The sequence below is a fragment of the Pseudorca crassidens genome, chromosome 11 (assembly GCF_039906515.1).
Source record: "Pseudorca crassidens isolate mPseCra1 chromosome 11, mPseCra1.hap1, whole genome shotgun sequence".
NCBI classification, from domain to species: Eukaryota; Metazoa; Chordata; class Mammalia; order Artiodactyla; family Delphinidae; genus Pseudorca; species Pseudorca crassidens.
The window spans coordinates 65,273,186-66,426,618 of NC_090306.1; the positions used below are offsets into that span (position 1 = coordinate 65,273,186).

The 1,153,433-nt window shown below is 37.5% G+C and overlaps 1 protein-coding gene, 1 long non-coding RNA gene and 1 other non-coding gene across 15 annotated transcripts; 2 read left to right on the forward strand and 1 right to left on the reverse strand.

Annotated features, from left to right (window-relative positions):
• The first annotated feature begins 15,191 nt into the window (after positions 1-15,191).
• On the forward strand, positions 15,192-959,668 carry NAV3 (neuron navigator 3). Of its 13 annotated transcripts, none has more exons than XM_067697415.1 (41): positions 15,192-15,248; positions 369,000-369,406; positions 595,329-595,406; positions 705,989-706,106; positions 706,737-706,789; positions 734,246-734,318; positions 738,176-738,359; positions 760,755-760,823; positions 763,987-764,126; positions 774,497-775,523; positions 789,691-789,806; positions 806,046-806,154; positions 806,822-807,205; positions 817,503-817,622; positions 867,918-868,050; positions 868,703-868,973; positions 869,888-870,596; positions 872,633-873,121; positions 877,068-877,109; positions 878,733-878,893; positions 883,958-884,146; positions 887,041-887,093; positions 892,731-892,754; positions 894,933-895,010; positions 904,021-904,104; positions 918,342-918,453; positions 924,111-924,232; positions 925,196-925,216; positions 925,896-926,068; positions 927,639-927,792; positions 929,256-929,430; positions 934,315-934,412; positions 936,916-937,011; positions 937,289-937,457; positions 938,608-938,843; positions 945,123-945,277; positions 946,323-946,394; positions 946,978-947,174; positions 948,114-948,232; positions 952,273-952,476; positions 957,059-959,668. In XM_067697415.1, the coding sequence occupies exons 2-41, from the start codon at positions 369,335-369,337 to the stop codon at positions 957,176-957,178; spliced, it is 6,999 nt and encodes a 2,332-aa protein (XP_067553516.1). In that variant the 5' UTR covers positions 15,192-15,248; positions 369,000-369,334; the 3' UTR covers positions 957,179-959,668. The 13 variants fall into 13 exon arrangements, with proteins under 13 accessions (XP_067553516.1, XP_067553515.1, XP_067553517.1 ...); XM_067697414.1 differs by lacking the exon at positions 15,192-15,248 and adding an exon at positions 126,004-126,251; XM_067697416.1 differs by lacking the exon at positions 15,192-15,248 and adding an exon at positions 126,004-126,251 and having other exon boundaries at positions 738,209-738,359.
• Positions 122,833-126,456, reverse strand: LOC137202227 (uncharacterized). Its single transcript, XR_010932499.1, has 3 exons — positions 126,213-126,456; positions 124,541-124,606; positions 122,833-122,989 (listed from the first exon to the last, which is right to left on the reverse strand). It is a non-coding gene; the product is annotated as an uncharacterized lncRNA (long non-coding RNA).
• Positions 521,097-521,203, forward strand: LOC137203026 (U6 spliceosomal RNA). Its single transcript, XR_010932861.1, has one exon. It is a non-coding gene; the product is annotated as a U6 spliceosomal RNA (small nuclear RNA).
• Positions 959,669-1,153,433: the final 193,765 nt, after the last annotated feature.

Here is a 1,153,433-nt window from a genome sequence, read left to right on the forward strand (position 1 = left end):
AGAGTTTCTGCTGAGAAATCAGCTATTAACTTTATGGGAGTTCCCTTGTATGTTATTTGTCGTTTTTCCCTTGTTGCTTTTTTTTTAAATAGATCTTTATTGGAGTATAATTGCTTCATAATACTGTGTCAGTTTCTGTTGCACAACAAAGTGAATCAGCCATATGCATACACATGTCCCCATATCCCCTCCCTCTTGAGCCTCCCTCCCATCCTCCCTATCCCACTCCTCTAGGTCATTGCAAAGCACCGAGCTGATCTCTCTGTGCTGTGGTGCTGCTTCCCACCAGCCAACTATTTTACGTTCGGTAATGTATATATGTTGATGCTACTCTCACTTTGCCCCAGCTTCGCCCTCCAACCCCATGTCATCAAGTCCAGTCTCTATGTCTATCTCTTTATTCCTGCTCTGCAACTAGGTTCATCAGTACCAATTTTTTTTTTTTTTTAGATTCCATATATATGTGTTAGCGTATAGTATTTGTTTCTCTCTTTCTGACTTACTTCACTCTGTATGCAGACTCTAGGTCCATCCACCTCACTACAAATAACTCAATTTCATTTTTATGGCTGAGTAATATTCCATTGTATATATGTGCAACATCTTCTTTATCCATTCTTCTGTCGATGGACATTTAGGTTGATTCCATGTCCTGGCTATTGTAAATGGTTCCACAGTGAACATTGTAGCGCATGTCTCTTTTTGATCCCTTGTTGCTTTTAATAATTTTTGTCTTTAATTTTTGTCAGTTTGATTACTGTGTGTCTTGGCATGTTTCTTCTTGTGTTTATCTTGCCTGGGACTCTCTGTTCTTCGTGGACTTGGTGGCTATTTCCTTTCCCATGTTAGGGAAGTTTTCGACTATAATCTCTTCAAATATTTTTTCAGGTCCTTTCTCTCTCTCTTCTCCTTCTGGGACCCCTATAATGCGAATGTTGGTGCATTTATTGTTGTCCCAGAGGTCTCTTAGGTTGTCTTCATTTCTTTTCATTGTTTTTTCTTTATTGTGTTCCGTGGCAGTGAATTCCACCATTCTGTCTTCCAGGTCACTTATCCGTTCTTCTGCCTCAGTTATTCTGCTGTTGATTCCTTCTAATGTATTTTTCATTTCAGTTATTGTATTGTTCATCTCTGTTTGTTTGTTCTTTAATTCTTCTAGGTGTTTGTTCTTTAATTCTTCTAGGTTTTTGTTAAACATTTCTTGTATCTTCTCGATCTTTGCCTCCATTCTTTTTCCGAGGTCTTGGATCATCTTTGCGGTCATTAATCTGAATTCTTTTTCTTGAAGGTTGCCTATCTCTACTTGATTTAGTTGTTTTTCTTGGGTTTTATCTTGTTCCTTCATCTGGTACTAGTACATCTAGTCCTCTGCCTTTTCATTTTGTCTATCTTTCTGTGAATGTGGTTTTTGTTCCACAGGCTGCAAGATTGTAGTTCTTCTGCTTCTGCTATCTGCCCTGTGGTGGATGAGGCTATCTAAGAGGCTTGTGCAAGCTTCCTGATGGGAGGGACTGATGGTAGGTAGAGCTGGGTGTTGCTCTGTTGGGCTGAGCTCAGTAAAGCTTTAATCTGCTTGTCTGCTGATGGGTGGGGCTGAGTTCCCTCCCTGTTGGTTGTTAGGCCTGAGGCAACCCAGCACTGGAGCCTACAGGCTCTTTGGTGGGGCTAATGGTGGACTCCAGGAGGGCTCACGCCAAGGAATACTTCCCAGAACTTCTGCTACCAGTGTCCTTGTCCCCATGGTGAGCCACAGCCCCCCCCCCCCGCCCCTGCCTCTGCAGGAGACCCTCCCACACTAGCAGGTAGGTCTGGTTCAGTCTCCTATGGGGTCACTGCTCCTTCCCCTGGGTCCTGATGCACACAGTACTTTGTGTGTGCCCTCCAAGAGTAGAGTCTCTGTTTCTCCTAATCCTGTCAAAATCCTGCAGTCCGCTAGCCTTCAAAGTCTGATTCTCTGGGAATTCCTTCTCCTATTGCCAGACCCCCAGGTTGGGAAGCCTGACGTGGGGCTCAGAACCTTTACTCCAGTGGGTGGACTTCTGTGGTATAATTGCTCTCCAGTTTGTGAGTCACCCACCCAGTGGTTATGGGATTTGATTTTAGTTTGATTGCGCCCCTCCTACCATCTCATTGCGGCTTCTCCTTTGTCTTTGGATGTGGGGTTTCTTTTTTGATGAATTCCAGTGTCTTCCTGTCAATGATTGTTCAGCAGTTAGTTGTGATTCTGGTGTTCTCGCAAGAGGGAGTGAGAGCATGTCCTTCTACTCCACCATCTTGAACCAATCTCATCCCAACATCATTTATTTTCTGCGTGGCCTTAGATATCTGTGATGCTATTACATGAGAACTACAACCTCTTTCCCATAATTTGAAAGTAACAAAGTGCCTATTACCCACTGAGAGTTGATTGCTGTCATTTAGGAAGAGTGAAACAAGTCTGACCTTCAAGGAAAGGAGACATTTGAATTAACTGTCTTTTCAGGAACTGGTTTTTTTTCTTAAGTATTTTAATTTTCTATTTGAGAATTTATATATAAAATTGTTCTTTTCTCATCTAAGCCTATATTATCTGTTGTTATCTGTGTTGAGTTTATAAGGGTGTGAATTTTCAGGTTGAAAAAGTGTGACGGCATTTAGTATCCAGGATTATATTCCAAACGTATTCCTCATGCCAAAAGCTCTGCTCAGTCTGGAATCCTTTACCCTGAAGTTTTCCGACAGCCCTGACTTTGGTGTATGTTTTAGTTAACTCAGGATGCCATAACAAAATACCATAGACTGGGTGGTAAACAAGAGAAAGTTATTCTCTCACAGTTCTGGAGGCTGGAAAACTGAGATCAGGGTGCTAGGTTCTGGCAAGAGCCTTCTACCTAGCTTGCAGACGTCCACCTTCTCGCTGTGTCCTCACGTGGCCTTTCCTTGGTGTGTACGTGTGTGAGAGAGTGTGTGTGTGTGTGTGTAAGGAGAGAGAGAAAGAGCAAGAAAGATTTTTTCTTCTTATATCTTCAGTCCTGTCAGATTAAGACCTCACCTTTATGACCTCATTTAACCTTATTTACCTCCTGAAAGCCCCACCTCCAAATACAGTCACATTGGAGGTTAGCGCTTCAAGATGTGAAGTTTGGAGAAACACAGTTCAGTCCACAGCGGTGTAGCATATGTGTGTTGTAAACCTTACGCAGGGTCTTGAACATCTGTCAGTGGAAGAATGGGAAATGGGAAATAAATTCATTGTAACATCATGTTACTTGTAATCTGCTCTTGTGACATGGACGACAAAGACATCAAATATTCAATATAATTTGGAGAGTTAAAAATGTGTTGGAGCAGAAGAGAGAGGGGAGAGGGAGAGAAATAGAAGATAATTAAATCAGTAAGAATTTAAAAACTCATTGCTAAGTACAGTGTATATAGCCAGGTGTGATGAAAGATACATCTTCCCTCCTTTACAATAAACGAACAAAAACCAGAAAGCCATTGACTTTGCTCTCAGGGATTTGGGATTTATGATTTGGGATTTATTTGGGGAGCTAAGAACTAAAAACCATTCAAATGAAAAGTACATTAGAAAGAAAAGCCCATTTGTGTTAAGCATTGGATTAAAAAGGAAGTGCAATTAATGCTCAGAGGATCACTATGGAGTGAGAAGATTCTGATATCAGAGGATGTAGGATGTGCTGGGGCAGGGCTGGAAGTTTGGGTTTGAGGGGATCAGAGAAGGCTTCTTAGAAGAGGTGGTGGCTACATAGGGCCAAGGGAATAGGGAGGGCATGAGCACATCAAGCAGAGAGGCACAGTGGCAAGAAAGAGCACGCGCAGTATGTGGGGAGACCAGCAGCAGCTCCTGTAGCTGGAGGCGGAGGGCCAGGCAGAGTGGAGAGAGAAGAGGGGGAGTAGCTGGGCAGAGGTCACAGGACTGAGGGCTCCGTGGGCCATGTTTTACCCGGAAGATAGAGGTTTTCAAACTGCAGAAACATTTCTTCAAATGAAAAGCTTATGTGGAAGCTTGATGTATATGACAGAGATGGCAAAGCTGCTCTAGCTTGAGCCAGAGTGGAGCTAGGGTCCTGCTCTTCAGCACTGCCTCTGTAGCTGTCATCCTTTTGCTACCCTCGTGCAGACTGGCCTCCCCTGCACCTGGATCATAGCAACAGTCTCCTCTTACAGGCTTGCTCATCCACCCTCCACACTGCACAGCTTTCTAACGGGCAAGTCTGATTTTGTCCTTCCTCTGTTTAAGTCCCTGCAGTGGTTCCCACCTGGCTGCACGAACAGACCCGCACTCCCAAAGCCCTGCCTACTGCTTCACTTTCCTTTCTTGCCAAGTTCTCCCCCTAACACTTAGCTTTATGTCCTAACGAAGCTGAAAGGCTTGCAGTTGTGTCTTGTCCAGCACTGTGTTGCCTGGCATGGCCTCCGTACGTACCTCCCTTTAAGCCCCAGCTCAAAGGTCACCCTCTCCGTGAGGACATTCCTAACCTCCTTTGAACCCAAGTTGATCTGGCCATACTCTTTTTTATGCCTAACTGTACCTGTGTGTACAAATCCTATTGCTGTAGCTGTGTATGGGGACAGATACGAGAGATGTTGAGAGTCAGGCCAACAGGTTCAGTCAGAGAATGGCTGTGGGTAGAAGGAAGGATTTGGAGGAGTCTGAGATGACACCCAGGTTTCTGTCAGGATTGACACGTACTGTCATAGAGAATATAGGAGCAGAAGGGCGTGGAACGGGAAGGACGAATTCCATTTTGGTGAAGTTGTTTTGTGTCCAGGTCCAGGCTGAGATGAGTCAGGAAAAAGGTCTGGAGGCACACATTTGGGAATCAGTAGGTAGGCAACAGATAAATCTTTAGGATTGACTGAGATTATTCAAGGTGAGACTACAACAGTGTGAGAAGGGAAGAGAGATGTGGATGAGTTGATTAAGGAAAAAGGTGGAGTGGGAGTAGATGCCCTACATAATCCCGGTTCCATTTTCCCCATCATTTTGGTGCTGGGACCACAAAGATCACGGTGCAACCTGACAAAAGCTCTGTAAACAGAAAAGCTGTGTTTGCTATTCCGGGTCTTAGGCCACTCCAAGGTCCAACGAAGTGGAGAATCTTATAAACTGCCAGGTGACGCATCCTGACAATTACAATGGAGGATGCTCTCTAAACCCATCATATGTGATTTCATATAATACCAGTGCAGTTATAATTCAATTTTAGAAAAGGAAAAGTTAGTAATATTATAACATGACTTTGAATTTTAGAGTATTTCTGGTTATTAAAGACTCCTTAAATAATTTAGAAACTTTTGCAGCAGGAATGTCTCTGAATGCTGTTTATGTAGAGCAATACTTGCCCACCAGAAATTTTTTTCCGAATTCATATGTAAACAAACACATAATACATTTTACAGCAAGAGAGGAGTAAGTGTGGACATATTATCCAAAAGATTCTGTTTTCTTTTTCTTTTTCTTTTTCTTTTTTTTTGCGGTACGTGGGCTTCTCAAGGTTGTGGCCTCTCCCGTTACGGAGCACAGGCTCCGGGCGCGCAGGCCCAGTGGCCATGGCTCACGGGCCCAGCCGCTCCGTGGCATGCGGGATCCTACCGGACCGGGGCACGAACCCGTGTCCCCTGCATCGGCAGGCGGACTCTCAACCACTGCGCCACCAGGGAAGCCCAAGATTCTGTTTTCTTTACCTAGAAGAAAGAAATATCTTCTTAGTCATAGGCAGAGAGAGAATAGTGAATGCAGGATCATAATGTATAGATGAAGTGACTTCATCTTGTGATAAACGATGGTGAATCGAGAATCCCCTGGAGTCCAGTGTGTGGTAAGTTAAATCACGCAAGCTCTCTGTGATGCCTGATATGTTATTCCACACTTCTTAACATTTTTCATGCTCCCGCAGACTTTTTCAAACACTGCACCTGAACTTCTTAACATTTTTCATGCTCCCACAGACCTTTTCAAACACTGCACATGAACTTCCTTACCAGAACGAAAGGACCTTCTAGCTTTCTGGAGTACTGTATTTCACTTAGTACTAATCAGTAGAACTGGTACCATTTTCCACATCTGGGATGTGAACGCTGGTCTCAGTGGTCTAAGGCACTGGGTAGGAGCCTCCTTTTTTTGACGATGGGTCAGTGAACAGGCGGGAGAGAGAGAGAGGGCAGCTGCCTCTCAGCTAGAGCAGTTAAATCAATCTTGGCAAATCGAGTAACATGCCTCAACCAGGCTACTCTTATCTTTATGTGGTCAATTAGAGGAAGATCTCATGAAGAAAGGAAAGAAAAAAAAAAAGAATGGTATCATTTCTTTAATAGCCTCCTTGGTATGATTCATATGAATATTTGTTATTATACATGGGATGTATATATATTATCAGACTGGGCTTAAATGTAGAGGCACCTTTGTGAAGAAAGGGTAATTAAATATGAACTATGCATTTGTCTTAAGGAGGTATGAAGTATTCAGAGCTCATATAAATTTGGAACATAGGCATATGCCAAATTGTTTACAAATGTGTTATTTTCTGCTATATACCCATAAATGTCTAATTTTGGCAGTAACTATTTTTGTCTTAAAGTGAAAATATGCTTTCAATTTGAGTAAAAAATTATGTGCAGTAACTTCCAGTTAATTTCATAAGAAATAAGTATTAGCATTAGGTAATTTAAAAAAATAATTTTCTTAATTTTTTTAACTTGAACTCTGTAAAGATTAGAGACTTGTGTTTTCATCTTTATTACACTGTTTACTTGTTAATTTTTATAAAAATAAAGATTTTCCATGTCACATATTCAGATGACTTAGGGAAAGAAGTTTTAATAAGTATTTTAAAGCATTGATAAATATGTAGCAAGTCCTATTTTATGTATTTTAAAAATATCTATTTTACTGATGAATAAGTTAAATAGGAGAAAGTTAAATGACATTTCAAGGTCAAAATAGAACTAGGAAGAAAACCAGGACATGCTTTTAAGTTCTCTTTAGCCCTGACCTCTCCTACTCTTGGTGTATATGTGAGCTCCACTTAAATGTCTAGTATCTCTATATCAATGTGTTATAAGTAGAACACATCATTATTTTCTTTCAAACCTACTCCTTCACAACTTCACAACTCTTCTTCACCTTAGATTGTGGTATCAACAGCCATCCATCCAACTGCTTTGGCCAAAAACTTGGAGTCGTATTTTATTCTCCTTCCTTCCTTTATCCATCCTTCAACAAATCCTATTGGTTTTATATATATATATATATATATATATATAACATCACTATTCCATTACATACTACCTAGTCTAAGGCACCAGCACCTCTCACTGCGATCACTGCAATAACTTCCAAGTGTCTGGTATGTAGTAAGTTAAATCACTTAAGCTATCTCAGTGTTATTTTTGCCCTTCTGCAATCTATTTTCTGCTTGGTGGCCAAGTGACATTTACTGAAACCAGCCAACTCAGAGCCAATCATTGACCCATCTAAAAACCTCTGCTTTGAGAAGAAAACACAAACTTTTGGACCTGGCGCGTACACCCTGCATGATCTGTTCTCTGCTTTTCCTCTCTGACCCCACCTCCTCCCACTCTTTCACTGGTACAAGTACTTTCTGACTTATTTATCACTTTATCCGCAGCAGAATGCTGAGCGCAAGAATAGGCCCTCAATACATTTGTCAAATGCACAAAAAAATATTTTTATATATTTTCCTGAGCCTAAGAAGAAATCCTCCTTTGGCTTTGGTGCTAAGCAGAGCCCAAACTAAGTCTTAGGTGGGTGTTCATGTGAGATTTTGGAACCGATAATCAATGAATGAAAGTTTAGGGCAGTCACGGCCTGCTTTGCGAACTGTACTGTGTCCCTTCCTTGACCTCTTCTGCAGGATTAGCTCCACCTGAGCTCCGAGGCCCATCCTGAGTTAAGACAGGAGTAATCCAAGGGCCTTTGTTTTACCAGCAGGTGACTCAGCTTGACATTTCCTTAATACCAGCCCAACTATGACCTTGTGAATTTCTGCCTTATTTCTGGGTCCAACTTCATATCTTGATACTTGTTTTGGTAACTTAATTTCTGCCTATTTCTTCCTGCCTCAGCATCTGCTCTGTAATTCCTTCTTCCTGGTCTAGGACCCACCTATACGCTCATGTCCACTTTAGTTGACTTATATCCAATGTTTTACTCTATTGGACATTACCGTAAATATCTTCTAAAACTGATTTAGCATCCTAGTTGAGACCTGAGAGTACCGAAGCCATCCATAAGAGGATGAATGAACAGCCATCATGTTGGAACTAAGCCTTTAGAAAACACCCAAAGTTATTTATGCATGAATCTTGTGAAATCTCTCACAAGCAATTAAAAAACAATTACACCAAAATCCCCATGGTGTTCAGCATTTGCATTGTCCCCAGATACTTCTAGCTCCTTTAAAAAAGGAAAACCAGAATTGGGAAAGAATTTAGAGCAGCTTTTAATGTCCTGGAAGGCCAGTCCTAGTTACTGGCCAAGAGGGCAATGCTAACAGTAATGCCCTTGGAATTTGCAAGGAGAAGAGAGTCTGGCCCATAGTGGGTGCTCCATAAATCAAGGGGGATGAATGAATGAATGGCAGACTAAGTACTATCCCCGAAGATCTCTCTAAGTGGACTGAGGATGGAGACTGACAAAAGAATATACTCTGGGGGGAAATAACTAGGCTTTGACTTTGCTTTGGAACATGGCAATAAAATATGAAAATAGGTACTCAGACATAGTTATTTCTTAAAATAGCATACTCAATTAAAATGACTGAAATATTTGAAGTGAGGTCTTTCACCACTCCAGACTGAGCTGAAATTCTCCAGAAGTTTTTTCAAGTAAGTCCTTGCCCAATTGCCTATGTGGTTTGGGGAGAAGTATTGGCAGGACAGTTTCTGATAAAGGTAGAAATCTGGCAGTAACATCTCAAAAGGAATCTGGATGTCGTTCATAAAATCACCTCTGGTACTTATAGAGGGTCATTTTACTAGATCGTTTGATTATCAGTTTCCTTAAATATGTGATTTTAATAAGTGTGGGTTTGTTTAGAATCTATCTGAAGTCCAATTTTTTTTTTTTTTTTTTGGCGGTGTGCGGGCCTCTCACTGTTGTGTCCTCTCCCATTGCGGAGCACAGGCTCCGGATGCACAGGCTCAGTGGCCATGGCTCACGGGCCCAGCCGCTCTGCGACATGTGGGATCTCCCCGGACCGGGGCACGAACCTGTGTCCCCTGCATCGGCAGGCAGACTCTCAACCACTGCGCCACCAGGGAAGCCCAATGTGTATACTTTTTATTGTAAGCTGCCTCTTATCCATTGGGGAATAATACAGAAAAAGAATAGTAAATGAACTGATTAATGGAAATAAATAGGAAAAAGTTCAATATACAGATGTATGCTTCACAGCAATGTCTGATGCTGACTCAGGCCACTTCAGACTCAGAAAAGGCAGAGCATCAAGAGGTCAGAATAGTAACAATGGTAACCATAGAAACAACCTTGTCCTACACCCTTCTGAGACCTTCCCCCACCATGCCCTTCCCTTCTCTTGGTAAAGCCCTGAGGTGGCTCATGTGAGCTCACTACTGCAGGTTTGCCTCCTTGTGGGTCCCACTGGACACTGGGAGCCATTGCTGCTCCCCTCCCTGGTTATGGCCTCATACTGGTACCTTGGCTGTCTTCACCCAAGGCTCCCCCTTCATTACAGTTCTTTTCCCAGGTTCCCAAGGATGGCAGCCTCATTCTTTTTTTTTTTTTTAATTTTTTAAAAAAAATTATTTTATTTTTGGCTGTGTTGGGTCTTCATTGCTGCGTGCTGGCTTTCTCTAGTTGCAGCGGGTGGGTACTACTCTTCGTTGCGATGTGCAGGCTCTCATTGTGGTGGCTTCTCTTGTTGCAGAGCACAGGCTCTAGACACATGGGCTTCAGTTGTTGCAGCACGCGGGCTCGGTAGTTGTGGTGCATGGTCTTAGTTGCTCTGCGGGATGTGGGATCTTCCCAGACCAGGGCTTGAACCTGTGTCCCCTGCAGGGGACATTGGCAGGAGGATTGCTAACCACTGCGCCACTAGGGAAGCCCGGCAGCCTCATTCTGACAGTTTTCTTATAGCCCTTCCTTTGCCATAATGATTTCAGATAAGCAAATCCAGAGACTTTTTGTTGTTTTTAAATCACCCATTGATAAGCATTTCTGAAGACATTTCAATATCCTTATTTAGTAAGGCCAGGAGTTTCCTTTTAGTTGCTTCCATTTCTTAGAATTCCAAGCCTGTTCCACCTCCGGTGACTTTGACTACAGAGGGTGTCCTGCTGGTGTCTTTTGTTCTCCTCCCATCTTGAGCACATTGTTAGTCCTAAGGGATTCTTCCAGGGGACTGTAGATTTGGAGGAGACTGGTAACTGCCATCAAGTGGTGAATGTTTGTGGCAGAATAATAATAAAGCTATTATTGTTCTTATTATAATAACTATAACTGCTAGTGATCAAATGCCTGTCATGTGGCAGGACTTCTTCATATGTTATTTAATTCCTCACAACATTCTATGACACTTATAGTGCAACCCACTTTGCAGATGAGAAAACGGTCTCAGAGGTGAATTCACTGACAGTTAAGCAGCTAATACTACGGCACAGCTGGGAAGCACGCGGTCATCTGTGGGATGTCTAAGAGTGTGTTATTGCCTCTCTATTTTCTTGCCTCCCAATCCAAGGAGTAGTTGTGCAAGATGAGCCTTCTTCTGAAACTCCAGCTACATAGCAATATGTTTATTCCATACATAATAATGAACAGTATTCCACTATGACCGATTTTTTGGTAAGTTGCCAATAAATCAAATTCCTCAAGCTCTCCAGCTTAAGGGGATTAAAAAGAAACTGACTCTAATGAAGGGATATTATTTATAAAAATCTGATGGAGGAAACAAACAAACTTATCTTTCAGAGATAATCCTTTTAAACATGAAGGAAAACCCACCTCGAATTTCTTAATCAGTACCTTCTGTAGAGCTCCTTGACTAACAGAGATAGGAATTTCGGAAGGGATAAAGTGAGGTGTTCTCTTTCTGATGCTGCAGCTGAGATTTTCATCTTGCTGGGGTCTGCAAAGCACTCTCAAGCTCAGCAGGAAAATATTGAAGTTAAATTTTTCTATCCCTTCTGAGCCTTATCAGATTTTCATGCCACAGAGAACAGTGAACATGCTGGAGGGCAGGGATAAATGAAATGTCCCCTTTGGTGAAGGAAAAGAGTGATCACCACCAGTACTGTAGTTTTTGTTTGTTTGTTTGTTTTCTTTTCTGCTGATAACAAAAAGAAATGGTTTAATAACTGGTAACTATCGTGTCATAAGGGAAACATGCTATTTGATTTGCTTAGTCCAAGGATAAACAAATCTCTTTTTATCACCCATTGACTTCATTATTTAACCTTATCATTTTAAGTTTTCATTCCTCTTTTTCTTGAGGAAAAGAATAGAAACTACAAGAAATAACACTTCGGTGCTTATATTAGTCTGCTCAGACTGTCATAACAATATGCTATAGATTGGGTGGCTTACACAAGAAGAATGTATTTCTCACAGTTCTGGAGACTGCAGGTCCAAGATCAAGGTGCCAGCAGGGTTAGTGTCTGGTTAGTGAGAGCTGTCTCCTTGGGTTGCAGACAGCTGCCTTCTTGATGTGTGGCCACGGCCTTTTCTTGGTGAATGCAGGTGGAGAGAGGGAGAGAGAAAGAAAGAGAAAACAAGCCTCTGGTGTCTCTTCTTATAAAGGCACTAATCCTATCCTGAGGACCCCACCCTCATGACCTCATCTAAACCTAGTTACCTTCAAAAGGCCCATCTCCAAATACCACTGCATTGGGGGTTAGGGCTTCAACATACGAATTTGGGGAAGGACACAACTATCCATAGCATTCTACCTCTGCACTCTTTCCCCAAAATTCATGTTCTTCTCACAAGCCAAATACATTCATTCCATATCAACAGCCCTTAAAGTCCTAATTTATTTCAGCATCAACTCTGAAGTCCAAAGTCTCATCTAAATATAATCTAAATCAGATATGAGTGAGTTTTGAGGTATGACTCATCCTAAGGCAAAATTCCTCTTTAGTTGTGAACCTGTGAAACTAGACAAGTTATGTGCTTCTAAAATATAACTGTGAGACAGGCATAGGATAGACATTCCCACTCTAAAAGGGAGAAATAAGAGAGAAGGAAGGGGTGACAGGTTCCAAGTAGTCCACAGCCTAGCAAGACAAATTCCATTGGATCTTAAGGCTTGAGAATAACCCTCTTTGGCTCAAGGTCCTGCCTTCCAGGCCCACTAGATTGGCAATGTCACCCCCAGGGCTCTGCAGAGTGGCCCTGCCCCTTTGGCTTCCTTGTTTCCAATAACATGTTCCTCATTTCCATGTGAGACTTCACCAGATTCAGCCTTACCATCTGTATTTCTAGCATGTACCTCAAAACTCTTCCAACTACTATTTATTACCTAATTCCAAAATTGCTTCCACACATTTAGGTATTTTTTTTTACAGCAGTGCTCTTTTACATAAAATAATTTCATGAGACCTTTTGATAATGACACCTGGGAATTTATAGTAATCAAGATATAGAAATCTTCCCATTATTCTTTTTGTGCTCAGAATCTAGTGAACATTGCAAAAATAAAATTAATCCAAACCTGAAAAAATATTGTGGGTTTCAAATAAAGTATTTCTCTTCAAATAATAGGGTCTATGCTTTCAGAATGATATAAAATTAGGGCCACTAATTCTTTTTTTTAAATTTCCTTATTGATTAGCATTTAAAAATCAAATTTATATATGCAGATCATTGAATTAGGCAGTTAATCCTATAAGATTTATTAAGATAAAGCAAAGACTTCAGTTTCTCCCCTTACTATGGGGGAAGCTGGTTATATTAATCGATGCTAACAGTTAAAAAAAGAAGGCAGAGCTAATTAACTCCTGTTTTGCTTCTGTTTTCTCTGATATAAACAGTGGTCTTGAAACAGGAAAGCATTTATAACACAACATAAAGAATAAATTATAGTTTACTAAGATGATATTATAGGTTAAGATGTAAAGAGAACACAACCACCTCCTTAGATGAACTCAAATATTAAGGCCTTAACAATTTACATCTAGGGATGCTGAAGAAAGTTTTGAGGTTCATTTTAGTGCACTTTGAAATTCCAAACAACCACTGAAAATGAGAGTGAGAGAAATAGAGAACAAGAAAGGGTATGTGATGGGTAGATGTCCTGATTTTTTTTTTTTTTTGGCAGAGGGGAATGCCTGGTTAAATTCTCAAGAGGATTCTCCAGAATATAATTTATGAGCCTTTAGAAGCAAATGGAGTCTTTACCAAAAGCCAGTCTGAGTTCCCTCTCTGTGGGTTCACAGGTTATACAGTGTAGAGGTGAGCGCAGTAGGGGGCCTTGCTTCTCTCCTCAGCTCAAAACCCTAGATGCCAACATCCCTTCAGCTTCATTTAAGGGCTTCTTAAGAAACCTCTTCTCAGTAAGTTCGGAGACACATACTATACAAATGAAATAGCTAGGTTTCACTAGACCCTGCGAAAACATCAGAATACCTTTGTGAATAATGTGGTAGGCTGCACGGTCATGCGCTGTGATGACCTCGTGGTTGTTTGAGCAGTCATACCTCCTTCCTCCCTTTCCAGCCTCACAGGGTTACTGTAGGAAGACGTCAACCATCAGTACCACTGAGGGAGTCACATATGTTGAGATTTCAGGCATCAAGGGGGGACTGGGGAGACTTCTTCTGCAAGGGTACTTTTTGGTACCCCCCGAAATAATATCAGGTTGGCAACTTCTTGGTTATGGTTCCTGAGGATAGTAGCTCTTGAGTAAATATTTTTAAAGCCACAAAACAAGCTTTGTAAAGAATGAGAAAAGCAAAACAAAGGGCTGTTTTATATTTAAGATTTAAATCTGTGTTCTTGGACATGAGCCTACTTCTATCAAAACAGTGATATCCATCCAACAAATCCTGTACAAACTATCCTGTAGTGAATATCTACAGAAATGCTGATTTTCCAATTGAATTATTAATACATAATTGAAAAACTATTCTATTGCTCTTACATTTCTTTTTTTAAAAACCCTTTAAAAAGTTAAATGTGCTTTATAAGTGTAACCTCAGAAAACTTCTCATTTTCACCATGAGATAAATAGAAAGATGGTTTTGTTTTATTGTAATATTTTTATAACTGGCAAATAAAACCCTGCAGAATACATGAGTTTACCAAGATGATTGAGTGAAAAAACTGAGATCAAAATTTCTCTTTTTTTTAAAAATAAATTTCTTTATTTTATTTTATTTTTGGCTGCGTGGGGTCTTCATTGCTGCACACAGGCTCTCCTCTGGTTGCGGCGAGTTGGGGCTACTCTTCGTTGTGGTGCACGGGCTTTTCATTGCGGTGGCTTCTCTTGTTGTGGAGCACGGGCTCCAGGCGCGCGGGCTTCAGTAGTTGTGGCGCACGGGCTTAGCTGCCCCGCAGCATGTGGGATCTTTCCAGACCAGGGCTTGAACCCGTGTCCTCTGCATTGGCAGGCAGATTCTTAACCACTGCGCCACCAGGGAAGCCCCTCTCCTTTTTTTGTGTAACTCTCATTACCTTTTTTTTTTAGTGGAAATTTTCCTTAAAAATATGTATCTGTGGGACACTGGTTTACAAAATGCTTTTTCACTGTGATATTTTTCTAGATTTATGGAACTCTTGCCTCTAGGCTCTGACCATTTGAAAGCAAGGGGAAAGGCAGTTTGGCTCACTGTTTAGGGTGTCACTGTTTGGTTGTGTAGATTTAGTAAATCCTACCGTTTTGTGGTTCAGCTTTATTTAGTTTTGTGCTCACCCAAACTCTTCAGAATAAACCAAATCGCTTTTTTTCTCCAGTGCTGTATTCACTGTGCCTTGAATGGAAATTAAATGCAAATGCTTTCATTGCACTATCCCCTTGTTAATTTATCACATGTTTAAACACAGCAACATATTGGAGAACCTTGTCATTTCGTAATCTTCAGATTCTTTGCACAATGATATTAAGAACAGAATAATGAGTAAAGATAAGCCAATGGGAAGCACATGTCTACAGGGCAACTGGCAGCAGTCCCACAGCCATTAGTCTGTGGTATCTGGTGAAATTGCTGGAGTCAGCTTGCACTCCAATTGCATGACAGAGCAAAAAGAAGGAAGAAAAATATCTCCGGAGGTGAGCGAAGTACCATGTTCAAACCTTAATTATGCTCTCAAATAGTTTGTTCTCTCTTTTAGAATGTATGTTTTGATAAAACTCTTGCTCTGTAGCAGATTTTGAGTTAAAATTAATGATGATGATGATAATAATAATAATATAGAGCGCCAACTTCCAGGAAAGAGTAAAGTTAGAGAGTATTTTGCAGAACATAGTACCAGAAGGTACCCAGTAAATATTTATGGATGTGATTGATGGTGTGTGAGGGCAATTAAGGGAATTAAGTTGTTCCATTGTTGTCTTGATATACCAAGGGTAGAAATGCTAATCATAGCCAAATGTTATGGGGCTAAATTCATGGGCAGGGTTGTGTACTCAGTGATGATCATATACACATGAAGAGAGAGATAAGGAAACAGTGTTGGAGATTCTTCCTTGTCTTTCTTCTTAGCACAATTTACCCATCAGATTTGGTTTTAAAACCTGCCTTAAAATAAGCAAACACCACCCCACATGCGTTTAGACAACATTTCACAAATGGCTGCACCCTAAACCTACTTTACTTAATATTTCACATTGTTCTGGACTTTACTCGGTCTCTATATCTCAATAATCATGTTTCAAAAAATAGCTAGTATTGTTTTCAGGAGAATTTCTTTACTTCAGCAGAGTATTGATAAGCTTGATTGCATGTTAGATCATAAGACATTTTAAATGGACTTTGCTGACCCTATCATTCATTTTTTTAAAAGTGTTGATTCTCTGTGATCCCTGTCTCTCATGCTTAAAATGTAGTTTAAAATCTGGATCAATAAATAAAAGATAAACAATTCCCAAAGTGTTTGGTCCCCCAAAATTCTATTTAAAACTTAGTTTCTGCTTCCATACTTTCCAATACCACATTATACTCCTATTAATTGGTTGTTTTCCCAACCTCATTCTTTTACTCTCTCCCTCCCTCCCTTCCTTCCTTTCTCCCTTTCCTCCTGCCTTCCGTTTTTCCTTCCTTCCAACATTGTGGATGGTGATACATTCACTGAGATGGGCAAGACTAAAGAAAGAGTAGGCTTTGGATGAAGACATGTCATGTTTCAAACATTTACAAATCTCCAAGTGAAGATGTCAAGGTGCAGCATATATAAGATAGGAGTCCAGAGGAGGGGGTGGGCCTATAGACATAAAATTGAAAGTCAGTTGTGAATTAACATGTTTAAGCCACAACATTCAATAAAATCCCTTGAAGTCCAGTTAAAGAAGAGAAATGGCTAAGAACCAAACCCAGGGCATTCTAACATTTAAAGATAGGGAAGAGAAAAAGAAAAATAATATTTAAATGTGTTAATACAATTTTATTTTAAAGAGTCTACTGTCCCTATTGAGCTGTTATTCCCTATTATTTATTTTGGAGGTGCCACGGAACACGGTTTTCTCTTCTCAGCACTTTAAAAAATTGGCTGTCTGAAGTCTAAGGAAAGTGTCTGATTGAAGTTGTTTGGTCCAGTACTGTGAAGTTGTTCCACATTTGTGTCGGTTATGAGGCCAGTTCTTACATAATGGGGCTTCCCAAGACTGAGCCAAGTAAGGTACATTATCAAATACCAGAACTACAAAGGTGTCAGTCCATGTCAGGTGGAAAATGTAAGATGCAATTTAGGACTGAGACAGGAGTGTCTGGAGCTGAGAGTCGCACAAAAGTGGAAAGGTAAAATAGGCAGCAAGTGAGAAAAACAAAGGCAGTAATGGTTGGGTCAGAGTAGGCTGTCTGACTTGAAGCTGGTAAGTTGAATTCAATCTCCTGAATACCTTCTGGCATCAGCCTTTTAAGCTGTGCTTGAAACAGCCAAACCACATCAGACAAAACCTACCATCTGCCTTTTTTTGCATTTCTAATTTTAAAGTGCATAGTCATCTTGTCCCAAATGTTCTCACTTTCAGTTCCGATGGTCAGAATCACATCCATGGCTTCCTTCTCAGAGTAAGACTCACATTCAGATTTCATTAAGACAACTGAGTGTCACCAACCCACCAGGCACTGGGCCAGTCACTTGCACATACATCAGCTCTTTTAGGGATTAAATTGTCATCTTGGCCAAGGCAGAAGTTCATATAAATAGCTTATGCTGCCACCGTTTAAAAGCCATACGTACATTTCCTAAATCCTCTTGTGTGCAATATTTGCTTAATTGTTTGTCTCATCTGGAATATTTGAAAACTTAGTCCTGTATAATTTAGATGTGGTGTCAGAGCTAAGTCTTCAGAGCTAATTTGCTTCTTCAGTGCAGAGAAGGACACCTCTGACATAATGTAACAAGTCACATTGCCAGGATAAGAATAAATAACAAACTATAAACAAACAAATAAGAAACCAAGTCATAAAATGAAGGAGCACTAGAAATGTGGCCAAATACTGTCATTGTGGAGGGGCCTGAGTCCGATGTTAAATTAGATAAGTGAGTCTTTGGCTGTGTTGTGCAGGTAATTACCTCCTCCGAGACCAGATGTTCCTTCCTGGGTTATCTGTGTCCTTAAGGCTCTTAAATGACTTACCAGCGTCAGAGAATTATGTTCAAAATTTTGAGAACTGAAAGAACATTCTACACTTATTTATCTGGGACATAGCTTTGTATTTTTGCCCTTAGCTTCATTTTCCAACTGTACTTAGCTTCATTTTCTGACTGCCTGTGTGCCCCTGGAACCTCATTATGTTTATCTAGACTCAGTTCTGCATCACCTTTCCAGTGGGATGCTGGTTATTTTATCATGAACTAATACTATGGCTTCAAACGAGAAGACGTAAGTCAGTGGTTACCCACTGCATGATGTGGACTCCCTATCATATTCCCCAGCTAGCGTGAACCTGGTCCTCTGGAGAGATGAGGGCAAGGAGAGCGTCCAGGCTTTCCCTGATGGTGTTCCCCATGCTTGGATGCCAGGAGAGTGAACATGCAGTTTCCCATTCCAGGGTTCTCCAGTCCCCTTCCTGAAGGTGATGCTGTTGCATACATCACATGAATCCTTGTAATAGGCAACTGCGTGATTTATTACTTAACCAAGACCAGTAAGAGAAACAAAAGTTTCGTGGCTTATTTTTGATAAAGGAGGCAAGTATATACAATGGAGAAAAGACAACCTCTTCAATAAGTGGTGCTAGGAAAACTAGACAGCTACTTTTAAAAGAATGAAATTAGAACACTCCCTAACACCATACACAAAAATAAACTCAAAATGGATTAAAGACCTAAATGTAAGGCCAGACACTATAAAACTCTTAGAGGAAAACATAGGAAGAACACTCTGTGACATAAATCACAGCAAGATCCTTTTTGACCCACCTCCTAGAGAAATGGAAATAAAAACAAAAATAAACAAATGGGACCTAATGAAACTTAAAAGCTTTTGCACAGCAAAGGAAACCATAAACAAGACGAAAAGACAACCCTCGAGAGCGTGTGGAGAAAAGGGAACCCTCTTACACTGTTGGTGGGAATGTAAATTGATACAGCCACTATGGAGAACAGTATGGAGGTTCCTTAAAAAACTAAAAATAGAACTACCATACGACCGAGCAATCCCACTACTGGGCATATACCCTGAGAAAACCATAATTCAAAAAGAGTCATGTACCACAATGTTCATTGCAGTTCTATTTACAGTAGCCAGGACAAGGAAGCAACCAAAGTGTCCATAGACAGATGAATGGATAAAGAAGATGTGGCACATATATATAATGGAATATTAGCCATAAAAAGAAATGAAATTGAGTTATTTGTAGTGAGGTGGATGGACCTAGAGTCTGTCATACAGAGTGAAGTACGTCAGAAAGAGAAAAACAAATACCGTATGCTAACACATATATATGGAATCTAAAAAAAATAAATGGTTCTGAAGAACCTAGGGGCAGGACAGGAATAAAGACACAGACGTAGAGAATGGACTTGAGGACATGGGGATGGGAAGGGGAAGCTGGGACGAAGTGAGAGAGTGGCATGGACATATATACACTACCAAATGTAAAATAGCTAGCTAGTGGGAAGCAGCCGCATAGCACAGGGAGATCAGCTCGGTGCTTTGTGACCACCTAGACGAGTGGGATAGGGAGGGTGGGAGGGAGACGCAAGAGGGAGGAGATATGGGGATACATGTATATGTATAGCTGATTCACTATGTTATAAAGCAGAAACTAACACACCATTGTAAAGCAATTATACTCCAATAAAGATGTTAAAAAAAAAAAGAAAAAGGTTTTGTGGGACTCAGAAACTCTGATGTGCATAAGCTTGAGTTAACTCCTTTATATATAAGTGATATTCTTCCCCTTAAGGACAACATTCTTTGTCTCTGGTACAAACTTCCCTCAGATACTTCCAAGACCAGTAGTTTTCAATTTTGGATACTTATTAGCATCACCTGGGGAACTTATAAAACAGCGTTTTTAAGGCTCCCAGGTACAACCAACATGAACACTGCCCTAGTCCTTGTTCCAAGTCCAAGCTGACAAGACCAAGCGGAACCCTACCTCTAATTATCATCTGATTCTTATTTGGTTTCCTTCATGTGACATCATTATGATCGGGTGGAAGCAACCAGGCGTGGAATAAGTCTGAGGAAGACTTTTTGCTTCTCCTTGGTAATACTCTTTCTGTGCTCTTGGCTCCTCTCACTCTTGAGGTTAAAAGAATGCAAACCACTCCACATTTCTGCTAGTTTGCTCTTCTTTTGTTCTTCTCTCTCCACAAGATCTGGCTCGCTCTCTAGAAATTCTGACTGATCTATGAAATTTTCCAGAATGTACTGCTTAATACTTTGAAGTTTTTCCCACTTGTTAAATAATTGACTTCCCGCTCTGGTCAATATTTGATTTTCAGTAATAGATAATATTTTACAAAACTGGTCTGATGGAGAAAGAGAATAAAAGAGACTTTGGGTGGTGAAAGGGTTGGAGATGTAGAAAATGTCCACACTTTGGTCAGTGATGGAGATTGTTACCACCAGATGATGAGAGTTGAAGGTGGCTTGGGCTTGCTGCTCAGGAGAGCGGAGACTGCTCCCAGCCTCACATTTCTACTGAGAAATTTGTATCTGTGCCCAACCAGGACCTACCTTCATTAGAATCAGCCTCAAAAGCCACAGAGCAGGCCTCTATACCTGAGAGGGATTGGCCTGGTTTGACCTTGGTGATGTCAAATTAGGCCAACTATTGCTGGCTTCACAAGGCCTCCAACTCTATCGGGGACCTCAAATAATGTTTGTACTCAAGCCATTTACACCAGAATTCTCTTTGAAAAATCAGAGTTAGCTCACCCCTTATGCCCCAGACATGCTCATTTCTATGGTTATCTCTTGCCTGGTGTCAATCTGTGCTCCTCATTATGAGAGAGGACCCAAACTCCACTGCTCCACCTATCCAAACTTCATTCCATCACAAACCAGTTCTCCTACATCCTCACTTTCTTTACAGAATGCTCTTGCTGTTCTTTACTAGAATAAAATATGACTTTCCCATGAATGTGTCATTTCCACTACATCTTCTCAAATGCAGGGAACCATAGAGTTGAAGGATGTTGTCAGTTTTCTGCCTTCTCTAAAAAATGGCATCTCTAATTCCATCATTCTTCCACCTTCACAAAGAAAGATTCTGCCACTCTGACGATTCTGCCATCTCGAATGACGTCCTTTATCCCCATCACCTGCTTTCTGATTGGTTAGCCCCTCATGTTAATTAAAAATGTGGGCAACTCTTTCACTGTCATCCTCTCCAACACAAATTCTACCATTATCCTGGCTGTATTTGCAAGGATGTTTTGTTTGCCAGCACAGAAGGGTAAAAATTTATTCCCTATATTTAACATGGACAAAACTAGAGTTTTTAAAAATTTTTTTATGATTGCTCTCATCTTGCACTCTAACCTCCATTGCCCTCATAGTGGGAAAAATAAAACCAGAAAACAAAACCCTCCAAACCTTAAATTTATCCTTTTGAAGTATGGAGTTGTTTCAAACTGTAAAAATTATTTTTTGTGTTGTTCTAGAGTCATCATTTGGTTATATGGTCATTCAAGTCAAAATTATACTCCTTACTGGGGCAGTGTCTCCCCCTTCTTAACAGGAGTTCTCTCCTCTCCTCTTTCTCAAGATAATCAGTGTTCAGGGTGATGCTAACAGACCCCCTGGCATGGAGGCAGGAGGTCCTGGTCTGAGTTTTCCCAGGGCCACTTCTAGCTTTAGATGCAGTCTTACCCCTGGGCATTGGTGTTGGCTGGGGTACAACTGATCGAGCCTGACTCTCTGGGAAAGGTGTCCTGTATTCACGTAAACCAGCAGCACCCAGCACAGATGCCCTTCCTATGGGACGTGCATTCTGTGGCCTTCTCAACCCTATCCCAAGCTCCTCCTGGTTTACTGGTTCTCTCAGCAACTCTGTGTACCCTTTGGGCGGCAAAACAGAGACCCCTCAGCCACTTACTCTGTGCCATGGTGGAGTGTGTGCTGCTGAACTTCCAGTTACCTTGCTCAGCCCTTTCTAATTCCTTCTCACAAGTTTCCATGCAGACTTCCAGCCAGAAGGCAAAGCACAAGCCTGCCTCTGCTTTTAACATCCCCTTCAAATTCACTGATATCTGGGGGGTTGTTTCTGCCTTTTGTATCTTCCTTTCTTCCTATCTGTACTTCTCAAAAGAGTGGCTTCTGCTCCCGTCATGTTAATGAGTCAGCTCCTCATAAGGCCATGAGTAATCTTCTAACTGCCCAAATTTCTTAGCATTTTCAGTATTTTTTAACTGAAGCTCTCTGCTTCATTTGACACCCCGATTCCTTAATTTGCCAAGCACTGTCCTTTCCTTGTTCCACTCAGTACTTTTTGCCTGTTTCCTATGTTGTATTCCCCTTCAATGCTGGTATTATGAGAATTCTGCCCTTGGATGGTTTCTATTCTTATTATGGTTAAGTCCAGGAAGAGGGGATTTTTCCCTGGGTGATTGCTTTCATTCTCGTGTTAAATTGCATTCTTTATACTGCAGCTTAAAAAAAAAAATCTGTATCTTCTGTTCAGAACATTTCTCCAAGCTTTAGACTTGACTTGTATATTTAACTACCTCCTGGATATTTCCAGGTCTTTTAAGCTCAACATGTACCAACTGAACTCATTATCCTTCCCAGCTTCTCAGGATATATTTTCATTCTGAATTGACTCCACCTTCTCTTCAGCCACCGGAGCTAGAGAACCTGCAAGTCGTTTTTGGGTCTTTTAATTCTTTTATCTCCCGCATTCCCACAATGGGTCACAAAAGCCTGGCAAGTTTCTTCCTGTTCTATACCAGTTTGTCATGGATCTCTCAGTCATCATTTCTGTATCTATGTATCTATGTATCTATTATCATTTATCAATCATCCACCATTATTTATCTACAATGAAAATCTGTCCCCCAAAGTTTACATATAGTTCAATGGTTAAATGTAAAATTTAGGAATAAGGTAACATTTTCTATAAGGGGAAAAAGACATGACTTGTAAAGACCCACATTGTTCATTATTGTTGCTATAATTAAGCCTCAAATTTGGCACTGAACTTTTGGGTAGCTACGGTGAAAGTGAGGCCAGGTTGGTTACCTAATTCTTTTTATCAGAGAAAATAAAGGAATTTTCACAATTTAAGTTATAAATTCTGATTAGCTGAAGGTTTGTGTTGATAAAGCTTTGGTTATCTTTCCCTTTAACTTACGGATCACCCTGAATTGGCCCTTTGAACCAGTTCTCCCTCTCCTAAGGCAAATCTCCTTTGAGCATTTAAGCATTTTAAGACTTCTCTTTCTAAAAAAGAGATCCTTTTCCATTTTTCCCAGTCTATCCCGAGCTTAGGACCTGAGATCTCTGTTTATGGTAGCCCCCAGTCCTCCTATTTGTCCTGTAAGCTGTGTTTTGTAACCTTGTCTCCCTTTCTTAAAGCTCAAATTTCTTTGCAACTCAGTATTTAAAAACCATCCAACTAGATTTCTAGAAGATTTATATGTGTCAGAGATTTTAGTTCAGGTTTAAGTTGTATTCTCTTTTGGACTCACACGTGCCTAGACAAGTTCATGGGTTCATTGGGTCTGGCTCCCACGGGCTTTATTTCATAAAATGATGGGGGAATCTTTGAAGAGGAACTGTGTTTGCATTGATGTTAGTGATAGGATGTGAAAGTGCCATTTATATTTATTATTTGTGAATGAAGCAAACATAGTAGCCTTTACAGGGGAAGCTTGTTAGCCTACATCTAGACGTAGAAGATAGTAGTGTCTTCCAACATTAGAGCAAGGAAGCCATGCACATAGTGTTCACAGAAGCTGTGCCATCCCTCCACTGGCAACAAAGTTGGCTGTGGTTTGTCTTCACAGGGGTCATATGTATGGTACAGTGGTGGAGAGGCAGGCTGGGGTTCCAGACAGACCTGCTGGAAATCCTGGCTCTGCTCCTTCCTTATGTATAGCCTTGGGCAAACTCCTTAACCTCTCTGAGCCTGTTCTGAGGATTAAAAATAAGGCACGTGAAGTACTTGGCATATAGTAAGTGCTCAATAAATGGGAATTATTATTATTACTACTATTATCATTATACGACAACACCAGAGCAATGAGGAGCAAGGGAGGAAAAAAAATGATGAGCTGCATGGGAGATGAAAGGATGGCTTTGGGGAGATCAGGTGAGACACACTTTAGGGGCATCGTAAACTAGTAATTGAGGAAAGGAGGTTTGAAGCGGGTTGGAAATCTTGCATGATGTGATGTACAGAGAGCTGAAGAGACCTGTGTGGTCTCATTTCCTCTCCGCAGGAATTGTGGCCAGACTCAGGGGTATGGTAGTTTCTTCATAAATATTAGGATGAAAAAGCCATTCCATAGGGTCTCTCTTCTACCTTGGGTAGTCTTATAATCTGGAGGGTCTGGAGGTTTTTGTTTTTAGGTTTAGAAATGTTTCGGAGGTTGGGTTTTGTCCTATAAAAACTTTATATCTGTCCTATGAAAACTGTTCAATAATACTTGACCTTTCTGTAATATTTTACAGAGTTGACCACTTCTTCTTTCTTGAGTTGTCTCCTCACTGGACTTTTATAAAGCTGGTTTTTCCTGAGTTTCCTCCTAACATTCAGATCTTTCATTCTTGGTTTTCTTCCTGGAAGCTACATTTTTCCCCTGTGGTTTCTCCCTCTTTGAAGCTCTTAACATGCATATTTCCCATGGACTATTTTAGCTCTTTGGTCTTCTCACTTTTTAATGATCTCTGGTACATCAAAACCCATGGCTTAAAGTGCCATTTATAGTTGTATGACTTGCATGTTTGTTTCTAGAGCCCAGACCCTTCTCCTGAGCTACTGGGTCTACATAGCCAAGCACAGCAGCTATTGGCATAGTTGTTGGGCCTGAGCTGAAACAAATAAGGTGATTTCCATTCACAGGGGTGCCCACTTGGCCCCTGACATGTTTCAGCCCCAGGTCTAGGGGTGGGCATCTTGGTGGGAAGCGTACATATACTGGACCTGAGAACTAGGTTAAATGATTTCTACCACCTGCTCATCAGTTGCATAACCTTGGGAAAGTTACTTAACCCCAGAGAGCTTTCATTTAGTTGTCTTTAAGATAGGGAGAATGTATACACTTTTAACTTCTTGCCTCTTAGCCCGATGGATGCTTCCAGAATCTACATATATTCTTTTGTTGTTAGGATTTATAAATTTTCTTTTTGGAGTATTCTATTTTAAAAGGGAGTGGACTGTATGTACAATTATGACCATGTCAAGTAATATCTTTCCTTGGCACTGTTTCATTTTAAATTACCTCTTCCCTATTGGTTTAATCCAGTTTTCTAGAGCATGTATTGTGTTGTTACCTTGGAAACCCAGCCTTCACACCATTGGTCAGAATGTCCCTAGGTTGTTCATTATATTCCATGACCTTCTTACCCTCAAGAAAGCAAGTATCCAACATATTAGAATTAGCCTATTACCTCTAGCAATCTGTTACCTACATTTAAAATTTTGGTGTAGGTTTTTATTCCTAAATTGTTTTATTGACTTTTTTGGGTCATAGAAGCAGAAATTTTTCTCCACAGATTTGCTCTGAATGCTAGTCTTTGTGGTCACTAGTTTTTATAAGCAAGAAGTTTATTTTCTGTTGGTAAGAGGAACAATCCAAAGATGTTTCCTTCTTTTCAGCATGCTTGCTTTAGCAATTCAAAGAAGGTGGGGAGACTGTCCCTCTGGAGTTGCCACTATGTTCAAACAATAAAATACATTGAAAAGAGAGAGTTTTAACCTGCCATCTCCAATTGATATAAACCAGTTTTTCCTTTCCTTACCACTCTTCTGTCTTAGGGAGTCTGGATTCCTTGACCTCAGTAAAAAGATGGTGATAGCCTTTCAGACCCTCAATATTAGCCTTCCTGATGCTCATTCACTGTGAAATCTGTTTGTTTCCTCTGGCCCTAAATTTTACAAATGTATGGTGGTCTACGAGTACACACAATGTCTATCTCATTACCCTTGAGAAAATCACTTTCTTCACTCTTAATTATTAGCGGGTGAAAAAGTGGATATTGATAAACAAAATAAAACACCAAATTAAAAATCATGTTCCACTGAGATATGCCATTGAGTCCTGTTAAAATTACAAATATGCCTATTCCTGTTTCCTTGTGAATGTAGTCTCTTCAGTGCTTTTATCTAGCAATCTTTTCTTTTTACAAACATCACAAAGGTTAATTTACATATAGAAGTTTCCACATATGTCCTTTTGTTTTTTTTAATCTTTTACGTTACCTTAAATAGATATACATTTGAGGCATAAAAATGCTACCTGGATGGATGAAGTGAATGTGATATTTATAATACTCTAAGCCAATTCTCTCTTTTGAAAAATAAAGTAGCATATAAAGGAAATGTACTATAGGACATACATATGGCTATTGTACTTGCTTTTGAAGTCCTCTGTATTATCCTGTCCTGTAGTCTCGAAAGTCAACGTGGTGTCAGAGAAAGAGCACTGCTCTGTGAGTTGACAAATCTACCTGATCTCAGTTGGGTCATGCACCAGCTATGGGACTTTGACTCATTTAAATCACCTTCATGGACCTCAGTTTCCTTACTTATAAAATACACACAGGCTAATAACATACTTTTCATTTACTGAAAGGGTTATTATGAAGATTTGATGTAAAAACAATGCAAAAGTACTTTAACCTCAAAACAAATATGGAAAGACATAAGAAATGCTGGGTATAAGCAAGATCATCTAACGAAGAGTTTCCAAGTCCAGGGAAGAATTATCATATTACTCTTACCATTCAAGTATCCTTACTGTTCAAAGAGAAATTGAATGTGTGTTAGATCTAGCATACATGTCTTTCACTCTCAGCATTTCAGATCTTCTCAAACTTTAAGGAGCTTTCTCATATACTTTTAAAACACAAAGTCGTTTTCTGCATTCTTTTTTTTTAAAATAGGTTGTCCTATCATTTGGGGGGCAATTGCCCTTTCCAGTTTTGCTTGTTTTCAGCATTAGTCCAAGAGAATTTTTCCATGTTGTTTATTTGCTCTTCCCTTGTCCCTATACCCAGATCCATACTTGGAAGGCAGAATGATAATTGTGAAAAGAGCACTGAACTGGCTGAGATCCAGGAAGTAGGTTTTAGACACAGTTCTAGCAGTAACTAGAATTCGATAACATTCGCCATCATTTAATCTATCTATGCCTCATATCTGTTGAGTTGTAGAATCTTTAAGTTTGAAAGATAAACAACAACAACAGATCATTGACGTTCCTGTCCCAGGGAAAAATAAAAACCTGCTTAAATCTTTTACACAACATCCCCAATGAAAGAAAGTATGATATGATGGACTTGGGAGCCAGAATCAAATTTAAATCCCTGTTTAACTACATACTACCTGTGTGACCTTGTTTATATCCTCCATGCCCCAGGTTCTTTTTTCTAAAATAGAAATAATAATATACAACATAGGGTTATGGTGAGGATTTCATGAGATGATGCATGTAAAGCACTTAGTATGGAGCCTGGCACATGATGAGGAACTCAACAAATAGTTTTGCTGCTTCCTCCTCACCCCCCACTCCTTCTCTTACCCCTCCATCTGAGCATTACCAGTGATAGAAAACTATTATGTTCTAAGATATCCAACTCTAATTTTATAAACTTATCATGGTTAGAAAGTATTCCTTCTAGTCAATCAAAATTGCTCCGTTTAGCTCTACACAAAATTTTTGTCCACGTGCTGACTTCTGGGGTCATGACTGCCTTTTATATACTTGAAGATGACTATCATGTCCGTTATGTTACCCTACTCTCCTCTTAACTCTTTTATTTTTTTCATCACTTTCCTCCCAAAGTTCTTCAATTAAGCTTCACATACCAACTTTCAACTAACTCTTGACTTTTTGCCATTAACTTGATACCAACCTTTTCAATCAAAATTTATATACTAAGATGTAATAGCCTTTGTTTCTAAGACATGTAGTGATTCTTCAGGCTAATCTTCCTTTCCTGCATCTACAAGGAACCTGAAGTCACTCAGGGCATGGGTCTGTCTTCATTTGCACTGCCAATTCTGCCCATTTTGATTCTGTACCTGAGATAAACCCTTCTTAACTTAAGGTTATATTGTTCTTTATAGAGTTTATGGAGAATATAAGGCGGAATTTTCGACCCTATGATGATTTTTACATAAAGAAATGTGTGGAAGCACTCATAACATTTTTATGTACTCTAAAACGTTAGATTGACTAATCAGATTTCATTTTTATGGTGTCACCTGAAAGTTGAACCTTTAAAAATATCGTACAATCTATCCACAGAATAAGCCTGTAAGACAGAGAGATTGTAAACATTATTTCCCTCAACTTTTTTTTTTTTTTAGTATTAGTTGTGGGGTTTTTTTCGTTGTTTTTTTATACTGCAGGTTCTTATTAGTCATCAGTTTTATACATATCAGTGTATACATGTCAATCCCAATCACCCAATTCAGCACACCACCATCCCCACCTCACCGCGGGTTTCACCCCTTGGTGTCCGTACATTTGTTCTCTAAATCTGTGTCTCAACTTCTGCCCTGAGAACTGGTTCATCTGTACCATTTTTCCAGGTTCCACATACATGAGTTAATATACGATATTTGTTTTTCTCTTTCTGACTTACTTCACTCTGTTTGACAGTCTCTAGATCCATCCACATCTCAACAAATGACTCAATTTCGTTCCTTTTTATGACTGAGTAATATTCCATCGTGTATATGTACCACATCTTCTTTATCCGTTCGTCTGTCGATGGGCATTTAGGTTGCTTTCATGACCTGACTATTGTAAATAGTGCTGCAGTAAACATTGTGGTACATGACTCTTTTTGAATTATGGTTTTCTCTGGGTATATGCCCAGTAGGGGGATTGCTGGATCATATAGTAATTCTATTCTTAGTTTTTTAAGGAACCTTCATACTGTTCTCCATAGTGGCTATATCAATTTACATTCCGACCAGCAGTGCAAGAGGGTTCCCTTTTCTCCATGCCCTCTCCAGCATTTTTTGTTTGTAGATTTTCTGATGATGCCCATTCTAAACGGTGTGAGGTGATACTTCATTGTAGTTTTGATTTGCATTTCTCTAACAATTAGTGATGTTGAGCAGCTTTTCATGTGCTTTTTGGCCATCTGTATGTCTTCTTTGGAGAAATGTCTATTTAGATCTTTTGCCCATTTTTGGATTGGGTTGTTTGTTTTTTTAATATTGAGCTGCATGAGCTGTTTATATATTTTGGAGATTAATCCATTCTCCATTGATTCGTTTGTGAATATTTTCTCCCATTCTGAGGGTTGTCTTTTCGTCTTGTTTATGGTTTCCTTGGTTGTGCAAAAGCTTTGAAGTTTCATTAGGTCCCATTTGTTTATTTTTGTTTTTATTTCCATTACTTTAGGAGGTGGGTCAAAAAAGATTTTGCTGTGATTTATGTCAAAGAGTGTTCTTCCTATGTTTTCCTCTAAGAGTTTTATAGTGTCTGGCCTTACATTTAGGTCTTTAATCTATTTTGAGTTTATTTTTGTGTATGGTGTTAGGGAGTGTTCTAGTTTCATTCTTTTCCATGTAGCTGTCCAGTTTTCCCAGCACCACTTATTGAAGAGGCTGTCTTTTCTCCATTGTCTATCTTTGCCTCCTTTGTCATAGATTAGTTGACCATAGGTGCGTGGGTTTATCTCTGGGCTCTCTATCTTGTTCTGTTGATCTATGTTTCTGTTTTTGTGCCAGTACCATATTGTCTTGATTACTGTAGCTTTGTAGTATAGTCTGAAGTCAAAGAGTCTGATTCCTCCAGCTCCATTTTTTTCCCTCAAGACTGCTTTGGCTATTTGTGGTCGTTTGTGTCTCCATACAAATTTTAAGATGATTTGTTCTAGTTCCGTAAAAAACACCCTTGGTAATTTGATAGGGATTGCACTGAATCTGTAGATTGCTTTGGGTAGTATAGTCATTTTCACAGTATTGATTCTTCCAATCCAAGAATATGGTATATCTCTCCATCTGTTGGTATCATCTTTAATTTCTTTCATCAGTGTCTTACAGTTTTCTGCATACAGGTCTTTTGTTTCCCTAGGTAGGTTTATTCCTAGACATTTTATTCTTTTTGTTGCAATGGTAAATGGGAGTGTTTCCTTAATTTCTCTTTCAGATTTCTCATCATTAGTGTATAGGAATGCAAGAGATTTCTGTGCATTAATTTTGTATACTGCAACTTTACCAAATTCATTGATTAGCTCTAGTAGTTTTCTGGTGGCATTTTTAGGATTCTCTATGTATGGTATCATGTCATCTGCAAACAGTGACAGTTTTACTTCTTCTTTTCCAATTTGTATTCCTGTTATTTCTTTTTCTTCTCTGATTGCCATGGCTAGGACTTCCAAAACTATGTTGAATAATAGTGGTGAGAGTGGAGATCCTTGTCTCCTTCCTGATCTAGAGGAAATGCTTTCAGTTTTTCACCATTGAGAATGATGTTTGCTGTGGGTTTGTCATATATGGCCTTTATTATGTTGAGGTAGGTTCCCTCTATGCCCACTTTCTGGAGAGTTTTTATCATAAATGGTGTTGAACTTTGTCAAAAGCTTTTTCTGCATCTATTGAGGTGATCATATGGTTTTTATTCTTCAGTTTGTTAATATGGTGTATCACATTGATTGATTTGCATATATTAAAGAATCCTTGCATCCCTGGGATAAATCCCACTTGATCGTGGTGTATGATCCTTTTAACGTGTTGTTGGATTCTGTTTGCTAGTATTTTGTTGAGGATTTTTGCATCTATATTCATCAGTGATATTGGTCTGTAATTTTTTTATTTTTGTAGTATCTTTGTCTGGTTTTGGTATCAGGGTGATGGTGGCCTCATAGAATGAGTTTGGGAGTGCTCCTTCCCCTGCAATGTTTTGGAAGAGTTTGAGAAGGATGGGTTTTAGCTCTTCTCTAAATATGTGATAGAATTCACCTGTGAAGCCATCTGGTCCTGGACTTTTGTTTATTGGAAGATTTATAATCACAGTTTCAATTTCACTACTTGTGATTGGTCTGTTCATATTTTCTATTTCTTCCTGGTTCAGTCTTGGAAGATTATACCTTTCTAAGAATATGTCCGTTTCTTCCAGGTTGTCTATTTTATTGGCATAGAGTTGCTTGTAGTAGTCTCTTAGGATGTTTTGTATTTCTGCTGTGTCTGTTGTAACTTGTCCTTTTTCAGTTCTAATTTTATTGATTTGAGTCCTCTCCCTCTTTTTCTTGATGAGTCTGGCTATTGGTTTATCACTTTTGTTTATCTTCTCAAAGAACCAGCTTTTGGTTTTATTGATCTTTGCTATTGTTTTCTTTGTTTCTATTTCATTTATTTCTGCTTTGATATTTATGATTTCTTTCCTTCTGCTAACTTTGGGTTTTGTTTGCTCTTCTTTATCTAGTTCCTTTAGGTGTAAGGTTAGATTGTTTAGTTGAAATTTTTCTTGTTTCTTGAGGTAGGCTTGGATAGCTATAATCTTCCCTCTTAGAACTGCTTTTGCTGCATCCCACAGGTTTTGGCTCGTCGTGTTTTCATTGTCATTTGTCTCTAGGTGTTTTTTGATTTCCTCTTTGATTTCTTCAGTGATCTCTTGATTATTTAGTAACGTATTGTTTAGCCTCCATGTGTTTGTGTTTTTTCCTTTTTTTCCCCTGTAATTCATTTCTCATCTCATAGTGTTGTGGTCAGAAAAGATGCTTGATATGATTTCAATTTTCTTAAATTTACTGAGGCTTGATTTGTGACCCAAGATGTGATATATCCTTGAGAATGTTCCGTGCACACTGGAGAAGAAAGTGTAGTCGGCTGTTTTTGGATGGAATGTCCTATAAATATCAATTAAATCTATCTGGTCTATTGTGTCATGTAAAGCTTCTGTTTCCTTATTTATTTTCATTTTGGATGATCTGTCCATTGGTGTAAGTGAGGTGTTAAAGTCCCCCAGTCTCACTGTGTTACTGTCTATTTCCTCTTTTATAGCTGTTAGCAGTTGCCTTATGTATTGAGGTCCTCCTATGTTGGGTGCATATATATTTATAATTGTTATATCTTCTTCTTGGATTGATCCCTTGATCATTATGTAGTGTCCTTCCTTGTCTGTTGTAACATTCTTTATTTTAAGGTCTATTTTATCTGATATGAGTATTGCTACTCCAGCTTTCTTTTGATTTCCATTTGCATGGAATATCTTCTTCCATCCCCTCACTTGCAGTCTGTATGTGTCTGTAGGTCTGACGTGGGTCTCCTGTAGACAGCATATAGATGGGTGTTGGTTTTGTATCCATTCAGCAAGCCTGTGTCTTTTGATTGGAGCATTTAATACATTCACATTTAAGGTAATTATTGATATGTATGTTCCTATTACCATTTTCTTAATTATTTTGGGTTTGTTTTTGTAGATCCTTTTCTTCTCTTGTGTTTCCCACTTAGAGAAGTTCCCTTAGCATTTGTTGTAGAGGTGGTTTAGTGGTGCTGAATTCTCTTAGCTTTTGATTTCTCCATCGAATCTGAATGAGATCTTTGCTGGGTAGAGTAATCTTGCTTGTAGATTCTTCACTTTCATCACTTTAAGTATATCATGCCACTCCCTTCTGGCTTGTTGAGTTTCTGCTGAGAAATCAGCTGTTAATCTTATGGGAGTTCCCTTGTCTGTTGTTTTTTGTTTTTCCCTTACTGCTTTCAATAACTTTTCTTTGTGTTTAATTTTTGCCAATTTGATTACTATGTGGCTCAGCGTGTTTCTCCTTGGGTTTATCCTGTATGGGACTCACTGCACTTCCTGGACTTGGGTGGCTATTTCCTTTCCCATGTTAGGGAAGTTTTTGACTATAATCTCTTCAAATAGTTTCTGTGGTCCTTTCTCTCTTCTCCCTCTGGGACCCTTATAATGCGAATATTGTTGTGTTTAATGTTGTCCCAGAGGTCTGTTAGGCTGTCTTCATTTCTTTTCATTCTTTTTTCTTTATTCTGTTCCACAGCAGTGAATTCCACCATTCTGTCTTCCAGGTCACTTATCCGTTCTTCTGCCTCAGTTATGTTGCTGTTGATTCCTTCTAGTGTAGTTTTCATTTAAGTTATTGTATTGTTCGTCTCTGTTTGTTTGTTCTTTATTTCTTCCAAGTCTTTGTTAAACATTTCTTTCATCTTCTCGATCTTTGCCTCCATTGTTTTTCTGAGGTCCTGGATCATCTTCACTATCATTATTCTGAATTCCTTTTCCTGGAAGGTTGCCTCTCTCTACTTCATTTAGTTGTTTTTCTGGGGTTTTATCTTGTTCCTTCATCTGGTACATAGCCCTCTGTCTTTTCATCTTGTCTATCTTTCTGTAAATGTGGTTTTCGTTCTACAGGCTGCAGGATTATAGTTCTTCTTGCTTTTGCTGTCTGTCCTCTCGTGGATGAGGCTATCTAAGAGGCTTGATGGGAGGACTGGTGTTAGGTAGGTAGAGCTGACTGTTGCTCTGGTGGGCAGAGCTCAGTAAGACTTTAATCCACTTGAATGTTGATGGGTGGGACTGGGTTCCCTCCCTGTTGTTTGTTTGGCCTGAGGCAACCCAAAACTAGAGCCTACCTGGGCTCTTTGGTGGGGCTAATGACAGACTCTGGGAGGGCTCATGCCAAGGAGTACTTCCCAGAACTTCTGCTGCCAGTGTCCCTGTCCCCACAGTGAGCCACAGCCACCCCCTGTCTCTTCAGGAGTCCCCCAACACTAGCAGGTGGGTCTGGTTCAGTCTCCCCTGGGGTCACTGCTCCTTCCCCTGGGTCCTGATGCGCACACTACTTTGTGTGTGCCCTCCACGAGTAGAGTCTCTGTTTCCCCCAGTCCTGTCAAAGTCCTGCAGTCAATTCCCACTAGTCTTCAAAGTCTGATTCTCTAGGAATTCCTCCTCCCGTTGCCCGACCCCCAGGCTGGGAAGCCTGACCTGGGGCTCAGAACCTTCACTCCAGTGGGTGGACTTCTGTGGTATAAGTGTTCTCCAGTCTGTGAGTCACCCACCCAGCAATTATGGGATTTGATTTTACTGTGATTGCACCCCTCCTACCATCTCATTGTGGCTTCTTCTTTGTCTTTGGATATGGGGTATCTTTTCTGGTGAGTTCCAGTGTCTTCCTGTCGATGATTGTCCAGCAGCTAGTTGTGATTCTGGTGTTCTCACAATAGGGAGTGAGAGCATGTCCTTCTACTCTGTCATTTTGGTTCCTCCTATTTCCCTCAACTTTACAGAGATTTGGAACCAGAAGTTTCCCAGGGGCCATGATCAAATTATTTTTACAATACAGGTATTTCCCAGGAAGCTGGCCAATGAATGTGTTTATATATGTTGTGACATACTGGGCAATTCTGGAAACATATTCTCTCCTTCTCCACATTATTGTCCTTTATATAGTTGAAGACAGAGCTTTGTACCTCACTTTGACACTTATTCTTCTGGCTGGTATCACTGTACTTGCCTCTTCCACCCTATCAGACCTTTACCTCTTGGCAGACGGGTTATTTCTCTTATTCTTTTTTGTATGTCTTGTTCTGCCTAACATAGCACCCTACTCTAAACTTCACTCAGTAAATCTTGTTGAACTGAATTGCAGCTAGCACTGTAAGAGCTGAGTGACCAGGTGAGTTTAGTTCTGAAGGAGACAGAAGATACAAATATCTGTACGGTGACATTATATCTCTGGAGTCAAAAAGAAAATTGAAATCAGGTTGCCAATTTATATTCTTTATTTTTATCACTTGATTATAGCATACATAGATCAATTCTGATCATATTTAATGTCAAAATAATTCTCTAAATTGTGTTATAATTAAACATTTATTATTATTAAAAATAAAATACAATAATAATAATTGCATCTTCCACTTTTGTTTTCTTCACCCATCATTAATGGTATTCTGGCATTGTTTAGGACTCAAAGATGCCCAGTATTGATTCTTACTGACAAAATTTCTTTCAACTATTTGTTTCAACTTTTGTAGAAATAGTGATAGGAAAAGGAACGTGAAAATAGTGCTTACTAATGATTATAATCAGTTTCCATGAGAAAATAAGATATCTGTTATTTAGTGGCTCAACTAGCCACAAAATGAGGAAGGTTTTCTTTATTTAAAACTATTCTTACATAAAAGTTTATATTCCAAAATATATTTGAGTGACTGCCCAGCAAATAATAGAAGGATACCATAGAAATTCTGAAGAGTACATAATCTTCCTTAAATGCTGGATCCGCAAGAGCTTGCTATAAAGTATCTTCATTTTCCCAGTGATAACTCTTTGTTCCAATGAACAGAAAGAAAATAAGATTATTTTTTGAAGGGCACTAAAGAAAATACACTGTAATGGCCAAACAAATTGAATCCCAGTGATGAAGGTTTTGAGCATGTGAACAATTCTTGTCAACTCTTCAGGGCTAATTGTACTATGATCTTTTTTAATCCCTGTGATATTGCAATAGTCTTCAGTAAATAACACTAAGCCTCTGTTCTGCTTTAAGGCAGGTAATAAAAGTAGGATCTGATATGCAGTTAAAGAGAAAGAGAGAAATCAGTTTTGCCTTGATCCTCGTGTTTTCCAGCTTTTCCTTTAATCCACATCTTACCCTGGACCTTCTTGCCTCAGGAATTGGTTTGGCATAGCCTCAGACTAAGGCTCCAGGAAGGATTTATTCTGAACATTAATCATCGCTTGGATACTCTGGCCCGGGACCACCCTCCACCAGGACCTCTGGGAGATGGGGCTATTCCAGTCAGTCAACAAATATTTATTAAGCACCTACCATGTACCAGCACTGTGCAACCTTAGGAAACCACAACTTTATGTAAAAGTGGAAGGGGGCCCCGGTGGAATGTACCTCTATAACTTTGGGCTGCATAGCTCTAACAGCATCATAATTTTATTTTGGGGAATCATCTCTTCTGTGTGTTTAGTTTTGCAGTGCAGGCAAATCCAGATTTATACCTTTTACTCTGGAGCTCGTTGGAACTAGAGGCTCTCTCCTCATCTTGTTTGCCCAGGAGAAGGCGTGTAACCTCTGTTCAGCCCATCAGAGGGTCTCTACTGGTCCTTTGAATCATAACTAATTGAATCAAATAAAAGAGTGCTCCTTGGCACTAACTCATGATGACCTGGGTGTCCCTCATATGAGGCCACTGCTGAGATTTTTCTTTCTTAGTCCCCCAAACTCTCTTTCCTGTCCAGGACAGAGCCTCATTCCTCTGATCTTCTGTGCCTTCCGGGAATATAGCAATCCTACCCTCGTATCCTTCCGATACATTTTTTATGTTTAAGTTCGGCAGAATTTTTTTCAGCCGAAGATCCTCATGGATGCACCCCAGTCCAGAGCCAGTGACCATCCCAAAGCTCCAAGGACAAAGCATCACTTGAGATTGGTTCAGACGATTGAAGATCACCCTGGTTTGTATTCACACCTGAGCACACCCAACTTGTACTAGACCCTGGTGGGTGAGAGCTCAGGGTTTCATTGACATCATAAGACCGTAGGCAAATGCAGGTAATGATGTTGGTTTTGATGAAGAGGATAAAAGAGCAAAGGGGGCTCTGTGTTATAAACAACTACCGCAGAGGGAAGGAGGCAGAGGAGAGGACATACCTTACAGGCCTGTGTGAAAGGAAAGAGCAGCAAGACCTGGCTCAGCCCTGGGATGACAAGGGCCATAGGAAGTGAACACAAACATTGCAATATTTTCCAGATGGGGCAGAGAGAGAAAAAGGGGAAAAGGAATTCCCACAAATCTTCAGAGGGTTGCGAGGGAACGTAAGAGAGATAACTGCCATAATCAGACAGTGACACGCCCAAGGCCTTGTCCCGGGGGAACCAGGAAGCCTATTAGCAACCATGTTTTCTTGGGAACATTCACTGACACAGAGGCTCCCCTTATCTGCCCACACATGGACACTAAAGGCTTTCCTTGTTCCAGACCAAATCCTATAGGGATTGCAGGACAGGGTCCTTCTATGGCCTCTGCGTGTGTGTGTGTGTGTGTGTGTGTGTGTGTGTATGTGTGTGTGAGAGAGAGAGAGAGAGAGAGAGAGACACACACACAGACAGAGAGACAGACAGACAGACACAGAGACAGGCATAGAAAGAGAAACACAGAGAGAATAAGAATGTGAATCAGAGAGAGGTGGAGAGAGGAGTAAGTTCTAACTTCTGACTTTAGTCTCTTCCTTAGAGAGGAAACCCTCTCTTGAGTTTCTGGCCCAGTCTCCCCAAATCATCCCCTTTTCCTTGGCCCCCCTTGGTGCCTACCTGTTTATTCTCCGGCTCCTCCAAACCCAATGCACTTGCCTCTTCCTTTACTCTTCATTTTGCTCCTGTCTTCACATCTCTACTTTTGGGGGGACTTGGACATGCACAATTCTTGCTGATTTATTCTGACAACTAAGTAATTATCCTAATATTTTACGCAGTGAGAAAGCTATTCTGGAAATCAAATTTTCCTACCAAGGATCGCAAAGCCAATTTGGGAGCTTCAAACATCTGTAACCTCAGGAAAACTTTAGGGATTAAAAAAACCTAGATGTATAACATTTTCAAAACTGTAAGGTTTCCAAAGTGAATGCCTTCTCATTCCAGATATTTTTCTCTCTCCCATACAATTTTCTTTTTTGGGTGTGTGGTACGCCGGCCTCTCACTGTTGTGGCCTCTCCCGTTGCGGAGCACAGTCTCCGGACGCGCAGGCTCAGCGGCCATGGCTCACGGGCCTAGCCGCTCCGCGGCATGTGGGATCTTCCCGGACCGGGGCACGGACTCGCATCCCCTGCATCGGCAGGTGGACTCTCAACCACTGCGCCACCAGGGAAGCCCTCCCATACAGTTTTACAGGAGCTTTTCCTTACTATCTTTTTCAAAGTACTTCTTTGCAGTTACTGCTTTTCAGCCTCGGTGTCTTTTCAAAGTTGCTTTTCTGGGGACTGTTGATTTCAGGCCATTTCAACTGCATGAGTTATGCAAGTGTGAAAACTTTTTTCATTCTAAAAAAAGGTGCTCCAGCCTATTTTTCATACTCATAATAAGGCAAAAGGATAAAGACTGAAGTTGGGCATTGGTGGAGTCTTTGCAAGGAAAGGAAGAGCTAAGAAAATTTATATACCATGTCAATATCACAGCCAAAGTGAGGAATGGAGGACTGATGATAAAACAGAGCTTCAAGTTACGCAGAGAACTACATTTTTATTTTATTTATATTTACATTTTTATTAGCATCACCCTTTTTTTGCTTCCTCAGATATTTAAGGAAACACAAAACATCATACTGAGTATAAGTGTAAGAAGTTATATAAAGAACTAGATAATACAGTGTGTCTGCAGTATAAAGTGAATATTTATCTGATTTTGGAAGTTTCCTTTCAGTCAATTAATATTAGTTCTCCAGTAAATGCATTAAACTGTGGACACTCACTGCCTTTCAGAAATTTAGAATCTAAGGGGAATTAACTCTTTAAATACAGTCTGTGTCTTGGCGTGTTTGTGTCTACACACACATATCTAAATGAAACCATAAAACATATGTGAGGCTCAATACATATGAACCATCATTTAGGAAATCTCTAGGCATTACTGAATTCCCTGATGTCTCTTAGAAACAAATGTCTGTTTCTAATAAACTTACTGATGGAAATGCCAAGTGAAATAAAATGTCACAGGAGTGACACAGAACTGATTGAAGATTTGTTGACTGTTTTAACAGTGATTTTTCCATCTCTGGTATTGCTTCTGTTAATGAAGAGCATGTATCCCCTCACACTTGATTGCAGAAAACTTCATTATCAGAGGTAAAAATTGCAAAGATGGACCCCAACATGCATTCCCGCTCCTTTGTTTATCAGTAGAACTTTATCTCTTGATCTGCACTCTCTTCTGCATGGTGGCCCTTGCAAAGTGGGAGTTGACTCTCCAGCCTTAGAATCATGAAGTCCTCTTACTTTTACAATCTATGTTTTTCTATCGGTTAGCATCGCTCAGCTGCAAGCTACACAGTTCTCAAGTAACAGAGACTCAAAAATAAAGGACTTTAATTTTCCTACAGAGTGAGAATTCTGGGAGTAGGTGGTGCTAAGATTCGGTAAAGAAGCCCAAAGTTCATATCAAGGAACTAGTTTTCTACCTTTCTTCTCACAGCTTGTTGATGTTTTGGTCCTTAAGCTACAAGATGGCTACTGAGGAAGCATTATAACCGCGTGACATCATGTTTGTTTCGGAGAACAGGCTGAAGGAAAAGGGCTTTTCTTGTGTCACGAAGACAGATCTCTCCCAGGCTCTTCATTAGGCTTTCCTTTGTGCCTCCCTAGAAGAATTGGATCACATGTCCCCCCATTTCCACCCTCAAAGATGCACAGAATATTGGCCTGATGATTAACTAGCAAAGGAGGCTAGGATTGCTATGATTGTATTGAACAAGCCACAGACATCTCCTGGGGCTGAGCACTGTAGACACACTCTCCTCTCCCAACATGATGATCCATTCCTTTGGCAAAGGCGAAGGGGGGAGGGCTGTTGAATAATTAAGTTTTGCTAGTTTCCCAAGCTGTGACTTCCATGACATTTCCCTCCATCTCCTATGATTCAGCAGCGGGAATCTTCTGGATGTTCACCTGGTTTTTAGCTTTCCAATCAGAAAACCTCCTCGTTTTTGATAGGGAGAGAAAAGCAGTTCTAAGTCACTATGCCATAGTTTGTCACATAAATTCACGACTTTACATTTATATACTTTCTCAGCTCATTTTTGTTAAACGTAAGAGATTCCAGCTTCAAAATATGCTTTTATCTTTTTAAAAACATTTTTTCTCCCCTGTGGCTGCTTCTACCTGGATACAAAATAAAAGGAAGGAAAATTCTCTGTATCTGGTAACTTTTGGTTGTCTTCTCCAATTTTAGGACCCATAAGCCAGGATATAGTTTATGACATAGGACATATATGCTCTCTTGTTTCTACTTTTAAACACTCTGCAGGCTGCTCCACCTTTCCCATGAATGTTTAACTAATATGCATAATGATCCTGCCAGAATTGATTCTTCATTATAGAGGTCATTTTCCAAAGAGGTTTGTCACTATTTTAAAAATAGCATTTTAGGGCTTCCCTGGTGGTGCAGTGGTTAAGAATCCACGTGCCAATACAGGGGACACAGGTTCGAGCCCTGGTCTGGGAGGATCCCACAAGCTGTGGAGCAACTAAGCCCATGCGCCACAACGACTGAGCCTGCTCTCTAGAGCCTGCGAGTCACAACTGCTAAGCCCTGCGCCACAACTACTGAAGCCCACACGCCTAGACCCCATGCTCCGCAACAAGAGAAGCCACTGTAATAAGAAGCACGCGCACCGTAACGAAGAGTAGCCCCCGCTCGCCGCAACTAAGAAAGCCCCATGTGCAGCAACAAAGACCCAATGCAGCCAAAAATAAATAAATAAGTAAAATTTTAAAATTAAAAAAATACATAGCATTTTAGCATGTTGATAAAAAATAGTCCTAACCTCAATTTTGTGTAACAGTTTTTTTCACGGATAGAAGAAAGGGATATTTTTTTAGGCATTTCACATTATTCACGTGCTATTGATAAGTTGGAAGGTATGAAACTATCCATTTAGCCTTTATTTTTATTTTAACAATTGATTTCTAAACAATTGAAAATGCAGACAAACATAAGTTTTACGTGTTCAAGGGTGCTATGTGATGTTTACAAATCAGTAATTTGCCACCAACGTAATTATTACATCTAGTGAACAATCCTGAAGAGTCCTGCAATCCAAGATCAAGAAAAATGAGATATAAATGAAAATTAGTGTCTTAATTTTGAGATGGGTGCTTCTTTTATATTTTATATTAGAAGTCTTTCTCATTTGGCTTTTAATTGTTCTTTCTTCTCCCATCATTTATTCATTTTCAATTTAACTGTCATTGCTGAATGAATAATTGGTTTTCATATACATTGTCCCATTGTCTTGATCACCTGAAGTCAGGTACAGGAGTCATAGTTGGTGCTCAATGGGGAGGTTCAGGGAGGAGCTGGTGCTGAAGAGAGAAATATGGCTAGAAAGGGAGATCCCAGACTGCCCTCTATGATAATTTGATATTCAAAAAAGTAAAGCTCTTTCTTCCACAAAAAAAACATTCAAAAGGACTTCCAGAAAGAAATGAAAGATAGTGGTTATGCTTCCTTGGGCGCTAAATTTTGTCTGCAGATCTTCATAATGAAATGAAGGAGGGAAAGAACAAGTAATTATTTCCTTACTTCATGTTCTTGAGAGCCATATATCCTAAGATATCATAGAACTTAGCAAAATAGCTTGGATGCTGATTGAAAGGCAGACTCAGAGTCTAGAAATGCAAAATAACAGCCCATATGCCAAACCACATGCATTGTAAGCCTTGATACTTCTGAAGGAAGATTGAAAAGGTGACAAAGAATTCCAAATTTGGAACCCACAGAGACATCTGGTATCTTAGAACTTTCTGCTTTCTCTTGGCAGATACTTCAGCTAATTTTCTCACCTTGGTCAGAGTGTATAATTCTTTCTTAAGCTTATTCTAATTTTAACATATTCTCTCTATTCCACTGTTACTGTGAAATGGCCCTACTCTCAGGACCAACCATTTAATTTTAACACTTAGATCATTTAGCAATTTCTTAGAACAAAAACAAGGGGGTAGCATTTAATTAACATAATGGGTATACCATCAACCTTTTTTGGTGACATTATGTATATTTCCAACACTTGGTCTTCAAATAGACACATGTGAAAAAGATGACAGATGAATAAAAATGTAGAAAAAGCATTGCATTCCAAATGGTGATTTTCATCATCAGCGTGCATGTGGTGGCTTTTCAGTATGAAATAGATAGTACCAAAACTATCCTGAGGGGTATCCTCATTATGCTTCCTGCTTCTTACAAACCAATTGCTAGGAGCTGGTCTGTGTCTACCTGAAGATTTCATTAGTTTGGGTCTACATCTGCCCAATGTGGATGATGGAATGGGAGAGGACTTGAGGAGACTAGTGAGGCTTTGGGATAATTACTATAAATAATATACTCAGGGGTGCATACAATACTTATTGAGTATAAATGAGGGCTCAGTTGAAAATGAATACTATGAATATTTAGTACTATCAACCATCCCTAGTTAATATCACTCATCAACAGTATCATAGAATTGTGCTCATTTTAGAGATGAAAGGGACCATCTTATTAAACTCTCTCAACTGACAGATTAGGAAACTGAGGAACAAATAAGCTAAATGAGTTGACCAAGTCTACACTGCAAATGGTGGAGGAATTCTAACTTCTAGACTACATCTAAGGATAGTATTTATAGGGATGTCAAAGTATGGCTAATTTTTTTTTCAGTAGTAGAATCCCAGTTTTATTCAGGACCATTCAAATACCATATTTTCAGCTTTTCTTATAGGTGTGGTGACCATGTGACTGAGATCTTTCTAATGATACATAAGCAAAAGTTGTTGGGTGAAACATCCAGGAAGAATCCTTAAAAGGGGAACTGTTGGCCAAGACCAATCCTTTTGCCTTAATTACACTCCCTGCTTAGAACACAGGGGTGATGACTGGCGCTTCAGTAGCTGTATAGTATCTTTCAAGACCATGAGTTAACTTCCTGTCTGTATAGGGACTCTCAATTCTTTTGAAACAGCAGAAGTTCCAAGGTCCAGGAATTTCTACTGGTCTTGGAGAGTCTCCTGGAGAGGCGGGGGTGGTGGGGGCTGTGGCTCACCCTGGGGACATAGACGCTGGCTGCAGCCATTCTTGGGCGCTCCTTCCACTGTGTGACACTGGTGCTGGTGGGCACCATTGTCTGTGACTGACTTTTTTTTATTGAAGCATGATAGACTTACAAAATTATATCAGATTCAGGTGTACAACAGTGATTTGATATTTTTATACATTACAAAATGGTTACCGTGATAAATCTAGTTACCAGCTATCACTATACAAAGTTACTACAGTGTTATTGATTATATTCCCTATGATGTACATTATATCCCGGTGACTTATTTATTTTATAACTAGAAGTTTGTACCTCTTAACTTCACACACCTTTTTCATGCTCTTCTCCTCTGGCAACCACCAGTTTGTTCTGTCTATGAATCTGTTTCTGTTTTGTTATGGTTGATTGTTTATTAGATTCCACATAAAAGTGAAATCCATATCTTATTTATCTTTCTCTGTCTGACTTATTTCACTTAGCATAATGTCTTCTAGGTCTATCCATGCTATCACAAATAGCAAAATTTCATTCTTTTTTTACAGCTGAATAATATTCCATTGTGGGGTGTGTGTGTGTGTGTGTGTGTGTGTGTGTGTGTATGTGTATGTGTGTACATACCACATCTTCTTTATCCAGTCAACTATGGATACTTAGGTTGGTTCCATATCTTGGATATTGTTAATAATGCTGAAATGAACATGAGCGTGCATATATCTTTGCAAATTAGTGTTTTTAGTTTTCTTTGGAAAAATGACCAGAAGTGGAATTGCTAGATCATATGGTACTTCTATTTTTAATTCTTTGAAAAACCTCCACTATTTTCTATAGTGGCTGTACCGATTTACATTCCTAAGAAAACTGCACAAGGGTTCCCTTTTCTTCACATCCTTGCCAACCCTTGTTATTTGTTGTCTTTTTGATAATAGTCATTCTGATAGGTGTGAGGCAATATCTCATTGTGGTTTTAATTTGCATTTTCCTGATGATATTGAGCATCTTTTCATGTGTCTGTTGATCACCTGTATGTTTCATTTGGAAAAGTGTCTATTCAGGTCCTCTGCTCATTTTTTAGTTGGGTTGTTTGGTTTTTTTGATGTTGAGCTGTCTGATTTCTTTGTATATTTTGGGTATTAACCCCTTATCAAATATATTGCTTGCAAATATTTTCTCCTGTTCAGTAGGCTGCCTTATCATTTTATTGATAGTTTTTTCTCTGTGCAGAAGCTTTTAAGTTTGATATATTCTCATTTGTTTATTTTTGCTTCTGTTTCCCTTGCCTAAGGAGACATAGCCAAAAAAATATTGCTACGACTAATGTCAAAGAGCATACTGCCTATGTTTTCTTCTAGTTTTATGGTTTCAGGTCTTATATTTAGGTATTAAATCCACTTGGAGTTTATTTTTTGAATATGGTGTGAGAAAGCAGTCCAGTTGATTCTTTTGCATGTTGCTGTCCAATTTTCACAACTTCATTTATTGAAGAGACTTTTTCCCCATTGTATATTCTTGTCTCCTTTGTCATGAATTATTTGACCATGTAAGTGTGGGTTTATTTCTGGGCCTCTATTCTGTTCCATTGATCTATATATGTGTGTTTGTGCCAGTTTTGATTACTGTAACTTTGTAGTTTAGTTTGAAATCAGAGAGAGTGATACTTCCAGCTTTGTTCTTCTTTCTCAAGATTGTTTTGACTATTCATGGTCCTTTGTGTTTCTATACAAATTTTAGAATTATTTATTTTAGTTTTGTGAAAAATGCCATTGATATTTTGATAGGTATTGCATCAAATTTGTAGATTGCCTTGGGTAGTATGGTCATTTTAAAAATATTAATTTTTCTAATCCATGAGCATGGTATATGTTTCTGTTTGTGTCATCATCAATTTCTTTCATCAATGTCTTTCTGTGTATAGGTCTGTTACCTCTTTGGTTAGATTTATTTCTAGGTATTTTATTCTTTTTGATGCAATTGTAAATGGGATTGTTTTCTTAATTTTTCTTTCTTACAGGTTGTTGTGAGTGTATAGAAATGCAACAGATTTCTGTATATTAATTTTTTTATCCTGCAACTTTACTGAATACCTTTATTAGCTTTAATAGTTTTATGGTGACACCTTTAGGATTTTCTACATACAGCATCATGTCTTCTGCAAACAGTGATGGCTTTACTTCTTTTCCAATTTGGATGCCTTTTATCTCTTTTTATTGTCTAATTGATGTGGTTAGGGCTTCCAGTGCTATGTTGAATAAAATTGGTAAGAGTGGTCATTGATGTTGTTTTCATGATCTTACAGGAAATACTTTTAGCTTTTCACCATTGAGTATGACATTGGCTGTGGGTTTGTCATATATGGCTTTTATTATATTCAGGTATGTTCCGTCTATACCCACTTTATTGAGTTTTTATCATAAATGAATGTTGAATTTTGTCAAATACTTTTTCTACATCTGTTAAGATGATCATATGACTTATATCCTTCATTATGTTAATGTGGTATATCACATTGACTGAATTATAGATATTGAACCATCCTTGCATCCCTGGGATAAATCCCACTGGATCATGGTGTGTGATCCATTTAATGTGTAGTGAAATTCAATTTGCTAGTATTTTGTTGAGAATTTTTGCATCAGTGTTCATCAGTGACATTGGCTTGTAATTTTCTTTCTTTCTTTCTTTCTTTCTTTCTTTCTTTCTTTCTTTCTTTCTTTCTTTCTTTCTTTCTTTGTCTTCATCTGGTTTTTATATCAGGGTGATGCTGGCCTTGTTGAATGAATTGGGAAGTATTTCTTCTTCTTCGATTTTTTGAAATAGTTTGAGAAGGATAGGTGTTAACTCTTCTTTAAATGTTTGGTAGAATTCACCTGTGATGCTCTCTGGTCCTGGACTTTTATTTGTTGGGAGTTTTTTGGTTACTGATTCAATTTCATTACTGGTAATTAGTCTGTTTATATTTTCTATTTCTTCTAACTCAGTTTGGGGAGATTATACATTGCTGGGAAATTATCCATTTCTTCTAGGTTGCCCATTTCATTGGCATATAATTGTTTGTAGTAATGTCTTATGATCCTTTGCATTTCTGTGGTGTCGGTGTAACTTCTCTTTTTTTCATTTCTATTTGGGCTGTCTCTCTTTTCCTCTTGATGGGTCTGATGAAAGATTTATCAATTTGAGGAGGTGGAGTCAAGATGGCGGTGTGGGAAGATGTGGAGTTAGCATCTCCCCACAACTAGGGCGCCTGCCGGCCCCTGGTGGGGAACTCTGACACCCAAGGAGATAGGAGGAACCCCAAGGTGAACCAGTAGAACATAGTGGGGAGGAGAAGTGGAGGCCAGACAGGATCGGTGCCCCTGAAGTGGAGGAGATCAAGAGAAGCAGGTGAGAGGGACTCCGGGAAGAGCCAGAGAGGAGAGGAGGGGGTCACCTGGCCCACTTGGGTGGGGAAGCTGCTGAGCTCCCAGGCTGGTATCCCACCTCCAAAACCCCATCCAGGCCACGTGGGTCCTGGGGGCATAGCAGGGAGGCTGGAAGATCAGGAGAGACAGGCGGGAGGGGCCCTCTGGGAGGAGCGAGAGAGGAGCAGAGAGTATTGCACTGCCCACTCGGGCTCAGGGAGCCTGTTGAGCTCTGAGGCCGATACCCTGCCCTATAAAGTCCTCTACAGGCTGCGTGGGTCCTTGGGGGCATAGGAAGGAGGCCAAGGGGAGAGCAAAAGAGGCAGGTGGGAGGGGCCCTCCAGGAGGAGCCAAAGAGGAGCAGAGGGCTATTGCCCCACCCACTTGAGCCCAGGAAGCCTGCTGGGCTCCCAGGTGAGGTCCCCTGCCCTCAAAGACCAGGGGTGGGGGGCACGTCTGGGCCTCTTTTGTTCCTTGAGCCTAAGCCCCACCCCCCACAGCCCTCAGGACCTTTTCCAGCCCTGTGGGTCCTGAGCATAGGCCCCACCCACTGCCCAAACCTCACCCTTGCTTAGGCCCTGCCCTCCACAGCCAAGGCCTACCCCCCTTTTTTTTTTCCCTCCTCTTCTTTTTTAATATTGTGGTAATGTTGTACCTTCCAGTTGTTGATTCATCTATATTTTTATTTTTATATTCTTCCTAACATACCTCTTAGTTTCCTACTCTAATTTTATTTTCTAGTTTGTTTTTTTGTTTTTGTTTTCTGCTGCCCCACACAGCTTGTGGGATCTTGGTTCATGAGCCCAGGGTCGGGCCGAAGCTCCTGCTGTGGGAGCTCTGAGTCCAAACCATTGGACTAACAGAGAACTTCAGACCCCAGGGAATATTCATTGGAGTGAGGCCTCACAGAGTTCCTCATGTCAGCACCAAGACCCAGCTCTAACCAGTAGCCAACAAACCCCAGAGGTGGAAACCTCAGGCCAAAGAACCATTAAGATAGGAACACAATCCCACTCATAAAATATATATATATATATATGTCACAGATGAAGGAGCAAGGTAAAAATCTACAAGTCCAAATAAATGAAGAGGAAATAGGCAATCTACCTGAAAAAGAATGCAGAGTAATGAAAGTAAACATGTTCCAGAATCTCGGAAAGTCCAGGACCAGATGGCTTCACAGGTGAATTTTATCAAACATTTAGTGAAGAGCTAACACTGATCCTTCTCAAACTTTTCCAAAAAATTGTGGAGGGAGAAACACTCCTAATTCATTGTATGAAGCCACCAACACACTGATACCAAAAAAGATATCACAAACAAAAAACAATTGTAGAGCAATATCACTGATGAACATAGATGCAAAAATCCTGAACAGAATACTAGCAAACAGAATCCAACAGCACATTAAAAGGATCATACACCATGATCAAGTGGGATTTATCCCAGTGATGCAAGTTTCTTCAATATATGCAAATCAATCAATGTGATACACCACATTCACAAATTAAGGAATAAAAACCATATGATCATCTCAATAGATGCAGAAAAAGCTTTTGACAATATTCAACACCCATTTCTGATAAAAACTCTCCAGAAAATGGGCATAGAGGGAACCTACCTCAACATAATAAAGGCCATATATGACAAACGCACAGCAAGCATCATGCTCAATGGTGAAAACCTAAAAGCATTTCCACTAAGATCAGGAATAAGACAAGGATGTCCATTCTTGCCACTCTTATTCAACAGAGTTTTGGAAATTCTAGCCACAGCAACCAGAGAAGAAAAAGAATTAAAAGGAATACAAATTGGAAAAGAAGAAGTAAACCTGTCACTGTTTGCAGATGATATGATACTATACATAGAAAATCCTATAGATGCCACCAGAAAGCTGCTAGAACTAATCAGTGAATTTGGTAAGGTTTCAGGATACAACATTAATGCACAGAAATTTCTGGCATTCCTATACACCAACAACTAAAAACCAGAAAGAGAAACTAAGGAAACACTCTTATTTACCATTACAACAAAAAGAATAAAATACCTAGGAATAAACCTGCCTAAGGAGGTGAAAGACTCGTACTCAGAAAACTATAAAACACTGATGAAAGAAATCAAAGATGACATAAACAGATGGAGAGATATACCATGTTCTTGGATTGGAAGAATCAACATTGTGAAAATGACTCTACTACCCAAAGCAATCTACAGATTCAATGCAATCCTTATCAAACTACCAATGGCAGTCTCCACAGAAGTAGAACAAAAAATTTTACAATTCGTATGGAAACACAGAAGACCCCAAATAGCCAAAGCAATCTTGAGAAAGCAAAACGGAGTTGGAGGAATCAGGCTCCCCAGCTACAAACTATACCACAAAGCTACAGTAATCAAGACAGTATGGTACTGGCACAGAAACAGAAATATAACTCAATGGTACAAGATAGAATGCGCAGAGATAAACCCACACACATATAGGCACCTAATTTATGACAAAAGAGGCAAGAACATACAATGGAGAAAAGACAGCCTCTTCAATAAGTGGTGCTGGGCTTCCCTGGTGGCGCAGTGGTTGAGAGTCCGCCTGCTGATGCAGGGGACACGGGTTCATGCCCCAGTCCAGGAAGATCTCACATGCTGTGGAGCGGCTGGGCCCGTGAGCCATGGCTGCTGAGCCTGTGCATCCAGAGCCTGTGCTCCACAACGGGAGAGGCCACAACAGTGAGAGGCCCGTGTACCGCAAAAAAAAAAAAAAAAAAAAAAAGTGGTGCTGGGGAAACTAGACAGCTATGTGTAAAAGAATAAAATTAGAACACTACCTAACACCATATAGAAAAAGAAACTCCAAATGGATTAAAGACTTAAATGTAAGACCAGACACTATAAAACCCTTAGAGGAAAACATAGGAAAAACACTCTTTGACATAATCTACAGCCAGATCTTTTTTGACCCACCTCCTAGAGTAATGAAAATAAAGACAAAAATAAACAAATGGGACTTAATTAAACTTAAAAGCTTTTGCACAGTAAAGGAAACCATACACAAGACAAAAAGACAACCCTCAGAATGGGAGAAAATATTTGCAAATGGAACAACAAAGGGATAATCTCCAAAATATACAAACAGCTCATAGAGCTCAATATCAAAAAAAACAATCCAGTTAAAAAATGGGCATAAGATCTAAATAGACATTTCACCAAGGAAGACATACAGATGGCCAAGAGGCACATGAAAAGATGCTGAACACCACTAATTATTTGAGAAATGCAAATCGAAACTACAATGAGGTATCACTTCACGGCAGTCAGAATGGCCATTATCAAAGAATCTAGAAACAATAAATGCTGGAAAGAGTGTGGTGAAAAGGGAACCCTCCTACACTGTTGGTGGGAATGTAAATTTATACAGCCACTATGGAAAACAATATGGAGGTTCCTTAAAAAACTAAAAATAGAACTACCATATGACCCAGCAATCCCACTACTGGGCATATACCCTGAGAAAACCATAATTCAAAGACAAGCATGTACCACGATGTTTATTGCAACACTATCTATAATAGGCAGGACATGGAAGCAACCTAAGTATCCACTGACAGATGAATGGATAAAGAAGATGTGGCACATATATACAATGGAATATTACTCAGCCAGAAAAAGAAACGAAATTGAGTTATTTGTAGTAAGGTGGATGGACCTAGAGTGTGTCATACAGAGTGAAGTAAGTCAGAAAAAGAAAAACAAATACCGTATGTTAATGCATATATATGGGATCTAAAAAAAAAAAAAAAAAAGTTCTGAAGAACCCAGAGGCAGGACAGGAATAAAGATGCACACGTAGAGAATGGACTTGAGGACATGGGGAGGGGGAAGGGTAAGGTGGGACGAAGTGAGAGAGTAGCATTGACATATATACACTACCAAATGTAAAACAGACAGCTAGTGGGAAACAGCAGCATAGCCAGAGAGATTGGCTCTGTGCTTTGTGATGACCTAGAGGGGTAGGATAAGGAGGATGGGAGGGAGGCTCAAGAGGGAGGGGATATGGGGACATGTGTATGCATATGGCTGATTCGCTTTGTTGTGCAACAGAAACTAACACAGTATTGTGAAGTAATTGTACTCCAATAAAGATCTATTAAAAAAATTTAGAAAAAAAGATTTTTCAATTTAGTTTATCTTTTCAGAGGACTAGCTCTCAGTTTCACTGATCTTTTCTGTTGTTTTTTGGTCTCTATTTTATTTATTTATGCTCTGGTCTTTATTATTTATTAATTTCTACTAACCTTGGATTTTGTTTGCTCTTCTTTTGCTAGTTTTTTAAATGTAAGCTTGTATTGTTTCTGTGAAATTTTTCTTATTTTCTGAGGTGGCTTGTATTGCTATAAACTTCCCTTTTAAAACTGCTTTTGCTGTGTTCCATAGATTTTGGATCATTGTGTTTCTGTTTTTATTTGAATCCAAGTATTTTTTGATTTCCAATTTGCTATCTTCAGTGATCCATTTAGTTGTTTTGTAGTATGTTGTTTAGTCTCCACGTGTTATGTTTTTTACAGTTTTTTTCTTGTAATTGATTTCTAGTTTCATAACATTGTGGTCAGAAAAGATGCTTGATATGATTTCAGTCTTCTTAAATTTATTGACTTGTTTTGTGGCCCAGGAAATGATCTGTCCTGGAGAGTGTTTCATGTGCACTTGAAAAGAACATGTAATCTGCTGCTTTTGGATGGAAAGTTTTACATATACATATATATCTCCATCTGGTCTAATGTGTCATTTAAGGACAATTTTCTTATTCATTTTCTGCCTGCATGATCTATTCATTGATGTAAGTGGGTTGTTAAAGTCCCCTACTATTATTGTGTTATTGTTAATTTCTTCTTTTATTTATTGTATGCATTTATGTGCTCCTATGTTGAGTCCATATATGTTTACAAGTTTATATCTTCTTGTTGGATTGATTCCTTTATCTTTATGTAATATCCTTCATTGTCTGTTGTTATAGTCTTTCTTTTAAAGTCTATTTTGTCTGATATAAGTATTGCCACCCCAGCTTTTTTTTTTTTTTTTTTTTACATTTGCATGGAATACCATTTTTCATCCCCAGACTTTCAGGCTGTGTGTGTCTTTAGATCTGAAGTGAGTCTTTTGTAGGCAGCATGTATATGGGTCCTGTTTTTTATCCATTCAGCCACTAAATGTCTTTTGATTGAAGCATCTAGTCCATTTTCATTGATAGTAATTATTGATATATATATATACCTGTCACTATTTTGTTAATTGTTTTCTGGTTGATATTGTAGTTTGTTTTTGTTTTTTGCTTCTTCTTTTGCTCTCTTCCCTTGAGATTTGATGACTGTCTTTAGTGTTACATTTGGATTCCTTTTTGTTTTTATCTGTTATAGGTTTTGGTTTGTGTTTACAATGAGGTTTATATAATTTTACGTTGATGATCCCTTAAGTTCAAGCACATTTTAACAACACTGCATTTTTACTGCTCCCCCAACCCCACATTTAATGGTTTGACATCATATTTTGCATCTTTTTGTTTTGTGTATTAACACTTTTTGTTGATATAGATTATTTCACTGCTTTTGTCGTTTAATGTTTCTACTAGCTTTATAGTGGTTGATCTACTATCTTTACTGTGTGTTTGCCTTTACCATTGATATTTTTACTTTTGTAATTTCCATATTTCTAGTGGTGGTCTTTTCTTTTCTGCTTGGAAAAGTCTCTTTAACATTTTATGTAAAGCCAGTTTATTGATGCTGAACTCTTTTAGCTTTTGCTTGTCTGTGAAACTATTTGCCTCTCCTTCAAATTTGAATGCTAGCCTCACCTGGTGAATATTGTTGGTTGTAGTTTTTTTCCTTTCATCACTTAAAATACATCATGCCACTCCCTTTTGGTCTGCCAAGTTTCTGCTGAGGAGTCAGCTGATACTTTTATGGGAGCTCCCTTGTATGTAACTAGTTGCTTTTCTCTTGCTTCTAAGATTGTCTCTTTATCTTTAATTTTTGGAATTGTAATTATAATGTGTCTTGGTGTGGACCTCTTTGGGTTGATCTTGTTTGGGACTCTCTGTGCTTCCTGGACCTGGATGTCTGTTTCCTTTCCCAGGTTAAGGAAGTATTTCATCTATTATTTCTTCAAATAAGATCTCTGCCCCTTTCTCTCTCTCTTCTTTTGAGACCCCTATAATGTGAATGTTAGCGTGCTTGATGTTGTCTCAGAGGTCTCTTAAACTATCCTCATTTTTCATTCGTTTTTTTTTTTTTTTCTGTTCAGCTTGGGTGATTTCCACTATTCTGTCTTACAGTTCATTCATCTGTTCTTTTGTATCCTCATCTACTGTTGATTCCTTCTAGTATATTTTTAATTTAATTTATTGTATTATTCAGCTCTGTTTGATTCTTATTTACATTTTCCAGCTGTTTGTTAAACTTCTCACTGTGTTCATCCATTCTTCTCCTGAGTTCACTGAGCATCTTTTTTTTTTTTTTTTTTTTTGCGGTATGCGGGCCTCTCACTGTTGTGGCCTCTCCCGTTGCGGAGCACAGGCTCCGGACGCACAGGCTCAGCGGCCATGGCTCACGGGCCCAGCCGCTCCGCGGCATATGGGATCTTCCTGGACTGGGACACAAACCCGCGTCCCCTGCATCAGCAGGCAGACTCTCAACCACTGCACCACCAGGGAAGCCCTCAACATAAACACAGTATAAGATAGGTATCATCTTAACCTGGCTGTTCCTAGGAGCCTGCTAAAATTGTCATTAACGGTTTCTGGCTTAAAGTGTAACTAAATTTTGCTGCATTAATGGAATTCTTTCCAATAAAACCCAAGTAGACAAATGTGAGTCGCATTAAAATAATGAAACGTTATACTTCAAAGGCATGGTGGACACATAGCATTCCAGTATGCTTGAAAACTCTAAGCTTACAGAACTTTAGAATTGTTTCACCAGAACCTTCTCTGTCAGCAGATTTTACTGACACTATACTTATGTTTTTTATTCAAAAGGAAGAACAACATAAAGTTACTGGTATTCAGATGCTGTCTCATTTTATCACTAGGTGAAACGAAGGTAATAATAATTTACTTCCTAGGAAAGGTAGATAAATGAATTGTTGATCTCTTTATTCTCACACAATTTTTTATGGGATAAATACCCAGTTAGTAAGGATTATCAGGGTCTTAGATTGGCAGTTTTTGAACAGAAAACTGCTTGGAGACCTGCATTGTTTGGCTTGTTTTTTTTGTCCCTCCTGAATTTTAAAATGGCACTATAATTGGTTAAGTGTAATGGCTAGTCAAAATACAAGCACTTAGTGCCTCTTGTCTTACATCTGGCCCCCTTCATGTTTGTATATCACCTATTGAGCACTGGTGGACATTAGAAACTATCTAATGCAGCTAACCCTTTGATATGAAACCTAGTCCGTTTTCTAAAATGGGGTGTGCTCTGGGATAAATAAAGTATAAATAGTGATGGTAATCAATGCTACATTACCATATGACTTAGGAACACCAATGTAGTAACACTTAATAATAGGGAAGGATGTTTTAAGTGTAAAAAAGTTTTTTTTTTTTAAATAGATATCCCACAAAGTATCTCTGTAATTAAAATGTAAAAAGTTATTAGTTATTATTTCTGGGTATTGAGATCACAAACATTTATATATGTATATTATATATGTAATATTTCAAAGTTTCTATAAGAATGAGTCATAGCTTAAATAAGAAAAATATAAATATTCCTTTCACTAAAAGAAAGTGTTTTTATAGGTAGTATCAGATTTGATACTTATGGTGTTCTTAGACAGGGGAGTTATTTTTAATGCCCATTTAATAATAGAGGAAAAATACTCCAAGGGGGAAAATGACCTGCTCAAGCAGAAAAGATGGGCTGATATCTTTTTATAACTTAATGGTAAAAGCATGTGTTTATTGAATTATGTCTGTGAAAAGATTTTTTTTGCCCTTCCTCATTCACTTCTTATCAACTGAAATATTACCCTTAGTCATATTTCTAAATTTTACATTATTATTCAAGTTCTTTTGATTAAAAGCAAGGGTAATATTTAAAATATTTAGCAATCAGAATGATGTGGGCAGCAAACTAATCAAAATGATTGCTGGAATGGGCACCAATTCATCAGGATGTATGTGCCCCACTCCTCAAAATGGCACAGCTGTATGGGTGTGTTTTTGCTAAATATTAGCCCTATGACAGGAAACCCAACTTAAACTGTTTTAAGGAATTCAGAGTAGTTTTTTGACACACATATCTGGGCTGTCCAAAGGTAGGCTCTTTTTAGACACAACAGGATACAAGGGCTCAAATGTTAAGTCTTTTTCTACCACTTAGTTCTTCTTTTCTCTTTATTGACTCCATTTTCAGAAGGGCCATCCCCTTGTAATGCAAGGTGACTTATAATAGCTCCAGATTTGTATCCTATTTCCTCAGGAAAAATCAGCATCTCTCTATTGGTTGCCTCAGTAAGAGTTTTAGGACTAACTTTGAATTGGCTCTGATTAGTGGCCATCCCTGTGGCCAAGGGGATGTGATGTAATAAGCATTAAAGATGGTAGTTAGCTCTACCCAGACCATTAGATTAAGAGTGGGAAGGAGAGTTCCTGAAGGAAAACCAGGGCTGCACCCAAAAGAAGGGGGAAAAGTAACAGTCACTGACAAACTATAATGTCTACTCCACTCTCTCCTTCTTCTGAATTCTTATATACCTTTATAACGTTAAACATTTTTTTCTAAATTATAAATGAAATATACTCTTATTTAGGAAACTTGAAAGATCGACTAAAATATAAGAACAAATTATAAAATAAAGAAAAATATAAAAATAAGACATGTCACTGAATTAGAAATGAAGAAAAAGTTATAATGTCTATAGCAGCATAATTCACTGCAAATAGTCAGGTGTAGAAGAGTTAGATAATTTATTATGACTTAGAAACAGCCAAATTGATTTTATTCTACTCCCCAGTACCTTTAATATTTTCCTTTATGAACCAAATCAGAGCCATAGGTTTTATTATGGCATTGTAAAATATCACTGATAACTATAAGTAAAAGAATTTTTGTTTCATAGTGTTAGCAGAACTTAGTGAGAATTCTTAAAATATGAAATAAAGTAGGATAAGGTGTATAGTATGTATACTGAAATATTAAGTAACCGTTAAGTTATTTATAGAAATACAAAGTACATATTACCTCCTTTGTATGATGCATATACTGAAAGAAGAAAAGGAACTGTAAGTTGTATACAAAAGAAAACCGGTTTCGGGCTTCTCTGGTGGCGCAGTGGTTGAGAGTCCGCCTGCCGATTCAGGGGACACGGGTTCGTGCCCCGGTATGGGAAGATCCCACATGCCGCGGAGCGGCTGGGCCCGTGAGCCATGGCCGCAGAGCCTGCGCGTCCGGAGCCTGTGCTTCGCAACGGGAGAGGCCACAGCAGTGAGAGGCCCGCGTACCGCAAAAAACAAAAAAAACAAAACAAAAAAAACGGTTTCTAAAGTTTAAAGATGCATTACAGTCATTGGAAATTGTATTGTCATAATTATACATGTGTTTGAAAAATCATTTTTTCCAGAGAAACCTAATGTTTATCCATCTACTAACTCAGCCTGATACTTAATACATCTTTTTTTTATAATTGTGTTGCTGTTTTTATTTATTTATTTGGCTCTGCTGGGTCTTAGTTGCAGCACACAGGATCTTCATTGCTACGTGTGGGATCTTCGTTGCGGCATGCAGGATCTTTTTGTTTGTTTGTTTGTTTTAGTTGCAGCACGTGGGATCTTCACTACGGCATGTGGGATCTTTAGTTGCGGCACATGGGATCATTTTAGTTGTGGCATGTGGGATCTTCAGTTGCGGTATGCAACCTCTTAGTTGCAGCATGTGGGGTCTGGTTCCCTGTCCAGGGATCAAACCCAGGCCTCCTGCATTGGGAGTGCAGAGTCTTAGCCACTGGACCACCAGGGAAGTCCACTTAAAACATTTTTAAACAGCAGTTTTGGGCTTTAACCTAAATGAGTGAAACTTTTGATGGAATCTTTAGTCAGAACACGGATGACCAAGAACTTTATCTTTGAAAATCTGCTGTATACAGCACTGTCCAAAAGAAACATAATGAAAGCCACAACTATGAACTACATATATCATTTAAAAATTTCTAATAAGCACATGGAAAAGGAACATGAAATTAATTGTGATAATGTATTTCATTTAACCCAATGTGTCCAAAGTGTTATCATTTCAAAATGTAATCAATACAAAGCCTTTTAGGACATATTGCATATCCTTTTTTTTAATATTAATTCTGAAAAATCCAATGTGGATTTTACATTTATATCACATCTTAATACTCACTAACCGCATTTCAGGTGCATGATAGCTTCATGTGGCTGGTGGCTACCTTATTGCACCACACAGATCTACTAGAACAGGCTAAAGTTTTTTATTCAATAAGCCAAGGTTTTTTCCTGTTATTATTATTAAGGCTTGAATTCCTGATGCATTCCTTGACAATTTCAGTTCTCAGCCTGACTACCTGTAGTTGGACTGACTGTATGAAATTTGACAAGATTATTTGTTGAGGTTGTGTAAACAGGCTACAGAGAATTTTGGCATCACCGTAAATTATTCTCATGTATATTTCTTATCCTGAATTTACACATCAACTTACATTTGTAAATTTCAGAGACCAACATAGTTGTAGCTCAAGGTTCTTATTCTTAATCCCAAAGCATGGTGATCTAATGTGAAGAGAATCATTCATGACACACCCAATAACAGAAAGGGAAAGTTGGTCTTAGAAGTACAGCAAAATACTTCAAAGTGGTTAGCAGGGTGTTGTTTTCCTGGTATAACGGCCCTTCATAAGTGTTATAATCAATGAGGTACGATTGGGGAAAGGCTCCCACATGTTGGCTTATTTATTAAAAGGCTTCTTTTAATTATTGTTTTACTGAAGTCATAAAGAAAGAATTTTAGTATAAACCAATACCCCCTAACTCTTGGCAAGGAATAAGCTTGGTCCTACATCCCAGCAAATCTGGGAAGTATAGAGAAGGTAGGATAGAGATACAACTTGGTTTTATGTTTATTTAAAAACAAATCTAAGGCTAGTTAGGTGGATAAATTACTTAAGCAAATTTCCTGGGTTGCACTTTAAATATATTAAATGGAAAGAGTAAACTGAACAGGCCTATATTTTAACCTAGTGTATAATATCAGTAGATACCAAATGATTCTTCAGCTTGAGTATATTTATAATGACCACATGTCCTACATTTACCAAAGTGGTTTCCATTCAAATATTCCTATTCCATTTGTATTTCATTTTTGGCTTAACAAAGATATTCCGTGTCTAACGGGTCTCTCTTTCTCAAAAACAAACAAATACTATAGCTTTAATTGCTGGAAAGATTTCCAAGATACAGCCAGTAGTCTTGAAAATTTCCCACATAAGGTAGAATTTGGAACCAAGAAAATGATGTTTGTGTTCAACATCATTTTCTCTCCAAATAATCATCATGCTTGTGTAACAGAATCTAGTGTAGATTTAAATTATTATTCATTAATTACAAGAAAGTCCACTGACATCATTTCTGTAGTGGGAAAAGGCATATCACAAGTGTTGCATGAAGTATGTATGTGAGTATGTTATGAATACCTAGGTTACTTTGAGAAAAACATTTATAATAGAAATTAGGAATGCTGGATATCATTGTACTGACTCGCCTATATTAAACCTCAATAGAAATAGAGATTATTTATCTTACAATTTGTGGTACTTTCCAAATGTGAGGATGAAAAACAGGAATCCTCACTGATTATGGAACACTATCCTTCAAAATTAAATATTGCCTCTTTCCAATTCTCTTTATTTTTTCCTTCTGAAATTCCAGGGATACATGCTTTCAGTCCATTCCTCTCTGTGACATTCATCCTCTCTTTAATGTGTGTTGGTGCTGCGTTGACGATTTCATCAGATCTGTCTTCCAGTCTACTAATTCTTTATTCTGTAAATTTCAGCTCTGCTTAATCTACTCTGTAATCCATACATATTAAAACAAAGATCTTGTGAAGACCTCTGTGTTCTGGGTCTTTTATATGGTATATTGTTCTTTTGTTTTACTTTAAAAATTAACATGAAATATACATATATATTGTGTGTATAATTTACTAATCATACTAAATGTATTTTTCAGTGAGTTTCTTGTGGATGCTTTTATCTTTTCAATTCTTTATTCTTTTTTGTCTACTCCCTGTGTTGAGAAATTATATGTCCTCTAGTTAATCATTAACACACACACAAATACATACATTTAATTGTGGTAAAACAACATAACATTGAATTTGTCATTGTAATCATTTTAAAGTGTACATTTCAGTGGCATTAACTACATTCACAATGTGCAGACATTGTGCAAATGGAACTGTGTAGTTCTGGAAATGTTTTATTACCCCCAGCAGAAACCATGTGATCACTAAGCAGTCCCTCCCGATTCACCGCTCTCCCAACTCCTGGCAACTTGCTCTCTCTGTGGAGTAGCCTATTCTGGATATTTCCTATAAATGTAATCATACAATATGTGTCCTTTGTGTCTGGCTTCTTTCACTTAGCATGTTTTCAAGGTCTGTCCATGTTGTAGCATGTATCAGTGGCATATGAATAATTCTCTCTATGGCTGAATAATAGTCTATTGAATGGCTGTCCCACATTTTATTTATCCATTTACCTGTTGATGGACATTTGGGTTGTTTCTACCTTCTAGTTATTGTAAATAGAGCTCCTGTGAACATTCTTGTACTGGTTTTTGTTTGAACACCTGTTTTTAATCCCTGTGTATATATACACCTAGGAGGGACATTACTGGGTTATATGGTAATTCCATGTTTAATTTTTTTTTTTTTTTTTTTGCGGTATGCGGGCCTCTCACTTCTGTGGCTTCTCCTGTTGCGGAGCACAGGCTCCGGACGCGCAGGCTCAGCGGCCATGGCTCACAGGCCCAGCCGCTCTGCGGCATGTGGGATCTTCCCGGACCGGGGCACGAACCCGCATCCCCTGCATCGGCAGGCGGACTCTCAACCACTGCGCCACCAGGGAAGCCCTGGGTATTGTACCTTTTGAATTTTAAATCTTGAATTACATAGCATTTTACCTAAAAAATATTCAACTCACATTTATAGCCGATTACAAATGTCAAAGGTGAAGTATCATGTTGTAAATCTTCCTTACGTAAAATGAGGAAACATAATTTTACTGCTTTCATTCATTCAATTAAAAATACTTCATGAGGAGCTTCCTCATGAGTCCACCTGCCAATGCAGGGGACAGGTTCGAGCCCTGGTCTGGGAAGATCCCACATGCTGTGGAGCAACTATGCCCGTGCACCACAGCTACCGACCCTGTGCTCTAGAGCTGGCGAGCCACAACTACTGAGCCCACACACCACAACTACTGAAGCCTGCACACCTAGAGCCTTGCTCCGCAACAAGAGAAGTCATCACAATGAGAAGTCCGCGCACCACAGTGAAGAGTAGCCCCCACTCGCTGCAACTAGGGAAAGCCTTCACGCAGCAACGAAGACCTGACGCAGCCAAAAATCAATAAAAATTAAAAAAATAAAGTAAAAAAAAAACTTCATGAATACCTATTACGGTTCAGTAGTCACTGTTCAAGTTGTGAAAAATAAGGATAAAAATCTCTCCCTTCTTGGAGCTTAAGGGAGAGAGAGAATAAACAAGTAAATGACCATTTTTCATTGATTCAAAGAAGTACATTTTTTTCACAGTTTAACATCTTTGAAATCAGGATGCCTCTTACAACTGGTGATATATTTAATTGGCCATGATTTTTGGAGTAGAATAGTTTTAAAATGGTGAGCCTTATAGTTAATGATGTCTTACATTAAATGAAATATTGTATGTCAAATGGTGATAAATACTGTGGAGAAAAAGAAGGCAGAGAAGGGAGATGGGAATTTCTGGAGAAGTATTGCATTTTTAAGTAGGATGATCAAAGGATGCTTTCCTGAGAAGGTGACTTTTGAGCAGAGAGCTGAAGGAGATGAGAGAGTGAGTAAGACCACTCATATACACTGCTTCACTTTCAAGATTGTCATTCATATGGATTATGTGAAGAGCCTCACACATATGCTCAGTGCCTACATGGATGTCAAGGGGAAGAATAGTCTAGGAAAGAGTGCAGCGTATGCAAAGATATTGAGGCTGGAGAGCATCTGGCATGTTCAAGGCAAGGAGTGAGCATAGGGAAGAGGAGTAGATGAAGTTGCACAAGTCAGTAGCGGGACTTCCCTGGTGGTGCAGTGGTTAAGAATCTGCCTGCCAATGCAGGGGATATGGGTTCGAGCCCTGGTCGGGGAAGATCCCACATGCCGCGGAGCAACTAAGACCATGCGCCACAACTACTGAGCCTGCGCTCTAGAGCCCATGAGCCACAACTACTGAGCCTGCGTGCCACAACTACTGAAGCCTGCACGCCTAGAGCCTGTGCTCTGCAACGAGAAAAGCCACCACAATAAGTCCGCACACCGCAATGAGAAGCCCACACACCACAGCGAAGAGTAGCCCCCGGGCTTCCCTGGTGGCGCAGTGGTTGAGAATCTGCCTGCCAATGCAGGGGACATGGGTTCGAGCCCTGGTCTGGGAAGATCCCACATGCCGGGGAGCAGCTAGGCGCGTGAGCCACAACTACTGAGCCTGCGCGTCTGGAGCCTGTGCTCCGCGACAAGAGAGGCCGCGATAGTGAGAGGCCCGCACACCGCGATGAAGAATGGCCCCCGGGAAGAGATATGGGAACATATGTATATGTATAACTGATTCATTTTGTTATAAGGCAGAAACTAACACACCATTGTAAAGCAATTATACCCCAATAAAGATGTTAAAACAAAACAAAACAACCTATTTCACATGAAATACAAAAAAAAAAAAAAAGAGTGGCCCCCGCTTGCTACAACTAGAGAAAGCCCTCGCATAGAAACAAAGACCCAACACAGCCAAAAATAAATTAATTAATTAATATTAAAAATATATATAAAAGAGTAGCCCCCGCTTGCTGCAACTGGAGAAAGCCTGCACGCAGCAACGAAGACCCAATGCAGCCAATAAATAAATAACTAAACAAACAAATAAATAAATAATTTTATTAAAAAATAAAAGTCAGTAGGAGCCAGTGTTTATAGGGTCCCATGGCCACTGTAGGACTTTGAATTCTACTTTGATTGAGATGGGCAACAATTTGAAGATGTGGACAAAACAACGATTATACGTGACGTATTTTCAAAAGGAGCACACTGACTGCAGTGTTGATAGGAGAATGCAGAAGGGGGGAAAATAGGATATGGAGAGATGGATTAGCAGGCATACTGCAGTAATCCAGGTGTGTGTTTAAGGTGCCTTGGTGGAGACGGTGAGAAGGGATAAGGTCTGGGTATATTTTGCAGGTGTGAAGGCCAGCGGGATTTGCTTAGGGAGTAAATATGGTACATGAGGGAAAGAGCAGAGCCAAGGATATTTCTAAGTTCTGGGGGCCTAAGCAATTACCCTCACTCCCCTGTTTGTTTCTATAGTCTGGGGTTTAAAGCCCAAATTATACATTTAAAATTATTTTTTAATAACATACTTTTTTTTAAAGTACTATTATTTATCTGTAGACTCAGTTTAGTAACCAAATTTATTACATTCACATGGCATTATGTTAAACTGGTTTTAGTTCTCACCTGCTTTATTACCATTCCTGGGTTCTTGATTTTGAGCTATCTTTTTTAAAAAAGTTAATTAATTAATTTATTTATTTTTGGCTGCATTGGGTCTTCGTTGCTGTGCACAGTCTTTCTCTAGTTGTGGTGAACGGGGGCTACTCTTCGTTGTGGTGCGCAGGCTTCTCATTGCAGTGGCTTCTCTTGTTGCGGAGCATGGGCTCTAAGCGCATGGCCTTCAGTAGTTGTGGCACGTGGGCTCAGTAGGTGTGGCTCGAGGCTCTAGAGCACAGGCTCAGTAGTTGTGGCACGTGGGCTTAGTTGCTCTACGGCATGTGGGATCTTTCTGGACCAGGGCTCGAACCTGTGTCCCCTGCATTGGCAGGTGGATTCTTAACCACTGTGCCACCAGGGACATCCCTTGAGCTATGTTTTGAACTATCTCCATACCTGACCTCTGTCCATAACATTCTACTCTGCCTTTTGGTATTTACAGTTTCCAGTTGGACATGGGGTAGAATGTGTAGGCAGTGAGAACAAGGACGATGGCATTTTGATTTTCTCTGTCTATCCATATGGTGGAAACATAGCTGCTTAGTTTTCTGCTTGGTACAAACTTTGTGTTTCTGAACCAGAGGAAAGACAGGATGAAAAAGTGTCACCTGCCTACTTATAAGGAGGCAGTCCTGCCCTTTTGTGGTTGTGTAGCAGGGGTAAGTCACTGATGTGATCATTCAGTCTGGTTCCATTGACTTGCAGTGAATAATTTTCCCTGATTCTGGAAGCAGAGTGATTATCAGCACTTGTTTTTGGTGTTTCTGTTTCTTTTTCGTTTGTTCTATGCCTCTGTATAATCTAGTGGAACGATGGTGCAGTGTGTGTCAAGGTGGTTTGTTAGGCAGTACTTTAAGTGGGAATTCAGAGCCTTTAAAATTAAAAATAATAGAGCAAGATGACTTAGTTGAAAAGGCACCAGCTGAGAATAACTTAACTTGTTCAAGAGACTTTATCTTCTTTGGACTCTGCAGTGTTCTGACTTTTAACAATATTTCAAAATGGCACTATTACCTGCACATACAATTATCACCGGGAGCATTTGTGGGGAATTATGTCTTGTATGACATCATATATAGCACCCTACTCCTTTATCCTAAATAGCTTTCAGTTTGTGTTTTGTTGAGCAGACTTTAAAAGCAAAGTCACCCCCATATATGCAAGACCACAGCATGAAAGCTAATGGAAGTATATTGCTTTCACGTAGACCAGAGAACTAAGATATTTATTCAGAAATTCAGGGGGTAGCATGTGAACTGTATGATACTGTGGTTTGTGGGCAATAGCCAGCTCTGCCTCAGGTGTTTTGTGTGTTGTTATGTTGAGGTCTATTTATATACTTATGTACTTATGAGCTCCTTATGCACTTCTGTGGAACAGCAAGAGATACTGGCTCTGTACACTCCCTAGAATAACAGCTCTAAGAATAGTGCTTTTATAGTATATACATAGGAACAGTCCATTTCTATATATTTCTAAATGTATTTTTATTTCTATATTATATACAGGCACACTTCGGAGATATTGTGGGCTGGGTTCCAGACCACTACAATAAAGTAGATATCACAATGAAACGAGTCACGCAAATTTTTTGGTTTCCCAGTGCATATAAAAGTTATGTTTACACTATCCTATAGCCTATTAAGTGTACAGTAGCATTATATCTTGAAAAATCATGTACATACCTTAATTAAAAATACTTTATTGCTAAAAATTGTTAACCATTGTCTGAACCTTCAGACTGTCGTTGTCTTTTTGCTGGTAGAGGGTCTTGCCTCAGGGTGGATGGCTGCTGTCCGATCGAGTTGGTGGTTGCTAAAGCTTGGGGCTTTGGAAATTTCTTAAAATAAGAGAACAATAAAGTTTGCTGCATCGATTGACTATTCCTTTCACGAATGATTTCTCTGTAGCATGCAATGCTATTCTTCAGCATTTTACCCACAGTAGAACTTCTTTCAAAACTAGAGTCAATCCTCAGCAGATCCAGCTCCAGGAGGGAGAGAGGATGCTTCATGGCTCCTTGCCCATCCAGTATCACATCTGGCCCCATCAGGAGCTTGTCTGGCATTAGATGACAGGACTTACTCTACAATACCCATGGAATCCCTACCATGGCCCTGAGCCCCCTCCCCTTGTCTCTTACAAGAAGCTTCTCCAAATCCCCAGTGGTGCATATGATCTCCTGCAAATCCTCCTCACTCCTCTTCCAGTGGGGCTCGATTAATGAGCTCCATAGCATCTAATCCAGTGTTCTGCAAATAGTATTTGCTCAGTGAATGTTCCTTGCATTAAAAAAAATAAACTAGAGTCAGTTTTCTCAAAGCCTGCCACTGCTTTATCACCTGTTTATGTAATATTCTAAATCTTTTGTTATCATTTCAACAATTTTCACAGCATCTTCACCAGGGTTAGATTCCATCTCAAGAAACCATTTTCTTTGCTCATCCATAGGAAACAACTGCTCATCCTTTGAAGTATTATCATGAGGTTACAGCAATTCAATTCCATCTTCAGGCTCCACTTCTAATTCTAGTTCTCTTGCTGTTTTCATTACCTCTATAGTTACTTCCTCCATCGGAATCATCCATGCGGGTTGGAATCAGCTTCTTCCAAACTCCTGTTAGTGTTGATATTTTGGCCTCTTCCCATGAATCACAAATGTTCTTAATGGCATCTAGAATGGTGAATCCTTTCCAGAAGATTTCCAATTGTCTTTGCTCAAATCCATCAGAGGAATCACTATGCATGGCAGCTATAGCCTTACTTAGTGTATTTCTTAAATAATGACTTGAAAGTTGAAATTACTCCTTGCTCCATGGGCTGCAGAATGGATGTTGTGTTAGCAGCATGAAAACAGCATGAATCTTGTATATCTCTGTCAGAGCTCTTTGGTGACCAGATGCATTATCAGTGAGCAGTAATATTTTGAAATGAATCTTTTTTTTCTGAGTAGTATGTTTCAATGGTGGGCTTAAAATATTTGGTAAACCATGTTGTAAACATATGTGCTGTTATCCAGGCTTTGTTGTTCCATTTATAGAGCCCAGGTAGAGTAGATTCAGCATAATTCTTAAGGGACCCAGGATTTTTGAAATGGTAAAAGAGCACTGGCTTCAAGTCACCAGTTACATTAGCTCCTAACAAGAGAGTCAGGCTGTCCTTTGACGCTTTGAAACCAGGCATTGACTTCTCCTCTTTAGCTATGAAAATCCTAGATGTCATCTTCTTCCAATAGAAGGCTGTATTATCTACATTGAAAATCTGTTGTTTAATGTAGCCATCTTCGTGAATTATCTTAGCCAGATCTTCTGGATAACTTGCTGCGGCTTCTACATCAGCACTTGCTGCTTCACCTTGTACTTTTACGTTATTGAGATAGCTTCTTGCCTTCACCCTCAGGAACCAACCTCTTCTAGCTTCAAGCTTTCCTTATGCAGCTTCCTCACCTCTCTCAGCCTTCAGAGAATTAAAGAGAGTTAGGGCCTTGCTCTGGACTAGGCTTTGGCTTAAGGGAGTGTTGTGGCTGGTTTGATCTTCTATCCAGTCCACTAAAACTTTTCCCTATCAGCAATAGGCTGATTCTCTTTCTTATCATTTGTGTGTTCACTGGAGTAGTAGTCTCCTTCAAGAACACTTCCTTTGCATTCACAGCTTGGCTAACTGGCACAAGAGGCCTAGCTTTCAACCTGTCTTGACTTTCCACATGCCTTCCTCACTAAGCTTAATCATTTCTAACTTTTGATTTAACCTGAGATATGAGCAACTCTTCCTCTCACTTGAACACTTAGAGGTCATTGTAAGGTTATTAATTGGCCTAATTTCAATGTTGTTGAGCCTCAAAGAATAGGGAAGCCCAAGGAGAGCAGGAGAGAGGGGAATGACTGGTTGGTGGAGCAGTCAGAACCTACAACATTTATCGGTTAAGTTTGCTGTCTTATGTGGCTGTGGTTTGTGGTGCCTCCAAAGCAATTACAATAGTAACATAAAAATCACTGACCACAGATCACCATAACAAATGTAACGATAATGAAAGAGTTTGACATATTGCAAGAATTAGCAAAATCTCACAGACACAGAGTGAGCAAATGCTTTTGGAAAAATGGCACCAATAGACTTGCTCGACGCAGGGTTGCCGCACACCTTCAATTTGTAAAAAACACAGTATCTGTGAAGCTCAATAAAGTGAAGTGCATTAAAACGAGCTATGTCTGTGTAGGAACAGTAAGTATTCTGGTGTGAGTCTTTAGAGGCAAAATAATATCGTCTCTTTTTAAATGCTGTACAGGTCTAGTGCCAGGAAGGCCTTGAAAGCCTAGCCATCTGTCGGCAGAAAGAAAGAACTGGTACCAACAGAAAGCAATTTTGAGTGAAGGGAGCTTTCCTTAGGATATTCTAGTCATCCTTTGTGAATTTTGCTTTATTGAAAAGTATAAACAAAATCCGTTTTCTATCCTTCGTCCTGCTTCCCAATGCTGCAGTGAAGATTTTCTTTTATAGGTGGTTGGGAGTTATCTACATTCTACTGGATGATATTTGGATAAAATTTAAACTTAACAGGGTAAGGAAATTTGTAGCTATACACCTAGCATTGTTATTCCCAGGCTAACTTTAAGAAAATATTTTAATATCTGATGGAAATAACAAATAGTCCACGTTAACTTTGCAAATAGCCACTCATCTGAAGGATATTAACAATAGAAGTAGAAAAAGTGGTAAAGGATAACAATTTATTTTGATTTCTTGGCTCTTCCCCAGGAAGAGACATGTGGTTAAAAAATTGGTTGAGTGGTGAAGGCTTTAGGCCATTCTGTGAAACTGTTCTCTTGATTATGCAGAATTATTATGAATACAAGTGTTATTTCTAAGCACCTTCTATGTTTACTGGCCTTTTCTAGGTATCTCGAGAAATTAAACAGAGAAACAAACCAATCTTAGACTAGTAGGGGAAATGTCATGTTCTGTCCAAACCACAATAGAAAATAATCAGAATTAATTTGCATTGTCATTCCTGTCTGTGGCTAGAAATAATTTTATTTTGTGGAGTATGGGGACTAATATTTTAGAGTCTTTCTGCAAAATATGACTAATTTTCTGAAACAAAAACAAAACCAAAAAACTTAAACATTAGTATTTCAAATTTCTCAATTACTTTTATCTTTATTGCATTCTATAAGCAATATGTATAACCTTCCATAAATGTCTTTTAACCTCTGTAACTTTTAGGATATTAAAAAGCCATTAAATTTCAATATTACGTTTCAGTGTTTAAAGCCCAATGAATAATTCAGTTAATGAGAACACTATGTGCCATTGGACGCGGTGTGGCTTGCTCTCTTTTGTCAATATTAGTTGAAAGCGTTGTGAAAAGGGGGTAAATCAGACTAGATTTTTTAAAACAACAGAATTTATAAGAATAAATTGTATTTACCTTTGGGAAGCATTAAGGTACCTGCTTAGAAAAACAGGCCATTCATTTCTCCTGTTCTTCAACCGGAGTCCCCGTTGGTGTCTGTCCCTGCTGTCATGGCTCCGTAACCTGCTGAGGTCTCAGGTGGAGAAGCCACAGTTGCTCAGCTGTTCTAGATAATCTGCAGAATTCACTATTTTTCTGCAGACAATGTGGAGGCTATCACTATAGGCTTCTTTTAAGAAAACCTTTACTACAAAGACAAACTCGCAAGGCAATATTGTATAGCTCATTCACGTGGTAGAGGATTTTGGGCAGGGAGGGATTTACAAAGGGAATGACCCTGAGATTCCTGCAAAAATCAATCTCCCTTGTGCAATAAAACCCAAACTGACTGCCACAATTTTTTGGATGAAATTTTCAGGAAGACTTACTGAGAAAATAAGTAAATTGAATCCTTTCCAGGCATTTTTAGGAAGGGAATTTTTATTGTAATTGAACAGCTCCTCAAAATTGTTATTCCTTACAGTTTTCTGTCATTCAGATCTTGGGCAGGAGTTTTAATTCCAGATATTAAATATTTATTGATACGCATTCATCTCTTGAATTGCTTTCATTACCACCAAAGGATGGATTTTTGGCCAGGAAACTGTTACAGATTTTTAGTGGAATGATTTACTGGTTTATAATTTGAAAATACGAAGCCTGTAGAATATTAAGTATAGAATATTGGTAGGAGAATTACCTACTCCTATAAGATAATGCCCGCCAAATTGTAACTGCCTTTATTCTTTGTGTTCACGTGCTCCTGTGTGTGCATGTGTGAACATGCATGTACCTATGTGCACACGTGCACACATACACACCCACACACTGTGTGTGGTTAGGACAGTGGGGATGACAATGTTATATTTCCTCAGTTTAAAAAAAAAGTAGGGGATTTTCATAAATAAAACTTTAATATTGGTGCCAGTGAGCTCTAGTCATGGGAATGTGAGGTATAGAACTGGGTCTTTTATTAGCAGTTGCCAGATTGGAACGCTTTCTAAAGCCAGATTGAAATCTCTTCTAAAGCAAAGGAAGATATTTACCTTAAGAAGCTAAGGCACAGGAGCTCGATTGGAGACTGCTGTACAAATAAATGCTAATGCAGTGGAATGTTATTTGCGTCAGTCTCCTCCTAAATACATCAATTTTCTCTTTTGGTATTCCAAATGCTCAATTAAATTCTTCAATTTTTTTTTTTCCCCCCTAAGGAGAATGACTTGAACATAGAATTAGTTCCAGCTGAAGCAAGACTATTAACCTGTTATTTCTGGGCTGCATTTGTATATATTATATACTAGTTTGAAAATGATTCAATAATGAGTTTGCAGATCATGACACAATAATACTATTAATACACTGAAATATGTGGTTAAATGAGCACTGATTTTTAAATGAGTATTATCTTTTAATGGTGTATAATTAAGATTTTCCTAACTATGCATTTTTACAGTACAGTTCTTTCTGAATTCATATTTATATATGCTTCTAGAAAGAAACCACACTAAATGAAAAAAGAAGGATTTAACATAAAAACCCAGGAGTAGGGCTATGCAAATTGGAGATAGAAGAAGGTAGCATAAATGTATATCTTTTTAATAAAGCTAATGGCAAGGAGTTAGGATTTTATTGTGCTTTTATTTTATAAATTAAAGGAAATTGTTATCATTTGGACAGCATGTTGGAAGATGCTTACCATTCTTTTTGAAATGTTCATGTTCCACAATATGCTGTATATTAAGAGTTAACAGATTTATTTGGCAATAAAAGAGTAGAAAAATAACATGAAGAAGAGCCATTTATCATTGAAATAAACTCTCCTTTTGAGAGCTCGTATTGCAAAATCTGAGACAAAGTGATGTAAACAATATCTGTGAACACTGAATTTATTATAGAAATGATGAATTATCATTTTTATGGAATCAAAATCAAAAGCCAAGAAGGGAGAGTTTGAAGTAATCACAATCAAGGCCCTGCCTCTTATGCCCACCCCATGTAGACAGCGGGTGAACTTGAGTCCTTTCTTTAGTCTCCGCTGAGGGAAATTCACTACTTTATACAGGAATTTGATGCTCAATGAAAACAAGAAATTCATACTTATATATAAATAAACAAATTAGCTCTTTATAATTTAGCTATGGAAGGTAAGTTGATAACAGTAATGTATAAGATTATATGTATGTTATTATTTATAGCAAAAATACCTATTAAAAGAGTCTTCAGAGACATATTACATATGATGTATAGACTTGTTTGCATCCTCATTCAAACACCAGGTCTAAAAGGACGTTTTTGAGATAATTGGGAAAATTAAACATGAATTAGAATATAGACAGTATTAAAAAAATTCAGTAATTTTGTTGAGTTTAATAATAGGACAGTGATTTTGTTTTTTAAAACTCCCTTATCTGTTTGACATAAATACTGACATACTGATAGAAATACTGACATATTTCTAGGAGAAATGATATGATACCTGGACTTTGCTTTAAAATACTCCAGAAAAAATTTGGAAGGAGGTTGATGAAACAAGAAGACGAGAAAGCTGTTGAAGCTGGGCAAAAACATTTAAAATCTTCCATGATAAAATGTTCGAGAAAAAAATAAAGCACTTATGTCTGAATGTACACATTCAAGTATTACTTGAAAAGTAGTCATCTTGGAAGGTGTTATGCTTATTCTATACTTATTCCAGTAGCAGCACCAGTAGTTAAAATAGCTCTGAAAAACATTATTTTTGTTAAAAAGCAGAAATATATTTATTCATATAATTACCCCTTTATCAGTATCATGATTAAAATTTTTTTACCTCTTTATTGGAGTATAATTGCTTTACAATGTTGTGTTAGTTTCTGCTGTATAACAGAGTGAATCAGCTATACGTATACATATATCCCCATATCTCCTCCCTCTTGCTTCTCCCTCCCACCCTCCCTATCCCACTCCTGTAGGTGGTCACAAAGCACCAAGCTGATCTCCCTGTGCTATGCAGCTGCTTCCCACTAACTATCTATTTTACATTTGGTAGTGTATATATGTCCATGCCACTCTCTCACTTCGTCCCAGCTTCCCCTCCCCACCTGCCCCCCCACCCAGTGTCCTCAAGTTTGTTCTTTATGTCTGTGTCTTTATTCCTGTCCTGCCCCTAGGGTCATCAGAACCATTTTTTTTTTTCTTAGATTCCATATGTATGTATTAGCCTATGGTATTTGTTTTTCTCTTTCTGACTTACTTCACTCTGTATGACAGACTCTAGGTCCATCCACCTCATTACAAATAACTCAATTTCGTTTCCTTTTATGGCTGAGTAATATTCCATTGTATATATGTGCCACATCTTTTTTATCCATTCGTCTGTCAGTGGACACTTAGGTTGCTTCCATGTTCTGGCTACTGTAAATAATGCTGCAATGAACATAGTGGTACGTGACTCTTTTTGAATTATGGTTTTCTCTGGGTATATGCCCAGTAGTGGGATTGCTGGGTCATACGGTAGTTCTATTTTTAATGAAACACATATTTTGAAACTGTGTTCACAACAGTGGAATTCTAAGCTTCTGGACTACATGGCTCATGTTAGAGTTGGGGTTTCCAGGGGAGCAAGGTAGAGTAGGGAGTCCTTTGTCAGCAAACACACAGCATCCAAAGGCAAGAGAAAAATTTAAGTCAGAGTTTATTTGGAAAATTAGTAGTTTAAGCAGTGGGGAAATCATTGCTAATACCCAGTTAAAAGAGCCAGAAGTAGAATCAAGTTCTGGATTCAAGATCTATAAGTTGGGAATAGGGTAGAGATTGACATAAAGCTGAAAAATACTTGCTGACCTCAAACAAGCTAAGTTGTCTAGTATTACTAGATAATAATGAACACCAGTAGGTTCATAAGGTGTGCTGGGAGTGTTGGCAGGAGAAAAGCAGAGGAGCCAGCGCAGGACAATCAGGAATGCTTGCTCTAGAAATGCACCTCACTTTACAGCCCACATTATATCACCCAGTTTGGACATATACTTTTAATCACTGAACTTGGCTCTGAATGCCTTTTGTTTACTTTCACAATTTAGATACACCCTGAAGAGATGCAGCTTTGCTCCCCTGGACAATATGCAAACGAATATGTCACAGGTTTCAAAGGCCATTCCAAAATAAGAGTTGCAAAAGACTGGCCAATAGAAGCCTTGAAATAAACCTATAGCTTCCTTTCTTCAAAAGGACAAAACCTGTTTAATGTAAAAAGTCTGTTATGTTTGTTAAAAAGTCAGCCATGTTACTTTGTAGTTATAGCTCGTACTTGTTATTGATTTATAATTTCTCATGTAAAGGTGATAAAATTGAATAGCATCACTAAATTCTAATAATGCACAGGAAAAGGAGGGGTGTGTGTGTGTGTATGTGTGTGTGACAGAGAGAAAGAGACAGAGAGAGACAGAGACAGAGATGAGGGGGGTAGAGAGGGAGAGAGAGACCTTTCCTTCTAGCTCTTGGAGCAGCTGGGTAGCTGCTCTACCCACTTGCCTCCTCCTCTCAAAGTCCCTCTTGGTTCTTATAACAATTGACTCTGTCACTGACTCATGTGAGAAGCAGCACCGACTCTTCTAAAAGGTCACCTTATTCATTCATTAAACGCCATCCACCTTGCCATATACCATAGCACGGAAACACCTTACCTGACCACTGGGAACACTGAGAATAAATGCAGTCACTTCCTTTCTTTCCCTGGGGGCTCATGACTACCTAGCCACACAAAGATGAGGATGTAGCTGATAAACACAAAGCTTAGGCTGACACACACCCCCACTCACACATTAAGCTGGTGAACAAGAATCCTTATGACTATAATCTAGACAGAAATCATTGCAAAGGTGCCCTTCATCCTGAAGGTCCCTCCTCTGTCACCACCTACATGAACTGGAGGTTGCTCTGCCAGTGACACTACGATGGGGACAGAAGGGAGGAAGACATTAGCAAATGCTGTTTCTTCTTTTCTTCTTTGTAGTTCTCACAGTCCTACTGTATGCCTGACATCTGACACAATGAATACATTATCAAGTCATTAGCCCTCCTGAAAAATGCGATGCTTGGATCTTCTGTCAGTCAGTGTAGTATAGATCCAGAAGAGAAGTAGTTAAGTGTTAATGGATTTGCTTTAGGCATTTCGCAACCTATTGGTCCTAATTAGACTGAAAACGGGTTGCTATAGACAACCTGGAAATTTAAATAATGCATTTATTCTCATATATTCTTCCTAAACATGTCAGCAAGAAGCTAAAAAAAAAAGACCAGAGAGATGTCTTAAAGCAGTGTTGGAATTTGCTTTTTCAAAACATAGGGCCAAAACACCACTGCATTTTTATGTGCAATTGATGGTTTGACTTGGCAAATCTTAAAATGGTGTTCTGAGTATAGCACATGCAAGAAGCTTACACCATGTAGTGCCTAAACAATGTGGTTGCAAAAGACATTTGAATTAATCACTAGAAATGCAAAGGCTAAACTGCAGAAAAGCACAGATTCTCCAAACAAGGGGCAGGATGAGATCAGAAACCAGCATGGGTCCCGACGATGTTAAGCATAGAGAAATGAGAGCCAGAGGGGTCATTTATTATACGAGCTTTAATGAGCTGCAAGAGAGCAGTGCAACAGTGGAGGTCCTTTGAAGTACCCAGAACCCTCAGAAGACAACATTTGGAAAGACATACAGGCATTTGCAATAATCAATAGGGGTGGTGGCAAAAGCATTAATTAAAGCTGCTGCAGTTTCTTGCAATCCAGTGAGGTTGAGATTTCAGATAATTGTAGTACAGTAAATGCAGTAAAGAAACGAAAGCTGTTTGTCTCATATGCAGGCCAGTTTTCCATACACAATCTACTTTTACTTCTTATATTCCCTAACTGCTGCTCTAAACCCACTGAGGATTCGGAAGTCGTGATAAAATATTAGTAAGAAAATTAGACTGGTAGCAAATCACAAGTTGCTTTCTGAGCAACACAGTAGGAGGTCAGTTAATATGAAATACCCACAGCCTGTGTGCACACACTCACATTTCCTAGGAGAGTCTAAGCAAAATACAGCCTTCAAGAATACACTCTTAGTAGCTTTTGCATAACAGTAACCAAGATGCTGATAGCAACTAATGAAATTCTGATGCTGAAGAAGGTCCCCTAAGGGTCAGAACAAAGCCCTCTAGGAAAACAGGGGTAAATACCTTATTTAAAAAGTAAACAGTCAGTCTCATTTATTTATTCATTCAATATGTATTTAGCGCAGACCTTGTTTCTGTCACTTTCATTAGGCCTTGGAGATGTCCTGGTGAGAAAATACAGGCTCTGTTCCTGACCTCATGGAGTTTAAAAGGAGACAAATTTTAATGAAACATTCACATAAATAAATGTATATTTACAAACTGTGAAATTGCTTTGGTAAAGGTAACTGATACTGTGAAAGCATGTAATAGAAGACACTGACCTTGACTGGTGAGGATGATGAGGGAATATGAGGGATGACTAGGAATTCTAGAGAAGAGGAATTCAACAGAACTCTTGTTAGAAGGGAAACAATGGGCAAAGAGCCTGTGGCCTGAAGAAGCATAGTGCTTTAAGGAATGCAAGAGCCAGGGGCTTCCCTGGTGGCGTGGTGGTTGAGAGTCTGCCTGCTGATGCAGGGGACACAGGTTCGTGCCCTGGTCCGGGAAGATCCCATATGCCGTGGAGCGGCTAGGCCCATGAACCAGGGCTGCTGAGCCTCCAAGAAATGCGAGAGCCAGGATGTTTGATGGGTGAGGTGAGATGGAGACACATAGGCAGGCACCAGAACATGCAGGCCACAAGAATTTTTTATTCCATGAAACAAAGGGAAATTTAGGCAGAGGGATGATATAAGCCATTTGAAGTGATGGCTCTGGATAAAATGTGAAGAATGGATTGGAAGAAGTTAAGAAGGTTGCTATGGCCAGTAGCCCAGGAAGGAGAAGGTGGTTTAGACAAGGATGGTAATGAAGTACATGGAGAGCCATGAACAATTCATGGAGAGATATTTAGAAGGTAAAATCCATAGAAGTTAATAAAGTTTTAGATATAGGGGTGGCGAGTGAGAGGGAGGTCTTGAGGATGACTCTTAGATTCTGACTTCCATAATAGGATGACAAGGCATGATTTCCTTGGATAGGAGACCTTGAAAAACTAACTGGTTTATTACAAGTTCATTTTAAGGCATACATGGAGGTTGGGAGTGATTTTGATGGGTGCAAGTGGAGGTTTTTGACTCCAATTGGATATTTGGGTCTGGATCTAAGATAAGAGGTATGTACCTTTGTGTGTCATTGATGTTGGGTTGGCCAAAAAGTTCGCTCTGGTAGTGAATACGTTGTTCAGTAAAGTTCTTGGTGAAAATGAAAAATGTGTCTTTTATTTTTACTTAAAACCGAATGAAGCTTTTGGCCAACCCAGTATAAAGCTGATAATTGAAGCTATGGCTGTGCATGAAATTATCAATAGAAAGAGTAGAAAGTGAAAAGAGGAGATAACTAATATTAAGCCTTGAGGATCTATATTTAATAGAGTGGCTCCCAAAGTATAGTCCCCAGACCAGAAGTATTCGAATCACCTGGGAATCTACTGGAAAAGCAAATAAACCTACTGAATCGAAAACTCTGGAAGTGGGACTCAGCAACATGTCTTCAGATGGTTTTGATGCACTCTCAAGTTTGAGAACCACTGATAAAGGAACGGTGGAGGACGTGTTTGTAAAGATGATGGAGCCTGAGCTGCTTGCCAGGTGGTAGAAGGAAAACCAAGAGAGTCATTAGAGTCCTTAGGGAAAGGGATGGAAAAATTCAAGGAGAAGGTCACGGTCAACAGTCATATGTAGTCAGGAGATCAAGTGAAATGGAGATCACTTTTGACATTAGAGAAAGCTGTTTTGGTAAAGGCTTGGGATGGAAATATACTGGAGAGTATTGGGGTATGAGTGGGAGGGGAAGAAAAGGATAAGGATTTACAACTCTTTTTTGAAGTTTGAATAGGCTCTGAATCTGGAGGAGAAAATCGGGATGTGTTTTAACGCGTCATGAACATATTTAAATGCTGATAGGAAACAGCCGATTGAGAGAGAGTACAGAGGAGACAGATCTAGTATATCAGCACTTGAGCATTCTTGGGAAGGCAAAGAGCATGGGTTCGAGAGCCCAGATAGAAAGACTGCGTTGTAGTTTAAGGGATAAGTAGAGGACCCTGTCTCATACCACCCTCTTCCTTGCTTACTGTGCTCAAGTCATATGGACCTTTTTTGTTGTTGTTCCTTGAACATGTATAAACGCATCTCTTCAGGACCTTGGTTCTTGCTTTCTCTCTTGATCTTCCCATGACTGACTCACTCTAGTCATCTGAGTCATAACTAAAATGCCACCTCCTCACAGAGCACCATATCTTAATGTTGCTGCCTTTTATTGCCATCCGCAATCATGGCCTAAGCCATTATCCTACTCTTATTCCTCACAGCAGCACTTTTCACTCTCTGAAATTATCTTATATAGTTATTCACTGGTAGGTAATTCCATGGGACAGAATGTCTTTGTCCTGTTCCCAGCTTGAGCTCTGGTTTTCAGGACAATACGTGGAGTATGGTAGGCATTCTACAAACATTTGTTGATGGAAAGAATAAAGAGTGAGTGCAGATCTATCTACCTTGTACATTTGACAGAGGGAGGTAGAAAGGTTTCCTTTCACTAGATTTTACTTTCTCTCAAAGGAATAAATCAGAGGTCATCTTTTAAGGCCAAAGGTCAGGGGAAATCGGGGATGTTGGTTTACTGAAGAGTGGAGAAGGTTTCCACTAGTCCTGGAGGTGGGAGAGTGAGTAGACTATAGAATCCAGAATGAATTCCAGGTGGTGTTGAGAGTCAATTTGAGGATGATAACCAATAACCTTGAACTTAGAGTGGTGCCAGTTGTTCTGCTGAGTGACTTTCTCCAGTGATGCTCATATCCATGGAGGGAGACATGGAAAAAGCAGGTGGTTGGGTACATCAGGGTTGGTATTTTTCCCATTATCATGGACTGAAGTGCCTGACAAGGCTAAAGGGTCATGGCAGAAATTGTCGAACAGGAAAGTTGTGCCAAAGAGCAGGATGTCTTGTTCTGAGTCACGGCTTCCGTGATCACGGAAGAGTGAATGGTGGCGGTGGAGGTGGAAGAAGTCATTAGAAAAGAAGGTCAGTGAATTGAGTTTCCCTAAAATGTCTTGAGGGCTCGAAATGTTTTATAAACCAACCAGATATTTCAAATCATAAGATACTTAACTAAAAAAATAACAGGTAAAAGTTGCCTTCTGAATCCTAGCCAATGAGTATAATGTGTTACCGTGAGTGTAATGTGTTACCATAATGGTAGGTGTCATTTTTGTGCAGGCCTTAGGGTTGCATCTCTGAATTATGAGTGATAAAGTGAAACCTCATTACCTCATTCCACTAATGAAGAAATAGTGGTAATTTGGTTGCCAGCTGGGCTAATACTTTCATTAGTGAAAGAGCTATAGAGTAAGAAGAAATGGGTTTGTATATTGACTTTGTCACTTCTGTGTATGTGGCCTTGGGCTAGCTTCTTAACTCTACTGAGCCTCTGTGTTTTTGCATCTGTGAAAAGGAGGGAAAATTTAAATGTCTCATAGCATTATCCTAAGGATTAAATGAGAACATGTAGGTAAAAGTGTCTGTAAATAATAAATCCCCATACAAAGAGAAGGCCTTTTTACAATCTTCAGAAAATATATTTCTTAAAGAAATTAACATCATAATAAGACCTCAACCAAATGCTTCTTATTCCAAATTTTTCATCATCTTAGAAGAACTGTTTGCAAATAATACATAAAATTATGATCATAGGGGCTTCCCTGGTGGCACAGTGGTTAAGAATCTGCCTGCCAATGCAGGGGACACGGGTTCGAGCCCTGGTCCTAGAAGATTCCCACATGCCATGGGGCAGCTAAGCCCGTGTGCCACAACTACTGAAGCCCGCGCGCCTAGAGCCCGTGCTCCACAACAAGAGAAGCCACCGCAGTGAAAAGCCCGCGCACCACAACGAAGAGTAGCCCGAACTTGCCGCAACCAGAGGAGAGCCTGCGTGCAGCAATGAAGACACAACGCAGCCAAAAATAAAATAAAATGAAGAAATTTTTTAAAAAAAAATTATGATCATAATTATGTAATTAAAGTGGACTGAAAAGAACTGTCCTGTTTTGCCAAACATACCTGAAATTAATGAAAACACATTTATTAAAAATAGTTTATAAAAATGGTTTATAATCCTGATGTCAAAGAGGCTATTTTCTCAGAATGTAAGTTATTTTATTTTAAAATATAGCAATTCTAGCACAGTGACTCTGTGTGCGTTTGTGTGTGTGTGTGTGTGTTTGTGCAGCATACCTGTAACTTCTGTAACTTTTTTCTTTTCAGATCAAAGTTGATACCTATAATTATTATCCTTATCTACACTAGTTTAATTATGGAAGCATGATTTCCTATATCAATGAATAGACTGATCGATGCAACTTTACTAACATCTATAGCCTGACCAGATATTTCAAGTCATAATATAAAATACTTAACTGAAAATAAGAACACGGCATTACTATGTGAAATATACATAAATTATTTTGTTATATCTTTATAGTATTTTTTTTATTTTTAGAGAGACACACATTGACCCAAACCTAGTGTTTGGTGTTGGAAGCAGGAGAGAAATGGAAGAGGTGATTTATTTATATATCAAGTAATGAGGACAAACCTCTCATTTTTACAGTATGATCAATGGTTATAAAATAACTCCACATCTTCTCTTTACTGACTTGACAACACCTACTTCCCCCTACATTCTTTTCAGCTGTTGGCTCAATGGGGGTATAATTGAAAACAGACTAGTTACTCCTTTTTTTGAAAAATTACGGCTGTATGTGCTCTCCAGTGTGTGTTGCCCAGGCACTGTCAAGTGATGAAGCCGCTTGAAAGTTCTATGAATATTTGTTTTGATTACTTACATCTAGGTTGTCTCAAGCTATTAAGAGAAGGAAGCTATGTTTCTTTCCACATCAACTCACTGAAGCCTGAGCTCACTTATCCGTCAAGTGAAAATGGAATTTAATTGGTGGCTGCTGAGAAAGTTCAACGAAAAGTCACCAGTACGATTTCCCATGCTGTGGATGCTTTCTGAGTTAAACTTGCCAGGATGCCAGCCAGTGTGAACCAATTTTCAGTAAACATTTTGTTTTTCTAAAATTTTTGGTAAGGAAATTCTTAATTTATGTTTTTTCCTCCACCTGTTTTGGAAAACATCGCTCAGGAACAATACAAATCATTGTACCATAGACCCGAGGAAGGGAAGTAGAATATTCAAATGTTATAGGGGAAAAACAAGTCAAACACAATAATATTTGTAACAATGATGCATGTTTTTTTTCCTTCAAGTTGGATGTAAATTAGGAAATGTAATTAGGTGAACTAGATTAGTTTCCTATTAATGCTGCCTCCTGATTGAAAAAAGCCATGATTTGAATTGTCTTTCAAATTTTTCCATGTTGTTTTGGAAGAGCCCAGAAGCGAGAGCCCAGCTATGTGGCTCACAAAGAAAGCATTCTACCTAAACTCCCTTCCAAGGAAAAAGTCAAAACTGACAGCACATTAGACGCACACATGGTTACACATCAACCCGAATAGCCCTGGCATGGTGGTCTCTAGTGCCAGTGCCAGTTGGGGACTGTCGACCAAGCAATAAGCAGGAATGGACGCTTCAGGGATTCACCAGTCAAATGGATTGGTGGTAAGGCAGGGCAAGGGATAAGAAACAGAAATCCTGAATAATACTGGGTCCTCTGCATGCCGTCCTTGTCATTGCTTTACTCAGCATACCCTCCTCTTACTTTCATTTTCAGCCAGGTGGAGCTTCTTTCACTTTTACTAAAACAGTGGTGTATCTGGAAGTGGGGGTGGGGAGGGAGCGTCAGGGGCAGGGGGAACACCTGCGGTCCTGAGCGCATCTCCAAAGCAGTGCCTTTTCAGACCACAATGGGGACGAGAAGGTTGATAGCATCACCTCAGAGCAGACTCTGACTGTAACTATGATACAAAGGGGCCATTTGTTTTTTCACACTCTCTCGTCCCAGTCTGTCCACATGCTGTTCTTTTTTCCTACTCTTCCTTTTACTCTTGGATAACTCTTACTCACACTCCAGGCCTCAGCTTGGACATCACTTCCAATAGGATGCCTTCCCCCATCTCCCCCTACCTGAGCTAGGTTGTTTTCTGTGTATCCATTGCCCCATTTACAGCTCAGCATTCACCACAGGGTGTTGCGACAGCCAGTTCGTTGGGTCCTTCACTAATTCATATGCTCTCTAAGGAAAGAAGCCCTATCTGTCTGGTATCCCAGTGTCTGACATCCCTACTGGATCACAATAGGCATGTGATAAAATACTTGTTAAATTGATGAATGAATGAATGATGAATGAACTACAAAAATGTATACATCGTCTCAGGTGGATTTGAAATACAGCCTCTTTCTTATTTCAAATCACATCTGTTGTAAATCAAACATCAGCGCTATATACAATGGCAGGGGAAAGTACATGTGTTTTGTTTTGGTCTACTCACTGATTAGGAGGCCTTAAAATGGGACTTTACAGACTGATGTCAGTTGACTGATTAAAATATCTACGTAATGACTTAGCTATTATTTATAGAATATACATACATTATGGCATGTTAATATTTATGTGGTTCCAGTTTTCCATAAATATCAAGTATTAACGGCAATGAGTATAAATTTTGAAACTGAGAACAACAGTTAATTTAAAGTCAGAAATAAATAGGGTACCGAGAAAGCTGTCTGAAGATGACATGGTATCTGTTTTGGTGACTGTGTGACAGGAGGTAGGAAGACATGTTCTAGACGTCTTGTCACTTAAGACCAGACAGGAGAAACTTCTGCTGAGGGTCAAGTTAGGACTTAAACATGATGAGTGAAAACAAATGTTGGTAAAGCTTAGAGAGGGTAATAGTGATGAATTTGGGCTTCTCTGGCAGATCCCTTGAGGAGGTTTGACAGTTATCAACTTTGAATGGGGCAAAGGTTTTTATTTTAGTAGTTTGTCATATACATAGAAATTTGGGAAAATGACATATTCCACTGTGATCTCAATACCTCTATTAGGATGAAATTTCTTAATTGTGTTGATTTCACTATCTAAATAGATCTTTAATATACCCTTTTGTGTTTATCCCCACTGGAGATAAATAATTTTGTTTAGCCCCTTTATCTCTTTTATGTAGACCACTGGATAACCTTCTGATTGGTTCTTTTTTTTTTTAACTGATTGTGATTACCAGTATTTTTGGATTTATTTCAAATATCTTATTTTGTTCTTTTTATGTTACTTTTTTAAATTTGATATTATTTATTGTTTTATACAGCAGGTTCTTACTAGTTATCTTATTTATTTTTTTGCTGTACGCGGGCCTCTCACTGTTGTGGCCTCTCCCGCTGCGGAGCAGTCTCCGGACGCGCAGGCTCAGCGGCCATGGCTCACGGGCCCAGCCGCTCCGCGGCATGCGGGATCTTCCCGGACCGGGGCACAAACCCGTGTTCCCTGCATCGGCAGGCGGACTCCCAACCACTGTGCCACCAGGGAAGCCCTAGTTATCTATTTTATACATATTAGTGTATATATAGCAATCCTAATCCCCCAATTCATCCCACCCCGTCGCCCCTGCTTACCCCCCTTGGTATCCATATGTTTGTTCTCTACATCTGTGTCTCTATTTCTGCCTTGCAGACTGGTTCATCTGTACCATTTTTCTGGATTCCACATATATGCGTTAATATACGATATTTGTTTTTCGTTTTCTGAATTACTTCACTCTGTATGACAGTCTCTAGGTCCATCGTCATCTCTACAAATGACCTGATTTCATTCCTTTTTATGGCTGAGTAATATTCCATTGCATATATGTACCACATCTTCTTTATCCATTCGTCTGTGATGGGCATTTAGGTTGCTTCCATGACCTAGCTATTGTAAATAGTGCTGCAATGAACATTGTGGTACATGACTCTTTTTGAATTATGGTTTTCTGAGGGTATATGCCCAGTAGTGGGATTGCTGGGTTGTATGGTAATTCTATTTTTAGTTTTTTAAGGAACCTCCATACTGTTCTTCATAGTGGCTGTATCAGTTTACATTCCCACCAACAGTGCAAGAGGGTTCCCTTTTCTCCACACCCTCTCCAGCATTTGTTTGTAGATTTTTTGATGATGGCCATTCTGACTGGTGTGAGGTGATACCTCATTGTAGTTTTGATTTGCATATCTCTAATATTAATGATGTTGAGCATCTTTTCATGTGCCTCTTCGCCATCTGTATGTCTTTGGAGAAATGTCTATTTAGGTGTTCTGCCCATTTTTGGATTGGGTTGTTTGTTTTTTTAATATTGAGTTGCATGAGCTGTTTATATATTTTGGAGATTAATCCTTCCTCCATTGATTCGTTTGCAAATATTTTCTCTCATTCTGAGGGTTGTCTTTTCATCTTGTTTATAGTTTCCTTTGCTGTGCAAAAGCATTTACGTTTCATTAGGCCCCATTTGTTTATTTTTGTTTTTATTTCCATTTTTCTAGGAGATGGGTCAAAAAAGATCTAGCTGTGATTTATGTCAAAGAGTATTCTTCCTATGTTTTCCTCTAAGAGTTTTATAGTGTCCAGTCTTACATTTAGGCCTCTAATACATTTTGAGTTTATTTTTGTGTATGGTGTTAGGAAGTGTTCTAATATCATTCTTTTACATGTAGCTGTCCAGTTTTCCCAGCACCACTTATCGAAGAGACTGTCTTTTCTCCATTGTGTATCTTTGCCTCCTTTGTCATAGATCAGTTGACCATAGGTATGTGGGTTTATCTCTGAGCTTTGTATCCTGTTCCATTGATCGATATTTCTGCTTTTGTGCCAGAACCATATTTTCTTGGCTACTGTAGCTTTGTAGTGTAGTCTGAAGTCAGGGAGTCTGATTCCTCCAGCTCCATTTTTTTCCCTCAAGACTGCTTTGGCTATTCGGGGTCTTCTGTGTCTCCATACAGGTTTTAAGATTTTTTTTTTTCTAGTTCTGTAAAAAATGCCATTGGTAGTTTGGTAGGGATTGCATTGAATCTGTAGATTGCTTTGGGTAGTATAGTCATTTTCACAATATTGATTCTTCCAATCCAAGAACATGGTACATATCTCCATCTGTTTGTGTCATCTTTGATTTCTTTCATCAGTGTCTTATAGTTTTCTGAGTACAGGTCTTTTACCTCCTTAGGTAGGTTTATTCCTAGGCATTTTATTATTTTTGTTGCAATGGTGAATGGGACTGTTTCCTTAATTTCTATTTCTGATCTTTCTTTGTTAGTGTATAGGAATGCAAGAGATTTCTGTGCATTAATTTTGTATCCTGCAACTTTACCAAATTCATTGATTAACTCTAGTAGTTTTCTGGTGGCATCTTTAGGATTCTCTGTGTATAGTATCATGTCATCTGCAAACAGTGACGGTTTTACTTCTTGTTTTTCAATTAGTATTCTTTTTATTTCCTTTTCTTCTCTGATTGCCATGGCTAGGACTTCCAAAACTATGTTGAATAATAGTGGCAAGAGTGGACCTCCTTGTCTTGTTCCTGATCTTAGAGGAAATGCTTTCGGTTGTTCACCATTGAGAATGATGTTTGCTGTGGGTTTGTCGTATATGGCGTTTATTATGTTGAGGTAGGTTCCCTCTGTGCCTACTTTCTGGAGGATTTTTAGCATAAATTGGTGTTGAATTTTGTCAAAAGCTTTTTCTGCGTCTATTGAGATGATCATATGGTTTTTATTCTTCAATTTGTTAATATAGTGTATCACATTGATTGATTTGCATATATTGAAGAATCCTTGCATCCCTGGGATAAATCCCACTTGATCGTGGTGTATGATCCTTTTAACGTGTTGTTGGATTCTGTTTGCTAGTATTTTGTGGAGGATTTTTGCATCTATATTCATGAGTGATACTGGTCTGTCATTTTCTTTTTTTGTAGTATCTTTGTCTGGTTTTCATATCAGGGTGATGGTGGCCTCATAGAATGAGTTTGGGAGTGTTCCTTCCTCTGCAATTTTTTGGAAGAGTTTGAGAAGGATGGGTGTTAGCTCTTCTCTAAATGTTTGATAGAATTCACCTGTGAAGCCATCTGGTCCTGGACTTTTGTTTGTTGGAAGATTTTTAATCACAGTTTCAATTTCACTACTTGTGATTGGTCTGTTCATATTTTCTATTTCTTCCTGGTTCAGTCTTGGAAGGTTATACCTGTCTAAGAATTTTTCCATTTCTTCCAGGTTGTCCATTTTATTGGCATAGAGTTGCTTGTAGTAGTCTCTTACGGTGCTTTGTATTTCTGCAGTGTCCATTGTAAGGTCTCCTTTTTCATTTCTAATTGTATTTTTAAAAAATATTTATTTATTTATTTTTGGCTGCATTGGGTCTTCCTCGCTGCACGTGGGCTTTCTCTGGTTGCGGCGAGCGGGGGCTCCTCTTCGTTGCAGTGCGCAGACTTCTCATTGTGGTGGCTTCTCTTGTTGCAGAGCACGGGCTCTAGGAGTGAGGGCTTCAGGAGTTGTGACACGCAGGCTCAGTAGTTGTGGCTCGCGGGCTCTAGAGTGCAGGCTCAGTAGTTGTGGCTCACAGGCTCTAGTGTGCAGGCTTAGTAGTTGTGCCTCATGGGCTTAGTTAGTAGTTAGTAGGCGTAGTTAGTAGGCTTCCTAGCAGTCCCTGGAGCTGCCAATAAGTGAGGGATGGAGGATGTACCACCCCTGAAAAGACCATCTCCTGCAAAGTAGGAGTGGGCTGGGCCTGGGAGCGTAGCCCATGCTACCCAGTTCAAGCTTCTGTGTGCTTGCGGTTGTGTGGGGGTGGGGTGGTGGCCCTGGGGAGTGGAGCCCTCCCAGATGCCCTGCTGCAACTGGTTCCCAGTCCTTCTCTGGCTGGCCCTGCTCCCAGCCTCCTCCCACTCACTATGGACCCCACCCAACAGGGTTGCACCCCTACCCCTCGCCCAGGTCCCATACCATCCACATTGACACAGGCTCACAGTTCTCCCATCCAGAAAAACTCCCCCTGAACTCGACCTTCAAATTCTCCCTGCATCTCCTGCTCCCTCCTTTCCTTTCAGACCTGCATCAGAAACAGCAGCCACCTCCAGGCCCTTCTCCCTTCTGCCACCAATCTGTTCCTCCTGCAGAAAACATGCCAGGCTCCTTCAAATGCTTTCCTCCCGGTGCCTGTCCGGGCCTAGGCTGCACCAGGATGCACAGAATTATCCAAAAGCAACTTTGTACTTCTCCTGCAGCCCAGGTCTCTTGGTGTGCGGAGATTCCTCCGTGCCTCGAGCTGCTCCAGCCATTCTGAGCACGGCAGAGCCCTGCGGTCACTTACCATCACAAATGAGTTCTTCAAGTCTCCAAACCTGAGTCACAGCCAACATTCAGAACTGATTCACACTGAACTTATTCCTGGCGCCATGGGGTGAGAGTAAGGGATGAGGGCCCTCTTCCCTCTTTCTCTCCTCAGATCCCCTCTTCGAGCTTCCCCACATGGCAGCCCGGTGGAGGCAGGGGACGGGAGGAGTGGGAAGGGGCAGAGAAGTCCTGCCCATCAGGTGTTGAGGACACAGGTCCTGTCTCTGGGTGCTTGAAGGGTGTGAAGTGTCCTCTCTTGGGCACTTTTGTGGCCACTCCGGGGCCCCCATCCGGGGCTCTCCCTTCTGCTACTGAGCCTCAGGAATCCAAGGTCCACCCCCGTCCTCCTCCCTGGGCCGTTTGCCCCTCTTGGTAGCCCATGAATCTAAGAGAATCCCCAGGCTGGCTCACTCGGCCCTGGCCCACCTTGTCCCCTGGGAGACACACTCCCTTTGCTGAGCTAGGGACAAAGTGTGACGCAGCTGATACAGGGCTTGAGGCAGACACCAGCCAGTGTGCCATCGCTGTGGCACTCAGGGGGCACACCTCAAGCTCTGTGAGGGTCCCAAGGAAGCCCCTCTGTATACAGGGTGAGAAGCAGTCCCCCGCAGGGCAGGTTGGGTGCCCCAGCAGCTCTGTCCAAGCCCCCTCTTCACCCGCACGCTCTGGTCCATGGTTTCCATGTGATCTTGCTGCCATGCAGCCACCTGTCAGCCTCCAACTGTGAAAAAGTATGCCTCCTACCAGGGGTCTGACAAACCCCTCTCTTAGCATCTGAGGTCTCCTGTGCTTGGTGCCACCACGAACGCTCACAGTCCAGCACCAGTCACACTTGGCTGGGTCTGTTTCTGCTGCCTGGCCTGAGCGCTGGCTTTTCTTCCTTAAGCACAGTCAGAAAAACTTGGGTTCAAATCCCGACTTTACCATTTAGGAACTCTGTGGCTTTAGACCTCTGAGACCCTCTGTTGTCTTCTGCAAAAAGGGGTTGCAATCGTTGCCTCATAGGCTTTTCACCGTGTTTATTTTTATTTTATTTATTTATTTATGGCTTCAGTAGTTGTGGCATGCGGGCTCAGTAGTTGTGGCTCTCAGGCTCTAGAGTGCAGGCTCAGTATTTGTGGCTCATGGGCTTAGTTGCTTAGCAGCATGTGGGATCTTCCCACACCAGGGCTCGAACCTGTGTCCCCTGCACTGTCAGGCAGATTCTCAAGCACTGTGTCACCAGGGTAGTCCCTCATTTCTAATTTTATTGATTTGAGTCCTCTCCCTTTTTTTCTTGATAAGTCTGCCTAAAGGTTTATCAATTTTGTTTATCTTCTCAGAGAACCAGCCTTTAGTTTTATTGATCTTTGCTATTGTTTTCTTTGTTTCTATTTCATTTATTTCTCGTCTGATCTTTATGATTTCTTACCTTCTACTAACTTTGGGTTTTGTTTGTTCTTCTTTCTCTAGTTCCTTTAGGTGTAAGGTTAGATTGTTTATTTGAGATTTTTCTTGTTTCTTCAGGTAGGATTGCCCTCTTAGGACTGCTTTTGCTGCATCCCATAGGCTTTGGATTGTCCTGTTTTCGTTGTCCTTTGTCTCTAGGTATTTGTTGATTTCCTCTTTGATTTCTTCTGTGATGTCTTGGTTATTTAGTAACGTATTCTTTAGCCTCCATGTGTTTGTGTTTTTTACGTTTTTTTCCCGTAACTGATTTCTAATCTCATAGCATTGTCGTTGGAAAAGATGCTTGATATGATTTCAGTTTTCTTAAATTTACTGAGGCTTGATTTGTGACCCAAGATGTGATCTATCCTGGAGAATGTTCCATGTGCACTTGAGAAGAAAGTGTAATCTGCTGTTTTCAGATGGAATGTCCTATAAATATCAGTTAAATCTATCTGGTCTATTGTGTCATTTAAAGCTTGTGTTTCCTTATTAATTTTCTGTCTGGCCGATCTATCCATTGGTGTAAGTGAGGTGTTACAAAGTCCCTCACTATTATTGTGTTACTGTCGATTTCCTCTTTTATACATGTTAGCATTTGCCTTATGTATTGAGGTGCTTCTATGTTGGGTGCATATATATTTATAATTGTTATATCTTCTTCTTGGATTGATCCCTTGATCATTACGTAGTATCCTTCCTTGTCTCTTGTAACATTCTTTATATTAAAGTCTATTTTATCTGATATGAGTATTGCTACTCCAGCTTTCTTTTGATTTCCATTTGCATGGAATATCTTTTTTCCATCCCCTCACTTTCAGTCTGTATGAGTCCCTAAGTCTGAAATGGGTCTCTTGTAGACAGCATATATATGGGTCTTGTTTTTGTATCCATTCAGTGAGCCTTTGTCTTTTGGTTGGAGCATTTAATCCATTCACATTTAAGGTAATTATCGATATGTATGTTCCTATTACCATTTTCTTAATTGTTTTGGGTTTTTTTTGTAGGTTCTTTTCTTCTGTTGTGTTTCCCACTCAGAGAAGTTTCTTTAGCATTTGTTATAAAGCTGGTCTGGTGGTGCTGAATTCTCTTAGCTTTTGCTTGTCCATAAAGCTTTCGATTTCTCTGTTGAATCTGAATGAGATTCTTGCTGAGTAGAGTAATCTTGGTTGCAGGTTCTTCCCTTTCATGAGTTTAAATATATCATGCCACTGCCTTCTGGCTTGTAGAGTTTCTGCTTAGAAATCATCTGTTAACCTTATGGGAGTTCCCTTGTATGTTATTTGTCATTTTTCCCTTTTTGCTTTTAATAATTTTTCTTTGTCTTTAATTTTTGTCTGTTTGATTACTATGTGTCTTGGCATGTTTCTCCTTGGGTTTATCCTGCATGGGACTCTCTGCATTTCCTGGGGTTGAGTGGCTATTTCCTTTCCCATGTTAAGGAATTTTTTGACTATAATCTCTTCAAATATTTTCTCAGGTCCTTTCTCTCTCTTCTGGGACCCTTATAATGCAAATGTGGTGCGTTTAATGTTGTCCCAGAGGTCTCGTATGCTGTCTTCATTTCTTTTTGTTCTTTTTTCTTTATTCTGTTCTGAGGCAGTAATTTCTACCATTCTGTCTTCCAGGTCACTTATCCGTTCTTCTGCCTCAGTTATTCTGCTATTGATTCCTTCTAGTGTATTTTTCATTTCAGTTATTGTATTGTTCATCTCTGTTTGTTTGTTCTTTAATTCTTCTAGGTCTTTGTTAAACATTTCTTGCATCTTCTTGATCTTTGCCTCCATTGTTTTTCCGGGGTCCTGGATCATCTTCACTATCATTATTCTGAACTTTTTTTTCTGGAAGGTTGCCTATCTCCAGTTCATTTATTGCTTCTCTGGGGTTTTATCTTGTCCCTTCATCTGGTTTATAGTCCTCTGCCTGTTCATTTTGTCTATAAATGTGGTTTCTGTGAATGTGGTTTTCATTCTACAGGCTGCAGGATTATAGTTCTTCTTGCTTCTGCTGTCTGTCCTCTGGTGGATGAGGCTATCTAAGAGGCTTGTGCAAGCTTCCTGATGGGAGGGACTGGTGGTGGGTAGAGCTGGGTGTTGCTCTGTTGGGCTGAGCTCAGTAAAACTTTAATCCACTTGTCTGCTAATGTGTTGGGCTGAGTTCCCTCCCTGTTGGTTGTTTGGCCTGAGGGGACCCAGCATTGGAGCCTACAGGCTCTTTGGTGGGGCTAATGGTGGACTCTTGGAGAGCTCACTCCAAGGAGTACTTCCCAGAACTTCTGCTTCCAGTGTCCTTTTCCCCAAGGTGAACCACAGCCACCACCACCCACCCCCTCCCCCGCCTCTGCAGGAGACCCTCCAACACTAGGAGGTAAGTCTGGTTGAGTCTCCTATGGAGTCACTGCCCTTCCCCCTAGGTCCTGGTGGACACACTACTTTGTGTGTGCCCTCCAAGAGTGGAGTCTCTGTTTCCCCTAGTCCTGTCAGTGTCCTGCAATCAAATCCTGCTAGCCTTCAAAGTCTGATTTTCTGAGAATTTCCCCTCCTGTTGCCAGACCCCCAGGTTGGGAAGCCTGACGTGGGGCTCAGAACCTTCACTCCAGTGGGTGGACTTCTGTGGTATAATTGTTCTCCTGTTTGTGAGTCACCCAACCAGCGGTTATGGGATTTGATTTTATTGTGATTGCACCCCTCCTACCATCTCATTGCAGCTTCTCCTTTGTCTTTGGATGTGGGGTGTCTTTTTTGGTGAGTTCCAGTGTCTTCCTGTCGATGATTGTTCATCAGTTAGTTGTGATTCTGGTGCTCTCGCAAGAGGGAGTGAGCACACGTCCTTGTACTCTGCCATCTTGAACCACTCTTCCTTCTGATTTGCTCTTGTTTGATTTTATTCTCTTCATTCTTCAGGAAATTTGGTGCATGCATTGAGGTGATAATCTAAAGCAGGAATTGACAACTCTTTCTGTAAAGGACCAGGCAGTAAATATTTTAGACTGTGGGCCATGTGATCTCTCTTCCAGTTCTTCAACCAGGTTGGTGTAATGTGAAAGCAGCAACAGACAATACATAAATGAATGAACATGGCTGTGTTCCCATACAACGTTTATATGGGCCTTAAATTTTATATAATTTTCACGTATCACAAAATCTTCTTCTTTTCGGCAATTTAAAAATGTAAAAAACATCTTGCTCATGTGTCATACAGAAATATGAAATGGGCTGACTTGCTTGCAGGCCATAGTTTGCTAACTCCTGTTCTAAAGCATAAATTTAATTGTTATGTCTTCATTTTCTATCCTTAAGTCCTCTTGTTACAGTTATGTTACTGATTCACCTGCTGTGACAGATGGCCACTGTACATTGGTTAAACTGGGTTAAAGTTGATATTTGTTTCTGTGTAATAGATAAAGTGTAATTATTCCAGGGCATGTGTGGAAGCTCCATGAAGCTGGGGACCCAGGAAACTTCAATCTATTTGCTCCCCATCCTCAAGGTGCTGTTCTCATCAGCATGGTCCAGGTAGCCTCACCATCACTATGTTTACATTCCCAGTAGGGAGGGGAAGTGGGGAAGGAGAGGGCAAGCTCCTTCCTAGAGAGCATGACCCGCATATTGCAGACAGTAATTTGCTCACTTCTCATTGGCCAGAATTTAGTCACGTGTACATATCTAACTATTAAGAGAAGCTGGCAAATGCATTCTTCACTCTATGCATTGATGAGTCCAGTTTAAAACTGAGAGTGCTAACACTGTGAGGAGGGAGGAGAAATAGGGGGAGAGGGCAACTAGTGGTATCTGTACGTTCTTATCTTTCCATTGTATTCTGAGCACATAATCTGGTTTTACTAATCTGACTCTTTTTCCCGTTCCAGTCCAATTTTCCATCACTTTCCAGTTTGAATCTGGGTTCTAGTTTAACACAGTGTTTAGTCGTTTGAGCTCAAAGGCTAGACTCCTTCCTGCTTTTGCCAGATTTTTTGTGTCTGGAGTACATTCCTTCCTTCCCTTCTATTTCATAAAATGTCTAAACTCTTTTCAAGAGTTCAGATGTTGTTTCTTCTGATAATTCTCTCCCTAAATTTTACTCTGTATTGCATTATCACTTGCTAGAGTATAAGCTGCCATCTTTGTATTTCTATCATGTGTCATTTAGTGAAATCTTAATCTGTGTTTGTTGAATGAATAAATGATGGGATGCTTTTGCCCAGCAATGGTAAACTGGATTTTACTGCCTGTGAAGAGTCAGTTGGACCATATTTAATGAAAGGGAGAGAGACAGGGAGTGATGGATTAGGGGAGGGGAAGATTGGTTAGGGTTCTCTAGTTAAAATGAAACAAAATTCAGTCTCAAACATTTTCATAAAGGGGGCTTATTAAAATGTACTAAGGAGCTCACAAAATTTTAAAAAAATGCTCACAAAAACAACTAAGTTTGAGGATGAGAGGCAAGCAGAGGAGCACAGGACATCTTGGAGGGCCTAACAGTGGATGTCTCAGTCCCAGTGTCTTCAGTTCCTGTGGGTCTCTATTCAGTTTTTTTTGGGGGGGGTGGGGGGCGGTACATGGGCCTCTCACTGTTGTGGCCTCTCCCGTTGCAGAGCACAGGGTCCGGATGTGCAGGCTCAGCGGCCATGGCTCACGGGCCCAGCCGCTCCGCAGCATGTGGGATCTTCCCGGACCGGGGCACGAACCCGTGTCCCCTGCATCGGCAGGCGGACTCTCAACTACTGCGCCACCAGGGAAGCCCTCTATTCAGTTTTCAACACACCTGGAAGAGAGAGGAGGATTGGCCTAGGTTGAATCAAAAACCACCTTGTAAGTAGCACATGGTGGAATATTGTCAGTGATAGTTACCAGGCAGCATGGAGTGAATAAGAGGCAGTTCCCCAAAGAAACGGATATATTGCCTCACTATGACAAAATGGGTGACTATCACAAAGGTTTCCAGTAGCCATGACATATTTCTATTCCACCACTGCTCCTTGGAGATGCTTCTCTCACTGTTGTAGAGGTGGCATTTAGTCTTGATTTCGTCTGCTTTGTGGTCCCGGCGGCAGCAGAGGCTTTTCTCTCCTATAGTCTGTCAGAAGAGTCTTAGCTCACAGAGTTGACAGGCTCTGTCTCAGTGAGTCTTGCCAGGAGTAGAAGGAAGGATAAAATTTGTAGGAAAATCACCAATGACCTTCCAAGGAGAGAAGAGAAAAGCAGCAAGAAATGCAGACTTAAAAAAAAAATCATCCTGGATCTAATTCTGAATTATTGATTCACCTTTTTGATTGGTTATTTTCTCCCACAAAGGGAATGGAGATCATATTGAATGACTTTGTTTTTGCCACTTTGTTATTGTTATGGCTGTTCTTTTTTCCATAAACCCAAAGCAGAGGGATTTATTGTAAAATTTATATTTACCCAAGATAAAAGAGAAAAACTCAAACCTCGTCAATACTGCAGAAAATATGCATCATTAAATACCTTGAGTGTAAAAGTGGTATCAGGGTTGAGACTGAGAGGGGCTGTAAGTGGGAACACAGCAAAAAGCGAGAGAGTCTAAACTGAAATTAGAAAGATGTGGGAGAGGAAGTTCTTTGACAAAGATGTCCCTAGAATTCCTTAGACAATGACAGAAAACTGGTTGTAGGGCTTTGGAGGGGACGAATTATCCTGAGGGAAATTGTGAGCAGATTTGTACGGAGTTGCACCAGGTGCAACGGTTATAGCCCAGTGAATTAGAGAACAGTTGAATACACTGAAAAATTGCATAAAATGTCATACAGTTACATCAGTCAGGGTTCAGTGCAAGGAATGGGAAACATTCTATGCCTTTAATTTAATACATGAAATTTTATGCTCATAAATTATGAGAAGGGAGGAAGAAGTGGGTTCTAAGATGGGCCTCCAGGAATGACTTCCAGAAGAATTCATAATTTACTTGGAGCTAGCACCTCTAACACTATAAATGGTGGTATAAGTTCAAGAACACGGCCTATAACTTTGATCCCAAGATTAGTCATCTCTAATAAAGCAGGTCTGTAATGAAGCTGCTGCTGTGGACAACTTCTTCTCATCCCCCAGGAATCTGCGGAATGGACCTACAGCTGTGATCCAGAGATCACAAAGCCAGAAGAAGCTGACCCAACCGTTTCTTAACACCTGGACAGCTTGTGAACAGACCCTGGGTCGTTGCTGCTGAAAGTAACTCCCATTTCCATGCATTGCTTGACAGCAGAAAGAACCGAAAAGGAACAGACCGATTCTTTCATCCTTCTTTGTCTCCCATATTTCACGAAGGTGCATTCAAGAATCTTGTTTGCATCAAGAATCTTAGATTCGCATTAAGAATCTTAGATTCAAGGAAGTCTAAATATTTAGTTTTAGGTTTTCCAGTCTCTCCAATTAGAAGGAAGATAAAAGGGAGCTTGAGAAAGCTAAAGCTAACTTTCAATATCCAGCATATGTGGGTGGTATTTATTTATGTGTGTGTGTATATATATATGTATTTGTATCATGTATGTGTGTATTTATACCATGTAAAGCATAATTGTGCCTTATATATTTGTACTGTGTGTGTGTATAGTACTTAATTAACTTGTAACTGAAATGATAAAGTAGGCTTAAAGCTCTTAGGAAAATGACACCTATAGGAAGAAGAAATATATTTATAGTTAGCAGTACTTGTAGCTAAAGAGGATATAGAGAAATGAAGCACTCAAAGCTGACTTTCTGTGTGGCTTAATACTTAATGCATTTATACATAAAACACATGCTAATTTTTAAGGAAAGCTTTCAAAAGTCAATAACCACTACCTTCAGTGGTGCTTTCACTCATTTATTTGTAGATTGTCTTTCTTACTTTCTTAATTTCCCCTTACATCACAGGAACTCTGGCTTCATATAAAGTGCTTGATCTTTGTGAGGTATCAGCTTGCCCTTTTGCTAATCCTCTCCTTTATGCAGCAATATTAAAATGAATATAACCACAGTGAGCTAATTTTTATCTAATTTCCTAATCCTAGGGAGCAAGACAAGGGAATGTAGTTTGACCTCAATAAAACAAAATGTATTTGTATTAATGGCATACTAGAGAAAATCCATTAAAGTTGTTTCAGATGATAAAAAATTGTTGAGATTTTCAGGCCATATTAAGGTTTTTTTAGTATAAAATAACTCTAATTTTCTTATCATTGGAATAAAATTAAAGTGCGGGTGTTTTAAATTTATTTATTTTTGGCTCTGTTGGGTCTTCATTGCTGTGCCTGGGGCTTTGTTGCAGCGAGTGGGAGCTAGTCTTCATTGCAGTGCACGTGCTTCTCATTGTGGTGGCTTCTCTTGTTGCGGAGCATAGGCTCTAGGCGCAGGGGCTTCAGTAGTTGTGGCACACAGGTTCAGTAGTTGTGGCTCACGGGCTCTAGAGCACAGGCTCAGTAGTTGTGGCGCAGGGGCTTAGTTGCTCTGTGGCATGTGGGATCTTCCCGGACCAGGGCTCGAACCCGTGTCCCCTTCATTGGTAGGCAGATTCTTAACCACTGTGCCACCGGGGAAGTCCTAAAGTGCATTTCTTTTCTCATTTCTCTCGTTGGAAAAAAAGTGCAAGAGTTTGGGTTAACCACGCTACTGAACTGAATATATAAGAATGTAAGCGAAGCTTTTTAATTTGCGAGGGCAATTCATCCAGGAGACAGATTCGTTTGAGGCTATTCTTTATCAGTATTTTTTGAGTCTAGGGAAACAGTACATCAGAGAAGGAAGACTCATGTTTGAAGAGTAAAGGTTCCCAGATGTCTCAGATAAAAACAAATGAACAATCATAAATATTAGTAACTTTTTATAAAATGAGGCCATAAAACAGATCGGGAAGGAATGCTTTGTGGTTGTTGCCACTGGGGGGGGGTATTTTTAATGGGCTTTTCTACTCAATAGGAGATAAAGGCCATATTTAGCTCCCTTCTCCTGACTGAGAGAGTGTTTCAAGCACCCTTTCCTCACTGCAGGCCAAGAATATGCATCAGGAAGACCCACAACAGAAGGCTGTCAGAGCTAGACCGAGAAAAGCTATTCTGGGTTAATAAATAATTCGTGGCAAGCATTTTATAGAGCACGAGGAAATATACTTAGGGATAAAAAATGGATACATAATTTTAAGTCCAGTCAACTTTCAGCAAGTCCATAAATGGAGATTGAAAATGATATCCTGATGCAAAGAAGCGACATCCCAGAACAGGGCAACGTGTGGCCAGGAAATGGGGACACGGTGGAAGAAACTGGCTAGCTAGCTGTTTAAAATTCTCTCCCTTGGTATTTCACTTTTCTAAATTTCCCACCCCGCCCTTGCACGTGACCAAGTTCTGGCCAATGGCATGTGGATAAAAGGGATGCGTGCCATTTTCAGGCATAGCTCATACTCCTCGCATGAGAACATGCAGATCCTTCTCAAATTTTGCCTACTGGCTGGTCTGCATCTAGAGATTCCTGTGAAGGCTCTGACGTTCAGCCTCTACATTAGAGCCCCAAAGGGCCACCAGGGGGAAGGAGCCTGGTCCTTCAGTGATTGTGTGGAGTGGACCACCCTGCCATCTCACTGAATCTACATTGATGGTGACCTGAACAAGACAGATACCCTTATTGGTTTAAGGCACTTACAGTCTGTTGGTTGTTCATTGCAACAATCAGCCTAACTAACAAATCACACAAGAGGAACAGCAGAACTTGAAAAATGCAAGAAAAGGTGTTCAGACCAAAATACAGAATAGAAACTAGAATAGAATAGAGACGTACCAATAAGGATTTCCTGGCAGAAATCCTTAGATACTGTTTACCATGACAAACTATGAAATTTGGTCAAATTTATTCTAAAATTTTCTTTTTTTTTAGGTTTACTTATTCTTTCTTGACTTTTTGTATTCCCTAGAGTGTTCTAAGTTAAAGACCCTCTCCAGGTTTTGTCAAATTCCCTGAGGTAAGGTTCTGATGCCCCAAGTAGATAATATTTTTTGGATATACTCTGTACAGTACTATGAATGCGTGCTATGATGCTGTCAAAATCATTAATTCATTCATTCAGTCACTCAATCAACAAACAAAAAATGAGCAACATATCTGCTAGGTGTAGTGGTTGGGTAGGTGGGAGAGAAGGAATTCTCCCTTCCACGGGTGGTGACCCGAGGACTCCACCTGTGTTCCACACCTCTTTATTAGGAATCCTTTTCAATTCAATGCAGCATCTTGAATGGTTGCTTCTGAGTCAGTTACTGTAACTAGAACTTTGCTCACTTTACTCTAAGATACTCACATCTTAGACACTCAGCAGTTTCACACAAAAAACCAAAAACCAAAAAACCCACAAAGAATGTAAAGATGAGATTTCAGTGAAAAGCAAAGTAAAGGTTGGTAACCTCAGTTTTCATCATGATTTTTGGGTTTTCCCATGTTATTAGTCCCTGTAGATTATTATACCTACTTGAGTAAAACAGCTAAGCTGAGTTACCTAGGATTTACAAATAGGATGTTTATTGGTCCTGAGTAAGAAGGCAAGTCAGAAGAAAATATCTTTCATACAGGTTTATAAATAGTTTCTTTCAAGTCCAAATGTTGGAGCAGCAATTGTGCTGCAGACATTTTTGAATGTGAAATTGAGCTTTTGTTGCTTGAAAAGAAGAATGAGTCACTTTTTATACAAATAACCAAGCAAAACACCAAGGATCTTGATATAGAATCAGCAAATCAATTTTTACACAAGCCCTTCCCCTCCCAACAAAATCACATAATTTTTCTTCTTTAAAGCCAATATTAGTTAGATTTCCCTATGACTTCTACTAGTGTTTTCCTCCAATGTCTTTACTAAAAAGAAGCATTTCTTTAGATATTGTAATTATCCTTGGTTACTTTTTTTTTTTTAATTGGGGTGTGGTTGTTTTACAATGTTGTATTAGTTTCTGCTGTACAGAGAAATGAAGTAGAGTCCCCTGTGCTATAAGACAGGTTCTTATTAGTTATCTGTTTTATACATATTAGTGGATATATGTCAATCCCAATCTCCCTTGCTTACGGTTTTTCTCATTAAAATTTGTTTTATGTAGATTACATTTAAAAATTCAGTTTCTTGACAAATATATTTATTGAACACCGTGCCGGGAATGTACTAATGACCACAAAAAAGTTATGGTTTTCACCTCATGGAACAGGGATGATGATATTCATCAAAGAATCAAGCAAATAAATTCAAATGACTACTTCGATAAGTATAATGAAGGAGAAACACGTGAAAAAAATGAAACCTGGTGAGTGAGACCTTTCCTGTAGGATGTGATCACAGAGCTGAAATCTGAAGGAAGGGGTAGAGTTTCCCTAACCAGTTGGGAGGTGGGGTACATCTATGGGTAGGAGATGGAGATAGATTTTCAGTGTGTTTGAAGTCTCGGAGATGGAAGGAAGTGAGGACTGTTGGAGAAGTTGCAGGGAGGGGCATATGGTGGATGACAGAGAGGGGAGACGGAAGCAGGGGAGTCCCTGGAAGGAAAAGACTTACGAGATCGTGAGGTACCAGAGGGTGGAGGCACAAGGTTGTTTTTTACCCCAATAATAATTAAAAGCCATTGACAGAATTAAGAAGGAAACTGGGGGTGGAGGGTCCATTTAAAATGATATAATTTGTCTATGGTTTGTTTTTTCAGTTCAAGCTACTATTCAGTTCAAGAAAATTATAGTATTTCCTATTGTTACATACAGTCAAACACACCAAAGTACCCAGATAGGAGCTACCCCAGACATAAAAATAGGGTTGATTTTACTCTCCACGGGAGCAAGAGTGTATTCTCTTTTCAGAAACAACAGGATTCTGAAATGAAGTATGAAGCTATAATTTGTACATAATGAAACCTTCCCAAAAGCAGAGATAAATCAGTCTATTCTAAAAGTATAAATTGCTTACTTGAAGGACCTTTGAGGTCTTTTCATTATCACCTTGGGTAAGACCCTTCATCTTGAAGGGAGATTGAGTGTTGGGTTTAGGAAAACACTTTGAAGATGGTTATGTTATATTCCCAGTGGACTGAAAGCTACAGTTTCCATTAAATTATGTAAAATAGATCAGAGAAACTTAATGTTCGTGGTGATCTATACCCATAGATTAAAGTTTGTTGGTACATGTGCAATAAAGAGATTGAATAATGAATTATTTCTTGATATTTCACATAAAAAGAAAGGGACTTTTATCAGTTCCCTTAGTGTCTAGACCAAAAATGTAATCATGGATTGGAAGGATAGAATTGGTGTGATTTCTGCTAAGCAGAGGCAGTGGAGGGTTTCATTTCTCTGAGAGTTTCTGCCTTAGAGAAGGACACTTGGCTGATAACAGGGACAGCAATTTGGTGAAAGTGATGTCTTCAATCTAATGCCTGATCTGTTACAAAGCAGGTGGCCTTCAGTGTTTGGGAACACCATGGCAGTGAAGCTGACAAGGAACCAAAGGGAAGAATGTGATGCTGTTAGGGACAGTCTGGAGTTGTATGCACAGCCAAGAGATGATTGTTCTTTCTTATTTTTTGAGCATTGATTTATATGTTTGGTGCATAGTTTCTTCTTGTTCTCTAATTTATATTTCTTGATTCTATTTTTCCTAGAATTCTGTTGTCATATATGCAAATAAGGAGCTTATGTTTTTCATGAAAATGACTTTTCCAGAACTTGTCACCCCACCAGGAGTAGACATCTCCTATTCGTGCTGCTTGAGAAGGGGCGTGTGTGCAACGTCACCTTTGGATGGGCTCTTAGTTTCTTGACAGACTTCATCCTGTGGGATGTTTTACTCATTCATCACAGTAGGTTCCCCTCCTATATTCAAGGGCTCATCTCTCTCTCTCTCTTTGATAATTTTAAGGTGTTATCAGAGAAAAATACTGGTTCCTTTCCTATAAGGTTGGTATTAAGTGCAGACACATGGAATCCTAGCCTTCCTAAATTGAATAAAATCTTGGAGGTCATCTCATTCAACCTCCTGGTTTTAAGAATTTGAGGTAAATAAGGTTTTAGTATATACTGCCTAATGAAAAGACTTCTGAAATTGAAGCCAGAAAAACTTGTTTGTGATCCATTCATTCACACTGTCTACTGTTTGCCTGGCCTTTAGTCTACAAGGTGCTTGGCAGTGAGGATATTAAGGGAAGACAGTAATGATCTCTGTTTTCAAGAAGCCAAAAACTAATGAATAACAAAGACACACTAATCTGTAATTTGTATAGACAAATTATATATACAGAGACTCTGTTTCCTTACCTTTTAATTGGCGATAAAAATAACAATGGTAATCTCTTAGCATTAGACTGGGGAGGAGGGAAAACCAAACAAGGTGGACAGAAGGTCCTTTACAATCCCCTTCGTTTCTAAGACAGGGCAGGGAACTGAAGAACAGACCTGGGCAGGGTAGATAAGGAAGAGCGGTGGTCTCTCACCCTCCTTTCTGTGGAAAGTAGAGAAAAGATTGCCACTGAATTTCAAGGCTCTTCTCCCTGAGCCTCTGGGCTCTGGCTAGAGCTAGGGTTTTTTTAGTGCTATGCTTTGGAAGTTTGGGGGAAAGACCATTGGTTTTGCTGTAAAAGGAGCTGAGCTGAGCTTGAATCCTGATTGCACCTATTAGCTGTTTGACTTTGGGCAAGCTTTAATATTTCCTGAACTCTGTTGTTTTCATCAGTAGAATGGAGTGTTAGGGCATGAGTACGCTTTGGCTAGAAGAAAGATATATAAATCATTTCTTTCAGGATTAATCTTTTACCTCAATGAAGTTAGTTGAGTGGTGTGATTTGAGAGAAGGCCTAAGGTATCATTCAGTATTTCTCAAAATGCCACCAGTGACGGGGTATAAAATAATACAAACAATGGAAAACTCTTTTCTTATAAAGTAAATATACACCTACTTTTTAATTCAGATTGACCCAAATGATGAAGACATTATGTCCACACAAAAATTTCTCCATGAATATTCAGAGCAGTTTTATTCATATCAGCCTCAAATTGTAAACAACACAAATGTCTATTAACAAGTGAATGGATAAACAAACTGTGGTATATCCATGCAATGGAATACTACTCAGCAATAAAAAAGAGGGAATGAACAGCTGAATGCATTTGCAGCAACATGGATAATCCTCAAAAATACTATGCAGGGCTTCCCTGGTGGCGCAGTGGTTGAGAGTCTGCCTGCTGATGCAGGGCACACGGGTTTGTGCCCCGGTCCAGGAAGATCCCACATGCCATGGAGCGGCTAGGCCCGTGAGCCATGGCCGCTGAGCCTGCGCGTCCAGAGCCCGCAAGGGGAGAGGCCACAACAGTGAGAGGCCCGCGTACTGCAAAAATATATATATATATACTATGCAAAGTGGAAGAAGCCAGATACTAAAAAAATATATACTGTATGACTCTTTATATGAACTTGAAAAATAGTCCAAACTAATCTCTAGTGATAGAACTTAGAGAAGTGGTTATTTACGTGAAGGTTAGAATCGACTGGAAGGTAACATGAGGAAACTTTCTGTTGTGGTCTAAATCTTCACTAGAGTGGTGGTTACATGAGTGTATATAATATCAAAACTCTTCAAATCTTGCCCTTAAGACCTGTGGGGTTTTTTTGTGGTACGCGGGCCTCTCACTGTTGTGGCCTCTCCCGTTGCGGAGCACAGGCTCCAGACGCGCAGGCTCAGCGGCCATGGCTCACGGGCCCAGCCACTCCGCGGCATGTGGGATCTTCCCAGACCGGGGCACGAACCCGTGTCCCCTGCATCTGCTGGCGGACTCTCAACCACTGTGCCACCAGGGAAGCCCAAGACCTGTGTTTTTTATGTAATGTACTTTATGTATGTAAAGTTTACCTTAATAAAAATATATCTACCAATTAAAGATCCATTCAACTTGGCAAGTTAAATCAACTTGGTGAGTTAAAGAGGAGTTAAGCAAGAAGCATAGTGGTCATTCCCTTCTTAGTGTGGATTAATTTATTGCTAATTGCTTTGTTGACCAAGGGCAAGTTTAGAATTGGAAACATCTCTGTTGAGGATAATCTTGGAGTTAGGGAGTCATGCTGAAACTCTGAAAACAGAACTTGCAATTTAATAAGTGTATGGCTCTAAAGACCAGCCTAAAATATATTTGGAGTGATTGGTCTCATCTGAGATGATGCATGTCTGCCAGGAGAATGAGCTCCTCGGATCATCAATTACAGGGAGCATAATTGACAGAGGTCCCCAGATGTGGAGCTCTGAAATTCATCACTAAGTTTGTGCTGAGGCCACGCCTCCTACAGGCTGCTCTCAGCCAGTGACTGAGCTCTCCTGGGATACTAAGGCAAGCCTATCCCTGGGAGATGTGGGACTCCTCTGACAGGAAACTTTGGCTTGAGGCCCTTCCTACCCACCTCCTATTCTCCCTGCACCCACCTCCCATGGCCCTGCCAAACTTTCCTTAGAAGATACTGCACAGTAAGACACGTCCCTCCAACCTTCCTCCCTCCCTTCTCTCCCTCCCTCTCCACTCGGGCAGACCTGCATCAAGGTTTTACTGCCTTCCCAGCATCTTCCCATTTTCTCTTACAGGTAGGTCTGTAATAAATTTCTTAAATGTCATTCTGGCTTAATATCTGCTTCTTGAAAGGTCTGACTAAAAACATCCATGTTATGTATGTATATTGGGTGGAGGAAAGCAATCGGAATCATGCAGCATCTTCTAACCATACCCCACCCCGCTGGCCTATCTCTGCTGGATACCCACGGGTTTATAGAATCAGGCTTCAGACACCTTGACAACATTATAAAACATTCGCTAGGCCCTCTCATCCTCCTTTTTACAATAAATCTGTAGCAGAAGGCACGGAAAAGCTGTAGCAAAAGAACAGTTCTTATGCTGTTCATGATACTGAATTAAAGCTAAACTTCCACCTGCTTTAAATCTTGCCTAATTTTTTCAGGCCTTGTGTTAGCTTCTGTAGTTGTAATGTGTGGCTTTATTATGATATAACATAAATCTAACTCTGGCTTATGTGTACCTCTAGATTTCTTCCTTAATAGATAAACCCATTAACAACTTCAACCATTAAAAGAAGAATCAAAGTGAATGTAAGGGTTTAGTGATCTCTGGGAATATATAATAGAGAAACCTGGGGATATTTTATTTTTGAAGCAAGAGATTTGTCACTTGCAATTTGATTTTAAGAAGATACATTATTTCTCTCTGAGAATAAAGTTTAAAAGTCCCCTTATAGGGTAACGTTTGAGTGAGCTGATTTTGGTACACAGAATATTAAGGGTAGCGCTTGCTTAGGATTATTCATTAACAAGGCATTTTAAAATATACTCTTCTTTTTCCAAGTTGTGAGGTGATGCCTACTGAATCTAATGACTTGATTTAATCCCCTCAGAAGATTTGGGGCAGGTTAGAGTTAATCCTGTCAGAGACCATGGTCTAAAACAATGTGAGAATTCTATCATTAAGTAAGAATGATTTGTGCTTCAGTAGAAAGGGCTCTTTTTTTTTTTTTTTTTTTGCGGTACGCGGGCCTCTCACTGTTGTGGCCTCTCCCGTTGCGGAGCACAGGCTCCGGACGCGCAGGCTTAGCGGCCATGGCTCACGGGCCCAGCCGCTCCGCGGCATGTGGGTGGGATCTTCCCGGACTGGGGCACGAACCCGTGTCCCCTGCATCGGCAGGCGGACTCCCAACCACTGTGCCACCAGGGAAGCCCGAAAGGGCTCTCTTTACAAGGAGACTTGAGTGTATGTAAAATATTTCTGGAAAGATACATTCAAAGCTGTCAACACTGATTGCTACAGAGGACTAGGACAGAGACCTGGGCTTGATAGGAAATTTACACTTTGTATACTATAACCCTGTTTGCTGGTTTTTTAAAAAAATTAAACCATGTGAATAACTTGCTTTTTAATAAATAAAAAATGTTCAAATAAAATCTAGGACATGCAACAAACGATATAATAGGGATATAATTTTGGTGAATTTGGCTTACATTTACAAATGGAGATCAGAAAAATGACTGGATGGACACTTTCCTGCTAACCTTTAGAAGAAAGAGGGTGACTACTGCAAGAGAACCAAGAAGAGGATTGTTCAGTTATGATATATTTAAAAAGACTTTTTATACAAGTCATGGTTGTAATTCTGTAACTGAGTCATTTGGTGTCTGCTGGTGATTCACAACTTACTGGATACTCTGGTTAAAATGTCAACATCGCTTAGAATGAAAATGCAGAGGTATCAAAGAGAGAAATGCAATATTTTGGGGAAATCAGCAGACCATTACTCTGTGACCAGGCTCTGTTAAGTGAGCATGATCTCATAGTTTTTTGCAGTATATGAGATTGTGATTAATATCATGCATGATGAAAGCTAATGCTCTGTATTTCTATTCATGATTCTATAACCACAGATTTTTTTTTAATTAACATGAAAACACACAGGATGAAGTTTAAAGGACGCTTACACACTGAGAAGCAACTTTATTAAATGGGGTTCCATGTTTGTTTTCTTTCATCAGGTTCCAGAAATCCTATTAATTTTAGAAATCTACAGCTGATCTTTTAAAAAACCAACAAAAGGATCTAAAAATCCAGCTGTGTTCTCTTTTGCTTTTTTATTTCCTATTGGAACTAAACTGCAAAACTGTATGATTCATAGAGCAGGATGCAATTCAACTGGTTCTCTCACCATCCTGGTATAGATCCAGTGGGGCAGGCCTTGAACATGGACGAGGAGATTATCTTAGTAAATATGTAACTCATTGACTTTAGCAAATTTGCCCCTAATCTCTTTGTGCCTCATTTTCTTACCTCTCTCTCCATTTTCTAAAGCATTTGTGAAATTAATGAGATGATAGATTATTGAGAAAGTGTTTTAAATTCTTAGGGAAACATGTAATCTGTGAAGTGAGTAGAATGGTAGCCCCCCGAAAGCTACATCTACCCAGAACCTGTGAGTGAGAGCTTAGTTGCAAAAAAGGTCTTTGCAGATGTATTTAAGTTACAGATCTTGAGATGAGATCATTCTGGATTCCTTTCTGGACTCTAAATGCAACGACAAGTGTACTTATAGAAGACAGAAGAGAACAGGACACACAGAAGAAGACCATGTGAACATAGAGTCAGAGATTGGCGTGATGTAGCCACAAGCCAAGGAACACCTGGAGCCACCAGGAGCTGGGAGAGGCCAGGAAGGATGCTTCCCTAAAGCCTTCAGAGGGAAGGTGGCTCCACCAACACCTTGATTTCTGACTTCTGGCCTCCAAAACTCCAGAATAACTCTCTAATTCGAAGCCATCGAGTTTGTGGTAATTTGTTATGGCAAACACAGGAAACCAATACCCTCTGATTCTAAGTTATCATTGTTATCTACCTTGATAATGTTATTAAGCTTGTGAGAATTATATGAAAATTTATAAAAGTGCTACTATAATGGTGGCATGATGTATGACAGGTTCTCAAGTAGGGTGAGTTTGCTCCCAAGAGACATTTGGCAGCATCTAGAGATGTTTCTGTTGTCATAAGTGGGGGAGGGTGCTATTGGTATCTAGTGGGAAGAGCCAGGGGTGCTGCTAAGCATTCTGCAATGCATGGGACAGCCCCTGTCCCCAAACAAAGAATTATCCTGCCTGCAATGTCAATAGTGTGGAGGCTGAGAAATCCTAATGTGTGAGAAAGCCTAACACTGTGAGATTAAAACCTTAGCTCTGCCACGAATTTGTGAACAAGATGATTTACCCCAGGCAATAAAATGTCTTGGAGCTTTTTAGTTTTTTCATCTTTAAAGCATGATGACACTAATACCTTCCAGAGCTTTATAAAATTCCAATGAGATAGTGTTGGTCAAAGAATTTTATACTTTGAGATCTTTAATAGTAACGTAGAGGCTTTCATAATTATTATCCCTATATTTCTTTAGTGAAAAAAATGCAAACCTTTGATTTTTTTTTATAGATTTATTTATTTTTATTTATTTATTTTTGTCTGCGTTGGGTCTTCGTTTCTGCTTGCAGGCTTTCTTTAGTTGCAGTGAGTGGGGGCCATTCTTCCTTGCGGTGCGTGGGCTTCTCATTGCGGTGGCTTCTTGCGTTGCGGAGCGTCGGCTCTAGGTGCGCCGGCTCAGCAGTTGTGGCTCGCAGGCCGTAGAGCGCAGGCTCAGTTAGCTGTGGCACATGGGCTTAGTTGCTCTGCAGCATGTGGGATCTTCCCGGACCAGGGATTGAACTGGTGTCCCTTGCATTGGCAGGCAGATTCTTAGCCACTGTGCCACCAGGGAAGTCCCAAACCTTTGATTTTTAATGAATGTAGTTAGGAAGTCCACAATGAATGGATGCACTGAGCCACAGGAGACTCCCTTTTATATGTTTATGATTATTATCTCAAATGTTTATGATTATTATCTCATGGAAATTTCATGACCATTACTGTTTAATGATGTTTTTCAGTGGCAAGGATACTCTGGAAGTATTCATAAAGTTTCTCTGGGGAGCTTATAGTTTATGTCAGATGAATAACAAAACTAAAGCCAAATAGAGTGTTGCACAGATTTAAAGGTGTATAATAAAAGCAGAGACAGCACTATGTAGCCTTTAGGGTGCTTTTTGCTATATATTTTTTCCAATGATTTTTAAACAGCCCCGTGAAGCTAGTTGGACAAGCGTTATCTTCTTCAGACTTATGAAAAAACTGAAGACTGGAGGAGCATTGTGCTTGGTCAGCAAATGGCAGGGCTATGATTAGAACTCAGATTTTTTCACCCTTATTCGGTGACGAAGTGTCTGCAAACACCAGCCCATCAGAATAGGGTTATAATAATGATCACTGAAGAACATCAGGAAAAGTGGATACAGGTTTACCTCAATTTATTGTGCTTTGCAGATACTGCGTTTTTAAAAATTGAAGGTTTGTTTGAGCAAGTCTATTGGCACCATATTTCCAATAGCATTTGCTTACTTCCTGTCTCTGTGTCACATTTTAGTAATTCTTGCAATGTTTCAATATTTTTCATTATTATTATATTTTTTGTGGTGATCTGTGATCAGTGAGTTTTGATGTCACTATTTTTAAAAGTAAATTTATTTATTTATTTATTTTTTGGCTGTGTTGGGTCTTCGTTGCTGCGTGCAGCCTTTCTCTAGTTGCAGCGAGCGGGGGCTAATTTTCGTTGCGATGCGCGGGCTTCTCATTGCGGTGGCTTCTCTTGTTGTGGAGCACAGGCTCTAGGCACGTGGGCTTCAGTAGTTGTGGCACGCGGATTCAGTAGCTGTGGCTTGCAGGCTCTAGAGCAGAGGCTCAGTAGCTGTGACGCACGGGCTTAATTGCTCCGCGGCATGTGGGATCTTCCTGGACCAGGGCTCCAACCTGTGTCCCCTGCATTGGCAGGCGGATTCTTAACCACTGCACCACCAGGGAAGTCCCTGATGTCACTATTGTAAGTGTTTTGACATTTTTTAGCAATAAAGCATTTTGAATTAAGGTATATACTTTTTTTTAGATACAACGCTTTTGCACACTTAATACACTACAGTATAGTATACATAAGACTTTTATATGCACTTGGAAACCATAAAATTTGTGTGACTCACTTTATTGCAATACTTGCTGTATTGCAGTGGTTTGGAACTGAACGCTCGATATCTCTGAGTTATGCCTGTATTTATTTGTATGAGATTAAAAGGCAAGACATTCTTTGATAGACATTTTAGAGAAAGTTTTAGTCACAAGACAGAATATAAGAAGTAAAATTATTTTGGAAGTGGGCTGGGAAAACTTCCATGATGCTCAGTCCTGGGACTTCATCTAAGAACTTTTATTGACCACCTAAAGTGTAATGAAAGGTGTCCTAGCCACTGAGGGGAGGGCAGAGAGGAGAAGAAATAGGCATAATCTCTTGTTCAGAAGGATTGTATACTAAGAAAAAAATTAATCATTTAAATCAACTTATGCCAAAGGGTAATGTGGTGTGGAGAAGGAATACATTTAAGGGAGTATTTTTCAAAAATAAGATTCAGGAAACACTAGTACCTTGAGATAGTTCTCTAAAAAGTGAGGGATTCTTCTGTCATTAAACAAGTTTAGGAATAATGATATTTCCATTGATGTTAAGATGAAATGTGTGTGTGTTCAATTTTAACATCTCTGAATTCAAGATATATCTTACAAATGCTGTTGGCCAAGTAGCAGTTGTGATATAGCTGTCCTTGCCTACACATGGGTGAACTTAATTATTACTCCTGATACCAAACTGGAAAATGAAAACCTCTGGATATTCAAGTCAATTTACAAAGTATTTGAGTCCTTGACTAATCTCTGAAACTTTATTTGACATCTGGTCAAAAAAGTACCAACACCAAAGCTTCCAATGTAAATGGATTAGAAGAATATTCTAGAGACAATATTGAAGCACTCTTAAGAAATATTGCATCATCAGTGCTCTAGATGTCACAGAGGGAAATATCGTATGGAAAAATTATAGTGAAAGTCAGTTGAAAAGTGATTCAGAAGAGCCAGACTGAATGTGAAGACATTTTATTAATACTGTAACCAATGTCCTTTACTTATATTTTCCTTTTTATATACGTATATGGGTGATATGTGATTAAATCCACCTATAAATCTACAAGAGCTCAGTCAGTATCTTAAAATTCAGGTGACTCACAAAACATTGTGTCATATTTAATTGATGTCATTATTTTCTATTTAGTTGTACCTAAATTAATATATCTTAACATTAGATGGCCATTTTAGATCCAGTGAAATATGATATATTTCCCTCTTGGCACATATAGAAGGATATATACTTCTACCTATTAGCATATAGAGACACTAATAATTAACAGATTAAAGACTCTAAGAAGTTTTACAGTAAAGGAAGTGGTTTAATTTTCACATACATGTTATGATAACCCTTCCCTTTTCCTATAAAACTTATTATGTTTAGGATGAATTAATTTTGTATTTTTCATACTATTATAGCTCATAACACAGTTTTGATAAAGACATGCAATATAGGCCAATCTTAACTTTTAAAATTGTATTTTTGAGATAAATATTGCCATCTTTAAATAAAAAAGATTATTTTTATTACCTCTAAAGGCAGGTAATACAGTCGATCAACACTACTTGTCTCCTTAACTTATTATGGGTCAGGCTAATAATAAACTAGGGGTTTGAAAGAAGTTCTTTGGAATTATTTTAATTAGATTATTAATACTCGATTGAAATAAAGAACATATATTAGAGTAGCAATAGCACTTGAGATGGTTAGTTTTTAATTTTTGAATTTTATTTAATTTATTTTTTTATACAGCAGGTTCTTATTATCATCAATTTTATACACATCAGTGTATACATGTCAATCCCAATCGCCCAATTCATCACACCACCATCCCCATCCCCCCACGGCTTTCCCCCCGTGGTGTCCATACGTTTGTTCTCTACATCTGTCTCAACTTTTGCCCTGCAAACCGGTTCATCTGTACCATTTTTCTAGGTTCCACATACATGCGTTAATATACGATATTTGTTTTTGAGATGGTTAGTTTTATGTGTCAACTTGACTGGGTCATGGGGTGCCCAGATATTTGGTCAGACATTATTCTGGGTGTGTCTGTGAAACTGGTTTTGAATGTCTAACTTTTGGATTGGTAGAATGAGTAAAGCAGATTTCCTTTCCTGATGTGGTTGGCCCTCATCAGTAGTTGAAGGTCTGACTAGAATGAAAAGCCTGACCCTCCTGCAAGTAAGAGGGAGCTCCTCCTGCCTTACTGCTTGAGCTGGTATTGATATATCAGTCTTTTCCTGATTTTGGACTTGAATTGAAACATTGGTTCTTCTTGGGTCTCAAGCGTGCAGGCTTTAGGATGGGACCTACACCACTGGTTCTCCTAGGTCTCCAACTGAAGACCATGGGGCTTCTCAGCCTCTATGATTGCATAAGCCAATTCCTTATAATAAATCAATCTCTCTTCCTCTCTCTCTCATCTACATATAGGATAGGATGGTTCTGTTTCTCTGTGGAACGCTAACTAATACAGCACCCAACCTTGATAATTTTTTTAGACTTAAATATGGCCCTGGACCAGCAACACTGACATCACTTGGGAGTTCATTAGAAATGAAGAATCTCAGGACCTCAGGCCTCAGCCCAGACTTACTGAATCAGAATCTGCATTTTAACAAGATGCCTAGGTGATTTGTATGCACGTTAAATTTGAGAAGCACTTCTTTATTTTGAAGTCTTTGCCTATAATTTGTGTTCCTGAAGAAGAATACAAAAGAACCTTATAATTATTTGACATTAATACTTCAGGAGAGACATAATAGGAAGATTGTAACAAAGGGTTTTCTTTTTTTTGCACTTTGCATAACACTTGGTGAATAATTTTGCAAAGACAAGAAGAAAAAATTTTACCTTTGAAATTTGTATTCCTAGAAAATTTCTAGATTTACCAGTTTCTAAATAGTAATATACCACAATTGACATCTGCTTATCCTTAAGCATTAACCAGATGATTTCTGAAATTAATTTTACAGATAAACCTTATAGATGTCAATGTAAGCAGCTCCAAACATTTTAACATTTATTTAAAGTGGATTTCACAACTGATAAACTATGGCTAGTAGTAACGACCATTTAATAATAATATCTTGGATTTTCTAATACTAAGGCTAACATTTATACAGCACTTTATAATTTTCTAAGTAGCTTCACATACATCAATAACTCATGAGATTCTTTCAACAAGCTTATGAAATAGCTATAGGGTATTTCTTCTGAAATACTTCTACAGTTATTCACTTGTATTTTCACCTTTTTCAAGTCAGAAAAGTCAGCAAGAATTTAAATTTAATGGGTGTGTATTGACACTGCTCAAATAATTTTATTATTTTCAATTATTTTTAGTTTTATTGCCCAACCAAGGCTAGATTGGTTTGTGGTTGTTGATGACTGAATTTTGCTCATCTTTCTCTTTGGTGTGGCAATGAAATCAATAGCTGTTTCTTTTCTTCTTTTCAGCCCACTTAGCTCCTTTTGTGTGTAATAGGGAAACACCCATGTGCGATTCATTTGACAGTCTCTGCTTCTTATTTCTGGGGAAGTAACTCTGCTTAGTAATCATCATCCAAAAGTGGCTAGCTGTTGGGCAGGAGATGAAGTTGCTATTGCATCTGCCTGTCTAGGATTTAATTGTAAGAGAAAATGATATCCTATCACACTGAAATTTTATCTTGCCCAAGGGACGTTTAGGCATGGGGCGTTAACCAAGAGATGTCAAGGGAGCAGCTGATGCATCTGAGACTGGTTCTCAATTCTAGAGAACTGGGTGGCGGGTGCTTAGAGGAATGACAAGGGCTAGAAGGTACTTGTCTTTTGGTTTAGATAAGACAGTATTACTCTGACTACAGGAAATAAACTGGCAGTTTAGAATATTGCATTCTAATACTTGGCATTTGGAAGAGCTTCATAATACAAGAAATGAGGAAATTACTTTTTGGTAGTTATTCTACTTCACAGATACATTTATATAATTTTAGAATACATCAGTGTCTAATGAGGCAAGATGATTTGAGGGAAGCAGGAGAATCACGGCTATGAGATAAAACCTGTTTAAAATTTTTATTATAATAATCTATATGAGCAACATCTGATTGATTTTTAAGGAAGATTTGAAATTCCCTGGTGGATTTTTTTAAAAATATAATTTATAAATGTAAGATTGGGTCACCAATTAGGCTGATTACTCAAAATTTATATTTCTTTGTAAAACTAGTTAACTGTTCACAAGGTTAGAGTGGAATGAAAAAGAATTTGTTTTTAAGAATGTAAAGCCATAAAAGCAAAGGGCAGGGAGACAAGGAGAGCTGATATAGAAACATAGACTCATTCCATGCATAATTAAACAAAATTAACTCTTTGATAGAGAACATGACATTGCTAATTATTGCTAATAATGAGAAATCTTCAACTTTTCAACATTTATCATTGCAATCACTTAGCTTCTGTCATAACCCCTCCAATTTCTCTCCCTATAAGTTTCTTCCTCCCTGCTTTCAAGCAAGTAGAGATTGTTCCATCTTGATTACAAGAGAGTCTAGCTTGATTCCCTGAGTCACCACTTCCTGTTGCTCTGTTCTTTCCCTGCCAAAATTATCTATCTGTCTGGTCTCCACATCCAGGGATACTGTTCAGTGTTTCCTCTTGAAGTATTTCATGTAAGTAAAAAAGTACCTAGGAAATAGTTAGCACTTAAATATTTGTACCTTTTGCTTTGTATAAAATCCAAGGGCTTATTTTTTGACTCTTTGTGTCCTCTTACCTTTCCATGACATTTAATACTGTTGACTTCCAACTGGTTGAATTTCTCTTTAGGTTTTCCATGTTATCTCTCTTTACAGTTCTCTGTTACACTGACATTAATTTCCATTTCCAAGTCAACAGTACACGACTGTTTTTTTGATCATACAGGCATACCTCGTTTCATTGTGATTTGCTCTATTGTGCTTCCCAGGTATTTTGTTTTTGACAAGTTGAAGGTTTGCAGCAACTAAGCATCCAGAAAGTCTGCTGGTGCCATTTTACCAACAACATTTGCTCACTTTGTGTCTCTGGGTCTCACTTTGGTAATTCTCTAAATATTTCAAACTTTTAAAAGTATTATTATATTTATGATGGTGATCTGTGATCTTTGATGTGACTACTGCATAAAGATTACAATTTGCTGAAGGCTCAGGTGATGGCTAGCCTTTTTTAGCAATAAAGTGTTCTTTAATTGAGAACACTTTATGCACTACTTTTTAAACATAATGCTATTGCACACTAAGAAGACTACAGTATAGTGTAAACATAACTTTTATATGCACTGGGAAACCAAAAAATTGGTGTAACTTGCTTTATTGCAATATTTGCTTTACTGCGAATCTGCAGTATCTCTGAGGTGCCTGTACTTTCTTTGACTTCTTTTCTTAAACATTTTTTAAAAAATTATTTATTTATTTGTTTACTTTTGGCTGCATTGGGTCTTTGTTGCTGTGCGCGGGCTTTCTCTAGTTGCGGTGAGTGGGGGCTACTCTTCATTGAGGTGCGCGGGCTTCTCACTGCGGTGGCTTCTCTTGTTGCGGAGCATGGGCTCTAGGCGCGTGGGCTTCAGTGATTGTGGCACATGGGCTCAGTAGTTGTGGTGCATGGGCTTAGTTGCTCCACGGCATGTGAGATCTTCCTGGACCAGGAATCGAACCCGTGTCCCCTGCATTGGCAGGCAGATTCTTAACCACTGCGCTACCAGGGAAGTCCCATCTTTGACTCTTTGATGGCACATCTTTTTAACCCCACTCTATTTACCCTTAATGAGCACATCCATGAGGCTACAATCCCCTAAGAAGTAAAAGACTCTCAACTTTGTACAGTAACTTCTGATTTTTAACCATGCTCTATTTTTTAAAATTTCAAACTGTCCAATAAATACTTCCATTTGGATGTTCTACTGTTAAAAAGCTGAAAATCAATGTTTCTTGAAGTGAATTAATCATCTCACTTAAACCAGCTACATTTGCTTAACTTTCACTTGTTCATGGCATTAGTATTATTCTCATCATTCAGATTTAAAACTTGGTTTCACACTTTATTTTTTCTTTCCGTATTTTATTTTTGGTCTATTAAGAAGCCTAATCAGTTTCTATGTTCAGTAAAGTGGGTTTTTTGGGGTCAATTATGCCTTTTAAAATTATTTATTTTTTATTGAATTATAGTTGATGTACCATATTATATGTTACAGGTGTACAGTATAGGGATTCACAATTTTTAAAGGTTATACTCCATGTATAGTTATTATAAAATATTGGCTATATTTTCTGTGTTGTACGATATATCCTTGTAGCTTATTTTATACATAGTAGTTTGTACCTCTTAATCATTTACCCCTAACTTGGCCCTCCTTCTTTCCTGATCCCCACTGGTAACCACTAATTTGTTCTCTATATCTGTGAGTATGCTTCTTTTTTGTCATATTCATTAGTTTGTTGTATTTCTTAGATTCCACATATAAGTGATATCATATAGTGTTTATCTTTTTCTATCTTATTTCACTTGCATAATACAGTAAAATTTTTCTTAGGAAATGGCTCTAGTTGACATTCAGTCATTTCCATCCCCAACACCAATGTTAATACCTTTTCTCCCAGGTCTTTGTTAAATCACGATGACACCTACTTGGCAAATAGGAGACACATTCCATTTTTTAAAATCTCTGCATAGCAGAACATACCATCAGAGTTTACCTTTTTAAAAAAATTATTTTGTCCTACTTCTTTTTGCAAGACGTAGTTTTATTAGATAAAAAAGGGAAAAATAAAAATAATAATATTGGTACCGTCTCTCTCTCTGAAATTTTTTAAGCTGTATTTTTTTAGTTCTTTTAAAAATTATTTTCCAGTTTTATTGAGAAATAATTGACATGCATTCCTGTATAAGTTTAAGGCATACAGCATGATGGATTGCTCTACATATATTTTGAAATGATTACCACAATAGGTTCAGCTAACGTTTATCTTCTTACATAGATATAATAAAAGGAAAAGCAAGAAAAAAAGAAAAAAAATAATTTTTCTCCTTGTGATAAGAATTCTCAGATTAACTCTCTTAACTTTGCTAAATATATCATACACCAGCTGTAGTCATCATGTTGTATATTGCATCCCTTGTACTTATTTATCTTATAATTAAAAAAAATCTCTCTCTAGAGGTGCTAAAATTTAGTTTTGGAATCATAAAAGGTATCATCAACTTTCATCTTCCTGTAAAGGTAGAAGGGTTCTTCAATAGCAGGGTAAACTATCTTTGATTCACAGAGTATTACCTTCCTCAGAAGAGTAACAACTTTGTGCTTGGAGAATAGAAGATGAAAAGCTGTCCTACACCCTGGGGAGGGAAAGTAAAGTGGTTTCTGGTTGGGTGACATTGAACCAATCCAGACCACAGAATGTTGGCAGCTAAGACCTAGGAATGTTGGGGATCAAGAGAGAAGTCCTCTTGCCCTTGTTTAGCACTGAGGAAGTGGGTTCTTGCTTCCTTGCGGAATGACAGTGGCTTGAGCTTGGATCTAGATTACCAAGTCATTATTTCAGTGGTGAATTGGCACCGACTCTGGAATTTTGTAGAACCCAGCTTCAATAGGGCCAACCACATCGTAAGAAGCAATGTGCAAGACTCCATTGTTCTTCCTGATTGAATGTGCAAATTGGACTGTGTGAACATCGGAGGTTTTGGTTGATGAAGGGAGGGTTCTAAAGAAGAAGTTACATGACTTCCTACTAATAAAGAAATTAGGGGCTCAAGATATTACTTGGAGAAGTGAAAGAGATTTCATTTTACTTACATTCTGAGATTTTAGGGCATTTTATACCAGTTTCTTGTGCAATCACACTATAATTTATATGATAACACAGATTTGCTTAGGATAGTCTTAGTTTACCCCTGTTGTCCTGGTGTGGTTTTAAAGAATTTTCTCTTTTCACCCTCAAAGTTATGCTAGTTTGAAAGATATATTGTTAACCTCTCTATAAACCCCCAATTCTGGGGCTTGGGGTTGAGGAGGGCCTTTTACTTTCCATAAGGAATCTAAATCTTGGGACTTTGGTCCTCAGACAAAAATCCTGCATATTTTGAATCTACTTGCCCAAAAAGAATCTACCTGATTAACAAATATCTACTTGACCAACAAGAATCTACTTAAACAAAATGGGCTGCCTCACATGCCCATTTTAATGCAAAACAGAGGAGGACAGGTTTCCAGCTTCATCCACCATGCCCCTTCCTCCCCACCCCTCCCATGGGTGGGATATGCAAACTCTGCTCTGGTATTTTTATTCCACAAAAACAAGAAGTACAGGATAGTTCTCTAGTGAAAGGGCAGCCAGGCTAATTCATTCTTTTGAGGAACAGAATTTAGGGACGCTACAAGACATAGCTCAATGAATCTCAGGCTCTGACCAATTGGATTCACTTCTCTCTCCTTTGGGTGCATGTAAGAATGTTACCTTTAGCTCTTTTTCCTCATAGAAGAAGAGAACTCACACGGACAATCACCAAAATATATGGCGTGTCTTCTTAGGCTATGTTTTCCTAATTGATGTCCTGGTTCCCTTTATACCTGTGTTCTAAATACTTGACCACTGCAAACAGAAGAATGGATTCAGTTGAACTTTCGGGGCCTTCACCTTCTGATTCTGCTTACGACTATAATCTTACCTATTTTGTTCTTTTAGATCAAGGACTACTTCCTCTATAACAGTCTCAAATTTAATGGGCATATGATTGATTTTGAAAAGAAATGATATGAAAATGAAGATTGTGATTCCTAGGTCTGGGTTGAGGCCTGAGACTGCATCTGTAACCAGCTTCCAGGTAATGCATTGGAAGCTGGTCCTTTGGATCACATTTTGAGTATCAAGGCTCTGTAAGGCCTTATTAAAAGTCACTAGCTTACTTTAACCCCATTTGTTCAGGACATTCAAATTAAGGGCTGGAAAATTATCTTTGGTTGTTCTTAATGACAGATTACTCATTTGAAGTGTACGTTCTCTTACATCACTAGTTAAATGCTTCATTCTCATAAAATGTAATCCCAGGTAGATAGAAAGCTTTTTTAGTAAAGGGATGATTCCCTACAACTTTTGTAATCTCTTGTAGTGGGGTTACTCTGTCTTACACATAGCGGATCCACACTAAATTTGCTGATTGATTAATCATTCTTAAGAGATTTCTTCTTACCATTCTATTACATGAGAACTCATGAGATACATTTAAATTTACAGTTTGGCAAGAAACAAATGATTCAGGCAAAATTATAAATATACTGAAGTGAGGAAATCTGAGCAATCTGAATAAAATGCTATATTTGAATTATTAAATTACAGTGCTAAAGCAAGAAGTAAAGGTCTTTGCTATTTTAAAAATAATATAAATCTGAATTAGGCTTTATGAATCAGGTTAGGGAAAAATATGTATTATTGCTTTGATTACTATGCATGTGTTCTGGAAAACTCATAGTCACAAAATAACAGGTTATAATCCTGACAATTACTTCCAAACTTATTCGTTTAAATTGATTTGTTGGATACAAATGTTATCAACTTGTATGGGTAGAATACATCCTTGCAGAGAGTTCCTATTAAAGTTTTGAAGGATTTCAAAAGTTAGGCGGTCTACAGAAATAACATGCTGTAAACTCTCTTCTTCTGAGAACTTTGAAACAGAGTTGGAAACCTCCCACAGACATCAGGATGTAACAGCCTGTAGAAAGGATGTTGAAAATTTTAGAAAAAAAAAAAGTAATAAAATGGTCATAAATACTGACTACAGATTTTGGATCTCAGTTTTCAAATGAATATATTGATTGAGTCATTTCTTAAAACTCTCAAAGGAAGTCAGAGTAAATGCTCCTGAGTAAATTTTATGGATATATATGTTTCAAAATATGTGCTTTGCCAAGGGTTTGCACTTGCCTTCAATGGAACAAATCTATGTCTGCAATCACTTTAACTTTTCCTCGTGCAATTCTCATCACCTCTTAGAGATCTCAGAGTTCAAGAAATAAATTGGAAGGACCATATATTTTCTCATCATATATCCATCATTCTCTATGAGCTTTTTGTTCAATTTACTTCATTTTTACATTAAGGAGATAGTCTTTGGGCATGTGTTCTTATGAGCAGCATTCAATTTATATTTCTCCACTCATACCCTATTTGGTAGCATTAGCAAGAAAGAAATGGTTCTTATCTAGCTGTTTTTAAAGATATTAGTGCAATTTTTATGTAAAGGAAATTACTATTTATCTTCACCAGCACTGGCATCTGGCATTCTAACTGGCTACTGTGTACAGCTAAGAGTGGAAGACTTAAATAAACTTTGATTCTCAGGTAGATTAATGATAACTGGTATTAACACAGAACAAACACTGTAGTTGACAGAAGTAATAAGTGTTGCCCTTTTAGGTAAGACTCCTGGTTAAGCTGGAAATAAAATGCTTCATAAGCGCTCATGACTTCAACAAGTTTATAAATTACCAGGAAAACCTCACTAGTCTGCAAAACATCAAGGAGACAGACATTAGCATTTCACATCTGCTCTCCTATGACAGCTATTATAGGAGGTGAGATACAACTCCACATTACATATCATGTGATTCAGGGCCTATCCGTCTTTTCAGGATCTCGGATTGCAGACTGTGACTTGAATCAAGTGTTTATGCAGAAGAGTTATATAGTGAGTAAAATGTTGGGGGTTTCAGAATGAAGTATCTCGGTTTGTTATAAACAGAGTTGGTGTTCTTATCAAGCTAAATAAGACATTCCTTTTAAGAAGCAGAAGATGTTTGAGAATTTTGTTTGAGAATTTTTGAGAGTAGGAAATCAAATTAAAGCCAATGTGTGCATGCATACTCTCTCTCATACACATGCTTTTGATACTATTTGAGTGCCAATAAGGAAACATTTAAATAGTAGATATTAATGAAACATAAATCAGAAATATGCTAGCTCATTTTCATCAAACATGTAGACTGAACCCTCACATATATGTATGAGGAACTCTGAAGGTTTCCCATGCAATAAATGAGATTTACAGTGTAGGTTCAAATACATTTCTATCTATCTATCTATCTATCTATCTCTTATGTCTGTATCTTTATATATTACATAAAATGTAATGTGTAGCTTGAGTATTTTGGGATTGCATGAAGTGATAAGTAGCTTTGGATTACATGAAGTTATGGAAGAAAAGCTGTCTTCATGCTATTTTTAAATAGTTATTTTGCCTGAGAGCTATATCTGCTATTCGTGTATTATCCACATTATTTGTAATAAGTTAACTTTTCTATGTTTGAATTCCTAACAGCTATGGTTAGGGGGGCATTCTATGAGTGGAATAAGCAAATCAATAAGCTGGTTTATACTGGTGTTTTAGTTCCTAAAGGCACCTTGCTAAAAACATTAGAAGAAACCAATAACCCATTAATGGATGTTAATGAAATTCCTCCCGGAACTGGCCCTCGCCAATCCCTTGGTAGGAGAAAAAGATATACTCCTAATCACTGTGCTTGATGGAATAAAAATGAGTAAACTTCCACTAATACCTACCCGCCCCCAGTTACTACCAGAGTTCAGGACTATTCCCTTGCTCTCCTGTTCCACATAACTTCCAGTTTAGGCTTTGGAACTTTGAATCCATGGAAGTAAACAGGATTCCCTTTAGGTGAGACAAATTTTACAAAGATCTGTAGATTTGAGGAACAAAACTCTTTCCTATTTCTGAACTTTTCATGTATTCAATTTAGACTCTCTACAGGGCTGAATAACCAAGAGGTGATTCTAGCTTTCTAGTTATCACTTATGTTTTGCTTATTGAGTGTTCCGTGGGAGTGTGGTTTTGTATTCACTGATAAGGACAATCGAATGTATAATTCTTCTCCCTATATATGGTGCTATTCAAATAGAAATTCCCTTACCTGATTCTTTATTTCTGAAAGAAATGGAGAACATTCTCTTGATGTTTCTACCTAGCAAGCACATCTTGAATTTTGATTTGTGCTGTCAGTGTGTGGCAAGAAGTGATTAACTTTTCCTAACTTTATCTATTTTCTATATCCTCCCACATGTGGATAAAATCACTCTCTGCTCCATTTTATTTTCATGCTAGCTAATTCTTCCATTTTTGCTTATTTTCCCCCAAAGATATGAAACCTAGGCAGGTCAGCGTTGACCAAATACTGGAACTCAGAATCTTTTTTTCTCCCCATTCTGTTCTAACAGAAACTGGGCATTTGCCTTGCAGAAATTGAATGCACCTGGCTTGTTTTGATTCCATTTTTTTGTCAGTTATTTGTGGGAATTTCTGTCTGCTGGGGAATTCTCATTCATAAAGCTTAAGATAAGTGCTGACTTCCTCTTATTTCATGATCTGGGTGTGACTCAGGGTTTGAGATTGCTTGTTGCAGGAATTTTTAGAGGAAACCTTAGTGTGGGTCAGTGCCATCGGCATCCATGAAGATTTAGCATAAGGAAGGACATGGATTACAAATTCATGAAAACAACAGGTGAAGATGATTTAATGATAGAAAAATATATGAATAATTTGGATATACCATGGTTTCAAGGATTACGTGCATCTAGATTGTCGAGAGGTTTATAATTCTACTCTCATAATTTGTAATACAGAAAAGTATAACTGTGCTGATCTTGGTGTTCTACTGAGTGCCTCTGAGAAGCTCATACAACTGCTTGTAGCTCTTAAACCTGAACTTATAGAAGGTTATCGGGGCTACTGCTCTACAGACCAAGGGTAAGGGTTGTCATGAAGCCTCTGGGAGAGAGAGAAAATGTGATTCTGAGCGCTGATGAGCAGGGAAAGGCAGGCCTCACAGCTAGCCAGTCTTGCTTATTGTCTTCTAAGTAACCAAGGCTATAAACAAGGGGGAGCTGGAATGGCCTGGAAGTCAATTGGCAGAGTATTCAAAAGGTCACCATGGTACAGAGTAGTGTGCTGATTACTTGGAAGAAACGATGCGCTAAAACATGTTCGCCACACCTCTAATGACAGTAATTGTCATACCAGAGGGGAACACGTTGCCAATCTCCTGTTAACGGTTTTTAGAACAGCCTAGAAATCTATTTTCAGGACCCTCATTTTAAACTCTTTTTTGTATTGTTCCTTTGAGTAACTAACTTTGCAGAACTTTTACTAATCTCTTCTTTTTTAATTAAATCTTTTATTTTGAAAAACTGTAAAATCTTCAGAGAAGTTATAAGTCTGTTGTAATTCATTTAGATTCACCTACATATAACTTTCATTAACATGTCACATTTGCATTCTCTTTCTCCATGTATGAAACATATTCTTAAAAAAATTTTTTTATAGTAGTTGATTTACAATATCATGTTGGTTTCAGGTATACAGCACAGTGATTCAGTTATACACACACACACACACACACACACATATATATATTACTTTTCAGATTCTTTTCCCTTATAGGCTATTATGAAATCTTGAGTACAGTTCCCTGTGCTATACAGTAGCTTCTTGCTGGTTATCTATTTTATATATAGTAGTGTGTATATGTTAATCCCAAACTCCTGAATTATCATATTCTTATATAAGAATAAGAAACACATTCTTATTCTTTTGTTGTTGTTGTTAAATTTATTTATTCATTTATTTATTTTTGGCTGCATTGGGTCTTCATTGCTGCACACGGGCTTTCTCTAGTTGCAGTGAGCGGGCGCTACTCTTTGTTGCGGTGCACGGGCTTCTCACTGCAGTGGCTACTCTTGTTGCGGAGCACAGGCTCTAGGTGCGCGGGCTTCCGTAGTTGTGGCTCGCGGGCCCTAGAGCGCAGGCTCAGTAGTTGTGGTGCACAGGCTTAATTGCTCCACAGCATGTGGGATCTTCCTGGACCAGGGCTCGAACCAGTGTCCCCTGCATTGGAAGGTGGATTCTTAACCGCTGCGCCACCAGGGAAGTCCCCACATTCTTATTCTTATATAAGCATTTATTATTGTTATTTTTGTAGCTGTTTCAGTGTAAGTTCACCTGAAATCTACTAAGAACAGGGATATTCTTTTATGTAACCTCACTGCTACTTTCAAATTCAGGTAGTAATCTATTTTTAAGAGTCCTCTGATTTGAAATTTTAACTTATTATTTTTTTCCAAAGAGATTCACTCCATACTGAAACAACCCCAGCTGTCTCTCTGTAACTGACACTCTCCAAATGAAGGCCGTCTTGCCACTCACAGCAATTCCCTTCCCAATTATTCTTACATTCCCTTTCTTTTCGTCATCTTTACGTACTTTTTGTTCCCTTTACATTTTCCCCCTCCCAACTGATATTTTAAAAGGCCACTTACTGCTGTTCTCTGTTCACTTAAGCAACTTAATTACATTTCTTGGAGCTGCATTGCTTATTTAAGGGTATATAAAAAATCTGGGTGACATTTTGCTGTAGGGCAGTGACTCTTATTGCCTCCAGCCTTGGTAGAGGGAGACTTCATTCAAACTTTAAGACCTTTGGAGAGTAAGTAGTTCAGTGGCTGAGGTAGTAAATAACATTGTGGCCATTTGAAAAGGCACAGGCAAACAGAGGCTGGTCGATCACTCTTGGAAAGCTTTTTCTCTTGTCAGCACCTCAGCACCTGATGTTTTGGCTGGCAACTCGGAGCTCTTTTAGGATCTTCTCCCTGGAGCTCTCATCTGTTAAAGTAGAGAAATGCCATTGATCCTAAAGTAGTATCAGAAAGAAAATGCAGTTTATTTCAGAATTTGTCAAAAGCAATTGGCAAGTAGAGGTAGGGTCTCTTAATATTAAAAAAAAAAAAGCTTATCCCCAAAAGATCCTCCCTCAAGGATCCAGGCTAGTAGCCTGAAATCAATTCAAGCAGCTAAAAGGATGAAAGGAGATTTCATGGTCTAGGGTGTCTTCTTTTGAGTGCTCTGGTTGAGGGTTTTCTTTGGCTGCCTGACTAGAGGCAAAGATTAGGGATACAGTGCTTGCTTTCAGTCATCTGCACTTCTGTGCTTTTCCCTGGAAAGAAGCTCAGGCTGTGGGAACCAGGGGTTCTTTTAACGTCTGTGGGTTAGGATGGACAGAGTTTATATAGCTATGTTGACACCAAGGCACTAAGAACGGTTTTTGCTTTTTGAGAATGAACAGGTTTTTCCTTCTTCTTAGAGCAATCACAGGAAGAAGAGTAGCCTCTTTGGGAAGGCAGATTGGCTCATTTGTGTAGCCGGAGAGGGCAACATTTTCATCAGCAGCTTTCTTATGCCCTGGATCTGATGCTTTGGTTTGAGGGGAGAGGGATTATCTTTTTTTTTTTTTTCCCCTGAGGTTTTTCTGCAATCTAGTATAGTAAAGGAACTTTTTACAATCACATCCATAACTATGGTGCCCATAGCTTTTAGGGCTGAATGCAAAAGGTTTTTCTGACTTGGTAAGTCAAAGTAGGTAAAAAAATATATATATATTACACAATCCTGTACTTTTTTACTTAGGGAATAAGGTTCAAGACTTTTAATAAGCTCGATGGAGCCACAACACATTGGTTTTATTTTGGGATAGGTTCCTTTTTTTTTTTATAAGATGTTGGGGGTAGGAGTTTATTAATTAATTAATTTATTTTTGCTGTGTTGGGTCTTCGTTTCTGTGCGAGGGCTTTCTCTAGTTGTGGCAAGTGGGGGCCACTCTTCATCGCGGTGTGCGGGCCTCTCACTATCGCGGCCTCTCGTTGCGGAGCACAGGCTCCAGACGCGCAGGCTCAGTAGTTGTGGCTCACGGGCCTAGTTGCTCCGTGGCATGTGGGATCCTCCCAGATCAGGGCTCGAACCCGTGTCCCCTGCATTAGCAGGCAGATTCTCAACCACTGCGCCACCAGGGAAGCCGGGATAGGTTCCTTTTGAAAACAAAAAAATAAAACAAATTTCAAGATTATTAATAATTATTACAGGGCCTGGCACATAATAGGACAGTGGTTCTCAAACTGTGACTCCCTGATCCTGCAGCATCACTGTGACCTGGAAACTTGTTAGAACCACCATGGTAGGGATTCAGTAGATGTTTGCTGAAGATAACACTGAGTTCTTAATTCCAAAGGAGAATTATGTCATTAATACCATGTTGTAAGGCAGTGGTTCCCAAACTTAAGACATATCAGAATAATCAGGAGGACTTGTGGAAATACAGAGTTTTGGACCCCAGCACGAGCATTTCTGATTCACTAGATCTGGGATGGGAATGAGAGTCTGTTGTTCTAACAAGTTCCCAGGTGGTGCTCATGGAGCTGTCCTGAGGACGCTGCTCTGAGAACTATTGGTCTAAGACTATAATTCTCAAACCTGGCTCAACATTAGAATCTCCTGGGGTTGCTTTTAGGTGTAGAAAGGACTGGGCCCCACCGAAACCAAATCAGAATCTCTATAGGTGGGCCTGGGCATGGTAGCCTTTAACATTTCCCAGGTGATTCTAAGCAGGAGCCGGGTTTGAATTCCACTCAGATCATCTCAGAAGTGATTCTCAATCCTGCTTGTCCATTAGAATCACCTGGCAGGCTTTAAAAACCCTGATGCCTGGATACCAATCCTAGAGGTTCTGAGACAATTGCTTTGAGGTGCAACCTGGGCATTCAGGTATTTGAATGCTCCCCCAAGTGTTTCTACTATGCAGCTAAAGAAAGAACCACTGCCCTAAAGATACCTTCTGGCTGTAAGAATGTCATGATTTTAGTATAATCCTATGTAAAAGACACACATTCAAGGAAAATGAACATTCCTATAGAGAAATATTTGATACTAATTTATTCTGTCTTTGTATGCTTGCCAAGTTTATACTGAACTGATTTCATGAGCTATGAGAGTTGGTTTATTTATAACAAATTAGCTAAATTTTTGATTGAAGCCTTATCCCTAATGTCTGTAAAATCTACTTTCATACAAACTCACTTCTGTGTGTGCGTGTGTGTGTGTGTGTGTGCATATGTATATGTTTGACAAATATCCAAAAGGGAGCACAAATAATTCTATCTACCATACTTTTAATTTATTCACATATTTTCTTGCCAGTTAATGTTTACCTCCATTATAGTAAAATGTAGTATAGTGGAAAGATAGACAAGTTAAGAACTCTGGCCCTGCCACTATAATGGATGTTTACCTGTCTGGTTTAGTCGATCGGTTACAAATTTATATAACATTAAGGATACCATATGTAGGTTGAGCAAGACCACACAGAAACGACACTCAGCAGTCAGAGAAGTCCTCACTGGACTGTTGAGGCAGGGAAGCATCAATAAAGCCTTTGAGGTCCCTGCCTTAGCCTGTGAGGCAGGAAGGGAAGTGAGAGGTCAAGTGATATTCATCAAAGTAACAAAAACTCATGAACATTAACAAGATATACATTAAACACATTTATACCTGTGGAAACCTGTCTCTGTGGCACTTGCAGTAAAGCATAACCTCCCTCGCTTCACTCACAACAGCTACTAAATAGCTGTGTGATATTGAGCAAGCTACTTAACTTTTCCTCGCCTTAGATTTCAGGTAATATTGATCTTGCAGGGTTGCTTTGAGGAAGAGATGAGGTAACATTGTCTTAAACTTTTCGGCTGCTCTAACAAGAATACCCAAGACTAGGTGGCTTAAATGACAAACTGTGTTTATTTCTCACAGTTCTGGAGGCTGGCAAATTCAAGATCAAGAAGCCCGCAGATTCGGTGTCTGGCGAGGACAAGCTTCCTAGTAGATGACCATCTTCTCACTGTGTCTTCATGTGGAGGAAGGAGCAGGGGAACTCTCTGGAATCTCTTTTACAAGAGCACTAAATTCCACTTAAGAGGGCTCTACCCTCATGTCCTAATCCCCTCACCAAAGGTCCCACCTTCAAATACCATCACACTGGGGATTAGGTTTCAACATATGAATTTAGGGGAGACACAAACATTGTTTATAGCAGACATGCAAAGCATTTAACCCAGTATCTGATACATGCTAGAAGTTCAGAAATATTAATTCCTTGTTTTCCCTCTGTCCTTTCTAGTATTATTACAACTTCCCTTATGTCACTCTGTCCTTTGTCTTTGATCATCATCACAATCATCGGCAATCAGAAATGTCCCTCTTCTTCTCCCTGTCTCTCCTCACCCTCCTCCACATTTATTGGGCTGCAATATCTCTGCCGAGGTGCTAGGCACTGGGGGATGCTCAGATAAATAAGCTATAGCCCCTGCCCCTAGCACAGCCAGTCTAGCGAGGAAGCAGACAGGTAAACATACAATTATTATACCTTAGGTGTGAAAAGTGGGTACAGCGGCAGCACAAGGTGTGGTGCTAAACTCAGATGTGGGACCTGGGAGTGTCTGGGGAGGCCTCCTGAAGGAGTTTAGTTTTGGGGGTTGAGCAAAAGTGACCAGATGTGGTGAGGGAGGACATGGGAAGGGGGGAAGGGATTCCTGGCAGAGACCAGCATGTGCACAGGTGGGGTGAGTGGGTGCTGTCTGAGAAAGCATGGCATCAGTAAGTTAACTGGCTTGGCAGCTGGGGGCAGGTGTGAAGGATGATGAAACAGGAGGAGTCGGCGGGGGGCTACCTCATCAAAGATGGTTCTCAAAGGGTGGGTCCCAGAGCCACAGCATCAGCATCAGCTGGGGTCTTGTTAGGACTACAAATTCTTCTGCCCCAGCCTAGACCCATTAAAGGGGAAAAGTCGAACAGGAATATGGGGCCTAGAAATCTTTAATAAGCTCTCCAGGTGATTCTGATGCATGATAAACCCTGTCCTATACCATGATAAGAAATTTGTCTGTTTTCCTGAAGGAAATGGGGGAACTCTGGGAGGATTTAGGTAAGACTATTATTTTTTGAAGGCTTACCCGGAAAGAAGGGTAAGAGACGAGCAAGGTGGATGCGTGGAACACGTATCGGTACTGGAGGTAAGTCTGTAAGGAGAGACAGGGAAGAAATTTCAGACACTTGAGTTAGAATGTAGCATCCTTGCTTTGTGCTGGGCTCATAAAAATATAAAGATAGAGAAATATGCATGGCTCCTGCCCACGAGGTGTTGATAATCTAGATGTAGTAGATTCATTCCTTCTGAGAATACATTCTACCAACCCAATAGAGGGCCGTCCCCATTTATGGAGCATTTGCTACTCTTTGGAAGAGTACTCTGTGGACTCAGTTTGATTGATTTGGACAAGACCACAGGGAGAGTCTCCTTATTCTTTACTCCCTGGGGAAAATCTGGGTTGAACTGGTACCACGATGGCTGTTTAGTATATAATGCAGTGAAAGGTGATGGTTAGAATAGCAAAATAAATTGATTGGATCATAATTTCTCTGGTACTCTGAATACATCCGTGGTGGTATTAAACCATGTAAATTTATAAACACATTCTTTCTGGGCTCTATGTTGGGAACAGCACAAATCTGAGCCTTATTTGCAATAGCAGTGAGAGAACTGCCCACTGAAAAACTGGCTTTCCGCTAGGGATTGAAAAGGGCCAGCCAGACTAGATGCTTCTTTCTGCTAGATTCTTGCTTATTCTCGGCAACAGAAGCAGGCTTGCATTCAACGCTGTAGAGAAAAGGTGACGGCGGGAAGGTAATTTGTCAGATGATGCTGGACTAGAGGTTGGAGTCTACCTTCAAGCCTGTTCTCCAGGGCTGGGAGGGAAGGGAAAAGGAGGTGCTTCGCTGGCTGAGAGAAGAAGACGAAATAAAAAAAGATTTTCCAAGATAATTGACAGCTGTATCTTCCCGCCACCACCTTCCCTCCAAACCCATGCGTCTCTGCTTGGAGTCTGACATAAAACGAGGAGTGAACCCCCATTTGTCTCCCTGTGCTTTCAATGAAAAAAGTCGGTGCACAAGGACGGAAACGAGCGCGGCTGAAAATAGGTGCATGACTTGTTGAGCATACAAATCATTTCCCCCCTAGTCTCCAAGGGAGGGAAAAAAAAAAATCCCTTGTACTCTCCTTGCAGTCTGTGTTCTGCATTCGGGAGAGGAGGCCGAGGCTGGTTTCAAGCACTCCTCCCGCTATCCCCGCAGGAAACTTTTCTCGCAGGGCCGGCTCTGGCCACTCGGCCGGGGCGGAGACGGTGGGCGTCCGGCGTGCTCCTCTCGCGGGCCGGGGCCCTAACCCCACGACGCGCCTGTCTCTTTAAATTCCAGCTGCGCTGCTGGGAAACAGCGCCGCCCGCCGCCCGCCGCCGAGGCTGGCAGGCGGCTGCGAGCTCGCTCGCGCTCTCGCTCCCGGCTGCGCGCCGCGGAGGGCTCGCTCGGCCCGCGGGCTGCTCGGCGGCGGCGGCGGCGGCGGCGGCGGCGGCGCGGGGCGGGGAGGCGCGGCCCGGCCGAGGAGGGAAGAAAGAGCGAGCCGGGCCGGGAGAGGCGCCGCGCCCGGTCCCGCGCCCGCGTTCGGCGGCCCCGGCAATTTCCTTCGGAGGTGACGAGGATATGCCTGGCTGGTGGCTTTTTTTTTTTCCTTCTTCTCCTTAAAACGATTTCCATAGTAACCTGATCAAGTGGCTCAATATCGCAAACCTGAGGATTTCCGCGGCCCGCCGGCTTGTCTTCAGTCAGGTAACGCTGGGATTTCGTTCTTTGCAAAGGCAAACCTCTGCGCTTCTTCCAAACTTCCTTTTGTGGAAAATCGCCCAGCCCAACGCAGCCCGGGGTATTTGCAACAGCGTGTTCCTTCCCAGGTGCCTGCCACGGGTCTCCTCCCCTGCTGTTCCCCCAGGACCCATGACCACATTATTTAAGAAAAAAATTATGTACGTATATAAAAAAATATATATATATATAAATAATTCTTTTGGTTGCCCCCTCCCTTCCTCTTTTTGATTTTCCCATTTCTGCACTCTCGTCGGCTTTTTCCCTGAGACTAGTGATGGGGGGCGCGGGGAGAAGTCGGGGCGGGGGTGGGTGGCGAGCGCGGTCCAGGGAGTGGCGGGCTCGGGCGGCTGGGCTCTGGTGGGCTACTTTGGGCATCTCGGCGCTGGGTGCGCCGGCCTGGGTCGCGGGGAGGGCTGTCAGCACCAGGGCGGCGGAACCGGGGACCCCCACGTTTCCAGACGAGCGACGCAGGCTTGGGGGGTGATGGAGCGCTCGGCTGGGTGGCTGGCGAGCGTCCATACATCATAGCTTTTCTTCCTACTCCCCCGCCCCTCTCCGGCTTTCTCTCTTTCTCTTTCTCCTTTCTCATTTCTTTCTTCCTTTCCTCATGACTGGCTCCATTCTGTTCCCTTCCTTGCCTCTTTTTTCCTCCCCTCGTTTCCTTTTCTCCTTTCCCTCTTACAATAAAGGGGAGTCGTTTGTAACCTTTGGTTCTGACAGCATGGGAAGAGCAGTGAAACCTGCAGCGTGGCCACCTCAACTTGGTCGTTTTCAGCCTCGTCCTCGTGAATCAACATATTTGTTTCCTGAATCTATTGATCTCCCTTGATTCTGCAGAACTGCATTCTAAGCTGGGCGTCTATGTCAGTATCAGAGTTCTGCAGCTTGCTTCCGTGCTCCCAGTATGACATGTATTGTAAGGGCTGCATATGTTTCAAATCCACATAAGCCATGGGTATAAAGAAATCTTTTAAAAAATCTAGTTTTACTCTAGAGAAACTTCCCTTTTAAATTATTGATAAACTCTTTCCTCTCTTAGATATTTAATTTTAGGGGAATTGGGAGACAGGTGTGTGTTTTTTTTTCCTCCCAGTTGATGAGGAACATGCAACTTCTATTCCCTTAATTATCTCTTTAAACCTCACTCAGTTTTGCACTTCTTAGTCACTGGAATGAGTAGATAGATCATAATTAAGGTTCAGAGGCTTGCTTCCCAAAGTCGAGGATGGCTAAAAGAACCAAGTGGGGGGCCAGGACAATTGAGACCTGCCAAAGAATAGAAAAGGCATAGCAACTCTAGTGTAAAATACATAACTAGATTCAGACTTCAGTACTGAAGATATGAAAATACAATAAAATCAGACTTTTGCCTTTGGTTCTTAGCATGTGTATCACCATACTAGGTAGGTATAAGTTAAAGCTTATTTGAAAACAGAGCCCCTATACTATAGAACCCACTCAGCTTTATTTATGTTGAGGTGCTTTTCACTATGGTTTTATTTTTCTTTGAAACTTAAGATGTCTGTATCATGTGGAAACAAAGGTGAAAAGGGGATGACTTCTATTTAACCAGAAATAGGATTTATACGGATTTCTTTTGTTTCTTAAAACATCTAGTTGTTATGTTCTCAAGTTTTCCTGAGGTCAGAGTTATTTCATAGGTGAAAACAATACTAATCAATGATTTTCCTCCACTCTGTTTCAGTGGTGTTCATAGTTTATATAGAAAAGGTCTCCGTTTTAGAGAGCTCCCATTGCCTCCTTTCCTTTGTCTGCACATTTGTTTTTAAATTCAACTTTTAATATAGAATAAAGAATCTTGGAGCAGAGAATGGGTCAGGAAGAAGAGAAACTACTGATATAATGGAAACTATACTCAAACCAAGAAAAGATAAATATTGCCATGTTACCCCACACTGTCTTTGTTTTTAGCCAATTAAGGAGCTGTGGGTTTTAAATGTATTTTCCTCTTCTTAATTCTACACCTAATACTTTTTGGACCCGAGGTCATATTTATGCATTTCAAATGAATATTTATAAAAGACTTAAATCCCCTTGCCAGTGACATCCAAAAAGCATGTTTTTCCTACAACGTTTTCTTCTAGTGAACGGTGATAGTAGTAATGGTCCCACATTATTGTTTGCACCTGACTTCTGATGTTTTGGTGTTCCTTGGTTGGGTGGGTTGCTCCTGACACGTTTACAAGATACTCCTGGCAGGCTGCATGGAACTTGAATGTACAATTAATTGTGGATGCAATAAAATGTTCATTTTTTCTTCTTGGTTTAGGAGAGGTCATTCCCTCCTGGGCATATAATGTTTTTGGTGTGAATGCTCCTTTTCGTGTGTGTATGTGAAGGATTTAACATAAAGCCTGTTCTGATTAAGCCTTGTGTGATTTGAGGTTAAAAGGTATATTAGTGACAAGACACAAATTACTCTTTTATTTATAGTACATTGATCCTGAAACTGTTTTCTCCCCCTTGTGATTGCAACTGTATATGGATCATTTAATGAAAGGTTGGGAATGATAAGCTATCTGCTTTATAATAGGAAAAAAATCCCTCAAGTTTACTTACCTCAAGTCCCCATTTTCATGCAGAGGGATTAACAGATGTTTTTGATCTGATATTTTAATAGACTGTATTGCTGAGCACTGCTAATTACCAAGAATATATTTTGTTAATTCTGACATTGGTATAAGATAAGACGTCTCTCAAGTTGTCTGGAGGGCTCCAAGTGACTCATCCTTGTAACCCATGGCAACAGGAAATGGTTATCCTGGGTGCAAGCTGAAGTGTGGACCCAGATCCACACTTTGTGATCCTTCAGGGATAATGATCCCTGATAGGAAAAGCGTGCTGCCTTCTTTGTATGGACTGGTGTTAACTTTTTGACTTTAGTCAGAACGATTCCCACCTTTGCGATTCCCCTTAGCTCCTCTTTCACATGAATGTTATAAAATTTTCAGAAAACACAGGTTACTTTTTTTAATTGAAAAGAGTTTATAAAGAAGTGTGTATGTGCAACTGACTTTGTGTGTAGCTAGGATAATTAGGGTGAGAATATCACCAAATCAAACAGAGGCTGTGTCAACTTTAAAATGTTGGGAGTCAGGGAGGTGTGTTTGGAAATAGGACCCAAGAGGCCAAGGTTATATTCTTCCTTCTGACTGCGTCGCAGAGTGATTCTTGCGCTGGCCTCCTTGTTCATACATGTCACTTGGCTTTGTTTTCTCCAGAAGAAAAATGGGCATAGTAATCTTTTTCCTGTCTTTGAATTCTCAAATATATGTGAATATGACATAATCATATATAAACACAGGTGTACATGTGTAGCAATGGTGGATACTAAAACACACACACACACACACACACACACACACACACACACACACACACACTCTCTCTCTCTCTCTCTCTCTCTCTCTCTCTCTCTCTCTCTCTCTCTCTCTCTCTCTCTCTCTCTCTCTCTCTCAGAGGCAACAGACAAGACTTCCAAGACTTCCAAATAGAGAAAGGAAATCTTTCCTTATACCACTGGCTTATGGGTAATGATGCTGAATATTTCCTTCCATTCAGGAAAAGGCAAATGTATTACTCTCTATTCTGTGGATATAGGTAGTCGATGCTTAGTGACTAATCATGTAACGTAATATGCAGAACTGAATAACCCCAGCAGGTATCACCCTTTTACTGACATGAATGCCAGTGAGGAATAAATTTCCTTTTTTTAAACCATTTAAGATCTCCTCTTCCCCCTCCCCCATTTTGTAACGAAAAGTAATTCTCTGTTAGGTTAAGTGGACCTCAGGATAGGAAAAATCCCCAGAGCTATCTTTCTGCTCAGACTTCATTTTTCCTCCCAGGTCTGACTGTCAACAGTAATATGTTACGAGCCTCTGGTGGTGATGTTTCCACAGGTCATCATCCTCCTCTGTCCCAGATGATGTCTCAGGACAAGCATTGCAGTAGCACAGGTTTTGAATTCAATGTATCTCTCAAGTTGGTTATGTAACTTAGTGGTCCCTTTTTTTCCCTAAAGCTCCAGGTCTTCAGAATTATCTGTTTATTATTATCTTATTTTCTTTAAACATTGTAAAGTTGTTTTAGAATTAGCTTGGTCCCTGTAAGGATTTAAAAGCTGCTTGTTCATGTTATTAGATTATACAGTGTTTGTACAATGCTCCTTTTTGTTAATCTATGCAGCATTTTCATACAAAACGTCGCGGTTGGGACGATTGCTGGTTGTGCTTGTTTGGGTAAGTACTTGAGATAATGGGGACCTAGATAGAGATTTGAAGGTCTGGAAACACTACCGGTGACATAGGGCCAACGTTTTCTAGCGAGTCAGCATTTTTGACAAGAAGTGATCTATAACAGTTCGGGTATAGTCAAGAAGATTTGAAAACTTTGTATTTCTTTAATCTTGTTTTGTAGATATTTATATGCAGTCCATTTATATGTATAACTCATATCGAGCTTTCAGTGTTTTTTACTGGGGAACATCATCTAAGTCTCCAGGCCTTACTTGGTGGCTTTTGGTAGGTTTGTAGGCATAGCATTGAGGAAGAAATGGTTCCTTTTACATGCTTATGTTACAATTACAAATATGACCACAGAGTCATACCCTTAGGAGTTTCTTTCCATTCAAAAGAAACATTTATGTTATTGAACTCCATCTTATGCTACCTATTAAGATGGAATCCGACACCATGGCTGCCTGATTGTATTGACCCATTTTTAGGCAATATTGCACAACAATTAAAGATTTAGCTTCTAGAGTAGACTGCTTGAGTTTGAATCCCAGCTCTGGTACTTACCATGTAGGTTATTTTTGGTAATTTTGTTTATCGGAGTCTTAGTTTCCTCATCCGTAAAAGGTGTTGAGAAGGACTTTGTAGACTAAATGGAAGAGAATATTAACATTTAGAACTCCTCCTGACATGTAGAAAATATTCATTGCATATTCACTACTATTATTATTACTGTTCCATTTCAACAACAGAAGCAGTATCAGAAGTCCAGTTATTTTTCTGTTTAGATTTTTCCTTCTAAGTCTGAACGTACATCATAATATTTGTCCACATAAGAGTTGTGCCCTCCCACCCTCCCCCCTTAGCTTTTCCCTACAGTCTCAAGCTGAAAGTAATGACCAGATGCCTGGGAGACAAGAATACATTTATTTGGAGGGGATCCATTCTTCTTGTTTCCAGAAAAGCTTAGTCTATATGCAGTATCAACACTATCCATAGATATTTCTTTTTAAGTCATACTTATTTTATTCCCAGTTTTGCTTTTTTTTTTTAAACATCTTTATTGGAGTATAATTGCTTTACAATGGTGTGTTAGTTTCTGCTTTACAACAAAGTGAATCAGTTATACATATACATATGTCCCCATATCTCTTCCCTCTTGCATCTCTCTCCCTCTCACCCTCCCTATCCCACCCCTCTAGATGGTAACAAAGCACCGAGCTGACTCCCTGTGCTATGCGGCTGCTTCCCACTAGCTGGCTATTTTACGTCTGGTAGTGTATATACGTCCATGACACTCTCTCACTTTGTCCCAGCTTACCCTTCCCCCTCTCCGTATCCTCAAGTCCATTTTATAGTAGGTCTGCATCTTTATTCCTGTCTTGCCCCTAGGTTCTTCTGACCATTTTTTTTTAGATTCCATATATATGTGTTAGCATACAGTGTTAGTTTTTCTCTTTCTGACTTACTTCACTCTGTATGACAGACTCTAGGTCCATCCACCTCAGTACAAATAACTCAGTTTCATTCTTTTTTATGGTTGAGTAATATTCCATTGTATATATGTGCCACATCTTCTTTATCCATTCATCTGTCGATGGACACTTAGGTTGCTTGCATGTCCTGCCTACTGTAAGTAGAGCTGCAATGAACATTTTGGGACATGACTCTTTTTGAATTATGGTTTTCTCAGGGTATATGCCCAGTAGTGGGATTGCTGCATTGTATGGTAGTTCTATTTTTATTTTCTTAAGGAACCTCCATATTATTCTCCATAGTGGCTGTATGAATTTACATTGCCACCAACACTACAAGAGGGTACCCTTTTCTCAATACCCTCTCCAGCATTTATTGTTTCTAGATTTTTTGATGATGGCCATTCTGACCCGTGTGAGATGATATCTCATTGTAGTTTTGATTTGCATTTCTCTAATGATTAATGATGCTGAGCATTCTTTCATGTGTGTGTTGGCAATCTGTATATCTCCTTTGGAGAAATGTCTAATTAGGTCTTCTGCCCATTTTTGGATTGGGTTGTTTGTTTTTTTGATATTGAGCTACCTGAGTTGCTTGTATGTTTTGGAGATTAATCCTTTGTCAGTTGCTTCATTGGCAAATATTTTCCCCCGTTCTGAGGGTTGTCTTTTCGTCTTGTTTATGGTTTCCTTTGCTGTGCAAAAGCTTTGAAGTTTCATGAGGTCCCATTTGTTTATTTTTGTTTTTATTTCCATTTCTCTAGGAGGTGGGCCCAAAAGGATCTTGCTGTGATTTATGTCATAGAGTGTTCTTTGTTTTCCTTTAAGAGTTTGATGGTGTCTGGCCTTACATTTAGGTCTTTAATCCATTTTGAGTTTATTTATGTGTATGGTGTTAGGGAGTGTTCTAATTTCATTCTTTTACATTCTTTTACATGTAGCTGTCCAGTTTTCCCAGCAACACTTATTGAAGAGACTGTCTTTTCTCCACTGTATATTCTTGCCTCCTTTATCAAAGATAAGGTGACCATATGTGTGTGGGTTTACCTCTGGGTTTTCCTGTTCCATTGATCTATACTTCTGTTTTTGTGCCAGTACCATACTGTCTTGATTACTGTAGCTTTGTAGTATAGTCTGAAGTCAGGGAGCCTGATTCCTCCAGCTCCGTTTTTCTTTCTCAAGATTGCTTTGGCTATTTGGGGTCTTTTGTGTTTCCATACAGATTGTGAAATTTTTTGTTCTAGTTCTGTGAAAAATGCTATTGGTAGTTTGATAGGGATTGCATTGAATCTGTAGATTGCTTTGGGTAGTAGAGTCATTTTCACAATATTGATTCTTCTAATCCAAGAACATGGTATATCTCTCCATCTATTTGTATCATCTTTAATTTCTTTCATCAGTGTCTTATAGTTTTCTGCATACAGGTCTTTTGTCTCCTTTGGTAGGTTTATGCCTAGATATTTTCTTCTTTTTGTTGCAATGGTAAATGGGAGTGTTTTCTTTCACTTTCAGATTTTTCATCATTAGTGTATAGGAATGCAAGAGACTTGTGTGCATTAATTTTGTATCCTGCTACTTTATCAAATTCATTGATTAGCTCTAGTAGTTTTCTGGTAGCATCTTTAGGATTCTTTATGTATAGTATTATGTCATCTGCAAACAGTGACAGTTTTACTTCTTCTTTTCCAATTTGGATTCCTTTTATTTCTCTTTCTTCTCTGATTGCTGTGGCTGAAACTTCCGAAACTATGTTGAATAATAGCGGTGAGAGTGGGCAACCTTGTCTTATTCCTGATCTTAGTGGAAATGGTTTCAGTTTTTCACCATTGAGAACGATGTTGGCTGTGGGTTTGTCATATATGGCCTATATTATGTTGAGGAAGGTTCCCTCTATGCCTACTTTCTGGAGGGTTTTTGTCATAAATGGGTATTGAATTTTGTCGAAAGCTTTTTCTGCATCTATTGAGATGCTCATATAGTTTTTCTACTTCAATTTGTTAATATGGTGTATCACGTTGATTGATTTGCGTATATTGAAGAATCCTTGCATTCCTGGGATAAACCCCACTTGATCATGGTGTATGATTCTTTTTAATGTGTTGTTGGATTTGTTTGCAAGTATTTGGTTAAGGTTTTTGCATCTGTGTTCATCAGTGATATTGGCCTGTAGTTTTCTTTCTTTGTGACGTATTTGTCTGGTTTTGGTATCAGAATGATGGTGGCCTCATAGAATGAGTTTGGGAGTGTTCCTCCCTCTGTGATATTTTGGAAGAGTTTGAGAAGGATAGGTGTTAGCTCTTCTCTAAATGTTTGATAGAATTTGCCTGTGAAGCCACCTGGTCCTTGGCTTTTGTTTCTTGGAAGATTTTTAATCACAGTTTCAATTTCAGTGCTTGTGATTGGTCTGTTCATATTTTCTATTTCTTCCTGGTTCAGTCTTGGCAGGTTGTGCCTTTCTAAGAATTTGTCCATTTCTTCCAGGTTGTCCATTTTATTGGCATAGAGTTGGTTGTAGTAATCTCTCATGATCCTTGTATTTCTGCAGTGTCAGTTGTTACTTCTTTTTCATTTCTAATTCTAATGATTTGAATCTTCTCCCTTTTTTTCTTGATGAGTCTGGTTAATGGTTTATCAATTTTGTTTATCTTCTCAAAGAACCAACTTTTAGTGTTACTGATCTTTGCTACCGTTTCCTTCATTTCTTTTTTCATTTATTTCTGATCTGATCTTTATGATTTCTTCCTTCTGCTAACTTTGGGTTTTTTTGGTTCTTCTTTCTCTGATTGCTTTAGGTGTAAGGTTAGGTTGTTTGTTTGAGATGTTTCTTGTGTCTTAAGTAGGATTGTATTGCTCTAAACTTTCCTCTTAGAACTGCTTTTGCTGCATCCTATAGGTTTTGGGTCATCGTGTTTTCATTGTCATTTGTTTCTAGGTATTTTTTGATTTCCTCTTTGATTTCTTCAGTGATCTCTTGGTTATTAAGTAGTGTGTTGTTTAGCCTCCATGTGTTTGTATTTCTTACAGATTTTTTCCTGTAATTGATATCTAGTCTCATAGCGTTGTGGTCAGAAAAGATACTTGATATGATTTCAGTTTTCTTCAATTTACCAAGGCTTGATTTGTAACCCAAGATATGATCTATCCTGGAGAATGTTCCATGAGCACTTGAGAAGAACGTGTATTGTTTTTTTGGATGGAATGCCCTATAAATATCAATTAAGTCCATTTTGTTTAATGTATCATTTAAAGCTTGTGTTTCCTTATTTATTTTCATTTTGGATGATCTGTCCATTCGTGAAAGTGGGGTGTTAAAGTCCCCTACTATGATTGTGTTACTGTTGATTTCCCATTTTATGGCTGTTAGTATTTGCCTTATATTGAGGTGCTCCTATGTTGGGTGCATAAATATTTACAATTGTTATATCTTCTTGGATTGATCCCTTGATCATTATGTAGTGTCCTTCTTTGTCTCTTGTAATAGTCTTTGTTTTAAAGTCTATTTTGTCTGATATGAGTATTGCTACTTTAGCTTTCTTTTGATTTCCATTTGCATGGAATATCTTTTTCCATCCCCTCACTTTCAGTCTGTATGTGTGCCTAGGTCTGAAGTGGGTCTCTGGTAGACAGCATATATACAGGTCTTGTTTTTGTATCCATTCAGCCCGTCTATGTCTGTTGGTTGGAGCATTTAATCCATTTACATTTAAGGTAATTATTGATATGTATGTTCCTATTACCATTTTCTTAATTGTTTTGGGTTTATTATTGTAGGTCTTTGCCTTCTCTTGTGTTTCCTGCCGAGAGAAGTTCCTTTAGCATTTGTTGTAAAGCTGGTTTGGTGGTGCTGAATTCTCTTAGCTTTTGCTTGTCTGTAAAGGTTTTAATTTCTCCGTCAAATCTGAATGAGATCCTTGCTGGGTAGAGTAACCTTGGTTGTAGGTTTTTCTCCTTCATCACTTTAAATATGTCCTGCTACTCTCTACTGGCTTGCAGAGTTTCTGCTGAAAGATCAGCTGTTGATCAGCTGTTAACCTTATGGGGATTCCCTTGTGTGTTATTTGTTGTTTTTCCCTTGCTGCTTTTAATATTCTTTGTATTTAATTTTTGATAGTTTGATTAATCTGTGTCTTAGTGTGTTTCTCCTCGGATTTATCCTGTGTGGGACTCTCTGTGCTTTCTGGACTTGATGAACTATTTTCCTTTCCCATATTAGGGAAGTTTTCAACTATAATCTCTTCAAATATTTTCTCAGTCCCTTTCTTTTTCTCTTCTTCTTCTGGGACCCCTATAATTCGAATGTTGTTGCCTTTAATGTTGTCCCAGAGGTCTCTGAGTCTGTCCTCAATTCTTTTCATTCTTTTTTCTTTATTCTGCTCTGCAGTAGTTATTTCCACTATTTTATCTTCCAGGTCACTTACCCGTTCTTCTGCCTCCATTATTCTGCTATTGATCCCTTCTAGAGAATTTTTAATTTCATTTATTGTGTTATCTATCAGTGTTTGCTCTTCAGTTCTTCTAGGTCCTTGTTAAACGTTTCCTGTATTTTCTCCATTCTATTTCTATGACTTTGGATCATCTTTACTATTAATATTCTGAATTCTTTTTCAGGTAGACTGCCTATTTCCTCTTCATTTGTTAGGTCTGGTGGGTTTTTACCTTGCTCCGGCATATGCTGTGTGTTTCTCTGCCTTCTCATTTTGCTTAACTTACTGTGTTTGGGGCCTCCTTTTCGCAGGTTTCAGGTTCGTAGTTTCTATTGTTTTTGGTGTCTGTCCCCAGTGGCTAAGGTTGCTTCAGTGGGTTGTGTAGGCTTCCTGGTGGAGGGGACTGGTGCCTGTGTTCTGGTGGGTGAGGCTGGATCTTGTCTTTCTGGTGGGCAGGTCCATGTCTGGCGGTGTGTTTTGGGGTGTCTGTGGCCTTATTATGATTTTAGGCAGCCTCTCTGCTAATGGATGGGGTTGTGTTCCTGTCTTGCTAGTTGTTTGCATAGGGTGTCCTGCACTGTAGCTTGCTGCTCGTTGAGTGGAGCTGGGTCTCAGTGATGGAGATCTCTGGGAGAGCTTTGCCGTTTGATATTACATGGGGCCGGGAGGGCTCGTGGACGAATGTCCTGAACTTGGCTCTCCCACCTCAGAGGCACAGCCCTGATGCGTGGGTGGAGGACCAAGAGGCCGTCCTCCACATGGCTCAGAACAAAAGGGAGAAAAAAAAGAAGATAAAATAATTAAAATAAAAAATAATTATTAAGAAAAAAATTTTTAAGTAATAAAAAAATGGACAGACAGAACCCTAGGACAGATGGTAGAAGCAAAGCTATACAGACAAAATCACACACAGAAGCATACACATACACACTCACAAAAAGAGAAAAAGGGGAAAAAAAATCTATATCTGTATCTATCTATCTATCTATATATATAGTTGCTCCCAGAGTCCACCTCCTCAATTTGGGATGATTCGTTGTCGCTTCAGGTATTCCACAGATGCAGGGTACATCAAGTTGATTGTGGAGATTTAATCCGCTGCTTCTGAGGCTGCTGGGAGAGATTTCCCTTTCTCTTGTTTGTTCGCACAGCTGCTGGGGCTCAGCTTTGGATTTGGACCCGCCTCTGCATGTATGTTGCCTGAGGGCGTCTTTTCTTCCCTCACACAGGACGGGGTTAAAGGAGCAGCTGATTCACGGGCTCTGGCTCACTCAGGCTGGGGGGAGGGAGGGGTACGGATGCGGGGCGGGCCTGCGGCGGCAGAGGCCGGCGTGACGTTGCACTGGCGCGTCGTGCGTTCTCCGGCGTGACGTTGCACCAGCCTGAGGCACGTCGTGAGTGCGTTATGCCGGGGAAGTTGTTCCTGTATCATGGGACCCTGGCAGTGGCGGGGTGCACAGGCTCCCCGGAAGGGCGGTGCTCGCACGCAGGGTTCTTGGTGGCAGCAGCAGCCGCCTTAACGTCTCATGCCCGTCTCTGGGGTCCGTGCTGATAGCCGCGGCTCGCGCCCGTCTCTGGAGCTCCTTTCAGCGGCGCTCTTAATCCCCTCTCCTCGCGCACCAGGAAACAAAGAGGGAAGAAAAAGTCTCTTGCCTCTTCAGCAGCTCCAGACCTTTACCCGGACTCCCTCTCGGCTAGCCGTGGCGCACTAGCCCCCTTCAGGCTGTGTTCACGCCGCCAACCCCAGTCCTCTCCCTGCGCTCCGTCCGAAGCCGGAGCCTCAGCTCCCAGTCCCCACTGGCCCTGGCACGTGAGCAGAGAAGCTTCTCGGGCTGGTGAGTGCTGGTCGGCACCGACCCTCTGTTGGGAATCTCCCCGCTTTGCCCTCCGTACCCCTTTTGCTGTGTTCTCCTCCATGGCTCCGAAACTTCCCCTCTCCGCCACCCGCAGTCTCCGCCCGCGAAGGGCCCTTCTAGAGTGTGGAAACGTTTCCTCCTTCACAGCTCCCTCCCACTGGTGCAGGTCCCGTCCCTATTCTTTTGTCTGTTGTTTTTTTTTTTTCCCTATCCTGGTATGTGGAGAGTTTCTTGCCTTTTGGGAGGTCTGAGGTCTTCTGCCAGCGTCAGTAGGTGTTCTGTAGGAGTTGTTCCACATGTAGATGTATTTCTGATGTATTTGTGGGGAGGAAGGTGATCTCCGCGTCTTACTCTTCCACCATCTTGAAGCTCCTCCTGTCCATAGATTTTTTAAGTTCAAAACTTGAAACTCGAAATCAGGATTAGTTCCAGTAGTAATATGATACATCAGCTTAAAAAACTGAACAAATGTAAAGCTTCTAGTTTTAGTATTAGAGTGCTGTTTACTCACAAGCTACAGCTGCTTCTTATTACCCTAATGTAATCCTGAAGCTACAAGCTTTTGCTAAAGAAGGTTGCTGAATAATTTTTTTTTGTGAAGTCACTTGAAGTCTCATTGATGAGAAAATATTACTTGTTTAAAGATGTGATGTTTCATCCTTGCTTTTTTTTTCCTTCATGAGTTCTAGTATTAAGAGCTGCATTGAATAGGTAAATTTCTTCACATATTGAGGGTGTGTCCTCATCTGCAAAATGAATGTATTGCGTTAGTATACCTCTTTATTGAAAACTTTGCATAATGAAAAAAAAATTAAAAACAAAAGTAGAAAGGACTGTATAATGGATTCCCTGGGACCCATCATTCAACTGTAACAAATTAGGTAACCTCTTAAGATCCTTCTTGATTTCTGTGATTCTCTGACCATGCAAATTCTGATTCACTCTGGTTTTGAGGATCTAGAATATCTGCTTTTTAAATAATAATGATACTATCAGAAATATTGATACTAAACTGATAGAGTTATTATAACACTGAGCATTTAGTGGCAAGTCAACAAAATAATATACACAAAATGATACATGAGAAATGTGTTGGAACTGAGCAAATGCAATGTCAGGGTTTAAAACTCTGGGATTAGTTTGGTTCAACAGACATTTATGAAATGTCTCCCTCAAAGATGTCATCCAGTAGGATTGATGCCACATTATCATCTTAAAGATTGAATTCCCTGGTAGTCCAGTGGTTAGGACTCTGCTCTCCCACTGCCTAGGGCCCACCTTCAATCCCTGGTTGGGGAGCTAACATCCCACAAGCTGCATGGCCAAAAAAAAAAATAAAATAATTTTCAAGAAATTGGGCTATAATAAACAGTTCTAAAACTATATTGAGCATTACCTTTCTTTCATTTGGAAACTTATTTCAAGATCGTAAAAGCCAGCTTCCAAGATGGTCCCCAGATGATCCTTTCCTTTTGCTATTCTTTCTCTTGTAAATTACTCTCCCACATTTTAAAAGCATGGTTCTATGTGATCAGAGAAATATGGCGGATGTGATGGTGTATGACTTGTGAAGTCATAAAAGATATTGTCACTTTTGCCTTGCTCTCTTGGGTGACTCTGGGAGAAGCCACCTGCCATGTTGTGAGGACACTCAAGCAGGCCATAGAGATTCCAGTGGCAAGGAAGTGAGGCCTTCTGCTGACAGCCAGCACCAGTTTACCAGCCACATGAAGGAACCACCTTGGAAGAGGGTCCTTCAGCCCTGGTGAAGTCTTCAGATGACTGCAGTCCTTGTTAACACACTGACTGTATCCTCTTGAGAGACCATAAGCCAGAAACATAGCTAAGCCGCTTCTGAATTCATAACCCATAGGAACTGCATGAATTACTAAATGTTTGAAACTGCTAAATTTTGGAGTAATTTGTTATGCAGCAGCACTACAAAAACCTTAAACTGCCTCAGGGTTGTTATTATAAATATCAATAACTAGTTATCATTGTTCTGTAGGTAGATAGAAGTGCTAGTTAATAGAATTCTAGCTGACAGGATGCTGTTTAAATCTGAATTTACCACAGTGAATTTCTGGCATCCTAGCTTTCTTTCAAGCTTTTACTCCTCAGAATGAATCTTTTGTGGACATTATCCATAATTAAATGAGGGCAGAAGGTATAATGTCTCTTCTTCCATTGGTTACAAGCCTGGAACTTAATCTCAGCACTTCCATTTGGCAAAGTATCTGTTTAAAAACTCAATGGTTTTGGAATTTTGAGAGAAAGTAGGGGCTAGAGATTGATGATTGGGAAGTGCTCTAGCCATGCTTGGGTAAACTTTGAGCTAGTATCATAGTTTACTTTCAGGTTATTCCCCAAAAGAGCTCCCCCCACCCCCAAACACACAGGCCTTTAAAATTTAGGCTTTCATTACCATAGAAGCTTTTCTTCTGTCATCTTCTGAACTAGGTAAGATAAAATTTCCCAAAATAGAATGTGCTCCAGATGAGGCCCTGGTAATATTACCTAATGTAGCCATTCTCATGAGTCTGCACTTCCGGTCTTTGGTGTATATTGTTAGGCTTCCCTCCTTAAGCATGGTTCTGGGTTTTATGTATCGATTTGTTTTTCTCATTGTTATATTACAAGTTTAAGGGAATCTAAAAATTGGATATTATTGTAGGTAGAATAGATTCTATATAAGTAAAATTTTGGTACATACAAAATGGTAGGGATTAGAAAACCAAAAAAAGACAATAACCTCACTTTTTTCATGGATGTTTGATTTTATCTACATAAATTATCCCATAAAAATTTAAAGGGTGATTGAATCTTTAATATATATTAAGTAGGTACTAGGCACTTGGAGAACACTAAGAAGTAAGGTTTTTGAGCGTTTAGATTGGTATGAATATTAGATTATTTTCATAAATGAGCTGTTAGTCTTCAGCTTTGGAGCATAAGTTTTTAGTACTTTTGCTGTTTAATTTGTTAGGTAGGGTTACAAATAGGATTCTGTTGCCCCCGAGAATTTTTTCAGATCCAAGGTTATCTTGGTATAAAACAGTGATGGTGTTCACTGACCTGTACCAATATCATGCTCTCTGGGAATTGAAATTGATTTTTTTTTTTTTTTTTGGGTCCATGGCATGTACATTTGCTATTTGAACAAGCATCACCTGGGAGGACTTAGGAAAACGAATAAGTAGACATTCAGAATTTAGTTTTTAGGACATCACAAATGAGTTGCATCACAAGCCTCAGGAGAAAGATAATGAAGTCACTCGTTCTTCTTGATATTTTTATGTTTGAGCACAGTGTGTAGTAAGAACTACCTTTAGAATTGAGGATAAGCAACACGTCTGGTCTGGTTTTTCTGTTCTTTGTGAAATATGTGGAAATTAAGCTACTCTTAGTTGCTGGTGAAAAGGCTAGATGGCAGATGTGTATAGAGTCTGGGAGTGTTTTTGTAGATGTCTTCTGCTAAGCAGGCTTTTGTTTTTGTTGGATAATGTGTTCATCTTGTATGCTTGTTTTATGTCCTTTGCACATTTGGCATGGCTTTAATTTACCCTGTGAAGTAAACATGATTTTTAACAAAAAGTTTATAGATATATATATTAATTGCCTTCTCTGCTGTGATGAGGATAACAGGGGTACAGAAATGAGTAAGACAAGGTCCTTGCCCTAGAGAAAGTTGGAATGTGCTTAATTATAAAATTTTTTTTTTATTTTTCAGAGTGTTCAGCTGATTATTTATAGCTAGACTTTACAATTTATTATGGTTAGGCTGCATTCAACACAAGATCCAGTTAAATTATGTTGACATAATTGAGAGTTATCCTGAGTTCTACACTGTTAATGAATGCTAATGCTCTTTTCAAAGTCTCCTATATGTGGGTGGCTTCAGTAACCACAAAGGCTTTTCTGCCTACAGCAGATAATCTCTCAGTAATGTCACAGGAAGTTGCATTAGAAATTATGCCATTACCTATAGCTCTTTCCTTTTTAGCTAACTAGGTAGGAATGTCTGTTCAGCGTACTCCCTATAGGGCAAATGTCTGTATCATACTTTGGAAATATATATATATATATATATATATATATATATATATATATTTCCCTGCCAGAATGGAAATGCATTTTATGAACATTCAAGTAAATTTCCTGATATTTGTGCTTGCTAATTGTATATTTTAAGGATTGGGGTGGAGTTTAAATAGTAGTATGTTAGAGTCCCAGACATACCTGAATCTGTTCTGCCAGTTACCTCTGTCCCTGTGAAGGGACCCCAGGGAAGGTAAATGCAGGCAGTGGCAGCCACGTGGTAATCAGAATACCACTTTATTAATAGCTTGAGCTGGTGCCAATTACCCTTGATGCAGGGCTCTTTGGAAAAAGGTGGTTTGGAGCACGTACTCTAGGCTTGAGTCCAGATATATATTTTTAGTCTTCATATGCTCTGGTCTAGCCATAATTTGGGAATTAAGTCAAGAAGAGAAAGGAATGGTCATGTCCTAAGTTGAAATTAGGACCCCTCTTAACAGCCATATAAAACTAGGAAGTAGAAAGAGAGAGGGAGTAGACCCTGGTTTTGTGCTCTTTAAAGCATGGTGGCCCTGCTCACTAATAGTTAAAGTCTGGTCATTGTTTTTGTATCTGACCTATTAGAAGAGCAATTCCTTCTTTAGAAGGGGTGGACAGAAAAGGCCCTGGTGAGGAGGGAAAGATCCAGTAGTACAAGATACATCATGGTATAGGTCACAATCTTATCTGAAACCCTTGGGATAAGAAATGTTTCAGAATTTGGACTTCTTCATATTTTAGAAAGACAATAGAGTGTGTGTGTGTGTGTGTATGTATGTATGTATGTATGTGTGTGTGTCATGTAACAATCCCAGTGTGGCCTGGGGCAGCTTCTCTTGGTCAAACATATGACTATTTCTGTAAGAAAATCTATGAATATTCAGAGTAGGTAGGAGTAGTAGACAGAATAATGTCCTCTTCCTAAAATGTCCACATTCCAATCCCCAGAACCCGTGAATATGTCACCTTTCATGGCCAAAGGGGACTTTGCATTTGTGACTGAGGTTTAAAGACTTAGAGATGAGGGCATGAACCTGGATTCTCTGGGTGAGCCCAGTGTAATCACAAGGGTCCTTGAAAGCAGAGAACCTTTTCCAGCTGTGGTGGGAGGAGGAGATGTGGTGGTGGAAACAGAGAGATGCTACCTTGCTGCCTTTGCAGATGGAAGAAGGGGCCATGGGTGAAGAAATGCAGATGGCCTCTAGGAGCTGCAGAAGGCAAGGAAACAGATGGTCATCTAGAGCCTCCAGACAGGAATGTCATCCTGCTGATGGTCTGATTTTAGCTCAGTGAGACCCCTGTCGGACCTCTGAACTCCAGAAATGTAAGACAATAAATTTGTGTTTTAAGCCACTACATTCGTGGCAACTTATTACAGCACTGATAGAAAACTAATACAGTGAGATAAAGACTATAACCTTATTTTACTTCAAGTTCAGTTATGAGAAACCTTTGGATTTTCAGGGCTTTTTGGATTATGAATTGCACTTAGGGATTGTGGGCCTGTAAAAGGAATTGAAAATGTTGATATTTTAACTGGATGACCTTATGGTGTCTGAATTAATCGTAGGAGGAAGAGTTCCTTAGAAGGAAGCTTTGTAGTTGTTACCGTCCTAATACTTGAAACTTTGCTGATTTCTTTGTATGCGTGTCCATTGCCTTTATGGACCTTACACTGGTTGATGACGGCTCTGGCCAGCTTGGCTGACTGTGGACCTCGGTTCACCATGATTCAGATTAAGGTAATATATGTGACGGGACTCAAACTCTAAAGTACTGTGCAAATGTTCATTGGTCCTTGTTGATATTTATTACTGAGCAGCTGCCTCCTGTCCCTCCTTCCTTCTAGCAGGGTTGGTGGGGAGGAAATACCACAGGATGATTCTGTGAATGTGACAGCAGGATTGCTTCTTCCTTCTGGCTGCCAGGAATCCTTTCCCTATATCCCAAGTCTCTACAGTGTGTATGGCTCTAAGGGAGGTGGCATCTGGAGTGAATGTCTAACCACACAAAGGCTGGGTACCTTTGGGCTCATCCATGTACCTCATTGTCAACCATTAATTACATTAACTTTTTTAAGTGATGAAGAAATATCCATGTTCTGCTTCTCATGACAGAATCCAGTGCAAAGTCTACATAAGGAAATTTTCCCACAAAATAATCCACAAAGTATATAGCATACTTTAGAATAAAGGGCAGCTGTTCACACTAAAAAGGTAGTATTTGTTTTGTTATGATGCTGGGTCCTTGTAGTAGATTCCATGATTATGAAGTGATCACATTTGAAGGTTATGCTTTCAGTGAAATGTTTCAGCATGATGATACTAGCTCTGATTCAAATTGAAATGCTAACATCGAGCATGCACCTTACACTGTCCTTGATCTGTAGCTGAATCTTCAGGAACATCAATTTTCCTATTGATTCCTTTGAGGCCCACGTGCTGGGAGAGTGAGTCTTACTCTGCCTGGCCCCTATGCGGTTGTGTTATTGTTTTTCCCTCTTCTTCTAGAAAATTGGTAGGTTTTGAGCTGTGGTTTGTGACCTAATGTGTGAATCTAACCTTTTTTACTCACTAAGGGCATAAATGTCCTCTTTATCCCCACAACCACATTGCCCCTACCCATAACACAATGCTTTTCTTCACCAACATTTTCAGTATGATGCATTTGAAACCTTTTCTAAGCTTTTGACGTAAGTGATTGTGAATCAAATACAGCTTTACAACTTACTCTAGGCAGGAGACTGTGTTGAGACCTCATGTCTATGTAATCAATAACAAGATAGCTATTTATGCAAAGTTTTGTGCCCAAGTGAAGATCTAGCATATTGGGAATTCCAGAGAGAAATTTTGTTACTTGACATCTATCCTGTTATTGCTATGATGCGTAATCATAAATTTGTTGTAATGCTTATAGACTCTACTGAATTTTAGTTGAAATATATACATATTAAAAGTAGTTTCAGAACCTAGAGAATGCCTGATTTTTCACACCACAATGTACTGGGCTCTGGGCTATGTTCTGGGAGTAAGTGGCAGGAAGAAGGACATAGACTTTGCCCTTAATGAGTTTATGTCCAGCAGGTAAGACTTGTGCAGAGGAAAAGGTGGCAAGTTCTGTAGACAAGTGCAAGTATCCATGGAGAGGAGCAGATGAAGGAGGGGAAGGCTTCCTCCAGACGGGGAAACTACAGAGTGCTTGATGGAGGAAGTGGCATTTGAACCACGAAGGCTAGTAAAGTATTCAAGCAGAATTCAATCTATTCCATGGCATGTGGACCTCTAGGATCTGGCCCTGCCTCTTCTTGCATCTGACCATCTTCACCTCCCATTCCAGCCATGCTGAGCTATTCGTAGGGTCTTACAAGTGTCATGCTCTTTCCACTTTGGACCTATGCTAACAGGTATAGTTTCCGTACAACGAGATTTCCATGTTGAATATTTTTTATTTTTTATTATTTTTTTGGCTGAGTTGGGTCTTCGTTGCCACGTGCGGGTTTTCTATAGTTGCCGCGAGCGGGGGCTACTCTTCGTTGCGGTGCATGGGCTTCTCATTTTGCAGTGGCTTCTCTTGTTGTGAGCATGGGCCCTAGGTGCGCGGGATTCAGTAGTTGCAGCACGTGGGCTTAGTAGTTGTGGCATGTGGGCCCTAGGGTGTGTGGGCTTCAGTTATTGTGTCACGTGGGCTCAGTAGTTGTGGCTTGCAGGCTGTAGAGCACAGGCTCAGTAGTTGTGGCGCACGGGCTTAGTTGCTCCGTGGCACGTGGGATCTTCCCAGACCAGGGATCGAACCTGTGTCCCTTGCATTGGCAGGCGGATTCTTAACCACTGCGCCACGAGGGAAGTCCCCCATGTTGAGTATTTTTTAAAGAACTCCTCTTAAGACATAGAAATGACTCTCTGTAGTTCACATCTTCCTAGTCGTTCAGTCTTGCCAGCCACAAAGTCCTAGAATTCCAGAGCTTGTATGTAGGCGATGTTTGTTGTTCAGCTCCAGTAATGCCACTTATACATTCTTTCCTTTGCTTATTTTTTGAAGCGTGTGTACTGCTGAAAGGATGACAGAGAAAATAGTTGCTGTTAAGGAGGTCACTGCTGGCGAGAGACAGACAAACAGTTTTAGTATGAAACTTTCATAGCTGTACTAGACGTATGAAGAGGGGGCCTGGGAAAGCAGAAGTGGGAGTGACCGTTCTGCCTGCTGGCTGGGCCTCAGGGACAAATGCCCAGAGAGAAGATGCTTGAAGTGAGTCATGAAAGATGAGTGGGAACCCGCCAGATGGACACAATGGAGGAGGATGTTTCAGGATGTGAGTCTGCAAGTGTACAAAGACATTAAGGGAACGTGAAAAGTTAGGGAACAGTCAGTCCCCACAAGCAAAATTATGTGTCAGGGACAGGTGCCTCGTGATGAAGATGGAAGGGTAGGCAACCCAGAAAGTGTATAAATTTTAGATCAAGGAGTTAGTACTTTATTCTGCAAGTATCAGTGATCATTGAAGAATGTTAAACAGGGAAGCCATTTGTATAATTCCCTTTGAAAGCAGATATCAGAGTTATAACATCTTAATATAACATTGTTTGGTGCAGAAGCAATATGAAGTGTCATCTAAGAGCTGAGTCTTCACAATATGCTAACACTTATAGGTTGTGTGAGCATGGACAAATTACGTACCTTCTCCATGTCTCAGTTTCTTTATCTGCAAAGTGGGCATGATAATAGCACCTGTTGCAGAACTGATGTGAGAATTAGGTGCGCTATTGTTGCTAATGAACCCAGCTGTTATAGTAAGTATACAATAATTAAGTGTACATTTACTATGCATTTTGATTTTATTAAGAATAAAGACTCGATGTCCAGCAAGAACTTGGCAGTGTTGCAATTGAAAGGACCCTTAAAAGTCAGTTGCAGCGTGTATTTATTTTAAGTTCATAATAAAGGCCAAAGCCATGAGCTGAATTTTAAATATGTCTTGAAACCTGAGATTGTCTTGTTTACCGGCCTGAGGAAGGGTCATTAGAAAATGAGATATGGTAGAAAGCAAAAATGAATCGTAGCGTGGCCAATAGTGTGTGGGACCTTGACTGGGATTAGGCAAATTTGGGTGAGGATATTGAAATCCCACTCCACAGTCAGCATTATTGTGTCCTGATACAAGCAAAGGCAGAGTCATTATGTGAGGCCATCTACAGAAAACAGGGAATGTTTGAGATTGAAAGAGCTCCCCCTGCTTTGACTCAGTTGATCCAGAGGAATGTGAGCTGAAGCCTGGGGCACCAAAATGGTGTAAGGGTTTGGCATGACTTCTGCTGGCCCTTTAAGGCCGAGTAACTATCAGTGAAATGTGGATAACCACAGAACTGTGTGTTTGAATATTCACTTGAAAATCCCTCACGTATCATACTTAGATATTACGGTTCAGCTGATAGTAACCACTTAAAAGTAATAAATTTTTCTCAGAAAAGAATGAGACACAGATTTATGCTTCAGCTGGTAAACGTGTATGTAGTATTAGTGAGTGAGCCCAAAGCATTTCACAAACAAAAGCATTCTGACAGTAGGAGAACTCCTGTATACCAAGACATGTATATCATTTGTCTCTCTGTTAGTGAAAAAATCAAACAATATTTTTGTAAGATGGAAAGATAGACTGACACTTCATAGGATATCTACCATTTTATTAATTGATAATTATGTTCTCTTTGCTGTTCTGAGGAGTGTTTTGAATTATGTCCCTATTACTGTAGCAAGATTTTCAGGTAATAACCATGATAGTTGTTTTGGTGGGAGGAGTGGTTTTATTTCACTTACTTTACAATGAATATTGAGATGTTCTGTTTTATCAGATTAATCTAAACAGCAGGACTTTTAAATGTTTGTAGCTTCTCATAAAATCTGTCACATGTGATACAAAGGTGAAGTCAGACCTTGGTCCTTTTTGATGAGCAGTTACTAAAGACTGAATGATGAATAATTGTTACTCTCGCAGTCACATGAATCACGAGTCCCAAAGGAAGGCACAGTCTAGAGAAGTTTTTAATGACGAGTTGGTGCCGCTAATGAAGAAGCGGGTGGTAAATTATAGATCCAAGCCCTTGAAAATTAACCTCTAGCACATGTTATTAGTTTAACTTTTTGCTTAGAGTTAGAGTTTAATTTTTTGGATACAGCAGTTTATTGCCCTCTAAAAGATACTTAAAATGGAAAAATGCTTCTTTTGTGGTACTTACCCCCCGCAAAAGCAATTTACCAGTGGCTATGTTATGGTTGCTTTTCTCATTTGCATTCTGAACCCCCTATCAAAGCTCTTGTTAGGAACCTGTATGGATTTATTTGTAGAAGAGGACACATTGAATTGGACCTCAGGATTAAATGAATTCCATGAATTAGAAGGATGACCTTGTAGACAGAAAAAGATTTCATTATATGTCTTGCCTGCTTTCTGTGTAATAGAATTTGTGTTGTATGTTTCATGCTCAGCCTTTTTTTTTCTTCTGTTTGGTGCGTGTGTGTGTGTGTGTGTGTGTGTGTGTTACATTGAAAGAACAGATTGAAATTCAGCACCCTGACAGTGGACAATAAATTGACTGAGTTCTAATTGTGAGGACTGTAGCACTACATTTTATTTTTCCTCCTGTCATGCTCAGCAAATAAATAATCCCATTTACATTTCAACCTCCAAACATGTTTGTGTCTTTGGGCGTGATGGGAATACCATGTGGGCAAACGGTTTTATGGTTAGAATCCTAGTTATACGGATTTTTATTTCTTGTATGTGTAGCCAACTAGTGTAGAGTCTGTTTTCACACAGATATTAAAGCTTTGCTGGACCTAGAGAGGATAAAATACAGGGGGATGAAAGCATTGAACTTCCAGGGTCTGTTTCTAGTAGAGACAGAGTTCACAGCTGTATGCCAGAGGGCGAGGCTTTGGAAGCTGCAAAATGATCAGACCAAATGGTAAAGTTCTAACAATTTACTGCTAATTGATTAACTATGTATAAGGAGGTGCAGTTGCATGCTATTCCAGCCAACTGTCTTTTATTTTTTTGTAAGTTTATCTGACTTTTAAACCAGATTCATTCCCTTCCTGTTCAAAGTGGTTTTATTTTGCCCGAGGGCCTGATTGATTTGATTAAGTGCTGGCTCTCCATGATAGCTAGCTGTGTCAATGGGGGGTAAATTAAAATAGCCTATGGCCAGGGTCAGGCCATCTCTGAGAGGTGATAGAAGAGTCCCTAAGGCCTGGTGACAAAGTGCTCAAATTCTATTTTCTACTTGAGTTAAAAACAAGTTAAAAATGGTATCATTTAAAGTACATGAGATACAATAAGTCATTTCCTCTTTCTACAAATGGGTTTATAGAAAATCTCCAGGAGGACTACAGAAGGATATTTTACTCTTCCTATGGTGATTTAATGTTAATAGGAAATACCTATTTGGTATTTGTTGCAGTTTTATTTATGTAGTCCTTTTGCTTTATTCTGAAGTACTTTACCATATGATGGTTTTAAATTTGGAAGGTACGTGGTACATGTATTTGCCCCAATTTACATGTAACTAAATTGAGGCTTGGAGTGAAGTTCAGGGGTTTATTTGAATTCAGAACAGTCATTAGTGGTAGAGTGGGATTAGAACCCAGTTCCACTAATGTCTAGAGTTTTGAATTGACATCTATGATTAATCAAGAAAGGCATATAGTTGCCAAGGTAATGGGGCAAGGATTCTATTACTCATTACTTCTGGGGCATTCTCAACCATGGTAGGACTTTAATTATACTTCCGTAACATTGGGGGAAGCCATACATATTTTAAAATTAGTAATGACAGTTGAAGGAAAAAAAAGCATGATCTGCTTGTTTTATTAGGGAGGCATGAATGGAAGGAAAAAAATACATCCTTCTGCAAACCACTTCTTTTCTGCTTGTGTTTGGAGTCAGTGTGTCTCATCTTTGACATAGGCTGCAAAGTCGATAGTGATGGTGAATTTTAGTTACATGATGCAGTCTCTTCCTTCTATACATCATCAGTGGATCAAGTATGATAATTTTTGTTTGCATTCTCACTGTAAATAATCATTGTGGATAATTTACCCATTTTTTCTAAGGAGTGTATGATTGAAAGTATCTCTGTGTTTTTTTTTCATTCTCAAAAGGGACTAATAAAACCCGCCTCTGGAATGAATAAGTACATTATCATAGGTGTTGAAATTGTTCAAATAGGAATGTTAATCCCCTCCTTGAGTAAAGATATATTATCCCCAACACAAACACTGTCAATCGAAGAGTTTGAATGTGTCCTTCAATCAGCTCAAGACCACTTCGTATAGCTAGGGGTCAATCAAATCCCACTTTTAATCAGCTAATTACATAAAGCAGATCAGGTTTTCATGCCAAACAAATGACTGGGGAGGCATAATTCTAAAAGTATGAAGCCCTGAATGGTTCCCCTCCCCAACAAAATAGTCCTTTGAGGAAACCATCCTGACAAGGTTAAAGTTGTATATGCCTCCGTTTTTGAAATGGTTGCCCATTACTTTGGGAGGAATATGGGAACACTTGATTGTGTTTAGGCAAGAAAATTGATTTGGCATTTCCTCCCCTACTCATCCCTGCTGTAGAATCCCCTGATCTCCGTGTTTCCTTTCATGCATTAAGCTTTTCTCTCTGAGTCTTCAGGTGTCCTGAGGCTCAGAAGGCCAAGAGCACAACCTGTCTTCTTGGTGACATCATCAGTTTGTCATAGGGACAATTTCCTGGTCCTTAGAAAAGAGGGTGTAGAAAAGAGTGTGCAGTCTATCTACGGTCCTTTAAAGTCAGATAGTTGTATATGGCTTTAGATATTTCTCAAAGCCCTCAACATACGTAATTCTGCAAAGTTAGTAGGATAAAAGTTCACCTCGTTGAGGCCCAGGGAGGATAGAGATTGCACAGCAGGTGAGTGTTGCAGTGGAGACAGGAGTACAGGTCTGTTTGCTTCCCGATCTTTGCATTTAAATTAGGACATTGAAAAGTAATGCAGTTGCCAAGGTGAAATAATCTATTCATTTTTCTACTTACAGTGCAGTCTCAGTTACAATAGGCAGTCATATCTCAGTTAGGCATCTATTACACCGAGCACATGTAATAAATATTTTTTAAGGCTGCAAGATCTGAGAAAACAACATTGTTCTAATCCCAGGTCTACTGGAAGCTATGCCCTAGCTTTTCTCATTGCTGTTCCAGTGCTTGTTGTCTACTTCTACTATTTACTATTTCTTCTGTCACCAGTAAGGTTTCATATGAGCATTAGTCAACTAGTAGAGGTTGACAGGATTTTCTCACATAAACAACTTACATATTGATTGGAACCCGGAAGCATACAATGTTCGGAGTATGTATACTGATAAGGGGCTTGTCTTAATTCCTGTTCTTTTCTGTCTGCATTTGCATTTTCCAGGCATGCCTCTGGGTATGGAGGCAGCATGGCTATGTGAGGTGACATGGCTGGGTCAGCATATGTAGGGCAATGCATCTCATCTAGAGTGAGTTTCAGAAGTCTCTTTCCCCTAGCTAGCCAGAAGTTCTGTTTGGATGTTAATGGCCCGAATGGGACTTGGTCCTAAGGGTTGGGGGAAAAGGCAACACCTTTTTCAGAGAGACACAAAATAAGGAAGACTCTATAAATGGATGTGATCTCACTCTGAAAAGCAATGATAGTGACCCACATGGCAGGTGAGGGGTGTCAGCCATAAAGAGTTGTTATGGAACACCCCTGGACACGTTTATCAACTCACAGATGGGAAAAGATGGTAAATACAGGCCCTAAGTTTCATGGGGCTGGTTTATGGAAACAAGTAGAAAATTGCTGTGAAACCTCACATTTCATATGAACAAAGAATACAGATTTTGCGTTCAACTTCCTAATTTTTGTGTTGTTATTTGCATTATTCAAAAACAAGTAGAACAGAAAATCTAGAAATAAGGACCCTGTTTATACTGGGAATTCCCTCTAGTACACATCTCTGGTTCATTTCTAGACAGTTTTTATACCTCAGTTTAAGTCAGAAATACTGAAAAAAAAAAATCCCGAAGTCTAAATAACTTTTCAAAAGGGTCATACAAACAGGCTCTCTGGTGTTTGATTAATATCTAAGGCAAAGGATCAGTGTAGAATAAAATAAGAAAAAATACCCAGTGACCATTTAAATTTTTTCCATGCCTGCTATTAGGTTATAATGGAATTCTTTCCCCTGTCAGTGAAACAAAAACAAAAAGCAAATAAACAAATTTTCTTTCTGATAAGAGGCTAGGTCTGAGTAGTAGGAATAATCCTACAAACCATGATCTGGTACTGGCTGAACCACACAGGAATGTGGGACCTGAGGCAGATCTGTAACTTCTCCAGCTTGGGTGAGTATATAATTTATTGTCACTTTATGGAGCTGCTATTCAAAATTACAGTGGGTCATCAGGCATCAACCCTACTGTCCTGGGCTGATTTGTTACCCTGTCTTCATTTCTCCATGTTTGTTGGTGAAATGAGATAGTTGGATTAAATTAGATATTTTTAAGCACTTTTTTTCTTCAAGAAACCCAAAATGTAAAACGAAAGTTCATTCTGCAGCATGGACAGGGGCAGGCAGGGTTCCAGTTCCCCACCCTCCCTTCCACATACACACCCCACCCAAGGATCCTGGGAGATCACTAGAGCACAGTTTGAAAACTCTGACCTTCCATGAGTATATTCCACCCATCACTTGCCCTCAGCTGGAATCCCATGCCACATCTTCATGTCCAGAAGATAATAGGCAAATGCAAATTCTAGCAGAAGAAGGATATAATCTCATCTAAGGTGTTCCTTTGGGGCTTCATCTTCTTGTTGTGACTTTTTTTTTTTAATCTCATATTTTGTCTTTCCATCGGAGTAGGAGCTAGGGATAATTTTCATTTCTTCTAAAATTTATTGTTTTCTTGTTTGAAAGACATGAACCTGCAGAATATAAACGTAAGGGTGGAAATATAGATATAGCCTTGAAAAACAAATATCAAATAAAAAATTGTTCTGTGTGTTCAGGAAAGTGATCAGGTTGTTCCCTGACCCTCCACAATCATCAAGAAGAACGTCCCACTGCCGAGACCCTAGGTCATATATGATAAAAAAAAAATAAGGCTATTTTTAGGGTGGTATTTGAAGGCACATATGACAGTAACAGCCCTGATTTGCCTACGAATTTCCCAAATGGAATAATCAGTTAATTCTATCAGGTGTTCTCTGTCCCCACGTTTCTCTGCTGTATTCTTTTCCCTTTCCTGTCTCTTCATTGCAGATCTTCTGTCCATCTTCCCGCATGTGATTTGGCAGTGTTATTACTAAGATTGCCCTAATCACTCTGTACAGTCCTCTAGATTAAAGCCTCCTCTCCTATAGGTCTGCAACATCCAGCAGCAGGAATTCAAGCCCCTCGCAGAGGAGGTGGAATGAAGTCAACACGCCCCTCCATGTACTGGCATACATGTGCCAAAAGTGATTGCAACACTCCATCCACACTGGGCATTACTGGAACAGGAGAGAGGAGAAACCTATCTTTTATTGATCCTCCCAATTTTGTGTTTTATTAACTGTGGCGGCAGGCTGTTGAATTTCTGTGTCTCAGCCCTTCTCAGTGATCATCTGGAGGTTCCTCGTCATGGATGCCATCAGATTTGTAGGCTCAGTAGTCTTAGACCTGACCTGAAGCAAGTAGACATGCTTTTTGTTATTTCTTTTCAAAGCACTATGGGTTTTTTCTTCTTTGAGTTACAGGACTGCCCTTGGGCTAATGATATTCTTGTCTAGGTTTGCTCATCTTCAAAGCTCAGAAGCTTCTTTGTTGATGGAACCTCCATTTCTGGTTCATTTAGTTATCTGGACTATTTCAGGTGCAATTATCTGAGAATGAATGGTTAGAGGATGATATCTATCTGTAACTGTTTGATATGTGGTAGGAGGCATTACAGGTTGCTACAGGTAACAGACATTAGCTGCAATGGAAAACTACATGACTGTGGTTTCTCTGAGAGTCACGGAGTCCCTCTGGTCAATGGCGTCTGTCCAATAGAATTCAACAGCCATCATTTATTCAGAGCTTGTTCTGTGCGATGCATTTCATACATACTGTCCCATTTAATATGTTGATAAGGTAGTATATTAATATCCTACTGCTGCTGTAACAAATTACCAGCAATGTAGTAGCTTAAAACAACATAATCAATTTGTTACAGTTATAAATTTAAAAGGTCACAATTTTTTTTTTTTTTTTTTTTTTTTTTACAGTTCTGGAGGTCAAAATTCCTCAAATCAAGGTGCCAGCAGGGTTGTGTTCCTGTTGGAGGCTCTAGGGGAAAATCTGTTTTCTTGCCTTTTCCAGCTTCTGAAGCTTGCGCACATTTCTTGGCTCACGGCCCCCTCCTCCGTTTTCAGAGCCAGCAGCCTGTCATCTTCAAATCTCTCTCTCTCTCCCTCTGCTTTTGTCCTCACATCTCCTCTGACCCCTGGCTCTCCGGCTTCCCCCTCCCTTACAAGGACCCTTGTGATTACATCAGATCTACCTGGGTAATCCAGGATAATCTCCCCATCTCAAGACCCTTTATATAATCACATCTACAAAGTTCCTATTGACGTGTAGGGTAATACAGCCAAAGCTTCTGTAACTGGAAGTGGGGTTGGGCTGCTCGCCGCTCTGAAGCCAATAAAGAGGCAAGGTTGGTGGAAAGGAAAGTTGCTTTACTTTGGATGCTGGCAACCGGCAAGGCCAGGAGAGAGGGTGGACTCTTGTCCAAAGGCCGACTCCTAACCCCATCCCAACCCGTGGGGAAGAGCTTTTATTGCTGAAGGGAGGGGGGCTACATGCAGAAACAGCACAGTCAGCTCTGACAGTCATCTTGAAATTGGTCATGCGGTGGTCTGACCAGCGTCACCTTGATTGTTTCAAGTACAGTTAATCTTCAGTTCCAGAGGTTTGTTCCCATTTCCTTGAGGCCCGTTCTCGGAATTGTGGCAGCTTAAGTCATGGCTACAGTCTGGCCATCATGTAGTTAACTTCTTCCACCTGCTGGGGGTTTCAGTATCTACAAGACAGCTCACAGGATATGGCTCAGAATATTATCTACAGCCCTTGAGGAGGAACTAAAGGTCCTTGACTGTGCTTAATGACTAAACTATTATTATTTTGTCCTGTTTTCCTTTGTTTCTGCATTTTCTCACTTCTCTGATTAAACTTATTCTTTGGCTAAAGTTTTTCCACAGACAGAAGGCAGGTGGAGGACGTGGGGGACAAGGACCATAGCGTCCTGCTCCGTTTCAGTTCCAGGGATTAGGATGTGCCCATCTTCAGGGCACCATTGTACTGCCTACCGTAGGTAGTCATAGCTCCCACCACCAGAATGATAGCAATAGCTAACATGTATTAAGTTCCTACTGTGTTCCAGTCAGGTCGTCTTTAACCTTCATGACCACCGTAAGGGGTAGGTAGTGTTATCCTTATTTTACAGCTGAAGGCACTGAGGCTTGGAGAAGTTAAGTCACTTGTCTGAAGTCACACAGCTAGTTGGCCACAGACAAAGGATAACAGTCCATGCTGTTCGTTCTCACACTTCTAACCATTCTGCAGTTCCACAGTTACCTCATTTGTACAGACAGGCTTAGGTGAAAAGAGGGCGCTTTTTCCAGGTCACGTAGGTAGTCAGTAACAGGGTCAATATTCAGACTGAATCTCTGACTCCAGAGCCTCAGTCTGAAATGCTCTTCCATATGTGCTGATGATATTGGATCCCTGTTCTATCTGAGATTTTTGCTTTCAGCTGTAGTTACTGTGTCCTTTAGTCTGTTGGTTTGTTTTGTATCCCTTTCTGGATGGTTCTTATTTATTGGTGAAGTCAGGTGGGGAAGGTTGTCATTTAGGTTGGAGTGTCACAGGGTTGAGAGTTAACGAGTGAAAGCCTTTGGCCCGGGGCAGCTGAGCTCGCCTGGATGGTGGCTGCTACTCTGCTCAAGTGAGGTTTGTTCTTGGAGTGGCTTATTGTAGGTGAAGGTGCCCACTGCTGCCTCATTTGGAGCAGGGACCCTGACTCACGTTGAATTTTAAACACGGTCTCTGCCACGGAAGGCTAATGTTTAATGGAACCAGCCACAATTTAGTTACCATAACAACTTGGTAATACTCATTCCATCTTGGCTTACTGCCTCCGAATGTGAGGTACAGCAGTCATTCTGGCCAACTGAAATGGACTCTCACGTTCTTCCTGTCAGGCATATTGATAGATGGCTCTGTTTCATGACATACATTTCAAAGTCATCGCTTTTTATATGTCACTGACCTTCCCTTAAGCTGCGGGTTGTATAAAGAGAAGCTGTTGGAGTAACACTGTGATTGTGCTGCTTTTCTGTTCCTGAGTTATCATAAAATTGTATGACTGTGTGTGTGTGTGTGTGTGGAGGTGAGGGGTGGTGAGGAGAGAAATAAGTAGATGGTTGAGTATAATTTTTGGAGCAGAGTATCACAGTATCATAGTAGTATATTTATGTCATCTGCTTCCCCCCGCCCCCCCAAAAAAGCTTGAAATAATGTTAAATTCAATCTCATTCTTAATGCAGTAATTTTGACGTGCTCTGGAAAAGGTGTGGGCAATACAGTGAAAGCGAGTTCTTTTTTTTTCATTCAAGCATTACATTGGGGCTGGCCAAAAAGTTCGTTCGGGTTTTTCTGTTACGAACTTCTTGGTCAGCCCCAATATCTGCACTAATGTCCAGTGTTTCCTTGATGATAAGTAACCTGTAGTAGAATTTAAATTTTGCGTATGGGGAAATAGATGGCTGGTGGGAATTTGACAGAAAGTAGACATCAAGATTTTATTTTGTATTCTAGTAGGTGAGAGTGTTCTTCCCTTTTAAGAGGGGTTAATAGGTATTCCTTGAGGGGGCAGGGGGAAGGGAAGGAAAAGGCAGGGTAATGATGCATTCTTTATTCCTCTCTGGGAGATACAGGATCTATATTCACATTCCAGGGCTCTGAAAAGTCCAGTGGCAGAGAAACCTATTTAATTAACCGTTTCACTCAGCCGTGAGGGCCGTGGGAGCTCCTTTTCCAGCAAAGCATCTGTGAATATCTCATAGAGCACTGTTTGGGAAATGGTGCTTTTAGAGCAATAATAATGAAGAGGAGACCAAAGTCAGGATTTCACCTTCTGTTCCTAACTGTCTGTGTAGTGATTCAGATATAGGACAGGTTCAATACTTTGAATCTTCATTGCGAGCTGATGCATTTTCTCTGCTTCCCACCCCAAATGTTAAAATGGCATTTCTTGTGATTTGTGCCATCCAGGGTTCCATCTATGCATTTATTTTGGGCAGTTTATACAACATTCTGTTTAGCTGCTCCTCTTAAGTATGTGAGCTTATTGCTAGGGAAGATGATGGAGTCTCCCGTGGAGAGTTCCCAGGGAAATAGTGGTCGTCATTTTTATGGGATGCCTAGAGTTCAGTCTTCTAGGAAACAGGTAATACATACAAAAAAATCTGTATTTTTATCCAGATTATTTTGTGAAAAAATGTGGAAGTCTAGTGCTTAGTAAATTCTAAGCTCTTTGTATACACTGGAGAGAATCTTAGAATAAGTTAGTTATGCCTCATGCTCTATTGATGAAAAAACTCATGTCTAAAAAAATGAGTTACCCAGTGTTACCGAGTGAGAAAGAATTTGGATCTCTCAACTCCCTAAGAATGCATTTCCATGTTTCGTTATTGGTAATCTTAAGAAATTGATGGGGCTTCCCTGGTGGCGCAGTGGTTGAGAATCTGCCTGCTAATGCAGGGGACACGGGTTCGAGCCCTGGTCTGGGAGGATTCCACATGCCACGGAGCAACTGGGCCCGTGAGCCACAACTACTGAGCCTGTGCGTCTGGAGCCTGTGCTCTGCAGCAAGAGAGGCCGCGATAGTGAGAGGCCTGCGCACCGTGATGAAGAGTGGCCCCCGCTTGCCACAACTAGAGAAAGCCCTCGCACAGAAACGAAGACCCAACACAGCCAAAAATAAATAAATTAATAAACTCCTACCCCCAACATCTAGGGAAAAAAAAGAAATTGAGGTAAGCAGACTACTTAGGGAAGGGATATTAAACCCCTCTTGACCACAACCCTTCTTTAAGAGGCAAGGTGGAAAGATCTGTGTGCTCACCGTTGTTGCCTCTCTAAGGCACTGACTGTTTAAGATATTGAGGGATAAAATTTTTAAGATGATTCCCTGCTTGTATGCCTATTTAAGATATTATCCAGTGCTATGTTATTTTCTTCCAATGCCAAAGAGTTGGAAGAAAGCATATTTGGGTAACTTTGGTATGCAGGAACCATGTTGTTGCCTACTGTTGACTTCCCAGATGTTCTCAGATCTGTTCCTGGCCCAGCTGGCTTGCTGGATATTTGACCACAATCCGTGGAGTGCTAGTGGTCAGTGTATTGTATGTGAATTAGCAGAGTCAGTAGATTTTAAAATTCAGAACAGCCTTTGTATACTGTGTTGTCTACCCATTGTTAATATTATCCAAGTAACAATGCCATGCCATATTTTGAGGCAATTGTTAATCTCTATCTGATGAAGCTTTCCCATATCCCATTTGTTAGAATTTAATGTGCCTCTCTCTTCCTTTCGTTCTTTAATTTTTTTTCCCTACAACAGCATTGTCTGAAATTTTGAGGTAATTGATGTCTTCATTTACATACTGGTTAGAAAAGTGGATTTATCCAGCACTGTCTATATTGTTAGCCAAAAGAATTGTACACTAGGGTAACTTGATAATGGAGCATCTAAATGTATAATTAAAATTTTCAAGGAATTTTTTTTGGTGATAGAAATTAAAGCTTAGTGGCCATAAGCAGATAATAAACCACAGTGTTAACCCAAGATATTTTGAAATATTGGGGTATTATACACAGCTCAGGGGAAAGAAATAGACACTCGTGTATGACTGCTGAAATGCTGACTTTGTTTATTTTCAATAAACATAATAACTAGCTTCATATGAGTACATAGTTTCTTGGAAGAAATTAGGAAGAGCTGGAGTAAAGTGGAACGTATATACATATATATATATATATATATTTAGCCACTAAAAATAAACTTCCTGGTACACAGTCACTCAATTTTTATTTTTAGGAGGGAAATCAGATAGAGACAATGTGTTAAAAATCCTTCTTGGCTTCAGAAATGTTAGTACTTTGCATATTTTCTTAGGTGCAGTTAGCATAGTTACTCATTTCCTGGCGTGATGTGACGAAAGTATGTCTTTTGGATGATTAAAATGAGAAGGAAAAGGAATATAAGGATTGGGCTTTTGGAAAACTGTCTCCCAAGGCAGGGAAGACAGAGAAAGACATCATCTATGTTGCTTCAGTGAAGCTATAAAAATAAGACATGGTGTGGGCCTGAATAGGATCAGAACCCAGTGAAGTTCAGTTAGGTGTAATAAAGACAAGAAATTTGTTGACACTGTCATTTCACATGTTATATTTTTATTTTACTTAATTTTGTGTCCTGATTAGCAGCCGGGCTGAAGACTTTCTCTTTATTTCGTTAAGTCTTTGGTTGGTTAGTGAGTGTGATTTAGCTTCTCCAGTCTGAGCAACATTGCCTGTCACTGATGGAATTGAGTTATATAAGGACCACCCTGGATTGTGGTGAAATTCACTGAGTTTAAGGCATGCCCTTCGGATGGGCATCCAGGTGCTCCTGTTAGACACCCCCCACTCCCAGTAGACTTCCGGAGAATGGGCCATGCACCGTGGGAGCATGAAGCAGAAATGTCCTGTTAGACACCCCCCACTCCCAGCAGACTTCCGGAGAATGGGCCATGCACTGCGGGAGCATGAAGCGGAAATGTGTCCTTTCGGGTTGCCATTCTTGGTGGGTGGCAGTTGCTGCAGGGGGAGGGTTTGTGTCATAGAAGTCTTCAGGGGAGGAGATGAGCCTTGAGTTGAGTCTTGTAGGATTTGTAAGAGTTTTCAGGAGGCATGGAGGGGTGAGCCAGCATGGCACGTGTAGAGTACTGAAGATACACTGGGAGCGTGCATGGTTGGAAGGGGGCAGTAGTCAAGTATCCAAAGGCAGACGGGGACTGTATCACATAGAGCCTCACATGCTGTGCTGGGCTAAGGGTTTAGAACCTGTGGCACTGGAGAGAATGATGAATTTGTGTCTTATAAGGATAAGTGCTCCAGTGGTGTGCTCCAGTGGTGTGGGGAATGAGTCAGGAGAGGGCTGAGACTTGAGAGTAGGAATTTCGTAAGAAAATACATTCAGCAGTTTAAGTTAAAGGTGATGAGGGCCTAAGTTAATGTAGTGGCAGAGGGGATGGAGGGGACAAATGGCTAACCAGAAACGTAGGTGCTGTGATCCTCAAGACTTGGTAACTAGCATATTAGAAATGGGGAGCAAAAGATTGTTGTGAGAATTAAATGAGATACTATATTTTACACGTTCAACACTCGTACGGTACCTGGCATATAGTTAAGCACACGGGAAATGAGAACTTATAGTTCTTTTGTTACCCACGTTGGCAATAAGAAACATCTTGGCCGATTCCTGTTTGCCAATAACTCAGGACTTCACCTCTGTATAACCCCATCTCCAAATACATACGCTAGCAGATTTCATACCCTTAGATTTTGCTTGTTAGAGAGTCTGGGGCCATCTTGTGTTCACTTTATGTGATGGCCTGAGAGTAGTATTGAAGTATTTTCTAGTTGTTAACAGCGTCTTAATTTTTACATGCCCTCATCCAATGACCTGATAGATGTTTTAAATACAATTCAGTAGTGGACCGCATTTGTTTACCTTTATGCTATCATTCAGGGAGGAAGCCCTAACCCACCACTCACATTTGATGATTTGTGTAGGGTTTTGTTCTACAAATATTTCCTTTTCCTCCATGTCTTTGGAGGTACCTGCAGATTCCATTCCTTAGGAGAGTGCTCTTCCTTGCTTGTAGATAGCTGCCTTCTCTCAGTGTCCTCACTTGGCAGAGAGAGATCTGTCTTCTCCTTATAAAGCTACTAATCCCATCATGAAGGCCTCACCCTCATGACCTCATTAAACTCTAGTTACCTCCCGAAGGCCCCATTTCAGTACCATGACATTGGGGGTTTGGGCTTCAACATATGTTTTCGGGGGACTCAATTCAGCCCTAGCAACTGGGGTTGAGAAGTGTGAATTAAGGAATTTGTTGCCTTTATGCCCTGCTTTTACATCCTACTATTTCTAGACCAGTCTTGATGATTGTCTTAAGCTGGTTGTGCTGGTTGTTTCAGGTATCTTGAAGAGTCATTCATTAATTGATTCATCAGACAGGCACAGAGCTAGAATTTAGAAGCCAATAACATAGTTTGGTGCTTAAAAGCTTGTAGAGCACAGCTGTACTTTCTTAACCGGGAGGAAAAACAAACACATGCAGATTGTAACAATGGGAGTAATTGTCTCTTAGGGGATGGAAATCTGGAAGGTACAAAATCCGGGGTCGGGCAAGAAGGCTATTCTCCAGGATCCCTTTCAAGGCTGATATAGTACTTTTTGTGCTGCTGAAATGGACATTGCATCATGATGTAGTTCTGTCCTCTGATTAAGTTGAGTGAGTAATCTTCACTATAAGCATGGATAATTTCCCTTCAGGTATGGTCCTGTATTTAAAGGAAGCTGTTAATTTAGTTACTTTTAGTTAGTATCATTTTTTCTTTAATGCTAAACCACACATTTTTCCACATTAAAAAAATCTCTGAAATCAGGATATATCTTAAAATCAGTGATGCATTATGGTTAATTGACAGTCTTTTTCTTTTCTTCCCTATTACAGTATATTATTTCTTTTAGGTTATTTTCTTCTTATAATAATTTTACAGTTGGTGGCACAGAATATTTAATGAAGTACTGCAGTAAAAGGTATGACAATTGTACCTGAGTGAGCTCTATCCCTTAGTATCTCATTTAGTGCTCATAATGAGCCTATCATCATGTTCAATTTACAGAAGGTTTGGTGATATTAAGTTACTTGCTCAACGTCATTTTTTATTTATTTAATTTCTCCATGAAATAAACACACATATTTTTCTTAGAAGGCCAGGCCACACATCTTTTAGTAACTCTCTTAAGACTGCAATTTTTAGAGGAAGATACTGAGTTTTGCTCTGAATTTCGTATGAATTTAAATCACACAGTTGTTGGAGGAAAATTCTATCTTCTTGTATTTGCTAATGTCCCACATGAAATATATAGTGGTTTTGTCCTTCACTGTATCAGAAGATGAAGCGTTCTTTTGGGACAGCTGAAAGGACACATCTGGATTCCTGGCTTCCTCTAATTCCAGTCTTCGCAGTTCTATAGCTGAGACTCCTTAGCTCTTGCTTGCAGGCTTATTCTCATCTCAGTCTCTGAGGGGAATCTCTTAGTCAGAGGGAATTTCAGAAACCCAGGCAATTATGTTGATTGGTTAAGCATAAAATTAGCCATGATTCTTGTCCTGCTGTTTACAAAGTCTGGGTTCCATTCACTGGGTTCTCTTGTGAACAAATTTTGAACCTAGTGTCAGTAGCTATGTCTGCATTATCTCATCATGTGAGAACCTCTGCCCAGGTCTTCCAGGACCCAGGCTGTGTCTGCCTTCATCCTCCCTGACTAGGGCCTGTGTCTTGTGTATCTAGACCTCTTCTCTGATGCCAGACACTTGGACCCATGTTCTGCCTTTCTTTGGGGAAAACCCATATGAGCTCTGCTATTGCTATTGCTATTTCTCCTGCCTGTTGCACGTGGGGGCTGGGTCCTGTCTGTGGTCTCCGTTCTCTTTACTCTCTGCCCTGGGCTCTGATTCAAACATCAGAGACTGTGCCTTGAACACTACACAGCTTAGCCTTAGCCTAGCATTCATGGTCTCTAGAATCTGCCTCTAACTTTTCCAACAGTTTTGCACCGTCCATTACTATCAAACTTCCTATCTTATGGTATTCTTTTTCATTACTGTATTATGATTTCTGTATTTGTGTATGTATCTAATCTTGGCTAGCATACTTTATGTCCCTTGAACATGGGACCATGTCTTCTATCTTTATTTACTCCCATAGTAACTTGCACATAGTAAGCATAACGAATGAAGGGTAGTAGAGCTAATAACTATTAGGCACCCAGTGTGTACCTGATGACTAAAGACTCATAATAAACAGAAAAGCATTCACAGGAAGTTGTCCCTGATCACATAGTCTGTGCCTGATGGGTCCATGTGTATGGACTTTGGAATAATGCTCTTTAGCTTTTGGGTATTTGGTTATATATCTTTCTAATCCATTTTGTGTATAATCTATTAATTTATTAACATAGAATTTTGCTGTTTTTTTCAACTTCTGGGTTGATATTTTACACATGATTTATGTATGAAGTATATATATATACACACACACATATACACATATATACATTGTGTAGCCTTTCTATATAAATGAAGGTTTATAATGGTTTGAGTTTTTTTTATAGTTCAAGTACTTTATTTATTTCTTACTCAGCCTTCAACAGATTATATGAGGCCCACTGACATTTGGGATGGCAATCTGCTTTACTCAGTCTACTGATTCAAATGTTAATCTTATCCAGAAACATTGTCACAGACACAAATACTTTCGAACTGTTTAAATGTGTCCCTAGAATATAAGCTCATCAGGACAGTGGCTTTCTTTAGTTTGTTCTAGGAACTGGGCATACAGAAATAATGTCTAGCACATAATAGGTGCTCAATAAATATTGAAAAGTGAATAATTATAACACTCTCAGCTTTCCTGGGGAGAGGAAAAAAATAAGTATTTAAAAATTCTTCAGATTGGGTATATTGTTTGCAGTTTGATTCAGCTTTAATTTCCAAGTAGCATGAGCTTATACACTCTTGGGTTTGGAATGGAACTTAAAGCTATGTATAGTCTAGCTTCTCTACCACAGAACAGCTAACAAGTATCATACATGTCAGTAAGTAGAATATTCAGCAATTGTCACAGGAAGCATATAACTGTGAAACACCAGTGAGAAAATACTGATTCCTCAAGCACTTCCTCACTCAGCTCACCACTTAAAGGATTGTTTATATGGGAACTGCAGAAAATTACATTATATTAAAGTGATTTGTGATGTCAGCTGAAGGGGCCCAAAAGTGGCTTGCTGTTGATTGGAGAGATCAGAACCAATTCTTCTGTTGTGTTTATTCAGCCTGTTTCTGTTCCATCTTCTCTGCCAGTGGAAAATGGCGTTGGGATTAGGAGAAGGAAACAGAAATGAAATATTTGAGCTGTGTTTGGTGCCATATTGAAGGTTTAGAGCATTTTATTGGTTCATTTGCTTAACCCTATTTTTTTTTGCTTTACCCTACTTTGATTGAAACCTTATTTTTAGAAAAAAAGGACATAAACATTAAAAATGTAAATGCTGTAGTTGGCCAGTTGGCATTGGCAGCAAGTAACTGGGTAGCTAATTAGTCCTTAGCGTGTTTCAGAGTTGAGTATATCATTTTTCTCTTCTTGGTTAATAACAACATTTCCAGTGATCAAATATCATAGTCTATCTAAAAAGACCTGAAATGTTTTGGAGTCGTTTTTCTTAAGCTTGAATTTTCTCTATAACCTCCTTCTCAGCTTTCTAGATTATCCTTACACAGTAATTTACAAAGCTCTTTCCATCTTTAAATAATGCTGATTTTTCAAAATAGAAAGTTTCCTCATTTTACGTTGTCATTCGTTTGCCTAAACTCCTGCTCACTGCTGCTAGTTGGATACCTGGTGCCATCAAGAGCACATCTAATCCCCCTCACCTAGATGGCTCTTCTCGGGTTGAATCTGCTTCCCCAGGTTAAATAACCACAGGCCTAGAACTGCTTGTCAGTGCTGTGGCTGTTTCCCCTTACTGTCCCATTATCTTTAGATCTGTCTCTCTTGTTATATGCTACTTTCAAAAAAAAAATTTCTGGACAGTACGAGCACAGAGCAAGTTGTATTCTTGGATATAATCATAGAGGCTTTCTCTTTAATTTATTTTTTTATTGAAGTATAGTTGATTTACAACGTTGTGCCAGTCTCTGCTGTACAACAAATGACTCAGTTATACACATATATGTGTTCTTTTTTTTATATTCTTTTCCATTATGGTTTATCATAGGATATTGAATATAGTTCCCTGTGCTGTACATTAGGACCTTGTTTATCCATTCTAAATTTAATAGTTTGCATCTACCAACCTCAAATTCCCTGTCTATCCCTCTCCCTCCCCTCCTCCCCCTGGGCAACCACAAGTCTGATCTCTATGCTATGAGTCTGTTACTGTTTTGTAGATAGGTTCATTTGTGCCATATTTTAGATTCTACATATAAGTAATATCATATGGTATTTGTCTTTCTGACTTACTTCACTTAGTATGATAATCTCTAGTTGCATCCATGTTGCTGCAAATGGCATTATTTGTTCTTTTTTATGGCTGAGTAGTATTCCATTGTATACATAAACCACATCTTCTTTTTCCATTCATCTGTCGATGGACATTTAGGTTACTTCCATTTTTTGGCTATTGTGAACAGTGCTGCTATGAACATGGGGGTGCATGTATCTTTTTGAGTTATAGTTTTGTCCGGGTGTATTCCCAGGAGTGGGATTGCTGGATCATATGGTAATTCTACTTTTAGTTTTCTGAGGAATCTCCATACTGTTTTCCATAGTGGCTGCACCAACTTACATTCCCATCAACAGTGTAGGAGGGTTCCCTTTTCTCCACATCCTCTCCAGCATTTGTTATTTGTAGACTTTTTAATGATGGCCATTCTGACCAGTGTGAGGTGGTACCTCATTGTAGTTTTGACTTCATAGAGGTTTTCTCTGGAGATAAGTGAAGTTTGTGCATTGTGAAGTAAAAGTTTTAACAAATGAGGCAAACATCACTTTTCTTCACTTTATGGTGTGTTTGAAAATGGTCACTAGGCCTCTGTATCTACTATTATGATCTTTACACCAATCTCAATGATCATGGCTTCTCTGTCAGATACGAACAAACACAAACAGAAGGGACATGAACCTGTAATTGCATAGCTGAGACTTAATGCTAGAAAGATTGTTTAATATGTATTTAGCATACATAAATGAGATTAAAAATAAGAAGCTGTATCATGTGCATTTGCTCCAGCCTGATTCTTATTCATTAAAATGAAAGACGGTTCATTCTCTTTTGGAGCATTGCCATTATAAAAATAAATGTCAATATGTTTCGTACTTGCACAATTTTAGCACTTGTCTACAAAATGCCAAAGGATGACTGCACCAGTCCTTCTGGGTGTGGGCTGTGTATTCACAGTAGAATGACATCAGTTACAAAAATGTAAGCTTGTGCTCTGTCTTAGAGGAGTTTCCCAATTGCAGTGGTTATTTAATTATACCAAATGCTTTCTTGACTGGTGAACTCTTAAGAAGAAAGGTAGGAACAGTCTAGGTGAGAACATATTTGCAGGTCTCCTCTCTACCACTTGCTCCCATCCAGTTCCTACTCTTTTCATTTTCCCTCTGGCTTGTCTCTTTCTCTCTTCAATCATCTTCCCCCTTGACTTGCAGTGAACAGTGTGGGCATTACTTTGTCCCAGTGGTGGCAGAGGGATTTAGTAAGATTGCTGACCTCTGGGCCAGAATGACTCTTGCCTGCCTGACAGTTGTTAACTCCTAGTGGGCTATGTAGGTAAGGGAAGGAAAGTGATGGAATTTGCAAGAGTTGCTGAAGAGGGTTTGAAGACTGGGGACCTCTGTCAACACTTTTTTTTTCTTCCTTTTCTAGCATTGGGTCTGGATGGGTGATGATCTAATTGGTTCAGAATTAGATGACAGGAAAGGATTGGTAGTTTTGCATTCCATTTTGCTTGTAATCACATGTGCTCACTATGCTCGAGGTCTTAGAGAAGTAGAGGGGAAAGAAAACAGGATAAAGAGGTGCTGTAAAAACCAATTGTGTGCCCCTTGTCCTGTTCCTTAGAGAGCAGGTTCTGGCTGTGGGTATGGAGGCCGAGCTGCTGTGTTACTCATGAGGGCTAGGACCTGGAAAATGGTTTTGGACGAGGAGTTTCTGGAAATGTTGGGGCGATTGCCATGGTTTCCAGGACATTAGCAGAGTGGAGACCTATAAGAAAATACTAGTTCAGTGTTCACACAGTTGAGGTCAAACCGGCTTTGCAAAATATGCATTTGCCTAATTTATTGCTGTTCACAGGAGAACTGCTATGATTTTTATATTTACATAAGAATTCCTTTGGGACTTCTTAATACCAAATACATGGATACAGTTTTCTAGAGTAATGAAATATTTCATTCTGGATGCTGGTATCTTGTGACTTCTTAATACCTTATTATATGAATTCTCCCTCTTGTGTATCTGATTTGCAGTAAAAAGATACTAATCCCCAACTGGTCTCATACACAAGGTACCTGTGAATTTCTAGTTGTGGGAACAGACAGGTCAGATTCAATTAAATAGCTTGCTCTGCTCACTGACATGTAACGTTTGCTATAAAGAGCTCGCGGGCAGAGTGGGTGGGTGGAGAGTTTTCTGTAATCTACTGAGTTTTCTTTACCCAGTACAAAATCAAGTAGCTAATCCAAGGCAATCAATTTCTACCCATCCCCCCAAAAAACCCTTAAACTAGGATATATGATTTGAAATTTGAAGGTAGTTCTTGAAGCTATTCTGTGAATACAGTTATTTGAAAAAGGGAGGTCTTTTGACTTATTTGATCTTCCTCTCTACCCTACCTACCAATAAAACAAAATAAGACTTAGTATTAAGTAATTCTTTGGTTAGGTCAGCCATGATTTATGGGGAGCCCATTAATGTACTGCACAGACAGGAATTGTACAGATTTGATGAATCAACAAAGCAGAAAATGGAAAACACATTTTCAACCCTGGGTTTTGTGAGTCAGGAAGAATACATACTTGGCCACGGGTAGGCTTTTATATCAGTCCTGCAAAAGAGAAAGTAAACTGGTCTCCATTTGTGCTGATCTCTTATGCTGTGAAAATGCTGTGTGTGTTTTCATCCTTATAAAAGATTTCTGCAAACAGAGCTCTAAGAACTGAACATAAATAATTGTGGAAATTGTTTTATTTATCCTAAAAGCAATATCCTTTCTGTCAAAGCAAGGGATTTAGATGGCAGAATCCATAACTTGGTTACCGTGTGGGACTTGCTAATACACAAATTAGTGTATGGTGCTTATGAGCTTGATAAGCTGAAAAGGCCATATTGTCTCAGTATTTTATTACCATGCAGTCAAATGAAAGAATGGACAGAAACAATGTAAGGGAATGAAATTATATATATATATATATATATATATATATATATAATCTTCCTAGGATGTTAATTCACACGTGTAGTGGCAACAGCTGACATCTCCGTACTACCTCATTGTGTGACAAACTCCTGTGACAAATCACTGGTATTGTGTATGGTGTATTTTCCTAAAGCAAAAATCAGATAAAACCTGGTAGTTTTTATAAGAACTCATCATCCTTTGGCATGTATAACTAGGAAGCATTGGCAAATGGACACCCGGCTGGGAGATTTATTCGCTGAAATGCTCCGTGTGAAAGCGTTAGCTGTGTCAATTAGTTGAGATGAAATGACATAATTTATTGACCGGTGGTGATAACTTTCTAAATACATTGGACATTTGCCCCCACATAACTGAATGCCTCACTAATTGCTTAGACGCATGCCTGCTTTTATAATCAATGTGTGACTTGGGCTAGCCTCAGCAGAATTTATTGCCTCATCTTCTATTTCAGACTGCTTAACTATTCACTGGGTGGTATCCCTGAGAATGACAGTCCCTAAGGCGACGAATTCATGTGTCAGGGGGCAGAGGTCACCCCTTTTCATGGCTTTGGAATCACTCTTTCATAGTCTAAGAGCAAGGCAAAGCTGCAATTTGCATTTAAAGCACTGCTCTCCAAGGTTACTGTCTGCTGAGTATATCTTTCAGATAGTGGACATTTATCATAGTGTAGCTCTCAAATCTGAAATAGCTGCTGAAGGTATAGCCAAGGAGCCATCACAGTCCCCGGGAACAAGGTAATAAATCAGAAGCTGCCACATGATCGCTATGGTAACCACCAGGTCCTGTCACACTGCAAGCATTGTTGAAGGGTGGGTACAATGTTCAGCTCATCAAGTGTTTGTGATCATAAACCTGTTGACATTATAGATTTGATATGATCATATTATTGTCTTTGTGGATTGAAAGGGACTGCTCTCAGACTCTGTACTGGGAGAAAACAGTATCATAATGGAGACTTGAACTTCTTATCAATATCAGTTGGCATAATACAGTAGCATGCAGCTTTTCTTTTTAAAGGTAAAACCTAATTTTTCAACACTGTGAAACTAAACATTTTTTTCTAATGAGACATTTCATGCTGAGCTCTACATGTAGGCATGTAATTTTATACATATTGATTAAAATCACTTGTCTAATATTTTAGCTATTGAAACAGTATTCAATACTTCTGTTTGACACAATTTCTTTATGATTATAGGAATAAATAAAGGATCTTGAGATAATGCTTTCTTTCAACATTGTTTTTAAATACATGCACATAATTATATTTTGAAATTTTATAATATGACATTTAGATTTAGATATAGGTAGCACCTGGGTAAAAAAGTCGATGAATTTGTTGTGAAGCAATTAGAATATAAGGCCAACATTATGAAAGGTAATATTTTTAATTATAAGAACTAACTGTGCGGTCTCAGAATTATAACAACAACTTTTTCCCTAAAAGCGTAATTCGTATATCCGGTACATTTTATATGAATGTCGTGAGTGGTAGTGAGTATTTTCAATTATATTACTCATAATTGTTTAGCATTTTATTAAAGCACGTATATTTAGAACTAATCATCAGGGGAGGAAAACCCCACATTTATTATTATAATAAAATTGTTAGTATTTTCATAATTATTGTTGAATTTTAACCTTTTTCTTTCGACTGACCTAATTTAGTCATTAGGGCATTACCAAACGCTAATGGCAGTAACTATGGTAATCCCCTTGTAAGAGAGATAAAAACTCATTAAGAGGATAATAGGGCCCTCACTTCTACATATTCCTTCCAAGGATTTGAATTTTCTTCCTTTCCTTCTCCCTTCTTTGAAAAGAGTGATCCAACATTAAATTACTAAGAACACGGCCATTGTTACATCTTCAAAACATCCTGTCCCACGACAGGCAGGCGAAATACACTGTAAGGTTTGTACTGAGCAAAGTACTTTTGCTCCCTCAGTGTTAGAAGACAGGAAGGAATGAAGGACCGAGGGAGGGAAGGAGGGAAGCCCTCAAGCGTTTCCTGCCTCCTTTCTTATCCACTGAGTGAGGCTGGAATCAGTATATTTCGTGAGTAGCAGAGGAAGAGGCACAGCACATATGTAGCAGGTTTCGAAAAGCAAGGTTTCTCCCTGCCATCCCTTTTTTTCATGGGAAGGGCAGCCTGCAGCAGGGGCCCATTGCTGCTGAAATGTAGTGGAACTCAGAGGTAGGGCGGGCACAGCGGAGTCTGAACTGGATGGTGAGTGCTCTCATGTGGGAGGCCAAGCAGCTGGCCGATGGGGAACTGCTTTGCACCATTTATGGGCTGGAGTCGAAGTGGCAGGCTGGAGAGGAAAGACTTGGGGCCAACCAGCTAGCTTCTGAGGGCTCTGCCTGAAAGAGTGTTTGTAAAGGCAGCAGTTAGGCGTTACTTGTTATCTTGACTCAGTTCACTTTGCTTAGTCTCAGTTTCCATATTCTTTTTGCATTAGATTCGTATTCAGGGTCACTTGCACTAGCATTTTTGTAAATTATGAAGAAGTTCAGGATAATTATACCCTATAGAGGAAGGATGCTAATACTGCTCACTCCTTGTGTGCCAGGTACTCTGGCAGGTATTTGTGTATAGTATACTTTAATCCTGAGGGCCATCCTGAGAAGTGTTATAATTTCCATTTTACTGAAAAGAGAGCCTAGCCTAAGAAAGATTTAAATGCCTAGAAAGTGGCTGAGCTGGATTTTCAACTCAATTCTCTCTGATACTGAAGTCTATGCTCCTTCTTTTTTTTTTCTGTACTGTTTGCATGAGTGTTCAAGAAGGCATAACTTCTCGTTTCTTTTTTGCTTTTTACTATTGTGGTTAAAAACACTTAACATGAGATCTACCCTCTTAGCAAAATTTTAAGTCTATGGTACAGCATCGTTAACTGTAGGCACAATGTTGTACAGCAGGTCTCTAGAACTGATTTATCTTATGTAACTGACACTTCATACCTATCAAATAGCAGCTCCCCATGTCCCCCTGCCCCAGCCCCTGGCAACCACTGAGTAGAATTGTGCAGTATTTGTCTTTCTATGTGTGGCTTATTTCACTTTGCATAATGTCCTCCAGGTTCATCCATGTTGCTGTATATAGCAGGATTTCCTTCTTTAAGGCTGAATAATAGTCCACTGTGTGTGTGTGTGTGTGTGTGTGTGTGTGTGTGTGTGTGTATCACATTTTCTTTATCCTGTCATCTTTCAATGGGCACTTTGGTTGCTTCTATGTCTTGGTTATTGTGATTGATGTTGCAATTGAGCAAGGGAGGGCAGGTCTCTCTTTGAGATCCTTATTTCAGTTCTTTTGGCTATATACCAAGAAGTGGGATTGCTGGATCATATGGTAGTTCTGCTTAACTTTTTGAGGAAATTCCATATGGTTTTCCATATAGCTGCACCATTTTACATTTCTACCAATATCATACAATAGCATCCGATATCTCTGCATTCTTGCCAACACTTGTTATCTTTTGTTTTTTGATAAGAACTATCCTAATAGGTAGAAGATATCTCATTATGGTTTTGACTTGCATTTCCATCATGATCCGTGATGCTGAACATCTTTTCATATACCTGTTTGTCATTTGTATGTTGTCTGTAGAGAAATATTTATTCAAGTCCTTTGCCCATTTATTAATTGGATTTTTTTTTTTTTTACTATTGAGTTGTAGGAGTTCTTTATATATTTTGGGTATTAACCCCTTATGAGATATATGATTTGCAAATATTTTCTCTCATTCCATTGGTTGGCTTTTTATGCAGCAGCTTTTAAATTTGATGTAGTCCCACTTGTCTGTTTTTGCTTTTATTGCTTGTGTTTTTGGTGTCATATCCAAGAAAGCATTGCCTAGAACAATGTCATAAAGTTTTCCCCTATGTTTTCTTGAAAGAATTTTACAGTTTCAGGTGTTATGTTTAAATCGTTAATCAATTTTTGATTTGATTTTTGTGTATGATATAAGGATCTAATTTCATTCTTTTTGTTTTTCTGACACCATTTGTTGCAGAGACTATCCTTTCCCAACACCATGGGTTGCAGAGACTGTCCTTTCCCCATTCTGTGTTTTTGGCACCCTTGTCTAAGAGCAGTTGACATATATGCCTGGATTTATTTCTGGGCTCTCTATTCTGTTCCATTGGTCTATGTGTCTGTTTTTATGCCAGTACCTTACTGTTTTAATTATTATAGCTTTGTAACATAACCTTGACCCTTGAACAATGCAGGGGTTAGGGGTGCTGACCCTCTGTGCAGTCCAAAATCTTAGTATAACTTATAGTTGGCCCTCTGTATACATATGGTTCACATCTGTGGATTCAACCAACCGTGTATCATGTAATACTGTAGTAATTATTATTGAAAAAAATCCTTGTATAAGTGGGCCTGTACAGTTTGAACCCATGTTGTTCAAGAATCACTGTAATTTGTGGAGAAAGGACAGCCTCTTCAATAAGTGGTGCTGGGAAAACTGGACAGGTACATGTAAAAGTATGAGATTAGATCACTCCCTAACACCATACACAAAAATAAGCTCAAAATGGATTAAAGACCTAAATGTAAGGCCAGAAACTATCGAACTCTTAGAGGAAAACATAGGCAGAACACTCTATGACATAAATCACAACAAGATCCTTTTTGACCCACCTCCCAGAGAAATGGAAATAAAAACAAAAATAAACAAATGGGACCTAATGAAACTTCAAAGCTTTTGCACAGCAAAGGAAACCATAAACAAGACGAAAAGACAACCCTTGAGAGCGTGTGGAGAAAAGGGAACCCTCTTACACTGTTGGTGGGAATGTAAATTGATACAGCCACTATGGAGAACAGTATGGAGGTTCCTTAAAAAACGAAAAATAGGACTACCATCTGACCCAGCAATCCCACTACTGGGCATATACCCTGAGAAAACCATAATTCAAAACGAGTCATGTACTAAAATGTTCATTGCAGCTCTATTTACAATAGCCAGGAGATGGAAACAACCTAAGTGTCCATTGAGAGATGAATGGATAAAGAAGATGTAGCACATATATACAATGGAATATTACTCAGCCATAAAAAGAAACGAAATTGAGCTATTTGTAATGAGGTGGATGGACCTAGAGTCTGTCATACAGAGTGAAGTAAGTGAGAAAGAGAAAGACAAATACTGTATGCTAACACATATATATGGAATTTAAGAAAAAAAATGGTCAGAAGAACCTAGGGGTAAGACAGGAATAAAGACACAGACCTACTAGAGAATGGACTTGAGGATATGGGGAGGGGGAAGGGTAAGCTGTGACAAAGCGAGAGAGTGACACGGACATATATACACTACCAAACGTAAAATAGATAGCTAGTGGGAAGCAGCCGCATAGCACAGGGAGATCAGCTGGGTGCTTTACGACCACCTAGAGGGGTGGGATAAGGAGGGAGGGAGGGAGACGCAAGAGGAAGAGATATGGGAACATATGTATATGTATAACTGATTCACTTTGTTATAAAACAGAAACTAGCACACCATTGTAAATCAATTATACTCCAATAAAGATGTAAAAAAAAAAAAGAATCACTGTAATTTGAGATGGGGCAGTGTGATGCCTTCGGCTTTGTTCTTCTTTCTCAAGATTGTTTTGGCTATCTGGAGTCCTTTGTAAAAAGGTTTCATATGAATTTTAGGATTTTTTCCCCCCATTTCTGTAAAACATGCTGTTTGGATTTTGATAGAGATCATGTTGAATCTGTAGACCACTTTGGGTAGTATGAACATTTTAATAATATTAAATCTTCTAATCCATGAACATGGGAGGAGTAAAAGGCATCCATATTGGAAAGGAAGAAGTAAATTATCTGTTTAAAGATCACGTGGTCTTATATGTTGAAAACCCTACAGATTCCACAAAAAACTGTTAGAACTAATTAACAAATTCAGTAATGTTGCAAGATACAAAATCAACATACAAAAATCAGCTGCTGTTTTCTTTTTTTAAATTGAGGTATAATCGACATAACATTGTATTAGTTACTTTTCAATATACTAACAATGAACTATCCAAAAAGGAAATTAAGAGAACAATCCCATTTAAAATACATCAAAAAGAATAAAATACTTAGGAATAAATCAAGGAAGTGTAAGACTCATACACTGAAAACTACATAATGTTGATGAAAGAAAGAAGACATGAATAAATGGAAAAACTTCTTTCAGTTTCTTTGGTGTATATTTGGGTCTTTCTACTTGTGCTGTGTAGTTCACATTTCAGACACTGTACCTGGTACTAGAAAAAATGTAACCAAGTTCAGGCCTCTGGAATTCCATTTGGTGTCACTATAAAGATCACTAAGGAAAAGTAAGCAACTTCTTGGAATGGTACACTTCCACTGGTACGCTTAGAAGGTGATGGGGAAGGGAGGAACCTGCACCCTTAGCTCTCATGGAGGCAGATTAGGGTAAGAAAATCATGCTTAAGCAGTCATATTTGGGGTTTGGTTTTAGATCTTATCCTATAGTGCTTAACTCTTTAATTTTGGGCAAACAACTTTACCTCTCTGGACCAGTTCCCTCATCTATAGGGGAGAGATGATAACGTCTACTTCGCCATGTTGTAGTGAGGATCGAATGAGGTAGTGGGTGCTGAGGACCTGGTGTAGAGTGGATACCGCTCATCTCCATTCTTATTTGCTGACACTTCCAATTATAAAACAGCTAAAGGATAGGTTAGAGTAAGCCAAAAAATGTTAGATCAGGGTCAGTATTCGTTTTCCTGAAATTCCATTGTATATCATACATTCACCGAGTATGTGACATTCATAATAATGGTATTGTATTTATACCTTATTTCTTATTAGAGATTAATTTCTTTCTCCGTTTATACATTTGACACTGAGCTATTATCTTGACCACTGCAGGCAAATATGGAAGAGAAAATGAGAAACACTGTTCTCCCCAAACCTAAATCTGCAGCTGAGCCCTGAGGGTCTCCCAGTGTCAGCCCTGGAGCCTGTGCAGAAGAGAATCCTGGTGATTAGAATCAGGAAGGCAAATGCTAATGTGCTAATCCCTACGTTTCTCCAGGGGGTCACACCTCCCTGTCCACTTCTGTTGATTTGCCTGCCTTTGTTTTCCTGTCATCTCATTCTTCAGAGCAACATCTTAGGTTTTATACTTTTTTATCTCCTCTTACATTTTGTTATAAACCTGGCTACACAAGGGTGGGCAGTTGTTTCCTTTCATCTGGACTGTTATTGTTACGTTGGCCTTTTAAATGGTAGGCTTCTGGTTCTGCAGCTCCCACACCTGGACACTCCAAATAGAGTGGAAATAAAGGCCTAGCTCACACCTGGTGTGGAGAGAGGTGAGCACCATGCTACTGAGGGCCACTAGGGTCGCAGGTCCAACTTCATGTCAATGCCAGAGTGATTAACGTTCCTTTGAATAGAGAGCAGTTATTTGATTAACTGAAAGAGCCTTCTCATAGTAAAGGATTAGTTTAAAAAAATATTAAAAAGGTTTCAGTTTTGTAATAACTTTAGTTGTCTAATTGCTGTATTGTCTTTGGAGTTTTTTGTGTACTTTTTTTTTTTATAATCAACCTAACTCACCAGTTTTTGTGTTTTTTAAAAATTAATTAATTAATTATTTTTTAGCTGCATTGGGTCTTTGTTGCTGCGTGTGGGCTTTCTCTAGTTGCGGTGAGCGAGGGCTATTCTTCGTTGTGGTGCGTGGCTTCTCTTGTTGCGGAGCACAGGCTCAAGGCACATGGGCTCAGTAGTTGTGACTCGCGGGCTCTAGAGCGCAGGCTCGGTAGTTGTGGTGCATGGGCTTAGTTGCTCCATGGCATGTGGGATCTTCCTGGACCAGGGCTCGAACCCGTGTCCCCCGCATGGCAGGCTGATTCTTAACCACTGCTCCACCAGGGAAGCCCTTGTGTGTGTTTTTATTTCAAAAGCTTATGGATGTGTGTAGAAAGGAGATAAAATTCTGAAGCTTTTGTTATCTTAGGTAATGTTTAAAGCAGAATGGCCACGGTAAGCTATGTTTGGATAGGAATTCTGATGACGTTGACTTTTCCTCTATCATCCCTTTTCAGTTCTGAACAACAGGCAGTAGCTTGAAATTCTTGTTTCTATTAGATGAAACTCACCCTTTTACTGAAATGTTTTATTTATCTTAACTTTGCCTTTCCAATGGTAAACAAATAAGCATTACTGTTTGCAGGGCCAGACTGAGTTTAAAACAGGTCTTTATATTTAGGCTTCTTGATCCTAGTCATACTATCACATATATTTTGATGCACTGCTTTCTAAGAAGTTGAAACAGAAATATTTATAATTGATGAACCAGGGAACGCTATGATTGTTTGATGTGTGTGCAGTTGTCTTGTTCCAAAAGTGCTGCATTTTTTTACAAGATTTGGGAGCTGAATAAAAGGCAACAGGAGACTTAATGAAGATATAAAAGTTATTTATTTTTGAAATTTACATATGTTGAAAGTCACTGTTTTGACGAATAGTTCTGTGAATTATGGCAAATTGCATGGGGTAGTATAATCATCAGCACAGTCAAGGTTCAGACTTCTCTTCCTTCTATTTAGAAATTCCTATTCCTTCTCTTAGAAATTTCTTCAAGCTGCCTCTTTGTAGTCAAACCCACACCTTGCCCCCCAACCCCTGACAACCACTGATTTGTTCTCCTTCCTTATAATTTGACTTTTTTCGGAATGTGATATAAATGGAATAATATGTAGCCTTTTAAGTTGGGCTTTTTTTGCTCAGTATAATGCATTTGGGATTCATCTAAGCTGTTGTGTGTATCAGTTTTTCCTTTTCATTGAGTAATGTTCCATTGTATGGATTTACCAGAGTTTGCTTACCCATATACCAGTTGAGACATCTGGGCTGTTTCCAGTTTTTGGTAGTTATGAATAAACCTGCTATAAATGTTCACATACAAGTTTTTATTTGAATTTAAGTATTTATCTTTCTTGGATAAACATCTAGGAGTGGGATTGTTGAACTGTATGGTAAGTGTATAATTAACTTTATAAGAAATCGCCAAACTTTTTTTCGAAGTGACTGTAACATTTTGAACTCTTCCCACCAGCAAAGTATGAATGTCTTTGTTGCTCTCCTTTGTCAGCGCTTGGTATTTTCTTTTTCTGTTCTAATAGGTATGTAATAATACCTCACTGTAGTTCTCTTTTGCATTTTTCTAATGACTAATGTTGAGCGCCTTTTCATGTGCTTATGTGTATGTCTTCCACAGTGAATTGCTTGTTCAAACCTCTTGCACATTGAAAAAAGGTTTGTTTTCTTATTGTTAAGTATTCCTCATATACTCTGGATACAAGTCCTTTGTCAGTTTTGTGACTTGAAAAATTTTTTTCCCCCACTCTGTGGCTTGTCTTTGAATTCTCTTAACAGAGGCTTTTGCCGAGCAAAAAGTTTTAAATTTTAAGTCCAGTTTATCTGTATTTCTTTTTTGGGTCATACTTTTAATGCTGTATTTAAGAACTATTTGCTTCACCCAAGGTCAGAAAAAAATTCCATGTTTTCCCATAAAAGTTTTACAGTTTTAGGAATTAGATTTATAATCCATTATCAGTTAATTTTTGTATAAGGTGTAGAATATATGGCAAGAGTTTTTTTTGTTTTTTGTATTTTTTTTTGGCATATGTATGTTCAATTATTCTAGTAACAGTTGAAAAAAATCTTCATTGAATCACCTTTGCATGCTTCTCAAAATTGATTGTATTTGTGTGCTTTTACTTCTGGTCTCTCCATTCTGTTCCACTGATACATGTGTCAATCCTTTGATAACACTACACTTTCTTGATTACCATAACTTTACAGAAAGCCTTAGAATCAAGTACTGGAAATACTCCAACTTTGTTTTTTCAAACTTGTTTTGGCTATTCTGATTCCTTTGCCTTTCCGTATGAATTTTAAAATCAGCTTGTTTGATTGGAAAAAAAATTTTTTTCTCCTGGCATTTTTATAGAAGTTGTATTGACTCTATAATGCAGTTTCTATATATCAATTTGGGATAATGGACATCTTAATGATATTAAATCTTTCTATCTATGAGCATGTTTTATCTCTCCCTTTATTTTTTATTTCTCTTACATCAGTGTTTTGTAAATTTTCAGCATACAGATACTGCCTATTGTTAAAGTTTTAATCATCTAAATATTTTAGAGAGTACTATTATAAATGGTAGTTTAAAACCCTTTTTATTTCTAATTGCTTATTGTTACTTATAGAAATACTGATTTTTGCATTTCTACTTGTTTCCTATGGTCTTAGCAAAATTTACTTACTAGTTATAGAAGCTGCTTATGAGGATTTCTTGTTTTTTTTTTAAATACAGGCAAACATGTTGTCTACAAATAGGAATAGTTTTATTGCTTCTTTTCAGTCTGTATGCCTTTTGTTTTTTCATCTTACTGCACCTGTTAGAACTTTGAAATGTTGAAAACAAATGGTGAGAGCAGATAGCTTTACATTTTCCCCAGTTTTAGGGGAAAGCATCCAGTCTGTTATCAAGTTTGATGTTAGCTGTAGGGTTTTTTTTTTTTCTTGTAGATGCCCTTTATTAGGTTAAGAGGATTCCCTTTCATGCTGCTAACATAATTTTTTAGAAATTATGAATGGGTGTTATATTTTGTCATATGCTTTTTTCTGTATCTACTGATGTAATCAGATTTTTTTTCACTAGTCTGTTAATATGGTGAATTACATTTATTTTTAGAATGTTAAAGTAGACCTGTAAAACTGGAATGAACCCCAATTAATTATGAAATACTGTATGTACATATATGTTGTGTGTTTGTGTATATGTACATACATGTGATATGCTCATATTTTGAGGATTTTTGAATCTATGTTCATAAAGAATATTTATAGTTTTCTTGTAATGTCTTTGTCTGGTTTTAGTCTCAGTCTAATGCTAGACTCATAAAATGAGTTGGGAAGTGTTCTTTCCTCTTCCATTTTCTGAAAGAGGTATTGTGACACTGATACGATTTTTTCCTTGACTATTTGGTAGGATTTCTCAGTGAAACCATCTGGGCCTGGAGTTGTCTTTGTTGGAAGGATTTTAATTGTGAGTTGAATTTTTCAAAATAGCTGTAGGCCTGTTCACTTATCTGTTTCAGTTTGATGGTTTGTGTCCTTCAAGGAATTGTCCGTTTCATCTAAGTTGTCAAATACGCTGTTTATAGTGTTCCATTATTATTCTCTTAATGTTTGTAGGGTCTGTAGTGGTACTATCTCTTTCATTCCTGTTATTGGTAATTGTATTTTTCTTTTATTCTTTGTAAATCTTCATTGAATCACCTTTAATGGAGTTTTATCAGTTTTACTGGTCTTTTCAGAGAATTGGATTTTGGTTTCATTTATTTTTTCTTTTTCTGCTATTGTTTTTTGTTATCAATTTCATTAATTTTTGCTCTTGCTTTTATTATTTCACTTTCTTCTCCTTGTTTTAGGTGTAATGTGCTCATTTTCTAGTTTCTTAAGGTGAAAGCTTATGTTAATGATTTGGAACTTTCTTTTCTTATATAAGCATTTAATGATGTCATTTACCCTCAATGCACTTCTTTTTACCAGAATCCCACAAATTTTGATGTGTTGTAATTTCATTTCATTTTTTTTTTTTTTTGGGTTACGCGGGCCTCTTCACTGTTGTGGCCTCTCCCCTTGCGGAGCACAGGCTCCGGATGCGCAGGCTCAGCGGCCATGGGTCACGGGCCCAGCCGCTCTGCGGCACGTGGGATCTTCCCGGACCGGGGCACGAACCTGTGTCCCCTGCATCGGCAGGCGGACTCCCAACCACTGCGCCAGCAGGGAAGCCCTTTCATTTTGTTTTTATTTAGTTGCAAGTATATTCTAATTTCCCTGGAGACTTTCTTTTTTGACCTGTGGATTATTTAGAAATGTGTTGTTTAATTTCCAAATATTTGGGCATTTTACAGTTATCTTTCTGTCACTGATTTTTAGTTTAATTCTGTTGTGGTCAGAAAATATACTTTGTAGCATTTAATTTCTTTTTAATTTGTTTGTTTGTTTTGTGGCCCAGGATGAATGTTTCCTCTTCACTTGAAAGAATAGACATTTGGCTGTTGTTGGTGTAGTGAATTAAAAATGTTAGGTCAAGTTGGTTGGTAGTATTGTTAACTTCTCCTACATTTTTTTTTTTTTTTTGCGGTACGCAGACCTCTCACTGCTGTGGCCTCTCCTGTTGCGGAGCACAGGCTCCGGACGCGCAGGCTCAGCGGCCATGGCTCACGGGCCCAGCTGCTCCGCGGCATGTGGGATCTTCCCGGACCGGGACACGAACCCGTGTCCCCTGTGTCGGCAGGAGGACTCTCAACCACTGCGCCACCAGGGAAGCCCTTCTCCTACATTTTTATCGATTTTTCTGTCTACTTTTTCCATGAGTTTCTGAGAAGTGTTGAAGTCTCCAAGTATAATTATGGATATATCTATTCCTCTTTTTTGTTCCATCAGCTTTTGCTTTATGTATTTTGGTATTCTGTCATTAGCCGCATAAAAAACAATACGTTTTCTTTTTTAAAATGTCTCCTTGTTGGATTGATGCTTTTGTCATCATGCAATGTTCCTTTTAATTCTTATTTTTTGGTTCTGATACCTTCTTTGCCTCATATTAATATAGCTACTCTAGCTTTCTTGTGATTGGAATTTGCATGATACGTTTTTATTTCTTTTGACTTTTAACTCACATATATCCTTGTATTTAATGTGGGGTTTTGTAGACAAAATATAGTTGGGTCTTTGTTACTATTGTTGCTTAGTCTCACACTTAATCTTTTCATTTGTGTGTTTAGACCATTTGCATTTAACATAATTACTGATATAGTTGGATTTAGGTCTACATTGTATTATTTTCTGTTTTTATCTTCTGTTTTTTTCCCTTCTCTGGTACTTCTTCTTGCCTTCTTTTGTATTATTTGAAATTTTAGTATGTTATTAATTGCCTTTCTGGCTATATCACTTTATTTTATTCACAGGGTTTTAAAAACATTAGAGTACGTAGCTGACTTTTGCAGTCTACTATATACGTCTTTCTCCTTCCTACCCTCACTGTGCTAGAATTTTTGCTTTCATGTGTTGTACATATTTTTAAAACCTTTGAGAAGAAAAGTAATCTATTTACCCTGTTATTATTTCTCTTGGTCTTCCTTCATTCCTTGTGTTTCCCTTCAACGTGAAGACCTTCCTTAAGCATTTCCTTTATTATTAGTCTGCTGGTGACAAATTCTATTTGCTTTCCTTTGTCTGAGAATGCTTTAATTTTGATTTCATTCCTAAAGTGTATTTTCACTGAATCTATAATCCCAGCCTGATAATTCTTTTCCTTTAGTACTTTAACAATGTCGTTCCATTATCTTCTGTTCGTCATGGTTTCTCATGAGAAATCCACAGTCATTTGGACCCTCCCCTGTATTTAATGGTCTTTTTTCCTCTGGCTGCTTTCAGCCATTTGATTACAATGTGTCTGGATATGGTTCTGAGTTTACCTTTTTTGAGGTTCACTTGGCTTAATGAATCTGTAAATTAATGTTTCACCAAATTTAGGATTCTGTCAGCCATTATTTCTTCATATTTTTTTTTTCTGCACCCTTATCATTCTCCTCTCCTTCCAGGAATCCATTGACACAAATGTTTACCTTTTTGATAATTGTCCCACAAGTCCTTGAGATTCTGTTCATTAAAAAAAATCATTGTCTTTTCTTCAGATTGGTTAATTTCTGTTGATTTATCGTTAAGTTCACTGACACTTTCCCTTTTCATCTCTATTTTGTTATTGAGACAATCCACTGAATTTTTAAATTTCAAAGTTTTAAATTTCACGTTTTTTTTTAGTGTGTGTGCTTCAAAAATTTTTAACTGTTTGCACTTACTTCAAAATAAGAAAGAAGAGGAAAAAAACTAGTAAACTTGCCCTTTCTTCTTTATGGTTTCTTTTCGTTTTTAAAAAAATTTATTTCTTTTCGGCTGTGTTGGGTCTCCATTGCTGCACGCGGGCTTTCTCTAGCTGCGATGACAGGGGGCTACTCTTCATTGCAGTGCACGTGCTTCTTATTGCAGTGGTTTCTTTTGTGTGGAGCACGGGCTCTAGGCGCACGGGCTCAGTTGCTCCGCGGCATGTGGGATCTTCCAGGACCAGGAATCGAACCCGTGACCCCTGCATTGGCAGGCAGATTCTTAACTGCTACGCCACCAGGGAAGTCCTCTTTATGGTTTCTTGATCTCTATGGAGACCTTTACCTTTCAATTCATTTCAAAAGTGTGTTCATATTTACCACAGTTATAATTGCTTTTTAAAAATTCTTTATTAATTTTAAGATCATCTTGGGCTGGTACCTATTGTTTGTTTTCCTTGTGAATTGGTCAGAATTTCCTGGTGTTTTGGATGTTGAATGAGTTTGGATTATATCCTGGACTCTTTGAATATTATTTCTGACACTCTGAGTCTTGTTAAAGTCCCCTTGAGAATGTTGATTTCTTTTGTTTCTTTGTTTCAGCAGGCAGTCAACCCATTTAGGTTTGTACCACTTCAGTAGGTGGTTTTCCCAGTGTCAGTCCTGTTTTCCAACCCTTGCTGTGCTGCTTTGGGTCCACTTCATGCATTCCTCACACTGGGTTTCATTTCAGACTCGGTTGGTGGTTTGGATCATAGCTTAATTCTCAAAACCTTTGTTGGGTTTCTTTGTGTCTGTGTCACAAAGTGCACAGTCGGGATGGACTGGGACTTGTGTTGGTCTATATACAGCATTAGCTGATTCCCTTCTCCAGATCTTTCCTAATTGGATTTTCCTTAATACTCTCTGACTCATAGGGGTCTGTTTTTCTATTTCTCTGGTGAAAAAAGCTAGTGTTTCAATTTAGTTCCCTGTGCTATTGTGCAGTTCTGCCCATCTGGGCTGCCCTAGGGATAGAGCAACAGGGGTGGAGTGGGGTGGGAGGTTTGGTGGAAGAGAGAGGCAGAAGGAGAAACGCTGATACCCTCACATTCTTCAGACCACTTGGGTTCATTTGCCCAGTTCCTTTGAGTCAAGAGATGGGTTTTCTCTCTAGATCTTAATGTTTGAGTCATAGCTGTGGCAGAAGTGCAATGCTGGGACTGCAAGTGGTGTCAGGCCAGACTGGAAGAGGGAAAAAAAGGAAGGATTCCCTCCATACCCTCCTGTTTGCAGGGGTCTCTTTCCCAAGTCCTCTGGAGAGAAGGAGTGGGCTTTCTTTTGGAGGTTTTTTTTTTTGCCATTTGTACCCACTGTATAGTTCTGGGATTCAGGCCCAGCCTTGGGTCAAAGCAGGAATGTAAAAAAGGCGGGTAAAATCTAGAAATCATCATTGTACTCTCTTTAAGTTTTGACTTCCCTCCCTAAATCACCTGCTCTTGTTTATTTCTTAGAGTTTTCAAGTAGTTGCATTTTGTGTCTTGTCCAGAACTTTCAGTTATAATCAACCATGGGGAGAGAGAGAGGGTATAGGGGGCTTACCATCCTGGGTGGTATCAAGAAACCAAAATAGTGTTTTTTAAAATTAAATATTATTTTATTTGCCAGTAACGAAATACACACTATAGAAAACCTGGGAGACACAAAATTATAATTAAGGAAAAACTACCCATATTCTTATAACTTAAAATTAAGTAGTCCTAGCATTTTTATGTATGTATACCAATTCTCACTTTTTAATATACAGGTAGCTGTGTTCTTAGAGGTGATCATATTATATACAATTTTGTATCTTGCTTTTTTAACTTATTACAAAGGAAACTTGTTTGGTATTATTAAAACTATACTTGGAATGATTTTATAATGAGTTCATTGAATAAATCCGCTATTGTTTATTCGATCATTTCCCTATTGTTGGACGTTTTTTCCCCCAAATATTTGCTACTGTAAAATTGCTGTGATTAACATCTCTGGGTATAAACATTTCCCTAAATTTAGATTATTCTATAGGTTATCTTTCCAGATGCATAATTACTAAGTCAAAGGGTATGAATGTTTTTAAGGGATTTGCTGCGTAATTCTAAATTGTATAATACCATCATCTTACCAACATACTGTCCCACTGGCAGTGTGTCAGAGTGCCCAATTCCTGGCAATGGAGGTTGCTCCACACATATTTTAGGAACCCTTATGTCAATCAGGGCTCTTTCCATTCCCCTGAAGCCCATGGACCTCATCAGGAATCTGCTCACCACTCAGAACATTCACATTCTGAACACTGTCTTGCTGCACCTTAAAGCTTTATTATATGTTGACCTGATGCTATAACGACTCGTGCAAGAGTTGCATTATTTGAGGCAGTCACTTGAGAATCACAACTATGACCACCTCACTTTCCTGTTTAAAACCTCTTATGAGCCCTCCATTGCCTATGAGAAAATGTCCAAGTTTCTTAACATGGCATGAAAGACCCTTCACCATCAGCCTTGTCCATTTGTGATGCTCTATTTCTAAGCACTCGTGCCTCACAAGTTCAGTTTTACTGTACCGTTTTATGTAACCTGCTTTCTCTTGCCTTCATATCTTTATTCATGCCCTTCCTCCCCTTGTGCTCCCATTTCCTTCCTTCCCTTACCCCTGCCACATAACTCTCATCCCACACAAACAAAAGCAGACACACACACTTGCTGGTTCTTATGCCTTTTCTGATTTAGTTGACGTGTCACTTCTTCCAGCTTTCCTGAACAAACCTCTGTTCAACTCCACTCACCACAGTTATATATATGTGTGTGTGCATATATATATATACGCACACACATATGTAATATGTGTGTGTATATACATATATTTGTTTTAGCTGTATTCAAATTATTTTCCATAGACTTTCCCCCCTTCAGTAGATTATGAACCATGCAACTAGCAGTGTTTTATTTTATATCCCCAGAACCCAACACAGTGCCTGATGCATGCTAGCACTTTAAGAAACATTGGTTAATTGAACTAATGCATATCTGCATGAACGAATGCATACCTCTGAAACATACTTGCTTCTACTCGTTTTTAATGTGCTAGTGACTCAGAGGAACATCTTATTTTTTTATTGTTTGTTTCCCACGTGTGAGTATCTGTTACTGGTGATGGTGACCAGTGATGGACAGACAGCTCTCTTAGCACTGCTATATTATGAACGATAGTTCTCGATTCATAGGGTTAAAATATGACAGCAAAACACAAGTCTTTGTATATTTATGTTAACTGATGTTGTGTGTCGTGGAGTAAATGCTTTTTTGTCTTTTTTCTTCATTTTTCCCTGTCCTTTGAAGTTCTACATTTTGTGCCTATAAAAACTTCAATATGTATGATTGAAATTATTTTGCAAATGGTCAGTTAAAGAATTCTGAGAACCATTTGGCTTCACTCTTGCAAAGTAAAAACAGATTAAAAATGATAAAATACAATAAGTGGTTACTCGGGGAAGGGCATATAGATGAAATTGTTCATCTATAAAAATATTGCCTAGACTTTCTGCTTTTTTCTCTTCCCCTAATTTTCTAGAACACACCCAAACTCGGTTAAATCCAGATTTTAATGATTTCCAAATAGGTACTCAGTTTAAAGTACACAAGCCATGAAATAAAATGTAGGCAAATAGGTAAAGCAGACTATAAAGCAGAAGTAAAGTGAGGCAAAAATCTCACCTGATTATCAGGTATAGGTATTCTCTTTAGATCTTAACCCATTAATGTGGACTGAAAGTTTCGTCAGAGTTGTCATTGTCATGTTCACCTTTTTTTCTGGCAGTGTTTTCCATTTTTCCCTATTACTAAGCATCCTATCACATCCTTCCACAAGCACCACCATGGGGCAAACATCCACCTTTTTCTTCTCCCATATAAAAAAAGACTGTGCTAGCTTTGAACTGCCTTTAGGTGATCCAGAATTCTTTAGGAGCTGACTCCAGCTCATGCTATCTTTGGACCTCAAGATGAGTTTGGGTTTAGAATATGCCAGCTGGTTTGGCCTGTATCGTTCATTCATTCAAAAACATTATTGGGTGTCTGTTATGTGCCAGGTCCAGTACAGTCATGGAGTATACATGGTGACAAGACACAGTGTCTGCTGTCCCGGGGCTCACGTGGGGACCAAGTCAACAGGCACTTGCCGATCACGCTGTGATGTGAAATGTACCAGGATAAGAGTGAATGCATGGTTCTTTGAGGGCATCTAGAGTAACCTTGGTGATCAGGAATAATTTCTTGGAGGCGGTGAGAACTTCAGCTGTTGATGTTATTGAGTTATCATCTGGGATATAAAAAAATCCTTCTGTGCTTTTGGATATGGGTATTTGGCTCTTACCCATGGGTTTCCAAGTCTGTCCTCACGACTCTATACCTCACTACTCTAGCAATCTGTCCTTTCTCTTTCTGGCATTACATCTTTAACACTGTGAAGCATCCAAAGAACTCTTCTTGGAATCTGTGAAGAAATCCATAAGGCATGTTTATTCAGGGCCCCTAGCTTTATCCCCCCCTCCCCGCCCCCCATATCCTTAGGCCAGCTGGGAACAGTACTGCCATCAATGTTTGCCAACTGCAGTTGCCAGAAGGAGTGTTGGAGGAGGCAGGTGGTTAAGGTGAGGTTGTGTGTGGCTCAGCTAGCTCTCTGGCTATTGACAAATTGTTGTTTAAATTACTCAGGGGCAAAAGAGGGAACTTTTGTTAGCAGTTTTGAATAGAGAAGAAGTGTTGTCTCTAGAGAAATGATAATTTAAAACATACTGTTTTCCATTTTGGAGCTGGTCCTAGTAGCTGTGTATATTTTCTCTTCCCAGCTGGGTGAATGACACTGTCTTGCACTCCAGCAAATTGGGGTGCGTCTCTTGGCTCCAGTCCTAGGGTTATAGCAGAGTAACTGCAAGTGCCATGTTGGCTACACATTCTCCCCGTGAACCATACATGGACAATAGGAATTCACATAAAAAAACACATGAGTCTGTTGGTCTTATATATCACTTCTCAAATAGATCTTTTTTTTTTTTGATACGCGGGCCTCCCACTGCTGCGGCCTCTCCCGTTGTGGAGCACAGGCTCTGTACGCACAGGCTCAGCGGCCATGGCTCACGGGCCCAGCCGCTCCACGGCATGTGGGATCTTCCCGGACCGGGGCACGAACCCGTGGCCCCTGCATCGTCAGGTGGACTCTCAACCACTGCGCCACCAGGGAAGCCCTCAAATAGATTCTTAAGTATACTTTTTTTGAAGGGTGGATACATTTATACAGAATATGTTTATTGTTTGGTATAGTCAGTGGTGGTGTAGACTTTCTTTTAAAGGTTTTTTTTTTTTATTGAAGTATAGTTGATTTACAATGTTGTATTAGTTTCAAGTGTACAGCAAAGTGATTCAGCTATGTATATATATATTCTTTATCAGATTCTTTTCCATTATAGGTTATTACAAGATGTTAAGTATAGTTCCCTGTGTTATTCAGTAGGTCCTTGTTGTTTACCTATTTTATATACAGTAGTGTGTATATGTTAATCCCAAGCCCTTTAGATCTAGATGGTTTGGGTTCAAATTCTGGCTCTGCATATCTCTCTCTGGGTCTCAGTTTCCTCATGTGTAAAATGGGAACAGTAATAATCACTTTCTTTAAGAATTAAATAAGTTTATATACATAAAGTACTTAAAATAGTACCTGGCATGGGAAAAGTACTCGAGTGCTATTAGAAATCATTAAAAATCAACAACACTGAATTATATGGCATCAGAGTATAACAGATAGAAGTAGGAATTGATTAGGGTTTTTGTTAAAGATCTGCATAGCCATTGAAGATTGCTTTGTACAGTATACATAAGTTTAAAGAAATCTGATTCTGATAGTAATTTCTTTATTCACTGTATCATTAAATTTCTCATCTATTATACCCTCCCTCTTCCATATCCACGGGAGCATTTTGGTCCCTTCTGACATATCTCATTCCTTTATCACAGATAGTAATCATATAAGTTAATTTAAATCGCCCTTGAAGTTTCCTAGTCCAATGGTAGCCTCTAGCAGCCTTTTAAAAAGCATCTCATCTTAAACAGGTTTTATAAATAAAGCTTGTTTATCAGAATCTGCGTTTGTTTGCACTCTCCTTCATGTTATTTATTTATTCACCCTGTTATTTCTTTGGAGTGCTTTTTTTTCCTTTTCCTTGAACTTACTCTTGTGAATGGAGTTTCTCCCTTTGTTTATAAACATTGCTTTGTGATGCTTTTTGTCCTTCTGCTTTTTCCTGTTTCATTTCTTACCAACTGGAGGAAAATTTTTCTTTAAGTAGTAAAATGAAAGGCTTGAAGTGCATTTAATTCAGCTTCTACATTGTCTTATTCCTGTTTGCATTCAAGCAGTGAATGCATGTCAGCTTCAAGGACAATTGTGGCATTGCATGCAGCGTGCAGCTTTAAAAGCAATATAAGGAGTAATCTTCATTTGGTGAAATTTGATTGTAGTTTTCATCTTTACAAAATTTCTTTTTTTTTTTTTTTTTGGGTACGCGGGCCTCTCACTGTTGTGGCCTCTCCCGTTGCGGAGCACAGGCTCTGGACGCGCAAGCTCAGCGGCCGTGGCCCACAGGCCCAGCCGCTCCGCGGCACGTGGGATCTTCCCAAACCGGGGCACGAACCCATGTCCCTTGCATCGGCAGGCGGACTCTCAACCACTGCACCACCAGGGAAGCCCTACAAAAGTTCTTTACAGTAACTAGGTTAGGCTCTTTTCTGCGTACTTTATCAGAGTCTATGGTAAAGCTTTTAACATCAGTCTGTCTCATTATATACATTGCCTAGCTAAAGTGAAATTGTTATTATGTCTCATCTCAGTCTCCATTCAGGGAAGACCAGGAAATAGACCCTTTCGTTGGCTTAAACATAGCTAATGTCAAAGTTAGTAAGCCTTCCCTGAAATGCCCTTCCCATAACATATATGGAAAATCTTACTTAAAAGGATGCTTAGTAAGGGGAAAACATGATATAGCAGCTATTCTGAAATTTCTGGCAAAAGGTCACTGTGTAGGTGCAAAACAGTCTCATTCTTTCTCCATATATGAAGCTCACAAGTTATTTATAAACACATTATCCCAATGTTTTCAGATACTTTCTCCCAGCATATAAATATAATATTCATCAGTGTCTCCTTTGGTGTGGACTTTTCCTATCAATTCCTCTTAATTTTACATCCTTTTTATTGATTTGGCAACTTTGAACATACTCAGCTTGTTTTGAATGATCCTTGTTTCCTCTAGTTTTTCTTTCCTTCCTGAGATTCTGTATAGATATTGTTGCTGAGTTGTGAGATATCAAATGGGTTGTTAAACACAAAGGTGCTTTGTGTTGTTCCGTTTATCTCAGCAAACATTTCTTACATGCCTATGCTATGCCATGTTGAAGAGGCCCAAATACATAAAATGGGTGCATGCTTTTGAGATTGAAAACGGTGGTGGAGTTACCTGGAAAGGTGTAATTTCTGTACCTCGTGGTATGTGTAATGATAGAAGTGTGCATGGAAAGTGCCGTGAGAGCTCAGAGAAAGAGCACATAAGTAGGTGGGCTGGCCAGCCTTTTCTGGAAGAGCTAAATTTTAAGGGAAAGTAGGATTTAACTAGAAAAGAAAGAGTGAGCATAAGTCTAAGATGCAGGGTGGCGCTCTAGCCAATGGGAACAATTTTACACGGTCATGTAAAGCATCAGAGTATATGTGGTAACTCCAAGATACAGTCAGGTCTGCTATAATGTGACCTACGCATTCCTAGAAGTCACTATTGCAGAATTGCACAATGAAAAACCACATGGCTCATGGGAAAGCTCAAAAGCTTCCTAAGTGACTTATAAGGAAAAAGATAGAAACCTAATAAACATGGTAGCACAGTTTTACATAAGTTAAAAGGTTAAGAAATATAGAACTACCATAGCAAATGTGGCACATTTCCTTGAAAAGAATCTGAAGTTTACCTGTGGAAGTTGCTGTCGGAAGGGTTGTAGCTTGTAAATTTTTGCAGAGAGTTGCCTGGAGGGTTATCTGAAGTGGGAGTGAAAACTGTAACAGCAGATGTGGATGGTGAGACTAATAATACAGGAGCTACGGGAGCTGGTAGATGCTAAAGTGTGTGCATAGTTTTTTGTATTTCTACCTGGCTTGGTTCAGCCAGCTGCTGTTTTCTTTGCTCACCTAGTCTTTCCCAAAGATGATGTGGCACATAATCAAATGCAAGATTTGCTTATGCTTAAATTGTTTCTTGATATAATCAACTACTTTGGAACAAATTCGTGTTTTCACAGCAAGAGCTGTAGCAGAACTGGCTGGCTTGTGCCTCTGGAGGGTGACAAGGGATGTCTGGAGGGGGGCCGTAGATATGGGCTGGGGTTCCAGCCTATGGCTTCCATTTCCATCTCCAGCATCTTTTTAATACTTTGCCATTAAATAAGGTCATTATGATTTCTTTCAACCTCTAGCAAGTCTGTTTGATCTTTCATGACCTTCCTGGTTTTCTTGTCAGTTCTATTCTCTTCAGTATTCCCCCTTGAACCTCAGAGGGAATTTCCCCCGTGGTAGTATTGTCTGTCTCTGACCCTGGGCACTCCTGAGTGGCTGCTTCGTTGTCATCGGCCCAGGCTTGTCATCGGCCCAGGCTTTTCCTCGGCCTTCCGTCCTGTCCTCTCCTTTTGGGCCTTTTCTGCACTAAATGCGAGGGCTGCTAGGAACTCAGTCCTGTGCTCCCTGCTTTATGTTGAGTGCCTGCCTTGCTGTGGTTTGGTTTCTCTGTGGACTGGTCACTCTTATACCTAACATGTTGTTGCTGTTATCTTTAGATGTCATGCTTTTTGAAAATTTACCCTCAGGTGCTCACTGTTTGGAATCTTTGCTTAGCAATTAAAGTGGACTTGGGAATCAGGAGTTTTTTTAGGTCATTTACCTATCTGGAAATTAGTAAGACCTTGCATATGTCTCAGCTGACGATCATTCAGTCATAATAAGTAGCTGTTAACGTTTCCTGAATGTATAGTGTAATGTCAGGCAATGTTACATAGTTGACCTGGATTACCTCATTTCATCCTCACAATGGCCATAGGAAGTAGGTACTATTATTATCTTCATTTTACACAGAAAGCAACTGAGAGTGAGAAAGTTAAGTGACTTGTCCAAGGTCACATAGGTATGTGTTCAAGGTCACATGGTCTAATGTGCATAGGAACCTGGATAGTTTGATCCAGAGCCTGCACTATTAACCACTGCTGCATAACTGAAATAGTTTCTTTCGGACACTATTATAGGCATCTTGAACTTACACTGGGAAGAGGGCAAACCTCACTGTGAAGGACCATGAAATTTGGATAGTTTTGAAATCAGATATACTGGCAGCCAAGTGTCTGCCCTTAGCTACATAAATGTATCATTCATTACATTATATGTGTGGCATTCACTCAGAATATTTCAGTGCTACTTGAATAGATGTCAGCTAACTTTTCCACCTATGCTTTTGTCAGTCTTTTTTTCTTGTTTTTTTCTAAAGTTGGCTTGTTGTGGTGGCACAAATGGGGAGAGGAGAAACGACCCCTTCCCTGTTTCAGGTTATTGAGTCCTTCCTACGTACTGGGGTGGGGGAGGGGAGATGTTGTGCAATATACCTATGAGAAATGGGCTCAAATATGAAACCTGAGAGATCATGACTATCAATAAATCAACTGGTTCAGTGTCTCTAAGCAAAGCACTGAAGATGGAAACTGAAAATGAGGAAGCTCTAGTGCCATCTTGTGGAGAGACCATCGCAGTCAGGTTCTGACCCTGCAGTGACCATGCTTCTGCTGGTGGTACTTGGTGATAGTGGCGCTTGGATGGGGGTGTTGTGTTGTGTTTACTATCCTAGCATTTCTAACCAAGTATTTCGACTCTAATAATTGGAGATGGATGAAATTCGATACCCCGTGTAATGGGTAACGTTGACAGTTTACAGTGCCCTTCCATACGTATTGTTTTATTTATTGCGTTTCTGTAAGGTAGGCAGGGAAGCTATTATTCTCATTTAATAGGAGAGGAAATGTAGGAGAGGAAATGGGCATTCTCGGAGGGTTAATTTACTTGACCAGGGTCACAACCAGAAAGTGATAAAGCTGTGATTTGAAATACAGTTTTTTGTGTTCTAATCAAGGGGATTTTCTTGCTCTCCCATGTTCTTCATAATGTATGAGACTGTTTCATGTGCAGGCAGCAGCTGTTTCATCAGACAACTGCTTCTGCAGCTTCTTTTGTTTATTGTAGTACTTTGTTGCCTCTCATCATTTTCTATGTGACTGGCAGTTTGGGATCTGAGGACTTCATATTCTTAACCAAGCCTTAAACCTATTTTTTCCCTAGAGCTGGATGGCTAGAGAGTGGCAAGTCCTTACATAGAATCTTTGTTTGGAATTTGCCATCAAATGGTCTTTAGTGGGGAGAGAGCTCTTTCTGTCTGTATGGGGAAGCAAGGGTTAGTTTTGGCTTTTAAGAGAGGAGCAGACTCAGCACATGATTAAGCTGTGCTTTGCACTGGGTCTAGTTAAAGGGAATCAAAATTTCTTGAACAAGTAGAAAGCTCTTGTTTCTGCTTTGTCCTTATGGACTTTATCATCAAAGCTTCCAGCTAACCCCTAGAGTCTCATTCTGGAGTTTTCTATCCCCGCTGGTTTGTTAGCTGTCGGAGATGAAGGTATCTTGTCTGTCTTCTTCTTAGCTCTCAGGAGGCACTCAGATAATTGAGGGATAAATGGAGGAATGTTGTTTTTTCCTCTTTCTTTTGGATCTCTGATTCATTAGGAGGTTGGTATGGCACAGTGGTTAAACCTAGACTGGAGTCAGATATACCTAGGTTTGATTCCTAAAGTGGCTCTTTGTAATTATTACCTTATATCTCTGAGCCTAAGTTTTCCTAACTGTAAAATGAATAGTTTATAATAACCACACAGTATTGTGCCTGTAAAGAATTGAGCATGTATTGGGCACACAGGAAGTTTTGAATCAATGCTGGTTGCTGTTGTCATCATTATTATTATCTGGATTCATTTGAACTTTCATACTTTTCATAGGATAGACTGAAAATCCCAAGGGTATAATGTCTACTTCTGTTTCATCTCTAAATATGGATGCAGTTCTTAAGATTTTGGTACCTCTCCAACCCACAACTCTTCATCTCACCAAATCACTTTGCATATTTGGGTGCCATTGCAGTGACTCATGCTCATATTCTTTGGTCAGTGGCGGGTGAAGCTTTGGATAGCAACTAGACTCTTTTACACTACTATCAGCTTTTGTCCTAACAAAGTTTTGGAGAAAACATTGGCCTGCTTCTGGGCTATGCAGATCAGCACAAGCAAAGCGAGATCTTCCCTGGAGAAACTTTTTGTACCTGGTAAAAGACCCTTGTTTCATTGTTCCTGCAATCATTTTTCATGTTTTATAGAAGTCAAGACCAGAGTTTCTCAGTCTGTGCTGGGCTGGATAATTCTTTTTTTTTTTTTAATTTTTAAATTTTTTTATTGAAGTATAGTTGATTTACAACGTAGTGTTTGTTTCTGGTACATAGCAAAGTGATTCTGTTTATATATATATATACACACACACACACACACACGTATTTTTTTCAGATTCTTTTCCTTTATAAGTTATTATAAGGTATTGATTGTAGTTACCTGTGCTATACAGTAGGACCTTGTTGTTTATTTTATGTGTAGTAGTGTGTATTTGTTAATTCTGAACTCCTAATTTATCCCTCCCCCTCCCCTTTCCCCTTTGGTAACCATAAGTTTGTTTTCTATGTCTGTTCCTGTTTTGTAAATAAGTACATTTGTATCACTTTTAAGGTTCCACATATAAGTGATAGCAAGCATATGATATTTGTTTTTCTCTGTCTGACTTCTTCACCTAGTATGATAACCTCCAGGTCCACCCATGGGCTGGATAATTCTTTACTGTGGGTAGCTGTCCTGTGTATTGTAGGATGTTTAGCAGCATCCCTGACCCCATCCACTAGATGCCAGAGCATTCCTTCCCTCCTAGTTGTGACAATTAAAAATGTCTCCAGATTGCCCTAATGTCTCCTGGGGGACAGAATCACTGCTGGTTGAGAACCCCTGCTGTAGGTTTATGTGCTGGATACTGCCTCCCTTTAACTAATGACTGACTTTTCTCGTTTATTTCTTCCTTTCTCAGTGTCATTCATTGTCTCAGCTCCCTCCTTTTCCCTCTGAGCACACCCATTTGCTTAGGTTGAAGGAATTACTAAAGCGCTGTTTTGCTATGTCAAAAGTGTTCAATGATTATAAAAGTCTCAAGGGCCACAACAATCTGCAGAAAGTAAAAGTAGTGTTTTTTGCCCTTTTTTAATCAAAGGAAATTCAACCTTTTAAAGGAAGGATAGGGTTTTGTCAACGTTCTGAGGCAAGTGACATTTGTCTTGCTTTCTACTTTCTTTTCTCTCCTAATACTCCCTTTCCTAAACTTCAAACTTACTCCTTAATTACCCTCTATAATGCAAAACATTTTACTGTCAATCCTCACTTTATAAGGACTTCCATAGGTATTGGATCTCAGCTAATTATTAGAGGAGCCAGGTAATCAATCTAATTTATGTGGAATTAGAAATACAGTTGACCCATGACCAACACAGGTTTGAACTCTGTGGGTCCACTTTTATGCAGATTTAAAAAAAATACATAGTACTACATGTGGTTGGTTGAATCCACGAATGCAGAACCTCAGATATGAAGGGCCGGTTGTAAAGTTATATATGGATTTTCAGTGATCCGCGCCCCTAACCCCTGCGTAGTTCAAGGGTCAACTGTAATTCATAGGAGACACTGTATTGCTCCTCTTAGCATTTGCATTTTGTTAAGAGTAAAACTTTCTAACTTAAATAAGTTTCATGGGTTATGCTACAGTGAAATGAAGAATTTTCAGCAGATGGGTGAGATAGTTTTAGATATGAGTCTTCCTTGCACTTCATAAGTTATGTTTCCCAGCCAGCCACTTTTTCTATATAGTGACAACCAACATCCATTTCAAAAGTATTAAAATAGAGGTTGTCTCACTTTCTTGCCGTCTTGTAGCTTCTTGGAGTCTTCCCCTATTGGGTATAATCATTTCTTCTAATTATACTAATTTTGTTGTTATTGGTATTGGTGAGACTTTCCCATATTCGTGGTCTGCAAGTGGATAAGGGTGTTGAGCAGTGGTACAAGTTGTGCATGTTTGAAAGCTGCTGGAGGCCGGAAATGCAGTTTAAAAGTTGCATGAGTTATGTGGGAGGCTTTGGAGAGGGTGGTGGTGTGGTTCTGGTTGTGGGAAAGAGTTAATTTATTCTGAAGATTTAAATAACTTTAGAGGAGAAAAGACAGCTGGAAAAAAATTTTCTGTGAGGACATTCTAAAGAAGATTGAGGGAAGATTAGAGAGACTGTAGTAAAACATTTGAAAGCTCGCATATAAGAGTGCTGTGAGGATTTATTTATTATCTGTAAAATGAGAGTATTGGCTTGCTCCCCTCCGAGTCTAATACTCTGTTATTACAGGATGACATTCTTGAGAAGCTGGGAAAGCGGGAATGTTTGCTATTTAATACCAAAAATGCAATAGGAGGACCCTCTTCTCTGTACTTCATTATAGTGAACACCATGTAACAGAGAGAAACAACTGCTGGCTATGACTGTTGTTTAGACAAAAACTTGGGCATATTTCCTCCTGTCCTTTCATGCTTGAATGTATTCTATGTTCATAGACTTAGGAATCACAGGTATCTGATTTCGATTCAAAATGAATTTGTCATTTAAAATATTTTCATAGGGAAGGATGAATTAGGAGGTTGGGATTAACGTATACACACTACTATAATATAAAATAGATAACCAACAAGGACCCATTTGTGTGTGTGTGTGTGTGTGTGTGTGTGTGTCTAAAACTGAATTGCTGTGCTGTGTACCTGAAACTAACATGATATTGTAAATCAACTATACTTTAATAAAAACAAACAAAAAATACAGTATTTTCATGGGATTAATTAGCTTTCATAGGTCTTGTTTTCTTTCTGGATGTTAACCAAGTATCATGGGGTAATATTTTAGGAGGATCACTGTCCTCTTTCATTATTTCCAAAATTCTTTTGGGATAATCTTTAAAACATGTCAACAGAGCCAGTACAGATGCAGTCGAAGCAGGGCCTACAGGGACTTCCCTGGTGGTCCGGTGGTTAAGACTTCGCCTTCCAATGCAGGGGGTTGTGGGTTCGATCCCTAGTCAGGGAGCTAAGATCCCAGGTGCCTTGTGGCCAAAAAACCAAAAACAGAAGCAATATTGTAACAAATTCAATAAAGACTTTAAAAAGTGGTCCACATCAGAAAAACTTAAAGAAAAATAAAAAAACAGGGCCTACAATTACCAATAGAACATTACATTAAAAAGAAATACTTAAGGGCTTCCCTCATGGCGCAGTGGTTGAGAGTCCGCCTGCCGATGCAGGGGACGTGCGTTCGTGGCCCAGTCCGGGAAGATCCCACATGCCGCGGAGCGGCTGGGCCCGTGAGCCATGGCCGCTGAGCCTGCGCGTCCGGAGCCTGTGCTCTGCAACGGGAGAGGCCACAGCAGTGAGAAGCCCGCGTACCGCAAGGAAAAAAAAAAAAGAAATACTTCAACAAGCCTTTATTAAGGGCCTGCAATATGCGAGGCATTTTGCTGTGTGCTATGGCTATCAAAGAGGAAACAAACAACAGCAGCCGTTTCCAAATTATAGTTTGCCTTTCCTAGTTTGCAAAAGCGTGGTGATTAGAATGGAGCCAATACACAATATTAGGGACCCACAGGCTTGGCATACAAATGGCACGTGAGGACCCTTTGCTCTGGACACCTCTCCACATGGGGTCGGCTGCAGAGAAAGTTACCGAAGGCAGGAGGAGGAGCAGAAAATTACCTCCTAGTGTGGGAATAGCCCATAGTGCCTCTGCATTCATTTTCTGTTCTGGGTGGATTCTTGGAACACCCTGCCCCATTTAAACTTTTCTGAAAGATCGATTCTGAGTTTAAGTTCCATCTAGAGGTCGTGCGGTTCTTGGCTCTTTTCCAGACTACGGAAAAGACCAAAAAAGAAAAAAACAGGTTAAAATTCTAGGGTAGGCTCTACTTTCATGGAGGGTCCTCCTACCTACAAGTGGGCCTTCATGCTTTTGCTTTTGTGGGGTCTTCAGGCTAAACTCTACCCACCTCTGTCCTCTTCAGAGGACGTCTGGGATGCTAAATGGCCCAAGTTTGAGAGAGAGGCTCTGGCTCCGGACAGGAGGATTAGAGGTGGGTTGTTAATGATGGTTTAATGTAATCAGCTGTATTCCTGGTGGTAAAATGTCTAAGCGGTAAAGAGACTGAGTTCCGTCTCTGGCTTGCAGCTCCCTCTGTGACTTTGGGCAAGTCATGTTTATTCTTTGGGACTCTGGTTTCATATCTATCACATGAGGGAACGAGACTACATAATTTCTAAAGTGGATCAAAGCAGACGTTTTCTCTAATCGTGTGTCTTCTTGCTATTTCTAGTTTTTTTTTTAAGAATAGGATTTGTTCTGAAGCCATTTCTGCAATCCTAGTTAACTGAATTTTTCTTGTAAAATTCTTATTTCTTTGCATTAAAGAGGGAGCCTTTTTAGGGTGAGAGTGAGCACCCATCCTCCCTCTTTCAAATAAGATGCCCCAGTTAGTCCTACTGCCAAGACCAAGACGGATTCTTCAGTTTACCTCTAGCATCGGAGGGGAACAGCAGCGATGAAATGGGAGAGAATGAGTTAATTAACAATTATTGCTGCTCGAGCAGACACAGGAGTGAGGCCTCAGAGTTCCTGGCTGCCAGTTATTACTATCTTGTCAGTCTTGCCACAACTCTAGAGAGAATGCAACCAAGATAAGGGGTACACTTCCCAGTTAGAGATTCAGTGGGCAACTCACAACAGATAGGACTTCTGTGTAGAAGTGAAAGGGTAACATAACAGCGGGGGATGGTAGCCAACTTCAGAAAATGCAGGACTGGTTTGAGATTAAAACATCATGATGTCCAGAAAAGTGATCATGTATCAGTGGCACATTCTGACCGAATTTCTCATCAGCCAGTGTTTGATTCATACCGACCTCTTTTACAGGAAAAATAAAATAAGTGCACATTGCTGTTACCATAAAAGAAGCGATCTAAATCCAAAGGAAGAGCTAGACTCTTTCTCTTGCATTATATCCAAAGCTGTCAGTGATGGAAAGTGATTGCAGAACTCCTATTATCGTGGCAGTAGTATAAGCAGGAAGAGATCCCAGGTGGAATGTGTCTGACTGGCACTTAATATCCTCGATTTTGATTTATAAAAACAAGAACAGAATCACGAAGGGAATATAAGCATTGCCACACCTAATCTGTCATTTTGTTGCATTACGTCCAATTTTATAACTTCTTTCAGTACAGTTTTTTTTCCTCTTCCCTCTTATTAGAAAAATAAATGCAGTGCTATCGTTTTTAGGAAGAAAATTCCAGAGTTTATTGTATTTAGAGGGACTCATGAATGATTTATTTACATTAAGTATGAGAGTTTCCAGAACAGTGATTAAAAATGCTTGCAAATTCTAGATTAGAAGTGTGGGAATTTCCTTTTGTGCTAATCACTCTCTAAAAGTTACACTTCTAACATGACTCACAGGAACCAATTAAAATTAGGTCATTTGCATTTATTCTCTTCTCTTCATGGCAGTGTGAACTTTACATGTTATGACTTTTGATTTTTATTAAAAATTTTTTAACTTGCAATCAAAATTTTAAACATTTATTGGTATTTAGAAGTGGTAGTTCTCCATGATTTAATGTAGTTGGATCCATTCCTGAGAGACACATCTCTTATCTCCTGACTAAACGCAGTTTTACTTCTACTAAATTGGAAATAGGGATGTTTAAACAGAAATGTAGCATACAGTAATCACAAGTAATCCTTCTCCAATATTCTTTGTTGGAAACATCTGGAGCATGACTAATGGTTTGGGAAATAGGACCTATGAGTAAAAGTGAACGGGAATTGAGAATTATTTCATATGTAGATAAATAAATGGTGATTTAAATAACAAATTGTAAGTTCACGAGGAGCAGTTGGAAGGAGGACAGTAAATGTCATCCATTCTTCTCAATACTAAAGAAAATCCTATAAAACAGCAGGAGAAATTTGTGTTGGGAATAAAGTTGAAGATTTGTAGTAATGGCCCAGAGAGACTGCAGATTCTATGGTGCATTGGAAAAAAGGACAAATAGTTAACTGTCTATGAAGTCCCAGGATATGGGGCCCTGGACCCAATTATTTCCGAGGTCTGTTGTAATTTTTTTCACTTACCAGTGAAGTGGTAAATACACACCCATGTTCTTAAAGTTTGTATCACTTGTATCCATTTTTCTGCAGAGGTGTGATGAGAGGATCAGGTCCTCCTAGAAGCAAACCTGAGGTCCATGGTATTGGTTGTTTCGGAAAACAAAGTCCAGGAGTCAGAGACTCTGCTGGATTCTCTCCTGAGTATATTAGAGATACTCTAGCAAGAGGCAAACCACAATAAGCTGTTTTTAACCGGAAGGAGTCACTAATATCCCAAGACATGAAAGAATATGATTAAGGAGTCATAATGTAATGGAGAGGAGTTGTGGGCAAAGAGAACGCATTGATTTAAAAATCACCGCTGAAAAATGTGCATTTTTTGTGATCAGACTTCCAATGCTGAAACTATGGCCCGAATGAGGGGCTCCAATTAAAATGTAGCGAGAGCAATGTGTTAGATACAATTTTTGTATATTTTTGAGAAAGTGCTAAATACGTTGAAGGCATTTCTTGATTCACTGTCATTCTTTTTTCTCTGTTTCTTTATTTCTTAGAATGATATTTTATGATGCATTCTTTTAGGCCACAGGCACCTCTTTTCTTCCTCTATGCTTTTTCCTGGGATTGAAATCAAATAAAAAATGTAGAGCTATACAATGTTGTCAGACCCATAATGAAATCTTGCTTTATTTATGTGTGCTTAGAGGGTTTAGGGCAGTTAAGCTGCTAACTGTGGTGTTAAACATTGTTTGACACTCCTCTCCCTTAAATCCTTTGAAAAGAGCTGATTTTTTATGTTCATGCAGAAGAGCCCTTAGAGGATCGTGAGGGAGGCATGCGGTTTGCTCATACACAGATTATCTTATTACGATATAACCTGTGCAATTGTTAGAAAAAGCAGCAGCCGTGGCGTAAAGTAATACTGAGCTGTTTCCTATAGAGTGACGTCCAAGCGCTCTACAGCTTAGAAACTTACAGGAAATCTTGATTATGCCTATAGATTTCAGTGATATAATTGTGTGACCACTGTATTTAGGGCATGCACGTGATCACAGTATGAGAATGAGACCTCGATCATATCTCTTAGTTTGTATATTTAACACAAATCAATTTAAATGGCTGGGCAACTTAGTATTTTCTAATAGCCTGAATATAGATGATGATTATGAGGATGATTTTTTGATTGGGCTTCACGACCTGAAATATCTGAAATGATTTTTTCCATGAATAGCTGCCTAGGTATTGCAGAATCACGGCCTTATGTTTGTATCGGGATGTCGTTGATGAATTTGTGGGAAGGGACCAGGGTACCTCATATTTAGCAAGAGGAATATGCGTACTGGAAGAACAAGTGATAACTAACCATTAGGAACGTTAAGGTCCAGGAAACTAAGAGGGATGTTGAGAAATGTGTTATTCAAATTAGCAGGACCTGCAGCCTAGCCATGATCTGAGAGCTTGTTTAAAATGCAGAATCTGAGGGACTTTCCTGGTGGTCCAGTGGTTAAGACACCGTGCTTCAACTGCAGGGGGCACAGGTTCAATCCTTGGTCAGGGAACTAAGATTTCCACATGCTGCACGGCATGGCCAAAAAAAAAAAAAAAAAAAAATGCAGAACCTGTCATCACCCCAGATCTACTGATTCAAAATCTGCATTTTTGACAAGCCTCTGAGGTGGTTGTTATGTTCTATAGACTGATGTTGGTGTGTTCCTCTCAAAATTCATATGGTGAAACCTAACCCCCAACGTGATGGTATTTGGAGGTGGAGTCTTTGAGCAGTGATTGGGTCATGAGGACAGAGCCTTCATGATGAGGATTAATGCCCTTATAAAGAGACCCCCAGAGAGCTCCCTCACCCCATCTGCCATGTGAGGACATGCCTAGAAGACTGCCTTCTAGGAACCAGGAAGCAGGTCCTCACCAGACACTGAATCTGCAGCTACCTTAAAGGGCTACCTGGACATCCCAGCCTCCAGAGCTGTGAGAAATAAATTTCTGTTGTTTATAAGCCATTTCGTGTATGGCATTTTGTTATAGCAGCCTGAACTAAATAGTGTGCTTATTGAAGTTGGAGGAATACTGATCTACAGATCAGAAACTTGGATATCTGGCGAGAATGGAAGACCCCTGCTGAATGAAGTCTGGGGAAATGAATGTTGTTGGCTGAAGGTGGTTCAGCCTTCTGGAAGTGAACAACCAATCAAATCTTGCTCCCAAGAGAAAATGCATTTTATTGGTGGGATGTTTGCTGAGTCTGGCTTAGCTGTGTCTGTCTTCCAGGTCATCTAAGTAACTATTGCATGCATACATTTTCTCCAGATGCCAGTGAGCTGGGTCTTTGAGGGCAGGCCCAAAGATGGAAACATTAGTTAGCAAAACCTCATGCTTTTTTTTTTTTTAAGTCAAGATAAGAGAAGCAGTAAGACATACATTCTCTACTGGAAATAACAGGAAGATGCCCATCTCATAATTGGAGAAATGTCAATAATTATTTTTTGTTAATTTTAAATTTAGCTTAAATTAAAATATTTTAATGTTTTTTTCTTAATTTTACTTTAAAAAATGCACACATGGTAATATAAAAGTTTAAAGAGTAAAAATTTAAATCAATCTATACTATAGTATAAAAATATGTGTATCTCTTTATATAAACTCCCTCCTAATTTCATTTCCTCTTCCTTCCCGTTGGTAACCGTACTTACGGCTTGGTATGCAGTTTTCCGTATCTTAGGAGGAAAAACTAATCTTACTCATGATAGCATTTGGAATTTTTAGAAGAGAACAAAGCATATTTTAGTAACAAATTTTCTGAATAAAAATTGAATAGGGCTTTTTAAGACTATAGTAAAGACCAAAGGACAAGATTTTTCTTTTAACTACTAGCACTGTAGGCAGGAAATGATGAGGTGGGTTGCAGTGTATTTTGGTCTCTACCAATTATGTCATTGAGATCAGAGGTATATATAAAATATATTTTTAGTGGTTGCATAGCACTTAAGCTGTGGCGGTCCTCATCCTACACTCTTGTGGTTTAGCTTGGCAGATCTGAGATGAGAAGTAAGCCACAAAGTGCTACGGGTCTTAAGACATAATGAAGTCATGCATGCATTACGGTAAAGGGTAAGGAGAAGAAAATCAGCGTTTTTCAGTAGCCAGGCTCTGCACATAGATGCTTCAGATACAGTTTGCTCTTTCTGTATTTATAGCCTATTAAAACTCTGTAAAGATTGCCTTAATTTCTCCACCTATAAATTTACAGGACTAAGTGACTTGCCTTTGTCGTGTTTGTGGGGCTACTCAGTGCAATATGGAGCCCTTTAAAGCAATATCTTTGGCTCTTCTTGGTACACAGTGAGTGTTACATGGCCCGTTTTTTTGGTTGATTGGTATTTCGTTGTCTCCCCATGGTGGAACTTCTAGACGTTGTAGCTAGTGAGGAACTGCTGAGGTTATTCACTTGACTGGAGTGGTGAGTCTGAGTGAGGGGTAAATATGGTGGAGTGAGCAGACAGTGTAGACTCCAGCCAGACATGGGAGGATGACACACCATTTGTGATCAGACAGCTAATGGCTCGATCTCCCTGGTCCTCATGGTCCTGATGCCACAAGCAGAATATGGCAGCAGGAGCTGCTGGACTGTGAATGACTAGGATGACTTGGAGGCTTTTGGTCTAAGTCAATATTTCAAACTGGAAATTCCCACCAGAGCATAATCGTCCTTGGTAAAAGGATGCTTTATCCAAATAAGTTAATCTTGTTTGGGTTCTACTTACCTGTAAATGTTGGAATGAGAATACATGCTGTAATATAGAAATGAATGGAAATGTTCATCTTTTAGTTGCTTCTGTTGTGTTTTGCATTCAGAATCATAACTATGCCTTATTTCTAGCATAGCCTTATGCATAAGGCCTTATTTCTAGCACCTGTAATAGAAAAGGTCTTAGTACGAATCCCTTGTAGAAAGATGACTACTTTTAGCCATTTTTTAATGTGAAGGCATATAGGTCTTTTTCAAGAGGTAGCTTGTTGGTAGTTCATTTGAGATATTTTCCCTTTGCATGTTTGTTATTTTAGCTTTATTTAGCCCAGTAATCTGTGCTCTGCATTTATGTATTATTCCTTATGAGTTGGGGGATGTACTTCTAGGCTTAAATCAATTTCAACTGTACATGTTTATTATGGGTTCAGAAGGGGGAGCTGAAAACTATCCTTTGAGTAATCCTGATAGTTTTCTGTTGCTTTTTTTTTTTTTTTTTTTTTTTTTTGCGGTACGCGGGCCTCTCACTGCGGTGGCCTCTCCCATTGTGGAGCACAAGCTCCGGACACGCAGGCTCAGCGGCCGTGGCTCACGGGCCCAGCCGCTCGACGGCATGTGGGATCTTCCCGAACCAGGGCACGAACCCGCGTCCCCTGCATCGGCAGCTGGACTCTCAACCACTGCGCCACCAGGGAAGCCCTCTATTGCTTCTTTTTAAAAGACACTAAAGCATTTCCTGAATTATCTCCACTAAGATTGATTTTGTTTCTGAATGGTCATAGTTAATTGAAAAGTAACCCAATTATTATTTAAACGGGGTTGTTAAAATTCACCTGGAGAAGATGTTTTTCTAGGAGAAAAAAATGTCAGCTTACAATTTACTGTTCAATTAACTATCATAAGATTATACTGCATATCAAGCACTGAATGTGTATGTTGTGTGTTAAAATTTATAGACTAAATCTGAATAAGTGCATAGTAGATGTACTATTGTTTTATATCCATACTTTGATTATTTTTGATATTCATGTCAAGCCCGTTTTCGAATCAGTTAGTTAAATGTATACTCGTTTTTTAGAGGCAGAAGATTTTTCAAGGGAGATGCAGCCTTTGTCTTTCATAAGTGAATTCATGGAGTGCATTTTAGAAATGGATTTTCTGTGGCAAGACTTGATCCCACACATTGCTGAAACTTTTATTAGTCAGGCCTTATCAAATTTCCATTTAGCATGTTTCCCCCTCCATTTAGACACCAGGACATGAAGAGAATTTAAATAGCCTAGAAAATTTACACGTAACTATTCATGGACTCAAAATACTTCCTTTTAATTTTTAAATTTTGACTTTGTAGTGAAAATTATGTCATATAGGGTGATCATCGTTAGTAAGACAGTGTGGAGAAAATGGACAAGAAGGCACTGGTGCCTGGTAAAAAGTAATAATTTTAATGGGAATTAATTTTTTTGGAGGGATTGTATTTAAGGTCCCACTTTAAAAAATCCCCTTGACACTAGCTCTTATATTTCTGCCTAAAAGCCCTCCACGTAATAAGCAATGAGCAAGCCAAGCTGGAGGAAACTTCACTGTGTGTAACTACAAAGACCTCGTGCCTGTGTGTGTGCTGGATTTGTAAGTAGAGCTGAGGAGCTTATAGTGTTTGCCGGTGGTGTGTGTGTGTGCGTATTTGTGTGTGTGTGTGTTGGGGGTGAGGGTAGGATCTTTGCTCCTGAAGATGCTTTGTAAATGTCTTTTGTTTTCATGTATTTCTCTCTCCCTTTGTCTGCAGTCAGTTGGATTCTCCTCTGCACCAGTGCCCTAAGTGACAGCCACTGGCAGTAATGAGGCTGCACACTCCACTATAATTGAACCCTGTCAGCGCTGCCCATTAAGGCCGCCGTGTGTATGCCAGCTCATTAATCCAAAGCCCATTTCTTCTCCTCCGTCATTTCCCTTTTATATCATGGCACTATTTCAAGTCCTGATCCCCTCATTGTGCATGTGGAGGTTCAGGAATGGAGAGTAATTGGTGTTATTGCACTGTCTTGAGAAGTAACCCTTTTAATAAAAGACATGTTCACATCTGCAAACTAAGTTCATTGTGTCATGATTGCGTATTGTTTGGGCTTCTTGGATAGTCTGTTTGCAGTGAGAATTTTTTATATGGGTTTAGATTCAGCATCTCTAACTCTCACAGTTCCATGATCTAAAGATAGGTCTTTATGATTAAAACGTACACATATGAGTACGTGTATATTTGTGTATATATGTATATATGTGTGCCTGTATATATATTTTCTTTTATAACTGATTAGCTATTATGAAATCCCCATGGAACATAAAACTGCAACTGAGTGTTAATTCTTCTTCTTCATTATTACACTCTCGGTTAGTCAAAATTTCAGAGAAATTTTCCCTTCCCTTCTTTCTTCAGTTATTTTTAAGCGTTAGGATATTAACATCAAAATAATAGCCGGCTAATAGTAGCAGGCTTTCATCTTTACAGTTTCTCATACAATGCATTCAGATTTTGTAATTGATTTCATTTTTGTGCTTTGCATACATGATCCTTTTGTATGTTCAAATTCTGTGATAGTACAGCAGAGACCACTTAATTATCACTTGCATAGCAAAATGTTTCTAATATTGTTATGTGAAACTCTGCTTAGAGCCCTCCTTTCATCCCATCTTGCTGAATACGCCCCCTTTTTTTTACACTCAAAAAACGTAATTAAATTCCTTTTTGAATCATTTTGAATCTGTAATCTAATTGAGGCTTATCTTTTAATGTGCTTTCTAAGTAGGAATCAAAGAAAATATACTTTGGGCCTTAGTGTAAGGAAGGCAGTTCAACTCAAGGTATCACTTAATTGAAATGCAGAAATGAGAGAATGGTCTGGCCTGTAGATCCTGGATGAGGGGAGGAGGGGTGTGAAAAGGTAAAAAGGAGGTACTGACAAAAATGGTTTAAAAATTCACGTGAGTCTCCAGAAATCAGCAGCTCTAAATGAGTCAAATTTGTCAACATTAACACTTGCTTCTAGATAACTTTGAAGTTTAGTTTATTGTTATGAGGTTAGGAACACTTTTTATAAAACCAAATGAGTGGAAATTCTTGGTATTTGGTAAATTATTATCTAATAAGATATTTTGTTAGTCAGGCTAACTTGGGCCTAAGTATCCTAGGATTCACTTTCTATAAAAGTAAAATATAGGAGAAAAAGAACCCAAAATAAAGTTAGCAGGAAAAAACAAGTAAATTGCAACTTCTTGAGGGTGAGATTGTGTTTTCTTCATTGTTAATGTATTTGCTGTTTAGTTCAATGTCTGAATGCAGTGAGTTTTCAGTCAAAATTTAGTCCAAAAAATGAAAGTTCTCTGTGGGCAGAGATATTTACCTCTTACTGTCTGTATTTCCTCTAATTTCCAGAATGGTGCCTGGCGTAGAAGAATGTGCTCGATAAATATTTATTGAATTCATTAATTAATTCATTTTATAATATGGAGAAAAAGATTGCTGTTGAAACAAGGATTTTCAGTCTAGCTAGCTTTTTGATGGTATTTAGGTAGATGATGGAAAACAAAGAGGAGGGTGTAGCAGAGTAACCAAAGAAAATATCCTTTTATAATCAAGAAAAAGAGTATACAAGATGAAACTCAGTCTCCAAAGTAAGGCTTTAAACTTTCCTCAACCAGCCGGCTTTGTTCCTATTCCTGTAATCAGGTGTCAAAAGTGTATATTTTAAACTCTACATTTTCCTGATAATTCTTTTCTGTTTCGCTGTCAGGTAAAAAGTGATACTGATGTAGATTCAAAATTGAGTTATTTAATCTCTACTAAAGGCAATGAAACATATATTTTGATTTCTTTATTTTTAGAAAAGAAAGTTCAGAAAAGGCTCTTTAAGGTGATGCAGTTGGTTTAAGCTAAATGAAATTGGCATGTTTTTAGATCAGACCTACTAATTTATATCTTATTTCCGGATCATGACATCAGGAGATACTTGAGTTTTTGAGGGTTTTTTTTCTGTTTGTTTGTTTTTTTGTTTTGTTTTTTTTTGGTGTGTGTGTGTAAGGGAGTGGAGGTGAAGGAAAATTCGAACATGGAATAGGGAGCGCTGTCATGTAGTTCTAGATAAATCTACCAAGAAGCCAGAGTGCTTAAAGCCTCTCTTTATCCTAAAAAGAAAGCGTTAATATGGGTGTGGCAGTCAAGGGGGCCCCACCCTCTAATTTCAGGGCTCTCATTGATTTTGGTGTCATTAGCAATTTGACCCTTGATTATAACCATATGACTGGGAATTTTCACCAAGGTAGAGAAGTGATCCAATGGTTTTTCTTTAATAACAGCTCAATTATAGTGAAAGGAAAATAAACATACGTTACATGTCTTTAAAAATGCTTGAAGAATTTGTCATCATGGAAGTTTTATACACTGTTTAAATGAAAGCTCAGTATTCAAATTAATCTGTGGTATTGTGAATATTTATGTGAAAGAAGAAATCAGCAGATATTTTCCTGACATTCTTTTTCCTGACCTTCGTTTTCCTCCACAGTTTTTCCCCAGTTTTTGAAATCAGCCACTATTGTACCTTCTGCAGATGTCACATTATACAAGAGTCCTCAGAGACTGAGCCTCTGGGAGCCCTAGACAGTATAGGCATAGGGGTGAGTGTATTCTCTCCTGTGCAGGAGCCATGCCTCTTGCAGAAAAGATAATTAGGCTTAGAAAACAACAATAACAACAACAACAACAAAACATATCCATCTCCCCCCTTTCCCGGCCTTTCATTGAGGTTCAAGCAAACTAATACTCCAAAGTTTCATTGAATCCCGGTTCCTAAATTCATCACCTTCCTCTTAGACCCTCCCTTTAGACCTTGGTGGCCTCCAGATCAGCTAATGGTTGTATTTTCAGTAAGAGCGTGACCTAGTCTTGGGTCTGGTACAAAGATCTTATAAGTCAGATCGTAAGAGCTCACCAGTAACTTAGCTGGGGTTGTTGGGTGTGTAGGTTGGGTGGGATGGGGTGCAGCTAATGTTGACGAGAGAAGAATCTGCGAGAAGGTGACTGACATTAGGTGCTTGGAGACCAATACACAGACTTGTGAATAGATCGAAATCTGTGTGTCATGCCCCCAAAGAACTGTCATGTCCATCAACATGAATCAGTCAACATCAATTGGATCAATTTATGCCTTAAATTTTTGATCTTTCTACTGAACTTTCTAGAGGCTTTTATTTACTGTGCTAGGATTGATATTGGCCATTAAATTAATATGACTATTTCTGATGTGCCCATGTTCTAATTTACAGTTTTTTTCTTGGGAATATCCTCTAGTGTTCTTTGTTAAGAGCATTAACCATGTCTGCTTACTTGGGCTCCTCCACCTTAGAAAATATGGAACATACTACCTCTTCCCCCCAAGCGCGTCAGCTTTACTCCTTGAAACGTTCCATAGAAGTTGACTTCCCCTCAGTGAGATAAATGCGTAATTTTTCACTGTTTCATTATCTTAATACTCTCATTGGCACGGAATTACAAAACTGAAATTTTACCTGATAAAACTCATTCCTCTATTCTCGTACTTTTTCACACTGTGTTATTTCTTCTGTACTGAGCGCTGGGATTTTTTGCCTCCTGTGTACCTAAAGGGCCAGGTCCTTGTCTTATAGTATTGTTATATGGTTGCTTTCCTAAAGGAGAGGTTAGATTTTTAAAATCTCTTATAGTGGCCATCACAGCCATTATTTAATGCACGCCATTTGTTGATGTTGAGGTAGGAGGTTATGAAAAGTGGAATTTTTGAGTCATAGCTTCTGACTTTTATTTACAATTCTGAAGATGAGTCTTCTGTACTGCTTGTTGTGCTGTGAGAAGTTACAGCCTTTCTGAAGGATAGTTTGGAAATGCATTAACAAGGGCTTTACAGTGTACATGTCCTTTCAGGAATAGTTCCTAAAGAAACTGTTAGGGAGTGCACAGTTTTGACCAAAAGAGTACCTCTTTCCAGACAAAGGGGAAAATGATAAGGGAGGAGGAATAGTTTGTCCTCAACAGTAGAGCCATTTCTTAAACTTCATTTATTCATAAAATGATTCCATGTTTATTGACAAAGTGTCTTGAAGTATATGCACTAGGGTACAAATGGATGTTAAAGGTAAACTGTGAGGATTATAAGCATGTTTTGCTTTTGTTTCCGTATTTTTTCTGATCTTTCTACAACAAATGCATACTCAGTTGGTATTAAAATGTTGTTTTTCATAGAAGAGCCCTACATATTTATCGAAACATATTTGTTGAATGCTTAGTATCTATCAAATATTGTTCTTGGTGCCAAGGGTGTATTCATGAAATAACAGCCAATATTCTTCTTGACATCATATAACTAAAGTGAGCTTGCTGCAGCTATTAGCAGTCATTCATGAACAAACAAACAAAAAAGCTATTACTTGCATTGTCTTAGCAAAATGAACATGGATATTTTACAAACTTGTGTTTTTATGGCCAAAGGTATTCCTGCTACCAGTGGTGGTTAAAAGAAAAGATGTTGAGGACCGTCTTTCGTAATCAGTGTTTTTGTAGACTTCAGCCTCATTCTGTTTGCCCTGAAATTCCTTCAGGTGTGGAGGTGAAGTCTGTCAAGAAATTGAACATACAGGTCATCCCCTCTAACTTAGGGGCAGTTTATACTTAAAAGTCTCTAATTGCTTACAAAGTAAGGAAGTGTGATTTTTGTAAAAAGAGAGCTCAGCCTAATTAGTAACTTTGAATACCAAGTGGAGCGGTGGTATTTCATTATGGATTTCATTAGTGGTGAGAGGATAGACTCTGTAATCATAAATCTGTTATCTAAATTAAATTCCAAATTAGCCTTATAATAAAATTGTTGACGGTAATGCTGTAAGACCCTAAAATACTGTGGTATCGTGTGATTGTGGTATTTAACTTAAATTATGTTTTGTAGGATGTATTTAAGTGCCACAACAGCCATTCTGCTGTGAAGAGACCAAGTCTCATCTTAGAGAAACATAAATAACTTTTTGAAAATTAAAATGGCTTGAACTGTTCGGGATCATGGTAATGAATATACCCCAGGTGAATTTTAATTAGTACTTAATCAATATTTTTCAAATGGCTGAAGAAGCAAGATACCTCAGTTAAATCATTTAGGAGAGTGATTTCATACACTGGTATTCCACACAGCATTATTTCTTGAGATGTGGTAATGATGCTGGTATAGGGTGAGGGGTTTTGATAACAAAAATAGTTGGGCAACATTATGTGCTCTGTTCTCTTGGAGATAACAAAAGCACATAAGCATATTGAAGACTATGAGAAATCCTGCAGTGAAGAGGCCAACTCAACTTTGTTTAACCTAAATTTTAAAAAAAATTTTAATTTAATTTTTATTTTATATTGGAGTGCAGTTGATTTACAATGTTGTGTTAGTGTGTTGTGTACAGCAGAGTGATTCAGTTATACATATACATATATCCATTCTTTTTCAGATTCTTTTCCCATATAGGTGATTACAGAATATTGAGTAGACTTCCCTGTGCTGTACAGTAGGTCTTTGTTGATGATCTATTTTATATATAGTAGTGTGTATATGTTAATCCCAAACTCCTAATTTATCTCTCCCCTCTACCTTTCCCCTTCGGTAACCGTAGGTTTGTTTTCGAAGTCTGTGAGTCTGTTTCTGTTTTGTAAATAAGTTCATTTCTATCATTTTTAACCTTAAGTTTAAAAAATTTATTTAACTGGGAATTTTTTACATTTCCTAATACACCACACAGTGGTATCCTGTGAACCCTCTTTGGCCAGAATGGTTTAAGCTCTAGAGCAGTGCTTCTGAAACTACTATGGTGAAATACCAACTTGAAAAATTCTTCTGTCATAATAGGCCACCAGTGATGACAAATACACAGCTTGTAGCACATGAGTCTGACCACATTCCAGCTGACCTGTATCTTGTTCAGTAGGATGAGTCCAGTGATCTTGTAGTTGGATCTTGTGACAGTGTCGAATTACAATAATAGTTTCTAAACCTTCATTCTCATTTTCTTCCATTTATGTTCCTGCCTCCTTTTGGACTGATTCTTGCAGACCAGCACTGCTCAGTATGGCACATTTGGGTAGCACATATCCAGAGCCTGGATGCTCAAAGAGAGGCCTGCAGACCAGACCTTGGGATCACCTGGGAGTTTGTTAGAATGCAGCACCTTAGGCCTCACCCCAGACGTGATGAATCATGAGGCTGCATTTTATCAAGATCCCAGGTGAGTTTGATGCACATTAAAATTTGGGAAGCATGAATCTAGAACTGTCCAATAGAAATAGAATGTAAGCCACAGGTGTTATTTTAAATTTTTTGGTAGACTCATTAAAAAAGCAAGGTGAAATTAACTTAATATATCTTATTTAACTCAGTATATCCCAGACAATGATCGTTTCAACATATCTCTATAAAATGTTTATAAGATGTTCTGTATTTTTCTAACATCTTGGAAATTTGGTGTGTATTTACACTTACAGCACGTCTCCGTTCATACTGGCCACATTTCAAGTGTTCAACGGCTACATGTGGGCAGTGGCTATAGTATTGGGCAGCTGAGAGTGTAGCATGATAACTGGCACGTAGTAGGTGCTTAGAAAGTATTTATAAAATGAAAGTAGTTGAGGGCAAATGTTTATGGAAGGCCAGATATGTACTAGCTACATTGCCTCCTCATAATTTGTAGGGTAGGTAGTTTTGTTGGAACAGCACTTAAACCTAGGTCTGACTCCTTGTCCTACCATGTTCTTTTTACCTCTTGATTACTTTGTATTTTTACTTCTGGTGATTCTCTTTAAATGCTTTAAGTAGAATTAAAAAAAAATTAACTCCGAAAAAACCCACTTTCCCAAATATGTGTATGTCTATTCTAAGACCTTCCTGGAAGAAGTTCAACTCTAAAGATCAAGACTGAGTTTTTATTGTTTCTTTGTTCCTCTGATATTACCCTGACCATTTTTCTTTTTTACCTGTTGGAATTTGTAACTTAAATCCACTTTAAGAAAACTGGTCAGATATGTCCTCCATTCCAGAAATTCTGTTTCCAGATTTGATGAGAGAAGTCTTAGGAAATTGAAAGCCATTGGTCAGATAAACAGATTATAAATCATGGCACTTTTCTGTGTAATGTGGGACCAATTTGATTAAAAATACTATTGATTCCTGGTATCCTTGGACCACAAAGTAAAACAAAATACCCACAAGAGGCTGAGATAATGCTGTACCTACAGATTTTATTATCACAGGCTGGGAGAGGGTGGTAATTGAGAATTTCTCATCGCACAGGAGGGCAAATGGCAAGTACTTACAAGTCATTTTCTCCTAAGTGTCGTGATTAGATTTTTGATAGAATCAAGACAGAAAGTGAAAATATTTCTTGTCCTGTCTCCTAACTTCTACTCCCATTTTTGAGGCAAATAAAATGAGAATATTGACTCTGGACACTTTCTAAATAGCTATTCCGAAGTTACTATTGCATCTCAGTCATCTGCTGCTTGCCTTGGTTGGTGAAACCTCCCAAGACAGCTGGTGGGAAAAAGTTAATTATGAACCCACAGTTTGTTGACTGACATAGGAACTTAGCAGATTGGAAAAAGCTTGTCTCTAGGAACTAGGCACCCCAGGTTTTAATCTTGGTTTTGCCTCAGCTCACCTTTTCTAAATCTGAGTTTCCTCATCTGTTAAAATGAGGATAATACAAAACTTAGAGGATTGTACTGAGAGGAATAAATGAAACAACAGGTTTTAAGATGCTTATGTGAAGTTGGGCCAACAGAACTTAGTTATTCATCTTTTCCCCTGAGTGAGGGCGTGGAGAAATGGGAATTTTCACATACCAGGGCTTGGTAGAGCATTAATCAGGACAAGCTTTATGGAAGGCAGTTTGGCAGTCTTTTTGACGCAGCAGTACCGTTCATGTGCTTAGGCAGCCAAAGGATAAGTTCTTAGGATATATGGGCAGGGTGCTCCTGATAGCATTGTTTTGTAAAATTTAAAACTGCAGACAACTGGACTGCTCATAAATTAGGAACTGATTAAATTACAGCAAATCCATACAGTGAGATGAATAGACATTACAAAGAACGACATAGATATCCTTGGGAAGATACCCAAGACGTATTAAGTGGAAAAAAATTGCAGGATGCTCTTCTTTGTACAGAAAATGTATCAAAGAATATGCAATAAATTATTAAGTGGTTCACTCCTGAGAAGTAGAAATGGGGTCTGGAAGAGAGGAGCCCTTTGATTTTTCACCCTTCTGTGCTGTCTGAAATTTTTGTTATGAGCAGCCATTACTTTTTCAAAGTATTTCTATCAATATTTGTAAATAGGGAATGTATTGCCTTCTAGCTAACTCTTCTAAATTTTGGATGCAAAAAATGATTTTGGGGGAGGGGCTCAACATCTTAGAGTGTAGTCATTTGAAGTTTTGCCAGACACGTACTACAAAATCAATTCAAAAGCCTGCATACTCTGTTGAATTTGATTCAGTGTGTGAAGTTTGGTCTAGAAGTGATTGTTCTGGTGCTTTTATTTTAAACAATCTAGTGTTCTACACTGGGATTCAAGCATTTTGGAAACAACTTAATTTGATATCTTACGAGGTTTCAAATGCTTAAAGTGAATACGAAAAGTGCAGCCTTAAAATCACATTGATTCAGGTTCTTCTCAATTTAGTATAAAGTAATTAGGTCTGACTTAATCTTTCCAGGGGAGGTCAGTTTCTAACTCATTTTATTGGCACTGCATAAAGAAACATGAAAGACAAAATAAATGCAAATTGACTTATTATAGGCGGGGCATATTGTGAATGAGCTTAGCTAAGTAGATATTAAAACAAATGCGGCTTATAAAAAATGTGATAATGTAAGGATTTTTTCCTAATCCTGATTAGATTTCAAATTGTCCCTTCAGTAGTTTGCATAATTATAAGGCACTGCCATAGAATGAGTAACAATAGAAAATAACTCATTAATGCTTGTTTCTCTCTGGCATTGTTCCAGGGCATGTAGCTTGATGTTTGTGCAGGAGACAGTCTGTAGCGTTTCCCTGTCTGACATGGAACATCAAAGATTGCTGGGATTTTTCTGTGCTCAGACAGTCCTGATTTTGTCTGAAGTGGTAATATCCTGAGGAGCCAATAGCAGCATGAAATTTCAAGTATTTTGGTGCTTCCTATTTCTTGTATTATTTTCAAATGTAGTGATATTAGAGAAGTAGGTTGAGATTTCTTCGCTTTTAAACAAAGCAAACCATTACAAAGTCTGGGTTTTGAGCCCAAGGTTAGAAGGTCATTATCATGCTGGTGACTGAGCTGAATTGCTTTCCAGAGCTAGGTTTTAAATATCCACCACTTTTAAGCCATCGTTTCATTAGCATTAGGACATTTTCAGTGCCGTGCCGAGACATTAGATATACATCCCTAATGAATAAATAATGAGATGTTGAATCTGGAGTATCGGAATTTTATCCTTCACTATGTAACATTTTTGAATACAGGTTGGGACCAGCCATAGTGGATCAGGAAATAGCTCTATATGCAGCTGATGACTTGCAAATACTAACAAGTGGGAAGTTCCTATCTTAAAATGGTTAAATCATTGACAGTCTCTGTGGGTTTAAACTGATCAGCCGCCCTTAGATGGAGGAGAAACCTTTGATCTACAGACATGAAACCAAATGTGGACTCTAAGTATATATATTCTTCTTGGGACAGACACTGCGGAACCAATAAATACACTCTCTAATGGTTCAGTACAAAGATATGGAGTAAATATTAAGACAGTCTTAATTAGGCATTTGACGTATAATTCTTTACTGTTGTTTCTTACTGATAAATGCTAAATTTAAGTTTGAACCACTCAGTTAGAAATAATTATACCTTAGATCTTTGCTTTTTTTAAAAAATTATTCTTTGGCTGTTTGTCTACTTAAAAATTTTTTTTGTTACTACCACGCAAGGAAGTTTGGACATTCAACAAGGATTACATAGTTTGTTGTTAGAGTTTTATGAGATTAAATACATCACAATAAGATATATGTATGTGTATATATATGTGTATATAGTACCTTCACACACTAATAAATATAATAATGTATTAACAATTTCAATTTGAAGGTATTAGGGTACAGATATTGAAAATCGGTTTTATTGAAATAGTGGAAGAAAAAAATTCATCTTCTAACTTTTGACAGTGAACTTTTGTACAGTTTAGCCTTGACAGTGTAAGAGAAAATAGCCCTCTTTGTTCCTCAACCAAATGTGGGCTTTACCAGTGGCCTCTGCCTACTTTCTGACCACCATGGTTATCGGCCCTAAGTAGCCACAACTAGCAGGACCTTAGTTACTGATGTCTGCCCTAGGATTGGAGGTCACCACTTCTGAGAAAAGACTAATAAAAACAAATGCTGCCTAGTTGACTGTACCTGAGTACATGGAAAGGAAACCAAATTCAGGTAGCACTTTTTTTTATGGAGCACTTTATTTCTGAATTGTAGACGCAGTTTTCCTGCCTGAATGTGTGGATCCCTGCATCCATCAGCTATTATGTACCTTTAGTGGCTCCTGAACAGCTCTTGCTCAGTTCCTCCTGTGAGGAATTTCATGGTGTGCATTAAGAAAGTGAAAAGAACTCAGTCAACATGAAGTAATAGCTCTTTAGAAACATTGACAATAATACATAACTGTGTTACTCTCATGATAATATCTGTTTGCTTCAAAACAGGCTGATCATGACCTAGAAGTGTCTAAAAAAAAAAAGACAATTCTGCCAGCATTCTACACAGCTATATTTTCTGAAATGTCCACTGCAATATCTGGAAAGACATAATTCTTTTTTTTAAATTGAAGTATAGTTGATTTACAATGTTGTGTTAATTTCTGCTGTATAGCAAAATGATTCAGTTATACATCTATACACACACACACACACACACACACACACACACACACATATATACACACACACATACATTATTTTTTATATTTTCCATTATGGTATATCACAGGATATTGAATATAGTTCCCTGTGGTATACAGTAGGACCTTGTTGTTTATCCATTCTTTATACAATAGTTTGCATCCGCTGACCCCAAACTCCCACTCCATCCCTTCCCCACCCCACTTGGCAACCACAAGGCTGTTCTCTATGTCTGTGAGTCTGCTTCTGTTTCATAGATAACTTCATTTGTGTCATATTTTAGATTCCACATATAAGTGGTATCATATGGTATTTGTCTTTCTCTTTTTGACTTACTTCACTTAGTATGATAATCTGTAGGTCCATCCATGTGCTGCAAATGACATCATTTCATTCTTTTTTTTATGGCTGAGTAATATTCCATTGTATATATGTATCACATCTTTATCCGTTCATCTGTCGATGGACATTTAGGTTGTTTCCAGGTCTTGGCTATTGTGAATAGTGCTGCTGTGAACATAGGGGAGCATGTATCATTTTGAATTATAGTTTCGTCCAGATATATTGCCGGATCATATGGCAACTCTCTTTTTAGTTTTCTGAGGAGCATCCATATTGTTTTCCATAGTGGCTGCACCATCTTACATCCCCACCAACAGTGTAGGAAGGTTCCCTTTTCTCCACATCCTCTCCAGCTTTTGTTATTTGTAGACTTTTTAATGATGGCCGTTCTGACTGGTGTGAGGTGGTATCTCGTAGTTTTGATTTGCATTTTTCTAATAATTAGTGATATTGAGCATCTTTTCATGTGCCTGTTGGCGCATGTATGGAACGATGTAATTCTTATACATAAATTTTCCAGATGTGGAGCGTATCAAGCATCATATATTCAATGAGAATGTTGTGAAATGAGATCCTCTCTGTAGAGTTCTTCTGTTACAGAGTGATACTCATATGATGTTGATTTATTTTTTGTTTATTACTTTCCTTTTTTTCCCTTCATTTTCCTTGACTTTTAGATTTTCTCCAATGGATATGGATTTGCTGATTGAAATCTAAATTTCAACTTGTAAATACATTATATAAATGAATCTATTATGAAAGAGTCTGTTAAGACAGTTTATTACTGACCTAGTTCATTATATCAAGCCAATATATAAAAAGATATAAAGTATCTGTAGTTATGCCATCTGTATGTTTCCTAGGACTCTGACATAACCCAGTACCAAAAATTGGATGGTTTAAGACAAAATAAATTTATTATCTCAAAATTCTGGAGGCTAGAAGTCTGAGATAAAGGTGCTGTAGGGGAGACTCCTTCCTTGATTCTTTTAGCTTCTGGTGTTTGCCACAAGACTTGGCATTACTTGGCTTCTAGATGCATCATTCCAGTCATGTGGCCATCTTTTCTGTGTGTATCTTTACATCATCTTCTCTCTGTGCATGTCTTTCTCTTTGTCTAAACTTCTCTTTTTTTATAAGCACAACAGTCATATTGAATTATGGTGTACCCTAGAGACCTCATTTAACTTGATTTCCTAATAAGGTCACATTCTGAGGTACTGGGGGTTAAGACTTAAGCATAACTTCTTTGGAGGATACAATTCAACTCGTAACACTGTCTCATGCTGGAAATGTGGAGGATGTTTATTCATTTGTTTAGAACATGTTCACTGAAGTCAAGTGATGAGGTACAGACAAATAAGCCAGGTAGTAGCAACCAAACCTCTGAATAATCTCTATCATTATTTATTCAATTATTTAAATAGTTTAGAGAATCTCTAAACTCTTAAAGCAGCAGCACAGTTAGTGAAGGGTGTGTTTTAGGGACACTGATGCCGGAGGCTGTAATCATGTGAGAAAAGGTTTCTGGGGCTACAAAAATGGACAAAATGCTGGGTTAAATAGTTTAAAAAGTTCTTTTCTGCAAAACTTCTCAGAGCCTTGATTATGCTATTGTGCTTTTAGAACAACCAGCAGGAGGCCACAGTGTTTCCCAAAATTACTTGACCACAGAATTCTGTTTTATAATCATCTCCAAGAATTATGTTCCCTAGGAAAACACTGGAAACTAATTTAGTGTCAAACCATATGATCTTATTTAAAATGTCATTATAGAGTTAAGGTAATCTAATGGTTACAAAAATAATTTACGGGCCATGGGAGTAGACCAAAGGTTTTCAGAATTTATAAAACTCTCTTGTAGATAGCCCTTCTCAAGAGAGTACAAATTTCTTTCATGACAAATGTAAGAAAATTCTGATTAGAAGACTGAATTCTATGTTTTACCCAGCAAATTTGATTTACTTTGAAATTAATAGAAAGCAAGTGACCTTCTCTTGAAACAAAGCAAAGTAGCATGTTTGCTTCACTTTTTACACACATTATTTATTGCCATATTTGAGACCTAGGAAACGTCCTAAACAACCAGTGATAAACTCTGCCTGATATCCCCTGGGGAATTTTTATACCCCCCCCCCCCCCATATGGCTGTGGTTAGAAAAATATGACACATAGCTGTTATTCTGGACCTTGAAAACATGCACATCCTGTTTATTTTTGAGACAATGCCACATTACTGATTATATATCAACTTGAGGAAATGTGAAGCCATGTACCAAATTATATGAAGAATAATTCTAGTGACTCCACTTGTATTAGCAGGTTAGAGGTGGAACAGTATCTAAACCCATCTTCACTATAAGAAGTCTGGAAAATGAGGTCATTGAATGGGGCTCTTAATTGAGAAGCACAGATCAGCTGAGAGATGCTTAAATGAGTAGCCTGGCCCCACTTTTCAATGGGATATGGAATTGGGATGATTCTAGCTCTTGCAGAGAAGAGTCGCAAGAGCAACTCTTACTATTTATATATTAAATATATATATATTATATTAATATTATTTAATATTATGATTATTTGTCCTACCTATTGGAAACCCATTTGGAGTCATGAAGTTATGGCCAGTCTGAGGAATTGTGGAGACTTTTACTTTTTTTTTTTTTTTTTTTTTTGCGGTACATGGGCCTCTCACCGTTGTGGCCTCTCCCGTCGCAGAGCACAGGCTCCGGACGCGCAGGCTCAGCGGCCATGGCTCACGGGCCCAGCCGCTCCGCGGCATGTGGGATCCTCCCAGACCGGGGCACGAACCCGTGTCCCCTGCATCGGCAGGCGGACTCTCAACCACTGCGCCACCAGGGAAGCCCTGTGGAGACTTTTAGACATATTTACTTTCCCCAAATATGGAAACGGCAGTCAAATTTTCCTATAGCTTTCCACTGACGGAATCTCCCAATGTTACTGAACCAAACGTGGGTCCACTCTCCTGAGTGCAGTAAGGCCAAGCTGCTGACCCCGGGTTGTGGTGAAGGAAAGTGAAGCATTAATTATAAAACCATACAAGTAGTTGGGGAGAGCCTGTGCTGAAAAAGCCCAAACTCCCCATGGGTTTCAGGAAAGCATTTTTAAAGGCAAGAGGAGGGAGGGTGGGAGTTGCAGGGTATGTGATCAGCTTGTGTGCAGTTCTCCGATCGATCGGTTGATGGTGAGGTAACAGGGCAGTGACACAGGGGTTAACATTTTCAATCTTTAGGCTCCAGTAGGCCTGGGGGCTATGTGCTCATGGCCATCAAGTAGTTAACATCCTCCATTTGATGGGGTTTTTCACATCTGTAAAACAACTTAGGAAATGTGCATCAGATAATATTATCTGGGTACTTCAGAGAGGAGCTAAAGCAGAGGGTATGGGCGAGGGGATCTGTCCTGGAAAGACCCTATAGGGTCCTGCTCAGTTACACCGAGAATCACTAAATGGTCCTGCGTGTGGGTTCTTAATCTTACTTCTATGGCCCTTCTCCTAATTTTTTATCTTCAGTATTCTATACCTACAGATAGAACTAGCTTAGCGATGCCCTTTCGCCTCTGTGGTCCCAAAAGAGGAAGATGGCCTGCTTTCTCTCTAACCGTGGGTCAAATAACTGTGCAGGACTAAACGTGAATTCTTTGACTTCTAGGTCCCAGACTGATGATTTTCCAAACTACCAGGCTCAAATATCTCATTAAATGTGTCTGTTTTGAGTTTTGTGGATGTTATTGCTATTAAATTAAACAAAAAAAATAGGATCAGCTCTCACTGATATTTGTTTTATATTTAACATCATAGTGCCCAAAAGATTCTGTGTGTCTGGCACAGTGTTTGTTGAATTGAATGAAAATGTTCCTGATGTATAGATTCATAGGGAAACTAAGTGGGCACTCTGTAGAGCCAGACAGCGGTTTGAAAGGTTACATGTTCTCCAGAAATGGAAAGCCACAGCACTAGACAGTGGTTCTCATTGCCTCCTGGGGGCCTCTATTGAGTCATCCAGCCTGTGGTATTCTTTGGTTGCAGAGTAAATCTGGAGGGCTTGATGGTTTCTTCTCTTCTGCCTCAGTAATGGGTCAGTTTCAAAAATGGATGTTGAAACTTCTGTATATCTTAAAAAAATTTCAGTCTCTTCAGATGAATAGCAAAATAGAAATGTAACACATTGTATTATGATTAATGATTATCATCGTACTCGAGGCTACTCCCTGTAAAGAGAAAAAGCCAAGAACTTTCTACTCATTTAAGTTTATTAGGGAAAAGCAGAACATTGGGCAGCAGGGAAATCTCTGGGTTGGATAGAAACTTGCCTTTGCAGTGGCCAACCAATGTTTCCCCTCCATTGAGCTCAACCAAGGAGATGTTCTTAATATCTGGCTGATAAATGGAAATGCAGCTCATCATCTCAAAAATGCACACCATTGACCAGTGTTCAAACGATAATGTCTGGGTGGAACATTTTTACCAATCACAGGAATTTCCTAATATTATGGAAGTGGAAAAGAAGACAGATTTGAGGGTATATTAGAGACTACCACTGTGGTGTGTGTTTAACTTCTGGGAGGAATGACCATGTAGTTGATTCAGTCCTAAGCATGGATCAACAAGACGTGGTTGTTTTTATTGAGATCATATGCAGAAGTTTGTGTTTATTTAAGTTTTCCTTGTTTAATTGGAGCAGCTGTGCAAATGTATTTGGGTTACTCATCTAAGCTTAGAGCAAACTTTTCATTAGAAATCCCATTGAGGACTGGAACTGCCCCTTTTCCCTTGAATTGGGGCTTCCAATTTTATTTTATTATTATTTTTTATAAATTAAAAAATATTTATTTTTATTTTTGGCTGCGTGTGGGCTTTCTCTAGTTGCAAGCCCCTTCGAGTGGGGGCTACTCTTTGCTGCCGTGTGCGGTCTTCTCATCGCCGTGGCTTCTTGTTGCGGAGCACGGGCTCTAGGTGTGCAGGCTTCAGTAGTTGTGGCACGCAGGCTCAGCAGTTATGGCTCGCGGGCTCTAGAGCGCAGGCTTAATAGTTGCGGCACACGGGCTTAGTTGCTCCGCGGCATGTGGGATCTTCCCAGACCAGGGCTTGAACCCGTGTCCCCTGCATTGGCAGGTGGATTCTTAACCACTGCGCCACCAGGGAAGGCCGGGACTTCCAATTTTACATATAAATAATGAAACTGTTTTCAGAACGTTAGGTCTTCCATTTTGTATGTGTAACTCATTGTTACCCGAGGTAGTTGTCATCAGGCAACAGCATATTGTTTCTCTGGTCATCCAATTAAGATCCTTATTGTAGACAGCTTGATATGTCTTCCACCCAATCCAGAATGTCTTGAAGCATTCCGCAGTTACTTTCATGGGGAGGTAGCCATCTAAGTCATATCACATTGTGATGTAGCACTTTTGCCTGGCAGGACTGAAACCGTTTACGCATATAGAAACTTTTACCAGAAAAAAGATATATTCAAGTGTAATCTATAAATGTATTAGGTGGACAGAAAAAAGGAGCTGACCATATGGCATGGAAATGATTTGTTTTCACCTCTGGGCCATGAGTTCCTTGAGGACAGAGATGCCTCTTATTAACTGGTGTCTCTGATCTTAGCCATCACCTGACTCATGTAGTTCAGCTTGAACAACATTCTCAGTAATTTTGAGGGGCTTTTTCAATAACCAGTGAAGGGAAGTTTTACATCTGATTTATTACAGCTTTCAAATCTTTGTTGCAGATTTACAGGATATGAATATAATTTGGCTGTGATGCCTCTCATAACCCCATGAAGGAGAAAAGACATATTTTTCCATTTTTCATAGAAGGAAAGAGACAGGAACAAAGGGGGTACATAATATTGTCAAATCTGCAACTAGGATTTCCCTATAAGAAGGAGGAATCCAACATTCTGACTGACATCATATACCTTGTCAAAAAGAATAAACTTTCTAACAGCCTTTAATTCTTAGGAATTATCTGTGTATTATAGAAAGAAATGAGTTCTGGTTGGCTTGTCAATTTTAAATGCACTAAAACTTGGAAAAGTGGAAAGACTCCAAATTAGAATTTTATTAAAATTGTTTTCATTTTGATTAGTTGACCTAATTATATATGGATTTAGTTAATTGTCTATTTCTGCCTGCTCTTACTTATGAAGTTTTTGGATGATAACAGTTCTACTTTATTTATTTTTTAGAGGAGCATTTATTATTTTTTGGCTGCATTGGGTCTTCGTTGCTCCGTGTGGGCTTTCTCTAGTTGCGGTGAGTGAGGGGCTTCTCTTCGTTGCAGTGTGCGGGGGCTTCTCTTGTTGCGGAGCACAGGCTCTAGGTGCACGGGCTTCAGTAGTTGTGGCTCGCGGGCTCTAGAGTGCAGCCTCAGTAGTTGTGGCGCACGGGCTTAGTTGCTCCGCGACATGTGGGATCTTCCCGGACCAGGGCTCGAACCCGTGTCCCCTGCATTGGCAGGCGGATCCTTAGCCACTGCGCCACCAGGGAAGTCCCTGGATTTCAACTTTATTTTCCACTGGGAAAATAAAAGATGTGGTATAGTCATGAAAGGCATTATTATTTTTAAAATGTTTTTAGGTATATTATACAGTTTTACCTATATTGAAAAATTCACCCACTGCAATGTACAATGCAATAATTATTAATAAATTTATGAAGTTGTGCCACAATACGCCACAATTCTGTTTTGTAAAATTTCCATCAACCTCCAAGTCCCTGTGTGCATTTTTGCAGTCACAGTCCAGGTAATCATTGATATGTTTTTCCATAGATTTACACTTTCTGGATATTTCATATAAATGTTATCACAGAATATGTAGTTTTTTGTGTGTCTGCCTTATTTCACTTGGCATAAACATTTGAGGTTTATCCATGTTGTAGCACTTACCAGTAGTTCATTCCTATTTTATTGCTAAATACTGATCAGTTGTATGGATATGTCATTCACATTCTCTTATGTATGGACATTTGGATTGTTTCCATTCTTTTGGCTATTATGAATAATAATACTGCTGTGAGCATTTGTGTACAAGTCTTTGTGTGAACATATGTTTTCATCCCTCTTACTTAGATTCCTAGGATGGAATTGCTAGGTTGTTTATGTTTAATATTTAAGCAACTGCCAATACCTTTTCCAGAGTGTCTGAACCAGTTCTCTCCAGAAATGTACAAGTGACCCAGTTTCTCCATGTCCTAACCAACATTTGGTATTGTCTGTCTTTGATAACAGCCATCTAGCTGACGTATAGTGGTATTTCACTGTGGATTTGGTTTGCATCCCCTAATGAATAATGATGTTGATCACCTTTTCATATGCTTATTAGCCATTCTTCTTCTTTGGTAAAATATCCATTGAATTGTTTTGCCAATTTTTAAATTAGTTTGTCTACTTACTGTTGAGTTGTAAGAGCACATACAAGTCCTTTATCAGATATATGATTTACAGATAATTTCTGATCGTCTCTGGTTCATCTTATAATTTCCTTATTGGTGTCTTTTGAAGTGGAAAAGTTTTAGCTTTAAGTCCAGTTCATCAATTTTTGAATTTTATTGGTTTGTGATTTCGGTGTCAAGGTGTTAAGTGGTAGTATTACTATAGTTTTTTGTTTTGTTTTGTTTTGTTTTTGCGTTACGCGGGCCTCTCACTGTTGTGGCCTCTCCCGCTGCGGAGCACAGGCTCCAGACGCACAGGCTCAGTGGCCATGGCTCATGGGCCCAGCCGCTCCGCGGCATGTGGGATCTTCCCGGACCGGGACACGAACCCGTGTCCCCTGCATCGGCAGGTGGACTCTCAACCACTGTGCCACCAGGGAAGCCCTACTATAGTTTTTGAGTTCAGCATCCCTACTAATTTCTGTTTAAACAGTTGAAAAATGAGACTTAATAAAACAGAGTATGAAAGATATTCTGGGAGAAATTTTCTTTCTAGGAAATATTAAGGGAAAGGAATCTGCACTAAGAGTTAAAATGCATGCCTGTGAACTCTATGTTGGCACCTGGGATTAGTGGGCACCTGTGAACAGTGGTGGTGCCCAAGGACTGCTTGCAATGCTTGGGTCCTTGTATTAATGTTGGTTTGTGTGAGAAAAATGATAAAACCTCTGTGGGAGGAAAATCCACTATATGCAGTCACTTATATTGTTAATACTCTTATGTTTTAGCTGTAATACGTATAAGCTTATTTTTATAAAGAGTAAAAATACTGAGTTTAACACATCACATAGATTGTTCTGGTAAAAATGTGTTTCCAAGAATTCTGTGTTGTAGAAGTCTTTGGGTTTTTTATTGTTTGTGTAGTTATATATTAAAAAAAAAGAAGGTAAGAGATGTTAATGATCATTGAAGCTCCTTTTCAAAAGCAGAGTCTCAAGATTTAACTTCACTTCTTGCATTTCCTACACAAAGTGACACCATACTGTAGGATTTTTTTTTTCTTTTGCTGTCAACAAGCACCCTGGTCTTAATACCACGATTGACTGATGCCTGTAGCAGTCATGTTAGATATGTGTGCTGTTACAGCATGCTGTAGAGAGTGCTGCTGTGGAAGAGGAATTAGCATCAGGACAGAGATGGTGCCGGGAAGAGAAAATAACTGTTGTCTTGTTGCATCATCCCCTTATTCCTTCCATTATGCCCATATCACAGCTTGTCTAGTCTTTGGGTAAGGGCTTTTTGCCAACTTTGATTTCTAGCTCTCCTGGTTACTAGCCGAATGACCTTGGATAAGCTATTCAACCTTGTCAAGCCTGTGATTTCATTGTCTGTAAAATGGAGTAGCTATACCTACCTGTACTGGATTTTTTTTTTTTTTTTTTTTTTTTTGCGATACGCAGGCCTCTCACTGTTGCGGCCTCTGCCGTTGTGGAGCACAGGCTCCGGACGCGCAGGCTCAGCGGCCATGGCTCATGGGCCTAGCTGCTCCGTGGCATGTGGGATCTTCCTGGACCGGGGCACGAACCTGTGTCCCCTGCAGCGGCAAGTGGACTCTCAACCACTGCGCCACCAGGGAAGCCCTGGATTGTTTTAAGGAGAGAAAATATACATAGATCACCTAACATCACGCTTAGCATATGGTAGGTGCTTTATTGGAGGTGGTTGTTATTATTATTGTTAATGTTGTCTTATCTTCTAGATTCTTTATTATTCAAAGAACTCTTATATACAGAAATTTTTTTTTGGAATTTTATTTTTTTATACAGCAGGTTCTTTTTAGTTATCCATTTTATACATGTTAGTGTATACATGTCAATTCCAATCTCCCAATTCATCCCAACACCACCCCCTGCCGCTTACCCCCCTTGGTGTCCATACGGTTGTTCACATCTGTGTCTCAATTTCTGCCCTGCAAACCGGTTCATCTGTACCGTTTTTCTAGGTTCCACATATACAGAAATATGAAGAAGCAAAAATGATGATAATGAAGGTGGAGCAAATAGACTGAGCGCTATAATGAAACTTCAGCTTGAAAAAAAGTGTTGTTTACTTTTCCCTAATGTTCCAGAAACAAATTCATGCCTTCCTCTTCTCAATATATACATATATATACGTATATTCTGCTTAATATCAGTGGCATTTTTTTTTTCTTCTTTTTACATTCTCAGAAATAGTATCTCTAAGAAGTTTAGTTGGAGACAAAAAGACCCTAGCATGAATGTAGCCTATACCTTGAAGACATTAGAGCCTTCTATAAAAATTGTGCGGTGCTCTGAGGTCTATGGGATTCCCATATTTGAGTCTTTTTTTTTTTTAACCTAAGGAGCCTCAAAACTTTCAAGGTCCAAAGAGCCATGACTCCACTTTGGCTTTCTTTGAAATATCACTTTATTTCTGATGGTGAGTAATGTAACATTTTTCAGCCTAAACATGAAGCTCTCTTTCTCAATTCATTATTAAAAAGTGCTAAGATCTTGCAGCTTTAACATAAAATCAAGTTAAAATTCTATTTTTGTAACAAAGTTTAAACATCATGAGATACCCTAGGCATGAAGTGAATAATTTGTCTCTTGATATGTGTATAATGCATTATTAAAGTGAGTGATTTATTTAATTATTAGCAGCTGCTCTAAAGATTGTTTTTTCTGTGTCTTTCAGATTAATTTTACTAGAAGTATAGACAATGAAAAGATAAAATGACTCTCTTCTGTGTGTTCTCATGGTTAAAGTTTTTCATTTCCCTACAACATATATTTTTCCCTCATAATTACACATCTCAATCTAAGCTCAGTTACAGATTTATCCATACCAGTAGAAATAAGAATTTCTTCTTTTGAATTATTGACTCATGAAATATTATAAAGTATTTAATTAGTTCCTATATCTACCATTAAAAATACTGCTAAGATATCTTGACAACTAAGCCATATCATGTGTTAAAAATATTCCCAGTTTGTATGAATTTAATGTATGTGCAAGTCTTAAGTATGAAAATTAGTTATTGCAGCATGTGATCCACAGAAACAGGAACACACCTTGTACAGGTTAGGAGTGTTACTTACCTGGTGTGCACGCTTGAGGCACAGAATCCCAATTGTAATTTTCAGTTGGCTCCATCTGGCTCAGGTAGCTTTCCTTACCAATATCTAAAAGAGTTACTCTAATATTGAAAAAGAAGGAGTCAACATTTATCAAGTACTTAAAATATACAGTAGATGTGCTACATGCTGTATTCTGTCTTATTTTATTCATACATGTGGCTGAAATATTTAAACCCACATTTGGTATGGAATGGTAAAGGAGTAGGCTAAACAGCTCAAATATGAAAACATACTTAGCAAATTAAAATGAAAATATTAATGTGATTTTGACATAGTCAGCTCCTTCCTCTGCCTAAGAAACTGGTGCCCTCCTTCTCACCCCTTAGCCTCATTTGGGTTCCTCTGGTCTTGATGCTTTTCTTCCCTTATTTACCTGCTTTGTGTTTCTCACTCATTCTCTGTACCATGTTATCCTACGTTCCATGATAAAGTTCCCTAGACTTGCACTGTCTGATGTGGTAGCCATTAGCCCCATGTGGCTATTTGAATTAGATACAATTAAATAAAAATTTTAAAATTTAGTTTCACTAGCCACATTTCAAGTTCTCAATAGGCGCATGGACGAGTGGCTACATATTGTATAGGGCAGAATGGAACTTTTCCATTGTTGCAGAAAGTTCTGTTGGACAGCACTGCCTTAAGCTAGTCGTGTCTTTGTTAGAACTAATAGACTAATTGCAGAATGTCTTTAGTTTCTCTTCCTGAAATTGATGAAGCTTAGACACTGGTCTTCATTAACTCTTGTTTTATTGTCTTACCTGCTGTTCCATATATTTTACTACTGCTCTGCTCTGTGGAATGCTGGAAGTTAAGGTTCTTCATTCTTCTCTGTGGAATATAATTGCTGCCCTGTAACTTGCTATGGCTCCTTCAGCAGAACAAGTCTTCCCCATTGGCCAGAAGGATCAAATCTTTGCTTATTCCATATGACCTAAGTCAGACTCTTTTTCCATTGAAGAATGCTTTTTTTTTTGAAGTACACTTTGATATTTGATTTTTTAAAATGTTTGCAATATTTCAGTACTCCAGACAAAAGAACTGGGCTGGGGGGCGGTGCGGGGGGGCGGTCACGTCATATATTGGATTGGCTAAAAAGTTCGTTCGGGTTTTTCTGTAACATGGAAAAACCCAAATGAACTTTTTGGCCAACCCAATATTTCTGCTTGTAATTGAGATAACACAAAGACTGGAGAGATGTTTACTACTACAAGTGGGGTGATGGACATTGTTCTTTCTTAATGCCTCATCAGTAGCAATTATAATAAGTTAATTAATGCACTCATTAATATACTCAAAACACGAATAGTTTAGTATGTCTTTTTAAACACCACCTGGTGGATATCAATAGACCAACAATGATTCATTGACCTTATTATGATAATCACTGCTTTGGAAGTTTAAATGCCTCGGAAATAACACAGTTTTATTTTGATTTAAAAATATTCTAATGAGCTATATAACTGCCTGCCATATTTGCGAGGAGAATAACTTTCTGGGGTGTTTAAAGAAAATAGGAAGCCATTTATATTGCATATTTAATGCAGAATTTTGTCTTTATGATATATTTTTGGACTCTGAGTCCAAGATTTTTGTTTTTTCTGAATGATCCCATATACTTTGTTCCATTTGATCAGTACTGTGTTGGTTAAATTCTCTTAAGTTGACTCCTGGGAAAATTCCAGTGACCTAAGCATTTTAATGTGAAAAGGGAACTGAGAAAACTATGCGGTAAATAACATTTAAGACATAACAAATGTTACCAAGAATGGCTGTAAATGCTTTCTGTGTATTTGTCCCTATGTAGCTGAGATTTAAATAGATCAAGCTCAGGCTGGAATCGCCACTACTTTAGTCATTAAACTTCACCATGCTGATGCTGCTATATTAATGTCCTTTTAGGAGGAGACATCCAAGCAATTTTCACATTCTCAAGCAATTTTCAGGCGCACAAAAGAAGGAGATAACTTGAAAGCATTTGTAAGATTAAAGTATTTTATTAAAAATGGCCTTCATGGAGCCAACCATAACTCTACAGATTTGGATCTACAAAAAGGTGATACAAGACAGTAAAATAATGTCCTGTGTTGAAAACACAGGACAAGGCAATTCAAAACATGGTGGACAGTTGGGTACAACCTTTGGGGTCCTGAAAAAAAGAGTATTAAAGAACAAGATGGTATATAAAGTGAGGTTCATGTTTAGTGCGCAGTTAATATTCCTGTCTTACTTTTGGAAGCAGAGCCATAAATCACTTAGAGTTTATCTAGTGTATTAAAGTAGACTTTCTGGAAATACTTCCTAAACTTCTTCACGTCATTTTGGCGGGAAATGTCAATGTTTTCCTTCAAAGAAAACACCACCTGCCTAGAGATGGTACATATTAAACAAGATGTTCGAGAGGTTAAGTAGGTAACCAGAATGACGGTTCATCCAGGAAATGTTGTTTTCTAGGTTGTGTATAGGAAGAGAAAATAAAAATCCCCCAGTCACCTAAAACGTATGCTTAAGCCCAGTGTACTCCTTTCTCTTTCCCCAAATGTGGGTTCCTTTCAATTCTAGATTTTTGCTATAAGCGATTCCAGGAAACTTAAAGCTCCTTATACTTTTCCAAAGAAACATTGCTTTCAAACGTTGTTGAGTTTCTTAACAAGGGCCAGATAGTTTTAACAAACAAGGGTAATAATATTAAGAGTTTCAGCTAAAATTCACTGTTGTCTAAAATACTAAAAACATATATACTGAATTTTAAAATACTACTGTTAATTATATAGGGAGTTTTAATACATTTTAAGTTAAATACTCAAAATTTTAAGTTAAATACTCAAAATACTTCAAATATATATGGCAGGTATAGTTGTTACAATGAATATTTGATTGCCAGTAATTTCCTTGCCTGAGAATTGAGAAAAATGTTTACTTTAGGAATGATTTGAACTACTCCTCTCAAATTTCTTTTCAAGTTGATCATGCCCATATAGTTGCTTATATTCACATTATTTGAATCTCCCAACAGCCAAGCAAGGATGTTTCAGTCAATTCTACAGCTCAGTAGACCCAGGCTCAGAAAGTAATTCACTTAAAGCACACGTTTAATCAAGACTTTTTATTGCAATTTTCTTTTAAAAGGCCTCTGAGTCTATCATAAGAGATATGTTATGATGCAATCTCATAGACATTGAAACCTTGGAAATGAAGTCCATTTGGATCTGGCTTCGCAGACTGGGAGCTGGTTGTCTGAAGTCAACTTGGTATAAAGATAAATCATCCACCTTCACAAACATGACTGCACCTTCACAGGGTGGTACGTTTGGGTCATTTCCAAATAAAGGATGTAGGTAGGCTTGGTGTCTCAAAATGTAGTTGCTATAGAGCAGGACCAAAATCCATACCCAGGTCTTCTGATTCCACATCAAAGCCTCCTTCTAGTGTACATGTGGTAAAAGTTAAGTGATTACTTATCCTTAGAATAATTTCTTGGATCCTATACTTGTCCTTAGAATACTTGTCCTTAGAATAATTTCATGGATCCTATAATTTTAAGTTTTGATCATCCTTTTAAATAAAACACAGGACCTAAATGTTTGGAAGCTTTCACGATTTTAGGTGTGAAAGTTTGAATGTGGTTTGTCATTTCTTTGACTTTCCTTCTCCCTGTAAATAACATTAATAAAACCTAGGAAGGTTAAGTAAAAGAAAAATCCTAAGGGCAGAAAAAAAAAGTCAGGGACCATACTTCTTCGCTACAGTATTCTGGCTGTGGAGCATGTATGCAAGTTGGGAAAAAGACAACAGGGCTATGAGAAAAATATATATTTATTAACCTCCAAACTTTAAGCTCTAATGGCACGCCACTGTCAGCATAGGCCCGGGTATGCTGCACTAACAAGCCCCAAATCTTAGCACTTTAACAAAAATAAAAGTTTATTTTTCACTCATAGAACATTTCTACTGTGATTCAGCTGCAACACTATTCCACAGTTTCTACAATCGATTCCCTGCCTGAAAGGCAGTAGAATATTGCTGGTCTTGTGGCAGAGAGAGAGTTAATGCACTGGTTCTCAAAGCCAGCGGTGGCATATATCACTTCTGCCTACATTTCATTGGCCAAGTCAAGTCATGTAGCTATGGCTGAGCTAAATTGGCAAGTCTTCCTGCAGGGAGGGGCATCACAGAAGTTGCCACAGAGTAAACCTGTGGGTGAACAGAAATCCAATCTACCACAACCCCCTTCTAACATCTTAAGTTGTTTCCCAGAATCACCAGAGGCAAGGGGACCTTCATTAATCAATTTTGTTATGTTAGTCAAAAAGAATATATATGAATATAGAAAAGGTATGTATACATATGCATGCATGTATATGTGTGTGTATTCACATACACATGCATGCACGCATGTATGTGAATATAACAGCTACCTTTTTTGTTTTGAGATTTACATTTCTCACTCTTATCATCAAGACTCTCTGCCTTTTATCACCAGTATTTATTGAGTGTTTACAGTGTAGTAGGCACAGTGGAACATCCAGCAAATATATCCCTGCTCTTGAGGAGCGTACATTCCTAAAAAATATATATATGTACCTCTTCGTTTTAAAAATAGACTTTATTTTTTAGAGTTTGAGGTTCACAGCAAAATTGAGGGGAAGGTACAGAGCTTTCCTGTACATCTCCTGAGCCCATACACACATAGCCTCCCCCATTACCAACATCCCCCACCAGAGTGGGAAATATATTACAACTGATGAACCTACACTGACACATCATTATCACCTAAAGTCCATACTTTACATCAGGATTCACTCTTGGTGTTGTACATTGTGCGGGTTTGGGCAGATTTATAATGACATGTATTCATTGTTATGGTATCATAAAGAGTAGTTTCAGTGCCCTGAAAATCTTTTGTGCTCCACTTATTCATCCCTCCCTCTGACCCCCTAGTCCCTTGCAACCACTGATCTTTTTACTGTCTTTATAGTTTTGCCTTTTCCAGAATGTCATGTAGTTAGAATCATACAATATGTAGCTTACTCATACTGGATTCTTTCACGTAGTAGTATGATTTTTGTTTCCTTCATGTCTTTTCATGGCTTGATAGTTTGTTTCTTTTCAGCACTGTCGAAAAAGCACTGTCTGGATGTACCACAGTTTGTTTATCCATTCACTTACTGAAGGACATCTTAGTTGCTTCCAATTTTTGGCAGTTATGAATGAAGCTGCTGTAAACATCTGTGTGCAGGTTTTTGTGTGGAAATAAATTTTCAACTCATTTTGGTAAATACCAAGGAGCATAATTGCTAGATCATATGGTTAGGGCATGTTTAGTTTTGTAAGAAACCATGAAACCGTCTTCCAAAGTAGCTGTACCATTTTACATTGCCACCAACAGTGGATGAGAGTTCCTGTTGCTCCACACCCTCATCAGCATTTGGTATTGTCAGTGTTCTGGATTTTGGCCATTCTGATAGGTGTGTCATGGTATCTCATGGTTGTTTTTAATTTGCATTACCCTGATGACATACGATGTGGAGAATTTTTTCATATGCTTATTTGCTATTTTTATATCTTCTTTGGTGAGGTGTCTTTTAAGATCTTTGGTCAGTTTTAAAATTTTAGATTATTTTATTATTGAAATTTAATAGTCCTTTACTAGATACATCTTTGGAAAATGTTTTTCTCCCTGTCTCTGGCTTGTCTTTTCATTTTCTCGACAGTGTCTTTTGCTGAAAAAATTTTTTAAATTTTAGTGAAGTCTAGCTTGTCAGTTCTTTCTTTCATGGATCATGCCTGTGGTGTTGTATCTAAAAAGTCATTTGCCAAACCCTAAATCATCTAGATTTTCTTTTAGGTTTTTCTCTAGGAGTTTTATAGTTTTGTGTTTTACATTAGGTCTGTGGTCTACTTTAATGAATTTTTGTGATGGGTGTAAGTTAATGTCTAGATTCTTTTTTTTTTTTTGCCTGTGAATGTCCAGTTGTTCCAGCATCAATTTTGAAAAATATAAGCATTTTTTAATTGAATCATTCTTTAAATTTTTTTATCTTTATGTAATTTTAAAGGTTACAGTCCATTTACAGTTATTACAAAATATTGGCTATATTCCTTGTGTTGTATAATGCATCCTTGTGGCCTGTCTTATACCCAGTGATTTGTACCTTCCACTCCCCCACCCCTATATTGCCTCTCCCTGCTTCTCCCCACTGGTAATCACTAGTTTGTTCTCTATATCTGTGAGTCTGCTGCTTTTTTGTTATATTTACTAGTTTGTTGTATGTTTTAGATTCCACATACAAGTGATATCATACAGTATTTGTCTTTCTCTGTCTGACTTATTTCATTTAGCATAATGCCTTCCAGGTCTGTCTGTGTTGCTGCAAATGGCAAAATTTCATTCTTTTCTATGGCTGAGCAGTATTCCATTGTATGTTTGTGCCACATCGTCTTTATCCTTTCCTCTGTGGATGGACACTTAAGTTGCCTCCATATCTTGGCAATTGTAAATAATGCAATAAGCACATCTTTTAAAAAGGCATTTTAAAATCGCAGTATAGTTGATTTACAATATTGTGTTATTTTCAATTGTACAGCAAAGTGATTTAGTTATATATGTAATAAATATAATATATAATAATAATCTAAAAATATATATACTTAGATTATCTTCCATTATATGTTATTATAAGATACTGAATAGAGTTTCTGGTGCTATACGGTAAATCTTTGTTGCTTACCTGCCTTGTATATAGTAGTTTGTATCTGTTAATCCTATACTCCTAATTTGTCCCTGCCCCTTCACTTTCCCTTTTGGTAACCATAAGTTTTCTAGGTCTGTGAGTCTGTTTCTGTTTTGCATGTAGATTCAATTGTATTATTTTTTAGATTCCACATGTAAGTGATACCATATAATATTTATCTTTCTCTGTCTGACTTCACTTAGTCTGATAATCTCTAGGTCTATCCACGTGGCTGCAAATGGCAATATTTCATTCTTCTTTTATGGTTGAGTAATATTTCATTGCATACATGTACCACTCTTTATCCATTCACCTGTCGATGAACATTTAGGTTGCTTCCATGTCTTGGCTATTGTAAATAGTGCTGCTATGAACATTGGGGTACATGTATCTTTTCACATTAGTCCATTTACAGTTACTACAAAACATTGGCTATATTCCAGATATATGCCCAGGAGTGGGATTGCTGGATCATATGGCAACTCTATTTTTAGTTTTTTAAGGAAACTCCATACTGTTCTCCATAGTGGCTGCACCAGTTTACATTCCCACCAACAGTGGAGGAGGGTTCCCTTTTCTCCACACCTTCTCCAGCATAAAATGGCATTTTTATTGAATGGTTTCTGCACAGTACCTAGGAAATATTCTGTAGGGGGAGCTTTGTGTATAACCTAGCCCCATCTTTAGAGAATAGAGGAAGAGAACGATTTTAAAGATTATTTAATGGCAGCTCTGTATTAGCCATTATACCACACAGTTGACTGTGAGTTAGGTATTGATATATTTGAACAAGATAAGAAATTTCAGACCTAGAGCTTAGATATTGCTTCCAGCCAGATTCACATAGTGCAGATAGGAAGTAGCATATATACTAGGGAAGAGCACAGGCTCTGGAACAAGTTGCCTGTATTTGAATCTAAGCCTTGCCACTTTCTAGCTGTGTGGACTTTGTCAGGTTATGTAACTCTGTTGCAGTTTCTCACTCAGTATAATGTGAGTGATAATCACATCTACCTTAGAGAAGTTTTGTAAGAATTAGTGCATGTGAAGTGTTTCCTGCCAGGCCTGGTGCGTGGTGATTTATCAACAAACTAGATGATAGCTAGCATTCAAACCCAAATGCATCCATTCTTTCCACCTGATAGATCATACTAGTTTTGAGAAGGGAAATAGCAGCTGCGGTTTGGGCCTGGTTGTATGGATACAGCAGTGAAATTTAAGAGAAGCTGCCCATGTTACCTCACAGGAGATGATACTCAAGGCTCTTCCACATGGAGGCATAAAGTAATAAAAATGGTATAAGATATAGTATAACACTTTGAAACCATGTTGCCATAATGAAATAATAAAGAAGAAGCAGTGAAAACTTCAAATGGGGGATTAAAGCTTAGTGTCAAAGTAAGACACATCTGTCAAGATTGCATCAAAACACTGATTAGCCTATTTATCATAAATTAAAATGAACCCTTATCTGCAAGGGATTGCCAGTTGTTCATACACTATTCCACTGAAGCACTTTGTTTCCTAATGAACTAATAAGAAGATGTCTTAATCCAATTTGTTATTTGGGAACTTTTTCTTTTTGAAAGAAGACATCAAGGTAGTGGTTTTATCTGTGGTCAGTCTAGAGACTTTTAGGAATCAATTGTGTTCAAATGGTAGTTGTGGTCGCTCATGTTTGTGGAAGACTCACTAGGTGCTGGGTTTATTAAGTACTTACTCATTTAATCCTCCAGAAATCTTGTGAGGTAGGTGCTGCTATCACTTTCTTTTCCCCTTTTTACAAGTAAAGAAATTGAGATACATAGAAGTCATGAAACCAGTCCCAAATTGTCTGTCTAACTAGTATGTGATTGTGGCTGAAATGAGATTTGTACCAATATTGTTCTGGTCCCAGAGCCTGCATTTAACCACTCTCTAATGGAGCATGTAAATTATTTGTAATCTTTCAAAAACTCTACGAGAAACAACATAATTATCATTGTTGTTGCATAAACTATTTAAGTTGTTCTTTAGTTTGGGCTGAAGTTGGAACAAATTCTTTCGAAATAAAGGGTCTGGCAGGGGCGAAGTAATAAATGTGGGGTCCTTGGTGGGGAACTATGAGATGAAACTAATATTTGAAGCAGGAGTTAGGAATTGACACACACACAATCTGAACTCAGTCTGTAGAGGTGTTGGTTTCCAGCAAAACACGGTTTAAAAAAAACTTCAAGTTTGGATACATTGGGTCAAGAGGTTCACTTACCAGCCCACCTCAGTTCCTTTCCATCCTCAAATCACCAAGCGTAAGGTCCGAGGTCTAAAGAGAGGCTCCCAATTAGTTTCCTGAAGTCTTTGTTGCTGTTGGTATATCATTTAAAATACAGCATTGCTTTTGTCCTATTTTTCATTTACTAAACATTCTTGAGACAATATAGCTTTAAATACTATGTATAGTATTTGGTCCTTTAGATTAGGAAGTTGTGTTCATGGTAACTTTTTTGCATATAAGGGGTTGAGCCAGTTATTATCATGACCAGTTTATCCATTCAGTAATGGTTGGTCATGGGTTCTGTAAAAAAGATAGCTGATAAAAAGGTGCTAGAGTTCTAATAGTTGAAATTGGATAATTAATTCTTAAATTCCATTGAGGAGATGTTCCTGCTGGACCTTGACTTTATTGTAGAAATGTTACAAAGTAACCTTATAGAAGATATATTTTCAGGAAAGATGTTGAGAAGTAAATAGTGAACAATTGCAGTTAAAAAGACGTTTAAAAATTCAGTTCTATAGTATGTTCTCATGTGATTCTTCAGCTGACTAAAATTAGGTGGTGTAGGGATGGCATTTAGGGTGCAGTTGAGAAGCATGTGGGAGGAAGGGCACAGACTCTGGACTCACATTGCCTGAGATTGAATCCTCGCTCCGCCACTTCCTTTCTGTTAGTTTCTGTGCCTCAGATTCTTCAACTATATAATAAAGATAATTGTAGCACCTCTACAGTACTCATATAGTTGTGGTGAAGTTAACCTGAGTTAATGTGTGGAATTTGCTTAGAACAATGCCAGGCACTCACAGATTAAAAAGGTGTGATTGTTAGCCTTTATCATTAACATTATTCTCATTGAGAACGTCCTTGATTCTTCAATACCAGGAAAAAATATAAACACCACCACGTGTATCCATGAAATAGAAAATAGTTTATTTTGGAACTCCTCAGACTGGAGAGTCTTTAGGGAAGTAATCTCTGCTGTCCTTGAGAAGGAGCTTGCATTTAGCAAACCCCAGTTATTCATGATGAAGGTCAAGTATCTCCACATAGAGGTCAAGGTTTTTGACTGAGAAAGTGTTCCCATCCATCATGCTCAAGGAGTTCTCACCTATACAAGGACTCTGAATACTAACTATAGAAATGGATTGAGTCTATATTTTCCTCCCATAACTAGCTTTTCAGAAGTAACATTCAATGGCAAAATATTCTTCAGTTGTTTTGGTAAATAAATGAAGAATGAATGTAAAGGTTTCCACACAGTACACATTCTGGAGCACTGTTACATTAGTCATTCCACGCTGGCACAGAGAGTTGGTGTCATCATTAAGAGCTGAGAGTAGGTCTAAAAAGAGTTAAACCATCATAAAATTTTGTGGGTGCTCACTTTTTAATTGTATTCATTGCCTGAAGTTTACAGTAGGTCTGCAACTTCACTTGGTACATCTGCAGTTGGTGACTGCATTTTCTTACAAAATTTTGCATTTTGGATGTTAAGACCCTGACAAGGTTTTTTTTTTTTTGCGGTACGCGGGCCTCTCGCGGGCCACTCACTGTTGTGGCCTCTCCCGTTGCGGAGCACAGGCTCTGGACACGCAGGCTCAGCGGCCATGGCTCACGGCCTAGCTGCTCCATGGCATGTGGGATCTTCCCAGACCGGGGCACGAACCTGTGTCCCCTGCATCGGCAGGCGGACTCTCAACCACTGCGCCACCAGGGAAGCCCTATTTGTAGTTTTTTAAAGTCACAGTCCTTTTTTCTATGAACTATGAGAATACTTGGAATTTGACAAGCTCTAAGGAAATTGACTGCTTATTTTATTTAGACTAATTCGAGCCTTTTGCATTAGGTTTATTTCCCTTGACCTCGGACTCCTTTCTTCAACAGAAACCTTTTTCCATAGAGTTGCCTCCCAGAAAAGACAATAATCTTTATGTCTAGAGGAGACAGGCTGAATTATAGACACAATGTTCCTTATTTTCACCAAGTTTCCTCAGCATATTGAATATAGGTAATCTCTAATGGGTTGATATGACCCTTGATAATACTAATATGTGGCCAATTTATACTTTATATATTTTGGGGTACAAAGGGAGTTTGGGGTATTTCTTTTTAGCTAAAACAATTTTATATAAGAAGAGCACTGTAACTTGCTCTTTTCCTTGCTAAGTGCTTTTAGACTATTAGATTTTTCTTAATTTTTGATATTGAGGTATTATAAAAGCATTCTTCTGGCTTTAGTAAATGTGATAACATTGGACCAAGCACTACAGAAAGCCAGTAAATATTACCTTCTAAGAGTCCATAGATCATTAGTTGAATATTTAAGAAAATGATTTCATAGGCTGTAAAAATACCTTTTTTCCCCCATTAGATCTACACAGACTTAAATGATTTGGTTCTCATACCCTGATATTTTTGAAATGTATTTATGCAGATCCATTATAGGACTGGGGTTTGTTAGGGCCTCTCTCTTTAACTCCAGGGAAATTGGCCTAACTTTACAACTCATCTACAATTCCAAGTTATCAATTAGCTGTTAAGTTTGCTGCGTTAGAAATCGAATAGCCTCTAAAATCCAAGTCTAAATCTCAGTAGACTTCTTTCTAACCACATCTGAATCATGGTCCACTGTTGTGAAGTGGTGAATAAAATGAACCAGATACTATTTATGACTCTACTCATCACCATCGAAATGAAACTTCTAGTGGATCAATTAGGAAACGTATTGATTTTTTAATAAAGGCTCTTATCCTAGATAAAACTTATAAACCATAAGAGTATCTCTGTATAATTATGTACAGATTTGATCAGTAACTTAGATGATTCCTCATCCTTTGCCAATATGATACTGGAGTACAATTTGCAGTGAACTATTGTCTGTTTTTTAAGTGGGTCATCCATGAGGATTCATTGTTAAATGCCAGCAGGAAATATAGGCACCATTTTTAGAGTGTGCGTTTCATTTTTTTTTTATAATGTTTTTATTTTTTTAGCTGTGTCGAGTCTTAGTTGTGGCACACGGGATCTTTGTTGAGGCATGCAGGATCTTTTCATCACGGCACATGGTCTGCTCGAGTTTCTCTCTAGTTGTGGCTCGCGGGCTCTAGGGCGTGTGCGCTCTGTAGTTTGTGGCACGTGAGCTCAACAGTGGGGGCACGTGGGTTTAGTTGCCCCGCAGCATGTGGGATCCCAGTTCCCCGACCAGGGATTGAACCTGCGTCCCCTGTGTTGGAAGGCGGACTCTCCACCACTGGACCACCAGGGAAGTCCTCTGTGTGTTTCATTCTAGAAAGATGCATTTCAACATTAGAGATGGTAAAGATTTAAAAATAAATCTGCTTTACTTATTTACAATAATCTGTATTGGTTATTGTCTATTTTGAGTGAATTAACTCAATGGGAATTTTAGGTTATTCATGGTCAAAATTAGAAAAAAAGATTCTGTGTTCTGTCACAGTATTTACTAAAAAATCCTTCAAAAACATTAATAATCAGATTTATAAACATTTAAACTAAAGTATAACTTATTCAGGAACAAACTTATAATGCAGAATACAATTGGATTGATTCCATGGCATCTTCTCTTTCAAAGATGATGCATATAACCTGTTGCTTTTTCCCATGCGAGCTCTGGCTTTCTGTAATATGACTATTTTTATAATGAACTATCAAAAATAAAACATACGGATGCATATTGCTTTACAATTATCATCACTTAATAAATATTGCTACTGCCCTAATCATTTTTGTCACTTGTGGTTAGAGAGCTTGAGTCTTGCAGGTTAACTTTATAGAATTAAGTTTTCATTAAGCACAGTGTTACCGAAAATGATCACCAACCTCATTCATAAACTTTTGTCTGAGTGACTTGGCTATAACCAAAAATTGAAACCCTCTTCAAATAATGAATATATTCATGGGACAGTGATGCAGATTCTACAGACAGTGCAGCTTTGGAGCCATACTTATGGATGACTTTCGGGGGTGTTATAAATATAAACAGCTTTGCCACTGCCAAAGGAGGCAAACATTTACAAAGAAGAGTGGAGGTTTGCTGTTTGCTGAATAGGGGAGACGAGGGGGAGATTGAACCAGCATTTACTACCTAACCCCAGTCCTGATTATTTTCCCTTTTCTTCCTTCAATTATGTCTTAATGCTATTTCCTAAATTCTCAGAATGGGTCTCAAGTTTCCTAATGAAGTACCAGATGGGTTATTTTGGGCAGTGGCAAGCAGGATTGGTGGGGTAGTCCAAACAGTCTTGTGTACTCTATGGAACTGTTTTAGGTGTGAAGAATTGATAACTATAGGAAGATAGGGAATCTAAAGTTAAATTACCTTTTCCTGAAATAGCTGTGATTCAAGAGTTAAACTAATGAAGCAGTTGAAACATATTTATTAAATGTGACATTGTCCCGGTCATTGTTGAAAGCACTTATAATCTGGGAATCTTCTTTGCCTTCATATAATGAAGACTTGATGGGGCTGTGAATATATAAACCACAGGGCAAGAGCTAAATAACAGCTTCGAAGGGAGAAAGAGAAGAACGCATTTCATGGTTTATTGATAGTACTTTACATTTGTTTTGTGTTTTACAGTTGTCAAAACACTTCCACGTACCTCATCTTATTTGCTTCTCACGATAACCGGGTACACAGGCTAGCTATTATTATCCTTATTAAGTAATGATAAAGAGACTAGGAGGCTTACATGAGGTCATAATTACTAAGTGTGGTACCAGGGGTAAAATCAAGATCTTTAAAAAATAAACTCTAGCATTCAAACTAGAGAAAAAAGTTTTAGAAATTGGAATTGAAGGTGGATCTTAAAGAAGATACACGTACCATATTTTGGAAAAATATGAAAATGAGAAAGTCTAACAATTTTCTAAACTATAATTGAGATTTTGTTTTGCTAGATTAGAAGCTTTATGTGGAGGCCTGTTGGTAAAAATTCCCAGCAAGGTGGTTTGTGTTAGATCAGTGATTTTGGCAACAGCGGGTGATGTTTGACCATGTCTGTAGGTGTTTTTGGTGTCACAGCTGGAGGGTTGAGGGGGTGCTGCTGGCATCTAGTTGGTAGGGACAGGGATGCTCCTAAATACTGAACAATCCACAGGAAAGTCCTACATAAATAATTTTCTGGCACAGAATGTCATTAGTGCTGAGGTGGTGAAATCCTGAACTAGATCGTGGAGGGCTGAAAATGTTGATTCAAGGAGTTAGAACTTAATCCTGTATGCATTAGGGAGTCATAGAATTTTTTTTTTCTTTTGATTTCAGGAGGGAGAGGCTATACCCAGTGGAAGTAGGTCCGAGATGACAATCCATAAAATAGATGTTATTTTTCAAGTTCTTTGACAGAAATAAAACTCCAAATTGCTACCTTATGCACACAGGAAATTACAAAATCACGTTGTGATAAGTTTTTTAGGCACTCCTTGCAGAGAAGAGGGAGGTCTTGAAAGGCACTTAAACCTTACAGGCAAATCCTTGCTAGCTGGCTTCCCTGGTGGCGCAGTGGTTGGGAATCTGCCTGCCAATGCAGGGGACACGGGTGCAAGCCCTGGTCTGGGAAGATCCTACATGCCGCGGAGCAGCTATACCCGGGCGCCACAACTACTGAGCCTGCGCTCTAGAGCCCGTGAGCCACAACTACTGAAGCCCGTGCGCCTAGAGCCCGTGCTCCACAACAAGAGAAGCCACCGCAATGAGAAGCCTGCGCACCGCAACGAAGAGTAGCCCCCGCTCGCCGCAACTGAAAGCCCGAGTGCAGCAACGAAGTCCCAACGCAGCCAAGTATAAAAACAAATAAATAAATAAAGTTATTTTAAAAAAAAGTCCTTGCTAGGTGTGTGCGATAATGAGAATTCAGCTCACAAGCTAGAATTTGAGCAGCCAATGCAAATTTCTTTCACCAAAATGACTCCTGACTCCAGACGTTCCCTCTGTGACCAGCAGAGCTGAAAGGGCACAGTCCCTCTGCCGATGCCGGTAAATCACAGACATGGTTTACAGCAAGGGCGGACTGTGCTGATGAGATGGATGCTCTCCAGACCATTGATGGGATGTTCCTCACGGTGAAGAGATGTGAATACTGCCAGGGGTCATGAGAATCTTGGATTTATCCGACTCGACTGTACTCTGAGTATCTTTACCAAGAGAGAATCACAGCCCCAGCCCTTATTTTTAACCCTCAGCTGCAGGAGATTTCAAATCTATGAGCTACACATGATGAAATTTAGAGGCTAGCCTCTGCTCAGTTCCAATTCATCTTCTGATTGCTTTCCCAGCTTTTTACTTTTCATTTATGTAATGCTAGTTTTCATTCTGTCATTGAGCTGTATGTGCTAAAAACCTGGTTCCTCTCTTTTCTGCTGTTACGTGTATCTCTCTGTAAGACATTCTCATGTGAGAAAAATGACCCACTAACAATGTAAGGTGCCTTTTGCTTTAATGAGGTAGTGAGAAATGAAAGATAAATATCAGGTTATCATCTGATAGTGGGCTTGATACCAGGATTAATGAATACAATGCTGTACCTAAGCAACTCTTCTTTGGGCCAACTACCTGGGCAGAATATGATTAACGTGATGCAGACTTCTACTCAAAAACCTGGATAGGCTACTGCTTGCTTTAAGCGAAAGTGCACATTTGATACAGCTGTAAACTACCTTGAGGTCCAAGAAGATATTTAATCTTATAGATTGCTTCAGAATGATTTAATCCTGGTAGAAGGTCAGTCTGCAAAAATGTTATTTTGTATTTTTCAAAATCATCGGCGGAGAATGTCTACATCCTGAGGCATATGCTGTAGCTCTTGGGCTTGGGGGTGGGTGGTCATCATCTTTTATTCATATTCTTGGTTTTCTATTGCTGTCTTTCAAGTCTGGCCAGGTTCATACTCTGGACCAATGCTTATTTGTAGGGGAATATAAACCTATTTTAAATTAGTTGCATTTACGCAGTCTTTAAGGGAAAGAATGTGACTCTTACTCAGGAAGATATTTTAAACATTTTAGGTTGGAACTTTACTCAAGAAAACCACAAATGCAGTTGGAAAATGACTTAGGAAAGCATGGAATGTGGTGGGTGACCCATTTTGTTGGCTTATTGCATCAATTCAGAAGAAATATATTGTAAATACCAAACGTTAACATGAGATAATGCAGGGCTAAACCTAAATTTAGCTGTTAGAATGAGGCTGCTTCCTGAATTTTATCAATTACGCTCGTTTCTTACCGAATACATAGCGGTAGTTACTAAATATCCTTTGAATGTCAATATATATTGCTGGTTGAATGTTTTTCTTAATATTTTGGCCATGACATTTCCTTCATATTCTGAATCTATACTAATACATTTTAATACACACACCCATCATTTTATGGTTAGGTTTAAATTTTATTTTGTTTGCTGTCTATTTTTATTTTCTAGTTCAATAAATTTGAGTTAATGGGTTAGATAAAAAGCAAATGTAACTAGTTAGAAATTTATAGGCACATACTACTTGGCAAACTCAAGAAGGGAGTTTGTACTTTGCGTAGCCAGTTTTGAGAAGACTATTCCTACTTTGAATATGCTTGAGAAAGACTACAGCTTGGGGAATTCCCTGGCAGTCCAGTGGTTGAGACTCGGCGCTTTCACTGTTTGGCCTGGGTTCAATCCCTGGTTGGGGAACTAATATCCCGCAAGCCGCATGGTGCGGCTGGAAAAAAAACAAAAGACTACAGCTTGATTTGGAAAGTGTAGGCTTGCTATAAGGGAATCTATAACTAAAAGAAAGTAAAATATGCCTAGGAAAAGGCTTAAAAATTCTCAAGATGCCTGAAATAAGTTTGAGGATATTTGTCAAAATGTTGCTGAAGAGTCTTTTTTGAATTTTATAGTACTAGGTTTGATGAGAAAACAACAGAACTCAGGTTATGTAGTACTCAGTTCATGTTAAATAATGTATAACAAAATTGGTTACTGGATTCCTTGACTTCTGTGAACTTTTTATGCTGTGTAGTACTGAAAATGGCTAAATACAATATGGTCATTCTATGAAAAGTTAGGCAATTGAATGTGGAATTTGAGTGCAGTCTCCAATTATAAAATATTCAACTTGCTTAATTTATGCTTACAGACCTTTCCTTAGAAAAGCAATTAGCCAAAGGAGGATATACAATGGATTTTTCCTTTTGACTTTGGTTTTGGGTTCTAAGATCTAGAATCATAGGAGAGATCAATATACTCATAATAGGTTAGCTGGTATGGTTTAAACTATGGTAAGATGATCCAGGGCTATTGGATAATGGGTTATATCTACATGATCCTCTGCAGGTTTTGTAAGATTCATTAAATGAAGGTGTCTGGATCAAGATGGCAGAGTAGGAAGATCCTGAGCTCACCTCTTCCCAAAGACACAACCAAACTACAACTGCGTATAGAACGACTCTCTCTGAGAACACCAGAAGACTAGCATAACAGATCTTCTACAACTAAGGATATAAAGAATAGGCCACATTGAGATGGGTAGGAGGGGCAGAGACACAGTCTAGTCAGAATCCATATCCCCAGTGGAAGGGATATCAACCCACAAGTGGGAGGGATAATCATAACCAGAGAGATCCCCTCAGAGGAGGGAGGGGTCCAAGCATCCAAGCACCTTGTTGGCCTCTCTAGCCATGGGGACCTGCACTGGGAAGAAGAGAACCCCATAACACCAGGCTTTCAAAACCAGCAAGGCTTACATCTGGAAGAGTCGGAGGGCTGTGAGAAACTGAAACTCTATTCTTGAAGAGCTGTGCATAAACTCACTTGTGTCGAATCCCTGCGCAGGGTAGCAGCTTGAAAAACATCTGGATCATACAATAAGGAGATTGATTGATTTTAGGCCATGTGCTGAGAGTGGCAGGGATCTGGTGGAACTTCCTCTGGGGGTGGATGTACTGGTGGGCACTACTGTTTTTTCATTCTGCTTCCACTTGGCTCACCCAGTGCTGGCAGGAGCCATTTCTGTCACTCTTTAGCATGCTAGCTAACACTGTATAACTTGCCTGGGAATTCCCTTGAGGACTAGTCACACTCAGCCCACCTGCCCTGGCCAGCCCCTTCAAAGTAGCTCCCACCCTGCCCCACCTGGAGGGCAGCCCAGGCCAGCATCAGCACCCTCCAAAGTGGCTTCTGCTCTGGGGTCCATCCCCACATATCAGCATGCCTACAGTAGTCACAGCCAGACCTCTCAGCCAGCAAGGCTGGGGGCCAACTCCACGCATCAGCATACCTGCAACAATAGTGGCCCAACCACAAAAGGAGGGTGCACACAGCCCACACAGGGGATAACCCTGGAGCACTTGGTTCTAGTGACCAAGGGATTTTGCACCACTGGGCCCCACAGGACACCTTCTACTTAAGACCTCTCTTTCAAGACTGGGAGATGTAGCTGATGTGTGTAATATATAGAAACAAACACGGATAGTTAGGCAAAATGAGGAGACAAAGGAATACCTTCAAATGAAAGAACAAGACAAAACCTCAGAAAAAGAACTAAATGAATTGGAAATAAGCAATTTACTGCATAAATAATTCAAAGAAATAGTCATAAAGATGCTCACAGAACTCAAGAGAAGAATGAATGAACTCAGAACTTTAACAAGAGATAGAAAATATAAAAAAGAACTAATCAGAACTTAAGAATACAATAATGGAAATGAAAAATACAATAGAGGGAATCAACAGCGGATTAAAGGATTCAGAAGAATGGATCAGCAATCTGGGACAGAGTGGAAATCACCCAATTAGAGCAGCAAAAAGAAAAAAAGTAAGGATAGTTTAAAGGATGGCTGAGATAACATCAAACATACTAAAATTCACATTATATAGGGATCCTGGAAGAAGAAGAGAGAGAGAAAGGGAGAGAAAACGTATTTGAAGAAATAATGCCTGAAGACTTCTCTAACCTGGTGAAGGAAGTAGGCATCCAAGTTAAAGCACAGATAGTCCCAAACAAGATGAACACAAAGAGACCCACATCAAGACCCATTATAATTAAAATGTCAAAAGTTAGAGAATTTTAAAAGTAGCAAGAGAAAAACTACTAGTTATGTAAAAGGAAACCCACATTAGACTATCAGTTGATTTTTCAGCAGAAACTTTACAGTCCAGAAGTGACTGGCAAGGTATATTTAGTGTATAGGAGGACAAAACTTATGACCAAGAATACTCTACCTAGTAGGTTAGCAATCAGAATTGAAGGAGAGAGAAAGGTTTTCCCAGACAAGCAAAAACTAAAGGAATTTATCACCACTAAATTGGCCTTACAAGAAATGTTAAGGGGATTTCTTTAAACATAAAAGGCCATAACCAGAAACAAGAAAATTATGAAAGAAAAAAATCTCACTGGCAATGACAAACATACGATAGCAAGTGTGAAGGTCAAAAGACGAAGGTAGTAAAATCATCCATATCTACCATAATTAGTTAAGAGATATGCAAAATAAAAGGATGTTAAATGGCAGCAAAAACAACATGGGGAGGCAGTAAAATGGTAGTGCTCTTAGAATGCAGTCAAACTTAAGTGACTATCAACTTAAAATAGACTGCTGAATACCCAGGTTGTTATATAAGAACCTCATGGTAAATACAAACCAAAAACCAATAATGGATACACAAAAGTAAAGAGAAAGGAAAACAAACATAACATGAAAGAAAGTCATCAAATCACAAGAGCAAAAGAAGAAGAAAGGAACAGAGAACAACAACAAAACAACCAGAAAACAATCAACAAAGTGGCATTAAGTACATATCTATCAATGATTACTTTAAATATAAATGGAATAAATGCTGCAATCAAAAGACATAAGGTTGTGGAATGGAAACAAAAACCAGACCCAGATATATGCTGCCTACAAGAGACTCACTTGAGATCTAAAGACAAATACGACAAAAAGTGAAGGTGTAGAAAAAGATATTCCATGCAAATGCAAATGAAAAGAAAGCTGGGGTAGCAATACTTATATTAGTCAAAAGAGACTTTAAGACAAAAACTATAACAAGAGACAAGGGCATTACATAATGATAAAACAGTCAGTCCAACAAGAAGATATAACACTTGTAAATAAATATGCAACCAACATAGAAGCACCTGAACACATAAAGCAGATATTAACAGACACAAAGGGAGAAATTGATAGTAATAATAGTAGGGGACTTTAACACCCCACTTAACTTCAGTGGATGGATCATCCAGACAGAAGATCAGCAAGGAAACATTGACCTTAGATGACACATTAGACCAGATGAACTTATACAGAAGATTCCATCCCCAAACAGCGGAATACACATTCGTTTAAGTTTCACATTCTCTGGGATCATGTTAGGCTTTGAAACAAGTGTCAATAAAATAGAGATTAAAAAAAAATAGAAAAAATCAATAAACCCAAAAGCTGGCTCTTTGAAAGGGTAAGCAAAATTGACAAACCTCCGGCCAGGCTCACCGAGAAGAAAAATGAGAGGACCCAAATAAACAAAATAAGAAACGAAAGAGGAGAGGTAACAACTGATACCACAGAAATACAAAAAAAGTAAGAGAATGCTATGAACAATTATATGCCAACAGACTGGACAACCTAGAAGAAATGGACAAGTTTCTAGAAACATACAGCCCACCAAAACTGAATCAAGAAGAAATAGATAATTTGAAGAGACCGATCACTAAAAGTGAAATAAAATCTGTAATTAAAAATACTCTCTGCAAACAAAAGTTCAGGACCAGATGACTTCACTAGGGAATTCTATCAAACGTAAAAAGAACTTATACTGATCCTTCTCAGACTCTTCCAAAAGACTGAAGAGGAACACTCCCAAAGTCATTCTATTGAAGCCACCATCACCCTGATACCCAAACCAGACAAAGATAATACCAAAAAAGAAAATTACACGCCAATATCTTTGATGAATATAGATACAAAAATTTTCAACAAAATATTATCAAACTGAATCCAACAGCATATAAAAAGGATCATACACTACAATCAAGTTGGATTCATCCCAGTGTCCCAAGGATGGTTCAACATACAGAAATTGGTGTGATACACCACATCAACAAAAGAAAAGACAAAAACCACATGATCATCTCAATAGATGGAGAAAAAGCATTTGATAAAATTCAACATCCGTTCATGATAACGCTTATGAAAGTGGGTACAGAGAGAACATATCTCAACATAATAAAAGCTATTTATGACAGTCTCACAGTCAACATAATACTCAATGGTGAAAAGCTGAAAGCCTTCCTGCTAAAATCTGGAACGAGACAAGGATGCCTACTCTCACTTCTTCTATTCAACATAGTACTGGAAGCCTTAACCACAGCAATCAGACAAGAAAAAGAAATCAAAGTATCCAAACTGGAAGAGAAGAGGGAAAATTGTCATTATATGCAGATGACTTGATACTATATACAGAAAAGCCCTAAAGAATCTATCAAAATTTACTAGAACTAATAGATGAATTCAGTAAAGTCACAGGATACAAAGTCAATATACAGAAGTACGTTGTATTTCTATACACTAATAACAAACTATCAGAAAGAGAATTTAAGAAAACAATCCCATTTATAATCGCATCAAAAAGAATAAAATACTTGGAATAAATTTAACCAAGGAGGTGAAAAACCTATACTGAGAAAACTATAAGACATTGGTGAAAGAAACTTAAGATACCACAAATAAATGGAAAGATGCGTTCATGAATTGAAAGAATTAATATTGTTAAAATGTCCATACTAGCCAAAGCAGTCTACAGATTCAATGCAATCCTATCAAAGAACAAGGGAATTTATCACAGAACTGGAAAAATCCTAAAATTTGTGTGGAACCAACAAAGACCCTGAATAGCCAAAACAATCTTAAGAACGAAGAACAAAGCTAGAAGTGTCATGTTCCCTGATTTCAGATTATATTACAAAGCTATAATAATCAAAATTATATGGTACTGGCACAAAAACAAAAGAGATAAGTGGAACAGAATAGAGAGCCCAGAAATAAACCCATGCTTATATGGTCAATTAATTTATGAGCCAAGGAGCCAAGAATATACAGTGGAGAAAAGATAATCTCTTCAATAAATGGTGTTGGCAAAACAATCACTTTCTCACACCACATACAAAAATAAACTCAAAATCAATTAAAGACTTAAATGTAAGACCTGAAACCATAAAACTCCTAGAAGAAAATATAGACAGTATGCTCTTTGACATTGGTCTTACTATTTGTTTTTTTGATCTGTATCCTCAGGCAAGGGTAACAGAAGCAAAAATAAACAAATGCAACTGCATCAAACTAAAAAGCTTTTTGCACAGTGAAGGAAACCATCAGGAAGATGGAAGGACACCCTACTGAATGGGAAAAGATATTTGCAAATGATACGTCTTATAAGAGGTTAATATTCAAAATATATAAAGAGCACACACAACTTAATATCAAAAAAACAATCTAATTAAAAAATGGACAAAGGACCTGAATAAACATTTTTCCAAGAAGACATGCAGATGACCAACAGATACATGAAAAGATGCTTAACACCACTAATCATCAGGGAAATGCAAATCAAATTCATGAGATATCACCACACATCTGTCAGAATGGCTATTATTGAAAAGACAAATAAGTGTTGGTGAGGATATGGCGAAAAGGGAACCCTCCTGCACTGTTGGTGGGGATGCAAATTAGTACAGCCACTATGGCAAACAGTATGGAGGTTCCTCAAAAAATTAAAAATAGAACTACCATATGATCCAGGAATTCCACTGGTGGGTATTTATCCAATGAAAATGAAAATACTCATTCAAAAAGATATATGCGTCCCTATGTTCATTGTAGCATTATTTACAATAGCCAAGATATGGAAGCAACCTGTATTTACTGATAGATGAATGGGTAAAGAAGATGTGGTGTGTACACACACACACCACAGGAATATTACTTAGCTATAAAAAAGAATGCAGTTTTTTCCACTTGCAACAATGTGGATGGACCTATAGTGTATTACGCTTAGTGAAATAAGTTAGAGAAAAACAAATACCATATGATTTCACTTATATGTGGAATCAAAAAACAAGACAGAAACAGTAACAGAAACAAAGCATGAACTAGGGGTATTGGGGGGGGGGTGTTGGGTGAAATAGGTGAAGTAGATTAAGAGGTGCAAGCTGCCAGTTATAAAATAAATCACGGGGATGTAATGTACAGCATAGGCAATATGGTCAATAATATTGCAGTAACTTTGTATGGTGACAGGTGGTTACTAGGCCTATTGTAGTGATCGAAATTATATAACTGTTGAATCACTTTGTTGTATACCTGAAACTAATTTGATATTGTATGTCAACTCTGGTTCAGTTAAATGAAAACAAAAATTTTAGGTAATTCATACCCGTTGACAAGATAACTTATTTATATATTAAAGTCCAAATTATTGTCATATCTGAGTTAAATAACATTCCATCTTCCATAAATAATAGTCTTTCATATGTAATCACTTGATAAATCAATATTTGAATGTTTGCTAAAATGTCAGTTTGAATGATAGTCTTTGCCCTTAGACTAGCTTGGTTTATCTGTGACACATACTCAATACTTTCCACTGAGATTTATTTCCTCCCTGTGTATTCAGTTTTGTAAACCAGTTTGTGTAAAAGAATCGTGATGTTAAAATTCCTGCTGATGGTGATACCACAAATAATAGAAAAGTAGAACTTTGACCATGAGGAATACAAATAATTGTTTATATAAATTTCAGTGTACTCTCTGCCAGCATGTAGTAGATACTAAATTTAAAAAATATTTTGGTATATTTAAATTTCACTTTACTACAGCCAGGTTTAGTCATCCCTGTTGCCTTTTTCTGTTTTTAACTTCACTAGCCCATACTTAATAATGCTTCTCTCTCTGTAGCCAACCACCAACTGAATTTGGCCAACATCACTTTTTCAAAGTGATGGCTGTATTAGTTTTCTATTGCTGCCATAAAAAATTACAAGAGATTTAGTAATTAAAACAATATCCTTTTATTATCTTACAGTTTTGTGGGTCAAAAATCCAGGGTACAGTGTGACCCAGCTGGGTTATTTGCTTAGAATCTCACAAGGCTGATATCAGGATGTTAGTTGGGCTGTGTTTCTTCCTGGGGATGGATCCATTTCCAAGCTCATTCTTGCTCATAGGTGAGTCCAGTTTCTTGCAGCTGTAGGACAGAGGCCACCCTTTCTTTGATGGCTGTTGGCCAGGGGCCAGTGCTTGCTGCCAGAATCTGTCTGTATTCCTTCACATACTTTCCGCTTTCTGCTTTCCTAGTGTCTCCTCCTCTCCACCCTCAGCAGCAATGGATCATGTCCCTCTCACACTTCACGTTTCTCTGACACCAGGGAGAGAAAGTTCTCTGCTTTTAAGAACTTGTATGAGTAGTTTTGGTTAACCTGGAAAATTCACACTAAAGCCCCTGTTTTAAAGTTTGCAACCTTAATCACATCTGCAAAATCACCCTTGCCATGTAATGTATTCACAGGTTCCAGGGATTAGGATGTGGACATCTTTTGAGTGCCATTCTGCCTACTAAAATGGCAGTAAAAACAACGAGCTCTCCCACATCCTCTTTAGTCTCCCCAACTAGCCAGTTGGTGACCTTGATCTTTCTGTTTGCTCGTTGGATATGTTTGGACCAAGTCCCATCTGGATGTTTATACAGTGAGCACTTGAACCTTTCTCACTTTCCTTCTTGTTCTCTTTAATCTTTTCTCCTTCATGTCATTTAATTTTTGCTCAAATATTTTCATTTTTTCTATTTGTTTTCACTTTTTTTTTCTCTTTTTGCTGCCATGTTTTTATGCAACTCAAGTGGCATGATTGGAAACTTTTTTTTCACATCTCATTTAATTGTAATACCTAGCCTGAACTGATGTGAGGCTATTATTTATGGTTAATGTATGTTGTATGTTTCACTACAGGATATTAATGTTTGACGATAGCGTGATACTCTAACCCCCCCAGAAAGAGTTGTGTAACATATGGAATATCACCATATTACTTTCCTAAAATCTGAAAAATTTTGAGTTCCGTATCAGTCTGACCTCAGTTGTTTGGAAAAGACAGCTTCCTGAGTGCTGCAGTCTTTCATTCCTATGGTAGGCCGGATGATTTTATGACCTTTTTTTTTTCTCTCTTTATGGTGATAGGTGTCAAATATTTGTTGAAAATTAAAATGAATCATATTTAACTGTGATTTGTTTAAAGTACTTTTGAAAATTGCCCACCCATTGTGCTAATAACACACATCGCTTTTGAGAATTGATGTCACAGAGCTAGGCCAGAAAAATATAGTCTCCAAGAATGTGTTGCCCAAACTATTGAGAAGCAAAATGTGCATGAACCACGGAGAGAGGAGATGTCTTTCTTTCAGGGATATGCTTGGTTTTCAGTTAACAAAAAAATTCCGGGCATTGTTTCAGAATTTAAATTTACAGTGTTGATAGCAGCACATGAATTTGAAAGTTGGGAGACTATGCTAATTGTAGTGGATTCCCATTAAGATGCACTGGACATCAGCTATGCTAGATACAAATTATGATGGGAGAATTTACTGTATATATCTAGAAGCCTTGCTAATTTACTAATTTGTTTAATTTGTGATGCTAAAAATAATGCATTTCTTGAGCTTTTTCTTTTATCTCGGATATAACTCCTGTTAACACTTCATCTGGTTAATTTCTTCACTTGATTTTTAAAAGGCGAAAGAAAGCTTATTCAAAAACAAACCTATGGCAGACTTTTTTTTTTAATGTTGAGCCTTCTTTTAATTTGTTTATTTTTATTTTTGTCTGTGTTGGGTCTTCGTTTCTGTGCAAGGGCTTTCTCTAGTTGTGGCAAGCGGGGGCCACTCTTCATCGCGGTGCGCGGGCCTCTCACTGTTGTAGTCTCTCTTGTTGCGGAGCACAGGCTCCAGACATGCAGGCTCAGTAGTTGTGGCTCACGGGCCTAGTTGCTCCACAGCATGTGGGGTCCTCCCAGACCAGGGCTCGAACCCGTGTCCCGTGCATTAGCAGGCAGATTCTCAACCACTGCGCCACCAGGGAAGCCCTATGGCAGACTTTTAAATTGTTAATTTGCAGAAATGTAACAGTTTATTTTCTGGCAGTGTTACACAATTAATATTTAAACTAAGAATCTCATGTATTGGAGCTGTGCATGTGTTGACATAGAGTTAAATACCTCCAGAATAAGGGACAACCTATATATAAGCAGTCCCTGTCCCCACCCCATCCCTTCTGGAGTTTTACCAAATAAACTCCAGGTTAGTTATGTTAGCAATAAGCCCCAGGCTCTTATATTTCTATCAGGAGTTACTAGGATCTGGCCCAGATTATGTTGCTTGGGTACCCTGAGGTGTATGCTAAGAGGATGAAAGTGGACTATGAACTTGTTAGCTGTTTTTTATTTATGGTTCTCCATGATTGCAGTTTTTTGCCTGTGGTACTCCCCAAAGTACCAAAGCGGGGTGGGAGTGGTGTGGTTGCTGCCATTGTTGCTGTTTTCACTGCTTTTTTCCCATAACTCCCATTGTCTGAATTCTGAACTGAAATAACCTTATTTAGATATCCAAGTACTCGTTTAAATTGAAATATATCTATGTGGCAAATTATTATTGCTTAAAATATGGCTAATTCAGACGTAGAGAACAGACTTCAGGACATGGGGAGGGGGAAGGGGAAGCTGGGACGAAGTGAGAGAGTGGCATGGATATATATACACTACCAAATGTAAAACAGATAGCTAGTGGGAAGAAGCCACATAGCACAGGGAGATCAGCTTGGTGATTTGTGTCCGCCTAGAGGGGTGGGATAGGGAGGGTGGGAGGGAGACGCAAGAAGGAGGGGATATGGGATATAAGTATATGTATAGCTGATTTACTTTTGTTATAAAGCAGAAACTAACACACCATTGTAAAGCAATTATACTCCAATAAAGACGTTAAAAAAAAAAAGTATGTGGTGTGGGCATCAAAAATATTACAATAAAATATAGGACAGAAGTAAAATATACTTATTTGAACACACACATGCAAAAATATGGCTAATTCAGTTTTATCATAAAGTTCTATAATAGCATTGCAAATAATTTGGTATTCTGACTTTCCTTTTCTTGGCTGATTTTTCTCTTTTTTAAGTAAATAGAACATAAAATGAAGAAATATTTCTTTCTACTTGTTCAGCACATATTCACTTCTGGGTGTGGAGCACTTATGGGAATGGAAATTATACTGTTTTCTTAGCCATTATGAATTTATTACCGATGAGTATTTCAAAGTCATTTGAATCAAAATTATTTAATTCTCTTAAAACCATTTATCTTTTTTACATTCTGCTGTTTGTTAAAGCTTAAGTTGATCACCTAATGATAAAAGAAGCACTTCCTTGTTTTTGTCCAAAAAACGTTATCTTTTAAGCCTCAAAATGTGTGTGTGGGGCTGGCAGAAATTATAGTTCTGGAGTTCTGTAATTTTATTAGTATTAAGCTGACCAGATAATTTAAAACATGTTTTCATGTAACACTGTTACACTTTGGTCATATTCTTCTTTAGCCTTTGGGAATAAGGAATACTCCCTTTACCAGTGGTTCTCAAAGTTTGGTCTGAGGAACGCTGGGGGTTCCCCAAAGTTTTCAAGGGCCCACAGAGTGGGCCAACTCTTTTTCAACTACAGGTCTGTGTGAAGTCAGATTATCTTTATATACTTCAGCCAAAACAATATGGCTCAGTAGAATCCAGTGGGCTTTTATTTAAGCCAGAGAGTAAAGAGTTTTACAAAAAAGTAGAATAATGCCACTCTTCTCACTAATTATTTTTGTTTTAGAAAATAGTTATTTTTCACAAAAGATACATAAGTATGTTTTAACATGCAGTTGGCACAATATTGTTATTTAAGATGCATTAACAAATATTTAAATGTTTCTCAATTTTGATTCTTAATAGGTAAGTGTTATTAGATCCAACCCATATAAATAAAAGATCACTATGGTCCTCAGTAATTTTTAAGGGTTTTCAGGGGTTCTGAAACCCCCAACTTTGAGAAGATCTGCCTTATACACATTTCATAAGGCTTTCTAAACTTGTATTCCCTTGAAATCTCTTCTTTGAGTTCTAGCATCTGGGTATGCGAGGTTTATCACTATTTTCTGATACTTCTATTTAGTTTTCTGATCTAAAAAAAGATCAGAAGAGCAACACTCTTGTTTTCTTATACCTTTCCAGGGATATTTGACTGGTTTAGGGAGTGGTGGTCTGGAGTGGGGAGGTTGCAGCAGATTACTGGGCCTGCAACTCTTGAAGTCATCAACGAGTAAAGGAAGGAGAATGACGAACAGCTACATAGTCACTGCTCACCTTTACCAAAATTCAACATTTTGCTATATTTGTTCTCTTCGACCTTCCTACCTCCTCCTTTTTATAAGAACTCTTATGATTATATTGGGCCCACCTGGGTAGTCCCCTCAGCTCTGCAAAATCCCTCATGCCATGTAATGTAACATGCAGGTTTCAGGGATTAAAAGGTAGACATCTTTGGAGAGGCCATTATTTTGCCTTACTATGGGTATACATATCTTTAACTTTACTAGGTGTTAACACATCATTCTCCAAAGCTGTTTTACCAAGTCTTTCTTCCGCTAGCCATGCAAGAATTGGTCAGCTTCCTTGTCAACACCCGATGTTATCAGACTTTTATATCCAGAGTAGTAAAAATATTAAAGGTTTTGTGCTTTTCCCTACTGTTAGTAAAGTTGATCATCTTTTCATTTGTATATTGTCCTTTTGCATAATCATCCTCTGATTACATTGTAAGAACCATTGTACAAGTTAAACTTGGATTATTTTGGCTAAGAATATTTGCTTACATTTCTTCCCACTCCCATAGCTTTGTGCAGTCTTCTTGCAGTTTACTTCTGTGATTAACATTTTGCTAGCCAGAAATGCTTAGTATTGTCCGCAAACTGAAAGACATTTATCAAGATGTAAAATAAAACCATTCTCAGACTTACTGATAACTGAAATTAATCCAGAGACTTACCAGAAAACTACTTGTATATAATGCTCTTCTTTGTAAGTGTATCCTTGGAGATTTAAAATGTATATGTACTCATTATGGTACACATGATTATAGCAAGGATATTGTTGCCTGTCGATTGTTCTCAACAGAAACTCTGAGCTGCCTGGTTTCAGTGCTGTCTGTATCTTTTCTAGCCTGGGCACTTCTTACAGTCTCTGACCTGATTTCCCCTCCTTCAGTGTCTGCTCAGTCTATATTCAGTCCTTGATCCAGACTCATCTCTCCAATGCATAACTTGAGGAAAATTTCCCTGCAGATTTCATGACCGGTCTTCGTTCACGGACCCCTTTTAGAATTTAAAAACAGTTATAGATCCTTTTCCAGTGGGTATTTGTAAACATGCATGTGCGCGCGCGCGCACACACACACACACACACACACACACACACACACACACACACACACATACACACACACACAGTAATTATAGTCCCAGAGTGTTCATTGACCACATCTATGGTCTATGTCTTCCAAATTAAAACATCTGACTTTCAGGATAAAGATGAAACCGATTAGCCCACACATCAAATCATGATGCCCTTTATGATCTGATCCCTACGTACCTGCTTCTCCAGATTAATTTCCTACTACTGTATCCTGTATAAACATTCCACTACTTGAAATTCTTCAAACATCATCATGCCTGGATTCATACTACTTAGATACAGCTTGATTGATTAAAAAAGAACTAACTGAATGGTTTAAGATACCACACTTAACTAGGCAGAACCTCATCTGAGAAATGTCTGCCTCTGAGGTTATGAATGTCGAGAAATGAGGAGAGTCTGAGATTTTACTCTACTTGCAAGCTAATACAGTTTATGTTTGCTGGCAGACCCAAGACTTCTGATTCAGATATAAAGGATTTTGTTACTCATAGCAATAGCAGTAGCTGGAGTATTAGCATTCGCACAAATTCCCTGAGCCCCTATCCCCGTGGACAATTTGAAGAGGGCCTGACAATGCCTGCACATGCAGTGGGTTGCATTACAGAAAAGGAACACATCAACCACGATTAGGGGAACTGAATTTTTTCAGTGTCCTCTAAGCAAATCTGCCTGACCTTTGCCTTGGACAGAGTCATTGTCTTTATTATACTGGACAGTAAATAAATCTGTACTTTGCTTCAGAGAGAGATACAGTTTCTGTCTTCCAAAATTATTTTCTACACAAACATCCTTGAAAAGATAGTCCAGAACAAAGGCTGTTTGTGCTTCTGCTTGTCAGATACGTGTGAATGTGAGACCCCATAGAAAATTGTCTTCAGTAATAGCCTTCTTTCCTTTCTATTCCATCTTGGCTTCCGGAGGATTTTGCCATGAGTATGTCACTCCACTGGCCATTCTAATTAATCTGACCAACAGAAGCTGCATCAAATCTGTTTAATTTATCTCATACAGTATTTAATTAAGACTACTATCGGGCTTCACTGGTGGCACAGTGGTTAAGAATCCGCCTGCCAATGCAGGGGACACGGGTTCGAGCCCTGGTCCGGGAAGATCATACGTGCTGCGGAGCAACTAAGCCCGTGCGCCACAGCTACTGAGCTTGCACTCTAGAGCCCGTGTGCCCCAACTACTGAGCCCATGTGCCCCAACTGCTGAAGCCCGCATGCCTAGAGCCCATGCTCTGCAACAAGAGAGGTCACCGCAGTGAGGAGCCCGCGCACCGCAACGGAGAGTAGCCCCCGCTCGCTGCAACTAGAGAAAGCCGGCGTGCAGCAACGAAGACCCAATGCAGCCAAAAATAAATAAATAAGTAAATTTATTAAAAAAAATAAAAAAGACTACTATCGACAGTATTCCAAGCAGCATGATGAGGCCAAACTCATCCTCCAGGGCTCCAGCCGTGCAACTCCAGGGTCCCAAACTAGCTAACTGAACAAATCCCATATAATATCAGGGCCAATCTTAGAAAACCTGGTGCTTTCTCCTTAAATTTGTGTATTGATCTTTCCACTTGGACTAAGGCATTAATCCAGGCATAACAGGATATATTAGTGATTGTATATACTCTGCCTTGGCCCAAAATTAGTTAAGTCTAGTGTATTTCTGTCATCCATAATAGCCTTGGCCAGTGAGGTGAGGCTGACCTGAATGCCTTCCAGGGCGTAGGTGGTATCACTGATCACTTCAGCTAAAGTCACCTTTTCTAATTAGATGTCTCCTGTTGTAGGGAAAACTGCACACAGGGTGTGTATAAATAACAAGTCAGTTATGCCTCTGGGAAGCTTTCTGCAGTTTTCTGAGAGCTACGTGATCTAGTGGTAGTACTTCTAGAAGCAGTGGTAGGGTTCCTTAAAACCTTCTGTGACTTCTCATTCTTAACAGAACCTATGAGTTCGTATGTGATCTGGCCTTTGCCCACCTTACAGCTTTATCTTGTCCTAGCCTTCCCCTCACTCTTTGCATTCTTTAATCCCCTTCTGTTTACCACGCTCTCTCTTCCCACATAGTCCTTGCACAAGCTGGGCCCTCAATATAAAATGTGTTTCCCGCCAATCTCAGCCTAATTAATTTCCGTTTACCCTTTGTTGTCTCTATCCTCTCCTATCCTAATTATCCTATTATACCATATCTTGTACTTTTGACGCGTTAGGTACTGCTTCATAGCACTTGTCATAATTGTAGTTTACACTTATTAGAGTTTCATTAGTGTCTAGTCATTGCTAAACTATGCTCTGTGATGGCTGGGAATGCATGTGTTTTTTACTTATCTTTATATTCCTGCCTCTTCCTAGCACAGTCTGTGGGGTTGTCAGAGATTCAGTAAATATTTACGAAATGAATGAATTTTGTAGTGTATTTAAAATTAAGAGTTTAGAAAGGATATTAGTGTCAAGCCCTTGGGCAGTCATCCCTTAATCATCAGAGACCTCTCACTGTAGTTGTCTGTAGCTTGATTGACCAGGAAAGGAGACTGAGTACAGGATGGTGTAATCAGCAAAGGAAGCAGCCAGTAGGATAGACCAAAGAGACTTTTGAAGCATTCAAGAAGACACACCTGGAGGCTAAAGAAAGTGGCATTTGCTTCCATGAAATCAGCAGCAGTCCACCAAATGGGCAGGCAACAATTAATCAAGAGGTGACTTAATCTGTAACTAGACCCCAGGCTGCTTAGAAGGCTTAATAGAGAAGTCCTTCGAAGAGCCAGGGTATAAGAAATGATGTCAGGTGATTCTGTTCCTCAGCTGGTTCCTCCAGGGGTTCAGGGTTGGGAAGGCCTCGGGGTAAGGCCTTGGAATTGGGGATGTACAGTCAAATGAAGAATAGTGACAGTGTTCACATGAAGCTGCCATTCCAAATTTACCTGGAAGTTTTAAAATTTCATTTGCGCTTTTATTATTATTTTTTTTATTAAGGTGGTTCCTTATTATTTATTAGGGTAGTGAAAACACTCAGTGTTTACTTTCAATCATTTCCCCACTTGACTGTAAGCTGCTCAGTCAGGAGCCCTACTTATTCTCTGTGTCCCAGTTCCCTAGCACAGTGCCTGGGAGGTACTGAGCAGTGACTCCGTGAAGTTTTGTTCTGTGAGCTCTGGAGAGAGGCTGCTAGTTTCAACCAAGCTCTGCCTCCTCTTGCTGTATAACTTTGGGCATTGACTGAATCTCCCCTACCTTCAGCGTCCTCCTGGGGATAATAAGGTTCATCCATTCTCTTGAGAACTATGCCATAATGGATAGGAAACACTTAGGAAGTCCCTGGCACGTATTTAGTCCTCAGTGAATACTAGCTTTTATTTTTAGATATATAACTTCACATCCTCCCTACATTTTGATAGAGTTTGGGAATCTCAGAATCAGTTGGAACGTTAACGGCAGTGTTAGTGCAGATAATTAGTGGTAATTGCAAGTCAAGAGGCTCACCTGGGTTGTTCTTTTTCAAGTGGTGACTTAAGGATCCAGAATCCTTCTCTTGTGGTTCTGTCTGTGCTCTAGAGCATCCTTAGAATTCTAACTGGAATTCCAGCCCTCCCCCCACCCCCATCCAGCTGGGCAGTGAGTGGAGAGGGTATATAGGATCATGTTGGCAGATTTAAGGGCCTAATTCTAGCAGTGATAGAATTCCCTTCTGCTACTGTTTTCTTGGCCAGAATTCAGTCACATAGCCCCACCTAGATTGCTAGAGGACTGGAAAATATCTTCCTAGGAAATGGTATGAAGGACTCATTATATTTCTCTTGCCACAGATTTCATTAATAATTACCAAATATCCATGAGCAGCTTGAAATAATATCATTGTCATTGCATTTAATCCAGTTTTCTTAATGTTGTTGTTATTTTCATTACGCTTGTTTTCACAGATTGCCTTGTATGGCCATGTCCTGCCTGTGGGTAAATTCATTTTGACGGCTGGAAGAACAGTAGGAAGGATGGCAAAAACAAGGGACCTGCCTCCAGACAGGCACCATGAAACTGTTGAAGCTGTTTTATGTCTTAGAAACCATAAGAACTGCAGAGATATTTCTTTATGAAATCCATTGACTTCTCATTAAACTCTCCTTTGATTTAATTGTAGGTTTAAACAGTTCCCAGTTTAGGCATTACCAAGCTCCAACAGCTTCATATTTGACTTTGAGATTCTAGTTATCTAAAGCTTTGTCTAGTAGGTTACATATGGTACGTCTTACCTGTTTGTTGTATGATGAGCTTTTAGCAGTTATTTCTCAAGAGGCTTGTGCTCCAGAGGTCAGATATTATCTCTATTCTTACACTAAGGCAGTTGACCATGTCGGTTTGACATCCACTGGTTCTTTGGCATGATTTTAAGTCATTCTTTATTCTCTATATTCTTAATTCATTTGATGAAGAGGGTTTTGGATTCCCCAGGCTAAGAAACAAAAGTGGCTGAGTGTCCTCCTTATTGCTTTTAGACCTGAGGGATTATCAGATGCATTACAACTCCATTAGGCTCAAGGCAATTTAATGACTTGCACATTCCAAATCATAAGAACATATAAAACAACTAGGACAGTAACAGTGTAAGTAGGACATTTCCTTGCTAAACACTGAGGAGTAGCAGCGTTAGACAGAGCCGTAATGGAGCTAAACTCTACTCCTACAGCTTGACCTTGGCAATCACTTAAGACTCTGAAAACATTTGTAGTGATTGGCCAGTTTACCTTTGAGTCTTACCAAGTGCTTTTCTTGTATCTCATCAAAAGTATATGTGAAACGTTGATGGTTAGTTACATGTGCAGAAACAGATGTGGGTTATGTTAACACTGCCACCTCTTGGGGACGTGTGCTGTTGTTAATACTAGCCTCTGTTGCAGGGCGTCTGGTCTGGGAGCCAGAGGCACAAGACTTGGGTGCAGGCCTTAAGGTTTCTCCTCCTTACTTTTGGAGAGCTGTAAATCTAGATCATAAAACTGCAGTATGCCTGCTGGGTGATCTTGTATAAGGATTCATGATATTAGGATTAAAAGCTCATGTGATGGAATACATTTCCCTTTAAGCCATATTCTTTCATATTATCTGTGTCAAGAACTCCTGAAAAAGGGCTAAAGTTGGGGCTTCCCTGGTGGCGCAGTGGTCGAGAGTCCACCTGCCGATGCAGGGGACACGGGTTCGTGCCCCGGTCCGGGAAGATCCCACATGCCGCGGAGTGGCTGGGCCCGTGAGCCATGGCCGCTGAGCCTGCGCGTCCGGAGCCTGTGCCCCGCAGCGGGAGAGGCCACAACAGTGAGAGGCCGCGTACCACAAAAAAAAAAAAGGCTAAAGTTCAAGTCCAAGTATTGTAACTTTTTTATCCGTGGTTTCCAAGTGGCTCTTTATTCGGCTGTATTTAATGACCACATCTAGGAGCTGTTTCAACAGACTCTGTGTAACTAATATTGTCTTAAAGGGATTTGTTGATCAGCATGAAACTTTTACCCTCCAGTAAGATATCAAGGGCATATTTTTGTCAGTGGGACCTTTATAGACCTTGGCTGGAACCCGAGGATTCAGAAGGAAGGGTAATGTTGTTTTTCTTTGATTTATTTATTTTTTCTCTACGGTTGTATTTTCATGTTTTACGTGTGCTTAGCAGCTCTGTGCACAGTTTTATTGACTTCTAAACTAAGCAAATAAAACAAACTCTGGTGGTATAAAGTGCTAAGTGAGCGAGCCGCGGGGAGCACATTATACTGAGGCTCTTCACTCACTCAGCTCTGGCTGCCAGTTTGCTTTCAAGTGCAGTTCAGGAAGCTGGTTATGGTCGATCGAGCCCTAAGTAATCTAGGCCTTTTTCACCTTAGAAATTAGCTCCTTTTTACACCATCCCCACAATTAATCATGGCCCATCATTCTCATGTCTTATGGAGGAAGTTCTGCAAATACATCATTCGATGGACTCTTCCTACAACATTGTCCCCCTTGTTATAACGAGCGGCAGTGTAGACGAGTGGTTAGGAGCTGGACTTTTTTGAGAAGTGGGGTTTAAAATTCAGTTTTACTACATAATAGCTGTGGGATGTTAGTCAACATACTGCAACCAGTGGTATTGTTAATAAGCACAAACACAGAACACAAGTATATGTCAGGTAGCCTTGTAAGTTTTAACAAATATTAATTCTTTCACTTATCATTCCCAACCCTGCCCTGCAGGTGTAACTGTTTCCCACATTTTGAAGGTGAGGAAACTGAGAAAAAATACTGAATATTAAAGTCTTCCCATTTAAATGTTAATCTTACCTAAGAACACCCTCATAGAAACACCCAGAATAATATTGGACCAAATACCTGGATACCAGGTGGCCCAGTCAAGTTGACACTTGAAATTAACCATCACAATATCATAATTCATATGATAAATATATTTTCCCATGAAGTACAAGCTTCTTAGGAGAGTGATCATGTCTAATTTGTTTATTTTTTTTTAAATAGGTCTTTACTGGAGTATAATTGCTTCACAATACCGTGTTAGTTTCTGTTGTACAACAAAGCGAATCAGCCATATGCATACACATGTCCCCATATCCCCTCCCTCTTGAGCCTCCCTCCCACCCTCCCTATCCCACTCCTCCAGGTCATCGCAAAGCACCAAGCCCATCTCCGTGTGCTATGCTGCTGCTTCCCACCGGCCAACTATTTTACATTCGGTAGTGTATATATGTCGATGCTACTCTCACTTTGCCCCAGCTTCGCCCTCCTACCCCATGTTATCAGATCCATTATCTATATCTACCTCTTTATTCCCGCCCTGCAGCTAGGTTCATCAGTACCATTTTTTTTTTTTTTTTTTTAGATTCCATATAACCCAGCAATCCCACTACTGGACATATACCCTGAGAAAACCAGAATTCAGAAAGAGACATGCACCACAGTGTTCATTGCAGCACTATTTACAATAGCCAGGACATGGAACCAACTTAAATGTCCATTGACAGATGAATGGATAAAGAAGATGTGGCACATATATACAATGGAATATTACTCAGCCATAAAAATAAGGGAAATTGAGTTATTTGTAGTGAGGTGGATGGACCTAGAGTCTGTCATGCAGAGTGAAGTAAGTCCGAAAGAGAAAAGCAAATACTGTATGCTGACGCATATATATGGAATCTAATTTATTTTTGATAGTTCAGGGGTTTATTTTCACCTGAGATAATATTGTTAAAGTCTACGTGTGGATGTATATATGTATATGTGTGTGTATGTATATTGCTTTCATTTTAAAATCATCCATTTCCTCCATGCAGAAAAGTACATTGCTTTTTTTTGCTTATTTTGGGGAAGGAGTATCTTTAACTCCTAGATTCCTGGGAATGTGGGCATCCATGAGGGATTTTGATCAGTGACTCTAGTTTGTTCCAGATGTGACGGATGTCAGGTGGGGATGTGCCTAAAAGTCATCTACATGAGTGTTTGTTCTAAGTCTGAGACCCAACAGAACACTCTTCTGTCAAATGTATATTTGACAAGAAGGTGATTTTTTTTAAGTTCACTTTTATAATTGGAAGAATTCAGTCAAAATCCACACTTTGACTACTCTACTGTCAATTTCAATTTCTCTATTTTTGTTGTTAAAAAAGGAGAGGAAATGATACTTTCTGTTTGTAAAACTCTTCATGTTTTATGATGCTCTTATCCCTGCAGCAGCATCTAGTTATTCTGCACTTAATGAGTCATGACACTTGGAGGAAATGGCATCTAAAACAGAAATTTTCTAGCATCTCAGCAAGAAACCCTGACCCTGAAAACCATGGAGCATGCGCGTGAAAGCGCACAGGTTGCTGATGACCCTCTGCACGTGGCACTTGACCAGTAGGGGAAAATTTAAGGGAAAACAGCTCTTAGAGTGCATGTACGGTGGCTTCAGGTGACAAATGCACAGGACCGGGATTTGATGCAACCTGGTGTAATCCAGGCCACACCTCAACCCTTGCCTCAGTGAATATTCCACCCCTAATCAAAAAGACCCCCACCCACTCAAAGGCCTAAAAATAAGATAAAAAGGGGGATCAACAACCCTGCAGAGGGCCCCTCACTCGTGAGGAGGCCCACACTCTTCTAGTGCGTGACTTTCGCTTCTGCCCTAAACTGCTTCTTTGTTCTCTTTGCTCCTCAGCCTTAGTGTGTGTGTGTGTGTTTCTTCCTTTGTGTTTTGTGTTTCTTCTTTTGTGTTCCTCACGCAAATTCTTTTGGATGAGTCGAACAAGAGCCTGGACTTCTGATAAAACTTTTCCTGTATCACCAGTTCATGAATTTTCCAAACTTAAATATGGTAGGTTTATACCCATGGTGAGAAGAAACAGCATATCAGCTCTTGGCGAGGTGCGATTGTTGCAAAGGTTTGAGATGAAATAAATACTGTGGCCCATTATGTACACTCTACTGTGGTAAAGAATGCTTGTGCTAATTTATGGAGATTCTTGATCTAGACTTCTGGCCCTGTACATAGCACCAAGAAGCAGACACCGCTCCCTGAAGCCTCACGCTGCATGTCAACAAAACAGTTTCTACTGATACCTCCTCTCTTGTTAGGATCATTCTGTGAGAGAAACTCTTCCAAAGGCCCCTGAGGCTCCTTTCTGCCTTAGGGCCTCTGAACTTAATATTCTCTTCCCCAGAAGCTCTTGACCCAGATCTTCTTGAGGCAGGTACTCTTCTGTTGTTTAGAAATCAGCTCAAATATTTACTTTTCAGAGACTCCTTTTCAGGCCACAAACTAAAACAGCACTTGCTGTCACTTCAGCTGTTTTAGCAGAACACTCTCACGCTCTTTGTGTATCTGTTGTCTGTCTGTCTCCATCTCACCATTGGAATGGAAGATCCAGAAGGAGGGAACTTGTCTTTGTATTTGGTGCCACTATTTCTCTATATCTATAGCCACATGTACCCCGTATATATGTATATAGATATAGTAGGTGCTTTAAAAATGTTTGTTGAATGAATTGGCACTCAGAAAACAGAGCCACCTCGTGGTTTCCATTTACAGCTATTTACAAGTAATAAGAGCAGCAACAACATACCCTGTAACATGTTTTGGGGGCAGTGTGCCAGGAACCATATATGCCTCAGCACGGTGCTTTACCTACATTTTGAGTTCTCATGTCGACCTAAGAAATAATCTTAAAATTTAGACTGTATCATTATCCCCATTTTATAGATGGAGAAACTAAGGTACAGAAAGGTTCCTACCACTTGGCAAAGCTCACATAGCTGGTAAGTGGCAAAGCTGGGATTGAGATGCATGCAGTCTGATTCTTAAGCCTTCACAGCAAACTATGTATTTCAGGTCCAGAGGTGTTTTTCTCTGGATCATGACACAGTTTCTGAGTTTTGCTTTTATATGAATAATTAGGAATACTTGATGCTTGGCAGTTTGATGTGCTCTGATAGTTTTAGAATTCCATTCTGAGTTTTACTGAATGACAGAGTCTCTGAAGGTGGCTCTTTTTTCCCATTTAGACTCTGTATTCCATGTTCTTAAGCTTTTGCGGGCGGTGCAAATGGTAATTGTTATTGTTCAAGGCATACGAGGAGGCAAATGTTTCCTATATTCTGTTGTCTATTGGCAAAATTTTTCTGTTTATATATATCAGTTATTTATACAAGACTTTTTTTTGAGGTTTGTAGTAGTGTTGTCTCATTGGCTAAAAGCTTCTTTTCAGTTGTTATAACTGTCAAATTTGGTTCAGTCAGGGGCTTTAGGAAGAATTTACCTGTGATCTTCACATACATAAACCAAAGGTAACATATTCTGTTAAAAATCCCTCAAATGTTGAGGCATTTGCCGTTTTTGTGTTGTATGTAAGTAGCAGGGTCCTGGAGTGGTGACTCCATTTGAATGATAATGTGAAATGAAAAATGTCCTACAGTTGACTCATAAAATCATCGAATGCCCTAATCTTTTTTGGAGCTAGGATGGTGAGAGGGCTTAGCATAGCAAGTATTTGATTTTGACAGACTTTAAGAAAAATATCAAAGTAGGTAGCTAGTCTGAATCACCTTCCATAAATTTAACTCTACTGAAAGTGCTTCATTCCTTCATATTCTGTAACAGAATTCCATTTTTGCAGAACCTGGTGGCATGATGGGAAATCCAAGCTCATTTAAACATTTTATGTTCTCTCCTTCCTCCTCAGTTGTTCAGAGGTCCCAGGGTTATGCAACCCAGTAAGACAATGCTGTTGGCCCTCCTGTCGCTGGTCATCACTGCAGTGGTGGTGACTATGCGGGACAGCCCCATTTCCAGACCAGAGGTTTCCTTGGGGTCCTCACTCCATTAACTCCATGCTAGAACTGGGGTTCAGGAGCCTTAAGAAAAGTTGAGAATCCAGGAGCCATGGAAGCTAGGAGCTCCTCTCCCTTTGTGTCCCACACAGCAGTTCCCCTCCTTGGCCCGACTACGTCCCTAACACAGAGCAAGGTACCAGGCCCTGGACCCTTGTCCCTTTCCTAGTCTCAGCAAATCTTTCTCCTCCGTCCCTTAGTTCTTCTTAAAATAACCTTCAGTGGGCCAGTCCAAATCTCCAAAATAAGAAATTACAAGGGAAGACAATTTAGTATTTCAGCAGATTATTTTGTCACAATAAATTTGAATGCCTTTTAGAAAATGTCCTAGGGTGCAGCATGACTTGAATATCCATTTATTTCATACGACAAAATAGTCATTTTGAAGGTAAGGTCTAGGTCCAGATGATGTCTAGGTTGGAGATCATATTAAATGTTAACCCCAAATTGTTTAGAGCAGGGTTCAAGATACTGCCTTGAAAAATGCTGTTGCCATCAGGGCCCTATTCTCTTCCTGAGAAAATTTATTTTATTGGGTAGCACTAAACAGGTCTTTTACCAGGGAGGCCTTCATAGCTTCCATACTTTTCTGGCCAGTCCTTTTTTCCGTGATTGAACAAACAACTAAAGAACTCCAGGTGGTTAGCGCTCCTCACTAATAGGGATCATAGAGCTCCCTGGCCTGTACTGTAGAGCCGCTGAGTGGTGAGACAGGAGGGAGAGCCCCACGGCACACCTTCTGGCCTCTTCTGCAATAGCATTCCTTGGAGGAGCTATTTCTTCCATTTGGAGGATTAAGAAAAGGCAAGGCTTACAAATATTTGACCATTATAACACAATAAACAGAGGCTGGCCATAGACAAGTATCAGAGAGACCTAGAAAGAGGGCTTTCTACTGATGTTCATGAACAGTTCACTAGAGAAATGTCTTTTTTCCCCCTTCTTTTTTATTACTATCATTCTAAATGTTCGCAGATGTGTTTGTCTTTTGGATAAGAATAAGTATCATTCACATCATTTACTTGTGGCAATTCTCTTGCCTTTGCTTCAACTGTTATTTAAGCCTTATTTCTAATTTCACTTTGAAAAGCCCATGATGATGGAATTAATTTTGCTTTGATGTGGGACCTTCTCTGATGACTGAATACTATAATTTACCCAGTGCACTGACTTTGATATGTTTTTCTTGGTTAAGCTTACATAGGTATTGCGTGTCACAACTGGTGGGGCTATAATAATTTCACTGTTCACTGAATGTCAGATTAAACATGTATATGAGATAGTTAAGGATCCTATCCCCTTAATTATTCTCTTGGGATTTATGAAATTTTTTTGTTAATGAGCTGAAACATTCTGAAGACTGAATGCCTGAATGTTTTAAAAGGGAGAGTGAGTGAGGAAACCTGCAAACTGGAAGATGCACATGAAGGAGAATGAGATAATAAATAAATGTGATGCAGTCATTTAACTTATTATTATTGTTTTTTTTAGTGGGGCAATTGCCTTCTTTTGGGGTGAAGAACACTCTTGCTGTTAATCAGTACCAGTTTAATGTGTCTGTGGCTGAAAAGCTGCATGCATTGATACAGGCTTCCTGCAAAAACAGATCTAGCCTCTTCATTGGAATTCAGTACGTGGTACCTGGCAGGTGAATGGATGGATGAGCCAGTAAATTCCTTTTTATTCTGTAGCTCTGACTCAATTTTTGACTAATTGAAATCTGTGATTGTAAGGAAGATCATGAGCTGTGTTGTCAAGAAATCTCAAATTCTTCTTGTTCCCAAACTGAGACAAGTCACTTACTTCTTTGATCCACCATTTCCTATGGAAAATGATTCTTACCTCCTAGTGGTTGTTTGAGGTCTGAATAGGTTCATTTACGTATAATTGCTTTACACTCTTGGTTTTTTTAACCTTCCCATTTGAGTTCTTTGACTACTTCTGAAGCTCCTCAGCAATCTACGGCCATTTTGATTCCACTGAGGGAGCTTTGTAGAATGTGTTCTGTGTGTTGGTTACTCTTTTAGTTCACTGAAGGACAGTCTGATCATTGCTTTTTCTGCTGCGGTATAGGAATGGTTTGGTACGAAATATAGCTTTAACAAGCTACACTTACTTGGGGGAGTAAAAAAAATAAGCTGGAGGAAGGGGTGTATCATAAGAATCCCAAAGACATTATGGAAAGTTTGAGCTCAGTAGTCATGGTGATAGGATTTTGCTCTAAGCAGCCAGGTGGTCCCATATGGCAGAGGACCACTCTAAATGAAAGCTTTAATTTTGAAACGGCAAAGAATCTTCATTTTTAGCCTTTCATTCATTTTGTCATGCGAGTCCCCAAAAGCTTTACTCAGAAATTTGTGGATGCCTGTGCTTGGCTGGATTTCTAAATTATTCAGAATCATGATATGTAGCTTTATTCTAAGAATAAATATCACAAAGGAGTTACATGATGTAAGCCTGTGTTTACTGTTTCAGGGCAATCAAGATTTTCTTTCATTTTATTTTTGTGAACTCTGAAAATTAAAAGTAAAAGGATGGTAGAAAAGTTCTGTGGGCTGTAAGTGGTTAGGAGAAGCATGGGGTAAAGGCCGACGGAATCTTAAGATTTCTGGTTTCTTTAATGAGTCTTTAAATGAGACATTAAAGAATTAGACATTAAAGAAATTTAAAGAAACTTGAAGACCCTTTTTGCATAATCTGAATTATTTGGAAAGAGGAGCTAGCACTTCTTAGAGTTCTTTTTACGTTTTGCATATCTAAGAGGGAGTACAGTCTGCAGGTGTTCTAGCATGGATTGCCTTTCCATGTCATTAAGCTACATCGCTAGCTCCATTTTTGCCTCTGTGGCATCCCCTACCCTCTGACCTGTCAACTCATGCTAAATTTTATGTAGCTTGGTTACTCTGTCTGAACCTTCACGTTAATCCTATGGGTACCATGCAGTTTCTTTGCTTCCAGTTTTTTCAAACATGTCTGAAAACGTTTCTATATTCTTACCTTCCATTGAAATTGTGCACCCATTAACAGCAGATTTTCCATGAAGCTACTGAGGCTTAAACTTCAGGGCCCCTCATTTACATGAATCCTTTGCTAGGCCTTCATAGGGGCCTACACAATTTTGTATTCATAATTTTGTCCTTTTAAAGGGGATTCTAAAATTGGTTAACTTTTCAGTCCCCCCAAATCTGAATCTGCCCAAACGTCTATTGCCGTGCACTGTTGATAGGTTGATGCTAAAATTATCAGTGACTATAGGATTTTAAGTTTTGCCTAACTGGTCTTCTTGTACCTAACTCTATTTATTAATATCTTTTCTGTGAAAATCTCTTTCCTTTGGTTTCATTTTTCCTGGTTTTTGTGTTTGTGGGGTTTTTTTAAGTTTATCCTTATCTCAGATGCAGGCTGTTTTTCCATCAGCTTTGTTGGTGTTATCCAGAGTTCTATTTTTAGTCCTTCCTTCTTATTTTACTTACACTTTCTATGAAACACACCCATTCTCAAGTCTTCAACTTCTCCCAAGTCTGCGGTGTACAATGCAGTAGCCACTAAGTGTATTTGTCTACTTAGCACTTGAAATGTAGCTAGTACCACATGCTGAAAAAGTATTTTGCATACATTTAATAAAATAAAACTTCATTTATTCCTTTTTACTTTAAAAAATGGAGCTACTAGAAGATTTTAAATTTCATAGGTGAATTGAATTATATTTCTATTTGAGAACACTTTTGACTTCCCTGGTGGTCCAGTGGTTAAGACTTCGCTTTCTAATGCAGGGGGTGCAGTTTCGATCCCTGATCGGGGAGCTACGATCCCATGTGCCTCGTGGCCAAAATACCAAAACACAAAACAGAAGCAATATTGTAAAAAATTCAATAGAGACTTTAAAAACAGTCCACATCAAAAAAATCTTAAAAAAAAAAAAAGATGCTGATGGTTGCCCGTTCTCTGTCTCCAGTCTAGAACAACCCCTCACTGGGATTTCAAGTGTGAAAATCCTGCTGGATATTCACCTGGGCATCTTATGAGGTCCTGGACTGAATCCATCACCTCCTTAGCCAATTACTTCTTCTGTTTTCTTTTTCTCAGTTGGAGGAATTCACTATCTATTTATTTATTTATTTTTTTTACATCTTTATTGGAGTATAATTGCTTTACAATGGTGTGTTAGTTTCTGCCTTATAACAAAGTGAATCAGTTATACATATACATATGTCCCCATATCTCCTCCCTCTTGCGTCTCCCTCCCTCCCACCCTCCCTATCCCACCCATCCAGGTGGTCACAAAGCACCGAGCTGATCTCCCTGTGCTTAGCGGCTGCTTCCCACTAGCTGTCTATTTTACGTTTGGTAGTGTATATATGTCCATGCCACTCTCTCACTTTGTCTTTACTATCTATTAATTTGCCCAAAGTACAGACCTGGTTTCAAACTTAATTTCACGTTCTTGCTCATGCACATATGTAGTCAATCACAAATCCTAGTCAATTTGATCTCATAACTATATTTCAGGTATTTCCTTTTTGTCCTCACTGCATCTAACCTGGTTTGAGCTCTCATAATTTATCTGAACTACTGTAACAAGTAACCTTCAAGTATTTTTTCCATTTGGTACCCCTCAAATATGTTCTCTGGTGACTGATGGTTTGTATAGGAGAGGAAATATAGGCAGACTGTTGAAAAAAACTAAACCATGAGACTTACCAGGAGACATTGCCATAACTTTGAGTGGAGAAGTGCACCATTCTAGTATAAAGCAAGTGCCTTATATACGTGGAGTGAATTGCTGTATCAGATCATTAATCCCTAGCTCCAAACTGTCAACCCCATCAGAAGACAGGCAGGTTTCTCAAATTCCATGACCCAGCAAAGTGCCTCTGAATTCTCTTGGAGAATTTGGGTGATGTCATATGACCTCATAGCCTTTTTTTTCCCTTATAGCAGAACTTAAAGAAGTTCTTCCCCTGGCTTTGGTACTTACTTTGATATGCTCAGACTAAGTAGGCATCTGCTATGTATGTGACAACCATTGTTTTAATACCCCTCTGTTGCTGCTCTTCTATGGTGTCTATTTTGGTTGACTGTTTTAGATTATAGGCACCTAGAGTATAGAAAGTAAATTTGCTTAAACAACATGTTCATGTTGGAAATCAATAAATTTATTTCAATTATGAGGAGCATGTTCTCATTAATATTTATTAAGGCAAATGCTAAGGAAAATAAATATTAATCTTCAAATAGTAGGAGGTTCTTGGTGAAAAAAATTAAATAACAAATCAACCAAATGTCTTTTTAAATTTTTAATTCTGTTATATTAAAATTCCCCTCTTCTTTGACAATGCATGAGTTCATCAAGTTCTTCACTAATTTTTCTTCTGAGGGTCTTTATACTTACCTAAGCGGTACCTGGCATCTAGTGATGCTACATCATCTTTACCTGACTTGGGGAAGGAGGATTGTTTTATTCATAGAAAATGCCAAGCATAGTAAAGACGTAAAAAAGGGAGCAGTCATCTTCAGATGTAGAAATAAGTTATCTTGCTTATATGTCATGAATGCAATGGTACATGGTTAGAATCATGTTTTGTCTTTTAAAAGTGTAAAGGATCTCTGTTCTCCACTGACAGCCCTCTACTTTGGTGTGATCCATTTCAATTTAAAATTTGTATCAAATATGCATTCAATTATTTAGATTTCAATACAATTTAATAAGCATTCTTATTAACATTCTCTGTTGTGAACCCTTCAATTTTACTTCTGCGCTGAACCAGGCTTGCTGGGATGATTACATTAATAATACATCACTATCCAAAATTAAAGTGCCGAGTAGAGAACATGCTAATAGGTTTCATTGATTTCAACTTGGAAATGGGTGCAGGCAATCAGAAAGCAGGTGCAAACCTGACTAGCAATGAACTACTGTGAAAATATTGAGTCAGGATCAGTGGCAAGATTCATAGCTGTGATCTGAGTTAGAAAAATGTTAAACTTAATGAAGCTGGAGCAATTAAAGCCTTCTGGGCGGAATGTGAATGCTTCATTATGCTTTTCAGATGGTGGCTTTGAGTGATAAGAGTTCTAAACTCTGTCTTAGGGATTTCATTGGTTTTCTTATATTTTCCATGGTGTTATCTACACATAGATTGACTCTCATTTTAGTTTTCTAAAAATAAAAGATGAGGTTAAGAACACAGCTCAAAACATTCAAACATCATACTACCCATGCACTTTTCTTTAAAATTAATTTGGATTTAATTTCAACATTTGTAAAATTGCTGTGTCATTATTTATTTATTTTTAAAATTTATTTATTTATTTATTTATTTTTGGCTGCGTCAGGTCTTCGTTGCTGCCTGTGGGCTTTATCTAGTTGCGGTGAGCGGGGGCTACTCTTCGTTGTGGTGCACGGGCTTCTCATTGCGGTGGCTTCTCTTGTTGTGGAGCGCGGGCTCTAAGAGTGTGGGCTTCAGTAGTTGTGGCATGTGGGCTCAGTAGTTGTGGCTCGTGGGCTCCAGAGCGCAGGCTCAGTAGTTGCGGCGCATGGGCTTAGTTGCTCCACAGCATGTGGGATCTTCCTGGACCAGGGCTTGAACCTGTGTCCTCTGCATTGGCAGGCGGATCCTTAACCACTGTGCCACCAGGGAAGTCCCTGCTGTGTCATTTTGGCTAATTCTTTAGTTGAGTGTATACTTTTTTATATTTAATCCTTTATTTTTGGCCTTAACAATTTGAAAGGGTAGATGGTGATGTACATAAGAAGTGATTTTAGAGTTAATTGAAGGGAAAGGTCTTTTTAAATGCTAAGCAAAAGCAGTAGTAATATTTCTAATTTCTTTTTCTATTTCTTTTGCTTGAAATGCACACTTTCAGGCACTGTACTTCTTGGCACAGGTAATAATTCAAATGATCATCATCAGAAACCTTCAATAACACATAGAAATTGATTTACTCACTAGAAACAAAGAGGTTCATTTGGTTTTGTCATACAGTTTACAGTATGTGATGGATTAAAGATGAGACCTCTGTGCTATACCAATACCCATGCTGTAACACCTAAATACCTAATATCTAAAAATATTATATATGGCTGAGGGGTTGCTGTATGGGCATTGTCTCTGGAATTTGAGCACACACTTAGAATCCAGGTGGCCTGAGTTTTAATCCCTGTTCCAACCACTTGCTAGCTAAATGACTTTGTGTCTCAGTTTTCCCATTTAAGAAACGGGGTTAATATTGATGTCTGCCTATAGAGTTGTTATGAAGATTAAATGAGTTAATTCACTTAAATCCCTTGGAGCAATGCCTGGCACAAGGTAAGCACCCTGTAAAATGTTAACATGTCTAATAGTTGTTGCTGTTGTTGTTATTGTGAAGTCCCTGTACCTACTTTCCCAAGAGTGGCCTTACAGCCCGTGTTGCTCTGTACTGACACAGCTCCCATGACCATTCGTTCTAGATAAGTCTCTTTCTTGGACATTCCTGCTGAAATACCATACTACATTTAGTTTCTTTTCATTCCTGAGAAATTTGAATTTGACTTTCTGACCCTTTCTACCAAATCCTTAAGAGTGGGTGTGGATAATGCCAGAGAATGCATCATATTCATTTTATTGAATGGGAAGACTGTTCTTGCTGGAGTCGGATCTACCACAGTGGCTGATTCTTATACTGGAACTGTTGGAAGGATATAAAAACAATAACTTGGTCACGTGCAGGGCTCTCCCTCCTGAGGCTGTTTTCCTAAATCTTCTCAGCTACTATTTTACTAGCATAATTTTGGGTTTTGATGGTCTTTCATGCATCTAGAGAATAGGAGATATCTTTTTTGCTCTCACCACTTCCAGTTGCGTGGTTTCAGTCAAGTTGCTTAATCACTCTGAGGCTGTTTGTTAATTTATAAAGTAAGGATGAAAATAGTATCTACGTGATAGGATTGTAGCTAGGACTTACTGCTTGAATGATACACCTAGTATATTGTGTGATCCTAATAAAATGTCACTATTATTATTAACCACGAAATATTCTTTATAGTTAGATTCCTGGCAAGATCCTGCTAAGTCCTTCAGGCCACAGCTCTAATTCTGACTATGGCGCTTGGTGAAGTGGCCTTTGAGCCACACGTAGGAAATTCACTTAGACCAGCCCCAGGCTGAATTGGGTACAAAGCCCATTCTGTGGGCCACACCTCCTTCTAGCCTGCCTTCTCCCCATAGCTAAGAATGGTCCTTATTCCTTCTGCTTTCTTTACACTTGATTATGAATATTAATTTGTTCATCTCTGCAACTGTAAGCATTGGTCTTGGTGAGCCAGTGATTAAATATTTGCTTTCTTCAGAAAAAGGAAATAATATTTAATATGAAATAACTGAGGGAAGAACAATGTAAAGAGTAATCATAAATGAAGAGGTAAAAGACAAGCATGATACATGGTTGCCAGTAGTCTCATGTGTTCCACAGCAAAAAGAAAGTGTAGAAAAGCAGACTCTCAGATTCATATTCTTCATTAATGTCCAATTAAGGGCTACATCCACCACCATGTGAACTGTTTTACCTGCTGATAACTAAATTAAAAGTAAAGAAATTGAGGCTGCATACAGTTTTCTCTATAGCAAGGGCAAAACCAGAAATTCAGCCATCGATTCATTGTAATCCAATTATTCCCATGTGAATTTTGTCTTCTATACTGGGAAGTGCTTAATGCTGTTGTTGAGTATCTTAGGAAGCCCTGTGTCATTGTTTCTTAATTCATTGGATGGTAATGTTCACTAGAGCAGCAGTCCCCAACCTTTTTGGCACCAGGGACTGGTTTTGTGGAAGACAATTTTTCCACGGATGTGGGGAGGGGTGACAGTTCAGGCTGTAATGCAGAGTGATAGGGAGCCATGGGGAGCAGCAGATGAAGCTTCGCTTGCTTGCCTGCTGCTCATCTCCTGCTGTGTGGCCCGGTCCCTAAGGGGCCACAGACTGGTACCGGTCCACTGCCCGGGGGTTGGGGACCCTTGCATTCGAGAATTTGTGAGGGGTACATGAAAGGTAAAATTAGATGTTGTTAAGCTGCCAATATACATGCTGTGGCTTTCAATTATATACTAATTTCTCCAGTTATTCATTTTAACTTTCTAAAGCAAGGGTCACAAGAACACATTTTCCTTGAATGAATAAGTGCTAGGGAAATCATTTGAGACCACTGTCTTACGTAATAGTCCATTTTTCTTCTAGTGCAGAGAATTCAAGAAGCTTTGGGAAATAACTGTTGGATTTTGTTTTGGATATCTAAAGAAAAAAAGAAGCTTGCAGAGGATTGTTGTGTATTTCCTTAGCTACGTTTGGGAAAGAAATTCAACTTGGTTAATTATGGATATGTATATGCTTCAGAAATATTGTTCCTTTCTTATCAATTTTAGATACTTGTAGACATATCCTTAAGTTTGTAATACCACAGTGGATTAAATGAAATTGTGGAGAATACCTCAATGAGCCATACCCACTATTAGGCATAAGGTTTATTACATGACTACACACTTACTTATTTCTAATTTGACTCTTCCTATCATGAGGGTGTACGTGTGTGTGCGTGTGTGTGTGTTTGTCTTGGATTCTCCTCGACTACAGTTCAGTTGAGGGAGGATCTCTGTTTCCTATTGATATTTGACTATATTCTTTCCGTTTTGGTGACTTCACGGGGGGGTTTTCAGTATATCTAGAAAGTGTCATATGCTAAATTTGTTTTCCTTCCAAATCATTAAATTAAAATATAAAAAAAAACAGACTCAATCTGATTTGCTGGTGAGCTCATTGCTACGGAAAGCAGATGTTATAAAACTGACTTGCTGAATTGTCCACCCTCCCAGCCTCTACCCCTCTTCACACCCATTGATTTTCAATGAAGTGTGTGTATTGGAAAATTTCTCCACCTCATTGTCTAGGGGGAAAGGAACCAGTGGGGAGCTACATTGTGTCTGTACAGCCCAATTAATTAGTAGTTTTCAATAAATAGTATTTAAGGAAAAATCCTGGATTCTGTACTTAGGTATTTATTTACTCATTCATTCATTCAACCAACAGTTATTGATACCTGTGTGTTATAGGTGTCGTATAGGTAAAATCATGTTTATGGAGCATGGCCATTGGAAATTCATTGCAGTATGTCCATTCTAGATTTAATGTGCATACGGCACAGTAAACATAATTCCAGGTATTTTCTAATGTAGAAAAAGATACAGGAATTAGAATACAGAAATACAAATATAGAAAAATAAAGAATTCATGTGTATAGTAACAAACAATACAGGACGCTCACATTTTCTTATCCAACAAGTTTCTAATACATACATATAGAATATTGTTGTGATTGCTGTAAAATCTCACATTTATAGATTTCAAAAACTGGAAATAATTTTTCCTGTACTTTTATTTTCCTCTGTCATGTTTTTATTTCTTTATCTTGGAGTGTTTAGAGTTTTTTGTTGTTGCTTTTGTTGCAATTTTTTTTTGTATGAGTATCTGTCTCTTGACAGCTACTGTTTGACTCCTGAGTACATAGATACAGACCCTCTGCAGACTCTTGCAGATACTCCAACATGGAAATAGTGAAGATAGCAGGTGATGTGTGAAATGCTGCCACAGTATTGATTGTCCTGCCACACGAACAATAATAAACTGAATTACTGCCATCATCCAGGCCTTTTAATAATTATGGGCAAAGGCCAAGGTTAAGCTGGAAGGCGAATTGCATTTGGAATATTATATGACATACGGATTTTTTGGAAAGGATGGAGATTGAAGATGGAGGGATTGTGAACTTTGCCCTGTTACATAGTACACATTTGTTTGACCAAGATTAAAAATATGTTGTAACAGGCAGGCATACCCCCTTGTTAAATACATATTGTTTGAACTGTAAACAAAGTGGTTGAAAAAAATCATTACCTAAAAAAAAAAATCTCATAGTTGGTGATTAATACACATCACTGACAAAAGTTTGTGAACTGACTTAAATTGACCAATTTTAAGATACCACATACAACAGTGAGAAAATAATATTTCATCCATTTAGGTCAAAACAAAAACACACAAACAAGCAAACAAAGAAACACATATAAAAAGAGATTGTATTTGTGGTTACTAGAGGCAGGGGTGGGGAGGGGAAATTGTATGAAGATGGTTAAAAGGTACAAACTTCCAGTTATCAGATAAATAAGTACTAGGGATGTCATGTACAACATAATAAATATAATTGACACTGCCCTATGTTATATATGAAAAATTTTAAGACAGTAAATCCTAAGAGTTCTCATCAAAAAAAAAAATAGTAATTGGAACTCTGGCTTGTACACTTCTAAGTTTCAAATGAAACTTTTCCAGTTTCCTGCTTTGAAGTTTCCTCAGAATTGTTTTCTTTCAGTTCTCAGGAACCTGAATTCTTCATATGTAGACATTCCATTTGCTTGCAGGCAATTTAAAAAAATCTTGAGTTTATATGTGATTATGTGACTTCTGAGATAATACTCAAATCATTGCTTCTAATCAAGATATTGAACTTAATCAAATATTTTTTGTTTTCCTATAAATAAACATTTTCCCATTTTTTCACATTTCAGTCAATTGCTTTGGAACAATAGAAATATAATCTTGTAGACTCTGGTCTTATCAGTGACATTTAAGATGGAAAACTTGTTAGGCAATAATTTATACTTTTTAAAAAAAGAAATCTTTATGAGCTGCAGTTATGGTCCATCTCACACATTTCAACCCTTGATTACATTCCTCTAAAAACTTTTAATTATCTTCTAGTTTTATATTTGAATGCCTTATCTCATATATAATGGTAAACTTCTTCAGGACAAGGAATGTAGAAAATCCCCAGAATTAACACCTTTTCTGAGGCTAATGTGCCATAATACAAATGGTATCATGCTATGAAAAATGGAGAAGGAAAATGAAAGAATTCTAAGTCCAACAATATTAAAAGTCCACATGGCCTTGATGGTAGGGATGGTCCAGTCTTCTAGTGCTAGACATTAGTGGCCAGGACCAATGAGAAACATGGCCAGGAGCAGACAGTGATGGAAGAAGAGAAGGGGACAGAGAGAAAAGCAGCAGAAGGGTTATTGGTAGTAATGGAGGAGGGGGGAGAAGGGCAGTGAACGATAGTAGTTTTTCACATGAATAAATCAGAAATGTGCTATATAAGTCAGGTATGGAATTATTGCCTCTAGGTGGAAGATTATAACCACCTAATACTCTTGCAGGATTAGGTATATAATGAAGAACTATTGATTTATATTTCTAGACCAGCCCTGTCCAGTAGAAATATAACACAAGCCACATATGCAATTTAAAATTTTCTAGTAGCTGCATCTCAACAGTAAAAAGCAGAGGAAATTAATTATAGTCATATAATTGACTTTACCCAAGATTTCAAACATTTCATCATATAATAAACTGAAAATTGTTAGTGAGCTACTTTATATATGTACACACACACACACATACACGTATATATATACACATATATATGTGTGTGTATATATACACACACACACACACACTTATGTATGTATATATATATGGTCCTAAATTTTAGAGATCATTTAATGTACATCTCAGTTTAGACTCGTAATCACATTTCCAGTGCTTGGTATCTAGTAGTGACTGTATAAGACAGTGAAGTTAGGGATTTTTAAATAAAAAAGTATTCTTTCCTGTCTTCTAGAAGGGGAAGCACACACAGTTTCTGGGCATTTCTCACGTTTGTATGTTGCCATTTATCATCTTAGAAGGATTCTTTCATATATAGTGTGAAAGACTGTTTAGAAAATTTAACAAGATATTCCCAGTGTTCTTAAGGTTGCACTGTGTCCTTGGGATCTTACTCTGGCTATGAATAATTAGGAACTCCAGGTAATCCCCAAAAGTATAGATACAATTCTGTGTTGGTGCAAATGTATGATATGTACATGCACAGGTTCTCATATGCTTCTCAGGGAGGAGAGTCTGTGCCTTTTATTTAATTCTCTAAGGGATCATGACATCTCTACCTCCCTTACCCCAAAATAGATTAAACTTTTGCCAGTGTTTATTTCCTTTATGTGAAGAGCCCAAAAATCAAAATAAAGTTGGTGAAATGAAAATCAGGACAGTTGGCTAGAAAGCCTGCCATGTTGGTTCAAATACACATTATAGCAAATGCCTAATTAGGAATCTGTGTGTCTGATGCACAGAATAAATTGAATTATGAGAGTCTACAATATTCATTATTAAAATATGACAAGTTATTATTTAATCCTTTACACTTTTTAATGAAGTATTTACATAACTTGCAAATGACACATTAATTAACATAACTTGTCTGGAGGCTGCACAGTCTTGTTCTTTGATGACATATTTCTGGCAAGGTCACCTATTCAAAGAGTGTGGTGAAATTAACTTCAGTTTATCCAGGAAGCTTCATTTCTGGTGTAGCTTATACCACAGGATTTTCAATCTCACTTTTCCATGGGAGAAAAAATAATGAAATTCTCTAGTTCAATGATCTGCACCCTAAAATCTATGTTATTTTGTTCCAAGGGATATTTTCCTTGTTTAAAGAGATCAAAATTGTAATATAGTCCCACCTTGATGTATTTTGGGATGATAAGAAGTATATGCTCCATTATGTGTTTACAAGAGGTATCAGGTGGTGAAGCCTTATTTCCTTTTTCCTTTTCTAAATAATTCTCCATTTAAAAATGCATTTGAAATGCAGAGACTGGAAAACATTTTTTAGCAATTTGTAATTATTAATTGATTACCTTTATATTACACAGACTCTCTAGTGATTTGGCTGGAGACAACTGTAATATATCCCAGCCTTAACATAAATTAATCATGGAAGAAAGTAGGAGATATTTGAAGAGCTGAAAATAAGATTAGAGGTGACATTTCCTCTAGAAAATAACAAAATGAGAACAAAGGCTTTACGGAGAATAGAAGTAGATAATCTCACATGCAAGGGAAGATGAAAAGCAAAGCACAAAGGATTGGTAACGTGTGAAGAAAGGGTGGAGTGGGGAGAGGGAGGTCCAGGTTTGTGAACAGGCTGCAAAGGAGGTAGAGGATAGTGAAAAGCTAGTTAGTGGATCAAAAGGCGAGAAGTCAAGTCTAATACAAAGTCATTTGGAAAGGATTAAAATGTAGTTAGTAAAGATAATTGTCATAGAGAAGAAAGGAGGAAATTATATGGGATAAAAAAGAGAAAATCCAAGAAATAGGAGGTAAGAACCACAGCCTGGCAAAGCTGGCCCTCCCAAAGCCAAGCTCCTGCAAGAGGTTGTGATGGGGCTCTTGTCATGTGGCGTGGGTCCCCAAACCTTATCGGAGGAACAGAGGCTGAAGTCATGGTTGTGATTATAAGAAATGGATTTGGAGTCGTATTTGTATCTTAGTCTGTTTGGGCTGCTATAATAGAATATCACAGACTGTGGTTTGTAAACAATAGAACTTTATTTCACATGGTTTTGGAGGCTGGGAAGTCTAAGATCAAGGTGCCAGCAGATTCGGTGGCTGGTCAGGGCCTGCTTCCTGGTTCTTAGATGGCCATCACCTTGCTGTGTCCCCAGATGGCAGAGGTGAGAGAGCTCTCTCGGGTCTCTTTTATAAGGACACTAGTCTCACGCATGACGACTTTCCCTCATGACCTAATCACCTCCCAAAGGCGCTGCCTTCTAATATCACATTGGGAATAAGGTTTCAACATATGAGTTGGTGGGGGACACAAACATTCAGTTTATAGCCATTTGCTACTTTTCTCCCCTGTAATTCTACTCAACGGGTTGACTTTGAAAATCACATTGAACACAAGGACACACACACTGTTTTGTGCTGGTCTCATCCTATCAATAACCAGTGTTATAGTTGGACCAGCCCTTGTGGTTCTTACTGATTACAAGATGCCCTCCTGATGGGTAAATCAGGAAACTCTGATAAAAATAGAGGTTTATTACTTAAAAGACCTGGAAACTACAATGCACACAATGAGGTTTGGGGTTTGAGGGGGAGAGCAAGCAGCAGGGACTGTGGTTTTGCTTTTACTGGCATGGAGGGTGGGCGCCTAGGGTTTCCTAGGCTCATTCTTTGTAGGTGAATTTAAAGCATAAAAGCTGGCATGTAAAGAGTAGGAAGAGAAAAAAAGCAAGTAGCCTAGTCAGTTTTTGAAATCAACCAAGATCTCTAAAACAAAGGAGCCTCACTGTGGGGAGGTCGCCTGGCTCTTTATCCAGTCTAGTGGCTGGCAGTGAGTTTATATGAGATAGCAGACTTGGGGGTGGATGCCTCCTTGAAATGAAAGCCCAGGCAATCAAAGCTTAAGTCAGGCACTTGCATTACAAAACCTCACATCTGTCAGGTCTTATACTAGACACACACACACACACACACACACACACACACACACACTCACACACAGAGGGAAGTGTACAAACACTAAGATCTTCTGGGGTTGAATGGATTTGAAGTACATATCACCATGGCGGTGCTACCACAATGGAATCTGCAGATTTCAAAGGAGTTCAGAAGCTGATGTGGCAGGGCCTTTCCTATAACTCATGTGAGTTGGTTTGTGGAATGTGAGCTATGAACAGGAATTTAGTTTTAAGGTGGGCAGAATTATTAAGGGGATGGGGTTAGTTGATAATTTAAACATCATCCCATCACAGTGTCTCCCCTGCTGACCCTTCCTGTGTGTGTGTAGTAAATAATGGCTTGGAAAGGCAAATGGGTAGCTACATATGAAATAGGGCAATGCTTAGACAGATGGACAGTCTGCCTGGGTATTGAGTTAGTAGGAGTTTAGTAGGTTGGATACTCATTTTTATAGCAAATATTGATGTATTAGATTTACAACCAGAGAAGTCTGAATCCAGACAGTTCCTGTAGGAAAGGAAAGTGGTGCTTTCCTCTCTGGGGCAGGCAGAAGGGAAGGCTGCTGTCAAAAGCTCTAGCAGTATTGTACTTGCCTTTCCCCTGCCCCTCAAACACTGGTTTGCTGTCTTTTGAAAAAAGAATCCTTCAGGGATCTGGCACATTCTTCTGAAATTCTGTCCTGAAGATTCTCAGCAAAACCTTGGTTAACTTTTCCTTCCACACTGTGAGCATATGTTTCTTCTCTAGCTCTTGGCACCTCTGAGACCCCAACAAGAATGTTCTGATTTATAACCTGTTATAACTCTCTTTAGCATTAATTGACCCAGCTTCTTATATCCAGAAGCTCCTAGAGACATTTATAGCCACTAAGTTTCATAGTAGTACATCATTAACTTTGGGGTTCTTGCTTTTTCTTTCTTTCCAATTTATTGCAACATAATTGACATATAACATTGTATGAGTTTAAGGTATACTATAAGATGATTTGATTTGGCTTATTTCTTTGATTATTTGTTCACGTATTTCTTCTAACTGCAAGTCTGTTTTGGACTAGAGACTCAGTGTTTTCTGGAAGATGAAGGTTTGTTGAATTGCCTAATATAACATGGATACATCAATCATCCTACTCGCTATTTATATATTTGACTGATGATACCCAGGGATGGATGGTAAAGCTGTGTTTTATTTTCAGTACTAGTATTTCAAGAAAGAAAATGTGTGCCAATGAAGTCTATAAATTTTAAGGACATTATGACAAAGTACATTTCTGTTAATAATAACAAAGGTAAATAAGTTCAGATTTTCTGGTACATGGAAATAACTGAGCTGTGATGTAGCAGTAGAAAAGCCTGATGTTACCAGGTAATGTGCATAATCTTTAAATGATGATCTAAGCTGCAAAATGCAAAACCTGTCCATGCAATCTTTAATGTCTAGGACACTGAGTTAGTCAACGCAATGGGAATTTATTTCCTTGCATTTTACTTGGTAAACAGACTCTGAGTAGAATATAAAGTAGCCTTAATAAATAAGCTTAATGGAAGTTTGTAATCAGTGTATCCTACTCTGGATAATAAAGTTTCCCAATAGGAAATCTTCTCTCCAGTAACCTTCTCAAAGTAATATTTATTAATCTTCCTCATACATGTGGTTATGTGCTATGGGAAAAGATTTTCTGTTCAGTACTTGAACAGATTACATATTTTCTACTCAGCATGTGGTGTATTTTAAGAGAATATTGGTTTTGCTATTTTAGCGTATCTTGTGTCTATAAACAATATAATCTTTCACCTTGAGCCAAAATATTTGCATTTGAGAAATAGCTCATTTGTTTTATTTATTGTCTCCTTTTTCTTCCTGACTGTGTCTGGTTACTCACAAGCTCAGAAAAAATATCATAGTGATGCTAAGGTTTTGGTTGTGGTCTACTCAAACCAGTTGGATTTGTGTCCATTTTGCAGTGCCTTAGGCATATTGTCTTTGCCTGTCCCATCGTAAAGAAAGGACTGAAAAAAATTTTGAATTTAGATAGCATCATTTTCCTTCTAAATGAGATAAAAATGTATATGATCACTTGAATAATCTTTTTTTTTCTTCGCTGAATGAGGGTAAAATATTGATTGTACTCAGGGTCTGAATAATTATTCATCAGAAAAAAGAAAATCACATTTCTCTCTGTGTTTACACATATTTTGGACACTCCGTAGTATATTAACAGTTGTACCCATTGCTTTAAATTTAGGGACACTTTACCCAAAATGTTTTCTAGGAGTTGAAGTAAAATGCCTTGAGGATAGCATATTTAGAAATGTAACTAAAAAACTGTTTAAAAATAAGTGTTTCCTGACTTTTCAGACACTCTGTACATATATATTGATTGCAAATATGTTGGTTGACAAATATTACCAAATTCTACCATCTAGGTAGCAAGTGAATGGTAAATATAAATTTAAAAAATTAGCCCCAAAGTTGTTGTGGACTGACAGACAGAATGTGTTGAAGAGCATTCAGATTTATATTAAACTAAGTTTTATAAGGTTGGCATAGAATCTGGAGAGATGTTTCATCTACATCCGACTGCTCGTGCAGTTGCATCCATATTTCCTATGTGTTCTACTCAGCACCATGCAGCTCCCTACCGAGGGAGGATCCAAATTCCCTCAGCTGTGCTTACTGATGAAACTCCACTGATCTAGGTGTGTATATGGAATACCTAACAGCAAGACATCCCTCCAGCTGACTTTTGTGGAACCAGAGAGGATTCAGAAAAAGAATATAATCAGAAATTAAAGGAAAAGCCTGCCCATTGGGCATGAATGTAAATTCTAGGGTTAGAGTCATTGCTTTGTGCCTCTTCTGAATATATACCCAAAGGAAACGAAATCAGTATCTTCAAGCGATACCTGCACTCTCATGTTTATTGAGGTACTATTCACAATAGCCAATATATGAAAACCTGCGTCCATCAATTGATGAATGGATAGAGAAATGGTGATATATATATATCTCACTATATATGTGTGTGTATGTATATATACACATATATATGTATATAAAGATGTATAATTATAATATATTGGAATATTATTTAGCCTTGAAGGAGATCCTGCCATTTGTGATAACATGGATGAACCTGGAGGACATTTTGTGAGGTGAAATAAGCCAGACATAGAACGAAAAATACTGCATGTTCTCACTTAGATGTGGAATCTAAAAAAGTTGCTTTGAAAACATAGAAGCAGAGAGTAGAATGATGGTTGCCAGGGGTGGGGAGGTGGAAGAAATGGGGAGATAATGGTCAAAGGGTACAAAATTGCAGTTAAGTAGGATGAATAAATCTAGAGATGTAATATACAACATGATAACAATAGTGTACAGAATACTGGAAATTTGCTTGATTGTAGACTTCAGGTGCTCCTACCACCCACCCACACACCAAGGTATATGAGGAGATGCATATGTTAACTAGCTTGCTGTAGTAATCTTTTCATTATGCATATCAAAACATCATATGGGGGCTTCCCTGGTGGCACAGTGGTTGAGAGTCTGCCTGCCAATGCCGGGGACATGGGTTCGTGCCCCGGTCCGGGAAGATCCCACATGCCGCGCAGCGGCTGGGCCCGTGAGCCATGGCCGCTGAGCCTGCACGTCCGGAGCCAGTGCTCTGCAACGGGAGAGGCCACAACAGTGAGAGGCCTGCGTGTTGCAAAAAAACCAAACCAAAAAAAAAAAACATCATATGGTACACCTTAAATGTATGCAATGTTTTTTAATTTTTAAAATTTTTATTTTTTTAACATCTTTATTAGAGTATAATTGCTTTACAATGGGGTGTTAGTTTCTGCTTTATAACAAAGCGAATCAGCTATACATATACATATATTCCCCATATCTCCTCCCTCTTGTGTCTCCCTCCTACCCTCCCTATCCCACCCCTCTAAGTGGTCACAAAGCACCAAGATGATCTCCCTGTGCTATGCGGCTGCTTTCCACTAGCTATCTATTTTACATTTGGTAGTATTTATAAGTCCATGCCACTCTCTCACTTCATCCCAGCTTACCCTTCCCCCTCCCCGTGTCCTCAAGTCCATTCTCTATGTATGCATCTTTATTCTTGTCCTGCCCCTAGATTCTTCAGAACCATTTTTTTTTAAGATTTCATATATATGTGTCAGCATACGATATTTCTTTTTCTCTTTCTGACTTACTTCACTCTGTATGACAGACTCTAGGTCCATCCACCTCATTACAAATAGCTCAATTTCGTTTCTTTTTATGGCTGAGTAGTATTCCATTGTATATATGTGCCACGTCTCCTTTATCCATTCATCTGTCAGTGGACACTTAGGTTGCTTCCATGTCCTGGCTGTTGTAAATAGTGCTGCAATGAATATTGTGGTACATGACTCTTTTTGAATTATGGTTTCCTTGGGGTATATGCCCAGTAGTGGGATTGCTGGGTCATATGGTAGTTCTGTTTTTAGTTTTTTAAGGAACCTCCATACTGGTCTCCATAGTGGCTGTATCAATTTACATTCCCACCAAGAGTGCAAGAGGGTTCCCTTTTCTCCACACCCTCTCCAGCATTTATTGTTTGTAGATTTTTTGATGATGGCCATTCTGACTGGGGTGAGGTGATACCTCACTGTAGTTTTGATTTGCATTTCTCTAATGATTAATGATTTTGAGCATTCTTTCATGTGTTTGTTGGCAATCTGTATATTTTCTTTGGGGAAATGTCTATTTAGGTCTTCTGTCCATTTTTGGATTGAGTTGTTTGTTTTTCTGATATTGAGCTGCATGAGCTGCTTATAAATTTTGGAGGTTAATCCTTTATCAGTTGCTTCGTTTGCAAATATTTTCTCCCATTCTGAGGGTTGTCTTTTCACCTTGTTCATGGTTTCCTTTGCTGTGCAAAAGCTTTTAAGTTTCATTAGGTCCCATTTGTTTATTTTTGTTTTTATTTCCATTTCTCTAGGAGGTGGGTCAAAAAGGATCTTGCTGTGATTTATGTCACAGAGTGTTCTGCCTATGTTTTCCACTAAGAGTTTTATAGTGTCTGGCTTTTTATTTAGGTCTTTAATCCATTTTGAGTTTATTTTTGTATATGGTGGTAGGGAGTGTTGTAATTTCATTCTTTTACATGTATCTGTCCAGTTTTCCCAGCACCACTTATTGAAGAGGTTGTCTTTTCTCCATTGTATATTCTTGCCTCCTTTATCAAAAATAAAGTGACCATATGTGCGTGGGTTTATCTCTGGGCTTTATATCCTGTTGCATTGATCTATATATCTGTTTTTGTGCCAGTACCATACTGTCTTGATTACTGTAGCTTTGTAGTATAGTCCGAAGTCAGGGAGCCCGATTCCTCAGCTCTGTTTTTCTTTCTCAAGATTGATTTGGCTCTTCGGGGTCTTTTGTGTTTCCATACGAGTTGTGAAATATTTTGCTCTAGTTCAGTGAAAAATGCCATTGGTAGTTTGATAGGGATTGCATTGAATCTGTAGATTGCTTTGCGTAGTATAGTCATTTTCACAATGTTGATTCTTCCAATCCAAGAATATGGTATATCTCTCCATGTATTTGTATCATCTTTAATTTCTTGCATCAGTGTCTTATAGTTTTCTGCATATTGATCTTTTGTCTCCTTAGGTAGGTTTATTCCTAGGTATTTTATTCTTTTTGTTGCAGTGGTAAATAGGAGTGTTTCCTTAATTTCTCTTTCAGATTTTTCATCATTCATGTATAGGAATGCAAGAGATTTCTGTGCATTAATTTTGTATGCTGCTACTTTACCAAATTTGTTGATTAGCTCTAGTAGTTTTCTGGTAGCATCTTCAGGATTCTCTATGTATAGTATCATGTCAATGTATGCAATTAAAAAAAATTTTTATTTTATATTGAAGTATAGTTGATTTACAATGTTGTGTTAGTTTCAGGTGTACAGCAAAGTGATTCATTTATACGTATACATATATCTATTCTTTTTCAGATTTTTTTCCCATATAGGTTATTACAGAATATTAAATAGAGTTCCCTGTGCTATACAGTAGGTCTTTGTTGGTTATTTATTTTATATATAGTAGTGTGTATATTTTAATCCCAAACTCCTAACTTATCCCTGCCCCCCACCTTTCCCCTTTGGTAACCATAAGTTTGTTTTCTATGTCTGTGCATCTGTTTCTGTTGTGTAAATAAGTTCACTTGTATCATTTTTTCAGATTCCACATATAAGTGAGACCATATATTTGTCTTTGACTTACTTCACTTAGTATGATAATCTTTAGGTCCATCCATGTTGCTACAAATGGCATTATTTCATTCTTTTTTATTTCTGAGTAATATTCCAATGTATATATGTGTACCACATCTTCTTTATCTGTCGATGGGCATTTAGGCTGCTTCCATGTCTTTTTTATTTTTTAAAACAGTACAGTCTTTCATTCTTGTCAAATTAAAAAGAAAAAAAGCTCAAGTTCACCAGGAATCTGTGAAGCTAAGTTGCAGACAGTGGCAAACTAGGCTCACTGCAGCTCCATGGACAAGGCAAGGAGCCACTGTCCTGCACCTATCCTGTAGATGTATCTGTGGATCGTACAAGAGATTCCTGGATGTCACTACATCCTTGCAAGCAATGGCATTTCCAGTAGAACAAAACTTAGAATTTGGAAACCAGATTTTTTCCCTGTGTTTTCCATCTATTGTCATTTTTGGATAATAAAGATAGTTCAAGCAGGATTAAAAAAAAGTAGTTTCATGTGTTGCCAATTATCCCACTGGGAGCCTGCTCAAGTAAAGGCTAATATTAAAATCAGCAGCCTGCAAGTCATCTGGAACTTTGTAAAGTAATATGGATGAAGTTTGCCCAAGAAAGGAATTTGGAAGAGGGAGCGTAAGATTTTAGTCCCACAGCACTCCTAGTTAGGTCAGTGCATTTCTGGCAGCCAGATAAATATCAAATGATGCTGCTGCTACATTAAATAAAGGGATAGTTAATATGGGATAAGTCCTTGGAGTATCTTTTGCTATTTTTCTCAGAAAAGAAAAATTCAAACCAAATCTTCCATGTTGGTGTTTTTTTAGTTGAAGGTGTTTAGCATGCTACCCTTTGGGGTCACACTTGGTTTAAACTGGAATTTGCAAACTTGAGGCCAGGAGTCCCAGTTTGTCTCAGGGAGATGTTTAGGGGGAAAAATTAGCTGACATTTAAAAATTAGAGGTTTTAATTTAAATCCTTGGGTTTCTCACTTCCTGGAAGACTTGCAAGGTCGAGCCTACATTCTTGTGTGGCAATATTTTTCTAAGACTCAGTCAGTCTCACTGTCATCTTTAAAGGGAGTGTGTTCCCTAGTCTACAGGCCCCATAACTTTTATTGTCTAAAAGTGAGGCTGTGTGCAGTGTTATGCTGGTCAGTGTTTACTTGGCTCTGCAGAAAGTAAGAACCCAGGTTTGTAGCATTTGATGATTTTCCGCCATGGCCGATTTCAGGTTACCGCTGTGATTGAAACCAGCATGGCCTCGAGGAACTTGGCCTTTGAGTGACAAGGAGGGAGAGGACTGGAGGTGGTTGGTGAATGTGTGGTCCAGCCTGTTACTTTGCACTCGACATCAGTCAAATGGGTTCAAGTAGGGAGATTATCAGACAACAGCATCTATCCTGAGGATCAGAAGGAAAAAGAAAATTGCAATCAAAACTAGAAACTGCAGTTCTGCTTGTCAGCTTGTCAGCTGAATCCAAAAAAATAAATAAGAGTTTAGTAAACAGCGTCCAGGAATGTAAGACAAGATTAGATGTGACAGCTTTGCCAGGAGGTCTTTGTGGGGCTATGGGAAAAGTAGAAGCGGGAAAGCACATTTTGGTTTCTATTTCTCTTATAGGCATAGCCTAGGGAAAGTCTGTGTGTTGGAAACATCACCTTGAATACTGTTTTCTGTTTCTTCCAGGCAATTTACTAATTGATATATTCATTTTGATATATTGAATATTTCATTTGAAAATATATCCAAAATTCTAAGAGGAGGAAAGATGAGAGGAAAAACATACTTCACCATGAATTCATTTTTCTGGCTAGCTGATGTCAGTTAAAAGAATCTCGTGTTTGTGAAAAATTACCTATTAACTATATTTTGTAAGATTATTAAGTGTCATGAAATTGGAGTTGTGTGACAAAACAAAATATGTTTGAAGTTAAAAATGTCTTTCAGAATATATATTTAATCCATGCTATGTAAATTTTTTCAAACCACCTTCCGTTTTGTAGTATTTTCATTTTATGAAGAAGGAAATTGAGGCTATGTTGATATTTATTGGTTCACAGTACTAGAATGTGGATGTTATTGAGTTCTTAATTATGACCCTCAGAATCCATTTGGCAGAAAGGAGTTAATTATGGGATATTAGGTGGCCCAAAGAACATCTGAGCAGCTAGAGCGGAGACTCAGGTATCAACTTCCTGGGACAGTGACTGAAGTCAGGCTGCTTAACTGGCCTGTTGAGGAAGCTGATGCACCAAGCAGTTAATGCTAGAAACTTGACCTTGTTACACTGATGCCTTTTGAACATCAGGAACTTGACCTGGCAGCCACTGAGGCCTCAGGAAACTGGATATGCCTACCAGTGCCTACCATTCCCAGTGTCAGCAGTATGGAAGCTGCCCAGAGAGCTTGTTTCCACACATTGCTCACTTGTGAATTGATGGCTCAGTGGGTACATCTGATGAGTGAAGCTCAGGTCACATGTCTAGGATGTGGCTGCAGTTTGAGTTTAACTTCAGCACTGGGGACGTGGGACATGGGAATACTTCCAAATATGGAAAAGTTATTCAAAGGAAGATAGGCTACCGCTAATCTGCCACATTTAATACAGTTCGGAAACTCTAACGCTCACCTGTGTGTCTGGTCCAAAGCTGGTGCTCTCAACCCTGAGGCTCTGCAGCCTGAGTACTACCTCTGCCTTATGCCAGTGCTTTACAAAGTATAATTCCGGGGCCCGCAGCATCAGCATTCCTTAAAAGCTTATAGAAATGCAAATATGTGGGTGCTACCCCAGATCTACAGGATGAGAAACTCAGGTTGGAGCCCATTGCTGTATGTTTAATCAGTCCTCTGGGTGATTCTGAAGTGACTGAAGTTTGAGAGCACAGCCCCATGCGGTACTTTACTATTTTACCAAGGCTTCCTTTTGAGAGACTTTCTACTTTTTGAAAGCTGAGGAAAAAGAAATAGAAAACCAAGAGAATTAGAAACCATTATCATACTTTTACATAGTTCCTTTGTGATTCTTATCCGTGTATGTATATCTTCATTTATTAGGACTTTATAAACTCATAGTAATTTACTAGAGTTGAAATATATCAAATGGACCCAAGATTTGTTCAGCTGAGCTTTTAATGAAATGATGGAGTGCCAGAGATTTTTAATTCCATATTGCAGACTAGAAGTTCCCCTTATAATTGCGCCTTAGAAGCTAAATCTTTTAATTTTGCATAAGCCCTGGAGGAATTCTCTTGGCTTGGTTACTCTGAGGTTTCTTGCAAAACAAATGGCACTTGCCTGCAAGGGTGGGAATGTGCATAAGAGCAGGAGTTACGGTGCCACTCCTACAGGTCTGTGTGGCTTGGTCTTTCTGCATTTAGAGTTGCTGGTTTGTTATAAATTCTTAGCCACATCTGCAATGAATGGGAGAGGAGATGATAAAACAGATTGCAAAGTCCTTAATCATTTACTCACTCCATCAACTATTTATCAAGCAACCAGTACAGGCATAGCTCATTTTATTGCGCTTTGCTCTATTGTGCTTCACAGATATGCAGATACTGCGTTTTTGATAAAGTAAAGGTTTGCGGCAACTCTGCATCAAGCAAGTCTACTGACACCATTTTCCCAACAGCATTTGCTTACTTTGTGTCTCTGTCACATTTTGCTGATTCTCACAGTATTTCAAACTTTTACATTATTATTATATTTGTTTCGGTGATCTATGATCAGTGATTTTTTTTTTTTTTTTTTTTGGTGGTACGTGGCCTCTCACTGTTGTGGCCTCTCCCGTTGCGGAGCACAGGCTCCGGACGCACAGGCTCCGGACGTGCAGGCTCAGCGGCCATGGCTCACGGGCCCAGCCGCTCCGCGGCACGTGGGATCTTCACGGACCGGGCCATGAACCCGTGGACTCTCAACCACTGTGCCACCAGGGAAGCCCTATGATCAGTGATCTTTGATGTTACTATTGTAATCGTTTTGGGGCACCATGAACCACACCTGTATAAGACAGCAAACTTGATCAGCGTTGTGTGTGTTCTGACTGCTCCACTGCTCCTCCTCTCTCTACTTCTCCTCAGACCACCCTATTCCCCGACACACAACAGTTTTGAAATGAGACCAATTAATAACCCTACATTGGCCTCTAAGTGTTCAAGTGAAAGGAAGAGTCAATTGATGTAGCAAACTTCATGGTTGTCTCATTTTAAGAAATTGCCACTGCCACCCCAGCCTTCGGCAGCCGCCACCCTGCTCAGTGCCATCAGCAATGAGGCAAGACCCTCCAGCAGCAAAAGATTACAACTTGCTGAAGGCTCAGAGGATGGTTAGTTTTTTAAAAATTAATTTATTTTTGGCTACATTGGGTCTTTGTTGCTGCGTGTGGGCTTTCTCTAGTTGTGGCGAGCAGGGGCTACTCTTCGTTGCGGTGCACAGGCTTCTCACTGCAGTGGCTTCTCTTGTCGTGGAGCACAGGCTTCTAGGTGCAAGGGCTCAGTAGTTGTGGCTCGCGGGCTTAGTTGCTCCGTGGCATATGGGATCTTCCTGGACCAGGGCTCGAACCCGTGTCCCCTGCATTGGCAGGTGGATTCGTAACCACTGCACCACCAGGGAAGTCCCTGATGGCTAGTTTGTAACAAAAAAGGATTTTAAAGTTCAGGTATGTACATTGTTTTTTTTTTCGACATAATGCTATTGTACGCTTAATAGACTATAGTATAGTGTAGGCATTGACTTTTCTGTGCACTGGGAAACGAAAAAGTTCGTGTGGCTCACTTTCTTGTGATGTTCACTTTATTGCAGTGGTCTGGAACCAAACCTGCATTGTCTCCAAGGTATGCCCGTATTTGGAAAGCATTGTTCTGGTGGCAACCTTTAGGCTAGAATTGAAAAAGCAATTATTGTAGAACTGAATTATCCTCTTGTATAACATACATGATTTAATGATACTCAAAGAGTTAAGCATCAAGTAAAATACTTCAACACAAAAATAAATGACCAAAAGCTTAGCCCAGCCTTACTTTGTGGAAAAGAAAAGGAAGGTATAATTTGAGGGGTACTGATAGTTATTGAGAGTCTACTTTGCATTGAGTACTTTACTAGTTCCTTTTTAGACATTTAATCTACAGTCCGTGTGAGGTAAGTGTGCTGTATGATGAGCACTGGTGGAACAAAGCTGATGAAAGAGACACTGCCCTGTCCTCAAGGAATTAAACTCTAGCAGGAGGCAGGCATGGATAATTTCAAGATAACATGACCTAAATCTCAGGAGAATAGTAATCCATACCTATAGATGTATGAAGTGAAGGTCATCACATGCTAGACACACCTGACTCTCAGCCTGGGCCCAGTAAGGAGCATCCTATTTCATCAGAATGGATGCGTGTGGGGCTAACTGATTTGTGCAAAGTCAATGTCTCAATATATATTCTGCTATTTGGATGTTGGAGAATGAGAAACTGGGGGGGAACAGGCACGGGTATGTTGTTTGACATCTGTAAAAGGTCTGACAGTTCAAGGTGTGGGTCAGCCACGGGGGTCTCCCGATAGCCTTGGAACAAAGGTGATATTGGGTGTACATTCCCAGTACAGAGAGTTAGTAAGAGTTATAGTGGGGCACACAACTAACAGGTCTTTCTGGATTCAAAACTAATAAGTAGGCACTCCTACGACAGAGATAAAGTGACTTGACAAAGACTATACAATCAGTAAGTGGCAGGGCCAGGATTATTCTAGAGTGTCTGCTCTTAGCCATTAGATTAAAATGTTGATTTAGTCACCACCCTCATCCATACCCATTTTACAAGTAGAGGAAACTAAGGTTTAGGGAGATAAAGGAAGATCCCTTGTTTGGGGTGGTACAGCGCTTTTAAGTGTCAGAGCCAGCTGGGCTTAATTCCATATTGATTTTGCTCCAAAGCCATATCACACTTAGGCTAATTACTGTCAGGAGGAACATTTGTACTTCAGCTTTGCCAAATCTTAGGGATAGTTTTGGGCATAAATTGTCCAAGTCTGTGTGGACAAGATTAAATATTTCTTCTTAGCGGCACAGCTGGGAAGACAACTTAAGTGTCCCTTTTGGGGCTCATTCATTCTGGCAGGCCCTTCAAGAGGTGGTGGTGTGTGCTAGAGAGTCATAATAAAGGATGTTCACATTTTCCTGGCCCAACTCAACATTTTTTTGCGTGTTTCCCGATACAGACCTATGCAGTCTCAGCTTATTACTGGTCTTATCACTTGAGCAATTCAAGCTGTTATTCCTTTAGAAAAATGTTAGCCTTTTCTCCCAAGGCATTCGGCAACCTGTTGAGAGCTGAAATAACCTGTGATCTGGGTGGCATTAGACGCCACAGTTTTCACTGTAAAATGTCTGCTTGCCACTTCCTACTCTTACCTCTGAAGGCTTTCGCTGTCCTTTCAATGGACAGTGTTGTACTTTGGGCACTCACTCGAAACAAAATCCTGAATTGATTGCTAGGCAGGTTACTTTAAAACGTACATGATGCCCGCAATATTTTAGGCAGGACTGGCTACATAATTTGGGGATGTCCAAGGCAAAATGGAAACAGTAGGCATTTTGCATTTTTAGGTGCTGAAGATGATGAACACAGAGCCTTAAACCCCCAAGTGAGAGACCCTTCTGAGTAAAGGGCCCTGTGAGACTGCATGGACCACTCACCTGTGAAGTCGACTCTTTATTTTAGGAAAATCATCTGAGGGGGGTAATTCCCAGATGTCTGTGTTCTGGTGCTATTCTGTGGTAAACGTTTCACTGGTAGTGGCACATAGGGAAAACAAAAGAGGATGTTAGAAGTATGAGGTGATCTTATCAGACATTTTATAAAATTTACTAAAGGACTAACCTTTTAACTTAATATAATAATGCCATCTTTTTTTTGCCATTTAAAATAGCCTTTCTATGACTATACTACCCAAAGCAATCCACAGATTCAGTGCAATCCCTATCAAACTACCAATGGCATTTTTCACAGAACTAGAACAAAAAATTTCACAATTTGTATGGAAGCACAAAAGACCCTGAATAGCCAAAGCAATCTTGAGAAAGAAAAACAGAGCTGGAGGAATCAGGCTCCCTGACTTCAGACTATACTGCAAAGCGACAGTAATCAAGACAGTATGGTCCTGGCACAAAAATAGAAATATAGATCAATGGAACAAGATAGAAAGCCCAGAGATAAACCCATGCACATATGGTCACCTTATCTTGGACAAAGGAGGCAAGAATACACAATGGAGAAAAGACAGCCTCCTCAATAAGTGGTGCTGGGAAAACTGGACAGCTACATGTAAAAGAATGAAATTAGAACACTTCCTAACAGCATACACAAAAATAAACTCAAAATGGATTAAAGACCTAAATGTAAGGCCACAGACTATAAAACTCTTAGTGGAAAACATAGGCAGAACACTGTGATATAAGTCACAGCAAGATCCTTTTCGCCCCATCTCCTAGAGAAATGGAAGTAAAACCAAAAATCAACAAATGGGACCTAATGTAACTTAAAAGCTTTTGCACAGCAAAGGAAACCATAAACAAGATGAAAAGACAACTCTCAGAATGGGAGAAAATATTTGCAAACGAAGCAACTGACAAAGGATTAACCTCCAAAATATACAAGCAGCTCATGCATCTCAATATCAAAAAACCAAACAACCCAATCCAAAAGTGGCCGAAGACCTAAATAGACATTTCTCCAAGGAAGATATACAGATTGCCAACAAACACATGAAAGGATGCTTAACATCACTAATCATTAGAGAAATGCAAATCAAAACTACAGTGAGGTATCACCTCATACTGGTCAGGATGGCCATCATCAAAAAGTCTACAAACAATAAATGCTGGAGAGGGTATGGAGAAAAGGGAACTCTCTTGCAGTGTTGGTGGGAATGTAAATTGATACAGCCACTATGGAGAACAATATGGAGGTTCCTTAAAAGCCTAAAAATAGAACTACCATATGACCCAGCAATCCCACTACTGGGCATATACCCCAAGGAAACCATAATTCAAAAAGAGACATGTACCACAGTGTTCATTGCAGCACTATTTAAAATAGCCAGGTCATGGAAGCAACCTAAGTGTCCATTGACAGATGAATGGATAAGGGAGATGTGGCATAAATATACCATGGAATATTACTCAGCCATAAAAAGAAACAAAGTTGAGTTATTCGTAGTGAGGTGGATGGATTTAGAGTTTGTCATACAGAGTGAAGTCAGAAAGAGAAAAACAAATACTGTATGCTAGCACATATATATGGAATCTAAAAAAAAAAATGGTTCTGATGAACCTAGGGGCAGGACTGGAATAAAGACGTAGACGTAGAGAATGGACTTGAGGACACGGGTTGGTGGGGGAAGGGTAAGCTGGGACGAAGTGAGAGAGTAGCGTTGACATACATACACCACCAAATGTAAAATAGCTAGCTAGTGGGAAGCAGCCGCATAGCACAGGGAGATCAGCTCGGTGCTTTGTGACCACCTAGACGAGTGGGATAAGGAGGGTGGGAGGGAGACACAATAGGGAGGGGATATGGGGATATATGTATATGTATAGCTGATTCACTTCGTTATACAGCAGAAACTAACACAACATAGTAAAGCAATTATACTCCAATAAAGATTAAAAAAAATAAAATAGCCTTTCTTTTTGAGGTGATTACAATGATAGAACTAAAATTATCTTTATCTGACAAAAATAACACGTGGCAGCCCCCTGTCCTGGTGTTCTTTTCTCCCCTCACCCCTGATTTTACTTATTAGAAATTCCTGCTATCTTGGAACCACAGGTCTAAAGTAACTAATGAGAATATATCATTGCTCTCCCTAAATTTTTCATTAGGATGTACCTTCAGGAAGCAACATATTATTTAAGCTGCATGAAATTATTTATTTTTATGTCCTAAGTGTCCATCAAAGGTTGTTATAGGGGCTTCCCTGGTGGCGCAGTGGTTGAGAGTCCGCCTGCCGATGCAGGGGACACGGGTTCGTGTTCCGGTCTGGGAGGATCCCGCATGCCGCGGAGCGGCTGGGCCCCTGAGCCATGGCCGCTGAGCCTGCACGTCTGGAGTCTGTGCTGCGCAGCGGGGGAGGCCGCAGCGGTGAGAGGCCCGCGTACCGCAAAAAAAAAAAAAAAAAAAAAAAAGGTTGGATAGTTTTGCTATTCCATGTTCAAAAGATAGTTTCCATCCCTTTTCTAACATCTCTCTTTGCATGTAAGGATCCACAAAATACATTCTTCCCAGGATTTAATGCCAGCAAAATCTGCCTCTGAAATGAGCTTGCTTGCAGACGGAGAACTATAAAATCCATCACAAAATTTAGCTGAGTGCTAGATTCGCTCTTCAATTGCAGGACTGTTTAATGCCACTTTCCTAGGATCTCTCTTCCTTTTCTCTAAATGGTTTCTGATCTCTCTTTGAGAAATTGTATGTTAACTGGTCTTACTCTGTTTTAAATGGTCTTATTGAAAAACTCTTCAAATCTATTCTTTCTTTAAACACTAGGCTGACTCCGCATTGTTAGTAGTCAAAAATACTGGATACTGAGTGACAAGAGCTGTGACTGTAGAGAAACATTTTGATGAGCCTAGAGAGCTTTATCATCTGGAAGGAGTAATACTCCAATCAAAGTTATATACTTTCTTCCCCTGACACTTTCTGTGTCTGCCTCATTTGCATTTTTCTCATATGTTCATGCCAATTGGTAGTAAGAGAAGGAAGATGAGGATAACTTAGCTTCTTGGCATACGTGTCAATTCCAGGTTCTGTAACATTGACAGTGAAGCTGTCATTCTTTTTCCTCAGATGTGTAGTCAGTGTGAAGTATTATCTGTTTCTTCTCTGGAATATACTTCTCCAAATTGCAATTTCGAACATGAAGCCTAATCCCAGGTTCAGTCTGAAAGTGCATAGGCAAAAGTTGGTGTGTCTTGAAAATATTGCAGAAGGGAACCTCCAGCTAGCCTGGTACTACTTCACCTAACCTGCATCTTAAACATAGGGCTTTACGGTTGTTTCCTTTCATTTTTAAATGAATGACTTACAGTTGATAGATCCGAATTCAGTCAGCAGTGCTCTGTATTCTTACACTGATGCATGTTTTAACTTTTATTTTCATGGTGGATTGCAGTGTGCTCTCCATTAGGAAATGCTGCATTTCCTAATTTCCTGGCGGTTACAAATTCCAGAAGAGGGGGAACTATCTTCATTCAGTAACCTAGAGTCACTGCATGTCAAGAGTTGTCCATACATTACTATTTCATTTTCATAGTAACTTCATGAAAATATATTATCTCTGTTTTTCACATATTATGAAATTGAGACTCAGGGAAGAAAATTGCCCAGTTATGACACAACTAGTAATTTGCAGAACTAGTATGTGACTGTATATCTGACTGTATATCTGTCTGAGTTCATCTGATTCCAAAGATTGTGCAGTTATCCCCTTGAGTAATGTTGCCAAGCTGGATATTTGAGGTCTTAAGGCAGCTTGCAAGGTGGTCACTTGGAAGTTGATGATGTTGGCTGTTTGTCTTCCTGATGCGTTGTCACCCAGCCACATTTTATTGCCCAAAGGCTTACCTACCAGAGCCAGCCCTGTCATCTTGCTAGAACTTTCAGAGCTCCTTGGAAACTACAGTCGTCATCTTTGATAAAAACAAAATTAGGAAGCCTCAGATTTGAGGGATGGCCTCTTTCTCCCACCCAACGGCCTATAACTGTGACATCTCATGTATTCATTAATTGGACACACAACATTTTTTTTTTTGACTATGTACAGAGTACTGTGCCATGCATGTTACAGTATCTTAGGAATGTGGTGATAAACAAGCACATGGTCTCATTTCTCATGGAGTGCATCGTTTTTGGGGATACATGGTAAGCTAATAATGACACGAATAATTCATTAATTAGAATTGTGAACAGTACTGCAACGGAGAAGTACAGGGTGTTATGAGTGTGTTAAAAAGGAGAACTAGTAAGTCTGAGACTGACTAGTGATCAGCTAAATGAAGAAGGTGTGATGGGCTGAGCATTCCAGGCAGAGCATCCAGATAGGTTATAGAATAATCACATGGAAGTAAGCAACATGTGTGTTAAGTTGCAAGAGGACGGAATAAGAGGATGTGATTACCTAGGGCTGTTGGACCCTTTCAGTTAATACTTGCACTAACTGTGAATTCCATTCTTACCCCATACAGTCTTGTAACACACAGTACAAGCTAGCACAGTACCTACATATATATATATAGTAGGGATCACGTGTTTTTCCTGAACTTTCAAGTTATGTATTGCTGTGTAATAAACCATTCTCAAACTTAGTAACACATTATTAATAGTTTATTAATGACCTCTTGTGGTCTGATGAGTTGTCTGGGCCCAGCTAGGTGGTTCCAAGAAGCCCAAATAGAAGCTGTAGTGTTTCTTCTCTAGCCTTCTTTGTCTCAGAATTTCACTTCTGCCATATTCTATTGGTCAAAAAAAAAATCACTAAGGAAAGCCTAGCATCAAGGGAAGGGGGATTAGACTTGACCCTTTAGGTGTGATTTTAGGACTTTAGGAGTAAGTAGGTCCCATTGGAGATAAACATGTGGGAAGAAAGATACTGTTGCCACCAACTTTGAAAAACACAGTCTGCCATGCTGAATAAAGGAGTTGAATGCTAGTCAGGACTGAGATACACTCAGGGGGGCTGGCTTATCTGCTTCCTATGGTCTGAAGTTTCTGATTAGATTCATATTTTAGGAACTGCCAAGATATGTCTCCCTTCTTTTAATCAGACCTTAGTCTGATTCATTTAATTTCTATGCTATGGCATTGCAAGATACATCCTTGCCAAGTGTTTTTGGTCAACTTATGTTATTTCTCTAAGTTAAAAAAAAAATCTGGTAAAAATATAGACTGTGAAAGCTTCCTTATCTGCTACATCAGGTTGTGATAAGGTTGTCAGTGATTCATTTGTTGATTCAAAACCAGCAATGACAGTAAACACTTAGCGTGCTTGCTATAGGCCTGAGTCTTCCATTATTCTAAGGACCGTATATAAAATCTCGTGACAGGATAAGGGCCAACTGTGTGCCAGGCAGCATGCTCTGTTCTGGGTGTATAATTACTAATAGAAAAAGGTACAGTGCTGCCCTTATGAGTTGCTAGTATACAGGAGGGGTTAGATTAGTTAAATGTTCACACAAATGTGAATTTACATCTCATACACAAAAACATATAATGAGGAGATTAGCGACTTAGCTTAACAAAGATACATCTACTTCGTGCCAGGCTTGAAATAATTTAAATCAGTAGACGACGGTTCCTACTATGACTGATGTGTAAAGGTCATTACTTACGTGAGTGTTTTGGGGTCTGGGGAGTTAATTGAATAATCGTAAGCTTCTGGCTAAGTAAACTTTAGAAAGGAGCTGAAATACAGATTTGATGATGAAGGAGATACTTTGAGTGCTTTTGTAGAATTTGCTCCTTGTGTATTAATTTGAATGGACAGACGTGACTGAAGGGTGATGGGAATTGCTTAAAAACAGGGTTTCTTGGTAAATTCTGTCATTTTTATGACATATCTGCCCACTTTTCCCTCCTAGAAAATAAAATAAAGTAAAAATAAAGTTGTCTTTCTGGCCCCATACGTTAGAAAGAAATGTTCCCATTCCATAGAAATAATAAAGAAAGGTACTTCTCTGGCCTTTTTGCTAAAAATACTTATAAATATTCTTAAAAGTCACAGAAGTACCATTTAGAAAACCAAAACCTTTATATCTGGAGCCAAGATTTGGCTTTGAATTTCATATCTACCTCTTGTAACCCAACATCCTTGGGTGCATTTCTTAGCACTTCTGAGCCTCAGTTTTCACATCTATAAAGTGGGGTAATAATATCTTCATATTATATAAACAATAAAACATTATGTAAAGCATTAGAGTATCACATTATAATTATTGTTTAATACTATTTGTCAGCAACTGGGATAGACTATTGTTTCTAGCATAGACAAAAAGCCTTTGTATCTCATATATATTCTACTTTAAGATCAATAGTTGATTTCAGAATATTATTGAACCTTGATATCAATTGTTGTTAGGGCTGATGGCTATTTTGTATGTAAAGATCACATTTTATGTGATTCTTTGAGTATTTTACTAATCTGATCACCTATGGTTTTAGTGACTAATCAGCTCATTCTGCTCTATGATAATAATTTTAGAATAATGCACAGAGTCCTTATTATCCATATATAAAGTTGAGTAGGGAGAAAAAGTTTCTATAACATGAAGCTGTTTATTGATATTTACCTCAAAAATTAGTCTCCATTCAAATATCTCCTGTGCTTAGGATGCCATCTTTTCTTGCATTTGATATCAAATTTCACAATGAACAGTTGCTTGGTGAAATATAAAGCAAATGATGCGAAACATTGGAAAATGAAATGATCCTTTTTTTGAGTGAATCAGAAATGAAGTGAACAATGTCTTGTAACATTTTCATGCAATTTTGTCAGAAAAATAGTGCCTCTGAAATTATATTTATTTTTGGTTCATTTAAAATATAACTTATTTTTTAATTTTTGTTTTCAATGAATGCTATCAATCCAAATTTCTGTCATTTATTATAAGATTACAGTATCCTCTTAATTGGCTGCTTTTGGGTACAGTTGTCCTCCAATACAGAGCACCTGTTTTATATTAAATTGGAACCTGGCATCCAGTTTAACAAAGTGTGAAAGAAAGATGATAGAGATCAAGATAAGAAATTAAATTTTGAGGGCTAAAGTTATTTTTAGGAATTTTAAAAAATGGATTTATATTTTTTCTCTGTGTTAGTTTATTTAAACCATATATCAAAAAAATGCAGCTTCTTAAAAATAGTTACTAGGTTAATATGAATTATTGTTAATGAATTAGATTATTAGTTCAATATTAATCACTATTCTTCTGTTGAGACTTGGGATTAAAAGAAGTAATGATAATTTGAGGATGACCCAGGGAGGAGTGGATAAAATAACTTATAGTTTTTCTTCTAATTAATTTGACAACTTCGTACCTTCTCCTTTTTGAAAACATTTCAGTTGAAGTCATACACTGATTATTATTTGCTGTGATCGATGGTCCACAGAAGAAGTTATAAACTTTAGAATCATCTGGGGAACTTTATAAAAATACCAACATCCAGGCCCCACCCAGTCTAATTAAATGAGAATGTCTGAGGGGAAAGGCCCAGGTCTGCCTATTTTTAAGATATGTCCAAGTGACAGTCACGTCTGACCAAGGTTGAGACCCACTGACTCAGATCGTGACCCAGTAATCACTCAGAAGCTGATATAGGACGGCAATGAGCAACCCTCCAGCTCCCGGAATCCATCAGTTCAAGAATGTCTGCAGCATTAATCTGTTCTCTATTCTCAGTTGTTCTTCCTATTGCTCCCACTTAGGAGATGTAAATATCATTATTTAGAGCACAACTGGCCCCAGGATGCAATTTTAGCAAGATTTCAGCTTGGCTACCATCGTTGACTGGAATTGCTTTCTATAGAGCCAAGCCATTTTTCTCTCAAACAACTTTCAACCTAATATCATCGAAGATTGGCAAGGGGGAAACAGGTGTCTAATCTTCTAAATACCTTCAGACTCTGGTGAAGCTTTTTAGCTGTTATATATTGCCCTTGAAATGGATCAATACGAAGTCATGATGGGAATTTTGCTGATTGTACATCAAAGATGTGCCCAGACAGCCTGTGAAGTGGAAAGACCCAGCTGCTGAGAAGGATGAAGCTGCCAGGAACAGCTTTGGTGCTGAAGCCTGGAACCTTGTCTGTCTGGTTCACTGCTGGGTCCCTGGCTCTTAGAACAGTATCAGCTACAGAGTATGCACACGATGAAAACTTGTTGAATGAAGGCATAAAGCATGAAAAACCTAAGTGCTGAATGGCTTTGAGAAAAGCTGTTAAGCCCTAGCCCTCTCCCTCCCCACACGCAACTGAATGATTATATGATAATAGTTATTATTGAGTTCTTATATGTGCCAGACATTGTGGTAAGATTCTACACACATACATGGCCATATAGACATGTACACCCACAACTATGTTCTTTCCTGTTTAAAACTCATAACAGCCCTATTAAATAAGTACTCTTATTATCCTCATGTCACAATTGGGGGAAACTGAGACTTACACAGGCCAAGCAACATTTCCAAGTAACACAACCAATTAATAGCAGAATTGGAATGAAAGATCATGTCTTCCAATTCCAAGCCTGCACGATGAAACAACTATACGATACTAATATCTCTTTCTATGTGTCCAGCTTCAGATTTTAAACATTTTCACAGGCATCATCTCTTTATAGCAATTATCATTCTCAGAAGTTAGGTTATTCCTGTGTTTGTTGACTTGCGTACATCTATTAGAAAATCAGTTCCAGAAGAAGAAGGGTATTGGTATTTTTTGTTGTTGTTCACCATATTACCCGCTAGTTGTTGAATAAATGAATAAATGAGCCCCCTCTCATCTTTAGTCGATGTTTGAATGATTAGCCCTCCCATCCAGTTGCTCAGTCAATGTAGCTGGGCATTGTCTTTGACCATTGTTAAGCCTCAGTCACTACCCATAATTGGTTGCTATGTTTGCCTCTCTGCTGTCACTCAAATCTGTTTTTCTCCATTCCCCACACTACCACGTTAGTTTAGGTACTTACTCTCTTTGTGCAGTAGCCTTCTGATCTGTTTCCCTGCCTTGAGTTTCACCTTCTGATTCACAAAAGTTATAGTGCCATGATTCTCAGCTGGAGGAAATTTTGCTTCTTGCCCCCAGGTAAAATTTGGCAGTGTCTGGAGATACTTAATTGGTTGTCACAACTGGGTTGTACTGGCATCTAGATGGCAGAGGCTAGGGATGTTGGTAAACATTCTGCAGTGCGCAAGACAACAAAGAATTACCCGGCCAAAATGTCAACAGTGCAGGTATTGAAAAACTCTGTTCTAAGGAAAGCTTTTTAAAACCTCATTCAAGTTTATGTATAGTGCAACCCTTTCCATGACTGCCCTCTACCAAAAGGGTAAAACACAAAGTTCATAGCATAACATATGGAGTGTAATTATGATTTGATTCCTCCTTGCTACTGCAGCGCCCTCTCTCATTTTTCTTCCAAATGTGCACGAAATTCTAGCCACTTTAAACAGTTTGAATGTTCTCAAGAGCTTTCTGTTATTTGCTGTATTTCACTTGTTGAAGTTCCCAGGCAAGCTTCTGAGATGTGCTCTTAGACTATCCTAGATACAGTCATTCCGTAATCACTGAGTGGCCCATTGTCTCACAGTGTGGGTGCTGTGTTAGGCTCGGAGGGCACAGCAGAGAGAAAAGTAAACGTGGTCCCTCCCTTGGAGCTTCCTGTCTTCATCTGTTGTAATTAGCTTTCAGCTGTATAGCACTTAAAGCTATTACTTCGTCATTAGTAGAGCACTAAATACAGTTTAATTATAACCTCAAATAAAATGAGCTTAAGGTTATCCTCAGTTCATATCAAATTCACATTTACTTGTTTGTCTAAGAAATGTGTGTTTGTTTTAAACAGTTGGTTTCTTCAAATCAGGTTCCAGGCAAGATCCATACCTTGGATCTGGTTGTGTTCTTTAAGTCTCTTGGGTTCTTTGGATCTAAGAGCTAACTTCTTTCATCTCTCCCTCCCTCCCTCCCTCCCTCCCTCCCTCCCTCCCTCCCTCCCTCCCTCCCTCCCTCCTATCCTTCTGTTTACCTCTGTCCTTCCCTTCTCCTTACCTCCCCCCCTTCCCTTCCTCCCTCCGTTTCTCACCATCCCTCCATCTTTCCTTTTTCCACTCAACCCTTCTTCATTTCCCCCATCCCTCTCTTCATCCCATCTTCCCTCCCTCCCATTTGTTCATTTTGTAGAAGCAATCAGTTAGTTGTCCTGTAAAAAGTCCCATGTTTTGGAGCTTAGATTTTTCTCACTACTCCTTTGTCCAGACATTTAACGCATTCCCCTATTCTACATGTTCCCCATAGACTGGAAGTTAGATTGAAAGACTTATTTAGATTTACATATATTTTTTGCAAGAATAATTCGTAAGTGGTGCTGTGTATTTCACATTTCATCACATCAGATGGGGTTCAGATGGTGACGGGTGGCAGCCTGAACTTTGGGTTCAGATGGTGACGGGTGGCAGCCTGAACTTTGCCATCAACTTTGCTCCCAGTGGTTTTACCATTCATTGATGGCTATTGATTGCACAAATCAGTTATTTTATTAGATACTGAAAAATGGTGGCAGTCTAATTCTTTCCTTCTGTTTGCATTTATTAGGTAGGATTTCCCTACATAAACCTGTCTCATTTACTGTGAGATACATTTTAAACAGGAGTAGTATCATAAGTTTTATATTTTTCTCTTTATTCATTAATTTTTGGAAAAATAAGGTGGTACCTTAACATTCTCTGGTGGTATCCAATTAACTTAGTTTTGTTTTTCTCTTTATCCCTTCTCTTCCTTTTTGCTCCTGTTATTAGGAGCGAATGGCCCTTTTATCTGTTACCTCTTTTAAATAGGTTAAATCTTCAATATTTAATACACACCTTTGTCCACAGCAATGAATATTTGTAGTTTTTTCTAATAATTGAAGAAATAATCTTTTAGAATTTGGGGAAAATTCTGTTAGAGAATGAAATGAAATAGGTGTTGTTACTTAAGACAATAGATCTTACTGTTCCCGATCTCTTGCCTCCCTCTAATAATCACTTGTTGAGGACCTACTATGTGTCAGACACCAGACTAGACATGATTTTTGTTGCAGATTTACTTTTGGTCATGATATTGATGAATTATTTAGAATAGATACCAGTGGATTGTGCAATTTACTAGATAATGTGGAGGTGTCTCAGAAACCTCACACTTTGTAGGCAGCCTGGGGAGGATTATGGGTCACAGAGGAACCTCTCTGACATGTGTGTAATTCCCTTGTATGAGCAAATGTTAGAGGTTCTCAGAAGTGACATTTTGTGAGTGAACTAACTGGTTGCAAAGGACTTCAACCAGATTACAACAGGAGCATGAGTTTAAAGTAGTTATTCCAATATTTTAATTTGCAGTTGATTTCCTAGACTTTCTTGATCAGCTCTTTCCATCTCCATTTTCCCAGGTTGCTTCACATTTAACAAATGGTGTTTATGCCAGCCTGCTTGTCTTTCCAGAGGTATGGTGTAGTTTAATCAAGGTTATATAAAATGCATGTTATAATTGTTTACAGTATCCTATTCCTGTATATGTCTTGATGCCTTATAATTGATGCACACAGATTTCCTGTGCTCTCAGGGAACAGTTATAGAGCTGATTTCAGCTATAATTCCCTTTTATTATTGGAAATTGGAACACAAGGAATAATCTGGTTTTTTTTCTTTTTCTTTTTTTTCTTTTGCTTGTCACATGTCAGTTTTAAAAACTGTAATGAATGCGGTAGTCACATGAACTGGCAGTCGATAGAATCACTGCATGGTGCTGGTCCTTGTCTGATTGCTTACGCACCAGCAGCGTTTCTAATGTATCCGCTCACTTTCTCTCGATTAAAATGGACTATATCTTTGGATTATCTGCTTTAAAATACTTCTAAGACTTATAAAATAATTTGAATAAAAATAGCTTCCATTTACTGATACTGTGTGCTGGGTTGTAGGATATTGCACTAAGTTTGTTTTAATGTGACTTATATGATTTGATTTTTAAGGCAACCTAATGGGTTTTCTGAAGAAAATTGAGTCTTATATAGGTTGAGTCATTTTCCCAGTGTACCATATATAATTGGAAGTAAAGTTGGGATAAGCTGGAGTCTGCCTGACTCCAAAGTTTATGCTCTTACCTATAAGCTACTGTCATCTCTAAAAAAGACAAATTCCCTTTCCATAGAGGGTTGTTAAGTCATCTTTTCCAATCATAATAAATGCCTGTTTACATAAATGAACATATATTTGTAAGTATGAATATATTATGTGGCTTTTAATAACCTAGAAACTCATTACTTAGTATCAGAGCAGAATGGCATGCAAGAGGCAAAGTTTATAGTCCAAAATGATTAAAAATGTATCCTATTCTTTACTTGCTCTGACCTTCAACAGACATATAAATAAGCTAAATATGTAGCTCACCATCAGCGTTTATTAAAATTTCCTTTTCTAACTCACAGCTCTTTTCTCTTCAGATTAATTCTCCAAATTCCTTTTTCACAATCTGTCTTTTAAAAATACTTCCCTTTCTACCTTTTTCAGTTCTTTCAATTTAGGAAAGAATTACTCTTGTTTAAGAGGTAAGGGAAAATCAAATTTGTGATTTCAGCAGTGGCTTTCAAACTTTCTTGAACATATAAAACGAGTGAAAAGTATCAGAAAATAATGCAGTGGACTCTAACATTTCTATTTTATTCCATTCCATTTTGGTCCACTCCACCATTCCCCTCTATTCTCCTCTGTCCTCTATTTAAAAATCTCAGCTATGACCCATCCAATTGATTTTATGATTCATTAATGGGTCCTGGGCAGCAATAAGAAACTGAATCACACAATTATCTTTGACTGGAGAAAGAGAGAAGTCTATGAACATGGCTAAATTAATAATTTTGCTCCTGTCACCCATATAAATGCATGTCACATTAATTGCTTTGCTAAGAATTACTTTACTGGGAATTTATATTTTGAAAAGTCATGTTAAAGTCATTATTAATGGAAGAAAGAAGGATAATGATTAGGTCAGAGGAGAATGAAATAAAACACTTTGAAAATAGTAGAATTAAGATGGATTATGGATTTAGTATATTTCGTATCATTTAAAACTTGTTTTGTAGAGTTGTTTGGCAACATAGGAGTTTCCTTGGAAAGGAGATCAGAAGACAACAAACAATTTTAATAGGGAGTAACATGACCAAGAGAAGTGATGAGTATTGAAAATACATGTTTTAAGACAGACAATGACAAGTGTTGGTGAGAATGTGGAGAAATTGGAAACCTCATTTATTACTGAAGGGACTTTAAAATAGTGCAGCCACTTTGGAAAACAGTTGGGCAGTTCTTCGAAATGTTCAACAGAGTTACCATTGATGAAGCAATTCAATTCTACCTCGAAGTATATATTTGAGAGCAATGAAAATATATATGTCCACACAAAAACTTGTATACAAATGACTATTCATGGCGGCTCTATTCATAATAGCCCCAAATTGGAAATAACCCTAATGTCCATCAGCTGATAAATGGATAAACAAAATGTGGTATACTCACTCGATGGAATATTATTTGGCCATAAAAAGAAAGGACATGCTGATATATGCTACAACATGGATGAATCTTGAAAGCATTATGTTAACTGAAGCCAGTCATAAAGGACCACATGTTTGATTTCATTAATATGACATGTCCAGAATAGGCAAACTTACAGAGCTGTAAAGTAGATTAACAGTTGCCTGGGTTGAGGGTGGGATGGGGAATGAGGAGTGGCTGCTAATGGGTATGGGGTTTCTGTTTTGGATGATGAGATGTTCTAAAATTAGATCGTGGTGATGGTTGTACAACTCTGGTAATATGATAAAACCCACTGAATTGTACCCTTTAAGTGGGTGAATTTTAGACTGTACAAATTATATCTCAATAAGGCTGTTTAAAAAAGGAAATACATATTTAAGGATCATATGGAAGTATTAAATAAATGCTATCATTTGATGAACCAAGTGACAGTCTTTGTGTTTTGGATCTCGTTTACATGTTTACTTTTCATATTAGGGTCGTAGCCCATGGTGCCTTCACATTCTGAAGAGCACAACTAGCATAGCAGTTTGGTTCAAGTTCGTGTAAAATCTGTGTCCATAAGAATATAGCCAATTAATATAAAAATGATATTTTCAAAATATCAGAAAGACATCTAAAACTAAGTCCAATAAAATGGCAAAAATAGTTTCAGAACAGAAGGAAAGAAACTATAAACAGAATGGCTCTTACAATGTAGGCAGTAGGTTTCATGTAGCTAATTTTAATTCAAGATTTTTTTAACTACACTTCAAAATTAACCTTTTATTCTGTTCTCATGCTTTAACTGGGGACATGAGTGCTTCTGTTGCAGCAGTTTAATTACAATTTGAGGTAATTCAGAAATAGATACCGGGTTTTAATTTAATTTCTTTTTTTAAAGTAAGTTGATTTTTAAATAAACTTTGCATTTTGGAGGTTATTTTATATTTGTAGAAAAATTGTGAAGATAGTAGTGAGTTTTCTTACTACTCTTACTCATTTCCCCTAAGGTTAGCCATGGTATATTTGTGAAAACTAGGAAACCAGTACTAGTGCATTAATACATTTTTTGTGTTTTTGACTGTGTTGGGTCTTCGTTGCTGCGCGCGGGCTTTCTCTAGTTGCGGCAAGCGGAGGCTACTCCTCGTTGCGGTGCGTGGGCTTCTCATTGCGGTGGCTTCTCTTGTTGCGGAGCACAGGCTCTAGGCGAGCAGGCTTCAGTAGTTGTGGCTTGCTGGCTCAGTAGTTGTGGCTCGTGGGCTCTAGAGCACAGGCTCAGTAGTTGTGATGCGTGGCAGCATGTGGGATCTTCCCGGACCAAGGCTTGAACCTGTGTCCCCTGATTTGGCAGGCAGATTCTTAACCACTGCGCCACCAGGGAAACCCCCAGTACATTAATATTTACTAAGTTCTGGAATTTATTTGGATTTCACAAATTTTTCCACTAATGTCCCTTTTTCTGTTCAGTGGTCCAGTCCAAGTTATCACATTGCATTTACCCATCATGACTTAGTGTCCTTGACCTGTGACAGTATTTTAGCCTTTTCTTTTGCATGACCATGACGTTTTTTCAGGGTTACTGGTGGGTGATTTATAAAGTATTCCTCAATTTAGTTTCGAATAATATTAGACTTGAGTTGTGAGGCTCGGTGAAGAATACCACAGTAGCCAAGTTCCTTCCTTCTCACCTCCTATCAGGAGGTACATAGTATCAACATCACTTACTCCTGGTGATAGTAACTTTGATCACTTGGCCAAGGTAGTGTTTGCTAGACTGCTTGACTGGAAAGTTCTTGTTTGCCCCATCTGTATCCTATTCTTTGGAAGCAAGAGCATAATTTTGTATTATAAAAAGAGAGCTACATTTTGATTTTTCTCTTTTATTTAGACCCAAATACACCTTTTAAATCTGTGCAGTAGGAAGGTTCTTTTTTAACTTTCATTAAAACATTCAAATGATACATTATTATGATTTGTAAATGTAGTTTAATTTTCATAACAGACCAAAGATTCCACTGTAAATTAGATAGCTTTTAACTGGTGACAGGGAAGATGTTACTATAAGATGAAAATTCTCATACCAAAGGGAACATATAGTTAGGGCAATCCAATAAAAAAAAAGCTCTTTCATGAGTGTTGCTTCATATAAACAATAAAGGGAAAATACTGTAAGTGGCATTTTGTGTTGTATCTGGGAAAATATGTGGCTGTACTTTTCATGTTTGTCTTTCCATTTATGGAGTTCTATTTATTCTTGGAAATAAGAGTATTTTAGTTTCCTTCACTCCATCATACACTTTATAAATTCTACATCAAGAATTATATTTTTCCCCTAAAGACCTTTGCTTTAAGATTATCTACAAGACTTCTCCTCTCCAAGGCTAATTCCTCTTGGTCCAGTTACCTCCTTTCCTCTCTGAGAATTGATTCCTTCAGTTAGTTCCTCTTTTTGTTAAATTTTCTACGTCTCCTTTAATACAGGCTTCTTCACTAAGGCTAGAAACAAGCTGTCTGGCTCAGCTTTAAAACGAACATGTGTGCAGGGCCCCCCTTACGTGTGTGTGCACGTCCACACACCCATGCATGCATATCCTCTCACTTTCAGGCAAACACAGACAAGTAGCTTGAGGCTTAAGGACTGAGTCTATCTGTGTCTCTGAGTCTTTCATTCTTCTCCTAAATCTCTTAAAAGAAGAGGTTACATTTACCTCTTTTATATCCTCATTTGCCAAATTGAAACCAATTTCCTTCTGACTTCTACTAGTAGCTCTCTATCAGTAGAAGAGATTGTCCTTGAAATTGTTTTGTCCTTGTTACCCATTATCTCTAATTTTCAAGTCAAATGGACTTTATCCCACTGGAGTTTGATAGTCACTGACACGTAGTGTTTATTTAATAAATATCAGTAGATTGGATGTTGCAGGAACTTTGAATATTCAGTGAAATTTTGACATAGATAAAAATACCTTTCACAGTATCCTGCTTTTTAAATTTTCTTCATTTATTTAACTGATGACTCTTCCCCTTCCATTAATGTGTGGTACATATCCATGAATCTGAATGGAACAGGAATGTGTGCTATAGTGAGACAGTGTAATAGCCTTGGCACTGTTCATATGGATGATTGCTGTGTATTTTTAGTTAGTTCTCCATTGACAATTTTAGTAACTGGTTTGGGGCCTGTTTGGTCAGTCCATGACCTTCTTTTCTCCAACCACACTATCCTTTGTGTCCCCAAAGGGAAATCTGTACTTGTTCTGGACAATAGAAAATTGGAACAAGAGGAGTATACCTCTCCCAGAGTAGGTTACTTGTTCTTTTTCCTGAGAAAGACCACCTGGTCACCTGAACTAAATAAATATTTAAAAATGAAGGCGTAGTCCTGCTCTCTGGTCACAGAAGGAGGAAGAGTATCCAGCCATAGTGGAGAAGGGCTTTTACCCTTACCTTGAGAAATATTTTCCCAGGCTCAAATAAAGACCCATAAGAGGAGGCTTCTACATCTTATATAAAGCCAAGATGCTTTTCACAATGGAATTTTATCTATGCTTGTGGGGTCCCAGTGGGTCTGCTCAGTGGTTTTATCTCCCTTTCTTCTCTCATAAATATACCCTCATTTAAACTTCCTTTATTTCAAGACACAGTGTAGAGAGTAAAGGAATAGATGTTCCTAGTGGAGAGAGAGGCCTAGCTCTCATCTCAATATTGTCAGCATTTTGCTGGACCAGAATAATGCTAATAAATACTAATAACAGTGACAGTATCAGTAACCATTTATTGGGTACCTACCGTGTGCTTGGAAAAGCCATCCAGGCATTTTGCAAATATTCTGAAGTCAGGGACCATGGCTCTCTTATTCACTGCTGTATCGCCACCTTTGGCAGAGCCAATGGGACATAGAAGGCAGTTAATAAATGTTTACATGCACACCTCAAGACATTGTGGGTTTGGTTCCAGCCCAGTGCAATAAAGGGAATCACATGAATTTTTTGGTTTCCTAGTGCACACGGAAGTTTATATTTACACTATAGTCTATCAAGTGTGCAATACCATTATGTCTAAAAAATGTGCATACCTTAATTTAGAAGTACCTTATTGTTAAAAAAAATCCTAACCATCTCTGAGTCTTCAGCAAGGTGTAATCTTTCTGCTGGTGGCGGGTCTTGCCTAAGTGTTGATGCTGCTGACCCATCAGCGTGGTTGAAGGCTGGGATGGCTGTGAGAATTTCTTAAAAGAAGACCACAGTGAGGTTGGCTGCATCGATTGACTCTTCTGTTCACGAATGATTTCTCTGTAGCATCAATGCTGTTTGATATCATTTTACCCACAGTAGAACTTCTTTCAAAATTGGAGTCTATTCTATCAAACCCTGGCATTGTTATATAAACTAGGTTTATGTAATTTTTAAATCCTTTGTCATCATTTCAACAATCTTCATAGCATCTTCACTCAGGGTAGGTTTCATCTCAAGAGAACGCTTTCTTTGCTTATCCATAAGAAGTAGCTCCTTATCCTTTCAAGTTTTATTATGAGATTGCAGCAATTCAGTCCCATCTTCAGGTTCCACTTCCAATTCTGGTTTTCTTGTTATTTTCACCACATCGGCAGTTATTTCCTCTTCTGAAGTCTTGAACCCCTCTTTGAATTGACTTATTTCAAACTTCTGTTAATGTTGATATTCTGACCTCTTCCCATGAATCACAAATGTTCTTAACGGCATTTAGAATAATGAATCCTTTCCAGAGGTTTTCAATTGACTTTGCCCACATCCTTCAGAGGAATCACTATCTATGACAATTGTAGCCTTAGAAAATGTGTTTCTTAAATAATGACTGGAAAGTCGTAATGACTCCTTGATCCATGGGCTGCAGAATGGATGTTGTGTTAGCAGGCATGAAAACAACATGAATCTTGTACATCTCCATCAGAGCATGTTGTCAACAGATGTGCTGTCATCCAGGCTTTGTTGTTCCGTTTACAGAGCCCAGGCAGAGTAGATTGAGCATAATTCTTAAGGACCCTAGGATTTTGGGAATGGTAAAATGAGCATTGGCTTCAACTTTAAGTCATCAGCTGCATTAGCCCCCTCACAAAAGAGTCAGCCTGTCCTTAGATGCTTTGAAGCCAGGCATTGACTTTTCCTCTCTAGCTATGAAAATCCTAGATGGCATTTTCTAGGATAGACAGAAGGCTGTTTTGTCTACATTGAAAATTTACATCTCTAATGCATGCCTTTTGACTCTGCTGATTCTAAAACACTGGTTATAACTCTGTGTTATATTGTTAATTTATACAGTAGCACACTCTTTATAGACTACTGGCTTCTGGGATTTGAGGCAGTTTGAAGAAGAGCATACTGCTATTCTTCTATAACCTTTTGTTTAAAACAGTAAAATATTTTGAGGTCACTGAATTAGAATGTTTTGAAGATCATTGAATGCATCTTATTTTGTATTAAATCATTGGCACTTTGCTTTTCTTCACATATAAAACAAACACTTGAGGAAAAAAGCATTCTCTAAAATTTTGTTTTATATCACTTTTATATGTATTCCATATAACAACTTTCTAAAAATGAAATATAGCTATGTCTTTTATGTGCATAGTTAAAGACCTCACTGATAGTGTTTTGGTATGGTTAAAAGTATGTTCTGAAGGTGGCCTTTCAGGAATCTTATCCAACTTCATCATTTACTAGCTGTGCAATTTTAAAGCAACATATAAACCTTTCTGTGCCTTAGGTTTTCCAGCTTTAACTGGGGATTATAATAGTACCTACTTGCTAGCTTTGTTCTAAGGATTAGATGAGATCCTTCTGATAATATGCTTACTTAGAACAATATCTGGTACATAGTAAACATAATTTCTATTATAATTTTTGTCTGTGCAGTTTTATAATCTATTTAATTTTGATTGGTAATTAAATTTCTAGTAATCAGTGTTTGAATTAGTCTACATGATTATTATTATTATTTTTGCAGTACGCAGGCCTCTTACTGTTGTGGCCTCACGCGTTGCAGAGCACAGGCTCCGGAGGTGCAGGCTCAGCGGCCATGGCTCACAGGCCCAGCCGCTCCGCGGCATGTGGGATCTTCCCAGACCGGGGCACAAACCCGTGTCTCCATCATCGGCAGGCAGACTCTCAATCACTGCGCCACCGGGGAAGCCCCTCTACGTGATTCTTGATCAAGCAGGTTTCCATTTACTGTATTTACTTTGGGCTCCTATTTTAGCAGTTTGTGAAGAATATGCTTTGGGAGAATCCAAAGATAATGTACAGTGGGAATCAAATATAAATACATAAGTACGTATAATATGTAATCATTTTGTATTACTATTTTGGAAACGTTAGACTTTCAACCTAGTTCATCTGTTTGGAAGACTGTTAGGTTAAAGTGCGTTACTACTTTGGAAAGTCTTATTAAAACTTTATGCTGCACTATTTTCTTATGTTCCTTATTAATCTAAGTCTTATTCTCAAAAGATGGGCACTTCACAATTATAAAATCACTGAAGCAGAATGATTAATCTTTTATTTTGGTAGTTTATGTTATGCCCCCTCTTTAGAGGAATATTAGGAAAGTTTTTTTTCTTTTTTTCTTTTTTTTTTTTTTTTGCGGTACGTGGGCCTCTCACTGTCGTGGCCTCTCCCGTTGCGGAGCACAGGCTCCGGACGTGCAGGCTCAGCGGCCATGGCTCACGGGCCCAGCTGCTCCGCGGCATGTGGGATCCTCCCAGACCGGGGCACAAACCCGTATCCCCTGAATCGGCAGGCGGACTCTCAACCACTGCACCACCAGGGAAGCCCCAGGAAAGTTTTATGTTTGAAACTTTTTGGAGCCTATTTTTATTTTATTTTAATAAGGCATGGAATGTAAAACTCTAAGGTAGCGTAATACCTTGATTTTGTGACATGTTGTCAGGAAATGACGTATTCCAGATAAATACATGTTTTTCAGGTGATTTCCCCCCCGTGATGTAATACTCTCTTCCTTGTCTTTTGAAGCAGTACACAGTGAAAATAATATAAATTTTCTTCATAATATAAGGTCATCATTAGGCATTTTTATTATTACACTGCCCACTGACATGACACTGTCCTCAGGATATATTAAAATATGTAGCCCTGCTTGACCATGTACTAAATGGATCCAGACAGCTGTCTTTTTGTGACTTCTCATGTCTACTGTTATTTCTCACCACTGGCAATGTGCCTACTTCTAGAAAGCCAATCCTCTTTATTTGCTAATTCTGACTGCAAGCTATGCTTGCTGGGATTGTGTCTAAAATAACACTAGAGCTTGCGTGAAGACTTGATGTTTTCTTCTCAAGTGCGTTTCATGGAAGAAGGGAGATGTTAGTGTATGTAGATGGGCTACTGGCTGCCTTAGGAACTATTTTGATCTCTGTAACAGTATTCTACTATACAATCAAATGACCTATATATTTAATATTTTTAATATCTGCCTAAGTTAAGAAAGTGAATACAAATTCTAATGTTACATAGATATTATTTGGTAGATTTACTAGATCAGTGATAAAGAGGAATACAATTCTGAGTTCATGAATTAGACATCTCAAATATAATGATGGTTAAAATAGAAACAGAATATAATGTAGGTGGTGGAGGAGTCTCATACCTGGAGATATTTCACAGCATCACTGGAGAGTGACCATCACCCTTTTTTTTTTTTTTTTTGCGGTACGTGGGCCTCTCACCACCGCGGCCCCTCCCGTCGCGGAGCAGAGGCTCCGGACGCGCAGGCCCAGCGGCCACGGCCCACGGGCCCAGCCGCTCCGGCACGCGGGACCCTCCCGGACCGGGGCACGAACCCGCGCCCCCTGCATTGGCAGGCGGACTCCCAACCACTGCGCCACCAGGGAAACCCCGTCACCCATTTTTAGGAAACCCTTTGGTAGTGGACGTTTTATGGCCACTTGAAAACTTTTTGGCATTGCCTCTGTTCTCTGCTTCAGATATGAACATTGATGGATTGATTCATTGAATAATTATTTGTGAGTTTATCTTCTAGATTAAAGGTACTGTGGGAGGTATGGTGGAGGTGAATGAAATACATATGGCTCTTACCCCCTGAAAGACGGGAGTAAAATAATCACAAATAAATACATACTTTTCAGTTGTCCTATCTTATGAAAGAAAATTATTGAGTGCTAATGAGTTTAAATATTAGCAAGAAGAGGTAATTAAATTGGAATTCCAAGACAAGTTGATGCTCAAGTTGAGGTCTGAAGGATGAAGAGAAACTAAAAAAGAGAATCGTTTTAACAGAGTAAACAGCATGGAAAAATCCTTAGAAATGGGAAAGATCTTGGCACATTGTGAAAACTAAAAGAAGGCCAAGGTAACTGGAATGCAGTGAACAAGGAAGCATGGGTTAGGAGAGAAAGAGGGAGAAATATATAAGTGCCAGGTCAAGAAGAACCTTGTAAGGATTTTGAATATTTTTCCAAATGTAATGACATTGAAAAGCTTTAAGTAGAGGATGGCATAAGTAGGGTTGAATTAAAAAATACTTTCTGCTATTCATTGATTCATGAAAGTTGGTGAAGGAGTGAGAGTGGAAGTGTAGAGACTGGCTAAGAGGCTACTGAAGGAATATAAGGCTGGTCAAAGTGATGGGCAGAGTCAGGATATACAGATGCAGCTCTCAGTTCCATTATCTGTAAAATGAGGATAGTTGTGTTTGGTGCAGGGTTCATATCAGTAAATATTAGCTACTATTATTATTTGTATTATCCAATGGAATTTGCACTAGTTAGTTAGTTGAAAAATCTGGTTAAAGAGAAGTACTAAAAAATATATACGCAGGTCCTGTATTTTATTTTAACTTAAAGAATATAAATACTCATTGCCAATCTTTTGATACAGCTTGGGACCATTCGTTGAATGTGAATCTGTGAATTGGAGTTCTGAACTGATTTTGTTTGGTTGGCTTTTGTGTGAACCATACCCATAGTTACATCTTCCATTATTTCCGGTTTTGGCTCCCTTACCTGAAGCAAGAATTGAAAGATACCTGTAAATGTCTTTATGAAGCAGGGATGAGAATGACAGCACAGAACTTTCTAGCTTTTTTTTTTTCCCAGTTTTGTCCATTATGGGATTTAAAAATTCATATAGCAATTTTTCTTGGAAATCTTCCCAAACATTCTACCTTGTTTTTGTAGAGCCAAACTTTTAAAAATTCAACATTAACCAGTTTATATAGTATATAATTGAAATATATAATTTCAGTAATAAGTGCATATTGGTATCAGCAAGTTTGGAGAAAAATACAGCTGACTTCTGGCACAGATGCCATTTGATTGGAGGGAGTAAAAATGTAGGGTGATGCTAGAAGTAAACCTTGTATTAGTTGCAAGCATTCCGTGTGCCATGGTCACCAGTCAGTGTCTTTTTATAGAAGAAATGGAAAATATCAGTTAATCTAAGAGTCAGGTAACTGGAGAGTAGTTAAGAGTGTTTCTACTGGGTTTTGGAGGCAGAATTGACAAGACAGGCTTTGGTGTGTGGTGAGGGAAAGGAGAGTCCCAAGAATGTCTCCCTTATTTCTGGTGTAAGCAACCATTTGGAAGAAGGAATTGATCGATGGGTGGGGAGATGGGAGATAGGGTCCAAATGTGGTTTTCAGTTTAAGATTCCTGGAAGACATTCAAGTGGCAGTATTATATAGGCCATTGGCAATTCATCTCTAAAGTTTAGAAGGAGATCTTGGCTGGCTTTCCTTGAGAACTTTAAGGGAAAGTGTGGTGAGGGCTTGAACCAAGATAGAGTGGCCCATCTGCTAGGCTGCATTATACAGAATATGGAGTCATAGTGGCTGGAGGCCAAGGGGTGAGAGACTCTGAATCCTGCCCTGAGTAAGGAGGCAGAGCGATGTAGCTGCAGAAATAGCGCTCATTGTCAGGTACTAGGGCCAAGGTAGAACTCTAAATGCAAAAACGAATCAGAAAATCACAAACGTACAGAATTAGGAGATAATAATGAAGTATGGCAGGAAACATAGTAAGGTAAAAGCTTCAATATTAAGACTGTGAAAAATGTCAAGGTGTTAGAACACTATTTTTGTGTGGTGCTGACTGAACAGCGTGTGGGACAAACTGAGAGCTCCTGATACACAGTCACCGAGGCATAAACATTAATTTGATTTTCTGGAAGTGTCCATGGGTTTTTCATAATACAGCCTTGATACGAGGATACCCTTGGAATCAGTTGTATGCCTTTACGAACACATTAGCTTGTGTTAGGGGTGCTAGGTTAAAGAAAGCAATTTCGAATTCCCCAAAAAAGGACTAAGCTTTTGACCTTGGCCTTATTCACATTATTCTGTGAACAAAATAAACAAACTCTAATCCTACCAATTTATCATCTGCATGTGCAACAGTACAGATGTTTGTCATCACCAGAGCCCTCGATTCATATTGATGTGTGAATCATCCAGTTGTGTTGGAATTCATATTGAAAACAAAACATGTTCAGAAACTGGTGGAAATTATAATTAGATCTGAAAGTATTCTGTCAATCACAATGAATATTGTGTTGTTTTGCCCAGCTGAGTTAAGAGGCAAATTGTGGTAGGGAAGGAAGTGTTTATTTTTAGTTGATGAGTATAGCTAATCTGGTCTCTCAGTGTAGGGGTGCTGGGCTGTGATATGAGACAGAATTTGGTTCAGTGGCCACGTGATGGCTTGTTAAGTAATTCCAAACACACAAGCATGAAGATTCTCATTGATTTCCCATTTTCTGAAAGACTAGATTGCTGAATCTGGGTATCTTTTCTTTTTGGAGAGGCAGTTTCTTAAAGGATAGTTTCTTCCTTTTGATGCGAATATTTATGTATTGAATATTAAAAATGAAAATAGCAACCATTGATTCTGGGGAGGGGGGGCTTGATCCCTTTCCCACATAGTGAAAAACATTTCTTAAATGTTTTAATATTTAATGTACAAATATTTGATGCTTATTACATTTTTTCTTTAAGCATCTATTTTTAAAAACATCCCTGAAGAAATATTCATATATTTGAGAAATCTGTCAATTTCTCATGTTTATAAGTTTTGTCATTTTATATTTAGAAGGAGCCAAACACTTCATAATGATTTACCATATTCTCCCACCAGCTGTTCTTCTTTTTTGGTTCCCTTTCTCAGGCTCTGGTTCTACCATTCAATCCCTTGCTAAAGTCAAAAACCTGGTCTTCATCCTTGACTCCTAGTTTTCTCTATCTTACTGTTTAACTCGTTCTAGAATCTGTTCAGGATTCTCCATCTCTGTAGCAACTACTTAATTCAGCCCACTATCTCCCTAGATTGTTGTGGTGGCTTCCTGCATTCTCTCTGCCACTACTTTTCAATGCGTTCTCCCCACGTTACTCAAAATGATGTGTAATCATGCTGTCTCCGTGCTTAAAACATCGGTGGTCTTGCCCTTAGGGTAAGAAAAAACTACTTAGAATGTTGTATAAAGTATTTCAGGGCTTGACCTCCTCCCCTTGCTTCAGTATAGATTCACCTCTTACTTCCTCACATTCTGAGCTCTGGTCACACAGAAACTTAATGTATGTTCTCAAATGTTGCATGGCTATATGGCCCCCGAGCCTTCACACATGATCTTGCTTTGGTTTTGAACATTGTCTTCCTACTTTTCTGTCCTCACTTTAGATGCCACTACACAGAGGAAATCTTCCCTGAGAACCACAGACAAGGAGAGGCGTTCATGCTCACATTCCGGTGCAGTCATTTCATCTTATCGTGGTGCTTTTTAGTTCTTTATTGCTGTTGCTTATTTACTTGTCTGTACCTCCCAATAGATTGGAAGGGACAAGACCATATCTGTTGTTCTGGGTATCTATTGGCACATGTTTTAGGTTTTTTATGGTGGTACCCCACTTACAGGAATCAAAATCTGTTCCTGTTGCTATTAAAAAAAAAACCTCAAAACTTAGTGATATAAAACAGTCATCATTTTGTATGCTCATGGAATACATGGGTCAGAAATTTAGATAGGGCATAGTCCAGATGTGGGGATGTTTGTCTCTGCTCCATGGTGTCTGAGGACTTAATTGGAAAGATTAGAAAGTCAGGGGCTATTTTAATGGCTAGAGGATGGAATCCTCTAAAGCCTTCTTACTTCTTTACTTTTGATAAAGCCCAATTGATCTTTTTTTTTTTTCTATTGTTGCTATTACTTTGATGTCATACCTAAGAAGTCATTGCCTAGCCCAAGATCATGGAAATTTACTCCATCAGGTTGAGTGGTAGTTCCCACATACTGAGTCTTTATTCCACAATATTTTGGCAGGAAAAAAAAATCTTGTAACTTATCACTTTCTTCTTATCTTTAAATTAAAAACACATGCCAAAATTCAGTTCTTTCCCTGTTTTTTGGTGTCTGCCATTAATTAATATTCCCTTGAAAAGTACTTGGAAAGCAGTTTGGCTAACTTAAGTCAAAAGCATCTAAGGAATATACACATGTACAAAGCTGTATGCAAGTTAGTGGGATGGTGTTTCCCAGACAAGGAGACAAGTTATGATGACATTAATGATGCTAGAAACCACCTGCTTAAACAAGCTCATTAAATCAAGCAATTGTGTAATTTGTGTTGACCCAGCTATTCAACAGGCTCTCTGAGAAAGCTTATCAGTTTTCATTTATGGAAAAAATCATATTAGAAAACAAGATTAAAATCTCTAGTGATATCTTTGGAATTGACTATATAAGTTAAGGTTCTTTTTTTTCAATCAGTGAATTATTATGATTAGCTTAAGCAAACAAATGAATTTATTTGAAGTTTATGGTGTAGTTTCCATTATTGAAAGGAGTAACATAAACCAGGCTTCAGATAGACCAGAACCAGGCATATTAATATGGCTTTTGGGAGTAGGAACATTTTAATCATCTTTCTCTGGCAGCTCCATGGGATGTATGAACTCAGATTGCTTATTCTGTCCTTGCATTACCTTGCTTGAATTTCTAAGAGCTTGTATTTCAGGTTGTTGCCACAACTTATCCTTATATGGATGGAAAAAGGAAAAGACCCATGATAAGACCTTCAGGCACTCCTTGGGGGGTCTGTAGTGGGAGCGCATAGCACCTTGATTTACTGCTCCAGCAAGATATCGTGTAGGGAAGGAAAGTTGTTTCCTAAAATGAAACCTGGGTACTGTTAGCAAAGCAAAGATCTATCAGGAAGCTCTAAGGCAAGAGCTATCTTCTACACTGGCTGTTTTAGTAAATTTAAGGGCGTTCTGGCTTTGCATAATGAGTCCTGCTTCTGCTCATAGTTTTTCCTTAAAAGAGTGAACAACCATAGTAGAGCTTATAACTAAATTAATGTTTTAGAACTTTCTTCATAATGTTGTCCCAAAGAGTCAATGTGATATTATGCTTAGCACAATACACCTAGAAAATAAAGTTTAGATTTTAAAACAGTATTGTCTTTGAAATGAAAAAAAAAATTCAGGGTTGCTACCAGTTTAAACAGAGGATTTGAGAATAGAACCACAAGAAAATCTTATAAAAATGAACTACAACCTTAAATCTAATGTTAGAGCAATTAGAAAATTCTGTTACTATCTAAACAGATAAACATTTGCCTTTAAGAAGCTATAGAGTGTTCTGCAAGGTTGCCAAGGTAATTCAGTGGGGAAGGAAGAGTTTTTCAACAAATGGTGCTAGAATAATTGGATATGCACATGCAAAAGAATGACTTTTGTATATGGTGTGAAGTATACCAAAATTAACTCAAAATGGATTACAGACCTAAATGTACAGCTACCACTACAAAACTTTTAAAAGAAAATGTAGGAGTAAATTTTCATGATCTTGGATTAGGCAATGGTTTCTTAGATATGCCACCAAAAGTATAAGCAACAAAAGGAAAAATAGATTGGACTTTATCAAAATTAAAATTTGTCGTACTACAAAGGACAACATCAAGAAAGTGAATCAGTAACCCATAGAATGGGAGAAAATACTTGAAATTCATTTATCTGTTAAGAGACTAGTATCCATGCTATATTAAGCAGCGGTCCCCAACGTTATTGGCACCAGGGACCGGTTTCATTGAACACAATTTTTCTACAGATGAGGGCAGAGCGGGGAGTTGGGTGGCAGGGGGATGGTTCAGGCAGTAATGCGAGTGATAAGGGGCATGATTCAGGCGCTGATGGGGAGCGATGGGGAGCTGCAGATGAAGCTTCGCTTGTTTGCCTGCTGCTCACCTCCTACTGTGCAGCCTGGTTCCTAACAGGCTGCGGACTGGTTCCTCGGCGGGGTTGGGGACCCCTGATATAAAAAACTTTTACAATCCAATGGTAAGACAACCCAATTAAAAGTAGGTAAAATATTTGAGTGTATATTTCTCTAAAGAAGATATAGAAATTGTCAGTAAGCACCTGAAAACAGTATTAGAGAAATGCAAATTAAAACAACAATGAGATGCCATTTCATACCCACTAGGATGGCTAAAGTCAGAAAGACAATAACGAGTGTTGTTAGGAGGTGGAGACATTAAAATCTTAAACATTGCTGCTGGGATTGTAAAATGGTACAGTCACTCTGGAAAACAGGTTAGCAGTTCCTCGAAATGTTTAGAATCGAGTTAAGCAGTTGCACTCCTAGGCATACACCCAAGAGAAATGAAAACCTATGTCACATGAAGACTTGTACACAGAAGTTTGTAGCAGCAGTATTTATAGTAGCCAAAAAGTGAAAACAACCCTAATATGAATCAACTGATGAATGGGTAAATAAAATGTAATAATTTATATAATAGGTTATGTGGCAATAAAAAGGAATGAAGTAGAGATATATACTACAATACAGATGAACCTTGAAAACATGCTAAGTGAAAAGTCAGTCACAAATGGCCACATATTGTATGATTATTTATATGAAATGTTCAGACTAGGCAAATCCCCAGAAACAGAAAGTAGATTAGTGGTTGCCAGAGACTGGAGGGCTGAGGGAATGGGGAATGGCTGTTAATGGCTACAAGGTTTCTTTCTGAGGTGAAAAAATGTTCTGAAATGATGTCCTGTTGATCGTTGCGCAGCTCCATGAATATTCTAAAAAATGCTGAATTATATCCTTTAAAAGGGTGGATTTTATGGTATGTGAATTATATATCAATATATATTTCATTCTTTATATCAATAAAAAAAACAAGAAAGAGTGAAGTCAGGATCTAGGCTCATGTACCCGCTTGTATGTGAGAGGAGTGCATCTTTGGCCTCGATTTTCCATAGTGATGTGGTTTCCTGGTATATAGAGTGATTTTAACCCTTTGCTGCCTCTGGGTGCAGTGTGTGGAAGATCTGGGCCTTCCTTCTCTTTCTGGAGCCATGACCAAAAGAAGGGAGTACAAATTATCATTTAGTAAAAATTGCAGTCATTCAAGTCAATAAGCATTTATTGGGCACCTAGTGTATGACAGCCCACGTGCTAGACAAAAGTTGCAAAGATAACTTGATGCAATTTTGTTATTCACGAAACTCACTTGCTTAGAGCCTCAGTTTCCACCTCTGCTGACAAAATTGTTAGAGGTCAGAGGAGACGAGAAAGTTCTGAATTGAAATTGGATGGCATTTCAACAGAGGTACTAAACTGCGTAAAGCACGGCCATTAATTTCCGTATAAGAATACATTTATTCGCTTAATTTGGTGATTTAATGCTATAGTTTTTGAGGCTCTAATAGTAATAGCTTATTTGCTATTTAGAGTAATGCAACAATAGTAAAGAATAGTAAAGAACAATACTAAAGAGTAGTACAAGGCCTGTTGTATTCTGTATATTTTTTAATAATAGAAATTAGTTCTAGATATTTAAATAATATTAAAAGTTATAGTCTATTTTTAATCTCTATGTTTAAAATAGTTCAAAGATAATTGTATGTTTGGAATAAAATCGTAACATTCTGTTGAGTTTTACTTCGGAGAAATTAACATCATTGTACATTGTAATTTAATTCAGCTAAAAGCAGAAAATCTATTTTCTCCATATAGGTGGTTGCTTCCTCTTCTTATATTTTCCTTTTTTGGGAAAAATACACATACTATTCTCAACATACAAAAAAGATATAAAGAATGAGATATGAGTAAATTATTTTGACAAATATATTCATTAAATAATATACAGTTGTCAAGGAAAGGAGTTAAAGCAAGCAATGCAAATGAGTTTAGTGACAAAGTAGGTAGAATGAGTTAAGATAAATGTAGAAGAACAGGTTTGGGGGGCACTTTGGTATGTTTTCATGGCCTTAGTTGCTTTCTGTCACCATTTCTGCTAGTGGGACTTGGTAGTTTTGAATTTTATGTATCTGTATTATTCAGTAACTTTTTGGTAAAGGTAAAAATTTCAGTATATTCTTTAATGTGTAGTCACAAAAGCCACTATATGTTTGTATGCATATAGTTACTAAATAATGGCTAATGTTGTATATCAGTAGTTTTATTTGAGAATATACGAAACCCTAGAGTAATTTCATTGTTTAATATAATCACATGTCTGATTCTATTGGCAAAAACAAAAAGATTTTGCAAATAATCTGTTTAAGATGACTAGAGTCTATTTTATTTATCTTAATAATTTCATTGACCAAGAATATAAATGTGCCCAAAGATGAAAAATTTGCCTCTTTTCTATGGCTATACCAATAATATGGCCTATACTAATATAAGAAAGTTGTTATGCTTTCATCTTTATTATGAGGCATAGGATCATTTAGAGGTTATCTGGCAAGAATGATAGAAGGAAGACCTCAATGTTAGTTCACCATCCGTGCTGTGTTATATTTTGTTATATACGTTGAGTGTCCACAACTCCATAATTTATAGCAAATGTTATGAAATGCATACATAACAAATTCTCACTTCTAGATTTGGCAGTTACCACATTTTTCTACATAGACAAAAACATTATCAAGTTTTTTCTAAATTCTGTTTTTGACATCACAGCTTTTAACACTTGTTAATGAAAGTATATGTAAGGTGAGTTTAGCCAATAATAGAGTTTCCATGCTTGATATTCTGTTCAGAGAGGGTTTGAATGAAGATATATCTGAACATTTTGAGAAGGATGCAGGTGTCACTCTAAGTAGTTTTTAATTCATGTGTTATAAAATTTCTTGGATTCTGGTCATAGCTTTAAAGTATCACAAGATGTTTTTATAGTGGGTAGTTAGGCTCAAAAGTATATTTGGTATTTTTCAACATCATTGTATATACATATGAGTGAAATGAAGGAGAAGCAGAGACAGACAGAAGGAGAAGGAGGAGAATAAAAAGGATGGGGAGGAAGTGGAGAAGGAGGAGAGAGATTGATATTGAAAATAAATCTGTGTTTCAGAGTTTAATATATTTTTATTTAACGTAAGGCTATAAGATTACCATACGACCCAGCAATCCACTACTGGGCATTTACTCTGAGAAAACCATAATTCAAAAAGAGTTATGTACCACAATGTTCATTGCAGCTTTATTTACAATAGCCAGGACATGGAAGCAACCTAAGTGTCCATCAACAGATGAATGGATAAAGAAGATGTGGCACATATATACAATGGAATATTACTCAGCCATAAAAAGAAACGAAATTGAGTTATTTGTAGTGAGGTGGATGGACTTAGAGTCTGTCATACAGAGTGAAGTAAGTCAGAAAGAGAAAAATAAATACTGTATGCTAACACATACATATGGAATCTAAAAAAAAAAATAGTTCTGAAGAACCTAGGGGCAGGACAGGAATAAAGACGCAGACATAGAGAATGGACTTGAGGACACGGGGAGGGGGAAGGGTAAGCTGGGACTATGTGAGAGAGTGGCATGGACATATATACACTACCAAATGTAAAATAGATAGCTAGTGGGAAGCAGCCACATAACACAGGGAGATCAGCTCGGTGCTTTGTGACCAACTAGAGGGGTGGGATAGGGAAGGTGGAAGGGAGATGCAAGAGGGAAGAGATATGGGGATATATGTATATGTATAGCTGATTCACTGTTATAAAGCAGAACACACCATTGTAAAGCAATTATACCCCAATAAAGATGTTAAAAAATAATTTTATCTTTTAATTTGTATTCTTTTAAATTTCAGTATAGTTGATTTACAACATTGTATAATTTCAGGTGTACGACATGATTCACCATTTTTGAAGGTTATACTCCATTTATGGTTATTATAAAATATTGGCTATATTTCCTGTGCTGTACAATATATCCTTGTGGCTTGTTTATTTTGTACATAGTAACTTATATCTCTTAATCCCTTACCCCCTTACCCCCTTTCCTCTCCTTACTAGTAACCACTAGTTTGTTCTCTGTATCTGTGAGTTTGTTTCTTTTTTTTTTATATTCACTAGTTTTTTTTCCTTCTTAGGCTCCATAAATAAGTGATATCATATAGTATTTGTCTTTCTCTGACTTACTTTGCTAGGTGTAACACCCTGCAGGTCCATCCATGTTGCTGCAAATGGAGTTATTTCATTCATTTTTGTCGCTGAGTAGTATTCTAGTGTGTGTGTGTCCATACCACATCTTCTTTATCCATTTATCTGTTGATGGATACATAGGTTGCTTCCATATCTTGGCTATTGTAAATAATACTGCTATGAACATTGGGCATATGTCTTTTCAAATTAGTGTTTTCTTTTCTTTGGATATATACCCAGGCGTGGAATTGCTGGGTCATATGGTAGTTCTAGTTTTAGTTTTTTGAGAAACTTCCATACTGTTTTCCACAGTGGCTGCACCAATTTACATTCCCACCAACAGTGTATAAGGGTTCCCTTTTCTCCACATCCTCGCCAACATTTGTTATTTGTATTCTTTTTGATTATAGCCATTCTGGCAGGTGTGATGTGATATTTCATTGTGGTTCTGATTTTGCATTTCTCTCATGATTAACAGTGTTGAGCATCTTTTCATGTGCCTGTTGGCCATCTGTATGACTTCTTTGGAAAAATGTCTATTCTGGTCTTTTGCCCATTTTTCGATCAGGTTTTTTTTTTTTTTTCTTTTGATGTTGAGTTGTATGAGCTGTTTGTATATTCTGGCTATTAACCCCTTATTGATCATATAATTTTCAAATGTTTTCTCCTATTTAGTAGGTTGTCATTTCACTTTGTTGATGGTTTCCTTTAACCTGCAAAAGATTTTCAGCTTAATTAGGTCCCATTTGTTTATTTTTGCTTTTATTTCTTTTGCTTTAAGAAACATCCAAAAAAATATTGCTCTGATTTATGTCAAAGACTGTTCTATGTTTTCTTCTAAAAGTTTTATGGTTTCTGGTCTTATATTTAGGTCTTTAATCCATTTTGAGATTATTTTTTATATGGTGCTAGAAAATGTTTTAATTTCATTTTAAAACATGTAGCTCTCTAGTTTTCCCAGCACCGCTTATTGAAAAGACTGTCTTTTCTCCATTATACTTTCTTGCCTCTTTTGTTGTAGATTAATTCACCATAAGTGTGTGGGTTTATTTCTGGGCTCTCTATTCTGTTCCATTTATCTGTATGTCTGTTTTTGTGCCAGCACCATACTGTTTTGATTACTGCAGCTTTGTAGTATAGTCTGAAGTCAGGGAGCATGAAACTTCAAGCTCTGTTCTTTTTACAGATTGTTTTGACTATCTGGAGTCTTTTGTGTTTCCTTACAATTTTTTGTTCTAGTTCTTTGAAAAATGTCATTGGTATTTTGATAGGGATTGCATTGAATCTGTATATTGCCTTGTGATTTTCTGATTTGGTTTTGCATTTGGAGCTCCACCTTGACCCTGATACCTGACAATGAACACTGTTTCTGTAGCTACATCACTCTGCCTCCTTACTCAGGCAAGATTCAGACCCTCTCACCCCTTGGCCTTCAGCCACCATGACTCCATATTGTATATAATCCAGCCTGGAAGATGGGCCACTCTATCTTGATTCAGGCCATCACCACACTTACATCTCCTATAGCATGGGAGACAGTTGCCTAAGTAAATAATGATGATTACAGTCAGTGTAAGGAGAGCTTAGATAGAGCTGTGGGGCTGGAGCCCAGAGGATGGAGTGACTGCCTGCCAAAGGCAGACAAAGGAGGACCTGGGTCAAGGATGAGCAGTCATTTCCATGGCAGAGAAGGATAAATGCCTCTAAGTAATAGAAGGAGCACAAGTAAAGCCCTGGAGTTGGGAAAGAAGAGCATGCCTTGTGGATGATGAGAGATACAGCATGTCTGGAGTTTGAGTTGCAGAAGTGAGAACATTTGGAGCCAGATTATGTTGTTCTCCAACAGGAATTTTTATGTGGTTCATACTTTATTCTCAAGGTGGTGAAGAGCTGTGCTAACAGTGATTATAGTAACCGCCATTTATTGAGGGTTAACCATGGGCAATGGGTTGCTTAAGTTATTTGCATGTATTGTCTTATTCCTATGTAGGAGACAAGGAAACTAAGAGGTTAAGTAACTTAACCAAAGTCACATAGCAAATGACTTGCACAGCTGGGTTTGGAGCCACCCAGTCTCAGATTCCAAAACTTCTGCTTTTAATGTGGTACTTCACTGCCTTTTGTTACAATTTTTAAAGGGGGGAGATATAGATTGATGTGATATGTGTTTAAGAACGATATTGCAAAAATAATGTGGAGGAAGCCTCTGGAGGAAAAGATAGGCTACAGCAATAGTGCAGGTAAAAAATCATGAGTCTGACTAAAAAACATTGGTGGGAAGATGTTGAATCTGATACTGAAGGGTCTTTCTCTCTGCTGGTGATTCCTCTTCCTGCTCCTAGAATCCACCTCGCCTCCCCTTGGAGTCAGAAGGGCTATCATCAAAAGGAACACAAATAACAAAAGGTGGTGAGGATGTGGAGAGAAGGGAACCCTTGTGCACTGTTGGTGGGAATGTAAATTGGTGCAGCCACTGTGGAAAACAGTATGGAAGTTTCTCAAAACACTAAAAATAAAACTACCATATGACCCAGCAATTCCACGCCTGGGTATATATCCAAAGAAAATGAAAACACTGATTTGAAAAGATACATGCACCCCAATGTTCATAGCAGCATCATTTGCAATAACCAAGATATGGAAGCAACCTAAGTGTCCATCAATAGATGAACTGAAAAAGAAGATGCTGTATATATGTATGTGTGTGTATATATATATATATATATATACACACACAATGGAATGCTACTCAGTCAGAAGTCATAAAAAGGAAGGGAATCCTACCATTTGCAACAACATGGATGGTACTATGATAAGTGAAATAATTCAGGCAGAGAAAGACAAATACTGTATGATATCTCTTATATGTAGAATCTAAAAAATACAACAAACTAGTGAATGTAAGAAAAAAGAAGATGACTCACAGAAAACACACTAGTGGTTACCAGCAGAGAGAGGGAAGTAGGGAGGGGAAATATAGAGGTAGGGGGTTAAGAAGTACAAATTATTAGGTATAAAGTAAGCTATAAGGATATATTGTACAACACAGGGAATATAGCCAATATTTTATAATAACTATAAATGGAGTATAACGTTTAAAAATTGTGAATCATTATTTTCTGTACCTGTAACATATAATATTGAATATCAACTATACTTAAGTTAAAAAATTTTGAAAAGAGAGGAAGCTTCTTGTAAGCTAAAAGCTCACCTGCCATTGTAGTGTGCCTGTATAAACACATAAAAACAGGAGACCTCTTGATCAGAGAACAGAGCATTCACTCACATCTTAGAGCGCTAATTCCCCTGTGTTCCAGTTCCCCATGGGGCAGTGCAGTGTGGGCTAGACACATCTGTGCATGCAGGGACTTGCCAAAGGACAGGAACTCCTAAATTATGAAACTCAGAGGTTGTATAAGGCAGCAAGCATATTTTCCCTTTTCCCCCATGGAGAGAGACAAATCCTGTCTGGGGAGGGAAAGGAAAGGTCCCGAGATTTTTTTTTTTTTTTTTTTTTTTTTGCGGTACGCGGGCCTCTCACTGTTGTGGCCTCTCCCGTTGCGGAGCACAGGCTCCGGCCGCGCAGGCTCAGCGGCCATGGCTCACAGGCCTAGCCGCTCTGCGGCATGTGGGATCCTCCCGGACCGGGGCACGAACCCGTGTCCCCTGCATCGGCAGGCGGACTCTCAACCACTGCGCCACCAGGGAAACCCGGTCCTGAGATTTTTATCACCCTTAAAATGTAAGTAAATATCTCTGAGGCAGATAAGCCCTTAAATCTCTATGGAATAATTCACTGTCTCTAACTTCCATTCAATCATCCTTTCACCCAGGTTGCCAGTAATTTTTACCCAGAAGGTCCTGAGTGTGCAGAAATGTGAAAATAGTCATGGAACATAGTCTCTCAATAGCGGTGTGAACAACCTATTGAAATTGGACAGAATTTCCACAGCTTTTATAAGATACTGGAATCAGTCCATCACAGGCTTAGAATGTCTGCAATACTGATTGAAGTGGACAGTTGTTCAGGCCAAATTATCTATAAAATTTAATTTGAAAGGTGTTTCTTAAACAAATTTCTGGGTTACTCAAGTGATTGTCTTGGTATGTATGTTCTTACTTTGAGTGCCAATAAATTATGTTTGAAGAGAAGAGAATCCTATTTCTTCTGTGCTTTGAAAATTTCTGAAGAAATACTGGTAAATGGTCAACAGAAGGACCAAGAAACCCTACTTTTATTCAGAAACCTGGGCATTATCACAATTTTAAGAATATAGAAACGTATCTCATGCATATATTCCATGTAATAAAAGATTGCATCCGGTGTGAAATTTTTAAAAATAGTTTATTTTAGCTGATAATGTATATCATAAGCTTTTCCCTGGAACATATAGTGGAACTCAGTTCTGTTTTTCTCAAAAAATGTGAAGATGAATTATTTTCTTGTGTTTTGTACGGATCATCTAGGCAGGTACCAAAAAGAGGAGGTTCAGTAGCAGTGTTAAATCAAAAAGCACATGACACCAAGTTGAGTCTGACATTCTGAGAGTTAAAAAAAAAAAAAGTGGTTGTTAGTTTCTAGTATAATACAATGAGCTTTCATTTACAACTTTTTTCTTCTATTTTGTGTGTTTGATTTTGTATACGGGTTTTGGTCAAGGGATAAGTAAGAGGGAGATAAGGAAATAAAGGTAGAATTTCCATGGATCTTCAAATGCTGGTAGCAAGTAACTTTTCCGACATGTGATGTACAAAATTAAACTGTTAGGGTTTTTGGATTTCTCTTCATGTTTCTCTGTCCTTCTCTCATTGCCGGAGATGACATCAGCCTTGATTCTTTTAATTAATATGCTAGAGAGAAGAAGATTATCAATACCAAAATTAAGAACTGCAGCTTAGTTGAAGACCAGTCTTCAGTGTGTAGGTCTTTTTATTTTTCATATATAGTTTTTGAAATGATGGAAGCAATAAAAAGTCGTGTTGAAATAAAAAGTTCCACTATTCTGCCACCACCAATTTGCTTTTTCTATATTACCTTATACTTCAGACACAGCAAAATTCCAGTACATATTAAGCACTTAATACATCTTTCCTATTAGCACTGTGTTATGTTTGTTTGTTTATTTAAGGAGATGTGAAAAGCACAAAATATTAGAAAACTAATAGTATAAGTTAGGTGTAGTGAGTCTTTCTATTTTGCTTTACGTCTTCCAGAGTAACGCTAGGCTAGTGTTAATCCTGATAGTGACAAGTTAAAATAGTGACAGGGGTAAAGTGATCTCTTGTCATAGTTGTTAGCCAAGACAAGGGTGCCAGTTTCACTTTTTTATGTTGATAACCTCATAATAGTAATTTCACAGGGCTCTTTTGTGAGCTTATTGAACCTGATGTTCAGTGTTTCATTGTGTTTGGGGCAGAGCTGGCTGGGTGGGGTGCAGAGTACCCAGGGATGTGGGTGGAGAGATACCCAGTGCCAGATTCTTAAGGGCCTTTGTAAGTTATACTATAGAGTTGGGACTTCATCTTGGAGCAAGTAGGGAGTCAGTGAATGCCATTTAAAGAAGGAATTGCCATTCTGGAATCTGTACTTTCAAGGGGTGACTCTTTCTTTGTGTGAATAGTGGATTTCAAAAGGGTAGGGTAAACAATTTGAAAAGTTCTTAGGGATCCAAGTGAGAAATGAAGGAGGCTGAAGGTCGGCTTGAGGCAGCAGAGGAGTTTAAGAGGTTGAATGAGTGTGGCTTTATGTTTAAGTGAATGCAGTAGATTAGGAAGAGGGGACTTCGAGGATTAATGCGCAGGTGTCTGACCTGGAAACTGTCCAGCTGGTGGTGCCAGCCACTGTGATGGCCATAAATTGAATGATGCTTATGCACCATTTTCAACCCCCGTGTTATCTCTAGGACATGAAAATAAACATGCTTGAGCCTGGCAAAGTGATACGTATGATGTTATCAACTCTTTTGTTCTTAAGTTTTACATTTTAAATTTTATGTCAATACTATTAATATACTTAAACATAAAAAATGCATTTATACATATCCTTTCAACTATTCCTTGAAGCCTTCCTGATTTCTGTCATTTAAAAATTACTAATTTTCGTTTGGCGTTTAAACATACATTATCACACATGAATTTTGAATTATGTAGAGGTTTTGCTTATATTTTCATGTATCTTGTGTTTGGCTTACCCTCATTACTTTTATTATTAAGCACTTGGGCGTTCCTTAGCTTCGATTCCTTCTGTGTCTTATTAAGATACTTATATTGACCACATAAAATGTCTGTAACATAAAATTTAAATGTGGATCCTGGCAAGGATAAATATTATGTAAAGTTAAAACAACAAACACATACTCCAGGCCTAGAAGGTTAGATATGGGGGAAATTAATCCTACTCTCAACATTAATGTGTAAAAAAGCTAACAAGAAATTACTACATTTGTAATTATTGTTATATATCAACTATATGCACAGCACCAATAGATGAAGTATCTGTTGATAAAAGTTTTTGCACAGTAATTATTTTCTCATTACTACAGCAGATAGAGCTTTCTGAAATAAATATAATCAAGTCTCTATCAATAAATCCAAACCAATCAGATCTGTCTCACACCAAGTGTTTCTTATTGCCCATGGTGAGCTTGAAATTCCCTGCCAGCTGCAAAAAAGATGTTACTGTAGCATCAAGAAAACTATATGAAGAAAATGGAAATGCACGATACTTTCTTACATTTTTCTTAGGTGAGCGTAAATGTTGACAGAGCTGATAGTCTTACATATACAAGCTCTTACATGCAAAACATTTCTGATTTAATAGTCAAACACTCAGAATCTTTTTATGCTCTCTTACAATCTTTTTTTCCTTAAAGCATCTCTTTTTTTGTACCTGGGATTCCACTGTAGGGTCTTTAAAGATTTTGACAAGATAAGAGGAAACAAACCAAACTCTGCTTTCCTACATATCCTGTACATATTTTCATTTTTAGACAAACTTGCATTATGGATACAGGTTGACTCAGTGTTTAAAAGTTTGAGCTCCAGGGTCATACTTGGTATCCTTTTTATTTATTTCTTATCTTGTGTAATGTATTATTTCAGAGCAAATGACTGTGACCTGATTTCTCTCTCTCTCTCTTTTTTCTTTGTATATGTCCCTATAGGAATGTTTCTTTAACCCAATTCAGCCCTATTATTCTTTTATTAATTTTGACTTGTATGTGTTGAGTGTTTTCAACTGATCATGCAGGTCATTATTTAGCTCTAATGTTTTAGTATGTTGGATTATTATATTTGTTCTATTTGTCTTAGTCTCTTCATCAAGAAAATACCTACTATCCACTTGTTGAAAATCAGTTATCAACTGATAACTGATTATATTATAATCAGAGAATTATATTATTCTCTGATTTATAGAATTATATTATTAATTCTCTTTGTTGGAGTCAACTTTTGTATTTTTCTTTTCCATTTTTGGAAAGTCTGTCAAATTTGACCGATAATTCATGATTTGATTTTTACATTGTTTATTACTTAATGTTCTTTTGAATTCCACCATGGCTTTACAAATGACCTATCATTCTTTATAAGGCCCCTTAGTGTACTGCTTTATTCTGTTAGCATTTGTACTGAACAGGATGGAATAGTCTATGTTGAAGGAATAAGTGCAGGTGTATTTCTTCTCATGCTACATGGTGAACTTAAGGTGATCATGTGCTCTGCTGCACACAGCCACTCAGTCATCAAAGCTGATGGAGCCCCACTGTTACCAGCACCATCTAGGACAGGCCACATTTTCAGTCACAGCATTGTGATTTAATTTTTCTGGCTTGTTGGTCAGAAGCAGTCACTTAGCCCACCAAACTCTGTGTGCGTAGAAGAGGAGACCCAAAAATGAATGAGCACTAGAAATCTCAATCAGTTTATGAAATCAGCAGTTATTTTTCAGAATTGTTTTGAATGTATAAAGCAGATACTATTTAATCTTTACCTGTGTTTTGGTGGCAAAATGTGTGATTGTTCTCTTCCTTTGGTTTGGCAGAATCCGAAATGCAGTGTCAGAATATCATGCTTTAACTGTAGTTAATGTATTTTAATATACCAAAACAAAATTTATACTATATGAAATATTTACAGACATCTTAAATTGCTTTCCCAGGTTGAATACTAGCTAGTTGCCCCTATATACCACTTATTGGATGTTTCTTCTCATCGCTGATTTGAGTTGAACCTTTGTACATTAAATTCTTCTATCTTTTAAGCAACTGGTAGGGAAAAGCATTACTTCTTTCCTGAAATTTCTTTACTATTCATATATATTTAACCTTCAAGTGAATTTTAGTCATTTTATCACTCTAAATTAAGATTTCTGAAAAAATATATAAAGTGGCTTCACCTCATCAATATTATGCGTGAGTAGTAGAAAGCCTTAGAATTTTTTTTATGGCGTTAGATTCCTGGGTTGTAATTTCTACTGTGCCACTTAATAGCCATATGACCTTGGGAAAATACCAGGCTCTGCGTCTCAATTTCCTCATCTGTAAAAAGGGGATAGTAATATCGTCTATCTTACAGGGTTGTTATGAAGATGAGATAAGTTAGCATTTGTAAAGCTCTTAGTACAGTGTCTCACGTCTATTAAGTTTTGTATTTTTTTCTAAAATACAACTGAAGTCAATTAAAAGCATAATGTTGCAATACAGTAGAAATGTGTGAGCTTTTTAAGGAGATCGTGTAAGAGAAATGTAGCTGATTACCACAGGAGGCAAAAGGCACCACGTTCGAGTGCAGAGGCAGCATCATTCTCTTGGGTGTTGGTTTAGGAGGGGAGAGGAACCGTTGATGTGCCTGGTGTGATGTGTGAGAGCGTATAAGATTGAAATGTTTGATATTCCTAAAGAAACAGTAAAAATCCTGTCAAGGGACCCATACATTCTTGGCGAAAGGCTGTCTAACCCCTGCCCCGAAAGCGCTGTCTTCATGGGAAATCTCACCTCTAAAAGTCTGCATCTTTAGCGAAAATAAACTGGTAGGTTGTGAATTTTTTTTAACCAAAGATAGCGGTTTACTAAAAGAAAATTAGTGTGTGCAGGCAATCTGACATACTATTCTGAATCTTTTATGTCTGTTTGTTAGGGCATGCTAAAAATTTTATGTGATGATAATGCTCTGTAGATGTAGGTTTTTTAAAATTGGACTTCATATTTGAAGAATCATGAGATCCACAAAGAAACAGCATAATCTGATGAATGTCCATTATAAATTAATATTAAAATATGGAGCTGTATGAACTGAAATAGGAGTATACTATTTACATGGCCAACCGAAACATCACATGAATCATCTCATTTTAAAATGTTAAGAATCCCTTGCCTGTCCGTGAGATAGGAAGAAGTATAGGAGACGAATTGTTATTGTAGTACTAGCACATAGCAATATACCTTTTTTATTACAGAATCAGGGAACAATCCTCTGAGATTCTCATTTGAAGTAGAAGGGAGTGAATTTTTATTGATTTGTTATTTCATTTAACACATCATTTTGCCCTCTTGCTCTCTTGTAGTATGTGTGTTCAATAAATAATACATTCTCTCTTCTCCACGTTGCTGCCTAAGAATCTGTGTGGCTCAGAATAAGCCAGGTGTTCCCACAACTTATTGTTCTGGCTTCTCTGTTGTTTTGCCTAACAGCTGTCAGGACTGGTCTTCTTAATTGTTTTATGTGAGTGATGTGAAATTCGGGTTGTGATACCAAAGGTGGTCTGGGGTGAATGCTGCTTACCCAATTGCCATGTGATGGACATGTGTGTCTCGTATTGTCTCTGGTTGATTGTGACAACGGCTGCTGACTCCTGACTATTGTTAAGTGCCTGGTAACAGATCAGTCGAATCCACCTCAGAATGATGATCAGTAGCGGGGCCTGTGAGGCTGACAACAACCAGAAGTAAAAGCAACCTTGCAAGTAAGACACGCACTTCATGGTCTGCTTCAGCAGGGAGCTTGCTTGTGACACAAGCTACATTTTCATAATCAGGAAAACAAATGACCAGACAGGTCTTTCCAGAGAGGGTTATTTATATATTTCATCAATGGTTCCTTTTGGTTTTAATTAGGAAGACTAGGGATATCACATTTAGATTGTTCTAGTAGGCCTAAAAAAGAAGGCAGAGGGTACAATTTTAAAATGGCACCTAGTAGGATTTCTGTGAGTGTTTAGTTGAACTCGGGATTAAAGTAGAAAGCATCTTTGGTTATGTTCTGAAGTTCATTCCTCTGTGAAACTGCTGTGCTGTCCAGTGGAACTACCTAGGTAGAAATCAGTTTCAATGGGAAGAAGCATACCTTTCCCCTGTCAGGTCTTACTGTCCCCACCCCACCTCCCCCGCCCCTTCAAGCTTTTCTTCTAGTAAGGAGCATATGGATTATGAAGAAGGGTATGTAATTGCATTACATTGACTACATCAGGCTAGAGGTTAGATTTTTGCTGTCAGCTGACAACATTTTGGAGAGAGTGTGTTCATTTTTATTCTTAGTATCCCACTTGGTCCTTCCCTATCACTCTTATAAGAACTCAGTTTACTATATTCTGTATTTGACCCCTAAAACACCTTGACCCAAGCTGGAAGAGTAGGACTGAGTACAGTGAACTCATATCTCTTCAAAGATGTGTTTGTAATGAAGGGCCTCTCTGGGAGCCTACTTAATATAAATCACCTTTCATTTTACAACAGGTAGTCAATGTTGGATTCAGGTAGTAGTTTTAGAAAAGTTCCTTTACTTCCAACTTCAGATCTCAAATTTAACATGATTGTTAAAGGGGCATGACTTCAGACCTTTAAAAAATATGTTTCAATTCCCAAATAGTGCTTTTGAACAAAATATGTATTTTGAAGCTACACAGTGAATTGTGCCTAATTCCCACTAGGTTTTAAAATCATAAATACCTTAGGTCATGGCTCCTTCAATATTTGAATTCTTTTTGGATTGTACAAAGGCCATGCAGATAGATGTTAAAACATGCGTGGTAACACAAAGCAGGGAGGGCAGAAGGAAAATATACATCCAGGTATTGAGGAGGAAGTCAGTATCTTTGCTGTGAATATTCATCTTAATTTCAAGTGTTGTTTATCAACAGTTTAAAGGCCTATATGTCCTCCCAAACTGCAAAACATTAAAGAGGTAAAAAGGTAATTGAGATAGGAAATGGTAGTAAGAAGTCTTCAGTGACAAGCCAATAAGTGTTATAATCCTGAGCTGTATTCTTTATTAATATTGGTTTACAGTTTCTATTTAGCACTTAATGGTTTCTTTGTCCTGCTTGGATTCCATATTTGTATTTGATAACATTTATTGGGTTTTTTCCCCAATATAAAAGAAATAGTCACATTAAAATCTTTGGGAAATATATACAATAAAAAATAATGATATGAATTTGTGAGTAAATGATACATGATGATATTTGCTTCAAAATAATGTTGGGTGGGCAAAGAGGTGAGGGCCTAGATGAAACTGTATTGGCCCTTGTAAGTTTTGGGTGCATAGAGGTTCATTGTGCTGTTCACTTTATTTTTATATCCTTTGAAAAAGTTCTGTAATTAAAATAAAAAGACCTCTAGTTCCACTTCTCAGAGATAATTATTTCTTCTTCTGCACACAGACATATTCACAGAAATACACTTACACATACTCATACTTTTTTTATTTAGACAAAATTGGACCACCCCAAAGTAGAGAGTCTGAGTTCAATGGAGACTCAGGTTGTTCTCTCAAATGCCCTTGGCAGACTCCTGTGCAGAGTGACCATTTGAATTTTGTTGACTTGTCACTGGATGGTCAGGTTTGGTGAGTAAGTGAAGCCAGGTGTGTACTCGTTCGGCGGGGGAGAGGAGGGGGGTTCAGGCCCAAAACACAATTAATTGCTGTATACACTGACACTAAACCATGACTAAAACTTAGAATTAGCCTGTGTTTGGTGTGATGTTTAGACTTAGCTTAAATATCTTCTGTGGGCTGAGATGTGGGAAAAAATAGCAAAGCAAGGGAAGCTACCTTATTCTCATCCTCTTTTTCTTTGTAATGTTATTCCCTCTTCCTCTGAAAGAAGAAATGGAGGGAAAACAGAGCAGAACCTCAGAAGTGTTTAACTCAGAGAATGAGAAATGAAGGAGTTGAACTGCCACCTACTTCCACTTGCTATACCCTCTCCATATCATCTTCCCCAAGCCCAAGTGTATCAGTTTCAGATGTACAAGTTCTTTTTCCATACCCCAAGCAATAAAAAAAAAATTTCTTAAAAATAGAATTTCCAGGACAGATCCCTAGTTACCATGATTCAAGGGATCCTACAGGTGTTAGGTAAGTCTTCTAGAAAGATAATTCCTTTAAAGAGATTTAATTACAGTTCTCTTATTTACTTTAAAAGTATCTTTTAACTTAGGTACTTAGAAGAAATTCAAATGATTTTTTTTTTTTTTTGCGGTACGCGGCCCTCTCACTGTTGTGGCCTCTCCCGTTGCGGAGCACAGGCTCCGGACGCGCAGGCTCAGCGGACATGGCTCACGGGCCCAGCCGCCCCGCGGCATGTGAGATCTTCGCGGACCGGGGCACGAACCCGTGTCCCCTGCATCGGCAGGCGGACTCTCAACCACTGCGCCACCAGGGAAGCCCTCACATAATTTTAACTTTGCATGAATGGTGTTATCCCTTAAAAGTATGTGAGAAGCATTCTTGGTACAGTTGGCCCTTGTCTACGTTGATTTTCAGAACACCAGAGGAAAGTTTAGGCCCTGGTATGGAAAATAATCTCATTGATTATGGGAAATTCATTTCGATTCATGAAGCAAATGGCTACTTATTTCTAAAAGGCTTTCCTCAGTACAACCCAGGTCCCTAGGACTAACCTTCCTTTGCTTGGGTAGTCATTCTTGAAAATTTTTTCAGTATACTAGGCAAATACAAAGGCCTTAGCACTGAAAGTATACCATTTCAGATAACATGCATTCTCTTCATGACTGTTTATGTTAAACCTTCATTCCTTATATATTCCTTATTAACATTTGAGTGTTATTTTATCCTTCCTACATTGCAGTGGTAACAAATTTTGATGTAGTGCTTGTGAAGCAGTTCTGGGCACTGAGCTCTGGGGGCAAGACACAAAGAAAAGGGAAATATGATGCTGAGCAAACAGTCTACACTGCAAAAGCACGAGTGACTTGTATTGTAGGATTTTGGGGCAAACAAATTTGTGTATATTTTTTACAAGGTCAGTAACCAAAGTCTGTTCACAGTTTAAGGCAGGAACATAAAATATTTTACATATGAGCAAAATATTTTAAAGCCTAACCTGAGTTTTAAAAAGCTTTATATTTTAAAATTTAGATTTATTATGAATCATACTCTCAGGTAGTTGCTGGCTTGGTTTTATAGATGGAGGAATTAAATGATATCACTGTACAAACATAATTTATGATTCATGATTTTTTCATTAATGGCTATTTTAAAAACCTGTGCTTGGTTGACTACAATGAAGGAGTAAGTGATTTTTAGTTTTAGTATTTTTATATTCTATCATTTTATATTGACTTTTGCTGTAATTCCACAAGTGTTTTTCTAATATTAGAAGATACCTAAACATTTAGTAAAAGTTTTAATATTTCCTCCAAATATCACTTCATAGTGTAAATGTTCTGTCTACTTGTATTTTAATTCTCCAACTCAAACTCTGTAAGAAATTGGTAACATTATTATGTGCTTTGAATTTTCAGTTGTTGTATAATAAATTTCTGTTGAAAATTTCCACTGATTCCTGGACCCATGTAAAAGTAACAACAATTTTTTTTGAAAAATATTGCCAAGCCAAAGCAAGGCAGTCTTGGAGCCAGCTCTCACGGTCAACAGACCTAGAGCACTCCCCACATTAAGCTGGTAGCTTGCTTAAAGTAAATGTCTGATTGAATTACTCCTTGGTGATAAGGAATCCGGTTATTTCAGAGGGATTGATTTTTAATCAAAGTCAAATTCTGAAACATCTTTTCTGGATTCTCTATTTGATTTTTATGAGTTTGATTTCTCAGACCCAGTTCCCTCTTAATATTCTTCCTTTCTGAATTTGATTTTCCTTCAACAAGGGGAAAAGTATTTCTTTCTAAATTAAAGGTTAGTTTGCAAGCCAGAATGATAAAGGTATAAAGGCCTCTATTCCTCCAACTTGGCAAGAGAACTCCTTTATTTTCTGATATCTGGATCAATAAAACATTGCTTTTATAGATATAGAAAGCATTGCTTTTATAGGAAATTGGGCACTCTTACTGAGGAATTTGCTTGGAGTCACTTCTTTTTAATTTGCTCAGACCGGGTACTGGGAGAAGGTCTTTTCTGAGATGAGGAAGGCATACAACTTGTTTCTTAAAATTGCTTTGAGTTTCTTTGGAAAGGTCGGGATTTGTGGAGTATTTGAGTTAATTCCCTCTTCTGGCTATGACAGCAGAAGTGCAGATTTATTTCACAGTTAACCTAGCCTCTTAACACATCTTCTATGTCTTGTTAGATTTATTTTCTAGACCTCAAAGCTACAAAGAGCCTTGAACTGAGAGCTCTCATCCGTCTCCTTCTCTGTCTTCTCTGTCTCATCACCCTTTCTCCCCTCCTTGCTCTCTTTTCTCTTCTCCCTTTATTTTTCTTCCCTCTTCTTTCTCTTCCTTTCATCCCTTCTGCTTTAAGCACCACCCCCACCCTCTTTACCTCCTTCTACCTCTCACTATCCCCTCTGTCCTAGAACGTGCAGTTCTAAAACAATGATGACTAAGTTAACGTAAAAATGAACAGATCACTAAACGCCATGGCCCCATAAGTTGCTGGAAAGAGTTGAAAATCAAGTGATGGAACTACAAATATTAAACATGAGACTGCCAAGAGTCCATCTCATTTCTCTTAGTGTAGCGATTCTCTTCTGTGGTTGTAATTTGAATGTGTTCTCAGGAAAGAGCTTCAGTGAAAGGAGAACTAGGGCAAATATGTGTGATCATAAGAACCTAGAAAATGAGACAGACTTCTTTCTTTGATGAAATATGTAAGAGCTTCACAGCCATATTCAGGCTGGGACATTGCTGAGTGCTTCCAGGACACAGCCGGTCCATGTGGTCCATGCGTGATCTGGAATAATAAGACAGAGTGTAAGACCAAATCAGGACTCTAAGCTAAGTCATGCCAACACATTTATCTAAGCAAAACTGGGGAAGAGGAGTATGGTTCAACTTTCTGGAAGCAGAGACTGGGGGGAGTAGTGTAGACCCAAATCCTGAAGAGGACAGTCACAGGGATACTCTTAGAGAGATGTCCCATGGAGTAAGGACGGGAATCAGTTAAGGTATAGCCCAAGTTGCTGTTACAAGTAATTCTCACCACCCCTCATAATGTAGCTTTACTAAGAGAAGTTTTTGGAGTGTGTGTGTGTGTGTATGTTCACATGTATGTTTTATTCTTACATGGCACTCCAAGGGTAGACTAGGGCTAGTGTGTTACTTCTCAGACAGCCATCCAGGGACTCAGACTCATTCAATCTTACTGTTATGTTCTTCTCAATATGCAGCTTGCATGTCATGGTCCAAGATGGCTGCTCTGGCTCTTGCCAGAGTATGTATACTTCAGGTCATGGGAAGAGGAGAGGTCAGGTGAGCATATATCCATTTCTTCTAAGAGCAGTAGCACACATCAGTTCTGCCTAGGTTCCATTAGCCAGAAATGAATCGTATGATCACACTAGTCTCTCTAGCTAGGCAGTTGTTTAGCTATTTAATTTGAAAACTTTAATTTGGTATTTCTGCTATTAAAAGAAGAGGATGATGCACTGGTGTTTGTGGAACACGAGTGGTCTCTTGCAGAGGCATCAACCAATGCCTTAGATGAGTCCAAGCTACTGATTCTGATAGTCATTGGGCCTGAGGAATATCATTTATCACCTGCTATAATTGGCAGGGGGAGAAGGACCACATTCCTGAAAGTGACTGGGTAACATCTTAAAAAGTTGACATGGGTGCTACATGAGGAATAACAACAAGGACAGTTACCTCACTAGGTCATGAGTTTCTTGAGAGTAGAAGCTGAATATTATTCATCTTTATATTCCCAAAGTTTAACACGACTCTTAGACTATGTTTTATCACTAATAGATAAATACTGAATGAACAGATGTAAACATATCCTTTAAGAGGATAAGAAAGAAGGGAAACCATATAAGGTAAAAGTGATAAGGGCCTAAATTATTTAAATCATTATGTTCTTTAAAAAAATTGTTTTGTTTTCATTTTCTCATTTTTGCAGTAGAATTTCCCTTAATATTTCAAACTGGTATTCCAAGACACATACTTTCTCTCTGAACCTTGTGTGAGGCTGAAATAGATAATGAGTTATGGAAAGTACATCATTTTCAATGCAAATATAAATGTAACCTAAGTTGTACATCTCAGTATAGCCTAAATTTGAACCCTGACATTGATAACTTTGAAAACATTCCTCAAAAACAGAGGTACTCTGCCTTTTAATTTTAACGCCGTATGTAACTTCAGAGTTCACTGTTGTACATTGAAAGTAAATTTCAGGATTTGCCAAGCTTTCACAGTGCAGGGATATGATTCTTAAGTTATATTGCATGAGTTCATTTTTGTTTTCAGTCATATCTTCTAGTAGTACTTTAGGAAACGACATTACATTAAAAAGTTTGTGTAGTTTACATAACAAATTGCCCTTTGTGATATCCAGGTATTTTCCATCCTCAAACATATGTTAAAGCATGCTTAAATAAATAAATATATAAAATATACTGTAATTATATTTATTAACATATTAATTGTACATATATAATTCAGATTCCATGTGTGTACATGTGTGCATGTGTGTGTATTTACATACATATGTACATTGTGATGTTACACTAGACGGAAGTATTTCCTGTTAGGGAAATACAAGCTACATTGCTTTACTGGGAAATATATCTTTTATACCTTTAAATGTAAAGGATTTATTAGTTTAGTTTGCTCTGGTATGCAAATAAATGTTCTGGTATGCTCCAATAAAAAGCACATAAATAGGGAAGATAATTTATAGAGAAAGTTTAAACATACTCAATTTGCTGTAATTATAGTGAGAGCAGGAAAATATTCCATACTGTATTTGGTACAAATAACTGTGCATTTTTGCAGATATGCTATTTATGGCATATTTTTTATAGTCTTTTTTTCTCTGACCTGAATAGCAAATGTTGTCTGTATCTGATTCATTTAAATAATATATTTTGAGCTTTTTCCATATTTCTGACAATTCCTGAGGGTAGGTGCTTTCATATACATTATACTGTTTAATCTTCTGGATATGAAGGGTGTTTTTATTTTCCCTTTTTTACTGATGAGGCCACTGAGTCTGATGTCACAGGAGGGTAGGAAACAAACGTAGCTCTGATCATAGTCTCCTGCTTATTGCAATTTACTCTCCATCCTTTTATTCTGACAGTTACCAATTATTACGTTGTATTTGTCTATATTTTAGCTTATTTACTCAATTGTGAGCTCCTTGTAGACAAGAACTGAATTATACAAAACAAAAATTTTGTTTCTTATATGTCAGCTATGAGAGCAAGTAACATTTGTATACCCAGAACAGTAAAAGATGCTCTGATTAGGAAAACCTACGAATGCTGTTTATTTTCCTTTAGGATCTGGAGACTAGGTTGCAGAGCATATGAAGGATCTGGGGAAACTTCCCTGAAATTTCTTCTATGCTTTCATCTCAAGTATTCCTGCAAGTCCTGGCTTATTTAATGATGACTTCCAAACAAAATAGAAAATACAGGTTGAAACTATTAAAGATTAAGCAGTAATTAAAATAGATACTTTTGATTTTCCTTTTTAACATAAACAGACTGTTTCTATTTAAAGAAACGAAAAATTTCCTCTTTTGTTGTTTTTAATTTAATATCATTTGACTAATTTAATTAGTAGAAATATATTTGGGTAAAAAAAAAAAGAATTGTAGGGCTTCCCTGGTGGCGCTGTTGTTGAGAGTCCGCCTACCTATGCAGGGGACATGGGTTTGTGTCCCGGTCCGGGAAGATCCCACATGCCACGGAGCGACTGGGCCCGTGAGCCATGGCCCCTGAGCCTGCGCGTCCGGACCCTGTGCTCTGCAACGGGAGAGGCCACAACAGTGAGAGGCCCGCGTACCGCCCGCCCAAAAAAAAAAAAAAAGAATTGTCACTATATACACACTAAAAGAAAACATGGGTGACTTCCTCTTTTACCCTGGTGTAAGGGAAGTCATACCTACGTATGACTCAAAATCTAAAGTCAATAAAGGAAAAAAGTTGGTAATTTTGACCACACATACACGTGCACACACACACACATCTCATGGGATAAAACCCCATAAGCAAAGCAAAGACAACTTATGAACTGGCAGTAAATATTTGCAACATATTCCACAAACAAAGGCCTTAGTACATCCTTCATATACAAAGAATTCTGAGAGTCTGAGAAATAAGACTAAAACACCAAAAAAATCGGAAAAGTTATGAACTAACAATTCAAACTTGCAAGTAAAGATACAAAAATGTCACTTGAACATCAGAAAAAAAAGTTCAGATTCACCCATAATTAGATAAATGCCAGTAAAAATAATACTGCGATGCCATTTTTCAACTCTCAGGTTAGTGAAAATTAAAAATATGATGACACATCCCATTGATGAGACTGTGAGGAAACAGGTGCTCTCCAACATTGTAGTAGGAATGCAAGCTGGTACAATCCTTCTGAATGGGAATTGGATAGTACTACTACCTTTTGACCAGCACCTGCACTTTTAGGAATCTCCCCTGTAACTACAGTACTCTGGAAATATCTATACAAGTTTATTAATTGCAGCTTCAATTAGAATTGCAGAATACTGGAAACAACCCAAATGCCCCCCCCACAAGAATGGCTGAATAAGGTATTGTATACTTGTTGAGTGGAATACTATGCAACAGTAAAAAAGTAAAAGAGCAAAGTGCAAAAGGCTGTCTGTATTGTGCTACACTTTATATCACAAATAGTAAATATAAGAAAATACAGTGTGTCTGCTCATTTTCCCAAAAGAAACGTAGTAAGGGTAAGCCAGAAACTACTGAGATTGTTACCTACAGGGGGTGAGTGAGAAGATGGTTGACATGAGAGTGACACTTTTCTTAATACCCATTTTGTGTAGCTTTGATCCTTATAAGCATGGTTATCTTTCACGTACTCCCCCTCTCCAACTAAACAATTTGAATCAACCAGGATGTGGGGAGAACCCAAAATGGAATTTAGAAAGTGGCTAATGAACATAACTCTATTATGGATGAGTGCCATAACCACAATGCAGGAGATGGGGAAAGAGATTTAACTAAGTAAATTTGGAAAACAGTATTTGTCTGTGTACTGTAAGGTTAGAGACAAAGAATGTTATACAAATACTGTGCTCCAGTTAATAAAGACATTTCTCAGAGGGGTTTGGGTTAGCAATTCTGAACTACTTGATGTGTATATTAGAACTGAAATATATATATATATTGTGGATAATGAGAGTCAGATTTCTCACTGTCAGAGAAAGAAGTTAGAAAAGAGAGAAGAGAAGGCTAGAATGAACTAATGGTTTTGGTTAGAATCAGAGCTATGAAGAATTGTATATCAACAAATTGGATAACATAGATGAAATGGACAAATAAGTAGAAACACAAAATTTACCAAGACTAATTCATAAAGAAATAGCAAATATGAATAGACCTATAACTAGAAAGCAGATTGGATAAGTAATCAAAAATCTCCTGACACACAAAAAAGCCATGAACCTGACCTGATGGCTTCACTGGAGAATTCTACTAAACATTTAAAGAAGAGTTAATCCTTCTCAAACTTTTCCAAAAAATTGAATAGGAGTTTATACTTCTGGACTCATTCAAAGAGGCCGCATTACCCTGATACCAAAGCCAGACAAAGACAATACAAGAAAACTGTAGACCAGTATCCCTTATGAGCATTAATACAAAGAATCCTCAAACCTAGCAAACAGAATTCGGTAACATGTTAGATGGATTATACACCATAACATGGGATTTATTCCTGGAGTGTAAGGATGCTTCAGCATAGGAAAATCCATCAATATAATACACCACATCAACGGAATGAAGGAAAAAATTCACGTGATCATCTCAATTGATGCATAGAAAGCATTTGAAAAATTCAAAACCCTTTCATGATATAAGTATGCAACAAACTAGGAATAGAAGGAAACTACATAAGTGTAATAAAAGTCATATATTAACAACCCACAATAAACATCATACTCAATGGTGAAAAACTACTGAAAGCTTTTCCTCTAAGATCAGGAATGAACTAGGATGCCCACGTTAGCAACCTCTATTCAGTATAGTACTGGAAGATTGAGCCAGAGCAATTAGGCAGGAAGAAGAAAGAGGAGGTATCCAAACTGGAAAAGAAGTGAAATTATCTGTTTGCAGATGATATGATCTTATATGTAAAAAGCCCCAAGGATTCCACAAAAACCACCTGTTAGAACTAATAAAAGAATTCAGCAAAGTAGCAGGATACAACATCAACACAAAAAAATTATTTGTACTTATATTTATGTACAATGAGCAATCTGAAAAGGAAATCATGTAACAATTACATTTGCAACAGTATCAAAAAGGATAAAATACTTAGGAATTAAGAGTAAAATACTTAGGGATTAACCATGCTGATGAAAATCTTGTACAATGAAAACTACAAATTATTGTGAAAAATTAAAGAGGACATAAATAAATGAAAACATATACCATGTTCATGGATTGTAAGACTCAATATTGTTAAAATGTCTATACTACTACCAAAAGTAATCTATAGGTTCAGTGCAATCCCTATCAAAATCCCAGTGATATTTTTGCATAAATAGAAAAACCCATCCTAAATTTCATATGCAATCTCAAGGGACTCCAAATAGCCAAAACAATCTTTAAAAAGAACAAAACTGTAGGATTCTCACTTCCTGATTTCAAAACATACTATAAAGCTACAGTAATCAAAATAGTGTGGTATTGGCATAAAGACAGATATATGGACCAATGGACTAGCAATAGAGAGCCTAGAAATAAATCCTCATATATATGGTCAAATGATTTGTGAAAAGGTGACAAGACCATTCAATGGGGAAAGGACAGTCTTTTGCAGAAATAGTGCTGGGAAAGCTGGATATCCACATGCAAAAGAATGAAATTGGACCTATACTTAACACCATATACAAAAATTAACTCAAAATAGAAAAGAATCTAAATGTAAGACCCAAAACAGTAAAACCCTTAGAAGAAAACATAGGACACAACTTCATGACATTGGATTTGGCAGTGATTTTTTGGATATGACATCAAAGGCAAAGGTAACTAAAGTAAAAAATAGACAAATTGGACTTCATGAAAAATTTTGTAAAATTTTTCATCAAAAGACATTATAAACAGGGTAAAAATTAAACCAACTAAATGAGAGAAAATATTTGCAAATCATATATCCTGTAAAGGATTAATATCTAGGATATATAAATAATTTCTAAAACTTAACAAAACAACCAGATTTTGGGCTTCCCTGGTGGCGCAGTGGTTGAGAGTCCGCCTGCCGATGCAGGGGACACGGGATCGTGCCCCGGTCTGGGAGGACTCCACATGCTGCGGAGCGGCTGGGCCCGTGAGCCATGGCCGCTGGGCTTGCGCGTCCGGAGCCTGTGCTCCGCGGCGGGAGAAGCCACAGCAGTGAGAGGCCCGCGTACCGCAAAAAAACAAACAAACAAAAAACAGATTTTAAAAATGGGCGAAGAGTTTAAATAGATATTACTTCAGAGAAAATATATGAGTGGCCCGTAAGCACGTGAAAAGAAGCTCAAACCATTGATCATTAGGGAAATGCAAATAAAAACCACAGTGAGATACCACTTCACACTCATTATAATGGTTACTATTAAAAAACAAACAAACCAGAAAACAATGTTGGCAAGGATGTTGAAAAATTTGAACACTTGTGCATTCTTGTCGGGAATATAAACTGTTACAGCTTCTGTGAAAAACATTTTGAATGTTTCTCAAAAAATTAAAAATGGAATTACCATATGATCCTGCAATTTTACTTCTGGGTATAGGACCAAAATAACTGAAAGCAGGGTCTCAAAGAGATATCTGTACACTCATGTTCATAGCAGCATTATTCACAATTGCTAAAACGTGAAACCAACCCAAGTGTCCATTGACAGATGAATGGATAAACAAAATGTGGTATATACTTGCAATGAAATACTATTCAGCCTTTGAAAGGAAGAAAAGTCTGCAATATGCTAAAACACGAATGAACCTTGAGGACATTATACTAAGTGAAATAAACCAGTCACAAAAAGGCAAACGCTATATGATTCCACTTATATGAGGTACTTAGAGTAATTAGAGTCATAAAGACAGGAAGTAAGATGGTGGTTGTCAGGGGCTGGGGGCAGGGGAGTTTGGGGAGTTATTGTTTAATACATATAGAGTTTCAGTTTTACAAGGTGAAAAGAGTTATAGGAATGGGTGGTTATGGTGTTGCACAGAAAAGTCAGTGTATTTAATACCACTGAATGGTACACTTAAAAATAGTTTGGATGGTAAATTTTATGTTATTTATATTTTATCATGATAAAAAGCGATGAGGGGTGTTGAAAGGATGTAAGTCCGAAACAAATTGAACAAGAAAATAATTGATGAGAGTAATGAATTATAACTCATAGAATAAAGCAACTATCCACACTGATGTAAATAACTGAATACATAAATTGTGGAGAAGAGACAGCTTTTCCTTATGAAATAATTCCACTAAGCCCTTCCCTCTAAGACCATTTTTAAGGGGCCCATATATGTTTAGTGACATTTTGAAAAATTTTTATAAAAGAGAAGGGCAGCTTGTTCCTTGGGAGTCATGTCTTCTGAGTTTATCTGATTAATCTGCCACTAAAGAAATGTAATATTAAAGAAATGTTGGCATGGGAAATTAAGTGTTTAAGAAAAAGAGGTGAGTCTCTGGGTACGTAGACGGGAGGAAAAGGATAGAGAACAAAAGAGCATTAGCTGGGGTGGAACAGCTCAGGACTTTAAGGAAGCAAGTGTTGAGGAGATGTGTGGCAAAGAGATTTACATAGGAAAATTTGGGTTTGCAGTTAAAAACGTGCCTTTTTTCTGGGTAGCCATGAACAAACCATTTCGAGTTAGAGCTTCGTAGAAATTTAGATGGCCTTTAGATTTCTTATTTTACTGAGGAGGAATCTGAAGACCAGATGGATACAACTGACTTAAATCGTAACTATTTGCTGCTATTATGTTGTTTGTTATTGTACAGTGATTTGTTGTTTAAAAGGGTTTTCTAATGAGATAAGAGATAGGAAGATACCTTGAAAATTATAATATACAAAAGTGGTTAATTCATTTCAAAAATCAGTTATTCACTATATTTATGATGTAGGTATTATTACTGCATTCCTTTCACTCATCCAACAAATATTTCCTGAAAACCCACTGTTCCAGGAATGAGAGTAAAATGGTTCAAGGCACACTTTTAACTCTGAATCAAGCTGCCTCCTTCCACCATTTACTACCTATATGACCTCTGGTAGGTTGTTTCACCTTCGTATGTCTCAGTTTCCTTGTCTGTAATGTGGAGAGAATGGAAGTCCCAAATTCACAGATTTTTGGTGAGGAGGTAATGAGATGGTACTTAGCGCAGAGCATGGCTTATAGAAAATGCTACATGTGTAAGCTATTGTTATAATCTGTAGTTCCTTTGAAAGAAGAGTATCAGGATGAATAACACTATCTATAAAAAGTGTTCATCTGTTCTCTTTGTATGAATTGTGAATAAATGTCCATCATATTAATGTAAGCAAAAAATGAAAAGAAACATTAAAGCTGATTCTTTAATGTTCATCAAAGAAATTGTGGGTTCTGTACATCTTATTCCATTTATGGAATGACATGCCATACTCAAAAGGAAAAAATAATTTTCTTGTTCGAAAGTATGTATTTGAATCAAGTTGTACATTCATTTGTACAGTATTTTAACTAGAGATTTGGGGGCTTTAGGATTTAGTGTGATTGTCAATAATTGATTTCATCCACATATTTCAGAAGTTAAGTAATGTACTTTTTTCATATGAAAATATTCCTCTATTTCATTTGTTTTGAAAGGTATCTGATGGATGCTGTGTGTAGAGAAATATTTGGCAAACCTTGAATCATTTCAAAGACCCAAACTTAATTGCTAAATATGTTTAAAGATTATTCCTTCCCCTTCAAAAACAAAACAAAACAAAACAAAAATAACACATCTCCCACCTCAACAATACACATTCTTCTATAGGATTACCATTCAAACAGAGTTTAAATCAGATAGAATTCATGTTCCTTTATTTGGGCTCACTATATGTTTTCAGGTCCTAGAAGAATAATAACTAGTCCTTGTAAGCATACAAGGAATTATCTTTATTGAGATGCTAAAACGTTTTTCTGTACTATTGCTGAACAAATTGAGTAAGAAATTGCCTTTATGTAAGGACATCAAAAGAAAATGTAAGTAGTATCTTAGCCATTTCTTTGGTTAAACTAAAATAGTAGTCTATCATGTGACTTAATGTTGCTGAATTCATTTATGTAAATAGGATACATATTCATATTTTAAACAGAAGTAGGCAGATATTTATATAGTGTTTCCTGTTTGCAGTTTAAGGCCATGCTATCCATTGGAACCAGTACCTTCCTCCAGAGAATAGCACCAAGGTCACCTGTTTTTTGGTTGTTCTTTATTTACTTTTTTTTGATTTAAAAATTGTATTATGCTAGCTGCTCTCTGTAAGTTGACTGTCAAGATTAAAGCTGTACCACTTAACAAGGAAAGTGATGCCTTCATTCTTCATGAATGGCTCTAGATCTAATCAAAAATCAGTATGGTCCACTCTTGCTCCCCAAACATTCCTAAACTGTTTCCTCTGCCCTGCCCCAGTCCCTCTGTTTGGAAACTTTTTCCTCTTCTCTACCTTTCTCAGTTACAGCATCGATATCAAATGCATTCATTATATTTAGGGATTAGGTCATTATTATTAATGTGTGAAGTGACTAGTTTTAAGATAATAGCAGGTGTCCAGACAGGTTGGAAATTGAGAATGCATATTTTGCCTAATAACAATTAAAACAGACAAAAGAAAGAAAATAAAACTATAACACCCCTCCTGATAGCCCACATGCCTAACATACACTCTCTGATGCTCAAATTTCTGGTCAGGTAGGCTGTCATAAGCCCTGATCTAAGTTGAAGATCTATCATTCTTCATGAACCCCTTCCCATGGTCCTTTTTCATTTGAAGTTATGCTACAAAAATTTAAATACAATAATTTTGCCAAAATTTTACTGATGTAGATAATTGGGATCAGGATTAGCTTGCCATTTTCAAAAGTCTGTTTTCTAGAATACATTTGAGAAAATGTCACTTTATTGTGCTCTTATAAAGTGCTCAGGGCATATTCACTGAATGAAGGAATACCTGAGTTCATTTAGGAATAGTAAGAGCTGTTTTAAGACATTTATCACTTGTAAACAAATTACATGGAGCTGAAGTGCTTTGAAGCATCTAGTACTTGTTGAAGTACTATTTATACTATTGATTTGCTCTGAGATTCCTTTCAAAACTAATATTAAAAAGAAATTAAGTCTAATGTAATTCTGATATCTGAATGTAAATTATTAGTGTGGATGGATTACTAGTGATTCAGATATTTTAAGTACTGTATTTCCCCATTATTAAACAGTCTTTTTTTGTTAAATATCTTTACATTATGTACAGAGCTAGATTTTCAGAAAGACAAATGTAGAATAATCCTTCACAAAATAATTGACTATTAAATGTCTTTGGTTGGCTAATACAGGCTTCCTTCCTCCCTTCCTTTCTTCCTTTCTGTTTCCTATCATATTTTCACAATCATTTGTTAAACTGCATGCTAAGATAACTTACTCCTGAAGAGTAAAAATAAGATAGGCTCAACTGTCCCTAAGTAACATTATCCTAGAGGGGTACTGGACTGGATATATCTCACTTGACTATATTTCCTGTTTCTCAAGATATTTATACTCATTGTGAATGTTTAAACAGAAAAGAGTGTATCTGTGCGTTTAGTTTTATTTCTTGATACCTAACATGTATGAGCCTATTAAAACAACTTATTAGTAACTATCGAAAACTTTCCCATAATGAGATTAAGAGTCTGTAAAACTCTAGTCCATTTGGAAATTGAATAACTGCATAAAGCATACCTTACATCTTCCTGAGTACTCTTCTTGAGCACTCCAAGAGTACGCTTGTGCAGTGGCAAGTTGTATGTTCTAGCAGAACTAGAAACTTAAAAAAAAATTGGGGCTGTTTGTGGCAAGGCCTCACCATTTCACGATGCTTCAAAATACATCACTAGTCCCTCTAGTAGAAACTTCCCACAGTTTTATATGCTGGCCAGACTTCTGATTCTCTAATTCATACAGAGTTCATATTATTAACTATCATAAACTCTATTACTGCTGTCCAAAGGTGGGATATAATACAAAGTAAAGTGTAGACCACTGGGCTATAAAATGGTGACAAATCATGACTTAGGATGATCTGAAATCAAGGAGGGCCAAGAACATCTCTTAAGGGAAATGTTCTTCTACTCAGAGTATCTGTAGGTTGCAATCCACTGAACAAATGAGTAAAGGGCCTTGGTTAAGAAAGTGGCAGAAATTGGGAGACAGTGTACAAAATCTTAGAATATTAAAGTTGTAAGCATCCTCAGAGATTGTGTATTTAACCCTTCTGTTTTGAAGATCAAGAAATTGAGTTGAAACCATGAACAGTTGCACATAAAAGTTTTTAAAACTTCTAATTCCAAATTCATGAAGTTCAAATTGTTTTCTTTAATATAGCATCCTGTCTTCTTTCTTTTCAGTATTCTATATTGGTTCAATAATGTTACCTAACCTCTCCTGTGTTCTTCCCCCCAAATTCAGTAGCTTAGAACAGCAAGCATTTATTTTCTTGTTAATGGGTCAAGCTGGGCTTGACCGAGTTGGCCATCATGCTATGGGTTGGATTTAGCTTTTCTCCATATTTTTCCTCTTTCTTCACGGACCAGTAGCACCCGAGGTTCCCAGGTTCCTTCCGTCTCATTGCTCTGACATTCCATAGTGTGGTGTCCTTGTTAAATGGTATTCTGACCAGCACAACACTACATTCCAGCCCATGGGAATTGGGGAAGAGAGAAAATTGCCACACAAGCAATTTCCTTTTGAAGTTATTTGAAAGTGGCACTGTTGTTTCTGCTTGTATTCCATTGGCCATAGCATCATGAAATGGTGAGACCTTGCCACCAGGGAAACTGGTTAATGTAGTCTCTCATTTGGGGGACCTATATACAGGTAAAACCTTGAGGATAAACAGAGAACAGATATTGGGTGACAATCAGCAGTGTCTGCTTTCAGGAAAGTTTGAACTAATTGTATATATGGGGGAATGAGCATGGGTAGAAAAGAAGAAAAATGCTCCCTTACGCTTGGGAGGATCTATGTAGATGACAATCTTTCCACAGCAAGAAAACGAAAAAGATTTTTGAAACTTTTCTTAGCTCACCAATTTGCAGTATAACTTTTATGATTACCTTGATTAAATGATTGTCTATTTGCTTTTGTAACAAGGAACAGCCATGTGTTTCAAATCTCCCTTATGGGAGCCTGTATATTCGAAATAACCAAGTCCATGTGCAGACTAAATGTGAGAACCTGATCAAATGAAAAATGTGATTAAAATGACATAATAAGGCCTTGGATGTTTATAAGCACACATCATAATTTTATCCACATAACGTGTGCTATAGCATCTGGGTTGTGACCTGAGTTATTGAAAATATTGTGTATGTGTGTGTTTTTCTTCTCTCTTCAGAACTTAGAAACTCCATTTCAGAACTATTACTGAAGATTGAATTGATGTCAGCCAGGAAACTGTAATTTCCTGTCACTTGGACTTGAATTACTACATTGAGTTTTCAGGCAATAAACAAATTTAGCTAAAAGATGCAAGCTTTTTTCCGACTTATCATTAGTACCTAAGAATATGAATGCTTTATACTGTTCCATCTCCATTACAGATATGGTTATTGGCTCAGAATCATATTCAACCCTCTTTGCATCCTTTTATCTTGAACTAATCAAGTCCAAACTTCCTCCTGAAAACCCATGTATGTTCTTTTAAATGTGGGCTGCAGAGCCAATTTATCTGATAAAGCAAATAACGTACCATTTCCATTCTACAGAAATGAAGCAGAGCAGCCATGTTGCAAGGAACATAATGTTTTCCCTGCTGTTATTATTTCTCTCGTGTATCACCAGTGGGAAAGATGGAATTTTACAAGAACGTAGTTTGCGAAGCATGATGCAAGGAGGTTTTTGTTTGTTTTTTTTTTCAGTAATTTTCCTGCATACATGGTATACAAGAGAAAAATTTGTTTTGTTTTACAAAACTGGGTTGCAGTTTTCTGAAAACCCACAAAATCTGTGTTGACTTTCTGGTTGCCAGGTTCTCTGTGATACCTAAAAAGAGATACATTTATGTGTGTGTGTTGTGGGGGGGAGTGGCATTTATGGGGCAACCAGTAGCACCGAGGCTCTGTTTCATTGTGTACAGCAGAGTAAGGTGGAGCATAATGATGTCCTGGGGTTAACTTGATGGAGCTGAGAGGATGAGCTGGGAACTAAGCTTAGGGGGAGGGGGCAGGACAGAGCCTTAAGCATCTATTCTCTTCCTGGTCCTCGAACAATCTCCGACACATGGGAGGCTCTGGGGAAAAAAAAAAAAAAACATTACTAAAGGAAGAGTCCCAAGGGAGAGGTCATCTTCTCATGGTGGGGATCTTGAACTCACACAGTGGTCAAGTCAGGCATGTTCCAGGGCTGCTTGGTATAGTGACTGTGTCTGTCAGTGGGAGATGTAGGGACAGTTTTTCCTTGTGCTGGATTGTACCAGTCACATTGCAAGACATTTATCATGCTCCCCCTCCCGCCCAGTAAATGCCAGCAGTGTCACCCGTTAAATGGAACAACTAAGAAGAGCTCTCTCCTCCTGGCACGTTGTCAAGTGCCACCTATGGGGAGGTTCTAGCCCTGCAGAAAACCATTTGCTATAGTTCCAAAGTTGGTTGTTTGGTTGGTTGATTTATCTATTATAAATACTTCTGCGTTCTGTAAATTCTCACTTTTCTTGTTGTTTTTTAACATTTCTTGTTTTTACTGTGAACTCTTGTAAGTATTAAGAAAAGCACAGTGAATAAGCATAGAGAATACACGGAATTAACGCTTCTCTATACTCAACATCTAGCTTTGCCGCATTTTAACATTGGTCTTTAGAAAGTTTTTGAAGACATGGGATACTGCACCATTATTAAAGCTTCCTTTGCAATCCTCCCCAATCTCATTTCTATATCCTCACCCCAGGAAAAAAACCTGCTATCTCGATTTCAAATTTCTCATTTCTTACATGTTTTTATGCTTTTACCATATTTCTGTGTATTTCTAAATGGTATTTGGTGTTTCTTTACATGTTTTTAAACTTATAAGTGATATTAAACTCTATTTTGTTCAACTTCCTTACTTGATGCATGGCTATGTTATCAAGACTTGTCTGTGAGACATGTGGAGCTTTAGATTATTCATTTTAAAAACTATAAACCATGTAATACAAATATATGCCACAATTCACTTATTTAAAATTTCTGATACTTGGATATTTAGAATATTTCTAATTTTTTAAAAATCAGTGCCAAGGATGCTATAATGAACATTCTCATACACATCCTTTAGTGTATACATGTGTCCCTAGGAATTCAGCTGAAGATCTGCTGACATTTAACTATACTAAGTTTTGCCAGATTACTCACTATAGTGCTTGCCCTATACCAACACAGCAGTTACACACCCACTGGCAGTTCATGAAAATTTTTGTATTATCTTTTTCAACATTTACTGTTGGTAACATTTAAAAAATTTTAACAATCCATTGTGTGGGGCATAATTTGTTTTTAAAAACTTTGTATTTCCCCAGTTACTACTTTTCATGTGTTTATCGGCCATCCATGGTTCCTATTGTGGGCATTGCCTGTCCGTATGATTTGCTCCTTTTTTCTACTGGGTCTTGTGTCTTCTTTGTTTGTAGTTTTTTGGTAAGAGTTCTTTTTTTAGTATGTACACATGCACATATGTATATGTATACTGTAAATAGATTTTCCCAGTCTCTGGCTTTTCTATGTTACATGCATACTTTTTGTTGTACAAATGGCTTTGGTCAATTTTTTCCATCTCTTTTATTAGATTAGTGTTTTTTCTGTATTATGTAAAAATTTTTTTGCTATTAGTCTTATATTTTTCTATGTAGATAACCACTTATCCCAGAATCAGTTTTTAAAATTGTCATTTCTTTCCTCATTGTATTACTTATTAAATAGTCTTTACGTGGGTATGTGTATTTCTATTTCTGAGCTATATATTTTATTCCAGTATTTATTGATCTTTTACTTTGTCCAATACCTTTATGTCTTAAATATCTTTGTTTTATGTAAATCTTGATGTTTATGCAAGCATGCATTTTTCAAAATTGTCTTGGCTAGCCTTATCCCTTTGTTCTTATATATGAATTTAATAATCCTTTTGAGTTACATAAAAGTTATACATTGAAATTTTGATTGGAACTGAATTGAACTTACAGAATAATTAGAATACAACTGTCATCTTTAAGCTATTCAGTCCTGTTACCCATGAACATGTTATATCTCTCCATTTATATAGATAATTTTTATGCCTTTCAGTTTAAAATTAGACCGTTCTATATAAAGATCTTAATTTTTTCTAGTTTTATCTATAAGGATATTATATTCTATCTATCTCTTACTAATGGAATTGGTTTTAAAATTATATTTTCTTTCACTATTTTTATTGTTGTTGCTATAAAGGTGTATATTTTGTTGGTGTATTGTAAATGATAGACTTGTTTATTTCTTCTAAATAATTTAAAAATAAATTTTCTCAAACTCTCCATATAATCAATAATATTATATGCAAATACTTTTTCTACCTTTTCTATTCTTACTATTTTATTTTTTGTCTTACCATGGTGATAAGTGCATGTGGTATAAAGGTTTATTAAATGAGTGACAGACATCTTTATCTTATTCCTGACTTTTAAGAGACTTATTTCATTCATGGTTTTATACTTTAACTATATCTTTATTTATAAATATTGCTTAACAATGATTTACATTGTTTTAAATTTTATATAAATGGTATCATTCTGTGTATTCTGTTCACCATTAATATGATATTCTCTGCTGTACTTATTTGGCTTCTTTCTATTCCTATTTCTATTATTTAAAATTTTCTTTTTACATTTAAATCATGAATGGGTATTGATGTTTATCAAAAACTTTTTAAAACATTTTTTGCAATAGTCATATTATTCCAGTAGTTTTCTAATAGTTGTATAGTGGTAGAGTTCTTTATTACATGGAACACTGGAGTCACGGGTCTGGGACCCTTTGGTAGGAGGGCAAGCAGAACTTCTGGCACCAACGCCGTTTTCTACTGGAGCAACTTCTTATCTTAACCCTTTCCATTTGGGCCTGGATCCTTTTCTTTGCGTTTTAGAAAGACTGACTTAGCTACATAGAGATTACAGTTGACACTTGAACAACATGTGTTTGAACTGTGTGTGTCCACTTACTTGTGGATTTTTTTCACTAAATGCACACTACGTTACTACACTATCCAAGGCTGGTTGAATCTGGATGTGGAACTATAGCTATGGAGGGCTGACTGTGAAGTTATGCTGGGATTTTCTACTGCACGGAGGGGTTGGCTCCCTTAACCCCCACTTTGTTCAGAGGTCAACTGTATTTAACAATTCATTATCAGAATTCAAAGCATAAACAATGGCCATTTCACCTCTGATTAGTGGTTAAAATTCCAAAAGAAATTTCCAGTCATTTTTCAATGGTTTCTGGATCTGGTTTTATTACTCACTCAGCAGTACGGACACAGGGACAGTTGATTCTTTTGCATTCTCTTTGACTTAAATAGAGGTCATAGAGCCTGGGAAAAATATGTGAAATAAAGCGAACCTCTTTATTTTCTTCATTTGTAAACACAAAGAGTCCAGAAAGCCTGAATTAGGATATGGAGTTCCGGATGATTAAAAATCCCAGTGTTGAGCTGGGCTTTATTTCGGGCAAGTACATGAATTGGGACACATAAGCACAGACACCCCTCCATAGAGCAAAAGAAAGTAATGAAGTACTGCTACGCAAAACTGCACAGATGAATCCTCCAGATTTAATGTTGAACAAAAGAAAAGCAAATTGAGTACACACTGTATGATTCCTCTTAATATGAAGTTTCAAGAACAGAGAAAATGGATCTGTGGTGATAAAACAGATCAGTGGTTACCTTTAGGACTATTAAGGGAGAGGGCGAATTAGGGAGTCTCCTGGAGTTTTGGAAATGTTTTGTATCTTGATGTGGGTGATGGTTAACTGAGTGAATCATAGGCTATATACACTTAAGATTTTTGTACTTTGAGTGTGATGCCTTAAATAAAAAGAGAATGGCTAAAATAATTTCAGAAAGGGCTTATTGCCGTTTCTAAACTTATATATATGTTTTTGATGAAAAGAGACAGTTTTGGTACAGCCTTATTTTGGGTTTATAGGAAATTACAGTTGACCCTTGAACAACAAAGGTTTGAACTCTGCAGGTCCACTTATATGTGATGTTTTTTAACAAATATGTACTACACTATTACACGATCCACGGTAGGTTGAATCCACGGATGTGGAGGGCAGACTGCAAAGTGGATTATCAACAGTGTGAGGGTCGGTACTCCTAGAACCCACATTGGTCAGGGTCAGCTGTATTGGTTGGAGTATATATTTATACAGTCACGTATGTACATATGCATATTTCATATGTATTTCATATGTTTTCTTCAGAATCATAAGAATCACTTTATGAATGGCTACCAGCTTCTAGGTGTTGTGTCAGACCTTGGGGGTTCTGAGAAAGTCTATAGGGGTTGACAGTCCAGTGGGTGACGAGTAACTAGGTAAGTGTGATAGTATGGGGGAAGTCTATAAATACCAGTAGAACATTGGGGAAGAAGGGGCCAACAACTTGTCTGGAGTAGAGTTGGGGGCATAAAGAAAGTGGAGCCTTTGGAGAGGAAATGGATTTGAGGAGACTTTTTAACGACAAGTAGGAGTTTGCAAAGTGGATGTGTGGCACTTATGGCCAAGTTGTAGAATGCTCAAGTTGTAGAATGAGATATTGTACTCAGGAACTTAAGGTTTTTGGTGTAACTATAAAAAAAATAAGCTCAGAAGTGGTAATATATGAAACTGGAAAGTTAAGAAGGGATCATGATAGGGTAGAGTGTTGAATGACACGCTAAGGAATTTTGGGTTTCTTTTTGGCTTTAGGGGTTAGGGAACTGTTGAAGAATTTGAATTGTGTCATGATCATGTTTGCATTTTTTGAGATAATTTTGGCAGTAGTACCTAAGACAATTTCAGTCTTTCCTGGAGGTATGCCTTTGGTGCTTTTCTCAATTTATGTAACTTCTATGAGTGATCTCTTTAGACTGATGACTCCTAAATCCAAATCTCTATTCCAAACTTCTCTTCTTTTTCTTCAGATTTCTGATTAGAATTGTTTGTTCCTGGAGGGAAATTTGGCTTAGTTTCTGTTTTTGTTCACCTTTAGATAATAATAAACTTTATGATCACTTTAGGTCACAAAACAAGTTTCAATTCAAAATTTAGAATATTTATTTCAATATGTTTATAAACACATCATTATTCAAAAGCTCTTGCTCTTCAACCAAACCAAGACTGGGTACCAGTGCCCCTCCTTGCCCCACTTTAGCCAGTTGGAAAGAACCTTCTTTGTTCACCTCCACACCCACTCATTAGGGTCTTTGTAGGGGAGATGAGGAAGAGACGAGAGGTATAGAGGCAGAAATTTCTTATTGGCTGATACTGGCTTTATGGCCAGTATTGGCTTAATGGCTTCATTGTCTATAGGCCTGGGGGATATTTAAAACTAACTCTTTTGGTTATTTGCCTGAGATGTTTGAAGATTTCACTGTCGGGTCCCTCTGATCTCACTTCCCGTGATCTGAGTAATGATCTCTCCTTGAGAATGAACATTTCGGATCTCTCCTTTGCTTCTCTTCCCAGCAGTACCTACAACCTCCTCCTGCAGGAGTCCCTTACCTACCCTGGCAAATTACTCTTTTGAGCAGGATCCCTTTCCTTTCATAAGTGAATTCAGGCAAACGTTCCTACCACAATTCCTATCCTAAGATGCATATACATCTTTGATCTACAATCAGACAGGACTACAGTTTACTTCTTAGATGCATTGCCCTACCTTGCTGCCACAGGCCACCTTACCTCACTCAGGTACTGGGCTTCTGTGTTTTCTCAGTTGCAGGGAACATACAAATGCAGGGAAGCTCTCTGAGTGGTCCCCTTAAAATCCTCGTGAGAAGGATATCTTAGGAAGTAGCACATACCCCAGTCACTCAAAAATCCTTTCAAAAATCTTACATTCATGATCTTTTTCATCCTGAATCTAAGTGAGGGACTTCTAGATGAGTTTGAGCAAGATGGAAACCTTCTCTTAAGCTATACAAAAATGAAAGTGTTTATACTTACGCATAAAGTAAATGGATTTCACTACCGAACCCAACCACTGAATTCTATTGAGTAAGAGTAGCAGAGAATTAATATGACATATTGACAGTTACCTCCATATGAGAGAATAACCTGTGAGAATCTTTTCAGTATACATAATCTGGGTTTTTTTGGCCAGTTAGTTTAGTTTTATTATGAATGGTTTTTGGGCTTCCCTGGTGGCGCAGTGGTTGAGAGTCCGCCTGCCAATTCAGGGAACACGGGTTCGTGCCCCGGTTCGGGAAGATCCCACATGCCACGGAGCGGCTAGGCCCGTGAGCCATGGCCGCTGAGCCTGTGCGCCCGGAGCCTGTGCTCCGCAACGGGAGAGGCCACAACAGTGAGAGGCCCGCGTACTGCAAAAAAAAATTAAATTTAATTTAAAAAAATGGTTTTTATTCCATGAAAGTAAGCATAAGTTATATTAGATTCTTTATGCATTTAAAATGAACTGAAGTCATATTCAAATTAATTTTTATATGCATAATATTCAATAAATTCTGTCCACGTGAAATTGCCTTTTATCATTGGTGTAAACTCATCCGTATGCTTAGGTTTTGATGTTGGACAAAGTTGAAGAGTACACTGATACTCCATGGTTTTAGTTAAATCTGACTCCCCACTGGACTGTAAACTCTGTAAAGACAAGGACTAGATTTGAAATTTCACTATTTTGGGCCTGCACCATGTTGAGTACATATTAGGCACTCAGTGCTGTGTGTCTTTTAGATGTCTTTTAACACTGTAATTAAAGGTATTAGGTAAGGTGGGTAAATTTAAATAACTTAGAGCATTAATGGTACTTTGGAAATTATATTTTATACTGATATAAATATATATGTATAAAAAATATGGTTGATAGACTACAATAACTCATCACTCTAAAGAAAGTAGGAGAGATGTTTGAAGTCAAGAGATGAATACATTTTTTGACAGTTAATAGACCATGTCTTGGTAAGGCTGACATTGTTCTCAGAGAAAACTCTGTGCCATAATCAGACAGCTGGTCCATAACCTTAAAAAAGAAGAACAATGCCCACTAGTAACAAGTTTAATTAGTCTAACTTGAATTTGTGTTGTTGTTGTGGCTTGCTGGGGAGACTAAAGACATGGGAATACTAAAGACGTAGATGTATCTGTGTTTTTTTCTTAGCTAAACTTTTTATTATGAATATGTTAGACATCAGGAAAACTGCACAGAATGTAAATTTACAGCTCAGTGAGTTGTTATAAAGCTAACATCCATGTAATGCCCACTCAAGTCAAAAAATGGAATATTGATAGTGCTCTAAACTCCAATCAAAACCCCTTCCTTCCCTCTCACCAAAGGTAACCACTCTCCTGACTTCTAACACTATAGTGGAGTTTTACAAGATTTTGAACTTTATAAAAATGGAATCATACAGTATACACTTCTTTTGTTTGGACTTTAAATTCTTAGTGTTTTTGAGGCTCATCCATGTTGATATATATATCTATAGTTTATTCATTTTATTTAATGTATAGTTATCCTTTGTATAAATATACCACAAATTATTTACCTATTCTAATGTTGTTATGTTGTTTCCAGTTGTGGGTTTTTTTTGCCATTCTGAAGAAACTTTCTTATACTTATCTCTTGATGCACCTATGCATATGTTTTTTAACAGTACGTGCCTAGGAGTATTATTGTTGAGTTGTATAGTGTAAGTATCTTCAAATGTAGTAGGAAATAGTAATTTTTTTTTCAAGATAGTTGTACCCATTTATACTCTGACCAGCAGTGTTCTTGTTCCTCCATGTCTTTGCCAACAGTTGGTTTTGTCATTTTTTGTTATTTTGATCCATTTAGGTAAATGATAGGTCATATCTCATTATGGTTTACATTAGCGTTTTTCTGATTGCTAAGGAGGGTGTTCATTTCTCATGTGCTTATTGGCCATTTGTACATCCTCTTTTTTCTCAATTTTATTTTTAAATAATTGCAGGTTTATAGGAAGTGGTAGAAGCAGTTACCACCTGGTTTCCTCCAATGGTGACATCTTGCATAGAGCAATGTCAAAGCCTGGAGATTGGTGCCAGTATGATCCACTGAGTTGATTCCTATTTCAACAGTGTTATATACACTCATCTGTGTGTGTATGTGTATTGTTCCATGCAATTTTATCACACTTGTAGGTTCATACAACCACTTCTGCAATCAAGATTCAACATTGTTCTCTTACTACAAGGCTTCCTTGTGTCATGCCTTTTAGGCAACCTTACCTTCTCTCTCCATCCCTGACCCGTAGCAACCACTAATCTGTTCTCCGTCTCTATTTTTATTATTACTTTTGGAGTGCTTATTCAAATATTTTTCACTGTTGCCTGTCTTTGCTCGATTTTTGGGTGTTTTTACATGTAGTTATATGTATGACAAGTACATTTTCCTACTCTTTGTTGCATTTATATTTTCTTACTGGTACAATCTGATGAATAAAAGTTCTTGATTTTAATCTAATCTTAGTTATATTTTTTTCTTTATGTTTAGTGACTTTTGTCTCTTGTTTAAGAAATCTTTCCCTTCCCTTAGATCATGAAAATATTTTCCCAGAAGCCTTATTGTTTTGTCTACAATCCACCTGGAATTGATTATTGGTGTGAAGTAGAGGTCAAGTTTTATTTTTTTCCATATGAATAGCCAATTGACCCAGAACTCTTTATTGAAAAGACTTTTTCCCCACAGCTTTGCAATTTCAGCTTTGTAATTAATCATGTGACCATATGTGTTAAGAGTCCTTCTCTGGGCTCTTGCATTCCATTGGTGAACTTGTCTACCCTTGTACCAGTTACATGCCTTTTTATTTACTGTTGGTTGATAATAGGTCTTCACATCTGGTAAAGCAAATAGTTGCAACTTGTTCTTCACGAGTGTCTTGGATTTTCTTGGTCATTTACATTTCCATATATATTTTAGGAGCATCTTCTAGAGTTGTAAAAAGAAAACTGGGGATTTTGATTAGTAATGCACTGAATCTATAAATCCTTTAGGTATGAGTTGGCATTTCTACAGTACTGAATCTTAGTTTATTAATAAGCCCTCTATTCATCTAGATATTTATTTTTTGATGGTGTTTTATTGCCTTATCATAAAGTTTTTACCGTCTTTTATGAGATTCATTCCAAGATATTTGTTATTCTAAGTGACAGCGTAAAAGAGTATCTTTTTAGAGTTTCATTTTCTGAGTATTTGTTGCTGTTATAAAGAAATATAAAGGAATGTTGTATATTTGTATCCAGGAAAATTGCTGAACACATTAATTCTAGTAATGTATCTCTTGATTTTTTTAGTAGTTTCTATATATATCATTCAGGACATTTGCAAATACTGTTTTTTTTTCTTCCTTTCTAATGCTTATACTGCTTGCCTGCATCCTTCTCCATCCTTCCCCCTCCTTCCCTCTGTCTCTGTCTCTCTTTCTCTCCCTCTCTCATATTTTCTTGTCTCACTGCATGGCTAGGACTTTAAGTACAATATTGAATAGACATCATATTAGCAGGTATTTATGTGTTATTCCTAAGCAAATGGAAAGTCTTTAACTTTTCACCCATAAGTATGTGTTTGCTATATTTTATGAATATACTTTATCAGATAAAGGACGATTATGAAAGTCTCTTTCTAGTCCTCATTTGCCAAGAGGTTTTTGTTTTGATCATGAATCAATGTTTAATTTGTCAGATTATATTTCTGTACCAATAGAGATGAACATATGATTGTTCTTCCTTGTTTTGTTAATGTGGTGAATTACACTGATTGATTTTCAAATCTTAAACCCGTCTTTTATTCCTGGGGTGATACCATCCTGGTATCACCAGGATGTATACCATACACCAATCATACACCAGGATGTATACCATACACCAATCATACATCACCAGGATGTATGATTCACCATATCACCATGATGTATGATTCATTTTATATTTTACTGGATTCAGTTTGCTAGTATTCCTTTAGGACAGTTACTTCTATGTCCATCAGTGAGATTGGCTTGGAATTTTTTGGATTTTAGTAAGCATCTTTTGTTTGCTTTACAAATTCTTTTATCTTCCCCATGTCTAAAGTGCTTCTCTTGTGGGATTTGCCATCTTAGATAATGATATCATTGTCCGTATGCTTGTGCACCCTTAAACCACACACATGTCCAATCAATTACCAATTCCGTCAACTCCTCCTTTTATGTACTGTATCACTCAGTTTTGTCATTCTTTCCCACCGGTCAGCTCCTACACTAGTTCAGAATGCTGTTGTCTCTTTAATGGTTCTAACAATCCCTAGAAGGTTTCTCTTGCCACCGGTTTTGTTCTCTCCCTTCTATTTTCCATATTTTAGTTAAGACAAACTTTTAAAATAAAAAATTATTTTATGTTACATTCTTTCTTAAACGTTTACAGTGGCTTCTCATTGAATTTCTTTGAATTCCTCGGATGGACTATGTTTTCTCCTATGACCAAGCCTTTGCCCGTGCAGTCTCCTTTGCTGGTAACATTCACAGAGTACACAAACTATGTACTACATAGTATGTAGTAAAAATACCTACGCAGCAGAGCAGAGGAGTTGTAGAAGGAGCAAGGCTTGGCAAAAGAATGACTAGTCAGGAAACAGTTCAGGAGCTGATCTTCAAGTCTACTTTATCATTTATTGTATGCTTGGCCCGGCATGTTTTGTGGTACCTGGAGGTGAGTTATTAAAGAGAGCATGCCATGCTTGACCCTTGTGCTCATTTCTGGATAGCACATTTTATGGGTCATGTCAAAAGTAAAGCCTTTTAAGTAATAACCAGGGTAGTGAGGAATTGTTGATGGCACTAGGGATGGTTAACCCACTACGGTGATACTTGAAGGACTGTCAGATGAAAAGGGAAATTTAAAAGATTTTGTGTACATTGAAGACTACAAGGATGTAAATAATTGCAAATGTACAGACACATTCAGGAAGGCAGACTTATCTCCAAATTAGGAAGAACAATCTAAAGACTGGAACTGTTCCAGTATGGAAAGAGCTGCCTTCTGAGACACTAAGTTTCCTCTTTGATGTATTCATGCAGTGGTTGGTCAGTTACGTAAAGGGAATATATATGTATTAGGTCAGTGGTTCCAAGACTCAGGCCATATCTCAGACTAATTAAATCATAGTCTCTGGGGATGAGACATAAGAGTCAGTAGTTTTTGAAGCTTCCCAGATGATTCCAAAATGCAGACAAGTTTGGGAAGTGCCCTGTATTAGCGGGAGGTTTCAACTCTTCCGTGGTTTTCTTGCATCAGAATTGTTTAGAAGAGACGGAAAAACAACAACAAAACCCAGAACAGCACTGCCCTGTAGCTTCTGAATTAGCAGGGTTGCGTGGATCCCAGGAATCTATGTGATTAAGATATTACCAGTAGATTCAGGTGTCTGGCTGGGTTTGGAAACCACTGGATTATAAGGAGAGTGCCCTGTGCATTCATAATCTAGCAAGGCACTTAATAAACTCATTTTTGGTATCCTTGTGGACAATAAAATATGTAATATGAATTGACACAACTATGTCTAGGACAAAGAATGTGTTTTGGAGCCAAAGGTATCTGAATTCAAATTGTAGTCCTGTTACACTTGTTTGACTAGACTTATAAAATTTACTTACCCTCTCAGTCTCCTTATCTTAAAATAGAGTAATAAGAACCATTTTATAGATTCATTTTGAAGTTTAAATAAAGCTGTTTATGAAAAGTGTCAGTCTAGCATAGTGTCTAGTTATTTTGGGCTCTTTTCTGAATTCTGTAGTTCTATGAACGCTGAAATTAATGAGCGGGACCATGGAGCGTATACACGTTTGGTGAATGTATGTGTATTCCCTGTTGATTTTTTGCTTGATGTGCTATGAATCCCTGGTTTTAATATTCTCTTTTGGTTCAGGCATTATAATTGGTATTTTAAAGGCCGTAGGGTTAGAGAATAATGCCTTTCACTTGCTCTTACTTTTATGTGAAATATAACCCATGCCTACAATCTTTTTCCAAATTGGACATTTCAGATAAGAAGTTTTCATTAATTGTACTATAAGTGGTGGGGGAGAATTAACTGTGTGCTTATTTTTTCTTATCACAGGTTTACAGGAACTGTGTAATTATTTGTTAAAATGGAAAACTGTGAAGAAAGAAAAAGATAGCAGTTGGAGTTAAAATTCCTGGATGAATATTTTGCTTTTGAGAAGCCCGCATTTAAAACCATATGCTGATTTGGAAAGTCCCAGGAGTAAATTACACAATTCATGTTTTCCATTCAATCAATGGATTTTTTAATCATTCCTTGGAGTTGATGAAGTTCAGAGACGGTGCGTGATGGGAAATGTGGCATTCCAGTGTTTTCCTAGTGATTGCATCTTGGATTAGTTTGCTGCTTTTTTGAAGAGATTCCATTGTGAAGGGTAAGAACCTAATGTGATGGATTTATCTTCAGAGATGAACAGACATGGAAAGAATCCAGTGAGTCACAAGCTAGAAGATCAGAAGAAGGTAATACAAATTCATTTCCTTTTGCTTGGTCATTTTTGTTTTTGCTTACATAGAATTTTATAAATTGAAAATGAATGTGCTTTGAGAGATAAAATAACATAGTATTTCATGGAAATTAATCCTGTAGCCAAGTGTTGCTACGGGTCTGGATTTCATTATCAGTTAGTGGTTTCGTTTCTAAAGTCTTCTGAATTCATCCATCCAGTGGGTTTGTAAAGGATTCTGCTGTGTTTGCCCACCCTTGACTTGATTCTAGTGACATGCTGGCCTGACCTCATGTGGACAGTTTTCTGAGATTCAGGATGAGGTATGAGTCCTGGGGCATCTCTGGAGTAATGGAGCAAGTTAGAGCTCTCCTAAAAGAGAACACCTGCCTTGCTGTTATTAGGAGGCATAGTTGGCATTTGAAATTCTCTGATTTCATGTCCTTGGGGCACACATCAGCTTCTCATTTTTCCAGCCAGCCTAGAAAGAGAGTCGTGAGGCAACTGTGAGCTTTGGTTTGTGTCTTCATGTGTGATGTCTAAGGAACTAATGGAAAATATCAAGAAAGGACTGCGCTAATATATATTTTTAAATGGTCTTAGAGAGCTTCTGAGTAGGAAGCTGGGAATTGAATACTGAGGGTTGCATTTCAACCTCATTTTTCTACCTTTTTAGAAACTCTTACCTGCTAAACTGTTGCACTGTTGTGAGAGCACTTATCAGAAGGGTCAGTGGTGGTGCCCAGAAAAGAAAGCCTGCTCATAATGAAATATATTCTCTTTTGTGGTGCGTTTCATTGAATCCATTAGTACAGGAGATGTGTGTGGGGACCCACTGGCTAAGGCACGAAAGCAAGGAATAGTGAGATAATAGAAAGAAGATTTTTAGCTAGAACTGGATCTAAGGGGCGTGATTAAGGTTTGTTTTTACATCTGTCTCAGAAATTATTTACTACTCACTTTGTACTCCCAGAAGACACCTAGCTCTTTCACAGTTTTAGAGGTAAGAAATTTAGAAGAGGCCATAAAGAGTCAACAGCTTATTAATTTGTTCTGATCTTATGACCAGTGCCACTGGATTGGGGGCTACATGGATCCCTTTGCATCAATCCAGGTAGAAATGGATGGATTATTTGTGCCAGTTTGGTTCCTTCATTGAGTTTACCTTCAATATAAGTAAATCTCAGAAAACACTAAGTACTATAAAATCCAAGATGCCTGAAATCCAAGTTTTCAGTTCATTGTGGGTATAAATTTCTGCACAAATAAGTGTGTTACCAAGAACGCTGTTGGTGTTTTAAACGGTCGGCATTTTTTTTTTTTTTTTGCTGTTGTTGTCACTAAGGGTGTTAATCTGAAAGAGTTGGCAAGCTAAATTTCCGTCTAAAGGAAGCCCTTCAATTTCTTAACTACTGAGGAGCCTTTAATCCTTTTTCTCTATTCACATTTTAAAAATGTCCTTCACACTGATGGTAATTTGCGTACTGTATTAGGCTAGTGAAGAGTGTGAATGAAAAATATTGCCTGCCATATCATTAAAGATGGATGTTGCAGCCATCAAGCCATCACATTGTAGCTGCCCCAGCAGTGAGCCCTGAGGGAACTCAGGATAGAAACAGGATGCCCACCATCAGCCACTGCAACTACCCCTGAAGGTGCACCCTGAGGAGACTCAGGTTGAGAAAGCACAGGATGCTGGCCCCAGATAGCTGAGGTGCATATCAAAGGAATGATTTCAGTGAGCCCTGACTCTTGATCCCATACATAGAAGAGCACTAAATTCCTTAACTTGAGGTATCTGGTTTTCTTTAATTAACAATAACCTTTTGATGTTTTGACTGCCTGGTCTTTGTTGCAAAAAAGTCTTCAGTTTTGTCCGCCCGAATAAAACATAATTCTCAACTTTTAGGTTGTTCATTATGACAGGAGGGAAGTGGGTTAGGTAAGCAATTAATACTACAGTTCTGAGTTTTGATAGAAGCCCTGCTTTTCTGGCAAGAAAGCAAAGTACCTCTACAAGTGCTATCCTTTCATTTCCCAAATAAGAGATATTTTTGCAAACACAGAATGGATTGCAAACTGAAGAATGGAATGAAATGGAATGGAATGAATTTTAAAAGTCATTTTGAAAATTTCTTGAATGGAACTTTAAATAATGGTCTGTAATGATGCTTAGTTGCCCAGGCCAATTCACAAAGGACTGTTTAGCATAAAGAATATATGAATATAAACAAAGAATATAAAAATTTAGACAAACTATGAGGATCCATGATTCTGTGGAAAAAATATAAAAAACCAGCTTGGTGTTGTGGTACAAGAGAATCCCTACTTCCCTGTAGTTTTACCTTCTAGTTGGTAGGGAGATGGGGGAGGAATGAACATTTTCATTGAGCAGTATCAAGATGGAAAATGGGGTTCTAATGATCTCCTGGCCACCCAATTGGTGTAGGCATTTGCAGTGAATAAGTCAGAAACTCAGATGTTGATTGATCAGTTGATCAATACTTAAGATTTCAATTTGTTAAGTGTCAGCAGGAATACCTAGTCTAATGACAGATTTGTGAGTTTGTATTAAGGAGAAAAATGAAATGTAGCATCATAAATCTTTATAGACTAAGCTTTGGGCACAGCCCTGACTCCACACAATTGCCAGTAGAGATTATAAGATCATTCATGTAATTACTTTAAGTGTTTGTAGTCCTTTGTGATGAATTAATTTAACAGGCACAGTGTTTTACCTCAGTGAAATAAAATGCATCAATTCTAACTCACAACTTGAAAATACAGAGGTGAAACATTTTTCTGGTATTACTGAAAAATGTGTCCTTTTCACAGTTTGACATATGTATGGTAGACATTCAAAGCAAGGTGTGTTGAACTGGCTTGAATATAGGCTCCTGTTTTGTACTCTGCACAACCGATTTCTTGTTCAGTATATAAATAGTTCACTAGCTTTTGTTCTTAATTTAAAATATGTGGATTTGTACTTATTTTGCTCTGCTTCTAAGTCGAAACTTTTAGGATGCTGAGCATGAGAGTTTGTGAATATGTGTTTTACTGTAATGAGTAGGTAAATGTCAGGGAAGAGATCATTTGTGGAGTACTTGCTATATACCACGCACATGCTTGGTCCCTTCTGATTTATTAAGAAAGTACCTTCTTACAAAGATTAAAACTGCTTTTACCTCTTTAAGATATTCGGTTCTGTAAACGTTAATGATCAGTTCCTCAAGAATATATATACTAAAAGATACATACACACACTATTATTCAAAATTAAAGGGTTCAAAATTGTGTGTGAAGTCTCTTGGACTTATTTTTTGCGGTACGCGGGCCTCTCACTGTTGTGGCCTCCCCTGCTGCGGAGCACAGGCTCCGGACGCGCAGGCTTAGCGGCCATGGCTTACGGGCCCAGCCGCTCTGCGGCACGTGGGATCCTCCCGTACCGGGGCACGAACCCGTGTCCCCTGCATCGGCAGGCGGACTCTCAACCACTGCGCCACCAGGGAAGCTCTGCCCCTAACTTTTGTGTGTTCAAGGGACAACTGTACATTGAGCAGCCATTTTGCACTGTTATTATATAAATCTGGAATACTGGTATAGACACAAATATGAATATCAGGTTCACTAACAAACTAGTACTGGCATTGTGGCACATTGTGATGCCGATTAAGACTGCCCGTAATTTCTTCCTCTGACCCTTCGTCTTTTATAAAAGGATGCTATAAACAGCCATCTCTAAGCCACTTGACCTGGAGTTCTCTAAGGATGAATTAGATAAGGTGAGCTCTTTTTCTGCTCAGAAGTGATTCTAGAAGCTTCTCTTTCAAATCTGAACTTGGATAGAACCTCCTTTAAAACTTCCTCTAGTTTCATTCATGTTCCTCAAATAGACTTCTGAAAGTTTGTATGGCCACTGGCCTTTTTGCTTCTGACTACATATATTTTCAGTGTAAACAGACTTGGGATAACAGAAAAAGCTGGAAATAGATAAAAGTAAACACTGTATTCCATGCTTCATGGTTCTTCTCATTTGTTGTAAATTAGACCGTGTTCTTTTTCCTGATTGGTGGATTTAAAGCATCAACAGATATAATGACCACATAATCTGCATATAAATAAAGAGACAAAATAGACAAGTCTGAAATATATGATACTTGAGTTGTATATGTTTTGAACATTTTGAAGGCAGAATTACATATAAAGTGTTATTATGGTTATTAGTTGTCATAAATTATGATCTCAGTATTAATACAAACATACAAGGTTTAGTAAATTTTAATTCCTGTTTTTTCATAAATACCTTCCTCTGTCTTGATATTAGCACCTGAGTTATTCAGGCTTTTATTATTTCATGACGGAATGACTGAGACTAATCTTTTTCTAAAATATATTGAAAAAAATGTACATATACAATGTAGAAAACTTGTACTATGCTAATGCACTGATTTGTTCTCACCTTTTTATACGTATATCATTATATTTTAAACATATATTTGTACCTATTATATATAAATACGTAACTTTTAAAAGAAAATATTATAATATTTGCTGCCCTGCCTTGAATGGCCAATCGTATCATTGTTAGTTTCTCTTTAAAATTCTGTTTCTAAAGGGGCTGGGACTGTTCTCGATTTGACTGTAGGAATACGTACATTTGAACATAGCACAGTACTTTTAAAACAATAGTTCAACCATGTCCATTTGCCTCTCTTGAGGTTCCAGATGAGTATAAACATGAGGACTGAGATTCCAGAAAGCTTACCCTGAGGTAGCCACGTGGGTAAGAACCTGTGAATGCATGAATATATACCACTAAAGAGGGCTGAGTGTCAAAATCAGGAAAACAGATTTATTCCTCATTTCCAAAGACCATACATTTGAGGCTTATCACAAAATCAGAATGCAAGTTGGCACTCGAATGGAGTGGGGAGCAACAACAAATGTGTTAGCAGAGAAGAGTCAGAGGGGTTGGGAGTGCACTGAGCAGCTTGATTCGTTTCTGTGGATAGCACGCTACCTGCTCATGAGCAGGGCCACCTGATTTAATAGCACTAGGACCAGGTGGACAGAACTTTTCGTGTTTTCCTTCCATGAAGACTGACCAAATGTTTCCAAGACTGCTGATATTCAGTGAGGATGCAATGCCCGGGATAAGAGTTACACGAAACAAAGCAGATTTAATAGTAGGTGGTGAAATCAGTGGACATAAGAAATTCTGTTAATTTTATATGCAAATGTGGAAAAATCGAATGAGAAATAAGCAAGAAATCAACATCTTTCCTCTTCATAGTGTTCTGAGGGGTAGCAGCAGCAGCTTTCTCATCTGGGAGCATGTAAGGAATGCAGTCTCAGACCCCACGCTAAACCTGCGGAATCAGAACGTGCATTTGTAACAAGACCTACAGGTGATTCTGATGCACAGCAGTATTTGAGAAGCACTGCCCTAGAGACCGTGTCTGAGAGGTCCTCAGTGGGATTAAGGACCTACTGTTGTCGTAAGATGCCCTTTATCTTCTGTCTTCTGGTTCTAATCTCCCATCCTGACTTCCCTCCCATATTTCCTGGAATCGTCAGCCAAATCAACTCCTTGCATTTGAATCATTGTTTCTGGTCTGCTCTGTGGAAACCTAAACTAAGACATTCCATATCGAGAGTTCTGGGCTAGCGTTTGGCTCTGTGTTAACACAGCTGCTTCAATTTAAATTTTTCCAGAATTCTTTTATCCTTTTTATTCATTCCCATTGTACTCTTAGACATCCCCAGTGCACACCCAGATAGATGATAGCATCAACACTTGCACAGTATGGCTGGCCCTGACTTACACACCCTCAGTTGACAGGTGACCCATTCACAGGACAGCTGCTGCCTCCTCCCACTGTCACCCCATTGTTGATGGTCTCTGCAGCTGAAATTGTCCCAAGCAGTTGCTGAGGAAGCTGCTAGCACCTTTTCCCATCTCCTGCCATTACCTGATTTACTAAAAAGAAAACCAGACACAATTATGAATCATTCATTGAATCTGGTGCTTGGGATTTGAGGTGAGATTTTATGTGAAGTCTTCCTATTCACTCCTCTCTACCTCTAAGTTTCCCTGCTGAGGAAGCTAAATTTACCAGTTTTGTGGTAAATGGGAACAAAGGAATAGCATTATAAAAAGAGTGTATATATATATATAAATGCTTCTAAACTGTCCTAAATGTAGATCATCTCTGAGAAGATGTGGTACCTTAGGTCCAGTAGCCAAATCTGGGTTTTCTAGTCCTGCAAAGCTAGAATCACTGCTCCACTGAGAAGACCTGAATATACTAACCAAGTTAGTGGTGTGGATGACAGTGGACAGAGAGAGACTTCCCAAAGAGGAGGACCCTGTTAGGTGAGCTTACCACAAATCACAAATGAGCAGTACAACAGGAAAAACGCTGAGGCTCCTGACCCTACCTTGAGCAGAAAAAAACACTGCCCAGTAGTAAAACATGGCCCACTGTTTCACTCATGACTTGACCAGTAGGCTAGCAGCACCTTCGGTAAGGTCTAATAAAAAGTAGTGTAAGGAATAGTTAGGAGCAAAGGATCTAGAATGACTGCCTGAGTTTGATTCTTGGCTTTGGCATGTTGTCAAATTACTCAGCTCCTGTCTTCTCGTAGTCTTCTCTTTTGTGTTATTTCTTAAAATGGCAGTAGTGAAAATAATCATATACAAAGCATCTGGAACAGTGCCTCCCATGCAGAAACTCTCAATAACTGGTGGCTGTTGGGGGTGAACTAAGGAGTTGAACATGGTCCCTCCTCTGGGGACAGAGGCAGAATGTGAGCCGAAGGGTAGGAATGTTACTACCCTCTCATCGTTTGACCTCCTCTGAAGCCTTGGAAGAGCTGATGTCGAATGACTTCCGGGTTAGCTGCAATCACGGCAGCCCATCTTAGACTTCTCTCTCCCATCTGCATTTAACAAACAGTTTAGACACTCTTCACGCCAGAGTCCCCAAAGGGTGAAGGGCTTCTTTATTTGGGAGTGGGAACAAAACGCACGTGTGCGCGCCATGCGCGCGGAAGTGGAGCTTATCAGTCAGTCTTCAATTCTCCACACTAGCCCTAGGGTAGAATTACCCTGTGGGTCCCAGTGTTCTTTCCTGATTTCTATTAGACTTGGTATTAGTAGCTCATCTGAGGATAGGGCTCAGTTTGCCTGTTTCCTGAAGAGGGAGAGAGAATAGTTGGTGCTCAGGATATTTCATTCAAAAATATGGATCAGGGTCAGCCATATGTGACTAGAGCTCAACCCTAGAGCCAGTCAGAAGAAAGTCTGTGAGTTCAAAGGCTTTATTTCCCTTAGGATGACGAATTATTAAACCAAAATACTTTCTGGCCATGGCATGTTGACAAGTACAAAGTTACCCTTAATTCATGGTACATTTTAAATAAAAATTTACCTTGTAAATTCTAAACATTAGTATGGATTTTATTTCAGTTTCAAAGAGTAAAAGAACATTGAACATAGGGAAAATTCTCAGTACATCAACTAACTCAGGATTTGTCTCTCTCATTTCCAAAGTGAGATTGAGAACATAAAAATTGTATACCACAAAGATATGTGATGAAGCAAACGTAGTAAAATGTTAATTGTAGAGTCTAGTGGTAGGTATATAGGTGTTCACTGTAAAATTATTTCAGCTTTTCTGTATGTTTGAAAATACATACAAAACAACATGGGGGGATATGTTTATAAGATGTAATGCTTGTTTTCAATGTATTTACAGTCTAGTGGCATATTTATAATTTTTCTGCCTTACTTCCCCAAGTTTGATCCTTCTCTTCGGTGTAACTTGGGGATCAAGAGAGCTTAGAGGATTTTAGAGGAGTTAAGGGAGACTGCTGTTATTAGTCTTTTTAGTGGCACTAGGTAGTTTTTAACATTCTCCTGGGATTCTAAGCAGCATTTGTTACATGATGTGTATGGGAAATACACAATTTTCAACAAGGGACTTAAAAATCAGATTTAGGACTCCATCCCATATGTATGGAGTTTTCCTTGACTTAGAGATAAATTTTGTATATTCAATCATTTGTATGTTTCATAGAGGGGCACGATTATTGTGCTCCAATTTGAGTCTGGAAATGTCAGTTCCAAGCATTAATGCAATAAAAATAAATACCTTTTTATCATTTTTGGAATCATTCTCTATGATCAGTTTTTCATATTTTGTAGAATAAACTCCATTATAAATGCTTCTCAACACATATTTCACTGGACAGTGTAGTTGGTTAAAGTACATTAAAATGTGCAGTATTATATTGCCTGTTTAGAAGCTATTTCTTATAAGCATTTTTGCGTAATGGTAAAATAGTTCACTAGTGCCCAATGGGTACAATTCTTGGCTAAGAATTTTCTACAGTGTATTCAGAAGACTCTACATATTGCTTGATACCTTCCAGTTAACTAACTAGGTTTTGACAAGTGATTGTGTCAGAGAGAGAGATGGAGGTTAGTAGATTCAGGTTAGTGATGCTGCCCTTAGTTGTATTATGTATTTTATTTTAGCATAATATTTTGTTTGAAGGTGGAAATTATCAATTTATGAATTGTACACAGATTTGAATGATACAGTATTTTGGTTGAATTCAGTGTGCATTTGTGTATTTATGGAGTGCCGACTAGTGCCCTGTGGTAGGTAACAGTAATACACTTTACTGTGTTAACTGCATTACTAATGAGTTTATCCATTTATATCCATCATATTCCTTTTGCATAACAAAGTGGGTTAGGCTCCAAGCTAATACTTGAATAGCAACCTCTTTTACAAAACACTTTTCCTTGCATTTCTATCCACCCACCCTTGCAGCTCAGTGGAGCTGTAGGTCAGATATTCTTTATGTCCATTCTTGTGAAGGACTTGCCCAAGGTCAGAGAACTCACCAGGTTGCATCTTTCTTTTTTGCTTAGTGGTCTATGATTTTATTTAAAATTTGTATCTACCTATGTATAGCATGTTTTCTATGTGCATGGAAATTACATATCAAATACTTTCTCTTCTTTCTTAAAAACATTTCTTAATGCTTTATTAAAAATCTGAAGGATATAAATCTACGAAAGCCTTTCAAGTTTTCTATTCAACTTTTCTGATATATGAGTCTGAGTATGATATACTTTCTTTGAGCAAATAGTTTTCAAAAGCTACCTCCAAAACGACTTGGAAAAGGTGTCAAAAATGAGAATCCAGATTTGGGAAACTGCAGTTCTTTGTTGGCATTCAACCTGGCTTGGTCACATTGGACTTGTCACATTTGGGAACTTAGATTCAAGGTTCTCTACCTTATTAAAGGTGACAGCTTGCATTAAATCACATTAGGAAGCTTCATTTAGTTGTTGGAAAATATGTTGTAAGGAACACAGGTCATGTTTAAATTTGATGGGCTACACAGAGAAAAATCACCAGTCCACGCAGGTAGGGCCACACTCCATCTCAGCTTCTCAGTTTTGCTATCCTCATCAGCCACCGGATAAGGCACAAAGCTTGGCTACCTGGTCTGCTGGCTGTGCCAGTGACACATGTGAGGACACGCAGGTATAAGAGCCGCCTTGCTCTCCTGTAGTGAAGTAGGATGTTCTTTTGGACCCCATTCACATTCAGAATGAATGCTCACCCTGGTGGAAATGAACGGGAAGTAGGGCCCACCCCAGAGGTAAGATTGCTGGCCATTTCCAGGCATAGTCACATCATTTTTGAGGGGATATTAAAAAATAAAATAAAATGGATTTGTGCCCATCTTTAGACCTAATTTACTGTATGTTAGATTTGTTTGATGCAAAATGAAGATGAGGTAGTGTTCTATATAAATGGCCCTTTTGATTTTCTACTTTGGCAATATTCTTTTTTTTCGGGGTTTTTCTTTTAATTATTTTTTTGCTATATTTTTCAATGGTTCTCTGGCTACAGGTGTCACATTTTTCTAATGTTTGTGTTTTCAACAAATGCTAATAATAGCTATAGTGTACTAATCAAAATGTGGCTATTCAGTTCTGAGGCAAGGCTGCCTCTTCTTAAGAAGGTAATGGAAACTACATGAATTTTCCTGCTTGCTTTTCACATTTTGCTGCTGGTAGTTAATTTTATACTTTATATTTTTCATTAAAATTAGATGTTCTCCTTTGAAACCCTTACCAGCTCCTTGATTAAACAACCGTGTTAGGTACAATGTAGAAGTTTTACCTTATGCTGTCTCAGTAAGAAGGACCTCTGTCTTTTAACAGTTGTTGGTATTGGCAAATCGAAATGTTTGCAAATAACAGATAACACCTTGTGTATACATGTATCCTCTAATTAACACTGGGAAAAGATTCAGAGTTACACTTTAAAAACAATGTGAATTTTGTAATTAATGTCTTAGTCTGCTTCACTCTGTAAAATATTTTTATATAATTATGAACTGATGCAGTGATTTTCACATTCGGGAGAAAAGTACAAAATAATGTTAAATAAAAACTGTGCCTTAATATTTCTGTAGCACTTGCCATTTATAAAATGTCTTTCATAGCCATCATCAGGTACTAAATTAGCGGTCCAGCCTAATATATGACACTAAGAGTATTCATGAGTGTAACCATGATTTTTTTAAAATGCACAGTGCCTCCAGGTTTATCATTTGCCTTCCTAAAACCCTTCAGTGACTTTCCAGTGCATGCAGAGTACGATCCGAACTCCTTAACATGGCCTACGGAGCCCTGTGTGATCTTATTTTCATTCCCCCCCTCCAGTCTTGTCTCCAAGCTGCACTGTTCCGTGTTCCTCCTTTTCAGGTCACATACATATACTCACTTCCCAAGTATTAGCTGGTGTCAGGGACACTGCATCACACCTGTTTGCAAGGTCTCTCCTCTCCAGGCACTTACCCTTAGACATCAGGCACCATTTTTCTTCTACTGTCAAATGCAGTGTGCTTGATTATACTCTCTTTACCTGGATAGTGGGCTTCTAGTAAAACTTCCTTGGACCTTAGAATCAATTTCAATGACTTCAGGATAATTTCCAACAACTCTTTTGCTGGGGAAGAGAAAACACAGAAATGAAAAATAATTATTCTCTGATGAGCCATACTACTGTATAAAATACATGATGTCATTAGGTTTGTCGATTTCTTTACCTCTGAAATATTATGCATGTCCATTCTCAAAAACTTGCTATAATGTTATTTTGTAATTTACACTGACCATCAGTTTCTTTTACATGAATTCTATTCTGTAAGGTCTTATAATATCGATTGGCCAAAAGTATTAAGATTTTTTTCCTGGAAGAAAGACTTTATCGCTAGTGCTTAGGAGAGCACTTTCCCAGGTAAGAAAATGTAATCGGCCCTTTTTGTGCTAGTTTTATATGACTAGATTCTTTCCGATATTCAGAAAGACTAGGGGTCCATTAGAGCGCACTGCTGTTTTATTTTTTTCTCAGAGATAATGGGCTTTCATACTCTTGTTTACAAACATAATTAAAAATAGGCTTTTGTAGAGAGGAACTTAATTTTAACAGAATGTTGATTAACTGAAGTGTTATTTAGTTTTTTCTAAAAGTCTTAGAGAGCACCTGACAAAAATTTAAGATTATTTCCAAGAGCAAGTAAAGCTAGAACAACTATTGCAAAATAGAAACCAGAGCTTAGAAAAGCTTTGAATACTTTGTGCTTACTGATACAGTATTCATTAGCCACTGTAGATATTACAATTTAAGTTAATTAAAATTAAATAATTCGGTTCTTCAGTTGTACTAGCCATATTTTAAGTGCTTAATCATTACCTGTGGCTAGTGGCCACCATACTGGACAGCACACATATACAACAGTTTCATCATTGCAGAAAATTCTTTTGGACATCACTGCTGAAATGTTGTCCTGGTTAAAATGCAATTGATAATGGGATATTAGAGGAGTCAGAGTCAGAGATAGACCAGTGCAAGTCAAAGGAAAAAGCAGTCATGGAAGATATTTTGTCATCTTTTAGTGCACAAAATTGGAATGGGAGGCCATCATTGTTCTGTGATAAAGAGGACAGTAACCTCTTCTCCTGCCATAAATTTAGAGCAAAGTGAGAGGATCTTAAAGGTCAGTTAGACCAATTACCAAATTAATATTTGAACTCTTTATATTGCTTATTCTTGCTTACATGGAAAAACCCAAAGCTCCCTATCTTAACAAGCAACATACAATGAGTGAGATAATTAGTTTTGCATTATATATAAAGAAAACATTGAATTACCATAAATGATTATCCATAATAAATTATTTGATAATAAATTTTCACTGCTGCATTAAAATGAAGACTTTCCAAAATTGCTTTCCACGATCTCACGGGAAACTAAATGCTGTTTCAAATCTTAGAACATAATAAGGTCAGCCAACAAATTAGTGTCAGGGCAAAGGTATTGAGGTCAAAAAAAGAACTGTAAAATACTTACAAAAATGCATGCATAATATTTTCCATCATTTTAACAAGTGATTTAAAATCATAATTGTACCCATTTGTATTGTAGTTCAACTCATCTGTTATATATATTTATTGTTTTCTTGCCAAAAGTTAAGATCAATAGTGCCAATATGTTTCCTAAGCTTCTCTTAGACAGAAATTTTACCAAAGCTAGAACACATAAAATGTTAGCCAGTCAGCAAAGGCATCATTAGGTAAATTTGTGTTCCAAGCAGCATTGGTCCAAAATATGTATTACAGAAGCCCATTTTCAGTGAGGTAATATCAGACCAGTTTAGGTACAAAATGGAAAGCTTGGCAAAACCATTATATTCATTAAAAATGAAAGAATAGCATGGAGTTTGACTAATAATACAAATATGTTACATGAATACTTAATTTACCAGGAATGTTAAGTCTTAATAGACTGAAGTATGTGTTCCATGTAATAGTTACAGAATTTTAAAGCCCCCCGCCCCAAAATCTTAGAGATTACACAGCTCACTCTGAGGCCCAGAGTGGCCATGTAACTTTCTCAAGGTCATAGTATCAGAGCTGTGATCAAAGACACATATAGACTAATAGCTGCAGTTCCAGCAAGGAGATTTTTTAAAAATTAGACTGTCCATTACAATGTTTAACAGCTTATAATCTTCACATGTTTTTTAAACATACATTTATGTATACCAGTCATTCCCAAATTTAATACAGAGAAGCTTGTCTTAATGTTATAAGCCAATACATGTTTACTGCTACGTGTGACCGGTGATAGGATAGAAACAACCCACTAGGACACTTAAATTGAGCATCCTTCATTGTCTCCTTGGCAGTTTCAGACAGTGGTGTCCACATCCCAACTTGTGATGTAGTTCTTAATGGACACCTTTGCTTATAACCACAGGGGTTCAGGAACTTTAAGTCCTAGGTCTTAAATACCCCCGTATCCCCAGTGCCTAGCATCAGGCTTAGTGCAGACTACCTATGGTGTTTGCCGAATAAACGAATGAATGATCATAACCTCCTCTCCAATAAAGATCTTACTTTGGTGCGTACTTATAAAGAAAGAAATTCACATGAAAAGTATAGCGCTGATTTGCAAAAATACCTTTTTTTTTTCTATTCTTCTAAAAGCAAAATTGTAATTTTAACACAATATTGCTTTTTGTTTGATGAGAAAACCAAAATTAGGTAACTTTGATTCTCTTTTTCAAATGTTAAATCCCTTTTGGAATGGAGTTTGAGCTGGGTCTCTGGATACTGAGCAGTAGGAGGTGAAGGCAGTGGGTTACAAGTTAGGAGTGGGCACAGCAAATTAAAACCTAGGAAGGAGTGAAGAGATTATCCAGATGGGTGATATACTAGAGCTTTCAGTAAAGACAGCTCAGCATCCCAGAACCTAAGCTTCTATAGGTGATATAGGAGCCTCAAGCCCCATCAAAGCCAAAGCAGCCTGGATTAACTGAGGCTGGAAATAAAGGATGTGAATCCTGAGACAAAGATTGTTTTAGGAAGGAAACATTTTATAATTTTTCCCCCGTAGGAGGAGCATGGTAGTATGAAAGAGTAGGAAAAACACAGGCCTTGAAGAGAGGGAGACAGTCATTTAAATCCTGGCTCCTTTACTTAATAGCTCTGTGAATTTGGTTCAGTGACTTAACCACACTGAGCTTCAGCTTACCTCATTCGTAAAATGGGTTTGTAGTGTTAATTACCCTTTTCAGAACATGACCTGCTCAGAGACTCCTAGTTAGCGAGCATTCTCTGACATAAGGAAAATGTGAATGCTATTTTTAAGTCACGTTTATCATCTCTATTTTGTAGATGATGATAGTCAAACTAGGGGTTCCAAAAAATATATTGGACATTATCTTAGTAAAAAGGGAACTGCAACAGTACATTTTCTTAAAACAAAAGAATTTATAAATAATATTTGTCCATGCTTGGATTAATAGAGTATGAGTATACACATATACACTGCATGTATCCAAATGTATCTGAAAATGACAGCTAAATTTATAATCGGATATCATATATAAGAAAAATCAGCCTACTGAATTAAGATATGAAAGCCTTAACTTATATTTGGGTCATAGTTCAAAAGAAAATTAAGCCATTATTTTGTAATAAGTTTAAATGGAGAATAATCTATAAAAATAATGAGTCACTATGTTGTACACCTGAAACTAATATATAATATTGTAAATCAACTAGACTTCAATAAAATAAATAAACTGAAAAAAAAGAAAATTAAAATTACACTCTTCTTGGAAATGATTTCCCGATGCTCTTATGGAGAGAACTTCTTCCTATTCCTGGACTCTTGTGACACTTAGTTGAGTCCTATGATTATGGAAGAGGATAATTGTCCACAGGCCACTGAAAAGGGCCACAACATTCTCATCCATGACAAAGATGTCAGTGGACTCTGGAAAGGATAGTTTTAACTCATATTTGATCTCCTTGAATTTTATCATCAAAAGTATAGAGTCTTTTGCTGAAGCCTGATTTTTTGCATACAAACTATATGAAGAACCATGATATGGAACATCTTAAATTGAAGTTGAATTTAGTTGTCCACCATGTATGTTTTACAGAAATTCACGTTAAGAGCCTGGGCTCTGGAGTCAGGCAGGCTGGGTGTGAACACCAGTTCTGCTCTTTCCTAGCTGAATCACCTTGATCAAGTTGCTTAATCTTTGTGTTTGAGTCTCCTTGTCTGTAAAGTAGGGACAGTAATAGTCTTTCCTTACAGGATTTTTGAGAACAGGAAGGAAGACAATTCATATAAACTTGGAACAGAGTGAGCAGGTAGTATAGATTAGGGTTTAGTGGTTACTATAATTCATGAGTGATACACGACCAAAACAGTCTCAAAGCTCTGTGGGGAACAAAAAGCTGTCTAGGTATAGAATCATCATTCCATTGGACAAATAACAATTCCGGGAAGAGGTGGTGTACCTGTATCTGCATTGGGCACTTTAGGTCAGGTGATGGCAGAACATGGACAACTGGGAGATGGGATTGTGGATGCCTCATCAGTGATGGGTTAAGCTCCTAGCCTGCATTTTGCTGAGGCCTTCCCTCCATGACTAAGATGAGAAGACTCAATGGCAGATGGAGGAATGAAGTTAAGATCCCACCTTGTGGTTTTAATTATTCACGTCAATGTGCTCATTCATGGAGATGGATCATCAGGAGTTTATACGTAGAAGCTTACGTGGCATTTGTGAATAGACATAGAATTTTATAGTGATTAACAGAGACGCTTGCAGAGTCCTACAGATCTGAGTATGAGTGCCAAGAGTACTCCTTCTCTTCTATGTGATTATAGCTCTTTTAGCTATAGTTTATTTATCTGAAAGAAGGGAGTCATAATAATACCCACCTCCTTAGGTGGTTATTATAATAAGGGTGATAAGCCATGGAAGTCCCATTGTATAGTGCTTTCTGTGTAAGAATGGCTCAAGGAGAAGAGGAAGAGGAGGAAATGATACCAGGCAGGCAGTGGTGACTCATCACATCGCTTCCCTTGAATGCTGCTTGTAGTCATTTAACTGGCAAGTTGGAGGAGAAAGCAGAAAGTGTATGAGATAAATACAGTTCTCCTCATGTATATTAGTTATTTTTTCTAAATTCCTTGCTCATTAAAGTGACTATCTTCTTAATCTCTGTCATTTTTGAAACCTTATTTTTTAAAAAGAAAGTTGTAATTTAAAAATGTTACTTCAGTTCATCTCAAATACATTGAAAGATATTTGTCTATTTAATTTACTTTTATGAACAATGAAATATATCTTACCTGCCAGATTTCCTTTGTAAGTTTTTAGGATTATTTGCTGTGGGAAACTTTACAGCATGGGGGAAATGCTTGTGATGTTCCTTATTTAATTATTTTGTATAAACTTTGAAGTTGGAGATATTTCTGGAAAATTTCTAAAATATACATGGCAACTCTATACCGGTGGAAGAAGCAGAGGAAGCTGGTGCTGCTAATTTCTTGAATCAGCCAATAGAGATAAATTGAGTGGTCAGGAAACCTTATGAATAACAATTTGATCAGCCTTATTTAGATGTGTCATTTGATTTCTAAACCACTTAAACATAAAGCAAATTATTCTAGATATGCCTATCTAAAAATGAGTGCACCAGGAGGCAATCCTATGTAAATATAAAAATATATGCACATATATATTTACATAAGCTTGGATGTATGTGTCTGTATTATATGTGTGTTTCTATATATGTGTATATGTACATGTTCCTATATATCCCTATGTATACATATCTGTCTAAGTACAATACCATGTTTACTTTATTACTGATGGATCAGAAAGTCTACCCAAATTTTAGTAAAATGTAAAGAGTATTACTGAATTTCTGAGATGGTCTGTGAATTGTAAAATACACTTTCCTGTTGAAGCAAGCCTTCTGAAACAGGAGTCAATGGTAGGTGGCTGCACAGTTGTTAGAAGCTAGAAATTCTGGGCTTCTTAATGGGCAGACACTGCAGGTGCTTTGCACAGTGTCTGGCTCCAAAACCAGCTTTGGATCCTGCCTGGCTCATTATGCTTTCCTCCCAGGCTTCCTCCTCAGAAAATTGAAGGCCAGCTGCTGCCTGACATTAGGAAGCTTATTGAAAGTCAACGTGGAGTTGGAAGCTGGCTGGGGGCTGATGGGGCACTGTCCACACTCTGACGAAAGGGTCACCTAGGGAGGGCCTCTGCTAATGCTGCTTAGGACTTGCTGCATAATGCTCCTGCTCTACAAGCAGCCCCAGGGAGGTAATAGATCAGTTCCAGAATGTTCTATTGTTGTAGATATATGTCACATGCCATATGTCATTCTTTGGTCTCATGTAAACATTATTATGGTTGTATAAAGAGATTCCCTTTGTGTTACTCTGAAGCTTTAATTGAAGTAGCTCCCTGTCCTTTCCCTTTACAACAATCATGCCCACCCAATCCTTTTTGTGATAGAGTAAAGCCTCAAGGGGTGATTTATCTTCTGACCTTCCTTAATGAAGATAATCAGATTACGCCCTGTAGCCTAACAGTTGTTCCTAGTCTTTGGTCTGCTATCTTGATTGGTGCTGCTACGTATGTTGTATTTGTTCACATATGCTAAATTGCAAAACTCTTCTAAATTCCTCTAAATATTTTGGCTGAATGATCTCCTCTGGCAGGTGATTACCCAGCTTACCCATATACTGTGTATTCTGAACTCACCCTACATGTATCAAAACCATTTCACACAGTGTCATATTTTTGTTTAGCAAAGCCTATTGAATGAAAAGAAAATGCTGACATTTGAATGGAAAAGCCAGAGGCCTTAGGAAATGCCAGAGGAATTCTATAAATATCCTTTCTCAGTGGCCGAGACAATTGGGATCTAATTCTTCTTGGGCAGCAGATGGAGGTGGTAAAAAACTGAGCTAAGTGGCACAAGTCTCTGAGTTAAAGGGTTTGGTGCTGTGCCATGCAAACAGTCCTCCTTTTTTGTAGCCTACAGCAAGGATGGAAGCCAGCTTTCAGAGAAGACTGGGCTTGGCAGAGAAAAGAGAAACCCAAATCACCCTTGGGTGTCTAGAAATGATCATAGTTGAAAAAGTAATGGATCTGTTGAAAAGGAATGCCACTATTACACCAACACTATTAATGCTCATTAACTCTGTGCAGCGTATGTGTGTGTGTATGCATGCATGTATGTACCCCCATGTGTGTGCATGTATGTATTTTTATCCTTTAGGTTTAAATAATATAAAGCTGATTATGTCTTATTCTAACATATTTAACTTCTCTCTCGCTCTCAATTTCTCTCCCCCTCTTCCTCTTTTCTCTTCCCCCCCCACCCCCTGTTTCTCTCCCAAATAACCTAAGTGTTATATTTTTTTGTGATATTTTTGGGGGGAGGGGGCAGTATTTTGGATAGAAGAAAGAGAAAGTAGGTGTTTATAGCTCGTTAAATTGTCAAATGCCTTTAATGTTTTTTTTTGTCAAATGTCTTAATGCTCCTTTCTCAATATTTCCTCTCCTCTCTAATATCCATGATTCTTCTACCTTTGCAATCTTCAGCATATGAAACTACATATATACTGGCACAATTTATGTCACATAATATTCACTTACTAATTTTTGAACAAATTTCACATAATTTATATCTCTTCCCATTTTCAGCCAGGAGGTCTACTTAATGCCAGTGACTAACAAAATCCTAAAAGGAAAACCTTACTAAGACCTTTTGCTGTTGGAACAACAAAAAAGATGCTAATACATTTTATGTCTTTTAGCAGAGGAATTATAGGTATTTTCTCACACATTTATAATTACAGACATTTTATTTAATCATTCCTACTGCCCATTGGGGAGGTGGGGATAGGAGGAAGTAGCTGGTCTGCTGTCCTGAAAATACTGTCACAGAGAAAAGAACAGCCACTCAAGATTCTATAAACATCAATCTATAATCATCTGTCTGTTCTAAGGAAAAAAAAAAAAAACAGCTTAGCCCTTCTTCCAGTGTTTAAATAAATGCACCCAGTTATTTTAACCAGTTTCCACTGACTTGTCAAAAATCCTTGTGTATAATAATGGTCTGCCGACGGCAAGACTGAACAGAAATACTGTACAGTAATTGATTTTGTTAGTTGAACATCTGGCAGAACAGCCTGGATATTTACTTGGAAGGAATGTTCTCCAACCAGAGTAAGTTCGCTGTTGGGTTTTAGGGCACTAAAGTGCCAGATCAGGCTGCTCTGGGCCTAAAACACATAGGTTGGCAACAAGCAAGTGCATCAATAAAAGAAAAAGAGGAAGAGATGAGACGCTCTTCACACATGATTTGAAGGTTAGAGGACATTTTTCCAGGACCGCCTTACTGGAGTTCAAAATGGAATCCAGGCGATATACAAAAGGATAATTGTTTTTCCATCATATGATTTGTAATCATCTATTCTTTTCCTTAAATGCAGTTTTGTTTAATCAATGCCAAGTAAGGAAAACCCAATTATGAGAAAAAAAGGAATTCAGTATCAATATAATGCTTGAGAAAGTGCATCTATGATGTAAGATCCTACTGACTGGAATGCAGTATGGATTATGATAAATAGTCATTGAGCTTGTTTCTTTTTTTTTTTTTTAGCATCTTTATTGGGGTATAATTGCTTTACAATGGTGTGCTAGTTTCTGCTTTATAACAAAGTGAATCAGTTATACATATACATATGTTCCCATATCTCTTCCCTCTTGTGTCTCCCTCCCTCCCACCCTCCCTATCCCACCCCTCCAGACGGTCACAAAGCACCGAGCCGATATCCCTGTGCTATGCGGCTGCTTCCCACTAGCTATCTACCTTACGTTTGGTAGTGTATATATGTCCATGCCTCTCTCTCGCTTTGTCACACCTTACCCTTCCCCCTCCCCATATCCTGAAGTCCATTCTCTAGTAGGTCTAGTAGGACACAGTCTTTATTCCTGTCTTACCCCTAGGTTCTTCATGATAGTTTTTTTTTTTCTTAAATTCCATATATATGTGTTAGCATACGGTATTTATCTCTCTCTTTCTGACTTACTTCACTCTGTATGACAGACTCTAGGTCTATCCACCTCATTACAAATAGCTCAATTTCGTTTCTTTTTATGGCTGAGTAACATTCCATTGTATATATGTGCCACATCTTCTTTATCCATTCATCCGATGATGGACACTTAGGTTGTTTCCATCTCCGGGCTATTGTAAATAGAACTGCAATGAACATTGTGGTACATGACTCTTTTTGAATTATGGTTTTCTCAGGGTATATGCCCAGTAGTGGGATTGCTGGGTCATATGGTAGTTCTATTTGTAGTTTTTTAAGGAACCTCCATACTGTTCTCCATAGTGGCTGTATCAATTTACATTCCCACCAACAATGCAAGGGCTTGTTTCTTATCTAACAGGTCTCCGTGTGTATCTCCATGTTGAGTGGTTTAATTGTTTTTCTCATAAATGTGTGATTTTGACAACAATGAAAAGTACACAGCGTGTTCTGTCTCACAGGGCTATAAGCTACAAATTGTGCTCGAGACCGTAAAATGTTATGGATATTTTTGTTGTTTATTTAATTCTAAGGATCTTGTGGTAGCATATTATTTTCTTGTGGGACATTAACAAAAAACGTTTTCCAAGGAAATGGTCAATTGTACTAAGCATGAATGGTAGGATATGTTGGCATGACCTCCTTATTTGTATCCCTCCAATTGTGGTAGTTAATTCATTGTACCTTCTAAGGTGGATTTCCCAAGAGACTGAGATTACCTTGAGGGTAAGACTATATCGTACCAATTTTTATATTCTATCCAGTTACATATAGTAGATTATTAAGTGAATACTTATTGAACAAATCCCTCCATAATGTATTTTCAGCACATCCTTTTATCATGTCAAAAAAGAAGTTTATGGAAGAAGTAAACCATCCTATACAAATGTGAAGTGTTGCTTATCTCTATATGTTTAACTTGAATATTTGTCATATTCACGTAGTTCTAATTAGCTCTGTGACAGATACATTTGTCTGGCAGATAAATAATAAGCAGGAAAGTAATGCACTGAATTGTGAAATTGTTTATCTCAGGTAGGGAGAAACTTGCCTTAAGAATGCTGGAGAGTTAGTGGATTTATAGTTTTTATTCAACTGTCTGGCCCATTCTGGCCATCTCTGAGCAGCTTGTCGTTTTAGTCACATAACTAGTGACTAAAAGTTTGGACTCTGAGGCCAGGCAAATCTGAGTGCAAATCCCAGCTCTACCACTTTCATGTATGTTTGACACTGGACAAGAGGCTTGATCTCTGTGAATCTCGTGTACTCAAGGAGAATAATAATAGTTCTCATGGGATGGTTGCAGTGTATCATAAAGCCTTTACAAGTGCAAGATATATGACAAGAACTCAGAAAATGGTAGTTTTTGATTATTTGAGCATATCAAAATAACAGGTTTTGTTTGTACATACCCTGGATTTGATCAAAGTTTAGCCTTTTTTATTGAAGCATAGTTGATTTACAATGTTTCAGGTGTACAGCGAAGTGATTCAGCTATATATATATATATATATATATATATATAGCAGGTACTGAATAATTATCCAACATCATATTTATATATATATGAATGTTCTTTTTCAGATTCTTTTCCATGATAGGTTATTATAGTAAAAGAATCTGAAAAAATTTAGACTTTTATCAAATCCATTTTAATATTTATTGATTAGTACATTGCAGCATAAATATTTTACTCTTTAAATACCAGTAAAATAAAAATTTACATGTAGTGCTACCAGGGTCTATAATTGACAGTTCAGATTTCTTAGCTATCAAGTAAAATTGCTTAAATTTTTTTTCTCAGATTTATTTCAGATGATCACATGTTCAGCCAGTTTCATAGCTTACAGCTAGAGTAAGTCAGAATATTTTAGCAAATCTTTATACTTTCAAATTAAAGATTTGTTAAACAATCTATTCTTTAAGCAATCATTTCCAGATGCTGCACTAGGTGCTGAGAATAGACGATGTAAATGACAGTTTCTCAGAGACTAAGAGAGAAAAAGAGTGTAATAGATTAATCAATGAGACAAGAGAAGCTTGTGTAATGTACAGAGGTAATACAGAGGAAGTAGTGATTAACTATTGGAGGGGTGGACTTAAGTAGCTTTTGGCAGGGGGCATTGTGTTTGAAGGTGCAGAGACCTGAACTAGGCTGGTGTATTTGGGCATCCATATGCAATTTGACTTTGCCAGGAAGTAAAGTTGCTAGGTGGGATGGAGAGAAGTAAAATAAAGTTGTTAAAAATGAGATCATGGCATGGCTTATAGTCAAGGCACGGCTACTTCCCTGTGTATCCATTGATTGGATTCTCTGCCAATTCAGGAGCATGGAATCACGATCACTTTCTTTAACTCAAAGAGCAATATGCTGATAGAGATCCGTGTATATCATCATTCTAAAATTGGGCAACATTGGCCAGCTCAAGACGCAAAATGATATCTAATTTCTAATGTGGAAACCCTGAAGAACTCTTTAGAAGGCAACAGTTGTTGGTAAGAGTTAAATGATCGTTAGGGTCCAAAGTAGTGATAATAACTCCTTTCTTCAGCCTGTTCTCTCTTTGTTGGGATAAGTATGACATCACCAATAAGATATGTCATTACTCACTTCTCTGTATTCCCACATCAAATTTTACTGGCCTCTATTTGGAGTCATATGCTATGAAATGACTTGTTTCTATGCTCGTCTCCTTCACTAAGCCGTGAAGTCTTGATATCCCCAGTGTACAGAGCATGTACTGTATAATTATCCAACATCTTTATCTTCTAGGCTTAGTCATTTTCAGTGACATTAAGGAAACATCATGTTTTACCAATTGAATAAAATTTTGGCTAGCATAGTGATTAGGTATGTGATTAAATTTTAGAGGATCTTGAGTTACTTAACTGTATTTTCAAGGAGGGATTTTAATAGACTTTTATTTGAAATTCATGGAACAAATATTGGGTATTGGGCACTGTCCTGAATGGTGGGAGTATAAACATGAAAATACATGCTTTCTTGTCTCAGATAGCTTCCAGTTTCTGCCCTGTGATACATGCAAACAATTGAAATACGTTAAGAAAACAGAGGTGTGTACAAAATACAGTAAGATGAAGCTGTACCCGAATCAGCTTGAGATAATCAGAAAACTTTGATGGAGTCATGGAACATTTGACATGGTAGCAAGATATAAGTTTTCAGGTTAATACGCAGGGGGTGGACTAGGAGGTTTATTGTGGAGTTAGTCTTGGAAAGGAGGATGGAAACCATCTTACATCTCTGACGAGGGGGAAGAAGGAAACAGAGAAAAGGTGGGAACAAGATGGGTATAAATAAATTCATGAGGAAGTCTCTGAGCACTGAACAACTGCATGCCTGGCATCCATTGTATTTCAATTGTGTAAAAATCCATGCCACCTTCCTACAAATAGCTTAAAATTAAAAAAAAATTATATAACCATGTATACTTATTGTGGAAGGTTAGACCATTCTTTTCAGAATATTTCTTTGAATATATTTATATGTAGATTTTCAGCAAATCTGTGATTTTATTATACCGGCTGTTTTGTTATTGGAAATTTTTATCTCATAATAAAGTAGCCCTTTAAAAAATACATAAGAATTATTCTACAACCTCATTTTAAATGGTTGAATTTTCTTTATGAATGTATCCCAATCAAGTATCCATTTCAGTGTTGTTGAGACTTTATTTCCATTTTTATTTGAAATATATCACACCATTGAAATTATTCACAACTAAAGTTTGCTAAATCTTTCAACATATCTTTCATTTTTAGGATAAATTTGTAGAAGTGGAATTGTTAGATAGTAGTTATGCATATATTTGAAGATTTTATAATACTGCCTAATTGTCCTCCAGAAATCTTGGAATAGTTTTAAGCATAACTTTAATTAATTAATTATAAACAGCTTAATTGAGGTATCATTGGTATATTAAAAAACTGCACATATTTAATGTATACAGTTTGATGAGGTTGCACATATGCGTACACCCATGAGGCTATCACCACAATCAAGGTAATAGACATACCACCACATATTTCCTTAGGCTCTTTTGTTTTTTGATTTTTGTTTTTGTGTTAAGGACATTTCATATGAGATCTACCCTGTTAACACATTTTTAAATTGCACAATACACTATTGTTATCTAGAGAAACAGTCTTGTACAGAAGATCTCTAGAACTTATGCATCTTGTACAATTGAAACTTTATACCCATTGAATAATAACTTCCACCCCTGAGCCCCAGGCGATCATTACTCTGCTTTCTGCTTCTGAGTTTAATTATTTTAGATGCCTCATACAAGTGAAATTAGGCAGTATTTGTCTTTCTGTGAATGCTCAAATTTTATCCATGTTGTTGCATATGGCAGGATTTCCCTTTTTAAAAAAAGAGCTGAACAGTATTCTTTACCATATTGTCTTTATCCATTCATCCATCAATGGACATTTAGGTTGTTTCCATATCTTGCCTGTTGTGAATGATGCTACAGTGAACATGGAGTGCAGATATCTCTTCCAGATCCTAATTTCAGTTTTCTTGGAGGTATACCCAGAAGTAGGATTTAAGCATGACTTTTGAATGTTCTATTCTATGATTATTTATCTGGTGTACTTACCAATAATGTGACTTATAAGGATAATGCTGAGTCCATTTGTTAAAATATAATTTGCATACCATAAATTTCTCACTAGTCAAAGATAAAATTCTGTAGAAAACCATTTCAAGATAGAATATTTAACTTTTTGCTAATAGTGATAAATATTTATTCAAGTATTTTCAAACCCTTGTTTTTTATCATCAGTTATCATAGTCTTCTTGACGATTGTAATTTACAAAGTCCTAGTATTTCCTCAGGTTTTCTGATTTCTTTAAACATATTAGTGTTATTAAAAGAAGATTCACATCAAGTTTCCTTCTCTAATAAAATGCTGTGATTTACAGTTGAGAGATTGTAAAATTTTAATCTGGTTAGTTTCCAGTTTATAAGCTAAACACAAACAAACCCAAGAAATATAGAGCAGGAAGACACATTAACGATTATCCAGTTTTTAGTCCAATCTTCTCACGCTATGAATGGAAAGTCAATTTGCAGAAATATTTTGCCATTAGGCCAGTATAGCAGCTTTTTAATTATTAAAGAAGACTGTCAGATCTTTGAAAAACTACACAACATCACAGATTTTCTTCCGCTTTGTAGCTGTACTTGCTGTCAGAATATATTTAGAAACACTGATGCTTAAGCAAATGTGTAATGCATGCGGTCAAAGTAATGCAGCATTAAGTGTAAGTTTACCCCAGGGAAAGCAAAACTAGAGTTTTGATGTTTGTTCTTAAATATTTAGTACCTAGGCCAGCTCTAGGCAGAATTGGTGAAGCAGACCTTTGGTGTTCACTTCTTTCATCTTTTTTCTATATATTATTACTGATATACTGGGTTTACGTCTGTGATCTAGTACTGACCACTGCCCAGTACATCTTAGCTCTCTCTTTTACTGAAGTTTCCAACACAGATCCATCTACCCTCCTGACTGTTCTCTCCAACCCATCTTTCCACTTTCAGGTCTTTCCCAAGCTTCATACTCAGCCTCTGATGTAGGAATCGGGAAGACAGTAGGGTATGGACTCTTTGCACTACAGGATAAAGCCACAATGTAGATATGGTCTACATATCAGAGACGAGAACTTAGCAGAAACCTAACTGGCAAGTGCATTATCTCAGAAGGGGATAAAAACACATCATAAATCAGGGCATGAGTATATGAATTGGGTGCTAAAGGAAAAGCATACACTGGATGGCAGAGCTGGAAAGGCAAGTACAGAAATTTGGTCAGAGAGACAAGTCAGGTTCATCCCAGGACAACTGGTGACGGATGATCCTTAGATAGGAGTAAAGGTCCAGTTCAGGACCAATCTAGCAGACATTGGGCTCTGGCTTCCAGTATTTTTACAGATATCTCTACAGGTATCTTTACATGTTCTGGGCCTTAAAGCAGCAGGCTTCTTCCAGGCATCCTGTAACCTTGGAAACGTAATTATTTATGTAATAATTAGCCAGTTTTAGAAATGTATCCCTACCTGGTAATAATGAGAAAAGATAGCAAATGATTAGTCATCCCTACTGTTCACTCACATCTCTCAGGACCCTCTTTAGCCTTCCTTGTAACATTTTGTTTTTGAGATTGTGAGAACAGCTAGCCCTAATATAGTGCTTAGTGTGGCAGTTCCTGTTTTAAGTGCTGTATATGGAAACTCATCACATACCCAGTGCATTTACATTTTTTATATATTTACAGCTCATTACATATTCAAACTTATAATCTCCTCACAAATACCATATTAGGTGGGAATGATTCTTCATTTCAGATGAGGAATCTGAAGCACAGAGGGTAAGTGACATGCCCAGGGTCATACAGCTGGTAAGTGTCAGAGTTAGGATTTGAAACCAGGCACTGTGACTTCAAAGCTCATGCACTTTATGATTCCTCAGGTACCATGTCAGCTATTGCTTTTCCTTTTGTAACCAAAAAGAGGGATTTGATGGGGGGAGTCCTGGCTGAATATAAGGGAGAACTATCACCATTATTTATTTTAATACTGGTAGGATGCTTCCTTACATTCATAAATCAATCTCTGTAGACGAGCTGCTTAAACTTTTGAAGGATTTATGCAGTTATTAAAAAAATATTTACTACTGTTCAATACATGCCAGGGTGATAGAGATACAAAGATAAATAATAAAATGATTTCTATCCTTCAGAAATCTAGAGTGAGTCAGACAAATAGGTAAATTAAAATACAATTTATGACTGCGTTACAGAAGTCTAAGCTAACTCATATAATAGATAGAACACAGTTAATAGATTAATAATTAACACAATATTATTATTAACACAATATAATAATTAACACAATAATTTCTATGGAAAGATTTCTAAGAGTCTTCATTGATGATGTGACATTTATACTGGGACTTAAGGGTTTAAGTAGGTGTTTTCATGACCAAGAAGAGGAAAGGGGGTATTTCAATTAGACTTCAAGAGCAAAGGCATAGTGTCATAAGAAGGCTGAGATCATTTTGAAAATAAGGGGAACTTCTGTGTGACAGGAGCATGTGGTGCATAGTGAGGGATGATAAGAAGTGAGAAGGATTCCGAAGATAGATGTATACCAAGCTAAGAGATTGGGATTGTATTTGGTAGATACTGGGAAACCTTCAGAAGATTTGATGCTGAAGACTGATAGCAAAGGATATATTTGATAGGAAGGTTTTGCTATAGGCTGTTGGAGAATAGACCATAGTGTAAGGAGCATCAAATATGAGACTTAGAAAATTCTAAGCCAAAGGCTTTGGTAACTAGAGCTCAAACAGTGTCCCTGCACTTGGAGAAGAGGAATTGAATTTGAGATTTTTAAAACTTTTTTTTTTAGATTTTTTTAAATTGATGTATAATATTATGTAAGTTACAGGTGTGCAATATAGTGATGCACAATTTTTAAAGGTTATGCTCCATTTACAGTTATTATAAAATATTGGCTATATTCCTGGTATTGTACAATACATCCTTGTAGCTTATTTTTTACATAATAATTTGTATCTAGTATTCTCCTACCCCTATATTTCCCCTCCCCCCTTCCTTCTCCCCACTGGTAACCACTAGTTTGTTCTCTATGTCTGTGAGTCTGTTTCTTTTTTGTTATATTCACTAGCTTGTTGTGTTTTTTAGATTCCACCTTAAGTGATATCATACAGTATTTGTCTATTTCTGTCTGACTTATTTCACTTAGCATAACGCCCTCCAAGTCCATCCATGTTGCTGCAAATGGCAAAATTTCATTCTTTTTTATGGCTGAGTAGTATTCCATTGTACACATGTACACACCATGTCTTCTTTATCCATTTGTGTGTTGATGGACACTTAGGTTGCTTCCATATCTTGGCAATTTTAAATAATGCTGCTAGGATAATTGGGGTGCATGTATGTTTTTGAATGAGCGTTTTTGTTTTTTTTGGATATATACCCAGGAGTGGAATTGCTGGGTCATATGGTAGTTCTATTTTTAGTTTTTTGAGAAACTGCCATACTGTTTCCACAGTGGCTGCACCAATTTACATTCCCACCAACAGTGCACAAGGGTTCCCTTTTCTCCACATCCTCACCAACGTTTTTTATTTGTATTCTTTTTGCTGACAGCCATTGTGGCTGGTGTGAGGTGATATCTCATTGTGGTTTTGATTTGGGTTTCCCTGATGATTAATGATGTTGAGCATCTTTTCATATGCCTGTTGGCCATCTGCGTTTCCTCTTTGGAAAAATGTCTATTCAGTTCTTCTGCCCATTTTTTAATTGAGTTGTTTGTTTGTTTGACGTTGAGTTGTATAAGCTGTTTGTATATGTTGGACATTAACCCCTTATTGGTCATATCATTTGCAAATATTTTCTCCTGTTCAGTAGGTTGTCTTTTTGTTTTGTCAGTGGTTTTCTTTGCTCTGCAAAAGCTTTTCAGTTTAATTAGGTCCCATTTGTTTATTTTTGCTTTTATTTCCTTTGCTTTAGGAAACAGATCCAAAAAGTATTGCTTCAATTTATGTCAAAGAGTGTTCTGTCTATGTTTTCCTCTAGGAGTTTTATGGTTTCTGGTGTTGTATTCAGGTCTTTAATCCATTTTGAGTTTATTTTTGTATATGATCTTAGAGAGTGTTCTAATCTCATTGTTATATATGTAGCTGCCCAGTTTTCCCAGAACCACTTATTGAAGAGACTGTCTTTTCTTCATTGTATATTCTTGCCTCCTTTGTTGTAGATTAATTGACTATAAGTGTGTGGGTTTATTTCTGGGCTCTTTATTCTGTTCCATTGATCTGTGTGTTTTTGTGCCAGTACTGTTTTGAATTTAAGATTTTTTTCTCAGATAGAATGAATAAGATTTGATAAATGATTGAAGGTAGGGGATGAAATATATTGATGAGAAGTGCCTTTGAAATTTCTATCTTGAGATGGGGTGTGTATTATTTAGAATTCTGGTTGGCTTCTGTACCAAAAATCCAATTTAACAATACTTTTTTAAAAAATTGGGGTATAGTTGTTTTACAATGTTTTGTTAGTTTTAAACAAGGCAGAAGTTGGTGGGTGAATGGATCAAGGAAATGTGATATGTATATATACACAATGGAATATTATTAAACCTTAAGAAAGAAGGAAATCCTGCCATTTGTGACAACATGGATGAACCTAGAAGACGTTATGCTAAGTGAAATAAACCAGTTACAGAAAACAAATACTGTATGATCTCAGCTATATATGGAATCTAAAATGGACAAACAAATAGAATCAGAGAGTAGAATGGGAAGATGCTGGTCAAAGAGTACAAAGTTTCAGTTATGCAGGATGAACTTCTGTATAGCAATGTGACTATAGTTAACAATACTGTATTGTGTTTATGCTTGAAATTTGCTAAGAGAGTATATATCTTAAGCATTACTACATTAAGAAAAAAGAAAGAAGAAAAAGGTACTTGTGAGGTGGTAGATATGATAATTAGCTTGATTGTGGTGATCATTTCACAATGCATACATATATCAAATCATCAAGTTGTACGTCTTAAATGTGTATAATTTAAAATTGTCAATTATTAAAAAAAATAGGCAAAAGTTAATTTCTCTTTCAGGGAAACAATCCAGGTTTAGCAGTCTAGAGATAATTTGGGGTTCTGTGGTATTGCAGACTCAGATATATTTTCTTGGTTCTCTACCTTCCCTTAGGGTGATACCCTCATTCATATGGTTGAATAGGTCTCTTTACCAGTCCATCAAATAGGAAGAAGCATGATCAGGAAGTCTGTTCACATTCTATTGCCACAACTTAGTCACGTAGCCATTTTTAGGAGTAAGGAAGGCTGGGAATTATAGTCTTTATTCTGGATGGCCATGTACTCAGCTAAAACTTGGGGGTTCTGTTGTTAAAGGAAAAGAGGGAGAATGAATTCTGAGGTATAATTAGTAGTTCAGCTACAGAGTGTCTGATTACCACATTAATAGAGATCTGAGATGGAGGAGGTAGGACAGATTTAGGAAGACATGGGGAGATAATGCGTTCCATTTTGGATATTTAAAGTTTTAAGTGTCTATGAGACTATCTGATAGCTATGTCCAATAGGTAGTTTGGAGTAAGGATTTTGATAGTGACAGAGATAAATTTGACGGTCATCAGCAATTTATTGCTCTTTCAAATGAACTGGGGAGGGCATTAGTAAGTGAAGATTAAAGGCTAACAGCAGGATCTAAAGGACAGCAACCTTGGAAGGAGTAGATAGGAGATAAGAGCCGAAGCCAGTCAGAAAGGTTAATAGAGTAGAGGGGGAAATGGGGAAGATTGACATTAGGCTTCTTTTTCAAAGTTGTGGAACCCATTCCACTACTCCTGTAGCAGCAGTCTATAACATCCTTGCATAGATTACCATCTGTCAGAAGACAGCTTCCAGATTCCCTAAGAGTCCAGTCACAATGGCCTTGAAACATGGCCTCAGTCTACTGCTCACTTTATTCATGAGAAGCAAAGACCAGTGCTACAGGGAACTGTAAGTAATATTGAAGCACTTAGCCCTTAATTCAGAGAATTGAATAATATAATGTCTCTCAATTCCTTGCAATAATTCAGCAGTTATCTCCTTCCTTATTATCATTAAGGAAATAGCTTTTAAGGTGATAGGCTTTAGAACTGACTCATAGGCGGTGGCCCTTAGGTTCACCTGTAAGCGCAACAATCCATGCTCATTGGTATGTGGGAACCAAGAAGGAGTGAGTATTGAGAAGTCACAAGTGCTGAATAGAGATCAGTTGAAGTGAGAACTAAAACTAGGTGTGGGGTATGACATTAATGAACTCTTCGGTGATTTCAGCAAAAGGCATTTTAGTACACTGGTATTAGTAGAAACTGGAGGATCGTAACTTGTGGAGTAATGCCCACTGAGCTGTAGATTAACAAAAACTGAGCAAATGAAGACAAAATGTAGACTATGATGCTTTCAAAGACTTTTTGCTGATGAACAGAAGCTGGATGGATGATTATGATGAAGGGAAAGAGAGGCCGGATAGGACCTTGAATTGAAGACAAATCTCTAATGAGTTATATTCTTCCTTCTTCCCGCCTTCCTCCTTATTTCCTTCTTCTCTTACTCCCTTCTATGTGGAAGTTTTAAATGTGTTTACAGTCTCAGAGAAGAAGCCAGTGCGAAGGGAGTTGCTTAAAGCATAGTAGGGAGATGTCTAGTACGTGGAGGAAGTCCTTCATAAGAAAGATAGGAGCGAAGGGTGTAAGAAAATAGTCCATACTGGATAAGTTTAGAGATGATGTTTGAGGAGACAAGTTGGGAGAGTTCCTGTTTGATATGTTCTCTGTGAACTAGAAAGCTGGTTTATCAACTGTGTATAATGGGATGGTTAGAGCAGAGAACATAGGAAGAGTAAAAGGCTGCAATGAGAATTATGAAAAGGAACTCACTAAGGACAAATGTGGTGAGGGCAGAACCGTGCCAGTGGCCCGGATGGAGTCAGAAACCATCAATCATACTTCAGTTGGCATAGATGACATTTTTAGCAACACTTTTGATTGCAAACATTTAGGGCAGAGTGGATACTTTTTTATCCAGGGCAGAAGGGTGGGTGCAACAGAAGAATAAGAGAGAAAGTGAGTCAAGAATGCTGGAAAGTTTGAGGTTCCAGACTGGCTAGGAAAGTTAGTTTGGAATGAAAATGCAAAACTAATGAGAAAAGGATTAGCATTCTCAGAAAGATGAATACTTAAAACCATACATACTGAAATCTTAATAAAACTATGAACAGAGATGTTGATAAAGAACCTACAACAATGCCCAGTACAGAGTAGCCCCAAATAAATACTCTTTAAATGACTTTTTTTCCCCTCTAAGAACCATACATTATTCTTAAGTAGTTTTGGGGAGTGGGGTCCCATTTTGGAAAAATAGCTCTATAGAATGCAATTGAGATGCAAATTGACGATTGGATTGTGTTGCTGTTTCTTTGATGACATTTCCTTCCTTTTGAGTGTCTCCTAGGCTGTTTAGTTTGTGCTGATATAGTCCATAGTTCATTTCTGTTTGTTTTGACCTTATTTAGATAGGTTTAAGCTTTGTACGTAGGTGTAAACTTTGTACATAGTTGGTAAAATTCTGACTATCTTGGGGATGTTTAGGTAGCTTATTAAGAGGATTTATTCACTGTTTCTCACAAAACTGGACTCGAATTAACACTGCACTATGTACAGAAATAAACCTTGTTCCTTTAAACTCTAAATTTAAATAAAGACTTACTTAACTATTTTAGATGGTGCATTTAAAAAAAACAAGGCAAATGGAATACTGTGAAATGGTTGTTTGCTTTAAGAGTTGACCTTATGTTGCCTCAGTATTTGTTGAGAGACTAGTATCTAAATTAAGCTATAGCTTCAGTTATGAAAGATGGACTGAGGACTCAATACTTAAGGAAAAAGAGAGAAGGGGCTGCATCATCACTAATGATAAATCATTTCAAAAGCAGTTCAGTTTTCTGTGCTGTAGAAATGCCTCTTAGCTATAGCAATTCTAAATAATACGGTTATGAGATACATTAAAATCATGCCTAGCAAAATGCCTTACAGTCATTCATTCGGTCAGGTCATTTAAGCTCTCAGAGTCTCACTTTCCTTGTCTGTAAAATGGGAATAATCATCCAAACAAGGTAGTTATAAAAATAAAATTGACAGCACTTACACCTTTAAATATTAGTTTTCTTGCCCACTTTGCTGTTAAACTAGAAGATTCAGTTAATCAATTGACTCTCATTATATTTCTTTCTGAATGACAAAAAGTCAAGGAAACAAATCTCCAAACCATACCATCTGGTTTTATTTGTACAAACCCACATAAAAAGAGTAGGATATCAGTTCTTTATTTCTGCAATTAATTTATATTGGGCCTTCTTTAACACGTTCATTTTGTCCTCTAAGATTAAAGATATAATAAGAGGTAAATGCATGAAATAATCATACTTCCTGAGTCTGATTCTAGTAACAGTGTACACTCTAGAAGAATGTCAATACGAGCATTTGTCTTGAGTTCTTTATACTCTTTAACTTGCTTTCATATCCTTTATTGCCTATGATTCCACAGGGAACATTTCGCTTGTAAAGGAATATATTTTAACATCCAGCTACTATTTTACCACCGTGGTCTTTTAAAAATTGCAGTTAATTTTTGCCTCACTGAGTTTGTTGACTTTCAAGTCCCCAGAGATTCCTTCTGAAAAACCCCTCAGGTAAAATGAGTTACCTGGTAGTGGCCTAGGAGTTAATACTCTGCATTTTATTCACTGGAATGTCTTCATCACGCTACACAGTAAATGACAGTTTGTTTCAGAATGAGTTGGTGACTTCAAGGGGCTCAATGTTGGGTGAAAGTATTAGTATTTGGCATTTAAATTTAGGCAATTCATATTGAATGCAAAGGGACTAGCTGTTAACTGGTGGATGGTTATACTGTATATAAGATAATGATGTGGTTTATTCTGACTTTTTGTTAATTTTTTAAAGTAGGTTTTATTAAACCAGTGCTGGATTAGGTCCCCTTCTTTCATAACATTCTGTCATCCTGTTTACCTCCTTAATTCATTATCACACTATATTAGTTTAGTTGTGTTTTTGTATTTTTTTTTTAACTTTTCTGCTACAATGTAAGCAACTTCAGGGAAGAATTTATGTCTTTTTCTTTGCTGCACTCCTAGAACCTAACACATAGCATGTGCTCAATGTATATTTGCTGAATTCAAGAGTCAGTATGTATTTAGTTGCAGGAAAAGGGAAAACCTGCTAAAAATGCCTTAAACAATAAAGGAACCTGACTTAATTTAGGCGTAATTCAGTCAAGACTCCCACCACAAACTTCACCCTCATGCTTGCTTCCCTCAGGCTGTAATAGGTACCCTCACAGATTTAGGACAGAAGACAGGGTTTGTGTCCCAAACTGCTGGAAACAGTCCTGAAACTCACTCCAATTGGATTCTTTTAGGTCACATGCCATTCTTAAACCCATGACTATGGTCAGGCCTAGAATCTGCAGATTGACTTTGCTGGGATTATGTTCTGCCCCTAAAAGATGATTGGAGTCAGGAGATAAATGAATGCAAGGATGTTATAAAAAATATTTACTACAGCTAATGAATGGAATTCCAGATCTTCTGTGCATTTTATTTAATAAAGTGTAGTGAAATGAGAACATTTAAAAGTTTTTTTTAATCTGAAATATCTGTCATGGTTCAAAAATAGTTGCCCACATGTTTACACAAATAGTTTTAAATCTGTTAATAATAATTCTGGCTGTACACAATTAACTAAAACCCAAGATTTAGCTTAGCAAAAGTTATACTGTATACTTATTTTCATGATGCAATTTAGGAAAAATCTTCTACCACCCCCATCTCCACCAACCTATCCTCTTAACTCTATGAGGAATTTTAGCCTTCAACAAGGAATGGATTTTTCTTTTGATAATGAGGAAAATGACTGAATAACTGGATAAGGGAAAATGGAAGGAAACAAACTTTGCAGATGCAATTTTGCCTAGAGCCATCCCAGATATTTTAGGCTTCTAAAAAACTTGATTTTGTGTGAGCATTTACACTTTGCAAGAATATAGATGAGTGAATGAAGTATCTGAGGATGGGGGAGGGACGGTAGCCAGGAAGCTAAAACCAATATTGCCTGGAGGAGGGGTGAGGGGTGAGGGGAGGGGGAGGGGCGGTGCCACGCATGAAACGTAAGTCATCAACTTGTAGAATATGTGTTTATCAAGTATTCACCTCCGTGGCAATTCCACTTTCTTCCGTTTCAACCCCAAATAAATCCTACTGTCTGATCCATTCTTCTCTTACTGCCATACAGCTTTGCATTATCATTTAACTGTTTTCATCTGCATATATTGTCTCGCTAAACAGAGTGTAAACCTTCTGAGAGCAAGAACTTTGTCCTGTCCTCTGGAATTAACCCCAGCATTTTGTAGAGGTGTATTGTAAATAATTGGAGCTGAATAAATGCTTGTGAAAATTGGTTCAAATGTTCTCTTTCACAGTGATTTGGGCAAAGGTGATTGGATCACAATGATATGAAAGTGTTTCCTTAACTTTTTTTTTTTTTCCCTGAGAAACTCAGATTAAAATTTAAATATTGCCGTGCAAAGAAAAAGATCCGGTAAGAAAGGAGACTGTTAAAAGATTTGCAAAGGGAATGGAACCATTTGAAATTATTTTCCCTGCTTTTCTGATGCCAGGTTTCTAATGACTTTCAAACAACTAGATAATAAAGGAAGAAGTTTTATGGGTGTGTCACTGCATTTATATTACTTCCATAAAATTCATAAAAATGTCAAGATATGGACATACTATATCATGCTATTCAAACATTCTTCTCAGTTAGATGCAGGGAAACGAGGAGAGATAGTACAGTATCATTATTGTTTCCATATTTGTTGTTGTAAACAGTGAAGTCCTTGTCTTGTGAACTGTCAGCTTCAAACATTCTGCCAAAAACCTTCTAAAGCAAGTCCTTATTAGAATTAATCACAAGTGTCAGTTGAGACAGTATTGTGCTTTCTGTGTAATTGAAACAGACTGTTATATCCTATGTGAAAAATATTTGCTTTGTTTTAGATGTGCAGTTGGATAACAAGATGCTAATAAGAGAAAGAATCTTTTGGCTTGCTGAGGCTCAACGTGCTAAGCAGCTGAGGTCTTACCCTCTTGTACATAGTAAAGCTATTTTCTAGGTCTCTACCTTGATTTTTCCAGGCTGGTAGCAGATTTCCCCAGTCACATTCCAGAGAAAACTGGGAATTCTCCATTTCATTCTCCTCATCTAATCATTGTCAAGTCCCATCAGTCCTCTCTTTGAAAATTCTGGCTATGTTCTTCTTTGGCATGCAATGTGATATGGGAGGAGTACCTGTGGACTGGAGACAGGTACGATGAAAGAGTTGTGCTGGTCACGGAAGGAGCTGGTGATGGATCAGTAGCTCTGTAGTTGAGATCTCATCCTAAAAGTCTGTCTGGAATCAGTTGGACTCCATTTATTGAGATTCAGAAGAAAATTTCAAAGACCATCTTATTTGTGCTTGGAACTATAGGGCTTCCTACCTCCAGACAGCACTAAAAGAGTCAAGTTCTGCTGAAAGGCCTGAGAATGGGAACCCAGTCTCCATGGACTCAGAAGTAAAGTGCCTCTTTTTGCCTATTTCTTTGGAAAGTGGGATATTTTAAGAGACTAAGTATATTTGACCCAAGATGTGTGTGATCTGTACACTTTTAGAAATAAAATAGACAAGAAACTAGAATAAGAGAAAAGTAAAAACTAAACCCTTGAGAATGGAGGATGTCTAGTTTTCAGGTAATTTTGAAAAGCCCTATTTAAAAAAAATTTTTTAGTTCTGCTTAATAGTAATATTCATGTTTGTGAATTTTGACTACTTTAATAATACTTTTTCATTTTATATGTCAGTGTGAGAAGAGTTTATTCTCTTGTACCTAATAACCCACATCAGAAGGTGGAAATAAAAGTACTTTAACCAGGGCACCCTGCAGGGCAACGCTTCCCAGTGAAATCTCCCTCCTGACAAAGCAATTTTGTTTTCTAATTTTCCATTTATTTTAATGTTCCATTTTGTTCATCTTTTCCTGTCAGAAAGCTTTTTCCTTGAGTTGGAGAAAATCAGTTGCAATGCCTAGAATGCCTCTCCTTTCTGGGGAAAAAGAATTATAATTTCAGTTGAGTTTGATGAGACTGGCAAAAGGATGAAATGATAAATATAAATACTAGCTATTTATTCTCCTATAAAATATTACATTCTTACTTTGAAAAAGTTGAAACAATTTTAAGAGAAATATGTGCACATAGTAGAAAGTTCAAATGCTTAAAAATATATGAAATGAAAATTCTTTAGGAAATTTTTCATCAGTCGCCAGTTCTACTCCCCAGAGGCAATCGCCATTAACAAGTTTTTGTGTATCCTTTCAGTTTATATAAAATACACATACACACGCCAGAAATTGAATCATGCTCTATATATGTTACAAAGCTTTGATATTTTTCCTGAAGTGTTTTGAAAGTGCATGCTTAAAAATGATGAGCAAAGTTGCTGTAATAAAAGCAGAAGAAATAAATAACTGAGGATCGCTTATCAAATGTAATTTTTTTTTTTAACCTGAAATGGATTAACAGTACTCTATCCCTTGGGAGAAAAGGGCACAAACGTCTCTTCATGTTTTAAATTGTTGATTCAGGAAGTTACTCAAGGATGTTTGCTACTACTCATTGCTTTTTTTAATTCTATAAATGCTGTTAAGGAGCTAAGGAGATAATGACCCCAGAAACATCACCTCAGGCATTTTGGATGGTATTTATTGTTATGATTTCATTGTACATTTCTAGTTTCAATTTATTTTTTATATAAATTTATTTATTTATGGCTGCCTTGGGTCTTTGTTGCTGCGTGCGGGCTTTCTCTAGTTGCGGTGAGCGGGGACTCCTCTTCGTTGTGGCGCACAGGCTTCTTATTGCGGTGGCTTCTCTTGTTGCGGAGCACGGGCTAGAGAGCACAGGCTTCAGTAGTTGCGGCACACGGGCTCAGTAGTTGTGGCTTGCGGGCTCTAGAGCGCAGGCTCAGTAGTTGTGACACATGGGCTTAGTTGCTCCATGGCATGGGGGATCTTCCAGGACCAGGGCTCGAACCTGTGTCCCCTGCACTGGCAGGTGGATTCTCAACCACTGCGCCCCCAGGGAAGCCCCTATAGTTTCAATTCTTAATGAACTATTAGCAAAACTAATTTTTAGATTATTTGCCAGAAAAGACTAGACCTTATAAGTTCATAATCCCATAGTAAATAGTGCAAACAGACTTGTAGAAGCGTAATTGCTGGCAAAATTATTTTATATTACAATATTATTTGAAATATGTGAATTTGGTGAAAATACAGCTATTATTTGGCCTTGGCTGTGGAAGAATCACTCTTCAGTTATTCATGTGGAGGGTACCTCCCAATGATGATCTACATTGTAGAAAATACGCAATTTTGAGTTTTTATAAAGCGAAACTTAAGTATCTGATTCACTGTTGGATGATAAATCTGTAATTTCTGTAATTATGTCTTTCTTCCTGGCAGAGGCAGTTATGTGAAAGCAAATGGTATGTTCTCACAGGTAGATCTTGTCAAATTGCTCTCGCTCTTTGCATCCTCTAGTCTTCAGAATTAGCACTTCCTTCCCCACCTGGAGGTGGGAGTCAGCAGGGGAGAACAGGTGCACCTTGGTGGTATCAGTGTTGCTTTTCCAGGGTAATTTGGCTTGATGAGGGCATGCATTTATCTAAGCCGATCACTACTTCTTGTGGGTTTAGAAGGCATCCTGACAGATTTTGGAGCAAGGAGATATTTTTCTCTAATGTTGCTTTATTATTTTACAGAATTACAGTTTTCAGAAATATTTTTGAACTATATTCTTTCTTCTCATTTTTAAAATGTCACCCCCTGCAATTTGAAAGGAGTCTCCTTTAGTGGCAATTACCAATCTCATTGAGCTCTAGACTCATCTTGCCTTGGAAGCAGAATAAACGAGATTTTATTTATTTGTTTATTGGCCAGTTATTTGCATACTTTGCTCAGAATTCTAAATACTACAGTGAGTGGATTTTTATGCACGTATGAGTCCTCTACATGCATAAAATTTGTTCTTTGTTTAAAAAGGAACACAACAACTTTCATTTCTCTTTATCAGTGTTTTCAGTGTCTAAGGCAGTTGATTATATTGGTGCGTCGTTTGGGAGGGTTTGGGAACATGGCAGTAAAGGGAAGTCTGGGAGGTGAAGTTAGCAACCTTTAGCCTCAAGGAAGAGTAAACAGCCTTTTTACATGAAAATTGTGCTCCTTCGACTCAGGTGTCCTCTGTCCTTGAAGTGTGCTGTCTCATTTCCCATCATGTTGTCTTTTGCCCTTATTTGGTGTTCACTCTGTAGAGAATAGCAGAGGGAAATTCTTGGTATTCAAGGCAGCCTGTGTTCTTCCAACACTTGTGCCCATGACTTTCAAAAGGGCCTTGTTCTCAGCATTTGTGGGTGAGGCTGGAAGGAGTATGTGGGGAATAAATGGCCTTTTCACAGTATAAACCCACGTATGATGTCATTTGTTTCTATGCTTTGTATGACAGTTCACTGAAATTTTGTCACTTCTCTGTGGGATCGTCTTTTTGTCTATTAGGGACTCAGGGGTTTTTCTCCAAGAAACCGTTTATAATATTTAACTACAAACCAAGTTGACCGGGCAGCTGTTGGTTGATTTGGTACCAGGGGCCCTGGTCTTCTTCTGGCTGGGTTTTCCCCATATAACGTTTGTGATCATGAAAAGGGGGAGCTTGGGCCTTTAGACCAGGCATCTATGTGTCTAGGCCTTGCCACTTCATTGAACCTGTGATCCCAGCAAAGCCACTTTGTCTTTCTAAAACTCAATCCCTTCTTGTGTGAAACATTGTAGGGTATTGTAATGTTTCTAGATGCCTAGCCCATGGTCTGAATACCAAGTAGGTGTATTCAGTGAGTAACTCTCCTTCCCACCAACCTTTGCTTTTTTTTTCTGCTACCTATATATTCCTTTTCAAAAAAAAAATTTTGTTCCCATGTTAAATTTCTTATTTAATATAACTCTTTTATTGAAGTATAGTTAATTTACAGTGTTAACTTCAAGTGTACAGCAAAGTGATTCAGTTATACATATGTGTGTGTGTGTGTGTGTATATATATTTTTTTTTCAGATTCTTTTCCATTATAGTTTATTACAAGATATTGAGTATAGTTCCCTGTACTGTACAGTAGGTCCTTGTTGTTTATTTGTATTATATATAGTACTGTGTATATGTTAATCCCAACCTCCTAATTTATCCCTTCCTCCTTTTCCCTTTTGGTAACCATAAGTTTGTTTTCTCTGTCTGTGGGTCTGTTTGTGTTTTGTAAGTTCATTTGTACCTTTTTTTTTTTTTTTAGATTCCACATATAAGTGATATCATATGATATTTGTCTTTGATTTACTTCACTTAGTGTGATAATCTCTAGGTCCATCTATGTTGCTGCAAATGGCATTATTTCATTCTTTTTTATGGCTGAGTAATATTCCATTGTATACCACATCTTCTTTATCCATTCATTTGTCAATGGACATTTAGCTTGGTTTCATGTCTTGGCTTTTGTAAATTGTGCTGCAGTGAACATTGTGGTGCATATATCTTTTCAAATTATGTTTTTCTCCATATATTATATGCCCAGGAGTGGGATTGCTGGATTAAATGGTAGTTTTATTTTTAATTTTTTAAGGAACCTACATACTGTTTTCCATAGTAGCTGTACCAATTTACATTCCCATCAACAGTGTAGGAGGGTTCTTTTTTCTCCACACCCTCACCAGCATTTATTATTTGTAGACTTTTAATGATGGGCATTCTGACTGGTGTGAGGTGGTACCTCATTGTAGTTTTGATTTGCACCAACCTTTACTTTCGATGTTCTAGTGTCCTCCGAGGTCAGTGTTCATCTTCCCAGAAGTCATTTTCCAAAGCATTGGTATCTCTCTCTTTTACTCTTTGATATTGTGTGTGTGTTTTTTTTTTAACTGCTATTTAGGATATAAAACATTATGGAATTTGGAGGCTAGTGGAGATTCCTTAAATATTAATCAGCATATTAAAGTTTAGGAGGGAATATATATTCAAGACTAGCTTGGTCTATAACGCCTACTGACATTTTAGGTTAGGCAAGTCTTTGTTGTGGGTGGCTATTTTCCACAGAGTGGATTGCTTCCCAGCATCCCTGGCATCTATCCACTAGATGTCAGTAGCACTACCCTCTCAGTCGTGACAACCAAAAATGTCTCCAGCCATTGCCAAAGGTCCTTTGGGGGCAAAATCACCCCTGGCTGAGAACTTCTGATCTGTAAGGAAAGGAAATCTGTGCATGGATATCTCTTAAACACATAGCCTTTATAATGCAAGTGTCTTCCTTTATTGTGGCATTAGGAATCCTGTATTTTCTAGAAACCTTTTGTTCTCAGTCTGACTGTAATAGTGAGAAGAAACTTTTAATTATTAATAAAATTTAATCACTCTAATATTTTAAATCATTTATTTTTTAAAAAATTCAGCTGGGCACCTATGTGGACCAGGCACTGTCCTACGTAATGAGTATTTTAAGATAAATAAGGCAGCATTCATTCAGCAGTTAAGAGTGTGCGTCCTAGGGTCAGACTGCCTGAGTTCAAGGACTGGTTCCAGCATTTCTGGCTGTGTGATCTTCAACAGTGAGTATCTCAGTTTCATCATATGTAAAATGATAGTTATAGTACTGCTTACTTTCATATACTTTTTGATAAGGTTAAACAAAATCATATGTAAAGCACTTAACACAGTGCTTGGTGCACAGTAAGTTCTTAAAGAATGTTAGTTGTGGTGGATATTATCATCTCCATCAACAACATTATCATTATGGGTGCTGCTCTCATTCAGGAGAGCAGCACCTAATCTTGATTTGGGGGGGTGAGAGCAACATCAAAAGTCTTTCTAAAAAAGATGAGCCCTGATCTGAGCCCTGTAGGACTAGGTCACCCAAAAGGTAGTGAGGTGAGGAAGAAGGGGGGAAGAGCATTCTAGCAGAAGTATTACCTTTTTTTAAAATGTCTAATCTGTGATATAGAAACAAATAAGTATCATTTAAATATTTTAAAAAGTAATATTTATTTTTCACCCTGTATTTCTCAGGCCACAACTCTTTATACTTTATAAAAGTTTATTTTGCTATTAGAAGTTTCACAAAGTATTTTTATACCATTTTAATGAAGTATTGACTTTAAATGAGAACCTTATTTTTCCTTGAAAACTATGTGATAAAAACTATATGATAGTTTAGTTTTGATATGATATGATATGATATCATATCATATATCACATATCAGATATGATAGTCTTGTCTTGTCTAATTTTAGAATTCCTTCTGACCGCAGACTCAGGAAAGCCTGGCTATTTTCAACTTCCTTTTGCTTCTTTACAAATAATGTCAAAGCATAAGTTTTATTTAATGGATTTTTTTTTCTGTCTTTCATTTCCATGTTAGCTATCTTATTTATATGAGAATAGGGATCTAATCATCCTTGGGCAATTCTTGATGAATGCTCAGCTGCCCTGGTGATTCAAGTATAATATTCAAAAATAAACCATCCCGTTCCTAACATATATAAGGCCTTGTGCAATCTCCAACACATCCATAGGCTTCTGTGACCCATATAATAACCCACGGGGTAGGTAGGACAATTTTAGATGTAGGGAAACTGTTCTCAGAAATATCGTTACTTGCCTAAGTCGACCCAGATATCAGAACTGGGCAGGGAAACCAGGTCTTCCTGACTTCAAAGCCTGTTATTTCTACTACATACACAATCATATATTAAAGTGGATCCTGTGCAGTCATACCTCTCCTTTTCAGAGACCTCTTATTAACTGTGAAGGTAGGATGGTGTTCTGCAGAAAAGCTCAGTAGCTCTTCTTTATTTCTTTTATATTTTATGATCCTAAGCTACTGCCAGTGGACTTTAAACTCTTTACTAGTTTAATCCTTTTTTAATTATTCAAGAAGAATGTATTAGAATCCATTTTAGCATTAACATGATTCTGAATAATCATTTATCTTGCTCATTCTTATGAGCTTCCTGAGGACGTCTTCTGTGACTTTATCTTTGACACATTTCACAGTTTTGCTCATTGAGTTCCACACCTACTGGAAGCTCTTTGGACAAATGACTATTGAATTTTCTAGGGTAGATCGACAGTTCTTAAGTTTTGACCATTTTACAGGATAGGTGATTGTAGTAGACAGCTTCCAAATGTTCCCCAGTGATCCTGTAATCCCCTGTATTCATGCCCTTAAGTTCCATCCTACATGGAGTAGGGCTGATTTGTGTAACCAAGGATGTTGCTATCAGACAGGGACTGACATCCAAACCTAGGTCATAAAACCTCCATCCTGCTCTTTTGGATCACTTGTGCTGTGGGAAAGCTAGCTGCCATCTTATGAGGAAGCTCTATGGAGAGACACACAGTAAGGGACTGAGGCCTGTCTAGACCATGTGAGTAAGCCATTTAGGAAGTGAATCCTCCAGCCACAGTCAAGCCTTCAGATGATGGCAAACCCTGGCCACTGTCTTGACTGCAGCATCATGAGAGATACTGAGCTGGAACCATCCAACTAAACTGCTGCCAAAGTCATGACCCACAGAAACCAAAAAATAGTACATGTTTACTATTTTAAGCCACTAGTTTTGAGGATAACTTGTTATACTGAGAAATAATTAACTAGTATAGTGTTTACCTGAAATGATTTTAAACCTGTTGATAGTCAGGTGCTGTTAAAACACAAGTGAAATATTAAGTGCGCTACATTTTTTTGTCTATTCAAAATGGCATACACCTTTTATTTGTTCATCTATGCCAATATTATAATTAAACAATGATTCTTTTAATTGATTTTGCTGGTGGTCATTTAGTTTTTTTTTTTTTTTTTTTTTTTTGCGATACGCGGGCTGCTGTGGCCTCTCCCGTCGCGGAGCACAGGCTCCGGAAGCGCAGGCTCAGCGGCCATGGCTCACGGGCCCAGCCGCTCCGCGGCATGTGGGATCCTCCTGGACCGGAGCACGAACCCGTATCCCCTGCATCGGCAGGCGGACCCCCAACCACTGCGCCACCAGGGAAGCCCATCATTTAGTATTTGTAATTTAAAATAAAGGAGATAAATGGAAAACATTCATAAGACTGAAGTGTTAGGCAGTTATAATCTATTGAATTAAAATCACTTCTAAACTGTTACAATGTGTTTTAACATATTTATATGATATCTCATAATATTAACAAAATAGCTTGAAGAGATTCCCCCTTAATAAGAAAAAATGGTTGTAATCCTTGAATATTACTTTTATCTTAGTATTTCATAAGATTTAGTCATTGATCTTATAATACCTCAGAGAAATAAGGACAGAAGGAAGAAGAAAGGAGGGGCAATAAATAATAAGGCAATAAATATTATTAGCCCTCATCTACAAATAAACAATTGAAAGCACACAAAGTCTAAATTGATTGTCAATAGCCTGGTAGAGGTTCCTTCTCGTATCCAAGGAGCTTATGTTTCTTTTAGTTGCATTGTTAGGATAAGCTTTGTATTGTGTAACCAAAAAGTGTAGCTTTGAAACCTAAGGACATAAAGGATGACTCAGGAGATTTGCTCACAAAATGATAATCTTGTTGTAATAATCATTGAAAATACGTTTTTATAAGCCAAGTTAGTAGTATATCGAATGCTTTTAGTATTCAGTTTAGTATTGAGCGCATGTTATTGTGCTTTTAGCACAATACATCTCCTTCATAAAACAATTTTACTTTGCCATCTTTTGAAAAAGTGCTTTATTCTATTGGCATAACATAATGATCACTGCCAACCATGATTCTCCATGCTTCCTCAGAAAATAAAGCTGTCTCTTCAGCCCTACTTAAGTTTATGAGTACTGTCAAAAGCCACAAAGCTTCCTGAAATATTTAAAAGGAATGTGTATTCATCAATAATATTTTTTAGATTCCGTAAGCTTCTGCTGATTAAGACCATAAACCACATCAGACAGATCCAGAAATCAGAGTCTAAGTCTTTTCTACTGGTCCTTTGTTCTGACCAGAGCAATTGCCTTTCATGATTCCCTCTTACTTTGACAATTTTCTTTATGGGTAAAGTAAATAAAATGTATGTATTAAAAACGTAGCTGCGAATCTTAGCATATTTTCTTGTCTTGAGCTTTGATGGCAGGTGTGCTTGGCCTTCTAAGCAGGCATTTCACGGTTGCTGCAGATGGTGTGTCCTGTCAGTTGGATTCACACGTGATGTATGGTATTAATTGTTTCTGGACTGTTGAAGGAATGAGTGCTTTTTCTATCACAGGGAACACGGGGGAGAGAAAATGAGTAAGTAGAGTTGTCATGTGTGAATTACTTTCTTTAAGTCACCATTTTTCTTCATGTGTATTTCTTAAAAAAAAAAAAAAAGGAACACAGGGGGGCACTCCATTCTCAAAATGACTTTGGAGTGAAAGCAATTTTTAAGAGAGGAGAGGAATTGCAAATTTGGAATGTCTGTTTCTTTTTTTCTGTCTGTCTCTCTTACACACACATGCACACAGACGCACACACACACACACACACACACACACACCCCCAGTTTGGAAGATTTCAAATGTTTATACACGCTTCTGGTAAAGGGTTTATTAAAAGGATGTGAAAGACAGATGATTCTGAACTTACTTCCATTGCCAAAATAGAAACAAACAAATTTCCTTCATTGTAAGATTAAGGATGCTTTCCATTTGGAGAGTACCTTTTAGACCAAATCATAAAAATAAGTGTCATTTTGGAAAACTAGAGATGTGCTAGTCTCATACCTGAAATTCAGCCTTTCCCTCCTCCTGTGCCCGACTTTGCTACCTATGAAACCTTCTGAGCCTCATCTTTCTAATCTTTATAATGGGGTTTTTTGAAGATAATCGATGATGAAAACTTCTTTATCACATGCTACTTCATATAGTAGTTGCTCAGTAAATGTTATTTTTTCTATTTTCTATTCACAATGATGTTGGCAGTTGTTACTGAGACAAAAATGTAGATACCCCAGTGAAATCCATTCACACAAAGATTTACTTGTGCTTGTGCCCAATCTTCAAAATAACACTTCTGATTTTGAACATCCATTTTATGAAAAAGAGACCAAAATAGCTGGTTGCTGAAAGAGTACAGAAGGAAAATATTTTGGCATTTATATTAATGAATTGAATGAACAGTTAAAAACCTAGACGTTATGAAAACGAAAAGTCATAAAATACTTGAATCAAAAAAAGAGTTGAGAAACTTAGGTGACATCATAGTAAAAGTTTGAAGCAGGCGTAGACATGGCAGCATGAGTATAGAGAAGTTGGAGAAACTGATGGAGGGGTGAAACAAGTGGCTCAAGTTTTTAAAAAGCTATTCTTGAAGAAGAATTGGATTTTTGATGTATTTGAGTTCATTGTGAAACTCAGTCTGTGAGAGGTACTAGAAGTGATAAGCAAACAATTATGTTTGCCATTTACAAGTTTATCGTTTATAAAATTATTTCCCCTATATTTTCTGGGTCAATCACTATGAAACCCCAGGGGATGGTAGTTAAGAAGCCTTCCTACAACTTTTGGGCCCTATTTTGATAATGGAGCTATAGAGACTGGCGCATACAAGCAATGTCCTACCCAACAAAGCACCCAACAGCCCAACAGATGTGAGAAATGAACCACTGTAGCCTCTGGATAAAACCATCATTTTGTTTAAACCCTAAATAAGTAAGCAGAAGCTAATACAGCTGTCATTGAGCTCTCCCTTTCAACCACAAAGCTGCGTTGCATACCACCTGTGAGCTCAGGAAGTCTCATCAAAAGAAGATGATCCCCCACCCCAAATGACTGTCACACACGTTCCATTTTACTGCCTGCCACTACATCATTCTGTATCTTAGAACCTGAGAAATAATATTTGGGTGAAATGTATAGGCTTCAATGATGCTGGTGGGGAATGGTGGACAAATTCAAATTTAATGTTCTTATTCTTTCGACAAGAATGTTTTGGTTCCCTTATCTTTCTAGCATAGCACTTGCCCCAGTCATTATTATTATTATTTAATTATACAAAGGAGGAAAAAGAGTAGAGGAGGCAGGAGACTCACAGCATTGAATTTCAAGTCTTCAGTGTTTTTCCACCACACCACACTAATCAAGGTCCATTGTGCTCTACATGAGGCTCATCCTTATGAATTGTTCATTGGAGGTTGGAGGAGAAATGATTAGCCAAGCACCGAGAAAACATGGTGCATAAGCTAGTTGTACTTGTTCCAGAATATTTAGAAAGGCAATAAAGTCCTCACATTTTAGTTCCTGGCTTCCACAGATTGTGTTCTATCAATCACATTAATTTTGTTCCATTTACTAAATGAATTTTGATGTGGAGAATTTATGAAACATAAAGTTGGATGAAATATGTATGTGTGTATCTATAATTTATATACTTTAAAAAATGTATTTGGTGTCTGAAACAGTACTGAGAGTTAGATGCAGACATAGCAATTCTTTTGTCATCTAGGTAGGTGTGAAAGTGCATATCTGTATGTACCCGGAGAATGTGCTATAAACACATAGTGATTTTCAGTCGATGATATTTGTAAGACCATTTTACGTTAGACAGTCTCATAATAGAAAGTAATGGATGCCAAACTGTATTGACAGAAGTGTGACTTGGCAAATATCAGGGTGGGAAGAGGAATGACTCATCAGTGTCTGCTTTAGATGTCTTGGTATACTATGGTTTTGAGGCCAGAACACATTTGTATCAGCATGAGTGTGTTTTCTTCAGATTAAAATATAGTATTTTTCTGTTACTGAAAATGGATTGATTCTTTTATTAAAATACTTTAAGACTAAAAATAGAATAATACATTAAACTAAAATTAAAGATAACAAAGGCCTGTTTTTACCCATTGTCTCTTAAGCACCAGAGAGCCATGGGCAGGGCATCGCGATTAGAGCTGTGCTTCAGGAGGTTAATCTGAGGATAATATAGTCAGTGGATTATAAGCAAACAGAATTAAGTCAGACTGGGAGGAGAATATTACAGAATAAAAATGAACCTCAAGTGTTTACAGACTATCACAGGTTCTTAACTGGGGGTGTGGAAATGTCTGGAAATGTTTTCAGTTGTTACAATCCCTGGGGGATACCTCTGGTATTGAGTTGGTGGGAATCTGGAAAATGAAACATCCTACATTATGAGAGATCTCCTGCACAACAGAGAGTTTCTGATCCCAAGTGCAGGCACAGCCCTTGAGTGAACTGTGTAACTCAGTCTGTGGGAGTTTGGGGGGATATTATCTAAGAGGCAACGTAATAAGGGCTGAGAAACTTCAGGGGAGTCTGCTTTACTTCTGCGCACCATTCTTAAAGTCTACCACGTTCTCTGAGATGGAGGTATCTTTGTGTTCTTGTTCTTGTCTTAAAAAATACTAAAATGCCAGGATTTTCCCTGAGTTTTCTCTTAGAAGAGAATTGAGGAAGATAATTCTTAGCAATAACATAAAGACAAACATTTCAACGTTTACATTATTGACAGCATTTTACAGGGGAGAATTATAGATAAAAATATCTGTTAAAAACTCAGGGCAAGAGCTTAGGATTCAATCTCCTTAAAGAAAATAAGATGATGAAGAATTAGATTCATTTATTACTGTACTAGTGAAATGGTTATAAGAAGAAATTTTGTTTCTGAATTCATCCATTCTTTCAGCAAATGTTTTTTCAGCATTCATTGTGTGTCAGACACTGCTCTAGGAATTAAGCATACAACAATGTCGTAAGGGAACTTGCATGATAATAATGAAGACAATATAAATAATGTCAGGTAGTGTAGTTAAGCACTAGGAAAACGGGTTAAGTGGATAGAAAAATGACAAAGGGTTATTTTAAAGGGGCAGCCCAAGAAAAGACCATTGTGAGAAGGTGGCGTTTTGAGTAGAAACTGAATAAAGGGTGGATGTCAGCATATGAATATGTGTGGGGTAAGATATTAAGCAGAGAGATCAACAAAAGCTCTAGGATAATGGTCATGTTGAAGACCAGTGAGGAGACCAGAGAGCAAGAGGAAAGTTATAGAAACAAAGTTGGAGGGGCAGCCAAGTGCCCAGAGAGATGGAAACTCCGTGCGAGCCCAAAGAACAGCCTATATTCAGAGGCACCTTAAACACCCCTGCAAGATCCTGAGTATAGAGGGGATACAATCTGACAAAAGTTTCCAAAGGATCACTCTACACTCTCTGTAGTTTTCTTGGTCTGGCAAGAGTGGAAGCAGAGGTTGACTTAGGTGAAAGGGCAGAATTGTGAAGTGGCTCTTGAAGATAGAGTTTGCAGGATATGCTGAGGGAGGGATGGAATGTAGGGTGGGAGAGAAAGAGAAGAATCAAGTATGACTCCAAGGTTTATGAATTACTCTCAATTTATGGGATGTTCATTTGAGAAACATGTTATTGCAAAGTTAAAATCGACGTTATCTACCATTTAACCTCTTTAAGCCCTTTCAAACATTGCATTGTAATTAAAGGCAGACATTTCTAATTCTCAGGGATATTTTAGTGGCTTATTCTATTTCTTCTTTTTTTTTAAATTGAAGTATAGTTGATTTACAGTGTTGTACCAATCTCTGCTGTACAGCAAAGTGACTCAGTTATACACATATAGACATTCTTTTTTAAATACTCTTTTCCATTATGGCTTATCCCAGGAGACTAGATATAGTTCCCTGTGCTATGCAGTGGTACCTTGTTGTTTATCCATTCTAAATGTAATAGTTTGCATCTACCAACCCCAAATTACCAGTCCATCCCTCTCCCTCCCCGCTTCCCCTGGGCAACCACAAGTCTGATCTCTGTGCTGTGAGTCTGTTACTGTTTTGTAGATAGGTTCATTTGGGCCATATTTTAGATTCCACATGTAAGTGATATCATATGGTATTTGTCTTTCTCTTTTTGACTTCACTTAGTATGATAATCTCTAGTTGCATCCATGCTGCTGCAAATGACATTATTTTGTTCTTTTTATGGCTGAGTAGTATTCCACTGTGTGTATGTACCACATCTTTATTATCCATTCATCTGTCGATGGACGTTTAGGTTGTTTCCATGTTTGGGCTATTGTGAATAGTGATGCTATGAACATAGGGATGTATGTATCATTTTAAAAAAAATGTATTGGAGTGTAGTTGCTTTACAGTGTTGTGTTAGTTTCTACTGTACGGCAAAGTGAATCAGCTATATGTGTATATATATCCCCTCTTTTTTGGCTTTCCTTCCCATTTAGGTCACCACAGAGCATTGAGTAGAGTTCCCTGTGCTATACAGTAGGTGTTCATTAGTTATCTATTTTATACGTAGTATCAGTAGTGTATATATGTCAACCCCAATCTCCCAATTCATTCCACCCCCCCTTTCCCCCTTTGTATCCATATGTTTGTTCTCTACGTCTGTGTCTCTTAAAGACCTAAATGTAAGGCCAGACACTATAAAACTCTTAGAGGAAGACATAGGCAGAACATTCTTTTTTTTTTTACCACTATCAATATTTTATTAATATAAATATTATTAGGCATATTTTAAATATGTTTATAATAAATATAACTTTAAAAATAACACAGCATACTCATTAAATAGTTTGATGATAAGTACAGTGAATATTACTGTTAGAAAATTTCTATTTTAACAAAATTTACTATAAATAATAAGATAAGGTCACTACTATGGGCAGTCTTCTGGGGAGATGGAAATAATTTTTAGAGCTGGTATCTGTTAAAAATAGGAGTCTGCTTAGTGTGGTGGTTAAAAACAGACTCTGGAATCCAGACATGGGGGCAGAACATTCTTTTTTTTTTTTCCTGTACGTGGGCCTCTCACTGTTGTGGCCTCTCCCGTTGCGGAGCAACGCTCTGGATGCGCAGGCTCAGCGGCCGTGGCTCACGGGCCTAGCCGCTCCGCAGCATGTGGGATCTTCCCGGACCGGGCAAGAACCCGTGTCCCCTGCATCAGCAGGCGGACTCTCAACCACTGCGCCACCAGGGAAGCCCCGGGGGCAGAACATTCTTTGACATAAATCACAGCAAGATCATTTTTGACCCACCTCCTAGAGTAATGAGAATAAAAACAAAAATAAACAAATGGGACCTAATTAAACTTAAAAGCACTTCTGCACGGCAAAGGAAACCATAAACAAGACAAAAAGACAACCCTCAGAATGGGAGAAAATATTTGCAAATGAAGCAACTAACAAAGGATTAATCTCCAAAATATACAAACAGCTTATGCAGCTCAAAACAAAAAACAAAAAACAAAACAAAACAAAACCCAATCAGAAAGTGGGTGGAAGACCTAAACAGACATTTCTCCAAAGAAGCCATACAGATGGCCATCAAACACATGAAAAGATGCATCTTTTGAATTATACTTTTGTCTGGGTATATGCCCAGGAGTGGGATTGCAGGATCATATGGTAATTCTATTTTTAGTTTTCTGAGGAACCTCCATACTGTTCTCCATAGTGACTGCACCAACTTGCATTCCCACCAACGGTGTAGGAGGGTTCCCTTTTCTCCACACCCTCTCCAGCATTTGTTATTTGTAGACTTTTTAATAATGGCTGTTCTGACTGGTGTGAGGTGATACCTCATTGTAGTTTTGATTTGCATTTCTCTAATAATTAGGGGTGTTGAGCAGCTTTTCATGTGTTAGTGGCTTATTCTGGATTGGAGATTTTTCCAGCCTTTGGCTTTGGTTTTCTGTAGTTTTGTAAACAGTCAGTATATAGGATGAGGTTTAAAAATACATGTAAGAAATACTTTTGAAGGAATGAAGTATAAATAATAGGGAAGTTGTTAAGAGTGTGAATTCTAGAAGCAGACTGCCTGGGTTTTAATGCTGACATCACCACTCATGAGCTTTGCAACCTTAAGGAAATTAGTTACCCTCTTTTTCCTCACCTGTAAATTAGAAATAATAATATTGCCTACTTTAGAGGATCACTGTGAGGATTTAGTGGTTTACTACATATAAAATGCTCTGAGCAATGCTTGGCACATAGTAAGTTCTTAATAAGCATTAATGATTTTTATTATCTATTAATACTATTGCTAATAAGAACAGATATGTAGTGATTTGAATTTAAAAAGAGGCAGTTTCAGAAACAAAAGACCTGAATAATCCATAAACTGAACAAGCCAAAATGAATAATTGAAAGTGAGTTCTGCATAAAATTAATGGAAAGAAACAAAACTCAATAGATAAATTCATATGTAAAAAGTTAAAAATTATATCAGACTATTCTTGCCTAACAACATGCTTAAATTTGTAACCTGAGAGAAGAAACATAATATCAGCAAGAGAGACAATTTTTTCAATTTTTATCATTAAAGTATAATTGTCACACATTTGCTGTTTTTTTTTCTTTTTGCAAGTTGCTTTTGAGGAATCCCAAATCTAAATATATTTTCTGCATTTCCCAGAATTAAAAAAAATTTAATAGCATTCTCAAGTACATTGAGGGTATTAAATTGAATGTACACAGTAAGTAAACCTTAATTGCTTATATAGTTGAAAATAATTCTATCATATTGAAAAAAGTTCTCAAGAATGCCTAAAACCCAGTTTTATAAGATGTTGATTAGTACCTATACTACTTAATAACAGTTTTATCCTAGCACAGAAATAATAAAGCTGTAAAAAATGATAGCTGACTTATTTACAAACCCATAAATACTGTCTTTCTTTAGAATCTAGTAATAGGATTCCAACAGGCTTGGATGTAAGTATTCAATAAATATTTGCAGTTGGATTAATGTTTAATTATAAATTTCATGTGCTAAGTGAAGTGACAGAAATTCTGAGACTGCTCTGTGAATCACGCAAATAGAGCAGAAAATAGTGGCTTTTAAATTGTGATTGTGATAAGTGGCCTTTAGTTTGACATTTTGAAGCTGATCTGACAGCATTGGGATCATCTACAAATATTTATCCAGTACCCATTATTTAATGTGCATTGTGGTTGGAGCTTGAGCATTTCACTTGCAAAGCTGTGGGTAAATATGGTTCTTTTTTTGGTTCCTTTTATCTCTTGCTTAGACTATTGAAATACCATTTATTCTTATTTTTCCCTGGAATAAAATCTAAAACATTAAATATTCTCTACAGTGTGGTACCAACAGACCTTTCCAAGCTATTTATGTAGTAATATCCTATTTTACTGTCTTAATATACTTAACTGCTTAAATGTATGTAAGCCATATTCATTTTTGTACATTAAAAACTCTCCTCTCTGTCTAAAATGACATTCTGCTTGTTACCCTGCTTTTTTGGGTGTGCTGGGAATGGCTAGCATGCTGAAAGTAGGAACAAAGCAGGCTTGGGAGAAGATGGGAGGAACTAACCTACACAACAGATGAGTCCTTGCCAGGTTGTACTAGTCTCAAAATTTCCATTCTTACATAATCCAGGTGTTTTTAAGGGAATCTGTATTGGGGCCAACTCATGGCAAGAGTGGTTACCGAAGTAGTTGTAGGAGGAGGTCCCATAGATTTAGCACCAGAGGTGATGGAAGCAGGGTGAGAGAAGAACCTCAGTCAGGAATTGGACAGTGAACTCCAGGACTCAAATGACCAGGGTCAAAGTTAGTTAGGAAAGCTGCAGCCAGATTCTCATTCACATACTCTGGGACGCAGGAGTGTGAAGAGCAGACCATCCAGTTGCAGATTCCTCTCCCTCATGGTGAAGGAGCCTCCTAATTCAGTGTCCATACCATCTTCCTAGCGGAATTCAAGGCTATGCCTGAAGATGAGCAAGTTATTCCTTCTGGCAGCTCTGAGCACCTCAGTGGGCCAGGAGTTTCACCATCTTTCAAGGATATTGGCTGAAAACTGTTTTCTTCAGTCTCCTGGGCTGGATTTAATCTGCTTATCTTCTGTGTTCCCAATAGCATGATGTTTGTAACTCTTTTATGGAAGCTAATAGAGTTGGCTTTGTAACAGAGTAAAATCATGTACCTTAAGATCAGGCCTCCATTCCACCCCGGTACCTGGCCCATAGTAAGCATTCAGTACATGCCTTTTTGAGTGCGTTGGTTATGTGAAATACTTTAATGAAGTGAGGGAAGAACCAGATTTCTTTTTTTCTTGGCACTATTTTCTTGTTGTCTTAACTGCTTATATTTAAGGCTTTAGGCTCCAATAAGCCTCCCATTCTTGTTTTGATATGTGGGAGAAAAACAAGTCTTTTATTGCTTTATTTCAGTAGAATTGGCAGATTCACACCTGATGATTTAATCATCTATTTTTAGGCCTCATTCACCCTGTGCACGCTGGGTGAACAACTTGCTGTTCATTAAACAGATTGTACATTAAGAACTATAGAGTACAAAAGCAGAAATATCATACATTTGGTGATAATTAGTAGTGTTCATTTCTTCACTAAGTACTAGGGCATACCATACTGTTTCCATAGCAACCTCTTTTCTGTTCAATTAACTGCCTAATGTGAATATATGAATAAGTTTCTGTGTTTAAGGAAAAAGCCCTCAAACAATGAGGTGATTTAAGAGTTTACAGTTACAGGTGTAAGCATGTTGGTTTTACCTTATTTTCTACTTTATTTCTGGAAACACATTTTTGATGTTTTTAGGCACTAGTCATAACCAGGAAAAGCATAAAGAGTGAATAAATTTTAATGAATTTCTAAATGGCCTACTGAACCAGATTCTCCTAGTCCCCAGCTACTCCCTGGTTGTAAATTATGCAAATGTACAAGCTGCCTTAACTCTTTCAGGACACGAGGGTACCATTTGGCAAGTAGCTACTCCAGGAACTAATCCATCATGAGGGAAAAAAAAATAAAGGCCATTTCATAGCAATTAAATCAGTGTTGCTTTGATTTATAAAATGTCCCTGGAAAGAGGACTGGCGTTATGCCAGTTTTTCTGGAGAGAAAAGCTTATATATATTTTCAGCAGAGTCTCCGACACTGTGACCAACAGCATGCTATAGAAGAAGCAGCAATGACTCTGGATTCAGAGATCCAAGTTCAAATCCTGGAGTCACCATATACTAAGGCTGAGACTGGAAATACCAGCTTCCCCCATTGTGAGGATGATACTCTTGATATTGAGTTGGTTCTTATTCTCTATCACCCCCTTATGTGATTATGTCAAGGCACAATGGTTATAAGTTAAGCGTGATCAGTTTCCCTCTTTTCTTTGGTGGAACCTTATTAAATTGTTAGCATTGACCACTTCTGACCTTAAAGAAAGTATAGTTCACTGGGGCCTAGTCCATTTTCCTAAACCACTAAAATGTATTGTTTGGCTAAATAACCTGTGTAGCCTGACGCATTGCAGGCACCCAGGAATCATTAGTACCTTTTCCATTTCTAATCATCAGTTGGGTAATGGGTGTAATGTCAACTGGAACAGAGTAGTGATCTGCCTGGTGTTTGCCTAAGTGATTTGGAGCTTGGTGGAAGGATTAAGATCAGGTGGCGAATCAAGAAAATTGTTTTATATCCTACTCATTCCACTAAGAGACACACCTGGGGAGCTTTACTATTCCTCTGTTTTTCTAACTAAAATGAGAATGGTGATGTTGATGCATTTTTTCAAAGGGGTTGCAATCTTTTGATGTTCTTTGTAAAAAAAAAAAAAAACTACTAAGTTTATACCATCCATACATTTATATATCACTGTTAAATGTTTATTATTACCTCTGTTATCTTTACTGGCTATTTTAAAGAAAAAAATCTAAAGTCCATCCTTTATAGTACCGGGAATGAAGAATCTTTTTTTTTTTTTTGTGGTACGCGGGCCTCTCCCGTTGCGGAGCACAGGCTCCGGACGCGCAGGCTCAGCGACTGTGGCTCACGGGCCCAGCCACTCCGCGGCACGTAGGATCCTCCCAGATCGGGGCATGAACCCGTGTCCCCTGCATCGTCAGGCGGACTCCCAACCACTGCGCCACCAGGGAAGCCCATGAAGAATCTTTTGAAAGCAATATATCAAGTTTCGGGTTTTCTTTTTTCTATTCTATAAATATCTATGAATATTCTATATCTATATGTATCTGTATATATAAAAAGATATACACATACATATATTGATTTTTGAATAAAGTATGTATAAATGTTTTTGTATAATTGTATGTTGAATATATCTTAGGAGATACACACATGCATATCCCATAATTTAAAATCTTTACTAATGTTTAGCATTGTGCCTAGTAAGCACTCAGAAATGTTAACTGTCATTGCGGCTGGTCTCCTCTTATCTTTCATACAATGACACTAATTTGAACAAAATTATTTTTCTAGGTATTTCTAATTTTGACTTAGAGGTTCATATTCAGAGAGAAATGAAAAAATGTTTCTATCAGAATAAATTTAGTTAATGAATTTTATTAATTTAAAAAAATAATATGCTTGGCAACACGTTAAACACTTTATGTGTATTATCTCATTGTATTCTCACTGTATCCCTAGGAGATATGTTCTGTTGTTATGTCCATTTAGTATCCTAAATGTACATCATCACTGTAATACTCTTATGAATCTGTAATTATTTCATTATATTTTTTACATAAGCAGAATGAAGGGTTCTAAAGATGAGTCATCATTACAGTCCTTAGACTTTTTTTTTAATTTTTATTGAGGTATAGTTGATTTACAGTGTTAATTTCAGGTGTACAGTAAAGTGAATCTGTTATACATATACATATATCCACTCTATTTTAGATTCTTTTCCCATATAGGCCATCACAGAGTATTGAGTAGAGTTCCCTGTGCTATACGGTAGGTCCTTTTTAGTTATCTATTTTATATAGAGTAGTGTTTCTATGTCAGTCCCAATCTTCCAATTTATCCCTCCCCCCACACAGTCCTTAGACTCCTAAAAACTTTTTTTCTCAATACTTACTGTTATAGTCAATGTATACCTAATATAAAATAACATTTCTTTTGCTAAAGTTAATCTACAATTGTTGCATATCACATATTGTTCACAGTGAGGAAATTAAAATAGTCATTTTTCTTCAAAATTGACAATTCTGATGAGTTCATAAAGATGTTTATCAAAGAAAACTAGATATTGTTCTTGACCATGCCAGAAAAAAATCTAAAAGATTCAAAACAAAATTCTTTCCAAAATTAAAGAATTCACTTAAAACTTTTAAAGGAGAAACTAAACCAATTTACATCCCCAAATAACATTTTATGTTAGTATTGAGGTTGGAAATAGTAAAAAATTGTTAGCATGTTAGCATTGAGCTGTCCTTTTTAAAATGCTAGATAGTTCTTGTAAATGTGAAATTCAAAAATATTTCCTTTATATACTATTATTTCAATGAAGGAGTTAGCACGATAATTATTTCCATTTGCCACTTCTTTCTTTGGGGTAAGGACGTAGTGTGGTAAGGTAAAATATGCTCATTTTATTCTATTTGAAAAACAATATTATCGGAATGCTAATTGGAATTGAATCAAATGTATATATTTGTTTTGGAAGATCTAACATTTTCATGATAAATTTTCCCATCCCAGAATATAAAATGAGTTTTTAATTGTTCAGATCTTGTTCTATATCTTGTTCTAAGCATCAAAGATATATTGATGTTTTCTTCATATAATCCTGGTCTATTTTGTTAAATTCATCTCTAGGTATTTAATAGATTTGTTGTTAATGTAAATGGAATACTTCTTCCTGCTTCTATTTCTCACTTCTTTATGTGTACTTTAATTTTGTTTCCAGCCACCTTGGCAAATCTCATTAAGTCAGGTTTTACAAGAATCCTTTGAGGTATTGAGAGGATTAAAATGAAATATGCTGTTTTCAAACTCAAATGATACTTTACACAGAGCAAGTCCTCAGTAAACAGCGGCTGTTTTCATAACATAAGGTTCCACTTTCAGGCTGCATGGTCTTTATCTATAGAACATTCTCTTCATCATTGGATTGCATGCACTGCTATTTTGATGGTTTGATAAATTAGCTTTACTTTTAAATAACGTTTATTGGGCTTCTGCCATTACATGCTAGTTGCATTTACATAGATGATTTTTGATCATTTTGCGAAGCAGCGTGAGCAATAATTTCTTTGTTCTAAAGGCTGTCAATACCGTAAACAGTACTATAAGGGACCAATCGCAATGTAATCTAGATTGGGGATGACAACTAATGTTAATTAATTAAAGATGGTTATTAAACATGTTGAAAAGAGATTCTCTTTTCCTCGCAACTTCTTCACCTTTAATAGATGACAGTTTTTGTATCCTTAAGCACAGAAATATATATTATTTAACATGTAAAACATGGCATTCAGTGTGTGAAACTTTGGAGTAGGTGTCACCTTTCTTCCATTTTTGGAATTTCCTTAAAAATATTCTGTGTGTATGTTAATGATGAGAATCCAATAATCCATTCTTACACATTCTTAGATTTTAGTAGTAATTAAAACAACACATTATCTATATGACTCATAAAATTTAATGAGACAATAAAAGTCTGAAAGAAAACAATGAGAAAATAAAGCATTCATATTTAAAGATTTATAAGTGGTGATTATATCATAACCCTAGCAAAGATTATTTTAAAGTTTTGCCTTCTAAGTGAGGGGGATGGTTATGTAAGATGAGAAAAGTAATTTAAGTTGGGAAAATATATTAGGTCATGTTTTCTCTTGAGGTGTTTCTGTCATAGTTTTGTGTTAATAGCAATAGTTGATTAAAAAATAATATACAGAGGATATTTTCAGATGCCCTCAGCCTTCATAATGTGACTTTACCTGAGACCTTCTAATAAGTTGGGACTGATTAATTTCTCTACCTTACTGAAGAGGCATGTAAAAACTGATATAACAGCATTTGACTATAAAAACTAATAATATCTATAATATTGATGTTATTGAACACTACTTTGTTCCAGGTTCTGAGATTAAACAGTATCCTTGAATTACATAATCTTTTCAACAAAAATACCCTGAAGTAGGAGCAATTATTATTCCTGTTTTGAAGATGAGAAAATTAAAGCTCTGAGAATTAAGTAAACTTCCCAAAGTTACAGAATTAATGTAAGGCTGATACAGTACTCACATCTTAGTTTCATTCCAAAGTCATCCTCTTCTCTACATTCTACTACTTCATTACATCAGAAATAGTGATTTTATAGAAATTATTTTATAGAAATAAATGTTTTTCTTTAAAAATATTCAACTAGTTTATAAACATCTAGGGGTACATAATAGATTTAATATGTAAAATAAATCATGTTTGACTTTAGGTGATTACTAATGCTTGTGAAAAAAATTGACCATAGAATTTGTAATGTTTAAAGCATCACAGAGATTTAAAATTTATTTATGACGCTTGGAATTGTAAAGAGGTATTCCTTAGAATTTTAGGGGGAAGATATCCTCATGATCAGGAAAATTGCAGCCTTTTTACAGTTTTTGTTCCTCAAGGCTAGAGTTGAAGCAATTTCCAATATTGACAAAAACATACATTTTTTCCAAAGATGTATGTATTTTAAAAGTAATTTTTATCATACAGATGCATAGTAACTGCTATCTTCTAGAGATTATCCTAAGTATTTTATAAATATTAACTTATTTAATCCCCATATTCACATGAGGTAGGCACTATTATTATTCCCATCTTATAGAAAAGGAAATGAGGCATGCACATTTGCTCTTGTTTACATAGCTGGTAAATATGGCCATCAGATTTAAATCTAGGCTGTCTAATTCCAAATGCTCAATGCTGCCTTTCATACATATCATCTAAATGCTTACTTTAGTAGTTCAGTCAGTGCTTTATTTTAAATGTATTGCATATATTTTACAATGTTCTGTGTTCTATTAAGTAGCTCATGTATGCCTGCAGTAGTTTCAAAGAATGTAATTATTTTTTAACATTGTGCTGTGATATTGCAGAATCATGTTTTTCAGGAGTATTTTTAATTTCCTTATTTTACTGTCATAGAAATTTTTTAAATTAATTGACATTTTAATTAACAAGTCAAAGGTTCTCAACAGACACTATTTGATGCATCATGAAGTAACCTCTGTGGTGTGCTCTGCTGCCATTTGTCGTCTTATTTGTGCACTAGAGCATAGAACATAATGTTTCTTGTCTATAGGGATTTCTTTAGCAATTGATAATTAATTGAAAAACATAGCATAGCTAAGTCTTAGGAGAGAAATTAATGTCTCGTCCCAATTAAATACATTAATTAAAAAATTGGACCTTTGAATGATTTTTATGAATTAACAAACTTCACTTTACACTGCAGTCTCGAGTATAATGGGGAATTGTTTCTGCTGCTTTGTTTGAAAACAAAGGATAAAATCTTGGAATTTCTCTTAATGTATCTCAACAGCCCCTAGAAAGGATAACTCTTTGCTCTTCTACACCATTATCCTCTTTAAAGACCGGGAATCCATGTCGTGTACTTCTTGTCAGCTTACTACCACCTCGTGATACTTCTGTACTTTATACCTTTGCCTTGCTGCCACATCCAGAGTGGGTCTCTCCTTTCTCTGAGAAGTCACGGTCTTATGTGTGTATTGAGTGTGCGCAGTCTTTCAAAGGAATCTACAGGCCATACTGCATGAGCAGCAATTCTCTTATTTGCTAAGTACCTTCTCGATATTCTGAAAATACTGATTGGAGAATAGAGCAACTTAAGAGAGGATTCTTACACTATTTTTTGAACTTGTGAAATTTTTATACGAATAGTTTGGCCATCGTACTTGAATAGATTAAAACTCTCCAAACAACGATAGAATCAGTACTATTTGTAGTGACATCACCAGAGCAATGTCTGCAGTGGCCAGATCATAGATATCAGGTGAACTTGTTTATTCTTTGCCTTGTTACTCTATTTGAGAAGGACCGTTGAATATCTTGAACCTGCTCTCTAATGTACTTAGGTGACAATGTTTAAACATACTCTAGGAAGGATGAATATTTATTTGGACCCATGCTTTTTTTTAACCTCCAGTATACTCCACATAGCATGTTCTAAGGACATACCATTCTATTTAAAGGACATTGGAGTAACTGTATCTATATTCAGCGAAAGTTTTTCACATTGAAAAATAATTGGTGATAGGCACATAGTATCCTGGTTTAGAACCACTGAGGTAGATGCAGGGAAAATACCCATCGAGATGAAATTTGGGGTAGCTAGACGATCTCCATCTGGATTGGCAATAGATCAAGGATCTATAAGGAAGTTTTTATTTACCCTCATCTTCTATGTATAAAGGACTATTTGAGATTCCTTCATTCATTAATTTAGTCAGTCAGCCATCTAGTCTAGGTGCCAGGAACTTGTCTAGGTATTTATGGCTCAGAAATGAACAAGATAGACCCACTCTTTGCTCTTGTGCAATTTATAGTCTTTAGAGGAACACTGAAGCAGAAACTGAACGGTTCATTCATTCATTTATTCAACACACTTTGTTTTCATCTGTAGCACTCTTTATGATCTGACACGTTACGGGTTTACTGGTTTGTTTGTTGGCTGTCTCCACCGACCAGGCTGTAAGTTCTATGAGGGCAAGGATTTGTCTACCTTGTCCGTTGCTGGAGCTCCACGGCTAGAACACTGGCTGGCTCATGGTATGAAGTCAGTGTCGAAGGAGAAAAATTAAGTGACACATATTTCCTATTCATCTGTTAAGTATGATGGTGCTCAGTGCCAGGTGTAAAAAGATGAATGGGAACCATAGTGGGTAGGAAAGCCTCTTTGGGAACAGGCAGTCCACTGATAGCTGGCTACATGCAACGGCAGACAGAAATCAGGTACTAGGAGAAGCACAAAGAAGAATACCAGGTTCGGGCTTCCCTGGTGGCGCAGTGGTTGAGAGTCCGCCTGCCGATGCAGGGAACACGGGTTCGTGCCCCGGTCTGAGAAGATCCCACATGCCGCGGAGCGGCTGGGCCCGAGAGCCATGGCCGCTAGGAGAGGCCACAACAGTGAGAGGCCCGCGTACCGCAAAAGAAAAAAAAAAAAAAAAAGGATACCAGGTTCAGATTTCAGAGGTGAGGAACAGCTTCCTAAAGGAAGGGATGTCTGACTGCACAAAGTAATCATCAGCCTTAAAGCCCAAGACTGTAGGATCTTAGCCCCCTCCTTCCCTGCACACGCCCCACATACAGACACAGTTGCCCACACAGAAATTATAGCACATGCATTGTTGCTCCACGGGAACAGAGGTAGCAGAGATCAAAGTCTGACTGGAGACCTAAAAAAGACATGACAAGGAGCAACATTCGACCTGAGCTTTCAAAAGGGGGACACTGGTTATGGAAAAGAGTTGAGAAGAAGCCCCATGGCCGAAGGAACGGCCCAGGCATAGGTACTTGTATAGAATCTTCCTGACCATCATCTGATTCTTGGATCCAGTTCTTAGAGATTAAGGCTGGTTGATGAGTCTTGTTTCATGCACCTTCACCCTTGTTTAGATATGCTGCTGTCTGTTTCCTTTGACTAAGTTTTATGGTATTAAAATGTACCAGGGAAGTAGAAGATTTTAATTGCCAAGCGTACTGTACAAAGGAAATGATGAATTTGGAAAGCTAATCAAGAGACGCGGAGCAGAGAGAAAGAGATTTGTCTTGCAACACACAGGAAAAAGCAGTTCTTCAGTGGGGGATGAGTCATCATTTTGCAGAAAAGCCTGGAGAAAAGCAAAACTTTCTTTAAAATACTCCTGATAAAGAAAATATAAATTGCAAAACCACTTTGGAGAGCAATTCGGTAAAACCTAGTAATCCTGAAGTGACCCGGCAATTCTACTCCTATTAAGTGGAACTGTCTGAAATTGCTGACACTTAGCTGTTTTTGACCTACAAAAACATCAGTTTCAGATGGTCTTTTATATATGTGTATATACACACACACATATATATATATATTTCTTAGATACATTTGTCCATGTGTGCAAGAAATAAAATTGTAGTAGCAAAAATTGGAAATAATCCAAATAATGCCATCAAGAAGAGAATGGATAAATTATTGCATATTCATACAATGAAGAGTTTAAAAGCCAAGCATTTAACTTCTTTATAGTTAAAAAAAAAGGATTAGGGGGGTGACATTTCTTGGTAAAGGGAGAGCGGCTCCCCTGTGCATTAAAAAGGTTTTACATGTCTTAGTTTGTACACCAAATTATATTTTCCTGTTTCTGCATCAGCTAAAATAACAATAAGCTTAAGTCATTAGTCTTCTGAAACAGCTCTGTGTTGCAGCCAGCTGTAGACTTGACTTGTAGCACGTTTTTCTTTGCTGAAACCGAATAGACATTTTTCTTTAATCTCAGAAATTTGAGAAAGTTTGGGACTTGAGATTTTTTTTCCCTCCGTTTTGCCCTCCTTCCATCCTTCCAGAAACACTTGAAAAGACAAGTGATCAGAATCAAGTCACTGCTTGTTTAGTGCTGATTCTTTTTGATATAAAATGAAGTGATTTATTAACATTTTACAAACAGTACTATTGTTATACTGTGCCAACCCTCTCTAAGGGATGGAATGAAGTAATATAGATGCACCACTCTTTCTAGTGATATTACTACTGTATTGTGTTTTACTACTGCAGAAAAATAGAGCCTGCCTGTCAGGACATTGCTTGATTTCAAAGCACAGTTCTACCATTCCTGTACCATATAAAAGAAAAATGTGGTTTTCTGTACCTTAATTTACAGTGTACATCTCAACTTCTCCTAAAACAGATGGGGAAATGCAATAATATTACATTTTGGGCCCTCAAGACCAAGGGGAAACCTGGCAGCTGTTCAAAAGTAATGACATAACAAAGAGAAGAAAACAGATCCTGATTTTTCCCTGATGTTAGACTCTCTGTCATTGCCCAAACAGAGATTTTGGCCTATTTGAAAAATCATGCCTATTTGGAAAGACATACAAAGTATAACTGAGTATTGCAGATTTGTCCGGTAAAAGTCCTGGTTTCAAAGGAATTTCTTTGGAGGAGTATAAAAGCTAAGAAGCTGCTGGAATTTTTCATCAAACATGGTCTGATCCTGAATTATGTTATAATTCAGCTGTAGTTAGAGACCTGATCTTTATTATCTTTTCAGTAACACATACACATGTACACGCAGACAGCCAGACACCCTTAATTTTACTTAATTAATTGGGCTCTTGGTTGGAGACTTTAAGTCATGTATGGTGTTTTAAGTCAAAAACATCAAAGGGTGGTGAACATTGCAGACAAGCAATTTAATAACAGTATTTATATCTCACAAATTACAGAGTCTTAGACTTCATTACTGACTGGTTATTTATTTATTTATTTTTTTTGCGGTACGCGGGCCTGTCACTGTTGTGGCCTCTCCTGTTGCAAAGCACAGGCTCCGGACGCGCAGGCTCAGCGGCCATGGCTCACGGGCCCAGCCGCTCCGCAGCATGTGGGATCTTCCCGGACCGGGGCACGAACCCGTGTCCCCTGTATCGGCAGGCGGACTCTCAACCAGTGCGCCACCAGGGAAGCCCCCTGACTGGTAATTAAATGGTAATAGTTGGATTAGAGCCAAACTGATTATTCAAGTATTTCTGCTTCTTGATGATGAGCTTGGCAGTCAGTGGAAGAGCTCTCCTCTGAATGGTATTGTTCATCCGACTGTGGAGAAACCTACAACCAGCAAGTCCCCTAATATATGACATAAAAATTTTGATGACTGTTTGCTCTAATAATGATCTCAGGTTTGCTTCGTGTGTGAAGGGTAGAGCTGACGAGGCCTGGTAAAGTTTCTTTCAACTCTACTTTCTGTGAACCTTCCTGAACTTTTCGCTAGTAGATATTATTGGTTAGGGTGTCTAGTGAGGAATTTTTTTTTTTTCTTTCAGAGTCAATTAGAAATTCTCTGATTGTACCACATATTGTTTCTGGTGTTATTAATTCTTTCAGCACGTCATAGAGTAAGCTATTTGGGAAGTAGGAAAGTACCAGGGAGGTGGTTCAGATAGAATCAGGCTCAAAGGAGAAGCTGTGATCATAGCTTTTCCCCAGTAGCCGGCCTTCTGCAGTGCTGTTCCTTCCTCAATTTCTTAAATAAATTCCAGAATATATTTAGTTTGGATTAGACCTTGTTCAAGCCAGTGGCTCTGCAGAGAGACCACTGCCACATAGATGGACCTAGACTGGAAGTGAAAACGTCTTTCATTCTTTCAGTCAACATTTATTGAACATCTCTTATATGGGAGGCATTCTACTGGGCACTGAGGATAACTTAGTGAATAAAACATAGGTTGTTATTGACCTTAGATTGTTCAAGTCTGATGGTATTTGTGTATTTCAAGTTCTATACTGAGTATTAGTAATAAGAGATAGAGAAAATACGGTAAATGTAACCCCTGGATAGTAATACACTATATGCTATATTAATTTTTGTTCAATTGGTACTTATTTCAAGTTTTACTTTATCTTATTTAATTAAAAGGCATAAATTAGCACATCATGTTGTTTGCATCAGTTGTGCCGCTGAATGCTTGGATTATATTTGATTCACAAAGTGACTTCAGCATACAAACAAGGGAGAGTAAATCAGAAATATAAAGAAACTTTCAATTTGAATTTTAAAATAAGAGTGAAATTCATGTGCACTGTAACTATACATCATCATGACCTTTCTATTGTAATCTTATTTAAAACTGACTTTGTTATAATAGACTAAATTCGAGCAATCTTCTGTAATATGACACATACAAAATCATTTTGCCAGTATCATTTGTCCTCTTCTATCTTTGGTATGACTGAAGATTTTTACATATGCCTTTGAAAATGAATGATTTAATAGCTCTTTCTTTTCAAAATGACAGTCTACACTTTTTGCTTCCCTTTGCAGTAGTTTTATTTTCTTTACTAAGATCATTTGGAGCTCCTCTTTCATTTTAGTTTGGGTCCCTTCATGAATCATTTAGCCAGAATATGCTGAAACAAAGATCTTTCTATTCAGATATATTGAGATATGTTGTTTAATTTCAGCGGTCTGGCCCTGGTGTCCCTCCACCCTGTCTTCTCTTTGTCTTTTAAGCTTGTCTCCTCCAGGTTTGGCCCATGGCAAACCTTCTGTCTCTCCCTCCCTTTTTAGATATTTCCTAAGTGCCAGGCTCTGTGCTGGCTTCTCGGGGTGCAGTGGTGAAGCAGTTAATCACATCCCCCTTCGATCTGATAATCAAAAAATGTTCCTTAAACAATCACATACAGCAATTTGATTTTGTCTTTTTAATATCTTGAAAGGAGAAATATGAGGTATATTGAGAGGTGTAATTGGGGAAGTTACCCTAGGCTGTGGAGGAGGGGGTGGAATAAAAAAATCTTCCCTGAAGTTCGACATTTAAGCTAAACCTTGAGCGTTCAAGAGAACAACAAAGAACTTGAGAAGAAGTTCTAGTTGCCACTTCTTTGATGTCAGGAGATATTTCACGTGATGCTGAGTTTCAAGGAGATACAGCTGGAAGCCTTGTTATTAGGTATGCTGAATTAATCTAATCATGATTTGAAGAGAGAGGATTTGTCTTAAGTGCAAAAATCTGGTAAGAGAACATTTTACCATATGTTATGAACCATTATAATACTTCTACATGTCCTTGACTTGAGTTAGTGTGGTTTATTATTTCAATTGAAAAATTATATAAATTGTAATTCACTTGTAGAGGATGTTTTGTTTCATGGGGGCAATAAATCTGCAAATGTTCTTGGAGCCTGGTATCAGTGGCAGGTAAACATTAGTTAACGTTAATGACTTAAATTTCCCATTTATGGTATTGCTTAATAACAGGCTAATAAAGATCACAGAGGTGATCTTTATAATACCTATTATTAGGTTAATGATAAGATTAATAATCAAACTAAAGGTACCGCTAATGACAGAAACAGTTTCCAAACTTTCCACGTGTTTTCAAGTGATTTGATCCAATTGAATGAGTACTGAGGATCGAAAATCCTATTTCTCATAAATTTTTAGCAGCTATACTAAATCTGGAAGAAATTCCTCCAAATAACTCAGATTGTTATTGAAACTAGCTGCTTGGCCTTTTAGACTCATCAAAGCACAAATATGTTGCCCATTGCTGATGTATTTTAATGAAGAATGCCTGAGACAACACAGTCCCTTTGAGTCAAATTAATTGTAAAACTTTTCTGCTTTTCAGCCAAGCTGCTTGCATAATTACCTGTTGGCAAACCTAGCTTTATCCACTCCTTAGAAAATTTTGGTCATTAAAACTTAAGGGAATTCCCCACCATATTTATATTGATTTTAAAAAATATTGAAGTAAAATTTCAACTGCTTTTTCTCTGCTTTTTCTCTTAATCCTTTCAAATTTACACTGACTGATCCATTCTTGTGTTTTCTCTGCTTTGTTGGGTGACTGTTACTACCAAAATCTTCCCCATGCTTTTTTTTTATGGTGTTCTTATATAGCTGATTATATGAATGATGATTGGAGTAGATTATTTAACAGCCACGAGGATTTTTAAATACCTTAAAAAAAAACTCTGAAATTTGGTCCGTAATTAGGGCAGACTTTTCCTTTGCACTTAACTTCCTGAACCCTTGTCCACAGGTGGTGCATAAGGATATATGACTAGGTGACTATGCATCAGGTGGCCAGTGCGCCTTCCATTTTTTAAGGCTGCAGGGGCTAGAATCAGAATTTTAGCTGAGCTAGTGTTTATTATTTTTAGGCTACTTCAGTTACATATGACAGAGTAAAATGTGATCATTTGAACGCCAATTGAATTTACTAAAAGGATGTCTGGCAGCTCATGTAGTAGAGGCACAGCTGAAGATCCAGATTTCGAATAAGAAAGGGTCAGAGGTGCTTTGGGATGTGTGTAGCCGCAACTTGTGTCCTATGCTTGGGGATCTAATTTTAGGGGGGATCTAGTTAGCTTGTTTTTGGTCAGTTCTTCAACTGCAGCTAGTGAAAGGCAGGTACTAGTATGGAAAGAGTAGTTTCCAAAGTAGTAGTGGGTGTATGATGACCAGAAGAAAGTGGGATGATACAGGAAGGGAAAAACAGTAGCTTTCTGCTCTGCTTTTGGGATTTAACTTCTCTCTAGTATCCTAGTCTATAAAATAGGATACTACTACTACCTCTCTTAGGTTGGAACAATAGTGAAACTAGAAGCACTAAGAACAGTGTTTAACAAATAGTAAGTACTGTGTGAATACAAAATAAATTATTTATCTCTGTATATCCATATATAGATATATATGTGTTATACATAAATGCATTTCAACACTGTATACATGTATGTGTATATCTTTATTTTCATGTTTGCAAACATATGTATCTATGTGAGAAGGGTATTGGGAAAAATTCTGGTTTTTCTGAATAAAGAAAAAGCATACAGATATTCCCCTGAAGTGAAGAATACCAGATAGCCATCTTTTTTTATGGTGTGTGTGTGTGTGTATGTGTGTGTGTATATATATATATATATATATATATATATGCCATATGTATATATAATGCATCAGAAATTACTTATGGTGGGTGGAGCAAAGTCTAATGAAGTTCTTTTATTCAACTACCATCATCGGTTTAAATATATAGTTTATTAAATAGGATAGAAAAATTTTAGCAAGTAGGTGTTAGTCCCATTTTTCCATTTGAATGGAATTTGTTTTATCTCAGCATTTAAGTCAAACATTGCGATGTCAGTGTCATTGCGATTTAAAAAAGTATGTTTTTTAAATTTATTTAATTTATTTATTTTTGGCTGCATTGGGTCTTCGTTGCTGCACTCGGGCTTTCTCTAGTTGCAGTGAGCGGGGGCTACTCTTCCTTGTCGTGCACGGGATTCTCATTGCGGTGGCATCTCTTGCTGTGGAGCACGGGGTCTAGACGCATGGGCTTCAGTAGTTGTGGCTCATGGGCTCTAGAGCACAGGCTCAGCAGTTGTGGCTCACGGGCTTAGTTGCTTCACAGCATGTGGGATCTTCCTGGACCAGGGCTCGAACCCGTGTCCCCTGCATTGGCAAGCGGATTCTTAACCACTGCGCCACCAGGGAAGCTCATGATGTCATAAGCTATTGAAGCTGGGAATTTGGGGAAAGTCAGAAAGATTCACTTCCGTGAACCAATTCTGTGCCTTCAAAGGGATTAGACAGTTTTTCATGTTTATACCACAAGGTGTCTACATGAATTATCTAAAGGTACTCCTTTTGTTTTTAACAGTTTTATTGAAGTATAATGTACCTAAGTTCAGCCTTGTAAGTTTACAATTTGATACCTTTGAAGAAGTATGTGCAATTGTGTAACCATGGCCTCAGTCCAATTTTAGACCATGTCTGTCTTCACCAAAACTTCCTCTATGCCCCCTTGCAGTCCATCCTTCTCCCCATCCCTGGCCAACTGTTATCCAATATGGACGTGCTGTTTTACATTCCCACCAGCAATTATTAAGAGTTCCAGTTTTCCACATCCTCAACAAACGGGTTTTTCAGACTTTTTGATTTTAGCCATTCTAGTGTAAGTAGTAGTATCTTATTGTGGTTTTAATTTACATATCATAATTGTAGAGAGAACAACACCTTTTTTAGATATGTGAGTTGCAAGTGTTTTCTCATGGTCTGTAGTTTCTTTTCACTTACTTAATGATGTTTTTTGAAGGGAAAGGTTTTTAATTTTGCTGAATTTAAATTTAACAGTTTGTTTCTTGATGGGTCATGCCTTTGGAATAACATGTAAGAAAATTTCATCTAACTCCAAAGTCAGGGGTTTTCTCTGGTTTCTCCTATTCTCCTATTTTTTCTAGGTGGTTTGTAGTTTTAATTCGAATATATGTTCCATTTTGAGTTTATTTTTGTAAATGGTGGAGGCTAGATTTTAAATTTATTTTCTCATATATATATCCAATCATCCCAATGTCATTTAGTGAAAAGGCTTTTCCTTTTGCTCCTCAAGTTGCCTTGGCATATTTATCAAAAATCAGTTGACATAATTAAACGGGTATGTTTCTGGATTTTCTATTCTGTTCCATTGGTATTTATGTCTATCTATATGGAAATAGCATACTGTCTTGATTACTGCAGCTTTATATTAACCTCTAAAATCAAGGAGTATACATCCTTCAACTTTGACTTTCTTTTTTGAAATTGTTTTAACTATTCTAGGTCTTTTGCCTTTTTATATAAAATTTAGGATTAGCTTGTCAATTTCTACAATAATGATTGCTGGGATTTTGATTGAGATTCTGTTGAATTCGTAGATCAGCTTGGAGAATTGCCATCTTAATCATATGGAGTCTTCCAATCCACGAACGTGGCATATCTCACCTTTTTTTAGGTCTTTTAAAGTTTTTCTCAGCAATATATTATCGTTTTTAGTTTACAGATCTTGCACTTATGTTAAATTTATTCCTAAATATTTTATTCTTTTAATGCTACTGTTAAAAATTTGTTTTCTTAATTATATTTTTAGATAGTTTGTTCATATATCAAATACAATTGATGTTTATATTTATCTTTTATCCTATAAAATTGCTACATATTTGTTAGTTGTAGTAGTTTTTCATAGAACCCTCAGGACTTTTAAAAGATACCTATTCTGGATGTCTCTCAGAAATAGTCTGTGTGCTATTTGAGAGTAGATACCCATGCCTAGCATGTAATGAATACTTCATACATGCTTACTGAGTTATGGAATGGAGTTTTGCATGTATTTCTCCAGAGTATTATACTTTTTCTAACTATAGTTAACAGGTACTTTAGATTTATAAAAATGAGACTTTACATAGGTTTGATTATATATTTACATTTCATTACAATTACATTGAAAATGTTTCATACCTTAGACTCCATACCTAAGCGGTACAGACAATATGAAAACAAAACAAAACAAAACAAAAGTTGGCAATAAAATAAGAGTTGTTTTTTTTGTTTGTTTGTTTTTGTGGTACGCGGGCTTCTCACTGTTGTGGCCTCTCCCATTGCGGAGCTCAGGCTCCGGACGTGCAGGCTCAGCGGCCATGGCTCACGGGCCCAGCCGCTCCGCGGCATGTGGAATCTTCCCAGACCGGGGCACGAACCTGTGTCCCCTGCATCGGCAGGCGGACTCCCAACCACTGTGCCACGAGGAAAGCCCAAGAGTTGTTTTATTCAAGATCATTTTGGTGAAAAGATTAACTTTTTTCCAAAAGGATGTGTATTTTAAGGTGAATATGTGATCAACACTCAATGCATTAAGAATGCAGTCCTTACAGTCAAGTTTTTATTTCATGAAAGAAAAATGCTTGTGCCATATCATGTTTATTGCATAATTTGCAATTTACAGCAACAGTGCATCTATTTAATTTTCACTTAAATGTTGTAAATTACACTCTTTGAGAATACATTGGATACAAATCTTTTTTATTCCTTCAGCTTTTTTTCTTTTAACCAACAATCTGAGTCATTTTAAACATCTCATGTTTTACTAGGAAGATCTTATTTCCTTAAATAATTTCTGAGTGAAGATTTTTAACTGCATAGAACACAAACACCTGTTTTCCCCACAGTATTAATTGATATAATGCCAAACATACATCATCATCTGACTACTATGTGAGTTGTGTCAAAACATACCTTATTTTTCAAGCTGAAGACAGGTTTATGGAGTTTTCAATTTGTCAGCTCTGAAACTGCATCAGTTTGGAAATTAAGGACACAGAGAAAAAAGTAAACAAACATAAACAAAAAGGTACAACATACAAAGTTAACCTTTTCCAGTACAAGTAAGGATTATCCTGCATGTGAAGCAACATTTCTTTCAAGTGTGTGTGGGCGAGCCTGCACCATGCCTGGATGTATATCAGTAACTGCGCTCAGTTGCATGTATGTTTTAATATCACACCTAAAGTATCAATATAATCAGCATTAGCTCAAGAGCTTTTACCAAATTGGCATCTCTTCGTGTTGCCACCACTTCCCAAACAACCCATCTCTCCTCACCAACTGTCTTACCTATTTGTTACCATTACTCCCAGAGGCAGCTGTAAGCAATGGGTAAGAGAGCCAGGACTCTGGACTGTATTATCTAAGTTCACATTTTTGGCTCAGTCACTTATTAGCTATGTAATCATGGGCAATTTATTTATGCTCTCTGAGGCCATGTTTCCAATCTGCAAAATGGAGAAAATAGTAGTATCTGCCTTCTTGGGTTGTTATGAAATAGATATGTACTTATCATTTTAACTTGATGTATACATATGGGTAGGTATGTGCATGTGTGTTGGAGGTGCTATATCTGTTATCTATCTATCTACATATACACATATGCATACACAGACACAAATATTTGTGCTTGTGTTATCTATGTAAATGTATATACATCACATATATATAAAACAATATATACATATTTTTTGCATAACAGTGACTGGTATATGGAAAGTGATCAATATGTTTTAGCTATCCTTATAAAATTTGGTTGAAATGCCCTGGTGTAATATTTCTCAGAGCTGATGATATGTAAACCATTTCTTATTATTAACCCTTTAGCTTGTTACAAAGTTTGATGAAGGTAAACATGATGGGAAACAAAATCAGCCAAACTGATAAACCATGAAATTATTCAGGTCTTGGTGTGTGCCAATGGTATAGTACATGTATGAATAGTTAATAACATGTTTAATATTTATTTTAGATTCTGGATCCAAATTATTTTAGCAACATGAGAACTGCACATTCTTTTAAATACCCGTAGTCATCCTGCTTAACATTATATCAGAATAATTTTCCATCCTGTACCAAATAATTGTCATATTCAATGAAGAATTAAGTTCTATTTAACATATTCTTGTTTTTATTTCCTAGAAGAGTTGGCTTAATATTCAATAGATCTGTGTCCATTGCTTCCTCACAATGATATTTTAAAATACTTTTTGACATTTTAAAATGTACACTTGTAATTATATTAAAATAATAGGTAATTTGACAGTATCATGATTAATGACAAATATGATCTAGTGAAAATATTTTAATACCACTCTGCTAAAGTCATAGATGATAATCTTCTCACTTATAGTACCATTATAATTCCTAAGTCATATATTTCACTGTACTTCAAAAGTAAAGTACTTATTACTCTATAAATCTCTGTTCAGACTTCTTTATCAGTTAAGATGGGATACCTTAACTGCCTCTCCATTTATTTATATTTATTTAAATTAAAAACAAGAAAACAAAAAGCATACTAAAATCTTGTTAATCCATGTAGAGTCTTCTCTGATAACATGTTATCCTTGTACACTAAAAATAAACATTGAGTGACAGTTCCTGTAAATAAGTTTGCAATGCTTTGCTGTTCCTAAGAGCTGTGATTTATGTCAGCACTTTTGGAGCAGGGATATCTAACCTTTTGTGGTTGGTTTATGGACCCTTTTGAGAACCTATAAAGTAATCTATGAAAGCCCTTTCCATCTGAAAAAAGCATTTAGGCTCTTACGCAAATACAATTTTGTATATAGTTCCTTTAGATCACTGGATCCCCTAAAGCTAAATCAAGGACATATCCATGGTTTAATTCTTCCTACTAAGAAATCCAACTCTAATATTTGTGTGTAAATCAGAGACAATTCATAATTCATAATTTCTTGTATTTAGTCAGCATCACAGAAATCGTACTGCCTTTTCTGTTTTTCATTTTTAGTTCTAAGGATCAAATTATTATGGGCCTTGGGGCACTATTTCATATTATGGTTTTTATGTAAAGATTACAAATTTTTTTAAAGTTACTCTGGAAGAAAAAAGAGAGCAGTATCTCTTCATCATGTTTTTCTTATCATGACAGTATTCTTTTCTGTCAGGAAGTTTTGCGGAAGTCTCCATTATTGTTCAAATATCCCAGTATCTTGGGAAGATAAAAACTGTGTAGAGCTTATATATCTTCAGAAGATTTTATGTTCTGAAATTCAGTTATAAAAATAAATATTGACAAACATTTGCTGCATGCTAGACTTTATATTTAGCACATTATTGACATCATCTCATTCATCCTCATAAAAACCCTAGAAGTTGTCATAGTCTTTTCGGGCTGCTCTAACAAAAACACCATAGACTAGGTGGCTGAAACACAAAAATTTATTTCTCACAGTTCTGGAGGCTGGGGAGTCTAAGATCAAAGCACTGGGCAGATTTGGTATTTGGTGAAGACAAACTTCCTGGTTCATACACAGCCATCTTCTTGCTGTCTCCTACAAGGAAGAAGGGACAGGATTGCTCTCTGAGGTCCCTTTGGTAAGGGCACTAATCCCATTCATGAGGGCTCCACCCTCATGACCTAACAAACTTTCTAGGGTCTTGCCTCCTAATACCATCACTTTGGGGGTAGGTTTCAACCTACTAATTGGCTGGAGGAGTGGGGGCAGGGCGGATACACAAACATTAAACCTATAACAGGTATACACATTTATTCCTATTTTATAGTTGAAGTAACTGAGGCCAGAGAGTTGATGTAACTTTCCCAGGATTACTCAATCAGTAATTACTCAGTTACTAGAGAACAGATGGGGATTCCCTGGCAGTTTTTCTGACTTCAGCCTCTAATTGTAACCATTCCACTGAAAGCTAAAATGGTTTGCCTAGAATTACCAAGGGAATGTTACTTTGATAGTTTCTCAAATTAGAAAAGAAATACACATCATATGACCTCTCAGAATCTTTACACATTTCATTTAAATTCCTTTATTCAATATTTACCTAGTATTTAGGATCTTATCTGCCTTACTTGGCAGATAAGAAAACTTGAGGAGCCTATGAAGTTATGAATATAATTAGTTTATTGTCCATTAAACATAATTTAAGTACAATTTTATTCCCAATCTCCTTTGTTTTTACAAAATATATTAAATTCTTTCAGGTGTATCCATGCAGACAAATCCAGCCCCAGGTGGTTCCAATCAATTGCTTGTTTTGTTTGTTATCCAGAGACTTCTCTCTTGAGTCTTTCAAACCATCCATAAACAATTCCTTTTCAAATTACTGGCACAACCGTGGTCCTTGGTTTGTGATTTTAATAACTACTCCTGTTAAACCAAACACGTTGTACATAGCAGACAGGGAACAAATACTTGTAGAATGAATAGGTGAATGAATGAATTTTATACTGGCTAGACTACAAAAAAGTCAGATTACTTAAATGAAGGGACAGAGTCGTTTAATCTGATGTATGTTAAATAAGAAGCTGAATTCCTGAATATTGTCTCTTAGGGAAAAAATACTCCACAAGAAAATGATAGTTTTAATTTAATACATCCTGAGAATGAATTCAAAGACTGTAGAGCAATTGACTTGTGCTAAGTAAGTCCAAATATTCTGCTAAAGTTATTAAATTGAATGATGAAGTAAATCCTCTTATTTAAAGGTATGTATTGTGCTTCTTTGAAGTTTATTCTATCTGGATTAAGTATTTTTATTTGATTTAGAGTTTTGCTTTGAAACATTAGATAGGAGGATAAAATTTGAAAGAAATTCTTGTAAGTTTGATTTGATTTGTTATACTTCTATTGAACATTTTCTATGTGTTGCTTATCGTGGTGAGTAACAATGGGTTTCTTTTGGAAGCAGATTTGTTTTCTGGGTGTTTCATATTTAATTCTTAAAGAAGCCAAAAAATTTCAATTAATGGTATCCTGTATTGAAGAGTTTATTAAGCACAGATTATATGGACTAAAATGGGGTTTGTGAGTATTATTACTCAGAAATGATAACTTAAAAACTAATTTTCAGAGTGCAAAGGGTTTTTTTTTCTTTTAGATTCATCAGTCCCATGTCCAAATCCTAAAGATAAATTCCCAATCACAGAGAATGTAAATGGGGAATGCAAGGAATTCTGTGGGAAAGGAGTAGTTTTAGTCAGTATGAAATTGGATTTAAAAATTTTTGACTATTTTGAAGGGTAGTAAGAGAAAAGAAAAAACTAATGGCTTCCTAGTAAAATATGCTTGCCCTTTGTTCTTCCTATTCTTTTTCTTTTCCCCAGTTTTTAAAAACTGTTGTATATTTGCACATTGATGATGTTTGTTGAAATTAGTAGTTATTACTTGTGTTTGCTCATATTTAGCAGTAATCAAGTATAGTTTGGTACACGAATTCAAATTTTTTTCAGTGTTTACACCTAATCATTAAATCAGAGATATTAATGTATGGGAATAGCGATGTTTTTACTCATCTTTTTTTTTTGTTGAATGATGTTTCCTTTATTTTGATTAAAAAAACTCCATTGACAATTTTGTTTTCACTGTACATACTTATTGGAATTTAAAATTTAGTCTTTTATAATCAAATTGCATTGCAAGACCTTCATACTCTGAGTACTGTATGAATGATTAAACAGAGCTTAATAGCTATAATAGTAATTTCTTGTGATTCATTGAAAGGGGTAGCACTAGTAAATACTAGCTATAACAGTTAAGAAGATTTTCTCTTAACATTATACCCAAAGCATAACATACATTTTAAAGTTCCTATGTCTCCTTTCAAGCATGAAGCGTTCCTTAAGCCAGTGAAGTTATCTATCTTAGTGAATGTGAAAGATGCACTAATTTGCTGAACACACATCCAAGTAATACTGTGATTCACCAGTGGCATCAAATTCATTTGAAAGTAAATATTTATTCCCGAGTTTTTGTATGGAGTGTTTGATTTCAGCCTTTTCTCAGATTTATGTACTTAAAAAAGAAATAAGTGAGAAGATAGTTGAAGATCCTTTTCTCATTGAAAGGTTTTCAACACGAAAGATTTCATTTCTTAAATTGTGGAATACATAGAATTATAAGGAGGTTCTATTTCATATCTACTTTTCTTGCTAGTATATTATGATCAATGCCTAATATTTAGATTGTGCCAAAATAACAAGAATTTGGTTTGCCTTTAGAGTGTGAACATAGGTTTTTATTAAAAATATTTACAAAAAAAAATTTACAACTCCCTAAATTCTCATTACCTAATTTTAACTTCCAAATTAATATCCCAAGGTATGAGGTGAATCATTATTTCCAAAGGGATCTTAAAATACTATTAAGAATGTCATAAAGTGTGGTGCCATTTAGCTGCCTCGGAGAACTACAAAATCTCTGTTTCTGCATAAATGTAGAATTGGCAAACTGACTTACGAGCTCTTCTTCATGCAGCTCTGGCTTTGGGCCATTTTTAGCTCATGTGATTTGGGTCATATTAACTAAAAAGGAGTTCATGATTGCTGTGTGTCCCCCCAAATTCATATGTTGGGTCTGAATGTGTTTGGGTCTGAATGTATCCCCCCAAATTCATATGTTGAAACTTAACCCCCAAGATGATAGAATTGAGAGAGGAGCCTTGGGAGATGGTTAGGTAATGAGGGTGGAGTCCTCAGGAATGGGATTAGCAATCTTATAAAAGAAGACCCTAGAAAGATCCCTTACCCCTTCCATCAGGTGAGGATACCAGAAGTCTGCAACCCACAAGAAGATCCTTGCTTGACCATCGGGCACACTGATCTTGGTCTTCAGCCTCTAGAACTATGAGAAATAAATTTCTGTTGTTTATAAACTACGCAGTCTGTGGTATTTTGTTATAACAGCCCAACTGACTAACAGTGGTATTCAGTGGGCCATCTACACAGGCAACAGTAATAACACCTGCATTTCTTACCTCTAAATTCCACATTCTGAATCCTACACAAGTGTTCTTTGAAAGATATCACTAAGGATCAACTGCCAAAAGCAGATATTTTCAAATTATAATCAAATGTGGAATGCAGGGTGTTTTTTTTAAACTTTATCTCCATGTACTCACTCATTTAATATTTATTGAGCATGCACTATATGTCCTTGGCAGTGTGCTCGATAGTGAGGATATATTGTTGACCAAGTCAAACCTGGCTCTGTCTTCATAAAGCTTAAACTTGAGAGGGGAAGACAAATGAAGGTCAAATAATGAAACATTCATTTCAATTGTAATAAGTGCTACAGGAGAAGAACAGGTGTCATGAGCATATTTAACAGCAGGATCTGAATTTGATGGGTAGTCAAAGAAAGCATTCCTGAAGGAAGCAGATCTTTAGATTGGGACCAGAAGGATAGAGAATAGGAGGAGTGCATTTCAGGCAGAGAGGGGGAATACGCACAAAATCCTCACGGTATGCAGGTCTTATTTACTTATATTAACTCACTCATGCCGCAAGCTAAGATGTGAGGAAAAATGTAATATTTACATATTTTATCATTATTTTGGTTTTCTTTGTGGTTATTTGATTATGTCAGTCCGAGTTCAGCCAGAGTAACAGAAATAGGAGGAAATATATATTAAGAGATTTATTACAAGCAATCGGCTCACACAGTTGTGTGGGCAAGCTAGACAAGTCCATTGGCACACCCATAGGGCAGGCTAGTGCTCTTGGCAGAACTGAAGCTGCCATCTGAGGGCAGAATTTCCTTTGGCTCTGCTTTGAAGACCTATCAACTGAAAGGCTCACCCAGAATATCTAGGATAGCCCCCTTACTTAAAGTTTACTGATTATGGATTTTAATCACATTCACAAAATACCATCACAGCAACACCTAGGTTAGTGTTTGAATAACTGGGAACTCTGGCCTAGCCAAGTTGAGGCATAAAACTGACCATCACACCAATACAATTTAAGTTTGTCCAATATGGACATTTAAATAGTCCTTTTAGGTCAACCTCAGGCTCTTATTTAGAGAAAAATGCGTTCCTTGAAGTACCTCCCTTTTAACCCACTTCCCTGTCTACGACGGCATCCAGGTGTCTGTGAGGGTGAGTGTTTTGGGAAGGTTATGCCTTATGAGACCTGGGGTCATGGGAGGGGTGTGGTGCGCCCTCCCATGCTGGTCCTTGTGTGTGTGTGCACACCAGCTGGTGTTTGTACCCTCCAGGTTTCTGTTCTTGGTCTACCTGGTTGATGCATGCTCTTCTGTTTGTACTTGGTCTCGTCCAGTGTTTCTAGACACTCCCCTCAGTGGCTAGTCATGTAGACCTCCTGACCTCTCTTTTATCCTTCATTTGGCTCCTGGCTTGGGAGATTCCATAGGCCCTCACTCACCAAGAGGGCTCAGTGGTAAACCCATTGGTTCTCAACATGTCATCAACCTGACACGGGAAGGTTAGCGTTCTGAATGCTAGCGTTAATGTTATCCTCTGCCTGATAGGATTCTACCACCTTGATATCTTGGCTCCCTGGCTCATCAAAGCAGAGCCCACAAAGTGGCATCCTCCTGTGACCTCTTTCAGGAAGATGATACACTGTTTTCCGTGCTCCCCCTGCAGAGCCAACAAGCATGTCTTATGTTGGTTTTTGTTTTTATATTTTCCTTCCTATAAACCCCCAGGATTAGAAGGAGGTAGGCTTTCTTTTCTTTTTGCAGAACTCTTCTTGTGTAGCTTGCAAACTGGACCCTTTAATGTCTTTTGAAAGGCAGAGCTTAAGTATCAATCACGTTGTCCTTCACCAGGCACAGACTGAGGAGAAAGAACTTTTTTTGCTTCTGCTGGTAAACTATTTATTAGGGAAAGTTAAGGGCTTAGGGGTGGGATGAGGGTGGTGTGTTCTGGGGGTGGAGGTGGGGAGGTGAGGAGTACATTCTTTAAGCTTCACTTAGAGCCCCAGAATTTAAATGTCAACTCTAGATAGAAATGATAATTAGATCGTAAAATAGCTTCATTACAGTCATAAAAACTCCCAAGCCAGCACAAATGGAACATGAAGTGTTTCTACCAGTGGTGTGGATGGATTCCTTATGATCCGTTTATCTTTTCTTAACCCATCCCTGCGTTTAACCAGAGGCATTTTCAATGTGAGTTATTGAAGAGAGGGGTTCAGTTTGAGGCCAAGAAGTAAGTTTATTTATTCAACAAATATTATTGAGTGTATCTAGGCACAGCCCATAATATGAATTCTGAGTCTTAGTTTATGATTGGCTAATTAGCCATTACAACAACTTATTCTTTGAAGAACATAATTTAGATTAAAAAAAAGAGAGAGTTTCATGCATTTTGTGATCTGATGGAGCAGAGACAGGGCTGACTCTTGGTGCACTTAGAAGAGCCCACGCTTGGTTTAATGCTCTGCTGTGTCCATCTTAACATTCTTAATCATTTTTGAACAAAAGTCCTCACATTTTTATTTTGTGCTGCATCCAGCAAATTGTGTAGCCAGACAGGAACAGAGGGATTTGCCTTCTAATCCTGATTTCACTTAGCTAGCTCTCAGGCAAGTTACTTAAGTACTGTAAACCTCACTGTCTCATCTGTAAAATGGGGCTATACCAGTGCCTACATAGGCTTGCTGTGTAGATAAATGAGATGTGTGCATAGAGTGATTAGCGCATCACTCAGCAATTAGCAAGCTTGCTGCTGCTGCTGTTACTAATATGTAAATGAATGTGTTTTGGAGCCAAACTATTTTTTAGGCCTTAACAATCTACTAAAGTAGCAAATAAATTCACTGTTCTAAAGCAATAATGATACAAAATCATTTTTTAAAATTCTAGGATATTACCCTAACACTGCCAACCTCTATTTTCTAGGCACTGGTTAGTTTTCTTACATCAAGTAAACAGGTGGTTGTTGTTATTTTCTCACAAATTTAAATTTGGAATATTTTGTTTCTTATAACTTTAAGATTGCTAAATTGCATGATTTTCTAAAGGAGAAGTAGCAGTCTCTGATATTATGCCTTATTGGCTTTGGTTTGCTGTTAGGAATGTGACAATTTAGTTTCTATTTTAAGTACTTAATATTTGATAGGGATTTATAAATAAAGTACATATAAACTCCAGTAAATAGAAAAGGATGAAGCTGGTGGGCAAATGGGAGTGGTAGATTAGGAGGAAGCAGTAGACATTATACAGTTACGTTGTATTTTTAAAATGTGTAATCAACCTTATTTGAGAAAGGATTGGAAGCAGAATACCTCAACCATTCAGCATACCAGGGGAATGGATAAGTGAACTTTTCTCATAACTGACGTTTAAGCGCTTAACCTTGTAATGTTTGCTTTAAGGTACTTTAATGGAAATTATCATTTCTATGGAAATCTTAAGTATTGCAGGCATTTGATTCAGAAAACAGAATGTACTAAGCATAGTTTTTTATTAATAACTCAAGGTTATCACTGTATGAATACCATGCCTTAACTGTTTTCTCTTTGGGGACAAAAAAGGGACATAGGAATTCCTTATTTCTTCAAGGAAGCTCCCCAGGCTTCTGCAGAATGCTAGCTGGTACTTGTTTCATTTGTTGGCATAACCTCTGTTTTCTAACAACCCTTCAATTGATGTGGGTAGGTGTGTTTCTGTGGCTTCCACCTTTCTCAGGATTTTTTAAAATAATTTGATTCTGGTCAGTCTCTTTATGTGGGTCGAATTAAGAGATCTGTAAAAATGCAGGGGCAGTACCTCAGCCATCTTATACCATATGGTACCCTAAGAAGGAGAGAAATCTAGTCCCAGAGAGATCAGAAATAAACAGAAGGACAGAGAGGAAAGAGAGAAAAGATGAAGAGTGTGTGCCCAGATTCCTGAAGGCTTTCTAGCTTCTGTTTCAAGAGCCTCGTGAGGTCCTGCTTCCTTTGAGATTCTTTAAGTATCTCATTATCTTTTAAGTAATTCCAAAACTTAAAAAAAAAAACAGTTGGCATTTGCATTCTTTTACTTGTGAACAAAGTCATCTTAAATATGATTGTGTCTATATTAGACTTCTGAGCAGTTACTGTTCAATGTTAACTCATTTGAATTTGCAGTTCACTAAGCTCTGGCTCTTTCTCTTTGTTTCTAACCCCAATTCAGGACTTTACATTTAGCTCTTTTTAATTTCAGTATGACTGAGGGTGGTGCACTTGAATATCATAAATGTCCAGGTAAGAGTTGATGAAGGCTTCTGTTAATGTTAGGGACCTAATGGAGATTCTAGGGAAACTATGAAGGGTAGGATGATATTAGGACTCCATTGATAAGTCTTGAATGGAGATGATGAGATGAATGAGAGGTTGAGTCTTGAGGAGCACTTACAAATGAATGAGCAGAGTTTGATGCCATTCACTGAGGGAGAGCACATACAAGGTGGTGAACTGGACAATGCATTCCTTTCAGGCCCTGCTGAGTCTGCTTCACTTGTAGGAGGGAAGTATTTGAGTCTTGGTCTCAGGAGAGGAACTTAAAGGACAGCTTAAAAAGTACAAGAGTTACCCATTTTTAAGTGATAGTTGACTCCAGGGGGGTGAAAGAGACCACTCAGCAAAGGGGTACAGTATGAGAAGAGAAAGCTAGAGATGAGACACTGAGGAACACCAACCCTTGGAGGAAGAGGAGGAACTGCTGGGAAAATAGAGAAGCAGCAGCCTGAGAAGTATGAAGGAAGCCGGAGAAGACAGTGTCAGAAAAGACAAAAACGAGGTATCTTTGAGAAGGAAAGAATGGTCAACAGTATTAACTGACATTGAAAAGTCCAGTGGGATAAGGAGTGTTATACACGCAGTAGCTTTGATCACTCAGAGACAGTTGCTGACTTGAGGTACCAAACTATCAGTGGGTCGGTGAGAGGAAGGCCAGATTACAGCGGATGGAGAAGTAATGGGCAGTGTGGAGGCGAACATCATATATCGGTCCTTCAGAAACTGAGCTGAGAATGCAAAGAGACGGTTTATAGACACAAGGTGGTGTGTGGGTGAGGAGAAAGGTTTTTAACAATAGAAATTGCATCCTATCACACTGAAGGAGGAAAGAAGCCAGGAGTTACAGGGAAAAGGGAGGATTAACTGATGGAGGGAGAGAGAAAATAACAGGTTCTAGAGCTACAGTGTCTGGATTCAATTCTGATAAAAGTTTAGGACAGATATTTTTATGTCAATGGGGAGGGATGCAGCAGGGATGAGGGTGAGAAATAGAGATGAACTTCTTTCCCACCCAGTGGTGGTATTTCCCGCCACGAGGAAAGAATACTTAACTAGGGTAACACTGCTTTCCACCTTCTACCCACTACTCCCCTAACGGAAGAAGGAGGCATAATTTGCTTAATTTGTGAATTTGGACAAGCTGGGTGTTCGTAGCCCACTCTTCCTCTTTACTTTCTGTTGTGAATTCTCCTTTACTTCTTATTGCTATGACTGGGTTGGTAAGACTGCTTAGTTCTGGTTTTCGATATTAGAAGCTTTATTCAACTCTCACACTTCAGTCATTGTCTCCAATGTTAACTTCAACAATAAGAAAGATGATATTTTGGACTTCATTGATTTTTGTCTTCTTTCTCAACTGGGTCAGAATTCAGCTAGGGAAGAGGCATCCTTTCTTCTTGGTGCCCCTTATTGTCAGCAAACTTTTCTGCTAAGATACGTGGAAAATGGTTGACTATAAAAGATAAAATATCTCCACATGTATGCAAATGGAAAGTCAAGAGCATCTTGACGTTTTGCCTTCAGGTAGGAGGTAAGAGCAAATGCTAGGAGAAGGGGTCTGGAATAGAGTAGAATCTGAAGAGTGAAATGTGGACACAAAGAAAAAGTACTGACTGGCATTTTGGATCTAGTGGAGGCAAGAATTTATTAGAATAGTTTTCCTTTTAATTTTTTTATCAGGGTTAACTAAGATTCTAAGAAAATTTTTTGTCACATTCTTAGACTTCTGGAACTGGGATTTTATCTATGTTTAAATTTTTCTGAAGTTGTTGTTACGTATCTAAATATATGCAGTATTCCTGTCTTCATTGTTATCACCTCCAAGATGGCTCGATCACTGCTCTCTGGCAAGCACTTTATTCTATCTTTTAATTTTGAAAATATTTCAGTCCAAAACAGTGGTTCCCCAACTTACTTCATCTCCCTTCAGAGCAGTGATATTGAAAGCCTAGGTAAAATAACGTTCAATTCAGAAAAACACACTTTAGGTATCTTTTTGGTGAAAGGCAGGTAAGAGTTATTTATGTTGGTGATGTCAAATCTATCAAACCTTTAGCGAATAGGAATTCTGGCCCAAGAAGTCTTTGGCATTCCTTTTGTGTCCTGTGAGTGCAAGGAAAAAGAGCACCAAAGCAACAGGACAGTAGCCAGTGGGTATTTTCAGTAACATGAAGGCCTCTTTTACTACAGAAATGTCTCTTTTAAAATTTTAATTCAAAAGAGAATCTCACCTGAGTGTAACATGTTAAATAGTCAGCATTTTTTCCTCAGTAAGTTCTGACACAAGGTGTTCTGTTCAATTGAATATTTTCTCCTTTTTTGCTGGTATAATTTCAAACAGTAAGATGCACAGATCTCAAGTGTAGTTTGATGAGTTTTGATAAGTGTATGCACCCATGTAACCAAAGCCTCAATCAGGATACGTAGCATTGCCATCTTTCCAGTTTATCCCACTCTCTCCTAGAGGCAATGGCTCTTCTGATTTCTTGCTTCATAGAATGATTTTGTTTGTTCTTGAACATTGCAACAATGGGTTATACAGTAGGTATGTCCTTATGTCTGGCTTCTCCTAAGCATAAAGTTTTTGAGATTTCTCCATTTACCTTCATCAGAAGCTTATTCTTTATTATTGCTGAATAGTGTTTCATTGTATGAATATGTTACAGTTGAATATTCTTTTTCCTGTTGATGGATGACTGGGTTGTTTACAGTTTTAGGTTATTATGAGTAAGATTACCATGAATATTTGTATGTAATATTTTGGGAGACATTTTTATTTATTTTGGGTAAATGCACAGGGGTGGAATTAATGGATCATAAGGTAGCTATATTTATAATTTTATAAAAAACTGTCTCATGATTTTCCACAGATGTGGAGCAGTTTTATACTTCCACCAGTAATATCTGAGCAGTGCCATTGCTCCGAATTCTCTCCCACATTAAATGCTATTACACTTTAACTTTAGCCCTTCTAATGAGTGTGAAGTCATATCTTCGTGTGGTTTTATTGTGCATTTCCCTGATGGTTATGATGCACGTTTTTCATGTGTTTGTTGGCATTCCAATATTCACTTTTCTGAAGTGTCAAGTCTTTTGCCCTTTTTAACTGACTTGTTTGATCATCATATTAGTATTTATTTGTAGGTATTATTTAGATGATCTGGATACAAATATATGAGTTATGTACTGCAAATATTTTCTCATTTTGTGGTTTGCCTTCTTTTTTTTTTAACATCTTTATTGGAGTATAATTGCTTTACAATGATGTGTTAGTTTCTGCTTTATAACAAAGTGAATCAGTTTTATATATATACATATATATATATATACATATATCCCCATATCTCTTCCCTCTTGCGTCTCCCTCCCTCTCATTTTCTTAATGGTGTTTCTCAATGAGCAGAAATTTTAAGTCTGATGAAATCAGATTTATTATAATTTCTTAAAAATTATAAGAACGGTTCGTTCTTTTTTTGTTCTATTAAAAAATTTTTTCTAATTGATCACAAAGATAATTTGCTATGTTTTCTTCAATGAACTTGATAGTATGTTTTTTTACATTTAGGTTTGTAATCCAGACCTGATTAAGTTAATTTTTGAGTGTAGCCTGAGGTATGAAACAAGGTCCAGTTTCTTCTATACAGATATCTATTTACTCTAGCAAAATATGTTGGAAGACCTTCCTTTCCCCACTGAATCCCTTTGACACCTTTGTCAAAATCATTTGGGTCATGTATGGACTGTCTCTTCCATTGATCTTTTTGTCTTTATGTCAGTACCAGACTGTTATGATTATCTTAGCATTATATTACGTCTTAAAATCAGATCATGTTAATCCTCTAACATCATTATTCCTTTTCAAGATTCTGAAGCTGGAATTCTTAATTAGAATTACTTTGTACTTATGTGGGGCCTCCTATTCTTCCTCTGCTCTAATAGAAAAATGACTGTTCTGTGAATGGGTTATTGAAGAATTCAAGTATGTAAATATGCGTGCATCTTTTCCCTGCGCTTCCTAGAAGCAGTGTGTGACATGCCATGAAACTTGTCAAGTGTCTGAGCAATTCTTTAGTGCAGTGAAACAGGTTTCCTGACAAGTGTGCCATCTGCTGATCAATGTTTCCAACTGCATTATAAAATGATAAACTCCTAACTTCCTTTCTTTGTTCATTCTGTGCCTTCAATGACAGGTTATCTAGCCCAATCATTAACATACTTCTAACACACACACACACACACACACACACACACACACACACACACACACACACAAACAAATAAACACACCATTATTTCTATATCTCATTTGTATCTTGGCTTCCTATCCACTTTCATCCTTTCTACCCAACTGCCAAATTTAACGTTTTTTTCCCTTCCCAAGAGCCTTTTGGGCTGGCCCTGAAGATTCAGATCTTTACTCTGAGTACGCCTCAGAGAACTCTTAAAAATGGCTTTTTTGTCAGGTCATTGCCAGTGTGTTTCAAACCTCCTTAAAGATAATTAGTTTCAGTGTGTTTTAAGCTACTGTATGTAGTCTCTAAGCCTACTAGGGAGTAGCATCCATTAACAGCTTTAAAAGTTGTTTATATACATAATAATTTTTTTATAAGCAGATATTCATTTTTAATTATTATATTATTTATTTATTTATTTTTGGCTGTGTTGGGTCTTTGTTTCCGTGCAAGGGCTTTCTCCAGTTGCGGCAAGCGGGGACCACTCTTCATCACGGTGCGCGGGCCTCTCACTATCGTGGCCTCTCTTGTTGCGGATCGCAGGCTCCAGACGTGCAGGCTCAGTAGTTGTGGCTCACGGGCCTAGTTCCTCCACGGCATGTGGGATCCTTCCAGACCAGGGCTCGAACCCGTGTCCCCTGCATTAGCAGGCAGATTCTCAACCACTGCGCCACAAGGGAAGGCCCATGATAATTTTTAAATAGAAAAATTTAGACACATTGAATTTATTTTGCTCCTGTGGACTCTTGGCATTTAGAGTGCTTAAGAAACTTGAGAAAACTTAGATAATGTTTACTATAGGCATGCAGCTATTACTTGCTAGTAGGGTCTTTTTACCATTGCTAACTAAACACAAATGTCTAGTTTTTGAAAGTCAATACTTAATTGGAGAGAGATTGATTGATTAAGCCACCTACATGTGGGATCTCCCTTCCTCCTCTTTGAGTCCTGATATATGACTATACAGAGCCTACCATAGTGAATAAGCTTAGCCATAATGATCATTAAGTTTTTTGTTTGTTTTTTCTTTTGCATTAAAATCAGATACTTCGTTCTAAAGTGGGTTTTGTAGTTTGGCTCTTTTAAGTAAAATGAGTTTTATACCATATATATGTGTGTGTGTGTGTGTGTGTGTGTGTGTGTATAATATTTGAATAACTAGACTTTAATTTCTAAGGCCATTTTAAGCCTCAAAGTCATTGATGAGCCCACACATAGCATCCATGAGTGCTGAATACTTTGCATGTATTATTTCCTTTTATTATTATCCCCATGTATAGATGATGACACTGTGCTTAGATGGCTGAGATAACATATCCCAGATCATAAGTACACGGTGGAGTGAAGCCAGTATTTTAACCAGGTCCATCTGACATCATAACAAGCTCTTAATACACATTAATGCCAGTTTCTCTATTTCAGACACTTACTCTGTTAAAATAGCTCTCCATAAAAACCCTGATGAAGTTTTCAAATCTAAGATCTTTTCTAATTAGGGTTTATGTTGTAATATACAAACATAGAGTTATAGGAGAATTTTAAAAAAAGAAACAAAATTAATAATGTGTACATGTCTAAAACGCAATACTGCCTCTTAGTGGGGTCTCTTTTCCATAGCAACCTTTGCATCTTCACTGTCAGCCATTCTGCATCTTGTACTAACTAAATCCATAATTTCCATCATATGCACATTTCAGTCTGGTTACAAAATTTTCTTTTTTTTTCTTTTCAGTTTTATTGAGATATAATTGACATACAACATTGTGTAAGTTTAACATATACAACGTGATTTTTTTTTTTTTTTTTAGCGTCCTCAGCACTGGTACTTTTAAATTTATTTTTATATATTTTATTTTTTATTTTTTTTACATCTTTCTTGGAATATAACTGCTTTACAATGGTGTGTTAGTTTCTGCTTTATAACAAAGTGAATCAGTTATACATATACATCTGTTCCCATATCTCCTCCCTCTTGCGTCTCCCTCCCACCCTCCCTATCCCACTCCTATAGGTGGTCACAAAGCACCAAGCTGATCTCCCTGTGCTATGCAGCTTCTTCCCACTAGCTATCTATTTTACGTTTGGTAGTGTATATATGTCCATGCCACTCTCTCGCTTTGTCACAGCTTACCCTTCCCCCTCCCCATATCCTCAAGTCCATTCTCTAGTAGGTCTGTGTCTTTATTCCTGTCTTACCCCTAGGTTCTTCATGACATCTGTTTTTTCTTAAATTCCATATATATGTCTTAGCATACACTATTTGTCTTTCTCTTTCTTACTTCACTCTGTATGACAGACTCTAGGTCCATCCACCTCATTACAAATAGCTCAATTTCGTTTCTTTTTATAGCTGAGTAATATTCCATTGTATATATGTGCCACATCTTCTTTACCCATTCATCCGATGATGGACACTTAGGTTGTTTCCATCTCCTGGCTATTGTAAATAGAGCTGCAATGAACATTTTGGTACATGACTTTTTTTTTTTTTTTTTTTTTTGCGGTACGTGGGCCTCTCACTGTTGTGGACTCTCCCGTTGCGGAGCACAGGCTCCGGACACACAGGCTCAGTGGCCATGGTTCACGGGCCCAGCCGCCCCGCGGCATGTGGGATCTTCCTGGACCGGGGCACGAACCCATGTCCCCTGCATCAGCAGGCAGACTCTCAACCGCTGCGCCACCAGGGAAGCCCTGACTCTTTTTGATTTATGGTTTTCTCAGGGTATGTGCCCAGTAGTGGGATTGCTGGGTTGTATGGTAGTTCTATTTTTCGTTTTTTAAGGAACCTCCATACTGTTCTCCATAGTGGCTGTATCAATTTACATTCCCACCAACAGTGCAAGAGGGTTCCCTTTTCTCCATACCCTCTCCAGCATTTATTGTTTCTACATTTTTTGATGATGGCCATTCTGACTGCTGTGAGATGATATCTCATTATAGTTTTGAATTGCATTTCTCTAATGATTAATGATGTTGAGCATTCTTTCATGTGTTTGTTGGCAGTCTGTATATCTTCTTTGGAGAAATGTCTGTTTAGGTCTTCTGCCCATTTTTGGATTGGGTTGTTTGTTTTTTTGTTATTGAGCTGCATGAGCTGCTTATAAATTTTGGAGATTAATCCTTTGTCAGTTGCTTCATTTGCAAATATTTTCTCCCATTCTGAGGGTTGTCTTTTCATCTTGTTCATGGTTTCCTTTGCTGTGCAAAAGCTTTTAAGTTTCATTAGGTCCCATGTGTTTATTTTTGTTTTTATTTCCATTTCTCTAGGAGGTGGGTCAAAAAGGATCTTGCTGTGATTTATGTCATAGAGTGTTCTGCCTATGTTTTATTCTAAGAGTTTGATTGTTTCTGGCCTTACATTTAGATCTTTAATCCATTTTGAGCTTATTTTTGTGTATGGTGTTAGGGAGTGATCTAATCTAATACTTTTACATGTACCTGTCCAGTTTTCCCAGCACCACTTATTGAAGAGGCTGTCCTTTCTCCACTGTTACATTCCTGCCTCCTTTATCAAAGATAAGGTGACCATATGTGTGTGGGTTTATCTCTGGGCTTTCTATCCTGTTCCATTGATCTATCTTTCTGTTTTTGTGCCAGTACCATACTGTCTTGATTACTGTAGCTTTGTAGTGTAGTCTGAAGTCAGAGAAACTGATTCTTCCAGCTCCGTTTTTTGTTCTCAAGATTGCTTTGGCTATTCGGGGTCTTTTGTGTTTCCATGCAAATTGTGAGATTTTTTTTGTTCTAGTTCTGTGAAAAATTCCAGTGGTAGTTTGATAGGGATTGCATTGAATCTGTAGATTGCTTTGGGTAGTATAGTCATTTTCACAATGTTGATTCTTCCAATCCAAGAACATGGTATATCTCTCCATCTATTTGTATCCTCTTTAATTTCTTTCATCAGTTTCTTATAATTTTCTGCATACATGTCTTTTGTCTTCTTAGGTAGGTTTATTTCTAGATATTTTATTCCTTTTGTTGCTATGGTAAATTTTTGCAATGGTGTTTTCTTGATTTCACTTTCAGATTTTTCATCATTAGTATATAGGAATGCCAGAGATTTCTGTGCATTAATTTTGTATCCTGCTACTTTACCAAATTCATTGATTAGCTCTGGTAGTTTTCTGGTAGAGTCTTTAGGATTCTCTATGTATAGTGTCATGTCATCTGCAAACAGTGACAGCTTTACTTCTTTTCCAATTTAGATTCCTTTTATTTCCTTTTCTTCTCTGATTGCTGTGCCTGAAACTTCCAAAACTATGTTGAATAAGAGTGGTGAGAGTGGGAAACCTGGTCTTGTTCCTGATCTCAGTGGAAATGCTTTCAGTTTTTCACCACTGAGGATGATGTTGGCTGTGGGTTTGTGATATATGGCCTTTATTATGTTGAGGAAAGTTCCCTCTGTGCCTACTTTCTGCAGGGTTTTTATCATAAATGGGTGTTGAATTTTGTTGAAAGCTTTATCTGCATCTACTGAGATGATCATATGATTTTTCTCCTTCAGTTTGTTAATATGGTGTATCACGTTGATTGATTTGCGTATATTGAAGAATCCTTGCATTCCTGGAATAAACCCCACTTGATCATGGTGTATGATCCTTTTAATGTGCTGTTGGATTCTGTTTGCTAGTATTTTGTTGAGGATTTTTGCATCTATGTTCATCAGTGATATTGGACTGTAGTTTTCTTTCTTCGTGACATCCTTGTCTGGTTTTGGTATCAAGGTGATGGTGGCCTCATAGAATGAGTTTGGGAGTGTTCCTCCCTCTGCTATATTTTGGAAGAGTTTGAGAAGGATAGGTTTTAGCTCTTCTCTAAATGTTTGATAGAATTCGTCTGTGAAGCCTTCTGGTCCTGGGCTTTTGTTTTTTGGAAGATTTTTGTTTGGTTTTTTTTTTTTTTTGGCAGTACGTGGGCCTCTCACTGTTGAGAGCGGGCCCAGCCGCTCTGCGGCATGTGGGATCTTCCCAGACCGGGGCACGAGCCCATGTCCCCTGCATCGGCAGGCGGACTCTCAACCACTGCGCCTCTGGGGAAGCCCTGTTGGAAGATTTTTAATCACAGTTTCAATTTCAGTGCCTGTGATTGGTCTGTTCATATTTTCTATTTCTTCCTGGTTCAGTCTTGGCAGTTTGTGCATTTCTAAGAATGTGTCCATTTCTTCCAGGTTGTCCATTTTATTGGCATAGAGTTGCTTGTAGTAATCTCTCGTGATCTTTTGTATTTCTGCAGTGTCAGTTGTTACTTCTCCTTTTTCATTTCTAATTCTATTGATTTGAGTCTTCTCCCTTTTTTTCTTGATGAGTCTGGCTAATGGTTTATCAATTTTTTTTATCTTCTCAAAGAACCAGCTTTTAGTTTTACTGATCTTTGCTATCATTTCCTTCATTTCTTTTTCATTTATTTCTGATCTGATCTTTATGATTTCTTTCCTTCTGCTAACTTTGGGGTTTTTTTTGTTCTTCTTTCTCTAATTGCTTTAGGTACAAGGTTAGGTTCTTTATTCGAGATGTTTCCTGTTTCTTAAGGTAGGATTTTATTGCTATAAACTTCCCTCTTAGAACTGCTTTTGCTGCATCCCATAGGATTTGAGTCTTCGTGTCTCCATTGTCATTTGTTTCTAGGTATTTTTTTTATTTCCTCTTTGATTTCTTCAGTGATCACTTCTTTATTAAGTAGTGTATTGTTTAGCCTCCATGTGTTTGTATGTTTTACAGATCTTTTCCTGTAATTGATATTTAGTCTCATAGCATTGTGGTCAGAAAAGCTACTTGATACAATTTCAATTTTCTTAAATTTACCAAGGCTTGATTTTTGACCCAAGATATGATCTATCCTGGAGAATGTTCCATGAGCACTTGAGAAAAATGTGTATTCTGTTGTTTTGGATGGAATGTCCTATAAATATCAATTAAATCCATCTTGTTTAATGTATCATTTAAAGCTTATGTTTCCTTATTTATTTTCATTTTGGATGATCTGTCCATTGGTGATAGTGGGGTGTTAAAGTCCCCTACTATGAATGTGTTACTGTTGATTTCCCCTTTTATGGCTGTTAGTAATTGCCTTTTGTATTGAGGTGCTCCTGTGTTCAGTGCATAAATATTTACAATTGTTATATCTTTTTCTTGGATCGATCTCTTGATCATTATGTAGTGTCCTTCTTTGTCTCTTCTAATAGTCTTTATTTTAAAGTCTATTTTGTTAGATATGAGAATTGCTACTCCAGCTCTTTTGGTTTCCATTTGCATGGAATATCTTTTTCCATCCCCTTACTTTCAGTCTGTATGTGTCTCTAGGTCTGAAGTGGGTCTCTTGTAGACAACATATATATGGGTCTTGTTTTTGTATCCATTCAGGCAATCTGTGTCTTTTGGTGGGAGCATTTAGTCCATTTACATTTAAGGTAATTATTGATACGTATGTTCCTATTCCCATTTTCTTAATTGTTTTGGGTTTGTTATTGTAGGTCTTTTCCTTCTCTTGTGTTTCTTGCCTAGAGAAGTTCCTGTAGCATTTGTTGTAAAGCTGGTTTGGTGGTGCTGAACTCTCTCAGCTTTTGCTTGTCTGTAAAGGTTTTAATTTCTCCATCAAATCTGAATGAGATCCTTGCTGGGTAGAGTAATCTTGGTTGCAGGTTTTTCTCCTTCATCACTTTAAATATGTCCTGCCACTCCCTTCTGGCTTGCAGAGTTTCTGCTGAAAGATCAGCTGTTAACCTTATGGGGATTCCCTTGTGTGTCATTTGTTGTTTTTTCCTTGCTGCTTTTAATATGTTTTCTTTGTATTTAATTTTTGACAGTTTGATTAATATGTGTCTTGGCATATTTCTCCTTGGATTTATCCTGTATGGGACTCTGTGCTTCCTGGACTTGATTAACTATTTCCTTTCCCATATTAGGGAAGTTTTCAACTATAATCTCTTCAAATATTTTCTCATTCCCTTTCCTTTTCTCTTCTTCTTCTGGAACCCCTGTAATTCGAATGTTGGTGCGTTTACTGTTGTCCCAGAGGTCTCTGAGACTGTCCTCAATTCTTTTCATTCTTTTTTCTTTATTCTGCTCTGCAGTAGTTATTTCCACTATTTTATCTTCCAGATCACTTATCCGTTCTTCTGCCTCAGTTATTCTGCTATTGATCCCATCTAGAGTATTTTTAATATCATTTATTGTGTTGTTCATCATTGCTTGTTTCATCTTTAGTTCTTCTAGGTCCTTGCTAAATGTTTCTTGCATTTTCTCTATTCTGTTTCCAAGATTATATATCATCTTTACTGTCATTATTCTGAATTCTTTTTCAGGTAGACTGCCTATTTCCTCTTCATTTGTTAGGTCTGGTGGGTTTTTATCTTGCTCCTTCATCTGCTGTGTGTTTTTCTGTCTTCTCATTTTGCTTATCTTACTGTGTTTGGGGTCTCCGTTTTGCAGGCTGCAGGTTCGTAGTTCCCGTTGTTTTTGGTGTCTGTCCCCAGTGGCTAAAGTTGGTTCTGTAGGTTCTGTAGGCTTCTTGGTGGAGTGGACTAGTGCCTGTGTTCTGGTGGATGAGGCTGGATCTTTTCTTTTTGCTGGGCAGGTCCATGTGTGGTGGCGTGTTTCGGGGTGTCTGTGGCCTTATTATGATTTTAGGCAGCCTCTCTGCTAATGGGTGGGGTTGTGTTCCTGTCTTGCTAGTTTGGCATAGCGTGTCCAGCACTGTAGCTTGCTGGTCATTGAGTGAAGCTGGGTGCTGGTGTTGAGATGGACATGTCTGGGAGATTTTTGCCGTTTGATATTATGTGGAGCTAGGAGGTCTCTTGTGGACCAGTGTCGTGAAGTTGGCTCTCCCACCTCAGAGGCACAGCACTGACTCCTGGCTACAGCACCAAGAGCCTTTCATCCACACGGCTCAGAATAAAAGGGAGAAAAAGAAGAAAGAAAGAAAGGAAGGAAGGAAGAAAGGAAGAAAGAAAGAAATGAGGGAGGGAGGGAGGAGGGAAGGAAGGAAAGAAAGAAAGAAAAAGAAAGAAGATAAAGTAAAGTAAAATAAAGTAAGATAAAATAAAATAAAGTTATTAAAATAAAACATAATTACTAAGAAAAAAAAAACAAAAAACCAGACGGATAGAACCGTAGGACAAATGGTGGAAGCAAAGCTATACAGACAAAATCTCACACAGAAGCATACACATACACACTCACAAAAAGAGCAAAAGGGGAAAAAAATCATAAATCTTGCTCTCAAAGTTCTCCTCCCCAATTTGGGATGATTCGTTGTGTATTCATGTATTCCACAGATGCAGGGCATATCAAGTTGATTGTGGAGCTTTAATCCGCTGCTTCTGAGGCTGCTGGGAGAGATTTCCCTTTCTCTTCTTTATTCTCACAGCTCCCTGGGCTCAGCTTTGGATTTGGCCCCGCCTCTGCGTGTAGGTCGCCTGAGGGCGTCTGTTCTTCGCTCAGACAGGACGGGGTTAAAGGAGCCGCTGATTCGGGGGCTCTGGCTCACTCAGGCCGGGGGGAGGGAGGGGCACGGTGTGTGTGGCGAGCCTGCGGTGGCAGAGGCCGTCGTGACGTTGCACCAGCCTGAGGCGCGCCGTGCGTTCTCCCGGGGAAGTTGTCACTGGATCCAGGCACCCTGGCAGTGGCGGGCTGCACAGGCTCCCCGGAAGGGAGGTGTGGATAGTGACCTGTGCTCGCACACAGGCTTCTTGGTGGCGGCAGCAGCGTCCTTAGCGTCTAATGCCCGTCTCTGGTGTCTGTGCTTTTAGCCGCAGCTCACGCCTGTCTCTGGAGCTCCTTTAAGCAGCGCTCTTAATCCCCTCTCCTCGCACACAGAAACAAAGAGGGAAGAAAAAGTCTCTTGCCTCTTCGGCAGGTCCAAACTTTTCCCCGGACTCCGTCCCGGCTAGCCAGCTGTGGCGCACTAACCCCTTGCAGGCTGTATTCATGCCGCCAACCGCAGTCCTCTCCCTGCGCTCCGACCGAAGCCTCAGTTCCCAGCCCCGCCCACCCCGGCGGGTGAGCAGACAAGCCTCTCGGGCTGGTGAGTGCTGGTCGGCACCGATCCTCTGCGCGGGAATCTCTCCCCGCTTTGTCCTCCGCACCCCTGTTGCTGTGCTCTCCTCCGCGGCTCCGAAGATTTCCCCCTCTGCCACCCGTAGTCTCCGCCCGGGAAGGGGCTTCCTAGTGTGTGGAAACCTTTCCTCCTTCACAGCTCCCTCCCACTGGTGCCTGTCCCGTCCCTATTCTTTTGTCTCTGTTTATTCTTTTTTCTTTTGCCATACCCAGGTACGTGGGGGGTTTCTTGCCTTTTGGGAGGTCTGAGGTCTTCTGCCAGCATTCAGTAGGTGTTGTTCCACGTGTAGATGTTATTTCTGGTGTATCTGTGGGGAGGGAGGCGATCTCCGCCTCTTACTTTTCCATCATCTTCCCCTCCAGCCTATACAACGTGATTTGATATGTGTACAAAATACGGTTTTACTTACTAACATTTTCTGAGTCTTATCTCAGGTCAACCCAGTCCTGTAATTTTATACCTCCAGGCTGGAGGAACATGAGCAGTTGATGTGCAGTGTTCTCTCTCTCTCTCTCTCTTTTTTTTTTTCTGTGACAGATAATCAGTTACAAAAACAGAAGGAATTAGCCTGGTGCATTTTATTATCCTAGGTCTGCTGTTTGATTTTTATTAGGGATGTTGTTCATCATTTGGATACACTATGTGTTCATATATGAGAAAGGTGTATGTGTGTGTGTGTGTGGTGTGTGTGTGTGTGTGTGTGTGTGTGTGTGTGTACATACGGAAGAAAGCTCTGTGGAGTCCATATTTATCAGCGAGTCCTTAAGTGTACACTTTATCCTTCTACTTCTGGGTCCATCCCAAACTCATTTCTCAGAATCCAAGATCTAAGAATACCTCAGATATCTGATTCTGTAGACAATCCAGAGTTGGAAAATAGACCCAGGAAATGCCTAGAGATAATGAAAGACACTTAATTAATCAAGCTTATATCTGCCAGAGTTTAAATTGACTATTTATTTGCCCAGTAACAGGCCAAGTATGAGCAAAGAAGAACAGCATATGGAAGCATTCTAGCACAGTAAAAAGGAAAAATCATGAGAAAAACTGGATTCTCGGGCTCTACCACTGAATGGTAATGTGAATTTAGGTAGGTTCCATAAGCTTTCTCTATTAAAGAGATGGTAATACCTTTCTTGATTATAAGCTACTTGAGGATTAGGACAGAGTCTTATACATCACCTTATTGCATAATAACAACTTCTAAAAAACATCAGTACGTCATATAGGGTTTTTAACCTTTTGGACCAAGTATTCCCTCAAAATTATTTTTATAAAAAATGTACTCTAGTGCACATCTTAATTTTTCATTGCATCTTCATAAGGGTAAATGTTTCAGCATATCATAAATATTGATTTTACATAGAACTGTTATATCACAGTTTTAATTATATCCAATGGGATGTAAATATCATAGCAAGTTGAAACCCCCTGATACCTATTTAAATAGTATATATACAAACTCAATTTTAAGAGGTGGAAATTTTAAGTTGTTATATTTTCTTCTTGAAATTTTCCTTCCAGTTCACTTCTCCCACATAATTATTGTTGGTCCACAAAGTTCAAAACCACATTAATATATTTAAAGTTTTTATGATTGCTAAAAACTTTATGTGAAACATCTTAATTAGGTTAAGATATGGTGCAAATGGTGTTTGATTAAGGAGGATTCAGTCTCTTCCTCATGAAGACCATTCCTGACCCCCCTGGCTTAGGTTGGATCTGCTTACTGTATGTGCTCACTGTACCCTGTGCTATTTCTTTCTTAATACTGTTTTTACTGTCTCCTTTCCTCACCTTACCCTGAGGATAAGGACCTTGTTATCTCATTCAGTGTTTGATCTCTAAGGACTAGTCTAGCAACAGGATAATAGTACATACATAATGAATATTTGTTCAGTTGAATTTTATTGAGGAATCAGTAAGTGAAGGAGACAGCGTAAGGTCCGACAGAAACATAACTAGGAGAGTGAAGTATTACGAAAAGCAGTGTTCAAGTAAAGCACAGTTATTACAAGAAGTGATTTATTGCAAATGCAAGATTTTGGATGGTGAAGTTTCAGTAGAAGGAAGTTAATGGAAGTTAGATTGTAGAGAATACTAAAGACTTATAGGTAATGAAGAAGGAGAGGCAGTAAAAGAAAAGAGAAACTCAGTGAAATTGGGGTGTATGGGCGTGGGGAGCAAGGAAGTATATGGCCGACTGCTCTGAGCAGTGTGTTCCATAATCAGTAAGGGGTGAGTGAAAGGGTTTGTAAGATGGTATAAGAAGCCAGCTGAAATTTGAAAATCTGAATTATCAGTGGGCCAAATTTACATAGTTCCATAAGTTTCTCTGGAAGTGCTCATCTGAAACCAAGATAATAGGAAGTGTAAACTGGGGGAAGTTCAGGATTTGACTGGAATAGCAGAAGGGTTAAGGAGGCAGTTGGGTTGAGAGCATTATTAAAGACCTTATCAGTAGGAATATGGAAGATCTCAACACACTGAGCATACTATTTCCAAGTATTTAACAAGTCTAAAAAATATAACATTTCCTGCTGAAACTCCTGCTGCTTTTTCCAAGCAAAAAATGTTATTCTCATGTCTTGAACATCTGCTGCCAGGAGAAAAAATCTCAGAAAGCTCAACATTTATATACCAGTGTTCAAGCCACAGCAATGTAAAGTCACTGAATGAATCAAGATGAGCTCATCCAAGATTCCATTTTAGAACATAGCTAGCCTTCTACCAACGGTTGAAGTGCACTGCAAATTGTAAACTAAAAATATCAACCTCTTCTGATGCCGTAGACTGTCTAGTCTGAGATGTATAACCAATACACAGGAGCCCAAATTTCTCTAGGCAGTGGCTTTTATATTGGATGTTTCAGGAAGGTGGGTTAAGATGTCTGTGAACTCAAAACTTTTAAGGGACTAGCAGATGGTGGTTACCTTAGCAACTATAGCAGTGTACTATACTTAGATGTTTTTCACTGAGAGCTGATTGTAGAAACACTGTCCTCGTGTTTAGATGCAGTAAAAAAGAAAAATGAATAGGAACCTAAACTGAGGTAATGGTTTATTAAAAAGGTAACATTTCCAAATGACCATTGCTAAGGGAGAGCTTCATATTTAGCTGTTTTTATTTGAGGTAATAATTAAAATGGGGAGTCAACATTTTAAGTAACGCATCTGTTTTTCTACTACTTGAATTTTATGATACAATGGAATATTTCAGTATTTTCAGAAATCATAGTAGGACTAGTTATCACCAAGTCAGCTGTTAGATTTGGGAGTGCTAAATATTAGTTGCAGTCTCCGTCTCCAAGAGTGATGATCATATCAAGAGTAAATATGATCAGAAGTAGGTGTTTTTTTTCCATTTGCCATTCTGAAATGAAACTGAGTAATCACCGACATGGAGCTGTTTTCTCCCTCTTGGATAAGTGGTTCTCATACTTCAGGGTATGTTAACATGCAACATTCAAGGTTCTTCAGGAGCCACCTGTATCAGAATAATTTACGGTGCTTGATAAAATACAGATTTTCAGGTCCCTTTCTCAAGCATTCCAAATCAGTGGGGCTGAATATTTTTTCGTTTCACAAGTTACTCTGATACAGATGGTTCCTAGACACCACTTGAGAAACAAACTTTCTCAGTTTGATGCCCCAGGGAAGTCTTGGGTCACTTTGACAAATGAGAGACTCCCAAGGAGGCGGGCAAATTTAGTGTTGATTGTATGAGGCTGGGAACATAAAAGCACTGCTAAAATGTCTAGAAAATCCATTCTTATAAAGGATAATGTTTAGTTACCATTTCTAACAAGGTAATTAAAATCCAATAAATCCTTTAAAATGTTTTATACTTTGTAAACATCATTCTAATATAAATACATTTTAATTTCCTGAAACTTACATTTTTATTTCTTTCTGTTGTCAAAGGCATTCTTAGCTCATCTCTGCTGTATATGGGGCAATATAGTGGAATGGAAAGAGCGTGGGTTACGCAGCCAGATGGCTGTGCATTCCATTCTCAACTCTGACAGATAGCAGAAGGGTATTAGGCAAGTTATTTACCTTCCTAGAGCCTTAGTTTTCTCCTTTGTTAAAGTGGGTGTTATCTTATTTACAGTCCTGGATAGTTGTGAATAATAAATAATAAAATATATGTGTGATGCCTAGAATAATACTAACTCACAAATTGCCCCCTTTTCCTCCCTTCCTCATATAAAAAGGAGCACTTATTCAGTGTGAATGCTTTTCTGAGTTTATGTTTCAGTAGTTCAGATTACTAAAATTAAAACCAACCTCTTAAACTACACCTACATGCTAGCAATATATTATGTTCTAAATTCATATAGCTTTTCAATGATATCCATCATTTTCCTTACGTTAATTTTCCAGTTCTGAGCCAAACTAAATAACATTATTTTTATATTAATAATACAGTTATTAAAAAATAAAGATGCTAGATGAAATAACACCAGAAAAATATTGTTGAATCACAGTTATATTACAGACAAGAAATAGACTATTTCAGGACGCTAAGGTAGAATCAATACATTAATCTTTGTTTTCCTAGCACCTGCAAAATTGCTTAGTACATGGAGTGAATAGTCAATCAAACCTTGATAAATGAAAAATGAAATCAGATTAAATGGAAACCTTAATTTAATAGAGGAGAAAGTTGGCTACTGTCATGCATCTACTAAAAGGAAGCAAGTAATATTATTCTGATAAGGATTACATGAGTGAACATCTTCCATCTCATGTCTGTTTTAAAATCAAGAACATTTAAAATAGCACTTAAAAATACAAAACTACAGTTTTGAAGTAAAAATAAAATAGTAGAGAAAACCAAATGATCAGATATTATAAGAGGGGCAGCAGGTGGCAAGTTGGTCAGAAGGGATTTGACCATTCTAGAGCAAGTTCTTTTAGGGCCATTAACAACTCAATTATTGTCATGAATTATGGCTTTAGAATTCAATTACTGTGTGACATTCCCATGTAAATGGCATCCTTTATTTCTGCTTGGTTTAGTTGAACCTGAGCCTTTAATAGTTTAGGTCTCACAATGGCAACTCAGGTGGTGGGTTTTGGCATCACCTCTATAGAAAGTAGTACAGTGTGATTTCCTGAGAGGAAGTACCCACAAAACATATAAGATTTAGGGTACCATTGTGAAACTAAAAGTGATTCTTCGAAAAAATAAACAATTCATCTCATACTTTTAATTAAAAATCTTGTGATGTCTATGTTTTGTTTGTTTTATTTTGTTTTTAATTTGTTAATACAGCTTCATATGAATGGCTGGGCATTAATGATAATGACCCTTTCTGACAAATGTAATTTTTCCTTCTTTGAATTTTCATGTAATGTTGTGCCTTTATTAAGGTGTATCTTACTACTGTTGTTTTCATTTTTGAGTGATTGCTTTATACTAGATAAAATGCTGTGAGGTTGATTATTTATAGACGAGATCATTGAAGCTTAGAAAGTAACTTCCCCCACATCATACACCTAGTAATTGGAGGATCTTGGATTTGAACTCAGATCTGTCAGAAGTCAAAGCACTTAAGGTCTTACCCACATCACTTTCCTATGTCAAGTTTTAATAAACACACACACACACACACACACACACATATATTTAAGTTGTTAAACTCTAAGCTCATTTAATATAGGGACTATACCTTCTACATCACGGTATCACCTTTAGCAATGATGCCAAATGTTTATCCATGGGTGCCACGTGTTCCTCTGTATTTGTATAAAGCTCCCTCCAGGGATTCTAGTACACGACCTAGTTGGGAAATTTCTATGCCTAAGATTGTGTCTCAAATAAACATTACATTGGAATATATAAATGAAGGACAAGAGTGCCAAGAGTATTAAGTATGAAATATATCTGTTTATGCAATGAGTCTATTATTTCACATAGGGATACAATGATTAAATTTTAAAGTTACATGAGAAATCCTAATGACATATTTTACATATACAGTTTTACAATATAAGAACTCATTTTGTAAATATTGCTATTTTTGAATGAGAAATAGACTAAGACTAACAACTTGTGTCAAAGGCACTGCTCCACCATTTAATAGGTCCATGGCATTTAGTAAATCATTTCCTCTCTAGCCCATAGTGTGCCAAATTTGTAACAAGGAAATGGTATTAGTAACCAATCCTTATAGGATTGTGGTGAGGATCAAATGAATTTGTTGAAGCACTTTATCGCTCATGGTGTACAGTATACTTTGCGTCTGGCACTGTGTACTTCTCATGGGGGGTCCAGAAGCTCCTTCCCGTCACCGGCAATCACCATTATGAGTGATAGTTCTGAGCTATAGTGAATGCTTAGAACAAAGAAGCATGTTTAGCTATATATATAAAGGTATAGTAATTATATTTCATTAGTTCATTCAGCCATTTATTTTTTGGTTGTTTTTGAGTGCTGTTATATACAAGAGAGATAATGTGCAAAAAGATATAATTTTTAAAAGAGAAGTTTATATTTATGCCTTTATAAAGCTTATTATCTATTGGGAGAGACAGATGCTAATCAAGGAATCAGAGAAATTATAATATGATAAGACTGCAAAGGAAAAGCACATAATTTTAAGAACATAATAAAAAGCGAGAACTGACCTAATCTGGGAGATCCACGAAAGATTCTCTGATCAAGTTATGTCTGGGTTAAGATCTGAAGAATAGAAGTTAACCAAGCAGATGTGGTGGGGAAAAATGTGCTGGGGACATTCTTGTTAGAGGGGTAGCATGTACAAAGGCCCTTCAAATGACAAAGAAAACCAGAGTGTCCAGAGTGAAGAGAAGAAGGGAGAGAGTAAGGAGAGGTTGTCAGGGACCAAGCCATGCAGAATGCTGGGGTGTGACTTCTAGATCCCTGTATCCCATGAGCAAGGACCACTACAACAACGTTTCAACCTAGGAGCCCAAAGAATGAGAAGATCATTATTTGGCCATGAGAAAATCTTGTCATCCTTTCCATCTACAATCCTCTGTACCTGGTAATCCAGCCTGTAATCTAGAAATTACTTGGACCGGCACCATTATCTAGAATCAGCTGAATGACTACTTTGTGAAGACGCCATTCATGCTAAGCATGGAACCACTCATAGGTGGTGGATCCTTTACTGACAACCTGTTATTTATTATGGCTTCTAGTTACTTAACTGGGGACTCTGGGAACTCCTATTAGAATTAGCCCTTCATACTGTATGGATCTTGGATCCATAACATTCTAACATAACATTCTAACATTCTAACATTCTAACATAACATTCTTATGTTACTGGACAATACCTGTTACTATCTTCCATGCCTCATTAGCCTTGAAAACGCCAGGGTCATAGTAGTATTGTCCTGGTAGCTATGCTCACAGAAATTATCCACTTTATCTCCTGCTCTGGACTGTCACTCTTCTCCCAAAAAGATATCGTGCCCTATGACTTTCTGGACCACAGAAGTTAGTTCATTTTATTTCTCTGGGTCACCTTTTTAGTGTCCTTCAAATGAAAGAGCATCTGCCTCTGCTTACAATCTTTAATCCCAACTGACACAATGTTCTAATAGGATACATGAGAAATACTTAGGCTGCTATGTCTCTTACCAGCAGAATCACTGGGACCCTGTGCAGGTCCCTGGGGTTTTGCTCTAGCAGTACAATTCCCCACTGTATCCTTATTATCAAGCTATATAGTGCCTGTGATCTCAATTCTTATGTATCTCAGTTTTCTCTTCTATAGTCCTAGTACCTGCAGTAGAGTTTAGTGATTGAATGTCATCATGGTTAATATTTTCTACCCCAAGGGTGGTTATAAAAAGGGTCCCTCCTTCCCCTGAAGCTATAATCTGTCATGCACACAAATCACAACCAATTTCAGTGTCCAGACCATGTGTTTACAGATGAAAGCCAACTACCAGACTACCGTTAATATGGATGGTCTCTCCTTGGGCTATCTCTGGTTTGTGTAGCCCTCCTAGATACTTAATATTTTTTAAAGAAAAAATTGCTTGGATGCTTGTTAAAATGATGAGGAAGACTTTATTCAGGATTATTGCCACAATGAGGGGGGGAGATAGGGTTCAACTCTGAGGACAGCAAGGACAAGGGGGAGTTATAGCCAAAGAGCAGGAGGAAGTGTCAGTGGATAGAAAAGATTAAGAGGAGGCATGAAGGGGCGGGGGAGGGATTCTTGCTGACATCAGGCCAGAGTGGTCAGATGTCACGGGTGGGGGGATTCTCACTGAACTGACTTAGTAGGATTGTTGCTATACCTGAACTAGGCAGACTGATGACAGGGCCCAAGGACAAGTCTTGGTCAAAAAGAGGCCTGTCTATGGCTTCCCTGGTGGCGCAGTGGTTGAGAGTCCGCCTGCTGATGCAGGGGACACGGGTTCGTGCCCCGGTCCGGGAAGATCCCACATGCCGCGGAGCAGCTGGGCCTGTGAGCTATGGCCGCTGAGCCTGTGAGAGGCCTGTCTAAAGTTTGATCAGAGTCTTTGTCAATGTCTAATACTTTGGTCTTTTTCATGGTCCTGTTCATGTGTTTTCCAAACTGATGGCTCTCTGAACTAAGTGTGGTATATACAGTAGTTAAAGTTAGGGACTTTGGAATCAAAAAAGACCAGGGATCAAAACATATACCCACAGCTTATTATGCCACCACAGATAGGTTACTCTAAACTGGATGTAGAATAGTGTCTAATATATAAGGAAATTAAATTATATAATGTATTCAGTAGAAGAGATATTTAAAGATAAAATGCATATAAAAACACTTAACCCGTCGACTGGAACCCAGTAAGCACACAGTAAGTATAATCTTTTATCAAACCTCCAAATCATCATAGAAGCTCTCCCCTTACTTGAATGTAAGCTTTTTAAAGACAGGGCTTTGTCCATTTTAATGCCAATGTGCTTCCTAAAATTAAAACAGTGCTCTTAAAACAATAAATATTTGTCAATTGAATGACTATAAAACTCACATTTCATCAGAATAGATATTAAAAGGAAGAAAACCTATGGACACTACTTGCTAAAAATATCTGCTACCACTTTAAATAATCTAGGTCTATAGCCTAAAAAGGCATCCTTTGTCCATGTACCACAATTATTGGTATTGTTTTGAGTTAAGGTTTTTAGGAAACAAGTTGCTATGTTAGAGAGATTCATGTGGTGAGGAACTAAATGGGGGCCTCTGGTCAACAGCTAGTAAGAACTGAGGCCCTTAGTCCAACAGCCTGCAAGGAACTTAATTTTGCCAACAACCATGTGAGTTTGGAAGCAGATTTCTCCCCAGTTGAGTCATCAGATGAGACCCCAGCCCTGGCCAACACCTTCAGTGCAGCCTTGGGATAGACCCTGATGCAGAGGCCCCAGTTAATTAATTCTGCCTGGTCTCTTGACCCACAGGAATTGTGAAATAATGAACGTGTTATTTTGAGCTGCTAAGCTTGTGGTAATCTGTTGAACAGCAATAGATGATTAATACATCAGGCTAGCCTTTGGCAAAATTGGGAGATTAAATAAGTAGAACCAATTTGTCTGTACTCACATGCTGTCTCCCATCTTCCCCTGGGACTGTTTTACCTCAGGCACTGTTCTCCATGGCTGGTGTGCTCTCAGTAACGAATGCTGTGACAGCCGCCTCATCCCTGCAGTGAATTTTGTTCTAGAATAGCCACATCCTGGACTTGGAACTGTAGGTGTTTGGTAGAAAGTAGGTGATGCTCATGGACCTCTTGTACCTTTCACAGAATGAGAACCACTAAAGAGGATTTTCAGATGATTCCATGTCTACTCTTGGGCATAAGACATTATCCCATCTATCAAAGGGCTCAATATTTGATGGAGTAAATGAGGGCTTGAGCACCATCCATGCTTTCTGAATTTTCTGTAGGAACTGTGGCCAGCACAGAAAGACCCTTAACTGAGTGCTTCCTGGTTTTAGAGACTTTCGCTGGCTTCCTAACAAGTGGCACTGGCTCCATCCTAAGTAGGGATTTCTAGTAAGTCACAGCCCTTTCCCTGAAGATATTTTTTAAATTCCCAAACGTACCTAAAGTAGCCTTTCTCTGTTGTTGCTGAGTAAGAATCTTCTGGTTCTCCAGTATGTACATGATGTGATGCTCTTGTTCTTTTTCCTTTGTGACATGTGGCAAAAGACTCTGAGCTCTTTGAGTGCAGGGGCCATTCCTCTTTCTTCCTGTTGGAGTCACAAGGTGACTATCCTTGTGCCTGAGACATGATAGGTGCAAATACATTTGCTGAATGAGTAAATAACGACATGGAGTGATGTATGCATAGGCTTCGTACACTCATCTGTTCGCCTGTTTATAATCTAATGATGCTTGAACACAAACATACTGGAAGCAGTTGTGCTTTATCACTAACTCATGTACATTGTGTAATTATTTCCAACTACTGCCAATTCAAAATCAGGATATATTTAGCTCACTAGCTTCATGTTTGGCGATACAATCGAAAGCCTCTTGCTGGTATCCTCCGTCAGCTGAGCTCTTCGCCTTATTACAGAGCGGCATTTCCCTGCTTCTGACCCAGTTTCCTTCTCGCAGGGGAGTCAGCACATCTTGGTATCCTGTGTAATTCTCCTGGAAGAGCCTGGGTTGTGTAATTAGCTCCCACAACCCTCTTACCTTCCAGTCACCTCTCTCTCCAGGCTTCCTTGAGCCCATTACTCTCCCAGCCCTCTTTGTGCCTCTAGATGCACCATTACTGTGTCATCATCCGTATCTTCTTCCTTCTCCCTACAACTGCCCTCAGGCTTGTCTTGGGGCATCTCCCGACAGCGATGAGCAGGTTGAAATGGCTTCAACTAACTGACCAAACATGGTAGCTAAAATCAGGGACATTGGAGTCAGACTGTCCTAGATATAAATCCAGATTCCTTGTGAGTTATAACCATGACCAAGTTGCTTAATCTTACTTTCTCAGTCTACTTGTCTGTAAAAGGAAGATGATGATTCTTTGTTTTTTGGCCCCAAGTTCCGCTTCTCACTTCAAGCTGGCAGAAATGCCCTTTTAATTTCATATTTTCATTGTTTCAGAATTGTGTACACTCATGGGTTTGCATTTCACTTTGACTCGTTCCCTTAATCACTCATGCATTAAATAAAATTTTAGTAAGTGCCTACATATAGCAGATCTTATGACAAACACCATGGATAAAAGGAGTAATGAGATGTTATTCCTGCCCTCAAAGTACTTACACACTAGAATGAAAGGAAAAAAATCATATACAGTGCCATAAGTTAAGAAATAAAATATGTGTCAAGAGCTTGAGAAGAAAGAGATGGGAACAGTAAGCTATGGATTAAGGGCTTCCCAAAAGAGATGATAGATAGTTGAACTGGACCTTGAAAGATGAGACGGAATTTATAAGTTAAAAAGCAGTAGAGATGAGAGTATAGTTACAGAAAACAGAATTTGCTTTAAGTTACTAATTTTTCTAGCTTCTTAAATTAGGAGCCTGAGAAATCATTTTTTCTAATATAAGCATTTGAATGTATAAATTTCCCTCTATCACTATTTGGGGTGCATCTCACAAATTTTTCTATCTTGTATTTTCATTATTCTTGAGTTCAAATTATTTTCTATTTCCAATCATGATTTCTTCTTTGTCTCATATTTTTTCTTTTGTTGTTTGTTTTTTTTAGTAGAGTGTTGTTTAATTTCCAAATTTGAGTGGCTTTGCTTTGTATTTTATTGTTATTAATTCCTTAAATTCAAGTATTTTAGTGGCCAGAGAACATATTTTGTAAGATTTAAATTTTGTTATGACCCAGCATATGGTTTACCCTGGTGAATGTTCCATGTATACATGGAACAGAATATTTAGTTATTGGGCATAATGTTACATAAACTTCATGTAAGTCAAGTTAGTTGATAATACTTATTCTTCTTATATCCTGTTGATTTTTCTAGTTCTATCCATTGCCATAAAGAGGGCTATTAATATCTCCAACTGTGATTGTGAATTTATTAATTTTTCCCTTTATTTTTCAATTGCTTTATGAATTTTGAAGTTCTGTTGTTAGGTGCATTCACATTTAGGATTTTTCTGTCTTTTCGATGAATTGACCCATTCATTAGTACAAAACGTTCTCCTTTAACTCCAGTAATATGTCTTGAAACTTTATGTCTTGAAGATTACTTTGTCTGACATCAGATAGTCATACCTGCTTTCTGTTTGCATAGTATATGCCTACTATTTGCATAGTATAATTTTTTCATTTCTTTTCCTTTTTTTTTTAACTTTATACCTCTGTGTTTTTCTATTTAAAGTGCATCTCTTGCAGAGAATATAATTAAATCTTGCCTTTTAATCCTGTCTGGTAATTTCTGCCTTTTATTGGAGTATTAATATATTTATACTTATTATATTTATTCTTATGCTTGGCGGTAAGTTTACTATCTCTATTCATTTTCTATGTATTTTCTATGTATTTCTATGTATTTTCACATGTATTTTCCCCCTCTGTTATCTTCCTGTTTTCATTCAGATTAATCAAATTTAAAATTTTTCTACCATTATAATTTGTTTACTGGCTTTTTGATTATAGCATTCTGGGTTGTTTTCTAGTGGTTGCCCTGGGGATTGCAAATATTCATCCTTAACTGTCGCAGTCTACTTGTGGTTAATATTATATCACTTCACATAAAATATAAAAACCATAAAGAAGTACATTTATATTTACTGTTGTTCTTTGTGCTATTGTTGTCATATATTTTAGTTTTATAAACATAAAAAAATTTCACTATAAATATTAGTTTTGCTTTAAAATAAACATATGCCTTTCAAATAAATTAACAGGAATAAAATAGATAGTATTTTATATTTTCCTGTATATCAGAAATTTTCATTTCTTTTTATTCCTACCTGGTATTACTTCCCTTCAGCCTGAAGAAGTTTCTTTAAAATTTTTTTGCAATGGAATGGTCTGCTGGTGACCAGTTTCCTCCAGTTTTGTTTATGTGAAAAAAAAAAACCCTTTATTTTTCCTTTTTTAAAATAATTTTTTTATTTTACAGGTTTATTCATACATACCTAAAAGTCATTCTTTAAGCTGTAGAGTTTGATAAGTTTTGATCAATATGTATAGTCCTGTATCCACCATAGTAATCTAGATATTCCTTATAATCTAGAACATTCCCTATTCCCTCAGAGTTTTCTCATGCATCTTTGATCCCCTTCTCCCTTCCTAGCCTCTGGCAACACTGATCTGTTTTCTGTCTCTGAAATTTTTCTTATTCCACAATATTATATAAATGGAATTATATAGTATTTAAGATTGTGTCTCCCTTTACTTAACATATTTTTAAGGTTCATCCATGTATTGCATATATCAATAATTTATTTACTTTTATTGTGGAAGAGTATTCTATTTTATGGATTTACCACAATTTATCCATTCATCAGCTGTGGGTGTATGAGTCCTCTCTGATTTTTAGCTATTCTGAATAAAGCTGCCTTGAACATTTGCATACAGATTGTTTTGTAGAGGAATATTTACATTTATCTTGGTAAACATTTAGGAGTAAGTTCACTGGGTCATATGGCAAGTTATGTTTAACTTTATAAGAAACTATGAAAATTTTGCAAAATATTTGTAACATTTTCCATTTCCATGAGCAAACTATGAGGAATCAGATTCCTTAGGGAACAAGTCTAGTTGGCCTGGTTTCAGCCATATGTGCACACCTTGGTCAGGAGAGAGTAGAATTCCCTTTTTAGCAATTCCACAAAGTTAAAAATCATTGAGAAAGCAGTAATTTCTAAATGAAATAAGATCCTGACAATAGAAAAATGGTTGCTGAATGGATGAAAATAGTGATATTTTCTGCAGTGTAAATCACTTAAAAATGCTGCAGAAGCAGAAAGACAGTTGGACCACAGGATTTGATTTTAATACTACTAGTCTTGCCAGTGATCATTTGCATGACCTTCTATACAACACTGGACTTCTCTGTGTGACATTTCTCTCACTTGCAATGCTAGAGGAATGGAATGGATGATCTTGGTGAGATCCCTGCCATTTTGAGTTTAATCTAAGCCATAGTAGATCAATTAAACATGTATTGAATGAACACATTTAAAAGAATGTTCAGAGGATCTTCTCTATTCTGTTTTCATGCTTCTTTTTCATTGTTCCTGTTAAGTTGGATAAAGACTTTTCTTCTCTGTTAATTTTAATAATATTTAAAGCTATTAAAAAGCTTTAAGATTAGAGACTTGCTTCTCTGTGTGTGTGTGTGTCTATATATGTGTATGCGTGTGTAGCACTTAAAAATAATTGGGAAGTGATTCACATAGATTGGATTAGTAGCAGTAGTGCCAATCTGAGTTTTCAGATATTTACAATATCCATCTTATTTCTGATTTTAAGTTGCATATTTTCACATGTATTTCTTTCTTCAATTGGAATAAGTTTTTGATATGTTTATCCATTTTGATTGTATTTTCCCCATCAAAGCTATTAGCATAAAGGTTCTCACAGTCCATGATATCTATAACTGAGAAAGTACAATTCTTTTATAAAGGACAGGAAAATTATTATTGAACAACCTCTAGCTTTTATGATTCATACTTCAAATCAAAGAAGATTACACTGTTGTGTAGCTGAGATATGATTTAATAAAAAGCTAATGAAATTTCAGGTAGACTTATTACTGTGCAGACTCCAGAAAGCCTGGTTAATCATTTTGGCGAACTCAATTAACATGAACAGATCTCCATTATGAATGGTGAAAAAATAATACTAAAACTTTAATGAGTAAATTAAACTTCTAGAAGTACATACTATATTTCCGATAGTTGTTCATAGACTTTGAGATCGTTCTTTCATTTCCATGTAAAAAGACTTTCTTCAAATTAGGGACAAACTCAACCTGTTGATCTGTGTCCTCCATCCCTTACTGAGACCTCTTCGAAGCTTGACTTTTAAGGTGCATAGTCTAATACCTGCCAAGTGGTAAGTTATTGTGATTGTCTTCCCTGGCCCCGATCACTCTTCTCACACTGGAAATCAAAAGATAAAACAGACCAGGATTAGAATATCTGGGGAAAAAGGTGTGCTTTTTTTGCGTGCTGATAGTATGCAGGTCTATGCATGTTTTGCCTGCTTTCATTTACCTACTAAATTCCTACTCTTTTTCAAGGGACCAGCTTGAATTCTACCTTTTTTCTTTTTTTTTTTTTTTAACATCTTTATTGGAGTAAAATTGCTTTACAATGTTGTGTTAGTTTCCACTCTATAACAAAGTGAATCAGCCATATGCATACCTATATCCCCATATCCCCTCCCTCTTGTGCCTCCCTCTCACCCTCCCTATCCCACCCCTCTAGGTAGTCACAGAGCACCGAGTTGATCTCCCTATGCTACGTGGCTGCTTCCCACTAGCTATTTCACATTTGGTAGTGCACATATGTCAATACGACTCTGTCACTTCGTCCCTGCTTACCCTTCCCCCCGCATCGTGTCCTGTACCTTTTTTCTTTCACTACTAAGCAGTTTTAACTTTCTTTTCTTCTATGTTTCAAAGCATTTTCAGTTACAATGACTGGGTGCCTACTGTGTGTCTGCTCTGTAAGGTATTGTGTTTGTAAACGTCCAGTGCCTTTAAGAGACATGCAATAGAATGGAAGGGAAACAGTATAAATATAAATTCAGTAAAGTATTTTAGGTGCCATAAGATAGTTGCTAGGTACAGCAAGGGATTATATCAAACACAGTGTTTTATGTTTTATTTCTTTTTTTTTTTTTTTGCGGTATGCGGGCCTCTCACTGTTGCAGCCTCTCCCGCTGCGGAGCACAGGCTCCAGACGCCCAGGCTTGGTGGCCATGGCTCACGGGCCCAGCCGCTCCGCGGCATGTGGGATCCTCCTGGACCGGGGCACGAACCCGTGTCCCCTGCATCGGCAGGCGGACTCCCAACCACTGCGCCACCAGGGAAGCCCAAACACAGTGTTTTAAAAAGTCCTTTATGTATGAAAAGGACTTTCTGCTGAATTACAATAAAATTGTGAGTTAGGTATATCCACACTTGATCATTTAAAACCTGAGATACTGAGAATTTGGAACATGCCCATTGTCATGGTCTGGAACGGACAAGGTGGTGGCTCAGCCATTCACAGTGGTCAACCAAGTAGGCCTGTCAGCAAGGAATACTGTGAGGAGATTACATACCCATTTCTTAGCTCCCTGGAATCATAAGTTTAAACACATCTTAGTATACTTCCCTCATGCCCTTCTGCTGTATAAAACTTAATGCTGTTAGTTGCCCATTCTTGATGTTTTATTTCAGGGTTTTATTTACTTAAAATACATTATTTATCTGACGTACAAAAAAGAAGTATATATGTGTATCACTGAATCACTTTGCTGTACAGCAGAAATTAACACAACACTGTAAATCAACTATACTTCAATAAAATAAATATTTTTAAAAAGTGGAAAAAAAGGATTTTGAATATAAGCACTCTTTCTACTGCACTTGTTTCCTACTCTCCTGTTAAATTGCAACCTTCTCAATACTGATTTTGTATTTCCATCAATTAGCATTGTGCCTGACATGGAGTAAACAATAAATGCTTGTTTAATTAAAAGGTGTGTTTTTTCCTTCCATATATATTTTCCAGCTATCTTTTAATCTGTCTCTGTTCAATTTGTTAATGTTAAAGACTGAGCCAAACTCAATATACCCAGTTATACAACATGACCCCAGAAGAACTATCTGGAATCTTGAGCTCTTCTAATGTGGACCTCATATGAGCATCAGCAGAGACAAATCTCAGCTTGCATTACTTTTTTAAATTTTTATTAGAGTATAGTTGATTTATATTGTGTTAGTTTCAGGTGTACAGCAAAGTGAATCAGTTATACATATACATATATCCACTCTTTTTTTAGATTGTTTTCCCATATAGGCCATTACAGAGTACTGAGTAGAGTTCCCTATGATATACAGTAGGTTCTTATTATCTATTTTTTTATTTTTTATTATTTTAAAATTTTTATTGGAGTATAGTTGCTTTACAACACTGTGTTAGTTTCTGCTGCACAGTGAAGTGAATTAGCTATATGTATACATATATCCTCTCTTTTTTGGATTTCCTTCCCATTTGGGTCACCAGAGAGCACTGAGTAGAGTTCCCTGTGCTATACTGCAGGTTCTCATTAGTGATCTGTTTTATACATAGTATTCTATATATGTCAATCCCAGTCTGCCAATTCATCCCACCCCCCGTTTTCCCCCCTTGGTGTCCATATGTTTGTTCTCTACGTCTGTGTCTCTATTTCTGCTTTGCAAATAGATTCATCTGCAACATTTTTCTAGATTCCACGTATATGCGTTAATTATCTATTTTATATGTAGTAGTGTGTATATGTCAATCCCAATTTATCCCTACCCCCCATCCCCTGGTAACCATAAGTTTGTTTTCTACTGTTTTCTACAGCCAGGACTCACTTCTGTTTTGTAAATAAGTTAATTTGTACCCTTTTTTTTTTTTTTTTTTTTTTTTTTGCGGTTCGCGGGCCTCTCACTATTGTGGCCTCTCCCGTTGCGGAGCACAGGCTCCGGACGCGCAGGCTCAGCAGCTATGGCTCACAGGCCTAGCTGCTCCGTGGCATGTGGGATCTTCCCAGACCGGGGCATGAACCTGTGTCCCCTGCATCGGCAGGCGGACTCTCAACCACTGCGCCAACAGGGAAGCCCGTACCCTTTTTTTAAAGATTCCACATAAAAGCTATATCATATGATATTTGTATTTCTGTGTCTGACTTAACTTCACTAAGTATGACAATCTTTAGGTCCATCCATGTTGCTGCAAGTGGCATTATTTTGTTCTTTTTTATGGCTGAGTAATATTCCATTGTATATATGTACCACATCTTCTTTATCCATTCCTCTGTTGATGGACATTTAGGTTACTTCCATGTCCTGGCTATTGTAAATAGTGCTGTAGTGAACCCTCCTGCACTGTTGGTGGGAATGTAAATTGATACAGCCACTATGGAGAACATTATGGAGGTTCCTTAAAAAACTAAAAATAGAAGTACAGTATGACCCAGCAATCCTACTCCTGGGCATATACGAGAGAAAACCATAATTTGAAAAGATACATGCACCCCAACATTACTTTTTAAAGTAATTACTTTTCATAGTAGTATATATCTTAGAAAGCTGCATTTTGAAAGCCAATAGTTATTAAATGGATCCTAACCGAAAAAAAAATCAGTAGATGATTATTCTTGTTAGGGTGTACACCTTCTTCTTTTAAATATCCTAATGTATTTCAAATATAAACTCTCTCCAGAACACTGAAAAATCACTTCAGAAACAAAATGCTTTTGCATGGACTCTCTTGATTATGAAGCAAAAATTGTAAGTCTGAACATAGACTTAGTTCGTAAATCTAAAACTTTTGAGTTTTCCTGGACTTGATTCTGGGCAACTGTTACCTATTTGGAACTCTTGTCAAATAATTAACAATTTGGATGCCCTACAGTTTATTGAGTCTCACGGATTAAAAGCAGAAGTAGAAGACTGTGTTCAAGTTTGAATCTGCCAGTGTTCTACGTGAGGTTGAAACTCACTTGTCTTCTTTGTACCAATTTTTACATCTGGTAAATGGATGTTAATGTGATTTATCTTGCTTTCCTCACATAGGTACCAGTAGAAATTACTTACAAGTGCTTAGAAATATATTACACAACCAAAGTTTAATGAACAAATTAATAGAGATGTTATTCTGTAACTGTTCATGAACAAAGTCCTGGAAGAATATCTCTGACATGCACATAGACAAGAACTTGTATTCTTTGTTCCAGCTCTCTTGAATCTTCATAGAATTCCACTAACATATTAGAAAGACAGCACTTCAAGTTACTTCTATTTCTAGAAACAATTCGAGTGTTTTCCTTGTTCTAGCTCTTGGCAGTGGATTAAATGAACTAATCTAATATACTTGGCAAAATGTCTTTGAGTCGGGTTTTCTTTTTTTGGCAGCTACCTTTAAACATAGTTTAAAAAATTGTTTCTAAGAATTTTTAAGTTATTCAATTTTTGTTGGTCAGAACTTTTGTACCATATTTCTTGATTCCATTTCAAACCAATGACCTTATAAAACAACAAACCCTCTTCAAATACTGTGTCACTTTGCACTTCTCAAAGAAATAAAGTAACTAGACATTGTGCATTTTGGAAATAATTGCTAATTGAACTGTCTCAATATACAACAAAACTCTCTGAGTGCTTTGCATTTTGTGAAACATCAAACCCACTTAGAATCCCCCAGTCATCTGCAGACCCTCTGTGACTTTGCATTAGAATTACTAGTGGGAGCCTCAGAGACTCATGTGGTCTTCACTCTTGTTAATGTGACCTAACCCCATGCTGTGGACTGGAGTAGGCTTTTTTTGTTTGCTTGTTTTTTTGTTTGCTTTTTTTTAATTTTTATTTTTCTATTTTTTGCTGTGACCTCTGCCTGCCTTTTGCTGTCTGTGCATCACTAGTCACGTGGGGGCACTTCCAGTCTTTGCTGTTAGTGTTAACATGTTACGATTTTCTTTCCCTGACTGTAAGGGAATCAGTGAAAGCAGAAAGCGTATCGTGATAATTTTCTCTTCTCGTCTCTTTACTTTTAAAATCTGGGAGAAGGGGCAAGAACTTTGAACTGATCTTGAAATTATAGCTTAAAAACTGGGGGAAATTACAAATAGGATCTGATCTCTGGCTGTGGCGTGGAGTGTGGTGTCAAGGGTAGCTAAAGGGCAGGCACCCCTGATGTCCTGTCAGTCTTGTTTAAGCTGCCTGTAGAAAGTTGTCCAGGATGTCAGTGGAACAGGGGATCTCTGAGGGAGGGAGGTGTCCACAGACTGGAAGCTTTTAGCTGGAATCCTCATAGCTGTGAATCTAGAGGTAATTTTTTATCACCATCCCCTGGGAGACAAAAGACGGCAGCTGTCCTTTCAAGCCCTTGATGCCTGTCTGTTGCTTCTCTCTCTCTTTCCCTCCCAGGGGTCCAAAGCTGTCCTGTAAGTCCTTGAACCTTCTCACAGAGGGAGGAAACTGCAGAGTGAAAACTATATTTGCTTGTAGTAAATCAGATGTAGTTACTTGGTTATACCCAGTGAGATGCAGGCATGCAATGTTTGACAATCTGCTTGGGGATGCTACTGTCATTCCTTTTTACCAGTTCTAGGCTCTCATCTTGAACACTACTCGTGGACCAAGCTCTTTTTGAGCTATAGGTTTTGGGAAAAGGTGTCTTCATTTCCAGTCTTAGATATCCTCTTGTAGCTTGAGATAAAAGCCACTATCCCAATAGCCACTAATCAGCCACTAAATCAGCTCTCAGGAAATTTTCTGATTAGTCTTCTGGTACTCAGCCTCTATGCCAATAAATAGAGCAGAGGTTCTTTCCCCCTTCAACATGATCTTCCTGTTTTCTTATTCATTGCCTCCTGTGTTTGATTTTATCCTTTCTCTGGTGGGCTGTTTGTAGAGCTCTCTATTTCCAGTGAACCCATTCTGCCTCCTCTCTCTCTCTTTTTATTTTATTTTTTTCAAACCCCACAACTCCATATAAAAGCTTTTAGTTCTTCTGACTTAGGGCTGTCTGCATCTATCCTTCCACCCCCCTGTCATTTAAACCACCTGTAACTTGAGCATGTTAGAGGCAAACAATGGTTTTAGCTGTCTTGTATTATTTTCTATTATTGCATTTTATCATGTCTAGCTTTGGTACACCCCTTAATCCACAGTCTCCTTTTCAGAGAGATAGAGATATGTTTTTATGAAAATAAGCAGCAGAGACTAAGGGGAAGCCAAGAAGAAAAAAATGCTGGACCAATGAAAGATACTGCAGCTTAAGTAGAAGGGAGATATCATTGTATGTTTATTATATAATATTTTCCCCTTTTGAATTTGCTCCACTTGTAAGAATACTCACTGTTTCCAGAAAGTACCAGTTTAAATGTACACAGGCTCCCTCCAAAGTGAAATATATTTAAAGCCCTATCTTTACATCAAAGCTTAGGAAACAGGAAGATGCCAGTCTCTGATAAGTACAGGGACAACAAATGTTGGGGTCCAAAACGTGTCCCCAGTGAAAGGCCACTTCTAATTAGAATTGAGACTTCAGTAAGATAAGTATTAATCTGATGTCCTAGCCAGAATATGTTTACAGTGGACCAAAGGTGCTTACAATCTTAGTTTTGCTTGTTGGGTTCTTATTAACTCTTGGTTGTAGTAAGTCCACAACTATGGACATTTCTTTTCAAATGGGGCTTAATTAACTCATATAAAGTGCCAAGCAATTCAATAGCTGTTTTTTTCAACACAGTGAACAAGTGACTCAGTCCTGTGGGACTGTTTCTGTGATGGTTCTTCCAGAGTTCATGGCCACTTGGGGCTGTGGGCCCAGATCCCTTTAGTTCAGATATTGACCGTCCTACCACCCTCTGGAGTCAGGTCACCATGGACTCTAGGTCAGGCCCAGTGTTCTTCCACTGAGGCAGCACTGAGACTAAGAAATGGCCCTTTTGGTTGGTTACAGTTCACTTAAGCGCCATACCTATGCATGCCAGCTCTGTGTGTTCACTCATTCATTTAGGTGGAAGAAAACAACAAGCAATTGATTTCATCTTAAAGAGGGAGATTGATGTTTGTATGCATTGGTTTCTGATTTTTTTTTGGAGCATTTGTTTTTCTATCCAGTTATAAAATTATCTTTACTGACAAAAATATGGTGTGTTCAGAAATTATCTATGCTATGTATACCCTGAGAAAACCATAATTCAAAAAGAGTCATGTACCACAATGTTCATTGCAGCTCTATTTTCAGTAGTCAGGACATGGAAGCAACCTAAGTGTCCATCGACAGATGAATGGATAAAGAAGATGTGGCACATATATACAATGGAATATTTACTCAGCCATAAAAAGAAACAAAATTGAGTTATTTGTAGTGAGGTGGATGGACCTAGAGTCTGTCATACAGAGTGAAGTAAGTCAGAAAGAGAAAAACAAATACTGTATGCTAACACGTATATATGGAATCTAAAAAAAAAAAAAAAGTTTCTGAAGAACCTAGGGGCAGGACAGGAATAAAGACGCAGACATAGAGAATGGACTTGAGGACACGGGGAGGGGGAAGGGTAAGCTGGGACGAAGTGAGAGAGTGGCATGGACATATATACACTACCAAATGTAAAATAGATAGCTAGTGGGAAGCAGCCACATAGCACAGGGAGATCAGCTTGGTGCTTTGTGACCACCTAGAGGGGTGGGATAGGGAGGGTGGGAGGGAGATGCAAGAGGGAGGGGATATAGGGATATATGTATATGTATAGCTGATTCACTGTTTTAAAGCAGAAACTAACACACCATTGTAAAGCAATTATACTCCAATAAAGATGTTAAAAAAAAAAAATTATCTATGCTATATATCTGTACCTATCTACTCCTGTAGTGATACAGTTTTAAAATTTGACTTATAATGAATATTCAGTTTTATATACTGTTTAAAACTTACAGAGTGAACAGTTTTTGCATTGTGAAATAGTATTCCAAAGCTTGATTTTAATAATACATCTATTCTTAATTACACATTTAAGTGAAAGTCAGTGAACTGAGAAGTAAAAGTGGTGTTGAGTAACCTATAGAGTACATGAAGCTCATGAACTGTTGAGTGGAAGCATTCATGCTTATTCTATTTTATACTCTTTATCAAGTTTTAAAGTTTCCTTTAATGAACTTCCTTCCTGATCTTTTTCTTTATGACCTTTTGATGTCTTTATTTCCTCTGTTGCATCCTTGCTTTTTATCTCTCTCTAATCTAAGGTTAATTATGGAAATGTACAAGCCAGAAATGGGAATAAAACAAATGTATATCCTATCTTGTGGTGGGTAACAGCATGGGCTTTATAGTCAGAAAATCTGGATCTGAATCCTATCTCTAACATTTATCAGTTCAGTGGATGTTGTGGACTAAGTAATTAATCATTTAGATTCATTTTCATCATTTCTAAAGTGGGGAAAATAATATTTCCTAGCAAAATTAAGTGTCCAGTAAGCATTAGTTGCTGTTATTGTTATATATTTTTTTTAAAAAAATAAATTTATTTATTTATTTTTGGCTGCGTTGGGTCTTCGTTGCTGAGTGTGGGCTTTCTCTAGATGCAGTGGTCAGGGGCTACTCTTCGTTGCGGTGCGCAGGCTTCTCGTTGCGGTGGCTTCTCTTGTTGTGGAGCCCAGGCTCTAGGCGCGCAGCCTTCAGTAGTTGCAGCACGCAGGCTCCGTAGTTGTGGCTCGCAGGCTCTAGAGCGCAGGCTCAGTAGCTGTGGCGCACGGGCTTACTTACTCTGTAGCATGTGGGATCTTCCCAGACCAGGGCTCGAACCCGTGTCCCCTGCATTGGCAGGAGGATTCTTAACCACTGCACCATCAGGGAAGTCCCAGTATATTTTTATAATATTATTACATTGAGGAAATACTTTATCTTTTTCTGCATGGTAAAAAATATTCTATTTTATGGAGATAAGAAAGATAACATTTTCTCAGTTTTCTTCTGGGAATATAGTTTATTATATGTATAATGCATGGCTTGTGACAGGCATTTGGAGAAATTCCAAAGAAATTGATGTTACAGACTCTGCTTCTCAAAATCTTTCTCAGAGATTGAGGGTATAAGGCATAGAGATGTCGAGTATGTATAATGTAGAAACTTGAGAAATGAAGCTATGAAGTAATATCCAAAATAATACCACACGAATGGATAGAGAAGCAGATCCAGTGCAACTCTACCCTATACTCAGGTTTATCCTGGGAAATTCATTAGCTGAGGCTGTTATTTTGTTGTTTTTTCAGTTTGCTAGCTACATGCTTAACTGTAATGAGCCCTGTGCACAATCTCTGATTAACAGATCTAGTTCCTGATCTTCTTGACTTTATTCAGCTTTTTGTCCTACAGCCTAACAGATCTCTTTAGAATTGAAGGCACAGCCCCGACCTATGGGTGAGATTATGTTCTTATTTTATTTCTCCAATATAGATTTGACTAAGGCCACCTTAGAACATTGGTTGCTTTAGGGATTTCTGTAATAGGATCTAGTAAAAGACATCTGCCCATTAGACATCGAAAAATTAAAGTATGTTAGATTCAATAGCATTTGTCTATGGTTTTGTTTATAATAAAATTTCTAAACATCCATGAATTCCATTTTTAATTTTTTAATTAAAATTTTTGCTTTCAAATCTCATGTGCTAGCTGGAAGGAAATTTGCAAAGACACTCCTTTTATAAAGTATCCCTTACAATTTGGGAATGTTTGCCTTTTAAATTGACTGTAGAAAGTAAGTTTATATAAAAGTTATTAAAAGTTCCACTTGGCATAAAGAGTTAAATATGTTTAATGTGTATAACATATTTTTCAGATTCACAAAGTATCTTAAGAATATATTTACTTTTCATAATTTTTTAACCCACAAGAATTTAATTTAGATTAATACTAGGGTATTAAGTGCCATATAAGTATAGATAAATGGCAGGTCACGTTTGGCTCTCCCACTGAAATTATAACAGTGAGAATTATAAAACGTTAGTTATAATCCTATCTGTCAACAGGATTGTTTTGGTATTCCAGCAATTGTGATGTTAAATTCATAGGACAAAAGGGAGTATTTCATAAGAAGTATGATTTGACAATTAAACTTGAATAAAACACTTCTTTTTTGAGGAATAATTGACATATAACATTATATTAGTTTCAGGTGTACAACACTAATGTGTGAATATTTGTATATATTCTGAAATGATACCTACAGTAAATCTAGTTAACATGCGTCACCATACATTGTTATAAATTTTTTTCTTGTGATGAGAACTTTTAAGACTTAACTTTCTTAGAAACTTTCAAATGTGCAGTACAATACTTCAACTATAGTCACCATGCTAAAAATGTATCCTGTCTATCATACCATAGAAAATGACCTCTTCAGTCGGTTAACATTCATTAATATATAGTTGGTGTATAGTGGAATCAAATCTTAAGTAAAAAAATACATATTTCAGGTATTAGACTTTGAAACTTTGATTTCTATGTTTCTTTTATATCTACATCTATTTTTATTGCTTTTTTAATATGAATGTCCAATATTTTAAAAAATGTCCAAAACAACAAATGTTTATGTATATATACACACTTGTGTATGTATGTAATAGATTATTAAAATAGCATTTTCAAAATCTGTAGCTGATAAAATATTTTTACCCCAAAAGAAATAGGATTATTAAATTACTCTGCTATAGATGTTATTGAAATGAACTCTACCATTACTGAGGACACTAGTTTTAGATATTTTAAACCATCGATAAGTTTTGAAGTCAAATCTGTTTTTCAATGCCTTTTGTTACTGTATGCAGGGTATCTCATTAAGTAGGTGCATATGGGCTGAGTAGCAAAGCTTTGCTGACTCGGCCATTTTTTTACTTCTTGTGTATTTTTTCTGTGTAGTGTGCCATTTTGTTGAATGGTGAAAAAGTTATGGTAGCCTTCAGTCATTTTTGTAGGATGCCATTTATTTACATCATGAGAAAATGAGGTCTTTATAAAATTATACCTTAGGTTTATTTATAGGTACCATTTCATACCTACAGTGCAAATTCTCAGAGCTGTGTAGAGCTGAGGCCATTATCAAGATTTAGAGGCAAAAGAAAAATCATTGTACTTTACAAGTACAGTATATTTATATTTACAATGTACAAAACCTGTAACTGTAACTCTGAACCTCTTAGAATTTGTCAAATGCTTAAAATGAAATTTAGTCTCATTTTTCCAAGTTGCTTTCTAATCTATATACATCTTGAGGTCATCAGTATTTTTTTCTAAATAAGAGGTTAAATTAAATATTATAATATCTCTTTTTAAAGATAAGTTTTGGAGTTCAAGAAATCTAATTGCATTTCTCAAAAGGAAATAATGAGATTTTCTTTTCTTTACACATCTGGGCAATTGCATCTAGAGGAATAGCGGAAATTATGACCTTTAGTTTTCCTGCACATTTTTCAGTCATGACATAGAAATTTATAAGCACCTTATCAAAGAAACTGAAATCATTTCTCATTCAGGGTCATATAGTAACAAAGCAAGTTACCAATGAATAAGTCTAAATTCTCAATTTTTCTTTTGGACAAAAATCGTGGATAGAATCCTAGACTAGAGTTCCGCGTATCTAATTTCAATCTAAACTATGCTATTTATTCCCTCTTAACATTTATAAGCCTCAACTTTCTTATCTGTCAAAAGGGAGGTACAATTCCCAACACACCAGATTTTGATGAATATTAAATGGGATATGCATGAAGCACATTCCATCTGGGAAGCAAATTATACACCTCATATTGACAGCAGAAATCCTATAGAATATGGCTTTCGGGAAACTGCCTGTAATGTTTATTATAAGGGAGCACTGTGGTAAAGAGAGTAAAACAACTGTGTTTCGCAGCTTGCTGAAAATTAAACATATGTCTGTGCGTGAGTGTGTGCATATGTGTATATGAAGGGAATTATTGAATATCTCTGATTTTTTTTTACGCTTCTTTTTCGTTGTAGTAAAAACACATAACATGGAATCTACTCTCTTAAATTTTTAAGTGTGCAGTACAGTATTAACTATATGCACATTGTTGTACAGCAGATCTCTAGAACGTTCTCATCTTAAATGACTGAAACTCTATGCTTATTGAACAGTGACTTCCCATTTCCCTCCCCACCAGCCTCTGTCAAGCACCATCCCATTTCCTGCTTCTATGAGTTTGACTACCTTAGGTACCTCATATAAGGGGAATCATACAGTGTTTGTCCTTCTGTGACTGGTTTATTTCATTTAGCATAATGTCCTCAAGTTTAATACATGTTATAGCATATGACAAGATTTCCTTCCTTTTTAAGGATGAATGATATTCCATTACCTGTATATATAACATTGTCTTTATTCATTCATCCATCAGTGAACATCTAGATTGTTTCAACCTCTTGGCTATTGTGAGTAATACTGTAATAAACATGGCAGTGTAAATATCTCTTTGAGAGCTGTTTTCAGTTATCTTTTAAAATAAATACCCAGAAGTGGGATTAATGGGTCATGTGGTAGTTCTATTTTTAATTTTTTAAAGAACCTCCATGCTGATTTCCATACTGATTGTACCATTTTGTATTACCACAAAGAGTACACAAAGGTTCCAATTTCTGCATGTCCTTATCAACATTAATTAGTTTCTGTTTTTATTCCCCGCAGTGGCCATCCTAACAGATATGAGATGATAACTCATTGTGGTTTTGATTTGTATTTTCCTGATGATTAGTGATGTTGAGCATCTTTTCATTTACATGTTGGCCATTTGTATGTCTTCTTTGGAGAAATACCTATTCAAGTTCTTTGCCACTTTTTAATAGGGTCATTTATTTGCTATTGATTTGTAGGTATTCCTTACATGCTTTGGATATTAAAGCCCTTAGCAGATACAGGGTTTACAAATATTTTGTCGCATTTCATAGGTTTCTTTTATACTCTGTTGATTGTTTCCTTTGCCGTGCAGAAGCTTTTTAGTTTAACATAGTCCCAGTTGTCTAGTTTTGCTTTAATTGCTTGTGCTTTTGGTATCTAGCCAATAAATCATTGCAGTGTTATGTTCAGACTAATCTTATGAAGCTTTTCTTTTATGTTTTATTCTAGGAGTTTTATAGTTTTAGGTTTAAATCATTTATCCATTGTGAGCTGATTTTTGTGTATGGTATAAGATAAGGGTTCACTTTCATTCTCATGCATGTGAATATCCAGTTTTCCCATTACCATATGTTGAAGAGACTGTCCTTTCCGCACTGTGTAGTCTTGGCACCCTCGTCAAAGGTCATTTGACCAAATATACATAGGTATATTTCTGGGCTTTCTACTCTGTTTCACCAGTTTATATGCCAGTACCACACTCTTTTGATTACTACAGCTTTGTAATATGTTTTGATGTCAGAGGGTATGAGGCTTCCAGCTTTGTTCTTTTGTCTAAAGGATGTTTTGACTATTCAGGGTCCTATGTGGTTCTGTATTAATTTTAGACTTTTTTTTCTATTTCTCCAAAAATGCCATTGAGATTTTGATAGGGATTGCGTTGACTCTGTAGATCACCTTGGAAATTTTAACAATATTAAGTCTTCCAATACCTGAACATGGAATGTCTTTCCGTTTATGTGTCATCTTTAATTTCTTTCATCAGTGTTTTGTAGTTTTCAAAAGTGTATGTTCTTTTGCCTCCTTGGTTAAGTTTATTCCCAAGTATTTTATTCTTTTTGGTAGTCTGTTCCTAAGTATTTTATTCTTTTTAGTGCTGTTGTGTATGGGATTGTTTTCTTAATTTGATTTTCATAATATTTGTTATTAGCATATAAATGTGCAACTGATTACTATATGTTGATTATGCATCCTACAGCTTTACAGAATTTGTTTTTTCATTAAAAGAGTCTGTGTGTATGTGAATCTTTTTTTCTACATTTGAGATCATGTCATTTGCAAACAGAGATAATTTGACTTCTTCATTTCTAATTTGGATACCAATTTTTTCTTTTTCTTACCTAATTGCTCTGGCTGGGACATCCAGACTATGTTGAATAGAGATGAGAGTGGGTATCTGTGACTTGTTCCCGATGTTAGAGGAAAAGCTCTGTTTTTCACCACCGAGCATAAGCTGTGGGTTTTCATATATGGCCTTTATTATGTTGAGGCAATTTCTTTCTAGTCCTAGTTTGTTGAGTTTTTTTAATCATGAAAGGTGTTGAATTTTGTCAAACACTTTTTCTGCTTCTCATGAGATGATCATGTGATTTTTATTATTTGTTCTGTTAATATGGTATATTACATTGATTGATTTCCATTGTTGAACCATCTTTGCCTCCTAGGGGTAATTCCACTTGTTCAGGGTGTCTGATTCTTACAATGTGCTGTTGAATTTGGTTTGCTAGTATTTTTTTGGAGGATTTTTGCAAGTATATTCATCAGGTATATTGGCCTGTAGCTTTCTTTTCTTATAGTATCTTTGCTTGGCTTTGGTATCAGGTTAATTCTGTCCTCATAAAATGAATCTGGAACTGTTCCCTTCTCTTCAATTTTTGGAAAGAGTTTGAGAAGAATTCGTATTAATTCTTCCTTAAATGTTTGGTAAAATTGACCAGTGAAGCCATTTGGTCTTGGATTTTTCTTTGATGAAAGGTTTTTGATTACTGACTCAGTCTTACTAGTTGTAAGTCTGTTCAGATTTTCCATTTCTTCTAGGTTATTCAGTTTTTTTAGCATGTAGTTCAGAGTATTCTTGTATAATTCTTTTTATTTCTGTGGCATCAGATATATATAATATCTCCTTGTTCATTTATGATTTTGTTTACTTGTATCTTCCCTTTTTGTCCAGTTAGTCAGGGTAAAGAGTTGTTAATTATATTATCTTAAAAAAAATCAACTCCTAGTTTTGTTGGTTTTTCTATTCGCTGTTTTGTTTATTTCTGCTGTAATATTATTATTTCCTTTCTTCTGCTAACTTTGGACTTAATGTGTTCTTCTTTTTCTGTTTCCTTGAGGTGAAAAATTAGGTTGTTTATTTGAGATCTCTCCTCTTAAATGTAGGCATTTACCACTCTAAACTATCCAATTTGTGGATTTCTTTTTTGCTGCATATCATAAATTTTGGTATTTTGTGTTTTCATTTGTCTCAATATATTTTCTAATTTCCCTTTTGGTTTCTTTTTTGGTCCATTGGTTGTTCAAGAGTGTGCTATTTCATTTCAACAAATTTGTGAATTTTCCAGTTTTCCTTCTATAATTGATTTCTAGTTTCACTCCAATGTAGTCAGAAAAGATATTTGGTATAATTTTAATCTTCTTAAATCTGTAAGACTGGTTTGTGATCTAACACATCATTTATCCTGGAGAATATTTCCTGTGCACTTTAGAAGAATTTGTATTTATAATTTTTGTATCTTCCTTACAAATTGACTCTTTTAAAAAATATTTATTTATTTATGGCTGCATTGGGTCTTTGTTGCTGTGCATGGGCTTTCTCTAGTTGTGATAAGCGGGGGCTACCCTTTGTTGCGGTGCACGGGCTTCTCATTGTGGTGGCTTCTCTTTGTTGTGGAGCATGGGCTCTAGGCACACAGGCTTCAGTAGTTGTGGCACGCAGGCTCAGTAGTTGTGGCTTGCAGGCTCTAGAGCGCAGGCTCAGTAGTTGTGGCGCATGGGCTTAGTTGCTCTGCAGAATGTGGGATCTTCCTGGCCCAGGGCTCTAACCCATGTGCCCTGCATTGGCAGGAGGATTCTTAACCACTGTGCCAGCAGGGAAGTCCCTAACTTGACTCTTTTATTATTTTATAATGTGCTTCTTTGTTTTGTGACAGTTTTTAAATTTAAAGTTTATTTTGCCTTATATAAGTGGACTACCCCTGCTTTCTTTTGATTACCATTTGCATAGATTATGTTTTTCCTTCTTTCCCTTTTAGCCTATGTGTGTTCTTAAATCTGCAGTGGGTCTCTTGTAGAGAGCAAATAATTAGATTTAAAAAAATCAGTTTAGTCATTCTATGTCTTTTGACTGGAAAGTTTATACATTTAAAGTAATTAATGATAGTTACGGATTTGCTATTGCCATTTTTGAATAGATTTCTGCCCAGTAGTTGTTTTGTCCATTTTATCTTCTCCTGCTGTCTTCTTCCTTTTCGGTTTGTTAATTTTCTTTTAAAGTGATATGCTTTGATTCTATTCTCTTTTTCTTTTGTGTATCTCCTATAAATATTTTCTTTGCAGTTTCCATGGGGCTTACGTAAAACATAGTTATGACAATCTTTTTTAAACTTATAACAACTTAACTTCAATCACATACTAAACTCTGTTGTTTTACTTCTTACCCCACCTATCCTGGTTATTGATGTCACAAATTATATCTTTATGTATTGTTTATTTATTAACATAATTTTATTATTGTAGTTACCTTTTATACTTTTGTCTTTTAACTTCTATATGAGAGTTAAAAGTTATTTATGCACCACTGTTATAGTGTTACAGAATTCTGTATTTGTGAGCCCAGAAATGTGGTTTGAATCTGATTTAGAGATAAATTTGATTTTTTGTTTTTGGTAATAGGATCATGGTCCACATCCAGATCCAGTGGATCCACTCTAACTTGGGGAACAAGGGACAGTCATTTAATGTCTCTAAAACCCTAATCTCCCATTTGCAAAATTTGGATACTAGTTGAATATTCATCAGTTACTTTTGTAAGTCCATTGTAAGGGTGTAAAACATGAAACTAATCTTATTGTATGTCATGACTATAGGATATATTCTGAACACATGGATTTTTACCCCAGCCTATTTGATCCAATTGGCTCATTTTGACAGTAGCTACTTTGCCCTGTGTTAGCATAATAAAGAAATTTGAGTTTACTGCAAATTCTGAGTAATTAAAAATTTAAAATTTCCTTTTTATATTTGTCTTAATTCCCTCACATATGTGAATGTGTCCATATCCATTTCAGATATTAGAAATCCTATAATTCAATAATTTAGGTAGATATTTTACGCTTAAATTAGTGCTAGTTGTAAGTAAGAAACACGGGTGTAAGAACATGAAGCATTGAATGGAGAGTAAAGAGAGTAGCTTTAGTTGTTGATCTTTTTAAAATCAGTAATCCTTATTATGCATCCTTTATATTGAAATTAAGATGTTACATTAAAGGGCTTCCCTGGTGGCACAGTGGTTGAGAGTCCGCCTGCCGATGCAGGGGACGCGGGTTTGTGCCCCAGTCCGGGAAAGATCTCACATGCCGCGGAGCGGCTGGGCCCGCGAGCCATGGCCGCTGAGCCTGAGCATCCGGAGCCCGTGCTCCGCAACAGGAGAGTGCACAACAGTGAGAGGCCCGCGTACCGCAAAAAAAAAAAAAAAAAAAAGATGTTACATTAAAGATCTGAAATGCTGAAAGTCATGTCAGCCCATGAACAGCCATTTTTGGAAAGTGCTCTGTAAGAATGTAGCAATTTACATAGCACATTTTTAAGCCACGCAGAGCAGTTCATGACCATTATCTGATTCATGGGAGGTAAAATCTCAAAGTCTATTGATTAAAGGAAAAGAGGCTTTTCTGATTCAGGAGAGCCAACCCTAACCAGATATGGAAACCACTGCACTGCTCAGGCTTTCTGTGGGCAAGAAATTCAAGAATAAAACACTTGGAAGAACTGTGATTTTCACTCTGTGCCAACAGTTGCCATAAACCATGTGCTCTGTGTGTTTAAATGGAACTGAAACTCAATTTTCTGCTGGACAAATGTTTGCACTGAAAAAAGCACTGGTGGAGCTCACAAACAACCCTTTCAACATGATGCACATTTTTGTTTATTCTCTTGTTTTATTGTGAAAGTGAGATTTCTATACAAAATGAAAGACATGAAAATGACTCCAGTTGTGTATGTTACTATTTTTCTACACTGCGAACTGGGCTGTGACTGACATACTTCATTTGATAGGAATGATAAACACCCTTTGTTGAGGAAAAAGGGGGTTTAAGACTTCCTGTAATTAATATACTTGTATCCTTTCAAGCAGAGTACATGCTGTGTATTTCTATGTTAAAGTACCAGGTAGTGTAAAAACTGTTGTTGATGTGGTATGTGGTAGCTGAAGCCTTTTGTTTAAACCTTTGCTTCTATAAAGCATTATAGTGGTAATGCTGTTTAGCAATAACTTTTGATTACTAAAGGGCGATGAGACTTTTTTTCATGGGCAGTATTCATATTACACATAAATTGCACAAATGGAAAAAATGAAAAATATTCTGCTATAGTCTGGGAGAAATTTTGTTAAATAATGTTATTATATGGGTCGTTGAGTTCTTTTAGAGTCTTTTGAAGAGCGTCCAGGCTGTTTCCATGCTTTGTTTATATGGGGAAATGGTTTAAATAAAAAAATCTGAACTATTCTTGAATTAAGCCAAATATTTATCTTATGGCATTATTGATAGAAATTTTGTCATGTTCCTTGGAAATCATGCAATGTTTACGGGGATAGCAATTTTCTAGCCAAAACCTTACTCATGAAGTTCAGCTCTCCGACTTCGCAAACGATTGCTCTTTTTCTCCTTCTTTGCCATGCATATTTGGCATAAGCCTCAATGAATCTAAGTCCAGATGAATGTGTGCGGAGTTTCTTTCTGTTTCTAACTCTGTATAGGGGTACGGCTGTAGCTTTTGTGTGACAAGCTTTAGTGATTTTAAATAGTTCTTCTGCGTTTCAGAATCTTAGTGTTTTTCTAGTTTGTGATTAACTTTCTGTAAAAAACATAAGTTGTTTCATATATTTATTGTTCTTCATTCTTCAACAAATATTTGATTGTCTGTCTACTACGTGCCAAACACTGAGTGGGTTACTAGGATGTGACAATGGCATGGTCTCTGCCCTCTTGGGAGATTGCGTGATCTACCAAAACATTTCCTCTCAGTCCCCTTTCCTTTCAAATCCAGCCCTGCCTCTAACTGAAGTGCCTATCAATACAGTAAACACTGTATGCATTAACCTTTCACTTTTGCAGAATCGCACCACTTAATTGTTACACTTAATGCTACTGAAAAGTATTGAACATATTTGGCTGCATAGGATGGTAATGTGTGAGGGGTTATGAGATGTTCCTTGAGGAGGCCAGCAGGCTTCAGAGGCCCTGTGGAGTCGTTGAGCAGATATTGAGCAAGTCGCACTGTGTGCCCAGCAATCTGTCCGCTGTTGGGAGGTCAGTGATAAACGAAATAGAGATCATCTTTTTCCACTTAATGTACATACATTTCAAAACTTAAATTACGACAGATACTGTGAAGGTTTTGAATCTTCTGGCTTATGTATCTTCTCCCTGCAGGAAATCCAGGTGCAAAGCCAAATTTTAATTCCTTGGATGCTTAATGATCATAGAAATGGAGGATTAATGGGCAGATCCTGATCACTAGCCAGCTGATGCCCTTTCTGTGTCTTCATGCAGATTTAGGGGCTTATCTTCTTGGCAATTCTGACATTTGGTACATTTGTATCTATTACGACAGTTCCTATGATATTTTTTCATATCTACCTTCTGCAGCTTATACAGTAAATGCTTTCAATATAGTGAAATTTATCATGTTAAATTCCCAATGTTTGGTCCCTCATATGTACATGATTTGAAGTAGTGAATACATTTATCCATTCATTTATTCTTTGAATATGAGAGTACATTTGAGTCTCTGTCTCTTAAGTTTTTCTATACATTATTTTTAAATATGCCAAATAAGTTATTACTTTTCTGTATCCATCAAATGTAGATAATAAACACACACACATATATGTATATTTATGTATCTCATTAGCTTATTGTGTAACCAAATGAGATTGTGTATAACATATTTTAAATTATTCCAGGCATTCATGTAAGATCTCAAGAAATGTTAGATATTATTGACACTAAATAATACCACATTCTAAATCTAATAAAGAAAAATAAAAGCACATTTATCTTAAAATTGCTTCTTTCATCTATAATCCAGGCTGAGACCACATACGTGGGTACTTATGTATTTGTCTACAGTCCTGTTATTTGGTTCTACCTTATCCAATTTTATTTTTGAGTGCAGACATTCAAAAAATTCATGGTACCTGCAAATAAATTAACTCAAAGTTCTGGCAGGAATTTTAAAATTATCTTTTCTGATATGATCATATTATGAACGTATAACAGTAACTACAGAAAAAATTAAAAATATATTTAGACTGCTTTGGGGGAGAATCAAGATACTGAGCATTAAATAATGTTTGCAGTAAATTCTTTCTGTCCATACTAGAGGATTCAGCAATACACCGCGTTTACCACCAGAAGGTGCTAGAGGGAAATGAAACCAGCTCTATGGATGCTTTGCACTGGTTTTTTTCCCATTTGCTTGGTGGTGGTCTTTCTCTCTAAATAATTTCCTCCGTTCAGTGACAGGTTTTCATATGGTTTCAATATTATATCTACAGAGTTTCAGGGATTTGTCCATGTGCAAAAACAAAAGCAGATTTTTAATCTGTTTATTCACCAATAAATAACTAGAAAAGGTTTTAGAAAAAAAATTGCATGAATTGTTTGAGAACATAACAGTCATGTAATTGAAGATAAATATTTTATGCTTCTGTGTAAAAATTCATCTTTTCAATCAAGTTTTAAGTAAACCATATGTTCTAATTTCAGATCTTTCAAAGGTCAATTTACACTCACTTCAAAATAAGATAGAATTGAAAATGGTATTTTTAAAATAAATTTATTATTTATTTATGGCTGTGTTGGGTTTTCGTTGCTGAGTGTGGGCTTTCTCTAGTTGCGGCGAGCAGAGGCTACTCTTCATTGAAGTGTGCGGGATTCTTGTTGCGGTGGCTTCTCTTGTTGTGGAGCACGGGCTCTAGGCACACGGGCTTCAGTAGTTGTGGCACGTGGGCTCAGTAGTTGTGGCTCGCGGGCTCTAGAGTACAGGCTCAGGAGTTGTGGCACACGGGCTCAGTTGCTCCGTGGCATGTGGGATCTTTCTGGACCCGTGTCCCATGCATTGGCAGGAGGATTCTTAACCACTGTGCCACCAGGGAAGCCCAAGAATGGTATTGTTGAATGCATAATTCTAAAGTACATTTTCTAATCTTGTAAGTAAATTGATTAACTGTAAAGACTTCACTGACTTCCAAGTTTCCTAGATATAAAGTAGTACCAGGTATCCACGTGTATTTTATTCAAATAGCTTATTTCAAGATAGTTTAAGCATCTAGGAGATGCTGGCATTAAGAAAAAATTCCATCGAGGATTTCCCTTTTCTTTCCCATTAGGAACTAAAACATGCTCCTCAGATTCCTAAATCCAGTGCTTATTTTCTTTACTTCTATAAAGGCATAGAAAGAGGATAAAATAGTAAAAGGACAATAATATTATCCTAGGAACTGTTTCTGTCTTTCAGTGCTAAAAGTCTTCCAGCTATATAGATACTTTCTAAAGTCCTTTTGTAATATTAATGTAACTGATGAAAATTTATTCATTCATCATTTTAGCAAGAAAAACTATGCAATTTCCCTGAATATTCTTAGGATATTTGCCATCTACATTTTCATGGATGGAAAAAACAAACAAAAAAACAACTTGCATCTGTAAGCCAGATAATTTCTCCAGGTTTTTAAAAAAATTTCATGGGTTCAGTAGAAATATGGCAGTCTTAAGCACAATGCTGCCAACTGGTAAAATGGGGCTAAAATCAGAGAAAGGAGAAGCTGCAGAGAGCTTGCCTACAAAAACGTACAAAATAATGAAAACAAAAACATGTCAACTGTCCTATCCTCATATACCCTATTGTATTAGTTTCCTATTGCTGCTCTAACAAATTACCACAAACTGATGGCTTAAAACCCTAAAGTATTTTATCTTACAGTTCTGGAGGTCAGAAGTCCAAAATGGGTCTCACTGGGATAAAATTAAGAATGCAAGGCTGCATTCTTTCTGGAGGCTCTGGAGAGAATTTTCCTGGCCTTTTACACCTTCTAGAAGCTGTCCCCCTTCCTTGGTTTGTGTTTTCCTTCTATCTTCAAAGCCAGCAATGGCTGATGGAGTCTTTCCTTTCCTACTTTGCTCTGACTATGACTCTTGTGCTGCATCTTCCACATTTAAAAGACCCTGTGCTTACACTGGGCCCTGCCAAATAATCCAGAATAATTTCTTTATTTCAGGGTCAACTGATTAGCAGTCTTAATTACCCCTTCCCTTGTAATATAACATATTCAGAGTTTCCAGGGATTAGAATGTGAACATCTTTGGGGGGGGGGTCATTTTTCTGCCTACCACATCTATCTTCTGTGCATTTTTTACTGAATTGAAATACTATGTGTATAATTTAGCATTTTCTCGCATCAGCAGTTTTTAGCATACGTCCTTTCACAGCCACACAATACTACGATGGAAGAATTTACTGTACTCACCTAATGTCGGCAGTTTCACTTACTCAAAAAATATTTATTGTGTTCCAGTTATGTTAGAGGTATTCTGCGAAGAAGTGAGGCTTTAGTCATAAATAAGACAAAGCTTCTGCCTTTCAGGAACTTATGGGAAAATGGAAAAGAAAGGAAAGAAAGGGATTAACCAGAGAATTAGTTCATTAAAATTGTGACCTGGGCATGAAAATGAAAAACAGGGTGCCATAAAAATGGGAAGAATATTCTTGGGCGCACTTTCCCTGATAAGTGACATTTAAGTTGACTGGAACGCTGGAAGGGTTTATACGTGTTAGGAAGTGAGGAGGAGGGTTTGAGGCAAAAGGAGGAGCACGGGTAAAGACCCCACGTCAGGAAGCTACTTAGCAAATTGGAGGAATCTGAAGAAGTCAGAGAAATCTCCTCCTTGGTGAGGTGAGCAGGAGAATGGCTTAAGATAAAAGTGGAGAGGTGGGCAGGGTCCAGATCATGCAAGACGTCACACTGCCGGGGTGAGCATATTGGGCTTTGTGTTAAAGACAGAGGAAAGGTATGGAACCCTTTTAATCAAAGGAGAAATACAATAAGATTGCATTCAAAATGATCCCCCTGGCTGCAGCCATTCATGAATGAAGGGAACAGAGATGGAACTGGAGAAGGGAAGCTGTGTTGAGAAATGTCCACAAGTTGATGATGAAGTGAATAGTGAGGGTGGCAGGAGCCATGGGGAGGTTGTCTCTGTTCATAAGAGCAAGTATAGGCAGAGAAAGAGCAGTTGTAGTAGGAAGATTGAGTTCAGCCTTGGGTATATTGAGTTTGAGAGACCTTTGAGTCATCAACGTGGGGTTTCAAGGGGGGAGTTTAATAATTTTTTCAAGGTCTGAGAGTTCACTCTGGGCTGGAGCTGTATCTGTGGGCATCTTTAGTCTGTATAAAGCAACAGTAAACATGGGACTGAAGTAAAGAGGAGGGGAAAAGGGAGCCATTTCCTATTTCAGCTCTTAAGAGGAACAGTTAAAATATTGCATAAATCTTTGACCTTTTTTTTTTTTTTTCTGGTATCATTTAGAAGTACCATTACCAAGTTTAGGTATAAATATTTTAATACTGAAATGAAACTTACATGGCACATAGACAAAACTAGGGAAGGGCTTTCCAGGGAGAGAGAACAGCGTGAGCAAGGGCCAGGAGGCATGAAGATATGTGCTGTTCAGCATAGTCTGGAAGTGTCAGTATGAGGAACGGGGTAAGAAATAATGCTGAAATATTAAGCAAGGGCCAGGTCGTAATGGGTTTTCTTTGTCATGGCAAGAAGAATTTGATTTATTTATACATGACTCATGTTTGTTTATTACTTACAACGAAGCTGAGACTGTTGTAAGAATTTTACCCTTATTAAATCAACAAGTCTATGAAGTAATCACTGTCCTTAGTCTCCCTTTTTATTTTAGACAAGTAAGGCACTGAGACAGTAAGTAACTTGCCCTAGTTATACAGCTAGGGAGATGTGCTGGAACTCGAGTCCAGACAGTCTATATTACACAGCGGGATAAATGCTGTTGCTCGGCGTCCTTCTAATTATTCCTTTTGTGGGAAGCCACTCCCCTATTCATTCCATCAATCGTCTGCGTTCCCACTGGCTATCAGAGCAGGCAAGAAACCCAAACTGGCCTCATCAGTATCTTTCCTTAGGATTAAAAGTGGGAATAAAAGGGTACAAATCCTTATTCCTCTGGGAGCATAGCTGGTGGAATGTACGCTCCAGATTGCAGGTGACTATGATTCCAGCCTCGTGGGCATCGTCAGTGAAGTTCATAAACCTAACACACCAAGAGAAGCAGAGAAGAGATCTAGTGAGTCTTTTGGAGGTATTCCAATACCTGATTCATTCCAGTCTGTCGGGGGCAAGCATCCCATTTTGGCAGTTTGGTCACAGGAACCAAGGAATGCCTAAGGTTGTCTGAGTTGGTTACTCTAGCTTGTGATCAAAAGCGTTCTATTGCATTTTAGCACACAGTGGCGTGGTTAGATTTGTGTATAGGAAAACACTCACTTGCAACAGTATGGAAAATGCAAGACTAGAGACAGAAAGAATATAGCTTGATTATTTCTGTAACCCAGATACACATTGCTTAAAAATGGACTAAACCATTACCACTGAGGATAGAGGGGAGACAATGATATAAAGCACAGTAATTTAGTCACACCTATTGAATTGTTTTATTAGTTGGGGAAGGATGAGGGAGAGGGAGAAAATATCCAGGTCTCCAGCTTGAGTAGTAAGTTGAATACTGCAGTGGTATCGTTTAAGGCAGTAATAGCTTGAGGGCGGAGGAAACAGTGAGTCCAGTTTTGTAAATGATGTCCAGAGCACATCTGTATATGTTTACTTGAAGAGAGGTTTTGGCTTCATATATATATATATATAGGTTTGGAAATCATCAGTATGTTGGTTTTAGAATGTAAGATGTCATTATTGATCCTTGCTAAAACAGTTTTAGCAGCAAGAAAGGCATAGAAGCCTGATTTCATAATTGGAAAGGGAAGGGAAGTCTTCTGCTTAAACATGGAAGATTGAGTTCGCATGTTTATTTTCTCAAATCTCGCTAAAATGTTAGTAAAGAATAAAAACCTAACAGGAAAGAGATGGGAGAGGATATGAATAAGCTCTATGGCATGTTGAAGAGTGAAGTGCAAAGGAAACATGGTTAGTAGAGTACAGAAAGCTGAAATATAACTACCTGAAGAAGGAAGAGCCAACGAGAAATAGAGTTTTGCCTCCAGACCCTGGAGGAATCGGAGATGACAAGAATCACTGAAATGGGGGATGAATGATAGCTGAAATTCCTAATGAGCTATTTAGTCTCCCAGATTCCCTCTGCAGCCATGTGACAATTCCTCCTCAATCCTGAAATAAGGCAGGAGGTTTACTCCCTGGTGAAACTGAACAGAAATAGTATCAGACACACTGTTGTATCTGATACAATAATTTCAGACACAACAGAAAGCCTGAAAACGAGATAAGTAATTGGCAATGTAGGTTCTAAATAGAGAAACCATGAAATCCTTCCTTTTACAGAATGCTGCATCCAAGCTTTTAGCTCCCTTAGTGGGAGAATGATAGATTTCTTTCTCAAGAAATGAGAGTGGGGGGAAAAAAAATCAGGAAAAATAGCTCAGAAAAAAATGAAAACATTTATAATACATATAGCAAAAGAAAACTTAAAGAGCAATCATTGATAAGCTCAGAGGGGAAAAAAGATACATGAAATAAGAATAGGATGAGATATTTAAAACAGAACATTTAGTGAACAAACAAGATTTTTAGAAATGAAAAAGTATAACTCCAAGAAATTTTTAAAAAAATAATGTAAGGTTTGGCAGTTAAAAGTGAGGAAGACAGTAACAGCTAAAAAAGACACAAGAGAACCATAATAGGAAAGGAAAGTAAACCAAGAAGTCTAGTATCCTAATTAATATACTCAGTCAATGTTTATTGAGCATCATTATGTACCATCTATTGTTCTAGACGCTGGGCTATTGCAGTGAATAAAATAAAATTCTATGATCGTGAGTTCCAATGAGACAGAATTGAGAAGATATAAGTAAAAAAAAATTAGGAGTGAAATAATACATAGATAATCTGGCTTGAGTTATTGAGGTTCCAGATTGAAAGTGCCCATTGAATTATCTAGTATAATGAATTTTTTAAAAAAAGAAAGGCACATCATGATGAGATTTTGAACAGTCATGATAAAGAGAAAAATGTAAAAGCTTTCAGAAAAGAAGGTAACTTTCAAAAAAGAATAAAGAATTGTGTCCATCTAGAGGGCTGGGAAGGTGGGAGAGAGGGAGACGCAAGAGGGAGGAGATATGGGGATATATGTATATGTATAGCTGATTCATTTTGTTGTAAAGCAGAAACTAACACACCATTGTAAAGCAATTATACTCCAATAAAGATGTTAAAAAAAAATGAATAGAGAAGACCTTTCTTGAAAGGGGTGCTAGAAGCCAGAAAAAAATGGAACAATTCCTGCGGTACTTGAAGGAAAATGTTTGCCAACCTAGATTTTGATATTTAGCTAATCTCTGAATAATATGAGGATTAAAACAAAAGAAAAAGAAAGGTATTTGAGCAAATACATGGCATTGAAATTTTTACCACTCACCTCATTTATGGTCCGTCAAATCAAGGGAATAAATCAAGAATGGTGATTACGTGAGATTCAGGAATGAAGAGATCTAACCCAGAAGAGAGGTGAACGTAATTCCTAGAAAAATGAAGTTGCAGGCAAGGGTGACACCTGTATACCAGACCTACAGAGCAACCAGTGATGACTGTTGGAGTATAGGGGAGGGCTCCAGGGGAAGGTCTTTCAGAGGAAATGAAAAGTTAAAATGATGGATTAGCCTACGTGCTCCCCCATAAAGATTCACAGAAGAATTTAGAGGCAGGAACATAGAAAACTATGCAGATATTTTAAAAGAGGCAATTAATTCCAAGGAAAAAAATTATAATAAAGTAAATGATTTTATGATGCAGTGCATGACCCAGCAGTAAACAAAGTTACTTAGTTACTGTAATGTAAACACCAAACAGTGATTTCTATCCAAATTGCGATGAGAGAAAGCTCATTAGGGAGTAAACTCATAGGAGGAAGAAAAATCCTCATCTTCCGTGTAAGAATTCAAGGGATTCTTGAACTTTGAAATAATAGGAAATAGCACAGCTATTGTTTGTATCTTTGAGATAAATTACAGAAAAATTAACTAAGAGTTAAAATGATCGCCTTTCAAGGAGTTGAACTCCATGTTGACACAGAGGACTGCTGTTCTTATTAAAATCTTCCGAGCATTATTTAACTTTAAAAAAAGTTTGCATATAACATTTTGAATATAAAATTATATTTGGATTCTATTAATTAAAAAAGAGGAGGAATGTTTGAGGAAGAGTCTGAAATGTGCAGTTGTCGCTAGAATTAATCCATAAGGGGCAGAATAAAGAGAAGTGAGGATCTATTGCTGCCTTTAGCAGCTTTAGCGTGGGAGAGGTTTGAATCGGTTTATAGGATACAGAGAATGAAATAGTAGAGAGGAAGAGTTTGAAAACCAGGCAAAAAAAGATGAGAACCCACAAATGAAATCCCCCAAATAGTAAAGTTTGCATTGGGACCACTGCAGTGGACTGGAGTCCCTGCAAGTTAATATTCTTCTCCCTCATTAGGGATCCCTGGTGCCTTTCCCACCCAAAATTCAATAGCCTACTTTGCAGCTCTCGTGCAGGGGTGATGAAGTAGGGTTGTATCAGTTGATGAGCGTTTACCAAAAAAGGTTATGGCGTTGAAATGGAATGAAGACAGATGAAGAGGAATTTAGGAAAGGAGCTGGACATTAACTGAACCTGAGAAGAATTTGACTGAAAGAGAACATTCATCTATGCAGGGAGATTTGAAGGAAGGCTCTTCTCATTGTTTCTGAAGTTGCCTCCGTGGGTGAGTGGAACCAAGCTACAGGACCTCAACATTGTGTCTCCATTGCTTGATTATTTTGGTGACATACTCCTCAAACTGGATAGAATTCAGTCCTTCCTACAGATAATCATTACAAATATGTTTGGCGATTACTGCTGACATTAATGAGAGGTTATTGCTGCCATATTTTCATTGCTTCATATGGAATGTATCATCTAATCCTTGTCACAGCTCTACGAGGTAAAAGTTGTTTTCATCCTGTTTTACAAAAAAGAAAAACAAGGGACACAGTTCAATTAGCAAACTGTCACCAAGCCAGTGAATGGAGGAGCTGATATTTAAATCTAAGTAGCCTGACTCCTGATCACGTGTGGTTAGTTATTATCCTATGTTAGCTCTAACTACATTGTGGACAGAGGAATAGCAAGTGCACAGGTTGAATAAAGGGAGGGTATTTGGGGAATTGAAAGTAATTAAGCAGAGCCAGAGCATAGGATCTAGGATGCACATATAAAGGGGGCATGTGGGAAACTGGTAGAAAAAAAAATCTGTAGACATCGGAGAAACTAGTTCATGAAGAACCTTTTTGTCATATTGAAGACCTCTGGGCTTTAGCCTGATAGCTAGAAGGAGCCATTGAAGGATTTTAAGTAAGAAAATGATGTGATTAGATTTATTTTAGAAAGGGCCCTCTGACATTATAGAAGATTGTTGGAAAAGTCTGAAGAGGGGATGTAGGGATGAGAGCATTTAAGAAACTGATGTTGATAGAGGTAAAAAGTAGGCACAGAGAAGAGGGGACAAATAGGACAGGCATTAAGGAAGTACATTTAATCAGTCTTAGTGAAAGATTGGAAGAGGGGATGAAGGGTATGATTCCTTTGTTTTTGCCTTGAGTAACTAGGTAGATGAAGCACCATTCACCTATATAAGAAAACCAGGAAGAAGAGCATGGGGGAGAGAAGGAAAATATGTCTTCAGTTTGAGATATAGCAATTCTGTGTGACCTGGGAAGCTTCTAGATGGAAATGTGCAGTGGTTGGTTGCTTGAGTGTGTGTGTGTGTGTGTGTGTGTGTGTGTGTGTGTGTGTGTGTGTGAGAGAGAGAGAGAGAGAGAGAGAGAGAGAGAGAAATGAATATGAATGAATGGATGTGTAACCTGTGTATTTGAGCCTGGGTTTAACCTGTATAAATCACCTGCACATATTGGACATGGTTGTAACTGTCTCAGGGACATAAGCAAAGTTACAAAACATCATATAGGGGACTTCCCTGGTGACACAGTGGTTAAGAATCCGCCTGCCAATGCAGGGGGCATGGGTTCGAGCCCTGGTCCGGGAAGAACCCACATGCTGCAGAACAACTAAGCCCATGAGCCACAACTACTGAGCCTACACTCTAGAGCCCGCGAGCCACAACTACAGAGCCTGCGTGCCACAGTTACTGAAGCTTACGCGCCCTAGAGCCCATGCTCCACGACAAGAGAAGCCACCGCAGTGAGAAGCCTGCGCACCACAACGAAGAGTAGCCCCTGCTCGCCACAACTAGAGAAAAGCCCACGCACAGCAAGAAAGGCCCAACTCAGCCAAAACAAACAAAAAAACATCATCTGGGATCATTTGACAGATATAAACTAAATAGTAAAGAGGAAATGTAGTTATAATTGGGGGAAAATCACATTTAAATGATAGCTAGAAACAAAGACCACAGAGGAGATAGAAGGGGAGCCAAGTTCTGAGGGAAACCAACAAATAATGGTTTCATGAAAGCTTGAGAATAGTGAGTAGAATTTCAAGGAGAGAGTGATCAAATTTTACTGAAAGGCCACTAGACCTTTTGGCACTTAGCAAGCCATTACTGACTTGGTTTAGATTAGATTCATTGAGGAAGTTGGGTTAAGAGCTTGTTTTCAGTTTATAGATAAAAGAGAGGTGAGGAAATAAATCCAACTTGTGTAGACTAGACATTTCCCAAAGCTAGGAGATAACGTGAGGAAAAATAGGGTCAAAAGATTTTTTTTAAGATGAGAGAGACTCAAGGGAAAGAGTCAGAAAAGAGAGGTGAATTTGAAGATTCTGAGCAAAAAAGGAATCGTGGAGGAACATTTCAGTGGGAAAAGATAGCGTCCAGTGTACAAAAGGGGCCATTTGACTTAGAAAACAGTTGAGATATCTTCGTTCACTAATGCTGTAAGGATGAAAGTAGGAACGTGATGGAGAAGGTCTAGCAATCTGTCAACTTGATAGACTCTACTTTTTTACATCCTATCCTGTCTTCCATGAACCAGTCGTTTTTCCTTTCTTGGATTCCCGTTGTATTTGTGGTCTTTTCATTTGCATACTTAAATTGGTTCTGATATTTAATAACTTAATTGCATACTTAAATTTCCAATGCATGTGGGGAGATTCTCCTCAACTCCAACAAGCAGTTCTTCGACACCAGCAGGGTGTCCATGAATTCAACTCAATTCTGACGGTTTACCCAGAGATAGCATCGATTCCACAGGTTTAAGGGTCCAGTTCTACAAGACTGCACCCCCATTTCAGATGTTGCAAGCCCAGGTTGTTATCTTTCCTTCTGAGCTACTGGCTGTAAATCAGAGGTTCTCATAACATCCTTCTTGGGTTTAATTAATTTGCTAAAGCAGCTAATAGAACTCAGAGAAATATTTTGCTTACTAGATTACCACCTTATTATAAAAGGATATAACTCAGGAACAGCTAGGTGGAAGAGAGGCATAGTGCATAGTATGGGGAAAGGGCACAGAGCTTCCGTGCCTTCTCTAGGTGGGCACTCTCCCGCATCTCCACAGTGTTCACCAGCCCAGAAACTCTCCGAACCTCATCCTTTTGGTTTTATGGAGGCTTCATTATATAAGGCATGATTGGTTAAATCGTTGGCCACCGGTGATTAATTCAATCCCCAGGTCCTCTCCAGAGGTCAGGGAGTGGGACTGAAAATTCCAACATTCTAATCACGTGGTTAGCTCCATTGGCAGCCAGCCTCATCCTTAGGTCACCCAAATGACCAAATACATATTCCTTATAAATCACAATATCACAATACTTTTTTATCTTGGAACCAGAGACCATGTCCCTTTGTCCTTCTAATTCCTCAGATTCAATATGTATGCTAGCCATGTGATAATCTTTAATCTTTGGCTGATACCTTGATCTATACATGAGAAATACCTGGCATAAAAAAACCCCTGAGTTTTGAAGCATTGGCTGATGACCTTTATAGAAGTCAGAGTCACAGCAACTAAATTTGAGGTTTTTGATTTGCGTATTTGGATATAATTTTGCAGTCTGAGCAGATGATCTACAACCTGGCCTCAGAGATCTGCCTGCAGTAAATTGTAAGATGTGCCTTCTTTTTTTTTAACCTCCAAAAGTGGAAGGGATGAGTCAGCCCATCTGGGATTTTAAACAGCCAGTTCCAGGGACACTGCACAGCCCAAAGCCATGCCTCCAGCAAATCACTATTAAAAATATTCTCTGCTAGGCAAGACAGCCTAATGTGTCAACCTTGACTGCTTCCTGTAAGTAAAAGGAAATATTTAGAAGTAAAAACAACAGAATTACTATTGAAGGCAATCATAAGGTTACTTCCTTCATTTGCCTTTGAAAATATGGTGTGTGTTTTATTCCCTGATAGCCTTGATGTTTTACATGAACAGTCAGATGTAACTCATTTTACCAAGGACGGATTCAACAGAAGTTGAATCAATTTTCTCTCTGAAAAAGCTAATAATGTGTAAATTGATATATAAATGTTGGTGATATATACTGTATGTGCACTGGAATGATAGTATAAGCTTTTTTCTGCACAGATATCAAGAATGTGATATTATTCACATAATTGCAAAGATTTAGACACAACAGGACAAAGAAGATATTTTAAAGAAAAAAATGAAGAATCATACAAATTTTGACAGGGTCTTTTAATGTCTGATAAGATATGTATTGAAAATTAGTATACTGAACATTGTTTATAATATTAATAATAGGGCATTAGAAAATGAGAGTTACCTTTGAATATAAACCCTTTGTTCAGTTATTCTGAAATAGGATTTTAATGTCAGTACCAGTATGTGCAAAATATTAATAATAAATGAATTAACATAAAGGAAAGTGCAGGTCACTGTTCACAGTAGGAGCTCAACAATGGTTAGCTGAATTTGAATGATATAAAGATAAGAGGGAAAACATGTTAAACCCTCCTGTAAACAGCAGATGACCCCTGGCAGGAGTCCCTTCTTTTTCTTAGCTTGATTGAAGACATTCTTACTATTTAGGGTGATTATTTTTCTTCTTTAAATTTTCCAATATTCCTTTAAATTTTCTGCCCTGTTAGATATTTTATTATTATCATCAGAAATATATATATATTTTAATCTTGGAAAGACAAATTACTTCCTTATATGCAGTTTTACTTTAAAGTAATGGTGCATGAAATACCTGTCATTTGAATCTGCTGTTATAACTCCAGACACAGCCTTTCATAAAATGAAGCGCCATGTGCAATAAATGAGCGCATATACCACTACATAAGCTTAAAAATAAAACAAAATCTTTAAAAAGAGTTACCAAAGTCACAACAACATTTTTTAACACCCTCATTCGTACGTTTAATTGGTATGCCTGTATCCTTCCGACGTCTACACTTCCCATCTGCTACTCAAGGACAGATTCACGGGGAGAGGACTACAACAAGGCATGAATACTGGAACCTTTGGGTCCTGGGGGGCCACCAATGTCATTACTGTTCTAAAGAAATTAAATTCAAGATGTACTGTGTATTCTCATGGCTCTCAGAGACATTGTCGGTCACCATAAGAATTTTGATGTTTGCCCACGATGGGTGAACCCATTGCATGGATTTAGGTAAATGAGTGAAATTGTCAGGCGGGTCTCTTGGGCAGCACTGTGGAGGAGGGATTTCGGAAGAACAAGATTAGTGTTAATGAGGCCAGTTCAAAAGTAGTGCAGTAATATTGAGGTAAGAAGCGATTTGAGCCTAAAATTATGCTACTTTTATTTTTTTCCCTAAAATTTCGTTTGGCCTCCATTGAACTCTGGGAGTGGGTGAAGAAATAAAGATATGGGGAAAAAGAGAAATTCAGTATGATTCTGTGCATGGTTACACCATTCATTCAGATGAGGAAGGCAGAGGAAAAAAGATGTGTTGAGGTTGATGTTTCTTTGGAGGTACAGGGAGAAATATGTACTGGTCACGTGGTATCCGGAATGGAGATGAAGATTTAGGAGTCATTAGGGTGCACCTGGTTTTTGAAGCCTTAGGAGAGATTGAGCTCATCCAAGGAATGCGCAGAACAGTGTTTCTTAAAGAGGAGGGAAGAATAGCAGAATCCACTAAGGGTCGTTTGCAAACTCTACGTTCTGCTTCCCAACATCACAGGGGTGGAGAAGGAAGCATGTATACTTTGAAAAAACTCCCAGGTACTTCTTTGATATGCCGTCCTCTCTCAGGGGATGTGGACACTGATACTGTTTTAAAAGTTCTCCAGGAGATTCTGATGTACACCCAGGACTAAGAACCACTAAAGGCAAGTGAAAGGGGAAGAAGGGTGAGCATTCCATCTAGGAGAAACAGAACTCAAATGAACAAGGCCAGACCTGATAATGTTCTCTAAAGGTGACAAGAACAACTACAGAATATTAGCAGCTGTCACAAATTAAAGGATAACTTTATATATGTAATTTCTGTGAAGGACTCATAGCCATTTATCGGGCTCTTCAACTACTAGTATGCCGTCTGCCTTGTAAGAATTCAACAGCCACTGCTTTTCTAGAGATAACCAGTATTTCCAAGTGTTTCGCATTCATTTGGTGACTGAATCTGACCACATTCTAGAAACTTTCAAACATGCTTTCCTGTGTTTTTCTAGTTACCTTTTGAGTGACAGTGAATTTCACTAGCTTTTCCCTTGCTCCCTCTTCTCTCTTTACTCCCCTTGATGTCCCACCCCATCCATCTTAATTTTGGCATCCTTTAAGAATATACGTCCTGTCTCCAACTTATTCTTCCTCATTGGGTTCCTGGATGTTTAACTTTAGCTTCTTTCTGTTTGTTCCATAATGAATCTCTCAAGATATACAGTCTAGTCCATATCCAGTTGGATTCTGATGGCAAATCAAATATAAATGTGAATTATGGAATTTTTTCTTGGTATTTTAAAATCTCTCCTAATGTCCATCTTGTCATCTCTTTTTACCTCTTTATCTTTTTAATTGATCAGTAGTTAGAGTGAAAATGCCAAGTCTTACTGCTTCCTCCATAATTTTTCTGCACTTCAGTTCCTATTCTGTAAAATGGAGACAATTGCAGTAGCTTCCTCATGGGGCAATTACGAGGCATATAGAAGGCTTTAGTTGTTATCATTACTTCCTAATGACACCTCCTTTTCTCCCCAAAGTTTATAAATGAGTTTACCAAGATATAATTAATGGAAGCCAGACCCAAAAGTGCACAAGTGCACACACATCCACAGAAGCACACAGGCACATGTACATATATCTTGATTTGGATGGTGGTTACACAGGCATATACATTTGCCAAAGTTTTTCAAGCTGTATACTTAAGATGTATACATTTTCTAGATGTAAATCATACCTCAATAAAATTACTGGGCGGAAAAGGTGTAATGAGAAGCAGAGCAGTAGAGCAGTTAAGATTGTGGGTTCTGGAACTGGATTTTGGTTTAAACCCTGGCTCCAGTACTAACTGTTGGTGTGATCTGAGGCAAGAGATTGGCCTCTATTTCAGTTTCCTCATTAGTTAGATCTGGATAAAAGGACCTATCTCATAGAGTTGTTATGAGGACTAAAGGAAGTAATCTAAAATAGTACTTGGCACATCTTAAATAGCATATAAATGTTAGCTACTGGTTTCTCATATGTTTTCTTAGAATAATGGCATTACATATTTCTAGGGTATGTGTCTTCTTTGTATATCCCATATCTTTACTTAGGTAGTGTCTTTTTCATGCAGAGAAAAGGTTTTATACTTTTTTATTACCTCTGTGTATGTCCAGCATTTAGCCTGATGCTACATTTAATAGGAGCAAAATCAACATTCATTGAACATTCACCAAGAAGGTCATACCAGATCAAAAGACAGTTTTTATTGTAAAAACTGATTAAATTGGGTATTCCTAACTAGTAGTGAAAATTGTGTCTGACTGATTTAAACCAAATCTACCCAAAGAATAATTATTCCTTTAGCAGCAAATTTTAAAATGGTACGAAAATAAGTTTGTGAGAAGTAAACGGATTTTCTTTTAACCTCAACTATTCTACTCAACCTTTCAGATCCCAGAAAATTACAGTAATAATAAATTGGAATAATGTCAGATGATGGAAAATTCAAATCCACATGGATAATTGTCTCTTCTAAGTAGAGAGTGGCTATGGTTCTGGAGCTTTAAACATTTAAATCTAAAAGACAAATGTCCTAGTGTTTTAAAATGATTCACACAGTGACCTTTTTCATTATGCATTTGAATTGTTTAAATCAAATTTTAATATGAAGTACAAAATCTGTTTGATTTAACAGTCATTTGTATGAATTAAAAGAATGTCATCAGTGCCTTAAAAGAAAATTACAAAGTTTATTTTTTTAATTAAATTGACGGTAACCGTATTATTAACTAACAACATTTTCTATTTGTTCAGTTATACAGTAAAGAGAAAAAAAGATCCCACTTGATTCCCAGTTCTTGGATTAGAACTGATAATTACTATTTATTGCATACCAATTAGTTTTCAATTCCTATACTTGGTGGATTTTACAGGTTTTATTAAAACTGTTGGGCTTCCCTGGTGGTGCAGTGGTTGAGGGTCTGCCTGCCAATGCAGGGGACACGGGTTCGAGCCCTGGTCTGGGAGGATCCCACATGCCGCGGAGTGGCTGGGCCCGTGAGCCACAACTACTGAGCCTGCGCGTCTGGAGCCTGTGCTCCGCAACGGGAGAGGCCGCGATAGTGAGAGGCCCACGCGCCGCGATGAAGAGTGGCCCCCGCTTGCCGCAACTAGAGAAAGCCCTCGCACAAAAACGAAGACCCAACACAGCCATAAATAAATAAATAAAAAATTAAAAAAAAAACTGTTGCAATGTAATTATTATCCCCCTGTAGACATGAGAAAACTAACAATATAGCACTCAATTTAAAGCTTAAACATGCTTCACTGAATGTGTGGATATTTTTCTCTTTAATGTGAAGTTTCTAATATGTGGAAAACTGGTACGTAGAACCGGAATGCTTTAAAAAATGTGAAAATAACCGTCTAGAAAATGATAAGGTGATATGTAATCAAAAAATGGGCCATTACAGAAGTCAAAAACATATATTATTGGTTGGATGAAATCTGATTTTGCAAAAATAAAAAAGGGGGGGGGGCTTCCCTGGTGGTGCAGTGGTTGAGAGTCCGCCTGCCGATGCAGAGGACGCGGGTTCGTGTCCCGGTCCGGGAGGATCCCACGTGCCGCGGAGCGGCTGGGCCCGTGAGCCATGGCCACTGAGCCTGCGCGTCCGGAGCCTGTGCTCCTCAATGGGAGAGGCCACAAGGGTGAGAGGCCCGCGTATAGCAAAAAAAAAAAGGGGGGGGGAATGTTTATGACATATATGGGGTGAAGGGGAGAGTTATTCTTTTACAAATTAATTTTGAAATAGTATGTTAAATAGTTCAGTTTGAAAAAATAACAATGAAATTAGGACTCATCATACATTAATAAAGGTATATTTCCAGTTAAAGGGAGTGTTTTACCCATGGTACTGTGCTGATGAATCCCATTCTGTGGTCAAGACCACATCTGAAGTACCGAATCCATTTCTTGGGGTCATTTTCTAAGAGGATAACTGGAAGGGTAAGAGGTTTTTCATGGTTTCCAGTGAGGATAAGCTGCTCTGATTACCCTGGAAAGGAGAAGCTTGCCAGTAGACTACATGACGGCAGAAGAGGAACAAATGGGTGAATAATACTGCGAGGTGGAAGAGAAGCATCATTTTCTGTTAGCGCTATGCAACCATGGTGTAAGGTGGTTTGCAAGGAAGTTAACTTGCAAATACTGTGACTACTTCAGCAGAAGCCAGGTGACCCCGTTTCAGGGAATGTGATGACCGAGGATTCCTCCTTGGGAGAAAGGGAGTGGAGGACTCCTAAGCAACTTTCTGACCCTTAGCCTTTCAGACCAACAGAAGTGCACAGAAGTTTGCCAGGTAGATTGTATGTTATCAGTTTAGGAGAATCCGATATTAAAAAAAAAAAAAAAATCATTTATGGGGAAAGTAGTTTTTGAAATGTTATTTTTTCCCTGGGTATAAAGAATTGGAACTAATATTTCTTGATTTTAGAAATACCAGCAACAAAATTTAATTGGCAAAGATAGTAAGAGAAAGAAAAAAATGAGAATAAAAAGGAGAGACAGAGAAAAACAAAATCCTTATAAAGTGTGATACATTTAGCACTTTTTCTTTACCTGCCCCCATCAATTTAGTCATTATTTTCCATTGTTTTACATATACATACAATAATCTGAGGTTTAGGAATTATGTTGTTGTTACAAGCTATTAATTTTTACATTATATATTTGTATTCTATAAACACATATTTAAAATTTTTGTGTTGTCAGTTTTTGTTTTTTTTTTTTACTATATTTACTACAATTAAGCAACTTTTATTTAACTGGTTTTTATTCTCCCTGCCAGTATTACATGCCATCACTTCCTTATTTAAGATCTCTTAAATTTGACTTACTACTCAGTCACCTAGAGTATGTATTCAAATAGCTTGTGTAATAAATAGGAAGTTTGAATTACTGAAGAAGTCTTTCTCTTGCCTTTATATATGACTAAAAATGTGGCTAAATATAAAATTATTGGTTGGTCATTAAAACTGTAGGCAGTGCTCAGTATTTTTTTAGGAATTCAGTTTTGCAGATGGGTATGATAACAAATTGATGTCTTTCTTTTTTCATTAATAACATTATTTTCCTGACTTCATGATTTTTTGACATTAGTTTATCATTGTACCAAAAAAGAAAAAATTAACAAGTGTATGGCTCTTCTTAGGCAGAAGGGTTAAAAAGCCTCTTATTTAGTTAATTTGAATTTAAGAACACAGTGAACTTATTTTGATCTTCATATAGTTTCACCAAGTTTTCTTTCATAATTACCACTCGTTCTTCAGTAAATATTGAGACTTTTATTGCTTATTTTTCTGGTTTCCACATTCAGTATACCTAAAATCTTTTATTAATGATCTGTTCTGCTCCCTCTATAAAAATTTTCTTCTGAGGTAAGTTTAGCTCTTTGTTCTTTTTCACTCTGCTTATGAGTTTTTCAAGTTTGACCTCTATGTTACAGTTTTAACCATCATATCAGTTGTGTCCTTAATCCCGCTGGTACAATGTTAATATATATGTAGCCTGCCCTGATTGAACTAATTTGTCTCAGCATATTGCTTTTGCTGGTGGCAGTGTAAATGATACACCATCATTATAAAATTAAGCGTATACCTCTCAAATGACACAGCACTTCACTCCTAGGTATTTATCCTAGGAATCAGAAACACAAGACTTTGAGTTTTGAGTTGAGACAGAAAGCTATAGGAGTAAGTGAGAAGCCTCGTGTATTGTGAAAGGACTTCTCTGTTTAACAAGTGGAAGCATATATAAGACACATTATTTTTCCTCAGCCTAATTTCAGGGAGCTTGTAGAATATAGCACTTCTTAAAATTTTATATAGGCTCTTTGCCATACTTAGTTTTTGATTCTGGTGGGGGTTTTTTTTCAGTGTTTTTCATAGTATATTAATTAAAAAAGAAAGAAGTCAGGGGAAGGTGTGTCAGGAAACTAATAATATTTATTTTATGTAAAATTAAAAAATCATAATGGGCTTTTTTGGAAGATATGAACTTAAGAATGTAGTGGTTCTAAAATAGGTCATGAGAATATCCTTGGATACTAAGTAGCTCCATCTTTCTGTGTAAGAGTTGCATTTCAAGGGGTGAACAATAACTGTATTTCTGTACAGTGAGGTGTTAAATAAGTGGGATGAGGAACTCCCTATTTTATTTTAAAAAATTTATAATCTGGGACTAAGGTGTTGCTTTTGGTTAAAAGCTAGTGTTACAGTAATTTTTGCTGATTTTAATATTAATCATTAGACTTTGTCAAATGAGTTAGTAACTAAAACCAACACATTGTTCGTGATATTACATCATTCATTCTGCATGAAACTGAGGCTGTCTCTTGTCCTCTTATTATCCCAGTAAGAATTTACACCACTTAACCAGGTATTAATCATTGGCTCTTGTGAAAGCTGGGAATGTTTGAGTCAGTTGGATGATTGCGAGAAACAAAAACAGTGATAAAGGAGCAAAAAGCCTTTGATGCAACAAATTGCCTATGAAAAGAATGGGGATAAGCTCAGGAGCCTTGGAAGGTAGAGCTCAGTGAAAGGATACATGCAGAAGAAGCCAGCCACATCTTCAGGTGGAGAGGAAGGAGACTGCAAGGTGTTGTTTCTAGGGGCTATCATCTTCTCTGTAAATTTAGAAGCAAGGCCATCTTCTCAGTAAATATTCCTGGAATGACTTGAGGGTACTGAGAGAAGGAAGAAAGACTGAGAAGTTTTGATGGTAACGTTTGGGGTCAACTATGGAGGAGAATGCAATAAGGAGTCATTTGGGAGAGAATTAAAGGCTTGCTGAGCAATAGAGAGGTCTTGGTGTGGTTACCTGTGTATTCTGAGTCAATTACAATGGCTTTGCAACCTTTCTGGTAGTCCTTGACAGAGGGGGACAAAGGAAAATAAAATAACTGGGACAACAGTGAACTCTCAAGTGGATAGGAGACCAAGGAATTATATGGGAAAATGGAACAGGGGTCAGGAAGGCCTGATACTGAAAACAGACTAGAAATCCGTGTAGCTCCACAAGATTAGCTAAATACTTAAGGTCAAAATATAAGAACATAATCTAGGAGGTATTAGTAAAGAGTGGTAACCTGTTGCCCAGTTGGCAAGCTGATAATGACAGCAGTAGAAGAGCAGTCAAGAGAAAAATCTATCAGGCTAGCCTGTCCCATTACTCCTGTTAGTTGAGGGCTACTCTGTGTTGTGTGTTTTGCTTAAATCCAGGTTGGCAAACATTTTCTTACAGGGCTAGATAGTATATATGCCTTAGACAATATGAAAATGCATTTACCTGAAAACCACAGGTGGTTGCCCAGGGACACTTGTGTGAAATCCCCATTAGAAGTCAAGGTAAAAAAAGTATCAGTATGAACAGTGTTGCAGTCCTTGTAAAAATGAACTTCCTAGCCTCCTGGATGTTGAAGAGCTTGTTTTCAATCTACCTACAGGTATCTATGTCTGTATATATGTATGTGTGTGTGTATATAGGTATATGATACTATATACCTAATACTGTTTTAGTCCCTATGAGAAACATATAGAAATTACAGAAATAATCTGTCTTCCAAGAAATGCCAATCTATTTGGAGAAGGAAATGGGAAAAGGAAGACTGGAGGAATGAAAATACTTATAAAATATCATATAGTTGGACAGTGAGTTACTGCTACAAAGGTGACTTAATGACTTTGAGTACAGAATTGCTTGTATACCAAGCAGGAAGATTTCTCTGCCTTTGGACTTGAGGTTTGAGACAGTAGCCAACTGGGAACTCTTTTCTCACATATAGCATTTCAGCTACTCTCGTGCTTTGGAAAGATGAAATGACTCATTTTTCCAAGATGATTATTTCTATTGCTTAGTTCTGCTAAATGTCATAGTCTGAATAGTTATTAAAAGTTGGAAAAATAATTAAATGGACACTTTTCAGACTCAATCACATTGTGACTGGTATGATAATGGTCTCCCAAAATATTTGATGCCTTGAAAGTAGTGTCCTGCTGTATTTGATATAGACTCCTTTTTCTTCTTTTTAAATATTTTCTTGAATTATAAAATAAATTTATGTGGCAATAGATTAAGTCTGTTAATTCTATTTTGGGCAGTTATACCTAAGAAAAATAAAGACCAGTGGATAAATCCTATTTAGTGTTTGACACATTAAAGTGGTCATTTAAAATTGTTAAACCATATTTGGAAAGTAATTAGAAAGCAGCATGTAAAAAAAACCAGGATTATAAATTTGTTTCACTTTGATATCATAGAACAGTATGTTGGAAGGGCCTAGTGCTATCGCTTCCTACTGGTAATTTTACAGTAAAATACAATCTGGGATTCTAGATGGAAAATTACATCATCAGTTGTTCAGTGGCATGGTGGTGTCTTTGTAAATCTGCCCGAGCAATTTGGTTACTGCAGTCAGTTTGTGTTTTACTTTGCTCATTGTCAAATTCAAGATTTCTGTTGTTCTAGTTGAGCAAAAATTTTTGTATATCACGATTTCAAGATGGTGGGTAAGATTCAACTTGGCCTTTTAAGTTAAGATACATGTGATGTTAAGCCATCCCACAGTGTTGACAATAAACTTTCAATGACATAAAGTGAAGTGGGAAATATTCTCCCACCCTAATCTTACCCAGGGCTATTGAAAAGAGATGTTCTTCTTTAATGATGACAGGCACGATGAAGGAAAACTTGGTATGAACTACAGTTCTAAAGAGAGTGATTCTAACCAGACTGTACTGATGGGCATCAGATGAACAGAGAAGGAAATATAATTGTAAACGGAAAAGGCGGGACTTTTTGTTTCTAACGATTCTGTTACGTTGAGGGATATTTGAGGATCTGACCACGAAGGATTCAGTAAAACCTGAGACTGGGTTTAACATTTTAAAACATTTTTAAATATTAAAACTTAGATGAAGTCATAAAAGGTATGTAATTAACTTTTGCAGATGATAGCAATATGGGAGGGAGCATTAATATGATGGATGAGAACATCAGTGTACAAGGTTAATAGCTTCAACTGATGGATTGCATCAAATTATGGGATTAAATTTGAATGTAAATATTTATTGTAAAAACCAGTTTGGACAGTTTTAAGGTAGTGGAAGCACAGCTTGATAGCAAATGATGCTTTTTAAAAAAGTGAATCTGGGTATTTTTATATGACTATAAGATTAATATGAGCCAGTAGTATGAAGCAGCTGCTAAAAAATAAAAACCTTAGGCATGATAGAAGCATAGTAAAGATCAAGAGAAGTCCTAGACAGTGCTCGCTTCTGCAGCACGTAAACTAAAAATTGGAATGATACAGAGAAGATTGGCATGGCCCTGAGCAAGGATGACATGCACATTCGTGTAGTGTTCCATATTTTTACCTCACACCAGTCAGAATGGCTATCGTTAAAATGTCTACAAATAATAAATTCTGGAGAGGGTGTGGAGAAAAAGGAACCCTCCTACACTGTTGGTGGGGATATATTTTGGTGCAGCCGCTATGAGAAACAGTATGGAGGTTCCTCAAAAAACTAAAAATAGACTTGCCATATGATCTAGCAATCCCACTCCTGGACATATATCTGGAGAAAACTCTAATTCAAAAAGACACATGCACCCCAATGTTCATAGCAGCGCTATTTACAATAGCCAAGACGTGGAAGCAACCTAAGTATCCATTGACAGATGAATGGATAAAGAAGGTGTGGTATACATGTACAATGGGATACTACTAAAAAAAGAACTAATTCCATTAAAAAGAATGAACTACCCATCTGCAGCAATGTAGATGGACCTAGAGATTATCACACTGAGTGAAATAAGTCAGAAAGAGACAAATATTGTATGATATCACTAATATGTGGAATCTAAAATACGACACAAATGAACTTGTTTACAAAACAAACAGACTCACAGACACAGAAGACAGACTTATGATTACCAAAAAGAAAAGGGGGTGAGGGAGGGATAAATTAGGAGTTTGTGATTAACAGATATCACTACTATATATAAAGTAGATAAACAATAAGGACCTACTGTATAGCACAGGAAACTATATTCAATGTCCTGTAATAAACCATAATGGAAGAGAATATGAAAAAGAATATATATCTATATCTATCTTCCTATCTATTAATCTATTTATCTACCTACCTACCTATAGTATAACTGAATCACTTTGCTCTACACCAAAAACTAACACAACATTGTAAATGAATTATACTTCAAAAAAATAAACAGAGGGCTTTCCTGGTGGCGCAGTGGTTGAGAGTCCGCCTGCCGATGCAGGGGACACGGGTTCGTGCCCCGATCCGGGAAGATCCCACATGGCCGCGGAGCGGCTGGGCCCGTGAGCCATGGCCGCTGAGCCTGCGCGTCCGGAGCCTGTGCTCCGCAACGGGAGAGGCCACAGCACAACAGTGAGAGGCCCATGTACCGCAAAAAAAAAAAAAAAAAAAAAAAAACAGATTAAAAAAAATTCCTAGACACTTTGCACACTGTGATGTGCAGGCCGCATCCAGAGGGTTGTGCTGCTGTCTGTGAGCTATGATTTAAGAAGAGTGCTTAATATGTCAGAGTGGGTCCAAACGAGGCTGGAGGCTGACCAGTTTTCTTCAGATATTCAAATTGCCGATGGAACAGATGCTGGAATTATTTTCTTTCAAGTAAAAGCTTCAAGAAGCAGACTTGATTCTCCTGGAAAGGCATGGGCAGCCACTGCCAGAGAGATATAATAAAGAGGAATCTTTGGTTCGATAGAGACTAAAAGGAGTAACTTCTATTTTCCTTCTAAAAGTCGAAGATGCCATGATTATGGCATTATTGATGCCATAATAAATAATGCCGTGATTATTGAATATAAATCTAAGATTTGAGAAAGCAAAAAGAGAGACAATCCTGGGTAAGAACTGAGATAGACTGTGACTGGAGGGTCTCACTCTTGATTAGCTTCTGGGCCTATTTTAAAGCATGTTGTTTGGACCTCGGCTCTCCATTTAAAGCCTGAATTGGACTTAATTGTGATACAGTGTCAAGTGATAAAGGAGCATATCACAAGGCATATACTGTTAGCGTTAAAAAGGGAAAGTCAGAAATAGCTTCACGTGGATTTTTTTCCCAAATCAAGCAACGCAATGAAGTACAACAAAAAAGGCAGAACGCCGAACTCACAAGAAATGATGGTCCATCCCTTTTGAAGGTTTTCATGAACTATATATAACAGGATTATAGTTTTTTACACTGTAGTTCACTTAGAATTGAAAATGAAGGTGCCTTCGGCTACCTGACTGCCTTTATAATTCTTAGTGATTCCTACAGTCTCATGGCAAATTGTAAGAATTTTCTTTTTCTCCTTCTTGTTTATTTTCAGGGAGATGGGTTCTGTTCTTTAATGTTTCACGAAGATGTAGTAGATCTTAGTTTGAACAAATTGATCCTCTTATTTCTTCAGAATCTGTTATGTGTATGAAAGTCTAATTTGGTGTGGGTCAGGGCAAAGGAAATATAACGACACTGGGTAACAAAAGAGACAAAAAAGGATGACTGATGTGTTGCCACCCTTATAAGCCTCTCTACTTCAAAAATACCAGTCTTGGATAAAGCTATTGTTGAAAGAATGCTTTTTTCTCCCTCAAGTCCAATATCCAGACACACACAAGTATACACATACTGTTTTTATAATCTAGAAATGTTATAGGAATCTGAGAATACATTTTGTATTATTAAATGACACATTGTTCAAGTCAAGGTTTTGTTTTGTTTTTTTCTTTCACAACCGAGTTTATAGTCAATTGTCCTGTGACATTAACACATTGTAGGTATTCTTAGTTTGTTATTAAAGAAAATATTGGGAATATTAGACATCTTCAGGGAAATTTTTAAAAAATATTACTAGATGGGTGAACATTTATCCTTTCCAAGAATATAAAATTTGTGACTCATTTTTATCTTTGGTTTTCCACTGTAAAGAATGGGTGTCAGCTTCCTATGTAATTTTGATTTGTTTATCCAGCAGTTTTGTTTGTCTGTGCAGTTTTCTATGTGCCAATTGTGGTCAATATTTGGTTTCCATAAAAGGTATGAGTTTTCTTTGAGGCTATCTTTCTTGCTATTGCCAAACCCACAACTGATGCACCATTACTTTGACTTTTGTTCTTAATTTAAACTTGGCACAGGTCCTGTCTTTGGTGTAAAACATGAAGCAAACTCCGTTTTGACCTGGAATCTGGGGAGGAAACTATTTGCTTGACATTCTCTAAAGAGACATATAGACAGGATGTTTGTGTTGCTCTTATAGGGATAGAACTGCTACCTGAATGTGCCAGTACCCACAAGTTCAGGGTTGGCACTGCTATTAAAAAAAAAAAAAAATCTAGCCAAGTCCGTTTTTCTCAGTTTATAGGTAAAAGCAGGTAAAGACACATCAAAATGTCTCTGTTTAATGGAATGCAAAGCAATCCATTTAAAAAGGCTGGAACAGGATTTAAATCCAGACTGCCTGAGTTTGAATTCTGACTCTACCACTTATATGCCCAGGCAAGTTATTTAACCTGAGTCTGTTGTCTCAACTGTAAAAATGAGACATCAGAAGTTTCTACCTCATGGAGCTCTTGGAAGGATTAAGGTAAGTGACTTAGAACAGGGATTGACACAGAGTAGCCTCTTCCTTCTTCTCCTCATCTCTCAGAATTGAATATGCAAGTTACATTCCTTTTTGGCAAGAGTATGGGGTTTAGGGTCTTCAGAGAGTTACCTTTTGACATTCTGGCCTCATTGTCACCCTGCTCTAACTTACCTAGTCAATAACTTAGTCTTTACTTGTTATCTAGCAAACTGAATGGTAACCCTGTGACCTGAAGGTGCTAATACATCTCTAAGATGTGAACCATTCAGTCATATTTTATGAATAATTTAGGTCTCGTAAGCTCAGTTCATCCATACTTTGGAAATTTTTCAATCTTCTGTAAGAGCTACGTGGGGCTAGAAATTGAAACCACATAAAACAGTAAAAAAGAATTCCGACCAACTTTTACCTGTCAAATAAAGCCATTTATTCATATTTATTGAGTGTCTAGGACCTTCACAGTGGAGAAAACTACTTAATCATTCTCATGAGCTCCCTGCCTTACACATTGTAGACACCTAATAAAATGGTTTTTTCAATTGAAGTTTATGACCAAGCTTTTCACAGTGAAGATTCCTTTTCAAATATTCTCTAAATCTCTTCTTTTAAAAGTAGATACCCAGTCAGAAGTGGAGAAGTAGCAATTGCTGAGCTTAGCAGTAGCCAAAAGCGAACTTCATCCCTAAGCCTAATGACAGCTTCTTGGATGCAGCTCATGTGTGTTTCTCGTCTCTCTCTTTTTAAAGACAATCCCTAGGTTTGGATCTACTGCTGATTTTGCAGTTTTTACTGGTTAGGTCATATTGAGAATGATGATAGCATTAAAAATGAAATGTTGTATTCTTTTTTAATCCTTTGCCCCAGATTAGTTGAAAAGGGAGAGAGAAGAGGGAGAGATCCATTACTATTGTTCTGCAACACTGAACTAATTGCTTCTTAAGAAATAACATGAAAGTTGTACACATTATATAAAAAATTATTGTCTAAAGTGAAATTATTTTACAGATGAAGATAATGAGTGCTTATTGAGGTAATAATGCATCGAATTATATTCAAAGAAGAATTAAATAAAAGATGTTCCGTCATTCTACACATGGTTCACTAACAGAAATTCAAGATTTTTCACATTGGTAAGACAGCCACTTTTAGTGCCACTAAATTTTGTGCCACTTTTAGCGCCACATAATTAACTGTGATTTTGAGTCTTCACATACGGAAAAAAATTAGGCTAGTACACTTGTTTGTTTCAGAAACAGTTAATAATTTTTAGTTTATCACTGAAATGATATATATTTCTGAATGAGCTTCTCCAGAGGCATGTCACAGGCATCTCATCATTCAGTATCACCCTGCCTTTCTGTCAGTTTTAGCCATTTAGAGCCGCTATTTTGGCCATTAACTCTCAGGTCCTTCACTCTCCTCAAGCTGATCTTGACACAGGATTAGGAATACCAAAGCTTCCAGTCACAAGGAACCAGTGTCAAAGAGATTAACTGAATTATCTGTTGGCTTAATTCCCCATTCATGCTCACATGGGAAGGGAATAACTATATGTGAGAGTTCTTTTACAGCTATACTCCAATACAGGCAATGGCTGTTACCACTTCCCTATATTGGATCATTATGGTGACCTTCATTGCTCCTAAAGAACTCCTTTACCTAGTCTTTCTCTTCCATAGTCTCAATTCGTAGCATACAAATGTAGTTCTCTGTTTCTGTACAGCCCAGACTTTGAGGTTAATTGAATATCAATTCTTACCTACTAAAATTGGGTAGCTGCAGAAAGCAAGCTTCTTAATCAAAATTTCGTGTTTCTTGCTGCTACTAAAATAGGCAGGAAGGCAGGCCTGTTAACCGGTATTAGTGAGCCTTCATGAGAATCTCAGGAAAATGTTAATTTCCTTTTGGCTGTGCTTCCAATGAATTAGCTGTTTATGTGAAACTTTGCCTGTATTGCTCATGAGACCAATGATGCTCTGAGGTTTTTTCCCTCTGCCTTGGAAAAAAGTGTGGCCAGAGTCGTGTTCCTTATGATATTGTTACTTTGCTCCCGATTTTGCACTAAACTCAAAGACGTAATCAGGTAGTGTTGGGTGAAAATTGTTGGCATGAATAGAGAATCTTTTATCAAAAGATTTAAATATGATATCCTAAATGATAAGTTTCTTTCCTGAATTAAAAAACAAAACCCCAATAACTTAATTTTCCTTTATTTCTCAGTTAGCTATGAAGGTAAGCTGCAGGTAAACCTTTTCATACAGATGTGTACCTCACCATCTTGGTATTTCTAAGCCTCTTTTTCCTGAAATCTGTTTTACTCAGACTTTTTTTTTTTCCCCTGATAGACTATTTCTGAAATTGATACAGATCTCTTATATCACAATTAATAATTTCCAGTTTATTTTTTTCTAATAAGGCTCTTCTTTTATTATTATTTTTTTATTGGAGTATAGTTGCTTTACAATGTTGTGTTAGTTTCTGTTGTACAACCAAGTGAATCAGCTATATGTTACATACATCCCCTCCCTCTTGGACCTCCATCCCACCCCTTTAGGTCACCACAGAGCACCTAGCTGAGCTCCCTGTGCTATACAGCAGGTTCCCACTAGCTATCTATTTTACACATGGTAGTGTATACATGTCAATCCTAATCTCCCAATTCATCCCCCCTCCCCCTCCCCTGTGTCCACACGTCCGTTCTCTATGTCTGCGTCTCTATTCCTGCCTTGCAAATAGGAAATACATGACTTTAATTTAACATAGGCTACATATATTTTGGCCTGTTCGCTCATCCATATCTACCATCTACCAACTATGTGCTGGGCATGTGAAGGGTACAAAGCCCTCTGCCTTTATTTGGTGGGAGTTACAGTCTCCTTTTTGAGAAGCTATTGGAGAGTAACATTAATGGGTTAAAATTATGTCAAATTGGAAATCCTTTTAAGACATATTTAAGGATAAAAATTACTTTAAAGATCTTAATACACTATAGGAAAGCACAGGAAAAATCCTAAAATACTAACTTAGAATGGGCTTGGGAATAGAAATATCAACTTTGGAATCCTAGCACTGTTACTTAACAGGCACAAATTACACTTGCCTTTTTGCATTCTCATTTTGTTTTCCCTAAAAAATAGAGGTGTGTGAGAACTATGTGATATAATATGCACAACTACTGCCACCCAGTAGGTTCTTAATGCATTTTGCCTTTATTTTTATTACCAGTGTTATTGAAAACAAGAGTTTATGGAAATTAAGTAGACTTATAAAAATGAGAACATTATAGGATAGAATAATCTTTCAGAATGTTGGCTTATATGGCTTTTTAAGTTTATGTATGTCATACTTATTTGACTGTCAAATTTATTTTTAAAATTTCAATTCCCTCTTATCTCCAGGAAGCATGTATTTTTATTTTTCCACGCAGTATGTTGTCCTCCTTATTATTCTGGACATGGAAATAAAGGAGTGCTTGGAAATGTCTAGATTGTCTTGGCCATTCTCTTGTTACATTCAGTGATGTCAGTAAGACAGGCTCCTTCAGGAGCTGTGTACTTTATGAGTCTGGAGTGTCATATAAAAAAGAAATATCCATAACTGTATATTTTATGGCTGGAGGTTATATAAAGATTCTTGGTCGACTTTCTTTTGAGATTGAGTATTTCAGTAATGGTTTAAAATTGACATTCTGAATTATTATGTAATTATTTTGCATTATTCTTATTTGAAAGTAAAGAGCTCCTAATAACCAAAATATAGATGTACTTTGGACGTCTTTGACATATACAGTGTCCACCAAATCTTTCCACCTATCGTTAATAGGTACATTTCAGCTACACTATTTTTTTAAGGCTAATTCTTTTTTACTTTATCTTTTTTTTTTATCATCTTTATTGGAGTATAATTGCTTTACAATGGTGTGTTAGTTTCTGCTTAATAACAAAGTGAATCAGCTATACATATACATATATCCCCATATCTCCTCCCTCTTGCGTCTCCCTCCCACCCTCCCTATCACACTCCTCTAGGTGTTCACAAAGCACCCTCCCTGTGCTATGTGGCTGCTTCCCACTTGCTATCCGTTTTACATTTGCTAGTGTATATATGTCCATGCCCTCTCACTTTATCCCAGCTTACCCTTCCCCCTCCCTGTGTCCTCAAGTCCATTCTCTACGTCTGCATCTTTATTCCTGCCTTGCCCCTAGGTTTTTCAGAACCTTTTTTTTTTAGATTCCATATGTATGTCTTAGCACATGGTATTTGTTTTCTCTTTCTGACTTACTTCACTCTTTATGACACTCTAAGTCCATCCACCTCACTACAAATAACTCAATTTCGTTTCTTTTTATGGCTGAGTAATAAGGCAAGAATATACAATGGAGAAAAGACAGCCTCTTCAATAAGTGGTGCTGGGAAAACAGGACAGCTACATGTAAAAGAAAGAAATTAGAACACTCCACAACACCATACACAAAAATAAACTCAAAATGGATTAGAGAACTAAATGTAAGGCCAGACACTATAAAACCCTTAGAGGAAAACATAGGCAGAACACTCTATGACATAAATCACAGCAAGATTCTTTTTGACCCACCTCCTAGAGAAATGGAAATAAAACTAAAATAAACAAATGGGACCTAATGAAACTTAAAAGCTTTTGCACAGCAAAGGAAACCATAAACAAGATGAAAAGACACCCCTCAGAATGGGAGAAAATATTTGCAAATGAAGCAGCTGACAAAGGATTAATCTCCAAAATTTACAAGCAGCTCATGCAGCTCAATATCAAAAAAACAAAACAACCCAATCCAAAAATGGGCAGAAGACCTAAATAGACATTTCCCCAAAGAAGATACACAAATTGCCAACAAACACATGAAAAGATGCTCAACATCACTAATCATTAGAGAAATGCAAATCAAAACTACCATGAGGTATCACCTCATACCGGTCAGAATGGCCATCATCAAAAAATCTACAAACAATAAATGCTGGAGAGGGTGTGGAGAAAAGGGAACACTCTTGCACTGTTGGTGGGAATGTAAATTGATACAGCCACTATGGAGAACAGTATGGAGGTTCCTTAAAAAACTACAAATAGAACTACCTACCATATGACCCAGCAATCCCACTACTGGGCATATACCCTGAGAAAACCATAATTCAAAAAGAGTCATGTCCCACAGTGTTCATTGCAGCTCTATTTTCAATAGTCAGAACATGGAAGCAACCTAAGTGTCCATCAACAGATGAATGGATAAAGAAGATGTGGCACATATATACAGCTACACTATTTATTTAACTGTTCCCTGCCATTTAAGAAAAAATGACATTTAGTAGTTTTATGTCATTCCTGAAAAGATTCTTCTTTGTTATTTAACTTGCTAGAAACTCCTAACTTCACTCTTAGCTTAAGATTTCAGTTACTACTTCCTTAAGACTAAAACCTCCCAGTTTGCAATGTATTGGACACACCGTTTACGTCTATTAGGTGGCCTTTCCTAGTTTATACTAAGTAGCAAAGTTAGAGCTTTATTTCTTGCTCATGTTCAGTATTGTATGAGGCTCCCCTTCATGTACCTTCATGGTGGGACACAAGCTGAGGGGCAGCCCTTTCCTGGGCCATGCCAAGATGGTGACAGATTGGAAAAAGAGATTGTAAGACTACATGCTGGCTCTTAACAGCTTCTGCTCGTATGAGGCCTGTGTCTCATATCTTTTCCACTCATATTTCATGAGCCAAAGTCAGTCACATGGCCAAGCCTGATGATAATGTGATGGAAAATATTGTTTCCTGCAGCAGTGGGCCTGGTTTGTAGGGGAGGGGAGCAGCAAAAATGTTTAGACAAAATTATAGTCCACCACACTACCTCAGTATTGCTCTCTTGACATGTTGAAATGTGCCTTCCTCGCTATAATTCGAAAATACCATGTATTCACTTTTTAAACATATATTGAGCATTAACTATTATATATTCCCCATAGTCAGTGATTGTACAGACTTTAATATTAAGGACCATAAGCTGAAAGAAGAGTCTACTGATGTGCTTAGCTCTTGTCCTCCTGATATTTCTATACATATTCAATAATTTTCATAATGTTTCCCATGATACTCTTTTCACTCACCTTTTGTGATGCCAAAAGGTGACTTGGACTTTTTAAAGAGAGATGGGATTGGAATTCTACCTCTGTGATTCATTAGCAATGTGATCTTAGTTATTAATTCTCCTTGATCTCCCTTTTCCTGAATACTCTGGGATTATACAAAACATGTGAATCACCTGGTCAATCACCTTGATGCATTATAAATTTTCAGGCAAGTCATATCTTGTATCACTTCCACCATAACCCTCTAGGAACTCTCATTTCACTCAGAATTAAAACAGAAGCCCTTTTTGTGTTCTACAAACTTCACGATGATCTGTCCCCATGGTTCTCACCCTTGCTTACTTTGCTCCAACTATGTTGGGCTTCTTGATAATCCAAAACACAGAAAGCACAGTCCAGGCTTGGCACTTCTGCTACTGATGTTCCCACTGGAATGTTATTTCTTTAAATATCTACAAGGCTTGTGTCATCATTTATTTCTGCTTAAATGTCATCTCATTAGAAAGGCCTCTGGCCACTGTGTTTAAGATATCACCTCTTCTATCACTCTATAACTTCTTATCTTGACATATGTTTTCTATTTTGATTTATCATCACTAGACATATATATATGTGTGTGTTTGTTTACTGGTTTATGATTTTTTCCTCCCTCTAGAATTTAAACTTCATAAGAACAGAGACTATTTTGTATACTGTACATTCTACCACCTACAATGCTTCCTGGCCCATAGTAGGTGATTAGTAATTGATGAGTAAATAAATTTAACTTATATCATTCAGGAGAATAAATAATAAGGTTAAACAGAGAACAAAAGACAGGTTCCTTGTATCTTCTATTTATTACTCAATACCAGAAAAGGTGACTGAGACATAATTACGGAATATCTATATTTATCTTCCAAGTCGCTACCCAATTTTTTTTTTGAATTTTATTTTATTTTTTTATACAGCAGGGTCTTATTAGTCATATATTTTATACACATCAGTGTATACATGTCAATCCGATTCTCCCAATTCATCACACCACCACCCCCACCTGGCACTGCTTTCCCCCCCTTGGTGTCCATACATTTGTTCTCTACATCTGTGTCTCAGTTTCTGCCCTGCAAACCAGTTCATCTGTACCATTTTTCTAGGTTGCACGTATATGCGTTAATATGCGATATTTGTTTTTCTCCTTCTGACTTCACTCTGTATGGCAGTCTCTAGATCCACCCATGTCTCTACAAATGTCCCAATTTCTTTCCTTTTTATGGCTGAGTAATATTCCATTGTATATATGTACCACATCTTCTTTATCTATTCGTCTGCTGATGGGTATTTAGGTTGCTGCCATGACCTGGCTATTGTAAATAGTGCTGCAATGAACATTGGGGTCCATGTGTCTTTTTGAATTATGCTTTTCTCTGGGTATATGCCCAGTAGTGGGATTGCTGGGTCATATGGTAATTCTATTTTTAGTTTTTTAAGGAACCTGCATACTGTTCTCCATAGTGGCTGTATCAATTTACATTCCCACAATCAGTGCAAGAGTGTTCCCTTTTCTCCACACCCTCTGCAGCATTTATTGTTTGTAGATTTTTTGATGATGGCCATTCTGACTGGTGTGAGGTGATACCTCATTGTAGTTTTGATTTGCATTTCTCTAATGATTAATGATGTTGAGCAGCTTTTCATGTGTGTCTTGGCCATCTGTATGTCCTCTTTGGAGAAATGTCTATTTAGGTCTTCTGCCTATTTTTTGATTGGGTTGTTTGTTTTTTTAATATTGAGCTGCATGAGCTGTTTATATATTTTGGAGATTAATCCTTTGTCTGTTGATTCGTTTGCGGATATTTTCTCCCATTCTGAGGGTTGTCTTTTCGTCTTTTTTGTAGCTTCCTTGGCTGCGCAAAAGCTTTTAAGTTTCATTAGGTCCAATTTGTTTATTTTTGTTTTTATTTCCATTACTCTAGGAGGTGGATCAAAAACAATCTTGCTATGATTTATATCAAAGAGTGCTCTTCCTATGTTTTCCTCTAAGAGTTTTATAGTGTCCGGTCTTACATTTAGTTCTCTAATCCATTTTGAGTTTACTTTTGTGTATGATGTCAGGGAGTGTTCTAATCTCATACTTTTAAATGTACCTGTCCAGTTTTCCCAGCACCACTTATTGAAGAGGCTGTCTTTTCTCCATTGTATATCCTTGCCTCTTTTGTCATAGATTAGTTGACCATAGGTGTGTGGGTTTATCTCTGGGCTTTCTATCCTGTTCCATTGAGCTATATTTCTGTTTTTGTGCCAGGACCATATTGTCTTGATTATTGTAGCTTTGCAGTATAGTCTGAAGTCAGGGAGTCTGATTCCTCCAGCCCTGTTTTTTTCCCTCCAGACTGATTTGGCTCTTCGGGGTCTTTTGTGTCTCCATACAAATTTTCTGTTCTAGTTCTGTAAAAAATGCCATTGGTGATAGGGATTGCATTGAATCTGTAGATTGCTTTGGGTAGTATAGTCATTTTCACAATATTGATTCTTCCAATCCAAGAACATCGTATATCTCTCCATCTGTTGGTATCATCTTTAATTTCTTTCAACAGTGTCTTATAGTTTTCTGCATACAGGTCTTTTTGTCTCCCTAGGTAGGTTTATTCCTAGGTATTTTATTCTTTTTGTTGAAATGGTAAATGGGAGTGTTTCCTTAATTTCTCTTTCAGATTTTTCATCATTAATGTATAGGAATGCAAGAGATTTCTGTGCATTAATTTTGTATCCTGCAACTTTACCAAATTCATTGATTAGCTCTAGTAGTGTTCTGGTGGCATCTTTAGGATTCTCTATGTATAGTATCATGTCACCTGCAAACAGTGACAATTTTACTTCTTCTTTTCCAATTTGTATTCCTTTTATTTCTTTTTCTTCTCTGATTGCCGTGGCTGGGACTTCCAAAATTGTGTTGAATAATAGTGGCAAGAGTGGACAACCTTGTCTTGTTCCTCATCTTAGAGGAAATGCTTTCAAATTTTTCACTATTGAGAATGATGTTTGCTGTCGGTCTGTCGTATATGGCATTTACTGTTTACTGAACCTACCTACTGTTGAGGTAGGTACCCTTTATGCCCACTTTCTGGAGAGTGTTTATCGTAAATCGGTGTTGAATTTTATCAAAAGCTTTCTCTGCATCTATTGAGATGATCGTATGGTTTTTATTCTTCAATTTGTTAATATGGTGTATCACATTGACTGATTTGCATATATTGAAGAATCCTTGCATCCCTGGGATAAATCCCACTTTATCATGGTGTATGATCCTTTTAATGTGTTGTTGGATTCTGTTTGCTAGTATTTTGTTGAGGATTTTTGCATCTATATTCATCAGTAACAATAATCTTTAATTTTCTTTTTTTTATAGTATCTTTGTCTGGTTTTGGTATCAGGGTGATGGTGGCCTCATAGAATGAGTTTGGGAGTGTTCCTTCCTCTGCAATTTTTTGGAAGAGTTTGAGACGGATGGATGTTAGCTCTTCTCTAAATGTTTGATAGAATTCACCTGTGAAGCCATCTGGCCCTGGACTTTTGTTTATTGGAAGATTTTTAATCACAGTTTCAATTTCAGTGCTTGTGATTGGTCTGTTCATGTTTTCTATTTCTTCCTGGTTCAGTCTTGGAAGGTTATACCTCTCTAAGAATTTGTCCATTTCTTCCAGGTTGTCCATTTTATTGGCATAGAGTTACTTGTAGTAGTCTCTTAGGATGCTTTGTATTTCTGCTGTGTCTGTTGTAACCTCTCCTTTTTCCTTTCTTATTTTATTGATTTGAGTCCTCTCCCTCTTTTTCTTGATGAGTCTGGCTAATGGTTTATCAATTCTGTTTATGTTCTCAAAGAACCAGTTTTTAGTTTTTTGAACTTTGCTATTGTTTCCTTTGTTTCTGTTTCATTTACTTCTGCTCTGATCTTTATGATTTCTTTCCTTCTACGAACTTTGGGTTTTGTTTGTTATTCTTTCTCTAGTTCCTTTAGGTGTAACGTTAGATTGTTTATTTGAGATTTTTCTTGTTTCTTGAGGTAGGCTTGTATAGCTATATACTTCCCTCTTAGAACTGCTTTTGCTGCATCCCATACGTTTTGGATCGTCGTGTTTTCATTGTCATTTGTCTCTAGGTATTTTTTGATTTCCTCTTTGATTTCTTCAGTGATCTCTTGGTTATTTAGTAACGTATTGTTTAGCCTCCATGTGTTTGTGTTTTTTACGTTTTTTTCCCTGTAATTGATTTCTTGTCTCATAGAGTTGTGAGAAAAGATGCTTTATATGATTTCAATTTTCCTAATTTTATTGAGGCTTGATTTGTAACCCAGGATGTGATCTATTCTGGAAAATGTTCCGTGTGCACTTGAGAAGAAAGTGTAATCTGCTGTTTTTGGATGGAATTTCCTTTAAGTATCAATTAAATCTCTCTGGTCTATTGTGTCATTTAAAGCTTATTTTTCCTTATTAATTTTCTGTTTGGATGATCTGTCCATTGGTGTAAGTGAGGTGTTAAAGTCCCCCACTATTATTGTGTTACTGTCGATTTCCTCTTTTACAACTGTTAGCAGTTGCCTTATGCATTGAGGTGCTCCTATGTTGGGTACATATATATTTATAATTGTTATATCTTCTTCTTGGATTGATCCCTTAATCATTATGTAGTGTCCTTCCTTGTCTCTTGTGACATTCTTTATTTTAAAGTCTATTTTATCTGATATGAGTATTGGTACTCCAACTTTCTTTTGATTTACATTTGCATGGAATATCTTTTTCCATCCCCTCACTTTCTGTCAGAATGTGTCACTAGGTCTGAAGTGCGCCTCTTGTAGACAGCATATATATGGGTCTTGTTTTTGTATTCATTCAGTGAGCCTATGTCTTTTGGTTGGAGCATTTAATCCATTCATGTTTAAGGTAATTATCAATATGTATGTTCCTATTACTATTTTCTTAAGTGTTTTGGGTTACTTTTTGTAGGTCCTTTTCTTCTCTTGTTTTTCCCACTTAGAGAAGTTCCTTTAGCATTTGTTGTAGAGCTGGTTTGGTGGTGCTGAATTCTCTTAGCTTTTGCTTGTCTGTAAAGCTTTTTGATTTCTCTGTGGAATCTGAATGAGGTCCTTGCTGGGTAGAGTAATCTTGGTTGTAGGTTCTTCCCTTTCATCACTTTAAGTATATCATGCCACTCCCTTCTGGCTTGTAGAATTTCTGCTGAGAAATCAGCTGTGAACCTTAAGGGAGTTCCCTTGTATGTTATTTGTCATTTTTCCTTTGTTACTTTCAGTAATTTTTCTTTGTCTTTAATTTTTGCCAATTTGATTACTATGTGTCTTGGCATGTTTCTCCTTGGGCTTATCCTGTATGGGACTCTGCACTTCCTAGACTTGGGTGGCTGTTTCCTTTCCCACGTTAGGGAAGTTTTTGACTATAATTTCTTCAAATATTTCCTCTGGTCCTTTCTCTCTCTCTTCTGCTTCTGGGACCCCTATAATTCAAATGTTGTTGCATTTAATCTTGTCCCAGAGATCTCTTAGGCTCTATTCATTTCTTTTCCTTCTTTTTTCTTTATTCTGTTCCGCAGCAGTGACTCCCACCATTCTGTCTTCCAGGTCACTTATCCGTTCTTCTGCCTCAGTTACTCTGCTATTGATTCCTTCTAGTGTATTTGTCATTTCAGTTATTGTATTGTTCATCTCTGTTTGCTTGTTCTTTAATTCTTCTAGATCTTTGTTAAACATTTCTTTCATCTTCTCGATCTTTGCCTCCATTCTTTTTCCAAGGTGCTGGGTCATCTTCACTGTCATTATTCTGAATTCTTTTTCTGGAAGGTTGCCTATCTCCACTTCATTTAGTTGTTTTTCTGGGGTTTTATCTTGTTCCTTCATCTGGTACATAGCCATCTGCCTTTTCATCTTGTCTGTCTCTCGGTGAATGTGGTTTTTGTTCCACAGGCTGTAGGACAGTAGTTCTTCTTGCTTCTGCTGTCTGCCCTCTGGTGGATGAGGCTGTCTGAGAGGCTTGTGCAAGTTTCCTGATGGGAGGGACTGGTGGTGGGTAGAGCTGGCTGTTGCTGTGGTGGGCAGAGCTCAGTAAAACTTTAATCTGCTTGACTGCTGATGGGTGGGGCTGGGTTCCCTCCCTGTTAGTTGTTTGGCCTGAGGCAACCCAACACTGGAGCCTACCCGGGCTCTTTGCTGGGGTAATGGCAGACTCTGGGAGGGCTCACGCCAAGGAGTACTTCTCAGAACTTCTGCTGCCAGTGTCCTTGCCCTTGAGGTGAGACAGAGCCACCCCCCGCCTCTGCAGGAGACCCTCCAACACCAGCAGGTAGGTCTGGTTCAGTCTCCTGTGGGGTCACTGTTCCTTCCCCTGGGTCCTGATGCGCACAGTACTTTGTGTGTGCCCTCCAAGAGTGGAGTCTCTGTTTCCCCCAGTCCTGTCGAAGTCCTGCAATCAAATCCTGCTAGCCTTCAAAGTCTGATTCTCTAGGAATTCCTCCTCCCATTGCTGGACCCCCAGATTAGGAAACCTGATGTGGGGCTCAGGACCTTCACTCCAGTGGGTGCACTTCTGTGGTATAAGTGTTCTGCAGTTTGTGAGTCACCCACCCAGCAGTTATGGGATTTGATTTTATTGTGATTGCACCCCTCCTGCCGTCTCACTGTGGTTTCTCCTTTATCTTTGGATGTGGGGTATCTTTTTTGGTAAGTTCCAGTATCTTCCTGTCGATGATTGTTCAGCAGTCAGTTGTGATTCTGGTGTTCTTGCAAGAGGGAATGAGAGCATGTCCTTCTACTCCACCATCTTGAACCAATCCTCACTACCCAATTGAATGCAGTCTTAATAGCTATAAACTGCTAACTATAAAATATACATGATTATATTACTTTTTAAGATAATTTTTTAAAATGTTATTTCTTATAGGTGGAAACTGGTTCATTTGAAATGTAAACTGCACTTAAGCAGTTGGGCTAAAGACGGTAGTAAAATTGCTTCCTTTCTTGGAAAATAGGTAAAAGAAAAAAAATCAAGCAGTACTTTGAATTTAGAGCAGTGAATTTAATAATGAAGTTAAATTTCACAATATCTGAAAAATTTAAGAACCTAAGCCATTTTACTTAAGGAGCTAAGACTTTTCATTTAAGCCAAGGTGTAATTTCAATATATCATCAGTATAAAATTGTTAATAAGATAATTTATATTTTTAATATTAATTCTTTGAAATCTGATGTGTATTTAGACTTACCACATTTCTCAGCTTGGATTGGCCACATTTCTGGTGGTTAGTTGCCATTTGTGGTTGATAGCTACCATATTGGACCTTACAGTTCCAATCTAACTGGTCATACCAATACAGGAGGATTCTAGCGAGGGCTACTCTTCGTTGCCGTGCGTGGGCATCTCATTGCGGTGGGTTATCTTGTTGTGGAGCACAGGCTCTAGGTGCACGGGCTTCAGTAGTTGTGCCACATGGGCTCAATAGTTGTGGCTCGCGGGCTCTAGAGCGCAGGCTCAGTAGTTGAGACGCACAGGCCTAGTTGCTCCATGGCATATGGGACCTTCCTGGACCAGGGCTTGAACCCGTGTCCCCTGCATTGGCAGGCAGATTCTTAACCACTGCGCCACCAGGGAAGCCCCTCATTGCATCTGTATTTCACTGCTATCATGTTATTTTTTTTTCAAGTTTAATAGACAAAAAACAGCATTTCATCATTTTTAATTTGTTTTTGATTAGCAGGAATATTTATCGTAACTAATAGTTATTGAGAGCCACCTGTGTGCTAGGATTGTAGTAGTTGCTTTATTAATGTTATCTAGCTCTTCACAAAGATATGAAGATGTGTTAAAGGGTAAAGGGGTCCCAGAAGGTTTCCAAAATTTGCCAGACTCACACAGCTTTAAGTGGCGGAGCTGGGATCTCAGATCTTTGTTTTTGACTGCCTTAGGAATTTATGTAGGGCCAGTGGTCTTGAGATTCCAGGGAGCTATAAATTGAACTTTATTTCATAGGCAGTGAAACTATGTTAATTGAAATGAGTGTGAAACTCTAAATATAGTCCTCTGATTCTTAGGTAACTCCTCAAATAAAATCATCTCTGGTGCCCAATATAGCTGAAGTTACCTGAGAAATGGGCTCTAAATGGATCAAATGTCATTATTTTGGTTATCTGCTATGTTTGTTCAAATGAACAAGTATTAATTAACTCTGTTGTAGATATTCACCACTCTACTAACAAATATGCAGGAGTTAAATAAGGTTGCTTATTGATGAAGACCGTCTGATTTTAAAAATATTTCCAGATTATATTTCATTTTGATTCTAGAGGAATCGAGGACTTTTTCCTAGTAGTCCGTCTGCCCTGTACGGCTGTTTTTCTGGATTCTAAAGCGCTGTCACATAACTTCTGCTTGAAGTTATGCCTCAGTATGCAGTGGGTTCCTGTTTGCAGCAGAAGCCCAAAGAATGAATTGAAAGTGTCCTCTTTGTTTGTATATATTAATGTATAAGTGCTTCTTTCCCAGGATCAGTTTTACATCCAAGGGAGCTGGAACCTTTTTAGTGGTGATTTGAACCTCCTAGACTGTTGAACATTGTGAACATCAGAAGATCTCTGGTATAGAATATGTTTAATATTTTGAATCTCCATTAGCACCAATATGAAATCCAGATATGGCAGGAAATATCCATGTGTATGAGGAAAGCAGCATCTTTTGAATCACTGAGTAGCCATGTAAAAGAAGTTTTGAATCTTACTCTAAAATAATTTTCCTTTTGTCAGGATTTTAGTTACACATTCAGGTGGAGATCATTTTTATGCTGAGGAAATACCTTGGCCTTGGTCCCACTGTCCTGAACGGAATAGGAAGGGGCAGATGGATTTCTGGGAACCACAGAGCAGCATGCAAGTTTGCTTTGGAGACAGGGTTTCTTGCCATGCGTGTGAATTTCAAAGTGAAATGTTAACCTGCCTTAGCATCTCTAAGCCTTCATTGTTGGTTTTGGCTATTGTTTAGTGACACTTGTACTACCAGCAGTTGGAGAGTTTGCAAAGGCATCTGTAGCCTTGTTTTTAATATTACTCTAGCTGTCAGTAAGTAGAACTTCAAAGCCATCATTTTGAAGAAGTTGCATTGAAAATGAACTCCATTTTAGATGAAATTCTTGGTCAAAGCAAGAGAAACATTATCATAAAAGTTTTATGACTTTTTCAGTGTTGACTTACAGGGTAGGATTCAGTATGAACCCAGGACAACATGGAGCATACAGAGACTGGAAAGAAGGTAGAAGGTCACAGCCCTGGGCCACTAGGATGCCAAAACTTCTACCAAGCTCAAATGTGATTCAAGAAACTGTGTGTACTAGGAGTTAGGACCATAGTTAGTTCTTAGTGATAAGGTTTTTCCAGGCAAATGGATTTCTAGGAAACAAAGTTAAGTAATGTTAAGCTCTGACCACTTTAAAAGCAAAAGAAAACTCACCCTCCTACTGCTATCTTTCTGACTGAGGCCTTAAAGCTTACCCCAGGTTTCAGGTCAGGCTACTTAGCATTAGCAAAGATGCGAGAAACTAGAGCATTCTGGAAGAGGCCATATCCTCCACAAAGATTCTGTGGGCTTCCCCAGGAAGCGAGAATTTCTAGTTACATCTCTGCAAGGGGTCCGTTTTTTTGTTTTGTTTTTTTGATTGAGCATATCAGCAGGAAGTAAAGGTATAGAGCAAGTAGCAGGTATTTGACAGTGTAGGCTGGAGATGGGGGACATATTAAAAGCAAGGTACTAATCCACAAAGAGTGCTTCACATACATTAGAGGGGTTTCTGAGTGCCCATCACTAAATGCATTTCGAAGTGGGGTTCTTGTCCCAGAAAAGTCCAAAATCTCAGGCATGGTCATGAATCAGGGAAACTTCAGGGGAAATGTGGCAGTAGCCCAAGTCTTTTTACAACTATAATAGGGAATATCAGGAAGACTATCTCCCTATGCACGGATACTGGTTGATACAAGAAAAGAAGGGGCGATCCAGGACCCTGTATGTTATGAGGAGCACCGTATCCTGGCAGCTGACCATAGGACTGACTGTAGGAGAGTACTGATAATCTAAACCAAGGTTGATCCAGGCACTCAACCTGAAAGTCAGTGGTCGCAGTGACCCCTGCTGTGATTGGTTGGCATGGACATAAAGAATACACTGGCTCTCTACTAGACCTAGTAGGAAGAGACCAGGCGTATCTATAGATCACCCCCTAAGGTAGATCCTAAAAACAATATAAATAAGAAAAACAGTTTACCATTAAAAAAAAAAAAGCCAATCAGAGATTATATTAGTACAGTGCCTAACACGTTCACTAGCTCAACTTTCCCTCCTTTCACTCTACTGGTCTCTGCTAGGTTGTTACATGTTAAGAGAACAATATATAGTGGCACTGTTAATAATTCCATTTGAATTCAAATTTACTTCAAAATCAAATATATATCTTTAAAAATAAAGAGATGGCATATTTGAGAACATCTTAGGCTGATGATGATAATGATGTTTTTGTCCAGAATACTTAGACTTTTACCTGCATAACGGTGGAATTACATGAAGGTAGTGATGGAACTGGATGATTCAGAGGAGAGAAGAGTGAAGGAAACAGAATAAACCACAGATTCTAGAAACTACAGTGCACAGTTTCCCCTGTTACTGTAGTAGGAGCGCTCACGGTCATTGCACAAAGCAATGTGGCTTAGTTAGCTTAACAGAATAATGGAAGAACAACAATCTTAGAAGGTTTTTAAAATTCTGTTTCAATGGGATTTTTTCCCAAAATTGACAGCTTATGTGCATATTAATATTTTTAACTCATAAATCTCCATCAGCTTCATACTTTTATTTTGAGAAACCCTAAGCAATGCCTTGCTGAAACCTGGAGTTACCTAGAGAACTACTTTGAAACCACTTTGGGGATTCCACTGTCCCTCCCCAAGGAAGGAGAGATGGAAGACTGTTATAATTCTGTAGCATCCTGAAGATCATCTGTTTCACTGTGCTACACTGTGCAACTATCAAATCCCAGCCTCCCTGATGTTTGTGTTCTTTGAACTCTCTTATCATGGAAATGTTCAAAAGATGACTATTCCACATATGAACAGGGATTACTGCTACAAAGTTCGTAGTTGACAGAGCTCTTCCTCCTTAAAATTCCACCTATCTCTTCAAGTTCTTTATTGTTAAATGGACAATTTTATGCTAATTGATTATTCCCCACTGTGACACGACCGTTCTTACTTTCAGTGCCATAAATCTTCAGAACCTATTTATATTGAAACAACATACATACTGCCTTTACAGTTCCATGATGCCATTTATTAAATGCTCATTGGATTAGTCACGACACTGTATTATCCATTGTTTCTCCCATGAATACTGGCCTCTGGTGGCTCCCTCAGAGGTTGTTCCTATAAACACTAATAACCATGAATGGACCTCTTACTCAGAATGTGGAGGGAAATGCAAACCATAATTTGTTTCCTAGTCATGTTAAATTTAGAATTTAGAGTGTGAACTGAGAATAACACATCCATCTTTCAATTATATCTTTTCATGAACTCTTTTGGCCATAATAAGTGCATTCTTAGATTGTAATCATTTTTTTTTTTTTTTTTTTTTGCGGTACGCGGGCCTCTCACTGCTGTGGCCTCTACCGTTGCGGAGCACAGGCTCCGGACGCGCAGGCTCAGTGGCCATGGCTCACGGGCCCAGCCGCTCCGCGGCATGTGGGATCCTCCCGGACCGGGGCACGAACCCGTGTCCCCTGCATCGGCAGGCGGACTCTCAACCACTGCGCCACCAGGGGAGCCCCGATTGTGATCATTTTGAACGTTAACCGTGCCCCTGTGTTCTACACAAGTCCACCCATAGGTCAGGGGTGAGGGGACCTTGGGTAGAGAGAGAGAAGTTGCCTCTTCATACAAGGAATATCTCTCCCTTGGCCATACAGCTGGCGACTGACCTGGGGAAGCACATCAGTAGGAAGTAAGAGAGGATATTGATCACAAGGACTTATTAGCATTAGGGAAAAACAGTCTTGAAAGGCCTTTGAGAAGATAGATATGGCCACTACTAGAGGACTGTCTGACAATTAGCAAATGGGGAGGGATGGCAGCTCTGCATGCAGTGGGCAATGAGTCCACAGGATAAAGAGTGCCTGCTGCTACCCCCTGCTGCCCTTAAGTGCTATAGACTAGCAGCATCACCACAGTTGGAACATGGGCAAACTGATGCATGGGCCCACGAAGCTCAAGGCTGGTGGTAGACCTTTGGTTGCCCAGAACCTGAACTCACCCTCTGTCCAACATGAATAAACGTTGTTCAGGATCATTTATGTTTGCACCATTTTTGCAACCTAACCTTGTACAACCTTATGGAAGAAATAGTACACTGACCAGTGGGAGGGATCCTTTTCCAGGCTGCTCTCCTGGAACTAGAACAAGGTCACTAAGCCCTGAAATAGGTGTGAATCCCTAAACTAATAGGAACAACTGGTTCACCCCATACTTGGGATAAAGCATTGGAGAAGACCTCAAATAGAGGAAACCAGGAATAGGTCCAATACAGTTCTGGTCTGAATTCGAGGTACCACACCCAGATAGCACTGCAGACCCTGGTACACTCCAGGCACCAGAGAAGGGCTTCTTTAGAAAATTTCAGTGAAGTGGTATAATGTTTTAGTTATGCAAGAGGAATAAGTTCTAGAAATTTGCTGTACAACATAGCACCTATAGTTAATAATACTGTATTGCACACTTAAAAATTTGTCAAGGGCTTCCCTGGTGGCACAGTGGTTGAGAGTCCGCCTGCCGATGCAGGGGACGCGGGTTCGTGCCCCGGTCCGGGAGGATCCCGCATGCCGCGGAGCGGCTGGGCCCGTGAGCCATGGCCGCTGAGCCTGCGCGTCCGGAGACTGTGCTCCGCAACGGTAGAGGCCGCAGCAGTGAGAGGCCCGCGTAACGCAAAAACAAAAAAACAAAACAAAATTTGTCAAGAGGATAGACCTCATGTTAAGTGTTCTTACCACGCACACACAAAACAGGAAGGAAACTTTCAGAAGTGATGGATATATCCGTTACTTTGTGTTGATGGCTTTCTGGCTTTATGCATATGTCCAAACTCATGAAACTGTAAATCAGATATGCGTAGTTTTTTGTATATCAGTTATACGTCAATAAAGTTATTTTAAGAAGAAAGGAAACTTTCAAAGAAGGCACTTCAAGTGGGGGAGCCCCTGAAGACTGGGGCCCAGGACAGGGGCCTCACTTACCTGGTTGTAAAAGGTGGCACTGCCCGTTAGAGCTGTTTAATTGTGTAAAAAGTTTTCTTCTTGGTTCTAAGTCATCTTTTCTTGTCCTTCTCAATTTCTTCCAGTCTTCCCACAAGTGGATGAATGCCTTCTGAAGTATAACAACATTGTAGATGCCATTCCTTTATGTGTGTGACTGTCTGTGCATGGGTACTGTCCTTTCTAATTAAGCTGTACATAACTGTCGTCTGCATTGTTTATATGTTTGTTTGGCATTCATATCCTTAGTAATACAGTCTGTTCAAAATCAATAAAATCACCCCAATTGTCACTCATCAAATGCTAATATTACCACATAGGCAATCATAGTTATTTTGGTACATGTTTTAAGGCCCACACAGAGGACTCTGGGCATTTTGTAATTGGGGCCAGTCATTGGTTATTTTGAAAGGAAGATAGAAATGAGCTATTATATATTTAGGAGTTTATAAAGACAAATTTAATCCTGAAGTGTTTTAAGATCACTTTACTCAAGTTGCAAAGGAGAGTTTAACCTCATTTAAGTTGATATTTAGTTGATTTGAACATGAAATTAATGTTCTTTGTTACTTCATGAGATTTAAAAAAGGAGACTTTTATTAAATTGGTTTTATACTGTTTTTAAACCCAATAAAACATTGCATTGTTGTTAGCTGTTGGGAAGGAAGAAATTTTTTTCTACTCTTCTAGGTTCTTCTGGCTGGTCTAAGAATTAAATGGACATGAGACAGATTAATAAGAGAACATCAATGAAAAGTTTAATAACATGTACACATGGGAGAGACACAGGAAAACTAACTTGGCAAAATGGCCAAAGCCCTCACCTTAAATACCATCTTCAGCTAAAGCCAAAAGAGAAAGTTGGCGGTAGTGGTTTGGGACTTCAAACGACAGGAAGGCAATTCACATGGAGATGGAAAAGCAAATATTTGGTAAACAAACGTTGACTGGTCCGTGCAGAGACAACAGGACACAGAGGGGAATTTTAACAAACAGACTATGCTAGATTCCTCCTGGTATACCACACCTAGTTCATACTATAGTTATCTATGGTGTTAGTTCCTTTCCGGGAATAAGTCCTCTATCGACATTCTTTTAGGCAGTTAGGGAGAAGGCCAAAGGTTCTTCCTGAGTCTCTTGGGCCTTGATGATTTTCAGCTCGAAATAATCCACATGCCAAAGAGACCCATTTTGGGGTGGTAAATTCTGCTCTCCTACATGGCTTTATTGCATTTTGTTCTGCTTTAACTATTTCACCATCTTATAGGAGGTCTGTAGCTCTGAATTAGCTAACAGACCTCTCCTTTATAAATGGAGTGAGTAGGTACATAAATTTCTGCATATTCATGTCAATATATAAGTGACATTTGTGAAAGCAAGTCTGGGTCATTGTTTTGGAAGCTATCCCCGTTCACATAACATATATACCTCATCCAGGAAGTATCTGCGTATGCATCAGCAAGCCAGTCTTCCCCATGCCCTCTTGTAAAATCTCTTAATGGTATGTTGTCAATTATGCTAGGTTAAGAAACCTGCTTAAAAGTTTTCATGAACATAAAACGTTATGAAGGCTATTAAATTAAAAAATGTGTTTGGAAGGTGGAAATCCCCAGAAATCCTAATCTTTCAAACTTTCTTCTTTATTCACATCTTGTTGGAAGAGGCTAGTATGTTCATACCCGGAGCTGAAGGAAGACTTTTGACAACAGTCTTGCTGCCAGACCTGAATTCTTCAGTCTCCAAAGTTCTTTGACCTTTCTGAGACCCTCAGCCACAAATCTCTTTTCCAGCCACTTTGGCCTCAGCTCTGTGCTCTTGTGCCTCTCTAAATGTCAGTGTCAGCTGCTTACCCCATGACTCCAATTGTTCACTGATCAGACTACCAAGAACAGATTGTAGACGGGTCTATGGTATCTAGGTATCATGCCAATTGCTTAGACTATGAAGGTAAATTATCTATTTCAAGGAGGTGCCTTTGAAGATCACATTCCACTGGAGGAGAGGTCCCATTACAAAAGAAGGTGATAGGTGCTGCAGAGACTTTTGAAAATATAGAAGCAGCAGCAGCTGACTGTGTTTCAGGCATTCAGTTAAGATGATTCTTAAGCTAAGTCAGGAAGCCAGAGAAGAAAAGGGCCATGCAAATACAAGGAGTAACATGACCAAAGGCGTGCAGTTCTGAAAGAACATGGGGTACGGGAGGAAGAGTATGGCTGGAGTCTAGAGTTCACGTGAGAGATGGTCGAAGCTGATGCTGAAAAGGTAGAGCCGGTACCGTGGAAGAAAAGGAAATTCAAGATAGGCACACAGACTGAGAATAGAAGGAAGGCCAACAATGAAACCTGAAGAAACTGACTAGATAAGAAGAGGACACCAACATCAAAGAATGACAGAAGAAGAAGAACCAAGAGAAGATTATAACACAGAAATAAGAAGAGAAAACTGTAATGAAGGAGGAAAGAATCATTGGTGAACTCTGAAGGAGGGACATGAAACCAAATGAGAAGTGTGCAATGATTATTGAATGTCAGAGCTAGATCTGTTTCAGCTGACTGGTTGGGAGAGAGAAATGGCCATAGTTTGAGAAATTTAAGGGACATGAGAAAGAGGAGATGTTGAGTGGTCAAATTTGTTGAAGGAGAAAAGAGAGCAGGGAATTGGGAACTGGAGTCTCATCCAGACAGGCTACTTTTTTGCTCCCAGATCGAAAAACTTAGATCACATTTATCCCACAAGGGAGAAGAGCTAGAGGAAAGGAAGATGGTGAAGATATAGGAAATAGAAGAGATTGTAATTTCTTTTAAAGGAGGTGTGGAAAATCTGTCAATTCCTTTTGCACATCAACACCACCTTTTTCTCTCCATTTCCTTTCCAAGTGAAACTTAACTCCCCCTTTGGCATGACTGTAATCCACCAACAAAGGTATTCTTTTTATCTCAGTCTCGGAACCTGGCTCAGCACTTTCCTTAGTGGCTGGCCCTTTCATTCCCCAGTTATCATGGCCTCATACATATTCATCGAATCGCTGTCTAATATGGATAATGGCCAAGAGAATGTTTTTAACATTGAAAGAGGATGGTTTTCGTATAAAAAACATATTGATATAGCTGAAGAAAGTAAAAAATAGGATAGCCACATGGCCTCAGGACAAGTCCCTTAACCCTCTGAGCTTCAGTCTCCTCCTGCTTTTTGAAAAAATATATACTTTTAGAGAAGTTTCAGGTTTATAATAAAATTGAGGGAGGCACAGAGATTGCCCATATACCCCCTGACCCATAGTCTCTCTCATTATCAGCATCACTCTTCAGAATGGTACATTTTTTACTAAGGATGAACCTACATTAGCACATCATAATCACCCAAAGTCCTTAGTTTACCAAAGGGTTGCCTCTTGGTGTTGTACATCCAGTGGGTCTGGAAAAATGTGTAATGACATATATCCATCGCTATACTATCATACAGAGTGTTTTCATTGCCCTAAAATTCCTCTGTGCTTTGCCTGTTCATCTCCCCTCCCTTCAACCCCCTGAAACCACTTATCTTTTTATTGTCTTCATAATTTTTCCTTTTCTGAACTGTCATATAGTTGGAATCATACAATATACAGCATTCTTAGATGGCCTTCTTTCACTTAGTAATATGCGCATAAGTTTCCTTCATGTCTTTCATGGCTTGATAGCTCATTTTCTCTTCTTTTTTTTTTGGAATATAGTTGCTTTACAATGTTGTGTTAGTTTCTGCTCTACAGCAACGTGAATCAGTTATATGTATACATATATCCACTCTTTTTTAGATTTCCTTCCCATTTAGGTCACCACAGAGGATAGCTAATTTTCTTAAAATGCTGAATAATATTCCATTGTCTGAATGTACCACAGTTTGTTTATCCATTCATCCACTGAAGTACATCTTGGTTGCTTCCAACTTTTGGCAATTGTGAATTAAACTGTTGAAAAATTCCACGCACAGGTTTTTGCGTGGACATAAGTTTTCAATTCCTTTGGGTAAATACCAAGGAGAGTGATTGGTGATAGTATGGTAATAGTATGTTTAGTTTTATAAGAAACTACCAAACTGTCTTCCACAGTGGCTGTACCATTTTGTATTTGAATCACTGGTGCATGAGAGTTCCTGTTGTGGCATATCCTCACCAACATTTGGTGGTGTTAGTGTTTCAGATTTTGGTCATTCTAATAGATATGTAGTAGTATCTCATTTTAATTTGCATTTTCCTGATGACATATGATGTGGAGCATCTTTTCGTATACTTACTTGCCCTCCATATATTTTCTTTGATGAGGTATCTATTAAGGTCTTTGGCCCTTTTTTTTTCCTTTATGGCTTTTGTTTTAAAGTCTATTTTGTCCGGTATGAGTATTTCCATTTGTATGAAATATCTTTTTCTATCCCCTCACTTTGAGGTTGTGTGTGTCTTTCATCCTGAAGTGAGCCTCTTGTAAGCAGCATATTGTAGGTTCTTGGTTTTTTTGGTTTTTTTTTTTTGTCCAATCTGTGTATTTTGACCCATTTTTAAAAAATTGGATGGTTTGTTTTCTTATTGTTGAGTTTTGAGGGTTCTTTGTATATTTCGGATAGCAGTCCTTTATCAGGTGTGTCTTTTGCAGTAATTTTCCCCTGTCTGTGGCTTGTCTTCTTCATGTAGTAGCCTGTAATTTTAATGAAGTCCAGCTTATCAATGATTTCTTTTATGAGCCATGTCTTTGGCGTTGTATCTAAAAAATGCATCACCATACTCAAGGTCATGTAGGTTTTCTCCTATGTTATCTTCTAGGAATTTTATAGTTTTGTATTTCACATCTATGACTCTGACCCATTTTGAGTTAATTTTAGTGACGGGCATAAGGTCTGTCTCCTCTTGTGTTTAAAAATGATAATTTTGTATATCTTCTATCTAAGATGTATTCTAGCTAAAAATTCAAGGATACTAAAATTAAGCAATTAAGAATTTTATGAAAAGGGATGAAATGACTAGTAGGAAGTATGGTGGAAAGTCAAGGGGTCACAGGGGTAGGTTCCAATCTTGGCTTCTGGTATGGTAGTTTTGTATCTCTACCTAAGTTACTTGAACTAAGTCTCAATTTTGACATCTTCATAATGGGTAGGTATAATTTCCTACAGGACTGTTGTGAGAACCACATGAGATGATCTGGATAAAATAACCAGCACAGATGTGGCACATGGTGTGTGCCTAGTGAATATTTGTGATTCTCTTCTTCCTAAAGTTAATTTTGCTCGATGGTAATGCCTTTTCTCAAGAACATATTAATAGCAGACATTGAATGAAAATTTACTATGAACAAGGCATTGTTTTAAGTCTTTTACACGAATTAATGTACCTAATCTTCTTTAAAAACCTTTTGAGGTAGGTAGGTATTATTTTCATTGCCATCTTAGAGTTGAGGAAACAGGCGTAGAGAGGTTAAATAATTTGCTAGGGTCACTCATAAAGTAAAGAACTAAGCCCAAATTGAAATCCAGGCAGGTCAGCTCCAGAACGTGGTTTTAAACTACTACATATAGTTGCTGTTTATTTATGAAATAATTCTTAGTCAGATATGTGTTTGATATATATTACATTTGATATAAGGCTCAGTTATATATGGCTTCCAAGCTTTCAAATATAATTTCTAATATAACTTCAGACATATGTAAAATGCCCAGTTTGTCAGTAATAACTAACAGAAGAGCACAGATCCCAGAGCAGTCATGCCATCTGTCAGAAGCATTTTCTGATAGTGCAGTAGTTACTGTATTTGAAAAGAGGAATGTTGATCTGTTTTGTATGGTTAGCCAGATAACTACTTTGACATCTGAGACTTTTTCTGTACATTTCCTTGCTCTAAAAGAGTAAACAGTAAATTCATCAAAGAAAAGTCACAGGAATGTTTGAAGAGACAATTCTGATCATGGGTTAGTAAACAGGAATTACTACACTTTTGTAAATTAGTAAAGTAAAGCTTGAATCATTAGAGTAATTTAGTAATGATCTCAACTTAAATGGTTTACTTTTGTAATTAAGTTAATGTCTTTGATGCTAGTGTTTGAAATATACTGCCATTATAGAAAGTCAGATGTCTCAATAAGGAATTGATTTTAAAAAGTTATAATGATGACTATTAGACATTAATTGAGCATATCCTATACTGATATTTTTTCAGTTAACCTGGCAGTGAATGTTATTAATTTTTAAAAAACTGTCAGTTCCTGTTTTGAGATGGTAACTTCTCATCAGTATATCTAGTGAAATGAATGTTTGACCAATAACTGGGATATTCAGGTTAATTTTTTTTTAAATGGAGTTAAGGAAATAAGAAGGAGAAATTTGTTTTTAAAGAAGATGATGGGTTTGAATTTGGGTATGTTTTATTGGATGCCAGTAGGAATATGAAAACACAAGACACAAGAAACTTGTTCATGCTAGAGTTCTAGATTTTATTTTTTAATTTAAAAACGTTTTTTTGTCATTGGAAGTATTAAGAGGCTGGTGGCGAGGGTCTTTCTTTAGTTTATAAGAAAGAATATTGGCACTGAGGACAACATTCACAGGAGTGGAAAAATCAGAAATGAGAAAGCTAAATCCCTGTAGGAGGAGCGTAGATTGTCAGTATGCAATCTCAGAGATGGAGCAATTCTAAATGAAAAGAGGTTCTCTCCTGAAGTAGCCTTGGACTTGGATGTCACTGGGATTGAGCATGTCAAGGAACTGAGCCAGTCAATAAATTGTCCTCCCAAGTAACCAGGTGAGTGTTGTTTAGTGAGGACTTTTGCCTGAACTACTTAAGAGCTCTTGAAAAATAGACCTAGAAAGTTGAATTTGACTTAGAAGTGGCTTGTCTCAACAGTTGCCAAGAGCTTCAGGTCTGAGTAGTTAATGAGAGTCTAGCAATCACACCTATACCACAGCTTCTGGAGCCTGCCCACCCTTCCTTGCTTTTATGTGAAGTCTAAGACTTTACCATTTGGATTTAGGTTAGTCCAGGATATGATCAAGTATGAAAAATTAATACTATATATTCAACATTGGTACCTACTAATAATACTGAATATGTATCATTCTTTTATGATGGACCAGACACTGTGCTAAGGGCTTTGCATAATGATCTCCTTTAGACCTTACCTCAACCCTGAACTGGATATCATTAACTCCATTTACAGATGAGAATACTGGGACTTGGAGAGGTTGTGTGATTTGCTCCAGGTGACAGCACTAACAAGGGGCAAAACCAGTATTCAAACTTGGGTCTGTCTGATCTCTAAGTTATACTGATTCTGTGAAGGCTTTTCAAAAACTTTGTATGCTTTGTACTCTGAGCGACAGACAATAAAACACAAAGATGATTTCAAAATAAAAGAAGAGATTAATTTTGAAATCTTTTAATTAGGAAAAAGCAATGACTTATCACCAAACTAAGTATTTTTATTCATAAATTTTTGACTGTACTTGTCAATCCTTTTATGAATAGTATATGTCTTTCTGTAAGGAAATCTCAGAATCAAATCCTTGCTGAAGCTAATGATAAATAGTGTTAACGCTGAAATTGACTTCACTGAGTAAAATTAGTAAGGAGATGCTAGCAATTGTCATATTAAAAGCTGCACTGAGTTTTTTTTTTTTGGCTATCCTTTTATCTTAAATATAAGTTCTTCTTGGTTTGATAGGTTCTATTTCAGTGGGTAAACTCATAGTCACATGAGAAGCTGTTTTAAAAGGAAAATCCTTGATGGTTCAAGCAGTTGGAATCTGTGTTGAATTCTTAACTGAGGTTTAGGATGACTGTTGATGGGCAAAATGTGCTTGTGGGACACACATGTTACATGATAGCACCCAGACCTGACTTAATGAACTAAACAGATTGCTGGTCTTTCCTACCAGCTGTTCCAGCATTCTTTAGTTGTTTGCATTATGACTTTTCATGAACAACAGATAAATCTGGGCATTTCAATAGCATATATATTATGTGAAGAAACTGTAATGGTAAAAAAATAGGCTAGTTTCTGACACTGTATCATTCCAATATTTAATCATCCTAAATGGCAGAAACAGATGAGTTCTTCTATTGGCTACAAAGCCATCCAATGTCATAGACATGACATCATTATGGGATATATAGCTGGTTGGCATGCACTTCAGTAATAAATAATCAGAGATTGTTTTCCCCCAAAGTGTTGATTATTTACTGTATCACGTTATCAGAACTCCTTTTGCCCAAAACCATCAGCTTTTTATTGTTTTCTCTAGTGATGATCCTCAGGGATAAGAATGTACTGAAATTATTGTAGACAAAAGCAGAAAGACTGTGATTGTTACCACCAAGATTGCAAAAGAAAAGCAATATAAACAATAACATCTTCCATTGGAATATTCTACTTGATGTCCCTATTAGTTGACTTTGGATTTTGCAAGGTGTTCTATGTATTTTAAAGAAAATTGACTGCAGGTCATTCTGTTTATTCTGTTTATTCACAGATATTTATTGAATACTTACTAAGTTCTAGTAAGTAATACTTACTTACACATGTTGAAAATATATAATCTCTGGCTTGGTGAAGTGGAAAAATAATTATTGTCTCAATGGAGTTTAAAATCTAGTAGGGGAGTCAGACAATAAGTATGTTAGATGGTGATATCTAACATAATATGTTAGATGGTAATAAGAACTATGGGGAAATATAAGGCGGAAAAAGCAAATAGAGAATGCTGTTGGGGAGTCTGAGGAGGTGCAATTTTAATATATTATCAAAGATTAACTCTCAAATATGTCTTTTGACAACTTTATATGCTGTTTTTCCCAGTGTACATAATATGTAACTTTGATATGTTTACTTACTTATGTCATCACACTATATGCTATTTTTATATTTACGTCAACCGACCCCTGCTGTTTTGTTAATGAACAAAAAATAAGTAGGATTTGGCAGATTCACAAGCTGCTGTTCTATCTTAGGAACTGGTAGGCATTAGATATGGTTATTTTGCAGTACTTTGTATTATGTTGCCAAAAACTCTGTTAGGTTTTTGTTGTCCTTACCTTGCCTGTTAAGCTCACGATCAGTATTGGTCATGGGTTAAAAATGCTTGAGTTCACACGACATTTTTACATTAATATTACTGAATTAATGTGAATGAAATAATTTTCTTGCGAATTACGTAGCTGTTTCTAGTTGTGATTTTCATGCTCAAGTGAACAGTGATGCATAGCTGCCTGCCCAGCTATAGAGACTAGAAAGAATGAACATATCATCTTCTACTCAGATGCTCGGATGGTTATATTCTCACACACTGGGAAAGGCATAACAGGAAGTGTCTGCAGTTATCCAATCACCGCCCTCCTTTGCTCCACTTCTGTGAAGAGGGAGGGTAGATTTTGTTAGCTTTCATAAGTAGATGCTGGTCATAGTCTTATTTTTCTGTATAATCACTGCTCAATCAGCAATGTATAACAGTGTATTCAATGGACTTCTCAGAGCATATTATTTTGATGTCACTGCTCCAAATGTTTAGCAAAAGCTGGAATGAGAAAAAGAGTACTTATGGAGGATTCCTTGAAGGAGGCGCAGATCATCCACCCCTCTAGACTAGTAATTACAAACTTAAAGGACTAGAGAAGCCAAGAAAGTAACAAGATTGAATGAAGGCAAATATGTGACCTGTGGCCTCTTGGAGGGTCACATGCCCATCTAGGGACAGTTATTCCTCACTCCACAAAACACTTTTTGAAGGTTGATTTCTGCAAGTAGATGACCACCTTAAAACCGTGCCTTTAAATGACCAAAATCTTCCTCTGATTACAATAGGCTGGTATCTGATTAAGATACCTAAACCACATTTTTTCCAATCTCTGTTAAAATATAATTCTGAATTCTAATGTGTTGTGAATATAACAGTCTACATTGAGGAAGTTAAAAAATAAAGATTAATGAAGCCTGCCATTCTATTTACTATATTTATATATCACAGAGTACTCCTATGGGGATCCCTGGGAGAAATTTCTGTCTGATCTTAGTACCAGGATTAGTTGAGCTTATACTGTGAACAAATGAATGATTTTATGTTATGAATAAAATAAGTAAATTTGTACCATTATATAGAAGGAGCTGGTGGCTTTAGACATGGATATTCCACTTAAGAGTCTATTTGTCAATTTCAGCTGTCTCTTGCAAAATGTAAATTCCTCACCAAGCTCTAGCCAGTGGATCTCATCTTGCAAGGTGTACTTGTCTGTCACCTTCACGCCTGACTTTATCTTACCTTTCTTATTCTCATTTTCCCTCTGATCTATTTCCTCATCTATTTATTTAAAAATTTATATTTTTTTATTGTATATAACTATATAGACCACCTTCGAACTTTGGGAACAGGTAAGATTAAAAATAAATGAATAATCAACTTCCAAAATCTATATTGGTTGACATTTTTCTTATCACAATAGCACTGCATACTAGTATATCATCAGGTCAGTCACAAATGCCAATATTTTTGTTACCAAACATAATTAAATAATAATAGCAAAATATTTACATTTTGACATGAATTGATAATTACTAGATGGTCCTTATAATGATATCTTAAAGAAGACCATCGTTCAGTTTCTTAAGTTTGATAAAAGAGGTAAATTTACATCTAATGCTGGGAGTAGCATGTCAACGGAAGTTTGTCCTTGTGTGTATACATGACTGCCACTAGCCCATGTGGTACCTTTCTATGGTTTAAAAAAGGACATTATGGGCTTCCCTGGTGGCACAGTGGTTGAGAGTCCGCCTGCCGATGCAGGGGACGCGGGTTCGTGCCCCGGTCCGGGAAGATCCCACATGCCGCGGAGCGGCTGGGCCCGTGAGCCGTGGCCGCTGAGCCTGCGCGTCTGGAGCCTGTGCTCCGCAATGGCAGAGGCCACAACAGTGAGAGGCCCGCGTACTGCAAAAAATAAAAAGGACATTATGTCCTCTTAGAGGATACAATCTAAGGTCAGGTCTCATACTTTTGTCCTCAAGGTGTGGCAAGGATTTTGGTCCCCATCTCTCTCAGACCAGGAGTTATTTGGGAAAGGCATAACCTACCAGGCCATTCATGGAAACCTTACTAGTGTGTTACATGTGAGTTTCATCTGCCACATGTGTCTGGCCAAGGAAAACTAGATTGAGATCTGATGGGGTAAATTCTAGGTTGGTGACATTTTATAAACATGTGAACAAAAATAAGCACTTCTAATCTCACAGAAAAGAAAGATATGACAACAGGGTGCATATGTGTCATATAACAGATTAGTAATTTTTTGATATGTATTGAACTCTTCCTGCATTTAATAGCTAAATACTTTTTGGTAGGTCATAGACCTCTTGAGAATCTGATGAAAGCTATGATGCCTCTACAGAAAAACGCACAAAGGCATAGGTGTATATATATATATATATATATATATATATATTTTAATTGAATTTATACAGGTTACCAGATGTTCAGAAACAAACCCCAACTATTGATTTTGGAGAGCTCATTCATTCTCAGTCCTTTGTTCAGAAGAATGATGATAACCTCCTTATGAAGGTACTGCACCTCTCTGACATGATGTCTCAAAATCATCAATCCCTAAGCTCATCAAAGCCATGCTCTGGGATTGCACCACTGATAAATATGGCCTCTGAACAAGTCTAAACAGGAGCAGTTTTATGCTACTCACACAGTGATTAATAGAAATGAATGTGAAGATTTCCTTATCCATGTAATCCAGTAGTTCAGATTACACTTAGCTTATTCTGATGCTTAAGCGTATGTTTAGGAAAACAAGGATTAAGTAAATCACTGTAGATTTATTCAGTGAACTATTATATAGTCACTTAAAAGAATGAAAAGAATTAGTAACCATCTAGGGAAAAATGCTTGGTGTATACTGTTAAGATAATAAAGTGACTATGTAAGTGCTTAATCAGTATGATCGCAACATTTTTTTCTTAAAAAATGTATTAAAAAAACTAGAAGATACTACACCAAAAATATTAGCGATTCTTTGATAAAATTATAGATCATTATTTTTTTGTTACACCATTTTATTTTCCACATTATTATAATGAACATGTATTATTTTATATGAAATGGGAAAAAATTTGAAAATTATAAAAGCAGTTTGCTGGAGAAAGCAAATTGTATATATTAGTAAAGTATAAAATTGTCATCTTCAAGCAAAAAGAGTTCTCAATCCTCACTAACAAATGTGTATATAATTACATAGCATCAACTGTTGTCTTTGGGACAAAGAAAGATCAGTTTAGTGATTATTGAGATTGAATGTCTCAAATGACTAAGTTAAGCTGTGATGTATATTGGAATTTGTAATTTTCTCAAATTATTAATAAAAACACACATTAATAGGCTTTGAAAATGTAAATTAAAAAAGAGGTCTCTTTGATACTAGCCTGCGCCACTTTGCATATGTGAGAATAAATTATTGGAGTCTATACTTATACATTGCTTTGTAATGACACTTTTGTGGCAGTTGGTCACATTACTTATTTCTGCTACAAGTGTCAATTTTGGATAAATGTTATAAAGCAACTGAGATTTGTGGTTTTGAGTTGAAATTTTGTCACGACACTGAAAAATCTCACCCAGAGGGTATGAATTAAACTTTTGGCTTCTACCCATGAGTAGGGCGAAACTAAAACTAAAATAATATCTCAAGGGGTATAAAACCAACCATTCCAGTAAAATGGACACACAGGCAATGCCTTGTTTTATTGTGCTTCGTTTATTGCTCTGCGCAGATACTGCATTTTTTTGCAAATTGTACGTTTGTGGCACCCTTGTGTTGAGCAAGTCTACAGGCACCATTTTTCCAATAGCATTTCCTCACTTCATGTCTCCATGTCACATTTTGGTAATTCTCACAGTATTTCAAGCTCTTTCATTATTATTATGTTTGTTACCGTGATCTGTGATCAGTGATTTTTGATGTTATGATTGCAAAAGTATTATAACTCACTGAAGGCTCAGATGATAGCAGTTTTTAGCAATAAAGTATTTTTCTATTAAAGTATGTACATTGTTATTTTAGCCATAATGCTATTGAACACTTAATAGACTATAGTACAGTGTAAACATGACTTCTCTACGCACTGGGAAACCAAAAAATTTGTGTGATTCACTATACTGTGATATTCAGTTTATCATGGTGGTCTGGAATTGAACCCATGATATATCTCCAAGGTGCCTGTATTCTGAAATTGAAGTTCTGTGTAGCTTGTATATACTCAGACCATCCAGGACTGCTGAAAAAGAGAAGTTACAACAATCTTAAACTGCTTGTTGGAAAGAACTAATATATACAGCTGGGCCACCATGTTGCACAACTCAGTGAAGTTCAATGTGAATAAAGTATGAAAAGTAGCTTCCAGAATTGGGCAAACACTGGGTGGACTTAAACAGTCAAGGAAGACTTTACTATTCGTGACTATTAGAGGTCAAGACTATTGCAGTAAGATTCAAGGTTATACAGTAGAGGAGAGAGATTGTTTTAGTTCTGATGAACCAAAAGGCAGTAGATTTTTTTTTTTTTTAAACCCCACATTTGTTTATTTATTTATTTTTTTGGCTGTGTTGGGTCTTCATTCCTGTGTGAGGGCTTTCTCTAGTTGTGGCAAGCGGGGGCCACTCTTCATCGCGGTGCGCGGGCCGCTCACTATCACGGCCTCTCTTGTTGCAGAGCACAGGCTCCAGACGCGCAGGCTCAGTAGTTGTGGCTCACGGGCCCAGTTGCTCCGCGGCATGTGGGACCCTCCCAGACCAGATCTTGAACCCATGTCCCCTGCATTAGCAGGCAGATTCTCAACCACTGAGCCACCAGGGAAGCCCTGCAGTAGAAATTTTAAATGCTGGGATGAGCTAGTGGAATGTGGGACATTTGTGGGGAGGTTGGTCAATGTGTTTGCAATATGGCAGTTTACCTAATCTAGGCTTCTACCCTCCCACTGAGACTGGAAGATTGAGGCTCAATCTTTCTTGATGATAAAATTTCAAAGGGATGTTTCCCAGGTCCTTGAGAAAGACTTTCCTAGGTAGTAGTATGAGCTAGAGGCTGGGAAAAGATTTATATCTCAAAGGGGCAGAGAAAGAATTTACAAATTCAATTTTTTTAAAAGCAAATCCTCTAAGAAAAGAGAAGGCAGAGGCCAAAAGTCAGGAAAAAACCTGTCTAAAGTTTAGTGATGCTGAGGGGATTCTTAAGGCCATCTTTGTTACATTCATTTTCCTTGGAGGCAGCATGGAGATAGAGAATCCTAACCATACGAGGTAGGTTTTGTCCTTGGCTCTGCTTAGGTGTATTTTGGGGATGTTAGTTTTTCCTCTATGAGTTTTCTATACTGTGTAACAATTACCACACTTAGTGGCTTAAAACAACACACATTTATCTCACAGTTTCTGTGGGTCAGAGATTTGCTTAGGCTCTGTTGCAATCAGTGTGTTGACCACAACTGTGTTTTCTTATAGAAGCTCAACTATGGAAACATCTGCTTCCTCCACTGGCATGGTTCTTGGCAGCATTCCTTTCTCTTTGGCTGTAGAATTCATGGCATTTTGCTTCTTCAAAGTGAAAAAGGGGAGACAGAGATCCTAGAGCAAGTTGGCTAGCAAGGGAAGTTTTGCATAACATAGTGTAATCCTGGGAATGACATCTCATCACCTTTGCTGTAGTCTATTGGTTAGAATCCTCACATTTTCCATGCACACTCAATGGAAGGCTTTTACACAGAGATGTAAATACCAGGAGGCTTCTGTAACAATCTATGCGCCACATCTTTCATTTGCAAAATTAAAGCAATTTCACTAATAATAGTTTCCTTCGATGTGTAGGAGTCCTCAAGTTGCTTCTAGAGAGGTTTGGTGATGGAGGTGGTGTCTTCATGTTACAGAGCTCTGGTTCCCTATATCTACTTTAACCTAAACAAACGTGTTGAGGTTCCTTATGAAATTTGTCTGTTTCTTTCTTCTCTCTTTTCTTTCCTTTTTTTTTTTTTGATGAAGTTTTTCTGTTTCCTTCAAAATATAATAAAAAATGCACCACACCAGATAATGATTTTGATCACACTAGCTGGAAAAGCTATGATTCAAATAAAATTTAAAATGAAAACTTATCTCATGAATTAAAGCTTAGCTTTATGAATTTGACCAGTCATATAGTTATGATGTGACTTGTCCTAGAGAGAATTTAAAGATCCCCTAGCTTGAGCAAGCAGCCTATAAGCTGGCAGCTTATTTTGCACAGAGTTTTTATCCTCTGCGTATCCTCGCATCTTTCATAGCTGTACCTTCTCAAAGAAATTACCCCACTCGAAATAGGAAAGTAAGAAAGTTCTAGCAGAGCTGAAAGTAGTATCCAGATGAAAAAGGACCAAGTCACATGTTGCTCTCATTCTAGACTGTTTATTGCTTAGTTGAGCTTTCCACATTTGAGAACATACTTTAATTTTCCCCCACTTTTTATTTGCAAAGTTCTCTTTTCCATCTTAGTGTGAAAATGGAGCATATGCTGATACAATATCCCAGGCTGTGTTTACAGACTCTCTGGAGGTGAGGTGGAGGTGGGAGGGAGCATGGGAAGAAGCAGTTCCTTAGCAGTTGTTTTTCTCATTATGTTGTTAAGCAACCCATCACAAGTTATCCTTGGAACATATTTTTTACATTCACTTATACCACTGACTCTATATATGATTATTTATTTTTCAATTTATAATATTAAGGTGCCATTTTAAAAGGTGCTGTATTAACTCCAGTTTGGACTATAGATTCCAGCTGCTTCTTCATGTTTTACTTATTAAGACAGTTGGAACCAATCCTTGCCTTTGTACTTATAAAGTGTAAGCACATGACCTTTCCGGGCCTGGTGGGAGAACCTCCCCAGACCGAGCACATGGAGCCTGCAGTTGTGAAGAAAAAGGAGCTAGTGCAGGTCTGGTGGCCTTGTTCTCAGGTGGCCTGGGCCTGCAGCGGCTTGAAGCAGGATTGCGGTTCCCAGCCAGAGATTGAAGTCAGGCTGCAGCAGGGAGAGCGCTGAATCCTAGCCACGAGTGGCCAGTGACAAGGCCCTGGCCCGTATGGCTTTGCAGAAAATGAATTTCCACAAAGAAATGGGAAGTAGTGAAACAAGTAAAGTGTTTATTAGGAGGAAAAGGGGTACGTGTAGATAGGCACACGGGTGGACTCAGAGAAAGAGTTGCATTGTGGTGGTAGTTTGAATCACGTATATGGGGCATTTCTTCCGGGTTTCCTTTGGCCAGTCATCTTGCTTTGCCTGGTTCTGTTTCCGTATTTGGTTTACCTCAGGGTCCTCTCATGTGTGTGCGTGCATCTCTTAGCTAAGATGCATTCTAATGAAGAGGCCTGTGGGTAGGTTGACATTATATCACTCCCTTTTTTTGACCTCCAAGAAGCCTTTCTGCACATGTAGAGTGGGGAAGGTCTCCTTAACCTTGAGAATGAGAAATCTATGGTCTCTTACCTGGGCAGGGCTGAGCTTCACTCTCGCTCCTGCTATTTAGGAGTATCTGTCCTCAGGGGACAACTCCAGCTGCTCAGCCTGGGGCCTGTCTATCTCCTGCCTCAGCCTCTGATTGCTAGTGTCTGTCAACCACATTGCCTTCTCTCAAGAAGTGCTGGGAATGTGATCAGGCAGAAGCACACTTAAGTGAATGCAACAGTGGAAGCTACCAAGGAAGAGTATGGTACACAGAGAAGAATATGGAGAAGAGTAGACCACAATGTGAGCTTCCAAGGAACTCAGCATCTTGTTGATATGGAGGGACGTGGATTATGTAGAGAGTAAATAAAGTGTTATGGGAATTAAAATAAGAGGCAAATTTTTTTTTTTAAGTGGGGGAATGGGGCAGGATTCATGGAAAGGATACGTTTGATCTGGATCATATGGAATGAATAGGACTGAAAATGGAGCTTATAAGGGTGAGAATGTTTTACATTAGAGGAAACTGCATTAATAAAAGGATGGCCATCTATGGCTTGAGGTGTATAGCTTAGTTGTAGATACATGCATTTCAATTTGCCTGGAGTTCAGGTTCCATGTGGCTGAGCTAGAGAAGTAGGGGCAAAGGGAGAGGTGACTCTGGAAAGGCAAATAGAAGCAAATCATAGGGGGCGCGGGGCTGGGCTCAGTGACCAGGTTAAGACTTGCTGATTTTTTTCATGGGTGTGTGTGTTGGGAGCAGACTAGAGTTATAGTATAGTGATTCAAAGCACAGACTTTGGGATCAGAGTAACTTGGGTTTCCATCCTGACTCTGCCATCCACAAGCTATGTGAACTTGTATAATACATAATGTTTCTGACCTTCAGTTTTCTCATCAATAAATGAGGAGCAATAATGCAAATTTATTTGAAGCATTCTGAGGATCAAATAAGATTATGTACCTAAAGTGCTTAGGCTGGTACCTGCCACTCAGCAACATTCTGTGAGCGGCAGCTATGATCATGCTAAAGAGAAGGATGGAAATACCACTAACTTCAACACAATTATTCTCTTCAGTTGTTGGTGGAGATGTAACATTCCCTCTCTCCCAGATAAGTAGAAGCTGTCCCTGCTGTATTGAGCTTATTGCCAAATGGATTAGAACACTGGACTGAGCAGGGAGTCCAGTGATCTCATGGAGAGAAACGTAAACCAAAGTCATATAGAAGAGTGTACAACAGAATTATCAATGAAGACAGGAAGGATCTAGAGATGAGGCAACAGAAAGCACAGGGAAACTAAAGGAGATGGAAATCCTGTGAATTCAGAATGAATTCCCTGAGGTATCAAGGCTGGGAGCGATTTTTTAGGAGCCTGCAACTATGAGTTGTTCAAAGAGGAATCTATTATGGTACTTCCTTGGTCTGGATAGAAGGGAGTGATGGTTCTGTATCCTTTCTATTAACCTTTGATTATCATTCTGAATAACACTAGGAACTGAAAACTGATAGACTTACTAAGGTACACATCATGAATGGAGGTTCAAACTACATACTGATTAAAGTCAGAATCTGAAAGTATTGGTAGTTGAGCAGATACAGCTGTCAGAAGTTAGGCTACGCAGGGACCACAAAACTAGGACAATGTTACCTAGAGGAAGGATGATATAACTAATATCCCATCATCAAAAGCAGGAAGTTACCTGCTAAAGGCATGTCAAGGTTAGAGGTGCAGTGAGAGTCAGTAGTAGAACTCAGCCTATGGCCGGAATCAGTTTGGTCAATGAAGCAGTTCCTTGAACTAGTATCTTGTATTTTCCATTTCTTGTATGGCTGGAGGAGCAATATGTTGGAAGGATCAATTTGGGTACATTTGACATTGGGAGATGTGTCTGTCAATGATCTTAGTACCAAGCTTCAGAAGCTAACTCACAAAAGTAAAATGGAAATTAATAAGGATAATGTAAGTTCAGTGAATTAGTGAGAAGGATACTGCAAGTTCAGTGGATCAGTAGGAACCTGGAGGTCCAGACTTGGAAAATGGACAGGAGCTATAGGCACAGTACAGGTTGAAGAGCAGGAACCACAGTGAAGGTCACGTGGCCTTCATGCCTCCACTCTGAACTCCAGTTTTTCCCATGTTAATTGTTGTATCACTTACTCAACACTGAAAAACCTCAGAGAGCCTCAGACTGACCTGGACTCTGCCCATGCCTGGCCTCTTTCTGTCCTGAACAGGGTCGTGAAGATATTTACTACTTTGACGTCCTTAGTGAGAAGTAGTCACTATTTCCTAAGGCAGCGTGCAATGGGGGAGGATGGAGATCCCTTAAACAGAGATGGATGCTAATCAGAAAAGGGTTTGCATGTTACACAGATGCCTTCCTAGGAGGCACTGAGGTAAAGAAGTAGGAAGGGGGGAAGGGAGCTAAAGAGGGTAAAGGGAGACAGACAGAGGAGGGTCAGAGTGTTCTTCTTGTACTGGCTGTTTCTTAAGTAACTAATTCAAAATCATCAGTATGCCAAAGTGGCATTTTGGGGGCAGCCTACCCTGAACGCCATCAGCAATAATGGTAGGCTCCTATGGTAGCTTCAAGATGCCTTTTATCAGGGGGCAATTTTCTCAGTACATACTTTGGAAACCCAAAAAACCTGTGGCCATTCCTCCTTCCAAATCCTTTAGTAACAGAGCTTACGTATATTGAGTTGAGGAGAAGTTTGTCATGTTAAACCTTTAAGTCAAGGCTTAGCAGGAGCTGAATGATCTCTTTTGATGAGTGCAGATTTATAAGAATTTTAGCTTGGGGTTTGAGATCAAATTCTCTCACCTAAGCTGTGGGAACCCATGAAATCTTTCCAATAAAAATGATTGCAGTTGAGAGTTTTGCCAAATAGGGCCTCTTAAAAAGAGTCCCTATTTAAGTCATTTCTCAGACATAATTGAAAGTGGCTATTTTGTTATGCTCCTGACTGCTGTGTGGTACCACTTATTTCTTTTCGAGAAGTATGATAGAGAATAAGATAATTCTGATTATGGTGAAATACGAGAACACTGATATTATTTTATTGGGTTTTTTTTCCCTGAGTTAAAACTTTATATTTTTGGATTGTTCATCATATACCCCTTTGCCTGCTATCATTTCCAAATGGTGACTATTATCCATGTGTTTTAATATTCTTCATATGTCATTTTAATGTTGTTCATATGTTAAAACTGAAGGGACTGCTTTTTTTTTTTTGGTCTTTGTAATACTAGGATAATTTAAAGAGAATGTTTTTGAAACATCATTCTATTTTTTTGTGAAGTGGGCCAAATAAAATATTTTTGTTCATTTGGGCAGCATGTCAACAGCCACGTAGTTCAAATAATAAGTATAATTTCTTTGAACATTTTGAAGCAGTTCAGATGGAGGCAGCATACAAGGTGGATCCTTGGAAAAGCTCCTGTTAAAAGATCCTATTTAAAAAAAAAAAAAAGATCCTATTAAAGCTGATGTTGAGAGTTGGGGTTACAGATGGAAGGACTATATAGAAGAAATCCCTGAATCTCTAACTCTTCCCTTTTTCCTATCCCCACATCACCAGCTTTTATCATTTCTGACTGCTCAGGGTCTCTCTTTCTGAATGCTACGAGCAATGATATTAAGGTCTTAGCATCACATTGTTCTTCTATAGGATGTCTTGGCCTTCTGTCTCTTAGCACATATTATCCTCAGTTCCATCATGCCATTTCTCTGCTCAAACTGTTATTCCCCATTATATCAGAATACCCGAGAAGAGCTTTGATGTTGAAGAACTATTTATTACTTTAAGTTGATGGAAAAGTACTCCCTTTATCCTCTCGTCTTATTGGACAATGTCATCCTGAGGTTGAAGAGCTGGTGAGCACCAGGCACAACTGTGGAGAAACAGAGTTCTTGTTTGTGCGGCTCACCCGTCCTACCTGTCCTTTAAACCGGCAGCACTTGCTTAGATGCCCAGAAGGTAGCTTCGGTACAAACACTGATGTGACCTGCGAATTTTACTGGCATTGTTTCTTTTAGGATGTATTCATTGTCTAATGGATTAGAATTCATAAGCCTCCACCTCGTAGCGATTCTTTGAACTAAGTTAAGCAGTTTTTAAAAATAATCTTCTTTGTTATTTAGCAATTTTTTGGGAAACTGTTTATTTTATGTAAATGTGATTTACCAAGATGGTTGGGTAGATCATCATACAGTTAATACGGAGTGTGCAGTTTGATAGGTCTACAGATATACACATTTTAAAATTGTTCATGGACTTTTCTTGATAATGATTAGATCTAGATTTAAATGGCAACGTGTTTGAAAATATTTTCAGTATTATTAAAATATTTCATTAGCCCTGTTAGCTTGAGAACAAAAAAAAGGAGAGAGAGAGAGAGATGACTGAGAGATGGTATATTATACAGTTCAAGATGCTAGAGCTAGATTCCTAGTGTTCTAGTCCTAACTTCACGAATTATTAACTCCGTGATCTTGGGCAAGACATTTCACATTGCTGTGCCTTGCTGTTTTCATCAAGTATGCATAATCCTCATGGGATTGTAGTGAGTATCAATAGACCCAAATAACGTCTTTACTGTGGATTTTATGGAAGTGTATCACGTGCATATATGCAACTTTCTTACTGTTAAGAGTTATTCAGAATGATGTTGAGACGTTTGTAGTAAAATTAGAAATCCTGGATGTTAAAAAGAAATGCAGCAGGTAAAAATGTGCTGCGTTCATTTCTCAGTCTGTGAAGGTTTGGGCCTTAAGTTATGCCGAGTGTGGTCAGTAGAGGCAGAAAGCCTGGCAGGCGCGGAAGGATAGTCCTGAGATGGGCTCCCATGTGTGAGCTTGGCCAGGTTTCTTAACCCCTCTGTACCCCTGTTGTCCCATCTATAAAAATGCCAACTTGGATTACCTGATCTCTAAGGTGTCTTTCGGCTGTAAAAGTCTATGAATCTTTCAATATACTTTGACTTAATGCATTTTACACATGGAATGTTCTTGAAAGCATTTAGCCTTTTTCTAAAAAAAAACAAACAAAGGCTTTTTCAGGTGTTTCCTCTTCCTCCTCCTCCTTCCTGCCCGCCTCTCCTTCTTCTTCCTTCTATTATGTAGAAGAGATACCAGGCCTGACTACTGCTTTCAGGATGGTTAAATGATAGGATTTCCATTTCTAAGACATAGTAATTGAGATTACATGAGATTAACTTCTTCTAGTAGATTGAAACAGTAACAAAATAAAAAAATAAAACTAAACTTGATTTTGTCTCCAAACCGAACTTCTCTTCTCTGTTTCCTGGCTCCCCAAACTCAATCCCTCCCCTGCTTTCCCTCATCTTGTGCATGGTATCCCTTTCTACTCCATCTTCCCCAGCCAGAGAAATGGAAGCCACAGTAGAAGTGTCCCTCTAACCTCCTACCCCATCCACAGTAATCCAGTAGCCAAGTCATGACTCTTCTATTTAACATACGTACTAGTCCATCCTCTGCTTTCCATTTCCTTTTGCCACTGCCTCACTTCAGACTCTAATCATTTCTTGCTTGGATTATGCTAACGAACCTATTTTCCTTATTCTGATCTCAAATCCTTCCAATAAATTTTCCCCTTCTCTCCCAGAGTGGGATTTCCTGGAAATTATGTCTGATTGTCAAATCCCTCCCCTAATAAATATCTCCATTTTCTTACCAGCTCTCCATCAACTGCCTCCTGCCTACATTGCCACTTAGTTTATTAGTCATTAATTCCTCTGTCCCCTGACTCTCTACCCTCTAGCTGTTATTGAACTACTTTCTTTTCCTTAGTACTTTTCTTCTGGTACCCACTGCCTAGCTTTATCCTCCTGTTCCCACTGTCTGGAATACCTTACTGTTCTTCATCTGCCCACTAACTCGCATCAGCAGTAACAAGCCTCTCTTTGGTGCCCCTACTGTCATTTGCAATATAAATAACCATAAAAGAAATGATAGCAAATTTTCTCGTACTACAAACTACAACTGTGATGCACAGTGGACACGTGCTTTCTTTTTTTTTTTTTTTGCGGTATGCGGGCCTCTCACTGTTGTGGCCTCTCCCGTTGCGGAGCACAGGCTCCGGACGCGCAGGCTCAGTGGCCATGGCTCACGGGCCCAGCCGCTCCGCGGCATGTGGGATCTTCCCGGACCGGGGCACGAACCCGTGTCCCCTGCATCGGCAGGCGGACTCTCAACCAGGGAAGCCCGACACGTGCTTTCTTAAACTGAGCTGGTGTCCTTCACAAAGGCCTACATCTTCTGACTTATCAGAAAAAAATAGGTAAGATATATGCAACTGGCTCTTTAGGTGGTGCTCAGCATCTCTAGGAGAAAACATTCAATCTTGGATTCAGGCCTCTGCCCCATTTTAGGCTTTTTTCCTAGATTGGTCTGGGTATAAGGTGTTGAGGAATAAATGACTTGCATAGTCTTATGGGTAAAGAGTTGAGGTTCTTGGGTTCTGAAACTTCTGTTTCCTCTGACCCCTGGGTTGATTACCCTTATCCACCTGGTGGCTGGTCTTGGCAGGTGGGGACAGCTATTAGTGTAGTTTCCAGTCTGGCTTCGTGGCTCGGGCAGGGCCGACCTTTGCCCCCCAGTTGCCCAGGCTTTGCTTGTTTCAGAGATTTTCTGGCCTTTGAGGCTCTGCACCATCCTCTGTATGGTTTGAGATCATGGACATTTATCTCAGCCTATAAGATTCACTACCCAGGGGGCCCCTCAGCAGGCCCAGTGACTCTCAACTCACTGTCTAACGATGTAAGAACATTTCAGGAGTGAAAACTAGAGCCTCTCTGCTGGACCACTCCACTCAGGCAACCTCTGCAGACTAGGTCCTCCTTACCTTACTGCTTTCCTCCACTTACCTCGTGTTTTTAAAGGCATTTCTCTCCACCACCCCCTTCTCCCCTTATACCCTTTTAGGGTATAATTTCAAAAGAGGAGGAAAAGGAAGGAAGAGAAAAAGGCAAGAACCTTGACCTCAGTTTGGTGTTTTCTTAGTTCCTGTAAGACAGTAAGAATGGTTTCCTTTTGTTATTCTTTCCTTCTGACTCATTCTTATGGGTGGGTCCTAATGATAAAAGAGTATTTTCCTGACATGTGGAACAGGTTCTCTGATGAGATTGAATCCACTTAGCTCTTAGAAACTTATGATGGGTGCTTTAAACATACTGTCTCGTTTAGTCTTCATAAGTCCCTTATGACATAGGTGCTGTTATCATTTCTGTTTTCAGAAGAGTTGCTGAGGCTCACAAAGGGTAGTGAGTAGCCCATGGCTTACCACAGGCATGTGGCAGAACCTAACATCTGGTATGTACTGCTGTAAAAGCCACCTAAGCACAAAGCATCTTAGGTTTTTTTCATCAACATCATCTAACATTAGTATCATTCTCACTTTGTATGCTACTGCCAGACTTATTTTCTTCCAATTCCTCCAATTTTTTTTTTTTTCTTTTCCATCTGCTTTTCCCTCTGCTTGGAATTCCTTATCCTCCTACAAGCAGCAAATATAAAGCTCAGTTCACAAATGCAGGTGCCAAGCAATAAAAGTCTTGGTTTCATAATTCAATTTGTTACTTTAACCAATTAAACCTCCTGTTAGGCTGGCAAAATATTTAATCTTCAGCCTTTTTTAGGGCCCCCTCATACACCCACCTACATGGTACCCAAATATCATGTAGGGCTAAGGCTTTGGACATGGATCGTGGTGGCCATGACAATACACCTCTCAGACCATAAGCTACAGGGAGCATCACTGAACCAAGTCCCCTGCTGCTGTGCCCTGAACTCCATCAGCACGTTGACACAGGCTTCTCGGGGGACTGCTCACAACCAGTTACTAAGCACAGCAGGGATCTTAAGGCAGGCCTGTTCCATGGGATTCCTTTGATGGTCAACTCTGGTTCAAGGACTCTCCACAACCTTGGTGAACTGTCTTTCGATTGCCCAGCAGCCTGAGGCACTTTCACTCCCAAATGTCCTTCCCTCTCTCCTCCATTGGGATCAGACTGGTACAATCTGAAGGCAGGCACAACCTTTTAAGTCTCCCTCCCTATTTTCTTTCATAGATGTTTCCCATAGTAAAATCTTAGCACATTTAATCCTGTCTCGGTGTCTGTTTCTAAAAACTCCCTCACTAATATATAGGGGATTTGGACATCACCAAATCATCACTTCCCACCAGTTACTACCAAGAGGCATTTCTCTCAGTGGACAGGTTACTGTGGCCCTTCAAATCTGCTGTCTCTTAGCTGGTTCATTCCATGATTCCAGTGCAAGGGTCTTCAGAGAGGCAACCTATGGCCCTATGTGCCTAGTTACCCTAAGAAGCTAAAACCTTTCTTGGGCCTTGCAGATGTCAATTGCAATTGTATGGTCCACCCATACACCAAATGAGGCTGAACTCTATGAACTTAATTTCTACTGAGAAAGCACAGACAATAATGAAATGAAATGAATAAATGAGTGAATAAGTAAAATAATTATAGCTGATAGTTAATCTTGTGAAGGAAAACAACAAAAGAGGTATAATAAAAAGAATCAGGCAACATTATATTGAAATCAGGAAGGTTTCATTGAGAAGGTGCTATTTTGTCTAAGACTGAAAGAGAAGTGATAATTTCTTAATGTCTTCTGTTTAAGGTGTTAAGGTAGTTAAGTTGTAGCTTCCAATTTATAATATAGAAGAAAAGCACTGAACTTAAGGTCAGGAATCTGTTTATAGCCAAGTTTTCCTCTCAAACTATCAAGTAAAATCTTGGGCAAATAAGTAAATGTCTTAGGGACTCCATTTTCTTATTGTTATTTAAATTAGGTGGTTTTTAAGATCACTTTACTTCTAATGGTCCCCAAATTGAAATCAAGCTACCACCTAGCTATCGATCGAGAAGACTGATCTTGCCAGCTATCTATCTAAAACCATGTCATTTTAACATCAACCTTTATATTTTTCAGAGCACAGTGCAGCAAAGTCAGAGATATTTGGGTTTCAGTACTGGTTTGCTTTCATGTAAGATGTGTGACCTGGGTACAAGTTTTCAACTTCTTACTATAAAATGAAAATAATAGTGCTTTTCCACATTGTGTGTCAGAATGGAGATTATGTGTGTACAATGCCTAGCACAGATAAACAGTGTCTCTTGTTTTTTATTTCATTTACAAAATATTCATGGAATATACATTATTGTCCTATTTTTACAAATTAGAAAACTGAGGCACAGAGAACACAACTTACCCAGGTCATATCAGAGCTAATAAGAGTATTAATCAAGGTCTTAGGAACACGATTTGTTTTTTCTATAACCTATTATTTACATGTGGTGTTCTTTAAAAGCATCTTTTGTGGGTTCTCAATATATATGTGTTTGTGCATGTTAAACTGATTCAAAAATTATGATGTGACTATTTCATTATATACTTAGAGTAAGAAAATCTGTAACTAACACGTTTGCTGATTTAATTTTCTGTACCTAAGGATTAAACAGAATTTTTACAAAGTAGAAAGTTGTTTAAAGATAACGTATTCAAATACCTTCATTTGATAAATGAGGAAGAAACTAAGTTCAGGATAGGTAACACACACTGCATGTTTAACAAATTTGCTTTAGTAAAGGCAATTTGAAGTTAAGCATTTCCATTGATCTCTCTCTTTTAAAACTCATTGTTACTGTGATATATAAATACATTTAGTCTTACATAACTTTTATATATGTATATAGTTAGTTATATAACTGTATGTAGAAATTATGGAAAATCAGTGCATTTAATAGCTGTGTGACAAATTATTTAACATCTTGAACCTCATTTTCCTCACCCGAGGAATAAGAATACAAGTAAAACCTTGTTTATAAGGCTTCGTGAGGATTAAATGAGATAATGTATGGTGCTTGAATATGTAAATTTTATTTTATAATTTTTAATGATAAATGATAATAAAATATCATAACTGTTATGAATACTGTTGGGGGGGACTTCCTTTCCTCTGACCTCATGTTGCTATGAGGAAATTCTTGAGGGCAAGATTCATATAGGATTTGACTTTGTTTTTCAATGTTTATATACTATAAATAGGTATCAGTGAACGAATTAATGAAATGGAACTTCTCTTTGATCCAAATAAGTAACTTAGAATTACTTCATTGGAGGAGAAATACCTTATCAATTAGCTTTTAGTACATAACAAAACACCCCCAGACCACCATTCATTAACAAATTGTTCTGTGGCTCAAATGGAATGTTTTTTGTCTGCTCCGTGTGTTTTGGCTGTATTCAAGCATCTGCAGTGAGTTGGCTGGTCCCTCATGGCCTCGCTCACATGTCTATTGGTTGGTACTGGCTCTCAGCAGGACCACATGTCTATACAAGGCTAGCTTGGGCCAGAGCAACGAGAGATGGGGCACACCCCAGTGTGTAAGTACTGTTCAGGCATCTGTTTGTATAGTGTTTGCTCTTCTTCCATTGGCCAAAGCACATGTGGGAGGAGTCAGTGTGAGAGGAGATAACACAAGGGTTTGGATACCAGGAAATATGATTATTGGGGCTCTTTCTTGTAACAGGCTACTACAAGTATAACTTTTGAGCCTCCCTTGCTTTATTGGATTTTTAATTTATGTTTAATGCTTTGATTAGCTTTCCTGTTAATGAAGTAAAATGGATAAATCATTGAACGTGATTTTAAAGTCAACATGATCCTTTATTAAGAATTATTGTCTCATTATAATTTTTGTTGTTGTTGTGGTGGTGGTACGCGGGCCTCTCACTGTTGTGGCCTCTCCCGTTGCGGAGCACAGGCTCCGGCTGCGCAGGCTCAGCGGCCATGGCTCACGGGACCAGCCGCTCCGCGGCATGTGGGATCTTCCCGGACCGGGGCACGAACCCTTGTCCCCTGCATCGGCAGGCGGACTCCCAACCACTGCGCCACCAGGGAAGCCCCTCATTATAATTTTTAAGTCAGAATGTGACTGAGCCAAAGTTTAGTTGCTGTGACTGGCGATAAATAATAAGAAAATTTATTCCTCCCCCAGTGATGATGATGCTAATGATGGTGACAGCACCTAACAATAAATGAGCTCTTAATATATGTCACACACAATGTTAAATTCTTCACATACATTCTCCTATTTTAGCCTTATCATAGACTGTTATTTTTCATTAAAAAAATCAAACAGGAAAGTGAAATACTAGGAGGCTAATAAGTTCTCCCAGAGTTATATACTAGTAAGTGGTAGAGGTGACAATTGACATTTGTTGGTCTGACATTAGAACACAGACTTCTGATTTATACTATACAGTGTCACAAATTTTATATGTGTATACATGTATACATGGGTTTGTATACATATATATTTTAAATATGAAATGAATGTATGTAATTACAGTGCTTTACGTTATCTGTACTTAGTTATAATGCTGTTATATTATTTGATTCTTCCAGAATCTCAACAGTAATCTCAGTGAGTCAATGTCCCAAGAGATTAATGACACAAGTAGAATACTGTGCTAAAAGGCATCATTCTCACCATCATATGTACTTGCTTTCTGAGAGGTATAACAGTTAAAACATGTCAAACCATGGGTTTGGATAATAGTTTAATAGTAGGAGACTTGGACTTTCATGGAACATCAACAGTAGTGTCATGAGATGGCTTTTGAGGCCTTGAACTGGGCAGCCACTGCAAAGATTCAATTTGGCCAGCAAAACATAGGTAAAGGCCAAAAGGGAAGAGGGTAAGCAGGAAGGGACTGGCTGTATTTATGGGTGGGCTTTAGAAATGAAACTCTCCCAAAGCAGAAATGGAACATGGAAGTCAACTGCCATAGCTAATAAACTGAGGTATTTAAATCTACAAATCACACGTGTTTGCTATCGTGGTGTAAAGTAAATGGGTTCTAGTGAGTGTATAATGGAATGTTCTTGGGGCTCATATTTTTCTTGAGAGAATGTGAAAATTTTGATGGTTACTATTTATAAAATGGAGCATTTGACCCCCAAAAGTCATTGGTTTGATATTAGCCTTAGTTTTCTAATATTTCCTAACAAAGAAAATAGGCATTTTTCTTGTCATTTTTAAGTATAGTAGGTACTACTATGGTCTACAAACAATTTATGATTTTATTTAGAAGTGATTATGTAACTCTGCTTTTAAAATTAGAATTAACAGCAGACTTTGGCATCTGTGGAGGTGGCCTACGTGTCTGAGTTTATATCAGAATGAGTTGTCAAGCATTAATTGGGGGAATATTTTTAAGACCTGCTTTTTAGGGCTTCCCTGGTGCCACAGTGCTTGAGAGTCCGCCTGTCGATGCAGGGGACACGGGTTCGTGCCCCGGTCCGGGAAGATCCCACATGCCGCGGAGCGGCTGGTCCCGTGAGCCATGGCCGCTGAGCCTGCGCAGCCGGAGCCTGTGCTCCGCAACGGGAGAGGCCACAACAGTGAGAGGCCCGCGTACCGCAAAAAAAAAAAAAAAAAAAGACCTGCTTTTTAATGGACACAGATGTGTGAGATAAAACACATAATAGAAAATTCCTCGTTTATTTCTATACTTATTCACCCAGGATACTCCTCATGATTTTTTAAAACATTGCAATTATTCACAGCGGATTCTATGATTTTATTAAAGAGGCAATTAGGGCAAAACATGACAACAGTCTTTTCTTACCAAAAATGATATGTTTCTTTGCTTTGCCTACCTGAGCATTAGAATCTGAAAAAAATTAGTTTTGAATTCAGATTCTAATTCATCTAGATTTACCTTGGGTACAATATTGAATCTCACAGAGTTTTAGTTCCCTACAACAAAAAACTGCTGTTATAACCTAGCTCAAAGTATGGCAGTCAGGATTCAATGAGCTAAGTATATGACAGCAACGTGGCAGAGTGGCTGCTGCATAGACATTACTCAGTAACTATTAGTTCCTTTCCTCCATTTACATGACTACGTACTGTACTGTGTGTATGTGTGTGTGTGTGTATATTTACATATATATTTACATATATATGTAATACTGTATATGTAATTTATATCATTACATAGCATGCATTAAAAATACTGTCATTGTGAACAAAAACTAAACCTTACCTCAAAGTGATTTTAGAGATGTAATGGATTTTAAAAATTAATTATACATGAATTTTAATTTCTTCTCCTATTTTTAAAATTCACATCCTCAACATTTATTTGCAGCTCTCTCACACAAACATACATGCTGAGGAAGAGAAGGATATTTGTTTTTCCCGTGATTTTAGAATTTCTGTTTTGACACTGTGTACTTACGGTATTGATTTTCAGAGCCTCAGAACGCATTAATATGTTTTTTTGCATTCTTTCTTCCTTTGATGAATAAAAATGGAACTTGGGGGATATTTTATTTCACTAAAACTCTGAAAAAGTAGTGTGCTCCATCCAAATTGGAAAACTTAGTATATAAAACTTAAATTTTTATTTCTTGGGTTTTTTGCTTAATGATAAGTCAACCTGGAATGCTTGCTGTGACTTGCTTCCCAAGACTTCAGTTTAATGCCTGGAAAAACTAAGAGCTGCCCCTCATGTCCAAAATTCTTCATTCTTCAGCCCTTTGGGGGTAACTCCCTTAGCCCATCAGAGATGTTCATCTTCACTCTTTCATGATTTCTAAGTGAAAAGGTCTTGTCTTAGCTTCCTTTTCAGTTAGTAAGCTACTGAGGGAGAGACGACATTCCTTACATCTCTCTCTGCTCTTTATAGCACTTTCGCTCATAGCTGCTGCTGACTCAATATTTGATAAATGAATGAATGGTCATGTAGTCTCTCACGGGCTCCATGTTGAACATCCTAGAATTGTACATATAAATATAAAAGTGGGCTAAACCACTCTTTAAAAGAATACATCATTTAAAAGAAGCCTTTGGCGTTAAAGTGTTTCCATGAATATAAGAATATGAGAAACACAGTAACGGACTCTAGGAAAACCATACCTAAGAGATTTGAGAAGTTGGGTATGTCATGAATTTCGTATTAGATTAACTGTGTGGTTTACATTTATAGCTCAGTCAAGCTTATCTCTGATTTTTAGGAAGGAAAGATGAAAAAAGAAGAAATGCTTTTGCTATTATTCCCAGGGATTCAAAAGGAAAACAGTTTCTCCTGAGAGAGTCAAATAATTGTTTTCTGTAAGTGGATACTAGGGTAATATAAATGTGTTTCAAGTGAATTGTGTTAATGAAGCCCCAAAAAGCTTTAAAAATTACATTCTTCTTGTGTGCCTAGTACTTTGAAAACCCCTTCAGACAATTTAAAGGGTACATTTATTATGCAACATCCTATATTCGATGATATTTGAATGACAATGTCACATTGTCTAGCTTTCTTCCTTGGTATATTGTTTACATTTTAGCCAGTGAACTGAGGAATGAGTTACTATCTTTCTTGTTTTCTTTAGTTATGAAAAAAATGCAGAATAAAAAAGTACTTTGCTGATGTGGGTTGTTTATTCTTTATGTTTGAATTCTGTCCTTTAAATTGGGTTAAGTTGCTAATTTCAAATTCATAGCAAAACCACCCTTGTGTGGCTTTTTCCATGGTGAATTACAAATCATTTTGGCTTTAATGTTTGGCAGATATGTACTTGGTCTGTGTATCAGATCTGCCTTTGGTTGGGTTCCTGGTTGCTCCAGTGCAGCAAAAATTGAATTGCAAAATATTTTTATTGGCTTGTCACCTTTGTTGTTGTAAAAATACTAAATCAAGTATCTATTAAAACCAGATTCTCAAATGCCTGACTATTCAAACTGTTCTGCTCAGGATTGATCCGGGTTTTGCCTTCTTTTTCAGTTTAATTCCAAATTCTGTTGGTCAGTTTTCTGAACTTAGTCATTTTACACATTTTTTTTGGTACAAGATCCATTATATGTTTTTATGTTTTAGTGAATAATTGATTGTTATTACTTGTGAGTAACTGATTGTTTTAAAGTGATATTATATGATTCCATTTATAGACTGATAACTGTTTTAGAAAAAGAAAATACTTTAAAACTTAGCGTAATGTTGCAGACCAACAAGGCTAAGCAGATTTTTCTTTCCGGGGTTAAATACTTTAGGGCAGTTATTTAAAATAGAGCTAAGACATTTGACATTTGTCAACAAATATGTTTCTTAAAAATTTTTTTAATTCTTTTCATTCCTTAACAAATATTTCTGCCAAGCCATTATGAATAAAAGTAGGCCAATATTCAAATTGTCTTTTTTTTAAATTGCCACTTAAAAGATTTATGTTAAATCAGCTTTATGAAGCTTTCTTATTTTAATACAAAAATACTTGCTCATTTTAAAATATGCAGTGAATGATAAAAATAAACAAATAGCTTTATAGCAGATTCCCCTGCCATGACTACTGATAATAAATATTGAAGGCAGTTAGATTTCTTAAAGGGAAAAATCGAACCTTTTCAATTAAAAAGATTTCTCTCAAATGGGATGTAAATGTGCATAGTAGATAAATTTTTAAAACTTAAAGAATGAAAGTGTTAATTAGTATTGTAGTTATTAGGTGGTAGTGTCTCTGTCCAGTTCTTCAGCATCTACTCCTATAGTCCATGAATATCTACTGATCATCACCCATTCTTCCATTCTTTCAGTATCATTTAAGAGCATGATAATCTGCATAGTATTTGGCCTTGTTTTCTAATATATGGGAAAGCTAATTATAGTAATTCATAATTAAGAGAATATATGATAAAACAGGTATTAAGAGAACCCTTTCCTGACAACCTCCATCCCCAAGTCTCAGTCAGATTATTTAGTTATATGTTCTCAAGGAATGTTTCTTTCTTTCAAAGTACTTTTATTGATTTGATGCTAAGCCTTCTTTAGTTTGATAATATAATTCTTCTCATTTGTTGTAAGGGGCTCACCAAATTTTTCCAGAACTTAACACAGTGCCCTACACATAGTGGGTGCTTAACAAATATTTGTTGACTGAATGACTGAATATGAAATACAGTATAAACACTCAGAGAAGTGAAAGTTAACTTGGGGTTGGAATTAACAAGGAAGGTCTAAATCAGTAAATGACATGTGAATTGCCTTTCTAAGAAGAGAAGGACATGGATAGGTGGAAAGAAGAAAGAAAGGCGTTCACTGGAAATGCTGTAAAATAAGAGAAGATAACATAGCACAAAATTAACCATTTTGAAGTGGCATCAGTGGCATTTAGTACACTCACAACATTGTGCAACCACCAACTCAATCTAGTTCCTTAAAACTTTTATCACCTCAAAAGGAAACCCTGTACTCATTAAGCAGTTGCTCATTTCCTCTCCTCTTCTTAGCCCCTGGCAACCACCAGTTTGATTTCTGTCTCTATGTATTTACCTATTCCGGATATTTCATAGAAATTGGAGTCGTATGACATATAACCTTTGTATCTGGCTTCTTTCACTTAGTACAATGTTTTCAAGGTTCATTCCCATTGTAGCATATATCAGTACTTCATTCCTTTTTACAGGCTACATCTTTCATTATATGTATATCTACAATTTGTTTATCCATTCATCCATCTATGGGCCTTTGGCCTGTTTCCACCTCTTGACTATTATGAGTAATGCTGCTATGAACATGAATGCACCTGTAATTTTTAGTATTTTTTCATGCTTTGAATTTTTTTTTATTTATTTTTACTGAAGTATAATTGACTTACTATATTATATTAGTTTCAGGTGTACAGCATAGTGCTTTGTACACTATGCTGTACAAAAATGTGTTTTTATACATTATGAAATGATTACTCTAAGTTTTGTTACCATCTGTCACCATATGAAGTTCTTTATAATGTTATTGACTATATTCCCTATGCTGTACATTATTACATCTCTGTGACATTTATTTTGTAACTGGAAATTTGAACCTCTTAATCTCCCTCACCTACTTCTCTTCTCTTCCCACCCCTCTCCCCTCTGGCAACCACCTGTTTTCTTTGAATCTATGATTCTGTGTCTGTTTTCTTAAGTTTGCTCATTTGTTTTGTTTTCTAGGTTCCAAGTATAAGTGAAATCATACAGTATTTGTCTTTCTCTGTCTGACTTATATCACTTAGCATAATGTCCTCCAAGTCCATCCATATTGTTGCAAATGGCAAAATTTCATTATTTTTTATGCCTGAGTAGTATTCCTCTGTGTGTGTGTGTTGTGTGTATGTGCACCACATCTTCTTTATACATTCATCTGTTAATGGATACTTAGGTTAATTTCGTATCTTGGCTCTTGTAAGTAATGCTGCAGTGAACATAGGGCTGCATATATCTTTTCTAATTAGTGGTTTTGTCTTCTTCAGATAAATACCCAAAGTGGAATTGCTGGGTCGTATAGTGGTTCTATTTCTAATTCTTTGAGGAATATCCAGACTGTTTTCTACAGTGGTTGTACCAATTTATATTCCCACCAACAATGCACAAGAGTTCCCTTTATTCTACATCCTTACCAAAACTTGTTATTTGTATACTTTTTGATAATAGCCTTTTTGAAAGGTGTGAGGTGATATCGCATTGTTGTTTTGATTTGCATTTCCCTGATGATTAGTGATGTTCTGCATATTTTCATGTGCCTATTAGCCGTTGGTATGTCTTCTCTGGAAAAATGTCTATTTAGGTTCTCTGCCAATTTTTTAAATCAGATTGTTCATTTTTTTGATATTGAGTTGTAGGAGTTCTTTGTATATTTTGGATATTAACCTATTATCAGATATATTATTTGTCAATATCATCTCTCATTCAGTGGATTGCCTGAGGAGATAGATCCAAAAAATATTGCCAAGACTCTACTAGGAATCTCACGGCTTCTGGTATTACATTTGTCCTTGAGCCATTTTGAGTTTATTTTTTCATATGGTGTAAGGTCCAGTTAACTTCTATTGTATGTAGCTGTCCAGCTCTATTTATTGAAGAAACTTTTTCCCCGTTGTATATTCTTTTTCTTTTTTTTAAACTTATTTATTTTATTTTTGGCTGCGTTGGGTCTTTGTTGCTGTGCGTGGGCTTTTCTCTAGTTGCGGTGAGTGGGGGCTACTCTTCGTTGCAGTGTGCGGGCTTCTCATTGCGGTGGCTTCTCTTGTTGCGGAGCTCAGGCTTGACTCTAGGCGTGTGGGCTTCAGTAGTTATGGCTCACGGGCTCTAGAAGCGCAGACTCAGTAGTTGTGGTGCATGGGCTTAGTTGTTCTGCGGCATGTGGGATCTTCCCGGACCAGGGCTCGAACCCGTGTCCCCCGCACTGGCAGGCAGATTCTTAACCACTGCGCCACCAGGGAAGTCCCCATTGTATATTCTTGCCTCCTTTATCATAGATTAATTGCCCCTATAAGTGTGGGTTTATCTCTGGGCTCTCTATTCAGTTCCACTGACCTATGTATCTGTTTATGTTCCAGTACCATATTGTTTTGATTACTGTTGCTTTGTAGCATAATTTGAAATCAGGGAGAGTGATACCTCCAGCTTTGTCCTTCTTTCTCAGGATTGCTTTGGCTATTTGGAGTCTTGTGTTTCCATACAAATTTTAGAATTATTTGTTTTTAATTCTTTAGGTTATCTATTCAGGAATAAGATTGCTGGATCATATTTTTATGACATTATGCTGATTTTAGGGCATATTATGACCAAATATTTGATATCCTAAGATAAGATCATTTTTTGAATATTATGACTATTCATTTTGCTAATTTTTGCATTAATGGAAAAATTATTTTCAAGTTTATGATTATTTTATTCACAAACATATCTTATTAAAATTATTTTCTACTGTATGTGAGTTTAAAATCAAAGTTTACTTTTTGGTTTGTTTTAACCCTTAAGCCTTTTATCTTCTTACTACTCAGATGAATAACCTGGTAAGGTGATTCTTGACTTTGGAGATGCTGATTAATTTCAGAGCCTTGATTCCATCATCACATTTTTATTTACACTTAACCTTGACATTTCTTTATAATATTCTGCAAATTGGTAAGCATAAGCATAGAAAATTTTGTTCCATTCTTCTAGGATTTCTTCATTCAGTGAGACATGTATTTTCCTCTGTTTTCTTTTACTGCCCTAGCCTGAAATAACAGCCCCACATCCTGTTGCCAAACTCCATGCCATTCAAATTCTTTAATTGTAACAAACTTCAGCTTCAGTTCTATTCCTTTAACTTACCTTGTACTCTCCTTGGACTGGAGATACCTGGATAGCCTATTCTGATGGGAATTTAAGTGATTGGCTAAATATGAAGATAAATAACTTAAATAATGAAATGCTATTTAATAAATGATTCTTTTCTACCCACCCTGACTTCCATGATTATTTCAGAGATCAGAGCTTAGTCCCTATGAAGCATAGAGAAACTTTTTTTTTTCCTAATGTAACAAAAATCACATTTGCTCATTGAGCAAAACTCAGGGATTGACATAGACAGTCTTCATAAATAAAAAGTCACCAAACTCTTAAGGGTCCTGGAATTCTCTCAGCCATTGGTTCCTGGGCAGAGTTTACATACAAGCAAGGAGCCTGTGTGCAATGGACATCTTTTGTTTTCACCTGCCAACATTCATTACTCATTCTTTTGCTAACAGCACACTCATTTTACTTTGGGGAACCAGCCATCAAAGACATTGGATACTGTCTACGATATATCAAGGTACTCTACTTTTGCTGGCCAAGGACTAGGGATGTGACCCAAGTTTTGTGAATCAAGTCTTTTTTTCCCCGGAATGCAGTCCTTGAACAGAGTAACAAAAAGTCTGAACTTGATCTTAGGAAGCCCTGAAGAAAGTACCCATCAGTTCCTGCCACTCAGATCACCAGACCTGATTGATTTGTTTTATTTTTTCCTCAGTTCTGTTTGTATCTCCTCTGCATCCTCCTTCCAGTGGTTATATTCATACATGGAGAGGCTATCCCAAATCCTAAAGCTATCCTACAGAAAACAGCCTGGGAGAAAGATGAACCCATCGAAATAAAAGGGCTTAGGGAAGACAGAATTAAATGTGTATCTAAGAGATTGTTCATAGGGAATTATGAAGGATAGGACTAGTCACCAGCCACAGGGCCGGTACTAGATTGGTTCACAGGACTGACAGCAATTACTCAAAAAATTGGAGTCTGGCACTAATCCAAACTATTTCAGGAAAGGTGGCAAATTCTAGAACTTCAGTGTCTTCATTTCCTTCAGTTATTTTTTTTTTTCTGGCATCTAGTATAAATACATCTAAGTTATTCTCAAAAGTAAACCCTCTTTCTTGCTCTTGCCTGTGTTGCACACTACAAAACAGTTGTTCACAGAGTGCGGTCTCCAGATCAGCAGCATTTAGGAACTTGTTAGAGAAACAAATTCTCAGGCCCCACCCCCAGATTTATCATTTCAGAGACTCTAGGGGTGGGGCCCGGCCAGCTGTGTTTTAGCAAGCCCTACTGGTTCCGAAGCCCACTACCATTAAAGGACCACTGACCTAATACCATGCCAGAGTTTGGTGGACACTCACAAGTCCAATATCCCGGGGGAATTAATGTGTCATTGTTCAGGGAGACTCATGGCCCTTCATAGGTTGAGGAAAAACTGACTGGGGGAGAACATTTCCTGCCCTGTGATAAATTTCTCAAGAATCCTTTGGGATGATGTGGTCTCCAAATCAGGCATTCTGCTTTCTCTGCCATGGCCTGGCATTGAACTCTACTTCCACCAAACTCTACACCATGCAAATCGGAAGAGAAATAAATAAAGCAACACCAAAGCGATGGAGATCTTTATTTGAAATGTTATACCAAGAAAACAACAGGGAGAAAAGGTTGAATTCAAAGGGAATGAGTGGGTTAGAGCCAATAAAAACAACTGATTGTGGTAAGCAGAGGCAGTTACTGAAACAGGGAAAACACTGGATCCTGTGGAAAGTACTAAAGAAGTGCGGAGAAGCAGTTTGTAAACTGAGAAAGTGAGTCCTCATGGGCACAGGCCTACTTTCCTCCTTAATTAGACTGGAATTACCCATTAGTGGGACTCACCTGTGATTAAACCCAACAAAACACAGTCCGCTACTGGATGTGCAAGCTTGAAAACAAGTTAAGACTGTTTTAAGATGGTTCATGGTTTTAAAATGTTGATTAGAAAGTTGCTTCTGCTGGGGCTATTAATCAGTGCGGTTGGAACGTGAGTCCCCAACTTAGGGAGAGGAAGAGATGTTTTGTTTTGTTTTTTTAATTTTCCCAAAGTATTTAGATGTATGCAGCAAGATGTGCTGATTTTGCTATCATTTAAGTTGGCACTGTTAATGGAGGGGATCCTTGAAGCCTGCAGGGGTGGAAACTGACATGAACATCAGAGCATGGCAATGTAATTGACAAGGTGGTGAGTGCTGATGGTGGAACGGGGGATACACGTTTCTTGAATTTTAGTTCTGGCTCTATTCACTACCAGTCAGATGTTCTTCGTTATTTCAAAGTAAAGTTTGAGGCTGAATAAATAAATAATACAAAAAGCAAATAATTTGTAGACAGTAATTTTAGTAATAACTTACTATTTAGTTCAGTGCAGTTTTTTATTTATGGCATGACAGTTACTTATATTGTTTATATTGAAGCAATTAAGGATCTCCCTTGATCTGGAGGATACTAGAGTGGGCAGAGATACAATTACTTTAAAAATCCAAGTGGTGAAACTTGAACATCTTGTTCTGTGAAGATGCTGCTATGTTATTATGTTACTATTTTCTCATTACTAGAATTACAGCATATGCATTTTCAGGAGCACATAGTAAATACTGACCTTTCATTTTAAATATTTGGGTAGGCTAACGATCTCTACTATGAGTAGATAGGTTAAATATGGTGCATTAAAGCAATCCTGATACACCCCTTGATGTATGGCTTTTTAAATTATCATGTATATCATCTCCAGTAAGTTGTAGCTTTTAAAATTACATTGTAGTCTCATAAAATTATCGCTTTATATTAGAACATCTTAGTTCTAATATAAAGTGTGGTCATGGCTTCCTGAGATGTCATAATTCATCAAATCTTTTTTCCCCTACATCTCATCTCCACATCCTTTCTGAACTGTACACTGTAATTTTTAGATTGCCAAGTATGACCTATCAAAACTAGAACTTGGGTGTGGTACTTAGTAATTTTTGGATATTCCAATAAAATAATAATCTGATGTCTAAGGAGAACTGGATACTTTTCTATCGATATTTTATGGTATTTTGGAACCTCTTAATATATGAGTATGCACTAGCAGAGGTGGGGAATTGAAATACATTATATTATGTGTCAAGCTAGTCTCATATGTCAAATGATTTGAGAGGACAGGGAATAAGAGCCAGGAGTACTGAGGAAATATAAGATAGAATTTCAAAGGCAGGAAGAAACTTGATGGGAGAGTAATTAAGAATGAATTGGTGGAGGTTTGTGTATAATTACAAGGCATCTTTGGGGGAAATGAACACAGTATTCTTTGGAAGGGGTTAAGAATGAAGACTGTTAAAAAATGCTAGAAGCAGGAAGTCTGGAAACATAGGCTGTTTTTAATGATGTTTTGTACTGTAATATCCATGTACCATCTAATGTATTCATCTATATTTTCAGACTTGATGACCACCCTCCACTATGATCAATATGTAAATAAGTGGTTTTAGCTCAGTCAGAGAAGAAGGTGCATTTGTACAGAGAGAAGGAATTTGTCAGCCTTCTGAAAAGTAAACACACTGGAAAACCACTGTTTTCACTTTCTGGGTAGAATTGGTACTAGGTCAGTATTTTCAGATCAGCTCTAAGATAATGGCATTTATATCCCTTTGCTCCCTTTCCTGTGAGTTTATCATCCAGGACTACCTAGAAGTTCTTTATCCAATGTGAGCACAAATGACTAGAAAAAATGAAAGATGAAGCCACCAGGTAGCCTGTGACATGCAGTGTTACTGCCTCTCTCTTGAATGGTGCCCAGCTATGGACCCTACAGTCTTTGTGCCTAGTCAGCTTTGAATTTTACTTACAAACACGATATCTTTTTCCATTTAGCTTTATGTTTACTTCGTTTTATTATTTGCCACTCCTCTCCCCACTTCCCTAAGCCAGAATTGGAGGAGAAAAATTTATATCAGTAGGCAAATAGTTTAAGTTATTTGAAGTAAATAATGTGGGTTTGGGGCTTTATGTTTCAGCTCACTTCTAAACATCTTTATGATCTCTAACCTATGGAGGGAATTTTCACTGTTTTCCAGTGAACGTTTAATGCTAAAAGTTCAGAGAGAATAATAAAGTGCCGTCTATATGGTAAAAACTCTATGAATTCTTGCTGATTGACAAACTGAATTTTGTGACTCTGTGTCTGCACAGCTGGTATCTTACATGCTTCCGTCAAATTGTGGTTGCTCCTGTTGATTTCAATTTTTTCATTCTCTTTTCCAATTTATTATACTCTTTCCATCTTCTGGTTGGCTAGTTATTGATGCTTAAACCTAGTTTACTGTGTACACGTTGGTGATCAATTTTTGGAAGGATGCTTGTAGGAGCTCAGATACTGAGAAAGAAAATATACCAATAAAATGTAAACTGGAGAGAAAGAAAGTGGGCAACCAAACTTTAAAGCTTATCTAAATGGAGCTCACTGTTTTAAGATTGTGAGCCTGGAATGGCTGTACCTACTTTAAGGTTTACTAATAATTTTACCCTTTTAGTGAATATTCTGTGAAGGAATAATAAGCCCTGTTCTTTGCCATAGATGCGTTGTTTAAGTCAGATCTTTTGGAGAAAAACTCAAGAGGAGAAGCTGCTGAGTTTACCTGAGTTTTGTTTTTTTTTTACTTTAAAGTTTCCTTGACGGCACTGCTTGTTGATTAAAATGCTTTGAAAAGTTCTTCCAGTGATTCTGTCAAGAACATACTCTACTTTTTTACTGCAGAGGCAAATGTTAACCTCTCTTCAGGATTTTCTCCTTTTCAGCTCTTAACATTGCCAGATGTGCAATTAAATGGTCACTTCACCTTTATTATAGTTTTCGTGGCATGTTATTGTCATTATTTTTCTTGTTTATGTACACTATAGCAGTTATGGTCTCCATATGCTTGTTTTGTAAGATAGCTTTTAAAACCCAGCTGAGAGATGCAAGCTGGTGGGGAAAAAATCACCACTGGTCTCTCATTTATCTCCTTTTAACCCTCAGAGGTAAATTCATCTGGGTAAATGTGTGTCTAAGCATCTTTCAGGATCAGGCAATGTTGTTGTATAGTTCCTCTCTAGAAAGAAGAAAGAGGGCTACAATATAGAACCTGATCTTATCACTTAATAGCTTTGGGCTATTGAGGTAGCACTTTTTAGATAAGATACAATAAGCAGATGAATTAGAAGCTGAGGTGTGGTGAAATAAATATATGTAGAAACTGGGCTTTTTGTGTTCGGGGAAGAGGGCATGTAAGGATTTCTTCCTGATGAGTATAAAGAAAAACAACTTCAAAGAACATGGGAGTTTAATAATTTAACTAACTTAGAGCAAGCCATACAATTGAATTGAATTGAATTCTCATAATGCTCTTCTTAGAGAAATCCCAAATATCTTGTTTCATGAGAGTCTGGGATATGTACAATGCAAGATGCAAATATGCCGTTATTGCTGAAAGAATTACAGAAATAAAACTTCTAGAATGCACATCCTTTGGGGCATGGTTTTTAAAACTGTCCTATGAAAATGATATATTTCTAATGAGTAATTTTAATGCTTAATAGGAAACAGGGAAATTGGCTTTATGGGAGAAGAATCTATCCCATCCAATTTGAATTATGAAACTTTCCATTTACGTTTGTTCAAAGTGTTTTGTCTTGTTTTGTTTGCCTGTTTTTTGTCAGAAAGCGTGGAAAGTTGGAAAGTGTGGAAAGTTGGCAGTGTTGTCCCCAAGACTAAGAGTATGTGAACCCTTTGTTTTCAGTGACCTCATCCAGGTTAGCATCCGATGGTCTCCATCAGACAGGGTTTAGAGGAGAGGAGACAAATAACACATTACCTTTCATCGTTAACATTTCCTCTTTCATCCTGCCTGCATCTAAGAGGAGACAGTTCTTTTCTGTTAATTCCAGAAAATATGTGAGAGATTTTGTTTTACTTATGATAAAGAATATGAAAATACATTTATTATAAGCCAAGTTTAAGTAATGAAAAGTGAGATTATTTTAAAACTTAGCAAACTTTTCATTCCCCTGTTTCTGTATTCCAAGTTCACATGTAGGATGTATCATGCCAGTTGATAGATTTCAGCCCATCCCATTTTCAGCAAATCTAATAGTATTTTATTCTATTTTATTTTGACTGTGCAAATTTTCTCCATATTCTTAAAATCCATTGAAGGCATTTTCAGTGACTAAGGAGATCTCTGTCAGTGATAGTGGAATTGATTGATTTCAAACCTTCTTGGTACTGTTATAGAACTTGGCAAAGAGAAGACTCGTGGCAGCGATAGATGTTTCTGTGAACTTTTTATGAGACCAGTGGGAAACTTATAAATTTTTTTGGTGATTTCCTCTCCCCTCACCCTCTTTTTCCTTTTTGTCTGGACTGACTGTTAACATCACCATGGTATAAATATGCTACTCATGCTGAAAGTACAAGAATTGACTAATAGTGAGGATTTTAAGCTGACGTTACTAAGTCAAACTTCCTCTTCTATTAGATGAAAATCTACCTTATCACCAGCTACTTAGTAGCATGTTATTAGCAAATTTTAAAATTCTCATTTCTTCTAAGTTTGAGGAATCTAATTCTTAAAAATATAGCTATTGAAAAATGAAAACTAGGCTGACGTTTTAGATACCAAATTTAGTTATCCTTTTTTTCCCCCCTATTCTCATCCTTGCCTAGCCCCTAACGCTTATAAAAATTTTGTGGAAGCATTGTGGGGGGGATGAGAAACAAAATGTTTTTGTGAAAATATTTAGCAAGAGAATATGGGTACAAGGAATAAAATGAGGAAAATAAAACAAAACATTTTAACCTTAGCCTAAATTTTCAACTTTGTAAAAAATTAGAAGCTCCTCATGTATATCTTATGTTGATAACGATAAAGAATTTCCTAAACTAAATTAATTAAAATTAATTAATTAAAAGTCATCTTTACAGAAATCTGTCATACTTTATCAACAGTATACTTTTCTACTCAGCCATGTTCAAGGTTCAAGCAATTAAAACAGAAAAGAGGAAGATATTTAGGGTAACATATGTGTTGTTCATAAAAACAGTGACCAAAAATATGTAAGAAAGATTTAGGCAACTCTTTCTGCTGCTGTCAGAAATCATTCTTCCTTTGTGAAATTTCAAGAAATGGAACCCTTGAGATTCAGATAATGTGGAAGTGAAGGGAATGTATATTTGGACATCAATATTTTAGTAAGAAAACAGATTGGGAAAGAAAACAGATGTCAAGGTCAGGGTGAATACAATGTCTAAAAGGAAATACATAAAGGAAAACTATTTTGGTGAAGGCAGATAAGAAAGAAAAAGAAAACTGTGAAATGTTCCCTCATACTTTTTTAAGAATATATTTGAAGCTTGCATCTTTTATGGTGTATTTTCTATATATTCTGAATCCAATGGATTAGATGTCCCTGATACAAAAACATGGTTTTCCAGTTATTAGTCTTATTTTATTTCTGGGCTATTGAGAATAGGACCATTGCATACAGCTGGGAAGATTGTGCACTGCAACAATCCAGGTGTGAAAGGCTCTATAACTACAAGTGGTGGCCCTGGATCATTGCTTTTGTTCAGTGGAATAAACAGATGATCTTAATGTATATGTAATATTATGTTGCTGACCAAGCACCTGAATAAAATACTCAGGATAGTAGAACAATCCTTAGACCTCATGTTTTCATCCTCACTCTTCCTAATTCCCCATTTCTTTCTTTCTTTCTTTTTTTTTAGGATGTTGGGGGTAAGAGTTTATTAATTTATTTTTTAATTTATTTATGCTGTGTTTGTTGGGTCTTCGTTTCTGCGTGAGGGCTTTCTCTAGTTGTGGCAAGCGGGGGCCACTCTTCATCGCGGTGCGTGGGCCTCTCACTATCGCGGCCTCTCTTGTTGCAGAGCACAGGCTCCAGACGCGCAGGCTCAGTAGTTGTGTCTCACGGGCCCAGTTGCTCCACGGCATGTGGGATCCTCCCAGACCAGGGCTCGAACCCGTGTCCCCTGCATTAGCAGGCAGATTCTCAACCACTGCGCCACCAGGGAAGCCCTCCCATTTCTTATTTTCATGCCCTCAGGTAGGATGAATAATAGGGAAACTTGCTGACTCTCTCAGTACTTCTCCTCTCCTCCCCGCCTCCCTCCTTCCCTCCCTCCCTCTCTCTCTCTCTCTCTCTCTCTCTCTCTCTCTCTCTCTCACACACACACACACACACACACACACACACACACACAGCTGTTTTGAAATATCCCCAGGGTTCCTAGTAAAATATTGTATGACGTGATAAAGACCACCTTTGCAAAGCTATTGATTTGGGTGGGTTTTCTGGGTGGTCTCCTAGAATGGAGATGAAAGTTAGTTATATCTGAAACTCCCTTTGCTAAAACTAAGGGACATATCTCCTGATCACAGGCAACAATTAATTTAACTCACTTTTTGGGTTAAAATTAAAAAATTAAATTAAAAAGAGAACTTTAGAAAATATTTTTTCTGAATTCCTGAAAGAATCCTGGTGCACCCTCAATATATCTGAAATAAAGTAGGGGATAGTTAACATTTTTATTCTGAAAGAGTAAGAGCAATGGTTATATATCATGCCCTAGGATGCTCAGGATATGAAAATGTGTAATGTTCCAAGTGATATTCCTACAAATTCTTCACAACTAGTAAGTACAGCCTTTGCAAACAACATTATTACTGATACCTTTTAAGCAGTCATCTCTTTGTATTTTAACCAATTCATATTTATATATAATATTCAAAAATAGCTGAAAATAATGAAAAGTGGCAAAAAAACAGTAGTAAAAAAATATATACTTTTATAAAAAAGTGTTTTTACATATTGTTATGCCTAAAATTATTTGGCTGCATTTTCCAGGACCAAACTGTCAGGACGTGGCTTAAGTTCCCTTTCTTTACCTTCATAACACAGTGTGTTTGTGTACTTATATGCCAATAGGAGTAGTCCTTTCAAGTGTAACTATTTTTAAAGTTATTAATGTCCTTTTTCAGTAAGGTCTGCTGTCTTGCTGGAGCACTGAAATTTATCTGGCAAGACTATCAAAGAGATTTTTGTCTTAATAAAATAACTATCCTTTCTCCAGATGTGTATATTTTTGACTCTGGGAGATGATATTCTGAAAGGGAGAATATCAGTGTGAAGTGCCATTTCAAAGCTCACTGTATTTGCTTTTCATTGTACTTTGTGGTTAAGAGGCCTTCTGAATTTGGTGAATTTTATTTGCTCAATTAACTATATCAGTAGTATATTGTAAGGAAGCCTGTAAGATGCCAAATATTTGCCATAGAGCAAATACAATTAGTTTTCACCTCTCCTGAATTGTTCCTCATTTTAGTGGTTATGATGTGCATTTCCAAATGTCCATTAACTTTTATTATTGGTTCCTTTGTACTCCTCACCTACCTTTATATTTGAACCAGCTGGTTTACCTTCTTTTCCCCTGCTTAATACCACAATAAAGGCATATCTTGGCTTATTGCTCCCTCATGTATACTACATGGCTAATACTTCTCTCTGCATCAAATTTTTCTCAGATATCTGGAAAAAAAATGGTGCCAATGGGGATTCTGGAAAGACATTCTAAAACAGATCTTAGTGTTTTAAGTGCTTCAAGCCAAGTTTGGAGAAGAGTTTTAACTCCATGCTCGTTGTATCCTGTATTAGTTTTTATTATTTGAATTTTCTCATTAGAGCTGGCAGACAGTCTAACCCAATCAATCAAACATTTTGCAAGTTGTCAGTACAAAATATTTCTTCTCTAAGGTTTAAGGGAAGTTCTGGGCTAAATGAAGGAGGCTAACAAACCAATAAAGGTTTTGAGGTATATTGTGAAAAACTAATAACAGTAAACAGTTTTCAGGATGGATTGGAGAAAAAAATTAAGATCTGACTCTTTACTTTTGCTTCTAACCATTATAGATTAATAGGGATCTGATTTAATCTTCTGTCTTAAACAACTAGAAACTGGACAAAAGTATAAAAAAAAATATTATTCAGCCATTAGATAAAAGGCAGCACAGGTCTGTGATACCCAAGGGAAGGGTAGTTAAAAACCAGTCCTATTATTGTGCCAGCTTACTGCCTGGAGGCAATATCCAGATCCCAGAGAGGGTCTGGAGAACCCACGTAGAGTCCAGCCATTGTGCTGAGTTGTAGAGACTGAAATCAAAGTTCAGGAAAGCCTAGAGGTCTAAAATTTTCAGACAGAGTACCAGGAAGGAAGGAAAAAATGAGAGAGAGAATGAGAATGAACACTGGAAACTTACAGAGGCGTTTCCTCCAGTGTTTGGTAAAGGTACTTGTATGAGAAGAAACAAGCAAAGGTCAAGGAAAGAAGTACCAGAAAAGAGTATGATAAACAATTCCCAGAACTTGCATAAGTCTGGGGACACTGGGTATTTCCCCCAGCTGGAGTAGAGAGGCCACTTAATAGGCATTTGTTTGAGTTCAAAAACTTGTATTTCTTTAGGAGTGGTGTTAAACTAGCCCTAGACAACAAGCTGCTCTGTACCTTTTTAAAAATAGCTTGTAATAAAGTCTCAAAAGGAACTTAATTGTGCCATTACAAAGTCATACACCACATGAAATCCAGCACACAACAATGTATAACTCAAAATGTCTCCCATCCAGGAAAAAATTACCAGACATGTAAAAAGCAGTATAACATGAGTCATATTCAGGAGGAAAAAAAAAGTCCATTAATAAAAACATACTCTGAAATGACAGAGATGATAAAATTCATGTATAAGAATATTAAACAACTAATATTAATATTCCTCATAAATGCAAGAAGGTAGAAGAGAACATAAATACGGTGAGAAAAGAAATGGTGGATACAAAAAACACTCAATGGAACTTCTAGAGAAGAAAAATGCATTATCTGAAATAAAATACACTAGATAAGGTATAGCAGATTAAATATTATTGAAATAAATAATGGTTGGTGAACTTGATAATATAGCAATAGAGGTTAATTGATTGCAAAATGAAAAACAGAGTTAAAAAGACCTAAAGAATAAATGAAAGCATTAGTAACCTGTGGTACAAAAGAAGATGGTCCAACACATATGTAATTGGAGCCCCAGAAGGAAAGGGGGAGGCAACAAATATTTTTAGAAATAACTGTTCTACATTTTCCAAATTTGACAAAACTCTGAAGACTGCCAATGAACACAAAACCAAAGAAGCATAACAAAAGTCAAATTGCTAAAAATGACTAAAATGAGGAAATCATAACAAAAGCTGGATAAAATAGCCACAGTACACAGGGAGGAGCAAAGATCAGAATTACAACAGACTTCTCCTTAGGAACTATGCAAATAAAAAAAAAAATAGAGCGACATCTTTAAAGTATCAAAGAAGGAAAATTTTTAACTCAGAATTCTATACTCAGAAAAAAATTTCTTTTAAAAACGGAGGTGAAGCAAACTCTTTTTCAGCCAAATGGAAGCTGAGACAGTTAATCACTAGCAAATCTGTAATAAAATAAATTTTACGGAGGTTGTTCAAGGAGAAGGAAAATGATACCAGATGGAAATTTGCATCTACACAAAGTAATAAAGACCACCAGAAACAGAAATTATGTGGATAAACATAAAATGCATTTTTATTCATTTTTGTTTTTCTTTAAAAGGAAATTGACAGTTTAGAACAATGTAATAATGTGCTATTTTAATGAATGTAAAGAAAATGTATGACAATAATAACAAAAAATGTGAGGGGAACATGAAAATAAAATACTGTGAGGCCTGTACATTATACATAAAGTGGTTTAATATTTGAAGGTATATTGTAATAAGTTAATGGTTTAAATTGTAAACCCTAGAGCAACCATTAAAAAATGTTGACATAGAACTATATGTTATTAAATCAATAGCAGAGATAAAAGGGAATCATAAAAAAATGAATCGATCCAAAGAAGACAGCAAAAAAGCGGAAGAAGAATAAAGAAAAAATAGAAAACTAATGGAAAGATGGTAGACTTAAACCAGTCATATCAATAATTACATTTATCTGAAGTGGTCTAAATACTCCAATTAAAAGGCACAGATTGTCAGAAATAATAAAAGAACAAGATTAAAAATGTATACCCTAACAGAAATCCACTTTAGCTTTAAAGACACAAAGAATGGAAAAGTTATACCAAACACTAATCAAAAAAAAAAACCCACAAAATATTGCCAAAGTAGACTTTAGAATAAGAAATACTAACAAATATAAAGAAGGTATTTTCATTATGAATGTTAAAGGAGACAGCTAGCTCATCAAGAAGAAATAATAATCCTAAATGTGTATGAAGCCAGTGATAAAGCTTTAAATACGTAAAGCAAAAACTGATGGTATTGTTAAAAGACAATATTAAGATAACTAAAGGGTGTCAAGAAGTATAAGGCGTCTGAGACTTTACTCTGTTTGAAAGCTAATAAGTTAACCTGGCATATATTCATGGGTGTTGGCAGAAGACATTAGACTTCTCTGTTAGAGACCAGAGATGGTTTATTACTTAGAGCAATAGCAGTAGCCAGAATATCGTATTTTCTTCTGTAGGTTTCTCTAGCCTCAGTTCCTACAGGACAGTGTGACAAGGGCCAGGTGATGTCTGCATATGCAGTAGGTTGGGTTACAGGAGAAGAACTTTGAGCCTAGGAAACACAAGTCTTTTATAATTAGTTGTAAGCAAACCTGTGTCACCTTTTTTTCATGGAGGGAGACATGATTTTTATTAGAATATACAGCAAATAAATCTACTCTTTGCTTCAGGGGAAACACCATTCCTATCTTCCAAGGCTGTTTGCTTCTAGATAGAAGTCTTCCGAGGCTGTTTACAACTCAGAATCCTAGAAAAGATAATTTAGCATAAAAGGACATTTTCTCTCACGACTGCAAAATTGTGAAAAATATATAGAGAATTTTCTCCTAATGAAAGGCAATCTGTATACTAGGAGAATATGTTTTTAAAAATGTATCTAAGAAAGGACCTGTATCCAAAATATATAAAGAGCTATTAAAACTCAATAATAAGACAAAAATATTGGTAGACATTTTGAACAGATATGTCACCAAAGATGATATATGGGTGGTATGGCATATAAACATATGAAAAGATACTAAATAAATTATTAGAAAAATTCAAATTAAAACTGCAGTGATGCACTATGCACCTCACTAAAACGGCTAAAAGATTGACAGTGTGAAGTATTGCCACTGGTATGTTTTGGAAAACAGTTTGGTAGTTTCATATATAGTTAAATATATGCTGATCCCCTCCTAGTTATTAATCCATGAGAAAATAAAATCAACACAAAACATATACACATATTTATAGAGGTTTGTTCATAATATCCTCAATCTGGAGACAAGTCCGTATGTCCTTCAGCTGAAGAATGCATAAACAAATTGTGCCATACCATGCAATGGACTACATCTCAGCTATACAAAAGAAAGAACTGTTGATATACATAACATGGACAGATTTCAAAAGTATTATGCTAAGTGAACAAAGTCAGACAAAAATACTGCATGATTTCGTTTAAACGTGTACTTGAAAAGGCAAAACCAGTGTCAGAAAGCACTTCATGGGTTGCCGGAGTTGGGTGTGGGATGTTGACTACAAAGGGGCATGAAAGAAGCTTTTAGGATGAAGGAGATACTCCACATTTTGATTATGGTGCTGGTGACATGAAGTATTTCCTTAGAATTTTATTATGTGTAAATTTTACTTCAGTCAAGCTGTTAAATATAGGAGTGTGACTCTATCTTAGAAAATATCAGAGTTGACTAACCAATCATATTTTTTCTTTTCACAAGCGTGTTTTTAGTGTTCATAGTAGTTCTTTTTTTCTCTCTCTTTCTTATAAATGAATAATAGCAAATTGTTATGTCATGAGGTTTTATTATATATTTTCAAAATCACTGATATTAAAATCTAGCCTGGTTAGGATTCTCTTACTGCCTTCGACTTAAGCTAGGCTTTAAAAGGCAGTATGTTTTAGGAGTCATTGCTGCTTTTCCTGTTAGGTTTGATGGGAAAAAATGACTATAAATTTATCTCATTTTTATTTTCAGGATTTTACCGAGTTCGGTTATGTTAACTCTATGATCCTGGCCAATCTCTTCAATTACGCCTCTTGACCTTACCTCAATAATTCTCAAGGCTATTATATTTCTAATAACATTAATACCTAACATTCATTGAGCACTTACTGTATAGTAGACTCTGTTCTAATGACTTCATCCATTTATTTTCTTTAATTCTCACAACTACCTTGTGAAAGAAGCACCGATTTTTTCCCATTTTACAGAAGATGAAACTGAGTCATAGCAACTGCCAAATTCATACAGCTAGTAAGTGAGGAAGCAAAGATTGGACTACAGGCAGTCAAGCCTTTTAGAGTCCATTCCCTGAACTGTAAAGCTACAAATTAAGTAAAATACAGATCATAAATTTTAGTGTCTAGGAGAATCAATCAATTTATTTAAATTCAGTTCTCAAACTTCTCCCTCTCCCTCCTGATTCTTATTTGGTAGATTTGGGATGAATTCAGGAATCTATGTTTTTAGCAAGCACTCCAGGTGGTGGTTTGTTGAACCCAGTTTGAGAAACCCCATTTTCTGTGACCTTAAGCTAATTACTTCTAAGGGCCTTTGTCTCCTATTCAAAGGTAGATTCTTTTAGGAAGAAGTGCTTTCCCGGTAACTGCTTGTAGTACATTTCCCATATGTATTAGCTGTAAATATTTTTATTATCACCATTATTAAATTTTAAATGATTACTATATATCTGGTGCCCTGTTCTCTGTATTTACTATATTTCCATAACCTAGGCAGGCATAATCTGCTGGATGAGTTAGCAACTTTAGCTGCTATTGCATGAATTTAACCTGATTTCATGGGATGAAACAGAATGAACACCGTGGTTCATGGCTGTCAGTAGTGAAAAATAGCTGGAAATCAGACAAACAGCTTCATTGCTGGGATTGTTTCCGGGCTAAAAGTTCTTCCAACAGCTGTTTGTTTTGGCCATTTATCGTGTCCATTCTTTTTTTTTTTTAAGCTGGGGGAAATACAATTTTCTTTAAAAGGAGAATGCAGGCTGGTTATTTCTGAAGTTAGGAAGAATGCCTGTCCTTCCACTATTGTGGTCTTTTGGCTGCTTTGACAGTTGGACTGAAGGGCTTTCCTTTTGTTCTTTTTCACTCTCAGTGCTCAGACTCAGACTGTGTAGTGAGAAGAAAAGGTAAAACTAGGAGCTCTTTAATCCTAGAGAAGGAGCTTTGTAGCAGTTACCTTCAAGAAAAGTTTCCTCCCCAAAGGAATATTTAATATTACATGGACACTGAACAGAGAGAGAGAGAGAATGGATATATGAGAGAATGAGAATATGAGAATTCAAGCCAGCAAGAAAGAAACTTAACTAAAGATGAAGGGGAGTTTTGCCTCTTCCTGAAAGTTATATTATTAGTTGTGTTTTTTTCGTTTTTTTTTTTTTAAATCATGTTGACTGCTAGTTTTGTTTAAAGTATTTGTTCTGGAAGTACTAAAGTTGGAGTCTACCAGACTGAGGTTAGAAGCATTTTCTTTGGCAGCAAGAAGATACTTTTATAGAAGCCATGCCTGTACTTGGGGTTGCCTCAAAACTGAGGCAGCCAGCTGTTGGGTCAAAGCCTATTCATACTGCTCTTCCGATACCAAATTTTGGCACTACTGGGTCACAGCACTATTCTTCGAGACCTCTGGAACTTACTGAATCAGAGAGCTCAATGCTTTCTTGTCAGGTCACATTACAATCAGCCTGTGAATTTGAAGAGAAGAAACCCCTCCAAGGAAAAGCTAAGGATACAGAAGACAGCAAGGTTAGTGGCTGAAGGTTACCTACAGACTTATACAGCTGAAATGCAAATTTCCTTTTAGGTAGAATATAAAACATGCTGTGAAGTGGGGAGTAGTAGAGGAATACCGGTGTAAGAAAGTAAGTAGTTTGAAAAGCTGAATATTTAGCCTGTGCAGAACTGTATTTATAATTTATGGTTGTAAAAGTTGTGAACGAAATTCTCTGAATATGCCTGTGTTATCAGTACTACTTACTGATGAAGTGCCTAGTTGAATCCTAGCTAACTCTCTTACTGCTAACTGTAATTGATCACAAATAGGAGGAAAAGGGGAGCTATTTTTCAGATATAAAGCAAAAAAAAGATTTATTTGTGAAAACTAGTACAGACACCTTCACTTTTCTCTAAATGTCGTTTGCATTTTAAACACTTTCTGATTGAATATGTGAATCCTAGCCTGCTTAATTCATGAAGCAAAATGAAGTATGATTTTCCTTGATACTGCACATTTGTCTGGGTTTTCACTTGTAAATTGAAACCCTGCTCTTTTACTTATTACTGACATCTTTTTCAATCATTTAATTTATGACATTTGTGAGCAGTAGCTCACAGCTTTGGGGTTTTAAGCCATACTACACTCATTTTCTCCAGATGCTGAGGGGTAGCATGGCCCTTCAGTTGGTGAACTTAACGGGGACTCCTTTGTACCTTGATGAGCATCACTTTTTAATGCAGCATTAACTATGACATCAAGCTTTACAAAGTCACCATTCTCACCTCTGGCTCCTTAGGGAATGATTTGATTTTACTCTCCCGCCCAAATGTAATTTAAAATAATTTAAGAAAAGGCTTCATATGGAAATCAACTCTACAAGTTAAAAAGGAAGTCACGCTTTTTGTCTGAAATGTCCATTCAGTCTTCACCTGTTCAAATCCTCTCAGGTGCAGCCCAAATGCAGCTTTCTTCATAAAGTCTTTGCTAGTTACCCTTTCCTTTCCTGTGGTTATTCATCTGTAGTAATGCTTATGACACCTTAATTTATATTGCGTTTTAATTATTTGGATAATTTATTTCTATCCCCACTAAATTGAAAATATATAGAACCTAAGACCTTATTCTGTGCTACAGCTCCCTCTCCTCAATGCTTTAGGCATAACAATTAGTAATTGAATGGATTGATACATGAATGAATGAATCAATGAATGAACAATTATACTGAGAAAGATTTAGTTATGTTCATTAGTCTCTTTGGATCATTCAATCTATAAAACGTAAGGTTTAGAATGAATGATTTTTAAAGTACTTCTAGTTCTAAAATTATTCCTTTTGTGTTTTAGGACAACACTATCTACCCAAGAAAAAATCAATTAAAATAAAATAGTTAATTTTAGGCTTAGAGTTCTCAGTCCAACATAAGCAATTCAGGGTAAAAGTAGGGAAGTGTAAATTATCAATAAAAGACTAACAATATTTAACTTTATGCAAATAATGAAAACAAATGCATGCTGTTCTCTTCTAATATTCTGTGTACCCACAATGACTTGTCTGGATTAGATGGAAGAGAAACCACTTTTCTCTCCTGACCATGGCTATCATCTCTGCAGGTTTACTCAACCTTGTACTTTGATAAATGGCCTTGGCCTAAGACTTGACCACTGTAAGTACTATTTGCAATAGAATTTTGGTTGGTCTCTTTGGTTAGCAAACATAATCAATCATACATCTGATATTCCAATAAGACTCTGTGGTAAGCAATGTTGTATTTATAGAGATGTTTTTACCATGCTGCTTATCAGATGGAAAACTTTTTCAAACAAATGTAAAGAATACCTGGTCAGCATTTCAGAATATTTCTAAATGTTAGAAAAGAATTAAGATTTGTATAAACTTCTGAAAAAAAATAGAACTAAAGAAAACAGCAAAAATGATCAAGGTCGTTGTGTTAGAGAAAATTAGATTTGGCTGCAAATAGTAAAAAAAAAAAAACAAAAACATAACAGCATAAATAAGATAGGAGTTTATTTCTTTTTCATTTAGAGGATATCTGGAAGTAAGCCATCCATGACTGGTATGGTGACTTCATGCAATTGTCAGGGAACCAGGCTCTCTCTTTTTGTCCACCGACGTCATTTTGGCATCCATCTCTCAGTCTTGAGTGGATAATTGAGTTACACTCAATTAAAAAGACACATCCTGTTTCATTAAGGATTCTTCCATATCCATTTGGCCTGTTGATAGTTCCAAGGCTTTATCTAGTTGCAGTGGAGACTGGAAAATGTAGAGTTTATTCTAGGCCCAACTAAAAATTATGGGTTCTATTTCTCAGGAAAAGAGACCATTGATAGTACCCACAATAGATGACTGTCATTAAGAAACACTTATGTGGAGTATTCTGCTGGTCCTTGCACCAAACAGCCTCAGTCTGGTGAGAGAGAACAAACCTGTATGCGACAGTGTCAGAAATGTATCTTCAGTCCAACACTCCCTTCTCCTACCCTTGTTTTTGGTTAGTGTACATGCCATCATTCCAGGCATCTAATCTTGAATTGCTAGTCTGATTTCTGGTGATATACATCGCTATTCCACATTCCATAATTTGCTAGAAATTGGAGATTTTGCTTCTGTACTACAGCTTGGATTTATCCCCTTATGCACATCCTCATGCTTTGGCCCTTGTTAAATTTTCTGTCAATTACTGTAATCATTCCAAATTGGTCTCTTCTCCAGTGGCTCTCCATCACATCCATCCAAAACATTTACCCTTCTGATTAAAGAAAAAACTTTAGTTTCTTCTCCTGTCTCACAATTTTTTTTTGGAGCACAGGCTCCGGACGCGCAGGCTCAGCGGCCATGGCTCACGGGCCCAGCCTCTCCACGGCATGTGGGATCCTCCCGGACCGGGGCACGAACCCATGTCCCCTGCATCGGCAGGCGGACTCTCAACCACTGCGCCACCAGGGAAGCCCTGTCGTACAATTTTTTAATTCAGGCATTTCAGTCTCCTAATTGTTGTCACTTCTTCGACCATAGCTCTATCTAGCTACTCTATATCTCATTCTTGGGTGTCCCAAATTTTTCAGATTGCTTAATCTCAATGTTCTTTTTTTAAATTGAAGTACAGTTGCTGTACAATATTATATGAGTTACAGGTGTACAATATAGTTATTCACAATTTTTAAAGGCTATACTCCATTTATAATTATTATAAATTATTGGCTGTATTTCCCATGATGTACAATATATCCTTGTAGCTTATTTTATACCTAATAGTTTGTACTTCTTAGTCTCCTACACCTATATTGCCCCTCTCCCCTTTCCTCTCCCCACTGGTAACCACTAGTTTGTTCTCTGTATCTGTGAGTTGGTTTCTTTTTTGTTATATTCACTAGTTTGTTGTATTGTTTAGATTCCACATATAAGTGATATCATACAGTATTTGTCTTTCTCTGTGTGACTTATTTCACTTAGTGTAATGCCCTCCAAGTCCATCTATGTGGCTGCAAATGGCAAAATTCCATTCTTTTTTTTTTTAATTCCATTCTTTTTAATAGCTGAGTAGTATTCCATTGTATATATATACCACATCTTCTTTATCCATTTATCTGTTGGTGGACACTTAGGTTGCTTCTCTATCTTGGCTATTGTAAATAATGCTGCTATGAATATTGGGGTGCATGTATCTTTTCAAATTAGTGTTTTTTAGGGGGGCTATATACCCGGGAGTGGAATTGCTGGATCATATGATAGTTCTCTTTTTACATTTTTGAGAAATCTCCATACTGTTTTCCATAGTGGCTGCACCAATTTACATTCCCACAAGAGTGCACGTGGGTTCCCTTTTTTCCACATCCTTGTCAACGTTTGTTATTTGTGTTCTTTTTGTTGATAGCCATTCTGACAGATGTGAGGTGGTATCTTGTTGTGGTCTTAATAAATAACTTTATAAATAAAGTGGTCTCAATAAATAACTTTAATTACAGATTCCATGGCCTATTTTCAAATTCCACCATGATATCTAAAAGGCATATTTTTTCTATTTACCTCTTGTTCTGATTTCTTGCTTTCCTTGAATTTTCTAGAGCCTCTCCTCATATGGATTTGTTTTTCCTTTCTTCCTGGGCGTTCACCCAAATGAGAAAGAGAGTAACTTTGCTTTGGAAACGTTACTTAAGAATCTGGAGATTAAGGTTAAGAAGAGTGTTTTACATTGTCATGGTTCACCAAATAACATACAGTTGAGCATTAGACATCCTTGTTCATGAAAGTTCCTCAGCCATACCTACCACTGAAAACTGGCCTTCACTGTTTAATCCCCATCCTCCTTTCGGCTTGATCTGTCACCTAAATTTTGCCCCTGTTCTCATTTCTAACTTTTTTCAAACTTGGGCTTGCTCACCCCTTCTTTCTTGAAGTACCTATGCAAACTCAAGATTCTTTTTACATTATTATAGAAAAGAATTAATTTTTTGAGCACCTATCTTGTACTTTATAGGAAATTTCTCATTTTATTCTCACAATGTTTCAAAGAAGGCACTGTATCCACATTTACAGAGAAGTAATCTGAGGCCTAGATAGAGTGGGAGACACTCGTGAGATCAGACAGTTAACTACCAGTTAATTTTGATACTACTAGTATCAAAATCCAGAATTTGAATCTAGATTTGTCTCTACAAAGCCTTTATTGTCTTTTACATTACACTCTCTCGTCATGATATACTTGCAATATTTTTTCTAGTTATAACCTTTTCTCCAAGTTCCACCTATTTTTTTTAAGGCTCACTTCAAAAGTCAAAGAAAATAATCAATAAGTTGTTGTGGAGGTTAAAAGGAAGGAAAGTTTATATCCAGTTGGGGAGATATAAAGGAAATTCTTGAATGAATAGTGGAATTTATATACATAGTAGAATGGATACTTGCTTAATGTTCTTACCGTATTAGTTGTAAGGACAATCAAGATAGAGATTATTGCTTACTATTTTGTTCATATAGTGCTAACACTGATGCTTTGAAAACAGAAGATACTCAAAAGCATTAAATTGAATATTTTTTAAAACATAAATTGTGATATAGACAAGCAAATATATGGATAATATTGCTAATGAGGGCAATTATTTCATAATTTACATTTGAGAGAAATCCTGTTTGGTTGGAACATTCAGAAAATACTTCATCAAGTAGTTGTAATTTAATGGGCAGATAGGGCTCATATAGAGAGAGGAAAAAGCATTCTTTTGAGGAGAGGGTTTCATAGAGGAGTACCCAGAGAGTAAGCCATCATGGTTTGAGCAGACTGTTAGTGAAAACGAACAGTTTGGGGTCAGATGATAGATGTAGGCAGACTTCATTAGGAAGACAATGAGGAAGGCTCTTCAGTAAAAATGAGACAAAATTACACTGTCAAAGACATTTGGGAGAAGTAATAGCAGAAAGGGACTTACATTAACTAATGTCTATAGAGGCTTGCTATATGCCATTTACTGGACCAAGCATTTCACGGAGTATTGCATTCAGTCCTCACAATAGTCTTATAATATAAGCACTGTTATCATCCCCATTTTACAGTTGAAGAAACTGAGGCTGAGGTTAAATTACTTGCCAGTATCCCAGTGTGGTAGAAAATGGATTCAAACTAAAACTGTGTGATTTCAAAAGATGCTACTCTTAACCAATAAACAACATTGCAACAATGGGGACTTCTGGTGCCGGGGGAGAGAAGAAGTGCTATTGGTTGACTTGATTTCCATATATATATATAAAAGTAAGGTTTGCTGGAAGTATTTAATTAGCATTGCTCCTGAGTTGCAAATAAAGCATTGGTATGCCCAAGTGCCTAGAATTATCAGAAGACAATTAAGTGGACACAGGGTCTCCACCGAATTGTTTGAAAAACAGAAATAAATAAGAGAAACCCAGAAGAGAAATATATAGCAGCAGATGTCAGTAGAGTAGATGACAGGCTCTGGGCTCCAGCTGTTTCCTTCATGGTGAAGATGCCTGATTGCTGAGGACTGTGGACACCCCTGTTGGCTTGCTCACATGGTAGCACTTCCAGAGCTGGCCAGGCCCACAGCTGCATAGGTCAGCCCTCAGGTCTCTAGATGATTCCGCCTGCTTTGCCTGTTTCTGCTGTGCTTGCACATTTAGTTATTTGTATTTAAAGAAACATGATGATTTCTTTTTCTGGTTATACTTCATGCTCCAAGTTTTATAGTGAAGCTGTTAATGGTTGTTTTAATTGTTTTTGCCTTTGTGGTAGCAGTAGTGTAAAGAATGCTGTAATGACCCTTGAATTTTAACTTTTTCTCTGCTGGAAGAAGGCTCAGATTTTCAGTATCATACATTTATTTCCCTTAAGTAACAATTTATAGAAATGTGACAGTCTAATACTATTGTCTATTATTTTTGTTTGTGCTTTACAACGTCTTTAAAGAATTATATGTAATGCTTTAAACTATGAAATTACCAGAATTTCTGGTGTAAATTACATGTGATTAAATGTTATTCAGAACCTCATACAACTTTTAAATTGTTCTTCTGCAAGTGTCAATATTGAGTGTATATTTGATGCTGATTTGCCAAATGTATTCTTCTTAGTTTCTTCCTTTCCAGTGTTATAGACATTTTTCTTTCCTTTAATAAAAAGGAAGACACTAAGTATATTGTTTATGGAGACATAAAATCATTAGGTATGTCATAATTTTTAAACAAAATAATTGTTTCATGGTTGATATTTATGCTGTCATATCTCCAGCAATTACCCTCAGTCAATCTTGAACTTAAAATACTAGGTGTCATAGTTAAAAGAACATCAAATTAGGAGCTCAAAAGATCTGAATTAAACTTCTGCTAGATTTTGAAATGATAAGTCACTTAAACTGTCTCAACTTCAATCTCTGTTATCTGTTAAAAATGAAAGAGAACTGAGGACAATAGTTCTTGGTAAAGCTTTTCTAAGGAGAATATTTTTATTATCTCTTCCCCTTCTTCTTCTTCCTGATTTTTGTCTTATCAGTTATCACATTTCTCTTATTTTTTCAATCTCTTCCAATCCAATGGATTCTTTGGACCCAGATTTTTCAAACTTGTCACATTTGGGAGCTGATAATTCTGTGTTTTAGGGGAATAGTCTTACTATTGTGGGATACTTAGCATCATCCCTTCCATTATCTACTAAATGCTAGTAGCGTTCTCCAGTGTGACAGCCAAAAATGCCTCCAGACTATGAAATGCATCTGTGGGGAAGGTGAAGTCAAACTCCGTAGAGAATCACTGCTTTAGAATCAGCTTCCAAAAATGCTCAGATCTTACTATTTTTAATAATTATTATTATTATATCCTTCAACATGCTTCAGATGATCACTCTTTCTAACTTCGCACATACATTTCTTTAAAGAGTACTTTGTGTCCATTGCCACTATTCCAAGGTTTACATTTGCTTTACTTTTCCTGATTTCAGACTTCTGTTTTCTGAGAGGTTACCAGTGGCTTTTAAAAAGACATCTTTTCTTTTTTTGCCTTATACACTTCTAAATTGCAGGGATTTTTTTTAACATCTTTATTGGAGTATAATTGCTTTACAATGGTGTGTTCGTTTCTGCTTCATAACAAAGTGAATCAGTTATACATATATCCCCATATCTCTTCCCTCTTGCGTCTCCCTCCCTCCCTATCCCACCCCTCTAGGTGGTCACAAAGCACCGAGCTGATCTCCCTGTGCTATGCGGCTGCTTCCCACTAGCTATCTATTTTACATTTGCTAGTGTATATATGTCCATGCCACTCTGTCACTTTGTCCCAACTTACCCTTCCCCTTGCCCACATCCTCAAGTCCATCCTCCAGTAGGTCTGTGTCTTTATTCCTGTCTTGTGCCTAGGTTCTTCATGACCATGTTTCTTTTTTCTTAGATTCCATATATATGTGTTAGCATACGGTATTAGTTTTTCTCTTTCTGACTTACTTCACTCTTTATGACAGACTCTACGTCCATCCACCTCACTGCAGATAACTCAATTTCGTTTCTTCTTATGGCTGAGTAATATTCCATTGTATATATGTGCCACATCTTTATCCATTCATCTGTTAATGGACACTTAGCTTGCTTCCATGTCCTGGCTATTGTAAATAGAGCTGCAATGAACATTTTGGTACATGACTCTTTTTGAATTATGGTTTTCTCAGGGTATATGCCCAGTAGTGGGACTGCTGGGTCGTATGGTAGTTCTGTTTTTAGTTTCTTAAAGAACCTCCATACTGTTCTCCATAGTGGCTGTATCAATTTACATTCCCACCAACAGTGCAAGACAGTTCCCTTTTCTCCACACCCTCTCCAGCATTTATTGTTTATAGATTTTTTGATGATGGCCATTCTGACTGGTGTGAGATGATATCTCATTGTAGTTTTGATTTGCGTTTCTCTAATGATTAATGATGTTGAGCATTCTTTCATATGTTTGTTGGCAATCTATATATCTTCTTTGGGGAAATGTCTATTTAGATCTTCTGCCCATTTTTGGATTGGGTTGTTTGTTTTTTTCATATTGAGCTGCTTGTAAATTTTGAAGATTAATCCTTTGTCAGTTGCTTCATTTGCAAATATTTTCTCCCATTCTGAGGGTTGTCCTTTGGTTTTGTTTATAGTTTCCTTTGCTGTACAGAAGGTTTTAAGTCTCATTAGGTCCCATTTGTTTATTTTTGTTTTTATTTCCATTTCTCTAGGAGGTGGGTCAAAAAGGATCTTGCTGTGATTCATGTCATGGAGTGTTCTGCCTATGTTTTCCTCTAAGAGTTTAATAGTGTCTGGCCTTACATTTAGTTCTTTAATCCATTTTGAGTTTATTTTTGTGTATGGTGTTAGGCAGTGTTCTAATTTCATTCTTTTACATGCACCTGTCCAGTTTTCCCAGCACCACTTATTGAAGAGGCTGTCTTTTCTCCATTGTATATTCTTGTCTCCTTTATCAATGATAAGGTGACCATATGTGTGTGGGTTTATCTCTGGGCTTTCTATCCTGTTCCATTGACCTATCTTTCTGTTTTTGTGCCAGTACGATACTGTCTTGATTACTGTAGCTTTGTAGTATAGTCTGAAGTCAGGGAGCCTGATTCCTCCCACTCCGTTTTTCCTTAAAAAGATTACTTTGGCTATTTGAGGTCTTTTGTGTTTCCATGCAAATTGTGAGATTTTTTGTTCTAGTTCTGTGAAAAATGCCAGTGGTAGTTTGATAGGGATTGCATTGAATCTGTAGATTGCTTTGGGTAGTATAGTCATTTTCACAATGTTGATTCTTCCAATCCAAGAACATGGTATATCTCTCCATCTATTTGTATCATCTTTAATTTCTTTCATCGGTGTCTTATAATTTTCTGCATACAGGTCTTTTGTCTCCTTAGGTAGGTTTGTTCCTAGATATTTTATTCTTTTTGTTGCAGTGGTAAATGGGAGTGTTTTCTTAATTTCACTTTCAGATATTTTCATCATTAGTGTATAGGAATGCAAGAGATTTCTGTGCATGAATTTGTATCCTGCTACTTTATCAAATTCATTGATTGGCTCCAGTAGTTTTCAGGTAGCATCTTTAGGATTCTCTATGTGTAATATCATGTCATCTGCAAACAGTGACAGCTTTACTTCTTCTTTTCCGATTTGGATTCCTTTTAGTTCTTTTTCTTCTTTTCTGATTTCGATTCCTTTTAGTTCTTTTTCTTCTCTGATTGCTGTGGCTAAAACTTCTAAAACTATTTTGAATAATAGTGGTGAGAGTGGGCAACCTTGTCTTTTTCCTGATCTTAGTGGAAATGGTTTCAGTTTTTCACCATTGAGGACGATGTTGGCTCTGGGTTTGTCATATATGTCCTTTATTATGTTGAGGAAAGTTCCCTCTGTGCCTACTTTCTGGAGGGTTTTTATCATAAATGGGTGTTGAATTTTGTCGAAAGCTTTCTCTGCATCTGTTGAGATGATCGTATGGTTTTTCTCCTTCAGTTTGTTAATATGGTGTATCACATTGATTGATTTGTGTATATTGAAGAATCCTTGCATTCCTGGGATAAACCCCACTTGATCATGGTGTATGATCCTTTAATGTGCTGTTGGATTCTGTTTGCTTGTATTTTGTTGAGGATTTTTGCATCTATGTTCATCAGTGATATTGGCCTGTAGTTTTCTTTCTTTGTGACATCTTTGTCTGGTTTTGGTATCAAGGTGATGGTGGCCTCGTAGAATGAGCTTGGGAGTGTTCCTCCCTCTGCTATATTTTGGAAGAGTTTGAGAAGGATAGGTGTTAGCTCTTCTCTAAATTTTGATAGAATCCGCCTGTGAAGCCATGTGGTCCAGGGCTTTTGTTTGTTGGAAGATTTTAAATCACAGTTTCAATTTCAGTGCTTGTGATTGGTCTGTTCATATTTTCTATTTCTTCCTGGTTCAGTCTTGGAAGGTTGTGCATTTTTAAGAATTTGTCCATTTCTTCCAGGTTGTCCAGTTTATTGGCATAGAGTTGCTTGTAGTAATCTCTCATGACCCTTTGTATTTCTGCAGTGTGAGTTGTTACTTTTCCTTTTTCTTTTTTAATTCTATTGATTTGAGTCTTCTCCCTTTTTTTCTTGATGAGTCTGGCTAATGATTTATCAACTTTGTTTATCTTCTCAAAGAATCAGCTTTTAGTGTTATTGATCTTTGCTACTGTTTCCCTCATTTCCTCTTTCATTTATTTCTGATCTGATCTTTATGTTTCTTTCCTTCTGCTAACTTTGGGGGTTTTTTGTTCTTCTTTCTCTAACTGCTTTAGGTTTAAGGTTAGGTTGTTTATTTGAGGTGTTTCTTGTTTCTTAAGGTAGGATTGTACTGCTATAAACTTCCCTCATAGAAGTTTTTGCTTTTGCTGCATGCCAAAGGTTGTGGGTCGTCGTGTTTTCATTGTCATTTGTTTCTAGGTATTTTTTGATTTCCTCTTTGATTTCCTCAGTGATCTCTTGGTTATTAAGTAGTGTATTATTTAGTGTCCATGTGTTTGTATTTTTTACAGATTTTTTCCTGTAATTGATGTCTAGTCTCATAGAGTTGTGGTCGGAAAGGATACTTGATACAATTTCAATTTTCTTAAATTTACCAAAGCTTGATTTGTGAACCAAGATATGATCTATCCTGGAGAATGTTCAATAAGCACTTGAGAAGAAAGTATATTCTGTTGTTTTTGGATGGAATGTCCTATAAATATCAATTAAGTCCATCTTGTTTAATGTATCATTTAAAGCTTGTGTTTCCTTATTTATTTTCATTTTGGATCATCTGTCCTTTGGTGAAAGTGGGGTGTTAAAGTCCCCTACTATGATTGTGTTACTGCCGATTTCCCCTTTTATGGCTGTTAGCATTTGCCTTATGTATTGAGGTGCTCCTATGTTGGGTGCATAAATATTTACAATTGTTATATCTTCTTGGATTGTCCCTTGATCATTATGTAGTGTCCTTCTCTGTCTCTTCTAATAGTTTTTATTTTAAAGTCTATTTTGTCTGATATGAGAATTGCTACTCCAGCTTTCTTTTGATTTCTATTTGCATGGAATATCTTTTTCCATCCCCTCACTTTCAGTATGTATGTGTCTCTAGGTCTGAAGTGGGTCTCTTGTAGACAGCATATATATGGGTCTTGTTTTTGTATTCATTCAGCCAGTCTATGTCTTTTGGTTGGAGCATTTAATCCATTTACCTTTAGGTAATTATCAATATGTTTGCTCCTATTACCATTTTCTTAATTGTTTTGGGTTTGTTTTTGTACGTCTTTTCCTTGTCTTGTGTTTCCTGCCTAGAGAAGTTCTTTTAGCCCTTTTTGTAAAGCTGATTTGGTGGTGCTGAATTCTCTTAGCTTTGCTTGTCTGTAAAAGTATTAATTTCTCCGTAAAATCTGAATGAGATCCTTGCTGGGTAGAGTAATCTTGGTTGTAGGTTTTTCCCCTTCATCACTTTAAATATGTCCTGCCACTCCCTTCTGGCTTGGAGAGTTTCTGCTGAAAGATCAGCTGTTAACCTTATGGGGATTCCCTTGTATATTATTTGTGTTTTTCTCTTGCTGCTTTTAATATTTGTTCTTTGTATTTAATTTTTGATAGTTTGATTAATATGTGTCTTGGCATGTTTCTCCTTGGATTTATCCTGTATGGGACTCTCTGTGCTTCCTGAACTTGATTTACTATTTCCTTTGCCATATTAGGGAAGTTTTCAACTATAATCTCTTCAAATATTTCTCAGTCCCTTTCTTTTTCTTTTTCTGGGACCCCTATAATTCGAATGTTGGTGCTTTTTTTTTTTTTTGCCGTACGCGGGCCTCTCACTGTTGTGGACTCTCCCGTTGCGGAGCACAGGCTCCGGACGCGTAGGCTCAGCGGCCATGGCTCTCGGGCCTAGCCGCTCCGCGGCATGTGGGATCTTCCCGGACCGGGGCACGAACACGCGCCCCCTGCATCGGCAGGCGGACTTTCAACCACTGCACCACCAGGGAAGCCCGAATGTTGGTGCATTTAATGTTGTCCCAGATGTGTCTGAGACTGTCCTCAATTATTTTCATTTTTTTTCTTTATTCTGCTCTGCAGTAGTTATTTCCACTATTTTATCTTCCAGGTCACTTATCCGTTCTTCTGCCTCAGTTATTCTGCTATTGATTCCTTCTAGAGAATTTTAAGTTTCATTTATTGTGTTGTTCATCATTGTTTGTTTGCTCTTTAGTTCTTCTAGGTCCTGGTTAAACGTTTCTTGCATTTTCTCTATTCTATTTCCAAGATTTTGGATCATCTTTAGTATTATTCTGAATTCTTTTTCAGGTAGTCTGCCTATTTCCTGTTCATTTGTTAGGTCTGGTGGGTTTTTACCTTGCTCCTTCATCTGCTGTGTGTTTCTCTGTCTTCTCATTTTGCTTAATTTACTCTGTTTGGGGCCTCCTTTTCACAGGCTGCAGGTTGGTAGTTCCCATTGTTTTTGGTGTCTTCCCCTAGTGGCTAAGGTTGGTTCAGTGGGTTGTGTAGGCTTCCTGGTGGAGGGGACTGGTGCCTGTGGTCTGGTGGATGAGGCTGGATCTTTTCTTTCTGGTGGGCAGGTCCACGTCTGGTGGTGTGTTTTGGGGTGGAAAAGACATCGTTTCTTGACTCATATTTACCTCTTGTTTTCATCCTGTTTACAGCACTTGACGTCTGCTGACCACAATTCTCATTTTAGAATGCTCCAATATTCACTATCTAAGTGACCGTGGCAAGTCAATTAATACTTAAGTCTCAGCTTCTTCATCTATAAAATGAGGACAATAATGTAAACTAACCACATAACATTCGCATATAAACTGTATGCCGACAGAGTGCTGTGCATAGTTGGTGGTCAACTTATTACCTATTATAATACTATAAAAGTATCTAATAGTTTAATACCGAAAGTAGTAATATTAAGCATTGTTAGTAGAACAAAGGAGACAGTGACTAATTTCCACCTATGAGTAAAGTAACATTTCAGCCATGTTTTGAAGAATGAATTTTTTTAACTAAATAAATATGGAAGAAAGAACATCTTAGGTAGAATAGCATCTATCAAGGTATGAAATACTGTGCTATGTTTAGAAAACTACAGATTATTCTCCAATCCTAGGTTTTAGATAAGAGAGATGCCGTTGAGATGAGGCTATGGGAAGATGATATTAAATGCCCAGTAAGGAGGTTGGACTTAGTCTGTAGAGGATGGGGGGAAGGATGTCAAAGAGATATGATCAAGTCTGTATTTTAGAAGGGTGAGGATGAAATGAAATGTGGAAATATCCAGTAAAAGGAGAGTTCAAAAATCAGAACATTTAGGAGTGTGTGATGGAGCAAACTTTTGTCTAAGATATCCCTCTCAAGAGCAATGGAAGAGGGACACATCTAGTGAAATAAGCTGTAGCTGTTTGAAATAACTTATTAATTATCAGCAAAACACAGAATTCTGCGTCTTGAAGAACACGTACATGTTTCTTCAAACAAAACTTAGTTTATTTGGAAATGATAATTTGTGAACTTGGCAGCAAGTAGCAATCAACCAATGATAATTATTAATACTTTCTGAGTATCTACCACATGCTGGATGCTATACCCAATTTATTTTTTTTACAATTAAATATATGTAGAAACTGAGCTCAGAGAGGTACTAGGATAAAGCGGGAATGCCACCCTAGGTCTGTTTGACTCTTAAGTCCTTGCTTTTCAATCTCCCTCTCTGTCTCTCTCTCAGAACAATTTATGAACCACAGTCAAAATCAATGTTATTATTTCTTCTTTTTGTGGATTCTGAGTCACATAATGGGAAAACAAAGAAAACTGTGGATTCTTACAGGGGGGCTGAATTAATCTTTGACAGATTTCACTTTGCACTCTTCTTCCTCCCACTGTTACTCCATTTTTGCTTTAAGAAGTGCTTTTCTTTGGACTCCTAGTCACTAGAGCCAACAGAGAAATTCAATATCTGTGGGAGAGATCATTAATTGGACACATAGCAGGATTTCTCCACTGTTCCCAGGAAATGGAATGATTTGTTAAAAAGTGTTACAAGTCTGCCTGGAGATAAAGGCACCAGATGAAAAGGCAGTGGCAAAAATTTACCTAATTTTTCCCAATAACATAACATGATCTGATCTCCATCAAAGAAAAAAAACCCAAACAAACAAAAACAGCAGGCCATCTCTTTTTGCTGTATTTGCATGTTGTCAAATTGATGTTCACTCTTGAAGTTATTCTCTGATGTTTACTCTTTTGTAAAACTGAAAACCTGAGGTGGGCATTTCCCATCAGGACATGAGTTAGAGTAAACTTCGTAAACAGTGGAGATGGCATTTTATTAGTCAAGGTAATGCTAACTTCTCTAGCAGACAGATTCAAGATCTCAGTGGCTTCACACAGTAGGAGTTTATTTTTCGTTCTCTTGGCTGTTTGTATCATCAGGGGTAGACAAACGGTGGTCCATAGGTCAAGTCTGGGTTGGCACCCAGTTTTAGTGAGTAAAGTTTTATTGGGACACAGCCAGGACATTTGCTTCTGTGTTGTCTACGGCTGCTTTTGTGCTGTGACATCAGAGTGGAGTGGTTATAATAGAGTCAGTATGGCCTGCAAAGTCCGAAATATTTACTATCTGATCCTTTATAGAAAGTTTGCTGACACAGGTTTATGGTAACTCAGGAAATCAGATTTTTTTTTTTTTTTAGCTTGTGGTTGTACCATCCCACCTTTAACTAACCATCAGTGAAAGAGAGAAAATAGAGGATGTGTAAGAGACTTAGAAATTCCACATATCACTTCTACTCAGTTCTATGGGCCAGAACCCAGTCATATGATACCTAATTGCTAGAAAGGCTAGGAAGTATAGTTTAGCTGTGTGCCCAGAAATGGTTTGGTGAGCTATTAGCCAGAATTTAGTTAGCCCATGACTGTCTAATTAGTCAGATGTTCAACATTAGGCAAAAAAATTGCCATATGAAAAATATTCTAAGCGCCCAGAAGTGGCTTCCAGGTTGTCAAAATGTTGCCTTGAATGATAAGAACATGTCTTTAACAGCAAAACATTGAATGTGTGGAGGACCATAATTGTATTCAAGTTTCTCAATGTATAGAAAGAAAATATCTTGTAGTTAACTCTGCTTTTAAAAAATGGACCAGGCCCATCTACACAAGTGTATCATACAGCAAGCTCACTGTGGTATCGTGACTCCTCAGGCTGCTTCCCACTTGATGATTTTGCTAACCACCTTCAGTTTCTCCTGTTCCAACCTGGTGATCCAAACTCACATCCTGAAAGCAACTCTCTCTTGGTCCTGTGCCCTTGTTTCTACTCGCTTTACTACTCAGCTTGTAGCATTCTTCTCTTGTGGGACCTGGAAACTCTCCATCAAGCTGGGAGCCAGAAGGGCCAAGAGAGTGTCAGATCGGAATTCTAGAAGTGAAATTTAAAGAGTCAGGCTGGAGTCAGGCGTCACAGCAGGAAGGAGGCATTTCCTGGCTTCTAGATGTCAAATGGGTGGCTGTGTAGTTGTGTGAGGGAGTATCTGCTCCCTTGGCCTGGAGACACCATGTAGCTTCTGTCACTACATTGCAGATTGGTTCCAAAAAGGACCTAGTGGGAAAGTATGAATGGGTCATTGACAAACCCACCACTGGTATTGAAAGAAGCAACTCATATTACAATCCTTTCAGACCTTGGTGAGCAAATATAAAGCAGAGTGCATAAAGCAACCTCTTTTCAAATGCAAGGTAAATTTCTAAATGACTTAATTGGTCTTTAGATTCAGTTGTGCATCTGGGATTATCTACTCAGGTTTCTACTTCTCTTTCACAGTGTTTACTATTTAGCTTTAGCATGGATCAATTTAAGTTGTTCAGTTTTTAGACTCTGAAACGTATGCAGGTAACAGACATTTCTCTTTACTGCCTCCGAATGCTTACATTTTTAATCTTGCTGTGCCTTTCTTTTTTTTTGGCAATTTGTTGGATTTCTACAGAGTGATATTTTTGCCAGAACCATTTATGTTATTATTTTGACCCATATATTTTTTTGGATTCTGTTTTACATTTCCTTTCTCTTCAAACCATCTGCTTTTTATAGCTGTTTCTTCCTTCCTTTGGCTGACTTTTTGATATCCACATTTGTGTGTTGCCTTCTTCCATTGAACACAAGGTTTATCATCTGCAACAATATGTTCTCTCTGCTCTTTTCCTCTCATTCAGGCTAGATCTATTGTATTCTAAAACAAGGTGGCTATTGCACAAATGTAAATCCTTCCAATTTCTACTTCTGCCTCTTATCATGGATCCTAGTTGACTTTTCTTATCTTTATTTTGTTTTAAAGAATCATCTTTTTTAAAAAATTTATTTATTTTTGGCTGCATTGGGTCTTTGTTGCTGCACGTGGACTTCCTCTAGTTGCGGGGAGCGGGGGCTACTCTTCGTTACGGTGGGCGGGCTTCTCATTGTGGTGGCTTCTCTTGTTGCGGAGCACGGGCTCTAGGGCACGTGGGCTTCAGTAGTTGTGGCACATGGGCTCAGTAGTTGTGGGTCGCGGGCTCTAGAGCACAGGCTCAGTAGTTGTGGCGCACAGGCTTAGTTGCTCCGCGGCATGTGGGATCTTCCCGGTCCAGGGCCCGAACCCGTGTCCCCCTCATTTGCAGGCGGATTCTTAACCACTGCGCCACCAGGGAAGTCCCTCTTATCTTTATTAATCAATTAGTTCATCATCAACTATTCATTGTTTACTTACTATGTACAAGGGGAAGTGTGTGTGTCTATGTGTCTGTGTCTGTGTGTGTGTATGTTTGAAAGCTCATTTTGACATGATAGGCTTTATGGGAAATATACTAGCAACAACTGGGACTCTTTTTAGGAATTTATATTTATTATATGGGGCAACATTAAATTCCTGTTTGATATTACCTAGAAATATCAGAAACAATTATTCAGATTTCCAGTAATCATAACTGTGATTATACATTCGAGGAATGTTTGTTTTATTTTGAACAGATTTATTCTCTCCAGTTGTGACAATCAAAAATGTCTCCAGACATTGCCTCCCCTTGGTGGGGGAGAAATTGCCCTCAGTTTAGTATCACTGATTTAAATACTGTCTCTTTTGAACAAAAGATTTAGTAGAATTTTTTTAAATGCAACATATAAGATTTCAAAACATGTGCAAATAAAATAGGATTATAAGAAGAAAAGAATAATAGAATAGGATAAAGCCAGAGGAAAGAGCTGGTATATAAAATTTGTGCTGCAATGTTCTGTATAGTTACTAGGGGTCATCTGCACATTTGGATACGAGCTTTTGAGTTGGTGATATGTAAAGGTTAAGCAAGTGATGTTTTAATCAATGCCCAATGCATGAGCTAATATTTGCTTAGGAGGTTCACATCTTTGTCTGCTTTTGGGTGTGCAAGAAATATTTCCTAGGGGCATACAGAGACATTACTGTGTAATTTAAATAAAAATTTTCTTGATAGCTTTTTTATTCCAGATTTTACTTACTGTTTTCTCCCCTGACCCCCATTTTCTATAAGCAACCATTAAAATAAAAGAAATTATTGAGTCTACATAGAGTGACCAGCTATAGTGGCTTTCCCAGAACTGTCCTGATTTTAGCACTGAAAGCTCTTGTTTTGGGAATCTCTCAGTCCAGGGCACACTGGGATGGTGGGTCCCACTAATTCTCAATCAGATTTTCATGTGTTCCTCTTTAATCTTATTGCATTTTTGTCTAATTATTCTAATTTTGTAGTAGTAGAAAATGTATTTCATATTTATTGATTTTAAAACATTGCCTCGTTTGATTAAAAAATTCATTGCCAGACTGTCTAGTGAGATTTAATAGAACATGTCCTTTCTTGAATGGCAGTTATTCAAATTAGAAGTAGTTTCTGTGGAGGTTTTAGTCATTCAAAGAAGAAATTTTTTTTTGAGTTTCAGATACTTACATCTGCTCCTTCCTTATCTGTGTCATTTTAACTAGTGTTGGCAATAATGAATGTCCTGTTGTTTCCTTTTGTGTGAAAGACTTAGAGTTGTCAATAAAACAAACATACTTAGTTGCCAGAGTTCATCAGGTAATTTCCACCATAAGTCCTATAGGTCCTGAGTTGAATTTAGAGCTACCTTGAGGTTGATTTGTTTTCTCTCCACCTTAGAGACTACACAGAAAAACAGGACTTTGATTTTACTCCAGCAGCATCCTTCTCCATAAGACAGACAGGATGTGGTCTGGGAGAAAGTCCACACTTGAACAATAGACCATTGACAAAATGTTGGGGAAGTTCAGAGAGCATCTGTGTACACCCAAAATTATCAGAGGCATTTGTGTATGTGTGAGAATCTTAGGTTTCAGAAAAATGTTTTTTAAGGTCACCCTTTTTCTGTCTCTGTTTTTATTGGATGAGGAAGATTGCCTTCAAGATAACACAGCATTTTAAATTCAGGGGAGGACTTGCATCACACTTTGTCTAGTTATCCTAGGCAGAAAATTAATTCCCTCAGGCACTAAACACATTTTGTTTAGCTCTTATGTCTGGTCTGTGTGAAGCAAGCTGAGAGAATTGAAAGAGCGAGAAGATAAAATCCAATTGAAAGATAAGGCTGCAGAGGTTTCAGCAGGAAAGAAGTCCTTTTAGGCCAATGGTGGACCAGGTGCTGACATTATCTACAGCTCACTCTGCATGAAATATGAGAAAAGATGCTACACGGAGTAAGGGTATCACAAGCCCTGGTATGTCCCTTTCTCTTCTGCAGCATTGATCAAGGAATAAGTAAACTTTTAATTAAATTTAATATTTTAAGGAGTTGCAAGAAAATCTTGGACATCATATCCCTGTGTTCGTTCTGCTGCATCTGTAGCTCATTTCACCTTCCAGAGGAAAGTTCCTGTCTATACCACCCTATCACAATGGTGACTCAGGAACATATCCAGTTGGTGCAGCTGCCTTTAAGTTGAAAGGAGAGTTAGAACAAGTCCCAATGGCTGCCTTGTCTTTGCTTTCTTCTTCTCTAGTGCGGTTGTGTAGAACTTTTGTTCACATGTCTTACCACCTGGATCCTCTTGTAGATGTGTCACTACTCTCCAAGGGACTTGGCCACGGTTAGTTCCTGTTGTACAACAGGCTTTCCTTTACAGGACATCTGTAAAACCACAACATGAATAGTCATAATAGCAAAAACGGCCTTCTAATAAACATAGTAAAATTTCAGAGCACATTCTTGAGCCAGTGGAAAGTGCCCCAAAGAACAGATGTGATTTAGGATGAGTAAGGCATAAGTCAAGGTGCGGGTCTTATACTCTCTACCAGAAAACAACACTAGGATTTCCTGGCAATACAATTATGTAATGACTGTGGTTTCTTTCTGTAAACTGTGTTTCAGACAGGGAGGAAGAAGGAACCAACTGGATTGTGTAACTTTATAATAGAAAGAGCCATGTTAAAATAACAGGACTGCTCTGAGTTAAGCCTATGAATTTTGCTACTAGTGGCAAAGCTGGGCCGCTGAATGAATATAAGATCCATTCTGTGGAGTAATTTCTCAGGTTTGCCCAAGAATGCTTAATGGGAAAAATCAGTGAGAAGTTCTTACCCTCCTTCCATTGTATGCCAAGTATTTTAGTCCAAGTAAATCAAAACTTTTCTCTGCTGGAAACAGTCAAGCTGGAGACATACAGGAACTTTGTCCTCCACTACAAAAAATAAATAATGAGCTCACACCATTTTTAATACAACACATAATTTACTAAATACTTGGAACAGTTTATTCTGGCAGTGGCATAAAGGATAAAGAGGTACCTGCCTTTTTATCTGTTGAACAAAATGAGTGCTACTTTTGCCATATGTTCTGGAACACCAGATGATTTAAATTTCATTGCTGCTCTTTATTTTAGAGGGCAGAACCCACTTAAATAGAGATAAATTTCTTTAATAAAGACTGAAGCCATCAGTCTTCTCAGCGTGATGCCATTCGATTTGATATATATTCCAAAAAAGAGATTGTGCTATGTTGCCAGTTCACTGAGGTTTATAGATCATAAGTTTAGAATCTCTCAGGAATGACTGTATAATAGCAATGTTTTCTTTGATTTTTGTGGCTATAAAAGTGATACTAGTCCTTCCTAGACGCTGTTGACAAATTAATATTCCCTAGCACAGCGGGGAATCTTGGCATTCATTCAAAGTTCTCCCTAATCTAATTGAAATGAATTTTCTCATTTAAACTCTTACCTTAAGGAGAGGCCTATTTGATTCATGTTTATATCCCCTGAGATCCCTAACACAATGCATTGGGTACAGTAAGAATTTAAACATATTCATTGAATTAAAAAAATCAATAATGACTTTTGTAATCTTATTTTTTTCAACTCATGATTTGCCTCCTGAAGACTTTGTTTCAAAAAGAGCTCTCCTAGAGGCCGTTCATGATTGCTAGGATATAAATATTGGCTCTACTGTTTTGGTATATTTCTGCTATTGGAGTAATTCAAGGTCAAAATCTTCCTAATTTTAGCTTTAGTATAATATACTAGTCCATCTTGAGTGAATCTATCCCGGTTCAATGGTCGTTTCATATATCTCTAAATCTATATCATGAAATGTGTCGTATTAATAGTGGAAGGGATAGTGGAGGGTATTCTAATACAAGTATCTCTTTTTTGTACATTGATAAAATCAAGACCCAGCAAAGTGAAATGGACCATCTTAAAGCCATATAATCTTAAAAAGTGAATATAGAAGTCTTTGACCTAAGGGTCCCAGTTGTTGTTAACTATTACTTAGGTTACCCTAAGAATCCGGCTTGAGAAAAATGATTATGCCTTTAACATCAAATCCAAGACTCATCGTTTCACAGACAGCCAGCCATTGCTTTGTGCTGGAGGACCAGTAAGGAGATGGGAGGTGTTCCAGGCATGCTCCAACACGTCAGATTATCTTGGCATTCTTTGATTTCCTTGTCAGTTAGAACATAATTGATGAGATCAGTCTATTCATCAACAGTGTCCATGCTCTATCGCCAGAGTAGGTTTATGGATGTTAATACAGTTTTCCTTGTTTAGGGTGATGTATGATCTGGATCTTCCTGTAAGTAATCACAGGTCCATTGCAGTGTAGTAAATTCAGCCAAGTGCCTTGTAATTTGTATGTTTGACTTAAAGGGCTTTAAGATACACTACTTCTCCAAGGTATAAAAAAATATAATTCAGTATCTTCTATAACATATCTCTTCTTGCTCTCCAACCTCCATTCCTGCTGATAGTGGTAGTAAAGGTTGGTGAGGATGGGAGAAACCTAAATTAGACTCCTTTTTCTGTTTGTTTGCTTAGGAAAGCCTCATTAGAGTAAATATTTAGTAATTTGAAGGTGAAACTTCTTGTCAGTGCTGTTTTCCTTTCTCTATGAGGTTTCTCTCTTCTTTTCTCATTTCTGAAATGGCATCATCTGACAGATGGACACAGTATGTTTAGGGAACTTTGTGTATCCTCAAGGTAGTAGCAGATGGAGTGGGAAAGGCTCTCGGGTTTGCTTGCAACCATCTATATCCTTACTGGTCTGTGCTGGGATGGCCCCATACAGCTTGGTCACTGGGCGTGCTGTGTCATTTTCTGCTGCGAGTTGGGCTTTAGGTACTGTGGACACCCACTGCTGGTTGCCGTTGCCTAAATTCTGCATCTGCCGTGCCGTAACGCTCTCTTTGGGTACATAGTCCTGTCAGCACTGTCGCACATCCCCACTGGCATACAGAGAAACTCTGGATTTGGTGCATATCAGGAATGCTGTTTCAAGCTCTGTCTGGCTAAATGTGTCCTGTTGCCATTTTCCCTGTACTTTGGCTATTGATATTGGCGAGGGGCACCCTGCGTTTTCGCCCTCCCAGCTACCAGATGGGAAGTGGAATGCAAGTCCTCTTAGCTTTCACCCTGATCCTCAACGTATCTGGGAAGTCTTCTTAACCAACAGTCAATCCTGAGACTACTCCCCAGGGTATGGAGTCATGGTCTTCCATCTCGGATCCTAATGGTATCGTATTTTAGACATAGCCCTTCTGAATCTCCTTGCTTCCTACCTGCTATTGGAATTTTTTAAAATTCTCACCATCACAGTTAGTCTCTCTGAAAATATCTCCTGCATCCTCTGCATTGTGTTTTATATGAACTCTATGTTCAGGTTTTCAATGTGGTAGGTAAAAGGTAGCTTTTGCAATCTGGGAAATGGTCTCATTCAATGAATCCTAACTTTCAAAACTATTTTGTCACTATGGACTTAAAAAAATATTTGAAATACAGTTGAGCAATGACTTCCTTGTCATATGCTGAATTCTGTCTTCTTGAAGTAATAAATATCATTGTTTTAATGAATCGAGGAACCATATGTCAACTAAGAAACAGAAATAAATAAGGACAAAAATATGCTGTTTTGAAATCTCAAAAATACTCTCCCTCCTACCTAACTACAATGAATATATGTTATGATTAGGTAAAATTCACAACTCACTCTTAAATATTTGTTTCCTAGAATGTTGAAAACATTTTCTAGCTCTGGCCTCAGGGTCTATTATATACCTCGTGAAGAATACTAATAATAATTAGTTATTAATGAAAAACATTATTTGAGATATGAAATTGAATAGGTATATTTCACAGCTGCTTTGTAATACACACACACATTTATAAATTACCAAACTGTTCTATTGTATAGCCTGAATTTCAGTATATTTTTTGCGAAAAAAAATTAGTGAAATCATTATCCAAAAAATCTGCTAAAATTGAAATATCTATGACTGTTATTCCCTTGACTACCAACTTAGTAACACTGTCGCAAAATGAAAGAAAGTTAGTTTGATAGAATCTATTCTTAGTGAACCTATGCTATCCCTAAAGGGCACTACATATTTTCCTATTTTCTCATAAGGTCTTTGTTTAATGACTTTGTGATATAGTATAAAAATCCTGCATGACATCGTAGCTCCTCTCATCAAAGTGGGATGCAGGATGCTACCCCCATTTTGAATCTGGGCTGACCTTGAAATTTACTTCTAGCAATAGGATGTAGTTGAAGAGACACTCTAAGAATTCTGAGCCTAGTGGGTTTCCCACTTGCTGCTCTTGGGAACCCTAGGTGACTAAGCCTGGACTAGCCCACTGGATAATGAATGGCAAATGATTCAGGTACCCAGCCAACAGCTATCTAATGCCAAACTCACTCAATGAGTGAGACATCGACTACCAGCACAATGCAGATACTTGAGTGAGACCAGCCAAGATCAAGTGAAGAACTGCTCAGCTGAGCTTAGCCCACGTTGTCAACACACAGTGTCATGAGCTAAAAACTGGTGGCTGTTTCAATTTACTAAATTTTTGGTAATGTATAATATTTTATAATAAATGCTAACTGATACTGATATGTACTGGATTTTCATAATAATGTTATATAGTTTATCTCCATGTACGTTTTATTATTAAAATTTCTTTTGCCTGTACATTTTGGAATATTACAGTTTTCACGTCAATATAATTTTTCTGAAATTCATTTTTTCTGGCACATATGCCATGGATTACAAAGGAATGCTTTATAGTTCTTTTTACCAATGGATGTACATTAAGATCTTTTAAGTCCCTGCTGTTTGTTCTCTTTTAGGAAAAACGTAGGGCTTGTAGATCTTGGGCTTCTATTGACTAGAGTATTCTTATTATTGTTCATGTTACCTTTAGCTGTTTAAGTCTGAACATAAATACCAGTTTATGAAATGATAATGACAGGGTGAAATTAGGAGAAAATACTGATAAATTGCTCATAAATTATGAAAGCTGGCTGTTGGCATCTTCTGAGCCCCAAGGGCTATGTTCTCACACAGAAGTTCCACCCGAAATTTGTTATCTTTATTCTAAAGTGTAAAGATACACACTGGAAATCTAGATTTGTTTCAATTAAGACTATATTGGCTTAACTTAATGTTTAAAGTTCTTAAATCCAAAAATAATTGAAAAACTTTCCCTTGGAAAATTTTGTAGTGGAAAGAATGTCATCACAGAGTTTTAAATTGATGTAATAAAAAGTAAAATAGTAAAAATAAAATTCTTACTATTATATTATTTTACAATTTGGGGAAATAAAGAGACATTAAAATGTAAAGTTGGAAAGAGGAAAAATAAAGTTAATTATCTACTTTCTTTTCTAAAATAACATTAAATATTTGAATATTAGGGAATGGCTTTTTAAAAAAAATTTTCCCAGACATTGTGAAAGTAAACATTTGAACTGTTTGAGTTGAAAATAAGCAATGATAGTTTCTGAGGACTTACCTGGCAGTCCAGTGGTTAAGACACCCTTCCACTGCAGGGGGTGTGGGTTTGATCCCTGGTTGGGGAACTAAGATCCTGCATGACGCATGGCCAAAAAAAAAAAGAAATGATAGTTTCTGAAAATAAGATTTTTACAGATCTTAAAATGGTTTAAAATTTTTACACTTACTTTGGACAGTGAAGAGATAGAATGGTTAAGTTCTAATTGTTTAGACTTCATTTAGCATTATCAAGTATTTAAAACTATTTTTCTAGTTTTGCATAGAATACATCTTCAACTTTTTTTAAACAAATGCATTCATTTTGATAATCTGTAAAATGAGATACCAATTAAGGGAAATTCAAACCTACATGTTTCTGATAAATTTGCAGAGGAATTCAAGCATGAAAGTTGGAACCAGCCTATTTTACACATAAATTCCAGCCCTGCCACTATTAAAGGAGTAACCTTGAATATATCATTCAACCTCTCTGTGTTCCATGTCCTTTCTCTCTAAAATGGAGATCATAATATGACCTTCATGAAGTGTTTTTAAGTGTTAGATATCTTTTTATAGTGATTGGAATAAATTGAGCCTTTAATAATAATAATAATAATAGCTATTGTTATATACTCTTAGATTTTAGTTTCAGTTTTCTTTGAACTTATATGATAATTGTGGAATTTCTGTTTTATTTTTAGTGGTGATGGTTGCATGGAATAGAAAGGTTGCGACAAAAATTTTTTAAAAAAATTAAAAGTCTCATTAATTCAGCAACTAAAATCAAAATGTAATCAATTCTGTTATCTTCAAATATTCAGCCATACTTGTAATAGTGAATTTAAAATATTATTATTTTGATTCCTAACAGTTCCTTTTTTCTGAATTTTAAACCATTATCTTTAGTTATATATGACATTTCTTGGATTTTTTTAAGGACATGAAAAAAACAAGGTTTTGGAAAAAGTCTTCCCTGGATAATCTTTTCCTCAAAGGAATTAGTCATACTTAAATGTTCTTGCAAAATATTTAATTAAATGCTCAGATATAAAGCCATGTCTTAAAACTGAGGATAATAAAAATCTGTATCATGTAGATGTATTATATAGCTGGAAAATGATCCACCCCATAAACTCTTATATTAGCAATGCTATGGAGTTGGTTACATTTTTGTGACACAAAGTTGATGAGTTTTGTTGTTGTTTTATTTGCCTTACTTTTTTTTTTTTTTAAACTATCTTTGTAAGGACATGAGTGTAAAATTCACGTTAGGTAACAAACGTTATCTATGCATTTTGCCAAGACTAAAAGCACATTTTACATTTGAGACAAAATACAATCCATATTTACTTCGCGGGTTTAGGAATTTCAAGAGGTCGCTTCTATAGGAGAGTTCTAAGGGAGTTAGGAATCTGGCCTGTGATTTTTACTTTTGGCAGTGGCTACTGAAATAAAACACAATAGCTTATAATATTTCACAAAGTTATCCATCATTCACACTGTAAAGTACATTGCAGTATTTTAAGCTCTGGAGTATGGCTTGAAAAATTTGCTATTCATGGGGGGTGGAAAACATGAAAAGAAAATGAAAATGGGAGACAGGGGGTTTAGGGGGATTGGGTTCCATGTGCATGAAGAATTTGACTCAAAATACATATGTTCCAGGAAATGTTTCGGGAGGACTGTGTTGTTAATTAAGATTTACAAAGGTTCAGCAATACCTCAGGTACTCAGGAAGTATGATGCGTACAACCACCATGTTAAAGTTAATATCTAAGACTCCAGCTGTTTATATACACAGTTGATTTACCAGGAGAATTGGTGAGAAAGCAGCTCTGTTGAAGACAGATTGGGAACTCACAGCCATATTTTATTACCACTATCTCATTGCGGTTTTTCACACTGTGGGAATTCTGCTTCCAGGACTAGGGGAGCCTCTCTACTCTCATTTCAGTCTGACCACTTTTCTTCAGGGAAAGCAAAAGCTCACAAATCAAAAGTTTTTTCCTGTTGAACCCCAGGAAAATATTTAAAAGGAAAATCCTGCTGTATAAGCATGCTTATCCACATAACAATAGCTGCTTTACCCAAACCCAAACCAATCCAAATAAAATCTTACAAAATCTCATTAAGTATACAACTGCATGTGCAGTGCTTAGCAGAGGAGTTGCCCTGGATAATTCTGTTATGGTTTCCTACTGAGAGAGATGCAAGCTTCTTTACCCCAACCTAAGATCATAAGCCTTTTGTGTTTATTGACTGGCATTACATATCGACAGGTATTTCTTCCAGCTTATTTTCATTACAGCTGTAGAAAGGGTAGCTCCTTACTTTGTTTTTAAATGAGTAAGGGTATATCATTCACAGTAAAATAGTTTTGGTCATCCTATCCAAGAATGAGAGGTAGAAGTTGTAAAAAACTGGTTGAGATCTCTTTTCAAGAGATCTCTTTTCAAACTGGTTGAGATCTTTTAGAGAAGGCAATAAAATTTCAGTTTAGCTGTGATTTTTCTTTAACTCATGAAACTTCTAGCATATCTTATTATACTCGTAAGCTTTCCTTGGGATACAGTTACATTCCAAGATTGCAACCTTAGAGATTATATTGTAAGACCCTGGAAACTATTATTGCAAATGTGTCTTAGAAACAATTTAAAATATAACTCCAGTCTTCAAATTTTTCAGTTTTGTCTAAGAGAAGTATATAGTCCCTAGAGATATGTCTTTTGGCCCTCAGGGCAAAGGTTCTATGACAGAGTTAGTACTTTTTCAGGCTTAAGGAAAATCAGATGTGGCTCTCTTGGGAGAAGAGTTTTTTGATAGCAAAGACTAAGTTGATAACCTTTCTTGCAGTATCTTTCTGATATTCAAGAAAATATTTAAAATGGTAACTTAGCCTTGAATTTGAACTCTGACATGCCTTGTCATTCTTGTATTTTTTTCCTTCTCTTGCTTACACTGTCACCATTTTATTTTTATGCTTAATTGTATTTCCTCATAAGTGGAATCAATTCCTGCTAACAGGTGAAACACATTTAAAATATTTCCCTGTTCATTAAAAAATGTGGTTGATCTACATGCACTGATAATGAGTTAGACTCAAGATATGTTAACTGGAAAGAGTAGAATACATAACATGGTGGATAGGATGCTTCCATTTTTGTAATCAAATACACACAAAATATATTTGCACGTATATGTACATATGTATTTATTTATGCATATACCAGCTCTGGAATGATACATAGGAAAATAGTAACAGTGATTGCCTCCAAGGAAGGAAGGGAAACTGAGCAGCTTAGTGCTCAAGGGTAGAGGTGGTCTTACTTTACTATAATATATAATAATATAATATACTGTTACACTGTTATATATTTATATGCTATATATATAATTTATATATATAAAAGTAAAGTACACACATAATTATACACATATATACATATAACACACATATATCTACAAGTATATATATACACTTATTACATATATAAAGCTATACATGTAAACACACACACACCCACACACATATATATATGCACTTTGTACTGCTTAAAATTTTATTATGCACATTATTTAAAATCAAAGAATATTAAAATGTTGCTGAGGTTTAAAAACTAATTGTTAAATCTTTTTTCATACTTGAATTAGAAATAGCCATTTCCAAAGTAGTACTGCACAGCAGCAATCATGAGTATTCAAACAAACAAAAAATATTTATTTTTCTAGTTACTAGAAAATATTTCTCTCTCTTTTTTTCTTTTTACATCTTTATTGTAGTATAATTGCTTTACAATGGTGTGTTAGTTTCTGCTTTATAACAAAGTGAATCAGCTATACATATACATATATCCCCATATCTCTTCCCTCTTGGGTGGGATAGGAAGGGTAGGAGGGAGGGAGGAAAATTTTTCTCTTTTGTTAAATGTTTTCTGGGTGTAGGGCACAAATTGCGAGTATTCAATAAAGCATTATTACTTTGGGCTTGGAATAAATTGCCATTATTTTATTTGAATAAAATACAATACTCCCAAGTCTGTATTTGACATTTAAACAGAATGAGGTTAGTTTTTACTGTCAAAATATTAGGTGCAGATGTGAATGCCTAAAGTCAGGTTTAAAATATTAAATAGAGCTCCACATGGGTTTCAAATTGAATGGGAAGGGATGCTGGCAGTGTCTCATACAATTTCGAATGGCAGTGAGCTTAGCATTTCAGTAATTCTTGGTCAAACTGCTTTAATTGGCCTATAAAAGGGATATAAAGGGCTTGAGGATCAAAACTGCCCTTCATAGAATGGGTAAGCATGATCATTTTAGTCTGAATTACTCAACTATATGATACAACATTCATTTGATATGTGTTTGTGAAGAAATGACAAAGAGTCATTTAAAAGCAGAGCATCGGTAAATCCCATTAATTCCTTTCTTGATCACAGAGACATTTGTTCGGGGCATTCGTATGCTTCATCTTGATGCCATAACCATGATTGTCTCTTATGTAGTAGAGATAAAGTTAGCAAGTGATTGCAATATCATATAGCCCTGTGGTGTTTACAGGGTCATAATTGTTTAAAATGTTTCCTGGCTTAAAAAGAGAAACTCAAATTTTCTTTCTCTTTTTTTTCTTCTGTTTTATGCAGATGATTATATACATTCATCTGCATGAAATTCTCTTAATTAACCTCAACCAACAAGAAGTTTTGTGACTTTTTGTCCAGTTTTCTATTATCATATGGCATCAGTCATGATCAGAGATGACAATATTTAATGGGTTAAATTAATAACATTTACATTCTGGTCAAATGCTAAGAAATTTGGAATGATGTTCTAATGAAACCAGTTTGTATGTCTCTCTTAAAAGCACACTAAGAAAATGCTTCAGCGTTGCAAGTGGAGTTTCATATTGTATCCTGATAAAATAAATCAGACAGTTAAATAACATGAAATATGGCCCCCTGAATCCCCTGGACTTTTGCAACCTGCTATATAAGCAATAAGATGTCTAAGTTAAGAGTTTCTGTTACCTTTTGGCTGGATATCATGGAAGCCAATTTGGCTTTAAGCTGTTGGGATTGGGGAGGGGGTAGATTATGGGAAAAAGCTCCTGAAATCTTAGAGGAGACTATAAAATGTCCTGAGATCTTAAATAATTTTTCTGAAGGATGTTTACTAGTTTATATTCTATTACATATTATATTTAAACTCCATAATTCTACAAATGAAGTTCATTTTTTGAGCCATTAGAAAAATAGTCACTCCCTTCCCAAGCTAATATCAATGTGAATAAACATTAAGTAGGATTTCAATCATTTTTATCAATTGATATCAGTTGTGTTTGTCTAAAAGTACTTTTAAAATATACAGTGAAAAGTCAAGAAAGAATTCAACACACACAGAGAGATACTTTTCTGCTGCCTCATTTCTGACATGTTTTCTAATTTTTCCAATGGATAATATTGTGATGATTGTTATTTTAAATAACAGGCAAATACAGCTCTTCAGAGGTTTCTGCAGATGTGGGATACACATTAAAATGAATTATGTTTCTCTTCATGGGTCTTTGGAGGAGTACTGAATAAAGTAACAGTCTATTAATTTTATTTTTTATATCATTAAAATAATGTTTTTTAAATGTTTTCAAGTTAAGTGTATAGAGAAGAGCAGTTCATCAGTTATCCCTGAAGAGCCTTTTGAACAAAGGAAAATTTGGTGTGACATTTTAATTACCTAAAGTTTAATGACAAAGATTATAAAGTATCTTGCCTTCCTTGAGTCAGTTCTGCTTGTCAACAAGATGAATTTGTTTCCAGTTTTGTAATGCCAAAGGAGTTTGGGGGGAGGTGAACAGAAAGTTGGACTATCAACTGAAACTGATGCAGAATCCGCTATGGCCAGCCTGTAGAATCTGTTGAATAATTTGAGACTGTTTCCTTTGGCTTGATGTTCTATTTTGAAATGGAACCAAAAGTAAAAACATGTATTAAATTCATAATCCTTCCTGTAATCCTTCGTAGCAAGGTCCAATGAGTGTACCAAGCAAATGATAACAAAAAATTATTAAAAAGACAGCATCATTATTCTCCTTTTGTTGGAATTCATCAAACAAATGAAAGCCCAAAGGGAAAGTATTGTTTCATTGGTGGTGATATGTGACCTTTTTTTAAAACATTATTTTGATTAAACGATAGCTTATCTAATGTTTCCATATTAATCAGGCAGAAGTTTCTTGGATGAAGCAACTATTTATTTTAGGACTTGAATGGGGACAGGATGAAGGAGGATACTGTCACACTCAATTTTAGAAGGTCATGAAACCTTTGCCTTCCTTTTTTTCTCATCTTTAAAAAAAGAAAAGAGGCTAAAGCATTCCCTTTCTTTACTTGTATCATAAACACTGCATGTTACCATTCTGAATTCCCTTTCTTCTTTGCTAATGAAAACTTTTTGCCAGTGACTTGATGAATTGTATTCATAGTCTTAAGAAATGGACATCTTGAAAAATCTGTGTTAAATTATCTGCATCTGCTCATACCAAATACAACAGGTTTATATTTAAAATGTAAGGGCTGGGAGTGCCAACTAGAGAAATGAAGTGCAAAGTGTAAACAAATAATTCCGCTAAAGATAGGTATATCAGAATACATACTTGCTTGACAGAGTTAGTTTTTAACTTATTTATCTAAGGCTTGTTAAAATGAATCATCTATATTTAAAGTCCTAGAAGCTCAATTCTCTTCAGATGTCAGGGGATATGTTGAGAAGATACTCTGACTACTGGTTAAACTTGTACAAATCACCCAAGTATTTTTTAATCACTTCATATTTCCTTACTTATAGTCACTATTTGGTAGACAACTTTTTGAAGGCCTCCTAATTAAGTATTTTAACTACTTTTTTTCTAAAATAAATAATAGCATAAGTTACTCTACTGATCATTTTAGCAAGATATTTTTATCTGGTTTGGGTCGTGATATGTCTAACTCTTCAGTTTTCTTTTTATTATGATCCTTTGCGTTCCCCATTGGCATAAGTGTGTATGGGATTCATTCAGTTTGCATTATTCTTATAGTCTTAAATTATCCTTTTGAATGAAAAAGTTTGAATTGACTACATAGGGAAAAAAAGTTTTTCTATAATCGGAGAGAGTCATATTTTAAGGCTACAGTGAATATTTGACTGACCTTTGAAAGTAGGAAAATTGAGAACTAAGACATTTACTTAAAGACAGTTTTCTCACAATTTAATTTTATGTGTTTTTTGTTTGTTGGTTTTTAATAATAGGGCTATTACACCAGAAGACAGGAACAAAAATCATTTAAGGGAGTCACTCAGGGCAATCAAGTTAATAGTAACAGATCCCCAAATTCTCCAACATATGTATTAATATTTCAGTTCATCTGTCTCTGTAAAAATATGCCTCTTATGGCAGATATTATAATATAAATGGGGGCAGGACTAATGGGTGTCTTTGGTACATCTTAGAAGATACCTAAATACAAAGATTTGTTTAAACACTGTGATTAGGGCATCTCAAATTTGATTTGTACTTTCATCCTGCTATAGCTTCTTCATGCACCCCTTGTTTATATCTTCTTTTTCTATTTTCAGTCCTTTACTGAGTTCTACCAAGTTATACTTCCCCTTTCCTTATCACTCCCTCATCTTCTCAGAAGTAGGGCCCAGTGGTTTGCCAATGTATGTAAGTGTAATAGTGAAATTTGTTCAAACATACGTCGTTATGAAATAGCTTTGAGTCCTTTTCATAACAAGTAATCCTTATTTTAACTACCTTACAAATATCACATGTCCACTAGCGTATGTTCACTGCAAGAATTTCCCTGGTGCAGCAGAGTGGAGGAACTTGCTAAACAAATGCTACTCTCTATAGTAAGCATTTATAAAGCTTTGATGCAGTTGGTTATAATTTCTGAGATGGCTGAGAGAGCAAAGATTATAGAAATTCTTAAGGCTAGTCTGAATAGAAGTAGACATCCCTCAGAACTATATATACCAGTAGAGTCTCTGCTCACCTCTTAAGCAACCCTTTTCCTATCTAAAATTCCCTCTGCCCACCCACTATGTGTCATGTTACCTTTTTTTATTTCTTTCTTGGTATGTACCTCAATCTGTAATTCTCTTACTCATTGTTTTGTTTGTTTTAGAATTATGCACCATGAGGGGAGAGGCCTTGCCCATCTTATTCTTTTTCATCCCAGACCCTCTGTGTCTTGAGTGGTGTCTTGCACAAAGTTGGTGCTCAATAAATATCTATTCAAATAATAAATGGAGGAATGCATGAGTGAGCTAAGCCGGGAGTAACCCTAAAAGGGTTCAGAATGTTTACTCTTCTCCAGGATTAGCCTGCTGGCATCAGGCACGTTTTATGATTGATTTTGATTCTTTATGGCCATTACATGCATCATGATAAAATCTATGAGAAAGGCATTTTTATGTTGTCAATAAATGATGACTTTGATGAAATGTGAATAGTTGGTGAGGAAATATGTAAGGTATGTTTATTTACATTAGCTCCTTTTTAAAACTACATGGTTGAACTAAAACATACTCTACAGTTCAAAACTCTTTCATAGTTCATGTAGATGAGTCTGTATGTTTTCATCCTGTTTTTATTTTATTTTACTTTAAAATGGGAGGAAAAACTGATACATGAGACATTTCTATTGAACAAGAAAAAATAGATTCTTCCTTTTACTCTCATAATGTCCATAAGGACACTGAATATTTCAAATCCTTTTACCAACAAACATAATAGAACTTGTTTTTGTTTTCCAATCTTCTTTTATTACAAACACATTTTCCAAGGGAGATTTTGAGGTTCTTTGGAACTATAGCTATCTCTGAGATACAGGAAAAATATTCATTAGTTAATGTTTGAACCCTTAAAATGTATTTAGTCACTGCCGTTGATAGTAGTTAAATAGTTTAAAAAATTAGCTCTGTTAAATAGTCTGTGTATTATAATTTAAGGGAATGATATTAAGAGTAATATTTAGGGATGTTTATAAGTTTTAAGATAATGTATTTAACAACAAACAAATGAATGTACAAAACCTCTACTATGTAACTTTCTACAATATAAAACAACCTATTGCTTTTATTATCCTACATGCATATTTTTGTCATCCTAATATGTTTGCTTAGTGACTACTGTGAAACAAATGTTCCCATTTCCCCCCTTTTTCCCTAAGCTTTGAGATCCTTTACTTTGTGCCTAGTAAGTAATCAGTATGCACTTCTTTTTAAAAATGCATGAAAAGACAATCCACTGCTCTTAGGGATGTTCCCATTGGCCTCACATGATAGGAGTTTGTCAGTTTGCCACCAAAATAATATGTGATAACATTTTTCCAGTATTTGTTTACCAAATACATTTTATGAAGAGTAATTAATAAAATTTTAAGCATATGGTTTGAAACCACATTTTAACTTTAAAAAAGTAAAAATCCAAACACAAAAGAAAAACATAATTCTTGAGCACAGTTATATTGATGTTGAATGATTTGTCAACTTGGATAAAATATGAATAGTGGTAGAGAAATTATGGGGATATTAGAATATTATCTTTCTACATTCTATTGGAGAATTGAGATTGAATACATAAGGCTTAAGGTTTAATTAGAATGGTTTTGAGGTTTACGCAGTGCTGCTGGATAGAAGAAGGGAGTTTTTATTTATTGGGTTTTTCTATTTTTCTTTTTTATTGAAGTATATTTGACATACAATATAATATTTCATATGAACAACCTAGTGATTTGACATTTGTATACATTGTGAAATGATCACTACAATAAGTTTAGTTACCATTTGTCACCATACAAACTTGAAACAATATTGATTACATTCCCCATGCTGTACATTACATGCCCATTACTTATTTATTCTATAAATGGAAGTTTGTAGGGAAGGGAGTTTTTTAAAAGACTTTGGTACCACAGGAACAAGTTAGCCTAAGTGGCTGCTGGCTCATGCAAATTGTACAGGCCTCCTGGTCTATGGGGCCATAAGGGCACTTTGATTTGACTCAGAGAAGCCGGAGGATCCAGCAACCACAGGATACAGAACCAAACATTTTCTTCATTTAACATCAAGACCAATAACTAAGGTTAATTACAATCACAGAAAAATTTTGAGAAAGGCCTAGTGACAGATTTACTCTGTTGGTTATTTATAAGAAGTTTGCCATTTGATTAAGATTTAAAATCTCTTAAGTTTGTGGCATAGAAGGTATATATTTGCTCTATATTCTTCTTGAATAACTCAACGAGTAACTTGAATAGCTCATTTAATATTTATAAAAGGAAAGAAATCCTCTTAATATCCAATCAAAGCTTTGGTCTATAGCTAAATTTGCCCATCAAATAACAAGAAACATAGATTCCCAATGAAGATAAATTCTTGAAAATGTCTCATTTATACTTAGCCTCCTCTTCAATGTAACCAAATAAAATTATTAACAGCTACATTTATTCTTTAGAACATGCCAATAACATGGCAAGGATTAAATTTAGTAATGTGACAGTCAAAACAAGCAATAAATTTAACAGTTTAAAAGGAAGTCAGTGTTTAGACATGATAAATGCAATTGTTCAAGTTGAAAGTGGATGAGGTCCAAGATACATAATTATTCTTTTTTCCTCTTGACTGTTGTATTTCTTAATACATATTGATTTCCTCTAAACTTTTCTCTAAAAGAATATTTGGTATTTCTAAGCTGAAATGCATATGCAGGGCTAAAGTACATTTAAAAAATATGTGAGTTATTAAAATATAGGTTAGTATATAAAATCCTAAGGGTAATTGTTTAAAGTAAGTGAAATTAAAATTTAGCTGAGCTTGATGGTTACAGGGAGATGAGTGTTGAATGATCCTTGAAAAATAATGAATAGATGGGTGTGAGGAGCGGAGTGGAACACACGATGTGCTTTCAAACAGAATCAAAGCTGTAGAATATTCTACAGTATGAGAATAAAATGTGAACATTCCCAAGCATGGCAGGCAGGCCGTTCCTAGAGCTGTGACACTCAACCCTTGAGTAGACCCAAAGGTATAATAAAAACTAAAACACTAATTAGTTTGAGTAATTGTAGTATAGCAAAATCTTTCTTCATGATGATAGAGTAAACCCTAGGGTGCTGTTGTGACCCCACCCCCTCAGGCCCCAAATAGTATAAAAAGCAGGCAGCCTACAGTTCTGGGCTGCACTGACCCAGTAGATTGCAGGGTGCCGAGGCCCCTCAAGAGTGGATGTGTTTAGGTAAATCACTGAGGAAAACCAGGGAGTGGAGTCTGCTCGCCCCAGATACTGTCCTTCATCTCAGGCACAGGCTCTGCATTGTGGATGTGCTGGTTCTATTGTAAACCAAAGTTTGTCATTTTCTTCTAGTCTTCAAACTTTTTAGTTCGCTCTAACCCAAAGAACTATTAATATTTGGAAGAACTTGAGAAGAAAAAGCAGCATGCTGGGATCTCTGTATTATAATGTGGAGAGAAACAGAGCCAGGGGAATATGTTCCTATGGACTAAAAATAGGTACTCCTAAAAAACTCAACTCTTGCATGAAATCTGGTTAATTTAAATAATTGTTATGAGAGCCTTAAATGTCACTATGCAGAAACGACACTTACAGATCTGCACAAGCCATTTAAAATGATTATTTAAGAAGAGTGAGAATGCTCTGCTCTACTACTGAGAATGCATGTTTTAATTGATATGGTGGAAATGAGGTCAAGTGGAAAGAAGCTGGGCTCTGGGCAGGGCTGATTCTATTCTTAGGTTTGCCCCTTACCAGCCTTATGACCTTGGGCAAACTGCCTAACCATTCTAAGCATCAATTTCCCAGCTGTACTAGGATTCCATTAAATAACAATATAAAGTTCTTGACATATAGTAAGTAAATACCCTATTTGGGGAAATAAATGTCAAGTCAAAATAATTTTGCATTGAAAATATGTTTTGGTAGTGATAATTTTTTCTGAAACACATCAGCTAATGTACTGACATATTATGCCTATGATCATTTGTTGAGAAAATGAAAATTTGTCTTAATGGATGTGAACCTGACCATGTCAGCCATTTTGAACATGGCATTCCCCTCCCTCTTCAGGATTTTTGGAAGTGCTGTTTGTGTTTGGAGTTTTCTTCCCTTGCTCTTAACCTGGTTAACTCTTACTCGTTTTCAGATTTTAGTTCAAACTTTACTTCTTCAGGGCCAACTTCCTGGACCACCTGCCTCCACCATCCAAATTTAGATTAGTTTCCTTTGCTTTATGCTCTCCTGATATCGTGTTCCTTTCATTGAAAGCCCTTATCTCTATTTTTCATAATACATTTATTAGTATAATTATTTATTAAATATATTTTTCCCACTAGGCCACAAACTTTATGAGGGAAAAACCCGTGATTTTTTTGCCAACCAATATATTTCTAGTGTTTAACATATACAAGGTGTATACTGTTTGATGAATGAATGAATGATGTGTGTTCAATTCTGTTTTGTGTATCATTTTTGTGTTGGATAGGAAATAAGTAAATACATAAATAGTCTTTTGTTGTTACCTAACTCAAATTTTATATCTATGACAGTTTACCAAGAAAAATATCTGAATATGTTATTGCAACATACTATATAAAGATAGGCTATATAAAAATTTCTAATAATCATCACATCTCTATATAATTTTGGGCAAGAATGTATAGGGATCAAATTACTATATTTTAGGTGATTGAGTAAGTCAGAATAAAGCCTAGATAATTGGAACATTTTCTTTCTATTAGTGAGACATTTAGGAATAGAAATCAGGGAGAAATATTGGGTCTGGAAATGAAATTTTATCAAGTTGATGAGTCAGTTAGTCATGGTGCTTCTGTTACAGGTGCTGGAGAATGTTCGGATGGGGAATCTGCCACACACTGGGGAAAGGAAAGGAAGTGAGCAGAGTGGGAAAAACAACCAGTATTTAAGGATAATTCTGTAGAGGAAAATAGTGGGAGACCTGGCAAGAAAAAGTTAATCCACGAGGATCTTAAAAACCAAACCGAGAGAGGCAAAGAATTTAAACTGAATTCTGAAAATCACCATTTTTCACGAAATTCAAGGATATACATCATCCTCAACTTAAAAGCAAGGTGAAAGCCTGTGTGAATATGGTAGAAAGTCCATTTATGATAGCTTTAGCTCTTGAATCCAATCATTTACAAGGGTATTGAAAAATGTGTATGCCCAGCTTCACTTGTTAGGAGCTTGTAGTCAATTTAAATACGTAAAATGCATTTTAATACAGAACTAAGTAGATAGAATCTTATGCATTATATCTCTTATTATATCTCTTATATGAGAAAGAACTTCTATATATTAGCATATAAGTAGAAAATAAACTTTAGTAAAAATTGTCTTTGAGATTTTCTTATATTGAAGACTAGCACACATGATACTTTTGTGTACTATACTAGCTTACAATTTATTGTTTTCTTTTTCCTGAAACATGAGTGCAGATTGCCTTTTCTTTAATCATTTCATTGAACATGAAATAAGGTAAGCTTATATTTGAGACCAGCTAATATGAAAAATTAAAAAATAAATGGCATAGGGATTTCCCTGCAGACCAGTGGTTAAGACTCCATGCTTCCAATGCAGGGGGCACGGGTTCAATCCCTGTTCAGGGAACTAAGATCCCACATGCTGCACAGTGTGCCCAAAAATTAAATAAATAAATAAATGACATACATGATGCTGCCTGAGTGGTATTTGTGTTCATTTTACATATACTGTAACTTCACTTTAAGTTCTAAATTTCTGAGAAACAAAAGCATTCAGAGAATAACCTGATGTGGGTATTAGTGGAAATGCATACACTAGAGCTGAGGGTACACCCTGAAATGTTGGTACTTAGTGAAAGACCGTGGTCTTGGGAAAGAGACCTCAGACTCGGGAAAGCTCTGGTTGGAGATTCTAGGACACAAGGCCAAGTTCTAGGACAGAGCCACTAGTTAATGACAATCCTGGGGAACCAAGAAAACATATAATAGAGGCACAACTACTGAGAAAAGTCAATTGAAGCATTTTATTTTCTTCAAGCTGAGGTCTTGGCCACTGCAACTTAAATCATCTTTGCCAAGATATTAATATTACTCTTTTGTAGACTTTTAAAAATTTGGAACCCTCTAAATATGTGATTATGGCTCTGGCTTTAACCAATGTGGATCTGTTTTTTTATATCATTTTTCTATTTTGTTGAATAAATATAATGTATGCTCATTTCAGAGAACTTGAAAAATATAGCTGAAAGTTAAAAAAAACCTCTAACCCCATTTTTCATATGTTACTTTTAAAATTTATTAGAGTAATTACCTTTAGTTTTAACATATGAGAAGATATACATTTTGTACATATTTTATCCTTTTAAACTAATATTTAAAAAATATTTCTCCATATCCATACATATTTTGAGGAAGTTGATTTTTTTTAATTGAAGTATAGTTGATTTACAAGGCATGTTAGTTGTTTCTGGTGTATAGCAAAGTGATTGAGTTATAAGTGTGTGTGCGTGCTTGTGTTTGTGTGTGTATATATTCTTTCCCAGATTTTTTTCCATTATATAGGTTTTCCCGAGATACTGAATATAGTTCCTTGTGCTGTACAGTAGGACCTTGTTGGTTATCTATTTTATATAAAGTAGTGTGTATCTGTTAATCCAAAACTCCTAAGTTATCTCTCCCCTGCTTTCCACTTTGGTAACCAAAAGTTTGTTTTCTGTGTTGTGAGTCTGCTTCTGTTTTGTAAATAAGTTCATTTGTATCATTTTTTTTAAGATTCCACATATAAGTGATATCATCTGATATTTGTCTTTCTCTGTCTGACTTACTTCACTTATTTCACTTAGTATGATAATCTCTAGGTCCATCCATATTGCTGCAAATGGCATTATTTCCTTTTTTGCGGTTAATATTCCACTGTGTATGTATATACACACACAATGGCATATATATGTATGTGTATATGTATACATACCACATCTTATTTATCCATATGTCTGTTGATGGACATTAGGTTTCTTCCATGTTTTGGATCTTGTAAGTAGTGCTGTTGTGAACACTGGAGTGCATGCATCTTCTGAACGGGGAAGTTGATTTTTAATGACTGAAAGAATTCCTACCATAGGTCTGTTAAAATTTCTCTCAGTACGTGCCTAGTGTTCAACGTCTGTTACATGTAATTTTTGTTTGCAAATTTTTATAATGTCATAAAGAACCATGACTATTTTTTTTATTTAGGGTAAATATCTAGAAGACCAAATGTTGTTAACATTTTAAAAGCTATATATTGTATCATATTATAGCATGTTAAATCATATTATATTATATGAAATTTCTCTTTCTAAATATTGTTTGAATTTGTTCTTTCAATAACAGTGTTGTAAGAGTGTCTGTTTCTCTATAACTTAGAGAATACTAGGTGCTAACATTCTTTTTAATCTTTTCAAATGGGTTGGGTAGATTTTTAAAACACCCAAATTTATTTGCATTTTATTAATTACTGGTGAATGCTTTCATGTGTGTAGGTTTTAAGCTTTGGAATCTCTCAGAATGGGTTTATATACTATAATTACCTTTTGGGAGTCCCTCTGGAACAAGTTACAAAAGGCTGTGATGCTTTAGGTTTTTGATCTCTAAAATGAGGTTAATAATACCTACCTTATTATGTTATTATGAGTAAATGAATTAAGCATACAGGGGTATCTGGCTTAATAAATGATTATTTCATTCTCCTTACTTGCTATAAATTTGGTTACTCAATTTGACGTTAACAGCTTCCATGATAAATATATAAAAATATACATTAGAGGAAACTCACAAAAGTCGCACAGCAGATTTATATTTTCTTATAGGAAGAATGCATTTATTTTAACTTTACAAATAACAAACCATTGGGCAAGAGTAAAGTTTTTCACGGCAAGACGTTAGCTGCCACCAGTAGAGGTGAAAGGAAGGTCTTTTTGGTCATTTGTTGGTTTTTATACAGAAGAAACATTTTGAAAGTATATTTTCTCCAGAAGTGTTTTTTGGAAAGCCCCTTTTTCTTCAAACTGCCAACAAACTACAGTGTAAACATTTAAATTACTATTTTACACTATTAAACACTCCATGCATGATTGCCTCAGGAATTCTGTAATGATTGTTACCCTTAGGTTACCCAAGGCTCATCTCTATATTTTATACAACTTTCTGCTCCAGTGGCACCTCATCAAAAAGATCTTCTCTGACTACACTTCTCGAGAAAACACCTTGTTGCTCCTTATCATCCTGTTTGATTGTTGTGCTTGATAAGTGACAGTACTTATCAATACATTATAATTATCAATTAACTTCCCCATTGGAATGTGAGCTGTATGAGAACAAGGAGTGTTCACTATTGTGTTCTCACTTCCTAAAACGTCACCTGGCATATAGAACAGCCACAATACATATTTATTAAATGAATGAATTTATGAATGAATGAATGAATACGTTGAATCTAGTAATAATGAGAAAAGAATTCTTATTTGGTTATGGAATTTGATTAAATCGACAGCATTTTGATTGTATCCCTGCTCATATGAGTGATGTATTTTATTGACTACACGTATTTAAGCTGTATGTAAATTACATGGTAGATAATACATTGCAAACACGTTACTAATGAGTAGCCTATAATATTCTTTGTCTCCATTTGCATGTTCCTCTATCAATAGGTAATACTTAGAGAGACCCACAATAATTTCCTCTTTGCCCTTGTATCTTTTGAGAAAAATAGGACATACTGGAGAAACACTTAGCATTTCAGGTTAGTCCTTTTGCAAGGCATAGGGTAGCATGACAATGGCGCTGTGAGCTGTTATTGTTCTTATTTCCATCAAAATTCTAAAATAGTATAGATATGAAAGTAAATGTGGAAATGCAATTGGTTTATGTTTCTATCACTATTTTGTAGCCATGGTCTGAGAAACGTGCAGAGCCAAGAGGACCTAAGCAGACATACCAACTAAAAGTATTATGGTAGCCTGAATGAAAGCCTGGAACAGGAAAAAAAAAAGACGTTAGTCAAAAACTAAAGAAATAAGAATGAAACATGGATTTTAGTTAATAATAACATATTAATATTGATTGGTTGATTGTAACAAATATACATAGTAATGTAAGATGTTAATAAAAGAGGAAATTGGGTGCTGGGTATATGGGAACTCTGTACTGTCTTCTCAATTTTCTGTAAACCTAAAACTATTCTAAAAAACTGTCTATTAAAAAAAAAAGGTAATGTGATCTGATTAAGAGGTCTCTGGCAAGTGGAGCTTAGACATTCTGGTTACATTTGTTTTATTTTAATTGTATAATGGTTGTTAGAGTTCCCACGGTACGTACTCTTTGCTCTCGAAGTAGCTTTTGGCCATCAAATTCTGATCTGAATTGCTTTCTGAGAATGGCTGAGAAAAACTAACCCTCACCTCTGTCTCATAAAGTTCAATAAGATGTTTACGGGGAGAGACGTGAATTTGTAGATTTTCAGTCCCCATTGAGCATATTTGTGACTATGTCTGCACATGCTTTGTCTCAGACAGCCATTTCTTAGTTTTCAATGACTAGTAGCAGGAGGCAGCTCTCAGTGGGCAGAATGTGGCAGTGCCTGGAGGTCGGTAGCTCTTTACCACCAAATATAGCTGATGCAGAGGAACTATTTATGAGTTAGTAAGGGAGAGTTACAACACAGTCTAGATTAAGCAAGTAACCCTGGAAAGTCCCCAGGCTCAAAAATTTCTCCTCCATACCTTCAGAGAACCATAGCGTTTTAAAACAGCAAGTTGTTTTAGTAGCAAGTTGTTTAGTAGTCTAAATCAAGTCTCTACATAATGTAAGATTCATGTTCACAGAATTCATATTAAATGGGGATTAAAATAATATTTGATCCACAGGGCTCTGTGAGCTGAATGAGATCATGTATGTGAAAATTATTTTACCACTGTAAAGTACTCCATATGGATGTACATAATTATTATGTGTAATCATCAGAGTTCACTGCCTCACAAACCAGTTTGTTTCACTGTTAGTGAGCTATAACTTTTTAAAAAGCACTTTCTCTTGTTAAGTCAAAGTCATCTTTTCCAATAATGATGAAGTCCCACAGATGTGGGTTCAAATGCTGGCCCTCTTACTTACTAGTCAGGACCTTGGATAAATGATTTAAGCTCTCTACTCTCATTTTCCTCATTGATACATAATGGCGATAATCTCTGCCTTACAGCAATATTGTAAATGTGATAATATTTGTAAAAATGTGCCTATCCTAAGTGCCTAATAAATGGTAGTAGTTACTATTATATGAGTTTTCCTTTTACGATTCTACAATAGGTAAGAGAGAGTGAATAGGAGCCCCAAGCCTTTCCAGCCTCCCAATGGCACTTCATAAGAATATGCCTGAACTTCCATTTCTAAGTAATTAAGACACAGTGAGTGGCATAATTCTGTTCCTCTTATTGTATTTCTCATTCTAGGAAGAGAAGGCCTGAGGGAGGAAATCCTTCTTTGGCACATAGCTTGTCTCATAGCGGAGTCACATCTTGTAAAATGTGGTTTCCCCTAATTGTCAGGAAAATGGACAATTCCGTTAGTATGCAGTACTTTTTCCTTTAGAGAGGTTCCGTATTTGTTAGAAGTGGGATAAACCCTGCAGGCAAGTAGTACTTCTTCAAACTTCTCCATCCAGGGCCTCAGTGTTGTGTTGCTCCAACTTTGGTAGATACTATCTATTGATACATAGACAGCATGTAAATGGCATCCTCTGGAGTTGTGCATGGCATTGTTGCTGTCTCCACCTACCCTGCCAATTAATGACCAGCTATTTTGTAGTTGTTTTGAGGCAGAATGCCTGGATAGCTGTGCTTTCCTTTAGGCTACCTTTGTGGATCTCAAACGTAAGCGTGAATAAATATGAGTTTATTATCAGCATAACATTTTTTAAAGGGATTTTTTTGACATGGTGATTTTGACCTTAGGAGCTGGCTTTAACATGGGTCTCTCTCTCTCTCCTTGCCCCATTCTAACACTTGGCTCCACTGTGCTGCCAGGTGAAATCTCAAGTCATTACAGTGTTTGCAAATGGTTAGTAGCTCAGTTGGAATCTTCCATAAACTGCGTATCAGGATCAGATTTCATCATCCGTCAGCATTCATGGAAAATGGCAGTTAGTCTTTTGCAGCTTTATCCACTGCTCAGCAAAATCGTTTGATATACTGTTTGGGTAAACAGCTATTTTCTTCTAACATGTTTACTGAGAGAGAGAGTGCGAGAGAGAGGATGTGCACTGACTAACATTTCACAGTAAAGAGACTTATTTTCTCTTTTCTTCTCCTCCAAGATGGTCTCTGCTGCATTACGTTTTTGCTGCAGTTACTTGGTTTTTCCCTTTCTCTTAACTTTCGGTATACCACAGGGAAATTGGAAATCACAGGTCCAGCTGGAAATCTTTCCTAGAAAAGATTGATTATACTTTCATGCCATATTTTTTAAAAGAGGTACAAAAATTACATTTGGCCACCTGAAATATTTTTTCCATGTGATCTTGTAGTAATTTGAAATAAAGCCAAAAGTAACCTCTCTGGGAGGCCCAGCACCTACTATAGCTTTAAAACTTTATCGCTCATTCAGCTAAAAGGCAGAGCTGGCTTCTAAAACCAGTTGGTTCATTTAATAACCGGGTGCCATTTAGCATGGTGCCTAGAAGCAGCTCCAAATGATAGCTCTGATTATTTCTTTATTTCTGGAATTCTCAGATTCCCCATCAATTCAGTAAAACTTTAGAAGAAGGAAATAAATGTTGACAATGCCAAATTATTATGAGATGCACCCCATTTTCAGAAATGCTAAGTATGGTTTATCGTAAGTATAGTAATAAGGATGATGATGAAAGGATGGAACATTTCTGGAATCTTTATTGTTAGAAAAGTCTATATTCATGGACTCTAAATCTACCATGGAGAGTATATCCTGTCAAATTTTGTGTCATTTACTTTAAAGTGAAGGAGGCTAACCATTTAATTGTCTCATGGTCGTTCCTGGAAACATGAGATTATCCTTATAGAGAGTAGGGGGGAAAAATTAAAATATTTAAGCTTTTTTTCTAGGAGTTAGTGTTTTGTTACAGTGAAGTGTGTCGATTTATGTCAGAGTCACGGAGTCAGAGTTTGAAAGGCCCTTAGAATTCAGTGGCCTAATTGTACAAATGATCAATCTGAAGTCTAAAGAGACTACATAGTCACAGCTTTTACCATTACTTGTTTTTTTTGTAGCTATATATGCATATGTGCCTCTTATTTTCAGAAAAAAATGTAGCCATGCACAACAATACCTTGTACAGAGCAGTGCTCAATAAAGGCATATGTTTGTTGTATAATAAATATCTACATAGAAATAAAAGTTATGTTGGTCATATATGAAGGTTCCCTTGCTTCTTACAGGTTGTATCTGCCCCAGAGGAGTATTTTTGTGAATCAAAATTTTCAAGACTATGCTCTGATCTTTAATTGGAAGTGATGTCTAATATTCATTCTAAATTTCTCTGCCGAGGCCCATCTCCTTCCATTAGTTTCTCAGTTGAGTAGTTATCGATCATTAACATGCACTTAAATACATTGGAGTGGTCACATTCTTGAAAGAACATTGCTGAAGCAAGGAACCAACTTGCAATTTGAGTCATTCTCCAACTGTCCTGTTGCTTAAGACTAATTTTAATCCAAAGCGAGATATAACTCTAGTTCCATGAGCCTTCTCACCATTTTTGACAATGGGAGCAACTAAATCTTTCCGTTTAAGAATATTTCTGTTTAAACAAGCAATAAATTATTTTTGGCATTTCCTTCTCCCAGTTAAAAGTGGCATCATTTATCTATTTAAGCCAAATATCTATTCTTCATTCCTGGTATCAAATTAGTCACCAGATCCTGCTTATTTTATGTCTTAAATATTTCTTCAACCCGTCCCTCTCCCATTTCTCTTTTTATCACTGTCCTGCTTCCCATCATCGTAATCGCTCATCTGTACTCTCTGAAGTCACCCTGTTGATAGTCCCAATCCCGTCTTACAGCCTCCCAACCAATCTTTCAACTGTTGCCTGAGAAATGTCAATTTTACCACGCCACATCCAGGTGAATGCTCCCTATTGCCACAGGGTGAATTCCCATCTACACAGCATGGTATACAAAAAAGCCATGATCTGGTCCCTGCATTCATTTATGGCATCATTTCTCTGCTCTAGTAACACTGAATGGCTTCTGCTCACACAACCTGCTGTTCAGTGGTTCAGTTTTTTTTCCCTCTAGCTCCTTTGAACTTCTGTATCTTCCCACTATCACTACAGTGTGTCTATATCTTAGACTTAACATACTATGTTTATTTACATTAGCTTTGTCTTAGTCTAACACAGACTATAAGTCCCTCAAGTAACCATGCTTTGTTCATATTTCTTCAATGAGGGTGTAATTTCTTTTCGTTTGAAAATATCTCAAATTGGTCTTAGATGTCATTTAAGCATTTTGTTGCTTCCACCCCTGGATAACTTGTTGCTGAATTCTTCTTTCTCAAAGCTGTAGTTACATTCCACAGTTTTTCTGATATTCTTGTTTTTAACTGTTGTAGCTTGCTGAATAAAAGCTGCTAAATTTGTTACATGTTTAATGTCATTTCCTTCATCTTTCTGGAATTGGAGGTACTTTTTATTTTTTTTTAATTTAACATCTTTATTGGAGTATAATTGCTTTACAATGTTGTATTAGTTTCTGCTGTATAACAAAGTGAATCAGCTATACATATACATATATCCCCATATCCCCTCCCTCTTGCGTCTCCCTCCCACCCTCCCTATCTCACCCCTCTAGGTGGTCACAAAGCACCGATCTGACCTCCCTGTGCTATGCAGCTGCTTCCCACTAGCTATCTATTTTACGTTTGGTAGTGTATATATGTCCATGCCACTCTCTCACTTCATCCCAGCCTAACCTTCCCCCTCCCCATGTCCTCAAGTCCATTCTCTACATCTGCATCTTTATTCCTTGGAGGTACTTTTTAAAAAATCTGATCTTCTTAAATAAATATCTAGCACAGTGCCTACCACATAGCCAGCTCTCCATAAATAATTACTAGGCTGAAATGAGGTATGTAATTGTGGTTCTAGTCTGGTGTTGCCTTTTGACATGATTTATATACAACTTACCCCTTGATTTCAGTCACCAAAGTCATTTTAAAATGTCTTCGGGTGAGATTTTTCAATTGTTTTCATTTAGTATGGATTCCAAGCTTTTTGAGAAAGAAAAGTTCTCTTCTAGACTCGTGGAGTTTTGACAACAGTTTTCCATGCTAATTAAATGAACAATTATTAAGTTCCAGCTACGATGTTAGACGCTAAGAATATAAATTTGACCTTGCTTTAAAGAAGATCCTGTTCTCAAGAAACAGATGCACCCCTCACAGTGGTGTCCCATCATAGGTGCATTTAATTTAGAATACTTTATTTATAGGCACTGGTGAAAGAGAGAAATTGGGAGTAGATGATGAAAGAAATTAATTTAAATGCTGTGGAAAATTCAGCTCATCATTCCATCATGAGATGGAAGAGTTGAATCCCTTCTTGGTTTCAGTTTCTACATGACTAATAGAATAGACTTGTATACTTAAAACTATGCATCTTCTACTTTAGCGGAAACTTCAGTATTTTTCAAGGGAAAAGTTGAGTATGAGTAATGTGTGCCTTATGTGGTAGCTTGAGAACCAGTATCCAGGGAAAGACAGTGACTCCTTGTGTTTAGGGTTGTAGTAAAGTTCTATCAAAATTTGTATTTATTTGTGCGATTATGTGATGCCTATTTTCCCCACTAGATTATGTTCCATGATAAAAGAGACCATATCTACTTTGTTTACTCTTACATCATTAGCCTTTAGTAAAATTCCCCAAACTTAAGGATTAGAGGAGTTATTACATGTTAATGTGATTTTCCCCTTCAGTAGATTTATTTAGATATTTATACTGCTTTTGTGATCTTTAATTCTGAGTTCATGTTTTCTGTAACTTGTGACTTATCTTTTTTAGATACTAGATATCAATATATAGGATTTAATTTATTTTAAAATAAATAGTAAACTTTAAGAAAAATACAACACCTCATTTTATCTTAAAAATTGATGTAGTTTAGAAAGAACATCCACCTTTTGGGTAGCGTGATAGTTAATTTTAGATGTCAACTTGATTGGGCCACAGGGTCCCCAAACATTTGGTCAGATGTTACTCTGGGTGTGACTGTGAGAGTGTCTATAGGTGCGATGACATTTGAATTGGTAGACTGAGTAGAGATACTCTCCCTAATGTGGATGAGCCTCATCCAATCAATTAAAGACCTAAATACAACAAAGGCTGAGTGCTTGAGCTGGGACATAGTATTTTCCTGCCCTTGGACTAGAACTTACCCCTTTGGTTCTCCTGGTTCTCAGGCCTTTGGACTCAGACTGGAACTACACAACCCACTCTCCTGTGTCTCCAGCTTGCTGACTGTACACCTTGGGATTCTCAGCCTTCATAATCACATGAGCCAATTCCTTATAATAAATCTCATTATATGTGTACCTTCTGTTTCTATGGAGAACCCTGACTTATACAGGTGGATTTAGCTAGGATTAAAATTTAAATGCTGGACAATCCATGGTAAATGCAACTATTTCAACTACCATAAATTATTTCAATGATAACTCAGTAAATATTCTTTTACTCTGTAATAAATAATGTTATACTGAACTCAACAAATCATGTTATACCGAACTTAAAGAATCTTGTCATTAATCTTGATCATCATTAATTATAGTTTAGGGTTATTGGCTGTTGAGCTGTTGAAACCCAGTTGTTATTAGACATATACATGAACCAATAACTTTGGGCTCTTCTTAATATCATTCCTAAGTACAGTTCATATCTTTAGGGTGAAAGAAAATTCTAGTCCTCACATAAGCATACAAAAATATGTCCAATAGTTATACCATTTATCTGCATTTGGTAACTTCTCCAGGATATATGAAGAACAGCTATTATAAATTTGGATTCTATAAATACATGCAGTAGTTACCACTCTTATCCTGTAGCTGTCTTAAGCCTACTTATTCATAACTGAAACCAAACCCAGTGGGTAGGTAGAATAAGAGAAAAACCTAAGAATTAGAACTTAATCTTTGAATTTTATGTTATGTTAGTCTCATAAGCCTTCATTTTATAAATTCTTGTTCTAACAAATTATAATTCATGTTCAATCAAATCTTAGCTCTTGGTTAAATTGTTTTGGTGAATGACCTTCCTGAGAACTTTGCTATTTATAGCCTATTTTGATTTCTTTAATTTTAAGGAAATTATGAAGTAAAGAAATATAATAAATATAATTTTTATGCCCTAGCTCATCTCTAATTCATATGTGGTTATCCATGGCTGGAATTAGAAAAACATGTCTATTTTTTACCTTTCCTTTTTAATTTAGAGAACATCTGTTATACTTCGATATTTATAAAAAACCTCAGAGGGTAAATAGCCTGTTCTATTTTGACTTAGAAAGATATCCCTAAATCTCAATATACCAGCTATAATATTAGAATTTAAAGTATTGGATATGAAGATGACTTTTTGCCCAAAGTAGGTACTCCACAATGTGAATATATCCCAAAGTGTCTTAAACAGCTATCTGTAAGCTCTGTAGAAAAGCTTCAAGTTCTTTTGAAAGTAGCGTCAAGTCACATCAACATCTGAAATGCCTATATAATGTTTCAGAAACTAGTTCAAAGGGAGGGAATCATGCCCAATATTCTAATATGATAAATGATTTAATAACTGAGACACAAGATAGTTCTCCAAAGTAGCCTGTGCTTAGTCAAATATTTTCTGCCCTTTCTTCTCTTAAGCAAGATTGTCCTGTTTTATAAGTAAGACTCCTTGTTAATTTAGCATTCCTGATGAAATATTAGCACTTTTCCATGGTATTTCTGCTTTAAAAATTGGTAAGTGAAACAAAATGAAATGACAAGATAACTTAGATCAAATATATTTTCTCAGTGATCTGGATAGGGTATTCTGTACCTATGCTGTGATTCAGTATAAGTGTACTACCAAAGATTATTTTGATAATAACTTAGTAAATGTTTATGTGGTGAGCATTGTTTTCATATTATGTTGAATTCAAAATATTCCATAAGGCACTTTTGCCTCTCACCTTCTTGTTTATATTCTTGGCAGACAAATATACGTATGTTGTCTGTTGGGGGTAAATGCAATCTTGTTTCTCGTACACTCAAATCTAGATGCAGACATACCTTGGAAATATCGCAGGTTCAGCTCCAGGCCACCACAATAAAGCAAATATTGCAACAATGCAAGTCACAAATTTTTTGGTTTCCCAGCAAATATAAAAGTTATGTTTATACTATACTGTATTCTATTAAGTATGGAAAGCATTATGTCAAATAAAAATACCTACCTCAATTAAAAAATACTTTTTTGCTAAAAAATTCTAACGATCATCTGAGCTTTCATTGAGTCATAATCTTTTTGCAATCGTAACATCAGAGATCACTGATCATAGATCACTGTAACAGATATAATAATAGCAAAAACGTTTGAAAATTACCAAAATGTGACACAGAGACACAAAGTGAGCAGATGCTACTGGAAAAATGGTACCAATAGGCTTGCTTATTAACACAGGATTGCCACAAACCTTCATATTGTAAAAATTGCAGTGTCTGCGAAGCACCATAAAACAAAGCACAGTAAGATGAGGTATGCCTATATATTTTTCAAGAGCTCTTTAACAAATTTCCACTCCTATTATTTGTGGCCCTTTACATTTTTTGAAACAGTAACAACCGAAGTTCAGTGATATAATGCACTTTATCGTGTATATCACAAGCAGCTGGCAATTTTTTTTTTTTTTTTTTGGCGGTACGCGGGCCTCTCCCTGTTGTGGCCCCTCCCGTTGCAGAGCACAGGCCCTGGACGCGCAGGCTCGGCGGCCATGGCTCACGGACCCAGCCGCTCCGCGGCATGTGGCATCTTCCCGGACCGGGGCACGAACCCGCGTCCCCTGCATCGGCAGGCGGACTCTCAACCACTGCGCCACCAGGGAAGCCCACAGCTAGCAATTTAACAAACACTTGTTCATTGAAACAATTGGAGTTGAAGGACTTATGCACAACTCCAAAAGCCAGCAGCCATAGAAACGGCATTGGACCCTGCTTTTCAGTCTAATAGGCTTGTTTAACACTATACTGCCTTCCAGAGACAAGACATTCATCCTAAGTGCCACTGTTCCCTTGTCCATTGATTTTCCTTCACAGGAAAGGTGTCATTGATTCCATCAGTTTCTCCCCTTGCTGCTCTGTGACCAACAGCCTTGCAGGTGTAATTCCTCATCTACTAGTCTAGCAGAAGCCTCTGGGAGGCTAGTCATCCACTCTGCAACTTTCATGGGTTTAGAGACATTGACCTACACCAACATTTTTCAGGTGTATTTGACCATGGAACACTTTTATAATTATAATTTTTTTGTTAGATTACTGTATTAACAAGATACAATAATAGAGGGGAATAATTCAAACTAACAGAGGGTAAAAATGGTCTCATAAATTAATTGCTTAATAAATTATCAAAATGTGACACATTTTATATATCAATACAATAAAGATACTAAAGTTGTAAGCCTATGTCATAGCCTGTAATCACTGAGAAGCGTTTAATGCAAAGGTGAGTTGATGAATGCTTCATGTATCTTCTTGCTGATGGAAAATTATTTCTTTATATGTCAGAGGATCACCAAAGGTTTCCCTAAGTTCGTAAGGGAGGCAAGCAATTGAATCAGAGTCTCTTGTTTTAATTTCAGCTTTACCATTTATCAACTGTTTGATTTCGAGAAAATTATTTAAACCTGATAAGCCTCATTTTCTTTATTTCAAAATGAGAATAATGAGAAAATAGGAATGAAGTGCTGATACAGTACCTGGTACAAAGTAATAAATATATGTAGCTATTATAAAGGAAAGGAGAGCAGGGTAATGAATATTTGGTAGGTAACTAACTTTGATATTAATTATGTAAGTAAGGAAACAATATCATAAGTGATGAGTTTCATGATAATCATTCAGTGCCATTGAGTAACAAATATTAATATCTCAGTGGATGTTAGTCTTCTGATCAATGCTTAGAAATACTGACAGAGTTATAAGAACTTTATATCTAACTATAGCATTTTTCTTACATGGTGTGGAAAATGTCTTTATAAATATAGGATTCAAAGGAACTAAGGAAAGAAATTTGTTATCTTTAAGAACCTCAGAAATGAGCTAAATAACCAACTACAACTTATATCATGCTGCAAATCTTCTAACGTCAAAGTTTATGGAGGTCCCCTTCTACGAAATTAAACTTTTTCTTAGGAGTTTACTGTTAAGTCAGACTTCCTCTGCTGCTCAACATGAACTTTTTCCTCAAGCATAAAACTCAGAAGAGTAATTAAGATTGTTTGTTTAAATTGTTCTTACTTATTTATTTACATATTTATTTTTATTGACGTATAGTTGATGGACATATTTTATTGATGTATAGTTGTGTTAGTTTCTCTCGTACAGCACAGTGATTCAGTTTTTTATATATATATATATTCTTGTTCAGATTCTTTTCCCTTATAGGTTATTTCAAAATATTGAGTATAGTTCCCTGTGCTATACAGTAGGTCCTTTTTGGTTATCTATTTTATATATAGTAGTGTGTATAAGTTAATACCAAACTTTTCATTTATCCCTACCCCTCCTTTCCTCTTTGGTAACCATCAGTTTGCTTTCTGTGTCTGTGGGTCTATTTCTGTTTTGTAAATGAATTCATTTATATCATTTTTCTTTTAGAGTTCATGTGTAAGTGATATCATATGGTATTTGTCTTGTTTCTCTTAGTATGATAATCTCTAGGTCCATCCATGTTGCTTCAAATGGCATTATTTCATTCTTCTTATGGCTCAGTAATATTCCATTGTGTGTGTGTGTGTGTGTGTGTGTGCGTGCATGTGTGCGTGTGTGTATGTGTGTGTGTATGCCACATCTTCTTTATCCATTCAGCTGTTGATGAACATTTAGGTTGCTTCCATAAGATTGCTTTAAAATAAGAAAAAAGGAAAGATCTAGTAGAAGTCCATAATGCCAATATATTCATATTAGAGTTGAACTGCATAGAGTACTTATATTGGCATGATCATATGCACATATTAATAAACAAAGCATCTTATTATAAGTGAATTGATAAAAACAAAGACTATTATTGTAAGAAAAATCAGATACCCAATCTAAGAAAAAGTGAAGGGGGATTGAAAATTTGAAATTGTGTAGGCAAGCTTAATCTGACTTTTAAAGGATGAGCCTTGCTCAAAGACAAAATCAGGGGGTCAGGATCGTAGAGTTAGGAGGCAAGAATGGTACCTTGCTCCAGTAAGGCTTTGGAATAGTGACTTCAGCAACTTAAATCAGAGTTTTGTTTGTTTGTTTGTTTTTTTGCAGTACGTGGGCCTCTCACTGTTGTGGCCTCTCCCGTTGCGGAGCACAGGCTCCGATACGCAGGCTCAGCGGTCATGGCTCACAGGCCCAGCCGCTCCGCGGCATGTGGGATCTTTCCGGACTGGGGCACGAACCCGCATCCCCTGCATCGGCAGGCGGACTCTCAACCACTGCGCCACCAGGGAAGCCCTAAATCAGAGTTTTTGCAGTGGTGTTTAGAGCAGAGTGAGTTTGTCAGAGCTGGAGAAGCATCTTCAGGATGCTCAAAGAACTTCCTTTTAGCTCTTGAATGAAAACTTCAACTGTAATTATAACATTGCTCTCCTAATTGACATCTAGTTACACTAACATATTCTAAAGAGTAGACAAACAGCTACCTGTTTTCTGCAGAAAACACCAACGATGTCAAAGGCAACTTGTTTTTGCCCATCTGTTGCCTTTCTCTAACTCTTGGCACTTACCTGTCCCCTTTCAAATGCGTGATTTGATCTCATGGGTCCCAGAACTTCAGCTCCCCTCTCACCTCCTGACTTCCTGAAACTATAGCAGTTTTACTTTGGTTTGTTGACTTTGGAAATTTGCCCAGCACTTTCCTAGATATTTTTCCAGTTGACTAACACTGTGGTGTTGTCACTGCCCTCTCAGCATGACAATTATGAACGTAACCTAGAAAGGTTTCTATTTCTAAAATAAGATTCAAAATAGTTTATAAGCCAAGATAAAAGTTAGAGAAAATACACATCTGTTATAGATCTTTAAATCTTGCTCTAAGTGGTATTTCATGTTAATATAAAATTTCAGTAATTTGGGTTTGGAAAACAATAATCTACAGAAAGTGAAGCAGGATTGATTATTAGAAAAAAACCAAATCCTTGGCATTGCATTATTTTAACCAGCCCTACCAACTGTAGCTAGCTGAATTAGAAAGCATTAGCCAATACCTAGTACGGGAATTGTAAAGTCAAAGAAATGTCTCTAGGGACCAGACAAGAAGAGGTAAATATGTGAAAAGGGCTGATGATATGAAACTACAGGTAATGGTGAAGAAGATTGGTTAACTGAAAAGTGGTCCTTATTGACATGCAAGAATGTGGATCTAATGCTGCTACATCTTCCCATTTCTCAAAAGAAGCCAGAAATCTGAAATAATCTGAGTTTTAAAAACTAGCTAAAATCTTTTTAAAACACTGTGTTTGCGAAACAAAGCATCTTTGGAGGGCTTGATCCAGTTGACTGCCTACCTCTGCGCTCACAGATATTTCTCGCACATTCTTATTTTCTTGACACCAAATGCCTCACTTGTACAGGAGTAACTCATTAAAATATTAGCAAATTAGGGCACATTTGAAAGAGACGTGAGATCTTGGGGTCTGATCAAAGAAAGAGGGATAAGAAAAGGACAGCGATGTTTCTTGAAGAATATGTCATTTTCCTGGATTCCTCCAATGACTGCCTTGCATGGCTGGGACCCCTGTGATGGGGTACGATGAAAGGAATTGGGGATATGAAATACGAACAAACAGAGTAATAGAAACAAAGAGTGAGAAGTCAGCAGAGACTTGCTGGTTTGTCTGGGACTGACCTGATTTTAAAAACACATTTTAAAAAGAAGGGGAGGGCTTCCCTGGTGGCGCAGTGGTTGAGAGTCCGCCTGCTGATGCAGGGGACACGGGTTCGTGCCCCGGTCCGGGAAGAAGATGCCGCGGAGCAGCTGGGCCCGTGAGCCATGGCTGCTGAGCCTGCGCGTCCGGAGCCTGTGCTCCGCAACGGGAGAGGCGACAACAGTGAGAGGCCCGTGTACCGCTAAAAAAAAAAAAAAAGAAGGGGAAGTGTGTGTGTGTGTGTGTGTGTGTGTGTGTGTGTGTGCGCGCGCGTGCGTGCATTTTGTGGGAAGGAGGAAAGAAGGGAATCGTAGACTGTGGATGGTAGAATGTTCAAAACTTTCTGGTCCGTGCTTTCATGATAAACAGTAAAGGGAACGGTTTTTGAGTCTTGGACATGCTCCTGAATATAAAACTTATACTCTCCAAATACAAGATAAGTATTTTGATTAGAACCTGCCTTTCTATTATTTGGCTTTGACTTTATGTCGTTAATGTTCTCAGCGGTTCTCAGTGCAAAATTTTACTCCGGAGCTTTGTATAAAATATTTTAAGTTTTATGTTTTCTTTTGTAAAAAAAAAATATTTTAAAGTATCTGCTTTAAGTAGGCATCATGATTCTGTTTCAGATCTGCCTTCCTTCCATATGCCACTCCACCCTATACCAACATATATATATATGCACACACACACATTAAAAAAAATTCTGTCTGGAAACATTTACACAAATGTTCCTTTTTAAACAAAATACACAGATCTGATAAGGGGAGTTATGTTTCCCACTCTTTTGCAAAGAGCTCATATAAAAGTATACATTATGATTTATAACCACTGAAAGTGGGATTTGATTTTATTCTGAACTTTTGTGGTCATTTAGTTTGTCTTTTGATCTCAATTTCCAGTTAAAAAAAAAGATTCTGTTAATGCTATTCTTAGGACAATGGAAATCTGTCACAAAACAGAGAAAGTGGTGCTAATGTTAGAAAATTAATGAAGTAAGCAATTTATAGTAAAGTTGTGCGTTTAATTTTACCATCATTTCTGATAACAGTAAGTAAGATCTTTTTCAGGATAGCTATAGCCCTATTCTCTAGTTTGTCAGGCCACAAAATTCATCTAAAAGATTGACTGTGAATCTATAGATTCACTGTAGGCAGATGTAAGTATAGCTCATGGATCTGCCTGCACATTAAAACCAGTGGAAATACTAATGTAACAAAACAGGGTACTGCTAAAGGAGTCCAAAAGAAGGCTCTTGATTCCAAGTCTCTGTTTTCTATTAGCAGTTCATTTCATATTACTGTTTGCCAGGCTCTGTCTTAGGTACTAGAAACAGATAGATGAATAAAACCATGTATTTCAAAGTCAAAAATGTGAAGGGGATTGGCAGATAATATAAATGATTGATACGGAAAAAGTATACAGTGTGATACAACAAGGTTTACATTTGTTTCCTCAGTTTTGACAGACATGGGGATGGAAAAATATCTCTCTTCTAAAAAAAATCAACATAAAAATTGCATGATGAATAGAAAAATGGTCTCTGCCTCTGTCAGGGATGTACTTGGTAGTGAAGGAGGCTGCTGGCAATTGGATCGGACATGCCTCCTCTGAAGGGGTAACTTTCCCACCCCTCCAGTGTCAACTGATGGTTGACAGGTGCAGTGATGCCAGCTGTCTTAAGATTCTAAGAGAACCAGGAAACCCAATCTTTACATATAGTCTCGTGCTTTCTCATTGTAGACTTTAAATTGTGTGGGCCAAACAGAGCAAAGCTGTAGGTCTTGGGCTGCAGGAGGCCAATGACCAGCCACAGAAGACCCACGTCAGGCTTTGCAGTTGCTGACACACCAGTACCTCAATGGTTAAAGTGTGGACCAGTGGTAGAAGCATAACCTGTCGCTTGTGAGCTTTTTAAAAATGCAAAATCTCAGGCTCTGCTCTAGATCTCCTGAAGAGGAATCTTCATTTAAATAAGTCCCAAGTGATTTGTAGGTTCATAAGCATTTGACAAGGTCTGGCCTAGGAAGCATCAAAAAGAAAAAAATTGACTTTTCTCTAAAAGTCGTGACTTTGAACTTTGGGCCCTTTCCTTTTATTTCTTCTGGTGCTTTTTCTATGCCCACTGACCATTTGCATTGATTCTTGGTCTCTCCTAGAGAACAGCTCGTCTTAACTTGCATGGAAATAAATCTTCTGAAACCATTACAGGGTGTTTCAGTAAATGACTAGTACATGTTGTCACATCACATCATTCTTTAACTTGATAGGATATTCGAGTATTTACTGGCATTCTCCATGTCATCCTGGAGCTCTGACCTCGTTCTTTGTTGCCCTTTCTTGCCAGTTTGCCTCATATCTACTCTCTCATATTTATTTGACTCAGAAACAAAGTGGTCTTTCCCTAGCTGGGCCTTGGGTACACCTCTGTGGACTTCAATTTCCAGTTACTTTGTCACAGCAATTTGAATGGCAAGCCTGTAGGCTGCCCTGGGCTTAGTACTGCTCTGGCTTCTGTGGTTCTTCCTTCTGCTTTCTTTCATCGTGAACTGTACTGGTAGTCTCCATCAGCCCATTCTAAGCTCCTGTTTTGTCCTGTTTTTCTTTTATATTGGCATATTTTTTGTTCCGGGGGCTGGTTGGCAGGTGTGTAGGGTGTATGTTTATATAATATGTCTGTGTTCTTTGGTATTCATGGTGTTCAAAGTGCTGTGGGAATTGTACAATTCCAATGAGGTCTCAAGAGAGAAAATCTATGTACATATTTTATTATGGATCCTACACTCATTGAGCTCAACGTCCAATTTCACAACCCTGTTTCTTTATAGCTCTGTGTCCAAGTGGTCCACATCTCAGCTGACCTAATACTGGGACATCTCATCAATAATTTCTATTATAAGTACATATTCTTATGTGGCTTTTCATTGCTTTTGAAATTTATACTCCGTTTGTTTCTTATAATAACCATTACAGGTTAGGTGTCCCTATATTCCCATTTCATAGAAGAGAATATGATGATTATGGAAATTAGCTAAGTGACTAAGATCACACACACTTGAACCAACGCTAAATTTCTGGCATTTGGTACTTTTTTGGAATCATGTTATATCACATATTCTCTGGCAAGCATATACAGAAATATCCTTATAATCCATTTGCATTTCATCTCATTTCAATTATCATTAAACTAGTCAAACTGAATGAATATGTTTTTGTCCTGTTAAATACATAGTTAAATATTACAAAAGTAAAGTTATCAGAATTTGCTGACAAATGGTGCACAGGATATAAAAGGAAGAGGGGAGTCAAGGATGACACCAGGGTTTTAGAATGGCCAGTTGGAAAGATAAAATGAGATGGGACATGAGATGGGGGAGAATGCAGGAGGAGCCAGTTTCGGTAAGGTAGGGATCAGCGGCTCAATTTTGGAAATGCTGGGTTTGAGATGTGTATTAGGATTCTTCAGAGAAATAGAGTTCTTTTCTGTTGTTGTTGTTGTTTTGCAGTACGCAGGCCCCTCACTGTCGTGGCCTCTCCCATTGTGGAGCACAGGCTCCGGACGCGCAGGCTCAGTGGCCATGGCTCACGGGCCCAGCCGCTCCGCGGCATGTGGGATCTTCCCGGACCGGGGCACGAACCCGCGTCCCCTGCATCGGCAGGCGGACTCTCAACCATTGCACCACCAGGGAAGCCCCAATAGAGTATTTTATATGCATTATATTTATATCACATATATAATATATGATGAGATTGCTCATAGAGATTTATTATTTATTAAAAGGTATTGGCTCACAATAGTATGGAGGCTGAAAAATCCCATTATCTGCTCTCTGAAAGCTGGAGACCCAGGAAATCTGGTGGTGTAGTTCAAAGGCATGAGAGCCAGAGAGCCAATGGGGTAGATTCCAGTGCAGGTCCGAAGACCTGAGAGCCAGGAGTGCTAAGAGCAGAGGACTGATGTCTCAGCTTATTCAGTCAGGCCGGGAGCAAATCAGCCTTCCTCTGCCTTTTGGTTCTATTCAGGCCCTCGGTGGATTGGTTGATGCCAGCCCTGCTTCCCCCACACACACACACATTTTGGGGAGGGCCATCCGGTTTACTCAGTGCACCAATTCAAATGCAAATCTCTTCGGAAACACCCTCAGACACACCCAAAAATAATGTTTTACCAGATATCTGGGCATCCTGTGGCCATGTCAGGTTGGCACATAAAATTAACCATCACAAGATGCTTTCTGGATATCCATGTAGAGACAGTGGGTTGGAAGTTGGATCTGTGAATCTGGAATATAGATGAATATATCATCTCCCTAGAGATGATAATTATAGTTAATAATTTTGGAGTCAGTAATGTACAGGTAGTATTTAAAGTCATGAAACTTGATGAATTCTCCAAAGAAGAAAGTGTAAATTGAGAAGAGGTTTGACTACTGATACTGGAGAACCATCAGTGTTGAAGGGTCAGGGAGATGCAGAAAAAAAAAACCAAACATGTGGAGACCAAGAAGGAGCAGTCAGGGAGGCAGGAGGAAAACCTAGAGAATGTGGTACCCTGGAAGCCATGTGAGGAAAGGGTTCAAGGAGGAGAGAATGATCAACTACATCAAAAGCTGCTGATATGTCAAGTGTATCAGAATGAAAAAATGACCCATGAATTTAACACTTGGAAGTCATTATTGACCTTGAAAAAGACAGTGTACAGGGAGAATGGAAGATGGGTCATAAAATGCAATGGACTGAGTTTTATGAGGATTAGATGCTAGAGGATGCAGAATGATCTGTCCAAGCCTTCTTGAGGAGACAGATACAAACTGATCGTTTCTGAAGATGTAAACGTGAATTTTGGAGCAGGGAAGGGTGCAAAGTCTAAAATTTTAATGGTATCTGGATCATAAAATGAAGCATATTTTATGGTTCAAATTTTTTAAATTTGTATATCTTTTTCAAAATAAACTGTTCATTCACTAGCTACAAAAGTCCCGTAATATAGTCAACTTAATTTCTGTTCCTTATATCTCTTTTTCTTCTGTTTGTTGGCATGTTTTCTTTGTCATGTACTAACTGTCCTTCTTTTCTTCGGCTGCCTTCTTGAAATCTTGACCCTTTTGTTCCTTTCACTTCCAAATATGCTAAATAGACTTCTTGTTCTCGAAGTCTATTTAGCATATTAAATATTGTCTATTAAAAATAGACAATTTTGTTCTCGAATTTCTTTTACATTAGAATCGCATTAAAGCTTCCGCAGGTTGGACCTGGTGTCTGCCTCTTTGCTTCTTTATAGAGGGAGAACTTGGCCATTTTATTGTTTGATTTATTTGATCTTTTCAATATGCTGCCCTTAACTCTGCTCTCACAGCACTGTCCTCTTGAGGGCAAGAGAAGGCACAGATTCTGAACATGAAGGGAATTTAACACAGGTAATGTCAGCAGTTATAAAGTCCACCCGAGCTGAATGTGGAAAATGAAGCTCACCTGGAGATTGCTCACTCTGTACAGCTCCCCATACCTGGACTATTCTTGCCATAGATCCTTCCTTCTCTGGTTCTCTGAATCAACCATCAGTCTTTCCTGTAGCTCTATCCTTCTTCTCTGCTTCATATTCAGACTGAGCCGTTGCTACCATTTCTACTAGTCTCAGCTGAGCTACCCTGGCTCTTTAAAGAGGAAGATTCTCTTCTTTCCTTTCTGTTTGGGGTCTCTGGGTTTGCTTGAGTATGCAGCTCTGAAATTATCCAGTGGTGTCTTTCTGAGTGGCACGTAGAAGTACCCTCTGGATTTAGCAATTGTTGTCTACCATATGATTGTATGTAGGGTGCTTGTGGAAGAAGAGATGGTCCTATAGTAAATGATTTCATTATAATTATCTTTACTCTTATTTCTCTCTCTGAAACAAGTGATTTATATTCTTATTTTTTTTTTCTGGCATTACATTTTAGTTGTTATATGTTGTTTTCAAAAATCGTCTCCCGACACTTTGACTAGATATTTTATTGGTGGTGGAATTTCTCTGAATTATCTCCCTTACTTAATTATCTTTAATTAGGATGTACCTGAAATTGGTTTCTGGGAAGATCATGCCCACTCTATGAAGTGGTCAGTCCCACTGAACCAGTAGTTTGGCTGGTGCCCAGCCATTTGATTGAATGAACCATTGTGTTGTTTTTACGTGTGTAGACAGCCCCGTAATACTGGGCCTGTGAAAAATGCACTAAAGATTATCCCAAAAGGTAGTGGTCATGAAAACCAAGCCAACAGGGAATAGAAGGGCACAGCACTACTTATTAAATTTACTTTAGAACTACTGCCAGTTTCTCTGAATTCTATCCTAACTTATTTTGGGTTTAGGACCAAAAGTTGTTTTCATGATTATTTCATTATACGTCTATCTACTCTAATTTTCCTTCTATGCTTTATTTGCACAAGTGTTGGTGTTTTGTTTTCCGGCTGTGCTGGTCATGCCATATGGTTGCTTTAATTTGATCAGGTACTTTATTTTTTTTTAAAAAATACTAAGAAAGAGATCCGAAATAAGTATGTATAAATGGTGCCAATGCATAAATCAAGGAATGAAAAGTTATTCTTATACTAACTGCTACAGTGATAGCAAAGTCAATATGCTATCCCCCTGGTCTGTAAACGCCTTTGAATATATCTGAAATTATTTCATTAAAAACTCACCTTTTGGCATAGCGAAATGTTATCTATGTCTTCAGGGATTTGGTGATTTTTAATACCAACTGAGATCTCAATATTCAGATTCAGAATGGATTGATATAAGCTATAAAAATTACTTTGGGGGGGCTTCCCTGGTGACGCAGTGGTTGAGAGTCCGCCTGCCGATGCAGGGGACATGGGTTCGTGCCCCGGTCCGGGAAAATCCCACATGCCGCGGAGCGGCTGGGACTGTGAGCCATGGCCGCTGAGCCTGCGCGTCCGGAGCCTGTTGCTCCGCAACAGGAGAGGCCACAACAGTGAGAGGCCCACGTACCGCAAAAAAAAAAAAAAAAAAAAAAAAATTGGGGGGAAAAAACAAATATATCTACTTGCATTCATTACTGGCTGTATGCAAGTGGGAAAAAGTGTTTTCTTTGCCATGCATTTATTTCTTTATATCATCAGTGAGTCATTTTGTTTGAAAGAAATTCTCTAGATTTTGTATCATTATCTCAAATATTATATGTGTATGGGGGAAAAGTGTCATAGTTTTTAAAGTACAAATTGTATCTGTCAAATTATAGGTTGGCGAGGACCTAGAGAACTTGATTGATTTGTCCAAGGTTATAGAAGTTTGGTGCCATAACTGTGTGTATTCTTTTTCCTTTTTCACATTTACTTTCAAATATATTAAGTTTATATTTTCAGTTTACATTTATGTTTTCAGTTTTCAATTATATATTTACCTCCCACTGGATTTTATCTCCAAATTTAATGCATTTCTCATTCTTGGAAGCTTTTTGAATTAATAATAATGTAACTCAGTATAGAAATAATATGTTTATCTTTTATAGCAATAGTAATTATATTATTGTTTAATAAAAGCTATATTAACTGTGGCTGACCAGACCCAAAACAATATTAGCACAAAAATTACCACAGTAATTAACTTTTGTGTGTTGATCACAGTAGAAACTTTCTGAGCTAACTAGAACATTTTGCATTGGTATTGAATACTGAAGTAGACAGGTCATGGGTACCTGGGGCTTCCTTCACTTCACTGAGTACTTTTTCCACAATCTACTGAGTAGGCAGCATGCCTTGGGACATTGCTTCCTCTGGTTACTTCTGTTTAGATAAAGGGTGGATTTTTGATCCAAGCTCTGCCAATTCTGTTTCTTCTCCCTGAAAGTTGTAGACCATGAGTGTAAGTAGTTAGCTTTAGACACTGGATTCATTAGTTCAAAAACATCAAACCTGTATTTGCCATAGACCTGCAGAGCTGAGAAAGTCAATCGACACTCATGAAAGAAGGAAGAAAGACATTAAGGGGAGAGGAGGGGAGGGAGGGGAGTCCCCCAGATTAGGCATCCTGTTTCCAGGATCCCTTTGATAGCTTATCTATAGACATGCCAATAAACTCTAGTGTCCATGCTTTCTCTACCACTCTAGAGCTCCATGATATGAGAAGAGGATGACTGAAAATCAGATTGCAAAGGATTGCAGAGAACTTTAGATTTGAATTCAGATTTTAGATTCTTTGGTGGATGAGTAACAATCAAGATAACTGATTAGAGAGGAGAGGAAAGGGAGGGGTAGAGAAGATGGGCTCAGTAGATATGAAAATCTTCCCTGAGAAGATATGACTCAAAGAATGTATCGAGGGCTTCCCTGGTGGCGCAGTGGTTGAGAGTCCGCCTGCCGATGCAGGGTTCGTGTGCTGGTCCGGGAAGATCCCATATGCCGCGGAGCGGCTGCGCTGGTGAGCCATGGCCACTGGGCCTGCGCGTCCGGAGCCTGTGCTCCGCAACGGGAGAGGCCACAACAGTGACAGGCCCGCAGACCACAAAACAAACAAACAAACAAACAAACAAAACAAAGAATGTATCGAAAAGCAAAAAAGGGCCTTCAAGTCAGAAGGAACAGAATGCAGAAAAGCCTGAGTTCAGGAGAGATGAGAGTTCATTCAGATAGCATGTAATTATTCCCAGTCTGAGTCTTTGAGAGTTTTATTCATTTCTGTGGAAAGCCATTCCTCCCTGTCTTTCTACAGGCTGAGCTTTGGTTGGTGTGGTTTCTAGTAGCCCCCAGATGGGAGCTGCTGGTAGCTCTTTCATCTCATAAGATTTTGCTCAGTCCCATCTCTTCTATGCAGCTTTTCTCACATGCTCCAGACTTCTCCTGGTTCTGTCTTTGTGATGAATAGTAATGCAAGTCACTGGTTATCTCTCTCTTACACTTTTATGTGGTATTCATTTGTTTTATATATACATAGTGATAGGGAAACATATGTGTGTGTGGGGGTGTATGTGTGTGTGTGTGTGTGTATATATATATATATATGTATGTATATATATATATACACACACACACACATACACCCCCACACACACACGTGAGTCCTCACAACTCTGTATAATAGGTTTTATTACACCTGATTTTTCAGTTAAGAAAGCTAAGACTTCAGCACCATCTCTTAAGACTGTAAACACCTAAGAGGCAGCTAATATATCCAGTATATTGGACATAGGCATGTTGCTGGGCACGTGAGCGAGCTCAATAAACATTAACTGACAGCAGTATTTCATATCTGAATGACATTACATGTGTGCCACATACTTGTAAGTAGGTGTGGATTATATGAACTTTTCTTTCACTGTGTGAGTGGCTGAATAAAGTTACTGGCCTGTGTACTAAACACAGTGATCCTCACATATTTTCTTCCATAATATTCTGGAAAGCTAGAAATAAACCAGTCTCACATAGAAACTATAGAATTATGGTTAGCAGTGGTTTTTAGCTTGTTCTGTTATATTTTATTCATTATTTTAAAACATAATGAGGCCTTGGTTGTAAGTAGCAATCACAAATTATATATTTATTTGTCAGCAGGCTATTCCAAATAACTTGTATTCAGAATTGCTTATTTCCACATAGACTACTAATTACATATTGGAAAATATACATAAATATTAAAATCACCATATTGTAAATATGGTATAAAACCAACAACATATGCTTCTAGAAAGTATTGGAGCTGACATATTGTTTATGACTTCGTATGGGCTAAATATATTATGCTTCACTGGAAAGTTTGGAAGTCTTTTATTTATTTATTTTAGAACTATAAGATAGTTTCCAAATGGGCATCACTCAGCAAAATGTACACAAATGTATTTGTTAGAAGAAAAAGAAACAATGATACAAATATTTTTAAAAGGGAGAAAACACAGTTTAAAAAGAATATATCCTTGTTAATCTCTAGCTTCTGGTGTCTAAACAGTTTTTGGTGATCATATGAATTCTATTTCATAATAATGTTTAGACTTTCTACTATTTTTTCTGAAAATAATATTCATCATAAAAATGCATACTTTGCTTTGATAAGTGGCTTAGATATAGTTAAAAGACCTTGATTAATAGTTGGATTTTTCCATTGCTTTACTATTTACAATATTTCAGAGAAGCATTCAGCATACCATTCTCAGATTTTTTTCTCCTTTGCATAATTTATAGATCAGATTGCTCCTTCTGTATAATGACGGCACTTTATCCTTGCCTGTAAAAATAGCTTGAATAGTTTGTGTTTAAAGAATCTGAAAGTCAAAACAAACCATACATAGTTCAGGGAAAAGAACATAGACTATAGATGTGGAAATAGGCAGACTGGATTCAAATCATGACCCATCCATTTGATGTTTTTTTATCAATTTATTTATTTATTTATTTATTTATTTCTGGCTGTGTTGGGTCTTCGTTTCTGCGCGAGGGCCCTCTCCAGCTGCGGCGAGCGGGGGCCACTCTTCATCGCGGTGCGCCGGCCTCCCACCGTCGCGGCCTCTCTCGTTGCGGAGCACAGGCTCCAGACGCGCAGGCTCAGTAGTTGTGACTCACTGGCCTAGTTGCTCCGCGGCATGTGGGATCCTCCCAGACCAGGGCTCGAACCCGTGTCCCCTGCATTAGCAGGCAGATTCTCAACCACTGTGGCACCAGCGAAGCCCCCCATCCGTTTGATGTTTGACGCTGCTCAAGCTACTTAATTTCTCTCAGCCTCAGTTTCCTTATCTCTAAAACAGGACTAATACTATTTGCCTTATAGTTTTGTTGTGAGGATCAAACTAGATTCTCGATATAAAGCCCCTAATATAGTTCCTAGCCTGTAGCTGGTGCTCAAAATGTGGCTACTGTTATTATCAGAATTACATTTGTAGGTATAAGATTTTATAACTATCTGATCATTAAAGATGACATAAACTTTAAAACAGGAAATACAAATCAGTAAATGTATCTGAACATATATAGTTGAGAAATTTTCGGGGACCTTTTTCTGCTTTGATCTTGCTAAAACAGTGGTGCAACTTAGGCGTGTTTCCAGCCAGATAATGACTGCATTCCCCCCGGGTCTAGGCTGATTCACAGATAAGAGGAAGGAGCACAAGAGATGCCAACTCAAAGTCTATAAAGAGAGAAGAAATGTTATGAGGATATTGTGGTACTACATGCTAGTGATTGTCGTCACAGAAGAAAAGGCAGACCAACTTGTTTATTCTCCTTTAAGTAGAACTAGTTCTTCAATGGAACATAAGCAGTTCCTTAAATGAACACAAGTGTTTTGCCTTTTAAAATCAGCTACTGGCATGAAGTTGTCACCTTTTGAATGTGTCACCCATTATCTAATGTGACTCAATGGAAATGGAGAATTTATTTTATGGTTCTCTTATACAGATAATTTTCATGAATGCTTATATATTGTGGAATAACCTCTTCAGTCTTTATAACTATCAGATGCTATTGAAATGATTGGATTAATGTCAAAGTCTACAGTTACTAGGTACATTTTTAAAGGTATAGCGATTTACTTTAAACAAAGAATTGAATATCTAAAAATGTGTTTAGGGGACTTCCCTGGCGGTCCAGTGGTTACGACTCCATGCTTCCAATGCAGGGGGTGTGGGTTCGATCCTTGGTCAGGGAAGTAAAATCCCACATGCTGTGTGGCACGGCCAAAATAATAATAATAAAAAACAAACAAAAAAGTGTTTACATTTGCCCTGGTGGTGTGGATACCTTTAGGGACTAAAATACCTTATGATATTTAAGCTATCATTTAAATGTTTTCGCTGTTGTCATTTTTGAGACATCTTTACAGTGTTCCTACTTTTTTTATTTTAAAGTTCTTTTCAGAATAGCACTATTTTACTATTAAGGCATTCTTAAACTATGCCCCAGAAGGAGTTCAATTAGAGAGGATGAATAATATTTGGCTATTCTAATGTTTAATAGAATTGGAGTAGTCTTAAGTTTAACAGATTGCTAATAAGGGTATCATAATCTAAAAACTCTCTCTTGCCTTTGTCTAAGTATGTTTGCTTTGAACTTCAGCAACTTGCTAGGACCTGGTCACAAGAAGCATTAAACCCTCATATCTGGTTCCAGCAAGTCATTCTGCACCCGAAATTGGTGACATGGAAAGCCCTGGGCACCCCAAACAGATGACCTCTGTGGAAGAATAGAACTGAAAGGCTCTAACAGTTTACGTCGTATTATCTATATTCACGAGGTTCCCCTAGAGCTCACAGAGAAAATGGGCACCCAATAGGCTGATGATGTGTCTCTGAAGCCATTTTTGCTTGAAAGCTGAGGGATGAAAGAAACATGAGAAACAATAAACCATGGGGTGCGGGGATTGGGGAGAGAGAGAGAGAGTGCAAGCAAGCTAGCTAGATACTGAGGTAGTATAGATACTAATTAGTAGAGAGAAACAACAGAAGAGCAGAGGGGAAAATTCCCAAAACTTCTGTATTTGGGATAGAATTGAATGGCCACCTCTTTTATACTTCTATCAGCCTGTAGCATAGTGCCTAGAAGATAGTATGGGCATAATAAAGAGATGCCAAATGAAAGAAATAAAGAAAGGGAAAGGAAGGGCAGGGAAGGGAAGGGAAGGGAGGAGAGGGGAAGGGAGAGGAAAGGAAAAGTAGGGAGGGGAAGGGAAGGCATAAAAAGGGGAGTGGGGAGAGGGAGAGGGAGAAGGAGAGGGAGAGAAGGAGGGAGAAAGAAAGAAAGAAAGAATGAATCTGTTAGGGCAGTACTGTGTTATTTCAACCAAACACTAGCTGTTGAATAACTTAGTACCCACGTGTCCAAAGAAAGAGAGAAGAGCCATCTTGATGAGATAACTGATCAAATACCTCGAGACTTCATGATAAATGAAGGTTAGAAATGGGATTTATACTAACCTTTAGCTGTTCTAGAATTTCCTTGAGGAAATGGGATTAGAATCTGGCATTTTCATAAAATTTATCCAACTTGTTGACTAGTGAGAGCATGAAACTTTGCCGTGAAAAATTTGTCTCTTGATTTATCATACCAGAATTGTTTTAAGATTTTCACTCAATCTTGTGTCTTTGTTTTTGTTCAAATATTAACTAATAAGAAGAGAAAAAAGATATTTTGGTTTATTATCAATTTAGATTCAAAGAATGGAATCCTATCCAGGACTTTCTGCAACATCCTGGCAAATGATGATCCATCCTATATATTAAAACAAAAAAGAACAAAAAACAAAACTATCATTCTGGCAATGTTTCTCTAATTATTTTTAATTAATTTCAAAAAAAATAAAATATCTACAGACTGATGGAATGAATATTTACTTATAAGAGTTTGCCAGAGATCAGTTCTCCAGACTTGTTTTGAAGCTAAAATTATTTATGATACCCTATGTGAATTTAACATTCCATTACAAAATGTGTTGATTTTAAAATAAAATTAATGTTTTAACTCACTTATCATTCGATAAAGTTAATTTCCATGAAAGATACAGCATGTTAATTAGAAAGGTTTTTATACCACCAATCACACATTTCATTATCTCCAGGATGTTCGTATCCCAGTTTCAGAAACAAAGGCTTTGTAATCAGGTACTTCCACGTTTAAATGAGACTCAGCCTCTTACTTGCTGTGTCCTTCCAAAAAAGTAAATTAATCTTAACAAGCTTTCTTTTCATCAGTTAAGAGGGAGTGATGCCTACTCCACAGAGTTTATGGCAACCATTAATTGAGGCAACATAGTGTCAATTACCTGGAATAAAGTACTATTGGGGATTGAACTGTGACCCCCCCCAAAATATATGTTGAAGCCCTAGCCTACTGTACCTTATTTGGAAATGGGATCTTTGCTGATATAATCCAGTTAGGTTGGGATCATACTAGGTTAGGGTGGGCTGTAATCCAATGACTAGTGTTCTTATGAGAAGAGGGAACTTTGGACACAGACACATAGGGAAAGCACCATGTGACCATGGAGAAAGAATAGAGTGATGGGTCTACAAGCCAAGGAATGCCTAGTAAACCTATTACAATGATATGGTGTTAATTTGATTTGTTCCTAGTAAACAGTCTGACTGCTAGAAACATCTTTTACTATGTAAATACTCATAAATCAATTACTTAGTACTTCATGCTAGAATTTTTCCATAAATCTGCATCAAGCTAGTGATCTGCAAATACACATTTTCCCCCATTTTGAAAAATTGGATCAATCTCTGTTTCTGAAAAGATGATGATAATGATTATCATGGTCTAAAAACATGCTTTTTTTCCCAAGAACTTTGGGAAATAGCAATGTGTACTTTAAGACTTTAGTATAAAGTGTCTAGATAATTTTTTTTTTTACTGTTATTTTCTATTATCTTCTGTTATTTCGGTGACCCTCAATCATGTTTTTCCATTTCCAGGTTACCAGTTACATTTGAATCACTCTTTTGTTTAATGTAATTTCAAAGTCCATTTAAGATAAGAAAAAAATGTGCCTAGTGAAAAAAAATCCTTAAAATAGTTTAATTGGCCCCAATATATAATGTGTACATGGTATGTGTCATATGTACACATATACTTTCACTTTGTATATTATGTACACAGCAATTCTTATACTCAGAGGAGAGCCACTTAGCTACACTAAAGGAAAGAACAGAAGGAAAGTCCACATGCCTATGACCAATGGCACTCAAGTCACTATTGGTGATTGGGTTGCGGGTAGAAAACTCTCAACAGTCCCTGAATCATGTGCTCCATCCAGTAAACCACTAGAAGGTTAATGTATTTGAATAAGAAGAGGTAAGATTATGATGATCATCACAGATAACACTTATCTAGTATTTAACCATGTTCTAGGCATTATTCTAAGAGTTTTGTAGGTACCGTATTAACTCTATTCAATTGATTTTTTTTTAGTTAGGATCATTTGACTTAGGTTGTAGTTTATTGGCAGATTAGATTCTGAATTCAAGGAATATGTTTGTGAATGAGGCTTTAAGAGGCTAGAAGCAAAATAGGATTTGCATGTTTTTATCTTTTCTCACTTAAGTTCTATCTTTAAATATAACTAATTAAAATGTTTACACAATTTTTATGCTGGGCTTCAGACATTTTTACAGCTGACTTTTAAAGTGTTTTCTTAGTTCTGTGCCTCTTCTTTCTGTCTGTTATACATATCCTTTTTCAGTCTGATGTGGATCTTGGATTTCTCAGGCAGCTTTTTTTAGCACTGTGCCTAGAATATAATACAGATTCATTGAATGTTAACTTTTTTTTCTCCTTAATTCTTTGTGGGCCTTAATCATATCCAGTGCAGAAGTCCCTCTTTACCTCTGAGCCATGACATTTTAAGGAAGCCAAGTCGAGGTTTTAAGATGCTCTGCTTTTAATTGAATGAAAATTTCAGCAGATGTTTAGCTGGTTAATGTGTCCCACAATTTTTACATTTTGTATCTATGCCAACTTTTTAAGCTGCTTCAGGGGAGAACCATCCAACAATCTCTTCTGCAGATGAATGCTTATTGGTCTTATTGGCATGTGAAGAGAGTATGCCTTTGATTCACTATTAGAAGCTTCAGTCGTTTATTCACTCATCAAGCAGCCCATCAGTCAATCATGAGAAAAGGTGTAAGATGTTTTGGGGGGTAAATTTCTACTGCGTGTACTGCAGCTGGCCTCTGAGTTTAGCAGCTACTTTGATATCTTAGTGAGGGGTGCTCTCTAGTGTTTTGCTACAGATGTTTCTGTGTCATGAAATTGCAAGATAAATGATTTTGCTTTTATCTAAAAGTCATACTTGAAGGATGACTTCTTGTTTGGGGGATACCATTAAAATAAATTATGGTCACAGGCACAGATTAAATTCCCTCAAAGGGTTAGCTAGTGCCCTATGGGATAACCTGTATATCTTGCTTTTATTTTCCTTGCACAAATATGGAGTGACAATGCATGGGATCTTGCCTAGTCTGTTCTGCACTAAAATGAATGTTGAATAGTTTGTAGAAAGCAATTTTCAGATATCTGTTCTCATTCATAAAACAGACACTTAAAACTCAAAACAGTAAACTTAAACCCGTTACCAGGTTAAGAAATGTGTAGGTGCTTTGTCTCTGTTTCAGGATCTGGTGTTTTTCCATTTTATGCCTAATGCGTGTGTTGCACATGCGTATTATTTTACAATATAAGTCATTTAAATGGCTTTTAAAAATCCAAGCTAAATGCAGCTCATTAATTTCTGAAGATCATTTAGTTTAGTTATGCAGTGTATGTTTAAGAGATATTTTGCATCTTTTTGATTCCAGCTGTCAGAATCTTGAAAACACCATAACAAAACCTAAATGTCTTCCTTCATGCCTTACAATCCTCCTCTCTTCCTGAGCTCTGCAGAAATTTCTCCACCCTGGATTTACTTCCTGACCAGCTGCAAATTTTGACTTTTGCCTCCTCCCAGAGTCAAGTGGCTTAATTTCAATATGTAATTAATTTTTTTAAAATACCATAGTGGACACATCACAGAATTTCACATTTCATGCTTTATGCAGAAGAATGCATCAGTAAGTAGCCATTTGTGTGTACATTAAATAAAACCTAACATTTATATAATGGCTAAAAATTCTTCCTGGCATTGCATAGCGCTGTGGAGTTTGTTTAGGGCTTTTCTGAAATTTCCACTTGTATGGCCCTCTGGAGATCTGTCAAATAAATAACAGATGTAGAGATTATCAGTTACTGTTGAATGTTTGACAAAAACAGACATGCAAGCCAGGGATTTCCCACTGGGTCTCTTCATGTTAAAAGAAAGAAAAGATCTTCCAGCCAGAATCAAGTAATTCAACTGAATAGTGTATTCTTTGCATCTTTTTATGTAATTTTTATCATTTTACATCTGCAAAATTTGATCAGGACCAGGAGGGTAAATTTTTTCTGATCTTTGAAGATAATCACTTTATCTCTGAGAAATAGTTAAATTGACTGCATCATTGTCTTCTCCAGTAGAACTATAAAGACAAGGAAGTTGTGAAATTGGTAAGATGTTTGCTACGTGTACTCTGTGGCCACATGCGTTCCTCATTCATTCATTTTATCCCATCAATATTTACTGAGCACTTCCTATGGGCAAGACCTAGTCCAAGAGACTAGAGATACAGCAGTGAGCAAGACCATGCTTGATGACATGAAACTTAAATTCTAATGAGGATGTGGAGGTAATTGGGAGACAAATCTTTAGGGTATCAGGTGACATTAAGCACTTGAAGAAAATAAAGTAATATATAGAGTTAGGCAGTGACAGAATTGGGATGGCGAGAGAGTATTTTATCAAGAAATTTAAGGAAGGCCTCTCTGAGATGGTGATTTGAGCAGAGACATGAATGAAATGCTTAAGGGAACAAATGAATGGTTAAGTGAATGATTTATTGATGGAAAAGGGTTAGGAACCGAAGGAGCAGTGAATACAATGCCCTGAAGCTGGATAGGACTTACATGATACCTAAATTGCAGCAATTTTTATTTAATGCTGCAACTAAAAGACTATTTATTATTTGAAAATCATTGGAAAATATGTACTACCGGTCCAATGTTTCGTTCCAGGAAGAAGAAAGAATAAATCCAGAAAACTGTTTTGAAGGGAAAGACTAAGGCTCCTTTCTGGTTGTACCTTGTGGGAGTCCAGTTCCTTCACCTAAAAGGTACCAAAGCAAAGAGGAAGGAATGGTTAATCCTACCAGGAAAGGGACAGATGTTGTAAAGATTGTATTAGAAACAGAGTAAAGGCTATATTAGGCATTAGTTGAAATAGGAGGGAGGCAGGTTTTCACTAGATTTTAGTGAACATTTCAACAAAAGTCTAAAGTACAAAATCTACCTAATATATTTTTTCCTGTTGTATTCAGTATATTTTAATCTTTGAACACTTGTGGATGGTAGGTTGGCATTTTATGCAGTGAGTGTGTCTTCTCTTCTGTGGTCTCATATCTCGTCAGTTGTAGCTTCCATCAGTGAAGTCTAGCTTCTAGGATTCAGCAATACCACACCTCTTTTCCCCTTTGCTGTAGAGGTGATAATGGTTTCCTGCTCTTGCTAAAATCTGGATTAAACATTCTTTATTTGTCTTCATGGCTGTTCAGTGGCCACAGATTAGATTCTTAAAGTCTTACTTCTCTAGAGTGATTTCTATTTTCCTGACTGTACGGACCCTGATTCGTACTGTGATTTTGCATCTAAAGGCAGTGACCAAATGGATCCTTTTAATCTGTAGTTTCTCTTCTGAAACGTGGAAAGCATGGGATGGCATTTAGAAAAACTTTAATTTACCTGCGCATTGTCAGCAGCATTGTTTTCTAGCAGAAGAGCTAACAAACGATGTGAAGTCCGGATTGAACTAATCAAAATTAAGCATTAACTTATACCTAAAGAACAATATTCTGTCTTTCAGTATGGAATGGTCAATTGTGATATTTTTCTCTTCTTCCTCGATCCTAGGGATTCCCCTTGCGTTAATTATTAGAGCTCTTCTTAAATGAGATATATTAAGCACCACTTTGTGACCCTTCTTTTGGACAAGTTTTCATGGTCAAGGCTGTTTTCTTTTAGGGACTCTGTTATCTTGCATATGACATCTACATTCTGTTGGCCAGTGATCCATAAATAGAAACTATTTGGCTGAGTAGGATTACAGTCTATATTATGGGGACTTTTTTTTTTTTTTTTTTTGCAGTACGCGGGCCTCTCACTGTTGTGGCCTCTCCCGTTGCGGAGCAACAGGCTCCGGACGCGCAGGCTCAGCGGCCATGGCTCACGGGCCCAGCCGCTACGCAGAATGTGGGATCTTCCCGGACTAGGGAAGAACCAGGGACGAACCCATGTCCCCTGCATCGGCAGGCGGACTCTCAACCACTGTGCCACCTGGGAAGCCCTATTATGGGGACCTTTTACATCAGCTAGTCCAGAGCTGTTAGCTACTGATTCTGTTAGCACATCCATACCTATTTCGAGTTATTGGAAGATGTATCGGGTAGCTTTTGCTGCAAAACCAACCCACACTCCATATCTTAAGACAACAACCATTTATATAGTTTACCACTTTGTGGTCGACAATTTGACTTGGGCTCATCAAGGCAATTTAACTGTGTTCCATGGGTCACTCATGTTCGTGGTCAGCTGCCAGACAGCTAAGTGATCGTTTTTGAGAATTGGGTGGCTTTTTGTCAAGCTGGCCCACAGTGGCCTTATCTGATAAAACTGGGATGACTGGGACTTCATTCCACATGGTCTTTCCTTATCCAGCAGAATAGTCCAGGCTTGTTCACATGGCAGCTCAGAGTTCCAAGAGCAGCAAGCAGCAGTGTCTATTGCACAAGTGCTTTTCTAGGCTCTGCTTGTGTCATGTTTGCTAAGTAATGTTGGGCAAAGCAAGTCAAATGCCCAACCCCAATTCAAAGTTAAAGAGCGACTCCGTATCAATATGGGAAGAGTGGACAACATTACTACACTCTACCAGAGAAAATGTGTACAAATGGCCAAGTGATTCATTCAAGGAAGGGGAAAGAATGAACCCAAGAGCTGGTTTGAAGGGAACATAGGAGAAAGAATACTTTCAAAGACAACAAGATAGAGGAAGAATTGGAATCTTTAGTGAATGAACAAGGGAGAGAAACTTAGGTTTGGAATGAGTATATATATCACAGAAGGAGAATAAACAGAACAAACATTTGTCGTCTATGGGCAAAACGAAACGGATGCTTGGCATGCAGGCTCTTAATCATGGATTAAGGTGAGGGGGGGTTAAAGTGTGATCAAAGATTTCTTTGCTCTGTTAAATCTTGACCAGGTGTCCACATGAATTAAAACATGGGCCAACAAATGAAGTAAATACATGTGAATTAGGTCATTTAGACCTCCTTATCAGAAGACCCACATGAGTGTTGTTAATTTAGACTTCAACTACTGGGGTGGAAGTGGAGGAGGAGAATTCAAATATTGCAGTATAGACTTTAACTATTGGGGTCCAGCTTAACTTCTAAAAATACTCAGGCAGAACTGTTGCAGCTTTGCACAAGTAGAACTCGGGATAGCAAGGATACATCATGTCTAAGTAAGCCATTGCCTTGCGCCTTACTTTTTGATGCCCTGTTTTACCAAAATACATAATTTTTTAAAATTCAAAAGTCTGTAATTTGGCTTATTTCTTTTTTAAAATTTTTTTAACATCTTTATTGGAGTATAATTGTTTTAAAATGGTGTGTTGTTTCTCCTTTATAACAAAGTGAATCAGTTATACATATACATATGTTCCCATATCTCTTCCCTCTTGCGTCTCCCTCCCTCCCACCCTCCTTATCCCACCCCTCCAGGCAGTCACAAAGCACCGAGCTGATCTCCCTGTGCTATGCGGCTGCTTCCCACTAGCTATCTATTTTACGTTTGATAGTGTATATATATCCATGCCACTCTCTCACTTTATCACAACTTACCCTTACCCTTCCCCATATCCGCAAGTCCATTCTCTACTAGGTCTGTGTCTTTATACCCGTCTTACCCCTAGGTTCTTCATCACATTTTTTTTTCTTATTCCATATATATGTGTTAGCATACGGTATTTGTCTTTCTCTTTCTGAATTACTTCACTCTGCATGACAGTCTCTAGGTACATCCACCTCACTACAAATAACTCAATTTTGTTTCTTTTTATGGCTGAGTAATATTCCATTGTATATATGTGCCACATCTTCTTTATCCATTCATCTGATGATGGACACTTAGGTTGCTTCCATCTCCTGGCTGTTGTAAATAGAGCTACAAAGAACATTCTGGTACATGACTCTTTTTGAATTACGGTTTTCTCAGGGTATATGCCCACTAGTGGGATTGCTGGGTCATATGGTAGTTCTATTTGTAGTGTTTTAAGGAACCTCCATACTGTTCTCCGTAGTGGCTGTACCAATTCACATTCCCACCAGCAGTGCAAGAGTGTCCCTTTTCTCCACACCCTCTCCAGCATTTGTTGTTTCTAGATTTTTTGATGATGGCCATTCTGACTGGTGTGAGATAATATCTCATTGTAGTTTTCATTTTCATTTCTCTAATGATTAATGATGTTGAGCATTCTTTCATGTGTTTGTTGGAAATTTGTATATCTTCTTTGGAGAAATGTCTATTTAGGTCTTCTGCCCATTTTTGGATTGGGTTGTTTGTTTTTTGATATTGAGCTGCATGACCTGCTTCTAAATTTTGGAGATTAATCCTTTGTCAGTTGCTTCATTTGCAAATATCTTCTCCCATTCTGAGGGTTGTCTTTTGGTTTTGTTTATACTTTCCTTTGCTGTGCAAAAGCTTTTAAGTTTCTAGGTCCCATTTGTTTATTTTTGTTTTTATTTCCATTTCTCTAGGAGATGGGGCAAAAAGAATCTTGCTGTGATTTATGTCATAGAGTGTTCTGCCTATGTTTTCCTCTAAGAGTTTGATAGTTTCTGGCCTTACCTTTAGGGCTTGAATCCATTTTGAGTTTATTTTTGTGTATGGTGTCAGGGAGTGTTCTAATCTCATACTTTTAAATGTACCTGTCCAGTTTTCCCAGCACCACTTATTGAAGAGGCTGTCCTTTCTCCACTGTACATTCCTGCCTGCTTTATCAAAGATAAGGTGACCATATGTGCGTGGGTTTATCTCTGGGCTTTCTATCCTGTTCCATTGATCTATATTTCTGTTTTTGTGCCAGTACTATACTGTCTTGATTACTGTAGCTTTGTAGTATAGTCTGAAGTCAGGGAGCCTGATTCCTCCATCTCTGTTTTTCGTTCTCAAGATTGCTTTGGCTATTCGGGGTCTTTTGTGTTTCCATACAAATTGTAAATGTTTTTTGTTCTAGTTCTGTGAAAAATGCCAGTGGTTGTTTGACAGGGATTGCATTGAATCTGTAGATTGCTTTGGGTAGTACAGTCATTTTCACAATGTTGATTCTTCCAATCCAAGAACATGGTATATCTCTCCATCTATTTGTATCATCTTTCATTTCTTCCATCAGTGTCTTACAATTTTCTGCATACAGGTCTTTTGTCTCCTTAGGTAGGTTTGTTCCTAGATATTTTATTCTTTTTGTTGCAATGGTAAATGGGAGTGTTTTCTTAATTTCACTTTCAGATTTTTCATCATTAGTGTATAGGAATGCCAGAGATTTCTGTGCATTAATTTTGTATCCTGCTACTTCACCAAATTCATTGATTAGCTCTAGTAGTTTTCTGGTAGCATCTCTAGGATTCTCTATGTATAGTATCATGTCATCTGCAAACAGTGACAGCTTTACTTCTTCTTTTCCAATTTGGATTCCTTTTATTTCCTTTTCTTCTCTGATTGCTGTGTCTAAGACCTCCAAAACTATGTTGAATAATAGTGGTGAGAATGCGCAACCTTGTCTTGTTCCTGATCTTAGTGGAAATGTTTTCAGTTTTTCACCATTGAGGATGATGTTGGCTGTGGGTTTGTCGTATATGGCCTTTATTATGTTGAGGAAAGTTCCCTCTATTCCTACTTTCTGTAGGGTTTTTAATCATAAATTGGTGTTGAATTTTGTCGAAAGCTTTCTCTGCATCTATTGAGATGATCATATGGTTTTTCTCCTTCAATTTGTTAATGTGGTGTATCACGTTGATTGATTTGCGTATATTGAAGAATCCTTGCATTCCTGGAATAAACCCCACTTGATCATGGTGTATGATCCTTTTAATGTGCTGTTACATTCTGTTTGCTAGTATTTTGTTGAGGATTTTTGCATCTATGTTCATCAGTGATACTGGCCTGTAGTTTTCTTTCTTTGTGACATCTTTGTCTGGTTTTGGTATCAGGGTGATGCTGGCCTCGTACGATGAGTAAGGGAGTGTTCCTCCCTCTGCTATATTTTGGAAGAATTTGAGAAGGATAAGTGTTAGCTCTTCTCTAAATTTTGATAGAATTCGCCTGTGAAGCCATCTGGTCCTGGACTTTTTTTGTTGGAAGATTTTTTTTTTTTTTTTTTTTTTGCGGTACTTGGGCCTCTCACTGTTGTGGCTTCTCCAGTTGTGGAGCACAGGCTTTGGATGTGCAGACTCAGTGGCCATGGCTCACGGGCCCAGCAGATCCATGGCATATGGGATCTTCCCCGACCGGGGCACGAACCCGTGTCCCCTGCATCTGCAGGTGGACTCTTAACCACTGCGCCACCAGGGAAGCGCTGTTGGAAGATTTTTAATCACAGTTTCAATTTCAGTGCTTGTGATTGGTCTGTTCATATTTTCTATTTCTTCCTGGTACAGTCTTGGCTGGTTGTGCATTTCTAAGAATTTGTCCATTTCTTCCAGGTTGTCCATTTAATTGGCATAGAGTTGCTTGTAGTAATCTCTCATGATCTTTTGTATTTCTGCAGTGTCAGTTGTTAGTTCTCCTTTTTCATTTCTAATTCTATTGATTTGAGTCTTCTCCCTTTTTTTCTTGATGAATCTGGCTAATGCTTTATCAATTTTGTTTATCTTCTCAAAGAAACAGCTTTTAGTTTTATTGATCTTTGCTATTGTTTCCTTCATTTCCTTTTTCATTTATTTCTGATCTGATCTTTATGATTTCTTTCCTTCTGCTAACTTTGGGGTTCTTTTCTTCTTCTTTCTCTAATTGCTTTAGGTGCAAGTTTAGGTTCTTTATTCAAGATGTTTCCTGTTTCTTAAGGTAGGATTGTATTGCTATAAACTTCCCTCTTAGAACTGCTTTGGCTGTATTCCATAGGTTTTGGGTCATCCTGTCTCCATTGTCATTTGTTTCTAGGTATTTTTTGATTTCCTCTTTGATTTCTTCAGTGATCACTTGGTTATTAAGTAGTGTATTGTTTAGCCTCCATGTGTTTGTATTTTTTAGAGATCTTTTCCTGTAATTGATACCTAGTCTCATAGCGTTGGGAGCAGAAAAGATACTTGAAACAATTTCAGTTTTCTTAAATTTACCAAGACTTGATTTGTGACCCAAGATATGATCTATCCTGGAGAATATTCCATGAGCACTTGAGAAAAATGTGTATTCTGTTGTTTTTGGATGGAATGTCCTATAAATAACAATTAAGTCCATCTTCTTTAATGTATCATTTAAAGCTTGTGTTTCCTTATTTATTTTCATTTTGGATGATCTGTCCATTGGTGAAAGTGGGGTGTTAAAGTCCCCTACTGTGAATGTGTTACTGTCGATTTCCCCTTTTATGGCTGTTAGCATTTGCCTTATATATTGAGGTGCTCCTATGCTGGGTGCATAAATATTTACAATTGTTTTATCATCTTCTTGGATCGATCCCTTGATCATTATGTAGTGTCCTTCTTTATCTCTTGTAATAGTCTTTATTTTAAAGTCTATTTTGTCTGATATGAGAATTGCTACTCCAACTTTCTTCTGATTTCCATTTCCATGGAATATCTTTTTCCATCCCCTCACTTTCAGTCTGTATGTGTCCCTAGGTCTGAAGTGGGTCTCTTGTAGACAGCATATTTATGGGTCTTGTTTTTGTATCCATTTTTTCTTTTGGTGGGAGCATTTAATCCATTTACATTTAAGGTAATTATCAATATGTATGTTCCTGTTACCATTTTCTTAATTGTTTTGGTTTGTTTTTGTAGGTCTTTTTCTTCTCTTGTGTTTCTTGCCTAGAGAAGCTCCTTAGCATTTGTTGTAGAGCTGGTTTGGTGGTGCTGAACTGTCTCAGCTTTTCCTTGCCTGTAAAGGTTTTAATTTCTCCATCAAATCTGAATCAGATCCTTGCTGGGTAGAGTAATCTTGGTTGCAGGTTTTTCCCCTTCATCACGTTAAATATGTCCTGCCACTCCCTTCTGGCTTGCAGAGTTTCTGCTGAAAGATCAGCTGTTAACCTTATGGGGATTCCCTTGTGTGTTACTTGTTTTTCCCTTCCTGCTTTTAATATGTTTTCTTTGTATTTAGTTTTTGATAGTTTGATTAATATGTGTCTTGGTGTGTTTCTCCTTGGATTTATCCTGTATGGGACTCTCTGTGCTTCCTGGACTTGATTAACTATTTCCTTTCCCATATTAGGGAATTTTCAACTATAATCTCTTCAAATATTTTCTCGGTCCCTTTCTTTTTCTCTTCTTCTTCTGGGACCCCTATAATTGGAATGTTGGTGCATTTAATCTTGTCCCAGAGGTCTCTGAGACTGTCCTCAGTTCTTTGCATTCTTTTTTCTTTATTGTGCTCTGCAGTAGTTATTTCCACTATTTTATCTTCCAGGTCACTTATCAGTTCTTCTGCCTCAGTTATTCTGCTATTCATCCCTTCTAGAGTATTTTTAATTTCATTTATTGTGTTGTTCATTGTTGCTTGTTTCCTCTTTAGTTCTTCTAGGTCCTTGTTAAATGTTTCTTGCATTTTCTCTATTCTATTTCCAAGATTTTGGATCATCTTTACTATCATTATTCTGAATTCTTTTTCAGGTAGACTGCCTATTTCCTCTTCATTTGTTAGGTCTGGTGGGTTTTTATCTTGCTCCTTCATCTGCTGTGTGTTTTTCTGTCTTCTTGTTTTGCTTAACTTACTGTGTTTGGGGTCTCCTTTTTGCAGGCTGCAGGTTCTTAGTTCCCGTTGTTTTTGATGTTTACCCCCAGTGGCTAAAGTTTGTTCAGTGCGTTTTGTAGGCTTCCTGGTGGAGGGGACTAGTGCCTGTGTTCTGGTGGATGAGGCTGGATCTTGTCTTTCTGGTGGGCAGGTCCATGTCTGGTGGTGTGTTTGGGGTGTCTGTGGCCTTATGATTTTAGGCAGCCTCTCTGCTAATGGGTGGCGTTGTGTTCCTGTCTTGCTAGTTGTTTGGCATAGGGTGTCCAGCACTGTAGCTTGCTGGTCGTTGAGTGAAGCTGGGTCTTGGTGTTGAGATGGAGATCTCTGGGAGATTTTTGCTGTTTGATATTACGTGGAGCTGGGAGGTCTCTTGTGGACGAGTGTCCTGAACTTGGCTCTCCCACCTCAGTGGCACAGCCCTGACTACTGGCTGAAGCACCAAGAGCTTTGCATCCACACGGCTCAGAATAAAAGGGAGAAAAAGTAGAAAGAAAGAGGATAAAATAGAATAAAATAAAGTTAGATAAAATAAAGTTATTTAAAAAAAGTAATTATTAAGAAAAAAAATTTTTACAGTAAAAAAAAAACAAAAAAACAACAACAAAACAACGGACGGACAGAACCCTAGGACAAATGGTGAAAGCAAAGCTATACAGACAAAATCTCACATAGAAGCATAGACATACGCACAAAAAGAGGAAAACGGGAAAAAATAATATATCTTGCTCACAAAGTACACCTCCTCAAGTGGGCTGATTCGTTGTCTGTTCAGGTATTCCACAGTTGCAGGGTCCATCAAGTTGATTGTGGAGATTTAATCCGCTGCTCCTGAGGCTGTTGGGAGAGATTTCCCTTTCTCTTTGTTTGCACAGCTCCCAGGGTTCAGCTTTGGATTTGGCCCCGCCTCTGCGTGTAGGTCACCTGAGGGCATCTGTTTTTCGCTCAGACAGGACGGGGTTAAAGGAGCAACTGATTTGGGGGCTCTGGCTCACTCAGGCAGGAGGGAGGGAGGGGCTCGGAGTGCGGGGCGAGCCTGCAGTGGCAGCGTCCTGCATGACGTTGCACCAGCCTGAGGCGCACTGTGCGTTCTCCTGGGGAAGTTGTCCCTGGGTCCCGGGACCCTGGCAGTGGCGGGCTGCACAGGCTCCCGGGAGGGGAGGTGTGGATAGTGACCTGTGCTCACACATAGGCTCCTTGGTGGCGGTAGCAGCGGCCTTAGCATCTCATGCCCTTCTCTGGGGTCCGTGCTGATAGCGGCAGCTCGCCCCCATCTCAGGAGCTCCTTTAAACAGCGCTCTTAATCCCCTCTCCTCGCGCACCAAGAAAGAAAGAGGGAAGAAAAAGTCTCTTGCCTATTCTGCAGCTCCAGACTTTTTCCCGAACTCCCTCCCGGCTAGCCGTGGTGCATTAACCCCTTCGGGCTGTGTTCACGCAGCCAGTCCTCTCCCGGCGCTCCGACCAAAGCCCGAGCTTCAGCTCCCACCCCCGCCCGCCCCGGCGGGGGAGCAGACAAGCCTCTCGGGCTGATGAGTGCTGGTCAGCACCGATCCTCTGTGCGGGAATCTCTCCGCTTTGGCCTCCGCACCACTGTGGCTGCGCTCTCCTCCGCGACTCCGAAACTTCCCCCACTCCGCCACCTGCAGTCTCTGTCCGCGAAGGGGCTTCCTAGTGTGTGGAATCCTTTCCTCCTTCACAGCTCCCTCCCACTTGTGCAGGTCCCGTCCCTATTCTTTTGTCTGCTTTTTCTTTTTTCTTTTGCCCTACCCAGGTACGTGGGGAATTTCTTGCCTTTTGGCAGTTCTGAGATCTTCTGCCAGCGTTCAGTGGGTGTTCTGTAGGAGTTGTTCCACGTGTAGATATATTTCTGATGTATCTGTGGGGAGGAAGGTGATCTCCGCGTCTTACTCTTCCGCCATCTTCCCCCTCTACCTAGCTTATTTCTTAAACTGAAATACGTTACATAGCAACCACTGAAGGACATCTTTATATCTTTCAAGGCAGAATTCATATTATTTTATCAAACATCTATTTTCGTAGGAGAATCAATGTGTTTCCATCGAGACAATCTGCCTGGACAGTGTTCTCAATGGCAATTATACTCTCTTTGCTTTTTATTTGATCAGATCAACAGAATTCTGGCTCTCAGAAGGCCACTGTTTATTCAACTTTATGAAAACCTAATTGAGCTTTGATTGTCTGGTGACCTTTTATCACTGTTGGGCTGTGTGGTTAGAATTTTTTTATTTTTTTTTTTTTTTGTGGTACGCGGGCCTCTCACTGTCGTGGCCTCTCCCGTTGCGGAGCACAGGCTCCGGATGCGCAGGCTCAGCGGCCATGGCTCACGGGCCTAGCCGTCCACGGCATGCGGGATCTTCCCGGACCGGGGCACAAACCCATGTCCCCTGCATCGGCAGGCGGACTCTCAACCACTGCTTGTGTGGTTAGAATTTGAAGGGAAGGAGCGATGATTTCTATAGACGGCTGAACAATCATTTGTATTTCGTTTTGGCAATGACACTATACATACAGCAAGTTTAGAACTTACCACCGTTTTAGACATTATTTATCAGATGCATTTAAAATATAACATAGTAGTAAATTTGAATAGAGAGTACTTTGCTCTGTATTGTACGTAATTTTCTCAGTTACTTTATCCAATTCAAGCTATTTTCTCTTGTTTGAAAAAAATTGGAGTTTGTTTTGGGAATGAATGGTCTAACATTGGACATGAAGAAAATGGAAAAGATAAAATTAAAAAACACAATAAAAAGCTCCCAAACTATAAAATGAAGTAAGTCCTAAGTGACCTTTTTACTTAGAAAGTTCATAGAACAAATGAATACTATATAGCATTTTTCTGGAAACATAATTAATTTGGTATTGTGGAAAATTAAAGTTTTAGAGAAATATATATTGTGAAAATTAGAACTGTCGGAAAGACAAGTACAAATATGTACTTGTACATATTTGGTACATTGGCAAATGTACCAGTGCTCAAACACCTTCTTGCTCAGGCAGCCAAATATTTGCCATTTTTTCTACTTGATTTGAAAGTATAAATCCAAATATTAACAGCAATATTTGTCACAAAAAGTTATATTAAAAAATTACACAAGGGCTTCCCTGGTGGCGCGGTGGTTGAGAGTCCGCCTGCCGATGCAGGGGACACGGGTTCGTGCTCCGGTCCGGGAGGATCCCACATGCCGCAGAGCGGCTGGGCCCATGAGCCATGGCCGCTGAGCCTGCGCGTCCGGAGCCTGTGCTCCGCAACGGTAGAGGCCACAACAGTGAGAGGCCCGTGTAACGCAAAAAAAAAAAAAAAGAAAGAAAGAAAATTACATGAGATGCTTCTTGTCTTGAGAAAGACAAGATTATCAAAGAATAAGGTGACACTGACAATTGTTTTACCTTGTGAATGTGGAGAGTATTAGACTTTTAAAGGTCACTGTTCAGGTTCTTTTGGGTTATCTGCCCATGTCCTTGTCAAAAAAGAGAATGGAAGACTGTAGGTATTTCTGAATAGAGAATTTTGGTTAGGAAAGTGGGCTTCTAATTATTCCATCTTAAGAACATGAAAAGGACACCCATTCCCAAGACTCAACTGCCAGCGAAGAAGTTGAAATTTAAGAGTAGAGGTATGTGAAGTATTCAGCAGACTTTTTGACAAAGGCTTAACCTTAAATTTAGGCTAGTTTGAGAAAAGATGTGAATTTTTTTTTTGTCATCATAAATCTAGTAACTGAGGACATGTATCTTCAAGATATGGAGTTCTGTAAATGTTAATTTTTATTCAAATTTTAATTTGAAAGTTTAGAGACTTTAAATGTTCTGCCAAGTCCATACCAACTGCATATAGTTGATGGAGTCATAGAGATGAAACTCAAATTTCATTTTTACTATTGATAGAACTGTTGAAGAATTATAGACATGTGGCAACAATATACTTTATAATCCTGCACCCCAGAATTAGCCATATATACCCTGTCAGAGACACTAGCAGTCTGGAATAATCAACAAATTGTGATCATTATTAATCCAAATATATTAGAGCAAAAACAAATGCTATTAATAACTGCAGCTTGGAACTGATTTAGGAAAGACTGTCCAACAGTAAGTTCTTTCTCTTAGCTAAGTTCTTTTACCATGGAGTTAACATGAGCCTTCTAATGTGAAAAGATGAAAAATTTATTGGAAAACATAGGGTTAAAGTGACATATTCTTAAAAGACCCAGCTATTTTATGGGCATATAAAGGCAATACCAGGGCAAACATTTTGAACATTTTTATATTACGCTTTTTTTGTTTGTTTATACCAACAGAGAAGATGGTATGGAGTCATTGAAAACATATGGGTATAGGAGAGAGAGAAGCAGTTTCAAACCTGGCTCTGTGACTTACTATTTATAGACTTTGGCAAGTTGGTAAAGTGGTCTGAGCCTCACTTGTCTCCTGTGTAAAATAAATCCAGTGGCCTCTTGGTGTCCATGAGGAATTGGTTCCAGGACTCTCGACAAACACCAAGCCCTCGTATAAAATGCATAGCACAGTCAGCCTCTATGTCTACGGATGCAACATCTGCGAATGCTGAGGGCCAACTATATAACAATGCCCATCTCATAGGATCCTTTGGAAGATGTAGGAAATAATACCCGTAAAGTGCCCAACTCGTGGGAATAAATGCTGTACTGGGGCGGGTGTTCTTCATGTCTCAGTGGGAACTGTGGCAGTTTCTTTTTTCTTTTTCTTTTTCTTTTTTTTGCAATACCCGGGCCTCACTGTTGTGGCCTCTCCCGTTGCGGAGCACAGGCTCCGGACGCGCAGGCTCAGCGGCCATGGCCCACGGGCCCAGCCACTCCGCAGCATGCAGGATCCTCCCGGACCGGGGCACGAATCCATGTCCCCTGTATCGGCAGGCGGACTCCCAACCACTGCGCCACCAGGGAAGCCCGGAACTGTGGCAGTTTGATCAGAGCTTGTTCTGAATATTTGCGTCAGTGAACTTTGAGTACAAGAGCTTCTAGTCATTTGCCTAAAGAAAGCTACTGGCTCTGTCAGCCCTGAAGACACTCCTTAAATGAGCCATCAGTTCCAATTACCTCCTCTTCCTGAAAGTGCCAGAATAGCCACCCTGGGATGGTTCCCTGCCTCAGTGTTTTAAAATCTCTGAGCTGTGAACCAGAGAGATTTCTGTTTTTAAGATTTCTGCCATTTTGGAGGCTAGTGCTTTGTATTCAGTCTCCTAATTGCTTTTCTGGTCACCGTGCTCTTATGAACATCCTGGTTCTTGTCTGATCCCTTGATCTTCTAGTTCTTCAGTTGCCTCCACGCCTTTATTTCAGGGAAATTCCCTCATCAGTATTTCTTCCAACTTTTGCAGCTCCCTTGTGCCCGCCTTCTGCTGTTATCCTGCAAAAGTGTTGGTCATAGATGGGCCACCCCGAAGTGCTTTCAGACTACTTGCCAACTTTGGCGCCTACCTTTGTCCAGAACTGGCTTCAGTCTTGTGCCCTTGGTATGTGTCCCTCAACTTTATGTGGTCCCAAACCCCTCTTGTTACCTGTAGTTCTCTCTATGGGAATGATAAGTAGTAATGAGTATTCATATTACTGCTTTGAATTCAAAGTCTCACTGCATCTTCTTTTTTCAAGAAGACCAAGAAATGCTCTTAAAGTATTTTTACTAATCTTATATACCTGTGCAGTAATGATTTCAAATCAATTTTAATTATATGAGAAATGTAATCTTACAGAATTTTGTTAAATATAGACAAAAATCTGTAAATCTAATCACCCTAATTACAAATACTGTTATTCCCTGCATTTGCTTCTAGTATTTTTTACATGCACATCTAAAGATTATCTTATAGTCTACTTTTTTGCATCATATTAATACTTTTGCATTTTGATATATAAGCATCATAATTTCTATTTTTCATAGCTACTTAATATTTCCTAGGGTGAATAAACTTTATTTAGTAATAATAATTTACCTTTTGGGTTTTATTTTAATTCTTATTTTTAAATACTATAATTCATATTACAAATGACATTTACTTGGCACATAAATACACATTAAAAAGAGAATAAAGAAGATCATAGGGGTGTATGGCAAGCCTAAAGACAATTTGAGAAAAAAAAAACGCAAAAACATTCTATTACTCCAGAATTCTACCACCTAAATTATGATAGTGAAGAATTCTGAATTTTAAAAACCAGTGCTTATTTTTTACATAATTTATAAGCCACTGAATTTAATTTCACACACACACACACACATCAGAACTAAAATAGATGAGAGGCTGTGATGGAATTGATAGAAATTGATCATCTTCCAAATTTTTAAAAATGAATTTTTAAAAAAATGTATTTTACTGAAATTTGGAACCACCATTTCCATAGAAACAATGTTATAAATGATGGTTAATTTTCCCAAACAGTGCATCTAAACCCATATTACCCCTTCTGTAGGTCTGTAACGTAGGACTATAATTATAACACCTTCTCTATTCAATTCCAAAGAGTATTGTGAGGGGACTTCCCTGGTGGCACAGTGGATAAGACTCCACACTCCCAATGCAGGGGTCCTGGGTTTGATCCCTGGTCAGGGACCTAGATCCCACATGCATGCCACAACTAAGAGTTCATATGCCACAACTAAGGAGCCCATGTGCTGCAACTAAGGAGCTGGCGAGCTGCAACTAAGGAGCCGGCGAGCTGCAACTAAGACCTGGTGCAACCAAATAAATAAATATTAAAAAAAAAAAAAAAGTATTGTGAGGAGCAAGTGAGATGACTCACTTGTAAATTATAAAGCAAAATTGGGATATTAAATATATTTAGGACTGGGGAGCTTCAAGATGGCTCAAGAGTAAGATGCAGAAATCACCTTCCTCTCCACAAATACATCAGAAATACATCTACATGTGGAACAGCTCCTACAGAACACCTACTGAACGCTGGCAGAAGACTTCAGACCTCCCAAAAGGCAAGAAACTCCCCACGTACCTGGGTAGGGCAAAAGAAAAAACAGAGACAAAACAATAGGGACGGGACCTACACCAGTGGGAAGGAGCTATGAAGGAGGAAAGGTTTCCACACACTAGGAAGCGCCTTCGCGGGCGGAGACTGCAGGTGGCGGAGTGGGGAAGCTTCGGAACTGCGGAGGAGAGCACAGCAACAGGGATGCGGAGGGCAAAGCGGAGAGATTCCCGCACAGAGGATCGGTGCCAACCAGCACTCACCAGCCCGAGAGGCTTGTCTGCTCCCCCGCCGGGGAGGGCTGGGGCTGGGAGCTGAGGCTCGGGTTCAGTCGGATCTCAGGGAGAGGACTGGGGTTGGCTGCATGAACACAGCCTGCAGGGGGTTAGTGCACCGCGGCTAACCAGGAGAGAGTCCGGGGAAAAGTCTGGAGCTGCCGAAGAGGCAAGAGACATTTTCTTGCCTCTTGTTTCCTGGTGCGCGAGGAGAGGGCATTAAGAGCGCTGCTTAAAGGACTTCCAGAGAGCTCCTTAGCCGGGCGCGAGCCACGGCTATCAGCGCCGACCCCAGAGATGGGCATGGGACGCTAAGGGTGCTGCTGCCGCCACCAAGAAGCCTGTGTGCACGCACAGGTCACTATCCACACCTCCCCTCCCAGGAGCCTGTGCAGCCCGCCACTGCAAGGGTCCCATGATCCAGGGACGACTTCCGTGGGAGAACACACAGTGCGCCTCAGGCTGGTGTAACGTCATGTTGGCCTCTGCCGCCGCAGGCTCGCCCCACATCCGTATCCCTCCCTCCGCTCGGCCTGAGTGAGCCAGAGCCCCCGAAGCAGCTGCTCCTTTAACCCCGTCCTGTATGAGCGAAGAACAGAGACGCCCTCAGGCAACCTTCACACAGAGGCGGGGCCAAATCCAAAGCTGAACCCCGGGAGCTGTGCGCACAAAGAAGAGAAAGGGAAATCTCTCCCAGCAGCTTCAGGAGCAGCGGATTAAATCTCCACAATCAACTTGATGTACCCTGCATCGGTGGAACACCTGAATAGACAACGAATCATCCCAAATTGAGGAGGTGGACTTTGAGAGCAAGATATATTATTTTTTCGCCTTTTCCTCTTTCTGTGAGTGTGTATGTGTATGCTTCTGTTTGTGATTTTGTCTGTATAGCTTTGCTTTTACCATTTGTCCTAGGGTTCCATCTGTCTGGCTTTATTTTGTTTTTTACTTTTTAAAAGTTTTTTCTTAATAAGTATTTTTTATTTTCATAACTTTATTTTATTTTACTTTATTTCATTTTATCTTCTTTCTTTCTTGCTTGCTTTTTTTTAAATTTTTTTTGTGGTACGCGGGCCTCTCACTGCTGTGGCCTCTCCCCTTCCGGAGGACAGGCTCCGGATGTGCAGGCTCAGCGGCCATGGCTCACGGGCCTAGCCGCTCCACGGCATGCGGGATCTTCCTGGACCAGGGCACGAACCCGTGTCCCCTGCATCGGCAGGCGGACTCAACCACTGCACCACCAGGGAAACCCCTTCTTTCTTTCTGTCTTTTCTCCCTTTTATTCTGAGCTGAGTGGATGAAAGGCTCTTGGTGCTCCAGCCAGGCTTCAGGGCTGTGCCTCTGATGTGGGAGAGCCAAGTTCAGGACACTGGTCCACAAGAGACCTCCCAGCTCCACGTAATATCAAATGGTGAAAATCTCCCAGAGATCTCCAACTCAACGCCAAGACCCAGCTCCACTCAATGACCAGCAAGCTACAGTGCTGGACACCCTATGCCAAACAACTAACAAGACAGGAACAAAACCCCATCCATTAGCAAAGACCTTGCCTAAAATCATAATAAGGCCACAGACACCCCAAAGCACACCACCAGACGTGGACCTGCCCACCAGAAAGACACGATCCAACCTCATCCACCAGAACACAGGCATTAGTCCCCTCCATCAGGAAGCCTACACAACCCACTGAACCAACCTTAGCCACTGGGGACAGACACCAAAAACAACGGGAACTATGAACCTGGAGCCTGGGAAAAGCAGACCCCAAGCACAGTAAGTTAAGCAAAATGAGAAAGAAGAAAAACACAGCAGATGAAGGAGCAAGGCAAAAACCCACCAAACCTAACAAATGAAGAGGAAATAGGCAGTCTACCTAAAAAGAATTCAGAATGATAGTAAATATGATCCAAAATCTTGGAAATAGAATGGAGAAAATACAAGAAACGTTTAGCAAGGAGCTAGAAGAACTAAAGTGCAAACAAACAGTGATGAACAACACAATAAATGAAATTAAAAATACTCTAGAAGGGATGAATAACTGAAGGCAGAAGAACGGATAAGTGACCTGGAAGATAAAATAGTGGAAATAACTACTGCAGAGCACAATAAAGAAAAAAGAATGAAAAGAATTGAGGACAGTCTCAGAGACCTCTGGGACAACATTAAATGCACCAACTTTCGAATTATAGGGGTCCCAGAAGAAGAAGAGAAAAAGAAGGGACTGAGAAAATATTTGAAGAGATTATACTTGAAAATTCCCTAATATGGGAAAGGAAATAGTTAATCAAGTCCAGGAAGCATAGAGAGTCCCATACAGGATAAATCCAAGGAGAAACATGCCAAGACACATATTAATCAAACTATCAAAAACTAAATACAAAGAAAACATATTAAAAGCAGCAAGGGAAAAACAACAAATAGCACACAAGGGAATCCCCATAAGGTTAACAGCTGATCTTTCAGCAGAAACTCTGCAAGCCAGAAGGGAGTGGCAGGACATATTTAAAATGATGAAGGAGAAAAACCTAAAACCAAGATTATTCTACCCAGCAATGATCTGATTCAGATTTGATGGAGAAATTAAAACTTTTACAGACAAAAGCTAAGCGAATTCAGCACCAACAAACCAGCTTTACAATAAATGCTAAAGGAACTTCTCTAGGCATGAAACACAAGAGAAGGAAAAGACCTACAAAAACAAACCCAAAACAATTAAGGAAATGGTAATAGGAACATACCTATCGATAATTACCTTAAATGTAAATGGATTAAATGCTCCCACCAAAAGACACAGACTGGCTGAATGGATACAAAAACAAGAACCGCATATATGCTGTCTAGAAGAGACCAACTTCAGACCTAGGGACACATACAGACTGAAAGTGAGGGGATGGAAAAAGATATTCCATGCAAGTGGAAATCAAAAGAAAGCTGGAGTAGCACTTCTCATATCAGACAAAATAGATTTTAAAATAAAGACTATTACAAGAGATAAAGAAGGACACTACATTAATGATCAAGGGACCAATCCAAGAGAAAGATATAACAACTGTAAATATTTATGCCCCCAACTTAGGAGCACCTCAATACATAAGGCAAATACTAACAGCCATTAAAAGGGGATATCGACAGTAACACAATCATAGTAGGGGACTTTAACACCCCACTTTCACCAATAGACAAATCATCCAAAATGGAAATAAATAAGGAAACACAAGCTTTAAATGATACATTAAACAAGATGAACTTAATTGATATTTAAAGGACATTCCATCGAAAAACAACAGAACACACATTTTTCTCAAGTGCTCATGGAACTTTCTACAGGATAGATCATATCTTGGGTCTAAAATCAAATCTTGGTAAATTTAAGAAAATTGAAATTGTATCAAGTGTCTTCTCCGACCACAATGCTATAAGAGTAGATATCAATTACAGGAAAAAATATGTAAAAAATAAAAACACATGGAGGCTAAACCATACACTACTTAATAACGAAGAGATCACTTAATAACCAAGAAATCAAAGAGGAAATCAAAAAATACCTAGAAACAAATGACAATGAAAACATGACGACCCAAAACCTATGGGATACAGCAAAAGCAGTTCTAAGAGGGAAGTTTATAGCAATACAATCCTACCTTAAGAAACAAGAAACATCTCAAATAAACAATCTAACCTTACACCTAAAGCAATTAGAGAAAGAAGAACAAAAAACCCCCAAAGTTAGCAGAAGGAAAGAAATCATAAAGATCAGAACAGAAATAAATGAAAAAGGAAATGAGGGAAACAATAGCAAAGATCAATAAAACTAAAAGCTGGTTCTTTGAGAAGATAAACAAAGTTGATAAACCATTAGCCAGACTCATCAAGAAAAAAAGGGAGAAGACTCAAATCAATAGAATTAGAAATGAGAAAGAAGTAACAAGTGACACTGCAGAAATACAAAGGGTCATGAGAGATTACTACAAGCAACTCTATGCCAATAAAATGGACAACCTGGAAGAAATGGACAAATTCTTAGAAATGCACAACCTGCCAAGACTGAACCAGGAAGAAATAGAAAATATGAACAGACCAATCACAAGCACTGAAATTGAAACTGTGATTAAAAATCTTCCAACAAACAAAAGCCCAGGACCAGATGGCTTCACAGACGAATTCTGTCAAACATTTAGAGAACAGCTAACACCTATCCTTCTCAAATTCTTCCAAAATATAGCAGAGGGAGGAACACTCCCTTACTCATCGTACGAGGCCACCATCACCCTGATACCAAAACCAGACAAAGATGTCACAAAGAAACTACAGGCCAATATCACTGATGAACATAGATGCAAAAATCCTCAACAAAATACTAGCCAACAGAATCCAACAGCATATTAAAAGGATCATACACCATGATCAAGTGGGGTTTATTCCAGGAATACAAGGATTCTTCAATATACGCAAATCAAGCAATGTGATATACCATATTATCAAATTGAAGGAGAAAAACCTTTTGATCATCTCAATAGATGCCGAGAAAGCTTTTGCCAAAATCCAACAGCAATTTACGATAAAAACCCTCCAGAAAGTAGGCATAGAGGGGACTTTCCTCAACATAATAAAGGTCATGTATGACGAACCCACAGCCAACATCATCCTCAATGGTGAAAAACTGAAACTGTTTCCACTAAGATCAGGAACAACACAAGGTTGCGCATTCTCACCACTATTATTCAACATAGTTTTGGAAGTTTTAGCCACAGCAATCAGAGAAGAAAAAGTAATAAAAGGAATCCAAATCAGAAAAGAAGAACAAGAACTAAAAGGAATCCAAATCAGAAGTAAAGCTGTCACTGTTTACAGACGACATGATACTATACATAGAGAATCCTAAAGATGCTACCAAAAACTACTAGAGCTAATAAATGAATTTGGTAAAGTTACAGGATGCAAAATTAATGCACAGAAATCTCTAGCATTCCTGTACACTAATGATGAAGAATCTGAAAGTGAAATTAAGAAAACACTCCCTTTTACCATTGCAACAAAAAGAATAAAATATCTAGGAATAAACCTGCCTAAGGAGACAAGAGACCTGTATGTAGAAAATTATAAGACACTGATGGAAGAAATGAAAGATGATACAGATAGATGGAGAGATATACCACATTCTTGGATTGGAAGAATCAACATTGTGAAAATGACTGTACTACCCAAAGCATTCTACAGATTCAATGCAATCCCTATCAAATTACAACTGGCATTTTTCACAGAACTAGAACAAAAATTTTCATAATTTGTATGGAAACACAAAAGACCTTGAATAGCCGAAGCAATTTTGAGAACGAAAAATGCAGCTGGAGGAATCAGGCTCCCTGACTTCAGACTATACTACAAAGCTACAGTAATCAACACAGTATGGTACTGGCACAAAAACAGAAAATATAGATCAATGGAACAGGATAGTAAACCCATGCACATATGGTCACCTTATCTTTGATAAAGGAGGCAGGAATGTACAATGCAGAAAGGACAGTCTCTTCAATTAATGGTGCTGGGAAAATGGGACAGGTACATGTAAAAGTATGAAATTAGAACACTCCGTAAAGCCATACACAACAATAAAGTCAAAATGGATTAAAGACCTAAAAGTAAGGCTAGACACTATTAAACTCTTAGGGGAAAACACAGGCAGAGCACTCTATGACATAAATCACAGCAAGATCCTTTTTGCCCCACCTCCTAGAGAAATGGAAATAAAAACAGAAATAAACAAATGGGACCTAGAAACTTAAAAGCTTTTGCACAGCAAAGGAAACCATAAACAAGATGAAAGGACAACCCTCAGAATGGGAGAAAATATTTGCAAATGAAGCAACTGACAAAGGATTAATCTCCAAAATTTAGAAGTAGGTCATGCAGCTCAATATCAAAAAAAGAAACAACCCAATCCAAAAATGGGCAGAAGACATAAATAGACATTTCTCCAAGAAAATATACAGATTGCCAACAAACACATGAAAGGGTGCCCAACATCATTAAAGAAATGCAAATGAAAACTACAATGAGATATCATCTCACACTGGTCAGAATGGCCATCATCAAAAATCTATGAACAATAAATGCTGGAGAGGGTGTGGAGAAAAGGGAACCCTCTTGCAATGTTGGTGGGAATGTGAATTGGTACAGCCACTATGGAGAACAGTATGGAGGTTCCTTAAGAAAGTAAAAATTGAGCTACCATATGACCCAGCAATCCCACTACTGGGCATATACCCTGAGAAAATCATAATTCCAAGAGTCATGTACCAAAATGTTCATTGCAGCTCTGTTTACAATAGCCAGGACATAGAAGCAACCTATGTGTCCATTGACAGATGAATGGATAAAGAAGATGTGGCACATATATGCAACGGAATATTACTCAGCCATAAAAAGAAACGAAATTGAGTTATTTGTAGTGAGGTGGATGGACCTAGAGTCTGTCATACAGAGTGAAGTAAGTCAGAAACAGAAATACCATGTGCTAACACATATATATGGAATCTAAGAAAAAAAATAAACAAAGGTCATGAAGAACCTAGGGGCAGGAAGGGAATAAAGACGCAGACCTACTAGAGAATGGACTTGAGGATATGGGGAGGGGGAAGGGTAAGCTGTGATAAAGTGAGAGAGTGGCATGGACATATATACACTACCAAACGTAAAATAGATAGCTAGTGGGAAGCAGCCACATAGCACAAGGTCAGCTCAGTGCTTTGTGACCACCTAGAGGGGTGGGATAAGGAGGGTGGGAGGGAGGGAGACGCAAGAGGGAAGAGATATGGGGATACATGTATAACTGATTCACTTTGTTAAAAAGCAGAAACTAACACACCACTGTAAAGCAATTATACTCCAATAAAGATGTTTAAAAAAAAAATGACCAACAGAAACATAATACCAAGTATGTCTAGACTTCATTTTATGTGACATTGAGGAGTTAAATAAATTTGATGATATAAAGAAAAATAAATAAATTTAATTCTTAGTTCTCTTTTTAATCATCATTAAGAAAAAAAAGTTATACCAAGTTCTAAGGATTCCAGTTGTGGAAATTTCACCAACGTATGCCCACATTCCCATCCCAGGGACTGTAGCAACAGGTTGAATGGATTGCTCAGGACCCACGGTCAGAGCTTCACAAGGAAGAGAGAGGCATTCCTAATGATGAAGAGCTCATAATAAGTGCTCAAAAGGTACACATGAAATGAATTAATGAAAAGATTATCAGGAATGAAGAGAAAGTCCTTGGTAAGGACTGTGGGTACAGGGCAATGGTCTCTGGAAGGGAAATAGGAATATTTCCTATTTTTCTCCATTGGCATCATCATCAAATTCTTGGACACAGGAGATTTGTTCTGTGAAGAGTCTTCGGCTGCAAGGAGAATGTCTCTGTAATTTAAATTAACATCAGTCTGTAACAAACACCTGGATTCCAGCAGCTTAGCACAGTAGCTGTTTATTTCTCACTCCCACAGTGAAAGGTGTTTCCTGCTTGTTGGTTGTAGAATTAGGGATGCTTTGTTTTGGACAGTCACTCAGAACTTATACTAATGATAGCTCTGCCATTTTCATCATGTGGCTTCCATATTCCACCTAGATATGAACTTCCAGCTGCACCGAGGGCAAAAAGGATGGAGAATACGGTGTGGGGTATTTTTATGGGCCAGGCTGGGAAGAGATGAATATCACTTCAGTTCACATCCCATTGGTGAGAAGAAGTCTACATTTTCCTACCTAAATGCAAGAAGAGGAGAGCTGGAAATGAAGTTCCTGTGTGAGAAGCTGCTTGCTAGAGGATACTCTATGCTGTGGAAGCTGGAACACCAGTTTTGGTGAACAGTAGCTAAAATGTAATAGGTTTTCTGACAAGGGATGGGAGTGGGGTCACTTACAGTCATGAAGCGGCTGGAAAGGCATTGCTAGTTAGGTCAGCTCTTCATAAAAATCATCCATTGTCATAATGCATAGCTGATGTATGACCTTTCTTGGAATAGACTAGGAAATACATCAGATATGGGCAGAGAAGAAATTCGAGATAAGGGCATTTTGTGGAGATAAATTCGTTTCTGTGTCTCATTAATGCAATTAAAAAACAAAACATAATTGATCTCAGTATGCATGTGCAATAGTTCTTTGAAATGATTCTATGTTTGTTTTGGGGGAATATGTTTTTAAATGTAATTCATGGGTAACATGTTTCATGGATTATAATAATGATGCCTTATTTTGTATAATATATTTTGCTTTTGCAAATGTTTTCTATTACAGTTAATCCTCACAATAATCCTCTGAGATAGGCAGGGTAGATAAGGATATGATCCCTGCATTAAAGAGGAGGAAACTCAAGATCCAGTAGTAAGTGGTAGAACTGGGAAAGGAGCCCAGAATCTCTGACTCCAGGCTCTACTTCTGAAACCCTTCAAAAATTTAACTTTATTTTTTTTTCTCAGAGGGATTGGGAGTTAGAGAACAACATCAGCTGAGATTGGCTTACCTGCTTAGTGAGAAGTTTTACTTCCTGAGTTGTCCATGTTGGGTGAATGTTCTAGACCATGTTTCACATCCTCTTGGGAAACAACTTCAATCACTGGAATAGGTTTATAAGAAAATAGATTGTAAAATTTGGTTTGGGGGCTTGAACTTGAAATATTGGCCCAATTAGAATCTTTGATTTCTATTTGCTACCTTGCATTTGTGTATAAATACAGTATGAAATCATATAGTGAGCAGTCTGCCTTTTTTTTTTTCATTTTTATTTTCCATTTTACTTAATGAAGTGTAATAACTTATAAGGGATTTAAATTGAATCCTTAGCAGTCCACCTGTTGTGGTACATTTAAAATGAAAGGATTTCAGAATGAAATTTGGAGATTTTTATGGTGATTGTCAATGTGATGACTTCTAAAATCTTGGTGCTCTCGTCGGGGTCAAGAGACCACTAGTGTGGTTGTCCAATTAGGTGAGCAGGTTTACTCTGCAGCAGGACAGAGCTGTACAGTAGATGCACTCCAGCTGATGGTCTTGGAGTTATGTGGCTCTAGCCCCTACCTGTGGTGATTTGGAGCTACAGCATGTCACTGTAGAGAAACCACCTTCAGGAAGCCGATAAATAATTGTGTCTGATTGGAATATAAATTGGATCCATCAGTGTCCTCAGCAAACAGCAGACTACATGGCACATATCACCATGTGTCGTGTATACTACAATGCATGATAGTTTCAAAAATTTCAAATATTTATGAAAATAGGATATGGCCCCATGGGGATCAACAAAATCTTCCAAAATGTATTGTGTTTGCTTAGAATTCATGTAACAATGACAAAAAGAAGATGGCAAGAAAACAAATATTTTTAAAAGTCTCTCTTTGTCCCCAGAAATTTCACTCCTGCAGACTAGCAGTGGCTGGATGGATGTATCAGTGCCCCTGGGGTGATGCATTTCTATTTCCATTGCTCTTCATTGCAGCTTTTTAGCACAGCAGGAAGTGTGTTCTCTCTCAGCTTCCAAGTTTTATGTTTTTAGCCTAAGTAAATAGAAACCACCTGTTGTTCACCTCCTTGTAAATAGATTTTTTTAACCTTGATAAAACTTTGAAATGGATACCTACCTTTATTACTAAAAATTTAAATATTTTAACATAAGAATGAATGGTTTGCAAAGAGCACTTACAGTCAGTATTTTCTGGGCTCACTGCGAGGTGCTTTTTGGTTTTGGGGGGTTTTTTTGGTAGCAGGAGAATTTTAGGGGGTAAAGGAAAATACTATATAAGCTGTGAGTCTTTTGTTACTTTTAATTTACATTGAAATAACATTCTCTTTACAGTGAAACACAGTTTAAAGTGCTAGAAATAAACCCATTTTTATGTGTGAACATCATTGTCTATGCCAGTGGTCCTCAAATATTAGCTAGCATACATCAAAATCACCTGGAGAATTTTAAAAACTCAGATTACTGTTCCCACCTTTAGAGTTTCTGAGTCAGTGGTTCTAGGGTGAGGGCTGATAATTCGCATTTCTAACAAGTTCCTAGATGACTCTGATGATGTTGGTCCAGGGGCCATACTTTGAAAATTGCTGGTCTATGCTTCATGTTTCTAATAGTCAATTCCTCACTGTTAATTATGGGTACCTGAGTGGAAATACCCAGGTCAGAAGCCTAGAAACTGAATTGCTAAGACTAATCAAGGTTTATTCTCTCTTACCTTTGTGTTTCATTAATATTATTTTCTTACGCATATTTTTCTGCCATATTATTTCTTCTTTGAAGGACGGTTGCTGATATTTACCTTGAACTTAACTTACATCAATTATCAGACTGAGATAAAAAGAAGGTAAAAGAATTTCATGTATCATGCTTTTTTTTTCCCCCTAGAAAAGTATGAGAAGTAACTAAGTTCTCTTAACTGGTTTTCTAAAATACTCTTTGGTACAGTTTAATATGCAGGTTTTAACACATGTTGTCACCTGGGTTATTAGAATTTTGCAAGCAGTTAGGATGGATTCCCCATAGAGCATTCTATAAACGCAGTGGCAATGCGATTGAAGTTAAGTGAAAAAAATTTAAATTAGTACCAGAATTGTACTGTATGGTTATAATATCCAACACCTTTTTCAGAAATTTACAAAGTGTCATTTTCTCTGTAGAAGAAAAGATCATTAAAAAGCGCTGAGAATTTAAGACAGGGTAGATGGTTCTTTATATATTTCATTTCTGGCAGAGTGTTTATCGGATTGTCCACTGATGAGGAAATTGCCCAGGATGATGGTGACACTTATGGTTAGAGGAGAAAATATGACTCAAAAACCAAAACAGTCAGTATATTTGGAGTGGTCAGAAGGATCAGAGAGTGACATATGTGACCGCAAATAAATGCCAGGGAGTCTTCACAAGCGTGTGGGGAGTGATGATTTGGAAAAAAGATCGAGGTAGCTGGAATGTCACCAGATAGGCAAGGTGGAGAGAGACGAGGCAATCATCATTGCAAGGAACACCTGGTGGGTTCTCAAAATTGGCTAACCTGCTCCCTGCCCAGTCCTTCCTTCCCTCCTCGGGGACAAACTATGTGTCTTATCCTTTTTAATGTGGCCACAGTACCCAGCACAGCGCTGTGCAATCAGTGTTGGCTGATTTGATTTGATTATGCATGCCCCAGTTTGTATTCTGGTTTCATTATTTTCCCTACAAATAAACTGCAGGTTAAAAAAAAAAAAAATCAGGAATACTGTAGTTAGCATAGTAAACTCTATCTCTTGTTTTCCTTTTAGATTACATTTAGGTCTGTTTCTGCTCATCTAAAAATTTCTTATTCCTATATGAAAATACAGGCTTACCTCATTTTATTGTTTCACCTTATTGCACTTCACAGGTAACTGCGTTTTTTGTTTTTTGGGTTTTTTTTAATGAATTGAAGGTTTGTGGCAACCCTGCATTGAGCTTCCCGAGCAGCATTTGCTCGCTTCGTGTCTCTGTGTCGCATTTTGGTAATTCATGCAATATTTCAGCCTTTTTCATCATTATTACATTTGTTATGATGATCTGTGATCAGTGATTTTTGCTGTTACTATTGCAAAAAGATTACGACTTGCTGAAGGCTCAGATGATGGTTAGAATTTTTTAGCAATGAAGTATGTTTTAATTAAGGTATGTACATTGTTTTTTTAGACATAATGCTATTGCACACTTAATAGACTACAGCATAGTTTAAGCATAGCTTTTGTATGCACTGGGAAACCAAAAACTTCTTGTGACTTGCTTTATTGAGATACTTGTTTTATTTAGATGGTCTAGAATCGAACCTATAATATCTCCGAGGTATGCCTAAAAGGAGATGTCATTACATTCCAAGCTAATCACTTGGGCTATAAATTTAAACAGATAAATGCAGTTGTAAATGAAAATATCAATATAATTTCAGTTTCAATAAAATCTGAAACTTGAATCAAGTGGTACATTTGACAGCTGTGTGCCAAGGAAGTGTCACTGGGATGGGTAGGGTTGCAAGCATGAAAGTTGAGAATATTGATGTTGATTATTTGCTCCATCTGGCTTACGGTCAAAATAAGTACAGTAGGCAGCCAAGGTATATTCTTTTCTCAGGTAGGAAATAACTCTCAGAGAACTTGAAAGGTTAAATGCAGTAATAATGGAAAGTGATATTTTTGCATGTATATGAATTTTAACATTTATTTAAGACTGGTGATCCCTTCACATGGAATATATTATTAGTAATATATGTGACATGGACCAGAATTTTGATACACTAATCATCATTAAGAAGTTTTCTTTTTTGTAACCAAAAATCAAATATTTTTTAAGAATTAAGAAATATTTATATTTTCTTAAAATCTAAAAATGAAAGCATCATGTATATCATGTATATATTATGTGTATGGATTGTGTATAGATGGACCAAAAGGCTGTGAGCCAGGCTTTTTTGGGTGTCTATTAAGTGGTAGACACCAACATTATAACGAAGTCTTATTCTACTCCTGCCTTTGACACTGTTTTATTCTTTTTTATCTACCCATCTGGTGTCTGTATTTTATTTTAGAGGATTTCATCAAATGTATGGTAACCTTCAACTCTGCATGTATCAAGTGTGAGACACTAAAAAGCTATGTTCACACATCCACACATTTCTTAGTGTCCTCTGGGATTCACTCTAGGTCATCCACTGGCCAGCTGGTTGATCCACTGGGTACCTTGAATGATGATGTCTGTTGGTCTTAGGGATGGTAATTGTTGTCCGAGAAGGACTTTCCATTTCTGGCTGGAATGCGGATGGGGCAGATATAATCTTGCATTTCTGAAGGAGAAAGAACCTAGGACAGGAAGACGGTTGCTGGAGTCTCAGTATCAGGATGCATAATTTCATTTAATCCCTCATTTTCATTCCTATACCTCCACCCTCCTGTCTGACTGATATCTCTAGTCTGGATTTTCCCTGGTCTGTAGTTCCTGCCTCTTGATGGTATGAGGGAGAGGTAAAGTAGCTCTTGTCTCTGGTTTCCCCCACCCCAACTTTCCACTTGGTCTGTTGCCCACACTTCCTGAGCTGTTCTGGGATTCTATGGGAAAATCTCTTTGCATTGCTCTGATGTCTCCCTCCGCAGGCTCCTGTGGGCTTGATGTTCCTTTACTCCTCTTTGCTAAATCATGTATCACTCTTTCAGCTGCTTTCCATATTCATATACTGTAGTCATAGGAGATTGAGTTTGAGCCTTCGGTTTTTGTTCTTGCTGTCTTAAGGGAGAATTCCTAGAAAATACAGGGTGGAAAAGTTTTCATTTTACCATCCAGAAAGTGGGAGTCTTACATCTTAAGCCTTAGCCTCTTAAGCAGTCTCCCTTTACAGTTTTTCTCTGTCCCTCATAGCTACACCAGAGCTAGAGTTTAGAAATACAGCCATATCTGTCATTTTTATGCCTCCTACATAAAAATAAGCTTTTACCTAAAATATTGATACAGCCCTCTTTACTTTACATAGGACCCCTGCCTCATTCCTGTCCTCTTCTCTCTAGCTTTTCCATGTGCCTCTTCCCCGTGCTCTGACCAAATGGAATTATTCAGACCAAATGGATTCAGAATTCAGAATATGAAATACACCTCTGCCCCTTAATAAGTTTCACTATCCCTCTTCATATATATATATATATATATATATATATATATATATATATATATGGAATATGCTTTCCCCTTCTCTCTGCTTGTCAAAGCTCATCCTTTTGGATGGCATTCCTCATTCTTTCATCATTCTTCTAGGACCTTCATAGTTGTGGCTTTCTTTTTTCTCTTTTTTTTTTTTTGGCCATTTTTCTTTAAACAAATTCACTTTTTTTTTTTCGGTACGCGGGCCTCTCACTGTTGTGGCCTCTCCCGTTGCGGAGCACAGGCTCCGGACGCGCAGGCTCAGCGGCCATGACTCACGGGCCCAGCCGCTCCGCGGCATGTGGGGTCTTCCCAGACCGGGGCACGAACCCGTGTCCCCTGCATCGGCAGGCGAACTCTCAACCACTGCGCCACCAGGGAAGCCCTAAACAAATTCACTTTTAAGAACTGGAGTAAATTGGCTTCATAAGGAAACTTTTATTCTGAAGTCAAGTGGGAGCTATCCTGTGATTTTTAGGTAGGAAGGTAAATTACTTTATCAGATTTGCATTTTAAAGCAGTCCCTATCTATAGTGTATAGAATAGTTTAGTGCATACCCTGCCTAATTTAGAGACAGTTTCTAGGACTTTTAAAGCAATTTGGGTGAGAGATGATGAAAAGCTGAACCAGAATAATTACAGCAGTAATGGAGCCGAAGGGTCAAAAGATATTAAGGAGATAGAATTAACAGAACTGGGTCAGAGATTGAGTGTGAGAAATAAAGAAAAAAAGCAAAAGGAAATTATTAGAGTTTATTTTATGTTTACTTTAGAATCTACCTGCTTTCATAGACCTTCTGATTTTCTGGGGTTGCTGACTCATCAATATTCACTTTTAATCAACCTTCAAACTTGAAATTTTTTAAAAAATTTCATTAACGGTATTTTCCTTGATGTAAAAACTGAGAAGTAAACTAGCTGAGTTGAACCATTTACTTGGTGAATCTATTACTTATATTGTGATGATGTTTATATTATCAAAAGCTTTTAATGGGTTCATTTTATACTAGTCCCTCATAGCCCTCAGTATGGAGATTTCTAGAAGGTCTGCAAGAGTCATGACATTGAACTCCATGGATCTTTTGGTCATATCAGTTCTGTGATAGCAACTGAAGATCCAGTCTGTGATCAAATTTCAAACTGAGTAAAAATAGCATGTTTCAGGTCTTAATTCCATACTGTAATTTTTCTAATCTCCTTCACCCAACATTGCCTATCACTCATGGATTTTTGAATCATACACTGAGGTGTACAAAATTATAGCTTTTAAAAAGAATATATAGGGAATTCCCTGGCGGTCCAGTGGTTAGGACTCTTCTCTTGCACTGCAGGGAGCCCGGGTTTGATCCCTGGTCGGGGAACTAAGACCCCATAAGCTGCGCAGCGTGACCAAAATAATAATAATAATAATAGGCAAAGAGATAGATTCTATTTCTTTTTTTAAAGAATATATATATAAGTTCACCTCTCAAATTTCTATTTCTGTACAGCAGGAGAAAATTTATTTTTCCCACTTCAAAGTATTCAGTTACTTCTGGTTTAAAGTTCAGTCCTATCAGAAAAGGCCCAGTCAACTTCAGATCCTTCTCCTTCCCTTGTACATCTTTCTCCCTGAAGTGATAGTCTGGGGAGGGTTGGTGAACAAGGGTACTCACTTCCAAGGCACCATGATGCCACATCTTATGGGCCGTTAGTGCCCATCAGTGCCACTGTCTGGTAAGTGGTGAAATTTATGATGTCTGTCAGACTGGAGTTATCATAACCTGTGCTCACATATTTCTTGCTTTTTGTCCTTTCCCATATTAGGTCTAAGCATCCTTCCTGTCCTGATTTCAAATACTCTCTGGGCTCACTTGCTTTCCCTTAGAAAATCCCATATGATTCTCAGGAATTGGAAGAAAAAAATGGTTGCTCTCCCATAAGCTTTTGGTAGATGTTATGCTTTGTGAGTCCTTCTCGGGTCCAGATGCTATGAAACTCCACCCAGAGAGGTAGCCTGTTAGGTCGAATCTTAGCACCTTCCCTTCCTTCCAATTCTCTTCCCAGGATTAATTCTTCTCTTTGTGGGAAAAAACACTTTCATCACTGGTCACTCTTCCCTAATCTACCATTTATGGCTTATCTTTTATGTGCTTAGTCCTTTGCTGATTTATGTAATGTGAAAACCCAATTATTACTGTTGAAATTGTTGGTTTTCAAAACAGTTTCTTTCTGCTGTGGATTAGAAGAGCCTATTTGACTTCTCAAAACCTATAATTTGAATAAACCAGAGAGCAGTGCTTACGGGAATATATCACTACTCCTTGAATGTTGGGGATAAACTAATGTGTATAAATAAATGCAGGGTTGAAACCAGCTCAAGTGATATTTAAAATCATCTGACTTCATTTATAATATTTTCTAAGTAGGTTATAGGTTAGTGTCTTTCTGTTAAAATAGGCTCTTGACTGAAGAGTCTGTCTTTCCCCACCTACTTCTCTACATTTCTTTGATCATTTAGCACTCATTAAAAATAAATTTGTATCTCATTGAAACATTTGTATACCTCAGTGTGTAGTGTATGCAGTAACAAAAACAGTCATAATAATTTTTATATAACTGTCAGGTTACTTATAATACACTCATCAAATACTGAATTATGGTTAAAAAATTCAGGAGCAGTTTGCTGTGATACACAAAGGCAGTGCATTATATTGTCAGTAGTGAAAAAAAAATTCATCATAAACAAAAGTTTAAGACTCCATGGAGAACCAAAGTAGATCTTCTGATGTTGTTTTACTGTAACAGGATAAAAGCAATATGATGTCTATATTTTGTCTTCTATTTTTGTTTGTTTGTTTTACAGCATATTTATTATTTATTCATTTGCCGTTTTATTGAGAAATAATTGATATACATCACTGTATACGTTTAACGCATACAGCCTGATGGTTTGGTTTACATATACTGTGAAATTATTACCACAGTACGTTCAGTTAACATCCAACTTGTCATATAGATAGATACAGTAAAAAGAAAAAAATGGAAGGGGGAGTCTTCTTGTGATGAGAATTCACAGGATTAACTCACTTAACAAATTTCCTGTGTATCATACAGCAGTATTAACTATAGTCATCATGCCACGCATTACATCCTTAGTGCTTATTTATCTTGTAACTGGAAGTTTGTACCTTTTGCCACCTCTCTCCAATTCCCCCTCGCCCTCCACCCTCCACCTCTGGTAACCCCAAGTCTTATCTTTTTTCAATGAGGTTTTTTCATTTGTTTTTAGATTCCACATGTAAGTGAGATGATACAATATTTGTATTTCTCTGTATGACTTATTCCACTTAGCATAATGCCTTCAAGTTTCATTCATATTGTGGCAAATAGTAGGATTTCCTCATTTTCTATGAGTGAATAACATTCCATCGTGTGTGTGTGTATAAACATATATCTATATTTTATATATCTATATATGTACCACAACTTATTTTTCCATTCATCCATCGATGGACACTTAGGTTTTTTTCTATGTCTTAGCTATTGTAAATAATGCTCCTATGAACACGGGGTTGCAGATATCTTTTTGAGTTAGTGTTTCTATTTCCTTTGCATATATTTCCAGAAGTAGAAATGCTAGATCATATGGTAGTTCTATTTTTAACTACTTGAGGATCCTCCATACTAATTTCCCTAGTGGCTATACCAATTTAAAATTCCACCAGTAGTACACAGGGGTTCCCTTTTCTCCATATCCATGTCAGCATTTGTTATCTCTTGTCTTTTTGATAACAGCCATTCTAACAGGCGTGAGGTGCTATCACATTGTGGTTTTAATTTGCATTTCCCTAATGACTAGTGATATTGAACATCTTTTCTTATACCTGTTGGAATTTTGTGTATTTTCTTTGGACAAATGTCTATTCAGATCCTTTGCCTATTTTTAATTGGGTTATTTGTATTTTTGGTATTGAATTGTACAATTTCTTTATATATTTTAGGTATTAATTCCTTTATCAGATTATACTGTTTGCAAATATTTTTTTCCCATTCCATGGGTTGTCTTTTCACTTTGTTGATTCCTTTTGCTGTGCAGAAGCTTTTTAGTTTGGTGTAGTCCCACTTGTTTTTTGTTTTGTTTTGTTTCTTGTGCTTTAGATGTCATATCCAAAACTTCATTCCCAAGACCCATGTCAGGGAATTTATTCCTGTGTTTGTTTCTAGGGGTTTCATGTTTTCAGGTCTTAATCCATTTTGAGTTAATTTTTTTTAAGTGGCATAAGATATGGGTCCAGTTTCATTCTTTCACATGTGACTATCTTAATTATCTCAGCAGCATTTATCGAAGTGACTGTCTTTTCTCCATTGAGTGCTCTTAGCTCTTTTGTCAAATATTAGTTGATTATATATGCATGGTTTTATTTCTAGGCTCTCAATTCTGTTCCATTGGTCTATTTATCTGTTGTTATGCTAGTACCATACTGTTTTGATGACCATAGCTTTATAGTATAGCTTGAAATCAGGAATATTGCCTTCTATTTGACCCTATTATTTTATAATTTACAAATTAGCACTGTAAAAGAAATATTATAGGATCAAATAATTAAGAGATCATTACAATTTGCAGCAGTTTTCCTTAATTAGTTAGGTGAACTACCTTTGGGTGGACAGCTAAGATTTAAGGATTTGACAAAGATACTGTTTTATAATGCTAATAAACCAATTATGATTAATGTAAATATGAAAATGTGAACTAATAATACTATTTGACATTTAACAAATATTTAGTAAGTGAAAGGCCATGTTCCAAAAGTATAAATTTATTAACTCCTCACAATAATCCCATTAATAAGTAATACTATTATTGCCATTTTACAGATGAGAAAAATCTTACACTGAGAGGAAATAAATGTTCAGTCGGTATCCACATGGATATTGAGTGGCAGAGCAGAAATTCCAACCGTATAGACTGTTCCTTAAAGAATACCTGCTGTTGCATAATAGGCCCTAAAACCCATGCTGATAAATATGAAATATAAAGTATGCCATAGTGCCTTAAATTTCTATTATTTTAAATTACTGTAAATGCATTATTAAACATACAACTGTGCTAGAGTTTCTAAGTAGCACTTTGGTAAATGTAATCTCATTAATTCTTCTGAATTAACTGAAATATAATTATTACATGAGATGACATTTATATTCATAATATTGCAGTTTAAACATCTGAAGCCAGCTTTCCTCAGATGTTTTAAGGTAAATGACATTTAAAGCTTTGGTCACAACCTTGATGACTTAAACACTCAATGGCCCTGTAGAAAATACCAAATATTGATTTACGATTGATATGATATTATTTTCAATTATATCAGTTTCTTCACTAAAAAAAACAACAACTATAATTCATACCATAATCCTACAAAATAAGTACCACACATTTCACTCATTCAACTGAGGCTAAGAGGTTAAATGCTGTGATTATTTTTATGGGAATGAATCAAGGGCAACTTTGGAGCTCAGATCCAAAATTCGGACATGATTTCACCATTCTGTTGTGTTTATTTGAACAACAGAGTCTAATGATGATTGACAAGGTTGTTTGTATCTTCTCTCATCAGGTTATTACAGAAAGTTTATCGATGAGTTTTAAATATATATATTTATATACCATGTGTCCTTTGCTTGAAAACTGTCTGCTTAAAGACACAGTTCATATGTCCACTTTTTTAAATTTAATTTTTTATTTTTTAAAAGACAGGAAAATATAAGTTTATATATACTTAATTTTAAATATATGTATAAGTTGCTTTGTAATTGTTTTATATTTCCTAATCTAGATTATAATCCTTTGAAAATCACCGATTTAACTTGAATCAGGTATCTTCTACACATGTCTGTTAGAAAGAGTAAGTAAATAAAGTGCATGGGACTTAGTTTTTAAATTCATTTATTTAGTCTGAATAGATTTTTCTGATTGCAGCTAAGTCAGAGCTACTATCTGAGCAAAGTTTCATGTGTTAGAGATGCTGGACGAGTCAAAGCACTCAGGCTTGGGATTCCTCTAGAAGGAATCCTGGTTCAAGTGAAAACGTGTTTCATGAGCTCAGCCAGAGGCTATCCCAACAAGGTCTTGAAGCCAACCAGCTGGTTTCCCATCTGTTTTCCCACCTGAGTCCCAGGAGGGGTTTGGATAGAGACTAAGGCACTGTTGACATGCATTTGGAAAATAAAAGTATTATTGTTTTTATTTTTAATACATTCCATTCTGTGTATATTTAAATAAGTTAAATGAATATATTTTCCATAATTTAATGCCTTCATCAAAAAAGAGGAATCCATGCAACGTGGAGTTTGTTGGAGGCTGTGTCATGATGGAGGCATTGCAGGCCTGGATGAGAACATCACAGCCTTAAAATTGGATGCATTCCTCTGAGTTTGGATGGCAGACAGATCTTTGGCCCCAGTGAATTAGATAGCAGGAGTCAGAGATGTGAGTAGTGTAAGAAAGCAACGAGTACAGTTTCTCCAGTCTTCAACCGCCAATACTTTCAAATTTTTTAACCTTTGCAAAATGATAACATCAACACATATTTGTTGGAAATCCATCATAGCAAATAACACTTAGATGCCATAAAATGATAATAACAGCAGACCTTTTTTCAGGGCTAACTCTGTGACAGGCACTTTACAAGTGCTGTTTTATTTATTCCTGACACAATTTTATAATGTAAGTATTATTATTACCCTTATTTTTCAGATGTGGAATCAGGTTTAGAAAGGATAAGCAACTTGTTCAGTGTCCCAGGGGTGGCAAGCAGTCTGCTGGGCCTCAAAGCCAGGTCTGCTTGACTACAGAACTCATGTTCTTCATCTTTGTGGATCCTTTAAAGTCAATTAACTGGTGCTTATAACTCACTGCCTAGGGGACAGGCACAAATCAAGCCTGGCTTGCCCTGAAATTTCTACTAGAAACCAAACAATTAATGCTATCATTGGTTGATGTGTAGATGAAGGGAAAGTGCTCAATTTTTTATATTCTAAACAGTATAAATCCTTATAAAATTAAAATTTTACAATAACACAAGCAGACTAAAATCTTGAGGAAAATGATCACCAAATAAAAGTGTCTATCTAGAAATCAAGTGTTTGTTTTCTAATTCAGGAGACAGTTGTGCAAGTGATTTTTCTCACTTAATATCACTTAATATCTCACTTTAATATCTTCAGTATAAAGAAGATCATGAACATGGAGAAAGATGTAGTGTTGCTGTCATATATGTTTTTCTTATGCAACAGGATGCTTCAAATTATTTATGTCTTTCAGGACACTTAATACCACTACATATGCATTAAGATATCACTTTGTATTTTCTAAAATAAAGAAACACCCTCTTTTTCTTCTATGTTGTATTTTGGAATGTTTGTACCTAGGATACATTAAAAAAACTTAGTGGTCCCACTTTTAGGTTTTGGTCCTGTAAAAAATACTAGTATATGAATGTGCCAAGATACATATATAAGATGTATCTTACAAATTTAGATGCAGTGGAAACATTTTTTAAAAAATTAAATATCCTTCAACAGGGGATTGATATTATGTATAATATTACATCAAAAATAATGAGAAAATATATGCAAAATGGTTTTAGAAGTGTTATTAAAATACTGTTACATAAAAAACTGAAAAATGTAGTGATAAGTAAAATTGAGCTAGATTTGGTTACACGTTCTATCATGAGTATGTGTATGTGTGTGTAATATTGTGTCATGTGGTGAAGTGGGTAGGCGTAGAAAAAATTCTAGAACTATTTATACCAAGTTATTCAGAAGTGGGTGGGGTTGCAAGTTGTGGGGAAACCTCCATTTCTCAGTTTCTACACTTCTATTTTATTTTATTTTTACAAAAACGTGTATTAGTTTTGTTAGAAATAAAAAAAGCATTTTTTTACATTCTGCTTGGCACTCAGTGCTCATGACTACAAGGCTCAATTTACCTTTCCAATCTAATTTGTCACAATTTCAGGCATCCTGCCTTAATTATATAATTTACAACTGTGCCCTTGATTCCTTTTTTCCTCTGCCTTTCTGTATCTTGTCTCCTCTGTGGGGAAAGCCCTTTCCTTCACTTCCTATCTTTACGTTCTATTATGTTTACAGTTCTAATTCCAGTGCTTCTATAACACATTTTTATGTGTATGTTTCTCAGTTAATTGTCCTCCTCTATTCTCATTTCAAATTTTGCATTCTTCTATCATATCACATATTATAGTCTGCCTTGTAATAAATGTATTAATATGTCCATATGAGCCATTCATGAAATTAAAGTCTTAACTTATTTATTTCCTTACATTTAGATTACATTACATCAGTAAGTGCCTATAACATTTGAAAAATTAGTAACATTTTATTTTTGTGAAGTTTTTGAACAGTTTCATTTTTTCTTCTATCATAATCTGTTATTGGAGAGACACCTCTACTCTATGTAGATTGCCAACCTTATGGCTCATAATCTGCTCCTCGATTCTGTATTATAAGTTCTATGTAATAACTGCATTTGCTTCCTCTATTCTCTTATATAAATGCATTTCAAGAGGCTGAAATGGGATATGACAGTTCAAATAAAATAGCTTAGGCATTTGCAATTATTTCATAAAATGATGCCAAAATATTGTCACATACAGTATCTCACATGACAAATTTAATGAAGTCTTCCCAGAGAAACACACATTTTTATAGTAAGATTCTGGTATAAATCAATCCAGGTGGCTTCCTTTTACAAGAACAGGCAGATTATTTTCAATATGATAGAACCAGGGGCGAGAGAGTAAAAACTCAAACTGATTTGCAAACAGGAGCTTCCTCAGTAGTCATCCAGGAAGGGAGTTTTGCTGTGTCACAAGTGACTAGTCCCGGGTTTTGAAAAAAGAGTGAGTCATCCCCCTTTGAAACAAGAGATAAGTGGGGGAAAGAGCTGTTTAAAAATTATTTTACAACTATTTCCTTTGGAGCTATGACTCCTTAAGCTGGAATGTGATCCAGAATAACTTCCCTTTGAATCCAACATTTGTCTTAAGCATTTTTATTGCCTCTCTTTTCCCTCGTCCCATCTCACTTCTTCCCTCCCTCTGTTCAACAGATTTACACGGACTGGGCCAACCACTACCTGGCAAAATCGGGCCACAAGCGGCTGATCAAGGATTTGCAGCAAGACATTGCAGATGGAGTGCTGCTAGCAGAAATCATCCAGATCATTGGTAAGATCTGCCCTCTGAGAAAAGCCATGAAAGTTTCTGCGCCCACGCACTTTGGTAAAATACAATTTAATTTGGATGCTTAGGAACTTGGTCCATGTGTCTCTGAGATTAATGCAGCCCTCCCCGTGATTTAATTAAAATGTTTATGTGAGAATGTTTGAAAAAGGCAGTTTGGCCATACTTTTAAATGGCTAGAACTGTATCTTTACATACACTGAATTGTCAGAAATGAACGCTTCATTAAACCATATGTCTCCCATGTGTGCATTTCGTTAGCTGGAGCAACTCATATACTCTGAGATTCCTTGAAACTATATCCTGATCCAGCAGGGACAATTGTGAAAGGTTTCATGCCAGCAGTCATTTGGCACAGGCTAAGGAATTAGCAGCAACTTCCTTCTCACTCACTTTTTTTTTTTATTTGCCTGATTTGTGCATATGGACCTGACGGCTGCTAACAAGAGTGTCTTCTTGTACACGGCTTAGGAGGCAGAGTGAATGTAGCACCAGCATTTTGCTTGGTGTTTTTTTTTTTTTCTTTTTTTCTTAGTCTCCTTTTTTTGTGTTTCACTTCATGGCTTAAGCATGTCGTTCTTTTTTTCTCTCTTTTATTTTATTTCTTGGCTTTAGCAAATGAAAAAGTTGAAGATATCAATGGATGTCCTAGGAGTCAATCTCAGATGGTAAGAATCATGTTTATTCTGAATATATTGCTTGTCTTCACTTCCAGAGTTAACTGCATTTATAAATGGACTAGAAGTTTCTTTTGCATGTCTCTCTCCTTGTTCAAGAAACCATTTGATCATATTCTATCATATATATTTCTTTGGGTGCAATTTAGGAAGAAGTGATAACAACAATACAGTTGAATATGTATGACTCCTGAAGAACCAATCTCCAGGTGTTTTATCAGATTCTTGACCTTTTTTTTTTGTTCTGATGTCTGAATAATTTAACACTGGTCTTGGTGGCAATAAATCCCATTTCCAGTTTTAAGTGGAGCCTTTTTGTCTGAACAACTGGTTTGAAGAAAACCAAACCAAAAGAAAACCAAAGTTGCCATGTGCATTTTAAAAATATATGAATAGTATTTTCTTCGCTCATAACAAAGTCCAATGTAAACACATTGACTCTTCAACACTTTTGGAAATAACTCTAAGGGCAGGCTGCTGGAATTTTGCTGAGCAGGGACTGACTAGGAGATATGATTCATAGCCTTTTCCAGAAAGTTGTCGATCTAGAGGTCTGTCTGTCCCCCAGCCCTCTCTTATTTTTACCACTTGGTAAAGCCTAGAGTTTTATAATAAAATAATAGATTAATAAGCTGCTGAGATAAAAACCCACCCCTTTCTTAATTAAATAGCCACAACTTTATTTTATAGGACAATATGAAACCAAAATGCCTTAACTGAAGTTATGTCAGCAGATATAATCAGGAATGACAGCCAAAATCCACAAGATGAGGTTTCCTCCAAAACTCTTTTTAGCATAGAATAGGCATTTAAAATAAAAATAATGAGTACTTAATTGACAGAAACTGGAAGAATGAAAAAAATGATGAACTGTTTTGACCTACTGACCTGCTTTATTTAATGTCAGAAAACTGAAATCCAAAATAATAAAAAGAATTTATTTTTAAAGAGTGATTAACTAGCATGTCTGGGGGTGTGTGTGTGTGTGTGTGTGTGTGTGTGTGTGTGTGTGTTTAAGCACTCCTCTAAGGACCTACTACAATGTCATGAACTCTGTGTCGCTCTTGTGAAAAAAATCACTATAAAGAAAGATTCTCTGTAAAACATTTCAGTTTTAAGGAAACTTCCTGATCTAATTACTCTGGGCACAAAGACGACTCTATTAAAATTAATTATAGTTATTTCCTGAAGTTTTACTGGAAGTAGTTATAATACCTTTAGGCCCTGCTATAATAAAAGCTGCACGATGATGGGAAAGACATGTAACTTCTCTGAGCCTCAGCTTTCTCATCTGTAAAATGAATCTGTAAAATGAACCCTAATTATGATATGATAATAACATATAATTATGGACATTCTTTACTACCTAAACTGATACGGAAATGCAGAATAGTATTGCTACAAACTTTATAAAGAGCACATTCATGAATTAATACCTGTTAAAAGATTTTTAAGGCTTTATATTAAAAAGCTCTATAGTCCCTGAATATCATATGTTATTTCTCAAACCCAACACTGTTGGTTTTACTTTCATTATTTCAACCATAAAGAGATGTTGGATACTAAAACTCTTATGTTCTCTGCTGGCATTCCAATTTGATTCTGATTACAGTTCAATAAATAGCCAAGCTATTACTTCATGACAGATAATAAACAAATAAACCTTCAAAACTCATAACTATAGATAGAGATGCGGTCCTTAGATATTTATCTGAAACATCTGTGCCTAAAATTCTACAAATCTGAAAATATTCTCATGGGTATAAGACTCTCTTAATTTTATTACTTCCTGTTCCTTATTAGCCCCCAAATGTCATGCAACATCTAGTATACATGTTATGTTGATATTTCTGCTTCTGATTTAAAGCAAACAAACAAACAGAAAAACCAAAACCTGAGAAATGCAAATGTTATAAAATAGGTGATTTTTTTTTTCCAGCCAAAAAGTTTTAGTCAGAATTACACTGAATTTTGAGTCACAATGTGTTGTAACCTCATTTGTTTTGATGTGGTTGAATTTCTAACCTGAAATTGGCATGCCTTCAATAAGGTGATTCAGAAGAATACATATGACACAAATGTAACTTTTTTGGCTGAATTATTTTTGCCTCTGTTCTTAAGAATTGGCATCGGTACTATGTTATTAATGAATAAAAGTTCCAGATTTTAACTGAGACAAGAAAGTAGAAGAAAGAGAATTATGATAGCATGACTAGGCTTATAAATTTCATACATCTTTTCCAAACAGGATGTTGCCTGTTTCTTTATTGTGTAACAACCGAGCAGTGCTGTGTTAGTAACAGTGAGCACTGTCCTTACTTATAGAACTACTTGTCCAATGCTTTTTATATATCTGATTTTTCATGGCCTTTGGTTGGCGTTCATGTTTAATAACAAAAGGTAAGGTAAAACTAGGTCTGCTACTGTTTCTAGTTACAAATTGTCTTTTTTTCTTTTTTAAATTTTAAACTTGGTAACCTTTATTGGATTATTTTCAGCCTTGAGTAATAGAAGTTCTCTCATGGTACGAATGTATGGTATATTGATGAATAACAGCCAGCTATTCATATTTAGGCAATATTAACTGAGCACATAAGGCACCAGGTGTAGGGACAATTGAGGATCAGAGGAGCAAATATTCAAATAAATAATAGCAACAGTGTTAATTGGGAAGAACAAAAGGAATGTGAAGGAAGTGAGCTTGGTGTGTTCTAGAAGCAGAAGATGACTGTGGTTTGAGCACAGTAAGAGGTGATTGGAGGGGATGACGGAAGCCTGATTATGTAGGACCAAAGGAAGGGGTTTGTATGTTACTCTAAGTTGATTGAGGAGCCTTTGGAGGACTTTTAAAGCTGGGCTGTGTTGTGATTTGATGTAAATATTAAAAATGATCACCCCAGGTGCTTTCTGGGCATTGTAGAATACTTAAGTGTTGGCCTTCAGTTGGGTATGGGAGATGAAAAATACAGGGACTATGCAGTGGTCCCCGATTTTTTGGCCTGAATGAGTAAGTAGTTACCATTAAACCAGATGATTATTATGGAGGGAGAAAACAGGCTAAAAGATGAAGAAGGGAAGAGGACAAATTCAGATTTTGACAAGTAGAATTTGATGTACCCATTGGAACGTGAAGTAGGAGGTTATTGGAGGCAATTAGGCATGTGATTCTAAAGGCCAGAAGTAAGATATTGGTTAGAATATACGTACTGCGTAGATAACGGTTAAAGCCATGGCCAAGGATGAGATCTCTAGGAGGTCTGTGTAAAGTCAGAAAGGAAGAAAGCTGAGGTTCTCACACTGAGGAATACCAACATGTATGTGATAAGCAGAGGTGAAGGAGTCAGAAAAGGGTGAAAAGAATGGTGAGAAAGTGAGCCCATCACTGAGAGAGTGGATCAACAGATATGGATTGTTAATCCTTAGGATAGCTATGGTAGCTTAAGCTGTAGTACATACTCGGACTAACCCAGTGGGGCAGGGCAATGTAAGATGACGAAAATGTGGCAGATGCTGTCAAATGCTACCTAGTCAATGGGTTGGTATACCAGAAGGCAGGAGAGTTAGTTTTGGTAATTAGACAGGCGTTAATGACCTTCATGTAAACATCTTCTGTAGAGTGATCATGTGTTCAAGAATAGCTGAGAGGTGCAGATATCCACTGAGTCTTGAATGATCTTTCCAGGACTTTCCTGTTGAAGGATGAATAAAAAATATATAGTTTGAGAGGAAGTCAAGGTGAGGGGAGTTTTTGCAAGTGCGGAAGTAGGCAGAGAAGGAGGAAGCAATAGGGAAAGGGGAGGATCCAGGGGGATGGGGAGACAAGTGACCATGCCAGATCCTCAGGGATGTGGCAGAGGAGGAAATTTGAAGTCTGTGTGGAAGATTTAATGTTGGAAAACAGTGGGGATACACTTTCCTTTCATAAGGGGATATGATTGCTTGAAGAGGTGGTATTTGTTAGTGGATTACGTAGAAATGGAAGGAATTCAAATAAATATGATAATGACTTCAGACTATTAGATAATATTACTGTGCTCTTTTTCATGTCATTCTCTAATGGTTACCTTATAATATAAAGAAAAAACATTGATTATAGTATTTTATAGCAGATAAAGAAAATTCAACAAAAATTCTTTCAAATATCATTGGCTAAAGGGCACATATTTAACAAAAATATGAACTTGTCTTTATTAGCAGGATTATTGAGAGGTTGATTCATATTTATTCCAAGTTTCAACTGCTATCTATTGCTATCTTTCCTTAATAAGTTTGAGACCAAACTCATCCTGAAAAACACAGAACTAAGTTTGTAGGAGCTTATTCAACACTATATTTAACCTCATCCAAAGATGAAGTTACTAATGTGGATGACACCTGTTAAGTAATTTCTAGGTGGATGGTATCAGGATTCAAAATATATGCTGCATGCCACAACTCTGGTGAGATTACATGAGGAAATAAATTAGCCAACTATAAATACCAGGAACATCCAGAATGCCCAGCAGATTAAAAATAGCAGAAAAAAAATGCCCAACATGTATTTGAAATGCAGAGGCACAAGTGCAAGGTTCTTAGACAAAAATGTAAGACACGTAGAGGAAAAGTTGTTTTGAAAACAAAATTTTCTTTATTTTAAAATAGACCATTAGAGCACTTGGCCAGTTAGCTCAGTTGGTTAGAGTGGGGTGCTAATAAACTAGGCCATGATATTTAATAATCTTCATAAATGCATGGAGGGGTTAGGAAATTTGATCATGTGAAATAGTTGCAAACCAAGAATTAGATGGTGGGGCAGAGGTGAGGGTGTGGTTCCCAGCCTGTCCTTCCTCTTCGCTGCTTCCTCCCTTCACCTCACTCTAATAGCTCGACTGGTTTTTTCAGCCACAACATTCTCCCTTCTTTTCTATCATATCATATTGTTTAAAATTTGGTGAGATCCGGATTTTGGGAAAACTTGTGCCTCTTACCCTTTTCTATTCCTAGGAGATGAAAAATTAGGTTTTAGTCTTCCCTTAATTCTCTGATTTCATGTCCCACGGGGTTATGGCTGCCACAATAATTACCATCATGGATTTCACAGGCATCTTTATTCCATTTCTATAGTTTACAGCAATCCAGACAGTGAAACTATTCTTGACAGAAAAAGTATCCTGTTCTTTTATCACCATGCTGTCCTTTTAAGTTTTAATTCTTTCAGCCACTGCTTGTTATTGCTGCCCTTTTAAAGGATCTATTTAGGTAAGATAAGAAGATGAGGCTCCTAACCAAATAGGGAAGAGATAAAATATTGGAATGCTCTAAAGGTTTAGTAAAATCTTATAAATGGCACGCTGCAGGATTCTAGCACTATGACTCAGAGGAGTGGAATATTGCTAAGTTAGTCCATTCACATGATCCCCTGCCATTTTGAAACTGTTCATCTTCTGGAATGTCTAGAAAAAGATAGCTTAATGAAGACAAATGCTTTCCTACAAATAGAGCTCTGATCTCTAAAGAAATACTAACTGAAAATCTCTACTTTGTAGTTTCCTTAATGATCATTATTTTTATTTAGGCTTATACTTCAGGAGAATAAGCATAAACTACAAGTATTAGGAAATTTATATTAAATGATTAGAGTATCACCCTGATGATTTTTAAAACTGAGTTTGTCTCTAGAAGTTGCTCTGTGTACTTGTAAAGTTTGAATGAAGTAATTGAAATAACATGGGGGTGCTGAGAGTAAGTGTGTCATGTTGAAAGGACAGTGGTCACTGGAATTCTAATTCTGATTAGATGATCCAGGAAAAAGAATTCAGTAAATGCTCAGAGTTTTCACTCATTTCTGCAATGAGGAAATTAGACTGATTAAAGTCTGTTAGAACTCCGACTTGCTAGACTGATTTAATGAAACACCAAAGACCACGGTTTCTGTTCAATATTTCATCTTATAGATATACCTGGGTTTTCAATCTTTATAGCTTTTAAAACCACATTCATAGTAAAGTAAGAAAGACATTTCTTAGAATATATTACGTCTAATTTACAACGAAAAACAATATTTTTATGAAAGTTATCTGGTCTGCCATTCAGAAATTAAATAAATGCTGAAGATACAAGAATGCTTTTCTACATTAATTTTATATTATAGAATAAATAGTGTAAATGTTTTTCTTATGAGTATCAATATTTAAATTGGTTTGTGCCGTTAGTAGAAATTGAAGTTAAGTAACTCCCTTTGGGTTGGACACCAGATTCCACATACAAATTTTTTCCTTCTTTCTGGAGACAAGATATAAAATATTTCTGGTTTTGCAGGTAGTTATTAAGCTTTATTCTGTACATAAAAAATTGCAAAGGTACTTAATATTTCTACTATATATTTAAATACCAACCACTTTCTTAAACATTTAGAATGTTCTTTATCCTGATAGTTTTGACTTAAAATGCTGTAAGTTGTTTCCCACTGATAAGCCACTATCTGAGTGAGCACAAAATACCATCATACCTTGTATTAGAAAACATATTTTGTAGCAATCCTTTTGTAATTTTAGTTTTATTACCCTCACTAATCTAGTTTTTTTTTTTAAAGAACTTACTGCTCCATCTTTTTCAACCCTTCTTGAAATTAGTAGAAAATTAACTGAGAAATTTAATACTCAGTACTAAAAAATATGAAATAAGAGCAGTTTTTAAAACCCTAGTTCAGAAAACCATATACTAAGATATGAAGCCATTTTAAATATGACCTATGATATTCTTAGCTTAAAAACCTATGGTGATTAAACAATGTTTTTAAAAAATACTTCCATAGGACAGAAAAAGGAAATGAAATGGGGGAATCTTATTCACTTGATCTCAGTATAATCATTTGGCAAGTATATCTTTGATAAAATAAATTATTTGAAAATCAGTAGATGTACCCAATCTACTTGTTTTATGATATTATATTTAAATGATTTTAATATGAATTAAATTAAACTGACCTGTGTGGATAGCCACAGACAAAATTCATGACATGTCTGGTTACACTTTGAAAAATTCTATTGCCCGTTTGATTTGTATTAGCCATGTTTCAAACATTAAAAAAATATTATGAAATCATATCATAGAAGCATCAAATTTTAGAGATGGACCTGAGAGTTCAGCCGTATCAGTATCGCTTATTGATTCATCTGCAGGTTGAATGTCAGCCATCTTTATCCAGTGCTGTACTAGATGCTTTGCTTGCGTTTTTCATTGAGTCATCATAGCAAACCTACAAAAGAACTTGTCTCACTGAGGCTGCCTGTGTCCCTATTTAGTAAGTGGAAGAATCAGTGTTTGGTCTCATGTCTATTTGAGTCTAGGCCAAATTGCTTTAAAACTTATTAACAAATGCATTTAAGAAAATACGTCCTGGGACTCAGGTCTTGAGATTTTGATCTCTTCCTCTTCTTCCCCCTCCCCCTCCTTCTCTTTCATCCCCGCCTCCCCTTCTTCTTTAAAGTTTGGATCCCTCTCCCCCCGCTCCAAACTTGCAATATAAATGAGGATTTTTCTTTAATATTATGCTTGTTTCTTCCATCTATGACAGGAATAAAAGCTTTGGTTAGGTTGGGAGAGGGTGTGGGCATATGAGATAAATAATGATTTATAAATTTTGTGGTGAAATTATGCATTGGGAAAATAATTAATTGTTATATGTAACTTTAGCCCTATATCTAAACAGATATTATTTTAGAATGGTTTTGTAATTTCATAATAAAAGAGTAAGTTTCCTTGTTTTGTTTTGTTTTCTGAAACAAACCGAGAAGCAGGAATTATTAAAAACCTACAGAGTATATTTCCAGGTCAATGAGTACTGACATAGTATTTTATAATTTTATATTTATAATACTTTATATTGGCAATTATAGCCTATAATGAAGATTTAATGTCATCTATAATTGGCAACTAATATTAAATGATGTTCATTATTCTCTAATCACCAAGTCAGTTAAAGCAGAATATAGAATTTTAAACAAAAAATAATTTTTATCTGATAAAATTCTAATAAATTTTCCATATCTGTACCCTTATCTATCTATCTGTCTATCTATCTAGTCACATACACACTTCTGTTATATATGTGTTTATATAAAGCATTCCTAGTATGAAAATTTATACATACACACATGTACACACAGACATAGATACACATATGCCTAGTATGGAGCTAAGCTCTTCATAAACATCTGCAATCCTCACATAATATATTGTGTGGAAACTGCTTTCATTCTCATTTCACAGATAAGGAAGCTGAGGCTTCAGCAGAGTAAAAACTTTATTTCTAACAGTGTGTAAATTGCATAACTATGATTCATATAAGACTGCAAAACTTTAAACTATTATACTATAGTGCTTAATTAATGAACTGACTCCTTGTAGCTAACCCCAGACCAGCTAAACACAAAAACAAACTGAAGAGCTAAACAAAATTTCTATCTCCTACCTTTCCCTATCCCACAACACAAACTAACGAGATAGGAGAGGAAAACATGGGACATAGCATTCAATGACATGAAATACCTAAACTGTACCTTTCACCTCCCCTCCCCACAGACTTAACAAATCAAACCTCAGAAGGCAAGGCCTAGAGCTCTGCATGCTTACAGATCCCAGCTGACCCTTAGGCTTGCTAAAGTTTGGGGATCTACTGCTCTGCTGCACTAGTTTCCTGTGACTGCTATAACAAATTATCACAGATGTGGTGGCTTCAAACAGTAGAACTTTAATCTCTCACTGTTTGGATGCCAGAAGTCTGCAATCAGTATCACAGGGCCAAAATCAAGGCTTCAGCAGTCCTGTGCTTCCTCCAGAGGCTGTAGGGGGAATCCATTCCTTGCCCATTCCAGCTTCTGATGGCTGCCAGCGTTCCTTGGCTTGTGGCCACATCAGTCATTCTGTATGTTCATCTACCGGGAGATAAAAATGCATTGGTTAGTTGTGAAATAATTTGGAATCATTTAAACCTTATGAACTTAGAATATGGATGGAACAAATAGATTTTGCATACTCTTTCTGTCCTTCCTTTCACATGACACAATTTCATCCTTACATTCAACCACATATTTATGGAGCACCTATCTTGTGCCAGGCCTGTATCCTAACTGCCTGTCAATCATGTAGAGAGCTTGAGTCAGAAGCTGGAAATGGCTCAGTCAGAATGTCTAAATTATAGTGGTAGAAAGCATAATGTAGCAGAAATGGTGATTTCATTGGAGACTGACAGGGTTGAGTTTGAATTCTGGCTCTGCTATTTATTAATTGCATAAACTTGTACAAAGTATGTCATTTCTAAGCCTCTACTGAATGGCCAAAATAATATCAAATTTACCAGAGTCTATGGTAAAGATGAAAAAAGCGTTTTGCATTTGCAGTAAATAACACCCATGCTTAAAGCTGTGTATGGGGCTTCCCTGGTGGCGCAGTGGTTGAGAGTCCGCCTGCCGATGCAGGGGACACGGGTTCGTGCCCTGGTCCGGGAGGATCCCACGTGCCTCAGAGCGGCTGGGCCCGTGAGCCGTGGCCACTGAACCTGCGCATCTGGAGCATGTTCTCTGCAACGGGAGAGGCCACAACAGTGAGAGGCCCACGTACCGCAAAACAACAACAACAACAACAACAAAAACTGTGTATGAACTCCCTTCCTGTGCTGGGTTAAGTGGTGAAGGAAAAAGTGGCTTTCAAACCATTTCCCGTGCTTCTCTTCTTGACATGTAGTGTCCAGTTCCTCACAGTGAAGCCTGTTCACCTAGTGTGTTATGAAGTTAATATTTTACAAATGACATATTAAAATTAAATACACTAAAATAGACTTTTTAAAAATCAGAGTGCATTGCAGATAGAATGGGTAGAAATTGACTTGTGAAACTTTTATTAATTTCTATCTATAAGCCTATGTATATACTGTGTGGTTATATAAAATAGATATCTTCAGTGCAACGCTGACCATTTCTTTCGCATCAGACACACCATTAGTCCCCTGAGCTATACTATCAAGCCCAGGCCCTTAGCAAGACGTGGAAGATGTTCCACATCTAGCCCCTGTTTATCTCTATGCCCTCGTCTTCTGCTGCTAGATTTTCCAGATCTCAAGATACTTTTTCCTGGAGTCTTTCTGGCTGTTCTCTCCTCCAGCATAGTTTCTTGAAACCTACTGAAGGCCACCAGCCTTTGGAGGGGCCTGTTTTCGCATTGATAAACAAAGATGTTGTGGAGAAAGATTTAAGTGGGGTTCAACTCTTAATATTCCTGGCTATTCTGAATTCCCCAGTCCCTTAACTAATGGCGTTTCTCAACCCTGAGCAGTTCACATATTGCTCCTTCTTTGGGTTCACTTCACCCCAAATCCTGTTATTTGGTTAGCCCTTCCTAACCTTTCAGGGACTAGCTCAGGCTTCCCTTGAAGCAGAAAAAAAAAAATGTGGGAGTTAATGATACAGGCTCTGTTTTTCACATATTCTCTCTGTGTATCCTTGAACATCTCAGTTTAATTCTCTGATCAACACTTTTATCATTGGAAAAATGCTATAATTATGGCAACTTCAGAAGAAGGTATCTTTGTAATCATGATAGAGAAGTCTTAGTTACTAATAACTTTCTCCTTTCCTGGTCCCTTTACCTCTGATCATGAATAGACTGTTCTGCATGCTTCTTTAGGAGTCTGTGTTTCTCTGATTATAACATTCATCACATTACATTGGAATTATCTCTCCTGTGAGACTATATATATTTTTAAGGGCTTGGACATGTCTCAATGAATAAATAATCATTATGGAGTGAATGAAAGCAAACATCTTAAGAATATTTAACCAATGCAAAAACACTGTTGCATTTTACTTTAATTCTTCAAACATTTATATTTGAAAGAATTATATTAAAATCTTTGGCTAAAATCTATATAATTATTTGAATTTTATGATAGGATGGGGTTTTGCTCAAACTGAGCCATCGTATCTATTTATTTTTGGTTGAAATCAAATGTAATTAATGTATATAATGATACTAGCAGTGTATGTTTATCATGAAAAATAGGAAGAATCGTTAATTAAAAATAGCACAGGTCCCAAAAGAACTTACCATTGGAGAGAATGAAAGTTATGTTTGCTTTATATTCTTCTACACATTCTCTGTGTATGATTCACACAGCAGTACCTCAAACATGCCCTAACCAGGCTGCATTGTGTCTATAGAGAGAACTCAGTCTTTGAAATATTATGCCTACTACCTGTTTTACAATTATTTAACTTTTTATATTGCAGTGGTTTTAGGATCCCAGGGGGCATCAGAGCCTTTTCAGTTCCAGGCCGAATTCAGCTCTGTAAACATAATTGCAGAAAGGAAAGGCTGGCATGGTCTGTTTTCAGGCATCCTCTTGAGCAGTTGTGTGTTGCTCTAAGCTGCTCTGCTGGGCATGGCTGCTTCCCCTTCTGAAGCTTGTCTAACCTTCTCAGAATCAGACTTCTCCTGGCCATCCAAATGACACTTCTTCTTTGAAGCTTTCACCAGATCCATAGTGAAAACTGATAAATCCATTCTCTTCACTGCCTTATAGTGTTCTCTATAATTCTTTTTTGGACTGTTACGCCTTGTGTAATGGTGATTTATGAATCTTTTTTCATCTCTTCAGCTATTTTACAGCTCACAAAGCTCATAAAGGCAAAGACCTTATAGTCATTTTTACATCCTTTAACCATCTAGTAGAGCTGTTTGCCCATAATAAACAGTCAATAGTGGCTGAATGAATTGATTACTTGTTGTTAAGTGTTGGTGCCATGGTTAAAATTTAATCACAAACTGATCTCAATTGATACTAATCACACTCAGAATGTAATTTCCATTAAATATCTGTAAGTAAAAATGAAAGAAACCTATGAATAGGCAAGGCATAATTTTGTTAATATTGTGAAAGATGCCTCCAATTACATCTTCCAAAACAGATTATCCTAGTTTTGTAGTAAAAATACTAAAAGGATGGGTGGCATCAAATGTGCCACTTAAAGTTCATGAGTTCAATAATTGGGAGATTGGGATTGACATATATACACTATACACTAATATGTATACAACAGATAACTAATGAGAACCTGCTATATAGCACAGGGAATTCCACTGTACAGTAGAAACTAACGCAACATTGTAAAACAACTATACACCAATAAAAAATAAATAAATAAAGTGAGTCTCTTGTAGACAGTGGAAAAAAGAAAAGAGTTGTGCTAATTAAAAACACTACTCTTTTTTGCACTACTTCATTCAACACTGAAATGAATAAGTCCAAATATATGCAATACACAGTCTGCGTTTAATATGTTGAGAACACATATTGACCCTCAGGTTTAAAAAATATTTGAAAGCATGCATACAATGATGACTGTTTAGAGTTTTCATAAGTGAAGATAATGAAAACTCTTGTTTTCCTCATTTGAAATCCAATTTGTGATTTAACAATTAGCCATGTTCATACTGAGCAAGTTCATAAGGGTCAAGATAAATGTACAATTATGAAGTCAGACAATCAAATCTCTGAAAAATGACTCCCATTCTTTGTGGGAATAGTGGAAAATACTGGAAAGAAATCAATGCTCTTTAGAATATACGAGAATAGTGGCTATATCTTGAAATTTATATCTGTAGCACCAAGTACAATTCCAGGCATAAAGTAAGTTTAATAAATGATGAATTGGAGACCTTCAAGATGGCAGAGGAGTAAGACATAGAGATCACTTTCTTCCCCACAAATACATCAAAAATACATCTACATGTGGAACAGCTCCTACAGAACACCTACTGAACGCTGGAAGAAGACCTCAGACCTCCCTAAAAGGTAAGAAACTCCCCACGTACCTGGGTAGGGCAAAAGAAAAAACAGAGACAAAAAATAGGGACAGGACCTGCACCTCTGGGAGGGAGCTGTGAAGGAGGAAAGGTTTCCACACACTAGGAAGCCCCTTCACTGGTGAAGACGGGGTGGGCGGGAGGGAAGCTTCAGAGCCATGGAGGAGAGCGCAGCAACAGGGGTGCAGAGGGCAAAGCGGAGAGATTTCTGCACAGAGGATCGGTGCTGACCAGCACTCACCAGCCCGAGAGGCTTGTCTGCTCACCCGCCAGGGTGGGCGGGGCTGGGAACTGAGGCTTCGGTCGGAGCGCAGGGAGAGGACTGCGGTTGGCGGCATGAACACAGCCTGCAAGGGGGCTAGTGCGCCACAGCTACCCGGGAGGGAGTCCGGGAAAAAGTCTGGACCTGCCTAAGAAGCAAGAGACCATTGTTTCGGGGTGCGCGAGGAGAGGGGATTCCTTCCCTGTCTGCCCACAGAAGGCAGAGCACCGCCTAAATGCGCTCCAGAGACTGGTGCGAGCCGAGGCTATCAGCGTGGACACCAGAGACGGGCATGAGATGATAAGGCTGCTGCTGCCACCACCAAGAAGCCTGTGTGCAAGCACATGTCATTATCCAAACACCCCCGAGACACTGTGCAGCCCACCACTGCCAGGGTGCCATGATCCAGGGACAACTTACCCGGGAGAACACACGGCGCACCTCAGGCTATTGCAACGTCATGCTGGCCTCTGCAGCCGCAGGCTTGCCCTGCATTCCGTAGCCCTCCCTACCCCCCGGCCTAAGTGAGACAGAGCCCCCTAATCAGCCGCTGCTTTAACCCCCTTCTATCTGGGTGGGAACAGATGCCTGAGGGCAAACTACATGCAGAGGTGAGGTCAAAACCAAAGCTGAACTCCAGGAGCTGTGTGAACAAAGAAGAGAAAGGGAAATCTCACAGCAGCCTCAGGAGCAGCGGATTAAATCTCCACAAGCAACTTGAGGTACCCTGCATCTGTGGAATACCTGAGTAGACAACAAATCATCCCAAAATTGAGGAGGTGGACTTTGGGAGCAACTGTAGACTTGGGGTTTGCTGTCTGTGACTGACTTGTTTTTGATTCTTACGTTTACCTTAGTATAGTTTTTAGCGCTTGTTATCATTGGTGGATTTGTTTATTGGTTTGGTTGCTCTCTTCTTATTTTATTTATGAATGTATTTATTTATTTAAATATTTTTTATTTTAACTTATTTTGTTTATTTTTTTATTTTTTTTCTTTCTTCCTTCCTCCCTTTTCTTCTGAGCTGTGTGCCTGACAGGGTTTTGGTGCTCCAGCCTGATGTCAGGCCTGAGCCTCTGAGGTGGGAGAGCCGAGTCCAGGACACTGGACCACCAGACACCTCATGGCCCCACGTAATATCAGTCGATGAGAGCTCCCCCAAAGATCTCCATCTCAACGCTAAGACCCAGCTCCACCCAACGGCCAGCAAGCTCCAGTGCTGGACCCCCCCATGTTAACAACTAGCAAGACAGGAACACAACTCCACCCATTAGCAGAGATGCTGCCTAAAATCATACCAAGTTCACAGACACCCCAGAACACTCCATCAGACGTGGCCCTGCCCACCAGAAAGACAAGATCCAACCTCATCCACCACAACACGGGCACCAGTCCCCTCCACCAGGAAGCCTACACAAGCCGTTGAACCAACCTTACCCACAGGGGGCAGACACCAAAAAAAACAGTAACTAAGAACCTTCAGCCTGTGAAAAGGAGACCCCAAACACAGTAATTTAAGAAAAATGGGAAGACAGAGAAATATGCAGCAGATAAGGGGGAGCAAGGTAAAAACCCACCAGACAAAACAAATGAGAGGAAATAGGCAGTCTACCTGAAAAAGAATTTGCAGTAATGATAGTAAAGATGATCCAAAATCTTGGAAAAAGAATGGAGAAAATACAAGAAATGTTTAACAAGGACCTAGAAGAACTAAAGAGCAAACAAACAATGATGAACAACACAATAAATGAAATTTAAAATTCTCTAGAAGGAATGAATAGCAGGATAACTGATGCAGGAGAATGGATAAGTGACCTGGAAGATAAAATATTGGAAGTAACTACCACAGAGCAGAATGAAGAAAAAGAATTGAGGACAGTCTCAGAGACCTCTGGGAAAACATTAAACACACCAACATTTGAATTTTAGGGATCCCAGAAGAAGAAGAGAAAAAGAAAGGGTCTGGAAAATATTTGAAGAGATTGTAGTTGAAAACTTCCATAATGTGGGAAAGGAAATAGTCAAGTCCAGGAAGCACAGAGAGTTCCATACAGGATAAATCCAAGGAGAAACACACCAAGACACATATTAATCAAACTATCAAAAATTAAAAAGAAAAAATGTTAAAAGCAGCAAGGGAAAGGCAACAAATAACATACAAGGGACTCTCCATAAGGTTCACAGCTGAACTTTCAGCAGAAACTCTGCAAGCCAGAAGGGAGTGGCAGAATATATTTAAAGTGATGAAAGGGAAAAACCTACAACCAAGATTATTCTACCCGGCAAGGATCTCATTCAGATTCAATGGAGAAATTAAAAGCTTTACAGGCAAGCAAAAGTTAAGAGAATTCAGCACCACAAATCCAGCTTTCAAAAAGTGCTAAAGGAACTTCTCTAGGCAGGAAACACAAGAGAAGGAAAAGACCTACAAAAACAAACCGAAAACAATTAAGAAAATGGTAATAGGAACATACATATTGATAATTACCTTAAATGTAAATGGATTAAATGCTCCAACCAAAAGACATAGACTGGCTGAATGGATACAAAAAGAAGACCCGTATATATGCTGTCTACAAGAGACCCACTTCAGACCTAGAGACACATACAGACTGAAAGTGAGGGGATGGAAAAAGATATTCCCTGCAAATGGAAATCAGAAGAAAGCTGGAGTAGCAATTCTCATATCAGACAAAATAGACTTTAAAATAAAAACTATTTCAAGAGACAGAGAAGGACACTACATAATGATCAAGGGATCAATCCAAGAAGATACAACAATTGTAAATATTTATGCACCCAGCATAGGAGCACCTCAATACATAAGGCAAATGCTAATAGCCATAAAAGGGGAAATCGACAGTAACACAGTCATAGTAGGGGACTTTAACACCCCACTTTCACCAATGGACACATAATCCAAAATGAAAATAAATAAGGAAACACCAGCTTTAAATGACATATTAAACAAGACGGATTTAATTGATATTTACAGGACACTCCATCCAAAAACAACAGAATACCCTTTCTTCTCAAGTGCTTATGGAACATTCTCCAGGATAGATCATAACTTGGGTCACATATGAAGCCTTGTTAAATTTAAGAAAATTGAAATCGTATCAAGTATCTTTTTCTGACCCCAATGCTATGAGACTGGATATCAATTCCAGGAAGAAAAAAACTAAAAATACAAACACATGTAGGCTAAACAATATGCTACTAAATAACCAAGAGATCACTGAAGAAGTCAAAGAGGAAATCAAAAAATACCTAGAAACAAATGGCAGTGAAAGAAGATGACCCAAAACCTATGGGATGCAGCAAAAGCAGTTCTAAGAGGGAAGTTTATAGTAGTAGAATCCTAGCTCAAGAAACACGAAACATCTCAGATAACCTAACCTTACACCTAAAGCAATTAGAGAAAGAAGAACAAAAAAAAATCCAAAGTTAGCAGAAGGAAAGAAATCATAAAGATCAGATCAGAAATAAGTGAAAAAGAAATGAAGGAAACAATAGCAAAGATCAATAAAACTAAAAGCTGGTTCTTTGAGAAGGTAAACAACATTGATAAAACATTAGCCAGACGCATCAAAAAAGAAAGGGAGAAGACTCAAATCAATTGAATTAGAAATGAAAAGGGAGAAGTAACAACTGACACTGTAGAAATACAAAGGGTCATGAGAGATTACTACAAACAACTCTATGCCAATAAAATGAACAACCTGGAAGAAATGGACAAATTCTTAGAAAAGCACAACCTTCCGAGACTGAACCAGGAAGAAATAGAAAATATAAAGAGACCAGTCACAGGCACTGAAATTGAAACTGTGAATAAAAACCTTCCAATAAACAAAAGCCCTGGACCACATGGCTTCACAGGCGAATTCTATCAAACTTTTAGAGAAGAGCTATCACCTATCCTTCTCAAACTCTTCCAAAATATAGCAGAGGGAGGAACACTCCCAAACTCATTGTACGAGGCCACCATCACCCTGATGCCAAAACCAAAGATGTCACCTAAAAGGAAAACTACAGGCCAATATCACTGATGAACATATATGCAAAAATTCTCAATAAAATACTAGCAAACAGAATTCAACAGCACATCAAAAGGATGATACACGATGATCAAGTGGGGTTTATCCCAGGAAGGCAAGGATTCTTCAGTATACACAAATCAATCAATGTGATACATCATATTAACAAACTGATGGATAAAAACCATATGATAATCTCAGTAGATGCAGAGAAAGCTTTTGCCAAAATTCAACACCGATTTATGATAAAAACTCTCCAGAAAGTAGGCATAGAGGGAACTTACCTCAACATAATAAAGGCCATATACAACAAACCCACAGCCAACATCATTCTCAGTGGTGAAAAACTGAAACCATTTCTTCTAAAACCAGGAACAAGACAAGGATGCCCACTCTCACCACTGTTATTCAACTCAGTTTGGGAAATTTTAGCCATAGCAATCAGAGAAGAAAAAGTAATAAAAGGAATCCAAATCGGAAAAGAAGAAGTAAAGCTGTCATTGTTTGCAAGTGACATGATACTATACATAGAGAATCCTAAAGACTCTACCAGAAAACTACCAGAGCTAATCAGTGAACTTGGTAAAGCAGCAGGATACAAAATTAATGCACAGAAATCTCATGCTTTCCTATACAGTAATGATGAAAAATCTGAAAGAGAAATTAAGGAAACGCTCCCATTTACCATTGCAACGAAAAGCATAAAATACCTAGGAATAAACCTACCTAAGGAGACAAAAGACCTGTATGCAGAAAACTATAAGACACTGATGAAAGAAATTAAAGACGATACAGACAGATGGAGAGATATACCATGTTCTTGGATTGGAAGAATCAACATTGTGAAAATGACTATACTACCCAAAGCAATCTGCATATTCAGTGCAATCCCTATCAAACTACCAATGGCATTTTTCACAGAACTAGAAAAAAAAATTTCACAATTTGTATGGAAACAGAAAAGACCCTGAACAGCCAAAGCAATCTTGAGAAAGATAAATGGAGCTGGAGGAATCGGCCTCCCTAACTTCAGACTATACTACAAAACTACAGTAATCAAGACAATATGGTACTGGCAGAAAAACAGAAATAAAGATCAATGGAACAGGAGAGAAAGCCCAGATATAAACCCATGCACAAATGATCATCTTATCTTTGACAAAGGAGGCAAGAATATACAATGGAGAAAAAACAGCCTCTTCAATAAGTGGTGCTCGGAAAACTGGACAGATACATGTAAAAGAATGAAATTAGAGCACTTCATAGCACCATCCACAATAGTAAAATCACAATGGGTTAATGACCTAAATATAAGGCCAGACACTATAAAACTCTTAGAGGAAAACATAGGAAAAACACTTTTTTTTTTTTTTTTTGTAGTACACGGGCCTCTCACTGTTGTGGCCTCTCCTGTTGCGGAGCACAGGCTCCGGACACACAGGCTCAGCGGCCATGGCTCATGGGCCTAGCCACTCCGCGGCATGCGGGATCTTCCCAGACCAAGGCACGAACCCGTGTCCCCTGCATCGGCAGGCGGGCTCTCAATCACTGCGCCACCAGGGAAGCCCAAGAATACTCTTTGACATAAATCACAGCAAGATCCTTTTTGACCCATCTCCTAGAGAAATGGAAATAAAAACAAAAATAAGCAAATGGGACCTAATGAAATTTAAAAACTTTTGCACAGCCAAGGTAACCATAAACAAGACAAAAAGACAGCCCTCAGAATGGGAGAAAATATTTGCAAACGAAGCAACTGACAAAGGATTAATCTCCAAAATATACAAGCAGCTCATGCAGCTCAATATCAAAAAAACAAACAACCCAATCCAAAAATGGGCAGAATATCTAAATAGACATTTCTCCAAAGAACATATACAGATTGCCAGCAAACACATGAAAGGGTGCTCAACATCACTAATCATTAGAGAAATGCAAATCAAAACTACAATGTGGTATCACCTCACACTGGTCAGAACGGCCATCATCAAAAAATCTACAAACAATAAATGCTGGAGAGGGTTTGGAGAAAAGGGAACCCTCTTTCACTGTTGGTGGGAATGTGGATTGATAACGCCACTATTGAAAACAGTATGGACGTTCCTTAAAAAGCTAAAAGCAGGGCCTTCCCTGGTGGCGCAGTGGTTGAGAGTCCGCCTGCCGATGCAGGGGAAACGGGTTCGTGCTCCGGTCCAGGAAGATCCCACATGCCGTGGAGCGGCTGGGCCCGTGAGCCATGGCCGCTGAGCCTGCGCATCCAGAGCCTGTACTCCGCAACGGGAGAGACCACAGCAGTGAGAGGCCCGTGTACCGCAAAAAAAAAAAAAAAAAAAAAAAAAAAGCTAAAAACAGAACTACCATATGACCCAGCAATCCTACTACTGGGCATATACCGTGAGAAAAACATAATTCAAAAAGAGTCATGTACCAAAATGTTCATTGAAGCCCTATTTACAATAGCCAGGAGGACATGGCAGCAGCCTACGTGTCCATCGACAGATGAATGGATAAAGAAGACATGGTATATATATACAATGGAATATTACTCAGCCATAAAATGAAATGAAATTGATATATTTGTAGTGAGGTGGATGGACCTAGAGTCTGTCATACAGAGTGAAGTAAGTCAGAAAGAGAAAAACAAATACTGTGTGCCAACACATAAATATGGAATCTAAAAAATACCCCCCTGGGTTTGCGGGGAAAGGGTAAACTGTGATGAAGTGAGAGAGTGGCACTGACATATACACACTACCAAATGTAAAATAGAAAGCTAGTGGGAAGCAGCTGCATAGGACAGGGAGATCAGCTCAGTGCTTCGTGACCACCTAGTGGGGTGGGATAGAGAGGGTGGGAGGGAGAGGCAAGAGGGAGGGGATATGGGGATATATGTGTACATAGAGCTGATTCACTTTGTTATACAGCAGAAGCTAACACAACATGGTAAAGTAATTATACTCCAATAAAGATGGTAAAAAAAATTTGAAAACCAAAACTAAAAAATAAAAATAATTTAAAAAATGATGAATTAGTGAATGGTTTGATTTATTGAACATAAAATTAAATGGTATTGCTTAAGATACTAATATTGGTTATAGAAATTATTCATGTCTAAAAATATGAATCAACTTCTGTTGAATTTATTTAGTATCTTCAATAAAAAAAAACACGCAGTGATCAATTAACTTATTTACTCTAGAAAAACTGTGTTTTGGTTTAGGCCATTGTGATATTATTTTCATACAATCCAAAAGCCTGAAGGCTCAGTGTGCCCAAACATTTTTTTTTTTAACTCCCAAACATTTTAAAACTTCTGAAAGTATTGATTGTATCTAGAATTTAGAAACTGTTGGTTTTATTTTCAGTATACAGTCAATATTTTTATAGTTATTTAGCCATCCTCAAGTTTAGCAGGAAAAAGAGAGGCAACGTAGGTGTTCCATGCCAATAAAATGTAAGCCACAGACAGAAGGACCCAAGAAATAGTGCAAGACATAAAATAGGCAAGTAAAAGTCCTGGGAGTTGTCCATGAGCTGCAGATATGAGTGTTACCTGAGCCAAATGAGAAATGGGGTGTCCAAAGAACAGAACGGATTTCTTTGTATTACTACTACAAAGGCAAATATATATTTTAATACCAAAGGAATAAGTATAAAACACATGAATTATATAGTATAATGGTTCAAATACACAAAAGACAATATAGTGCTGCAGTGTGAACAGTGCAATTCTTGCATGCACGTGGGTAAATTGAAATTATATTCAGTTACTTTCTTCGAAGAGCATAGGTGGAAGCTTTGTTTTCCAGGCATTGCTGCAAACTGGAATCACCTGGGGACTTTGAACAGTTTTTGATAACTGCTCTCCACAGACATTCTTATTTAACTGATGATGGTGTAAATTGGGCATGTATACATTTAAAGTTCATCAGGCGATTCTAATGTGTAGCAAAGTGTGCAAACTGTTGAATTAAAAGTTTGGAAAGCAGGTTTTGTGCAGTGTGGATAATTCTCAGAAAAATTGCTGTAATACCAAAAGCAAAAGGTGCTATGATGCTATTTTATACCACTACCACCTGCTATTAATTTTTTTTTAATTTATTTTATTTACTTATTATTTTTGGCTGTGTTGGGTCTTCATTGCTGTGCGCGGGCCCCCTCCAGTTGCAGCGAACGGGGGCCACTCCTCGCTGCGGTGCGCGGGCCTCTCATTGCGGTGGCTTATCCCATTGAGGAGCACGGGCTCTAGGCGCGCAGGCCTCAGCAGATGTGGCCCGCGGGCTTCAGTAGCTGTGGCTCGCAGGGCTCTAGAGCGCAGGCTCAGCAGCTGTGACACATGGGCTCATCTGCTCCGTGGCAGGCGGGATCCTCCCGGACCAGGGTTCAAACCTGTGTCCCCTGCATTGGCAGGCAGACTCCCAACCACTGTGCCACCAGGGAAGCCCACCTGCTATTAATATTAAAGACTGTTACAGTAATCACAGCTACTTTTTTATTCTTGAGTTTATTAGAGTTCTTACTATGTGCAGTGCATTGTACTATGTACATAGTTATGTGCAGTTTCATTGGGTCCTCTGAGTAATGATGTATATTATCTGTTTCTCATCTCATTATTTAATTTAAAAGGGTCAGATAAGATGATCTTTATGGGCTCCTCAATTTTGGAAATTCTTTTAAATTATTTATTTCTATCAATCCTAAAATATAATGTCAACAAGTTCCCATAGAAGGGTAAATGGGAGAGGGGAGATGCTGGATCCCTCCAGTGTAGATGAGTGTGATGAGCATTAGAGAGGAGAAGCTTAGGATGCTGCAGAAGTCTAAGTTGCCTGGGCAGATAATGCTAAATTTGATTATTAATAGTATTATAAAGTATTGTTTATGTCTTTTTTTATTTGAATAATCTAGGCATAAAACATCATTTTATCCCTGTGTAGTTAATTCATTCCCTCAACAATTGTTGATAGCGTGCCTAAGGTACTCTTACTCTCTCTATGTGTGTATACATATACAGAGAGGGAGAGAGAAAGAGAAAGAGAGAGCCCAAGTGCCAGCAAGCATGAGAGGCCGGGAATAGTAGGATTGAGGCTTTTGTCAGTTGATTTATTTAATCCTAAATCTAAGAGTCAGTTCTTAGTTCTCATCTTACTTACCAGCTGCTTTAGCTAGAGCTCATGTCTCCGTTGGAGTTAATGTACTTTCTTCAGGTGCTTTTCTGTGTCCCATACTCTCCTAATTTGCGTGACATGTCACTGGTTGCTTTTCCTCCATTTCCTCTGTTGGTTCCTCCTCTTCTTTCCAGTGAGTCTCCTCAGGCCCACTGTTTGTTCCTCTTCTCTTTTATAGCTACGCGCCCTTCGTGATTTAATCTAGCCCCATGGCTTTAATTACCTTCTGTATGAGGATAACCCTGAAATTTAGATCTCTGTTCCAAAACCTCTCAGTTGAACTCCAGATTGTGTGTCTAAAGGCCTGTACATCCATTTGGGTGTCTAAGAGACTAGATAACAGGTCCAGAAATTAACCCCTTGTATCTGTCTGTGGCTTTTCCCATCTTATGGCTGGAGATGTCATCCACCTGGCTACCGAGGCCAGAAACCTTGGCGTCATCCTTGACTGCTCTCTCTTATGTGCCACACCTTCCCATTAGATTCCTTCAAAGTATTTCCAGAATCTGATCCTTTCGGATCCAGGTGATCCTTTCTCATCACCTCGCTGCTGCCACCATTGTCTGAAACACTATCATCTTTCACTTGAATTACTTGCATGAGCTACCTGATGCGTTTCCGTACTTCTATCTTTATATGCCTGGAGTCTATTCTCAACAAAGCGAGGGACCAATCATTTTATTTTTATTTTTAATTTAAGTAAAACATACATAGAAGAGTATAAATACTCTAATAGAATTTGAGGTAAAGCAAACATAAAAAGTGTATAAAATACTCTAGTCTTAAATATATAGCTGATAGATTTTAAATATCTCTACACCTGTGTACTCACCACTCAGATCAAAACAAAGGATACTTCTAGCATGTCTGTTCCCCTTGTGCCACTTTCCAGACTGTACCCCTCTAAAGTTCATCACTATTCTAATGTCTGTTTTCATTGTTTAGTCTTGATCTTGAATTTCATAAATTGAGCATCATATAGTATATACTCTTTTGTTAGCTTCCTTTGCTCATCTTTTTTTTTTTTTTTTTTCCGTACGCGGGTCTCTCACTGTTGTGGCCTCTCCCGTTGCGGAGCACAGGCTCCGGACGCGCAGGCTCAGCGGCCATGGCTCTCGGGCCCAGCCGCTCCGCGGCATGTGGGATCTTCCCGGACCGGGGCACGAACCCGTGTCCCCTGCATCGGCAGGCGGACTCTCAACCACTGCGCCACCAGGGAAGCCCTGCTCATCTTTATGTGAGACTTTCTCTGGAGGTCAGTTGCTTAATCTGTAAAGATGAGGGTAGACTAAAGATGAGATTAGGAGCTAAAATTTGAAAACAAACTGATGTCCAATCCCAACTCACAGAATTTCTGATTCTTATTGTCTGGGGTCAGACACAGGGAAGTAGTATATTTTAAAAGATCCCAAAGAGAATATAACATGTAGCCGCTGGATCAAATGACTCTCTGTCTTCCTCTGTCTCTATCTCTGTCTCTCTTTTTTTTTTCTTGGATTCATTTTTTCCAAAAATACAAGGACCAATTGGCCAACACTCCTTTCCTCCCTTCTTCCTCAAGTATGTACTGTGCATCTATCAGACACCAAACACCATGCTAGGCTGCCAAAGGTGCACGAGTCAACAAAATTCAGTTCTTGTCTCTCAGAGGCTTAGAGCTTCGCTAAACCCATGTCTTCATAAAAAAAAAAAAAAAAGAAACTGAATGAACAAATAAATAAATAAAACTATGAAAACTCAACAAACATCTCTATTTACCCGCAAACCAAATAGAGGGAGTGAGGAGAGAGAGATCAAGAAATGATTGACTTTGTTAAATAACCTAGTAATTTTGAAATAGTTGTTTAAATTTGGTCAAATAACTGATTGCTTATGAAAGATTGACTCAAATTTCAACTCAGTTGCTTTCCTTTTCAAAATGATTTGGTATCTAGACAAAAGGAATTGAAAAGAGTTAAAATTCTTTTTCAGATTTTGAACAGAAGGGCGCCATTTTTAAACACATCCTAAAAATTAACTATGTGATTATATAACCAGTATTTTGAATATTTTGTTTTTGTTTTGCGCCAGTTAACTGATGTAATTAAATCCATGCAGAGACTTCGCTTGTGAGGATAATTTTCCACTTTCTGATTAGTCATTGAGTATAATGCCCACCCCCACCCCCCAAAAGAAAAGGTACGGTAGATGTGTCAATACTCTGGTCTTTTCAGGGCAGTGTTTTTCAAATTGTGGATTACTGTCCATCAATGGATCCTGAAATTCATCTAGTGGATTTTAACCAATATTTAAATACAGATTAAAAAGCATTAATTAATTAATGAAAAGAGAAGACAATGTTATTAGCAGAAAGCATCACAAGCGATTTCATGTAGCAAGTGTAAGTACTGATCTATGAAACTTCATTATATTTAGGTAACTGTGCATTGGGTTGTTTATTAGTTTATTCAGTACATGAAATTATTCTAATTAAAAATTGACCCAAATTATTAGCTGTTAAAATTACAGTTTGAATTTTGATAGCTTATTTGATATATGATTCAAATAATACTGAGAAAAAATAAAACTCACTTCAGTTAATTGGATAAATTTGATGGCAAAATCACTTTTATCTGTTTAGGATTTCAAAAATGTTTGGAGGTTTTTAGTTCAAACAACAGTTGAGGTTTGACATGACAGAAAAATTAGGAACTAAAACAGTATTTATAGATATTTAACTGGGAAATGTGAGGGGACAATCTATTATTTTAAAGCAGGAATTTTGAGAAACTAATGTCTCAAATTTATTAAAATAAAAATAATCATTAACCAAAATATATTATTATGTAGGTAGAAAGTATTCTCAAATTATTTTAGAGTATGCCTCTGACCAGGAAACTAAACATATAAATGACATTTAACAACATTTCTCATAGCCATTTTCTTTTATTATAACATCGCTGGGTAAAAAATGTAAGTAGTACCAACAAGCATGATTGAATTTATAGATGACTTTGGAGTTAGGTAGGGAGAGGATATTATTTTCTTAAGTTATGTTTGTTATGTTGTTACATTGTTGGAAAATTAATTATGACCAAACAAAAATTGGTGAATAAATAAAGTGTAATGAACTATCCTTTAATAGTCATACTGGAGATTTTGTATTCAAGTACTTATTCTGTTGCTGTTACTTACCTGCTATAGTAAGATGGGAAACAGAATTAACTACCTCAAATTGTTGGTGCTCATAGTGAATGACTGTAAAGGACTATTACAAAAGGTTGAATGCTTCTGATAAATAGATATGAAAGGAATGTAAGGTATATTTTGAGTATTTTTTTCTTTCCTCTACTAGGACCCTTTTAATTTCCCTTTCTAATTTATGGTGCATATTGAGAGAGAGTTGTTTGTCTCTAATACCCAATCTAGATAGCAGTTTTATTTTTTATTCTGTTTTATTCTGTATGGCCAAAAAAGCCATTTTACACTTAATTACAGACACAGTTCATGAATATTTTCTTGGTCTTCCAATGAACTAATCTGTTTATGTATAATAAAAATACATTTTGCAGTAAATTATATATATTTGGGCCAGAAATCTTACTTTCTATAAAATTCATATAATTGGTGTATAATTAATAATATCAATAATAATTGTTGCAGCAAACATTCAAAAATACTCAGCTCAATTCTCTGTCTTAATATTAGGCCACAATAATTATTTGGCATCTTTTATTTTTAATCAACCTGAAAAAATTTTTTTTAAAGAACACACTGGGTAGACACAGTAGTATCTTCTGTTTGTTACACTTTTCTTTTTCTTTCCTTTATGTTATCTTATTTTCTAATAGCAAACTGAAATGTGAAAGAAAGAATTTGAAGTGGATTCCAGAACCATAGGTTTTTTGGGTATTCAGACGTTGACAAGTAGAACGAGAAGGTCCACTTGGTCATGTAACATTCAGCGTCTTCAACTCTATCATTCTTTCAGTAAAACTTATTTTGAAACGAATCAAGAAGTTATTTTTTTCTCAAAGCAAATGTGTATACCTTGGCTGCAATCATTTTGAAGTAAAGAACCTCTCATTGGATATTATTACTTTAATTTTGCACAAAATTACATTTAAAAAGGAACGTAAACAGTTGTCCATTTTATAAAGACAGATTCTGGAATATATTTTTTTCTTTTTATTTTCTTTAACAGACATTTTGACCTTCCTATGAAGCTCAGCTAAAGAGGACATTGGCAAAACTTTGTATGTCCTCCTGCATAGCTTTTGATGAGAATTTAATAAGACAGAAAACAGTACCTTGCCAAGTATTAACTTTAAATCTCTTATTTACTTTAGAATTTCAAGATTTATGAAATACCACAAAACCCAGGGAGATGACTCACAAAGAACTGGAACTTTCTAGTTTCCTACATTCTTTTAAAAAGTCTTAGCTATTTAACTTTGCTACATAATGCCATAACTAATACTGAAATCAACCCATGAATTAACATAAATTAGTCTTTTTTTTGTTTGTTTTTTGCTTCTCACCCTAAATGGTTAATCACTGGCTATCATGTTGCAAGGAACTGTTCAAAAGCAGTGGCATCACTCTTTTAAATTACAAAGGCAATACCTATATTTAAGCAGAGAATTAGCAACTGTAGAAGTACAAATACAGTTTTTAAAATAAAGAATTTCTATGATTTAGGATGAAAATATGCTTCATTTCTTTCATGTATATCAACCCTTATCTTTTGGCATACTTACCAAATATTACTGTTCGAATCTCAGTTACCCACATCCTAGTATTCTAACTCACAGAAACAGGAGTCTCCTCCTATTTGGATACTTTAGTTGAGACTTGTTTGTGAAGCACAAAATCAGTCTGGTTTTATGTTAAGTAGGTGGGTTGCTAATCTGTAAGAATGCCATTCTTGGTCAGGCCTTTATGAATTGTTTGTAAGTACTAAATCGGACAATGCAATCTTTATATTCATTCTGCAGTTAGCCAAAATAATTCTAGTTAAACTCTGGTTAAAGATCTCTAGTATGAAATGAATGTAAAATATTCATTCTTTCTTTATCTTTCTCTCTGGCTTCATTCTAGCTCATTTATTTATTTAAAAATAACCTTCTAAGTTACTTTTTCACTGCTTTTCATGTTGCAGATTGAAAATGTTGATGTCTGCCTTAATTTTCTAGCAGCCAGAGGAGTAAATGTTCAAGGTCTATCTGCTGAAGGTAAGAAAAAGCACAGTTGTCACAAATGGATCCATGTTTGTAAAAGACTTTTTATAATGCTAGAAATGTAAAGTGGGAGTACATAGCCCCTAATACAAGAAAGGAAATCAGTAAAGTTTCCAAAATAATAGAAACATAAATTCAATGGTTATTAATGTACGCCTTATGTAGGTATGTTCCAGATTTTGCCAAAATTGTTCTTTACATTACCGAGTATATGGGAGAGGGACATACTAACAAAATATCTTTATGTTATTACCAGTTGGTAGTGTTTGTAGAGTCTTAAGTAGGTGGATGGATAGATAGATAATGCTGGATAATAAATACAGTAGATGGACATAAATACAGTTAAAATAGTGTAATTAATGCTCAAATATTTTATCAATAACAATTCTATAATTTGATCAAGTTGGTAGTCCAAGTCTAAATATTTGTTAATTTTAAATAAGTCATCAGGAGTTCTTACTTAATTAGCACTAACAGTATTAATAACTGTTCTTTGTAAAGTCCTTAAAATTATTAAATGTTTAAAAGATCATCACTGACATTGAAATATAGAAAAGTGGAAAAAGAAAACTAGATCTGTTATTTTTTTTCTGCATTTCTTTTTCTTCCACATATATTTTTAGGAAGCCTTTGCAAAATTTTCAATTTAGTACTATTAACAAAAAACAATTGCTAAAGTTATGAAATACCAAGTCCTTTGAGATCTGTATCAGCAACAACCATTTTTAATTAGAACTTTATGATTAAACACTTTTGACAATTTATGTTGCTTCTTGTTTCTGCTACAGTCAGTTTACTCTGAAAAGCCTTTTTCCCCCACAGATAGTAGAAATATTAGACAATTCTAAGCTGTTCAAAGTTTGCTGCCATTGGAAAAAGAGGAATTGTGTGACTTCTGAAATATTATGGACATGTACTAGAATTATTTACGTTTGTCAATTTTTCTTCACTATTTAAATTTTAAATTTCTTTAATCCTTTATCTGTATATGTCATCATGATGTTTAATCTTAAATTACATATTTAATGGCAAAAAACTTATGTTCAAATCTAACTCATGGTTCTGTTAACTTAGAATAAAATTTGATAAAATCCTCCAGGATAATACTTTACTTTCTAAGTGGTTAAAGTTGGTGAGAAATGTTACCATTTATTCGTTTTATGTCTCTTCCGTATAACATGACATCTTTTTATTTGGCTTTGTTTTGTTTTTTCATATTCTTTTTTTTTTAAAACATCTTTGTTGGAGTATAACTGCTTTACAGTGTTGTGTTACTTTCTACTGTATAACAAAGTGAATCAGCTATACGTATACATATATCCCCATATCCCCTCCCTTTTGCCTCTCCCTCCCACCCTCTCTATCCCACCCCTCTATGTAGTCACAAAACACCAAGCTGATCTCCCTGTGCTATGCAGCTGCTTCCCACTAGCTATTTTACATTTAGTAGTGTATATATGTCAATTCCACTCTCTCACTTTATCCCAGCTTACCCTTCTCTCCCAAACCCGTGTCCTCAAGTCCATTCTCTACGTCTGCGTCTTTATTCCTGTCCTGCCCCTGAGTTCCTCAGAACCTTTTTTTTTTTTTTTTAGATTACATATATATGTGTTAGCACACGGTATTTGTTTTTCTCTTTCCGACTTACTTCACTCTGTATGACAGACTCTATCTAGGTCCATCCTTTTCACTACAAATACATCAATTTCATTTCTTTTCATGGCTGAGTAATATTCCATTGTATACATGTGCCACATCTTCTTTATCCATTCATCTGTCGATGGACACTTAGGCTGTTCCATGTCCTGGCTATTGTAAATAGGGCTTCAATGAACATTGTGGTACATGACTCTTTTTGAATTATGGTTTTCTCAGGGTATATGCCCAGTAGTAGGATTGCTGGTTCATATGGTAGTTCTGTTTTTAGTTTTTTAAGGAACCTCCATACTGTTCTCCATAGTGGCTGTATCAATTTACATTCCCACCAACAGTGCGAGAGGGTTCCTTTTCTCCACACCATCTCCAGCATTTATTGTTTGTAGATTTTTTGATGATGGCCGTTCTGACTGGTGTGAGGTGATACCTCATTGTAGTTTTGATTTGCATTTCTCTAATGATTAGTGATGTTGAGCATCCTTTCATGTGTTTGCTGGCAATCTGTATGTCTTCTTTGGAGAAATGTCTATTTAGATCTTCTGCCCATTTTGGGATTGGGTTGTTTGTTTTTTTGATATTGAGCTGCATGAGCTACTTGTATATTTTGGAGATTAATCCTTTGTCCGTTGATTCATTTGCAAATATTTTCTCCCATTCTGAGGGTTGTCTTTTCATCTTGTTTATGGTTTCCTTGGCTGTGCAAAAGCTTTTAAGTTTCATTAGGTCCCACTTGTTTATTTTTATTTCCATTTATCTAGGAGGTGGGTCCAAAAGGATCTTGCTGTGATTTATGTCATAGAGTGTTCTGCCTGTGTTTTCCTCTAAGAGTTTTATAGTGTCCAGTCTTATATTTAGGTCTTTAATCCATTTTGAGTTTATTTTTGTGTATGGTGTTAGGGAGTGTAACATGATATCTTTTATTAACATAAACCTCTTGCTTTTTATTTATCTCCTAAAAATATATGAATGCCCAAAATGATTTTCTAAATTGATTAAACATGCATAGTAATAAAATAAGAAGTTAAAAAAACCTCTTTCAATAAGATCATTCAGGTTTACAGGAGAAAATTAATACTTTCTCACTGTAGCTTTATATTGAACAAGCCAACACTTATATGTTATGACCCCTGTGAGGAAGATTGGGGGCTTATAACAATTCAGCCTCATTTTATATGAATAATTCCACGGCATAGTGTGTGTGGCATTATAAACCATCAGAGAGCAAGAAATCTAAGTAGTTTATTAATGTTTCTAAATTCCAAAAAGGAGCCATAAAACCTTGACCTCAAAGGAGGATATATTTTATTGCCAATAGCAAGTTTCAGTTAAATTACGATTATAGGTTGTGTAGCATTATATCAAGCTTTACTTGCATCTCGTTTTCTAATTTTAAAATTATAACTGCAGGAGGAAAATGTAGGCTCATGTTGTAGCCTACTTTGTGCATTGAATTTTTTATTCAATATTAGAAAAACTTACACAGGAGCCCCATGTGTTAGAACTAGGAATTCCACTTACATTTATTCAATTATGTTATCTAAAGTCACGAGTAAGGTGATCTTTAATATTTATTAATATGTAACATAAATTAAAAATAAAAGAATTGGAGCATTAAAAATGGATACCTATGATGTAGTCTGCTTTTTGGAGGACATATACATATATTTTTGAAAATAACTTGGTTGGTGGGTGATTTAGAATTGTGCTAACAGTTATAAATCTAGTTGCTATTATGAGGTGCACCCGTAGCATCAGTATTTATAATGTAGGACAACCAGCATTTAAGTGGCTTTCTTTCTCTAGCTCATAGCCACCACCGTGTTGGTAACAGCTGTGTGTGTCTGTGAGGGAAGCAGAGTGCTAAACCAAATGATTAGCACAAGACTGACAGCCCATCCATTTCCATGAAGAAACTAACTCTAGAAAAACTGTCATTCAGGGTCAGCAAAGAACATCACTTGAGTAAGCTTTGTTCTCTCTACGCTTCATCCCTTCCCTCTCTCCCTGAAATTTCCAAGCTATTTGGAAATGCTAGCGTGTTTCAGAAAATCAGATTTGCTTAAATCTGTGACTGAGAAAATCAAGTTGTATTTCTGTCTCCGTAGATTTAGCCTAAGAGAATTGCTTCTAGAATTTCATTTGTAAAAAATAATCATTTTCTATGATACTGTTTTTATATTTTCCGCTTGATACAGAAATAAGAAATGGAAACTTAAAAGCCATTCTAGGGCTGTTTTTCAGTTTGTCTCGCTACAAGCAGCAGCAGCATCATCAGCAGCAGTATTACCAGTCCTTGGTGGAGCTTCAGCAGCGGGTCACCCACGCCTCCCCTCAGGCAGAAGCCAGTCAGGCCAAAACCCAGCAAGATATGCAGTCCAGGTAAGGAAGGGAAGCGGGGAATGTGTTTAGAATGAATTTCTCTTGATACAGCTTGTTTTTAATAAGTTTTTGTTTGCGAGTTTGGAAAACATCTTTATATAGTTGTATCAAAGTGATGGGATTCTTTGATTAGCGTTATAGAATTTAAAACCACTTTTCTATTGGTTGGACGACCAACACTTATCACTTTTTAGGTGAAATATTTGTGTTCGTTTTCTGAAGGTGATTGTGGTTTGTATGAAAATGTGTGAAATGCCTTTCTTGTCAGTAGTATATCAGAGTTCCTTCCTTCTACACGTTACTGTTTAGAATGTGCTTTTTGAATCCTAGTCTCCAGTTGTGTAGTTTTCTTTGGTTGATGCTTTTGATCGATTAAATCGTTACGTCTGTCAAAAATTTCAGGTCTGTTAAACACAGGAGTTTGAGTGTTTGGGAACATACCATTTTGATGTGAGATTATCTGTGCATGCACGTGCGTGTATACGTGTGTGTGAGTTTCTATACACACATTGTTTGTCTGACTTGAGTCTGTGGGTGCATGTAGACACAGCGGGTGTGGGGTGCTGGCAAACCACTGCAGCTTCCTTTACTCTTTCGTTCCTGCCTTTTTTCCAGTTTGGAACTATATCAGTCATGATTCAGCTAGAGAAGCAGAATCAGTAAGAAACAGTGCAAACAGATTTATTTTAAAGAATTGATTCACATGATAATGGGGTCTGGCTAGGCAAGTCTGAAATCCTGAGGGCAGCCCAGCAGGAAGACAGGCTGACACTCTTAGCAAGAGCTGAAACCGCTATAAACTGGTGGAATTTCGTCTCTCAAGGAGGCCACACTCCCACTTTTAAGACCTTTCAAGGAGTGAGTCAGGCCTACTATCCTAGTGATAATCTAGGATTATCTCCCTTACTTGAAGTCAACTGCTATGGACTTTAACCACATCCACAAAATGCTTTCACAGCGACACCCAGATTGGTGTTGAGTGGAACTAAATAAACCTAGCTAAGTTGGCACATCAAAAAATGATCACAGAACGTAATTAAGTTAACAGGTTTCATGCAAATTACTCATATGTTTCTGATCAATTTTCGGGTTATCAGATCATTAGCTCTATGGCATACATAGCTATGATCATTTTTCTTAAGGAGGGAGAATGTCCAATATGAAAATACTCTTTTATCGTCTACTAAAATATACACACTGTATCACACATATGTAAATATTTAACTTTTTCCATCTTAGAAGCCAAGCCTAAAACCTAATAATACAGTTTGCCTTGAGTTTGTTTTTGGCAATTAGTATTGACTCAGAAAGCTAACATAAAATTCCAAGATACATTCACAAACCACTTCCCACTTATTGTCAATATTCAGCAGCTCAGAAATCCCCTTCTCTTTCATCTGTCAACCATCCCTCACTTCACATTAAGCAATGTTTCTGTCTCTGTACAGCCATGTAAACTCATTTCCTTTGGCAAATTTTACTCATTAGTGAATTATTAATAAAGAAAAATCACAGTTTCACCAAAAAATATGGAGTGTACTACAAAGGCCATGGAATGATAAGGGATATTTGTTTTTACTAAGTAATGCAGATGTGCTTCTGTTCTTTAAGCTTGTCTTGGTATTTTGTGATGTCATGTGAAATTGTGCAAGAATCAAAGTGAAAAAAACATTCTCTACAGTATAAGTTCTTTAGATTTCCTTAAGAATAGAGAAGGAGAAAAAATAAAATATATTTTTTATTATTAATCTTTTTGGGGAAGTGGTGGTTGGTAGAAAGAGATCTAGATTTTGAGAACTGCCAGAAATAACATTTCCTAGAGTTTGGTTTAAGTCATTTGAATGGACAAGAAACAAGAATGGTAGCTGGAAAAATATAGGAAGTAAAGTGGTATTGTGCAAAGGATGTTGACTCTGGAAGTGAGATGAGATATCGTTTGTCATTGCTTTCCCTCACTCTATTTCTGTATGTGCCATGTGGAGTTTCTTGCCCCACATTTCTCAGTGGTTATGACCCGTTGGGGGAAATTTTTTTCTCTTCTTGCTGGATATGCATGGATATTATGAAACTGTATTATATTTTAAAATATAGACCTATGTATAATAGGCATGGTCATTTTATACCATCTTGGGGAGAGCTATCTTATTTTTTTTAAGCTATCTTATTTTTTTTAGCTTACGAAAAGCATTCTTTTCACCAGTGTCCTTTAATTCTGAGATAGACTCTTAAATAATTTTTTCTTTTGATAAATTGGATTTGATTACTTTTGGGATTGTTAATTTAATAAATGCAGAGTAGTGTAGTACTTAGCTAGCACCATGATAAAGAGGAGCTCCAAGTCTTCATTTTAACAGAATTTATTCTATGTTTTGGAGAATGGTATATTTCAGACATTAATACTTATTTCCATTTGTATAGATTTGACATAGTAAAATAGTGTATGAATTATAATCTATGTGAACTTAAATATAACAATGTACCTAAGCATTTTTCAAAGCCTGTATTGATAGTGTACATAGGAAAGGAATAAGTGTCTATACAATAGAACCAAGATAATTAACATGGAAAAGAATCTCAGTGACACATTATCTTCATTTACATGAGATGAGAGTCATAAATCATGATTTATGAAGCCTTTCTGTGATTCCAAAGCTCTTCCCAAGTGGATAGCTTGAATGACTGGTGGCTATATTATTCTGGATATTTAGCCAGAAAAATGTTCTTGTATTTTTCTCTGTAGACCTAAAATAATTTTAGTGCACATTGTTTCATGAGAGTATTTTTGTTTTGTTCTCTTTGTTTATTTAAAGTAAATTGACATAACTCCACAATAATTTCCACAATATTTATTTTATACATTAAGAATTGCTAATTTGTTTTACTCTTTTGAGAATAATCCCAAATGTTTTCAGTCAATTTGAACATCTTTCATTTAAACAGACATTTTGATCTAAAGGTTAACAAGTAAAATATACAAGAGAGAAAATAAAATGTGGACCAAGAGACATAGAACGTGGATAACAAACTCTCCTCTTCTGGCTTCTCAGCTTCCTCTCCACTCTTGAGTGTGTGTGGGGGGGTTTGTGCACATGTGAGCGAGCATGCGTGCCTGTGTGTGTCCTGTTCAAGGACTGAATATCTCCTTGTTAAGAGCTTACCTCTAGGGCTTCCCTGGTGGCGCAGTGGTTGTGAGCCCGCCTGCCGATGCAGGGGACACGGGTTCGTGCCCTGGTCCGGGAGGATCCCACATGCCGCGGAGCGGCTGGGTCCGTGAGCCATGGCCGCTGGGCCTGCGCGTCCGGAGCCTGTGCTCCGCAACGGGAGAGGCCACAACAGTGAGAGGCCCGCGTACTGCAAAAAAAAAAAAAAAAAAAAAAAGAGCTCACCTCTAGAATCAGACTGCCTGCATTTTGGATCCCAGTTCCACCACTTCCTAATTGTGTGACCTTGGGCAACTTACCTAACCTCTCTATGCTTCAGGTTCTCATCTGCTAAAAGGGTATAAAAAATGGCATCGATTTCATGAAATCGTTCTGGGAGTTCAGTGGGTCAGTATCTACAAAACTCTTTGAACATACCTGTCAGATGTCACTCTTTTGCTCAGAGCCCTGCCATGGTGTCAAATAGACTAGGCTTGCTCCCTGCTTAGGAAATATGCTGTAGCTGATTCCTTTGCCTGGAATGCTCTTCCTCTGATAGCCACTTGGCCGAATCTCTCACCTCCTGCAAGTCAACTGCTCCAGTGTTGGCTTCTCACTGATGCTGACCTTAACTTCTCTTTTAACACTGCAGTGTGCCCATCTGCACTCCACATCATGGTTGCTGTAGTTTTCCTTCTTTTCTGTAGCTCTAACCCCTCTCTAACCTACAACTTATTTATTATATTCATTGTTTATTATTGCCACTTCCTCCCCTCTGGAATGTAAGCACTGTGAGGACAGCAGTATTTTTACATTTTAACCACTTCTGTATTTCAAGGGATTAGCCCAGAACCTTATACACAGTACGTCCTTAGTAATGATTTCTGAAATGAGTTAAGTAAGAATGAATGAACCTTTATTATAGCTGCTTCTAATTTTAGGTAGGAAAACTTTCTAACATTCACAATTGCAATGGTACGTCATTTAAAATGAGAATTGTGTGTATTACAAAACTGCTATAATAAAGATAAAATGTTCTTGATTCTTGGGTGGTCATGATATTGAACTACAGTTAGTTTCAGAATGATATGTAGTGGAACCATCAGACCTTATCCAAGTCTGATGGAACTATTTGCTTCCATCCTTGTTGATGCCTGACTATATACCTCTTTGGTCTTTTACCTATTTATTATAAATATTTTGTTCCCTTTGTTTTCTGGCTATCATTCATTAATTCACTGCTATCAGTGTTGCTGCCTCTGTGGAGTACCATTCCTTTACCAATATGTGGTTTCTGTTTTGCGGGATAAGAAAGCAGATTACCAAGATCATTAGCATTTTGGTACCACGAAAAGTAATAGGTAACATGAGTGAAGTGTTTGGGCTATGAAATATCATTGATAGCTTAAAGCCTTGCATGTTTATAACTCCTGTCTTCTCTGTCATGTTTGGTTTAGACAACGAAAGAAGATATCTGATCTAGGATTAAGAAATGATGCCTCTAATTTGCAGCTAGTGCAGAGTTTACAATTTTTAATTAAAGGCTGGTTAAAAAAATGAATGCCACAACTAATCCGACACAAATGTATTATCTTTAAAATGTCCAAATTACTAATTTGTTTTGTTAATAAATAATATTAATACAGAAGTCCTTACCTCGTCAACATAAACTAATATTACAAAGGGAAAAATACTGTTGAAAGACCTGTGTTCTGAATTAACCCTAAAATGACATATGGTTGGTGTAAGTTTAGTGATGACATGTGAGGGCAGTCTTGTTCCTTGATCACTGATCTGTTTATCATTTGACTTGAATTATCTACTTGTAGTATGTGTATTAAAATAAAGCTGTGACTCATTCTAAATTTCCTCAGTCCTGCAACAATCTCAAAAATTCGAACATATTTCATATAAAAATTAATTTTTCTCTATTTCAGTGATCTTTGGAAGGACTTAACATAGGTAAAGTTGAAACATTTTGCTATATTAAAGAATGTTAAGTATCCTGTTTGCATTTATTTAATATAAAATATAAAATCAATTTCTTTTATTTTTCTGGCGCTTCATTTTATTTTGAAAAGAGTATATTAAAGGCCCTTTGTCTAACCAACTGGAAAGAGTATGAGAACTGTTTTAATATAAAGTACTAAAAATCTTATGTAAGAGTTGTGATCATAGTTATCTTCTATAGGCATTAACCAGGAGATGGGGAAAATAGTACTTCTTATTCAAAAAACAAGGTAGACATGAATCCTATAATTTTCAAACTCAGAAAATTTATTTCCATCAGTAAATATGTCATAGACATTCAGGATATTTCTGCTAATCATATTTTTACATATGTGAGTTTTGGCAGAATTCTAGTTGACATGAAAAGTAACAGAAAGTTCAATTTCACCAAAACTGTACACAGTGCCTGGCACATGAGACCAGCCAGCACTGAGCAGAAATCATGTCATGAATGTCTAATTTTCCTGAGAATATCTAGTAAAACATTATAGTGAAGGAAAATTATAAAATGAAAATTCATTTTTCTTATGTACTGGTCTGGTTATACATGAGATGTTAGGGTAATAGTATACATAAAAAATGTTTTCTATTTGCTAAAAGTTTAAAAAAGGGAGGTGATTTTCCTTAGAATACAGGCCTTTTAGCTTAATTTTTGTCTACATCATTAAATGATTTCCCATCCCGTTATTAAATAGTTGGTGAATTGTACCAATCCCAAAACAGTGATTTTTGAATCACATGAACACGTATTTTTATATTATAGAGAATTAAAACATGTAAAAAAGAAACACAATGCATGTGAAAGTGTAGGTAAGAAATTAGATAGGTGATAGAGTGTTAAAGGCAGTGGTAATAAGTCTTTCTCAACTAAAATAAGAGCTATTTGGGGATTTGGGGAGATTATGGTCTCCACAGAAAATCATTTGCCCTTCTGCTTTACATTTGGTAGGAGAAAGTCAAGAATGTGTCCACTTGCTGTTTAGATAAATTTGCTCCTTCCTATAGGACTCACAAGTCAAACTGCAAAATCTCTGGGCACGTGCTATTTGAGTGACTTGTCTATTCCCTTTGCAGCCCCTTCTCGAGGTTCCCATGACCCCTGCCACACACATTGCTTTTGGAGCCTTCTTCCATGGAGGACATTTGCCTTCCTCTTTTCCAGGAAACATCATTTCCTTCTGGGAGATTCACTCTGAAACTGGGATGGTTTACAGCTTTTCAGCCTGGGGTTATAAATCTTGAGAAGTATATAAGGAAGTTTAATTTAAGATGACAGGAAGGCTCTGGTAATTTAAGCCCTCATGAACCTGGCTTCAATTAGTTGCTTAATTGAGCTCTGTGTTGTGGCCTATAGTGTGCTCTTCATAAAAGACAGTGAATCAATTAAACTTTAAAGAAAATGAAACAAACAAAAACGACATTTATGAATCTCCTTTTAAATAACAGAATTTTTTATTTCTAGAGAGAAATAAATTATTTTATTTATAAAATTTATATTTATAAAGAAATTATTCTTTAATTGACTGATCAAGGAAACCAAGAGAGGGTGTAATACTAAGAGTATGCACACACACACATACACACACTGCTTATGTTCTGTGCTTCTAGTCCATTATTTTCAAAGCTTGACAACCACTCATGGTTCTGTTGTTATGATGAAGCAGCATATGTATAGTGTTGGTTATTTTAGAGTCAGGCAAACATGGTTTTCAATTCTGCCAACCAATTCCCAGTGATGTGGTATGAGGCAAGTAATTTTAACCTGCTCAAATACGAGGTTTCTTACCTCATATTAGAATAGTGGTAACCTTCTCAAAAGGGTATCGAGAAGACCACCTGACATAATTTGTGTTTAAAGTTCCTCCTTAGCACAGCACTTAGCATGTAACAGGCACTCAAACCAGCCACTTTCATCTTTCCTCCTCCCACTTCTAGTTCATATCACATATATAATGAAATATATTGACCCACATTAAAAACCTCAAGTCAACTTCATCACTGTTCCTTCCTCTCTCACTTTCTCTGATCAATTCTGTCCATTACACTTCTAACTTCTATGAAATACATAAATGTAATTCAAAGTAATAATATCCTTATGATTTAAAAATGACGGCCCAATGCTCAGACCTTCCCAAGCCTGGTCTAGCTACAGAGAGGTAACCCCATTAATTATTTTAGGTATTTCCTTTAGTGAGTATTCCCTTATAGCTAAATAAAATACTACTACCACTAATTTTTATTCATTAATTTGATCATTATCTTTTGATGTACACACTCTCCCATCTCTCCCATCCCCCATTAATATATTCAACAAATGTTTATTAAGCACTTAGTGTGTTCCAGGCACTCTTCTAAGCGTTGGAGATACAACAGAGGACAAAAGAAATCGAAGAATCCTTGCCCTTTTGAAGCTTACATTTAGTGATAGACAAACAATTAAAAATTTAAATATGTACTAGTAATTGGACAGCTGATGATAGAGAGGCATAAATCAGAAAAGGAGAAATAAGATGTGTAGGAGCCATATTTCTGCACATTTCAACAGGCTTCTGGGAAGGTCCTCACTCAGATGATACTGAGCAAAAAGGGTCATAGAACCAGCAGTTCCATTCCTGGGTATCTATCCAAAAAAACCCCAAAACACTTATTCGAAAAGATACATGCACCCCAGTGTTCATGGCAGCATTGTTTATAATTGCCAAGATATGGAGGTAACCTAAGTGTCCATCAACAGATGAAAGGGTAAAGAAGATATTGTGTGTGTATATATGTGTATACACACACACACACACACACACACACACACACACACAGTGGAATATTACTCAGCCATAAAAAAGAATGAAATAATGCCATTTCCAACAACATGCATGGACTTGGAGGGTATTATGCTAAGTGAAGTAAGTAAGGCAGAGAAACACAAATACTGCATAATATCACTTACATGTGGAATCTAAAAAAACAAAACAAACTAGTGAATATAAAGAAAAAGAAACAGATCCACAAATGCAGAGAACAAACTAGTGGCTACCAGTGGGCAGAGTGAAGGGGGAAGGGGCAAGATAAGGGTAGGGGATTAAGAGGTACAAGCTACCATGTATAAAATAAGTAAGCTACAAGGATATATTGTACAACACAGGGACTATAGCCAGTATTTTATAATAACTATAATTGGAATATAACCTTTAAAAATTATGAATCACTGTGTTGTACACTTGAAACTTATTGTGTATCAACTACACACTTCAATTTATTTATTTATTTATTTATTTTAGAAAGTAATTCTAATTTATTGGTTATCTGTTTTAAATAAATATAGCAGTGTGTACATATCAATCCCAAACTCCCAATCAATCCTCCCCCTCCCACCCTTACCCCCTGGGGGAAGTTTGTTCTCCAAGTCTGTGAGTCTGTTTATATTTTGTTAAAAAGTTCATTTGTATCAATTTTTTTAGATTCTACATATAAGTGCTATCATATGACATTTGTCTTTCCCTGTGTGATTTACTTCACTTAGTATGATAATCTCCAGGTCCATCCGTGTTGCTGCACATGGCACTATTTTATTCTTTTTAATGGCTGAGCAATACACTTCGGTTTGAAAAAAAAGAATAGGCCATAGCTCCTTTAATGATGCTCTAGAGGGATGTCAGTCCAGGTGTATTGAGAGACCCCTCTTTGCTGGCATTTTTTTTCTTTGATTATTCAGTTATTATAGTTAAAATCGCTTCTTGTTTGTTTGGATGGTTAATTGGTTTGTTTGTGTCTGGCCATGGAGTGGTCATCAATAGTAATTGACATGGATGTTCGATTATTCTCCCTCTTTTTATATCCCCTTCATCTTATCTGAAATTTCCTAGTCCAGCCTCCCTCGTTCTTACAGACTGAATCCTCCCTCCATGCGTATAGTAGGATGAGGCTTCTGTGTTCATTTTGATGGAGAACACATGGAGGCTATGTGTTCCACATCAAAAATACTTCATTTATTTTCAGTTCTCCAAAAGCTGCTGAAGTCTCTTGGTCATTGATGGCCCCTTTTATCTATCATGTTATCCTTTGATGTTTTGAACTTAAACCTTAATATTGTTTATCAACATGTTAATGGCATCACATTCATTGACAGAACCATTCTTCATTCTGATAACTTTTTTTTTCTTTAACTAAGTAAAAATCAATTAACTGAGATTGATTTCTCCAGGTAGAAAATGCAAACATCACAGTTATACTCCATCTTTCCAAGGGAATGGTGAGAATATAATATATATTATAAAGTATTAGACTCACTCCTAATTTAGAGAATTTGACTTGTGCTCTCTGACATAAATGTCTCGATAAAAACAATGGTAAGCCAATGTTTCATAATTTTCTCTTGTAATTACCAAATATATGATCCATGTATCATCACAGAGCCGTTACTCAGAATAGCTAATTTGTGATTTATTTCTTTAACATTTTACTCCAGGACATTTTGATATCCTGTTTATATATTGCATGAACATTGTCTCCCAAACACTAGACATTGTTTGGTTCTATTTGATCTTTACTATTTCTGGGGCACTCTCTTCTCAAATAGAGCACTGATAATGTAGAGTTGATTATTATATCTGCAATTTTATACCATATGAAATTATTATGTATTAATCTGTTTTCCACTAAAATCTGTCTCAAAGGTTCAACTTATTGTCTTACAATGGAAAAATGCATCTGTCACAAAAACTATAATAATTGTGTCAGTATGACCATTGAATGTTTTCCTGTCACCAGGTCTACAGAGAAAGACAAATTGTAATCAGGGGATGACTGGGTGAGCATAGAATTGAATTTGGGGGACTTGCATGTTTCTGCAGCTGAGATAGTCTTGCCATTGGTTAAAAGTCCTTCTTCATTACAAAGCGCACTGTCAACATTTGCCTCTTCACACTCCCATTTCCTGTGCTTCTGCTGCTGACCACTCATAGCACCCACCCCTTTCTAATTGACTTCTCAGTCTCAAAAGATGTGTAAATAAAACCAGCTTTCTCTCCTCACAAGTGGGGGCAGACTCTAGACCAGATTCCACCATCAGAGATGTTTTGAGACCCCAGTTATCCCTAATGATATGAAACTGACTGTATTAGTGATTACATTTGCTTTGCAGTAAATTGAGAGGAGCCCAATTATAAGGACTCTCTAAAATAGACTTTCTTCTAGATCTTCAAACATTTATATAATTATTTTATAAGCATAATAATTAAGTTCATTTTCATGAACATGGGTACTAGGAAATAGTTTAACATAGTCTGTGCTTCCTACAATACTTTTATTTATTTATTTTATTTTTGGCCACATTGGGTCTTCATTGCTGCTGCACACGGGCTTTCTCTAGTTGCGGCGAGTGGGAGCTACTCTTCGTTGTGGTGCGCGGGCTTCTCAATGCGGTGGCTTCTCTTGTTGCGGAGCACGGGCTCTAGGTGCCCAGGCTTCAGTAGTTGGGGCACACGGGCTCAGTGGTTGTGGCTCGCGGGCTCTAGAGCGCAGGCTCAGTAGTTGTGGTGCACGCGGTTGTGGTGCATGCCGTTGCTCACGGCATGTGGGATCTTCCCGGACCGGGGCTTGAACCCGTGTCCCCTTACTTTTTAAATCTTCAGAAGTATTAAATAATCCATATTTTTTCACTCATCAGGGTAGTCTTTGCCAAAGTTTGTTTACATTTTTAGCTTAAAAAATAGTAATAACCTATATGGGAAAATAATCTGAGAGAGAATGGATATATATATGTATATCTAAATCACTTTGCTGTACACCTGAAACTAACACAACATTGAAGTCAATTATATCCCAATATAAAATAGAAGTTAAATTAAAAAAATAGTTTTGTCTAGCGGTATTCAGGGTCCAGTTTTTTTAAGGTGGTTGCATTAAATTGGGCTTTTAGAATGGAGCACTGAATGCATTGAGATATAATTTTACTCCACACTGAAAGCTGTAAATGGAAAAGATCCATGCAGCAGCATAGTGTTTTGAGCTACATGTAAGTAAAAGCAGTGTGAAAATCTGATTTATGGTAACAGTGTGAGAGAAATGTGAGCCTGGTTTCCTGAGTTCTTTATCTTGAAGTTCTCCATTCCTAAAAGAACATGAGACTTTGATGCAGTAATATCCTAGCCAGGCATCTCCCTCTTTAGTTACTGTTTTGAGATCCCTCAAAAGCAGACCATGCAGGTGGCCTTATTAACTGTCAGTTGAAATTTAAGATAAGACAGAGGTTATAATAGATTTACATGCCATCTTTCACTAATGGGATAAGTTATCACAGTAACCTGTCTCACATGTAATCAGGATGATATTTCAGCCACCCAGCTGCTAAAAAGAAACACATGTGGATGAAGGCTAAGCTTCTGACTCATTTATGGATTAGGCAATAACTGTTTTTAGTGATGTCTCTGCAAAATTTATGTATAGGGACAACATTTTTATCACATACTCTGATGTGAGTATAGTTGTTACAAAATGTCTTAAATATTTTTGAAGGAGCGTATATGGTTTTAAGGTACAAAAGATAGTTTGCAGAAGTGGCTGAACACTTTCCTCTTTTTTAGAGCTATTAGCTTGTCAGTTATCATTTTATAACATTGCACAAGGACCCTACAGAAGGGAAACTGTATATACTAAAGGAAGAATTTGGTTTAAAGAATTCTTTAAATATTAATTCTGAAGATACGGTTTCATTTTTAGCAATCATAGGATATATAAGGAAATGTATTTCAATCTATCTCAGCCTTAAAAATTTTAGTGAATGTGTTCTACTATCTTCAATGTTTGTTATTTCATATAAAATCCTTAGTTTAAGACTTTCTTCCAATGTGCTTAATTATAATACACCTTGGGTAATTTATCCCTAATTTTCTCTCAAGCCATTTTTAGTAAATTTGAAAGGAAATAATTCCTGTCTTCTTCACATGATACCATCTTACAAAAGAAAAGTAAAATTGGGAGGTTAAAAAACTTCCACCAAAATTTATGCCCAAGAAATTTCTTACCTCATATTGTGTAATTTGCTTCTTTGTATTCCTCCTTGGTTCCTTGGGAATAGTGTTGTTAGTAGAACAAATGTGATTTTATGGTTAAGCATTTTTTCTCTTTCTTTGGGAATCAAGAGTACTAAAGGTGTGACTGTAGAGGGATTCTGTATAGGGATTTCCACTCCTGTTTGTGTGACTCCAAGGCTGAAGTCAAGTAGACTGAAGGGAGGAAAGATGGTTGATTCTAAAACAATTTTCTGTAAAATCTCTTAATATAGATGAGGAGTTATAAAAACCTACATAATATGAAAGATTGCTCTGATAAACATAGTGTATTATCATATTTATATGAAATACATCCATTTTAAAAATTACTGTTTTGTGCTTATTTTTATGTTTTGATGAACCAGTCACTGTGCGTAGTCCATGAATACCACATGGCTTAATGAAAAACAACATTGTTCTAGTGATCTTTCACATATTACCTTAGAGCACAGGGTTCTTTCTTACTGGTGGTTTGAAAGTTCAAATGTGACCTTTCAACAAATAAAGATTCAACCCCCATTGTGTGCCAGGAATTATGCTAGATGTGCAGCTGAGATCAGGTGATGCTTTAACCTTTTATTTCACCCATCATCTAATAGAGGACCTAGATGTTTAAACAGGTGGTTCAGTGAGGTGTGCTAACTACTCCAACAGAGTACAAAAGCCCATACAAAGGCACTGATGAGGAAAATGCCATTTCACTTTCAGGAAGCTGCCACTTTTGGGCTGAGCAGAAAGTGAAAGTGGAAATGCGTTCTGGGTATCTCTTGCTGTTTAAAATATATTGGCACAAAACAATAACGATTTTATCATCCTCATGGATTTTGTGAGCTTAGGAGTCAGACAGGGCACATCAGGAATGGCTCGTCTCTACTCCACTATTTCTGGAACCTTCACAGGGAAGGGTGGAATGGCTGGAGTGTCACAGCCTGCCCCGAGGCAAAACACCTGTGGTTGGAGAATCCACTTTTGAGGTGACTTCTTCACTCACATGTCTGGAACAGTGACTACATATGGCCTCACCAGCATGGCTGTCTCAGGGACATTGTACTGTGACCCAACTGTATTGTGACCCAACAGATGAAGGACTGACAATTCCACCCAGCTTCAAAGGGAGGGTGGGTAGGATAGAGATCTCACCTTTTAATGGCAGGAGCATCTAATAATTGATTGTAGCTCTGGGTTTAAATTGCCACAGGGCATGATGAGAGGGAGGCTATAGGCAGAGGCCAATTCATGGGGGCTCTGGATGCTCCTTCTAGGAGCTGGGAGTTCTTTCTTGAAGGTAAAGGAAGTTGCTTCAGGAATTTTCTTAGCAGAAGGAAAATGAGGCTGCTTATAACTTAGGAACATGACCTTGGTGACAGGGTGGAGAAAAATGTGCTTTGGGGAGAAATGTGAGAGGGTCCAGGTTTGTCATACATTATAGCTATAGAGACAAGAGTTTGAACAATTTAATGTTAATAGGCATGAGGGTGGGACTGAGGAAGATGGATTTGGGGACTGTTTGGAGGTAAGGGCCAAAGAAATCATCACATTTCTAGTTTTGTTGACTCACTGGTGGTGATGTATTTCAACAAGGGAAAAAATAGTAATGCTGTGGTGGAAACAGATGAGAAGGAGATGAAGAGAGGAAGTTCAGCTTTGGCCTTCATGGATTTGACATTTCAGTGGGACTTCTAGATGGTGATATCTAATATGAGGCTCTGGAGCCCAGAAGAGTGGTCAGGGCCAGATATATGGACCTGGGAACATTGGCTTAGCAATGTTTTGTTGATTGAAACTATAGAGATGGAAGAGATTACTCAGGAAGAGAGTATAAAGCTAGGGAAGAAAAGGAGGGCTCAGAACAAAACTCTGGAGACTACAAACATGTATGGGTCAAGTGAGCAAACAAGAGAATTCCTTTTGTTGTTTTGCAATATATTCAGAATTATGGAGGCCTGTTTGCTACCTTCTTAAAGGCAAATTATTTTTGTTGTTGTTATCGAGGACTGCCTCAATTTCTGACACATTTTACCCCTGTCTTTCAAATTAGTTATGACATTTAGAGTGCAAATCTAACACAAAACTGTGGTTGAAATATTAAAGCAAATATACTATAGCATTAAGCATATCAAAACTATATTTTCATCTAATGACTGTATCACAAAACAGAACATTTATGAAATTCTGTATTTGAGATACTTTGGGGATTATGTACAGTTTTGAGAATTGCAGGTTCTGGAAGGCTCATTCTGTGCGTGCTGTTTTGGGAATGGTGGTTCTTGGATGTCCTATTGGGGCAATTTTCTGATGATTCTTTATAAGATTAGGACCTATAGGGCTTGATATTGTTGAGTTTAGAAAACAAGAAGAGTGAGTAGTATCCAGAGAGGTTTGAGGGAGAATAAGACAATTGTATTTGCTTGCACGAAATCGGGTCTCAAAGTAATTATAAACCAGGAGATTGAGAGCCAGAGTTAAAAGCTCAGGCACTGTCCTGAGATGTCCGTGCTTGTGGGTCTTAGAGTAAGAATGTAGTAGCATCAGAAGTGATAGGTGAGGGCTTCCCTGGTGGCACAGTGGTTGAGAGTCCGTCTGCCGATGCAGGGGACACGGGTTCGTGTCCCGGTCCGGGAAGATCCCACATGCTGCGGAGTGGCTGGGCCCGTGAGCCATGGCCGCTGAGCCTGCGCGTCCGGAGCCTGTGCTCCGCAACGGGAGAGGCCACAACAGTGAGAGGCCCGCGTACCACAATCAATCAATCAATAAAAAATAAATGTATGTATGTAAGTAAGTAAGTAAGTGATAGGTGGGGCCAAAGAATGTGGTGTGGTGTTGAGAAGACAACCAAGCACAGGAGGGCAGGGTAGTTGTAGGAACATAGGAAGTTATGTTTTAATGAATTCACCAGACTATTTATAGAGCCTCACATGGGGGCTTAGTAAACCCAGGGACTCCCAAACGTACATCTGAATCCCACTGAATTTTCTTTTTAACTGTTCCAGCACTTATTTCTACCAGACACCCTTCTAAGTGATCTACAGTTTAATCCTTATAAGAACCTTGAGATAGATAATATTGTCATCCTTATTTAACCCCTGAGGACACAGGCACAGAGAACAGCTGAGCTGGGATTCAGGTAGAGTATTCAGGCTTTAGAGTCTGTGCTACTAACCAATATATTAGATCTTTACTACTGGCATTTCAATTTAATAATTCACAGAAGGTAGATATTTGAATGTACCACTTTTTGCACACTTGCCTGATATTGTTTCGTTTCTTCTTCCAAGGTTGAAGTCAGTTCAGTTTCCATTAAATATCAAATTGTATTTTTTAGGAAGGGTTTTGAGTTGGAATACATGGTCTGAAGGGTTATACTTCTCAGAGTGAAACAGTCATCCCTGCATTCTTAAACCTAATTTTCCCAAATTAAATCGTTCTAGCACATTGCTGATACATGCCGGTGGTCAATAAAATCCTTTTTAATGATTTATTAATTGGTGGATAACGTCAATCAATATACGCTTATTAGAATAAGTGGAACACAAAACTAAATCAAATTTCTCAATATCTATGTCTGTCTGCCACTTTAAATACCTTAGGGGTGTGAAGTCAATTTCTTATTTATTAATTTATTCAATATCCAAAACTATTATGTGCTTTAAAAAAGAGCTATTATAATATGACCATAAAGTGATCTTTACTTTTTCTCTGCTGTGAAAATGGATTTATTCATCTGTGAATATCCATCTTCCTAGTATTTCCTGTTACTTTATTCACCCTTTGACTAATGACATAACTTAAAAGTGGAGTCTTGATTTTTTTTTCTCATTTTACACTCTATCAGGGGTGTTAAATCTCTTTTTCCTGCCCTCTGTTCCCATGTAACTGTACTGCGCAACCCAAGCCAGAGGCCCCAGAGCCATCTTAGATTTTTCCCTTCAAGTCCTGTGTCCATGATTATAACTTCTCTCATTAATCATTTACTCTTATTTCCTGTGCCTCTGCCTCCATTCAGGCCCTCATCAAATCTTTCCTGAATTGTAGCAGTGATTTCCTATGTGGTCTCCTGGTTCCAGGCTTGCTAAATATCCCAACCTCTTTCGTCCCCCCAATTTCTTCTTTACATATCAAAGAAAATGATCTCATTAATCTGGGAATTTATTATTTATTCTGCAATTTAAACCTTTTGGTATTCTCTGCTGGGGTCATGACAAAGGCTCAATTTCTTAGGAAGTTACTGTGGCTCTCCAACTTTTTACTTGGGCAATGAGTAGTTGTTAAAAGAATATTTTAACTATCATGGGAATTAAATAGCAATTAAGGCAATTCAAATATTAACTGTCTCAACTGAGATTTTTTTTTTTGAAAGAACCTTGATAGTAGCCATTGGAGGTAAAGAATGATAGACGTGTGAGGCTCAGATATTATGTTTTGGTGACTTTTAATGACGCACATGTCTTTGTATCTGGGTCCAATTTGATTTTTGAAAATGAAAGCTAAGGAATAAGATTACATAATTTTTACTTCTGCATGGAAGTCCACTGGTAGAATAACTACAACAGAAATAGAACCTTCCACAAAAATCTTGCACTGAGCCACTCAAAATCTTCTTAACAATATCTGAGGAAAGCATAAGGAAGAGATCGAGTAAGTTTTACTCTCATTCTAAGTGTTCTGATTAGTAAGGGTTGCTGGAGTCCTAGCCAAGAATTTTGAGGCTACCACAGGACTCAGCAGAAAAAAGTTCTGTGATTGATTAATTAGTCATGTGTGCAATGAACATGGGAGTGGCAAGTTATAAATAGTATGCCATAATTTTCTAGCTCTTACTAAAATGTGGCTTAAACATTTAAAAAATAGTGTTTACTTGGAAGATTTTTGAGAATTGCTTGGACACTAAAAGCATCAGACCATTTAAAATTTGTTTTACTGTTTATTTCCTATTTCTACATAAAGTCATCTGTTGAATGAAATTATTTAAAATTCCCTATCTAAATGCTGAAGAGTATCTATTGAAAGTAAATTTATTTGACACCGGAAGAGATGATACCCTGAAGGCAATATAAAGTTATTATCATGATGTCTTGGAGATACAAATCCAAAAGGCAATGAATTAATAGCAAAAGAAACATTAAAGTATCACAAGTTGTACTTTGCAAGAAAATGATATGGTATAGTAGAACATAGCACAGCTTATAGAATCCAACAGAAGAAAGTTTAAATTTCAGTACTATTATATATAAGATGTATAACTCGTACAAGTTACTTAATGTTTAAAGGCGGTTTCATATTTTTCAGTCAGAAATGGAATATCGCCTTTGCAGGACTATTGTGAGGAATAAATGAGAAAATAAATGTAAACTGTCACTTAATAAGGACACAGTGAAGACAAGTGTCTTCCTTTAATATACTTCTGATAATTCCATTCTTAAAAAGATTTCCCTTGGTTAAAAGATGGTGGTATAACATATCATTTTTTGATAATACTACCCAGTTAATAGCAATCAATAGTTAATTACTGAACACATACCAACACATGATAGGAACTGAGAATGAAGAAATGAACATACCGTAATTCCTGTCCTGGTGAACAATGCAATCTGTTCAGGAGATAAGCATTTACCCTGATAAATTTCCATGTTAACCTAATCCTTAGAGATGAATAAGGACCTGGGGACTAATGGAGGACAAAACTAACTCTACAAGACTTGAGAAATGCCTCAAGAAGGAGGTGACACTTGAGCAGGATCCTAAAGCAGAAGTAAGATTTCATGATGTGGGGAAGAGAAGCCATGGTGTTGCAGATGAAGGAAACCTCATGAGAAAAGCCATGGAGCCGGGGGAGAAGAGGCCTCAGGCCAGAAGCAGAGGTGTGATGACAGTGGAGAACATGGGATGCAGGATGTGCAGAGGAGATGAAGCTGTAAGAGAGTCTGAGGAGACACACGGAAACACTCAGTAAACCAGATCACAGAGCTTGGACTATATCCTACAGACAATGGGGAGTCAACAGCAATTTCAAAGAAAGAGATTGACATCTATTCTCTCTTGGGAAGTTAGCTGACTGTGAGAAGAATGATTGGATTTGGTTGGCAATAAAAAAGGGATGATAACAAAGAGACTAGTGGAGGGGCATTATCAGAGTCCATGAGAGAACTGACACAGAGGTAGAAATGGAGTGGGTCATGTCAAAGAAGACAACTCTTCTTTGTTCAATGGAAAAATAAAAAGTTGGTGACACTAAATTTAAATAACAAAGTCAAAGAGAGAGAGATGATTTGAAAGAATAATGAGTTAAGGTTTGAACATTTGGGGGATATCTGGGAGAAATATAGCTGATAGATCCAGGTAGAATATGTAGGAGATAATGAGATACTTAGAAAAGAGGCTCTGAGTTTAGAATTGAGATTGGAGTATAAAATACAGATTTGATATAAAAAGAATGGAGGGATATACCAGCTGAGACCTAGGATTATGGTTTTGAAAATATTCGTGGGCATAGTACAAAATTTAGAAGGGGTGATGGTGAGTGGACCTGTGTCTTGGAAGGAGGAGGAGTAGCTCAAGAGACAGCTGTCGTGTTAAGAAAGCTAAGTGAGTTGAGGATTTCTAGAGGAAGGAGGGTGTCAGCGCTATCTAAAGCAGCAGCAGCAGAATAGAAAATGAGGCATGGCTTGAGATGTTTAGATTATGCTCTTTGACTTTGGAAACAGGTGTTTTTCCTCCAAACTTGGACATCTGTGGATGTTCTGTAGAACACAGCTTTTATTACGCGTAGGAATCCTGTTAAAATGCAGATTCTGATTCAGTAGATTTGGGATGAGACCTAATAATCAGTATTTCTAACAAGGCCCAGGTGATGCCATTTTGTTCGTCTGTGGACAACACCTTGAGTAGTGAGGCTCTGGTGGTCAATGATTGCAATTATGATCCTGATTGCAATTCAGGATCGGTTTACTTTGAGAAGTTTTCTTTCCTTATAATAAATGGATATTACAGTTCTACATGGGGGTTTGCACTGAAGCTGTATTGGATAGTTCTGGCAGTTTGGATCCTTCTGTGTATTGAACACCAGATGAGTTTCATCCTTTTTTTTAATTGACTGTCTCTAATCTCCTCCTCTTCCCTTCCATGTTAGGGGAAATAAAAAGCTTTCCCTTGATATTCTACTTTACAGGATAGATGAGAAGATACTTCCTTTAGTAGAACCCACAGTGTGTCTCAAAATATTTATTTTTTTATGCTTTTGTTTCTGATACTTTTTGCCACCCATTAGCTAGAAAGACTTTCATTTGACAACATTTCAGGAAAAGAATACATAATCTTCTAACCAGATGTCTGCAAATCCTTAGTTTAGTGGTGTTCTGACTCTATTTATCTGCCCCCACTTGCCTCAGAGCTGTGTCTACATGTCCCTTGTGTCTGTTTCACTAATAAACTGCTTTGGCTGTACCTACTCACTTGCTTTGTTACTAGCCCATTTGTAAACCTGAAATTAGGGACATGGTATCACAAGCACTGTGGGGAAAGAAATTCATTTCTGCTGCATAGAGAGCCAGGGCCAGATAAAAAAGGAAGGAAGAAAGAAAGAAAGAGAGAGAGAGAGAAAGAGAGAAAGAAAAAGGAAGGAAGGAAGGAAAGAAGGAAGAAAAAGAGAGAAATAAAGGGAGCTAGAGGCATTGTGAGAAGTGTTGGGGCTTGAGTTAGATGGTAAACATGAAAATTGAAGGAGAACATAGATAAATTTGTAGAGGTCAAATCAGCATGGCAGGGTATTGATTGCACATCTACAATAATTAAAAGGAAGGAAAAAGGGAAGAGTTGACAATTGAGGTTTCAAGCCCAAACACCTAAAGAAAATGGTGATCCTGTGTACAGAAATCATGAAATGAAAGGAAGGATCTGATTAGAACTTGGGGGATTAAAAAAAGGAAAATGGTGAGTTTGATGTGGTAATTGATTTTGAAGGTCATGGAAATGGATGTCTTTTATTCAGTTGATATTGATGACTGGGAGTATGATGCAGCTATTAACTCTAGTTTCTAGTAGAGTTCACCTGAAATCTTAGGTAAGAATCAAATGAAAGAATGCATACAAGTGTTTGAGGAAAGATGACATATGAAAAAGCATGCTTTTAAGAGATGGGTAAGGGGAGAGGGCCTGGTGAAAGAAAGAGAAAATGGACAAGAATGATGGTGGGCAGATCAAGTGAGTTTATTAGTATGACAGTCTGTGAAAGAGAGAAATTTAAAAAGGCAGAGAGAAAAATAGGGTCAAATACAAAAATATTAGAATATGGTGAGAGTTGAATCAAACTCTTCTTCAAATAACAGTTTCACATTTGTAAGGATAGTATAGGGCAGAAGCCCAGTTTCAAAGAATTAAAGGAGGATGGCTTGGTACAAAAATATAGGCAACTAGTAGAGTATTCTCATAATAATTAGAAAACACAAGTGGGCAATAAAATCAGACTGATTTTGACCAAGTCGATTAACCTCTAGATTTTGTTGTTGGTTTTCTACTTCTATACTAGAAATTATGATACATCTTTAAAATCATGGAAGAAAAAATCCATGAGGTGGCTTTAGTTCCCTGAGGGAAAGTACATTGTTTTATTGGCATCTCTCCTGCTAATATTTGTGTTCAATTTGGAGGGTACAGGATAGAAGACATCATGGTGAACCTGTAGGTAGTTCTCTTATTCTTGGGTTGACAAAGCAGACTGACATGTTCACAGAAGATTCTTTTTTTTCACTTTGGGTACTTTTAGTTTTAATTTTTGAATTAATATTTCATTGGAGTGCTTTGGTTTTTACTTTTAAATTGTCCTCTGATATTATTGTTGCTGAGGTAGTTTGGCCAGTTGTAGCCAGTTGTCTCAGTGTCCAGTACAGTTAGAATACAGAATGCACTCTCTGCAAATAAGAATATATCACATATCCACTTGAAAAACAAGTGCTCTGAAAAGCTGTCTAGATATAAGGAATTCTTTATTCCTCTCTAGCCAGGCAGTTCAAAGGCCTGCATACTCCCACCACAGACTGGCTGCATGGAGTAAGAGTTTACTCAGGAAACATGTCACCATCTTAAGGGATCCTTCCCTTGGTTAAATACCCTCTACTTAGCAGCAAAGCAACTGGATTAACAGCAGGGCTCCACATGACCCTTCCACCCTGACTCCAACAACCCCATGTTGTTCCTGTTTCCTTGGAGGCCTTGGAAACTGTGCATGTACAACAAATGTGTTCATGTAGAGTCATAACAATTCACCAGCAGAGTGATTCTCCACTCACACATCAACCCATGACAATCACAGCACGTGTGAACATGTTTAGGCCCACTGAGTCTTACTATAGCCTTCAGAACACTAATTTCAGAACCATTAGGTAATTCAGAAATCAGTTCAAGTTAAAGCACACATGTTCATTTCATTTATAAAGTATCCACTGCTCTTCAAAACTTGGTTTCCATAATGCTTTTTGGTGTGTTTTCGACCAAAGATTGTGATTTAAAAAATCATTAAGAATTGTAATTCAGGAATGCCCAGAAATTGTCATCAGCAGTTGTTCAGTCCGTTTTTGAAGAATTTGACTCCATTTTAATCTCAATTTTTTGCATAGATCTTTCTCTAGAAAAACATCTTGTATTAATCACTTCCATAAAATATTCTATCCAGGACTAGAGATCAACAGTAACTTACTACACAGAAACCAGATATTTTAATCTTTTGGCTTTCAAAATAGTATTTAGGTTAAAACAGCAGACTAGAAGAGTTTATAAAAGAAAATAATGACTCTCATTTCATACTCTTTTTTCCATTTGAATCTTTTTGAGAAAGAGATCTTGCTATGGTGTTAAGTCAAACTTTAGCTTTCCTGAAGTTTTCACTGTCATTTACAAAGGTTGAATTTTTTTCTAAGATGGAATAATATTACTTTAAAAATATTAATATTGTCACACAACCATTTTTTAAAATTCATTGATGACACACTTATTAAGGGGTCCACAGCATTATTTATTTCATAATATGTTCATAATCAAAGGTCATGGTATATGTGTTACATTATCATAATTTTCTAATTTATTCTTTATACATGTTTGTACATGTTCTAATTGCATTTCATTAACTCATAGTTTTCTTGTAAGTTTGTACTTTCTTTCCATGTTCAAAGAATCTCTTTAATTCAATTTCTCTGTTTCTCCTCATACAGTCTGGCAGCCAGATATGCAACTCAGTCTAATCACAGTGGAATTGCAACCAGTCAAAAAAAGCCTACTAGGTCAGTTAATATCTCTAATTTATTGCTTGTTAGTGATAATAAAGTAAATGCCCAGTGATATTTTGTCCTATCATTCTAACTTTTTTCAAAAACTGACATACTTCTGGATGAAAAGCTTAGAGTACCGAATTCTTCCAAGTAGATTTCCATACGCCTTCTTGGGGGTGAGCATGTTTGTGTTAGATTATGAAATGGGTCTTGGGTTCTTCTAATTCAGTTTAGTTATACATAGTGCTATGACTGGGCTGAAGTCTAGGTTCTAGGCTTAGAGAAAGTCAAGGGGAAAAATTGCTTTGAAGACCCCATTCTTTCCAGGCCACAAATCTGGAAGTAAAACAAGATTGTAATTGCTTTTTGAAATGGGTATGCATTAATTATTGCACATTTGGAAGCAGAAGTGAGAAACATTGGCAGATTTTTGTGGGGAAGTTAGCACCAGCTCAGCCTGAACCATTCTTTTATCTTTAATCATTTAAATTTTTGCTTCTTTATATCATATGTATTTTAAAGGCAGTCTATTATAATAAATGACAGTGCATTCTATACTGTTTGGAAAATACTGGTACAGAAAAATGTGTGGAAAGTGACTTTTTTTAATGTTAGGTTACTGGAGGCATGATGGTACAGCTAAGTGAAGCCACAGCAAATGTGTTTTGCCCCCCTGATTATTATGTGATTATATGTGCCATCTCACTCACTGGGGAAGTATCTCAGTGGTGGTTTACTAGTCACTACTCTAATAATTAATCATATTGTGCAGTATTTGACCACAAGAACTACTTATGATGCCTTGACTTGAGGTTATGTGCTTTTCCCCTTGCCTTGGTTTCCTAAGTTATGTTCATTTCCATAGTAATTAAACTGATTCTGGAAAGGCAAATTAAAAGGGTATTTAATTAAAAATCAAAAGAAATGATATAAACTAGGATGCGCAAAGAACAGTGACCTGCCATGTTCAGTAAGCATTTTTTATTATTACTTCTAAGACTTAATGAATATAAAATATATTTTAAGTACTTCTTTGATTTAATAGAACATCTCTTTTTTTGGCTTCATTCTCATTTCTCTTTTTATTACTTTGATGAATGATCTTGAGCTCTGGCTGACTGTCAAATTAGGGTAATGAGAAGAGCAAATGGATTTTTTAATTTGTTTTAATTTGTTCTTCTGAGAACTAAATGTCACTTGGCTTCATGGGTCACAGTCAAGATCAAAATGCATTTTAATTGCTTTCTAGAAACAGGTCAAGTTTCATTGCAAGCAGGGCAAATTTTGTGACAAAATTTGTTTATAAATGTGAGTTTGGAATGAACTTTCTAAGCCTATGGCTGTGTCTACAGGACTAGTCTCAGATTTATTACGATGGGACATTTGGCCAAATTAATTAGTTGAGTTCCTTCTACATAGAGCAATCACTGGTACTCAAAATTCCTGGTGTCTGTGGTTATTGTGCTAGACTTACAAACCCTGTAGATCCATTTGAGTAAAAGTTAAATGCTGGTGTCATTTGGAAAAGATTCTAATCTTGTGCATGACACAACCTCTAATTAGCAAAATAGCTGAAGGAACTATTTATTAGCCATATGTATTTAAACTCCAAAATACAGTCAACATTTTGAAACTATTAACTATTCCAAGATATCAACATTTCTGGTCTTAAGCTGGCGTGTGTGTTTTCCTGATGTTCATTCCATTTCGCAATACCTGTTACTATTATAAAATATTTATAGTATACATTTAAGAGTTTGATTTCCTGGTAATCTATGGAAATAATGTGTCAAGTAGTATAATAAGGTGAGTTAAAATTTGAATATTGTAGCAACTGATTGTGAAATGTTGGGTACCAATATACTAGATATAAACATTCTTTTATTTTAAACATTTTGTATAACAAGAAAAAATTATTTGCTACATTTACAAGTTATGGATTGTTTTTGTTATTTTTCTTTTAAAATAGAACTTATTAGAGCAGTACACAGTGACATTCACATGGTGGCAGCAAACACTAGCAAAGATGCTGGCAACCCTTAATATCATGTTTTTAAATATGTCTTAAGATGCCAATATTAATTCTTGATTTCTAGTTTTTCATTTATGCGGACTGAGTTTACTATACATACACAATATACATTAGTATTAGTATAAAATAAAATATAGTAATTGCGTATTTTACGCACAGTTCTTGAAATAATTTATACCTGAAATTTTAATATGGAAACTGTTTAAACAGTGAAATAAATGATCCAAACTGATGTTTAATTATAGTTCAAATAAAATAACTGCAGATGATTACCTCCTATCAAACTTCCCCTAATTCTAATACAGTCTACCTACATTTCCTCATGTCTTGTCCTTCATACACAACGAGTAGCTAAAGCTACTATCACTGTAGGTGTGTTTTAAATTGTCATTCTACTAGCATAGATTTTCTTCTAGATTTTCTTCTTCTGAGACCTGCATCCTTGTCGCATGGCCTGTGTGATCAGTTGGCCACACTTGTGAGATAACCAGCTAGAGTCTAGGTGCTTACTTTTGGCAAGAGAGTGAAAGTTTTTATGTGAGACAGATCAGTCAGATATGAACAAACTCATGACCTTGGTCTCCACACCATGTTTTTGAGTAATTAACTAGCTTAGATATTCAGTAAGCATTTGCTATTTGCAATTTGTATGTAACTTTATTCTTCTTTTTATTAACGTACAAGTTCATCTAAGATACAGCCACCTAAGATAAAAACAAATGTCCCGTATATTGAAAAGAACAACTTAACAACAACTGCAGGCAGCTGGTTAATACCCTGAGAATATAATAGATTCTAGTTAAGTATTATTATTTCTGTTGCTTTTCATGTAATTGTTAGAGTACCTTTAAATCAAAGTTTTATTCATCAGGTACATATAGGCATGACTTTTTAGTTAAAATTACTTTATTTCTAATTGTCCTGCATTATTAGTATACTTTGGAGGCAAATTATATCATATGAACCAAGATTTTTCTGAAGATTTTCAAACCTTGTGTTTAGCTATTTGTCGCTTAAACCAACATTTTCTGCTGAATGTCATAAATTATGATTTTCCCATTAACTCTTCCCTGCTCAGAACCTCCTGTTCCCTATGTTTTTATAATGTACAATAATGATGTAATTTTTCTTGTACTATTTCAGACTTCCAGGTCCCTCTAGGGTACCAGCTGCAGGCAGCAGCAGCAAGGTCCAGGGAGCCTCCAATTTAAATAGGAGAAGTCAGAGCTTTAACAGCATTGATAAAAACAAGCCTCCAAATTATGCAAATGGCAATGAAAAAGGTAAGTGTTCGCCCATTACATCATTAAGGCCCAAGTGTAACATATGGGCCTAATAAATTACATGCTAAATCTAGTATTTAAGCAGTGTTACAGCATTTGGAATGGAAACGTTATCAGTGGACTTTCTTACATTGTCTAAGTGCCTCCTCCTGAATTCCAGCTTTTTTCAGGACCTTTCCAATCTGAAGAACACTTTAAGGAAATATAGTCATTTATATTAAAGTGGTTAGTGATTATCCCCAAGTATAAAATCTGTTTCTCAAAAAAAGTTCCTGCTGGATGCATGTAAATAGCATTTTCTTTTGTTTTCTCATGTTTTATGAGCACTTATCTTGAAATCATAAACCTATATGAAGTGTTCTCAAATCCTTGGTTTTAGTTAACATTAAATGCCATACATGTTTGAGGAAGTTAAGGTTGGAGCATCAAAATTTAAGACATAATTATGAAGGGTACTTAGTCTTTGAGAGCAGCAGGACAGATAAATATTATGACCTTAGTTTTTCCTATAAGAGACAAATTATTCATGTTTGTTTTATTTTCTTGAACGAGTGTATGATAGAAATATCCAATCACACGATCAGGAAGAAAGGACACAGTGGAAGTGTGTGTTAAAGGCAGATTATATATTAACTACTGTATGATACACAGTTCTCTCCAATGTGCACAGTGCATATTTAAAGAGGTGCTGGCTTGATGCATATCCCTGTGGAGCTTGCATCCGAACGGTAGGATGTGTAATTTACATCTAAACCATGAGAAAATCAAGAACCTCTGCTGTTGGGAGCAGTGTGACCCTGTGAGGGACTAGGGCATGTTGCGGGATTTTGAGGTAGTATTTTCTAATCAATAAAACTTTAACTTCTCTGTGTAGTATTTAACTCTCCATGCAACAAGACATGAAATTCCAAAGTGACAAATACACTTAGTAGAACAGCTGGCAAATTTGGTTTGACTAATTGAACCAGGTAGAAACCTTTTGGCTCAGATTAGATCATTTCCAATTGTTTAATATGGATTATCTGATTAGACTTCTCTTACTCAGACATGAATTGACAGGAGTGATCTATGAATTATACACTTTCATGAAAATTTCCTACCCATTAAAACAAAATTGGACAGACTGTAAATCCCTGTAAGCAAAGCAGTGTATCTTGATCCCTGTAATATCCCCAGTTCTTGAGTTGAATGGAAAAAGAAGAAAATATTATGTGTTTGGAAGTTAGGATTTTCTCTTTAAAATAAAGAATAAAACCTTTGATTGGAGAACCTAAGAAATGTTACTGAAGACTTACGCTTCTCCTGGAGAGAAAGGGGACAAGAATTTCTTATCAGAAAAACATCTCCCTCATTTTGTGACTTTCCTAGAAAGCATCATACAAAGGCCTATATATGCTATGAAATACTAAGGGAAAATAAACATGTTTAGACATTAAGATATGCTGAGTGGACTGCTCAAGTGTCTGATTTTAGCTACATGAGACTACAGTTGTATAAGAGTTTTGCAAAAAATGACTAATAACATTGGCAAAGAAACCTAGAAATGCTTTAGATGACCCAACGTTTTGATATCATAATGTATTTTTTGATCATGTGAAATAATTTTTGTATTTCTGGTGTCTAAAAGTAAAAATCCAGAGGTAGCCAAGTATTCATATCTTTCCATAGCCATTCAGCCTCTCTTATGTATGTCTAAGAAGTAGTGCAAAATTAGAAAGTAGCAATATTTATAATAACCACAAGGTGGAGACAGATAACACACATTACGAGGTTTTTGACCATAAGCAGATTTCCTTAGGTCGGTATCAAGAGCAAAAGTTTTCATGGTGAATTAGCCATTACTTTTAATTCCAACAAAGTAAAATTCCAAAACATTTAAAGTGTATGATCTCACATTCACAAATATTTATAATATTATATATCAAATGTAGGCATTAAATGTCTGTAAACTGTCAATCATAATTAAAGCATAAATTGCATTATATAATACAGCCTTCTAGAATTTGTTTTGCATGCTATATGGCATTTTCTATTAATGTGGAATCACAGCTTCATATCAGTATATCCAGTATCATCTCTAAATTAATCATTGTGTCATGCTATTTTATATTTCCAAAATATTAGCTTAAATTATAGAGCAAACAAAACAAATATAAACATCACATATGAAACAGTTTATAATTTATTCTTTAGACTATTTGAATGGTACATCTTTTTGGATAAGAATGTTTTATTTAACCTTTGACATGGAGATTTTTCATGTTAACATAGCATATAAAAAAATAAGATTCCATCTGATGACAGGTTGATCTCTGTGACAATATAGTTCATACATATCCTAGGCATGGCTAAATAAGGTGAAAATTAAACAAGACTTTTCAAAGGTTACAGTATTATAATAACAGAATTCAGAAATTACTAACTTGAGTATTCTAATTGCCATTCCCTTTTAGTTATTAGAAAGTATAACAGTTAAATTTAATAAATTAAGATATGGGCTCCCCTGGTGGCGCAGTGGTTGAGAGTCCACCTGCCGATGCAGGGGACGTGGGTTCATGCTCCGGTCTGGGAAGATCCCACATGCCGCGGAGCGGCTGGGCCCCTGAGCCATGGCCGCTGAGCCTGCGCGTCCGGAGCCTGTGCTTTGCAACGGGAGAGGCCACAACAGTGAGAGGCCCGCGTACCGCAAAAAAAATAATAAATAAATTAAGATATTTTTACTCAAAAGAAATAATCACACTATCTGTAATGTGCTCCCTGAATGCTTCTAAGTGAAAATGTACTTTCTGCTTTCTTTAAGAAGTCTTAAATGTTGAGTTATGTGAATCAATTGGGGAATCTCTAGAATTTGTAATAGATAGTAAAGGTTTATTCACAATTAAAACAATTTCACTTCCTTATTAAAAAACATACTGTTGAAAGCACAGTAGCTTCTCACATGTATGGAATGGTAAAAATAGCTTATTTATGAATTGTGTGGCTTATCTAATAAAGGGAAATCAGAAGAGAATCACAAACTGCACTTCAAAAGATACCTCTAATACCATTTTAATAGTAATCCAAAAAATAGTGTGCTCATTTCACCAAATGGATTAAAATATCGGTGAACATGGCCATAGATTATCACTTGCAGAGAAGGCTGAAATAGAAATGTTAAAATAGAAAGCAATGCCACCCCACCATTCTGTTGAAATGGAATGTAGGAACAAATTTCTCAGAACAAATGGTGAAATGAAGATAGTATATTGTTTGTAGAAAAGCATTTCTTTGGGGAGTCCAAGTTTCTTCCCTTGGTGACCTGACATGCAGAGACTGACAATGAATAATATGTTCTGACACTAGCATTTATCAGTTTGCCCATGCACCCTATGAGATTACTCTAGACAGATGTATGCTTTAAAGAAAAATCAAATATCTTTTCAGTGGAAATCAGGGATCTTGTGAAAAAAAAAATGCCCTGGTTCATTTGGGCACACATTTTATATGCCTGAAGCAAATTATCTTCAGAAATAATTCTTGTTTTGTAAAATCGACATGATAAATATGAAAAAGGCTTAACAGTTCAGTACTATTAGGAATGTAAATGTCCCTAGCTCTATTTGGAATTCACTTTCTGAATTATGATCTGTAACCACTTATTACTTGGCAGAGTTCTTTAGCAGAGAGATGTTTTTCTCTGTTGCTAAGAAACATGCCACAGTACCAGAGGGCATGCTCCCATCTCTTTATTGTTTCTCCCGTGTGATTCTTACATGGTACCTGTACATCTGTGGAAGAGGAGATTTCCTTTCTGTTCTCCTGGGTTCTAATGAAGTAGCTTCTGGTGTGAAAGTGTTTTCTTTCATTTACACTCAACATAGATTTAGTATGATTGATATGGAGAATTTAGCAAAATTGAAATTGAACTTTTTAAAACTATAGGTTTAATGTGAATGTTGCATTAGTCGTGGAGTTTTGACAGCTAAAACATAATTATCTAGTTCTTAAGTACTTTTTTAATTACTCTGAAATTACTCTTAAGACCACAGAACTGAACTGTTTTATTTCCTTTTCAATGCAATGCAAATACGTTTTACTCATTATATCTCTTTACGGGTGATTTCATTATGTGTTCCACCATGACTTTTTGCTTTATTTCCTTAATAATTATATAAACCTATAATGACATAATTTCAAGTTAATCTTGAGGATGTTTATGAGGTAACAATTAAGTACATAGGTCAAGTGATATGACTAAATAGACTTGGGCATATATGTTGTTTACTTACGTATACATGCTTACATATTGAGGTGTACATGTATTTTATATGCCCGTACATAAATTACATACTTTAAAAAAATCTGGCTGGTGAGTTAAAGCTTCCCTAAATTTTTCAATAGTCCACAAAGTGGCACTCTCACGTTACTAATGGTACAATATATGCATGTGCAGAATGGACAGTGCCCCTACAATCCCTGTAATAGCATTCCATGTTTCTGTTCAGCATAAAATTGATGATTGAGGCATTTCGCAAGCCATTATTTATGGGAGACAGTGTGGTGAGGTAAACAAGGGGCCAGCTGGTAACAAAACAACTGAAAACAAATTTGAATGCTATTTTTTTTAACTTTCGAAACGTTCACTGCATTTTGGTATATTATTGTAAAATGAGAGTCTTAAGTTAGTTATTTACCAAGCTAATTGCCGTCACCACATCGATCAGTCATTTCCTTCCTTCCGTAATGATCTGTGATGCTGAAGTCGTTCTGTAATTAGCAGGGACCATACATATCACTGAGCACAATGCCTGCTGTACAGTGAATACTTTCAAAAGAGGGGTGCCATTGTCATTTTTATTGTTGTTGCTCCTTTCTGTGTTGTTACTTTGTGAACTGAAAGCTGGTTTGCTTCCATCCAAACAGTATACTACTCAGTGAGGAAGAAGAAATAAACAACTGAGGATGTTCCCTGGTCCTTTCTCAGGCTAGTAGCACCATTGGCAACGTAGCAGTGAGCTCGGAAGCGAACCTGCCAAATTTCCATGGAGAATCGTCTTTATCTAAACTTCCCATATGCCTGTTGTGACTGCCACATTTACCTCCGTGTATTAATTTTAGAACTAGATTGGCATTTTTCCCAGGTCATCAAAGTTATTTTTTTGTGTGTATGAAATAACTAAAAATTAACTCTCTGAATTAAGATGTTTTCTAAGCAGGAATTAAAATCTATTCTTACATCAACTCAAAAGGATGGTGCCAGTAGGAGATAGTATATAGGTAACTGAATAGTGAGTATCTTGTATCATGTTCTCCCCATTTATATTCTGCTCATTGAGGAAGAAGGAACCCAAATTTCGGGGAGTTACCCAGTTGCCTTCACTGTTGTGACAAACATGTGACTTTCTGGAGAACCGAACCGGCAGAATTTTTGGGTGGGCAAGCAAACATATGGAAAGAAGGGAGAGTCAAAAGCCTCCAAATTTTGTAGTCACATAAACCTGGGTTCCAATTTTGGGTTTGTCTTTTCTAAATTTTACTCTATGCCTGATTTGGAGCAAGTTACTTTCTCTAAGCTTCAGTTTTCTCATTTATAACAAGAGAAATAATATGTATATTATAGATTATTATGAGTTTAAATAAGAGGCATATGGGTAGAAGCTCTAAATGTGATACCATGTATCAAAGTACTTTGGAAAAGTAAGCAGTTGATAAATAATATTATTTGGTTGCAATGGAATTGGTGGTGGTGGATGTGAGGTGGAAGAAGAAGGGGAGGAAAAGGAGAGGGAGTGGAAGAAACTTTCTCTTTGGAGGCTAGAGACAAGGAACCAGCTATAGGCAGAGAGGCCCTGCAAACGCAAGATACAAGTTTGTTGCAGGAATGCCCTTAAATACGTGCATTAGATACCTGTGCTTTTCCGCCATACCCAGCTAACAGTTCATTTATAGTCAGAAGCTGAGTTAACAACACTCAGCAATGCATCAGTTGAGACCAGGCTACTTACTATTGAATATGTAAATCGCACAGATTGTGCCGACCCCCGCTCTGTCAGAGCTGCAGAGGCTGCCATTTCAGCAGCTGTTGTTCTGCACCCTTTCTTGTGAGGTGTCCAGAGAGACACTCATTATTCTAATGCTCTCCTGATGCACAGTGACTTATGATTTTCACTCTTCATGCAACGTGAAGCACCTCATTGCTGATTATAGAGAGGAGCTGGGCACAGATTGAGAGTTGAGTTCAGAGAAGTGTCTTCTATGTGTGTACTTATCTGAGAACGATTTTATAGCTTTTGCTGTGACCGTTACTGTAGGCTGGATGTCGATGTCATAATTTGGAGTCCCTCCTGTCTCATTTTTGGGTGTGATGATGTTGAATTTCCTCTGTACTTGAACTGCGGTAGCAGTCTATCTAGCTAATGTCAGCACACTTACAGAGCATCCTGACTGGTCCTTTTCTGCCCTCTTCTCTCATCCTCACCAAAGCTCCCAGGCATACAGGGGTAGGAGTCCCCTGGCTTCTTAACCTAGTTGCAGAAACACAGAAGATATACACTAAGTATGTGGTGAAAATGATAAAATAAAGGACATTAGGAAAACCTCTTTTGTTTTTAGTGATCTCTCACCACAGATTGCCAAGCATCCGGGGGGAATGCAGAACTGACAGAGCTTCCAGAATCCCACAGAACGAAGAATATTAATGCTGCACAGCTATGGAACATTTAATGAATTTAGCCGATTTGAACACTGTCATAAGAAATAACTCTTTAAAGCCAAACATGGTCTGTGACCAGCAGCGTTGGTATCATGTGGAAGGTTGTTAGAAATGCAGAATCTTGGGGCCTCCTGCAGATCTGCTGAAGCACAATGTGATGTACATTCAGTAGGATCCCCAGTGACTTAAGCACACATTAAAGTCTGAGACCGTTATGTTAAACACTTAAAATGTCAGACATTCTACGATAATTATGGAGCTTGGGCTCTAGAATCACACATGTGGGATCAAATCCTAGCCACACCACACATTCCTCACTAGCTGTGCACCACTGAATGAGTTGTTTAGACCCTCAAAGCTTGGGTTTCCACAAGTGTGAATTAGAAATAGGAGCCCTTCCAAAAAAAGATAGGCAAAGTGATTATGAAATTGTCACACACACAAAAAAATAGGAGCCCTTCCCATCTCATCAGGCTGTTGTGAACACTAATGTGAGATAATATAGTTAAAGAATCTTCAGCAAAATGCCAGTAGGCATTATTATATTTGTAATAATTATTAATATTATTTTCATTATAGAATAAGAAATATTGCAAATAACTTTTGAGATCAGTGTAAGAAAGTGAAGATAAATTCAATATGAGGCCATTATGTTCCTCTTAACAATACTACAGCAGACTATGATTTCATTTTGGGGGTACTTTATTTCTAGCTCTGTGTCCCAATATACGTATGTACTTTTTTTTTTTATAATTTATTTTATTTATTTTTGCTGTGTTGGGTCTTCGTTTCTGTGCGAGGGCTTTCCCTAGTTGTGGCAAGCGGGGGCGACTCTTCATTGCGGTGCGCGGGCCTCTCATTATCGCGGCCTCTCTTGTTGCGGAGCACAGGCTCCAGACGCGCAGGCTCAGTAGTTGTGGCTCACGAGCCTAGTTGCTCCGCAGCATGTGGGATCCTCCCAGACCAGGGCTCGAACCCGTGTCCCCTGCATTAGCAGGCAGATTCTCAACCACTGCGCCACCAGGGAAGCCCCGTATGTACATATTTTTAAAATGTAAATAAATAGAATAAATTTTCACATAGTTTCATATAAAAATTCTATATTACTCCTGCCTTGAATGCCTGCATATCTCCCTTAGCTCATCTGTCTTGGACCTTTTTTAATGTTGTACAGCCCTTTGTGCACTTCTGATCTCTACCATTTTCTTTCCCACCTCCTACTCGTTTAACGTTTAATATATGCCATTCATCTTCTGTGAGTCTGATTTCTTTCCTCTGACTATATTGTAAGGTGTCTTGGGGAGTCTTACACAGAATAGCCACTCAGTAAATATTAACAGATGTTATGCCTAGATTCAAGTCCTAGAGATTGTAGGAACTGAGTAGCATTGATTAATATTTCTGGAAATAGTAGAAAAATGGAGGCATATATGTTGGACAGAAATCTGCAAAACAGTAAGGTCACTGTGTGAAATGCACGGGCACATACACAATTCACTGAACTTGAGAAAATGCATCTTGTTTGGAGATGTTCTTAGTTTCCAGTTGAATCTAGGTAATCGAGAAATAAAGTTTACTTGACAATTCTATTAAAGGCATGAATTTGACATTCACTATTTTTTTGTGTTTCTAGAGTCAAGGAATAATGTTATAACTGCTAAGCCATTGAACTTCTTGTACATTTGAAAAATCATAGTGATTGACAGAATTAACTTAGAATCCCAAGCTAAGTTCAGTTCTCAGACTTGTCACTTACAAGTTGTGTAACTTTGGCCAAGTTCTTTTACCTCTTTGTGCTTCAGTTTCTTCATGTGCAAATTGAGGGTAATAATGAAAATTTTATGCAGTTGTTGGAAGGACTGAGTTAATGTATTTCAAAAACTTAGTTTAGTGCCTGTCACACAGAAGGTGCTTTGTGTGTAATGTAGAACTATGCATTACTGGTGTGGTCTTTGCTTTCATGGACTGTATCAACGGTGCAGTAGAGGAAACAGGCAATCACAGTGAAGTTATCTACGTTTGTCTATACTATTGGCATTGTTAATATAAACTTCACAAATCTATTATATTGTTTTAGGCACACTTATTTTCTTTTAAAAAAACCTAACTCACACTAATATTTAATGAAGAATTTAACCTCTTTTCCTGTCTCTTTCTTTATTAACTTTTTAATGTAAACAACTTCTTCTGAAAAATGGGTAAGACAAGTATTCTATACCAATTGGCTTAATTACCTACTGTTTATCATGCATTTTTGATACTGTTGGAAAAAACATTTAAAAGTGAAAGCATTGTAGTTTTAGATCTATGAATATTTAATGGAATTTAATGGTCTCCAATTCCTGAATATTATGAAAGGATTTATTAATAAAATATTTCCTTTGGACATTTCATTTATTTGACAATATCTAGTATGTTAACAGTATCAACGTTGCCTCTTTTACATAAATATCTAATTTAATCATTTATCCATTTTTTTCTCCATTTCTCAGAAGAAAAAGAAAAAGAGGAGGGAAGAGGGAGGTATTTATGGTAGATGAAATTTAAGGTAAATGACATGACCAGAATTATATAGTTCTCCAGTGTCAACATTTATACTGAGATCTCTTAACTCCAAGCTCAATTTTTTTTTTATTCTATGCATTGTTATAAAATCTCTTTTTGGTTTAGTCTTTCATGCTTAAAAATAAGACTTGTAATCAAGCATTAATCAGTGCTATAACAGTCGTATAGAAATTCATATCATAATGAGATTTCTACGTGGAAAGTAAGTAAACACTAGTGCATTATAAGTACTTATATGATAATTGGCCTTATTTTCTTATAGCCCCCAAAAAGTAGCTTGATTTTTTTATTAGAATTTAAAGTTTGTTCAGATCCCTACAGGAACCTGCAGGTGTGCTAGTTAAGAGCACAGGCTTTGAAATCCGTTCAGGTCCAGGCTGGATGATTTCGGACAAGTTATGTAGAATTTTTTAAAATTATTTATAAAATTATTATTTGTAAGAATTATTTGTAAAATATCAATACATACCTTGTAGGGCTGTTATAAGGATTATACATATTATGTATTACACATTTTTTAGTATTAAATATTTGTATTACATATTTTATATATTTCTTAGTAGATTATCTGACCCATGTAAACATCCCTTTCAATATTTATTTTGTACAAATAAAAAGAATATTAACAAAAAGCTAAATTATGATTCAAAAGCATATTTAATCAGATAAGAATAAGCTAGGCTCCCTGTAGGTTAAAGCAATCTCTCAGTATTCATTATTCTTATAAGGCAAGGTGGAATATCCATTCACTGCTATGAGCTACAGTAGTAGCTGGAAGAATACAGAGAATTGCTTAGGGGAGGGATAGTGTTTTATTCATCTATAGACCTCTGTGACCAGCAAAATTCGTTTGGCTATGAATAATTTTAGAAGGGGAAAAAAGTGTTGTGGTTTTTTTTTTCCCCAACATCACTGTCCTTCAGACACTGAATGTTTGATATCTGGTACAAAAACCACCACATTACAGAAGTGATTGATGCCACATAGCATGTCCGTTTCCAGTTCAGAGGAAAGAAACTTCCTTGTGCCTACAGTTAGAAATACTCAGTGGTGTGACATAAGTGATCAAAAACTAACCAGCCTTTTTAAAATGTTTCTTCTTAACCACGTCCAGATTCCTCCAAAGGACCTCAACCATCTTCAGGTGTGAGTGGCAGCACGCAGCCCCCCGGCGCCGCTGGGCAGCCCCCGGCCTCGGCCATCCCGTCCCCGAGCGCTAGCAAGCCGTGGCGCAGCAAGTCCATGAATGCCAAGCACAGCGCCACCTCCACCATGCTGACCGTGAAGCAGTCGAGCCCAGGCACCTCTCCCACACCATCTGCAGACAGACTGAAGCCCCCTGCCTCGGACGGGGGCAGAGCAGCTCCCTCGGGACAGAAATCCATGCTTGAGAAGTTCAAGCTGGTCAATGCCCGGACTGCTTTACGCCCCCTGCAGCCTCCCAGTTCAGGACCCAGTGATGGTGGGAAGGAGGACGATGCCTTTTCTGAATCTGGTGAAATGGAAGCCTTTAACAGCGGTCTGAATAGTGGCGGCTCAACAAGTAGCAGCCCCAAAGTGTCACCGAAATTAGCCCCTCCAAAAGCTGGAAGCAAAAATCTCAGCAATAAAAAGTCTTTGCTACAGCCAAAGGAAAAAGAGGAAAAGAACAGGGACAGAAATAAAGTTTGCACTGAAAAACCAGTCAAGGACGAGAAAGATCAGGTGGCGGAGACGGCTCCAAAAAAGACCTCTAAAATTGCAAGCTTCATCCCAAAGGGCAGCAAGACGACAGCAGCCAAGAAGGAAAGCTTAATCCCCTCTTCCAGTGGGATTCCAAAACCGGGCTCAAAGGTGCCAACAGCAAAGCAAACTGTTTCACCGGGAAGCTCAACAAGCAAAGAGTCTGAAAAGTTCAGGACTACCAAGGGAAGCCCTTCCCAGTCCTTCCCTAAGCCCGTAACGACTGAGAAAGCAAGCACATCCAACTGCCCTGCTCCTTTGGAAGGAAGGGAAGCTAGCCACGCCTCTCTGGCGGGTTCCTGTGCGGGGTCAGCGGCGCAAGGCAGTGGGCAGAGCGTGGGAAATGGTGCTGTCCAGCTCCCTCAGCAGCAGCAACACAGCCACCCAAATACTGCCACCGTGGCTCCATTCATTTATAGGTAAGGCGAGCTCCGTTGGTCCACAGCTGTAAACACTGACAGGTCTGCATACTCAGAGTATACATAATAAGGAAGGTTGGGGAGTCCTATTTCACATAGTCATTTTGGAACAGTATTTCATTCTGGAGAGAGAGGCCTAGAATTAAAATTTTTAAAAGAAAGCCTCCCATATCCTCCAATCTATTAGTCCTCATCTCCTTCCCCTCCCCCCTCCCCTCCCCCCCCCACTCAAGAACCGAGGCCTTTGAAAGTTAACCTACTTGCCATCAAAGGCAAAATAGAACCCAGATGTCATGACTTTTCCCCGTGTCTATTACTTTTACTACTATTATTTCTATTATTAGTCTTTTAAAATAATTCTCATTTTTATAGAGTTTAGAGATATTTTTGTTTTCACCCATGAGAAAACGTAAACCATAATGGTTAAGGGGGCATGCTCTGGGTTCAGGCAGATATAGACTTAATGCCCAGCTCTGCCACTTACCAGCTATATGCCTTTGGACAAAGAATTTAACATCTCTTAGTCTCATTTTCAGCTGTCAAATAGAAATAACAGTATCTACCTTGTAGAGTTGGGAAGAATAACAGGCAAAATGCATATAAGATGCTCATTGTATACTGTGGCACATTGTACATGTTTGTTAACTGTTGTTTATAAGGCGTTGCTTTCCCAGCATAAAATTTATATTAATTTCCACAGCTAGGCCTGTTGTTTCCAGGCAAAAATACTAATCTATATAATTATTATATTTAACTTTATTAACTTTTTTGTTATATATTTATATTATTTTTCATTTATTAAAATACATAGCACATGCTATATTTTAAAATATATATCCTACTAAACAGTTGTAGTGTAAACACATTTTGCCTATTGTCTTGTGGTAAGTTTTACTCGATTAGGACTATGTCAGTGCTGCTGTGTCTCCGTTTTTATCCACTGTCCTTTCAGTGAAGAGGTGGCTAGGGAGGAATAATGCCTGCGACTTTGGCAGGTGTACAGTTCATCAACAGGAAAAACAGGATGTAGGATCTGCTGCAAATAGGAAAAGGTCAAGATTATATAGTTTCAAATTTTATTAAATTTTATTAAATATGTGAGTTTTTAAGTAAAGAAAATAATTGTAATGATTTGTTTTCCCTCAGTGAAAAACCTAAGTGCTTTAAGTGATTTTTTTCTGGGGCTTTATATACTCATCCACACAAATGTATAATTATTGAATTTCAGGTCTACCTCAAATAGCTACCTCATTTAAGGCTGCTATTCTGACTTTAATACCAAAAATTCATTTAAAACCTTTGTATCTGCATCACATGGTGTTACCGAGCCCAAGCTTGCTCTGCTTGCCACATGGCAGGCCAATAAATCGGGAGATGAGTTGTTGGGGCAAGGAGTAACGACTTTAATCAGAAAGCCAGCAGACCGAGAAGGTGGCACCCTAGTCGCAAAAAAAACATTTTCCCTCAGTCCGCATTCTCTGGGCTCTTTTTCTACAGAGAAGGGGGAGGGGGAGGGGCCCACTGCAGTGCCAGCCAATGGCTCAGTGTGACCACTAACAGTCAGTTGCTCATTGACAGTTGCTCACTAACGGTCGCTCCCTTGGGGGAGGGGCCCACTGCGGTGCCAGACAATGGCTGAGAGGGACCACTAACAGTCAGTTGCTCATTGACAGTTGCTCACTAACGGTCGCTCGCTTGGGGGAGGGGCCCAGTGCGAGGCCGACCAATGGCTGCGGGAGACTGCTCTAGGTCGTGCCTGTCCCACCTGTATTACAATGGGAGTCTGCAGATCCTTCTAGCTCCAGAGACCCTATCTGACAAAGGAGAATTTCACATGTCAAAATCATAATCCACGTTTCAAAAATATAAGAAAAAATTATAAACTTTAAAATATGTCATACTCAGCACACTTGTCACTCTCAAATGTATTCTGTAAGAACATCTGTCATTTCAAATCACCATGGATGAATTTCACAGGAAAGTATAAATCTAAGCAAAAAGAATATATCCACCAGTTTAGCAAGCTTCTTTCTATAAGTAGCAGCAGACTTCTTTGGTTGTTTGCAGTAACATATCCAGTGGGTACAGATTTAGTGATTTTCATTTGGCAGTGTAACCTTTGCTATCTGAAAGAGGAAGCAGCACAGTTTAGAGGTTAAAGTGTGAATCAACCATGCGACTGCCAAATTCTCCAGCCTCTTTGAGTTTCTTTTTGCCCTGTTTAAAACGGAGATTATAAAAGTGAGGTAATATAGCCGAGTAGCTAGGACTACAGGCTGTAGAGTCCGTTTGCTCTACCATGGTTCCGAAACTGCACCTTGTATTATTGAGACAATGGCCCCAAGAGCCAGGTTGCCTGGGTTGGAATCATGATGACACCATTTATTAGTCATGTGACTTTGTGTAAGGCATTTAAAGACTTGAGACTCAATTTTTATAATCTGTAAAATGGAGATGATAATAATAGAAGCTTCCTCATAAGGCTGTTTTGAAGATTAAATGAGTTGATATTTATACAGGGTTCAGAACAGTACCTGCCACACAGTAAATGACCTTCCCCAGACTTCAGTTTCTAATTCTGTAAAGTGTGGTAGAAGAATATCTACCTAATTTGGTTGTTTTAAAGATTAAATAAGGCAATCAAGATTGTAAAGTCTTTAGCACAGAGCCAGATTCAGAATAAATTGCTTATAAATGTCAGTAATTATTTGTTTTATTATCAATAATATAAAGTAGTTGAAAATAAATAAAACCATCTAATAAGAAATGTCACATCATAGTCTACATATGAGGAAAAGGCTGCTTGGAGTCTTTTATAAATTCAGAATAATTTTATAAATGATAATATAAATGCTCTTAAGGTTGAGTAGTCAATATTCAAGTTTCTTAACTGTCAGTGAAAGAGGTATCGTAGAGTCATGTCATTTGGCTTATGTGACCCCTGATGTCCTTTCCACTCTGACTACTCCAACACCATTTAAGAATTTCTCTTGCAAAATCCCTGGCAGACTTTTCTGGAGGTGCTAATCATTTGATACAATAATAGTAATAATTTACTATTTTATAATGGTTTTTGTTGAGTGCTTACTTAGTACAAGTCTGTATTACAAAATTTATGTTAATTTTTTCATTTAAACTGTGTCATCAACCCATGACAAGGGAATGTTACCCCATTTTACAGAGATGAAGAAGCAGCGATTTCAAGGCAGAATAATGATAATCTTTTACAGTCACAGGCCTGGCAGGAGTTTGCCTTTGAATCCGTATATGCCTGAGTCTGTAGTGTGCCCTCCTTTGCTTAGCAGTTCTTGCTGTATGTGTAGAAATAAGAGGTATTGTTACTAGGAAAATTCTGGCTGGGAAAATGTCAATAGCAGATTTGCAGATATCATTTATATTGGGAAATAATTGCTTTTAAGTAGAACAACTTTAAAATACATATATATGTATGTATATGTATAAACATACATACGTTTGGTATTTAAAGAAAATTAAATAACCTCTATATAATGGGAAGATCCATGGGTGATGGTGATATTTTTCCCCAGTTCTCAGCCCACTTCTAGGTCATGCTGGTTATTAATTATTCCTTCTGGGACCTTATTATATGCTTCATAATACTCCTTCGTGCAAATTGAATGTTCAAAGTCCTATAAATGTAATGTTGAGTTCTGGAAGTTAATGAATTTCATTTTAGTCCTACTTCCTGCACAGTGCAAGGATATTCTATATTAAGTTTTTATAACTCATTTATCACTACTATGTGATAAAAGTAGTTTTGAATTGGGCATATCTTTATCCATTTAATGAGTGGATATAACTAAAATCAAAGGTGAAAACTTTAAGAAAAGTTTAACTCGCTATAAGAAGTTCCCAATAAGCAGACGTGTGAATGGATTAGCCTGCCTTTTTTAAGTGCTGCAGGTGGCTACCGGAGATTGTTAAGAAGCGATACAGTGACCAGTTGCCATAGTTTAAGTTAAGGGAATTCACCAAATATCTTTTTTCTTTTATGTACTCATCACTCATTCTGCAAATACTATGTAATAAGAATTACAAAGAGTAAAAAAAAAAATTATCTGCTCTCTGGGAACTCAGTTTTATTGGTGATAATGAAAAGAATTTAATCAAGAACTTAAAACATCACTGTTGTCATGGAAGTGTATGCAACAAATAAGGTAGAAGAGTTTTCCTGAATCTTACATGAGGGTGGAGTCAGTGTATGCATTACAGAAGAGGTAAGAGAAGAGATGAGACTTAAAGGATGAGTTAGAATTTGTCAGGTGGAAGGAGGAATGTTATGGCATCATCCAAATTTGACATTCTACAATTTTACAATCCAAGCATGTTGGAAAAACTAACAGGCAAATTACGAAGTGCTATGTAAAATGCTAGTAACTAACACTGCTAACGACTAGAGGTTAGAATTCATGATTACTTGAATGGGAGGCTAGGAAGAAAATTTGGAATGAATCCATACTTGGTTCTTCTCTTCGCTCACTCCCTCCCAACACATCTTATTTTCAGCTAGTCCTGTTGGCTCTTGCTGCAAAACATACCCTCAGTTGGGCATTTCTTTCCATTTCTACCCTGCCTTCCCGTGATCAGGGCACCACCAATTTTCACCTAGTTTCCAACGAGTCTTCCAGCATTCACTTGTGGTCCTTTCCGGTCGCATCCTTCACACAGCAGGGGCTCTAATCTTTTAAAAGTATAAATTGTATGTCATTTAAATTCATGAGACCATCTACTGGCTTTACATTACACTTGAAAAGTAAAACCTAAGCATCTTACCAAGCCCTACAAGTTCCTACATAATCCGGCCCTCTCTCTAGCCCTTAAACTACGCTCACTGCCTCCCTGCCTTCATTCTGTTTCTTAACAAACTAACCTGTCCTGCTTTGGGGACTTTGTCATAGATATTCTCTCTGCGTATAAGGACTCTCTTCTGGATCAAAGCAGCCTCCTGGGACTTCCCAGGTGGCGCAGTGGTTGAGAGTCCGCCTGCCGATGCAGGGGACATGGGTTCGTGCCCCGGTCCAGGAAGATCCCACATGCCGCGGAGCAGCTGGGCCCGTGAGCCATGGCTGCTGAGCCTGCGCGTCCAGAGCCTGTGCTCCGCAGCGGGAGAGGCCACAACAGTGAGAGGCCCACGTACCACACACACACAAAAAAAAGCAGCCTCCTTCTTCTCATCAGAACTCTGCTTACATGCTACTTCTTCACACAAGCCATTTCCAACCATCTAGTCTGAAGGAACACTCACAATGCCTTTTGCCAGAATTATACGCCATTGTCCCCTTGTATTTTATTCATAGAGGTTATCACCATCCACTGGGTTTTTGTTTACTTATTAACAAGTGTGATTTCAGCCACCTCCGACTATAACATAAGCTCATTGAAAAATAAGCATCTTGTCTTTTTTTATTTGGTAGCGTAATTGCCCAGGACAGAGCCTACCTACAATAGGAACCAACTAAAAATTGTTGAATGAAACACCATCATCATGGGTTAGACTCATCTGCTATAGAAGAATAGAAACACTACCAAAAATGTACAGTGGAATAAGAAAAATTCAGAAGTCTTTTATTCCTATAAATGGTAGGGTTTAGTTGAAATATAAACGGCTTTAAAATGTTTATAGAATGAAACCATATCTTCTCTTCGGGACCTTCATTCACTTATTCTTTTCCTCTTTCGACTACCTACTAAATACATTTACCGTGTAAGGCATCAGGGTTAGAGTGAAACATCACACATCCCATATGTTATTTCCCTTCCATGATCCACAATGTAGTAGGCAAGAGACTGACTGAAACATGACTACAGAATGAAGCAGGAAGTGTAAACCCCCCAAGCAGTGAACCAGATTTGGTATACTGAGACTTCAAAACATGGAAAATGACCGCTAGTTGTTGGAATCAGAGAAAGTGGCTTCTTGTGCTTCAGAGATATGTGAAGTAAAGTTATGAAGTGATTCCTTAGTCACGGAGGAAAGAAAGACGTGCACATTTTCTCTAAACCTCAGTATTTTTAACAGCCCCCAATAAATTTCAAAATAGCTACTAACCAGATTCATAACTTGCTAGTTTGAGGTCTACATGCTCTTTGTTATTTTCTGACCATTTGTAGTAAATGTCAAGAAATCAGTGCATTGGACATAACGCAAACATCTAAAGGCAAAGGGTGAGAATCAGGGTGAGGACAGTTCACAGAAGAAAAAAAAGGAACCCAACCTTTAGATAAGGCAAAACATTGTTAAACAGAGAAGAAAATCATTGTGCTTCTTAAACCCATTAATTAAATATAAGCAGAAACCCTCTGTACACACTTGATTTGTAAAATTAGGTCAAGAAAGTCTGAATTTAGAGGTTTCCTTTTGTTACTCATATGTATATGTATATATATAATTGGTATAATACGATGTGTCTTATATAACAGCATCAAGGGTTCTCAGGAAAGATTGTTGTAACAGTTTTTGTGAGATTTCAGATTTACCTAGAAAGTGACATGGAAAATTGGCCCTTGAATATATTATATTCTGAAAGGCAAAGAATACAAAACATTAGTTTTGAAAATGCTTACTCACATGGTTTTAAGTTTGGCTTATTTGTTGAACCAGTAGATTCAGTAGGCGGATCTGTGAGTCTATGAATTTTGAAACGTGGAGCATAGAACCGTCTTGCAGATAAAGCTTTTGTAAGCCCTGCAGCTATTATTACAGATTATACTGCAATTGTGGTTTTATGTGAACTGGGCATAATTGGTTATCAGCACAAACTAAAGCTTACTGAATGCTTGTCTTGCAAACTTGTCTTTTGCTGGGTTGGATGTATATCTGTGCATTGGGTAGCAGTTTAAGCTCCCTCACACAGCAGTATTTTTAAGCTGGAATGCAGAGCCAATGCTGGAAGAGGGTCTGTTGTGTAGAAGACTGCTATGAGTTGGCATTCTCCCCACAGAGAAGCTTGATAAACTGCCCTTTCTGTATTTAGCTTACGAGGTTCAGCGCCAGGTTGCCCAACCAAACCACAACTGTTTCTTTTTTCTGTATTTTATCTTCTCTTGGAAAAGCTGTTAACGTTACAGAAAATTTGCAAGAATCGTACAAAGAACTCCCATATACATTTAACTCAGAGCACCCAGAGACCTTTTTCAAGTTTCACAAATTGTCCCAGAGATAGCACTTTTAGCGATTCAGGATGAACGTTGTACCCAGTCGTCATGTCTTCCTAACATCCCTCGATCTGGAACAGTGCTTTAATCTTTCCTTGACTTCCGTGACATTGATATGTTGAAGGCAAGCATTTTATAGACTGTTTCTTAATGTGGGTTTGTCTGATATTTTCTCGTGATTGCAGATATATGTATATAAGTGTATATATATTTATATATATATAATGTCACAGAAATGATACTGTGCTTTTCCATTGCCTTTCTACCAGGTATCAACATTATTGATATTCCCCTTTCTGGTGGTGTTGAATTTGATTGCTTGTTTGGGATGATGTTTGCCACAGTGGGTCTGCTTTCACCCATAGGTTTTAGCATCCATTGATGTTTCTTGCCTAAATTAATAGTTTACTCCAATGGATGTCATGTGATTTCTAATTCCATTATTCCTTCTGCATTTATGCCTTGCCATTCAACTTTAAGAAAATGATGTCCCTTTCTTATTTTTCTCCTCCTCCCCCCTCCCTCCTTCTCCTTCCCCCTCCCCCCTCCTCCTTTTCCTTCTCCTGTGCTCTTTCCCTCTCCCCCTCTTTGAATTTTGTGGACTAATGGATTCCTACTGTCTTCAGTGGATTATAATCCATCAATATGACTATTTATTTTGATGTTTAGAATTTCCCAGATTTGGTTGCTGGGATGCCCTTCAAGCTGGCTTCTGCCCCATTATTCTTTGAGAACTTTGTTTCTTTTTGGCTCAAGGTAATCTAGGCTCACCTTGTTCTCTCACTGCCTTGGCTTCAGCTTTTATCTAAGGTGCCCTGATTTCTTTTGTGAAGAGTAATATTTAGGAACCAGATCTCACTGCTCCTAGCTTTCCTAAATAGTAAAATATATGTAGGTACACACACACACACACACACACACACACACACACACACACACACACACACACACTCATACAGACACACACATATTTTTGCAAACCTATTTCCTTTTTTAAAAATTAATTTATTTTTGGCTGCGTTGGGTCATCATTGCTGCGCGCAGGCTTTCTCTAGTTGCGTAGAGTGGGGACTACTCTTCATTGCAGTGCGCGGGCTTCTCATTGCGGTGGCTTCTCTTGTTGTGGAGCACGGGCTGTAGGCACACGGGCTTCAGTAGTTGCAGCACGCGGGCTCAGTAGCTGTGGCTCGCGGACTCTAGAGCGCAGGCTCAGTAGTTGTGGCGCACAGGCTTAGTTGCTCCGTGGCATGTGGGATCTTCCCGGATCAGGGCTTGATCCCATCTAGCCTGCATTGGCAGGCGGATTCTTAACCACTGCGCCACCAGGGAAGTCCCTACACACATATTTATCTCAATATCAACGAGCTATCTATGAGAGAGAGAGAGAGAGAGAGATGGGTATATAACCGTAAATTCACAGTGCCTCCAATTCCAAATCAACACACAGAGTTTATTCTTGCTTTCTCCTTTCCATACTTGCACCTTCCTTTGTCAACTGAGAAACCTGGCTCCCATTATACTCAATATGTTTTCTTATTTGCTCAGCCCCCCAACCCCCAGCATACAAATCTAACAAGTCTCTCATCCACACTGGGCTACTCTTCACTCTGACAGATTCCTGGCCTTGGCCCTGGCTGTCACCTGTCTTCCTTCCCACCAAGAAAGAGAGAGCTGGTTTGGGGAAGATACTTGTTTGTCTTTCTTTTAGGTTGGGTTTATAAAGCAGGAACTATAAGACCATTAGTTATTGTTGCTGACTCAAACCAGTTTTGTTTGTGTCCACATTTGTGACTAGTATAGCCATATCAAGATGAATTCACATGGCTATATTTTTAATATAAACCAATATGCAACACCCCTATTTATGAAATTGGAAATCTGAAGATTGCTAGTATCTAGGTGTATTGCTGAATTCCTTTAAATGGCATGTATAATAGCTTCCTTTTCTTAGGAGTAAAAATTTAAGGTAGTAAAGAGTAAAATTAAGGTTAGGCCATTGGGTATTGTCACATTCAAATACTGTCTGTTAATAACTTAGTGACTAAGCTATCTGTCAGCTAAGGAGACATCACATACATTAACATGCTCAGTGTCCAGAGACATTTGGAATTAAATGGAATTAAATTGTAGGGTAGTGGTTAATAAAACAATATTTAGAAGCTTCCAGATTTAAGTACAGGTTAAGTATCTCCCAGCTTGTTACACAGGGCAAATTATTACATCTCTAGAAGCCTCAGTTAATCCACAGCACCTAAATTACAGGTGTCTTAGTCTGTTCCAGCTGCTCTAACAGGAATACCATAGACTAGGTGGCTGACGCAACAAACATTTATTTCTCATAATCCTGGAGGCTGGAAAGTCTAAGATCGAAGTGCCAGTAGATTTGGTATCTGGTGAGCTCCTGCTTCCCGGTTCACAGATGGCCATCTTTTCACTGTGCCCTCACATGGCAGGAGGGGCAAGGGAGCTCTCCAGGGTCTGTTTTGTAATGGCACTAATCCCATGCATGAGGGCTCTATCCTCATGACCTAATCACCTCCCAAAGGCGCCACCTCCTAGCATCATCACATTGGGGGTTAGGTTTCAACACATGAATTTTGGGAGGAAACAGATATTCAGTCCATAGCAACACAATTGTTGTGAAGTTTGAGTGATATGCCCTAGATAAAACACTAGGCATAGTACTTGGCATATAGTAAGTGCACATAAACAGGAACTAGCTTTTATGTTAATTATTGGTGAAACCTAGACCTCTGGCTACTAGGACTCTTAGTAACAGACACTAGCACTAGCTTATTAGAACGCTAAATAAATTAAATGGTGTTTTTGCAATGCCCTATCTTACAGTTTCAGTAAGTGCTTATAACATGTTGACCATGTTGTGAATGCACAGTAAGATAGTCTGCACAGGATGATGTCTTCTAAATATTTTGAATCATTTTTTCCTTTTCCCAGTCAATATGAGAGGAATGCAGTATTGGTTTACATGGGAACAGTGAATGATGCCACTGCAATATCTACCTTTTGGTTAGAAAACACTATTGATTCTGAAGTCTTCGTAAATTGTTTTATGAATCAACCCCCAAACCTGTTATTTTTCTGGAATGAAGCATGCACAAAAGTAGAGGACATGCTTAGAGCCTTCAGAGATTAAACTGAACTTCTTTGATCATTTATATAAAAGTTAAATCTTTACCAGTTACCTTTGATTGTCCCTCTAGAGACTGGAGTTAAACTCTTATTCCACTTTAAAAAATAATGAGGTAGAAATCCTGGGGAAATCGATGTCTTGTAACATATATAGAGCAGGGGATCTGGACCCATTTACATGTGAATACAATCCAAAGATAATTTCTGAGATCTTTTTATAATTATTTGAAGTTTAACTTCACCATGTTCCTTCCCTTGATCAATCTGTTGCCCTATCATTTCTAATGTAGGTAACTCAGATAGGGAACACTGTGAAACATATACCAAAGAACTTGAAAATACGGTATGAATAAGATTTTCTCTTGTGACCTAAACTAAAAAAAGAAGTTAAAGAACAAATCAGCCAGAAATGTTCACTGCCACATTAAAAAACAAAGTAAAACAAAGGTTTCCAAGACCAAAGTTTGAATACTTTTTTATCAGAGGGTGGGGACTTAGACAATGGAATTCAGTACTAGGTTTCATACACTGAGAAAGATAGCCGCACACTGAGAAATATTTTTTAAGATCTGTATATTTGCAGCAAAGAAAAAAGTCTACTCCCAAAACACATTCTGAATATTCTTTTGCTCCATAGAGATTTTCCTAGAGGGAGATGCTCTGCATCTTTATAACTAACATAGCTACAAGTATTCTGGTTCCTGTAATTGCTCTGGTCTTGTTCTAGTAAAAATCAGTTGGCATTGGGCTTTAGACAGCCATCCCAGTGAACTACTTTATGTGACTCAGCATCTGAGAAACCAGTCTGTGAATTCTGAGCCTGTATGACTGTAGGCCAACCCTGGCTCCCAGCCAGTTCACCCAGGCACCATGCCTCTCTGAGGCTTCTTGGCAAGCAGCCAGTAAGCTTTCCCTGGGGTGTCCTATCTTACTACATACTCTCCATTTAAATGGCTTCAGCAAGTAACAATCCTTAGAAATCTTCAGAGGAATTTTTTCCCCTCGTTCATGGACATTAGGCTAAGGAATAAGCCAGGGAGGTGCAGTGGCTCACAAGAAAAGAGCCCAAGTGGAAGAATAGATGATAATGAACTTTAGAAGTGAGTGGGGAGGGGCAATAGACAGGGGACATAGGAGACCCTGGGGGCCAGAGAAGAAAAGAAACAGCCCAGAGAGCCGGATATATTCCCCACATTATAACGTTGACCAGAATCCCACATGCCTCAGGAGAATGCCTTTCCAGGCCTTTGGTAATAATAACTCTTGAGCTCACAATTATTTTGTGAGGAGCATATTTTTCTTTGCCTTTTACACATAAGCAAATTGAGGTTCAGAGAGGCTAAGTCACTTAGCAAGGTCACATGAGTTAATAACTGTTTAGCGAGAGAGCTAAGTTTTACAACCAAATGCAGAGCATGTACCATTATACCGTGCTTCCTTCTGTGTGCTTTACCCAACAATGACACTATTTTATGATGACTACTGATAAGATTTATACATTCAGTTATCAAATATTTGCAGAGTGCAGCATATCTGCTAGACATGTGGCTAGGCATTGGGGTGCAATGATGAGCTTAAACATCGAGAATGGACTCTAGTTTGGAAGATGAACATTTATTAAATAATTACACAAATGTCATGTTGCGAGAGTATGAAGTGCTCAAGATAGGTACAGGGAGAAGTAAGTATTTGTAACTTGGGACTTCACCTGAAAATTTGGAATTGTTCTTTAAGAAAGAGTCACTTGAGCTGAGACTTGAAGGGAGAAATTTAATTGGATGTCATAGGAAGGAAAATATTCAAGTAGAAAGGACCTGTTGAGGCCAGGAGCTATAGGATGTGGGTAGAAGATTCTTGTGACCACAAGGGAGAGAGATAAGGGGAGTCCAGTGCAAGATGACACTGGAGAGGCAGACAGAGATCAGACCATGCAAAGCCTCTTAGGCTCCCTAAAGGTTTCACCCAGGGGCACTATGAACAAGGACCAGGTTTGTTGGGAAAATATCACAAGTTCAGTTCTGTACACGATGGGTTTGAGTTATCTCTGCGATAATCAAGAGGTAATTTCTATTAGACAGTTATGATTCACATCTGGAATTCAGAGAAAAGTTCTGGGTTAGAGTTTGAATTTGGACTTCATATGTGGATAGGCAATCACTAATACAATGGGTATGTTTGAGATCATCTGGAGAGACTGTACAATGCAAACTGGAAGAAGCTTAGGATATTGCTTTGAGGAACCCCCAACTTTTACCCTTCTTTTTTTACTACCGACAACCATGACATTTAATGATTGGGTAAAAGAGAACAAAGAGAAAAAAAGTAGCATCCAGAGAGAATGGGGAACAAACTGGAAAATTTTTATTGTAGAAGCCAAGGAAGGAGAGTTTCATGAAGGGAGGAATGGTCTGCTATTCTAAATGCTACCAAGATATCAAGGAAGGTGAAGACTAAAAACGTCTGTTGATGTTCACAACATTGAAATTTTTACTGGCCTTAATGGTATATCCTGTCATTCGAACAGCATGTCCTCTTCTGAATCTTGCTGTGTTCCTTATATTTAGTTTTAAGTTACAATAAGCTAGGAATGTCTGCCAGAAACCACTGGAGGTCAAGGCACAGCTTTGTATGAATTCTTGCATTAATATGTCAATTCCTATATACATACATACATACATACAGCATAGAGTTTTCCGTGATTTATTAAAATCCTAATGAGCGTTTCAGAGTTTTTAGATCCATCAGATAAATAGAAAATATTTCTGGCATCAATGATTACACTTTATTTTCTCTCAAACAAAACCAGGATTTAGAATAAAAGTAACATAGTAAGCAAAAATTGATTTAAAGATTAACTGAATTTTTCTTTCACGTATAAATATTCTCTTTAGATTTTTTTAAAGTAAGAAATATTTAGTGATCACTTGCCATGGTCCAAACTCAGTACTAGGAATGGGACTCCAAGCAAATGAGATAACTATAAAGAACAAAGTCCAGTGTACAATGCTGTATTATCTTGTCTCCTTCTTTCTCTTGTAGTTCACGCTGTGGACTTTCTAAAGATGTGGTGTTTTTGACCAAATATATGTAGATTTTGAAGCTGCATAAGGAAAGATAGTGCCTCTTAAAACGTTTGCCTGTGCATAAAAGGAAGAAGCAATGCATGAAGATTGGAATATCAAAACGTATGCAGTCCCTCTGTGGAGTGCTTTTTATTTGATTAGACCTACTCTTTACATGTTAATCACACACACAAATATATACCCATGAACATATATACGCAACTATAAAACATATTATAAAAGGGGGTTGTCAGAATGAGAATTTGTTTTTGATTGACTTTAATTTTTCTGAAATCAAGACATCATAGTGACATTTATACCCCATAGCAAAGTCAATATTTATTTTACTTATACTTTGTATTTTAGGATATATTTTATAGAATGTGCATGGAAAAAATAATTTTAGGGGTGTTTTCGGTGCTTTTATCATTCTCAGAAGAACACAGTTTAGCCAGACTTCCTCTAAGACAGCAGAAAAAAAGGAATCTTTTCTAGTCTTTTGCCCAGAAAAAGTGCAGTCAATTATTGGTAATTACAAGCTTTCAAACTTAGAAAAGTCTAAGAAATCTGATTTAATACCTCACTACAACTTGGGTTGTATATGAAAAGTAAGGAAATTCTCCTGTAGATAGACAGCTTTGGAATGTCCCAGACATAAAGAAATGCTCACTTAACCTTCATAGAAAACTTTCAATACATTGATTTCTTCTTGTACTAGAGAACTTTGATGAGCCGCTGGTGACAGCAATTGGTATTTCTGTCTTCTTGGTTAATTTCAGAGCACATTCAGAAAATGAAGGTACCTCTTTACCATCTGCCGATTCCTGTACCAGTCCTACTAAGATGGATTTATCATACAGTAAGACAGCTAAGCAGTGCCTAGAGGAGATATCTGGTAAGTGACCTGATTGGTGGGTAGGTCAAACTCAGAATTTTTATGATCTCTCCATAAGTCTTTTTATTAAATCATATTTATGCTATACTGTTTTCCCTTAGGCATAAATGGACTGTGTACATTTCATGCTTCAGAGATGCTTAGGTATTTGACTGTTCTGCTTAGAATGGTCTCTGTTGCTCTGTAATGAATTCTGTAAAGAATGGTAGTGCTCTCAGAGGCTGAGATTTTAAGTCATGGTTGCCCTCAGTCTAGTTGAATACTATCAGAGAAGACCTGGAGAATCTTCTATTGTTAATAAGGCAGTTCTTGAATATATCTAGAGATTTAAAAAAATACTAATGATCAGATGGCAATGTAAAATTTCCAAGGCCTCCAACCCTGCTCTGTCTACAATTCTGTGTTATTTTGAACATTTCTACATAGTGGCTCCGAATGTGTGTTCTGGGAAAAATCTAATTATGGAAATATTTCATTATATATAAATAATGTAAGAAAAATGACATGTACATACTCCAGACCCAATTTGTCAGATTCTCAGCTTTAGTCCACTATTTTTCCTAGGATCCGGATAAGCCTAGGCACATATGGAAGCCCTCTGGTATAATTTTATTATATATAGGTCCATATGGACCTATATAATGTATAATATAGGAACTAAGTAGGCTCTTAACGTGATATACTGCTTCCAAGGGGAAAGACAGTTTAAGAACATTTTATGTGTTTCCAAGTATAAGAATGCATGGCAGTAGAGGTATGTCTTTTGGTCCAATAAGTCTCTGACTCAGCCCTTGTATATTCCTAAGGAAAAAACGAAAAGAACTATTTAAATTTTAAAAATTACTATAGTACTCCTAGAACTCAAAGTATTGCTCTGAAGTTCATGAGCATAGCCATATCACAAATTTGGAGGTTAAGAAACTTCCTCACTTAAGCAGACTTGAAACACTTCGGCGAGCATTAGCAGTTACCGCAGTATCCATCAATGGATATTGACAGCAATGACAGCACCACATCCCAAGGGTTCCTTCTGGAATTAACATCAGTGGTATCATAGGCTTCAGAGTTTTCATGTGGAGATGACAGTGGGCCAGTTCAGGGTAAGGGCGGAAATGGTAATGCAAGGCATAACTATAGGGATACTTGTAGATTTTTCAAGCACTTGGAGGAAGTGTTGGTTTTCCCTGGCTCCCGAGAGCCCCTTGGTGAATGATGATATGTATCTGTATTGTGACTAGATATTATTTAAACATAGTGTGGAACGTTTCACACATTTCTTTACTCATGCATGTCTTCAATTAGTATCACTATGCCTACAAAATACTAGAGCTCAAATCTGTAGGAGAAAATGCATTTAAGTACACTTTGAATTCTAATTATGTGATTTTCACAAAGAAACCTTGTTTTTCTGGAATTAGTATATCGCTTAGTATCTCTGATTGAATCAGCAACCCATGTTTGATCTTTTTTCCTCCAGTTTCTTATTCTTTTGACCATTTAATCATTTTTTATACATCCAATTAATATTTCCATTTATGTAAGTCACATCATTATGTTATACACCTTAAACTAATACACTGCTACATGCCAATTATATCTCAGTAAAACTGGAAAAAACATTCTTAATTTCCATTTAATGTTCTGATTTTTAATAGAATATTTGAAAGTGAAAAATAAACTAGACTTTAACATAATACAATAGTCTGATGGATTTATTAGAAGGTATAATATTAATTTATGTCAATAAGTATTGATATAGAATCATAGATTTGAATCTATGATTTAGATAGAAATAAAAGAAAGAAAACAGCACATAAGTGCTGAAATGAGGCTTATCTGATTATGTCATTCCTACGATCATTTGTTTAAAATGAGTCTATAGTGGAGTACCGAAAATTTCTCTCAATGCAAACTTGAGATTTCATGAAAGAAAGATATTTATGATTAGAAAGCTATAAATTGAGTACCATAATTGGAGAAATGTAGATGAGAGTATACTGGTGGACCAGTGATGAGAGGATGACAGTCATAGGGAAGCAGGCCAGTGACAAGAGCAGAGCTGGCATACCCTGGCCTTTCTTCTAATGATCTTGCCTTCTAATCCCTCCTTGAGCTACTTATTCTCCTGTTCATACCCTACATCTGGGCACCGTCGGAATCTGCAGCTTCTCTATAATCTCACTTCCATGCATCCCACTCTTGCTGATGACATCCTCCTATCCTTTCAATGCCCTTCCTTTCATTCTCTGACTCTGACACTGGTCCTACTAAGATTTGCAATTTATTGATGCCACCACCATTACTTACCCTCACCAACCTCTACATATCCTTTCTTCCTTCCTTAATCAGATGAATTCCTGTAGTGACTGAATGTGATTTTACTTTTACATATACCCTTTACTCCCTTACACCTCTTGCACTTCATTGTTCTCATTGGATGAAACCACAGACCTAGTAACATTCAGGTCTCCACCTAGTCCATACCAGCAATGAATGAACCTGGAGAAAAACACATCACGTGTTGATGTGATTCGCTTTACATTCTTGGCCACCAACTTCAAGTGAGTAGTTAATGCTGCCCGGCAATCATTCTGTATTTCTCTGGCGCATTTACTCATTTTTTGTCATCTAAGAACTTGAGATTGTTCTTAGATGACAATTTTATACCTTATCTCTTCTTTACAAAGCTACAGTGCCATTTCTCCCATCCTTTCTCTTAACTGATGACCTTGATGTCACTAAAAAAATTTAAGCAGAGAGAAAAGAATTTCACAAACCCCTGCCACCATATCTACCCATGTACGGCATTTTATACCTATTTACTTCACTTTTCCTTGGATTACTTTCTTTTCTACCTTATCTCCCTCTATACCAAACCACTCTCTTTAGCCCCACAGGATGCTGCCATCTCTGCAATCTTAATTTAAAATAAAACAAAACAACTTTCCTTGACCCCTTCCACAGCTTTCTTTCTCTATCTAATTTCTCTTGTTGCTACTATATTCTGGCTGCTAGGGAAACCACAAACCACATGCACACTTGAATTTAATGCCACGTCTTAGACTAGCCCTTAGAATATTTCTTCAAAGACAGCATGAGATATGAGCAGGTAAGTGTTCTAGGAAGTAGAAAAAATTAATCCTGGCCTCTGCACTGCCATTATTTTGTTGTTTGCATTGTCCCTTAGTTCCCTTTTTTGTGAGGTGACTGTAGTGATGCTTAATAAACTCAGGATTATTGTGAGATACGGTTTTGTTCTTCCATCCATCTTTTCAGTAATCATTGCCAGGTACGTTATAAATGCCAAGCATGCCAAGGGTTGGGAAAACAAACATGACTAAGACAGGAGTTCTCCTATGGAGGAATAAGAGACAAATAAACTTTAACACCACAAATAATTGAATTACTAGATTTATGGGAACAACTAACTTAACTGTAAAGATTTATACAGGGCCTAAAAGAAGATCACACGTGTGTATAGTAGAATTCTAATGGGTAAAGAAATCAGGAAATAATATTTCAGGAAGAAACAACTTCAATGGAAGTAATTTGAAAAAAAGATTTACTTGTTATTTTTGTCTGTTTCTTATTGTAAAAATGGGTACTTTTGGGATTTTGGTAGCTCAATGATTTTCAATGCCAGTTTCAATGCCAGTGCTACTGTTGAAGCCTTATTGCTAAAGGTTGCTGTGGGGACCTCAGTGGGGAGTAAATCTGTCCTGTTCCCCAAGTGAAGTAGCCTAAATAATAGAGAACTCTGATGGAGTTAGTCTTGGCTGGATAAGATCCAGGTTTTGTGAATTTTTGAAGCCTATACAATTTGGAGGAGCCTGGAAATAATTTAAAAAATACAAAGTTACATTGGCTCAACTAAGTTAGAAGCTCTGTATATTAAACACCACTGGCTTCACAGTAGACGTACCTTGATGTCCTGGTATCGTTTTGCCTGACCAGAATCCATTGCTGCGTCTGCTCATAACAGCCCCTTGATTTTCTTTTGGGGAACCATAGCCCCAACAATCTCTGTTCACGTAGTTCAAATGAAATTGACCCAAGCAGATCCAATCAGAACAACCCATCCCGTTGACCACAGTGACTCTTTCAGGAGTGGACAACTGACCCAATTCAGTTCAATCAGAACCAATGAGAGTCAGTCTCAGAACTTTTCCTGGCTGTTAGGAAAGAGACACTCCGTTTTTCCACTAGACCTGAAGCTAATCAGAAGAAAGCTTGGAGCTGCTGGCAGTTACCTTCACCCTCGAGTGAAACAAACGTAGAGAAAACAGAACCTAAAGCAGAAGAATATTAGCTCAAGGTCTTTGTAGAAAATGTCTGAGCCCCTGAACAAGCCACGTCAGAGACTCTGTCTCCCTCCTTCCCTGCACTTTTCTGTTGTGTTACCCAGGGAAATCCCTTTTTGTACTTAAACAAATGTGAAAAGCATCCCTATTGCATGACCTGTGAGATGCATGGCATGTAAAGATCTATGATACTGTTAAGGAGAAAACTTGAATAGTTCACATTGAAAAGCAGATTTGTTAGGAGGCTTATTAGCTCTTTACATTTCCTCTATGCAGTAACTCATTTGAATTTATAAGAACAGTGTCTTCACGATTAAATGGTAGCAGAAGTTAAAAACGTAGTTAAATTGTGGTGTGAAGATAAGTATCAGAAATGAGTTACACAATAAAATGGCATATGCTGGAGAAAACTCAAGACTTTTACAATTTGGAGACCTTTTATCCCTCCAAAGTCTTTATGTATCTCTCTCAAGTTTCCCATTATTTGTCATGTTCTTAGGGAGGAAACTGTGATATTTACCCAATCTGATGATGGTGGTTCTATTAATTATTACAGTCAGGTGATATGCATTATATAATTTGTGACAAAGACCGAGTGAGCTTCTTGCTTCCAGCCTATCCTTAAGATTCATGCCATGACCTCAATATTACAAGTCCAGCTGAACTGATGGTTTAGATTTTACTGCTTTGGCTTGGGTTTTATTCTCTCATTCATTGACAAAAAGAATCTGGCTTCAGAAACCATCCCTTTCATCAAGTGCCAAGAGATCCTGCCAAATGCAAAGTGAGCTTTGTTTTTCATTCCACTGGAATCATTCAGAAAGTTTTTAGATTTTTTTTAATACATAGGTTCACACATGCCCCTTGTTTTGCATAAGACCGTCTACCAACATGTATAACATTTATTTAATCCACTTTTTAACCGTTATCTAGAATTTATATTCCACTGAAAAATGGTGATAGATGCCAGACTGAATCAGAATCAGTGAAGCCAATATGTCATTTGTAAAAAAGTAATTAAATAATTGGATGAATTCAGGAAATCATTTTAGAAGTAAGAATTTAAATTGAACAGAGAGATAAACTAATGGTTACATGTGTTTTTTTCTGACTTCCCAGACTTTGTATTGAATAATGGGAAGTATTTGGTATTTAAGACCTGTGTAAATGATCACTTATTTTGCCTTTATCTTGGGTGTTTATAAGATTAAGATGATCAAGCTCAGGTCATTTTAAATCAGTTTAGATCTTTTACTTAAATAGCTACTTTGTAATTATGTTTACTAAAGAACTCAAAAGCATTCCTTTTCAGAACATTATAGTAGCTCTACTTTATGTGAGGTCTTGGCTAAATTAGAGCGATTCACATTTTCAGTGTTGATTGGGCATATTTGTCTCATACACCGAGGCTTCCTCCTCCACCTTGTGTAACATACATTTCTGATCATGCTCTCTGGAGCCCGCGAGCCACAACTGCTGAAGCCCACGCGCCTAGAGCCTGTGCTCCGCAGCAAGAGAAGCCACTGCAATGAGAAGCCTGCGCACCGCAATGAAGAGTAGCCCCCGTTCGCCGCAACTAGATAAAGCATGTGCGCAGCAACAAAGACCCAACACGGCCAAAAATAAATAAATAAATCTATTAAAAATAAATAAATAAATAAATCTATTAAAAATAAGTAAATAAATAAACGATTGAATACAAGTAAGTATAAATACACCCATGTATGAATGTACACCCAAAGCAAGCAGAGATAACTGCCTCTAGAGAAGCAATAACTGGGTTCCCTGCTGTTGTTCAAGGTAAACTTAAGGACCCATGTAGTTGTTCCCAGGGGAAAACTACAAGTTGACAATATCTCTAAACAAAGAAACAAGCAAAAATGCCCTTTTGGTGCTTTTCTCTGTTCGGGTTATATCTTCAAAATAGCCAGCCTCTCGCTGCTGTCTCCACTGGACTTAGTCCCTTCCTAAATTCACCCCTACAGCTGTGTTATACTTTTTACCCAATGAATCAGAATGGACCATGTGATTTCATTTGACCAATGACATGTGAGTGGAAAAATGACATGGGCCATTCTTGAGCAGAAGCTTAGGTTTCTTATCTCTTTTTCCCTCTGTCATGATATCAACCTATCCTAGACTGAAGTTGCTCTTTCAATATGGGTCTTTGTATAAAGGGTACCTGGATCAGAGCCACAGCCAACATAGAGTGGACATTAATGTGAGCCAAGTGCATCTTTGTTTCTGTAAGCTGCTGAAATTTCTAAATCATTTGTAAATACAATATAACGTAGTCCAAGCCAGAATTTCTCAACCTTGGAACTATCAACATGTAGTCTGCATAATTCTTTGTTTGGGGAGTGGGGTTCCTGTCATTATAGGGTGTATAGCAGTATCATTGGCTTCTACCTCTCAGATGTCAGAAGCACCACACCCACCTTTGTGACAATCAAAACTATCTTCTGATACTGCTGAATGTCCCCTCGGGAGGACCCAGTTGAAAACCACTAGTCTCTAGTCTCACTCTAGAAGTTCTCAAAGTGGGGTTCGTTCGAGAGCTAGCAGTATCTATATCACCTGGGAATGTGTTAGAGATGCAGCGTCTCAAGCCCCTTTCAGACTAACTGAATGAGTAGAGATGGGGCTGGGGCCCAGCAGGCTACGTTGTATTAAACCCTCGGAGAGATTCTGAACATTCAAGTTTGAGAACCACTGGTCTAAGCTGACTGGTACACAAGTATCCTTGTATAAGGAGAGGGCATCTTTATTGCTTTCACTTATAATGCTCAAGTTTAACTTTTGATGCCTAAAGCGTAAGAATTCCATTTTTTGTGAATCTGTAAGACTTTAGAGGATGCTGCTTGTGTCCTTTAGTGTAATACATATCAAACACATTAAAGTTTCATAACCTTAACAAATTTACTCTAGTCTTATAATCTGCTGATTTACTGGATCACAATAACTCCAAATGAAGAAAAAATCCAAAGTGAGGTAGCATCTTGATCTTTTGAAAAACACTTTATAAAATGATGTTTTTAGAAGGATAATTGTCAGTTTCTATGATTCAGCCTTTGTACCCTCATTTTATTTAAGCACATTTTGTATAAACATAGATTATTTTTGAAGAATGAAGAATTGAGAATCAGTATTCATAATTCACAGGTTTGTTTAATTGCAAAAATTTTTATCACGAATGATTGCCCTTCCTTCCATCTAATACCCTTTTACATATACCCTTGAGCTTGAGCATAAGGAATAATTAACTTTGCAAAGTAAGTTGTTATCATATGTAAAGGTATAGGCAGTGTACATTATAATGCTAATTTACATAGTTAAAAGACTGAGCATTCCCCCTAGCTGAAGTTAGCAACAGGAGGTTAAAAATCAGAATTAATTTGATGATATTAGCTCAGAAAATGGTACGGAATTCTATCAATTTGAATGACACGAATATTTTAATCTATTTCTCCTTGCTGCCCCCTTTTAGTGAGGAATGTTTATGGGCAGAAAAATCTGAAAAGCTTTTCCTTGATGCTCTTCTCATTAGCTCTCAGTGGTACATGGTCTCTACTATACCTGATAAGTGTTTTAAAAGTTTTCCTAAAATCAGAATTTCAGGATGGTAATTATAACCAGTACAAGATAAATATAAGAAATTTACCCTTTAGGTTTTCTGCTTTTTATCAAAATATTAAAGAGCTGATTGTACAGTAATAGGTTTATGGAATAGACTAAGAAAAATGCTCTATGTCAGAAAACATAATATACGTTTTATGGGTTTTGTCACATCATTATCTTCAATGTACTTGGCCATCAACTTTCAATTATACGCTTTGAGTGAAAATATTCATTCTCAAAAAGAAAAAAGAAAAAAAACCGTTTGAGGTTTTTTTTGCGCTATTTTTGTATAGGAATAAATCTTGATTTTTATTGTCAGATTAGGATTGTACTAAATACCTTCAGAATAAAAAGCCCTTGGATTTGTTCTTTAAAAGAGGAGGTGAAGTCTTTCCCTTTAAAGCATTATCTGTCTGCCGGCGGAGAGTGTCACGCTCCGTTTTTTAGGTCCTTTACACTCTTGAATTTGATTTGTGCTTTTACAGCACAAATCCCAACATTCAGAAGACAGATCTGCCTGCTTCAGCTGCCTGCAGCTACAGAGAATTAGTCTGTCGTTCTCTGTCGTGGAGTGTGTGTTATGTATGTGAGTGAGTGTGTATGTAGTGTGTGTGTGTTTCTCTCCGTATCTGAGGCGGGGTAGCCGAGAGTGATTTAAACGTGCATAGGGTTAATCGTGGAGCATCTCATTCAGGCTTGGCTTTGAAACCTGTGGCATGCTAGGCTGGACAGCCGCTTCTGTGCCTCTGTTTTAATTTAGCAGGATGTTTGCTGCCATGGCAGCCAGCAGCATCCACTGCAGCAAGGAAGAGCCATAGATCTGAGAATGCAGGTGGAATACTAAAACATGAGAGGCGCGTGCAGGGCTGGCTTCAGTGCTTAGTCTGCTCTTACGGGGCTCTGATGTGGAGGCTCTACATGCTGCACCCTGTCAGTTCCTCTAGAGTAAAGGGCTGCAGACCCAGCTAGATCAGTGAAGGGCTGGTGAGAGGCAGGGAAAAAAAGCAAAGCCAGAGACATCGCTGGTGCTTCACTACCTCGCGTTTGGGAATACAGAAGCGATAGAGGGAAATGTGGACCCATCGCCCTGCTGAGACATGTGATTGGATAAAGACTGGAAAACGTAGTTGGCTTCCTGTGCTACTTTTCAGCTGGAGCAGTGTCTTTGATGAACTCTTTTCTGCTTCTGATATATACAAGCAAAACGTTTGTAAGTACTGCTGATGAGGGGCATGACATGGCAAGCTGAATTGTGGGCAACTCATTGATTGTACTATAGCTCTAGAATCTAACGTGAATGTTTGAGCCTTGCCTGAGCTTTTATTGAAGTGCAAGTGTTAATTAAAACCAAAAGGGCCAGTTGGCATCTCAGTGCAGAAAGACAATATGAAGTCCAATTGAAAAAGAAGAAGCCAGTAAGGAGAGCCATGCAGCGGCCAGCTGAACTCTCTGTGTTTCAGAGCAAAGTAAGGCCAAAGGGAGCTTGCCTTCAGAAGCAAAAGTCTCTGACCAATCTGTCCCTCACCAGTGAGGGGGAGAGGCGACCCACTGTGCGCATTTCCAACTGGTTTGGAAATGCCGCCAAGGCCAGCCAGAGAGAATCCAGCTATGCAGAGAGGCGCTCTCTGTCCAGATTCCTGTCAAGGTCCATGCAGTCCCTGTACCACACCAGGGGCCCAGGGGCCTGGAACCTGCTGCCCACCAGCCATGCAGGCAGTGAGAGCTTAGAAGAGTGGTCTTCCGGAAAAGGCTTGGAAGGTGAGAGTGATGAAGACAGCCGGTCCGAAGATGAAAATGTGTCCTCCAGGCCTGGCAGCATCGGCAGGAGCTGGGCCGAAGAGGAGGGAGAAAGCTGCCTGCGGGAAGGCACAGCTCATCTGGACGAGGATGTGATCCTAACAATGCTGGGCGACCTGGAACAGGCCCTTTACACTGACTTGTTAGGTAAGTCGGGTCTGCTCCTAAAAGGAGGATGGAATTTTCAGAAGCTGCCTCTTTGCATAAGCCAATAGCTTCTGTTCTTCTGACTGATGGTTTCGAAACCGTAGTTACTCAAAACAATTTTAAATTCCTTGTTTCTTGAAATGATTGTCTTCAGAAAACTGAACTGTGAGAACTAGTTGTAAAGTGTATATGGAGAAAGTAAATAGCAACCACCTGCCCTGGGCATTATTGGCCTAGAGTCTAGTACACTCTAGACATCCATAAATAAGTGTTAACATTTTAAAACTCCAAATTTGTTTTTTACTTAGTCATTAACGGGGCCTATTTATTCAACTTCCCTCAAGGCGACCTCACCACAGATTTGGAATGAAGAATGAAGGACCTCGTGGGTAAATTTTTTGTAGAGTCAGGTTTCTTCTGCTGCCTCAGTGGTGTCTGAATAGATGGCCTTGTTTGTACCTCGGTGACAAGTACCATACATTCTAGTTATACTTGAAATGCAGAGGCCTCTTCTGACAGCTTTACTCACTTACTTTTTTTTGAAGTGTTGGGCAAAAAATACTTCTGAGTGTGTACATTATAACTATTTAAATTACTATGTAGATGCACGTGAACTGTTCTGATACTTTACAAAGTAGGCCTGTTTGATGACATGATTCTTAGGAGTAACTTCTGATAATAATCTTTAATCAGATATGACAATGTCTGAAGTAATTCTTCAGTCTTGCCACCTGCCTGAATAGCTAAACTGTATACGTTTTCATTGTTATGTCTAAGTTCAGTGCTCTATTGTAGCATATTTATATCATGCGGTGCCTTCTTCAAAAAGTCATAAGCATTAAACCATTGACCACATCCTCTTTTATGTCAGTGTGTATTTCCACAAAGGACTTCATATAGGACTCTTTAAATTTGAAAGAATTAAACCAGACCAGTGATCCCTTTGTTTCTGATTCATACAACTGAAGCCAAATATAGGTTTGTTTTTATTCTCTGTGTAGACCCTCCTGTTACAAGAGGTTTTATGAGATTTTCTGGAATCTTAGTGAACCAGCTTTAGAAGAAGAAAGCTTAGAGAGACAGCAGAGGTGAATATCGCTCAATTTTTCTTGTTAGTTTAGCTTTAAAAGAGTAATGTTTCCACAGTTGCGGGAATAGTGATTTCTGAATCTGAATACACCAGGTGCTCAGACACTGAATATTTACTTCTTCACCATTGTGTGCTTTCCGTGATGAACTGCTTCTCATAAAAAAAAAAAAAAAAAAAAACTCTGCATGCAGTACAAAGGCAAGAGGGGGAGTCTTAATCCTTAAGAATTTTTTTCGTTTCTTGATCCTCTGAAACGGTAGAATCAAATAATATTTGTCCTTTGCCTTGAAAATGGTAGCATTTATCTTGTTCTAAGTACCTCTTATGTAAGTATTTTCAAAGATATGACCAGAGTAAAGTCCCCTGAAAGCATGTGTTGGTCGTTCTGTTAAATGATAGCATGCTGTGGCTGGGTGTGTATATGACATACGCCTGTTTGTACATAAATAACTTGGAGCATTACTGTCAGAGGGTCATCTCTCAGTAGGTGTCTGTGTATTCCATGGTTTTTAAACTGAGCATCTGCTAATTTATTTATGGGATTATTCTCCTTAAGGCTTTTTTCTCCCCCAGCATATGCCAGTATTCAAAGATGCAAATGAGAAAGTAAGAGGAAGAGTTTATTCAAATAGCTCTGATATGAATAATCATATCAGGATAATGAAGCATTGCAATGCAATTCCCTAAATAATGATGCATGTTAAGTTGGTAAATATATCCGAGCCCACAGCACACAAGAATTGCAGGATTTCTGCTACGTGCTTGACTAGGTTCTGCTTCTGACTCAAAATGGCTTCTTCCAAGTTAGTTTTTAGGCAGAGTTCCCTGAGTTCAACTCTTTATTCTTGGATATCCTAATAAATCAGACAGAGTAGGGTCTGTGCTATAACTATATAGGAGAATATTTAAAAGGTAGTGGTAAAGCTGTTAGCCATATTTTGCTATTTTTCCCCCAAAGTGTCTGGTTTAACCTGATGAGTTGAAAAATTTTCTATCCAACTCACCTTTGGGGTCATCCACAAAACTAGGGTGATTTCTCCAAATAAATCAGGCAGCTGTACTCTAAAAAATAACATTTGTAATATAGCTGGTGTAGAGGACATAATTCTCTGTGAATCAGGTTCATTCATATGTAATTTGATTTCCTCCTAAAAGATGACAAAGGCTGGCAGTGTTATTAATTACAGTGTGTGTAATTAAAGCTTGAAAAGTAAGGGCAGGACTGCACAGATTAAATGGTCTGTCTGCCATTAAGTAAAAACGCAAAAGCACCAAACTGAGCCTGTTACTCTGTCCTAATAGAAGAGATGTTACAAGCAAAGAGAAAGTAGTTTGCACTAATGTGAAAAACTCAAAGCAAATTGCAGAATATGCCGTTCTGGAAAATGTGTGTAAGCCCTTACTATTTTGTCTGACAGGAGGCTTCTTCCAGGAATAATAGCTGGCTTTGAGATTATAAAAGTGAAAGGGGACACATTTTTGTGACTAAATTTCTCATGTGCATTTTTCTGCTAACTTTTATTTGTTACTAAGTGTTTAATGGTATTTGCGCTTCTACGTTTGGCCTTTTCACAGTTGTGATTCCCTCCCTGCCCCCATTTCTCTATTTTTTTATGGGATTTGGATACAAATTTACAGGATATTTCAGGCTTGTGCAATCCTTAGGGGGGGTTGTAAGTGCATTTAACTTTATCTTGCCTTTCGTGGGTCATTGAGAACATTTGCTGCAAGAAATTTTGATTTGGTTATTATCTTTCCTGACATGAATGAGGCAGCAATTATGTTTTGCTCAGTAAGTGTTGGGAGGAAAAGGTCCATTTGTCTGATTGTCATCAGTGGTGCAGTGTCATGAGTAGATGTCATGAGGAGAAAAAACAATGGAGAGAGAGAGAGTGATGGTTCTGAAACATGAGGGAAGCTGTATAAAGAAACACTGGATTCAATTGGAAGAATCCAAGGATCTAAGATGCCTGTTGGATTGGAAGAAGGAAATTTAGAAGGAGATAAAGAAGGTGTTAAAAAATACTGAGTGAAATGGAATGTCGGAAAATACACTGTTCTTAAAGTTTATGTAAAAAAGATATTGAAAGTAATTCAAATATCAGTGTTACTAATATTATGCAATTGGCAAGTAGTTGAGATGCAGCTTGATTACAAAGTCAAAGTTCTCCCCAAAGGAAGGGGCTAGGAGATAGGAGATAGGGAGCTTGTAATGGTGTATTTTTGGAACTTGTGTAAGGGCAATGACTTGCCTTCCTTACTCCCTCCAATAAAAGTCATCTCAGCACTTTCTCCTTTAAGACTTTTCTCTTACCATCACTTAGAATCTTAGGCTTCTCTACTGTGTGAAATCTTAGATAAACTACTGTATATTAGCTTCAATGTGTCTCTAGTTTGGTCTCATCCTTCACTGTTACTTTTGCCATTTTAAGTAAAATCTCTTCTTCACCTCTGCCTTTCCTTTGACTGTAATGATATTTTTTTCTGCCCTTCAAGATTTTCCTTACAAAGCCTTCTTTTTCTTTCAGCCTACTGCCAGATTGTTTGGAAATAAGAGGTAGACTTCTTTCTAGCCATTTCTCAAATATGCTGTGTTATATTTATGAGGAGAAGGATGGGAAGAATTTCCAGAGAAAATATAATTAGAGTCTTAAGGGTTATTAACAGTTCTGAATTTTAAAATAATGTTAATCTATGAGGTTAGAAATTGTATGACTTGAATTAGGGTTAGAAAAGTTGTGCCATGTACAACATATTCTTATTTCTTTTTTTTAATTTCTTTTTTTATTGAAGTATAGTTGATTTACAATGTTGTGTTAATTTCAGGTGTACAGCAAAGTGATTCAGTTATACACACACACACACACACATATATATTCTTTTCAGATCATTTTTCCATATAGGTTATTACTAAATATTGAGTATAGTTCCCTGTGCTATACAGTAAGTCCTTGTTGTTTATCTATTTTATATATAATAATGTGTATATATTACTCCCTCCCCTGCCACCTTTCCCCTTTGGTGACCATAAGTTTGTTTTCTCTGTCTGTGAGTCTGTTTCTGTTATGTAAATAAGTTCATTTGTATTATTTTTTTAGATTCCACCTATAAGTGATATCATATGATATTTGTCTTTCTCTGTCTGACCTACTTCACTTAGCATGATAATCTCTAGGTCCATCCATGTTGCTACAGGTGGCATTATTTCATTCTTTTTTATGGCTGAGTAATATTCCATTTGTGTGTGTGTGTGTGTGTGTGTGTGTGTGTGTGTGTGTGTGTATGTGTGTGTGTACACACACACACAGGGAAGTTAGGGAAGTTTTTCAGTACTTTCTAAATCTGAAATAATAATACAGTTATTAAGCATTTCAATCATTCAAATAATTGGTAAATTAAAAGGAAGAGATTTGCAGACTGGCAGCAGAGTGGTGGTTGTTTTGGCAACCATTCAAGATGAAAGATAATGAACAGTATAGTAGTGTTTGGCTGAAGAAGAAATTAGCATTTGTCTTTCTGAGGGGCTGCCATGGTAAAGTGATATAAAATTATTCATTTGGTTTCAGAGCCATTGCGACCCCTGGGTGGAAGTTAAATGGGGGCAAATCATTATTCGTCCTCAGAATTGTTTTTATAATGAGACCTAATTGGCCTAATATTGGAAAGAGTCACCTCTTACTGGAGAGGAGGAAGCCTTTCCAATCTTGGAGGTTTTAGGCAGAGACCCATGGCCACCTCGCTAGTGACACAAAGAGTTTTCCCTCATTGGCTGAGAGGTGAGGCAAGACAATCTCTGAAGTCCCCATCAACTCTAAGATTCTACTATAGATGTTAAATGTGTGCATCTGTTGTGTGTGGGTTTTTTTTTAACCTGGCGTGAATATTGTGGAAGAAAAATGAACAGGTTGAATATCTCCCTGTATTCTTAAAACTGATGGTAGATATGCATCTTGACTTGTCTATGTGACAGTTTTCATACTGGAATTTAATACATGCCATTTTCTACCTTCACTTTTCCTTCTTTTTTTCTTTTCCTTCCATCCCTTCTGCATTCCTTTCCCTTCCCTACCATCCCCTCCTTTGCCATCCTCTTCCTTTTCTTTCTTTCCTATACCTTCTCACCCCTTAATCCATTCATTCCCCTTCCTTCCTTCCCTTTTTTTATTCCTTCTTTCTTTTTATTTAAAATTCCTCGGGCTTCCCTGGTGGTGCAGTGGTTGAGAGTCCACCTGCTGATGCAGGGGACGCGGGTTCGTGCCCCGGTCCGGGAGGATCCCACATGTCGCGGAGCGGCTGGGCCCGTGAGCCATGGCCGCTGAGCCTGCGCGTCCGAGCCTGTGCTCCGCAACGGGAGAGTCCACAACAGTGAGAGGCCCGCGTACCGCAAAAAAAAAAAAAAAAAAAAATTCCTCATCACTGGACATCCTGCTGAGTCCAAATTGAACAGAATTAAGACTATGTTTCCTCTCCTTCCTTTCCATGTTGTTCTTACTATCCAGATTCACCAATCTCAATGGCCACTGGCCTGGGAATTATTACATGGCCATAAACAAAATGGTTTAATGGCACCTCTGTCCCCAAATGACAGATGGAGGTTGAACAAGGCCAACAGTTGTCACCCTGGCAGAGCTGTTTATTTTATGTGTAGACTTATTACTGGATTAGATGCCTAAGACTTTACTGGCGCTCTGGTGTCACATGTGGATATTTTGGTTCCCTGTAGAAAGTGGAGAAATAGTTTAAAATAAAGCTATCCAATTCTTGGATCTTGGTTCATGAGTCTAATAAAATAAAAGACTTAAAAAGATATTGCTTCTATGAGAAAAGGCCTCTGTCTGATCCCCCAGAGTATAAATGTATACTTGCTACATAAGTCAAGTTTGTCTCAGCTATTCTGAGCACACTTTGAAATAGGTGATTATGAAAGCAATTAGGATCCAGATAGTTTCAGATATTTAAATTAAACTTAGAAACATGGAGCACTGTACAGTATATTTCCAAATGACTCTCTCATTTTGCAATGATTAAGGTCATAGACCTACGAAATACTGTTGTATAATCACCACTTCAGATTATTACTTGTAACATTACATTTGTTTCTATTCACATTTTATTTGTAGAAAAAAATTATAATTTCAGATAATAATAGTCATTTGGAATTTTCTACCTATTATTTTACTTTTGCGAAAAGGAACTCATATCTATATCTATATTATAATTATTCAGATTATTCACAGGACAGTAAATGGCATGAATAAAAAACTTATTATTATGTTACTTTTCTAGGTGAAGACCCTGAAACAAGAAGAATGAGAACAGTTAAAAATATAGCAGATTTGAGGCAGAATTTAGAAGAGACTATGTCCAGTCTTCGTGGGACCCAGATAAGTCACAGGTCTTCTTCAATTCTGCCTATTTGGGGGCCAATAAAGAAAAAAATTACAATTAAGCATTTAACTTCTTGTAATGATAAAGAAGGAATTTTAGTTTTCCTTTACTATTTTCTCACTTAAATTTTATATGACAGTGAACTGGTGACTTCTCAGCCCTACCCAGTGATTTTTTCTCCTATCCATCTCCTCTTCAGTATAATTTCCCATTTAAACTGAATTAGCTACTGAAACTAACACCATCACTGCTAAATGGATTTTCACGCCTGCCTCAAATAACAACGGTGGAAGTTGTAATTAAAGTGCATCTGAGGAGAGGTGGTAGAGAGTCTTTCAAACATAATTGTAGTTAACTTCCAGAAAAGTTCTGGGAAGGCTACAATGGGTTAAATTAAGGGTTGGTTGAGAATGTGAAACAATATTTTGTTTTATCCAAAATGTAATGATGGCGTTTCTTTTGAAAGCAAAAAATCTGTGATGAATGCCCCTTCCTACATTTTGATACCTGCAGAGGTGTTTAGAATCTCAAAATGAATGTATAATTTGACTTTCATGAAAATGGACATACTTCTAAGAAATGACTCTCAACTGTAGGCGTTCCTGTCTTCATGCATTCTGGGTCTATGGCCCCAGGTGAACAGAATATAGTGATTTCTCTATTTTATTTGACAGCACCCTGGAGACAACATTTGACAGCACTGTGACGACGGAAGTGAATGGCAGGACTATACCCAACTTGACAGGTCGACCTACTCCCATGACCTGGAGGTTGGGCCAGGCATGTCCTAGACTTCAGGCTGGAGATGCTCCTTCCCTGGGTGCTGGCTACCCTCGCAGCAGTACCAGTCGTTTCATCCACACAGACCCCTCCAGGTTCATGTACACTACGCCTCTCCGTCGAGCTGCTGTCTCTCGGCTGGGAAACATGTCACAGATTGACATGAGTGAGAAAGCAAGCAGTGACCTGGACATGTCTTCTGAAGTCGATGTTGGTGGATATATGAGTGATGGTGATATCCTTGGGAAAAGTCTCAGAGCTGATGACATCAACAGTGGGTAAGTGGCCCTGGGCCCCGGTCTCTAACAGAATTGCATAAAGAGAGGTGGTCTACTACAATGCAGTAGCTGTAGGAAGGGGATATAGGTTAGTTAATAAAGTCATTAGAAAATGTGAGAAATCTAAGGTTATTTGGGGGTATTTCAGCCTTCTCTTCTAATCATTCATGAACAGTAAAATGTCCAAAATTTCTCTAAAGTCTTTTCATTATAATCCATTAACTTTTTCTATTGTTAGTTCAGAGAAACACATGTGCCCTGTGTTTTTCAGAGCGATTTTCACATGCTTCTTAAATAACAGATTTTGTAGTGAAGGACGTGGGAAGGAGATAGGAGGAGTTTTGCTGAGCTGCTTGATTTTTTTTTGGCTTGTCAAAGCTGCCTGTAACTGCTTTGAGGAACACAGATTTTCTAGCATTCTTCAATTATATACCTCCAATCTGACTTGAGAGAAAATCATTTTAGATCTGAAAATTTCAATCTATTTATTCTCTTTTGATGGCATCAGATTTTTTATGTTAACCCCTGCTTTCCTTCTGTTTTCTATTACATTCCAAAAAGAGTTGTGATTATAAAACTCTCAAAAGCATTTTGGCAACTTGGAATATTTAGTTCAATCTGAGGATGAGCCCCACTGGAGGAAATAGGATATTCAATTAAAACTACTTCTATTAATAACTGTAGTTGACACGTTGAAAATTTATTACCTACTTCACTCTTTTTAAGCGCTTTAAGGACATTAATTCATTTAACCCCCTCCCCACCACCAACCCTTATGAGGTAAGTATTTTTATACCTGTTTTACAGATAAGGAAACTGATCCCACTTGGCCCCAACTGTATTAAAGCTAAGCAAAGACTAGACTTGCATTAGGACTCAGATACATCTGACTTCAAAACCTAGGCTCTATAATAAAAGGAAAAGCTTCCCAACTAACTTTATCTATATTTTTCATGTGAGTCCAGGTTTTTACCTCTTCTTTGTCCTTATGCATCTGAGAGGACTGGTCTCTGAAATCATTCTTCTGTACAAGTAACCTTTCCTGACTTCAGTCATGAAAAGCTTGTTTGAATGGGAACAAGACCTTAAAAAGTACAAAAAAACTTTTGATCAGACTTAACAGCTCTGCTTTGATATCCTGATACCCACCAGTTCATTCCTGGTGGCCACCTTCTCTGAGTTTCTAAAGGTCTAGAATTAGGGAGACAGGTTATTGTTAATTAGGGTAGGAAGCAGTTGAGTTGCCCCTGGAGTTGGAGTGTCTAAATTAAGTTTCTTTCTACCATTTTCTATCTGCCAACTCCTTGAGAGCTTAATGTATCCAAATTCCTTTCCATAATAAGGATAAAATTGCAAAATCTTCATGAAATTGTTAAGAATGAAGAAAATAACCCACAAAATTGCACTTAGCACAAAGCCTGTCACAATATGTGTTCAGTAAATTATCATCATCATCACAATTACATTTTTATCAGTAATAATTATTAACCTAATAATCATAGGATATGATCTTATATAGGAGATAGTAGAAATTATGAGAGGTGTGAAGAATCCTGGGAAAAGAATACAGAAGAGAGATCATGAGCTGAATTATGTATGTGTGTATGTATGTATGTGTTCAAAAATATTTGTTGCATTCTTCCTATGTGCCAAGCAACATTCTAGGCACTGTGTGTTCAGTGGTGAACAATATAGACACAGTACTGGCCCACATATACTCACGTTAGTGTTTTTATATTTTTATAGTTGCTCATTTATTCAATAAATGAATAGTAATATGTGTACATATGTATGTACGTGTGTATGTATATACATTCTTAGATAAGGGGTTTTTGAAAGTCATTTTTTAAAAAACTGAGTTCTGCTTATAGTAGTATATTTTACCAGCATACCTATAGTCAGGAGCATTTTGTATTTTCCAGGACTCTAGCGGTATTAGGCAACTAACTTCTGTAACACAGAAATCTCAAAATCTCAGTAACTTAACACAAAGAAGTTAATTCCTCCTTCACATAAAACCCCTCCTAGTGTTTCTGATCATCAGTTGGGAACTAAGGTGGATGGTAGGTAACTCTGCTATTATCCAACCAGACTGCCGACGTCACCCTGGGTGTTGATTTCAACAGACCGATGACAAAAGAGAGAAAGAACCATGGTGTAAGAATAGTTCATATGTACCAGGTCTGGAAGTGGGGGTTATGACTTCTACCCACATTTCCTTACCCAGAACTGCTGCAGCCCCATCTCACTGACAGCAAGGCCAGGAACCAATGTTCATCTTTGTGCCCAGGAGGAAGAGGAAATTGGTTTGATGAGAGCTGGCTAGTCTCTGCAGAACTAATGAGAGATTTTTAAGATACAGGTATATTCTTTGTACTTCCTACTTGTTTCCTGCCTCACTGGAAACCTGATTCTCACGTCTGTTCTCCAGTTTTGTTCTCTGTTGGCCTTTCAGAGGAGGTCTTGAATAGTCCCACAAATGAGTCCATGTAAGAACGCATTAGTGGTCTGCATGCTTTGTGTTGAGTCTTTCATACTCAGTGTCTAAAGCAGAAGAAGAAGAAAAAAAAAAACTAAGTAAAAATAACACAAATCCTATTTGAAAGCTTCCTCTGATGATGTTTACCTGCTTGGCCTTATACATGTTCTCTTTCCCATGATAGAGTACAGGACACTGAAATTTAAAGAATGACTCAGAGTTCTGTCCCCTGGATGGAGCATGACTAGACGTGGTCAGCAGGCAGTGTCGCCGGTCTCAGCTCAAGGGTGACTGGGGTGTTATGGGGAGGACACCCAGGATATGCTGTACTTCCTCATTGCTCACCAGCAGATGTAGTGTACCATTGTCAACATCAGTGGGATGCAGCCCGATTTGTCAGCCTAAAGTTAAAAGATAGGAAGATATCCCAGGGGAATTTTAATTTGATGTTTTCTTTAAGAAAAAAGGGCATAGAAAAGTCTGTGCTACAATTCACGAAAAAAATTGAATCACAAAGTTAACTGTCTGTTCCCAATTTTTTAAAGTATGTTTTAGTGATTAAAGGGACAAAAAAGGCTCAAAAGACAAAGCAATGAATGAAGATGTTTAATCTTGGGTATTCTTCTCATGCAAGAAGGAATGTCATGAAGTAAATGGGAAAGGAGTTTCATTTTTTTTGTTGTTGTTGTGGTACGCGGGCCTCTCACTGTTGTGTTCTCTCCCATTGCGGAGCACAGGCTCCGGACGCGCAGGCTCAGCGGCCATGGCTCACGGGCCCAGCCGCTCCGCGGCATGTGGGATCTTCCCGGACCAGGGCACGAACCCGTGTCCCCTGCATCGGCAGGTGGACTCTCAACCACTGCGCCACCAGGGAAGCCCGAGTTTCATTTTTTTCACATACTTCAGGTAGAACTCAGAAAATTAGTTAATCGGCATTCTGAGAATTCGAGATTTCTTGAAGCATGCAAAGGCTTATCTCTTTCTTCTCTTCCAAAAATTACTTTAAGCACTTGGGAATGTGAATCTGCCAGTAATTAGGAATTAGTCAGAGGAAGGCTTCTTACTTATAATGAATCTCTTTGAAAAAGTCTCCATGTGTAAAGCAAAAAAAAGGAACATCCTGGAAAACTGGGGGAAAAGTTACATATTTTAATTGGGTGGAAATTGAAGTTATCTGCAGGTGTCACAGTGATAAATAGTTGGGCCAAGAATATAACCTAAAATCCTGCTTTAAATGGCCCAAACGCAAAGTGATTTAATTCTGGAGAATGACACTTTTTAAAAGGGAAGTGGATACTTTAATGCTGCTTTAATCCCCTGATGCTCCCACAATTCTGCTTTAGGAAACTTTGTGATAACTGAAGCGTTCAAGACATTGGGAAGGGCAGGGTTACTTGAGTTGGGTTAAAAGGATGTACATGGGAAACCACATATTCCTAATCACAATGCTTCTATTCATTTCATATTCAAGATATGAGAGTTATTTTTAGTGAATGTAGAAATGCTAATGGAAAAAATAGCCAGTAACGTTAGTCGACACTTATATAGCACTTATTATGTGCTAGGTCACCATAACTGCAAGAGATAAGCATATCATTACTATCTCCATTTTACAGATGAAACAACTGAGGCATGGGTAGGTTAAGTAACTTTAGGTAGAACTCAGAAAGTTAGTTCATTGGCATTCTGAGAATTCAGACTTTCTTGATGCATGCAGTGCTGGACTTGAACTTAAAAGCAGTCTGGCTCCAGTCTGCACTCTTAACCATCTTGACATACTGACCCTGTGAAGTTGTCTACATGTCTACTTGCCCACATTTCTCTCCTAGGAGTTGATTTTTACAAACAAACATAACAGAGCTTCACAGCAATCATTCATTATTAGTATAGTTTTCTTAGCTAGCTAGCACCCTTGATCAAGGGGACAATCCTTAATATTATCTGTGTTCATGATCTGTGTTCTAAGCGCTGAACTAAAGTTCCTTAGAGGTTGAAAACACACACACACATTTTAGATGCCCTGTGTTTTCATGTCATAACGAATAGCTAATTGTTATATACAGTTTCTGATATAAGATATTGAATGTAAAAACGGAATTCTAGGAAGCTATGGTAGGGGCATAGGTGAATCTTTCCAAATACCCACAAAAATAGACAAAACAACTAGATAGCAAAACCACGGGGAAAAACCATGATCGTTGTTGAAAAAAGATGATGACAAGGTATCACCTCAAACCCCAGGTATAAGCAGTGAAGGACAAACAGTCAAGAGCCAAAGGAGCAGAATGATATCAGCATCTGTGTACGAAGAAACAGAAGGTAGTAGTGGGGTGTCTGATGACACTGAGAGCAGAAGAACCACAAAATAGCCAAGAGAAACTGACTAGAAAACACACAGGGCTTATCTGAAGATAGCAGCTGAAGCTGGGAAGGTTTTGACCACTTGACCAGCCAGAGACAGTAAGGGCTGAAGGTCACATCTGAAGGGAGTGGAGCAATCTTGTCCCCATGTATCCATTAAACTCTCCAGCCACAGCTCCCTTCCAGGACAGGACCCCACACTGAGGGAAAACTTCCAGGAGTAGAAGCAGACTGAACAGGATGTAGCAATAAAAGTGAAGATAGAGAAGGTCCAGATAAAAGTGGGAGATGGGAACAGAGTCCAAAAATCTCAAAAAAGCTAATTATCACATTCTAAAACACTACACAAAAATAACAGAAGCATTTACCGTGTGTGGTTAGAAAGGTATCTAGATCAAGTTTCTTTTTATTCTGAAGAATTAATTTCACATAAAAATAATTAAGAGAAAAATGTCAGGATAAAACCCCACATAAGCCACAAACATATACAAGACGTACAACTAATAAAGGTATACTATCAATGGGGAAAGAAAAAAATAAAACTAAATATAGAATCCAATAGAAAATGAGCAAAAGTCATAAACAGACATTTCACAGACAAAACATAAATGGCCTATAACAAAGTAAAAATTTGATCAACCTGCTTGGTAATCTGGAACTTGTAAATTAAAGCCAACACGAGAATTCTTATTCATAGACAAGTAGAAGTTTATTCTGAAAATGTTTTGAAAACTCTTTGGCATTGACTAGTAGGGTTTGAATATGTGCATGTATCCCTTTTGACCCAATGATTCCTCTCCTAGATAGAGACCTTTGACAAGCTCTTGCCTGTGAGCATAAAGAAATGTGCATATACAGATGTTCATGGCAGAGTTGTTTGTAACAGCAAAAAATCTAAAAACAGCTCAAATGTCTGTAATAGTCAAACAGATAAATAGACTAGTGTGCTTGTAAAACAAAGCTGTATAACACTAACATTAAAAATGCAATAATACATATCGAGATAGATGATTTGCAAAAATGTAACTTAGAGTGAAGGAAATAAGTCACAAAAGAATATATACAGTGTGATTCAATTTATATGAAGTTCACATGCATGAGATGCTAAACAGTGTATTTTTAGGAATATATGCCCATGTGGTTAAACCGTAAAGGAATGCTTAACACAAAATCCAGGGCAATAGATATCTCTAGAAGGGAGGTTTAGAAATGTAGGACTGGAATGAGCCTATATGGTCACTGAAGAAACTGGAAATGTTCTCTTTCTGAAGCCAGGTTATGGGTACATGAAAACTGATATTATTTTTTAATTATTTAATGTGTACTGTTACATTTTATACTCTTGCAAAAATATGATGTATTTAAATATGAAGCTTTTTTTGAAAAAGCATGGAGTTGCTGTGGAGGTGGAATTGTATGTATTTATGTTGATTGAGAAAATGAGATTGAATAGCATACAAAAAGAAGATGTTTATAGTTTCTTCCTATTTCAGTGAATTCCAGACATAATGAGAACAGTGATGTTGATTCACAGGTCTGAACAGACTCCATCCTGTAGTAATTGAGGGTGGTGAGTGACATGAAGAAAGTCACTTACCTAGATTGTTAACTAGGCGGATGGTGTGTTTCCCTATAACTGTATTAGTATATACAAAAGGAGCATGAGCTTTAGTGGTAAAGGCAATATATGGTCTGTTTATGCTGTATTTGAGGTGGTTATGGGAAATCCACGCATCTGTGCACAGGAAGCAGTATAATATCTCATTCTAGCGCAGGGTGGAGCACTATGGCCTGGAAATATTAATATGGAAAACACACACCTAAAGAAAATGTGCCAAAGTATGCAGTTTTTCTACAACAGAAGGAAGACGAGAGATGGCAGTGGAAGGGAGGAAGAGTTAGAAATGCTCTGGGAGACTGTTGCGTTTTTTATGTGAATCATCTTATAGCTTATGGAATTTGAACGTGGCTAAAATTATCCTAAGACTTCCATAGTTTGAGAGATTTTACTTTCTGTCAGTAACCTTCACAAATTTCCTTTGCAACTTTTTGTTTGTACCAATCATCCTGTGACTATTACGTCTTAAACTCATCTTAGCTTATGGTTTAGAAGTTCAGGTATAACATTATTAGGAAATCTTTTTTTTAAATTTTACATTATTCCTTCAAAATGATCTCCTAACATTTATATTTCCTGGATTGTAGCAATTTTTTCTAGAGGAACTATGAAATGCATGTTATTTTAGATTTTTAAATGCTTCAGAAAAACTGAAAAGAAGGAAGAATTTTCAAGAAAAAAATTTAAATGAGAAATTTGCTTGTGTGATGCCCATATATATTTTTCAAATAACAAACTTTTCTGTTATGAAAATGCCCTACCAACATTCCAACGCGACAGTGTCTGTAAACAGAGGAAATAGACACTGATGACTATTTTTGGTTCAATTAATACCTGTTGTAAACTTATTTGATATTACCTGGAAAATCCCAGGGTCAAAGGAAAATGAGTATCCTTTGAAATGCTTCCTAAAAAAGTTGGGTTTTTTTCTTAATTCATTGAAATTTTAAAGTTGTTTTTTTCTTTGGAAAATTAGTTTTCAAAGCATTTAACCTTTGTCTGTAGAACTTACTCTTCTGTAAGCACTGAATAATTGAAAGCTTATGGTTCTAATAGAAGTCATCTTCCATCTTATTTCTTGTTTACATGCATCACCATTATGGCTAAAGTGCTGAGATCTGCTGTCATGGTTTCTTCCTGCAGTGGGGAGGCCTTTTAAATTCAGCTGAACAAATGTTTAATATATTTGTTGGTACCAAACTATATACAAAACACTTCACTAAACACGTTTAGAGATACACCAATGAATAAGACAGACCAATAAGATGTAAAACTTAACATGTATACATTGTTTTAACTTCCTCCTGAGGTTAAGTTTAGGATCAAGCATATTGATAGTTTTTTTAAAAAGGAGTCTCTCACTTATCTGGAGAGAACATTTCTGCCATCCCCAAACTTTTAAAACACAGTTTCAGGGCTTCCCTAGTGGCGCAGTGGTTAAGAATCTGCCTGCCAATGCAGGGAACACGGGTCCGAGCCCTGGTCCAGAAAGATCCCACATGCCGCGGAGCAACTAAGCCCGTGCGCCACAACTACTGAGCCTGCGCTCTAGAGCCCATGAGCCACAACTACTGAAGCCCACGCGCCTAGAGCCCGTGCTCTGCAACAAGAGAAGGCACCGCAATGAGAAGCCTGCACACCGCAACAAATAGCAGCTCCCGCTCACAGCAGCTAGAGAAAGCCCGTGCACAGCAATGAAGACCCAACACAGCCAAAAATAAAATAAAATAGAAAAATTTTTTAAAAAAATTCAAAAGGAGAGTGAATGAGAAAAATGTTTTTCACTAAACACTTTATCAGGAATTTCATATACTTCACCTTAAGAAAAGAAGCAATAAAAATATTTAGAAGTGGGCTTCCCTGGTGGCGCAGTGGTTTGAGAGTCCGCCTGCCGATGTAGGGGACACGGGTTCGTGCCCCAGTCCGGGAAGATCCCACATGCCGCGGAGCGGCTGGGCCCGTGAGCCATGGCCGCTGAGCCTGCGCGTCCGGAGCCTGTGCTCCGCAATGGGAGAGGCCACAGCAGTGCGAGGCTCGCGTACCGCAAAAAAAAAAAAAAAAAGATAAGAAATTGGAAGTAAGAGTAAACAATAGAACACTGACAGCATCAATATGGCAGCTGACAAATTAAAAAGTACGAAGGACAAATATCCTTTAATCTTTAATTGTCTCATTTAGTATCACTGTATATGATACAGGAAATTGATGCTCATAATCATGAATTAGTTATCAAAAAAAGTTGTCATATCTAGTATTCCATTTAAAAGAGTATGTCAGTCTTCAGCACATTTTGGAATCAAAGTACTCTCTTTTTGTTCTAATTTTGGTGGGATTAAATTCTTTGGTTATCAGGAAAATTAACCATGTAGAGTACCTTATGAGGATAATACAGCATGACTTTTTGTTTTGTGTATAAAATTCATATATTTCCTTTTAAACATATGTTGGGAGAGACTTTGTGAATAACAAGTCACTATTATTTATAGGGTTCTCATATTAAGAGCTTTATGTATTTCTCCTTTAATTACCATAATATCTATCTTCAGTAAATTTTATTCTTCGCATTTTGAGGCAGAAATTGAGGCACAGTTTAAGAAATTTGTTTAAGGTCCTTCAACTAATAAGGACAGAATTTACTAATCATGTAAGCAATTAGCCAACTTCATAATCGTAATTTTAACTATTTGGTCGATCTTTAATATGGTCATGATTAAATTTTTTATTCCAAATAGTGAAATTAACTCGAATTTGTTTAAGCAAATTGGGGATCTTATTACAAGGAAGCAAGGATATCTCCTAGAACCCCAGGAGAAGTTGTGAAGCTGAAACCACATGGCCAAGTGTGCTTTTTGTGCACCTGTGTCATTCTTCCTACTTTGCTGATCAGCTTTCTCTGTGCCTCTGCATCTGGTGAAGATAAATACCCAAAGCTCCTGGGTTTTCATTATCATAAACTCTTTGCACATAGAAAGACTGATGAGCTATCTGTTAATCCCATTTCTCAAGAAAGAAACATTTGATTAGCCCCACATGGGGTAGGAGATTAACACCTGTTCTAATCCCCGATTGCCAAGAAAGGATTATCAAATAGTCACATGACTATGGGAGTCTACCAGCCCTGTGTGAAGATGGTGGTCCTGTGATAGCAAGGAAGTAGTTCTCAGAGACAGGAAACGGGCAGGCCGTGTGGTCCTTCAGTTCAGACAGCAGTGCATGGTGGTTAAGGTCATGGTTTCTGAAGCTGACTTTCTAGATTTATTCTCAATTCTGCTGGGACTGGTTGAGCGACCTTGTGTAAGTCCTTAACCATTTCGTGCTTACTTATTTTCTTTATCACTAATGTGGGGATAGTAATGTTATTACACGTAAACTATATAGAACGGTTCCTTACAACATCTTAAACATTTAATACATCTTAGTAATTATTTTATGATAGTGGTCAATTGCTGTATATATTTTATTTATCAAATAAATTAATCTAATTTTAAGATTACTCCTGTGACCTTCAATGCTTCAAAGATAGTGTTTACAAAATGAAATAATCATGCTCTTATTTTGCTAAGAGTTACATTATCTCTAAGTCTGTTCAAAATATTGATAACAAAGCGGAGAAAAAGGAAGATCTTATAATTGGCTAGTTACTTGTTGCAGTAAGGAAGATTAATTTCCTAATAAGATTTTCTAATACTTCCTGGTGAGTAGAATATTCATATAGAAAAACTATAATAGAGCATATTTGCATAATTATTAAAAATTTTGCACACCGTTTGTTTATTAAGTTAAATTATACAGCTGAGGTCAATTAATTTTCTGTTGATTAATTAGGCATTTATTTTCAGGTACATGACAGATGGAGGGCTCAACCTGTATACTAGGAGTCTGAACCGAATACCAGACACAGCGACTTCCAGGGATGTCATCCAGAGAGGGGTTCATGATGTGACAGTGGACGCAGACAGGTAATGTCATCAGCATATTTGATGGTGAGGAATGCATAAAGCAATTTTATAAATGAGATCCTAGGAGTTTTACAGTATTAAACCAAAGGACTTTTTATTTTGATATAATAATTATTTTGGAACATTTTGAAAACTAAGGTGTTTTTGCTTACAAGACTTTTAGCTCTGTACACTGAAAGAAATTGCATTGCTGTTGAGAACATTTAACAAATTTCAGGTTACATGGTGGCAAATTTTAATATCTGCCAAAGCAAAATTATAAACATAGACTTCTGTTCCTTACTTGAAAAGAACCCTGGCTGATAAATTCCTTTCAATTCAGATGCTCTCAGATCTACCTGGGGGCTAATGACATAAAGATGAAAACATAATTGTAATTATCAGGTAAAATAAGTTTGATGCTTTTCTTGAGGGGTTTCTTGAAAGCATACAACTCTTGCTTTAAGCTAATCTCTTTCATATTTCAAATTGCTTACAGGTTTGTGTGTTTCATATACTTGTTATTATTTTGCTGGGAATTGTTTTGCAAATTTTATCAGAATCACTGCTGTTTGACAACATTGTCTTTGTGAAATAATGTTGTAAGACATATTTCTGACCTGATTTTGCCCCCTCTTCACTCAGAATTTTTAATTTCTTAAGCAGGAAGGGATTGCCTATTTCCAGAGCTACTGTATATCAATACCTAGAGTAGTTCTTTAGTTCAACATTTATGAAGGGGACGAAAGGGTAAGACCTAATGTGTCCACATTCTGAAATAAGAAATGTGTACAATTCATAGTGCATTTTAGTATAGCCAACTCCAAAGGCTAGGCAGTGAATTCTGATATTCGTCGTCAATTCCTCCTTACTCAAATGCTGTTGATGTTTTAACTCCTGTCGGCCAGCTCTCATCCTGTATATACGCTAGTCTCCGAGGCTGTACACAAGGTGTCTGTGTGAAGCATGTGGTTACAAAAGGCTTATGAAAAATTTTGCTCACTCCACCCCCCACCTGAACTATTCTTCAACTGTTTTCCCTCGCTGACTCTCACTAACTTCAAACACGATGGACTTCTGCTTTCACATTGATGCCTCCTCTGCCTAGAATGCCCTTTTCTACATTCCTTGCATTATTGCCTCCATCATATTTCTGTTTCAGCTTAATGTTACCTTCTTAGCGAAGTGTTTCCAGAGTAGCTAAGGTACATTTCATTTCCAGTCACTTTCTTTCCCATTATCTTATATTATTTTCTTCAATGTACACATCACTCCTAATTATTGTTTACATGTTTATTTTGTATCTCCCCCATTACAGTGTAAGCTCAGGAATGCAAACTTTTCATCATATTTACGATACATTGAGCTTTTAACAAATGCTTGTGGAGTGAATGAACAAAGGAATGAGTATAGGCTATATATTCATATAGGCTAGCAATAGCATCCAGTTGACTAAAGAGACAAATAAGACTGGGAAAAGAGACAAGATACTGCAAGGATATTATGTAAGAGAGGGAACGAGTTATGTGGGAAAACAGGAAGGAGTGATTAGAGGGAAAGAAATCCAAAGTGTGGGCCACATTTTGAAACTAATGACCAACTCATTGTTGGCTGACAGTGGAACACATTAAAGGAGAGGACAAAATCTGTTGGTCTTTGGGAAATGAGATTTACGACAGCAGAAGCTAGGAATCAGTACAAAGGTGACTGACTCTGGAGGCATTTGGGATAACCAGCTCTCCAGGCTCCAGATTGGAGCTGGGCTGAGGAACCTCAGACCAACGGAAAAACCCAGGTATTCAACTAATAAATTGGGACCCGCAAAAGCCATAGTTCTTGAAGTGTGGTACCGGGATCAGCAGCAGCAGCATCACTGGGGAACTTGTCAGGCATGCAAATTATCAGCTCCATCTAAGACTCGCCGAACCCAGTGTCCAGCCATCTGAGCTTTAACCAGGCGATTCATGTATACACCAAAACTACTGAAACACTATCTTAAAATGAACAAATAGATGCCAGGCCTATGAAAACGTAAACATTTAACATAAACATGTAAACATAAAAAATAACATTTGGAAAATTTTACTTCATTAGCTGTGCTTTGTCAAGTGAAAGAGACTATCAAAATAACAATGGCATTAATCTTTAAATTAGATCAAATAATGATGTGTTGCACCTGAAATAAATTGTCTCAGATTCAGATTTTGAGAAGTATGTAGAAGGTTTTTGAAAGAATTATGTAATTTGAGGAATACAAAAACGCTTTGGTCACTTTTATGTATTAAACAGCAATAGGGTTATAGTGAAAATCCTACTATAGGAGTTTTAGGATTTTCTCTTTTATTATAGCTAAATCTCAAGCTCTTTTAAAATTGTATATTCAGAAAGTGATTCAAGATGTTATTGTTTTAAAATGCATAATCTTAGATATTAAAGTTGTGAAAGTCCTGTTAATTTATAAAAGATAACGTTTCATAAAATTTTCTTAATTCTGATAGCCATTCCAAGTAGGATTGACAAGAATAGCTAAAGGTACTGAGAAGTCCTGCAGTTTAAAATAAAACCTGCTTAACTTTATTTAATTCATTGCTCCTTAAGTTTTTTTCATCGATTCCCCCACCTTTTCTCTATAATGATAATTTGTTCCTATAATGTTTTAAGAAATGCTCATTTAGCCTAATGCTCTCATTTAGTGGATATAAAAGAGTGAGGAGTTAGGTCTTTTACTCCTGTACTTCTAGTTTCCCAGCTACCTTAGTCAAGGTTTTTAAAAAATAATAATATATAATGTATTAGTGATTGGTTCATTTTAGCAAATCGGTAAATAATAGGGCTTACAATAGTTCACTGATAAGAAAGCTTAAATGCAAAAAAAAATCAGCAGTGTTTTCATATTTCTTAGATATTCTTTCTAAAAGGTATATCAGGGAAAAATGCACTTATATAATGGCAAAGTACCCAGCTGGCTAGTATGGCAATGGATTTGAATTGTTCGTGTTGCTGTAGTGAAGGTTATATGCTCCCCTTTGATCAACTTCTGGAGAAAATGTGATGGGCAATAGAGAATAGCTGAATTCATCTTCTCAGCAGATTGAAATGGCCCCAAAGAAAAGAGGAGGGCTTCCAGCAGCCAACTGTATTACTCAAAGACATTGCAGAACAAAAGCGGGGCATCATTTCGAGAGGAACTTGGGTTTGGTCCGTATGTAGTACTCTGCTCGGACTGCCATAACAAAGTACCATGGACTGGGTGGCTTAAACAACAGACATTTGTATTCTCACAGTTCTGGAGGCTACATGTCCATGATTACAGGGCTGGAAAATTCATTTTCTTATGAGGGCATTTTTCTGGCTTGCAGACAGCCACCTTCTCACTGTGTCCTCACATGGCCTTTTCTCTGTGCTCTCTTGCAGTGAAAGACAGAGATCTTTAGTGCCTGTTTCTCTTCTGATAAAGACCCCAGTTGTATTGGACTAGCCTCCTCCCACCATTATGACCTTATTTAACCTTAATTACCTCTGTAAAGGCACAATCTCCAATATGGACACATTGGAGATTAGGACCGCACCATATGAATTTGGTGGTGATGGGGGATGAAGGGACGGGCATAATTCAGTCCATAAAACTGTGTAACTCCCGGGTGGTTTTATCCTTGGAGATATAGGTTCAGTGTCTCTATAAGTGCTGGATTAAAGTAGTGAATGTATGTATTATGCATATCATAAGCCCAGACCCTACAGGGATCAGGAACATCACATGAAATGAGTGAAGCAGAAGAGACACATGGTAAACATGGCCAGTCCAAGTGGGCATCTACCCTCCACTGTAGAGGTCGCTGCCTGTGGAAATGCACAAATGTAGAAAGGAGGGCTGAGGATTGCAAACCATTTGATTTTTTTAATTTAATTTTTATTTTATATTGGGGTATAGTTGATTTACAATGTTGTGTTAGTTTCAGGTGTACAGCTAAGTGATTCAGTTATACATATATACATTATTTTTCAGATTCTTTTCCCATATAGATTATTATAGAATATTGAGTAGAGTTCCCTGTGCTATGCAGTAGGTCCTTGTTGATGATCTATTTTACATATAGTGGTGTGTATATGTTAATCCCAGACTCCTCATTTATCCCTCCCCCACCCCCACATTTCCCCTTTGATAACCATAAAGTTTAGCCAAGAGTCTAGACTCTTTTGAGAACTCTCCGAGTTTTTAAGTATTGGTAACTGTCTTAGCACATCTGTGAGATCAGTAGATAAAGATACACGTTTTTTTCAAGTTAAAGATACACATTTTTTTCAGTCAGATAATCTAGGAAATCACAGAGAAGCTTATATAAAGCAAGAAACCATGAACATTCTCACATATGGTCATGTAAACTTCCTAGGTCCATTAAATTTTCCCAAAGAAATACGCTGGTGGTGATACCTGCTATACAGAATGAGAATGCTGCCACTCATGAGAAGCCTGCCCGGCAGGTGCAAGGAATTGTGGCAAAACTAGCTAAGCATGTTTCTAAGTTTTTAATACAAGATAAGACCAATCTAAGGTCTGTATCCCAGCCATAGCATCACTCTGGAGGCTGTGAGGCCTGTTATGGCAGCAACTATAGTTAATTTTGTTGAAAACACTCTGAGGATTAACACTGTGCAGGCCAAAAGCTCATTTGGATCGGTGATGCAGAGAGAGAAAACAAGCCTTGAGAATGAACCCTTGACATTTAACAAGGGAATAAGGGAAGAGCAGTCATTGAAGAAGGTAGAGAAATCAGCTCTAACACAAAGGTGAGGACAAATAGGGTTAACTGGTACTTTGAAAATGGAGAGAAGAGGGAATAGGCACCAGTGTCAAATTCCCTGGAGAGGTTAAGTTAGGTGAAGAGAGTTTATGCCAAAAAATAAAGTAAAATAATATGAAGTTTCACATTTGAGAGGTAAAGTTTCCTGGATGATTTAAGCAAGCTGTAAGTCATTGCCTGAGTGACTAGAGTAGAATGGTCATAGAAGTCAAAGTTCGGTTATGCAGATGATTTATCCAGGTGGCCATTAACTCATGATGACAGAATGAGTCTCAAAAGAAAGGAAGACAGGGCTTCCCTGGTGGCGCAGTGGTTGAGAGTCCGCCTGCCGATGCAGGGGACACGGGTTCGTTCCCCGGTCTGGGAAGATCCCACATGCCGTGGAGCGTCTGGGCCCGTGAGCCATGGCCGCTGAGCCTGTGCGTCCGGAGCCTGTGCTCCGCAACAGAAAAAAAAGAGATGAAGACAAAGCTCCAGGTACCAGTCTTTATTGAATACTGACAAATTCCTCAAATTGCAATAATAGATTTCACCAGGTCTATTCTGGATTGTCTATTACATTGTTATCTAAAGTATATCCTTAAATATAGTGATTGCTTATTTCAATTATAAATGAATCAATTTAACTATTCATATTTTTACTTATTTTTTGCATGTTTAGTCATGACTTTTTGAAAATATAAAAACAATATATCATAGAAATTATTATTGTATTGTATTAAATGACAGATTGATTTCATTTATGATACTATAATCGAGAAACTAAGATCACAGCTGATGAACGAGTTTACAAAAGACATTAAGGATATCATATTACATGCCTCTAGATTGTCAGTCATTATAACTTACTATATTGAGGGAGGTCTAGTTCCAAGCATCTAGTCATAATGAATCCCCTACTGGAAGAGGAAATCTTTTCTCTTAGGTTTAGTGGTTGGTGGCCTGCAAATTACTCTGACAGAAAAACAAGAGGCAAATTTTTATACACATATGTATGCAGGAAATCACAGAAAGATGTGATTTAAGGGGAGATGGTTAGAAATTGGGACATCTTCATAGGGAAAAGAGGGCAGGGAGAAGGACACTTTTGGGAAAACAAATGACTTTCAGGAAAGATAAATGGGACCATAGAAGAAGAGATGGGCGATATGATCGTTTTGTGACAGTGTCTATTTGGGCAGTTTCTTACTTGGTGCCCTTTGTCTCTGGTGATAGAAGTCAGTCCTGTCTGGTGTGAAGCTCCCAGGGAGGAGATTTATGACAGTTGAATTCTTTGGGGAGACACTTTCAGGCAGACAGGGGGAGTTTAGGAAGAAAGAAAAAGCTCTTTGCAGTGGTATATTTTGGATCCCTTCACCCTAAATCCACAGTTTTCATCAATGTGTAGAAAATTGCACTGCCTCTACAAAAAGGCTCAAGGAAAATTCTCATAAAATCAGGTGGGGAGTCATTTCTAAGGGTAGGAGGCCTTTGGTATTTTCACGACTTCTCCAAACAAGAGAAGTGAAGGCAACTGAGATTCCTCCCAAGCCACCAAGCAGATATCTCCAGAGTCTGAATTCATGATGCTTGTCACTAGTTTATGTACACTCTAATACTTCCTTCTATTCTGTGTTGATTTATTCCCGCATAATCACAGAAACAGTATATTCCCATATCTGAAGTATTTTCTTCATTAGCTTACTGGCTTTCCATAGTAATGAAAAGCAAACACAAAACAGATTAATAGGCTGAGATTAAAGTAGTTAAGTAAATATAATTATTCCATTTTATAATTAAATGGCCTGCCATTTTGGCCCTCCTTTCTTTAAGTAGGGAGAGATGACTGCAAAACACTGGAGAAGTGGAAAAAGTTTTATTTGCCCCCCTCAACTTCCCTTTGGTACCCTGCTCATCTTTGCAGGCTTATGCACTGGTGCTAAACTTCTCTCCTGTGTCCTGATTCTCAGCATTACCTGACCTCATTGTGAATAATCTTACAAACTTCCAATACTTTTAAGTAACACCCCTCGTAGAATTAATTCACACTGTACACATGTGAACACATTGTGTGCACGTGTACACAACGTGTGCACGTGTATTGAGACCCTGCTCTCTGCCAAGTTCTGTGCTCAATCCTGGGGGACCCTGTACTCAAAGGTCTTAAATTAGAAGGGCTTTTTAGGCTTGATTAATTTAAAATAGGGATTAATGAAGCCTAAAAAGCCATTGAGATTCAAAGGATACTTAGTCAATACAACTAGCCCAAGTTGTAGATATTTTTGATTGGGATACCTTTTAGTATTTTTTTTTTTTTTTTTTTTTTGGCGGTACGCGGGCCTCTCAGTGTTGTGGTCCCTCCCATTGCGGAGCACAGGCTCCGGACGCGCAGGCTCAGAGGCCATGGCTCACGGGCCCAGCAGCTCCGCGGCATGTGGGATCTTCCCGGACCGGGGCACGAACCCGTGTGCCCTGCATCGGCAGGCGGACTCTCAACCACTGCGCCACCAGGGAAGCCCTTTAGTATCTTTTAAAACATACATACAGGTGGCTGTAAGTTTTACCACCCTTTGTAAGACTGCCCCTGATATTAAACTTGGCCATGGCTAAACTTTACCATTACAGAATACATCTCCCAATAGAGGAGATGGTCCCCAGTACTCTTATTTATGAAGTAGTTTTACATTATCTCCTTCCAAAACAATTTGCTTATGAATCTTATGAAGATGGTGATGATGATGTTGAAGACAAGGAGGAGTCATGGCTGTTACAGTAAAAATAGCCAGAGTATGTCTCTGTATTGAGGATCGAGTAGTGCAACCAACATACCATACTAGTTAAGTACGTTGTTCTATTTTACCTTTATGGCAGCCCTGTGAAGTGCACTTTATTACTGCCGTTTTATAAGTGAGGCAGACAGTCCTTTGATCAAGTAACTTGCCTATAGACACTTTGTTGATAAATGGTAATGGTTGGATTTGAATCCAGTTCCTGTACTCTTACTGTTATTCATAAAATTATTAATATGGATACGGGTTTTATCATGCCTGGATAACATACTCTGATTTTTAAAATTATTTCAGTTGTCCCTTTCTGGCTAAACATACCTGTAAAATATGAATAGATCTTTCTTATTCAGCTTCGTAAATGTTGGTAATTTCCTTCAGCATGTAATCATTTTCTATTTCTACTGCAGATTGTCAATAAATGTAAAAACACGATTGACAGAACAATATTTTCACATGCATTAGAGCTTCTAAAAGGCTGGCTAGTTTGTTAATCAGTAACGCAATTTAGCAGTCTTTTGTTCTTTTATGCATGTAAATCTATCCTAATCTTGAAATCTAATGTCTTTTGAAATATCTATTTCTAACAGGCTCAAGGAAATAATAGAAAAATGGAAAGGGGAGAAATATGATTCATCCTATATACAGAAAAATACTAATAAAAGTGTACTTATATGAAGGGAAAAACAATGTGGACCTTTTATATTACATGATTTTTTTGTCCTACAAAGAGCAATAAAATGGGAGAGGTTTTTGTCAATGAACTTAATTGTTTAATTTGATTTAAGAGTTGCATCTATACATGAAACAGTTTTTTTCCCCCTTCAAAAGCTACGGATGAATTCTTTTTTTATAGGCTAACTAATGGGGTGAGACATTCAACTTGGGATCATTAAACTGAGGTCTTCCGGCTGGCAGCTGATAAATTCTGCACCTTCCTCATTTCAGCTGTTTGAGTGGGTGGCATGGACATATTTATTAGAGTCATATGTGCTCTGTTTATATTCTTTTTTCTTGCTTGACTTAATTTGTGTTTGAAACGGTTAAAGTTATCTGCAGTGAGCTGTATTTTTTCTTTTTTTAAGCATCAACAGAGCTTCCATATGTTTTTTTAGATAAGTTGCAAATGAAAGTGTTTTCATTACAAATGAGTGCTTATTCTCTGAATTAGTTATTTTGCTATTATAAAGCTTTTCTGTGGTTATTGAGAAAAGTTCACAGAATAAGTAAAAGTATAAAGAAGAATCTAAAAATAATTCATAATCCTCCCATCCCCAGAACAACCAAGAATATTGCTTCGATGTATTTCCTCTCAGGCTTGCTCATCCGCTCTGTTTGCACAGTTTGGGTTATACCATCTATACAATAGATTATCCTGCTTTCTTTACCTACTTATGTAATGAACACTACCCCATAATATTAAACATTTTTTTAAAATATGACTTTTAATGATTGCATGCTCTTCTACCACATGGGATAAATTTTATCTAAGGAGTTTGTGTAATCAACCATAAAATTTTTAAGACATACATCAAATTTCGGATATTATTGGCAAGGCCATTAGGAGAAACTTATCTGATTGTCTGTCTATATGTATTTTTTCTTAAAAGGTAAACACCTCACATATGCACATGTGCATATTTGTATATATATGTGTGTATGTATATACGCAGGTGCATTTGAAATTTAGTTTTATTTCTCCAAGTAAATCTCATTCCTTAAGATTTATAATTTACTTTTACTTTAGGTTTTTAAAATTTCAAGTGTATATTTAGGGCTTTGTAAACTCTTAGAATTCATGAGTTTGATATAATTTTAAAATACTTTGTCAGCCAGGTTTTCTTACAAAATAGGTGGTAAACAATATTGACTGAAACTGTGTTGCTTCTTCTTCAAACATAAGCACATATCCAAAGGGGCTTTATTTCTTAACAGAACAAAACCCTATCACTTGTTTCTCTAACAATATAATCTGTTCTGATCCCAGACAGTTTGTACAAGGCACATCCACTTGATAACCCAAATATTTACTAGATAAAAATAAAAATAATTATGATAATAGTGCCTTTATTGAGTGTCTCATTAGTGCTAGACATATTTCTTTTTTTCATCTTTGGAGATATTAATATACTTCTTTCAGTCACTAATAGAACAAGAAGACACCCCCCCAAAAAAATCAATATATAGAAGATTTGACCCATACAATAAGAAAGTTGACCTTATGTACATGTATAGAACACCAGAACCAAGAATAGTAGAATTCATTCTTTTCAAGTACACATTGGATATTTACAAAAAGATGTGTTGGGCCATGAAGTAAGTCCCCACAGATTTCAAAGAACTGAAATACTATAGAGTATGTTCTTTGACCACAGTGCTTTAAGCTAGAAATCATTAACAAAAAAGATAGACAATCTCTGTATGTTTGAAAATTAGAAAATGTACTTCTTAATAACATTTGGGTAAAAGAAGAAATCACAATGGAAATTAGAAAATATTTTGTTCTGAATGATAAAGAGAACACTACATATTAGAATTTGTGGGATATAGCTTAAAATCATGTTTAGAGGGAAATTTATAGCCTTAAATACTTATATTTATAAAACAAACAAGAAAGGCTGAAAATCAATGAGCTAAGCTTACAAGAAGTTAGGAATTCTCCAGTTCAAGGAGTTAGGAAAAGAAAAGCAAATTAAACCCAAAGAAATAAGAAAATATACATAAACGCAGAAACCAAGGAAATAGTTTTTAATACTTCACATGCATTAACTAATTTAATCCTCATAACAACCTTCTGTATTTGGAACTGTAATTGTCATCTCTTTGCAAATGAAGCATCCATGGCACAGAGAGATTAATCATTTTCTTCAGTTCACACCGTTAGTAAATAGCAGAGCTAGACTTAAACCCAGGTGAAGCAAAACAAGTGGATTGTAAAAACAACATTCATAAGTATATAATTTTTAATTTTTAAATCTTTTCGAGCTTTAGTTTTGACTAAGTAATTTGATTGTCCTCTGTCCTTCTTGTCTAAGCCGGTGTGATGGGCTGTTGGCTAGAACAGGTTGATCATAGTAAAAACCAATAGAAATTCTGCCCAAATTCCATTTAACTACTACCTTTTGAGAATATGTTGGTGTAGTTGATTTTTAAGATTCAGATATCATACCAGCTCTGCTGCTACTGAAACTCTCCAAATATTTTAGTGAAAAGATTTTTAAAACACATAAAGCCACAATGGTCAGAGTACAGTTGGCCCTCTGAATCCACAGGTTCCCCATCTGGGACCATTTTATGTAACAGAGTTGAGCATCCTTGGATTTTAGGAGGGTGGGTGGAACCAATCCCCCTGCAGATACCAAGGGACAACTATACGGAAGGCAGCAATAGCAGGAAAGCTGGGAAAATGGCAAGACAGAGGGAGAATGGTGATTGATTTAACAGCCCCGTGAAAGCACGGAGCGTGCCAAGGGTGAAGGCAAGAAGCAATGCAATTTACACCATGGGAACCCCCAAAGGCTTGGGAATTTTAGGATTAATTACCTTGGGATTTAGGGCTGAGTATGAGGTAAAAATAGGAGGAACTGGATTAAAAGGTTTTTAAGAAGCAGTCCGATCCCCAAAGCCCCAACCCAAATGTGAATAACTGGGCACCTGCCCCTTTTCTATCTTAGCGAAAGACCGGAGATTATTTTCTGGGGAGGAGAAAAGAAATAGAATTTGTGTGGGACACAGAGGAGGACTGACCACAGGGTAATTAAATGAAGTTTTCATAATAAACATGGAGATTCCCAGCTTTTCCTCCAGTTTAGACCCTAAGTCTAAATTTAGGCAACCAGGTATGAGTCCATCTAACGAGGACCATCGTTTACCTTCTACTTTCCCCATGTGCCTGCCGTGTGCTTACTGGTTACAAATTCTTAAATCACCATAGGCAGTATACATTTGGAAAAAATATGATATTGTGATCTAGAATTTAGCAATAATTAGTTATTAAAAAGGGTTTTGAAGTTTGGATTCCTGGCTTCAGATCGCAGCTAAACAATGGCTTTTTGTATGACTTTAGAAAGTTACATAGCTCTCTTAGCCTCATTTTTATACTTATAAAAATGAATGATCGGGCTTCCCTGGTGGCGCAGTGGTTGAGAGTCCACCTGCCGATGTAGGGGACACGGGTTCGTGCCCCAGTCTGGGAAGATCCCACATGCCGCGGAGCGGCTGGGCCCGTGAGCCATGGCCGCTGAGCCTGCGCGTCCGGAGCCTGTGCTTCGCAACGGGAGAGGCCACAGCAGTGAGAGGCCCGCGTATCGCAAAAAAAAAAAAAAAAAGAATGATCTATTAGTAATAACTAGTTACACTCTTAGGCCTCTTTTAATTGTAAATGACAGACAGTCATATTAAAACTGAATTAAGAAAAAAAGCATGCTCTGTTCCAATAACTGAGAGGTCCCTAAGTATCTCAGAGTTCGAATGCGGCTGCATGTAACAGTATCCGGTTCCCTTTATCTGAGTCCTACATAATTCAAGGTTCAAGTTCAGTGCAGAAGCAAGCTTCTGCGACATTCCTAAGACTCACTAAAATTGGACAGGTTATGGTATGCACATTCCTGAACTAGTCACCATGGCCAAAGAAGCATTTTCACTGCCTAAGTTCTTACTTGTATCTTAACGTGCTTAATCTATACAATTACCATCGCACCCTTTTTTTGACTCCTTCCCTTCTTCTGTTCCAAAGCTGGGCATCCTGGCGTCTTGCCCACAGCTTTACCTCATATGTGACCTTGCCTGACCTCACAGTTTATGCTTTGGAAATACTGAATTATTTATTGCTTCCCCCTCCACACACATATACACATATCGACATACTAAAATCAGCTGTTCCATGTCTTTGCTTAGGCCTGGAATTCCATACTCAACCCTTCTGTCTTCCTTCATAATGCTTACTCATTCGCTGAGAGTTACTTCAGGTGTTGTTTTTCTCTGTGAACTTTCCTCAAAACCTTAATAGGCTCCGTGTTCCTTCTCCATGTACTGGGTGTACTTCAATCTTAAAATTCATCATATTGTTTTGAAGACTCTCGTTATGTGTCTGTCTCTCCCACAAACCTATGATATATCCAAAGACAGGGATCGTGTCCTATTCATCCTCTTACCCCAGTTTCAAATACAGTTCTTGTCAATATACATCTGTTGTCCCGAAACCCCATTTAATCTTGTGCATTCTTGTATTATACAATACTCTCCACATGGTATCAAAAATATTTTTTCCATGTCTTATCCAATGTTATATTTTCAACATCTAACACAGAGCCTGATACACTGTTAGTACTCAATTAATGTTTACTTGCATGAGTGAATAAATGAAATGCTTTATTTTGTGGAGAGCTTGTTTTAAAACTAGGTAGAAAAAGAAGCATGTAAATAAGAATGTTAGCATTGAAGGCATTATGGAAGAGTTTATTATGTGTGGATGTCTTTGAATATCATTATCATCCAGAATATTGCTATTTGCTTCTTTTTGTAAATTGAGATATAATTGACATATAACATTGTGTAAGTTTAAGGTGTAAAATGTGTGGATTTGATTCTAGCTGGTGATCACTTAAAAATATTTTGGTCAAGACACTCAAACCAGAAATTTGGTCCACAGTCATAATTTGGTGATTCCTGTTCTAGACCATTCTTAGGCCTGACATTTATTCTCTGTATTAGTTTGCTAGGGCTGCTGTGACAAACTCCCACAAATTGGGCACCTTAAACAATAGAAATGTAATGCCACAGTTCTGGAGGCTAGAAGTAGGAAGTGCAGGTGTCTGCAAGTTTGACTTCTTCTGAGACCTGTGAGGGAAGGACCTGTTCTAGTCCTCTCTCCTGGCCTTGTAGATGGCTGTCTTCTCTTCATGTCTTCACATTGTCTTGCTCTGTGTGTGGGTATCCAAATTTCCCCTTTTTATAAAGGCATCAGTCATATTGGGTTAGTGCCCACCCTAATCACCTCACTTTAACTTAATTTCTTCTGTAAAGACCCTATCTCCAAGAAGGTCCCATTCTGAACATGCTGGAGGAATAGGACTCTGCCATGTGAATTGTGGCTGGGTGAGGAGAGTGGCATACAGTTCAACCACAGCATTCTCATTCTCTTTGTACTACGTCAAACTTGATTGCCACCAGGAGGTAGAGTAACACGTACTCTTTCTGTCCTTCTAAATGTCAAGCCATAGCTTCTCTCTCAGTAACACTGCACGGTAATAATAAACAAATAGAACTGAACCAAGAAACTGGAAAGATGACCCTATAAGGCTTGCCATTTCAATCCTACAAAACACCCAGAAGAAAATATGGCATCGTGTCAGTCATCTGAATATTTAACCACTTTAGAAAATGGGCAGCAATATGTAGAAAAATAAAATTATAAAGAAAATTATTGTCATCGTACTTCTAACAGATATTCTGCTGGTTAAGATCCTTAACTCTGTGATTCCCTAAAAATATCAAGAATAAGACCCACACAAATCACACCCTCCTGTGTCCAAGCAGCAGACAGAATTGACTCTAAAATAAAACTGTCATTTGAAATCCCCAGCTGTGAATGTGCCTTGTTGTTAGGAAGTGTCGTACCTTTTGTAACTAGAGCTGTCACAGCATGCAGAGCCGAGATGCCATTGAGTCGCACAGCTGGGGCAAGGATAGGTTAGCACAGGAATTCTAAAGAGGTTTTTTAAAAAATTTTAAATGAAAAGACCATGTGAGGTTCTTTGATATAAAAGCTTAGATTTGTAGCTTATATACCTGAAACTGTCTTTGGAAAAATTGGTCCGTAGTCATCAATTTTGAAAGAAATGTGCTTTAAAATAGAGCATTCGTATTCTATCTCTTTGAAGTCTTATTAGGCTGCCATTGTTCCATGTGTTATTTTCATGACTGATGACATTTTTCTCAGCAAAAGGAAGCAGTATATTTTGGTATTTGTTGTTTGATATTCAGCATTTGATACCTGCTCCATCATCCCAAACCTACTTTAATAGGACAGTTGTAATCTTATATAGTGCCAAGCACAATTTTTTTTCTTTCTCATCACAGAAGTGTTAATTTTTAAAAACTCTCCCATCTTTAAAAATAAGGAAACAAACATGAGACCTCTTTAATTAGCTAGAGAATGACTAGATACCCTGGTGCACTGACCATACCTCTAGAATAGAAGCATCTTCAAAGAGAACGCTGGAGAAGTGATTAGGCCTGTCTACCAAATGGAGTTTCCGTCACTCCATGCAAGGTAAGTGATGGTTACTCCCTTTCCTGCACATGGCAGTAGAGAAATGGAAGGGGGCTTACATTGTTTAACTACAGGCCAGATGCCATGCCAAGTGTCCTGTATTCATAACCAAAGTAATGTATTCTGCATTTTGCAAATGAGGGAACCGAAGCATGGAGAATGGACACATTGACCACGCCAAATGCGTTTTGTTTATATCTTAATACCTTATGAACATGATCCTGCCCTCTCCCACACACACACATTCTGTTGACAGCAGAATCTCAAACTATATCCACATACCTGGGCTTTCTTGACTGCTGTTTCAGACTAGAATAGTTTAGGGATTGGATATAGTTAAGAGTTTTCTAACTTACAAGTATCCCTTCCATAGTAGGTCCTCACGTGGTATAGGTTGAGGTATAACAGTACAAAGAACCAGTGGGAAGAGGAAAAGGAGAGTATCACATCCCCTTAGCAAGCAGGCAGCAGAAGTAGAGCTGGCCTCCTTCTCCTGTTTTCTAAAGACAACTTAATTTTTGTAAAATTAAGTTGTCTGTGTGATATATGGAATGAGCCTTAAATTAACTTTAAATGTTTTCTATCTTGAAACATGCTTTTAAAATAAATTTTCACCTGAGTAAATGTTCTCTTTGGATTAAAGGCTTAATCACCACACTTTGAAGAGATAGTTTTGCGGTACGCGGGCCTCCTACTGCAGTGGCCTCTCCTGCTGCGGAGCACAGGCTCCAGACGCGCAGGCCCAGCGGCCTGGCTCACGGGCCCAGCTGCTCCATGGCATGTGGGATCCCCTGGACCGGGGCACGAACCCGTGTCCCCCGCATCGGCAGGTGGACTCTGAACCACTGCGCCACCAGGGAAGCCCATGACTTTTATTTTTATTTTTTAACTTGAGATATCTGGTTTTTCTTTTTTTTTTAATTTTACTTTATTTACTTTTTTATACAGTAGGTTCTTATTAGTCATCAATTTTATACACATCAGTGTATGCATGTCAATCCCAATCGCCCAATTCATCACACCACCACTTTTGCCTATTATGGTTTAATTTCTATCTAAAATAGATCATAACTCTTGATTGGCTGCTACCTTGGAGTTTTTCCAAGATATTGGACTCATGGTAAGATAATAGTGTTCAAATGGATACTGATGGTCATTAGGGACTCAGGACTGTTTTCTCCTACTGTGATGCTCTGTTTTGCAGAATGCAATGGTATGGGTAGTCTTCACTGCAGAAATAATCATGAGAGTCAAGTGCATGCCGCAGGTACAATCACCACCATCTAATTGTCTCAAAGTTGTTTGTCTTATGACTTTATTTAGCTGAGCACATGCACACAATAATAACAAACAGGCTAATTCAAAGTCCTGTCAACCGCAGGCAACTTAGTCATCATAAACGTGGTCTGGTGCATTTTAGAGATTGTATCTACTTGACAAGCTAGCGGATATGAAGAGGAAAGGCAATAAGGCAGGAAATAGAGAAGTCAGAATTTGATTTTTCTCCCCCTTAGGAGAAAAGCCTATCAAGATCTATAAGTCTTCCTTCAATGTGTACTTGAAACATTCAGTTACTTACACTGTTACAACATCTCTAATATCTTATAAACTGTATAACATTATAAGATGTTAAGAGAAAGTGAGGTTGATTTTTCAGACTCAAAGGAATGTTCTTTTCTTTAAAGAATCTCTCTTGGTCAGAGTCAGCAGACACTATGATGCCTTTTATAGGTGCAGCTAATGAGCCTGTTACTTCAGCTCTGCAAGGCTCGTAGCAGCCCTGGTACAGACGCAGAGCTTGGGGCTCGGCACACCCAAGGGCCCCAAGGTGGTGATTGCAAACCTTAACAGGATGTGAGTGGCAGGAGATGCATGGGGGAAGTGCTGTCTGTCCTTCACGCTCCTCTAAGCGTATGTCAGCTGTCTGTCTTGCTGACAATCTCTTGTTCACTGTCCACAGTCATTTCTTCTCCTTGCCTCTTACTTCTTTCTCTCTTAAAACCCTGGCCTAGGCCTTTTTATATACCTGGGAAATCTGAGAGGGTCCAGGCTGGAAGTGGGAGAGAGGTTTGTCTGAGGCACTGTGCTGTTCATCCTTTGTGGAAATGATGATGTTTCTCCCAGTCCCAAGAGAGGGGCTACCTGGGACGCTCCCCAGGGTCCCCAGGGTCAGGCATCTTGAGTGCTGAGCCCTCCACATTCACCAGCCCCGTGTTTTTGTAACCTGTGCTGTGTGTTTCTGCCTCTGACCACCTGTAAAGATAATGTTTCATTTTAAAATGCAAAACTTCCTGAAGACAAGCACGTTGACGTGTCATTTCCCTGGGTGCTCTTTAATTTATCTCATTCCCTGGCATATGCGCGTTTTCAAATATAAATGTAGGGGCCGATGAATTATTTTACCTCCATTGTTTTGCCAAATGAATGACCCGTTTTGAAAATACCTGTGCATGAGTTTTAAGGAAAACATGTTATTTTGAGTTAGTTAACTTTTTTTCTGCTAAGTTTTAACATGAGGGTAACTAGTTATACCTTGACTACTTTGGTATTTTGTTCTAGACACGCTCCATGTGGTCTCTGTTCATCTATTATTAAACAAAAGCAGTGTGTGAAGTAGTCCTCCTACTGTTAACGTTTTTTTTTTTTTTTTTTTTTTTGCGGTACGCAGGCCTCTCACTGCTGTGGCCTCTCCTGTTGCGGAGCACAGGCTCCAGACGCGCAGGCTCAGCGGCCGTGGCTCACGGGCCCAGCCGCTCTGTGGCATGTGGGATCTTCCCGGACCGCGGCACGAACCCGTGTCCCCTGCATCGGCAGGCGGACTCTCAACCACTGCGCCACCAGGGAAGCCCTACTGTTAACATTTTAACAAAAGATGTTTGATTTACAAACTGTGTTGTTACATACATCAAACTTTTCAAGACATACATTTAGTGTGACAATTAAAAGTTTCTCCCTCATACCTATACCCCACGGCTATAGAGTCCTGTAAATCCTTTTTCAAACTCAAGTTTTCCACACCTTCCGGATACCGGAAATCCTTTCACCACACTTCTTAGAATTTAAAACCACTGTCAGCTAAATTGCCTCTGTCAGTAATCTCTTCTTGAATCACACCCTTTTCACACCTTTTTCACACCCGTCTTTTCACTCTAAACTGCCTCTCCCTCCAGGCTTCTAATTCCGTACAGTTCTTCACCCACAGACCTCCTGCGACTGGGCCTGGATGTAGGTTCCACGTCCTCCTTGTCTACCCACTCCCCTCTCTTTCCAACAGACATCCAGTTTTGAAGCCCCTACTATCAGTCTAGACCCCCTGCTGCCCCTTCTTGGTGTTATCATTCCAAGAACCTTAAGCCACTCTCCCTCAGGTATGCAAGATGTTAAGTCAGTTTTTGTCGCTTTCTCTTACACTACTCCTGTCATAATCCATTACGTTATCAGTGTCTGCACACACTTTCCAACAGCCTAGCTTCTCAGGACCTTGATACCTTACCTTGCAGGGATCTTGCCTTCCATTCTCTCTTAGCACTCTTTTAGTGCTCCCAGTATCCCCTCCTAGAACTTGCTGTTGATAAAAGTTTCACCCTCTGCATTGGAACCGTTTTGAGTATCATGATAACAATCGCTCTGACTCCTCCAGTTTCCTCCTTTTATTATTCCAGCCCCAAGAGTAATATAATTCTACCAGGACCTTTAATCCCTTAATTCCAAACTTGTCAGAATCCCACACCTTCGCTGTGTCCTCATACTCTTCGTTAGACTATGGCAAGTTAGATTCCATGATTCATCAAAAAAAAAAAAAATCCCTTTATTGGCTATAGATGTCCCCCCTACTCCACTGCCCCCTTCTCCCTTTGCTTATTTGACTAGCAAAACTTCAACCTGTAGTTGAATCCAACATTTCCTCTACTCTGCGTCTGCCCAGCTGAATGTGGCCAGAAAATTTCAAAAATCATGCAGACTGATTTCATGGCAAATTCATGACTCAGTGATCTCAAGTGACTCAGTGATCTCAAGTGGACTCCTAGTATGCCCAGAAACCCTACGTTCCCTTATTCCCTCATCCTTCCATTCTCTTAACAGATAATTCACCCCTCTTCTTTCTCCTCATACTCCTATCTCCCCTTCCCATTTCGACTCCCAGTTAGCAGGCCTGCCATTCCCCTGAGAAAATGGAAGCAATTCAAATAGAACTCCCACCACCTTAGGTCTCTACTTACTTACCACTCACTTATATTATCTTCTGTTAGTCTGTCTCAGCTATTATACAAGGCCAAACACTCCAGTTAAGTCCTGGATCCCATCCCCTATCTTCTGTTCAGACTTTTAGCTCCATTACTTCTAAGCTGCCTGGATCTTCAGATTTTTGTTTGTTTCCCCTAGGTTATTCTTATCAGCACACAGACATGTTGACATTTATCTCTCACCATGAACAAATAAGGCAAAGCCCCCTCTGCAAAGTCCATATTGCCCTTGAGCCACTACCCTCTTTGCTCTTCTTTACACCAAAACTCTTGAAACATTTTTTGAAATTCTCTTGCTATCTCCAGTTTCTCTCATCCTGTTGACTCTTGACTCCACTCTTGCAAATCTTTTCTTCCTGAGGTAATAAATGACTTTCTTATTAGGGTTAGCAATGACTTTCATTGAGGTCAAATACATGTTGCTAAATCCAGTGTTCATTTCTCATTCCTCTGCTGACTGGACCTACCAACACTATTTGATAAGTGGGTTACGCAGTCTTCTGTGAGATCTTTCCTTCCTCTGCCCCTTAGAAAATCATATATGATGTTTGTGAGATGCTCAAAGTTCACTTGAGGAAGAGTCATCTTGATAGAAACTAGAGTAAAAGACAGGCATAAGGAATTGCAGATCATCAAAAGGGATGGTAATGATCAACATAATTAGGATAGTGGTGGTGAAAATGTAAAAAAAAAAAAGGATGGAAGATACATTACAAATGTAGAACTAACGGAAATTGCAATCGATTTGATGTCAAGGTGAGAGCAAAATGAAAATGTATAGCTGCAGTTACAAGAAATAACCTACTGATATCAGCGTCTTACAATAACAAGCATTTATTCCTTGCTTACAAAACATGCCACAGTTGTGGCTTGACTGCCATGGCTTGGCTTTCCTTTGTTTTCTCATTCCTAGATCCAGGCTGAAGGGGCAGCCCCTGTTTGAGTATCTTTTCTTAAGACAGAGAGGAAGAACAAGAAAGCCAGCAGAAATGTGCACTGCTACTTAAAGGACGTGTCATACGTCATGTCTGCTGACACGCAGTTGGCCAAAGACCATCACATAGCCAAGGTCAAAGTCAATGGGATAAACATGGATAAGCCACAAAAAGAGAAGGGGGATAGAATATTTGTGAACAAGTATACCGTTTACTATAGGGGTAATTCAAACTACTAGTTTCTATCCTCCTAAGTGAATGTGAAAAGAGTGGGCAGAAACAGAAAATCTAGTAGAAAGGATGGATTTGGGAAAGAAGAAGATGAATTCAGTAAGAAACATATTTTGTGTAGGCTGAACATCCAGGAGCAGATGTCAGACAGGCAGTTTGAAATGGAAAACTAGCACTTAGGGAAAAGGTCAGGTCTAGAGATTCTGAACAAAGCCAAGAACAGATCATTTGGAAACACCTACATTTTGGCAAAAGGAGATAAAGGATTTAACTCTAAGAAATAGAGTAGGTGGTTCCCGAATTACAAAAATCCAAGCTCCGAGTAAAATGTATTCTGATACAAGTGTGGATGGGTGATGCACTATCAAGTTGCCTAGACTTACTCAGCAAGTAGGTTCTGAGTTTTGTGAATTTATCAGAAAGACAATATGGCATAAAAATTAAAAACATAAGCTCAGGAGTCCAAGATACAGTTTTACCTTACCGCTCAGCCATTTTGTAACTCTTTCAGTTTGGGCAAATTATTTCACTTCCCTAAACCTGTTTCCCTCTTTGCAAAATAGTGACAATAACACTTACCTTATAGGATTGTTGAGAAGCTTAAATGAGATTTTGCTTGCAAAATGCTCAGACAGCTCCTGGCTTGTTTTAAATATTGAACTGGTGATAGTAATGCTGTTAACAAAATTACAAAAAGAAAACTTTAACTCTGGCATTATTTACCTTTGCTTTTCTCAAAGTCTTTTCTTGAAGCATATGTTTTTTTATTTACTTGTGTTAATATTTCTTTTGACAACTTAACAAGAATGGCTGGAATTATTATCCAATTATGTGAAAAATGCAAATAAGGTTAAATTCAATTGTAATATGTGTGCAGCACTTTGAGTAATAACATTTATTTTTAAATTAATTGCACCCAAATGCTCACTTCTTGCTCCTTGTCGGAGTATGGCTGTACAGCATGCATATTTACTGCTACCAATATTTTTATTACATTGACACTCTGAAAGGCTATTTGGATGGTGTTGGTACTATTTATGTTCAGCTTCTTAAGTTTTTATGCTTCATAAGAAGTCATGGTAATGAAAGAATTTTGAAGGGATGAAATATTGCTGAAGGACTATTCCATTTAGCTCAAAGAAATAAATGAAACAACTCTTGAAAGTTGGCTAGAATTAAAAACTTGAAAAGATATATCTGTTTTACTGTCAGTATTTCTACAGCCCACTTGTGGCCCAGATTCACTTTACATTTTGTTCTGCATTATCATTTCTTTCCATTGAGATGTGATTTCCACTGAGATATATCTGTGTGTTGGGGTTATCATGGCTTCACTGGCCATCTTTCATACTAGTAAAAAAAATTAAATACTCTTTAGTGAAGAAGATTCTCTTTATGACACCAACACTTTTTCCCAATTTTTGAATTAACTGACTATGAAGTGTTAACAGTTGTCAGTGAAACAAGATGTATTCTAGAGTCTGTAGCCCATATTGCTCTTTTATACTATCTTGCGGTTTTCCTGTGAAATGGTTTTTGGTGTTTTTTTTTTTTAAGCATCACTAGCCATTTTTTAGACTGCAGGGCTAATTAAAACCCAGACTCCCATATGAGGCTTACAGATGTTGCAGAATTAAAGGAAATTAGCTTCAGGTCTGGCAGTGATTTTCTAAAAATGGTTCTGTTGATCTCACTGATATCGAGGATTTCTTTGCTAAGTTGCCAAGATACATGAATCTACGAGAGCTGGTTCTGTAACAGACCTTGCCGTGTATGATCTAATTCTAGAAATCAAACTTTTAACTGAAAATCAACAGCCTCAGGGAGGATTAAAAGTTCTCTTGCTATCCACGTGTGTATTCTGTCCTGTATTGGGCAGATGCATTTGGAGGTTGTACATTCAGAAGGAATCCAAAAGTATCTGTACATTATCACTATAACCTCCCTGACCTCCCCTTCCCAGCTGCAATGCACAGCCAAGGAATGAGTGTTTAGAAGGTGGGGTTGTGACCTGGGTGGGATTTAACATGCAGTTTTATGTTGTTTGACTTTTTTTTTTTTTTCAATTTAATGACAGCCACGTTAGTGGGTGGTTAAGTAATCTAGCAATGGTCAAGTAGACTTATCATGAAGTATAAGGCCTCACCTTCCTGTCTGCTTCTAGAAATAATAGTTTATAAAATGCAGCCTCTAAAATGAATTGTCCTCTTTTGACTGTTTTCCCTGTATGTTATGCAATGAGTATTTTAGAATCAAAATGTTCAACTAATTAATTTTTATAGTCTTACAGAGACTTTATATTTAATTAAGGATATATTTATTTTCCTTACTTTTGCAGATGAAATCCTAATAGAAAATTAATTTGAATATTCACTTATTGATCAACGTGATTAATATGAACTATTGTCTTTTATTGCAAAAGCAGTGTAACATCATAGAGAACTTTTGCTAAATAGAAAAAATTCCCACCTCTTGTTTAAGCACAACTGATGTTATCATTTTTCTTTTCTAATCTTTTTTCATATGCATATTTCTATTTACCTACATCATAATGTATAAGTTTCATTCAATTTTATATGCTGCTTATTCACTTAACATGTAAGGCTTCTTATGATAGTTAGAATTGATCTTTATTGTCACAGCTACCTAGTTCATGTAATACATAAAATACATTAAAATCAAATAGTGATTCTGAAGTGCATGTGAAGAAAAATAAATCTACAGGTAGCATATTATCAACAAAATATAACAGGATAAAATATAAAATTCATTCAAGCATTGTCTTTTCTTTCCAAACACCTTTCCAACAAATCGTAAAATTCTATTTTTATAGAATGTGTGAATGGATTATCACTGCAAACAATATTATCTCAACTAGGCAAACAAAGGGGGAAGACCCAATGATCAAATTAGCTTGGCAACTTTTACTTTTGAAGTTCAGTGCTTTATTGAAATTCACTGTCACATAAACTTACAGGCAATGCTAATAATGTCCTCTCTAGAAGAGAAGATCAAAAGTTCTTCATCCCACTTCTTTCTCCTTTTGTTTTCCCCTCAAGAGAGAAACTCAGGAAGCAACTAAAATAAATCCTTTTATCCAGAACTCTACGTAAATGCTACTGCTCTTTCAACCACTGCAACTTTCTAGGTCTTACTTCTCTTAGGCAGCAACTACTTGCTTTTACAGGGGTCCCCAGAGAATTTGAAGATGGGATGGCTCACCCAGAATCTGAGAGCATGAGTGGGAAGATGGCTATGTGTCCCAAATCACTGCAGAGTGGATCCGAGACAGACATGTTGTACTAGCAAAGATGGGATCCAAAAAAAAATTTATATTACAACCCCCAAAATCTCTTACTGGCATTTAGATTAGGAGTTCTAACTTCTGACCTTTCATGAGAAACCATGCAGTTCATCGTCAGTAACTGCACGTTGATCTCTTAGAATTTGAGATTATTAATGGATTCTACTCTTCATATATTTTGAAATTGGCATGAGAGGCATGTTTGTGCATTGCACTCTCTTTGCAAACATGGCAGGTCTGATCATCTAAATTTATGATTTAGTCAACCAGCTGATTCTCTGCCCCCCACCATCCCTTTCCCCATACCCCTCAAAACAAAACAAAACAAACCTTATAGAATTCACCTATTTATAAGCTCAGATTTCTTCCCTCTGAGATTTAATTCAAGTGGAGAGAGAAAGCTAATACAGGGGAAACAAATGAGAAAGAGATAAATGCTAAACCATATGGAGAAGGCCATAATTATTAATAAAATATTCAGATAAACATGTTAACACACCTAAGAAACTCCATTTTATTTAACATATGAAAAGAACCAAGGCACTTTGCCTTGGTTAAATAGGCATAACTGTTGTTTCTGATTTGTCAAAAAATAAGCTATAAATCTCCAGGGTACTTAGCCTTTTCATAGATACACTACATTTGGTTTTCCAGAGGTTTCCTTTCTCTAATTTCCTTCCCTTATTTTTAAGATGAAGTAAACTTCATTTCAGTTGTTTTATTAGCTTGGATAATGGCTTTTAGGTTTAGCATTCTGAATGACTTTTGAGATATTAATCCTATTTGAATGCACTAATTAGTGGCAGGGTCAACAGTGGAAATTAGGACTCTGGGGTTATGATGAGAGATGCTCGGTGTTTTATGGGAAGTTGGTTCCCTTCTGCCTCCTCACCACATGTAGATTGATGCTTGTGGTCACCAGTCTACATATATACTACCTGGCAATACTTCCGTAGCTACTATACCTAACTCATCTAATCAAAAATAATTTCAGATCCCTAATGTTTCAGTGTATCATCACCTTCTCAAACTCTGACTTAAGCTTTCTTCTGCTCTGCACTGCTTGACTTTTATATGATTTTGTTTACTTATTTTATGAATTGAACTCTATCACCATTTTGCAAAATTAGAATCATACATAGGTTTCTCTTTCTCTTGTATCTCCATCATCCCCCGCATCAAGCGATAACTAACATACTCTGTATTCAGGCCCCTCCAAAAAATATTTTGAAAGTTGAATTAAATTGCAAGTGTTCCTATATCCATACTTCTTTGGTTCCACTACTGCAAATAAATGTGGATGTTATAATACTAAGCTATGGAAAATTCAAAGGTGTTAAAAAATTTTATCCAAGATTCTAGTTTAAGCTTGTCTGAATTTAAAGCCTCTGCTACTAACATTAACCATATTGCCTGATGATGCCTGTTAGAATTCACTGTAGGAATTGCACCTTAAATGATTCCAAACTGTTAGATAATATAAAGTATATGGTGAGTGAGCTTCTTGGAATATTTTCCCACTGATCATGGTACCATTGACATTAAATAGACCTTTGTCGTCAGTATATTGTGGACTTTATTACAGAGTAACCCTAGGCACTGCTTTTATAGGTTCTTCTTAAAATTACCTCCACATGTTTTTAAATTTTCTCTAAAACAGAAATTGCAATGGTTGACGCCCCATACAAGTCTTTATGACCTATCTTTAAAGTGATAAAGACAGTTCTACAGTAGTTGCTTTCATATTTCTAAAATCCATTGATTTCAAAGATAAAAGTTAAAAACATGTGAAAATCCCTCTGCATGGAGTCCATGCTTTCACTTCCAAACTCTAACAATAAAAGTGAAAGATGAATGGCATCTTGCAGAGGGTTGGAGCTATTTCTGAGCTTTGTGTGGGCATGTGTGTGTGTGTAAGTGTGAACATATCCAAAGAGATACAAATTTAGCTTTTTACTCAAGTAACTATTATATTGTAAAATGGCATAATATAATTGAAAAGAGAGCAGTTTATATCTTAAAATGCCTTTTTGAAATACAATGGATTACTAACCTAGCGAATTCAGGAGACCCTACTTAGGTTATGTGCTTGAAGTGTTAAAGATCATATAAACAATACCTATTGATTCTTACTGATGTTTTGACTTTTTTTAAACATCTTTATTGGAGTATAATTTCTTTACAATGGTGTGTTAGTTTCTGCTTTATAACAAAGTGAATCAGCTATACATATACATATGTCCCCATATCTCCTCTCTCCTGCGTCTCCCTCCCCCCCTCCCTATCCCACCCCTCTAGGTGGTCACAAAGCACTGAGCTGATCTTCCTGTGCTAAGCGGCTGCTTTCCACTAGCTGTCTATTTTACATTTGGTAGTGTATATAAGTCCATGCCAGTCTCTCACTTTGTCCCAGCTTACCCTTCCCCCTCTCCATTTTGTAACCTGCTACTTTACCAAATTCGTTGATTAGCTCTAGTAGTTTTCTGGTAGCATCTTTAGGATTCTCTATGTATAATATCATGTCATCTGCAAACAGTGACAGCTTTACTACTTCTTTTCTGATTTGGGTGCCTTTTATTTCTTTTTCTTCTCTGACTGCTGTGGCTAAAACTTCCAAAATTATGTTGAATAATAGTGGTGAGAGTGGGCAACCTTGTCTTGTTCCTGATCTTAGTGGAAATGCTTTCAGTTTTTCACCATTGAGAATAATGTTGGCTGTGGGTTTGTCATATATGGCCTTTATTATGTTGAGGTAAGTTCCCTCTATGCCTACTTTCTGGAGGGTTTTTATCATAAATGGGTGTTGAATTTTGTCGAAAGCTTTTTCTTCATCTATTAGATGATCATATGCTTTTTCTCCTTCAATTTGTTAATATGGTTTATCACATTGATTGATTTGCGTATATTGAAGAATCCTTGCATTCCTGGGATAAACCCCACTTGATCATGGTGTATGATCCTTTCAATGTGCTGTTGGATTCTGTTTGCTAGTATTTTGTTGAGGATTTTTGCATCTATGTTCATTAGTGATATTGCCCTATAGTTTTCTTTCTTTGTGACATCTTTGTCTGGTTTTGGTATAAGGGTGATGGTGGCCTCGGAGAATGAGTCTGGGAGTGTTCCTCCCTCTGCTATATTTGGGAAGAGTTTGAGAAGGATAGGTGTTAGCTCTTCTCTAAATGTGTGATAGAATTCGCCTGTGAAGCCATCTGGTCCTGGACTTTTGTTTATTGGAAGATTTTTAATCACAGTCTCAATTTCAGTGCTTCTGATTGGTTGGTTTATATTTTCTATTTCTTCCTGGTTCAGTCTCGGAAGGTTGTGCGTTTCTAAGAATTTGTCCATTTCTTCCAGGTTGTCCATTTTAGCGGCATACAGTGGCTTGTAGTAATTTCTCATGATCCTTTGTATTTCTGCAGTGTCAGTTGTTACTTCTCCTTCTTCATTTCTAATTCTATTGATTTGAGTCTTCTCCCTTTTCTTCTTGATGAGTCTGGCTAATGGTTTATCAATTTTGTTTATCTTCTCAAAGAACCAGCTTTTAGTTTTATTGATCTTTGCTATTGTTTCCTTCATTTCTTTTTCATTTATTTCTGTTATCTTTATGATTTCTTTCCTTCTGCTAACTTTGGGGTTTTTTTGTTCTTCTTTTTCTAATTGCTTTAGGTGTAAGTATTAGGTTGTTTATTTGAAATGTTTCTTGTTTCTTGAGGTAGGATTATATTGCTATAAACTTCCCTCTTAGAACTGCTTTTGCTGCATCCCATAGGTTTTGGGTCATCTTTTTTTCATTGCAATTTGTTTCTAGGTATTTTTTGATTTCCTCTTTGACTTCAGTGATCTCTTGTTTATTTAGTAGCATATTGTTTAGCCTCCATGTGTTTGTATTTTTACAGTTTTTTTTCCTGGAATTGATATCCAGTCTCATAGCATAGGGGTCAGAAAAAGATACTTGATACGATTTCAATTTTCTTAAATCTACCAAGGCTTGATTTGTGACCCAAGTAATGATCTATCCTGGAGAATGTTCCATAAGCACTTGAGAAGAAAGGGTGTTCTGTTATTTTTGGATGGAATGTCCTGTAAATATCAATTAAGTCCATCTTGTTTAATGTGTCATTGAAAGCTTGTGTTTCCTTATTTATTTTCATTTTGGATGATGTGTCTACTGGTGAAAGTGGGGTGTCAAAGTCTCCTACAATGATTGTGTTACTGTCAATTTCCCCTTTTATGGCTGTTATCATTTGCCTTATGTATTAGGTGCTCCTATGTTGTGTGAATAAATATTTACAATTGTTATATCTTCTTCTTGGATTTATCGCTTGATCATTATGTAGTGTCCTTCTCTGTCTCTTGTAATAGTTTTCATTTTAAAGTCTGTTTTGCATGATATGAGAATCGCTACTCCAGCTTTCTTTGATTTCCATGTGCATGGAATATCTTTTTCCATCCCCTCACCTTCACTCTGTATGTGTCTCTAGGTCTGAAGTGGGTCTCTTGTAGACAGCGTATATGCAGTTCTTGTTTTTGTATCCATTCAGCCAGTCTGTGTCTTTTGGTTGTAGCATTTAATCCATTTACATTTAAGGTAATTATCGATATGTATGGTCCTATTACCATTTTCTTAATTGATTTGGGTTTGTTATTGTAGGTCTTTTCCTTCTCTTGTGTTTCCTGCCTAGAGAAGTTCCTTTAGCATTTGCTATAAAGCTGGTTTGGTGGTGCTGAATTCTCTTACCTTTTGCTTGTCTGTAAAGGTTTTAATTTCTCCATCGAATCTGAATGAGATCCTTCCTGGGTAGAGTAATCTTGGTTGTAGGTTTTTCCCTTTCATCACTTTAAATATGTCTGCCACTCCCTTCTGGCTTGCAGAGTTTCTGCTGAAAGATCAGCTGTTAACCTTTTGCAGATTCCCTTTTATGTGATTTGTTGTTTTTCCCTTGCTGCTTTTAATATTTGTTCTGTGTATTTAATTTTTGATAGTTTGATTAATATGTGTCTTGGCATGTTTCTCCTTGGATTTATCCTGTATGGGACTCTCTGTGCTTCCTGGAGTTGATTCACCAATTCCTTTCCCATATTAGGGAAGTTTTCAACTATAATCTCTTCAAATATTTTCTCAGTCCCTTTTTGTCATCTTCTTCTGGGACCCCCTATAATTTGAATGTTGGTGCATTTGATGTTGTCCCAGAGGTCTCTGAGACTGCCCTCATTTCTTTTCATTCTTTTTTCTTTATTGTGCTCTGCAGTAGTTATTTCCAATATTTTATCTTCCAAGTCACTTATCCGTTCTTCTGCATCAGTTATTCTGCTACTCATTCCTTCTAGAAAATTTTAAATTTCATTTATTGTGTTGTTCATCATTGTTTGTTTGCTCTTTAGTTCTTCTAGGTCCTTGTTAAACATTTCTTGTATTTTCTCCATTCTATTTCCAAGATTTTGGATCATCTTTACTATCATTACTCTGAATTCTTTTTCAGGTAGACTGCCTATTTCCTCTTCATTTGTTTGGTCTGGTGGGTTTTTACCTTGCTCCTTCATCTGCTGCATATTTCTCTGTCTTCCCATTTTGCTCAACGTACTGTGTTTGGGGGTCTCCTTTTCGCTGGCTGCTGGTTCTTAGTTCCCATTTTTTTTTGGTGTCTGCCAGAGTGGGTAAGGTTGGTTCAGTGGGTTATGTAGGCTTCCTCATGGAGGGTGCTAGTGCCCGTGTTCTGGTGGATGAGGCTGAATCTTCTGTTTATGGTGGGCTGGACCACGTCTGGTGGTGTTTTTTGGTGTGTCTGACTTTATTATGATTTTAGCCAGCCTCTCTGCTAATGGGTGGGGTTGTGTTCCTGTCTTGCTAGTTGTTTGGCATAGGGTGTCCAGCACTGTAGCTTGCTGGTCATTGAGTGGAGCTGGGTCTTAGCATTGAGATGGAGATCTCTGGGAGAGCTTTCGCCATTTGGTATTAAGTGGAGCTGGGAGGTCTCTGGTGGACCAATGTCCTGAACTTGGCTCTTCCACCTCAGAGGCACAGGACTGACACCTGGCCAGAGTACCAAGACCATGTCAGCCACATGGCTCAGAAGAAAAGGGAGAAAAAGAGAAAGAAAGAAAGGAAGGAAGGACAGAAGGAAGGAAGGAGGGAGGGAGGGAGGGAAGGAAGGAAGGAAGAAATAAAATTAAGTTATTAAAATCAAAAATCAAAAATAATTATTAAAAATAAAAAAATTTTAAAGTAATGAAAAAAGAAAAAAAAGAGAGAGCAACCAAACTAAAAATAAATCCACCAGTGACACCAAGCGCTAAAAACTATACTAAAACAAACAAACAAAAAAACGGACGGACATAACCCTAGGACAAATGGTAAAAGCAAAGCTATACAGACAGAATCACACAAAGTAGCATACACTTACACATTCACAAAAAGAGAAAAAGGAAAATTTCATATATATATATATATATATATATATCACTGCTCCCAGCGTCCATCGCCTCAATTTTGGGATGATTCGTTGTCTATTCAGGTATTCCACAGATGCAGGGTACATCAAGTTGATTGTGGAGGTTTAATCTGCTGTTCCTGAGGCTGCTGGGAGAGATATCCCTTTGTCTTCTTTGTTGGCACAGCTCCTGGGGTTCAGCTTTGGATTTGGCTCTGCCTCTGCGTGTAGGTTGCCTTAGGGCGTCTGTTCCCGCTCAGACAGGACGAGGTTGAAGGAGCAGCTGCTTCGGGGGCTCTGGCTCACTCAGGCCGTGGAGGGGGGTGTACGGAATGCGGGGCGAGCCTGGGGCAGCAGAGGCCGGCGTGACGTTGCACCAGCCTGAGGCACGCCGTGTGTTCTCCCAGGGTAGTTGTCACTGGATCACGGGACCCTGGCAGTGGCGGGCTGCACAGGCTCCCGGGAGGGGAGGTGTGGAGAGTGTCCTATGCTTACTCTCAGGCTTCTTGGTGGCTGCAGTAGCAGCCTTAGCATCTCATGCCTGTCTCTGTTGTCCACGCTGATAGCCATGGCTCACACTTGTCTCTGGAGCTCATTTAGGCGGTGCTCTGAATCTCCTCTCCTTGCGCACCCCGAAACAATGGTCTCTTGCCTCTTAGGCAGGTCCAGACTTTTTCCCGGACTCCCTCCTGGCTAGCCGTGGTGCACTAACCCCTGCAGGCTGTGTTCACGCAGCCAACCCCAGTCCTCTCCCTGAGATCCGACCGAAGCCCGAGCCTCAGCTCCCAGACCCCGCCCGCCCTGGCGGGTGAGCAGACAAGCCTCTCGGGCTGGTGAGTGACGGTCGGCACCGATCCTCTGTGCGGGAATCTCTCCGCTTTGCCCTCCGCACCCCTGTTGCTGCGCTCTCCTCCTCGGCTCCAAAGCTCTCCCCACCCCACCCCACCCCCCCACCCCCCGTCTCCTCCAGTGAAGAGGCTTCCTAGTGTGTGGAAACCTTTCCTCCTTCACAGCTCCCTCCCAGAAGTGCAGGTCCCATCCCTATTCTTTTGTCTCTGTTTTTTCTTTTATCTTTTGCCCTACCCAGGTATGTGGGGAGTTTCTTGCCTTTGGGGAAGTCTGAGGTCTTCTGCCACCGTTCAGTAGGTGTTCTGTAAGAGTTGTTCCACATGTAGATGTAGTTCTGATGTATTTGTGGAGAGGAAGGTGATCTCCACGTCTTACTCTTCCGCCATCTTGAAGGTCTCTCCAATGTTTTGACATTTGAAAGCTCATTTGAAGATGTAACATTTAATAATAATCTTAGCTTTGTAAACAAAGTTGGTTTTAGGAGAGGATTATAATCAGTTCTTTGGAGGTGCACTATTGGCCCTTTCTTGCTAAAATGCATTGTTCTTTGATTAATGTTGACAGTTTTAAAATTGTTGAAAATTAGTGATTCAGGAAATAATCCTATGATAAATCCTCATTACTCAGCACGTTCAACAGATCAAAAACTTAACTCAAGGTAAATGTTATGTGAAAACAGTGTTTTAATCAGGGTCTAGCAAGTAATTCATCTGTTCTTTGGCTACATTTCTTATTGTTCCTCCTTTTCTTCCTTTTTGAGTTTTCATTTTAAAGTCTGGACAAAATACAAAGAATCACTATCATGCTCAGTTCATTATCAAAATAGCACTCACTCACTCTAAGTTAAAGAGCAATCATAAGGGTAAGAAGGAAAATGCTTATTTAATTTTCCTGATATTTTTCAGCCTGTGACATTCATTCATTATTATTCCAGCAAATATCCAAACCTAATATATACAAAGTGCTGGGGAGCTGGGGATATAGTAATGCAGGGCACAGGTTCCATATAGCCCAGATTCTTGCAGAATTTCTTGAATTCATGCGAAGTTCACATTCAAGTTCAAGGATATTTTAAGTAACATTTCACATTGGTACCTGTGAAAATTGGGAGACAAGGGAGCAGGGAGTGGTCAGCCCCATCTGAAATACTTGGCTTATATAGAGGGAGTGTTACAGTGTATAAGATAAATGCATCTTTAAAGATGTGCTCATGCTTGGTATGGTAATATTTTTCTAATGCCAGGAAAAAGGACTCATTTTAACCTTTGAAAGTATTATTTTCTCAACTGTTTCATCCATATTCACTTGGGCCTTAAACCAAGTTCTAAGGCTATTCCATAGTAAGGAGACGCAGACATTTTATGTCTCCCTGTTGCATAGTGCAGAGTAAGGTATGTATTTGGCTTTCATATATTGATTAAGTATTATCTGGTTGGTGGGTCAAATCCCCCAGAGAAACTTGCCAAGTCATGTTTACTTCCCACAATAATTTCCAATTGGTCAAATCCTAGGGGGCTGGATTTTGTTCCTTTCATCTTCATAGACTGAATAAGCACCTAGCAAATCCTTGGAGCATGAAGGAATAAATGAAAGTAGAAATTATTTTATAAACAATGAATATGATTCATTAAGTAACATTTTCAAGTTTCTGTGGCTACATCTGTGACTGCCTGTTTTGGGAACAAATTCAGGGGTAGATTTTCCATAACGCATTCTTAATTTTCTGTCATTGACTAAAAATAAGCTAAAATTCAGGTTCTCAGTTATAGATATTTACCCATCTATATTTTTCTGCATCCTGTTTGCTTATTGAGGACACAATCTCATTTTTGTTTATTATTTTATAACAGCAATTAGTATGGAGCCTGGAACTTAGAAGGCGCTCATAAATCAAGAATGGAATAAAAGAACAGAGGAGGCATTTTAAGCTTTGATTAGGAAATCGAAAGTACCATTAAATCTCATGGTATATGAAGTTGTGATGGAAGTAACACAACAAATCCAAATATTAAATGTTTGGAAATAAAACACACATCACTGTAGTATAAAGATTTGCAGAGCACTGGAAAAGCAAGCTGTAGGGGCCAGAGGCCATATGCTCTCTGTGTCAGTTTGACAAAACACAGGGACTCTAGGGACTAACACAAACAAACAAACAAAAACAGTGGCGCATTAAGCAGGAAAATAGACAAGTTTCTTCTTTCCCAGTAAACATTATTTCCTATCCCAAATCATCTTTCCTTTTACATTAGAAGATATACTTATTCTAGGGCATATTCAGAAGACTGTCGTTTACCAAGATGTCTTAATAATCGTTTTCTTACTATTCGTATTTTTGAAGAGAAATTTTAAAGCAACAATTTTGAATACAACTGGAGGAGGAGACATTCATACCACATCCATTCATTTGAGTTTATCTAAAAACACTGTGAAGCTGATTGTTTGCGAAGACTTGGGCCAGACTGGAATTTCCTTCCAACATAGCTATGAAGTCTGCTCGTCCTTTATCCCAAAAGCAATCTAAAAAATACGAATTTCAAATGCCCAAGGTATAACATTATGTCTAGTTTGTTAAGTTATGGGCTGTTTATTTTTAATTAAAATGACTCAATGGATATAATGATATCAATACAACATTTTAATGAGAAGAAAATAATTCTCCAAATAAAAAAACTATACCTGATAAAGTAGCAACAATTACTGAGATGATTGCAAATTACATATTTAAACTTGGAGGATGACATTAACCCTGTCGTATCATTATGAACATTCTAAATCATTTGATCTTTTAAGGTCATAATTATAATACTTTGTAACTACACAATTATAAATGTGTACTATTTTAGTTATTATTAGAGAAAACCCTCAAGAATATGAGGAAGAGTAAAGAAAAAGTGTTTTTTTATTGATAATTACCATATTATAAATCAGAAGCACATAACACCTAGTTTTAGTGTCTTGCACATGAAAGATATTTTTAAATATTTCTTGATATGATAGATAGCATATTGCTGTATTTCATACTATGCATTACCTCTGTCAATACCAAAGTTCCAGAGAGCCTTGCAAGTTAGGTAGGCTCCACAGGAAGGTATTCCAGTTGCTGAAAGTGACTTCTGTATACTTCCTCAATCAATTCAAACTCAAGGATTAAAGAAAGTGTAAGGGTAAAAGAGAGAAAGAATATGAACATATATGTTTATAAACACAATTGAAGTGTTCCTGGTGTTTTTATTTCACCAGTCCACTCAAAGAGCCCAGACCTCAGAGTGAGCACAAATGGGAGAGTTCTGTCTGTAGAGTGAGACAAGCAATGATTCTAGGATTGAAGATAGGTTTCTTTCATATATTTTGGCCCCTCAGTAAAACCTAGCTGCTTCCTATGAGGCTGAAGTGAATAAATTGCAATATGTTGTAATGAGACTGAGTGAGACCCCCTTGGGATAAAGAAAGGAAGATCAGTAGAAAGCCTTCGGCTTAGGAATGCCAAAATCTGCATCTTTTGCCTTATTTGAATTCTTACTGGACTCGACCTAGTCTTTTATGTGTTAACATTTGAAGAGTAAAAAATTACCAAATTGCTGCATTTCATTTTTCAGAGATTTTGTCTGAAGGACAGGCAAAGATTGGGAGATTGTCATATTTTAGCTTTTTGAGAATGAAATTTCCCTATCTTACATAAATGTATTGTTAATGTAACCCATGATATTTGTACAAGCTTACAAAATTTATTATACATGTAATCAGAAATTACCTTCAAGCAGATCACATCCCAAGGAAAAAGATAGATTAAAAAAATAAGTAATATCAATTTGGTGAGAGAAGTGCTATAATGAGGAGTATAAAAATTTGAATTGGATACTCACAGAATACACAGGAGGGTTATGTAAGAGCCTCAGGTGTTTGAGAAGGTTTTTGAGAAGGAACTAAAGACATGTAACAGTCTGGGGGAAATGTACATACAGAAAAATACATTAAGGGATGCATGAATTTATGAAATTGAGAGAACACTTGAAAAAGTGCAAGGTAGCTCCACATGACTATAGGTAGAAAAGCAATGGGAAACTAGGCTAAAACACAAAGAGCAGACTTCGAAGAGTCTTTGTACCATGCTAAGTTCTTGGTAATTTATTCTGGCTTTTTGGAGGATGCACTGGACCAGACCAGAGGCCGAGATGGCAATTAGGAGGTAGTAGTACTAGTCTACTGGGAGGTAGTGGGATCATTAATTAAGACAGTGGCATTGGGGATGAAGAGATGCAAATGGAGGGAATAGAGATCAGATTGAGCTTGGTGACCAATTGGATTTAGGTCATACAAGATGGAGAAATCTAGGTTTTTGTCTTGGGCATGTGCTTCCATGATCATATAGGATAATACAAGTTGTATACTTGTACACACAGCTGAATGACTGTGCAGCTGAAATCCAGACCACACTGCTTTCAAAGCCATGCTTCTGTGGAACTATATAAATACACTTGCTACATAGGCTATTTTATTTATTTATTAGCTGCTTTGTGTCTTCGTTGCTGCACACAGGCTTTCTCTAGTTGCGGCGAGCGGGTGCTGCTCTTTGTTGCGGTGCGCAGGCTTCTCATTGTGGTGGCTTCTCTTGTTGTGGAGCACGGGCTCTAGAAGCACGGGCTTCAGCAGTTGCAGCACGCAGGCTCAGTAGTTGTGGCGCACGGGCTTCCTTGCTCCGCGGCATGCGGGATCTTCCCAGGCCAGGGCTCAAACCCATGTCCCCTGCCATTGCAAGGCAGATTCTTAACCACTTTGCCACCAGGGAAGTCCTACATAGGCTATTGACAGCCCTAGATGTAACCCAGATGGAATATAGGAAATGCAGTAGATTTGGTTTAAACACTACTGAAAAAATTCATTTTCTGACCCTAACATTTTAACTCATGCAAGCCTGAGAAGAGTCTTCCATATATCTATCTTATGCCTGAAGCTAAGACAAGACAGTATTAAATTCACTATGTGGAAAAGAGAAATACAATTCTCAAAATCAATCCCATGAATCAGTACCACATAGGACATTCCCCAAGCAATTACCTGACTTCCTCCAAGCTTATAGAATAAAACCTAGTTCTCCTCTCTTGAGAGGACTAAGGAATAACATCATAACCTGCATCCCAAACTACCTGAAAAGGAGATGCTTTTCTCCACGGCTTTACATCATTCCCTCAGGCTCTTCTGTTTGCCCTCACTAAATCCTGGGAAATTGATTTCTGCTCAACTGATAAAAATGCTCTCTGTTTCAGGCGGAAGACTGACCCATTTGTCAAAATCTTTTTTTGTTACTGAGTATCACATTTGTTTTTCCTCCTGTTTATGTTCTGAGCCTTTTCAACTCCTATAAATCCACTCCCCAGTGTGCGAGGACTCAGTGACCTCTCTTGCTTGCTTCTGTTCTGCCCTCTTTCTTTTTTGGTGTGCCCTGACTCCACTTTACCTGCCTAAGGTGAGAGATGGTCTGTTTACCAACCACTGCCTCGTCTTGAAGTGTCACCTTTTCTGAATCCTCAGTTCCTCCTGGGTGAGACACAAGATGAATCTGGTCAGAGATTATGATCCAGGATTAGCAACAAAAATCTGTGGATGAAATCTTCATCTGGAAGAAGACAGAAACCAAATAGAAGTTACTAAGCCGGGCTCGGGGACAGAGACTGATGTGGAAAGTGAGAGAGTAGATTGGGAGCAGCTGGCAACGTTTCAGAGCCGGAGATAGTTTAGGCAAAGCATCAGCAATAAGTTAGGTGCCTGGGAAATCTCAGGAGACTCAGACACCTAGCCAGGGTCACATCATCACTTCACTCTTGCTTTTAACGTTTAATCCTTTCCCTGTCAAGGCAATTTAACTGTCATTCTTGCATTTTTTTCTCCTTTATATCCATGCATACGATACAAGGAGACAGCAGTTAGCTGTTTGTGGTGGGAAATATAAATGGCTATTTTGAAAGTGTGCCAGCCAGGATCTGCTGCAAGTTTTCATTGTTACTGCTGCCATCTGTTGTTCTTCACTGCTGGGATGTGAATTTCCTGGCAAACATCTCTCTGACTCTGAACTATCTTTCACCCCCTCCTAGAGATATTCACTTGCTGGAGTGGCTTGTAAAACAATGTTCTTTACCAAGGCAGCTTTCCGAAAGTTGAATGGAAGAATCTGGAATGTTTTTATATAACATATTTTATGTATCTCAGAGCAAAAATATTTCTTCATTGTTAATAATATTTCTCTTAAAAATAAAAATATCTTATTGAGTTCTTGTTACTTTAACGTATGCTCTCTCAAGCAAGATAACATGGAACAGATTTCCATTTTCAACCTTGTTTGCCGTTAGGTCTGTAGCTAAGTTGTTGGGTTTTATCTAAGTTCTTTTATCTCTACATAACGTTTCTGTTCACTCAACCATGAGATTATAGTAATTTGGGGACTTCTCTTCTTCTGAAAGATGGCTAATGCCAAAAATATTTCAAGTGATAAAGGAGGTTTTAGAGAGGGGAGACAATTTAGCTGAGGATTAGTAGCTGTGATTGCTACTTATTAAGTAAAATGTCGATAACTAAATGTTCAGATATCAAAAAAAAGTCCGAGTTCTCAAAAGTGAGAATTACACATTTTCTACATTAAAGGAAAAGTTATGTCTCTATAATATCTTTTTGATTTCTGTATTCTCAGTATTTTCCATAATGATACCATTCAATAAATGTTTCATGCACTAATTAGTGAATAAAGCTATGCATGGTAATAATTTTTTTAGAAGAATAGCTAATTACTATAATTTTGAGAAAGTTTTTTAAAAGGCTTGAATTCTTAGTTAATATATATTTTTAAGTTGCAGTCTTTAGTCTTTAAAAAAAATATAAAAAACCTCTGGACCTCACTATACTAGAACAGCATGGTATTACATGTATGTATGGTATTACATACATAATCATTTAAAAATAGCATATATTGAGACTTGATAAGTGAACTATAATAAATAGAAAGGAATAGTTATAAATAAATGATCTCTTTGAAATTCACTGTTTGTTTAAAAAAATAGTTTCTTACTTTACCATAACAATGGAATATAAAAAGGAGGAGGAGAAATCAGATTATATATGCAAATTTTTCTGGGAGAAATTGTAGAAGAAAAGATCAAAGATTGATTTTTTTGAACCCTATATATTAAAATATAATAAATAAAACTAAAAACCAAGAAATAGATTGAGAAATATTTGAAGTACTTTAAATATATAAAAATCTAATACCTATATGTTGTTTAAACTCTATTAGAAAAATACACGAAGGACATAGACAATTTATAGATATAAAACTAACAAATAAACCTATAGAAAATTTAATCTCACAATTGCTCTATTTAATTAAAACTACATTAAACAACTATTTCACATTTCAAAATTTTTGAATTACTGAAGGAAATCACATACCTGAAAGTATCCAGGTTTTGTAAGATTGGCACTCACATGGCTGGCAGGAGTGTAAAATGATGTGTTCTTCATTTATTATGCTACATCTGCAGTGTTTCAAATGTTTGTATTCTGTGAATCACTAATTCTCTTTCTAGGAATTTATCCTAAGAAAATAATCATAAATGTAACCTGAATACTTTCATTGCAGTATTACTAACAACAGTAAAAAAAAAACTATAAAGTATTTCATATATCCTAAAATAGAAATGGTAAAATATATAATAATTCATATAATATACTTGTGTCAAAAACAATTTAAGGATATTAAAAATCACTATAAGGTGATATGAAATAAATGAAGAAGGTACAATCAGATATATAATCAGGTATAATCAGCAAGGTCTCAACCAGGTATGTTACATATGTATATATTATACATCCAGAAAATGACTGGACAGAAATTATAAAATGTTACTGGTGGGTACTTCTAGGTGGGATTACAGATTAATTACTTTATCTCTTTTATACATTTCTGGACTTCTGAGTTTTCAACAATGAACACATATTGGTCTTTTACTTAATACAAAAAGATACCAAATGGACCTTAATGAATCCTGAGTTAGCTTTCATATGAGTTATATGTTATATTCTCAACTTGTCACTAATAGAAAACCTTTAAATAAACTTGTACACATTTCAACCATATAACAGCATCGTGAAAATGGGCTTTGAAATAAACTAGCGAAACCATAATAAAAGCATCGTTCCAGTGATGTGGTTCAGCAAAGTAATTTTTAATAAGATTATTTTATCTCGTGATTTCAGCCCATATAGTAATAAACACAAAAGTAGATGTTTCTTATCTGCCTCAGATAACATTAAACAAAAAATCTGCCTGATTACATAAATTCATTTCACGCTAACACCATTCATCACATTTAATCAAATCTATGTAGGGCTTTCTCTTATAAAGAACAAGAGCTTTTTCTCTTTTGTTTATCTTACCCTATCTGATGCCATAATAGAATAGTTGTAAATATTCATTATTTGTTTTCTAGAGAAAAGAAAAGGGAATGAAAGGTCAATGCATAGAGTTTATTGATGCTCTCCTTACCCAAAATCCCCACAGTATTTATGGTGGTCTCTCTAAATATTTCATGGATAAATATATAGCATTTTGTGCACACTAAAAATAATGAAAATAGACTTTAACCCCGTGTTGACGTGAATTGCCAGTTTTGTAAAGAGTTATACACTTAAACTATGATATTGTAAACTCATATAAGCTTCCCTTGATATATGAAAATAATGGTACTAAGTGCAAACAAAATTTAAGATTAAAACTATGCAAGAGATCTAGAGTCTTTTTGTTTTCTCTTTTACCACATTCCAATTAAAGAAAAACGGTTTTCTATACAACCTACTCACTAAATACTTCTGACACCAAATGTTTGGGGTTTTTTTTCCCCACACCAACTAATTCTTCAACACCACCTGCGTACCCTACAATTCAGTTCGGCTCAGTGCTGGCACTATTTACCCAGAGTTTACATCTGATCCCACAAAGTTAAGGGCTCAGTCCCATAAGACAGCCCCACTTCAGAAGCCAATTGTAAGCCCAGACCTCCCATATTTCTGACTGGCCAGCTGTAAATTGGGGGCTCCCATGATCCCCTCCACAGGTTCAAAAATTTGCTAGAACGGCTCACAAAACTCAGGGAAACATTTACTTATATTTACTGGTTTATTATGAAGGATATGACAAAGGATATAGATGACCAGCCAATTGAAGTGTTACATAGAGCAAGGTATAGAGAGGGGCATGGAACATCTAAGCCCTCTCTTGGCATGCTACCCTCCCAGCACCTCCCTGTGTTCACTTGGAAGCTCTATGAACCCCATAAATTATGGATTTTTATGGAAGCTTCATTATTCAGGCATAATACATTAACTCAATCTTCAGCTTCTCTCCCTCCCAGAGGATGGAGGTGTGAGATAAATCAATAAATGATGTAGTCTTACAAAGTCACAAACTAAGGCCTTAATCTGTGATACATTCACTCATTCTAATATGTAAGTGTGCAAATAGTTATGAATTGTGGTTTTAAACTAAAGACCAATGGGCTATCCAGGAGCCAGCCAAGAGTTGTCTTATTAGAACAAAAGATGTTCCTGTCACCCAGGAAGTTCCAAGGGATTTAGGAGCTCTGTGTTAGGCACCGGAGTCCAAGACCAAATATTAGAACAAAGGTCTCTAATATTAGAACAAAAGGTTCTAGCACATCTATCACTAAGAAAATTACAAAATTTTTAGTAGCTCTGAATCAGCAACTGGGGACAGAAAGCAAATATATATATCTTATTATGTCACACCATCCAACAGCAAATCTGTCCTCTCTACCTCCAAATATATCTTGAAACTGCCTTCTTTTAATTCACTTGTAAACCCCTCATCAAAAACTGAAGGACGTTGCAATAGCCTCTTCATTGAGCTTCGCACTTCTACGCCTCTTTACCTCTAATATATTCATAACATTAAAGTAGTATGTTTAAACCCTATATCTGCTCATGTCGTTTCGCTGCTTAGAACTATTTGATGAATTTCTGTCATATTTCTAAGGAACTCTCATGTCTTCGCATTGTCTAGAAGATCCTTGAAGGGCTGCCCCTGCCTCCCTTCCCAGTCTCAGAACTGACACTCTCCCCTTGCCTGCTGCTGCACAGTCCTGCTGCCCTCTGACCTTTGTGGCTTCTGAGTCTTTACACTGGCTGTCTCCTCTCCCTGTACTGCTGTCTTCTCCACCCTTTTCACAGATGGCTCTCCTTCACCCATCAGTTGTCCACTTAATGACTGTTTACAACGACCTCCTCACAGGCCGTTCTTTATTCACCCAGAAGTAGTAGGTCTTTCTGATTGGTTTTTCTCTCACATAATCACATTGATTTTTAACCCCAGTCCATAATTATGTGCACATTTGAGTGTTAGAATGAGTGAATGAATCACAGATTAAGACTGTAGTTTGTGACTGTAAGATAGATAATTTATTGTGTCAGTTGAAAAAAATGCACAACCTAAGCATGGAAATTGTGTTTTATTTGGTAGACAAAACTGAGGACTTAAGCCTGGACACAGACTCCTAGATAGCTTTGAGGGACTGCTCCAAAGAGATAAGGACAGAGCCAGGATATATAGGAGTTTTTGCAACAAAGACCAGGTAGTCAGAACATCAAAAGATGACCGTTAATTAAAGAAAAGCAGACATCTCAGGTTAATGAATTTAGTGCTTTTCTACGTATAAGAAGATGCAAAAGGCTGGGCTCATTGAAATCATTCCTTTGATATGTACCTCAGCTATCTGGGGCTAGTATCCTGTGTTTTCCCATCCTGAGTCTCCTCAGCGTGCACCCTTGGGAGGTGGCTGCAGGGCTGATGGCTTGATGGCGGGCATGCTGTTTCTATCCTGAGGGGCAGCTCTAATGTGATGGCTTGATGGCTGCAACATCCTTTGTTTACTGATATGGCAGGCAACATTTTTTCACTCACAATTGATTTATTCCCCAAACACTAGGGCCTATCATGGGCCAGATGCCAACCTGAGCACTGAAACTGCAAAAGAGAAGTCGCTCTATTTGCCCTCAGCCGCAGTCCTGTAGCTGAACCCACTTTGCAAGCAGATAATTTACAGAACAGTGGGAGCACACTTGTAGTAAATACAGACATGGAAGAGTTAATGTTTCCTTGGAAATCATGGAAGGATTCATAGAGGAAATGACGTTTCAACTGGATTATAAACCAGTTGCTTATGCTCCACTGCACAGTTAAACAGTGGAAGGACGAAACACTTTAAAAGTAGAAGGAACTTTTTTTAAAACTGCAATGAAGACCATGTTCATTGTGTAGGTTGAAAGGACTATTTTTAACATAAAATCATGTTTAGTATATTGATGTTGTTATATACTTAGGTTTCTACAATTCTGAAGTCTTTTTTAATGATATTCTTTTTTTCTTGGTAATAAAATATTTTTCCAGGGAAATGCTGAATAAATCGTTGTTGAAATACACTCCATTGCTTTCTATCAATGACCCTGAAGTAATATAGAATTTACACTTCAGCAGTTGCAGTGCTCAAATGTGGCAGGTAGTGTATTGTGTTTGCTGATTAAAAAAAAAAAAAATGTATGGCATAGGTCTAAGTGGTTTTGTGCTCATTTAGTCTCGAGGAAAATATCATTGACGTAACATATTAGTACCAAAGTGCAAAGCCTAGACAGTTGACTCTCAGTATTTTAAAAATTATTATTGCAAAGCTCATTATGTCTTAATAGTTTTAAGATACCTGTATCTCCTTATGTGTATTTTTCAAATTGGCATAAACAATGGGAATGGAAAACAAAGCTATCCTGGAATGTGATAGAGTTTTGTTTTAAGTGGTGACCTTATTTTCTTAGGCAAATGTTATTTACTTTTCCCTCAGAAACAGGAAGCATATCCAGAAGTTTTTACGCAGTGATCTTATGGATAGCTACGGAGACTTCGTTTTTCTTTTCATGAAATAATTATTTGTCTTAAGAAATGTTTAGTAAAATCCTTAGAACTTATGCTTTATCATATCTTGTTATGTTTTCCAATATTTAGGTTGGAAGAGAGCAATTTTTCTCAGTATGATTATCTTATGAGATTTGTAACACTGAACCTCTAATATACCAATGAAATGTTAGGAGTTTGTATCCCCTTTTCTTCTAGCCTCTAGATTTTTTTCTGTTTCTGCTACCTCACTTACATCTTTAAAAATCCCCATTTTATAGTAGACACTTGTGGAATAAATGGGAATCTCCACATTCATCTCAAGTGTCAGCAGTGCCCAGATACTTCTAGTGTATCAAACTATATGTTTGTGGAGTGTCCACAGGTCTCAGACACTGGAATGAACACTTTATTTACATTATCTGCATTATCTACCAATGGCAAACTTCACTCCAGAATTTTCGTTTAAATCATATATAAAAAATGTTGAATTTGCTTAACATTTTAAAACTTTTTATGTTCTTAAAGTACTTGAAAATGGAACCAAGGATATATGAGTTTTAATTTAGAGTTCAGAATGAGGATGTTGTGAGGAAAGATTTAGGACTTGTTTCGAGACCTGTACTATATATCTAAGTGATATTCAGAGGACTGAGATGTAAGTGAGAGTGACATCCACAAATCTAAAGCAGTGTACAGTAACCTATGGTTGGTGATACATGTAGAGTCCGACCAGGTGATTACTGTCAGCATTAAGAATCAGGTACATATTGCAAGAATCATCGTGAATGAGGGAGTAAGACATGCTGGTACCCTGGAGGAAGAACCTTACGTTGATGGTAAACCTCAGGCACTTGGTTCCATAGTGTTCCAACAGCATTGGCCTAAGAACACTCAAGATACTGACAAATATTAAACATCCATATTTTCTAAAAAACATGCAATGTATAATCAAATAATTTTAAAAGATACACAAACATTGTTTATATGGCTATTTCTTATTTTAACTTTTAATAAAATAAGCTAACAAAATAGTATATTGTTAAAAGTTTAGGTATAAGAAGGTGTTTTTATAGCAATCAGAGATAACATCACCTTAGTGGGCAGCATTTCCATGATTGTAGTTGAATTAGGGTTGGAACTGAGTACATCTAAAGGAAGCATGTTTGTTTATTTCATTAATGCAATATTTAATGAGCTGGCAAATTGAGACTGAGGTTACTGTTGAATGCCTGAAGTATAGAAATTAGTTTTTATTGAAAGAAAATCTCTATGTTTTATATGTATATGTATAAGTAGTACAGTTGACCTGCCAACATAAGCTATCAAAGAGCCTGATTGAATACCTGCTAAATGAAGTGCTACCACACCAGAAAACAGGAGTGTGTTGAAAAATTACTTATAAACAGGACTAGCATTTTCCTCTGGAATTAGATTTAAATCTGCAAAATTATTTTAGTATTTATTTACTTTATATTTCAGAATTCTTCAACATAAAAAGCAAAAAAAAAAAAAAAAAACACTCTCAATATATAACACATTTGTTTTCAAGCAGGTCTGCTTCTAAATGTAACTCCAGGGGTGAACGTAGGGGTCAGAGCCACAAATGCACAACCAGATAAATAAAATAGATCCCTGGCCCCACTGAGTTATTAAGCATTAAAAATATAAATAGTAAAAGGCATACCAAAACAATCCTTTTCTTCTTAGATTAATGAGTAATCTAGTGTATATCCAAATTGTAATTTATTAACAGGTTAATTGGCTACATTTGTTTCTACTTTACATACAGTGTTTTTTTCTACAGTTCTAAGTTTTGACATATGCATCGTCATGTAACAGCCACCACAAATCTTCCCACACTCCCATCCACTGGCAGTCACTGATCGGTCCTACATATCTATAGTTTTGCCTTTTCTAGAATGCCACATAAATGGAATGTATGTGAATGTTAACAGCTTTATTCATAATATTTTAAAACTGGCAATAACTCAGTGTGTAAATGCAAACTATGTGGATAAGATACTCAGATTTGTAATTTTTTAGCCGTCCTAGATTATTGAGAAGAATTTAGCAGATCAATAGATCTGTAACTTGGAGACAATAAAGACTTGCCCTTTTATAAAGAATATAGTCAAGAATTCTTAGCGCTTAAGGAATTTAAAAATGAAAGGATGAAGAAAATATATTGATGGGTTTGAGACATACTGCTCAGGGCTAATTATGTGAGTAAATTAACATTTTTGTCAGTTAGAAAAACTATATTTCTACGACGTTTTTAACTTAATTAAGTGTTCCATAATAAGCAAGATTAATTATATCCTACCTAGGGAGAATTCTGGCTCTACAAAACCAAAGATGAAAGTCAAAACACAGAACCTTAAGATAAGGAAAATGATGTTGTCATCAATAAAAATTTGTTCCTTTAAGATTGTTTAGCAGAGAAATATGTTGAACACATTTTTCTCAAATTCTACATTTATTATTGCATTCAATCCGACTTAACTGTATTGGATAGAAGCAGTATTCTAAGTAAAACTGCTTCATTTATTTAACAAACATCTACTAGTCATCTATTCAATAGTTGACACCATGTTGCATGCTAGAATTATAAAGATAAGTGTCACACAGTCTCTGGCTTCAGGTAATTCAGATTATGGCCAAGAAGATAGAAAAACACCAAAATAGTGGTTATATTGTAACAAGTGATATATGCTGTAATACAGTGGTTAACATTTATTTCCTCTGATCACGCTGCAGTATCTCTGTCATGAAGAAATGCTTGAATTCTTCAAATGAGTGGTAGTGGCTCTGTCCTGCCACACACTTAACATTCATCTCTATTACAACACTTGCCATTTTGTATTATAACAATTTGTTTAAACTTCTGACCTCCACAATAAGCAGTGAGTTCTTCAAAGGAGAGGAGCTGTAATTTATTCATCACTTAATGAATAAGAGCAGATTCTTACTAATAGCTTTTATGGAACGAGGGACAGGCATGCACAGTGGCGATGTGGAACAAACACAAGGAGGGCCATGTCACCTATAGCTGAGATGGATTTTCAAGGATTAGAGACAACTTGATTAACAGTGGATCCAGGTGAGAGAAGAGAGGTAATAACACTAATATTTTATGGCAGAAGGATAAACAGGCAGTCAGTAACTGAAAGGGAGAAGAATTGTTAACGAGAAACGATGGAATCTAGGTAGAGTGAATTTGAGATGTTGACAGGACATCCTTGAGAAAGTGTTCAGTAGAAGGCTGGAAATGCTGATCGATTAATCAGGAAAGAAGTCTGGATTAGAGCTGTGAATTTGAGCGTCATAATCATGGAGGTGATATTGAAGTTGTGAAAGACTAAGAAGTTTCCAAGAAAGAATGTCTAAGGTGAGTTAAGATTAAGTACTGAATTTTGAGGAATTCAAAGGAATCCCAAAGAAGAGGAGAAAAGTAAAGGGTTCTGTGGACTGGTGACGTTTGCAGAGAGCCTGTAAAGGCACATCATTGGTGTATTTCAAGGTAAAAGGGGTGAGAAGATGGGAGGCAAGGGAGTGGAATACTGACCAAGCTTTGGGACATAATTCCTGGGTTCAAATCCCAGCTCCATCATGGGCCTTGGGCACATCATTCAAACTACCCGAACCCCTTTATCTTTACAATGCCTGTCTCATGGTTTTGTTTGGGATTAGATTATATAAAATATTTAAAAGAGTAGGACACGTAGTAAGCACTCAGTCCATGGGTTTATTGACCTCAGTGTAAGCAGTTTCACTAAAGTATTAGGAGGAAGATCTTGGAATCCAGAGGAAGAAGAGAGAAACAAAGCTATATCTTTGGAATTTGAAGAAAACCACTTTTGGAGTAGGCAGAATTTCTTAGTAGCACTGAGAAATCACCTGAGGTTAGATAACTTGAATCTATATGCCTTCAGTCATTATAATTATTATGTATTATGAAATATACAATAATATTGTTATATTAGTCATTCTGATTAGTTGAATTTGCTGTCATTTTCCAAAATAATAATGGAGAAAACATGTTTAATTAACATAGAGACAGGACCGGTATGGAAGACCATTATGGTGGCAAGAACTAGAACACAGTACTGGTTAGATTATGACTTTAGCAATCCTTTTGTTCCAGCATCTTTGGATCCTGCATCATTTGGTAAAGAGTTCAGTGGAGTAAAAAACCCAAGAAGGCTATTAAAAGTAGATAATAGGAAGTAGCTATAAACTAGACGTAAAAATTGGGAAATCAGTAGATTTTAGAGCACTGGAAGTGTAGAAGACTGTGATCAAAAAATGAGATTGCAGAATTTGAGATCTTAGAGGTAAAGCAGTTTGAGGAGATGGAAAAATGTAAAGTATTATCAAATGGTTCATATAAATGATTCATTTGCTTCCCACACTAATCTGTGAGGTAGGGAGATCAGAATAGCAAGTTTAAGTGAACATACTAGCTACGCCCCTCTAAAAAAGGCTCAAGTGAAAGGCTTTAACTTTAGGAATCCATTGTGCTTTACATTACACCAGGATAAATTTGGAAATTTGTTCTTCATGTCTATGATGTTTGTTAGTTTGATATATTTTTATTTTTCTCTCAAGAGATTGAAACTTTCTATCTTATTTTGGGTTCTTTCACTTATATCATTTTAACTACAAAGTCATTGTGTTCATTTGAGTCTTTAAATGGTTTTAAAACAACTGATTTTTTAAAATTCTAGTAAGAGTTGATGCATTTACTTTTAGTCGCTAATGCTGGGATTTACATTGGTAAACGCTATTATTAGAAATATTGATTCTATCTTCCTTGCCAGAGAAATAGTTACTTTAAAAATATTCATTTTTAAAAAACGGTAAAATTTCCTCTTTGTTTAATTTTGCTCTTTGAGTACTGAATGTATTGTGGTAAGTATCTCTTAAAAATTCATTTCATGTGACTATGAAAGATGACCTCTGTAACTGCCTTTCTTTTAATCTCAATAAACCATGAGAATTTATTCAACATTTATGTCAGCCATTGCCATAAATAGTAGAAATTAAAAGAAAAATACTCCACAGTTCTGTGCTTAGAAAACTCACAGGCTAATGGTCCATTTTGACACATATTTATGGATTTATAAAACAATGTGCTAAATCCAGTCCTATAAGTCTGCATAGTATTATGGCAGTGCAGCGGGGAAGCTACCTAATTCATCCCGACAGCGGCAAGTAAAAGGGGCTTCCCAGAAGATGGATGCTAGAACTGCATTGTAAGATAAGTATGGGTTAGTCAGGTATGCGCAGGGGTGCCTTGATTGAAGACACAGGTTGGAAATAATGTGATGGTGATGGGAATTGAATGCACAGAGTGCACAAAGTGCACAAAGTGAGGCAGGTGATGTAAAGAGTTTAAGCTCAAGAGGTAAGCTAGGGCCACATAATGGAAAGCCTCGTATGTCTTTTAAAGGAGCCTGGACTTTGCTTTAGACTAGTGATTGCCCAAGTGTGTATATTTATAATTTTATGATTATATGCATGCATTCCTATGAGAAGATAATATATGTATTACACTGCATATATAAACATGAAAAATTTAAAGATAGATTAAAGAAGAAATAGTATTTTTAAAATTATGAATGTATTGATAGAGGTTCTTGGTTGCAAACTACAGAATCTACTATCTAATTTAAGGAATGAAGTGATATAAGAAGGCTCTCTGAATAATTGGGGTGATTGGAGAACCAGGCTCTTTGTAGGTGCTTAGCCAACCATAGCTCTAGGGCATCACTGCTTCCTCTGCTTGGCACCTCTGACCCTTGGAATTAGAGACCAGATGTCTGCCAGTGTTTACAAGAGAAAACTTGAATGATTGCTGCTGTGTTTGCCAGAAGATTTTCTCATTTGTGACTCTGTAGGCCCTTTGTTATATGTCATATCTGTCTATAAGGGAGTCTGGAAATGTGAGTTTTTTGCAGTCTACCTTCAGAAGGTAAGACTCATAATGTGGGAAATTATCAAAATAAGATGTAGGGAAGATATTAAAAAGATTTGAGCAGCCGCAAATGGCAGGTATTTGCTACGGTGGTACAGAATACTCTTTCGCTGTCATTAAAAATACAATTATTATTGGTAATAATATGATTTATAAATGTGTTTGGTCATCATGTTTTAAGCTCTCAGTAGCTAATATCTCAAGCAAAATACTAACCTGGGGGGAGATCATCATTAATATTTTCTATAAGTTCAAATTTCACATTTTCTTCTTGATAATTACTTTTCTAGTTGGTTTGCTATATGATCTCAATACGTCACTTTCATTTGGAACGTATGGTGAGACTCATAAAGTACACATAGCAGAGTAGGAGAAGTTACCGGTTTACCTTTCCTTTATGGTTAGCTTGTGCTTTCGTTACAAATATTCTCTTCAATGTGTCGATTATTTGCAGGCGGTTTTTTTAAAGCCACTTGTCTATTTTATGAGACTTAACTTTTGTCTGTATCTAATATCTGTATCCAGTTTACCTGATTCAATTAATAGAGTGCAGGTGAGCAGCAGTGTATCATAGGAGACTGAGAACCAGCCAGTAAGTGAGAGAACCATGGTTCAACCCTTCACCCTGTGGAGCTCCCATTCTCATTCAGGTGACCCTGCTCACCCTACATTACTTCTGCATCTTCTGACACACTGACTAAGTGAGGGTGCCTATGTTAGCCTGCACATGAATATTAATATAGCCTATTTTACTTCTTCTTTAGACTAAGAACAGATATATTCAGAATTTCAGATATTTTTCTTATGCCCCAAGGGATTACTTTGTGCACCTCGCAGGGCAGGTGCATTACATTTTGGAATCTACTACCTTGGTAAAGCGAAGTCTTTGAAGAGTGGTACATAAGGAAATGACATGACCAGATGTGAGCATTCGAGCACTGACCCAAATTTATCAGATGAAGTTTACTGAGAAAGACTGAAGGCAGGAAGTCCAGATAAAAGAATATTGTATGTTGCCCAGGCCAGAAATGGCAGGAGGGATGATATGCTTGAATAAGTCTCAATCTTCAAGATTTGGTAAATGATTGGGAGTAGTTATTGGTAGGAGAAAGAATGAGGAACGATTTTCTGGTTCCTGACCAAAGCACAGTTGTTTTGTTTTGTTTTGTTTTTAATTTTTAACACAACAGGTGAATTCTTATATGCTGTGTGAATCCTGATTTCCTTCTCAGGGGAAAAAAAAGGTTGTGGATAATGTTCTTCTTTCCTGATGCCATGCGGTATTTGTAGCAGTATTTTCATTCATTCTATAAACATTCCCCTGGATCTGCTCTAGACACTGATTCTTAGCAAACCTCCGATAAGATTACTCTCAGGTTTGCGCTCAGTTCTTAGCAGTATGATTTTCCAAAAATGGAAAGTGCACATTTTTCATCATAAGATTAAAAAAATAAGAATTCTCTTCCCAACGCGTGACACACGTTAAATGAGAGTGTGGGTGACTTTTGCATCTTGCCTCGTGTGCTTAGCTCATTACTGCTGCCTGTTTTGCCTTTAGCTGGGATGACAGCAGCTCGGTAAGCAGTGGCCTCAGTGACACCCTGGATAACATCAGCACTGATGACCTGAACACCACATCTTCCGTCAGCTCTTACTCCAACGCCACTGCCCCGTCCCGAAAGAACATGCAGGTGAGAATTGCCCTCTCTGTTTCCCCAGGGCTTCTGCCACATTTTCCCCCAAATTATGTTGCATTGCATTAAAACATAGCACAACCTCTTAATCTGAAGGAATTGCATAAACTGAAGCAGCTTATGTATATATATTTTTTCAGTTGATTACAGTCTAACCCAGAAAGCCTTATGTTGCCATATCGGTCTTTATAATAATATGTGTGTCTAGAACTCCAAAAATGATTTTAATAGTCTAATTTTAGATAGTTCCTGATTAATTTTATACTGGTCTCTGAGACACATTGCTGGATCTCTTGTGAATGGTGAATCGAGAATGAATATTGGGTAATTAAGTTTTATTTTGTCTTACTTTTCCTTTTTAGCTTTGACATAGAAAGTGCCTTCCTCTCTGGAGTGTTCAGTTGGGGTTTTCTGCACACATTTCTTCTGACATTCTCTAATATGTGCAATTGAGAATTATAGGGCTAAAATTAAGGAAACTTAAATGAAGACAGAGATAAAAAAATAGAGGAATCTTCAGAACTCTTTTGAAATACAAATCACTGCTTCTTTTTTTTTTTAACCAGTTATCTGAAAGGACATTCCAGGGCCCAATTCACACTTGATAAACTTTTCTGCACAAAGTTTTTCTGTCCTATTTTCTTCATAGCTGAAGACAGATTCAGAGAAACGATCTGCAACCGATGAGCCCTGGGATAGTACCGAGGAGGTGAAAAAAACAGAGGAGGACTTTGATAGCCATGGGGATGGAGGTGGCAAGTGGAAGGGCATTTCCTCCGGACTTCCTGAAGACCCTGAGAAGGCAGGGCAGAAAGCCTCCCTGTCTGTTTCACAGACAGGCTCCTGGAGAAGAGGCATGTCAGCCCAGGGAGGAGCACCACCTAGGCAAAAAGCTGGAACCAGCGCACTCAAGACCCCTGGTAGGCTTGTCATCTGGCAGCTGTTATGCCAAATTGTTTTATTGTTTCCATTCGATCTTTTTGTCTTTCATAGTAGCTTTTCTTAATTAAATCAGATTTTCCTTCATGCTAAATTTCTAAATTTCACATGCTTTGTCACATGCATCCACATGCCTGTAACATTCCAGGCATCCTCTAGAGGGCACCCTCATAATTTGGTGAGTGTCTATTTTGCCACCGTCATTTCTGATCGTGTGGAAATAAAATAAGCCTACTTATTAATAAACATAAGATTGCCTTCATTCTGACTTTCTTATGAAAGTTTGGGATATTTATGTTAACTCTGCCCCTACGTTTCACTTCCAACTCTAAGAGAGAGCAGTCACTCTAATCTACTTGGAAGGCTGGAGATTTGAAACATCATTTCTTAATTAGACTTGATGCAAAAAGGGAGTGAAAGAATTGTGCAAATTGTACTATCCTTTTTTTAAAAAAGACTCTCTCCCTATTTTAAAAATGGTTCCTCATTTTAAATAGTGCCACCTGAAGTACTGATGTAACAGGGTACTCCAAATACAATCATCTCAGAGATATTCAAATGAATTCCTTTCTGAGCACTTAGTTTGATGAGATTAAGTGCTGTCTTTATAAAGGAAGGGAGTTGCAAGATATAAGGCAATAATAAATAGCAAAAATAGGTGTTTTCATTTTATCTCCTTGATCTCTCTTCGCTTTTCTCTAACAGCCATATTTTTGTAGCTTTGTAGTTAATCCTCTGAATGTATTAAGAGGACATGCCTATTTAAATCTAAAACAGTGAATATTTAGGAATTGAGGTAATATAAAGATGTATTCACATTTTACACTTTGTTTAAAGAAATATTGTGAAATCAAAATGTGCAGACACGTAAATTTGTGTATTTTTCACTCATTAGGGAAAACTGATGATGCCAAAGCTTCTGAGAAAGGGAAAACTCCCCTGAAAGGATCGACTCTACAGAGGTCTCCTTCAGATGCAGGAAAAAGCAGTGGAGATGAGGGGAAAAAGCCCCCCTCGGGCATTGGAAGATCAACGGCCACTGGCTCTTTTGGATTTAAGAAGCCAAGTGGAGTGGGGTCATCTGCCATGATCACAAGCAGTGGAGCCACCATAACAAGTGGCTCAGCAACACTGGGTAAAATCCCCAAATCTGCTGCCATTGGTGGGAAGTCAAATGCCGGGAGAAAAACCAGTTTGGACGGTTCACAGAATCAGGATGATGTTGTGCTGCATGTCAGCTCGAAGACCTCCCTGCAATACCGCAGTTTGCCCCGCCCATCCAAATCCAGCACCAGTGGCATTCCCGGCCGAGGTGGCCACAGATCCAGCACCAGCAGTATAGATTCCAATGTCAGCAGTAAGTCAGCTGGGGCCACTACCTCGAAACTGAGAGAGCCCACGAAGATCGCCTCAGGGCGCTCGAGTCCCGTCACTGTCAACCAGACAGACAAGGAAAAGGAAAAAGTAGCAGTCTCAGATTCAGAGAGTGTTTCTTTGTCTGGTTCCCCCAAATCCAGCCCCACGTCTGCTAGTGCCTGTGGGACACAAGGGCTCAGGCAGCCAGGGTCCAAGTATCCTGACATTGCCTCACCTACATTTCGAAGGTAAGAAAGCATAAAATGATGCTGAGAAAATATAAAATGCTATATCTTAGGATATATGTGTGTCCTATATCCTATCGTAGAAAAGATGTATATCCTAAACATATATGTCCTAAGTATATATATTCTATGACACATATATCTTAGAATGTTTTATTCAGTTTCTGAGTAAAATGCATTTTATGAAGCTGATGATATAAATAGCTAGTGAAAGAAATATCGCTCATTTTGAGAAATGCTTCAACTTTGTACTTTCACTATCATTGTCGTATTAGCAACACAAATAGCATTTATGAGAGACTTAAAAGCAGATGGCAATACCTAGGGGGAGTGATAAAACAGGAGCTTGCAAAATTTCCATAGATTTTCATGTTTCCACAGTTAAAAATAAAATAGAACGTTAATAGGTCTTTCTGACTATTGGTATTCATTTCTAGTGTCTGTATTATCTTGCTGGCTCTTAATGAGCTGGTGATCATGAGTGTGGATGAAGTTGTGTTCCTTGTACAGTACTGGATCACAATGGACAGATGTATATAGTACCATATCTTGACATATGAATGAAAATCAAGGTATGATATGATTGACAGAATTTGAAAAACTTTGGATGTTTGATACAGGATTATAACTAAGAAATGGGCTAGGTTTTCTAACTCTTCATCAGCTTTCTTTGATATGACTCTGATAAGCAGCAGGACTTGGTTTCTGCACCGGGACTGTCTTTGGTATTGAATATGCAGAGTTCTCCTTCGAGATATCACTGTTTTAAATACTGATGTGTTTTAAGTGGCAGGAAAATACATACAGTGAAAGACTTGGGACAAACAGTCAAACCTCTCTGGGTCTGTTTCCTCATCTATGAAATGATAGAGTATGATTTGTCTTTCATGACATGTTAAGTATTTTTAATGTTTTTATTATACTGACTAACCCAAGAACCTTGATATCTGGGAGATACCAAGGGTCTTGAACCATTTACTTTTATATTTCAGGCAATCTCAGATACATGGCTGTTTGCAAAACCTAGAGGTTTTATATCTCTCAGTAGCAATATTAGTCCTGAAGAGCTGGTTTTTTGAAATGTTGCCTCGCGTTGCAAAGAATAGTCGCTAGTAGTGGGAGTAAATATCTATGTTGCTTAAGTAGAAGCCAGTGGTGCCCTCCAGTGGCCTTTACCTATGAAACAATTTCTCATATTCGTCACAAAATGTTTCACTATAGGAAATACGGATTCCACTGCAACTTAATTAGTCATCGTTATGCCATTACTTCATGTCACTTTATTTCCATATTTACATAAATTCGATTACATCATCTGCTTCATTTACAAAACTAAAATGTTTTCTGAACTAAACTCCAGCGTCTAACTTAGCACCAACTGTGTTTCAAATCACTATTACAGATATGTATTTGAATAGCACTGGCAACTGACGTAAAACCCTTTGGTCTTTCTTGGGGAAAATACAGACAGACCCACATGTTGCTGTCAGTGTCCAATATCGTTTCTAAACAAATGCTCTCTGAAAGTCAATCAGGCCACCAGCTATACAACATAACCCCTAAACCTTGCCTTAAGCATTCCTTTTAGATTTTGAATAAACTTTAAAATGAAAAGAAAAAAAGAAAAGAAAAATAATTTACATGTTATATACCGAATGCGTAGAAGTTGTTTCATTATAATGGTTCTGTAAATAGGTAGCAGCAAGTACGTGCAAACTATTTAAGTTTTGCAAAAGATTCTCATGATCGCTTAATTGTGAAAACCAGGGACTTTCATGTTTGATTTACAGTTCCTTTTGTTTGGCCCATGTCCCCCCACCACTGGGGTGGCAGCCCAGGACCGACTTACCCTTTTGGCGATATGAGAGATTTTTGGCACTAGAAGTTCAAGCTTATCAAGTTCACTAACATAGAGACAGGAAGTGCTCGGTAGCTCGGTCCACCAAAGCACACTTGGCTCTATGTACTGTAACCCTAAATATTAAATGTGGATATTAGTTTCTCGGAACAACTGAAGTTGTTATTTGTTTTTCTTTTAGGTTGTTTGGTGCCAAGGCAGGTGGCAAATCTGCCTCTGCACCTAATACTGAGGGTGTGAAATCCTCCTCTGTAATGCCCAGTCCTAGTACCACATTAGCGCGGCAAGGCAGTCTGGAATCACCGTCGTCTGGTACGGGCAGCATGGGCAGTGCTGGTGGGCTAAGTGGCAGCAGCAGCCCTCTCTTCAATAAACCCTCAGACTTAACTACAGATGTTATAAGCTTAAGTCACTCGTTGGCTTCCAGCCCAGCATCGGTTCACTCTTTCACATCAGGTGGTCTCGTGTGGGCTGCCAATCTCAGCAGTTCCTCTGCTGGCAGCAAGGACACTCCAAGTTACCAGTCCATGACTAGCCTCCATACGAGCTCTGAGTCCATTGACCTCCCCCTCAGCCACCACGGCTCCCTGTCTGGACTGACCACAGGCACTCACGAGGTGCAGAGCCTGCTCATGAGAACGGGTAGTGTGAGATCTACTCTCTCAGAAAGGTGAGCTCTCCTGGAGGCGTCGATGAAGTCCTCACCCCCTCCTCCCTGCACTGTACCTCCCTCTCCCCACACCCCGCTCAATTCCCTTGATTTCAGTGGGAGTGCCACTTTGCAGAGGGACATCAGATTGATGAGTCTGGCTGGGCCTTTTCTTTGGTCTCATTGCCAAGTTTGTAGAAGGAAAAAACCATTAAGGATCCATAAAAAATTGAATAATTAGTTTCTTAATATGAATGCATACATATATACCCAATAGGCAATTTAAATAAAATTCATAGCATGTATTTATGTATTGAATGATGTTTTCTCAAGACATGTCAGTGATTTGGCTTGAGCTCTAGGACAGCACAGCTCCTTAGGATAATTTAAGCATTTTTAAAGACCAAATTTAAATGGATTCTACAATTATGCTCAGAGTAAAATGTTCAATTGGCTTTATTAGTATTTCCATGGAAAAATAGCAAATGGATCACTGAGAATCCTAGTTGAAGTGGAAGAAAGATCAGTTGTCAGATATGAATTCTTAGAGAAAATTACAACACTGGTGACATTTTTAGTAGGCCCTTTAAAAATAAACCACATTACAAGGTGTTTCTCATTGATTTAATGAATTACTGTTTTCTTCTAAACTTAAAATGAATACCTTAATGAAGCATGCCTTACCTAATATACTTACCAGAAAGCATCTCTGTTGACCAAAATGGCTCTAGATTCTCTTCCCTAAAAAATCCTTTCTCAGATATTTTGGTACTGACTGTTTCCCTCAGGCACATGTCTTAAAACTGCCCCTTTTTTCCTGATGAACTTAATGCTATTTGTTTCTTGGCACACCTAAAGCTTTCAGATATGGTCTTGTATGTATATCTTTTTTTTTTTTTTTTTTTTTTGCGGTACGCGGGCCTCTCACTGTTGTGGCCTCTCCCGTTGTGGAGCACAGGCTCCGGACGCGCAGGCTCAGCGGCCATGGTTCACGGGCCCAGCCGCTCTGCAGCATGTGGGATGTTCCCGGACCGGGGCACGAACCCGTGTCCCCTGCATCGGCAGGCGGACTCTCAACCACTGCGCCACCAGGGAAGCCCTGTATATCTTAACTGAGTTATTTGTGAAAGCACCACTGGTCACTGAAAATGCCTGATACCTTTCCCAAACTTTTGTTCAGTCTATTATTGATGCTGACATATCACCTCAAAATAATTACACGGCAAATAGGTTATTGTTTGTTAACCAGAATCAACCTCCAAGATACTGATTAGTTTTTAATCATGAATATGACTGCAACAAGTTGACCGTTTAACCATCAACCTACTTCTTTGGCATTGATGATACATTAAAAATACAGAAAAGTGGTCAAGTAATTATCTGTAACCAAGTAACCCTCAAATAAAACCAGATGTTAAGATTGATGAGTTTTATGCAACATAAATGCAATGTTAATATTTTACTTTGATCTATATTTTAGCAGAAGTCAGTATATATATATATATATATATATATATATAGTCTCACTATAGAAATACACTGGCAAATATAGTTACATATTCTCTTTAAGCAAATCTTTTCTTTTTTTCAGTCTTTGAAATAGACCAGTTTTACAGATGGATGTATTATAAATAGATAAATAATTTTTCTAAAATAAATTATAAATAAATTAATTTTGAATAAATGAATGTTCTACCCTTGATTCTTAGTAAAATATATTGATGAATATTAAACTGTGAAAAGAAAATTATCTTCATAGGTATATTATATAATATAAACATTTAATTAGTTTCTTCCAATAGATTACTAGATTGAAATAATTTTTGATATAAGAAATTGTGCCTTTTCTTTCTTGCGAACAAATTTGCAAGCAATAGCAATTTATTCTAATCCTTGAAAGTACACCCAAGAACTTTACGATCCCTTGAAGAGAAAATTAGATCCTATCAGAGAGCCTGGCTTAATCATAATTAAGTCCGCAGAATGTTGGGAACATCAGGGAAACCAAAGAGCCATGCCTAAGAGAAAATGTGCCGAAGTGTAATATTTAAGACAGAGTAATTAGAAAGACGTAATAGAGATGTATGTAAGTTCATGACTTACCTGTTTATCTACGATTTCAGAAGACTTTATTGATACTCATTATCCTAGTACTGTTAAGTAGTTTTTCATTCAGATTTTAGTCTAAATTTCTCCTCATTAAAATATCATAAACAAACAAACAAATTCTTTAACAGTTTTTCCTCTAACTGCTCTAGATCATTGGTGGCCTTTGGTTATAACTATTAATAGTTCACATTTGTTTTGTTCATTTTGTTTTTTGTGACCAAACCAAACCTTAAAAATAATTTAAAATTGTAGCCAAATTTTAAATTTTCTGGCTTGTTTTTAACTATCAGACCTGGCTCCCCTGCCTTTATAACCGTGCACTGAAACAGTACCTGTCTTCTTCAGACTGTTGGTTAAAATTCCTCCTTCACTTGTGCAGGCGTAAGAGTTTTCGACTTTTCAGGGTTTGAGAAAACTGTCTATATTATAAAATCATTAATATCCACATTCAAACAGATATTTCTGCTTAAAGTTTTAACTTATATTGGTAAACTTAAATTTTTTTCTGATCTTTCTTTCATTAAATTCTCTGCATCATACAAACACATAATGTTTATACAATTAATAACATGGGCAAAACAATGCCTATTTTCAGTGTACTCTGAAATGTTAAAATTGAGTAAATTTGCACACATGAAAGAGATAATCCTTAAAATGGCTTATGACTGTATTAATGTTTCAGCATTGTGTAGTTTATACTTAGAGGTCTCTTATATTTGTTCAGTATGATTCCTTTTTGTTTGTTGGTTTATCTACACTATTAAAAACACATCTATAGTCACGATGTATGCTAGAACTGGCCTCTACATAATATAGTAATTACCCTATGTGGACATTCCCAAAACATAAGGTAAAAGTTGTATGATGCTTTTGGATGCTTTCTATTGCAGTGCTAAATAATGGAGTACACATAGAAGAAAACATTTTAGCTTTGATTTTGAGTGATTAAATTTCAAGTCAATGTGTTTGCATTCATGTTGTATCATCCCCATTATGCATATCATGTGTATTTAATTTTGATCACTTGAGGTTCTAATGGAAGAGATGTATCATTCTGCAAATTCAAATTAATTTTATTATTTGCTTAGCCACATCAAAGATTATAACAGAAATTCCTAGACTTATCCCACCTAGTTGTTGACACCCTCTTCCTTTATTTTTAGGAAGGCCACTTCTCATTTTCTCCAGACACATTCTTTCTTCCCCTTCTAAGACCAAATGGGAATTTTTAAAAATAGAAACTGAAAACTTATAGCCTTTTAAACATCTAATTTATAATTTCTAAAAGGTGGCGTCATTTAATTTCCTTAAAATATTTAAATGATGCCAGAAACATTACATTTCAAGCAGATATTATGTATTATTTTTCCTCTCTGATGTGTAAGTGGGATTACATCTGCCTTTATTTTTATTAAAGATCGTTTAAATACAAAAAATAAGTATTAAAAGGTGTTTTATATCTTCTCTGTCCATTGGAAGTTGTCACTTTAACTTAGGCAGAGAAGATCTTTCTTATTTCCTCCTCTATGATTCTCCTGCATGTGAAATCATAGCAGAAGTCTAGTTATTTGCATGGGGAAGGAAAAACTACCACAGGACTAGGTAAATAGAATCTAGAGAAGAATTATGTTAACATATAATCTATCTTCTCATAGTCCTGTCACTAAATTATCATCGAAGGTGTCACAACAATGGACATCTGGTCTCCTTTGGTTGGCCTTTTCCAATGAGTTAAGCATTAAATATGTGTTACAAAAAGACTTATTTTGTGTAATTCAAACAGAACCATTTATGTTGGATGTGTAATTTCGAAGTTTTGTTTACATTATGTCCTTAGGGGTTTTCTTTGTTTTAACAGCATGCAGCTTGACAGAAATACACTACCCAAAAAGGGACTAAGGTATATATTTCTCTCAGCACAATTGCTGCCTTTCTCTGTTGTTACGTAAACTTTTTGTACTGTCTCCTTACCTCTTTCTTTTTTTGTTTGCGAAGAAGCACCTGACATTGAGGATGAAATCACTTTTAATCCTGATGTTTTCTCTGGCCTGAGGAGTTGGTGAGATGGCCCTCAGGTAGAGATTTTGTTAGAGGCCAAAACTCAGTAAATTAAATCTAATGTAAAAGCCATTATTTGGGGGGCAGCAACTTTTAGTTGAATTCAGAACTCACTTCTGAAAATTAAAACAAATTTTAATTTTCCTAACATTTGCATCTTGGAGGCATATGCTTGCAAAACCTCGCCCCATATAGTCTACAGATGTGGCCAGTGAATGTTGAAAAGTTGAAGGATGCTCTAATTTGAATCAAAGAAAACATATTTTCATCGTCAGATGACAAATACTGTAATTAAAGTATAATTTTTTTTTTTTTTTTTTTTTTGCGGTATGTGGGCCTCTCACTGTTGTGGCCTCTCCCGTTGCGGAGCACAGGCTCCGGACGCACAGGCTTAGCAGCCATGGCCCACGGGCCCAGCCGCTCCGTGGCATGTGGGATCTTCCCGGACTGGGACATGAACCCGCGTCCCCTGCATCGGCAGGCGGACTCTCAACCACTGCGCCACCAGGGAAGCCCTAAAGTATAATTTTTAAAGAATCCTTTTGGTAAAAACTCAGAAGAACTTTATTTTCTATTTTTCAGGAGTGCTGGTATTTATCAGATCAATATAGGCATGAATTAGTCTAGTATTACATCATAATATCAAAATAATTATTCAGTTCCTCATAAAAAATAAAATGAAAATTTAATGCATGGCCATCCTTTACTGTACACTTTTATCTGATGAGAAGATATGGAAGGAACTATGAATAGAGATACAACACTATATGAACATAAGTCAACTGCTCTTTGGTACTAAGAATTGACTTACTCTGGTAAAAGTGAATTCTGGCCAAATAGGTCTCTCTCTGTTATCCTCCTCCTCTCCACTTTCTTAGCAAGAGCAAACAGCTTGCAATTATTCCATTCTAAGATTTCATTCCAGAAATTTATTTTCCAATAAAGGAAGCCCATTTCTCTCTCCATTTTTCAAAAATAGATCCAGACATGGTGTCAAGTGGCATTTTAACCAAAAAAGTGTTTTTCCTTTTTTTTTTTTTAAATGATCTGTCAATTTGTGTTCTATTTCCTATGTCTTCCTGTGAGCATCACTGCAATTCCCTTGGCTTCTGGCCTACTACTGTCCACCATATTTAGTCTGTTTTTCACCCTCTTCATATCCTTCTAAACACTGTGCTTTTGAGCCCTTCTCAGTTAACCTGGCTGTCTGCTCACTGCTTATGATTTTCAACTACATATCTCACAGAAGCATAATTTTCTTTTCAAAATCCTTTATTTTTTTTCCTGTGAGATTCAAACAGATGGTGTCAAATCATCTGGAAGAACTAAGCAATTATAATTAGATTCAATCTGTTTGAGAATGTTGCTCAGTCTGACTAGTAAGCTCCTCTCAATTGTTTTCTCGTCTCAATATTGCCTTGCCCTTGCAGATGTGCTGAAGTGTCTTAGCTGTGCTGTTTTGCAGATATACTCCGTCATCTCGGCAGGCCAACCAAGAAGAGGGCAAAGAGTGGTTACGCTCCCATTCTACTGGAGGGCTGCAGGACACTGGCAATCAGTCGCCCCTGGTCTCCCCTTCTGCCATGTCATCTTCTGCAACGGGAAAATACCACTTTTCCAACTTGGGTAAAATATTCTAAAACATCAGTTTCATCTTGTTCCTTTCACCACATACTCTCCCAGGAGCCCTGGCATCTCTCCATAAGAATGGTTCATTTAAAGAGGAGTTAAAGACACCTTCACAGTACCTTTTATTTGTATGCTTACTGTCCACAAAATAATTTCCAAACATTATGCAGTTTATTGCTCATGACAACAAGTTGACATAGGTAATACTGTTGTTATTTTATAGTCTAAGATCCAGAGGCAAAAAGAGATTATTTGACTTAAAAAAAAAAAAAGGCTCACCCCTTGTAAGAGGCAGAGGCAGTAATTGATGCCAGAACACCTGACTTTAAGTCTAGGGGTTTTCTCAGAGTCCTCTTAAAAACCAGTAAAACACCTCCTTATTTTCTGTTTAATTTTTTTTAATCCTTATAAGAAAATGAATTATCTTTTTGTAGAAAATAGAAATAATTAGGAAGAAGAAAAATATGTGATTCCATGACTCCACGATCACTTCTTTGATCATTTTAAAGTTAAAACTCTCCTTAAAATGCATATGAGAATTCCTATTAAGATAATACCCTGTGAACATTTTTGGATAAATGCACTGAAAAGAAATGACTATTTGAGCCATTGGATTACTTTGTGTTTAGCATAATTTGTATGAAATATAAAATCATTTGTGTAAATGTCATAGAAAACACAGGGAAAGTGACGAAATAAAGTCTAAACATGACAGTTATCATTTAATAGATCCAATGCTTTTAAAAATAGATTTCTTTTCTATAAAGTCACATATAAAATAGTGTCATTTTTTTTCTCTTTTCACTTGAGAAGTTTTTTTGTAATGATAGACCAACAGATTGTCCAAATTCTTTAATAATTTGGGCTTTTCAACTTTCCGCCCTGTAGGGATAGTCAAAGCTATTTCTCTTCTATTGTAACTATTCCTGCTATACAGAATAGAGCTTTTGGCAATGAAAAACACAATTATTTTGGTCATGGTTCCACATGCACTAATGAATGTCTATCAAACACCAAGTTTTTGTTGCTAAACCTGCACAATGATGAGACTTCTTTGCCTCATAATGGCAAAGAATGGTATAACTTTTACTTTGAGTTGTAGTTGTAAAACACAGCAGGAAGCTTAAAACTTTGACTTCAAAAAATGAAATAAAAATGTTTTTATAGAGTCATAGGTATATGAAACAAAATCTAATTTTATACAACATTGGAATCAAACCCATGTCACCTAGTTTGCTAAGTTTGCTGGGTATCTCATGTCTCCTGTCAGTCTTTTCATTACTTGACATTAATTTGAGTATTTGAATCCCCACTCCATTGTTTTCCCATTGTTGTTATTCTGACTCTATCTAGTCCATCTTTCTTTGAGAAGAAAAAAAACTCACTACTTACTATGTCTGATCTTAGCAAGTCATTTAGCCTCAACTTTCTCATCTGTTGAATGGGTTCATAATACCTAGGTTATATTGTGAGGCATGACTAATGTGTGCAAAGACACAGGAGATTATCAGACTTGGTGGACTCTGCTACATCATCATGTTTATTGGAAAGAGATGTCTTACACTGTCAGAGACAATTGCAGTAGATTTCAAATTGATTTTACTGCCTCTACTCAAATCTCTCAACATTTTCACCCAGTGGGACTTATGAAGGAAGATCTTCCCATACATGTCAACACACTCTCATGTGCCTAGCCATATTTTATAAGCATATGTGGATTCAAATCAGGCTTCTGTTGTGTTTTTTTTACAAGAGAAAATGATGACTAATTTTAAAATCATGAAAATAACTTTTAGAGAATTTGGGTTGTATTTCCAGATCACTGGAACTTATAATTATTAGGCAAGAAAGTAGATACTATTAAAATGCAGTCATAAATAAGAGTTACTTTATTATTAAATTTTAAAAATATATCAAATATAGCTCTTTAATTTGAATATGGATAGCATTGTCCTACATTTTACTTTGGTCATCACTTGTTTTCAATTTGATCATTATTTTTTCTGAATGATCAGTAAGATAAGTGATTATTACTAACATTCAAGAGTTGCAGTATCCATGTTTTTTTTATCCTTACCCATTAAAAATATGTTAATACATAAAATTTTTAGAAATATTACTGTAAAAATCCATATATATAACAAACATTTAAAATTTAAGATCACTACTATTATGTCATTATTAGTAGACTACTGTGAGCTACTGCCAAAGTAAACTCTGATTTGTATATAGTTTCTGGCATGATAGCTATGTTAGAAACCATTCCTACCCAAGAAAGCATAACAGAATATATTTATATAAAAAATAATAAATTATTGGGTGCAGTTTCATTTACTATTGGTCACAGCCCTTGTGAGGCATCCCATAACCTAGTGAGACTCATTGTCATAGTCCCACGAGTGATGATAATTGCTCAGATTCATTTTTCACCTTGCCTCAAGGGTTACCATGTAGAAGCATTATTATCAACCTGCCACTTTCAAATTCTGTATATTTGATGGACCCTTCTGCATACAGAGTGATGTTTAAACCCCTTTGTATAGGAAGTTTCTTTGCTTTACTCCCAAAGGTCCCTCTACCTCGAATGTCCTTCTACTCCCCTCTCCGTATTCACCCTTCAAGCCATTCAGAATTAAGCCCTTTCTTCTATACTTATGGAAGAATAGAATCTCAGAGTTGGAAGAGACCTACATCTGGTTCAATCGTGCATCTATTATGTAAATTCTAACGACAGCTCTAGCTTCTCCTCTAAACCCACCAATGACAAACTACCTAAATCTAGATATATCACACTTTTGAAGTTCTTTAAATGATCAAATAAACATTTCTTGAATCTCCACCTAGTTCCCAGTTATATTCCCAAATTCCACAAAATAAATTAAAATTAAGTTACATATGACAACTCTTATTAAAACAACATCATAAACTCACTAACTGATGTGTCTAGATGTGGCAGCAAAGTCAGGGGGCAACCTGGAGGTATTTAAAAACCCACTCCATATTTCTGTCAGTTCCTATTCTCCTCAAATCATTACAAATAAACATATAATTTAATAAAAACAGTGGCTTTGATATGATATATAGCTTAAAACAAAGTCAGTAGTCCTCTTTTCCCTAATACATAGTCACACCTATATCTGTCCTATTAGAAATGTTTACATGTCTTCTCCTGGCTTTGAATGGGTCTTAGAGGCCATTTATTCTGCCATTTTTATTTTTTAATTCATGAAGAAACTGAAGGGTAGAAATGGAGGTGTTTGCCTAAAGCAAATGGAAAGCAAAGCCACCACTAGAAGCCCTGTACTAATTTGTGTCCCATTACAAAAATTCTCTGTCTGTCATACTTTTGTCTTCTATTGCATAACTTTTCTCAGTCTGTTCTATGTTATTAATTTCTCTACCTTTCAGTCACCTCCCCTAGAGGTCACTCTTGAAGCCAGGGATCTTGCCATATTTATCTCTCTATTCAACCACAATAACAAAAAAGCAAACCCGTCATAGATTTTAACTTAATTGAACATTCTTAAATAAAATGAATATAGTTCCAATGGAGAAGCTATCAGAAGTGCTTATAAATACAAACTATTCCTTTTAAAATCTACCCTAATCCTCATTACTATTTCACTTTGAATGAGCTAAGTGTTATGTTTTAAAATTATAGAAGGATACTTACTTGGATATCTCTGCAACCATTCTGTAAGAATTATGCAAAGCCAAACAATGAATGAAATGTCTTTCTAACCTCTATATACATGTATTAAAATGATGTACTTCTTTGCGTTGAATACTTCATTTATTTAGCAAAAAGTCAATTCATACTGTGGACCTAGAAGAGTCTGATTTACCCCAATCCAGGTACCTTAAACATAAACATTCAAGTCTAGAATGTCCTTTGGAGTATCTTTTGGCTGTCCTCAGCAATCAGATTGATTGTCACTGCTGACTGAAGGAATGTGCCTGAAAGATCTCTCTCTCTTACTCTCTCGCTCTCTCTTCTTTTCTTTCTTTCCTTCTTTCCATCCTTTCTTCCCTCCTTCCAATGGATTGGGGACTTTGCAAATCCCCCGTTTCTTTCTTTCTTTATTATGTGTCACATATGCACACATAGGTACAGTTCTTAGGCTTTTTATTTCTTTTCTTGGTCTTTTTTTACTGTAATTCATAGCTAGCTGTATCAGAGTTGTTCTGTGTATTGATTCATTAATACCTGTAAAATATCCAGCATAGTGCCTGGCAAATAGGAGATAATCTCCTTAAGTTATCTCATAGTATGTACTCCTCCTATTTTAGTTTGTTCTGAGATCCAGTAATTACATTAAGAAATGTAGTCTCTGTGTCACAGAAAAAAATAGCATATTCAGTCAACCACATCTTTCTTTAAATTGATGATTATCAGTTGGCCTAAAAAGTTGAGTGTCATTAGAACTATTTGGCAATAAGCACTAGGTAATAAATTCATATTCCAAATTACAGACTTAAGGTACTGCTTTCGAAAAACAAGTTTATGACTTTTGACAGTCTCACCGTGACATTCTCATTTAGGCACAGTAGAAAGTAGCTTTATGTGATAAACCTCACGATGAGCTATGGATACCACATACATTAGATTGTATTTCATTTTTATTTGCCTCTATCATAACCTAACTTTGATAATAATGATGGTACTGATCATGAACTGACAAAAATTTAGAACTCAAAATGACTGAAAGTCTTTGGTTGGAAGCTTCAAACGTTTCTTCCTGGGAAATTTAAATTTCTTGTATTTTATATTCTTTTCTATTTTTGCTTTCCCCATTAAAGTGATCTATTTTTCTCTAAAAAGAAATGTGCAGCTTCTAGGAACACAATCTTTTCTTCATAATGGGCAGCAGGAAATACCATGTTATTTCTAGCAAAAAACAGTAGAGGTGACTCGATGGTTTTGTTTAATACTGCTTTAAAAAGTGACATACTGCTTGCCATGAAAGTGCTAGAAAAAAAGAGGACTCCACTGTAACTGCTATTGAAAATTTCAGAGGCAGACATCCCAGAATAATAGGCTGTGTGTGCTTTGTTTTTCAGTGAGCCCGACAAATCTGTCTCAATTTAACCTCCCTGGGCCCAGCATGATGCGCTCCAACAGCATCCCAGCCCAAGACTCATCCTTCGATCTCTACGACGACTCCCAGCTTTGTGGGAGTGCCACATCTCTGGAGGAGAGGCCACGGGCCATCAGCCATTCAGGCTCATTCAGGGACAGCATGGAAGAAGGTAGGCATCGGGGGAAATAAAGATGAAGTTACTTTAGTTAACTCAGACATGAGAACTATCACATCACTCACATGACAAAGATTCCCTCAACAAAGTAAATAAGTATAACTCTCACTTGGGAGCCCTGAAGCTTGAAGAAATTTTAGTCTGCATTAGCTTCTGTTTCTTTCTGTATTTGGAAATATGCCAGAAATTGTTTCGATTAATACTTGGCTATAGAGCAGTTCAGAGTAAGTCTGGTGTTCTCATACAGAAATCTGTGTAATTTTAGAGACTATTTACCCTGGTGTGCCAAATATCCAAGTGACTGTTTTGTTTGACACCTCAGTTTAAAAACCATAAAAGATACATAAACCAGAAAAAATTCTCTTATGAAACAACCACATGCTGCCGACTTTTATTCTCAGAAACTCCCTCTGGTGTTAGTTTTTATTATCATATTATTTTAGAATTCATATTGTGCCTGCTTTTTGCTTTATAAGTTACATTTCTTATCCATTACATTAAGATTCTCACCTGACCTAATAAACGTCTTTGTAGTTGTAAAGTTCTACATGAATACTTTATAACAAAAACTCTTTGAAAAACTCAAGAGGCTTAATTGATTTTCAAATGTATGTAATTTTCTAAACTGTATAACCTCAAATGTCAAACTTGATGATAACATTTGAGAGATTTTCTTCTTTGATTTAATGAATGATTTTTAAGTACCCACACAGGAAAATTGTGGCACACATATTATAAAGCATATCAGCTAAGGATAAAGGTAAACACAGAAGTTCAAATAGATTAGAATAAAATCAGACGTGTAATCAGCCCTACTCTCCTAGTCCTTAGTAAGTCTGTATAAAAAAGGGACTCTAGATCTTGAAGCATACCAAGGGTTTAAACCTCTGGTCATCCATTTATCTGTGGTATGAACATGAGCTAGTTTTGTAACTTTATTAGTCCTGATTTCTGTATGCGTAATTTCTAAGGATGAAAACAGAGTCAAGAATAGTTCTGTTCCCTTCTCTTTCCCCTTCCTAGCTTCCTATTTAAAGTATCTTCTGACTATAATTGAGGTAGCTGTGAAATTGACTCCTGGTCTTCAGGTCACCGCTGTACATTTACTTAATACGTTGGTACTAAATCAGTTGACCGTAGTTGCCACTGCCTTTTGGGATATTAACCAAACCACTGAATTCACCATGACAGGTAGTGAATTCTACCCTGAGGGTCTGCTGATTGCTTCAAGTGTAGACAAAATGTAATTAATCTGAAATGTAAAGTCATCACCTTTCTGAAATGGTTCTATCACTCTCTTCACAGACAGGCCTCTTATATACTGGAAAAATGATTTGCTAAGCATACTGATGGCTTTCTAGGGTGCCTCATTGACAGCGCAAATGCTCTTTATATGCTGGGAGATTCTGGCCTTCCATGTATGAGAATTAAATAATCTGAACTGTTGAAAGCCAGCCCCAGTGGGCGAGATGGCTTTTTGATGTCTATACATTTAATACTGAATTATTATAATTCTTAAATTATGCTCTAAAATCAAGGACTTGTTGGACAGGAATTGTAAGGGACTTTATTGATTCCCTGCCCGGTGCTCACGGTGAAAGATGAGGAAACTGAGCCACAAACTTTAAGGTTATAGACCTAAGCAGCAGAAAAAGGCTAAAAATGGGATCTCCTGATTCATCGTCCACCTTCCTACTGGTGTACCATGCTAACAGTCTAAGTTCACACCAGTGTTATTAGAAGTTGAAAGAATGTGCTTTTGTTTAAAGATGACTAGCATTTTTCACACCTCACAGAGTGATTTGCTCAAGCTAGGACTCTGGGAGTCGTCCTTTATTCCGCTTTTGACCCACATCAGTTTTAAAGAGGTTCTTCCTGGTGTCTCTCAAATTCATCCCTTTATTTTCATCCCAACTGCCTCTATCCTACACAGTTTTCCTGGTCCTCTCCAGACCAGGTTGTGAGCACCCCCAGGTGCTTTTGTAGTACCCAGAACATTGCTCTTAATAGTATTTATATGACCCTGTTGTGATTATCTTTTTAGTTATGTATCTTTCTACTTCTTTTTGGTCTCCTAGGATTGTGGCATTCAATTTTACAGTCCCAGCATCTAGCAAGGGCCTGTCACATTGTGTGCATTTGACTAATGAATAAGCAGAAATAACCTTATATTATCCCACAATGAAAAGAAGAAGAACTTTTCTACAAATATAATTAAGCACAATTTTATCCACCTTTTGGGCTTAATATTGTACATTGAACTTGCAGAAATATAAATCATTCTGTTAATTGTTTAAGATTGGTATTTTGATGCACCTACCTAAAAGACAGTATGCAATTTCCATCCTTAATTTCAATGAGACACCACCTTGAAATAAGAAGTACTTTCTGTTACTAAAATTATGAAGGAAACCATACTTCTCCATTAGAATGGGTATAGTTAGCTCATCACAGATAATTTTGGAAGAGCTTGTTTCCCTGAAAGTTTATGGAGAAAAAAATTGAAAATGGATCTTTGTTGTATAAAAATGAAATTAAATAAAATACATAAAGTTTTTTTAAAGTTTAAACTTTCATGGCAACTTTAGGCGTCCATGATTTTCGGATTATTTATTATGTGGGAGTTTACTCTAGTTTTCAATACGTGCAAAGCATGCTAGAAGGGCTTGCACTTGTCAGTTCTTCTCTGTAATGTGGTGGAGGAGGTACTTTAGGGACCTTTCCATGGCTCAACATTTTCGATCTCTAAAAAATGACAGCAGACTTGTTCTCAGATTCTTATGTTATTTTTATTTCCTTAATCACCTATTCTTCACTTTTCAGTAAAGGTCTGGTGGTTCTGAGCAGACTTCATTACTTCACCTCTTGTTCTTTTTTGCTTTCTTCAGTTCATGGCTCTTCATTATCACTGGTCTCCAGCACTTCTTCTCTTTACTCTACGGTAAGTGTTAAGAAACGCTTTTGCCTTTGCCAAGCACACAAATGGTTAAATAGGTTGGCATTTACACAAAAGCCGCGCAATTAAGTAAGGGTGTACTCTAAGCTCCTGCATACTGATAAGGTGGTGGGTGCTCTCCCAGCCCTTCTATGACTCGTTTGTATGTGCTTCCACTTGACTTTTATGTACTCATTGTAATCAACGAGTGGATAGAAAACTGAATCTCATAAAACCCGATGGGCTGTGACTCGGAATCCCGGAAACCATGTATGGTGATCCACCATAATCTTATAACACTGACCCCTTTTCCTTGTTCAGTTCCCTGAGCCATGACTGGTAATTGTTCTATGGTATCTTCTCCATTTTCTTTCATAAGTTCATTTTTTGAGAAGATCACACCAAAGGGTAAAAGCGTAAAAGCCTTGGTGACTTTTTAAACTGTATCTTCTGAAAGAGTGTGATTTTAAGAACTTCATTTCTTAAGAGAGAAATGCCAGTGTATCAGCGTATTTTCCCAATGTGTGAAATTATATTTTGTTTTTGCCAAGATGAGTTTTCTGTCCACTTATTAAAATTTCATCATTTTCAAAAAGTCTACAGGCAGTTACGTTTTACGAAAAGTTTCCTTCATCCTAGGTTAGAGCGGGGTATATTTTAGTTTATGAATCTCACTGAGTCTTGAGCACTATGAATAATCCCTAATCCTGTATCGAAAGGTTCATGAAAAGTTCAAAGCCTCAGCTGTCACTGAATAATTAAGCATTAAGGGCAATACTAATTTTTTCATTCGTTTTCATTAAGTTCAAATGTTATGGCCCTCTTTTTATATTTATTGCTTTAAAGTGTTACTCAAGAGCAGACTCTCATTGGCAGAGGCAATATTTTTCTTATCATTTCTCCTTTTAATGATTAACATTGCCAATCGATTCTATGAGTAATGAAATCACTGTTAGCATTTAGATAAATCTGCTGTTTTAGGCAAACGGATAAAGAAGTGAGAAATGTAAAAATGTATCGGAAAAAACACAAAGAAATATGTCGTGTTCCTCCCATTGGGCCAATGCCACTGCTTGACGGGAGATATATTCTGACTTAAACCCTTGCAATTGAAGTCTCTATATAACATTAAAAGATGCAGCATCATTACAGTCATATTTTAAATATATAAAAAACAATATTTGGGTAAGACAGTACCTTCATGAAGCCTGAGAAAAACTCAAGAAGAAAAAGAGCATGGGTTGAGGAAAAACAGATGGCTAATTAGTATACAAGAGTCTAACAGACCTTTCTGTGATAATAAAATTATTCTATACCTGTACTAGATTATACAGTAACCACTAGTCACATGTGGCTATTGAGTATTTGAATTGTGTGTGGTATGACAAAGGAAGTGCATCTTTTATTTTAAGTAATTTGAATTTATATAGACACGTGCCTTGTGGCTGCTATACTAGATATTACAGGTTTACAGGGAACAAAGGAGGTACATTTAAAAGATTATAGATTTATAGGAGCAGATGTCAAAATAATAAGGATAAATTAGAAAGTATAAATGAGAAGTATTAAGAGTACAATATGAAATAGGCACAGAGATGAAAATAAAGAAACTATACACACATATTTATGTGATGAAATAGACCCTCATGTTAAGTGTGAAAAGAATGGATTAGGTGATCAAATCACATGAGAAGGTGATATTATTAGGAAATTAAGAAATTTAAATAGTTCTATTGGAAATGATGGAAATTATATAATTGAACTGACAGCCTATAGTAAGACAATTAAAATAAATGCATATGTGGAGGAGTAATAAAGAGAAAAATCGCAGGTGATAGAGGAGTCATTTCTGTCTCCAGTCCCCCATTATCATGCACTGATAGTTAATTGGCAATGAAAAGATATCTGTGAAAGTGCTTTTCAAACTATGAAGTGAAAAGTCAATTTATCATTTTTCTTCATGCCTCCTTAAGGACTCAGGATGAAGGATCAGTTGATTTACATTTTTGCCTGACTCTATCAGGAGTTATTGTGTGACATCAGGCAAGTTGCTAAATTTCTTTGGACTGTACCTGCAATGTAAAGTTGGCAAACAGCAGCCAGACCGAGCCCATCTGTCCCAAGGGATTTCTGCAATAGTTAGAGAAGATAAGGTTCATTACATACCATAAATTACAGAAAACTATAAACTGCATGGGAGCACCATTTATATCATAGTCTTTGTGATTTGCGCCTTTTGAAGTTATGCCATGTGCAAGTAACACAGTTGTGCATGATATCCCTTCATAAAATAATTAGGGAACTTGCCGGCGGTCCAGTGGTTAGGACTCCGCCCTTCCACCGCCAGAGGCCTGGGTTCAATCCCTGGTTGGGGAACTAAAATCCCGCAAGCCACACGGTGTGGAAAAAAAAAAGAAAATTAAAGTGTTTAGGGGAAAAAGATTATTATTTTTTTAAAAGACTACTAGACACTATTTGCTATTATGAGGCAATATACTGCTCTTCCTAACCATGAATATAAACAGTCTTTAACACCATCATTTATGCAACTAATAGAAGTATATGTTTTGATTAAAAATATTAAACTAGGGCTTCCCTGGTGGCGCAGTGGTTGGGAGTCCGCCTGCCGATGCAGGGCACACGGGTTCGTGCCCCGGTCCGGGAAGATCCCACATGCCGCGGAGCGGCTGGGCCCGTGAGCCATGGCCACTGAGCCTGCGCGTCCAGAGCCTGTGTTCTGCGACGGGAGAGGCCACAACAGTGAGAGACTTGCGTACCGCAAAAAAATAAAAATAAAAAAAAAAACTAACAAAGATGACTTGTTGTAAAGAACATTTACCTGTCAAATTACAATATAATAAATCCAATTGAAAGGATTGTTTCTTCACATATAACTCTTGAAGTCTCTACCAATTATAATTTGGTAAAATTTTCCAAAGTACCTTGTTATAAAGCTGAGTAAATCATCTTACAGAATTTTTGAGCAGAAAGATCCAGGGAGATTACACACTGGTTGGAAATCACAGAGCCAATCTGACCTGCCAAGCTGTTACCTTTGGCAAACTTTGAGTTTGTGTGTTTGTTCTTAAATCTAAGCCAACACTGAAAAAATATGGAGTTTTACCTAAAAATTCAAATTTCTCAGTTCCTTTTGAAAGTAATCGGAATATCTAGCAACACGGAAATGAAATTCCTCCAGGTTTACAGCATCGCCCCTTTTCGATGTTGGCATGTGAATTCAGGCAAGACCCAGCCTCCACCAATTCTCTTCCTGACACTGAAGCTGAGTTTGCACTGTTAGTTATTATTGTGCTGTTGCGTTTATTGCAGGAAAGAAATACTCCTCAGTATCCATACCTGTATGAAAAGTGGGGAAAACAGCTAACCTAGGAAGGCTGTGTGATTTTGTTTTAATACCCAGGGCTCTTTTTATTCTTTGTATGTCTAGTCCTGTTAAACATTTAAAATTTTGATCCTTGCAATAGATGTTTTCTGAGTGGCTGTATATTAAAAATTGTATTGAACCCGTTTTGTACTTGGAATCTAATTTGTATTGATTTAATAAGAGCGAGCGAGGGCTATGTTAGTTTATTGTGGAGCCCTTCAGCATATTTCCTAACACATAGCTAATACTAAAGTAAACATTTTTTGATTCGTAAGTTTGAAAGGATGAATGAATGGCCAAGTAATGGCTTACAGAATAAAGAATCATCTAATATATTTTTATTTAGGCAAGGTGTTTTATATTGTTTACCACCCTTGAGGACATTGGGCCAGCTTCAAAACCATCATTTAAAAATGGCAAGTAATCATATTCCATCATAATGTCATCAATCCATGCCTAACCCACTGAAAGAAATATTAATATTCTGGCTCATTGCTTCAACTTTATGGTAACACCTACCCAGTATTGCTAACCACAGGATATGAAAGAAGGCAAAGATTAAAGAAAAAGTTAGTTCTGAAAAGTTAGCAAAGAGAAAGTCATTCTGTACAGTATATATAGAATTAATATGTGATGGTTATGCATGTAACTAGTGTAACTTATTCAGGGCTTTTTTAATGAAAAAATGTGATGACTGTCTTTCTTGACTATTTTTTTTAAATAGCATACAATGCTCTTTTCAATATGCAAGTTACTTACTGAGTATCAGTTCTGTATAATCCTAGCAAGCCTAGAAGCAGGATTTGGACAGAATAAACTGGCAGTAAATATGCAAAATACCAGGGAAACCAAATAGTCAAAGTTAATCGTACCGTATGTCTCAAGGCAAACAACCTCCAGCTTTTGATCCATGAAATTTTTATCTTAAAATTCCTTCATTCTGTCTGATTCAAAAATCAAACTTTATATGAAACATTGAAATTATTATAACTTAAAAATATTGAATCTTCACTTTAAAAAGTTGAGATATAAAACATTAAAGCTTTATGTCAGAATTTGTTTTTAAAACAGTTTTCTTATAAAGGCTATTAGGATTCTACTAGTTAACCACTCTTCATTTAACCACTATATTAATAACTACATATTTTTTAAGAATAAAAATATAAGATAGAAAAAAATCCAGTTTAAAAGAGATGCTTATGCATAAAAAATATCCTGAGGGTTATTTTACTTTGTTTTAGTTTATGTTTTCTGGAGGAAAAGAAGAGATAAAAAATGGTTTAGGTACTTCTGTGTCAGTTAATCAGGAAATGTCTCAAAAGGAGAGATAGGAGATAGGAGATTGTTTTTCAGCTTTGGATCTGCTCAAGGCAATGAACAGACTTGTAATGTTCAGCAATATTATGCATTCTCCAGCTTTTTCCAGAATGAGGGAGCTTCCCAAATACAATGGCGCACATAATTCATTTTCTGGCATTTTGCAGCCCAACGTGAAGAAGAAAAACAGAGCTAGGAGTTTTCTACAGCTGAGGCCAAAACACCCCTCAAGGTCCTACAGCAGTGCTCATTTCCATTATCTGTGGAGCCGATGTTTGTCAGCCACTTTTATCACTGCCTTACCACTGGGGGTTTTAATGTTTTGCTGACTTGGAGCCCAGTAAACTTATTTAATGATCATTAAGAAAAGCAAATAAAATAGAAACTAATCAGCAGATTTTCTGTGGTTGTCAGTATAGGTCAATATTTTTCCTCTAGTCTTATTTGGCATTCTTTATTATCTATATATCACAGAATAAAACTCCGACTCCTAGGTCTTGGCTAAAAATCTCTGTAATTTCATAGAGTATAAATTTCCTAAAATCTGTATGAAAAAAAGATCTACTCTATTATTTTTTTCTGCACTCATATTTTTTAAAGTTTAATTTTATACCTTTTTGTTGTTTATGGTCTGGATCTTAGGGTAACACCATTTTTTAATTCTATCCTTTGCTTTCAAGACATAGTACATATCCATAAATCAAATAACTGATATTTTTAAAATACCGTTAGGTTTATATATAACGAAATATTCATTTGCAGTCCTACAGGTTCCTGTTTTTACTGTTTTAATTTAATAATATATATTTTACCATGTTCTTATGTTAGACCAAAATAACATTTTAAATACACAGTATAATTATTTTATTCTTTTATACTTGTAGAATGAATTGACACTAATTATTTATAGTTAAATTCTTTTTCCTTTTTTTCTTTTACAGGCTGAAGAAAAGGCTCATTCAGAGGTAAAAACCTTGTAGCATTTTTACATTTGACTGTTTTCGTTTACATTTATGATGAAATGAGTATTTCGACCACTAGAGGGCTCTATGATACAACCCATAACTCTCCAACACTGCTAATAGAAGTGACCCAGCTAGTGATAAATGGTCTTGGATATTTCCTCTTAAAAGAAAATGAAATGAAGTTTTTAGAAGCAAACTCTTTTCTCATGTTCTAGCTTGGAGTCTTAACTCAACATCTAATAAGTTGTCTCTAGTAGTAAGCACTTACAAATCTTTGATGGATGAATGAATGAATGTGTGGTCTATTATATTATAGTCTCTTCCCCCACTGCCTGTTAGACTAAGTGCATAGGATTAAGGCAAGTATTGAATTTGAGGCACTAGACCGCCACAACACAATTTACCAGTATCCCAACCCATCTATTATTTGGTGCCAGGACTTTGCTGCTTCTAATCACTTGATGTATACTGTAGTATATTGTTCTAATCACGTACATTTCACAAATATTTCATTGCCATCACGTACAAATCAGATTGCAGCCTGGAGAGAACATTATTTTTCTTTCCCTTTGTATAAGAGTTGTCCTGGCCAAGGAGAGCAGGGAGACTTTAATTAGGCCTTTATTCAAGGTGTGCTAATGACTATTTGATTGGTTTTACCATGAGCAAAGAAAAATGCATTGGTAACAGCCTCTGCAAAGGAACTCTTCCCTTTGAAGTTTTATTTTATTAGCCTTTTAAAGTAAAATTTGTGCTGTATTTTTAAAAATTGAAAAAGTATAAATTATATCAGTTTTATCTTTATAATTGCTAGACCAAAGAGTAAATACGGTTTTGAAAAACCTAAACTATTTACATCTCACGGACATGGCAAAATTCTACCATCGACCGCAATACGTATAGCTACTAAGGCATAGAAATACCACATCTGTTTGCCGTATTAGTAGTTATCCACCTCTCCTTTAATTATTTATGCCCCATAGTAGGTTATGGTTCTTTTTTAATGATTTATATTACTTTAAGGTTTCCTAGATTCTATTTTAAAGGAAATCTGATCATGTAATAGAGACTCTTAATTTGAGAAAGCCTCTTTGAATTTGTATTGTTTTAAGAATAAAATAGATGTTCTCTGCTTTCTGGAACCATTTGCAGTCGTCATCATTTGAATGCAGCTCAAATGCTCTTTGGGTCTGGGTGTATCTCTTTTTTTAAAGGACAGGAGCCAAATGGAATCACATTTACTAAAATTATGTAAATGTCCCCTGTCTCTAATTCCAGTTTAAAGTTTAGTTCTTCTTTAGAGTTTTTTCAGTATTTACCACCATTTCTTCTCCACAAAAATTTAATGGGTAGAAAAAAAAAGACAGTTAATGAACTGTGTCAAGAATGCTCTTTCAAACTAAGGTAGTGTTTTGAAAGTCTAACTACAACAATAGAAGACTTGTTTTTGAAGAAATGAGAATCATCAGTGTAGAATGTTTGGCACCTAAGTAACTAAAATCCCTTGAGACCAGAAGTATACTTGTAGACTTAGTCTCAGTTGCTTATAAATACCTTAACCTTACTAATCACTGTCTATATTTCATGGAAACATGAAGATTAAACTGTGGAAAGTGCTTAAATTAAAATTTTAAGTATGATATATATACTCTCATCTTTTTCTGGTTCACTTTTATTTGAGTGTGGACCTAACCAAACAGGAAAACATTTTAGCATATTTATGTTGGTGGTTTATCTAGCCATTTTTACAGTATTACTGATTTTTCCCCTTTGAAACTATGGATAATCTATAACAGCATTTCTGCCCAGAGCTCATAGTAACTCACTGAATAAAGGACATTATAACAAAGACTTGGGAAGGCTTCTCTAAGTGTTAGGAATTAAAACTCCAGCCAATAAAATTATTTTCAAATATGGAATCATTAAATGTTGAATTGGAGCCAACTTTCAGTGACTGCAGGATATTCTACAGCTTCTGAGAAGTTGCCAAAGTATAGGAAATAAAAATAAACATACCAAAAAATGGATAGAAAAATAAAAAGACCCAGAAAATATATATATGTATATTTACTGGGGGTAGGATGAGCTAATTATAGTATTGGCTTTTTTGGATTGAATTCTTAGTTTTAAGTTAAAATCTACTAGCATATTGATTTGATTTATTTTAATTACATTCAGCAAATCCATAAACTACGGAGAGAGCTTGTTGCATCACAAGAAAAAGTTGCCACTCTCACATCTCAACTTTCAGCAAATGTAAGTCACTTTTGATTTTTTTTGATATATTAAAACAGATGTTTATATAGTAAATGGGATAATTTTAGTAACAGACTCACAAACTTTAAATGTCCAAAATTGTACAGACTTTAGGTCACTAAATAGTGGGACTTTCCTGCACGCTGGGTAATCAAACGTAAATCCACGTTGATGAGGAATCACAATGTCGTTAAAGTGGCTTTTTGTTTCATGTAAAGTTGGAAACATTAGTAAAAGCTACAAGTCTTAGTTCTTTTCTTATTTCTCATTGTTACCAATGCCCAGCCCCACATACGTAAGACTTTCTTCAGCTCCAAGACAATGAGGGGTTGACAGTGATTAACTGTGGAGTATAAAAAATTCTTGTGCCCTGTCTCCTTCAGCACAATTTATTGGACAATTAGTTAAGCAGCCAGTTAATTTTCTAAATTTGGGTTTCTTAGCTATATTATAAATGAGCTAGAGTTCTCTCAAAAACCTTGGTAGCCTCCTTATAGCAGTTAAAGCAGCTGAGGATCGCAAAAAATGATGATGGCAAAAACCATCAGTTATATTAACATTTACTGAAGATCCTTCAGTGTGCCCCGGAGTATACTCAGAGTAGGAGCAGAAGTAAAGGCGAACATGTGGCATTGTGCCTGGCCCTAGGGAACAACAGTGTTAGAAGCAGCAGTGAGGGGTGAGGAAGCTCCCGCTATTTTGCCATATGTCCTGACACCTTCACTCAACATTAGTCTGCTCACTTCCACCGGGTGGCTTTGAGCCTGTTCCTGCCTCACCACTCTGCTCTTCGTGGAGTTCTTCCATCTGCTCAGCAAAGCTTAACACAGCAAGAGTGAGCAAATGTGGGCTCACTGGGTATGATTTAAATAAGAGATTTTTTTTTTTTTCGGTACGCGGGCCTCTCACTGTTGTGGCCTCTCCCGTTGCGGAGCACAGGCTCCGGACGCGCAGGCTCAGCGGCCATGGCTCACAGGCCCAGCCGCTCCGCGGCATGTGGGATCTTCCCGGACCGGGGCCCGAACCCGCGTTCCCTGCATCGGCAGGCGGACCCCCAACCACTGCGCCACCAGGGAAGCCCTAAATAAGAGATATTTTAAGAATAAAAGTTATTATGCAATATATTGGGTTGGCAAAAAGTTTGTTTGGGTTTTTCCGTACCATCAATAACCCAAACGAATTTTTTGGCCAATCCAGTACCTTCCACAGTATATAAGTAAGTCATTTCACTCACAATGCATTCATTTTAGCACTGTTTTTGAATTGACTTTATCTTTTTAACTTTGGGAGAATCAAATGAATTTGGGATTGGCTGTATTTATTTTTTATAGATGTTGTCAGGGGATTCTTAAAATAATAGCCGGTTTTAGAGAACTGTTTAGACAATACTGGAAGAGAACAGTATTATTTAACCCATATTTTTTGTCTAAGAATAATTCTTAAATAGTTCAGAAGCCACTGTAAATTTTATACTATAGGCTATATGTATAGTAGTATAAAGCACTCCTGTCTAGATCCCTGAATTTGCGCCCAGAGGACATATTGCAGTGTAAAAGCCGGAACACACTGGGTTGTGTTTGTCTGCAATGAGGAAGGCTCAATGACAGACCTTATGCACTGGATAGTAAAGACATAAATGTCTTGAACGATTACTCAGAGTTTTGTTTTATTTTGTAAATGTCTCTTGCATGGACTTACATATCAGTTGTTGGATTAATAAACGGCTGCTATACATAATAGAATTTGGGCTTTTACCCAATAATGTTTATACTGTCTCCATTTAAAAAGTAATATGGTTGACCCTTGAACAACACGTGTTTGAACTGTGCAGGTCCACTTATGCATGGGTATTTTAAAAATCTGCATGTAAGTGGATCCACACATTTCTAAATATCTGCATATAACTGGACCCACGTAGTTCAAACCCATGTTGTTTAAGGGTCAACCATACGCAATCCATGGTTGGTTGAACCCCTGGGTGTGGAACTCACAGATGCAGAGGGCCAGCTGTGGGACTTGAGCATCCACGGATTTGGGTCCTGGAACCAATCTCCCACAGACACCAAATGACAAATGTACATGTATATTGTATTAAAAAGAAAAACTGAAATTAAAGGAAGTGTTTAATAAAAGATATATATTCGTTTTTCCCTCTGAGATTCCCATTCCCATTCTTGGTTATTGATTTCTTGTGTTTCCTTTCAACATTGTTCTTCTGTATACCCCTGAATACATATATACAGTACACATTTGCAAAGGCTTATACACATACACACACACACACACACACACACACACACATACACACAGAAGGAGCCAAGTTCTAACATAGGAGGACAGTCCTGGGGGACAACTCGATGCCATTGTTTGGAAAGGTACCAAACATTTTACAAAGATGTCAGCCATTGGCTATCTGCCACTTCTCTCAAGTCATGCATGCCACACTATTTTCACTGTTGTGTTTTCACGACTATGGACTATGTATTCTCAGCTGGGCATTGATATGATCGTCAAAGCATGAATAGTGTTTCTTATGGTGGGAAAAAAAAAAGTACTCTTTTTTTTTTAAAGTACTCTTTTTATGCATAAAGCACAGATATATACAGAGTACATAAACAGGTATCCAGCATATCTGTGATATTAAAATGGCCATGGAGGAAGGGGACAATTAGGAAAAAAAAAATCTATAATGTCTCCCTAGGGGATGATAAAGAAAAAAAAGTAAGAAACATAAAATTAGAAAAATCGGTGCCAAACTGATAAATTTGTTTAAAAAGTGCTAGTCTTGGAAAAACTATCCAAATATCTCCAGCCTTCCCTGTCCACGTCTGTGTTATCATTAGTAGTACATTTTGCGCGTGGATGGGAGCTTAATATATATCCTATTTGGTATGTTCTTCTTTTTTTTTTTTTTTTTACTTCATAATGCATTTTAGAAATATTCTCAAATCACCTCAGACCCACACAGAAACCTGTACATAGCAGCTTTATTTTTTAATAGTGCAAAAATTGGAAACAACCAAAATGTCTCTTAATAGGTCCATGGATAAACAAACTCCGATAGATACATCCATACCATGGACTGCCACTCAGCAGTAAAATTAAATAATTATTAATACACACAGCAACTTGGATGGATCTCAAGTGCATTAAGCTTAGTGAAAAAAAGACCAATTTTAAAAGGTCGCATACTATATAATTCCATTTATTCAACATTCTCAAATGACAAAATTATAGAAATGAAGAACAACTTAGTGGTTGCCAGGGTTTAAGGAAGGTGGTCACCTCTCTCCTGAGAGTGGGTGTAACTATAAAGGGTAGCAATAGGAAGAGCTTTGTGGTGATGAAAGGTGGTTATTTACATGTGTGAATCTTCATATGTGTACCAATAATGAATTTCTGGTTTTGATATTATACTATAATTTTATAAAATGTAACCATCGAGGCAAACTGAATAAAGGGGTACAAGAGTCCTCTCTGTACTCTCTTTGAAACTTCTTGCGAATCTATAATTATTTCAAGTTTAAAAATTAAACACCTCAAGATCTATCACAATTTTTTAAAGTGATGTCTAGTTTTTAATTTCTTGGGAACTTAAATCTTATTTCACCATTTAGTGCTTTTTTTATTCGGTGGTGATATGGATTGTTACAGCTTTTTACCATCAGATAAATGTATTGCTGAAACCGTCAAAAGATAAAAGTCAGAAGATTCAGGTAATGAAGATATATATTATCTTCTATTCTTTTACAAAGCAGTTTATCAAAATTTACTTTAAAACTATTGCAGTAACTAAGAACTTGTGTAAGTAGATGCCTGTATAAATGTTTATAAAATAATTTTAAGGTCAGTCCTATTTTAAACATTTAATAGTATCATTATAATTACTAAGGATGGAGTCTTGTATATTTATGTTCCTTTGTATCTTTAAGGATATAATCTCCTTTACACATTCAGAAATTTGAATTATTTATAAGGCGCAAACCATCTTGAACTCATTCTCTTTAGCACTTCGTTTAAAATGTCACTTTAGATTCCGTGCACCATTATAAGTCATCAAAGGATTTACTTGAGAAAACACTTGGTTTCTCAGTTCTAAGAAATACTGCATTTAAATTTCATTCAGAGTGTGTTTCACGTCATTGCCTCTGAGTTAACATTTGTTGATGTATGTAATATATGCATATATTTTAATATACTTGTACAGAAATGAAATTAATTATAAGACTGAAAAGTTTTTCTGTCGAGTTTCTTCAATGTAAGTGAAATTTTTTTTTTAATCTTGTACATTTCCTGTTTGGAGGTAAAGATATGCCTTTTATTTATTATTTTATACAGACCACGAGTAAACTTTTTACTTTTTGGTGAAATGGGATCACCACAATGACCATTGTTGTATAGAAGTGTAATAGCCATGATTTATAAAGACAAATTACAATGTTTGGTTCTGTAGAAAATATCATTAACTGTTATTATTATCGTTTATTTAGTAATCATTTTAAGATCCAGCTATTCAGTTTTACTCAATATATGAATAATTCTATCAAGACTTAATTGGTTTTCCTTAATTTGGGCTTTTGGGGTTTTTTTTCTTTTTGTAATTGATGTGTCACATGTTTGGACCTGGCAGCATGATTATATTTATATGGAGTCCAGACAATAATCTGTGTTTTAATATTTAAATTTGAAACATCTGTTTCTCTGCTTTTTCTCCCCCTTTGTTAAAAGGGGCAGTGGTAAGTCAGAAAGTTGTTCAGTCAGCTCACCTCTCATTTGCCTGACAGAATATGACCTCCATTCAGTAGAAGGTACGCTGAGCCTTTCCCTCCCCTTGGGAAGTTCTCTGAGCAGAGCTGCAGAAAGCCTGGGAAGCCTCTTTATAGAGCTGTGTCCACTAGCATGTCTGGAGAAAGGAGAGAGGGTACGCTGGCCAGCGCTATTGCCTGGCCTTCTTTGAATCAATACCCCACCAACAAACAGGAAGAGAACAGGAGCCCCACAGTCCAAGGCCCCCGGGAATGTATGGTCACATCAGACAGTCAGCCAGGTGCCCCCTGGCCTCTCACCCATACCTTCATGCTGCCAAGCCAGGTGGGATGCATTTAATGTATTTCTTACAAATCTCAGCCCTTAGATGATCTGGAAATGGGCACTAAGGCTAGTTATTACTACCAGTTTTCAAAAATATCGCTGAATGAATGTGTAACCAAAAAAAGTTTTTTTTGTTTTTTGTGTGTTTTGTTTTCTTGCCTTTCACTGCGTAAGTCTTTTAACCACAGATCTCTCAGGTGTTATTTTCCTTGGGATTGTGTCCTATATCTTTGCGCTATTTAATATTTTTATATCATCTGGCAGTTACTTTTGTTTCTCTACATCTCCTTTAAGGGAAAACTATTTTGCACATAATTAACAATGACAGACACTGAAGGGACAATTTTATACAGTAAAAGAAATATGAAATCTTATTTATGATAGTTTCAGAGTCATTTTCAGTTCATCTAACTATTGAATTTCAAACGTAAAGTCATCTATTTCTGTCTATCTAATCTGTCTATCTATCCCCATATACATCTATGTAAAGCGTATGTTTTATTCGGCTGATGGGCTGTCACTGAATTCTGAATGAACAAATGCAATGCAGGCATTTTTCATAATGATATTCCATCTTATTGTTTAGTACCACAGTTTTTTACATGTCTATTCAGATTATGTGATTTCAAAACTAAAGACAATATGTATTAAAAATATTTTCCCTTAACTAGTATTCAGTCTTGTCTATTTTATTACCTTCACAGACTTCACCTAACACAAGTAGGAAATATTCATCAACATATTGATACAACTTTACTGTGGCTTGAAAATTACGCAGCTGCTAAGAGAAAAGTCAGAACCATGTAAACTATGATTAACAGTCCCCCTAAAAATCCACAGTTCTTTTAAAGTTATCATTTTATAAAGTTTTTAGACAAGATATATTTTCCTATAGTTTAATCAGTCTTACATTCCATTTTTTTCTCCAGTAAGGTGACAAACATTATCACTGGTATAAATGCCTTCCTTTATTTTACCTATTGTAGTGCCTTTCCATGAATCCAATTGGTGCGAAAGTTGCCCTTTTATTAACTTCAAAGTAACAAAGCTATTATGATAAACTAAGTTAAGGGGGCATAAACTTAAAGCAGCATTTCACAAACATACTTTTAACAAACTTTTCACGGAGAACAATGTGACTCAAATTAAAATGTTCTTTTGTAACTAGTTTTATATGTTCTTGTAAATAATTAATGAAGAGCAATTTTCCAAAGATTGAAAACTGACCTTCTAATGGTGAACATTTTATATTTACTCATAGATACCAAATATAAGCAATATATTTGTGCAGCGTATTCTTCACAGTCCTGCTTTCTTTGTCATATTTTTAATTCCTATTAAACTGATAAAATACGCACAGCTGGTAAAATGAAGCAATTTTCTATAAGTATGTACATTCAAGGACTCATTGTCCAACAATTAAACCTTACAGTTGTTTGGGAGAATTGAAACTTTTCAATGTTACGTAGAGTCTTGCACTTCTTGTAGTGAATATTAACAAAGTTCTTCTATTTTAGAGGAAAACAAGCAATTTTAGCTTTAGAATTTAGTAACCCATTTTATCTTCATAGCAGGATTATTTTTAACAGTCTAAACTGGAATCAGCACTAATGGTCGTCACGGACAAATAAATTATAAATCACACAGAGCAGTGCTTTACAGCAAATTCTAACTCCTGCTGCACACCACATGGATGAATCTCAAAATACAATGTTAAGCAAAAGAAAACTGTCACCAAGAAATCATGCCATGTGATTCCACTCGGATAGTTTTAAAAATAGGCCAAGCTAAAACATAGTGGCCAAACTATATAGGGAAGCAAGAAAATAATTACAACACAGGTCACTCTAGTGGTTATCTTTTCGGAAGGGAGAGGGGACAGAGATGAGGAAGGGGCAAGGGAGGACTTCCAGGGTCTTCAAATCCTCTTTCTGAGCGCATGAATATTCGCGACGATGAACCAGTGAGCTGTACATTTTCATTTTGTTCACCTTTAACATAGTGTGAAGGTTAAGTATAAGAGAAAGTGGGACATAACCTTATGCTAATTTCTGAGGGTACTAATTCTGATGTAATGACATTCCTTGTCATTGGAAACGTTTTGAACTATTAGATACGATTTGTTTTTTAAAAAGAGTGTTATTTATCTGATTAAACCTGCTAACAAACCTTGGAGTACAGTTCTCAAGGTCGTGAGTATGTGTGTGTCTGAGAGAGAGGGAAAGGAGGAAAGAGGGAGAAGGGAGTGGAAAAGAATAGAGGCTTTTTTTGGTTATTTAAAAAAATTTTTTTATTGAAGTAGAGTTGATTTACAATGCTGTGCCAATCTCTGCTGTACAGCAAAGTGACTCATTTATATAGAAATTCTTTTTTTATATTCTTTCCCATTATGGTTGATCACAGGATATTGAATAGTTCCCTGTGCTATACAATAGGACCTTGTTTTTTATCCATCCTATATATAGTAGTTTGCATCTGCTAACCCCAAACTCCCAGTCCTGCCCTCCCCCACCCCCCTCCGCCTTGGCACCCACAAGTCTGTTCTCTATGTCTGTGAGTCTGTTTCTGTTTTGTAGCTAGGTGGGAAAGAATAGAGTTTTACTTACTGATGGACTGGAGATTAATAGCATCTTCTATAAATCATCTTTCTCTATATTATAGTGTCAGGAAAACAAAGGCATCCCAGGATGAGCTCAGAGCTAGGAACAAAGACACCTTTGTATCATGATGCTAATGCAAGGGACTTGTACATTCTAGCTGTTACCAATAATGGAATAAACTTCTGGCTGTTACTAATAATGAAATAAACTTCTAGCACCCTAATTCTTAGGACTCCTGTGATCCATTTGATAATAGGTACCTTAGCCTTTCAGCTCTGCTAGAGTTACAAGGCGATTTATTTTAATTGCATCCTCTCACTCCCTTCTCTCAAAAAAATAACCTTTTGGCAAATTTTCCCCCACACATAGTTTATTATAGATGTAGGTTGTAAAACATTCTGTACTTGTATCTTTTTATGGATGCGATAAAATTGGAGAACATACCTGTGGTTCTACATCAAGCCACAGTGAGAGGTTGACGTGTCTCTTCATGCATAATATTCTGTGGGTCAAGCTGTTGCATGATAGCATGTCAATAGGAACTGGCCTCTTTTAGAACTAGAATAAGATTTTCAAATACTTCTTAATCGTAAGAGTTACGGTTATGTACTGCAATATGTATAATTCTCTGAGATTTAAAATAAAACCCCAGAGCCACAAAAACTTAAATAAAATATAACTGAATATTATTTCTAGCTGGCCTACCTACATTTCCTTAGTGGAAGGGAAAAAAGTAGGAATAAAAGCCCTTTTTATTGAAAAGAGTTTGGAAAGTGAAGACAACTCTTTTCGATTCAATTCTTTGTTAGTAGAAAAAGAGGAAAGATAATGCTATAGCTGTCAGCAGATTTCCGGCACTTGGAAGAGAGCATCATTTCAATAGAGGAGCTAACAATATCTTCAAAGGTCATCATGCAGGTATAAGAATGAGGAACATTCGTCCATTGAGTATTGCCGCAACCTCCTCTTGGGCTTTGAGTCTAAAAACTTGGCAACTCAGAACTTTATCCAGTATTTTGGGTATCAAATCCTCCATGATGTGCAAGTTAGAAGGTGTTTTTATTTGCAAAATAGCATTCCCTTTCAGAAGTTGAACTCATTAAATGTCAAGATTGAAACACTGATTTTTAAGCTGAAGTTTAGAAATAATAGATGAAGATGTGTGTTAATGGAGAGTCAGCACTGAAAGCCAGACATGGCAGTCATAGTATTTAAAGAGTAAGAATACCTGAAATTAAGCATTTTGTGAAGAGAAGGGTTTTCATCCATCCACATAAGGTTCTGACATTTAAGATATGTTCCTTCTGTTTTGTTCACAGGCTCACCTCGTAGCAGCTTTTGAAAAGAGTTTAGGGAATATGACTGGCCGACTGCAAAGTCTAACCATGACAGCGGAACAGAAGGTATGTTCAGGAATTGCCACTGGGGCTTGAAATAAGATAGGAAGTTGCATAGTGTGTTAAACAATACCTGAGATGCAGCTCCTTAGAAATAATACTGAGAGGATCCATTCTAAAGTAAATTGGAACAATGGCAAGATAATACCTTTTCTTTTCGGATTTTAATTTAAAGACTTACGATTCCGATTAACCTATATCGGAACACACACACACACACACACACACACACACACACACATGTTCTTTTCAGGCAGTCTATTATTTTACTTCTGACTGGAACTATTGAAAGCATACCAAGTGTTAAGAAAAAGAAACAGGAGAAGAGTTAGAATATTCTAGGAATAATTTAACGCAGTTGATGAGAATTGCACTCTGACAAGAATTTTCACAAATTCATGGTCTATAAGCCCAGTTATAGACCATGGCTGTGATCTGAGATCCTCATGAAGAAGGCCTGAAATAGAGGTTAGGGCTCTGTAAAGTAAGGGGCCTTACGTTACAGTATGCACGAGACAAGGAACAGTCCTGCATAATTTTGGAGTAACAAGACTAGTTGGCATCTGGGGACGCTGTCTTTGAAGTAAAGCTAAGCTACATCAAAAGCTTTAAAACAAACCTGAAGGATTTTATGGAGTAGAAGAAGGAATGGTTTAAAAAAAAAAAAGCAACAGAGAACTTGGTTCACAAAGGCAGAAATATCAAAAGGTCCACACTGGATAGAAAGAATCTGGACACTTTCCATATGATGACCAGTAACTTACCTCCCTGCCATTAATTTGGTGGCCCTAACCTGAGTCCTTGGATGAGTGTCTAAAAAGTCTTTAAAATTGTGTGGAAACATTTGTAAAAATGGCATATGTGCATAATATGAGCAGATTTCCATGGTTTTCATCTAATTTTCAAAGAGATCCATATCTAAATAGTTTTGGATAATTTCAACTGATGTAGAATCAGTTCCTATATCTTTCCATAGGGATGGCTTCGATTTTGGCTTCAGTTCTGTAAAGTATGGCTTTGGCTTTAAAGGACTAGCATGTGTTATTGAGTTTTGTCAGTTTACTACTTTTTTTAAAGTTAAAAAAACAAAACAAAACAAAACTGAACAGTCCAATTAAACCAAAAGAGAAAATCAAATATTCCTATAGTTGCCTGGTATAATTATAGAACTGTATTCTGTTTGCCCTTATCTTTCATTCTCCCATTTCGTAGCTCTCCCCTGCCCATGAAAGAGAACACTGTCCATCCCTGTCAAGCCTGTTCTGAAAGAGAAGATAACAAACTCCTTTGACCACATAAATTTTGTCTTAATCTTTTTGGGGGTGATACAATTTACCATTTCACTATGTAACATAAGAATTCAGCAAATAGGATTACAAGGCCTTTTTAAGGGCATTCAGGTGGGAAAGATTATAAATGTTGGAGTCCAGTAGCCTCAAGTTTGAATCTCGGCGAGGTCTCTCAAGAGCTGGAGAATCTCCCTTTCGTAACCCTCAATTTTGTCATTATAGAAGTGGGAGTTATAATAACTACCTTGTAGAATCATTCTGAGGAGTGAGATACTGTAATATGTCACAGGTAGTGGATAGTCAACAAATGTTACCTTTCTTTATATTTCTCTCCTTTTTTTCCTTAAAAAATGTAAGATAAACCAAATTCATCATTGGTCATATGCCAGGCATATTGCTAGAAATCATGGTTAGTATTTAAGTCTCAATATCTTTAAGAAGTCAAAATTTATATATTTTGCCTCTCCATATTTCCTTCAGCTCTTTTTTATTTGTAGGCAAATTTCTCGTAGAAATTGGAAATATATACATGTTTGTTAATTTATAATGTCTATGAAAAATTCCTGAATATTTTAGAATACATCTCCATAATACAAAGAATTGTATAATTGTTGCACATTATCCTTGAAGTAACATTGCCAAAATTGTAAAGTTTTCTCGGAAGATATCATGATGTCTGCAATTGCCCTTGCCATTTTTTTAACTGAAAGTAGAATGGTTGCTCTTTTAATTGAAATATGTATACACACAAAACGATGCTTATTTTATTTTATCAACATTAGGTTTTTTAACATTCACATTAGCATTGTATTTTATTAACAATGTTTATTTCATTATATTATTTATTTTACAATGTTTATTTTAGTAATCTGAGATTTATAACTTGCTTTTTTCCAGAGTGGTTTTGAGAATCTTATAAAGTTTATTGGATTATGATATAACACAATTCAATGACAGAATCTAGTGAAAACCAGTAGAGGAATGTATATAACAAGATACTTGAGCCTAGGTAATTACCACCCCAAAGTAGAAATTCACTGAACTGAATTGATTCTCAAGGAAGCTAAGGCACAAAGGGAGATTGCTTGGCATGTTTAGTTTCCATTTTCTGACCAGAAGAGCATAATTTAGATTGAAGAGACAAACTTTCAGACACTGAATTCAAGGACAAATTTATTGTAAAATTTCTTCAATTGGGGTCATGAAATAACAAAAGACAAAATCTCTGTTCAAATAGACATTTCTCTAAAAGCTGAGGGCATAACATTTAATCATATTTCAGGAAAGCCATTTTCTTCAGGGAGCTGAGATAAAAGGGCATATTGTTCTCTGGTGATCCAACAATCCTGGGAAAAAAGAGCAGAGAATATAAAGCAGAGGTTTTGAAATTCTGTTCTAGACTTCCAAGGTTCCTTTGTCCATTAGTCATGCACCAAAGTTATAATGAATTTCTATTGTGTATGAGATACTGTTCTAGCTACTGAGGATTCAGCAGTGAAATACACACACACACACACACACACACATACTTATATCCTAGTTTATAACCGGTTATAATATAAAATAGAGTTTATATTCTAGTAGGTGACAGAATATGATAAAAATATAATTCAACTATATGGGAATTTCAGGTGAAGGTAAGGACTACTGAAAAATTTAAAGCTAAGAATGAGTATATTGGGAAGCAAGGTAGGATGCTAACACATGAAGAACCGAAGGCCAAGGTGGTTGCATGTGCTTGGGTATCTACTTAAGAAATAGATAAACTAGGGAAAAAAAGAAAGAAAGAAAGAGATAAACTAAACTAGGACTCAGATCCAAGACTCCTGCTTCAGTGTGTGATTTTCAACAATCATATGGCATTAATAGCCTGAAAACTGTATCAAAATTTTAGTGAGGTTCATAGACCAAAATCACTCCCTTGAATAATGTTCTAAATTTTTTCCTTGCTTCCAGATGCCAAGTCACACCGATTCTCTTGCTAAATATATGTGTCAAAACACTGCTTTTATATACTTGTAGCCTGGTAAAAATAAATAAACAAATAAAAATAGAAGAAAGAAAAGACATGTATGAATAACTCAGGAGGCAGAAAATATGAGGTGCAATTAGAAGTATAACAGGACAGTGTCCTGAGTGTTCTCACAGAGAACCATTGCATTTTCACACTAGTTTTGGTGTGTGTGGGGGAGGGGTTGGGTTTTTTGGTGTGGTTTTTTGTTTTGTTCTGTTTTTTATTGAAGTGTAGTTGATTTACAATGTTGTGTTAATTTCAGGTATACAGCAGAATGATTCAGTTATATATATAGTTATGGAATAGTTATATCTATTCTTTTTCAAATTCTTTTCTCTTCCAGGCTATTACAAAATATCGAGTATAATTCCCTATGCTATACAGCAGGTCCTTGTTTGTTATCTCTTTTTTATATGGTAATGTGTATATATTAATCCCAAACTCCTATTTTTTCCCTCCTCCCCTTTCCCCTTTAGTAACCATAAGTTTGTTTTCTATGTCTGTGGGTCTATTTACATTAGTTTTAGAGGAGAGGTGGCCAAGAGGAGCCTTGTCAGGCTCTGGGAGGATGAAAAAAATTAATTCAGGAGAGATGGAGGGCCGCTTGTCATAGAGGAAGGAACACCATGAGTGTGAACTGCAAGGAGGGAAATTATGGGAGACATTAAGGGAAAAAGAAGGAATGTGGAGGGAAATGTGGAACCAAGGCTTGAAGGATATCTAAGGAATCCGGTCCTTGGAAACAGGGAGCCATTCAAAGATTTTTGACACTAGGCTCACATGATAAAAGTTAGTTAATGAAGATCAGTCTAGCAGCATTTCCCAGTAGTTTAACAGCATTCCCTGTAGCTGCCAGAAGACCATGTGTTATGGAACAGTAAATCTATAAATAAGAGTAATTAAGATAATTGTCAGTAATGCTGCCCAGAGGGTGACACTATCTCTAGGTATCCCCTATACCTAAGGCTCAACAGATTGTGATGGTGACATAGTTTGATCAAGAATTTTACCTGGATTTCAGGTCCTTGTCCCTTAATTAGTACTTTTCCACCAAGATTCTTTAAAAGAATTAAGACCGAATGCCCTGAAGCATCTATTATATGTGATGAAACGGCTTCTTTTCAGTGCATCTAGAGTGGTACTAGCTACATACCATCCGTATCAGAAATGAAAAAATTGTCACTCAACTTATAGTTCAGGGTTTTATTTTCTTATGCTGCAATAAAGGTCATCAAAATGATAAGAATTCTGCAAATCTATATTTTTATGAATGAAATTTTTACACAACTACTGCTAAATCCTTGCAAATTTACTAAGACTATATACTCATTGACAATTAGAAGACTTTCAAATCACTTCCTTATATCTGTAGTGCCAGAGGCAATTAGAACATATGTTAAGGTGTGGTAGGTTAGTCTTGTTAGAAGGTCAGAGCATGACAGAGGAATATATTTTTGTTTGAGTAGTGAAGCTCAGATGTTGATTCTATGCTAACTATAAAGTCTAGGGTTTGCTCATTCTTACCTCTGTGAAACTACTTTTTTGGATGACTAGATGAATAGACACTTAAATGTTAAAACTTAGAAAATTCAAAACCAACTCTCTGGAAATAGATAATGTAGAAGCTAAAATTTTAGTTGAATTGTATCTTTACATTAACTCCTAGTTCAGGTTAAATATTTATCATCTAGAAGTGTTTTTAAAAATTTATCACTAGACTCAGAAAATACATTCATTAGCCTTTTACGGCATAGGATAATTTGAATCTGTAAGTTACTTATGGATTCAAGTTACTTGTGGTACTGGGGTTTGATGAATTCAGTTCATTTAGTTAGAACCAGGGCTGGCCAGGTTCTTTCAGCAGAAAACTTCACAAAATTTTAAGACACATATGAAGGGGTGGAGAGTGGGGTGTGTTCAAAGCAACTATAGCTAGATAATGTGAGATTAACTGTGTCAGTGTGAGGAAACAAAAGACTGGTTTAGTGGAAAAATTTTAAGAGCCTTGCCTAGAAGGTCAAGTAGAAGGTCAGGCTGGTTGATGAGATTTGTTGCCAAGCTGTGAGATTCTCAATAAGGCCTGTGTCCAGGAGAAATTTGGAAAGAGGTCAGATGTTGTTAGGAAGTTAGGTTGGAAAAACACGGAGCAACGCCAGTATTATGACACAGTATTTGATCATTTGATCACTTTACTTTGAAGCATTTCAAGTCTGACCTTGATAGCTTGTTTAGCCTCAGAGACATGTAGAAAACAGTTAGAAGAGATACTGACTCCATCCAGCCTCTTTTACACAAGAAACTCACATGGACTACATTACTGGAATCTCACGTGGTCAGCCTATGTTTGGGGCATCGTTATCTTGAATGGCTCATTGTAGGTAAATGAAATTTGAGTTCGGTTCTCATGTTTTAAAGTATCATTTTTGAAAAGTGGAAAATATCAATAAAATATTATCTGATCATCTTATTCCCAAGACCCTCTGAAGAGTTACTCCAGCCCCAATCTTCTCTTTGGGAGAAGAGTAGGAAACTGAAAACTACTAAATTAGAGGAACAAACTTCAAATTCGTCTCTTGATGGTATCTACATTTTCCAGGTTCTTTCTGAAGGTTTAATAGGGATTCTCAAAACTTAAGTTATCTTCTATTAGGTCACCTTTAAAATGAAAAGACTATGTGAAAATGTTTCAGATTATCAAAAGATTTTATAGTTGGTTATCTCTGGAACTCACTTCTAATTATTTTTCTAATTCACACTCCCTGCCACGGCCAAAACTAAAGCAGGGAGACCATAGTTGTCCTTGGCGGCAGCACTGCAAGCTCCATGATTATAGACATCTTAGAGAATACGTACCTTAAAAATAAATGTGAGCAATCAGCTATAACTACAAAGGGGAAAAAAGGAAGGCTAGAAATAAACTATTTAGAAATTTCTTTCTTAGTCCAGTTTTCATTCTAAAATTCTTTATATTCATAGCTATACACTTTTGGAAAAGAGAGAAAGGAAAACCCACTTTGTTGCCATCCAAAGGAAGTGATTCCACTGATTTAGCCACATTGAGACTTTCAGTTTATAATGAATAATAAAGTTATTGAAGTTTTTAGTATATAGCATCCTAAGTGATCAGACACCCTCTTGTTAAAATATGCAGTAGAGTTGAAGTTTTACATCATTTTTTGAAGGGAAGAAACACCTGTTTAACATAGACCAGACATTTGAACAAAATCGTCCCAACATTTACTGAGATTAGATCATAAATCAGGTGAAAAGATAAACTCTCCGACAGATAAATAAGCTGAATGCATTAAATGGTCTGGATGCATAGAGAAGGAACCTGTTCATTTTTCCTCAAAGGAAAACTAAGAGGTGTCATGTGGATGGAGACGTGTCACCATGGCCCTTAAGGGTGAAGGATATTCAAAGCACAGGAGGAAATCACATGGAAAGACTCAGAGAAAGAGATAGTGCTAGTTTGAATGATGGTGAGGGTGGATCTCATTAACTGAAGTAAGAAAAAAGGAAGGGACTTTTGCAGATATGGAGAGATAACTAGTTCAGGTTTAACACACTATCAGTGTAGAATTTAACTATCTTTGTTTTTTTTAATTTTTTAATTTAATTTTTTTATACAGCAGGTTCTTATTAGTCATCAGTTTTATACACATCAGTGTATACATGTCAATCCCAATTCATCCCATCATGACCCCCAACCCCCGCTGCTTCACCCCCTTGGTGTCCATACATATGTTCTCTACATCTGTGTCTCAACTTCATCCTAGAACACCGGTTCATCTGTACCATTTTTCTAGGTTCCACATATATGCGTTGATATATGATATTTGTTTTTCTCTTTCTGAATTACTTCACTCTGTATGACAGATGTTAGATGCATCCATGTCTCAACAAATGACCTAATTTCATTCCTTTTTATGGCTGAGTAACATTCCATTGTATATATGTACCACATCTTCTTTATCTACTCATCTGTCGATAGGCATTTAGGTTGCTTCCATGACCTGGCTATTGTAAATAGTGCTGCAGTGAACACTGGGGCTCATGTGTCTTTTTGAATTATGGTCTTCTCTGGGTATATGCACAGTAGTGGGATTGCTGGATCATATGGTAGTTCTAGTTTTTTAAGGAACCTCCATACTGTTCTCCGTAGCGGCTGTATCAATTTACATTCCCAACAACAGTGCAAGAGGGTTCCCTTTTCTCCACACCCTCTCCACCATTTGTTGTTTGTAGATTTTCTGATGATGTCCATTCTAATTGGTGTGAGGTGATACCTCATTGTAGTTTTGATTTGCATTTCCCTATAATTAGGGATGTTGAGCAGCTTTTCATGTACGTACGTCTTCTTTGGAGAAATGTCTCTTTAGGTCTTCTGCCCATTTTTGGATTGGGTTGTTTGTTTCTTTAATATTGAGCTGCATGAGCTGTTTATATATTTTGGAAATTAATCCTGTGTCCGTTGATTCATTTGCAAATACTTTCTCCCATTCTGAAGGTTGTCTTTTCGTCTTGTTTATGGTTTCCTTTGCTGTGCAGAAGCTTTTAAGTTTCTTTAGGTCCCACTTGTTTATTTTTGTTTTTATTTCCATTACTCTAGGAGGTGGATCAAAAAAGATCTTGCTGTGATTTATGTCAAAGAGTGTTCTTCCTATGTTTTCCTCTAAGAGTTTTATAGTGTCCGGTCTTACATGTAGGTTTCTAATCCATTTTCAGTTTATTTTTGTGTATGGTGTTAGAGAGTGTTCTAATTTCATTCTTTTAAATGTAGATGTCCAGTTTTCCCAGCACCACTTATTGAAGAGACTGTCTTTTCTCCATTGTGTTTCCTTGCCTCCTTTGTCATAGATTAGTTGACCATAGGTGCGTGGGTTTATCTCTGGGCTTTCTATCTTGTTCCATTGATCTGTGTTTCTGTTTTTGTGCCAGTAGCATATTTTCTTGATTACTGTAGCTTTGTAGTATAGTCTGAAGTCAGGGAGTCTGATTCCTCCAGCTCCATTTTTTTCCCTCAGGACTGCTTTGGCTATTCGGGGTCTTTTGTGTTTCCATACAAATTTTAAGATTTTTTGTTCTAGTTCCGTAAAAAATGCCATTGGTGATTTCATAGGGATTGCATTGAATCTGTAGATTGCTTTGGGTAGTATAGTCATTTTCACAATATTGATTCTTCCAATCCAAGAACATGGTATATCTCTCCATCTCTTGGTATCATCTTTAATTTCTTTCATCAGTGTCTTATAGTTTTCTGCATACAGGTCTTTTGTCTCCCTAAGTAGATTTGTTCCTAGGTATTTTATTCTTTTTGTTGCAATGGTAAATGGAAGTGTTTCCTTAATTTCTCTTTCAGATTTTTCATCATTAGTGTGTAGGAATGCAAGAGATTTCTGTGCATTAATTTTGTATCCTGCAACTTTACCAAATTCATTGATTAGCTCTAGTAGTTTTCTGGTGGCATCTTTAGGATTCTCTATGTATAGTATCATGTCATCTGCAAACAGTGACAGTTTTACTTCTTCTTTTCCAATTTGTATTCCTGTTATTTCTTTTTCTTCTCTGATTGCTGTGGCTAGGACTTCCAAAACTATGTTGAATAATAGTGGTGAGAGTGGACATCGTTGTGTTATTCCTGATCTTAGAGGAAATGCTTTCAGTTTTTCACCATTGAGAATGATGTTTGCTGTGGGTTTGTCGAATATGGCCTTTACTATGTTGAGGTAGGTTCCCTCCATGCCCACTTTCTGGAGAGTTTTTATCATAAATGGGTGTTGAATTTTGTCAAAAGCCTTTTCTGCATCTATTGAGATGATCATATGGTTTTTATTTTTCAATTTGTTAACATGGTGTATCACATTGATTGGTTTGCATATATTGAAGAATCCTTGCATCCCTGGGATAAATCCCACTTGATCATGGTGTATGAGCCTTTTAATGTGTTGTTGGATTCTGTTTGCTAATATTTTGTTGAGGATTTTTGCATCTATATTCATGAGTGATATTGGTATATAATTTTCTTTTTTTGTAGTATCTTTGTCTGGTTTTCATATCAGGGTGATGGTGGCCTCATAGAATGAATTTGGGATTGTTCCTTCCTCCACAGTATTTTGGAAGAGTTTGAGAAGGATGGGTGTTAGCTCTTTTCTAAATGTTTGATAGAATTCACCTGTGAAGCCATCTGGTCCTGGACTTTTGTTTGTTGGAAGATTTTTAATCACAGTTTCAATTTCATTATTTGTTATTGGGCTGTTCATAGTTTCTATTTCTTCCTGGTTCAGTCTTGGAAGGTTATACCTCTCTAAGAATTTGTCCATTTCTTCCAGATTCTCCATTTTATTGACATAGAGTTGTTGTAGTGTTCTCTTAGGATGCTTTGTGTTTCTGCGGTGTGTTGTAACTTCTTTTTCACTTGTAATTTTATTGATTTGAGTCCACTCCCTCTTTTTCTTGATGAGTCTGGCTAATGGATTATTAGTATTGTTTATCTTCTCAAAGAACCAGCTTTGAGTTTTATTGATCTTTGCTATTGTTTTCTCTGCTTCTATTTCATTTATTTCTGCTCTGATCTTTATGATTTCGTTCCTTCTGCTAACTTTGGGTTTTGTTTGCTCTTCTTTCTCTAGTTCCTTTAGGTGTAAGGTTAGATTGTTTACTTGAGATTTTTCTTGTTTCTTGAGGTAGGCTTGTATAGCTATAAACTTCCCTCTTAGAACTGCTTTTGTCACATCCCATAGGTTTTGGATCATCGTGTCTTCATTGTCATTTGTCTCTAGGTATTTTTTGATTTCGATTTCTTCAGTGATCTCTTGGTTATTAATAGTAACATATTGTTTAGCCTCCATGTGTTTGTGTTTTTTTACGCTTTTTTCCCTGTAATTCATTTCTAATCTCATAGTGTTGTGGTCAGAAAAGATGCTTGATATAATTTCAATTTTCTTAAATTTACTGAGGCTTGATTTTTGACCCAAGATGTGATCTATCCGGGAGAATGTTCCATGCGCACTTGAGAAGAAAGTGTAATCTGCTGTTCTTGGGTGGAATGTCCTATAAATATCAATTAAATCTATCTGGTCTGTTCCATCATTTAAAGCTTCTGTTTCCTTATTTATTTTCATTTTGGATGATCTGTCCATTGGTGTAAGTGAGTTGTTAAAGTCCCCCAGTCTCACTGTGTTACTGTTGATTTCCTCTTTAACTGCTGTTAGCAGTTGCCTTATATATTGAGGTGCTCCTATGTTGGGTGCATATATATTTATAATTGTTACATCTTCTTCTTGGATTGATCCCTTGATCATTATGTAGTGTCCTTCCTTGTCTCTTGTAACATTCTTTGTTTTAAAGTCTATTTTATCTGATAGGAGTATTGCTACTCCAGCTTTCTTTTGATTTCCATTTGCATGGAATATCTTTTTCCATCCCCTCACTTTCAGTCTGTATGTGTCCCTAGGTCTGAAGTGGGTCTCTTGTAGACAGCACATATATGGGTCTTATTTTTGTATCCATTCAGCAAGCCTGTATCTTTTGGTTGGAGCATTTAATCCATTCACATTTAAGATAATTATCTATATGTATGTTCCTATTACCATTTTCTTAATCGTTTTGGGTTTAGTTTTGTAGATCCTTTTTTTCTCTTGTGTTTCCTACTTAGAGAAGTTCCTTTAGCATTTGTTATAGGGCTGCTTGGGTGGTGCTGAATTCTCTTAGCTTTTGCTTGTCTGTAAACCTTTTGATTCCTCCACCGAATCTGAATGAGATCCTTGCCGGCTAGAGTAATCTTGGTTGTAGGTTCTTCCCTTTCATCACTTTAAGTGTATCATGCCACTCCCTTCTGGCTTGTAGAGTTTCTGCTGAGAAATCAGCTGTAACCTTATGGGAGTTCCCTTGTATGTTATTTGTCGTTTTTCCCTTGCTGCTTTCAATAATTTTCTTTGTCTTTAATTTTTGCCAATTTGATTACTGTGTGTCTCGGCATGTTTCTCCTTAGGTTTATCCTGTATGGGACTCGCTGTGCTTCCTGGACTTGGGTGGCTATTTCCTTTACCCTGTTAGGGAAGTTTTCAACTAGAAACTCTTCAGATATTTTCTCGGGTCCTTTCTCTCTCTCTTCTCCTTCTGGGACCTCTATAATGCGAATATAATGTGAATATTGTTGCATTTAATGTTGTCCCAGAGGTCTCTTAGGCTGTCTTCAGTTCTTTTCATTCTTTTTTCTTTATTTTGTTCCGCGGCAGTGAATTCCACCATTCTGTCTTCCAGGTCACTTATCCGTTCTTCTGCCTCAGTTATTCTGCTATTGATTACTTCTAGTGTATTTTTCATTTCAGTTATTGTATTATTCATCTCTGTTTGTTCTTTAATTCTTCTAGGTCTTTGTTAAACATTTCTTGCATCTTCTCAGTCTTTGCTTCCATTCTTTCTCCGAGGTCCTGGATCATCTTCACTATCATTATTCTGAATTCTTTTTCTGGAAGGTTGCCTATCTCCACTTCATTTAGTTGTTTTTCTATGGTTTTATCTTGTTCCTTCAACTGGTACATAGCCCTCTGCCTTTTCATCTTGTCTATCTTCTTGTGAATGTGGTTTTTGTTTCACAGGCTACAGGATTTTAGTTCTTGTTGCTTCTCTTAACTATCTTTTTAATGAAAGACAATTTATACTTACAAAGTTCTCTAAAAGAACTGCTAATCTGAATTTGGCTAAACTAATTATTTCATTTATTTTTTTCCCCACATTATATATCAAATATATTTCTTACTTAGTTATTCTTCTTTTGGGCTTATTGTGCCACATTGAGTAACAACTACCCTGCTAATATCTGTTGTTGTTAAAAATATACTTAAAATTTTAGAAAGTGATCATTCTTCTATTTCATTAAACACAGTTTTCTGAAAAATCAATATTACCTGAACATTTTACTTCTAATTAAAAAAAAATAGTTTTTAGAAGAGATTTCTCTAGAAAAGGGTAGAATTTTGACAGTAAAATAAGTCAGCCAACCCATAAAATTAAGCTAAGTTTTTAGACATTTGTATGAGATTTCAATATCATTTTTCCTCTTTAAACCTAAAGCCAAATGTTTTAGCAGATTTTTAATCCAAAGTACAAGCACTGTTAATTTTAAATTCAAGGACGAAAATCTGACTTTATTTAAAATTTAACATTCATCTTAGTCTATATGTTATAAAATTAACTATTTAAATTATGTGATTCACTAAGTATGCACTATAGGTATTCTTTTGTGAATAAATTCCTGGTAAAAGCAGAATGGATTTCCAATAAATATTTCATACTTTGGAGATTTATTTTAAGTGGGAAATAGATTCAATTTTGGTACAATTATCTATTACTAGTTGGACAAGTGACAGAATATAGATAAAACTCAGAGGGACTGAGAAATTATGATGGATTGAATTTGTCATGGTATTGGCAGTTTTCACAAACCTGTTCTTTTTCCTTTATGATAAATAAATGCCAATGAAATTGTACTTAAGTATCTGAAGATCCATCTATGAATCCAGGAGGTCGCTATTGATTTTCTATTATGAGATTCTTTGACTTATAAGCTATTAAAAGTCTGTAAGAGGGTTTGTTTTTTAAAAATACCTAACTGTCTTCTATCAGGAATATGCCAGATACTCAGAGAAGATAGATATGTGAGATGCCAAGGAGCTATTCCAAACTTGGATATCGTTTCAGTTAGCACCACCTATCTTTTTTTTAAAAAAGTGTCTAAGGCTGGAATAGTCATTGGACATTCTCATGTATGAAGCAGTTTCCCGCAGAGGTAGTTGTCATGGTCCTGCCTTTTTTCATATATACTGGGAGACATTAAGTAGGGATAAACTGCTTACCATGGAGTGAAGAACCCAAGCCTGATTCTTTGGCTTTCTGCCGAAGAAAGAAAATGGAGAAAATGATGAATGACAAACACGTTATGGAGGAATTCTCCCCCCCTAGAGGCTGACAAAAATTCTAATTTTTAGGCTTGCTATCACTGCCAAGAAGGATACTCCTTGTATTTGTGCTCCTGATGGAAATATTGCTTCTGCTGAAACAGCACTCCAGTTCCTTGTTGTTGTGTTGGTGCTGTTATCTTATCTTCCTAATAGTGAGTCCTTTATTTCTGATAAAGATATTCATTTAAATGACTATGGGAGATCAAATTTATACATGGATTTTCGTTGAGACATAGCTTAAAATTACCCTTAATTCAGTAAGAAAATAGGTGTTTTATAAAAATTTGATTTGTAAACTTTTTAAATAATTTAACTATTTTAAGGACTATACATTACATATATTTCTATTCACTTTTTTTAAATTCCTGTATTGCTTTGGCTTGGTGAAACTAGATCTTCATAGTAGGAATTTTGTTGGATGAACAGTGCCAGAATCTAAGATGACATATGGCATTTAATAGGAGTGAGTTAGGAATTAATTCTAGGTTTTGTTCTTGAATGTAAAGAATCTATTTCCTAAGGGCAAAATAAATGAGAAAATCTAAAATCACTCATTTGACAAAAACTCAGGGTTTCCAGTTAACAGTAAATGCAATATGATGTACCAATGCAATAATAGTATTTATCTATGTAATATAATCATGGGTAGTATTAATAAGTTTGGTATCTGAAATAAGCAGTGTGATATCTTGCTTTTTATGGTACTGGTCAGCTCTGGGTACCACCCTTTTAAAGAAATAAAGACTGTTCAGACCACATGTATAAGAGAATAACTAAGACATTATTTTTTAATTCTCTATTGCATTTACCTTCTTACATTTACAAGTAAGAGGTTGTAAGACACAACTTGAAAGGTCAGCCACGCATCTAAATCTACCAGGACATTAGCACTACATAAAATCAAACTCATTTGATAGTGAGCTATGAATAAGAATCTTTTACTTTTAAAGCTCCTAAATTCTGTTTGTTTCACAGGAGTCTGAACTGATCGAACTAAGAGAAACCATTGAAATGCTGAAGGCCCAGAACTCTGCTGCCCAGGCAGCCATTCAGGGAGCGCTCAATGGTCCAGACCACCCTCCCAAAGGTATGTTTAGAAATCTTGCCATTTTTCATCCAATCTGCTAGGAATCTATTTTTATTCATTAATTAGAGCAAAGCTGCTTTTACTCAGTCGCACTGCCTTTTATAATATATCAGCATAAGTTGCTACTAATGCAGTCAGAATCTCAGAATTTAAGAACAGGAGGCTTCAGTATCAAACTGACCTTAAGGAAATTGCTTCTATAGTCCAACACTTTTCTCTGAGGAGGTTGGTTAATGTATTCATATCTGCCTTCAAGCAAAACAGACCTGGGAAGGAGTATGGAAATCTAGATCTGTATGTAAAAATACAATAATCAATATGGTGAAGTAGTGGATACTGGGAGCAACTTGTCCTGGGTGGGGGCAATAAAAAGGTACATTTTCTGTAGAGAACTTAAAAAACAGTAAGAAAATGGACTAAACATTGGTGTATTTTTAATTATTACTGTGCTTCAGTAATTGGAAGCAATGATAAAATAATCTTCTCTGCCACCACCCTACTCCTTAAATTGTCACTGAAGAAATACTCTGTGATAATGTCATGTCATTATTTTCTTTGCATAGGTTGTACTTATTCCTATTCTGACTCTTTTCAGTAGCATTCAATATGCTCAACTCTTGACCAGCTGAAAAATGTTTTCCTAAATCCTGAGTGCTCTGTCATCTCTCTTTGCCTTTCCAGATGAATTTTGGGAAAGCTTGATGGAATCATTCAATGTCTTCAACAGCCAGTTACACTTCAGACCATGGGAGTGTGGTTTCTCTTTCCACTACTCCAGCAAAACTGTTCTCTCCAGCATCAATAATGACTTAGATGACTCTAAATCCAGTACAAAGTTTAAAATTCTTATTGTATTTGTTGTGCAAATAGCATTTGATGCTGATGTCCACTGCATCCTACTTGAAATATTCACTTCTTCTAATGCTCATGACATCCACATTCTTAGTTTTTCTTCTGCTCCTTTGAAATTTCTTTCAGTTTCTCTTGTAGATTCACTCGTTTGTATGCATTTGTTAAATGTTGATGTTTCTTAGAATGCAGTCCTAAACTGTCTTCCATTATGATTTTATACATTATGATTCTCTTCATCCTATCTAAAATTTTGTACGAGCTCATCTAGTACTCTACCTATAATTATTATTTGTGTTGATAACTGTCAAATACATCTCTCCAGGGCAGGCTCATCTCTTGAGTTACAGATCTGTATATCCAGCTGCCAAAGAGAAAACTCCATTAGGTTATCTTCGGATGTCTGTTTGTCACCTGAAAGTCAACATCCCCAAATTTGAACTTGTCTTCTTCCTTCTCAGACCTGCTTTGCCTTCAGTGTTCCTTTCTCAGTAAACAGCATCACCATCCTTCCACGTGGCCAGAAATCCTCCTCTTCGTACACAGTAAATCACTAAGTTCTACTGATTCCATCCATTAAATATATCTTGTTCCCTTTTCTCTGATCCTGCTATCACCATGCCTCATATCTCCCCTGAACTATGACCACAAACTCCTAAGTCTCAAGGAGCCTTCCTGCTCTTCATCTTTCACCTCCTTATGCCATTCTTCACACTGAGACCAGAGCAGTTGTGTAACAATATATATTTAAAAGGTATCCCATTGCCTTTGGTTGAAATACTAACTCCTTAACATGACATAATCTCTCTTGGCCAGCTTCGTTCATTCAACAAGTACTTATTGATATTACCATTTATGTGCTAGACACTGTTCTAGACCTTGTGTCTTGCTATTTTGTCGTGTTGTGTATTTCATATTTCAGCTATCCAGAACTTCTTTCAGTTCTTCAAAAGTTCTTTATATATTCTCTTTATTCTACTTGGAACTTTCTACCCTGTTTGTTCAGCATAAAAACTTTTTGAGATCTTGCAAGAGTTAGCCTAAACATGCCTGCTTGTGCCTAAGCTATATGAGGTCCCTCTATGATGTGTTTCTGGAAATAACTGTACTTCCCTCATCAAAATTTGCATTAAGACACTTTGGTGCCTTAATTTGTTTATGGTCTGCCTTTCCTGGTCGATGGCAGGGTGGTCTGTTTTCTTAATCCTTAATCCTGGCCGTAATGATGGCTTGCACATAAAAGGGGTTTATTCAAATTTTATAGAAAGGACTAATACAATTTTTTAAAACTTGAAATTTAACTTATAGGAAAACAGTTATATAAAGTGAGATATACTTAAATTGAAGGACAAACTAGTTCTCTAGGGGCTACTTCTGTTAAGAATTTAGCAACTTTCCATGTGGGGGAGTTAATGTATATGCTGCATGGAAAATTACTGCATATTTAAAGCTTATCTTAGAGCTATAATAAAGCAGCTTATGTTCTAAATCTTCATGTCAGTAAATAGGTCCAGAAGGGATTTAAAAAGGCTTAATCCTTTCTTTACCACAGTACAAGTCACTGAAGTAAAACTTTCTGGAAAGATTCCTTTTATCTCAGGCAACAGGTAGCTTGATATATCTACTGGAATTGAAAAATAGGAATTCCTTTGCTCAGAAATGTGGGAGGGATACCTAAAATGAACAAAACGATAACAGTTAATATTCAACTTGGCTAAGAAAGATTAAAAAATAATTTTATAAGATTTAAAGCTAACAAAAACAAATAGTTATAAAGGGTTGAATGTATATAGAATATCCAGATTGTGTTTCTGTAGTAGTAAAACTCATATCAAGGCATATTGTAAATATTTAGAGAAGAGCATTCCAGGAGGGTCTTGAGACAGAAAAGAGATTAGTGCCTTTATGGAACTGATACAAGGAAGATAATGACCAAAGGTAAAGTAAGTAGAACCAGGTTGGAGAGATAAGTACTGACCAGATTACTGAGGAACATTTGGGCCATATTTAAGAGTTGAGGGCTTACCTGGTGGCACAGTGGTTGAGAGTCCGCCTGCCGATGCAGGGGACATGGGTTCGTGCCCCGGTCCGGGAAGATCCCACATGCCGTGGAGCGGCTAGGCCCGTGAGCCATGGCCCCTGAGTCTGCGCAAGAGTTGAAATGTTTTCTATTCTTATTAAAATGGAAATCATTGGGAAGTCTCAGGTAAGGGAGTGATGGTGAGGTTTTTCTTTAAAAAGATTTCTCTAACTCTGGTTTGTAGAATGGTTTGAAGGTGAGTTGGACAGCTGTTCTTTCTTAGAGCAGGTAGGTGATGTTGGTGGCTTGAACTAGAACAGTGACGGTACAGAAGGTGGGAAGTGGAAAATGAATGAATGAATAAACATATAACTGAAATAGATATTTTTAAAATAAGCTTCTCCATTCATTCAAATTGTTGATATTCATTTGGTCACCCATTCTTTACTGAGCTCTGCAATGCCACATGTACTCAGTCAAATACTTACAAACACTAGAAAAGAATTGCCAGAGAAAAGTAAAGTGCATTCCCTTCATTCCATGGTATTATGGAAATTATGCTCTTGCCAATCTTTATTGGAAATGCGGTCATAATTGAACATAACGAATACCTCCAAGGACTACTTTTGACCTACGGTTAACAAGAATTTACCTATCTTTTTAAAATTTGGGATTACTTGAAGTCAAATATAATTTATTAATTCTGGATATAATAAAAACTCTGGAATACTTTAATGCTTAATACATCTGTTTTATTTGTAAAAGTCAGTTATGAAGGGAAAAATAGAAAATACTAATCTTGTTCAGAAAAGCTTATAGCCAACTGTAGCAGAAATTTAAAACACAGATACCTACACATGTTCTTTTATTGCTTATTCATATTATTTCCATATTAGTTGATTAAGGGATACTGTGCTCCTTTATTGTTAAATCAAAACAACACACATAAATACCTTGATTTAGGTTTTGGTACTGGTAATGTTTTGGACATGCAAAAACAGTAAATGTTCTCATCATTAAAAAAAAAATACTTTTGGACCAAACTCTAGGGATTCTTAAAAACAGCTCTGTTTTTACCCTCCTGTAAAATTTTTCAACATGGTTATTCTCTTAATGGAAAAATTAAAGTACTTATTGTTATGTATGTACATGAGATTAAGGATGGAGATATGTATATGCATATTATACACCCACACATATACTTACTCATTGTATGTTTTGAAAGTAACCAGTTACAGTTCCATTGCCATCAGCCATTTTACTGTTAAATTAGTCAACTGCAAAGCTTTGATTATATACTATTATTTCTATGGGAACTTTTTGAAAGCTATATAATAATTTCTGACATCTTTTAAGTTCCACTGAGATTTTTTTTTGCTTAGATAATATGCATTGATACCAATTATATATGACAATAGAAATGGCCTAAAAGCATATTTGACCTTAAAATAATTTTATGAATTATTAGTGTCTCCACTAACACTTAAGTTCACTGTGAGCAGAAATCATTTCAATTTTAATTTTAATGACTATAAATAAATCTTATAAGCTGATTGTATGGAGTAAGTGAGTATGTTCAAAAAGTGATTTAGGGGGCTTCCCTGGTGGCGCAGTGGTTGAGAGTCCGCCTGCCGATGCAGGGGACACGGGTTCGTGCCCCGGTCCGGGAAGATCCCACATGCCGCAGAGCGGCTGGGCCCGTGAGCCATGGCCGCTGAGCCTGCACGTCCGGAACCTGTGCTCCGCAACAGGAGAGGCCACAACAGTGAGAAGCCCGCGTACCGCGCAAAAAAAAAAAAAAAAAAGTGATTTAGTATCAAATGGTATCCTCTTCAAAATATCGTATTATCTAGAGAAGCACTCCATGCTTTTTAGGAGTATATAGAGGTGATATCACCTGGCAATTAGTACAATAGACAGTAGGATACTTCTAAGTCTCAAGTTGGCTCCACTGTTTTTCAGCTACGTGACCACAGGGAAAATTTAATAATTACACTCATTTCAGTGGTTTGCTTTAAAATTACGTACTCCCAGAGCAGAGTAGTAAAAGCTAGCTTTATTATTACCTGTTATTATTGTTACTACTATTACTCTTCCAAGTCATGGCCAGGGGTTAGGGGTATGATGGAAGAATTACACTGTCTTAAGTATGATTTCTGTTTAATTCACAAATGCAGTCTACCCACATTCTCTCTTGAGGACCTTCGCCCCATTCGCTCTTTGACCTTGGTCAAGTTACCTAACTTCTTTGCGCTTCAGCTGCTCCATCTGTGGTATGAAGTGCTTAGATGACTTGCAGGGTTTGTTTTGGCTCTAACAAGGTATGATTCCATGAAATGGAAAGTTAATATATTTGGCTTCGGTAGCTTTATTCAAAGGACAAATATTAAAAACACACAATTAATTATCATGCTATTAAGAGTTTCCTTTTACTCCATGGAACAAATCATTTGGAATAAATCATTTTGGAAGTGCTGTTTGATCCAGGTATTCAGTAAAAATCACTAGCATAGCATTTCATTTTGGGACAAAACTCAGAATTCATTAAAACACCAGTGCTACAGACTTACTTGAGATTCCCATTGAATCTTAATACGGATAACCCAGTTAATTAAAGCAAATATGGTTGTACTTTATTAAGCTTATAAAACCAAAACTGCATTGAAATAATCTGTACAAAGCCATGTTGACATTTATTAGAGGACTTCCTCTCAGAAAGCCTAAAAGTCTTGTTTGTTCAGATTGCAAGTTTTTATGAGTAAACATGATACTGTCTATCTGTGGCTAGATCTCCGCATCAGAAGACAGCATTCCTCCGAAAGCGTTTCTAGTATCAACAGTGCCACGAGCCATTCCAGCATTGGCAGTGGTAACGATGCTGACTCCAAGAAGAAGAAAAAGAAAAACTGGGTAAGCCATTAGCATTCATCTAATTCAGAAGCTTATTACTACGCAGTGAGTCAGGCTTTTTCCTTTTGGGCTTTAGAGATCCACAGCAGTTTACAGTGTCTCATTCAAGTGACTGACACCTCAAAGGCTACACTCATCACCAAGATTAGGGCAGCATGGTGCTGAAGAGCAAATGTTTTGGAGTTGGCACTAACTTAACTTGGATTTGAATTCCAACTTTGACACTTACTATTTGGATCTTAGGCAAGTGACCTCACCTTTTTGGGGAGCCTAAATTTTCTCATCTGGAAAAATTGGATAATTAATACTGACTTTATAGAGATACTGTAAAGAAAAATAGGGTAACATGTGTAAATAAATGGCTCCGAGCAGGGGCTTACTGTGGAGGTAGAGATGAAGAAGAAGAAAAAGATGATGGTGATGCTGATGGTGGTGGTGCTGGTGGATGGTGGAAGTGGAGAAAAAATGGAATAAAAAAAGTAAAAGGGAAAGAAGAGACCTTGAAAGCCTCTCCACCCCTTGCATCAACAGGGTTTATAGCGTGAATGAAGTGTCACTGTATAAGAAATCAACTATATGTATTTCTACCAAAAGAACATAGGATAAATATAAAAATGTACTTTAACAGAACTGTCCCTTAAGTTTGCTAGAGATAGAATTTATGATATTAAGTAATTGCTGAAAAAACTGAGGGGAAGATGCTATCACTGCAAAATGTTTAAAAACAATGAAGTAAAGGATTTCTTTTAATGCCATGCAAGAAAAGTAGATGTTAAATAAGTAGAACTCTTGATGAAATCCAAAATATAACTAGCAGAGGATTTTACTGGAGTCCTTTCTGTAAAGAATGAGAGAAATATCTTTTCTGTTTTAAAAAAATGTTTATGTAGGTAATATTTTAAAGTACTGATCAGCCTTCATTCCCTTGATTTGTAATTCCACACTCTTTCATGTTTCTGCAAGGTGAACTCTAGAGGAAGTGAGGTGAATATAAACCATGGACAATTTGGCATGCATCTATAAAAATACCCACCCTTGGCATGAATGCTATTCATTTTGGCAGGAGGCTTTTATACCTTTTAAAAACAGGTTACCTTGTATGTCTTTTCTTTGTGTCTTTTCATTTTAATCTCCAGTTTTAAAGAGAAGTAAAACTACTTTCTGAATAGCGCTGTAGGCCATACCAACTCTGGTTTCTCATAGTCCGGGAACTGAAAATTTGAATAGAAACTCACAATTAATGAAGTGTTAGGTGAATTTGATTTCATTTTGCTTTTTAAGTTTATATTGTCAGCAGGCCCTGACTTGATTGTAGCGCTAAAGCAGCCATTTAAAACAAATTGCCTTGAAGAGAGGAGCCTTCTGAACGGAGATCCCTTCAAGGTACTTCGTTTTAAATGAGTGCTCTGACAGCCATGCCCTTGACCCTGCACTGTTTAAAAGCCTTCCATGTTTGCGCTGCGCTGGATTAATACAAGAATAAAACAAAAACACAAAACACGGTATCTTTTTTTTTTAGAGATACTGTGCTGCAGCTGTTAATCCTTTGCTTATACATACTGACCCCAGGCAGTGGCTAGGATGGCACCTGCAAACTAACGGCCCAAAGCAAGATGCCCCCAGTGCAAATAGACAAGGAAGGTAATTTCTGTCCTTCTTGCAGCTGAGAAGCTCATTCAAACAAGCCTTTGGGAAGAAAAAGTCCACCAAGCCTCCATCCTCACATTCGGACATTGAAGAGCTTACTGATTCGTCCCTTCCAGCGTCCCCCAAGTTGCCCCACAATGCGGGTGACTGTGGGTCAGCCTCCATGAAGCCCTCGCAGTCTGCCTCAGCGTAAGTCGCTCCCTCTGCCGGTTGCGGAAGTATTTGTTAAAGATAACTTCAGGCCAAGCCTAGATCTGTGTTCTAAATGGAACTGCAGCACCATCTCTATACCAATTATTTTCAGATCTTCTGTAGAATAGCAGACAGCATTTGTTTCTCTTCTGCTTTCCATACATTAGAAATTGAGTGTTCTTGATCTCATTCTCCCCTTTTCTAAGTTATTATTTTCACTTCTTTTCACTTGCATTTGTCCATGTATCTGTCTAACTGTGCATTAAATGCAGGTTACCCCTTGTCTGGCCACCAAAGAAACGGCAAAATGGCCCTGTGATCTACAAGCATAGATCCCGGTAAAATGGAGTGTGATGCATGAAAACTGCAAAGATCCTGGTTCTAACCTAAGCAGTGTTCACTCTTGCTTTTTCTAAAATCACTCGCATGCATTTCAACAATGACTACCTTCTCTGTCCTCCTGTTTTGGAAGTAAAATTTGGTTTCCTCAAGCCAAACTTCAATCCTTTGTTCTTTAATTGTGTTAGATAATCTAGCATAATTTTTTTATAGTATCCCACTAGTTGATGTTACAAGAAAGAATGAAACATTTAGAATGTAAAACATGTGCTCTGATAATTCTCTTTGTTCTATATACTATTTAAATGAGATTTCCTTGTGTGCCCAAGACAGTGGCTCACCCAGAACTCATATAAAGCAGGGCCACTATTAGAACCATTTAAGACCCTTGTACACCCTGTATAATTTCCTGACTTAGAGGAAAGAACATAGCACTATCATTTTGTGACCAGCAATGAGTCCTCACATTTTAAGTGGAAAAGATTTTCATTAACATAAAACAGATTCTTTTGACATACTTCCTACAAAGCTGTCTATAGAACCACAATACGATATAATGTATATTACCTTCAGGCAGCCCCCAAGTTGCCTGCTCATTTGGGTTGAAACCTGTGATTCAGTTTCATTAGCTGATCTCCTAAATCAGCTGAGCCTACCAGGAGGATTATATAACACTCATCCATTATTTAAATACCCAAAACTAATCTCCCTGATTTATTTTCTACAATATTTATATTGAATTTGATCGTAACCTGAAGATAGTATTGTGGCAAATAAGGTTATTCTTTGCAAAATTTTACAAAACAAGAAATCAACATTTTAAGGACATAATAACTTTGCTTTAAACAAATTTCATGTTGCAAATAGAGGCTCAAGTCCCTTGAAAAATGGTAGAATGAGATGTAGTAATATTATGACTTTTCAGCTCCATAAACATCAGCAACAAGGGAATTTTGAGGATCACTTTATATACAGTAAAGATAGATTGTTTTTAAACTTCAGAAAATAGGAAGAAAAGATTAAAAGAGATGGCTACTATTTACAGTTTTGAACCTGTGAATGTATTACTGTCTGTAAAACTCTTTTTCCTTTTCTCTAGGTATTGCCAGCAGCAAATAATCTATGTACCTGCTGGATAATATTGCAGTTCAGCTTTTAAAAGAAGCATTGCCTTTCATAATCCTCTGGCTTCCCCAACCACTGATTTTGTGCTTGTTTCTTTCTTCAGGATCTGTGAATGCACAGAGGCTGAGGCAGAGATAATTCTGCAGCTGAAGAGTGAGCTCAGAGAAAAGGAATTAAAATTAACGGATATTCGGCTGGAGGCCCTCAGCTCTGCTCATCATCTCGATCAGATCCGAGAAGCCATGAACCGGATGCAGGTCGGTCCGAAAGCACCTTCAGGGAACAAACAGGAGAGATTTAAAATGCTGCTTATTCTCTTCTCTTAGTTATTATAAAAACAAATCTCATGTTTAAATCCTTTTTGGAAATGCACTCTGTTTATTCAGTCTCTGCACCTCATTTCTCAATACTGGATGGAGAATTTTGTCAAATCCAGGTTTGGAAGTGGAAGTGCCAACTGGCCAGTTGCACTCAAGGACCATTGAAGGCACTGTACTAGAGCTAAGGTTTTAGAGAAACTACTACAGCCCTTGCTTCTTCACTTTTCCATGATTTACCCTTATGGTAACTTTTTCCTATTCTTTTGAAATCTGACTTTACCTGTTTTCTATTGAAAAACAAACGTAATGAGGAATCAACAGAAATATAACACAAGCTTTCTAAATATGAAAGTAAGTGTGATATAGAATGCCATCTGTAGAAGTAAAGCTTTTCTATTTTTTGGAAGCATCTGAAGGCTAAATTCAGAATCAGTCTGTGCTCAGACTAAGTTTTCATTTTATTATGGTCAACCAGTAATCACTTGGTATCACAAGCTGACTGAAATAGGAAAAGCTCATTGCTGAGCAGATTCATCTGCCAATGGATATATTCATCAATAGGCTTGTGTGGTTTTTATGAGCTTAGTGCCCCATTTTGAAGGAACAAAAACTTTTTCAGACGTTAGTTAGGATCCTGAGGTGGTAATTTTAAATCACCTTATTTATATTATTTTTGTTTTACTGTGGTTTTCAACTCTCCCTGAATTCAGAGTATTGCAAACAGTATTATTTTCTGTGAGATTTTAACATTACTTTCATTTAAAAATTTTCTTTTAAGTTTTTTTAAATTTTTTATTTTATTGAAGCATAGCTGATTTACAATGTCATGTTAGTTTCAGGTGTACAGCACAGTGATTCAGTTATATGTATATAACTGAATATATATATACATATATAGATTGATATAGATATAAAAAGATATTCTTTTTCAGACTCTTTTCCCATATAGGTTATTACAAAATATTGAGTATAGTTCCCTGTGCTATACAGTAGGTCCCTGTTGGTTATCTATTTTTATATATGTAGTAGTGTGTATGTTTACTTTTAAAATGAGAAATGGTATGAACTCTTCAATTATGTTATTCTTGATTCACATAAGACCATGTCATATTTGGAAAACTCCTCAAGTATATGATAGATTTTTTAAAAATTATAAAAAATTCTACTGGTTAGTGTGTGTATTTGTGAATAGCTGAATATGTGTATGTGAGAGACAGAGAAAGGGATTCCTTTTCCTTCTTTGGAAGGAAATCCTGTTTTCATAATTTATGTTTGTTTATTTAGTATGTCACCACATGGTTTATTTAATACATGAACCGATTGACCCTGTTAAAAGAGTTGGTACCCTTTTCTCAATCAGGCTAGCTCTATGTTTTTCATGTTTTCCATCTTCACAACAGAATGAGATTGAAATACTGAAGGCTGAAAACGACCGGTTGAAGGCAGAAACGGGGAACGCTGCGAAGCCAGCTCGGCCCCCGTCTGAGTCCGCAAGTAGCACTTCCTCCTCATCCTCACGCCAGTCCTTAGGACTCTCTCTGAACAATTTGAACATCACGGAGTCTGTTACCTCAGGTGATTTTGTGCACACACCTGCCTGAATCAAAGCATGCCTCTGACTTCACAAGCCCGGAGACCTCGAATTTGGAGACCCTTACCCAAGCTGCAGCTCTCACCCATACCCTCTTAAAAATGTTAACGTCCTAGCTCTCAGAAATAGTCCTTTTTCCTCTTATAAATTTATTTTACTTCATTATCATTTTAATTTCTTTTATTTATTTATTTTTGGCTGCGTTGGGTCTTCGTTGCTGCACATGGGTTTTCTCTAGTTGTGGAGAGCGGGGGCTACTCTTCGTTGCGGTGCGCGGGCTTCTCATTGCGGTGACTTCTCTTGTTGCAGAGCACGGGCTCTAGAGCGCAGGCTCAGTAGTTGTGGCACACGGGCTCAGTAGCTGTGGTGCACGGGCTCAGCTGGTTCACAGCACGTGGGATCCTCCCGGACCAGGGCTCGAACTGGTGTCCCCGGCATTGGCAGGCGGACTCTCAACCACTGTGCCACCAGGGAAACCCCTTCATTATCATTTTAAAAGAACATTCTGTGTGAAAGAGTAAAAAGACATAGAGATATGGTTTTCATATCATTTTTTAAAACAGTTACTTGTGTTTGAGAAGTACTTCCTCCAGGGTTACAAATAGGATGAGAAAGTAATATTCTCAGTGATGATTGTTAGTACTAATGAATATAATACTCAGAACCCCATGCAATTTGATAGTGTTTTAAGTGTACGAAGCCCGTATACAAGTGTATCAGGACCTGTTCCTAAATTTGACTAGATGATCCTGCATGATGTGGCCCAGGGAGAACATAATGCTACTACATCACCCAGACTGCAGCTCTATTAGATTTTCAACAAACAAAAAGAACACACTGGATTCTATTATTGTATTCAATGGTACTAATGATGGAACAAGGGTACAGTTTTATTCAATTGCAAATAGAATCATATGACATAATGTTGTCTTAATAGCTGATGAACTATTCAGTTATAAAGTATAAGTGCTCCTATGGCATCGAATCATTCTATGTATATAAGACTTAGCTGAGGAAAGATTTACATGAGGATCTGCAGTGATTGCAAAGCACAGCCACTAGATGACGCTTGGAAACCAATAATATGTATACATGTTCCTGGGCAATTTTAGATCCCATGATAGAATTGAGAAACTTCATGGCTTGCCTTAAATTACACCAAAATATAGAAAAAGAAGATAAAGATGAAAACGAAAAAGAAAAAAAAAGAAATACAGCAAGCTGATATTGATGATATTTTAATGAATCATATCTCTTGCTTCTAAAAGGTCAGAATTTTAAAAATTCTACTAATTACATCTGCCCTTCATGGTGTAAAATGAATGGCCCAAATGCATAGTTGCTTTCTTCTTATAAAAGGTAACTAGAAACTAAAAGGCAAGTAGGAATTTCCTGAAGTTCATGAAAACAACGTTTATACCATTTGGCAGTGACTGGGGAAGGAAAATGAATTTTGAGAATACTCATCAAGTAAAAGAAATATTGGTAGCTAAGAAAAAACAGATGTCATAATTAAATGAGCTTATAAATCATTAGGTAAAATAAAACTACAGAAATATGGTAATAACTTGAGTGTGTAAGTTGTCTATGAAGTGTTATCATCCACATTCTTCAAAAGGCGGGAAAAAAGAAAGAACAAAAGTTTTAAATGTATAGAATCTGAGAGTCCTGAGTCACATCCTATACACTGGCTTGCCGGTGATGAACCTGAGAGAGGTGAGGTAGGAGCCACACCTAGTGGCAGTCAGTGCCTGCCTACGTCCTGGAGCTTCACTTCTAAGGAGGGAAAAGGACTGGTACCTTATAGGATGGCTTAATGGTGGGATTTTACTGCCTGTTACATGATTTTGGTTTAGCCTATGGAAATATGATAAGGCCTGAAGGAGGCAAATTTAGTGCTGAAGGTAGTTTAGGAAGAACAGCTGTATAAAAATGAAACCAAAATGAATGTCTAGGAAAGACTAGGACTCATAAAGATAAATATAAAATCAAAGAAATTAAATTTACATTTTCTGTGTCCATCTAACTGATGGCCGTGATTCAGAATTTGGGGCAATTTGGTGAGGAGAGGTGTTATTTTTTCAAAAATGTGCTTTATAATTACCCGTTTCATGGTTTATTTTTAGTCCTATATTATTTTATTTCCTCAACTATTTTTCAGTAGCGATACTTGTGTCTGAACTAGCAAGAAAAATGTAAATCACTTGACATCACTTGACTAGGATACTTTTCAAGTCAAGTTTTCATTGCCTTCACTCTTGTTTAGTGGGTTCAAAATTGGAAATCAAAAGTGCCTTTATGCTGAGGCTTTTTAATAGAAAAAGTTTCTAGAGTTCATGGTTTTTTTTAAAACAAAGAAGTAGGCAGGAGAGAGGCTAATTGACAAATGTCCAGTTCCTGAAATAATAGTGCATGTTCCATACATCCAGTGAAGACAGAAGTTTGAAACACCTTCAGTTTTTGTCAGAATTTCACTTGACTGTAACCAGAATGGCAAATCTTTTTTCAAAATGTTGACAGAGGACTCTAACTTATTTTCCATGAAACAACACAGAGAACCCTTATCTCAAACTGGCTGTTATTTGTATTTACTCAGAGTTGTTTGTTCAGGCGATCATCCCGTCAATGTACTGTGGGTGGGGGGGTGTGCATTGACTCACTCACCCAGAGTGAGTCATGATGTGCTCCTTCCACTGTGAACACAAGGAGTTAGAATAAACACACAGGGAAAAGGAGTAATGGTTAGAACAGATAAACTTACTAAACACGGAGGATAAAGTGCTTTAAAAGTGTTTTCTATTATGTTCTCAATAACCCTACGAAGCTGGTGCTTTTGTGCCCCAAGAATTAGGAAAGTGATCATGATAATTTTTCAAGATTATGCATCCAATAAGTGATAGAGCTAATATTTGAGCCCAGATCTGGATGATTCCAGTGCCTGACTCTTAACTACTGTATTCATTTTGCTAAAGCACTTAAAACATTAAAGATTACCTTGTTGAGAATGTATACTCCAAAAGAGCAGGGAATTCATCTTCCTTCTCACCATGGTATTCACTCCCAGTGCCCAACACAGTTCCTGATTTCTTTTTTTTTAATACATTTATTTATTTATTTTTGGCTGTGTTGGGTCTTGGTTGCTGTGTGTGGGCTTTCTCTAGTTGTGGCGAGTGGGCGCTACCCTTTGTTGTGGTGCGTGGGCTTCTCGTTGCGGTGGCTTCTCCTGTTGCGGGGCACGGGCTCTAGGCACACGGGCTTCAGTAGTACCAGCATGCGGGCTCAGTAGTTGTGGCTGGTGGGCTCTAGAGCGCAGACTCAGTAGTTATGGCGCACGGGCTTAGCTGCTCCGCAGCATGTGGGATCTTCCCAGACCAGAGCTCGAACCCACGGCCCTGCATTGGAAGGCAGATTCTTAACCACAGCCAGCAGGGAAATCCACAGCTCCTGATTTCTGTGATGCTTAATAAACTGTCAGCTAAAAATAAATATTTTTGAATATTTATGAAGTTATGAATAATTGAGCAAAGTACTAAAGAGGTAATTTGGTCATGAATTACAAGATATTTAGATGTGAACGATAAGCCACTTTAAACTTTTGAGAAAAGGAGCAAGAAGAGAATTAAAATGACACTTAAGGAAGAGGTTTGAGTTGGATAGGAAGAATGGTGAGAGACTGGGAGGATGTTAGTCTAGTAAAAAAAATAAATAAATTTCAGTAAGAGAGATTGTCTGACAATTTAAAAATTTCTAGCAAAAAAACTCCATATTCCTTAAACTCTAAATGTGCTTTTGATTGTTATGGTGTTATGGCATTTTTTAAACTCCTTCCTTTGCAAAATTACATATTCCTAATTATTATATATATTATTATTATAATAGAAGCATTTTATTTTCAGAAGGCACTTGATGAAATTGTTGCTTCTGTAATGGTACAGTCACAGTCCTTGGCTCTCTAAATTTACACTTTGAGCAGTTGAGTCCTCTTGTCACCTGGCACATGTACTCTTCAACACGTAACCAAGTTTTCTTTGTCCCCAGAAAACTATCTTCATATTAAACATAATAGCATCCTTGTCAAATGAAAACATATATGTGGCATAGTTTGCCTTAATCATTCTCCAAACTGGACATTAATCTCATATATTTTGAAAATTAATCTTTAATCACATTTTAAGGTTGGTGGGTTAAAGGTTAGCTAGCTTTATCATGCTTCTGTAACTCTTAGCTGATTACTAGAAGTATTATTTTGGTTTTGAAGCTATAAGCATAAAGAGAACAGGAAAGCAATAATTAATATATTTCTGCGGGGAAGTATAATGCCGTGGTTGAAATTCAAGACATTACCTAAAATTATCGATACGAGGTGAGTAGTCATATAGCAGGGAATGTGCCAAATGCTTGAAAATCGTTTCAGTTGCCAGTCAGTCTCACCACCTTTGCATTCATAACTACATGGGTGATGAGCTTGGATGTTTTCGCTTGGATAGAAAACTCAGATTGCTTTTCAGTTTGTCACAGTTATAATGGTAACTATTACTCAGGTATTACTCAGACCTGTGCATAATAGAAAAAAGGAAACCCCTTATTTCCTCATCTAAATGCAATGGGTGCCCAACACTTGGGTGAAGATCTTTGGAAGCAGAAATAAATTCTTAGATGGACACTTTAACCCAACACAGTCACTCATCTTCTTGGAAGCTGAGGTTTTTCAAACCAGTTAGGTTAGAATGGGTGGCAGAAAATCTGAATATTCCCATCGAAAGATGTAAAACTATGAGGGAGAAAACGATGACAGTAAAGACATCCAAGCTAATGTGACTCTATTGTATGTGTGTGTGTTTGTGTGTGTTTCTTTGAAAATTTGGTAGATATTTTGCTCGATGATGCTGGTGATGCAACCGGACATAAAGATGGCCGCAGCGTGAAAATTATAGTCTCCATAAGCAAGGGCTACGGTCGAGCCAAGGTATTTCTTTAACCTTAAGTTCTTTATTACTAAAAGATGAGAATGACCATGAATCAAATAAGTATTTGTCATAGATATACTATCAGCAGTGATTGTCTTGGCATTGGCCTAATCTATTATAAAAGCATGAAAGTTAGGGACTCGAAAGAAATGACATCATCCCATAGGTAAAAATGTGTCTTAGTATGTCATGTTCATTCACTGAAAACAATATTGGTTGTCAGCCACCCTCATTTCTAAAACCAAAAAAGCACATTGCTTTCTTTGACATTAACATTTTGTCTAACTAAATACAGGTTATATTTATGATGTATAGAAACATGTTGCTAGAGCTACCAAGATGGTCTTTGTACAAAGAAGAGACTATAAGTTATATGGCTCTTCTAGACACTGGAAAGATATATTTTATTGAACTCAGTATGACAAATTCCATTGACGCTACTTGTGTGTATCATTTTAAAGCAAGGTCTTAGATGATAAGGCAAATATTCTAATTTTTCTGGAATCAAATATTGCCTTCAAATTGGCAATACCATTCTGACCCTAGCCTCTTCTTGAAACTAAAACTATTATTTCAAGTTGAAATTGTAGTTCAGTGGCCAAAACTACAAATTTATAAGTATCCAAAAATGTTTTATCAGACAGAAAAACAAAAAAACTTTAGAATTTTAAGATAATTGAAGTTTGAAAACTGAGCTAGCAATTGTGAATTTTTACACTGAGCATATATTCCAAGAATTCTAATGCCATAAACTTTCTGCTTGAGCTGCAGATCTGTGCCTGAATTTCCCAAGTGGGTCTTTATGTAAAAGACTGTAATAGTCTCAGTGAAGCTTAGATAGTCTAATGATCTCTGATTTGAAAGCAGCTGCTTAAAAGCACTGTATGCATGTCCATTTTGACTCAGTTACAATAACGCTGTAAAACAAGTTTTCTTTTTCAAAATAATTCTGAAAGATAATATTTTTGAACATTGGAAAGTAGTTGTCTTAGTCTTCTTGGGTTACCATAACAAAATACTATGGATTGGGTGGCTTAAACAACAGAAATTTATTTTCTCACAGTTATTAAGTCCAAGATCAAGGTGCTGGCTGATTTGGTTCCTGGTGAGGGCTCTCTCCTTGGGTTGCAGATGACTGCCTTCTTCCTGTGTCCTCACTTGGACTTTCCTCAGTGTTTGTACTTGGGGAGAGAGAAAGAGATCTGTCTCCTACTTCCCCTACTTAGAAGGCCACTAATCCCATGATGAGAGACCCACTCTCATGGCCTAATCTAGCTCTTATTGCCTCCTTCTGGCTCCATTTCCAAATACCATCAATTGGGGGTTGAGGCTTTAATATATGAATTTGGGGGGAGGAACACAAACATTCAGTCTATAACAGTTGTTACAAAATAAGAATGGTTTGCTGTGAATTTCTCAACTTTTTCTGTAACAGATATTGGCTTCAGGTTATATCTAAATAGTGCTGATAATCATTTACCCTTATAAAGTTAAATGTTGCAGATGAAGAAATTGAGGCTCTGAGCCAGCTAAGTGACTTGAACTAACATCACATTTCTTAATTACATGGTAGATGTTGTGTGTTGTGGAATCCATGTCTTCTAACACCTGACTCAGTTATTTTTCCACCTCTTAAGGACTATGCAAGTTGGTGACTAGAATCAGGATTGTGATATATCAACTGTCTAATTATATATACTGGTGTCATGATCACTATCTCATGTAACCATTCCAGTCAACATAAAAACGGCTTCAGTTAGACTATAAATTGAATTGCTTACTTTTCTAATATATGTAGAAATTCCTCAAAATCCCATCCTACAAAAACGATAAATTTGGGACATTTGTTTGTATTATAAAGGAGTTCTTTGCTTGACAAAATGAGTCCTGTAGGATTCCCTGGCAAGTTCTTCTAAATGTTGAATTTTCTGATACATTCACAATGGGACCTGTGTTGTGAATATGTGAATGCCATACTACCATGACTAACTTATTTTTCAAAACTGGACTGGATATTAGAGATAACGTAAATAAAAAAATACACTGAGTTTTGGACTTAACAAAGATAAGATCACAAAAACATTAAGATGAGGCTCTAGGACTCATGATACAGTTCTGTTCCATCTCTATCACTATTTCCCTCCTACCAAGTTGCTTCTCTTCAGGAATGCACCCACTGCATTAAAACGGAAGACTTGTTCTCTCCTGGCCCTTTCCCTTCTACTGAACAGGTCATGAATCAGTTTTCCTTGACCATACCACTTCATCTAATCTCTTTCTCTCTTGTTTTTGTTGCTATCCTGTTACTTTGTTAGCTAGTTTGTTTGTTTGTTGGGGTATTTTGTATAATCCACTGTGTATGTCTGTTATTATAAAACCCATAGGTTTAATATATATTTTAGTGTTAATCACCACTAATATTAATATTTTTTAGTAGAAGATATCATAATAAAAAAAGACACACAGTTGGATTTTATCTTGTTTAATTTTGTTCATACTTAGGATCAGAAGTCTCAGGCATATTTGATAGGATCCATTGGTGTCAGTGGAAAAACCAAGTGGGATGTCTTAGATGGTGTAATTAGACGTCTCTTTAAGGTAAGTTGTGCAAGATATCCTGATATTAATTTTCAAATGTGTTTCATTTTGGATGCTTCCCTTAGCTTTAATGGCATAGAGATATCTGCTTTTCCTCTCTTCCATTTCAAATATTAAGGAAAGTTTTCTCTCTTTATGCTGTTTGATATTAATTGTTCTTATATTACCCATTTCTAAAATTCTTGATAGCTATCTTCACATCCCCATGAGTTTTGTATTTGTTGTAGAGGAGTTGGACCTCTGTTTTGACTTTCCTTTTTTGTGTATACCATTTCAGGAATATGTGTTCCGAATTGATACATCCACTAGCCTTGGTCTGAGCTCTGACTGCATTGCCAGCTACTGTATAGGAGATTTAATTAGATCCCATAACCTAGAAGTGCCTGAACTGCTGCCTTGTGGATACCTTGTCGGCGATAATAACATCATCACTGTGAACCTGAAAGGTAAGAATAAAAATGAAAAGCACAGTTATATATTTTTTACCAACATTTATTTTCTTTTCTTTTTTGCAGTTTCCCTTCAAATTTTCATATTTGAAAACTATGTTAACCACTTTGATAATTTTGATATGATATGAGCTGTATTTGTATTTAAAACACTAAAATCCTACTAAAAACACAAAAATCCAAGTAAATGAAATTCTTTGAGTTTTTGAGATGTAATTTCGAAGTTTCTTCAAGACTCAGAAAAACAAATGTGATGTAGCGAATTTCAATTTTCTAGATTTTCTCCATTATCATCTTAGATTTAGGAGAGATTCAAAAAGTTTATTGCATATTCCAAGGTAATATATTCATTCTTTTACCTTTAATTTTAAAATATGTATACCTGATAAGTACCCACTGGGGATAGAGAATGGAAGTTAAGAATCAGGGATGAGAAATTCTCTTTGCTTTGAATAATGTGACTAATTCTAGGCAAATGGAATATCTAAAGTATGCTTGTATCCATAATTCCTTGTTCATATATGTTAAAGAGTAAGAACACATCTATATAAACTATGGATTAATAGAGGGATTTGTCAATATTTGATTTTATGATTAAGGTAATTGGGTGAGTAAAAGGAGAAACTGTTGCTCGCCTTCTTAATTCCTTACCAAATACCTATTATATTTATATTCTTCAAAAGCTTAAGGGGTGGTACAGCTGGGATGTATAATGAGAGCTAGAGGGAAATAAAGAGAAGGAGGAAAGAGGAAGAAAAAGAGAAGAACATACACACTTTTATACTTTTAATTTTTACATTTATTCTTAACAAAACTACCACCTTCAAAGAGAAGGAGGATTTTATGATAGAATTCATAGTGATGCTTCCATCTCTTTGTGGAAACATAAGTGAGAAGCATGAAATAGACGAGGGAAGTCTAAGCAAAGAGGAAAAACCTGCTTTCATTTGGATGTTCACTCTGCCTTATTACTGATGTTTTCTGTCTTAAAATAGCAACACACGTGGGATCAAAATGTCAAGGAAAGTATCTTGCAAGGACTGCATTCCAATGGCTAACAAAGCCCACTTGCCAGTTGACACTATATTTTAATTTCAAGCTTATGTAGAACAATAAACCACACTCTTCCCTTTGTTTCTCCCTTCAGGGGTAGAAGAAAACAGTTTGGACAGTTTTGTTTTTGATACGCTGATTCCTAAACCAATTACCCAAAGGTACTTTAACTTGTTGATGGAGCATCACAGAATTATACTCTCAGGACCTAGTGGTACTGGAAAGACCTATTTAGCAAACAAACTTGCTGAATATGTAATAACCAAATCTGGGAGGAAAAAAACAGAGGATGCGATTGCCACTTTTAATGTGGACCACAAGTCTAGTAAGGTAAGTCAAGGCTCCTAAGACAACTGCTGCTATTTATCCGTGTCTTAAGCAGCTAAGCTTTAAGATTATATGAAACTTCCATATTGTACATGGAAACATAGCCGGCTCTTCGGCTGAAACTAGAATCTGGTGAATGACTAAACCCTATTTCATGAATTTGAACAAGACTGCTCAGTGACATTCAGGTATCAGGTATTCACAAGCATTGAGAATGGACAGAAGAAAAGGACAGAGTCTCTGTTGTCTGATTTCTCGTAGACATCATTTAGGAAGTATTAGAGCAGAAAGAGATCCATGCAAATACCACAGAAACAAGAGGCCATGACTCTTCCTGCAGGAATCAGAGCTTTATAAAAGCCAATACTTGGTCTAGGTCATAAGTAAGTAGGAATTAACTGGGATGTTGCAGCAATGGGGATTTGGGTGTAATTAATATATTCTAAGCAGAAATTCTGGGAGCAGCAATTTGTTTACATCATATTTCTATAGGATTTCTGCTTAGGAACCTTAGGAAATTGAACAATATTCCATTTCACCATCTGCTAAGGTTTAATGTACCATAATCATCCTGAGTGCTCTCAGCTCTTAAATAGGCATGAGGGACTATAAAACCCAGCCAGTACTTTCGTACATTCACAGTGAAATAAAGAATCCTAAGAAGGAAATAGTTGATGCCTAACATATTCCTAACACTGGACTATTTTTGCCTATAGTTATTTACATTCTCAATCGGTGCAACCTAAGTTTCTCTTAGGAAACTACATCTGGTATATCAATACCTTGAAGATATCCAGATGATACTGGGTTCTGTTGTTTTTCTAGAGATAACCTGGTTAGGTGATCTAAACTGACCCAGTCTCGCAGAAACCTCTGGCCTGCAAATTTTTAGAAAAGAAACATGACTCCCCAGAGCAACCCAAACCCACTGGATTCTTGACATAAACAAGACATTTAATTTAGTGAACAAAAATTTCTTAAAGGAGTAGTTCATTAAGTCCATATCACTGACCAACTGTGGGACCTAGGGCTGATTGTTAAATTTCTTTGTGCCTTACTTTTCCCAGCTGTAAAATGGGAAAAAATAGTGGGGTTGTGGTAAGGACTAAATGGGTGTGTATCTGTGTGTGTGTGTGTGTGTGTGTGTGAGAGAGAGAGAGAGAGACGGACAGACAGACAGATAGAAGCTGGGAGAGGGAGAGAATAGTACAAGTAGCAAGCACCACCTAAGGCTTGCCTGCAGTTATTAATTATAGCTCTTGGTTCCCAATACTGTAACGGTTTCTTACACAAATACACACAGACACATACAGACCACCCACCCCCATCACATACACGGATCTTTGTTCAAAATTGGCTTATATGTATTTTTCAAGGAGAACAAAGGTGTGTATAAAGCATGATGGGATCTCTTAATGTGGACTCAATACAGCACATGAATTCCGAATGTTTCTTTGGAACTCAACACTATTTGGATTGTGGTTGAACCACCCATTCTCATTTCAAGTAGAGAGAGACATGGCACCTGAGGCAGAATATTGAACTCTTCTTTTTTTTTTGCGGTACACGGGCCTCTCACTGTTGTGGCCTCTCCCGTTGCGGAGCACAGGCTCCGGATGCGCAGGCTCAGCGGCCATGGCTCACGGGCCTAGCTGCTCCGCGGCATGTGGGATGTTCCCGGACCGGGGCACGAACCCGTGTCCCCTGCATCGGCAGGCGGACTCTCAACCACTGCGCCACCAGGGAAGCCTTGAACTCTTCTTTAAGCAGAAGCAGGAAGAGCACAGTTGTTTGCTTCAGCCTACACCTTTAATGCCTCCAGTGAATTCTGGGTCTCCTCATAGCTTTATTTAAAAGCTTTTAGCACATTTTGTTTTCTTTTCAGCCAAAATGATGAAAGAATTGACATCTCTTAATTACCCTCAGTGTTCTCTTTGGTGTTTCCTTAATGTTGATGTGACAGAACTCTTTAGAAGTTATTTCTGTTATGAAAAAAACAAGTGGTTGGAAGATGAGAGAAGAATAGACTTATTAGAGGAAACAGGCATTTTGATAAAGTTGGAGAATCACTTAAAATCAAGTTTCGAATCAGATAGATTGACTTGGATATAATTCGACATGCTAAAATAAAGTAGGGGTAACTTAACATTAGTTCTAAAATTTGCCTCACTCCAAAATATACTGTTATATATAAGTTCTTTTTATTTCAGTTAAAAAAGTGTTTAGTACTTAGAGATATTCTTAATAATAATTTATATGTCCTTTAAAATTTGATCAAATATATCCAGCACTCTTATTTTCTACTTTTTCTGAATAAAATCACTTGTGCCATTATGAGGTCAGTTTAATCTTTGTTATTACAAACTGATGAAAAATGAAGCTTGCCAAGAGCCTTTGAACAGAACAAATGATGCTAGTAAACAGTAATAGGAAGAAATCCATGGACAAATCACATGGCATTCATCACCAAGAAAGCACAAACTACAACTAACAAATGCTTATTGTTTCTTTAGGTTTGTAAGATTTGAATGAGCTGTCAGTAACGTTGCATACCAAGTCATGGCCAGAGAATTTGGCCAATTCTTGCCAAATTGTCAGAGAATCCACACTTTATTTTCGGGGGGTTGATGGTATGTGAGAGTGGTATAGAGAAATGGGGATGACAGGTTGGGATTGTAGGAAGGATGCTGCCAAGTGTAGATTTACTTAAGTAAAGGGTGAATGAGTACGAAATAAATTCTTTTCCTGAGAAATGGAACTGTGTAACTGCTGACATGCTTTCTGCTATGCCTTCGATAGCTCTGAAGAGACAAAGCCACAAATCACTCACTGATTCCAAAAAAAGCCAATAATAAACCATCAAATGAAAAAAATCTTTTCATGTTTTTGTTCCCTCTGCATTTTAGATTCTTTTCCTCTTCCCACTCTTCAAGCCCTCTCTCGAGTTGCCAGCTGGAATATTTTGATTGAAAGCAGGACACATAAACAGTTACACTTTGTGACATTTGATATGGTGGGCCCAGAGGCTAGAGATGGATTAAGCAAAGAATATGTGGCCAACTGAAGCCACTTGGAAGGTTAGGTGGGAAAAGATCAGAAAGCTGGACTTGGCAGATTCATTCTGAGTGTGTCTGGAGTCAAAATCAGAGATAGCAATGATCAATAGTTTTTGTATAACTGCTGTGTTCTGTGTATATTTTCAAAGCATGGGATTCATCTCATTATCAATGTCCATCTAGTAGATATACCTGTTTTTTTCTGCCTGATTAGATCTTGGACATGAAACTTCTAATGCTAATGTATCAGTACTTCAATCTAAGATTTTACCCTGATTAAGCTAGAGTGGGGATCATGAAGTGATTTCAGAGAGGTTTGAGAAAACTCAAGTTGTATGACCAAATTATTTGTGTATGCCTGTTTCTACTTGTGACTGGTCCGTAGCTTTCATTAGATTCCCAAAGGGATCTACTACCCTTCTCAAGATGAGAGAGGACCACAATAGAATCTAATGGCCCTATTTTTCCAAAATCACCCGGTGATTCTTCTTTACCAAATTCAATTCAAACTTCTCCCCCTCCCCTGCCCCCTTCAGCTCCACCACCTCCTCCTCTCCCCCCACCTCTCTCTCCCTCTTTTGATCTGTATATACTAAATTGCTATAATTGATCCCCCCTTTCTAGAAATTGTTCTGATTTTCATGATTATCATTCTCTCCTTGTCTCCTTCCTACCCTCTAGTAAGCTGCTGCTCAGTGCCTTTCACTGACTGTTTTTCCTTCACCTTCCAGTAAATGAAAATATTCCCCAACATTCTGTTCTCTCCCACCTCTGTTCTCATCTGGATAACTCCCTTGTTTCAACTTGTATTGGCTCCAATTGGACACTATTGGCCATGCCCACTCTTCCATATGGTAGGCATTTCTATTAGCTTACAAGTATGTTTTCATTAGCATACTAAATATACATGTTTAGGAACGCCAGTTTCAATTCTTGTGTATTTGTGATGTATCTGTGAAAATATATCACAAATCCATCTTCTTTCATCCATCTCTACTACCATTACCCTCCCACCCAAATAAACACTCTGTCACTTACTTGGACTATTGCAATTGTTTACTAACTGCTTGATTTACAACTTGCATTAAATCCCCCTCCTCTCTCTGCCTCTTTATCCTTGTACCTCATGGAAATAGAATGTCTTCTATTCATTCATAATTCTTCTTTCATAATTAAAAGCTGACCACATTAAAATCCTGCAGTGTTTCCCCACTGCTTTCTGCTCTAGGTCAAAAATCTTCCCATACTTCTACTATTTCTCTTGAGTCCCACAGTGTCTCTTGGCTTCAGCAATTTCAGTATCTCTTGACTGGTTTCTCTTCCTCCTTTGCAATATACTTACCACACTTTGAAATCATGATTCTGACTACATCACTCAGATCCCCAGAATAGTCAATGTTTCTTCACTGTCAGTAGGAAAAGTCCAGTAGTCTTACCAACCATTCAAGGTTGCAAACTTTCCTTTCCAATTTATTTACCACTCTTTCACAAAACATATACTACTGGGTTTTTCCTACATGGATATCATATTTTTATGTTTCTGCCTTTGTTCTTCTCCATCTATGAAGAAAGCTCTTCTTCCATTTTTAAGCATCACAGTATTACCTAATCTTTAAAATAAAGGGTTAATAGCAAATAATACACCACCACAAAGTCTTTCCCAGAAGCTACAAGTAATCTTTACATGCTCTGAACAAAGCCTTTAGTGTATATTCTTTTGAGGTAACGTATTAGTTTTCACTGTGAATTTTAGTTATCTATATACTGCCTAACCTATTCTGGGCAGTAAGCATCTTGAATGTGTTTTCCATTTCTAATTAATCATCCTATCCTTCACATGTATGTCTCCTTCGATAAATAAATTTCTCTACCCTGGGGAAAACAACAACATATGAATGGTGCACATGTTTATATAGTAAAATCCAAATTCCTCTGCATGGATTCAAAGTCTTTTCGATTTCCCCTTTCATTGAGATCACTACTGCCATGGACCATTTCTCTTGCAAAAGCAGAACACCAGTATTTCTCCCAACACATCACACACTCGTATCTTCCACCTCTTACGCTTTACTCTTTATTCTTCAATTATAGCTCCTGCCCTCATACGCTATAGTTCTATGAACCTTAAATCTGGATTAGATGCCTCTCTTTAGTTTTTCTATAGTGTTTTATGCATTTCAGTTATCACATTGCCTTGAGACTTCTTGTTGGCCTGCCTTTCTATCAGCTCTAATGCCTGAATATAAAAGTAATATAAAAGTACCTGGCACATAGTAGGCGCTTGCTAAAGCTGTGTTGAAAGAGTAAAAAACTACGTACTTATCATTTGGAATTCTATTCATTATTCAAGATCCATCATGAAATTGTTTTTTAACCCTGCTCAAGATGTACAAATGGAAAATGTCATTGTAAATATGCAAATATTATGGAAATGCTCTTACTGATTAGGATAATTCTAAGAAATCTAATTATATTTCTGGCCTACCCATCTGTGAGAGCAATCAGTGAACTGGTTATCATATTTAGATTAAAAGCTATTAGAAAGGAATAATATCTGTAAAGAACCAAGAAGCTTAATAAATGCTAAATGCTAATGTCAAGTGACCTAATGAACTATAACACCTTTTGTCTGTTGTTATAAATTACAACAATTGCAAGCAGATAATAAATAAATAACAAATCAACCAACCAACCAACCAACCACAGTTTTATTTGAGTCCCAGGCCTGTATTTTCAGATGCACCTCATCAAAATGAATTGGAATTAAAATATTTAAAGTCTTATTGGAAACTTAGGGGGTACCATTTTGGATTTAGTGTATACTTGAAATTATAAGGTTTGCTAAAATCCATCTTTATCATTGTAATACCAAAAACAAGAATGAATCTCAGTATTTGTGGTTTATCCTAAGAGCTCATATCCAGAATTCTTTTTTTTTTCACTTTTCTTCCAGGGAGAAAACAACTGAGGAGTGTGTCCTTGTGTTTACAGCTTTATATTTACTTTAGGTGTCCTGTACTGGCTTTTCTCTTTCCTTTAAAAGTGTATCCTCTCAACATTGGATGTTTTTTTGCTTTGTAGAGTAAGGTTTTATATCAATGGAATGATCTGTGAGTTTTAATCAAAGAACCTGGATGGACGACAAAATGTATCATTCCTAAACTATGAATTGCTTTCCATTGGTATAAATTTCTCATTAACATATTTGTTTTCTTTTTTTTTAAAGGAATTGCAACAATATCTAGCTAACCTGGCTGAACAATGCAGTGCGGATAATAACGGTGTAGAGCTTCCAGTTGTAATAATTCTTGATAATCTTCATCATGTGGGCTCTTTGAGTGATATCTTCAATGGTTTTCTCAACTGTAAATACAATAAATGGTATGCTTGTGAAATATTTTGAGTGATAAGATATGAAAAAATGGTGATCAAATATGCATTCTTGTGCCTTTATACCTTTTAAGACGTATAGTGGATGCTATTAATTTGAGAAGCCTTCATTACTATTATACCATATTTCCAAAGAACCTCTATGTGTTCATTAGAATATCTATTTATTCATTCAACAACTGCGTCCCAGGCACTTTTATGGCAACATTACTTACTTGATGATGTTAACTTCTACAGGTATGCTGGAAGTCTGGGAGACCATTATCAATGATGGAATGTTTGAATCAGGGAAATTAAGAACTAGAACGAAGCTATAGAGCTCTTGTTTCACTCTTAGTCCATTTAAAGTTTAAATTCAGCCTTCCTATAGAAATAATTTTAATACATTCAGATATACCTCTCTCCACTAGTGATTCTAATTTTTAACTATTTACATGAAAGAAAAGGTTAAAGTAGGGTATAAAAAAAATCTGAAAACCCACTTAAGATTCACTATAGTATGGCCTCTAAAAAAAGACATATAAGAACAACAACATAAATGTTAGTTTTAATGGTGCAAGTAACCCAGTTATCTCTGCTAGAGATTTTTTAAATGTTAAAAATTAATCAGCATAAAATAAATATTGAAACAAGAATACAAATTCTTTCATGTTATTAAGAACCTTTGAAATAATTATGAAACAAAAGAAAAAAATTAATGAATTAGATTATAAGCACAAGAATCATAAGATGTTGGAGTAGAGTGAGATCACTGCGATTATTCTGTCTAATCTTTTCATTTCATAGATGAGAAAACATGGGATTAGAGAGGGAAAATGATTTGCTTAGAATGCCAGATCTGAAATTAGAACCCCAAATCTTAATTTCCAGTTCAGTGATCTTTGTCATTTTCCAACCAAACACTACAAAATTACCCTTTTACAGCCTAATGTTAAAATGGAAAAATCCATATTTATCTAAATTGTTTTTGCAGACAATTTTAATGTATTAATCTCTTTTACCTTTAGTACATATAAATTTTCTTTTTTTTCCCCAGTCCATATATTATTGGAACAATGAATCAGGGAGTTTCTTCATCACCAAATCTAGAGCTGCATCACAATTTCAGGTGAAGATAAATTGAATTTTTTTAATATTGTCTCTTTTCTGTTTGCTTTTGGTTATTGTTTTTTCCATTTGTACGTTGAGAAATCCTGCCATTGGTGACCTGGGGTGTGAAAATAATTCTCACTTCTTCTGACACTCTTTCTCAAGCAGACATTTTGTGTTCCTCAATCTGTAATCAGAAGTGTTTCTTTCAAAAAGAAGAAAAAAGAAATGTTTTTTCTGCTCACTATGTCCTGGCTAAAGTAGAGCACTTTTTTTCTAAGTGTGAGAAATGTGAAGACAGTTCCTATTTCAGGATTTGTGATTCTCCTACAGAAGAGTGCTCAGCCTGTACATGCCCACTCACTGCTGTGACGCACATAAGCTTCTCTTTAGCTCAAGATGAAAAGTTAGTTACAGTATAGCTCTAATGCTAATAGACCTTCTCATCCCTTTGATCATTAACATATGGCCACCAATTAAATTAGGAACATTATTACTTTATATTGGAAAGAGAATCACTGTAGACTTAAAGTTTAATTTATATAAAAGTTTAATTTATATAAAGATTTCTGAGTTTTTGGTTTTTTTCTCTCTTTTTGTAGGTGGGTACTATGTGCAAACCACACAGAACCAGTAAAAGGCTTTTTAGGCAGATATCTTCGAAGGAAACTGATAGAGATGGAAATTGAAAGGAACATACGCAATAATGACCTAGTCAAAATTATAGATTGGATTCCTAAGACATGGCATCATCTCAACAGTTTTTTGGAAACACACAGTTCTTCTGATGTTACCATTGGTGAGTTCCAAAATTGCAATATGCCATTTTCCAGGAACTACGAGTACGTGGTAAAGATGGCCAGATTGGAGGGCAGAAAATAACAAGTGCAGCTAATGTTTTTCAAACTTCCAGAGATTTAAGTTTTCATTTTTTTTTCCTTCTGAAAGTTTGCCTTCTTCCAAGCTTTGCATAAATATTTCTAATTAGATTCATTTTGTCTGACTATTATGGTTTACTAAGATTTTACTGACATCGAATAAGTTTAATATAGACAAATATCTAAAAATCAGATAACCATTTGAAATAAATTGTGTCTGTTTAGAGTACCTTTCTTTATGCTAATAACAAATATTAGCTTATGGCTCATATCAAATATAGTTGTGAGAGAAGATTTTAGTTAGAGATAATTTAAGTGTTTTACATTTTTCATGAAGACAAAATTGTTTGAATTATTTTCTTGAGTTGGCATAAAGATGTTTGTTTTTGTATTCCTTCTTAAATTGCATGAAAAAAATGTCCCTTTCCCATTGCGGTGGATCATAAAGACATACTCACTAAAGACACAGGGTAAATTAGAAAGAACAATTCTATATTTGTGATCAGAAGACCAAGGCAGAGACCCACTTCTGCAAATAATGACATATTTTGTATTTGACAATTCATTCCAGCATAGTTTTGTCATTTGTAAAATGGGGCAGATTGACTGGATTATGACCTTTAAGGTTTCTCCTAATGCTAAAATGTTACATTTTAGATGAAGGTTTTAGTGTAAAAAGAAAGGAGGGTCCTGGAGATTGGGTCTTCAGTGAAACACACTTTAATATAATCAAACTGGCCAAGATTATAATTTTCTAAGAATCCTATAAGAAACATTCCTCCCAAATGGTGTCTAAATATGGGTTTAGATTGCTACATATAATGGTTCTTAAAAATGTTTTGTTATTTGTTTCTTCTCAGGTCCTCGACTTTTCCTTCCTTGCCCCATGGATGTAGAAGGTTCTAGAGTATGGTTCATGGATCTCTGGAACTATTCTTTGGTACCTTATATTCTGGAGGCAGTGAGAGAAGGTCTGCAGGTATAGTACTCAATTTTCTTTACTGTTTTAAAAAACTAAGTGAAAAAAATCATCCTTTAAAAGCAAAAATAATTCATTTCTCTGAGTATTTGTGCAGAAAAATAAGGCATGAACTATATAAATATAGTGGTAAAGTTTGAAAGAACAAATAGTATACACTACTTTTTTTCTGTTCTGAGAATAAATATGTAGGAGAAAGAGAAAGCACAGTTATTCTAACAAGTACACATTGAAGGCCAAATTTATTGCCATAGGTGTTTACAGACCTGTTTTTTTAAAAATATTTATTTATTTATTTATTGGCTGCACTGGGTCTTAGTTGCAGCACCCGGGATTTTCGTTGCGGCACGTGGGCTCTTTGTTGCAGTGCGCAGGCTTCTCTCTAGTTGTGGCACGCAGGGTCATTAGTTTCGACGCGAGGACTCTCTAGTTGTGGCACATGGGCTTAGTTGCCCTGCAGCATGGGGGATCTTAGTTCCCTGACCAGGGATCGAACCAGCGTCCCCTGCATTGTAAGATGGATTCTCAACCACTGGACCACCAGGGAAGTCCCCAGACCTGTGCTTATTAGATAGCTAGTTAATTGCACAGTTCTGCATCTTATAAGAAAGGCATGTTTATATGGACCTTGATCATTTATTCCCTTCTTATCTAATCTGCAACAAGTAGTTCTTGCTTATAGTTTCCTTGCTTTAGGATATTTCTTTGTTTGAAGCCCTTTAACGTCACTTGTACGATCCTTTACTATTTATGAGGGTGCTCTAAATCTAAGGCATTTGGCTTTTTAAAATCTATGGCAGGCGGGTTTAGGAGCGCCCCTGCTGTCCCTGTCATCCACCTGTCATCCACCCCTTCTATTTACTCTTCACTAAGAAGTCAAAATATATCACTAATAGGAAAACCCTTTTTCTTCAATAAAATGTATCATCCCTTTTCCATCACTCTTGATTTTTTCCTTATATTGAAGTTGAAATTTCGCGAAATTGTAGAATTATAAAACTTACGTGTGAATATTTTAAGATTGATATTGTATAATTACCAAACTTGTGGCAGAAAAATCCAGGCATCTTTACAATAACTTAGCTAAGGTTTAGGTAGTATTTTGCTTAGGCATCTCTATTTCTGGTTATCACAACGGCTGCTAGAATCAAGACATACTTCATGCTTTTCACATTTTGTCATCTGCATTACTGTGTTAAGTCTTTATTTTACTGTCTAAAAAAACTGGTTTTCTGTTTTACTTCATTTTGCTTCCTTTTACCATCATGCTTTCCTCACCTAGTAGAAGGCATGGCAGTGATTTAGAACTATCATATTATGAGGGTGTTCTGAAAATTCAGAGGTAATGATCCTAGAGAATGCTATCAATTGGTTCTAATCCATATTTAAGTAACTCAATTTCATATTTTTAAGGGTATAAGCCAAACTAGCCCCAGAAAGTGTCTCCAACAAAATTAAAGACTGTACCAAAGGTTTTTATTTTTCAGGTATAACATAGCACATGTGAGGATTCCTCTAAAACTATTATGCTATCTCAGATGTGAGTTGGGTCTCTTGATTTCAACCATTTTTACCAAAAATATATATATATATTTTTTATGAAAATGTATTTAAAGTATTCACGGTCATAATTTTAGAATAAATATTTAAATGAATTATTTGTTCTCTAGATACTATTTCAGTATTAATAAACTATGATCCAAATCTTTATATGTGAAATTCTCCTTATTTCATATTCATTTGCTAATATCTAGAAAGAATTAGAAGCGTTTTAAAAACTCAAAAACCATAATACCTAAAAATCCTTAGATCTCATTTTTTTAACTGCATAGTGTTTTTAATATTTAAGTCAATATTATTTATAAAACACTGTCCTGAGAATTATCATACTATAAAGCTTCCATTTAAACAAAGGCATGATCACTAAGGTAATACCAGTTTCCCAAACTGAGAGATACTTCAAAAAAATTTTTGAGGCGGGATTAAAAGATCTCAAGTTTTTTGCTGTGGTTCTAGATGTTTAGTAGTAGGTTAGTGTGAAAGCTGGTTCAACCATGATGTAGGGAGTAGCTGGATGTTGGTGGGGGTTGGTGGCAGGAGGCAGGAGGAATTCAGCACTTGGAGAGAAAAAGGAAAACCCTTTGGTGAGTAGAGAGTTCTCATTGCTACTGAAGGATATGCTGGACCAGAAGTCTGTTGGCAGATGATGTTCTTGGGATGGTCCATATGTGACTTCTGGAGGAACAGGAAAAAAAGGAACCACACATGTCATGAACCATTTCCTTGGCTATCCTGGCAACAAAGAACCATGCATTGGAACAAGAGGTGGAAAAACAAAGCATGGTTACAAAGATGAAAATCTGAGTTGAGAGGAACAGAAAAAGCTCTCTTCAGATGAAGGCTGATACTTTGATGGAGAACCGTATGGGGAATACACTTTACCAGATGTTCTAGTTGAAAAAAACACTGGTGATGCACTGGATTTCAATTTTTATTCTGATGATTCTATCTTTATTGAAACATCAACCATCAGATTATCTCCTGAATGTTTAAATTTCATTTCTTTCAATTCTTCTTCTATAGCATCTATTTTACTCTGAAATATAGAATTGAGCCTGTTTAGCTTTCTATTGGTCACCCCCAATTTTGCTGTCCTTGATGATTCTTTAAAAGGCTGGCATCATTTCCTTTCCAAGAATTATATGCTTTCCTTCAATTAGTTTAAGTTGTATAGCAAGCTGTGTTTTACATCCTCTATAAAGCAGATTTTTAACTGAGAGAAATTTTCTGCTCTAAAAGAAGAGAACTATTAAAAAAAAAAAAAAAAAAAGAAAACTAACCATTGCCACCCCTACCATCATCCCCTAAAGAAATGCACAGCTATCAAGACCTGAACTTTTTTTTTTTTCTTAAGACAAGCTGCCACAATGTCATACAACTTCTCCAGGAAAAACTCAAAAGACAGTTCCAAGGCAGCCATGGGCTTTCATGGCCTCAATGTCCGCCATTTTGCTTTTGTCTCACTGAACCACCAGAAGCCACATAGAACACTTAACACGGTGTTCTGTGCCATCCACGACCAAGATGTGTATACACCTAGTAACCAGGATTGCCCTCAGTGGAGTAGGAGAGTCCATTAAAGAACTAGCGTACCCACGTTACTGTCCTCTTCTCTTAATTGTAACTTTTCTTTCTGTGCCCCTGTGGCTTATACTTTTTTTTTTTTTACCAAGTCCCATCAACCTCTTTCTCCTCAGTGTGCCCTTCCCAGTTTGGTTTTGGCTTTGCGTTCAGCTTAAAAATTCTTTAACATCGCTTGGATTCATCTGCCCTCTACTCCACTGCCAGTACTTTAACCAGGCTTTATAATCCCTTTCTATTAATTTTCTCCCTCCATATGAGTTTTGACAAATCTTTCATTTCCCATGATTCTCCTCTTTTACTAGTGGCCTTATAAAAAAATATCTAAAAAGAGTTTTAATGGGAAGCAGTGAGATTATAGAGGAAGTTAATCCGAGGGAAATGGTTGTCGGAGAAAGGATTCTTATTTTCAAGGAAAAATTTGAGTAGAATGAAGTGGACAGAGAAAAGAAGTCTCTTTTATTCACCATCTTTCCAAAGTGCACTTTAGTAAAGAAAGCTATTTAGTGTCTAGCTTTTTAATTTCTCCATTACTGGAACTTTCCTTTCTCAATGATGAGCTTTCTTTTAGTTTGTAAAAGTACTAACAAAGATAAATGGGGCAGCCATTTCTTCATGTATTTAAAATAAAGCTCCCTCAGGCTCTCCTCCAAATGTGGATAACCTATCCCAAATGTTCAGCTTTATTTTGTCTCAAGCTTTATTTTGTCTAGCCTTCAAGTTTTAAGTGAACTATATAGAGAGATATATGTTTAAAATCTGGAAAATTGTGTATGGACACTTCATTCCCCTGAGTCCCATAGGAACTCAGTGTGCAAAGGAATCAATCAATTAGTAGTCACCTTTTGTACTGAATAGAAATGCATTTTATATGTGCTAAATTTGTGATCACTTTTTAGATGTATGGGAAACGAGCACCCTGGGAAGATCCCTCAAAGTGGGTGCTTGATACATACCCATGGAGCTCAGCATCTTTGCCTCAGGAGGGCCCAGCATTACTTCAGCTGAGACCAGAAGATGTTGGGTATGAGGGCTGCATATCCACAAAGGAAGCTACAACCTCAAAGCACATTCCACAAACTGACACAGAGGGGGATCCCCTGGTAAGAAGCTGATGTTTGGTTCTTCCTATATAATCTTGACTATAGTGTGCGGTCATTAGTATTTATGCATCAGAGACATTAGTTATCCTAGGTAGTATTTGAAACTGTCCTGATATTGGTACTCAGTTTTAAAATTTTTACCTTTGGCCTACTTTCATTTGGTGAAACTCTTAAAATGAAAGACCAAACTCATATGCTTAAAAATAATCAAAAAACACTGAAACCAGGCTGAACTCTGCAGCCATAATTTTTCTTTTATTATGCAGAAAATTGTGTAAATAAATCAATAAATTTTAAACATTCAGTACTCAATTCATTAGGTATGTAAGAGAAAACTGAATTTTGTTCTAAAATGAAAAAAAACCAAAAGAATATAATCTAATGTATGCTTGAAGAACTAAAGAATGTTTTACACGTATATGACTAAATTTAGAATTAGTCCTCTGTTGGCAAGAGTAGGGAAGAATAAACTGACTTGAAATCAAAGGGACGTTATTCTCTGCCTTACTCAGTTTGCAATCATGAAAGGCTTAATATAAGTCAGTAAAACTCCAAAGTATGAATACTCTGAAAATATTAAGTACATGATAGGAAAATGACTTTATTTTTGTATGTATATTTTATTTTTAGAGATGACTTTCCATAGATTGGTATCAAACGTAATGTGTTTGTTAGCTTACTATTCTCTGACTAAAGGGATCACTGGGAAACCAATACAGAAAGAAGACATGCTGAGATAAAGGTCATTATGTTACTTAAAACAAACAAAAAAGGAAATGATTAAAATCATAATCTATAACTACACCTAAAGACAGAAAATGACTTGCTATCTTGTGGAATACCCTTATACCAACAACCCCGACATGTATATGTCGTCATCACTTCAGCTGATCATTCTGAATATTTGGGGGTTTATATGTGAACCATCTGATAAAGTTTCATGATTTTTTTCCCAACAAAATGGACACACACAGAAGATTTTGCATACTATTTCAAGAAGTTCCATAAAGTCACAGAGATATAAACATTGACCTACTTAGAGCCCAGGGATCTCTTATTTTGGACTTTTGATCTAGGCTATAAACTTCTTAAGGGCCTGGAGTTGTATTTTTATAACAAGTATCTGGCCCTTTAGCTCATACGTAGCTAGAAATCAACAGTGGTGGTGGAATTGGTTTGAATTCTGCATAATTGTGAGCAGACACTAAGTAATTCCTGACAGGATGATTAAAATGTAATAGAGTAAAATTAAGCCTTAGAGGACAAATATGGGTTATTTCCTCTGAATTTTTTATGAATTCCAGTTGTCCTTTTGCAGATTTTAATACAGTTCCTGATAAAGGTGAGGTGTTTATAAGGTTTGTTTTCAGGGTTACTCTACAGAGTATGGGACATTTAAGGGATGTCTTAAATTTTCCCAATTCCCATAGTCCTGGTCAGCTAAACCCATTAATCACTCCTTTCCCTGGCTCAGAATGCTCTTGTCTTCTAGTATGGAAAAGAGATCAGGATCTCCACATTTTGAATGAGAATTTCGGTAAAAAATATCTCTGATTCCTAACCTGCTGCTCACCTAAACATCTTAAGGAACAAGGGGTTATGATATCTGACATGTTAAACGACAAAAACCTTATCATCTAAAAATCTTTGAATTAGGCACATTCTGATAGAGAAGTAAGTACCTCTCCGCATTTATTGCTCTATATTTTTATAATTATTGACATAGGTAAAAACATATTTGCAGTCCAATCTAAATCAGAAAAAAATCTACTATTTAATGTCAGTAATATATTTTTGAATCTGAACACGGATGCAAGTGTTTGGCACATCTCACAGTGTTTAAAAATATAATGTGTATTCATCATCAACAAACTCATTAATTTCATTCATTCAGTAAATATTAGTAAATAATAAGTATGTACTCAAGGCTAAGACCTGGTGATCAGAAAATAAATTAGATCTCATTTCTGATCTTAAGAAGCTCACAGTCCAGCCGTGGAGAGAGACATGTATATATATAAATTATAGTAAAATAATGATAGAAGTATATCCTAGATAGATATATCCTAGATAGAGTTGTGAGTCTGTTGAGGAAGTGATTAGGAGAAAGCTCCAGAGGAGGAAAGGCTTGAGCTAGGTCTGGAAGGATGAATAGAAACTCATCATGGGGTTGGGTGGGGAAGATCCAAAATTAAGAAAATAGCACGTGAAACGTGATGGAACAGTACAGTAAAAATAATGAGTTTAGGGAGCTGTATACAAATTGTTGGGATTAGAACAAAAGGGACGGGAGGAATTACAGCTACAGAAGTCTGCAATTGTAAAATCATGTGAAGCCTTGTTTATCTTGTAGGAAGTTAAAATTTTATCACGCAGACGATGGGGAGCCACCAAAGGTTTTTGAGCAAGGGACTTACCTCATTAGATTTGCAGTTTATAAAGGTCACCTTGATAATAGAATAGAGGGCAGATTAAAGGAGAGAGGATGGAGGCTGGGAGACTAGCAGATGTGTAAATACCAGGGATGATAAGGACCTGACGGAGGTGTTACAACTGTAAGACGTTACATTTCTGACCCTGGGTATGGGAAAGAAGGAGGGGGGAAGAGAGCAAGGAAATACTTTTGTAGAGAATAATGATCTATCCGAGTGACTGCTGAATGGTATGGAACCTTACCTCCCTCTTGTGATCTCCTTTGACTTGAATGTACAAAGCAACCCTATGAGAAGGCAGAGTAAAGCCTTCATATGTATTTATTATGAATCTGAGATTCTGAACTTATTCTAATAGAACATATTTACTATATGGCACCATTTTCAAAAATTAAGACCTTAATAATACTGTTGTTACACGGTGAAACTTCTACAACAGTCAGCATTCAAGTGATTTCAAACATTTGTGACTGAGATAGAAGCACAACCCTTGAAACCATTTCTGCTCTTGGAAGGTGCTCAAAACACAAATCTCTTTTACAAATCATCTTCACCCAGATGCTTGAATATACAGCCGGCTACTAATAAGGGAGGGGCTGACAAAAGAAAGGAAAAAGAGAATATGAAGGTAGGGGTGTGTGTGTGTGTGTGTGTGTGTGTGTGTGTGTGTGTGTGTGTGTGTGTGTGTGTGTGTGTGTGTGTGTATGCACTCACACGCTCGAGAGAGACAGAGAAACAAAGAAGAGAGGAGAGAGAGGGCAAGAGAGAAACAGTATATTGATGGAGACATTTAGCTTTTTGACTCACTGGGTTTAAGAGGTTATCACCAACTACTTTAATTTCATATCTTTATGTAGCTAGTTTAATAAATTCAGGGAATTAGACAAAAAATTATATCGAAAAATATTGTCCTGAAGAATATTAAAATGACTTTAAAATATGCTGTAACTGTAGCTTCTTCGTCAGAAAGGCATCCTTGCTGGAATTGGTAATTACCAGTTTGTCATTTTATTTCACAGGTCTTTTTTGAACACACATTTTACACTGAGCATACAAGCATGCAGAGCCTAACATATGACTAAGGAATCCTTTTTAGATTTCTCCTTTCTTTGGGATCAGATTCCCTGTATTTCTAATTTGGAAACAAAACCCAAAAAACTTTGATTACATTATGAAATAGCAAAGTTAGCATGCATTAAACAATACAAACATTATTACAATTTACAGAAACCCTTGATAAGAAAACAACCCTCCCGAAGGCATGTGCCATTTTTTCTGTGCTTTCTAAAACTGTTGAACCATTTATTCATGATTCACTTTTAAACAGTCTTTCTTTTTCCATCCCTACCGGTGGATCTGCAGATCTATTAAAATCCAAGCAAGGTGCCTGCCTTTTATTTTCTAATACATGGAAATGCTAGCTGTCTTTCTTCCCAGCTGCTTTCACGCCTACGTCCCTTTTATGAGAACAAACATTGCCATTGTCCTATAAGGCTGGGAAACTTGAGACAGCCGCTCTTGTTCCAGAAGGTGGTTGTAGTTTTCAGTGAGTTATCCATCATATTTTAGCCAGACATTCAACAACCACAGAAACTTGACAGTGATTCTTCCCTTCTCCCTCTTCCAACGTTCATGGTCGGCTTCATTTGGTCACCTCTCAAGGTCAGCTCCTAAGCAGCAGATGGGGGGCTCCATTCCACTCCATCCCCACCTCCTCTCCAGGGACTGTGTCCAGGAGCCCATGTGTGCATCCGCCTGTAGGAACATTCAGGACTTTCAGTTGTCATTCAGTGCTTTCTGCTTCTCGCAGCCAAAGAGCTGGGCAGCTTGGTGTACTCTCCAGCCACGAGCCCGGATGACCAGCTGTGATACAGTTTCCTTTCCCCTCTCCCTGCTGGAGCTGTATTCATTTACAACTGCAAATAAAAGACTTATGCGGAGGCCCTATTTTGTCCTTATGGTTTGCTGTTGTAGTCACGTTTGGGAGAAACCGTGTAGGAGCCAGGGGCAGCTAGTAAAAATCTACAATTTTTTTCCGTTTCCCTTGGAGGGGATGAGATGTCGTCGTGTGGCTCGGGGCCGTGTGTTTTCTGGGACTGGCTTCCTCCGTGCATCATTGCCTCCATCGATGTCTCCTTTTCTTTCTTCAGATGAACATGCTAATGAAACTCCAAGAAGCAGCCAATTACTCGGGCACACAAAGCTGCGACAGTGATAGCACCAGCCACCATGAAGACGTTCTGGATTCGTCTCTTGAATCTACCCTCTAGAGGGTGAAAAAAGTTAGTGGAAAAGACTATGCTTTAGAAAAAGAAAAAAAGGTTAAAAAGTAAGGTATTTTCACTAAACCACTGACAATATGAAAGCACCCTGTCCAGGGCCCTGATCCAGGGCCGTGGTCTCCGAGGAGGCAGTAGAACTAAGTTTGAACCGCCAAGATGCTAAATTGACACAGAAGTGTAACTTGCTTTCCTTTCTAGGCATTTTTATATCCGTGGAGTGATGTAAGGCTCCATTACTCAACTGGAAAGGACCCTAATGACAGGGCAACTGAATAGATTGCACATGGGATAGCCAAACTGGACTTTCTGTTTTTCCTCTTTAAAAGTTTACAATGCAGACCTTTTTTTGTTGTTGTTCCTTCCTTTGGTTTCCTCTGAGGGGCTGTTCTCCCCAAGCAGGGTCCATTCTTCTGATCCGTCCAAGCTCCTTTGTGCCACATGGTGCTGGTCACGGAGCCCCAGTAGTGTTTGTGTTGTGCGCTCACCCCATTCCTAAATGAAGAGGCCAGGCCTCCGCAAGCACAAATGGAATTGTGCAACCGCCAGGGGAAACACTGCTGTGACAAGCTGGAGAAGTGCCAGTGTCATTCAACTGCCATGATCACAGGATGTGCTCCACCCACTTTTTAGTGTCTGAGTCACGGGTTTGATAAGGTTGTTTTTACCACCGTGGTCTTTTTAAACCACCTGCCCACTCCCTTAAAAAGAGTTTTATACCAATTATTAGTCAACACTGATAAAAGGCTTTTTTAGGGCTTTATTTGTTTGAGCCTTGTCAGTGAAAAGAAGCAACATTTCCTATGGTGCTGTCTCACTGCCTTAAAACCAATTTCTACAACAGTTTAACAGTTGGTTTAAATCCTAAACCATGGGTGATTTCCACTGTCTTTTCATTTACACCACCGGTTAACGCAGTAGCCTCATCTCTCTCTATTTTTGTGTTTGTTTTTGAAGAAATGGATAGGAGAAAGATCCGTATTTTTACCTTGTGAATAGATTGCTTTGCCTATCCTCCAAAATATTCAAGTAAACCCAGAAACCCTCTTTGACTGTCACTTAAAAGCGAAGCCATGTGGCTAAATTTCATCCAGCTCTAGGGGAAAGAGTTTCAGAAGGCGGGAGATTGTGATTTCTTATCCAGCAGAGCTGGAAGCACTAGATGCAGCATGAGCACAACGATTCCGCTTTTCTCCCCTATTGTTTGTTTTTTTTTTTTTAATTATTATGAGTTTTGAACATGTTGTTTTGATGGATATTGTTGTACATGAGAAATTCAGCATTCGAGAACACTGATGCAGTGAAGTCACTGTGGATGAGGAAGCGTTTATACTGTAAAAGGACGTTAGATTTGCACAGTCTACTGGGTAGGTATTGTAAATAATCATTTTAAAAACTTGCACAAATCGAAATAAACACACAAAAAAAATTGTATTTTATCCTGTGGGTGTTAAGAGATGTTTCACTTGCTGAGATTTCCTGTACTTTGCAAATACAGAATGCAAACCCTCAACACTGTTATTATCTGGTGTGTTTGTCCTGTATTTACAGTTGTGATGACCATGCAGGAGCTATCAGTGCTAGAGTGAGCATGCTTCAAAACTGTCCATGAAGCCAATCCATTTTCGGAAAAGTAAAAATGTCTGAAAGTGCATCTGTCGTGACAGGCTTTCAAGAGAGTGCATGAAAACTGATGGGAGTGATTGGAGGAGTTCCCACCACACACAGGGGACAGGTTTGAAATTTATCAACCCAAGGGCTAGGCCATGGTGTAGACTTGTCCCATGCATGTGAAAATGTGCTACTTTCAGGACGTGCAATTGGTGCTACTCTCTGTGACCACCCACGGGTCAGTTGCTATAGAACAATAACAACACGAGACATCTGCGCAGTTGTCAGAATGTCACTCAGTCCATAGGTCCTCCACGGTGCTATTGCCCTAAGGGAAATCGGAACTGAATTTATGCACATAGAATGGTCACCCTGACTTTGAAGCCTCTAACGTGGATCACATCTGTGGTGAAGCATCAATATATGTAGCTGGATGAGTGACTAGTGGCCCTTGTATAATATGTGATCTAAGAAAATTGCTAATCTTTCCCTGCCGTTTTGAGAAACACAGTCCAAACACGGTCATAAACAAATTCCTGCAATACATCCCAGTAGGTCCGCCTAGTTTACAACTTAAACTAGTTTGTGAAACATTTGTCTGTATACATTTTATATTTTGTACATTTTTGATGTAACATATCATGTAAATAGAAACAGTGAAATAAATCATCTGAAAAGTTTTGTAGTCTTTGTAAAGCCCCGACAACAAGTACTTGGTGTCAGTGGACATAACTGGGTGATGTATTTTCTATTGGTTGATTGTTCCTCTAGCTTGTAAACCAGCTTGCATATATTTTTTTGCAAATGTGCACCCTGTATCTGTCTAAATTATTACTTTGCCATTAAAGTGGAATTATTTATTGACAACAAGGTGTGGCGTCTATATATGGAGAAAATTGAATAATTATGCACCGGAAGTATCAAGCTTTAAAATGTTGCTTGTACTATTAATATGCCATAAGTAGGGATGTATGTGAATTTTTATTTTTCATTCCTTGTAGAAAGGACCTCATAGCTTTTAAGTAAGGAAATAAATTGAAGGCACTAGGTATATCTTTTTAAATGAAAAGTATTTATTCAGTGACTATTTTTAGAAAACTCTGACTAAATGGTTATAAAATAAGCATTAATATAAAATAAAATGTTGATATTCACTTAATTATTTGTTTTTATTCCATTAAGTCTTTTTTTTAAGCTTTTAGCTCTAAAGATGCTTTTAACATAAAATAATTTTTCTGGTGGTGCTTTATTTTTAATAGAGATTATAAAAAGAAACAGAACCCCCTTTAAAATGAGAATTTTTTCAAAGCACCTCAGTCTCCAACCCCAGTAATTGGAATGTTTATTTGGGTACTCTAAGTAGGGTTTTAATTCTAAAAACAGGATATTTAGAATAGTTATTGAGCAAAAAAATATATATTAGTTAAAATGGGTCTAGTATCCATAATGGATTAAAATTTAGGAGATTGGGAAATTTCCACAATTCATCTTATCCAGATAAACACTGAATTAATGCAAAACTGGAACATAATTCTGACACATGCAACATCAGGCTGCATAAGTGTGAATCCCAACACTGTCATTCTTCTCTGTGTGACCTTGGCCAATTTACTCACCCTCTTTATGCCTAGTTTCCTCACTTATCAAATGATCAGAATAATACCCATTTCTCACAGATTACCGTGTTGTTCAGGGGTCAACAGTATTTAAAAAAAAATTTTTTAAGAGTGCATCTTTTAACCAAGTTTTCTCATTTATAACATAGGGGTAGTAATATTACCTACCTCATAGGGCTGTTGGTAGCAGTGAGTTTAGATCTGTAAGGCACTTAAAACAATGCCTGGCACTCAGGAAACTGAATAAATGCCAGCTGCTGTATTAACGCTGCCATTATAATCAATTAATAATGTCAGTAGTGTAACAAATACTCTCAAGATTCAATCTGTAAATGTATTCATGGTAATATTAAAGTCTTATGAAAAGTACATCTTTCATCCAGTTTCCTAATCTGTAAAATGGGATAGTTACAGTATCTACTCATAAGATTGCTTTGAAGATGAAATATTTTATTTATTTATTTTAGATATTTTCTATTTTTTTATTTTTACTTTTTAATTTTGTTAGAATATAGTTGAGTTACAATGTTGTATTAGTTTCATGTATACAGCAAAGTGATTCTGTTATACATATATTCATTCTTTTACAGATTCTTTACCCATATAGGTTATTACAGAATACTGAGTAGAGTTCCCTGTGCTATACAGTAAGTCCTTGTTGGTTATCTATTTTATATATAGTAGTGTGAGTATGTTAATCCCAAGCCCCTAATTTATCCCCCCCCCCCACATTTCCCCATTGGCAACTATAAGTTTGTTCTGAAATCTGTGAGTCTTTTTCTGTTTTGTAAATAAGTTCATTTATATCTTTTTAAATTAGATTCCACATATGAGTGATGTCATATGATATTTGTCTTTCTCTGACTTACTTCACTTAATATGATAATCTCTAGGTCTATCCATGTTGCTGCAAATGGCATTATTTCATTCTTTGTTATGGCTGAGTAATATTCCATTGTATATATGTACCACATCTTCTTTATCCATTCCACTGTCAGTGGACATTTAGGTTGCTTCCATGCCTTGGCTACTGTAAATAGTGCTGCAATGAATGTTGGAGTGCATGATGGGTCTTCTCCAGATGTATGCCCAGGAGTGGGATTGCTGGATCATACGGTAGTTCTATTTTTAATTTTTAAGGAACCTCTACTGTCCTCCATAGTGATTGTACCAATCTACATTCCCACCAGCACTGGAGGAGGGTTCTGTTTTCTCCGCACCCTCTACAGCATTTATTGTGTGTAGACTTTTTGATGATGGCCATTCTGACTGGTGTGAGGTGATACCACATTGTACTTTTGATTTACATTTCTCTGATAATTAGTGATGTTGATCATCTTTTCATGTGGTTTTTAGGAAGATGGAATATTTTAAAATACATAAAGCACTCAGAAAAGTCCGTCACATCTTAAGTGCTATATGTTGGCTATTATTATTACTCAACAAATGTTTATATTATACACCTAATATGTGCCAAGCAACTTTCTTAGGCCTCAGAATCACTGAGACTCAGGCCACAAACCTAAGTGACTTACAGTTAGTACAATTGGGTTTCTGCTTCTTATTTTGATGAGTACCTAAGCTCTCTACTAGAGAATGACCAATGAGAAATCCAATGAATAGTGGCCAAAAGATATTCAGACACTAGTAGAATCAACAATACCAATGGATTGTGTTTAAATTTGGAGAAATTCAAATACCTTTATTTCAGACGTTTGGACTTTAATGTTAAAAAAAAACAAATCACAGTATTTTTATAAGAAATAGGCCACCTTAAAAATTGTCTAAATCTATATATTTGATCAGCTAAGACGTTTAAAAAGCTTCAACAGTGTTTTGCTTGGCGGGCGGGGGTGGGGGAACCGACTGATAGGTAAAATATTGCATTACTGAATTCAATATTAATTTTTAGTTCAGTGGAGATGATTTGGATGAGTAATCATTGGAGGCTGTCTTCTCCACATGAAATATACATTATCTCTTAGTTACTCAGGAGTTCATCAGCAAGAAAACAATTTATAGAAATTAAACATAGCACTTTCTGAACTAGAATCTTATTAGAGAAAAATGAAAGTTCTCAAGTTGTTTTCCATAAAATTGTAAAAAAACTTGTAAACATTTTATTTATCACTGGAATTTTTAAAGTTTGCCTGAATATTCTAGACTAGCATGGTACAGTTGAAGCTGATGAACAACTGAGTAAATAATTTTTACAGTGATTACATGTTAACATGAAAATACTTTCAGTATATTGGATTATATTAACTGCAGTATTAAAATTAATTCACCTGATTATTTTTCCTTTTTTAATGTGGCTACTACAAATTCTACAATTAAATATGACGTTCATATTTGTGTCTCACTTTATATTTCTATTCCTGTTGGATAACACTACTATAGAAAGATTGATCTTTATAAAACGTAAATGTGATCACCTACCTCCCTCACCTCTTTTGCATTTTGTTTTTAGGAATAAGGTTCAAACTTCAAAGGACAATTCTTTGCTCAGTCTGGATTTTGCTTATCCCTTGACTTCCTTTTTCACCATGTCCCCTGCCACCATTTTGGTCTCTTCTCTACATTAGCCTAATTGTAGAACCTAGAAGTAATTGTTGAAACATTAACAACAACTTTCCAGACAATTTAGCTATGAGCATGCCTCAACATTTTCGTATAATCTTGATGTATGGAAAAAACTTCTGGCATGCCAATTTAAAGGTTTCTCTCTTAGTAGAGAGACATTTATAGAAAATGTAGATTAGACCAAAAAAAAAACCTATTTAAAGATTCCCAGCCTTTTTTTTTTTTTTTTTCTTTACGCGGGCATCTCACTGTTGTGGCCTCTCCCATTGCGGAGCACAGGCTCCAGACGCGCTGGCTCAGCGGCCATGGCTCACGGGCCCAGCCACTCCATGGCATGTGGGATCTTCCCGGACCGGGACACGAACCCGTGCCCCCTGCGTCGGAAGGCAGACTCTCAACCACTGCACCACCAGGGAAGCCCCAGATTCCCAGCCTTTTGACTGTCAGGTGGATGGGTGAGTAGATGGTTTCCAAAATCAAATATTAATCCTATAAGTAATTAGGCAATTATTGAAAATTACTAAACATTTATCAATGTTCTAATTTATTCAAAGAAGATTACTAGTTTTATCAAGCAATAACATTTTGTCCCAGACCAGGTTTAGAACAATATTTCTTTTAGTGTGATTTACTTCCCTTTACCCCAAGGCCCTTAAACATTCTCAAATACCATTACCTTAGACAAACCCTCTGATCCCACAGACTAGGTCAAAAATCTGAGTTATTTGCTTTTCTAGATCCACATATATATACTGTGAGTCACTTATCATGTTCGATTTCAGGGCCTAGAATATAGTGCACTCTCAATAAACACGTATTGAATAAAAATATTTCTGAACATGGAGACAGCAACTGAACTTTATGGTAAACAAAAGCAGTAAATTTGAGAAGAACCACTTTACAGGTAGAACTCCCTGGAAAGCCAGATCAATAATTAGAATACTGTTTAATGACCACAGAAGGAGGAGGATACCTGAGGATTTGTGTCATCCAGTACAAAATACTGCCTCACGCTTGGGATTTTTTTTTTCCCCTTTAGATGTAATGTACTACATACCATCCACCAAGTTTTCTTTTTTCTTTCTGCTTTTCAAGTCCTTTGAAGACGTCTTATTGTATATAGCACAATTTAAATGTGTGGGCTTTTTAGGGGAAGAGATAAAATACATCAAGAGGTTGGAAATGTAATGCTAGAGCCCAGAAGACAGGTGGGGACTGGGAAGATCAAAATAAGAATCCTTAGCATAAAAATGAGAAGTGATGTGAATTTCACTTTGGGATGTTTCCCCACAAGAAAGATCTTGACTGAGAGGGCAGACAACAGAAGCAAGAAGAGATACAGTCCTGCAGCATGTGGAACAAAAACCACATTCACATAAAGATAGGCAAGATGAAAAGGCACAGAGCTCTGTACCAGATGAAGGAACAAGATAAAACCTCCAAAAAACAACTAAATGAAGTGGAGATAGGCAACCTTCCAGAAAAATAATTCAGAATAATGATAGTGAAGATGATCCAGGACCTTGGAGAAAGAATGGAGGCAAAGATCGAGAAGATGCAAGAAATGTTTAACAAAGACCTAGAATAATTAAAGAACAAACAAACAGAGATGAACAATATAATAACTGAAATGAAAAATACACTAGAAGGAATGAATAGCAGAATAACTGAGGCAGAAGAACCGATAAGTGACCTGGGAGACAGAATGGTGGAATTCACTGCTGCAGAACAGAATAAAGAAAAAAGAATGAAAAGAAATGAAGACAGCCTAAGAGACCTCTGGGACAACATTAACTGCAACAACATTTGCATTATAGGGGTCCCAGAAGGAGAAGAGAGAGAGAAATGACCCGAAAAAATATTTGAAGAGATTATAGTGGAAAATTTCCCTAACATGGGAAAGGAAATAGCCACCCAAGTCCAGGAAGCGCAGTGAGTCCCATACAGGATAAACCCAAGGAGAAACACGCCGAGACACATATGTGTCACATGGCAAAAATTAAAGACAAAGAAAAATTATTGAGAGCAGCAAGGGGAAAATGACAAATAACATACAAGGGAATTCCCATAAGGTTAACAGCTGATTTCTCAGCAGAAACTCTACAAGCCAGAAGGGAGTGGCATGATATACTTAAAGTGATGAAAGGGAAGAACTTACAACCAAGATTACTCTACCTGTCAAGGATCTCATTCAGATTCAATGGAGGAATCAAAAGCTTTACAGACAAGCAAAAGCTAAGAGAATTCAGCACCACCAAACCAGCTCTACAACAAATGCTAAAGGAACTTCTCTAAGTGGGAAACACAAGAGAAAAAAAGGACCTACAAAACGCAAAACAATTAAGAAAGTGGTCATAGGAACATACATATCGATAATTACCTTAAACATGAATGGATTAAATGCTCCAACCAAAAGACACAGGATTCCTGAATGGATACAAAAACAAGACCCATATATGTGCTGTCTACAAGAGACCCACTTCAGACCTACGGACACATACAGACTGAAAATGAGGGGATGGAAAAAGATTTTCCGTGCAAATGGAAACCAAAAGAAAGCTGGAGTAGCAATACTCATATCAGGTAAAATAGACTTTAAAATAAAGAATGTCACAAGAGACAAGGAAGGACACTACATAATGATCAACAGATCAATCCAAGGAGAAGATATAACAATTATATATGCACCCAGATAGGAGCACCTCAATACATAAGGCAACTGCTAACAGCTCTAAAAGAGGAAATTGACAGTAACACAATAATAGTGGGGGACTTTAACACCTCACTTACACCAATGGACAGATCATCCAAAGTGAAAATAAATAGGGAAACAGAAGCTTTAAATGGTACAATAGACCAGATAGATTTAATTGATATTTATAGGATATTCCACCCAAAAACAGCAGATTACACTTTCCTCTCAAGTGCGCACAGAACATTCTCCAGGATAGATCACATCTTGGGTCACAAATCAAGGCTCAGTAAATTTAAGAAAATTGAAATCATATCAAGCATCTTTTCTGACCACAATGCTATGAGATTAGAAATCAATTACACGGAAAAAAAAAAACACATTCAGGCTAAACAATACATTACTAAATAATGAAGAGATCACTGAAGAAATCAAAGAGGAAATCAAAAAATACCTAGAGACAAATGACAATGAAAACACGACAATCCAAAACCTATGGGATGCAGCAAAAGCAGTTCTAAGAGGGAAGTTTATAGCTATACAAGCCTCGCTCAAGAAACAAGAAAAACCTCAAATAAACAATCTAACCCTACACCTAAAGGAACTGGAGAAAGAAGAACAAACAAAACCCAAAGTTAACAGAAGGAAAGAAATCATAAAGATCACAGCAGAAATAAATGAAATAGAAACAAAGAAAACAATAGCAAAGATCAATAAAACTCAAAGCTGGTTCTTTGAGAAAATAAACAAAATTGATAAACCACTAACCAGACTCATCAAGAAAAAGAGGGGGAGGACTCAAATCAATGAAATTAGAAATGAAAAAGGAGAAGTTACAACAGACACAGTAGAAATACAAAGCATCCTAAGAGACTACTACAAGCAACTCTATGCCAATAAACTAGACAACCTGGAAGAAATGGACAAATTCTTAGAGAGGTATAACCTTCCAAGACTGAACCAGGAAGAAATAGAAACTATGAACAGCCCAATCACAAGTAATGAAATTGAAACTGTGATTAAAAATCTTCCAACAAACAAAAAGTCCAGGACCAGATGTCTTCACAGGTGAATTCTATCAAACATTTAGGGAAGAACTAACACCCATCCTTCTCAAACTCTTCCAAAAAATTGCAGAGGAAGGAACACTCCCAAACTCATTCTATGAAGCCACCATCACCCTGATACCAAAACCAGACAAAGATACTACCAAAAAAGAAGATTACATACCAATATCACTGATGAATATAGATGCAAAAATCCTCAACAAAATACTAGCAAACAGAATCCAACAACACATTAAATGGATCATACACCATGATCAAGTGGGATTTATCCCAGGGATGAAAGGATTCTTCAATATACGCAAATCAAACAATGTGATACACCATATTAACAAATTGAAGAATAAAAACCATATGATCATCTCAATAGATGCAGAAAAAGCTTTTGACAAAATTCAACACCCATTTATGATAAAAACTCTCCAGAAAGTGGGGATAGGGGAAACCTACCTCAACATAATAAAAGCCATATACGACAAACCCACAGCAAACATCATTCTCAATGGTGAAAACCAGAAAGCATTTACTCTAAGATCAGGAACAAGACAAGGATGTTCACTCTCACCACTATTCTTCAACATAGTTTTGGAAGTCCTAGCCATGGCAATCAGAGAAGAAAAAGAAATAAAAGGAACACAAATTGGAAAAGAAGAAATAAAACTATCACTGTTTGCAGATGACATGATACTATACATAGAGAACCCGAAAGATGCCACCAGAAAACTACTAGAGCTAATCAATTTGGTAGAATTTGGTAAAGTCGCAGTATACAAAATTAATGCACAGAAATCTCTTGCATTCCTGTACACTAATGATGGAAAATCTGAAAGAGAAATTAAGGAAACACTCCCATTTACCACTGCAACAAAAAGAATAAAATACCTAGGAATAAACCTACCTAGGGAGACAAAAGACCTGTATGCAGAAAACTGTAAGACACTGATGAAAGAAATTAAAGATGATACCAAGAGATGGAGAGATATACCATGTTCTTGGATTGGAAGAATCAATATTGTGAAAATGACTATACTACCCAAAGCAATCTACAGATTCAATGCAACCCCTATCAAATTACCAATGGCATTTTTTACAGAACTAGAATAAATCATCTTATAATTTGTATGGAGATACAAAAGACTCTGAATAGCCAAAGCAGTCTTGAGGGAAAAAAATGGAGCTGGAGGAATCAGACTCCCTGACTTCAGACTATACTACAAAGCTACAGTAATCAAGAAAATATGGTACTGGCATAAAAACAGCAACATAGATCAATGGAACAAGATAGAAAGCCCAGAGATAAACCCACGCACCTATGGTCAACTAATCTATGACAAAGGAGGCAAGGATATACAATGGAGAAAAGATAGTCTCTTCAATAAGTGATGCTGGGAAAACTGGACAGCTGCATGTAAAAGAATGAAATTAGAACACCCCCTAACACCATACACAAAAATAAACTCAAAATGGATTCGAGACCTAAATGTAAGACCGGACACTATAAAACTCTTAGAGGAAAACATAGGAAGAACACTCTTTGACATAAATCACAGCAAGATCTTTTTTGATCCACCTCCTAGAGTAATGGAAATAAAAACAAAAATAAACAAATGGGACCTAATGAAACTTCAAAGCTTTTGCACAGCAAAGGAAACCATAAACAAGACCAAAAGACAACCCTCAGAATGGGAGAAAATATTTGCAAATGAATCAACGGACAAAGGATTAATCTCCAAAATATATAATCAGCTCATGCAGCTCAATATGAAAGAAACAAACAACCCAATCCAAAAATGGGCAGAAGACCTAAATAGACATTTCTCCAAAGGAGACATACAGATGGCCAAGAAGCACATGAAAAGCTGCTCAGTATCACTAATTATTAGAGAAATGCAAATCAAAACTACAATGAGGTATCGCCTCACACTAGTTAGAATGGGCATCATCAGAAAATCTACAAACAACAAATGCTGGAGAAGATGTGGAGAAAAGGGAACCCTCTTGCACTATTGGTAGGAATGTAAATTGATACAGCCACTGCGGAGAGCAGTATGGAGGTTCCTTAAAAAACTACAAATAGAACTACCATATGACCCAGCAATCCCACTACTGGGCATATACCCAGAGAAAACCATAATTCAAAAAGACACATGCACCCCAATGTTCATTGCAGCACTATTTACAGTAGCCAGGTCATGGAAGCCACCTAAATGCCCATTGACAGACAAATGGATAAAGAAGATGTGGTACATATATACAATGGAATATTACTCACCCATAAAAAGGAATGAAATTGAGTCATTTGTTGAGATGTGGATGGATCTAGAGACTGTCATACAGAGTGAAGTAAGTCAGAAAGAGAAAAACAAGTATTGTATATTAACGCATGTATGTGGAACCTAGAAAAATGGTACAGATGAACCAGTTTGCAGGGTAGAAGTTGAGACACAGATGTAGAGAACAAACGTATGGACACCAAGGGGGAAAAGCCGCCAGGGGCGTGGACATGGTGGTGTGCTGAATTGGGCGATTGGTATACACTGATGTGTATAAAATTGTGACTAATAAGAACCTGCTGTATAAAAAAATAAATTAAATTAAGAAATTAAAATAAAATAAATAAAATAAAAATAAAATAAAATAAAAAAAGAAAGATCTTGACCAAGTAGAGAAGACAGAAGAGAGCCTGAGAGATGTGGTGGACATCTTTATATTTCATTTGGCTTTTATCATTGGCATAATATATTTATGCCCAATTAATGTGACATTTCTAAAAGAGGGGTATAATGTAAGGAAAAAAACATTGAATTCAGAGTCAGAAAATCTGTGTCCTAGTCATGTTTTGTGATTTTTTTTCAGGAAGAATCAACTACTCTATTATCTGTGTTCACTAGATTTTATACTCTAAAGATTGTGACAGATAATGAAATGTACCCAGTGCAAATGGAGTCATTCTAAACATCATCTGTGATACAAATAATGTGTATCTATCAGTTCCCAGAGAACCATATTCCTGGGAAACAGTAGAAAGTCTAGAAGTCTAGTCATAGCCCAGCCAAGAACACTTGAGTGTTTATGAGTATCGTCGGTAATCGTGTTGAGTGTGATTTGGTCCTAACTTGGTGTCCTGAGTGGAGGTAGCTGAATATAAGTTGATTTTAGAGGGTGGTATTCAAGGTGTAGATTAGAAGCTGGACCAAATTCCCTATAGACACTTCGAATATGGTGGAATGATCGTTTGCCTAACATCAGTATTTTTTGAGGGTGAGCTGCCTAGCTCCCAGGAAAATGGCTTTCTTGGGAAGCTTCACATTCCCTAGTCCAGCCCTTTCATGGGTTACCGTGGGACGTAGGTACTGGGCAGGCTCTTTAGCCAGTTGGCAGGCTAGAGACTCAGACAGTGATGGAGCAGTGCTGCCCAGAAACCTGGTATGGGTTGGACTTCTGAGGCCAAAAGCGAGCACAGTGAACAGCCAAAGTCAGGCTCATGGTGGCTGGAGATAAATCCTCCAATCTGGCCATTGCGTAAAAGCTAGAGGCGAGTCTTTGCCAGTATCAGTGGTTTCTCAGAGGAGGGAAATTCACCTGGACTCTGCTCACTTGTGAGGCTTCCTACTCTTTAAACTATTACAGCCCTTCCAGTATAAATATAATGGGAGCCGCACATGCCATTTTACATTGTCCAGCAGCCTTATTACTAAAAGTAAAAATAAATAGGTAGAATTAATTATAATAATGTACATACTTTATTATCTTGACATATCAAAAATACTGTCATTTCAACATATAAAGAAGCTAAAATACTTTTTAATAAGACTTTTAATATTTTGCATTTTTCCCTTTTTTTTGTACCAAGCCTTTGAAATCCAGCATGTATTGTACACTTAGAGCACATCTCAATTTGGAGACTAAATTTTCAGAAGGACTTAATCTGTACTCAGGTTTCAACAATTTGTTAGAAAGATTCACATAGGTAAGCGTTCCAAACATAGTTAACGGTTTTAAATTTAAATTTTAGATAATTACCATTAAGGTTAAAAATTGAGTTCGTAAATTGCTACAGCCTGCAAGTGCTAAATCACCACAAGTGGACAGTGGCTGCTCCTGAATGAGACAGTCCAGCCCTAGCCTCACCCACAGCCAGCTTTCTCAGATCACAGGTAGAACTTCTTCCAAGGTGCAAATGCCAACACGGAGCTTTAAGTTGAAACTTTTCCAGCGTATTCAGAGACCCAGACTTGTTTTCCCTTCACATGCAGGTGCTGAGTTACAACAGTTGCTTGTAACTATTTCAGTGACCCACTGAGTGAAAAACCATGGAGTCCTTAATAAATGTGTCCACTTCTTGTCTGGACATCTCATTTCATATATATATAATATATACACATATATAATATAGGTACATGTATATATAGTAATTCTATAATTACTATATATAGTAATTATATAATTATATGTATATATGTCTTCATATCTTTACATATGTGTATCTCCATATATTTACATATGTCTTCTTAATCCTAGGACAAAAATTGTCTACTCATCCCACACTTGGATGAAAAAGGACCTCTCCTCAAAGAGAGATAAAAGTTCTTTTTCTGACAGGAAAGAATTCTCTTCTCTAGATTAAAAAAAAAAAAAAAAAAAAGAGGTAGCATCCAAAGACATTTTAAATAGCAGAATGACTCCCAGAGCAAGATCAGAACTTCAATGCAAACCTGTCAATAATATTAACATATATAAATATAAAAAGAATGTTTTTAAGATTGGAAGTAGGAGAATAAGAGAAATATCTACAAATACACTAAAAATGGACACACATACTAAGTATGAGATAGAAGAAACAGATTAAAGCAGTGCTTTTTCTGACCTGGATAAAATATCCCTCAGGGCTAGCCACCTACTTTTTTTGCCCACATTCACTGTTTACCAAACAACACTAATTGTTTATCTTGCTTTCTAGAAACCCCCAAACCTATAAAGGTATTTCTCAAATGTAACATTTTTTTGCTTTCTTTTTCTTATATATTAAAATTCAGTGACTATTTCTTTCCAAGATCTGAAACCTCATATTTCCTTGAGTACACATGGTTGGTTGGTTGGTTTGCTTGTTTGTTTGTTTGTTTTTTGAGATCCGCTACTAGAAATTTAGTTCATCTGCAGAAGCCACAGGGCTGACTATAGAGAACACACTGTAAGATGTCCCCTTGTGAAAGCAGCACAGTAATTAGCCTTATTAAAAAATAGTATACCCTTCAGCTGTTTGCTTTTTTCAGCATCAAGCAGGAGTTTTATTAACTAGCTTAAGAGGAAGATGTCTGTTACACTGGGGCACACTCAGAAACTGGAAATAATACACATTAGGGTTTAAGTAAAATGAATGAGTTATCCTATCAAATAAAATTATACTTGGTACTAATGTTATCTTAACTGCAAACCTGAAAATAAAATTTCTATATGCCATTAGCACAAAACAATAGTGGAGGAAAGTTTTCGGGGGAGCCAGTTGGCGGGTGTAACTATGCGAGAGCAATTCCTGTGTTACTCCTTGCAGGACACCATGGACTTGCAGCATGCTCTGGAAATTTCCTTCTCACAGAATGATTTACAGAAGATATGCAGGACCTCCAGAGAACTAGAAACTAGATCATGTGCAAACAGAGGAAAACATTTTACCAGCCAGGCAAATATTGATACTGCCAGAAGCCGGCCTACAGTTATATTGTGACTATTAATTTCAAAGAAAGGTCAAGTTGCAGATCACGTCTCAACATTACTAAGGCAAAAACGGAATAGGAGTTTGAACATATCATAGGAAAATACTGTAAACAATTTTATTTATTTATTTATTCATTCATTTTAAGCTGCGTTGGGTCTTTATCGCTGCTCGTGGGCTTTCTCTAGTTGCGGCGAGCGGGGGCTACTCTTCCTTGTGGTGCGCGGGCTTCTCATTGCGGTGGCTTCTCTTGTTGCGGAGCACGGGCTCTAGGCACGCAGGCTTCAGTAGTTGTGGCACGTGGGCTCTGTAGTTGTGGCTCGTGGGCTCCAGAGCACAGGCTCAGTAGCTGTGGTGCACGGGCTTAGCTGCTCTGTGGCACATGGGATCTTCCGGACCAGGGCTTGAACCTGTGTCCCCTGCATTGGCAGGCGGATTCTTAACCACTGCACCACCAGGGAAGTCCCTGTAAACAATTTTAAATCATTACCATTTATTGGGAAATCAACCCATGTTAATTTGAAGAAAGAAATGATCTTGTGGCCAAACAGTTGTAACTTCTAGCATATTATAATGTTAACAATATCATAGAGATCTGTCTACAAGGTAGTGTAACCAATTTTTAGAAGATCTACAAAAATATCTATTAAGTAATTTTATATTACTCTTCATGTAGAACAAGGGACCTAAACTGAAGAAAAAGTGGAATCCCAGAATCAGCACTACTTTTCAATCAAAGGGAACAATTTAGTTAAATGGATGCCTTTTTAATATGTATGGGACACTAATTGGAAAATTCCAAAAGAAACAACAGTGATACTGTGATATTCTGTTTTATGTACACTTTAGCGTTTCTAAACAGATGTTAAGAATCATCTGTGGCCTCTAAAGGTAAGACATTTGTTTTATCTATTGACCATCCATTATCTTACGAGTGCATTGAGTATACAAATGGCTGATTTCAAGACTTAATAGGTGCTAATGAAAGGATAACACTTCTCCTCTCCTCACATTTTGGCCTTAGGCCATAGGGGATAGAAATTTCACCTGGGAAGAGCTGCTGAGGGACTCTTTCTCCATCTCCACCCCCAGGGTAAGGGCCTTGCACAAGTAATGGCCTAGTATTCTGGAAAGGGGGAGGGGTTACGTGGGCAAGTCAAAGTCCAAACAAGTTGTGTTTGTAAAAACCTCTTGTAAAGATTATTAGCCAGGTTTCCCTCAGGTTTTCTCCAGGGTCCTAACCTGCTCCTAAAAGCTCTACCCCTTACTTGAACCCGCCCAAAGTGGGAGTACTTACGTGAATGGTAATACAAGCAGCTGCTCACATTTATCTGCCAAGGAGGGCAGAATGGTCTCAAATCTACTTGTGTACAGATCCAGTTCACCAGCTTTTATGCAGTAAGCATCCCTGGGCAGGGTCTCTGCAAGCAGTGGGAGGAGATTTTGGAAAGATGTTGAAGTTCCCCAGCTTCTCCACAAGCAACCGAATGAGTCCAACTGTCTTCTGTCTTCAAATTGGCATTTATGTGTGTGATGGTGAAGAAGGGTAGCTAGGAAATCTTGATAGCATCTTTAATGGAACCTATACATGTCCACTTCTAACTACAACAGAAAGATTAAACAAAATGAGGTAGATAGTAAGGGACTCGAAGCCAGCTAGCTATCATATCTTTTTAGTTGTCTTTGTTCTTAGAATTCTATTCATAATTCAGTGCCTTGAACATAATAGGTGTTCAATTAAAGGTGCTGAATAGATAAGGAGAGTCTTATAAGGGCCGCAAGAAAAGGTACTTATTAATTAATCATTTTTATATTTAAAAACCACTTTAGCCAAAGAACATTATTATTTGGACCATGAAATGAGAATAAATTTATTTCCAGGGCCACTTGAAATAATCTTCTAAAATTTGTTTACCACAAGAGAAACTACCTCTTATAGAATTTTTGAACTTAACTGTATTTACTGTTTGCTATTGAAGCTAGAGAACGTATGGGAATGCCAATTTTTGCCACCTATTTTAAAGATACTTCCTCAATCAAGAATAAATGAAGCACATCTGTGGATGCATTCAACAAATAGTTTTAAGAAAATAATCATTCCCAATTTATTTTTAGGAAAAAATGTAACAGAAAATTTCCTTCCTCTTGATTTACCTCAATGACCTCAAAGTAACACGTGCAGAAAACATCCATAAAGCCAATAAAGTGTCTCTATTAATGCGCTTGCGCATTTCATCACCTTATGCTTTCACCCATTATCCAAAATGTGGATAATTTTTATTTGCACTTCAAATCAAATTATTTCTTTTTTTTTTTTTTTCCAGTACGTGGGCCTCTCACTGTTGTGGCCTCTCCTGTTGCGGAGCACAGGCCCCGGAGACGCAGGCTCAGCGGCCATGGCTCACAGGCCCAGCCGCTCCGCGGCATGTGGGATCTTCCCAGACCGGGGCACGAACCTGTGTCCCCTGCACCGGCAGGCGGACTCTCAACCACTGCGCCACCAGGGAAGCCCCAAAAGATTATTTCTTTTAAGTATGCTTTTAAGTGATGACCATAAGAAGCACATTGTATAGTTTGTTACATTACAAGATGGAAAAACGCTTCCATCTGAGCTCATTCACCTCACCTAACTTATAACAGAGGCTGCAAACTAATACCTTCTTGAATGATAAGGTACTAAGTGACCTACCGATGATTTTTTTTAAATTGTAATTGCTTACTGTATTAGTTTTCTGTTGCTGGGTAACAAACAACCACGTAGCTAGTGACCTAAAATCACACCCATCTATTATCTCATAGTCTGTAAGTCATAAGTTAGGCTGGGCTCAGTTCGGTTCTCTGCTTAGGACCTCACAAGACCAAGATGAAAGTGTTGGCTAAGATGAGCTCTCCCTTGAAGGATCTGAGGAAGAATTTGCTTCTAAGCTCATTCAGGTTGTTGGCTGAATTCAGTTCCTTGTGGTTGCAGGACTGAAATCCCTATTTTCTTGCTGGGACCACTCTCAGCTCCTAGAGGCTTCTGGGTTCTTGGGCATGGCCTTCTACAGCTCTGAAGCCAGCAAAGGCTGTCATATCTACCCTTGTCCTGCTTTCCCCCTCTGATGCTATGTCATTAGATTAGGTCAACCTTTTGCCCCATGATATGAAAGTCATGGAAAAAGTATCACATTAACAGATCCTATTCACATTCAAAGGGGATGGGAAGGTCATTGGGAGTCATTCTTAAAATTATGCCTGCCATATTTACCAACATTTAAACATCAGGGTACTTCATATAGATATCCAGAAATCTGGTTTCTCTTAAAAGGAGAATTTCCAGCAACATTGGGTCACATTCCACCATTACAATTGGCTAGACCTGACAAGTGATAGCCTCTCTCAGAAGAGCATTCACCAATCGCCATTCATGTGCATCCACCCACTTTCACTCTGTACATATTTCTGCTTTCAACAGCTGCCTTACAAAATAAACAATACTGCAACACAACCTTCCTGACAGAGTACATATTCATACCTCTTCAAACCTAAATTTATCCTGGAAACTCAATGATCTCTGCACTTTGACAATAACAAGATAATCTCAAGCTGGCACTGATGTTCCTTTGCCTCTCGAGACTGATTCTTGTAATAACATTTCAATAAACTTAGTAATTCTGAGCATGTACCATCTTTTGGTCTGATAAGTGAATAATAGTGCACACATTAAATGCTACCGCTGAGTTAGCCCATGCAAAAGACACAAATGTACTCTCAGTGGACAAATGTATTCCTGTGTCATCATGACCACAGCAGAAAATGGATCTGTCATAAAAAATAAATCATCCAAGAGTCAGACCATGTTCACACAACTCAGCACTAACTTTCATTTTCCTTATTCTTCAGCTGAGAGTCTAAACAAACACTTATAAAACAGTCTGACAGATCACATTGTTCATCAAAGTTGGATTCTACAGCCTCAGAATTCAGATGTCTGAAACCGTGGCAGCTGGGAGACCCACTGCTTCTTGTGTGCTGGTCCCTCTGTGATCACATCTTCATTCAGTTAGGTTTTCCAGTTTCAGAAGGCACAGAGTGCAGAGAGGTGGTGCAAAGCCTGCTGGCTGCTTGTTTTGGGGGGAGTATGGGAGGGAAGTCTGGAGTTGATAAGAGTTGAAGTAATGGAATTAGCTAAAGGTTGTTGTGGGCGAGATTGTGGAGGTGCTACTTGTCAGGGTAAGACATTCAGAAATTATCTTATGCCAGCCAGGGAATCTCATTTAGGGCAACAGAAGAGTACAGTAGTTAGAAGTCAGCCTTTGGAGCCAGACTATGTGGGTTCAAATCCCACCTCTGCCACTTCCTAGCTATATGACTTGGGGTGAATTATTTTTATACTCTGTCTTAAAATCTTAATGTAAAATGGGGATGACAGTGAAGATGTGTTCATATATTTACAGCATTTAGAACAGTGCCTGATACCTAGTAACAATCCAGGATATGTTAGCCATCACTGCTACTCTAACAATCCATGTTGGGGCTAACACTGAGATAAAAAAAGGAAATAAGAAACCACAAGTAAAACTTGTTGGAAAAGAACAATTTTTATCCCTTTAAATGTGCATATTAGATTCCTCTGGGTTGCCCGGAAGAGGCACAATTGAGTTGCCTCAGTTAATTAGACTTTATTTTAAACCTATGTTGCTTCTTTCTGCCTCAGGTCTAATGTTTATGCAAGACTTACTGCCATATAGCTCTTCATCTCTTTGCTTCTGTTCTCTCTACTAACTTATTTTTTTGCTAAGTGCTTCACATTTAAATTTAAAAGAAAGGATGTGAGTGGTTTTCCCAATCACCATTAAGTGTGGCTCTTTCAGCTGTGCCTAGCATGGCAGAGAAAACACTTGTAAACCTGTGTTTCCCCTACTGCATGCTTGTGAAGGTAAGTTGCAGATAAATACATTATTTTGCTCTCTTCTGCTTTTAAGGTCATTGGTGCTTCAGGTTGTGGTGATGAAGAGTCTGTGAGAGAAAAGACAGAAGGGACAACAGCTTTATTGCCAAACTTTTCAACAATAGCAATGAGGAAAGAATAGCTAATTTACTCAGGGGTGGTTAACTCAAAGAACAGCTCTTGTGAAAGCAACATATTGTAGGTGGTGTGGGAGAAGGGGAGAAAGCAGGGCATGGAACGGCATAGAGGATGGGAATAGTTCTTCTGTCAGAATAATGAGAGGCTCAGGAGTGTTTCATGATGTTAGAGAATAGAAGAAGATGGGGAATTTTAGTAAGAATTCTTGTGGATCCTTTCTTTGTTCTTTGAGAGATCAGGCAAAGATTGGAAACATCATTTGTACCATGCTTCTTTGATTGTGAAACTTCCCTAGCCTAACCATGTGGAACACAGTTTAAATAGGCTTATACAAGGGACAGGCAAAGAGGAGTTTGGGCACGGACATCACTCTGAGCCTCCCTAGGAGGGAGCAGTTTAATTAGATTATTCAGTACAGCAATGGATCCTGGACTTCCAAACACCATGCTGATTCTGTTACCTTCTTTGTGAGCATAATATGAATTTAATTACTTGAGAAAGGACTTTTTTCAAAATCTGAAATTATAAAATAACATTTGGCAACTAACAAATAGATGTTTTAAATGCATACCTTTTGAAATCAACAAAAATTGAACTAGGTACTTGCATTTGGTTTCTAAATGTGCCCTCAAGAGATCATGTGTTCAAATGTATAGATGTTCTAGGCAGTAGAGAGCTGTGATTAAAACATCTGGTCCACACAAAGATTGAAACAAATTCAAATGCAGGCTTTTCCACTTCTTAGCTCCATTGCTTTAGATAAGTTAACTTGTATAGTGGATTTAAATTATGTACACAGATTCTTTGACGTTCTTCCCTTCAAGAGTTGGAGCTCAATTTCCCTCCAGTTGAGCTTCTGCTGAATGTAGTGACTTACTTTTAATAAATAAAGAGAAAGTAACGTGTTTGGATTTAGAGAGTAGGTCATAAAAAGCACTTCAACCTCCTCTTTAGGATTGCATGCTCTAGAGAAACCCAGTTGCCATGTGTGAGAACACAGCAAGCAGCCCTATGGAGAGGTCCATTTGGTGTGAAGCCAAGGCCTTCTGCCAACAACCTTGTGAGTGAGCCATTTTAGAGTTAATCCTTTAGCCCCTGTCAGGCCTTCAGATGACTGCAGCCCCAGCATACATCTTCATGAAACCCGGGACCAGAGCCACCCAGCTAAGCTGCTCTCCAATTCCTGACCCATGCAAACTGTGTGAACAAAAAAATGCTTATTGTTTTAAGTTACTAAATTCTGTGGGTAATTTTTGTTACACAAGAAGTCGTTTTGGTAATATATGGAAGCCAGCATTTGACAGGGGTTCAGAAAAAACATATAACTGTCCTGGCCATTACAGTAGCTGCTAGCCACATGTGGCTATTTAAATTTGAATTAAAGTTAAATAAAATTTAATATTCAATTGACCAGTCACATTAGCTACATTTCAAGTAACTCTATAGTCACATGGGACTATTGTATTGGATAATGCAGATATAGAACATTTTCATTATCACAGAAAGTTCAATTAGTGTTTCTCCAGAGCAATGAGGCTCAAATGGGAACCTGCAAAGACTTAGGAAAACATGGATACATTTTGTGATCTCTATTTGGATTTAAATATTTGGCATGATGATTATTTTTTTAAAAAATGCATTCCAGATCATTTGGACAACTGTCTTAAAACCAAATATTGCTAACTGATTTCTGTTCGTGATTTAAGACCTTGAATTTGGATGTTTATAATGGAGTTCCAACCAGGCAGTGCTACTCTAAATGTTGAGGGCCATCGATAAAAGAACAGAATTTAAGTCTCTGCATAAACAATGGGCACTTAAGATGTCTGTGATATCAACCCATGGTGTCAAACATGCTGACTGAAAGTTCAGTCATGGGAAAATTGCTTTATCAGCATAACACACTGAGAAGTCAGTGATTCACTTTAAGCAAAATAGCATTCTCTACATATGAAATTTATGCTCTTAATTTGACTCATTGATTATATAATTTTGTTTGTATTTGTAATTATCTTTGACCTTATAAATGGATAGTGGCTATACATGCAAATATAGTGTTATACTTATCCATGGTTGTCACATTGTAAAAAATTATTATGATCATACTGAGATTCCATGATATTTTCCTCTTTAAAAGTGTAACTCCATGACTCAGATTTGGAAAACAAAAATCCTAGAGGTATTCCATTCATCTCAATTTGCAATTCCTAATTTCTGTGTATCTGAGTATAAATTATTGAGCAAACGATCCTGATTGGCCCAGCTTGAATCATGTATCCCCACTTGTCCAGTGACCTATGATTAGGATGGCAGGTTCACACTAGTTAAATATTTTTCTCAGGCTAACTCATATTAATTGAGGTACTGTACAAAGAAGAAAAGCTGGGGAGATACTCCCAAGTTGCCATCTACAACGCTATTAACCGTTAGAGATGAGAATCATGCCTGGAAAAGAAGTCTAGTTTTCCTTTCAGTTAGCAGACTTAACATTTTACCCAAACCTTCACAGAAAAGAATACCTAAGCCTGAATGACGGGGCTGGGGGTACCTATTTTCTGCACAATAACAAGCCCATGAGGGAGGTATTTTTAAATGGGGAACCTCTCCTTGCACTTCACAGCATATCCAGTAGGTGGCCCTGCCTATGCTTTTGCAAATGCCCGTGAATACAAGCGCTTCTTTGATGGTGCATTACATTAGCTCTGTGAGACACCTAACTACTTGCAGAGAACAGGCTTCTAAAGAGAGAAAGGCTTTGATGAATGCAGTAGCATTATATTAAGTTATCGGCATACCTTTTGTTATGTTGATTGTGTCCTGGTTTTTATTTGAACTGGATGAAAAATAAAAAGGACTGAATTTCTCTCTCAGCTATGCCTGTGCAATTCTTTGCAAGAGCTCACAGAGCTAGGTCAACCCTTTCTGGGTGAAACAGGTTGGCCTTGGGGCATGCTGTTTTCTCCAGTGTCCTCTTTTCCTGTGTCCTGGAGTGGACTTGAGAAATGCGTCTCCCTGCTATTTATGGGGGCAAGCAAACTGCTTTTAGTAACTGCCAATCTCAGTTTCACTGCTGTTGATTCCTCTTTTCCTCCTCTCCTCCCTCAAATCCATTTGCAAAAGTCTTCTGTCATCTCCCACTCTGCCTTGTCACCTTCCCAGGTTCCTGCATTCTTCATCCTTGCTTAGTTTATTTCCCTTTAATTTAAACCCACATCTATTTTTCACTTAGCCTTTTGAGAAGTCTCTCCAGGTTTTTCCTCTTTGAAGGTGTTGCAATTAGCTTTTTTATTAAGTGCTACTGACTTCCCATTGGTGGCATCCATTTAGATGGTAATGTTATCTTTGTGACATGTTTATTCGAAGAGCGAACAGGGTCTGCCTTCAGAGATCTGAAAGGAAGGAGTTCCCATTTTCTCACAAAATTTTTTCCTGAAACTTAGAATAACTCAGATCTTCTTGAAATGCATACTATTTCCCACAGAAACAATTGTATGACTGCGTAAGTCACATAGGTGATAACAGACACTTAGTTATGTAAAACACATTTGGGTCACATTCAAGTTCCTAGCAATTCTAGAAGAGTTAGAACAAATGCACCTGATTCTTTGGGGACCCCAGTAAGAAATGAAGTGAAATGAAATCTTACTATGTGTTATATAGTATTAGCTCTCTCATTTCAGTTTTTTTAAATAATATTTTGTATGTGTGTCTCAACACTCATAACTAGAATAGAAACAGTGGATTAGTTTAAGGTACTTAGCATAATGCCTTCTACCTCCATAATGATTTAAAATAGTAAAGTTAGGTGGAAATGCTCTAAATAGGCACACTTGAATCAATCGTGCTTGTTTCTAGTACAAAGATGTCTCATATTCCTTAAAATATTGTCAACAGCCAAACTCTGCACACTGAGTGAAAATAAAAAGCAGAAAGATGAGTTTATTGTGAGGATTTCAACCTGCAAGCTGAGAAATTCAAGGCTACAGGAGCAATGAGTTCTGAATTGCTCACAGGCTAGGGAGTTTTTATGGGTTACACGTGGAAGTTACTTGGCTTTTTCAGCTGATTGGTTGCCTGGTGGTCTCCTTCCTCATTTGGATCCGGGTAGCTGAGTCAGGGGAGCAAGGAAGTCCAGAGATGGCGAAAACAGACTTGGCGTTTGGGGACTGGCTGGCATCCTCTGCTGATTTCTGAGAAGCGCTGTAAATTCCTGCAACTTCTGTTAGGTAAAGTTAACTTTCATTTTCTTTAATGCGCCTGCATTGCTTTAAATGGCCAACTCCATTTTGTCTCAGACGTAAGCAACTGTGTTTTAGTTTGGTTCAACAACGTTAAAAAATAAAATTCTACCCATGTGTAGAACTGGGTCACTGGGCATGAAGGATCTATTGAAATTTTATACTGTTAAAAAAACAGAATTCAACTGAGAAAATTTGAGGATTGTGTTGGCTTTGTCCAGTGATTCGTGAATCGGGCAGCGTGCAATCTAGCAGATAGAAAGGAGCTCTGAGGGGCCATACGAAGTGAAAGAATTATGGGCAGAAGGGAGCAGGAACGAGAAAGTTATACTACACTAAAAATTAGGTTGGTTATTGCAAGGTCATGTTCCTTTAAGGGATGGCACGGGTCTCTCCAGCAGCTTACCTAGCTAATGCTTATCAGGTGATTCCTAATTGACTGGTTTAAGATTCCATTTCTGGAAGAGAAGAAACTGTAATTAACTCGTCTCAGTTTGGCGACACTGGGCTTAGCATAAGCAACTCCATTTTGTGCCTATTTTCTTGTTTTTAACAATATGCTTGCTAAAGTAAACATCAATTAAAATCACCAAATGGTATTTCTATTGATATTTTAGATTACAGAAGATTTATTTTAAAGGGCCGTATCTTTTTTTTCTTCTGTACAAATAACAACTTTATTTGTCCACACCAGGATTAAGTTACTTAACAGAGAGACAGAGGGTGGTGGGAGGTTGGCATCCACAGCACCGTTTATGTCGTGGGCTTCTGGAGGCACAGCGTCACTCCTACTGTGGTACCACGTAAAGAGCCATATCTTTTGATTGTTGATTCCTTTCTAATAAACTATCCGAAGGAGTTTGTACAGATAATTTCCCCATAGTTAATGTTCAGAGTCTTTTTGTTGACCTTTAGTGGCATTCACATCTGTGGTCATGCTTTTCAAAACAATATCTGAAAGACTGAATGTATCAGTAAAGTATTTTAATAGTTAATGTGAGTTCTTAGAATGCCTTTTGGCAATGAATATATTCTTACGTTTTGCAGTTAAATTGACAATTTATTAGAGTTCCACATTCAAAAATCATGTTTTCCTTTGGCCTTTAAGGTATTTTTCACAAATTTTATCTTGTCACATAAATCTAATAAATTCTATTTGAGAAAGAACAGTCACCTCTCCTCGTTTACTTATCCTTTAATTAACTTTGATTAGCTCAAGTCTAATGATTTAAACTCTCTTAAACAGTGAATTCCTTGAGCAACTTCGTTAATTAAATCCCCTAAAATATTTTAAACAAAATTTATAATTTTAATATCTTCAATTTTTAAGCACCAACTTGACAAACGCTTGGTGTCTGAAGATGCCAAAAATGGTTTACCTGCTCCTTGCCTGAGTTTGAAACCTATTTATTTATTTTTTAGTTGATTAATTTAACAAATACTTTTATAGTGCTTACTTTCTCAGGCTGCTCTACCCTGTAGTCAAGAAGATCTTTTATTCCCAAGGTTACCAGATAAACAATTCACTCCTCTTCCCCTGGAGGGGAGGGGATGGGACAGGGGAGTTATCCACTGGAGCACCTGCAGATGAAAAGGTGAAATCAAGGGAAACATGTTCCCTCACTCACCCAGTCAACACACACATACTCAAAACCTCTGGTCTTGTATTCCTGTTACTCTTTGGGCTTATTCATTAAAGCTATGCTCAAACAGGGCTCTGTTTCCATCAGTGGGGGACATCCGTGTGTGGCCTCTTCAAAAAAACTTGTACCTGATGGTAGAGGAAAAGATGACTTTAAGACTATTACAGTAGTAGTCAAGACTGTTGTAAGAAGGGATAGAGAATGAACTAAATTTCACTGAAACAAACGGTGAGAGAGTTTTAAGCACTGAGGTGAGCTAGAGGGAAAGTACTGGAGGACTTTTGGTGGAGTCGGTCAATGTGATTAAGCCATCTAAGGTTGCTAGTTGGTGCTTATCATGAAGTTAGGCTCCTGTCCTCTCACAGAGACTGGGAGATTGAGGCTCCATCTTTCTTCCTGTTTTTACAAAATTTATTTTATTGAAGTATAGTTGACTTGCAATGTTGCGCTAATTTCTGCTGTACAGCAAAGTGATTCAGTTATACATATATATATATATACATTCTTTTTCATATTCTTTTCCATTATGGTTTATCACAGGATATTGAATATAGTTCCTTGTACTGTACAGTAGGACCTTGTTGTTTATTCATTCTATACATAGTAGTTTGCATCTGCTCATCCCAAACTCCCAGTCCATCTCTCTCCCACTCCCTCCTGGCAACCACAAGTCTGTCCTCTATGTCTGTGAGACTGTTTCTGTTTCATAGATAAGTTCATTTGTGTGACGTTTTAGATTCCACATATAAGTGATATTATATGGTATTTGTCTTTCTCTTTCTGGCTTACTTCACATAGTATGATCATCTCTAGGTCGATCCATATTGCTGCAAATGGCATTATCACATTCTTTTTTATGGCTGAGTAGTATTCCATTGTGTATCTATATACCACATCTTCTTTATTCATCCATCTGTTGATGGACATTTAGGTTGTTTCCATGTCTTAGCTCTTGTACATAGTGCTGCTATGAACATAGGGGTGCATGTATCGTTTTGAATTATAGTTTTGCCCGGATATATGCCCAGGAGTGGGATTGCTGGATCCTATGGCAACTCTATTTTTAGTTTTCTGAGGAACCTCCATACTGTTTTCCATAGTGGCTGCAGCAGTTTACATTCCCACCAACAGTGTAAGAGGGTTCCCTTTTCTCCACAGCCTCTCCAGCATTTGTTATTTGCAGACTTTTTAATGATGGCCATTCTGACTGGTGTGAGGTGGTACCTCATTGAAGTTTTGATCTGCATTTCTCTACTAATTAGTGATGTTGAGCATCTTTTCATGTGAGGCTCCATCTTTCTTGATGATTACATTTCAAAGGGATGGCTCTGCATAGGTCTCTGAGAAAAATAATTCTGGTTTTTAATTTTTTTATACAGCAGGTTCTTATTAGTTATCCATTTTATACACATGAGTGTATACATGTCAATCCCGATCGCCCAATTCATCCCACCCCCCCAACCCCCACGATTTTCCCCCCTTGGTGTCCATACGTTTGTTCTCTGCATCTGTGTCTCTATTTCTGCCCTGCAAACCGGTTCATCTGTACTATTTTTCTAGGTTCATTTTATATCTAAAAGGGTCAGAGAAAGGAATAAGTAGAAGATTGTAGAAGATTTATATCTTAAAGGGTCAGAGAAAGGATTAAGTAAATGCTCTAAGAAAAGAGATATCAGGAGCCTATAGTTAGGAAGAAAACTGTCTAAAATTTAGTTAAGCTGAGGAGTTAGACCTCAGGTGGGTGGTGTCAGTTCTCACCCATAAGGCTCAGAAGTGGCTAAAAACAGTAGCCCAGTAAATCAAATCTGAGTGTGTACCCAAGGAGAAAGAATGAGAAAGAGGCAGCTATTCTCTTGTCCAGGCTAATATTTAGGGGTGCCTAAGAGCTATTTGTGTAATAGATCACCGTAGATCTAATCTCTTCTTTAATGTACTTAAAGTTTTCATTACATCCTTCTGCTGCTTCCTCCCATCTCTCAAATGCCACTTCATCCTCTTCTAGGAGGTGCTTAAAGACAGTAATAAGAACAGAAGTGTATGCTGATACTTGTTATTCTGATATATTTAGTGAGCATTACAAAGGGTGGAATTTTGATTCTTGATTGAAACGTAGTATTACAAATTAACTTACTAAGATGTATGTTCTGAAGAAGAGGAGGCATTCCCGTTAAGAAAAATTCATACCTGAAGAGTTTAATCTTTTTAAAAAACTTTCTCCAGCAGAGTCTTCCTCATGATATACTGAGCTTTTGTACCAACCTGCCATTTAATATTTCAGTTCTTAGAAGGCGGCTAAACCTAATGTGGGCAGAGTTACCAGTTTTGATTTAATAAAAACAGTGACCCTCGTGTGGAAGGTGAGAAGAGGTGAAATTTATCCATAAGGGAGGAAATTAAATTTTCAAATTTTGATTCATTCTGGAATCCACACTTCTTGGGGCTAAGTTGATAAGATACTTTACCTGAAGAAAAGCCAGATTTAATAAAATGTAACTGTAAGTATATGCTAATTGAAAAACGTTAGAAAGTGTTAGAAAAGCAATTCATTTTGTAAGTGCACTGATAAAGAAGGTACTGCAAGGGGATTTATGTAAATATAATTAACCATTCATCTTGCAAACTTGTTAAACAGCAGTAGGCACTTTAGAAGGTGAAAATAATTAGTTCCTCAGCTCCCATGTGAGCCCAAGTCATTGTTACAATTATATTTGTTTATTACTTCAAAATGACTTTTTATTTCAGTGCAACACAGACTTAGAAACCTATAATCACATCACATTTTTCCTAATAATTTTTGTTTGTATTTAATGTACAAACAATAAATTCCCATCTTTCATAATGTTATTGACCTTTTATCTTTATTTATATTGATTGGTTGGTGGTAAGGTAACAGTGTGATGCTCTAGGAATCTTGTGCTCAGCCTGAAGTTACCATCCTCCACCTGGGTGGAGGTCTTAGTTCCTGTAGAAGAATTCAAAGATATTGTTATGTATATCCCTTGAGGAGGAACTGGGGCCAGGGCCCAAGGCTACACTATTGTTTCTTGATTGTTCTTCCTTCGTTTATTCATCCCCTCCCTTCCACGATTAGGTGATTAGCTACTGTTTGAATTTGCTCTTTAGTGTTCAGGAAAGTCTAGGAGGCTGAAGCTTTTATCCTGCAAATAAGAAGCTGGGGACAGGAAAGTCTTTGTACCTAGGAGGGCCCCGCAGGGTCTTGATCAGTTTCAATCACATTGGCCTTAAGTTCTTCCTACCCCCAACTTCTTTTTTACCCTAGGCCTTTGCAAGTGCTAATCCCTGTGTTCAGAACACTTCTCACATCTTCCTGTCTTGTTAATTCATTTTCACTATTCTCATCTCAGTTTAAGTCTAACTTTTCCAGTAGCCTTTCTGGAGTTCCCCAAACAGTTCAAATTTCCCCCTTTTGTGACTTTTCCACCGTAACCACTACATACGTTAGTACCGTGGTAGGCTTCTTTATAACAATTTACATAGGCACCAATTTGTTACTTCAAAAGTTAATCACTTATGACCATGTTTAATAGATAAAACTTTAATTTGGCTAAGTGTGCAGGAACGAAAAACCAGTACTTAGAAAATTATCGGTTTCGAGGAACTGCTACAACCCAAGGAAGGAATTTTAGGAGTTATTCTAGACTTCTAGGCAGCTCTAGACTGCGTGTTGAGAGCAATGTGAATTATGATCAGTAGAAACAAATAAATAAATAAATATCCTTGTTCCTCTGCCTATCACCACAGAAAGATGTGTTATCAGAGAAAACAGGAAATTAAACATAAGAACCATTCAATATCTTTGCTAGGCTGGATTCACCAAACCAAAATGATTTCATCAAATAAGATTTGTTGCTTGGTCTAGAAATATTTATGCATAATCAAAAATTCTCAGTGTAGGGCTTCCCTGGTGGCGCAGTGGTTGAGAGTCTGCCTGCCGATGCAGGGGACACGGGTTCGTGCCCCGGTTCAGGAGGATCCCACGTGCCGCGGAGTGGCTGGACCCGTGAGCCATGGGTGCTGAGCCTGCAGGTCCAGAGCCTGTGCTCCGCAACGGGAGAGGCCACAATAGTGAGAGGCCCACGTACTGGAAAAAAAAAAAAAAAAATAGTGCTCTGGAAGAGAACATTTAAATTGCAGCTGGATTAATAAAAAGTTTAAATTAATGGTTGCTGGGTCTAGACCATCATTTCTTTTTTGCTGTTGTTACTGTTATTAAGCTAAAATGCACACTTTTTAATTAAAAGCCCGTAATTTATTCTGATTGTTATTCTTTAAATCAAAGAATATTCGTACAAATATTATAGCCCTTATATAATACTGTATTTGCTTGTTTGTCTTCCTGCCAAAGTATGAGATCCTAGTGGGTGTATTCTCATTTGTCTATAGGTATCTAATTTTCAAATGAATAAATAAATGTTTGAGTAAATAAAAAATGAAGATGAGGGTAAGAACTGTGGATAAATTTCAGTTTCCTCACAATTTTGCCTTGTTCTCAATCTAGTCCTATCACTAAATATATTTACATTCTGATACAGGCTGATATCAGAATCAGAGAATTTTTATTGGAAACTCATAGAGGTAGAAGGTATTTTAACTTTTTTTTGTTTTTAATTAATGCTCTTGAATTCTGGTGGAGACAGAAAGGTTTGAGGTGCTGCAGTATATGCCAAGAGATGCAGAGACAGGAGTGAAGAGAAAAATAAGAGAGAAAGTTGGGCTTGAAGACTCACAATGAGAAAAGTAAATACCTTCCACTCTGACATCACTCCTGGGTTTATATAGCAAAGTGCAGAAGAAGCTCCCAGGCATAGTCAGACAGAAGTCAAGTCATGGCATATTAAAATTGAGAGCAGTAAAAGTTATTATCAAAAGTCAACTTTGTCTTCTATTACCACTTCTTTTATTGACATCCTTGTATTTATAATTAAGAATTTTCCTAAATTTCAAAACTTGTTTTTGTTCTTAAGACAGCAATTTGCAAGCATTTTATATTAAATGAAAGAAAAAAAGAAAGCACACATAAGAACCTGCTTTAATCTTTTCTTTTAGTAAATTTTCTGCTTGTACATGGAAACACTAAACCTTGAAGAGAATTTAAAAGTCTGTCCTGTAAACATAACTCTCCAATGGCAGTTATGTTTCTTTGACTACCAGCAAACAGAACTTGATTTTGGTGTCTTGAACAACAACAACAAAGTATTTATTGGGTAGCTATGAGCAGCAGTGTATACACTCACAGGGAAAGTTGAACAACCAGGACTCTTAAAGGATAAATCATAGGATAGTTCCAGTACTTTGGGTTGCAAAAAGAAATAATTAGATTTATTTTGGACATTGCTCTTGGGATAAATCAAGAGTCCATTTTTGTTTTAAATCTTTTATTTTGAAGTAATTTTAGACTTACAGAAAATTTGCAAAAATAGCAGTTTCCATACTCTTAACCACATTGCAACTACTAATACCAGGACATGAACATTAGTGTAAGGTTATTAATTGAACTAAAGACCTTATTTGAATTTGACCTGTTTTTCCACTAATGTTTTCTGTCTGTTCCAGAATTCCATCCAGAATCCCATTTTGCTTTTAAATTTTATTTCTCCTTAGTCTCCTGCAGTTTGTAATAGTTCCTCAGTTTTTCCTTATCTTTCATAACAGTTGTTTCTTGTCCTTCATGATCTTGATACTACTGAAGGCTATTGATCAATGACTGTCAAATCTTCTTCAATTTATGGATGCCTGAAGTTTTCTCATGATTGAATTAAGGTTATGTGTTTTGACAAGAATATCACAGAAATGATATTATGTCCTCAGTGCATCATATCATGGGGTTCATGATATTGATAAGTTTCTTTACTGGGGATGTTGACCTCGATCACTTGCTTAAGGTGGCTTCTGCCAGATTCCTCCACCGTAAAGTATTTTTTCCTTTGTAATGACGAATATCTTTGGGTGCTAATTTGATACTGTGCAAATCCACTTTCTCTTCAAATGTTTAATCAGTAATTTTAGCTTCTATCTGTTGATCTTGTCCGCAACAGTTATTACTGTGGTGTTTGCCAGTGGTGATTTTATATTTCCCTTTATATTTTTAATTGGACTTTTGTATTAAAGAGCTATCTTTCTTCCTTATGCATTTATTTAATTGATTGTATATTTGTATCACTATGAACTCATGGATATTTATTTTTTATGGGTTATAAGTTAATACTTTTTTTTTTTGTTTGTTTGTTTTGAGGGAGGGGGCTCAAATTATTCTAGTTTTGGCCATTATGAATTGCTTCAGATTGGTGCCTGTTTTTGAGAAGTATTTTTTTTGAATACTTTCATACTATCTGATATTACATAATTTTTAGTTTTATCTTATATTTCACTGCCCCAGTCCTGGAATCAACTATTTCCCTAAGGATCCCTGGTTCTTTTTATTGGAGGATAGTGTTTAGAAACCAAGATCTGGGTACTGTGTGTGCGCATTGCTACTGGGATGTCAGATATATATATAGAGAGAGAGAGACACACACACATATACATATATATGTATACTAATTCAGGCATACTCAAATATCTATATATAGGTATCCATCTCCTTGTATATATATTAAAACCATGAATTTTCTCTGAGATATTGAATTCCAATTTAATAACAAGTGTTCATTTTAGATTCCTTCCTTTGCTCCAACAGTGAGAAACCTGGCTCTTATTATCTCCCATATGGTTACCTATTTGTTTAAATCTAGTATACCCATAGATAGTTTCTGAACTCGTAACTTATATCCCTGTGAGAAAGATTTTTATCAACTAGATAACAACGCTTATGTACAGTTTTTTGGTCATGCTATATCCGGTTTAGACATTGTTTTCCAAAGTTACCTAGGTTAATTTTTCTCTTCCCTATCACAAATGAATGTGGTTACTATTCATTTGTAATACATTTAGAGTTCTTTTGTAGTATTTGTATCCTGTTTTGGGTTCTTACCGATTTTGGTTGGTTTTATTGTTGTTTTTTGTTTGTTTATTTGTTTCCCTTTTTGAGTATGTGAAACATTACTATGGGTCTCTGGGTTAGAGCTATGCAAAAAAACATATCTACTCAGAGAAGTATCACTCCCTCCTGTTTCTGCTACCTTGTTCCCATTTCTCACTTCTTACAACAATTTTCACCAGTCCTTATAGGTAATATGTTGTTTTTAATTTCTGGTTTATCCTTCCAGTATTTATTTCACACAGATGAAGAGGTAATGTGCATATTTTCTTATATTCCTTTTCTTTCTTAAGTGAAGTTTGCATACTCTTTTGTGCTTTGTTTTTTTCACTTAATGGTATATTTTTAAACTCATTCTGTATCAATTCATAAGTGTATTCCTAATTCTTTTATTACAGTTGCATGAGACTCTGTTGTATAGATGTGCTAGAGTTTACTCAACCACTTTCCTATGTATGAACATTTAGGTTGTTTCAATATTAAGTAATTACAAACAATGCTACAATGAATGACCTTATGCACTTGTATTTCTGTATTATTGGAAGTGTATTTTCAGGGTAGATTCCTAAAAGTGGGATTGTTGGTCTGAAAGATATGTGCATATATACTTTTGTTAGGCATTGTTAATTTCATTTTAGAAGGGCTATATATATATTTGCATTTCTATCAGTAATGTATGAGAGTGTCTTTTTCCCCATAGTCTCACCAACAAAATGTTCTGTTGTATTTTAAGTTTTTTTCCAGTCTCTAAAAGATCAAAAATGACATCTTGCAATTCTCTCATTATGAGTCAGCTTGAACATTTTCTCCCTATTTGAGGAGAATTTTTAATATCTTTTTTTTTTTTTTGAGAAGTGTCTGTTCATTTTTTATGACATTTAAAATTTTATTTATTTATTTATTTATTTTTGGCTGTGTTGAATCTTTGTTGCTGCTTATGGGCTTTCTTTAGTTGCGGCCAGCGGGGACTACTCTGTTGCAGTGCACAGGCTTCTCATTGTGGTGGCTTCTCTTATGTCAGAGCCTGGGCTCTAGGCGCATGGGCTTCAGTAGTTGTGGCACATGGGTTCAGTAGTTGTGGCTTGCAGGCTCTAGAATGCAGGCTCAGTTGTTGTGGTGCATGGACTTAGTTGCTCCGCAGCATGTGGGATCTTCCCAGACCAGGGCTCGAACCTGTGTCCCATGCATTGGCAGGCGGATTCTTAACCAGTGCACCACCAGGGAAGTCTCCATATTTTCTGACATTTTTATTGAGTTTTTGTTTTTTTCCCCTTAATTTTAAGGTTTTTTTAAAAAATATGCTAGGGATATGAGCCGTCTGTCTGTGGTGTATGTTGTTAATAGTTTTTCCTAGTTGACTAGTTTCCTTTAGACTTTGTTTATGGTGGTTTTTTCCATGCAAATTAAAAAAAATGTTGTCAGACTTACCTGTCTTTTTCTTATTGCCTCTGAATTTTGAGTCATAGTTAGATAGCCTTTCTCTATGATGAAGTTGAAGAGGAATTCATCTGTGTTTTCTCTTATTATTTGTGGTTTAATTTTTTTCATTTAGGTTCCTAATCCATTTGGAGTTTATTCTTATTTAAGGTGTGAGATATGGGTCCAATTTTATCTTTTTTTTTTTTTCCCCAAATGGCTCCTTAGTTGACCCACCACCATTTATTTAAAAACATCCATCTTTACCCAGGGATTTGGAATGCTGTCTTTGTCATATATTAAGTTGCCATATGCATTTTTTATAAATTTATTTATTTATTTATTTAGGCTGCATTGGGTCTTCATTGCTGTACGCAGGCTTTCTCTAGTTGTGGCGAGTGGGGGCTACTCTTCGTTGTGGTGTGTGGGCTTCTCATTGCGGTGGCTTCTCTTGTTGCAGTGGCTTCTCTTGTTGCAGTGGCTTCTCTTGTTGTGGGCTCTAGGCACGTGGGCTCAGTAGTTGTGGCTCATGGGCTCTAGAGTGCAGGCTCAGTAGTTGTGGTGCATGGGCTTAGTTGCTCCGTGGCATGTGGGATCTTCCTGGACCAGGGGTTGAAACTGTCCCCTGCATTGGTAGGCGGATTCTTAACCACTGTGCCAACAGGGAAGTCCACCATGTGCATTTGCATCCAATTATGGACTTTAATAACTGCATAGGGCTCATAATTTTTCTTTAGCCATTTTTTCATGCAATTCTTGCATGTTTGTTTCTTCATATGAACTTTAATAGAAATTTGTCTAACTGCAAAAAAGCATTTTTATTGGAATTGTATTAATTTTATATATTAACTGAGGGAGAACTGACATCTTTATGTCGAGGTACTCTATCCAAGAAGAGGAAATGTCTATTTCAAGTCTATTTTTGTGACTTTTGGATTGTTTCACAATTTTCCTCATAGAGATCTTATACATTTTATGTTAAATCTATTCCCAAGTATTCTATCTTTTAAAATAAGATTTTAAATGGTTTTTCTCTATCTCTATGTCCTTTAACTATTTATTACATGTTTATATGAAGACTATTGATTTCTGTATCTTAATGTTATAGTTTGTTACTTCACTGAATTATTTTATTGTTTGAGTTAGTTTATCATTGATTCTCTGGTGATTTTCGGGTATACTATCATATTATTTGCAAATAAAGATAATGTCACTCCTTTGTCCATTCTTATTTTCTTGTCAACTACTTTTGTCTAATTGTATTGACTAATATTTCTAGTACAATATCAACTAGGAAAAGAGATAGTGGAAATGCATGCAGTATTTCCCCTTTAAATAAGATAATAGCTTAAGGAGTAAGGTACACACATATGTTAAGAAAATATCTATGTCTCAGTTCTTATTTTCTTGAGGCTTTTTTTTTTTAAGCAATAGTTGGGTGTTGAATTTTGTCAAAGATATTTTCAGCACCTCTGAAGATAATCATAATATTCCCCTTAGATTTAATAATATGGTGTATGATATTAATAGATTTCCTAATATTAAACTAACCTTACATTCTGGGAATAAATCCCACTTGGTCATGGTGTACTATTTTCTTAATGTGGTTCTGGATTCTGCTTACTAATATTCTGTTTAAAAAATTTTCACCATTATTTATGAGTGCAGTTAGTCTTTAATTTTCTTCCCTTGTACTCTTTCTGGTTTAAATAAGTTTATTATTCTTGCTTCATAAGGGAAACTAGGAAGTTTTTCTTCCTTTTCAATGCTCTGTAATAACTTTAGAGTATTAGGACTATCTGGTCTTCAGAAATTTGGTAAAATTCCTCTGTAAAAACCCCTAGGCCTGGTGCTGTTTTATCAGTTTGTTTAAAAATTTTTTTTCTATTTCTTCTAAAGAATGTGTCTGTTTCAAATTTCAAACTTGAATGGGGTCAATAGTGGGGTTTTATTTTGTGAGCCAACTAGAAAATGTTTTTTCTTTTAGTAGGTGAATGTTTTAGGCTGAATTGTGTTCCCCCAAAATTCATATTGAAGCCCTAAACTCCATTTTATAGAATGGGATTGAACATGAAGATAGGGCCTTTAAGTAAAATATTAAGTTAAAATGAGCCTGCAAGGGTGGGCCCTCATCCAATCTGACTGTGTCCTTATAAAAAGAGGAGACTAGGGCATAAAGAAAGACACCAGGGATGCAAATGTAGAGAGGAAAGACCATGTGAGAACACAGAGAGGAGGCAGCCACCTACAAGCCAAGGTCAGAATGAACCAAACCTTCTGACAACTTCATCTTGGATTTCTAGCCTCCAGGACTATGAGAAAGTAAATTTCTGTTGTATAAGTCACCTAGTCTGTGGTGTTTTGTTATGGTAGCCCTAGCAAAGTAATACAGTGAATTAAGCTCATTCACAATTATTTTTGTGGCTGATATGTTTGATCTCAATTCTTTGTGATATATATAGTTACCTCATTACATGTGTTGCCCTATGAGAGTATTTCTGTATAAGTTACATATAGTTTGCTCTTTTATTTTAAAAATTTGGGGGAGTTTACAGGAAGGTCTATTTTTGTCTAGTGGTAACCTAGTAGTAATCTTTGGAATGCTCTTTATTCAACCCTTTACCACCTAGCTTATCAATTTTCATTTTATTTTGTAAGTATCCTTTAGCACCCACATATCACCTATACAACAAGGAACTTTTTATGTTTTCCTCTTTTTCCCTCTCTTCCCATTTTTAGTTGCAATATTTCTGATTTATCACAATATATAACAGTTGGGTATTAGTCTTACACTCTCACCTCCAACACTATTTTAGTCTTATATGTATATTCCTTTTTTTTTTTTTTTTTTGGCTGAGCCACATGGCATGCAGGATCTTAGTTCCCCAACCAGTGACTGAACCCGTGCTCCCTGCATTGGAAGTGCAGAGTCTTAACCACTGGACCACCAGGGAAGTCCCTCATATGCCTATATTTTAAAGTGCTTGCATTCAGTCCTTTTGCTGAAGTTTTCCTCATTATTATTTGGTTGAATAAAGCTCATTCTCTAGTTGACAGAGGTCAGCAAACTTTTTCTGTAAAAGACCTGATGGTAAAAATTTGGAGCTATGTAAACCGAGAGGCCATAAACTGTTTCTGTCACAACAACTCTATCATAGTGTGAAAGTAGATACAGGCACTATGTAAAGGAATGAGTGTGACTGTACCTTACCAAACAGCACCTTGGGCCATAGTTTGCCAAATAGTACTCTGGTAAATTTCTCAAAAAGGTCTGATTTATACAGAATTCCCTAAGTTCTTGTATATTGAAAATTGCTCATTGGCTTTGTTTTACATCCTCGTTATTTGAAGGACAGCTTGGCTGGATACAAAATTTTTGTTTCATATATTCTTTCATTGAATTTTTAAAAAATGAAGTCCCACTGTTGCCTTGCTTTTTATGTTTTGAAAAGTCAGATATCTTTATATGACATTTTGCCTGCATGTCTTGAAGATCTTATCTTCATATTTGAAATTGAATAGTTTTAGCTAGAATATGTCTCAGAATTGATTGATGTGGGTTCATTTTACCAGCTAATTTTTTGAGTTATTTCAGTGTGTATATTTGGGTCTCTTTTTATATTTTGGGAAAGTTTTCTGGGATTAGAGTTTTGAATATTAACTCTGTCCCATTGTGTTTTTTTCTTTTTCAGTGACTCTGATTATACGTATGTTATTCCTTCTTTGCCTGTCTTCTATTCCACTGCTTTCCTTCAGATCCTTTTCATTTCTTTCTTTATGTCATCTTTATTCTCTTGGTTGCTTTCCTGTATTCTTGAATGTACCTTTTAATTTTCATTTAAGTTGATTCTCCCTTGAGTATTTTAATGCATTGTTGTATTTACACTTTATAAGGACTTAAGTGTTAAGGTGATAAACTAATATCCACATTTTACACATGAGAAACATGAGACTTTATGCACTGAATAAACTATAGACCTGCTTAAAGGAAGTTCATGAAGTAGAACCCAGAATTGTTGAGTCCTGGGGAACAACATTTGCACACCAATATGCCATGCTCCATGTTAGTGCAGAACAGAAGGATCAGCATAATAGTCACTGTGTATGTCTCTGCAAACACTAGAATGTGAGCTCCAATATCTCGAACAGAGGCTGGCACCAAAGTAGATATTGAAAATTGTTGCTGAGTTAATATTGCATGAGTCATGTCCCCATTGAAACTGCAAAACACCTGATCTTCAGGACACCAAAGTACAAGTGGCGATTGCAGGCTGGCAGTTCTTGTGACAGCTGATATCTGTACTGACCTGCAAACCACTTCTAAGCCTCCCTATTCTCCCAACACCTAGTTTTTTTCACTTCCCTTCAGCTTTATCCCATCTGCCCTAATAGGTACATCTCTCCCTGCCAAATGGTAACCAAAGCTCTGTTGGAAACTTGGGGATAAGACTAAGAGCGCTAACCAGATAAGCGGTTTGTGATTTGCTCACATAGATTATTTTGAATATTTACTAGACAGAGAGGAAACTCTCCTAAAACGATCCCGAGGATTAGACCCTGAAGCAAAAGCCATCTAAGATTTTCTGTGGATTTATCTATACTCTTAAAGAACAGAAGACATGTTTGGGGAGGAGGAGGTAGAAATAACCGAATAATTGAGGAATTAACTTTTACAGATTTCTATTCCCCTCTCCATTTTTAAAGATCTCCTTAATTATACAGACCTATGTGGAAACTCTCCTGTCTTTAAATTTGCTTCTTCTCACTTATTTTGCCACTTACTTGTCCGCTGCTTACTGGGGAATGTGTGCAGTGGGAAATGTAGGTGCTTTATGCAGTGAGATAATACAGTGAAATATTGAATGTGAACTTCCTTGTACACGAGTCTTCCCATAGTCAGAGCATGCACATTGCCTGGAGAATAAGACTGTTGTGCCAGGAGTGCAAAGAGAAAGAGACAAGTTTCAGTGTTTGACTTCCAAATTGGCAGTGACATCAGAAATAATAGTCAGCACCAGGAGACTGCTGAAAGCGCTCAGTCTCCTGTGCCAGTAAGCAGAGAGGGAGACAAGCCAAGGCTTGCAGGCCATTGGTGCCACTTGAGCAAGCTCATTGTGTTCCTGGTGCTGGGGGGCCTCATTAGCAGTTCTTGTCAATGCCAGGAGAGTTTTCATCAAAAACTGCTGCTTGAACTTGTCCAGGAGATGCCCACCTGTGCTCAGAGAATTTGCTGACATTTATTTAAATGGCCTCATATAGACCACTCATCCCTTCCCTTTTCTTCCTTCTCCCAGTCGCTTTTTCAATCACCTCGGATCTTTGTAAGTCAAATGCTCAAAAACAGAATGCAGTGGACAATGAAATGCAGAGATAATAATGTTGTAAAGAGAATGTCCATGGTGTATTACTTGGAGGAGATCAAGCAGTGGTGAAACTCTCAACTGTTATATTGGAGGACTTTTTAATACTTTTAGGTGAAGGGACTTTCCTGGCGGTCCAGTGGTTAAGGCTACGTGCTTCCAATGCAGGGGGCGTGGGTTCAATCTTTGGTGGGGGAACTAAGATCCCACAAACCGCACGGTGCGGCCAAAAAAAAAAAAACATATCATCTGAATAAAGACAATTTAAAAATAAATAAAATAAAAGGAAAGACAGCTGATGAGATAAAAGAGTGATGTAAGGGCAATGGTGATTTTGCCCTCAGAGCAAACCTATGACTGAACTGGGCCATTACTCGTTGTGATAATAGAACTTCAACAGGCATTTCCATGATGGGCATTACTCACAAAAAAACCCAAAAAACCCCCAAACTTTTAGGTGAGAACAGACATTCTGGGGAGCCTGGCTCTTCAAATTATGAGGATCTAGAATAGGGACATTTTTGAGTGGGTATGTGTGATTTGGGTAGGAGTAAAGAGAAAAGTTGATAAAGATTTATAACAATATCATGCAGCTGTTCCAGTGGCTGGTGTAAGTTCCCGTTCAATTCAGTTTCAAAGGCCAGAGAACCAGGAGAGTCAATGTCTCATCTCAGGCTGTCAGGTCAGAGTAGAGCACTCTTACTGAGCTCTTTCTCAGCCTTTTTGTTCTAAACACCTCTTCAACTGATTGGAGGAGGGCCACCCACATTAGGAAGGGCAATCTGCTTTACTCCATCTACTGACTGAAATTCTCATCTCATTAAAACGCACACCCAGGCACACCCAGAATAATATTTGACCAAACATCTGGGCACCCTGAGGTTTTTTTTAATTTTAAAATTATGCATGATACGCAGTGTAGGATATTGTGGGAATGGATAGGAGAGACCACATTCTTCCCAGTATTAAGAAATTCTAAATATCTTAATGCAGCTTTATGTAAAGTGTTAAGGTATAGTAGATTTAAAAGGTGTATTGTGAAAACTTTTTATTCAATAGAATTATGTATCTTTCAAATCAGATGCAAAATATACCAAGTATTTTGGTTGTTTATGTTGTTAAAAAATTTGCTTACATTAAAATGGATAAAACTAAATGTTAGTGAAAATCTTAAAAAATAAAAGTTGGTGCATAAAATTAACCATCACAAGGATATAATAAACCCTCTGGATATAGTGAATCAAGATGGAGTTTGGGGAACTGAAAGGGGAGGTGCTTACAGCTAAAGGTTTCTACTTTTCCTTCTTTAACCATTTTCTTGGGACTTTTCAAGGAGAGATTAGTTCAAGATGGGAAAGATTAGGATAAATCCTTTCGGAGGAAAAACCAAAAGAAGTAAAATATGTCCTTCTATCTCTTTTTTATTTTTTATGAGAATGTGATGATGTAAGCACAGAATATCTGTAACAGAGAGCCCAAGTCATGCGAGCTTTAGTTTGAAGTAGCAGAAGAAGAAAAAAAATTGTATCATTTTGAAGGTTGGCACAGAGCTCCTTCTAAGGAGAGAAGAGTCATGTTTGGTCATAAATATGAGGATGAGGCCCTTTGGGCATGAGCAGATGCTTTGTGATAAAACAGAGGGTTAGCTAAACACTTCTGCAGCAGAAATTATCTGAACATTGGGTGGGAGCTCCAGGTGAGTGAGCTTGGTTTGAGGAGAAATGGGGGCAGCAACATGTTGCAATGCTAAAATCCTAGCAGGAAAAATGGCCACCACAGATTCCCTAGGTAAGTTCAAGGAGTTTCAAGGCCAGAGGTATCTAATAGTCAATGTTAAGTCATTGTCCTGCTGTACAGCTAAGTAAACCTACCTCTCTCCTTGTTATCTCTAAATTCTTAAGTCAAATCTGAAATACACATCACCTTGGGATGGAGGAATTTGAGAGAATAAAGTATCTGCGTGTGACTCAATGGGTCAGTGAGGCATAGAACAAAGGGTTGCACACATAGGAGGTGTAACTCGTGATGGAGAGTGAAAATTAAGCTGAAATGACACAGAGAAACATGGGCTTGCCTACCACATCTCTACCCAAATAATCATAGGGGATTTAAGAAGTTCAAGCTAATTTCATGCAAGTATATTAAGGATATGGTCACCAAAGCCAGCTGGAGAAACTAAGTATGTCCAGATGTTTGGATTACAGTGTAATGGAAACTTTTCTGTTTTACTTCTTTATCTGGCTTTCAAAAAAATTTCTGACCTGTGTTGGAAGCTACACCTGGGATTAAAGTCAAAAGGATTATGAAATCATGCATTGGATATTTCGATCCACATTGTCCTTTGGTTCTTTCTCCTTAAAAACTAAGCTCCAACACATTTGCTCTAGGATGTTTTCTCTTCCTTTCTGCGGCTCTGGGTACATGCTGTTGCTTTTATATTCATACTCAGTGGTGTGTTCTCTGAAACCTATATCAATCAGAGCCTTTCAAAACAGAGCTGATGTGGAGAAGATCTGGAGGTCCACGCTGGAGTCTCACTTCGTGATGGGCTTGGAAATCAAACAACAAATGCAAACGGTGTTATTAATCAAAATAGGCTCAAAGAATATTTGCCTGGCAGCACTACAGAGAGCAGTTATAAAATTAATTAAGTGCCTTAGGGTAGTTACATATGAAAAAATATTTCTTTACTTGTATAAGAACAGATAAATGGTGAAGCACATTAGGATTTGAAAGCCCCTTTCAAAGAAGGCTCTCAGAATGGCCATTTACAGACCCCAGCTGGCTGTCAGAGTCTTCCATGCATCCTAATGGCTCCTGTACTGTGGCTGCCAGAGACTGTCATTTACATTGTCATAAAATAAGAGTCAGAATCTCTTCATTGTTCCGAATTGGAGGCTAAACATCCTTATAGGAAGTGGCACCTGGAAACAGGGACTAAGTATTATGCCTGGGATTTGGAACAGAGTTGAGTCTTGGCTCTTCAATTGTTCCATTGGTTCATTCATTTGGCCCACAGATCCTTATTATTCATCATAGGTTGCTCACTACTGAATGATACAAACACGATTTAGATACGTATCCTTACATAAAGGAACTTCCCATTTAAAATGAGAGAGAATGTAGGTACACATATAGTCAGAAGAGCCGCAGATCAGGAGTGCTAAATGTTATGAGAATATTATTCGCTGTATTATTTTCACTGTTGCCCTTATTGTGTTTTTCATGTACTGAAATGGATGAGGCACTATAGATTTAAAGGGTCTATACTTTCTGTCTCCCATTCTTTACCTCTTACTCATCCCTTACCCCACTGTAATCTGATATTCATCCTCACCAGCTTCTAAGAAATGTGCTTTGCAAACATCATCAATGACCTCCTAATGCTGAAAACTTCAATACATCTTAAGTCTTCAAGCAACTTGGTGTTCAGACCTTCACTTCCTTCTTTATTTTCTGTTCAGTATTTAGAAGGTGGACCAACTCTTCCATCAAGGAGTTGACTTCATCCTCAGCTTCCAAGATGGGCCTCTTCTGTTTTCCCCTTGTGTCACTGGCTTCTCTTTTCCAGATCTCTTCCTCTGCCTACACCATCCATGAAAGTGATACTTTCATCTTGGCATCCTTTCCTCTTCTCTTTTCTACTCTCTTTTCCTTGAAAACTCCGCACGTGAACATAGTTTCTCCTAACAGCTTTATGTTGTGGACTCCCAGATTTCTATCTTTAGTTACAATATTTAACAGTATTTAGTTACAGTATTTCTAAATCCCCAGTGAGCAAATCCACCTGGATATTTCTCAGGCATCCCAAACTCCTAGTTCTGCAATTGAATTCATTGAACTCCTTCTACATACAATTTCTATCAACACATATCAGCCCTCATCCTAAAGAAAAATAATTTTCTTTATTTCAGAATGGTTCTACCATAACGATATTCAATGGCTAAACCAGAAACGTAGGGGTCACCCTTCCCTCCTTCTGCTGCTTGACACTTACCAAATTCTCAATATCATCTGAACTCACTATATCCTCTTCATCTACAAAGTTAATTATGGCCCTCATTATATTTTACTTACATTATTAAAATAGCTTCCTAATGAGTCTTGCCATTTTTTAGCCTCTCTTCCAATCCATTCTTCACACTGCTAGAAGAATTATCTCAGGAATTCCAGGTAGTTGAAGACAGTGGTGGCTGCCTATGTCCACATTTCCTAATATTTCTTCCAAAAACAGTATGAATGAACAAGGAGGATAAAATAAAACAATAACTTTAGCATAATTTAGAGATAGAGAATAATGAAATTCATATAAATTCTAAGACAGAAATCTGAAACAGCAAAATCCAGCCTGTGGTCTCATGCTACCATCTAGCACCTCCTAGAGCAAGGCCTTGCAGTAAGAAAGAGGCATGGAGCCAATCTGGGAGAGGGAAGATGGGAGCTAGAATTGGCCTAGGGTTGATTCAAACCTACCACCAGAAAGACTAAGCCACCCTAGGAGGTCTGGGAATACTAAATGTGCCTGGTAGATCAGAGCATAGACAACAGGAAGGAGTTTGAAAGTATGTGGGATTTGAAGAGGCAGTCTCTGAAAGGCACAGTTTCTGGGGAGAAAAAAGGGCCAAAGGGAAGGGAGAAAAGCCACTTGGAAATTTGTTTGTTTGGACTGCTATAACAAAATACCATAAACTGTGTGACTCATAAACAAATATATTTTTTTCACAGTTCTGAAGGCTGGAAGTCTAAGATCAGGGTTCCAGCATGGTCTGGCGAAGGCCCTCTTCCAGGATATTTTCTTGTTTTATCTGCACATGGTGGAGGAGTCTAGGGAGTTCGCTCAGATCTCTTTCATGAGGGCACTATTCCATGTGTGAGGGCTCCACCTCATGAACTAATGACCTCCCAAAGGCCCCCACCTCCTAATACCATCCCCATGGGAAGATTTTAACATATGAAGTTTGGAGGGGACACGGTCATTTTTTTTTTCCACATAAAACATCTATCCTTTTCATCAGATTTTCAAAAACATCCATCAGGCAAAACAGTTTAAGAAACTTTGCTTTTGATAGAGATAGGGAAAGTCTGTCAAGATATGTCAGTACCTTGGGAAAAGAACTGTTAGACAGAAGAACACCATATGTGCTTTGAGAGGAAGTGAATGAGTGGGAGCATTTATTTCATATGGTCAGGCAAAGAATAAACTTACCCACACTAAATAGACTAAAGGTATATCAGTGAGGACTGATACTGTATATATTACCTGATAAAGTCTGGATTATTCTGTCTGCAGAATGATGAACAATAAGGAAATAATTTTAAGATCAAAGGAAATAATTAAACAGAGAGATGATATATTTCTGAGTTATACCAAATGGTGGAAGGCTGAGAATAAGACATTGTATTACTTTTTTTTTCCCCAAGGAATGTATGATTTATTTTTTATATTTTCATACAGCAGGTCCTCATTAGTCATCCATTTTACACACATCAGTGTGTACATGCCAATCCCAATTGCCCAATTCATCACACACCCACACCCAACCCCCGCCGCTTCCCCCCCCTTCATGTCCATAGGTTTGTTCTCTACGTCTGTGTCTCAATTTCTGCCCTGCAAACCGGTTCATCTGTACCATTTTTCTAGGATCCACATATATGCATCAATATATGATATTTGTTTTTCTCTTTCTGACTTACTTCATTCTGGATGACATTCTCTAGATCCATCCACGTCTCTACAAATGACCCAGTTTCGTTACTTTTTATGGCTGAGCAATACTCCATTGTACATATGTACCACATCTTCTTTATTCATTCATCTGTCATGGGCATTTAGGCATGTCCTGGCTATTGTAAATAGTGCTGCAATGAACATTGGGGTGCATGTGTCTTTTTGAATTATGGTTTTCTCTGAGTATATGCCCAGTAGTGGGATTGCTGGATCATATGGTAATTCTAGTTTTAGTTTTTTAAGGAACCTCCATACTGTCCTCCATAGTGGCTGTATCAATTTACATTCCCACCAACAGCGCAAGAGGGTTCCTTTTCTCCACACCCTCTCCAGCATTTGTTGTTTGTAGATTTTCTGATGATGCCCATTCTAACTGGTATGAGGTGATACCTAACTGTAGTTTTGATTTGCATTTCTCTAATAATTAGTGATGTTGAGCAGATTTTCATGTGCCTCTTGGCCATCTGTATGTCTTCTTTGGAGAAATGTCTATTTAGAGCTTCTGCCCATTTTTGGATTGCATTTGTTTTTTCAATATTGAGCTGCATGAGCTGTTTATATATTTTGGAGATTAATCCTTTGTCTGTTGATTCATTTGCAAATATTTTCTCCCATTCTGAGGGTTGTCTTTTGGTCTTGTTTATGGTTTCCTTTGCTATGCAAAAGCTTTGAAGTTTCATTAGGTCCCATTTTTTAATTTTTGTTTTTATTTCCATTACTCTAGAAGGTGGACCAAAAACGATCTTGCTGTAATTTATGTCATAGAGTGTTCTTCCAATGTTTTCCTCTAAGAGTTTTATAGTGTCTGGTCTTACATTTAGGTCTCGAATCCATTTTGAGTTTATTTTTGTGTATGATGTTAGGGAGTGTTCTAATTTTATTCTTTTACATGTGGCTGTCCAGTTTTCCCAGCACCATTTATTGAAGAGACTGTATTTTCTCCATTGTATATCCTTGCCTCCTTTATCATAGATTAGTTGACCATAGATACGTGGGTTTATGTCTGGGCTTTCTATCTTGTTCCATTGATCTATGTTTCTGTTTTTGTGCCAATACCATATTCTCTTGATTACTGTAGCTTTGTAGTATAGTCTGAAGTCAGGGAGTCTGATTCCTCCAGCTCTGGTTTTCTCCTTCAAGACTGCTTTGGCTATTCGGGGTCCTTTGTGTCTCCATACAAATTTTAAGACTTTTTGTTCTAGTTCTGCGAAAAATGTTATTGGTAGTTTGATAGGGATTACACTGAATCTATAGATTGCTTTGGGTAGTATAGCCATTTTCACAATGTTGATTCTTCCAATCCAAGAACATGGTATATCTCTCCATGTGTTGGTATCATCTGTAATTTCTTTCATCAGTGTCTTATAGTTTTCTGCATAAAGATCTTTTGTCTCCCTAGATAGGTTTATTCCTAGGTATTTTATTCTTTCTGTTGTAATGGTAAATGGGAGTGTTTCCTTAATTTCTCTTTCAGATTTTTCATCATTAGTGTATAGGAATGCAAGAGATTTCTGTGCATTAATTTTGTATCCTGCAACTTTACCAAATTCATTGATTAGCTCTAGAAGTTTTCTGGTGACATCACTCAGGTTCTCTATGTATAGTATCATGTCACCTGCAAACAGTGACAGTTTTACTCCTTCTTTTCCAATTTGTGTTCCTTTTATTTCTTTTTCTTCTCTGATTGCTGTGGCTAGGACGTCCAAAGCTATATTGAATAATAGTAGTGAGAGTGGACATCCTTGTCTTCTTCCTGATCTTAGTGGAAATGCTTTCAGTTTTTCACCATTGAGAATGATGTTTGCTGTGGGTTTGTCGTATATGGCCTTTATTATGTTGAGGTAGCTTCCTCTGTGCCCACTTTTTGGAGAGTTTTTATCATAAATGGGTGTTGAATTTTGTCAAAAGCTTTTTCTGCATCTATTGAGATGATATGCTTTTTCTTCTTCAATTTGTTAATATTGTGTATCACATTGATTGATTTGCGTATATTGGAGAATCCTTGCACCCCTGGGATAAATCCCACTTGATCATGGTGTATGATCCTTTTAATGTGTTGTTGGATTCTGTTTGATAGTAATTTTGTTGAGTATTTTTGCATCTATATTCATGAGTGATATTGGTCTGTAATTTTCTTTTTTTGTAGTATCTTTGTCTGGCTTTGGTATCAGGGTGATGGTGGCCTCATAGAATGAGTTTGGGAGTGTTCCCTCCTCTCCAATTTTTTGGAAGAGTTTGAGAAGGATGGGTTTTAGCTCTTCTCTAAATGTTTGATAGAATTCACCTGTGAAGCCATCTGGTCCTGGACTTTTGTTTGTTGGAAGATTTTTAATCACAGTTTCAATATCATTACTTGTGATTGGTCTGTTCATATTTTCTATTTCTTCCTGGTTCATTCTTGGAAGGTTATACCTCTCTAAGAAATTGTCCATTTCTTCCAGGTTGTCTAGTTTATTGGCATAGAGTTACTTGTAGTAGTCTCTTAGGACGATTTGTGTTTCTGCGGTGTCTGTTGTAACTTCTCCTTTCTGACTTCTAATTTTACTGATTTGAGTCCTCTCCCTCTTTTTCTTGATGAGTCTGGCTAATGGTTTATCAATTTTGTTTATCTTCTCAAAGAACCAGCTTTGAGTTTTATTGATCTTTGCTATTGTTTTCTTTGTTTCTATTTCATTTATTTCTGCTCTGATATCTATGATTTCTTTCCTGGACTTGGGTGGCTATTTGATTTCCCATGTTAGGGAAGTTTTCTGCTATAATCTCTTCAAATGTTTTCTTGGGTCCTTCTCTCTCTCTCTTCTCCTTCTGGGACCCCTATAATGCGAATGTCGTTGCATTTAATGTTGTCCCAGAGGTCTGTTAGGCTGTCTTCATTTCTTTTCATTCTTTTTTCTTTATTCTGTTCTGCAGCAGTGAATTCCACCATTCTGTGTTCCAGGTAACTTATTCATTCTTCTGCCTCAGTTATACTGCTATTGATTTCTTCTAATGTATTTTTCATTTCAGTTATTGTATTGTTCATCTTTGTTTGTTCTTTAATCCTTCTAGATCTTTATTAAACATTTCTTGTATCATCTCGATCTCTGCCTCCATTCTTTTCCGAGGTCCTGGATCATCTTCACTATCATTATTCTGAATTATTTTTCTGGAAGGGTTCCTATCTCCACTTCATTTAGTTGGTTTTCTGAGGTTTTATCTTGTTCTTTCATCTGGTACATAGCCCTCTGCCTTTTCATCTTGTCTGTTTTTCTGTGAATGTGGTTTTTGTTCCACAGGCTGCAGGATTGTAGTTCTTCTTGCTTTATTTTTTTTTGCGGTACGCAGGCCTCTCACTGCTGTGGCCTCTTTGTTGTGGAGCACAGGCTCCGGACACGCAGGCTCAGTGGCCATGGCTCACGGGCCCAGCCGCTCCGCAGCATGTGGGATCCTCCTGGACCGGGGCACGAACCCGCGTCCCCTGCATCAGCAGGCGGACTCTCAACCACTGCGCCACCAGGGAAGCCCTCTTCTTGCTTTTGCTGTCTGTCCTCTGGTGGATGAGGCTATCTAAGATGCTTGTGCAAGTTTCCTGATGGGACGGACTGTTGGTGGGTAGAGCTGGCTGTTACTCTGTTGAGCAGAGCTCAGTAAAGCTTTAATCTGCTTGTCTGCTGATGGGTGGGGCTGGGTTCCCTCCCTGTTGGTTGTTTGGCCTGAGGCGACCCAACACTGGAGCCTACCTGGGCTCTCTGGTGGTGCTCATAGTGGACTCTGGGAGGGCTCAAGCCAAGGAGTACTTCCCACAATTTCTGCTGCCAGTGTCCTTGTTCTCACAGTGAGAGAGCTCCACCCCCACCCTCTGCAGAAGATCCTCCCACACTAGCAGGTAGGTCTTGTTCAGTCTCCTATGACATCACTGCTCCTTTCTCTGAGTCTTAATGCACACACTACTTTGTGTGTGCCCTCCAAGAGTGGAGTCCCCGTTTCCCCCAGTCCTGTCAAAGTCCTGCAATAAAATCCCGCTAGCCTCCACATTCACATTCTCTAGGAATTCCTCCTCATTTCTGGACCCCCAGGTTGGGAAGCCTGATGTGCGGCTCAGAACCTTCACTCCAGTGGGTGGACTTCTGTGGTATAAGTGTTCTCCAGTTTGTGAGTCACCCACCCAGCAGCTATGGGATTTGATTTTATTGTGATTGTGCCTCTCCTTTTACCTCATTGTGGCTTCTCCTTTGTCTTTGGATGTGGGGTATCTTTTTCAGTGAGTTCCAGTATCTTCCTGTCGATGATTGTTCGGCAGTTAGTTGTGATTCTGATGTTCTCACAAGAGGGAGTGAGAGCACGTCCTTCTATTCTACCATCTTGAACCAATCTCCCGATATTGTATTTCATATACAGAAAATGTATAACAGTATTGGCTATTGGACTATAGTCACAAGGACAGACTTTGGACAATTCACAGTATCCTATCAGGTTATAATAGATGAATCAAATGTACCATATTTTTTTTTTAGTTTTTGTTTATTTGTTTTGCTCCACGTAGAAAGTTCTTATTGATCTAATAGCATAGTAGCATAATGATTATTTAACAGTAATGTTGTATAGATGCTAGAAGCTTGGCTATGGCTTTTCTGTATCTAGTTTCATTATTATCATTATCAGAGCTAACATTTGCTCCATGTTTCTTGTCATGCTATGAACTTACATACAGTACCATATTTAATCCTTAACAGAAGTTCTTATGTAACATATGCTGTTATTATATCAGCTTTAGGGAAAGGGAAATTGAGGCTGATAACAGTTGACTCACTTCCCATAAGGTGGCACACACCTAGGTCTGTGTGATACTGAACTTATTTTGCTACTAGGTTCCTAGCAGAATGTCTCCATTTTAGTTTTGAGAGAGCATTAAAAGAGACAGCACTGAGAGAACCTGACACCATCTTTTGCCTGGAAACAGTGATTCAGGATCATGTATCCTCTAAAAAGGAATAAAGAACATTGATTATGATTTGCATCAAACCTCGAAAACATTGCAAAGTAGCAGGACGGAAGAGTCCTAGAGGAAAATGTAAAGAAAAGGAGAAAAGAAATAGGAGAAAAAGGGAGAAAAGGAAAGGATGGAGAAAATAGAAAAAGTCAGTGAGTGGAGACTGGAGACATCTAAGGAAGAACGGGAACACTGCTGCTTCCCCTTCATTCTCCACCCACATAACACTTGGGCTGAACTGTGTGAAAATCTGTGAAGTACGAGAAAGAGCCCACAGTCTATTATCATTTTTTTAATAAAAATTATTCTAGAATTCAAGGAAACCATTTTCCTCCCCTATATATTTAGCTTTCTGCCATTTCCCAGTTTGGGATCTTTTATTTAATAAATTTGTGTTCATTTACAAGCTCTCCAAAGTATACATTTTAACTAATGGCTTAAACTGTTTTTCCTGCATATTTCGTTTATGACTTTTAAAAATCCTTGCCTTTAAAATTTAATCAGTACCAAATAGAATAAAGCAATTTACATATTCCAGAATTATAGATAATTTCCTTTTTAATGAGCTTTAAATAATAGAATCTGATGTCCCTGGTCATTGGCTAACAGTAATAATGGTAGCTTCTGGGTGCGGACAATGGATCAGACTCTGTGCTAAGAATTTAACATGGATTAACTCATTTAACCTGCACAGTAATCCTGTGAGGAACATTGTGGCAGAAACTGCAGGTTAGCTACCAATCTAATTTTCCTTTTCCTCTTTTGTACCCCAATTTTATCTAAAGTGACAAAGTGTCAGCTAAAAGATTCCATTTCCAAGCCTACTTTGTAGCTTCACGCAGATATGTGACCGAGTTCTGGCCAATGAGATGTGCACAGAACTGTTGTGTGGAACTTAGGCTGTTGAGAGATGCTTCCTTTTGAGCCCACCCTCTACCCCCATCTTCTCTTTTTTACTCTCTGGAATGCAGATGTGATGTCTAATGACTCAGCAGCCAGCGTGGACTATGGTAGCTTGAGGATGGAAGCCAGTGCTGAGCGTGGGGGAGCAGAAAGATAGAAGGATCCTAGGTTCTGGATGACTTCCTGGAGCTACCCTACCATAAGCTTTGGACTGCTTCTCTCTGTATTTCTTTTATGAGAGAGATGAATCCATATGTGTTTAAGCCACTGTTATTTTGAATAGTCTACTATATGCTATTCAAGAGAATTCTTAACTGGTACACACGTATTATCTCAATTTTATGAGTGAAGAATCCTATGATTTAACCACATTAGGTAACTTTAACAGTATTTGGATTCAAATTGGGGTCTGTCTGACTCTAGAACCCAACAATTTACTACTAGCTTAATACTGATAGAGAAATTTTATTGTGAATATCCAAGTCATGTAACATTCAACATAATTCTTTTCAAAGCAGCAATAGCAATTCATATAGGAGTAGAGACCCTAGCGAGCCAAGTCAAGGTCATGCATTCCTTTCCCAAGGAAGTCAGACTTATTTCAACAATCTGTTGGTGCCTCAGGCCACTCCTCAGCTCCTGTCCCATGCTGCACAGTAATCATTCAGAAAGCTGGATTAGGGTGTGTACGACTGCTCACCACCAGTGAGAAATGACAAAGAGTACTGTCCATGAGACTCTGCATATGTGTGTGTGCATAAATAATCTGTATTCCAGACCTGTCAATCAGTTCACCTGCTATAATCCACTTTCCTTCTTGCATATCCACAACCACAGCCATTTACTTCAAGACCCTCCCTGCTCTACTACCCCTCCAGAGGCCGATTACACCAATGGCAGCACTGGATGTTAGCCAAACCCTGCATGGACCAGGCTAAGTCAATCAGATTCTCCACTTTAACAACAGAGACCATAGGCTACATGTAATAGGCTAATGGTTGTGTAATTTCCAGATTTGAAGCCATCTATATTTTGGGTCTCTGCAAAACTTGTAAATAGGCAAAAGAAACTGCATAGGCAGAAGTATGAAGCAGACATGTCAAAAGGAGGGGTTTAGGCCACACACGATTGTACTAATTGAAAGTCCATAGCATCACCTGCCTGGTTCCCTTCTGTTTATTCTTAATATTTCAACCTCAACTTCACTTCTAAGAAGGTTTTACTATCCTCTCAAAATCAGCTGGGCTCTGTGTCTAATATTTCTTCTTTGTACAATATTACTAATTTTAAAATATTTTAATTAATTAATGTCTGTGACCCTCCCCCCCAAAACTGTGAGTGCCAAGAGGTCAGAGACAATTTCTCATTTCTGCTGCCTAGACAGTGCGTGACACATAGAGGTTACTCAATATATATGTGTGGCAGACAGTATTACCAGAGAGAAAGAAAGAGTCATCTTAATGCTTGATTTTCTTGTCCTGGTCCCAAGTAGATACAATGGTACTTCAGTTTCTATTTCTGTATTCAATAAACTACCATGTTTATGATGATAAAAATAACCCCACATCTTCTTTCTTGATTTGGTTTCATATATTTCTCTTCTTTGAAAACAAAGGAAACAGAATTAGAGAATGTATGTAAAATAGATCGTTATGTAAACAGAGAAGGGAAAAGCCATAGATATAGGAAAGTAGAAATTACATCATGTGAAATAATAGCACATGTTCAGTTCATTCATTGCTATATGTTTAAAATGAGTATAATTATGGTTCTTATGATAACATTACATCAAACTTCTATTTTGACCAGCAGTTTGAAGCATATCCTTGGACACCACACTATTTTAGTAAATGGTGAAGTTCAAATTAAAGAATGGTGTAGATTTTCTTCACTGACATGTTTCTTTACCCAAGGAGGGTATAAGGGTTAACATTGCCAGAAATACGCAGAGAAAACCTGTGGGAAATGATGTTTTATAGAAAGCTCATTTGGGTGACTGGCCTGTCCATAAGAACCTCCTGATTGAGGAAAATAATGGTTTAAAAACCTTCTGTGCAACCTATCAACTCAAATGCAAATTTCCATTATATTTTGTGAATTCATTTAGATGTAAATTATAAAAAATAAAAAATCGTAAACAAGTCATGGTGGCAGACAGGGAACAAACAGGTTGTGTCTAGCTCTTAGGAAGAAGGGGCTGCCCGGAACAATTTAAGCTGAGAGATTGTTTCCTTGAAATGATGCTTCATAGGTAACAGATGACGCCACATCAATAGCTGATCGGAGAATAGCATTTGGCATTCTGTCCTCTGGGTAGGAGGAAAGAGTGTTTCAATTTTAAGGGAAAAAAACGCAGCTCATGAGCAAGATTGGCATACAAATGGAGAAAAGTGCTGAGGAAAAGAGTCTCTTTCTTTCCATTCAATATCCGTAGAAGCGTTGAACAAAAACCTGTCAGAGCCCAAGTCAAATGATAATTTCATTTGGGCTTATTTCCTTAGGACTTGTTGTTTGATTTCAAATCACTGGTACTGCTAGGGATACATTCCCTCCTTCCTTGGGTAAACCTACCTAGGATTGTTTCTTTATGTGACTTGTGTTGTAGAAAAATCAAGGGCTGAGGAGACAGTGGGTGCTCAGCCCCACCAACTAGCCATCTTGTTATAGTAAGTAATAAGTCATCAGGAGAAAAATCCCACAGTCTCTTCCCTCTGTCATCCTCTTCTCATATCTCGGGCTGTTCACGCTGACTTGAAGTAGACCCGGTCTCTCAGGTGTGTTGCACTGATGCCACTTCTACCTTTTGTCACATGCCTAGATCTGAATTCTTCCACCTGTGCCCCCCTGGAGTAGACTGCCAGACATCAGATACTGCGGAGAACATTCAGAAATACTGAATGACAGGTGGCCTGTGGACTTGCTCACTCTGTGTGTGTGTGTGTGTGTGTGTGTGTGTGTGTGTGTGTGTGAGAGAGAGAGAGAGAGAGAGAGACAGAGAGACAGAGAGACAGAGAGAGAGACAGAGAGAGAGAGAGAGTTACTGACAAAGGCTGAAGTTAGTTGATGTTAAGGCTAAAAGTTAGCAAACCCCAGCGGTTTCTATAAGAACCTTGAGTTTATGAAGGTGTCTGTGGTGTATTAGCACAGACTTCATAAAGAAAACATTTATTACCTCTGGCAAAATACAAGCATAGGGCTTCCCTGGTGGCGCAGTGGTTGAGAGTCCGCCTGCCGATACAGGGGACACTGGTTCATGCCCCGGTCCGGGAAGACCCCACATGCCACAGAGCGGCTGGACCCGTGAGCCATGGCCGCTGAGCCTGCGCGTCCGGAGCCTGTGCTCCGCAACGGGAGAGGCCACAACAGTGAGAGGCCCGCGTACCGCAAACAAACAAACAAACAGATTTAACGTAGAAGAATTACAGCATCTTCTGGGCTTGGCACTGGATTATGAAGGAATCATCTGGGTACATTCTAAATTGTCTAAGAAATCGAGTGGAAAAAGACTTTCGGCAGACTGTCTCCAGGGTCAAAGCTGCATTAAGTTCCTTTAACCATTAGCATGAACATTTTCATAGGCTTCTTGTAAGATATGCACTTGTATCCATCAATATTCATTCATATAATTTATGAGCATTTTATGTATGCCTACATTTTGTTTCCCAAGGCAAGAGCCCATTTCTCAGGTTTAATAGCTAATAACATTTGAATAATGCATACTAGAAATATAGTGTGAACTGGCACGGATTAATGCTTGTATTTTCTTTCCCCACACCCACCCCTTTTCTTGTTTATTTTTAACCAGTGGAAACGTCAAGAAATATTTTTCACTGTACCTGCAAATATGGGAAATACGGGTCTCAAAGGAAGTTCTTTCCCAAAACAGAAGTAGCAATACACAAACTTTTTAACTTTTTTTTGAGCCTTATCCTTTTTTTTTTTTTTTAATTTTTTTAAAAATGTATTTTTGGCTGCATTAGGTCTTTGTTGCTGTGTGCAGGCTTTTCTCTAGTTGCAGCGAGCGGGGGCTACGCTTCATTACGGTGAACAGGCTTCTCATTGCAGTGGCTTCTCTTGTTGCAGAGCACCAGCTCTAGGTGCACGGGCTCAGTAGTTGTGGCTCGCAGGCTGTAGAGCGCAGGCTCGGTAGTTGTGGTGCATGGGCTTAGATGCTCATGGCATCTAAGGGGATGGCATGTGGGATCTTCCCAGACCAGGGATCGAACCCCTGTCCCCTGCATTGGCAGGCAGATTCTTAACCACTGCACCACCAGGGAAGTCCCAACTTTCTAACTTCCAAGAAATTACTATGTACCAAGACGTGGCAGTAAGAAAAAGACAAAGAATGCTAGAAAACTATGAGGCATGACCCTTCAAGTTCTCAAGTCTAGTTTACTGCAGGAGGCTGACAAGTTAGCCATTTTAGGGCACATGCAGCTGACACTTGGTAAAAAGGTTTCATATCCAAACTATATTGCCAATTTATTTGAAAATTATTTCTGTCAATATTTTCTTCTCCTGTTAAAAGACCCTCAGCATATGTCTTCTCCCTGCCCCCTAAAATAGAATATTCAGTTGATCTACTTTCTAAGTACACTAGTAGACTGTTACTGGGAAAGAAAGTGACTACAGCCTGTAACATCTTTAATTGGGGCTTAGGTTCAAGCAGCTGTCTTTCTGCAGATAGCCTGGGCCCCGGAGAACCTAACTAATGTAATGTTCAGCTTTGCTCACAGCAGCCTCCCCGCTCCATCCTGGGAGCTAAGATTTGCATGCTTCCCCCAAATTAACTTCCTCTTTTAAAAACAAAAATATGTGTGGGGAGCTTCTAATATAAAATGCCCATCTTGCTTCCTGAGCAGAATTCAGTCTTGGCTGAAATATTAGTTCTAGAGTTCGTATCACAAGCTAGTAGAGGACAGAGTTCAGCCCTTAAACGCAACAGATTTCAGAAGTGTGGAGGCTTACTGTCTTGTTACCTTCCTTTTCATTGTACAGTGGTCATAAGGAAACTCTTCCTAGTATGCACTATTTTTCTCTGTGTTTTGAGAGACAAAGAATGCTTTTAATGTTATTACATAAACCATGTTTTCGTTATCTCTAAGCATTAAATCACGTTGATTTAGGAAAGGATTTCATTGAATCATAAGATCTAATGGGGTTTATTCCATCTTGTTGTCCTGATGTGAGATTATAGTTACTACACTGGCCTGATAAAGTTTCTCCTATTTTAAAGATCTTTAGTGAGATGGTTTTAACCATCCATACTCCACCCCAACATGGTTTATACCATGGTCTGAGGATCAGCAGAATCTGCTCTATCTGAAAGCTTTTATTTTTAGAAATGCAAATTCTCTGACCTGAGGAATCTCTGGTGGTGGGCCTTTAACAAGGCTTCCTGGTGATTGTCTTGTCTGCTTAAGTTTGGGGAACACTGAGCTCTATGATACATCAGTTGTACACTGTGGTTGGCTAAGAGCATAGACTGTGGGGTTTAGACTGCCTGAATTCAAATCCTGTTTGGGTATCTTACTAAACTGTGTCAACTTGGGTAAATTACCTTTCTGTACTCTATGTTTTCTCATCTGTAAAAATGAGATGTTAAAAACACCTAAACTCATAGATTTACTCTTAGGATTAAATGAGTTAATACATATAGAACACATGGAATTGCGCTTGGTACATACATAGTAAGCCCTCGTAAGTAGTACTCATCATTAGAAACGTACTGTATGCAATTGTTCTGCAACATTTTTGTGTTCACCAACATTTACAGAGAACTCGAAGTGAAAATAAACCTTTACTAGAAATCCAAAGAAATCAGAGGACTTTTTGAGGAATGAAAAATGTTTTGTCATTATTATTATTATTTGATGTGGACCATTTTTAAAGTCTTTATTGAATTCGTTGCAATATTGCTTCTGCTTCTGGTTTTTTTTTTGTCTGCGAGGCATGTGGGATCTCAGCTCCCTGACCAGGGATTGAACCCACACCCCTTGCATTGGAAGGTGAAGTCTTAACCACTGGATCACCAGGGAAGTCCCGTTTTGTCATTATTTATTCCAATCAGGAATTGCTTTTCTTATGCATGTCCTGAAGTTCACATGAATCAGAAAAAAAAGAAAAGAAAAAAAAGGAATATAAGAGAAAACGTGCATAACGTTATAGACTTAATTTTAGGAGTCAGAGTAAGTTTAAGTACAAATTCTACAATTTGTTAGTTGTGAGACTTTATTGATATATTTTTTTCTTTGTAGGAAATGCCTTTTGTTTCCTAAGAAGTATTTGTTTAGCTTCTAGGATGCAAAGATTTTCTATGTTTTCTTCTAATAATTTTGTAGTTACAGTTTTTTTTTTTAAATCTGTAATCCATTTCAGTTAATTTTTGTGCATAGGTTGATGTAAGGGTTAATGTTCATTATTTTTCCTTATGAATATGTAGCTCTTCTAGCACAACTCGTTGGAAATTCTATCTTTTCCTCACTGAATTACTCTGTATCCTCACCTGACCATTTGTGCAGTTCTCTTTCTGAACTATTTGTTCTGATCATCTATACATCTACTTTACATGAGCATCACCCAGTCTTGAGTACTTTAGCTTTATAGTAAGTTTTGAAAATCAGTAATATAACTCTTCTAATTTTGGAAAAACTTTAACATGGTTTTGGCTATTCTATGAACTTTATATTTCCATATAAATTTCAGAATCAAGCATCTCAATTTCTACCAAAAAAGCTGCTGGGATTTGATCGAGTTTACTTTGACTCAATATTCCATGTGCTGTACAATATATACTTGGCTCATTTATTTTATACATAGCAGTTTGTACCTCTTGATCCCCGACCCCTATTTTGTTCCTCTCCCAAGAAGGGTTACATATTTATGCTGTGAGAGTATTTGTAAATTGATGACAAGCAGTGTGAGTTAAGAGAAAAATATAATTTTAGCATATTACTGGTTAATTTGGTATACTAGTATATTAACAATTAGCATATTGATATTAACTACCATATTGATATTAACTACCATATTAATATTCTCTATGTCTTCAAGTTTCATTTGGAAAAATAAAGATAAAGCTATGAGCTATAGCTTTGCCCAAACCAATAAGAAAGAAATAAAACAACAACAAATTCTTAATAGATCAAAGTAGAGAACTGGGCTATGCAATATTCCCCCAACACCTCAACTTTAGATAAATATCAGTTAATCCATATGTTGTCATAGAATTGCTGATTTCCAGATTTACTACATCAACCATATTTCTCTTGGCTATAAAAAGTAATAATAATCCTTAAAAGAGCTAAATGAAGTTAGCCTTAACTAAATAAAGTTAATCTGATAAGACTTGTTCTATTTTGTCATGAGCCACCACTTTAAACATTGGTTATAAAATTTTTGATTCAGAACAACATATATGCCAACTCTCTGTAGGTGATATAGTGCTTATTATAAATACTACAAAAGAGGCCGGGCCTTACTTTTCATTATTATTTCTCCATTGCCTAGTACAGTGTTTGGCATGTAATGGAAGTATAGCATACTTATTAAAAAACGAATGAAAGGACTTCCCTGGTGGCGCTGTGGTTAAGAATCTGCCTGCCAATACAGGGGACACGGGTTCAAGCCCTGGTCTGGGAAGATCCCACATGCCATGGAGCAACAAAGCCCGTGAGCCACAATTACTGAGCCTGTGCTCTAGAGCCCGCAAGGCACAACTATGGAGCCTGAGGGCCACAACTACTGAAGCCTACTCACCTAGAGCCCATGCTCCACAACAAAGAGAAGCCACTGCAACGTGAAGCCCGCACACCACAACAAAAAGTAGCCCCTGCTTGCCATAACTAGAGAAAGCCCGCATGCAACGATGAAGACCCAACACAGCCAAAAATAAAAAATAGATAAAATAAAATTTATTAAAAAAAAACAAAAAAAGAATGAAAAATCTGTTTTCTTTTTAAAAACAGGAAATCCTCATTTGGCAAATTACAAGTTCCCAGCATGTTTCTTAATCTCCATAATTCTATTTTTTAACATTTATAATATTTCAAGGGATGCACACAAGTATAGATAATACTATGAGGAATACCCATGGGTCTACCATCAAGATTATGAAGTAAAGCGTTATAGATATACTTGGAACTAACTACTGTGCTGAATATTTTTAATTTTATTCATTCAAAATATAGTTTTACTAAATATACACACATAGGTAATATATAAGCATTATTTCGCTTGATTTGAATACTTAAAAATTATATAATTGGTATCAAATTATACAGCTCTCAAGCAACTTACTTTTATTTTTTCCTCTCAACCTTATATTTGTGAGATTTATCTATGTTTATAAGCATAGCTCATATTTATTAATTTTTACAGCTGTATACTATTCCATTGGGTCAGTATTCTAAAGGCAATCATGTAATTCTTGAATGTGGTTCCCTCCAGTCCTTAATATCATCATTATCACCATCAGCATCATTCTTCTCCTCCTCCTCATTTTAGTATGATGCATAAACAAACTTGAAATGAGGTATCTGTGATAAATGGTCACAAAATGACCCCCAATGAACCACAATTCTCTGTACTCATACTCTATCTCCTCCTACACTGAATCTGGCCTAGGTATTAGCTTGGTTTAAGTTATAGACTGTTGTAGATACAATGGTGTCTGAGTTCAAATGCCCAAACTTTATGAAACATTGCGGTTGCTGCTTTTGCCCTCTTGAGATTCCTGAAATGCAATGTAAAGAAGCTTGAGCTATCCTACTGAAAAGGCCACACAGAGAGAAAGATTCCAGGGAATGAAAGCCTATGACGGGAAAGAGGTCTGGGAAGATGAAAGTCTATAAGTAGAGAGGGCCCCAGCCATCCCAGATAAGGGACTGGACATGTGAGTGAGGCCATCTTGAATTCTTCATCCCAAACTAAAGCCATATTAGTAAGCCCAGCTGAGGCTTAAGTGAAATAGACAAGTCATCCCATCTGAGCTCTGCCCAATCAATTCACAGAATCATGAGAATTAGTAATCATTGTTTTCCTAAAGCACTAAGTTGTGAGGTAGTTTATTTGTACCAATTGTTTCAACTGTTACAGTGGAATGGCGAGATTCTGTTATTGACTTTGAAGAAAATACTTCTAATATTTTACTTTTAAGCATAATGTTTTCTGTAGTTTTTTGGCAGGTACCCTCTAACAAGTTAGTTTCCATTTGACCATAGTTTTTAAACACTTTATTTTTTGAATGCCTTTCCCATATCTGTTGTAATGATGCTTTTTTCTTTCATCTTTTAGCATGGTTAGTTACATTTTCAAATATTAAATAATCTTTGCATGTCTAAGGTAAACCAAATTTTGTGATATTTTTACGTATGTTGCTGCACTCTTTGCCAATATTTTATTTAGAATTATTATATCTATACTCATGAATATAGTTCTTGCATTATTTTTCTTTTTCAGTTGTTCATATCTAGTCTTGTAGTAAGGTTTTATCATCCTCATATAATGATTATAAATACAGGCATCCTTTGTTATTAATATGCATCAGATAATATATACCTGGAAATATGCTAGACAGAATATATTTGTATATTATGTGTATATTATGTGTACCATTTAAAAAAAAATTTTATTTATTTACTTTTGGCTGTGTTGGGTCTTCGTTGCAGTGCGCGGGCTTCTCATTGTGATGGCTTCTCTGGTGGAGCACAGGCTCTAGGCACGCGGGCTTCAGTAGTTGCAGCACATGGGCTTAGTAGTTGTGGCTCACGGGCTTAGCTGCTCCGTGGCATGTGGGATCTTCCCGGACCAGGGATCGAACCCATGTCCCCTGCATTGGCAGGCGGATTCTCAACCACTGCACCACCAGGGAAGCCCCTGTGTACCATTTTTAAATGGTACAAAAAATGCATTCTCAGACCATCCAAAGCCCTCATCAAGTTTCTCCACATATCACTAAAACTTTCTTAATACAAGGCTTTTTGTATAATAGAAGGAATCTAAAACCACTTATTCAATTATTTTCACTATTAAATAATGATAGTATCAGACGCAAATGGTATTTGTAATGTGTACATACAAAGAATATGTTCTACCATATAAAAATAATCAGTGAAATAGTAGGTTGAAGATATTAATTTTAACTGGACCCAGTTGCTTAGCATAAGCAAACTGTAGTGCCCAGGGCATAGGTGAGAACATATAGTGATTATGCAGAGTCTTTTAAAATAGAAGGAGATTAAAACACTACCCTTAGGAGACAATCTAGCATAGACTGAAGCCACATTACTTTCTATGGCCCTGTAGTGTACACATTCAACATTTTTCCTGGTATATAAATGTAGATTTTTAATAGAGAGTTTTGACTCAAATAATGAACTTGGGCAAAAATTTGCAATTCAGCATTTGAATATTCATATCAAGAAAGTTTTTGTGGTGAGCATACTTGTAATGCTTTAGCTTGTTTCACAAAGTTTTAACATGTAGCATCTTCACATTTGAGTATTTTAAACTTATTCTCATTTCTTTTTGTTGTTGTTTTATGAGTTGTTTAGAAATGCTTTTTAAACATTTCAGATGTGTTTCTTAAGTTATTTTTAAAATCATCTATTGCAGTGCTTTATCATTAAGAATGTGTTCTCCATGTTACCTATATTTTGGCATTTGTTTCAAACTCATTTTATTGTTTGATGCTTGATAATGTTTTTGTAAATATATCATGTGAATTTGAAACATTGTATATAGTCTTTAATCTTGGCATGCATGGTTCTATACATGTATCATCATACCAAGTTTGTTAATTGATATGTTCAAATCTTCTATATTCTTATTGACTATCTGCTGAATATTCCAATTACTGGAGGAGGTGTGCAGATTTTTAAAAATTTCCCACAATGGTAGTAGAATTTTTAATTTCTCCAGGTAATTGTCTCAATTGTGCTCTGAGATGTGTTCTTAGGTACATGCTGATTTTAATTTTTTTAATTTTTCTGTTAAGTATTATTATTATGTAGAGAACATTTTTTTTTTCTCTTAATTGTGCTTTTTACCTTAAAACATATTGTGCTTAGCCACGCTAGCTCTCTTTGCGTTAACATTTTCTTGGTATTTTAATATCCTTTTTCAAGTTTTGCATCTTACTCATTTTACCATCCAGTCCTCCTCATTGGTCATAATTAGCTTCTAAATGATTTCCCTTAGTTAATACCCCCTCTCTCTGGGAGTTTTAATTTTCAGCAAAGCTAGTATAGAAATTTTCAGACACTCTGTTTTGAATCAAAGGATTCTCTCAACACACTACTAAGTCTTGTGTTTCTTATTCCTCATTTGGTGGCCCTAATCCTAATTTTACCCCTTAACAGAACCCTAACGCTAACACTAACCCTAATGATTCATTCTTTAACTCCAAAGCAAAATCTCATGGGTTAATTATTGTTCTTTAAAAAAATTACCTCTTAGATGTTCTTAAGTAATCTTTACCTCTTAGAATCTTGGTTTTCTAGTGGACATAAAACTATGCCACTCCTCTTCCACTTCTTAGTAGGTCTATTTGCCCTTCTAACACTGTATTCCCGTCTTACAAAAGTCTACCAAGTCTACAAATTGATTTTTTCTTAAAATTTAAATTCACATCCCTTGGGACCAGCACAATGATATATATTTGCATTTGAGGTTCTCGGTACATTTGGGGTTATACTGACTGGTTCCGGGTCCAATTGTTTTCTCATATGACTCACTGGCACCACCCACAGTGTTTTCCTTCCTTCAGTGTTATAGCTACTGTTTTCCATAGTAAATCGATTTACATATTTATCTCCATGTTTTTCTCCTCCCTCATCACATTTAGGTTCCTCTTGATTAGTTTATCTAGCCTCAAGGCAAACACATTCTCCAAGGAGAAAAAAGTGCTTGAGCTTGACAAAGCTTAGAAAATAAGATGAAAATAGGGAAGGCATTCTAGGCAAAATGAATGGTGAAGAGATAGAAACATGATATGACTAGGGAACACTATATGGGTAATTATGGGATTTCTGAAAGAAAACAATGGGAGTTTAGATAGAAATGGTTGTTATAGGATACAAAATAGCCTTGAATTTTAAGTTGAAAAGTTTAGTTTATCCTATAGATTTTAAAACTTCACCTGAAGTTGTTGAGCTGTGTTGCTCAAAATGACATTTTAAATAGATTACTCTGAAAATGGCTTGTAGAAGAACATGGGAGACAGAAATCAAATACACAGATTTGTATAACAATCTGAACTGCAATTCTAGAGAAAATGGACAAGAAGTGAGAAATTTAAGAGACACTGGAAAATAGATAAGAATGAAGTGAGACAGATACAAAGGAAAAGACTTTGATAAGATTTTTTTAGCTTCTTTGAGAAAAACAGTATCACTGATCCACATAGGAAGTTACATAGGAAAAGTAATCACAGAAAAAGAATGAATTTTTGTTACACGTGGGGAATTAGAGGCACTTTCAAGTAGCAGTGGATGAGAAGTCTGTTAAATGATGCTTTACACTTGATAGAGTTTGAGAGACACAATCAGGGTCTTCTGGATTAGGGAGGACAAATGTGTGATAGTTTAAGAGGGACGCTATAGCATGACTATTTCAGTTGCAAGCGATAGAAACCTAACTCAAATTGGTTTAAGCAATAAAGATTTATTGGGAGAGTACTCGGGTAGTTCACACAACGAAGGAACAACTTTGTTACAGAGCAAGGGTTCGCTGCCCAGTCACATAGAAGCCAGTACTGTGGCACTGGCTTTTGAGAAAAGAAGGAGCTATTGCAAGGTCGACTGGCAAGGAGACAGGAGGCATGGGTCAAATCTGTGTGCCCCACCTGGGGTTCCATCAAACCTTTATGAGTTAGGGAAGGAGGTGTGGTAGGCTGAAGTGCTGGTGGGCAGGTTTTGATTGGAGGGCTCTGGAACTTGGTCCTTTATGGTGAGATATGGTTAAGAGGCTCCAGAACCCCATCTTCTTGGATAATGGACCCTTGGCTTCTGAACGGATTCCGACATTAAGGTTCCAGTCATGCCCCTGTCCTTTGATTCTGTGGAGGGGAAAAGGGAGTGTTATTTGAAGTCAAAATTTTCTCCTCTGCCTGTGCTTCAGTTGTATGACTTGCAGTTTTGCTCTATGTCTCTGAAAAACAACTCAGTATCTCATTAGAAATAGGATGGGGCCAGATGGGGCTGGTTCTGTGGTTAAAACTTCAGGACTTGGGCAGTTCTGGGGGCTTGAGGACTAAAGCTGGGGCTTTGCCACAACCACAATTCTTTCTGTCCCTCTGTCTTTCCATGTTTGTCTCCCTTTGGTCCTGTTTTCTTCTATGGTAGACAAACTTTTCCCTTGTGATAAAAATGGTAATTGCTGAACAACTTTGGAATCACATCATTAGAGAATTTTTCTAAAGAGGAACTGCTAGTTCCATAAAATCTGATCTGGGAAAGGTCTCTGATTGATTTGGTTTGGGTCATGAATCTATTCCTGGGTCACTCAGTGTAGTCAGGGGCAGGGGACACTCTGGTTAAAATCCATCTCTGTGGATAGTGTTGGGGTCCAGGGTAGGCCACCCCAAATGTGCCCCAATGGTATATTGATTATTTTGAATTAAAGTTACTTAAGAAATGGGAAACACTCTGACTCTAGTTTCTGTCTCCTTAAAAGCAGGAAATAAATCTCTCATGTGAAGTGTGCATTCCCTGCATCTGCAGGTAGAAGGACACCCTTATTGCCAGAGACAGGGAATTTGGGGCCAAGAGACCTATATAAATATACCTTGTTAATTCTTTAAGTTACTACCCCAAACCCAAACTCTGTTTAGATTCTTCACTAATTGGCCACCCCAAACCTAAGTTTCTTTATTAACTTCTCACAAATTTATTGTTTCTTTCTAAAAAGTATAAAAGCTGCCTACTTTGGCAACTTCTTAGGTTATATTTCTATGGGACCTCCATGCCCATGAATTAAAATTTGTTTCTCTCCTGTTCATCTGTCTGGTGTCAATTTTATTACTGGTCCAGCCATAAGAACTCAAGAGAAAGAAATTTCCCCGTCCCCAACAATAGGAAGGTGGGATGTATCACTAGAAGAAGTGATGGAGGAAAATATGTCTATAGAGAAAAGCAACCATAGTTTTGACTAAGACGGCTCAACTGTACCTCCCAATTTTATGATGCAACAATGATTAAAAGAGATTTACACCTGTATAATTGTGCTGGATATTAATTCTCATGCATGTTACACTAGTTGACTGCAACCTCATCAATGATGATTAAAAACGAAACAAAACGAAAAACTGATGGCTGACACTGAAGTAAAAAAACCTAAACTAAGCGGCTACATTCTGTCTTTTTTTTTTAAATTTTTTTTCATACTGTGTCTTATAGCAAATCTATAGGCCTCTAAACCAAGTAAGGATATCATCAAAGGCATTGTCTTTCTTTGAAGTCATTAGGATCAAACGATGAGACATCAAAGGAGAGGTTTCAGGATGAGCCAAAGAAAGTCTGCTTCAGGAAAAATAAATTGCTTGGTATATGTACCATTAGAGTAGGGTGAAGTCAAAAACATGAAGACAAAAATCCATCGACCTGTGACAGCTTGACTCTGAACGAGTCAGAAAGTCAATGATGTTGTAAGTTGGACTCATCTGTAACAAAAGCCATGAGGCAATTGATGTCTAGAGAAAGCAGAAGTCATGAAGAAGAGTAAAGGCAGCCAGGAGCAGAATAGGAAAAAGGAAGCGCATGGAGAGAGAGAGAAACAGAAATGGAGCTGTTGAGTTACCATTAGGGTGGGGCAGAAGATAGTTGAGTTAATTGAGGTGTTGCTGGAGCTGATTTTAGACATCAGCATCTCATTCCTCCATGAAATTTGACTGTGTGGCAGTTGGAACTACTTCTGTTAGTTCTTACTTTCCCATGTGTGTATCCTTAGGTTAGGCCTTTACTTATTGAAACAATCTCTTCATGTATCTGTTCTTTAAAACCTTAACAATCCTCATTTTACTTATCATCTTTCAGGCAAATCTTTTGTTTAGAGAGAATGGCTTCCTAATCAAGTCTATGGATTTTTCAGCACTGTATCCTTGATTAATGTATGTGTTTGCATATTGTTGAGATTTAAGCAGCAAGTACAAGTTGAATTAAACTGAATTTATTTTCCAAATGATTTCTCTAGTTTAACAAGAACGTGCTGGAAAATATGATATGGAGATAATGTATAGTATAGTTTTAGAGCTCTGGACTTTTAGGTCAGATAGACTTGGCTTTCAATTGTGAAAGAGTTCTTCTGTCTATGTCCTCAAGCAGGTTTTCTAAGCTTGAATTTTAACCTTTTTTTTTTTGGCAGCGTGGCACTTAGGATCTTAGTTCCCCCACTAGGGATCAAATCCAAGCCCACTGCAGTGGAGTCTTAACCACTGGACTGCCAGGGAAATCCCAAATTTTAACGTTTTTTAAGTGGAGGTAATAATAGTGCCTCTCTTAGGGCTGTTTTGAAGATTAAGTAAGACAATATATTTTCAGTAGAATTATCATTACATGGTGCCCAGGAATGTTAGCTGTTAATTATCATTTGACTGGTATGTTAACTATTATTACCTCACATTAAGTTATTGATCTGGAATTCATAAAATTAACTTTTGCAAATACGAATGTCCTATTATATATTTGAATAGTTATTCAGATAATTGCCTTGTTATGCTAAAACACTTGTATGATAGGCTGGCAGCTAAGAAAACAAACGTGAGAAAAGAATGGTATTCGTTCAAGTCCCTTGGTTGTTCTACACATATATAATGATCTTTGCATTACTTATTCTATTTAGCAGTAAATGAATTAAGTAGAATATAATTTCTTCAAACATGCGGGGGTCTGGGAAGCCTAAGAAACAACACTATCAATTCCCTACCTGGAGTTCTGAACAGCTGAGATATAAGACAAGAATAAAGCAGTATCATTGATAATACTGATATTGCACATGGTGGCTGATATCTGCAGGAAGGTGGGATGTCTAATACAGAACCACTGGACCACCAGGGAAGTCCCTCATAGTAGTATTTTAAAACAAGCCTGAAGGACTAAGTCTAGCAAAGTGTTAAGATTTTTTTTTCATATTTTCAAAACATGCATAATTCAGTATATAGGTTAATGAACGAAATGTTCACATATTGAGGTATGGGGAAGCCATTCTGGCTTATACATGATCTAATTCAAATTTTATGCTAAAACAGCATGTTTGTGGTTGTCAAACATACATTGTGCATGTGCTTTACTTATTAAAGGGTACATGGACCAGAAGTAAAAATATACATGTTAAAGATGAAGATTGAATGCCTCCCTTGCTTTGTTGCTGATGCTAGTACTCCTTAGATGATAAGACTCCTGTACATGCTGATCTGTTTTTTTTAAAACCTTTAAATGTTGTATCCCTGACTTGTTTGATGTTCTTTGTTCTAACAAGATAGAAAACTGTACTGAAAACCATGCTCCTCCAGAGTATTTCTTCAGGATTTTATCTGAGAGGCTGTCTCCTGGGCTATGATCATGTTTGGCTCAAATAAAACTCTTTTCCTATAATAGATTGTTTATTGATGATTCCTATGGACAAGATAATGAGTGGAAAAGTAGATCATTGTTTAGAGCAAAAAGAGGATGGTAGTGTCAAGTAGACTTTGGAAAGATAAAGAAAACAGCACCAAAACATAACAGCCTTAGGACTGTCCATGATGGAGGAGTGTGCAAACCCATGGGTGAGCCAGGTCAGAGCACATGCCTGAGTTCCGCTCTGCTCCTGCGTAATCAGGATCAGGGGAAGTCTTGAACCTAGATCCTATGGAGAAAAATATGGATGGGTGAGCTGGAGAGAGAGTCTTAGTTCTGAATTTTCCTCCTTAGGAAATTCATTTAAATGTGATAAATTTCAGAGCAACATTGTCATACCAGAATCTGCGAAAATATCCCTTTCCTCTAAGGCCAAGACTTCACCAGGGGCTGGTTGCTAACAGATGTCTGGATGGGTAAAGATTTGCACTCAGAACATGTGATGGTTTACAAATTTATGAAAGAATCATTGATTCTCGGTTGAGAGGTAAGATTTTACTACAGTGTCGTATTCATGCAATGGCAAGTGGCTAACAGCTATAAATTTCCTCTTCTTTGATTACGATATTTTTAGATTCAGAAAAGCTTGTTACTTCTTTCACCTAACAAGCACTGCCTTTTTTATAACTTGTGAAAAATGTGATCAGAGGGTGAGATCTCAGCTGAAGGAGGCCTGACTTTAATAGAATAGCCTCTGTGATGTGGCGTTTCCATCTCAGACATTGTGGGAAATTGTTAATAGGTGAGCCTGTGTACTGGTGGTTAATACGATAATTGCTCCCAGCTGTAATGGCTTAAGCTTCAATTCGCTCTCAGTGGATTCAAATCGAAATGTCAGATTCATGGAGAGGTAAATGGAAAAGTTCTAAAGGGTGGAATACAAGAATTAAAATCTAAATTAAAGTCCTGCAAGAAAAAAGAGGGTATTGTGTTGTATGTAGTGAATTTTTTATTTTTAATTTATTTCTCAGTGACAGTTAAATTGTTAGGTAATTGTTATATTCTAACAGAATGATATTTCTTCCCAAGAAATTGTCTGTTGCTTATTAGAGGGAAACGTGACCACTCTAGAAAAGAAACACTACTAGAAAACATTAAATCTTTAAGAGCACTAGAGGAAAAGTTCTGAAAGTCATTTCTTAAAAAAAGACAAAGTGATTTTCACTTGCACCTTGCTTTGCTGCTGAATTCAGGTTTCTAGTTTTTTGGCATGACTCATGGTTTTTATTTTAGTAATATACTATTTAGACATAGATGAGATGCAGGGAATTCTCTTGGCAGAGCTGTTGGTAACAACTGCATTGATGTTGAGAATTATTATTCTCAATAACTAATTCTGATGATGTTAAATATTTTTCTTTCTTTTTTTCCAAATCCAGTGAGCCTTCCATAATGAGTGAAATTATGGTACAGAAGGGGCTCTCCCATAAACCTAATGAGGGTCTGGGGAAGTATTTGTTATGCATCATTTCTGATTTATATGAAAGAATATTAGATATTAATTTCCTATGTAACAATTACTTAATCCTGGGATACTTACTGTTATTTCACTTTGTTGAGAATTTAAAGCTCCTACCTTCTAAAACGTCACTCTTTAGGCACACAAAGTTGTATTGAAATTAATGGGGACAGTTGGCTAATTAGCAATACACAAAACTTGCCTTTTTTGTATATAAAGTATTCTACCTGATATAGCTTTTCATTAATGTTGGTTGAAAAGATATTTAGCACTCAGCCCTCTATTCTTTAAAGTTGAGAGGGCCTTTATTTGGAAAAATTTTTTTTTAATATAAAAACATAACTGTGCCACACTGTTGTGCTATCTTGGCTGCCAGGTGAGTAATTCTTATACAGGAGATACTGATTTAGATTTGTTTTATGTTGTGAAACTTCCAAGAGTAGTGACTTAATAAACCCAAATAGAAGGCTGAGACAGGTGGATGTGTTATCAGCCTCTACTTGGTGTACATTCCACCCTTCCTTCCTTCCTTCCTCCCTCCCTCCCTCCCTCCCACCCTCCCTCCCTCCCTCCTTTCCTTCCTTCCTTCCTTCCTTCCTTCCTTCATCAAGACCTTATTAAGTTGTTTTATTTTTCAAAGATAGAAAATGAGTCAGAGAGATGGAGATCAAAATACTACAGCTTAATTACTAATAAACTGAATTGGAAAATGTATTTCAGATATGTAGCTCCAATCAGGCTTCCTAAGATTTTTCCTTCAGAATATAATCCATTCACTCAGAAATGCAGTCATCTCCCCTTGACAGATACAGAGCCTGATTTCAGAAAGCAGAGAAAGCATGCATCTTGAGGCAAAACTCCTGGCAAGAAATATAGGAGCAGGGATTGACAGGCTCAGGTTCTTACCCCTAATTAACCACTGAGATAAGTCGCCTCTCCTCCTTGGGAAGGAGAGAGAGGCCTCCAGGATCCTCCACACTTTTCTCTCCTAGGTTGCCCACTCTCCTCCCTTTGCAGGAAAAGTATGGGATAGAGAACTGGCTCCAGCTCCCCCATGTCTGCCCTCTCCATTAGTATTTGTTCTGGGCAGGTGATTTGCCAAGTTTTGGGAAACATGCACAGCCAGAAAATTCAAATTCCTTGGCCCTAAAACAATCTCATGTAGGAGGGAAACTGATACCTAAAGTGCTAGGTGTCAGAGACATAAAACGTTATTCCTTCTGGCCTAGATCTTAGGAGGGACATCAAGGTAAGGAGAGCTTTAAGCTGGGCTTTGAAAGATAAGTAGGATTTAGTCAGAAAGAGACAAATGAAAAGGCATTAAAAATTAGGAACAAACATAAAGTGATGAAAAATTGGAGAATAATAGTTGGACTAGAAAAAAAGATGTAAGGCACTCTGAAGGAAAAATGGATTAGTTAAGTTATGCAACAGAAATGGAGAGAATAAGAATATACACACAAAAGAGTGGGTTTTAGAAGATGAGTAATTTGGGATTTAATATTCTTGATTCAAATATTTAAGAACTACTCCCAACATTTCATGACAAATTTTAAGTGGAATTAATTCTACCTCATAGGCTTGTTCTGAGGTTCATATGTGCTTATGCATGTGACGCCATTGAAAATAAATATTAATGGTGTGGCCTGTGAACTTGGGCTCAGGTCACTTAGCTAAAGACCAAGCCCAGAATTCACTTCCAAAATAATGGTTGCTGTAAAAGCGGTCATTACCCAAAGTTTTGGATGAATCAATTTCAAAATTTGAAATAGTCTATTATCCTTAGGCAAGAAAGTTAGCATCTTGCTCCCTGAAAAACTCAGAGCATACTGAGTCCTATTCTCTTTGCAAAATTTTAAACTGTGGCATGTAAGGAAGAAAAAAGCCACACCATATTAAACTTTCTTTAGTTCTTGAACTCTTCAATTTTGTTTCAACTCAAGCCCTTTCCTTTGCAGGGGAGCAAAATCTGCCACCCCAAGGTATGTCTCTTTGGCATGAGAACTCATTTAGGCCGATTATTTTTAGGCCCAAAAGGCTCAGGAAGAAACTTTTGACTTTCCCCCTAGCTGCCTAAAGAAATGTAGATAGAAGATCTGTTCCATGAAGGGAGCTATCGCCATAGGTAATTATAGTATTAACTAGGTGTGTAAACAGGAGGAACCTAACAAAGTCTATTGCTTAAAATTCCTCTCTATGTCCCATTGTCTCTGTGTGGCCCAGCAAACATTTGGTTACCAAACATTTGCTTTTTCCATCTCCATGTGAATTGCCTTCCTCCCCTTTGAAGTCCCAAACCAAAACCCCCAACATCCTTTTTTTTTGTCTTTAGCTGAAGATGGTATTTAAGGTTAAAGTTTCGGACATTTGAGCACGTTACCCACTTCTCCTGGGTCTCTTCCACGTATACATGTTATTAAATTTTTGTTTGATTTTCTCGTGTTAATCTGTCTCACGTCAATTTAATTCTTAGACTAGCCAGAGGAACCTAGAAGGGTAGAGGAAAATTTCTTCCTCCCTGACCCTTTGTGCATGGAGTATTTTAGCTTTTGCATGACTAGCTCCTACTCAACATTCATGTCACAAGTCAAATGATATGTTCTTAGAAAACCCTTTCTTGTATCCCACTTTAGAGTAGTTACTCTAAACTACTCAAAAAACTAGTTTCTCTCCTACCTTAGACACAGTCTTACAGCATCATGTTTTATTTTCATTCTGAGTACTTACGAAATTATCACTTTTCTGGTCAACTTCTATATTTTCTGTCTTCCTCTAGATGGAAGTTCTTTGGGGTTAGGCAATGTTTCTGTCTTTGTATTCTACTCTATTCTTAGCAAATAGAATGGCTATGAATCCACATATTATCAATAGACTGTTGGATGAGTGAATGAATGAATGAATATATAAACAGGCCATCTATCTGAAGAACTGACAGGTATAAATCCTAAACCCTGGCAAATTTTGGTACCCATAAATCAATCCTTAATATATTCTTATGAAAAATATGAATCGAGTATACAATGTATATGGCTCATTTTGTTTTCATACGAGGATATTGAAGGGAACAGAAGGGTCAAAAAGAAGATATTTCTGTTGTTCTCTTTTGTGATTTTTCCATTTTTGTCCGCTTTGACATAGGTTGTTCCTAGGGTATATGTATAGAATGGGTAGGTCGATGGCTCTCAAGGAGAACCTGGCCAAAAAATGAGTTGCTTTCTTAACCTGATAACACATACCCAGTGAGGAGAGTGGTTGCTGCAGTGACCACATTCCCTTGACTCACCAGGGTACTCCTGTTATCTTGTGCCCTGGCTGTAGAGCTTTGTCCTCTGAGAAAGCTATCAGAGAATGGGTAGAAATAAAGGAAAAACAACAACAAACAAACAAAAAACTTGTGCTGAGTTTTAAAAAATTTTGTTCTAGTGTTTCATCTCTTGAAACAATTGTGAAAAACTTGGTAACTTTGAATACAGCTTTTAAGCCTGTGTTACATAACTTTGAGTACCCCAACTCCTACGATAGTAGTGAAACTGATAGGTGTCGTTTCGGCTTCCGTTACATGGTTTTGTTGCTAAGCAAGTCTGCTTGGTTTCATGATTAAGCAAACCTGCTTTCTTAAGTAATCATTAACTAACAGGGGTCTCCCGTATTTTTTTAATTTATAATCCCCTAGTGGGATTAACTATTTAATCACCTACTTTGTCCCTTTACTCTGTCCCTATCAGTAGGACCATATCCATTCGAGGAAAACATGGGTTTGAAAAATCTGAATACTTAGCATTTTTAGCTATTTTGTTAGGCATCTTGAATTTTACGATAGATGTTAGTTTTTAAAAGTCCAAACACCTGCACTGATCCTAAATGGGTCAATTCACAATCACTATCAGTTTCATGTTGCTGCTTCCACTGTACTGAGGAGTTGAAGACATTAATTGTGATTCTAAAGCTACAGGTAAAAACATTTAAAGCTACACTTTCATCAGAATGCAAAAATGGGAATTTTTTTCTGTTTTAACAAAGCTTATTTTTAGGAAACGTAAATAGTAGTAATTTTAAGATATTTTCTGATGCCTGAAGTAGTTAGGTTTTTTTTTCTTTCTTTGGCCACTATATCTCAAGGCTATTGACTAAAGTTTTTTGAGTAACTAATAATGTTTGTTCTAAATTCTCACAAATAATGTTTGTACTCTCAAAATGTTGAGCTATCCTGATATGTCATGATGTGAATTCACATGTCTCAGAAAAAAATTATTATTTTTACAATAATATAATCTACTACAGTTGACCCTTAAAAAATGCAGGGGTAGTGCCATGACGATTCACACAGTGAAAAATCCATGAATAATTTAAAGTTGGCCATCCATAAATATTCAGTTCTTCCCTATCTGAGGTTCCACATCCATGGAGGATTCAATCAACCCTGGGTCATGAAGTACTGTAGTATTTACTATTGAGAAAAAATCCACTTGTAAGTGGACCCATGCATTTCAAACCTGTGTTGTTCAAGGGTCAACTGCATACGTTTATTGGTAGGAAGAATGTGTGCTGGAAGGAAGATAAAAAAATTTTTTCATGTGAAGATGCTTGAGGAGTTTTGAATTTTATTTTCAGTTCAGAGAACACAAAATATTTTTTCTTGAAATATAAGCAATAAGAATACAGCATGGAATTTTAAATGTTTCAAAAGCCATACAATATAATGCAAAAGAAAAAATGAGAAATATGTTTTTGGCCAATGCAACTTTATAAATCAGATGTAATTACAAGGGTTTAATTGAGCAGTATGAGTTATTTCACATTTACTATTTTTCTGTAATAAAAAGGAGGATGAGAAAGCATGGTTGCAAAAGAGAAGAAATTTATTTCATTCATAGAACTTAATTACAAAATGTTTGCTAAATCCAAGTTTACTGAAAGCTAAAGTCAGCTTTTAGTTGTTTATACTCAAGATCCATGATAATCTTTTAAATCAACTGGCACTGAATTCTTAAGCAAGAAGGGTTTCCTGGGAAATGCAGTTTGGATGACATGTCTAGAAATCGATGTTCTAGCATTAAACCAGGTCTCGTCTTTCTTTCCTTAGGTTTCTGTTTCATTTTCTCTTTTCCTGGGCTTGTGGCTTTTCCCTTTAGCTTATGATCTCACTGTATTGGCACTTTCCTTTCTTTGAGGAAACAATATTATTATTAGAAAAAACATTGCTATGCACATTGAACATTCTCACTCAGTTCTGTAAGCTTGAGGATGTCAGCCTGCTCTCAGCTGTCAAATTGTATTTGCTTCACTGCATTACCTCTCTTTCACAAAGCCCCTTGTTCCAAAGTACAGCCCCAAGATGGAAGTTCTGAAAGAGCTAATCATGAATCACAGTACTTGGAACAGTTTGGAATAAACTGATGAAAACCTATAAGCGGTACCTTAGGGTCTTTGAATATCTGGTTTGAAGTTTTGGTTTCTGCATTGATTGGCAACAAAACATTCACTAGAGCTAGAGGATAAAAAAAGAGAAAGGAAAATCTGCCCATAAAATCTTGACAAGTTCAGGGAAGAAACTTTGCATTTCCTTTCAGTATTCATGGGAAGGAATCTTGACTTGCTCAAAGGCTGGTTGTTATTTTCCAGTTCATTAATCATTGAGTGTTAAAGGGCTGTGGGAGCAGAAGGAAGCTGGGGCCAGCCAGCCAGTAGACAGCCCATAATAATGACAGGTGGCAGAGGTCTTCAGCTGAGGGCGGCCAGCCCATGCACAGGCACTGTGATCATTAGTCGCCATAACCGATCGGGCTTGACATGCCCTCTGCTTTCCAAGGAAGCAATGCTGAAACTCTCAAGTCCACTGATGGACTTGTGTAATGCAAATGGCCTATTTTCCTAGATTTTTCAAAGTAATAAAAGCTGAGACAGACTGAAGAGATAATGACTAAATCAAAATGTACAAGAATATTTCCTCTCCTTAAATAATTGCTAGTTGATCTACAAAAACATTGCAGCTTTGGCAGAATAATTCTCACTTGTTCAATATTAAATATACAGTCACAATTATTGCACCTCGGGTGTGTTTTCTTAGTTGCCTTCCAATTCTTTACTCTTTGTTTTCTTCCTCACTAAACTCAATCTGCAATAAACATTATACAGATGATTTGCAGAGTTCTTAGGGTCACAAGTCCTGGCTATAAATGCAGAGCAAATTGTACTGTAGCTTGATCAATATAACAGTTGAAAGCTGCTTACATAAATGATTTAAAAACCTCTGACACTTCCTTTGTAAAAGGCTTGTAATAAACACATCTCTTCTTTCAGGGGGAAGTTGTTTATAAGTGCCTAGAATTGAATGCCTTTCAAATAATAATCAGACATTTTTTGATATTTGACAGTTTTATTTCCAGGCTTTGGTGATAGTTTTTATGTTTTAAAGTTTTACTCACCAATAATTTCTATTGTTTTGTGTCTGTATGTAAAGAGCAGTATAATATATTGATAGAAAACTCAGTATTACACATATTTAAATTGAGATTTTATTAATTGAGAATGTATTGTTTTTCATATGACACCTAACGTGAAGTTTAACTTTGCATTTCATGATTAGAAGCTTTGCTAAACAAAATGAGTTACGCAAAGTTAATTGTCAAAGAAATGTTTTAAAAGAATTAAAATGTAATAATGAATGTTGTTTTTAGATACATGAAATTTGGAAACATTTGTTTACTTATGAATAATTGAATTCCTAATTATAAACCATTTTTCTGTGTATTCTATATACCTATAATGAACAATGCTAACCTTTTATAGTCATTCAATTTGCTTGAAAGATATGATTTTTTGATATATGCTAAAATTCTAAAGTTTCTCTTCTTTGGATTAATCTTTTTCCTCATTGAGCATGCAGTAAGTAAGTCTATTTAGAACCACATTTAAAACTTATTTTGATGTGTGTCTTCCCTAAGGAAATTTGTTTAACTATGGCAGTGATAGGATATATTGTCTGGACTTAGCTTTCTGACTGTCCTTATACAATACCATACAGTTCCTACAGAACTGTATCTTAGGCGGTATCAAGCCTTGAATCAGATGTTCTATCTGTCAGACCGATAACCCCAAAATGTACATGGAGGAAAAAATCTAATAAAAAGGAATCTTCGGGGCTTCCCTGGTGGCGCAGTGGTTGAGAGTCCACCTGCCGATGCAGGGGACACGGGTTCGTGCCCCGGTCCGAGAGGATCCCATGTGCCGTGGAGCGGCTGGGCCCATGGGCCATGGCCGTTGGGCCTGCGTGTCCGGAGCCTGTGCGCCACAACGGGAGAGGCCACAGCAGTGAGAGGCTGCGTATCGCAAAAAACAAAAACAAATGAATCTTCAATACTACATAGATACAAGGAGGATCTTAATAAGCCAGGAGAGTTGCATATTTACAAGAGGGGATGGGCTTTACATCGACCATAAAGTGGTACGTAGACTGACCCTGGGCAAAGCTGGTCAGCAGAATCAAGCTGCTTCCAGTTCAAATCGTCTTGTTTACTAGAATTCTTGATTGGAAGAGCTTTGGCTTCTTTTTCAGAGCTCCCTTTGCCTCTCCTTTGTCTCCCTGACAACTCTTCTAAATGTTTGCTGACATCCTGGTTAAATCTTATATAACTGACTATAGCAAGTGCTCGTGTCTTCCAAATTCTGCCTAGAGCAATACAAAAACCCAGCAGATAAATTATGGGTGAATGAAAGGAGACTTATTACATTTCTAAAAGGTTTCACCTCAGGATTTCTTTAAATATTGTACTTCTCTAATGTAATTGAAATAATTCAATTAACTTAAAAAAAAGACTTTCAGAGAGATATCCATATTTAGTTTTGGTTAACTCTTGTCATGTAGCTATTAGCACAGTGGTGATGTTTTGAAATACCATTAAAACTAAATGAGAGAAAAAAAAAAAAAAAAAAAACTAAATGAGAGCTTCCCAAGTCCTCTCAAGGTTTATAATTTGTCAGAATTAGAAATTTCATGGAACTATTCAAAAGTATTTATGGAGTATCTACCAAATGAAAAGCACTGGCAGAATAAAAATATATATACTAGGGCTTCCCTGGTGGCACGGTGGTTGAGAGTCTGCCTGCTGATGCAGGGGACGCGGGTTCATGCCCCGGTCCGGGAAGATCCCACGTGCCGTGGAGCGGCTGGGCCCGTGAGCCATGGCCACTGAGCCTGCACGTCCAGAGCCTGTGTTCCGCAACGGGAGAGGCCGCAGCAGTGAGAGGCCCATGTACCGCAAAAAGAAAAGAAATATATATATACTAACTGTAACTAAACATTTGGCTTCATGATATATTTATTAATATATAAATGTACATTTATTAGTATATAAATATATATTTATTAAGATATATAGGTCAGTAATTAAAATAAAAGGCAAAATATAAGGATCATAAAAGAAATATGTGGCTAGGAATTAAAAAATAAAGATAAGAATTATTTATCTTTGAAAATAATTATGAAAAGTTATTGGAAATCCACAGGACTAGAGATGTATACATGTGAAAACTAAAAAGATAGTGCGGTGGAGATTGTAGGTGTCTTAAAAAGTAAAAAATTAATGTTGATTTTTGGCAAATTTATAGATTATTAAAAAAAATTTTTTCATGTCAGTTAAGATTGTGTTTGGCTGCAAGTAACAGAACTCTGACTACTGTTACTTAATCTAACAGCACTTAATTTTTTTGCAAAAAATGGTAGTCCAGACATTTATGCTGGCTCAGTGATGCCAGCAGTGACCTGAGTCCTTCTCTCATCCTTCATTTGTGTTTTTGTTCCTCATACTTCTTAGATTGTTGGTCTACTTACAGACATATCATGTTTGTAAAAGATGTCTGCCAGCTAAGTGGGTCTCTTTTTATCAGGAAAACAAAAGCAGACATCATCTTCTGCTTGCAGGACTACGTCACATAACGATCCTCCAGCTATACATCATTGTTTCTCACCAAGTGTCATAATTTCCCATGTTTAAACCTCTGCTTTGTCTTGACCAAACTTTAGTCAGACTTCTCTCTTTCCCAGAAGGCCCAGAACATCAGCTTGCCTCCAAGCCTAAACTAGCAGTAAAATGCAGAACACTCCCACCTATCAGCTTATGCTGAGAAGTGGCAGACCACGAGACACATTCCCTGTCCACCCTCACAGAACGTAGACTGCATACTCCCTCTTTTTTTGCTGACTTCTCTTACTTATTGCTTACCCCCTCCTTCTAAAGAAAACCCTTTTTCTGTTTGATTTGGAGATTTTGATTTCTGAGATTGAAGAGCTCTACCTATTGCAATAGTCTTTCTTCTAAATAAAGTCTCTCCTTATCCAAGTCCAGATTTGTTTCTATTTGACACTTCAGTCTCTGGTTTGGAGGAATAAGGAGAAATGGGGAGTATTGGTATTGGGTATTAAGTCATGTGGAGTGTCTGCTGAAGTTTGTAAGCACTTGGCAGTGTTTAAGCACAAGCTGGCCTATTTACCACCATTGTTATGTAAGGAAATCATTTATACATTGAGAAGAAGCTTAACCTAGATAATCCAAATGTTCTCTCCAAATCTAGCAGAGTGTGATTCTAAGCATGGCTCACGCATCCCCTCAAATCAGCTTTCACTCAGAGTTCATATCTAATTTTAGTCAATTGGGAAAACATTTAGAGACAATAAAATTTAAATTAGACTTTAATCATGCATAGAATTTTGATAGTTGAGACAATAGTGTTACACATTTAGGCAGGAAAACACTCAGGATTTGTAGTTCATTGCTATGTGACTGTCTGGAATCTGGTATCTAACCACCAATGATTTCCCAACTCCCAGCTTTTGTGAAGAGAACAACTAAATTCAAGGTTCCCATACATGTTGGTATTTGACCCCTACAAGATACATTCTTTGGTTAAAAACAGAGCAAAACAAAACTTTGTTATTCCCATTTTAGTTTAATCTCGTCTTGGTGAGAAAATAAAACCAGTATGCAATTTTCTTTCCTCTTGGTTCAAGAAAGCAATGTGATAAAACTGTATCTCAAGCTTATCGAAAGTCATTTAAATCATCCCAAAGCATCAAATATCTAATAATGTTTGGAAATAAGATATGAAAAAAATCCTTCACTACTTCTCATGGAAAAAAGAATCCTGTTTTATGGGTACTCTGAAAGGTGTTAATACAACTTTCCAACAGAAATATATGTAATTCAGTGTCTTAGCAGAAATGAATGCAGTACTTCATTGCAGTAAGGCAGAGACTGTTAAGAAAAATACATTGATAAAACTTGAAAAATAGTATTTTCCTCAAAACTCACCTCACTTTGTTTCATAAACAGTTTTCAATCACATTAGCTTATTTGTTTCTTTCTGAATGAGTGAAAAATTTGTCACAATTTTTTTATATACTCATCTTGATACTATATATTGACATAATCATTTTAATAAAAAAGGGAGCAGAAAATCATTTTGGAAGTTTTTATCTAAGATTTTAATCCTACTGTTCAATTCTCTTTGTATACTTTAAATAGACTTTAGTATTTCCTGGTCTCAAACAGCAAGTGTTTTTAGGCAGGCACCCCAGATGAAACATTTCTGTCTTCATTCTAGGAATAGAATTCTTGTCTCAAATTTCACTTATAAAACAGCATTAGTAGGAAATTTATGCCATTGATTCATGAAGTAAAATATATCTTTCTCTGCAGAAACATGAAGCTCCTTTTACTGATTTGTCTTTGTTTTGAAAAGTTAAAAAAACAAACAAAAAAAGGCAAGGTACAGTAAGTAACATAACAAATACCAGGTGGCCACCATACAAAATTGGCCAATACTGTCATGTTAAAGTTTTGTTCTGTGTATCTCTTCACTTATTCATCTTTTGTGTTCTTTAATATTTTATAATTTTTCTTTGTAGGACTCACATAATTTTTATTAGATTTACTCCTAATAGGTAGTAAAGATAAATATAACTTTCATTGCTGTTGTGAATGTTTACATTTTTTATAGCATTTTCCAATTTGTTAATGCTTATTTATAAGAATTCTAATGATTTTAGTATGTTGTTTTTGTATCCAGCAAATTTACTGAACTCTCTATTAGATTGAATGATGTCTAGGTTTGTCTTGGATTTTCTGTGTAAATAACAACTATTTTGTGACTTTAAAAATTTGGGGGGCTTCCCTGGTGGCGCAGTGGTTGAGAGTCCGCCTGCTGATGCAGGGGACACAGATTTGTGCCCCGGTCCGGGAGGATCCCACATGCCGCAGAGCGGCTGGGCCCGTGAGCCATGGCCGCTGAGCCTGCGCGTCCGGAGCCTGTGCTCCGCGACGGGAGAGGCCACAACAGTAAGGGGCCCGCGTACCGCAAAAAAAAAAAAAAAAAAAATTTGTATGCTTCATATTTATTTATTTTTTTAATTAAAATATTGGCCAGAACGTCTAGTGCAGCATTCAATAATTGAATGATAATAAAACATTTGTTTTATTTCTGATATTAGTAGGAATGATCCTTACATTTTACTTTTAATATAATATTCCTATAGATTTTTGTTAGAACTTTATTAGAAAAATGTTCCCTTTGATTCTTAAATTGCTGAGAATTTTTCAAATGATTTTTTCTGCACCTATTTTTCTTCATCACATAACCTTTCAGTTTAATAGATGTTTTATATTGACTTGCCAATTTTAAAAAAAAGTGTTGTACCAAACTTGTATCCCAGAATAAACCTTTTTTGGTATTTCTGAGTTCTTTTTAAATATTCTATTGGGTTGAATTTGATTTTCATGATTTCTTTTTATTTCTTCTTGTTTCTTGAAAGGTGAGATTTAACTATAATTTAATTTTTATGCTGTTGCCTGCTTTCCATATATGTTACATTAGATTCACAATATGAGTAAGATAGTTTTTTTAACAATTTTTTTATCTTTAAAATATTTTGGTAATATAGGAATTACTTATACTTTTAGGTCTGGTAAAACTTAACTCTGCAATGATCTGGAATGAATGACAATTTTAGAGAAAGGTTTTTTTTCCATCTGATTAAATTTTAATGGCTACTGGTCTATTCAGGTTTTCTACTTATTAAATCAAGTTTAGTAACATTTCTTATACAGTTTTGCTCATTTCATCTATCCTTTCAAATATATTGACATAAAGTGGTTTATAATATTCTTTTATGATCAAAAAACAATCTCTAAACTACTATCACCATATTGCCCCTTTAAGAAATACTGTTTATTTATATCCTTCTTTTTTTTTATAAATTTATTTATTTATTTGTTTTTATTTTTGGCTGTGTTCGGTATTCATTGCTGTGAGTGGGCTTTCTCTAATTGTGGTAAGGGGGGGCTATTCTTCATCGCGGTGTGCGGGCTTCTCAGTGTCGTGGCTTCGCTTGTTGCAGAGCACGGACCCTAGAGCACAGGCTCAGTAGTTGTGGCTCACAAGCTTAGTTGCTCCACGGCATGTGGGATCCTCCCAGGCCAGGGATCAAACCCGTGTCCCCTGCATTGGCAGGCGGATTCTTAACCACTGTGCCACCAGGGAAGCCCTTTTTTTTTTTCTTTTTACTATTACATACTTTTTTCTTTATCAATCTTGCTAGAGGAACCCACATCTAAGCCTGTGACACATACAATTCTCCTAGCCACAATAATTATTTCAGGAATGGACATGTTGGGGAAGAAGAAATTTTCTTCTACTCTTCTAGGTTCTTCTGGCTGGTCCAAGAATTAAATCAACATGAGACTGATTAATAGGACAAAATTAAACAAAAGTTTAATAATATATATACATGGGAGAGATCCAGAAAAACTGAGTAACTCACCAAAATGGCTGAATCCTTCACCTTAAATACTATCTTCAGCTAAAGACAAAAAAAATGGATGTTGGGGGTAATGGTTTGGAACCTCAAAGGGGAGGAAGGCAATTCACATGGAGATGGAAAAGCAAAATGTTTGGTAAACAAATGTTTGCTGGGCCAAGCAGAGACAGTGGGACACAGAGAGGAATTTTAAGCAGTAGAATTTGCTAGATTCCTCCCTGTTTACACCCCAAGTTCATACTATAGTTATCTATGGTGACAGCTCCCTCCCTGGAACAGGTCCTCTATCTCTATTCTTTAGGCAGCTAGAGGGAAGGTCAAAGCTTCTTCCTGAGTCTTTTAGCCTTGATTGTTTTCAGCTGGGAATAATCCTCATGCTGAAGAGATATTTTGGGGTGGCAAATTTTGCTCCCTTACAAACACATACTCTAATATACAATAGTGATAAAGGGGGAAGAGTTTTACGGAGCTTTTGGAAAATGTGGTCTCTTCCTTAAGAGATAGATACAAAATGAGGTGGTTTCTTCCTTCTGAGCACTTTTGAGCACAGATGTGTGGCCCCAAACTACTCTAACCCGATTAGTATTACCTAATAAGAAATGGCACTGCTGGTTTTATAAATGATGGTCTTTTTTCATCTTACTTGGTGATAATTCAAGCTTTTATTTTCTACATAACTGAGATATTTCTTACTCAAAAACTTTTATTTTCAAAGTAGAACTTTCAACTATAACTTTGAGCGGCAGGCTGTATAGTGAAAAATTATGTTGTCTATTCATTCATCCAGTCTTTCTTTAATATGCATGTATTGGGTGCCTACTAGGTTTTAAGCACTGCAACAGGCACAAATGATACCAAGAAAAATGAGATTCAATCCGTTCTTTGAAGGAATTTACAACGTAAGTGAGGGATACAGACAGAACCATTCATTCTAAAACAAACAAACAAACAAAACAACGAGTAAAATAGAAACACCAAGAGGGATATCCCTGGGAAAAGACAAAAATGGCAATTCTGTGTCCTTGATAGTGAAGGAGGGTTTAATTGAACACTAAGTCTTTTGAGGTTCCTTAAATTTTGATGCAAAAGCGGTCAGATGTAGAGTTCGTTAAGACAAGTATCCGTTGTACTCTACCCATGGAAATCAGACTAAAATTGTGAAAGCTTTTACTCAGAGGTACCTAAAAAACATAATACATTTAAATTTACAGTGACTAAGGACATAATTTCTAAAGTGATTTAGTAATTATAGCTATTACTTTAGAACCGTTAGTCATTACACTGAGGAATTGTGGAATAAACTTTCCTGAGAATAGCTAAAATCCATGTTTTCCTTATTTAAAAAAGGATTGGATAAAAAAATAAATAAAATGTTGGCTTGTGTTAATAGACACATTAAGCAGAGAATGACTTATGAGCTAGGAAGCAATTTTTAAATTATGTTAATTTTAGGGTATACACAAACATATAACATTTAAACATCAACTATTCCAAGTATTTATTCAATGTTAATTTAATAACATTGCCATAATGCTGTATTATTATTTATCTATAACTCATCCTTCCTTCCCCCTCCCTGTTGTGATTCATTGTGATCCTAGTGTAATTCTCTGCCCATTGACTTCGGTGTTGGCCATGTGACTTCCTTTGGCAATGGGATGAAATGATGGTGCAGTGAGAATGTACCAACTCTAAGATGAAGCCTCAAGAAACATTAAATGGTTTTGCTCACCCTTCTTGGAGATCCTTCCCCCCATAAATGAGAAGCACTTGCCCTGGGTATTTGGTGGACTAGAATGACAAATACATGGTTCAGAACCTAATCTTCAGTCTGAAATAGAGCTTTCCCAGCCAACCTGTAGACCTATAAGCATGAAATAAATTCTTGTTTTAAGCCATGGAGATTTGGGGGTAGTTATACAGCATACGTCAGCAGAAACCTGACAAATACAGATCGTTAACTCACTGTCTCTCAAATCTATCTTTGCATGAGGATGATGAAGAGAAAGAAATTAAACTGGTGCATTCTCTGTGCTAGATACTGCTTTAGGTATATAACACATATTATCTCATTTGTAGTATAGCTCAGTGATCAAAATCTAAGTTTTATCAAGCTTTATCACTTATTACCTGTTTGTCCTTGGGAAAGTTACTTAACACCTTGGTGCCTAGTTGCCCTGTTAGTAAATAGGAAAAATAGCAGAATCTATCTCATTAGTTCCTTTATGGTTTGTATGAGATTTTAAAAAGACAAGAAAAACAATGGCCAGATACACAATAAGTACTCACCAAATGTTAGATACTATTACACTAATACTCTTTATCCCAGGCCGATGAGGCAAGTTTTGTTAAATCAATTTTAATAATTAAAGAAGATAAGTAATATTAACTATTCTTGCATGGTTTTGAACTCAGGTTTGCTTTATTATAAAGTTTGTACTTATTACATATACTTGTGAGTTAGAAATCTCTTTCCCCTACAGATCCTACATTTCATAAAAATCTATTAAGGCTTTTTTTCATTTAATGCCAGGATGCTTTTGGGCTAAGGTATCTAATTATTTCAATATGCTCTAAAATATATGGAAAAAACTAAAAAGATAAAGAATAATTCCTATGAGAAAATGTAAAAGGAAATAATGGGGTTTTTTTGGAATTTTATTTTATTTATTTTGTATACAGCAGGTTCTTATTAGTTATCTATTTTATACATATTAGTGTATATATGTCAATCCCAATCTCCCAATTCAACCCACCACCACCACCACCCCTGGAAATAATGTTTTATCTGAGGAAAAAAAAGGGAAAATGTGGAACCTCTTTCTAATTATACAGAGCATTTTAAGAACTTTTGTGGTTTTTTAAAATATACTAAGGTAAAGAGTGTCATAAACTCCAGTGTACTCATAACCCAACTTTAACAATGCATGTTTTTGAGGCATATTAAAATTCAGAAGCTAATCATAAGATGTAATAAAACAAGCTAATTGCACTTTGCTATGGATATAAAAAAGTAATTTCATTATCTATTGCTGTATAACAAGTTGCCTCAAACCTTAGTGGCATAAAACAACAAACATTTATTACCTTACAAGTCCTCTGGGTCTAGGATCTGAGCACAGCTTAGCTGGGTGCCTGTCCCTCAAGGTCTCTCCTGATGTTTCAGACAGCCTGTCATTTTTGGTCTCATCTGAAGGCTCAAGTGGGGGAAGATTTACTTCCAAACTCAGTAACATGGTTGTTGGTAGGATTGAGCTCCTCACAGAATTCAAATGTTTGATGGCTTGTTAGCAGGAGACTTTCCTCATTTCAGGTGGCAGAATTTAGTTCCTTAACGTTTATTGGCCAGAGAACTTCTTTATTTCCTTGCCATGTGGCTCTTGCCATAGGTTAGCTCACAATGTAACAACACATTGTGAACAAATGAGCGAGAGGAGAGAGAACATGCACCCAAGGTGGAGGCCACAGTCTTTTTTTACAACCTAATCTCAGAAATGAAAATCTTGTTACTTTTGTTGTATTTTATTTGTTAGAAGTAAGTTAATGAGTCTAGCCCCCACTCAAGGGACACAGTGTGGGAATACCAGGAAGCAGGATGTTGGCAGCCATCTGGGAGGCTGCCTCCAGCAGGTTAGGTATAACTTTAAAGTCTAAGATGTCCAAGACACCAGGTCCATAAATACAGGCAATAGGCATCAGTGAAAAATTCTTCTCTGACTTATATGGTAACTGTGTGATTGGCAGGTGGCAACAGGGTTCTGGGCATGGTTATGAATCTAAATTCTCAAAGCTCTTTAAGAGGATATCATTATTTATCTTATATCAACCAGACCAGCATTTTTCAGTCAGTGATCTATAAAATCCTTGTGTGTTTAGAAATATTTTCACGTTTCTCTACGTTTAGAGCCATGAGGTTTATAAAATCTATTTTTTATTGGGAAATTTAAACAGTTAAATCTAAAAAAATTTGTTAACTGAATCACTGAATGAGTGAATAAATGAAACTCACTCATTTGTCTGTGAGACATGCTGATATGATGGGTATAATTTAGGAGCCTTTGCTCTGACATTAGTCATACGAAGAAGGAGATGTTCCTTGAATGAAAATTAATTCTGGTTACTATGCACTCTCTTACAAATTTTCCTGAGACTAGAATATCCAGTAATTGACACAGTATTTTTTAAAAGTTTCTTCTCTGAAACAAATACTAATTTTCTGTTTGCATTCCTGTAAGTTTTCTTTGAAATTATATTGATATTTTGGTTGTATTTGAATGACATGAAGGTTTCCTATGAATTGTGAATGGATAAGTTTTGCATTCAGGTCTCAGTTATGTTTTCCCAATGATTGATGACATAGTGAAGTTAGGTTTTTACTTTCTAGTGCAAAATCAATTTTTCAACTAGAGTAACTGGCAACTGTAATGAGTTTGGAAAAATCTTTTCTGGTTTCATGCTGAGATTCCGTTATCTGCATTTAGAGATTGATATGTACACAGATGCACAGTACCAGTGGAATGCTGTGTTGCTGTAGTTGCCCCAAACCATTCAGTGGCATAAAGTTTAAATGAGTGTCCTAAAATTACAGCCTTTGGAGAGCCTTAAAATCCTGGGAACAAATTGTGTCGTGTCAGTTAATGTAGATGTCTTCAAATCTGGGATTTTATTTCTCCAGAGTACATGTTTTACTTGGGAAACTTCCAGAAATAATAGGCTTCTAGTACCCAGTGAAGTCTCCAACTAAAAATGTTCCTAAAATGTCTATGTTGAGAGGAAGCTAATTCTTCATTGTTTCTTTGGATGTTCAATAACGCCAAAGCAAAATATATGTATTGCATTTCATAAACTAGAAGGAAATTAGTATTAAATTTTATTTGCAAGTTGCAAATATTTTAGCACTAATATTTTATTCACATTGCCATATTCTTTAGTGTGAATTAGTTCATTTTAAAAATATTTGAGGGCTTCCCTGGTGGCGCAGTGGTTGAAAGTCCGCCTGCCGATGCAGGGCACACGGGTTCGTGCCCCGGTCCGGGAAGATCCGACATGCTGCAGAGCGGCTGGGCCCGTGAGCCATGGCCGCTGAGCCTGCGCGTCCGGAGCCTGTGCTCCGCCGCAGCGGGAGAGGCCACAACAGTGAGAGGCCCGCGTACCACACACACACAAAAAATTGAAACTGAGTTAATCAAGGGTTTTACTAGTAGCATTGATAGGAAAGTTTAAAATTCCTGTAAGATAAAATTTAACAACTGAAATCTCAAATCTCTATAGTCATGATAAGTGCATTTTATGTATATATTTTTTCCCATCTCTTTGGCTTTCTCTCTTCGATTGCATCCTCATGACACTAATATGTGTTTAAAAGCAAAATAATTTATTTGGTCAATTAATCCTCTTGTTTACATAATGATAAAATAATCCACTGTTTTTTTTCCACAAAATTTCTTGAAATCACCAGTATTCTCCATCCTATATGGTATTTACAGACTTAGAATGTTTAAAAAAATTGTTCTGAAGTTGACAAAAGGGAAGTCAATTTAGTACCTCTGGGGGGAAAAATAAATCTAGTGCAAAGCATGCAACATGAAGGAAAACTTGTGAAGAAATAATGTTAAAATATCCAGAGGTGAGAGTGGAGAGAAAATTGTATATGACCTTGCATTATCCATCCAACTGAAGCAGGGCTGCGCAAAATGCCATTGAGTTTTCCCACTGGATACAACTCCATCATATTACCTATTAGGGAGGTGACAGACTTTCTACTTATGTTGCCTTTGTGAAAAACACCCCAGAGTATTAAATTCAGTCCTGGACAAATCAATACTAGAGAAATAGAAAGACCGAGGTGGGGTTTTGAGAAAAACAACACATTATATGAAATGTCTTAGGATCATAGGGCTGAAAGGAACCCAGAAAGGTCATCTAATCTCCCAGCCTGCCTCTGGGCATGAGTGCATTTAAACCACTGAATCTCCTTTGAGAAAGGAAACCATACAACATTTCTACTGTTTTAATATTTCAGATATGTATTTGGCGCACTTAACCTAAAATCATTAGACTATAACTTTTTTGTAAACTTGTTTGTTTTTAATTGCAGTGAAGTGAACAAATTTTAGGTTTAAAGCTCCATGAATTTTTACAAATAAATATAGTGGGACTACAACCCAAATCAAAATAAAATACCACATTCTCAGCATTACAGAAGCCTCCCTCAATTCCCTACAATTCAGTATTCCCCCATCACCCCACAAACACACTGAAAGTAACTGCCATTCTTATTTATAGACATATTAATTAGTTCTCCTATTTTTGAACTTAATATAAATGTAATTATATATGTTTATCTTTGTTTCTGGGCTTTTTTGTTCAATGTTACATAATTCAGCTTTGACTAAAGGAATTTTTTTGTTCTATCATATTCCATTGTATGAATATAGTACAATTTATTCATTCTACTGTTGATGAATATTCTTTTTTCCATTTTATTATGAATAAAGTTGTTTTGAGCATTCCTGTGTGTATCATTTCGTAAAGCTATGTGTACATTTCTGTTGGGGAAATACCTAGGAGAGGGACTGCTAGATCATAGAGTATGTGTATGATTAGCTTCAATAGTATCATCAAACTCTTTCTCAATTCATACCTGCATTGTCAGTGTATAAGAATTTCTGTTCTTTCACAATCTTACCACTACTCGGCCTTGTAAGTTATTTTAAAAATGTAGCCATTCTGGTAGTATATAAAGATATCTCACTGAGGTTCTAACTTGCACTTTCTTGATTACTGATGAAGATGAGTACCCTTTCATACCCTTATTGGATATTTTGATATACTCTTTTTAAATACCTCTTCATGACTTCTGCTGTTTTTAACTGTGCAGTAAGAAAAAAATGTATGTATATGTGCACGTGTGTGTATCTTTTTAGATCTGAGTCTACCTTTGATATAGGATATCCGAGTTTGCCCTGGAAGTTACTCCATGATAGCCAATTAAAAAACAAAAAAGGAAAGAGAATGTAGGATTGCATGAAGATGCACTTATTGGGAAGGCCTGAAATTGATGTTACTTCTCCACCCATTCTATTGGTCAAAATTTAATTTTGCTACAGGAGTTCCATTAACTGTAAGAAGTTGTAATCTTGTTGATTAGCCAGGATGTAGAGACTATAAATTTGAACACCTAGTCAATCTCTGGCACATACTAAAAAATATTTTATAGAAAGGTTTTTAGAAAGCAAGGCATCTCAGTATCATAATTAAGTCAGCCTATCTTGACTGTCTCTCTATTAGAATCAAAGCTAGGTCTGTGCTTACCATTTATTTCTGATTTTGATTTTCTGTATATATGTGTGCGTGTGTGTCTATATCTATATATCTATATCTATATATATATATATAATGAATTCATTCCATCTAACTTTTTGTTAAATTGAGTTCCTTTCATATAAATTTTGTTATACTGATTTCTCAGTCTTTTATAGAATCCCAGAGTTGAAAAAGACCACAGAGGTCATCTGGTCCAATCCTCATCCAATGCATAAATCGCCTCCAGCTGGTTAAACTCATTTTTAATTCCAAAGCTATTCTCCAAGCTTCTAGTCATTTCATCAGCAAACTTAATTAACAGGGACTCTATTCAATCTATTGACTCATGAGGCCAGCTTAACAAAATTAATAAATATATAATTTGGCTGACTGCACAGTGAGGTGAAAGATTTCAGAGTAATGTGCATTACTTCAATGCCTGTAATTCCTTCCATAACATTACCAAGCAATATTAGATCATCTTAAATTCACTTTGCTGTGAAAAAATAAAAATCTGTCTAGTTACAACAGCATGCTATTGGGAGATCAAAAATATTGTGCTTGTAGGTAAAATGTGCTAGATGGGCAAATTAATGTTTCAGATGAACCACAGGAAGCAAAGAACACTTGAAATTCAGTAACTTCATGAATTTTTTCTAGAAAAATGTATCATATTTGAAAAGCTACCATGATTATGGACCAAGCTGCCAATCTTAAGGACCAAACTGCAATATGAAAACTATTGATATTTCCTGGGCTTGTGCAGTTCACAGACATTTGGTCCTAACCAGTATGTTCATGTACAAAACTCAACAAAGGGTAAAATTAAAAATTTGAATTTGTGTTATGTAACATTTGAAATTTAAATAAGGTAACAAAGATGCCATTGAAAGTACCTGATCCCTAGTTATAAAGTAAATTGGGTAACTTTATTTCATGTTGACAAAAGTATTTTCTTTTTCATTAGCAACATGAGTTTTCATAGGTCATACCATATCCAGTGAAGATTTCTGACTGATCAATTGCATGTGAAAACTTGCTTTCCTACAGAGGCACAAGAAAACCCACACTGTGATTGACAATAACTGTTATAAGTTACTTAAGGTGCAGATTATGATAATGATAAATATTTTACCAACTTTGAAGTTTCTTATTGTTAAAGTACATTTTTGTACTTTAACATGGATTCAGAATGACTTTTGCAGACACAAAAGATTATTCAGGGGTCCACTTTGGTTTTTAAAATATATATTTGATTTCTTAGAGGAGCTAGATCTTAAAAATTTAAGCTTAGTTTACAAATTTTTTTTTTTAAGTTTTTTTGATGTGGACCATTTTTAAAGTCTTTATTGAATTTGTTACAATATTCCTTCTGTTTTATGTTTTGGTTCTTTTTTTTTTGCAGTACACGGGCCTCTCACTGTTGTGGCCTCTCCCGTTGCGGAGCACAGGCTCCGGACGTGCAGCCTCAGTGGCCATGGCTCACAGGCCTAGCCGCCTGGTGGCATGTGGGATCTTACCGGACTGGGGCACGAACCCGTGTCCCCTGCATCAGCAGGCGGACTCTCAACCACTGCGCCACCAGGGAAGCCCTTTTTTTTTTTTTTTTTTTTTTTCTGGCCACGAGGCATGTGGGATCTTAGCTTCCCGACCAGGGATTAAACCCTCACCCCCAGCAGTGGAAGGTGACCTTTTAACCACTGCACCACCAGGGAAGTCCCAATAAATACTTTTATTCTGCTTGCAAGTCTAACAAATATGAACAATCACTTTTAAGAGGGTTTTTGATTAATATGTAGTCTCCTTCCTAAACTTGGAAAATTAAATCCCTTTAAATATTTTAAATTGTAATTATAAACTTTAAAATATTAAATTTCTTCTTTCTGTACTTCAATTACCTGAGAGATAAATCTTCTAATCCATTATAATTAACTTAGGAGGGTCTCCACAAGGAGTATTTTTAGGGTTACCTTCTTAGCTAACAAATATTGCTTATCAACCAGAGATCTAATTTGGGAATACAATTTAAAGATGCTCAGAAGCAGGGTGATTTGAGTGTTTTCTTTTGCATTCTTCTGACAGCTCTAATGGAACCCCTTCTTACAGCCATATACCACAGACTCCAAAATTTGAAGAGAACATTGGGTTAGGTAGCCAAAAAGAAGGTTTGAGCCTTATCAAATTGCTTAAATTACAAGTCAGGTTAGAGTCTGTAATCCTCTGTAAGGTGATTATGCCACTGTTTGGATGTAACTAATATATTTTCTAAAACATTCAAGTCTGAATTCTGTTTATATTTTCTTTCTTATCTGTTAGAATATTTTCCTACAAGTAATAAAATAGTATCTTACTGAATTTTAAATATTTTCTCCTGATATATTTGTGCCTTATAGTCCCAGCTTTTAAAGTCATTCTACTGAATTATAAAATTAAACATTTTTGTATTAATTTTACATGCAGTCATCGGCTCTACTAATTTCCTATTTTATGCCTCAGAGTTGGCATAAGTTGAGGTTAGAGAGTAAGGGTGAAGAAACGAAGTCAGTCTTGATCACCAAACACCTCCCAGTTATATTCTTAGATTTCCCTGGTATTTCATCTCTCTTATGGTTCCAGGCATATCTTACAAGGAACTTTCTTAAAGTAGTATGAGTTTTCTATCAAGGAGCATTACTAGCTAGAACACATCCATAAAATATACTCACACTCTCCCTGTTTATTCAGGGAAGGCATCATACCAACGCTCAGTTTGAGTAAAGAGACCAAAGAAGAACAGAGGAAAGTATTCTATGTAGCTAGTTCTCCAGTGGCCTGGCTTCATCTAAGGGCAGATTTCAGAGCACGCAGAGTCATGCTTCACAAACTAGAGTATCTTCCAGATGACAACTCACGAAAATATGTCAATGAGTTTTCACAGCTGTAGGATAACCAAAGCACATTTCAGTTCAATGCCAAATTTCCCTGAATATTTAGAGAAAAATATTTTTGAACGTATATTCTCTTTAATGGTATTTTAATGCTCACTCACATGCAGTATCAGTAGAATCCCACTTTACTGCATCAGCCAATCTCATAGATATGTTTTGACAGTGCATTCTTTTGTAATACTAGGGAATTCCATGGGATAGTTGTATCAAAGTAAATAGGATATACTATTTTAGAATAAGCAACGTATGCCAATGTATGGCATGGATGTGTTGTAATAATCGCTTATTGAAATTATCGAGGATGACATTGAAAGTCTCTTCTTGGGGACTTCTCTGGCGGCACAGTGGTTAAGAATCCACCTGCCAATGCAGGGGACATGGGTTCGAGCCCTGGCCTGGGAAGATCCCACATGCTGCGGAGCAGCTAAGCCCGTGCACCACAGCTATTGAGCCTGCGCACCACAGCTACTGGAGCCTGCGCACCTAGAGCCCGTGCTCCGCAACAACAGAAGCCACCGCAAGGAGAAGCCTGCGCACCGCAACGAGAAACAGCCCCCTCTTGCTGCAACTAGGGAAAGCCTGCACACAGCAACGAAGACCCAATGCAGTCAAAAATAAATAAATAAATTTATTTTTAAAAAGTCTTCTTTTGAAAATTTTATCACCTTATAAACCAGTTTAATTTTGGTTTTCGCTTTAATTACTTAAAAAAAACCCTTGACTCTCAAAAATCCACTCATCCTCCTGCTGCAATTATTATAGATCAGATCTTTTGGTTACATGTTGTACCGTTTAGTTCCACTTTCTCAGTGACAGTACCAAATAGTCCAAGGTTGTGATTTAGTTGCATCGATAATTTACCATTTTACTATGCCTTATTTTAAAAATATGTGTTAACTTGAAACAATAATTCAGGAATTAAGAAACTAAAAAACATTAGAAGTATAAGAATGAATTTGCTAAAATATATAACGTAATACAAAAAGTTCAAGGGAACATTAAATTATTAAGACAATAGCAAAGAAGATACTATCATCATTCTAATCATAACATGAGACTTGATGGTAGGTAGTGATAAACAGTCAAACAGTAGGATGTACTTACATGCTTATTTAAAATATGAATACAAAAAATGAAATGTCATCCCCCTGAGCAAAAATTATATAAATTCACTTCTTTTTTGTAGTAATAACCATAACATAATAATCATGAATTTAAATGAAAATCACCAAAACATAGGGAAAAGAAGAAAAGTGTTGTTTATAGCATACAATAAAATAATAACTTGATCAAAATAGCAAATAAAAATTGCTTGAATCTCATTTCAAGGTCAGCTTTAGAACTACCTAATATGGTTAAGTTCTAGATTAGTATATGAGTTTGCCTTCTTAGGTCGTTATTATTGTAATTATTATTAAACTATTATAGAAAGGGACAAAAATGTTTGGGTCGAAATGAAGCAGCAAATTAAAAAAAAAATAGTCTTTGTTAAACAATGCTATCTAATTACAATTTAAATGTAGTGAAAAACGTGTCGGCACAAGTGGTTGAGAGACTATGGTGATTCTGAATATTTTACAGTTGGACTACACTATTAATATAAATTATTTGTCCATTTCATTCGTCTTTTTTTGGATAAATTTATTTTATTTATTTATTTTTGGCTGTGTTGGGTCTTCGTTGCTGCGCTCAGGCTTTCTCTAGTTGCGGTAAGCAGGGTCTACGCTTCCTTGCGGTACGCAGGCTTCTCATTTCAGTGGCTTCTTTTGTTGCGGAGCACTGTCTCTACACTCACAGGCTCAGTAGTTGTGGCTTGCGGGCTCTAGAGTGCAGGCTCAGTAGCTGTGCCATATAGGCTTAGTTGCTCCTCTGCATGTGGGATCTTCCCAGACCAGCGCTCAAACCCGTGTCCCCTACACTGGCAGGCGGATTCTTAACTACTGCGCCACCAGGGAAGCCCTTATTTGTCTTTGATATATTTATATTTTATGATGATATCTGTGATAACATGAAAATGTGAAGAATGAAGGATGATAAACTACATGATGAAAAAAGATAGGATCTATAAAGATGACGTTGATTTTTTTAAAAGATTTTCTTGATGTGGACCATTTTTTAAAATTAATTAATTAATTAAGGCTGAGCCAGGTCTTAGTTGCAGCATGTGAGATCTTCGTTGTGGCATGCAGGATCTTGAGTTGCGGTGTGCATGCAGGATCTAGTTCCCTGACCGCGGGTTGAACCCAGACCCCTGCACTGGGAGTGTGGAGTCTTACCCACTGGACCACCAGGGAAGTCCCGATGTGGACCATTTTTAAAGTATTGAATTTGTTACAATGTTGCTTCTGGGTTTTTTTATGTTCTGGTTTTGTTGGTCACGAGGCATGTGGATCTTAGCTCCCTGACCAGGGATCGAACCTGCACCCCGTGCATTGGAAGGTGAAGCCTCAACCACTGGACCACCAGGGAACTCCCTGACATTGATTCTTTAAAAAGCTTGTTCACTGAAAAAAAATTGTCAAATTTTCATGAAAACAGACTGGTATAACCCATGTTAAGGTCATTGTATATCTTCTTTATTTTTCTTCTTCAAAATTGTCTGGCTATTCTTGTCTCTCTGCATCTTCACTTCATTTTAATAATCAATTTGTCAAATGTCACCAAAAAAGTCTGGATTTTTCATTGAAATTTCATTGAAATTGTATACATATATTTGAAGGAAATTGATATCTTTGCATTATTGAGTCTTCCAATCCATGAAAATCCCTCCAACTATTTTTGCAATCTTTAATATCTCTCAAAAATATTTTGTAGTTTGGTGTATAGACTGATTTTCTGTATTTTCCTTTCTTTTACTGTCTTTGCTTTAATCTAAATATATTCTACTAACTTATCTATCTCCAACTAGTCTTCTCTTTAGCTGTGTCTAATCTGCTGTCAATGCCGTCCATTGAGTTATTTTTAATATTTATTGTATTCTTTACGTCTAGGTTCTCCATAGTTTCCATAGTAATTCTTCTTCATAGATCCTGGTTATATGCTGATATTAACCATTTAACCCCCCCCCCCATTTTCTTTAATATATTAATCATAGCGTCCTCGAAGTCAAAGCCTGATATTTCTAATATCAGAATCTCCAGTAGATTTTTTTTTAACTCTTGATTGTGGTAATTCATGTGTCAAATGTAGTGTAGTCTATTGCTGTGTCAGATTATTTTTGATTGCATGCTGAAAATTATATATGAAAAATTATAGATATAATTTGAATCTTTTGAAGGTGTTGTTTTTCTTCATTGAGGATTTCCTCTTGCCTGTAGCAGGATTTAGACTAGGAGAAGATCATTTAAGTCTATCACAGATTAAACTGGCTTTCTGTCATTGTGAAAACCGTTTCTGATTCTCCTTTAATTCTTTGGTGTAGCAGCCATTCGAGCATCCCAACTGAAAATTTGAGAATGTCACCAGGTTCCCTCCTCATTGATGTACTCTATATACCTTTTTTTTTCCTTCTTTCTAGCCTTTTGAAACTGCTAAAGGCTACTCAGTGGCTCATCCATCACTGATGAACAGTCATATGCTGCCAGGACAAAAAATGTACTAAATGTCAGACTGTCCCTCTGCACTTCTCATCAGGATCTTGGGTATAAGTTTGAGTACCTTAGCAGCTCTCCCATTTCTTCAAACAGATGTTTTTAATGTATATTATCCATCTTTTCCTGTTGTTATTGGTGAGAGGATTGGTCTGATACAAGCTAGTTCATTATAGCCAGAATTAAAAGTGGCGCTCTTACCTCTTCATTTAAGAAAAACTTCAACTAGTATTTATATGAGACAGTCAACATTACTAATCAGTGGTTCCCAGACACTCAGAGCAATTTTATGTAACTTATCTCCTTATGAGATGTACATCAAAATTTCCAGTATTAGTGACCTGTTTTACATCATGTTTTCAGTAATACTCTGGGCATTACTCCTGTGTGATCATATTAATCTCTTGCCATTTTTTTCCCCACATACTAAATTTTATTGTGTTTAAGATAACATCGATTTTAAGAAATAAAATGTTTTATATCATAATTTAAAGAAAAAAATGCTATCAGTTATAATTATGTCAAAATTTTAAGATGCTTCCTGATTTCAGAAATGCCAAAATGTTAATAATATGAAGCTATATGAACTATAAAACTACATATAGTTTCATACAATAAGAAAAATAGTTTTTTTAAAATTAAACTTGGGATCTCAAAGTATTGGAAAACAAAGAAATACAAAATTGCCTATCATAAAAATGTGATACATAATTGTGGGTTTTTCTCAATTCAGTCATATTTTTGGAGTTGATAGCTGAACTAAAAATCATCATTAATTAATGAAGTAGATATGAAATTTAAAAATTCTTTTATGATAATTAATACAAAACCTTTGCATTTAAAAATAAATATACAAACATATATTATGTAATAGGGTACAAAAGTTTTTAAACATGACACACCAAAAGTTCTTTTGGGAAGAATTTGAGAATTACTGATTATGAGTAATAGGTAAATTTTGGATCCTTTTAGAAATTCTTTAAAATAGTGATCCTGTAATATATATCAAGCAGTGGTTAACATTATTATTAAACATTATTATTTTCCCCAATGAATGAAACATTATTATTTTCCCCAGTGAATGAAAGCTTGTCTGAATGAGTGAGAAGAAGGATATCATAAGTATGCATATATCATTTTAATTCCTGATTTTCATTAATTCGGCATGTATTTAGTACTCCTGCACCAAGCAGCATAATGAATGCTGAAATTACAGTTCTCACTATATTACCTCGTGCTAGTGGTACATTGATGCATGGTTCTTGCTCCCAAAGTATATAACACATAATAATGAGAGAATCAAGGAGTTCATATGCCATTTTAAAAATCATATGATAAAGAGTATTATGGCAAAAAAAGCAAGATGGTAAGGGCATAATTCCATAGAAGATGGTCTAGTTCTCCACTGGAAGGTAAAATTCACTGGGCAAATATGCTAGGTTTCCAGTGCTCTAATCTTTGAAGGCACAGAGATATGAGAAAGCATGGCCTATTTAGTCTGCCATTGTTTGGTCTGGCTAAAGGATTAGAATGTTTGAGAGTCAGAACTAGAAATTAGCATTAGAGGGACAATCGCAAGCCAGCTTGAGTTTTATGACCTTGTCAAGGGATTGAGAATGTACCATGTAGACTTAGTGGGGCTATTAAAGAAGTGTAGCAAGGGATGGCCGTAAATATGATGGGATATGGCAGCTGTTTTCCAAGATCTGTTGATAGTAGAATTGTAGTAGTGAGGGCCAGGTAAAGCTCAATGTGTTTTACAGGTATGAACTCATTTGTTCTGCATAGCAATCCAGTGGAGTAGCCCCACTCTTTCTTATCTCACTTAACAGATGAGGACAGGCTGCGAGAAATTACATAACTTGTCCGTATTCACACAATTTGAAAATGTTGAATACGGCATTCAGTTGACATTATAACTTCAGAGCTTGAATTCACAGCCTGTCCTTTAAGCACACACTTGCTACTCAATGGAAGTGCACTAAGCAGCATCACTGACATCTTCTGAAAGTTGTGGGAAACACAAAATTTCAGGCCCCACCCGGACTTGCATTTTAACAACATCTGCAGGTGATTTACCTGCACATGAAAGTTTGAGAAGCATGGCACACTACTTCTGCACCCCAGGCTCTTTTGAAAGAAGATCTTTCTGGGATAATAGGCCTAAAATGCCTTTTGTTCCTATGGACTTTGTTCCAGTGTTTGAGTCATAGACAGAGATTACACCTAAGTGATACCAATAAATCTGGATGAAAATTGGAAAACTTACTTTGGATATTTTGCCTGCTCAGTAAAAATGCTTGTCATGTGTCTTCTGCCTTATCTGTTTAAGTAGGAGCACCAGATTTGGAGGTGAGACAGGCTCAAAAGATACGTCATGAAAAAAATATATAACATTACCGTGCTTCCCCAGGGGTAAGATAAGTATCACCGGATGTGAGACAGACCATTTTAGTTGGTACATGGACAAGATGTTACACAGCAAAGATTGAGGACATAACTCCATTTTTAATTCTCTCTCAATCCTCTGATCAACTCAGATCAAGCATTTTTGAGACTCTATTTCTCTTACCATTTTTCTACCATTGTCGTCCTTAAAAAGAGAGAGAAATAGCTTTGGGCAGGTAATAATAACAAAGTGGGATTTTTGCCAATGTTTTGGTTTTGTTGCATTTTTGTTTATAATCATTTTATATTTATGGGGTTTTTTCTTTTTTTTCCTTTTTTTCTATATTTATGGTTTTAAAGGATGATAGATTTGAAACTCCCTTTAAGATAAAATTTAAGTAAAAATCTGTCCGTTTTAAATTAAGTAATTAAGACAGTAATAATATAGTTGATACGTGGATGTGGAAAACACTGTGATGGATGTGTGTTAAAACTGAAGATTAAGACCACTGATATACAGGGAAATCATTGTTAAAATGTTTAAAAAAAACCTAAACACATGAATCCATGACAGAGCTTATTCTCAAAGAGTTTTAAGCAAGTTTAAGAATCATTTCAATTAACAATGTCTTTTATTTCCCTTTGTCTAGAGTGTGGTATTATCTGAATGTCCTTCTAGGAGGGCAAAGGCTCTGGGTCACCCTGTGACTCACCACTCTTGCCTCCAACCAAGACGACACCTGACTGGAAAGAGGAACACGATGCAGTCAGTTGAGATAGGAACACATATTTCCTCTTGACAGAAGCACAGGTCTTTTCCCTCTCTGGGAGGATCCCTGAAGACAGTAGCTAGTGGCTTCTCAGCTTACCTCTACCACATCCCTGACCTTGTCCCTTTTGGAGGATGACCAAGAAATTCTGGGATGAGGCAAAGAATGAGATGCATTATATGAAAGATCCTTATGTAGAAAAAGTGCTATACAAATATTGATTAGGCATATTGTTATTATTTTAAGGGGAAACATCTTCCCCATATATAGGGACCAAATGGAATAAGGGGAAATTTGGACTCTAACTTACAATCTTGTTTTTTTTAAAATCCAAAGCTTATTTAAATAACAACTCCTTCTCAGACCCACTAAGATCTGTAAATCACTATATTTTTTAATGCTGAGGAAAAGAAAAGATTACCTCTAAGTGCTTCAAATCCCAGCAGTGTTTTTAATGAACAAGCTTGTTTTTAATCAATACTTAAGCTATGGGGGTTTTATTTTTTATTTTCTTATGGTGTTGCTTTTAGATTTCTGTGCTTACAAAGAGAAAATAACAAATGCCATGCTTGGAACAGAGAAGTGACTTGGATGCCGCAAATCAATGAGAAGAATTGTTTAGCTAAGTATGGCAGATAAGAGTGAAAACAAATGCCATTTCCCAATCTTATAAGAAATCACCATTATGAGGCATCATCTGCAGGTGGGCACCGGAAAAGGTAGCTTTTGAGCCTGGAGCTTTAGGTTGTTTGCAGAAATCTTTTCAGGTTACTATGAGTGAAGTGCAATGCCTTCCAGAACATTAAACCTGTCTTTAATTGTTAATCTCTTTTATTTGTAGACCATTTTATTTTGTACAAAGTGCCTTTACCTCACATTGTATCATTTAAATCTCACAACATTTCTGACAGGCAGACAGAGTGGGGTTTTATTATAGTCATCTCACAGATGGAAAATTGGAGATTCAAAGATATTAAACAATTAGCCTAAGGTCATGCAAACTGGTAAATGGTAGAGCTCAATGGGTACATAATTCATGTAGAGTCTGAGGAGAGAGAATTTGTTCTTATTTCCTAGCCAAAATGTCCTCAGTGGATATATTGAAGAGAAAGGGTTCAGTTTCAAATATAAAAGTAATTAGGTAGAAGTTAAATTCTTTAAATCCAATGTAATCTTTATTAATTTATTCAACTAATATTTATTATGTACTGTCTGCATGCTAGATGTAGTTCTGACGTTGAGAAGAGGGCAAAATCCAAGACAGTAGCAGTCCCTGAGTTTGAGAAATTTACAGTCTAACAAATTATGATTAAGCATGTTTTAAAAATTTATTTATTTTATTTATTTATTTTTGGCTGCATTGGGTCTTTGTTGCTACATGCAAGCTTTCTCTAGTTGCGGCGAGCGGGGGCTACTCTTCGTTGCGGTGCATGGACTTCTCGTTACGGTGGCTTCTCTTGCTGCAGAGCATGGGCTCTAGGCATGCAGGCTTCAGTAGTTATGACACGTGGGCTCAGTAGTTGTGGCTCACAGGCTCTAGAGTGCAGGCTCGGTAGTTGTGGCACACAGGCTTAGTTGCTCTGCGGCAGGTGGGATCTTCCTGGACCAGGGCTCGAACGTGTGTCCCCTGCATTGGCAGGCAGATTCTTAATCACTGTGCCACCAGGGAGGCCCATGATAAAGCATTTTGTTTGAACATTTATTTCCAGTTTCCCTATTGAGTAATTTGGCATGTACATTCAAATTTAAAATGAATAAAATTTGACAAAGCAATTTTACTTTTAAGAATTTATCATAAAGGGTGACCAACATGGTGGTATAGGAGGACCCTGAGCTCACCTCCTCCCATGGGCACACAATAATTACAACTATTTATAGAATAACTATATGATAATGACCTAAAGACTAGCAGAAAAGATTTTCCACAACTAAAGATATAAAGAAGGAACCACAATTAGACAGGTAGGAGGGGCAGGGATGTGATACAGTCAAGACCCACACTCATGAGTAGGAAACCCACAAATGGGAGGATAATCATAACTGTGAAGGAGATCTCTGAGTGACCCTTAGAGATATTTTATTTTATTACTTTTTAATTTTTTTGTGAAGGATTACACATATTCATAGCCAGGTGGATCTATTGGTCCATGTCCTCTCTGGAGAGTCCCAGCATCCCAACACCCTTCTTTATTTCATCCCACCTCTGCACCCTTCAGTCCAAGCTGGCAGTATTTCTGCTTAAGTGATTGGATCCATGGATTACATATCTAATATCTCCAGCAAAAGTTTGTACAGTCAGACCTTGGCCCTGTTTCAGATCACACTATCTGAACAGGCTGAAAAATTTCCAAAGCATCAAGTTCCTTTTAAAATTTATCTATTTCTCATTTGCTATACACAACAAGGAGAAACCAGATTACATCCTCAACACTTTGCTAGGAAATCTCCTCAGCTAATTATCCAAGCTTATGGCTTAAAGTTCCACTTTCCACTCAACAGCAGAAAATAATTCAGCCAAGATTTTTGCCACTTTACAAAAGAATACATATTTCGAAGAGTGGCCAAGATGGATTCAATGTATAATGGATAAATTCCTAGAAATGTACAATCTCCCATGACTGAATCAGGAAGAAATACATAATAAGAACACACCAATTAACAGTAATGAAAGTGAATCAGAAGGAAAAAACTCCCAACAAACAAAAGTCTAGGACCAGACAGCTTCACTTGGGAATTCTACCAAACGTTTAAAGAAGAATTAACACCTATCCTTGTCAAACTGTTCCCAAAAAATTGAAGAGGAAGGAATGCTTCTGAACTCATTCTATAAGACCAACATCATCCTGAGACCAAAACCAAAGACACCACAAAAAAGAAAATTACAGGCCAATGTCACTGATGAACATAGATGCAAAAATGCTTAACAAAATATTAGCAAACCAAATTCAGCAATACATTAAAAGGGTCATACACCAAGATCAAGTGGGATTTATCAAGGAATGCAAGGATGGTTCAGTATTCACAAATGTGATGCACCATATTAACGTTTGAAGAATAAAAATCATATACACCTCAATAGACACAGAAAAAGCTTTTGATAAACTTCAACATCCATTTATGATAAAAACTTTCAATGAAGTGGATATAAATGGAACATACCTCCACATAATAAAGGCTATATATGACAAGCCCACAGCTAACATCATACTCAATCGTGAAAACCTGAAAGCATTTTTTCTAAGATCAGGAACAAGAAAAGAATGCCCATTCTCACCACTTTTATTCAGCATAGTATTTGAAATCCTAGTGACAGCAATCCAACAGAAAAAGAAATAAAATGGATCCAAATAGAAAAGGAATAAGTAAAACTCTCACTGTATGCAAATGACATGATACTCTATATAGAAAATCCTAAAGATGGCACCAAAAAACTATTACAACTAATAAATGAATTCAGTAAAGTTCCAGGATCCAAAATTAAAGTAATCTGTTGCATTTCCATACACTAACAATGAACTATCAGAAAGAGAAATTAAGAAACAATCCCATTTCCAACTGCATAAAACAAAATAAAATACCTAGGAATAAATCTAATCAAGGAGATAAAAAACCTGTACTTGGAAAACTATAAGACATTGATGAAAGATACTGAAGACAACAGAAACAAATGGAAAAATATACTATGTCATGAACTGGAAGAGTTTCTATTATTAAAATGACAATACTTCCCAAGGCAACCTACAGATTCACTACAATCCCTATCAAAATAGCAATGGTATTTTTCATAAAACTAGAACAAATAACTCTAAAATCTGTATGGAAATCTAGAACAGCCAAAACAACAAGGCTGGGGGTATTATGCTCCCTGATTTCAAATTATTACACAAAGCTACAATAATTAAGATATGGTACTGACACAGAAACAGACACATAGATCAATGGAACAGAATAGCCCAGGAATAAACCCACCTACTGAATGGGAGAAGATATTTGCAAATGATATATCCAATAAGAAGTTAATATTAAAAATATACAAAGAACGCATACAACTCAACATCAAAGAAATAAAAACAACCTGAGTAAAAAATGGGTAGAGGACCTGAATAGACATTTTTCCAAAGAAGACATACAGATGGCAAACAGACACATGAAAAGATGCTAACATCATTCATCATCAGGAAATGCACAACCACAACGAAATATAATCTCACATTTGTCAGAATGGATTTGTTTTAAAAAGACAACAAATCAGTGTTATTAAGGACACGAGGAAAGGGAACCCCCATGAACTGTTGGTGGGAATGTAAACTGGTACAGTCACTATGGAAAACAGTATGGAGGTTCCTCAAAAAAAAAAAAAAAAAATAGAACTACCAAGTGACCTAGCAATTCTGTTTCTGAGTATTTTCCTAAAGAAAATAACAACACTAATTTGAAAAGATATATGTACCCCTATGTTCATTGTAGCATTATTTACAGTAGCCAAGATATGGAAGCAACCTAAGTGTCCACTGATAAATGGAAAAGGAAGATGTGATTTATATAGACACACACACACATATATGTGTATATACATAACACACACACAATAAAATGTTACTCTGATTGAAAAAGAATGAAACTTTGCCATTTGCAACAACATGTTTGGACCTAGAGAGCACTATGCTAAGTAAAATAAGTCAGACAGAGAAAGACAAATACTGTATATTATCACTTATATGTGGAATGTTAAAAAAACAAATGAATAAACATAACAAAACAGAAGCAGACTCATAGAACAGAAAACAAACTGGTGGTTGCCAGACAGGAGAGGTGGAGGAATGAGTGAAATAGGTGAGGAAAATTAAGAGGTACAAACTTGCAGTTATAAAATAAGTCACAGCATGTACAGCATAAGGAATATAGTCAATAACGTTGTAATAAACTTTGTATTGTGACAGATAACTAGACTAGTCTTGGTGATCATTTTGTAATGTATAAGAATACTAAATCACTATGTTGTGTACTTGAAACTAATATGTATTATAAGTCAATTATACTTCAGTTAAACAAAATTTATCATGAAGAATATCAGACATACATGCAATGCATACATTGGATGTTCTCAGAAATTTATAGTGATAAAACCTGAAAATAATATATGTTCATCAGTAGAGGAATAGTTAAATATATTATGATATATTCACACAAGGGATTATTATTTCACTATTTTAAATAATTATGTTGATTGATAGTTATGGATATTAAAAGCTGCCCATAATATATTATTACTTTAATAAACAAGTTAGAGATTGTATTGCTTGTTGGATCAAATGTATGTAATATTATTAGTGTATAAACTTAAAAGGTTTTCTGAAAAAATAACCAAATATCAGCTATTATGTCTTTGAACTTTTAGATTTCTACTAATTTTGCTTTTTTTAAAGCTTTTTGTATTGTTTCATTTTTAAAAATAAGCATGTTATATTTTATGATTAAAATGATAGCATTTTATTATTAAAATAATTCATTAAAAATCAATTATTTAAAGAACATTCAGTCTTTTTATAAATTTATTTATTTTTGGCTGCGTTGGGTCTTCATTGCTGTGTGCAGGCTTTCCTCTGGTTGCGGCGAGCAGGGGCTACTCTTCATTGTGGTGCACAGGCTTCTCATTGCAGTGGCTTCTCTTGCTATGGAGCACAAGCTGTAGACATGTGGGCTTCAGTAGTTGTGGCACACAGGCTCAGTTGTTGTGGTGCACAGGCTTAGTTGCTCCGCGGCATGTGTGATCTTCCCGGACCAGGGCTCGAACCCATGTCCCCTGCATTGGCAGGTGGATTCTTAACCACTGCACCACCAGGGAAACCCCCATTCAGTCTTATATATAATGAAATGTGTTGTTAGGAAAATTGTGATATGTACTTTATGATTTGAATGTATAGGATCTTTTGTTTATAATGCCTTGTTCCATTTTTCAGATTATCTTTTTACTTGAATTGCTCCATTTGGCGTCTGTTAGATTATAGCATATATTTGATATGCTGGAAGGCCATACTGGTATCATTCTTTTACGTGAACTTGGTTATTCCTTGGACCGCATAATATTCTCTTCTTATGGTTAGTTTCTTACTATAAAAATTTTCTAAAAGGAATAAAAAGGGCAGCTTCTTTTTCAACCACTATCAGAATTGTGCTAAAACCTATGTGAAAACTTTTGATTTAGCATTTAGTTTATATTTCTTTCCAGGTAGAATTTTTCCACAGACAAGCAATTATTCTTCCCAAACTCCATCTAAGAGGATACAATTTCTTCTACTTTCTAAAACCTGATCTTACACAGTAAAAATGCCAGTTTTGCTTTGTCTGAGATGAATGCAGAAAAGAAGATAATCTGTTTATTTAATGCTTTGGTTTATATGATTCAGATATCCTGAAGCTTTTATTCCCCCTTTGGGAAGGTTTGGGAAAGAAGTTCTAAACTTTTATTCAGTAGAAACTTCTGTAAATTCTCAAGTACTGTGTTTAGATTGTGAAAGGTGAAGGCTGTGCCATTCTTGATATAAATGAACAGATTCTCTTACTGACATGGTACAGTACATCACCAAAATTTATCTACTGTGTCAATGCCAGGGACTGGAAAAGGGGGATATAAATAAAATTGGAGAAGTCATAACTTTGGGCTCCTAACCTCAGGACTCTGGTCAGTAAACTCTTTAATCTCTGTGTTGAGAAGAGTTATGATAACATTGAGGGGAAAATAAATGTGTGGTCTGTATTGCCAACTCCTAATCCAGGGAGTGATGCTCATTTTGTATTTTAACTTGGTCCAAAAGGTCTATGTTTTGAGGCTGGCTTCTCCACTCAGTGTGTATGCTTTAAAGGGAATGAGCAATCATTATTTGCCTTGATCAGAGCCATGTAATTATCTTATTATAAAAAGAATGACATTCCTCACATTTTCTACACAGGGATGGTGACATTGACTCATTAATGGTGGCTACCTCAATGTCTTCCTCATCACAGTTCCAGTAGCCACAATTAATGAATCAATGTCACCATTGGATCAAGGATAAGAATAAGAAAACCAATGAAAGCCTGGAGTAAAAGTCTCCCATTCTCATCCCTGCAAGCTAGACCCAGAATTCGCTACTTTCTTTCTCTTGCAGAACAAGGAAAGACTGAGAAAAGAATGCCTGTTTCTATCTTCAGAGCCAGCAAAAATTATGTATGGATATTTACCAAACACTTGAAATTGAAAAATTTAAGGCAACAGCAAGTAGGACCTGATTTCTTTGCCTATAGAAATATATAGTAAGACCTATGGAGAAAAGTGGGGTTAGAGATACATTTTGGAAGTAAAGGGCAGAGAAAGAATAAGCAACACACTCAAATGACACCACAGGATAAAGGAGGGAGTGAGGGAGTGAGGTCTAGCTCAGGGTGCAGTATAATATCCTACACCCCTCCTCCTACTAAATCTCTACAGCTTAGGTGAATTGCCTATGTCCTTGAGTAAAGAAATGCGTAAAACTTCATTGGAGTCCTGTGTGTGTTCAATTCAGATAGCAATGACCCTTGAAGTGATAACCTTGCCTACCCAAACCTCTTTACATAATGGATATCACAGGCTGTTGGTTGATATTATTGATTGTGAGGTGTCTCTACTCAAGATGATGCAACTGAAGATACTGCAAGTTTGATTCCTGGTCCTCCAAGGATGGTTAGGGACACTCTGTGGGCCAGAAAAAAAGAGTTTATCAGGAAAAAAAAAATGAAGAACACTTAAATAATACCTTATTGTCCTTGATTAATGGTTCAAGTAGGTCCTTGGTTATTTAAATGGCAGCATATACTCATCACCCTTATAGTAAAAGTGAGCTGAATAGAAACTAAGCAGCATATACCCAAAACCCATTCTGCACACCATAGGACACAGAAACATTTGGAGGTGCAAGCAGTTGCCTTCAGAACAGTGTGGGGCTGAGTCAGCTGTCCTGCCCAGCAGTCTGGAGTCAGGACCAGGCTTGTAGGTGGCAGTTGGGGAAAGAAATATAGATGTTCAAGTTTTGTATAATGTGTTGAGTTTCTTCTCTCTTTCACTCAGAAACCTAGGTGTTCCTTTTTTGTTTGAATCTTATAGGTTGCAAAGAAAAGGGATATGTAATGGAAGCTTATTATAAGGATTTGCAAGAGGAAAGGGCAGCTAGAATTTGTGAGGTGCAGCAATTGCCTTTCAAGCAGGCCTTATGGAGACTGGTTTGACATTTGGAAGCTGGAAGATTGTTCAGGGGAACTCACTGATTCCTCAGAAGCAGACATTTTTACATGGTGTTCTAGTGCTCTATGATTTGGGTGACTTTTTTTTTTCTTCTCCCTGTATCTCTGCTTCATGTTGGCACAGCCAACATGCTTGTGAAAAATTGGACAGTGAGGGCTAGCCATTCAAAATAATTCAGCTGAAGACATTCCAGACTGATTCCTGGCTCCTCAGAGAATACTTAGAGATACCCAGGGGGTCAGAAAATGAAGAAACATTTTAGGTGCAGTCAACTTTGGTTAAAGGGGAGGGCACAGCTGTCTATGGTCCTGGATGCCACTTGCCTAGTCAGAAGGCAGCAGTGAACATGGACTTTTTCCTCAGAATCACTTGTAGGAATAGCAGACATTTGGGTTCTTTTCTTTTTTTTCTTCCATTCCTTCCCAGACTAGAAATAATACAATAATGAAATGTTTATAAAGTTTCTTAAGAATGAGGACCCAGGGTACCAGTTGTGCAGAGAGCTACTGACCAGGAAATGGATGGCCTGGTGGGATCTGCTGGCTGGTGGCCCTGAAGAAATGTGGATCCTCTAGCAACAAGAGGTGTGAAGAGAGAGGACCTTCAAGATGGCGGAGGAGTAAGACATGGAGATCATCTTCCTCCCCACAAATACACCAAAAATACATCTACATGTGGAAGAACTCCTACAGAACACCTAGGGAATGCTGTCAGACTTCCCAAAAGATGTGTGGCTGACAGGGTCTTGGTGTTCTGGCCAGGTGTCAGGCCAGAGCCTCTGAGGTGGGAGAGCCGAGTTCAGGACATTGGACCACCAGAGATCTCCTGGTCCCACATACTGTCAATCGGCGAGAGCTCTCCCAGAGATCTCCATCCCAACGCTAAGACCCAGCTCCACTCAACAACCAGCAAGCTCCAGCGCTGGACACACCATGCCAAAAAACTAGCAAGACAGGAACACAACCCCACCCATTAGCAGAGATGCTGCCTAAAAATCATAATAAGTTCACAGACACCCCAAAGCACACCACTGGGTGCAGCCCTGCCCACCAGAGGAACAAGATCCAGCATTATCCACCAGAACACAGGCACCAGTCCCCTCCACCAGGAAGCCTACACAACCCACTGAACAAACCTTACCCACTGGGCACAGACAACAAAAACAATGGAAATTACGAACCTGCAGCCTGTGAAAAGGAGACCCCAAACACAGTAAGTTAAGCAAAATGAGAAGACAGAAAACAACACAGCTGATGAAGGGCAAGGTAAAAACCCACCAGAGCAAACAAATGAAGAGGAAATAGGCAGCATACCTGAAAAAGAATTCAGAGTAATGATAGTAAAGATGATTCAAAATCTTGGAAATAGAATGGAGAAAATACAAGAAACATTTAATAAGGACCTAGAAGAACTAAAGAACAAACAAACAATGATGAACAACACAGTAAATGAAATTAAAAATTCTCTAGAGGGAATCAGTAGCAGAATAACTGAGGCACAAGAACAAATAAGTGACATGGAAGATAAAATAGAGTAAATAACTACCACAGAGCAGAATAAAGAAAAAAGAATGAAAAGAATGAAGAACAGTCATAGAGACGTCTGGGACAATATTAAATGCAACAACATTCGAATTATAGGGATCCCAGAAGAAGAAGAGAAAAAGAAAGGGACTGAGAAAATATTAGAAGAGATTATAGTTGAAAACTTCACAAATATGGGAAAGGAAATAGTCAATCACGGCCAGGAAGTGCAGAGAGTTCCATACAAGATAAATCCAAGGAGAAACATGCAAAGACAAATATTAATCAAACTATCAAAAATTAAATACAAAGAAAAAATATTAAAAGCAGCAAGGGAAAAACAAAAAATAATGTACAAGGGAATCCCCATAAGGTTAACAGCTGATCTTTCAGCAGAAACTCTGCAAGCCAGAAGGGAGTGGCAGGACATATTTAAAGTGATGAAAGGGAAAAACCTACAACCAACATTACTCTACATAGCGAGCATCTCATTCAGATTCAACAGAAAAATTAAAACCTTTACAGACAAGCAAAAGCTGAGAGAATTCAACACCACTAAACCAGCTTTACAACAAATGTTAAAGGAACTTCTCTGGGAAAGAAACACAAGAAAAAGAAAAGACCTCCAATAACAAACACAAAACAATTAAGAAAATGGTAATAGGAACATACATATCAATAATTACCTTAAATGTAAATGGATTAAATGCTCCAACCAAAAGACATAGACTGGCTGAAAGGATAAAAACAAACCCGTAGATATGCTGCCTACCTGAGACCCACCTCAGACCAAGGGACACATACAGGTTGAAAGTGAGGGGATGGAAAAATATATTCCATGCAAAAGGAAACCAAAAGAAAGCTGGAGTAGCCATTCTCATATAAGACAAAATAGACTTTAAAATAAAGAATATTACAAGAGACAAAGAAGGACACTACATAATGATCAAGGGATCAATCCAAGGAGAAGATATAACAATTGTAAATATTTATGCACCCAACATAGGAGCACCTCAATACATAAGGCAAATGCTAACAGCCATAAAAGGGGAAATCGACAGTAACACAATCATAGTAGGGGACTTTAACACCCCACGTTCACCAATGGACAGATCATGTAAAATGAAAATGAATAAGGAAATACAAGCTTTAAATGATACATTAAACAAGATGGAATTAATTGATATTTATAGGACATTCCATCCAAAAACAACAGAATACACTTTTTTTCTCAAGTGCTCATGGAACATTCTCCAGGATAGAACATATCTTGGGTCACAAATCAAGCCTTGGTAAATTTAAGAAAATTGAAATCATATCAAGTATCTTTTCAGACCACAACACTATGAGACTAGTTATCAATTACAGGAAAAAATCTGTATTAAATAAAAACACATGGAGGCTAAACAATACGTTACTAAATAACCAAGAGTTCACTGAAGAAATCAAAGAGGAAATTAAAAAATACCTAGAAACAAATGATAATGAAAACATGATGACCTAAAACCTATGGGATGCAGCAAAAGCAGTTCTAAGAGGGAAGTTTATAGAAATATAATCCTACCTCAAGAAACAAGAAACATCTCAAATAAACAACCTAATCTTACACCTAAAGCAATTAGAGGAAGAAGAAGAAAAAATCCCCAAAGTTAGCAGAAGAAATCATAAAGATCAGATCAGAAATAAATGAAAAAGAAATGAAGGAACTAATAGCAAAGATCAATAAAACTAAAAGCTGGTTCTTTGAGAAGATAAACAAAATTGATAACCATTAGCCAGAATCATCAAGAATGAAAGGAAGAAGACTGAAATCAATAGAATTAGAAATGGAAAAGGAGAAGTAACAACTGACACTGCAGAAATACAAAGAATCATGAGAGATTACTACAAGCAAATATATGCCAATAGAATGGACAACCTGGAAGAAATGGACAAATTCTTAGAAATGTACAACCTTCCTAGACTTAACCAGGAAGAAATGGAAAATATAAACAGACCAATCACAAGCACTGAAATTGAAACTGTGATTAAAAATCTTCCAACAAACAAAGGTACAGGACCAGATGGCTTCACAGGTGAATTCTATCAAACATTTAGAGAAGAGCTAACACTTATTCTTCTCAAACTCTTCCCAAATATAGCAGAGGGAGGAACACTCCCAAACTCATTCTACAAGGCCACCATCGCCCTGATACCAAAACTAGACAAAGATGTCACAAAGAAAGAAAACTACAGGCCAATATCACTGATGAACATAGATGCAAAAATCCTCAACAAAATACTAGCAAACAGTATCCAACAGCACATTAAACGGATCATACACCATGATCAAGTGGGGTTTATCCCAGGAATGCAAGGATTCTTCCATATACACAAATCAATCAATATGATACACCATATTAACAAATTGAAGGATAAAAACCATATGATCATCTCAATAGATGCAGAAAAAGCTTTCGACAAAATTCAACACCAATTTATGATAAAATCCCTCCAGAAAGTAGACATAGAGGGAACTTTCCTTAACATAATAAAGGCCATATATGACAAACCCACAGTCAACATAGTTCTCAATGGTGAAAAACTGAAACCATTTCCACTAAGATAGGGAACAAGACAAGGTTGCCACCTCTCACCACTCTTATTCAACATAGTTTTGGAAGTTTTAGCCACAGCAATCAGAGAAGAAAAAGAAATAAAAGGAATCCAAATCGGAAAAGAAGTAAAACTGTCAGTGTTTGCAGATGCCATGATACTATACATAGAGAATCCTTAAGATGCCACCAGAAAACCTCTAGAGCTAATGAATGAATTTGGTAAAGTTGCAGGATACAAAATTAATGCAGAGAAGTCTCTTGCATTCTTATACAGTAATAATGAAAAATCTGAAAGCGAAAGTATGGAAACACTCCCGTTTACAATTGCAACGAAAAGAATAAAATACCTAGAAATAAACCTACCTAAGGAGACAAAAGACCTGTATTCAGAAAACTATAAGACACTGATGAAAGAAGTGAAAGATGATACAAACAGATGGAGAGATATACCATGTTCTTGGATTGGAAGAATCAACATTGTGAAAAGGACTATACTACCCAAAGCAATCTACAGATTCAGTGCTATCCCTATCAAACTGCCACTGGCATGTTTCACAGAACAAGAACAAAAAATTTCACAATTTGTATGGAAACACAAAAGACCCCGAATAACAAAGGCAATCTTGAGAAACAAAAATGGAGCTGGAGGAATCAGGCTTCCTGTCTTCAGACTATACTACAAAGCTATAGTAATCAAGACAGTATGGTACTGGCACAAAAACAGAAAGATAGATCAATGGAACCGGATAGAAAGCCCAGAGATAAATCCACACACATATGGTCACCTTATCTTTGATAAAGGAGGCAAGAATATACAATGGAGAAAAGACAGCCTCTTCAATAAGTGGTGCTGAGAAAACTGGAGAGCTACATGTAAAAGAATGAAATTAGAACACTTCCTAACACCATACACAAAAATAAACTCAAAATGGATTAAAGACCTAAATGTAAGACCAGGCACTATAAAACTCTTAGAGGAAACATAGGCAGAACACTCTATGACATAAATCACAGCAAGATCCTTTTTGACCCACCTCCTAGAGAAATGCAAATGAAAACAAAAATAAACAAATGGGACCTAATGAAACTTAAAAGCTTTTGCACAGCCAAGGGAACTGTAACAAGATGAAAAGACAACCCTCAGAGTGGGAGAAAATATTTGCAAATGAAGAAGCTGACAAAGGATCAATCTCCAAAATATACAAGCAGCTCATACAACTCTATATCAAAAAAGCAAACAACTCAGTCCAAAAATGGGCAGAATATCTAAACAGACATTCCTCCAAAGAAGATATACAGATTGCCAACAAACACATGAAAGAATGCTCAACATCACTAATCATTAGAGAAATGCAAATCAAAACCACAATGAGGTATCACCTCACATCAGTCAGAATGGCCATCATCAAAAAATCTACAAACAATAAATGCTGGAGAGGGTGTGGAGAAAAGGGAACCCTCTTGCACTGTTGGTGGGAATGTAAATTGATAGAGCCACTATGAAGAACACTAGGTAGGTTCCTTAAAAAACTAAAAATAGAACTACCATATGACCCAGCAATCCCACTAATGGGCATATACCTTGAGAAAAACATAATTGAAAAAGAATCATGTACCACAATGTTCATTGCAGCACTATTTACAATAACCAGGACATGGAAGCAACCCAAGTGCTCATGGACAGATGAATGGATAAAGAAGATGTGGCACATATATACAATGGAATATTACTAAGCCGTAAAAATAAATAAAATTGAGTTATTTTTAGTGAGGTGGATGGACCTAGAGTCTGTCACACAGAGTGAAGTAAGTCAGAAAGAGAAAAACAAACACCGTACGCTAACACATATATATGGAATCTAAAAAAAAAAAAAGGTTCTGAAGAACCTAGGGGCAGGACAGGAAAAGAAAAGAAAATGAAAAAAAAAAAAAGAAAAATTTTTATGTGAATTATCTTACTTAATTCTTACAACCATGCTATGATATACTCAATTTTATTGTATCCATTTTGTAGATGAAAAATTAAGGCTTAGAGAGGTATAATACCTCATCCAAAATTACACAGTTAATTGCCTGAACCTTACCTTAGATTCTGGCACTTATGTCAAGCTTTTTGGGGAAGAGTAGCAACACGTGGAAAGGAATATGATGAATTAAGCCCTGTGTTTTACATTTTATCTGTATATTGGCATATTAGTGGTATGTGTCTCATAGAGTTTTGCATATTAAGGATAAGTAATGTACCTAAAGCATTTAGCATGTTGACTGGACCTACAAAAAACAATAAATGCTAATTATTAAAATTTTTATGAATGATTAGGAGTAACTCTATTTGGAATAATACGTGTGCAAAGGTTTTATTTAAGTGTAAATAATGTAGTGTAAGCAGAATTGAGATATCGCATCTTGCATCCTACTAGTGACTAGCCACAGGGCAGACTATGGTGCCACTGACGGGAACATCACTTGACTGTCTCTTTACTGTCTAATAACTTTAGTTATGTCTTTCTTTTCTTCATGCACTCTGTGATCCTTCTTACTGCCTCTCTCTTTCATCTCTTCCTCCATACTTCTTCAAATTGTCCAGCAATTTTCCTATATGTTTTTCTGTGTCACTTACCTCCCCAGCTCTTAGAATTGGCTGTAATATTGCGTTTAGGAGCCTGCCTGGGAGTTGTATTTCTCATATAGGGCCTTAGGGATTGATCTCTCCCACCAAAATGTTAATTGAGCAATATAATTTTTAATAGGAGTAAGATGAAAATAGGTAGAAATGCCCTCCTGCATCCAATCCTGAGAATTCAGGAGGAAACGTTTTAATTTATTTGTGGGGAAATTGTTTTTCAGCGTGGAGTCCCTTTTTTCAAAATTACGTTTATGTAAAGATATGTTTGATAATGACAATAACTTGCTAGTAGACATATTTAACGATGTTAGTTCCTTGAGAGGAGGCTCTGGTCCTTGTCCTTGTATTTCCAGCACCTAGCAGAGTGCACATAGTAGGTGCTTAAAAATTGCTGGAGAAAAAATAGAGACATAAATAACGATAACTAGTTAATTGTTATGTAAGTAACATTATATAAATATAATTATAATATAATAATAATTACAGTGTGTGAACCTGTACTCCTGTTTTGGACAGTATATCTATTGACAGTGTTCAAACTCAGGTCTCATTAATTCTGGGAGATTTATGGACAGAAATACATACACACCTCACAAACACAGCCTAAACCTAATTTAATCAATAATTTAAATATTGCCTCACTCTGGAAACCTAACATTGGTGATGGTATGCACAAATCTATATGACTTCCTAAAGAAGCCCAATGAAACTTTTCAGAACCGCTCTACTCCCTGAAAATGTCCTGGGGATAAAGCCTTAGTAGACTTTTTTTTTCTGTTTGCGGGCATGTTTTAACTGGCCTACTTGAAATATTGTTAAGAAGCTTAGGGAATCCACAGTTATTATCTGAGAATTCCACGTTTATATTTTTGGTTATAGCAGAGCGACTTTAAAATTTGACTTATAAAGAAAGACTTCTGAATACCAGGTGATTAATATTTTACATAAATAAGGAGCAAATGGAGAAGTAAAGGAATTCAGTACCCTCACTAAAATACAATGACTAATGTGCAAATATGGGAAAGGTCATTGTATTTGATGCTCACATTATGCATAAAGAGATGAGGCTTCTTTTGAAGTGTTTATTGTAGTGATTGGCCATGGGACTGAGTTATGAAATCAACGCAGAGTCTCTGAGTCCTGTAGTAACACACTAGTGGCTTAGTACAACCTGGGACACACACACTCGGCTATTTGTGAACATACTTTATGTTTAGAGAAAAAAAGGAATTAGCCATCTATGGACCAGATGAGTAACCTCATAATAAAACATAACAAAATAAAACTGTGAGACAGTTGACATCTCAATATGATTTGATTTAATCCTGTCTAGTGAAAGATAATTTCATGGGCTTTATCATGGGAGTCTTAAAGTAGAGGTTTATTAAAGGGAGCATAGAGTAGTATAGTGACCTGACAGATTTAGTCAGAAGACATGAATTCACTTTATGGCTTTCTTCCTTCTCCTTTTGGTAAAACTAGGCAAATATCAACCTCATTCAGCCACTGATTCTTCATCTTGAAGATGGTGGAAACAATATCTACTCACCTATCACCAAAAAAAATTTGAGGCTAAAATCTAAAAAAAAAACCTGTAAAGTGACATAAAATACTAGTTAATCTTCAAAAGTAATAATTTTCTTTATTGCAAAGGATTCATAAGAGTAAGATATTCTTAAAGACCACACTGAAATAAGGATGGATCTTAGGATACTTGCTGACTTCTCTATGGCTCTTGCAGGATCTATCAGAGTTCTGAAAGATGTTTGTGCATATGTGGCTTTAGTTTCAGTTCTTCATTTGACCTGTTCATTACTTTTTGTGTCACTTTTTGAGGGCCAGATTTCCCAAGCATTTTACCATTTATCTTTTATGCACCTATGCAAGAGACTTATGTGTGCTATTTTTGAATGTTTTTAAAGGAACTATTTGGAATAGTTTTATTCTTTCTATTGATTTTTTTTTTTTTGGCTCAGTTAATAGGTTGCCAGTTAATAGGTTTAGTGAGTCTAAAATTGAATATCCTGTTTGTATATCTGAAGCAGGTAATGGGTAATTATTATTACCTTGAGGCTGGCAATATTCACTTGAGAGTAAAAATTACATTGATTCTCTGATTTGAGTAAAAATACCCTCTACAGAAAATGTTTATAACACTTTCTTCTAGTCTTTTTTTTAACTCTTTATAACTGTCATATCTCAGTTCCACAAAAAAATGAGTTTATAGTTGTATTGAAGACAATTATCTCCAAATAGTCTTTGTTTAGTTATTTAAATAATTTCTATAATTGAGAAGATGTGGATTGGTTTTAGCTAATGACATAGTTTTCTAAATACTTTAATGAAATAAACCTCTCCATGCAGTTCAGGTATAACTAGATTATTTAATGAAATACCTTGAGAAAATGGATTCAGCAGTCCTGGGTTACCAGCTGTGTAACCTTGGGGAACTTAGCTAATCTCTCTGATCCTCAGTTTTCTCTTCCATGAAATAGTGAGATAAATAATAATATCCAGTCTAGCTACATAGATTTGTGGTTGAGATCAAATGATATTTATACATTGTACAAAGATATACTGTAAAGTGTTAAATATTACATACACATTTAAAATATTAGAAGATATCTTTAGCACACTAAAACATCATTTAAATACATTTCAATGTGGAAGGCTCTTTCCTTCTTGAAATGCCTTTGTTGAAAGAAAGGCTACCAATTTCTGACTATCTTTTTTGTTTCCCTCTATTGTATCCTCTTCCTCTGTATCTCTTCAGTGTAACTATTAGTATCCTTTGGTGTTTGATCTGCCCTCTTCACTCCTTATAGCCCACTGGTTGGAATTTTTCTGTCATTCACTAATCCATCTGGCATGATGGTCTCCTGAATCGTATTTCTCACTGTGGAAAATTGTAATAGCATTCATCCAACCATTCATGCCAGAAATATTTCTTCTTTAACTTCTATATTCAGTAGATTACCAAGATTTGTTAAATTCACCACTCAAATATTTCCCAGATCTCTCTATAGATGCTGTCTTTGTTCAAGTCTCTCTCAACTTGGATGGTTGGAAGAGCCACTTAATTTTTGTCTTCAGTCTCACTTCAACCCAAATGAATCCTCCACCATTCTGTTTAAGTGAGCTTTCTCAAATACTTTTGGACTTTGCTTTCACATGGTTTGTAATTCCGTATGTTTTTTGATGGGTTGCTGTAGAGGACAAAGTACAAACTCCATATTATGGCAAACATTTTTCATACTGTGTTCCCATATGCACCTCACTCCAGGTAAACAGACCTGGTGGGATTTCCCAAAATAGAGTATGAATTCCAAAACTCTGTACCTTTGTACATGTCCTTTTCTTGAAATGACCCTTCTCCTTTTCACCCCTCATTGCCTGGGAAAATGCTCACCTCAAACATAACTTTCTCTCTTGAGTTCTACCTGTGTCAAGACACTACATGCCTTTGTGATTTTATGAAATCCTTTGCACTTCAGGACTACAGCCTTTAAGAAGATTCCATTAGAATTATTTTTCTCACATTTGTATTCCTCAGTAGGCTGAGCTTATTCTTTTCTGGTCTTTTTTTCTCCTAAAAAATGTTTGTGAAATGTTTACTGATAGAATGAACGAGGGGTAATGCAGTTTAGTTTTTCATTTCTTATCACTTCCAAAATAAAAAGGCTAGGAGAAGGCAAGGAAACTCAGGAAACAGGAAGAAGGCAAGGAGCTGGTGCTAAGCTGCCATCAGCCTTGACAGAAAGAAACCTCTTTCCCTGTTCGTTATGTGCTTCAGAAGAGATTGGTTTTGATTCATGTTGTTTGTAACAACTTAGGGCCTGTCCTCTGTTCCTCTATTTTGTCTTTAAAGCATATTTGTAGACACCATTATGTAATGAATAATATATCACAATAAGTTTTTCTGAGGCTTCAGATTAGTAAATGGTTTTCTTTTCATGGAAGCGTTCAAAACTAGTGATTCTAACAAACAATATTTCTCATTTTTGAACAATAGATTTTCTTTCTCTCTCTAATCTAAGGATCTCGTAGGTACATTCAGTTATTACAAACATCAGATAAAAACATATTCTGGAAGAAATATACATAATACTTTTTATTTTTGCTAGGTTATTTGCCTGTGGCATTATATCTATTTTTTAAGACCAAAACCAAATGTCTGAGTAATACGTGAATAAGATTTAAAAGCAGCACATTGTTATCAGAGAACCCTGAAGTACAATGGCATGATCATATGCCTGAAGCCCATGATCCATCATGACAGGGAGCTCATGTATCATATTGTCATGGCAACAAGATGTCTTCTTAGGTTTAAATTTGTTTGTGTTGCAGATCCATAACTTTAAAAGCTTAGCCAAAGCTTTTAAAGAGCAACTTGTATTGCTTTCATGGTTCATGCTGTATGCTAAAAATTCATGGCTATTTTGCAAATGGTAATTTGAGTGTTCTTTACTTTTGTTCTTTTTGTCTCTAAAGTGCGCAGTCATCAGACTAAAATGGTTATGCCTGAGTGTTTTGTTTTGTCACTTGTGCGGCTTCAAGACAGAACTGTTGGGGGTAAAGATTTGCTTCCCTATATTTGCTATGCAGAGACTCTGGATTTAGGTTTTTGGATGTAAAGATGTATATTCTTTCACTGAGGCTATAATGATGAAAAGCAAACAGCTATTTTAACCTCCTGAATATTCCAAACTTAATGAGCTTACTGTGTTGTTCGGAAAAGCCGAAACCTTGCAGCCTCCTCCGTGCTTTCTGCATGGCAAAGACAGTTCTCTTGCCCAGGGAGTCTCTGTAAACGCTGAGGAAAAACAATGATCAGTGGTCCTCCTGATCATTGCTTTAGTAGAATGTCCTTGACACCCTTCGCATTGTAGCACAAGGCTGACAGTTAATGTTCTCATTTGGAAGCAGCGAGCAGAGAATCAGGGGAGTAGGAATCACAAAGGGTGAGAGGGAGAGAGTGAGGGAGAATGGAGGGAGGGGAGAGAGACAGCAAGAGAGACAGAGGCAGAGAGCCCTTTGTTGTTGCCTTCTTTGCAACTGTTAACCCCTTAGAGCTAGAGATGGAAATTTCCCACATCAACAAGCGCTGTATTATCCCCTCCAGTGAAGCAAATTGTTTTTGTAAGTTAGTTTTGTCTTTAAAGAGGCATACAGATGAAGGTTATGAAGTGAATGTGAAATAGAAAAGGCCCTCTGTGATGGTGTTAATACTGAATTAAGAGGAAAGGCATCTGCAGATTAAAAAAATTACTAAACTGGGAACTAAACTCGACTGAGTTTTATTTTTTTTTTTCTATTGCCAATTATTTGTCTCGGGATATTCCTATATGGGTGATGAAAAAGACAAGATGCAAGATATTCCATAGGTTTTTCAAGTGGATCTCAGGTGTTTTTGTATTGTTCCTATTTTTGTTGTTTGATATATATATATATATATTTTTTGGCTTCTTTCTGGATGTAATAAAGATTACAAGAGTTAAAATCTTGGAATTTTTATGCCTGCGTATCTACTATCAGTTTGGCAAGAAATATGGCAAATGAAATATGACTTTGTAACATTCATAAAGTCAGTTCCATTATTTATAATTTGATTTTACAAAACTCAATTTGTGGGTCTAATTGTAATTAGTATTCATATCTCCTTCTGAAGCCCTTAGCCATAAGCTTTAGGAAAGAAAATGAGGAATATTGTGTTGGATAAGAATAAAGAAGCAACCCTTTGTTTGGTCAGCAAAAATTAATCCTTCACGTCTGTTGTTGGGAAAATGACTAAGCTTCTAACATCCCTGGTGATGATACAGTATGCCTATTGCAGAAAGATAGACAGTAACATTTTAATATCACATCAAGCCAGACATTCAAGGGCATGGTTTACTCCAGGTTCTGGGTGTATATTGTACATTTTTCTTTTTGTTTGCCCAAGTCTGGGACTATTTATGACTATTAGAGACACTCAGTAGATCTTTGGTGGCTTGAAAGAGTGGAGACTTGCTGTAAACTTCAACTTTTCCTAAGAAAATTGCTTTTGGTAATGGAAAAGTTTTTAAAGAAATATTTTTCTGTTGGGAATAAGTATCTGTTGGTAATACCTTAATAATATTAAGTATGCATCCTTAGAATACTTTTCACAGAGACAGGATTTTATTTGAGTTGTGTTGGAGAAAAGGTCCATCTGTGTAAAGTACAGCTGGACACCTCTCTATTCCATTCCCCTACCCCAGCCCCCTGACCACACTAAGAGAAGACCAAGCTCAAACTCATCTGAAGGAGAGAGAATCATCACCAGGAACAGAGACTGTTTCACTTCTTCAGTGACTATTTGTGAGGAATATTCAGTCAAAGTGTAGTTGGTTGAAATGTGATGTGCCCCCCTCTTCCCCCCAAAAAGAGACACATCCATGTTAAATCCTTGGAACCAATTAATGTTACCTTATTGGAAAAATGAGTTTTGCAGATGTGATTAAGAATCTTGAGATGAGATCATCCTAGATTATTGTGTGAACCCTAAATCCAATGACAAGTGTCTATATACGAGAAAGACAGAGGGAGGTTTGAGACAAACAGCAGGAAAGAAGATGATGTGACCATGTAGGGGTGATTGGAGTGATGCAACCACAAGTCTAGGAATTCCAACTGCTACCAGAAGTTGGAAGAAGCAAAGAATAGAATCTCCCCTAGAGCCTCTGGAGGGAGGCTGACCCTGCTGATCCCTTGATTTTAGACTTCTGACTTCCATAACTGGAAAAGAATAAGTTTCTGTCTCGTTTGATGATGACAAGTTTGTGGTAATTTGTTATAGCAGCCACGGGAAACTAATGCACAGAGGATCACCAGATCTGACTCATATGTGATGGTTGCTGCTTTGCCAGCATCCCTTCTCCCACGTCCACCCCCATATCAGCCTGTGCAGAATCCTAGGAGGGAAGAAACTAGTTAGCAATTGAGGAAGCCATCATTTTGGCTTTGGCTTTGAGTTATGCCTGCTTCCTTCTGCAAACATTCTCCTTGGCTGTTAAGCATCATCCTGCTCCAAATCCACCAACTTTAGCATCATTGGCTTTTGCTTCTAATTTACATCCTCGCTCTGCCTTCCCTTCTTTAACCTCAGTATGCCAGGTGTTATGTCAATGAAATGTAGTTTCTTCTCAATAGAATATTGTTTGTGTCTCTTAAAACCTCTAAGGTTTTCTTTTTTTTTTTTTTATTTTTGAATCACAGCTTTTGCAACTTCTGGACTTTCCTCCAAAAAACTCTAGGTTTAACTAAGAATTGATCATAGAGGAATGTCAACCAAATGGAATATATAGAAAAGGGCTGGCTGCCAAATGCAGTCTCTTCTTTTGCTTCTGATTTTAGTGATCCATGTGGGGTTTTTTCCCCCTTGTAATTATCAATATCCTTTATGGCTTGCACCTGCCATCCTCCTAAAAATCATAGCAGTCTGAATGAATAGTAACTAGTGAGTTTGTTTCTTTTTAGCAATTTTAGGTCAAAAGCTGTTGAAAGATTCTGGTCATAGAAAAATAGGAGATCTTGGCTTGTCTTAATAGCAACAAATATAATTTCTGAAGCATTACATGAAATGATTGACTTAGAAGAGATGGATTGTTTACTCATGTTTGCTTTCACATCTAGGAGACAGAGATATTACTCTAATGGCAATGGTTTAAAGGATGGACAAGGCTATAAACTCTCATGGCTTCATCCTTTGCCACCATCTAATATGTAGAAATGTAATGGCAGGGGTTAGACTTTAATATATGGTAGCTGATAAAATTGATTTTTTTCTGAAACATATTTTGATTATGTGTATAGAGCATAGAGCCTAATGGTTAACAATGGACAAAAGTTTGATGAAAAATTTGATGCTTTCTTTGGTAGCACCAGGTAAAAATCCCATTTAGCAATGATGTGGTTGGTCATTGTGGAACTGCTCTCTTACATAATAGTTGGAAATTGTTTTAAAAATCCAGCACTATTCTAAGTTTAAACAGGAATTTGCATAATAATTAAGCTTGTGATCTTTTGAATTAGATAGATAGGATTACAACTTTGGCTCTGAAACATATTCCTAGACTTGTGTGTCATCCGACTTACTTGTTCCTCATTTTCCACATTATCATTGGGATGGTTACAATACCTATCTGAAAGAGTTACAAAAATTAAAGGAGGCCATGTATAGCAAACACTTTGAACAATGGGTGTCATGTAGTAAGTGCTCAGAAAATGTGTATTATTGCTTCTTCTCTGTATCAAACCTTGGAAATTCTTAACTATATTTTTTAGTATAAACCCAGAGAAGATGAAGAGGAACATGTAAACTGGTGTGAGTTAAGCGTTTCCTGCCCTGCTCTCAAGGTCTTGACAATAATTTAGGGAAGCAATAAAACCTGAAAAAGGAATTGATTAAGATGCAAAAGAAGAGAGGATTTTTACGTGAAGTGACAACTAATTTAAAATCTAATAAATAAAAATAAGGACTGAATTAAAGTCAACTTAGAAAGCTAATAGCATTAAAGAATGCTTAATCAATGCAGGTCTTGAATTTACAACAGTTGTACTTTACTCCAAGATAAAACAAAAGTATGATGAAGCAAGACAACACTTCTCCATAATTTTTGTTTTTATCTTTGTTTTTATGAAATACTAAGATAATCAGAGATAGGAGAAGGAAGAGAGGAAAGAGAGCAATCAGCAGTATTTCAGGGCTTGGTAATGGGGAACGTTAGGGATTTAGTCCTTCTAAAACTAATAGAAGGCAAGTTGCATTACTCTCACTTTATAAGTGAAGGTGTAGGGGAGGAAAATTTTTCCTCTACCCTTTTGGGTTCTTTTGGCTGGTCTAATGCAATTGACATAAAACAGATTAACAGGAGAAAAACAAATTTAGTGTTATATATATGGGAGCCCCACATACATGAGTCTCCCAGACAGTCAGGCAACTGAGGCTTATATGCCATCCTGAGCTAAGGAGAAGGGGGTAAGGGTCAGGGCTTCAAAGGAAAGGAAGGCAATTCACAGGAAGATGGGAAGAGCAAGTGTTTGGTAAACAAGTGTTTGCCATGCTATGTAGAGATAATGGCACACAGAGAGGACTTTGAACAAATGGACCCTGCCTGCTCACTGCCCACCCCCCACCCCCTTACCACATCTAGCCCACACTCTCTGTAGTTATCTCTGGTGATAGTTCTCTTCCTGGACCAGACCCCACCACCACCCCCGTCTAAATTCTTTAGCAGTTAAGGGGGAGGTGAAAAGCTCTTCTTGAGTCTGCTTGTTGGGCCTTGATTATCTTCAGCTCAAAATAATCCACATGCCAAAGTGGCACAATCTGGGGCAGCCTGCCCTGGACCCCATCAAAGTAACTGAGGCTCAGAGAGGTTAAATAACCTGTCCAATATCTTCAGGTTCTTAGTGGTTTAAAAAAGTGCTGTCCACCTTACCAGAGTTCAAGGTTGAGTTGATAATAATCAGTGAAAAGGAAATCTGGGGAAGAGTTTCACCTGGCAGAATTGGGCTTTCTCTCTTTCTTAATGCTCTGAATTTAGTTATCTTAATATATTGATTTATTAGTGTTCTGAATGGTGTCATGGGGGGAGAAAACAAACAGAATATATGAGAAAACAGAGAACTGTTTTCTCTCTTGGATTAAAATTCCTAGGGAAACAATTCAAAGTGGATGGGACATTACCTCACCAAGGCTCATCTCTGACGTCAGTTCAGATATCCTGTTACTTTGGATAATCTAGGCAAGTAAGCCAACAGGTTTGGTTTTCACATACAGTAAGAAATTCCAGGCTTTCAAAATCTGAGGTCTGAGCAAACCATATTTTGGAGGCAGTAAAACATGTAGTCATTAAAAATATACTTAAGAGTGAGAAAATAATTTAAAACTCAGTTCTTGGTGTATACCCTAAAGCCATGGGGTCCTTAAACTGTGGTTCTCATGGCAGCAGCATCAGAATCTCTTGGAAGCTAGTTCGCAATGCATATTTTTGGACCCATCTGTAGAATTAAAATCTCTGGGGTGGGGCTCAGCAATATGAGGCTTAACAAGCCTTAGGTAATTCTGATGCACATTAAAGTTTGAAAGCCACCGCCCTAGAGCTGCAAATGATTAAATAAAGGGAAGGAGAAGGAGGGAGATCTATGAATGAGATTGCAGAGGTTTCTCTTTCTAAGGAACAAAGTGGAACAGGGATAGAAAAACAAAGGGAAAGGTCACCTTAAAAAAAAAAGTCTTTAGGAAATGATATGACTTAGACATGCTATCAGGGCTCCAAAGGTGGGCATTTGTCTTCTTGTACCTCACTGCGGAGGAATGCAGAGGCAAAAGGACAGAAATCAAAACACAAAGAGAAAGTCAAAAGAGGCCTTGTGCCCACATTCTGCTTCCTATACAACCAAGAGCAGAAACCTCAGGAGTTTCTGAGCATTGGGATGATGGTAGAGATGAGCATAGATTGCCCCCGTCTCCAGACATTGCTGAGGGTTCTCGGAGTCAGTACTGCAGGTGACTGAGCTGGGGTGTTTCTGTATGGACTGTGTTCCTGAGGTCTGCCCTCCAGCCTTAGGATGAATGTGTAGGATGTCTGAGGAGGAATGTGAGCATTGTTTCAGTCTGATGGTCTTTAGTGGTCCCTCTGCCCAATGTGGCTGTGCACCTGAGCCTCATTTCTCATTGTTTTGTGAAATACTGTTCAAAGCCACCTTGTTTCCACCAGTCAGCACCTATCAGAGCACTTTGAAGTAAATGCCAACCAGTTGTGGTATCTGAGAAGAATGTAGTGTTGGTGCTGGAGCTCCTGGCATGATAATGCAGAAATTCTAGAATAGAATCATGCAACTAGCCATAGTTCTTGAGATCTAATCCAGACTCCTTGCTTTTCAGTACAGGAAATGTAACCATGGAGAAATTAAGTGACCAATACAAGGTCACACATTAGTGGAGCAAAGACAACTCCATGTTTCTGGTTTTAATTTACTCAACAAATGCTGATTAAGCATCTATTAAGTGCTAGGCAGTAGGTGAACAATGATAAGACAGTCCTTGCTCTCAAAACTCTTGCCACCTAGTGGACAAGCTAGGTAAGAAAACAAGCGATTATGTGGAATTTAATAATTTTAATGATGAAGATAAGGCTATGGCACTCTATGATCATGCAAGTGGGGCACCTAAGTCAAATCTGGAGGGTGTAAATGACTGCTGTGGACCAATGACAGCTCTGTGCTGTCCGTCCCTTTCCTTTTTGAATGGGATTATCTTTGGCTGTCATCCTATGCTTGCTTCACCACTGTATGTTGGGTGTGTGGGGAACAGAAGAGCAAAGAAGACTTGTTGGTTCATAGGTCTGTAGTTTGAGAAGAACTGTCCCCCAGGAATTGCACTTGAGGCTGACTGAAATGAGAGCTCAGGGGCTTCGAATCAATCCCATAATGGGATGAGCCTGGGGAGCTCTTGGGAGGAGGATGACTATATGGCAGTGGCTACAGGGCAGACTGTGGTCAGTAAATTTCAAAATGATCATCACCACGTCCTTCCCTAGCTATATGTGCATGCTGATCTTCTCATCAAGATGTGATAGCTCATCCTCCTCTTGTTAAATCTGGACTATCCTGTTAAATCAGGTCAGTAAAACACAGCAGAAGTAACCTTTGGGGACTTCCAAAGTTAACTCATATAGGAAAGCTCATCGTTTCCGCCTGGGACTCTGGGAGCATTGTGCTTGATGTGCTTCCTCTTGGAACGCAGCAGCCATGCTGCAGAAACCCAAGCCACATGGAATGGCCACAGCTGACAGCCCTAGCTGAGCTCCTGGCCCACAGCCAGAATCAGCTGCTAACCGTGTATGTAAATCATGCTGGACATCAGCCTAGGAAAGTCTTCAGGTAACTGCAGTTCTAGGCCAACATCTGTCTGCAGCTGCACGAGACCCCAAGTGAGAACTGCCCAGCTGTGCCCAGTCAACCTACAGAACAAGGGGAGATCACAGTGACTCACTTAGAGCCCTCGAGTTCTGGGATGGTTTGCTATATGACAACGGACATCTGAAATACCATCTTACACGTAAGGAAGTTCAGGCCTAAAGACCTTAAGTAACTCGTTAGGAGCAACAGAGTAAGTCACAGAGCCTGAACTTTAAGATTAGAGTCAGATTATTTAATTCCTCTGCATTCCTTCTTACCCATTATATTTTATTTCTTCCTACTGTTAACAGCTCAGACCTTCACTATATGACATTGATTGAGCCTGATTCTTTATCTGTGAAATGAGACTAGTAAGTACACTTCGCTCATAATTTTTTTATGCCTGTATGTGTGAGATTAGATGACTTGTCACAGGTTATATAACTTGCAAAAAGTTACAACTAGAATTTGAACATAGGATGTTTCTTATTCCTAAATTTGAGTTCTTAACTATTACACAATATTGCTTCCTAAAATTAGTAGAATGAAGGCCTAGTGTGCCTTCACTGTTTCAAGAACATTTTCATAAACTTCAGCATCTAACTGTGGTAAAATTCAGAGGAATCAAAGTTCTTATAGTAGCGGTTGGGAAATGCTTAAACCGTCCATGAAGAGAGGCCAAGATTGGGAATTCCCTTACTGCCTTTTAAAAAAAAATGGTTTTATTGAGATATTATTAACATCCAGTGAAATTCACCCTTTGAAGTGTATAATTTAGTATGTTTTCAGAGAAGTGTGCAGCCATCACCACTATCTAATTCCAAAACTTTTCTTTACCCACAGAAAAAGAAACCCTGTACGCTTCAGCAGTCATTTCCTGTTACTGCCTACACCTTAATCTCTTTTTTAAAAGATTTTTTTTTTACATCTTTATTGGAGTATAACTGCTTTACAATGGTGTGTTAATTTCTGCTTTATAACAAAGTGAATCAGTTATACATATACATTTGTTCCCATATCTCTTCCCTCTTGCGTCTCCCTCCCTCCCACCCTCCCTATCCCACAAAGCACCGAGCTGATATCCCTGTGCTATGCGGCTGCTTCCCACTAGCTATCTACCTTACGTTTGGTAGTGTATATATGTCCACGTCTCTCTCTCACTTTCTCACAACTTACCCTTCCCCCTCCCCATATCCTCATGTCCATTCTCTAGTAGGTTTGTGTCTTTATTCCTGTCTTACCCCTAGGTTCTTCATGACATTTTTTCCCCTTAAATTCCATATATATGTGTTAGCATACGGTATTTGTTTTTCTCTTTCTGACTTACTTCACTCTGTATGACAGACTCTACGTCTATCCACCTCATTACAAATAGCTCAATTTCGTTTCTTTTTATGGCTGAGTAATATTCCATTGTATATATGTGCCACATCTTCTTTATCCATTCATCCGATGATGGGCACTTAGGTTGTTTCCATCTCCGGGCTATTGTAAATAGAGCTGCAATGAACATTTTGGTACATGACTCTTTTTGAATTATGGTTTTCTCAGGGCATATGCCCAGTAGTGGGATTGCTGGGTCATATGGTAGTTCTATTTGTAGCTTTTTAAGGAACCTCTATACTGTTCTCCACAGTGGCTGTATGAATTTACATTCCCACCAACAGTGCAAGAGGGTACCCTTTTCTCCACACCCTCTCCAACATTTACTGTTTCTAGATTTTTTGATGATGGCCATTCTGACTGATGTGAGATGATATCTCATTGTAGTTTTGATTTGGATTTCTCTAACGATTAATGATGTTGAGCATTCTTTCATGTGTTTGTTGGCAGTCTGTATATCTTCTTTGGAGAAATGTCTATTTAGGTCTTCTGCTCATTTTTGGATTGGGTTGTTTTTTTTTTTGTTCTTGTTATTGAGCTGCATGAGCTGCTTATAAATTTGGGAGATTAATCCTTTGTCACTTGCTTCATTTACAAATATTTTCTCCTATTCTGAGAGTTGTCTTTTGGTCTTGTTTATAGTTCCCTTTGCTGTGCAAAAGCTTTTAAGTTTCATTAGGTCCCATTTGTTTATTTTTGTTTTTATTTCCATTTCTCTAGGAGGGGTGTCAAAAAGGATCTTGCTGTGATTTATGTCATAGAGTGTTCTGCCTATGTTTTCCTCTATGAGTTTGATAGTTTCTGGCCTTACATTTAGGTCTTTAATCCATTTTGAGCTTATTTTTGTGTATGGTGTTAGGGAGTAATCTAATCTCATACTTTTACATGTACCTGTCCAGTTTTTCCAGCACCACTTATTGAAGAGGCTGTCCTTTCTCCACCGTACATTCCTGCCTCCTTTATCAAAGCTAAGGTGACCATATGTGTGTGGGTTTATCTCTGGGCTTTCTATCCTGTTCCATTAATCTATCTTTCTGTTTTTGTGCCAGTACCATACTGTCTTGATTATTGTAGCTTTGTAGTATAGTCTGAAATCAGGGAGCCTGATTCCTCTAGCTCCGTTTTTCATTCTCAAGATTGCTTTGGCTATTCGGGGTCTTTAGTGTTTCCATACAAATTGTGAAATTTTTTGTTCTAGTTCTGTGAAAAATGCCAGCGGTAGTTTGATAGGGATTGCATTGACTCTGTAGATTGCTTTGGGTAGTAGAGTCATTTTCACAATGTTGATTCTTCCAATCCAAGAACATGGTATATCTCTCCATCTATTTGTATCATCTTTAATTTCTTTCATCCGTGTCTTATAATTTTCTGCATACAGGTGCTTTGTCTCCTTAGGTAGGTTTATTCCTAGATATTTTATTCTTTTTGTTGTAATGGTAAATGGGAGTGTTTTCTTGATTTCACTTTCAGATTTTTCATCATTAGTGTATAGGAATGCCAGAGATTTCGGTGCATTAATTTTGTATCCTGCTACTTTACCACATTCATTGTTAGCTCTAGTAGTTTTCTGGTAGCATCTTTAGGATTCTCTATGTATAGTATCATGTCATCTGCAAACAATGACAGCTCTACTTCTTCTTTTCTGATTTGGATTCCTTTTATTTCCTTTTCTTCTCTGATTGCTGTGGCTAAAACTTCCAAAACTATGTTGAATAAGAGTGGTGAGATTGGGCAACCTTGTCTTGTTCCTGATCTTAGTGGAAATGCTTTCAATTTTTCACCATTGAGGATGATCTTGGCTGTGGGTTTGTCATATATGGCCTTTATTATGTTGAGGAAAGTTCCCTCTATGCCTACTTTCTGCAGAGTTTTTATCATAAATGGGTGTTGAATTTTGTCGAAAGCTTTCTCTGCATCTATTGAGATGATCATATGGTTTTTCTCCTTCAATTTGTTAATATGGTTTATCACATTGATTGATTTGCATATATTAAAGAATCCTTGCATTCCTGGAATAAACCCCACTTGATCATGGTGTATGATCCTTTTAATGTGCTGTTGGATACTGTTTGCTAGTATTTTGTTGAGGATTTTTGCATCTATGTTCATCAGTGATATTGGCCTGTAGTTTTCTTTCTTTGTGACATCCTTGTCTGGTTTTGGTATCAGGGTGATGGTGGCCTCGTAGAATGAGTTTGGGAGCATTCCTCCCTCTGCTATATTTTGGAAGAGTTTGAGAAGGATAGGTGTTAGCTCTTCTCTAAATGTTTCATAGAATTCGCCTGTCAAGCCATCTGGTCCTGGGCTTTTGTTTGTTGGAAGATTTTTAATCACAGTTTCAATTTCAGTGCTTGTGATTGGTCTCTTCATATTTCCTATTTCTTCCTGATTCAGTCCTGGCAGGTTGTACATTTCTAAGAATTTGTCCATTTCTTCCAGGTTGTCCATTCTATTGGCATAGAGTTGCTTATAGTAATCTCTCATGATCTTTTGTATTTCTGCAGTGTCAGTTTTTCTTCTCCTTTTTCATTTCTAATTCTATTGATTTGAGTCTTCTCCCTTATTTTCTTGATGAGTCTGGTTAATGGTTTATCAATTTTGTTTATCTTCTCAAAGAACCAGCTTTTAGTTTTATTGATCTTTGCTATCCTTTCCTTAATTTCTTTTTCATTTATTTCTGATCTGATTTTTATGATTTCTTTCCTTCTGCTAACTTTGGGGTATTTTTATTCTTCTTTCTGTAATTGCTTTAGGTGCAAGGTTAGGTTGTTTATTCAAGATGTGTCCTGTATCTTAAGGTAGGATTGTATTGCTATAAACTTCTCTCTTAGAACAGCTTTTGCTGCATCCCATAGATTTTGGGTCGTCGTGTCTCCATTGTCATTTGTGTCTAGGTATTTTTTGATTTCCTCTTTGATTTCTTCAGTGATCACTTCGTTATTAAGTAGTGTATTTTTTAGCCTCCATGTGTTTGTAGTTCTTACAGATCTTTCCCTGTAATTGATAACTAGTTACATAGCATTGTGGTCGGAAAAGATACTTGATACAATTTCAATATTCTTAAATTTACCAAGGCTTGATTTGTGACCCAAGATATGATGTATCCTGGAGAATGTGCCATGACCACTTGAGAAAAATGTGTATTCTGTTGTTTTTGGATGGAATGTCCTATAAATATCAATTAAGTCCATTTTGTTTAATGTATCATTTAAAGCTTGTGTTTCCTTATTTATTTTCATTTTGAATGATCTGTCCATTGGTGAAAGGGGGGTGTTAAAGTCCCCTAGTATGAATGTGTTACTGTTGATTTCCCCTTTTATGGCTGTTAGTATTTGCCTTATGTATTGAGGTGCTCTTATGTTGGGTGCATAAATATTTACAATTGTTATGTCTTCTTCTTGGATCGATCCCTTGATCATTATGTAGTGTCCTTTTTTGTCTCTTGTAATATTCTTTATTTTAAAGTGTATATTATCTGATATGAGAATTGCTACTCCAGCTTTCTTTTGGTTTCCATTTGCATGAAATATTTTTCCATCCCCTTACTTTCAGTCTGTATGTGTCTCTAGCTCTGAAGTGGGTCTCTTGTAGATAGCAAATATATGGGTCTTGTTTTTGTATCCATTCAGTCAATCTGCTTCTTTTGGTGGGAGCATTTAGTCCATTTACATTTAAGGTAATTATCGATATGTACGTTCCTATTCCCATATTCTTAATTGTTTTGTGTTCGTTATTGTAGGTCTTTTCCTTCTCTTGTGTTTCTTTCCTAGAGAAGTTCCTTTAGCAGTTGTTGTAAAGCTGGTTTGGTGGTGCTGAACTCTCTCAGCTTTTGCTTGTCTGTAAAGTTTTTAATTTCTCCATCATATCTGAATGAGATCCTTGCTGGGTAGAGTAATCTTGGTTTTAGGTTCTTCTCCTTCATCAATTTAAATATGTCCTGCCACTCCCTTCTGGCTTGCAGAGTTTCTGCTGAAAGATCAGCTGTTAACCTTATGGGGATTTCCTTGTGTGTTATTTGTTGTTTTTCCCTTGCTGCCTTTAATATGTTTTCTTTGTATTTAATTTTTGACAGTTTGATTTATTTGTGTCTTGGCGTATTTCTCCTTGGATTTATCCTGTATGGGACTCTGTGCTTCCTGTACTTGATTAACTGTTTCCTTTCCCATATTAGGGTAGTTTTCAACTATAATCTCTTCAAATATTTTCTCAGTGCTTTTCTTTTTCTCTTCTTCTTCTGGGACCCCTAGAATTCGAATGTTGTTGCATTTAATGTTGTCACAGAGGTCTCTGAGACTGTCCTCAGTTCTTTTCATTCTTTTTTCTTTATTCTGCTCTGCAGTAGTTATTTCCACTATTTTATCTTCCAGGTCAGTTATCCGTTCTTCTGCCTCAGTTATTCTGCTATGGGTCCCATCTAGAGTATTTTTCATTTCATTTATGGTGTTGTTCATCATTGTTTGTTTCATCTTTAGTTCTTCTAGGTCCTTGTTAAATGTTTCTTGCATTTTCTCTATTCTATTTCCAAGATTTTGGATCATCTTTACTATCATTACTCTGAATTCTTTTTCAGGTAGACTGCCTATTTCCTCATCATTTGTTAGGTCTGGTGGGTTTTTATCTTGCTCCTTCATCTGCTGTGTGTTTTTCTGTCTTCTCATTTTGCTTATCTTACTGTGTTTGGGGGTCTCTTTTTTGCAGGCTGCAGGTTCGTAGTTCCCGTTGTTTTTGGTGTCTGTCTCCAGTGGCTAAGTTTGGTTCAGTGGGTTGTGTAGGCTTCCTTGTGGAGGGGACTAGTGCCTGTGTTCTGGTGGTTGAGGCTGGATCTTGTCTTTCTGGTAGGCAGGTGTACGTCTGGTGGTGTGTTTTGGGGTGTCTGTGGACTTATTATGATTTCAGGCAGCCTCTCTGCTAATGGGTGGGGTTGTGTTCCTATCTTGCTAGTTGTTTGGCATAGAGTGTCCAGCAGTGTAGCTTGCTGGTCGTTGAGTGAAGCTGGGTGCTGGCATTGAGATGGAGATCTCTGGGAGATTTTTGCCGTTTGATATTATGTGGAGCTGGGAGGTCTCTTGTGCACCAGTGTCCTGAAGTTGGCTCTCCCACCTCAGAGGCACAGCACTGACTCCTGGCTGGAGCACCAAGATCCTTTCATCCACACGGCTCAGAATAAAAGGGAGAAAAGTAGAAAGAAAGAATTAGTAGAAGTAGAAAGAGAGAAAGAAAGAAAGAACGAAAGGAGGGAGGGAGGGAGGGAGGAAGGAAGGAAAGAAGGAAGCAAGGAAGGAGGGAAGGAAGGAAGGAAGGAAGGAAGGAAAAAAGGAAAGAAAGAAGGTAAAATAAAATAAAGTAAGATAAATATAAAGTAAGATAAATATAATAAAGTTATTAAAATAAAAAAATAATTATTAAGAAATAAAAATTAAAACAAAACATAACGGACGATAGAACCCTAGGACAAATGGTGGAAGCAAAGCTATACAGACAAAATCTCACACAGAAGCATACACATACACACTCACAAAAAGAGGAAAAGGGGAAAAAAATCATAAATCTTGCTGTCAATGTCCACCTCCTCAATTTGGGATGATTCGTTGTCTATTCATGTATTCAACAGATGCAGGGTACATCAAGTTGATTGTGAAGCTTTAATCCGCTGCTTCTGAGGCTGCCGGGGGAGAGATTTCCCTTTCTCTTCTTTGTTCTCGCAGGTCCCAGGGGCTCAGCTTTGGATGTGGCCCCGCCTCTGCGTGTAGGTCGCTGGAGGGCGTCTGTTCTTCGCTCAGACAGGACGGGGTTAAAGGAGCAGCTGATTCGGGGGCTCTGGCTCATTCAGGCCAGGGGGAGGGAGGGGCACGGAGGCGGGGCGGGCCTGCGGCGGCAGAGGCCGGCGTGACGTTGCACCAGCCTGAGGCGCGCGTGCGTTCTCCCGGGGAAGTTTTCCCTGGATCACGGGACCCTGGCAATGGCGGGCTGCACAGGCTCCCCGGAAGGGGGTTGTGGATAGTGACCTGTGCTCGCACACAGGCTTCTTGGTGGCGGCAGCAGCAGCAGCAGCCTTAGCGTCTCATGCGTCTCAGGTCCGCGGTTTTAGCCGCGGCTCGCGCCCGTCTCTGAAGCTCCTTTAAGCAGCGCTGTTAATCGCCTCTCCTTGCTCACCATGAAACAGAGGTAAGAAAAAGTCTCTTGCCTCTTCGGCAGGTCCAGACTTTTGCCCGGACTCCCTCCCGACTAGCAGTGGCGCACTAACCCCCTGCAGGCTGTATTCACACCGCCAACCCCAGTCGTCTCCAGGCGCTCCAACCGACCTGAGCCTCAACTCCCAGCCCCGCCCGCCCCGGTGGGTGAGCGGACAAGCCTCTCGGGCTGGTGAGTGCTGGTCGGCACCGATCCTCTGTGCGGGAATGTCTCTCCGCTTTGCCCTCCGCACCCCTGTTACTGTGCTCTCCTCCGCGGCTCCGAAGCTTCCGCCTCCGCCGCCCACAGTCTCCGCCCGCGAAGGGGCTTCCTAGTGTGTGGAAACGTTTCCTCCTTCACAGCTCCCTCCCACTGGTGCCGGTCCCGTCCCTATCCTTTTTGTGTCTGTTTATTCTTTTTTCTTTTGCCCTACCCAGGTACGTGGGGGGGGTTTCTTGCCTTTTTGCAGGTCTGAGGTCTTCTGCCAGCATTCAGTAGGTGTTCTGTAGGAGTTGTTCCACGTGTAGATGTATTTCTGGTGTATCTGTGGAGAGGAAGGTGATCTCCGCGTCTCACTCTTCCGCCATCTTCTAAAAGATTTTTTATAAAAGAAAATATTACCTTCTCTATTTCTTCTTCAAAATACTAATAGATATTTAAGGGCTGTTAGTGTGTAGGTGCCATAAATGCACAGGGAAAATCTGATTTAATTAGAGCTGTGTCCACCAGAGCCAGCACAGAGAAGTGGTACTCAACGCGTATTTGTTGTATGCACGTATGTGTTCTGTAACTGATATTCCTTACTAGCAGATTTTTGTAATTCCCCAGAATGAAAGCCTCTGCTGAAACCCTAATTAGAAAAGGGGTTCTCTCCTATAGTATGTACAAAAGCCCAAATGACATCCTCACTTTCCTACCCTGCGTGTAACGTGCATCAATAGTTACCCCAGGCCTATAAATTTCTTGTTCCTTCACCAGTAAACCCATGATGGTGTTGGAAACTACAAAGGAGACAGGGTTTCCTATACTGTAGCTGCACAGATGTTGTTATGGACTAAATTGTGTTTTCCCTCCACCCCATATTCTTATGTTATAGTCATAGCCCCCAATATGACTGTTTCTGGAGATGGGGCTTTTAAAGAGATAGTTAAGGTTAAGTGAGATCATAAGGGTGGGGCCCTAATCCAATATGACTGGTGTCCTTTTACAAAGAAAAGAGACAGCAGGGATGCCTATGCACAGAGAAAAGTCCCTGTGAGGACAGTGTGTGTGAGCCATAATGGCTTCCCTGTATGGCAGGAAATATCCATGATGCAGCCTCCTCATCCTTTATCCTGAAGACAGAGGTTGAAGTAGCCCTTGTGTTTTTCACTGAGAAGGTCATAGGTTTCCCTCTCTGCTGCTCTATTATTGCAGATGACTTAAAATGGAAATATTGCATTCTAATTATTTAAAATATTTTTCATTAAGAAATAACTATTCAATGTGCATCCTAGGATAAGTTTCAAATGGTAGATAATCCATGTAACCTGAGGAAGTTTCATTTTTAATAATGGCATCAAACATTTTGTAGTACAAAGTGAATTTAAAACTTTAAAAAATAGCCCTAAGATAATTTGAATAAAGTATACCATCTTTACAAGAGAAGCTTTACAGAATTTTGAAAGAATAATTTCTCTAATGGTTAAACTTAGTAAAGACTCAGAGTGTACCACCTTATATAGTAAATGCAGAGACAGTAAGAATCTGAAATATATAATAAACAAAGAGGCAAAATAGGAAACAGAGTCATACCAGTGAGGCAAAGAGATTCAAATGGAATTATGATGAGTAGGTGCTGGGCTATGTTTTTTTAGCTGTCAGTTTTTCAACATTTAGTGCATTATTTTTAGAAAAACACTCAATACAAATTTCAGAATGACAAAAGCCACTATTTACATATAGATCCATAATTCTAGAGACTAACAGGATGAAAAATAATAGACTTTGTATACTATTCCTAAAGGTTGTCAACTTTCAAAGGTGCAAAGCCTGCTAAAGATGTCTTTTCCTAGTTTCCTTGAAGTAAAGTTTTGCTAAAGTTGGAAATAATTGCTATGAAATCCTAGTTCTGGTGAGTCATTCTGGTAGAGTATGCAGTTTGACAATAATGGAAAGAGACCATTTTAAATCCTATCTTGCAAGGAAATATGAACCCAATTCCCAGCTAAGGATACAGGGTCTGAGAGTTCAACTGATTTGATGAGGGTCACACAATGATAGGAAGTAGAGAATTCAATCTGAGGCATGTCTAATCTTAAAGTCAGGACATTTTCCTACTGTACCTGCCATATGGTCAGAATGTTCTGATGCTAGTTAGGGGGTACTAAATTGTCAAAGGACTCCTGAATGGAAAATATGCAGCAGGTATTGAGATTCTTCCTTAATTCACTAGATTTGAGAACAGATTAAACAGTCATACCAAACCATAGAAGGTATACACTGTAAAAGCTTATTATTGTCACTTGAATAATGACTATGTAAACCACCTGCAAAAAAGCAAATATAAGGAATGTATCTCTGAATATTCTTGTATACTGAAAGTGTCCCACATCAAAAGGAGCAGTTCTAATCCATTTAAGTAGACACACCTGATGGAGATGTAATAACTCCATTCTCTCTTCAAGGCTTTCCTACTTTGGGGAAGGAAGGGGGGGAGGGTCTTCAGATTGGGGACTTCACTTCAGAAGTGAGGTCCCAAACAGTTAAAAAAATTTGGTTTTATTTTTTTCTCAATGTTCCTTGACAGCATGGGCCTCATATTGCCAGAGGGCTGGTTAAAGGGAACTATTGAAGTTTTTAAGGAGTTAAAACCAGAAATTTCAGAAATTACAGCTTTACATAAATACCAAAATAGATGATCAAACATTAATTTTGCTATAGTATGTGTTATATAGAGCATGGTTAGTGAAGACAGAGCTATGCTTATTAATGGGAAAGAAGGGATAATTATTGATTTCATTTTTTATTCTGCCCAATGATAAGCTCTTGTTCATAATCTAGGAATTATAATCTGGACTCTCACAGTGTAAGACATGGCAGATATGGTAAATTCTCCACCTGTAGCTAATTGCCCTCTTCTTTACTAACATTTCCCAAATTTGGTCTAGGAGGCAGTGTGCCCAGCTCAAATATTTGCCTCCTGCAATCCCTGTTTAGCTGTGGGTGGCCGTCCGAGGCAGTTCTGGGAGACATCTACTGGGTGGGGCTTATGGGAAAATCGCTGTTATCCTGAATAAGAGGTGTAGGTACATTGGTATGTCCCTTTTGTCCTGTTCCATGTGTGTGGCAGCTGTCTTTCGATAATGAGGATGATAGACCAACTCTAAGGATGGCAAGGCAAAGCAAAACAAAAATAAAACAAAAACAGAAGTCTGTCATATGGAGTGACAGTGCCGATCTTAATTTATTCCCTTATTCTCTTCCCAGGCTTATTTTTAAGTGAGAGAAATAAACCCATTCGATCAAAGAAAGTTTTATTACATGGAGTTGAATGCAGTCCCTCAAATGATTCACATGTTGATACTTAACAAAATCACAGTATTGATAATTACCAGTGGCTCTGAATCAACCTCAGTAACATTTTAGACAATAATTCACAGAGCTCTTTCCTATCTTATTTGATGTTTTAATGATAACCTGGTAAAATAAATCAAAATCTACTGTGTTAGTAGGTAATAAAAATGTAGTTCCACAAAAACATAGTGGAATTCAAAAGGAGAAGACATATCAGCAAGTAAGTACTAATAGTAAAGACAGTGATTTACAGTAGCAAATAAATAGCTTAGAGAAACAGTAGAGCTTTTCTTCTGCATAATGAAGTAAATATGTTATTATTATGGTTCTGTGGTGAACAACTAACCTACTTACTAAGTACTTACTACTTCTTACTAATCTACTGAATATCACATGGAGGGATTGGAAGATAATCTTTCCATTCTAATCTGCATTAGTCAGACTCTTCCTGGATTACCTCGACCCTCAGGGTTTTTCAGCTGGGTCTGAGAATTAAACTGACATAAAACAGATTAACAGGGGCAAACAGCATACAGATTTACATTAAGGTTTACATGACATGGAAGCCTTCATAAGGACTGAAGACCCAAAGAAATCGTGAAACCTACTAACTTTTATCTTAGGTTGAACAAAGAGAGGGAAAGAAATTGTAGAAAAGTGACTAAACTATGTAGGGAACCTAAAGGAACATTAAGAATGATTTTAGCAAGGTCTATACAGAATTCTCTCAGTCTCAACTTCTTGTCCTTAATGATACTACTTTCCTTCTGGTAAAGAGACGATATTTTTCATGTTGGAATTTCATCTCCTTAAAGGAAGATCAGACTGTTGTTCTTGTATTTGCTATTTTTCAAGTGTTTTTAACTCAAAATTGTCAATATGCCAATGTAGGTTATTTTGGGGTGACATGCTTCAAACTCCTTCACTGTACAGTTTATGTGCGTACTTGATCATTACATTTGAAAGAAATGCTGAGAAACTGAACAGAATCCAAAGGAGAGTGACAGTGACATAATGATTAAAGTGCTGAAAAGTAAGTCTTAACAAGAAAAGTTTAAAAGAATTGGCATTTAGCCTGGAGAGGAGTAAGATGCTTACTATGCTCAAATGTATGAATTTTTTTTGGTGTGATGCTGTGGTAGACTTAAAAAAGCATTAGGAACTCTTTGAGAGAATTCTTCATTGTCTATTCAATACACATTTCTTGAATGTTACTATGAGTCAGGTCCTGGACTAAGTAAATAAGTCATTGTTTTTAAGAATTTCACAGTACAGGATATTACACTGATATAGGATGAGGATAGTTGAATTTCTTAGGGTAAAGACTAAGTTGCTTTATCAATGAGATCCTCAAATATGGTTATTCAGATACTATAGAATGCAATTATCCAGTCACAGCTGGTGAGGCTGACCTGCTCCAGGAGGTGTTAGGGAAATGGTCCTTGTACCAGGTCTCTCTGCCCTCAAAGGTAGTACACTTGTCTATGTGGTTGAAGCTGGGTCACCACCCACCCATGGAGGGTGATAACAACCCCAAATGGAGGGCATCAGTTTACTTTAGGAAAGTGAGGAGGAGGTTGCCATTAAGCTCACTGGCCTTGTTGTGAATTTAGTCATGTGACTATATCTAGTTGCAAGGTGAGCTGGGAACTATTGTCTCTAACTGGGCAGCCATATGAGCAGGCACCATCATATTATTATGGAAGAAGGAGAGAAAGATGTTAGGAAACAACTAGCAGTTTTCCATAGATAAGAAATATTAGCATATCAGTATTTCCAGTCTTAAAATTATGTGGCAAGCAGCCTACAATGCTGCTGGGTAATTAAGATATACTTTGCCTAAAGTCTGAAGGGTGAGTTGATCTTGTCTATACTATGTGTAAAAGTGTTGGGGTTATTTTTGGCCATTTCTGACAACTTGGTTTTTAAAGTCTTCTTGGTCTCTGAGGATTTCTACCTGTAGAAGTCTAGAGAATACCTAAAATTTCTTAAATTCTATAAATGAAAGATATGATCAGAGAGTGAATTTGGTCTTGGGTTTCTGCGTTTATCTTCTTGCTATGAGGCTTCTCATCCTATTGGAACCTCTTCCCCTAACGATTGTAGGATATTAGAACCCAGTTATGTTCTATTCAGCTGTTTTTGTAGACAAAGCACTTGGGTCACCATACTCTCCTAACAGCTAATAAAGCTCAAGTGTAGAATTTTATTGAAGTCTCCCTGCAATGGATACTCTTTATCTACATTTTTTGTTTGTATTAAAATAATTTTTTTTCAATTTAAGCAAAAGTTTAAATGGGTATTTTCTACAAAATCCTGTCTGATCCTGACATCATAGGCAGTACATTGGCAAGGTCTTATATGATTTAATAACGTTGTCAGGCTTAGAATTAATTTAGTTCAATTCTTACAGTTCAAATTCAATAAGCATTGTAACAAACAATTTTATAATACATGGAAAGACTTTTTAAATAATCAGTCCAAAAACCAGACTCTCAAAAACCCTTCTAATGAAATTGCTTTAATTTATCCTCAAGAAGATATTATTTCAACCAGAATAAATCGCATCCTGCATCCTGCTGTGTTGTATTTTTTGAAGAATGACGTATGTCCCCTATGGCTTCATCTTATAACAATAATTGGAGATAGGAATTCTTTGAAAAAAGTAAAAAACACTAGTTATTAGATTAGATAAATTAAATACTTATTATTAGATGTATTAGATTAAATTATTAAATCTCATGTTGACTTTCTAAAACAGTGATTTTTAAAAAACGGTTATATTTGCATAATAGACTTTTGAATGAAATATTACTTTAGTTAAATAATCATTTTTTCTAAAACAAAGGTTCCAGTAAACCCAAGCAAAATTAGTTTGACTATTTTTTTGTACAGGTTGGCTAACTGACTAGTCATTTGAGTCAAGATGTTTGTATTTATGGTGCATACAGTTAAAGCCTGTGTATATTAAAGTCCCAGTCTCACTAACTCCCATCTAATAATGTCACAGGTTATATAGTCTTAAGGTGTTGAGACTCTATATATTACAAAGTGATTTAGTCAATCAGATTTCTGTGGCTAAAATATGGTCTCCTGAAAACTTAAATTTTCAGAAATTATAGCCTTAGCACTTGCAGGACTATTTTAAATAATCACCGAGGAGAAGAAAACTTAATGTTCTGGGCGTAGCAGAAACTACGTGCACTGAAAAATTCAACCTGCCTTTTATGCACAGTTGAAGTGATTCTTTTCAAATTGTTTGGTTATTTTAAATACAGTCATAACACATTTCTAAATAACTGATTCAGATCTGTCACTACAATATCCAGACTATCTGATTGCTGTTCAAGTTTTTTCCATCTTTTTTATTTCTTGACAATTGCCTAGATTACTGCCAATATGATTGGAATAAGATTCCATGTTTTAATGCTGGGATTCACTGCTATGAGTAAATATTATAAGTAGCTATTTTCTTGCATTTATGATATTGTAGATAATGGAAATATGTTCCAATACAGTGTTGAGATCTACTATAAGGCTGTCTGGAGAGACGCAGGAGGCCTGGCAATCCTGTCCGGCTGCATCTTAGTAAATCTATTTTGGTGAGGATGAGAATAGGAAGGAAGGTTGTATTTGCTTGTTTGCTTTTAACCACGGTTTGCCTGGGATATTTCTTTTCTCCTTAGGTCTCTGACACACTTCCAGTTTTCTTCCGAGGCAAACTTTTCAGCAAAATTATCCAAGGTAGCTTTTTCTCTCTCTTCTTCTTGACCATCCCCAAAAGATCTGGATATGGTTCAAATGATCCTTCCATCTGTTTCTTCTCCTAATGCCATGACCTCAATCCTTTTCTTTAGAGTTATATCTCCCTTTGCACACTAATTATTGCCTAGACCTGGCTCAAGTTTGATTCCCTCCATCTGGCTTGGTGACTGTGCTGTGCTGGCTTCTCTCTAGAGGAGGGAGATCACGTGAATTCTGTTCTCATGCTCTATCTGGGTCTCATGCACTCCCAGAATTCCATGTTGCTACAGCCCAGTCTATGTTAATTCTCTTCTAGGAAAAGGCTGGGGCATGTAAAGTTATGGGAAAAAAGTGAAAACAGGAAAAAAAAAATCAACCGTAGGGTAGTGGTTAAGCCAATTATGGTGTATTCCTGTATTCTCCCAATTGATAGATGTTTTTTGTTGTTTTTCTTTCTCAGTCCTTTTTTTTTTTTCAGTTCTAGTTTTATTGATTTGAGTCCTCTCCCTCTTTTTTTGATGAGTCTGGCTAATGGTTTATCACTTTTGTTTATCTTCTCAAAGAACCAGCTTTTAGTTTTATTGATCTTTGCTATTGTTTTCTTTGTTTCTATTTCATTTATTTCTGCTCTGTTAGCTATGATTTCTTTCCTTCTACTAACTTTGGGTTTTGTTGGTTCTTTCTCTAGTTCCTCTAGGTGTAAGGTGAGATTGTTTACTTGAGATTTTTCTTGCTTCTTGAGGTAGGCTTGTATTGCTATAAAGTTCCCTCTTAGAACTGCTTTTGCTGCATGTCATAGGTTTTGTATTGTCGTGTTTTCATTGTCATTTGTCTCTAGGTATTTTTTGATTTCCTCTTTGATTTCTTCAGTGATCTCTTGGTTATTTAGTAATGTATTCTTTAGCCTCCATGTGTTTGTGTTTTTTTCCCTGTAATCGATTTCTAATCTCATAGTGTTGTGGTCAGAAAAGATGCTTGATATGATTTCAGTTTTTTTAAATTTACTGAGGTTTGATTTGTGACCCAAGATGTGGTCTATCCTGGAGAATGTTCCATGCGCACTTGAGAAGAAAGTGTAATGTGCTGTTTTTGGGTGGAATGTCCTATAAATATCAATTAAATCTATCTGGTCTATTGTGTCATTTAAAGCTTGTGTTTCCTTATTAATTTTCTGTTCGGCTGATCTGTCCATTCGTGTAAGTGAGGTGTTAAAGTCCCCCACTATTATTGTGTTACTGTCAATTTCCTCTTTTAGAGCTGTTAGCAGTTGCCTTATGTATTGAGGTGCTCCTATGTTGGGTGCATATATATTTATAATTGTTATATGTTCTTCTTGGATTGATCCCTTGATCATTATGTAGTGTCCTTCCTTGTCTCTTGTAGTATTCTTTGTTTTAAAGTCTATTTTATCTGATATGAGTATTGCTACTCCAGTTTTCTTTTGATTTCCATTTGCATGGAATATCTTTTTCCATCCCCTCACTTTCAGTCTGTATGTGTCCTTAGGTCTGAAGTGGGTCTCTTGTAGACAGCATATATATGGGTCTTGTTTTTGTATCCATTCAGCAAGCATTTTGGTTGGAGCATTTAATCCATTCACATTTAAGGTAATTATCGATATGTATGTTCCTATTACCATTTTCTTAATTGTAATGGGTTTGTTTTTGTAGGTCCTTTTCTTCTCTTGTGTTTCCCACTTAGAGAAGTTCCTTTAGCATTTGTTGTAGAGCTGGTTTGGTGGTGCTGAATTCTCTTAGCTTTTGCTTGTCTGTAAAGCTTTTGATTTCTTCATCGAATCTGAATGAGATCCTTGCCAGGTTGAGTAATCTTGGTTGTAGGTTCTTCCCTTTCATCACTTTAAATATATCATGCCACTCCCTTCTGGCTTGTAGAATTTCTGCTGAGAAACCAGCTGTTAACCTTATGGGAGTTGCTTTGTATGTTATTTGTCATTTTTCCCATGTTGCTTTCAATTATTTTTCTTTGTCTTTAATTTTTGTCAATTTGATCACTATGTATCTTGGCGTTTATCCTGCCTGGGACTCTCTGTGCTTCCTGGACTTGGGTGGCTATTTCCTTTTCCATGTTAGGGAAGTTTTCAACTGTAATCTCTTCAAATATTTTCTAGGGTCCTTTCTCTCTCTCTTCTCCTTCTGGGACCCCTATAATGCGAATGTTGTTGCATTTAATATTGTCCCAGAGGTCTCTTAGGCTGCCTTCATTTCTTTTCATTCTTTTTTCTTTATTCTGTTCTGCAGCAGTGAATTCCACCATTCTGTCTTCCAGTTCACTCATCCGTTCTTCTGCCTCAGTTATTCTGCTATTGATTACTTCTAGTGTATTTTTCATTTCAGTTATTGTATTGTTCATCTTTGTTTGTTTGTTCTTTAATTCTTCTAGGTCTTTGTTAAACATTTCTTGCATCTTCTCCATCTTTGCCTCCATTCTTTTTCCAAGGTCCTGGATCATCTTCACTATCATTATTCTGAGTTCTTTTTCTGGAAGGTTGCCTATCTCCACTTCATTTAGTTGTTTTTCTGGGGTTTTATCTTGTTCCTTCATCTGGTACGTAGCTCTCTGCCTTTTCATCTTGCCTATTTTTCTGTGAATGTGTTTTTTTTTCCACAGGCTGCAGGATTGTAGTTCTTCTTGCTTCTGCTGTGTACTTTCTGGTCTTTTTCTCAGTCTTTTGTAATTACAGAAAAATATTACAATGAATAGCTCTATAGATATGTTGTATTATATATATATATATATGCATGTAAATTGGCAAAATAAATTCTTAGAAATATAGATGCATCACACAGTAAATGCATGTTGATTTTAATAGTCATTGTCAAGTGGCCACACGGATGTTGCATCATGCTTTACTAGTAGTGTATTAGAGGAATTGTTTCCTTACAAATTGTCTAACAGAGCTTATTGTAAATTTTAGATTTTTGACATATCTATATAGGTTAAAATTATATCTTGGTATAGTTTATAGTTTGCTGTTCTTTTATTCTGAGAGAATAAGAGAATAAGCTTTTATATGTTTAAGAGACTAATTTTTCTTTTACCCTATAAACAGTAGGTTCATATTATTTGTCCATTTTTCTGTTGGGTGTTGGGTTTTTTACTTAATTTTTAGAGCTTTTTATATATTCTTTCTGTGATATTTACTAGGTTTGTTTGTTTGTAATTTGCTTTTCTTAGGGTGTTTTTAATCATGCAAAAGTTGAATTTATAGCACTTTCAGTGGTGTGTGGAATTGAGGTCATAATTTGGAAGGCTTTTGGAGCTCCAGAGGCACAATCAGTGTGTGGTACTTATTTAGTTTGGAAGGCTTTCTCTACTTCAGGACTTTAAAGAAATATGCCCATGTTTTCTTCTAGAATTTACATGGTCTTGTTTTCCCTTCTAAACTTATGTTACCATCTGTTCTTTTGCTCTGTAACAGTGTAGCAATTTACTTCTGACTCAATTTGAGTTCTTATTAAGAAAGGGGTCAATTCATAGTATAGAATAAAAACATAATAAAATGGATTTGAGTTAATAAATATGATTTTGAATCCATCTGGAAAAGTAAGGAAAGACTCCAACATGTTATAAAAAAATGAAAGAAATTATTTCTTGTTGGTTATTTCTGGATAACTGGTGGGAAAGTAAGTATATCATTGGAGTCTATTATAAGACTACTCTCACTGTTTTTTTCAAAGTAGCTGTTTTCTGTGAAAGAAATGGGAGTCTATTTTCAGACAAGAAAGGGCTAGAACACTTTTAACTACCTCCAGTTATGTTCCTAGCCAGGCATAAAAGAGAATGGTTGAGAGCATGGCACACCAGGCACACCTCCCTACTGGTTAGGTTACTTTGGGGAAGTCATTTACCCCTCAGCTTCAGTTTCCTCATAGGTGAACTATAGAAAATAATGTTTTTTTCATAGCACTGAGAGGATTAAATGAGATGACACAAGCACAGTGCCTGGAACATTTATAGTACATATATTATATATTTAATAAATAGCTATAATTAGATATTGAAGTTGGATTTTGTTTTAGATGACTCCTTATTTTAAAAAAAGATTTTGAAATATTAATAGGAACATATACATGTATGTTAACCAAAAGTAGAGGCAGCATTGGAGAATATGAGAAAACGAATCTTCAAATGTACTGTTTCATTTCCCATTTGAAAATGGCAACTTTGGTTATTAGATGAGGCCTTGGAGATGTTCATTTCCAAGGTATTTGGAGAATAACTATGCAAGAACTCACTAGCTGGTGACAGTAATTCAGTTGGTTTAACATCTTTCTAGTGGAATCTGGAGTAAAATATACAAAACCAGGCGATAAATTTTGAAAGCGGCTCTGGTATGGCGGTGTCATGCATTTTAAGTGTACATCAAGCTTTCTGAAGACAGCTGGGGATGGATGTTCCATGTGTTGGTGTCACATTTTTAGACATGTTCCCAAGGTCTCATTATTTTGTCTCTTCATTCTTACACTTCAGCAGCTAGAAATGGTTTTGCTACTTCAAAATCCTGTGATATCTCTTTATTGTAAATTTAGATTTAAAATGCCATTGTCACTTGCTGAATGCATTTGTAAGGAATGTGCAAATCAGCAAGTCTTTTTCAAGTGTATTTTGGCTAAATTATCTTTATTTAATGAATAGTTCCGAAACAAAAGGCATGGGTGATACTCATCATCCTTCTTTTGTTCTTGCTGCCTTGGCAAAACTACAGGAGACAATTGGAAGCAATCCATTGTTCTAATTTATGAATAGTGATGAATTTTTGTCACCGTGACTTCTAGAATTTGGCTTTGTTCAAGCTGCTGTTGAAGAGCTAGAGTTATAGAAATATAAATGGTATAGTAACAGTGAAAGCGTATTCACGCATAGACACAGATTACACCTTGTTCAGACAGTGACTGATTATTCTCTGTTGATAGAGAATTTCAGTAGTGGTAAAGAAATGTTGAATAGCAATAAAAGTAACATTCTTAAAATCCCTATATAATTATAAGGAGGTTTGTCAATTATTACTATTAATAAATACGGAACGCAGCATTCAGCTTTAATGTTCATGAGTTGGGTGAATATAAAAAAATTAACTGCTGTGAGCCTCCATTTCCTCATGTGCTCAGTGTGGGTAATAGTACCTATCTCCTTAGATGATGATGAGAATATGCATCTAAAGCAGTAAGCACAGTGTCTGGTCTGTAGTAAGCACACAATTCAAGTTATTCATGTAAAGATAGAAAAAAAGAATGCATGCTTATTTTATGCGCATAGATTCTTACTTCATACCTCTCTATGTGTGCATTTGTGTGAGTTTATTTCAGACATGAAGCTTATTGCCATACTTTTATATTTATAGATTAGGTGGTTGATTTAATAACAATTATCAAAATAAAAATCATGTATAAATTTATACTTACAGACAGCTTTTTGTTCTGAAAGTCTGTTTTTAAGTCTGTTTGTTCAGGGATTCAAGATTTATAAAGGATGAATAAAGGTTATAGTTCTTTTTGCAAGTATAAGAGTGTGATTATATTCTCTGGAGCTTTAAAAAAATTCATTGTCTTTTTTTATTCTTGCAAATATATGTTCTATATGGCACCTTTATCTAAACTAGGCCACCCACTTTATCAACATTGAAAATCTGTGGAATCAGGTAGTGCACCAACGTGATGTTCTTTGAGTTTATTTTAAGGCTATGCTATCCAGTAAGGTAGCCACTTATCACTTATTGCTATTTAAATTTAAATATAAATTAATTAACATTTAATGATAATATTAACTTTTAAAACATTATTTATTAGCTAAATAATATTAGAAACTTAGAAATTTATTAGAATTAGAAATTTCCTTAGTCATACTAGCTACATTTCCAATCCTCAGTAGTCACAAGGAGCAAGTGGTTATTGTATTCAACACAGATGTAGAACATTTCCATCATTGCAGATAACATGGTCAGTGTTATCTTATAGAATCTTAGGATCTACTCCATTACAGATGAAGTAATAGGCTCTGACCTTCTGTGGCTTGAGACATTTTTATAATCAGACCCAATCTTAAATTTAAGGTTTTGAATGAATTCCCAACCTTCTCCTGCATTAACATGATACTAGCTGGCGTCTGGCATGGATGCCATTACCTTGATTCAGTGATCCTCAATCTTGGCTGCACATGGGAAGAACTTGGGGAGATTTAAAAATCTAGATCTCTAGGCCACTGCTACATCACAGACCAATTAAATTAAAACCTCTGGGGAGGGGCAAGCAGACATCAGGATTTTTAATGGCCTCTCAGTGAGTTCAACAACTGGCAAAGTTTGTGACTGTGGAACCAGCCACACAGATCTGGTTTTCCCATTTGCAACTCATTTTTCTTGTCACTTGGTGATTATGTAGTATTGTAAAGGTACAGAGCTCTTTCCACACATTGCATGATTTACTCTTTTCCTTTAAGACAGTGCTAGTATGCTTTATGCACATGCAACATTCTTTTCTCACAAACGGCTTCATTTTATTATTACTATTTTCACTCCAAATCAGAGGTCTTCTTTACCAGGAACTTTTCACATTCTCACTGTCTTTGCATTTTTGAAGTGCTGGTGAACATAAGTTCATAAAATACAAAAAGCCAACTCTAAACAGGAAAAAATGCAAAAAAAAGAAAAAACCAGATTGAGGAAAATAATTTGATCTTATATACCCTTCTTCCAACTGCTTGTAAAGTCAAGAGTTAAGGTGCTTTGCTGCAGAGGCAGCTTTTGTGAATGCACAAAGCTTCTTAATTTAAAAGTTTATAAACGCAGGAGTGTCTGTATTGACATCCTTCCAACCGAAATGATTTTCTAGGAACAAGTTTTAAACTACCTGATTATTTTGGGAAGGCTTATGATGCAAAGAAGAGTTTATATTGAGAACTTTAGGCAAATGCTAACATTTTCTTAAAATAACAGGTGAGGAAAACCTGTGGATGGTGATAATCGAGAAATAAACTTGTTAAATAATATTTGAAGCCCATGTGCCACTGAAATTGCATTTTGTTCATTTACCAAAATAATCCAATTTGCAGAAGCTGCTAGTTGTTCCCCAATATCTATTCTTCCTTTTTTTGTGTAGTGGTAACAGTTTTAGTTGACTGTATTAAGATCTTCCAAGAGAGAATGAAAAATAAAATTAAAATTTTATATATTTAAAGGACCAAATACTATATATATACACACACAGACACACACACACACACACACACACACATACACACAGAGGGCAAATGCTGAATCTTTATGGAGATGAGTGAATACATTAGTTTGAATATTGGTTCATCTCAGTAGTAGAGAGCAAAGATAATAGTGTCTTGATCAAAAAGGAATTTTTTCTCTTTCACATGAAAGCCTAGGAAATTGGTCCAGGCTAGCATGGTAATTCTATAAATATCAAATATCCAGGCTCCTTCTGTTTTGTTGCCCTTTCATCTTTAACAAACAGCTTCTGTCTCATGGTACAATATGGGTTTTGCTAGTCAGAGGAAGGGAGAATAAAAAGTGGAAAAAAGAGGCTACATTTTTTTCTTTTATGGCCATTATTTGGAAATTGTCCATGATAACACCATTTATATTTCATTGGCCAGAAGTTAGTCACAAGACCATACCTTGCTGTGAGGGAAGTTGGGAAATGCTTTACATAGAGAAGCTTTGTGATTAAACAAAAATCCTATTACTATGTGAGAAGGAAAAAATGATTTTGAGAGGAAAGTGTCAGTCTGTACAATAAGGCATTCAAATATCCAGACACACTCCTTCTTCTTCCTTAATTATCCTTCCCCCAACAACCTCCTCAAACAAGATACCTACTTACTGAACTCAGCTCAAAATCTAGTGTTTCTGAAGGATATACAGTCTTCCTCTTTAGATCACAAGCCACAGTTTCAAATAAAAATTTTATCCGTGGCCAGTTTCAGAGTCTGGCTTTTTGTTGGGAAGAACCCATACAGAGCTAATTAGAAGGGAGAAAACAGCAAGTGTTGCTGTTTAGACATCTTCTGAAAATATTATTGTGCTGCTTGAGTTGCCATTTTATATTGCTCATTAGAAAATGACAGTTATAAATCGTGACAGTGAGATACCACTATGGGTTCAGTTGTCAAATCACATTTACAAAATCCAGAGATCTGACCCTATATCAAACTTTTCTAATCGTTCAAAGGAAACAGAGGTGAAACATGGTAAAGTCTGGGACTGATAACACAGATTCTACACCTTTCCTTATAGCATGGGTATTGGGTTGGCCAAAAAGTTAGTTCAGGATTTTCATAACTGGGAAAAACCCGAACGAAATTTTTGGCCAACCCAATATTTACCCTGGCCCAGATTTAATATATAAAGTCTCTAAGGGACGCATGTAGGGCATTGCTGACACAAAGGGAGATGTGATGGTTATAAAACTCTTCATTTTATACTCTGTTAATTATGTAGCTGACATGGCATTTTGTAGCTGACCATGCCTCATAAATCCATAAATTCTGGGTTTGTTTACCATTAACAATCTGCACAGTCAAGTTGGAATCCGTTAAAAGCATGAAGAGATAAGAATTCTCCATTGCCTTTGTACTTGTAACTACTAGGAAGATGTTTAATTAATGTGTTTACTTAGAGATTTAATCCAGTCATTATTCCCAAATAAAGATAGATTATGCAAGGGAAAAATGTAATAGAGCATAGAACATAAAATGTAAATGTAGGATGGCTCCAGGCTTGGTTTAGAGACTTTATTATGACATCAGGGACCCAAGTTCTTTCTGATCTGCAATTTCAGTGTGTTGACGTTTATCCATAAGTTTGTTTCCTCATGGTCACTGGAAGTCTGCCACAGCTCCAGGCAGGACATCCTCTTTTTATGAAAAACAGAAATGTTTCCCAGGAGCCTGTCAGCAAACTTAACCTTGAGTCCCATTGATGAAGACTGGGTCACCTGCCCATGCTCTACCTGAGAGAGATTGAGTGATTGTGTGTCATCTTCTGTCTCTATAGCATGGAAAGTAGAATAAATATCCTAGCAAAGAAGAATAGGACAGACGAGGGAATGGCTGTTGTTTAAACAACTGAAAGTGTCCTCCTCCACACCCTATAAATTTCATTTCTAATAAAAGATATAAAGAGCAAGATTGTTGTCTTTTCTATAACTCTGCACAAGGCTTCCTAGCCCAGAGCTAATTTGCTATACTGAACTTTGGTGAAATTTCATTTAAAACTGCCATTGACTGGAAACATTGAGGGCTGCACATGAGAACTCACTTATGGAGTTAACTCAGGAGATCCGTAAACCAAATGAATCTCTAAACAGAGATAAAAAGCAAGTCCCAAAGATGGTTCAGGGGGATTTTTAGAATAGTGGTATTATATTGTCTGTATTAGTATTCACCATCACTATGAAAAGGTCTATAATTTAAAAATAATGCTGACATAATGTATGTGAGCCTGCACACATTATGTGAAAAATAAACTCTAGGTAGTTTTGTCATCATTGAACAAATTAACCTGAAAGTACTTTAAAATTCACAAAACTGTTCTGCATGATGATACATATATTTTAAGTAGGTCATAAAGACATTTGTTCAGTTACCATTTAAAAATATTTTAATCATTTTTTTCTTCTTCATTAGTGTTATAGTACCCCCAAAACTAAATTAAAGTTCATTATACTCAGTAGTAATTTTGTTCATATTGAAAGAAAAACTATGTGACTTTCTCTTCTCTGTAATTGAGGTTCCCAACTATATAAGGAAATTCTGGATCATTCTAATGGTTACCAATGAGACATATCCAGTATAATAGGAATTCCTTAGCACACTGTTTTTTTTTTTTTTGGTGGTGGGGGGGATAACTTTCTCATACTGATCAAGATATCAACCAAATTAATTCTACCTGGTTGCTTTCAAGCAAATGGTAGTTTAGCATTGGGGCAACACTTTTAGATAATCACTGAATCCTGCCCCAAGATTGAGGGTTTCTGACACAGAGCTGGGGGGAGAGACAACTCTAGTTAATAGGCTGTGACTGGAGGTGAGAAGGTACAACCACCTTAATGTAGCAATTGTAATAGAAATGCAGAATAAGAAACTGTAGTGGAGGGAAGGGTGTGCTATAAAAAAGGGCTTTAAATTCTGAGCCTTTGAAATCTTTGGGAAAGCTGGAGATGACAGTTCTTAAGATTCAGTGAGAAAGTGGAAGAGACCAGTAGTGGATTTGGGTAAAGAAGAATAAAAGGAGACTCAGGAAATGACCTTACTGTTAAGACAAATATTGTCTGTGGGATATAGAACTGTGAGATGGAAGACTTAAATGATGGACTAAATCAATATTGCCTTCCCAGCTTCATTTCATATGTTCATCCTTTCGGTCTTTAAATACCTATTGCACTTTGCTCATGCATATCTGATTCTCTGGCTCCTTTAAACCACCATACCTATTCTTGGAGCTCACTGCATAAAAGAGAAACTGATCTCTCACTTCTGGCTGCCTGAGTTCTGAAGTGTTTTCACAGTGCAAATCTGATCATGTTACATCTTTGCATCAATGACTTCATTGGCTTTCCACTGGTCTTATGATAAAGACCAAAATTCAGAACATGACCTACAAGATTCTGCATGACCTAACTCTGACCTGTCTCCCCAGCCTTATCGCTGCCTGTCTCCATCATCCTTCTCTCCTTCACTTTCTGTGCTGTTGCCCCACTAGCCTCTTTTTGTTTCTCCAGTGCCCACTTCAAGGTCTTTGAGCATGCTCTTCTTCTCTTCTCTTTTGCCTACCTCCTTCTCCTTCAGATTTTAGCTCAAATTTACCTCTTATTTTCACAGCGCTTATCAGAACAGGTAATTACATATTTGTGTAATATTAATATTTGTCTCACAACCAGCAGTGAACCTATTTCTGGATATCATAAAAGCCTGCACATGTCCAGCAAGCAGTAAGGACCGATCCAGTAGAAACTTATTTACAAGAGGCAGAGAGTATCCTTAGAGAAAAACTCATTCTAAATAATAGATTCCCAATGGAGACGGGATAAGGCAGCGTTTCTCTGAAGAGGCGCCTCTGAATTACATGGAGGGGGACTATCTTTAGTTGTTGCATATTCTGGCATACCCTTCTCCAGAGATATGGCCCAGTGGATGCAAACACTGTAGGAGGTTATTTATTGTTTGTCCATGATGGGACGATGGTGTATACTTTAAGGCTGTGAAGTGGAAAAGATCCAGTACCTCCTCCCCATTCTGTAATCTCAGCTTCTTATTACACTGAAGAGAATAGAAAGCAATCAGGAAATGACTTCCACCACATCTACCATGACACACCTGCACCTGTATCCCTATGCTCTGTATTCCCTGCTGTTACTGTGGATAAAATGCTCTTGCTAACTGCCTAAGGCTAACTCTCCTGTTTGCTCACTTGATCCTACCCCGTCTTACTCACTGAAGAAGATTTCTCCATTCATTTCCCCCACTCTATCCAGTATCTTTAGTTTTCCCACTTGACTGACTTAATCCCACAGACATGAAAACACACTGTGATACCAACCATGTTAAAAGTGAAACCACGGGCTTCCCTGGTGGCGCAGTGGTTGGAAGTCCGCCTGCCGATGCAGGGGATGCAGGTTCGTGCCCCGGTCCGGGAGGATTCCACATGTCGCGGAGTGGCTGGGCCCGTGAGCCATGGCCGCTGAGCCTGTGCTCCGCAACGGGAGAGGCCACAACAGTGATGAGGCCCGCATACCGCAAAAAAAAAAAAAAAAAGAAACCACAACTTCTTGATCCAGTATTTATCTCCCGCTGTCCTCCCAAGTCTCTGCTCATTTATATAACTCTTTGAAAAAGTCATCTATACTCTGTCTCAAATTTCTGTCCTCCCATTTTCTCTTGAATCCTCTCCAGTTAGTCTTTCATCTGCCCTACTCCACTAAAACACACCTTATCAATGTTACCAAAGACCTCCACACTGCTAAATCCAGTCAACCTCATCTTACTCAATTACCCTCTCCTTCTCAAAGCCTTTTTTTTTTTTTTTTTTTTTTTTTGCGGTACGCGGGCCTCTCACTGCTGTGGCCTCTCCCGTTGCGGAGCACAGGCTCCGGACGCGCAGGCTCAGCGGCCATGGCTCACGGGCCCAGCCGCTCTGTGGCATGTGGGATCTTCCCGGACCGGGGCACGAACCCGTGTCCCCTGCATCGGCAGGCGGACTCTCAACCACTGCGCCACCAGGGAAGCCCTCAAAGCTAATTTTTTTATACAGCTTCCAAAGCAATATGGTTACCGACTGTTCCTTCTGAGTCTCTCTTATTGATTTCATCTCATTCAACTCTTCGCCTCACAATGTTGCTGCACCACAGAGCTCAGTCGTGGCGCCTCTCTGTCTATGCCCACTCTCTAGAGGGACCTCACTGAGTCTCATGGCCTTAAAAAAAACCGTCTGAAAGACACCACAGATTTCCAAATGTGTAATCAGAAGCAGATTTATATAACCTGCTAATCTTTCAGCAGGTGTACCCAAGTCTGTTTCCACCACAGCAGCCCAGTGGCCACAGAGGTCTCTTTAACACATAAGTCAGGTCACGTCACTCCTCTGCTCAAGGCTTTCCGCTGCTTTCTTATCACAGCGAGAATAAAATCCCAAACACTTCCAACGACTTATAGACACCGGGATCAATCATCTGCACCTTTTACTTTCCTGGCCTTCTATCCCACCACGGTATTCAAACCGTTTTTTCCTAAATTCTGTATTTGTCTATTTGGCATCCATTAATCGCAGGGCCAATCTAATGGCCAAACTTGTTTACATCTCCCCGTAATCCAGTTTTTGCAGGCACATGAAAATCATATTACAAACCCTCTAATCTATACTGACTCCATACTCCCAAGCCCCTCTTTTATTTAACTCTCACACACCACTTCAGGATTTCTCCTGCCCTAAACCAGTCCAGGGTCAGATACCAGACAACTACAGACAGCCCCAATATTCCGAAGTCTGCCGGAATTATTCAAACTGGCCAGTCCTAAAGTGTTTACCCTGCTTTCCTTGTCTTTTCCACAGAAACCCTGGTAAAGGCTGTGTCCTGTGCTTTCCCCTCACTCATGCTCTGCCTGTGGACCAAACCTAGTGCATCCCTGTGTGGCTGTGTGTGGTGTGGCGTGTCGTCTTCTCCCCGGAAGTGTCAGGGGTAAATTCTTCTTTCACTGACATAAGCCAGTCTGTGTTTGTCATCTTGAGAAATCCACACCCAGGCACACATTACACTGTTCCCCCCATTCACTGCCCGCACCGGTCAATCCCCTGACAGTCCCTCTAGTGAACTAAACATGCTCCCCTCTCAGGGCCTCTTGTCTTGCTCAGTCATTTGCCTGGAATTCTCATCTCACAGTTATTCACGGGGTTCAGTATTTCCTTTCCTTCAGAACTTGCTCAAATATCTCCTCAGCAAGGCCTTCACTGAGTCCTCTTTAAAGATTGTGCTTTCCCCTCACCTCCCCCCACCCTATATGGACACTATTCTCCTTAATCTATTTTGTTTTCCATAGAATGTATCCCCACTGAAAATATGACCTATTTGCATTTCTAGAAACATAACTAGAATATAATAAGCTCCATGAAGAAAAGAGACTTGTTCACAATGCATCTCCAGGGCAGAGAACCATATTTGGAATAAAATAGGCATTCAGGAAATATTTATCGGTTGGAGGAATGAATAAATGGGTGGATATGGCTACTCCCAGGTTAGCCCAAGAGGCTGTGGACAAGATGATCAGAAACTAAATATTAGTTTCCTGTCTTCCTGTCGTAATGATCCCACCTTGCCCCAGTCTCCTATCACGCATAGATAGGTATATGCTTTAATCTGATTAGAGAGGGGATTGGATACACTTAAATGTGAGAGAGAAAAGCCGCTGTACATAGAAAGATATATTATTCCCATTATAAAGGAATAACTAAAAGCAACAAAATAGAACCAAAAAAAGGAGACAAATAGTCCTCCTTAGGCTACCCTGAGCTGTCTGATAGAATGGCAGTAGCATCCAGTGAGACCCCATGGGGCCCAGGCAATGTGAAGACACTAGAAGTTAACTGGCATTTTATTTGTTCCAGTATCTTACAACAGGATATTGAATTGAATTGTGTTCAGAAATATTACATATGATGAAAACAAAGGTCTAATGGTAGTCCTGACGCTACCCAGTTTCTTGAGGGCTTCCTCTCATCAGAGATGCTGGCCTCTCAGACCTGAAGAGAAATATGAGCTGCAGTGATGCTTTCTTTCAAATATTTATACACTGATTTGCATGTAATGGTGTACTTTTTACTAGACGGTAGCAAATTGATTATCATACGGTTTCTTCAGTTTTTCACCCAGGTATAAAATATAATTTCTGGATTAATTTTCCTGCCTCTTCTCATGCAAAAAATCTTTTCCAGTTTTAAGAACTTATGTTGGCCCCAAAGATACACATTTTCACTTATTATTTCTACCCATATATTTTATCTATGAACACTGAAGGATTCTGTAAATGAATATGGAGGTAGGCTTTTTCATGGTCGTGATCTTCAATTGTTCCGCAGCTGGGTCACTAAAACCTAGAACCAAGGCAAGTGAATCCCATTATCTCATTACTTCATGCTGTGTTTGCAGGCTACCGTTTTTTCACACTTGACCTTTAAGAAAAATCCACTGAATGATTATGCTGTGTCAAGCAATGTTAGATACAATTTTATGGCAGCAAGGATGAAACAGTATACATCTATGTTATTATCCAGTGGATGTGTTTTTTTGGTGGTTTAAAATTACATAACTTAGAAATTCAAATAGAAGTTTAAATACAAAAATCTGATTGACTGGAAAGTGGAAACATCAAATTGATGCAGCAGGTGGTTCCAACCATCATGTAGTCATGGCCTAGCTATTTCTTTCTTTAACACTCTTGTTCATTTTTCTCTCCCTACTTTCATTTTCTGATTTAGAGCTTGGTTGGTTTTCTTCCCATCTCCAGTCTTTTCCCCTTTCAATGAATCTTTTATATAGCTGCAGAAGGATCTTTCTGCATCAGTGCATTAATATGTGTGTCCCCGCTAAAAATCCTTTGAAGGTATCCCATTGTCAATGAAATGAAGTCCCATTCCCTAGCATGGAATCCAAAGCCCTCACAACTTCATTCCACTGAAGTTTGATCTCATGCCTTTATCCTTCCTCTACGTTACTTTTTCCTTAAACCACGATATTCACTGTTCCCTCTAGAGGATATAAACTTTTTTTTTAAACCTCTTTGTTTTGCTCAAGCTGTTTTCTCTGCCTAGAAGGCCTGAATCCTATTCATCCTTTAAAATTGCCACTCCCTTCATGAAGTCTTTCTAACTACTTCTGGTTGGTATTAGCTTTCTAGAGTTTTTTTTTTTAATTTATTTTTTTATAAATTTATTTTTGGCTGTGTTGTGTCTTCGTTGCTGCAAGCGGGCTTTCTCTAGGTGCAGAGAGCAGGCTTCTCACTGCGGTGGCTTCTTTTGTTGCAGAGCAGAGGCTCTAGGTGTGTGAGCTTCAGTAGTTGTGGTTTGCAGGCTCAGTAGTTGTAGCTTACAGGCTTAGTTGCTTCGCGGCATGTGGGATCTTCCCAGACCAGGGCTCGAACCTGTGTCCCCTGCATTGGCAGGCAGATTCTTAACCACTGCGTCACCAGGGAAGCCCTAGAGTTTTTACCTATAACATTTTAATAGCATTTATAACATTCATCATCTTAATTGTTCATTTCAATGGTTTATTACCTTTCACAGTAACCTACAGACTTGAAGTCAAAGTCAAAGTCATAGCTATGTCTTCTATAGCACCAGTTTAGACCTTTGGATGTATAAGACCCTCAAATATTTACCAAACTGGAATTGATATACTTATATATAACATAATGAAGTTAAATAATCTTTCCTTTGTTCATGAGTTTCCATATGTTTTATTTTTTATTTTTCCTGTCTTTGGAACAGCCTGGCTAGGAATGAGTACAAACATCTCCCTGACAGGTCTTCTGTCAACATTTTCTCACAGAGATCTAATTTCAAATGTTTAATGTCTCAGTCCAGTGTAGTATTGAGTAATACTACATTTTAATGCACAGATCATAAGAATCTTAGTAATTAATGATAAATGAATAAATAGAAACAATACCCACAGGTGATTGCGTCATTTTTAAGTTCCCTCCTTTTGGTCTTGGTTTCCTTTCCCATAATATGATATGGATGATCCCTACCGTCATTTCAGACCTGTGCATCCTGTTTTCATTGTGTCGTCCATGAAGACCCAGTCCAAGTTTACCACTTTGATTTTCATATTTTAAAGTTGATTATTAAAGTTGAATAAGCCGTTTCTGGTTGCAGCATTGCATTCATTAGAGACACGATCACATTACCAGCCGTCAGCCCCCTTCTGCAGGAGGACAACAGATGGCCTCTCAGGTAGGAGCACATCCATCCCAAGTGGACAAGGCAGCTTGCCAGCATCGCCTCTCATCTGTCCAGAGAAACGAATGAAACTGAGGAAGTGAAACTGCTTAGTAAGGTCTAAAGCAGTAGTCACATCTAGGGGATCATTATTATTAGTTTTGTCACCAGCTTTATAGTGTGCTTATAAGGCCATGACATTTTTGTTTTAAGCAAAGTTACTAGCAATTATACATCTGAATGAGTTTTAGGCTCTTCAACTATTATCTGGGAAGTTATCTACTTATCTCAATGATGTGGCTATAGCATTCAAACATGATTTAGAATCCATTAAAAAATATAGACTCATCGACTATGGGTTCACTGTGACTGTAAAGAAAACCAGTTGTCTGTACGGTATCCTTGCACACACTAAAGCTATGTAATGCTAAATACATAATTTTGGACAATTAAATATTTAATAAAGGATGAAGAAGAGATGGGGAACTTAACTTCACATAAGAGAGATGATGTAACATTTTTGCCTTCTGATTTGCTGCAGTAAGAACTAATTATACAGTACCACCTATGAACTATTCTCACCAAAAATTTGAATCTGAGTCTTATCAGCATCTAAATACCAAAATAAAAGATATACACAGGAGAGATATAAGATATAAAAGATGTACACAGGACATTACATGGTAAGGTGGTATAGTTAGTAAAATCTATAATTTAGAAATTTCTATATGACTAGTCACTCAGTTTCTTTGACCAATCAAAGGGACTATGAAAAAAAAGATGACCTGGGAATTATTATAGATTGAAACACATTTAAGTGACAGACCAACCAGGTGCTAAATGTTGAACTTGTTTGGATTCTAAACAAATCAACTATTAAAAGACATTTATGAGACAATCAGGGACAGTTAAACACTGATGGGATATTTGATAATTCTAACAAATTAATTTTACTTTGAATTTACATGTGACAATGGTTTTATGGTTATATTACAAAATGGAACATATCTTTTAGTGGTATGTACAGAAACATTTACTAAAGAAATGTTATAATTAGTCTAGAATTTGCCTTCATATGCTCTAATAGTGTGAAGTGAAAGAAGAAAGTAAGAGACAAAATGATTTCCTGGGGGAAATGTTTCTCAGGTGAACCTCTCCCCATTAAATCTTCAGAAAACAAGATGCGAATGTACATATTGTCTTATTAGAGTCCTAAATAAAATATTTTTATTAAAAAGTTTTTAAAAAAAAGAGATGAAATGAGAATAACAGAATGTTGTAATTGATGAAGCTAAGTTATAGGTGAATTTGGTGTTAACTACATACTTTCCTCTAATTTTGTGTATAATTGAAAATTCTCATAGTAAAAAGTTTAAAATAAAAGCATAAAGCAGACATATAAAGAGAAATAAAAGGAGTGAGAATATTTCTGGGCCTCACGACACACTAGCTTATAGAAGATAGCCCAGCTGCTGTCCTGCCCTCGGGTTACACAAGATGTCCTCAAACTCCTCTTTCTTTAAATTAAATTTGCACTGAGATTTTATTTGCAACTGAGATCCCTAATACATCAAGCCAGCCAAAAAGAATGCTAATGAGCCTCCTTAGTAGTCATATTAGAGAACTAAAAATGTTTCAGTCTACTTTTAAAATACCCTGTAAAAGATGTGCTTTATATATATACATATATATATATATATATGTATATATATAAACGGCTTCCATTCAAGTGTCAATCATTTCTTTAGATGAAGATTCCTGGGCTACATATTGAGCATATTTATAATATAAGATAAAATTAAATAAAATTGGGACTACTGAAGTAACACTAAGAAAAAAAAATAAAAAAAGGAAATGAGCTAGAAATACTCAAATCAGTGATTCTCAACCAAGGATAATTTTGCCCCACGGGAGACATTTTGCACTATCTGTAGACAGTCTTGATTATCACGACTTTGAGGAGAGGGTGAGAGGAGTCAGGGAGGCTAATGAGTAAAGGCCAGGGATGCTGGTGACATCCTACAATGCACAGTGCAGCCTCCCTCCCTCCTCTTCCATATACAACCAGGGATTACCCTAATTTATTCAAAACAGCCTTAGTGCTAAAACCATGACTTTACATGTGAGGCAGTCAGATACTCCTAGAATTTCTTCTTCTTTTTTTTTTTTTTAATATTTATTTATGTATTTATTTTTGGCTGCATTGGGTCATCATTGCTGAACGCAGGCCTTCTCTAGTTGTGGCAAGCGGGGACTACTCTTCATTGCGGTGCGTGGGCTTCTCATTGTGGTGGTTTCTTTTGTTGCGGAGCATGGGCTCTAGGTGCGCAGGCTTCGATAGTTGTGGCTCGCAGGCTCAGTAGCTGTGGCACACAGGCTTAGTTGCTCCACGGCATATGGGATCTTCCCAGACCAGGGCTCGAACTTGTGTCCCCTGCATTGGCAGGCAGATTCTTAGCCACTGTGCCACCAGGGAAGCCCTAGAATTTCTTCTTTTATTTTAGCACTATTAATATGTTTAGCACTACTTCCATTATGTACATCATACATGAAAATATAGAAAAGCTTTTTTGTTTTTAATTAAATTTGGGAAAAAGATATGTGTAACTGAAAAAAATTGATCAATAATGATTGCTTCCTAGGAAATCAAAAAATTTTCTATCTTTCAAATTTCATCTTTTTACACATTTGGCATCACTCATTCTCTGCCAGCTTGATGACCTATAAATAGTAATTTTACTATCTGCCAAAGTTAGAGGTAATTTCTGTATTAATTTTCAGCTGATCTAGAACATGATTTATAAAATAGTGAAAATATGTATTTTAGATGTTCCTAGTTGAAATTTTATTTCATTTTGTAGTCTCTAGACATAAACACTCCATTAATAACTTAATGAATATCAAAGTTGGTTGAAAAGTTATCTCTTATTGTAATAATATTCATTTATATTTAATACAGAAAATATACTACTAAGAAAGCAGCTTCTTATCTTTGTGGAGCCTCAGTGTTTTATTTAAAACCCAGTATGTGTTTTAGATATTAAAACAAAAGGAAAAGAAGAACTAATATTTTCTCCCTAATTACCTGTTATTATATAAATAATATATGCCACCTTTTAGTGGGATGGGAAATGCTATTACTTAAGCTATTTAAAAAAATAATTTATCAAAATATGCCATGGCATTTTAAAGACATACCTAAAAATATTTTACCCTTAATTTTCTTATAATTCTTTTTCCAAACTGCTTTTCAGACATTCTGGTAGACACCTGGTTATATATGAGTATGCCCTCATATTTCATATGTATATTTTGTAAATGTTATTGCTAGATTTTAGTTTTTTAAATCCCATCTATCTTTTCTGCTCAACAGTTGAATTTAGTTCATTTTTTTTATAAATGCTATATTAATATTTGCAATTACTTCTACCATCTCACTTGTACTTCCTATCCATTTTCCCTTCCTTTAGGTATTTCCCCATTATTTATTGCCTTCTTTTTTTTTTAATTGAGGTTTTAGTTTTAAATTCTGTTTTCTCCCTTCAACTAATTTTGGAAGTATACTTCCTATTCCTATTATTTGTTCATCATAATTTTCACATGCATGCTTAAAATCTGATTTTAATATCTCTATAATATTCTTGAACCTTAGAAAGTTTTACAGCCATTCCCCACCAGCCTTAAAAGTCATTCATTACAAAATTGTAATTCTGTTGTTTTTTACCACAGCCTGGCTGACTTAAATAACAGAAATTTGTTGTCTCACGGTTTTGGAGTCTAGGTATCCAGAATCAAGGTGTCAGTAGGGTTGGTTCTTTCTGAGGGCTGGGAAGGAAGAGTCTGTTTCAGGCTACTCTCCTTGGTTTGTAGATGGCCATCTTCTCCCTATGTTTCTCTGCGTCATCGTCCCTCTCTGCAGGTCTCTGTGTCCAAGTCTCCCTTTTTCATAAAGACTCTAGTCCTGTTAGATCAGGGCCCACCCCAATGACCTCATTTTAACTTGATTAGCTCTGTAAAGACCCTACCTCAAAATATGATCACATTCTGAGCTACTAGGGGTTAAGGACTTCAGTATATGAATGCCAGGGGGTGGGGGAGATACAATTCAACCCATAACACTACCCAAATTTGAAATTATATAATGATGATTATTAATTTTTACTGTCAAGCTTTGTTTAAATTTATCCATGTTTATCATTTTCTTTTTTCTAAAATGAAATGTTAGATTCTAAAATATTTCTGGATATAATTCCTTACTTCCTCAAAACAAGTTATTTTAGGGAGATTCTTTTGTAATAAACTACCTACCTTTATCTGGAAATGTCTTTATTTAGCCTTGGGTCTTGAATGATAGTTTATCTGTGTACTTGATTCTGGATTGACAGTTACTTTTTCAGAAGTTTGAGGGTATTGTTCTACTGTCTTTTGGCTTCCTTCGTTGCTATTGGAAGTCTCGTGTCAGTGCCATTTTTATTCCTATGTGCGTATTACATCTTTTTCCCATAATTCCTTTGAGATCCCCCCTTTTATGAATTTTTACTGTTTATAGTTTAGGTTTTGATTCATTTTTATTTATCTAGCTTTGGATTTGTTAAGCTCCCTGAACCTGAAGAACTGCATTTCTGTAAATTCTAAAAGTTTTCAGACATTATTTCTTTGAAAATTTTGCTTTTCCTTTTATTTCTCCTCTTCAAACTGCAAGACATTTCTTATTATGTCTCTCATGTCTTTTCATCTTTTATATTTTCTATCTGTTTTTCTGTGACTTTGGAAGTATTCCTTACCTTCTTATGAAAGCATCTCTGTAAGTATTTGTTGAATTTTATCCAATGTAGGAATTTTGTTTGGTAAGGTTTTTCAAGAAAATTCAGTTTTCCATAAAGTTCCATTTCTAATCCAGGGCTCAGGAGAAGTGTAAATAGAGGCCTACATATCATATGTGTACATATTTAAATATCATAAATTAAGTCATTAAATAAAATATGTTCTATCCTCCAATCTTGATAAGCCTTTATAATGATGTGAAAAGCCAAGTTTGAATTTAGAATTCTTGGGCTCTTCATATATCTGTGCTAGAATGTGGTGGTACACAGAAAGGTATCTCCTAGCCCCAGAGCCCCTGGCCTATAGCCTGCTGCCTGCTCCCCTTCTCCATCCACAATTGCATCCCTGCCATAATATAGGGGATTCCCCCACTTGCATGTAGACATGACATCCATGCATCCAAGCTCCATCCCTGCCCCAAAACACAGCTCTCCCTTAGTCGCCCCTTCAGCCTAGGAATGTGAATACCAGTGGTTCAGTCTGCTTTTAGGATGATCAACTCAAGGAAGAGACACAAGAAAAATGTGGATCAGGCTAAGGTCACATAGGCATAGAATTTGGTTTCCTATTTACTTAGAGCATGATCTAGAAAAGCAACGCTAGAGACTCCGGCTGGGTAGGTCTCCTTGAATCTATATTGCTTACACTTTGAAAATGGGCATGGCCAGAACAGGATCATTTCAAGCTCTCCAAAGTGTAGGACTTGGGCATAGGCCTCTCATACTTAGATCTGTGGCCATTATTGGTCTTATATTGCTGAACTATCCATTCCTTAAACAATCAGGAGCTTTTCCTGTTTTATAATGACCAATTCTGGACTCTTCTGAAAGGTTTTTTGATGGCTTGGAAGATTGATGCCAGTCATCGGGAAGTCTCCACTGTGAGCTATCACAGGTGCTCTAGCTCCCAGCCTGTAAAAGTCAGAAAATAAAACTTGCTTTAGCATCAGAACCTGATACTTAAGGATGCCTCTTACTTGGCTTGAGCAAAATCACAGTCCTTGCAAAGTGAAAGAATGAAAATGTTTACCCCATTCAGCACTTCTCTATTTTATAAATATGGTTGTAATAGCAACGGAGTCAACTTTAAGTTTGGAAAATGCCAATGAGTCAGAAATACAAGATGTGAATGTTTAATGGTGACTTTCCTACAACACTGTTAAAGTCTCCGCTTTCATACTCCCAACCTTCTCCCTCCTTCCACTCCCACTCCCATAGCAACACGTGTTCTGGCTGTTATGAGCACTTTCTTTCTTTTTTTTTTTACATTTTTATTGGAATATAATTGCTTTACAATGGTGTGTTAGTTTCTGCTTTATAAGAAAGTGAATCAGTTATACACATACATATGTTCCCATATCTCCTCCCTCCTGCATCTCCCTCCCTCCCACCCTCCCTATCCCACCCCTCCAGGTGGTCACAAAGCACCGAGCTGATCTCCCTGTGCTATGCGGCTGCTTCCCACTAGCGATCTACCTTACATTTGGTAGTGTATAAATGTCCATGCCTCTCTCTCGCTTTGTCACAGCTTACCCTTCCCCCGCCCCATATCTTCAAGTCCATTCTCTAGTAGGTCTGTCTTTAATCCTGTCTTATCCCTAGGTTCTTCATGACATTTTTCTTTTCTTAAATTCCATATATATGTGTTAGCATACGGTATTTGTCTTTCTCTTTCTGACTTACTTCACTCTGTATGACAGACTCTACGTCTATCCACCTCATTACAAATAGCTCAATTTCGTTTCTTTTTATGGCTGAGTAATATTCCATTGTATATATGTGCCACATCTTCTTTATCCATTCATCCGATGATGGACACTTAGGTTGTTTCCATCTCCGGGCTATTGTAAATAGAGCTGCAATGAACATTTTGGTACATGACTCTTTTTGAATTATGGTTTTCTTAGGGTATATGCCCAGTAGTGGGATTGCTGGGTCATATGGTTGTTCTATTTTTAGTTTTTTAAGGAACCTCCATACTGTTGCCCACAGTGGCTGTATCAATTTACATTCCCACCAACAGTGAAAGAGGGTTCCCTTTTCTCCACACCCTGTCCAGCATTTATTGTTTCTAGATTTTTTGATGATGGCCATTCTGACTGGTGTGAGATGATATCTCATTGTAGTTTTGATTTGCATTTCTCTAACGATTAATGATGTTGAGCATTCTTTCATGTGTTTGTTGGCAGTCTGTATATCTTCTTTGGAGAAATGTCTATTTAGGTCGTCTGCCCATTTTTGGATTGGGTTATTTGTTTTTTTGTTATTGAGCTGCATGAGCTGCTTATAAATTTGGGAGATTAATCCTTTGTCACTTGCTTCATTTGCAAATATTTTCTCCCATTCTGAGGGTTGTCTTTTGGTCTTGTTTATGGTTCCCTTTGTTGTGCAAAAGCTTTTAAGTTTCATTAGGTCCCATTTGTTTATCTTTGTTTTTATTTCCATTTCTCTAGGAGGGGTGTCAAAAAGGATCTTGCTGTGATTTATGTCATAGAGTGCTCTGCCTATGTTTTCCTCTAAGAGTTTGATAGTTTCTGGCCTTACATTTAGGTCTTTAATCCATTTTGAGCTTATTTTTGTGTATGGTGTTAGGGAGTAATCTAATCTCATACTTTTACATGTACCTGTCCAGTTTTCCCAGCATCACTTATTGAAGAGTCTGTCCTTTCTCCACTGTACATTCCTGCCTCCTTTATCAAAGATAAGGTGACCATATGTGCGTGGGTTTATCTCTGGGCTTTCTATCCTGTTCCATTGATCTATCTTTCTGTTTTTGTGCCAGTACCATATTGTCTTGATTACTGTAGCTTTGTATTGTAGTCTGAAGTCAGGGAGCCTGATTCCTCTAGCTCCGTTTTTCATTCTCAAGATTGCTTTGGCTATTTGGGGTCTTTAGTGTTTCCATACAAATTGTGAAATTTTTTGTTCTAGTTCTGTGAAATATGCCAGCGGTAGTTTGATAGGGATTGCATTGACTCTGTAGATTGCTTTGGGTAGTAGAGTCATTTTCACAATGTTGATTCTTCCAATCCAAGAACATGGTATATCTCTCCATCTATTTGTATCATCTTTAATTTCTTTCATCAGTGTCTTACAGTTTTCTACATACAGGTCTTTTGTCTCCTTAGGTAGGTTTATTCCTAGATATTTTATTCTTTTTGTTGCAATGGTAAATGGGAGTGTTTTCTTGATTTCACTTTCAGATTTTTCATCATTAGTGTATAGGAATGCCAGAGATTTCTGTGCATTAATTTTCTATCCTGCTACTTCACCAAATTCATTGATTAGCTCTAGTAGTTTTCTGGTAGCATCTTTAGGATTCTCTATGTATAGTATCATGTCATCTGCAAACAGTGAGAGCTTTACTTCTTCTTTTCCAATTTGGATTCCTTTTATTTCCTTTTCTTCTCTGATTGCTGTGGCTAAAACTTCCAAAACTATGTTGAATAAGAGTGGTGAGAGTGGGCAACCTTGTCTTGTTCCTGATCTTAGTGGAAATGCTTTCAGTTCTTCACCATTGAGGACGATGTTGGCTGTGGGTTTATCATATATGGCCTTTATTATGTCGAGGAAAGTTCCCTCTATGCCTACTTTCTGCAGAGTTTTTATCATAAATGGGTGTTGAATTTTGTTGAAAGCTTTCTCTGCATCTATTGAGATGATCATATGGTTTTTCTCCTTCAATTTGTTAATATGGTTTATCACATTGATTGATTTGGGTATATTAAAGAATCCTTGTATTCCTGGAATAAACCCCACTTGATCCTGGTGTATGATCCTTTTAATGTGCTGTTGGATTCTGTTTGCTAGTATTTTGTTGAGGATTTTTGCATCTATGTTCATCAGTGATATTGGCCTGTAATTTTCTTTCTTTGTGACATCCTTGTCTGGTTTTGGTATCAGGGTGATGGTTGCCTTGTAGAATGAGTTTGGGAGTGTTCCTCCCTCTGCTATATTTTGGAAGAGTTTGAGAAGGATAGGTGTTAGCTCTTCTCTAAATGTTTGATAGAATTCGCCTGTCAAGCCATCTGGTCCTGGGCTTTTGTTTGTTGGAAGATTTTTAATCACAGTTTCAATTTCAGTGCTTGTGATTGGTCTGTTCATATTTTCTATTTCTTCCTGATTCAGTCTTGGCATGTTGTGCATTTCTAAGAATTTGTCCATTTCTTCCAGGTTGTCCATTTTATTGGCATAGAGTTGCTTGTAGTAATCTCTCATGATCTTTTGTATTTCTGCAGTGTCAGTTGTTACTTCTCCTTTTTCATTTCTAAATCTATTGATTTGAGTCTTCTCCTTTATTTTCTTGATGAGTCTGGCTAGTGGTTTATCAATTTTGTTTATCTTTTCAAAGGACCACCTTTTAGTTTTATTGATCTTTGCTATCATTTCCTTCATTTCTTTTTCATTTATTTCTGATCTGATTTTTATGATTTCTTTCCTTCTGCTAACTTTGGGGGTTTTTTTGTTCTTCTTTCTCTAATTGCTTTAGGTGCAAGGTTAGGTTTTTTATTCGAGATGTTTCCTGTTTCTTATGGTAGGATTGTATTGGTATAAACTACCCTCTTAGAACTGCTTTTGCTGCATCCCATAGGTTTTGGGTTGTTGTGTCTCCATTGTCATTTGTTTCTAGGTATTTTTTTATTTCCTCTTTGATTTCTTCAGTGATCACTTCGTTATTAAGTAGTGTATTGTTTAGCCTCCATGTGTTTGTAGTTCTTACAGATCTTTCCCTGTAATTGATATCTAGTCTCATAGTGTTGTGGGCAGAAAAGATACTAGATACAATTTCAGTTTTCTTAAATTTACCAAGGCTTGATTTGTGACCCAAGATATGATGTATCCTGGAGAATGTTCCATGACCACTTGAGAAAAATGTGTATTCTGTTGTTTTTGGATGGAATGTCCTATAAATATCAATTAAGTCCATCTTGTTTAATGTATCATTTAAAGCTTGTGTTTCCTTATTTATTTTCATTTTGGATGTTCTGTCCATTGGTCAAAGTGGGGTGTTAAAGTCCCCTACTATGAATGTGTTACTGTCGATTTCCCCTTTTATGAATGTTAGTATTTGCCTTATGTATTGAGGTGCTCTTATGTTGGGTGCATAGATATTTACAATTGTTATATCTTCTTGGATCGATACCTTGATCATTATGTAGTGTCCTTCTTTGTCTCTTATAATAGTCTTTATTTTTAAGTTTATTTTGTCTGATATGAGAATTGCTACTCCAGCTTTCTTTTGGTTTCCATTTGCATGAAATATCTTTTTCCATCCCCTTACTTTCAGTCTGTATGTGTCTCTAGCTCTGAAGTGGGTCTCTTGTAAACAGCAAATATATGGGTCTTGTTTTTGTATCCATTCAGCCAATCTGCATCTTTTGGTGGGAGCATTTATTCCATTTACATTTAAGGTAATTATGAATATGTATGTTCCTATTCCCATTTTCTTAATTGTTTTGTGTTCGTTATTGTAGGTCTTTTCCTTCTCTTGTGTTTCTTTCCTAGAGAAGTTCCTTTAGCAGTTGTTGTAAAGCTGGTTTGGTGGTGCTGAACTCTCTCAGCTTTTGCTTGTCTGTAAAGGTTTTAATTTCTCCATCAAATCTGAATGAGATCCTTGCTGGGTAGAGTAATCTTGGTTTTAGGTTCTTCTCCTTCATCACTTTAAATATGTCCTGCCACTCCCTTCTGGCTTGCAGAGTTTCTGCTGAAAGATCAGCTGTTAACCTTATGGGGATTCCCTTGTGTGTTATTTGTTGTTTTTCCCTTGCTGCCTTTAATATGTTTTCTTTGTATTTAATTTTTGATAGGTTGATTAATATTGTCTTGGTGTATTTCTCCTTGGATTTATCCCGTATGGGACTCTCTGTGCTTCCTGGACTTGGTTAACTATTTCCTTTCCCATATTAGGGAAGTTTTCAACTATAATCTCTTCAAATATTTTCTCAGTCCCTTTCTTTTTCTCTTTTTCTTCTGGAACCCCTATAATTAGAATGTTGTTGCATTTAATGTTGTCCCAGAGGTCTCTGAGACTGTCCTCAGTTCTTTTCATTCTTTTTTCTTTATTCTGCTCTGCAGTAGTTATTTCCACTATTTTATCTTCCAGGTCAGTTATCCGTTCTTCTGCCTCAGTTATTCTGCTATGGATCCCATGTAGAGTATTTTTCATTTCATTTATGGTGTTGTTCATCATTGTTTGTTTCATCTTTAGTTCTTCTAGGTCCTTGTTAAATGTTTCTTGCATTTTGTGTATTCTATTTCCAAGATTTTGGATCATGTTTACTATCATGATTCTGAATTCTTTTTCAGGTAGACTGACTATTTCCTCTGCATTCGTTAGGTCTGGTGGGTTTTTATCTTGCTCCTTCATCTGCTGTGTATTCCTGTGTCTTATCATTTTGTTTAGCTTTCTGTGTTTGGGGTCTCCTTTTCGCAGGCTGCAGGTTCGTAGTTCCCGTTGTTTTTGGTGCCTGTCCCCAGTGGCTAAGGTTGGTTCAGTGGGTTGTGTAGGCTTCCTGGTGGAGGGAACTAGTGCCTGTGTTCTGGTGGATGCGGCTGGATCTTGTCTTTCTGGTGGGCAGGTCCACGTCTGGTCGTGTGTTTTCAGGTGTCTGTGGACTTATTATGATTTTAGGCAGCCTCTCTGCTAATGGGTGGGGTTGTGTTCCTATCTTGCTAGTTGTTTGGCATAGAGTGTCCAGCACTGTAGCTTCCTGGTCATTGAGTGAAGCTGGGTGCTGGTGTTGAGTTGGAGATCTCTGGGAGATTTTTGCCATTTGATATTATGTGGAGCTGGGAGGTGTCTTGTGGACCAGTGTCCTGAAGTTGGCTTTCCCACCTCAGGGGCACAGCACTGACTCCTTGCTGGAGCACCAAGATCCTTTCATCCAGACGGCTCAGAATAAAAGGGAGAAAAAGTAGAAAGAAAGAATTAGTAGAAATAGAAAAAAAGAAAAAGAAAGAAAGAAAACGAAAGGAGGGAGGGAGGAAGGAAGGAGGGAAGGAAGGAAAAAAAGAAAAGATAAATTAAAATGAAATAAAGTACGATAAAATATAATAAAGTTATAAATATTATAAATAATATAATTTAATAATATTTTAAATAATATATTTATTAAATTATAAATATTTTTAATATAGTTATATAAAATAAGTTAAATATATTTAGTAATATAAAGTTAATATAACTGTATTATAAATAATAATATAACTATTATAAATATAACTATTATAAATAATAATATATAAATTTATTATAAATAATAAACTATTAATAAATAATAAACTTATTATTTATAAATAATACTTATTACTATATATAATATAAGTTATATATTTATTATATATTAAAGTTTATTATATATTAAAGTTTATTATATATAATAAACTTTATTAATAAATAAACTTATTATTTATAAATAATAAACTTTATTAATGAATAATTTATTATTTATTATAAATAAACTTTATTATATTATAAATAATATATAGAATAATATAACTTTATTATAAATAATAAAGTTTTTAAATTAAAAAATAATTATTAAGAGAAAAGAAAGAAAAAAAATTTAAAACAAAAAAAAACGGACGGATAGAGCCCTAGGACAAGTGGTGGAAGCAAAGCTATACAGACAAAATCTCACACAGAAGCATACACATACACACTCACAAAATGAGGAAAAGGGGAAAAAATCATAAATCTTGCTCTCAAAGTCCAGCTCCTTAATTCGGGATGATTCGTTGTCTATTCATGTATTCAACAGATGCAGTACATCAAGTTGATTGTGGAGCTTTAATTCGCTGCCTCTGAGGCTGCCGGGAGAGATTTCCCTTTCTCTTCTTTGTTCTCACAGCTCCCAGGTGATCTGCTTTGGATTTGGACCCGCCTCTGAGTGTAGGTTGCCGGCGTGCATCTGTTCTTCGCTCAGACAGGATGGGGTTAAAGGAGCCGCTGATTCACGGGCTCTGGCTCACTCAGGCCCGGGGGAGGGAGGGGCACGGAGTGCGGGGCGGGCCTGTGGCGGCAGAGGCCGGCGTGACGTTGCACCAGCCTGAGGCGCGCCGTGCATTCTCCCGGTGGAGGTGTCTCTGGTTCCCGGGACCCTGGCAATGGCGGGCTGCACAGGCTCCCCGGAAGGGGTTTGTGGATAGTGACCTGTGCTCGCACACAGGCTTCTTGGTGGCGGCAGCAGCAGCCTTAGCGTCTCATGCCTGTCTCGGGTCCGCGCTTTTAGCCGCGGCGGCTCGCGCCCGTCTCTGGAGCTCCTTTAAGCAGCGCTGTTAATCCCGTCTCCTCACGCACCAGGAAACAAAGAGGTAAGAAAAAGTCTCTTGCCTCTTCAGCAGCTCCAGACTTTTCCCCGGACTCCCTCCCGGCTAGCCGTGGCGCACTAACCCCCTGCAGGCTGTGTTCATGCAGCCAACCCCAGTCCTCTCCGGGCGCTCTGACCTAAGCCGAAGCCGGAGCCTCAACTCCAGGCCCCGCCCGCCCCGGCGGGTGAGCAGACAAGCCTCTCGGACTGGTGAGTGCCGGTCGGCCCTGACCCTCTGTGCGGGAATGTCTCCCCGCTTTGCCCCCCACACCCCTGTTGCTGCGCTCTCCTCCGCGGCTCCGGCTCCAAAGCTTTCCCCCTCTGCCACCTGCAGTTTCCGCCCGCGAAGGGGCTTCCTAGTGTGTGGAAAGCTTTCCTCCTTCACAGCTCCCTCCCCCTGCTGCAGGTCCCGTCCCTATTCTTTGTCTCTGTTTTTTCTTTTGCCCTACGCAGGTACGTGGGGAGTTTCTTGCCTTTTGGGAGGTCTGAGGTCTTCTGCCAGCGTTCAGTAGGTGTTCTGTAGGAGTTGTTCCAGGTGTAGATGTATTTCTGGTGTGTCTGTGGGGAGGAAGGTGATCTCCGCGTCTTACTTTTCCGCCATCTTCCCGGAAGCCCTCATGAGCACTTTCTTAATTTTATGTTTATGCGTTCATTTAAGAAACTTACATTAAGGTGTTGTTATGTATGACACTGTTCTAGATGCTGGTGTAAACAGGATGAACTTGGTATAGGCGATACTCTTAAGGCACTCATTATCTAAAAGAAAGGGCAGCTATAAATACAAGCAATTACAGTGCCTGTTGTAAGGACAGACTCTAGGTAAGAGTAAGATTTTAAGGAACCACAGAGGAGTGAGGTAGCAGTGGGATTACTAAAAGGAGGAAACTGATTCCAGATAAAGCAGATGCCATGAACAAAAGTTTGGGCTAGATCACATGTTTAGGCTGATTGAGCATCACTCAGAGTTCAAGTACAAGATAAAGAGGAATGGGATTTGATGCGAACATAGCTTCAAATCTCATACCAGGTTGCCTAGATGGAGCTAATGTGGTTTTCTATGTAGATCATATGAGCCAAGTAATACAGTTAAGTCAGCCTGATTCCTCTGTATGGTGGCCAACGGGAAGCATAGGTAGGGGTAAAGGAGAGGGTGAACATAAAAGAGAAACATAATTCTAAAACATAATCATTTAAATGCCATCTGTTTGGAATTACCCTTTGTCTTCTAGTAAATGTTAGTAGAAGTATCCATACTTTATGAAATAGCATCTTCTAATGGTAACAATGGTAAATTTGTTTCGGATATTATACTGTTTTATTTCAAAATACTGGCGATATCAGACCAGTGATAAGCAAATATGGAGTGTGATTGATAGAATAAAAGTGAAAAGTGGTAAATATGTTAGATACAGTCCTCATTACAGGGTGGGGGGCAGCTGGAGAAGGAGCAGGGAGTCCTTGGTCGCGTGTTATGATAGGCAGAATAGCACCTGACTACTCTGAAATGGATTCGCTGTTTTATATCTGCTTTGGAAGTACTTATGGAAGGTTGCATTTGTTGTTTCTGCAACGAAAACTTTTAATGGCATATGCTATTTTACAAGCAATTTTATTTAAATAACAATAATTAATGAAAAACCCAGAAGCATCAAAGTTCAGCACCAGCACCTTCTCTGAAGAGTCAGTGTATTTCCTCAAGCCACATTTTTAAAGTAAAGCTTTGTCTCAGATTCATTTTTGTTTGAACATTTGTAAAACCTTGTTCACTGTTGAAATTTTTATCTACTGAGAATCAATGTTTATTTTCCTCCAGATTTCATGTAATTCCAAAATGGAAATTTAAAAAAAACCTTTAAAAAGAGGAAAATAATTACTTCTAAAAATATGTACATTTATATTTTTTCTACTGTGAAGCCATATGAAGTACACCCTCAGACCTGTGCTAAGAAAAAGACAGCTGCTTTTTCCTGTCCTATTCATGTGCTGGGGATAAGTGCAGTCTGAAAAGGATGTGACTGTGAGCTCAGAGGGATCCTAAGAATTTGAGGTCAATACTAATAGGGGTATTAATATTTATTTTGAATAACAAACTAGTAGACTGTAGTTAGCCCTGCAAGGTGTGAAACCTACTGAAACTATTCACAGTCATGTGTTAGTGCCTGCAGGTGCTGGCATCTTTAAGCTTTTTATCTCTGATTATGAAAGACTCAGTCTCCTGTTAAAGGCTGATGGGAGAGATTAATTTCCCCTTTCTTCTCTTTTGTCCTCGGTGTTTTGTCTTGTATCTAGGAGTAGGTTTGTTTTTTGTTCCTGAAATCATCCTGTACCTGAGATTATCACCAAATGTAAGCCTCGTTTAGAAATCAAGGATGCAGAATTAGACTGATGGATATAGAGTTTAAATTTGCCTTCTAGACTCATAGATTTAAAACTGGTGGTTTTGATGCATTAATGAATGGCGAAATAAATTTTGTGGGTTTGAATAGCACTTTTATTAGAGTAGACTAATAGAAAATATCGGAGGGTATTACAAATAGTTAGGGAAGGTTTCACGTTAAATTTTTCTTTCAGTTATACATGCAAATGAATGGAAAAGACTGCTGGATTTTCCCCAGATGCCTATTGTCCTCTTCTCAAAAGATAAGCAGCTGCATTTTAACTACATTTCTCAGCTACCCTCTAGCTATGTGGTCATATAACTTTGAAGGGTACCAGGATATGCCTCCACAAAATATGCCTCTTTGGCATACGGATTTATTTTGAGCTAGAGGCCATTGAAAACGAGGAGAGGCAGGAAAAGCTCTAAAAACAGGGTGCCTGTTTTCCCCTTTGTAAAGGAAATTTCCATTTATAAAAAATGTCTCCCTGTCACATACCAGGAAGAGGAAAACTCTTACCCATCTGCTGAGAAGGCACCCACTTAAATCTGCATAACAAAGCTTAATAAACAACCCTTGTTTACCATACTTATCTGGTCACCTACCCTTAACTTGCCTCCCCTGCCCAGAAGCCTCAAGCCCCTTTTCCTTTGTTTAGCCTAAGATGGTATATATGCCTAAATTCTAACCAGCCCTTAGGGTTGTGCCTCAATGGGTGTTCCCATGAGTATATGCACAACACACATGTTAATAAACTTCTGTATTTTTCTCTTGTTAATCTATCTTTGGCCAGTCTAATTTACAGGGTCCCAGTAGTTAAACCGAAGGTGGGTAGAGGAAAAGATTTTTTTTTTTCCCTTCCCTACAATCTAATTCTGGCTAAAGGGATAAGAACAGAAGTGAATTATCCTGCTTTTGGGTTGAGCCTTTGAGGGAAATAAATGGGACCTCTTCCTTCCTCTGACTTCTGCCTTAGCTGGAAAACAGACACATTGGTGACCTCTGGAGTAGCCAAAACACTAAATAGAAATCATATATTGAGAATGACTAGACAAGGAAGTTAAATGAGGCTGGACCCCTGATGGTTATGGAACCTTCCTATCAGCCCTGGACTTCCTCGCTGTCTCCTAATTAAGAGGTAAATGGACAGCTCTCTTGCTTAAACTTTTATTGTTTCAAATTCTTTCTGACCATGGTTGAATTGATATTCCCATGGTACGCAGGAGTGGGGCTATAGGAACAACACCAAAAGATATTACATGGGTTAGTTATTAGGTGGTATGGAGTGAGGACACAGATATTGGACTGGAAAGCTGTTGATAATAAGTATGTTGTGGCAGAACATTAGCCAGCTTTGATGTGGAGAGATCTTGGATGTAAAGGGTTTAATACGCTCAAGCCTTTAATACATATTCTTGTTGCCTATTGGCTATTTATTCTTTTCAGATTTTTTTTTTTTTTAATTTTGCCATGTGACAAGGCCTGTCAGAGAGGTGAACTGAAGTTAGAACAAGCAAGGAGAAAAAAAAAAGAGAGAATGAAGCTCTGGCAAGGTAGGCTTTCTGTTTCTTTGGCCTGCAATCTAAATGGACTGAGAGTCTTAAAATACAGGGCTTTATACATCAGTCCTGACAGGAAACAGAGGTGTTTGTGCCCAAACTGAGGCAGTGGTAAAATGAGTCTCTAAATCAGGAAACAGTCTTAGCCGGAGATAAGACTGGACAAACCATTAAGACTACCAGACGGTGGGAGCCAGCCCAGGGGGAACATTTGATTAAGGACCTTGCCTTCCTACAAAAGCCAATTGTTTTATTTGGCCTTAATGTGGTCACTGTTAAATTGAGCAAGAGAGTGATTGACAGGGCACAGAAACAAGTAAACAAAAGACCAGAATTTTGGCTAAAAAGCCAACATACAGATGAGAATTTCGCCTTTACTTATCTGCAATCAGATTTGAGGGAAATAAAGAGTCCATGGACCTTCTAAATTTTTTTCACTGCATTGTGTTACCAAAGAAATCATGGGCCAGGCTTGTAGAATTCTGTTACAGTTCACCCCTAAAAGTAAACTTTGTCTCCCTAAAGCCGTCCAACCAGCAGGAATCAACCTACCAACATTCTAAAGCTTCCAAGATGGGAATATTCTCTAATGCCTACTTGATATGTGGCCATGGAGATAATGGACGTGTAAAAACCTCCCTGAAGGCAAAGTCAGACATTGGCAGGATAGTGACCAAGGAGGTACGCCCTACAGAGTGGAACCAAGAGCTGCCAGGTAGCTAGCTCAACACAGGAAATTATTCCAGTGCTGTGATAGTAAGTCCAGTTATTGTGGTGCTGTTCTTATTCTTCCCTTTTTAGAACTGAGTTTTTTTTTGTATTATGCGTGTTATATTATTCACCACTTTATGCTAGTTTGGGGGATCAGGACAGATAACTCAATTTTGGCTTATAGACTGTCAATTCATGAGGAGCCACTCCCAGTTTTGATAGATGCACATCACCCAGAGATGCTAGACTTGGAACAGGATGCAGGACCTAGATGGGACTTTGGGGTTGTCTCTCTTGGAGAGTAGGAGGGCAGGAACGTGTCCTAACTATGAATGCAAAGGAAAATGTGACCTGAATTGGCAACGAGGGCAAAGACTGAAGTAGACTTCTTCACCATCTATTCTCCTTTTCTGTTGCAAAGAAAACTCCCTTTCCACTGAAATTCATGCTCCCATTTATAGTAGAGTTAATCTTGGGAAGTGGATGCTCATCCAGGGACTACATTTTCCAGCCTCCCTTGTACCTAGATGGGATCATATAACGACTTGCTAATGAATGCAAGTCCACGTGACCTGTGGAGTCTGTCATTTCTTGGCCAAGTTGTTTAAGAAACATGAATACCTTTTGCGTCCTCTTTTCTCACTATCCCATGACTGGAAAGGAGAGTATGATGCCTCCCACACCCGCGACAGTAGAATCCATATATTGAGGATAGCAGAGCCGTTATTCACCTAGGTCTCTGAAGACTTGCCAAACATAAGTGAGAAATAAACTTTTATTGTGTTTGACCTATTTTGCATTTGGAGGGACCTCTTTTTTTTTTTTTTAAACAGCAGCTAGTATTACCCTACCTAACACACCTTTTTACATATAATAGAGTATTATTTTGGCACATGGCTACCCAACTAAAGCCTGTATTTTCCAGTCTCTTTTGCACCTGGATGTGGCTACATGACTAAGTCCTGCCTGTGGGGTATGAACTGAAGTGATTCGTGTAACTTCTGTAGCATGCTCCTTGAGAGAAGAGGTATGTCCTTCTCTTTACTTTTTCCTTTTTTCTACTAATTGAGTGTGGCATGGTGATAGGAAGTGAAGCACCCATCTGAGAAAAAGAAGTGGTCTGATCAGGAAGGTGGAACACCAAGATAGAAGGAGAGGTCAACATTTCAGGCCTGGGCCTAAGATTCGGAATTTTACATGAGAGAAATGAACTTCTTTCTTACTTAAAGCATCATTATATAACAGGTCTCTGTTACAGCATATGAACAGATAGCTTACTTTATGCATGCACGTATGTGTGATTGACAATAAAATTTATTTGTATTATGGGTTGTATTTTAAAAAAAGTAAGTAGACTGTTGCATTGTATTAATTTTATTAATATTCTTTTACTCTGATGTCCATTCATTTTTCCTAAGCATTCTCTTCTTTATGTCTCCTCAGTAGATCAAGGGCTTATGAACTCTATGCCTCTCTATGGTAATTATGCTGACATCCTCCCCTAAAAATGATCTCTAATCAATGTATAGAAGGAAAATTAATTCTCCCTTTATCCTTCTAGGTTCTTGGCTGAGACCCTCCCTGTAATAAAAGACATTAATGAGAGAAAAACAAACAGAACTTTAATAACATGTATACATGGGAGATACCTAGGAAAACTGAGTAACTCCCCGAAATGGCCAAAACCACCACCTTAAATACCATCATCTCCAGCTACAGACAAAAGATGTTGGGAGTGGCGGGGAGGCAGTTATGGGAGGTTACTAGGAAAAGCACAGTAAACCAGGGTATGGTGGTTATACAGATTTAGCTGTGTGCCTTCTCCATTGATAAGAGTTTCTAGGAATTTGGTCATCTCCCTCTTCCTGGTACAGAGAGGGAGACATCTTTACAAATGGAGATTTTGCTTATAAATGCAAACGTCTCTTATAAAATGACAACTTTAACTTGGTTTTCAAAGCTTTTTCCTTGTCTGCAGTTTCTTAAAAATAGCCATCCAAGATAATCCTTATACCCAAGGGGCATATTTGGGGATGGCAAACTCTGCTTCCCTTCATCAATTATTCCAAACGCTTGGCTAAGGAGTAAGGTTTCTACCTATTGTGCCTAAAGGATTGGACAGGTATAGTAAGCCATGAAGGGATTCACAGGAAGCCTCAGATGTTCCCTGTACATAAGGGTAAGACACTTGGAAATCCCATTCATTGGAGAGTGAGGTTTAGAACTTTTGAATTTTAATGCAAGTAAGGTTGACTTAATTTTAGCTCATGTCAATAAATTACCCAATCCTTTCTGAATGGGAATAACATAAACGTTGATGAATAATAAATGAGTAGTGTTACTGATGCTTATATATAGCAAATAAGTTAAAAAATTAGCAAAAAGAAAAATACTTGGCTACATGAAGGTATGTTTCTTGGTAATTTATGATTTATTTGTACTTTCCATATAACCCAATGATTAACTGTCTTACTAAGCAGAGGTCAAATTAATGTGGTTTAGTTTTTTTTTTTAATTATAATAATAACTATGCAGAGACCAAAGCTTTTTTGTTTTTCTTTTTAAAATGCAGCAACAGCTCTGAACCTTATGGGAAATAAATATCAAAGACTAATAAAGGATGAGTACACTAGTCTATAAAATAAGCACGTAAATCAATCAGTGCCACTCACTGTTCCACTTTAATATCTTATTTGCCTTCCACCAAAGGAATGTAGGTAATAGAGCCTTAAAATCAACACTTTTGTTGACTCACTTGTACATGTGTTTTACTCCTGGGCGCCTGGCTAAGTGATTCTTTACAAGTTGGGAAGCATCTATGGTCTGGTATTCCTGGGAATAAGATCTTGCAGAAATGAGGACATTCAACTGGGAGACAGGAGACTTGTGTCTTTTGGATCTACCACTAATAAGTTATATGACAGGGCAAATTGCAGCAATACTGGACCCTCATTTCATCATCTCTACAAGGAGGGGCTTATGCTTGATGAGCCCCCAAACCCCTTTGGGTTCAAATTATGACTTAAAGGCAATAAAATGTAATCAAAAAAGAAAGTGATACAACATAATGACAGAATGCTATTTTGAAGGAAAGAAATGTATTTAGATGTGTATGTATTTTTGCTTTGGGGAAAAAACCCGAAGTGTAGAAACAGGACTCCACGCTTATCTTAGAAACAGTCTCATCACTCCCAATTTTTTTAGGTGGTTATGGGCTCTTACCTCTTCCTCTCAGCTCGACAGCAAATGACTGTTAAAATTTTATCCCCCAGGTGGCAGTGCAGTATTCCAAGTTTAGAATGGTCTGGTCCAGTGCTCTGGAAAAAGGCAAAGCAGACTTGTCCCTCGCACATTTATGTGCCATGTTTCTTCCTTTTGGAGGAAATGTGCTACAATTCTGATGTAACAGGACTTGAGTAATCAGTCATTTCCAGGTGAACACAGCAGCTATCCACGTTCATGCTTGTGTAGCACCACCACTATATTTAAAATTTTTATTTTATGTGTTATTTTATCAGAGTTTGGAAACATTTACTAAATGTAATAGGATTAAGTAACTGCTTAGCAATTCTTTTTAAAAGCTACAAATGAAGTGGATAGCATCCACCATAACCTTTACTTAAAGGACTATAAGCTTCTTGTACTATTATGGTTGTTGAGACATGCTTATGAGACATATAAAAACAAACAAATAAAATAGCATCACATGGAAAGCATGAAAAGAAGTCAGGGAAGGGAAAGGGACACATTTCAGTTTGATGATAAAAAGCTTGCAGGAACCATTTGGATCAAAACGATATCTGGTCATTTGTATGATGGAGATTAGAGCGAATCCTTTAAATTTCTACTATTCATTGGAGAAATTAAATTTTATAGATTTATAGTACTAAAGCAATATTCATTGGTAATGCCATGAAAGCAGCATAAGATAAGGAAAGTAAAAATTAAAGAGGCTATGAAGTGTCATCTTGAAAATATTTTATTTTGACGGGTTGTGGAATGTGGTCACATTTTTTTTTTTTCTAGAGATTCCTTTACCTTTAGGTTCAATGAAGTCTTCTGTCCAGTTTTGTATTTCCTAGTAAGAAAAAGGATTCATGCCACAGAGATTATGTGTAATAAAAATAAGTTTATTTTTTAACCACAGAATTTGGGTTATTTTATTGGATCTGCTGCTTATGAATTGATCATCTGCCTATACCAGAAGCATCCTAAAGGAATAGTCAATCACAGTATAAAATCTTATATACTTTTATATGTAGTTTTCCAAACAGTACTATGCTTCTCTATGCAGTTCAATTAAGGAAAAATCCATATATGCACTGTAATATTCTAATCACTGCTTGGAATACAAACAAAAATAAGATACATCTGCCTTCAGTGAGCTTTATACTCTAGTGGGATGATAAGCAAATTGCAAATAACAATGAACAGAGCAGGAATTGTAGAAGAGGCAACATGGTAATAATAGTGGGCTCTGGAGCCAGTATGCTAGGATTAAAATCTTGGCTCTGTCTCCAATATTTGTGTAGGTTTGTTAAGATTACTTTTTTGGTTTCTTTATAAAGCAGATGATTGGATATTTATCTGAAGGAAATGAAAACACTAACTCGAAGAGACATCCACACCCCCATGTCCATGCAGCATTATTTATAATAGACAAGATATGGAAACAACCTAAGTGTCCATTGATGATGGACGAATGGATAAAGAAAATGTTACACACACACACACATACACAATGGAATATTATTCGGACATAAAAAAGGAAATATTGCCATTTGTGACAGCATGGATGGACCTTGATGGCATTATGCTAAGTGAAATAAGTCAGACAGCAAAAGACAAATACCATATGATCTCACTTATATGTGGAATCTAAAACAAAACAAAACAAAAACCAGAAAAAGAACTCATAGATACACAGATTGGTGGTTGCCAGAGGCTGTGAATGGGGTGGGAAGTAGGCAAAATGGGTGAAGGTTGTCAAAAGGTATAAACTTCCAGTTATAAGGAATGTAATGCACAGCATGGTGACTGTAGTTAATAATACTGTGTTGCACATTTGAAAGTTGCTACAAGAGTAGATCTTAGTTCTCATCACAAGAAAAAAAATTTTTTAACTATGGTGATTAGTGTTAACTAGACTTATTGTGATTATTTTGCAGTATATACAAGTATTGAATCATTATGTCATACACCTGAAACTAATGTAATGTTATAAGTCAATTATATCTCAATTAAAAAAGCAGATGATAAGAGTTCCTACCTCATAGGGTTTTTTTTTCATTTTTAAAAATTTTATTGAAGTATTGTTGATTTACAATGTTGTATTAATTTCTGCTGTACAGCAAAGTGACTCAGTTATACATATATATACACACACATATTCTGTTTCATATTCTTTTCCATTATGGTTGTTTTAAAGAAAGTGAGTTAATGGAGTGAAGTCCTTGGCACCTAGCAAATTCATTAACAGTTAAAAAAAAGTCCTGGGGGGTAAGAGAAGGGAAAGACGAGTAAAGGAACTAACGGTTGAAATTAGCCTTTAAAGATACCCTTTAAGGACTGTCAGTGATTTGTTAAAGTGTGGGGATGGAAAGGGCACTGCAGCCTAAGACAGCAACGTGCCAAATGTTAGAGGAAGAGGAAGGAGTTCAGTTTGGCTGCACATAGAGTAGGGAGGAAGGAAAGTGAAGGTTCAAACCTACGTGTAAAGGACAATTTGCACTGGGCTGATTTGGAGATACTGCTTAATCACAAAATAGGGGATGTCACTGAAGATTTTTTTACACAAAAGATGGATAGTCAGAATGATGCGGTAAACATATCATTCTGGGAGCCCTATGACAGAGAAACTGAGCACAGGAGGAACTAGAGACGGGGAGATCAGAGATGAGAAAGGCAATACCTTTCTCAGAATAGGAGAATAGGAGTGGCTGTTGTCATCGCTTAAGAATCATGATTGATTGGCTTGCCAACTGATGGAAAAATTGCGTTATCTACAGAAAGGTCCTTTCAGGATCCTACAAATTTTCACTTGCCTTTCCTATTAGGATGCAGAATTCTACTCCTTCTCCCATATATATAGCATTTCAGATGCAGAGTTTAAACATTCTGCTCACAGATAGCTAGATTTATCAACAGGCCTTCTCCCCTGCTTCCTGAACACTCCAGACCCAAACATGGAAGGAACCTCATCTTTTTTTCATAACTGTAATTTGTTTTGAGGAAGATTGAACTGGTTGAGGCTTCTAAGAACAATCTTGGTTGCTTTTCCCACTTAGTTCCTTTTTGGTGTTCCATCGGTGATAAACTTGACCTGCCAGCAAGAGACCTGTTAGATGGAGAGAGCACAGTGTTTGCTTTCCTCCTTTTCTCTGTCTCTTGTTTCTTTCTTTCTGCCTTATTTTCCCTTTCTACCTGCCTCTGATCTGTTCCTTACAGATGCATGGAGGTACCATCCACTTCTGTCCTCCTTCCTTCTTCCCAAATGTAATCAAAATGTTTTAGCACTTTCCTCTCCTCTCTTCCCACCGCTGAAGCCCGAGGTCTTCAGTTAGCTAATGGGCCCTACTCTGCTGAACAAACAATGTGAACTGACATAAAGCAACAGGCATTCCAGATGGGATAGTGATTCTTGCGCCTTGTTGCAATCGTGGAAGAAGTACGTGAATTACTGAATAGAAACAGTGTGATCTGAACTTCTGAGTCTTCACTAGAATGAGTTCAATGAGAAGTCTCTAGAGAAGGAGCGATAAATGGCTTTGATATGAGGCCTGCTATAGGAACTCTCCCAACTCCCAGCTTCGATCAGAAGACAACTGAAAGAAAGACTTAAAAGTTTTAATTAATGAGAAAAGAGAACCAGGAAATAGCAAACTTTCAGGAAGCCAAGCTGTTCTATCACATCTTACATTACATCTCTGTGGTCTCATGGTCTCTCTCCTGAGTACTCTGGTTACTCACTTCAGCAGTTTGGTTTTATTTACTTCTGTCTGCATCTGACCAAAGGAGGCTGCACGCTGAGCTCCTAAATTGACATGTCCTCAGTTCTGGAGGTCAGCTGAAGAGGATGAGAACCTGGGCCAGCAAGAGGGACCTACTCAGTCTTGGTCCAGTTAACTTGGGCTCTGGAGCCACAAGGCATGGCTCATAGGAACTGTATTGGTCATGGTGTGATGCTGCTGATTTTTAAAAAATCAGTGGATTTCGAGACTTTGGCTTCTCCTGCAATGTCAGAGTTCTCCATTGAATCGTCTGCAGCGGGGAAGCTAATGAGTAAGAGAGAGAGCAAGTGGAGGAGCTTGTGGAAGGAGTCTCGGGCCAACCCTGGAAGAGGCATTCAAAACATCTACCCATTTTCCATCACCAGGGCTCAGTCACTGGACCTATCTAAATGTGAGGGAGGCTGGGGAAGTCAGTCTACCATGATCTCAGGAGTAAAGCAAATGGAATTATCTTTGCCACAGGGACCATGCTTGTTGGTCAGCAGAGGAGTTGTTGGAAGAACAGTGTTGGGTGCTGGGCAAATGCACCAAAGCTGTCTTCTGTTATGAGACAACCACCAGGCCTCTCACTGTTGTGGCCTCTCCCGTTGCGGAGCACAGGCTCCGGACGCGCAGGCTCAGCGGCCATGGCTCACGGGCCCAGCCACTCCGCGGCATGTGGGATCTTCCCGGACCAGGGCACGAACCCATGTCCCCTGCATCGGCAGGCGGACTCTCAACCACTGCGCCACCAGGGAAGCCCACTCTATTTCTTTTTAATGTCATCTCAAGGGGAGAAAATCCTATTTCAGCCAAGAGATTTCATTCTGTAATTACATCACAAAGAATCACTTCATAAGGAAGGCATTGACTTTGAATTTCTGTCAGCTTCAATTTAAGTAGATGGAAAACTATGGAATATATATCATAAACAACAATCTTTTCTAAGCTTTACAACCAGGAAGATTTCAGCTCTCCAAGTCAGCTGGCAAGCCTAGGACCTGCTCATCAGTCCTCTGCCTGAATAGTTCAACAAATAAACACTTTGTTCATAAAACACAAAGTGGATACGATATTTCAGACGGGAGAGAACAGAGCCATCTCTCAAAACGAGGTTTTGTTGTTTCATTACATCAGATTTCCACCCGTCCTCCCTCCAACTATCCCAGCAAGGCTGGCTGCAATTGCTCTGTGTGTTAAACTTCCAGTGCTAATCAAACCTTTAAACTACCTCTTCTGTTTAACAGAAATCTGCCAGGGGATGTGCTGTGGGAGTGTGGAATGAATCCTAGCTGTTAAAAGCCATGTCAGCCCATCACAGAAATGTGATTTCTACTATCACTGTCATGCCCATATTAAAAATTTAGGAAATGAGCCTTTTCATTTCTCATTACCCACTTCTGCTGCTAAAGCCAAAAGAGACCCCTTTGGTATGTGTGCCAGTGAAGTCCACAGTGCACTGTAGGAGTACAGATGTGCGCGCTTGCAAGACTATAGATACTGAATGTGCACATTGCTATGTGGACAGGAAACTAATCCCTAGATTGTTTGTCTTTAAAGAACCCAAACACCGTATCAAGGCAGTATGCCTAAGCTTATGCATTTTCTAAGCCATTTAAAACAGTTTAGAATAAATATATCAGGTTTCATGGACCAGAGGCAATTGACTAGAGAAAACTTCTTATATATATGAGAAGCTGAAAATAACGGAGCGTTTTGTTTTGAATTATAAATAATATATTTAAAGACACTACAACCTCCCCCTTCCCATTTGCTACACCAGAAATCTGGGAGGCATTTTTTCCTCATCTCCCACACCTAATTTGGTTATAAAGACCTACTACTGAGGACTTCCCTGGTGGTGCAGTGGTTAAGAAGCTGCCTGCCAATGCAGGGGATACGGGTTTGAACCCTGGTCCGGGAAGATCCCACATGCCGCGGAGCAACTAAGCCACAACTACTGAACCTGCGCTCTAGAGCCCATGAGCCACAACTACTGGGTCTGCATGCCACAATTACTGAAGCCCATGCTCCTAGAGTCTGTGCTCCAACAAGAGAAGCCACTGCAATGAGAAGCCCGTGCACTGCAACGAAGACCCAACGCAGCCAAAAATAAATAGATAATTAATTAAAAAAAAAGACCTACTACTGAGTCTATTTTCTGCAACTCGCTTGAATCCATCTACTTCTCTTCCACTTCACTGCTGCTGCCTCATGCAGTCTCCATCATTTCTCACTGGAGATCCTTCTATTTGCTACTCAAAGTGAGGACCTCAGCTCATCAGCTTCAGCATCACTTGGGAGCTTGTTAGAAATATGGAATCTCAGGCCCCACTCAAACCTACAAATAAGTAGGCCCTGGATTTTGAGAAGATCCCCAGATGATTTCTGTGCATGCTCCATTCTGAGAAACACTGATATGTGTCCCTGCCTTCAGCTTTATCCACCCCCATTCCATTCTGAACACCGAAACCAGAGCAATCATTATATCAACAGAATTCAAATCTGGTCATGTCACTATCTTGCTGAAACCCTTTAATTTCTTCTCCTTGTCTTTAGGCTAAAGAACAAAAGCTTCAAATTAAATTTCTAATCCCTTTATGACCCGGTTCCTGTAGCTTCATCTCATAACATTTTCCCTCCCCATACTTAATGCTGTAGCCATCTTTGTTTCAAATGTGATTTAGTTTAAATGTCAGTTTGTTAGGAAGCCTAACCTCTGAACCCCTAGGTCTCATCATATCATCATTTCTTGCCTTGCTGTAATACTCAATATTGTATTAAACTTCTTTAATGCAAATACTTCCAAATAAACCTTAATTTCCATGAGGACAAGGACCATGTCTGTCTTGGGCAAAGCAGTGCTCAAGCAGTGCCCGGTGCTTAGGACAGCAACTGGCACATGGCGGTTGTGAAAGAAGGACCAAATGAAGTAATTTCTCATGAAGATGAATGGGCAGTTTTCCACATCTTTAAGAATAACAGTCTTCCAAAATTATGATGTGCTGTTACAGGGAAGATGTATGAGATTTATTCTGATGGGTTCCAGAGGGCAGGATGATACAAGCAGGGCTCGCAAATGACTGTACTGCTACATCTTAGCACATTGTTGGCACGAAAATATCTGCTGATAAAATGAACCAGAACCAGTAAATAAAAGTTTTAGGAAGAGAGAAATTCTTAAACAAATAACTTAATATCATTTATCAGGTGCTAAAAATGGAATTGATTGTCTTATGAGGGATCTCAGATTGTATGACCATGCAAAGGCAGGATATGGACTAAACATTCTTACCTTAAGAAAGTGGTTGAAGTAGATGGTTTCCTAGGTCCTTTGCAACTCTGAAAATCCATTGTTTTATCATTTCCTCTGTAAGGGGAAATGGTGTTAATCATAAATTCTAGCCTTAATTTTTAAAAATGTAACTTATCATTGTTAATGATTGTATCACTATTTTTATGCAGACACTGGTAAGTTGTTTATTTAGTATAAGCAAAAGGACACTGACATCAAATATGTCCCTCTTCGCTTATCACTGGTCCTTAAACTCCACCATTAGAGAGTCATTCCTTGGAAGATATTTCTTCTTCAGGGGCCAAGGTTACAAATCCAAATGTCACAGGAGAGGCAACATATTTGACAATTATCCATAATTTCCAACTTTGAGTCTTTTATGAGAACCTATTCTTAAAATTGAGAGTAAGTGATGGAGGGGATACGGATAGAGTAGTAGCATTTAGAACGTCAGAGGACTCTGGATATATTTTCAGCTAAAATAGTTCTCTATCAGAGACTGCTTTTTGATACCTCAGTCTAAATGATATATCCCTTCATGTGATTTTTTTTCCCTATATCAACATTCTTGATTCAAAATATATTTATTGAGTGTCTATTATGTACTAAGCACTATTCTAGGTACTTTAGATACATCAGTGAACCCAACAGACAAAAACAGGCAAAAATACCTGCTGTTGTGAACTTTGCATGGTAGTGAAGTGTGGTCCAAGGCCCAAGAATTCCAGCGTCACCTAGAAGTTTGTAAGAAAAAAAGAATGTAAGTGTCACCCAGACGTACTAAATCATGTTTGGCCTTTTAACAAGCTCCTCAGATTAATCTTCTGCATGTTTAAGTTTGGGAGACATTTTTCTGTGTACCTGTCCTTTATTTTGGAGTATTTTCACATTTTTAAATGACTTCTCTGTTTGTTTGCTTAAAGCCTGTTTGCCCTACTAGGCTATAAGCTGTATGAGGTCAAGGATTAGTGGGCAAAAATGGAAGAGATGGAAAAATGTCAGTAACAAACCTCATCTGTTATTCAGCTCTGCCAAGGCACAGACTTCTCTTTTTCAGTCTCAGCAGCTGATTCACCTACCGCTCAGCAGGGAGGGCAACAGACACCTCTGCAGGGGAATTAGCTAACATCTGTGAATGTTTCTCCACCTTCTGTCTCAGCCTTATCATTTCTTGTGTTTTTAAAAACTCCCATGAAGAAAAGTACTAGCATAAGAATATTTATAATAAAATTTGATGGTACTCATTCCTGTGGATTAAAAAAAAAAAATTCCTGTGGTTTGTGGTAACCCTGCCCTCTGCTTTTATACCTGCAGTCCTCATTGAAGATTTTCTCTTCTATTCTAATTTGTAACATAACTTGGTCCTCTTTAACATGGCTTTGGTGAATGATAGGATTACCCATACACGGTACTTTCTGTACCCTATATATAGCAGGGATTGGCAAACTATGTGGACCAAATCTGACTGATCCCCCTATTTTTTTTTTTAACATCTTTAGTGGAGTATAATTGCATTACAATGGTGTGTTAGTTTCTGCTTTTTAACAAAGTGAATCAGTTATACATATACATATGTCCCCATATCTCTTCCCTCTTGCATCTCCCTCCCTCCCACCCTCCCTATCCCACCCCTCTAGGTGGTCAAAAAGCACCAAGCTGATCTTCCTGTGCTATGCGGCGGCTTCTCACTAGCTATCTGTTTTACGTTTGGTAATGTATATATGTCCATGACACTCTCTCACTTTGTCACAGCTTACCCTTCCCCCTCCCAATATCCTCAAGTCCATTCTCTAGTAGGTCTGTGTCTTGATTCCCGTCTTGCCCCTAGGTTCTTCGTGACCATTTTTTTTTTTTTTAAGATTCCATATATATGTGTTAGCATACGATATTTTTCTCTTTCTGACTTACTTCACTCTGTATGACAGACTCTAGGTCCATCCACCTCACTACAAATAACTCAGTTTCGTTCCTTTTTATGGCCGAGTAATATTCCATTGTATATATGTGCCACATCTTCTTTATCCATTCATCTGTTGATGGACACTTAGGTTGCTTCCATGTCCTGGCTATTGTAAATAGAGCTGCAGTGCACATTTTGGTACATGACTCCTTTTGAATTATGGTTTTTTCAGGGTATATGCCCAGTAGTGGGATTGCTGGTCATATGGTAGTTCTATTTTTAGTTCCCTACTGTTCTCCATAGTGGTTGTATCAGTTTACATTCCCACCAAAAGTGCAAGAGGGTTCCCTTTTCTCCACATCCTCTCCAGCATTTACTGTTTGTAGATTTTTTGATGATGGCCATTCTGACTGATGTGAGGTGATACCTCATTGTAGTTTTGATTTGCATTTCTCTAATGATTAATGATGTTGAGCATTCTTTTATGTGTCTGTTGGCAATCTGTATATCTTCTTTGGAGTAATGTCTATTTAGGTCTTCTGCCCATTTTTGGATTGGGTTGTTTGTTTTTTTAATATTGAGCTGCATGAGCTGCTTATAAATTTTGGAGATTAATCTTTTGTCAGTTGCTTTATTTGCAAATATTTTCTCCCATTCTGAGGTTTGTCTTTTCATCTTGTTTATGGTTTCCTTTGCTGTGCAAAAGCTTTTAAGTTTCATTAGGTCCCATTTGTTTATTTTTGTTTTTATTTCCATTTCTCTTGGAGGTGGGTCAAAAAGGATCTTGCTATGATTTATGTCATAGAGTGTTCTGCCTATGCTTTCCTCTAAGAGTTTGATGGTGTCTGGCCTTATATTTAGGTCTTTAATCCATTTTGAGTTTATTTCTGTGTATGGTGTTAGAGAGTGTTCTAATTTCATTCTTTTAAATGTAGCTGTCCAGTTTTCCCAGAACCACTTATTGAAGTGGCTGTCTTTTCTCCATTGTATATTCTTGCCTCCTTTATCAAAGATAAGGTGACCATATGTGTGTGGGTTTATCTCTGGGCTTTCTATCCTATTCCATTGATCTATATTTCTATTTCTGTGCCAGTACCATACTGTCTTGATTACTATAGCTTTGTAGTATAGTCTGAAGTCAGGGAGCCTGATTCCTCCAGCTCCGTATTTCTTCTCAAGTTTGCTTTGGCCCTAAGGGGTCTTTTGTGTTTACATACAAATTGTGAAACTTTTTGTTCGAGTTCTGTGAAAAATACCAGTGGTAGTTTGATAGGGATTGCATTGACTCTGCAGATTGCTTTGGGTAGTACAGTCATTTTCACAATGTTGATTCTTCCAATCCAAAACATGGTATATCTCTCCATCTATTTGTATCATCTTTAATTTCTTTCATCAGTGTCTTATAATTTTCTGAATACAGGTCTTTTGTCTCCTTAGGTAGGTTTATGCCTAGATATTCTTTTTGTTACAATGGTAAATGGGAGTGTTTTCTTAATTTCCCTTTCAGATTTTCCATCATTAGTGTGTAGGAATGCAAGAGATTTGTGTGCATTAATTTTATATCCTGCTACTTTACCGAATTCATTGATTAGCTTTAGTAGTTTTCTGGTAGCATCTTTAGGATTCTCTATGTATAGTATCATGTCATCTGCAAACAGTGACAGCTTTACTTCTTCTTTTCCGATTTGGATTTCTTTTATTTCTTCTTCTTCTCCAATTGTTGTGGCTAAAACTTACTAAACTATGTTGAATAATAGTGGTGAGAGTGGGCAACCTTGTCTTATTCCTGATCTTAGTGGAAATGGTTTCAGTATTTCACTATTGAGGACGATGTTGGCTGTGGGTTTGTCATATATGGCCTTTATTATGTTGAGGAAAGTTTCCTCTATGCCTACTTCCTGAAGGATTTTTATCATAAATGGGGGTTGAATTTTTTCGAAAGTTTTCTCTGCATCTATTGAGATGACAGTATGGTTTTCCTCCTTCAATTTGTTAATATGGTGTATCACATTGAGTGATTTGCATATATTGAAGAAGCTTTGCGTTCCTGGGATAAACCCTACTTGATCATAGTGTATGATTCTTTTAATGTGCTGTTGGATACTGTTTGCTAGTATTTTGTTGAAGATTTTTGCATGTATGTTCATCAGTGATATTGGCCTGTAGTTTTCTTTCTTTGTGACATCTTTGTCTGGTTTTGGTATCAGCGTGATGGTGGCCTCATAGAATGAGTTTGGGAGCATTCCTCCCTCTGCTATATTTTGGAAGACTTTGAGAAGTATGGGTGTTAGCTCTTCTCTAAATGTTTGATAGAATTCGCCTGTCAAGCCATCTGGTCCTGGGCTTTTGTTTGTTGGAAGATTTTTAATCACAGTTTCAATTTCAGTTCTTGTGATTGGTCTGTTCTTATTTTCTATTTCATCCTGGTTCATTCTTGGAAGGTTGTGCATTTCTAAGAATTTGTCCATTTCTTCCAGGTTGTCCATTTTATTGGCATAGAGTTGCTTGTAATAATGTCTCATGATCCTTTGTATTTCTGCAGTGTCAGTTGTTACTTCTTCTTTTTCACTTCTGATTCTATTGATTTGAGTCTTCTCCCTTTTTTTCTTGATGAGTCTGGCTAATGGTTTATCAATTTCGTTTATCTTCTCAAAGAACCAGCTTTTAGTTTTATTGATCTTTGCTATCATTTCCTTCCTTTCTTTTTCATTTATTTCTGATCTGATCTTTATGATTTCTTTTCTTCTGCTAACTTTGTGGTTTGTTCTTCTTTCTCTAACAGCGTTAGTAAGGTTAGGTTGTTTATTTGAGATGTTTCTTGTTTCTTAAGGTAGGATTGTATTGCTATAAACTTCCCTCTTAGAACTGCTTATGCTGCATCCCATAGGTTTTGGGTCATCGTGTTTTCATTGTCATTTGTTTCTAGGTATTTTTTTATTTCCTCTTTGATTTCTTCAGTGAACTCTTGGTTATTAAGTAGTGTGTTGTTTAGCCTCCATGTGTTTGTATTTCTTACAGATATTTTCCTGTAATTGATATCTAGTCTCATAGCGTTGTGGTCGGAAAAGATACTTGATACAATTTCAATTTTCTTAAATTTACCAAGGCTTGATTTGTGGCCCAAGATATGATGTACACTGGAGAATGTTCCATGAGCACTTGAGAAGAATGTGTATTCTGTTGTTTTTGGATGGAATGTCCTATAAATATCAATTAAGTCCATTTTGTTTAATGTATCATTTAAATCTTGTGTATCCTTATTCATTTTCATTTTGGATGATCTGTCCATTGGTGAAAGTGGGGTGTTAAAATCCCCTCTATGATTGTGTTACTGTCGATTTCCTCTTTTATGGTTGTTAGTATTTGCCTTATGTATTGAGGTGCTTATGTTGGGTGCATAAATATTTACAATTGTTATATCTTTTTCTTGGATTGATCCCTTGATCATTATATAGTGTCTTTATTTGTCTCTTGTAATAGTCTTTGTTTTAAAGTCTATTTTGTCTGATAGGAGAATGGCTACTCCAGCTTTCTTCTGGTTTCCATTTGCATGGAATATCTTTTTCCATCCCCTCACTTTAAGTCTGTATGTGTCCCTAGGTCTGACGTGGGTCTCTTGTAGACAGCATATATACGGGTCTTGTTTTTGTGTCCATTCAGCCAATCTATGTCTTTTGATTGGATCATTTAATCCATTTACATTTAAGGTAATTATTGATATGTATGTTACTATTACCATTCTCTTAATTGTTTTGGGTTTATTTTTGTAGGTCTTTGCCTTCTCTTGTGTTTCTTTCCTAGAGAAGTTCCTTTAGCATTTGTTGTAAAGCTGGTTTGGTGGTGCTAAATTGTCTTATCTTTTGCTTGTCTGGAAAGGTTTTAATTTCTCCGTCAAATCTGAATGAGATCCTTACTGCGTAGAGTAATCTTTGTTGTAGGTTTTTCTCCTTCATCATTTTAAATATGTCCTGCCACTCCCTTCTGGCTTGTAGAGTTTCTGCTGAAAGATCAGCTGTTAACCTTATGGGGATTCCCTTATGTATTATTTGTTGTTTTCCCTTGCTGCTTTTAATATTTGTTGTGTGTATTTAATTTTTGATAGTTTGATTAATATGTGTCTTGGCATGTTTCTCCTTGGATTTATCCTGTATGGGACTCTCTGTGCTTCCTGGACTTGATTAACTATTTCCTTTCCCATAATAGGGAAGTTTTCAACTATAATCTCTTCAAATATTTTCTCAGTCCCTTTCTTTCCCTTTTCTTCTTCTGGGACCCATTTGAATGTTGGTGTGTTTAATGTTGTCCCAGAGGTCTCTGAGACTGTCCTCAGTTCTTTTCATTCTTTTTCTTTATTCTGCTCTGTAGTAGTTATTTCCACTATTTTATCTTCGAGGTCACTTATCTGTTCTTCTGCCTCAGTTATTCTGCTACTGATCCCTTTTAGAGAATTTTTAATTTCATTTATTGTCTTGTTCATCACTGTTTGCTCTTTAGTTCTTCTAGGTCCTTGTTAAACATTTCTTGTATTTATTCTATTTCCAAGATTTTGGATCATCTTTACTATCATTATTCTGAATTCTTTTTCAGATAGACTGCCTATTTCCTCTTCATTTGTTAGGTCTGGTGGGTTATTGCCTTCTCCTTCATCTGCTGTGTGTTTTTCTGTCTTTTCATTTTGCTTAACTTAGTGTTTGGGGTCTCCTTTTTGCAGACTGCAGGTTCGTAGTTCCTGTTGTTTTTGGTGTCTGTCCCCAGTGGCTAAGGTTGGTTCAGTTCGTTGTGTAGGCTTCCTGGTGGAGGGTACTAGTGCCTATGTTCTGTTGGATGAGGCTGGATCTTGTCTTTCTGGTGGGCAGGTCCACATCTGGTGGTGTGTTTTGGGGTGTCTGTGGACTTATTATGATTTTAGGCAGCCTCTGTGCTAATGGATGGGGTTGTGTTTATGTTTTGCTAGTTGTTTGGCATAGGATGTTCAGCACTGTAGCCTGCTCATCGTTGAGTGGAGCTGGGTCTTGGCGTTGAGATGGAGATCTCTGGGAGATTTTCGCTATTTGATACTACGTGGAGCTGGGAGGTCTCTTGTGGACCAGTGTCCTGAACTTGGCTCTCCCACCTCAGAGGCACAGCCCTGATGCCTGGCTGGAGCACCGAGAGCCTGTCCTCTACACGTTTCAGAATAAAAGGGAGAAAAAGAAAGAAATAAGAAGAAAATAAAATAAAGTAAAATAAAATAAAGTTATTAAAATAAAAAATAAGAAATAGTTATTAAGGAAAACAATTTTTTAAGTAATAAAAAAAAAATAAAAAAGAACAAAAACCGGACAGACAGAACCTAGGACAAATGGTGAAAGCAAAGCTCTACTGACAAAACCACACACAGAAGCGTACACATACACACTCACAAAAAGAGAAAAATGGGAAAAAAATATATATCTTTGCTCCCAAAGTCTTCCTCCTCAATTTGGGATGATTCGTTGTCTATTCAGGTATTCCACAGATGCAGGGTACATCAAGTTGATTGTGGAGCTTTAATTCGCTGCTTCTGAGGCTGCTGGGAGAGATTTCCCTTTCTCTTCTTTGTTCTCACAGCTCCCAGATTTCAGCTTTGGATCTGGCCCCGCCTCTGCATGTAGGTTGCCTGAGAGTGTATGTTCCCGCTCAGACGGGACGGGGTTAAAGGAGCAGCTGCTTTGGGGGCTCTGGCTCACTCAGGCCGGGGGAGGGAGGGGTTCGGATGTGGGGCGAGCCTGCGGCTGCAGAGGTCAGCGTGACTTTGCACCAGCCTATGGCGCGCTGTGCGTTCTCTGGGGGAAGCTGTCCCTCGATCACGGGACCCTGGCAGTGCCGGGCTGCACAGGCTCCTGGGAGAGGCGGTGTGGAGAGTGACCTGTGCTTGCACACAGCTTTCTTGGTGGCTGCAGCAGCAGCCTTACCGTCCCATGCCCGTCTCTGGGGTCTGCACTGATAGCCGCGGCTCGCGCCCGTCTTTGGAGCTCCTTTTAAGCAACGCTCTGAATCCCCTCTCCTCGCGCACCAGGAAACAAAGAGGGAAGAAAAAGTCTCTTGCCTCTTAGGCAGCTCCAGACCCTTTCCCGAACTCCCTCCCGGCCAGCTGTGGCGCACTAGCCCCCTTCAGGCTGTGTTCACGCCGCCAACCCCAGTCCTCTCCCTGGGATTCGACCTCTGAAGCCCGAGCCTCAGCTCCCAGCCCCGGACCGCCCCGGCGGGGGAGCAAACAAGCCTCTCGGGCTGGTGAGTGCTGGTCAGCACTGACCCTCTGTGCAGGAATCTCTCTGCTTTGCCCTCCGCACCCCGTTGCTGCGCTCTCCTCCGTGGCTCCGAAGCTTCCCCCCTCCGCCACCCGCAGTCTCCGCCCGCGAAGGGGCTTCCTAGTGTGTGGAAACGTTTCCTCCTTCACAGCTTCCTCCCACTGGTGCGGGTCCCGTCCCTATTCTTTGTCTGTGTTTTTCTTTTGCCCTACCCAGGTACGTGGGGAGTTTCTTGCCTTTTGGGAGGTCTGAGGTCTTTTGCCAGCGTCCAGTAGGTGTTCTGAAGGAGTTGTTCCACTTGTAGATGTATTTCTGATGTATTTGTGTGGAGGAAGGTGATCTCCGCATCTTACTCTTCCGCCATCTTGAAGCTCCTCCCCCCCCATCTAGTTTTTGAACGACCCATGAAGAATTATTTTTACGGTTTTAAATGGTTGAAAAAAATCAAGAGAAGAATATTTCATGGCACATGAAAATTATATAAAATTCAAATTTCAGTGTTCATAAGTAAAGTTTTATTGGAACACAACCATGCCCATTCATTTGCTGTTGTCAGTGCCTGATTTCCTTCTATAATGGCAGAGTTGAGTAATTGAAACAGAGAGCATATGGCCACAAAACCTAAAATATTTACAATCTGGGCCTTCACAAGTAACGTTTGCCAACTCCTGCTCTACAGTAGCATTGTCCAGTAGATATATAACATGAGCCACATTTATAGTTTTAAATTTTCTGATAGCCACCTTAAAAAAAAGTAAAAACCAAAAAAGACCTAGGTGAAATTAATTTCAAACATATATTTTATTGAGCCTAATATATCCTAATGATTATTTCAATATGTAATCCATCTTAAAAATTATTAATAAGATATTTTGCATTCCTTTTTTGTACTGAGTCTTCAAAGTCCGTTGTGCAGTTTACATTTACAGCACACCTCCATTCAAACATGCCACATTTCAGGTGCTAATAGGCACATGTGGCTAGTGGCTACCATATTAGCCAGTGAAGTTTTAGAGGATGTAGCTACAAGTTGAGTAATTTATCTTAATTGTAAGTATGGATATAAAGTTATTATAATATTAAAATTCAATATTTTCCATGATAAGAATATGGCAGAAGGAAATTATACCTCATAGTTTATAGCACCCCCATTCTCATGTATCAAGGAGGCAAAACATCGTGGGCACATGGGAAGTAACATCGTAAAAGCTAAGTGTCCAAACTTCTTGGTCTTCAAGTTTGCATTACAGAGAAATTTTTTTCTAATTTTCTGGAGAGAGCAGCAAAACCTTGATGGGATAGAATTTATTTGCCAGGGGAAAAAAGATGGAATTAGTCTGTGGATTTGATTTTTTTTTTTTTTGAATGCTCTATAGAAATGAATTAAAGGAAAAAAATGAGAGATACAGAGAAACTTCATCTAAAAAGTGCAATTGTAGCTTACTACTCAGGGTAATCCATTTTAAACAGAGCACTGAGGTGACCACCCACTATTAAAAATAACTTGTTTGAATTAGACTCCTTGAAAATAGGACACTGAGGACATTTTTAATATGGGCCACCCTTTCCAATGAGAACTATTTTTACAACCTCATATAAGGCAGTATGGCTGGCTCTCAAAGTCTGGAATTTCTTTCATATTTAGCATGCAGAATAGCACCTGACAGCCTTCCAAGTTACTAAAGGAAGGCCTCTGTCTTAGTCCTTGCCTTCACTTACCATCTGTTCTTTTTCAAAACTCCAGTGCCTCAGCTGTGCTGTGGAAATTGACAAAGTTAATGACTTCTAGCTTTGGCTCCTGTTTCTTAGCACTAGGTAGCTCCAGTTATCTTCCACTCTCTCAATTTCCCCACCGGTTAAATGGGGATAATGATGATCGAATGATGTGCACAGTGTAAGCAGGGGTTAGAAGTGTTCTGTTTTGTCTGTCTGCTTAGATGGAAAGAACATGGTGTTGTTTTAGTGCTGTAGAAAAACCAGAAAATGCCCTTTGCTATTTAGCAACTCGTATGCTTCTCCTGGTTTAAAAGATCCAACTTTCCTTAATTAAGTTTGGCAACAAATGGGCATCTCTTTTCAGGTAGAACCTGCTTCATAACAAAAATAAAAGGATTTGACAAGGCATTGGGACAGTTCCCAGTTCAGTGCAGGGCATAGAGGATAATTCAATGAAAGGGATATAAGGTCTGAGAAGGCAAGGGATGACTCCTAATTTTAGGAAGCAACAAAAGCATGTTTGCAGCAGACAAAAGTGAGCCTCAAACAAGAGGATTTTCCTAAGGAAAAAGCACTCACATCTGAAGAGGGTT

Bases quoted from the DNA above. Each gene is read 5' to 3' on its own strand.
- NAV3 (XM_067697409.1), top strand. From the start codon at position 595,164: ATGCCTGTACTTGGGGTTGCCTCAAAACTGAGGCAGCCAGCTGTTGGG. The intron at 706,107-706,736 runs GTAAGATCTGCC...TCTTGGCTTTAG, and splicing joins AGAAATCATCCAGATCATTG to CAAATGAAAAAGTTGAAGAT. The intron at 927,793-929,255 runs GTCGGTCCGAAA...TCTTCACAACAG, and splicing joins AAGCCATGAACCGGATGCAG to AATGAGATTGAAATACTGAA.